Source organism: Lissotriton helveticus, chromosome 3_1 (assembly GCF_964261635.1).
Source record: "Lissotriton helveticus chromosome 3_1, aLisHel1.1, whole genome shotgun sequence".
In the NCBI taxonomy this organism is placed as follows: Eukaryota; Metazoa; Chordata; class Amphibia; order Caudata; family Salamandridae; genus Lissotriton; species Lissotriton helveticus.
This window is the reverse complement of record NC_136061.1, coordinates 1,261,801,718-1,262,955,150: the sequence shown is the minus strand read 5'-3', so window position 1 is coordinate 1,262,955,150 and position 1,153,433 is coordinate 1,261,801,718. Positions and strand designations below refer to the sequence as shown.

Sequence of the window (1,153,433 nt, the reverse complement as noted above, 5' to 3'; positions counted from 1 at the left end):
CGTAGCGGAGATGTTGTCGGTGCCGCTGAATTTGCAGGAGTAGCAGGAGAAAGGTCCATGGGTGTGTCCAGGAGCGGCTTGGACGCAGTTGGGGGCGCGACCGGGGTCAAGGGCGAGGAGGGTGGCGGCATCATAGGTAATGCGGGAGGGCTGGGGAGCGAGAAGGGCAGGGGGTCTGGCGCTGGGCGCGGTCCAGGCGCGGACGGGCGTAGACGGGCTTGCCTTTGGCGCACCTTCGGCGTGTCCGTAGCGCGTGGACGCTGCGCGTGGGGGCATTGTCCATAAATGGGTGGTGGAGGGGGCGGAGCGTGGGAGGGGCCGCTGGGAGGCGTGAGCGAGGTCGAGGGAGGGCTCGGGTCAACCAGGGAAATGGCCGCAGCAATAACAACAGCGCGGAGACAGGGTTACACACAGCCAATGCGATCACAGACAAAGAGCAGCCAATATAAACACAAGGGTATGCACAGCAAGTATAAAATAGTTTACAGTCTGCCAAAGCGCTAGGATAATGTTTAGCCAAACGTGCGCGCTAGCAGAAAGGCAGATGCAGAAGTCAGCGCTATACTCAGCCAAAGCGCTATGAGAATAATAATCAAACGAGCGTGCTAGCTGGGAGCCAGATGCGGAGGTCAGCGCTACGATACCACAGTTGGAGGCTGAGGGAGGAGGCGAAGGGAGCGACCACTCACGTTGTAGGCAAGATGGTCACAGCTCTCTGTGAGGGTGAGAGACATAATCAAACCCTGAAAATCCGTATTGCTAAGACATGTAAAGAGAAAGGTGTAGACTGGCTAGTTGCCCTGCCAGTTGCTTTATTCTACATGAGAATGGTCTCACATTCCAGATCAGGTCTGTCCCCTTATGAGGTCGTATTCGGCCGCCCCCCAAACATGTGGGGTACACCTAGACCCCGCAGTATTACAGATGTTTCCAGCAATATGTTGACAGATTACCTAGCTTCCTTGATGTCTGCCCTACACTCTTGTCGTTCACAGGTTGCCGCTGCATTTCCAGACAATACTGAAGTGAAACCGCATGAGGTCATTCCAGGCGACCTCGTATTGGTCAGGAACTTTGATCGTTCAAGTCCGCTGGAGCCCCGCTGGAGGGAGCCACGCCTAGTCTTACTTACCACAAGGAACGCGGCCAAGTTGGAGGGCCGCAAAGGCTGGGTACATATGTCCCATATCAAGAAATTCCATGGATTGCGTATAAAAACATTTGCCAAGAACATTTCAAAGGACTACCTTTTTCCGAAAGACTGCCTAAAAATTGACACTGAACTCAAGCCTCCCCTGTTAGAGGAAACTCCGCAGCAGGAGTATAAAAAGAAACTCAGGTCTAGTAAAATAAGTCAGCCAGTTTAATTGTCTAAGTCCCCCTCGGGTGAAACGGTTAGACAGGTTTCTGACATGTATGAGATAGACCCCCATAGTGAGAGAGTTAGTCAAAACTCTATCAAATGTATCATTGTTCTAAGTTTTCTTCTATTTTTGAGTTTAATGGTTACCTGCACAAGTTATGCATTACATTTATGTTTTCCAATTTCTCATGTAAATATGTTTTCTAATGCTACAGTAGAGCACACATTTAGTGATCTGCCTCCTCACGAGCTATCCTATCGTCTTGCTATGCGAAATAATACATTTATCAGAATGTTACACTATTCACACCAGACCAGCAATGCCACTAATTGTTGGGTGTGTGGTCGACTCCCCCCTTTCCAGACACCGAAGGGAGTTCTGCCACTCTTTCCTTATCCGTTTTCACATAATGGTTCATGTGGAGCATGGTCCACGTTAACGTCATCCTCAACTGATATGTCCCTTCTGAATAGTACATGTTTCCCAGACAAGCAAGGTCTCACCCATAGAACAGGGTTAGATCTAGAAAATGAAGTATATGATTTAGGTAATTATTCCTCGAATTTTATGGTCCTGAATGTTCAATCCGATACTACTCCAGACTTACCTGCTATTTCAGTACTACCAGTCAAAGGCGAATTATGTGTCAGAAAGAATGGTTCCGCACATGTAGGACATAGTGATTGTACTACTACTGTCAAGTATAGTGACAGTGGGAAATCTATTTTCAAAGCCTCACGTCATTCTTATTTTGTGTGTGGTCAGACCGCATATGTTCGTCTGCCCCTCGATTGGGATGGAACATGTTACATTGCCTTCCTACTGCCACCAGTTTTTCTAGCCCCATCTGATTATCATAGAAACACACATCTAGTACACATCAGACATAGAAGGGAGATTGAGTCCCCAATTGTCGATCAAACTGAAACTACTCTAGAACAGTATCAAGATTTTAATAAAGGTTTCTTCTTTTTTATAGGCCCTGTCCAGAATAGTAAGTTAATACGTAGGTTAACCAGAACCCTTGAAGCAGTAGTGAATGAGACTACTTCTGCTCTAGGTAATTTAACCGAAGAGCAATCTGCTATGAGATTTGTCGTGCTCCAAAATCGTCTCGTTCTTGACGTCATACTGGCCGATAGAGGAGGAGCATGTAGAGTCATCGGATCTAGTTGCTGCATTTTCATTCCTAATAACGCGCCGTCTGTTTATTCAGCTATTACCAGACTTCATAAAATTGCCCATCAGTTACACCAGAATCCAGGCACCTGGACATGGTCCGGTTGGCTCTGGAGTATCATATCTGCCTGGGGATGGAAAGTATTGTCATTTCTGGGTATTGCAGTAATGATCCTATTCAGTTGCTGCCTCTGTATACAATGTGGCCCTGCGATTTGCGGCATTTGTGCTACCTCTTGTATTCCTAGTCCTAAGTCCCGTTCCAAGACAATTCGAGACGAACAAATGATACTGTATGAAATGATAGATGGTATCATGAATATTGATGTTTCCTGATGGAAACGTAGGGCACAAGGAGGGAATGTGGAAAAGTAAATTTTGCCATGTCATATGTGCCTACGTGTTCCCCATCTTATGTTATATGTGCATGATCGATATGCATGTATTCCCCTCTGATCGATTAAAGACGCAATTACAGTTGTGTCCATCTCTAGTATGCCAGTTTCCAGTTTTCGTAAATATAACGAATATCAGGCCTATGTAAAGCTACGTTGCCACGTTTTACAGTGTGCACGTTAATTCATTGAATTGTCCCCGTTTCTAGGCCTCAAAAGGGCCCGGACTCAGATTCAGCTCCTGTTTCCTGAACTCTCCGAGGAGCGATACAGCCCCCACCTGTATCCCTGACCCTTCACTTACTTTCATGCCTCGCAGTGCCCGGCTAGGCCTGGCTCTGCCTCCCAGTCTGCCAAGAGTATGTTATGTCTCTAGTTATCAGTCCAGCCCTCCTTCTCTGCATTCCTAAGCTACTGAATCGCATCAATAGTTTCCGTCATGGTCTAGCCTTTATGTCTCCATGTAAGAGAAATACTGTATAAAATTCATAAAATATTCCTTGCACACGTAATACATGTAGAATAATGTATGCACCAGCCTTAGTGTCAAGTAGCCTTTGCCCTGATAACTTTTGGATTCTATCAACATGTTCTCTAAACATCAGATACTAGATATGGTTAGGTACATGTCGCTCTGACCCTCCAGACTTTCGTCTCCTCTTCTAGTGCAGAAGTCATAGCCCCCAGTTCTCCCTGGTAACACGTCATTGCCAGTTTACGCGCACCACTAGGTTAGAGGTCCCAGCTGCTCAGGTAGCCCCCTCCATGTTTCCGCCCCGTTTATGACATATTCTGTTACGTTTGCATCACATGTCTATGTATACGCCCTGTACACACCTCTTGTTACACCCACTTTATGCCTTATCTTTCGCGACTGCTACAAACTCCGCCTACTGCTATGCCTACTGTATTGAATGCAATGTAATTGTTTTAGTATATATATGTTGTGCACTGTTATTAAAGCTATCCCTTTTCCAGACCCTGCCCCCGGCAGCTGCTATCCTATTCCCGTGCAGGTGGTCCTGTTCCTGTCCCTTATGCTTTATTAAACCTGCAAAACTCAAGATACCTCGAATCCTGACTCTTATTTATTGAGCTACCTGTTTATTGATTATTCAGAAAAATAGAACCGGTATTTAATTATTTATTTACCACAGAACGTAGGCATTGAATGTTTATTTCATTTATATGTATGCCGCTATTCATAGTTTTACTATTTAATATTTATATAATGCTAGGTTTATTTTTAATTCCCTCCCCCTTCTCTGTTTCCCCTTCTCTCCACTCCCAACCCCTTTCCCTTCATCTTAAAAACTCCACAAATGGGGGCGTGGCTTGGAGGGCATCGATGGCGGTCGCAGCTTAGAGGAGCTCCCGCCGGCCCAGTCATAATCTGCTCTTTTATCCTGGCCCCCGAGCCCGCTAACTGCCTTACCGGCGTGGGGGGTGTTCCTGGCGGTGTCCGGATCTCTCCGGTGTGCCGACCCGTTCTCCCTGCCGTCCCGGTGACCCGGGATTGCCGGCGGCGTGGTGCGGCCTGGTGTACACAAGTGGAGCCGGGACCTCGATTTTCAAGGTCGGACACTGACGGCCGGTGATCGGGCCGGTCGGGTGATCCCCCGCGCAGAGGCAGCACCGCCGGAGCTTGTGGACGCTACTGTGGGGCCCAGTGGAGCGGCCTCCTACCTTGAGGTGACCCTGTGACGGGGGAGAGGCGCAGCGGCCTGTACAGACCCCGGGCAGCCGGGGCCTCGATTTTCGCGACCCCGAGCCGGCCCGGACCCGGATGACGGTGGGTTGCTGAGGCCCACCCCTGATGTTGTTGGGGCGGTTGCCACGCCCGACGACCACTGGGCACACACAGCAGGAGGAGCACGGAAGGAGTGGATTGTGGCAGGGGCCCGGCTGCCTGGTAGACTCGACATTGCTCACGCAGTAAGCCCTGCGGCACGCTTCCCCTGGTCTGGCCCGAGGCCACTTGACATCTGCGGCACGTCGGAGAGGGTCCCTGCTGGATCCTGCATTGGGCACCTGGGGCATCCGAGTGCGACTGTGGCCGACCTGGCCCTGGGGACACTGTGGCCTGGACTTTGGCAACCCCCGGCCGGGCTGTATCCTCACCGGCTCCTAGACGAGGGGTGCGGGCGCTGTGCAACCGGGGCGCTAGAGGGTCGAGCGCCGCGTCCAATTTGGTGTGCTGGGACGGATTTCACGGTGCTGGCTGGTGAGGTGGACGGATGGTGCATCGACGACGCTGCATAGTGCTGTTCAGTGGGGCTCACGTACACGCCTGGAGGGACGAGCCTGCTGCCCGAGTGGTGCCTGGAAGTCTTCCGCAGACGGTCCGCGACAAACTGTGAGTGCCCCCCCTCTCCTCCTCCCCCCTGGTGGACCTGCGTTAAGGCGCTGCGACAAGACTTGTGGCCCGGGGGTGATCAGGGCTATCCAGTTTGGAGACCAGAGTGCCTGCCCTGCATCGTCTGCTGCTGTGGTCACGAGTGGGGTGTGAGGTGGCCAGGAGGACGGCGGAGCTGGACGCCCCAGTGTCTTGAAACTATACTGTCGGTGCTCTGGTTCGCAGGTCCTGGGTGAGGTCCGAACCGAGGCCTCGGAGGCCCTGAGCAAGAGACGGGGCTGTCCTGTTGGCGTTCCCGCCGGGGCTTGCCGCCCGGAGCGTGGCTGCGGTGCCCGTGATCTGGGGGTGCCCATTGGGGATGGTGTTCAGGCCCGGACGGTGTCTCCTTGGCCCACCGAGCGGACGCTGCTGTTGAATTATTGTCGACGAGGGACCCACCGCAGTGGCTGAGAGGCCCTCTTCACTACCACTAAACATGACGAGAGGTGGGGGCGGCACTGGTTCCGCCAAGCAAGGGCCGATTGATAAATTCACGGGTCCCAGTGGGGGATCCGGGGCCTCCGGGGGTGGCCAGGGCACAGGTCCTGATAATGCGGCCCTAATGGCCGCCATTACACAATCCATAGACATGCTTGATGCCAAAATAGGTGCGGTTGGAGCCGATGTCATGCTGCTGCGTCAAGATCTCCGCAATGCTGTGGCCCGCATCACAGAAACCGAAACTCGGATTACAGGGGTAGAGGATGATATGGTGGCCCTAAAGAAAAAGGTGGAGGACATGGCCAGGATTCAAAAGGGGCTGGCACTCCGTGTCGAAGATGCGGAAGGGAGGGCGCGAAGGAACAACCTGCGCTTTGTGGGCTTTCCAGAGGATTGTGAGAAGGGGTCCATGGATGTGTTCTTGACGCACTGGTTGGAGAGTTGGCTTCCCCCGGACGTCCTATCACGCTGCTTTGTGGTGGAACGCGCCCATAGGGCCCTGGCGCAGAAACCGCCGGCAGGAGAGCGACCTCGTCCAGTCATCGCCAAAATCCTCAACTTTCATGACAGGGACGCTATACTTCGAGAAGCGAGAGTCAAGGAGGATTTGTTGTTCGAGGGCCACAGGATTATGATTTTCCCAGATTATACCAAGCTGGTGCAGCAGCAGCGCCGATCCTTCCAAGATGCGAAAGCCAAATTGCGTGGACTGAAAATTCAGTATTCACTGTTGTACCCGGCTCGTCTGAGGGTTGTGTTTCACTCCAAGACCCACTTTTTTGACACCCCGGAGGCGGTGTTTAGCTGGACGGACGAGACGGTCAGGATCCGACCAAATGCCCAGCCGGGCCTGAACTCTGGAGCATCGCGTGGATCGTCGCATGAGAGGGGCGAATCTTCCAACAGGAGCAGAAGGCACAGGAAGTCTTGGTCACGGAGGCGCTCCCTATCCGGGGGTGGCCAGCTGGATGGCGCGCAGTCGGATACTGCTCAGTCTGGGACTGGGACATGAGGGCCGTGGAGCCCCATTCTTGATTTCAGAGCGATATTTCATCACTAGCCTCTACTGGTGGCCATAGGGGTAGCTTTACTGATTGATGGGTTGGCGTGTGGTGTGGTGTGATTTGGGCCATGGCTGGACACAGGAAGGGCATAATATCTGTTGTAGTGCGGTCCCGCTGCGCGTAAGCGGTGGGTCACATGTGACTGATGGGGCTCGGGGTACTGACCCATGGGCGGCCTGATCCTCTCACGTTTGAGGGGGGGCCCTAAGGGGAGGTACTGTTAGTTGGGGAGAGTGGGGGGATCCATTGGCATGGGTGGCTTTGGGCGCTCTGTTTTGGGCCTGAAGCTTTTTATGCCGCGACAGGTACTTCAATGTTCCATGAGGTATAGGGGTGGGGGAGGGGGGATAGGTGGAAATTTGGTTGTTGGGGGAGTTGTGTTGGGGGCCAGGGAGGGGGGGGTACGGGGTGGTTGGGCAGGGATGCACGTGATTTTTGCTGCTGTGATTTCTGTACTACAAGGTGCTTGGGCTAGGTCCGGGGGTTTTCAGATGCTCTCCCACCGAGACTATGGGTGATTCCCCGGAGAAGGCGCCGGTTAGTGGCTCCATGAGAATTCTTAGTTGGAATGTCAGGGGAATGCTGGACAAAATTAAACGGGGAGCAGTGCTGCGCTGGGGTAAGAGGGACTCAGCGGATGTCATGCTATTGCAGGAGACCCATATGTTGGGAACGAAGATACTGAGTTTACAACGATTTGGCTACACCCAGGTGTTCCACGCAGGCTTTACCAGGGGGTCGAGAGGGGTAGCTGTCCTCATTCATAGACGACTGTCTTATTCTCACGAACGCCATTGGCTTGATCCCCAGGGTCGGTATGTGTTTGTTAAGGGCATGATTGGTGCAGAACCGGTGGTGTTTGGCAGTGTGTATGCTCCCCCACCCCTGCAATGGTCTCTTGCGGAGCGCCTGTTTGAACTGTGGGCCGAAATTCCGGACTGCCTAGCTGTGATCGGGGGTGACTGGAATGACGTGATGGATGTAGGTCTGGACAGACAGAGAATGCAAGTGGCCGCAGTAGCGCCTACCCCTACCCGTCTGAAAGCGATGATTGATGGGTTGGGTTGGGTGGATGTTTGGCGGCATTTACATGTCAGGAGGCGTGAATACACGTATGTGTCGGCAGTGCATGGCTCCTTCTCCCGGTTGGACTGTGTGTTTGTTCCTGGGGCCTTCCTGGATAGGGTGAAACAGGCCGTGATTCAACCTCGGGGACTGTCGGACCACTCCCCGGTCGCAGTACGGATTGCCCTGTGTAAGCCGCATCAGCCGTTCCGGTGGCGGATGTCTTCGTGGCATCTCCAACAGACCGAGTATACCACACACATGCGCGGGGCAATAGCCCAATATTGGCAGGAGAATTTGACCGAAGGCATGGATAGTGTGACGGTCTGGGAAGCCATGAAACCCACGTTGCGGGGCGTGGACATCGCCTGGTGTGCTACCGCCCGCCGGAAGCGCCAGGAGGTCACAGTGGCAGCTGCAGCCAAGGTGAGAGCATTGGAGGAGCGGTGTAGAGAAGATAATGGCGATGTGGCGCTCAGACTGCTCCTCCAGGCACAGCAATCATATGCCTCGGTCCTACTAGACGAGGCTCGATAAGCCTGGCTGGCCACACGAAGCAGGGTGTACCAATGGGGCGACAAGTCCTGCACAATGCTCCACCGGTTGTGTCAGCAGACGCTGCAGCCGATCTCTCTACCGGGCCTTACGGACGGGGAGGGAGTTGCCGTGACGGACCCTGCTGCACTTGCGGCGAGCTTTGCCGATTACTATAAGGTGCAGTACGCCCCACGAGACTGTCTCCCACCGGAGGCAATAGACAAATTCATAGCTGACCTCCCCCCAAGGGCGATATCGGATGAAGCCAGGACAGCCCTAGACCTTCCCCTGTCGGCGGAGGAACTGGGCGACGCGCTGGGACAGCTCAACACTGGCAAGGCGCCCGGACCGAGTGGCTTTCCCAGTGAATTTTACAAGAAATTTCATTTGCAGCTGGGACCGCACTATCGACAGGCCTTGGAGGCAGCGCGGGAGTGTGGTAGCTTGCCGGTGGACTGGCGTCAGGCTGAGATTGTGGTGTTCCAGAAACCAGGCAGGCCCCCTGACAGACACGAGTCGTATCGCCCGATATCTCTCATTAATTTTGAAGCCAAATTATTGGCTAAGGCGAATCGTCTCCTCCCGTACGTAGCGGATCTGGTCCACCCGGATCAGGCGGGCTTTATGCCGGGCAGAGCGACGAGGCACAACATCAGACGGGCACAGGTAGCGGTGGGTGCGATGAGGGCGACTGGGGAGCGGGCAGCGCTCCTACTGGCTGACATCGACAGAGCGTTTGATTCTGTCAGCTGGACTTACCTTTTTGCTCTATTACCACGCCTCAACTTGGGCCCAGTTTTTGTCTCATACGTCAAACTGCTGTACACCGACATCACGGCCTCGGTACGTGTTTCAGGGGCCATCTCGGAGAGATTTCCGGTTGCTAGGGGGACCCGGCAGGGTTGCCCTCTGTCCCCGTATCTCTTCGCGCTAGTCATGGAGCCACTGGCTGCTTGGGTGCGCATTGACGCGCAGCTTCGTGGCTTTGTATGGAGTGCGAGCCTCACCGACAGGATCGCGCTATATGCAGATGACGTCCTTTTCTTTTTGACGGACCTTGATCGCTCGGGCCCACGAATTTTGGAGATACTACGCATTTTCGGTGACGTCTCGGGACTCTACCTGAACCCGCGTAAATCGACTCTTTGGGTGCTGGGGGACCGGCCCGAGGTTTCTCCTTGGGCAGCGGACCTGCAGGTAGCAATTGGTGGACTGAAATATCTAGGAGTCTTCCTATCAGAGTCTGCCGTGATTGCGTGGGAACGTAACGTACAACCGGTGTGGGACAGGGTTCAATCAGACGTCAAAACGTGGTCGCGCATGCCTCTTAATATCTATGGCAGATCTGCTATTTTTAAAATGGTGGCCCTCCCTAGACTACTGTACCAGCTACAGAATTATCCACACAGAGTGGACCCGCAGTGGTTCCGGCGTGTGAATTCCTTGCTAGGCCGGTTTTTGTGGGCTGGGGGTGCTTCTAGGGTAGCACTGCGGACTTGCTTTTTGTCCACGTACTGTGGAGGTCTCGCAACATCAGACGTCTTGTCATACTACCAGGCCTCTCATTTGTTGGTTTTAAATGAGTGGTGGTACGGTGGACGTGACGATCCGGCATATGCCCTTGAACATTTTCTGATGGGAGATGCCACGCTCCATACACTCTTGTATTCGGCAGGGCGGCGGAAGACACTGCCACATGTGACTCAAGTAGTTTTCCTGATTTGGAGACAGGTACTGCGTCGCATGGGCTGGTGGGGACGGCTGACGGCCGAAACTCCACTGTGGAACAATGGACAGCTCCCTGCTCTGGCCTCACTGCAAGGGTTTGGTGGCTGGGACTCCATAGGGATCTCGTCGCTAGGCCATGTCCTTACCGGGACTACCCTTAAATCCTTTGAAGCACTCAGCGCTGAGTTTGACATGCCCAAGACCCAGTTTTTTAAATATCTACAGCTTCGTCATGCTCTGGCGCCGAGTCTGGTGGAGCTGGACCAGCTTCCGGACTTTAGCCCTGTGGAAGCTAAGCTTTTCATGGGGGATCTGGGGGGTAAAAAAGTTTCAAAAATCTACCAAACACTAGTCACTCACTGCTCCTCTTCCCTGGTGTCGTTGAAGGCCTCCTGGGAGGTGGATGTTGGTCCGTTGGATGAGGATGACTGGCGAGAGGCGCTGGAGTCCCCCCGAGGTGCGGCTATAGCAGTGAGGTTGCGATTCATACAATATAAATACCTACATCGGGCTTATTACACCAGAGAGAGACTGTGGAGGGCGGGCCTTATTGCTTCCCCAGACTGCCGGCGCTGCGGGGCCGAGAGGGGCACATTGGTGCATACTGTGTGGTCGTGTGTGGGCCTGGTCCGGTTCTGGAGTGGAGTGTGGGACTGCCTGTCAGAGGTGCTGGGATGGGATCTTCCTCGTACACCTAGATTGGGTCTTCTTCATGTCCTCGATCAAGTAGGTGGTAACCTTTATAAGCGCCATCTTCTGCTGTTGGGCCTCGTCGTGGCCAAGAGGGATCTGGCGAAGGCCTGGAAGAGTGATTGCGCCCCCCCACTTAGCGCCTGGAAGGCGGGCTTAGATTTCCTTATGGGGCTGGAATTGCCAGTGTTTGAGGCCAGGGGCTGCCCTCGGAAACATTACAAGATCTGGAAGCGGTGGGCGGACTACAGGGACCTGACATTAGAGCCTCCCACTGAATCAGGTGATAGCCTATCCACTGATTGAGACTTCGGGATCTGGATAGTTCCAAGACACTTAGTTGTGTTTCCATCTGTATACTGCAGCTGTTTGTGATCACGTGCATCGGGTTAGGGCGGGATAAGGGGTGGGTAGTGGGGGATGTTACAGTTGCTGGGGGGATAATGGGGCGGGGAGGGGCAAGTTGAAAGTTTGGGCTATATGTATTTTCTATTGTATATTGCCTGCTGACGTGTTCTCCTGCATTTGGAGGACTGTACTTTTGATCTGCTTAAACTTCTAATAAATACGGTTATGAAAAAAAAAAAACTCCACAAATGCTGTTTGTTCTTAATTGATATCAGCGTTGCTTGCATTTCATATTTTATTTGAACATATTTTTTATTCCTTCTTGCTGAAGTCTTTGTTTGTTAATAATTTCTCAATAAAGCTTCTCAAACAAAAAAACAAACGTCTTGTACCCATCTCCATTTGGGTCGACAGGTTACTCCTGTAGCACACACGCTTCTTCTGAGCAGTGGCTTGGCTGTGAGAGCTTTTTGTTTTATTGAAAGATGATTTACCTAGTCCTTGATAGGTTCACAGGCAAATACATTAGGGCAGCATGTCATCTAGGGAAGCCTCTAGTTACATTAACAAGATTATCAGTGGCCCTTCTTTATTAAGTATCATTACTACCTCATGTTCAAACAATACATCCCAAATTCCTCTTGACAAGTTAAATAAAGTAAAACAACTTTACATGCTCCCATGCCTATTGACAACCACTAGGACTAAAAATCAGAAAACAGCCTGGCAATCTTTAGTGAAGATCCTAGGTTTTGGTCTGGGTTTAGCCTTTTAGCAATCACCAGCTCCCATCACTGGGCTATCTTCAGGATAACCACTGCCCTAAAACATAGTAAAAAGGATCTGGAGGAGATAGCGGAAACTGAAGAAACAGGTCTTAGTGGACGACTCAATTGCAGATTGTAAACAGGCGTTAAAGAATCTTGTCCAAAAATTCACAGATTTTTATGCCATAGAACAGAATAAAAAAGAACAAGATGCAGAAAGAAGTAAAAAACTACAGTAAAGAAAGACTTATCCTTACCTAAGTGTCGATTGCTTATTGAGAAACACTATTTCTGCCCTTTTCCTTTAATGAAGTTATACGTTTCTCTGCCAAATCTCCTCATACCTCATTTCCCTTATTCAAACACACATCTTCTATTTTAAAACCCCTGGTTTCTCCTACCACTGTTACACATGAATCCTTTTTAAATTCCCCCATTTGGTATAACTCATTGATACTTTTATATAACAGACCCATTTTTTGGAAAGCTTGGAGAATAAAGGGCGTCATGTCGGTTAATCAACTTTTTGATGGAGTTTTACCTTGTTCCTTTCCCCAATTCCAACTCTTATTTCATTGTCCACGATCCTTTTTACAGAAATTCACCACTCTCATGGCAGTCATTCTTGACCTCTATTATTCTCGTCCATCCTGCTTATCGCCTATATCTAGTTCTTCTCTTCTTAAAATCCTCACTACCCTTCCTAAAGCGTCTCTTATTTATAAAGGTTTCACCTCTCCTAATCCGGAGCGTAATAAAAGTAAACTGGTACTTTCCTGGGAAATGGACTTTGTTTGTACTTGGTCTGTTGCTCTCTGGGATAAGCTATGGTCCAGATCATTAAAAATCTCTCGTTCTTCATCCCTTACTTAATCTTTATTTTACCTATATTGTCGACTTTATTTTTCTCCTCTTTCTCTGTCACACTTTTCAGCCTCTTCTAACTCGAAATGTTGGACATGTGGTTCCCCTAATGCTGATCTTCCTCATCTCTTCTTCCTTTGTCCTGCTGTATCTAGATTCTGGAAAAAGATTTGGTCATATCTTACACAAATTTTTACAATTACTGTTCCTTATTCTATGACTCTTCTTGGGCAGTCTCCCTGACTCCTTGGACCTTCTTCCACATTCACATGGCCTTTTTGACCTCATGCTTGCTCTTGCATTTCAACATATCTCATCTAATTGGTAGTCCCTCACAAACATTTCCATACAAACTTGGTGGAACACTCTATGTAATTTCCACATACTAGATGTTGCCTTTGCCTCTTCCTGTAAACCAATCCGTAACACTGATCCCTTCTGGTTACCTTTTACCTCCTATTTGGACCATTTGGCCTCGGAGAAATCTCTGCGTATCAACTCAGAAAATGTTAAACCTCCTTGAAGAATTTGACTCTCTACCTTCTTGTTATCTTTTACAGGCTTCTTTTATTACACTATATTAATGTTGAACGTAGGCATTGAATGTTTATTTCATTTATATGTATGCCGCTATTCATAGTTTTACTATTTAATATTTATATAATGCTAGGTTTATTTTTAATTCCCTACCCCTTCTCTGTTTCCCCTTCTCTCCACTCCCAACCCCTTTCCCTTCATCTTAAAAACTCCACAAATGCTGTTTGTTCTTAATTGATATCAGCGTTGCTTGCATTTCATATTTTATTTGAACATATTTTTTGTTCCTTCTTGCTGATGTCTTTGTTTGTTAATAATTTCTCAATAAAGCTTCTCAAACATAAAAACAAACGTCTTGTACCCATCTTCATTTGGGTCGACAGGTTACTCCTGTAGCACACACGCTTCTTCTGAGCAGTGGCTTGGCTGTGAGAGCTTTTTGTTTTATTTCAAAGATGATTTACCTAGTCCTTGATAGGTTCACAGGCAAATACATTAGGGCAGCATGTCATCTAGGGAAGCCTCTAGTTACATTAACAAGATTATCAGTGGCCCTTCTTTATTAAGTATCATTACTACCTCATGTTCAAACAATACATCCCAAATTCCTCTTGACAAGTTAAATAAAGTAAAACAACTTTACATGCTTCCATGCTTATTGACAACCACTAGGACTAAAAATTAGAAAACAGCCTGGCAATCTTTAGTGAAGATCCTAGGTTTCGGTCTGGGTTTAGCCTTTTAGCAATCACCAGCTCCCATCACTGGGCTATCTTCAGGATAACCACTGCCCTAAAACATAGTAAAAAGGATCTGGAGGAGATAGCGGAAACTGAAGAAACAGGTCTTAGTGGACGACTCAATTGCAGATTGTAAACAGGCGTTAAAGAATCTTGTCCAAAAATTCACAGATTTTTATGCCATTGAAAAGAATAAAAAAGAACAAGATGCAGAAAGAAGTCAAAAACTACAGTAAAGAAAGACTTATCCTTACCTAAGTGTCGATTGCTATACAACACTTGTCAGAACAGAACAATACCAACCTTGAGGAGGAAAAAAAAACTGAAATGTGTTAACTTTCTGAATCCTCTACCAGTTGAAATTAGGAAGTAGACCCGGGGGAAGGCAGCAGCCTTTAATGCCTTCCAAGAGAGAGGAGGAACCCCATCTTCTTCAATTCATTGACCTGGGCACCATTGCTTTTCCTAGGCGACTAACACTGAGTAGACACCTCTTTAACAGGAGCACTAAGGCTCTGACATTCACCCTCGCGGACTTTGCTTGATTCATATCACAGTGCTTTACAATCATTGATTCTCTTGTTTCGATAAAATCATGAGTCCCTCCGTTTGTGGGACACTGCATGCGCACCCTCACAAGTTTTTCCACTAGCTATACAAATTGTGTAACCAACTGTATGTTTGCTTCTTTTTTTTAAACGTTTCTTATTATTTGAAACTACATGTATTTTTCAGATATGACTGCATTTGTTTGCATAAGTGTACCTCAATTTAATGAATACTCAAGGTTTACATTTGTGATACAGCATTTGGTCTCTTTCCGGTCTCTTTCCGGTCACGTGACGGACATCTGTGGAGCGAGCAGCGCTTCGGAGTGCGAGCTTGCTGGCCAGCGACTGAGCAACTGAGTGGCAGAGAGGCCAAACAAAAGTGTTGACAGGTGGCAAGGAAGAGGGAAGAAGGGAGAATGCAGCGGGGGGAGCCACCGAGAGATACGGATACTGGAGAAATGCTGAGGCCGTTGGTAGCAGGCTTGGGCTTGGGATCGGTCCCGAGTGCCGCAGGAGCAGCTGATCGCCTCCCCCAGCCTCCCTCCCTACGCTGTCCATCTCCTCCACACAAAAAATCACCGTAGCGGTCACGGTCTGCAGCGTTACAGCCACCGCTGCGGACCATTGAAAGGGCAAGTGCGGCTGCCCCTTAGCAAGCGGCCGCATCAAGTGAGTGCCCTAGGCAATTTGTGGATGCAGCCTGTTAGATCAGGTGCGGCCTGCAGCCTGCAATAGCCTTTTGAGCCCCGCTTGCCATACCCTGCACCCGCTTCAGTCGCCCAAAGCCTTGTTGCCTACAGCCTACAGCCCCACGACACACACCGCTTCAATTTTCTTAAACTGACTTTAATCACCTCAGCCCCTCCTATTTTGCTACTCTTACTTTGGGCTGCAGCTGCTAAGCGGCCCATCTGTTTTTTCCTGTTTCGTCGCTGCTACATTTATGTTCATCTTGTGCTGATCTACAGTTAGTGTGCTAATACCAGAGCACCTATTTCTATCGGAACACGCGCACAAGGGAAACAAACAAAATAAAAGCGGGAGCAGGCAACCAGGCGACACCTAGTTGTCTTTCGTTTTTTCTTTTTATATACCTTTTGCTTATATACCTTTTGCTGATCCAGCAGCTCAGTTTACTCACATTCATTCATTAACCCTGGTTGCCTAGGCAGGATAACCAAACCTGCAAGCACCTACTGCAATAATACCAGTTACTAGTTTCCTGTTAATTCTTTTAAGTTCAACTAGTGTGGAGACCCTCTTTATACTCAAACTCTCAGGAAGCTGGCTGCACCCCCCTTCAGCAAGAGCTCTTTAAGCATGAGATTGGGCGGGTGAGGAAAGCACCAATAAAGTCCACAAAACAAAAACCGCAAAAGTGAAGGCCTCCTCCAATAGTTTGGAAATATTGACTGATTCTCTCAAGCAATCCCAATCACCCGCAAATCTACATACAGACTTTGATCCTGACTCACGAATTCAAACTGGCAGCCTTCAGTATAAGAACAATTAGCTAAAACTCACTCGTGATATCCCGCTGCAGGGGGGATGGCTACAGTGCAGGAACATCGGAGAAATGAGGGGCCAAACTCGGGTTCAATAGTTCTTCCAAATTCAACGATAACACAACTTTCATTAAGGGAGTATTTTAAGAACCTAGCACCATCGGCAGCCTCAAAGAAAAAACTTAGTCCAGCGGAATCGTCTCAGGCTTCGCCCTCTACGAAAGCAGTTGCAACTCCGAATCAAATTTTGACCAAGCCCATGATCCACAAGGCTGCCAATAATAATAATAATAATAATAATAATAATAATAATACTGATGCTTGTAAAGCGCGAACAGCTACCTCACAAGGAGGTGTCCCGGCGCTAGTAGAGAGTTCTTCGCTACTATGTTCTACAGTAATGATGGAACCTCACAACATGGATGCTCCAGAAGCCTCAGAAGGCAGCCGATTGTTTCAAACTTCAGGACTGCCCTCCTTGGACCAACAGTCAGTTCAAACAGAACAGGTCCCTTCCCAAGTCCCCATTCTCAAAGATGCCAGTTTGCCAACTGCTCAGCCCGCTCAGAGCTCAAGTCAGTTTTCCCCATTAGTATCAACATTTTCAATTGCTAATAGTGGGAAAGATAAGAGAGCTTTAAAATTGGGAAATTTAAAATTGGGAATTAAAATAAAATGCAATTTAAAATTGTAAATTTTTTTTATTGGGAATTTAAAAGTGGGAAAGGTAAGAGAGCTTTAAAATTGACCCTGAATAGATGGATCAAAGATACTATTCTGATGGCCTGTGCTGACAATGGGAAAAGGCCCCAGACAAAGTTCAAGGATGATCAACAACAACAGGAGTGTCTGCTTCTTGGGCTGAGTGACAGGGTATTCCCATGAATGCGATATGTAGAGCTGGAACTTGGTCCTCGGAACACACTTACATTTGACGTTATCATATCCAGAGTTTTGGTAATGTGAACAAAAGTTTTGGACTGGTGTTTTGCATTTTGCAACATTAAAAGTGGGTCATCTGTGAAGCTCCAGCATTCATTGTAATGTTTCTTAGGGGTTTTCACTCACCTTTTCTGCATTAAATACTTTGGCTGCTGCATTACATGGAGTTTAAATTCTTGAGCTCTAAGGCCTTCCTGGCTTTCCTATACCTCATGTATTGATGACTGTGACAAGATCGAGGGGTGTAAAGGTGATGTCCTGATTACTTACTAATAAGCTACACATTCTATTGTGCTTAGTACTGCTGGCTGAATAACACAACTAGCTGAAAGTCACCCTCCTGGCAGAGTGCTGGGTGATGACGCACGCACGCTATGCACACGCACGCACACACACTCACGCTGCTGGTGCCAATCACTGTACTCTGTACACATTTGGAACCGGATAGTGCGCCTCATTCAGGGAGTTGAGGGAGAGGAACGCATGACCAAGGCGTGAAACCAATGAAGGTTAATGATGCGAGAAAGTCTCTAATTTCAGAGTAGAATGTGAATAGTGCACTAGTAAGACGACCAAGAAAGAGGCGCTGTGAAAGATCAGCTCTCGTAGAAGTCCTGCAGACATAGGCGCTGGAAGGAAGGGTGCTGGGGAAGGGTGCTGGAAGGAAGGGTGCTGGAAGGAAGGGTGCACCCCCACAATAACCATGCTGGAGTTCAGAGGTGAACAAGCAATAAAGATACCTTCAAATTTGTATTTTTCTTTGTCACTTTCGCTCTGGCAAAGGCAGAGGCTAAATGTCATGCTATGTCTTCTGACAAATGGCTGTTTATATCTTTAACATGGAGATTGATTTTTACTTTTTGTCCTCTGACTGCAAAGTTAAGAGGATTTGTAAATTAAGTAGCTGACAATTATAGTGGTATTGCAAATGTGAAAAAAAGGCTGTAGGATGTCATACAAATTGAAATACCTGTAAGTTAACCTTACAAATATTTCAAAACATTTCAGTGGTAAAGAAAGCACGAAAGGAGCCCATTTTTTAGTAATTCTGAAGAGTGTGGGGAAACATACATTTTAAAAGGATCAAAACAAATCAAGACACATTAGTTGGTGATGTGGAATATTTGCAAAAAGTTGATTTCTACACATTAACAGAGGCTCTCCCCTCCATGGGGGGAGCCTGCAATATGGCAGGGAGTCGGGTGAACAGAGGGGGGATGGGTGGGGTCGCTATCGTCCTTCCGGGTGAGGGTGGCGTGGATTGGTTTGCCGCACTCACTGCCCCGGAAGCACTAGTGCTTCTGGGGTAGGCGTTCCTTGAACCCGCCTCTACTTAAGCGGCCGCATCGGGGCAGGCGGGTCTCTGCTTCCTGCCTGCCCCACGATGCGGTCACTACGGGCTCCACTAGCTGCACAGTCATCGGGCGCTGCAGCATCTTGGAGCTGTTGGGGCTCCCACCATCCCTTAATTCTGCTTAAAACCTCCCTGGGAGCCGCGCAGTTTATAGAGTTTAACTCACCTGACCCGAGAATTTTAGGGCTCTCGTTGCGGCTCCAGGGAGGGCAGGGAGGCACCCACAGGTAAACTTAGGCCGTGTTGAGGGGGCCTTACATGTAGTATTTCAACTGTTTTGGTGGCTGCATTAGCGTTGGGTCGTAGCGGTATTGTTTTGGGACACTGTCGAACACATGGTTGATGGGCCAGGCCCTGCAGTGGGCCTTTCAATCGGGGGCATTTTGGGCGTTTTTTTGGCTGTTTTTCCCTGGGCAGCGGTGTTGTTTTTTGTGTGCTGCGAACAAGTGGGGAGATACCCGGTCCCGGCAGTTCTTTTTTTCATCTGGGGCATTGCGTTCTCTTGCAGCTTTTGTGTGATGCCGTTGAACACTTGGTAAGTTACCCGGTCCCGATCTCGGCAGTAGTAATCGATCTAGCAGTGAGGGGCAGCTCTGGATTATAGTGTGGCCCAATAGTAAAGGCCTTTGTGACTGGGATGTTATTGGATATTTAGCAGAGTAAGATCTTCTGGCGCAGGGTGCTGCTGGCTGGTGGCTCTGTTGATCAGTGCAAAGTGATATTCCAGGATCGTGTTTTGGGCCCAACAGGATGGTAATTCAGTTTTTTTTGTTCTGTTGCAAAGTTTGTGGATTTGAACAAGCATGCCTGGGGGAGCAAAGCAGGGTCCTAAGAGGTCTCTCCCGGCAAGCAGGATGGAAGAAATGATGCTCAGAATGGAGCGCAAGATTGAGGCCAGTTGAGGTCCTCCAGACAGTGGGAGTAGGTGTTGCCCATAGTCAGGTGGTTCCCCCTAGGATTGTGGTGGCGGAATCGGGCACCAGCACAGCACAAGCTGGACAGGTTGGCGCGGGAGCGGATTTATTGGCAAATATTGGCGTGGATGGCCAGGGCAGGTCTTTGGTCGGCACCAGTGTTAGGCGGAACATTTCTCAGGAGTGGCTGGGGCTGATGATGTTGAAAGGGCAAGGAGGTTAGTGGCCCATGTTGATGGCTTCGGTGGGCGGCTTCCTAGCCAGGAAGGAGTGGCACTTGGGGCGGCAGGTCAGGGGCCGGTGGTGGTAGGGAGCCCACAAGCCGGTGATGTCCTACTAGTACCATCGGTGGCAGTAGGATCGTCAGCTCTGCCTAAGGAAAGCACACCAGCAGGTACGTGACAACCCTTGCTGAGTGTGGGGTTAGGCGATGTGCGCTCAGAGCTTGATCAATTGGGCAAGCAAGTACAGCTTGACATTAAAGAAAAGATTTGGAAGGGTGCCTATGTGGATATTTGTGAGTTGGTTGTTGATACGCCTAGAAGGGACCAAGTTGCAAGGAGTGTGCACATTCCAGGGAGCGCGGGCAGTGGCCAAACAAGAAAAGGGTAGAAGAGACTATCATGAACTGGGTCAGGGGTTTCAAGATTTTTCAGGCTTTAATGGCAGAAAAATTCCCTACGTTGGGTGGACAGTTGGCTTGCTACTAATATAGGATAGCGTGCACGCATGTTGAGTTTGGGGGCACAGCCTGGAGGGAATACGACAAAGAGTTCAGACGTATTAGGGCCACTAGACCAATGTTGGGGTGGGACCAAGTTGATGTGAACTCATGGTTGTGTTTCATGCACCCACAGAGGGCGATGACAGGTCCAAGCCAGCCCTTGGACAGGATCAGGTCCACGTACTAGTCCAGGGGACGGGGCTAGAAAAGGGGCCTGTTGGGATTTCAATAGGAAGACATGCACTAGGGCACCAGGTCAATGCAAGTTCAGACACTGATGTTCGTTCTGCGGCCTATCTTCGCACCTAGAGTCCAAGTGTTTCAAGAAAACAAAGGACAAGGGCCCCAAAAAGCATGATTGAGGACCCAGATATGGCTAAGGCTCCCTCCCCGGTTAACTGGCAGTCAATGGTGTCATGGGTAAACACATACAGTAACACAGCAGCGGCCCAAGCCTTGTATGAAGGTTTTAAGAACGGTTTTAGGATTCCAGCTGAGGGCTGTGTGGGTGTAGCATAGTGCAAAAATCAGCAATCCATATCCTAACATTGCCAGAACGAAAACCTTGAAAGCAAAGAACTTGGGGAAGGTAGCAGGGCCTTTTAAACCCCCACTTTTGAAGATTTTATCTGTTCACCGTTGGGCTTAGTACCCAAAAAAGACCCTAGGAAGTTTCGGCTTATTCACAACTTTTCAGCCCCGAAGGGACAGTCTGTTAGAATGTATGACGGTACAACGCATACATTCACAACGCATACCATTACAACAAAACTTTTACAACGCATGCTATTACAACGCAGATGCTATTACAACGCATGCCATTACAACGTAAGTATGGGTAAGTATTTTTTTTAATTTTAATTATTGGGAATGTAATAGTAGTGTAAATGTTGGATGGTGTAGGGGTTAAAATTACTATTCTAACTCCAGGGGGGTGTAATAGTAGGGTAAGTGTTGGATAGTGTAGGGGTTAAAATTACTAGTCTAACTCCAGGGGGTGCAATAGTAGGGTAAGTGTTGGATAGTGTAGGGGTTAAAATTAAATTAAATACTTACCCATACTTACGTTGTAATGGCAGGCGTTGTAATAGCATCTGCATTGTAATGGCATGTGTTGTAATGGCATGCGTTGTAATGGATCCTGCGTTGTAAAAGTTTCGTTGAAATGGTAGTGCGTTGTGAAAGTTGCATTGTAATGGCTGTTTCCCGTCTGTTAACGAGGCTATTTATGGGTCATTATGCTCTATGAAATATGCCTCACCTGATCACACCATTACAATACTCCTTGACCTGGACCTGGGACCTGGGGCTTTGTTAGCGAAGGCTGATGTAGAATCTGCTTTCTCTCTGTTGCTGGTTCCTCCGGAAGATTTCCATCTCCTGGGTTTTCAGTATAAGGGTGCATTTTATTTTGATAAATGTATGCCCAAGGGCTGCTCAGTATCTTGTGCCAACTTTGAGAAGTTTAGTACCTTTTTGGAATGGGCATTCAGGAAGAGATCAGGGCACCTTTGGACTCTTCATTACCTGGTTGACTTCCTTTTCCTCGGGGCTCCGGGCACCGATGATTGTGGAAAGGCTTTGCAATGGTTCCAGGAGCTAATGGGTAATTTTGGAGTCCCATTAGCACAGGCTAAGACTTGAGGACTGGCAACCACAATAGAATTCTTGGGCGTAGATTTCGAATCATAGGCATGTGTGTCCAGGCTTCCTCAGGAGAAGGTAAGAGGCTTCTCAAAAACGCTCGAAGCCTGCCTGAGAGCTCAGAAGGTGACGCTGTATCAGTTACAGGTGGTAGTTGGGCAACTGAATTGTGTGCTTCACATTGTTCCCATGGGCTGCCCATTTTCTAAATCTATTGCGCGGGCCATGGTGGGTCTAAAGTCAAAGCATCATCATACGAGGCTGTCCAGTGAGGTTCACCAGGACATGAGAATATGACAGGCATTTTTGAAGGATTTTAATGGGTCAGTAGTATTGCTGAGCCCTGCTAGGGCCAATGGAGAATTGGGTTTATGGACTGATTCCGCAGGCAGCATGGGTTTTGGAGCTATTTTGGGACCTGATTGGTGCGCTGAGCGCTGGCCGAGAGAATGGCCTGAGTTGGGCCTAGTGGCAAACATTGGTTTCCTTGAACTATTTTCCATCTTGGTGGCTCTCAAAATCTGGCCTGCTCATTTTTGCAATCAGGTAGTGGCATTCTGGTCAGACAATATGACAGTAGTCGAGTGCTTCAATCGCCAAACTGCTAGTTGTAAAATGATTTTGCATTTACTTAAGGAGATTGTCTTACTTTGCATGAAATGTAATGTTAGAATTCATGTCTAAACATGTCCCTGGTGTATTGAAAAATGCAGCAGTTGCTTTATCTCGATTTAAAATGCAGGCTTTCAGGTTCCACCACCCAGTTGCAGAAGACCTCCCTTCACCATTCCCGGAACACCTATGGCAACTTGTTGCCCCAGTTTACCGGACCTCGTTTCAGCCAGTTTAGCGCCCAGGACAAGGCGCTCCTAAGAGGGGGCATATGGCACATATCGCAGGTTTCAGGAAGTTCATGGGCAGGGGATTTGGTTCTCCCAAGGGTCAGTAATTGCTTTCCTAGGGCACCTGAGAGAGGAAGGGAGGCCCATATCATAAGCAAAATGCCATATCGTGGCACTATCGTTTTTTGCAAAACTGTTAGGGTACGCAAATGGGGCCAGGGCATTTCTGGTGCAAAGGGCTTTGAGGGGATGGAGGGGCGTAAGGTCGACCCCAGGCGCCCCCTTGACACAGCAAAATTGCCAGGGATCATGGCCGCCCTTGAAGGGATTTGTAGTTCACCTTATGAAGTTCGCCTCTTTAGAGCAGCCTTTTCCTTAGCCTTTTACGGAGCATTAAGGGTGAGCGACTTGGTGGTTAAGAACAACAAGCTTTTACACAAGTGTGAGCTATTGCTATTATAAATCACAATGCATTTTATTTATGTTTTTTTTTTAACCATAAATACAAAGCATTATCATTTACAATGCAAAACTTTAAGCTATTGGCATTATACATGACAATGCCATTTATTTATCTGTTTTCAAAATCAATAAATAGATAAAAGGTTTGTCATTTACAATACCAATAGCTCAAACTTTTGCAAATGCGAGACCCATTGCATTGAAAATGCAATAGGTCTCGCCTTTCATTAAGTTAAAGTCACTTGCTTTGCTATACAATACCATTAGCAAAGCAAATGGCTTTAACTTAATCAAAGGCGAGACCTATTGCATTTTCAATGCTTGTTTCTACTCCAGTCAGCTTGTTTCACAGTATTTTCACCAGTGTTCCCTCCAGCGGAGGTGATAATCATACTATTATCAGTCAAATGAGCAAATAATTTTAACCTCTTCCTGAGAGATCTGATTTTTAAAAATGTTGTGACGACAACATATTTGTAGACTATTGTAGTTTATTTCTGAGCATTGATTGTTGCATCCCCGATGATAATACAAAGAAAAATGAAAATTATAATGTATTTTATATGGTGCTTCATAATATAAGTATCCACTTCTAAGCATTGTAAATTACAGGTGTTATTGTTTTACAGTTCACTTTGTGTACTGACCTCGGAAAGATGAAAGGCTAGCTTTGCCTCTTTGGCATGCAAGTGCTACAAAGCGTTTACAAGGAGATGTTGTGACGCTGAGCCACTTTCTTAACTGGAAGATGGGTTCATAGTATTTTTGGGGAGGGGTGGAATCGTCTGGAAATTACTAGTTCATGTACAGTGCCATTGCTTAATATAAAGCTGGCTGTAAAGTAAGTGGGCTCAAATTTCACAAATCAGCTCATTGGAATCTAACGTTACAAACCAGTAAAATGCCTTTATGTTGTCTAGATCACAATGTAAACAGTCTGCAACCCCCAGTGCCAGACTCACGATTAATCAATAGTTACATTTAATTTGACAACGCATTCTAGGACCCAACCGGACTGTCAAAAAACAAAATGGACATTTTATTGGTTTTTGTTCCTCACTCTCCTGCTTTGCCATAGTGTCCTGTTTTTCTTTGTTTCAAATCCTATTTGCTATAATAATTCATTGCTTTTGGGTAGCGCACATCTGTCATTTCTAGGCGCTTTAATTAAATAGAGTATTACACAGTTTAATCCTGCTACTCGTACCCAATTTTCTCAAAAGGATGTAAGGCACATAGGACCACGCTCAAATGCTACCTTTCGGTGTTCACATCGCTGCATCTTGCAGCAGTGACCTTTGAACTCGCGGAGCCACCTTGGGGATTTCTTGTGTCTATAGTTTCAGATTTCCGGTGAACCAGCCTCCTTCTGCCTCCATGTGTGCCACCGGGCGAGCACTCTCCAAGTATCTATGGCAGATTCATGGCTTGCACCGTTATAGTGTGGTGCCACTACTGTTCTTTACATAAGACGACACCAAAGAGCCCCGCCGTGGGGAATGTATAAGAATGGGATGACTTGGGGCCAAACCGCAAGGTCACCTCGTATGCAAAATGATTCTGTTCATTTGTTCATTTGTTTGAAGTCAAAGTTAGTCACACTTCAGGCATGCAGGTAACACGCGCAGCTTCCAGAAACAAGACTTCAACTTGCAAAGGCCCTTGCTCACGGTGAATACCCTTCTTACCACCTTTGTCGAAGGGATTCTGCTCATACTCAGAACTTTGCATAGAGACTTAGAAACTCAATGAATTAGGGTGTACCAAAACTCTCCTTAGTATCCAAAATCCCTTAGCAGACTAGCAATCAGTGTCTCATTGGTTCTTCCATACCCCCAATGATTAGACAACCCAGAACATGGACTTAGAACACCTCAGGTAACGTGGAACACATGAACACTCTTTCGTTATACTAACATAGTCCAGAACGAGGAGTAAATGAAGACACGTGCAAGTTTGAAATATTTATTTCTAATGCCGTGTTCTCAGGCGCAGTATCTTAGCTAATACAAGCAAACATATTATAAGCAACAAGGTTATCAGCATATTTACTATTCCATAAAATACAAAGGGAGAAAACATGTTAAAATGCTAAAGGGAAGAAGTCTAAATGGCACCTCAGTCTTACCCTCCCTTGCTAGTATATTATATTATATCTACAGAAGGTCTCTTTGGGTTTTAGAAGGGCGGCCCTATACCTCTGGTCTAAGCATGGGCGTAAAATCAGTTCCGCTCGCGGATTTTGCGGATTTTCGGTAAACTCGCAATCCGCGAACTCTCGCGAATTTGTAAAATCCGTGCGAAGCGGATTTTTTGCTTGGTCGCACTTGCCAACTAGAATACTATACAATTTCGCAGGAGTAAACACTTGTGAACACGTAGATGCGGCGGGCAGCGACTATCTCGCAATTGTGAGATTGCAAAATTTGCAATTTCGCACAAGAAATCCACCAGCAGGCAGCATAAACCTTGAAAATTATGATTTTTATCAGAATAACTCCTCAGGTTGACATTTACCTGCACTTTTTCTTTGCAAGGAGTCCATTTTGGGGGGGAGTGGGAGGAAGGAAGTGCCCCACAGTCTCCAACTTCCTGTTCCTGTCCAGCAGGCTCCTCCCAGTGCTTTCTTCATGTGCTGGTCACTTTGATTTGGATCTTGACCAGGAACAGCCCTGTCAAGTGTCACACATCCGGTGTGACACTAACGCATTTTAAGTTACATTACCGCATGTGAAAGGATTGTCACGCAAATCAGTGTATTTAAAAGCTGAGTATATTACCAGTATTTGAGGCTGTCACTGTCAAGCCTGAGTGACTATCAAGCCTGACTAAAACTGAGAGTCTGAGGCAGCGAGCAGCTTTAGTACAATGTATCCTGGGTGAATCTAACTGCCACGGCTCGGCTCTTACTGACAGGCAGATGTCATCGCGGGGGGACGTCACTGCGGAAGCGCGCGCAGTTTATTTTGGGCGTTCGATGTGGCTGGGATAGTTTGCGGGCTGCGCAGCATGTTCACCGTTAAAGGGAGCACTGCTTATAATTACGGCACCGTCCGCCAGTTTGCATCGGCTCGGGCACCAGTGCAATTGTTATAACCGCCCCCCCCCCCCATTGAATCATGCAATATCTTACTGTAGCCGACGGAAAGAAGTCCGTGACACCGGGGCCGCCTGGACAGACTGGAGGTGGAGGGCCCTTCTTCTGTGACTGAGGTTAGTGAAACTTTGCTATCACCTCATGTTCGAAGTCAGTGGGAGAGAGCCTGTGTGCGCTAAGTTAAGATGATGGCTGAGCCCCCACCCCCACGTGCAGCTCTTCCGCCGTACCTCTCGGTTATCTCTCCTCGGAGCCTTGGGAGAGGCCGTGGGTCTCTGAAGCGACTGGAAATATTTTTTTATTGCTTGGTAAAGGAGCCCCCCCACCCACCCCCTCATTGGGCCTCCTTGTTTGTTCCGAGCGTCACGCTCTGCCTCACAAGTAGAGGAAAAGAGATTAGAGGCAGCACATGAAGGCCACGGCGGATCTTTCACTTATTCAGAAGCACTCAGATTGCCCGGGTCAGGGCAGCTAGCACAGCAAACCCCACTCCCTTAGTGAACCAATATTTATTAGAGCTTCTTGTTAAATTGAATAAACTGTGCCGTGTTTATTCACAACGTCAAATTAAATGCCACGGATTACTTTCGAAATATTAGGGCATCTTAAACTGCAGAGAACTTCAACCATTTTAAACTCATGAAAACATACCTGAGAGCTTACCCAGTTCTGTGTGTTAAGTGTGGATCATCTCAATCAGGTGCCTACCACTCTATTCTAGACGTATTCCGAGTTTGCCTGTGCCCCTGTCACTCACACAGTATATCTCTGCTTTGGTTTTCAATTGCGTTACAGCTCAGGTCACTGGTGGCTGTTGAGTGAGACTGCGAGTCATTCAGCTGATTATAAAGACATTTTGAACCACTTCCAAGCTGCTTTATCTAATTTCTGTAATTTTAGCTAGAGTCTGATCAATGGAAGTCGTTTACATTTCTTACGTTTTGCAGCAGTTAACTTCGTTTCTCGTTCCTCAAATGTGTGCAATTTCTGATATTATTGTTTCACTCTATTCATTGCTTAATTTTGCTCACGAGACAGTGTCACTCATAGTCATTGAAATGTCACTCATAATTACTCTAAAATTATTAAAATGTCACACATAGCAATCTGAAACCTTGGCAGCTAAGCAGGAAGGATCACTTTTTGTGGATGCTGCTGGATATTTGGATTTTTGCAAAACTGAAAGCACTCAGCAGGTGCAAAAGTTCAATCTTATCATTAGTAAGCATTCCCTGTAGTGCTTCCTGAGGGGCCCCTTCAGAGTTCATTTGCCTACTTGCAACTATTCTATGACCCTGCTCTGACCCTCACATCAGGCTCAGAGAATAGCTACAAGTATACAACAAGGGTCCTGTTAAAAAAATTACACTGCAACAGAAAGCAATTACAGACAAAACTGAAAGCACTCAGCAGGTGCAAAAGTTCAATCTTATCATTAGTAACCATTCCCTGTAGTGCTTCCTGAGGGGCCCCTTCAGAGTTCAGTTGCCTACTTGCAACTTTTCTAATACCCTGCTCTGACCCTCACAGCAGGCTCAGAGAATAGCTACAAGTAGGCCACAAAGGTCCTGTGAAAAAAAATTGCACTGCAACAAAAAGCAAATTACAGATAAGGAAGCAGGTGCCAGCCAGACTGGAAGTTTAAATTCAGTGACACATTAATCAACCCCAAATTAATTCATGTCAGTTGAAGGAGGGCAGGTGTGCTTGCTTTTTTTCACCCCCATAATCTACAGTGATAAACCAACCAGAGGGTGGCAGTGATGTACCAGAGGGGTGTATCAGAGGATGGCAGTGGTGAAACAAAGGGTGCTGTGAACCTGTGATGATGAACCAGACGTAGAAACAACATAGTCGTGGCCGTTGCGAGCCGACAAGTAAGTTCGCAATTGCGAACTGGTACACAACCCTCGCGAACTGGCAGAAACCCTTGCGAACACACAAAAAAAAAAATCCGCAAATTCGCGAGAGTTCGCGGATTTTGCGGATTGCGAATCTGTAAATACGCAAGTTCGTGGATTGCCAATTCGCAAAATCCGCCCATGCTTACTCTGGTCTTAGTAGAAAGGGATCACATCATCTTCCACACCAGCTCTCTGCATTCGAATATTCATCAAGTGTGTGTGCATGCTCTGCGCAGTGCATTATTAAACGCGTCAAAAGCCAGAGTTGGCCACAGCTGCATATGTGTTATGTCTAAGACGTGCGCTGATCAGACCGAACAACAACCACTGTGTTGAAATAACCTTGAAGGCCTCGGCACTCACTGTTCAGACATAGTTTACCAAGCAAAGCTGATACAATAGTAAAACATATTATTCTCGTGTGAAGCAAAATATTCTACTAGGCTCAAAGCATTAATAACAATATGTGCTGTGTGTAACTTAACACAGTGTGAAGGCAAAACCTATCTACATGACACTCTCCCTTGATCCGAGCACGGATAAGATAAGATAAGATAAGGGGAAAATTTAGGAATGCAGAGTTCAAGAACGACAGTCAGCTCAAAATAGCACAAGGTTAAAAATAAGAAGGAAATATTTTTTTTTACTTTTAAAAAACTCATAGTCAAGTAAAAATGTGAATCCCAAAAATGTTGTCATTGGCCATAGCAAAGTCAATAGGCCTGGGGCAGAGAACATTTTGTATAGAGGCTAGAAAAAAAAATGTTCGATGTCCAATAAATGATCTCGGTTATGGGAGAGAGACAGAAGATACATCTCATTCCAACAATGAATATGCAAAATATGCAGCAACGGCCTCCAACAGGAAGTCACTGTTCTCATCCGAAAATAATTCGGCCATCCAATTTAACAAAGGGAAAGAACATACATGTTCCTCAATTACCGGAGCCTCTAGCACCATCAGAGGACAACTCGGTGGGTTTTCAAGAAAGCTGCGTGCCAAGAAATCTTGCGCCGCTGCGAGCACATTCCAACGACCCAGTACTCCATGCATCACTGCAAAGGCCATAATCCCTCCATCAGAACAAAGCAATTCACGAGCAACTAAAGGGCTCATAAATTGATTATAATCCGCATCGGTTGACACTGTATTGCAGGGACACAAATCCAGGGCCCATTCGAAGTAGCAACTCAGGCAATGAAAGACAGGCTGGATGCATGTAAAGCAGGAAAATCGAAACGATAATCCATAAGCTGCACTCAATGTAGCAAAAGGCAGCGCTCCATAGTACTCAAGCATTCGGGCGCGAAGCAGCCCCAGCCGAGACAGCTCGTCTTGTAACACAGGATGTGCATCCATTTTGAAACAAGTAAAACAGTAAAAGAATGCCTGCAGCTAGAGCCAGCAATAAGGGAAATCCACCAAATAGGCTGGAAAAAATCGAATGAAAGAAAGCAGGGAAGACACCGAATATAGTTTGAAAAGAAGTCACAAGGCCACTGCTTACAACTTTAAAAAAGTGGGCCAGCCCCGTTGTGGAGGATGCATTAAAGATAGTGTGAATTAATTCACAGAAATGTAAGGGCAAATCAGTATTTAATAAAGCATGCACCTCTGTGCGGGTGTTAGCCACGTGAAGGACGAATGTCTCACGAGCAGATGTGAGGGCAACTTCTTTCTGGGACAATAGAGCTCTTATGCGACTCATCTTGTTGAACTCTGCTTTCAAGGTCGGAATCGTGGGCCAGATGGAAACATCAAGCTTCCCATGCGGGGAAGGATACATTACATTCTTACAGCAAACCACACGTTCACTGACGGTAACTACATAAGCAATTCCTTTTATTAACCCACAACAATCTTCATTGTTCAAAAGTAAATAACTCCCATTTGCCAGTAATGTGAATGTCGGCACGATAGCAGGCACAGGTGTACCTTTCAAAATACAGGCTAAATTTGGCTCATTCTGGTTACAATAGCCATGTAATTGGATATGTCTGCACATTAATGAGTGATCTGGTGTTTCAGTGCAATCTTCACCATTCAAATAAACTTCCTTACCCTCCCTAAGGCATCTATAGGTAAATGGAAGCGACCAAGCTCCATGGAGATAAGCACTCCCAAGAGGCTCATATCTACCAATCACAAAGAACTTCATACACTTCTCGAACTTGAATAGAGGGAACAGGAGAGTTATTAACCTGTGGATAAGCCACATTGCTGAATTGGCCTCTGCCACAGAAAAATGTTATGGTTCCAACCTCTCAATGTGTAACATAGTAAAGGAAGCATCTTTCATTGACAGGAGACGCTGCTTGTCAGTCAAATTAAACGGGCCAAACAATCATGACGTGTTCATGCAATGCCATGGCACTTTGCCAGCTTTTAAGGTTTGCAAAGTCCATGCAAACTGCATAATGGAACGCAATTGATTTTGACCATGGTACAAAACAGACACTTCATCCTTCACAATATCAACAACAGACAATACAATATTGTCCAACGTATAAATGCGAGAAGAAAGCGTATTAATATCTACAACTGCTAGCACTTTCTCTAAAATAGCCTAATCTATAGCTCTAATGCGGGTAGCCTCCTCAATCTGGGAAGTTTTCCAGACTTCGTTGTAAATAGCATATATCCGCCGTTAGCCGGGCCCTTTATAAAATCACTAGCAACCCGTCCCGACGTTGTCCGGGTATGAAATAGAATGTGTGCAATGGTTGCCACGTATGCATCATTAGGTAAGTTGCAGAAAAGGTAAGATTAGTTAGATGGGTGCTTTAAGAATGACCTTGCTCGTCGTCTTTTACCTGTTCCGTTTACTTGTGCATATAGGGTAAAGTTAGTTCTCCATTGCTGTGCAACATGGGCGTACGCTTCTGCAGCCAGTGTGAGGCTCCGGCCTTGTGATATGTGCCTCAGCTGACGTGTTTGCCCGCTGTGTTGTCAGTTCCACGACCCACATTGGCGTGAACGGCGAACGCACCGCAAATTGCCAAAAGCACCGCCCAGTGTTATTGTAACGATAGTCGCCCCCAGAAGGCTTGGCGCAAGGGGTGGAATCCAACTTGGTTTGAGGCGCGCCCAGCGCTGTCTGCAGACTCCCCCAGCCCTACGCACACCGCCACAATGGAGTCCTGTGAACGCTTGTTTTCCAGGATTTCCGCACCCCATTTTTGCTGATTGCCCGTTGAATACCGCGCACATTGCTGTGTGGCCACTCCCCCACATGCCCACAACGGAGCCCTGTGAACGCTTGTTTTACCGGATTTCTGTGCACCATTTTTTCCGAATGCCGCTTGAATGCCGCGACCATTGCTGTATGGCGACGCCCACAGCACAACGCACACGCCCACAAGGAAGTACTGTGAAGGGTTTTATTTTCGAAATGCCGTTGTAATACGTAGCGAATGCCGCGCCCATCGCTGTATGGCTGCGCCCCAAGCACAACCCACACGCCCACAATGAAGTACTTTGAAGGCTTTAGTTTATCGCTGTATGCACACGCCCCCAGCAGAACGCCCCGAGCAGAACGCCCACGCCCACAAGGGACTACTTTTCCCCTAAGGTTCTTTTACCCTTCTAATGTATATGGTGGCCAGCTGTATAGCCTATGTCCATCTGCTCCAACTGTCCTTTCCAATGCTGTATTGGGTGTTGTGATCGGTGCTGTGGTTCCTGAGATTACCAGCCTCAAAGGTTTGGGCTCTCTCTTTATAATATTAGTATGGATTCAGATCAACATCGTCAGTCATTTTAGATAAATTTAGTTTAACTGACGCCAGAGTGGAATGTTTGAGCCAATTCTGACATAATTTGCCTACAGAATAGGTAGTAACAGAATGGCCACTGTCAAAACGGGGATCCACCCTGACCTGTGTAAAGCCTTGAGCCAAACCCAGAAAACGATGCAGGCAAGAATCAGCACTTCTGTGTCAGAGCAACCAACCCTTGGGATCCAAACTGGATATGTTAAAGGAAGAATTCAGCAACAGAGTTGTTAACTCTCTGATAGAAAATTTAGTCGCATTATTCCAGGCGGAATATTCTTCTAATTCAGGAAAAGAAGTAGCATTTAATTTTTTAGTAGTAGCCAATCCAAAGCATGTTGTCTGTGAAATTGTAGAATTCAAGAAAAACATGTGGTTCGGGATGAGGCATGCTCCGTGCAAAGCCTCAGTGCCTTGCACTTGCCAACTTTTAAAAACCCCAAACTGATTTAAGGTCAATTGTATCCTTCCACAACTCATAGCCACCTACAGCTAACTGATCTAGAAATGACTTCATATACAATAATTTAGTATTGTTAAGTCTAACTTTGAATGTGGACTTTTTGGTCATCTTAAAATACAATGCATTTGGATTTGACGGATTAAAATCGGTAAAATATGTGAACCTTTTCAAAAAGGAAGCAAAACTGCCTTGTATAGGGGATGGACAATGTTCCCATTGTATATAACTTAGTGATCCTCCTGGTATTAGGTTTCTGCAGGTAGTGATTGCCAAAATGTTGGTAACAATATAAATCACCGTAATTAGCAGATTCTAAATAAAAATCTTCAGCATCAAAGGCAGCATAATATTTCAAATCAGAGAACAAGGCTTCTATGGCCTGAACATCCCAATCATCAGAACGTATATTTTGTTTAATTACATCCCCCATAGAAACTCTAAGCACATTAGGGACATTTATAACCCCAGTGGGCCCATGAATTTGAAAACGAACAGCATCCCATACAATCCCATCTAAGCAGTGATGTTAACAAAAGCCAAGTCTCTTTTCAATCTGTGTGATGAGGAATGGGGAGCCAATGTTCCATTGATATGTCGAATGCATGTTCTCTCTTCGACATAGTGTCCATTGACAAGTCAAAAAAAATACACCACAAAGCCAATTGACATGAAAAGGTAAACTGAAAAAGCACCAACCAAATGTAGGTCCAAGGGGGAATCAAAAAATGTTTTTAAATCAATTTAGCCAAAACAGAGACCCTTGAAGGTTTCCTCAATGTTTGTGAATCAGTGTCAAATGAAAATCTGGATTCCGTAGCCAAGCAAGTTTGCAAATCAGGAATCGATAAGTCAGTTGGGTAAGTGTAGTCAGTTTCATTAAGTTCAGTACCAGGTAGTGGACTCAATAAAGGACTAGAAATTGCAGGCATCTCGAGGGCAACATCAGGCACTAGATCAGAAGCCGGGGCCAAAACAGAATTTCTCAAAATCAAAGGACATGAGACTGCCGGTGTCATACTAAGAAGAATCGGCCACTCTGTGTTTCTTGACATTGTCAATGGAGATATACCTGTTTTCCTTACAACCTGGAAGTGGTGGTACAATGACTGTTCTTGTGCCCTTCACACCAAGCACCGGAACTGGAACTCGATAAGAGGGACCAATTTCTTTCTTGTTTTCAATCTTCTCCCGAACCAGTTCTCCAACTTGGGGTAGCCAGCCAACTACCGGGTTCTGCAACGCATTATCCGAGGTGGAGGGCAAATGTTCCTTTGCAAGACTGTCTCTCGTGCCTTGTAGATTCTGTAAAACATTGCAATGTTCATCTACGTCAAAGGAGGAAGCAACAGCCGCCTGGTCTAGACCGTCAAGGTCCGGTACAAACATCTTGATACCAAAGAGCATTTCGTACGGGGTCCGCCCACCCAGAGACCTTCTAGGGAGATTATTTAGAGCACGCTGCACGCTATTGAGGTGGGCCAGCCAGTTCCTGCCAGTGCCTATAACTCTAGCTGTTAAAGACTGCTTTAAATCTTGGTTCATTCGTTCCTCAACACTATTACCCTCAGATCTGTATGGAGATGAAAACTTGACTAGGACCCCCAGCAAATTCATGGCATCCTTATACGCCTTAGAGGCGAAAGCTGGACCCTGATCCGAATGGAAGGTACCACAGGCAAAAATCCCTACAAAGACACGCAAGTCTCTTATGACAGTTTGTGAATCAGCGCTGTGGTGTGGCCACACCCACACAAAGCGTGTGCATGAATCAACTGCTACTAAGATATACTTATACGCAGTATCAGAAGAAAAAGGACCGCAGTGATCTAATAAACACATCCAAGTGGTTTATTAGAAATGTACAACTGTGGGGCGGACGCGCAGCAGTTGAAGGTTTAATCTGCTGGCAAATGTCACATTGAAGGACATAATCACATGTCTGTTTATACAGTCCCCGCCACCAGAAACGTTGTTGTAACTGAGATACAGTAGCCGAAACACCCGCATGCACAGACGCAACACCTTCATGGGCAACTGTAATCAGCGCTGGCCTGCGGTCCGCGTTGGGAAGTAACCTCTCACCAACGTCAGGTATTTTCACATAAGGAATTTTATCAGGACTTAAGTAGTATGAATACTTTGAAGGGAACCCCTTAGGATATTTACTTCCCTTCTCAGTCGCAGCAACGGCTGCCAAGATATCATCATCATCAATCTTACTTTTGGAACGTGTAACTGCTGCAACCAAATTTGTCGATACTGCTGATTTTGCGGCCTCATCGGCCAAAGAATTGCCAACATCGTGGACTCATATGCACTGATGACCGAGAGTATGAATTACAAACACGAGTGGCAACTGCTCTTTAAGCTCAGCCACTCTGACCCAGGTCATTTTATGTTTTATTGTGCTACCCTTGGAATCACGAAAATCATTTTGAATCCAAAAGAACAGGTTTTCGTTGTAAGACTGGACACAGTAGTAAGAATCACTCACAATAAGAGTTGTCACACTAGGATCAGCGTACTCCAATGCAAGCATCAGGGCACGAAGCTCTGCAAATTGTGTGGTGCAGTCCCCTAAAGTCAGCGTGTGCATGACTCTGTACTTGAACTCATCGTTCACCATGGCATCTACCACAATGGCGCAAGCTGAAACGTATGCGTGCTTAGACCCATGCGCAACTTGCGCTGAACCATCAGTGTAAATGATACAATGGAAATCCTCCAAAGGCCGCATAGCCAAAGGCGCAGGATGAACAAATTCATACTTCAAAAACTCCTGCGACTGTAGGGAGGCGTCAAAAATAAATGTGACATCCGGAGACGTCAATGATGCTGCCCATTATCTCCACCGTGGGTGCAAAGCCTTAGAATTTGGTGCACTGGCTTTCGTCACTGCTTCCAAAGCAGGATACGGGGTAACAACCAACATGTGTTTTCCCTGCGACAGTGCACATTCTTTAAGAATCGCCATTTGTACTGCTGTCAAAACTTTTTCCACAGAGGAAAACCGCATTTCAGCCGAAGTGCACAAGTGTGACTTGTAAGCTATAGGTACTGTGTCTCCTTCGTTAAAAGTAAAGGACGTGAAACCCACCGCCCCAGGAATGATTCTTATCACCAGGTTGGTGTGGTTATCACGAGTCAGTAAGAATTTAGATTCTAGAAGATCAGCCTGCAAAGATTGCAAAATAGCTGAATGTTCTGGCAGCAAGTACGATTTGGTAAAAGTAGGTTGTATCAAAGCATACAAAGGCTTGATACGCTGGGCATATTAGAGGAATGTATGTACGCCCGAAATTCAAAAATCCCAGCAAGAACTGTAACTTTTTCAGAGTTGTAGGAGCGCGCAGTTGTGCACATTTTTCCAAGAAGTGAGGAGCCAATCCTCGACCTTCATTGTTGAGCTCGTAGCCCAGAAACAACACTGTGGACTCTGCAATGTGAGACTTTGCAAAGTTGAATTTGTAACCAAAGTACGTAAAGTTACAAATTATGCGGTCAACGCGACACAGATGCGCCCAAAGCTCGTCGTCTGTGAGATATATGTCATCCACATACGAACACGCATCCGCGTCCACTCTCTCCAAGAGAGAGACAATACGGGCAGCAAACACGCCTGGACTATTCTTATAGCCCATAGGTAAACGTTTGTATTGGTGCTGTTTGCCACCACTTGTAAAACTGGTCCATTGGGAGCTAAGACCATCCAAATTGTGGGCAAAAAAAACGTTGGAAATGTCAAGTGTGGTTTTAAACCGTTTTCCCACAAGACCGTCCACTAAAGCAGAGCCATGGGTATTCTGTACTGCACAGGTACGACAATGCGAATTCAAATGCCGGTAATCCAATACCAAACGGTACGAGCCGTCTGGCTTGGTCACAGTAAAAAGAGGGTTATTCATCGGTGACACACAAGTTTCAATTACACCTTGATATTCCAATTGTTCAAGGATTTCCGCAACGGAAGACTTAGCTTCGGTCGGATGGGATATTGAGGTTGAGGCTGTGGCATAGACCGTAAGAGAATCTCGTGGTGTGGGGAAAATGTATCCCACCCACAGTGAGTACGGTACAGAGCCGGCGCAAGGGCTTTAGCTCACTCTTCTGCAAAATTCAGCGCATGCTCCTTTAAGACAGTGTGCGCGAGCCTAGGGAGGATTACCTCCTCCCCTCTCGGAGCCGCGAGCACAAAAGGTGGGGGCCAGTCAGCCTCTGCTAACAAAATGTCATAGGTAGTCGTAAGATTTTCCCAAAATACCCCTTTTATGGTACGTTGTATGTCACCTTCAATTAAAAGGACAATGTTATATAGTCTATCAGGGGGAGCTACTCTGATATCAGCTGTCTCCACAACAACATACTGGTCAATCGCTGTCACCTTCAGTAGTGGACGCAGGGCCTCTCGCACTATGGTAATCTCCGCCTCGCTGTCCAGCAAGGTCAGAGCCCATGTCAGATTCCGAAGCTGCGTTCTCACTATCTGTGGCATATCTCGCTGTTAAAGCGGCAACTTTCTTTTTCTGAAACTGGGGTCTTTTCGGTGTAGAATCGTCCTGCTTGCCTTTACCGTCTTTCGGGCGGGGCTGATCGCGTCCCTGCTGGCCACCCTGACCTCTGCCGCCTCCTCCACCACCGGTCGATGAGGCCGATGAGTCCTGAAAAGAACGAGGAGAGCGTTGTTCAGAAACCTGAAAACGATTAGGAGATTTTATAGTCGCGCGATCGCGCAAGTCATAAACACGTTCTGTAGGTGCAGGCACTGATGATGCAGGATGTGACCCCTGTTTTTGTTGCTGTTGTTTACCCTGTTTTCGTTTTTTCGGCCAATTTTGCTTCTTAGCCTTGGGCTGGTCGTCAGTTTCCGACTTCTGCCCTTGGGGTTGTTTTTTCTCTGTTGTAGAGAAAGGCTTGACACCCAAACTATTACGGCCCACGGTCTTATAAGCCGCCGTAATAATTCTCGGTAACTGGCGGGGTTTATCGGCATTGGGAACAGCCTGCAAAGCATTAGACACCTGAAAGCTTACCGCATCTCCCTTGACATTCGCAAGTACGACATCGAAACTACGTCAAAACTGCCACATAGCCGCATACCCAATTCAACCGCTGCCTCAGGTCCGTGCTCATCTTGAACATGCTTAATGAACGAGGGTAGGACGGTCATTGACGGAGTGCCGAAGCACCTCGTCTACACCGCCGCAAAAATCTTACCCCAAGATTCACAGTTACCGGCTTCCGGTATCAAGTCTTTCGGCAAACTAATTGTCAGAATCCTGTGTTTCTCAACAGGAGTGGTGTTAGAAAATACTGCTTCCAGCTGGTCAAATTTCTCGGCAAGCCAGAAAGGCATACCATCCTTATCCTGGGGGCGCTTGCCCATCACTGCATTAACCATAACAGGACTAAGCTTCCTACCGCTCGGTCCGGCTGGAAGCGCCGCAGCAACTGGGGCCCCGCCCGGGAGATTGCGGGTAATGTATTGCACTAACGACCGAATTACACTAATTGCGACTGTATGTAGCAGCCGTAAATCTGCAATGGGAACCGCTCCATGTCGAAGATGCGGTGTAAATCCAGCCAAAACAGGCCATGTAGCGTCTGGAATGGACAAAGGACCTAACCTTGAGACTAACAAAGTGTGGGGTAGGGCGCCATTAAACCAAACTCGGTGCTGCCAAGCGTTAATCGGAACTTCCTGTGTCCTATATGGAACATATTCCTGAGACACGGCAGTAGCAGTAGAAGTGTTGAACACACCAGTATTTGCATTCACAGCAGGGAAGGTCACCCACGAATAGAAAATTTCATACGGGTAAGCTACTGCCGACTCACTACCATAATAACTGCCATGCCCTCCAACCCGACGTTATAAGCCTGCAAATGATTGCGAACTGCAATTTGACTATGCTGCGGTATGTCAACGTCAGCCATAGTGACACAGTAAGAAAGAGGTACAACAAAAAACTATGTAGCACAACTGGGTAGTAATTCAAAAGGAAACCGTTTGAAAGGATTCAAGCTTGAAAAGACCTATGTAACTATAGGTAGGTTTGTCCGACACCACTGTCTTCCAGAAACAATAGTGAAGGGGGTTAAGGACTGATATAAGCACTACTCAAGTGTCCTGTAATAAGACCACCAACGATTGGGCGCCATGTCGCAGGGATTCTGCTCATATACAGAACTGTGCATGGAGACTTAGAACCTCAGTGAATTAGGGTGTATCAAAACTCACCTTAGTATCCAAAATCCCCTACCAGACTAGCAATCAATGTCTCATTGGTTCTCCCATACCCCCAATGATTAGACAACCCAGAACATGGACTTAGAACACCTCAGGTAACGTGGAACACATGAACACTCTTTCGTTATACTAACATACCAGTACAGAACGAGGAGTAAATGAAGACACGTGCAAGTTTGAAATATTTATTTCTAATGCCGTGTTCTCAGGCACAGTATCTTAGCTAATACAAGCAAACATATTATAAGCAAAAAGGTTATCAGCATAGTTACTATTCCATAAAATACAAAGGGAGAAAGCATGTTAAAATGCTAAAGGGAAGATGGCTAAATGGCACCTCAGTCTTACCCTCCCTTGCTAGTATATTATATTATATCTACAGAAGGTCTCTTTGGGTTTTAGAAGGGCGGCCCCATACCTCTGGTCTTAGTAGAAAGGGATCACATCATCTTCCACACCAGCTCTCTGCATGCGAATATTCATCAAGTGTGTGTGCATGCTCTGCGCAGTGCATTATTAAACGCGCCAAAAGCCAGAGTTGGCCACAGCTGCATATGTGTTATGTCTAAGACGTGCGCTGATCAGACCGAACAACAACCACTGTGTTGAAATAACCTTGAAGGCCAAGGCACTCACTGTTCAGACATAGTTTACCAAGCAAAGCTGATACAATAGTAAAACATATTATTCTCATGTGAAGCAAAATATTCTACTAGACTCGAAGCATTAATAACAATATGTGCCTTGTGCAGAAGCAGCAGAAAGGAAAGATGGCGTTTAAACTTCTAATAAGCTCATGCTATCTTAACACAGTGTGAAGGCAAAGCCTATCTACATGACACCTTATTGTGCCAAACAGCCCTACTCAGAACTTCCCCACTCCAGTCCACACGCACTCATGGGGCCAGTGTCCATCCCCTGCAGCACACACATACCCAGCGACCCCTCTACCTCACCCCAACCCCCAACACCACCACCGTCCAATTAATAGGAAAAAAAATGGAAGTATCAGGTGGTGCCTGAGGGAGGGCGAAGGGGCTCCTGATATGAGAGGGCTTGAGATCCCTTCACATACAGCAGCATCGCCTCTAATGGAGTCACTCCCGGGGATCATCATATTTGGTTCAAACATGAACTTTGCTCTAAAGGTCTCTCTCGTGGCTTTCTGGGACTAGTAGTTCTAGCACGTATCGCCTCGATTCAAAGTCTCCCAAGAGCTGCGGAACCAAAGGGAACTTTCCAGTCCTGGGGTTTCCCTTGCAATGTGGCTTCAAGAGAGTCGAATCAAAGCCCAGGCGAGGACCAGAGACCTATGTTGTCTGGTTGTCTTTATTGTGTAGTGCTTAGACTATCATTAGGTAGCTTTAACGTGCTGTGAAGAAGCAGACATGAGAGGGAGGGGAGGAGGAGGGGGTGAAGAGACACAATGATGAGAAACAGAGAAGAGAATGGAGAAGGGGATGCCTGGCTACACCCTGGGGGTCTGTGCAGCCCGACTCGCCCAGACCACTTCGAACCGACAGGAAAATAGGGACGGAATAACTCTGAAAGGGAGGGTCGAAGGCAAGTAGGAAAGTTCCAGGTAACATGGTTAACAAGAATGGAATCGAAACCAGTGGTGCACGCGCACCACAGAGGAGCGGGGGCGAGGGAGCGCGGCAGCAAAGCGAACGCGCGCTAATTATTAACAAATGTTTATAATTAAAACCAGATGCAGCTGCTGCACATAACAAACACCAATAGGCCACGGGCGGTTACATTTCTAAAGGAAGCTGGAACATGCACCCGCCTTTCAACAATTGCGTGCTATCTTTTTTAAAAAGACGCAGGCAAAAGCCAATTGCAGCGGACGAAAACAAAAGCGTGTGGTTAGCTTTCAGAAGTCCCTACATGAAGTCTCACAAGCAGCGCATGCGCACTGCTACAGGCTCTACCTAAAAAGGATAGGAAGGGAGGACTGCAGCACAAAGATATACAATGGCCCAATGCCTCGCTGGCGATAACCATTCCCTAGTCCAAAACTGATCAGATGGGCAGGCATGGATTACATATTGCTGCACCAAGCCACGGGGAGCAGTTGTCCACCCAGCAATTTAGGATCCTTTCTGGCTTACGGGGGGGGGGGCTACAGGTGGCCCTCTTTTGTTGCACTTGGATGGGTCACTGTTAACTGCTCCAATTCACTAAGGTGCTCAAGGCGGCCCTGGGGGCGGCAGGTTCGGACCCTGCTGAATATGGTTCCCATTCATTTCGTATTGGCGCGGCGACAACTGCCACAAGTATGGGGTTGGCAGGACAGGAGGTGCAAAGGATAGGCCATTGGAAGTCGGAATTCTACAAACGATATGAGAGACTGAACATGTTGTAATGGTCACCATGCGGTGTTTTGGTGCATTACCCCCCTCTTTTCTTTCATCAATGCAGGTGGTGGAGAGGTTAGGGGGATCCGGCTACTGGAAGCCTCATTGCCGCTGGCTTATGCTGGAGTCGTAACAGATGTGCTGCTGTTAGGGCAGTCCTATGCGAGGCGTGCACAGAGTGTTTATTTCACAGGCAACTATGCGTCACGAGCATTAAAGGACAGTTATCGGCTTACCTTCAGTGGCCAAGGGGGCCTGCATGTGGCTGGAATGAGAACTGAATTGGACAGAATGTTGCCCTGGAGACTTATGCTTCCAGGGGTGATAATCGTGCATATAGGAGGCAATGACATTGCTGAGTTGGGTCGGAGAGACCTGTGTGAGCTAATTATTTCTGAAATGTGTGCGTTGGCAAAGAAATTCCAGGGGGCCACAATTGTTTGGTCCGATATCATTCCAAAGGTGAAATGGAGAGGTGGTAAGTCGGTGAAAGCCATCAATGAAACAGTAAAGAGATTGCAGGATGGAGTGCATTTATCTGATGAAGGTAACGCTATGTTTCTTCTTGAAAACTTACTGGCGGGGGGGGGGGGGCAGATAGTAGGTGAACTATGCTGGCCTGTGGCTGGTGAGGTCAAGATTGCGGGGACACTTAGGCTCCTTTTTCACCATCCTGTTTTACAAAAATTAGACATCAACCAGGTTGGAGGGAGGTGGCAGGGGCGCAGGGGGTTTCTGGGCGGTCACTGGCGCGGTCCTTTACCTAGCAGCCACCCGCACATGCACAGTTGGGCATAACCTAGCACTGGCTCTTGGGGGGTGTCAAACCTTGGTGTAGGGGGTGCCCCGGGTAGGTATACTAAGCACAGCCGGGCCTCCTGCATACGTTTCTTTGATGACATTGGACCATTCCCCGTGGGGACAGACAGGAGAGGGAAAGGGGACTCCTCCCTTAAGGAGGGCCCCGCGCGTGTCAAAGAAGGGGCAGAGCCAGTCTTGATCTCACTCAGAATCGTCACGTAATAATTTGCTTGGTTGCACAGGAACAGATTAGTTATGCTTAGGTGATTACATGTACTAGAATTGATGTTAAGGCTAGGATACCAAAGATGTAACAAAAGATAAGTAAGGCACCCATGGCAAAATGGCGGCCCTGGCATACTGTAGGTTAATACTTCGCATATGGGGACAACCAGGGCTAACTGCTGCTGATATATTGGATATATATATTGGCCTCCAGGGAGGGGGCAACTGTAGCATATTTAGAGAGGGATTGGGGAGATAGACATAAGGATCACCCATTGTATATGGGCAGTATCAGTGGCAAAAATCTGGTGCTGGCGTTTTTATATGTAATTCTTGGCTTAAAGGCAAACTTATGTAAATGGCACACTGGTGGTAAATCATAGAATATGGGGGACACCAGGATAATTTTCAAAAGAATGGAGTCAACTCTATTGTTTCTCTTGTCATCAGGAGCCTGGAGATGACAAGAGAGCTGACTTGCACAAAGGCATTGTTTATGAAAACACGAACATAGGCCCAAATTCTGAAAGCTGACAGGCAATGCAGCACGGCACCCAAAGATGGGGTGCTGCGTTGCGTGACAGGGCGGAAGCATGAGGGTGCCATATACACACAGAAATGGCTCTCTCCTCCTCTCTCCCAAGTGCTGGCGCTGATTTCTGCTGGCGAGCGCCACGCATACACCGTAGCGCAATAGTTCCAGGGTATGTGTGAGTCTGGCATAGGTTTTGTACCGGAAGGGTATCCTTCCGGTACAAAATACTATGCATAGACAAGTGGAAAAGTTTTTCCTCTTTGTATGTGCGCTGCAAGCCAGGAAAGGACTGAGAAATAAAACATTTCCCCATTTAACGCCTTCCTTTCAGCTGCATTCATTTTTGTCGCAAACCCTTTGTACTGTTTTTGAGATTAGGGTTTAGCATCAATAAGCATGGGTAGTAGCACAGGTACGCCAATGAACCACCAATGTAATGCCCCTTTGACGCAAAGTAATGCAAAGCAATGTTTCTCGCTGCTGTGTGTTACTGTTACATACAAACCAACGCAAATACCAATTTGCGTTGGTTTGTGAATCCCAAAATGTTTTAGCATTGGTTTAGCGTTACAAAAGTAACGCTAACCCAATGCTAAACCTTTGAGAATCTGGGCCTCGGTGTTTATATGCAACCTGCTAAATGAAAATAATAGCAATATGGACAGAGGCTGGGGGCATTATGTGGCAGCTTACAGGTGGCAGGTCACTGTCAAATAGCCCCTGTTTATGAGCTGCCCTTATACGTGCCCTTATGGAGTCTATGGTGATTTAACAAATTTATGTAAAAAGTGTGCTTTACAATATACAATTAGTCCTTATTAAAAAAATCTCTGGTGTCGAGGGAGAAGAACCCACCCCCTGAACCAGCTTGCTTTACTGGGTCACTGTAATTCCGGGTAAATATTACACAACACCAAGGAACACCTGCTTCCACTGCCTTCTAGCCATGATAGAGCAACATTAATAGATTTCAGAATCATATAGGTGGAGGAATAGGGACCCACGAGTTCCATGAGCTCTCCCCACTCCAAGCTATATAAGAGATTTATACTTTTCAGAGAAGTGGACAGCAAACACGTCCATTTTCCGATTGGTTACTTAGCTGCCTCGATATCATACAGCATTTCTGTGGCAAAGATCAGTGCAGGCAGACCTGCGCCTGGATTTGAAATGCCCAGATTAGATCTGCAACCACACATTAAATACATCTCTGTTTTAGAAACCACCTTTATTGGTGTGCTGTCATGATCTTTGAAAATGCTTGGCCTTATAAGAGAACTGAATTGTAGCAAGCAAATGAGCCAGACCTCTTCTAAAACAGTTTGGGGGATCTGCCCCAGAATTTTTTTTTTTAAATATGGCGTCAAAAAGTGCATTTGTTAAAAATATGATAGGCTCTGAAGGGACAATCCTTAAAAATTCAGTTATTTTCATGGTGTGCCAAGTCAGGGGAACTGGACACTTCCCAGGAGTTGACCACATATGTCTAAGTGACCTCCATTGTGCCAGGGCCAGCATTTTGTCTTAGGCCAAAAATTACATACAATATACCATAGCCAGAATGTTGAAATTATTGTCATCCATATATCATGTATGACCCGTATGTCAAAACTTACCTCAGTATGTCAGGGTCAGCATTATAGCATGGTTAACGCCCTCTCATATGACACAGTTGTTCTTTCTCATGACAACAATGACCTCCATTGTCTCAGTATCAGCATTTTCCTACGGGTGCCACTATGCCAACAATTTCCTCAAGTATGGCAGCTTCAGCATTTTTCCATGGATGCCTATGTGCCATGAATGACCTCTAGCAAGGGCAGTACCAGCATTTTACCATTATGCCAAAAATGATCTCCAATTTGTCTGTGTTTTATCACAGATGCCTGTCATACTAAGTATTAGGGGCAGATTTACAAGCCCATTGTGCCCCGTTTGCGTCACTTTTCCCATGTTAAAAGTGACGCAAGAGTGGCGCAAGGGGCTTGTAAATCTGCATTTTGCAATGGGTGCCTCTATATGATAAAAATGACCTTCGTTATGCCATAACTAAAGGCAGACTCACAAGTATAATTCCACATTCTCACACAATTTCACATACATTGACTCACACGTATTCATAATTTACACTTGCCCACTCTCACTCACTAACTGGCTCTCACGTATTCATTATCACTTGCTCTTGCATTCAACTTTACTTACTCCTTAATTCTCACTCACTCCCAGTTGGGAAACATCACTTACAACGAAACTTTTACAACGCACTACCAATTACAACACGGTCATTACAACGCAAACCATTACAACGCATTGCGCTGGGGGGCGCTCTAGGATAGGAAATAGGTTAATTTACTATCCAATAACCTTCCCAAGTGTCAACGGGGACTGGAGTTGGAATAGTAAATTAAACTATTCACTATCCAACACCCAAAAGCGCTATGCGTTGTAATGGTATGCGACGTAAAAACCGCGTTGTAAAGGCATGCGATGTAAAAGCATGCGTTGTAACGTCATACATCCCTCTCAGTTATTATCAGTCACTCTGGCTCGACTATTCTCACTCATTTACACTCACTCTCACTAAAATTCACACTTACTCTAGCTCAACCATACTTTCTCACTGACACTCACTTGCACTCACTCTTACCCTCAAAACTATTTTTCTGACTCATTCATTGTCACTCTCATGCATTCTCACTCACATTGATTTTCACAATCTTTACCACTCCCTCACACTCATTCATTTTCACTCACCCACTTGCAGTCCCTCTTACTCTCATTCGGTCTCACTGACTTTGAACACACTCATGAATCGTGAAACTCAGGGGCATATTACCAACAGCTAGCGATAATTTTTGTCTCTAACTTGTTTAGAGACAAAAATTATCGCCGCACATCGGCGATTTTTATCGCAGATAAACCTTGCTATTAGCAAGGTTTATTGCAAATGCGATAAAAAACGCCCGCAATGCATGAATATCGCTGAAAAGTCAGCGATATTCATGCATTATCGAGCAAATGCTCTTAGCCATGTTATCCACCTCCCATTGGATAACATGGCTAAGAACTGCTCAGGGCAGGTGTTAGCTTTTGGAGATATTCGCGCTTAGCGCAAATATCTCCAAAAGTTGGTAATAGGAGATAGCGATGTTAGCGACTGTTTCCAGTCGCTAACATCTTGGCACGCCCACTTTGCATATCATTAGTGATAAATATCACTGACATGCAAAGTGGGGCCCATGATGGTCGCTATCTCCTATTAGCTGTCGCTAACTGGTGTTAGCGACAGCTTGGTAATAGGGAGATAATTTTATCTCCGCTTTCTTGGCTTTTAAAGCCAAAAAAGCGGAGATAAAACCCCTTGATAATATACCCCTCAATCTCACACATTAACTCTCACTACTTGCCACCGACTCTCATTCAGTTTCCAAGAGACATTGGAAGATTCCACAGGATATCTGCTTTCAAATCAGCAGTCAGAATTTCAACTTGCCACATTCTTTCTGCATCCTGTCAAAAAACACAGACATGATACTTTTGTTCCCAGTTAAAATTAACAAGGGACCATGCGCTCTGAACTCAGTAAAATTAATATGTTGTGTGTTTATTTTTGGTATTTGAATTCCATAGCTTGGCTGCGAGAGCAGAAAAGGCGTGTCTACCTGAGTTCACTTGATGATATTTTCGATCTTTTGGAAGGTGTGCTGAAAAAGATCTTAAAGTGCAGAGGGGTGATAGTGAGAGAATTTCCACAGAAGATGAATGAGCCCTTGTTGATGATAGGCTATGAAGACTATGCCTCTAGATTTAAATGAAATTCTTAGGCCAGACGGAAGCCAACGGAAGAGTTCAAGAGCTATAGAGGCAGATGTTCAGGTTGGACAATCCAACGCAAGCTTCGCTGCTGCATTCTGAAAGTGCAGAAGGCGCAGAAGCATGTAAGCTGGACAGCCAAGAAAGACAGGTTTGCGGTAGTCAAGGTGATTAAGGATTGTGTACCAGAGATGAGCATGATCTCAGTTTGGTATGTGTTGAGCTTTAATGCGTTTCTGAGTACCCAATCTACCACTTGACAGTCATGGAAATGAACTCTGACTTCTGAGAGTTTTCCTCAAGGCAAAAAAAAAAAGTTTGAATATTATGAGCATAGCACATTAGCCTCAGCCTAAAAAATCAAATAAGGGAAGCCAGCAGTCATAAATAAAGGTTTACCAGTGTGGGGCTGAGGGAACTCTATATCTGATGGGCTTGGAACCTGAACGGAATGGAGCAACGTAGATAGCTTATACACACTTGATAAGACAGGACTTGATCCACTCGATAGCCGTGCCTTGAATTCCTTCTTCACGAAGATGTACGAGAAATAAAATATGGGAGACTGTATTGAATGCGGTGGATAAGTCAAACAAGGCCAGGGCTGATGACTTACCTTGGTCTGCCAGAATCTTTAAGTCGTCCAGATGGGGAGCAGAGGTATTTCCAAGCTATGTCCTGGATGAAATCCCAACTGTTTAAGGCTAGGGAAAGGTAGAAGAGATATTGGTCAGACCTTATTCATAACAGATGGGGTTGTCTGTGCCTGCCAAAGTCTTTTTCATCCATGGTATGACCAATACACTTTTTCCATGCAGAGGGCACTGATGAGACAGAGATGGAATTATTACAGAGACTAAACAAGCACACCAGGATCGCCAAAGAGCTAGAGTGAAGAACATTGAAGGAAATATGTCTAGGAGAGACACTGATTAGTTCATATTCATGAGATTAATGAGGTCAGAAGCATATAAAGCATATTCAAGTAGAGCTGAGGGGGCATTTTAACTTGGGTGCAGCAAAAATGAGTAGAGCTTCCCGTAGCTTTGAAGGCACATAACATATCTTCTAAATCTTGCCTGAAAAGAAGATCAGTGGGTTGAATTTCATATTGCTTGAGATAAGGGTGGGAGAAATAGTTGAGCTATGTGCAGCACAATGAGTTAAACATTCTAAATATTCCTTTAGGAGAAGTAAGTGTGTTGAGCATTTTAATCCTCCCCAAAGAGTTTTGAAGAACAATGTTTTCATACACACAAAGGGCATCCTTAATTATTTTTCTGCTGTTACTGGATAGTAAGATTTCTATTTGTGTTTAAGTTTTTTACACTGTAGTCTGGCTGTTCTGAAATCATCATTATACCAAGGGGCAAAGGGGTGACTATGACTGGATTGGGAGGTAGTGGTAGGAGAATGCCTACTCTATTGCTTCCATAAGCCATTGACTGAAATGTTTCACATCTGTTTCTATATAAGATCTTAGAATGGGTGGACTGACTTCAGCGAGAGATTTGGAGGAAGCTTTTTGAGAGTTTGGTCCTGGCCCTACTAGGTGCATTATGGTGCTTTTGATGTTAGAAGCCAAAATGGGCAGTGGATTTGATGAAGTTGACAGCTACCAGAGCATGGCCTGTCCATACTAAAGCGACTGGTAACTGAACAGATTGTGAGGGAACAAATGTTAAAGTTTGTTACCTTACTTATGCATAGGACTTACAACCTGCTGAGTGAGGATAGGGCCTTTCAGGGACCTAACCAAGCTTTTAGTGGTGGCGTTATCTATGACTTCGGCTCAGATATTAAAGCTACCCAGAAGCAGAGCAACATGTATCTGAGCAATAGAAGGGCCAAAAAGTAGTTTAAAATGTTGACAAAATTAGATCAAGAAGATGGGCAATAGCAGAGTACATGCAAAGTAGATACCATAAGAGAAGAGGCGCTAGGGGGCGCACAGCGGAATGGCTGCTTGAGCGAGTGGCTCCGCCGGGAAGGTCATGTAACCGCGATATAAGGCTGTTTCCGCGGCAAGTACACAGCTATGCAAATTATGGAAGGGTGTAAGAACATCGAGTGAACACCCGACGCGACACCTGAAGCAGTGGCGAGCCCCCATCTGGACAATAACAACTCCGGTAGGAGGAAGGTGCCCAACACCGACATGGCGCCAGCCTGCCTCTGCGAGGACTGACGTCGGAGCCAGCGCTGATCGCGGGACTCTCCCCGCGCCCAGCGTTTCAGACCATGCTTAACGCCGGGAGGACGTGCGGTGGGAACTGCAGGAAACCCGACCGGCGCTGACCATCATCAAAGTCGAGGACACCTCATAACTGTCAGAGGACACCTCCATCACGGCTCTAGCACGCAAAATGGCGGCACCGGAGGACTCGCAGCGGTGATTGCAGGGGGATACGGCCAGAGACCCGGAACCCCGCGGGTGCAGGTACAGACTTTAAATTTATCGAAAGTTAACAGCGCAGGAGGGTGCGACCTAACCCCACACATACGCCATAACCGAAACATACCGCCGAATACTGGCAGAATGACATTGTGGGCTCTCAAAATGGCGGCGCCCGTTGCACAAAAACAAACGGGCGGCCGGTGATGATTTTACGCGCCATACCCCTCATGCTGCATCCATGGGCACCATACAGTATGCGCACTCACACGCATGGGATTAAGCTACTCACCAATTGAAACTGCTCGACCTGCTGTTATCACGCATCATAACTTCCCCTCGTGACATCTCTGGGAATTGGCCACCGCAAGCTCCTATGGGTGAATAGCGACGTCGCCAGCGCTGGCCTGCGACATCAATAGCCTACCCAGGTACCTTAACCACGGGCGCACCTAGATGTCGCACTATTGATACTATGGGCACTCGGGGATCCCAATAAGCCCAAACCAAATCTGTGGCTGCTCACACCTGCCAGCAAGACGTGAGCGGGTGCAGGACAATAAGCGCTGACCAACCACCCGTGAGAGAAGCCGGGTGACCCTATCCACACAGCCGTGCATGTAACGCCGCCGCACGCGTGATAGACCCTGCACCATCGTCATAGCGGAGAGGGATCGGCCAGACCATCCGACCTGAGCCTCCCCTAAACACCAGCACACCACTGAGTGGGACGATACATCGCACCGTCAACAGGTAAACCAAAGTGGAGGACTTTCGGCTACCCCCTGCGCAGACTGAGCCTACATACCCCACGCAATACCATAAGCGACCCCTGTGCCACCATCACCGCTACCCACGTGTGTGGCACCTCCGACAACACCGATCATGGGCAAGCCCGACAGACAGCAACCAAAAATCACCTTTGAGGCACGCAAGGCCCCAAAGGGTCAAGTGGAGACGGCGGAGGACGACGCGGCAAGTGGTACCTCGGAAGAAAGAAACATGGTGGACATTCTAAAGGCAATTCAAACCAACCTCCAAGATATAAACGGCAAACTCGACAATCTAACTGGTCGCATGGACAAAATGAATGCTAAAATGGAGCAACATGGGGAGAGACTGGACGCCGCGGAGAAACGCATATCCACGGTGGAAGATGATACACACACTGCCAACACTAAATGCACGGGCATGGAGAAAGTCCTGGAAGTGATCAAAGCAAAGGCGGAGGAATTGGAAGCGCGTTCGCGTCGAAACAACATACGCATCGCAGGCCTTCCCGAAACGACCAACACAGGACGCATGGAGCCCTATATCGAACAGTTATGCAAAGACATCTTTGGTGAGAGTTCATTATCCTCTGTATTTATTGTAGAAAGGGCGCACAGATCACTAGCGCCGAAACCACCAACTGGCGCGACTCCTAGGCCCATAATCGCCCGGGTACTAAACTACAGAGATAGAGATACCATTCTACGTCTAGCAAGGGAGAAGGGCTCCGTCACCCATCAAGGTAACAAATTGGACTTCTACCCGGATCACACCTACGCAGTTCAACAGGCGAGAAAGGAGTTCAACACCGCCAAGGCCAAGCTACGGGAATTGCAGATACCGTACGCCATGCTATATCCAGCACGCCTTAAAGTAACGTGGGAGGAGAAGCCAATTTTCCTAACTACCCCCAGGGCAGCCCAGGACTTCATTAAAAAGGTGACGTCTAAGAATAAAAAGGCGAACCACGGAGAAACAGAGTAAGGTAAGGTATCGAACTGCTACATTGAATAATGTGAACTATACTATACCTGTCACCAGGTACCTTACAACGTAACCCCTAGGATCAGGTTCATCCGACATACAGACCCTTGCACATTCAGGAACTGCGACAGTATGGGCAGTGCTGTGCGGGCTACACCTGGGGGACACGTCATTATACTGCACTGCACCAGATGTTTGGTTCATGTAACAAGACTCACATTTGTTCTTACACGAGAACTGCGACCAAGGTGCCTAAACGCAACGTGTATAAAGTGACACAGGAAGCATGGGCTGAGACACTCTTCATGTGCTTACTGTTGTGTACCATGTACTCAACATACTACAGACAACGCCCTATCCATCTGTTGGTAGGGGTTTTGCTACCTTTACAGCCTGAACTCTACGTTTCTAGATTATGACCTGACCCCATCCTTTTGATAGGATGGTGTAAGTGTACCCCCGGCGGACCTCCTAATGGGAGATCCCCAAAAAGTTATGGTTACCAATGATGTTACTCAGGGGATATGGCTTCGGCAAAATTGGGTTGCTGATGTGGGTGGGTGTGGGACAAGTTGGGGTTTAGTTAAACTGACAATGCCAGTATGTCTGAGTCGCATCGCTGACTCCCGGAGCACATTTAAACCATGTGACGTCACTACTCATCAATATCTGGTAACGAATTGTGCACTTTCTGTTTTACATTTGAACTGTACACGGTTATGTATCATTTCACTGTTGAACAATGGCTAGGAATAATGAGTTGAACCTGTTAACATGGAACGTGCAGGGAATTGTCAACCCGAAAAAGACTAGACAAATATTTGCGAGCCTGGATAGACATCACATAGACATTGTATTGTTACAAGAAACACATATAGCTCCGACCATGTGCAGAAAGATTGGGTCCAGATGGGCTGAGTCATGCCACTCGTCCTCATACTCATCCTACTCAAGGGGAGTGATGACGCTGGTCAGAAAGGGTGTTAACTATAGAATAGACAAATCCATTACAGACCCCAATGGTAGATATGTAATAGTGTCAGGACTTTTACGTGGTCAACCCCTCACGCTAGTGAATGTTTATGGACCCAATGTGGACTCCCCCGAATTTTTTCAGGAACTATGGAATAGGATGATAGAGTTCGCTAACACGACCATATTCTGGGGCGGGGATCTAAATGTCGCACTGAATGACACGCTAGACCGTTCAGGAGCCACTACAGAACCACATAAGCAAGCAAGAGGCAAGATACACGACATGATGCACCTTTCCCATTGCATGATATCTGGAGAGCTAGGAATCCTGATATGACTGCTGCAACACACATTAATGCAATGTATAGTAGCTGGTCCAGAATAGACTACTGGTTGGGATCTGATAAGGCATTGCTATGGACAGACAACATTTCTGTACTCCCCAGGACTGTATCGGATCACGATCCGATCAGGTTACAAGTTAGGATTCCATACTACACGCCCCCACCGTTCAGCTGGCGCTTTAACGCCAAAGCACTACTGGACCCCCTCTACGCGGACAAAATAGCGACGGCGGTCACAGAATTCTTCCAGTTCAATGTAGCATCAGTCGAAGATCCAGGCATTCTTTGGGAGGCTTTTAAAGTGACTCTGAGAGGGGTTTGTATTAGCACCAAAGTGGGGATACTGCGAGACATCAGAGACCAAATAAAGAAATGTGAAGCAACAATAAGAACGTTAGAAATGGAATATGATAGGACGCAAGATGTTACTGTGCTTGGGGAATTGAGGAAGGCATTTACTGAACACCAAACATATGCCACTGATGAACTAAAATATATTACTAAAGACCACTGGCCAAACGGTATGGCGAGGGTGGGAGACCTGGCAGAATACTGGCTTCGACAATATGTGAAGGGAAATCTCCACAATACATAACACAAATTAGAGATACAAATGGCGTCCCTCTGACACAACCCGACGACATACTACACAGCTTTGTAGATAATTACAGAGAACTGTACAAATCCAAACCAACACCACCCCAGGTGGAGACGTTGGACTATCTAAATGATATTGCCATTGCCTGGTTATCGGACAGGCAACATGAATACCTAGCAATGCCCATCACAATAGACGAGGTAAAGGACGTAATTCGCTCCTTACCCAATGGCAAAGCACCCGGCCCAGACGGATTTACCTGCGAATTTTATAAAACCTACGCTGACGCCTTAGCACCACACTTAGTTGCAATGTACGGAAATGCATTTGATCAGGCCACACTTCCACCATCACTACGGGAAGCGGTACTAATAACACTACTAAAGCCCAACAAAAGCCCTGACTGCTGTGACTCCTATCGTCCCCTATCGCTACTAAACGTAGACTCGAAGATACTGGCAAAATTACTAGCAGTCAGGCTACAGCCCCTGATGACTAATTTAATATTGCCAGACCAGGCTGGGTTCATACCCACCAGAGCAACCTCCCACAACACGAGGACGTTGTTCGCACTGTCTCACTACTTAACCCCTGACACTAAAGCAGTTGCGGTCATGATTGATGCGGCCAAGGCATTCGATTCTATTGAATGTCCGTACTTACTCAAAATACTCCAGCGCATGGGCGTTCCACCACGGTTCCTAACATGGGTACAGCTCCTATATACCGAACCTGTAGCCAGGGTCCGAGTAAACGGTTATATTTCAAACCCCTTTCACATTGGCCGAGGCACTAGGCAGGGTTGTCCTCTGTCCCCACTATTGTTCGCGCTCGCGCTGGAACCACTAGCATGCATTATAAGACAATCATATAATCACTCGGCCCTGCATTTCCCAAGTCGACCGCTGCATATTTCCATGTATGCTGATGACATGTTGTTATACATTAGAGACCCAGAACAAAATTTGAACCCGATCCTACGCGAATATATCACATTTGGCAGACACTCCGGATTGCAGATAAACTGGGACAAATCAGTAATAATCCCCCTAACGAACTCCACCACACGACACACCATAGATTTCCCACTGGATTGGCAAATGGACCGATCCGATATTTAGGGATTTGGTACAGCAGAAACCCTGAAGAAGTTATATGCACAAACTATGGCAGAGTACTGGACAAACTGAAAGGACAGGTTGACCGGTGGATACAGCTACCACTGTCACTAGCTGACCGAATTGCCATAGTCAAAATGAATGTCCTCCCCAAACTTCTATACCTATTCAACAACATCCCAATCACACCCCCGAAGGCGGTATTCAAAAATATAACCACGATGGTTCTAAGACTCATCTGGGCGGGCAAACAGGCGCGTGTAGACCTGCGTACATTAACTTTGCTCTACGAAAGAGGTGGCTTCTGTGTCCCTGACTTTTATTTGTACTACCTCTGTGCCCAGGCGCAATATATCACATATTGGTATCACACAGTTCCTTACCTAACGCACACAGCGGTGGAGGAAGGGGACGCCTTTCCGACACCCCTCACTGCAGTGATCACACATAAACGTCCACCGTTACACGCGGCGGATATTAACACAGTGGACACGACAGTGGCCGCTTGGAACTCCATTGGCCGCCTAACGCACAAAACACCACTCTACGCTCCCGCGATGCCGTTGCACTATCACCCCCAGATTTCTGTCACTAATGAACAAGTGGGTATGGGTCTACTTGCACAGGCGGGTATTGACAAGTTTGGAGATCTCTATCATGATGGCACATTCAGGAATATAGATGAATTATCTTATATCAGCAATCAAACAGTCATGTTCCGCTTCACGTATTATAGGCTGCAAAGGGCAATTCGCGTTCTATACCCAAACTACCCGACTGAACCCCCCTGTTTGGACGCACTGCAATGCGTCATCACCTCTTCCAATTCGACACACCTGGTTTCCCGACTATACAAACAGACCCAAAGCGAAATCCCATTCACATCCACTAAAGCATGGACGCGTTGGAATGAGTCCCTAACTGACCCACTGACTGAAAAGGAATGGTACACAGCATGCGCACTGATCAAACTACTCACTTCTAATGGAAATTTACGCATTCTGCACCTAAAGTACATCCATCAATCATATCACACCCCATCACGGCTACACAGGTTTGGGTTGCGGGAAGATGCCAAATGTAAAAGATGTGGGGCACAGGACGCAGACTTTATTCACCTGGCCTGGTCCTGCCCGAAGATACAAGACTATTGGGGGCAAGTGATCGCAATTCTTCGGAAAATGGTGGGAATAGAAATGGACTGCACCTTAAAGTTGTGTCTCCTGGGCTTGCTACAAGGGGTAAAAGCGGGGAAACGTAAATACTGTGCAATTTCCCTGTTATTAGCCAAACGACAAATATCGCAATGTTGGGGCGGCACAAGAGTCCCGAACACGAAACAGTGGTTAAAGGACATGGCACACTGTAAGACCCAATTGCAGACTTATGAAGAAGAGCTACCGGCAAGGTCCAGGCCAAAGGACTATTGGGTTTATCTAACGGACTATTTGCAAAATGTGGAAAACTCGGACTATCCGTGAACATTAATGTCATTTGCACAAGTTATTTCAGGTTTAGGATGTGACAATTGTACACTAATTCATTAGTGCCAGGTATACTACACAGTCGATAGTGATGTCTAATTATAAACATGCATGTTGGGATGACGGATGCGGGAATGTACTGGTAGTTGTTGTATTGCCATTTCTGATGGTTGTACTTTCTTGTTTTGAAAATCAATAAAACAGATTTAAAAAAAAAAAAAAAAAAAAAGATACCATAAGAGAACATTGGGGAAAACCCTTAGTTCTACATGAGAGCAAGATCCTAAAGAAAAAGCAGAGATTTTGATAATGTTTTTAAATATAATGGCTAACTCCCCGCCTTGTTTATTAGGGGGCAGTAGATGAAAAGCCTTAAAGCCTCAGTGGCAAGCTAATTTAAAATCGGGGCAAGGTGCCTTCAAAATCCATGAGTCTGTGACTAATAATACAAACACATCTGAATTAAAATCTATCAGTTCCCTGATTGTCATTGCATGCTTTAGCAGAAAGTGTGCATTAATTAGTGTGCACTTTACAAAATGGCTGTCTATGTGTCTAGATTTTTGCAAAGAAGTAGGTACGGTGAGCAGCAACTTCGCAGACACAGTAGAAGTGAAGTGTGTGCTGAGGAACTTGACAGATTTTGAATGGAGGCCTTTTTTATTAGTGGTGGTGGGAGCCATGACCAGATTGCATTGCTTTGACTGAAAATTATTGTGAGGAGTGAGGCAGCAGAAAAAAAACTTCTAGAAGCTTTAAAACTCAGTGATAAGCTGCAATGAGAGTTAGAAATAGTAGAAGAGTCAATGCTTGCATAAGCGTGGAGCTAGGGAGTGAAGAACCTCATTCGAACAGCATATGTGAGTATTTCTTATGGTAGAATTTCCAAAATGGTGTAGAGCCAGACGATTGCCACAGATGGAGAGATCACCGACGTGTGCAGACAGACTTACTTTTGGCACACATTTGGTGCCCCACAGTGCATCTGTGTAGCACCAGTACTTGGATCACAGAACACATCAGCTTAATGTAATCTCCCAGACAAGCATGTCTTCTCAAAGAAATATCAATTGGTAGTTCACTGAGTGGTAGAAAAGCATGCAACACGTGGTATATGCCCTGTTTGGTGGGTTCCGCAGAGTAGTATATGTAACTGGTCAAGTAATGTAAGGTGGAATTTAGCGCACTGCTTGTCACCTGTGAGGGTATCCAGGCGCTGGACAAGTAACGGATGGAGGCCATTCCCCAATATTTAACACAGGTTTTAAATCCTTGGAGAGTGCACATTCATTTCAAGATGTGGATAGTTTGATAGGGTAATAAAGGTGCCTGCTAAAGTAAAGGGTTGAGGTCAGGCACACAATATTCATTCCATATGTTCGATACTTTGATGATTGCAGGAGGGCAGGATAATTTGTCTAGATTATAGACACAATTAGTAAGTATAGTGATGATGCCCTACTTTTTCACCAAAGATTGATGACTTCATTTTAGTCTACAATAGTCATTTATGATAGCAGCTTGCTGGATTAAAGAGAAGTTCTTAATTCTGAGATTGCTTTCATTTTTCCTGAGTTTTATGGAATTAGTTGAGCATTTTTAGAGGTACAGTTTGTGTTATTTTCCATTGTTTGATTGCATTTAATTTTGCAGTTGTTTTCTTTCATTATATTTTGCTTTCCTTTATGCTAATGAATTGCGTGTTGATTTTCTGTACACATCAATTAGGGTGGTTTGTACATAGTACGAATTATATGAATTGTTTAATGTTTACTGAGTTTGAATCTATGAATTTTTTGTCACGAATAGTTGTTACTTGTTTGTAGCTGGATTTCCCCTATGTTACTGTAGGATACAATAATGTGAGAGCATTACATGTTTTTCTTTAGTTTTGTTTTGTGTCACAGTAGGATTGAGATCTCTCCTGCAGAATGAAAATGTACTGTTTTCGCCTTAACTCCTGCTGATCTGGCTTGTCCTTAAAAACGTGGTTCGCGAAATAGCCTAAAATATGCATTGATTTTTCCATATGGTGACGTTTCCTCCTATGAGCAACCCATAAGACTGATGTCACAGTACCCCCAAAGAGCACTTTTGGGCTTTTTGCTTCATTTTTACCTTAAAAATTGTGATAGAGGTGTTACATTCTTTGTAGGTTCTTTTGTATTTCCCTTTTAATTGTATATTTCCCTTTTAACTACACTGTGTACTTTTAACCATGGCACATGCCATGCAGTTGCATTACATCATTTTTAGAACTAGAACTATAGCTTGGGATTATTCTTCTGCTTGGGCTTGGAACAGCAGTACTGTGCTCTTTGTTATTAAACTCCAATCTTAATTTCTTTGGACTTCAAGCTGTATTTATTTGGAAACTTTACATTGGCGACGAGGGACTCTGTACCTGCTACTTACTGGAGCACAGGAGCGGTACTATTTTCTGCTTTTATTTTAATTTTGATGATATGTGTCTTCTAACTCAAAATTCATGTTACCTACGTAACTGCTTTCATCACAATACTCTTCGCCGTTTAAAAAAAACCTTTTTAGCCCAATTCTGGACCCTCACACTGATTTTTAATCTTTTTGGGCATTCACTGACCTGTTTGCTTAGTTGGAACCATCGTTACCTTCTCGTGGTGTTGGATTCGTAAGTCGTGTCTTTCAATCCATGCGCGCGTTGCCATAGACACCTTTATGCTGTTTTGCTTCGTCTGCACTAAGGAGGAACAAAGGAAGGACTATGGAAATATCCACACAGCGTGATTACTTCATCGCGTTTCCGCGTCAACGTCATCACGTCTCTGTCCCCCGGTGGCACGATACTGGTTGGACATATTTAAACATATTGGACATATAACAGGAGGCACCTTGGAAAGGTCGGTCATGCTAGCTTTGCTGGGATATGTGCGAGATGTTCCAGTATTGTACCGCAGGCTTACTACAATGCTGCTGCTGATAGCTAAGCGACAGGTGGCAATACACTGGAGGAAACAGAGAACACCTGCAGTAGCCGACTGGATTAAGGCAGTCACATATTGTAAAGACCAGCTAGAGTTATTCTGGGAACAGATGCCCAGAGGTTCTAGACCCGTGGATATTTGGGCCCCATTTGCTGACTGGTTGAGATTAGGAGGTGTGTACTATCAGTCAGAATAATCCCTGGAACATAGTATATTGTTAATCTGGTTTGTGTCGAGGGAAGGAGGGATGCAGGGGAGGCCCCGCGCTTCCGTGTGAGTGTGATGGGACGGCAGCGCCGTGGTAACACTGTCCTGTTTGTGATTGGGCTTGCACATTTCCTTGGGACTACATCTGCAAATTGGCAAACACCATGTCCGGTCTCTGGAACGACAAGGGGGGTGGTATTGGGGGGGGGTTATCCTTTGTTTATTGATGTTCATAATGACACTTCGATAGAATACATTGACACTTTTTGACATGTTCTGGCGGGGTGTGTTGCGCTGCCTGCCCCTGAGGTTGTTGGCAAAACCAGCTGTGTAAAAAAGATCCTCGTCAGATAGCCGCCGGCCTCCGGGTTGTAGGCATGAGGAAGTGTACCGTTTGGTTCTTCAATAAAATGTCTTAAAAACCAAAAAATAAATAAAATAAAAACGTCATCACTTCTGGCAGCCATTTTGGTTGCTATAGTAACAACCATTAACAACTTGCCGATGCGCACGGCAGCACGTCTAAATTGGATCTTTCTTTTCAATTAACAACTCGCCGATGCGCACAGCAGCGCGTTTAAATTGGATCTATTATTTCAACATTTTCTGTATTTGGCCAAGCAAAACACCATTTCAACATCCTTTAACCCCTTGGGCGCGGCCGCGATTCTGTGCCTGTGCGGCACATTCCGATCGCGGGTGCAGTCATGATGGCCGGGAGCCATCATCAGCACACGAGCACTGTGTGCCATGACGGCTCCCGGCCGTCATCAGCACGGAAGGGGGTTAAACCGCCGATGTGCACGGCAAATAATTGTATTTTAGCACATCGTTTTCAGTGCTATTTACCACGTTCTACTACAGGAGTCCATGCTGTTTTCACCTATTGAACACTACATCTTTGTGCTACATGAATGCACACAACTTGAAGGGTATTTACAATTGTGCTGTTTGATATACTGAATTCATAGCATTGTTATTATTCCATATTTGTTTTTTTGCAATAGTTTTTTTTTTTTTTACTTGTAACACCACGTCAACGCCATCATGCAATTTGATCCGCTTACTAAGTTTCTGCAATCTAAAGGAGAACCTCCAATTCCATGGTCTCGATGGAAGGAGGAATTCTTTACCTATTTAAAGGCAATTGATGGGGAAAGAATGGGCAATGAGAGGAATAAAGGCATATTATTACATTGTCTTGGCTCTGAAGGTCAAGCTATATTTAGAACATTGCCTGTTGCTAGTGGTGATTTTGGTACATTTGATGAAGCCCTTATGCGTATGGAAACTCGTTTTAAACCCACTACTAGTATAGCACTCAATATGTATAAATTCTACACTAGAGCTCAGAGAGAGGGTGAAACATTTGATGATTTTTTACCACCTTGGCTGCTTGAGATATTTGCCTGCTGTGCTGGACCATAATAGAAATGGGTGCGGTCATGACGAGCTCAGCTCGTCATGAGCACATGAGCACTGTGCCTCAGGACGAGCTGAGCTCGTCATGAGCACAGAAGGGGTTAACTGCTCTCAGGACTCTTGTAATTTCATGTAATTTTGGAAATCCTGCTGATGAAATGATAAGAGATCAAATTATTGTTAATGTAAGAAGTAAGAAAACGCAAGAACAGTTGTGGATTTTAGGAAATCCAAATCTTATTGACACCATATCAACTGCAAAGGCTTTCGAGCAATCAGATAAGTGGAGGAAAACTATTGAAGATATAAATGCTAAAGGTGACAGTAGCAAATGTATTGATGACGTATGTGTTGTTAGAAAAATTTCGTCTAAGCCTCCTCACCAATATGGTAGGGATTCTAAAAATATTGTTTGTTTTAGGTGCGGTAGTACTAACCATGTAGCGTCATTCAAATGTTGTCCTGCCATAGGAAAGGAATGCATCAAGTGTGGTAGGATTGGACATTTTGCTAAGGCATGCAAGGATGATCGTAGAAGGACTATCGATGCTCAAAGGAGTTTTAGCTCCAAAAGTAATGATGTTTCCGTTGTGAAAAGTGTCAATTTGTCTGATGAAGATTCTAATTTGGAAAGAGGAAAGGTTGTATCTATTCTTGATGTATGTTCTATAGAGGAGAATTTAAGTTCACCCAAATGTACTGTCAAATTTTTGAATGAGTTTTTAGAACTTATGGCAGATTCTGGTGCGCCAGGGACCATTATAACAGAAACATATTTTGAAGAGAAGTTTGGCAAAATTTTGTCTGTTGGAGATTTATCTAGTCCAGATATTGTTGCTCTGAGTTTTGACGGCTCTACTATTGACCTTGCAGGGTATGTTGCTTCAGATGTTGAATTTAAAGGAAAGTCAGCTTTTATAAAGATGTATGTTGCTAGGAAAGGTGTGAATGTTTTGGGATGGAGAGATCAGTGGAGACTAGGAATCATTCTTAATCCATGTAATAAGGAACCAGTTATGGTATTAGACAGTAATGATATTATTGGAGTTATGAGAGTAGATACCGATCCACTTCTTGTTGAAAAGAAGTTTTCTGAGGTATTTTCTGACACTTTAGGGAAGCTTAAGGGTTTCACTCATGAGATCAAATAAAAAAAATGAGTTTCTCCTGCTAAACAAAAACTTAGGAATGTGCCCATTAATGTGAATTAGGGAAACTTTTGAAAGGTATGTTGGATGAAGGTGTGATTGAAGAAGTGGAATCATCGGAATGGGTTTCTCCGATCGTTTTGGCACGTAAATCTGATAATTTATTGAGGCTGTGTGTCGATCTTCGTGCACTTAATGCAAATATTCTAATCGATTGTCATCCTTTGCCGAACATTAATGAGGTTGTGAGCATGTTGGGAGGGGCCACTGTTTTTTCGAACTTGGACCTCAGAACGGCCTATCATCAAATTGAATTAGCTGAAGAATCTCGTCATTTGACTGCTTTTATAACACCACAGGGGTTGTTCCAATTCAGGAGAATGCCTTTCGGACTAGCGTCTGCGGCGTCTGTTTTTCAGAGATCTATGTGCCATCTTTTCAGACAAATGGAGTCTTGTGTAAAATGCTTTCAAGATGACATTTTAATCAATTCACGTGATGAAACAACTCACTCTGAACATCTTGGAAGTGTTTGTAAGATTCTTAAGGACCAATGGTTCACGCTGAAAATGAACAAATGTAAATTTTTCCAAGAGTCTGTTGAATATTTAGGTCATACGCTTTCCAAAGAGGGTGTCATTCTCAAAAAGTCTCTTGTGGATGCTATACTTAGAGCTCCGTCACCAGGCTCTAAAGAGAAACTTCTTTCCTTTTCAGGACTTTGTGAATATTATAGCAAATTCATAAAAGATTTTGCTTCAAAAATGGAACCATTGAGAGAACTCACGAGAAAGAATGTGGAATTTGTGTGGGGAGAAAATCAACAAAAAGCTTTTGAAAATATTAAGGCAGAAATGGTTGGTGCGCCTTCTCTCAAGCCATTCTGTGTTGGAAAAACTTGTGTGCTTACCGTGGATGCCAGTCTGTATGGATTAGGATGTGTGTTGTCACAGTGTTCTGGAAAGGATGAATGGTATGTGGCTTTCGCCTCATGCACGGTAAATCTGACAGAGAGGCGCTATGCTGTCGTAGAAAAGGAGTTGTTAGCATGTTTGTGGGGTGTAGAACACTTTAGAAATTACATTTGGGGTGCACGGTTTATTCTCAAAACAGATCATAAACCTTTGATCACCATTTTAGCTCCGGGTGGTGGTCTTAATGCCACGGCAAGAATTGCTAGATTAATGTCACATTTACAAGAATATACATTTACGATGGAATATGTTCCTGGTAAAGTGTTTGTTACAGCAGATTGTTTAACTCGTCTTCCCTGTGATGGAAGTGACAGTTCATGTAAAGAAGAAATAGTTGCAAGTTTTCCTGAAGTATTGTCCAACAGATACACTGACATTTCTGAAGAGTTGTGGAAAAATGTATGAAAGAAAATCAAACTTTGCAGCAAATTATTAAGTATACCTGTGTTGGTTGGCCTTCAAAGAAAGAAATTTCAGATGAGTTTTTTCCATTTTGGAAAGTTTCTGAGGACATTTTTGTAGAAGGAGATTTTATTTACAGACAAGGAAAATGTATTCCACCTGTTCCTTTACGTGACACAATCTTAAATTTGAGTCATGAGAGCCATTTAGGAATGTCATCAATGAAGAGACTTATCAGATATTTTTTATGGTGGCCTGGTTTAGACAGGTATGTGGACAGGATGGTTAGAAAATGTCCAGAATGTGTATGCAGTGAAAAATCTCTCAAGTGTAATCCGGCTATACTTATTCCTGTTAAATGGCCCGATCATCCGTGGCAGAAAGTTGGTTTAGACATCGCTGGGCCTTTCAATTTTTTACCACATGATTGCAGGTTCGCCATTGTCATGGTGGATTATCATTCCAAATGGCCTGAAGTTCAGTTAGTTCCACGTGTTACCACCAGTAGTGTTATTTTATTTTTTAAAGAAGTCTTTGCCAGGGAAGGGAGTCCAGAAGTGATCATATCAGACAATGGTGTACAGTTTAAATCTTATGAGATGATGGAGTTTCAAGAGGGCTGTACGGAACATGGAGCGAATGTAACTGGAGATACTGATTTTTCGTTTCACTTTTATATACGTTTTTAAATAAATAAATAATATGCCTTTTTGGATGATTGCTGTGAAATACACTGTTGCAGTTATGTGTTGGCAGAAGGATCACAAAAATGTTAAAAATGCATACAATTTTGTTTTGTTGGCGGGTTCCTAAAGGTATTGGGGAATTATTTGTTCTCATTTATCTAGAATAGATGAATGTTTTATCTTAAGACACTTTTAAGACTTAAGCTAACATTGCCGCAAATCATTTCGACTCGGTGACTCGTCGCAAATTTCAAGAAATCCCTTCTTTTTTTTAACAGGTAGTGGCATATTCTCAAGTAGTTATCGCTGAGTTATCGGCACTGTATCGCAGCCAAAGTCACAATAAATTTCTCACCCCATTCACAAGCTGGTGCTAACAACCGACAACACCAGTTTACCTGCGATAGCAGGCGCAAAAAAACATCCCCACAGACGACCCCAGCAACTATCGCTAATGAGATGCAGAGTAGGCTTTCCCGTGCCAAAAGCCGCAACAACACCAATCCGCAACATTCTCAACGACCAGCCCGATCGGCAAAAAGACCACGAAACATGCAACAAGGAACGTTAGCAGCAGGAAATTAACACCTGCTCTGACCTGGTGTAAAGTCGGACGGCAGCCTTCACCACAAAAGGGAGCCCAGCCCAGAGTCACACCTGAAGAACAACAGATTCCATGGAGCCACCGAACATGCAGACCGGACCAGAGCCACACCTGAAGAACAACAGATGCCATGGACCCACTGAACATGCGGGCCGGAAACCGAAGAGGGCCACAACACTCACCGCCATGACCCCCCCCCATCCCCCCCGGACACCCACCACCCCCCGGACCAAAACTGAGGCAGCACAGACAAAGACAGCGACCCTCAGAAAATGCACAAATCTCACAAACCCAATATCAGAGAATGCCATTGCCCACTACATGCTGAAAGGGACAACAACCCTCCTACGCATCTTGACCACGATTGGTCACAGGCTGACGGTACCAACACAGCAGATAACCAACATCCCACCTCAGACAAAGCTGCTGGCCGTGCTGCACTTGTTGGCCTCTTGTACCCTCCAACCACAACTGCCAGAGTCGGAGGAGTCACACAGCCAGGCCAATCCAAGTCCCTCACAACGGTAATGGATGACAACATCAGCTTGGTACCCTACTATCTATATTTCCGACACACTGCACAGAAACAGCCGGAGACCAAGCAAGGCATCTACACCACAGCTGGCTTCCCGCATGTGTGAGGGGGCAATTGACTGCACACATGTCCTACTAGTGGCCCCTGGCAACACTGCACACAATAAGCGCAACAGAAAGAGCACGTATCCCACCAATGTGCAGGCACTAGTGGACCACCGGGGAATCTCCGCCTACGTTGCCGCCAACCACCCAGGCAGTGTGCATTATCCCTACATATTCCAACAGTCCATCATCAACCTGCGCGACCAGGATGGCACCCAACGAAATGCACTGCTCGTTGGACAATACCAAATGCACACACCACACACCTCAACTCCACAATCATGCAACTCACAACATAGGAAATGCACACGCCACAAGCTCATATTCAACATGCACACCCACCAGACACAACAGCAAAAATCACTGTGGGAACCTGGGCCAGCCATGTACATTAGCCATCAACGGCATGGCACCTCAGCTACAAAATAGCAGGATGTGGGGAGAGGTGTGAACTAGGCATGTGCGAAGGAGGCAGGTGACCAATGAATGAGAATGTACACAATGCCAAGTGTGGCGAGGATGTGATGGCCAGACTGCAGTATGCAGACCACACACCTATCCATGTCGACACACACCGCTGGTGTTTGGAGTGTAGTGGACAGTGGACGCAACCATGTCTCCCCAGCCAGTGGGGAAGATCACGGAAATATAGCTTGTTACGTCCCCCCCCGTAAGGGTGAGCAGAGTGGGCTGCGTAGGGGTGTGAATAAAAGGCACATAACTCTGGGCGTGGTCCTCTTCCGTAATACCCAATGTCTCCGCCAGGGCAGCGCCTCTCACCCCGCCACGAGGCCGATGCCGCCGCCCTGAGCGGTGTTGCCTGCGATCCTGTGTGCCTGCTGCACCCCGGGACGCTGGTCCCCGAACCAGTCTTACCCACCCCTATGCACCCAGGCCTCAGTGCCCACCTGCCGATATCGGCGTGTGTCGAAGAGGGCCCACCACGTGTCGGTGCATGCTCCAAGCCCGAGACCGTGACCCTGGCAACCTGCTACGACCATCACGGCCTCCGCGACACAGGCCCGCAGGACTCCTTTCTCATTGACGTACTCTACCTACAGACACAGCGGACAAGTAGGTCACACATTTGGAACTGAGTCTTGATTACACCATGGCAGAGCACATTAATTATGGCTGAGTTTATGACACTATACTCCCTTCGATGTGGTGCCACCAGATCTTAGTTGTGCTTCACAACCGCAAGATTCTGTGGGCCCACGCGGACTACTCCGCTCGGCCTACGCTGCACTCGAGTAGGTCACACAATTGGAACTGAACATCGATTATTTAAAGGCAGAGTACATATCATTGCACGGAAGGAGAGGCGTGTGAGGATGACGCCTTGCATTTGGGAGGAAAAAAGGATAATCGTTATGGAGGTGATCGAACACTACCGACAACTGCCCTAGTGACACTAATTCTGTGCATTGCGAGCCTAGGACACGTGGCTGTGGGCCACTGCTGACCGCTGCCTCCTGCCTACACTGCGGTCCAGTAGGTCACAGAGTCTTGACTTAGCAATGGCGGAGTTCATAGCAGTGTACCGGCATCATCACAGACTGCATCCCCTCTCAGCCCCGGTGCCACTAAGTCTGTTCCCCGATATTCATGCACTGTGTCATTTATTTTTTGATGTATTACTATACTGCCTACCCGACGAGTAGCACCCAGGAACAACAGATGATAAAAATACATAAGTCTCATTTTCACATGGCAGACCGTTACAACATAGTTTCTCTAAAAGTGGATCTGATGAACTACATCTTTAAAGCAAAAAGGATCAACATGGGTTGGACATATTGTCAAACGCACATTGTGACTGAAATGTGCAATACAGACTAGCAAAGAAAGCGATTTGGTTCAGAGATTAATTTATTTACGCTGCCATCAGCGTTTAACATGACATTTACGGGAGGGCGGGGAACTCAATGTTAAATTGTCTGAATGACTGGGAAGGGGGTTACGATTGGGAGGAATGTGAATATATACCGTTTTGAACAATAACCCGTAAAATACAAGCATGAGATCAGTTGAAAGGCTTGTGTAAGGCATTTTGGGATCGGTAGTATGCTGCATTGAAGGGGAGGAATCGGAAGTTCAAATGACGAGAAAGGGGTGGGATTACCACTCAGCCGTTTAAAATGGAGTGAGGCAGTAATGCACAGATTTTTGGTTTTCGACCAGATGGAGAACAGGAACCAGAATGTTTTATTTAAGGTATGGGACTATGTTTGGGGTTGGAAGAGGTAGTTTATTCACGTTCAGAGGAACAGAATAGAGGGCGTTTAAGTTGAGAAAGTCTAATTAAATGCAAACGAGTGAAGAAGTTGTAACCAGCATTTATTCAGGCACAATTGATTTCAGTGGGCAAAAAACTTTATTGGCGGGAAGAACGTAAATGAATTGTATGCATTAATCTTCATTGTTTAATTTCTGGATAATACTCAAATTGATAACTAATCGTGAATATATAGTCTAACAGATATGTTTTAAACATTTGTAGATAAACCCCTGACGAAGAGCCATGATGGGCTCGAAATGCATTGGGTGAAAGAGATTATTTAAGGAGAAATACTTATGCTGCATTCCATGCTTTAGGATAAGGCCACGTGCATTCCTACAGCGTTTAAAGGAAACAAATGCATCTACAAGTGTCTTACATGTGACAGACCAACGAGAATGAAATTGTACAAAAAATGGATTAATTTGGAATAAAAACTGATGAAATGGATTTACTGTGGCATTATTGTAATGCGCAAATCGATGCTGTGCGTCCGGATTGGGGCGTCAATACGCCCCAGTGTTTGAAGACTAATGGAGTTACTCACACCTGTTGTTGATGCCATCATCTGCCTGATATCCTGCTCAGCACTCCAGGTGCCACTGACTCAGTGTACCGCAACCCATGGACCATTACTGATTGAGTATTGTGCTGTGGAGAGGTTGCACAGCAATTTCACCTCAGGCAGTATGGGAGACCTGGGACGTTGAGGAGGAAGATGATGCAGGTCTAACACACCCCACTGCGTCTGCATCAGAAATATCCAGAAAGGACACAATCCTAGTCATTTTCATCAGATGAGCGCGCTCAGCTCTAGTGCCCCAAACTCCATTCACTGCAACTCACGGACACATCTGTTTGAATGTTGGGTGACCTCTGTACTTGCTCCGGTTCCCTCCATGTTGCACAGCAGTTGACACTGTTATGCTGGTGTTTCCTGTTTCCATTTCACTGGTGTCCACTGTTAAAGTTCTTGCCAGCACCAAGCACTCCATGCGGACTGGCTTACACTCACCCCACACACATCCAGCACAGGCATCACTGTACATGTGGCCCTGCCAATAAAGGGGCCGGGCACACAAGCCTGTAGCCAGTTCCACATACTTTCTGCATGTGTCCCGGTGGTCTTGTTGTATGCAAGAGGGCCCTGGCCCCTACGACATTACATTGGGCTGTGTACAGCGGACGCAGACATGTTACTGCAGGCAGCGGGTTAGAGCCAGGACATGTGGCTTTGTCATCACCCACTCAATACGTAAGGGGAGTGGACCGGGCTGTCATACACAGAGCCACCGTGAGTGTGTGACTGATATTTGCGTACCCCTGGGCATGGTTCTGTACTGGGAATGTGCATCGGCATGTGTCTCTGTGGCAGTGTGGGTCTCCTTTGTGGGGTGTAGGTGGTCCCTGAAGGGTATTAAACACCCAAGTTTGTGATCTAGTTCGCCTTCCGAGTTCGGACCCCACCCACACCTGTTCCACCACTTCCTTTTGGCTTTGTGACACCTGGCATTGGAGTGCCATGTGTGGGTCGGTGAAGTGTTGTGAGCCAGCCGTGCTTGTGAGTGCTTCATGCTGTGTGGTCTGTTGTAGGGGCTGGGTTCTCCTCTAAGTAGCTTGGCTGCCCTGGTCTTGGTGGTGGGTTGCCTAAGATGTCCATGAGCTGTTATTGGGCATCGGTGTCGAAGGTGTGGTGGTCCTCTCCAACATCACTGATGAGTGGTCTTCTCTGCTCTGCTGGAGGTGTTGTGGTTCCCTCTGCAATGTGAAGGGGAGATGCATGTTGACATGTATGTTGGCACATTGTTCATGTTTACATGCAAACTGTATGACAATGTACATTGTGGCTGTTTTGGAGGTGCAGGATTTAGATGCGGGATAGTGTACATTTGGACTACATGACGGATGTGAGATTGTATGCGTACATTTCCATTTCACAGTTTCAAGCTGTGTCAGGTGTAGTAGGCTGATCTGGTTTTGCTGCGGACTGCACTCCGTCTTCCTCTTCCTCTTCTCCTTGGCCATCCCCGACCCAGTTGTTCCTTGCTGGTGTTCTGTGGGGGTTGTGGGGTTTGCGTTGGCCTCTGCGCTCAGTCAGGGTGGATCCATGTTACTACGCACTTTGGATTGTTTCTGGTGTGTTGTTTCTGTAGCTTTTATAGTGCATTTTCCCATCAGGCGGGTGGGATTTGCAGGCCTGTCGCAGGTTTGCCCTGCTTTTTGTACCGCAATTTGCCTCATTGCATGATTTTTTGCATTTGCGTTTCGCATTTTTGTGGTGTGGCGTTGATTTTAACGCGGTCATTTGACGAGTTACCTGGAGACTATCACATGGTACCGCCATGTTGAGAATGCTTCGTTAACACGGCGTCATTTTCCCACGATAGACTGCGATTTTGAGAGTTGCGTTAAGTTACTTTTTCGATGCTTATCACACATTCTTGATCATATGTCCCGTGGAGTTCTTGTATTTTTCTCACTTCACCTTCAATTTACCTTCCACATGTGTGAAATGAAGGAAATGTTCAAATCTACCTTAAAATCTCAAACATTGCCCTTTTAGTCATGCCATATTTGGGCATAGTTTGCTCCTCACAGTTTTCGTCCCCTATGACTCTACATCTCCATCACTACAGTTATTTATGGCCCTGTTTTCAACCATATTACACTAGAAAGCTCTACACAGGCTTAGAGTACTCCAGTCATGGGTGGTGAGGTGTATACATAATTAAAACGTTATTCATTATGATGCAGTGCATGGAATAGTTCATGTGAAAACTCATAGAATGGGAAAGCTATATTTGCTAAATATTTCAAGTCCTTCTGTCAAATGCAAATAGAGCAGGTAGAAAAGCCTAGTGGGTTGAAGGGTGCATGGTTTCCTCAGTACAAGCGCTACATATCAACTGTCTGCCTTTGAATGTAAGTTTTGTCTGCCTAATGTGGCTAGAAAAAGATTAAGGGCCTCTTTATGACATAAGTTAGATTGCAACGGACAGGCCGTCGGTTGCGGTCCGGCCGACATCCATTGCCACAGTCCTACCACCGCATTAAGATGTGCGGCTGTCGGAGGCAGGGCAGGAGGACTGACTGATGCTTCCGACGGGCTTAAGAAGCCCGTCCAATCGTCAGGCGAAATGTAATTCCCTACAATAAGTGCGGTGCCGACTCAGGCACCGCCATAAGTATTATGATGTCCCTTTCAGACAGCCTTTCAGTGGCGGTCCAACCGCAATTGAAAGGATGTTGGAAGCGGGCTTTGGTGGCCCCGCTAGGCCCCTGTCCCTCCGCGACTACATGGTGCCTGGCACACAGTGCATGAATGTTCAAAAACATCCAATTTACCAATGCAGGTTGTGCTGAGGCCCTTTTCTGGCTGCAGCACTAGCCACAATGGAAAAATTGATATTTACGACAACCTCATGCTAATTTGTCGGATCGAAACGCTGACTACTAGTTGGGTGGCTTCCATTCTGACACAATGCCGGTCAGACTCGCATCCAACCAGCATTGTAATAAGCCCCTAAGTAATTGGGAGTGACATGTTCATGATAGACAACGTATCTACTGTTTCATGTATTCAAGAGAAAGCAGTGCACAAAACAAAACAAGCAATTTCAATGCAGTAGGTCTCGCATTCACACAAGTTTCAGCTATTGACATTGTAAATGACAATGCCTTTTATTTATGTTTAGGGTTTTAAAACATAAATAAAAGGCATTGTCATTCATAATACTAATAGCTTAAACTCTAGCAAATGCAAGACCTATTGCATTGCAATAAAAGGCCTGCTCGACCACTTGTTAGATTGTAAATATCAGAGGAAGAACCCAGCTTGCAACATCTTCAAAGAAGTGATAAATAGTGCAGTGAAGGAGATGCGTAAGTGTTGTAAATTACACAGACACAAAGTGTGAAGTGAGAGTTACATATGATCCGGGCTATAAACACTAATAAAGCGCTTCAACACCTTTCGCTGCTCTGGAGGAAGAGCAGGAGAGGGGGGCTATTTCCTGCCCTCTCTGTGATTTAAGTGTGCAGCGTGGCATTGCGTAATGTCATTTCTATGTTTAGCTTAATAAAAAACACCCCAGCTATAGTAGGGCCCTGGCTTCACCTTCTGGTGCAGGGTGGGCTATGCTTTATGGCAGGCATGTAGGAAGGGAGGGATGGTCTTGGCTGCAGCTCTGGCCTCGTACAGTGCCCCTGCTATTACATGTGCGCGAGAGGCGCTGAGGTGATGGTATTGGTGGTGATTTTATTGGTATTGGTGGCGCTGGTATAGGTGGTATTGGTGGTGATGGCATTGGTGGTATTGGTGGAGGTGGTGGTATTGGTGGTGGCGGTATTGGTGGTGGTAGTGGTATTGGTGGCGGCGGTATTGGTATTGGTGGTGGTGGGTATTGGTATTGGTGGTGGTGGTATTCATATTGGTACTGGTGGTGGTGGTATTGGTGGTGGGGTATTGGTGGTGGTGGTATTGGTGGTGGGTATTGGTGGTGGTGGTGGTATTGGTGGTGGTATTGGTATTGGTGGTGGTATTGGTATTGGTACTGGTGGTGGTATAGGTGTTGGTTGTGGTGGTATTGGTGGTGGTGGTGGTAGTGGCAGTGGTATTGGTGGTGGTATTGGTGGTGGTGGTATTGGTGGTGGTACTGGTGGTGCTGGTATTGGTGGCGGTACTGGTGGTGGTGGTATTGGTGGTGGTAGTGGTCGTGGTGGAATTAGTGTTGGTATTTGTGTTGATATTGGTGGTGGTATTGGTGGTAGTAATTGTGGTGGTATTGGTGGTGGTGGTGGCATTGGTGGTGGTGGTATTGGTATTAGTGGTGGTGGTATTGGTATTGGTGATGGTGGTATTGGTGGAGGTGGTGGTACTGGTATTTGTGGTGATGGTATTGGTGGTATTAGTGGTGGCGGTAGTATTGGTGCTGAGGTACTGGTGCTGGTGGTGGTAATGGTGGAGGCGGTGGTGTTGGTGGTGATGGCATTGGTAGTGGTATTGATATTGGAACTGGTGGTGGTGGTAAGGGTGGTGGTGGTAATAGTGGTGGTGGTCTTATTAGTGGTGGTGGTATTGGTGGTGCTGGTATTGGTGGTGGTATTAGTGGTATTGGTCATTGTATTGGTGGTGGTATTGGTGGTCGTGGTATTGGTGGTGGTAGTGGTGGTGTACGTGGTATTGGTGGTGATATTGGCATTGGTGATATTGGTGGTGGTTGTGGTATTAGTGGTGGTATTGGTGGTGGTTGTGGTATTAGTGGTGGTATTGGTGGGGGTATTTGTTGGTGGTGGTATTTCTGGTGGTATTGGTGGTGGTGGCATTGGTGGTATTGGTGGTGGTATTGGTGGTGGTATTAGTAGAGGTGGTAGTATTAGAGGTGGGGTATTGGTGGTGGTGGTATTGGTGGAGGTGGTGGTATTGGTGGTGGTATTGATATTGGCACTGGTGGTGGTGGTATTGGTGGTGGTATCGGTGGTAGTATTGATGGTGCTGGTATTGGTGGTGGTGATGGTGGTATTGGTGGTGGTGTTGGTGGTGGTGGTATTGGTATTAGCGTGGTATTGGTATTGGTGGTGGTGGTATTGGATTGATGGTATTGGATTGTGGTGGTGGTATTGGTGGTGTTGGTGGTGGTGGTATTTATGGTGGTGGTATTGGTGGTGTTGGTAGTGGTGGTGGTATTGGTGGAGGTATTGGTGGTGGTGGTATTGGTGGTAGTGGTATTGGTGGTGGTATTGGTGGTGGCGGTAGTGGTGGTGGTTGTATTGCTGGTGGTATTGGTGGTGGTGGTGTTGGTGGTGGTGGTGGTATTGGTGGTAGTGGTATTGCTGGTGGTATTGGTGGTGGTGGTATTGGTGGTGGTATTGGCATTGATGGTGGTGGTATTGGTGGTGGCGGTATTGGTGGTGGCGGTATTGGTGGTGGTGGTGGTATTGTTGATGATGGTATTGGTTGTGGTGGTATTGGTGGTGGTGGTATTGGTGGTGGTAGTGGTGGTATTGGTAGTGGTATTGGTTGTGGTGGTGATAGTGGTGGTGGTGGTATTGGTGGTGGTATTGTTGGTTGTGTTGTTGGTGGTGGTATTGATGGTGATGTATTGGTGGTGGTGGTGGTATTAATGACAGTGGTATTGGTGGTGGTATTGGTGGTGGTGGTGGCACTGGTGTTGGTGGTATTGGTGGTGCTGGAATATGTTGTGGTGCTATTAGTGGTGGTGGTGGTATTGATGGTGGTGGTATTGGCATTGTTGGTGGTATTGGTGTTGGTTGTGGTGGTATTGGTGGTGCTATTGGTGTGCTATTCGTATTAGTGGAATTGGTGGTGGTATTGGTGTTGGTGGTATGGTTGGTGGTATTGGTGGTGGGGCTATTAGTGGTGGTGGTATTAGTGGTGGTGGTATTAGTGGTGGTAGTATTGGTGGTGAGGCATTGGTGGTGGTAGTGGTATTGGTGAAATGATTGGAGGTGTTGGTATTGGTGGTGGTATTGATATTGGTACTGGTTGTGGTACTGATGGTGGCATTGGTGATGGTATTGGTGGTGGTGGTGATGTTGGTGGTGTTGGTGGTGGTTGTGGTATTAGTGTTGGTATGGGTGGTGGTATTGGTGGGGGTATTGGTGGTAGTGGGATTTGTGGTGGTATTGGTGGTGGTGGTATTAGTGGGGGTGGTAGTAGTGGTGGTGGTCATATTGGTGGTGGAGGTATTGGTGGCAGTATTGATGTTGGTGGTATTGGTGGTTGTGGTATTGGTGGTGGTGGTATTGGTGGTATTGGTTGTGGGGGTGATATATTAGTGTTGGTATGGGTGGTGGTTTTGGTGGGGGTATTGGTGGTGGTGGTATTTGTGGTGGTATTGGGTGTGGTGGTATTGTGGTGGTGGTATTGGTGGTGGTGGTATCAGTGGTGGTATTGATGTTGCTGGTATAGGTGGTGGTGATGGTGGTATTGGTGGTGGTGTTGGTGGTGGTGTTGGTGGTGGTGTTGGTATTGGTGGTGGTGGTATTGGTGGTGGTGGTATTGGTGGTGGTGGTATTGGTGGTGGTGGTAGTATTGGTGGAGATATTGGTTGTGGTGGTAGTGGTATTGGTGGTAGTATTGGTGGTGGTATTGGTGTTATTGGTGGTGGTGGTGGTGGTATTGGTTGTGTTGGTATTGGTGGTGGTGGTATTGCTAGTATTGGTTGTGGGGGTATTGGTGGTATTGATGGTGATGTTATTGGTGGTGGTGGTGGTGGTATTGGTATTGGTATTGGTGGTGGTGGTATGGGTGGTGGTGGTATATGTGGTGGTGGTATTAGTGGTGGTGGTGGTATTGGTGGTGGTATTGGCATTGGTGGTGGTATTGGTATTGGTTGTGGTGGTATTGGTGGTTGTGGTGGTTGTGGTGCTATTGGTACTAGTGGTATTGGTGGTGATGGTGGTATTGGTGGTGGTGGTATTTTTGTGGTATTGGTATTGGTGGTGGTATTGGTGGTGGTATTGGTACTGGTGGTGGTATAGGTGTTGGTTGTGGTGGTATTGGTGGTGGTGGTGGTAGTGGCAGTGGTATTGGTGGTGGTACTGGTGGTGCTGGTATTGGTGGTGGTATTGGTGGTGGTGGTATTGGTGGTGGCAGTGGTCATGGTGGAATTAGTGGTGGTATTAGTATTGGTGGTGGTATTGGTGGTAGCAATTGTGGTGATATTGGTGGCGGTGGCATTGGTGGTGGTGGTATTGGTATTAGTGGTGGTGGTATTGGTATTGGTGATGGTGGTATTGGTGGTGGTGGTGGTACTGGTATTTGTGGTGATGGTATTGGTGGTATTAGTGGTGGTGGTAGTATTGGTGCTGGTGGTGGTAATGGTGGAGGCGGTGGTATTGGTGGTGATGGCATTGGTAGTGGTATTGTTATTGGAACTGGTGGTGGTGGTATTGGTGGTGTTGGTAATGGTGGTGGTGGTCTTATTAGTGGTGGTGGTATTGGTGGTGGTGGTGGTATTGGTGGTGCTGGTATTGGTGGTGGTATTGGTAGTTGTATTGGTGGTGGCATTGGTGGTCATGGTATTGGTGGTGGTGGTAGTGGTGGTGTACGTGGAATTGGCGGTGGTATTGGCGTTGGTGATATTGGTGGTGGTGGTATTGGTGGTGGTTGTGGTATTAGTAGTGGTATTGGTAGGGGTATTTGTTGGTGGTGGTATTTCTGGTAGTATTGATGGTGGTGGCATTGGTGGTATTGGTGGTGGTGGCATTGGTGGTGGTATTAGTAGGGGTGGTAGTATTAGTGGTGGGGTATTGGTGGTGGTGGTATTGGCTGTGGGGTGATATATTAGTGTTGGTATGGGTGTTGGTTTTGGTGGGGGTATTGGTGGTGGTGGTATTTGTGGTGGTACTGGTGGTGGGGGTATTGTGGTGGTGGTATTGGTGGTGGTGGTATCAGTGGTGGTATTGATGTTGCTGGTATTGGTGGTGGTGATGGTGGTATTGGTGGTGGTGTTGGTGGTGGTATTGGTATTAGCGGTGGTATTGGTGGTGGTGGTATTGCTTGTGGTGGTAATAGTGGTGGTATTGGTGGTGGTGGTATTGGTGGTAGTACTGGTGGAGGTATTGGTTGTGGTGGTAGTGGTATTGGTGGTAGTATTGGTGGTGGTATTGGTGGTGGTGGTGGTATTGGTGGTATTGGTTGTGGGGGTATTGGTAGTATTGATGGTGATGTTATTGGTGGTGGCGGTGGTGCTGGTGGTATTGGTATTGGTACTGGTGGTATGGGTGGTGGTGGTATATGTGGTGGTGGTATTAGTGGTGGTGGTATTGGTGGTGGTATTGGCATTGGTGGTGGTATTGGTATTGGTTGTGGTGGTATTGGTGGTTGTGGCGCTGTTGGTACTAGTGGTATTGGTGGTGGTAGTGTTGGTGGTGGTGGTGGTATTGGTGTTGGTGGTATAGGTGGTGGTGGTATTGTTGGTGGTGTTGGTGGTGGTATTAGTGGGGGTGGTATTGGTGATATTAGTGGTGGGGTATTGGTGGAGGTGGTGGTATTGGTGGTGGTATTGATATTGATATTGGTACTGGTGGTATTGGTGGTGGTATTGGTGGTGGTATCGGTGGTGGTATTGATGGTGCTGGTATTGGTGGTGGTATTGGTTGTGGTGGTGTTGGTGGTATTGGGGTGGTGGTGGTGTTGTTGGTGGTGGTGGTATTGGTGGTAGTGGTATTGCTGGTGGTATTGCTGGTGGTATTGCTGGTGGTATTAATGGTGGTATTGCTGGTGGTGGTTTTGGTGGTGGTGGTGGCATTGTTGTTGTTTGTATTGGTGGTGGTGGTATAGGTGGTGGTGGTATTAGAGGTGGTGGTGGTATTGGTGGTGGTGTTGGTGGTGCTATTGTCATTGGTGGTGATATTGGTATTGGTGGTATTGTTGGTGGTGGTATTGGTGGTGGTGCTATTGGTATTAGTGGTATTGGCAGTGGTATTGGTGGTGGTGGCATTGATAATGGCATTGGTGGTGGTGATATTAGTGGTGGTGTTATTGGTGGTGATGGTATTGGTATTGCTGGTGTTGGTATTGGTGGGGATATTGGCATTGGTTTTGGTGGTGGTTGTGGTGGGGTTGGTGGTGGTGGTATTGGAGATGGTGGTGCTATTGGTATTAGTGGTATTGGTGGTGGTGGTATTGGTGGTGGTGGTATTGGTGGAGGTGGTATTGGCGGTGGTATTGGGGTGGTGGTGGTATTGGTGGTGGTATTGGTGGTATTGATGGTGTTGGTATTGGTTGTGGTGTATTGGTGGTATTGGTGGGGGTGGTATTGGTTGTGGTATTGACATTGGTGGTGGTATTGGTGTTGGTGGTGGTGGTGCTATTGGTGGTGGTGGTGGTGCTATTGGTATTAGTGTTATTGGTGGTATTGGCGGTGGTGGTATTGGCAGTGGTGGTATTGGTGGTGGTAGTATTGGTGTTGGTGGTATTGGTATTGGCAGAGGTGATGGTGATATTGGTGGTGGTATTGTTGGTGGTGGTATTAGTGGTATTGGTGGTGGTACTGGCATTGGTGTTGGTGGTGGTGGCATTGATGATGGTATTGCTGGTGGCGCTATTGGTTATGGTGATGCTATTGGTATTAGTAGTATTGGTGGTGGTGGTGGTGGTGGTGGTATTGGTGGTGGTGGTATTGGTGGTGGTGGTGGCAGTGGTATTGGTGGTGTTGGTGGTGGTGGTATTGGTTGTGGTGGTAGTGGTGGTGGTGGTAATGGAAGTGGTGGTGGTATTGGCAGTGGTGGTAGTACTGGTGGTGGTATTGGTGGTGGTGTTGGTGATGGTGGTGTTGGTGGTATTGGTAGAGGTATTGGTGGTGGTGGAGATGGTGGTATTGATGGTGGTGGTAATGGTGGTGGTGGTATAGGTGGTAGTGTTATTAGTGGTGTTGATGGTGGAGGTGTTGGCGGTGGTATTGGTGGTGATGTTAGTGGTGGCGGTGGTGGTATTCGTATTGGTGGTATTCGTGGTGGTAGTATTGGTGAAGGTGGTGGTATTGATGGTGGTGGTATTGGTGGTGGTGGTGGTGTTGTTAATAAAACAGGCTTTTGAAAACAACCCATCAGGTTCCTTTAGTACAGATGACATGTAACACGGATGTGCTGTTGTCAGCTTCAGGCAATTAGCACCTGTATATGTGCTACGTGGAATTCACACGACTTAATTTGCTAATTATTTCTAAATCTATTTTACTTGGGGGGTGTTGAAACAGACCCGAGATAATTATGGGTTAAAGTGATTGAAAGCAGGCGCCCGTGTTACTGGGGCAGCCGTGCTGCTTCTAAAAATACAAGCGGTTTCAGCTGAAGCAGCGCATGTCAGGCCTGCTGTAAGAGAAACTCAATAAAGTAAATAGTGCTTACAGACTAAATACCAGGTCCCATGTAACAACCGAAGTAAAAGGGCCAGTCGCCATGGGAGGTTACAAAGGAAGACAAGGCCATACTAAGGAGGGACTAACAAGCCTATTAACGAATCCAAAGGCAGCATTCACGAAAGACAATGACACAAGCCAATTAAAAATATGGAAGGAGAGTGGGCACTGCTTCTCATCCATACTCTAATACAGCAGTCTCGCAGAGCCGCTAGGCTCGAGCTAAAAACATATATTCGTGAATGTGAATAATTTCTGGCATTTCTGCCTTGACCAGCACATTGTGCTACCACACAATACCTTAAGCACTATAGTGCAAGGGTGCCTGCTGTGCACTAAGGTTTACCTTCCTGCACATAAACAATCAGCAATGGTGCTTTGTACCTTCAGTGTGTGCTGCTCAATGCAGCATACATTGAAGCTGCAAAACGTCATTTTTGTCAATGATTGTTTATGTGCAGGAAGGGACACCTTATGCACATAAACAATCAATGTTGTTTTGCTGTTTCTATGTGTACTGCACAATGTAGCACACATGGAAAGAGCAAAAGTTAGGAGAATTTAAGCATTTCTCCTTTTTTCGCCTGTTTAAGACCAGGTTTTCCCCGGTCTTAATTTTGGCACTGCCTCCTATTTACGCCACCCTTGTACATAGGGCGCAGCCTGAAAATCAATGGTTGTTGCGGCGGAACGCCCACTGCAACACCCATTGCCCTCCCAATTCACACAAAGTGTAGCGTGAAAGGGTGCCTTATTTATATGGCAGCGTTAATCCACGTTGGGTGGCTTAACGCTGCCTTGTAAGTAAGGTGAAGCCCCTATGGCCACCACAACATCTGAAAAGTAAGCCTGGTTGGTAAACTACACTCCGCTTGTGGAGTTTCCCGCACTCCGCGTTACACGGAGCTCGCGGATTCCAGAATGTTTGTTTCCTCGCTTGCGACCACGAGCGAGGAAAATCAACGTCCCGGCAAGATTTTTCCTCATTCGCGATCGTCAACATCAAGTTGGCGAGCGCGAACGTGGAGAATGATCATCCAAGCGAGATTTCTTAACGTGGGGTGGTCAAGGTTTGTCGTTGTGAGTGGTCCTGTATGCTTGCGACCGCTCACGATGAGAAACTGCTTGTTCGTGTTGATAAAGCTGCCGCTCGAGTAAAAATCTACTCGAACTGCAGAAAATGGAAAGAAGGGACCGCTTGCGCTGTGCAAGGTGCTGTTTGCACTGTGCAATCACCACGAATGGCATGTTTCTATGGAACTCCGCCGCTTGCGGAGCTCCGCGTAGCGTGGCGGAGTTTTTTTGCAACTTTGCAGAGTTCCGCGTAGCGCAACTCCGCTAACTCCGCCCAGGGTTACTAAAAAGGTGACGCTGAGGAGGCTTGTAAATATGCCCTACAGTTTTGTATCAACTAATTTCAAGACTCTTGCCCTAAACCTATTTATTTTGCTGATAAAGAGGAACATCTAATTTCTCTGCAATTGGCAGATTTGCTAGCGAAAGTGTGATAGAATCTTGTTTCCTTTATCCTATAGAATTTGTAAGCAATATTTTGTTAGTTGAAAAAAGAACAAAAAGAACCATCCAGTCACCATTCTAAGAGAGTTAAAGCAGTTTGTGCACTATCATCATTTCAAGATTGAGGTGATTGTCCATCTCAGGGGTCTTCTCCATGGGGAATGGATGGTACTGATTGATCTGAAGGATGCATATCTCTTCACATCTTTCGTTCTCACAGTAAACTTCTCCATTTTTTGCAGCTCGGTCAGGCATATAGGTTCACTTTCTTTCCATTCCTTTTGGTCTGTCCCTGGTGTCTCATAAAACAGTAAGATGGTAGGGTATTTGTGTATCTCAAAGACTTGATCTGTCTAGCACAAGATCAAAAAGCACTAACAACCGCATTCACATAGCTATCCAAGTAATGTAAGACTTAGGTTTAGTAGCAACCTGGGAAAAGTCTGACCTACTGCCAACTCAGAAGATGGAGTTTTGTTTTTTTTAGTTAATTTTAAGAATTAAATTATTTAGCTTCCGTTATACAAATTGACTGTGATCAAGAAGGAAGTGAGATAGATTCCACATCTGTTCTCTCATTATCTTTTGTCAACTTTCTTTGTTAATTGGCTGTTAGCTGTATACATGGGGTCCCTTCATTTTTGGGCCCGTTGACTTTCAGGTAGATTCATCAATGCCTCAATCTGCGAATTCTAAATTGCGATTAAAAGCGAATCGCAATTTAGAATTTGCAGAACGGCATTCATGATTATTAGCGAGAAAAAAATGCGATTCGCAAGCGGTCGCAATCGTCGATTGCGAGTCCCCAAAAATCGGTAAAGATTCGCAGATTCCACCGATTCCCGTGTTGAAATTGCGATCTCGCAATTACCGAAATCGCAAATTGCGATCTCGCTAACTGCGAGATCGCAAATACGGGAAGTCGCATCCTGAGCACAGTGATGACATCACAACCAGGAAGTAGGCAAGTCACTCCCTCATTCTACAGTGAGAGGCTGAAGTACAGGCAGCAGTGTCAGAGCTCCCCTCCAGTGTTTTCCACATGAGTACAGCAGGAGACACCACAGTGGCAGGCATGTCACAGGATGCAGCAGGAGCTTTCACCAGTAGGAGAAAGCGGAAAATCAAGTTTTCTGAGCAGGAGCTCGAACACCTTATAGAAGGAGTAGCAAGGGACCACAACAGGCTATTTGGCAGTGACTCCCGAAGGGTGCCTGAGGCCGACAAAAGGCGCATATGGCAGCGCATCCGCGCCAACGTGAACGCAGTAGGGGTGACCCAGCGCTCGGTGGACGAGCTGAAGAAGCGCTGGTACGACCTAAGAGGGCGGGCAAAGGAAAAGATTGCGGAGAGGCTGGGGGAGCATGCGGCAACAGGTGGAGGGGAGCCCACTGTCCCACAGAACACACCACTGGAGGACCGCGTGGAGGAGACCATCAATCCACAGGCCTGCGTGGGTGTGACCCATCTGGACTCCTCCCGACCCACCAAAGACACAACAGGTAAGTGCCATGCGACAGCGACCCCCTGTCCCCTAACAATGTCCATGACTCCAGCGCATCCCATAGCAAACCCCAATCATGCTGCCAAAGCACACCACTATGGCGCTTTTGCATTGTGGGACATGTAGTCTGACCACAATTACCATCCTGTACCATTAAGCCTGACATGCCCAGTGTTAGTCAGTCCTGCAGCGAGTCAGGGAATGGTAGTCTGCATGCATGTAGCAAGCCTAACCGTGTACGGAACATGTCACTAATCAACGTCCACCTTAAATCACAGGTGGCGCTGATGTCCCCAGCACGGACAGCGAGGCCCTGGTGATTGATGACAACTTGGAGGACACGGAGGGAGACACACAACATACCCCACAGCCCGGACCATCAGGGCAAGCTGCTGCGCCAGCGGCCATCTCACCACCTGCCCCTGTGGCCCCTACCACCCCTGTGCCAACAGGCGCTGCTGTACCACCGCGCCGCACTCAACCATCAGTGGGGCCTGCAACACCAGCAGCAGGTCGCCAAACAACCCGCCGCCCTGCGGCTGTGAGGAGCCAGACTAGTGGACTGGCAAGAGAGCAGCGCACCAACACCCCCAGCGCTGGCAGGGTCAGGAACGTGCGTGCAGGTGGGCTCTCCATCGAGCGCAGGATGTTACATGTGCACCAAACTCAGGCCCGTCACCTAGCCGCCATCCATCTACAACTTGATAAGACCGCACGTAATGTGGATAGGATGACTGCAGCTCTTGAGGCCAACACACAGGCCATGTCCAGACAGCGTGATCTCAATCGCCGCAGGCACCGGCAACTGATGACCCGCCTGTTGGCGTACACGTGCTCAAACTATGTTATGGGCAACGCCACCACCCAGCTCTCGCGACGCTCCCTGGCCATGCAGGTCCAAATGGCCCAGTGCTGCCAGGACGTTGCGACATCCCTGGAGCATATTTCTACAGCCATGCAGGGCATGCAGGCTACCGGCCATGGCCAGGCAGACAAAACCAGCTAGGCTACATCAAGTCACAGCAGCCAGTCCTTCCACCGGTTGTAGCACCCCGCCGCAGCAGCAGGCCCTCTGCTACCTCATGGCAGACTCAGGAGGAGGACGTTGAGAGGAAGTCAGGGGCAACTACCCGGAGACGCCACTGAACTGTTGAACATTCACATGAGGGTACATGCTGACGCCACAAGCATGCCCTACAGACATACAGACATATGACGCAATATGTCAGTCTTGTTGTAGTTAACAGAATGACCATTTTATTGTGCAGTAACATATAAAAAAATTCTGATTAACTTAATCTGACTCATGTCATTATTAATGTTGTCATGCATGAGTTGAGTAATGGGTGTAGGGAGTGGGTGTACTAGAAATAGTTCATGGTGATTTGGTTGCGGCGCCTCTGTCCTTCAGCAGGATTCTCTCCGCGTGCGTGGCGCACATGTGCAGGTGGGCGGTTGTCCCCTTCCGACTCACTGCCAGAGATGTCAACAGGGATCCTGCGCTTGGTAGCAATGTTGTGAAGGATCGCACACACGGCCACGATGCGGCAGCAGACCTCAGGATCGTATTTCATGGCCCCACCTGTCTTGTACAGTATGCAGAACCTGCTTTTCAACAGGCCAAATGTCCTCTCAATATAGTTCCTTGTGCGAATGTGTGATGCATTAAATCGCCGTTGTTGTGGAGTTGCAGGGTTGAGGTATGGGGTGAGGAGGTACTCACGGAGAGCATAGCCGCTGTCACCTGTATGTAAGGAGCAGAGAGTGAGTGCCTGTTCTGCGCAGCTACATGATCACAACGTACACATTTGGGGCATGTGTACTTACCTAGTAGGTGTCCTTCCCCAAAGTCTCCCCTGGCCAGTCGTGTGTGGATGCCACTGTGCCTGGAGATGAGTCATGTGTGCTCCCTGGGTACTGTGCCACAATGTCCGTGATTCTTGTTTTGGCATTGCACACCATCTGGATGTTGAGGGAGTGGTAGCATTTCCGGTTGCGGTACATGTACTCCGTCTCAGCAGGTGGGCAAATATGGACGTGCGTGCAGTCAATACATCCAATGACGTGTGGGAATTGAGCTACATTGTAAAATTGCAGCTTTGTATCATTGAGGTCCTGTTGGCTGGTGGGGAATGATATATAGTGGTGTAGCCGGGTCAGCATTGCCTCCAGGAAACTCCTTAGGCAGCGGGACATGGTGGGCTGGGAAACCCCCCCTGCAACTGCGACCATCCCCTGGAAGCTTCCGGAGGCCAGGAGGTGCAGGCAGCACAATACCTGCACATGTGTGGGCACGGCATTGGTCCTCCTTGTAGGGTGCTGCATCAGGGCGTCTAGGTCCCGGATGAGCTTGATTATCATGGCCCCACTCAGGCGGTACTTGGCATAGATTTGCTCCCTGGTTTGGCCCAGAAGGGTCACCCGCTGGCGGAATATCCGCTCCTGTATCCTCCGTCTGTTGCGTGCAGCTCGCTGCAGCCTACGCCGCCTCACCAGCATGTAAAGTCCAGGCATTGTGGGAATCATCAGGCTCCAGCTGCATGTCCTTAAATGTGTTTGATCAGCCCTGCACCTGTTGGGAGTGACCTAACTGTTTTTTGAATATTTTTTTTTCAGTACTGGTTACCACCTGATTTGAGTTCTTCTTAAATTGTGCGTCGCAAATAGCGATTTTCACGTTTTTCGCTTTTAGCGATTTTTCATGAATGGCTTTTTTGCGAATTCGCTATTAAATTTGCAGAATCGATGGATTCTCGCTATTTCCGATTCGCTAATGCCCATCCTCCAGGATTCTGCGAATTTAATAGCGATTTCGCTATTTTTAAATTGCGAATTCGCTATTTTGGTTATTTGGGTTTCTTGAATTCCTTCCCTTCAAATTGCGAGCGCAATTGCGAATTCGCTGCTATCGCGAGCGCAATTTCCTTTCATGAATCTAGCTGTTTGTTCCTTTGAATTGCTTGGTGACTGGACCATTTAGAGACTTGGAACGTTGCCATATTCCCCTCATCTTTAGATCTTGTCTCAAAATTGTTAGAGCTTCTTGTAGACTGCTTTGTAATCTGCTGTTATACAAAAGGCAGAGCAAGATGTGTTGTCATATTGTGCACGTAAAATCTCACACCTGTCCGACATATAAATTGAGTCCCCTAAAATGTTGTATTACCCTTCCCTCTTTAGTGAATAATATTAGTCACATGTACAGATATTTCTCACTTGGTACCTGTGCTGCAGTTTATAAAAAGGAGGCCAACCCCTCACCCACAATGAGTGACAGGGTTCATAATAGGGGCTCCATCCGCATAGGCATGGACACTGGAATTATGCGACAGCGAAGACCCAATTTATGCGGCAGCGTCGCATAAATTATGCAGCAAGGATAGGCAAATTATGCTGCATCATGAGGCAAATTTTGGGTTAGTATTACTTTATAATTGTGTCATTTCTAAATGTGTTTTGGCATTACTTGCAACCTATTAGTACTAGTTTAACACCCAAACACAGCAATAAGCTACAGAAAGGTGACCCGTCAACCTTTATAATCCACCTTCCACTGTGGGGCAACAAGTGTTGCTATGTTTTTAGTAACATTTGAACCATTTGAGCGAGAACCTGAATTTGTTTTGTTAAATTCTGCAGATTATGTGGCAGATGATGGATTAATCGGCAAGTGTGGCAAATCTATAACAACGCGAAAATCATTGCAGACGCACAATTGCATAATTCCAGTGGCCATGCTCATAGGCAATACATGTTGTGAAGTGGGCCCTTCGCAACTCTTTATGCCAATGATTTGGGCCGTTGAGGAGTTCAACTATGGACATTATTGCAAACTAGGTAATTGTTACCTGAAGTTGAAGTCAACTGAGCTCACACAAGAATAAAAATAAAGATGACTGTGGTTGTTGGGACACTGTGGTCTTTGTGCTGTAGGTCAACATGTTTATGCCCTTGCTAAGGTCAGGCGCTTTAGTCAGAATCTATCTATTATGATCCCTGTATTCCTTTCTATGTCAGTGTATGCCCTAGAATGTATATATTTCTATCAGTCAAGGATAGGAGATAGATAAAGGGCAAAAGAAGAGGAACTACCTCTTACCAGCATATTACTGGAAGTGTAGAGGTCTAACCCAACTGGCTGCTCAATTATTCCGCCATTGCCTCGCATTGAAGAGGGGGTGTGGCATATTCTGGAACACTTCTCTGAAGGTCTGTCAATGCCTGGAGGTCCGCACTGAGAATCAAACATCACAGAAGGAGGCCGGAAATTATGAATGGTATGCTTTTATTAACTAGACTTTTAGAGTGAAGTTAGCGTTTTTTGTTTCGATAAAGTAGAGTTTATTTGCAATTAAGTTTTTTGTTCTTTTTTTAAAAAACTATTCTAGTAGGGTAAATAAAGAAGCAGAAAAGAAATCATAATATTCAACTTTTTGTCTTTAATAAAATCAAGACTTTCCTTCTCTTATTAAGAAAATCTGCACTAATTATCTCCCTTTCAATGCATTTCTCTCCTAAATTAACAATTGTCTTTATGACATTTCTTTTCAAAGTACTTCTAATGAAGCTTTGGACATAAATTCATGCATTGCTTGTTTTAAAATGTTCTGCCAAATAAAGGATTGATTTGTGTTGTTTGCATAACCGGAATTTCAATTCCTCTTTTAAGTGCAGAAAATGTTAAAAGTGTCCAAGGGCCACATGTACCATGGCTTCATTTTGCGAGTTCCTAATTGCGCCTTTTTGAGACTCGCAGTTAGGAAGTCACAAAATGTGATGTACTAAGGTGCCTCAGACAAAATTAGTGATTTCTAATAGGGTCACAATTTACCTACTTCCTCAATATTCATGAGTTAGGTTGCAATTTGCGACCCGCTGAGAATCGCTCAAAAAACACAGGGATGGTGACCTGCTGGGGACAGCAGACCACCATGTCTGTGTTTGCTTTTAAATTAAGCAATTCTTTTTTTAATGCAGCCCATTTCCTTTAAAGGAAAACGGGATGTGTTACAAAAAGAAAAATGAAACGTTTCAGTTTCATTTTTTAAGAGCAGGTAGTTGTCCTAGGGACCACTGCCTGCTCTTCAAAAACGTTTTTACAACCATTCACAAAGGGGAAGGGGTCCTCCGGGGACCCCTCCCCGTTTGTGACTGGCTTACCACCCCCTTGAAGTAGGTGGTAAACTACAAATATTTTGCGACTGTATTCCAATCACAAAACATTCATACATCCGCCTACGTCTCACTATTAAGAAGGGACCCCCTTGACATGCCCCTTTCAAATACCAACTTGCAAACCCTGTTTTACAAGTAGGTAATAGGTTACCAACTCAAAAAATAGGGATAGTGCATGTCAAAAGGCTATTAAGCGGTCGCAAATGGCCAGATTTGCTGTTTGTGACCGCTAAAACCTTTTATACATGTAGTCCCAAGTCCAGTACTGCCAACTTGAGGAGCGTCTCCTCTAGGGAACTTCATTTAAGTGTCTTTACCTTCTCTAGCTAGCTGGGTCTTAGCACTGGCAAGCTTGGTACAAGTGTGTTTGGTTGGGCACTTCCCCTGTAGACTTGCAAATGCAGATACTGTGCCCTCGAATGAAATTCTAGATTTTCGAATGAGTGATGATGGGAAATATTCAATTCTGAGGCATTCATTTTTTTCTCCCAAGCCTCCCCAAACGGAGATGTTTATCTTCTATTGAAGGTTCTCCAGCAGTCACTGTTCTCCAGCACAAACACTGAGGGCGCGATTTTCAAATGCTTTATCTTATCTTCCTTTTTCCTTATCAACTCTCGTCCTACTCTTTTCTTCCATTTTCTGCCTTTCTCTGTCATGCTCAAAACCTGATGAAATAAATAGGTCCAGGTTCCCAAAATCGAGAGCAACCACCTGTACAATCTCCACACTGGTTCCTCAATTTGATAATTGGAATATCCAGGTGTGTTTGGTGGTTCTTCTGCCCATTAAAGATGAGGTTGTTATGGAAATTTCCGCCTGCTGCACAATCTTGTTGACTCGGTCATTAATGGCCTGGAAGCAGGAAAGAAAACAGCCCTGTAAAATCTACGCCTCCCTGGCTTTAATAGAATCAATATTTTCTTTTACAGCTTATTGTGAAAATGGGAATTTGCACGTACTAGGGCAGAGAGAAACACAACGCGTTCAGGAGTTTTGACACTTATCTGGTCACACATACACTCCCATGGACACACGCCCTTCCATAATCCTTCCTGCTAGCTCCAAGGGGAGGAGCTGACTGCAATTCAGACAATAGTTTTTCGTCATACTTGGGCGCTGAACTGACACTTAAGTATCGAGTCTTCAGTTTCTGTTGTTTTCGAAATCCTGAAGGGGCCCCTGAAGTTCCACTGTCTGCACCTTGAGTCTTTATTCCGCGCTCCATCTCAGCAGCCAGGTGCATAATGTTAAGGAGCCCGTGAGTGGGTGTTCACGCGACCATTTTACGTCATCTATCAGTTCTAGAACGTTCCCCAAGTTAGGTAACCCCGAGAGGCTCAGTTTTTTTTAGCATAATTTAAGTCACATTAGTTGGGGGGAGATGAACTGTGAACTAAATTCAAACACAAAACGTATTGTTCATTTGCACAACCCCTATTTGTGTCTTCTTTTGGATTATAGAAGTGCTCCTATTTAACGATGCTGGAAATTAAAAACCATTTTGTAGCAGGGTAAGAATGCTTAATACAAGGCAGCTTGTATTATTTAAACATTTCAAATTTCTTCTGCCAAATAAATCGATTGACTTCCCCCAAATTTCTTAAAATGTTTTTAGGTTGCCAGATTTGAGCTGGCTTCGACTATTTTTTTCATATTTTCTATCAACGTACATACAGCCCCATGCGAGAAAAAAAAGCTTTTTTTCTTTTTTATTTAGATCCTTTGTTGGTGTCACATCAAATACACAGCATTCGAACGTGTCTTCTATGCCTGGAAATGAGGAAGGTTATTGGCCATCGAGGGTTTGAAAGCAAAGGTAGAGCGTGCTGTAACGTTACACACTTGCACGTCTGTCCACCTCAAAGTATGTTCTTTCTCTGAAGGTCCTATCAAATGGGGAACGTCCCTTGACCCTGTTGAAATTTTACAGAGACAAAATTACCAGGAGAAGTTCAAAGTGATTTGCAGGTATTCCTTTGAAAGCTGTGGTGCAGCTGAGGTGGAAAGAGGACAAGCTGTACGCAGGAGACAGTCAAAGCCCAATCATTAGCGGAGTGCCTGGTAGGAGAGAGTGGATGCCTGCAAAAATGTAGTCTCGGAATGCATAGAAAATAGGCAGAACAAAGAGTTTGTGAAGGATCATGTACTGAAACTAGAGAGCACAATCAAGGTGGAGCTAGTAAATTAAAATATTTGAAGACGAGTCAAAGCAAGAAAACCTAAACTGCCGAAATGAAGATACCGAACGAAGGGGCATATTATCAAGGGTTTTATCTCTGCTTTTTAGGCTTATAAAGCCAAAAAAGCTGAGCTAATCTTTTCGCCCTATTAGCAAGCTGGTACTAACATCCATTAGCGCATGTTAGTAGCCGTTTTGCCGACGCCTCGCTTTGCATCTCTAATGAGATGCAAAGAGGGCTTCACTGGGCGTACCCCTGACGGACTACCTTGTAAATTATCGCTAAATGCACATAGCAATATTTACAAGGTGGCCCTCAAGATTTTAGCAGAGGTTTGTTTGTGGCGAAAACCGCGGTTTTCGCTGAAAACTAACGTCTGCTAAAATCCTGACTAATGTATGTTGACAATGGGAGGTGGATTGATGTGTTACGACCACAGGGTCGTATCATCAAGCATATCGTCCTTTTTGCAGGGAACATTGCTTGAAAACCAGCGATGTTCCCTGCAAAACGGCGATTTCCCCGCTATCGCTGCATTATACATCGCCCTTGAGTTATGCGTTGATAATAACGCGCTAACTCGGCTATTTAATTTAGAGATAGCCGGCGTTAGGGAAATCAGCGCTAGGCGCGCTGGGCGATTATTATCGCCCCTCGTTTTTGATATGCCCCAAAGTTTAGCAAACTGTTGAGAGATGTGAGGAGGATGTAGACGAGAGAATAAAAGACGAACACAGGAGTTGAGAATAATCTGAAGTGGAGCAGTGACATACTTGGTGAGACCAACATAAAGAGAGCAGCAAAAGTTAAGACAGAACAAAACATGAGTTTGAAGTAAAAGTTTCAAAGAGGAGAAAAGAAAGGAAGATACAATTTGAATATACAAAAGCTGTACAAATGTTAGCACCAGCTTTTGGAGACAATTTGGGAAAGAATGTTGAGTGAAATGTCAACTAAAATGCAAGATTGCAGGCAGATGTTTAAAAAGTCAGTTGAGACTGTTGAGGTTACATTCGAACAAGGATCGCTGAATTATGTATTCTGTAGAAATATATCTATTGCTTTTAAAATATCAAATGTGACCATTGATCTGCTGTAATCTTGGACTCCCACTCTTCTGAAGCTTTTAAAAAACATTTAACACCAAGGTTAAGCTTCGATCTTGACATCCAACATTGCTTCAGATTACCACTGTATAAGTAATATGCTGAAACTATTGTATAAAAGCAGCAGTATATTTGTTTTAATTTAAAGCATGGAGTCAGGCGAAGCATTATATTACTCCGTCTTGGGATACTTCCTCTAAAATCATTCATCTTTAAGTGGTGCCCAAAGGAAAAAGCTAGTAGTGCGTGTGATCTGTGTAATGGCGGGGTGCAAGACTTGGGACATGTGTTATTCGCTTGTCCAAATTTGACTGTTGTAGAAGCTGGAAAGAGGTTTATACAACCAATTAGAACTGTAAAATTAACTCAGTTCAGAACCTGATTTCTCTTTGTAAGGGACCGCCTAATGAATTTGTGTGGTACATAAACAAATGGTCACAGTGGAGAATTGATTTTGAATTCACGTATGTAGAACCGAATTCGAATACAATAAACAATTCAAACGTCACTGCAAAACAAATTATTTCTTATGATTTAATTTGCATCACAGAATCAAAATTAATCCATACATAAGAGTATGCGATTAATCAACATTGATACACATCGGTGCTCGGTAAGAAAGAATGGAGGAGGGTGGGTTGGTGAGTGATCAAGGAAAAAATGAGTGACAGTGTAAAGAAACGTAAAGGTAATGTGGTTCAGATACATTCAAGTTTTTTAGACCCAATCAGGCATTTTACTTGGCAGACCAGTAAAGTAAACAAAACATAACAATATAGGCACAGATAAACATGTCTCTGTCGCCTATGTTTGATACAAATTCCAATTTGTCAATGTTTCGACCCCTGTGGTCATAAAGGTAGCTTCATCCTTATTGGGGGTGTCTTCTTCAGGACTCAAGGGAAGGTGAGTGAGGGGAAGGGAGCACCATTAGCTGACAGCGCGTGTACTCAGGCTATATTTGCAAGATGAGGGCCAGTAAGCTCTTGAAAAAACCGCAAGAAATTAGTGAGTGGCACAAGTACACCGGGGTTTCCGGACTGGGATGAATAATCACTGCCGGCGGCTCCGTAATGAGTCAGAAAGCCTCTAATGAATTTGTGTGTCTCAATATGTTAAAAAAATTAAATCGTTTTTAATTTTGTACCAGAATAACATCTTACTATTTTTAAATGTAATGTTATTCTTTAAATATTTGTTGTTCTCAGTCGAGAACTAAATCAAATAAACTTTGAGACTGTTGAGGTGGAGGAAATAAAATGGCTACAGGTGGCAAAATATATGATGAAACTGGGGAAAAAAGAGTTTCGTTTTTTGGGGGTTTAACTTTAAGAAAATCGGTAGACATTCAGGCCTTCAGGGTAAAGAGACTGGCAGAGACTGGAGCTATAGGTATAGAGCAGTTAAAACAGGCAAAATACATTTTAAAGTCTTCTGCATAAAAGTGAACATCAAGCCCAAAAGAAAAGATAATACGCATTACCTAGTGGGGTCGCCACTACGTAGTTATTGTTAGGTCACCTGTTCCATTGGAGAAGGGTGTTTTGTGTTCCTAATAACTTTGGCACTGTTTGACCAATTTCCACAAAACTTTCCAAAAAGGTGCACATCTTTTACTAGTTTGTGCCTGGGAAGTTTCGGGGTGAATCATCAAGTGGGGGCTGAGAAAAAAGGGGGTCCCAAAACTCAGAATCCCCATGCATTTTTCATAGACTTCTTTAGATAAGGCTACAGCAAAACTTCAGAATGGAATTAAACCAAATTTGGCAGGAAGCCAGAATTTAGTCCACAGATTGTGCTTTTTATGATTTGGCACAAATCCATTCAGTAGTTTCTGAGAAATTAAGGTAAACAAATAATTGTATATCTGGTAGATTGGATCTGCAAGAATCTCAAGAGACTCTTGCAGGAGCACCTACATAAAAATAGAGCATTCTGATTGGTCCAGGCAAGGAGCTTTATTTCCCTTGGCCCATCTCACTCTCGTGTGAGTCAGACTCCCACAGGAGCGAGCGCTCTGATTGGCTGCCACCAATATGAGAAAAAGGCTGCTGGCAGCCACAACAGGTCTTGGGGACTCAGTCCACTGTCCTGAACATGTCTATTAATAAAAATATAAAGGGTAGAGTAGGGATAACTGGGGCTCCCCCCGCAGTCCCCAACAAGTGTACCTTTAGTAGTGTGGTCACTAGGGGATGGGATTCTTGAGCCAATAACACCATAGGGAGGGGGTCCGTTGGAGTTCCCTCCCGATTTTGAAAACTTTCATGCGGGGATGGAGTCCCCAGGGACCAACAAGGCTCATGGACGGGAGACCACGTGGCCACCCTCCCCTTTAATTAAAATAAATAGCCCTGGGGAATGGAGTTTCCACGGTCTAACAAGGGGCTCGGGGAGGGAGGGCCACATGGCTCCAGTCCCCTTTGATTAAAAAAAAAGGGCCCTGGAGTATGGGGTCCGCAGGGCCTACTAGGGCTTGGGGTGTTTGCTTACGCCCCTCCCCTTTAAAAAAAAGGACCAGCAGGATGGGGTCTCTAAAGAGTAAAAAGGCTTACCGAGAGGGCACGTGGGCCACTTCCCTTAAAAAAAATACGGTCCTGTGACCATCCCCCTGCTGTGCACCACCAAAGGCTATGCACATCAGTGTGAGGGGGGTTGTTGGCTACAGTAATAAAATATTACTTTACATTAAAAAAGCTAGAAATTCACTGAAAAAAACAATGGTTAAAGTAACATTATAGTTAGGTGTGATAAAATGATCTGTTTTTGTTTAAAAGAAAAAACATTAGGAATTCACTGAAACAAAACAAAGGTTTTACATTATAACATTATAGTCAGTTAAATATGGCAGTGAAAACATTAATGTTTTGAACAGAAATTCACCAGTTATAGTTAGCAGAGCTAACTATAACTTGCTCTCCCGCATGCCCTGCATATGACTTTTTTTTTTTTTTTTTTGTCCTCATATATGCCACCAGTAGATAATTGCTCTAAATAGGCGCTCTTCAGGCCACTGACACAAACTCACGTTACCAGCCCTCTTGTTTGTGGATAGCCGATGAAGATTGCCCAGAGGTAAGGTTATTACTCGTCCAACTTCCTCTCGTGTTGATACTTGCTACAGAGAAAGGACAAGTCCACAAAACCTCTGGCATAATCATTGGACTATTTCTCACACCAGGCATTCAAGGCTGACCATAATTTAGCAGACTCCTCTCCACCACATAAAATATCCAATTTACTCACCGCCATGATGTTTTTAAGGAAATCTGCGAATGTCGGGGGAAGCGCAGACTTCCACTCTTTACAGATCTCTCTTCGGGCGATCACTATTACATAAAAAATAAACTGTGATATGTTGCTATTAATATCATAATCGGGTTGGAGACCAAAAAAAACCAAACTTAAAGTGTATATAGGTGAAAATGAAAGTACCTCCTCCAAAAACCCGCAGACTTGTCCCCAAAAGTTGTTAATACTTGGACATTCAAAAAACATATGTATATCATCTGCCTCTTGTGACTTACATCTGGGACAAGGATATTGGACTGCGGAGATCTTAGAAAGTTTCGCAGGAGACCAGTAAACCCTGTACAATGTATATAGATGATTTCTTCTCAAGTTAGAAGGTTTAATTATTTTTTGGGACATAGAGAAAGAATCTGCCCATAATTTAACAGGGTTATCCGAAACCTGAAAGATAGCGGGGTCCCATAACTTAGTAATCTCCGCCTCTTGATCGTCCTTATTGCTTATGAAGATTTTGTACCATTGAGCAGTCTCCCCCTTTCTTATCGTGTTATTACTAATTAGGTCTAGAAGGAGGCTCTCATCACCAGAATCCCAAACTTGACTTCCCCACCAGGCCGATAGTTGATAGAACTTAAATCTCGTGAGGGTTCCCCCGGTTAAACCTACCAGCGTTTCCCATTTTAGTGCTCTTGATGTATCAAGAAGGTCACCCCATTTGAAGAGACCCGCCCTCTTTAACGGAAGTGCTAACTGATCTGTCAAGCATTCCGGAGTACCAGGGGAATCCCATATCGGGGCATATGTATGATAATAATGTATGCCTAACATCCCTCTTATTTGTAGCCAGTTATGTAAAACAGCCTTCAAGAGCTTCAGTCGTACTTTTTTAAAGAATTTTTGGTCTCCAAATTTAAACGTAAAGAAGTCAACCCCGTATGGAAGATCAGACAACATGGCTCGGAAGAGTATACCATTAGAGGTGGAATCTAATTTGTTCGCTAGAAGTCTAAAATTTTTAAATTGAAAAGCATAACAGTATAGAAGTAAATCCGGGAGAGCAAGGCCGCCTATTTTTAGCCCTCTCCTCAACTTCCTCCAGGCTATCCTGGGAGATTTTGTCGCCCAAATAAAGGAACCTATCCTACCCTGTAAGTTAAGAATGTCTTTCTTATTGAATGTTAAAGGAATGGAATCAAAAAGGAAGGTCACCTTTGGCAAGATGATCATTTTCACCAAATTTACTCTACCGTAGATATTTAAAGGCAGAGAGTTCCATCTGGTCAAAAGTTTCCTAACCTCTTTTATCACCACATCCCAACTAGTTTTAGGAGTTTCTACCAGTTTGTGATTGAGCTGTATGCCCAGATATCTCATCTTGGTTTTAGCTTCTGGGATAGGTACTGCGATATTCCAACACATAATATCGGTCTTTTCCTTATTAATGCCATACCCAGAAGCGATACCAAACTCCTCAGCAAGTTGGAATAACCTTGGAATTGCATCTAATGGATTCGAAGTGTACAAAAGGAGATCATCTGCGTATAGAGCTGTCTTAATTGTTAAATCTCCAATTTTAAAAGGGTGAATTATAGGATCCTGTCTTAAAAGACATACAAAGGGCTCAATATATACATCAAATAATAATGGAGATAAAGGACATCCTTGCCTCGTCCCTCTATGAATATTTAACCAGTCTGACAGTCCACCATTCACCAGGATCCTGGCTCTCGGGCCCCCATATAAAGTTCTAATTCCATTGATGAAGACTTCTGGAAAACCAAACTTCCTCATCGCTTTCCAAAGAAAGAGCCAATTCACCTGGTCAAATGCTTTAGCAGCGTCTATTGCGACGATAGCAAGAGGCTTCTTTTTCTCTGTGGCGTAATCTATGGCAGCAATTACTTGGAATGTGAGCTCGTTTAATTGACGGCCAGGAATGAATCCCCTCTGGTCAGGATGGATTATAGATTTTATGACATTGGCCAGTCTGGTCGCTAAAATTCCAGAATAAATTTTTAGATCGGAGTTCAAGAGTGAGATGGGGCGATAAGATTCTATCTTTTCCGGATCTTTATTCGGTTTAGCTATTAATGAAATTGTAGCGTCCAACCACGAAGGTGGTATTTGGTCTCCCTGAATGAAAATTCTATTGAATAGTTTCTGAATTGGAACTAGAATTTCTTCAATATTTGCTTTATAAGTCTCTATTGGGAGGCCATCGGGACCTGCAGCTTTATTCCTTGCCATCTTCTTTAGTTGGAGTCTAATCTCCCCTTCTGATATGTCTTTTGCCAAAAGAGCTATGTCTGAATCTTTTAATTGTGGTAAATCATCCCAGAGTGGCAGAGTATCCAGCTCGTCCATTGAGCAGTTAATTTTTTCCGTATATAGCTCTTGGTAGAATGTTCTAGCTTCTTGCCTGATTTCGTCATCTTCAGACAAAACAACTCCAGACTCCAGACCCACGTTGTATCAGAGTTTTGATGTTGTTTCTAGTTCTGTCCGACCTAGCTTTCCACGCAAGCAGGGACCCGCACTTCTCTCCATATTCAAAATTACGTAATTTACTGACTTCCCATTTATCCTTGAGTAATTTTTCAGTTCTCGATCTAAAATTCAATTGTAAGTCTACTAATTCTTTTTCCAATTTTGGTACATTAGTTCTGTCGCCCAGAGTAGCGGAGAGAAGCTGTTCTTCTTTTATTTTAATTAACCTTAGCTCTTTAATATCCATTTCCTTATTAAGCTTCCTATTTATGATCATCTGGGAGCTGTATATTCCTCTTAGATAAGATTTGAATGCATCCCAAACAATATTCTCAGGAGCAGTTTCATCATTAAATTCAAAGAACTCTGTGGACTTTTCTTTGACTTTGATATTAAATACTTCATTTAAAAGGATAGTCCTATCCAGTGTCCACCTATATTCGGGAAAGTTTTTCTGAATATTAATATTTAATTCAACCACTGAATGGTCAGACAGGCCAATCGGAGTATAAAAGATAGAATCCGTAGTTGCTAAGAGCGATTGATCTAATAGAAAAAAATCTATTCTGGAGAACTGGTGGTATTTTTTGCTATAAAAAGAATATTGTTTTTTTGCCCCTTACACTTCGACAACCTTGATCCACTCTCAGCACTATCAAGTGCTCGGAGGCATTTTTGAACCGTGGACAAGTTGCATAAAATCAAACCAAAAATTAAGAATACCACGAATCGAGTCACGACAGGGGTCCCGGCTGGGATCTCTGTAAGTTGCTTCTTTTCACTTTCATCACGGTGTCACTGTTCGTGTACACACCTAATTACCAGCAAATTGCAGGTGTCCCATATACAGTCAGTCCTGAAGAGACCTTCTATCCATACAAGGTCGAAACGTCGTCGACAACCTGTAAAGAAGCAGGCCGTTTTTTAAGTTGGCATTATTGGTCAACTGAAATATTAATTTTGAAGTGAACTAAGAGGTCGCTTTCTTTCTTTTCAAAAAAGGAATTCACACTAGAATCCCCTTGTTATTTTCCCTTTTTTATATGAATTTTTGTAAATAATTTGGTTTTTGTTTAAAATCATTCACTTGGGACACAAATGCACTCCTTTCTAATTGTATAAGTGTATATAATATGTGTATATTGTGTATATGTGCAAAATCAGTATTTATTTTGGCTGGTATTCAAATATATTCTTCAGTGTATATACCACCTACTTGCCTTTCGTCTGATTTCAAATCACCTATATTGCCATTGTGCAGCTGTATTACCATATTATTTGAGTAATTTTCCACAGGAGCCATTGTTTTTGTAGAAATACTGTACCCAGGCTCCCAGTGAGTAGGGTTCCCCTGTTAAATTCCTACAATGGGAACAGTCCAGCCCGAACTGCCAGGCCAGGTCCTCCCTGGACTGGAAACAAGCATCCTAGGACTGATTTTGGGCTTTCAGCCCTTATCAGCCAGGATAGCTTGACTCCAGTGGCATGGAGAGCACGGGACCCACGACTGGGCATACCCATCCCACTCAGGGTGACAAATGCAAAAAAAACAATTGATGGACAGAATGCAGAACAATGTCATACATTCACCCCAGTACAGAGATATAGGCCTAAATCCATCGTTTTTTTGCTAACCATGCCATTCCAGTTTGGACCCAGCCATATGCAAATCAGTCTTAACCCTACACCCAATGGAAACAGTCCTGTCCGAACTGCCAGGCCATGTCCTCCCTGGACTTCAAATAAGCATCCTAGGACCAGTTTCGGGCTTTCAGCCCTCATCAGCCAGGATAGCTTGACTTCAGTGGCATGGAGAGCACGGGACCCACGTCTGGGCATACCCGTCCCACTCAGGGTGACACATGCAAAAAATACAATTTATAGACAGAATGCAGAACAATGTCATACATTCACCCCAGTACAGAGATCTGGGCCTGAATCCTTCGTTTTTTTGCTCACCATGCCATTTCAATTAGGACCCAGCCATATGCAAATCAGTCTTGATCCTGTGCCCAATGGGAACAGTCCTGCCCGAACTGCCAGGCCGGGTCCTCCCTGGACTAGAAACAAGCATCCTAGAACCGGTTTCGCCCAATGGGAACAGCCTGGCTGATGAAGGGTAATAAACCTGAAACTGGTTCCAGGATGCTTATTTCCGGTCCAGGGAGGACCTGGCTTGGCAGTTCAGTCTATACTGTTCCCATGAGGCACAGGATCAAGACTAATGTGCATATGGTTGGGTCTAAACTGGGGTGGCATAGTGAGCAAAAGAATGATGGATTTAACCCAGATCTCTTGAATGGGGGTGAATGTATGATTGTTTCAGCATTCTGTCCATCATTTGTTTGTGTAGCACTTGGATGGGTATGCACAGACGTGGGTCCCTTGCTCACTGTGCCACTGGATTCAAGCCAGCCTGGCTGATGAAGGGTAATACCCAGAAACTGGTCCCAGGATGCTTGTTTCTTGTCCAGGGAGGACCTGGTTTGGCAGCTCGGTCTGGATTGTTCCTATGAGACACAGGGTCAAGACTGATTTGCATATGGCTGGGCCTAAACAAAAGTAAGCATGGTAAAACATGGTAAGCAAAAGAACGATGGATTTAACCCAAATCTCTTGACTGGGGGTGAATGTATGATGTATTCAGCATTCCACTCATCATTTGTTTGTGTATCACTGATTACATCATCCAAGCTTATTTTGTACACTTTGCTCTATAAAATGGTATTGTATTAGAGCTATGTCAGTAAGTGCAAAATATTTCAGACTAATATGAAGCATCATTACTGCTATCATACATACAACCCCCACAGTAGAGCAAGCTTGTGTTATGTGCAACATTGACCCTATACCATACACTTCATGGGTAGCGGACTTATTGTTGACTATAAACTACAATCAAAGGTCAACCTATGTTGCACACGGTGTTCAATCTGTATACAACTGTTCAGGGAAAACCAATTTCCTACAAATACTGAAGCCCTGTTACATAACTAATGTCCTACTACAGACAGTCTTTACCTGTATCAAACCTCTGACAGTCACTGAGCCTACTTTGAAAAAAAGAAGTGGATATAAGTAGAAAAGTGGGTACTGTTAACAATGTTTTCTCTATGGAGAGAGTTTACTCTATATCGCACTATTTGCAGGCATTGAAACGCTCACAAGAAATACACCACAGAGAGTTAAAAAGTACTAAGAACAGTTTAAACTCAATGCAAAACTTGTTAATAGAGCGACTATTCACTTTAAATAACCAAAGTCTGAAGGTGCTAAAGATCATAGTATCTGCAGTCTTCAAATTGTGGTGAAAACTTTACAGATAGCTCATTTTCTGTGGTAAAACAAGCACATGTATGTAGGTTAGTAAATAGTGCAGATAGTCTTCTATGTTAAGTACATATTGTCATGCTGAGACTATTTTCAGCTAATAACTCAAGGCTGCTTACAATAATTAGTATGTAGTATGTAGAATCTATGCCCTGCTGAAAACGTTTTCTGCAGAACCAAAAGATTTGTGTGGAACATAATGAACACAAGTTGTCAACTGTCACTTGCATACAGAGTTACACTTCAATGCATAGATTTATAACTTGTTCAATACCTCTACACACCGTTGGTGCATTAGGGGCACATGCATTTTGTAAACATTTATACTGACTAGCTGGTCACAGGCTGTACAAGATTAGGTAGAAATGTAATGTGGTAGTTACCCGCCACCATATAAACTATAAAACAAACAAACACACTAATTTGATGATGTCATCAGTGATGGCAACAATGATGTGACTTGAGATTTCTTGAGTGATGTCATAAATGATGTCATAGAATGTCATTAGTGATGTAATATGTGAGGTCCTAAGCAATGCAAGGCGAGGGTGCATGTTATATTTAGCTCTGCTACCTAAAACTGGTGAATTTCTGTGTTTTTTTCTAGTTTTCAACGTTATTGTTGTCACTGACATATTCACTTAACTATACACTATACCGTTACTTTAACCTTTGTTTTTTTCAGTAAATATATGTATATGTACATATGTATATATATATGACTGCTCCAAATTCCTCAACAATACCCAGCCGGGTTAGAAGAATACAGCACTCTCGGGGTTTCAGCTTTCAGCACAGGTTTATTGCAAGAACAAACGCGTTTCGGGAGGAACTCCCTTCGTCAGTGTTTACAATCGAACGCGCTGCGCGGCGCCTTTATGTGGACTCACTGTGGGTGATTGAAACAAACATAGGACTACAACAAACAATCGTGTTTGCGCGCCATCTCTGAATGTGCATTTCATCTTTAAAGAGAGTGTTAACAGTATACATTTTCCAATCATGCTTTTTTCACAATTGATCACGCCGTGTATCGGCAAAAATGTAACTCAAAAAGATGTTACAACAATCATAGAGCCTTATGTGCACTGGTTGCCTGGGCATAATTCTCCTAAGAGGCGATGTCATTGACCTCAAGACATCGCTATAAGCACACGATTATCGTCTAGATATAAAAACAGTACCCATTTACGGTTTCTATCTTGCCGTGTATCGGCAATTGCAGCCATATTGGCTGCGGAAATCCCAGGATAATAAAATATGTCCAGACAATTACATAGTGCAACATGCTCAAAACACTCTGATAACCCCTCGTGAATCACTTCAAACGGTACACCTTAAGACAACAATCTAATAAACCCCCATACAAAATACATAGATATTTCAATAGTGCAAGTTATTCCCTCAGCAATACATATTTAAGAATAGATCACTGTTGCAAAGTATATATTGCACTTCAGAATTCATCACATCCCAGTTACTAGTGTTCAGGATTGTCCCAGATGAGAGGACATCTGCTCCCCCATTTTTAAACCTCCAGGTGCTTTAGTCTCTAAATCAATTATATATCGAAACTCTAGTCTTCTAAGTGTCTGTAATTTGTTGCCACCTCGCGGACTTTCAAGGACACAGTCCAAACAGAAAAATTGGGACTTACATTTTGTCCAAATACCAACATGGAATACACCCAAACAAGAATTGATCTTTATAAATTCATTCGGAAGATCAAATTACACAAATTCTTCAAGGTCAAACCAACTGCTAAAGAAGTCAAACATCTGAGAAACAATAAGAAGGACACTGACCTCTTAAACGTCAATGATTTGACCGCATGTGAAGTTTTACAGAACCTCCGATCAGAGGGTCACATGGAAACAAGCGAAGTGACAAATACTCTCACACAGAGATTAGCCAATATTGAAATTGACCAGGAAGCACCTAAGAGTGGGTTGAAATTAACATCAAAATTTGTTCCACAAACGGCAATGGATGCCATTGATATCTTTTCTGATGCAGATATCAGGGACCTGATGACTATGAGGACAGAGTAAACTTCCCAACGGAGAACTTTCAATATTACTAAAGAACAAAGACTGGCTTTAAAAGGACTGTCGGAGGACAACTCCATTGTATGTAAACCCTCCGATAAAGGAGGAAACATTGTCATCATGTCAAGAGAACAATATGTGACAGAAGCCATGCGACAATTACAGGACTAGACTTGCTATGCCGTAATAACCAAGAAAGATTATCTTGTGAGTATTGACACCCTACATGATTTATTGAAGAAATGGCACGGCAAGCTGATGATAGAACTGGAAGAATATTTATTTCTGAAAACTGTACATCCAATTCTGCCCTCTTTTTATCACCTGCCTAAAGTTCACAAGAACATTTACAATCCCCCAGGAAGACCTATTATCTCCTCTATAGGGGGATTAACTGAGAATCTCTCCAAATTTTTGGACCATTATTTATTTGAGTTTGTACTCTCATTAAAGTCTTACATCAGAGACACGTCAGACTTCATTGAAAAAGTGGAAAATCTAGACTGGCAACCTACTTATGTACTTCTGACTCTTGACATAACAAGTCTCTACACGTGCATTGAGCACGAACAGGGCCTACATGCCGTAGAATACTTCCTGAACAAAAAGCAACTAAAACATGCCATGCATAATAAGATGCTGTTGGAACTTATCAATTTTTGTTTACATCATAACATCTTTCTTTTTCAGGATGACATATACAGGCAGCTGTCTGGCACGGTGATGGGCTCCTGCTTCGCCCCCAGCTACGCGATTTTATTCGTTGGCTGGTGGGAGGAGCAGGTAGCCTGGGCCCCTGAGAATGCCACATGGAACAACAAAGTGGTAGCCTGGTGCAGGTATATAGATGACTTGTTCCTAGTATGGGATGGGCCTGTGGCAGAGGCCAATGAGTACATACGAATGCTAAATAACAACAATTGCAATCTAAGATTTACGGGGGAAGTGAGTCAAGAAAAGGTCAATTATCTGGACCTTCAAGTGAGTGTGAGGGATGGTAAGATCTGTACCTTACTGTATCGAAAGCCTACGGCTGGAAACAGCGTGTTGCACGCTTCCAGTAGCCACCCCCGGAGACTTATAAATAGCATCCCCTACGGGGAATTTCTCAGACTTAGGTGCAATTGCACCCAAGATGAAGACTTTCAAAAGGCAGCCAGTGAAAGCATGGACAGATTCTCTGACAGAGGATACAAACGGAATCTTTTACATGGTGCTCTGAGTAGAGTAAGGAAATTGTCCCGGAGTTCTCTCTTTGAGAAAAAGACACATCCTAGCACTGATGGTAAATTTCGCATGATCACACCCTATTCAGCTAACCCCTTCAAACTAAGATCCATTATGACCAAACACTGGTACATCTTAAAAACTGATCACATTGTTGGTCCTGATATACCAGCTGCCCCGCTTATAACATTCAAAAAGGCGAGATCTTTACGTGATTATATGGTTCAGAACCATTTAAATCCAATACGTAAGACGAAGGGAACATTGAAGGATGCTAAGGGCTTCTTTCCCTGTGGGAAGTGTAAAGCCTGCGCATCCAGCAAACGAACTCTAACATACGATGTGAGAGGCTGTAAAGGGGGTAAGAGAATAAACAAATTTATGTCTTGCCATACAGATCATGCCTTTTACTGTTTAATGTGTCCTTGCCAACTGAGATATATTGGTAGCACTATTAATCCAGTGAAATTGAGGGTGCTAGAGCACATGCGGGCGATCGCTAATAGAGATTTTTCCTATCCGGTCGCCCGGCATTTTGCAATAAAGCATGATAGTGACAGGGATCTCCTGAGATTTTTCTGTTTGGACTGTGTCCTTGAAAGTCCGCGAGGTGGCAACAAATTACAGACACTCAGAAGAATAGAGTCTCGATATATAATTGATTTAGAGACTAAAGCACCTGGAGGTCTGAATATGGGGGAGGAGATGTCATCTCATCTGGGACAATCCTGAACACTAGTAACTGGGATGTGATGAATTCTGAAGTGCGATATATACTTTGCAACAGTGATCTATTCTTAAATATGTATTGCTGAGGGAATAACTTGCACTATTGAAATATCTATGTATTTTGTATGAGGGTTTATTAGATTGTTGTCTTAAGGTGTACCGTTTGAAGTGATTCACGAGGGGTTATCAGAGTGCTTTGAGCATGTTGCACTATGTAATTGTCTGGACATATTTTATTATCCTGGGATTTCCGCGGCCAATATGGCTGCAATAGCCGATACACGGCAAGATAGAAACCGTAAATGGGTACTGTTTTTATATCTAGACGATAATCGTGTGCTTATAGCGATGTCTTGAGGTCAATGACATCGCCTCTTAGGAGAATTATGCCCAGGCAACCAGTGCACATAAGGCTCTATGATTGTTGTAACATCTTTTTGAGTTACATTTTTGCCGATACACGGCGTGATCAATTGTGAAAAAAGCATGATTGGAAAATGTATACTGTTAAAACACTCTCTTTAAAGATGAAATGCACATTCAGAGATGGCGCGCAAACACGATTGTTTGTTGTAGTCCTATGTTTGTTTCAATCACCCACAGTGAGTCCACATAATGGCGCCGCGCAGAGCGTTCGATTGTAAACACTGACGAAGGGAGTTCCTCCCGAAACGCGTTTGTTCTTGCAATAAACCTGTGCTGAAAGCTGAAACCCCGAGAGTGCTGTATTCTTCTAACCCGCCTGGGTATTGTTGAGGAATTTGGAGCAGTCATTGTTATCGCGGGACACCGCCGAGGGAACAGCACCCGTTACCTGAGTGACTCGTGTTGCTGATGTTCAGGAGCGTGAATGTATATATATATATATATATCTATATATATATATATAGATATATATATATATATATTACCTACTGGCGGTCGCCAGTAGGTATATATAGTTAGGACCTAGTTTCTATAGGAAATCCGCAACATTCTATTGAGAATAACTTTGGTGCCGGTTGATGAATCTTCGCGAATTTCTCAAAGAAGATGGCCCGCTCCGCTCCGCTCCTTTCCTGAAAGTTTTGGGGGGATTCATCAAGTAGGGGCTAAGAAAAAAGGGGGGTCCCAAAACATGTTTTCCCCATGTTATTTTCCATAGGACGATTAGACACGGCTACAGCCCGAACGGCTGAACGGAATTACTAGAACTTTGGCAAAATGGTAGAGTCTGATTCGCAGATCACGCTTTTACTTAAATGGTGTAAATCCCTCCAGTAGTTCCTGAGAAAATCAAAAGGAAAAAATATATATATATCTGGGCGGAGCCTAACCACACATCTCATCGTGAGATCTGATTGGCTGTCAGCACTTCATCCAAGAAGTGTTGGCAGCCATCTTGGGACCAATATACATGACAGCACCTCATTAAAAAGCATTGCAGTTAATAGAAGGTTTTAGGACTTTAGTTACATTATAAACCATTTGTTGATGGTACCATACTCATTTTAGGAATTGCGGTGTGTTCCAAGGTGATTTTACCATGTGAAAAAGCCTTCTGCTGGGATATCATGAATCATGTTTGAAAGAAAACTATTATCTAATGCTTTTCCCACATTGTTTTTGAAGGGGATCTATAAGCTAAACTGAAAGCATATTTTCTGTAAATTCACATTATCTTTCTCAGTCATGTGAGAATGAAGTCTGACATTCTCAGTAAAACATGTACATCCAACAAGGACAGAGACTGTCAGTTGATTCCTTTGTGTTCTACTGCAGCCTCCTAGAGTGTTCTAAAGAACAACTAGAGCGCTAACAGTCCTACTTATTACAAAGGTATGGCACACCTGAAGCCATCTTGATTGGAATAAAGTGGTAACTCTTACAACATTTAATTTAAAAAGGAACAAAATGAGGGGGTTCATTTTGCCATAGAAAGTATGATTAGTGCTGCAGAAAGAAAAATTATGGCACATTTGGAGTGACTTCTCAAATCCTCTTCTCTTTCATTAAAGAATTCTGACATGCAGTCTCCCAAGATGGCCACCAGAGACAAAAGAGCCCAAATGTAGCCCAAATATCACCCAGATGTAGCCCAATGACAGAATGTCCCAGAGTGCTCTAAAGAACAACTAGAGCGCTAACAGTCTTACTTATGACAAAAGTATGGCACACCAGAAGCCATCATGATTGGAATTAAGTAGTAAGTCTGAAAACATTTAATTTAAAAAGGAACAAAATAAGGGGGGTCATTTTGCCATAGAAAGTATGATTAGTGCTTCAGAAAGAAAAATTAGGGCACATTTTGAGTGACTTCTCAAATCCTCTTCTATTTCATTAAAAAAATTCTGACATGCAGACTGAAACATGCACTTTAAATACCAGCAGCAGACTTCCCTGGTGAGCAGTAGCTTTACTACAGTGATCTAATGAGCAACTAGAGTGCTAAAATTCAGAATTTATGGCAAATGTGTGACACATCTGAATGCCTTCTTAATGGGACCAAAGTAAACAAGCATTGAAAATGCAATTGATCTCGCCCTCGTTTAAGTTAAAGCCATTCTGTTTGTAATGAGGTGGCTATTTAGCTTTGCTTTTATTAGTGTTTTTCAAACTTTCATGTAAATAACATGCATATGTATGCATATATGTATATGTATGCATGCATTTATATTTGTATTTATATAGATATGCAGATTATATATGTTTATATATGTATGTATATATATACACACATACATATATATAAATGCATATGCATATATATGCATATATATATGTGTATATGTGTGCATGTAGAAAGAGGTAGAGAGGTAGAGGTAGAGAGGTAGAGACTAGTAGAGAGAGGTAGAGAGGTATAGAGTAGAGAGTGAGTAATAGAGAGTAGAGAGTGAGTAGTAGAGAGTAGTAGAGAGCAGTAGAGAGAGTAGTATAGAGTGAGTAGTAGAGAGTAGTAGAGAGTAAGTAGTAGAGTGAGTAGTAGAGAGCAGTAGAGAGTGAGTAGTAGAGAGTAGTTAAGAGTGAGTAGTAGAGAGTAGCAGAGAGTGAGTAGTAGAGAATGAGTAGTAGAGAGTAGTAGAGAGTGAGTAGTAGAGAGTGAGTAGCAGAGAGAGAGAATAGTAGAGAGTAGTAGAGAGTGTGTAGTAGAGTGAGTAGTAGAGAGTAGTAGAGAGAGAGTAGTAGAGAGTGAGTAGTAGAGAGTTATAGAGAGTGAGTAGTAGAGTGAGTAGTATAGAGCGTAGTAGAGAGTGAGTAGTAGAGAGTAGTAGAGAGTGAGTAGTAGAGTGAGTAGTAGAGAGTGAGTAGTAGAGAGTAGTAGAGAGAGAGTAGTAGAGAGTGAGTAGTAGAGAGTAGTAGAGAGTTAGAAGTAGAGAGTGAGTAGTAGAGAGTGAGTAGTAAAGAGTGAGTAGTAGAGAAAGAGTAGTAGAGAGTGAGTAGTAGAGAGTGAGTAGTAGAGAGTAGTAGATAGTGAGTAGTAGCGAGTGAGTAGTAGAGAGAGAGTAGTAGAGAGTACTAGAGTAGTAGAGAATGAGTAGTAGAGAGTGAGTATTAGAGAGTAGTGGAGTAGTAGAGAGTGAGTAGTAGAGAGTAGTGGAGAATATTCCAAAGTTTGGCACAGCACCACTTGCACAACAAGTCCAATCAAATCATATCACTTAGATATAAGTGTGGCTCACTGGTTAGAAGCGGCAGACCCTGAAGCAGAGGTCAGCCCGGGACCAGGGTTCAATTCCCGTCGTGGCAGGGTCTTGGGTCAATGTCTGCAGACTTGATAATTCTCGCCTAGGTGCCTAAGCTAACTCTGCAACTCTGGGCAATAGCTTGCTTAATCTCCACAATGGCCCTATCAGCGCCGGGGATGCCTGGCTTCACCTTGGGGGTGCCCAGGAGCGACCATCTCACAGGGAAAGCCAGGACGGGTTCCCCAGCGGTATACAGCGCCAGGACACTCCGAGATGGAGTAACAGTGCGCTTTACAAGTATACATTTACATGTGTATATGTGTGCATGTAGAAAAAGGTAGAGAGGTAGAGGTAGAGAGGTAGAGACTAGTAGAGAGAGGTAGAGAGGTATAGAGCAGAGAGTGAGTAATAGAGAGTAGAGAGTGAGTAGTAGAGAGTAGTAGAGAGCAGTAGAGAGAGTAGTAGAGAGTAGAAGAGTGAGTAGTAGAGAGTAGTAGAGAGTGAGTAGTAGAGAGTGAGTAGTAGAGAGTAGTAGAGAGTAAGTAGTAGAGTGAGTAGTAGAGAGCAGTAGAGAGTGAGTAGTAGAGAGTAGTAAAGAGTGAGTAGTAGAGAATAGCAGAGAGTGAGTAGTAGAGAATGAGTAGTAGAGAGTAGTAGAGAGTGAGGAGTAGAGAGTGAGTAGCAGAGAGAGAGAATAGTAGAGAGTAGTAGAGAGTTAGTAGTAGAGTGAGTAGTAGAGAGTAGTAGAGAGAGAGTAGTAGAGAGTGAGTAGTAGAGAGTTGTAGAGAGTGAGTAGTAGAGTGAGTAGTAGAGAGCGTAGTAGAGAGTGAGTAGTAGAGAGTAGTAGAGAGTGAGTAGTAGAGTGAGTAGTAGAGAGTGAGTAGTAGAGAGTGAGTAGAAGAGAGTGAGAAGTAGAGAGTGAGTAGTAGAGAGTAGTAGAGAGTGAGTAGTAAAGAGTGAGTAGTAGAGAGAGAGTAGTAGAGAGTGAGTAGTAGAGAGTAGTAGAGAGTGAGTAGTAGAGAGTAGTAGATAGTGAGTAGTAGCGAGTGAGTAGTAGAGAGAGAGTAGTAGAGAGTACTAGAGTAGTAGAGAATGAGTAGTAGAGAGTGAGTATTAGAGAGTAGTGGAGTAGTAGAGAGTGAGTAGTAGAGAGTAGTGGAGAATATTCCAAAGTTTGGCACAGCACCACTTGCACAACAAGTCCAATCAAATCATATCACTTAGAGTCCTTATTGAAGCGCTGAATCTTGGTGTATATTCAAATGCTTTTATTTTCCTTAAGTTTATGTACCACAGCCAGCCGAAGCGTTTCGTTCTGTACAACAGAACTTCTTTAGGGCGTTCTTATTTCCTTCAAGTTATGTCGGTATCCTGTTGTCATATAACTAGATATTTCTTCCAAATGTTAGACGAGACGTAAGTATATTCTTATTCAAAGTGACTAGGTATCAATTTTACCCACACAATTCGGGCAGACTTGAGTAATTTATAGCATCCTCAAAGTCAGTCTTTCAAAAATTCCTAAGTATAGGACATAATAATCCAAATCCAAATGTTTCTCAAGAAAAGTAATTTTCAATCGTTCGGAATATCGGCGTTTGGACAGATATGACCCACGGACACGGTTTATGACTTTTCTTGAGAAACAATATAAATTACTCAAGTACATGGATGCTGCTGGTAACGCCCCTAGCAACACCCATTGCACACCCCTTTAACGCAGGACAGTGCGTTAAAGGGACTAATATTTATCAGGCAGGATTACGCCACATAAAGTGGCTTAGTCCTGCCTGATAAATATGACTCAGTCTTCTGCGCCACCGGAACGTCACAAAAAGTGCATCATTCATGGCATGGTCAGTGACATCACTGATGGCATCACTGATGACATCTCAAATGACATCACTGATGACATCACTGATGACATCATCCATGTGACAATCAAATACACCTCATCACACACTAGTATAATCTTTTATCACTCACTGTAAAATAGAAAGTGCCATATTTGAAACCATTGACACACCAATAGAAATTTCTAAACACCCACTCAGTTATTCATAGAACTATACACACATCTAATCACTTACCTATAGATTCAGTGTTATATGCAGTGAATAATCAACAGAACACTATCAAATATACTTATACGCCTATTTCAACATTACACACCAGCACACATTGTATTCACTTATAAAGACATCCTTCTGACTTATGCAAACAATTGATTATACTTACATTTACTCACCTACACACTTATACAAACACCACTTCATCTATTTATATAGATAGTAACTCACACTTAGTGTGTTATAAAATCACTATTACAAGTATACAGTTATCCATATAGTGACTCATACAATCACTAAGTCTTAGGCACACTTAATTGGATATAACTGTCACATACACTGCCTTATTTTTTCAAGTTTAATGGAGATGTACCATTGAGAGAAATATTTCATCACCACCACACCCATAAACATATACACTCACTGAAACAACTGTTATAACATGTAGTCTTAACCTCATATACCTACTGAATGAACTATTCACACATTTTTTGGCAATCACACACCCCCCACCAAACCACATCAGCAAATGGATTGCGGGCACGCAAGTTATATTGAGTACAACTAACTATAACGGGGGAAGTTGGTATTGTATGAGTAAAATGTCCAGCTAACTATAATATATATATATATATATACGTGCGCGGACGGGCACGGACCTTCGCGTGCGCAAGCTGCATGCTGCTTGGCTGCCAATGTCTGTCAACACTCCAAAACAGAAATGGTTGGCAGCCATCTTGTGCCTCGGTAGACTGAGGCAGAAGAAAGCAGAAAAACAAACGTGTAGAACACAAAAAGGGGAGAGGGTAGAAACACCCTGACCCCCTAGGCCGTTTAAGGTGGTCCCACAAAGATCCCCAAGGCCAATATTTTTTTTCTTTTTAAACCCGGTATGTTTTTTTAAAAATTAGCCCCCAGGGGGACCAAATCGCTGGGGCATAGTGATAAAGAAGTGTGGGGGGTGCCCAATCCCCCCCACATTGCCCCGGAGACCGCCGCCCTCCGGGGCAAAGCAACATAGCCCCCTGGCGCATACTGGAGGCTCCTGGTGGGCTAGTTGGCCCCCAGGGACCCCCAGTATGCAAGGGGAATTAGTTCCCCCTCTTCAAACATGCACGGGGGCTGCATTGTAGAGAGGTGTAAAAAAGGGTGTGGTCTCATTACACCTCTCTGCAATGCAGCCCCCTGGCGCATACTGGAGGCTCCTGATGGGCTAGTTGGCCCCCAGGGACCCCCAGTATGCAAGGGGATTAGTTCCCCCTCTGCAAACGCTCCAGGGGGCTGCATTGCAGAGAGGTGTAACAAGGGGCATAGCCTCATTTCACCTCTGTGCAATGCAGCCCCCTGGCGCATACTGGAGGTTCCAGGTGGGCTAGTGGGCCCCCAGTATGCAAGGGGAATTAGTTCCCCCTCTTCAAACATGCACGGGGCTGCGTTGCAGAGAGGTGTAAAAAAGGGTGTGGCCTCATTACACCTCTCTGCAATGCAGCCCCTGGCGCATACTACAGGTTCAAGGTGGGCTAGTTGGCCCCCAGGGACCCCCAGTATGCAAGGGGAATTAGTTCCCCTCTGCAAACACGCCCGGGGGCTGCGTTGCAGAGAGGTGTAAAAAGGGGCGTGGCTTCATTACACCTCTCTGCAATGCAGTCCCTTGGCGCATACTGGAGATTCCTGGTGGGCTTTCAGGTCTTATATAGTTAGGAATTAGCATTAAAAAAACCTTTGAAATTCACTAAAACAACTATAGGTTTCTGGCCTTATATAGTTAGGAATTAGCATTTAAAAAACCTTGCACATTCACTGAAAAAAACATAGGTTTCAGGCCTTATATAGTTAGGAATTAGCATTTAAAAAACCTTTGAAATTCACTGAAAAAACCATAGGTTTCAGGCCTTATATAGTTAGGAATTAGCATTTAAAAAACCTTTAAAATTCACTCAAAAAACTATAAGTTTTAGGGGTGTTATAGTTAGCTGGACATTTCACTCATACAAAACCATTGAAATTGCTCCTATATAATTAGTTGTCCTAACTATATTTCGCGCACCCGCAATCCACTGCTGATGATGTCACATATTACATCATTCATGACATGGTCAGTGACATCACTGATGCCATCTCAAATGACATCACTGATGACATCACTGATGACATCATCCACGTGACAATCACACACACCTTTTCATACACTAGTAAAATCTTTCATCACTCTTTGTAAAATACAGAGTATCATATTTGAATCCATTGTCACAGCAATACAAGTATCTAAAAACTCCCTCAGTGATTCATAGATGTATACACACATCTAATCACTTACCTGTATATTCACTCATACATGCTGTCAATGAACAATAGAACACTATCAAAAATACTTATACACCTATATCGACATTACACACCAGCACACATCCTATTCACATATGAAGTCATCCTACTCACTTATGCAAACAATGGATCATACTTACATATTTACTTAGCTACACACTTATACAAACACAACTTCATCTATTCATTTAGATAGTAAGTCATACTTAGTGAATTATAAAATCATTATTACAAGTATACAGTTATCCATACAGTCACTCACACAATCATTGAGTCTTATGTATGCTTATTTATATACAACAACTAACACATACACTGCCTTTTATTTTTCTAGTTTGTTGGACATGTACCATTGAGACATATATTTGCTCATCACCACACCCATAAAGATATTCACTCACCCAAACAACTGTTAGAACATGTAGTTTTAACTTCATATATCTAGTGAATCAAGTATTCACACATCTTTGGGCAGTCACACACCTCCCACCGAACCACACACACATTCACTCTCCCATACAAATACTCAGTTAACTAATCAATAACTAATATAGACTTTCACATAGCTAGTTACCAACTGGAGAACCAGTTTACACAACAGCTTACAAAGTGATACAGATATTCACACAGTTTAGTCACTATCCACTATATTTAATGAGACACTATAAATTGGTCAAGTAAACAGTCAATTACACTGCTACTAAATCCTCCATCCAAATATTTATTTTTATATATCCACTCATTCTTCAATGCAAATTGCTATATATATAATGCATATTTAAATAACGAAGCAAACCACATTCACTGGATGATGTCATCAGTGATGTCATCAGTGATGTCATTTGAGATGTCATCAGTGATGTCACTGACCATGTCATGAATGATGTAATATGTGACATCATCAGCAGTGGATTGCGGGTGCGCGAAATATAGTTAGTACAACTAACTATATAGGAGCAATTTCAATGGTTTTGTATGAGTGAAATGTCCAGCTAACTATAACAGAAGAAGAGAAGACCGCTGCACTCCCTCTGTAGTTATGGTCAAAGGATCAAAGGATCAAAATAAGCTTTATTCGGCTTTTTAGTTTAAAAACCATAAAAGCAGCAAAATGAAGTGCATTTCATACAAAAATATCTCAACAATACATTTCATAGTTAAAAATATGAATTGACTTGAACCCAACTAAAATAGTTTAACAAAAACTACTATTCAAAGTAATAACCCAAGATACACAGAATCCCCCCTGTTTCACCCGATGTTATGGTGATTTGGTGCTCGGGGACCAGGATAGAAATCGTGCAGGTCCCAGATACAGATGGAACCATCTCCAAGTTTGGGTTTGGTAGATCTCAAATAGGGGGCAATGTTCCTATATTTAAATTTAATTAAGATCAGGTCCCCCGAAACATTTTTGGGTAGATGACCAAGCCACCCCACTCTTCTGACGCTCATTATCCCACCGTCTAGTGTAGGTGGTAATGATCTATTGTTTTTGAGCCAAAAAATGGCTTTGTTCAGTAAGTCCTGGTGTAGCTCGCGTTTGCCCGGACTGAGAGGGGGGACCCCAGAGAGAACAGTGACGTATGGGGCAGCTTCGGGGGGTAGATCAATACGATGTCTTCTCTCTAGGGGGATCATATGAGCTCTATGTGGGGCATGTTCAGAGTTACAAGTCGCTTTTTTTCCAGTATGAGTGGGTGGTATCAAAGGGGAGTTGCAAGTTTCAATTATCCTGGGAGCATTGTTAGACCTTTCACGGGTGTTATGGTGGATATTAGAGGGGGTAGAACGTGTGGGTATAACGGTATTACCAGTTGATGGGTATGACCCAATTACAGTTTTTTCGATTCTGGCCAGCCTGTCTCCCAAGTCATTTATTTTTGCTACCAGTGGAGATAGAGCAGTGATGACCAGTCGCTCTATTTGGGCCAGGAGGGTCACTTGAAGGGGAATGCGGAGTCATTTGGTCGAGTCTCTGCTTTATCCAACGTAAATGAGGCTGGGTTGGGAGCAAGTAGAGAGGAGCTGCATTTATTGGATGGAGAGAGGGTTATAACGGGAGATGCCTGGGGAGAGAAATATACTAAATCAGTGTCTCTGGCCGCTATGGGGGGGGTTATTGCATCTGGGATATAGTTTGTGCCACAGAGGTCGTTCAGCTCTTCCCAGATGGACATTATAGTTTGTAGTCTGGATCCAGACGACAACCGTAATTAGTAATTAGTTCAGAGCGCTAGAGGTTAAATGGATAGAACCTGACTGTACCTTATACTATGATGGAACCAAGGGTAGTGGCCCGTCCCGTCCTCTTTGTGCCTCTGAGGGCCACAGAGGGCCCGCCCTTTGCCCGGGCTTAGCCCGGCGCCGACCCGCGCGCGGTCCCGCGACGCGGATGCTGGAGCCCTTTTGAAGCGCCTCCTGGCGCAGGAAATCCGTGTGGCGGCGTGTCCCGCCGCTAGGGCTGCTGGTGAGTGTAGTTCTGGGCCGGGTACGCCCCCCTCGCACTGCGGCCGCTGGTCAGGGATAGCGGCGGCAGGAGGGAGCGTCGGAGCTGTGCTGCAGTGGCCCAGGGTATGCCCCCCAAACGGTTTTGGCTGTAGTTATGGTATAAAAGAGTTAAATCGATTTTCAAATCTTAAAGGTACTGCAGGTGTTCACCTCCTGGTTCCCGAGGTGCTAGAAATCAATTATGATTAGGCTGTGGGGTTTTAGGTTTAAACCTATAATAACCGATAAAACCCCACTGAAAGAAAAATAGCCCTCACCGGTGAAAACATATAAACACTGGAAAAACACCTGGACAACCACAAACTAAATGCCATTCACAGAAAGGAAAAAGAGAGTGAAAGTCATGTTTTTCTTCCTAAAGGGGTCAATGCAATGTAACTTTGTTATACCAGTAGCAGTAAGAAATAATGGCTAACATTATTCTGCTTGAGTTTAGTTCTTTAGGGATGCCACTAAAATATTGTTTCTTCTTCCTTTTACTTTTTCAGTTTTGTTGCCTTTGGTCTAAAGATGCAGGGTTTAGTGTCATGTTTTAGGTCTAGTGTAATTATTTTATAAACTATAGAGAATCAGGAAATATCAAACTCATATTTGATATTTTGGCTGCATTTGATTCTTTCACCGATAGGTAAAATGGCTGGTTTCATAAAAATATTTCCTACTATGTGTCATCACATTTACCCACAGAGAATGGGGAAAAAACCTTAATACATCAGACCATAGTTTCTAGTGGGTGAGTATTGATAGTAGGTGAATTGCCAGCACCTCAGGCTTTAAACATTCAATGCAAGGTATAGTGACAAGTATATATATCACCAAGCATCTGGGATAGTGGTGAAAACATGACACCAGACTTTTGGAAAACATGGGACGCAGTGTCTCTTGTAATGCTCTGCAAAAAAGGTTATTTCCAAGTTCAACAAAGATTGTAGTGATATTGTTTGTATTTGCAGTGATTCAGCTACGTATATAAAAAAGTTGTGTGATGACCTGTCAAAATTGATACCCGAGCTGAAGTGATTCCCTGTAGTAGATCCTTGCCACTTGTTAGATGGTATGCTGAAAGCATCTTTACAATCTTAAGAGTTAATGAGGGATGCTATTGACTTTTTAGTCCATTCTGGTGCACTGGTTTCTAATGCACAGGAACTAAAACGCAAATATTTATCATTTCGTGCTTTGTGGCATCAAAGAAAGAGTCATCCCAACTGTGTCCCTTAGCTGATGGTTCTCAGCCCAATGGGCTAAGAATGCTGAGAGGGCCTTTTCACAGAAGTTTACATGGGAAGGAAAGAGCGAGCGCACATGACCCAAAGACTCACTGAAGAAGTATTGTATGGTGTACTACAATAAGATTAATTTGCAAAAATCTATTTGGACCTCATATACACTATAAGTACACTGTCTATATACCATGTTCTTTCAGTGCAGAAAGCAAGCAATAATAAAAGTAAAACGTTCCATAAACACCGGAATTTTTTTTTTCTGTTTTTAGTGGCTCGAAAATGTGTAACCACTGATAAAAACTGTTTTTAAGACATTGACAACACTGAAAAAACCCCACCAGAATTGACCAAAAATAGAAACTGAAAACAGGAAAGCCTAATTATGATGCAAATCTTACTGAGAGTAAGAATAACCTGGAGTACTCTTGAGCCTAAATATGCTAAAGTTTATGAGCCAAGGTAATCCAAAAGGTACGAAGTGAGTTTACTCCATAGTGTTTGTAATAGTTTCCACTTTTTATTTATTTGTCGTCATATTAAATTCATATGATAGAATAATCACGACGTGTTTTCAAAATTAATCTTCAATAACCTACATGTTCAGAATCCACATGGTTTAGAATCCCCAATGCATTTCGCACAGCAGTGCGCTTCCTCAGGGGGTCTGTGAAATCAATAGAGATGGAACTACAATGTAATCACACAATATAACGGAGCACGGCAATACAGGTAAATTTCATTGTAAATAGAAACTAGTGAGCTTTCAAAAGTAAATCAAAATTTGTCCACGTGCACGTATGGTGAAGCCGATAGGAGAAAGAACACTGGTGAGTAAAAGTGAATGATACGTATCCGTGAAGCGGAAAGAACAAGCCCGAAAGGGTGTAGAGATAGACGACATCATGTATTGATGGGAACGGTAAAAGAATAAATCAATGGAAAAGTATACGCAAGTGTTAGAAAGCTGAACGAACCCAAAGATAAAGTCTGGAAAGTTAAGTATTCTAACCGGAGTGCCAAAAAGTATCTTACCACGTGTATAAGGTAACCAAGGAATCAAAGGGGGTCATCGGCACGAAACCGTGTGTAGGCGAAAGCCCGGCTCCTATGCGGGAACCCGGAAGACGCCACGCATGCGCGTGCGAGTGTTAAGAAGATGTGAGAAAGTGAACATAGAAAGCGGGCATACCAGTACCAGGTACCATACATCTACCTTGTACCTAAAATTCACAAGAATTTGAGACAACCACCATTCAGACCGATTGTAAGTACAACCAATTCGATACACGCTCCCACTGGAGCCTACATTGACAAACACTTACAAACAAGTGTCAAAGGCATGACCACATTCATTCAGGACACCACAGATTTTTTAAATAAATTACAACAAATTGTGATTCCAAGTGACCAATCCATCATGTTATGTACAATTGATGTCAACTCTTTGTACACCTCAATCCCGCATAACCTGGGATTAGAAGCGTTAGAGACGGCCCTAGTCCAAACTGACAAACTACTGGAACTCCAAGTGTTCATTATGGAACTCATGCAATTTATTTTACAACCCAGCTATTTCAGAACTCCTGACCATCAATACTACCTGCAACTGTCCGGAGTAGCAATGGGCAACTGTGCTGCTCCGGCATATGCTAACCTTTTCATGTATGCATTTGAACAACAGCACATACTCCACAACACACTTTGGCAACCTTACATATGTGCATACTATAGATACATAGACAACATTTTTCTTGTTTGGCAAGGCACAGAAACCCAACTTCTCATTGCTATCAACCATCTCAACACTGTGAATGAACGGATCCAATTCACTCACACTTGCAACAAAACTGAAATATCATTCCTGGATGTACTCTTGAGCCTAAATATGCTAAAGTTTATGAGCCAAGGTAATCCAAAAGGTACGAAGTGAGTTTACTCCATAGTGTTTGTAATAGTTTCCACTTTTTATTTATTTGTCGTCATATTAAATTCATATGATAGAATAATCACGACGTGTTTTCAAAATTAATCTTCAATAACCGACATGTTAAGAATCCACATGGTTTAGAATCCCCAATGCATTTCGCACAGCAGTGCGCTTCCTCAGGGGGTCTGTGAAATCAATAGAGATGGAACTACAATGTAATCACACAATATAACGGAGCACGGCAATACAGGTAAATTTCATTGTAAATAGAAACTAGTGAGCTTTCAAAAGTAAATCAAAATTTGTCCACGTGCACGTATGGTGAAGCCGATAGGAGAAAGAACACTGGTGAGTAAAAGTGAATGATACGTATCCGTGAAGCGGAAAGAACAAGCCCGAAAGGGTGTAGAGATAGACGACATCATGTATTGATGGGAACGGTAAAAGAATAAATCAATGGAAAAGTATACGCAAGTGTTAGAAAGCTGAACGAACCCAAAGATAAAGTCTGGAAAGTTAAGTATTCTAACCGGAGTGCCAAAAAGTATCTTACCACGTGTATAAGGTAACCAAGGAATCAAAGGGGGTCATCGGCACGAAACCGTGTGTAGGCGAAAGCCCGGCTCCTATGCGGGAACCCGGAAGACGCCACGCATGCGCGTGCGAGTGTTAAGAAGATGTGAGAAAGTGAACATAGAAAGCGGGCATACCAGTACCGAAAGTGACGTATCGTAAACAAGAAAAAAGAAAAAAGAAGAGAGAAGAAGAAGGAAAATACTCCTAAAGTAGTAGGAATAGGTGCATACAGAACACACTAAAAAGTGTGAAACATATAGCTATATAACAGTGAAACGAAAAGTGGTGTAAACAAAAAACAGAGGGTGTGACAATCAACCCATAGAGATGTAGAAACACGAGAAGAACAAGAAACAAGATCAAATGTGACACGTGGAAATAAGATGTCAATGAAAAATGTAGAATAGAAGAAATAATAGCAACTAAGTCACAGTTAAATAGAGAGACCAATGTAGACATATTAGAATGTAATCAAATGGCAGACAACACATCTTAGAATCATAAATGGCAACTGAATTCCAAACGTTCATTAAGTCCTTTCGGTTGGACCGCCCGAAGACGGTATATCCAATACAGCTCTCGTTGTAGTAAATGTTTATTATTGTCCTTGTGTGGTAGTTTGTCAATTGTTTCCAAGATTATGAATCTTATTTGGCTGGGGTTGTGTGAATGTTGGATGTAGTGTGCAGCAATACTGGATTTCAGATTTCTGGTACGAATGTTGCTCCGATGTTCATTTAACCTGATTTTGATTTTACGTTCAGTTTTGCCCACATCCGGGAGGCCGCATGGGCGTTTAATCATGTATACAACGTTGTTTGTGTCGCATGTTGCATTCACCCGTAGGTTGATGATGGTGCCTTGAGTGGGGTGAGTCAAAGTGGATCCAGGAATTATGCTGTTACAGTGGCTGCAATTATGACATGGAATAGTTCCTTTAAAGATGGTGTCACTGGTAATTGATGGTTGTTTGATGAGTTGTTGTATAGTTTTAGTGCGTTTGTACGCGAAGATGGGTGGCTTTTCAAAGATTTGATTGAAATCTGTTTCTGATTGTAAGAGTGACCAGTGTTTGCGAATAACCTCTTTGATTTGTCGAGAATGGGTAGAGTATTTTGATGTGAATACTGATCGAGTATCTTGTTGTTGGATCTTTGGTCTGGGTTTGAGTAGATCCTCACGAATCTTAAGGTTAACCCTGCTTTCGGCATTTGCTGTAATGTTTTTGGGATATCCACGAAGGTGAAATTTTTCTGTTATGTTAGAACTGTTGGTTCTGAAAGCTTCCTCTGTGGACGCTATCCGCTTGGCTCTCAATAACTGAGAGTATGGTAGGTGCCGCTTAAGACTCGGTTGGTGAAAACTTTGATGGTGTAGATAATTGTTGCGATCCGTGGCTTTAGTGTAAACTGAAGTTCTAAATTCAGTATCATGTAGTTTGACAAGTACATCCAGGAATGATATTTCAGTTTTGTTGCAAGTGTGAGTGAATTGGATCCGTTCATTCACAGTGTTGAGATGGTTGATAGCAATGAGAAGTTAGATTTCTGTGCCTTGCCAAACAAGAAAAATGTTGTCTATGTATCTATAGTATGCACATATGTAAGGTTGCCAAAGTGCGTTGTGGAGTATGTGCTGTTGTTCAAATGCATACATGAAAAGGTTAGCATATGCCGGAGCAGCACAGTTGCCCATTGCTACTCCGGACAGTTGCAGGTAGTATTGATGGTCAGGAGTTCTGAAATAGCTGTGTTGTAAAATAAATTGCATGAGTTCCATAATGAACACTTGGAGTTCCAGTGGTTTGTCAGTTTGGACTAGGGCCGTCTCTAACGCTTCTAATCCCAGGTTATGCGGGATTGAGGTGTACAAAGAGTTGACATCAATTGTACATAACATGATGGATTGGTCACTTGGAATCACAATTTGTTGTAATTTATTTAAAAAATCCGTGGTGTCCTGAATGAATGTGGTCATGCCTTTGACACTTGTTTGTAAGTTTTTGTCAATGTAGGCTCCAGTGGGAGCGTGTATCGAATTGGTTGTACTTACAATCGGTCTGAATGGTGGTTGTCTCAAATTCTTGTGAATTTTAGGTACAAGGTAGATGTATGGTACCTGAGGATAATCCTTGGTGAGATATCTTTTGTCTCTGTCAGTAATGGTATTAGAAGATACAGCTTTATTGATGATCTTGAGTAGTGTCTCTTTGAAAACCAGAGTGGGATCTGAATGCAACAACATGTATAAATCTGTATTATGTAGATGTTCTTGGAGACCTTTTGAATAGTACGTAGAATCCATAACGACAATGGCGCCGCCCTTGTCGGCTTTACATATGGTCAATGTCTGGTTGTTAGCTAGTTGTTGAATGGCTTGTCTCTCTTGGATCGTAAGGTTACTCCGATCGTTCTTTTGAATGTCAAACAGTGAGTGTAAGTCTTGTTGTACCGCTTTTTCAAATGCATCCAGAATCTTGTGGCTGGTGGGGGCCATAAAATTACTTGGAGGACGTAAACCCATGAGGGTATCTTTATCTTGGGTGTTAGAAGGTACGCAAATATTCTCAAAGAAGTGTCTTAACCGTAGTGTTCTCATGAATTTGTAAAATGAGATCGAAATTTCCAGTTCATTAGTTTGGTATGTCAGGACAAAATTCATACCTTTTTGTAAGACTTGTTCTTGGGTATGATTAAGAGGACTTTGAGAGATATTCACAACTAGATTCTGTGACTTCTGGTCGATTTCGCCGGTGGGGGTAAGTTGTCTTTGACGTTTAAACCTCCTCGATCGTCGATTGGTTCGGGACCTACATCTAAAAAAGAATCCGCAGTGGGAGGAGTAGTTGATTCTGTAGCTGTTTTGGAAGTAGTCGGATGTTCAGATCTGGTAGTATCAGTTGAAGGTTGTTGTCTCGGTTTACCTCGTGGAGGCATCCTACGTGTAGAATCCTCTGAAGATGAAGTTTCCCCATCTGTAGATCTATTAGTTGGATTGCGGTTTTGTCTTCTGGCCGCATATATCTCGGCCCAATTATACACCTCTCCCAGTTTACAGTCAACCGTATCACGTTTGAACTTCCTGAGTTTTCTTTCGTTGATTTCTTTAATATATGAATCAAGTTTGCTGTTAATATCCTCTAAGATGGTCGCAAATTCATCTGGTGTAATTTTTTGACTAAGTTCATGTTTAAGTTGTTTGACTTCGTTTTCAAGCTCCTCTAGGAGTTTAGAAAGTTCTTCAACGATTAAAAGGATCAAGTCGAGTGAACATTTGTTGAGTATACCGAACCACTTTTCCGTGAAGCGGGGGTTGTTTTTGCACAATGTGGACTTTAGAGGTATTCGCAAACCTCTGGGGATGCGTTAAACCCGGTGATATCTAATAAGGGTAGAGGCATGAAGTCTTTGGTTGATCTCTCGTTTAGCTGTGAATAATAGTTGACGCACATTAGCTTGAATTGATCCTGTACTTGATGCAATGTATTCCGGCTCCTGAATCAATGCATAGATCCTATCAGTATCATTAGTATTGAATTCAAAAGTGTCAGCTTTGTTGCTGGTTAATCCTGCTATGTCAGCATAAGACATGGTTCTGGGTGCAAAAGCGGTGTGAGCCAGTGGGGAATAATAGAAGAAGAGAAGACCGCTGCACTCCCTCTGTAGTTATGGTATAAAAGAGTTAAATCGATTTTCAAATCTTAAAGGTACTGCAGGTGTTCACCTCCTGGTTCCCGAGGTGCTAGAAATCAATTATGATGCAAATCTTACTGAGAGTAAGAATAACCTGGAGTACTCTTGAGCCTAAATATGCTAAAGTTTATGAGCCAAGGTAATCCAAAAGGTACGAAGTGAGTTTACTCCATAGTGTTTGTAATAGTTTCCACTTTTTATTTATTTGTCGTCATATTAAATTCATATGATAGAATAATCACGACGTGTTTTCAAAATTAATCTTCAATAACCGACATGTTAAGAATCCACATGGTTTAGAATCCCCAATGCATTTCGCACAGCAGTGCGCTTCCTCAGGGGGTCTGTGAAATCAATAGAGATGGAACTACAATGTAATCACACAATATAACGGAGCACGGCAATACAGGTAAATTTCATTGTAAATAGAAACTAGTGAGCTTTCAAAAGTAAATCAAAATTTGTCCACGTGCACGTATGGTGAAGCCGATAGGAGAAAGAACACTGGTGAGTAAAAGTGAATGATACGTATCCGTGAAGCGGAAAGAACAAGCCCGAAAGGGTGTAGAGATAGACGACATCATGTATTGATGGGAACGGTAAAAGAATAAATCAATGGAAAAGTATACGCAAGTGTTAGAAAGCTGAACGAACCCAAAGATAAAGTCTGGAAAGTTAAGTATTCTAACCGGAGTGCCAAAAAGTATCTTACCACGTGTATAAGGTAACCAAGGAATCAAAGGGGGTCATCGGCACGAAACCGTGTGTAGGCGAAAGCCCGGCTCCTATGCGGGAACCCGGAAGACGCCACGCATGCGCGTGCGAGTGTTAAGAAGATGTGAGAAAGTGAACATAGAAAGCGGGCATACCAGTACCAGGTACCATACATCTACCTTGTACCTAAAATTCACAAGAATTTGAGACAACCACCATTCAGACCGATTGTAAGTACAACCAATTCGATACACGCTCCCACTGGAGCCTACATTGACAAACACTTACAAACAAGTGTCAAAGGCATGACCACATTCATTCAGGACACCACAGATTTTTTAAATAAATTACAACAAATTGTGATTCCAAGTGACCAATCCATCATGTTATGTACAATTGATGTCAACTCTTTGTACACCTCAATCCCGCATAACCTGGGATTAGAAGCGTTAGAGACGGCCCTAGTCCAAACTGACAAACTACTGGAACTCCAAGTGTTCATTATGGAACTCATGCAATTTATTTTACAACACAGCTATTTCAGAACTCCTGACCATCAATACTACCTGCAACTGTCCGGAGTAGCAATGGGCAACTGTGCTGCTCCGGCATATGCTAACCTTTTCATGTATGCATTTGAACAACAGCACATACTCCACAACACACTTTGGCAACCTTACATATGTGCATACTATAGATACATAGACAACATTTTTCTTGTTTGGCAAGGCACAGAAACCCAACTTCTCATTGCTATCAACCATCTCAACACTGTGAATGAACGGATCCAATTCACTCACACTTGCAACAAAACTGAAATATCATTCCTGGATGTACTTGTCAAACTACATGATACTGAATTTAGAACTTCAGTTTACACTAAAGCCACGGATCGCAACAATTATCTACACCATCAAAGTTTTCACCAACCGAGTCTTAAGCGGCACCTACCATACTCTCAGTTATTGAGAGCCAAGCGGATAGCGTCCACAGAGGAAGCTTTCAGAACCAACAGTTCTAACATAACAGAAAAATTTCACCTTCGTGGATATCCCAAAAACATTACAGCAAATGCCGAAAGCAGGGTTAACCTTAAGATTCGTGAGGATCTACTCAAACCCAGACCAAAGATCCAACAACAAGATACTCGATCAGTATTCACATCAAAATACTCTACCCATTCTCGACAAATCAAAGAGGTTATTCGCAAACACTGGTCACTCTTACAATCAGAAACAGATTTCAATCAAATCTTTGAAAAGCCACCCATCTTCGCGTACAAACGCACTAAAACGATACAACAACTCATCAAACAACCATCAATTACCAGTGACACCATCTTTAAAGGAACTATTCCATGTCATAATTGCAGCCACTGTAACAGCATAATTCCTGGATCCACTTTGACTCACCCCACTCAAGGCACCATCATCAACCTACGGGTGAATGCAACATGTGACACAAACAACGTTGTATACATGATTAAATGCCCATGCGGCCTCCCGTATGTGGGCAAAACTGAACGTAAAATCAAAATCAGGTTAAATGAACATCGGAGCAACATTCGTACCAGAAATCTGAAATCCAGTATTGCTGCACACTACATCCAACATTCACACAACCCCAGCCAAATAAGATTCATAATCTTGGAAACAATTGACAAACTACCACACAAGGACAATAATAAACATTTACTACAACGAGAGCTGTATTGGATATACCGTCTTCGGGCGGTCCAACCGAAAGGACTTAATGAACGTTTGGAATTCAGTTGCCATTTATGATTCTAAGATGTGTTGTCTGCCATTTGATTACATTCTAATATGTCTACATTGGTCTCTCTATTTAACTGTGACTTAGTTGCTATTATTTCTTCTATTCTACATTTTTCATTGACATCTTATTTCCACGTGTCACATTTGATCTTGTTTCTTGTTCTTCTCGTGTTTCTACATCTCTATGGGTTGATTGTCACACCCTCTGTTTTTTGTTTACACCACTTTTCGCTTCACTGTTATATAGCTATATGTTTCACACTTTTTAGTGTGTTCTGTATGCACCTATTCCTACTACTTTAGGAGTATTTTCCTTCTTCTTCTCTCTTCTTTTTTCTTTTTTCTTGTTTACGATACGTAACTTTCGGTACTGGTATGCCCGCTTTCTATGTTCACTTTCTCACATCTTCTTAACACTCGCACGCGCATGCGTGGCGTCTTCCGGGTTCCCGCATAGGAGCCGGGCTTTCGTCTACACACGGTTTCGTGCCGATGACCCCCTTTGATTCCTTGGTTACCTTATACACGTGGTAAGATACTTTTTGGCACTCCGGTTAGAATACTTAACTTTCCAGACTTTATCTTTGGGTTCGTTCAGCTTTCTAACACTTGCGTATACTTTTCCATTGATTTATTCTTTTACCGTTCCCATCAATACATGATGTCGTCTATCTCTACACCCTTTCGGGCTTGTTCTTTCCGCTTCACGGATACGTATCATTCACTTTTACTCACCAGTGTTCTTTCTCCTATCGGCTTCACCATACGTGCACGTGGACAAATTTTGATTTACTTTTGAAAGATCACTAGTTTCTATTTACAATGAAATTTACCTATATTGCCGTGCTCCGTTATATTGTGTGATTACATTGTAGTTCCATCTCTATTGATTTCACAGACCCCCTGAGGAAGCGCACTGCTGTGCGAAATGCATTGGGGATTCTAAACCATGTGGATTCTTAACATGTCGGTTATTGAAGATTAATTTTGAAAACACGTCGTGATTATTCTATCATATGAATTTAATATGACGACAAATAAATAAAAAGTGGAAACTATTACAAACACTATGGAGTAAACTCACTTCGTACCTTTTGGATTACCTTGGCTCATAAACTTTAGCATATTTAGGCTCAAGAGTACTCCAGGTTATTCTTACTCTCAGTAAGATTTGCATCATAACAGCTAACTATAACACCCCTAAAACTTATAGTTTTTTGAGTGAATTTTAAAGGTTTTTTAAATGCTAATTCCTAACTATATAAGGCCTGAAACCTATGTTTTTTTCAGTGAATATATATATATATATATTACATACTGGCGGTTGCTAGTGTTTTTAGCTTTCCCAATAACTTTGGCGCCGGATGACGAATCTTCACGAAATCTTCAAAACTTGTGGGGCACTCCGGTCAGCTTCTATCCTGAAAGTTTCAGGCTGATTCAGTAAGCGGGGGCAGAGAAAAAAGGGAGTTCCCAAAACGTGTTTTCTCCATGTTATTTTCCATAGGAAACTTTAGACACGGCTACAGCCTAAACTGCTGAACGGAATTACACCAAATTTGGCAAAAAGGTAACCCTTGTTTCAGAAAGAACTCTTTTTGTTAAATGGTGTACATCCATTCAGTAGTGGCTGAGAAATTTTAAAAAAAGAGGTCAAAAAATGAATTTCCCATTGGAAACTTTAGCCACAGCTACAGCTCAAACTGCTAAAAGGAATTACACCACATTTTTGCAAAAAGGTAGTGTTTGGTTCAGAAAGAGCCTTTTTTTAAAATGTTGTAAATCCGTTGGGTAGTTGCTTAGAAAATAAAAAATAAAAGTTTCCATATATAAAGGCGCGGTGGATCCGCGTACCCTCCCGACCATGAGCTTTATTCTAATTGGCTGTCAACACTCCAAACCAGGAAGTGTTGGCAGCCATCTTGTGCCTCGGTAACCGAGGCAGAAGAAAACAGAAAAACAAATGCAAAAAAATAAGAAAAGGGGCAGGGTAGAAATATCCTGAACCCCTAGGCCTGCTCAGGGGGTCCCCCAAATTTTTAAAAAAAAAACAATCCTCCGAATTCACGCTGGGTGCGCGAATCCGGGCGAGAAAATTTAAAAAAAAACAAAGCGCGGGCTCCCGCGCTTCGTTGTATTGAAGCCCCGGGGTGGACCAGGTCCCGGGGCAGTGAAAAGAAAGTGTGGGGGGCCCTAATCCCCCTCACACTGCCCCAGGGACCGCCACCTTCCGAGGTAAGAATATGAAAAATGATAGTAATTTTAAGGGTCTACCTCCTCTACTTCTAATCTTGACCTTAGAAGGTTTCCAATACCCTCTGGTCTTGACTACCTAGCTGATACAAGGTAATTTTTCATACAAGGTATAAGAAATAGGGTTACTGGTTGGGGTGGGTGGCGGGGCATACTCAAGCAGCAAACACAATCCCTGTCTGGATGATTTCACAAGCAAACCCCAAATTATGGGCTCATCCGTATTTATTACATTTTAAGCCAACCATCTTTTTATGTATTTGTGCGTTCTTGTGATTAGTTTCCACATGTTTTTGGTACTGAGTGACATGTAAACCTACATCTTGGAGAGGTTGAAGTCAAATCTATTTGCTCCTCCTGCAACATTCAAGCTGAAGCAGTTGCAGGACAGCCCACCATTGGTGGATTCAGTGTACAGTGTGCTTAGGGGATTGGTGCTTCAGAGGTAACATTTTAAGGAAGCTGCTGATGTGAAGAGAAAGGCCTGCAGTTGTGAAGGGTGATGTTGTGGCACACAAGATAGGCATCAACATGACAAAATCAGATGGCCTGGCCAGGCATCAGAAGACTGTAGTACCAAAGGCACTTCATAGTGTCAGTGAAAGATTGTGGCCTTCCTGGAGGTCTAAGGCACCAGGTGTCACTCCAACACTGCTGCACCAATGGCACCATGCAACAGTAAGGAAGAGCAGGCATGGAGTAGTGTCTGTTGTGCCGATTAAATATAAATTATCAGTATAAACTTGTTCTAGGTCAGCCCTAAGTAGTCTAACATGGTACTTGTTTTGGATTTAAAGAGAACTAGATTATTTAATTTTTCATATCTTGAGCACCAAAAGTAACACCTCAGGGCAGTCTTGAAAGGCACTATTATTGAGACCCACTGGCAGTTTACCATGTCTTGTTTGGCACACCAGTAAGTACATGATAGAGAGATACTGTCATTTGAATTGAGAAAAAGAAAGCTATCTGTTTATCAGCAGCTTTTTCCTGGAGCCTGGATCACCACTGATAAAGGTGAAGGAATCGTTCAGAACCTTCAAAAACTGAAGAGAATCCATCTGAGCTGGAAAGAAAAAAGGTACTTTTATTTCATTGTTTAGGCTTCGAAGTCCAAAAGATTTTTGACCACTTGTTGGATATACTGCATGAAATATTGGACCTTGAAAGATGAGATGATTACGTGGAGGTGCTACAGAGACTGTAACACAATTTCAAGGATGATTCCAGCTTCATTGTACAAAGGGGCAGACTCTTCAAACACAGTTTGATGCATTGGATAACTGATACTTGTCTAAATTAAAGATTCTAGAGATCACTTGTGAATTTGAGAGAAAAGTTGAGCAAGAAGTGATGAGAAAGTAGTTAACTGCTACAGCAAGACAGAGCAAGAAAAGATTTTATGCTGCCAAACATTTTCTTTAGAAGAAACAATTGCCATTGCAAACTGAAATAACTTTTAGCAGTAGCTTCAAAGAGCTCGCTAGCTCAAGAGACAGTGTCTCGGTAGTAGCTATTATAGGAGGGGGCTAAAAAATGGAAGCATTCCAAAATAAACTGGTTAATAAAAAGAGAGGTCATTGTTATAATATATGGCTCGGACACATTTTGGTAGTGTAGTTTCATGCCCAGCATACAATGAAAAGGGTAACAAGCAGTCGCGGCTCGCAATACTCGCGGGTGGGGGGGGCGGTAGGGGGTCGTGCGGAGGTTTGCGCGGGTGTGGGGGGTTAAAAAGAAAAAAAAAGTACCTGCCCGGGTCCCGCACCGCCTCTCCTGGGCTAGGTCCTGCGTTGACATTTTCCTGAGCTGGAACAGACATGCTCCCTCCCCTCTCATAAGCCAATCACAACACTGCAATTGCAGACAGCGCCTTGCTGGGCACCTGTAGGGAGGCCATAGAGAAAATGTGCGCATGACTGGTTTGGCCGGCCCCAGAGGGCCAACCAAACAGTCAGGGTACTCAGAGTGGGTGGTGCAAGCCACTCATACCCGACCCGCCCAACCACCCACATTTAAAATACCATTTTATGTTTCTGCTTCTCACACTGCAAGAAAGCAGTGGGGTGATGCTTCTCCGCCCTAATGGAGGAGCCGCCCTGGAAACAAGTTCAAGAAAATGGGGAATGTAGAAAACAATTAGCTGGTTCTCGAGGACGGTGGTCCAAAGTGCAGGAAGACGAAGGGGTATATTTACAAAGTTTTTACGCGTTTTTTGTATCACAAAAATGACGCAAATCGATGGTAAATCTTTATTTACCTATTTACTTTTCAGCCAAAACCCTGATTTGCGCTGGAAAACCACTTGTAAGTACCTCAAAGCTGTGCTATGTACTGATTTGCATTACTTAGCACCAAGGAGGCTTTTCCATGGGTGGTGCATGGACGTTCTCACGAAATCACCCGAGGTATTTGACGCAAATGCCCTATTTACTTAAAAAGTTTGTAGCAAAAAAATTAACCCCGGGCATAGTGAGCGTAGCGGGGTTACGCAGAGGGCCACGGAGTTGAGAATAAACTCCGTGGAACTTGGTGGAGCTCCGCTACGCCACCCGTCTCCCACCCCCCTATTAACAATTGATTAAAACTTAAATAAAAAGACTTTAAAGTAAAGAAAAAACACTTACCATGGGTTCGCCGTCTCAGGGCTGCCTTCCTCCTCTTCATCGCCGTCTCTGGGAAAACTGCACATGTGCAAGGGCCCATGCATGCACATTTCTCACGAGAAATGCGCATGTGTGGGTGCGCGAACACATTTATCTTTATCTTTCTTTTGGTCCTCTTGATTTGGATCCACTGGGTTTTCAGGATGCTACCCATCCTATTAGTGTTTTGGTGCACTTTAGTTATGACTGGTAGTACGTAGATCCCCACTAAGCTTCTGTAAATTTATTGCCTCTTGGGTATGGTGTGTCGTGGTTCCAGAGAGGCAGCTGGCTGGATTTTGGCCTTTAGGCGGCAATTCGGCCCTTTCTCCAAACTTTCTTCCTTTGTCTACTTGGACAGGAGCATTGAATGTCACTTGAATTAACTGTGTGCCTGCATTGCGGGGATGATTATTTTTGTGCAGGAAGAGAAACCTTCCTGCACAAAAACAATCACAAGAGGTTTTTTCATCTTTCTATGTGTGCTGCAAAATGTAGCACACGTAGAAAGAGGAAAAATGAGAAGAAATGAAGATATTTCTCCTCAATGTGCCTCCCTTATGCCTCCACTGGGGCGGCGTACGTTTTTGACGCTGCATCAGACTTACAATTTCTCGTAAACCCGAGGCAGTGTCAAAAAGCAATGGATGTTGCTGGGAAAGGCCACACCAACACCCATGGAACGTCCCTTTCATGCAGTTTTCTGAGCCAAATGGGCACATATTTATAAGGAAAAACCAAAGGTGATGATGGACGGAGCGCTGACAATACAAACACTCACCCCCAATCAACTGATCTGGGTTTAATCCATCACCGTTCTTTAGCTCACTCCGCCACCCCAGTTCAGACATGGCCATATGCAAATCAGTCTGATCCTGTGCCTCATGGGAACAGTCCAGCCCGAACTGCCAAGCCAAGTCTTCCCTGGACCGGAATCAAGCTTCCCAGGACCGAAGTCTGGCATAACAGCCGTCTTCAGCCGGGCTTGCTTGACTCCAGTGGCAAAGTGAGCAAGGGACACACGTCTGAGCATACCCTGCCAACTTAGGGCATACAAAGAAAAACCAAAGGTGATGATGGACGGAGCATTGACAATACAAACACTCACCCCCAATCAACTGATCTGGGTTTAATCCATCACCGTTCTTTAGCTCACTCCGCCACCCCAGTACAGATATGGCCATATGCAAATCAGTCTGACCCTGTGCCTCATGGGAACAGTCAAGCCCGAACTGCCAAGCCATGTCTTCCCTGGACCGGAATCAAGCTTCCAAGGACCGGTTTCTGGCATTACAGCAGTCTTCAGCCGTGCTTGCTTGACTCCAGTGGCAAAGTGAGCAAGGGACTCACGTCTGAGCATACCCTGCCAACTTAGGGCAAACAAAGAAAAACCAAAGGTGATGATGGACGGAGCGTTGACAATACAAACACTCACCCCCAATCAACTGATCTGGGTTTAATCCATCACCGTTCTTTAGCTCACTCCGCCACCCCAGTTCAGACATGGCCATATGCAAATCAGTCTGACCCTGTGCCTCATGGGAACAATCCAGCCCGAACTGCCAAGCCATGTCTTCCATGGACCGGAATCAAGCTTCCCAGGACCGGTTTCAGGCATTACAGCCATCTTCAGCCAGGCTTGCTTGACTCTAGTGGCAAAGTGAGCAAGGGACTCATGTCTGAGCATACCCTGCCAACTTAGGGCGAACAAAGAAAAACCAAAGGTGATGATGGATGGAGCATTGGCAATACAAACACTCACCCCCAATCAACTGATCTGGGTTAAACTTTAATCTATCACCGTTCTTTAGCTCACTCCGCCACCCCAGTTCAGACATGGCCATATGCAAATCAGTCTGACCCTGTGCCTCATGGGAACAGTCCAGCCCGAACTGCCAAGCCATGTCTTCCCTGGACCGGAATCAAGCTTCCCAGGACCAGTTTCTGGCATTACAGCCGTCTTCAGCCGTGCTTGCTTGACTCCAGTGGCAAAGTGAGCAAGGGACTCACGTCTTAGCATACCCTGCCAACTTAGGGCAAACAAAGAAAAACCAAAGGTGATGATGGACGGAGCGTTGACAATACAAACACTAACCCCCAATCAACTGATCTGGGTTTAAACCATCACCGTTCTTTAGCTCACTCCGCCACCCCAGTTCAGACATGGCCATCTGCAAATCAGTCTGACCCTGTGCCTCATGGGAACAGTCCATCCCGAACTGCCAAGCCATGTCTTCCCTGGACCGGAATCAAGCTTCCCAGGACCGGTTTCTGGCATTACAGCAGTCTTCAGCCGGGCTTGCTTGACTCCAGTGGCAAAGTGAGCAAGGGACTCACGTCTGAGCATACCCTGCCAACTTAGGGCAAACAAAGAAAAACCGAAGGTGATGATGGACGGAGCGTTGACAATACAAACACTCACCCCCAATCAACTGATCTGGGTTTAATCCATCACCGTTCTTTAGCTCACTCCGCCACACCAGTTCAGACATGGCCATATGCAAATCAGTCTGACCCTGTGCCTCATGGGAACAGTCCAGCCAGAACTGCCATGCCATGTCTTCCCTGGACCGGAATCAAGCTTCCCAGGACCGGTTTCTGGCATTACAGTCGTCTTCAGCCGGGCTTGCTTGACTCCAGTGGCAAAGTGAGCAAGGGACTCACGTCTGAGCATACCCTGCCAACTTAGGGCGAACAAAGAAAAACCAAAGGTGATGATGGGCGGAGCGTTGACAATACAAACACTCACACCCAATCAGCTGATCTGGGTTTAATCCATCACCGTTCTTTAGCTCACTCCTCCACCCCAGTTCAGACATGGCCATATGCAAATCAGTCTGACCCTGTGCCTCATGGGAACAATCCAGCCCGAACTGCCAAGCTATGTCTTCCATGGACCGGAATCAAGCTTCCCAGGACCGGTTTCTGGCATTACAGCCGTCTTCAGCCATGCTTGCTTGACTCTAGTGGCAAAGTGAGCAAGGGAATCCCATCTGAGCATACCCTGCCAACTTAGGGCGAACAAAGAAAAACCAAAGGTGATGATGGACGGAGCGTTGACAATACAAACACTCACCCCCAATCAACTGATCTGGGTTAAACTTTAATCTATCACCGTTCTTTAGCTCACTCCGCCACCCCAGTTCAGACATGGCCATATGCAAATCAATCTGACCCTGTGCCTCATGGGAACAGTCCAGCCCGAACTGCCAAGCCATGTCTTCCCTGGACCGGAATCAAGCTTCCCAGGAACGGTTTCTGGCAATACAGCCGTCTTCAGCTGGGCTTGCTTGACTCCAGTGGCAAAGTGAGCAAGGGACTCATGTCTGAGCATACCCTGCCAACTTAGGGCGAACAAAGAAAAACCAATTGTGATGATGGACGGAGCGTTGACAATACAAACACTCACCCCCAATCAAGTGATCTGGGTTTAATCCATCACCGTTCTTTAGCTCACTCCGCCACCCCAGTTCAGACATGGCCATATGCAAATCAGTCTGACCCTGTGCCTCATGGGAACAGTCCAGCCCGAACTGCCAAGCCATGTCTTCCCTGGACCGGAATCAAGCTTCCCAGGACCAGTTTCTGGCATTACAGCCGTCTTCAGCCGGGCTTGCTTGACTCCAGTGGCAAAGTGAGCAAGGGACTCACGTCTGAGCATACCCTGCCAACTTAGGGCAAACAAAGAAAAACCAAAGGTGATGATGGACGGAGCGTTGACAATACAAACACTAACACCCAATCAACTGATCTGGGTTTAAACCATCACCGTTCTTTAGCTCACTCCGCCACCCCAGTTCAGTCATGGCCATATGCAAATCAGTCTGACCCTGTGTCTCATGGGAACAGTCCAGCCCGAACTGCCAAGCCATGTCTTCCCTGGACCGGAATCAAGCTTCCCAGGACCGGTTTCTGGCATTACAGCCGTCTTCAGCTGGGCTTGCTTGACTCCAGTGGCAAAGTGAGCAAGGGACTCACGTCTGAGCATACCCTGCCAACTTAGGGCGAACAAAGAAAAACCAATGGTGATGATGGACGGAGCGTTGACAATACAAACACTCACCTCCAATCAAGTGATCTGGGTTTAATTCATCACCGTTCTTTAGCTCACTCCGCCACCCCAGTTCAGACATGGCCATATGCAAATCAGTCTGACCCAGTGCCTCATGGGAACAGTCCAGCCCGAACTGCCAAGCCATGTCTTCCCTGGACCGGAATCAAGCTTCCCAGGACCGGTTTCTGGCATTACAGCCGTCTTCAGCCGGGCTTGCTTGACTCCAGTGGCAAAGTGAGCAAGGGACTCACGTCTGAGCATACCCTGCCAACTTAGGGCAAACAAAGAAAAACCAAAGGTGATGATGGACGGAGCGTTGACAATACAAACACTAACCCCCAATCAACTGATCTGGGTTTAAACCATCACCGTTCTTTAGCTCACTCCGCCACCCCAGTTCAGACATGGCCATATGCAAATCAGTCTGACCCTGTGTCTCATGGGAACAGTCCAGCCCGAACTGCCAAGCCATGTCTTCCCTGGACCGGAATCAAGCTTCCCAGGACCGGTTTCTGGCATTACAGCCGTCTTCAGCTGGGCTTGCTTGACTCCAGTGGCAAAGTGAGCAAGGGACTCACGTCTGAGCATACCCTGCCAACTTAGGGCGAACAAAGAAAAACCAATGGTGATGATGGACGGAGCGTTGACAATACAAACACTCACCTCCAATCAAGTGATCTGGGTTTAATCCATCACCGTTCTTTAGCTCACTCCGCCACCCCAGTTCAGACATGGCCATATGCAAATCAGTTTGACCCTGTGCCTCATCGGAACAGTCCAGCCCGAACTGCCAAGCCATGTCTTCCCTGGACCGGAATCAAGCTTCCCAGGACCAGTTTCAGGCATTACAGCCGTCTTCAGCCGGGCTTGCTTGACTCCAGTAGCAAAGTGAGCAAGGGACTCACGTCTGAGCATACCCTGCCAACTTAGGGCAAACAAAGAAAAAACAGGTCCAGGGAAGACATGGCTTGGCAGTTCGGGCTGGACTGTTCCCATGAAGCACAGGGTCAGACTGATGTGCATATGGCCATGTCTGAACTGGGGTGGTGGAGTGAGCTAAATGACGGTGATGGATTAAACCCAGATCAGTTGACTGGGGGTGAGTGTTTGTATTGTCAACGCTCCGTCCATCACCACCTTTGGTTTTTCCACATATTTAAAAGGCCATGAAAAGCCACATAAAATTGCTTTACGTAACCGTATAAATATGCCGGTGGCGCAAAAGTACCGGTAGGGCCTCATAAATGAGGCCTTTAGTTTTTCCACCTGGGCCGAGGGCTTCTTAAAATCAGAGAGGAGACAGGTAAGTGCAGGTAAATGCATATGAAAGGTGGTACAAAGGTGGCTGTTGGTTATTAAATTGTGCTTTGTTATGCCACCTATACCCCTTATACTCCTCCAAAGGGATAAAATATTGAGTATCCCACTTTGTTCTCTGCTGTGGGCTGATGGGGGCACAGGGTGCAGGAGAGTAATCCCGCTGAGGGGGCAAGCCCCGCCGTCCTAGTGCCCCCCACTTCCTCCCCAACAAAGGGGTATTGCGGCTTTGGCCTTACCTTTCTCTACTCCAGCTCATCCTCCTGGCTTTCCCTCTGTCAGGAGCGAGAAGTCAGGCAGGTAATTAGTGGTTGCGGCAGCAGTTGAGGCAGCAGAGGTTTGTCCGGACCTGGCCAGGTTCTGTGACATCAGTTCAAGGCAGAGTGTCGACTGTTGGCTGTTGGCTGTTGGGACGTTCTTCGGTGCCCGACCTCGGCCCCGGCTCACTGGCTCTGCTTTTGTCTCACCCTGCCTCAAGCGGGTGACAGGTGTCATGTCGGGTCGGGATCGGGTTTTGGGGCCGAGCCTGTGGTGCCCTCCTCCACTGACTTTCGCGTCTTCTACCGCACCACGCTTTACTCAGTGAACAACTCGTCATTCAACCTTGCACCGGTCATATGAGTAGAATTACAATTGAGGAGACTCAGGCCCATATTTACTAGATTATCACGCAGCATAGTGCAGCAGCCGCAAATGCTGTGCTTCATGAAAAGAAGAGAGCAGGAGAGCACCATATTCACAGAATTATGGGACTTTGCTCACCTCTCCCTAGTGTGGCACTTAAATGTGCTGCCGTGACCACAAACACACTTTTGCACCATAGTGCAAGGGTGTCACTGTGAGTCTAGCATAGGTTTTGTATGCCTGGTTTTGCATGGCAAGGTTTTGTATGGGGACTGCCCATGCACCACCCATGGAACTTGGTGCTAAGCAATCAGAAGTAGCACTATGTGATGCCTTTCGTTACAATCAAGTGATTTTCCAGTGCAAAACAGGTTTCGCACTGTAAAGTAAATAGGTAAACAACGATTTTCCATAAATTTGCATCACTTTTGTGATGCAAACACAGCGTACAATCTTAGTAAATATGACACACCCCCGGTCTGTGACATTTGTATAGACAAGAATAGCTACAAATGACAAATGAGATCAGAGTCTCCAATCTCCAGCATATGAGACATTTTTTTCTCTGAAAAGTGGAAAGACAGAGATTGATTCCCAATGTATTTTGTGAAATATGAACTAGATATTGTGAGTGCATTGTTTACAAGAACAGATGTATTGCTACAAAAGTTTACTGTTCCAAAAGTGGATACTATATACCTGAATGGTAAAATAAAGGTAAGACTAGGAATGGTTTCGAGGTCAGATACCAAAAAGCTACTTTTGATAAGTGGTCATGAAAAAAGATCTTTAGGGGAGATTGTTGTATCATGTGTATCTATGATACAGAGGGTGTATCTGAAGTTACCAACACAGGATTGTGCTTTCAACATCTGCCATAACAGAGTGACCCAAAGTACGATGCGAAAAAAGAGCTAAAAGCACAGATATTAATTATGTGCAGAAATAGGTATTAAGCCTGTTGGAGGGGTCCGCTCCTATAGTCATAGCCAAGACAAAAGGTGAATGAGCTTTGCGCCTGTTGGATCTTCTATCTTTGAATACAATATGTTAAGTGATAGTCAACTACTTCCTAAGATCCTTGAACAAAATGAGTGGAAAAGGGGAGTGTGGATCCCACATGGAACGTGTGATCTGGTTAATGGCACTGGCACATGATGGACACCAGAGTATTGTGACCACAAACTACTTGTGACAAGATTTGATTTGGGCAGTGGAATTGTTTGTAGGTTATTATTAAATGTGTCAAAGCCCTAACAAACAATGGGCCTCATTCATGAGGCCCTACCGGCAATATTGTGCCACGGATCGTCACTTTTTTGACGATCCGGCTGCTCAATGTGCCACTGGCATATTTATAAAGCCACATGAAGCCATGTTACGTGGCTTTTAATGGCCTTATAATTATGTACCCTTTTCACGCAGAAAATTGCGTGAAAGGGGTGTCCATGGGTGTTGCTGGGAGCGTTTCCAGCAACATCTATGGCTTTTTGACACCGCCCAAGATTTGGAAGAAATCGTAAGTCTGAGGCAGTGCCAAAAACGCATGCTTCCCCATGGGAGGCGTAAGGGAGGCACAACGAGGAGATGGATCTTTAGTCCTCCTCGTTTTCCTCTTTCTATGTGTGCTGCAGAAGAGGAAAAAGCCTCTTGTGCTTGTTTTTGTGCAGGAAGGTTTCCCTACCTGCTCAAAAATAATCATCCCCGCAACGCAAGCACCCTTGCACCGTGGTGCCTGCATTGTCGCACGGCAGCCCATTGTGCGCCGGTGCAGAGGAAAAGGACAGGAATGCATTGTATCTAATGGATATGGTGCATTCCTGCCCTTTTCTTTTGCGGTAGGGCAGCGCAGCAGCAAGGCCTGCTGCACTGCCCTACGACAATAAACCCATAAATGAGGGTCTATATGCTTTGAGATAAAAGTCAATGGTTCCTGTTGAAATTCCCGAAAGAGCCTGAGAGAATCTGGCAATGGATTTCCTCCAGCCAGTGTTGTTTTCAAAGTAGTCAATAGCATTTCTCCTGTTTACTTGGCTGACATTCTAACTTGATACATTCCCATCAATAATCCTTGATATTCCTATTTGAATCTGCTAAAGCAGCCTAAAACTGCATCCTGTTTCTGATTATCTACCTTCTTGGTATGTCTTCATTGAAAACTCCTGCCTCTTGAAATCTGAGCATGCCTGAGAATCAGCCAATTTTAGCCCGGTTCACAGGATTTTCGGGAACTGAAAGTTCATCCGAGCACCTAATGCCCCAAAATTCCATAAGGATGATCAAAGGGGACTGTGTACACGGATAAGCTCAAGAACAGTCAGGTTGCAGAGGGAACTGTGGATCATGATTCTTTGTATTCTTTTGGCACCACATGCTTCTTGAGCACAGTTCAATGCTAAGCTGTGACCCAGGGGATGCAGTTGCACTTCTTCTGGGCATAGTGGGGCAGAATTACAATAACTGGTGCATCCCTGAATATTAGCAGGGATGCGCCAGTTAGTATTCATGACTCAAGAAGGCTATTGCGCCACCATGGATGTGCTGCATTTACAATGCGGCACACTATGGCACAAGGATAGACAGATGCGTGACGCATCTGTCGGCATAAGGGTGACAGAGTGCTGGAGTTGTGTCGGAAGCACGATGCAACTCCAGAACTCCTCAGGGTTGCCCTATACCTAATATGCTGTGTCACTCCTTATGCCTGCTCCAAGCAGGCTTAAGGATTTGACGCAGCGAGTACGTAAAAGTGACTCAGTGAAATCTTGTAAATTTCACTGCGTCACTTTTACGGAGCTTCCTTGCAATGGAACGCCCACCCTGCAAACATTATACCTGACGCAGGTATAATGTAGCGCAGGGCTTTACAACGTGACGCATCTAAATAGATGAGTCACGTTGTAAATATGTTGCATAGTGGCGCATTGTTTGCGCTGCCGCTGCGTCACAAAAGTGATGCAACGGCCGTGTCAAAGTGTCGCATGGGGCTTGCAAATCTGCCCCAGTTTGCCTTGAGTTGAGAGCACAAGGAAACCTCTTTCAGTTGTACTATGGTTAGCTCCTGCATGGTCCACACTGATCATCACTCCAATTGCTCTCAGACCAGGGATATGGTTGCAAAATATCTTGGGACTATTTACGGGCAGCCGAGGACACACTCTGCGGTGGCATGGGCTCACCACAGCTTCAAGGAGAGCCTGCGACGTTCTTGCTGCAGGTTGACAATATGTCATGAGGGTCAATTTTGACAGTTCTTCCCCAAGCAGATGCATCTGGGCTTCTTCAAATGGACAGACTCCTCCTGCAGGAACACCTCGAGCATCCCTCTCTCCTCAGCAGGCCTGACAAACTCCTTTACCGAAGCAGACTCTCAGATTCTGCCAGTAGATAGTTGCAGTTGTCTACAAGGAATTTCCCCTCACATCTGAAAAGCTGGTTATCATGGACACTGGCCCTCGATCTCAGTTTTTTCTCCAACATCCTGCAGTGTGCCACCTTCACTGGTCAGTGAGAAATCGTAGGACAATCACTGGCAGTTTTAGTCCTTCTCATATATTTCTTTCGCAGACATGGTTTGCGTATTCTTGCATGTGCTCTTTTAGAATCAGTTTCAGGCAGTGTTTTTAACATTGTGTGTCTCTCTTTTTCCATAGCAGACATACTCTTTGTCTCCTGGTGATTGCAGCCAGCAGGATGAGCCGGAATCTCATTGTGAAATAAACAGATCTGCTATGTTTCCAAGATTTCATAATTCCAATGGGGCCAGAATTTGCAGTTAAAGGCCCAAATAGAATTAAGAGGCCACTCAAATGAGGGACATTTTTCAGCAGTACAACAGACTGTTATCCTCAGGTGTGGCTTGAAGCAAGGAATCTTGCATTTAGACCTGGTCTGTGTTACATATTCTGATGTTGAATTTGAAAAATTCATAAAGAGGTTTTCTCCAACCCTCTATGCATTTTTAGAGTTGTTTTCTGTTATTGGTGATTCTTCGTGTATGGTGGATGGAAAGAGACAATTTTTATTGAATACACTAAATGTTCTTGAAACCACATTGTTGAGTGGAAACAGATGCAGGCAAAAGTGGTGTACAAAGGATTCAAGCAGTATAAAATGAAGAATCTAAGAATGCGACAGACTAGGAGAATGAGATACAGTTCCACAAAGACATTCAGAAATTGGGAATGATTTTAGGAGGATGCTTACATTTAGACCTACTAACTCAGGGGCTTATTTATGGGCCCTTGCTTCAGTTTTGCACCGCCAGTGCATCACTTTTTGTGACGCACCAGCTGTGTAAAAAATGGGCCATGTTGCTCCATATTTACAAAGTGACGCATCTTGGTAGATGTGTCACTTTGTAAACCTCCTGTGCCACATTATACCTGCGTCAGGTATAATGTATGCAGGGGGGCGTTCTGACGCAAGATAGGGTCGTAGAAGTGAGATTTCACTGCGCCACTTTTAGGACGCAAAAGCGTTAATATCTTACGCCTGCCATGGCAAATGGAGAATTTTGGACGCATAAGGTGTTTTAAAGTGTCGACGGCTTTTCGATCCTTTAGGGCAGGGGTGTTCAAACTGTGGGGCGTGACCCCGAGGGGGGCCGTGGAGCGATGCAAAGGGGGTCGCGCCTTCACTGTGTCACTTCTGCCCTGGCCTCCAGGGCTTCAGCCCCCCTCCTCCCCCATCCTGCGCTCGGCTGGGCAGTGTCTGGAGTCTTATCTCCGGCCCGAGTTTTTCACAGGTCTTTAAAGACCATTAGCGTATTTACATGCCTTTGTTAACTGATTACCAAAGCTTAGTTTTTTTATGGTTCCAGTACCCCCTGGGCCCCCACTCTGCCTATTCCTTACATTTGTATGTTTACACTTACTGCTGTAGTGTGAGAATGCATTTAATGAAAAGAAATATAAAGTTGGGTTGCCAAAAGAAACATGCCTGCTATGTGTTGTTTAAAGATCCTGCAGAGACCTGCTCTTGACACTAAATTGAGTTATAAATAAAAAAGTATGTATTAATTAGTTATGTGACTTTTCTGTCTTTATTCTCTTTAATTATTAGTCATGGATCATTGAGGCATCCCTAGAACACAATTAAAAGTGCTTTCTATTTATATTTGCTGTTCTAAGTATTCACAGATCAGTGCAAAAAATACAGCTGTAGGTGACTGCTTATTTCTGGGCCATCAAAATAATGAGCTGGTAACCCTAATCATTAGACTGGAAGTTTGTTGCAGGATCAGCACATTATTTATTTCCTCCACCCTCGAACCCTGATTAATGCCATTATAGCAATAGTTTAACTTATATCTGAAACCCTACGCTTCAAGTTTCTGGGAATGCACCCTGCTTTCAGACTACTCACTTCTCATTCTCGCCTTCACTTTCACGTTCACCCTGCACTCCCAGCGATCACAATGCACTCACACTGATCACCATGCACTCATAGCGATCACCATGCACTCATAGCGATCACAATGCACTCACACTGATCACCATGCACTCACACTGATCACCATGCACTAACAGCAATCACAATGCACTCACACTGATCACCATGCACTCACACAGCTCACCCTGCACTCACACTGATCACCATGCACTCACACTGATCACCATGCACTCACACCGATCACCATGCACTCACACCGATCACCATGCACTCACACCATTCACCCACTCACCCTGCACTCAGTAATCACAATGCACTCACACTGATCACAGTGCACTCACACTGATTGCCATGCACTCACTCCCTGTATGGTCCTGAAGAAATGCTAGGGGTAGCATGAAACATGTTGACTATTCACTGAACCAATCCTCATTATAGGTTGGTTAACAGTGATACTCACCCCACTTTTAATATACCTGCCTAGGAGCATAATAAATATGTTGAGGCCCACTAAGCACGGTATTTTTAATTCACTCACACCCCTCCACCACTTGTCTGCACAACACATAGTCTTTCACATAAAAGTGCTCCTGCGTAGTTCGTGAGTCGTAGCACGCCCCTTTTCGTAGAGAACTGGGATGGCCTCAATGATGAAGCATGTCACCGTGGGGCAACCCCGGTGAGTGAGGGGACCCTAGAAAGAAAATTGTCTTTCTTGTAAGGTTTCACTGATCATTGAAGTCAGTTTCCATGACATGAGCTAGGTCTCGGGACCCAGTACTCTGGATTCCTACTTGTGCATCAAGACTTTGGAGGGCGACATAGTCTCTCATTCCTCCTTCTCCCTCTGTTTTATATCTGCCATGCACTCACAACATTCACCCACTCACCCTGCACTCACAGTGATCACAATTCACTCACACTGATCACAATGCACTCACATCATTCACCAGCTCACCCTGCACTCACACCAATCACCATGCACTCACACCATTCACCCGCTCACCCTGCACTCACAGTGATCATAATGCACTCACACTGATTACAATGCACTCACACTGATCACAATGCACTCACACTGATCACCATACACTCACAACATTCACCCACTCACCCTGCACTCACAGTGATCATAATGTACTCACAGTGATCACAATGCACTCACACTGATCACCATGCACTCACAACATTCACCCGCTCACCCTGCTCTCACAGTGATCACTCTGCACTAAAAATTCACTTGCATTGTTCACTCTGTACCTCACCCTGCAGTCACACGAGCACACTTCTCACCCTGCACTCATGTGACACTTCACTCACCTGTCACCCCCTTACTGCTCAATCTGTAGCTCACTCAAACAAGGCCATCACTAACCATGCACTAATTCGTCCCACTCTGCACTTACAGCCGAACTCAAATTCATATGGTCACCTCACTCACCCTGCAGTCACTCCTTTTACCCTACTCTCACACTGTTGCATTGCTCACCGTGCAGTCACATGGGCACTCTTGTCACCCACACAATGCAGAAGGTTAAAGTGCCTGGTACAAAGAAGATGTACCATGCACATCACAGAACTGAGTGTGAGTAAACTTTGAGTAGCGCTATAAAAAAAATGGGTCTAGTGGATCCCCTGCTTCTGCCTATTATTTACATTTGTAGTGCGCTACTGTGACCAAAAGGTGTCCTGGGGCTAATAACCATCTGCCTGCAATGTGAGAGAGGGATCCGGGGTTGGGAGAGGAGAGAAGATAGGGATGGAAGGAAGGGGGTGAGAGGAAAGGGGCATGGGTAAACTGCTTAACTCTGCACAAGACTGCCACGGTTTGAATGCACCCTTGCTGCTCCCGGCCATGGCCAGGTGAGCTTCTAATGTGGCAGCGCGTATTCCTGCGGATTGGGAGGCCCTTCACAGAGGTTGACTAGACATCTTTCTGATGTTAATTGTTGTATTTTGGTTATAAACTGGTACTGATGGGGTGAAATCTTTCCTCAGTATTACTGTGTTTAAAAAAATTCTAAATAATAAAGCAATGCTACCCCAAAATATGCAGCATCACAGAACATCATTTACATTTTCTACTCACACAATTTAGTCAAGCCTGTCGCATAATTTGGTCCTCACCTTCCTCATAACCTAGAGGTTTAGAAATGTTTGTCAGGAGGGGGTCCTTACGCTTGAAAATGTTGACAGGGGGGTCTCGGCATCCAAACGTTTGAAGACCTCTGCTTTAGGGTAATGTGGGGATCATCATCAGGACATGGAATATTATGCCTGTTCAGTAGAGCCTTACTAACCTGTATTTCCGGAGGCGGGAATAGGGGGCAGAGTCAATGGCGGCTTCAACGGAGGATACAGGATAACTCGATCACGGTGGACTTGAGGGAGTCGCGTGTGCATGCTCCGGCGGCACAGTGGACGAATTCGGGATGAAGTAATACAAGCAATTCCAAGTGAAGCAATTCTATGTCCCGCCGGACATAGAATCCCGCTATTCAGCTTGCTTCATCCCGAATTCAGCCACTGTGCCGCCGGAGCACGCACATGTGGCTCCCTCAAGTCCACCGTGATCGAGTGCAGAACCGGAACATCACTTTTTTGACGTTCCGGTGGTGCAATCTGCCCTGGCATATTTATAAGGCCACATAAAGCCACTATACATAGCTTTTCATGGCCTTGTAAATATGTGTCCCTTTCACCCAGAACACTGCATGAAAGGCGCGTTCCATGGGTGTTGCTGTAGGTGTTCCCATGCAACACCCATGGAATTTGACACATTTCCAGATTTGCGAGAAACAGTAGACCTGGGAATGCGTCAGAATCTAATGCCACCCCAGGGGTGGCGTTGGGAGGTGCAACGAGGAGAAATGTTTTCATTTCTCCTCGTTTTTTCATTTTTCTATATGTGCTGCATTTTGCAGCACAAATAGAAAGAGGAATTCGCCTGAATTGTGCGAAAGGGTCTCTCTTCCTGCACAAAATCAATCAGTCCTGCAACGCAGGCATCCTTGCACCATGGTGCAAGGGTGCCTGCATAGGCACACAGCAGCCTATTGTGTGCCGGCACTGGGGAAAAGGACAGCAATGCACAATATCTTATAGATATGGTGCATTGCTGCCCTTTTCTTTTGGCATTCAGCAGCACAGCAGGATTCCTTGTGGCGCTGCCCTACGTCAAAACCTCAACCTACATGTCTAGTCAAATGAATTGAGGCCTATGCCGCCACGTGTCCCTAATGTAAAGAAACTCAGCATTAAAATCAACAGTTCCTTAAGTATTACAGATCAAATTTCCACGTTGGAGAAATCCAGTTTCTTTTAACTTCATTCTCTAAAGGGCATTCTCCAACTATTCAACTTTTCTCCGAAATGTAAGATACTGAATCTATCCATGTTGTCTCGACTGGATTATTGTAATTCCATTTGGTAATCCCATTGTACCATGTGCGTAGACTGCAAATACTTCAAAACTATGCCTTCGGGATTGCAATAGGCCTCCAAGCCACAGACCATGGGGCAGATTTATCAAAACTTTGATGCAGCGCAGCAAGCCACCTTGCTGTGCCGCGTGAAAAAGAAATGGCAAGAATGCGCTGAATTTAACATTATACAGGGCATTCCTGTCATTTCGTTGAGCTGGTGCACAAACTGCTGCCTAGCACCAATGCAGGTCCCCTTACACCATGGTAGAAGGGTGCCAGCATTGCAGACAGGATGAAATGACAACCTCCTGCACAAGAACAATTGTCTGGACATTTTCCTCTTTTTATGTGTGCTACAAACTGTAGCACATCTAAAAAGAGGAAAAAAACAAGGAGAAATAAAGATATTTTTCCTCGTTACACTTCACTTGGGGAGGCGTAGCATTTTGACACATTCCCATATCTACCAGTAATGGAAAATCTGGAAATGTGCCAAAATCCATGGAAGATGTGTGGGAACACCCACGCTCCACTCATGCAATGCCTTCCTAGAGCAGAGTAACGAAACACATCAATTTGCGGGGCATTGCGTCACTTTAGATCTACCAAGCCATACAGGGCCACGCAAGGTGGCCTTGCGTGGCTTGATACGTCTGACTTAGTAGTTGCATCGTCCTTGCACCCAATTACGTGGCACAATGGCAATGCAACTGAATGATAAATCAGCCCCATATTTACCAGTCTTTCATCCTTGCACTGGCTTTCGGTGAAGCAATGTATTCTTTTGAAATCATTGTAGGTGGTACATAAACAGTCGACCATCAACATCGTTCACCCTTATACTACGGATTTAACTGCCTTAAATCTTAGAATCCGAAACCGCTAAAGGTTCCAAGGGCAAAGCCACCTCTGTGGTTGGCACCACCCACTGGAATTCTCTTCTTACTTATCTTTGAGTATAATGTAACCTTCAGACGTTTTATAAACTTTTGAAACCTGATTATTGCCCACAAATTTGGTACTTTTGGCACCTTAATTTTATTGTTGGTGTGTGTGTGTATTTTGTAGTGGAAATTAGTTTACATTATTGACTAGATTCAACTTTCTCCCTTAAATCTTTGGATATCAATCTGGACAAAGGAAGAGCTTGGTTTAAATAGAATAATATAGCAAGATTGTCTAAAATTGGACACCCCTTTCTGATCCAATAGCTGGCCTCTATTTCCCACAATATGATGTATTTAGGGATGCCCGATTTTTATGCTAACCCCTGCACTTTAGTCAGCTCTGATCGAAAATGAGTTTTTGCGGCATTTATTTGGCAAGAAGGCAGCAGACCGGTAGAATTCTGCAATGTTGAAACTCTCAGTTAGGCATGCGTATTTAGTGAAAACTGTTAGTAAGTTAGAACCTTATTTGACCTGGAACATGACTCGACATCACGTCTATTAACTTATTTCAGGCTGAACTTATTTCCGCGTTTAGATATTTTTAATCATGGTTGTTTTAAGGATTGGGATTTGCCCCTATGTGACTGTGATAATGTCTCGGCCAATGACACATTACACATTGCTATGATTTTCTCAAAATACAATACCCTATGCTATAAGTTTTTGCGACCAGTTTTAAAACTAATGAACTTCACTCAAGTCTGGCCGGCTTTACTTTATTTACAGTTTTTAGATTCACCCACAGTGTGTTTCTTTCTCATACGTTTTCTCTCTGGGTTTTCAATCAAGTGTATTTATGTGGGTGACAATTTCTGTTCTTTTTAACTGACTTGTCTTTTATGATTTTATTTTTTAAATCGAATAAAGATTATGATGATGATTGTCTAGTGGTTTTTTTTTCACTGCCAAGAAACCCAATTTGGGGTTAGACGAGCTCTGTAAATCCCACCAAATAAATAAATAAATTTAATGTGCTGTGGTGCAATGGATACAAAAATGATGTATCTTTGGTAACGACATTTTCGGTGGAGACATAAACTTCCAGGCTTCAGACAAGTCCAGAAAACTGGTTCAGACGCCACAAAAGCGACCAATGCAGCACATAAAACAAGTTTGTATACCATAGCCTTTTACTAATCTAAGCACTAGCTCATCAGAGAAAAGTCGGGCAGTGATAAATCTTTGGGAAGTTTACGTATTCACCAGAAATATCATTACTGAATGTAAGGATATTTTTCTTTTAATAGACACATCTTCTCACAAATTGCTCATTATAAGACTGAGTAATGCAGGAAACCCAAGGAAATCATGCAATACAGCTTGAGCAAGGTGTTTATCACTGCACACCTGAGAAATGAGAGACTAGTGTTGGCACTGTAGGCAAGGATCACCATGTAGCTGCCCAGCAGATGTTGGCAATTGGAATGCTTCTGGAAATAGCTTTGGAAGCAGTCAAACCCCTAGTGGAATAAGCACGAATGCCCTCTGGGGTGTCTTTCTTGTTCTTGGCATCGCAGATTTTGATTCAACATATCAGCCAACATGAAATAGTGTGTCTGTTCACTGTCTTGCCCTTTTTAGCTTCATCTAAACCTACAAAGAGTTGATTGTCAACTTGGTCTTGTTGGGAGCGGTCAATGAGAAGTTGTAGTGCACTTCTGGGGCCTAGCGTAAACAGTTGTTCCTGCTCTTTAGTCAGATGTGGAAGAGAAAATAAAGATGAAAGGGTGACAGACTGGACCACATGTGATGCAGCTATCACATTGTGCAAGAAGGATGAGAAAATGGACCAACTAATCTAAGTAGAAAATTGTTAAGGGTGGATGAACCAATAAGGCCTAACGTTCTCTGACCCTAGAAGTAACAGACACCAACTGAACTGTTTTAAGAATAAATCTAACCAGGCAAATGTGCATTGGCTTAAAAGGAGATGCTAACAACAAAGTAACTGCAAGAATCATGTCCCACTAAGGTGCAAAAAAAAGAAATGTGAGAAAACAAGCAAAGCAAATCTATTAGAAACCATGCCACAAGTCGAAATATAAACATAGAAGAGTGGTTAGGAAGACACATAAATGCAGACAGTGCTGCCAGGTAGCCTTTAACTATAGCCGATTCCAGAGTCTGCTCTGTGCTGGAGGGAGACAGGTGACTGAAGGCCGAATGTGAACAAATCAAGGTGCCAGAATCTCCTCACACTGTCTGGGGCAATCAGAATAAGCTGCGCCTGATCCTCCCACACATTCCTCAGTACTCTGGACAGGAGTGGGATTAGCTACCAGATTACAGCAGGCCCTTACACCAGTTGAACCTTAAATCTTATCGCAGGGACCCATCTGGCAAGAAGTGTATAGCACAGTACTGAGGTCATTGCCTGTGTCAGGCCTTAGTAAAGAGATCAATGAATGGAAAAGCTAATCTAAAACAGATTGCCTCTGTTATTTCCGGGTGTAGTTCCCATGTGTGGACCACCAGGGAGTGACGAATGAGGCCATTCGCCTCTCATACTGAGAGAACCTCTGAGATGGGCCATTACTGGGATGACTTCTGTTGCTGTGCCTATGCCCACATGCGAGCTTAGGCTCTATTACCGCACACCACCCTTTTGTTCTTATAATGGATGCTTGTGGTGTTGTCCATAAGAATATGGATGTTGCACACTTAAATGCAAAGTAACACAGCTTTAGAAAAAAGGAGTGCCTGCAGTTCCAGAACATTGATGTGCAGATGGTCTTCTGACACACACCAATGACCCAATGTCTCCATGTTGCCCGGATGATCACCCCAGCCAGCAAGGACGAATCCATGACAACAGTAACCTCAGCCTGCAGAGGGCTGCATGGACGACCTTTGAGAATGTTGGAAGGCTTTATCCACCAGTGCAGATCATGATGCACTAACTGGAAGCTTCACTGCTGAGCTGAGAGACTTTATGGGTGTTGCAGCCAATGCCTCCCCAGACACCACTGGATGGCTTTCATCTGCCACCTGGCAGCTTTCATCTGCAACCTGGCATGAGGCACCAACCAAATGCATGAGGCCATGAGACCCAGCGAGTGTAAGATCTGCAGCACCTGGATTAGAACTTGAGTCAGAAATATCAGAATCATCGCCCAATATCCATATCCTCTAGTGATGAGGAAAGGTCTTCATAAGAGGTACATCTTAAACCGCCTTAATATTGGTCAGTTTCTGTGTTAGAATGAGGTAATACTTCTGTACATTTATTTTCCACTGGGATGTTGGTGGATCAGCATCAGGGACTCCACCAGTCAGTCATCCAAATACAGGAACTCATTGTCTTCTGACCTTGGCAGCGAAGAACCTGTGACTGCCTGGACCTCCATAGAGATGTGTGGGTCTGTTGTTAGTCTGGATGGAAGGACAGCAAACTGAAAGTGTTGGGACCCCACCTTCAACTTCAAGTAGCACCTCTGGTTGGGGAGTACTGGGGAATGAAAGTAGGAATCCTGAGGTCCAGGGAATGACAACCAATCTTACAAGTTCAAAGTCAACAGGACCTGGCTCAGGGACAACATCTTGAATATTTCCTACCATAAGAAGAGGTCCAGAAGGTGGAGGTCCATGGTAATGGCCTCAGGCATCCATCCTTCTTGTGTTCTATACAGTAAAGGGAGTAAAATCCAGTGAACTCACTTTTGGAGGCTCCACTTCCATTGCTCCTTTGTCCAGCATGGCTTGGTGTTTCACTTCCTGAATCGAGGCATGAGCCAGCAAGCATGCTTTGTAGGAAGGGGGTGTGGTGGTCTGGGCAGAGCAAAAGAAAGGAATGGCATAGCCACAACAGATCTCATGGATCACGCAGTGGTCCAGAGTGATCGCCTCCCACTAAGGGACAAAAAGAAAGACCCTACACCTCACCAGAAGGTGATGCAAGGGAGAGGAGTCAGAGGGATTTCGAGGGGGCAGAAGCCACAGATGTTGCTGGGGTCTTAATCTGCTGCTGGTGCTGCTGCTGCTGGTGATGCCTTCTGGATCCATCACTGCCTTAAAGGGAGTGGTTTAGTTGCTGTGGCATTTGGATGACCTAAGAATGCTGCTGTTGCAGGATACAGCTCCAGACTTCACACAGAAAATCCAATAATGTTGGTGAAATTGCTGAGCAGATGAAACCAGGCCCCGGATATGGGCCATAGCTAGCCCTGCCATTCTTGAAACTTTACAAGGATGAGTCGACCTACACTCCGAATACCCTTTCACTATCAAACAGTATGTTCAGTAACAAAGGTTAGACATCTCCTGAAAAAATGAGTGGGGTGCATTGAAATGCGCCAATGTAGCCTGACAGCCTTACTCGAAGACTGAAAACTCCACCTCAAGGCAGATGAATCTAGGCCACCACTCACCAGGTCATAGGACAACATCCTCCTAGGTTCTGGCAGATTGACAATCATAAGTTTTACTAATTCCTATAAGGCATGGATGTATTGGCCTAAAAGGTAGCTGGCAGTAGTTGAGTGGATGGGCCATAATGCCCATTCTGGGTGAGCTAGAGGAAAAGAATTGAGTTTGTGCTTCAAAGACACTGTGGGAAAAAACAGTCTCTCCGGTGATGACTGACAGGAAGTGTGACTCACCAACAGCAGGCCTATGGCATCTGGTAAAAAGAGTTTCTCTCCTGCATCCATTACAAGGTCCAGGAGAACCTCACTGAATAGAAGAAGGGACTCTGTAGAAGCTGTGGAGGATTGCAAGCTTTTTTGTCAGAATGATAGACTTCACTTTTGCAAAAGGCAAAATAAACTCCACGTTCTCTATCACCTTCAATACAACTGTTGTAAAAAAAAAGCCCGCCATCTCCAAAGCAAGGCGAGAGGAGTGGGAGATGCCCTTTATAGAGAAGAATGCATGCCACAGCCATTTAGAAAGTCCTAGTAGATGTAGGCATCAAAGTGACATGAGCCAAGCATCTGCACCAAGTGGGCAAACCTTTGGACTCCGGAGAGTGCTCACAATAGGGTTTGATATTAAAATTAGGACAATACTTTCCGCTCTTCATTGGCACCATAATCAGCTCCTTAAGCATCATTGTCATAAGTTTCAAAATCAGCACTAAATTCCTGAGCAAATGGGGGAAGACTTCCTAGCCAGTTTTGAATTAACAATATATGCTATTACTGAAAAGCATGGAGGTGCGTCATTGTGATGAGTAGGCCGGAGTTACAAAACCCAAAGGGAATGTATTCCCTTTGGGGAGAAGCTCACAGGGCTGTGGAACCATCCTATAAAGATCAAGAATCATTGGCTGGAAGGCCCCGACCTGTGCAGTATAGGCCTATGGAACAGAGAATTTGGCCATTTTTTGGCACAAATGGATTGCTCTATATTGAGGGAGAGCCACTTCCCGGGGAATAAGAGGACTTCTTGTTACTATAGTGCTTTTTCTGTGGGACGATCTCTTACAATAACTTTCCATGAGTGAGGGTTCCAATTGGAAGTCTCCCTACAGGCCTTAGGCAAAAATAAATGGATTTTCCAGAGACATTTTAAAGCATGAGAAAAGTGATTGTTTGCCCAGGGCCCCCACTTTCCATGGGTTGCCCTGGAACTCACCACTCATGAGTGCTTAATTTAGCGGAAAATGAGCAATAAATTGAAAGTTCTTCCAAACATTAAGCCCCATAATATGGCCCAGCCAGGGTCCCAAAAATAACACTGGGCTTATCACTAGCTGGTGGTCTTCAAATTCATAGAGTGGCAGCAATTGCAGGCTGTGGCATCATGTCCTGACCACAGACACCATATACAATCTTCATGGGATATCTTCTGGAAGCACCCAGCCCAAGGTTTAAAGTTTGAGACACTGTAGAAAATCCACCTTTTCTGCACAGTCACTCTAGATTTTTTGTCTCCTGCTGGACTCTATATTTTTATTGGTTTTAGAACTCTGTGTACTTTACCCCTGCTAACCAGTAGTAATGCCTGTTCTCTCCTTTTAAACATGGTCAAATTAACGTACACCTAGTTGATAAATCTAACTTGCCTATAAATCTCCAGTATATGGGGCAAAATGTGTCTAGGGTCTGCAAGTTAAATGCCACTAATGGACTGCAACACCTATTGTACCATCCACTATAGTGGCAGTGCAAACATAGATTCAGGTCTACCCTTTGTAGCTTGACTGTAGCAGTGTAAAAACTGCACCTCAACCTGTCAAAATAAACGCTATTGACAAGTCAAAATCTGCCTTTTAAATAGTAATGTCATCCCTATGTAGGCCTTGAAGTCCACAGGGCAGGGTGATTGGTTTTTAAAAGTAGGACATGTGGAAATGTAATGTTAAAATGTCCTTACAGTGACTAGCACCCAAAAGCTACACTTCACTATGGATGTTCTATTGGTACTATGTAGAAAACTAGAGTACAGATGAAAATCTTAATACTATATCTCAGAGATGGGGACTAGCTAGAAGAATAATTGAGCAACAATTTTAATATTTATTAAAAATCCAATTAAATTGTGAAGTCAGATTTTTCATAAATATTAAGAAAAATAACTTTTACAACCTTTAAGTTACCTTTTCACTGCTCGAAGCTCCTGGAAGATCATTTAAATTTGCTTTCCAACTTCTACAGCCACTGATTAGCATTTGAATAGGTGTGGAAAAGGTGTGAACTATTTCCCAGAACTATGAAATAGGTCATTGCGATTGGCAGGTTGACCTGAATGGGCAAGGATAACTCCTTTGAGCTTAGCCTAAGGGCGGGGTCTGTGAGCATCCTTTTCGACATTTCAGTGCCAAATCCTGCTTGAGTGGCAAGGCCTGCATTACAGCTCTGCTGGATTTACATATAACACTATGGGTTGCACTTGAAAGGAAGGAAACAGGATACCAAGCCAATTCTTGTGCCCACTATCAGGTTGCTGAAAAACTTTTGTTTTAGCAGAGATCTGTCTCTTGGTCTATTAGGCTATAATGGGTGCGTCAAACAAGGTGTTGGTGTTAGATGTCGAAGGACAGTAAGATTACCATACCACACTCCCCACTCAGGGGGAGGATGTGGCCCAATGGCCAGAGATGCTGACTTTGGAGCTGGGGGACCAGGTTCGAGCAATGGCATCTGCCCAACATCCTGTGATTCTGGGCAAATCACTTAATATCCCCTTGCCTACAAATGAATGTGTACTGGAGTAACTTAACTGCTGCTCATGTAAAGCGCTCCAGTACCTCCGGGTTGAGTTTGAGCTATATAAAACTGCTCAAAAAGTAAAAAACCTCACACCTCCAGAGACCAAGTTTAGTGTGGGACATAAAGTTCTAAGTCAGAAGATAACATATTTGATCAGGATGATCCTGGTTGATGTCTCCGACCTGTGGGCCATTACAGCCAGCCTCAAATTGCTCCTTTGTCCCGGTCTACCAGGACCATTGGCGTGTTGTGCTTCCAGGAGCTATTCCTACTTAAAACTTTAAAAATTCATATCTCCTGTTCCACTTATTGAATTTGCATAAATACTTTTGCATCCGCTTAAGTCAAGCTTGTCTGCTCTGTGACATAGCTACCAGGGGGTGAGCTCAGATTGATGTAATGACAGTGAGAGTTCACACCAACAAATGTAACATCTTCCCCAGCCCGGGAATTTCACCAATGACTATGCCACGCACGGAGTTTAGTATAACTCGTCTTTATTCTGCTGCAGGTAACCGCAAGCTCAACATTCTATACCTGCATTCAATTCACTACGCTCCAATGCTTACGTCACAGTTCTACGGAGTCCATCAGGAGCCACAAGCGTTCCACCATTACATACTCACACAACACCACAGCAAGGGTTGCAAATAATTTTGAGGTGGGTATTCATCCAACCTGAATAATAATCCAATTTTTCACAGGCACTTTCAAGAGACGTCTGACCTACTAGTTGTTGTCTGAGGAATTTGTCAGTGAGATTCCAAGAGAGAGCTTTGGACCACGTCGATGAGGCATGGAAAAAACAGACTGACTTTAGTGTGCTTGTTGGCATCTTTTATGCTCTATTGATCACGTGTCCACAGACAGAATTGCAGCTGAAGCTGTGTGACAGTGGTGGAGAATCATTGCTCCAGAAAAATTGTCCAGACCAGTTTGAAGCCTGGAAGTGGTATTCATAAGGTGAGGAATCTGCGGGAAGATGTATGGATAAGAAATGTTTGTTAGAAATACAAACACTAACACAGCATACGCTAATGTTGCACTGCACATACCATCCACAAACATGCACATCTATATAAGTTCCCAATACATCATTTGAAGACTCATTTGTACACCTATTACACATATTCACAACACACTATTCTAACACCGACTGCATCCTTCAACACAGACCAAAAATGAATTGGCAAGACATTCAGAAACTTGTGCATGTGTACCCTTTTCAAATCGATTGAACGAGTACACACAGATATAATATGCCTCTGTTTGATGTTCTGAAACGTAGACATACACCATAATAAATGTTTGTGCGTATAATGTATGTTCAGAGTAAGGCCTCCATTAACCCTTACCATTCGTCGGATGGCCCCCGGCCGTTTGACGTCACAGTGGGCGTGTGCGGAGGTCAGCCAGGGGCCGTCTGAATCCCGCCCACTCATTATTTTGCCCACACTGCGGGCGGTCAATGGGTTAAAAGAGGCTATGAGCCTTTGATGGAGGTGGTGATGTAGGGCTGGTAACAGCAGTAACTGGCCATATCGGTATTTTGAGATGTGTGGTAAAACAACAAACCTAGGCATAGGCTTCTGAAAGGACCAAAAATCTCGAGGTCAAATAGTGTAGGCAAAAATAAGAATTACCAGGGGAATTGAAGCCCCAGCTCATGATTCCTCAGATATTTCTGCTTTCTGTACAGATTCGGAGCTTCTAACTTGCAATCCAGTGGTAACTGCCACACGCAGGGGTTAATGGAACTGCCCTTACTGGTAACTCTGTAGGAGGCATAGGGGTTGGGGGAGGTGGGAAGGGAGGTCTGGAGTTATGGAAGAATTACTAGGTGACTTGTAATGAGGGCCCAAGTAAATCTACATTGAGTACTCAATGACTCTACATTGAAAATTAAAAAAAAATAATCAAAATTAAAATTCCAAGGAGTCTTAATTCGTCCTTGGTTACTGATATTACGGAAAAAAACAAATCCGCTAACAAATATAGCTGGTCCCCGAAGTCTACGTTAAAATACACAACTTAACACATACATACACAAATAAACAAAGACACACAATATGAAAAAACACCCATAGGCCAATGATAAACATAATCAGAAACAATTCATGACATCAATACCGAAATAGAACTGCAAACAATACATACCAAAATAAACATAGAAACAGAACACTTCAAGAAATACACCAAGCGAACAAATCCATCACACTACACGATGCAAATAAAACACTCAACATTGCTTGTAACATTTATAATCCTTTTTATCAATTGGTATATTAAGCGTGTATTGCAACCTATATGTACACACACACACACACACACACACACACACACATATATATATATTGACGAAAGCCAGCATGGCCGAAACGCGTTTGTCTGCCGAGGGAGCGGAATAAAGCTATTTTTGAAAATAAGCATGGAGTAGTGTGCACCACGCCTTTCTTGTCGGAAAAGTGCTTTTGAAAAAAAAAATATATATATATATACATATACATATTTTGTATGGATATTTATACATATATATATATTTATGTCAGTTTATGTATATTTTGGGTTGCCACATTATATGCTAGTTTCTTTTTCCTCTTAGTGAATTAGATCAACTCTGTAACTGATTTTTGTAAAAGACTAAAGAATACGTAACTACAGTATGAGAGAAACAACCCACTGTTCCGTCGCGTTATTCCTTCTTTCTTCCTGCAGCAGGGTGTGTCAGCACGTTCAGGAGAGTTTCTTGCCATCATGCCTCCGGGCCATGTACTTAGTTTCGCTCTCGAACACATTTTTAAGCCCTGGAATGTGTAATCTGGTGTACTGCAATTTCAATGACACGCTGTACATAATGGCGGGAACCGAACACGCCTAGGAGGCTGCGGTGTCACAACAGCCCATGACGCCGGTGCACGCCCCGCCCTTTCTTCCGTCTTTATCACATTACACCCCTGCTTGGCTTGTGGGCAGCTGACTCGGTTCCAGCCGTGTAATCCTTTTAGTGATATCACCTGGGAGTTCACCTCCGCTGTTAAACCACAGTGTCTCATAACGTAAGGTGCAGCTGAAAGGTAGGCCTACCTGCCTAGGCGCTGATCTTTGGGGGGAGGGCACAGGGCAGGCCATGAAATGAGTAATTTATCCCTATGGAGCCGGTGAAGCCAGTTGGTCTGGACCTCTTTATACAAGCTCCATTTCAGGCTGGTAAGAAGAAGTGAGTATAAATGCCGGATAGTGAATGCTTGGGAATTTCCAGCAGCTCAACACTTGCCTATATTTGTGTTGCGATCTACGTAGTAACAGGATGTGCCACAAAATACCCAGTCGCAGGGGTCACAAAATGACTTGTGTATTTGATTTGTTACTAACACAGGGATGGTAGCCTGCAAGAAACATCAAACCACCATGCATCTCTCCACATTTCCGAACGGAAACCATTTTTTTGGCAGCAGCGGCCGGCACAGGTAAACACGGCGAGGCAGTGGGGCGGGGTGGGAGGGGGTAAGTCGACATACAACAGAATAGGTATAATTAAATAAATCAATAAATACTTATTCTGTCGTCTGTCGGTTTCCCCCCTAACGCGCCCTGCATGGCTCACCGCCGCACCGCGTTTACCTGTGCCGGCCGCCGCTGTTTCTAGGTCTTGCGCGACAGTTCAGCCGATCCTGACTTTATGTGACAACAGAAAAATCACTTTAAAAGAAAGGGACTTTGGCTTATGATGTTGATTTCCTGCAGTTTAGATTTTGATTGGAGAGAAGCTATGTGCTTCAATTCAAAAAGCGTGCTTTTTGTCTTGGGGGGAAAGTTGACGCTCACTACTTCAGGACTGAGTTGGTTATTGTGACAAACCATTGTTCCAGTTTATAGGCCTGATTTGCTTATTATGAAAAGTTACAACAATGGAAGTGGGCCTAATTTATTTATTGTAAAAAACATCTTAAAGGTAATATGCGGCAGCGGATGGTGGGACACGGTGGGACTGTGGGGTTGCAAAATATTGTTTTTTTAAAACACTTACCTTTTCCGCCACCTCTCCTCCGTCTCCGCTTCTCTTCTCTTCCTGACTCCAGTCCAAAAGAAGCTGCAGGAAACACCCGGGCACGCAGGCACCCCTGAGCCAATTACAACACTGCAATGCAGCGTTGTGATTGGTCTGAGCGACGTGGATCAGTGCTCAGATGGGGACAGGGATCCTGTGCATAATCCCCACCAGGCTGTGCATTGCAGCCTGGTGGGGAATATGCAAAGTGCGCATGAATGTTTGGCTAGGCCAAGACGGCTGGCCAAGCAGTCATACGCACTTAAGTGTGCACAAACCATTCCTCCTCCCTGATCCACCAGCCCGCCCCGCCCTAACACAGCCCCGCAGTAACAAAAAATAAAATTATAATAACATTGTTATTGTCAATTTATTTTTTCCTCTTCCACTGATACAAGCGTAGTGGGGCGAGGCTCCTCTGCCTTAGAGGAGGAGCCGCCACTGGTAGTATGCCCCAGAAACGGAATTGTTATTATACTGTGTTAAAGCTTTTAGAAAGTTATTTACTTCAGGGAATTACACAGATCAATGTTGTAGTCAAGGGTTTTGGTTACCCGTTGTGACAAACCCTTGGGGTGGAAGATTTGCACTTTGAGAATCCTTATTATGTAATTTTACTAAGGGTTGTATATTGGTTTGTCAACTGTAATTTTGGACATATTTATAATTTAATGACTGTACACTCTTTATTATGAAAATGTGCAACAATCTCAGCAGGTCTGATTTGTTTAGGGCTCAACAGCTAGGTGTAGCTTAGCTCCAGTGACACAGTGTGCCTAGGACCCCCAACTGGGGGTGTATGACGAAACCCTGTGGCATTTTTCCTGCATGCCTTTACAATGCAGCCATTAGTTTAGCACACAACTACTTGCTTTAGGGGGTACTGGACTTTGGAATAGAATATTCCAACTCCAGTCTACGCAACAGTAGGGATGGTGTTGGTCTTAAAAATCAAACACTAGTCCAACAACGCACCCCCTCATTGTAATGACTTGCATGGTAAAGTAATGTATGGTAATATTGCATGCGGTGTACTGACTTTATTGTAGAGGCTGGTCATTGGAAAGTCTGTGGGGTAAAGGATGTTTCACCACATCTGGCCTTATCTGTCTCACTTAGGGCGACACACAAAATTATACAAAGAAATGGTAGATGGAATGCTTGAATTAATCCTAGTCATTGGTAATCACTCGACGCTGCACCCCAGGCATCTTTATTTTGCAACACCATGCCACCTCGGTGTGGACACAGCCATATGCAAATCAGTCTTGGCCCTTCTCCAGTGGGAACAGTCCAGCCCGAACTGCCAAGACTGGTCCTTCCTCAACTAGAAAACAAGCAGCCCAGGACCGGTTTCACCTGTATTATGGGCTCATCAGCTGGGTATAGTTTGGTTCCAGGGACACAGTGTGCACTGAACACACATCTGGGCATACTCGTCTACTTAGGGCGACACACACAAAAAAAGTGATGGATGGAATTCTTGAATTAATTTGTTAATCTTGTTAATGATAATACGCCTTTAAGAGTAGATTGTCATTACATTGTGTTACAGGCTGTAGACAGGTGTTTTATTATATGGAACCTCAGAATTTACTGTAGTAGGCAAGTGTGTTGGTGTTGGTTATTACCTCTGACAGATAAAGTTGAAGAGATGCAATGTAATAATCATTATCATTCCTTTTTGAGAGAGGTTGTATTGTTTTGTCAACTGAAATTTAGCTATACATATGTAATTTCATCATTATGCCAGACGGTTGCCAATTTATATAAAACACAGGATGCCTCCGTTGGTTATGTTGGCTGGCAAGCCAATGACGAAAGACATAGGCTTAATTGGTTTATTGTCAAAAGTTATGTCAAATGCCATAGGTTTGATTTATTTAACCGCTTCGCTGCGGCAGGAATTCCCCCGCGGTGCTGGAGAATTCCACGTGTGCGCGGTTCGGATAGCCCCCGGCCGTCCTCCGCACATGCCCACTGTGATGTCAGACGGCCAGTGGCCGTCCGACGCACGGAAGCGGCTAATATGAAACGTTATGACAATGGTTATAGGCTTGAATTACCTTTTGCAAAATGCATTTGTTAAATTCAATAAGCCTCTATGGCGAGTTATTATTTCACTGTGTGTAGACTGCTATTTTGCTACATGGAATTGTACAGATTAGTAAGCACGAGTTTTAGCTTTGGTTACCCAGTCAGAAAAACTCTTGGGATAGAAGTCCTTCAATGAGATGATTCTTGTTAGACTTTCTTAAGGGAAGTTGTATATTGTTTTGCAAACTGTCCTTTCACACATATTTGCGATTTTACTGACACAAGACAGCTCTAGTAAGCAGGGTCATACTAGGACTAAAAAAGGCCGGCACCAAAATAAAAGCAGCCTCTGTTAGTGAATTAGATAGCTAAAAAAGTGGTCCATATTTGAAATTTGGGGCTGTTTTGAACTTGTAAAGGTACACTCTATAAGTGTTTTGCCAAGTAGGGAAGACTGACTGGATTTGAGGTTGCTGCAGGCAATGTTTGTTTTAATATCAGCAAAATCAACAGAAAAAAAACGGCAGAGCAGACCATACCATGTCTACAAACAGCTAAAAAATGGCCCACACACTGACCTGTGAGACAAGCCTGTCTGACATGGCCTGACTGCCGTATAGGCCAGTCTGATCCTGCCAAGAGACCTGAATTGATGAAGGTGACAAGCCAATGAGCAAGGTTATATGCCTGATTAGTTCATTTGGGAAAGTGAAGTCAAATGACATAGGACTGACCTTTTTATTAAGCAAAGTTAGGAAGAAACCTGTATGCTTGACTTATTTATTGTGAAAAGCAGATGTTAAAGCCAATAGTCCTTTAAGGGTGGATTATTAGGCCAGCTCTTCTATGTTGGTTTCCTCTGTGACAAACCTTCGGGGTAGATTTCTGATTTGACTATGCTTGTTGTAGTGCTTTTTAAAGTGATGGGAGAATCTAATAATAAGTGTGAACTAATATGTCAGTGAAAAGCCAATGAAACTACGCAACACTTTGCCAGGTAGATCCTAATGGCATATGTACTCCTAAATAGTGCTCTACCTCTCTGTTAGATCTGGCATCTTTTTGCCTGGTTTCCCATGACATTTTGCGTTCTGACCTCCTGTTTTGTCTGTGTGCTGAACGTTTTTTCTGGCTTTAGGACTCCATGCACTTTTTCACTGCTAACAAGGGCTGAAGTACATGTGCCTTATGCCTAAAATGTAATGGAACTTGGTTTCTCCCTGATTGGCATATTTGATTTATTGATAAGTCCCCAGTACAGTGCACTATATGTGCCCAGGCCTGTAAATGAAATGCTATTAGTGTGCCTGCAGCACTGATTGTGCCACCCATATGAATAGCGCTTTAAAACACTCAGGCCTGCCACTGCAGAGCCGGAGTGTGCAGTTTTAAACTGCCATTTCGACCTGGAAAATGTATCCTATTTGCCAGGCCCAAACTTTCCCTTTTATTACATACAGGTACCCCTAAGGTAGGCCCCAGGCAGCCCAATGACAGGGTGCAGTGTGTTTAAAGAGTAGGACATGTACCTTAGAGTTTTACATGTCCTGGTGGTGAAAAACTGCTACATGCATTTTTTCAATACAGCAAGGCCTATCTCTCCCATAGGTTAGCATTGGAGCTGCCTTTTAACACTTTACAAGTGTAACATACAATTGGGAAAAGGTAGGAAGGGTAAGTTTGGTGTCTCTGGATCTGCAACTTAAAAACACATCTTTTAGTGAAGTTGGTTTTTAAATTGCAGGTCTGAAAATGCCACTTTTAGACAGGTGGCATTTTCTTACTTTAACCATTCTGAGCCTCTGCCTGTCTCTGGAATGCACCTCTGGGTTGAGAGACAGCTGGGCTTTGAGCATTCCCTCTAGACCATCACATTCAGAGGGAGCTGAGGTGTGCCTTGCAAAGCCTGATGGCCCATCACTAGGCTGATGGGTCTTTTCGAGCTAGAGTGAGAGGGAGGAGCTGACACTTGCACTTGAATAGGACTTTGCTTTTCCCCACACAAATAGTTGCACCCCCCTGTAGTGTGTCTGGAATCAGGGCAGGGTCCTGTGAACTACACAGCCCATTCTTTGAAGTCTCCCTACTTCACATGTTGAATGAGTATAAATGCTGGACCTCTGACACCTTATACTCATATACTTCTGGAACTGGTGACATTCTACCAGGAGGAAGAGCTATTGTGCTGCCAGCAGGGACTATCACTTTGCTTCTTGCATTGCAGTGTTGGCCTGCTGCATGCTGCTTCTGCATGGGAGTTAAAGGACTGGCCTTGACTCTCTACATCCTGCACCTCTAAAGGTTCTCCAAGGGCTTGTTGGGCTTTCCTTCTGTTTCTGAAGTCTCAGGGATATCAAGGAGTTCACCTGCATCCTACTTCCAGCACCAGGGCTACTCTGCTGTGAGTCCTGCTCTGCCAAGTGGTGCCAAATCTAGATCTACAAAATGAGTGTTTGGTGCTGCAACCCAAGAAACCAACACAGACACCTAAGTGCCGTTCGGATCCCATACATTTCTCTGCTATATCAACGCATTGCAGCTGCCGGCATAAATGATACGGACACCATGTGCGAGACGCAATGACCTCTACTTACAACGGAGCCCCGACTTTGCCGATGCAGCACCTACTGCTGCTGTGTAAGTCTGTGTAAGTCTGTGTAAGTCTGTGTAAGTCTGGGACACTGCAGCGGCGACGTCTGCAATGCACCATCCCCAATGCATCCCTGCCTGACTTCACGCCAAAGCATTGCCTACAGCCCAGCGGTTCGACAATGACACCTCAGAACCAATGTACGGCACTCCTAACATCGATGCATCCACTACATTGCCCGACTTCGGAACCGATGCATCGCCTTTGACAGTGACACATCCTCTCCATTTTCCTACGCATTGTCCCTGAGCTTCGATGCATCCAAGGTACTGTGAACGGGCCTGCGGGACTCCTGTATCCAGCCCACACTCTTTCGCAGTTAGATTGAGCTTTTGGATTTGCCCCGGTCAAACACGACAAGAAAGCCTCAGTTGGAGCTTTTGATTTCTAAACAGTGAATTTTTATTTAATCTTGCAAAATTCATAACTTGACTTGTGTATGTTGGATTTTTATCGTTTTGGTCTTGTTTCACTCAGATAAATATTGGCTGTTGTTTTCTAAACCAGTGTGCAGTACTTTTGTGGTGTTTTCACTGTGTTACTGTGTGTGTGTGTGTGCACAAATATATCACATAATGCCTCTTTCGTTTAGTCTGACCGCTCTGTGTGTACTACAATTACTCTGCCTAGGATTGCGGTTTCTGCTTGGGCAGGGTGCATACCTTCGCCAACCAGAAACCCAATTTCTAACACTCTCTATACCTCAAAAGTGACCTAAACCAAGAAAGTGAGTAACTACTGCTACACTGAAAGTAGCGATCTAGTGTCTGACCCATCCTAACTTCCATTGGCCTGTTCTCCAGCGTTGCATGCCTCCTTGCACCTGCCATGTCCTCTACGTCCTAACTTGGCCAGTCCTTCAGTTTTCCATTTTTCGCTTTTATAGGTCTCCTTTCTAACTCTTCCCTTCTTCTTTTTTTTTTTTAGGGTCCTGAAGCTTTCCAGACAGTTTTAGCGATCCTCTCTATTGACGTTCATTTCATTACGTTGTGCGTTCAATATTTCTAAATTGGACAGCTATCTTTGATTGATATTGTATCACTCTTTTTACCATTCCACCATTTTTTAGAAGCATTATGCTGTCTATATTGACTCAGTAAAATAGTGATCAATATACACTTTGGCATTCAACAATGGCTGCCCTGTGCAATGTTTACTGAGCTGCTATGTTGGAATGGCATTGTGCATAATATTTCATTGTTTTTACTGCAAACACACTGTTCCAAAATACAGCGGCTATGTTGGAACTTTACAACAACTATAGATAATGACAATACCATTGCAAGATGGCCTCTCACTACTATATTTCATTTTATTTTTGTATCATAAGCATTTGCTTGCGTTTAGTGTTTTATCTTACCTTTAATATGCTTGTGGGAGTTTTTGCATCTGTTTTTTTGTGTTGTGTTTGGGCAAGTGGGTGAAGGCAAGAAAGTGTCACAAGGTGGATGAATGAATGGATATATGAATACACGGATCAGTGACAAAGTGGATGTCGATGACTTGCTGAGTGCCTAAACTTATAGGTGACTGAAGAGGAACTTTCAATTATATTCTAGACCTATTGCCGTTGCCAATGCCTATTTATAAAAGCCGGCCTTGTTCCTTAAAGGAGCATGTGCTGCTTTTAAACAGAGTTTTCTGTTTGTCAACACATCAGGGGAAGCACTACTAGCTCCCTTGAGGTCATCCAACACAATTCTCAAAGGGGAAGTTGTCCTATGGGGGCCGCTTCCACTTTGCAAATGGGTTACCACCTCCTTTGAGGAGTCACTACCTTTTAAATGGTTTTCAACAGCAACTTTGCTTGCACTGACTGCCACTCACTACTGTATTTAATTTAATTTTTGTATCACGAACAAAAGCCTGAGTTTATTGCTTTATGTTACCATTAATATGTTTGTGGGAGTTTCTGCATCTGTTTTATTGTGTATGGGCAAAAGGGGGAATGCAATAAGGAGTCACAGGGTGGATGAATGGATATATGAATACAAGGATCAGTGACAGAGTGACTGTTGATGACTTACTGAGTGCCCAAACTCACAGGTGACTGAAGAGACACTTTCAGTTATTTTCTAGACCTGTTGGCATTGCCAATGCTTATTTATTAAAGCAGGCCTGGTTTCTTAAAGGAACCAGTGTTGCTTTAAAACAGGGTTTTCTGATTGGCAACACATCACGGGAAGACCTATCAGCTCCCTCTGGGGCATTCCACACAATTCTCAAAGTGGAAGTTGTCCAATGGAGGACGCTTCCACTTTGCAAATGGGTTACCACCTCCTTTGAGGAGTACTACTTTTTTTAATGGTTTTCAACTACAATTGTGGTTGCACAGATTTATTTCTTTGAGAATCACAAAAAGGAGGGGGCGTCCCTTTCACGCCCTTTCCTCACTGAAATTTGAAATGAGTCGTGAAATAGTTTTGCCAAGCTTTAAAGCCACTTTGTAATTGGAAAATGCCTTCTGAATCTCAAAACACCATTTTGAAGTGACAAAACACTGTGATTGTGCAAATTGCAAGATGGGTGACCGCCAAATGGCTTTTATACATCAGACTCAGAGTTCTTATGTCCCTTAATGCTATGTACATTGTTGTGGTGCTTCCCAGCTATGTATCTGCTGTACAAATAACAAAAAATTCATATCAGTGCAACCAGATTACATTGCCAGACAGAGTGTTGCATTACATCCTATGCTGCCATGTCAGTCCAATTTTTAAACAGGAATATTTTTTTCTAGGATCACATTACCACACCTTTTCTTTACCAACCACCCTCCTCATTCATTAACTCATCCGCCGATTTGGGCTCAGAGCTAATAAAAAGGACCTTTTGCACAGAGCTGAAGCATAAATATGGTTTAGTCTGCATCACACATGAGTTCATTGGACAGTACAGATTTGAATGTGTTTTATTGCGCATTTCAAGCATTGTAAAGTGCCCTTGTCTGGGTACTAACCTCTCCTGTATTTTTTTCTCGAATATGATATTATTGTTATTAATGCTCAGCTCTCTGTAAATTTGTAAAGCGCTCTGATACCCCCTAAGGGTCATGTCCCGCTATAAAAAAAGAACCAATTAATATAAATAAATAAATGTGCTGTAGGAAGGAAATTATATTTATGCACTTAGTTAGATGGTGGCTAGAAAAGGTTCAGGCGAGGCGCATAACAAAGTGGACCGATACAGAGCTGAAGAGCCAACACATATCAGTCCAGCACAGAGCCCCTATGGTTTCCCAAATGTTATTGTCTCAAAATATAAAATGTATAGCCCAAAAACATAAAAGTTGCCGTAAATTGATGACAGACACAAAGTGTGCCTTTTCACAAAAATACCATGGGCCTGATGCAGGGCCAGCAATGCACCACAGCGCCCTGCAGGAGAAGAGAACTGGGAAGGTGGCTGGTGCCAGAGAGAGTACAGATTTCAATCGATGTTGTCCCTGGCATCCTGCGTCCCACCCTCAAAGCACCGTCGTGAAATACATGGTGTTAGTGGGAGATGTTCCCTACATTTTCCTGCCTTCTAAAGTAGCAGATGGGTGGTGCGAGCTACATTTTTTGGTTTGTTTTATATAGCGCAAACTCGACCCGAAGGTAGCTGAGCGCTTTACATGAGCACCACTTACATTACACAAGGACACATTGGGGCAGATTTACAAGCCTCATGCGCCACTTTTGTCCCGCCGTTGCGTCACTTCTGTGACTCAGCGGCAGCATAAAGCTAGCGCCATGCTGCAACAGATTTACAACGTAACGCATCTAGGGAGAAGCGTCACCTCGTAAAGCCCTGTGCCACATGAAACCTGTGTCAGGTTTCATGTGGGCGTTCCGGCGCAGGAACGTCTCGGAAAAGTGCCTGAGTGAAATCTACAAGATTTCACTCAGTCACTTTTCCGACGCCATTGCGTCAAAACATTGCGCCTGCTTGAAGCAGGCGTAAGGCTTGATGCACCAAGTTGTGTATGGGCAGGCCACGAGCATTGCTGGAGTTGCGTTGCACTTGCGACACGACTCCAGCAATGTGTCACCCTACCGACGGGAGATGCGTCACACCTCTGTTTATCCTTGCGCCAATATGCGCCGCATTGTAAATGCAGCGCATCTGTGGTGGCACAACGGTAAACTTGCATGATGCATCTTATCTGGCGCATCTCTGCTGATTTGCAGAGATGCGCCAGTCCTCATAAATCTGTTAGACCTAGGGAGACTAAGTGATTGGTCCAGAAACACAGGATTGTTGAGGTCCCTGCCTGGACTCAAAACAAGCTTCGAAGTCCACCGCTCTAGTCGTTAGGCCATCTCCCTTCCTCACCATGGATCACACGTGGTTAATGATGGATGTCGCAGGTGCTGTATGGAGTAGGGCATGGTTTACAAGGAGATCAGGTTCTTCTAGGAGAGGTGGGGCAGGAAAATAGGCGTGACGGGACGGAGGGGAGGAGATGGGTGCCACAGGTGGGAGTAAGTTACAGGAGAGCTTGTGCCGCAGGACAGAGGGAGGGGCTGAAGAGTGAGTGCCATAGGGGAGGGAGGTTGGAGAACGGGTGCCATAGGGTGGAGAGAGGAGAAGGAAAATCCGTGCCACAGGGTGGAGGGGTGCAGGAACAACGGCAGCCGAAGGAGGCCAGCAAGGTTACACAGCAGCGAGTCCCAGTCTCCAGCAGTCCTTGCCTTCTGGCGATGCTGGCTGCATGAACCTCTGGCTCACGAGATCCACATCACCCACAACAAGACACTCGTGGTGGCATCACCAGCCATAGAACAAGGACGGAAAACCACTCTCTTCCGTCCACCCTCCATTTACTGGCCAAGTGGCAGTGCTGAGTCGGAAACAGGAGGGGTAAAACCAAGGGTTCTAGGTTTATTTTTTAGGTTACCGTAGGGGCTTTTGTAAAAATCACATGACTTCAAAAGTCCAGATTTTGCATATTGCATTTAGCAAATCGCAAAATTACAAATTCCTCCAGGACCTGATTACAGCTTGCTGCACCACCAGCTTCAGTGAGACTGAGAGCGAGTGGGAAAGAAGTCTGGGGATCTTCATACAGGAGCTGGTTTGTCTTTGGGTAAGGGAGAAGGGTAAATGGTCGTAGGTGACGTGGAAGGCTGCTTCTGCACCCGGTAAGGTAACAGGGAGGCAAACAACGAGAACATGCAAGTGGTGCTGGAGATTTAGGCCAGTGGGGGCATTTTGAGACTGGGTAGAGAGTGTAAAGGGTGAGATTCTATCTCGTTTGGGTAGGGGTGTAGCAATGGAGTGATTTAAAGCGAGATCGTGCAATATGTAATTTATTTTGTATAAACAAATTAATTGTAAAGGATGAGTAGAGAGGTAACAAACTGTAGCAGGACGAATCCAAGTAACTTGACCAAAATCAAAAAAGAAGCATCACCAACTCTCCCATCTCCAGCTTTCTGACCTGCCGCTGTACTGGAACCTAAGTGTGTCGTCTTCACCTCTTAACATCTGGGTTTAGTTCACCCAAAATTATCTGTACATTTCTAGCTATTCTCAGTGACAGCTGGCATGGATTGGTGGGTGGTGAGGCGAGGGTTTGAAAAAATAAAAATTACACTTACGTCTTCATGGAGAACATGGTAAGTGTGCATGACTGCTTGGATGGCCAAGGAGGGCTGGCCAAACCATCATGCACTCTTAAGAAAGCACCCACTACTTCTTCTCCTACTGGTTGTGATGACAACTAAGTCCCACCTGCCTCCAAACTGGCTTCAGCACAGAAAAATAGAATTATAATACCGTCATGGTATTATCATTTTACTTATACTTTTTTGCACTGCTGAATAGAAATTGGGGCAACACTCATCCACCTTAGCGGAGGAGCCGCCGTTGGCTATTCTATCGATCATGGTGGTGTGCTCTGCCCTACATTAATCCGTCTTTGCTTTACTCATTTTAACGTAACTCCAATCTCCTCTCACATAGTCTCAGACACTGTTACCCACAAACAAACTGGACAGACAGAGAAAAGTTGTCTTGGACAGCTGTGTTGAGAGGTTTAAAGTGTGCATGTCGGGCTGGCTGTCGCAAAATGGCCAGCCAAAGAGACATGTGCACTTTAAAGTGCCCAGCCCATCACTCCTGTCTGCTGATGCCTATCATAAGCATCCCCGCCCCGTCCTGAGACTTGGTTTGGGACAGGAGTTTTCAGTCAATGAACAATCAAATGATAATAATGTCTATTATCATTTTATTTTTCATCAGGGAGCATTTAAACTAGTGGAGCAATGATCCTTCACATTAACAAAGGAGCCGCCCCTGCTGCACCCCTGTGCCATGGCAGAGATTCCGATGGGGAAGAAAAATGGGTCTTGGCTGCAATGCAGCTCATTCCCATAGAGATTGTAGCACCTGGGTTATTGGGCAGGAATTCCTCTGTGCTTGACTCATAATGGCCTTACCATTACTGTTGTGCTCTTAATGTTTCCTTTCTACCTTCTAATTGCATTTCTCCACCCCTTCTCCACCCTGCATTTTTATGTTTCACCTAGACAGTGCATATGTGGTCTGTTTTATATTTCTGTTTCCTAACAGTGGGCTCCCATTACTTACGTGGATTCATTGTCACTCTCAGTTGCTTGCTGTCAGAAATGTTGTTTCTGGTTGAGGGGTGAAACCCTTCTCAAGCAACAACCACAATTCTTCTTAGGGTGAAGTCAAAAGCAAACCTTAAATTAACCTGTGCCAAACCCTGGGCAGCTTGGAAACGAGCACTCAGGCTAAAACTCAGAGGCAATGTGTAAAGTATTTGTATGACACTTCAAACAGTAACATAGTGAAAACACACCACAAACGAAGCCCACAACAGAATTAGAGAAAAATGTAGTATTCTTTTAATAAATAGAACAAGACCAAAACAACAAAAATCCAATAAGGAGAACCGGAAATATTTAATTTTAAAGGTTTTAGTGAAAATTGCGGCAAAAGGCATAAAGTGGCAGCTGTGATTATCTGGTCGCACTGGACCAAGACAAAGTCACAAGTTCAGGCCGACCGCAATGAAGTGTGGGCCTGCTACAGGGACCCAGGTAGGCCCACTGAACAGAGTACATTAAATCCAGAACTGTGGAGCATCGCGAGGAGCTGCGTTGAAGATGCGGCGCACAGCTGAAGCGACACGTTGGTTCCGAGATGAGACGAGGCTGCGGTGCTAGGTCCTGCAGCATCTTTGTCGAAGATCCAGTTGACGATGGCTCTTAATGTGAAGTCTAGAGTCCAGGATGCGTTGTGCAGTCAGGTCAATGTGTTGGTTCTGAGGAGCTGCAGGCTGCAGTGAGGAGTCCAGTGTCGTTGTCCAGGCTACCATAAACGAGGGATGTGAGGGCCTGCACCGAGGATGCATCGCTCAGCGGCGGTTCCAATGTGGCGACGGCCTGCGATGCATGCAGCTCTTTGTGGCAGGTCTGATCCACGCAGCAACGACGACGCATCGGTTCTGCTCAGAGTTGCGCAGCACAGGTTAGGAGATGGGTAGGTTCTGCTGGATCCAGAGATGCTAGCAGAGTACCTTAGGCTCACATCCAAGGGTTCAGGACTTGTGTGGCACCACTTGGCAGGGTAGACTCACTGAGGGCAGAGTGCAAGTGCAGGAGCAAGGTTGTTGGAGCCTTCTGACCCCAAGACTTGAGTCAGGAGGCCAGTCATCTAGCCCTTGGAGTCACTCTGGTGTTCGGGGTTGAAGATATGCAGGTTCAGTCCTTCTCCAGGTACGAGGGCAGCAGGTAGCAGGTCAGCAGAGCAGCAGTCAAACAAGGCAGTAGTACACCAGAATAGCAGTTCAGCAGAGTGGCAGTACTTCAGCAGCACAGCGCTCCTTTCTGGCAGAGTATCCACAGGTCCACAAGTGTACTGTAGTGGTGGTGGTATCTGAGGTCCAGTGTATATACCCAGTTGTAGCTTTGAAGTGGGGTAGAAGCTCCAAGAGGTTTCACTTTGAAGTCCCAAGGCATCCTGCCTCCTCTTTTCTGGCTCCAGATTGACTACAGAGGTTATGCAGCCCTTTGTGTGGAGGCAGGACACAGCCTCTTCAAGCATAAGCGGGGCTGTTCCCAGCTCCTCCCTTCCATCCTGCCAGTGATGACTCATCCAGGCACACCTAATCTCCCTATTGTGTGTGGCTGTCTAGGAAGGATAAACAAAGCTCAACCGTCATTTACACCCAGTCATGTGACCCAAGTGCCGGTTACAGGCACTAAATTGCTAAGGCAGGAAAATGCCAACTTTCTAAAAGAGCCATTTTCAAAATTGTAATTAAAAATCCGACTTCACCATATTTGGGGATTTTTCCATGCAATTCCAAAGACATCCAACATGATCCAGTGCCTGCTCCCATGTGTAAATTACAGCTTATTAAATGTAAGAAGGTAACTCCAATGTTAGCTCATGCGAGAGGTAAGCCTTGAAGTAGTGAAAAACAAATTTAAGAATTATTTACTACCAGGACATTTAAAACTTAAAAGTACATGTCCAACTTTTTTATACACTGCACCCTGCCCTCTTGGCTGCCCAGGGCCTACGCGAGGCATGACATATATGATTTAAAAAGGAAGGTTTGGACCTGGCAAAAGGCCTATTTTGCCAGGTCAAAATGCTAGTTTTAACACTGTACACATCGGCTGAAATGGCAGCCCTGAGGCATGTTGACAGCGCTACTTAAGTGAGGGGGCACAATCAGTGCTGCAGGCCGACTAGATAGATTATATTCAGATCTGTGATTAGAGGTGAATGTTTGATTTATTCAGCATTCTGTCCATTATCTGTTCTTTTTGCTTTTGCGACCTAAGTGAGAAGGGTATGCCCAGATATAAGTCCCGTGCTCACTGTACCAATGGATTCAAGGTAGCCTGGCGGATGGGGGATGATACTCCGAAACCTGTCCCAGGATGCTTGTTTCCAGTCCAGGGAGGACCTGGCCTGTCATTTCGGGCTGGATGATCCCATTTGGAGCAGGTTCAAGACTGATTTGCATATGACTGGGTCCAAACTGGGGCGGCGTGCTGAGCAAACAAAAGATGAATTAAACTCAGATCTGTGACTGGGGGTGAATTTTGATTTGTTCAGCATTCCATCCATCATCTGTTCTTTTTGCTGCCCCACTAGCAGCATTTAAATTATAGGCCCTAGGCACATGTAATGCGGCTTTACTAGGGACTTAAAAGTAATTATATATGGCAATTGGTTATAAGCCAATGTTACCATGTTTTGAAAAGTGTGCACATGTACTTTAACACTGGTTAGCAGTGGTAACATGTGCAGTGTCCTAAGTCCAGCATAAACTAGAGCAGTAGTGATTCTGCGTAGGGTTTTGGGTAGCAATGGAAGACTGGCGCACAGGCAGGTAAGCAATGGGTGTGAAAATAAAAGGTTAAACAAAGTGCTCACAGGTCAGGGGAGAACCCAAACAACTCCTGTGAATGTGTGGGTACGGATCCACAGCGAAACATAAGACAGAGTCACGGGCACACGTTAGGATATGAATATACAATTTAGTTCTCTTCTTAAGTCCTTTAAAGTAAAGTAAATATTGATCGACTTCAGTAGATTCTTTAGGTTGGGTATTTAATTATTTTCCATAAGCAGAAAGGAAACAACACCCAGCCGACACATGTTTCGACATACGGGACCGTCATCCGAAGACTCTTCAGGGCTGCAGGGAAAGGCCAAGTAAGTGTGTGGGTCGTTATACCTGTGATAATTCCAACCCGGAATAACAGGTGTTGAGGGTGGAGCACTGATGTAGATGCAGTGCAGGGGAATATTCAAAAGCGGGGAGGATGGTAAATTGTTGCTTAGCATCCACCCTCCCTCCTCTGTTGTTGATTTTGTTTGCAGCCACCCTCCCTCTCTTCGTTGTTGCTTACACTCTCCCTCACTCCCTCTGGTGTCTCTGTTTCCTCCCACTGTTCTCGTTGCTTTTGCTTCCAATGTCATTACTTTTGCTTTCACGCACCCTTCCTCCGTTGTTGATTCTTTTGCTTACACCCGCCCTTCCTTCAGCTGTTGTTGCTTACACACACCTCTCTCTCTCCCTCCATCCATTGTCATTGCCAGCCCTCAAACCCCTACCTCCCCTCCTTTGTCGCTCCTTACACCACCTCTTCTCTCCAATGTTGTTGCTTGCCCAACCCACCCCCCACCTCTCTTGTCGTTGCTTTCCCCCTCCAGCTGTTGTTATGGCTTGCCCGATCCCCCTCCATTGCTGTTGTTTGCCCCCACCCACTCACCATAACAAAAAAGCAGTTTGATGCAGCCAGACATCCCTGGCCGCGTAAAGCACTTTTCCCCCCACACCCTCTGGGTTGCATGCCCTACCTCTGTGATGCCTCCCACCCCACCCTCCCGCAGCAATAAAAAAAAAAGTGGTATGACATGGCAGTCTGCTGACCACCAAGCAGGTGCAACTCCTGTGTAGGAGTTGTCCCCCAGTGCACAGCGTAGAGGACCTGAAGTCTTGGTTTAATCCTTTCGTAGAATAAATGAAAGTTGAGCTACAACCAACTTAGTTATCGATTGATTTTAATGACCAACCGTCAATTTCAGTGATCAAGACATTCAATAAACCATCATTATCCAAAAGTTCATAATGATCAAATGTAAGCCTCAAGGCTTAGTATCAATGTTAAATCCCCGTTTAATCCCAATGCATTTCGGGCATGAATTCTGCCCTTCGTCAGGGGAACATTCTCCAAATGAAACAACATGTATGCTCAGTCTTAGTCAGGAGATCCGCACAAAGTCTCAAGAATAGCATTCTGCTATTGATACATAGCATAGCAATCATAAACATGCATAATCAGTGGTAAATGCAATGGTGTGCACTCGTGTCTAGTTAGACGTAGTCTAGTCTGCTGACCACCTCATAGTGATTTTTTTAAAACTTTTAGTCATGCTGCACAGCAGGCATGCTACTATACAACATTGTTAAAAACACTGAGAAAGTCAATACCTCTTGTAGGAGAGGCCTATTGGCTTTGCCAATGCATGTTAAGGAAGGATATAGATTGTTTATTTTCAGTTTCACTTGTTAGAATATGTAAGGAAGCGATATTCAAAGTGGTCTGCTTTTCAACCCAAGGTCTGAGATTGGTAGGGCACTTTTCTTACATGTTCAAGGCTTTACTTTGTTCGCCATTTTTTTTTTACATAAAATCTGGAAACTTAAACAGAGGCTGACATCTTTACTACAATATTTAACTAGGGGTCTATTTGTGTCTGTTAAAGCTAATTGAAGGTCATATTAATCAGGTATTCAACATACAAGTTTATCTCCTAAATACCTTACTTCGTAGCACAGCACGTACCAGAAAAAATCTTCGGATACTATACACAGATAAGGCTTCGTAAGCCTAACAGTTAAATCTTATGGAGGTGATTTCAAGCGGCATCGTTTTCAGATTAATAGAAGTTGGCACTAGAATGCCGTGGGGTTATTTCAAACCGTTTTATGGAATTTCTGAGTCGGCTTTTTTTCACATGACCAGACAGCTTACCACGTGTCAGACTGCGAGGCCAGAGTTGGTTCAGGTAGCACAATCTAAGAAATGCATTTTGTTGAACAGCAATCCATTTTCTTATGTTTTTTTAAACAGCGTTTTTTCATGTTGGCTGGTCAGGGTTACACTGGCTATACAGAGCATGGGCATAATTTTTTAGATTACTGATTCTGCATTATTTATTATTCTCCTTTTTCTGATCGCCCAGGTGTTTAAATGCAGTCACACAGTCCTATTGCGAGCCTACCTACCACCTTGTGTACCTACCCTTCACCAAATGATGAGTGCACTCAAAACGATTACTTACATGTGCTATTCCTGTTTTTATCCCGTACCTCACGCTGGTTAAGCATTTATTATAGAAATACAGACAGGACTGCACAGGGCAGTCCCTTCAGGGAAATTCTACATGTAATTTCCCTGTTGTGCAATGTGCCACCTGCGGGAAGTATTCACTAACGATCAGCAGATATGGAACTGTTGCCATTTGATAAGTTCAGCTCCATTGTGTGGCTATGAGCTGTGCTCCCCGCCCTCGGAACAAGAGCTTCTGTTTGACTAGCATACGCGGGCAGGACTCCATTTCTGGCTGCAGCGGTGGACACAGGCGTGTTCAAAAACCACCTGCGTGCAGTGGTCGAAGTGGGGAAAAAAAAGTAGGGGAACTGTCGGTGGAGAATCAGGGGGCGGGAATATCCGAAGATTGGATCAGTACACATGTGTTAAGCAGGACTCAGAAGAGAAAGGGGCTCTTCAGGAGAATCTAGATTCACAGAAACCCACAAAGGCTCCTTCATATTCATGTCAGCAAGCTACCTGCTCAATCATAATATAGCAAAAAGAACAACTGGTGGACAGAATGCAGAACAATGTCATACATTCACCCCAGTACAGAGATCTGGGCCTAAATCCATAGTTTTTTTGCTCACCATGCCATTCCAGTTTAAACCCAGCCATATACAAATCAGTCTTGATCTTGCGCCCAATGGGAACATTCCAGCTCGAACTGCCTGGCCATATGTATTCAAGTGTCCTTTAATTCGGGAAGTAAACACAAAGCAGTAGCCACTAAACTATGCACATAAAATATTGCTCTTTGATATGCATGGTACACATATTACCCCTCGCGCTACCTTAGATGAGTAAAACAGCCACAGTTATCTTGGCACTTGTAGTGTTGACTGAAACCTGTTGAATATACAAAGAACTTTGCAGTGTTTTTAAAACTCCTGCACTTGTACAAAACTGGTCCCCCCCAAACTAAAGTGGCCTCCTACCCTTCCAGTCACCCTGGGAAACGCCTGATGCCTGGAACGGCCAGTCCAAAATAGTTACCTTTTTCAATGCAATACTGCAGAAATGTATGCTTATTAGATATAAACTTCATGGATCACTGTTAGTGTAAGATACAGATTCTTCCTGAATATCCTATACACATGAGCATTTTTGGTACACAAAAGAAGGCATCTGGGTAGACCTATGAGGTAAGCACATTAATGTTGTCCATAAGGACCCTCACACAGGACCACTTACCCTTTTGATCTTCCCGTACAATTCCTGCCTGTGCTTTACTATGCATAATCTTTTGGCAGATGTTTTAAAGTTTGCACCTTTAACATAATATTTCTAACAAGCAATATAATCATGTTTTTTTAACTTCTAGACAATTTTGTTAAATTTTTAGGGCCATGCCGTACAGAATAGAAGTAAAGGCAGAATGCAGTCATCGGATTTGCAGTCCTGTGACTTTGAGTTGAAGAGAAGTTGTACTGTGCAGAGGTGGGTTTGGGTCCAGGCCGGGGTAACTCCCAGCCAAACCCTTGCTGAGGCAGAGGTTCCTGTGTTGTGCCAGAGGCTAAGCTCTCCTCTCGCTGGTTCAGAGACACACTTGCTATAAGTCGATTGGAAGCTTCGTGACCCAGGCGGTGCTTTGTCAAGGCAGAGGATCACCCAGATCTTCAGAGTAGGAGCCGTGTATTCTGATCCTTCATGGCCTTTCTACTAGTCCCAGATTCGGCGGCACTGTCTATTCCCAGTTCTCTTGTGTTATTCACTGTGTTTCCAGTTTAGAGTGCACAGGTACCCCGTTCAGTGTAGTCAGTTTGTTAAAATAAACTAGTTTGTGTGCCTCCCTGCACCACAGCATCCTCTACACAGATGATTTTACACTCTTTGTTCTGGAATCCACTGCTAATCAAGGGCCGATATTGCACTATCAACAATCTGCTCTGCTCTGTCACCAGTTAATTTACAGTTGTCTTATGTTCAAACACCCTCTTGCGCACAGCACTCTGAGACCTGCTTGTGCAGAGTTTGCATTTTGTAAAATAATAAATGTATCTTTCGGGTGGTCAGGCGTTGCATTACAGCGTTCAAGAGCCAACATGTGCACTAGCTCATAGAAGTACAAGTCATCTGCTGGCCGCTTCAGTGCACTGCAAGGGGATAGGAGAGGGCTGTATGGAGTTGGTGGCAGGAATGAGCTTTATGGCTGGCTACGCCACTTCGAAGCAATGATGGAGAGGAGGAGATTTAACTGCAGGTATGCAAGAGAGAGAGAACATAAGCGAAGAGGGGTGACGGGAAAGCAGAAGGGAACACTGCTTCTATGCATGCCACCCTTCACTATTCAGGCCACCATTCACACATAGGAAGGACTTTTAATTGAGACTGTGAGGACATCGATGTCCTGACTCTTTCAGAGACCTGGACAGATGAGAACTCGTTACCGGATATCATCGCCGCCGTACCAAGCGGATATGATATAATGTGGCATAACCGCCCAGGGGGCTCACGGGGGGTGGGGTAGCTATTTTGTATAGGAAGACCATGACGGTTGAAAAAATACTAACTGAGACGATTGACTTAGCCGATCTTCTTGGGGTAAAGGTCACAGTAAACAATGTGTGTTGGGTGATCTTGTCTGTTTATCGTCCGCCGAAGGCAACCCCCACCTTCTTTGACTTATTCTGTCCTATCATATCTGACCTTAGGTCAAGATATACAAAAATCTTGGTTACAGGGGATTTTAATTTACATTGGGATAAGCCCACCTGGGATTCACCCATGCGCCAGTTAGACACATTAATGTCCGCATTGGACTTCACACAGATTGTGGATACCCCAACGCATGTAAAAGGTCACACTCTTGACCTTATGTGGACCACCGACGCCACTCTAACATTTAGTGAGGCAGCGCCCTGTGTCTGGTCGGATCACTGTTTGGTCTCGTGTGAGGTCCCCCTTAGCAATGGGGCTGTTTATAACTCACATAGCCTCAGGAAAACCCGGAAATGGATTGAAGTCAATCTGAGAGCCCTGACTGAGGCACATCTGGAACTCCCCCAGGTCTTAGAGCCAGATTGTAATTTGGACCGAGACTACTCTGATCTAACAAGATGTTTGACTCGGGCCATCGATCAGATAGCGCCAGTGAAAACACAGCAAATCAAGGGCTCTGGGAAAGCTCCCTGGTTTACTCCGCTCTTAAGGGAAACCAAAACCAAGCTAAGGAGATTAGAAAGGCTGTGGAGGAAATCCAAGCAGGATACTGATAGGGATACCTATAAGGCCTTTCTCCACCAATACAAAAAACTTATGATTCAAGCTAAAGCGGACTATCTTGAGTCGCGCCTAAGCAAGGCCACTAATATCCAGAAAGAAACCTTTAAAATCTTGGCTGAGCTGAGTAAGAAGCCTGATAATGTTAAGCCCCCTTTTGACTGTAATACCTTCCAGACCTATTTCCTGGAGAAGGTGAAGATCATTGTCCAGGAGATAGAGAATGTGGCGGCAACAGGGACTGCAATTGCCTTAACATCTAATAAGGCGAGCGACTGTTCTCTTAGAATGTTCCCACAGATGGATACACTAATCTTGGAACAACTGATGTGTAAAATTAAATCTGGCTCCCCAGCTGATCCTTGCCCACCTGAGATCTTTCGCATTGCGCGTCCCTTATTGGAGGAATACATCATCTCTCTCCTCAATAGATCGCTAGACATGGGATACCTGCCGAGTGAACTTAAGGAGGCGCGGGTAAGACCCTTATTGAAAAAGCTGGGGTCGGATCCCGCTGTGTTGAAGAACTACAGACCCATCTCCCAGCTGCCCTTTCTCTCAAAAATCCTTGAGCAACACGTTCTTCAGTCCCTGTCCTGTTATCTGGAATCTCACCATCTACTCCACGATAGACAGGCAGGTTTTCGAGCACACCACAGCACCGAGTTGGTGATGCTCTCGGTGCTGGACGAACTAAGAGGTAGGGCTGACTGTAAGAAAGCGAGCGCCCTGATTTTATTAGATCTTTCAGCGGCGTTCGATACTGTCAGCCACACCCTGCTCTTGGACAGATTGAAGAGCTTTGGGATTAAGGGCTCGGCGCTGCAGTGGTTGGAATCCTTCCTTACAGGCAGGACCCAAAGGATACAACTGGGGGATGAAACATCTGAGGTCGGGGTTCTAGAGTGCGGAGTACCGCAGGGGTCGGCCCTGTCCCCACTTCTATTCAACCTATACCTGCAACCCCTGATCGCTGCGCTGGCTGCAATGGACTGTAAAGTCTTCAACTATGCGGACGATACGCAGTTGCTGCTAAGTATAAATGACACCACGGCTGCACAACTCCAATCCCAGAACATCCTGAGGTTCACGGTACGATGGATGACAGATAACCTTTTAAAAGTCAATCCTGACAAAACTGAGATCCTGGTTGTACCATCCACCCTCTCACCTTGGAGTGACCTCTACTGGCCCATGGAGTTGGGCCCGGCCCCAAAACCAAGCCTGGCTGTAAAAAGCTTGGGGATTCGGTTGGATGCTGACCTATCGATGGCACCTCAGATCGCGTCGGTGGTAGGCAGCTGTACTAATATCATCCGGCAACTGCGGAAGTTATCCCCTATCCTTTCAGAGCCCATGATGCGTTCAATAGTAACTGCCACTATCATTTCCAGAATCGACTATGGGAATGCCCTCTATCTTGGCCTACCGAAAACCCTTACTAATAGGCTTCAGGTTCTAATGAATGATGCTGCCCGACTGATTTTTAGACTCCCTAGGAGGTCTAGAGCCACTCCTCTACTACAAAACCTACATTGGCTTCCAATTAAAGAGAGAGTGGAATTCAAGAGTCTGTGTACTGCCCATAAGGCCATCTATGGTAAGGCTCCGGCCTATATCAAGGAGCGCCTACAACTGTACTGCCCGACGAGATCACTTCGGTCCTCGGACTTGCAGTTGTTGACTTGCCCTCGGTACAGGCTAGTGACGAAGGGAGGCAGAGCCTTCTCGGTATTGGTTCCCCAGCTGTGGAATAACTTGCCTGGAGGGCTACGTGAGGAAGGAAACCTCTTAAAATTTCGAAAGAGTCTGAAAACGCTACTGTTCAGGAGAAGCCTGAGCATGGCTTAATCCAATGCGATCTTTTGTTCTGACCCTGTTGTGTTATTGTCCTGTACCATCTTTCCGGGCGCTTAGAGACCTGCAGGTGATTAGGCGCGGTATAAAATTAAAATAACAATAACAATAACAATAACAACATCCAGGCAGCTGAGAATTGAGTGGATAACGGGGGAGTGGGTCAATAGAATGGGCAAGACTCTTCCTTTCGGGGTAGGGGTGGGTCTCAATGGACCTCCTCAGCCTTCTCAGCCACGAGTGGCTCTTAAAATGAATTTAACATTAGGCAGGTGGCTTCATCTCTTGTCTGCTTTCATCACATTCTGTCCTATAATTGTCTATATTTTAAGGGTAATAACCCGTTTCATGCCAAGTTTCAACCCACGCTTCCAAGCATTGTAAACAATGTATGTTACTGTTACCCTGTGAAATTATATTTAATTTACCATCCTCTGAAGGAGCGAGGTCTCAGTTAGCCTTTCTGTGGTTCCGACTAATGGCCCGCAGATCTCAGTGGTGAGTGTTTAACTCATGGAACCACCCTGCCGAATATCCGCACCTGCAACCACGGGCTCAAATTAAGCACTGGATGTAGGCTTCATCATGAACTGAGCAGGGGCAGCGCAGTCACTTTACTGGCTGTCTTGAGTGCAGAGGCACAGGTGCGGAACACTATGGACCAGGCTTCGTGATCTGCACAAGTGGCATGTAGTTTTGCTGGGAATTTTTGTACAAATATTTGGACCCTACCACTGGTAAAAAGTAGAAAAATAAAATGGTATGTTTAGCTGATTTATCAGTGCAAATTTGGAATTCTAACTGATCGTCACTGCATCGTTCACTGTAAAATGTTGTCAAAGCCTGTACACAATTGTCCAGCAGGTTAATTACATATGATTTGGCACTTAACCTGGTTCTCAATAAAGCTCCACCCCTGTGCCCCTCTCTACCTGAGTACATGTGCTTGTGGTAGGGTGTGTGGCACTTTGTAACCAACACAAAGCGCATTGAAACCGCTAGTAGGCACTATGGACTGTATTTCTAAGGTGCCAACATACCTCAGTAAATTAATACTCGTCATTGACATCTCATGTGTATGGATCATGCTGGCAAAACCAATGAATCCTTCCCAGGTCGGTTAATTTGAGTATCGCTAGATTGGATACATAATGCTTAGAAACGGCAGAAGTGGTTTAAAGCGCTTTGCAACTAATATTGACTTGTACACGAGTCAAGTTGAACTGATGCTGCAATTTACCAACGAAGTACAGGCTGGTGCTGCAACGCTGGCTTTGCAATAGCACAGCTCACATGCTTGGAAAACGATTTTTTTTGCTATTTACAGTATTTTGTGAGCCATTTGTCTGTCTGACCTCTACCCTGCTTCAGAGTGAACGAGGCTGCTAATGAGGAGCAACTCTAGAAGTAGCCATTTTGATGCCCTACAAGACTGAAGCTGGGGAACCAGGTTCAAGTCTGGCAGGAGGCTCAAGCATTCTGATTCTGGGCAAATCACTTAGGGGCCCATTAAAATCGCCCGCCACCGTAACGGTAAACGGGACCGACCGCCAGAGGCGGCGGTCCCGCTATGCCAATTAGGCTCCGCCCACCACCCTGGTGATCGCATCCTGCATATTATGCATTGTGGTGTTGTCAGCAGCAACCGCCGCAATGCACAAAATGCCTGTTGTGCATTGGCATGCACAACGCGACAGGCACCGCGCAGTGCCTGACACCCTGTGTATGCCAATGAAGGGGGGTACCAAAGGTACCCCCCCAAGTGCACCCCAACACCCTAGGGGCCCGCAACGGACCCCCAATGCCAAAGACCGCCTGTCTTTCCATGGCAAGGCCTTTTTCCACATCCATCATAATATGGATGGCAGTGCCTGGAAGGCATTGTCACCATATTACCTGCCTTTTCCGCCCGGCAGGCGATCGGACTGGCGGAAAAGCGGCGGACGGTCTTTCCTTCTGCCGCGGTGCTTCTTGCCATACTATATGGAGGGGGTGTTACAGGGACATCTGGCGGGCGGGTCGCCTTAGCCGGGCCGGCGGTGGCGATCCGCCCGTCATCATAATAGGCCCCTTAGTCTCCTAAGGTGCCTAAAAAAGCAATAATTTGCAATGCAGTAGGCCTCCCATTTTTGAAAGATTGAGCTTTTGGCGTGCATTATTATTTGCAATGCCAATAGGTCAAACTTTCAGTAATGCGAGACCTATTGCATTGTAAATGCTTCTTGTAAAACACCAAATCCCTGAACACAGACAAACAGCGGTACACATTAAAAAAAAAACATAAGAAAAATAGCTGATAAGATATATGACATTTTTCAGTTATTTTAAAAAATGCATTGTGTATTCGTTCTTTTTCTCACCTTACTTGGTATTTATTTGAGAACATGGAGGTCAGAGGTAGTCCAGGCTCCTCTTGCAGGCCCCAGTGCAGGGAAAAGAGCAGAGCTGTAAAGGGGGCCTGGGGACATCTGGGCAGGCACGCAGACGAATTTCCAGGAGTGGCTGGTGGGGCTGGGTCAGCTGTGGGTACATCGACCAGCGGAGGGTCTCTGCTACAGCAGCCACCGTCCTCCTATTTTCAAATTCTGGATGGGTGGTTATCAGATTTACAGCAAGCCATGAATACCTTTTCTTCTTTTCAGGTGGCGTCAGTCAGTCTGCCTGAGCCTGAAGATGAAGGGCAGAGGAGGTCAAGGGCAGGGCCACCAAAGCATCCTGATGTGACCATTGAGTGGGAGCAGGCAGTCAGTGTTCTCACTAAATGAAGTGGGAATCACTGCAGCAGCAGAGGTAGCAGTTTTTGCGCTAACCTAAGACTGATGGCCCTTTCAGCTTTGCAGGCCCCTAGATAGAAGGGAAGGGGAGGAGGTCGTGGGCACTGCAGAGTAGGGTGGCCAACTGGCATGGGCGCAAATTCAGGATGGTGAGTGTAAAAATTCAGGACAAGGGGTCAAAATTCAGGACAAAAATTCAGGACAGGAGGTCAAAATTCAGGACAAAAATTCGGGGCAACAGGTATGCTTTGCAGACACATCAGTGGATGTCATGCAATAGTATATAAATAAATAGGCAAGGAACATAAGTACAAGTCACTTCTCCTGCCCTGTCACTTTCGCCTGCCCGGTCACTTCTCTTACCCGGTCACTGCTCCTTCCCTGTCATTTCCCCTGCCCCGTCACTGCTCCTGCCCATTCACTGCTCCTGCCCGTTATCTGCTCTTGCCTGTTCACTGCTCCTACCCATTCACCGCTCCTGCTCATGCCTAATCACTGCTCCTGCCCCGTCAATTTTCCTACCCGTCACTTCTCCTGCCCCATCACTTCTCCTGCCCGTCACTTCTCCTGCCGCATCACTTCTCCTGCCCCATTACTTCTCCTGCCCCATCATTTCTCCTGCCCCGTCACTGCTCCTGTCCAGTCAGTACTCCTGCTCGATCACCGCTCCTGCCCCGTCACTTCTCCTGGCCCGTCACTTCTCCTGCCCTGTCACTTCTCTTGCCCTGTTCACTGTTCCTGCCCTGTTCACTGCTCCTGCCCTGTTCACTGCTCCTGCCCTGTTCACCCCTCCTGCCCTTTTCACCCCTCCTGCCCTTTTCACCCCTCCAGTCCGTTCACCGCCCCTGTCCATTCACTGCTCCTGTCCGTTCACCGCTCCTGCCTGGTCACTGCTCCTGCTCATGCCTAATCACGGCTTCTGCCCCGTCACCTCTACTGCCCTGTCACCTCTCCTGCCCCATCACCACTCCTGCCCATCACTTCTCCAGCCTTTCACTTCACCTGCCCAGACACCTCTCCTGCACAGTCACCTCTCCTGACCTGTCCCTTCTCCTACCCATCACTTCTCCTGCCCTGTTCACTGCCCCTGCCCCGTTCACTGCGCCTGCCCCGTTCACTGCTCCTGTCCGTTCACCGCTCCTGTCCGGTTACCGCTCCTGCTCATGCATAATCACCGCTCCTGCCCCATCACTTCTCCTTCTTCGTCACTTCTCCTTCCCCGTCACCTCTCCTGCCCTGTCACTTCTCCTGCCCCATCCCCTATCCTGTCCGTCACGCCATCTGCCCGTCACGTCACCTGCCTGTCACATCACCTGCCCACCACTTCTCCTGCCCGTCACTTCTACTGCCCTGTCACTTCTACTGCCCTGTCACTACTCCTGCCCCATCACTTCTCCTGCTGCATCATTTCTCTTGCCCGTCACCTCTCCTGCCCCGTCACCTCTCCTGCCCCGTCACTTCTCCTGTCCCATCCCTTCTCCTGTCCCATCACTTCTCCTGCCTCGTCATTTCTCCTGGCGGTCACCACTCCTGACTGATCACCACTCCTGCCCGGTCAACACTCCTGCCCAGTCACCACTCCTGCCCAGTCACCACTCCTGCCCAGTCACCTCTCCTGTCCAGTCACCTCTCCTGCCCAGTCACCTCTCCTGACCAGTCTCCTCTCCTTTACTGTTGCCTCTCCTGCCCCGTCACTTTTCCTGCCCCGTCACTTTTCCTGTCCGTTCACTGCTCCTGCCTGTTCACTGCTCCTGTCCGGTCAGCCCACCTGCTCATGTCCGATCACCGCGCCTGCCCCATCACTTATCCTGCCCCATCACTTATCCTGCCCCATTCACTGCTCCTATCCGTTCACTGCCCTTATCCGTTCACTGCTCCTGCCCGGTTACCGCTCCTGCTCATGCCTAACCACCGCTCCTGCCCCGTCACTTCTCCTTCCCCATCACTTCTCCTGCCCCTTCATCTCTCCTTTCCTGTCGCCTCTCTTGTCATGTCACTGCTCCTGACCCGTCACCTCTCCTGCCAGGTCACCTCTCCTGCCCCGTCACCTGTCCTTTCCTGTCGCCTCTTCTGACCCGTCACTGCTCTTACCCAGTTCACTGTGTGTACAACATTGACAAATTACACAAGGTGGCAAATTCCCCACAGTACTCTGTTTGGGGAAAGCTCCTCTGTAATCACTAACTCGGATTTCACGGGCACATGATATGCTAAAGGCAGACAGCGGGGCGCATTGTCAATTGAAAAGGGCTAATCAGCCTCAATCTGAATGACGATGGGCCTGCCCACAGTCTGTGAGAGCTCAGGGAGGTGCTGCTGCAGCCTCTGGAGTTCAACAGAGACGTGCGAGCTGCCCCTGGCACCACACTAGCTGAATGAAAAGGTAATCGTTTTTATTAAGTAGACCTATTCTTGCCATCCCGTGATGCTTTTTTGAAAGAAAGAAGTAGGGGAACGGACTGAAATAATTTTTTTTAAGTAGGGGCACACCGTGCCCTTCCGATCCCGCCCACTTCTACCACTGCCTGTGTGACATGTAGGTAGTTGTTACGACTGCTCAGCAGTTCATGGGTCTCTTCACTACTCCTTACGATTGGCTTAGTAGTTTTAAGCCTGCCCTAAAGCACACCTCTTACTTGCCTGACCCCTGTTGCTGTGGTCTACCCTTAGGAATGTGCACAGGAGGCTGTCCCTCTGGTACAAATCCTAGTGTAGACACAGCTAGTGGTGGCCGGCACAGGTAAGAGCGGCGGGTGGGGTGGGGGAGTCGACAGACGACGGGATAGGTAAAATTAGATAAATAAATAAATAACACCACTTAGCTTCAGTGGCGGCTGGCTCAGGTAAGCACGGTGATGTGGGGCAGGGGGAAGCCAACGGGCGTCCGAGTAGGTATAAGTAAATAAATAAATATTTATACCTATTCCGTCTTCCATCAGCTTCCCCCCTGCCATGCCATGCCCTGCGACACCGCGCTTACCTGATCCGGTCGCCGCTGCTTAGCTTGCGCTCGCCGCATCCCCAAGTCGGCGATGCGGCAAGAACAAGGTAAGTGGTTTTATTTGTTTTTTAATTTAATTTGACCTTTCAGTCGTCTGTCGACTTCCCTCCACCTGCCACACCGATCTTACCTGTGCCAGCCGCCACAGTACAGGACACAGCTGGCTCATCTTTGCGCGAATGCTTGAAGCTTAGGGTCTGACTTACAGTTTCACAGATGAGTTACTCTTTCACATATGTGATGGATATCACGTCCGCCTCATTTTCTTACCGCCGTATTGCTTTGATATAGTGTAATTTTGTTCTGCTTTTACCTGATTCCTTTGTTACTGGTTGTATCTGCTGTTATTTGTTCTCTTTGCCTAGTCACCAGCTCTCTTCCTGCCATTTCTTTTTATCCTATTCAATCCAAATAACAGACTGTCATGTCCACCGCTCAAAATTAAAACTTATTTCCCTAGCCTAATCCACAACTAATCCTGTTTGGGTTCCGGAGTAGCATGCTACTCGCCAAAAAGCCCTTCAAAGCCTCGTCAGGGGTAGTTAGTGCTATATAAATACAATTACAATACAATACAATACAATAAGTGAACTATATCCTATAGCAATTGTAATATGGTGCTTTATTTGTGATGGTGTTTGTCAAGGCTTGGCTCCGGAACATATTTCTTAACACTGAAATATTTTTATGACATTCCTTCACATGGTTGGTGTTGTGGGTCTAATTCTAAACAAAGCACATAAATGATGTTTTAATAACAAAAAACAATAAAAAAATATTACCAGTGTGCCCAGGCTATAGGATTGGTACTGGTATTTCCCAGCGCTATCGGGACCAATGGATGATACAAGCTGTAGTGGCTATCTGAAAAATATTTTGGGCCTTGACACTTGCTTTTTTACAAACGTATCACTGTCTTCCCCTTAGACAGCACAGTACTGCAATTTTTCGCATAGCGCCGCATTACTCGAGGGACAGTAAATATGGGCCTTACTTAGTATGCATACCTACAGTTTTCTTAGCCCTTAACCACCCCTACAGCTGCAAAGGTCGTGATAGTGGGCTGCTGAGATACATCGGAAAATACAATGTCTGGCTGACTGACAGAGGTCATGGGGTCGCCCTCTGGTTCAAAGGTGAAAGGGTACAGACTGATGTGGCTTGTAATTGGTAGGGAGGGAGTTAGGTCATAGGGCCATAATGAAATGACTGTATGAACTGGAGAAAGGGGTAGGCCTTGGACATTATTTAATGTCACTGAGTTCTGGAAAGTGAGGTTTAGTGGGGGCTTTTGGAGAGTTGGTCAATGGAGTACATTGGGAGGACATAGCACGGGTTTTTATGCGGCTGGCCAGAAGTCAGGATTACAGGACCAGAGCAACTCAACCAGAAATGGTGGCAGTGACAGTGGGGTTTCCAGCATAGCATGCTGATACCAATGACTATTAACAACTTGGTGGAGGAGCAGGTAATGGTGGAGAGGGTCAACAAGGAGAGGCTGGAAGCAATTGATGAAGCCAATAGGGCGCTGTGGGGAGAGGAGGAGCAGGCCTACATGGAGGGGCAGGGGTCAGCGACGTTTTAAAGCATGGACAAAGTAGGCTCTGGCCCATGGCCCCAGTCTTTGAAGGGGGCATCCCTAATAGAGTCAACTATGTTCTGCAGAGTCGTGTCCTAATGACCTTGAATAATTTTTAAATAGATTGTTGTAAATAGCGTTTTTCTATCATTTATTTTTAATGTGTGTGAGTTTATTACAGATATTTTGCAGTCAAAATGTGTTTATGTTTCATGCAACATCCATATAAAAAGTTTATTTTAGATCAATACTGGGCCTCACATATGAGATTATTTGCAATAATATTAGTGAGCTTCTGCAGTGTTATAATACTGAAAACACACATCACTATCCCTGAATATCAGATGTACACACATTTAGGGGTATATTCACAACAACGTGTGCTAAACATCACCAACAAATGCTAACGCAACTTTACACATCGCAGCCTATTGCGGGAAAATAACCCTGTGTCAACGTGGAATTCACAGCAAGGTGGTACCATGCAATAGTCTGCCGAAACCGCAGCCAATGTCCGCGATACAACCACCTCAACGGAGATAAAAACACAAACCTCAACGCGCAAAAACATGCGATGGGCCAAAGCGCGATGAGGAAATAAGGGATAAGCAGTGAGAGGCCAGCATACCAACGCGCAGTGCGGGAAAAAGCACAAGAACAGCATAGGGAAAATGCCAATGAAAAACGGCATCAACTGCGGCGTACCACGGATGTACCCTGACCGACTGCAGAGGACAACATGAACCCCACAATCCCCACGGAGGAACACCCAGGGATCCAGGGCCCGTGGAAGGCCAATGAGAAGAGGAAGACGGGGAAAACCTGATCATCGCCACAGACGAGCCAGAACACCACCACCAACTGTACGTCACCTCCAACAAACAATTGGCAACAAAGAGTCAAAGATGGCACACCACCTCGGACCATGTGAATGCCGTTGCATGGCAGAGGAGGACAATGGAAGAGCACAAGAGGCCCTGGACTGATGTGGATGGCAAAACCAAGCAGAAACTCGCTGCCAAGACAAAAGCAGCAACGCACCCCGGAGGAGGGGGGCCAGCAGAACACCAGGAGCTGAATAACCTGGAGAAGATGGTAGCCACAGTCACCAGTCGTGAGACGGTGACAGGAGTCAGGGATCCGGGCACCGTCCAACATGACCCCACACCACATCAACAGGGTGTGCACCGACCAGGGAGTGGGTGGACAGGGGGAGATGGGCACAACAGCACACCTGCACAATTAAGCAGAGCACACTGCACACCCACAATGACTCAGGATCATGTCCCTTATCCCACGGGAACACCTCAGCACACACACAAACACCAAGTAGTCCCACGTACACAATGTGCCCAAAGGGGCACCCACACAACACATCAACAAGCACACAACCAACACATGCACACGTGCGAAACACAGCAAACATGCATATACGTCAGCCACACTGACAATGCAAGAGACACCACATGACGCTTGCATGGCTGCAGTCCAATCACCATGACAATGTACACGGCCCTCAGACCATCAAAACGGAATCCGTGGATATTGGGACTGGTCGACCGTGGATTCTGAAAAATCACACTAATTGCAATACAGATCGTGTGATCTACATGATCACATGTCCTTGCTCACTGAGGTATATTGGCTACACCACTCGCAAAATCAAGCTGCGCATTAGTGAGCACAAAAGTACAATATGCTGTAATAAGCAATGAACGTGCCTGACAAATCATTTCTTGTGTTTCAAACATCAAGCAGATGACATGAGATGGCTGATCCTTGAACGGCCTATGATCCCCCAACATGTGACTGACATCTCCATATTTCTGTTTATCAAGGAGCAGAAGTGGATTTTCAAGCTTAAAACTGACACAGAAGGCCTAAATGATAACATTCCGTGGGCCTCTATTTAATATGCCTCTCATAGTGATACCTTGGCCATTAGTACACCGTGCTGGCCTGGTATGGTAGATCAGGTTTGATCTACCTATAATACATCAATCAGTTGCCACGTTAATTGTTGGCAACTTTGAATCATCTTTTGTATAATAATAAGAATACTTTCAAGTATTGCCTGACTTATTGGCATTTCGCTGCAACACACGGTTATTGTTATGCCATAACAGGTGATCAAATGCGTGCACTTAATGATTGATATAGGGGCACATCTAATTATGTGAATCTAGCTGTCGGACCTATGGCACAAGCAGTAACAGACAGCTATTTATTAGACTCTACATATGGCACCATCAGCTTAGGGCCCTATATCATTGTGTACTAAGTATCTACTGCTCTAGATGATGAACACTCGCTATAATGCTACAATCACGACGCCGCCCACTTGTGCTGTCACTAGGATTGCCTCGACGTAGAGCTGGATATGGGGTCAATGATAGCGCTTTAGTTTCAACCAAGTGATCAATAATTAAGTAAAAGCACAAGAAGATCTAATAGTTGAGTATAATCAAACCCTCATCTCAAATACTGAGTACTTGTAAAAAGTTGCAGAACCGGGAATCGTCCGTACCCTGCAACTAATACATTTGCATTATTGGAATTTCATCTATTCATTGAAATTATGTTTTGTGACATACATCGAGTTATCCAATAGATGCATTTACCACCATCTCCAAGTGAAGAGGCGGGGAAGGCAGATTCAATAAGTTAAAATCCTTTTCTAGAAAAACCTTTCCTGTATTGCGGTCCGCACCGCGACTTGTACCAACGCTGCCACATTGAACCTAAAGCTGTGTGCGCATGCGCATAAATCAACAATAGGCAGTAACACGCATGAGCGGGTGAATAGCATCCTGGCTGCACGCTGCTACTCGAGGGATCGAGCATGCCTAGAGAGCGGTGTGTTATTGGAGCGCATGTGCACTTGAGGTAAATGGACAGAGAAAGAGTCTGAGCTTGACGCAAGGCAAGAAATTCGATCCATCAACAATGCGTGTTAAATTAATGCGCATAGCACAACGTAACAATGCGGGCATCTATTGGCTAAGGAACTAATTGAGACTCATTAGCCAATTAGCTCCGCTATAAGAAGGGACATCAAACCGTCCTCGGTACCTCCCACACTGCTTCCAGACTGCAAAGAGGTACCGATGGACAGGTAAGATGATCCTGGGTGGCTTTGCTGGTTTGGGCTTATCCTTTATCATTTGGCCTATTTCTTGCTTAAAAATATTCTTGATTATTGTTGTCCCACTTTATTCTTAATGGACTCATACCTAATTGGAAACAAGGGCAAGCACCACTGTAGCTTTAGCTATGGGTTAAACTACACCCTTACAATTTGACAGGCTCTTGGTTTATAACACCTGTGACAGGACACCTCTTCACTGGGTCCATTTGCTCCAATCTTGCTATGTCTATAAGATCAAGGGGTACATTAGTGAGAGAGTCTTTTCTGATACTCTATACATAATCTTTCATTTAAATCTCAAGTATTGGTCTATAATCAATAAATGACAAATACCATATCAAGAAATTGAAACACTCTAATAAAGAACTTTATACGTCAGAGGCCAGCCTGCTTCCGTCCATGGTGAAGAATGTCATGGTCTTAGTCTTTTTGATTTTTGGTTTTATAAATTTGATTTCTGAGTATAGCAAAGGAACATAAGATGGATGATGCCATTACCTCTTGTTCCCTTGTTTTACCTACAAATAGAGCGGGCCTCAACCACCGAGCGGTTGCCGGGTGAGGTGAGGCTTACTCCCACAGCAAGCTGGGTGAGTACTTACTAGTTTTGAAGATATGATTGCCTTATCAAAATTACGTAATGAATGGGCGCAGTCGATTACCATGTGTAATCGATTTATGGACTTTTTTTACCTCTATGCTCGGAGTATTTCTGTTCACCACTGGAAGTTTGACCTTCTTTTGACAAACTCTTTTTGTTTTAGGAATGAAGAGATAGATCTTACCTACATATACATGGGATTCATGTCTGGTAGGGTGGTAATACACCACTGATCTATTTATCTCCTTACGTGAAAAGCTGGATGTATAACACATTTCACTAATTATTATTTTTTCCTGCAGTAGCACTTAACATCTATAAGGTCCTGAAGAAAGCCGGGAAAGTTGTCCACACGGCTGAAACATGTCGACCTCACTCTTTGCCAGGAGATAGCAAATTCTTTTCACACTATCATGCGGTTTTTATTTTATGGCATTGGGACAATACTTAATAAACATATTTTTTAGTCCTTTTAGTCATTTTTATCTCACACACGTTTATCACTTGCACTGCACTCCATCAGTTGTCTCATATCTTGAACAAACACTTTGGCTGAGATCTTTTGAGAGCATGAGGTCAAGTATCCACTCATGTTAGCTTTGGAGCAACATTGGCAACACTTGACCCTCCTCTCGTAGTTTACCAGATGACGATGCTCCGCCAAATGGGTGGGCTGATGGAGACTTTTCTCATGCCAGTTTTTGGGCAAGCTATTTGAACCTGGTGAGCAGTTTATTTGGAGCTTTTGAGGTGTTTTTGTCACCCCAATAGACTGACTTTCTCCCCGTAGTTGTATATGTTTGTGATTGGGGGTGTGGAGTTAAGTTGGTCTATAAATACTATCCCCTAGACCCTCCTACACACATTTCTTATTTCAATGTACACGGCACGACACTGAGGTGGCTGAGTGCGGACCACAACCAGAAAGGAGCAGGTCACACTCGGACACAACCACCTGCACAAACAACGCCTGACGTAAATGACACATCTGTGGACAAACCATGCCCAAGAGTCACAACTCTAGAAAGAGCACAAGTTGCCCAAGTCTGCAACATCTCAGCACCATGGAAGCACAGAACTGTCAGACAAATCGCATGAAAGGAACCAGTGGCAGACAAATCAGAGCCGCAGGAGCGAATCACCCACCATGCAGAATACCCCAGGAATAAGGGCCCGTGGAAGGCCAATGAGAAAAGGAAGAGGAAGACGGGGTACAGTCAGCAGGAAAACCCGATCATCGCCACAGACGAGCCAGAACACCACCACCAACTGTACGTCACCTCCAACGTGTCATTGGCAACAAAGAGGCAAAGATTGCACACCACTTCGGACCATGTGAATGCCGTTGCATGGCAGAGGAGGACAATGGAAGAGCACAAGAGGCCCTGGAGTGATGTGAATGGCAAAACCAAGCAGAAACTCGCTGCTGACACGAAAGCACCCACGCACCCCAGAGGAGGGGGGCCAGCAGAACACCAGGAGCTGAATTACATAGAGAAGATGGTGGCCACAGTCACCAGTTGGGAGACAGTGACAGGAGTCGGGGATCCGGACACCGTCGAACGTGACCCGACACCACATCAAAAGGGTGCGTACCGACCAGGGAGTGGGTGGATGGGGGGAGATGGGCACAATGGCACACATGCACAATTAGGCAGAGCACACTAAACACCCACAAGGACTCAGGATCATTTCCCAGATCCTATGGGAACACCTCACCACACACACAAACACCAAGTAGTCCCACATATACCATGTGCCCAAAGGGGCACCCACACAACACATCAACATGCACACAACCAACACATGCACACGTGTGAAACACAGCACACATACATATATGTCAGCCACACACAATGCAAGAGACACCACATGACGCTAGAATGGCTGCAATCCAATCACCATGACAATGTACACAGCATGACACTGAGGTGGCTGAGTGTGGACCACAAAAGGAAAAGAGCAGGCCTCACTCATACACAACCACCGGCACAAACAACGCCTGACGTCAATGACACATCTGTGGACAAACCATGCCCGTGAGTCACAACTTGACAAAGAGCACAAGTTACCCAAGTCTGCAACATCTCAGCACCGTGGAAGCACAGAACTGACAGGCACACCACATGAAAGGGGCTAGTAGCAGACAAATCAGAGCCACAGGAGCGAATCATCCACCGTGCAGAATACGCACATAAGTATAAGTGCACCTCGACTTTGACAACATCCCGGTACAAACAGCAACACCTACACAACTGAACGCAGGACACAACTGGTGCCGCAAATGTGCACAACATGGCAAACCACATCTGGCACAGCAGGAAACTGTGACATGACATTGTACAAGTACAACCTGTAACCTGCAAATATGTTTTATTCACACATGCTGTGCTTTTGGACATTTTGTACTGTCCCATGATTGCCAGGGATGGCCACAATGTCACGTGCTCATGAGAAGTAATTGTTAATGATGGTGTTCCTACGGGCCATTCCTGCCGCAGCTGCAATGGGATGTGGGCCACCTACCCCATCGTCCCCATCATCGTCCGGTACTTCTGGAACTGGTATCCATGGGGCATTGGTGCGTACACAGATGTTGTGCAACACACAACATGCAACGATCATCTTGCACACGATGTCCGGCTGTACAGCAGCTTTCCACCTTTGCCATCCAGGCACATGAAACGCGACTTCAACGCGCCAAATGTGCATTCAACGATGCCCCTGGTGCGTATGTGGGCAGCATTGTACTGCCTTTGGGCGGGTGTGTTCAGGTCTCGGAGGGGTGTCATCATCCAAGGGCAGAGTGCATATCCTTGATCACCTGTGACACTTCAGGGAGAAAAGAGTCAATACTTGGTTCGGCAGGATGTGATGGCAGGCCCACTAATCCAGTGACGCCTGTGCTGACTGTGTGGGGTGAGTGTAAGCCACCCCTCAGGGAGTAGCTGGTGCTGGCAACAACTCCAACAGTCATCAGGCACTCAGAAAAGCAATGTCAGAACAACAAGGGGGGGATGACTTGAGTCACACAGGGTTAGTGGCCCCAAATGCACAGCGGCCGACACGGGCCCACCTCCACTATAGGGTCATGAGGGCAAAGCAGGGTCTTGCATGTGTCATAGGTGCCTTCCACGGAGTGCCTCGGAGGGAGAATGGGAGGTCTACCCCCAGGGCATGATGCAGAGGGCACATGCCAGCTGCGTCCGGCAACATGGCGGATGTGAATGCCCCAAACTCATGCCAGACACCAAGTCCGTACCTGCCCGTTGCTGATGACAACCCCCAGGCCACAGGCTCAGACAACAACAATGTTCCGCCGGAGGCTGACGGTCACTCACGGCGCACAGGGTTAGTGGCACCACGTGTCGCTGGCTTGCGTTGAACAGGGTTAGTGGCACCATGTGTCGCAGGCTTGCGGTGAATAGGGTTAGTGGCACCACGTGTCGCAATCTTGCGTTGAACAGGGTTAGTGGCACCACGTGTGACATGGATTTATGCCTCACTGATCGAAGGGAGTCTAGTGCTGTGGCCGCTGCCACGGACTTGTGGTCATTGCCATTCAGTACTCTGGACACAGTTCCACATGTGGGACCGACTGGGAGTACGCCGGTGGAGTATGTAAATGAGGAGTCATGTGGGCCAGCGTCGTGGGGGCCAGCAATGGTCTGCGGAGGCTGCAGAGGTCGCGGGACTGGGACTTAGAGCTTGCACCGGCACGTGGTGGGCCCTCTTTGAAACACAACGGTGTCGGCAGGTGAGCAGTGCGGCCTTCGGAAGCTGGGGCGGGCAGGCCTGGTCTGGGTATCAGCGTCCTGGGGTGCAGCAGGCACACAAGGTCGCAGGCTCCGCTGTTCATGGCGTTGGCCTCATGGCGGACTGAGAGGCGCCACCCTGTCAGTGACGTTGCCCTTTCCAGGAGATAACCACACTCTGCGCCACTGGGTTTTTCTCCACACCCCTGCGCAGCCCTGGAGTACTCAGGGCCAACCCACTACTCTCATGCACACAGAGGGGGACGCAGCGAGAAATATTTCTGCTATCTGAGCCACAGCCTGGGGTGACATGGTTGCGTCCACTGTTCACTACTCTCCAGTCCCCAGCAGTTGTGGTCCGCATGGACATATCTGTGGCTTGCATACCCATGTCTGTCCTGCACATCCACGCCTCACTTGTCGTTGAGTACATTCCCATTCACGGGTCACTTGCATCCTTCACACATGGCTGCATTCCGCATCTACACACGTTCCGCTGTTGTGTGGCTGTGGTGCCATGATATAGCTGTATTGTGTGCAGGGGTAGCCCAGGAACACCATGGAGTGGTGTTGTCATGTCTGGTAGGTGGGCATGTTGATTGACATGTTGTATGTGATTTGGTCACGTGCATTCCCACAGTTATGCGTTGTGTGATGGTGGCTTTGAGGTGTGTTGTGTGTTGACTTGGCACTTACCAACGAGCAGACCAGTTCCATATGTGCCATCCTGGAAGCGCTCGTTGATGATGGACTGTTGGAAGATGTAGGAATCGTGCACACTGCTGGGGTAGTTTGCGATGAAATTGGTGAACGTTCACCGGTGGTCCAATATTGCCTGCACATTGATGGAATGCGTGTGCTTTCTTTTGCAGTAGTGGTGTGCGGAATCCGCAGGGGGCACAAGTGGGACATGTATGCAGTCTATTGCCCCCAACACGGCCGGGAATCCAGCGATGGCATAGAAACCTTGCTTGGTCTCCTGCTGTTCCTGGTCAGTGAGTAGGAAGTGAAGGTACTGGGGTATGAAGCTGAGGATGGCACCCAGGACAGGTGTGATGAACTTTGATAGGGCTGGCTGTAAGACCCATCCGACTCTGGCAGTTGTTGGTTGGAAGGTGCCAGAGGCCAAAAGGTGCAGCACAGCCAGCAGCTTTGTCTGCGGAGGGATGTTGGTTCTCCGCTGTGTTGGGACCGTCAACCTGTGGGCGATGTGGGTCATGATGCGGATGATGGTTGTCCTCTTGAGCCTATGGTGGGCAATGACTTCCTCGGGCGTTAGGTCTATGAGACTGGTGCGTTTTTTCAGTAGGTCCGCTGTCTTACTCTGCGCTGCCTCTGTGGTGGTCTGGGGGGGGGGGTCCGGGTCCTGGGGGTGGTGGCAGTGGGTGTTGTGGCCCTATTGGGGCTCCGAGCTGCATGATGAGTAGCTCCATGGCGTTGTTTGTTCTTCGGGTAGGATAGGAAATGATTTAAGTTTATACAGCGCTCGAATGCCGAGGTGTCTTGGCACTAAAGTAAGAGAAGAGATCTAAGAGTGTTAAAGCTAAACAGTTAGAATGCAGGAAATAACCATGTTTTTATTTGCTTCCTAAAAACTGTCAAGCTTGGTTGAAGTCTAAGAATCATGGATAGTTGGTTCCACAGCCTAGCTGCACACCATGACAAACATCCCCCCCCCACCTAGCTCTGTGAACTTTAGTAGTGCAAATGAGGCCGGAATTTGCCGACCTGAGACTTCTAGTGGGAGTATACCACTGAAAGATTCTTCGCAGATCCGTCTCCCCTTCTCCATATAGCGTCCTATGTACAAGGCATAGGACCTAAAATTCCATACGTTGCTGTATGGGAAGCCAATGTAATGATCTGATAGCCGCAGAAGTGGGGTGACCTTTTGGAATATTTAGGAGTATTCTTGCGGCCGCGTTGTGTATGGACTGCAGTTTGATCTTCTATGCCTTATCACTACCCACGAGAAGAGCATTGCAGTAATCTAATCGGGATTGGACCTAGCCCACCACCACAGTTTTTCATAGCTCCTGCGAAATAAAAGGGAACACCTTCCGCAGTAGCTTCAAGGGTGTGGCTGTGTGCGGGGCTCCGTTGCCTACTGCAGGTAGTCATCCGGCTTTACACCTGCAGGAGGCAGGTGTTAAATACCTGCTGCTACCGCGGCTTATCGCGTGGTTTTGACTCGCATCGCAGATCTGGCAGTTCATTGTGAAAGTGGTGTTGTGTTTTTTTTGTGTGTTTTTGCACGGGAACGCCTACTCTGCATCTCATTAGAGTTAGTTGGTGGTGTCCACTGAGGAGAAAAATTTTGGGGCAGTTATCGCGGGAATACTGGCAATGTCTGCAGTTTGCACCAGCTTGTGAATGGGGTGTTTAATCTATCTCCACTTTTGATGAGTTAAGGTGGAGATAATTCGGAGCTACGTCCTTGTGAATATCCCCCTTAGAATTTGACGAAAGAATGCAAGAAAGAACTGAAAGTGGATCATAAAATCAAAGCTGTTCCAAAGATGGGCCCCCAAAATACATTTGGTCCAGGGCCCAAATATCCTTCAAACGTCCCTGGCAGGGGTAGATGGCGAGCAAGGCACAGGCAGAGAAGCTGAAATGGTGGGTGAAGGGAACAATCCAAGAAAGGATGGGGAAAGGTGGGGGCAAGAGTGTGCTCTTGGGAGGAAGAGAAGGGATCTGGAGTTTAGATAGATCAAGAGTCTGACATGGAGGGTGGCATGGGGCAGGCTGTGGAAGGGACACCTCATTTTTGTAGTTAAATAATCAAGCCGCCCATCAAGAGCTGGAAATCGGATGAAGGTGGCAACAGAAAGCAGGCCAAGCTGAGTTAGAGGAAATATCATTGGCAGTGGATTAGCATATCAGAAGCAAATTCAGCAAGCATTGTGTCAAGGGTGGAGGCAGAGGATTCTTACCATGAACTTGCACAGGAACAGAAATGCTAGTTCCCTATTCCCTCTCAGGGATACCCCAGACACCGATATAAAGCTTGTCTTCAAAAGACCCGAAAGGGGGAAGGGGGAGTGGCTAAAATGATAAACAACAGAAGAGACTGGTTCTGGACCTCTGATTTCGCAACTGCTCCTTTTGTGCCTGTCCGTTCTGCAGACTGTGGTACTGAGGAGACCTGAGGAAACTAAACACAAACAATTACTGTGACCACCTATTCTACTCTATTCTTTCTTTTATAATTTCTCCTATGTGCTTACTACGTACCCAATGCATTCAAAAACTGAGCTTCTCTTCTATATTTTTTTTATTGGTGATTTCTTTCTCTTTCTTCTTTTATTGGGTACTGCATTCAGAAGGTGTCAACTTGTTAATTAACGTAACTTAGTTACTGTTGTTTCTACCTATTGCTATTCTAAACTATGTGATTAATTTTTGCTAATAATACACCTACCAGTACCTTCTGTCAGTCAATCTTTCTTCTTTATTTTATATTCTTTTCTTCTTACTACTTCTCTTACTCCTATAGAAGTCCTTATGATTTTTTCTGTACTGTTAATTCTATTGCTGAATTTAATTTGTTTTTTTCTTTTTTTTTCTAAACAGGAATTGCTAACATCAATCCAGAGGTAAGTTCTTTTATACTACTGAACAATTATATACATTGCCTTAATGTCCTTAAGTATTCCTTTATGCCAAAAAGAACGTTTAATCGATTATGCCACTTAGCTTGTATCTTCTTCGTTTTCTCTTGTCTTTTCAGAATACTGCTGTAAGACTGTGAAAGGCTCTTCTCTTCATACAAACTGCCAGGAACTCTGAGAAAGAAAGTTGGGGCGGCGTCGGATAGGAACGCTCAGAAATACACCCTTCGCTTCAGTGACCAAGAGCGCAAACTCACTGACAAAACGCTGGGAAGTCCTATTCCCGACAGGTATCCGAACGGCAGGAAACTGGGAGAAAACTACCTTCGCAAACTATGAGGTAAACCGACGTTTCCACTGAGTAATTTCTACACGGTACGAACTCGGGGAATTCTTCAGTGAAGGGCGCATTCGTTAGGGAGAGCGCGCGTCACTAAGATTCCAAACAGCTGAGGGGAAAATAACTAGACCGCAAAAGTGTTTTGAAATTCGGCGGCCATCTTTGTGTTTCTCTTATGCCACAGCATTCTCCAAGTGTGGCTCCTGGTCTGATCTTCTCCTTTCAGGTAGCGTCTTTGGCTCTTTAATGGGCACACAGTATCTACCTGGGGGTCTGACAGTACCCCCCAACAAAGGAGGTCCTTCTAATCTTGGTTTTGTAGGAAATCTTTGATGAGAGGATTTTACGAACCTAGGAGCATGAACGTCTGGTCCAGGCTCCCCAGATCGCTCCGCTGGACCATAACCCTTCCAGTCCACTAAATAGTATAGTCTTCCCTTAACCTTTTTAGAATCTAGAATTCCTTTTACTTCGAATTCTACTCCGGATTCTAGTTGGATAGGCCTTGGAAGGGAATCTTTCCTTAACTCTGGAGATGCCTTTTTTAGCAAAGAAACATGGAAGACTGGATGGATATTAAGCTTGGTAGGTAATTTCAACCGATAAGTTACTGGATTTATTTTTTTCTCAATCAGGTAAGGTCCAATGAACCTAGGTTGAAACTTTTGATTTCCCTTTAACCTAAGGTATTTGGTATTTAGCCAAACACTATTCCCTTCTTCTAAAGGGGGTCCTTCTCTTCTCTTCCTATCTGCATAGGCCTTATATTTCTTTTTGGCTTGCTCTTAGTTCTTTGACACTGTTTGATGAACTTGGTTTAAATGGAACACCAAATCTTTGACTGCCGGAACCGAGATTTCAGTTTGCCTTACAGTGGAATTTGGGTGTCTAACGTAGTTCAGGTAATGTGGAGAATATCCTGTTGATACGTTCCTAGCATTATTATATGCAAACTCCGCTGCCCATAAATAGTCTGGCCAATTCCTATCTTGTTTTAAAAGGAACAACCTTAGATACTGCTCTAATTCCAGGTTCACCCTCTCAGTCTGCCCATCTGTCTTGGGGTGATAACTGGTTGAATATATGGCTTCAATTTCTAAACCTTCTACAAAGGCTCTCCCAAAAATGGGACAAGATGTCAGGGTTCCTACAGATCCAATCCTCTCTGCCTGTTTAATATACCCACAAAAGACTATTTCATGCCTACCAAGGGTTAAGGCCTTAACCTGGAAAGAAGCTTGGAGATTGAACAGCTCCAAGATGACCGACAATGAATGAAGGTGCAGGTCTAGTATATTAGTGCATCAGAGTTCTACTAGAAGCGCTCGCAATAGAACGCTGATGCACTTCACCTAAACTCTTAACGGAAGCGCACGTATTCTTGAAGTCCCTTACAGATAGTTAGTTAGCTGGATATCGTCTAGTTCATCGGTGTCCCTACCGTGTTTATAGTAAGAATTCAACAAACTATTTCCAGGACTGTATTCGGTCCTCAGCGCCGCTTCGTCGAAGTGGTGTTTCTGTGAGACTTATGCGCAGTTCGTCCTCCGAGAGAACACTTCCCCAGAGACCTGCTCAATCTTCTATTTTAGTGAGAGACTAGTGTTACACTGCTCACACAGTCCTGCAAAGTCCTCTAATCAGCGAAAGAGCAGTGCTAAAGGTGTTCACACATGCGCTGTTCTTTTCCTGTGAGAACTCCGCTCAACAGAATCCAGCGCGTCGCTTCGAGGAGCAGCAACATCCCGCCTGTGAAAAGACACGACATTCTACAAATCCAGATTATGAAAAGGGAACTGTACAGAGCTAAGTACTAATTCGAAAGTCAAAAGTTAATATGTTGTACTGCTGATAAATAAGAACTTGATACTTACCATTGAACTCCTACTCCGAGTTGAAACCTAAAAGAGAGAGCAATAGAGATATAAATCAAAAAGAAATATAGGTAGGTAGAAACAAGTGATAGAAAATAGATAATAACGAAAGAGAGAAAGTGAGATAATAAGTATATGTTCTTTCTTAAAAAATCCTTAGAAGTTCTTCAGGCAAGAAGAAACAAGTTAAACATGTAATTGCAAGAAGAATGTGAAGACCATATGAGAGATGCAATTGTCTAAGGTTATTTAGGTATGTGAATGAGGATTAGAAAAATATAAATTAGGATTAAAGATAGACATATAAGTAAGCACTGTTGTTTTTTCTTAGTTTCCAGGTCTACAGCCAGGAGCACAGTATGGTGTGGAGGCGAGACAGGAAATTGGAAGCAGATAACCGGAGACAGTCTCTTTGTCTTCTTTATTATTTTATCTACTCCCCCTTCCACTCCTGAGAAGATTCTACTGATTGCTATATAATTAGATCAGGCGATCTTCCAGGCGGGGCATTGGGAAAAGGCATCTCTGTTCCTGCGCAAGTATTAAGGCAGACTTGACACAAGAACTGTGAACCTCGGTCTGAAATAATGATTGTTGGAATTCCGTGAATTTTCAATATTTGTGTGCTGAAGTGACTAGCTAGTTGTTTAGCAGTGGGAACCCCTTTTAGCGCCAGGAAATGTGCCATCTTTGAAAATGCGTCCACAACCACCAAAATTGTGTTAAAACCCTGGCTAGTAGGTAAATCACCTATTAAATCCAGGGTGATTGTGTACCATGGAAAGGGGGGGTTGACATAAGTTGCAACAACTCCTTTGGAGCTTGCCATTCCGAATTCCCCTGAGCGCAGATTTCACAGGTTTTAACATATTTTTCAATATCTTTATTCATTTGAGGCCACCAATAGTTCCTCTTCACCGGATCTTCAGTTTTTGGTTCTCCTTGGTGCCCTGCCAAAATATTATCATGACATTCGTACAGTTCTTGATCCTGCAATTCCTTTGTAGCTAAGTACAAGGCCCCCCTGTGGTGAGGCAATTGATGTTGAATGTTTCTTCAAGCTTCTTATTTGACCCACTCCTGCATAGCTTCTGGATTTAAGGCCTGAGTGACTTGTTCCTTCAATTCAGTGGGTGTGGTAGCACAAATTATTCTTGAGTTTGGTATAATCGTTTGGATTTCCATCTGACCCTTTTGATTTTCTGTTCCTAATCCGGACAAGGCGTCCGCCTTCCCATTTTTGAGCTCCAGGTCTGTAAGTGATTACAAAGTCATAATTGCAAAGTACAGGGACCACCTGAGTTGTCGTGGAGTGAAAGTTCTAGCTGATTTCAAGAATTTCAGATCTCGGTGATCAGTGAAAACGGTGACCACGTGCTAGGACCCCATAAGATAGTGTTGCCACTCCTTAAAGGCATCCTTGATGGCCAACAACTCTTTTTCGGTTATAGTGTAATTCAATTTGTCGGATGTTAGTTTTCTTGATCTGTAGGCGACTGGGTGTAGTTGACCTAATTCCTTATGTCTCTGGGATAGCACACCCCCAACTGCTAGATCGGAGGCATCGGTTTCAACGTAAAATGGTTCAGAGGTATCCGCATGCAGAAGGATTGGTGCTGAAGTGAAATTCTCTTTTAAGGATTTAAAGGCCTCCTCTGCTTCTCCTGTCCATTCAAAGCAAATTCCTTCCTTGAGTAACTGTGTAAGAGGAAGTATCTTTCGTGAAAACGCATGATGAACCTTCTGTTAGAAGTTTGCAAACCCTATAAAGCTTTGGACCTCTTTAACTCTTGTAGGGAACTTCCAGTCAACGACTGCTCTTATTTTTCGTTCATCCATGTTTATTCCAGTAGGTGAAAGGATGAAGCCCAAAACTCCACTTTGGAAACACTAAATGCACATTTTTCCAGCTTTACAAACAGTTTGTTCTCCCCAAGTTTCTGCAACACCCTTCTCACCTGTTCTTTGTGTTTACTCTTGTCAACTGAATAAATCAGGATATTGTTGATGTATACAATAGCACATTGATCAATTAATTCACTGAGAACTTCGTTTATAAAATGCTGGAAGGCAGCTGGAGCATTACATAGGTCCTACGGCATAACCTGGTATTCAAATAGCCCAAATCTTGTCCTGAAGGCCGTCTTCCATTCATCACCCTCTCTCATTCTGATTAGATGGTAAGCCCCTCTCAGATCTAGTTTTGTATAAATTTGCGCTCCTTTGACCTGATCCAACAAGACAGAAATGAGGGGAAGAGGTTATTGGTTTTTCTTAGTAATCGTTTTAATTGCATGATAATCGATGCAACCCCTCAAATCTCCCTCCTTATTGGGCACGAAAAACAGAGGTGAAGACACAAGGGATTGGGAAGGCTGGTAAAAAACCATTTGCCAGGTATTTGTCTAAGTATTCTTGTATGTGTCGATGTTCCTTTCCAGTTATAGCATAGACCCGACTACAAGGCATATTTGAGCCAGGCGCAAAATCTATTTTACAATCGTAAACATGATGAGGTGGCAATTGCTCTGCTTCCTTTTCGTTGAAAATACCTTAAAAATTCTGGTATTCTCGAGGTATTTCCTGTGAATCTATTATGCACACCGAAACTCCTGCCATACACTATGAATGTGCAGGATAACGTTCACAGGTTCTTTCCTCTCCTCCAAAGCAATTTCCCTTGCAATAATCTGAATCCATCACAATCGTTCTGGAACTCCAATTGATGGTTGGGTTGTGCTCAGTAAGCCATAGTAGACCCAAAATTAGTTGAAACTGGAGCGCATCAATTAAATTAAATTGAATCACTTCTCTGTGCCCATCACTCGAATTCATTTGTACTTGTACTGTATGGCTCACAATGGGCCCTGACAAGAGATTTGTCCCATCCACTGCTCGGGCTGGCTCACTTTTGGATTTCGGTATGGCTCTCAATCCCACCTTAGCTGCAAATTTTAGGTTACAAACATTTCCGGTTGCCTCTGAATCTATCATTACTGACTCTTCTGTCAGAGTCACTTGTCGAAATGTTAAAATCATGGACAATATTAAGTGCGGTGAGGACGACTGCAAGGTATTTGCCATTCGATGTTCTTGTGGAGTTGATTCTTGATAAGCATCCACCGGTCCAACTCCTCCGACAGGTGGTGCTACAAGTGTTCCTTCGGCCTTAATGAGGTTTTTGGTTTCTTCAGACAACCTCTTATGAAGTGTCCATTCGAACCACAATGCATACACAAGTTGCCAGCTCTTCTTTTATCTTTTTCTTCATTAGTCAAAGGGCCCCTTATAGTCCCTATTTGCATGGGTTCCAAGATTGATTGTCCTTCTGTAACCTTGCCATTTTCAGACCTGACTCTATCAAATCTTGGAACTGTTGGTTTGAAGTCTCTCCTCCTTTCACCTTTTCTTTCGCCTTGACTAAAATCAATCTCTAAAACCAGGTCTACTAATGCCGAGATTTCTGTGAGTCGATTTTGAATTTGCGCCAGGATATTTTTCAGTGCATCTCTTAACCCTCGGTTAAAAACCGCAGCTCTTTTACTCTCTGGCCAGTTGGTCTCCACCACTAGCTTGTTGAATTGAGCCAAGTATGCTACAAGGTCTCTGTTCCCTTGTCGTAGTTCGAGCAATTCATTATCAACAGTGTGAGAGATTCTTCCCCTGTCCAAAATTTGAAGAAATTCTTGCTTGAATTCTTAATAATTATGAAAAAGTGTGGGAAACCAAGGGCATGGACCATGACGCCGCATCTCAGCTCAAGTATGATAAAATAAAGGCCACTCTTGACTGCGCGCCAGGGAAAATTGAAGGGCGACACATGAAATGCAATGAGCATTGAGTGAGCAAAACCTGTGCCTTTTGTGGATCCCCACTAAATCATTCCGGAGGAGCTAATGGGATGACTGGGGACAATGAGTGTATTACTTGTGTAGTCAACCTATTTGAACCTTCTGTGGGAGGGCTTAATGATTCCCTTCCTGAACTAAATGGTTGTCCCATTCTCAAGGCTAACTCTGCTGTTTCCTTCCTTGAACTTATCATCTCCTGCCTTAGACTCTGATTATCCCTCTCTAACTGCTACTAACTCTTTTTGAATCGCCTCTAAGACCGTTCCCAGGGTCTGCAAATTATTTTCCTCGGCCATTCTGTTTGGGTGCAAGTAAAAACGTAGGCACTTCACTCTGTCAAGGGTGGAGGCAGAGGAACAGAAGATGCTAGTTCCCTACTCCCCCTCAGGGATGCCCCAGAGACCGATATAAATCTTGTCTCCAAAAGACCCCCAAGGGGGAAGGGGGAGTGAATAAAATAATAAACAACAGAAGAGACTGGTTCTGGACCTCTGATTTCCTAACTGCTCCTTTTGTACCTGTCCGTTCTGCAGACTGTGGTACTGAGGAGACCTGACGAAACTAAACACAAACAATTACTGTGACCCCCTATTCTACTCTAGTCTTTCTTTTATAATTTCTCCTATGTGCTTACTACGTACCCTATCCCCAAAATCTGAGCTTCTCTTCTATATTGTTTTATTGGTGATTTCTTTCTCTTTCTTCTTTTATTGGGTACTGCATTCAGAAGGTGTCAACCTGTTAATTAACATAACTTAGTTACTATTGTTTCTACCTATTGCTATTTTAAACTATGTGATTAATTATTGCTAATAATACACCTACCAGTACCTTCTGTCTGTCAATCTTTCTTCTTTACTTTGTATTCTTTTCTTCTTACTACTTCTATTACTCCTAAAGAGGTCTTTTTGAATTTTCTGCACTTTTAATTTTATTGCCGAATTTAATTTGTTCTTTCTTTTTTTTTCTAAACAGGAATCACTAACATCAATCCAGAGGTAAGCTCTTTTATCCTACTAAACAATTATATACATTGCCTTAATGTCCTTAATTACGTTTTCTTTTATGCCAAAAATAACGTTTAAACGATTATGCCACTTAGCTTGTATCTTCTTCGTTTTCCCTTGTCTTTTCAGAATACTGCGGTAAGACTACGAGAGACTCTTCTCTTCAAACAAACTGCCAGGACCTCTGAGGAAGAAGGAGGGGCATCGTCGGACCGGAACGCCCAGAAATACGCCCTTCACTTCAGGGACAGGGAGCGCAAACTCACTGACGAAACGCTGGAAAGTCCTACTCCCGACGGGTATCCAGATGGCAGGAAACCGAGAGAAAACTACAGTCGCAAACTATGAGGTATACCGATGTTTCCATGGAGCAATTTCTACACAGTACAAACTCTGGGAATTCTTCAGTGAAGTGCGCATTCATTAGGGAAAGCGCGCTTCACTAAGATTCCAAACAGCTGAGGGCAAAATAACTAGGCCGCAAAAGTGTTTTCAAACTCGTGGCCATCTTTGAGTTTCTCTTATGCCACAGCATTCTCCAAGTGTGGCTCCTGGCTTGATCTTCTCCTTTCAGGTAGCGTCTTTGGCTCTGTAATGCGCACACAGTATCTACCAGGGGGTCTGGGGGTGTGACACATTGGTAACGCATTGGTTTCACCTATGTGATGAATAAAGAGCTGTTTTTATCAATCATCGTTCGGAAGAAGAAAAGAGCTCCAAGAGAAATAACATGGAGTGGGGAGGATGTGGCGAGTTGTAGACTTGAAATCTTGGGATCCCAGTTCGAGTCTCAGTGGCGCAACATCCTGTGATTCTATGCAAATCACTTAGGGCCAGATGTAGGTAATGAAGATTTACCGATTCTAAAATACCGAATTTTACTGATTCAGTATTTTAGAATCGGTAAATGGGATGTAGGTATTTATTAGGTAAGTATTCAATATTTACCGAATTCCTATTCATTCCTATGGGCCTGGAGGCCCATAGGAATGAATGTGAATTACCGAATCGGTACATACCGATTTGGTAAAATAGGGAAACATTCAAGGGTGGCAGGGTGGCACATTGACACCCTGTTGCACCCCTGAATAGTGCTTGTGTGCACATGTGGCACACATACATGCCCTAAGGGCATGTATGTCTGTCACATGGCACTGTTGAAAATGCACAGATTTGCATTTTCAAAGGTATTCGGTATTTACCACCAACTAATAGTTGGTGGTAAATAACGAATCCTTAGAGCACATAAGCACTCTTAAAAGTGCTTCCTACATGCCATTTACCAATTCGGTAAATAATGATTCTGTAAATACCGAATCGGTAAATACCGATTCGGTATTTACCGAATCATCCCCTACATCTGAAATGGCTTAATACCGGTCGGTAATTTACCGAATTTCGGGTTTACCGACCGGTAATGGGCCACCTACATCAGGCCCTTAATCTCTTGGGTGATAAATTGTTATATAAATATGCTGCAAGAGTAAAAGGTAAACCTTTATGGAAAAATAGTTCCACCAAAGTGGATGTTAACAGTATTTCGGCTAAGGGAAACTGATAAGAGAAGCAGACAAGGCAGAAGCATTGGTAAATGCAGGAACATATGCTACAACCAATAGAAATGGAGGAAAAGTGAGTAGCATGGACAGGAACCAATGAGAAGCCCGGAAAGAGGGGAGGCTGGATGTGAGTCCCTTTTAAGTTTATATTAAAAGCAATGGATTTCTCAAGCACAGCGGAAGCACTATGGCAAAACCTAACAAGCAAAAAGAACAATTGATGGACAGAGTGCAGAACAAAGTCATACATTCACCCCAGAACAGAAATCTGGGCTTAAATCCATCATTTTTTTGCTCCCTATGCCATTCCAGTTTGAACTCAGCCATATGCAAACTAGTCTTGACCCTGCGCCCAACGGGCACAGTCCAGCCCGAACTGCCAGGCCAGGTCCTCCCAGGACTGGAAATATGCAATATAGGACCAGTTTTGGAGTTTCACTCCTCATCAGCCATGCTAGCTTGAGTCCAGTGGCATGGAGAGCACAGGACCCACGTCTGGGCAAACCCGTCCCACTTGGGGTGACAAATGCAAAAAGAACAATTGATGAACAGAATGCAGAACAATGTCATACATTGACCCAATTACTGAGATCTGAGCCTAAATCCATCTTTTTTTTGCTCCCCATGCCATTCCAGTTTGAACCCAGCCATATGCAAATCAGTCCTGACCCTGCTCCCTATGTGAACAGTGCAGCACGAACTGCTAGGCCAGGTCCTCCCTGGCTTGGCAGTTCAGGCTGGACTGTCCCCATAAGGCACAGGATCAAGACTTATTTGCATAAGGCTGGGTCTGAACTGGGGTGGCGACGGGAACTAAAGAACAATGCTGGATTCAACCTAGATCAGTACCTAGGGGTGAGTGTCTGAAAAGTTTCAGCTCTCCGTCCATCAGCTCCTTGTGTTTGCTTTGAAACCTAACAAGCATAGCACAAGCGCTGTGCAGGCGTAACCAAAAAACTTCATGAAAGGCAAAAGTATGACGAATGGTGCTATTACAATCAAAAATTCAGAGTGGTATGCATGGTAGCATCCATAGTGTCATTGAGCAAAGGTCACGGTCGGATTGGGGAGGGAGAGGATGCTAGTGGAAAGCACCACTCCTGCCTCACCACTGCTGCTTTGTTGCAGGGGACGGATATTGCAGCTGCGCTGCAAAACTGGACCCCGGTAGGAAAAACGCCCCTGCCAGGGGTCCAAAACCGACCCTCACCCCAGCGGCCCACTAAGGAAATGCCCGGGATAGACCGTTAACCAGCCCTTAAGATTTGAACCACCACGTAACACGTCAGTCCCAAATAAAGCTCCCAAATAAAGACTAAAGCTGCCTTTTTTGACTATTCTGATATTTTAGGGGATACCTGAACAGATAGAGACAAAATGAGCGAGGAAATGGGAGTACTCGAAAAGTTAGTCTCATTGTCATAGAGACACACAGAGAGACAGAAACACATCAAAATACACACGCACACAATGACGACTTAGATCATTTCACACACTGGGCATATTTACAAGTCCCTATCGCTACCACAACGTCACTTTCAGTGACATTGTGGTGGCGATAGGGGCCTCGCCTTATTTACAAGGCAATGTTAAGCCACTTAACGTGGCTTACCGCTGCCTTGTAAATAAGGGTCCCTTTCATGCTGTATTTAGCGTGAAAGAGGAGGGCAATGTATGTTGCGGTGTGTGTTCCACCACAACACGCATTGATTTTGACTCTGCCCCCTATTTACAAGAGCAGCATAAATAGGAGTCAGCGCCAAAATTAAGACCAGGGAAAACCTGGTCTTAAATAGGCGAAATGCTTTATTTCTCCTCGTTTTTGCTGTTTCCTTGTGTGCTGCCTTGTGCAGTACACAAAGAAACAGCAAAACACTATTGATTGTTTATGTGCAGGAAGGTGTCCCTTCCTGCACATAAACATTATTATAAAGAAAATTACATTTTGTAATTTTCATGTGTGCTGCATTAAGCAGGACATATAGAAGTTACAAAGCAGCATTTAAACATTGTTTATGTGCAGGAAGGGGGACATTCCTGCACATAAACAATCTTCCCCTCAACACAGGCACCCTTGCACTATGGTGCAAGGGTGCCTGAGTTGGCCCTAGGCAGCTTAATTTACCGCCAGCACTGGGAGAAACGCAGGGCTGCACCATATTCTTGTGAATATGGTGCAGCCCTGCGTTTCTGAAGTGACAGAGCATGCTGTTAGACTTCTTGGCTAAACGACACGCTCCACCACTTTCTTTGGGAATTTGTCCCATGGTGACCTTCTGCGACACACTCTTACACAAGCACACAAAATGAACTGCTGAGAGTCACGCTGACCTACTGACACACACACTCACATGCTATGGTACATGCACAAGTTACCTGCAGGCCCTCCCATACAATCAGAGGACCTGCTGAAATAGACGTCACTAGCTAACTTTTTGAAACATAGGTGCAATCGTACGTTCCCATATATACAGACCTGTTAACACACACACACACACACACACACACACAACGAGTCGTGCTGACATACAAGCTCTTATACACCCTCACTCACATACCACACAAACACACACACAAAGACCAACCGGAACACAGGCACACACTGCCCGCATACAACACACCTGTTCACTAAAAAGACACACACACACATACGATACGCACACACACAGAGATTCGTGTTGACATACAAACTTATATACACCCTCACTCTCACACACACACACACACACACACAATTACAAACTGGAACTCAGGTACACACTGACCTCCTGAAATACACCTGTTCTCTAAGACACCCACGCATACGCACAAACACATCCAACCAACTGCTAAGACACGCACCCGCTGACATACTTAGGCCCACGCCGAAGCTGGCCTGCCGAGAGACACGCATCAACTTTTTTTGCCTTTTGCTGACAGGAATTTTAAGCTAATTATCTACGCCAGAGCAGTGCTTGCTGGTCGCCATCATGTAGAGACGTGCCTTATCAGGGCTGCAATTATCAGTGCCGCGAACCCACGCAAGGCCCCAGAAACTGACCCCGTCACTGCATGGGAACATACTTTCATTCATAGGAGACACACCTGAAAAGCTGCATTAAATATGTGAGAATTCCCACAGATCAGCCCTTGGCAGGTGAAACCGACTCTTCTTGTTTGACTGATTGAATCCAAACAGGCCTGGTTTTGGAAAGCCCATGAGATGGATGGAGCGTAGTGAGCCGCAACGTAATACTGTTTCCCCGAGCTCGCAATTGCGACGAAAACACTGTAGGCCTTGTGCGCGTGTGTGGGGTGATGTCAAAGTTAAGCAGGACAGGAGCAGGAGAAGAAGTGTGGGGCGCTAGGAACTGAATGGAGTCCGTGAAGACGACGTGTTGCGCACTTGGCACCACACCACGTAACAGTGACATTAGGAGTCACTGCGGCTGTCACGTAATGTGTCGTTTTTAATCCTAAATAATACATTTGATCAGCAGTGATAAGAATGACAGCACTGCGTTGAAAAACACAGATGCATATTGGCCAGATTTACAAAGACTGCATGCAGCGCATCACCATGCCAAATGTGCTGCTCTGTGCTGCATAAAAGGAATAACCTAGCACAGCTCCACAACCCGCTGCTGGTGGCATCCTTGAGTACAACCAGGCTGCCTTGAATCACGCACATCTTCGCACCACGGCGCAGAGACGAGTGTGGCGAGGTAAAGTTCGAGGAGGGGCATGACAGAGGCCCTTGCAGCCCCCTGAGTACATGGGGTGGGGGGGATCCTTCACAGGTGGCCCATTCCACCGAAGGTCAATGAATATTTATGAGATTTCTGGGACTCAGGGCACCCTCTCTTTTGTATACTGCGTGTGTGAGGGGGGGGGGGGGGGGGGCTCATTTGATCTCACAACACTTTGTAGGATCAACACTAGAAGCATTCCTTTCCAGTATAAATTCAAGGTGCCAACACAAAGGTACACGGCAGCACACATGCAAAGGGGACAGTTTCTGGATAAATCAACACATTCTCTCTTGTTTCCAGTTGCTTCCAGTGGACATTGGTTTCTGACTCAAAGCCCGTTCTGGCTACTCTAGTAGACAGGCCGTTGGGTCCAAACAGGTGCGTTTGCGTTGACCCACCCTCCAGCTATACCAATGTAAATGAGCATTTACAATGCAATGGTCTCGGCATTATTAAAGGTAGAGCTATTGGCATTGCTCATGACATTTTTTTTTTTTTAATTATAAATAAATGGCATTGTCATTTACATTGCCAATAGCTTAATCGCTCGCAAATGCATGACTTATTGCATTTACACCCACACAGAGTCACACACACAAAGCCACCCACACACACATACAGAGCCACCCACACAGAAATACTAGGAAGGAGGACCTTAGTGATTAAGGGGGAAAGACAGCATTGAATCTAACATTTCCTCATAGCCAGTAAGCACTAGGTTGCATCTCTTCCTCAAGGACGTGTTTCTGAGAGCTTTATTTCCTTCAGGAGTTGTGTCTTACTCACTCCTGACCTATGCATGATTAGGCAGGAGTAATACGCAACCACAGAAAAAGCATTTGAGTTTGGCCTTGTATGTTTTTGGGGATCTTGATAGCAGGCACAAGTTTTTTCCATATGGTGAAGCCTTAGCTTTGAGGCCATTGTTCTTAACGTTTAAGAATATAACTATGGACCTCGATTCACCAAAATGCCAGAGGTAGCTAAACTGGCATGTGCCCTTCGACCCCTGGAATGACCTGACAGAAAGTGACATCATATGGCTCTGCGAGCTGATTACAGAATTGGAAGCGGCACTGTTGGACATTGTAACAAAACTAAATCACAGCAAGTGCCATCATGTAAGTGGATGGGAAATTACTACCAGAAGATCTCACTGTAGCAGGGATACATTAAACACTTTTAACACACGAATAATGCCACAAATCCCACTTTACCTTCACCTATGAATGCACTCAGAAGCAGACAACATGCACTGCAGGGAGAAACAGGCTTCCTAATTTTACATTCTGTGAGGACTGGTAAAAACTCTACCAATGACACTCAGAAATGTAAAGTGGCATGTTACGTAATGAGCTGTCAGGATGATGTAGGTTTTCACGTAAGACAGATTCGGACATGGAAAGGGTTGCCTCTGGTGACCACTGTCAACTATCACAACATGCAGCAGAAAAAGAGAGCAGGTTCTGTCGTCCGAAGGAAGGCTCGGGAGGTCTTGTTGCAGCTTTGAATCGGCATCTATAAATCAGACAGCGGTAAATAGTGACTCTGTAAAATACTTTCTTTATTTGACTTCTCTACAAAGCAAGGCCAATAGACAGTGCTCTACTCTGAGATGTGGTCAAATTCATTATGGAGAACAACAATACAGCCGAAGCATGAAATATGAGTTTGCTAATATAATTAGCAGGGACATGCCCCTTCAGAGTTGTACAGAAATGGAAAGGCCTCATTCCATGCGTTATAAAGCAATAAAAAGTCCGATATTACTGCTCCAGGGAGCTATGTCTAATTTCTGAAATGGTTAGGGTTAGACTGAGAAATGCATTCATTTTTTAATATGAAGTGACTGCACTAAGATACAAGACCACGTTGGAACTTAGCATCAGAGGTCTTCTGTGACACCTAAATGACGTCCAGAAATATAACAAGTGCCCTCTGGCTCTGGTTTTCCAACAATAAGCTATAGCCTAATTCCGCTTTGAACTTTTTCATGTTTTCTAGAGTATTTACTCCATCCAGAGGTAACTTTTTTTAGAGAAAGTAACCAGCAAAATCTATTTGTAATTCAAGCACTGGTTCTTGAAGTTTTTTGTTCATTTAAATAGACTTTAAAACTGTCGATAAGGTAGCCCATTAGTTTCGATGTGCTCAGTAACTGGAATGATCGGCTCATCAGAAATCACTTACATGAATAAATAGTACAAGTAATAGGGAGCAGCATGCGCAGAGTGACACAATCGGAGGCACCACTTAAATACACTGGCAAATATATTCAGAAATAGCAGTCAAACACAAAATAAAATAAAACTGCACAGAGCAGCAAGAAGCCGTGTAAAGAGATACCAAGAGTTCACAGGTGGAACCTGATGCAAAAGGAGCATTTCCCTAGTAGCAATAAAGGGCCACAAAACATAATTGACGCCACAGAGTATAGAGGGGTCTCACAGAAGCTCTGAGGCTGCAGAGGTCGTGCAAAACTATGGAGGAGGAGAGCAGGGCCGAGGAGGGTTCCCCAGGCTGGAGCAGGCTCAACGGACCTGGGGCTGCAGAGCTGCGCAAGGGTCAGGAGGACTGAGGCTGGATGGATCCATGGAGCGCAGAGAGGGCGCGGGAGTGACGATGGTGCGGTTAGAGAGGAACAGAGTGCAGAGGTCGCGCAAGACTTTGGAGGAGGAGAGCAGGGCCGAGGAGGGTTCCCCAGGCTGGAGCAGGCTCAACGGACCTGGGGCTGCAGAGCTGCGCAAGGGTGATGAGGACTGAGACTGGGTGGATCCGTGGAGCGCAGAGAGGGCGCGGAAGTGACGATGGTGCGGTTACAGAGGCACAGAGGGATGAGTATGGAGGTGGGACCCTGGTGCTGCCGGTTCATGAGTGAATTCGGAGCACCACTGAAGCTCTTGGAGAGGGAGTGCAGACAGGCTCGCGGGGGTATGAGGGGTCAGCGACTGAAATACGAGCCATATACTGACGAGAACTGGCGGCCGCGCAGTGCAACTTCAACTTTTCCTCGTGTGTCTGAAGCAACTGATGGTAAAACCAGGAAGAGAGCAGTCATCGGCGCGCGGCGGAGATGCTGGCGCCGTGAGCGTGCGCGTGACCAAATCCACGCGTGGCCAGCTCTTGTCGCTCCCTCTCCATTCAGAATGCTGGGCGCGTGGCCAGCTCTTGTCTCGTTTGTCGGCAGAAACGATTGCTGTAGTTCTCTGCCGAGAACGCGCTTCGCGCGTCTCTAGGCCGAGACCTAAAAAAGCAGTGCAAGTATTCTGCTGTGCTGAGAAAATTGCACTTTTCCATGGACAGTAAATCGCAGCTGCCAAGTGCGTCACACTAATGCCCTCAGACAGCCTTAGTAAATTTGTGCCCTCATTTTCTTAATTTATGGGCTGAGGCCCTCCCCCACCACACCTTTTTTTCCAGGCAATAAGAGTTTCTGTCATTGTAGGAAAGTAGGATCTGCTTCTTATGGTTAGCTCCACTTTTCGCTTGATGTAATCCTGTTTTTGACTAGTCTGACCGGGATCCTGCTAATCAGGGCCCCAGTCTATCTGCTTTCTCCCCAAATGGTTGTGTTCAGTACTTAGATACATCCCAGATTGGACACTGGGGGACTCTTGTCAGTCCCTAATATATGGTACCTATGTACCCAGAGCATAGGTACCCCAGAGGTCTCCCATGCGCTGAAGCATGTATTATGCCACCCATGAGAGACCATCCAAAATGGAACTACAGGTCCGCCATTGCAGCCTGTGTAAGTTGGTGCATGCACCACTTACTAAAGATATAGGTTTACTATATCTAAGTGTTATTACGCTTAAAACCTATAGGTCACCCCTAGAGCAGACCTTTCTAATATTGAAGGAAGGGGGCTTGGTTCTAAATGAGAGGGTGCCCCTGCATGAGCAGGACACCCCTGCAGCCTACAGAGCCCATTCTCCCGGTTTTTCAGTAAAGCAGCCATATACTATAGAGGGGCACCGCGTAATTACGCGATGACCATCTCAAAAACGACTGCAACTAATCCTATCATGTTTGGTATCAAACATGTTGGAATCATACCCCCACACCATAAACTGTTTGGGGTATGATTCCAAGCACTAACAGAGCCCTCCGTTAGGCTCTCAGTGTTCCCGGAGCCAACCTTCTAGTCCTGGACAGCACAAAATGGTTTATGCCGACCAGAGACACATTTCTGCCCTCCGGCAGCTGAGTCAAGGTCAAGCAGATGAAGGTGGAACAATAGGCATCCTGTCACAGAGAGGTGTGGCCACCTCCCAGACAGGATTTATTGTATTGGGACCGGGTGGGTGCGCTTGCCAGTGTCTGAAAGTTTGCATGAGGGGCACATTTGGTGTCCCTGTGCATAGTCCAGTTCTGGGTGCCGTTCACTCCCGCTCAGGTGTGAAACTGGTCAAAGGACATGGGAGTAACCTCCCCCCTCTACAGACCCTCCCCTGGGAGGGTCCCCTGAATCTTCCCAACCCTTTCCCTAGGGTACTTAGGACTTACCTGGGTGTAGGGCCATAGATTAGTCATGGGATATGATTCAGAACTGAAACCGCTGCACTTCTACTGTCTGGGCACTCTGGACTTCGAAGGACTTCGTTTGGGACTGACTTCATCTCCCTTTCAGTCTGCTGCATTGTCTGTGCCCGGGCACCATACAGGATCCCTGCAGGACCTGTGGAGCATCAAAGGCACTTGAAGGACTCTCCCTTGAAGTGAAGGAGTCACTTCCTGCATTCGCAGGCACCTCAACACTGCTGACTGGTCTGCTGATCCAGAGCTCCTGTAGACTCCGAAGGGTTCAACAACACAGGTGGTGGGTTTCTATGTTCATCGAGACCTGAGCTGTCCTCTCACCAAGTTTAAGGCCAGAATCCTTTGTGGGGGCTGCATTACCCGCACCCCTGTGCACCACATACTTTTGCAAGTGCAAATGCTTGTTGGCAACTTTGCAATAAGTTCATTGGGCTCCAAGTAGCCCCAACCTCCAGCAACTTCTTGCACCAAGATCTTCAACCACACTACCTCGTAGGCACAGTGGCCTGCTCCTTTTGGTGAGGTGCTCGAGGTCCTCTCGCGACTCCAGTGCCTCCAACCTGTGGGTTCAATTGTAGGTCAACTTTGATTCCTGTGGGCTTTCCTGATTGCTTGGGGCTTGCTCTGACTCCCCTCCTTATGGTGAGTCTCCTGGAACTTGCTGGTCCCAACTTTGCACCTTCTTGACATCCTCCATAGGTTGCCTGTGTCAAGGCTTGTTGGTGCTCCCACTGGACACCGACCCACCATCACTCAACATCCTTTGTGGGACAGCTTGTATCTGGGTCCTGGTCTTCCTCAGTGTTGCCTGGTCCTCGCAGCTGCAGAGACAAGGTCATCGTCCTTCATCCTGAAGCACCCGACATCAGAGGGCATTCGTCTTCCAGGGCTCCTAGCCACTCTCGAGTGACAAAGACTCTGTTCCCCTCTACTTTCAGGTACTCCTCGTCAAGAATCCACATTTGGACTCCCACAGACACTTTCTTCCCTTCCAGCAGTGGCACTTTCTTGAAATCCTCCATTAGAATCGACTGCTGTTTCCGACACCACTTCACCCCTATGTACCCGGCGTACCTGGTGTAGGTAAGAGTATCCAAGGGGGGTGGCTCTCCAACCTTCTAGCTTCCAAAGGGTTTATTCAGGGTCCGTTGGGAAGGGTCCCTAATCTTTAAAAATCCAACCGCGACTTGCACATAGAATTGTATGGAGAATGCAATCGTTTACTCACACTGCACAAGGTCTCCGTGGGGTCCCTCTCTAATTACCTTGGGTGGTTATGTGGGTCCCCAGCGATTCTACGTCCTCTCGACATCATCCTGACTCGAGACGCGGTTCTTCGATCCACTTTCTTAATATATGGTTTGTTCCCCCCTGGGGTCCACTGTGTATACCTAGCTATTTACTGCATTTCTGACTAAAGTATTGTGTACTTTGTGTTTATCCCCGTGTTGGAGATACTTGAGCACTCTAGAGAGTATTGTAGAATAAATACATATTTTTATAAATACTTGGTGTGGTTTTTTTCACTTAATCTATACCATAAGATTGCATTCTGGTAAAACAAGCTGCTTTACACTCCTTCTGGCCTAAGCCTGAAGGCTGCTCTCCACAGCTACGACTTAGAGAGCTTTCTAAGATTGCCTAAGACCTCTTAAATCACCACAAGAGTTGTCTGGACTGGTGCAAGGTGTCCACTTACATAAGTGTACACCATATACCAGGCCAGCTTCTCTCAGTCATGCTGAACAAAGGTGAGCCTGACAAATACTCTTCTTGTTCAAGTCAGGCAGTCAGGAGCTAAACATGTGCTAAATGTGCAGGCTCCTGGCTGCCTGAGCTGAACTTTGGCAGGCCAAGGATTTCACAGCCCTGTGAGCGTGACCTCCTCCACCTGGTAAAAGTGCCTTGAGATCCTCCCCCTCATGACCAGGGGCAGAGTTTCTAATTGCCTTGGACTTGGGCACCACAGTTTTAAGCCCTAAAGGGCCCATGGCAGAGTGTCAAACAGTGATACCTCATCACAGAGTGGGGTGGGGTCAGCAGACTCACTGATCCCGTCCCAGTCTGTGATGATTGAAGGACAGCTGCCTTCCCTCTTTGGCTTACCTAAGCAGCAATCCCAATCCTCCTGGGACCACTGTGGCTTCCTTTGCGTAGAGTTGCAGTGAAGGTAAGTTTTATGTTTTTATTTGTTTGGTGCGTGCATGTGTGTATGTATGAATCTATGTGTATTTGTGAGTGTTGTATATGTGTATGTGAGCGCGTAGCGGCTGCTACAGTACTTAGATGGTGAGGCTGCAAAAAAACACACTTACATGTGGCGGACGTGCTGCCGCCGCCTCTCCTCCATCCTTTTCTTCTTTCTCCAGTCCTGCAGCAGGATACAGGAAAAAGCAGGAAGCACCCGGCTCCCAGGCTCCCGATAGCCAATCACAGCGCTGCAATGCAGCGTTGTGAGTGGTCTGAGCACCGTGAATTGCCGCTCAGCCAGGGAACGGGGGCCTGGGCATGTTCTACATGCAGGCTGTAATGGAGCTTGCATAGAGAATATGGGAAGTGTGCATGACTGCTTTGGGCGGCCCGAGAGGGCAGACCAAACAGTCATGTGCACTTAGGAGTGCCTTCGGCTTCAATTCGTGGCAGTGGGCCACCATCCCCCTTACCCCGCTGGCTGGTCCTCCAGCCTCAGCTTCTCAAGGCGCAGCCTGAGACCCGCCCAAGCCGGCTTAGCCGGTAGCCCCACACACCACTGTAGCTCTATGCAGAGGAGCTGCAACTGCTCTAAGACAGCGAATGCTTTAGGCAGGCAACCAGAAGCAGCACTACCAGCACCGGCCACGCCACGCCATCAGTCTTCTGCCGTGGGATGAAAAACACCACAGTAAGTGCACTTTTAAATTAACCAGATATGAGCTTTTCTATTTTCTGTTCCACCCACACCAAAGAGCTACTGTTACTCCGCCAGCTCGTGGAACTCCACGTAGTGTGGCAGAGTTTTTGGGTCACTTCACGGAGTTCTGCGTAGCGGCACTCCGCAAACTCCACCCAGGGTTATTCATCACACAGTGCACTTATGCTAACACTAGATCACGGGGTGCACCATGATGGAGAAATGATTTAAAGATGGTTCTGGTGTACTACGGGCATGTGTGCATGAGAAAACTTTGACATGAATAAATAATCAGCTGGTAGTTTTTTTTCTGGGTGCGGCGTGTCTTAAATCAATTCCTACTAAAAGTGTGCATTTTTCGGGGTATCCACAGTGTGGCCTCAGTAATGTGAGACTTTAAAAGTTATAAACAAAAGGGAATGTTTTTCAGATCTTATTTAATGGTCTTCCAATCTTTACAGTTCCAGATGAAGTAATTGATTCCATGCCCACAGCTTCTGAGACACAGACCATATTTTCTTGGTCCTGAGGATGTTGTTAGCAAGATTTTAGAAAAAAAACACCAAAATGTGTGTCTTGCTACTTTTTTTAGCCCACCCGACACTGAAAACAAGTGTAGTAATAGGAGATTGAAGGAAACGTCCACTAAAAAAAGGCTTTGGGATTTGTAAAACGTCTGGGGTCATTTGTTTTTAATGTGTGAATGAGTTTACCCCTTCCTTGCTCATGACGAGCTCAGCTCGTCATGCAGTACAGTGCTCCTGTGCTCATGACGAGCTGAGCTCGTCATGACCACACCCGTTTTTATTGCTGTCCAGCACAGCAGCAGAATCGCTCTAGCAGCGATGCGGTTAAAGGTCAGAGTGGTTGAATGGGTGAAATCAAGGGGGGCCACTATCTTAATTTATTCAATGTTTTGTAAGGTATTTTCTTACTATGACTAATGAAATCGAAAAATACTATGGGGTTGATTCCGATGCCATTCGGAAAGGCTCCTAATCGAATTCGGGTCTGCCGAATTCGGTTAGGAACCCGTCCTTCTGACTGATTCGGAAAGGTTTCCAAATGACCGATTACGATGTTGGTAAGCTTTCAAGCTTTCCGAGTCAGTTCCGACTCGGTTCCGGATGGCATTCGGAGGAACTGAGTTGTTCAGAGCCGACTTGTACAGATCTACGGAACGCGTTTCTGACCAAGCGATTACGATGTCAGATTCAGACAGCCTTTCCGAATCGGTTGAAGTCAATGGGAGTCTGACCGAATCGGATCCGGAAGCATCGTAATCTGTCGGTCAGAAACCAATCTGAGACCGTTTCGATTGTACTCGACACCTATGTATTGTATTACATTTTTACAATTATGCTGATTTGGATAACGCTGTATTATAATTGATTTGGTGAGGAAATACAAATCTTTGGAAAATAAATTTTGAAGTTGCTAATAATAATAACAATATTTTTAACAAAGCAAAAAAGAAAATATTGCTTTTTGATAGACCATGGACAAGGCTAATGAAAAAGTAATAAGAAATATAGGTTAAGTGGGGGTTTTCTTGTTTGTATTTCCATGTGGGAGAGGGCTCCTAACGGGACCCCCACAAGAACACATAATTAAAAAATGCTGTTTTTGACACACGGTTTGCAGTTCCGGGTCTGGGTTCCCAGATCCCATTGTGACCCCATACATTGGCAAATCCTGGCTAGGTGCTGCAAACCCAGTGGAAGCTTCATAGGCAGGGACTTCAAACGCCAGGGAATTTTCATGGGTCTTTACATAGATGTTTTTTGAGGTTCTGCAGATCCCAAACCAGGTTTGAAGAGCCCAGCACATACCCATGAACTTTGTTGCAGGTTAAAAGTCCCGGGTCACATAGCTTGTTGCAGATTCAGAACACTGCAAGAGGGTCAACAAATCCTAAAAAATTTAATTAAAAAATCCAGCCTAGAAAAAATTGATTGAGCACCTACAAAATGTTGGGTGAAAAGCCTGCCCTTTATCCAGTCCCTGGAGTCAACCCCCATGGGTACGCGATCTGGACTTTAACCAAGCTGGCAGCCAATCTCTGCTGTGCATAGCGAAAGGCTTTGCACAGTGGAAGTTGGACGCCTGTGGCGAGTTAGGTAACTATTGGATGTGATAAGATCAAAATCTTGAAACTACAATGAAAGAAACAAAGGTAAAGTAAAGTTATGGTTACCTTTGGCTAGAACACATAAATCTCCTGAAAAATAACCAAAGTTAAAGTACAGTTGAGGTCTATGAATTAAAACTTAAAAAGCACTGAAATTAACCATATGATTAGTGCAACAATTAGGACTACAATTCTTATCTCACAAATAGTCATGCAAATAATAACTCACAAATCAAATATAATGATGGATGCTTTGCAATATTTATACCAATAAGAAAAACATCACCTAAAAGCACAACGTAATTAAATAACAGATAATCAAACCTACAAGTGCATTCATAGTTTTTAGGTCAATGTGGTATATGACATCATCTGTAGGATTATTTTCCATATGTAATTGCATCCCTGACATCAAGGCTGAGGTCATGAACACTGCATCTGGTGTGCGAGTGCAGGAAGCTTGGGGAGGAAGAAACCGGTGTTATGGCAGTAGCGGCTGCTCCTGTGAAGCAGCAGTGGGGCAAGGTGGGGGGTGATAAAAGATAAAAAAACATAACACTTACCTGCTGGTCGGTCGCCTGGCCTGCTGCCTCCTCTCCTCCATTCTATCCCTTCTCTTCCTGGCTTCTGTGCGAGCAGGTTGCAGGAAGCACCCAGGCTCCCACTCATTATGGGTAACCCCGGGCGGAGCTGGTGTATTGAAACTACGTGGACGTCCACAGAGTTGGGGAAACTCAGTGAAACTCCGCTCCGCCACCCGCCCCCAACCCCCTAATTAAAATATTAGGAACAAGTTAATTTAAAAGAAATAAAAAGACACTTACCTCTATCGCGGCGTCCCTGGGCTCCTCTCCTCCTCATTGCGTACATCTTGCACGAACTGCACATCCGCACGTATGCGCATCTCTTTGTGTGCAATGTGCATGTGCACGTGCGCGCCCATTCGCAGTTTGTGCAAGATGTACGGTGATGAGGAGGAGGGCAGCCCGGGGACGCCGCAATTCAGGTAAGTGACTTATTTCCTTTAAATTAACTTGTTACTATTATTTTATATGGGGGGGTGGAGGCGGGGGCCATTGTACCAGGGGGTGGGGCTGGTTAACTCTGCTCCGCTGGCGGAGCAAAGTTCTCCACCCGCGCTTAATTATGGTACCTGATTACTATGTTGTTGATGTAGTATCTGGACCGACCGACCTCTGGTCAGCAGTCTTGACACCGCTATTATAATGTGACTGTACATGGTGCAGTCGCATACTTCCATTTCTCTATGGGAGCTGGTGCTGTGGCCATAGAGAGGCCGCTGCACAAGCTCCCATAGAGAAATGGGAGTTGCTATTAATCCCTGCACCGCGTGACAGGCACCTCACAGTGCCTGCCACACAGTGTAGGGATTAACAGGGATGGGTGCCCCCTTGGCCCCAATCAAAGGCCGCAGGGAGAAGGGGGTTCTGCTAGGCTCTCCCAAAGTCACTTTCCGATAGTCTTTCCATTTCGGAAAGCCCGACAGGGAAAGCCTGTGGGAAACCAACATCCTAAACTTGGCGGTGGAAATGGCGTCTTGAAGGGATTACATGCCAGCTCTGACTGACCAACGGGCTCTTTGAGTCCATCGGAATCCAGCCGGAATGACCGGCCTGGTTTCACTTCTGACTGCCATCATTGTAATATGGCAGTTCGAAAATTAAATCTATGATATTGGCTTTCCGACCGACATCATAATAGGGCCCCAGGTGTCATGAGGTAAGACACATTTCGAGAGGTCTTAAGACTTTACCCATATCGACTCTATGCAAACAGAATAAAAAATGTTTTCATCTGGTGGTAAAACTGAACAAAGATCATAGATCATGCTTAAAAGACATAAGAGTGGTGTAAGAAAGTGCATTGAAGTCACAAGCGGTGGATCGCTTATAAAAAGATGAAGCCAACTATATTATCAATTTGTCCTAAAACAAATGATGGAAAAAAATTTGCATAGTAAAATTTTGGATTAACTACCTTGATGCCATAACTGCAAAAGATTTAAATAAGAAACTGAATTATAGTCGCTTTGTAGACAGAACTGCACCCCAGTAGACATAGAATCAATGTTTGTTTCAGGTCGTGTGATTAATAGAGTGTCTATGGCATTTGCAAGGAAAACTTTTGTTAATAGAGTTTAATTTTGGCAGTCACATGGCAGAGAGATAGTCTACTTTTTGGACTTTCTATTCGTCTCTTTATGACAATGTGAGAAGGCTGGAGAATGTAATGAATTATGAATGAAGAATATTGCATTTTTGCTAATTAAATGCTTATTTTTGCATTGCTTAGTTTTTTGGGGATAACGTTGGATGAATGTGTATTCTCACTAGGGGTGGGTGTAACTTGTGTATTTCAGTGTAGCGTAATCACGCTGAATTACCCTTGAATTCTGGACAAGTATGCTTAATTACGCAAGAAGAGTAATTCTGCCTTTAGTGCTATTTATTAGCGCAAAATTACCTCCTCACGACCAAAATGGAAGTGAATATGCATTTTGCGCTAAGAAGTAGCACTAAATGCAACAGAATATAAATAGCGGGAGCAAGCAATTACCCACACCCGCTAAATGTAGTCTTGCGGTAGGAGTTTCTCCCAACTTACTCCAAGCCTTTAGCACTATTTGCTTAGCATAAAATGCAACCTCCCGTCAAAAATGGACACAAGTGTGCATTTTGTGCTTAGAATTCATGCTAAATGTGGTAGAACATGAATCGTAATATCATATCAATCAAAAAAATTCAATTGACAATGAAATCAACTTGTAAAAATTTGTATTAAAAAAACAGAGGTTCGTTAATATGATGTATTTTTCTAACAACATAAATTAAAAAGATCTAATCGCGGAGAAAAGCCAAACGTTATGTTTTGTGGTGTAGAGGTAGTGTTAAAGGAGGAGGCATGTCAGCTTTGGTTTTGTATTTGGGAAGCTACACCCTAGGAGACCAGATGCCAGCATACATCAAATGAATAAGACCCTTGTAAACTGCAGCATATTGCCTGTACTTTTATACAAGAGCAGTGATTTATTTGTGCATAACTGGCCCAAGAACATATATGCATGGTCGAGTACCTGATACAGATCCATAATTGTATTTTTGGGGAGCCAGCTTCAACAGTAACAAGCTACATACATTCGGCTTGTTTCCTTACAGGAAGGGATGCAGATGTTTCTCATGGCCTTGTATTGTGTAGCTGCTCATTCTGCTTAAGGAGCTATTTCAACCATATTTTTAGCCCTTGTGAATCATGAAATATCACTGAGGTTATGATTGGATCATTTATTTATTTATTTATTTATTTTATTGAAGTTTTGTATAGCGCTAGCTGGACCCGAGGGTATCAGAGCGCTTCACAGCAAATAGAGATATGCAACAGGAAAAATAAACATAGAAAAACAAGAATCAGGAACAACAGGTAGGAAATAGAGTCTGTAAAACAGCAACTTGAGCGCAATATGGGACGGAGTTCAAGAGCGAATCAATCGGCTCTGGATCCAGAGAAATATCGGACTTCACCATCAGGCGTGGGGTTCTCGTTAAGCACCGGAGCGTTCAAGGAAGAGGGTTTTGAGTAGCGATTTCAATTTCGGGAAGGAGGCGGTCATTCTGATATGGGGGGGTGGCGTTCCCGATCCTGGGAGCATTCCCGGCAAATGATTTATTTGAGGTATTGCGTTTTTCTGATTTCAAAGGGATGAGTAGTAGTGTGTTGGAGCTTCTGAGGTTCCTGGTTTGACCCGCCCTTTTGAGTTTGGTGGCCAGGTATTCTGGTTTGCCTGTATGCAAGGCTTTATGTGTGAGGCAGGCTGTGCGGAAGTTGGCTCGTTGGTCGATTGGGAGCCATTTCAGTTCTTTGAGTGCCGGAGAGATGTGGTCATATTTCTTTGTTCCTGTGACCATTCTTGCTGCTGCGTTGAGGGTGGAGGAGAGAGGTCCCAGGTGCGACTTGGCTGTTCCAGTCAGTACAGCGATGCCATAGTCAATTCTGGAGAGCACAAGTGCCTGCGTGGCCTGTTTCAGATCTTTGGGGGGGAGGAAGGGTTTAATTTTATAGAGAAGTTTCAGGTTCATGAACGCGCTTTTGGCGGTTTTAGAGATGTGTTTATTCATGGCCAGTTTGGGGTCGAGAGTAATTCCTAAGGATTTTGCGGAGTCCGTTGGCGTTATAGAGACATTGAGGGCATTTAAGGCTTTGAGCCATTCCACTATTTGTGGGTTTTCATCTTTGTTCGAGATTAGGAGTACTTCCGTTTTCTCTTCGTTCAGTTTGAGGTGGTTGGCTGAGATCCAGTGTTGGACCTCCATGAGTGTAGCATTTAATCTGTGAATGTCTGCGATCGAAGTGGTTTCTAAATTGAGTTGAGTGTCATCCGCGTAAAGGTGGAAGGCGATGTTGGATTTCCTTAGAAGTGAGGTGAGGGGTTCCATGTAAATGTTGAAGAGTTGTGGGGAGAGTACTGATCCTTGAGGGACTCCTCTGCTGAGGGGGAGGGGGTCCGATTCAAAGCTGTTGATCTTTATTCTTTGAGTGGGGTTGTTAAGAAAGGAGGAGAACCATTTTAGGACTGTCTTTTCGATGCCCGCTCTCTCACGGAGGACATTAAGTAGGAGAGTATGATCTACTGCGTCAAACGCAGCCGAGAGGTCAAGGAGAATGAGAAGGCTACAATGGTTGGAGTCGAGTGACATGTGCAGATCATCAAGAACATTTAGGATTGCGGTTTCAGTACTGCAGCCTTTCCTGAACCCTGATTGGAGAGGATCCAGTAGGTTAGAATTCTCTAGATGTTGGTTTAATTGTGAAAGCACACATCTTTCCAGAATTTTGGCTAGGAACGGAAGGTTCGAGACTGGCCTGAAGTTGTTCATGTCCATGAGGTCAAGGCCAGGTTTTTCAGCAGTGGTGTGACTTGTCCTAGTTTAAGGCAGTCAGGGATGTGGCCCTCGCTCAAGGAGCTATTGATGATCTTGCCCCAGATTGGGGCTAGAGTGAGCTTCAAATCCTTGGTCAGTCTCGAGGGAAGTTGATCGAGGGAGTGAGATGAGGGTTTCGCAGTGGCAATAAGATTGCTTATCAATTCTTCCTTGACCGGCTGGAAGGAAGACCAGCGGATAGACGGGGTTATTGGGGGGATGGGGTTGGTTGCAGGACTCGAGCTGAAGGAACGATCAATTTTGGCGATTATTTCATTGAAAAAGCTTGCGAAGTTGTCGCACTGTGTCTTGGACGCCCCTAAGTTGGCTGCCTTAGGAATGGAGGTTTGGTTCCTAATGATGTTGAAGAGTTCTTTGGGGCGGTTTTTGGCAATATCTAATGCAGAGCAGAAGAAGGAAGATTTTTTGCTTTTGATGTGGGTATAGTAGTTTTTGCGTGCTGCCTTGAGTTGGGCCCGATGGATGGCGGTGGGGTTGTGTCTCCAGGTTCTTTCCAAGGATCTTAGGTGTCTTCTTTCATCATTAATGTCAATAGAGAACCATGACCTAGAGGGAATGCTTCTGGGTTTTTTAATTTCAGAGGTGCCAGCTGATCCAGAGCGAGGTCAAGGTTGGAATGGTAGAGCGAGGTGAGTTCCGAGGTTGAGAGGGACTCTGTCGTGTTCGGGAGGAGAGTGCTGAGTCCTTCCTCAAGCTTGTCTCGGGGGACTCTGGAAGTGTTCCTGACCCACGTAGGGGGGGCTTGAGTGGGTGGGAGGGATAGGGCCGGCTGGATGATATGAAAGAGAATGATGTGGTGGTCTGACCAGTCCACCGGGATGATGTGATCAATCGAGACTGCATTTTTGTTCGCAATGATGGCACCCAGGGTCGCTCCTCTGTAATGCGTTTCCTCTGAGCAGCGTTGGATCAAATCGTTGTCTTGCAGAAGGGTGTTGAGAGATTGAATCAGCGGGTTATTGGAATCGTTCCTTCTTAGGTTGAGGTCGCCCATAATTAAGCTGTTGTCGCTGTTAAGTGCAGATTGGGTGATCAGATCTGACAACTGAGCTCTAAATTCGTTGGAGTTGCCTGGGGGATGGTAGAGGAGATGGCATTGATGTGAACTATGACCGTGAGATTTGATGTTGACCGACAGGCATTCGAAGGAGCTGTACAGGCAGGAGGGGGCTTCAGAGATGTGGAGGTCACTTTTGTGGATAATAGCTATGCCGCCTCCTTTGTGTATGGGCCTGTCTTTGCGGATAATTTAGAAACCGGGTGGCACCAGCATGTCCAGAATGGGGTGGGATAGGGTGTTTAGCCATATTTCCGTGATGAAGGCTACATCAAGGTCATGAGAGAGGATGGATTCAGCTATTTCCGTTGCATGTTTGACTGCGGACCGGCTGTTAATAAGCATACAGTTCAAGGGGGGGTCTTCTTTTGGATTCGAATTGTCAGGCTTGGCTCTGGGAATAGCTGAAAGAAACAATGGGGATCGAGAGGCTCTACGGGGGGGCAGGTTCCCACCCACTCCGGTGATGACTTGGATCGAGGAGGTGAGAGTCGAGTTCAAGAGAGGGGCCTGGGCTGGCTGGTTCGGGTGGAGTTCGTATGAGGCGACGAGTGCGCTCACTTCCTGGGGGGAGAGGGAGGTTACATTTCTTTTGGGGTTGACTGCTCGCGACTTCGTCAGCTCTTTAGTGAGAGGAGGCAGGGAATCTGGGTGGGGATGAGCCCGGTTGGTGGGGGGATAGTCATTCCTAGGGAGAGGCGGAGGGATGTGGGGTGGAGCGGAGGCAAGGGAGGGTAGCTGGAGATTCCCAAGGGCAGATAGGGTTTCCTTCAGGCCAAGGATCAGGGTCGTGATTTGTGCTTCAATAAGGTCGAGGCGCCGTGACAGCTCGGGTGGGGGGGAGAGGAGGGGAGAGGAGGGGAGGGTAGGCGGAGCTGAGCCCTGGATGTGAGGGGCTTTGGGGCAAGTTTCTACTCGGGGGGTTAATAGGAGGGGCGGAGGCTAGATCAGGTTTGGGGTTCGGTTGTGAGTAGGCTGTTAAGGGCGGGTAGTTACGATCCCTTCAGGGGTGGAAGTTGTCTTTAATGAAGGGGGTGGTGAGAACTAAAGAGGAGTGGGTTGGTGGGTAGGGGAGTTGAGTATCGGAGTTGTCGGGTCTATATATCAGTTGTGGGAGGGGTAGAGCGTGAAGGGGTTGTTGACCAGAAGGGGGTGAGGGTATTCTTCATTAGCGGGGGCAGTCTGAACTAGTGGAGTGGGGATAGGCGGGGTGGGGGACTGAGAAACGGAGTTGTTACGGTGTCTGGAATCCCTGGGGGGCGGAGGTAGAGAGTTGGAGGTGTTTCGGGAGCAAGGGACTGGTCTAGGATCTCAAGGGGGGGGAGGCTGAGAGTTAGTGGTGCTTTGGGGGCTATGGAATGGGTGGGTGGGGGTCCTTTGGGGATGAAGGGGCGGCTGAATGCTGGACGTTTGGGAGTGATGGGGGGAGGACGAGGGTAGGGAGAAAGGGGGAGCTGGGGCTGGTGAGGGCCTGGGAATGGCAGATTGGAAGAGCAAGGAAGGGTGGGGACGCTGGGGTGGATCTTTGAGGGCGGAGGACTGAGAGTAAGGGGTGTATCGGGAGCCGGGTGGAGGGGAGTTGGGGGGTCCTAAGGGGGTGTGATGGGGGCTGAATGGTGGGAGGTTGGGTGTGAGGGGTGGAGGGCAGGAGTTGAGAAATAGGGGGGCTTGGGCTGATGGAGGCATCTGATTGGTGGAGTGACTAGGTAGAGTAGTGAGGGGACGCTGGGGTGGCAAGGACATTGATAGGTTTCAGTTCTCCATGCCCCGCCCACTTCACATATTATGCTTATAAGTTAGCAGAGTGTGTCTAACAACTGATATTTTCATTTATGCATTTTTGTTTATATTCTAATATTAGTTACTCATTTATGCGTGTGACATTATTACAGTTATTCTTAGCTTAGCCTGTGTGCCACCATTTTGAAACATTTCCTTTTCTGTGCGAGTTGCACTTGCTCATTCCCCTCCCGTAGGAATAGGAATTTTCCACATGTCAGCAGTTTTGTTTCTCGGCTCACTGTGACTGAAACTACTAGCGAAACCCCTTATCAGGCCGTTCTCATGTGCTGGAGATGCTGCGGCCTGGCTCCGCGTCCTTGGGAGGTGATAACAAATGTTGCTATTGCAGGTGCAGATGCCTCTTGTATGAGACCATTGTCTACCCTCTCAGGGGTCCAGTACTTTTCCATTGTGGGCATGTTTTATTCTACCGTTTCGTATTATAAAGTATCACCATGATGATATGAGTCAGTCCTTCTCGGCGCACTCTTAGGGGTGAGGTCGAACAGGGCCCTCTCATATGGGAGTTTGTGGCCTAATAAAATTGTTTGTTTATTCTTCTCCACTGTCCGGCTGACTTATTACTGGGTCTCTATAGGTGAGTGCGGTAAGTCACTCAGGTGGATTTGAGCCACGTTTATCAGATGGCGCCCGAACAGGGCCCGGGTACCCACTTGATGCCGAGCTTGGTTCTCGCAGCGCTGCCCCGTCCTGCTGATCGGAAGAGGTCCCGGTCCATGATCCTACGCCGGAGTCCGGAAGGCGGAACCTTGGAGCTGACCGTGTTGGTCCTGGCAGCCGGAGGTGGAGAATGGTAGAGGTCAGTACCGCGCATAGAAGGTGAGTGGTCCGACTGTTGTTTGGAGAAGCCGGAGTGCTCCGAGAGACCGGTGTGTCTTTAGTGATTGGAGGAGCCGGCGTGCTCCTGGGGCTAGGGTGCTCCGGGGAACTCAGAGTGCAAGTTGCGCTCTGACAGACTTGACGGAGATTGGGTGAACGTTGGTTTATAGTCATCCGACTGGATAATACTGCAGTCGGCGGGTGGCTTGCTGCGGAAGGATTTCGGGACTCACCCGAACGCCTAGGGTGGCGGTTCGCGGAAATGAGCACCGAGTCCCATGCGGTGTAGCGCATGACGATCTGTAGTGCTACACAGGAGACGGATGTGTTCCCCAGTCTCGGAATAGCGGGTGTGCTGTTCGGTCCGAGGTGGGGTCCAGGTTCCCCAGGACTTGGTCGACGGGCCTTGTCCCATTTTGGTAACACGTGTTTTGGTACAGATTTGATGTAGTGTATATTGAAGCTGTGAGTGTGACCTACCGGTAAGTGAGCAAGTGTGCAAGTGTGAGTCTTTGTGTTAGTGTGTGACGGTGTGAGAGCAGGATGCCGTGTTTCAGTAAATTACGGTGTTTAGGGTGATGTGGTGATGTCTCAGACGTTAGATTGGCTGAGAGCCAACCTGCCCCGGTGGAGGGCTCTCCAAACTTTGAAATGTATGTTAAGCACGGCTTACCTCCGATTCTGTTTTCTACTTTGTGGCATAAATATACGAAAGATAATGTGGATTTACAGTGGCCTTTGCTGGTCTCTTTTGATGGAGCAAAATTAGATTACTTACAGGATAGATTGTTTGCTAGGCGCAGTTGCCAGAGCATGTTCGATTCTTTACGGATGTGGCAGAAGGAGGTACGAGAACGGCAAATGAGGGAGGAGAAGGTGGCTCAGAAGAGAGCGGCACAGACCATGGCGCAGAAGGCCAGGGAACACACTAAGAAACAGAATGAGCTGTGAATTGAGCGCGCAGATAGACGTTTTAGGCTATTGGATAATAAGAGCTATGTAGCAAGAGAAGATGACCAAGACGAGATGGAGGATATTTTGAACGCTCGACTCCCTCCCCCATATGCCCCGCAGCCACTATATCCTGTGTTAACGGACTCCGTCTCCTCCGCGGTTTCGGTTCCTCAAATGGGTGCCCCTCCCTCGTCCGACACCCCTACTTCCTCTGTGGTCCAAACTCTCCCCTCTGTCACTGCACCCCTGCTCCCCCTTTTTGCGACAAGCCCACCGGCTCCTTCTGTGCTCTCCCCGGCGCTCCCCACTGGTTCTGCTATTCCCACTGTTTCGGCCAGTGCTACCCCTCAGAGCGCATTCCTGACCCCGACCCGGGGAGCGGGAGGTGGGTTGTTTACTCAGGTACGGAAGCTGCTTGCGCGTTCTGATGTGGGGTTGGATGAGAAGACAATGGTAGCTAATCAAGCCTGTCAATGGGCCAGAAATAACATTTATTCATTGGAAGACATTTGGTCTACAATGAAGGACTATGAACCTTTGATACAGCAGCATGCTTTGTGGCACATGTCGACGACATTGATAGCGTTGTGGGAACAGGGATATGGTGGGGAGGCACCGGCGATTCTTCGTGATATTAAGAATAATGCCTACAGAGCTAATACTGGAATGAAGGATGTGTTACGCAGTCTGAGGTTCTTGTTAGAGTATAGGAATGAGTTACCAGTAGCGGGGGATCCCCATTTCCCTGGGATACACCCAATGCGTGAGGTGCACCCTATTTTTCACCCTGGAGTACCTGAAGTGATAGACCCGACGACAAATACTGTGACCCGAGCTCGTATTGACGCTCATTTCCAAGAACAATGGGTATATACACCCTGGAAGCGGAGTGAGGTACTAGCCTTAAAGGCTCAGTTACCTGACTCGAGGAAAAATCCGACAGTTTATTACAAAGAATTAACAGAGGCAGCTTCCTCGACGGTCATGACTCTAGCAGATATTGAATTATTTTTCGGATTATTGGTTCCCGTGGATGTGTGGAGACAGGTGAAGGGTTCAGATCATACCGAAGAGCTGGGTGGTACTTGGGAAGAATTTAAGGATTGGGACAAGGAGCGGCAACCAGGAGAGAAGCCGAAGGCTGAGATTCTAGGGTTGCCAGGGTGTATAATAAAATACATGCACTCACTCATCCCACCTAAGAAGGTAGATTGGGATAAGTTGACGGCTTGTAGACAGAAGAAGGATGAGGCAGTTTCAGACTTCTTTACTCGTTTCGAGGAAACATTCATGGATTTTAGCGGTCAGGATATATCTCAAGATGGGGGGTTGCGACTTTTTGTTAACAGATTCGTAACGAATTTGTTGCCAGAAATATCAGCCCGATTGCAAGTGTCAGAGAGTACGTGGACGACATCCACCCCCTCTGGGATTTTGAGTATGGCCCAGTATTACGAACATAGAGAGAATGAGAATAAGGACAGGCAAGAAAAGAAGGCAAAAGATTTAAAGACGAGGGTGTTATTGCAGCAAGTGGCGAAGGGTCGGGGACGTGGAGCCCCGCCCATGGCGGCTGGTCGAGGAGGAAGTAGTTACGGAAGGGGAGAGAAGAGAGAGCGTTTGGGACAGAACCAGTGCGCCAACTGCAAACAGGAGGGGCACTGGTGGAAAGACTGTCCACTGCTCCGGTCCGCTGCCGGACAAGGCAGAGGACGAGGACGGGGAGACGCGAGCAAGGATGGTAGACAGTCCGAGGAAGGCAGGAGACCGGGACGGAATTACTTTGACGGGGGAAGAGATAGGCAACATTTTCAAAAGGAAGGTGACGATTGTAGAGATCGGCAGTACTACAACGATGCATATGCTATGGATGACCTGACGGGATTTTCTTATAACTAGGACAGCGTAGGGCAGAGCGCGGGACCTGTTTCTGTGGATGTTGACCAACGTGGGCCTTATGTAACTGCAGATTTGCTGGGGTCTCCTCAGAAATTTTTAGTGGATACGGGTGCCACAAAAATTTCGGTGGCACGTACTCAGGTCCCAGGGGCGGCTCTGTCTGGCAAAAATAATATCTCTGTCGGGTTTTCAGGTACTCCGGTGGTTAGCCCCATTTCTAAACCTCTTGCACTTACAATTGGCCCTTTCACTGTTGACTCTCCTTTCCTTTTGACTTCGAATTGTGGTGAGAACTTGTTGGGTTTGGATTTACTGAAGAGATTACATGCTACGATTTACTGTTCCCCGGATGGTGTGTACCTCACTTTGGGTCCTTCTGTCGCGCAGACGCAGCAGTGTTTCTCGAAGGATGAGCCCCTCCCGGCCGAGTTTGGGGGGGTCCCAGAGAGTCTGTGGGCTAGCAGTGATACTGATGTGGGAAAAATTGACATTGCCCCAGTGTCGATAAAAGTCAAGGTGGGAGCTCGACTGCCCCAGTTACCCCAATACAAAATATCTAGAGATGGAGAAAAGGCTCTGCTGCAAATAATACAGGATTTGATCCGCTCGGGAGTGGTGGAGGAGACGGATTCTAACAGTTGTAATAGTCCTATTCTTCCGATCCTTAAGAGGCCCTCCTCTGATGCCAGTGAGGGTACACCTGATGTCTATCGATTTGTGATTGATTTACGCCACATTAACAAGGTGGTTGAGCCTCAATATCCAGTGGTCTCTGATATTACCACGATTTTGACAATGATACCTCCCTCGGCTAAATATTTTTCCGTGCTGGATCTTAAGAACGCTTTCTTTAGTATCCCTGTGCACCCAGATAGCCGTTACCTCTTCGGATTCTCATTGGCTGGCCGAAGTTTTAGATTTTGTAGAATTTCCCATGGCTATACAGAAAGTCCGAGCATTTATAGTCAAGCTTTGAAGGCACAGTTGGATGATTTAGAACTTCCCCAGGGTAATGTCTTATTACAATATGTGGATGACATCCTCATTGCTTCGGACACTGAGGATGGATGCCGGGAGTCCACTGTCAAACTGTTACACCATTTGGCTCACAAAGGACATAAGGTGTCCCTCCCTAAATTCCAATACTGCCGACAGGAGGTTACCTACCTCGGTCATCTCCTATCGAAGGAGGGGAGGAGGCTGACGGGGGGGCGCATCAAGGCGATAACTAACATGGCTGTACCTAACACGCAGCGAGAGGTGCGCGCATTTTTGGGCATAACATCGTACTGTCGCCAGTGGATACCTAATTACGCTTTACTAACAAAACCCCTTCTGTATCTGACTACCAAAGAAGTGCGCGAACCCCTACCTTGGACTCCAGCATGTCAGGAAGCGTTTGAGCTACTAAAAACTGCTTTATGTTCTGCACCTGTTTTGGGAACACCTGATTACCAGAAGCCTTTTGTACTTTACGTGCACGAGGCGGAAGGTTGCGCGCTGTCTGTCCTAACTCAATGTTTTGGTGGGAAGCAAAGACCTTGTGCTTACTTCTCTGCTATGTTTGACAACGTGGCAAGAGCATTGCCGAGCTGTCTAAGGGCTACAGCGGCTGCTGCGGTTTCAATAAGACAATCGGCAGGGCTCGTACTGGGTTCAGCCCTTACAGTAATGGTACCGCATGCTGTGGATATTTTACTAAACAGGACACAGACGCAGCATTTAACTAGTGCTCGTCTAACTGGTTACGAGATGACATTATTTGCACCACATGTAACGATAAAAAGATGTGCCACTCTGAACCCAGCCACGCTATTACCCCTCCCTTCAGATGACAAAGACGGTGAGGTCCATGATTGCTTGTTTCGGACAGAGGAGGAAACAAAGGGGAGAGTAGATTTGACGGATAAGCCTCTTGATGATCCTGATGGAGAGCTGTATGTTGATGGGTCCTGCTTTAAATTACCAGATGGTACCACAACGGCAGCATACGCAGTCACGACTTTAAAAACAGTAGTGGAAACTTCTAGAGTCCCGTACAACTCAGCTCAAGCTGCAGAAATAATAGCATTGACGCGAGCGTGTGAATTGACTGAAGGATTGGACGTGACATCACAAGGACAGAAAATTCAAAATGGCCCATTGATATTACGACTGTTGACAGCTCTGACACTTCCCAAACGATTAGTTGTGATTAAGTGTAGTGCACACAAAGCAGTGGTGGATGATGTAGGGCGAGGAAATGCATTTGCAGACCAAACAGCTAAAGAAACTGCTAGGACAAAACTCCCACGAATGTTTGTGGCAGGACCAGCTAGGTGGATACCGGACGTTAACATGTTTGCAGACACTGTACAGAGTGTGCGGAACATACAAGAGAAAGCGACTGAGGAGGAGTTGAAACAATGGAAGGATGGAGGGGGCAGTTGGACTCGGATGAGTGTTGGACGGATGTATCAGACAAAAGGCGATGGTTGCTCCCGAATGCATATGTCCTCCCAGTAGTGATGATGGCTCATGGACCAGCTCATATAAGCTCTAAGGGAATATGCAAATTATTAGATCCGGTGTGGAGTAATTAGAACATTTCCAGGGTGGCGACACATTTGGTACAGCAGTGCATGGTTTGCTTAAGACATAATCCTGGGAAGGGAACACCCGTCCCTGTAGGTAATTTTGCAGCCCCATCCTACCCCTTTGAAGTGATACAGATGGACTACATTGAAATGGAAAGGGTGAGCAACCTTAAGTATGTCCTTGTGGTGGTATGCTCATTTAGTAGGTGGGTGGAGGCTTTCCCAACAAAGGACTGTACAGCCATATCGACAGCTAAGATGTTGATCAAGGAGTATTTCAGTAGGTATGGCTTGCCTAGGGTGATCTGGAGCGACAACGGCACGTCCTTCAATGCTGAACTGATGAAACAGATCTGTAAGGGATTACAAATCTCTCAAAAATTCCATGCAGCCCAACATCCACAGGCTGTGGGTTTGGTTGAAAGATTTAATGGTACATTGAAACTCAAAATGGCCAAGATACAGGAGAGTACAGGGCTGCGCTGGCCAGATGCACTTCCCCTTGCTTTACTTTCCACGAGAGTAACAGTGAATTCCAAGACAGGTGTTTCTCCTCACGAAGTTATATTTGGTAAGCCCGCCAATGTGTGGGGAGTTCCTAGACCTAAATGTTTCTCAGAGATAGAATACCCTTTGTTGATAGATTACCTGTATGCTTTGACTAAAGATCTTTGTTCTATTCATCAGCAGGTAGCAGACACCCTGAAGCCGTTGCCTGAGGGGCCTGGCCACAACATCAACCCAGGGGACTGGGTCCTCGTCAAGCGGTATCAGCGGAAGTCCTGTTTGGAGCCTAGGTGGTCGGAGCCCAAGTTGGTGCTCCTCACCACCCGCACCGCACTTCGAGTGGAGGGTCGGAAGGCGTGGACCCATGCCTCTCACGTGAAAAAGGTCCCCCTTCCACTACCTTATGATGCATGGGTAAGAGGTGGTGTTGCAGATCACGAGACCGAAACAGTTCCTCGATATATTCCTTTCTCGGATGCCTTACTGACCGAGGAGGAACAAAATGAGAACGAACGGAGGCCAGCCCTGAGTACAAGTAGCGAGGCTTCTTCTGGTCACAGTGCACAGGCACCGGAAACAACCTCTTTTGAAAGTGATTCCCCAATTCTGTTCACAGATCCTGAAGTGTGAGGGAGCACTTGTTATAACCTGCGGCCCCGGAAAGAGAGGCCAAAGAACTGAGTACCGGAAGAAGGGCTGAGGTAGGGATCAGAAGTGGACTGTATTTAACAGGTTAGCCTAGTAATAGGGATGGACTGCTAAAAGAGCCCTGGTATACTACTGAGACACTGTTGAACGGGACGCTAGAGTTGTGTGTGTGGGCCCAGGTTCAGTGCTCCTGAGTTGCTGCAGTTGTTCGACTCCATCGAGGGATTAGGGTTTGCGAGACTGAAAGCCTACCTGTGAGGCTTTAACGGACATAGGGAGAAGAGCCCTTTTTGAAGGGTGAAGAACCCCTCCGGCCGGTTTTGGAGTGTCTGGAACTTTTTAGAAGTGCCCCTTAGTGTCTGGAACTTTTAGGATATCCCTTGGCACGTTCATTAGGTGAAATGTATCCCTTTGGCCGTCCTATCCCCGAGGAGGAACAGCCTTTTGCTGCTCCTCGCAGACCAGAACCAGATTCCCCTTGGCATGCCTTGCCTCGAAAAGGAAAAATAGTGCTTATTGTGGTGTTCATTATTATATTTCTGATAATACTTGGCATACTGTTCTTCCTGGATGAAGCTTACCCTGTCCACAAACTGATTCCTACTCCCTCTCCCTTGCCAGAGCATAATATGATTACTGTTGATTATGGGGAACAATGCATGAGGAAGGGGTATCGTGATAATGTTTTCATTAAAACTTTACATCATGCTCATGCTGTGTATAATGTGACAGATTGCTGGGTCTGTGGGTTGCTTCCTTCTGCTGCATATAAGAAGGACAGGTTACTGGCACTTCAATTGACCCCTGTGAATAGCTGTGTGGGCTGGTATACACTGATTGGTATGGTGAAGTTCTTTAAGCAGCCTGATTCTCTGACTCCCCGGTGCTGGGTCGACACTAACGATGCGAGTACGCCCTCTGCCCCCTTCATCCCTTGGACGGTTATTTACTGACGGACGTTTTGACCAAACATTCCTTGAAACTTGTTCGAAGAAGGTGGAACGGTTTGTGACGCCTAACGACACTGACAAAGTGCGGGAGAGTTTCTTACAGTTGAACTCTTCTCTAGCATATAGGCGCCCTCCTGCAGAAAACAGTAGTGGCCCTTCTCTGGTACCCTTAGCGACACTTGGTCCTTCACCTTACTTTTGTATTCAGGGTAGAGGTCCGATTAAAGTGGGTGACAGCCTTTGCAATGTGACTGCCTCGATTCGCCTGACCCTTAGTCCTTCACTAGTTACTCCCCCGAATATCTATTTTGTATGTGGAGATAATGGGTATTTGTGGTTGCCTGAGGGTTGGGGTGGAACATGTTACTTAGCATACTTACTCCCACCTGTTTATGTGGCACCTTCAGATTATCATAAAACTCATCGGAGGTTTGCCATCATGCAAGGACAGCGCAAAAGGAGGGACCTTCAAGTTGAAGATGTCGATCAGACTGACACTTCTGGGCAACAATTCACAGATTTCTCGAAGGGTTTATTACCATTCTGGGGTCCTATATTTAACAGCAGAGCCATTAGGCGTCTGTCGAGAGTAATGGAGAAGGTAGTGACTACAGAGGCTGATATTGCAGCCAATATGTCCCTCGAGATGCAGGCTATGAGATTATTTACGATCCAGAACAGGATGGTGCTTGACGTCATCCTTGCAGATAGGGGTGGAGCTTGTCGCGTCATCGGGACCTCTTGCTGTGTGTATATCCCTGACTCCGCCCGAAGGTTAATTTGGCTGTACAGAAACTCCATAGGTTAGCGGCTGAACTCCATCAGGACACGGGCACCTGGTCATTACAGACATGGTTCTGGGGTATTTTCTCTTCCTGGGGTTGGAAAGTATTGATGGGTATAGTGGGGATAGTTGGTGTACTTTTGACTTGTTGCCTTTGTGTATATTGCCTTCCTCCCTGCTGCTCTATGTGTGCCAGTAACATACGGGTTTCTAAACGACAGACGAGACAATATACTGTTTCTAATGATATTGAACTTTATGACCCCCGTTGGTTGATGCTTATAGATGATGATGTTCTTGATTAGCATGCTATCCTGGCCTTAGATTTGATGTAAAGATCCTCCTTTTGGTTAATAAAGGTATCACTTATGTTAGCCACACTTGCTAAAAGGAGGGTCTGATAGGTTTCAGTTCTCCATGCCCCGCCCACTTCACATATTATGCTTATAAGTTAGCAGAGTGTGTCGAACAACTGATATTTTCATTTATGCATTTTCGTTTATATTCTAATATTAGTTACTCATTTATGCGTGTGACATTATTACAGTTATTCTTAGCTTAGCCTGTGTGCCACCATTTTGAAGCATTTCCTTTTCTGTGCGAGTTGCACTTGCTCATTCCCCTCCCGTAGGAATAGGAATATTCCACATGTCAGCAGTTTTGTTTCTCGGCTCACTGTGACTGAAACTATTAGCGAAACCCCTTATCAGGCCGTTCTCATGTGCTGGAGATGCTGCGGCCTGGCTCCGCGTCCTTGGGAGGTGATAACAAATGTTGCTATTGCAGGTGCAGATGCCTCTTGTATGAGACCATTGTCTGCCCTCTCAGGGGTCCAGTACTTTTCCATTGTGGGCGTGTTTTATTCTGCCTTTTCGTATTATAATGTATCACCATGATGATATGAGTCAGTCCTTCTCGGCGCACTCTTAGGGGTGAGGTCGAACAGGGCCCTCTCATATGGGAGTTTGTGGCCTAATAAAATTGTTTGTTTATTCTTCTCCACTGTCCGGCAGACTTATTACTGGGTCTCTATAGGTGAGTGCGGTAAGTCACTCGGGTGGATTTGAGCCACGTTTATCAACATGTTTTGTAGATTGAGAGTTAGTGAGGAGCCAATCGGTGTGGAGGGGGTTGTTTTGTGTGGGTAGTGGGTGGTAGCCATCTTAAGTGTGGGGAAGAGAGAGTCGAAGAACTCGAGGTTCTCGTCTTTCGCCTGGATTAGAATGGTGCCATTCTCATAGATGGTGATGGAGATGTCTCCGGTCAGAGATTGATGGTTCAGGGGGGCGATAGTTAGTTTGCGGTTGTGATCAGTGAAGGTGGTTTTGGAGACGGGGAGGGATGAGTTGAAGATGGTGGCCCATACGTCAGGTCTGTTGGTTTAAATGCTGGTTTCCCACTCCAACTGGTGTTCTGGTGGGTAAGAAGTTAATCTGGTCCTCCTGGTGTGTCTGACAATTAAAATATTAACAGTGATTTGTATGAAGATCTTTGAGTGCCGCCCTGTACTAACAGAAGGGCCCCTCTGCGTTCGACGTTTGGTCTAGTTTCACCCCGATTCTCACCTAATTGTCTCCCAGAGATTATGTACTGGATCCCTGGGAGACCTGTTAACTGTAAATCAAGACCCATCACATAGTAGATGTATTTCTAAAGCACAGTTCACCTCTTGAGGCATCTGGGCTGAACAGATGTTTACTGCTACTTGTGAGAAATTGGTTTGTTGGTTGAATGGAGATGACCTGTATTCAAGCAACAGCCAAAATCCCTTGCAGGGTGAACCACAAAAGTCACTAAATGAACTTGTGCTTAACCCTGGGTAGCTTGGGACAAAAAGCAGCCCGGCATAAATTAGAGGCAATGTGTTTAGTATTTATGCAGCACACAGACAGCAATAAAGTGAAAACATAACACAATAAGATCCCACATCAATTTAGAGAAAATTGAGTGAATTCAAATAAATTATTTTACACCAAAAAAAAAATCCAACCAGTAGAGCTGTTGTCATGAATTTTCAATGTTTTTACTAAAAACTAGCACCTAAAACATCAAAGCGTCAACTGAGGACATCTAGCCTTGCAAGACCAGATCAGAGTAAAAAAAATAGGGCCAACAGAAAGGAGTCCTCCATGAAACACATTTCAGCCCCCAGATAAGTGGCACATGTATTCCTTGTTCCTGCAACAGCTTCAGATGAATGTTTTTTCTAGTACCCACAATATTAGGGAACATTCATCCCGAATTCTCCTGACTGAGACAGAAGAACTTGTAAGCATCTTGTTATCTGACACAGAAAATATTGTTAAAAGGGTGCCAATTACGCCTGTGGTAAACTGCAGCATATGTAGTAGGAATGGGGTCAAGGTGACTAATTCTTAATGGTCAGATTTGAGAATGGCTTGAAGGGCCATTTTGGACTAGGAGGGTAAGGGCGGGGCCAAGAAAGAGGATAGACAAGATGGATGCCCAGAGCTACTTACAGAAGAATATATACTGGATTGCTTTGTTTTGATTTCTTTATCTACAAACATTTATTTACCTGTCAAAAAGGAAGTAAAACGTAGTGGAACCATTTTAGCCATCAAGAGAAAAAGTTGTGTAACTCCGCATCTATGCAGTTGTGCAACATGTATAGAAGGCAAAGTACAAATAAGGTGAAGCAATGTATGTTTTCTGCCACAGCCATGAACCAGCAGAAAACTAGGTCATGGGGTGCATAATGAGCACACAAACCAAGTCCTGAGTCTTTGCAAAAGCGCATGTATTGTGGGGGGTGGGGAGGGGGAGAATTTGTTTCTGTTGTTTTCTACAGCACTGATTGTGCCAGAAGGCCTCTTATAAGCACTTTGCATTCGTGATGGACAGCAGAGGTTGCCCAAGTTACAGATGGAATGGGTGAGCTCATTGGATGACTAGCATTTGCAAGTTCTGGCTGAAGATTACTTCTACGGGGGACTCAGGCTGTAATCCAAAGGCACCCAGTACTGATGTGCACTCATGGAGTGCACGGATCTCAGATCTCCATCGTGGTGATGCGGTAGTGGGGGTGAGTTCCAGAGGCAGAAGTCTCCCCCGTTTAATATTCTGTTATCAAACTGAACCACACCAGGTAGAGGGAGAATCTCTTTTTGGATTGTTAAAACAAGGAGTCTGGTGAGCACGTATGAAGTCACCACGCTGGGCAGCTCGGAAGGTGCTCAAAAATGGAGGTTCTCTGCATGACGTATTATGTCCTGAAATCAACACTTGCTCGGGTGGAAGCCATTAGAGTGACACCAGGTGCACAGGCTAAGAATGGGGCACAGACAATGGAATGCCAGCAAAAAGATTGCTGTGCAGGAAGGTCTCCTGCATGGTTTTTGAGCATTCCCCAACATCCTGAGAAACACAAAGAAGTGAGTTGGAGAGAACGTTTACTTTCCCACGGCCCCTTTGGGGGTTGGGGGCCCTGACCAGTGGCCCACTGTGCCTCAAAACACCTCTGGTATCATGGTAACTCTTCTATGGGATGGATGGAGACGGTTGGTTCTTTAGAAGTGCAGGAGCCAGGTCCTGTCTTTTGTTCTTCCATAACAAAACTCCATTATGTTTGAGCAGTGGGTGTGGAGAGCCACAGAAGATGATCTCTTACAAAGTACAAGCAAAGCCCTGTGTGAGGACTTTACCTTTTATTGCCCTTGAGGTTTCATTCCCAAAAGGTTGATAGGTTCAAGGTGCTGGGAAGTGGACGGCGCCCACCACCACCCACTCATACCTGCCATCACCGGAGGACATAGAAACTATCTTGCTTGAGCAAGGACGGGTACACGAAATTACCGATTCGATTCCAACATGGCAGATGAAGACCACAAAATCCATGTCTCAGCTATGAATACAAGAGGAAAAAAAAGCAGGAAATCCCTCTTGTCATTCATGAGTCAATGCATTCCGCTATGCAATGCGAGCACCTCATTCATGTACCACATGCGCTGCCATACTCGATAACAGTGGTACTATGCAGTGCTATATATAAATGCTACGTTCCTCTTGGCACCACATAATTTGCTGTGAATTTCTGAGACACCTACTACCCACCCGTTTGGATTGAATGACAAAAAAATGGAATTTCTCACTCTTGTTCTCCCACTAATTTTATATACCCTCTGGGAGGAACAAATACAATTAGTTACCCAGGCTTTAGAGGCATGGACTACACCAGACTCTCACTTGCTTTAGACTAACCTACTTCATGGCTCCGAAAAACACACCGTATAACATGAAACAAACCTTAAAAAAGTAAACTATGACAAAACGTGTCGGCTAATCTATGAGCTTTGTAATCATGTTATATCTTTAATAAAAGACAACTTTACTATGCATAATTTAAATCCAAGAGTCATAATTGTTTATTGTGGCGCTTTGGTAGTAAGGAAATGTTGATATCTGTGTGTTCCCCAAAATTCTTCTTCTTGAGTCCGGCCTATTTGGTCCTTCCACAGTTTTGGTGGGACCCCAGATAGATACTGAAGTCTTCATGGCAGTAGGCTACATTGGGTTCAGCACCTCACACATATACCTGTAATTCACACATAAAGAGGCTTATTTGGGGGTGCGAAGTCTCAGCCTTGCCAACGTCAACAGGATAGATTTTAAAATGTGATAACCAACATTTGAGCATGTAACACATGTAAACAGCATTTGTGAATACCTGTGTTTACTGGCTATGGCACATTAATGCCATGCATATTGGCTTTGCCAGTGCTTGTTTTAACTTTAAGCCAGGAAGTCAAATATACTGCGCTCGTCATCTTATGAATGTATGAATGAATGATTAGTCTTATTAAGCGCAATGAATGCCCAGAGGTCTCTTGGCACTATGCGACATTCAGGGATGGTGTGGCTGAAATATGATCTATCCTCATTTAGTCTTAAAATGTTTCACGTATGTAATTAACTGGCCTTTTACCTACAACACTCTTTGTCAAAAACAGTCAGTTCTTACTAGAAGAAGCAACAATTCTTGGTTATAATGGACTATACAGAGAAAAGAAAGGGACACGTTTTCTCAAAATCCGAATTCGAGTGATCATGTTACCAAGCTGTCAAACTTTTTTTTTTTTATGAAGCCAAAGGACTCAATCCTCAACAAATGCATTTTACAAACCAACTGTGGCGAAAACAATAGATCAGATAAAAGAGCGAAAATAGGTTGCCTCATTAAAAAAAGAAGTATCATTTAGAAACACAGATATGAAAGGAGTGGTAAGTAAGAGGGAAGGCGGAGGAAAATTACACTAAATGTGGGCTATGCATCTGTGGGAGGACACTACAAAAACATTCAAACTACTTATTTTGATGCACCTAACTTTCTACAGAGGTGTATTTTCATTTCCACTTAGAGGTTCATGGTAGGAGTGCCTATTAATTTTTTTTAAAAGTATGATTCTGCTCACATAAAGACCATCATTTAATGATCTGCAATTTCAGTATTTATGTTATATTAAGTAAGAGAAAAAAATGGGTTAATCGAGGACACTGCCATTTTGAGGATGGAATGTTCCCTCTCCTGAGATGCGTATATCTGATACCGTCAGCATTGTATCACGGCTAACCTTACGCCCACAAGAGGCGGACGATGCATTCAACTCTCATTCCTCATGACCATGACAAAATTAATCCAATTCGTTATGGGTGATCACAAAGAGTGAGATGTTCATTGTGATGGTTTACACGGTTCCCCTCCTTCTACTTCTCATTGTTTTTCTTGAATGCTCACCTTTTAACCACTTGTGGCATCTGGTGGTTAATGTGTGAGATTGTGGTTGAGGTGGTTTACACTTGTTCTTCCTTATTGTGTTAGATCGATGCCGTAGAAACGACATTTTGACTCATCCGAGGAAGAAAGCTACATAAGGCTGAGTGAGACCCCTTAGTGAAAGCAGTCTCCCATCAGCCGATTATGAGGTTAATGAAGTGAAAAGTATTTTGGAACATGGGTATGATTTGTTAACATGCTATTGCTATGTTTGCTGAACATGGCAGGCCTTCGACTTCTCCTAATATTAAGGATGGTGGTTACTAAATGCCTTCTACCTATCACGAATTGTACCATCATGGTTGAAGTCACAATTTTACTTTCTGTTGGATCTGCCCCACAAAGCATATCTGAATTGGCTCAAAGTATTCAATCAGTGTAACAGCAGAAAGTGCTGCTAATGGGGAAGGTGGAATTTAACCAGATTGAAATAATATTTTCATATGCAACAGTTTTCCATCTCATCACTTAACAATCCCTTTTCGAATCTTCGTTCTTTTCTGATACATTTCAATAGATGTTTGTATTTTTCATGTATAAGTGATAGATTGTGAGAAACACAATGTGTACTCTGCTATCCTTAAATGACGGATTGTTTTGTGTAAAGTGCTTGAATACGCTGTTTTACCAGTCGGATTCAGTTCTTCTTCCATCTATTCACCTGGGCACCTGGAACTAGACATACTAGAGAGCTCGGTTCAATTTTCCTCTCTTACAATCATCTCAACTTTGTAAGACACTCCTTAGCGACCTGAAGAAGGGTGGTCCTCAGTGGCGTGGCATGCGGGTGGCAGGAGTTTGCCGACCCCCCAAACAAGTTGCCCAGCAGCCGCCCCCCAACAAGTCTTTAGAGGAATAGATATGAAACAGTAGCCAAACTAAACTTCTCCACTTCCTGTTTCCTTTTGAGCCTAACAAAAAAACCATAATGAAGGCTAAAACAGGACAGGGGATGGGAACTAAAGAAATGGGATGAGGAAGGAGTAAAACAGAGTAATGAGAATTATCAGGAAGTAATATAAAGATTACCGCCTTCTATCCTATCTCATCCCATTCCTAACTATGGTGAGGATATACCAAGCAGTGTTCCTTCATCAATATTTAGGCATTAATTATCACCAATTCAATCCACTGATCTAAGATAGGTTTTGATGACTTAAAATATTTCTTTGCAGAATCAAAATTGAAAAACAAGAAGTAGGACTGTCTGTGTTCTGCCAGTCTTCCCAAATACATTTCAGAACCCTTACCGCATCCAAAAGGTGTACCTAGCAATTTTACTACTATGAGAAGAGGACTGAATCACTGGGAAAACAATTTGTTGTTCGCTGTGAATAGGAGAGTTAGCTTTTAGAAAAAGGCAGGGTTCAATTTCAAAATGAGGCAGTCTTCAAATACCCTCAGGTAAGGTAATCTGCAAAGCGATGCACCACGTTTGTCTATGGGCCTTAGTGTGGTAATTGCTACCAAAAAGCATCCCTTCATGATCAAGAAAAAACAGACAGACTCTGAGGGTTAAAAGGGTAGTTCCTAAAAAGCCCTCAAATCCAAGGAGTGATCCTACGGAGGGCAAGGATATCTAACAGAGGGCCCCAATAACTCAAAACCTTTAAACATTCTGGAAATCAAAGACTTAATTGTGGATAAATTCCCCAAATAGCTACAGACACTTTATTTCCAATACCCAAAAAACGGTAAAAATGTCTTCCTGCAATCAAATTATAGGGGAGAAGTTATTAGCTTGGCACCAAGTACTGAATGCATACTAATGATGATTGTACACCTTTTGACACCTTCATTGACATTGATACGGGTGAAGACAAGCTGATGTTGAAAAACCCTTACCTTTGAACTTCCACACCGATGGTTTGAACTGCTGAGTAGTGGCTATTGGTAGAATCAGGGAACAAAAAGGAGGATGGAAAACTGGAATCATCCATAACATGTTAATTATCGTCAATTGAAGGAGAGGGAACCGAGATCTCCATAATAAAAAGGCAAGGACCATCAACACTTTCTCCTGTTCGCTCTGAATTGTGCTTGGAATGAGTGGAATCAACAGAAATGTTTAGGGACACCCTTTCAGCCAATGACTTAACAAGGCATCAATCCCCAGTGATGGAGCAGGGTTTTGAGAAAATAATACCTACTCGGATTAGCTCCTCAGTAACATTTACTAACAGTGTGATGTGAAATTAATGTGCACAAACACGAAAACACAGGGAAATGCTTTGCACATGCGTGTACTAATGCGAAGACTACTGCATGCCAGACTAGGCTGCATTTACTTTTTGCTTTTTCAATGAAATAAAAATAACGCTGCTTTTGCTCAATAATGCTCTTGCTAGGAATATATAACGTGGGATAGTGCAATGGTGGGTGGTAAACAGTGAGAAGTACATTTCGTGAAATTAATAATGTCTGTGTTCTGTTCATTGTAGTGAAACAAGTATGGGCCTACATTTCTGCATGCCAGTAGTGGGTTAGCAAAATAAAATAGAATAAATAAAGCCGAAAATCGAGCTCTGAGACAGAATAGAGAAGGCAAAGGCTGATAACCTTCAAGGAACATTGTATGTCTGCCAAGTAACGGAAGCATGGCCATGAGAACGAGAGGAAATGTACAAACATCTTCCGCAGAATTGGCAGAGATGAACAATGAAAGTGTAGAGACTTGCAACATGTTACTTACTAGAGGAAATGTGTATTCATAAAACATGGTTAACGTAATGTGAAATGTGTTGAACAAAGAATGCTATAAAAATTATGAACGTGACTATGGTGGTGTGATAGAACACCCCCCAAATCAGCCAATGAGAGACTGAGTTTCTGTAAATGTTTCAACAAACGTGGGTTGGACATGTAGGTTTTAGGGTATAATTGAGGTGCCTCAGGGGGTGTGGTTAGCACGGTTCGGTGAAAGCTTTGCTAGAGGTTGATCGTCGCTGTCTGTCGGTTTTCTGTTAAGAGGCCTACCTGTTCCCTGTTCTTGTATCCAGTATCCTGTTTAATCTTTGTTCCCTGAATTTGTCTCAGAGACCCCTGCTATCTCCGTGGCCAGGGGGTGGTATTTCTAATATTTCCTTAGGTTAGTATTAGTTAAATATTCCTTACTTTGCATAATAATAATTTGCAAATGTATTTTGTCTCTGAAACTATTGTCTCTTCACCTATCCACTCCTTCATTTGCATTTATTCATTTTGATATGCGTTTGACACTGTTTGCATTGATAAATGTTCTCTCTCTGTGATTAATGCATTGTTTGCCTTGTGCATCTGTACATGCTGAGCTCTTATTTTCTACATTATCTGGTGATAAACATTATTAACCTTACACTGATTTTGAGGTTATTTAGTTATATAGATAGATAGATTGTACTTATTATTAACATCAACTTCTCAACTTTAGGTCCATCGTCCAGAGGAAAGGAGTTGATATGCAGGCTCAGTTAGGTATTTAGAGTGTTGGATACGAGCCTCTGTAATGAACAACTGATTTCAAGTGTTCATAGTTTTGAAACTCACAGCGCCTTCAGAGGATCTGTGCATGTTGTTTGGGTAAATGTGTACGGGACTGTGTTATTGTGTTATTATTGATTATTGATCTCTGATTGGCGTTGGATCAGTTTTTGGAAGTAGAGGACAGGAAATTATTGATTTGTTAGGTAATAATTATTGGTTATTTGTTTCCTAACATGAAAAGTTAGTGTTTCATTCTATGTTGTCTAGAAATGTGGGTACAGAGTTACCTGAGATCCCGGGATAATGTTATTAGCCTGAAGTAGGCAGATGAAGAATGTTTGTAAGGTATCACACTGGAGAAGTACTTTGTCTGTTGTCATAATACTGAACGGCGAAAGGCTGTAGGTGTTATATTAGAGACTATTCGTTTGAGAGTGGATTTTTGTGTGTAATAGTGAAGAGTCCCCTTCCGGAACTCTGGCCTTACATCCACAAAGGAGTACTAAGACCTCTTTCCTCGTGAAAGTCCTCTTCTGAAACTTTGGCTGGTATCCCTAGAGGAATACCAAGTCCTCCTGTAGCTTATTTGGGTGTAGAATAACGCTGGTCGTTGTTTTACTTGAAGTGAAAGAATTTCTTTTTGAAGTGAAGACTACCTCTTTAATTAGAGGAACAGACAAGGTATCATTGTTTTGTATTGTTATTAACAAAAATTGGTTAAGAAAAACAGAGAAAATAGTAGAAGGAGTAATACTGACGTCATATAGGTCTTGCTGGTGATGGTCAGATAGCAGGCGCTTTGAGAGCTGTGATTGGTTGAAAGTTGTGAGCTGTGTAGGTATTTGTCAAGGTACTGATTATGTAGTAGTGCTCCGATTGGTTGGTTGGTGTGAGTTGCGCTGGTATTGAAATGAAATGAAATGAAATGAAAAACAATTTTTAACGCGCAACTAAGCCCAGATGGGCGTCAAGGCGCCTAACCAAATAATACCAGATAACAGAGACTGATCCTAATTACGGATAAGCCCTGACAAAACACCAGGTCTTGAGCGCCTTTTTAAAGGAAGACAGAGAAGGTTGCATCTTAATCTCAAGAGGTAACAAGTTCCATAGTTTGGGAGCAGCAACAGAAAAAGCTCTGTTTCCCCAACGAACGCTTTTGGTACGTGGGACAACCAACAGATTCATCTCAGAAGATCTTAAAGATCTGCCAGGCTGATACCGGGTCAGCAGGGCACCAAGGGGGTCAAAAGAGCCCTCTGCCAAAGCTCGATAGACAAGACAGAGGATCTTAAACGAAATCCTGAGATGAATGGGCAACCAATGAAGGCTCCTTCTGGCCATCGTAGCAGATGAAGCTTTAGGAAGTGCTAAGACAAAGCGAGCAGCCGCATTTTGAACTACCTGTAATCGCTGAATGAGCCCCTTGTTGGAGTCTACATAGAGCGCATTACAGTAGTCCAACCTTGAACCTATCAATGCCACTGCCACCTGTTTGCGTGCTGAGGGAGAGAGATAGTGAAGGATCCTCCTGAGAATCTTTAGCACTCCCCAGCAGGTGGCCACCGTACGGTTGACCTGCAGAGTCATGGATAGGGAGGTGTCAAAGATTACCCCAAGGTTTCTTGCTGACTGGGAAGGGGATGGACAGGTTCCCAGTGAGGCCGGCCACCACTCATCCGACCAGATATCCTGGTCCTTGCCAAAGACCAGGATCTCAGTTTTGTCACCATTCAACTTCAGGGAGTTCTGAAGCATCCAATCAGAGACTGTCTGCATACAGATCCTGAAGTTGATGGCGGATGATGATATTGAGTGGGCCAGTGACACCATAATCTGGGTGTCATCGGCGTATGACACCAGTTCCATCCCCTGAGATTTTACTAGCCTTGCAAGGGGGGCGACATAAATGTTAAATAGGGTCGGACTGAGAGCCGACCCTTGTGGCACCCCACACTGCAAGGACATAGCAGGGGAAAGGAACTCACCAAGCTTGACTCTTTGCTCCCTATGCTGTAAAAAGGAATGCAGGAGGTTCAGAGCCATGCCGGAGATCCCTGCCTCCCTCAACCGAGATGTAAGCGTTGAGGGAGACAGGGTGTCAAATGCCGCTGTGAGGTCTAGTAGAACCAACACAGTAGTTTGGCCAGCGTCCACCTTCCTACGGATGTTATTTGCCACCATAGTCAGAGCTGTCTCCGTACTATGCGCCTTTCGGAACCCATGCTGGGAGATGTCAAGATACCCAGATGAGTCCAGGAAGGCGGTAAGATGGCCATTGAGGTGTGTCTCAAGAATCTTAGCGGGAGCGGGTAACAGTGAGATAGGTCTAAAATTTTTCAACTGTTCCGGGTCCAGCGTGGGCTTCTTGAGTAGAGGCTTCACTATCGCTTTCTTCCATATTAGGGGGAAGGTACCTTGGGTTATAGCACCATTCATAACTTCCAGGAGTGGCGGGAGCAGTATCGCTCTGCATTCCTTCAATATCCTCAGAGGACAAGGATCTAAAGGTGATGAGGATTTAATCCTATCGAGTAAAAGCTCAAGTTCTTCTCGGGTCAGTAGTGGAAAGGCCGTTAGACTAACCGGATGGTCTCTAGTCCAGGCTTGTAATTTGTTCAGGGTTTGGAGTGAGGAGTCAGCTAAGGACTTTCTCTGAGTTTCCAGCGCAAGATAGATGTCCTCAATTTTTTTATGGAAAAACTCTGATATATTGTTGCAGAGCTCCTGCGAACCCAAAACTGGATCCGGGACCTGAAGGGAACAGAGGGAGTCTACAATCTTAAAGAGCTCCCTGGAGGAAGTAAGGGAGGTGGTAAGATTCGAGAAGTACTGCTGCTTTTCCCTGATAACATTAGTTTTGTAATCGGCAAGCAGACCCTTATGTACTTCCCTTTCAATGGGATCCCATGCTTTCCTCCATTTTCTTTCCTGTCTTCTGCAGCCTTGACGAAGGAGTCTAAGTGAATCCGTGTACCACGGGGCAGTGGGCTTACGGCGAGCCGAGTATCTAAAAGACAGGGGGATATTGGATAGCCGTTAGCAAATAGAATAAGAAGAAGTACGAAGAGCTTGTTGTTTACTGAAATAGAATTAGCGTGAAGAATCAGAAAAAAATGAAGATGATTAATAGAATAAAGAGTTTCTTCAGAAAAGATAAACCAATAATAACTAGAGAGGGAATTCCTATTCCACCTCCAAGAAAGCCTGCTTCTTTTATGATATTGGAACATGGTTACCATACGTGTACATGGTTGGAGAATTGGATGGGATACACAAAAGATGGTGGTGTTTTGGCTTTCCCGGTAAGGATTTTGGAGAATTTGAGAGGTCAAATGAATTCCCTAGAACCAAATTATAGACCTACCCAGTATGAAGCTTTAGAGGAATGGGAACATGAGGCATACAAATGAGAGAAATATAGGAATGGAAATAGATACATGAATATGATATCTAGGAATGCTGAGGCAAGATGGGATGATCAAATGAAAAGATGGAGGAGAGCTGTAAAAGTGGATGGTTTATACCCGTTTTAGTTTCTGAGGAATCGACTGGAGAAAAAGTAAAATGTAAAGACATCAGGATTACATTTTGACCTGAGTGAATCAGATGATGAATTGTTAGATGACATTTTGACTAAAAGACCTCCACCATATCAGGAAAACTTGAGTGAGACAGTTCAAAATGCACCATTAATGGGAACCCCGCTAATTCTGCAGGTTCCACAAGTTCCAGTAGTTACTAGAGTAGTACAATAGAGTGAAATGGACATGTTGAATAAGGCAAGAGAGAAGTTGAATCAGAAAATTAATCAATTGAGTTTGAATGCGGAAGCATTGACTGTGCCGGTTAAAAATTGGTCCTATCGTCCCATTATATGGAGAAAAACAGAATATATCGATAGTACATGCATTGGCTGTCCCAATGAATAGTGTTAGGAATGAGGAGGTAACAGTAGCGGATCAGGCTGAACAAGCTGAAACCAATACTTCATTGATTGATCTTCCAGTTTGTGAGTTGATAACTGAAACCCCAAAGAGAGGTGCGTGAATAGATCCAAGGAGAATAGTGCAGAATGTCACTCCAGTGTCAGGGAGTTCAATGGGTCCTTCGCCAGATGAATTAGAGGTCTAGATAAGGGGAATGGAAAAGCGAAAACCTCAACCACAAAGTATAGATGTAAGTAAACTGAGAGTGGATTTGGAAGAAATGATTATTGGTACAATAAGTCCAGACAGATTGAGTACATATCGCGATGAAGAGTTGTTATTCTTGTGTAAAAATATTACTTTGAGAGCAAGAAATCTTCATGAGAAATTGGCAAAAGCTGCTTGTGAATATGGACTAGACATAGAGAAATCAAAGGTGATACAGAAAACATATAGACTGAATTTTACTGATAAGGACTTGGAGAGTTTGAATGCATCTGGGAAAAGATTGCAAATAAAAGAGTTAGTGAACCTCCTGAAGAAATGAGGATATGTAGAACGTTGGAAAGGTAGATGGGCGAAAAAGAAAGAAGAAATGATTACTGAAAAAAATGCGTCTTTGTTTCCATTGAGGGAGACAGGACAAGCTGAAAGGGTATGTCCAATGAGAGAAGTTCCAGGTGGTGGATATGTTCATGTTCCTTGGACGAGACAGGATATATTGTCGTTTACTAATGACTTTCCTAGACTGAGGGAAAAACTGGTTGAGTGATACAAACAGGTAGAAAGGTTTGTGAAAGTTTCAAAGGTTTTGTTGAAGGATCTAGATGGTTTGTTTGAGATTGTTGCTCCAGCTGATTTGTGGAGTATAAGATTACTGTTGATTGGCCAAAAAAGGAATACCGTAGAAATGCGAAGATAGGTGCACCTTCAGATGAGGTGATGAAAAAATACAATCAGGTAGTAACTTACCTGAAGGGTAAAAGGTTCCCCAAAGGAAACGGATTAGGTTAACATAGACAGGACAACAGAAGAACCAAAAGAGTCAGTACATGCATACTATGAAAGGTTGTTACAGGTGTTCAAACAGTACAGTGGGTTTGAGAATATTGGGGATAAAGATATGAGACATTTTGTATATCGTTTTGTGTTTGGATTGAAACCAGAAATTAGTAACATGATTCAACAACATTTGATTTGCTGGCAGAGCAAACCGATCGACGAGATTCTGAAGTATGCAAAATATTGTAGTGATGATATTGAGCGAGACACAAAAAGTTAAAAGAGAAAATGATGTGTGCACAATTGAAGGCAGTACGACAGCAAGAAGGAAACAGTGGTCTAAAACAGATTATCAGATGAAAGGTCAGAATCACAATGGTCAAGTATTTAGTGGTGGTAGAGGCAGAGGTAAAATTAATAAAGATGAGATGAAGACGAAATATCCTTGTCATGCGTGCGGAAAGTTGGGACATTGGAAGAACGAGTGTAGATCTGTTCTGAAGAATAATGGGGTGAATCAAAATTTAAATCCACAAATGCAGAATGAGGTGGTGGTGAATCAACAACAGCAACAGCAGCAGCAGGTAGTTACTACACAGTTACAGGTGCCACAAGCTCCTATGCCTAATAATGTGAATGCTCAAGTGCAGAGGTACAGTGCGAACACTGGATTTCACGCAGGTGAACAAGTTATGAAAATGGTTTCGCAATACTTGCTGCAGTGCAATGTAAGTGATTCAGACTCATCTCAATGACGGTGCCTGAGGGGGGAGGAAGGGTGCGTGCTCTGACCTTTCACACGCATATTTTTCTGCTACTTTGGATGAAGTGGCTGCAGCCTTAACAGGTTGTTTGAAAGCAGAGGCTGCAACTTGTGTGAGTCTGGAACAGAGTGAAGTGATTGTGATGGGACATCCAGTCAAAGTATATGTGCCACTATCTGTTGAGATCCTATTAACCAGAACTCGGACTCAGCACATGACCTATAGTCGGCTGACTAGGTATGAGAGAGTAATATTGGGTGCAGAGAATGTGACTGTGGTGAGATGCCCGGCAATAAATCTGGCGACCCTGTTGCCTAGTCCGTTTTGTGAGGAAGTGAAAGATGAAGCAGGTCATGATTGTTTTGATGTGACAGAGTTGTGCGCGAAACCAAGGCCGGATATCAAGGATAACGGCTAGAAGAATCAGATAGTGTGATGCTTGTTGATGGATCATGTCTGAGAAATGAAAGAGGTGTATTGAATTCTACCTATGCTGCATGCACAGTGGCTGCAGTTCTAGAAGCATCCTGTCTAAATGGGGTAAACTCTGCACAAATTGCTGAATTAATCACTCCGATTAGAGCATGTAAAGTTGGCAAAAATCTAAGAGTAACCATATTTACTAATAGTCAATATGGTTTTGGGGTGGTTCACGATATTGGACAGTTATGGATGCAAAGGGGATTTCTGACTTCTTCAGGTTCTCCGATTAGGAATAGTAAAGATGTGAAAGATTTATTGGACGCTTTGCAATTGCCCAAAAAGATTGCAGTGGTCAAATGTTCTGCACATAAGTCAGGAAATGATTATGTGACGAATGGTAACTGATACGTTGATCAAGTAGCGCATTTCTGTGCACAAAATTCAATTGCCATCAACAGAGGGGTAGAGAAGAAAAATACCAATTGCCACTTGATGTTTTCCTCTTTGGAATTTTGGGATGAAATTAGGCAGTTGCAAGAGGAGGCAGGTAACAAGGAAAAAGAACTTTGGAAAAAATCAAGTTGTAAGAGAAGAGCAGAGGATGACGTATGGGTGTACATAGATGAAAGACCAGTCATGCCAGATAGTTTACTTTCTCAAATGGCACGGGTATACCATGGAATTGCACATGTTGGAAGAGACTCAATGATCAGGCTTTTCAAACAGTCATGGTATAACCCTAAATTCAGGGTCATCAGAGAGTCTATGACAAAGGTGTGTTATTTGTCAGCAGCAAAATCCTGGCAGAAAGACAGTTCTTAGTTGGGATTGAATTGGAAAAGCAGCAGGACCATTTACGAGGCTCCAACTAGATTTTATTGAGCTTCCCCATGTAACAGACTAAAATATGTGTTGGTTGTTGTTTGTTTGTTTTCTCGTTGGGTAGAGGCTTATCCAACAAGAAGGAATGACAGTCTCACTGTTGCGAAATTGCTTCTGAGAGAATTAATACCAAGGTACAGGTTTTCCAGTCACTTTAGAAACCTATAGGGGATCCCATTTCAACAATGAAATAATTTGGAAGACTTGTGCAGCATTACAAATTGAGCAAAAGCTGCATTGTGCCTATCGACCAGAAGCTTCTGGAGTGGTCGGGCAAATCAATGGCCCTATAAAGTCTAGATTGGGAAAAGTGTGTGCATCCACAACACTGAAATGGCCTGACGCTTTACCCCTCTGTGATCGTGGGCTGTCGGCGGTCTGGAAAATCAGGCGAGGAGGCCGGATATAGTGGGCAATATTGTTCTTTTATTGCACACCGAAAAAGGTCTTAACACAAGAGTGGGAACGCAGTTATAGGTTCTTTGAGGGCTGTGACGTCTTCTCCAGTCGCCTCCAGATAGTAAGGGGTTCCAGCGGTGTTCCGGGTCTTGGGTGTAGACGTCCGTCGTTAACCGGGCAGGCACCTCGGAGGGCAGTAAGAGACAAGAAAGGAGCTGTTAGTCTACTGGGGCTAGAGGCCAGATACCGTTCACCGTAACCCGGTGTGAAGAGGCAGAAATGACTGTGAGGAAGGGGGAGGGAGGGACGACGAAGACAGAGGAAAATAGAAAGGGTGCTCGAGAGGGTTCGGTGAGGGGGCGCTCTCTGTACAGTGCACAGTGCTGTGTTCTATTTACAATGTGGGCTTTACCAATACAGTGGACGTGTCTATGGAAGAGGGGGTATTTACACGGGAGGGGGTCTTGCTATATACACAATGCACCTAGCGTGCTAAAGGAAGGAAGCTGGTACTCACACGCTCCGCCGTAAATCTCCTCCGAGTTACGGCCGCTCTTCAGCCACCTCCGTGGGACTCCACCAGTCTTCCGACCACTCCTCAGCTTCTCCACTCCCGTCTTCTCCTTCCGTCTCAACGCCAGTCGAAATCTCCTGCCACGATACTCCGACCCCGGCTGCTTCTCGTCTTCCGTCTTTTCTGTGTCCGGCCGTCGGCAAGGAGGCGGGACTTCCGGGGTCAGGGGGAGGTCCTTCCGGTCCGTGTTCTTCTCTGATTGGGTCCCGAACCAGAGAGAGAGGCGGGTGTTCCGTTGTCACGGACGCTGTTGTGGTTGTTTCGGTTTGCCGGTCAGGTGGAGGGCGGCACTTCCTCACTGTGTCCTGGAAGGGAGAGCAGAGGAGGGGTGATGTTCGTGGTGGGGTGAGTAGGGGGCTCGCGACCAGCGGGGAAACATCACATTCCCTTCCCCTAGCTGTCCTTCTTGTACGGGGGGGACATAGGGTAGCGTGAGAGGTAGTCTGCATTGCCCTGGTCCACGCCCTTCCGATGTACTGTAGTGAAGTGGTAGAGTTGGAGTGACAGAAACCAACGGAGGACCCGGTCATTGTGTTCTTCATTCCGGCCCATCCACTCCAGGGGAGCATGATCTGTGTAAATGGTAAAGTTCCGACCCTCCAAATATTAACGGAGACTCTCTACCGCCCACTTGATAGCCAGGGCTTCTTTCTCCACCACGGCATAGTTCTTTTCTCGTGGGAAGAGCTTCCTACTGAGGTAGAGGATGGGTTTCTCGTTCCCTAATGGGTCTTTTTGGGATAGCACCGCCCCTAGTCCTTGTTCCGAGGCATCTGTCTGTAGCAGGAAGCGTTGGGAGTAATCAGGACTCACCAACACCGTACTTGATGTCAGGGCGTTTTTCAAGTCGTTAAAGGCATGCCACAACAAAGGCGTTGGATTCCGAAGGACTGACTCAGTTTTAGTGGGTTTTTTCAACAGGTCGGTGAGTGGCGCTGCTCTTTGTGAGAATTCGGTACGAATCTTCGATAATAGTCCAAGAGGCCCAGAAATGCCCGAAGGTCTCTCCTGGTCTGAGGAAAAGGGAGGGATTGGATAGCTTCGGTCTTGTTTTTCTGGGGTCGGATCAAGCCCTCCCCCAGGAGATATCCAAGATACTTAACTGTCTGGGCTGCTAGGGTGGTTTTGGCTGGGTTTATTGTGAAACCATAAGACCCTAGCGAAGCGATGACCTTGGAAAGGTGACCCAGGTGTTGTGTCCAGTCATCACTATAAATGACGATATCGTCCAGATAAGCGCCCGCATACAAGGTGTGGGGTCGCAATATGTGGTTCATTGCACGTTGGAAAGTAGCGGGTGCGCCATTGAGGCCGAAAGGGAGTACTAAGAACTGGTATAGTCCTTCGGGGGTAGAAAACGCCGTCTTTTTCCTGTCCTCCTCCCTGAGGGGGATTTGCCAGTACCCCTTGCAGAGGTCTAGCGTGGAGATATACCTGGCCTTCCCTATGCGTTCGACCATCTCGTCGACGCGAGGCAATGGATATGTATCGAAGGAGGATATCTTGTTGACTTCACGGAAGTCGATACAAAACCTAACTGACCCGTCAGGTTTGGGTACAAGGACAATCGGGGAGTTCCAATCGCTCACCGAGGGTTCTATGATGCCCATCTCCAGCATTTTTTCTGTTTCCCTTTTTATGACTGCTCGGCGGGCTTCGGGGACCCTATAGGGTCGTTGCCGGACCACCTTCCCAGGCACCGTTTGTATGGCGTGTTCTGTGATGGTGGTATGGCCGGGGGCGGAGGAAAACACCTGGCGTAACGGATACAGGACTTTCTGAAGGTCAAGACTCTGTGACGTGGGTAAGTCAGGGTCAATGCAGGAAGTAAAGGAGAGGGGAGCACCAGGAAGAGAGGTAGACAGGACGGGACGAGGGCCTTCCCATTTCTTTAGAAGGTTCACGTGGTATATTTGTGTGGTACCACGTGTGGGGTCCAGATCAATCTCGTAGGTGACAGGGGTCACCTGGCGAAGGATGGCATATGGGCCCTGCCACTGTCCGAGGAGCTTTTGGTCCGAGGAAGGCATCATCAGAAGAACCCAATCCCCTACGGAAAAGACCCGCGGTTTTGTGCCCTTGTCATACTGTCCCTTCTGTTTGTCTTGTGCGTTCTCTAGGTTTTGGCGGACAATGTCCCTTATCACGGACAGGTGGGTTTTGAGGTTGTCCATATATTCTGGAAGAGGACGGGTACGGTCGGGTTCAACCTCCCATGCTTCTTGAGCCATGTCCAAGAAGGTACGAGGGGGTCGGCCATACAGCAATTCATAGGGGGAATAACCGGTGCTGCTCTGTGTAGCACAACGTATAGCGAACAACGCCAGGGGCAGCATACCCTCCCACCTTTTTGCTTCCAACCCCAGCAATTTCTTTAATGTCTGTTTCAGCGTGGCGTTGTATCTCTCTACTAACCCATCGGTTTGCGGATGGTATGCCGAGGTCCTGATCTGTTTAATCCCTAGTTGGGAGCAGACTTGCCTCATCACAGCCGAGACAAAGGGTGTACCCTGATCGGTCAGGATCTCCCGGGGAAACCCCACCATAGAAAACACTGAAATGAGGGCCTTGGCGATGTTCTGTGTTGTGGGTTGGCGTAGGGGCCGGGCTTCAGGGAAGCGTGTGGCATAGTCCACGATGACTAGGGCATAACGACAGCCGCTTCGGGAAGGCAACAGGGGCCCTATAATGTCCATCCCCACTCTACTGAACGGGACATCAATTACCGGAAGGGGCCTTAGGGGTACCCTAGGGGGTCGATACCTGCTGTTTTTTTGGCCTACTGGGCACTCCCTACAATACGTCTTGACGTGTATATACACCCCGGGCCAATAAAACTTGTCTAGGATCATCTGACTGTTTTTTTCATCGCCGAAGTGACCCCCCAGGAAGTGGCTATGGGCAAGGTACAGGACTTTTTCTCGAAAGGGACCAGGGATCAGGAGTTGGGGTTTTTGCTGGGGCCCTCCCTTGCGGTATAACAACCCATGTTTCTTGAAGAAGTGGGGACCTACGGTAAGGGGATCCTCGTTGTCTAATGCTCTTTCCCATGCTTCCTGTAGGACAGGGTCTTCTCTCTGTGCTGCCCTGAAGTCTCTGTCGGTCTGCCAGGGATGGTCGTCCGGGACCACAGGGAAGACACCGGTGTGCTCTCTCTTTTCCTTCTTCTTCTGTGCTTTGGTTTTCGGGGGTCTGGGTTCCTTCGTAGAGGCGGAAATGCCCTGAGGAAAAGGCGCTTCTTCCCACCATCGGGTCAGGGAATCGGTTGTGTCCTGCAGAAGACCAGGGAGTCCGGAATAGTCGCTTCCAAGTATGGCCTGTTCTGGCAGGGCTGGTACGAGGCCTACGGTGAGGGTGGTTCCGGGATCCTTAGGGTGTCGGACACGTACATGGGTGGTGGGGTATCGTTTCGTATCGCCATGGACACACTGAATGGCGACCATACCAGACGGAGGACTAACAGGGTGGTTCAGGTCTTGAGGTCTGAGTACGCTCTGTCGACATCCTGTGTCCGTCAGAGCCATGAGTGTTTGTCCATCAATGTTCACCGGACAATGAAATGGGGGTGGTGCAGCACCCGGAATCGAGCATACATAGTTGCGGGCGAGGCCAACCTCCATCGGCTCTTCTTTATGGGGGCACACTCGAGCGATGTGACCGAAACCCCCACAGCTGTAGCATTGGGGACCTGGGTTGGGAGGTCGCGGCACCAGAGGGGCGGGAAACATGGGGGTCGGCTCCGGTCTTCGCGGTAGAGGTGGACGTTGCGTCCGGAGGGCCGCGGAAGGATGTGCTTTATGTGGGTGTTCCTCTCTTCCTCGCTGTACCTCCTGGGCGCGACTATAGGCACTTGCGATTTCCACAGCGGCATCGAGGGTAAGACGGGCATGTTGTCGTACCCATCTTTGAGCGGCGGGATACAAAGACGTTAAGAACTGTTCGAGGTATATCTTCTCGAGGATCTCCTCCTTGGTGGACGCATCGGGTCTCAGCCAGCGATTGGTTAAATCTTTAATCCGAAACGAAAGGGCTTTGGGAGTCTCTTGGGGTCCTTCTTTGGCCTGGCGGAGTTTTACTCGATAAGTTTCGTCGTCTATGCCCAGCCGTTCAAGGATACTCTTCTTGATCTCAGCGTATCGATTGTTGCCCTGTATGTTCGCTTGTTGATACGCTGCTTGTAGGTCGCCGGTCAACAAGGGACCTAGATAGTGGCCCCACCGGTCGACGGGCCATGAGGCTGCCTGTGCTAGCCGTTCGAAGTTCGTAAAGAAGAAGTCCGGGTCCTCCCCTGGCACGTACTTCTGGAGGACCACGGACGGCAGGGATGTCAGGGGCCTCTGATGACCCAGTACGTCTGTCAATTTGCCCATGGCTTGCTCGTGCGTGTCCCCCTGCCCCTTCAGCACATCGTGGAGTTGGCCCCGGTCGTCCTCAGCGGTCTTCAGGAACTGCTCCATGAGTTTACCCATTTGTTCCTGGGTTTCGGCCATCCTCTTCATCACGGCCTCCATGCCTCCAGGTGATCCCACTTCTGACACCAGATGTGATCGTGGGCTGTCGGCGGTCTGGAAAATCAGGCGAGGAGGCCGGATATAGTGGGCAATATTGTTCTTTTATTGCACACCGAAAAAGTTCTTAACACAAGAGTGGGAACGCAGTTATAGGTTCTTTGAGGGCTGTGACGTCTTCTCCAGTCGCCTCCAGATAGTAAGGGGTTCCAGCGGTGTTCCGGGTCTTGGGTGTAGACGTCCGTCGTTAACCGGGCAGGCACCTCGGAGGGCAGTAAGAGACAAGAAAGGAGCTGTTAGTCTACTGGGGCTAGAGGCCAGATACCGTTCACCGTAACCCGGTGTGAAGAGGCAGAAATGACTGTGAGGAAGGGGGAGGGAGGGACGACGAAGACAGAGGAAAATAGAAAGGGTGCTCGAGAGGGTTCGGTGAGGGGGCGCTCTCTGTACAGTGCACAGTGCTGTGTTCTATTTACAATGTGGGCTTTACCAATACAGTGGACGTGTCTATGGAAGAGGGGGTATTTACACGGGAGGGGGTCTTGCTATGTTCACAATGCACCTAGCGTGCTAAAGGAAGGAAGCTGGTACTCACGCGCTCCGCCGTAACTCTCCTCCGAGTTACGGCCGCTCTTCAGCCACCTCCGTGGGACTCCACCAGTCTTCCGACCACTCCTAGGCTTCTCCACTCCCGTCTTCTCCTTCCGTCTCAACGCCAGTCGAAATCTCCTGCCACGATACTCCGACCCCGGCTGCTTCTCGTCTTCCGTCTTTTCTGTGTCTGGCCGTCGGCAAGGAGGCGGGACTTCCGGGGTCAGGGGGAGGTCCTTCTGGTCCGTGTTCTTCTCTGATTGGGTCCCGAACCAGAGAGAGAGGCGGGTGTTCCGTTGTCACGGACGCTGTTGTGGTTGTTTCGGTTTGCCGGTCAGGTGGAGGGCGGCACTTCCTCACTGTGTCCTGGAAGGGAGAGCAGAGGAGGGGTGATGTTCGTGGTGGGGTGAGTAGGGGGCTCGCGACCAGCGGGGAAACATCACACCCTCATATTGATGAGTCTTAGAAGCATACCTGATAAAAAGACTGGATTGAGTCCTCGAGGCGGTCTGATGGGTTGAGCAGTGATGCTTGCGATTGTACCAGCAAACAAACTGATCAAAATTTCTGATGATCTAGTGCTTGATTATTGCAAAGGATTGACTGAACTGGTGCGTTCTGTGTCTCATCAGGTTGGAGAAATTGCAATCACAACACAGATTTGAGTCCAGGAGAGTGGGTTATTATCAAGTAACATTTGAGGAAGTCGTGTTTACAACCCAGATGGCATGGACCTATCAGATCATACTGGTGACAATGACAGCAGTGAAGTGTGGTGGCTTGCCAAATTGGATTCACGCAAGTCATACAAGAAGAGTCCTAAGTCCACTTGAAGAAGGTGAGCAGCAACTGGTCAACGAAAAGAGAAACCAGAAGCTAGAGCTTGTGAAGCTAAAGAATCTAGAGTGACAGATTCTGATGAGTCTGTGAATGATGAACAATTAAGCACAAGCTAAGTAGAGTGGGCACCACCTACTGGGTCTCGTAAGACTGCTGTTGAGCAAGAAAAAGAGAAGGTTTCTGAAAATAAAGAGCAAGCACAACATAGAGAAGGGCTGAATAAAAGAACTAGTGAACCAGAAAAAGAAGGTGAAGAAGAGGTTCAAGCTAAGCGAGTGAAAAAGGGAGATAATGGCCAAGTGGAGTGAAAAGACTGAAATACACTCTTGAAAAGAGAAAACCAGAACAAATAAATGAAGTTTTAAGTCAAACTGAACAAGAAGAATCAGAGAAAGAATTGGTGCGAAGAACAAAGAGAATAAGAATTCAGAGCAAGAGATATACTGCTTCAGATTGGACATATGTAATTCTGGAAGAAATTGAAAGCACAGATCAAATAAAGAGAGAAGCTGGTAATGGTACTGAGCAAGTTGATGAAAGCAAATTGAAACCACCTAAAAAAAAGAACTGTTAAAAGTTAAGGTGCAACAACTCCAGTCAAAATAAATAGAAAGGTCAAAGAAGATTTGAAGAAGACTTTGAGAAGACTTTCAAAAAACAAAAAGAAAGAAAACGAGGGGGTAAAGAAGAAAGCCTTGAAGTGTAGGATACAATAAATTCAGTGGTTTTTGATTTCTTAGAGAGTTAGAATTTTTCTTAGATTTTTTAGTTTTAAATTTTTTGTAGTATATAAAATGGCAGAAGCTACAGTGACTGGACATTCAAAACCTAGTCTAAAACGTAGATGTATTAACGCTTGTTAATGTAGTGTCCTATGACTAATGTTGATGTGGTTAATATTAACTGTCATTGTGCCTGTTCTAACATTAACTAATAACAAAAATAATACTAATAATGTAATAAGTGAAAGATTGAATTCTGTTACTAAAGAAACACCTAATACTAATATAGAACAGATAGATGAAAGTATCTATCATCACGATAAGTCGATTAATGATTTCTCGTTAAATGTTTTTACTAAATTACTGTATGTGTATGTTGATCCAATGGATGTGAGAGATTGTTATGTGTGCATGCAATTACCTTCGTCTGTCTCAGGAGGAGTAACTTACCATCATTTACCTTTAACGTATAGTTTTACGAGACAGGGAAGTTAGCGTATTACTACTCAAACATGGATTTAGTATTTTCAGTAATTCCTATTTGAAAAGACATGAATAAGGTGTATAGTAACAGAAAAGCAGAATACATGGGAGAATTTTCCATATTACTCAGACACTAGATATAGTATATGGTCATAGACGTAATATTACCTGTAGTTTGCAGACTGAAGGAAAAGATTTCATTAACATGGTAGAAGATAGAAGACAGGATTTTCAAAGAAAAGCTGCTGAACAGAAGTCACATGTACCATCATGGGATTTCAGAGAGGGAAATTGTTAAAAGGGTGAGACTTACGCTGCAATGTCTCTGGATTGGTATCATTAAGGGAAACTTTGCTTGCTTAGTCTAAAAACTGAATATAATAATTATTTCATTAGTACTAGCGTATGTGAACATACCTTTTTAATAACTGGTGGATGGGGATTGAAAGGAGGAACTGATCCTGTTTTTCCAAAAGTTTATTATGTACATGGTAAAAGTGCTTATTATAGGTTGCCTGCACATTGGTATGGTTGTTGTTATTTTGGAATCGTATTCCCCAAGGTATACCACATTGATAGAAATAATAAAATGAATGAAATAAAGCATGGACTAATACTCAAAAAGAGAGCAAGTTTTTCAGAAATAATAGGTGATATTTTTGGTGCACTGATACCTCCAGTTGGAGTCGTTCTGAATTCGCATAAAATTCGAAAATTGTCTACAGTGGTTGATTGTTTATCAACAGATACCACTGGTGGGTTCTTAATGATTGATACTAAAATGGTTGCAATTAGATCAATGGTTTTGCAAAATCGACTTGCTCTTGATATTTTATTAAGCGATACCAAAGAGGATGATGGACGGAGCATTTCAGCAAATCAAACACTCACCCCCCAGTCAACTGATCTGGGTTTAATCCATCACCATTCTTTAGCTCACTCCACCACCCCAGTTCAGACATGGCCATATGCAAATCAGTTTGACCCTGTGCCTCATGGGAACAGTCCAGCCCGAACTGCCAAGCCATGTCTTCCCTGGACCGGAAACAAGCATCCTGGGACTGGTTTCGGGTTCATAACCCTCATCAGCCAGGCTATCTTGAATCCAGTGGCAAAGTGAACAAGGGACCCACGTCTGGGCATACCCTGCCAACTTAGGACAAATAAAGCGATACCAAATGGGATGATGGACGGAGCGTTTGAGTTGAGTTTCCGGTCCAGGGAAGACATGGCTTGGCAGTTCAGGCTGGATTGTTCCCATGAGGCACAGGGTCAGACTGATTTGCATATGGCCATGTCTGAACTAGGGTGGCGGAGTGAGCTAAAGAATGATGATGGATTAAACCCAGATCAGTTGACTGGGGGTGAGTGCTTGCAATGTTCAACACTCCGTCAATTATCCCCTTTGGTTTTGCTTTGTTCGCTCTGAGTTGGCAGGGTTTACCCAGACGTGGGTCCCTTGCTCACTTTGCCACTGGATTCAAGCTAACCTGGCCGATGAAGGCTGATTAGCCAGAAACCGGTCCCAGGATGCTTGTTTCCGGTCCAGGGAAGACATGGCTTGGCAGTTCCGGCTGGACTGTTCCCATAAGGCACAGGGTCAGACTGATTTGCATATGCCCATGTCTGAACTGGGGTGGCGGAGTGAGCTAAAGAATGATGATGGATTAAACCCGGATAGTTGACTGAGGGTGAGTGTTTGCAATGTTCAACACTCCGTCCATTATCCCCTTTGGTTTTTCTTTGTTCGCCCTATGTTGGCAGGGTTTACCCAGACGTGGGTCCCTTGCTCACTTTGCCACTGGATTCAAGCTAGCCTGGCTGATGAGGGCTGATTAGCCAGAAACCGGTCCTAGGATGCTTGTTTCTGGTCCAGGGAAAATATGGCTTGGCAGTTCGGGCTGGACTGTTCCCATGAGGCACAGGGTCAGACTGATTTGCCTATGGCCATGTCTGAACTGTGTGTCAGGATTGGGCAGACAAATTCCCCAGTTAATCATCGGCCACTCTCTGTAGTTAAAAAGATTCATCAGGGTCGTCATTTCAGGTCAAATTGAGTCTTATCTAAACAAGGGTCTTCCCTGCTATTTAAAAGATTGCTGGTCCGGCAACCGCGGCTGTGTTTGCGGTTCAATGATTGGGTAACGGCGCACTTCAACTGAATTCCTGGCATGAAACGGTCGGATCTTTGTCGACGTTTCATTTTCTGATTTCGGAGACGACAATACAACGATATGGGGGTCCATGAGTATATTCTAGGAACCCATTGAAAACAGTGGCTTACCGCGGCTGTGGTGAGTTTGAATTTTCTGATATTTCTTCGATATTATGAATTCTTGGGTAATAGACTATCAGCTAGTCATTCTGAATTCGCTACATCACAAGGGTTAGTCCGACCCTATAACCTAGGAGAAGATAGCGAAAGAGAGTAGCTAAGGACAGCATTTCTTCACAGAGACTTGTTTAGTGATAATACAGTTTGGAAATCTTGATATGAGTGAAATATCGTTTCCTGCAAATTTGGGTTAATATTCCAAGTGAAGAGACTCAAGAGAATTAGAGGTTATCAGAAGCTCGTCTAGTATGTGTTATTATATATATATATATATAAGATACTTACCACCTATAATGAAGAGTAATCCTCGTTCCTTGGGTGACCTTCATGGAATCCTTCGTTAGAATTCTTCATACCTCAACATCTGCAAGGAATAATAGACATATAAACTATTACATGGTGTTAACTTATAAGGTAATATAAATTTCCTAGTGATAGAGAGAGAGTTTTGAGGCAAAAGCATAAGGAATAACTGTATCTGTATCTCAATAGAACTGCTCTTCTAAGAAGAATTAGGCAGCAGTCCCTTGTAAGAAAGAAAGACTACAAGAGAACAGTTAGCCATGCAGCTAGGACAGGTAATGGTGTAGTAGAAAGAAGAAATTAGAGTTGAGTATTGTTGTTTTGGAAGAAACTGCTAGAATTGCTCTTTTACAGGATAAAGAAACAGAAAAGCAGAAAACTAGAAAAAGGCTGTCAAGTTCAGCAGAAGGAAGACGTGGTGTGTTTCTCTTTACTCCCAATCACCTTTCCCCCGCTTTGATGCCCGGATCTATATGACCTTGATATTGTAGCGTGGAGATAGAGGAATAAGCATCTGCTCCTGTGGAAGCTGAAGATTCTGTAAAACCAGGTACTTGACACTGCGGTGGCGGAGTGAGCTATGGATTAAACCCAGATCAGTTGACTGGGGGTGAGTGCTTGCAATGTTCGAGAACACAAAATTTCCCAGGCAGTAGCCCGAGGAGGGAACAAGAGGCAGTAGGGTACTGGTAGACGGTCAGCCTCCAATCAACTATAGTAAACACAATAGAGACCGCTCCCAGCTAGAGACCAAATTGAAATAGAGTGTGGTGCCTAGTGGTATACCTCAACACTTTTACACTTTTGTCAGGGATATAAATACAGCAGTGTTGAATTTTCAACATGCCACAGACTCCACCCTCTTTTGCCAATAAAATATCAAGCAAAACCAAAGGGGATGATGATCTGGGTTTAATCCAGCATCATTCTTTAGCTCACTCCGCCACCCCAGTTCAGACATGGCCATTTGCAAATCAATCTGACCCTGTGCCTCATGGGAACAATCCAGCCCGAACTGCTAAGCCATGGACCGGAAACAAGCATCCTGGGAATGGTTTCTGGCTAATCAGCCATCATCAGCCAGGCTAGCTTGAATCCAGTGGCAAGGTGAGCAAGGGACCCACGTCCCGGCAAATCCTGCCAACTTAGGGCGAACAAAGCAAAACCAAAGGGGATGATGGACAGAGTGTTGAACATTGCAAGCAAACGTAGTAAACACAATAGAGACCGCTCCCAGCTAGAGACCAAATTGAAATAGAGTGAGGTGCCTAGTGGTAGTGAGGCATCTCACAAAAAGTGATAGACTGGCATCACACACCACCAGGTGTCATGCTTCATCATCTGCCAGTCCTCGCCCTCCAGAAACCGCGTTTGGTGGAGGGGGGCTGAAACAATACATAATGCACGTCCCTTCTGATTACAAAAATGGGCGTGATTATCTTTATGTATTCACCCGTTATCATCCACTTTCATTTGGCAGGCTCACTAATACACAGGGGCCTATGTCTAACATATTAAGTGAAGTTCAATTGTCCCATTAATAATGATAATAACATATACACTTGAGCACAACCCTTACCCCATTTGAACAGGACTATGTGCAGTATATATTAGCTACCGTAAAGCACCAATCGATCATCAGTGTTTATAAATAGAGCGCGTGGGGTGGTGAATGTATGTTACACGCCCCTCTGTCTCCTTTAGCCAATAACATTTAGGCTATCGTAAAACACCAACCGATCATCAGAGTTGATAAATAGAACGCGGGAGTTGACGAAGGTATGGTACACGTCCCGCTGCTGTAGCCAATAACATTTAGGCAACCGCATCTCCTGGTTACCGTGGTTACATCACTAACACAACACACTGCACACACATGATAGACCACGTGGTTACTTCAGGTCAATCACGCCAGGCTTTTGCAGAATCAGGCACGCCAGGTGTATAACCACGGGACACCGGACGCCGTTGTGTGATATCTTTGTGCAACGGAGCGTCACCTGTTATGTTATGTTATGTTAATAACTTTTATTAGGCGCACAGCTGCCCCAGCAAAGGGGCGTCCTGGCGCCTGATCAAGAACCACAACACAACAGATCGATGCTGAGAAGAGAGGGAATCAGTCAACGGAGGCAAACAGGTAAGTTTTTATAGCACGTCTAAAGAGAGTCAGGCTATTTAGGGCACGAATATGGACAGGGAGGGAGTTCCATAATCCGGCCGCCAAAACACAAAAAGAACGACCTCCCATCCTACTCAGTTTGAACCTAGGTTTAATCGCCAGAAGAAGAGATTCAGACCTGAGAGACCGCGTGGGGACATAGAGAGAGACAAGGCCCACAAGGGCAGGAGGCGACGAAAGTTTCAGGATCTTAAATGTCAGACAGAGAGCCTTGAATTTGATTCTCTGTCTGACTGGCAGCCAGTGAAGGGATGTCAGGACTGCGGAGACAGAACAACGTCTCGGGAGGCCAACAATGGCCCGCGCAGCGGCATTCTGCACCCTCTGTAGCCTAGTAGCCTCAGCCTGATTTACTCCAAGCAGCAGTGCACTCCCGTAGTCCAGCCGAGAAAGGATGGAGGCCTGGACCACCAGTTGCCGAGTAGGAGGGTCGAAGAATTTGAGGACTGGTCGCAGTCCTCGCAGAATACCATAACAGGTGGCTGCAATCTTCTTTGTGTGGCTGGTAAAAGAGAGGTTAGAATCCAGCCAGACCCCCAAGTTCTTAACTTCGGCCGCTGGGACGGGGGACACCCCCAACTCAGGAGGCCACCACTGATCTCCCCAAAGTTCCGCCTGCTTCCCTAGAATCGGGACCTCGGTTTTCTTAGCATTTAGCTGTAAGCAATTACTACACATCCAGTTTGCCACAGCTATTAGTCCTGCACGGAATCTGGGCGCCGTCACCTCAGGGTCCCCACTGAGTGTCACCGCCAGCTGCGTGTCGTCGGCATACGATGTCATGGTTAAGCCACATTGTCTGACGACAGCAGCCAGCGGTTTCACATACAGGTTGAACAAAGTGGGGCTCAACGCAGAGCCCTGAGGGACTCCCAGTCCCAAAGGATGGAAAGAGGACTGACCAGGTGGAATGGCCACTTTGAAAAACCGGTCCGAGAGGAAAGAGCGGAACCATTGAAGAGCCTTCCCCTCAATGCCTACTTCCTCTAGGCGCCGCATCAGAATGTCATGAGACACCGTGTCGAACGCGGCGCTCAGGTCTAACAAGAGGAGCGCCGCTGTCTGCCCCGCATCCAGCACTGAACGCAAGTGCTCGGTCATAAAGAGCAGAGCAGTTTCAGTGCTGTGTTGTGCGCGAAAACCATTCTGACTCTCGTCAAGAATATTATTACGAGAGAGGTGGGCAGACAAGATGGAGTTCACGTGTGCCTCAGTGACCTTGGCGGTCCAAGGCAAGAGAGAGATGGGCCGATAGTTCTCAGGAAGCAGGGGGTCAAGGTTGGGCTTCTTCAAAATGGGGCTAACCACTGCTTGCTTCCAAGAGGAAGGAACCACGCCCTCGCTGAGCGAAAGATTGATCAAGTCCAATGTGGGCTCGCGGCAGAGGGGCGGGAGAAGAGCCATAAGCTCCGGCTTCAGCGGATCTAAGGGAGAACCAGATTTAATTTTGAGGCTCAGAGTGTCAAAAACCTCAACAGACATGACAGGCAAGGAGGACAGAGTTTCGGAAACCGAAACCTTCACGTCACTAGGTTCATCCCCAAGTACAGATGGTATAAATCCTCGATAGATTGCCACGAAAAAGGATGCCAGACTTTTACAGTGAGAGTCCGTGCAGATTTCCAGCGAGGTTGCCCGTTTCCCCATCAAATCTTTGAGCACCTTAAAGATTAGTTTGGATGGGTTAGGTCTGTTGGAAAACTCCGAGGCGTAATATGCGGCCCGGGTTTGGCAGATAGCTCTATGGTAGGTTTTAAGCTGGGCAAAATAAACCGATTTTAACGTGGAGTCAAAGGATTTCCTCCAGGCCCTCTCAGCTTGCCGGCATGATCTCTTAAGCTCGGCAAGAGCCTCATTATACCATGGGCTGCGCGTTTTGACGTGGCATTTCGACCAGCGCATAGGTATAAGAGAATCGAGGGCAGTCAGGACCCAGTTACAAAACTGCTCGTATCCCTGTCCCACATTCGGCAGAGTGCCCAAGGGCTGTGCCTCCACCTTCAGCAGGGGTTTGCATACGCCCCTGACCAGGCATGTGTACGGATTAGATAGGCTCCGGAGAGGGCCTGTGTACGGAAACGGGAAACCCGACGTCATCCGTGCGCGCACACTCAGCTGCAGCCTTTTTAGTGATCAACTGCAGCCCTTTAACGATCCCGCTGAAATTTGGAGCATGACTATAAAACCGCCTACCGCTGAGCCATTGTATCGTCGGGGAGGTGGAGAGACTCATACTTTAGGTGCCCAGACGGAAACTATCCCTCTAATCGGTGAGTCTTGAAACGCTGCTCCTTAAGGGCTCACAAGTCTAAACCTGTAATTATTACCATCCAGATATTTTAAACTCTGCATATGCTATATCTCGTCTTCTCTCTCTAACATAGTGTGACCACGGGGATTTTCCGAAAACTCCCCCCTCCCATGGGGCAAGTCGTCCTTCTTGAAGGGTAAGACATTCAATCCAGAAATCTCTCCAGTTTTCAGCACTATCACTGATAACTGGTTTTTATCATTGAATTCCACTATTAGAAATGTGGATTACAAAACTCTCAGACCGAATATATTTATCACAAGTTGTTAGTAAAATGCACTTTTCTCTTGTATATATTGCTACAGGTCCATGGACCCAGCCAGTGGAGTGCGATTAGCGATTACGCCCACACAGTGGTTCTGCCAATAATGATTGGTAAGATCGGAGCCCACCTTGATCTGGTCCTGACGAAAGCTATGTACCCACAGGGACAACTGGCAGAAACATGTTGACCTTTTTCTTAAAAATAAATTCACAGCGGTGACGGGATGATAGGATCCTCATTCACCGCACTATTCCATTTTTAACTCCACACAGTCTCCCTTTTGAATAAAGGATTTATGGGTGCACTGGGATGGCTTTTTAACATTCACTCCTGGGCCCCCACTCACTTAGAAGTGCATCCCTGTCTCCAGGTGCATGCCCGCCCTCCACCAAACGCGGTTTCTGGAGGGCGAGGACTGGCAGATGATGAAGCATGACACCTGGTGGTGTGTGATGCCAGTCTATCACTTTTTGTGAGATGCCTCACTACCACTAGGCACCTCACTCTATTTCAATTTGGTCTCTAGCTGGGAGCGGTCTCTATTGTGTTTACTACGTTTGCTTGCAATGTTCAACACTCTGTCCATCATCCCCTTTGGTTTTGCTTTGTTCGCCCTAAGTTGGCAGGATTTGCCGGGACGTGAGTCCCTTGCTCACTTTGCCACTGGATTCAAGCTAGCCTGGCTGATGATGGCTGATTAGCCAGAAACCATTCCCAGGATGCTTGTTTCCGGTCCATGGCTTGGCAGTTCGGGCTGGATTATTCCCATGAGGCACAGGGTCAGATTGATTTGCATATGGCCATGTCTGAACTGGGGTGGCGGAGTGAGCTAAAGAATGATGCTGGATTAAACCCAGATCAGGTGACTGGGGGTGAGTGCTTGCAATGTTCAACACTCCGTCCATCATCCCCTTTGGTTTTGCTTGATTTTTTATTGGCAAAAGAGGGTGGAGTCTGTGGCATGTTGAAAATTCAACACTGCTGTATTTATATCCCTGACAAAAGTGTAAAAGTGTTGAGGTATACGAAATTACATGAAGATTTGACCCAATTAGAGTTTGATAGTGTTTGGGAGAAACTTGGTAAGAGTTTTTCCTCTGTAGGTAAATGGTTTTCTACATTTGTGAGTAGCTTATTAGGAAAAATACTAATTCCAATGATTTCAATAGTTGCAGTGACATTATCGATAATAATGACATATAAATCTTGCAAGTGTAAATGTGAAAAGAAAAAGGTGACAGAATCAGACAACAAATGTAAATCTGAATCTGGATCATGGTAGTCCTGCTATCCCCGTGGCCAGGGATGGTATTTCTAATATTTCCTTAGGTTAGTATTAGCTAAATATTCCGTACTTTGCATAATAATAATTTGCAAATGTATTTCGTCTCTGAAAATATTGTCTCTCCGCCTATCCACTCCTTCATTTGCATTTATTCATTTTGATATGCGTTTGACACTGGTAGCATTGATAAATGTTCTCTCTCTCTGTGATTAATGCATTGTTTGCCATGTGACTGTACATGCTAAGGTCTTATTTTCTACATTATTTGGTGATAAACATTATCAACCTTACACTGAGTTTTTGGGTATTTAGTAATATAGATAGATAGTACTTATTATTACCATCAACTTCTCAACTTTAGGTCCATCAACCAGTGTAGTGTAGCTCCTATTTTCCCAATAGGCTCTGCGCATTGGAATAATACCTACAGCAGTAAAGGCCTAGACCAGACGTTAACTAGGTCTACTACTGTCGATACTAGACTTAATTTTTGGGTTTGCCAGCGTAGCTCAGAGTTCGCTAGAAACTTTCTCGAATGTTCAAGGAGGAATTAACTTCCCTGATTAGACAAGAAGGGATTTAGTTTCTGACAACCATAGAACATGACAACTTTGCTCTCCCCTAATCAAGAGTCAATCTCGAGAGTCGTGTGAGCACAAGGCAATTATTTTACTCAGTCAGTACGTGCATTCTTAGTCTCATCAGATTGTAGAGAAAAGGAAGAGACGGGCGTGTTCAATAAAAAGGTGTTATTTATTGATCAGTCTCTTTTCTCGTACAAGAGAAATGGATCGATATTATTGCAATACTTATAGTTAAGTAAAGTGCATACATTAAAAGCAATAGTATAAAATAATACTGTAAAAACATTGATATGGTTTCTGAGCCATATGATGTTTGAAATGATTAAAATATATTTACATACACATATACATTTGACTAAACGTACTCAACTGGTGTTTCTAAATACGCCTACCCCGTGTACCTGACCTAAGTCTAATGCGTGGGCGGGAATAGAAAGTTACAGTTTAAGTTAAGTTTGTTTTTGCCAAGTGAATAACTAAAGAATTCTCTGTGAGGGGTTATTCAGTTCTGTACCTGGAAGTTAGGATGAATGAGGAATGGTATCTCTTTCTCTGCTCTCGATATTCCAGGCTGCCTGCGAGGGCTGCCCAGAAACGCCGGTGCTGGGTCTCTCGGCTTGAGATAGCAGCGCGTCTCTCAGCGCGTCAGGAAGGCGGGGCTGCGCCAGCGGGGTCTGCTTCTGCCCTCGGCTTCGGCAAGTATGGCTGCTCCGTCTTGTCACCACGCGTGTGTTTGCATAGGGCAAGATCGGCAATATTTATACCTTAAAGGTGCCGAGATTGACGTAAGGATGGACATAGATACGTCAATAAAGATGTCATACGACTTGCTCGTTAGCACATTCTTTACTAAAGTTCTCTGTGAAATCAAAACAATGGCCGCACGGATTTTCCAGGTTGTCATAGGTTTGATTTGTTATGAGAACGTCGTATGCCTTATCAGGGGCTGGAGGAATGTCGCTTGTCTAATTAGATCTCAAGCGTTATGACCTAATCAGATAACACGTTCCTGTGCCGTAGTGTGACTGCGTCAGATAACGGTATCTGCATCATGGGGGCTTTTCTTGCCTCATGGGCTGACTGTTAGTTAACTTGATAGTTAGTTTAACCAGAATAGGGTCAGGAATAGGGGGATCGATTCAGAACCTATAGGAATACATGACACCCACTCCACGCTAACTATGGTCATATTTACTAATCTATGCATAGTATAACATAGTATAACATACTATAGAGTATAGTGTATACCTTACCACCCCAAAATACATAAATGCATTTTGAAATTTTCAAATATACTGAAAAATTGCAGTCATATATATTGTATGCACTTAAGCTATGAATTAAACGCTAAAGTAAACACGCATTTGTAGACATTATTGCTTATTTGGTATATGAGAAATACACATGAAATGGCTCTTAATATGGCTATACAGAAAGGAAGTTCGAGACCATCTCATCACATAATAAAATATTTGTGAACATCCCAGCGGGCAACTAAAGTTTATAAAGTATCTAAAAATAGAAATCTTAGTTCTCTAGGAATAGTTTCTTACTTTAAGCAGAAGATAAGTGTCCCGAAAAATTTGTGAAAAATAATTTGGGGCTGCTAAAAAATTGTTGTCCGTGAACTGGTGGGAAGAATTGTTCATGTGACTTTATTTTTAAAGTTGAAGGCCGAATTCAGGGAACGCCGTGTGCGAGTTTACTCAAAAGTCTCTATTTCTGTCCTGGAGAGAACATCATATCATTCAGGCTTTCGAAAAAACTGTCAACAGCTTCATGGGAAAGTTCCACTAAGTCGGAAATAGGGGTAACCATGCACTCGTGCGCATGATTGTCTGCATTGACATTCTGATTCGCATTGCTGACAGAAGGTCGTACCTGTTCGATGCTGCTTTCATCTTGAACTTCACTACTCTTCAATCGCAGTGGTGAAGATTCCAGGAATGCCGTCATCAGGATTGGCAGCCTTTGAGGGCAGCACAAAGCGTGAACCTTGGTAGGAACCAACAGTGTATCTGCATCCACTGGCGCATCCGATTGTAGCGTCAGACAGGTGTCTAACACGCATTCTTCTCCGCATAGCAGACACCTTAGTACAGGTAAAACACATCTTTGCCACATTGGTCGAAATGATAGAAACCAAGTCATGTTCAGGTCTCTAAGCCGGGATAGTCCCAGGATTTTTGATATCCGGTCCCGGTATCCAATGGCTAGGATTGTATCTTCCATTGTCGCGAGAGTTTGATCTGTGACATGGGTTGCCATAACGAAAAATAAGGACTAAGAATAGGATTCCTGCAATTAGTCCCAGGATCAGGGGAAGTCCGCCAAAAATCGAATGGACGAAATCTGGAAAAATACCCAGTATGGCTTTGAATGGTGTTAATGCCATCGAAAATACTGTCTTAAATACCCCTGAGATCCCATTGGTATCAGAAATATTTAAGATTTCGCTCAGGATTTCCGCGAAATGTACGGGGGAATTAGTTGATAATAATGTATGTATCTCTGCAGTCGTCCTTGCGACTTGTAGATCATACGTTTCTTTTGATGACGTGAGCCTTGTAGGCGTCTGAAGAAGCACTGTTTTCATTCTGCTTAAAGTATCTATTCGAATAGAAGTAATTTTCAAATTGGGCCATGCCCTTGCCTCCCTGTCTGGAAAGGAGCTGGGGAACAAAGAACGTCCACAGCACTTGACCTTCGCCGTCGTAGTGACTAGATAAGGAGTCCCGGGCCTAAGACTACAACATCTTCGGTCTACAATAAGAATGTAACTCCCATTATAGAGTCTTTGAAAGAATGGTTCTATTTCAGTTGCAGGTGCGCCTTGCTGGTGACATGAAAGGTTGTATGAATTCCCTTCACAGGCTCCGTGCAAACTAATACCGTTACACAGAAGCGTGCCGCTTAGTGACATAGCACAATTGTTGCCACTAAGAAACACCTTCTGTCCTTTATTACTGACACATGCATGTGAATAGGGCAGGTTCCAGGTTGTTTTAAGGTACCCCTTTCCCAATTTCTCGTACATGCCAGCCTGTATATATTTTGGGCAGTATTGAAACCTGAAGGTTGAGATTGGAATATTTATGATTCCGTGTATTATCCATTCACTGACAGGTCGTTCTGACATTGTCATTGGTAATCTTTCTAGTTTTTCAATGCTCAAGATTGTATAATCAGCACCCTTTTGCGCCATACCGATTTGTCTATCAGTAAGGTTAAAGATTTGGAATAGTGACGTGGTGTTGATTAAACGCCAAGGCACATAGCCTGAACGCAGATTTTGTAACGTCCAGCCAAGCTGTACAATGGAACGCAATTGTGACTGACCATGTTGTAATAACAGTAAGTCTTGCGATAATATATCGATTGCTGAAGACACAATGCTGTCCAATGAAAAAATTCTGGAGGACAGAGTCATTAACCCATTGTCCACTACAGAAAGTGATTTTTCCAAATTAATACGGTCAATTTCCCGTATTCTTTCTGCTGTCTCAATTTGAGTAACCTTCCAGGCCTCATTGTATGCTGCATATACAGAGGCTGCTATGAAACGCTTTTGACGCTGTTTGCGTGGTCCCATTATGAAATCACGCAAGTCAGCACCATCAGTAAGTAAAGTTAGGTGTTGCTTAATTTCAGGCAGTGTGGAAGTTTGTAGCCATTGAAGGCATAATTTGCCCACACTGTAGGTTGTTATTATCCCTGGGTGATGTCTTTGGGGATATCTAGGGTCTGGCCTGGTCATTTTGAAACCCTGTGTTTTATTCAGGAATCTATCTTGACAGTTATTTGTATCTGTGGGCCAGATTAACCATTGTTTCCAATCAGGATGTGTTCTGTTTTGGTTTAATATATGGTTTACGTCTATTTCTTCATCTGTATCAGAGTTATTGCTAAACATTGTTGGCTTTGGAATAGACGGTTTAATTAAATCTTTGATTTTGGCTAAGCCAAGACAGGTGGTTTGTTGAACAGTGTCATTTAAAAATATCATTTGTTCTGGGATCATGCAGGCTCTAAACAAAGCTTCTATACCCTGTACTTGCCATTCTTTTGTACCCCAAACACTTTTCAAATCAACATTTTTGTCCCAATAATCAAATCCAAATGTATTCATTTTTTCAAAGAATGAATCTGAATATATCAATTTTGTGTTGGTTATCATGGTTTTCATCCCTGTCTTGTTTGACAATTTAAAATAAAATGTTTCAGCATTACTTGTGTTAAAACCTGAAAAATATGAATATTTGTCATAAACGGTTCTTGAGCTGCCTTTTGGAGGTGTTGCACAATGTTCCCATTGATTATAATTTAAAACATTTCTAGGTTGTGCAGATTTATGCAAAAAATGATTACCATAGTGGTTATAGCAATACATACTATCATAATTTGTAGAACCTTGCAAATAATCATGTTTTGTAAATTTAGCAGACATTACTAAGTCAGACATCATGTTGTTAATGCTTTCGAAGTCCCAATCATCAGCAAATGAGTTTGGTTTTGCAAAGTCACTCAAGGAGATCTTGATTTGGTGTGGATATTTCAGGATCTCGACCGGACCATAAATTTCATAGTCAGTGTTGTCCCAGGCTACCCCACCAGGTATAGGATTGGCTGTGAAGTTGGCTGAAGAAAGTTCTCTTTTCTCGACGTGTGAAGATGTGTGTGGTTTGAGGACCAAGTTGATGTTCTGACTTGCTGTGTCCATTTTAGCATATTTTCCCTCAATGAAGCGTCCCAAAGTAAATACCATGATGAGCCAAAGTATGAGGATAAATGCACCAAAACCCACCCAAAATTCAATCCATGGAGAAACCAGATATGTTTCTTTCAGATGTTTCAAAAGTTCCTTAGCTTTGTCTTTAAAGGATTTTGATGATGGCTGTGTCTTTGCTAAATGTCTTTATTTGGGTTTTCAGAGGTCTGAGTTCTATTGCATTGTTGCATAGTCCTTCTTGTTCTTCTTTAGGCGTTTCGAATGTGATGAGCCTTTTTGTTAGGACCTCTGTGCTGGTAGCAAACCTTGGTGTTCTGCTACTTATTGGGAGTCCACTTGGCCTACTGTTTGTTATCGGCCACATGTTGTGGTTTTACCAGGTCGATGGATACAACTCGGTTCTCCTTTTTACCAGCAAGTGGCGGTAGTACAACTGATCTTGTCCCGTTGACAGACAAGACAGGAACTGCTTTTCTGTAAGAAGGCCCAAATTCCTTCTTTACCGCGATCTTCTCCCTGACTAGATCCCCGACTTTTGGAATCCAGACAGGTCTTGCTGGGACAGGTGGTGATTCTTCAGTGGTCGTTGGCTGTTGTTTCAACTGTATGTTGCTCAGGTCTTTTCTTGTTTTGTTTAAGTCCTGCAAAATAGCCAAACGGTTTTTGACATCAAAGCTTTTTTCTTTAACCACTGAAGTCTGACTATCAAGGTCAGAGATCAACATCCTAGTTCCAAATAATAATTCGTACGGACTGAATCCCTTCAGAGAATTTCTTGGCAAGTTATTTAGACTACGTTGGACACTTATTAGATGTTTGACCCACCCAGCTCCCGAACCTAATATCTTTGCCGTTATAGATTGCTTTATGTCACGGTTTTTTCTTTCAACAATTCCGTTCCCCTCAGGGTGAAATGGACAAGAGTACCGCAATTGCACGCCCATGCTGACCATGGCCTCCTTATAAGCCCGGGAGCTAAAAGCAGGACCATTGTCCGAATGCAGCATGCCAATTGCGTATGTGCCGATAAAGACTCGCAAATCTTTTATAACAGTTCTGGCGTCAGCCGTTCGCTGGGGCCACATCCATATGAATCTCGTGCATGAGTCCACTGCGACCAAGATATATTTATAGTTACCATCCCTTTGTAAGGGACCGCAGTGGTCTAGATAAACACAGGCTAATGGTTTATCCGAGATTAGAAGGGGCGTCTGCGCTGGACGTCTCACCGTTGATACTTTCATTTTTTGACATATTTCACATGCTAGAACATAGTTCCTCGTTTGTCTTCTCATTTGTGGCCACCAGTATCTCTGTTTTAATAATGATACTGTGGCTGAGACGCCAGCATGGATAGAAGCAAGCCCTTCGTGTGCCGCTATTATTAGTCCTAACCTATGTTCCATGTTTGGAATTGCCCTATCCCCCACTCCAGGGATTTGAGCAAAAGGAACATTGTTTGCATCAGTTATGTATGAGTATTTCACTGGAAAGCCTTTAGGGAGTGGTTCTATCGAATCCTTTTCTGAAGCGCTGACAGCTTGTAATATTTCGCTGTCTATTTTTGTTTTTGACCTGGTGACGGCAGCTACGGAAGCCGTTTGCACAGCTGCCTTCGCGGCCTCATCAGCCAATGAATTCCCTGCAACGTGAACGCCATCACGTTGATGACTCAGTGTATGTATCACGTGAGTCTTTGGTAGTTCTTTTTGTAAAAGAGCTACTTGTTCCCAGAGCATTTTATGCTTGATTGTGCCACCTTTCGCATCCTTGAAACCGTTCTAAAGCCAGATCTGCAAGTATTCATTATAAGATTGAACGCAATAATACGAATCGCACACTATGAGTGTGGGGAATTCTCGATCGGTATTTTCAAGCGCCATCTTGAATGCTAGTAGTTCAGCTCGCTGAGCTGTACAATCTCCTAGGGATTGTGTTTTAGTGAGGGTTGGTTTAAATTTCCCTTCGTGCCAACGACCTTTAACAATCGCGCACGCAGCACTGTAAGCTTGTTTACCCCCTACTGCGGGTTGTGCTGATCCGTCTGTATATATTATACAGCCGTGGTGATCTAGAGGCAGAATTTCGGTTGGCGGAGGACATTCAAATTCATATTGGAGAAATTCTTGTGTTTTTAAATAAGGATCAAATTCGTACACCACGTCTGTTGCAGCAAGAGAGTTAGCCCATTGTATCCATCTTGGATGGAGTGCTTTAGCATTTGGAATGCTTGCCTTTGTTACCGCCTCTAAGGCTGGTATTGGTGTCACGATTATTATTCGTTTACCTTGTGCCAGGGCTCGTTCTTTTGCTATAGCTGTCTGTGTTGCTGTAAGAATATTTTCCGTTGGGCTAAATTTCATTTCAGCCTTAGTGTACAAGTGTGATTTGAATGCAATTGGTACATTTTCTCCCTCATTAGAGGTCAGGTATGTGAATCCGCATCTCCCTGGGATGACTCGAATCACAAGATTGCGTGTGTTATCACGTGTTTCTAATTTTGTTTTAATTAGCATGTCTGTTTGTAAGGATCTCAAAATTTCTGTGTGTGTTTGAGTCCAATTGGATCTTTTAAAGTCTGGTTTAATTAGATCATAAAGGGGTTTGACTCTTTCTGCGTAATTTGCAATGTATGTTCTTCCGAAATTTAGGAAACCTAGAATTGACTGTAGGTTTTTTAGTGTTTTAGGAGCTTGGATTACGGCACATTTCTCTAGGAAATTGTCAGCCAGGCTTTTACCTTCACTTGATAACTCATATCCTAAGAACAGGACTGTCAGATGGGCAATTCTGGACTTTTTAAAGTTGAATTTGTAACCCTCTGCAGCGAACCCAAGTATTATGGTGTTCACTCTTTTCAAGTGAGTCTCCAAGTCATCATCTGTTAAGTAAATGTCATCGACATAAGATAATGCTTCATCATCATATAGTTGTAGTAATTCTGTTACTCTCGCTGAGAATACCCCCGGGCTGTTCTTGTACCCCTGGGCTAACCGACAGAATTGCTTTTGAGTGCCATTAACTGAGAATGCAGTTAAATATCTGCTCTCTGGTGCTATGTTTTGACAAAAGAATCCATTGGAGATGTCCAAGGTTGTTTTGTATTTTTTGCGCACTATGTTATTCATTAGTGCAGCACTGTGTGAGTTTTGCACTGCAAAGGTTTTGCAACATGTGTTAAGGTGTCGGTAATCCAAAACTAGACGATATGAATTGTCTGGTTTGGAGACCGGAAACAAAGGGTTGTTCATTTGTGAGGTGCAAGTTTCAATCACCCCCTGGTATTCTAGCTGATCTAGTATTCCATTTACCTGTTTTTTAGCTTCTTGCTTAATTGGGTACTGCCTTTGTGCAGTAGGTTGTGATTTTAACTGGATTATGTGAGGAGGAGAATCCTCATCCCATCCTACATGATTTTTATATAAAGCAGGTGCTAAGGCCACTGCCCACTTTCTAGCAAGTGTGTATTTTTTATGAATCGGGATTTGATTCGCGAAGGCAGGCATAATTACTTCTTCGCCATGAGGGCACTCCCTGACAAACTCTGGTGGCCAGTCTTTTTCAGCTAGAAGGATGTCATAACCCTTGGAGAGGTTATCCCAAAATAGTCCCCTTATTTTCCTAGTCTTATCTCCCTCTATACGTAATGTTATCTCGTATATCTTGTGGGGCTTGCTAACTCTGGTGTCTGCAGTTTCCACTTGAAGGTATTCATTCGTGTCCACTGTCTCCAGATGATTCATAAGGACTTTGCGAGCTATGCTCACCTCTGCTGCGCTGTCTAGCATTGTCTGAGCCCATTCTCCGTTTTTCAGTTGTGTCCTCAGTATTCTCGGCATTTTTAACTACCTTGATACTGGCTACCTTCTTTTTTGGAAATTGTAATTTCTTTTTTAGCTGAGCAGGTTCCTTGTCTTTGGACTTGGCGTGCTCTTCTGATCGTCCTCTTCTTTCCGATTTCTGCGAGGAAGTCTGAAAAGATTGAGAGGGACGTGTATCAATGTCTTGATATCTATCAGTTTTTTTAATATTATCCCTATTTCTAAGGTTATATCTATTCCCAGAGGGGTCACTCTGCGGTGACCTCTGTCTTTGGTTTGGAGATTTCTCTCTTCGCCTGGGAGACCTCCCTCGGGACTGGAATTTCTTTTCTTTAGGATTGGATTGTTTGTTTCCATCCCAGTTCTTTTTTGGTGAATTATTATTAAAAAATATTTTTTCTGGACTTGTAGTCAGTTGCGGTTTTACTGGTATTCCACCTAGACTATCTCTGCCTAGTTCTTCATAGGATTTTTCTATGATTCTGGCAATTTCAGCTGGTTGGTCTGCTATATCTGTCTCTTTTAACCTCTGGCGGATCGCCACGTTTGCTGCCTCACCTTTTATGTTGGCTAATAATATAGCCGAGACCTGCTTGAAGTCTTTTAGTAATTTCATACCAAGAGTTAAAGCAGGTTCTGGACCGTATTCATCTTGAATTTGTTTTAGCACATCTGGTATTACCGAAATGGATGGAACACCGTGCGTTTTTGTGTAGATGGAAGCAAAGACTGTACCCCAAGTGTCACAGTCCTCAATGTGTGGTGCGATTCCCATTGGGAGACATATAGTCAGAATCCTGTGTTTTTCTAGCGGGGTGGTGTCAGGAAACACCGTCTCTATTTGGGTGATTTTCTGTGCCAACCAGAATGGTATTTGTTCCCGTTTAGCTGGAACTTTACCTAGGCAGGATTGGATGTTCTGTGGTGTAATTTTATTTGTATTCCCCTGGTGAGGGGTCAGCTGTGGAAGTTTAATCGCTGGCTGAATTGTTGAAGTCCGCATTACATACTGAACTAATTGTCTATGAATTTTTAGTAGTTGTTTTAGCTGTATTAACAGCTCTGCTGCAGGCATTCTTTCGATGTCTGGATGTGGTGTGTATCCGGCTAAGACCCGCCACGTTGCTCCTGGTCTACCTAAAGGACCGAGCCTTGTAATGTGATTGTTATGTATTAGGGCGCCATCAAATAAGAGCAAATGCTCTTGGAATTTGAGTGGTACTTCCACCTCCTCGAAAGGAGTATACGTTTCAGGAGGTTCCTCTACTTTGTAATAGTGGAAGTACTTTGTTACAGCATTTGCTGCTGGAAAATGTATCCATGAATAGTATACCTCTGTCTGCCGATATTCGTGTGCCTCGATTACGAATATGACTGTGCCACCTCTAGGTGTCAGTCCATTTTCTATAAGTTTTAAGGTTATAGATCTCCTTTTAATGACCGGAATGAGTGTTATATTCGGGTCTGCTGCTTGCATGGTAGCATCAGCATCTGCGAGTTCAGTTGCTAATCTAACTGCCTCTCTTTCATCATCACTCTCTGCCATTTTACAGACAGGATGGTATTATGTTTGTTTGCAGATCAGGTTTCTTTATGGAAACAGAGATTAGATGCACAATACTTTGGGACTGTTTTTATCCTTCAACGTTGACTATACCAAGAACCATACATAGGAGTTCCCTCCTGCGAGGTTTTGGAGGATATTACCTTTCACCCACTCCAGACGTCTTTGGAGTATAATGGGAAAAGGGGTCTGAGTGAGAAAGCACGACTGAGTTACTCTAAATGTCTTACGTTAGTTTTATCGCCCTTTCCAAACGCGTTGGGCGCCATGTAGTGTAGCTCCTATTTTCCCAATAGGCTCTGCGCATTGGAATAATACCTACAGCAGTAAAGGCCTAGACCAGACGTTAACTAGGTCTACTACTGTCGATACTAGACTTAATTTTTGGGTTTGCCAGCGTAGCTCAGAGTTCGCTAGAAACTTTCTCGAATGTTCAAGGAGGAATTAACTTCCCTGATTAGACAAGAAGGGATTTAGTTTCTGACAACCATAGAACATGACAACTTTGCTCTCCCCTAATCAAGAGTCAATCTCGAGAGTCGTGTGAGCACAAGGCAATTATTTTACTTAGTCAGTACGTGCATTCTTAGTCTCATCAGATTGTAGAGAAAAGGAAGAGACGGGCGTGTTCAATAAAAAGGTGTTATTTATTGATCAGTCTCTTTTCTCGTACAAGAGAAATGGATCGATATTATTGCAATACTTATAGTTAAGTAAAGTGCATACATTAAAAGCAATAGTATAAAATAATACTGTAAAAACATTGATATGGTTTCTGAGCCATATGATGTTTGAAATGATTAAAATATATTTACATACACATATACATTTGACTAAACGTACTCAACTGGTGTTTCTAAATACGCCTACCCCGTGTACCTGACCTAAGTCTAATGCGTGGGCGGGAATAGAAAGTTACAGTTTAAGTTAAGTTTGTTTTTGCCAAGTGAATAACTAAAGAATTCTCTGTGAGGGGTTATTCAGTTCTGTACCTGGAAGTTAGGATGAATGAGGAATGGTATCTCTTTCTCTGCTCTCGATATTCCAGGCTGCCTGCGAGGGCTGCCCAGAAACGCCGGTGCTGGGTCTCTCGGCTTGAGATAGCAGCGCGTCTCTCAGCGCGTCAGGAAGGCGGGGCTGCGCCAGCGGGGTCTGCTTCTGCTCTCGGCTTCGGCAAGTATGGCTGCTCCGTCTTGTCACCACGCGTGTGTTTGCATAGGGCAAGATCTGCAATATTTATACCTTAAAGGTGCCGAGATTGACGTAAGGATGGACATAGATACGTCAATAAAGATGTCATACGACTTGCTCGTTAGCACATTCTTTACTAAAGTTCTCTGTGAAATCAAAACAATGGCCGCACGGATTTTCCAGGTTGTCATAGGTTTGATTTGTTATGAGAACGTCGTATGCCTTATCAGGGGCTGGAGGAATGTCGCTTGTCTAATTAGATCTCAAGCGTTATGACCTAATCAGATAACACGTTCCTGTGCCGTAGTGTGACTGCGTCAGATAACGGTATCTGCATCATGGGGGCTTTTCTTGCCTCATGGGCTGACTGTTAGTTAACTTGATAGTTAGTTTAACCAGAATAGGGTCAGGAATAGGGGGATCGATTCAGAACCTATAGGAATACATGACACCAGAGGGAAGGAGTTGTTATGCAGGCTCAGTTAGTTATTTTGAGTGTTAAATACGAGCCTGTATAATGAACAACTGATTTCAAGTGTTCATAGTTTTGAAACTCACAGCGCCTTCAGAGTATCTGTGCATGTTGTTTGGGTAAATGTGCATGGGCCTGTGTTATTGTGTTATTATTTATTATTGATCCCTGATTGGCGCTGGATCCAATTTTGGTAGCAGAGGGCGGGTAATTATTAATTTGTTTACTGATAATTATTGATTATTGATTATTTGTTTCCTAACATGAAAAGTTAGTGTTTTGTTCTATGTTGTCTAGAAATGGGGGAACAGAGTTACCTGGGATCCCGGGATAATGTTATTAGCCTGGAGTAGGCAGAAGAAGAGTGTGGGTAAGGTATCACACTGGAGAAGTACTTTGCCTGTTGTCATTATACTGAACGGCGAAAGGCTGTAGGTGTTATATTAGGGACTATTTGTTTAAGAGTGGATTTTTCTGTTTAATAGTGAAGGGTCCACTTCTGAAACTCTGACCTTACATCCCAAAAAGAGTACCAAGACCTCTTTCCTAATGAAAGTCCTCTTCCAAAACTTTGGCTAGTATCCCTAGAGAAGTACGAAGTCCTCCTGTAGCTTGTTTGGGTGTAGAATAACGCTGGTCGTTGTTTCACTCGAAGTAAACCAATTTCTTTTTGAAGTAAAGACTATCTCTTTAATTAGAGGAACAGACAAGGTAGCATTGTTTTGTGGTGTTATTAACAAGAATTGGTTTAGAAAATGTGAGAAAATTAATTTTGAAACTCACAGCGCCTTCAGAGGATCTGTGCATGTTGTTTGGGTAAATGTGTATGGGTTTGTGTTATTGTGTTATTATTGATTATTGATCCCTGATTGGCGCTGGATCACCAGTGCCCTGTTGATGTAATGGGAAAGATGAGCATTCTGGTGATTTGCAAAGATTTACAAACAGAAGCAAATATTTCAGAAAATTACTAGGTAAAATGAAAACTCCTGAGATGAGGGAAACACTTGGCTTAGAAAATCAGCTCTGATATTGTCTTTCTCCAGCATATGAAATGCTTTGAGAGAGAGAAAAATTTGTAAGATCACACATAAATGTGCCTTGCCAACAAATTGAGACTCCTTCACCCTGTTCCAAGTTGGGAGCTCAAATATGTCTTTGACACAATACTGTCCATTTGACCTACTAGTGGAGACTCCACCAACCTGTCTGAAAATATCGGGAAAGCTTCCCTAACACCCATCTTTTCTTTCCAATTAGAACATCTGAACAGGGTTGTTGTGGACCAATGCCCCTGAATAGACCTCTAATGCAGAATTGCAACCTAAACCACACATCTGGCATCTGTGGTCACATTTTTGGGATAGTCAGAAGATAGGTCAAACTAGTTAACCATTAAAGAAGCATATCCTTGATTGCCTAGGAAAGTGGAATTAAGCATTCCTAGTTCTTTGTTGCCACGACCAGTACTGCAAAATATGATTCAACTCTTGAGAATCATAGGGAATTGCCTGGATAAAGGAAAACAAAGCAGAAAGGATGAAAAATAATTTGAGTTTCATTGCAAGGTAAACCTCTGTGAAGTCAGTAAGAGTATTCTCTTTACTAAAGATATAATGCTTAGATTAACCCCCTGCATACGGAATCATTTTGTCAATGAAGCTTGAACCTCTGTCAATAGGCTCGGAATACGATACCACAACTTTCTAGCAGAAAGAGTATCCCCAGCTCTGTCCTGAAAGTGCACTAATGTACTCCAAAGTCTGAGTTGGAATCCGAATGGATTTGGAAATTGTCACCAAGAATTTCAGATGGTGAAGCAGTGACATAAAGTCCAGAGGATCCTCTGTGCACACAGAAAATGATTGGGACAGAAGTACCATGTCAATTCAATTCACTTCAATTCACTTTATTCGATACACTTAAAGCATAGATCATAGGGGGCGTGGCTTGGCAGCAACCAAGATGGCCGCATAGTTTTGTGGCGCTCCGGTGGCGATCCTATTGACCCCCAAAATCCGTCACTGATCCGCCAGCTAAACAGCGTCTGACGTCGGAATCGAGGAGCCCTTCTCTTCCGATGCCTGCTGTTCCCTCCCCGGTGCGGATCTGAGCCCGGGCGACGGAGATTCGGGAGTTGGCGTTTGGAGGCCGGCCGCGGCCTTTGATTTGAGGACCCGGCGGCGGAGCACTGGCCTCGAGTGAGGAGAGGCGCGGGGCGAGGATGCGGGACGGCGGCTGGGGTCGGCGCTCGACTCTAAGGAGCCCTGGAATGCGGATCGGCATTCCTCTTGCCTCCCGGCCCTGCACTGGGGCTGTGCCCGGACGGCGGCAGGTGCTGGACCGGGGGACGACCTGCCTGAGTCCCCGGCAACTGGACCGGACTGCCGGAGACATCGTGGGTACCTGTGGTGACCAGGGGGTGTTCTTTGCGGCCCGCACCTCCTGGCGGGACCCCTGAGGGACTTATGGCACACCCCCCCTGAGGCCGCTCCGTAATCCACCGCAGTGAGGGTGGCAAGTGCGGCGAAGAATCTGACGGAGCTGCTGGGGGGCCTCAGCACGCCGGGAGACTGCCTGGAGAGTGGAGTGGGGTCCCGCCCTCTGGCGAACAGCGTGGATCTGCGGCCTTACGCAGCGGCATCAGCAGCGGGGCCCTCTGATCAGCCTGCCCCGGGAGACAAGGCGCTATATGTGTGGGGCGGAGGCGGCTGGCCTTCACGCGTCTGTGGGGCCTGGTCGTTAGGCCCCAGTGGAGAGCAGGCGGCAGCCCCGATTAGCACTGTGTGGCCTGGTGGCCGAGACATGGCACGGCGGAGGGGGTCGGTCAAGAAGCTAGACGCCTGGGGTTGAGTCCGTGTATGTAAGGTTGGCCACGCAGAGGTAGATTGGTCAGGAGACACGCGACCCTGCTTGACTGCTGGGGGGGGGCCGTTCGGCAGCTGGGCCCCTTTGCTAAGGCCCGCTGCATCAACCGGAGCTCTCGTTTTGCTATTCTAACTAGCCGACGGTGGGGCCTGCTCTGCGGGCGAGAGGACCCATACCAACCTCAGAGACTGGTCGCTAGCGATTGGAGCACAAGAACCGCTTCAGCTCCGTTTGGGTGGCGACCTGGTGGAAGGGCCTGTGAGTGGCCGCCCGACATCCTCTGCGAATATGCGGAACAAGAAGACCAAGGCGACTCAATCCAACACGATGGATAACTACACGACGGGCCCGGCCGGTGATGATCTGCCCCACCCCGGACCGTCTGAAGAGCCCCGTGAACCGTTCCTCTCCTCCATTATGCAGGCCATTCAATCCCTGGGCACTACATTGGAGTCTAAAATAGACAAAATGTCCATTGAGTTGACGCTCCAGAGGGCGGATCTGAACAAAACATCGGAAAAGGCTACACAGTACGCTGCTGCTATTACAGACTTACAGGGGGCCGCCAAGTCGCTGCAACAACAGGTCCAACAGCTCACGCACCAGCACAAGCAGATGGCGGCACGGTTGGAGGACCAGGAAAGGAGAGCCCGAAGGCTCAACCTTAGGGTGGTAGGCGTGCCGGAAAAAATGGAAGGGGCCAGCGTGGAACAGTTCCTACAGAACCTCATCTTCAACACTCTAAAACCCAAGAGACTATCTAAGTTCTTCGTCATAGAGCGAGCGCATAGGGCGCCGGTCCCGCCGCCGCGGCCGGGGCTCCCGCCACGAACCATTATTGCGTGAGTACTCAACTACCGCGATCGAGACGCAATCCTGCAGGCGGCACGGCAGCATGGAGACTTGCGGGTGGAGGATGCTACGATACGTTTCTTCCCTGATTTTACGCTCAAGGTCCAGCAGGAGCGCAGATCGTTTGCCGCAATCAAGAGGAAACTGCGGGAGTGTGACCTCCGCTACATGATGTTCTTCCCGGCACGGCTCAAGGTGCTGGCGGAGGGAAAATCCTTCTTTTTCACCACCCCGGAGGAGGCACATACCTGCCTGGAGGGGCGCGTTCAGTGACGGAGGGGCCCGGATGGTGAGGGTAGTTGGAGAAGCGCGGCCCCCCGGTCTCCGGCCTCATCTGTGGTGTTGTCGGGGGGAGGGCAGCAACACTGGGAGAACCCGTCCCAGGGGGCGCGGAGGCGGACCCGCAGCCTCTCGCCGTCTCCGGAGCTGGAGTGAGGAGTCGGACTATATCAGCTCAGACTGGCGAGCTCCTATGGACATGTAATGTATGATGACATTGTAATTTTTGTCGAGACTGTGATTGCTCCTAGTTCTGCTCTCCTGAAGGGGAGGGGGTGGGATTGTTCTGAGCAGGGGTCCTGTGTATATAGATCTTGCTTGGACTAGTGTACCGGTGATGGCTGCTCGTCCTCGTCCTAGCGGGGGGCACTATCTACGTTAGGGGAGGGTTCCTTATCCATCCTGGGCCTTTGGTTCTGGCTGTGACGTTCGTTGGATTACTTATTGTATTTTACGGGGGGTCGGAGGGGGAGAGCCCCGGACGGTGGGATTGGCTGCACCACTCACCCCTAAGGTTATCGTTTTAAGGGCTACAGGCGCTCTGCTCATTGGGGATGTCCGGCGCGGTTGGCCGGAGTGGCAGGGTAGCAGGGAGGGGGGCTGTTGTGGGGGGGAAACGGGGGGCTTGGTTCAGTAATCTATTCTTGGTTTTTGCATTCTATCATGGTTCTGATTCCATCGACACATTTACAGGGCGGGGGGAGGGGGGTGGAGGGAGGGGATGGCTCTTCCACATTAAGTTCTGGCGGAGGACATGGCAGGCACGCACTCACCTAAGACGCAACATATAGACATCTTATCCTGGAATGTGAATGGCCTGCAGAATAAAATCAAACGGACGGTCGTTCTACAATACCTCTGTAGACATGCTCCTGATGTCGTCCTCCTACTGGAGACACATCTGCTGGGAAATCACTGTAAGGCCCTGGACAGATTCGGTTACACCCTATGTGCCCACTCTGGTTTTACGGCAGGCTCAAGGGGTGTGGGTATACTTATTAAAAATTCACTACCATTGGTTCTGTGAAGAAGCTGGTCTGATCCCCTGGGTCGTTATGCGGCACTGTCTGCGCAGTGGGAGGGTCGCCCTTTGAACTTCTGCTCGCTATACATACCTCCGAGGTTGCACGCGTCAACCCTTCCGGATGTAGGGAAGTTGTTACTGGAATTGCCTCCAGGGACGTAAGTGCTGGGTGGGGACTTGAACGATGTGATGGCCGGAGATTTGGATAGGTCGTCGCCCTCACTGGGTGGGGGGGGATACACCACCTCAGGGACTTTACGCAAGCAATGGGTCTCCTTGATTTATGGAGGACACACAACCCGCACCTCAGACAGTACACGCACCTTTCAGCAGCCCATGGGTCCTCCTCTAGGATCGACTATATTTTCACGCGCGCAGACTGCATGAACCTGTTTCGAGATGGGCACCTTCAGGCTAGAGGAATTTCAGACCACGCACCGGTGGGGGTCCAGTTGTTGGGTCCCACCCAGGACTGGAGCTTCCCCCCTCGGCTTGACTCTTTTCTCTTTAAGGATAAGGACTTTCAGGAGCGATTCAGGGAGAGAGTGGATCAGTATTTTGCTGACAACGTAGGCTCCGTGGACTCCCCCGGGATAGTGTGGGAGGCGTATAAAACTGTGGCAAGAGATTTTGTACAAGCTGAAGTAGGGAGGAGGCGTAAGGATAAGTATGCACAGGTGGAGCGTTTAGAGGCGGAGATTATGGCTCTAGACAGTGAGACGGGGCTTACCCCGGAACAAGACCGAGTTAGACTACATAGGGCGCGCCTACTCAGCAAAGAAGTAAAAGATATCCAGACGGAACAAGTGCGGGCACATGCACTGGACATCCAGCGTAGAGTGTATGACATGGGTGATAAGGCGAACAAAATGATCGCCTGGCTGGAAAGGAGAGATCGGGACCGTAGTTGGGTACCGAATATAGAGCACCCGGATGGGTCGGTGAGTACCACGAGCAGGACCATAGCGGAGGACTTTGCGCGCTATTATGAGGAGGTCTACCGATCCCATACGTCTCGTGATGGCCAGGAATGTCGTGACTTCCTAGCCCCCTTGCAGCTCCCGGTGCTGGAGGCGGCGGATAGGGATGTGCTGGAGGCGGAGATAACGGTCAAGGAAGTAGAGGATGCCATGGGGGATCTACAGACAGGGAAGGCCCCAGGACCCAATGGGTTTCCGGCGGAGGCGTTCGGTTGTGTGGCTAGCCACATCGCACCACATATGTGCAATATGCTCCTTGAGGCACGAGACACGGGACAACTCCTGAGGGATCTGCGATTAGCGACGATCGTGGTGATCAATAAAGTGGGGAAACCACAGGGCGAATGTAGCTCATACAGGCCTATCTCCCTCCTTAATTATGAGACGATGGCCCTTGGAAAGATCCTTGCTACACGCCTGGGAGCGGTGATCCAATCGCTGGTCCACCCGGACCAGTCGGGTTTCATGCCCCACCGGAGCACGAGACTCAATTTACGCCGTCTGTTTAGGGTTCTACAGACAGTCGCCGCGCCCGCGGGGGCTCCGGCGTCCTTGCTCTCCCTAGACGCCCATATGGCCTTCGACAGTGTCGAATGGTGCTATATCTACGCTGTACTGGAGAAACTGGGTTTCGGAGAAAACTTCTGCTCCTGGGTGAGACTGCTGTACGCGGAACCGCTGGCGCGAGTCCGAGTTAATGGGACCATGTCTCGCGTGTTCCGATTGGGACGTGGCACGAGACAAGGCTGTCCCCTATCCCCGACCCTCTTTGCCTTGGCACTGGAGCCACTGGCGCACTGGGTGAGGACGGACCCTGGGGGGTGGGGGATAGAAATGGGAGGCGGTTGGGAAGAACGTATTTCGCTCTACGCCGACGACATACTGCTATACACCCGGAGAACGGCGGAATCGAATCAACGTCTAATGGCTATATTACGTACTTTTGGGGAATATTCCGGGTACCGGGTCAACTGGAGCAAATCCCTCGGCTATGTTCTGACGGAACCCCAACCGCCCGTAGTGGTCGGATGTGAGGGCCTGGTGTGGCGAGAGACGTTCCACTATCTAGGGATATGGATTACGCCGACGGCCTCAGAGTTTTTCCGGCTCAATGTGCAGCCACAACTTGACCGCCTGCACAGTGACGTGCAACACTGGCGGACCCTTCTGGTCTCCCTCATGGGGAGAGCTGTACTATTCAAAATGATGGCCCTGCCACGATTGTTGTACGTGCTATTTTTTATTTATGAAGCTTGTACAGCACTCGGCTACCCCCAACGGGGGTGTCCCAGCGCTAAAGACCGCAGACTTGGAGAGAACGAAGCACTTTAAGAGGTGGTGAACAGCCAAGTTTTCAGTTTGCTTCGGAATAGTGATTCAGAAGAAATAAACCTAAGGTCCAATGGGAGGCTGTTCCAGAGTTTCGCTGTCACTACACCAAACGCTCTACCACCCATTATAGAACGGCGAAAGCGAGGGACGACCAGTAGACGCAAGTTGTTCGACCTCAAGGATCTGACCGATTGGGAAAATATAAGTCTCTTTCTCAAGTATCCCAGGCCCACCCCGTTGAGGGCCCGAAAAGCAAGAGTCAGAACCTTGAATTGAATGCGACGGGCAATAGGAAGCCAATGTAACTTCTTACGATAGGAAGCGACGGAATGTCGGTAAGGAATGTTGCCAATCAGTCTCGCTGCCGCATTTTGAAAGATCTGCACACGTTCAATTTAGTATAAGGGGGCACCGGCATCGAGACTGTTGGCATAATCCAAATGAGAGGTGATAAGGGTGTGGATGATGGTTCTACGGGCATCCAGCGAGAGGTATGGGAAAATCTTCCTAATCATACGTAGTTTCCCGAAGCACGCTGCCGTGACCTTATTAATTTGAGCCTTACAGGAGAGAGCGTCATCAAACTGAAAGCCCAGATTACGTACTGTTTGGACTGGAATGGGGGGAGGATTAAGCACAGTCGGCCACCACACAGTGGCAGATAGCGAGGTTTTCTGATTAAAGAATAGGACCTCAGTCTTATCAGTATTCAGTCTTAGATGATTGGAAGTCATCCAGGAGCATATATTGCTGAGACAATGGCGGAAGCTGGCAAAACTGGAGTCAGAGTGATCTCTAAATGAAAACACCAGCTGAGTATCATCAGCATAAGAGATCACTCTGATCCCCCAGGATTCCACCATCTTTGCCAAAGGAGCAAGATACACATTGAAAAACAGGGGGCTTAGAGCAGAGCCCTGAGGGACGCCACAGAGAAGGGGTTTACCCTCTGATTCAAAAGGTCTGAGAAGGACCTTCTGGGTCCGTCCTTTAAGAAATGAGCTAATCCAGGTCAGAACCGTACCACCCATTCCAGTCAGACCCAGCCGATCCAGTAGTATCTCATGGGATACCGTATCGAAAGCTGCGGATAGGTCGAGGAGGACTAACATGGCCTCCTCGCCCCTATCCACACACTCTCGGATCATCTCAGAGACCTCTAAAAGAGCCGTCTCGGTACTGAAGCCCGTTCTAAATCCCGACTGAGAATCATGTAGCAATAAGTTGGTCTCTAAGTATTCCGCCAGTTGCTTCTGAACAGCCTTTTCTAGGATTTTAGCCGGTTTAGAAAGAAGGGAGATGGGACGGTAGTTACTAAATTGCATCGGATCCGCGTCCGCTTTTTTCAAAATAGGAACCACCATTGCCTCCTTCCAAACCGTAGGGAAATGGCCTGTACACAGTGATGTGTTCCAAATCGAGAGGAGCGGACTGATCAATAGAGGTGCCAGATTACCCATCACTTTAGCAGGGACCAGGTCTAAAGGGGAACCAGATATGCACTGGGAAAACAGGTTCAATGCAGACTCGATAGTAAGCTCCTTGAAGGACATCAATGACACTTTCTTCGGGTCCCTATCACTGGGAATAGGGGAGGCCAGAGCAGAAGGGAAAGAAGATGTAATATTGCTAATTTTATCTTGAAAGTAGTCAGATAGTCCATTACATAAGGCCTGACTAGAGGTGCTCCGAGGCACCATCGCAGGGGGATTGACAAAATCCTTTACAATACTAAAGAGAGTTTTAGCAGAATTATCTGCGTTCTTGATTTGTAAGGCATAGAAGTCTCTCATGGTAGATCGTTTTAGTTTTTGAAATGTTTTTAAAGCAATCTTGTAACTAATTTTAGACTCCGCATCATAAGTCTGCCGCCATTTGCGTTCTAACTTTTTACAGCGGCTCTTTTCCTCGCGCAGGGCAGGAGAGAACCAAGGAGCGGACGGACGGGATCTGGCGGAGGTAGTAGGTAGTAAAGGAGCAATAACGTCAATGGCATGCGAAACGGAGGAATTAAATATAGCCACTCTTTCGTCCAGGTCATTAGACAGAGGATCTGGTTGGTAAGAGAATACCGGGTCCAAAGCAGCACAAGTGACTTTGTGCTACAGAGCTCCCCCTTTCCGATCCCGGATCAGGTCTTTAAAACAGTGGAGGCGGAGCAGCGTTCCCTTCTGTGGAGCGGGGGGTGTCCGCGGATTGCCCTTAGTAAGCTGCAGCGCGGTCCCTATGAGGGGGGACTGGCGGTCCCTGACATCCGCCTCTACTATTGGGCGGCTCAGCTGGCTAATGTTAACGGATGGGTTTTTGCCCCGCAGGAGGAACCGGCATATCGGGTGGATCGTGCGGCCCTGGGCGCGGGTACCTATTTGGCGGCCCTCCTCTCTGGGGCACGGCGTAGTCTGCCTTTGCACCCCCAGACCGCGGTGGTGGTCCAGATATGGAAGCGGGCAACAAAATTGCTCGGTTGGGAGAGGAAGCTCACGGCTCAGACGCCCCGATATAAGGGCGACTTCCTTAGGGAAGTAGTTAAACTCCGTGATCTACACCAATGGAGCCTAATAGGATAGATCTATTGGGTGATGTCTGGAAGAGGGGGCAGGTGGTGGAATTCGCGGCTTTACAGTCTGAATTCCAGATGGGGAATGGTGAATTCCTCCATTATCAGCAATTCAAACATGCTATAGATTCGCATTTATCACAAGAGGACCAGATACCTGAGTACGCCCCACTTGAAGACAGGCTGCTCTTGGACCCAATGACTGATAAGGCTATATCACTCACCTATAAGAAACTAATTAATAACCTCCCAGATACACTCGGACCACTTCGGAAAAAATGGGAGTCGCATTTGGGCTTGCTAGAGGATGATGATTGGAATGAGGCCCTGCAGTGTCCCAGGGAAGTGGCGATTCGGGCAAGATTCCGCTTGGTACAGCTCTGTATCCTTCATAGGTCCTACACCCCACGCACGGTGCAATTTAAAATGGGATATGCGACATCACACTTCTGCTTGAGAAGGTGCGGGGACGAGGGTACATTCTTCCACATCCTTTGGGACTGCCCCAAAATTCGTTCCTACTGGGTTAGGCTGAAGGACATAATGGAGGCAGTGGTAGGGGCGGAGGTGCCGCTGGAGGCCAGGTGGCATATATTAGGAGTCACGGGAGAGGTAACATGGCCCAAGGGAGATAAGGTGTGGTTGGCTTTCGCTAACATGGTGGCAAAGAGAAATATCGCACGTCTCTGGGGGAGTGACCTGATACCAACGATAGAGGAATGGGAACGAGACATGGATTGGTGCCAGAGGGTGGAAAAGGTCATATATAACAGTCGGGGTTGCCCCAGAAAATGGGAAAAGATCTAGCAGGCCTGGAGGAGGTACAGAGGAGAGTGGCTGGGCACCTCGGAGGATGAGTAGTGGGGCCTTACCCTGTCGGGTACCGCCCGCGACATGCACATGCTTCCTCCTTCCAGGGAGGTTATGGACTTAGACTCTGATACGGCTTGCACTTCTGATGGGGGGGTAGGGGAGGAGGGGAGGGCAAGAGGGAGGATGGCTAGGAGGGCAGGGGATGGACTGAAGGATGGAGTCGTGCTAGAGGGCGCGATGGACTGGAGGTAGATCATCACAATACCCGCTAATGACTGAATTGATGTGGTTTTCATACTGTAAGCAATACTGCTCTTTCACTGCTCCATAATGTGTTTGATGATGGAACTGTTCTCTTTCAATATAAAGATGTTTAAAAAAAAAACATAGATCATAAAAGTTCAAATCACATTAATAAAACAAATCAGTAAAAAAAACGTTGCCAGTTACAGAGATAAGATTGTATAAATTCATTAGCCTCATGGGCATCTAAAACCCAAAAACCCAAAAACCTTCTGCCCCATAAAGACCCGCACACGGCACTTTTTGCCGCTAAAGCGGCGATATTTTTATCACCCTATCAGCAAGCTGTCGCTAACAGCAGTTAGCGACAGCTTTCAGGTGATAGCGACCGGTTTGGGGCCCGCTTTGCAACATGCAAAGTGGACGTACCCAAACTGTTAGCGACTGAAAGCAGTCGCTAACACAGCTATCGCCTATTAGCAACGCAAGTGAAGTGATAAAAAAAGTCGCGCTAAGCGCGATTATCGCTAGAATCTAACGCCTGCTAAAAACATGACTTACCTGTTTATTCAATGGGAGGTGGATTGTCAGGTTAAGTCCCCATTGGCGTTAATGTGTGAATATCACTGGATTTCCAGCGATATTCAGGCATTTCGCCGGTATCGCTGGATATATTAGCACAATGGAGATAAACGTTGCTAATAGCATGTTTTCTTCGCTAACAAATCCAGCGATAGGCAGCGATAACAATAAACATGCTAAGCGTGTTTTGCGATAAATATCGCAATTCCTTGCTACTATGCCCCACTATCTTTATTTCCTTCTTCATAAACTTTAGGCATGCACTGGGGTTAATGAACAGGACAGCTAATCCCACTGCAGTCAAAGGTGCCCTTACATACTGCAACCATGGGATTTTGTGTGTGTTATTCAGTTTTAAACAGTTTTTAAATAATAGTTTGGGTTAAATTTACCGTATCCCTACGCCATATTGAATGTCATAACAGTATCGGAGCGAGACTTATGTTGCCATTCACATAAATTAATCCTAGTTCTAAGTGACAGATAAAATTAGAGCATGAATTGGGGAGAGACACAACTCTCTTACAAAATCTGTCCTTAAGTTTTTGGAGAGAACCTATAGGAGCCATAACCCACACCCCTGCCCCATAAGTTGCAGCCGGTATTGTCTTTGCTCTGTATATCTTTTTTATTGGCTCAAATGGCTTTGAGCCCAATTTCTTAAGGAAGCTGGAGATGGCTGCCATACTACTCTCCATCACTAGGGCCCTATTTTCCACCATGTTAGACCAGGTCTGGCTTTTGTCAAATGAAACCCCTACGTAAGGGAAAGGGTCTACCACTTCCAATCTACGAGACCCTATGTAAAAGTGAGACACTTTCTTAGAGGGGGTTGTCCCTACTACTAGGAAAAAAAGATTTAGATTAATTAACCATCAGGTTCAATTATGACATGAAATGTGCATAGGCTGTTATCAAACGTTGAAGAGCCACCCCCGTTCTGGCAATTAAGACCGCGTCATCGGCAGAGGCCAGTCTTGGCAGAGTAAGCATGTCAAAGATAGGAATGTCTGGTGTTGATCCTGTAAGTGCTGCCTCTACCCCATTAGTGTAGATTGAAAATAAAAATGGAGAAAGAACGCGCCCTTATCTAACTCCCCTTGTGATCCGAAATGGGCAAGTACATTCTCCATTTTTGCCATATTGCACACATGTGGTGGATTGGGAATACAGTTGACAAATAAAATTTACTATTGCTGCATCGATCCCTATCATTTCCATTATGTTCCATAATTTTGAGTGACTTACACAGTCAAACGTTGCAGTTAAGACCATAAGGGTCATAAAAATCTGTCCACCCTTAGCTCTAGTATATTTTACTATAGTCAGGCTCAGATTCAGGCACTGATCTATTGTACCCCTGCCTCTTTGAAAGGGTAAACATCCTTTACAACGCAACTTTTACCACGCAGTGCCTTTACGACGCAACTTTTACAACGCAAACCATTACAACGCATTGCGCTGGGGGGCGCTCTAGGATAGGGAATAGGTTTAATGTACTATCCAACACCTTCCCTACTATCCACGGGGACTGGAGTTGGAATAGTAAATTAAACTATTCACTATCCAGCGCCCAAAAGCATTATGCGTTGTAAAGGTATTCGTTGTAAATACCGCGTTGTAAAGGCATGCGGTGTAAAAGCATACATTGTAATGTCATACATCCCTTTGAAAGCCATATTGGGCCGGAATCAGAATGTTCTTCTTCCATGCCCACTCTTCCACCCTATGTAGCAATAAGCAGCCCGTAAGCTTCGAGTTACTATCTAATAGGGAGATTGTCTGTAATTCTGGTATTTAACTTTATTTCCTTTCTTGTAGAATGGTACGAATATGCTAGTTTTCCATGAGACTAAGGGGCCAGACTTGGCTACCGCATTAAATACATTTGTTAGTAATGGCGCCCACAAGTCTTAGTGCTCTAAGAAAAGATCGATTGGGACCCCGTCTGGCCCAGGAGCCTTTGCCTTGCTGCACTTAACCAATCCATTTCTTACTTTTTCTAATGAAAAAGTAAGGTACTCCATTGGTGCTTTGGCTAAACTGGAGGAGTCGTTCATAGAATTATCCTTTGAGGCAAAAATTTTCCCAGGTATCCTCACTAATGAGGGAGTCCAAAGTAGGCTCCTTAGGGTTTTTAAAGAAAGGGGCGTTAATCAGTTTCCAAAAATCTCTGCTATTTTTGGCAATTGCTACCTGTTCCAGGTTTTCCCAGGCCACCGCTCTCAGAGCCCTCTCCCTCATTTTCCTGGCTGCTGTACAGGCCTTACACAGGGTCTTTATCAAAGCTTGATCTCTGGGTTTGACTTTCGGAAGTTTATGCAAATCTTTTAAGGATTTTGATCAAGCTTGGTCAAACCAGCGATTTACTGGAGCTTTTTTGAGTGTTTACTGGAGTCAGGTCATGCTTCACTTCCTCAAAAATTGTATGGGGAGAAGGTCAAAGGGGCTCTCTGAGTCCAGACAATTTAATACGTTCTCCATATTATTAAATAATACTTGGGGGACTACTTTTGCCCTGCCAATATTTTCCCTTTTCAATTGGTACCCATTCCTTCTACCCAAAACTGGCTTCTGTATGTTTAGCACTGACTTTGTACTGGGGGACTCCAATGTCGTCAATATGAAAAGGATTGCATGGTCATTAAAACTAGAGAATAGTGTATCCACTTGTACTATCTTTCCCCAGAGAGTTTCGGATACTAGCACAAAATCAATTGTAGATTTGTACTCGTTATGTATGAAGGTCTTTGTAAGGTCTCCTGTGAGAGTATCTGCTCTATTACTTATCTCCAGATTTCTAGTAAATATAAGCCTATTTAAACTATTTCCATAGTCATGATGCATGAAATGGTGGATTGGATCACCCGCGCGTCCGCTAAACCACAGACCCTCTTCATTGTGTATTTATAAGGCTAAGCATTAAACTCCTACCCACACAATGTTAAAAACTTTTTTTGGTTTGGCTCCACTAATTTTGTTAATCTTATTATCCAGTAAAGCCACTACCATGTTCATGTTCCCACCAAAATTATTATTATTATAAAAAAGTTTAATAGCCAATCCTGGCCACTGTTCCCCTCACATAGCAAGAAATGAAAATAAGGACATAGCCTCTCAGACGTCTCAATTCGTATTGCATAGTATTCAATACTGAAGTCAATAGACCCCTCTAGCTCTACCTGATTGAGATGAGGCTGCTTCTGTTTAAAAAGAACAGTAATCATCTACAAGTAGATGGTCAGTGGCCCAAGTCTCCTGTAGGCATAGTACAGCCTGGTTCTGCCAAACCGCCAGCCAATGCCGGCCACGTTCCAAGATGCTATCTTTAACCTTGCTTTATGTTCCCCTAAGGGTCGCTCTGGAGGATATGCTCCTTTTGTATTATTTTCCTTAGTGACCTCCACCACAGTTTGCTGTAAATCGGCCGTGGGTAGTCAGTCACAGGACTCAAGTCTGTCATGGGTCAAATTGGTTCTCGACTCAGACTGAATTGCCTGAATTTACATTACCAGTAAGGGGTGGTCTGGACCTGTTGGTATGGACTCCTCTGGGCTCTTTATTAAATAGTGAGGTGAGGTACAAATACTCCAGTGATAGCACAAGGATATGGGTCCTTCCTGAGTAGAGCAATGTTGTAAAGTTGTCCTAGCAAGTACCTAACTAAGTGTTGGGAATTGAAATGAATTACTACACAATCCACCATTAATTCTTTGTTTGAAGGGGGGCCACCCACCCCACTCTCCTTGCCATGATAATGTGTCTGGCTAAACCTTGGTCTCTTGTTACCCAATTACTAGCATGAGAAGTTAACCAGTGGAGTGATTTAGCCATCGGCTGTTCCGTTGATTGCTCTGCCCCTCTCTCAGCACCAGGACATTTGCCAAAACCAGAATAAACCAATAAGCACCGGTGGGGAGATCTAATGTCAGGTACCACTGCCTATTATGCCCTACCACTCCTCCGGCTGATCAAATGGCCGCAGGTTTCTGTGTTTCCCCTGTGATAATTTACGCTCTGGATCACGTTTGCTCTGATTTGATCAATGTTTCTTTACCGTATGCTGATTTCTCATGCTGCATAGGGGGTTGGAGAGATTGAAGAAAATGATTCAGTGGAACGGCAGCTGGGAGCGGGTCCAGAAGTATAGGTAACCTTGATGAATTGAGGGTATTTATCCACCCTAATACTCTTCCTAGTGTTTGCTTTGCCCTCCCCGGGGTTCTAGTGTTCTATGGCCTTGTCATTCATTGACAAGGAAGGTTTAGCAGAAGGTGTCTCAACCGTACATTTAGCTCCATCTGTTGGTATTGACACTCTCTTAGCGCTCTTGACTTTTGTCGGGTTAGGCTTAATGTTCCTTCCACCCCTTTTCCTCTTGGCCACAGGTTGGATATTTGTTTCAGATAGCGAAGGGGACTCATCTTCGAGCAATGTCACAGGGGAACTATTTAGCGGGGCATAAGGAACCTCACTCCCGGGTATTATATCGTCTCAGTACAAACCTCGGGGTGTGGGTAAGGTCGAGCCCATGCTTCAACTACCCTTTTCCAAAGAGAGGCGGCACTCAGTAAACTCTCTTTCTTGGGAAAGAACATTTGCAGCCCTTGATAAGAAAGCATCAAGCGTATTAACTATCATCCCCCCCGTTGTTCACTCTGCCTTCTGCTTACCCATTTTGGGCGGACACCTTCCGACTGTATGGAACAAATGGACTGCCTCCAAGGTCACACGTTATAGGGAGGCCCCAGACCTGCTTCCTTTGGGCTCCAATGGGCATGGACAGGCCCACCCTTGGTCCGGGCACAGCCCTGCTCCGCTGGGCAGCGTTGTGTCTTTTGTAGGTAAAGGCTCCTGGAGGGTGTTGGAAGATGTGGTCCCCAGCTGTGCGGATGTCGGCCAAAGCTCTCGGCCCCTCTCCAGCATCAATTTTAGTTCACTTGCGGCTACAAAGGCTTTGGGGCTGCATTGTGTCGTTTGTAGGTAAAGGCTCCTGGAGGGTGATCGGAGATGTGGTCCCCAGTGGTGTGGGTGCCAGGTACAGCTTTTGGCCCCTCTCTGGCATCAATTTCAGTTAGTTTGCGGCTACCTTAACATGTCATCCAGGTAGAGATACATTTGGATCGCTCTGTTTTGGAGAACTCACATTATAAGAGTAAGGATCTTTATAAACACTCTTTGCTCTGTTTTAAGGCCAAAAGATAGGGCTCTGAATTATCAATGCTGATTGTCCACTACAACTCTTACAAATCTCTGATGGGAAAGTCTGATTGACACATGCAAAATGGATTTGTGCTAGAACATCTCCTTTCCTTATGAGGGAAATCACCTATAGAAGAGTGTTCATCTTGAAGTAAAAGGTTAGGATGGACCATTTCATATTCTATAAGTCTATTATCACTTTGAGCACCCCAGATGGTTTCCTGGCAAAAACAATTATTAAGTACCACACTAGTTTCCTCTGCTGAAGTGGAACTGGAATACTCGCCTTTTTCCCTCAAAGTCAAGATGCTGTCCTCTACTGTTGTCTTCTTTGATGCATCTCTCGGTAGGGAAGTCTGAATGAAACGAGAATCTGGTGGGGGTCATACCAAATTCTATTAAATATCCATCTGAAATTGATTGAAGAACCCGATTTTCCATCACCAGCTGACACCAGTAATCCTTAAAAAGTGTTAGACGACCTACCACTGGTACTAGAAAAGGGAATGACTGTCTAGTTAGGACTGAGATTTTTTGTGTGATGACAATGTATGAGAACCTTCAGGCAACTTGGAATTAGACTGTAATCTTGACCTCTTAGATGCAACAACTGATTATCTCTTTTGATTTCTGCCAAATAGCCTTCTTCCTTGATCAACCCCCATGGACATAAACCTGGATGACTGAGCGTTTCTGGTTTTTGAAGATTTGTGTACTACACATTCAAGTTCTTCACCAAAGAGTTGAGAACCAGAAAAGGACATTCTAAGCAGGCAAATCTTCTAAAAGGCCTCCACTTTCCAACCTCTCAAATTGTGATGTTTTCTGGCAGCTAAAGTCCCACTAAAAGCCATTGCTATGGCTCTCAGGTTTTCTGTACAGGACTTAACCTGCACTTCCATTGGTGTGCACCCTGAATATCGACGACTTACAATATCAAGGACAAAATATAAAAAATTAAATAGTAACAGGTATACGTCTACATTTTCTATATCTAACTCCACACATTTGTATCTTGATAATATATATATCTTAAGGCTATGTAGATGAGAAGTTTGTAATAGTACTTCTATATTTCCCTTATGCACTTACCTTTCGATATTTTGTACCTCTCCTAGATATTGCTGGTCAATCCTTTACCTACTACTGAGAAGTATAGACTGGGTATTATTTCGATCTCATAGCCAAGCTTAAACCAGCCTACAATCTCTTTAACGCTCCTTCAGCTTTATTGTAGACTGCACCCAAAACTCCAACATCCTCAGTCATTAAGGAAATCTGTCCTGTTAACATCATCAAAAGGGATCAATGGTCAGAGACAGAGGGAGCTCAAGATTACACTTTCCTAGAGGATAAAGTCCTCCCATGAAGCAAGGGACTGTAGCTCTGTCTGGATTACTCCACTCTCTTATAAGTAAACGCTCTATTGCAGGAATTACCAAACATTTAGCAAAAGAAGGCCTGTGAAACTGCTAGACACATTTTCCACTAATGATTGGTTGTTCCTCCTCTTAAGGTAACTGAAGATTGGAGGATAAATAATAAATTGCAGGCTTCAAACTGTCCTTATGAATACACTTCTCTCTTGTAAAAGATGCTATACCAGGAAAACCCAGCACTTCATCCAAATTTGGAGAGTCCCAGGATGATGAAACAGAAAAGGGTGAAAAAAACAGAAAAATATAAACGATCCGAGCAAGGAGGTATTGCTCATACCTTGTTGAGATTTAGCTTTTACGTTATACCTATTATAAGTGTCAGAAAGGGGCTTAACCATGGCCTCCAGGGAACACCCAGAAATAGAAGGCGATTTAGAGGCCTTTAAATTTGATCTACTATATACTTGTTCAAAACTTCTACAAGTAGAAAAAGAGGAAGAGGTATGTCTAAAAATAGTGTTAAAAGAACAATTAAAGCAATACATTTGCAGTATTTGCTGTAATCCATTTTCTATTAAGGCTAAAAATGTAATTGTGAGGCTCAAGATTCACAAGGTAACACAGATTTTCTTTAAAACAATAATAGATGCCTTTTTTTCAAAAGTCCTTCCAGTTCCTACTCTCAGCAAATCTTCTTCGTTTATGTTACTTGGAAAAATGTAATCTTTGTAATCTTCTAAAACTTTTAAGGTGGTTCTTCTTCTTCTGATTCACTTTTAAACTCACTTTCCAAGCTGCATTGGCAACAATTCTTTTGAACTGTAGATCTCTGACTCTGGCTCTTCTTCCTCTAATACTGTGCCTAGATATATCCATTCCGTTGATGCATAATTTATATTTGGTGTTCTCTTTCTAGCTGGTCTTTTAGCAACTGGTGATTCACTTCATTGATTGGCTTTAGTCTTTCTTGTTTTACTGACTGGCAGTGCTTCCACTTGCAGTTTGTTTTCAATTATTTCTTTCTTTCTAGTCCTTCTATTCGCCCTTTTTCTCTTGGGTTTCTCCACTGACTGATAGACTTGAACCTTGATCAATTTCAACTGCAAGATTCACTGTGAACTGTTTTCTTCCTCTGCGGGTTCTTGTGACTCACATTTTCAACTGTATTATTTTATGATTTGGATGAGAGGCGACTTCTTCTTTCTGCCACTCACACTTTTGACATTGCAACAACTCTTCACATTGTTCCCCACTTTGAAATTGGACAGTAACATCACAGATAGATGTATTAGGTCTTTCACCAGAACTTTCACTTTCACTGATATGAACTTTAATGACTTCATTGTTTTCACCAGTTTCAAAATGTTGACCCCCTCTGGATCCATGCTGTGAACTTTGTAACTCAGTGGTTGTTTTCACTACTTCTTCATCTGCTGCCTTCACTCTTTTCACATGAGTGTGTGGATTCACTATGGGATTCAAGCACATTTCACCCGAGTGTTTGCCATTAAGATCACCTGATAGGGCCCATGCCTGTGCTACTCAAGGCAATTCTTCCTCACAGATTTTCAGACCACAACTCAGTCTCCTGGGTTCAGTCAATGACACAGTACTTCCTTTGTTGCTTCTGTTGCCACATTCACCTAATGAGAGACAGATTTAACCATATCAGCCGAACCTTTACACTAAAGGAGCACAATGTCATCAGTTATTGTTGAAACTTATGCCGCGGAAGGAATATAGGCCAATCTCATTGCTCTGCCCATTATCACCTCACCAGGTGACAGCCCAATCTGTTTTGTCTGTGGTACATCGGAAAAGAGCGCCATTTCAAACCAGCAGAAGCACATGCTTTGTTCAATTTGTTTTTGAGAGTTCCCTTCATCCTCTCAATTACTCCATAAGACTAAGGATGATAACTACAATGGAACCTCTGATAATTTAGGAGGCAGTGCAAATTATTTATAAAATCTCACTTTTAAAGAGTGAGCCTTGATATGTCTCAATAGAAGTTGACAACCCAAAATGTGGAATCAAGTTCCTCAACAAAACTTCTGCAACTGTACAGCAATCTGATGTCCGAGTAGAATATGCCTTGACCCATTTAGAAAACAAGCAGACAATGACCAAGATATATTTCAAGCCATTGCGAACTAGCATCTCTACAAAAGTTTGCTTGTAATCTTTTAAATGGGTCTTCAGATTTTCCAATATGATTCATTACAGTGAATGTTCTCTTACCATGATTATTTCTCTGCTGCATAAAACACCTGGAGCACCCGTTTTAAGGAGCATTTCTAAAATGTAGATCGTTTTTCAAATATTTCTTAAATATGCAAATTATAGAATCTCCTCCTGAATGACACTGACCATAGAAATACTCTGCAGCAGTATATAACACGGCATATGAAGAATATAATTGTTTTCTGAAGTAACACAGGTCTTGATGGTTTTTCTTGTAGCCTGCCAAGAAATGCTTATTTTTGCATGAGCAACGTTATGGACTGATGATGCAGAGATTTTGACTCTAACAGTGCACGGAGAACTCAGTGCCTGTACTCTGACCCTTAAAAGGTACATGACTGATTGGTTCACCCACAATTGGCATAAAATAACTTATTTATATATGATACCAGAGGTCCTCAGGGCCTGTAGGTTAGAGTGTCGCTTGTTGCCTGCTGCACTTATTGTGCTAGCACTAGTGTGGCAATATAAAACAAAACTTCCAGCCTGCCATTGCTGGCTTGCAGAGTGGTTTTCGAACTGCTAACCTAATTTTGCCACTTAAACTGATGACAAAGTGCAGACCTTCTTTTTTGATATATAAAAGTCACCCTAAGGTAGGCCTTTCGAGCCATAAGGCAAGGTATTGTATATTATAAAGCACTGTTTGTATGTGTTGTAACAGTGAAACTCCCACATTGCAGTTTTTGCTGTAGAAAGGCTAGTAGGCCCATTGGAGAGTACAGAGTTACACGCTGACAACTCAGCTGTGTTATCTTCTGAATAGGAATACTGAAGTTGGTACTTCAAGGCATCAAAAGAATTGTTACATTAAACACCACTTGATGCCCAAGTCAAATGTTATGTAACTTTTAAGTAGATGGCAACTTTAGAAAGTTGCAACTCTGTTGCCCAAACTTTTCAGTGACCGTTTATGGTCACTGGCCAAGAGTCAGCCTTGTGCCCTCCTGGGAGGGGAGGTGTGTCAAAGACTCCCAGGAAGGAACATAAAAGGGGCCTCCTGTTGGAAGTAGTTTAACCCTCTCTGTCAGGAAGGCCAAACAGGATGTGAGCCCAAAAGGCGAGCTTCAAAGAAGAGGTTGCCTTTAAAGAGCAAATGGTGGACACACACGAGAGGGACTGCACATTTGTTGTGGTAGTCAGGTTGGTGTCGGCAACAGAGAGGGGGAAACAGTTGCCAAACCAGTTTTCCTGGGGGCGTTTAGACCACATGTAGTCATGTAGCCACACATCTAGCGTGGGCTTCCAAGCTCCACACATCGAAGAAGGGTCATGCCATCTTGGGAGTGGGCTGAATATTGTCTTCTGGTATAACTAGATGCCACACTTTACAGGCAGGAGGGGACCTCTTAGTCCATTGGCTGGTAGTCACAGCATCCCAAGGGCAAATCGTGGACAAAAGTGACACCCCTGACACCCAGATCTCAGATCATGTCTGCATTCTAGAAAGGACCGTAGAAGGACTGCCCTGCTGTTCCCTGGACCTTGCAAAGAGACTCTGCACCAGTGACTGGACTGCACCTTCTGCTCCTTAGGCTAGCAAAGAGAGGACTGTGCCTGTGGGGCCCTGCTTGAGGAAAAGTCACCATTAGCCCCAGACATGAGAGGTGAACTCCAAGATGTTGTTAGCTGACTTCCTGTTACAGCTGCAGGCCCACAAAAGCTGAGGAAGCCTGCGTTGGCTAGTTTGTATCTACAATCGCTTGACTACTGCTGACTGCCGAAATGCAGCCTGGGAGACCGAGTCCTAATGCTCAAACGTTGCACCCAAGTCTGCTGGACATTGGTCACCCAAGATGTACATTAGCCTCAGTTAAAGGGAACCACTGGTTTTGCTGTAACTATAGACAAGTACTCCAGTGGCAACTGGTTTTGGGCTGTACTTCGCCTGGACTTCGAGAGACAACAACCTCTGTGGCCAAAGTTACCCCACTGTGTTCGTGGACCAAGGGGTGGCCACAGGAAGATCTGTTACACGGATCAGCATCCAGAGCATCCCTCAGCATCTTCAGCATCCTGTATCACTTGCATCAGGACCACTCCATTGATATCTATGGCAGTTCACCCACAGAGTCTGGAATCGGACTGGAGACTGCTTTGACTGCACGGCATCTGTCCTTCTAAGCCTTATTGGCCCCTGTGACTTGGGGCCTTATTACAATCTTGGTGGACAGGGTTACTCTGTCACAAACGTGACGAATATCCAGTCCGCCGTATTATAATTCCATTTTATCCTATGGAATTTGTAATACGGCGGACGGGATATCCTTCACCTTTGTGATGGAGTATCCCATCCACCAAGATCGCAATCAGGTCCTTGTTCTCTGCCAGAGTTGGTCGCGCAATGCAGGCAGGAGAAACCGAACACAACTTTACAAAAGTTTCCAGAAGTGCCCGCTAACTGCGATAGTTGCTAATGCTTGTTTGCAAATGAGTAAAAAGCAGTGGTGTATTATTTGCTTAACAATTTATATCTCTGGAACCCTCTGGTGGATTTTGTTCATTGTGTGTCTAAAATTTAGAAAAATAAGATCTATTCTTATAAATTAGTGTTGGATTTTCTTTGTGTCATGTTTCTTTCTTGTACCACTGTTTTGGTACTTGTAAATGCTCCGTATTTGTTTCTTTGACAAAGTCTAACTGCTCGAAGCCACAGATACACAGGGTTAAGCTAAGGCCTTGTAAACAAACCTGGCTGACCAAGGTGGATATGTTAATTTAATAAACAGTGTGGTCGCACAGCCACACTGTGTAATAAACCACTTTCCTTGCATAGCCCAATTTTTCCCATCTCCTTTTGTCATCTTGTGTAGCATCCACTTGAACGTTTCTCAACTCACCCAAAGAAGTCTGAATTGAGCCTAATAAAAACCAATTCATATTTTCTACTTTTTGTACAGTATTTATTCTTGCTTCATCATTTTTAGTTTCTTGAACTCCTGTTTCATCTTCAAGTGCACAATATCTGGCTACATGATCAGCTTAGTTTTCCAAGAGTAACTATATCTCTTCCAGCCTTATTGGCAGCACTCGACTACAGCAGTCTTGTTTGACTGCTATATTGCTTTCAAAAGATCATGCAGCGAGCACAAGGTAAATAGTTTTCTTTATTTATTTACTTACATTACTCCTGGCTGTCGCACTTCTGACTCCACTACCCCCCATCCTGCCCCGCCCTGCCCCGCCCCGCCGTCCCACAGCACTCCCTCTGCGAGCCACCACTGATGTTAAGCCTGCTGGTCTCATTAGCACAGACAATATGGTGACGCAGAAACAGGCGTTATATCTGTTATATCAGGTATACAGTATTACCTGCTGCTCTATGGTGCAGCACTGATATGAAATATTTGCGCTTTTATTAGACTACAAGCTGGATGGAGTCTTTTTAACCAAAACATGGCTTCACAAACTTCCCACCCCTGATATCTATGCTGCCCTCTCCATCTTCATGGTACACTGAAGCATCTTAATGTTAAAGAAGGACTGTAAATGCCTGAAGCATATTTCGTGGAAACATTAAGCGCTGGATGACAAGTTAAAATTCAAAGAGGCAACCAGGGCTTATCATAGAGTTTGTGGATCCGCTTGAGCAGCCAACTACGCCAACAAAATTGAGATTCCTAGCAACTCTTTTAAAGAGGTTTTTAGATAGTTGAATCTATCTTAGCCCCCCCACAGGAATCACTGTGCATCTCACACTTTCAAAAAAGACTGCAAAGAACTAGCGGAATGTTTCTGTAGTAAGGTATCTACTATCTATTCTACTTTTGATAATAAAGCTACTGTACAATATGTAACTTCATCTTGGTAACTCCAGTTGAGATCTTGGCCCATTTTTACCCTCTTGATTCGGAAACTTTGTTGCTTTATCTAAAGGAATCAAATCTGGTTCCCTTTCTGATCTTCTTCCACCTCGTAAGTTTAGGTCTGGGAGTGATACACTTTCTCATACCCTCACTGATCTGCTAAATTATTCTTCCGCTCATGGAGAGTTCCCTAAATCATGGAAGCACGTTATGGTGCATCCTTTGCTAAAAAAAAGCTAATCTGGAACCTACTGATTGGACTAATTATCACCCAATTTTCCTCTTACCATTTCACGTGAAGATTCTTGGTAAAGCATATTAACGGTCAGCTATCCGTTTTCTTGGATACATACGAGATACTACATTAATCTCAATCTTATTAGGAACAACTCTAGCTGCTTCTTCAGTTGGCCAAGAAACTGCATCTGTACATTCAGACCACAAGTGAATAGGTATTACAATCTCAAATAATTAATTCAAATCAGTCCACAGCATCTAAGAAATCGTTGTCAACCTATCAACCTACTTGTACCATCTTTCAGGCTCTTCTAGCAGTTTTGGATAATTTGTAGGAAAAGTATAAAAATCATCTACTATGGCACATGTACTAACTTTCACCTATGTACTTCTCTTAATGGAAATTCCAAAATCGTTCCTGATCCCACTTCTGAATCAGTAGCTGACCCATTCGCTTTGCTCTCTGATTCCTTAACCTTCTTTTTCTTTATCCTCCCTCTTTAACATCTTTCTCTATATTTCTTTAAATCACTCCATTCCCTTGTTTTCTCAATTACATTTTTTATGGGATCTCTTAAAGAAATCAAACTGAACTCTTTTGTTTCACCGTGAATTAAATTAATTTCGTAATTTTTTATCACATTAATCTTCTTACTAATGGCAACCGCACATTCATTAGAAAATTATTTTAATTTACAATGTGCTTAATTTGCACACCTGATTTCATCAACATTGTAAGACAACAGTCTATTCAAATCAGTTTGCAGCATTTCTCAAAATCCAGTTTTCAAAAAAACAACATTAACAGTTCTCTCTTTTGGAATCTCCTCAACCAAGACTGTAGTAACAGGTGGATCAATTTAAATATGAGAAACAACTGTGGTATCTCTGCTTGTCATTGGAATTTCAGATGGGACACTCATTATTGTGCTAACAACCACAGCTGTAGATGGGCTTTGTATCTGTACTGCTGCACTATCTCTTACCACACTCACATCGGGTACTCTACTAGAATCAGTACTAGTTCCCTGTGCCACCCTAACAGTATATGGAGGAGATCTGGAATTAAAGAGATCATTCATAAAATCATCTTCTTCTCTTGTATCTGATCCTGTTCTTTTTCCTCCTTAGTTTTCTTACTATCTTCAATTTCTTTCATAATTTCAGGGAAAACTCTCACACCCTCCATCGTATCCTCCCTTCAATATTTTTCTTGTCAATCCCACTTGTTCTCCAACCATTGTCTACACAAACCCTTGACTTCCTTTGTAATTTTCTTAATTTCCTTCTCTGTAGCGATTAGATTCCATTTGTTTAATGCCTCAAATTGTGTAGGTCTAGGTAATGTCTTTCTTTCATTCATTGTTTGTCTCAGGAAATATAGCTTTCTAATGTCAAAGGTACCCTATAAACAAAACTGTAAGTCTTTATCAGAAGCAGTATGGACATGCCATTCACAAATCCATCTACATATATAGAACCCAGGGTCCGTCATTATTTCATATGTAGGCGTTCCATCAGCAGGTAATTTCTGACCTTCAGTAGAAGGTACAACAGAAACTTTCCCCTTTTCAACATAGCATACATTATTTTTGCTCAAACAATTGAAATAAATCATACAAATCAAACTAGCAGACAACAACCAATCCCAGCGCAGCCCTGTCAAAAGTCACCCTATCACAGCACAACTCTATTAGCGACCAACCAATGACAGTGCGGCTTTGTGGTTATGTCTCACCAATCCCAGTGTGGTTTTTCAGCTGACTGACCAACCACAGCGTGACTTCTCCGAGAATGAGAAAAACAATTGCAAAATCTTTCTTACGTAAGTTCCCACAAAATAAACCTTGTCTTCTCAACCTAAGGATGAAGAAAATCAGTAAGTTAAGGTAAGACAAATCTCACAAATAATACACACAAGAACCAAGGAACAGCACCCATCACAGTATTATCTTAAATCACAATTCACACTATGTAGACTCCTGTTCAGACGTAATTCGCAATGGCAAATGCACCTATCGCTGAGCACTTAGGACCAAAGCACATCAACCTGTATTAAACACACAACCCTGAAAAGGAAAACTTGTTAATTCAGAAACTCCTACCCAGGTGCTTGTGGTGCCTTGCACTACACACTACCCTATACACGCAAGTAAATCACAATAACCTAACAACAATTAAACAAATTCTTTATAAACCAAGATTCACAATAGGAATAGTACATCAGCACTAGGGGTGGGTGGAACTTGGGAGATTTACCCTGCAGAGTTCCATAGAGTTACCCAAAACCTCTGCTACATTGAATAAACAAACACCTCACAAACAGCATAACAATCCATTGAATAAACTTGACTCTTCAGCAGCAAACCCCTCAAAAACACACAGCTCACAGAATCATCCCACCCTATTCATACTTACACTCCAAATCGTTCAGGAACAATACTGCAAGTCAGACTTCTCAGCACAAATTTCGACACTGGGAACTCCACCAGAATCCACTATCTCCTTATACTGGGCAGAAGGGGTAAAAAGAACAAAGGTATCTAAGTAAAAGGAGGTGCTCGTCAATGTGCAACCATCCTCTGCTACCAAGATTTGTCGGAGCAATATTGTACCCCAAAACTTTGGCACCCAAAATTTACCTCACACCTTTCTCCCACTGTTTACTGGGTCGGAAACAATGTTTAACCTCAATTTCATGAAGAAATATGTCCCTGCATGGAGGCACCTCCTAAAGAATCAATTGGCAAAGTAAAACAGTTCAATAAGTAATGGGTCCCATTCAATAACTGAGTTCTAGATTAATGGGAAGTTAAAGGGTTTAATGGTAAAAATGTGTGATACAGAGTCGATGCCATGTAAAATCAAAAAATTATTCTTAGTCTCAATGGGCAGTAACATCATGAGGAAATTGGGCAGCATTCTAGTAGAACAAGAAATTATTTTTGCTTACACCCACATCAAGGGTTTTTCATACACAATTCTTGCATGGAATTTTTGGGAAAATTGCTAAATTATTGTGTTGTGAAAAAAACTATAATTTCTATAGCAAATCAGAACACAGGAATAATAGACGTCAATGCCATAACACAAAAACACCATTCTAATTCTAAAATAATTTATTCAACACCCTCTATGCTTATATCATCAGTAGATGCTCAAACAAATATACAAATATGAAATATTTAGACAATATGGGGCTGATTATGGGTTTGGTGCCATGCCATCCTGCTGCCAAGTCGGACCGATCGACCGATTACGATTTGGGCAGTTACATATAAGAGATCCCGCCACTGCACCGCCACCACCGCCAGTAAATCTCAACCCCCCGAGGTGGCAGTCTGTTGGAGGGCAGGCCACCAGTCAGACCGCCCGCACAATCACGATGTGCTCGACCACTGAGGTTTCTGTGACAGTCCAACCACCACACCCGAGCTGGCGGAAAGGGAGGGATAAAAGGCTGAAACTGATATGTACACAGCTCACACGTTGGTGTGCCGCTATGGAGCCGTTCTTACACGTCCTGCCACTGCTGTACCTAATGGACGACATCCAAAACAGAGGCCATCATGGACTCAACCAACGGTAAGCAATACATGTACCCTATTCTTTTGATTACACACCAAATCGATGGCCCGTCATGCACTTGGCAAGGGTATGGGGTCCCTGTGCCAAACATATTTTGTGGGCCCCCTTCAGAAATACACACAACGTACAATCCAATTACAACTACACAATGCTCTCCTTGGCCAGGTCACTGACACTGCACAGGCATGCACCACAAAAGATGTAATGTGTTCACAAATAGTATTCGGATATTGTCATGTAGGAAATCAGTTACCATAACACAACAGCAGCATCTCATGAATATCACACATATTATTTTCTGTGGCACCCTCCCATTTCCCATATGGCAGGTCCTGGTGTGATATCAAACATGGATCTGCAAGGATGTGTTAAGAACCACAAAATATACATGCCATGCCAAATCACTGTGATGTACTCTCACACAGCATCCACCCCAAAAAAGGCAATGTCAGGGAAATAGGATATAAATGTAACAGGGTGAGAAGCATGCAAAGATCACAATGTGAAGAATCCCTGCAGAATAGCAATGCTCCTACTGGGAGAATCCTGAAAGCGTGAGTGCCTGAGCCACAATCAACTTTTCACAAGCCTCGAAACTCCATGCTTCCAGTACCTGTGGAGTGTAGTACATTAGGGACAACCAATAGCCTGGCCAACTGTCATGCAGATGTGTGTAACGTGGTATGTTGAAGTATAAAACTAAACACAGCAATAACTGCGGGCCATATGTAGGTAAAAAAGGATTTGCGATTCGGAAAATGCGTTTTTCTGCAAATCGCATTTTTAGAATCGCAAATCCCGATGTAGGTAAAATATCACACAAATATTGCGATTACCAAAAATTTGCAGAATTACATACTGCTTACTCAAATAGCGATTCCTTAATTACGTAATTGCTATTAAGGAATCGCAAATCCGGGAAACAGCAATTCAGGTACAGAATGATGACATCACAACCAGGAAGTGTGACTGCCCATGCTGCACCTGATTGCCAGCACCTGTGTCAGAGTCAGAAGCAGAGTGAGAGCTTGTGAGGAGGGTTGGAGGTCTTTGCTCAGCAACTGCAAGCAGGAGAAATGGAGTCCCAGGGGAGTGAAAAGCACGAAGAAGAAAATCCAAGAAAGGGAAAACAAAAATTCAGTGAGAGGGAGCTGGAGGGCCTCACTAAGGAAATACTAAGGCAACATGACCTCCTTTTTGGCAAAAATTCACTTTGTGTGCCCGAGGCAAGGAAAAGCAAAATTTGAAGTGACATCCAGGAAAAAGTGAACTCAAATGACGTCACACACCGCACAGTCGAAGACCTTAGAAAAAGGTGGTACGATATGCGGCAAAGGTCAAAGGAGAGGCTGGGCACAAGATTGGCTGAGGCCAACCAGACCAGAGGAAGGGCATCAACAGCTCCAGAGCCAACGCCCCTGGAGGAGCTGATGGAGGGCACCCTTATGCCTGAAAGTGTGAGTGGCATGGCTGACCTTGACAGCTCCGAACATACAGACACCAGACAAGGTAAGATACATGCCAAAACTCCTAAAACATAACCAGCCCAATCACAGCCCCAAACACCCAACCTGAGTGCAACTCCAGTACATGTCCACAAGCACGCTCGGAATTGCATATGGGAGATGTAGTCACATGCACTGATACCTGGACCAGTGAGACATAGCAGGGGGCAATAGGGAAGACTCATTCAGGAAATGTGTATAACAGACAGATAGTAGTAATGTGAATAGAAAATTGCAAACTTTAATGCATAAGAAAAGCTAGACATCACAAACAAGTAATGTGTGCATTTAAATTCACAGCACCACCGACAACACAGGAAACCGTGGCAGAAGGGGTGGACACACCAGCAAAAGTGGACGAGGCAGGGCAGGAGGGGCAGGGTGCAGCAAGACAGGCAGACCCTGCGCCAGGCAGACTGCGCAACATAGTGTCACCATTACCACTGCTGGAGGCAAAGTCCACAGATACAGCTGAAGAGGCACAGCCAGTCCGGCGGGTTACGCAAGACAGCAGACACCACAGTCCACTGCACAACCTACAGATGGGAGTGGGTCAAGACGCAGGGCACGGCCCTCCACCAGCAATTCTCCTTCCGATGAAGACACAGTGTTTTCTGGCCTTGAGGGCAACATGTTGAAAGCACAGCGCCTGCAAGTGAAAGACATAAGGTCAATACAGCGCCAACTAGCAGCACACAATCACAACATGGCAGAGTTGCGGCTTGGAGTAATGGCCTTGACAGGTGCATTGGAAGGACTGTGCAGGGAGATAAGGAGAGACAGGGCAGCCATACGCAGGGAGAAACATTGTCTACACACCCGGCTGGACCTGTACACAAGGGCTGTCAACAGCCAGTCAACCGCCACATCCCTGCTGGCCCGAAGATGTGTTAGTATGCAGCATAAAATGGCCCACTGCTGCCAGGATGTGGGTAGGTGCCTGGTGCAGGTGACACATTCCGTGGACCAGATGCGCGCAGCTGCCACAGGTGGCATAGGGACACTTGGCACATTGGATTCGGACGAACAGTCCAGCAGGAGCAGCATAACTCCACCACTTCCAGCAGATAGACGCCGGAGTGCGCGCCAGGGGAGAGTAGGTGAAGACTCCAGTGAGGTCAGTGTGCAGCCGGAGCGAGGGGCAACATTGCCTGCACGTAGGAGGTGAAGAGGCAGCACGGACTCATGGCTATGTGTGAAGCAACACATTCCATATGGACTAATTGTCTCAAGGCAAATCTAGCACTGTGGCACAAACATGTGCAAGCATTAACATTTAAGTCACGCTGTGTGACCGATGTGTTCCTGCAATTAAGGAAATAAACATCACAGTTAAGCACCATTATTTGGCACTGTGTCCTCATTTCTCACCTAGAAGTAGTTCTGTGTGATCTCATCACGTCTCTTGCGGCCGGCAGCCACCCCGGCACCACCTGCCGGTCTGCGTTATGGAGCTGGTTCCTCCTTATCTGATGTGTCGGAAACTGTCAGATCCACTGGGGTGCCCTTCTTGGTAGCGATGTTGTGTATCATTGCACAGGCAGCCACGATTTTGCATCATGTCTCAGGGCTGTACTGTAGTGCACCTCCACTCTTATGGAGGAAGCAGAGATGGCTTTTAAGGATTCCAAAGGTCCTCTCAATGGCGCAGCGTGTGGCTCTGTGGGCACTGTTGTACTTCCACTCAGCTGCTGTGGCTGGATTCAGGTACGGTGTGAGGATGTAGTCACGTACAGCATACGCACTGTCACCTGCAGGGAAAAAGTAGATTAATGGCAAATACGGTTCTGCCAGTTCAAATCTTCACTGGTTGTGTGTTTGTGAGCCATGCAATTACCTAGCAGGTAGCCCTCTCCAAACTCGCCACTTGTGAGTCTGCGATTTAATCCACAGTGGCAAAAAATGAATGAGTCGTGTGTGCTTCCTGGGTGTTTTGCCACAATATCTGTGATTATATGTTTAGCGTTGCACACTACCTGGATGTTCAGGGAATTATATGACTTTCTGTTTCAGAAAAAATACTCAGTCTGTGATGGGGGTGACAGTGCGACATGGGTCCCATCTACGCAGCCAATGACGTGGGGAAATTGGGCTATTTGGTAGAATTCTTGGTTGGTCCGATCTAGTGCCTGCGGTGTGCTGGGAAATTGGATGTGGTGATGTAGGCTCTGAACTATTGCATCAAGGAAAGCGTGGAAAAAGCGCGAAAGTGCACTCTGAGAGACCCCTCCTGCTGAGGCTATCACCCTCTTAAAACTCCCTGAAGCCAGGAGGTGCAGTGAGCACAACACTGTTTATGGGTGGGAATGGTGTGTGCCCAGTGTGTGGGGTGTTCAAGTATGGGTGTCAGCTCTTCTATCAACTCCAGGATGCTGTCTGTCTGGGTGCAGCCTGTAGTGCCCATGGATGTCCTCCTGGGTCCGCTGGAAGAGGGTGATGCATGCTCTGTAGATCCTTTCCTGGCGTCTCTTTCTCTGTGCAGCATCTCTGATACACAACCTCCTGGCTATCACATACAGGCCAGCCATGGTGTGAAGTCCCAGCGGCATTGTGGGCCTGTTTAAATAGGTTGCACCTGGTTACCACCTGCTCAGAGTTGGTGGTAATTGAGAAGTGCAAATTTGCGATTTTTGTAAAATCGCAATTTGCAATTTTTTGCTGCAACTCAATTTACAAATTCGCATTTAGCGGGAACGGTATTTGCGATTATCGCACGTACTGAGCCGCAGACTGCGAATTCACAATATTATTCGCAGATTCCGTGTAACGCAAAAATGGTAATTGCTAAATTAGCGATTCCTATTGTTGCGGAAAGCTTTCCTACATCGGAACGTTCTGTTTTGCGATTGCATACACCCTGAATTTTTGCTGAAATATCAACTTGGTGTAAGGTACACACACACTAACGAACAATCTCCAAAAAGTAAATTCAAAATAACAACACAAAAAACCTCCCCCAGATGTAATGAAACAAATAACTAACTTGCACACATCAAACACATACACAATATACAGCACTGGGAGAACTTCAACTTAAATGATTTCCACAATGATGAAAACTACCAGAAATACTTAACACATGATGTCCAATACAATTCTATATCAGGCCCAATTTTAATTCATCCCACATAACCATCTATTGAACCTGTCCTCTTGTCCTGTATGACTCCAACAATGTTTGCAAGGTCAGAATATACAATCCCCTCTAAATTGCATAACAATCAGGGTTGAAGAAGCACAACTATAGTCACACATCCTCAAGTATACTTGAACATTAAACAGCAAAAGGTGCAATGATAGGACAACTGTCTTCCAAAACAAACACATGTTTTTACTGTCCCATAACTGAGTGAATGGTAGCAAAAATTCCAATGGCCAGTCCAAATGTGTCCTATTGTGACCAGCACAGTGCTATGCCACATACCTTGCCTACCAAAACACTACCAGGGGAACATCCACAGGAAGAGGCATCAAGTGGGCAGTCCAGCAACCTCGAAGATGTCACTTGGGAGTGGGGGGGCTTTGTTTGGCCAGGGGGGATGTGTGTTGGGGGGTGTATTGGGTTGCAGGAGTGGGGGGTCGGGATTTCGGATGATTCGTTTTTTTCTTGGGAGTGGTGGGTTCGGGTTTAGGAGTGGTCAATTTTTTCTCTGGATTGGTGGGTTCAGGTTTAGGGCGGGCCGATTTCTTCTTGGGAGGAGTGGGTTCAGGTTTAGGAGTGGTTGATTTTTTCTTGGAAGTGGTGGGTTTGGGTTTAGGAGGTGTCGATTCTTTCTTGGGAGTGGTGACTTGGCATTTAGGAGGGGTCGTTTTTTTCTTGGTAGTGGTGGGTTCGGATTTAGGAGGGGTCGTTTTTTTATTGAGAGTGGCGGATTGGGATTTTGGTTGGATTGTTTTCTTGGTGGAAGGTTTGGCTTTTTTTCTTGGGAGTGATGGTTTGGGAAGTGGAAATGATGGGTTGGGGTGTGGGAGTCTGTACCTTGGTTTTGGGAGGAAGGGTGTGTTGCTCACAGGCATAAGCCCAACAGCAAAGACGTATACGAGAAGTGAACTGGGTTTAGGAGAGGAGTAATTGTATTGGGCTTGGAAGGTAGAGGAAGTGTAAGCGTCAGGTGTGGGTGGTAGTGTTGTTGGTGCAGGTGTGTGTTGTGTGGGTGTGTGTTCTCATCTGGTGTGTGAGGTGGATGGACAGTGTATGGTGGGTGTTATGGATGGGTCTGTGTGTGCTGTGTGGTGTCTGGGGCAATGCTGAGTGTGGTGGATGGATCAGTGTGTGCAGGTGTGGTGTTGGTGCAATGCTGGGGTGGTGGATGGGTCAATGTGTTCAGGTATGGTATCAGGGTCGATGCTGGGTGTGGTGGATGGGTTTGTGTGTGCAAGTGTGGGGCCAGGGGCAATAGTGGTTGTGGTGGATGGGCCTGTATGTGCGGCTTGGGAGACTGCTAGGTGTGGTAGATGGGTCTGCGTGTGGGGTGTGGTGTCAGTGGAAATGCTGGGGGTGGTGAGGGTGGTGAGTGTGTGGTGTGTGGATACGTGCCTGTGTCCCTTGTGGTGTTTTTGTTTGCGTGTGGCGCTTGTGTCTGTTGGTGTGGATGCATGCAAATGTGGGCATGTGCTTGGGATAGGATGTGGAATAAGGCATGTGGATGGAGCAGAGGAAGGACGGGATGCAGAAGAGTTGGGTGGATGGAAGGCTGCTGTGAGGGAGGAGGCCATAGCCTGAAAGTATCTCTGTAGGCCAGACTGAGCACCACGTATGCCTTCCAGGTAGGCCACGATTGCTGCAGTTGGATGCCTAGCCCCTGGATGGCACTCAGTAGTGCCATCTGGCCTACAGAGATGGTCTTCAGAAGGTCAATAGCCTCCTCATTCAGGTCAGCAGGGGGGACTGGGGCAGGGGTGAAGGTGTCTGGTGCATAGGAGACTAGTACCTTATGAGGGGAGCGAGGCTGGGCAACTGGGTGGGAAGCAACAGGGAGGGTGGAGATTTACTGTGTGGTGGCAGACAAGGAAGATTTTGGTACTTGTCCTGCTGGGACTGCCACTGCTAGCGAGTGCCCACTGGCGGATGACTCAGACAAAGATGATGTAATCGAGCTTGTGTCCTCCTTGGTACCCCCTCACCCTCTGGGCCACTGGCTACAGCAGTCTCTGATGTTTCTTGACCAGAAGCACTGTGGCCAGCTGCACCCTCCCGATGTTGGCATGTCTCCTCCACCCGCCTGGGATGATGCCGAAATCCAAAACCTAATAGGTTTATTGCATGTGCCAGGACACACTTTACTAACAGCTTTGATCAAAGAACATTTATCAAGCATTCAGGAGACTCAACCTACAAGTACCTGTTTATTCGTGGATAAATTAGCAACATAACCACGTGTACAGTCTAACCATTGATGTCTGTTATCCTGGTTCACTTTATATTCCTCACTTACCAAGGGGAAGCACTGCTCATTGTCTGCATCAAAAGTGCACTATATGCTATCACACATGGCAGAGGGCCAAAATCAAATGAGACAGTACTGAGTGAGCATTATCCCTGACACTATGGACACTAATGTCCTTGTTGTGACAACTGTCATCCACTACTACATGAAAACTTATCTGAGTGAAAAATATACTCAGTAATGTTTATGCAAAAAAAATTGTAGTGGGCTGGACTCTGCTATGTTCCTGGTCACAAAGACAATAGACAAAGCACATCAGCATGCACCAACTACCTGATCTATACAACCAAAATGTTTGTATGTGCATCGCACATGGGCATCCGTCAATATTTACTTACAAATGCCAGCCTATAATACACAAATTAGCAAGCAATTCCTTGAGGATTTGGGCAAGCACTCACCCCTTTGTAGCTGCTGTTTGGCCCTCAACTGCCCCTCAAGCTCCGGATAGCCACTGCCAGTATGTGGGCCATTTGGGGGGGTCTGGGTCTGGCACACACACTTTGATGGTTGGGAGGACTGGCTAAGCTGTCCTTCAGCACTCTTCTGGGTAGGGTACCTTAGATCTTCCCACCTCTTCCTGCAGTGGATACTGCGCCTGTTATAGACCCCAGGGTCCTCACATTTTGGGTGATGGCATTCCACAAACCTTGTTCTTGATGGGCGTTGACCTATTCGGATGGGAAAGATGGTAAAACAGATCTGGACAACTAGTCTAAGGACGACTTCTTGGTCTGAAAACATTTTGTAGGCAGCTACAAGCTACATTCATTTGCTTTTGTTTAAATTTGTTTATTGGTTTTTCATTTTATGATGTGCATCAGGTCATATAGTTACATCACAATACAATCATTTGAATTCAATAATTCTCCAGGACAGTGTTACATCTGAGTATGATTCCAAGAAAATATTTAAATGTGTACAACATAACATTGATTTCACAGGGTGAATGACACATTTATCTCCTCACAAAAAATTTAACCAATAGTGACAGCGCTTCGTTCAGCAGCCCATACAACATATTACTATACAGCCTGACTGCTCACTCGTGGGTCGCATACGGTTATGTGTATTCCTGGATATATATCCCTGGCGAGATCCCCATTGTTCAATTGATATCTGTCATAAGTTGTGCTGTTTGGCCCAGGCAAATGTCAAAGGTGGGGGCACAGTTTCAGATATGCAGCCGATAGTATTAAGTTTTAACTCATACATTGACTCACCTCGTGCACTTTGTGCCAATCAAAAGTATTGGCTAGCCGCTTATTCAGGTGTGCTATCTGATTCCTCAGGGTGATTCTGCCATAGTGCGCGGAAGTCCACCAGGATTATGTTCCATTCGGCCGCTAGTGGTTGCATCCGGATACCTATCGCATCTTCCTGACGTAGCGCGATGCTCTCCGCTTGCGCCCAGCAAAGTAGAGACTGAAACCAGGATTTCGCTGGTGAGGGTTCGGGGGATTTTCATCATTATGTGAGTAAGTGTTTGACCACTATAAGCCCCAAGTCTAAGCGAGATGTGACTTTGTATTTATTAGACCCAAGACGCACAACTCCCATGACCAGTGAAGTGTGTGCTCTGTACACTGAGCTAGGCTCTGGTGACTCCATTCCAGTAAGATTGTATGGATGTACAGGCCCATAGTATATGTAGGAAATCCGCTCCCGTTTCACCACATCTTGGGCAGCTGGCGTCTGTTCGGTTAAAGTATTTGTTTATTTTGGCTAGGGTCAAATAGGCTCTATGTACAATATAGTACTGTATGAGCCGAAACCTGGCACTGTGGGGGATATGAAAAGGGCTCTTAAGGATTTATTCCCACTCATGTTCAATGCAGGGGCTTTGCAGATCTGTGTCCCAGTGGGCACGAAGGGACTCAAGGCGCGGTGTTGTGTGTACCCTCAGCGATTCCGCAAACCATCTGACTAGAGGATGACCCGTGACCAGCTCGTGTAGGTATTGCACAGTCAGATGTGTGGTCGGCTCCTGTGTGATATTACTCCATGCTGCTTGTAGTGTGCGAACCACGACAGTATGTAACAAGAACTGACCCCTGGGCAGGCCGGAGTCTTTAGCAAGTGCATCGAATGGTAAGAGCTGACCATCACTGTATTGATCCCCTAACGTTAAGATTCCTGCCTCCTCCCACTGGCGCATCTCCGTGCCTGCGAGAGACTGGTGTCTTCTGGGCATACCTAAAATATGGAGAGACGGCGGGTATGGAGTCACATGGCTTGTAACTCACAGGGCGCGGTGAAAGCAGTAGTAGGCCACCTTCACCAGCATCTGGGCAGGTGATCTGCCCTTCCTATTGGGATGGAACAGCGCTACAATCTGAGTCTGGGTGAGTCCCAGGACATAGGTCGATGAGTCTTCTAGGTGACGCGCGACGAGCCATCTCGCTACCTACTGAAGCTGCGCCGCCAGATAGTATTGCTCCCTATTAGGTAGTGAGAGCCCTCCATTGGTTGGCGATGGGTACATTTTGAGTAGAGCCACCCTACTGTGCGACCCGGCCCCAAATGAACCTCTGCACATCCATTTCTAAACTTTTGAACAGTGCTGGTTTAAGGTAGAGGGGTACATTTACAAAGTGGTACAGAAGGCGGGGAGGACTACTATCTTAAGTAATGCTATCCGCCCCTTGACCGTCAGGGGTAGAGTGCCCCAGAAAGACATCTGCGCTCTTATCACAGTAATGGCACGCACCAGGTTACCTTCAAGAAGGTCAGCGGAATCTCTATAAATAAGTATGCCTAGGTATTGGAATGTCAACATTTGCCAGTGTACTGGCTTGCTGCTAAGGCACAACTGCAGGTCTAACGTGGATTCCGAGAAGGGGTATAGAAATGATTTGGCCCAGTTTACCTGAAGCCCTGAGACACTAGCAAATTCAAGCAGTATCCTTTCTATTGTGGCTTAAGATGTCCTAACGTCTCTGAGGTATATAAGCAGGTCATATTCGTATAATGAGACGCCATGCATGCCATTCCCCAGAGGAATTTTCCACTCATCCTGTGTTTTGTGTAAAGACTCGGCCAGTGGTTCAATGACCAGCATGAACAGAAGCGGTGAGAGCGGGCATCCCTGCCTCGTTCCTCTCTCAATTGGGATCTGGTCTGATAGGTATCGGCCGGTCTTGACTCTGGCCACCGGTTGGGTGTAGAGAAGCTGAACAAGGTTTAAGAACTCCTCCCCCATTTCGTATTTACGCAGCACAGCAAACAAGAAACCCCACTCCAAGGTATTGAATGCCTTTTCCAGATCAAATACTAGGCATCCAGAATGATCCCAGATTTCCCTGAAGTAGTGACATACCCTAAAGTACCTACACAAATCTAGGGACGTGCTGCGAGCCGGCACAAAACCGTGTTGGTCCGTATGAACCATTTGCCGTACCAGAGGTGCCAATCTACATGGCAGAAGTTTCGCTAGCACTTTATAATCCAGATTTAGAAGTGCTAGCGGTCAGTATGTGCCTAGCAACTCCATGGTTCTATGCGGCTTTGGTAATGACACCAGTAATGATTCATGCAATGTGTCTGGCAGTGTACCTATTTCTAGCGCATTACTATACATAAAAAGAAGCTGCGGTGCCAGTGTTTGTTGATAGGCTTTGTAGTACTCAGCCGGGAAACCATCGGGTCCAGGATCCTTGCCAGTGGCCAGTGAGCGAATGGCTTCTTGTATTTCAAGCAGTGTGACTGGCTCACTCACTTCATCCCTCTGCTCAGCAGTGATCTGCGGCAGGGGTAGTAGGGAGTGGAAGGAGACCAATTCTTCTGCATTTGCACGGCGTGTTGACTTGTATACTCTGGTGTAATGTGATATAAACTCCTTATGTATGTTGTACTTGTTGGTAAGTATTAGTCCGGACTTGGACTGTAAGCGTAGTATAGGTAACCTACCTGCCCTGTCAGCTGCAGCAGGAGTGCGCGCAGCATGTGATGTGTAATTTAAACAGCACAATCTCTCTAACACCTCGTCATGCTTCTTGCTCTGTGTGTCTGTTGTATTTTACGGGCCCTACCGCATACCAAATCATCCTCTAGTCTGGTGAGTATGCCTTACTTCATCACCTAGTTGTTTTCTGACGGACCAGCTCAAACCCAAGCAGCGTCCCCTGATTGCCACTTTTCCTGCATCCCACATCACTCCTGAGTTGGCACTGAGCCAGTATTATCTTCGAAATATGTGCCTATCGCTTCATCTACTGTCTGCCTAAATGAGGGGTCTTCCAGCACTAGGGGCTGCAGTCTCCAGAGGTGGGTAGTGAGTCCCTCAGTATCCCCTGTAACTAACACATGGGGGCTGTGGTCTGAATGCGTTTACCTAAATAGTCTGCACTGACACACTGTGGTAGTACCTGCTGGCTTACAACAAAATGATCGATGCGGACATGCAGGCCATGTAGGTGGGAGTAATAAGAATACAGACACGTACGCGGGTTTAGGACCTTCCACATATCCGCTAGACCCCAGCGGCGTAACCACTCACTTAATCCTCACGCATTGAATGCTGCAGTTGTTTGTGACAGTGGAGGGAAGGATCTGTCTATTGTAGTGTCAAGAACCGCATTAAAGTTCCCACCTAATAGCCAAGGAGCATCGCACCAGCGCAAAAGTAAGCCTGATAGTGCGCACCAGAATTTGGTTTCATTCGTGTTTGGGGCATATATGGAGCCCAACACCGCATGCTTCCAATTCAGATGTCCCTTGGACAGACCATATCTGCTAAACGTATCTATTTCAGTCTCCTCTGGGGTGAATACTTTCCCGGGTCTAATCTATATTAGGTCCCCATTAGCAAAGGATGAGTAACCTGTGGCCAGTATCTGTCCCTTCCATCTGTGTTGGAGCCTACAGATCTCTGGTTGTGCTACATGAGTCTCATGTAGAAGCGCTACGTGGGTCTTGTGACACTTAAGAAATGCATAGATATTATATCTACGAGCTGGCGTGTGTAACCCCCGGACATTCAGGTGGCTACTTTTGTGGACGGCATTCTGCAAAAAAAGAGTGCAATACTGCATGTGCCCCATCCAATATGCCCACAGCCCAATGACTATGTTTTTTGTAGTCGATGTGCGTAAGGCAGCAGGGTCCACTTTTATTTGCTGTTCACCCTGTCTTGTGGCCAAGTGCCTGTTGTAGAGAAAAGAGTTCTTGCCTGATCTGGTCCGTTGGGGCCTGTTGCTACCAATACTTTCAGGCATCGTCTCAGATACTGCTGCGTCACAACACCGGTGTAGCCATGCAATGTCTGAAGGAGCTGGGTAGTCGTTATTTTCATACGCTGACAACACTCAGATTCTTTTTTCACTTTCTGCAGGAAAAAATTCAGAGCCTTCTGCTCTTCGGGCTGGGCTGAGCAAAGTGGCATCTTGGATGCATGCCAATTTTCTCAAGCTGAATGGTGAAAAACTGAGGTCTTGGTACTGGGGAAAGACAAAGAGCTCTGGGGCCCTCAACATTGGCCCACAGAAATGGGTGCAGTACCGCAGCCTTCTCATCATGTTCGCAACCTTAGCTTCATTATTGACGACTCATTATCTATGCGTCACCAAGCCACGAAGGTTGCTGCCACATGTTTCACAATTCTAAAGTGGCTGAGAAACATTGTGTGGATGCTCCCTAGCCCTACTCAGAGAACCGTAGTCCGGGCTCTTATCACATCTAGACTGGACTACAGTAACATCCTCAATCTTGGAGCTAATAAAGATGTTATTCAAAAGCTTCAGAAAGTACACAATTCAGCGGCCCGATTGCTCTGCCGTACCCCTAGAACAGCCTCTACTTCCGCTTCCCTGAGAGATCTTCATTGGTTAAGAGTTGAGAATCAGATTAAGTTTAAAGCTCTGAACTATATGTTCAGAATTAAGCACAGCATGGCTCCCATGTATGTTCAAAATCTAGTCCATCCCTACTTACCTTCCCGTACTCTCAGATCTATGACTCAGGCTAAATTTCAGGTGCCAATGATCAGACTATTCCGCATGGGTTGAAGAAATCTGAACTCCTTCTCAGGGGTCTCACTGATACTTAGTCCATTCAAACCAATAAAAAAGAATTTGGGCATGAAGCTGAAATATAAAAGAACATTTTTATTAACCTTAAATGAGGTGAGACTACGTCACACAGAAGCCTTAGCAACTGAATGAGGCAGTCTCCTAGAATGGTCTTACTTCATGTCTTATATACCCTTTATCCTGCCCCAGGCATGTAAGGGAGTTGTACCAATTACATTCCTAAACAAATGGAAAATCTGGAGGGTCAGCAGGTGAATAGCCTATGGGGTTTTAGCAGGATATGGGCAAAACATTATGATTACATAGTTCACAAAGGTTAATCTGATTTAGATGGCACTGCAGGGCATGGCATGATTACATGTACAGTATCCCAACCCAAAAGTTAATCATTAGGAATGTCCGAAATTCAATCTCCAAAAGCCGGACAAACCTATAATTGAAAGCATAACCCATGTAATGAAGAAACATAAAAAAGAAACAGTAACAGATGATGAACAAGATAAGGCATATGCAAGGAAACTAAAAGTTAACGATGTCCTGAACATTGATTGGCAATCTCAGACAAAGATCGATCAGGGAAATTGGCTTTGCGAGGTCAGTTTCAGGTGAAGAGATCAGTTTCTTACAGTTCATTCCAGAGTCAGAAAGAAACCTAGTTAATGTATACATGGACTAAGAAGGCCAGGCCACTTTGTTCGCCAGGCTACCTTCACAGGCCTACGTGAGGGCAACACAAAATGGTGGCACAATATAAAATGGAGTCAGTATCGAGAATTACAGAACCTCAGTCCCTCCTTTTGCCATTACGTAGGCAATAACCTAAGACTCATGTTAATCTGAATCTAGGTCTATATCGATATTTATTAGGTCGTCAAGGTGTTGCTGTAACATCATCTTATTATTCTCTACTTCTCTCGGGACAGGTCTCCGAACACACATAGTAGCACAAAGACTCACTTCTGGTGGACCATTTTTGGATGCTAGAGGTGGAGCCACTTCCTCTTCCATGGCAATTCAGTCAAATGAGAACTTAATTAACATTTACTTTATACAATTGCACTGGAACCGCTTGTGCAACTGTGCCCAAAGTCCGTTCAAAGCCTCTCTGGCAAGCTTCTATCGTCCATCAAATCTGCTTCCATTGTCTTCTTCCGCATTGGGCCTCTCGATTCAGGCCTCTTCATGAAAATAGTACTGCTTAGTTGGAGTGCCCTCCTGGCAAACACCCACAGCTCACTCGAAAGTCTCAATGTCTCAAGGCAGTGCACCAATATCTTTCCTCTGCGGCAGGCACTACAGATACCATGCTCTTTGGTGGTCATGGGTGCAGATCACATCGTGCAGACCCAAGTACTATTAATCGAGAAAGAGCAACAGACTTTCACGCTCAGCAACACTTTCAGGCTCCAACACTCACTATTCAGTGTCAGAGGACGCTCGGCTGCTGTTTCATGGGTACCACAAATATAGTGCCTTTTGCCAACCGTAAGATCCTCCGGTGCACTGCCATTCCGTTGGAGCAAAGGAAAAGGGGGGTGGCCAAAACTCAGGCCAAGGGGCTCAAGGGACTGCACACTGTCAGAGGTTATTAGCACATGACAGGTAGAAAACTGAAGCCTCAAAACAACAGGGATCCTTCTCTTTCGCTCTTTTGCACTAAAACTCATGTTCTGCGTTGAACAGGCCTCCTTCTTCTCTGGAATCCATCACCGTCTAATGAAGCAAGCACGATGCTCTGAAGATGCAGTTGATGAAGCACCGGCAATCGCTGTCCAGCTTTGTTACTTTCTGAGTGTTGAGACTGTAGGGCCAAGACGTCCGCCTCTCATCTGTAGCTATCATTGATGGGAGTTAGGATTCGTCTTGATCACCGTTCTGCAGGGAATCATTCTTCCTTTGACTCTGGAAGATCCCGCAGAACCTAGTGATGTAGGAAATGTGACACAGTTGTTAGTTTTCTTCCAAGTAAAGAAAAACAATTCCTAGTACTTAACAAGGTGACTACAAGCAGGTGGCCTGCAATCTTTGAGGGATTGGCCATACGCCATGGGATTATTCTAAAATGCACTTGTACTGTCATAGGATACAAAGGCCAAGACAGTGCTTCTGGCTTTTTCAATTGGGTACTTTCTATTATCTTCTGTCATCTAAGGGTAGATAGCTACAGGGGAATTCTATCTGCATGTATGTCTTCACACATAATAGCATTGTATAATGGGGTAAACATTTCTTGAAATACTACATCTATGTGCTCCTACAATTCTAGAACATATCAAAAAGGGAAACGTATGAAACAACTTATCAGAGGCATACAGATACCTCCCTTTAACAATGGTGTATTAGGTGCATGATGCAATACAGGCTAATGATCAAAATGTGGGAACAAAAGACAAGAACTAGAGAGTCGTAGTATTTCCATGATTAGAACACATCTGATCCCACCAAAAAATAAAGCAGCAGGAACAAAAGGGAACTGAAAACCAAATTAAAATAGGCATTGAATTTATCATGTTCAAAAAATAAACGTAAGGTATCTCCTATTGAGGTGGAAAACTTGTCTTACTATAGTATCAAGTCAGTTAACCAGTCCATCACTACCCTGACAGTCAGACTGGAAAACATCAAAGTAGGCCTGAAGAAAATTCTTGAAAACCAGTCTGGTCATACAAAAGGGAATTATACATAATATGGGGGTCCCTGGTACATTACTGCAGTCTGGAAGTGTGAACCTGAACAATACAGCAATAATAATAAATGGGCTGACTGGTGAAAGGAATACGGAAAAGGGAAATGGGACTAGGACACATCTAAAATCCCCAATAACTAGGCACAATGCGACATCGATCAAGGGGAGAAGCGGCAAAAGAAAAATCTATAGGAAGAACAAGAAATTACTCAGGTGATAGTCAAGTTTGTGACACAACACCAAGAGTATGGGTGATACATAAAAGTCAAAATAGTACACAAATTTTACCTCTACCACTGGCCGCTACACCATATACGGTAATCTCAGCTAATGTTCCAGTTCCTTCTTCTGGGAAAAATTAAACCTGGTTTCCTTTGAGGAACAAAGCCATACACAACTTAGGACGCAGACTAATGCAATATAGAAATTAGGTCACCTTGTACAAGAGTCACAGATCTATAATTTCATCCTTAGGTCCAATCAAGGAAACATAAATCTAGGGCTGCCTGTCCCTTGAGGGAAGGGGCAGTAACGTGACTAACTGCAGGTGACACACTTTGATCCTGTATATCTCAGTTTTTTTCTTCAATACTATTATAGCCAAATTGGCATACACTGGTGAAGTGTTGTCTGTCTTGTTCACAGCATGAAAATATCACATCTGTGAAATTTAGTGGATATATGACGTTACAACGCGTTCTTTTACCATGCAGACCATTACCACGCATTTTTTACAACGCAGGACCCTTTACCACGCATACCAGTACAACGCTGGTATTTACAACGCAGGTACTATTACAACGCATACCATTACAACGTAAGTATAGGTAAGTAAATAATATGGTAAAATAATTATTAATAATATTTTTTTTAATTAATAAATTATTATTTTAATATTTAATATTTTAATTATTTATATTAATATTTATTTATTCATTTTTAAATATATATGTTAAAAATACCCCTGTACCCCAAAACCCAAACCCAGCCCTAAAACCTAAAAATACCCTTGAACCCTAAAACCCAAACCCAGCCCTGAACCCTAAAAATACCCCTGTACCCCAAAAACTGAAAACTGACCCTGAACCCTAAAAATACCCTTGTACCCCAAAAACTGAAAACTGACCCTGAACCCTAAAAATACCCCTGTACCCCAAAAACTGAAAACTGACCCTGAACCCTAAAAATACCCCTGTACCCCAAAAACTAAAAACTGACCCTGAACCCTAAAAATACCCCTGTACCCAAAAACTGAAAACTGACCCTGAACCCTAAAAATACCCCTGTACCCCAAAAACTGAAAACTGACCCTGAACCCTAAAAATACCCCTGTACCCAAAAACTGAAAACTGACCCTGAACCCTAAAAATACCCCTTTACCCAAAAACTGAAAACTGACCCTGAACCCTAACAATACCCCTTTACCCAAAAACTGAAAACTGACCCTGAACCCTTAAAATACCCCTTTACCCAAAAACTGAAAACTGACCCTGAACCCTAAAAATACCCATTTACCCAAAAACTGAAAACTGACCCTGAACCCTAAAAATACCCCTTTACCCAAAAACTGAAAACTGACCCTGAACCCTAAAAATACCCATTTACCCAAAACCCAAACTTAAAATATTTTAAATAAAATTATATACTTACCAATACTTACGTTGTAATGGTATGCGTTGTAAAAGTACCTGCGTTGTAAATACCAGCGTTGTAATGGTATGCGTGGTAAAGGGTCCTGCGTTGTAAAAGTTGCGTGGTAAAGGTAGGTCGTGGTAAAAGTTGCGTGGTAAAGGTTGTATACCAAATTTAGTATCAGAGCAAATCCACCCAACTGTTGCGCAGTGATACGCATCGTCATGAAAATCCCTTCACAACACAGGGGAACTTGTAATAGTATAAAAAGCAGAAACATAAATCAAAAACATACATAAAATAAAAAACACACGTCAAGCCATCAGATATACGTGCTGTATACCAAGCACAAAATGCATAGACAAATTACAATAGCACATGTAAATGAGCGGTGACGCACGCACTTCATGCAGCCCAAAACCCAATATTCGGGCCTGCTTAATTTGTCAGGCTTTAAATTAAAATTACACTTTGTTTTACTTTACACACTCTCCTTTTGATAGCAGATCACCAGTTAGTGGAGATCGGCTGTCAAATACGACTTACTGAATCGCTTCTGACACACAGGACTAACAGGAACAATTCATAGAAGGACAAAATGCAAAAATATGAAAAACACATGAACATTTCTTTTCAAAGGAGTTATACAAAAACCACATCTTGCTTCAACATACTGCTGACACTTCACATAACACACAAAATATCAACTGTAACCAACCATCTTCTAAAACTAATGCAACATTTCTTGTTCTGTTAAATAAAAGCAACTTACATGGACATAATTTTTCAAAAACAGAAATACAAATGTATCGCCCCCTTTTAGGCCCTGCTTTGAGCGAGGCCGCTCAGGAATGCACTTCTCGGAGACAAGGCCTTGATTTAATAGGCTGCAGATGTCGACATACATGAAAGCCTAGCACAGTCCTCCAAGAGCTAACAATAACACCTCAGCAGAACACCTGTTTTCACTTACTCCTAACCCCCACCTGACAGAACTTAAGGTCAAAATCTGCCTCGCGCACTCCTCGGCTCCTCACTTTGAAGCTGTCAAAGAAAAAAAACCTTCCCAACTCTTCGTAACCTGCAACAACCAACCCTATCCAAAACCACATACCAGATATATTACTCCCTTTAGGTGCCACAATCCACTCCTATTCCCAGACTCAAAAACATCTACTATGAATAATTTGCAGAACACAACAACACAACAGACCAGCTTTAGAACAAATGCTTGTTACCACCCTATGCAATGGCACTCACTTCATCAACCTTAAATGGATGAACATCTCAGTAGGTCCAGCTAGAGTTAAAACCTTCAACCCTGATATTAAACTCAAACCTCTGCACTGGGCACATTGGCTCACTGAGCCATTAAGAGCAACCCCAAATGAGAACAACCTGCAAATTTGTATCATACCTAAATGTATGCATTTACTGAAGCCTAAGGCACTTTAAACGCTACTCTAAATGAAAATAAATGCTGTTTAAATAGTCTATTTACCCAAATTCGACTTTTGATATTTGTGGCACTTAAAAATAAATATCCTATAATTGTGCTACATATTAATCATCCTCAGAATGTTCTTTACAGATTGCAGAGATTGGACATTAGACATATCTCATGTAAATCCTTAGAAAAATGAGTTTTTTACGCCTTCGCCAAGTGAAATTCCATATGCAAATGTTCTTATTTTTGCGGTTCAACACAACTTAAATTAAATTTTAATGCTAGGAGGTCATAGTATGAGTAATAAGCTTTATAAATATAAAAAAACGATTTTAAAAGCACTTATTTTTAAAAAAATTATAATTTTCCATAATTAGTCATTTTTCTTTTAATAAAACCATTTTTAATAATTCCACATATAATAGCAAGCTGCATCCCTTGCCTATCATATTTAGACGCATTCATTCACAAGCCTAAGCACATAAGCCTAACTTGAAACATGACAAATTTTTGCGCCACTTTTTTTTTAAAGGACAGTTATTTTAGCAATTAGAACCAAAAATGTGCTTACAAAAAATGCTTAAAGAAAGGAAACCCTTAATTGAAATGTATTCCTGTAATACAAAATAATGAACCTTATTTTTGTAACCTTTTTAAAACACTATTCTGAAATGCAAAGGTTCACCTGTGTTTAACTGGGAAAGTCCTGACTGAGTAAACATTCCTGTCTATTCGTGATTGCTTCGTGTTGCTTGCTTAGCGGCAGCAACAGCTGTTTCTTAGTGTTGAAAACGTGGGCACAGTGGCTGTCTATTTAAAACTAAAACGAAGACATTTCAAGTTTCAAAATGAGTGTGCAATACAGCAAAATCCAATGTATTCAGATGATGTGTTTGCCTGTTAATATCTAATACAATGTATCTAAGGAAAATGCTGTAAGTTTATTTTTTGCAAAACACACAATTTCGTTTCTGAGGGCTTTTTTATTCCTAGTGAATGTGAATTTTAATTTTATCTTTAAAGCATTGTACATGTGCATAATTGCTTACTCTATAAATTAAATAGCAACATATAGCTATTTTAGCATATCACATGGTTCATTTCTGGATTTTTATTTCATTTCTGATTAATATTAATTAACTAACATTTTGCATAACAGACTGAAAACATCAAGAAAAAACCACAAACACACATTGAGCTCATTTCAGACATAAACAGAAAGGGGTAAAACACTCAGGACACACAATACAGCGCGCTTTTAGTCATTTATTTCATAAATAGCGCCATCGCTATTTACTTACAGAAGTTGCACTAATGGAAAACCACATAGACATTTAAACACACATTTAACCCACAGATCAATACTCAAGACAGAAACAAAGGACAGCCCACAGACTGTACTTAACCACTTGGATGCTATAGAATGTCCAACGATTTCATGTAATTTCCATTGAAATTAATGGGCACTCCATGACGAGTTACCCTTGTCATTAGCAGCCAAGTGGTTTAAACCAAACCATTTGTAAATACTAGTTGTACGTCATATTTACAAGAAGCGCTTCTCAATAGTGTTCCAAAAAACTGCAAAAACAGCCCCACAGACCTTTATTTCCAAGAAGCCAAGATACACTCAATTCACTAGCTCTGGCGGGCAGAACACCAAAAATCGCTCTGCATATCTCCATTCATAAAATTGCACAGAACAGAGGATCCTTGTATGTATTATGTCCATATTTTAATTCCCTGGGGATACAGAATCACCATGGAAGAAATATGTTTTTATACTTAAACCTATTTAGGTTTTCCCTCTAGGGGAGCCGGCTAATTTACTTCACATCACACTATGGTACCTTCCAAAAAGCAACACATTCTCTGATGTGAGCTTGAAAATAGGTATGCCAAAAATACTGCAGAATATGCAAATATTATAATCAAAATAGTGCTTACGGTACTCTCCGTACGTTGCACCGTTCAAATCTTATACAAAGTAGAGAAAAGTCTCCTCATTACCTACCTACACGAATTGCAATTCGCATATACAAACCTATACAAATCCAAAGTTGGCCAACACAAATTCCAAAATTCCAAAGCTATACCAAACAAATAGTTGTCCAAATTCTAACTGCCAAGTTCTAAATGACCTAACGGTCTTTTTTTTTTTTTAAATACTCAAGCCAAAAAGGTTCTCAGTCAGGAGTGACATCATGTGGAGGATCAAAATCAGGAAGATCAGAAATATACTGGGCTGCAGAGACAAAAAATCCCCAGAACCTCCGTGCACAGAGTACCTCCTTAGCAGAGTCCTGTCCTGTCCTCCTCAGTAGATTTCTGTCTTCTGACAAGATCGCTCCCTCAGATAGCCACTTCTCTGATGAGGCCCAACGTTGGGCGCCATTTGAAGAAATCTGAACTTCTTCTCAGGGGTCTCACTGATACTTAGTCCATTCAAACCAATAATAAAGAATTTGGGCATGAAGCTGAAATATAAAAGAACATTTTTATTAACCTTAAATGAGGTGAGACTACGTCACACAGAAGCCTTAGCAACTGAATGAGGCAGTCTCCTAGAATGGTCTTACTTCACGTCTTACATACCCTTTATCCTGCCCCAGGCATGTAAGGGAGTTGTACCAATTACATTTCCTAAACAAATGGAAAATCTGGAGGGTCAGCAGGTGAATAGCGTTTGGGGTTTTAGCAGGATATGGGCAAAACATTATATAATTACATAGTTCACAAAGGTTAATCTGATTTAGATGGCACTGATTACATGTACAGTATCCCAACCCAAAAGTTAATCATTAGGAATGTCCCAAATTCAATCTCCAAAAGACGGACAAACCTATAATTGAAAGCATAACCCATGTAATGAAGAAACATAAAAAAGAAACAGATGATGAACAAGATAAGGCATATGCAAGGAAACTATAAGTTAACGATGTCCTGAACATGGATTGGCAATCTCAGACAAAGATCGATCAGGGAAATTGGCTTTGCGAGGTCAGTTTCAGGTGAAGAGGTCAGTTTCTTACAGTTCATTCCAGAGTCAGAAAGAAACCTAGTTAATGTATACATGGACTAAGAAGGCCAGGCCACTTTGTTCGCCAGGCTACCTTCACAGGCCTGCGTGAGGGCAACACAAAATGGTGGCACAATATAAAATGGAGTCAGTCTCGAGAACTATAGAACCTCAGAGTGGCCGTTCTTTTTCATACTTGGGTCCTGTTCTATGGAACGCTCTTCTGCTGTCACTTCGTACTCGGATGAACGATACACTCTTTCGTAAATCCATTAAAACTTGGCTTTTTAATCAGTAAGTTCCACTCTCCTATCTGCTGTTGCTTCCGCCGGGCGCCGGAAAACCCTTTCGGGTAGCTGTTGCGCCTAGATATAAATTTAAATAACATAACAAATAACATAACATGTGTTCCTTTTAAGTTTGCTGCAGAGTGCTGATTATTGCAGATGTCCCCACTACATTACACTTCGATCTGGTTGGGCTCGATAAAGAATTTTGCATGAGACTAGTCAATACGCTAGATATGCCATATGGGAGGCCCTCTTAGCTGCAAGGCGACAATTAGATCTCAGATTAACACTGCGGCCTAGTGCTGCACCATCCACAAGTGGGGCCGCACCACAAGCACACAGGAGGTCGGGTTCCCCACCCATCTGGCACTCTGTTGTCTCGGGCCCGCACCGCACGGCACTAGGCTCACCAAGCGTGCAGGGACCCCGGCAGGGCTGTTCAACGCAGTCACCGCTGCCAGCGGGACAGCATGGCCTCAGTCTCGAGGTGTGACTTCAGCCGGTCATCTTCGGCCCCGATGTGGCCCCGGCCCTCCACTATTCCAACGTCTCCGATCCGACAGCCGTCGATTACCAGGAAAGGCGCCACTCGCTCCCAGACTGCTGTCGCCGGGTTCCCACCAGTGTTGGGCACTCTGTGGCACAGTTAAGGTGATTCAACAGTGTACACCAGTGCAAGATAATTACCGGATTGTCGGGTCACAGTGCGGAGCTGCTTAAAATGCGTCCGCCATCATGGCTGGTTGGCCACACCCCAGCTACAAACTTTATTAATCACATGTGTCATTTACACAGGCCACACACTATTAAGATATTGATCCTAAAGTTCTTATGCAGATAGTCAGGTCCTGCACTGACAGATGCAGCTCCCTACACTTATGTAGGCCAGGGATATTCTTTCACTAATGTCAGGTGATGATCTATCAAAAACACCACACCATTGTGCTCTTATGAAGGCCAAGGTACTTGTGCATCACTGGAACGTTACCTTAACTGACAGGCCCATTTACTAAAAGCATATAGACCATACAGGGAGGTAACATAGTGTAAACTACATCCCAACATTCAGGCAAAATAGAATGGGCAGGCATCACTGTCACTGAGAGTCACATCTCGTGGAATGTGTGAATATATCAATTAAATAATGTGATATCTGACTATGTATGATAGACTTGTAGTATATGCAGCCATCACAGGACGCACCTTTAACCATATGTGGTATTGTTACAGGGTTGACATTTAACATTTCATCAAATTTCTTGTGGAATATGGTGGATTTTAGCATGCTGGTGATTCAGACAACAAGATTACATCAGGATCAAATAACGATCTGCACTGAATGTGTCACACGTGCAACATGCCTGTACAGAGCAAGCATGACATATGAGAAAGTGACCACAGACCTGTGTGATGAAGTGTTAGATGATGAGAAATATTTTACACATTGGCAATGTGGCCCAGTGTAAAGAGATTTCTGGTCCAGGGGTTCACCACAACCACTAATCGACATGTAGTTGATGTATGAGCAATAAGGGCCACTATGGGTTCATATTACAGATTTTTTGCACATTCAAGTATCTGTAGGTCTACAGTGAGAATACTCTGTGCATTTGTACTATGCCTCTGTCCCAGCCTGGCCCATGTGCTTGACTGAGCACACATTGTGTCATTCTGGCCACAACTCATTGTCAGAGCTTGTTCTCTACAGGATAATTATACAGATCCCACATGAAACTCATACTACAAGCTAAACAATACATGACAGTGCACATTGTGGCTATTGAGTATGTTAACTCATGGGTGTGTGGCGCTCGGAAGGGGTCTGTGAACCATACTTAGCTATTTGACACCAGTTTTGCGAACCATGGTATTGTCTCAGTGATACGTTGGACTTTCCACATGGCTAACATCATCCTCAAATGCTCCATCAAGCATACGTACACTGCTCATCCACTATAGCCTATACATGTCTCTGCTCATTCCCATGATCTCATTGGCATATATATCATAGGTATCATGAAAAGGACAGATGCATTGATATGTGCATGAAACTCTAGTCAGATATAGAGCTAATCAACTATCGCACATCATAATAGTGATGTAAACTTCACACAGTCCAGTACTCCACAATCCATCACATATTTACCATATGTGGGATCGACAAATTGTTACTACAGAAATCTGTATCTGTAACTCTGAGGCACATTGTAGCCTGGGGAGATAGGAATGAGGCAGTTATACAGACTTACATTTATATGTCAGACATTCACCTGTTCCTCTGGTGAGCCATAAAGCTGGCCATACAGGAAAAGGACTTCATGCAGCAGTGTCTCCAGCTCTTCTGGAGAGAAGGGACAAGACCTCTCACCTGTTTGGCCTTGCATAATTGGTCCCAGAGGTGGCAAACGGCAGCTAAAGTTGAGGAGGTGTTGTGAGCAGCAGTGTCATCAGGCAAGTGAGTTATTTTTCAAATATCAACGTACATTTACTCCATGTTAGCTGTCATCAGCGTTGATGGTCACAGCCATTGGACCACGACCGTCTAAACAATATTGTTAGCCTATGGCTGTGTGTACCGTGGATGTTACCGCCTACCCCGCGGTCAACTTCCGCCAGCGGTCTTAACTTCAGCATGTTCCACAATCATGGTCAGGCATCCGCCATCTTAGCAGTTGCAAGTACAGTATAGGTGAATGCCAATCGGGTCGGCACCACTAGAAATAACTACACAATTGTTGATAGGGTTATAAAACGTTTGATGTGCACTTTCATTTACAGCAAAAGGACAGTATATTGCATTACAGTGTAGAAACTCGATCTTTCCGAGGTGCACTGTACACCAGCAGTGAGTAACTTAATTCTGGGAAACTCCCATATAACATCATAAGAGTGATCATGATACATGTTAGAAGGTATGATTGGCACATTTCAGTGACAGAAGCATGTGAAGAGTACAATAGTGATTGGATGTGAATGTTGGACTGTACACAATCTATACATGTAATATGATGTTTCACAAAGGCTTCTTTTTCAACATAACTTTACCCCTCTGTGAAACATATTTCATTCTGGACACTGTGCCCAATGTTAACACTGTTTATAAATCCACATTATAGGTACCATGGAAGAGGGAGAAGGAGGCAGCCTCCTGTGTACCACCCATATTCAGACCTACAAACCATGGAAGAGAGGGATGTGATAAAAATGTTTCAGCTGAATAGCCAAGCAATCCATAATTTATGTCATAAACAGGAGGCTGATCTGCCACAGAAAACACATCCAACATATGTCACACCAATTGTTAAACTGATGTCAGCACTGCATTTATTTGCCACAGCTGTGGCTCCCGCGATTCTGCAACCCACACGGAGATTGAATATACTGGCGCAGCAGCAGGGAGCCACACACAGCTGCTGCTCTTTTCCCTCGGTTCTGCAACCCACACGGATACCACACATCGTTGTGGCCAATTTTTGCCCGATTAGCCGCATTGGACCCACCATCCGCCCTGACCCTGATCGGCTCACGTTGTGACCCCGCATCACCGATGCCTTAAGCAACTGCTTGCTTGACTGACCGGTGCCGTTGGACACCCTAACTTTCAGAGGCATTTCTTGTCTCAGGCATATAATTTAAGTCCTGATAATGGTCCCTAGATATTTAAGAGGGATTGAAACGTCATCGACATAGAGTACCAAGACTATTGCAAATGTTTTTTATTTTCATAAGGATAGCATTGGTACCTTATAAAATACATGTCCCACTAACTGTTTATAAATTGTGGAGTTACTTTTTAAATGTTTGAGCTTTGTTAATCTAATTGTTTGTTTTCCTGTTTGTGTCCCACTCTTCATGCTTTTGTTTTTTCAACATTATTTAATTCCATGTATTTATTGATCCTATTTAAGTTGTTACATCTCAAAAGTCTGTGTCCGGTTCTCAGGCTCAACACATGACTACTTCACACTGAGGAACAGCAGCATACCCCAGCTAATGTCACAACTTCCAACAGAAAGGGCCTGTCTTGTTGGTGAGTATGAACTGTCCTACCTCTGGATGGGTAATGTCAAGGCAGGTCAATGATGACTGTGTGACTAATTTTTGCACTTATGTCTGACTTACATCTAGGCAACTCAGCGTGTTACAACCATGGTTGTTGACACCTCTGAAGAACCCAACAATGCCAGGGGAAGTCCGCTTTCAATGATATCCAGAAGAGAACACATCGTTCTGTGAAGCGGGCTTTTGGGCTCCTGAAGGCATATTCAGACAGAAGGAGCCCTCCTCTACTCACCCGGGAAGGTGTGCCAAATTGTCGTGGTCTGCTGCATGCTGCACAACATCATCCTGAGACGGAACATTCCTATCGCAGAGGATGACGACCACGGCAACCCACTGGGTGAAGACCATGAAATTCCAATTGAAGATGATAGTGACAAACAAGTCAGAGGGGACTTTCATCAGGATCTCATCAACAACTTCTTCTCCTGAGTGTAAATACTTTTATGAAATTACATTACTAGGACTGCTACAGCACCTCATGTTGTGATTTCTGTTAAGCAGATTTATAGGTAAACCGAGACCTGGACAAGTTGTGGTCAAAGGTGTATTTGGAACAAAATTAAGACACATGAGTCTTGTTTCTGTTGCAGTGTTCATGTTACATTGTAGGGCAAGACTCTGTTCTCCAGATATTGACTATTTTGCATTTTGTGTGTGTTTGAATTCTAATGCGCTCTTTAAATGTTGTCCTATTCTAGGTAACTACACCTTGTCATCTTCATTTGGAAATTTCAGAGTTGTGACATCTGCAGCCGTATGTTGCTGTTTGGAAGTACGAGGGTGACATAGTTGGATCCTGTAACTGGCAGACAGGGTTTAGGAGTACAAATCCAGAAGCAAGACAACTTGCAGAGTAATTGAAGGAGAGGTTAAATTTGTACGATGGACTTTGTCCCTGTTGTGTCTTGGTCTTGATACAATATGTGTACCATCATGGACTCCAATAACATGTGGGAGTGTAGCATACTTATGCAAAGCACACTTCACATTAGCTTAATCATGCGTCTGGTAAACTGGATTTAGCTGTGAATGCATCTTCGAATACAAGAGAAGTTATCCTAGTACACAACTGAACATTATTTGTGAGATAACACCAGCAATTGTCTCTGAGTACTAAATGGAACCGGTGGAAAACAAATGCAGTGCACCCCTCACTTTGACTATTGGTGAGATACTTGTTGGATGTGTGTTGTGAGGTTAGGAGATCTCGGGCCAAGTGATGACATTGATCCATGATGAATGGTCTCAGTAACTCCAAAATATCTAACGTGTTCCTTTCTTCCATCTTTGTTATGTCAGTGATTATAAAAAGTTTTCTACCAATTCTCTTTGGAGTACTCTTTACTTTTGTATGCAATTTCAGATGGAAGAAAGGAGGATTTTTCAAAAGATTTTAGTGGGCGTATTTGTAGCACATGTTTGTGAACCAATGGTAAAAAGTGTGTACATTAAATATCCAGTTCGGTTTGCTTTATCTCCTTGAGTTCGGTCAGTATTTGGTCCATCTCGTATTGGAACTGATGGTATGCTCCCAAGACCTGGTCAATGTTTGACTGGGGGTGACTGTCTGTTAGAAATAGGGTAGCGTGGTGCAGAGCGGGGGGGCCAAACTCCAGAGGACATATGTAAAGCATCCACGCAGTACACAAAGGCGACACACCAGGCACACTCCAAAAAGAGACCACACCAGCTTAGGTGAAATACAGTAAGTGTATTATAAAATCAACACATTAGAATGGAATCACAGTTGCATTAAAACAGGGCCAGCCTGCCCTAGGTAACAGATTACCTAGGGCAGGCTGGCCCTAGGCCTCTTTGCTAAAGCGCCGGGACACCTCTTGGGGTAGCCGTGCGCTCTAAAAGTTTGGCTTACATTTAACATTAACATTTAACATTACTCGGGGACTATTTACAGGGCAGCGCCCAACCGGCCGCTGCCAGAACCATCGCTGGTACAGTTCGGATGAAGGGAAGGGTGAAGGAAAAAGGTACAGTCTATCACTAAGTATATAAAGTTGCAATAAACATGGGCCCTAAACATAAGGCATCCTCATTTGCATGAAGCTTACACAATGGCCACAGGATAACACATCAGGTCAGTCTATAACCACCCTATGCGCCAGCCTGGAAAGAAAACATTAGGCATGTAACAGAAGGCATTAAAACTCTAGCACATTATGCATATCTGCATTGGCATCAATCATGTGGACCAATGCTGTAGCCTTAGGGGGAAAGAAACCTTGAGCATCCGGCATGAACAGGTTTATCATGAAAGCCGTAGGCCTGACCTGTGACCATAATCTTATGCAGTTGGCATCATTAGGACATAACCAACACATGTATGCAGTATATCAGCAGATGTCACCCTGGACCTAAACTAAACACAGGAGGCATGAAGACCTCACCGGTAGCATAAAAGCTTAACATTAGGCCCCACCCCTCATTGGCATAACCGCATGGGCAGTAAAACAATACTTTAGGTATAATATTAGGCATAAACACACGTTATGTCTACAGCATGAAGTGGGCACCAAGTATCTTTGGTGTAAACCTGCTGGCATAAACCTCAGTAGCAGAAATGCATGGGTCACATTTAGCATAAACACCTTGACATGAACCTCTTGGGCATAAACCTGTTTAATCTCATGCAGTAGGCATCAGGGGCGTGGCTGCATTCCCACATTAACCTTAGGTATGACATCTGCGATGCAGGCATTAAGAAAAAGCAGCACCTATCGTTGGCACGCCCTTTAGGAAGAATCACAGTACCCCCATATGCTCTCTATAACGGCATGAGGCATTCTAGGCAACATCAACAAAGCATCCTTAACATTTCCTAGGCAAGGATATCCTAAGAGGCATCAGGCACAACATAAACATATTTATCATTTCCTAAGTAGGGTCAAGCTAAAAGGAACAGCCGCCTGGCAAGGGTTAACTTTAAGCACTGTGCTTCAATAATCAGAGCAGTTTTGTGCCCAGTTCAGAAGTCGACCAAACAGCTTCAACCTTACTTGAGGCCCTCAGTGCCAACAGGGCAATGGGAGCATTTAATGGGGCGTTTTATGCTCTTTCCAGGTCTCTTGAGGTGGGGGCCGGTTGCGGGGCTGCCAGTCTGATCTTCTGAGGCTCCTCGGCAGCCTCGCTATCCCCGCAGTCTCTCAGCCCTCCCCCAGGAGGGTTTACCTTCGTTTTCGGCCTCCGTAAGGCCCTCGCTGCCTGGTCTTGGTCTGGGGCAGGTCGGGGGCCCTCGCTCTCCTGGAGCCCCCTCGCCGGTGTCTCGATTCCGTCCCGGGCCTCCCATTGCTTCCTCGGGCCCGGGGACAAATAAGGACGCAGTTTTGTGGGGGTGCGGCAGCCTCCACCAATGGCTGAGCAGCTTTAGAGGGGGCCAAGCACAGGAGCCAATCAGGTCGCTGCTTCCGGGGGGAGCGGCCACCTGAACCAATGGGGCCGCGCTTGCCACCGGACACGGTTAATGACATCGGCCGTGCCGAACGCTCCGAGGCATACTGTGGCCTTTCCTCTACCGCGGCGGCCCTCCCAGGCTTCGGGCGCTGTGGTGGTGACAACGGACCTGGCGCTCCTTCTCTGCACCCGCGGCAGCCCTCCTGTCACATTGGGGGCCACGGCGGTGACGTGTGGGGCTGCAGCGCCCCAAGGCTTCACGGGGCTCTCCAGCAACCGGTGCGCCTACCCAGCGCTCCCTAAGGTACCGGGGCTGCAGCTTAAGGAGCACAGCGCTTCAGGGATACAGCGCCAGCAGCACAGTCCTATCAGGAAGCGCCCAAGTGGTACAGCTCTAATTCACAGAGGCCAGTCTCTACAACAGGGCGCTTAGCAGGCAGCAATTCTTCCCAGTCCTGGGCAGACAGCGCTTGGAGGCTACACAGCGCTTCAGTAGCACAGCGCAGGGGGTGGCCCAGTTCTCTCAATATAGCGTTTAGGCAGAACAGCGCTGTAGGCCTCAGCTCCTCTTCCCCTGGCACCCTGAATATAGCGCTTGTGGTGTGCTCAGTCCCACCAGGTGCTTCAGGGACGACAGGTAGCGCTCCTCACCTCCTTCTGGGCACAGTCAAAGGTGCTCCTTGGCAGTCAGAGAAAGCGCTCTTCTTTTCCAGGTGCTAGGGAGCAGGCAGGGCCCAGGTGTAGCGCCCACAGGCTCTAGGGCAGGAGAGCAGGCAGGCAGTGCTAGGCCAGGTCAGCAACAGTGGGTACTCCTCAGTACAGGACAGCAGCTCCTCGGAACCATCATCCCCTGTAACGTGGCACTCCTCCTGGTACAGCAGCCTGGACTCCAGCAGTGGGCTCTCACTGGCTCTGTGGACATTGGAGGGGTACAGATGGGCTCAGGGGCCAGCACACAGGCCCATGTGGCGGTACCTCCTGGCAGCAGGTCCCCTCACGTTCATGTCCATGCTCTGACTGAGCACATGGTGGCACAACCCCCTTATTGATACGCCCCTCACCCCACCTACCAGACAGTGCCAGAAGCTTCTGGAATCGTCTGGGGAAACTGGTTCTAACTGACTGAGGGGAGGAGTAGAGCTCCCTGGGTGCCAGGTTTTCCTTTGAAAAGCTGGAATGGCTTGGAACTGAACAACTAGACTGCTAACCCACCACAGTCAGGTGGCACCACACACAGCCATGGCATCCATTTTAAAAGCGACATTTCACCAAGGTGAATTCTTACAATGGGGTAATTAAAGGTGCGCACACCATTGCATCACATTTACCATGGCATCTCACACCACACATGGCCTAGACATTTCTCTATCATGGGGGAGACATCCTGTAATGGGGGAGAAAAAGCGAACAAATTCAGGAGAAAGGGCCAAGTCCAACACGACTCCCCCCCAGCCAAAAGCCAGGGTAGACCGATCAATGCCTTGATGGGTTTCCCTGCTTAGGGCGAGAAAACATGGACGCGGGCCCGCAACTGCAGGGGCACCCGCAGGTTCTCCGCCACTCTGGAACCCAGTAATTCCCTCTCTCAAACCTCCCTTGACCAACTAAACCACCCCACTGGTGCTCTCTAGCTGGTTGTGGCCAAGACTGGCCCCTAGGCCATCCAGATGTCTCTGGCCCTTGCTCTCTTACAGAGTGGGGGGCTTTAGCCCCAGGTCCGTAGTACCTGCTTACCACTCTCCTTCTCCTACTTGCAGCTCCAAACTGCCACCGGTCCTCCCACCTGGGGTCCGCACCCTCAGGCTGACCAGCAATCAGGGGCGAGGCTCTCCTCCCCCTACCTCTCCTTCTGGGGTCCCGCCCTCTCCTCCTATGCGGGGCACCCACAGACCACCACTCTCTCACTCGTCCAGGGCCATGGCCCTCCAACTGATCCATCAACCCAGGGTCTAAACCCTTAGGCTGAACCAGTGCCAGGGGCGAGTCCTCCCTCCCCCTGCACCCCCTCCCAGAGTTCTGCACCCTTCTAACTGGAGTAGTACCCCTGGAAGACAATTTTGGGGGGACACTGCTTACAGATGTCCCACCCGCCAGGTCAGGCAGTACCTGTTCCTGGCCTCCCAACCCAGGGTCTAAACCCTTAGGCTGAACCAGTGCCAGGGGCGAGTCCTCCCTCCCCCTGCACCCCCTTCCAGAGTTCCGCACCCTCCTACCTGGAGAAGTACCCCTGGAAGTCAAACCGGTAGGGACCTTGGTTACAAACGCCCCTCCCTCCAGGTCAGGCAACCCCTGAACCTGGCATCCCAGCCCAGGATCTAAACCCTGCGACTGAACAGACCCCCGAACCTCAGGAGCTCTGATTACAGATGCCCCTGGTTCTCCTGACACTAGGGGATCCCCCTCAATGGACGGCACATCAGGACAGCCTAGGCTACCAACCTGGGGTTCCCTTGTGGAACTCTCCAGGCCCTGAGACTGCGGTTGGGGCACCTCGGGACACCTCCCTGTCTCACTCCTTCCAGTAGATAGGACGTGAGGCCCTACAACCCTCTCACTAACCCGGGACTTAGCTGGGCTATTCTGCACCCCTCCCGCCTCGCTGGGTCGGAAGATCCCTGCACCATTCCCTGCAGGATCACTACCCGATGCCCTCTCAGACTCTCTGGCACTCACCCAAAGGTCTGCCTCCCGTGCAAGTTCCCTGGGCTCGGAGAACCCACACTGTACCAGGTGGTGACGCAACCTGGGGAAAACAACCTCTTAGCAGGTGCTCCTTGAGAACTACCTGGAACAACCCTTCCCCATCACTCACTGCACTATCCACTACCCAATCCTCCAATGCAGTCCAACACACGTCCACATACTCCCCCCAGGACTGGTGGGACAGTTTTCTCCTGCCCCTGAACTCCAACCTGTCCCCCTCTTCCTGGGAATCATGCACCCTCTCCCGGGCTCTGGGAGTGGGACTCCCTACATTGGACTCACTCTCGCTGCCACCCCTTTATCCCACTCTCACTGGTGAATCCAGACTACAAAAAACACTCTCAGGGGACAACCTACCCACCTGAGCTAGTCTCTCCCTAGCGAAGGACCTCTCTGCCTCCGCCATCCTCTCCTGCGCTAGAACCTTCTCGGTCTCTTGCCTCTTCTCCTCCACCCTCAGCTGCGCTATCTCCTTGGTGTGCTCTAACCTGAGCCTCTCCAAAGCCAGCTGATGTTCCCTTTCTTCCCTCCTATCTACCCACTCTTCTGGGGACAGGGAAAGGGATGGGGCAGTGCCCCCGGGACTGGACCAAGCACGGGACACCCTGACTATAGCGTCGTCATTCGCTACTGGCGTTTCCGCCCTATCAACCTCTTCCTCCTCAACATTATCACCACCCTCTAGGGTTATGGACTGGGAACCCTCACTCTCAGAGTCCTCCTCCTGGTCTTCACCAAATCCACCCTTTAAATATGCGGAGGGGTAATCGGAAAGGTCCCCACAGGGCTCTAAGGGTTCCCCCCTCTTGAGGGCCTCATAGAGAAATAACTTCCTGCGAGTGTTGCCTACTGGGGGTATCCCTCTCTCTCTGTAGAAATCTAGCCCTTCCTGCTCTGTGTACTCCATAAGGTAATCCTCATTGTAGGCTAACCCCATCCTGGCGAGGTATACCCGGGACGCACCACCCACAGTGCAACAGGGGGACACAATTCACATATGACACTTTTTGGAGGAAATACAATCAGGAAAAACAATAGCCCCAAAAAAAAACCTGTGATTACTTTTCAATGCTCTATTTGCAGTGTAACCCGTTGCCGCTGTGGTACTGCGCAAACATAGGTCCTTCCCACCGCTCACCAACAATGTTAGAAATGGGGTAGTGTGGTGCAGAGCAGGGGGCCAAATTCCAGAGGACATTTGTAAAGCATCCACGCAGTACACACAGGCGACACACCAGGCACACTCCAAAAAGACCACACCAGTTTGGGTGAAAAACTATAAGTGTATTATAAAATCAACACATTAGAATGGAATCACAGTTGCATATAAACGGGGCCAGCCGGCCCTAGGTAACAGTTTACTCGGGGACTATTTACAGGGCAGTGCCCAACCGGCCGCTGCCAGAATCGGCGCTGGTACAGTTCGGTTGAAGGGAAGGGTGAAGGACAAAGGTACAGTCTATCGCTAAGTATATAACTTTGCAATAAACATGGGCCCTAAACATAAGGCATCCTCTTTGGCATGAAGCATACACAATGGCCACAGGATAACACGTCAAGTCAGTCTATAACCACCCTATGCGCCAGCCTGGCAGGAAAACATTAGGCATGGACCAGCAGGCATTAAAACTCCAGCACATTATGCATATCTGAATTGGCATCAATCATGTGGACAAATACTGTAGCCTTAGGGGGGAAAGAAACCTTGAGCATCCGGCATGAACGGGTTTATCATGAAAGCCGTAGGCCTGACCTGTGAGCATAACCTTATGCAGTAGGCATCATTAGGACATAACCAACACATGTATGCAGTATATCAGCAGATGTCACACTGGACCTAAACACAGGAGGCATGAAGACCTCACCGTAGCATAAAAGCTTAACATTAGGCCCCAACCCTCATTGGCATAACCGCATGGGCAGCAAAACAATACTTTAGGTATCACATTAGGCATAAGCACACATGTCTACAGCATGAAGTGGGCACCAAGTCTCTTTGGCGTAAACCTGCGGGCATAAACCTCAGTAGCAGAAATGAATGGGTCACATTTAGCATAAACACCTTGACATGAACCTCCTTAGGCATAAAAACTGCTTAATCTCAAGCGGTAGACATCAGGGGTGTGGCTGCACTCCCACATTAACCTTAGGTATGACATCTGCGATGCAGGCATTAAGAAAAAGCGGCACCTATCATTGGCATGCCCTTTAGGAAGAATCACAGTACCACCATGTGCTCTCTATAACGGTATGAGGCATTCTAGGCAACATCAACAAAGCATCCTTAACATTTCCTAGGCAAGGATATCCTAAGAGGCATCAGGCACAACATAAACATATTTAGCATTTCCTAAGTAGGGTCACGCTAAAAGGAACAGCCGCCTGGCAAGGGTTAACTTTAAGCACCGTGCTTCAATAATCAGAGTAGTTTTGTGCCCAGTTCAGAAGTCGACCAAACGGCTTCAACCTTACTTGAGGCCCTCAGTGTCAACAGGGCCATGGGAGCATTAAATGGGGCCTTTTCTGCTCTTTCCAGGTTTCTTGAGGTTGGGGCTGGTTGCGGGCTGCCAGTCTGATCTTCTGAGGCTCCTAGGAAGCCCCGCTATCCCCGCAGTCTCTCAGCCCTCCCCCAGGGGGGTTTACCTCCGTTTTCGGCCTCCGTGAGGCCCTCGCTGCCTGGCCTTGGTCTGGGGCAGGTCGGGGGCCCTCACCCTCCTGGAGCCCCCTCGCCGGTGTCTCGAGTCGGTCCTGGGCCTCCCGATGCTTCCTCGAGCCCAGGGACCAATGAGGACGCGGTTTGGTGGGGGCGCGGCAGCCTCCACCAATGGCTGCGCAGCTTTAGAGGGGGCCGGGCACAGGAGCCAATCAGGTGGCTACTTCCGGGGGGCACGGCCACCTGAACCAAGGGGACCGCGCTTGCCACCAGACACAGCCAATGACGTCGCCGTTCCGAACGCTCCGAGGCCTACTGCGGCCTTTCCTCTACCGCGGCGGCCCTCCCAGGCTTCGGGGGCCGCGGCGCTGACAACGGACCTGGCGCTCCTTCTCTGCACCCGAGGCGGCCCTCCCGTCACATCGGGGGCCGTGGCGGTGACGTGTGGGGCTGCAGCGCCCCCAGGCTTCACGGGGCTCTCCAGCAACCGGTGCGCCTACCCAGCGCTCCCTAAGGTACCGGGGCTGCAGCGGGGATTGGCGGCCAACAGTGCTCCTCGGTTCAGGTCCCCGGGGGCTGTGGCGGTGATGAGGCAATTAAGGCAAGAGGCCCCAGCGCATAGCAGGCACTGCGCGTGGGGCACCTCAGCAGGTCGGACAGGTCCCAGACGACAGCAGTAACTAGTTGGCCAAATAGCGCTTAAGTGGCACAGCGCAGGGAGTGCACAGTTTTTGCAGCAGCAGTCTGTTAGAAGTCCTGGGCAAAGTAGCGCTTTAGGAGCACAGCTTAAGGAGCACAGCGCTTCAGGGATACAGCGCCAGCAGCACAGTCCTATCAGAAAGTGCCCAGGTGGTACAGCACTGATTCACAGGGGCCAGTCTCTACAACAGGGCGCTTAGCAGGCAGCAATTCTTCTCAGTCCTGGGCAGGCAGCGCTTGGAGGCTACACAGCGCTTCAGTAGCACAGCGCAGGTGGTGGCCCAGTTCTCTCAATATAGCCCTTTGGCAGAACAGCGCTGGAGGCCTCAGCTCCTCTTCCCCTGGCACCCTGAACATAGCGCTTGCGTTGTGCTCAGTCCCACCAGGGGCTTCAGGGACGACAGGTAGCGCTCCTCACCTCCTTCTGGGCACAGTCAAAGGTGCTCCTTGGCAGCCAGAGAAAGCGCTCTTCTTTTCCAGGTGCTAGGGAGCAGGCAGGGCCCAGGTGTAGCGCCCATGAGGCGCTAGGGCAGGAGAGCAGGCAGGCAGTGCTAGGCCAGGTCAGCGCTCTGGGGGTACCCATCAGTACAGGACAGCAGCTCCTCGGAACCATCATCCCCTGTAACGTGGCACTCCTCCTGGTACAGCAGCCTGGACTCCAGCAGCGGGCTCTCACTGACTCTGTGGACAGTGGAGGGGTACAGATGGGTTCAGGGGCCAGCACACAGGCCCATGTGGCGGTACCTTCTGGCAGCAGGTCACCTCACGTTCATGTCCATGCTCTGACTGAGCACATGGTGGGACAGCCCCCTTATTTATACGCCCCTCACCCCACCTACTAGACAGTGCCAGATGCTTCTAGAAGCGTCTGGTGAAACTGGTTCTAACTGGCTCAGGGGGAGGAGTAGAGCACCCTGGGTGCCAGGCTTTCCCTCCAAAAGCTGCGATGACTGGGAACCGAACCAGACTGCTAACCCACCACAGTCAGGTGGCACCACACACAGCCATGGCATCCATTTTAAAAGTGACATTTCACCAAGGTGCATTCTTACAATGGGGGAATTACAGGTGAGCACACCATTGCATCACATTTACCATGGCATCTCACACCACACAAGGCCTAGACATTTCTCTACCATGGGGGAGACATACTCCTAATGGGTGGAGAAAAAGCGACAAAATTCAGGAGAAAGGGCCAAGTCCAACACTGTCCCTAGTGGCCTGACTCTGCTGGACCACAGATACCTTCCTACTACTCTGTCCTGACGTACCTGTGCCTTTTGCACAGTTTAGAGTGCCCACTGGTTCGTGGCTCTTCAGTTGCAGGTTAAGTGACAGGGACCTCAAGAGTCTGGACAGGGGGACAGGGGTCACATGATTGAGGCCACTGTGCTAGGGGTGCAGGTTGTGGCAACAACCAGTGGCTGAGTAATTGCAGGGGGTAGTGTTGTTGGCACAGTGAAACTCACTGATGGGGTCTGCCCAGTCATACAAGACGAACCAGCAACGTTGTCCACGTTAGCCTGTCCTGCACTATTACTCCCACTGTTGGCGTGCTCCTGGGGTGCAGTGGTGGTCTGTTTGCTGGCAGAGCTCTGGCCACTTGGTATGAGCGATAGACCTGTGGGGTAAGGAGAACATTGTTATAGTTTGCTGTGTGATATGTACTTTCTGATCTTGGAACCCACTTAGTGAGACCTAGAGGGAGAAAAACTATAGGTAGGGATTAATTTGTTGATAGTTTCAGTTTTCATGGACATGTTATTCTGACAATTAGAGACTACATGCTCATGTACTTCGGATACGCAGGTCATAGTATGTCCAGAGTTGTCCAGAGTTGTAGGGTGTTTATTAATGTAGTATACATGACATTTAACATCCATTCTATCTAATACACTAGAGATTGGTTTGGTGGTGTTACACTTTCCAAGACCCAGCTGAGTACAAGACAGTAGTTGACACAACTTTGTTTTGTCTTTGTCATTTGTGCTCATGTGAGCTGTGCTGGGTCAAAGGGTCACCTGCCACTTAGATGTTTATCACTGGCTTTCTATGATTACCCAACCAATCGTTGTGTCATACATCATGTCATGTTACAATCCAGTTAATGTGGCCAGTGCTACACACAGGACAGTATAGTGACGTATCTGAGGAGTGCACTGGATGTAGCCTCCTCACTCCATGGGAGTAGTGGATACGTTGTTTTTTGTGTAACATTTGATATTTGGCACATAGAAACTTCAATTCTGTTTTGAATGACTGACACAGGGAATTGTGCTAGTTGTAGTAATTTTAATACCTGTAGACATTGATCTACTGGTATGAGCTATACCTTTACATTGGATGAGATTAAATCAATCAATCAATCAATCATGGCATTTGTATAGCGCGCTACTCACCCGGAAGGGTCTCAAGGCGCTGGGGGGAGAGGGGTCCGTTACTGCTCGAAAATCCAGGTCTTGAGCTGCTTCCTGAAGGAGAGATGGTCCTGGGTTCGCCGGAGGTGGATGGGGAGGGAGGTCCATGTCTTGGCTGCCAGGTAGGAGAAGGATCTTCCACCGGCGGTGGCTCTGCGGATGCGTGGAACGGCGGCGAGGGCGAGGCTTGTCGACCGTAGCTGGCGGGTGTGCGTGTAGAAGGTCAGGCGGTTGTTGAGGTACTTGGGGCCCAGGTCGAGGAGAGCCTTGTGTGCGTGGGTGAGGAGTCTGAACGTGATCCTCTTGCTGACGGGGAGCCAGTGCAGGTCTCTCAGGTGGCCGGAGATGTGGCTGTGTCGGGGGATGTCCAGGATGAGTCGTGCGGAGGCGTTCTGGATGCGCTGGAGTCTTTTCTGTAGTTTGGCTGTGGTTCCGGCGTAGAGGGTGTTTCGGTATCAGGGGTATTTTAATTTCTCATACACTTACATACACCATGGCATAGTGTGAGACTTGCTGCAACATAGCCTATATGTGACACAACACAGGAATTATTTTACCTCTGACAATGATAGTTTTCAGTTTATAAGTTAGGGAAAAAGTTGCTACAGATTGTTGAGATCTGGTGTGTGACTGAAGCAGCTATTAAGGTTTTGTGTGAGTTTGTGAAGTGACACTTACCAGGCTCTGCTCTCGCAGGTATTTCATGCATGCCTTCAGTGTGGATGATATCATCTAAAGCAATGGGGTAACCCAGTATCCCTCAGTACCTGGGCGTGTATGATACAAGTAACAATCGGTTCTGTCGGGTCAAACAATTTCTTTGTAGTATTCAATATGCAATTAACCCCACCGCTGCTGCCGACGTTCAGAGGACGTCGCGTGCACTGCCTCGGTAGTGCTGCGTTGAACGTCGCGGTCCCGCCCGCGCAATAGAACGTTCCGCACTAACACAGAACGTTCAGCACAGGCAAGGGGTTAAAACAATGTGATTGAATAAAAGCGAACAACTTGAACACAAAAGATAATAAATAAATTTATCTCATTCATAAAGAAAAAAAGGAATGTTAAGTCATATTTGCAAATCTTTGAATAAAGTCAAGAATTATCATGACATGAGAGCTGTGCATTAACTCAATTAAAAAGGCGGCGCATGTGGGTGTGATTATAGTGAAATGGTGAGTGAAGTGACAAAGTGACAGGATTTGTGTATTATACAACAAGGTGAACCAATACTGTACAAGTAATTACACAAAGTGATATTAAAAACTAGGTCCAATTACACATCAAATAATGGCGGGCACCCTAGCTTGGTCTATGGATTACATAAACTGGCATGCCTAATCCCTCCCCCTCCCCAAAGACACTGAAGAGTCTTTCTGCCCCTGCCGGGGGCAGATGGGGGATATTACCCCCGATCTGCTCCCGGGGCAGAAAGAACATTAGGCACCGGGGATTTATTTATATTATGTATATAGGGGAGGAGGCTGGCCAAAAGGGGCACGCCAATGCCCACTCCCAAAAGATATCACAGTCTTGCTGCCCCCCAGGAGGCAGATTGGGCAATAGCCCCCGATAGCCCCCATGGAGGGCAGAGAGCACACTAGCTACCAGGAATTTATTTATTTTGTGTATATAGAGGTGGGGGCTGGCCAAAATGGGCATCCCAATGCCTCCACCCCTCACAAATTCCATAGTCTATCTTCCCCCGAGGAGACAGATGGGGGCAATATCCCCTGATCTGCCCCTCCAGGGGACAGAAAGACCACTAGGCACCAGGGATTATGTTGTTTTTTATATGTGGGGTGGGGGCTGCCCAGAATGGACATGCCAATGCCCCCACCCTCCCCCAAAATTGACACAGTTTTTCTGACCCAACAGCAGGCAGATGGGGGCAATAGTCTGCTATCTGCCCCCACCCCCTGGGGACAGAAAGCCCACTAGGAACAGAGATTATGTTTTTTCTTATACATGGGGGTGAGGGCAAAAGTCCTTTATCTGCCACCTGTGGGGGCAAAAAGCCCACTAGGCACTAGGAATATGTTTATGGGCATGTAAGGGAGAATCCCCATAGGCAAGGATTGCTCCCCTTTTTTTTAGGCACACATTCTGGCTGTTTTAGTGATATTTTTAGCCTCTAAAAGCACTGGAAACTAGGGAAACGTTTCATTTTGGGCAGTTTCCTGTTGCTGACTTTACCTACCCGCACAAGTGAGGTACCATTTATATCAGGAGTCTTGGGGAAATGCTGGGCTGGTGGAAGGTTGTGGATTTCCACGAATTCCAGAACTTTCCATCACAGAAATGTGAGGAAAATGTTTTTTTTTTTTTTACAAATTTGAGGTTTGCAAGGAATTCTGGGTAACAGAACCTGGTAAGAGCCACACTCGTCAGCCCATCCTGGATTCCCCTGGGAGCATAGTTTCAAAAAATGTACAGGTTTTCTAGGCTTCCCTAAGTGCCAGCTGAGCCAGGGTCCAAAATCCACAGCTAGGCACAAAGCGAGAAAAGGGTCAGTTTTCGATGGAAAAATGTGATGTGCCCACGTTGCGTTTTGGGCCGTTTCTTGTCACGGGCACTAGGCCTACCCACACAAGTGAGGTACTATTTTTATCAGGAGACTTGGGGGAACAGAGAACAGTAGAACAAGTGTTATTACCAATTGACTTTCTATGCATTTCTGCCTTCCAAACATAAAAGACAATGTGTAAAAAAGAAGTCACTTTGAAAAATGTCCTCTATTTCACATGCTTGTATGGGTACCCACAATGTGGGAGATGTCCAAATAACTACTGCTTCTAAACTCTATATTTTATTCCCATTTCAGAAATACAGAAGTGTCCTTGATATCAATTTTTCACTCTTTATATTTTACTAAATTAATTTGCTATATACCGGGTACAGAATGAAAAAACATTGCAATGGGAAGCTCAGTTATTGGCTCTGGGTTCCTCGGGTTCTTGGTGAACCTACAAGTCCTATATATCACAACAAACAGAAGGGTCCAGTGAACATAACGGTATATTGCTTTAAAAACTCTGCCATACTTAGAAGAAGTTACAGGTGAAAAACATTAGCACAAATGGCTGTTTTTTTCAACTCAATTTCAAAAACAAATTCCAACTCATAGTTTCTATAGTAAAACCTTGAAGGATTTACACAAATGGCCCCTTGCTGAATTCAGACCTTTGTCTACTTTTCGGAAATTAATAGCTTTCTGGGATCCATTATTGCTTTCATACCCATTTATACCACTAACTGGAAGGAGGTTAAAAGCGCAAAATATAGGCTGTGGCCCAGTAAAATGGCAAAACTGTGTAGAAAATGTTGGTTTTCTGACAAAGGTTTGCCTGTTCCTAAAAGGTGGGAAGATGGTGACTTTAGCACCAAAAACCCTTTGTTGATACCATTTGCTGGGGAAAAAACAAATGCTTTCTTCTGCAGCACTTTTTCCCAGTTTTTCCCCAAAACCCCAAAATGTAGCTGTATTTTGGCTAATTTCTCGGTTTCCGCCAGTAGAACCCACAAACCCTGGGTACCCTTAGAATCCTCAGGATGCTAGAAGAAAAGGACACAAATTTGCCATGTATACCTTATGTGAACAAAACGTTACGGGGGCCTAATCGCAAACTTCCCCAAATAGCCAAAAAAGGCTTAGTACTAGGGGTGGGGGGAGGCCTAGCAGCGAAGGGCATGATTTCAGTAACAAACGAGACTCCTCCATGCTAACTAGTTACACGACTTCCAGCGGTCGGCATCCAACTTCTTAGAGGGACAAGTGGTGTTCAGCCACACAAGATCGAGCAATAACAGGTCTGTGATGCCCTTAGATGTCCAGGGCTGCAAATGAGTTAAACTGAATGGATCAGCGTGTGTCTACCCTTCTCAGACAGGGTCAGGTAACCTGCTGAACCCTGTTCATGATAGGGTTTGGGGTTTGGGAATTGCAATTATTTCCCATGAACAAGGAATTCCCAGTAAGTGTGGGTCATAAGCCTTCATTGATTAAGTCCCTGCTTTTTGTACACACCGCCAGTCGTTACTACCAATTGGATGGCTTAGTGAGGTCCTCAGATCGGCCCTGCCGGGGTCGGCAACGGCCCTGGCAGAACCAGCGGAAGGAGCAATAATGGCGGAGCAGCCCGAGCGATGAACTGCACCAGCCTGCAAACTTCAGCCGCCTCCCAGACAGAACATACGCACACCGTCAGCACAGGGCCCGGTCCTGCCCTTGTGCAGGCGGAGTGCTATGCAGCTGCATGGGGCACTTGGGTGAGGACCGAACCTCAGTGGGACCCGATCAACGCGCAAGGGACTGGGGATGGGGGCAGAACCTGTCCCTCCAAGAGGGGCGAGGTATGCCCTCCTGAGTCAGAACCCATACTCACCCAGCACGACCCCTGTAGAGGGGGTAAACAAATGGCAGTGTCTACCTAGGCTAGAACCACTCCCTGAAGGCCCCACCCGATGCCCTGCTCAAATAGCATCCCTTCTCGCGCGGCAGGGCAGTCTGGAAGTGGTGGGGCTTCCTGCTCCTGTCGATCCCGGAGCTCCCCTCGCCCACAGCTGGGGTGTGGGACTCTCGAGCCAAGCTCCTGGTAACGCTTTTTGAACAGTGCAGTCCGACTCCCAGAGGGGAAACCTTGAATGGGGTGCCAGGTCATCTCACCGCGCAGGGGCAGACAGAAGGCGTCACCTTTCTCCCACCTCTCTTGTGCCTCGCAGGTGGGCGAACATTTTGAAAACGTTGCCTGTGACTCTTGGCGGTGGATCACTCTGCTCATGCATCGATGAAGAATGCAGTTATCTGCCAGAACTAGTGTGAATTGCAGGACACATTGATCATCAACACTTCGAACGCACCTTGCAACCCTGGGTTCCTCCCGGGGCTAAGCCTGTCTGAGGGTCGCTCACTCGTCAATCACCCCGGGGCATCCCCAGGACGCAGCTGGGGCAGTTGCAGGGTAGCTCCCGTCCCTTCAGCCCCCCCAACAAGGTCAAACCCCCTCGATCGCCTGTGGCAGGATGCCTCACCTGGTCCTGTCACGGAGGTATGCCACCGGAATGCCTATCCTTGCCTCCTGCCTCAGCAGGGCATGGGCTGGTGACCGGTCTGCCCCGGGCTCGTCCTGGGGCACCTGGCTATGTGCCGCTTGTGGCTGTCTGTGGTGTCACATGGCACCCTGTGCACACTGCCTTGGGTGTCCACCTCCGTGGATGGCTTCCTGGGTAGGGTGAATGCCCATCCGCCGGGCCTGCGGGCCATCCTGGGAAAGAGGACACGCTGCAATGACTCCGGCCCCTGCAGCTATGGGGCTGGGGATACCCGGCTCCCCCCATGCTTCGATGTCCGACTACAACCTCAAATCAGACGTGGCGACCCTCTGAATTTAAGCATATTACTAAGCAGAGGAAAAGAAATTAACTAGGATACCCTCAGTAATGACGAGTGAAGAGGAAAGAGCCGAGCGCCAAATGTCCGCCCAGCGGGAAATGTGGCATACTAAAGACTGACACCCTAGCGTCGCTCAGGGGGCCCTAGGCCTTCTCATCAAAGCTCACCCCTCAGATGGTGTTAGGCCACTTTGGGCCCCAGCGCGCAGGGATCAGGTCTTCTCGGAGTTGGGTTGCTTGGGAATGCAGCCTAACGCTGGTGGTAAACTCCATCTAAGGCTACATATGGGCACAAGATCGATAGCCAACAAGTACAGTAAGGGAAAGCTGAAAAGAACTTTGAAGAGAGAGTTTAAGAGGGTTGTGAAACAGGCGAGAAGTAAGCGGGTGGGGTACATGCAGTCTGCCCAATGGATTTAACATGGCGGGAAGGTCAGTGGCTGGCTTCCCGGGGAGGGCAAACCCCTTGCCGAGACTCCGGCCCCTGAAGGCCAGGGGCCAGCATTCCCCAGCCCCCTCCCCAATGTTTCAGTATCCGACTAAGACCACAGATCAGACGTGGGCATCTGCTGAATTTGAGCATATTACTAAACAGAGGGAAAGAAACTAACCAGGATTCCCTCAGTATTGGCGAGTGAAGAGGAAAGAGCCTAGTGCCGAATCCCCATTTGCGGCAACATGTACAGTAAGAAAAAGTAAAAAATAACAATGAAGAGAGAGTCCAAGAGGGTGTGAAACAGTCAAAAGGTAAACAGGTGGTGTACATGCAGTCCACCCGGGGGATTCAACACGCCAGGAAGGTCGGTGACCCGGGAGGTATTATCCCCTCTGTGGGACTGCTACCCGGCCCTGCAGGGTGCATTTCCTCTGCGGGGGTACAAAGTGATGGCTCAGGGTCGGCTTGGAAGGCTTTAGGGTGGCAGGTGGCTCTCCATTCCAGCAGAGGGTGTAACAGCCCCCCTGGCAACAGCTTTGCTGTGTCCGCAGGGCAGAGGGCAATTAGACCGCCTCTGCACCCGCTCCTGGCCGCCCCTCGGGGCATGCCGGATGTGGAAGGGCAGACGGTGCACCCTGCTCCCAGCGCAACTGTCGACCGAGGCGGACTGTGCTCAGTGCGCCCCGACCACGTTGTGACGCCCGGCGTGAGTCCCACACTAGGCGCCAGGGGTCTGCCGCGATGTCAGTTACACACCCGACCTATCTTGAAACACAGACCAAGCAGTCCAACACATGCGTCAGTCGGAGGCCATAGAGAAACACTGTGGAGCAATGAAGGTGAGGTTCGGCACTCGCTGGCTGAGGTGGGATCCCGCCAGCGAAGCAAGCGGCAAACTCACCACCGGCCTGTCTCACCTGCGCCATCAGGGAGGTGGAGCATTAGCATGCGTGATGGGACCCGAAAGATGGTGAACTAAGCCTGGGCAGGGTACAGCCAGAGGAAACTCTGGTGGAAGTCCGTAGCAGTCCTAAGGTGCAAAATGGTCGTCTGATGTGGCTATAGGGGAGAAAGACTAATCGGACCATCTAGTAGCTGGTTTCCTCCGAAGTGTTCCTCAGGATATCTGGCGCTCGGAGCCCCCAGTTTTATCTGGTAAAGAAAATGATTAGAGGCCTTGGAGCTGAAACGATTTCAACATATTCTCAAACTTTAAATGGGTAAGAAGACCGGCTCGCTGATGTGGAGCCGAGCATGGAATGCGAGTGCCTAGTGGGCCACTTTTGGTGGCCCACTGGCACTGCGGGATGAACTGAACACCAGGATAAGGCGTCCGATGACGATGCTCATCAGACCCCATAAAAGGTGTTGGTTGATATAGACAGCAGGACGGTGGCCATGGAAGTTGGAATCCGCTAACTAACGTGTAACAACTCACCTGCCAAATCAACTAGCACTGAAAATGAATGGCGCTAGAGCATCGGGCCCATACTTTGCCTTTGCCGGTGCTTAGAGCTGCGGGGCTGAGCTGCGACGAGTAGGAGGGCCGCTGCGGTGTGCACAGAAGCCCCAGGTGGAGCTTCCGCAGGCACAGATCTTGGTGGTAGTAGCAAACATTCTAATGAGAACTTTGAAGGTTGAAGTGGAGAAGGTTTCCATGTGAACAACAGTTGAACATGGGTCAGTCGCTCCTAAGAGATGGTCGAGCGCTGTTAGGAAGGGATGGGCGATGGCCTCCATTGCCCTTGGCTGATCGAAAGAGAGTCGGGTTCAGCTCCCTGAACCCGTAGTTGTGGAGATGGGCGCCCTCGCGACATCCAGTGTGGGAACGCAAATGATCTCCGAGAAGCTGGCAGGAGCCCGGGGGGGGGGACTTCTCTTTTCTTTGTGAAGGCCAGGGTTCTTTGGGATGAGTTCGCCCCAAGACAAGGGCCCAAGTCTTGGAAAGCGTTGCGGTTCCGGCGGCGGCCGGTGAGCCTCGTGGTCCTTGAAAATCCAAGGGCGATGGTGTAAATCTCGCACTGGGCAGTACCCATATCCACAGCAGGTCTCCAAGGTGAACAGTCTCTGGCATGTTGGAACAATGTAGGTAAGGTAAGTCAGCAAGTCAGAACTGTAACTTCAGGATAAGGATTGGCTCTAAGGGCTGGGTTGCTCAGGCTGGAGCACGAAGTGGGGCTGGGCGCGTGCCGCCGCTGGAGGAGGCGCCACCCTCTCGGGCGAACAAAGCAAACACAAGGAGATGATGGATGGAGCACATAAACTTTTCAGACACTCACAGATCAGGGTTGAATCCATCATCGTTCTTAGCTCACTTCGCCACCCCAGTTCAGACCCAGCCATATGCAAATCAGTCTTGACCCTATTCCTCATGGGAATAGTCCAGCCCGAACTGCCAAACCATGTCTTCCCTGGACCTGAAACAAGCATCAAACAATCAATCAATCAGGGACTTTATTAAGTGCACCACTCACCCGCGAGGGTCTTAAGGTGCTGGGGGTGGGGAGCAGCTCTATTCAATCGAAGAGCCCGGTCTTGAGGGTCTTCCTGAAGATGTGTAGGGTGGGGGCGTGCCTGATTCCATTCAGCAGCTCGTTCCAGGTCTTGGCCGCGATGTAGGAGAAGGTTTTTCCACCCCAACTTGCTCTACGGATGCGCGGGGGTTCGGTGAGGTAGGCGGATCGGAGGTTCCCATTGGATACGTGGAAGGAGATTCTGCTGTTGAGATATTGGGGTCCGGTGTTGTGGCAGCATTTGTAGGCATGTTTGAGTATCTTGAAGGTTACTCTTTTCTCGACGGGGAGCCAGTGGAGGTTACATAGGTGCTGGGTTGATGTGTTCGTGTCGGAGGATGACGAGGAAGAATCTGGCTGCGGTGTTCGGTATCAGGGCCGGACTGGGAACCAAACCCGGCTGTGGCAAAGTGCTTGGCTGGCCCCCGGGGGGTTGGGGGTGCGGCCGAGCTGTTTGCCATGGCCGGTTTCGGCCGATTTTGTTACAGAGGCTGGTATTGCAGCTATGCTGCAAAAACGGCCCTGTAAGAAAAACGGCCCTCCAGGGGCCCAAAACCGGACCCCACCCTGGCGGCCAACCAGGGAAATGCCCGGTGCCTGCTAGGACCAGTCGGCCCTGTTCTGTATGGTCTGGAGTTTGCTGAGCAGAGACTTGTTGATCCCGGCGTAGAGGGTGTTTCCGTAGTCCAGTCTGCTGGTTATGAGTGTGTGGGTGACGGTCTTCCTTGATTCGGGGATCCATTTGAAGGTCTTTCGGAGAATGCAGAGGGTGTTGAAGCAGGTGGAGGCGACAGCGTTGACCTATCGGGTCATAGAGAGGGAGGAGTTGAGCATGATGCCGAGGTTTTGGGCGTGGTCCGTGGGGGCGGGGGGCTGCCGATGGCAGTGGGCCACCAGCAGTTGCCTCATGCAGAGGGGGAGGGTCCAAGGGCGAGGACCTCTGTCTTCTCTGAGTTGAGCTTCAGGCAGCTGCTGCTAATCCAGGATGTGACGTCCTTCATTTCTTCCTATAAGTAGAGGGTGGTGGTGATGGGATCCTTAGTGAGGGAGAGGATGAGCAGGGTGTTGTTGGCGTAGGATACTATGCTGAGTCTGTGCTGTCTGACGATGGCGGTGAGGGGAGGCCATGTAGATGCTGAAGAGAATGGGGCTGAGTGACGATCCTTGGGGTACTCCACAGTTAACTTCTGTGGGTTCAGAGAGGGAGGGTGGAAGTCTAATTCTTTGGGTTCTGCCAGCGAGAAAGGAGCAGAGCCAGTCGACTGCAGTTTCCTGTATGCCGGTTTCATGGAGTCTGGTGGTGAGTGTGCGGTGGGAGAAGGTGAAGGCTGCAGAGAGGTCGAGTAGGATCAGGGCGGCGGTTTGTCCATAGTCGAGTAGGGTGCAGGTGTCACCTGTGGCAGCAAGAAGAGTGGTCTCGGTGCTGTGGTTGCTGCGGAATCCAGATTGGGAGGAGTCAAGGATGGAGTTTTCTTCGATGAATTTCATTAGTTGGAAGTTGGTGGTCTTCTAGGTGACTTTTGCCATGAAGGCGGTAGTTCTTGAGGTCTATGGAATCTGCTGAGGGCTTCTTGAATAGGGGTCTGACTTCTGCATGTTTCCAGTCATCCGGAAAGATTTGAAGTTGGCGTTGATGGTGCGTCGTAGTTCTGGGGTGATGGTGGCAGCGGCTCTGTGGAAGATGTGCGGGCACGGGGGTATGTGGGGGCTCCTGAGTCGATGCCTTTCATGGTCGATGCAATATCTTCGCTGGTGGCTGGGGTCCAGTAGGAGATGGAAGGCTGGCTGGGGTTGCTGGCAGAGGGAGTGGTTTCGGAGTCAGGTGTCTGGTCGTTGAAGTTGTCATAGAGGCCCTTGATTTTCAGAAGCATCCTTGGACCGGTTTCGGGATAACACCCCTCATCAGCCAGGCTAGCTTGAATCCAGTGTCAAAGTGAGTAAGGAACCCAGGTCTGGGCATACCCTGCCAAATTAGGGCGAACAAAGGAAACACACGGAGATGATGGACGGAGAGCTGAAACTTTTCAGACACTCACCCCCAGTCACAGATCTGGGTTGAATCCATTATCGTTAAAGAATGAAAGAATAGAGTGCATGGCTACCTCCAATGGAGGTGTCCCAGTGCTAGCAACGTATCCACTACACAGGAAGATAGAAAGAAGGCTACAAGCAGGCAAACAACCAATTCTTCAAGGATTTCAGAAATAGCTGTCCTGTTTCTGCCTTACGAAGGTGGTCAGGCATGGAATTCCACAGGGATACAGTTCTCACTGAGAACGCTCGACCACCGATCCTGGCTTTGGCAAAACGGGGGATCCTAAGAAGTTGCTGGAGATTGGATCTCAGGGCCCTGGTCTGATGATATTTCTGGAGTCTTTGCCTCAGGTACACAGGGCTCTTATCCATGGACGCTCTGCAGGCGGCAGTCAGCGCCTTAAACCCTATCCTCTTTTTGACCGGCAGCCAGTGCAGGCCATGCAGATGGAGAGAGATGTGATGACGCAACGGCACATTTCTAATGAGTCTGGCCGAGCATTCTGGATAACATGGAGCCTGTGGGTCAGGTAAGCTGTAAGACTCAGGTACAGGCTATTAGCGTAATCCAGCTTCAAGGAAACCACAGCGTGGACAACAGTCTTACTGCAGTCCATAGGAAGGAGATGCAGGAACCTCCGCAAGGCTTTTGGGGCCAGATGTAGGTAATTTAAAATTACCGATTCTAAAATACCGAATTTTACCGATTCGGTATTTTAGAATCGGAAAATGGGATGTAGGTAAAAATTTGGTAGATATTACCGAATCGGTAAAATTCAGTATCATCCATTCGGTACTCACCGAATCGGTATTTACCGAATCGGTAATTCCCATTCATTCCTATGGGCCTCCAGGCCCACAGGAATGAATGGGAATTACCGATTCGGTAAATACCGACTCGGTAAATACCGAATCGGTAAATACCGAATCGGCTATTCAAAAAAAGAAAAACCCAGGAGTCAGCCAATCAAGTGCAACCACCCCCCTCCCAACCAGGAAGTGGCTACACCCAGGCAGGTGCAAGCAATCAGAAGCTTCTCGAGAGGCTGTGAGAGCAGAGCAGAGTCCCTCAGCCACAGGAAAACTTTACTGCCTTTGAAAGTGAAAATGGCAAACAACACTGAGAAGGAAGGTGCAGAGAGCAAGAGGAAAATCAAATTCAGCACCATGGAGCTGCTGGTCCTCGTGCAGGAGGTGGTAAAGGAACACCAAAAATTGTTTGGGAAGCAGTCCCTGACAGTGGCAGAATCTGCCAAAAGGAAGATTTGGCTTGCAATACAGTCAAAGGTAAATGCTGTTGGAGTGACCCCACGGGAGATAGACTACCTGAAGAAGAGGTGGTACGACCTCAGGAGCTTAACAAAGCGAAAGATCAGAGGCGTAGCTAGAGCTTCTGGCGCCCAGGGCTAAAAATTTCAGCGAGCAGCAGGGGTGGATTGGCAGGGTTTAAGTTACAACGCCACTCTCTACTCCACTGCATAAGAAAGGGTGTGAAACTGCGGCGTAAGCCTAGCGCAAACCTCGAAGGTCAAGTCTCAGTTGATGAAGGCCCACCAGCACTAAAATGGTAGCTAAATGCATGAGTAAATGTATCCCTTCCTTCCCTTCCTCCTCTTACACCTCTCCATACTGAACTGCTGCTAGAAGACCACAGCAGTAAAACCACCCACTAGACATCAAGCACAACACCAAAACAACTCCCACATAGGTCACACTCTACACCCACACTCTACCAAACAACAACAGTATTTAGAAACATAAGCAAAGCTATAGCAATAGAACAGCTTCATTATCCCTTCCATCCATGCATCTATCTATTCATTCTTTCACCCTTCCATCCACCTACTGGCATCCACTATTTCACCTTTAGATTCTATCATCCATTCATTCTTTCATCCATCATTCAATATTTCCTCATTCTATCCATTTATCTATCTATCCATCCATCCAATTTGCCATCCATCTATTATGCCATCTATCTGCCCATCCATACAGTCTAAAAACCAACCATCCACTCTGCCACCCATTGATCTATTCACTCTGCCATCCATTCTCTTTGCATCCATCCTCCACTCTTTTATCTTACCATCACCTCTGCCATTCATCGATCAACTGATATCCTTTCATCAATTCATTACCTCTTCCATTCATCCACTCAGCCGTCCATCAGCCTACTCTGCCATCCATCCATCATCCTATCCTCTCTTCCATCCATCCATCAATCCACTCTGTCATTCACCCTCTCTGCCATCCATTCACCATCCATCCACTCTGCCACCCATCCATTCATCAACTCTATCTATTCATTCAACCACCCATCCACTCTGCCATTCATTCATCCATCAGTCCACCCACTCTGCTATTCAACCACCCATTCATCCACACTGCCATGCATCAATCCCCTCCACCATCCATCCATTCTGCCATCCATCTGCTCATCCATCCATCCATTTATCCACTCTGCCATCCATCCTGCCATTCATTCATTCATCAATCCATCCACTCTGCTATCCAATCATGCATTCAGTCACTTTGCCTTAAATCCATTCACACTGCCACACATCCATTCATTTACTTTGCCATCCATCCAATCTGCCATCCATCCATACATTCATTCACTTTGCCACCCATCTATTCACCCTGCCATCCATTCATCATCCATCCACTACGACTTCCATTCACAGATCTTTCGCCCACTCATCCAGCCCTTTACTCTATCCTCCTTTCAGCTGTCCCTCCAACTATTCATTCACTCAACTATTCATCCATTTGTTCTGCCATCCTTTCACTTGTCCATCCACCTATCCATTCACGCACTCACCTATCTACCCATCCCTGTGTTATACTTTCATGTGTCCATCCATCATCATTCACTTCTTCTTTCACCCACTCATTCATCCACATATCCATTCATCCTCCTACTCCATCATCCCTACTTCCTTTTTTTCACCCTTTTCTTCCAACATTCCTTCTTTCTTTCCCTGTTCTATTTACCCAGCAGTCTGTTTTCCTCTGTGGCTATGGGAGTGCTTCCGGTTTCCACATGAGACATGTTTGGGGTCCTTCTTGCTAGTCCACAAAATGTAATGAACTGAATTTTTTGCGGCGCTGGGAGTGAGCCTCGCATACCAAAGCACACATGGACGGAGACGAGAGCAGAGAGACGGGCGGGGCGAACATAGGAGGATATTTGACTTTTTGGGAGCACTGCAGTCAACGTCGGGCATCGGAATGCTTCAGAGAAACTGAATGAACAAGTGCAGTCCTATCCTAACTTGCACAGTGCACTTACATACACGTGACGTGTGCAGTGCTGCTCGACTATGTGCCTAAGTAAATCCTGGGCTGGCCACCAGGACCACGCAGCTGCCGCCCCCAAAATAGTGCAGCTTGGGGCGGACTGCCCCCACCGCACCCCCCTAGCTACGCCAGTGCGAAAGATTGCAGAGCTCCACAAACAGGCGATCCTTACTGGAGGAGGGAGGAACAGAGCACCTGCCCGGACTGAGCTGGAGGACCTGGTGGAGTTCACCATTGAACCAGAGAGCGTCTGTGGACTGGGAGATGCAAACAGCTCAGCCAGAGCTGCCACCAGAAAAGGTAAGAAGCATACACAGCAATCACCCCCACCCCATCCCCTTCCCTTTCCCCTATGTGGCAGTGTTAACCCCACTCCAGTAGAGGTAGCAATATAAACCAGCATTGCATTATGGGAGATGTAGTCATTGAAACACCTACCATGTCATACAGCATACCAAGCCACAAGGCATGCGACACACATCAGTGATAAGCAAGCTGAGGCAATAGCTACAGTGTTTCAGTGATTACAATTTAATTGTATAAGCAGTGCTGCAGGAACACAGAGCTAATGTAGGCTTTTATGTCCACAGGCGAGACATCTCGCAGGCGTACCAGGGAGATGGAAGCCAGTGCACCACAGAGGGAGGACACACAGGAGGCAAGCACAAGTGCTGGGAATACCACAGAGGACACTGGTGCACCAACAGCACAGCCAGCCTCCCAAGACCTGCAAATGTCACCACAGCTGCAGGCCTCCCCAGAGCGTTTTGGCTCCCCTCTACTACTGTCCTGACCTGAACTGCCTGCATCACCGCCTAACAACGCCACTCTCTACTCCACTGCATAAGAAAGGGTGTGAAACTGCGGCGTAAGCCTAGCGCAAACCTCGAAGGTCAAGTCTCAGTTGATGAAGGCCCACCAGCACTAAAATGGTAGCTAAATGCATGAGTAAATGTATCCCTTCCTTCCCTTCCTCCTCTTACACCTCTCCATACTGAACTGCTGCTAGAAGACCACAGCAGTAAAACCACCCACTAGACATCAAGCACAACACCAAAACAACTCCCACATAGGTCACACTCTACACCCACACTCTACCAAACAACAACAGTATTTAGAAACATAAGCAAAGCTATAGCAATAGAACAGCTTCATTATCCCTTCCATCCATGCATCTATCTATTCATTCTTTCACCCTTCCATCCACCTACTGGCATCCACTATTTCACCTTTAGATTCTATCATCCATTCATTCTTTCATCCATCATTCAATATTTCCTCATTCTATCCATTTATCTATCTATCCATCCATCCAATTTGCCATCCATCTATTATGCCATCTATCTGCCCATCCATACAGTCTAAAAACCAACCATCCACTCTGCCACCCATTGATCTATTCACTCTGCCATCCATTCTCTTTGCATCCATCCTCCACTCTTTTATCTTACCATCACCTCTGCCATTCATCGATCAACTGATATCCTTTCATCAATTCATTACCTCTTCCATTCATCCACTCAGCCGTCCATCAGCCTACTCTGCCATCCATCCATCATCCTATCCTCTCTTCCATCCATCCATCAATCCACTCTGTCATTCACCCTCTCTGCCATCCATTCACCATCCATCCACTCTGCCACCCATCCATTCATCAACTCTATCTATTCATTCAACCACCCATCCACTCTGCCATTCATTCATCCATCAGTCCACCCACTCTGCTATTCAACCACCCATTCATCCACACTGCCATGCATCAATCCCCTCCACCATCCATCCATTCTGCCATCCATCTGCTCATCCATCCATCCATTTATCCACTCTGCCATCCATCCTGCCATTCATTCATTCATCAATCCATCCACTCTGCTATCCAATCATGCATTCAGTCACTTTGCCTTAAATCCATTCACACTGCCACACATCCATTCATTTACTTTGCCATCCATCCAATCTGCCATCCATCCATACATTCATTCACTTTGCCACCCATCTATTCACCCTGCCATCCATTCATCATCCATCCACTACGACTTCCATTCACAGATCTTTCGCCCACTCATCCAGCCCTTTACTCTATCCTCCTTTCAGCTGTCCCTCCAACTATTCATTCACTCAACTATTCATCCATTTGTTCTGCCATCCTTTCACTTGTCCATCCACCTATCCATTCACGCACTCACCTATCTACCCATCCCTGTGTTATACTTTCATGTGTCCATCCATCATCATTCACTTCTTCTTTCACCCACTCATTCATCCACATATCCATTCATCCTCCTACTCCATCATCCCTACTTCCTTTTTTTCACCCTTTTCTTCCAACATTCCTTCTTTCTTTCCCTGTTCTATTTACCCAGCAGTCTGTTTTCCTCTGTGGCTATGGGAGTGCTTCCGGTTTCCACATGAGACATGTTTGGGGTCCTTCTTGCTAGTCCACAAAATGTAATGAACTGAATTTTTTGCGGCGCTGGGAGTGAGCCTCGCATACCAAAGCACACATGGACGGAGACGAGAGCAGAGAGACGGGCGGGGCGAACATAGGAGGATATTTGACTTTTTGGGAGCACTGCAGTCAACGTCGGGCATCGGAATGCTTCAGAGAAACTGAATGAACAAGTGCAGTCCTATCCTAACTTGCACAGTGCACTTACATACACGTGACGTGTGCAGTGCTGCTCGACTATGTGCCTAAGTAAATCCTGGGCTGGCCACCAGGACCACGCAGCTGCCGCCCCCAAAATAGTGCAGCTTGGGGCGGACTGCCCCCACCGCACCCCCCTAGCTACGCCAGTGCGAAAGATTGCAGAGCTCCACAAACAGGCGATCCTTACTGGAGGAGGGAGGAACAGAGCACCTGCCCGGACTGAGCTGGAGGACCTGGTGGAGTTCACCATTGAACCAGAGAGCGTCTGTGGACTGGGAGATGCAAACAGCTCAGCCAGAGCTGCCACCAGAAAAGGTAAGAAGCATACACAGCAATCACCCCCACCCCATCCCCTTCCCTTTCCCCTATGTGGCAGTGTTAACCCCACTCCAGTAGAGGTAGCAATATAAACCAGCATTGCATTATGGGAGATGTAGTCATTGAAACACCTACCATGTCATACAGCATACCAAGCCACAAGGCATGCGACACACATCAGTGATAAGCAAGCTGAGGCAATAGCTACAGTGTTTCAGTGATTACAATTTAATTGTATAAGCAGTGCTGCAGGAACACAGAGCTAATGTAGGCTTTTATGTCCACAGGCGAGACATCTCGCAGGCGTACCAGGGAGATGGAAGCCAGTGCACCACAGAGGGAGGACACACAGGAGGCAAGCACAAGTGCTGGGAATACCACAGAGGACACTGGTGCACCAACAGCACAGCCAGCCTCCCAAGACCTGCAAATGTCACCACAGCTGCAGGCCTCCCCAGAGCGTTTTGGCTCCCCTCTACTACTGTCCTGACCTGAACTGCCTGCATCACCGCCTAACACAACACCTGCAGTTCAAAAGAGCAAGAGGCATGTAGTTGCCAAACTAGTTCAAATAGAGCCATCAGCTGGTGACATGGTGGGGGATGAGACACCGACCTTGGCTGGTGAAGAAAGCACCGCCATACAGCAGTCCGCACTGAGGGTGCCCGCACAGGTACCATACGCCGCAGGCCCAGAAACAGCAGTGCTTCACAACATGTGGAGGGTCCCAGTGTCTTCCGTGGACTGGAGAATAGCATGGTAAAAATACAACGTATGCAGGGGAAGGCCATCCAGTCGGTGCAACACCAGATGAGGAACCTGACTGAAAACATGGCAACAATAGGAAAGAGCATCAGCGCATTGGTGGATGGAAACAGGGAGATGGCATCAGGCATGAGGGAGATGGCTGCAGGGATGCGGGACATGTCACAGTCCGTACTGCTCTTGTGCACCAAACTTGACCAGGACAGGAATACAAGGCGGAAGGATTGGCAGCAAGCACAGCAACACACTAAGGCAGTCAACCGCCTGGCCACAGCCACTTCCCTTCTTTGCAGGCGATGCGTGAACATGCAAGAGGGCGTAGCACATAGCAGCAATGAGTTGTCCGGGGGCCGTGCAAGGGTGATGAGTGCTGTAGAGGTGCTGTTTAATGCGCAGTCAGCACATATTGCTGCTCTGGATGTACCTGAGAGCGAGGAAAGCACCAGTAGAAGCAGCATGACAACCCCCCCCTATTGCTGAGACACGGAGGAGCAGCAGGCTCCATGGTGCTCCCACTGCCCACACACCCAATGAGGACAGCCAGCCAATTTCATCTGGCACCAGTAGGCGTGGTCGAAAATGACTATTGCTGCCCACAGTCCATGACCTTGAATGAGGAAATGACCCAAGACTCCCATTATTTATGGATACCATTTGTGTTGCACATTTGTGACTTTCAGTACTTGTGGAACTACATTGGGCACATACTCCACCTGGCTGTGTCTCTTTACTTACTTAAAAGTAGTTGCATGTGTTCTCTGCCCGTCTCTGTCTCCCATTTGTTGCTGGCGCCACTCCTGCTGTGTTGGGCTCAGGCTGTGCACATTCGTCATCGTGGTCCTCATAATCACTTAATTCCACTTCTGTACCTTTCTTGGTCGCAAGGTTGTGCAACATTGCCCAAGTTGCAATGTTCTTACAGCAGATGAGTGGTGAGTACCGCTGTGCGCCTCCGCTTTTGTGGAGGCAGCGGAACCTGCTTTTTAACAGCCCAACGGTGCGCTCCACAACGTTCCTAGTAGATTTGTGTGCCACGTTGTATCGTCTCTCGCTTGGGGTTGATGGGTTCAGGTAGGGTGTCAGGATGAACGAGCGGACGGCATATGCGCTATCACCTATTTGGTAATGAGAGAGCCATTAATCACATGCGCACCAACACATACATCTGCAATATCTATCAGGGTGTGTCGCAGTGTTTTACCTAGCAGGTATCCTTCTCCAAATTCCCCTGCTGTCAGGCGTGTGTAGATCCCACTGTTCTGAAAGATGTAGGAGTCGTGGGTGCTTCCCGTGGAATTTGGCCACAATGTCTGTGATAATGTTGGCAGCATCACAGATTACCTGCACATTGATAGAGTGGGTTGACTTTCTGTTTCTGTAAATGTACTCTGTGGCAGCAGGTGGGCAGATTGGGATGTGTGTGCCATCAATACAGCCGATGACGTGTGGGAACTGTGCCAGTTGATAGAAGTCAGTCTTGGTCTTTAGCAGTTCTGCATGTGTGGAAGCTAATGTAATGATGCATTCTCTGCATCATGGCCTCTAGGAACTTCCGGAAGAAACGTGACAGGCAGCTCTGGGACACCCCACCTACCGCAGCTATCACCCCCTGGTAACTCCCAGATGCAAGCAGGTGTAGGCTACAGAGCACCTGCACATGGGGAGGGATGGCGTGCGCCATTGGTGTTGGGTGCTCCAGGAGTGGGTGCAGATCCCTAATCAAGTCCAGGATGGTGTGGGGGTGTAGCCTGTACCTTTGCAAGATCTCTGCCTCAGTGAGTTGGAAGAGCGTTATCCGCAGTCTGTAGACTTGCTCCTCCCGTCTCCAGACCCTCTCTCCTGCTGCCTGTAGCCGCCTTGCTATCATGTAGAATGCCGCCATTCTGGTCACACTGTTGCATTTTGGGGCCTTTTTTATAGCCTGCACCTGGTTACCACCTGCTTTCAATCCATGGTAATTACCGACTCTTAAATACCGAATTTCATGAAATTCGGTATTTCAGAAGTTACCTACATCTCTATTCTCATTTTTTACCATTTCTTATTTACCGATTCGGTAAATAAGAATTCGGTAAATTCTGATTCGGTAAATTCCGAATCGGTAAATTACCAATTCGTATTTACTGAATCAGTCTTTTTTGGGCTTCTACATCTCAAATGCCCAATACCAGTCGGTAACGGCTGAAATTCAGTAATTTCGGCCGTTACCAACTGGTATTTGCCTACCTACATCTGGCCCTTAGTTTCCAGAAGCAGGCCAAGGAAACTTGGCAGATCTGGGCTTTGCAAGAGAGGAAGGTATCACATTTAAAACCTAGATTCCTAGCAGAATCCACTGGGATAGGAGGGGGTTTAGCTCCGGTGGCCACCAGAGATTGGATGTCGCAGGAGAAGGTTGATTAAAAAATAATACCTCCGTTTTGTTGGCATTTAATTTCAAGCAACAATTCAGGTTGAGATGTTAACCAGACAGTTCTTAAAGTTGTTAAAAGCTACCTCTGAGTGCTCTTTAAAAGAGAATACTAGCTGAGTATCATCCGCATAGGAGATTGTTTTCACTCCCCATAGCGTGACTAAAGAAGCAAGCGGGGTCAGATAAACATTAAACAACGTGGAGGTCAGAGCGGAACCCTGAGGAACCCCACACAAAAGGGGTTTGGTGAGGAGACGTAGGAATGGAGCAGCACTTGCTGCGACCGCCCTCAAAAAACAAGCGGAACCAGGCCAGCATGGTACCTGACACTCCCAGGAGCTCAAGTCGGTCAAGTAGGAAATGGTGAGACACTGTATCAAAAGCTGCGGATAAATCCAAAGCACAAGCATTGCAGAACTGCCCTGGTCTTAGGCCTCACAAATGGATTCCGCTGCTTCCAAAATGGCAGTCTCAATGCTATAACCAGATCTAAATCCGGATTGGGAGTCGTGAAGACAGTCGTTCTTTAGCTCACTTTGCCACCCCAGTTCAGACCCAGCCATATGCAAATGAGTCTTGATCCTATTCCTCATGGGAATAGTCCAACCCAAACTGCCAAGCCACTTCTTCCCTGGACCGGAAACAAGCATCCTGGGACCGGTTGCAGGGTAACATCCCTTATCCGCCAAGCTAGCTCGAATCCAGTTCAAAGTGCGCAAGGGGCCCACAGCGGTAGCGGCGTCTCTGGATACAAGCCAGGCCCTTCCTGTGGATCGCTCCACCTGTGGTGGTTGCCTCTCCCTGTGTCCCATCCCCGGGGGCGCTGGATCACTGTTCTGCCTCAGCAGGCACCTACGGCAGGTGCTCCGCACCCTGGGCTCTATCCCCTAACCTGCCGCTCTGCCAAGGGGCTGGGACGGGGGATCCGTCAGGCCCTGGCAGGCCTCCTCTGCTTTGCCTGCGAGTCAAGGTGCCTCCGGGCCCCGGGTCAGAGATCATGCAGGGACAACCCCTTGCAGCTCTGTGTCTGAGGCCCAGCTGGGGCACAGAGCCCTCCAAGGGCAGGCGAAGCCCCTTCGTTAAGACGCAGATTGCCGTCTTTCGGGCCCGGTCATCTGGTCGCGCACATCCCCTCAGCCATCTGGTCATGCCCAATGCTTTCCAACGGCTCTACCAGATTGCTGGGTTACCCTGGGAGTCCGGATGTCTTGTTCACAGCCCGGAGGCTCTCAACTGGTTGCCAGATGGGCCAGGACTGGGCAGCAACCTCCTCCCCAACTGGCCCCAGTCCGGAGCTTCGTCCTTGGCACGCCGTGTGGCAAAGTGCCAGGGTCGGGGCCCTCAGGCCCAGGCAGGCCTCCCCTGTGCGTCCGGGCCCAGGATATATGGCCGGGTCAAGGGGATCAGGGACGGGTGCTCCTGCCCTGGGCTCCGTCCCCCGACCTGCCGCTCTGCCATTGGACTAGGACAGGGGGACATTCGTGCTCGAGCAGTCATGGAATTACCCTGGCACTGCACATGTACTCATTCATTCACCCAGGCACTGCACTTGCAATCATTCATTCGCCAAGGCACTACACTTGCACTGATGCATTCACCCAGGCACTGCACTTGTTCTCATTCATTCACCCAGGCACTGTACTTTTACTCATTCATTCACCCAGGCACTGCACCTGCACTCCCCCATTCACCCAGGCACTACACTTGCACTTATCTATTCACCCAGGTACTACCCATGCACTCATCCATTCACTCAGGCACTATCCAGGCAGTCATGCAATCATCCAGGCACTGCATTTGCACTCAACCAATCACACAGGCACTACATTTGCAATCATTAAGTCACTCAGGAAATACCGAGGCACTAATCCAAACATCCTGGCACAGTGTATGCACTCATCCAAATACCCAGACACTACTCATTAACTCATCCGATCACCCAGGCACTGCCCATGCACTCATCCACTCACACCGGCACTACACTTGTACTCATTCATTCACCAGGCACTGAACTTGCACTCATCCATTCACCAAGGTACTACACTTGCACTTATCCATTCACCCATGCACTGCATTTAGACTCATCCAATCATCCAGGCACTGCACATTCACTCATACAATTACACAATACCCATGTACTCATCCAATTACCCAGGCACTACCCATGCACTCTTCCAATCACTCAGCCACTACCCATACATTCATCCAATCACCTATGCACTACTCATGCACTCATTGAATCACCCAGGCACAACACATGCACTCATCGAATCACACATGCACTACACATATACTCATTAAATCATCCAGGCACTACGCATTCACTCATCCAATCATGTATACACCAACCATGCGCTCATCCAATCACCAAGGCAATACACATGCACCCATCCAATCACCCAGTCAGTACACATGCACTCATCCAATCACCCAGGCACTCAACATCCAGTTATCCAACCACTCATGCACTAATTTAATCATCCAGTCCCCACGTATGCACTCATTCAATTATCCATGCACGATTATGCACTCCTTCATTAATGCATGCACCACTCATGCAATCATTCAATCATACATGCGACACTCATGCACTCATTCAGCCATCCATACACTACTCAGGCACTCATTCAATCATCCATGCACCACTTATGCCCTCATTCAATCATCCATGCACCACTCATTCACTCCTTCCATTATCCATGTAGCACTAATGCATTCATTCATTCTTCCATACCCCACTCATCCACTCATTACATCATACATGCAGCACTCATGCACTCCTTAAATCACCCATGCATCACTCATTCATTCATCCATCCACCACTCATATACTCATTGTACAATCCATCCACGACTCATGCACTCGTTCAACAATCCATGCATTACTTATGCATTCATTCTAACATTCATACCCCAGTGCTGTGCATATGCAACCATCGATACACCAGCCATTTACTATTGCAATCATTATAGACATACTTATACACTCATTCATTAATTTATTCATTTTTTTTTTAAACTGTAAAACATTTTATTTTTTTATTTTTTTGAGGTTTTTTTGTGATTTTTCAACTCTAATTTTGTTTTTCGTTTATGATGCAAACATTCACTGCAACTGGCAGTGGAAATAATTGAAGAAGCACTCAAAAACATAACAATACAGCAAGGACCCAAAGAGCAAATCAACAGTGAGTTTTGCAAGTGTTGCGGAAAACCGCTATGCTTTGCTCACCAGCACTAACCACAACGTCACAGTCCATACAATAAGTTCCCATCCGGATACATTCTGGAGCGATAGCTACAGACTGTTGTTGTACTTCTGAAGGCACTCTTTGTCCAGGTGTTGATGCACTTGCATAAGCGGTAGATGATTGTTCAGTTCTCGTTGCCTCTTTGCAGCTTTCAATCAGCTGTTATGGAAAGTTTTCAGGTAGTAGAGCATTGAAGATGTTCCACAAGAGTATTTTTTACTTGTGCCTCTCAAAACATTCTTCTCACAAAATTGTGCATTTGCACAATTTTAGCCACAGTTTTGTATTTTCCAGAAGGTATTGTGAAAAACTCCCATGCTATGCTGTTTTTTCCTGTGGAGGCCCCTCATCTTCAGACTCCTCAGAATGTACTTCCTGCACTTCTTAGTCGTCCTGCTTCTGCTGGTCTCCAACCTGTTGTTGTTCTGGTGGCTGAGATGCCATTTGTATAACAAAGTTGTGAAAATCACAGCAGAAAATTGCAGACACCCCCTCAATAAAATGTACAAAGTGTGTTTGACACTGTTTGCGATTCCCAATGGGGTCGCAAATTGCGAGGCTCATTAATATTAACGAGCCTCTCAGAATTTGCAAGCCCATTGGGAATGACAGGCCTTCCCAGGGATGGTGGCCTGTTGGGTTCAGCAGACCACCATGTCTCAGACTGTTTTGAAATAAAGAAGTTTTTTCTTTTCAATGAAACATTTTTGTTTAATTTTTTAAGGGCAGGCAGTGGTCCCTGGGACCACTGCCTGCCCGTAAAAAATATTTTTGCATGCATTTGCAAAGGGAAAGTGGTCCCCTGGAAACCCCTTCCCATTTGTGAATGCATTACCCCCTACTTGAAGTAGGTGGTAATTGCGAGTGATTTACAACTGCAATTGCGGTCGCAAAACATTAGTATATGGTTTTGAAACTCGCTATTTGGAAGGGAGCGCCTCTTCCAAATAGCAAGTCGCAAAACCTATTTAGCAAGTCGCAAATAAATTATGACTTAAATAGGCTTTGTACATGGCCCATGATGTTTTTGCATGCGCAAACAGGTTCGCAAACCCATTTGCGCATGAAAAGATGGGTAGTACATCTGGCCCCTATATCAATCAATCGATTTGTGTCAAATATTAATTAAAATATGTGTAAGTATGTGTTCCTGAGTTTTAAAAAAACACGTGCACTTCCCGACTACCGACAACGACGTGGTCTGCAGAGTCACTGCAAATATATAAAACACCACATTGAAGAGGTTTTTCCACAAAACCATCATACAAACTCAAATATAAAGTCTACATTACTAAACAACTAGTGTCTGCCATTAAGTAACATCTGTCTATACATATGTTTTAATTCTCCTCAAAAACATGCACCATTTACGACGTCAATGCAAGAAAAAGAAGGCTAAGCTTATTAATCCACTGAAGAAAATACAAGGTTATAAAAAAAACACATTATAAAGCCATTATAAATAGAAAATACAATTTAAAAACCTTAAAAATTCAATAAAAAAATCATAGGTTACATTGGACGTTATAGTTAGGAAATAGAATTTGAAAAACTTTAGATATTCACTGAAAAAACAAAAGGTTACAGGGATGTTATTTTTAGGAAATAGAATTTTAAAAAACCATAGACATCCACTCACATATTACATCACTCATAACAGGGTCAGTGACATCACTGATGGCATCTCAAATTATATCACTGCCCACAGCACAAGCTCCCATTGAGAAATGGGGTTTGTATCAATACCTGCATACCTCATGGTGCCTGCCATATGGTGCAGGGATCTATGGTGCCCCCCTCAGGGCCACAACCGGAGGCCACGGAGGGACGGGTGCCCTGCTAGAGGCCCCCAAAGTCGCTTTCTGACAGCCTTTTCATGTTAGAAAAGCCGACATGGAAAGGCTGTCGGAAACCAACATCATAATCCCGACGGCGGAAATGCCATACTTAAGGGATTATGATCAGTTTCCAACCGGACGACAAGCTCCTTGAGTCTGTTGGAACCGAGTCGGATTTTCCAGCCGGTTTGGACTATCACCACCGTCATTGAAACACAGGGGTCAGATTTCGAATAAACAATGTCGGTCTTTCCGACTGACATCAAAATCAGGCCCTTAATACTGAAAACACTTAAGGGGAGATAACGAAGTCGGGTGGAAAGCCTCTGCCCGACACAGACTCGGAATCTGGACCGATCGGCTTGCGGTGGCAGTTCCACCTGCCCGATTACGATGCGACTGAAAAACTGTTCGGTCAGATTCCCATTGTTCCCTATGGGAGCTTGTGTTCTGTCCGACAACCGGCCATAACACAGGCTCCTATGGGGAAATGGGGTGTTTGTGTAAAATCCTGCACCCTGTCGTGGGCACCCCATTGTGCCAGCCACACAGTGCAGGGTTTTACAGGGGCCACCAACCGTAGGCCAAGGGGGCTAGAGGGGCCTGCTATGGGCCCCCCAAGTCACGATCCGACAGCCTTTTTGTGTCGGTAAGGCCAGCACAGAAAGGCTGTTGGAAACCAACATCGTAATCCCGAGGATGGAAGCGCTGTCCATAGGGGTGTACAATAGGGTTCTGACCGACGCTGATACTCCAAGAGCCAGTCGGAACCGATTCCAAATAACTGCGCGGTTTACGTTCCGACAGCGAACATCGTAATCAGTCTGTCGGAATGTAAACCGACCGAGTTGGTCAGAAGGGCTCTGACACGGTCGAGAAAATTCTGACTGTTGGGAGGAAGCTTTCTGCCCAACATCGTAAACGGCCCCTTAATACCTACATATACTTACCTTTAAAACTTTAGCAATGAATATGCATTTACCATTCATGCCTTTACAACGAAATTACTTGTAATGGTATATTTTGTAAAGGCATATTTGTTGTTGTAATTTTGCGTGGTGAAGACTTGGGTGGTAGTGTCACATGCGTGGTAAACCTGCATAGGAAAATCTCATTAGCCCCGGACTATTTACACACATTAAAATATCACATACTGTACATTCTTCCGCATCATGGCGACAAACATCTAATTACTAACGGACAATGTGACAATACATGGTGTTTGTTTTAGTTTGGTAACCAAAGATGCTACGTCGAATTGCTACATTGTAACTTGACAGCACATCACTACTTGGTAGAAGTGGGTGAGCCAACAAATTAACAAGGAGAGTCGAGCCAAGGGTCTGGCTTGGCCCTTATAGCCTGTGCAGGAGTCCTGAGAATGTTTCTATTTAAATCATACAACACACAACACGTAAAATATGATAAAGTCTCATCAAAGTACAAAAAAGTGTATTTCTTTAACACGTGGAAGCTTTGACGTTAATATGACACATTATCACACTGCACTGAGAAGTACTTTTTAAAACTTACAGTTTTTAAACATAAACCATTGGTGAACTAAGAGGTAAGACAGTTGCCATGGAGACCATGTAGTGGCACAGATTATTTTAGAGCAAAATGTTATTCTATTAAATAAAACACAATAGGTTTTTGTAGAACAGATATTCTGAACTCAAATATTCGAAAGTGTTTTCATGTGCAATAATGAAGAATAAGGTGTTTTAGTGAAATAAAATATTTGCCTAAGATCACACAATTCAAGAGAGGAAGTTGTGATTTATGCAGGCGTTCTTGATTTACGTCGTACAAATCAGTCACCAAATGTGTATCTGTCTGCCTTTTCTTTTCTAAGTTAACTCTTTGTTTTTACTTCTTTTTGCATTTTTCTGCAGTGTTTGTGTAGCGCAAACTCGACCAAAAGGCATTGGAGCGCTTTACATGAGCACCAGTTACATTACACTAGTTCACGTTCATTTCTTTATAGCTAAGGAGAGATTGTGATTATCCACCTAATCACAGTATGTTGAGACGACCACAGACTCAAACGTGGTTCCCCAGTTCCAAAGTCGGCAGCTCTGGCCATAACGCCACACATCCTCGTTAGAGGGAGGGTGACAGGTAGAAGACACATAAAAACTTGCCTCATTATGGGCTCGAGGTTCCAAGAGGACATCAAGCTGAGCCAGGCTTCAGGCTTGAGCCTGGCATGAAGTTCTAGTTTCTCGCACAACTTTACTACTTGGATGCATTCACATTTGCATGCAATGCACTGCCCTGTTTCTTATTTACAGCTGTAATATTTGTATGTTAATACGCAGCAGTGGTCCTCAACAATTTGAACAGGTGCAACACCGAGTCTGGGACTACACAGCACCTCGTAAGTGAGCATTCTAAAGAGGCTGCCACCTGTGTGTCTGGTTAAAGTATAGTAACTTAGGCTAGGATGTTGCCGGCCCACTCCAAATAGCAATTACCTCCGATATTACAGCTACTTCTCAATGATTAGAAAAACATAAAATAAGCAGAAACAGCCGATCTCTGATTGACAACAGCAGAACTTTCACCAGGGTAGGTCTGGGACAGAAAATTGTCGCAGACACCAATATAAAAGTGGCTCCCATTAGCGAATTGGATTGCTAAAAAAAGTGGCCAATGTTTGCAAACTGGGGCACTTTTGACCTTGTACAGGCACCCTGTATAAGTCTTTTGCAAGGTGTGAAAGACTGCATGGATTTGAGCTTGCTGCAAGCAATGGTTGCTTAAACATCTGGGAAATCAACAAAAACAACTGGGACAGCAGACAATAAAACCACCTCACAAACAGCCAAATGCCAGCCCACAAACTGACCTACCAGACCAGTCCATCAGGCACTGCTTGATTGCCCTCTGTTACAGTCCGAGCTCGACTTTTAGGCAGCCGATCTGAAATATCTGGAAAATTGTGCTGAAACTCATATATTCATCCAGTCATTCAATCATACAGTATACTCAGTGAGCTAAACAACCACTCTCGTTAACTTACATATCACTCATGCCTTAAATGTACATGTTCTGCGAACAATGAAAGCTTGCACTTGTCTGCCAAACTGAATATGTCTTGTGGGAAATGTACAGTTGTACTTTCTTGCTTCAGTGTGAGAGAGAACCTTGTGTTGAGCTGATCCTGTTCTGTGAGGAAGCAAAGACTGCTGTAGCTCTATTTTGATATATCCTGCAATGGAAAAAGCTTGCACTGCTACCACTGCCCCAGATGTCCCTTTCCACTGAAGGAGGGCAGCTTGCCCTGCTTTGCACACGGTGTATATGTTCTAGGAAGAAGGGGTCTTTCCAGTGCTCTATCTTGTAAAAAAAATTAATTATATTTTGAATGCACCTGTATAATACACCCCGTCAACCAGGAACGGTTTCACAATATTTGACATGAGATACTTACACCTATAATCCTAAGAATTATGCCTTAGTCAATAGGGGCAATATTTGAGTTCCAATTAATGTTCATAGAAAAGCAGGGTCATTTGTTTGAGCCTCTTTTTTTTAGGTCTCGCCTAGGCAGGGCGCATGCGCTGCACTAGGAGGGCGTTTAGCCATCAGTCTGCTCATTTTGAAGCACACTCGTGCTTGTGGCGGCATCCACATGGTGGGAGCGAGTAGCGGCGCACGTGCTAATTGGCCGCCGCTTGCTCCCGCAAGTCGGATGCCGCCACAAGCACTAGTGTGCTTCAAAACAGCCGAGCACAAGTACGAGCTTGAAAAGAAGGTAAACGTCGTACATGCATGATGGGCTTTCACTTTCGCCGCCGCGGGGCCACGGTTGTTTTCATTATGAGCGCTTTTCACCAAACACGTGTGAGCCAGCCCATTACATGCTGCATGACACTGTCCCACTTAGTAAGCGCTTCAATGTAATCAAGCACTTTGGACACCACACTTGTAATTTATGCACATGCAAATGCATTTTTTTTTATTATTTATGCTTAATAGCACCCGATTTGTTCGCTCTCCTCCCTGTGCGCCATGTTCATCAAAGAAAGCCGTGCAGCCTCTTACTCACACGAGCCTTTGTTCCTCACTGCAGAGAAAGTGGACTGATTCTTTAAGCCTCATGTACATACGACAAATAAAACGAAAGGCAGACAACCTTTAGTAATATGGTTTATCCAATTTGCTAGCACAAAGAACATTGAAAGAATGGTACTTTTTCGTGAATTGTATTCATTTTTAAAGCTTTTAGTAGTGTCTGTTAATGATCGCCGACTGATTGAAAATCTACGTATCACAGCCGGGATAGATAAATGTAATATTTCACAAGTTTCGCTACATGATTAATTGCCATTATGTACAAATCTTTGCTACGAGATTTCTGTACAGATAAATATAAATATGTGGCATAGCTCTACTTATTTCCTTAACCTGACTCCCTTCCAAGATGTCTTCTTTTTATGCTGCAGTCATAGCATTATTTACAACAAGGGGTGGTGATGGACAGAGTCTCTGAATTAAGCAGAGTACTCTCACCCAGTCAAAAGATCAGGGCTAGATCCAACACCGTTTTTTAGCTCATTGCACCATCCCAGTTTCAGAACCTGGCTGTATGCAAATTAGTCTGTCCCTGGCCCAGTGCATCATGGGAACAGGGCAGACCAGACTACAAAAGCCAATTCTTACACTGGGAAGGAAACAAGCTTCCGGGGACCGGTTTCTGGCATTTCAGCCGTCTTCGGCCCGGCTTGCTTGAATCCTGATGGTGCAATGAGCAAGGGACTCACATCTGAGTATACCCTTCCACGCTTAGGGTGGACAAAATTATTTACAACAAGGGGTGGTGATGGACAGAGTCTCTGAATTAAGCAGAGTACTCTCACCCAGTCAAAAGATCAGGGCTAGATCCAACACCGTTTTTTAGCTCATTGCACCATCCCAGTTTCAGAACCTGGCTGTATGCAAATTAGTCTGTCCCTGGCCCAGTGCATCATGGGAACAGGGCAGACCAGACTACAAAAGCCAATTCTTACACTGGGAAGGAAACAAGCTTCCGGGGACCGGTTTCTGGCATTTCAGCCGTCTTCGGCCCGGCTTGCTTGAATCCTGATGGTGCAATGAGCAAGGGACTCACATCTGAGTATACCCTTCCACGCTTAGGGTGGACAAAATTATTTACAACAAGGGGTGGTGATGGACAGAGTCTCTGAATTAAGCAGAGTACTCTCACCCAGTCAAAAGATCAGGGCTAGATCCAACACCGATTTTTAGCTCATTGCACCATCCCAGTTTCAGAACCTGGCTGTATGCAAATTAGTCTGTCCCTGGCCCAGTGCATCATGGGAACAGGGCAGACCAGACTACAAAAGCCAATTCTTACACTGGGAAGGAAACAAGCTTCCGGGGACCGGTTTCTGGCATTTCAGCCGTCTTCGGCCCGGCTTGCTTGAATCCTGCTGGTGCAATGAGCAAGGGACTCACATCTGAGTATACCTAGCAGTCATAGCATAGCACCAAATTACTCATGTATGCGTCACGCTCTCTCTCCGCACTCTTGAGTTGTCCAAAGTTTTCGCACCATGGAGCGGCGTGTACGGCTCCTAGGTGGCTGTTATGAGCAGACCCTCTTCGGGTACCGGGTAGAGAAGCTCCACGAGCAGGTACAGCATGTGTTGGCGAAATAAATTGTCTTTGCAAAGTGGTTTCGTTTTTAATGTTCGGCTTTGAGCTAAGCGTCTATAGTGTTGAAGTTGCCTGGTCCTGTTTGGCTGCCACCGGCCTGCTCGTTCGGCATACTCTGGTCTTATAATATGTTTGGAAATTTTGCTTCTGGCATATGTCTGTGGGACGTTTCTCAGAGGTGCATGTGTAGCTCTCAAGGGTCATAGTCATGTGTGTTTGTGCGCTACAGTGGCTACCAATGACAGAGAATGACATGTTTTGCCTTGTCTTTAAATGCCCTCATAGCCTAGCGCCAGCATGCCTTCTAGGGATAAAGCAACAATGTTGCTCCTTGTCGAGCTATTAATACCTAAGTAGCCTTGCTGCTACTGAAAATGATGTGCAAATAAAGTGGCAATGGAAGATTATCTGCCGTGGCCCCTAGATTCCAGAAAAGACCTCAGGGTCGTCTTTGAATGGAAGACTACCAGAAAAGCGTAATACTTTCTATTCCTGAGAAACTTTGTTCTGCTGTTGCCAGCCCGCCTATTCCATTTGACTCTGCAATATGAGATAGAACTTCTTTCTTTCTATATAAGGCAAGGCCGTCAGCACCTTAGTTGTTTTACATCATATTCCTTTTAAATACACATTTATTTTTCATGGGGAATACTGTACTTAATACCGTCGTGCTGTTGATTTTCTTAGTGATCATGACCATCCAGTCGCTGCTTTTAAATTATTTTAACTGCCAGTTCTGATTTGCAGTGGCAACCACATATTATTAGACTTTTTTGTTTTTGTTTTTGAAAACATCAGTTTTATTGTGCATAACTTGATGGTGGCAGTTTCTTCTCCCTCTTCTCTTCTACCCCTCTGTTACCATGCCATCTCCACTCCTGCCCCACTTCTGCCCTTCACTCTCCTCTCTCCTGGTAAACTGCCCCTAAGATCCCTCCCCATCTGCCCCGATGTTGCTATGTCCTCAATCCCTCTTCTCCTGACTTGCTCCCCTGTTCTCCCCCCTGTCCTGCTCCACTGATGCACGGCTCCCTCCTCTCCTTTTGCCTGGTTATTTGCTCTCTCACTCTCTCTCTCTCATTAACTCACTCTCTCACTAACTAACTTACTCTTTCACTAACGAACTAACTAACTATCTCAATCCCTCTCACTAACTCTCTCACTATCTAACTCTCTTTAAAAACTCTAATTCAAACTATCTCTCTCTCCCACTAAATAACTCCCTCTCTCACTAACTAACTCTCTCTCTCTCCTCTCACTAACTAACTTTTTCTCTCACTAGCTCACTCTCTCACTCACTAACATACTAAATCTCTCACTAACTAACTAACTCTCTCATTAACAAACTAACTCACTAACTATCACACTAACTGTTACACAGGCACTATTTCCAAAGCTTCAGCCTCCTGTTATTTAAGCCCCCATAACAAAACAAGCATTGGCATAGCCAATAGGTCTCGCCTATGGGAACTTATGAGTGTTTAGTTATCCAGCACAATATCCTTGGTGCAACAACATCAACTGTTGCATAGCTAAACACTTATAAGTTCCCAAAAGCGAGACCTATTGGCTATGCCAATGCTTATTACTCTTGTGGTAGAGAGACAGGAGTAAAACCATTTAATCATAAACTATTTTCACCCACAGAAAATGTAACATTGGTCTGTCAGTTTTAAAAAAAGAGAACAAAAAATGTCAACATAAGGGGCATAACCCCACTTAAACTAGGGAACCCATAAGCAACAGCGTTGCTTCCCGGTGCTACAAATGGAACTTACATATACACCATACCACACTGGAAAGGGGAAAGTCCATCGTTCGATGTGAGTACATGAATGTGTGGTAATTCCGTGAGAAGGTTGGCTGTTTCTCCTAGGAGTGTTGTACTTCTCGTATGGTTATGTCTGTTTATGGAGAATGTATAACTGTTAATATAAAACTTTCCACTATACACAAAATTATTTGCTTTACCAATGGTTGTTTTAATGGATGATGTGAATGAAAGAGTGAACCCTCACAAAATATTTGAGAAGATTTTAATGTTGGCTTTATGTTTATGAGAAATATTTTTTTGAATGGAGCAGACTTTGTAAACTTTTAAAACATAGCCGACAAGGAGCTCCATGTCATGCCAGGCTCTGGTATGGCAGTATTAAAAGCAAAATTTCAAGCCTCACTCTGCAACATCCTGTTGACTGTAAACCTGAATTGACTAAAAAATGGAAAATAACTAATGTGAAAGGGCTTTTTTAAGGCGGGGGCCGGCATTCATTTGCTGCCAGGCCCTACCCCACAAAAGGACTGAACCTTTCAAAAAATGTGTGCATGTCTGTTTGGCCGGCCCAAGGCAGCAGGGCCGAACTGGGAACCACAACCGGCCCTGGCAGAGTGCTCGGCCGGCCCCCTCCCTCACCAATGGGGGGGGGTGGACGGGGGGGTGGTTGCTATGCTGCAAAAAACGCCCCAGTAACAAAAACGGCCCCTAGGGGGCCAAAACCGGCCCGTATTCGTGCGGCGCACCGGGGGATTGCCTGGTGCCCGCTATGGCCAGTCCGGCCCTGCAAGGCAGCTGGTCAAACTCATGCGCACTTATGGTGCACCAACCACTCCTTCTTCCTCTGACACCAGCCCCGCCAGCCCTAACCGGGTCCTGTAGTCACTACTAAAAATAAAATGATAATGTTTTGTTATTGTCATTTTATTTTTTCTTGCTTACACTGCTCAGATAGAAGTGGGGCGACACTCCTCCACCTTAGTAGAGGAGCTGCCGCTGATTGCATTAAAGGACACGCTGGCGTCCTTTAAAATAAATATAAGCATGGCTAGGGTAAGAAATAGCAAATCAGTTAATGTGTTGTAGACATCTTGATCGATTAACAACTTTTTTATCATCTCAGCTGAGCAAGCTTTACTCATCTGTGGGGTGTTCATCACTTCTGGGGGGGGGGGGGGTGTTCACCATAATATCGACTCAACAATATAGTTGGTTGATAATCCCATGTTAAAAATATTGTAATTTCCAGAATATCACTGGATTTAAGATCACTGGTAAGACAAAAAATATAGTAATATTGTTATATATAATATCTATATTTATTTTGTTATTGTATCATTTGATTTACATTTATTTATTGTATATAAATGTTTTTATATAATTTTGTATTTTATTATATTGTTTTTATTCTGATTTTGTAATGCATTGTTTGGTTTATAAGGGAGAAGGATGGGAGATAATTTGCATTGCATATCATTTTATTTATTTCCCAAATTGTTAATTAGTAAACTTTTAATAGTTTTAATTAATACTGTTTTAATGGTGTAATATGTATTTTAATTGAATGTTTATGTTTGCATTATGCACTATTATTAATAGTGTTATTAATTCACAATGTGCAGAAAAGCAACACGCGCACTCGGTAGTAAGGATATAACGGATGTTTATTTACTCAGTCAACGTTACGCGTTTCGACACCAAAGTGTGTCTTGGTCACACGTTACCTAACTCAACATTTTACTGTGTTAAATACAACCACATAGGGGGAGTGTCATGAACAGAGAAAACGTACCAGTCTTTCCCAAGGTTACTTTCTCAATGTGAACAGATCGGCCATTTTAGGCTAGTGTATACAAACTTATATTTACAGTATTGTACCTTTACATGATTGTTATGTACCACTCATGCGGGCCGTTTTGGACATAGTGTTATATAACATTGTATGGGCATCAAATCACAAGTCTTATTATTTACAAAAAGAATTTGTTGACTCAAATTGATAATCAAACCGTATATAAATGAAAATTGAACCAGGTCTAGTGCCTTCCATGGTTTAGTTTGCTTATGTAGTTTGTTTATGTTACATTCGGTCTAGTGCCAATGTTGCCCATCATATAACTTCTATAACCTCTGGTCCTATTACAAATCACTGTGCTAAGTGCATTCTTGGACTGGTTATATCTCTGTCGTACCGCATCTGTTACTGGTTGTATATAAACAGAAACAATTCTTCAAAACATATAATCAATTGAAGTCTTGAAAATGTACAAATAATATCAGTGAATAGTTGTGATTATCTTATCTCAATCAAGTGTAGTGATATCATCTATTGCCGGAGAAAAGGGTAGGGAAGGCGTGCTGTGCATTTGAAAAAGTGATGTCTCCCTTCCTATTCTCCTAGAAAAAAACACAATTTAAATATGCATTAAAATTATTGTCAAAAATTATTTCATCATAATTGCAATACAGTTTTATCCGCCAATAGCCAATTTATGATTACTCATTGTACAGATGATTTACAAGTTCCTCATCTTGATTATGGCCACCAGGGAATTTACTTTCCAAGTCCATGATCCATCTAGATTCTCTCTTTCTGAGTGCTAGAGTTCTATTACCTCCTCTTTTTCCCACATTCACTTGTTCTACAGCAAAATATCTCAGCAATGCAGACTTAGATTGGTGAAATTCCTCAAAATGTCTAGCCACAGGGTAGCGCACATCTACATTTGTTATTGCTCTTAAGTGTTCCTGTATGCGTTTTTTGGCCATACAAGTTGTGCTGCCTACATATTGCATATGGCAAGGACATTCTAAAACATAAACGACATAGCTTGTGTTACACGTGAGAAACTGTTTGATTTTGCGCTTAGTGTTCTGTCCCGGGATACTGACTTCCTTGACCATATAGCTAGATTTACAAGCTACACAGTATCCACATGGATAGAATCCTTTAAGGCCCTGTATATGTTGTTTTTTGTTATCGGAGATGTCCCCTTTCACCAGGATATCCCTAAGATTACGCCCCCTTCTGTATGTAATTAAGGGTCTTTCAGTTAGCTCAGGTCCTATTACATTGTCTGATTGAAGGATGTTCCAATTATCCGCAATGATTTTTCGTACCTTGTCTGTTCTATGGTGGTAGGTAGTGATAATTCTATTTGTGGTAATACCACTTTCGTTATCTGATTTGGGGGTAAGAAGTTCTACTCTATCTGCCTCTGCAGCTTTTCTTTCAGCTTTCCTCAGTACCCACTCTGGATAGCCTCTCTCTCGAAATCTAGACAGCATGCATTCTTGTTCTTTTGCAAAACCCTCTTCATTGGTGCAGTTTCTGTTGGCTCTAAGTAATTCCCCATAAGGGATGCTCCATTTCAATGGGTCTGGATGTGCACTTAGCGCATGCAATAGGGTGTTGCCAGCCGTCTCCTTCCTGTGTAGTGTAGAGATCAAATTACCTTCCACAACCGTTATTTCTGTATCAAGGAATTCCACGTGATGTTTACTCATAGTGTGGGTAAGGTGTATGTTATATGCATTCTTATTGAGTTTTTCAATAAATTTGGTTGCTTCTTCTTCATTCCCAACCCACACTATGAACAAATCATCGATGTATCTGATCCATGTTTGTACTTTGGCAAAATCTTCTTTCAATGAGACATCATTTCTAAGTTCCTCCTCCCATTTGCCCACAAACAAATTCGCGAAACTGGGCGCGAAGGCCGAACCCATAGCCGCGCCACGGGTCTGTCTATACATTGCCCCATCAAACATAAAGATGTTATTTTTCAAACACAGTTTCATCATTTGGATCAGCATTGCAGTGTGTTCCCGGAAACCTATATCTCTTTTTTTAAGAAAATGATAACTAGCTTCCATCCCTTGAATGTGGTCTATGATGGTGTAGAGGGCGCTCACATCCATGGTAATAAGCAGAGAGCCCTCTAACCACTTAATCTCATTTAGTATTTTCAAAAAATCAGTGGTGTCCTGAACATGGGAAGGTAATTGGCTCACATGTTCTCTCAAAAAATGGTCAATATATTTTGAGAGATTCTCATTTATGCTGCCTATGGAGGAGATGATAGGCCTCCCTGGTGGTTCTCTTGCATTTTTATGGACCTTCGGTAGAAGGTAAAATATAGGTAGTTTTGGATAGTCTTTCTTGAGGAATCGGAATTCATGCCAAGACAAGAGTCCATCATTGTGCCAGGTTGTCAGTTGTTCCCATGTTTCTAGGATACTAGTATTGTATTCACACATGCTACTGCTACTATAAAAGTTACCCCCCTCCAATTGAGAGAGGGCTTCTTTTATGTACAGGTCTCTCCCCCATAACACGATGTTTCCTCCCTTGTCTGAGGGTCGTAGGATCCCATTTTTATCGTCTGCCAGGGAGAAGATGAAATCCATCTCTTCCTTTGTCAGATTACTTTCTCCTTTTCTTTGTTTTGGGCAACTATGTTTTAATTTGGTAAGTTCTTTGGTAACTACCTCGTGGAACGTATCAATAGCATCATGAGGAAGGGTGGGGTAAAATACCGATTTGGGTTTAAAAGGTGTTATGGCAGCCCTATCTGTCCTAGTTTCTCTCACTCAAACAATATTTACACCAGACCCATCATCTGAAATTCTGTCACTCAATGAATACACAGTTTCAAGGATATCAGTGTCCCCCACTGTTAATTCAGGAATGTTTATACTTTCGTCTGCATTAGTTCCTGGTTTCTTTTTCACCAGTGCATGCCATTTAGTTAATTTCAACTTCCTAATAAATTTGAAGATGTCCACCCTTGTGTCTGCATAGTCAAATAATTCGGTTGGACAGAATGTGAGTCCCAAACATAATGTTTCTTTTTCTTTAAAAGTCAAAGTTCTTGAAGATAAGTTAATGATTGTTTTGTTTACCATGTTTTTATCCATCTTTATTTTCTTTTCTTGTAAACCCCACGTTTGGTTCCCACTGGTTTTTTGTTTTTCTTTTCGTCTCCTCTGCTGGAGCTTGAGTCGTCTCTGTTTTGATCTCCCCTGCCTCTTGCTCTTCCCCTTGGTCGTCCTCTTGTTGGGTTTCGTTTGAATCCTATTTGTTGATCCATATCTGCTTCTTTTTTTCTCCGCGTTCTTAATACTCGGAACTCCTGTAAAAAATTCGCCGGCTTTTTAGAAATGTCTACCACAGAGATTGTGCTTGAGGATTGCTGGGAGGTATCAGTTTCTGAGCCACTGGTTTGTATTGCTACAATCTGTTCGATTTCTGTTTCATTTTGATTCTCATTATTTGCAGTAGACTCCTGCTGGTTATATAGGTAATCGTACTTTGGGCTATACGTCAAGATTCTCCCACTCTCATAATCCCCACAGTCACGATGTAATTTCCTTTGTTTTCTGCATTTGATATCATCTTCGTGTTTTTTGAGTCTGTTTTTTAATTCTTCCTTGAATTTTTTGATGATGTCTTGTTCATTACTTTTGAGAAATTCCTCATCCAATTCTTTTATTTGTTCTAAAATTACATCTCGATCCTCCCATGCATACTTGATCAGTATGTTTAGTATATTCCTAGAACTTGTTGCAGAGTTCTGAGACCAATCATCCAACATTTTTGGATTTAATGATTCGTGGGAAGGTGTTATGTAAATTCTTAAGCCTCTTGGCACCATTCCTTTGTCCACGTATTAATAGTGTAATATAGTTGTATTAATTGATATTTTACTAATATTATGTCATTATGTAGTTTTATTGGCGAATTGGACGATTTATATTTATTTATTTATTTTGAAACTTTTCTTTATTGATTTTAATAACACAAAGCAATAAGAATAGCATCATTAGGTAATAAGTACAGGACAATTTGGCAATCACATCAGGGGGGATTCGAAACCTATAAAGTTCAGCCTAATATCTGCTGAATCTATCCGCAGTGCCTTGTGAATCATATATCATACTACCATCTTCGCTTTTGATTTCAACTATGGAATTAGTTTCCCTCGGGGCGCTGTAGTTTTGCTAACAGGGCACCGTGGCGTTCACACTACCCGTAGACACGAGCTATGACGTACTTGCCTAAGTGCTTGACCTCACTCTTAGGTGTATCCTGGAATTCCCCAAGCAGTACTTTAATATCCTTTAGTGTCTCAGTCTGCCCCGTCCGCTGATGTTCTAGTTCCAAGGCAGCGATATCTTCCTCTAGTTTAGCGAGCCTGTTCTGGATGGACCTAAGAACTTCGGCGTGCTTAGCGATTGTTTCCCCGCGAATAAAGAACTTAAATGTTTCCCAAACCATTGAGAAGGAAGGCACTGAGCCTATGTTGTCGCTAAAAAAACAAAACTCAATAGCTGTAGCCATTTCTGAGCGGAACACCTGGTCAAGTAGGGAGTATGGCGGGAATCTCCATGTGAATGGGGTATGTTTAAATGTAGGTACCATCAATATCAACTGCACTGGAGAGTGGTCAAAGTAAGTTCTGGGAAGTGGTTCACAATTCGAAACATGCGGGACCAGACTTCTGGAAACCAACCAGTAATCGATCCTTGTATGAGTGTCATGCGGGGCAGAGTAGTGAGTAAACCCTGGTTTGGTCGCCAGACGCTGCCTCCAAATGTCCGCAAGCCCCAGCTGCTCCATGAGCTCCGATATGCCACTGGCTGCGGCAGGAGGCATCATCGGTGGGCCACGTGATCTATCTTTATTGAGGTCAAGTATACAATTAAAATCGCCTCCCCACAAATGCGGTACGTCGTTAGTGTTAAGCAAGCGCACTGTCAGGATCTGAAAAAAAAGAGATTTGTCATAATTGGGACCATAAACATTCACTAACCGAGCACTGAAGCCTCGACCTCTTCTTCAGGCAAGGACAAACCGGATCCAGGGTTGACCCAAATGAGGGCCCCCTAGCATGCAAAGTGAAACCAGGTGCTGAAAAAAAGCCTAGCAAGCACAGTTTTGAGAGCATCTTGTTGTGGGGGCAAGGTGAGTTTCTTGTATCATTGCTTTATCTACATGGTGTCGTTTAAGCATTGCAACAACCTCTCTCAGCTTACGATGATCATTAAGGCCCGGACATTCCATGTCCAGGGTTCAATTGCCTTTGATTTCATATGTGGTATTCGAATACAGTGTACATTACATGATCAATCCCAGTGTCATATCTCATTGCAAAGAGCATAGATACGTTAAAAGAACAGTAAATTGCCATTAATGCGCTAATGAGCCTCAACCCCTCCTACCCACGCTATGCTGACCCCAACTAGGCATAGTTGGGGTCAGCATACCCCCCACCACAAGTACATGCAAAAAGAAACAACAAAATATACATTCCTTAATTAAATCAAGCCCAGATGTCGATGGTGGAATACACATTGGGGCAGATGTTGCCTGTGACACATCAAGTAATAGGAATCAGAGCCTAAACAACAATATGCTCCTCCAATACTGATCAGCTCTGTCAAGCATAATATTCAACATAGTGAAAATGAGGCCCCCGCGCCTCCTCATAGGATACCATAATTAAACAACCTTTCCACCCCAACCCGAGAGAGGGCACACCCCAGTTTTCATACAAAGCAGAAACATAGTAAGGAAGCATTACTGTTCCTCCGGGTCACGAATATAGTCGACCAAAGAGTGGAAAGTATTTGGAGAACCCCCGCCACTTCTGTCCCTCTCCCTTCTTTTCAAGAAATTTAAAACCTGTTTGGAATCGTTAAATATGTGAAATTTTCCATCAGCGCGCACCCTTAGCTTGGCTGGATAGATCATATTATAATCCAGATTTAGGTCGCGTAATTTACGCTTAAAAGGGACAAATTGGCGCAGTGCATCCTGAACAGTCTGCGTAAAATCTGGAAAAAGAGATATGTCTGAGCCCTCGTATCTCAGAGATCGTAGTTCCCTGGCTTTCTTTAAAGCAGCGTCCCTGTCTCTATAATTGAGGACCCGGGCAATAATAGAGCAAGGAGCTGCCCCGGGGCCTTAGAGCAAGAGACCTATGGGCACACTCGATGATGAACATACTGGAGAAGGTATCTTTGCCCAGGAGCATGACCAGCAATTGTTTCACAAAGAGTTCCATATTAGAAATATTGGAAGATTCAGCAATACCAACTATGTGCAGATTTCCAGAGGAACCAGTATGATGGAGGGATCTCTCTACCAGATATAGAGGCTTACCACTGGGCTGAGCATCTGGCGCCGATCAAAGACTGGCTCCATGTCTCGGCTGACCACCCTACAACATAGCGCTTGGAATGGGACACCATGGAACGACGTACTACTTTGCACTATTTATATGGGGGCACTGGAAGGAGACGATTACTCTCGGCCATACAAATAAACATAGAGGTCTGGGATAGGGCAACGAAGATGATGGGATGGGCGCATAAACCTACAAAACAGATGCCGATATGGTCCTGCTCCTGGCTGAGGGAGCTCCACAAACTCGGAGGGTTCAAGTGGTGGGATGATATTGGAATCTCCACTTTGGGGGATCTGGTAGGAAGAGGGGAACTTAAATCCTACCAAACCCTGGCGTCCGAGTATGGCCTCCGTCCTACACAGTCCCTTAAATATGCGCAATTGCGCCATGCATGGGGGGCTGAACCGGCGCTCTCCTCTCCCTTGCCGGAGTATGACCCGTTAGAGGGGCGTCTCTTGCAGGAACAGGTACCTAACAAGCTGGTATCCCTGACATACAAGACCCTGAATAATAACGCACCTGATGGGCTGGGGAAACTGAGGGCAACCTGGGAACAGGATGTGGGCGAGATGAACACCGTAGACTGGGAAGCAGCCCTAATGCACCACAGGGAGGTTGCAATAAAATCACGGCTACGACTCATCCAATACAAGATACTACACAGGGCTTACTATGATAGGGTCAGGCTACACCGTTTGGGATGAGCCAGTGACTCTTGTTGCCTTAGATGTAGACACCCGCAGGGGGACTTTTATCATATCATATGGAGTGCCCTATTATCCGCACTTACTGGACACAGATTATAGGAGAGTTGAGTGATGTGTTGGAGACAAAGCTTACTATGGAACCTAAGTTTGTCTTGCTAGGAATAACCAACGATGTAGATTTGAGCCGCCCATAACTGATCTTCACTATGCTAGCCTTGGTGGTTTCGAAGAGGGTCGTAGCGAGGGGGTGAGGAGCGCTGTCACCGCCCCGGGTGGAGGAATGGGGACGAGGTATGGATCTGTATATGGCGGCGGAAAGGGTCACCTATAAGGCTAGAGGCTGTCCCCGAAAATTCCAAAGAGTATGGGGAAAGTGGAGAAGGAATCATGGCCTTGACGGGGCTGGGTTCTGATTGATGTGCTCAGGGTCATGCTGAATAGGGGCGTGTTCTGGGGTGTTGAGGGGAGGCCCGGGGGCCCCGGACTCGAAGGGTGCTGCTGGCTGTTTAATGGACTATGCAAACAGATCTACTGTAGGCAGGTGTTGGCTCTTGCTATGCTGATGATTATGGTATTGTCATTATGGAGGGTGGGTGAGCTGTCGGGGGAGTGCAGAGGTGTATGGTTAATCGCTTGTGACGTGCCAGCTGTGTTTATGTTAGTTAAAAATGCAAATAAAAATATTTCTTCTAAAACAATACGCAGATTGTTTCTTCTCGAATGCGCTTCCAAGTCCTCTGCTTTAGCCTGCACAGAGTGCAGTAGCTTTTCCAGCTCTGTAGTGGAGTTCCCTCTGCTCAACAGTGTCTAATCTAGCAGCCTGTTTGTCAAGCCTCTCTGACATCCTGTCCATTCTGAAGGAAAGAGCATCAATCTTATCCTCTATTTTTGTAAGGCTGAGTTGCATGGCCTGGAGAATCTGCTTTAGGTCGGAGTCGGCGGTGGTATTACCCATTTCGAAACCAGACTCAGAAGCAGAAGCAGTTTTCTCAGGGTCTTGATGTCTGGGCGTTTTGTGTGGTTCAAATTGCAATTTGGATTGCGATTTCTCTGTGCGGCCCATGGTCGAACCAGGTGGCCCCCAGGCCTTGTGATGAGTGAGATTAGGGAATCATGTCCAACAACAGGTAGACAATTAGCGACAAAAAGACCAAGGGATACAGGCTGCAGTGTCGTGTAAAGAGGCAGTGGACAACAACTTAGTAGGATCACCAGAAGATTTATATATATATATATATACACAGAACGTTCCCACTGAGGAGAGAGACATTGTGGCTGCTTTGTTTAAAAAAATCGAGATTGTAGGGTACTATTGGAACGAGATGTAATGATTTTGGTACTTTACCATAGGAATCTGCCAAAAAGTTTACAAGAATAATTTTGAAGTTGATTGGGTTAAAAGAGGACTTTAGAATCCTAATTTTATTTAATATAGAAATTCACCCAACCTTCTCTTAGATTCCCACATTATCATCCTGTTATGCCATCACCGTACAACCTCAGCCCTACCCATTAGGTTAAATAGCCCTCACTCTCCCTATTGATATTGCGTAGTGTTTGGATAAATACTACATGTCACTAGAAGGACCATATTGTAAATAACTGTCAATACTTCATCCAAATTACCGGTTCAACTCTTTCTTCACTTTCAGTGGTACTTTACGTTAATTTTGTTACACAAATATGTACAAAAGAGAGAAATGGTAAATACTTAATTTTTTAGAGGTACTTTACGTTAATCTTTTAATTGTGTAACACATGTACAAAAGAGAGATATTGTAAATACTTTATTTTCTAAAAAGTGACTAGAACAGTACATGTAGTAGAGTACTTTACATTGATTGTATATAGGTTTGTGTATATACCTTTAACATGTAATAGCCATGTATATACTGCTGGGCGGGTTGGTCAAGATGACCATGGAAATGGTAGAGGGTACTTACACTTACAACACACTACTTAAATAAGGTCTAGACCTAGGGACTCTATGGTCCAGTTGAAGGCAGGAGCCGAAACGCGTAGACCGTCCTTTTTTGTTGCACGTTATGTTTGCACTGGTGTGTAAATAATAAAACGCTAAAAAACTACTGCTGCTGTGCCGTGTCCTTTGATCCGTAAGAAGTGGAGAGAAGAAGCTGTGGCAATATATATATATATATATATAGTTTTATTATGAAATGTTAATTGATTGTTTTAATGAATTAAAATATGCAAATGTTATTGTTTAAGTATTGCATGTATATTTCTTATTATATTTTTCAATTTGTGAAATGAATTGTTTTTAATAATTTTTAATTATGGTATTTTTGATGTTTTGTTATCAATATGATTTCTTGTGTGTTTTGCAATAGTTGTAGGTGAATAGTAGTATAGGATTTTATGTGGCTTTTTAAATTGTATTTATTAATCTGTTTATGCTACATTATAAATGCATGATTGCTTATAATATTTGTTCTGTGTAATTTAATTTAAATGTAAATTAATGTTAGAATCATGATTTTTTCATTCATTTTGAATCATTTAAATTATATCAGAATACTTCTTATGATAGTTTAGAGTTTTTCACTTTTCCTATTGTGCCTAATTTTAGAGTGGGAATAGAAAATCAGACCCTTTTGTTGTTTAGTACTTTCTGCAAAGTGGCTACGGTTGGAGCAAGAGTAGTAACTCAGACTCTTTTAGTGACCAGCACTCTTCCTAAAGTGGCTAGATTTGGATTGGGAGAAGTAGATTTGGCTTCTTTGGAGTCCACCACTTTCCTCACAGTTTCACCAATGGGTTTAATTTTGGAGTGGAAATAGAAACTGGAATATTTAGAGTTCAACACTTACCCCTGAGTGCTAATGTTTTGAATGGGAATAGCACATCTGACCAGTTTTGAGTGCAACACTTTCTCCAATGTGGCTATGTTTTGAGTGGAAATACTGTATCTGACCTCTTTAGAGCCCAAAAACTTCGCCCAAAGTGGCTAAGATTGGAGTGGGAAACGTTAATATTACCTTACTGGAGCCTGATATATTCACAATTTGGTTACTCTCTATTTCTAATAATTGTTTGAATACTTTCCAACTTTTTCTCTTTTTTTTACAAGTTACATTCTTACAAGCTTTATTATTATATGTTTTAAATAATTTCTTTTTGTATAGTACTAATTTAACTATTAATAGAAGAGAAGTGCTTTACTTTTTTTATTTAATAAAATATTGGGGTTTGAAAGTCAGCTTCTATTTCCTTCACAAGAAATTAAAAATATATTTCAAACCTTCATAAAATATATTGTAATACATTCATTTTTGTACATTTTACATTGTATTATTATTTATAAATGTTTTAAAATAATGATGAAATATACATATTCCATAATTAAATAAATTATATTTAATTTATTTATCAATATTTACTATTAATATTTCGGACACACAATTTGACAAAATAGTTCACATATTGGTACTTTTGAAACATACAATTCACTTATACAATATAAAACGTAATTCTATATACATTTGTACTAAAAATAATTCTTTCTTCTAAGGTAAAAAAGTATTTGGTTCATTTCAATTTTGCCGCCATTTTGTTTTTTACCGGTTACTGTATTTTGCACTGTGGGTTCTTCGTTAGTGTTCACTAGTACTCATGGATTGTTGTTGTTCGTTGCAGGTCTCTGGAACCCTTAGCAGGCATACACGTGTGATTCCCCATTTTCCAAGTAAAATCCTCTCAAAAGTCACTCCAAAAATTTGTCTCACACTCTATATTACACTTTATTCAGCGGTAGACAATATATTCATGCAAATGAACAAGGTGTTAGATGAAGGCAGGAAGAAAGTGTCGACCGAAATTGTCCATGACATAAGATAACATAAGGACTGCATTTACATCTCAGGATATGCCATACCATCATAGTACAACTGGGTATGTTGCCGTGGGCTCAATCCCCAGAGCCCCATTGTGCCAGCCGGCCCCAACTTGCACCCAAATCCAATCCCTCCATTCCGGAGGTAATCATCATACCAGGGCACCGCATAACGCACTGGCCCCCCGGGGGGCCTGATCACATGTGCAAACCCCTAAAGTCCTTACCCAGGCATCGAGTTTGGAGCAGGAGAGTCCAGGACCACCAGCAGGTCGGTCCCTCATCCTGCCTGCCTAGAGCCCAAATAAAACTTCCCCATCCTGGATTCAGTTAGTCCACCTAGGTCCACATCTCAGAATCGCCCGCTACTTAGCTGCGAGGGACACCACCTAGGTTTGGGGGTGTGGGTTTTTGTTCCGCCACGGCCACCGAATTGCAGGAGCTGGAAGGGACAAAAGAGGGAGAACCTTCTCGTTCCCCCACTTATATTGCTGGTCGACGTAGGTCGTCCTGTATTGATGACATCACGATCACCTGGATTCCTTCAGGGTTAACCTGAGGGGGAGGCGGGTTCCATGTCCGTGATGCTGCTAAGGGCGTCCGCCCCTAGGTGTGGGGGGCGCAAAGGCGGACTCCAGTAATGAATGAGGGCCTGATTTCAAATTTGGCGAGCGGGAGCAGACCTCCATGCCGGCGGCCTGATCCTGCACCACCAAACTTGTGCTCGCACTGCCCGCTATATAACGAGTTTCCATGTGTCTGGTGGGCTGTTTTTGGCAGTCCCACGGCAGTGAATATGAAAATGCCCACCGCAATGGGAACGTCAAAAACAGTTCCTGCATGGCATGCACTGTAAAGCCCATGCTGTGCAGGAACCTTGGTGCATGTACACAGGGGGGCACATGTTGTTCCCCCCTGCATGCATCTCCATGCACATGGGCAACAGGGAGCCCTGTAGAGCCCCCTTTGTTTCAGGACTGTACGCCTTTTCATGGAGGAAAGACTTCCATGACACCACTGGCAGGCCTGAAACTCGTAATAAACACTGAGGTGCCGCAGCTGCACCACCAGAATATTATTGAAGCCCTGACAACCACTTCACTGCCAGGACGAGTTCCCTGGCGGCTGCAGCGGTGCAATTGCAGTCCGACCACCCACCTTGTAATGGAGCTGTCGGACCGCCGGTCCAGAGGTGGCTGCACCACCACCACCGCACCCCCCGAGTCTGGCAGTCTTGGGGGGCCAGACCCGTAATGAGGCCCTTAGGGAGGGTCGACAGCAGTCAAAAGGTTATGAACCGCGGGGTTAGGTGAAGAGGCTAAGTTAAAATATCTTGTTTACTGTGATATACCTGAAATAAATTAAGGGCTCAGGTAAAATATTCCAATGAATTAACAGGTTACTTATTTAAAATAAAAGTTACTATTGTACCTTAATTGAGAATAATTAGGGTTTAGCCTTGGCAATAGGTTAGCAATGAAATTACTTTGTAATTCAATTACAATTTAAAAAAATGAGGGCTAGGGTAGCATTAGGTTAGATATAGGGATAATTAGGGGCTGATTTTGATGTCCGGCGGAATTGCTTCACCCGACACTGACTCGGTCTTGGTACCTCTCGAAACGTGGTCGGCGGTCCCGACCAGTCCATTACAAAGCGACCGAACATTGTTCGGTCGCATGCTGCGTTTTCTCAATGGAAGTTTGTGCTACGGCCAGAAACCGGCCACAACACAAGCTCCCATTGAGGAAACGGATGTGCAGTTCATCCCTGCACCCCGTGGCAGGCACCTCAACGTGCCTGCCACAAGGTGCAGGGATCAACAGGGGGCTCCATAGGGGCCCCCTCAGCCTCCAACCGGAGGCCGTGCACCAAAGGGGGCCCTGCCTGGGGCCCCAAATACGCTTTCCGACATGGCTTCCATGTCGGACAGGTCGGCATGGAAACCATGTTGGAAATCATGCATCGTAATCTCAAGGGCGAAAAAGCCCGCCCTTGAGATTACTGCTGGCTTCCAACTGGCCAACAGGCTCTCCGAGTCAGTTGGAAGCCAGCCGGAATGACCGGCGGTTTACATTCCCACTGCTTCCATCATAATAAGGAGGTCTGAAAGTAAACCGCGCAACCCATTACGATGCGGCCCTGAAAGCTCCAACTACAGGTCAGAGCCTTTACGGGCCGTATCGAAATCGCCCCCTTAATTTAAAATACTGAAATGTTATGTTTGGTGTAATGGTTACTCAAATGTAAGTAATTAGATTTAATTTGGGATGAGAAATAGGTTAATTACAATTAATAAAAACAAAATTAAATTGATTTTATTTAATTTACAAAGGTTGATGTCACTGTAAGGTTGGGATAGTTGGTCGACGAACTTGTAAAATACATTTTACACTTAGGGCCTTATTACGAGTATGGCGGTCTTAGACTGCTGTACCCATGGTGGCAGTCCAACCGCCGCAACCTAGGCAATCCGACCACTGGATTACAAGTTTGGCTGGACTGCCACCAGCCCGCAACAACACCGCAGACACCACCAGGATCGTGGAACCCAACTGAGCTGCGTAGGAGAAGTCGGCATTGAATGGCGGGTATGCTGAGGCAGGCACTGCTGCGGGGATTATGACTTCTCTTTTGTGCAGTCTTGTCAAGGCCAGAATCCCACCTTGAAAAGGATGGCAGAAAGGGAAAGAGGTGGCCCCAAACAGGGCCCCCAGGTGATTAAGCCCCAGGGGGGAAGTGCATGGGGAGGATGTTGAGTCCCCCCTCTCCATGCACCTTCATGCGTGCACTGTGTGCCATGAATGACATTGTATATTGTACACATTGCACAGACGTACAGAAGGCGCTGCACCGCGGCAGCATCTGCTGTGGCCCTTCCTAATGACTGAGCCATGCTGCCGCCATGGGACCACCGACTTCGGACCGCCGCCATGGTGGTCCACTCGTAATGTGCCAGTCTGAACACTGCAGGCATTGCGGTGTTCACCCGAACGTGGCATCGACGTCTGTCGTAATCAGGACCTTATTCAGGCTAAAAGCTGCTGTTAGAATTTCACAGGCTATTATGCACTGAGTCAGGAAAACCTAGGCAATATACAGAATAGGGCTTTGGAAAAAGGTTTTATACAAACACTAGGGTAAACAAAAGGGTTCCTTTATACATTCTCACTATCTGGGTAGCCTGAGTCACTTCTGTGGTTTTGATGGCAGAGGCATTATTTAGACCCATTTCAGTGTGGAGCAGGTGCCTGGCAACCCATTGTTCACTAGTGTTCACTCTCATCCTTGTACCTATGTTATATTGTCTCTTATCAGTTCACCTGTGGTTAGGGTTGTCTTTTGGTCAATTCTTTAGTCCTCTTGTACTGTTGTTTTTCCTACTTGCATGTCTTGCCTCGCATTTTCCTCCTCAGCTGGATCCTGTCATCTGGCATCCGGAGCTTGCTATCTCCTATCCTTGTTTGACAAGAGCTCATTAAAGTTCATTCAGCTATTACGAAGGGTAAGCTATTCATTTTGTGTCTGCCAATTGCTCGGGTACTCAATTAATTAAAATTCAACCTATTGTTGCCTTCTCCTTAACTAGTGCTGGTCCTAGCACTATGGGTTCAGTTCATCTTGAGCAAAACACAGACTCCGCCTAGTGATGAACGTCTCCTGTATTAAAAAGGTTTAGGTTATTCAGACCTTTACTGGTGAACCAAGAGGTAAAAAATGATATTTACTTATCCATTTAGCAACTTGTATCTTAACAAGTCTCTTGATTTAAGGCTTCCTTGAATCTTCTTCTTCCTGTTTCCATCCAGGATAGCTGGCTCCCCGACAGGAGTACCCTGGAAAAGAGAATTATAACACAGGTAAGTGTTCCTCTCACGTCTCTTTGCTTTATTTCTTCCTTCGTACCTCTTTTGTTCTCACTTTCCTATTCTTTAGTTGTTAGATACTTTCCCCACTGCTAGGTAGGAGTTGGTTTGTAACTTGACATGTAGTTATGAATTTCTACCTATGTAGTCTTTCTGGGTTTCGCACACTTCATATAACCAAATTAAATATATTAAATATCACTCAGGAATTTGTAAAGTGAGGTTAGAATAAAGGGTAGAAACGTCAAAGAAGGAAAAACCTCCACTGCTTTGAAATGGCAGTCCTAACTACTCTTTGTAGTATATTGTCAGTTTCCTGTCTGACCGGCTCAGTGAAGAATCGGATAAGGAACCAACCACAGACTTCCTTATTCCAACTTGTAGCCTGATGGTTTGTTGTTCTTGCTATTATCTGCTTTGGTCCCACCCCATCCTTGTAAGTTACATCAATGAGTTGCGGGAGAATTAGAATGCACTCAATACCAGGGTGTGTTGTTCTGCTGTATGGGCCACACACATGCTCCTTTCTCCCCCCGACCGTTGCAAAAACATTGGCGTGTTGGGATCGATCCCTGAGGTGGATCCATTGGGATGAGTCCCAACAACAGAAACACCACTCTTGAAGGATTCTTGGATGTAACACACCATTAAGCTACAAGGCTACAAACTTTGGAACGCTAATTGGAATGTCCAGGCTGAAAGATATTTGGGATGGGTGTCATATTTGCCGCTTCTCATACCTGGTAGATATCTACAGTATGCACCACACAAAATGTTATCGCTATCTATAATTGGGACACGCACTTGAAACACAAAGATGCTCTACTCATACTCCTGTATAACCCCTTAGACAGGTCACACTATCCGCCTTCTGGGCTAAAGTTACCTCAAGACTTTACCGACTGTTGGTAATTAACACCTCTGAAACCATGGTGACACCTCAGGATAGGTGGGTGCAAGATGTTGGGCCTTTGGACGAGGCTGTTTGAACAGAAGCAAGGATGGTCTCAAGGACACTGGCAGTTTACACTAAACTTAACCTCATTCAACTGAGGGACTTACATGCGGTCTACTATAGCCCATCGAGGCTCAGTAAAATGAAGCGGGTATCTCAAGACAAGTGCCTTAGTTGTAAAAGGGAACCAGAAACCTTTTTCCATAGTTCCATAGAGTGTGAACATGTCCCATTATACAGAGATATTGGTCACGAATACACTCGACCCTCTTAGAGGTGCTAGGCAGGACCATTAACACCTGATCCCAAAATTACATTTTTTAGGCTTATTGTCCCCAGATGGCAAAAAATGAGACAAATCATTCTTGACAGGGAGTTCTACTTTGAACCCCCCCCCCCCCCCCATTTGAACACAGAAGTGATTATTTTCATTTAAGAAAACAAATCCATTATAAACCAATGCTGCCAGGAATTATCCAGATTTATCTGTTATCTCCCAAGTAATGTACAGAATAGCTGTTAGACTGTAAGTAGTTCTGTTATATCCTACATAATTATTTACCATGTATTCCAGCCTTGCTGCCACTAGCTGCTCAGCCAGAGTGTGTCTTGCTTTTAGAATGTTGGTGTGCCTGTGATGCGTGGAATACCTGGGTGACTGAGTGGGGTGAATGTGGCAGTTGAAGATGGGCTGAGCAGCTAGGGAGGCTGCTCCTGGTGGGGCTGGTACCACACTAGGCTGGCTGGAGTACAGAGATGTTATTACCCTGACTGAAGACTGAATAAACTAGTCTTGATTACATCCTGGCTCCTGGTATTGATTTTGTGCTATTATTAATTTTCACCTACTTTTATGAGTCCATCTTTTTTGAGTATAGTAATGTTATTGTATTGCATGGTATTTGTTTTCTTTTGTTTAAAAAAAAGAGGTAATGTTATATCCTACATAATTATTTACCATGTATTCCAGCCTTGCTGCCACTAGCTGCTCAGCCAGAGTGTGTCTTGCTTTTAGAATGTTGGTGTGCCTGTGATGCGTGGAATACCTGGGTGACTGAGTGGGGTGAATGTGGCAGTTGAAGATGGGCTGAGCAGCTAGGGAGGCTGCTCCTGGTGGGGCTGGTACCACACTAGGCTGGCTGGAGTACAGAGATGTTATTACCCTGACTGAAGACTGAATAAACTAGTCTTGATTACATCCTGGCTCCTGGTATTCTTTCATTAAGGATACAACAAGTTCCATCTCAAAAGGACCTAGGTACTACATTCACACTTGGAGACAATCTGTCCCACATCATTATCTTTGCTGTGCAAAAAAAACAACAGTTTTACAGCCCAACAAAACCTGTCTTAAAAACCTGTCTGTGATTTTACCTTCTAAGGTTCCCAATAAGAACCCCAAGAAGAAAGGAAGTCATGACTACCAAGACAGAACCAGAACACAATAATGGGGTGACTGGGAGCATGTCGAGGTCCAGCATACCAGCTCCATAAATGTATATGTATACAAGTTGAGTATGCAGTTCCTACAATAATCAGAAAAGGCTATAGGTCAGGAGGGGTCTGAACAAGCAAATCGGGGGAATCTGATTGCTCAGAAGCAAGAGCCCTTGCAAACCCAAAATGGGGTCATGCTTCTTTTTCGGGCTGCTCCCCGTTGGGCCGGCACTGCAATGCCCAATGGGCCCCTCGAGGGGGCTCTTTGCTGGAGGATTTTTTAAATGAGATACGGTGATGAAGTGTAAGAGGAGGTGCTGTGTGTGTAGATTGGTGTAAGTTTAGTATATATATAACTAGAGAGACCCTGAAAGTTTAATATATGGGACCTCTTGTTATAAATAAACAGACAATTGGAGACAATGATCTGGTACAGCTCAAGGGAAAATGAGAATGCCAGTCAACATATTTTGTGTAATTTAAAGTCCCTGCAGTTGTGGGAACTTCGCCAGGACAATGTAACCTAATCTACCAATGATTGATATTATAGTAGTGGTAACTAGCAACCATACCCAATCTCAAAAGTCACCCTCAAAGTGTAGGTTATACCTTATGATATCTAAAATCCGACCTGCAATGGAAAACAGACATATGTAGAGAGAATTAAAAACAAGAAGGGTATTCAGTAGGTCATACCCCATTGTCACATAGCAATGCATTAGTCAATTGTAGAAAACAATCCCTGCCATAGGCAGAATCACGTCTGTCAGTGAGCGAGCAAATACCTATAAGAACAAACACACAGAAAAGTCAACAAGCAGGTGATCCACATGAAGTATAATGAAGACACAAATATAAGCCCCAACATCCACATAAATGAGTGTGGATAACCACTATTGTAGCTAATCTGAGATGCAAAAATGCAGTAAAATTCTGCATGAGCGATAGAGCTAACCCAATTTGAGTAAGTAAATAGCTCCCGGTCTCTGCCGTCCTCTAAGGGGCCATTTACTTACTCAAATTGGGTAAACTCTACCGCTCATGCCACAATTGCCTAATGCATTGCTATGTGACAATGGGTTATGACCTTCTGATTACCCTCCTTGTTTTTAAGTCTCACTCTCTATGTGGCTTTTTTCCACAGCAGGTCAAATAGATAGTATACATTGGTAGATCAGGTTACATAATCCAATCCTGACGAAATGCCCAGATCCGCAGGGGCTTTACATGGCACGAAACATGTTGACCGATGTTCTCATTTTCCTGTGAGCTGTACCAAATCATTGTCTTTAACAAAGACACCCTCTGTGTTTATTTATAACAAGAGGTCCCATGTATTAAAACTTTCAGGGTCTTTCTTAGCTATTTTTAAATCACACTTGCGTCAATCTAAACACACAGCACCTCCACTTACATTTCATCATGGTGTCTTATTTTAAAAGACCTCTGGCAAAGAGCCCCCTTGAGGGACACTTTGGGCATTGCAGCACCGGTCCAATGAAGAGTTGTCTGATGATGAAGCAGGCCACCCATCCGAGTGTGTGAGGGCTCTTGCTTCGGAGTAATCAGATCCCTTGATCTGATTGCTTAGACCCATCCCAACCTACTGCCTTTTCTGTTTCCTTCGCAGATTATTTTAGGGACTGTATTCTTGTAGACCTCCAGGAAAGAAGGCCAAAGGGAAGACTAAAAGAGAGGTAGATGATGACCCATTTGACAAGCTTAAAGTGGCCTATCGGTAAAATCTAGGAAACTTGTGTAAAAGCACATAACCTCCTCTGCATTCCTGATAAGCTTCCGAACTTTCCGGATGATTCTGATTGTCAATTTTCCATTAGCCTCATCCCATGCTGGAAGAATCACTTCTTTGAACTGGTGAACCTTATCAGGAGTGAAGAAGAGGTTACATGCTTTTACACAAATTTCCTGGTAATCCATTAGAAGTCATCCGGGGATTCACAGGATAATGGCCACAGATTCTGGCACACCCGCCTGGGAAAAGAAAAAGAGATGACGATCAAGATGACTTTGAGGATAAATCTATTGCAGTTTGAAGACTCTAAAGAGCTTGTTGGATAGATAGTTTTCCCAATAATATTGTACATCCAAGATTACAAACTTGATCCCCTTCAATTAAATTCACAACTTATGTTCAAATGATGCTAAGATGTCACATTGAGAAGGAAGTCCACAAATTCCTATGGGTGGAGTGCGCACAACATCACTTGATAGAAAGGTTGTTCTGAAGCCCGAAATTGATCCTACTATGGCTACTTTTCTGTTCCAGAGACACTAAGAAAGGCCTGATTAGCACCTGGTGAATGTGGTGTAAAAACTCCTGGATCTAACAGGTTTTACCAGAGAAAGTGGATCGACAGTGGACGCATGCATAACAGCTAGATGTGCGGTGTGGGCTATATGATTGCTGTGGAATGCTAATTCCACTATCTGAGCAGAAAAGCACTGCTCCATTTTGATTATTTTGGATCCTGAACCAGGGATGACTTAGCCTCATCTGACGGGGGCCTGACCGTGGATGGCATGTTGTTTGATAACACTTTCGTCAGGAAAGTGAGCAGGTCTGTTACCACTTTTCCCACATTTGACCAGGTGAATTGATCATGTAAGAAAATCTTTGAACAAGGCCTTTTCAGGTGGGCCGATCATTATACGGGGGGCTAAATCAGCTGTTCTAGTTAGAACAGTTCTCAACAGCAATCAAATATTAGATGACATAGAGGATTGGCCCAGAACTGATTTGTCACCTTTTTTTCAATCAGGCCTCTGGGGAAGTTTTAGTGAATTCCAGGGAGGTAAAACAAGAGCCTCATTTTACCAAATAGGAACTGCCGATTTGTTTCTGTTAAGTTATGGAACTGAGTTGTGCTGTCCAAGTGATGGAACTGTGATTCCAAGGTGACATCACTCTGGAGTGTGGAAGAAAAGTTGGTTGAGACCAGAACAAGAAGGGCTGATGTAGATGATGAAGCTGGAGATGTCAATGGCAGTAAATGACTTTTGAAAGATGAGCATAACCCATGACTCATCTTTACATGGCCACAAGGATAGGATGCCTGTGCAGAGGACAGGTCACATCAACATCTCCACCCCTAGATTGCGAGGAATATAACGATTTGCTAATGAAGCTCACTTTCCATTCTCTTCTAATATGGCGAGTGTGCAAACTGTGCATCGGCACCCCGAAGATGATTATTGCTGACTGCCAGTATCTATATTCCTGTACAGGGTAAACTGTGAGGAGCTGGTAAGATTCGCAAGATTCTCTACAATCTCCAGTGCATGTTAGCTGACATGAGCCCTTCTCAAGCAGAGGGAACTAGCACAAGATTCAGATCGAGCTCCAGCATGTGCGAGCACCCTACAAGCGCCTTTCTCTGTGTGCTGGTTGTGCTGTTGTGCCAGGTGGCCCTGATTACTGTTTCCACACTTTCAGACATATCTTCATACTGTGTGTACAGCAGTGTTGATAAAGGAAAAGAAAAAAAGGAAAAGGGGTTGGAGCACATGTATGCTAATGTAACGATACTCACGATTTGGGGGCATATTAACAAGGGCTTTATCGCTGCTTTTTTGGCTTTAAAAGCCAAAAAAGTGGAAATAAAGCTATTGCCCTATTAACAAGAGGGTGCTAACATGCATAATCGCATGTTAGCACCCTTTTTCCCTATGCCTCCCTTTGCATCTCTAATGAGATGCAAAGTGGGTGTTCCACACCTAAATAACAATAGAAATGTTGCTAACCCACATTTCTCCTATTAACAAGCTGCACGCTGAACAGCATAGCGATAAGAAAAGTAGAGCTAACCTCGGTTATCGCTACTTTCCTTACGCCTGCTTTCAGTCTGACTTAGCCATTATGTCCAATGAAGGTGCATATAATGGCTAAGTATGCCCTGCCCTATCATCAATCAATCGCCAAACTTTGTGCGATTATCACTGGATTTCCAGCGATAATCGCACTTTTGGCAGCTTGCGCTTGGAATTGTATCGCTTTTGAGATAAGCATTGCTGATAGCACGCTATCTCAGCGATACAATCCAGCGTTAGCCGGCGATAGTTATCCTCGCGCTAAGAGCGCTGAGCAAAAATTATCGCCGGACCTAGCTGATATGCCCCTTGGAGCCTTCTCTACCCTCGGAATCCTTGCTTGTCAGCTGCCTTCTCTCTGAAACTTTAGAGGAAGGTTCTTGGCATCTTGAAAAAGAAGAGAAACAGAATAGAAACTGTTGAAGTCTGCAGTGTTAGAGATGTTTTGAGGAAATGTTAGAATTGGGGGTCTCTAGTTGGCAATGGTTTGCACCTTTGTCCAAATAGGGACCCTTTCTTCTAGTCAGGGTATGGGGGCACACTCCTAAAATAAACCCTGCTCAACCCTGTGGTAGCTTGGCACAAGCTGGAAGGCTTATCTCACGGGCAGTGTGTAAAGCATTTGTGAACACATACAGTAATACAGTAAAAACACTACAGACGGACACCACACAGGTTTTTATAAAAATAATATTCTTATATAGAGTTAACACAAGACCCAAACGACAAAAATCCAGTATACAGTATTAAGAAAAATTACTTTTAGATGGTAGAAATAGCTTAGTTCAAAGATGATGGTAAATGCGAAACGTTTCTCACAAAGTACCTTTGGATGTGTCACGCAAGTTAAACAAAAGGTTAGCAGGGAGAACGATGCATCGGTTCCTTGCTTCGGGGAGGAGATGCGTCTGTCCCTCTATGCTGGCGCAAAGTAGGCGATGCGTCTGTTCCTTACCGGAGAGGAGGCGATGCGTCGATCTCGTGTTGCGTTCCGGTTGCGATGCAACAAGATGGCACCGCGATGCGACGGTGCGATGCGACAAGATGACGTCTTTGATGCGATGCGATGACGTGAAGGCGATGCGTGTACGCCCGACAGCCGTGCGGCGACTCTGGAACTTCGGAGCCACGACAGGCCCTGCGAAACGCTTCTCTGGTGATGCGACGGCAACCCTTGCGGTGGCAACACGCTTCTCCGGTGATGAGACAACAAAAGCTGCAACTGAAACACGCTTCTCCGGTGATGCGATGGCGACCCTTGCGGTGGCAACACGCTTCTCCGATGATGTGACGACAGCTGCAGATGTGACACGCTTCTTCTCGTTGAGTCGTGCTTCCAGCTCCCAACAATACGCAAGCTTCTGCAGACAGAATTCCCAGCAAGGAAATTCAGGGGGGAGCTGGTGGTGAAGTCTTGTATCCCTGAGACTTCAGCAGAAGGCAAGCACAGTTCAAGTCCTTGGAGATTCTTCTTCAAGATGATGAAAGATCAATAAAAGTTCCTTCTCCTTTCCTTGGCAAATAAGCAACCACTGCAGTCAAACCCAGAAAATAGCACACTGGCGCAGCAGCAGTCAACTCCTTTAGCTTCTTTTTGTTCCTCTACTTGGCAAAGGTTCGTCTTTATTCCCAGAAGTGATCTAAAGTCTTGGGGTCTGTGCACTAATATTTATACAAGCAAATCCTTTGTCCTCTGAAGGCAGAGGGTGCCTATGTCTGGCCAAAACCAGTTCTGTGCAGCTTCCTGGCAGGAGGTGGAAACAGCATTGTTGAAAGCAGACCTGGCCCAGGTAGCTGAAAGGAAATCTCCTCCCCATACTCTCTATTCTATGAGGGATCAGGGGAGTGAAAGGAAATCTCCGCCCCCACTCTCTATTCAGCCAAAGTCTTATTCAGCCCAGCCCCGACTCATCAGACTGCTGGAGCCCAAGCCCTCCTGTCACTCACAAACCAGACATGCAATACACAACCTAGCAGAGGCAGGCTGGATGGTTAGGGAAGAAAATACCTACTTTCTAAAAGTTGTATTTTCAAACACAGAATGTAAAAATAACCTTCACTAAAAAATGTATTTTAACATTCTGAGTTCAGGCATACTAAATTTGTTTTTCTACCATGTTCCCTGGGTCAGTTAGGATTATAAGATGTTATAATCAAACTGCCCATTCTGGCCTATGGGGACAGGTAGGCTTGCAATTGTGAAAAACGAAATTGGCTGTAATTCACTATTAGGACATGCCACACACACCAAGACATGTGCTACCTTTTACTTACAATGCACCCTGCCCCTGGGCCTACCTTAGGGGTGGCTAAAATGTAGAGAAGGGAAGGTTTATGGACTGGTAAGTTGGTGCACTTACCAAGTCGACATGGCAGTACTAGATTGCACAAAGGCTCTGCAATGGCAGGCCTGAGACACACTTTACAAGCTGCTTCCTTGGGTGGCACAATCAGTGCTGCAAGCTCACTAGCAGCATTTGATCTACAGGCCCTGGGCACACATGGTGCACTGTACTGGGGTCTGACAAGTAAATCAAATAAGCCAATCATGGAGTCACTAATCCATTACAACACTTTACAATAGGGAGCACTTACACTGTGGCACTGAATAGCAGTGGCACAGTGCCCAAAGCATGTAAACCAGCAACAACATATCAAAAACAGAGGAGACAACAGCGCAAAATGGAAGGGAGACTCCCACCAATGGTACCAGGTCTAACAGGAATTTAGAGAAAGGTCCTTGGCAACTGCCAGAAAATAGAAAAAAATGGAACATGTACATACTCTGCACCAGTGTCTATTACTTTAGATTGTTATTGTAGTTTATCATATTAAATTCTTATTTTTGATTTTATCTTAGATTGTTATTTTAGAATCTCCTTTACAGGTGACATGGCAGACCAAAGAACTCCGTCCTCTTATCAACTCTTGGTGATCTCACAGTGTTGTAGAAACAGTGGAAGAAATTGTTTTAGACCTATGTCCTAGAGATTAGGGTGATAAATATGGTCCAGTTAGGAGACACGCCATCCTTCTTCATCATGTGGGTGTTGAGGGTAGAAGAATATATGAGGATCTACCTGAAATATCTTTTTAGGTGGGTGATGGACAACCAAACAATGTATATGAGATGTCTTTGCAGATGCTAGACTTGCACTTTATTCTAAAAACCAATGTTGTTCTTAAGCATCACAATTTTTTCTCTAGGAATTGTGTTTTACGTTGCTTCCTTAAGGGGATTAGGGTTATCCTATCAATTTGAACAATTGTCAGATTCATTAGTAAGGGATCAAATAGTAAGATTAATGAACAATAAGAGAATAAAAAGAAAACTTTTAGCAAAAGATCTCACGTTAGAAGAGGTAATCTAAATGGCTAAAGTCATGGAACACACGGCCATGGTGGTGAGGTAAATGGATGATGCTTCTAATAGTAAAGGCAGCCGCGGCCCGTGGAGGGAGTTCCAGTGGGGCAAACAGGCAGGGCGGGGGAGGGGCAGGGTGGGGGGGTGATAAACACCGGAATATGGATGATTGCAGGTAAGTAAACAATTAAATTAATAAAACAAATTTTGTAGCGCACCCTGCATCGCATTTTGCAATGCAGGGCATGGAACGAAATTAGTTTTATTAATTTAATTGTTTACTTACCTGCAATCATCCATATTCCGGTGTTTATCACCCCCCACCCTACCCCCTCCACGGGCCGCGGCTGAGTAAAGGGGATATAGTAGCTGTAGTGGGTGTATTGTAAGATACTGATAGCAACAAAAAGTAAAATAGAAAGACAACAGATTTTGTGAAAGTCAAGAATGACAAGAGGGATATCACTTCTAGAGAAATAAAGGGGGATATATATATACAATGAAGTGGCGGAGCGTGCCGTTCGCCTCCTTGGCTTAACGACACACTCTGCCACTTCGGAAACGCAAGGCTGCACCATATTTGTAAGAATGTGGTGCAGCCTTGCGTTTCCCCCTGCGATGGCACTAGAGTACAAGGGTGTCTGTGTGGAGGGGAGGATTAGTTACGTGTAGGAAGCTGTCCCTTCTGCACATAAACCATCCTAAAATGCCATTTTGTAACTTTCATGTGTGCTGCTTCATGCAGCACACATGAAAGATACAAATTTTTTTTTTTAAAGGTTTGTTGATGTGCAGGAAGGGACACCTTCCTGTACATAAACAAACCATGGCATTTTACTTTTTCCAAGTGTGCTGCACAAGGCAGCACACATGGAAAAGGCAAAAAAGGAGGCGAAATAATGCATTTCTCCTCATTTCGCCAACTTAAGACCAGGATTTTCCTGGTCTTCATTTTGGAGCTTCCTCCTGTGTACGCCACCCTTGTACATAGGGGGCAGCGTCAAATACAATGTGTGTTGCGATGGAACGCCCACCACCACCACCATGTCCACCAATGATCTTTGAACTAGCACTCCCAGCGATTGAGGGAGAAATCCTCGCCATGATGAACCTCTCGCTAGAAACAGGGACTGTCCCCGGGAAATTGAAGGAAGCAAGAGTAAACCCCCTGCTCAAAAAGACAGGAGCTGATATCTCTAACATGAAAAATTATAGACCCATATCTCAACTTCCCTTTTTGGCCAAAATCATGGAACAATATGTCCTACAAACTCTATCTACGTAAATGGAAGATCACCAACTTCTCAGGGACAGGCAGGCAGGCTTTAGGGCCCACCACAGTACCAAGTTAGTGATGCTGACAGTACTAGATGATATTAGGATCTTAGCTGACAGCAAAAAAACTTGTGCGCTAGTCCTCCTTGACCTGTCAGCAGCGTTCGACACGGTCAACCACTTCCCAACTCCTGGAAAGAATCCAGGACATTGGCATTGGGGGGGACTATCCTACAATGGATCACATCCTTCCTGATGGACCGCACCCAAAAAATGCAGATGGGTGATTGGGTGTCAGGGAGGGGGTCCATCACCTGTGGAGTCCCATAAGGGTCAGCATTGTCCCCACTACTATTCAACATATACCTCAGACCATTAGTGAGGGACCTGATCCTGATGGGCTGCCAGGTATTCAACTGTGCTGACGACACACAAATCATCCTATAAATAGAAAACACCCCACAAGCCCACCCACGGGTGATAGATATACTGAGATTTGTGGTAAACTGGATGACAGCCAACTCTCTCAAGATCAATTCTGGTAAAACAGAGGTATTGGCTGTCACTACGGACTGCAACGTATGGACCTCCCAGTACTGGCCACATGAGCTTTGAAATACCCCGTCTCCAGCTCTGGTGGTAAAAAGTCTGGGCATTAAAATAGATGCCAATCAAGTATCTACTGTGTTCGGGACATGTGTGGGCCTACTCAGACAGTTGAGGAAACTATCTACCATCCTCTCTTTCTCAACAAAGCGGATGGTGGTGGCTGCCCTGATCCTGGCCCGTCTTGACTACGGGAACTCACTTTACATCGGACTGCCCGAAATTGCTAGGCAAATTCCAGGTGGTGATGAACGATGCTGCAAGGCTTATTTTCAAGTTACCAAGACACACTCAGGCCTCATCCCTAGTGCAACAACTGCATTGGCTTCCCATTAAACGGATGTCTTAATTCAAAGGCCTCTGCATCACACATAAAGCCCTATATGGGGAGGCACCTAAATATATTAAAGAATGCCTGGTGAAATATGTGCCCCGCCGTACCCTAAGGTCCTCCATGGAGGGCTTACTAAAATGTCCACGGTTCAACTACACCACGAAAGGGGGCCGAGCCTACTCGGTCCTCATCCCGCAATTATGAAACAGGCTGCCTGGCCAGCTTTGATCCGAAAGTGCCCTACTTCCATTCAGGAAGAAATTGAAGACATTACTATTTACAGAAGCCTGGGCATAGCACTCTATTGAGAGACAACATTCACCCTGGGACTATAGCTGATCTTCTTGCAGCGCTTAGAGACCTGTAGGTGTTAAGCGCTCTATAAGTCACAATTAACAATAACAACAACAACAACACCCACTGCATGCCCCTTTCACGCTAACCATAGCGTGATAGAAGGCCTTATGTACAAGGCAGCGTTAAGCCACAGTAAGTGGTTTAACGCTGTTTTGTACATAAGGTGCAGCCCCTATCGCCACCACAATGTCCATAAAAGTGATGTTGTTTTGGCGATAGAGGCTTGTACATATGCTCCAAAGTGTTTTCATTGTGGAGCTCTGGGGCATTTTGCATCTACCATGACCTGTGCAGCGGGGAATGTAATTTGGAGGAACTGTGAAAGGAGAGGGCATTTTGAGAAAGTGTGCAATATAAAAGTTGCTAGCAAAAATAATCAGGAAGTGGATGATGGCTTCTGAAAATATACAGGAAATAGTTTTGATGATAGATAAAATACCCGAAGGTGTGATGGAAAATGTAAATGAGGAAAGTACAATGGTGCCAGAGACAAGCAAGGTGAAATAAGAGAGTACAGGTAAACTGGGAAAACCTAATTGTAATGTATCTTTAGATGATAAAAAGCGAAGAGTACTAGTAGATTCTGGAAGTTTGTATACGTTTCTTTCAAGCAAAAACCATGAGGAAAATCAGTCAGGAAATAGCTATCCGCCACTGAGCAAGTCAGATATTAGTGCTGTAGGTTATGTTGGAAAACGAATAGAAATATTAGGGAATGGATGGATGACGATTAAGTTCGTATGTGAAGCTGTGTATGTGACCAATTAAGGGTCGGATTTGTTGGGGTGGCATCATCAGAGCGTCTTGAATATTATCATAAATCAAAATCCCAAAGAACTACTGATGGTGACAGAGAGGGTAAACATTGAAGACGTGATAGAATGGCATAAGCATGATTTTGTAGTAAGATATCTCTGTGTATTTAGGGAGGAACTGGGCTTACTGAAAGGATGTTCTCACAGAATAATATTAAAACAGCAGAAAGTGAGGAAAATTTTGAATATTATGAAAGAGCCATTATGTCAAGAACTAGACAAGCTATTACACTAGGAAATAATTGAGCCCATTGAGGCGTCAGAATGGTTGGCGTGGGTAATGGCAGCACCAAAGGAGGGGGACAAACGTTGACTATGTTTTGACTTGTGTGATTTAAATAGAAACATATGGGTGGACAGGCAGCCCCTACCAAGCATGTCAGATATGTTAGCACCTATGGGAGGTGGATGTATGGTCAGTGTACTAGATATGTCTGCCACTTATAACCAGGTCAATTTGGATGAGGATTCGAGGCACTTAACATCGTTACAAGAGAATACTGTTTGGGCTGTCTTCAGCTTCTGCAGTGTTCCAAAGAATAATTGTATTGTAATTATATTTATATAGCGTTTACTACCACTGACGAGGCATTGAAGTGCTTTTCACCGAATAGAACGCTACGCCGGAACCCAAAAAGGATTAGTGGTGAATTAGTATAGTGAAATTGGAATTAATTTGAGTGGTGGACATGTGAGTCTGTTAGTTGGATTGAAAAGGATACTGGGGGAATAGAAGAGTCTACAAAGTGTTTATTGGAAGATCATAGTAGTAGGATGAGGTTTGGGATGAGTATAAGGAGAGATGCAGGAGGTAAGAATCTGTAAAAATGGATTAGGGAGATCAGAGTAGTAAAATTAGTTTTGGGATGAGTCAAAGGAGGGATAGGTGAGGGAAGAATTTAGAAGGGTTGTTTGGGAGATCATGGTATTAAAATGAGGGTTAAGGTGATTCAAGGCGCGATAGAGAAGAGAAGAGTCTTGAAAGAATTATTTTGGAGATCATCGTAGTAGAATGAGGTTTAGAATGAGTCATAGAGTGGAGGGAGAGGATATTTTGAGAGAGGTATAGGGTGAAATATAGGGTAGTGCATTGGGGAGATTCAAAGTTTGTTGTTGTTTTTTATTTACAGTAGGAATTAATTAATAAATGTATAGATACATAAGTACATATACATATTTATATCAAGAAATACACATATCTAGATGCATACATATAGTCACATGTAATTGTAATCAAAATAGTTTAAGTAAATACAGTTATGTCAATGGAGGCAATCCTGTGTATAAAGAATACATTTACTTGACCCCCATCACTGACTGGATTTTAATTAAGAGGTTTTTGGGAGACATGCACTTTTTTCTAAATTAAGCCCAGATTTTATTATTAAGTGAAATGTTTGTTTCAGTCTAACAGAATTTCCCAAAAGTATACAACTCAAACAAACCCCTCTTCATTCTGCCATCTTCCTGCTTCTTGGCGATTGACAAGCAAACAGGGCTGTAAGTGCTAGGCCTAAGACACGCAGATGTGAATATCATGTTGTTATTTGAGCCATCATCCTATACACCTTTCTCTAGAGAGAGACTCCACAGGGGGTGATGGGACTGGGCCCCTTCTCAGCCAATTACCTTCAGGCATTCACATTTCATTGGCTCTTCAATTAACGACTCCATGATTACGTTTTCAAATCTCATTTATTGCACACTTGGCAACAATTCTTACCTGTCGAACATACTGACAGGCACGATCGACATCCCCTAGTAAGCAGAATCATTTAATTATCAATGTGTAATAATGAAGAACATTTTGGGGGATATGAAACAAGTGTTATGTTTTCATGATGACATACTTATTGTAGGAAATAGTGAGGCTGAAGATGATGAGATATTTAAAGGTGTGATGGAATGGCTAGACAAACACAGTGTGTAAATTAAGAAAGAGAAGTGTCAGTTGAGAAGGAAGGAGGTCACTTATTTGGGACATAAAATAACAGCTAAAGGCATCAAACCTAAGAAAAGTATAGTAACAGCAGCACAAATGGCACCGAAACCCTCCAACAAGGATGAACTGAAATTATTCCTTGATCTCATTGAATTTTGTGCGAAGCATGCGAAGAACTTTGCTGAAATGGTGGAGCCCCTAAGACTAATTATGAAGAAGTATGCTATATTTGAGTCGGGTAATGAATGTGACATGGCTTTAGAGATGGTTAAGGAGAGCATAATTCAAGCACTTACAAGAGGGCACTTTAAGGTATTAGATACAACTTAAATCACCACTGATGCTGGCAGTGTGGGAGTTGGTACAGTTTTGATGCAAGTGGTAAATGGAGAAGAACGTATCATAGGTTTTGCATCTAGAAGATTACAAGGAGCGGAGAGCGCATATTCTGTGATAGAAAGGGAGGTCCTATCTTGTTGTTGGGGAATCAATCATTTTAGATGTATGGGGTTTGGCTTTTAAAGCCAGAACTGATCATAAAACACTAACATATTTATTTAAAGGTGGAAGAGGATTGGAAGGAGGCATTACTATGCGCATTACCATGTGGATGTTGTCAGTATTGGAATACAACTTTGATGTGGAATATTTTAAGGGTCGTAAAAACATAATTGTAAACTATTTGTCGAGGAAGACAGTAAGTGGAGTGGAAAGTATTGAAGAGGTGTGTAGTGAAGGTGTAAGCAGAGGAGATGGTGAAATGGCTTTGAGTAATGATGAGTAGGTTGCTGCAAGGGAAATGACTCTTTGATAAAAGAAGTGGAAGGAAAGGTTTTGCGAGGATGGGGTGATGAAAGAGTTGTGAATAAAGAGATCATTGGGTTCTTTAAAGTGAATGATGAATTTAGTATAACTAGAGAAAAATTGATGAAACAAAATCATATTCTACCTCCTAATTGGGTCCGTGGGCTTATAGTTATTGTTTCGCATAAGGGACATGTTCGCCGCAATATGACAAACAGAAGAGTGAGACAGTCATTTTTGTGGCCTGGTATGGATGGGTATAATGTGGAAATTGTGAAGATCTTTTATGCATATGCTAACAGTGATAAGACTAAGATCATGAGACAACCTCCATTGGAATGTACTAATTTATTGAGAGACCATGTAAAAAATTAGCAATCCATTTTATTAGGCCTGTGGCAAGGTTGGGGTCAAGAGACAAATATTTTTTGGTACTTGTAGACTACCATACGGAATGGTTTGTAGTGAAAAGAATGGAACAGATACACACAACTAATGTCAATCAGTTTTGGAGGTGGTCTTTGTTGATGAAGTGCAGTTTGTATCCAAGGAAATGATGAGCTAGCTCACCAGAATGGAGATCGTCCATGAGGAAGTGGCTCTCTTTAGACCTCAAGCCAATGGATTAGTGGAGAGGGTTGTGATGAAGAATATACAGCTGTCTCTAGAAAAACAGACATTGTGGAAGAGAGAGATGAGAAAGATGTGATGGGCCCATAGAACGACTCCTCATTCCTTGACTGGAGTGTTGCTATCCATTGAAGGGAAGGAAACCAGATAGGTATAAAAGTCCTGTGTGGTTGGATTGATCGTGAGGAAGTAAAGAGGCCTTTAGCGAGCGATCTCGACCCAGGGGGGGGCAGAAAAGCCCACTAGACACCAGGGATTGTTTTTGTTTGAAAAGGAAGCGACCCCTTGGGCAAGGGTCGCTTCCAGGGGCAAATTTTTTATAATTCAGACTTTTCTGCCCCCCCTGGGTCGACATCGCTCGTTTTAGCGAGCGATCTCGACCCAGGGGGGGCAGAAAAGCCCACTAGACACCAGGGATTTATTTATAATTGTAAAGGAAGCGACCCCTTGGGGAAGGGTCGCTTCCTAGGGCCATCATTTTTCAATCCAGACTTTTCTGCCCCCCCTGGGGGCAGATCGCCCATGTTAGCGCGTGATCTGGACCCAGGGGGGGCAGAAAAGCCCACTAGACACCAGGGATTTATTTCTAATTGTAAAGGAAGCGACCCCTTGGGGAAGGGTCGCTTCCTAGTGGCCCATAATTTTTTTTAGACTTGTCTGCCCCCCCGGGGGCAGATCACCCATTTTTTGGGCCACATCTGGACCCAGGGGGGGTTGAAAAGCCCACTAGACACCAGGGATTTTAGTATATTTATAAAGGAAGCGACCCCTTGGGCAAGGGTCGCTTCCAGGGGGCATTATAAATATTGTAGACTATTCTGCCCCCCCCTGGGGGCGGAGTGGCTGTTTTTTTTACAGTTTCTGGTCCCAGGGGGGGATAGAAAAGCCCACTGTACTCCAGGTTTTTGTTTTTTATAGGGAGCGACCCCTTGGCCAAGGGTTGCTTCCTTGGGCCCATTTGTTTTCAGTATGTTCTGCCGTGTCTTTATTTGGCCTCTCTGCCCTCTGTACGGTTGCTTCCAGGGGGCCCACGTTTATAATGATTTATAATCTTCCCCCCTTGGGGACAGACACCCCATTTGTGACATACCCTGTGACATAGCATGTTGTAATGTGTGTTGTTTTTGTTTCTTCTAATGTGTTTTGGGTTTTTTTCTCTTTAGATTGTTGCAGTGTGCGGTTCTGTTACTGGTGGTTCTGTGTTGTTGCTGTTTGTTGTGATTGTAAAACATGTTTTGCATTTGGTTTTGATGTGTCCTTCTGTAGATGTAAGGTTTTTTTTTTCTTCTTTCTAGTGGGATATCGTTGCCTATTTGCTGTGTCTTTGCAGAGTAGCTGCTGGTGAGTGTAGTTGTGTCTTGTAAGTGAATTGTATATTTTTTCTAAATCTATTTTTTGGTGAAAAAGTCTTACATTTTTATCTTACTTTGCGCAGTGTTGGGGTTGTTCAGTTGTTTGTGCAGACTCCTTTATTTGTAAGGATAATGGCTAGCCGCCGGATTACTGCTCAGCAAGTTGTTGGAATGCTTTTTGATTCTTCCTCTGACCATGGTCCAGAGTCTGACTCTGATTCTGAGCCAGAGGTGGGAGGTGAAGATTCAGGTAGTGAGTTTTCTCTACACATGGCTTCATCTGATGATGAAGACACTTTGAGTGCTGATGAAGCTACTTTTGGTGTGGATGATGTGCCTGTGGTTGGGGAGGACATTGCTGTGTTTACGGTTTTGGAGGACATGGTTGTGCCTGTGGTTGCGGAGGACAGTGATGTGCCAATTGTGCGGCAAGAGACATCTGGGCTGCAGCCTGGGGCTGCTAGACTTCCAGTTGGTGTTGTGAGACAAGAGTTAGCTGGGCGGAGCCTCCTGCGGCTGCAAGACTTGACGATGAAAGTTCTGACCTCTGGGTTGCACCAGGCATGGTGCAGCCGGCATTGCCTGAATTTACTGGTGTTCCAGGGTGTAGGGTGAACACTGAAAACTTTTTGCCTATTGATTTTTTCAAGTTGTTTATGGATGATGTGTTTTTGGCAGAGATTGTAGAGCAGACTAATTTGTATGCTGAAAATTTTTTGAGGGTGAACAGTGCCAGCCTTAAGCCCCACGCTAGAGCTACCCGGTGGACTCCCACCAATTTGAAGGAGATGAAAAAGTTTTTGGGTTTAACTCTTTTGATGGGCTTGCTTAGGAAACCATCAATGGCTTCATATTGGTCTACTAGTCCCTTGATGGCAACAGCTATATTTCCGGCAGTCATGACTCGTGATAGGTATTTGCTTCTGCTGCGGATGATGCATTTTGTTGACAATAGTCTTGCTTTGCCACAAGATCACCCTGATTGTGACCGTCTTTTCAAGATTCGGCCTGTCATTGATCATTTGGTTGATCGATTTTCTGAGATCTTTTATCCTGGGAAAGAAATTGCAGTGGATGAGTCTTTGCTGTTGTTCAAGGGCCGCTTGGTATTTCGGCAATACATTCCTAGTAAGAGGGCACGCTATGGAATCAAACTGTATATGCTGTGTGACAGTGAGACTGGATATGTCTCTAATTTCAGGGTGTACACTGGTAAGGAATCCAGGATTAACCCCCCTGGTTGTCCGTCGACTTTTGGAGTGACTGAGAAAATTGTGTGGGAACTTGGTCGTGGATTTTTTAACAAAGGCCATCATTTGTATGTCGATAACTTCTACACTGGTGTGCGGTTGTTCAGGGAATTGGCCAAAGTGGACACTGTTGCTTGTGGCACAATCCGCTCAAACCGTAAAGGTTTCCCAAAAGAACTTGTTTGTCGAAAGCTTGCTCGGGGACAGTGCAGTGCTTTGCGTTGTGAGGAGCTTCTAGCTGTGAAGTTTACAGACAGGAGAGATGTCTACATGTTGACTACAATACATGATGAAAGCACTGAACCGCGGAATGTTTGGGGTCAGGTTGCAGAAGTGCGCAAACCTGTGTGCATACTGGACTACAATAAGTACATGGGTGGTGTTGACAGAGTTGATCAGAGGTTGGAACCGTATGCTGCTCTTCGTAAGGCTTACATTTGGTACAAGAAGTTGGCTATCCATCTTTTCCACTTGGCAACCTTTAATGCTTTTATTGTGTTCCAGAAATCTTGTCCCCAGTCAAAGTTGACTTTTGTAAAGTTTCAGGAGTCTGTAATAGGCAGCCTTGTTTTAGTGGAACAGGCAAGTGTTCCTAGAGTTGGAGTGGTGGAGGATGTTGCCAGATTGAAAGATCGCCACTTTCCTGATACAATTCCTCCTACAACCTCAAAAGACTTTCCCAGTCGGAGATGTAGAGTCTGTTGGCGAAGAGGTTTGCGGAAGGAGGTTCGCATGTACTGCCCCGACTGCCCTTCAAACCCCGGGCTGTGTGTACCTGCTTGTTTTAGATTGTACCACACGCAAAATAATTTTTGGGAGTATCAATGAGTGGTAAAGTGAACTGGTTGGTCTTTATTCTGTAATAGTTATTGTTCAGTTTCAAAGTTTGTATTTGTGTAGTCTTTTTAGATTTAGTTGTCGAGTTAGTAGATTTGTATCAATTTGCAATTTGTTTTTGTTTCTCTTTTATTTTAAAAAAAAACTAAAGTATGATGTTGGTTTGCGTGTAGTGTCCATTGTCTGACTGTGTGCATGGTTTGGCGCTTGACTGCCGGTGTCTGTGGACTGGTGCTTGTCTGGCGGTGTCTGCGGACTGGTGCTTGACTGGCGGTGTGCGTGGTCTGGTGTTTGGTTGGCGGTGTGCGTGCTCTTGCGCTTGCCTGGTGTTGTGTTTGGATTTGTCTTTGGCTGGTGGTGTTCGTGGAGTGGTGCTTGACTGGTGGTGTGTGTGGAGGGGCGCTTGGCTGGTGGTGTGCATGGAGTGGTACTTGGCTGTCTGTGCACGGAGTGGTGCTTGGCTGGTGGTGTGTGTGGAGTGGTGCTTGGCTGGCGGTGTGTGTGGAGTGGCGCTTGGCTGGACGGTGTGCGTGGAGTGGTACTTGGCTGTCTGTGCACGGAGTGGTGCTTGGCTGGTGTTGTGTTTGTGGAGTGGCGCTTGGCTGGTGGTGTGTGTGGAGGGGCGCTTGGCTGGTGGTGTGCATGGAGTGGTACTTGGCTGTCTGTGCACGGAGTGGTGCTTGGCTGGCGGTGTGTGTGGAGTGGCGCTTGGCTGGTGGTGTGCGTGGAGTGATGCTTGGCTGGTGGTGTGTGTGGAGTGGTACTTGGCTGTCTGTGTGCGCTGAGTGGTGTTTGGCTGGCGGTGTGCATGGTCTGGTGCTTGGATGGTGGTGTGGGTGGACTGGCGCTCGGCAGGCGGTGTGTGAGTAGTTACTTTCTGTTGGTCACTACACACACTGCTAGTTGAGTGACACTCCACACAGTCCATCATTTTGTGTTGTTGCAGTGTCCGAAATGTGGGCGTGTGAAAGTGATGGGCCCTTGAATGGCGCTGTTTGCTGGTGTGAGTGTTGGAATGTGATGGGTCCGCGGCTGGCGGTGTGAATGTTTTGTATGTGTCACGCGTACGAAAGGTGTATGAATGGCCTGTAAAGATGTTGGTGCCTTGACGTGGCTTTACAGCTCACGAGCTGAGAGTCAGTGGTTCAGTTTATCATACTTTCAATTATACACAGTGTATTTCATTTTTGTGAAATTACTTGTGTATACAATTGTATGTACTGAATCATCACTCACCCTCGTGCCAAATCCAACCAGTATGTGTGTGTGCTTGCGGATTAGATGGGTGCGCAGTAATAATTGTTTTTTTTCTCTTTCTGCAGTAGGGTGTACCTTGCCCCTTATTGTGATTGTTGTTATGTGTTGCTTTTCCATTCGGATGGTGTCAATGGTCTGGTTTGTATCAGGTATGAAAGGTGCGTGAATGGCCTGTAAAACGGTTGGTGCCTTGTCGTGGCTTTACAGCTCACGAGTTGCGAGTCACTGGTTCAGTTTTTATGCATTTATTTATTGACAGAGCATTTCATTTTTTTGAAATATCTTGTTAATAAAATTCTATGTACTGAACCATCACTCGCCCTCGTGCCAAATCCAACCTGTATGTGTGTGTCTTGAGGAATAGATAGCCGTGCTTGAATGTTTGACTTTTGAGTAACTCTGTTAAGGTGTGGTATCATTTTACTCGGGAGAACAAGGGGAACACAGGGTGGTAGGACTTTTTTGCCGGCACGGCGATCCCACGCCAAAAAGTTTGGAAAACTGCTATTTTTACCTATTTTTAAGGTTTGCAAGGATTTCTGGGTAGGAAAACATTGGGGGACCCACACATGCCATACCTCCCTGGACTCTTCCGGGTGTCTAGTTTTCAGAACTGTTTGGGTTTGCTACTTTCCAAAGAATACCACCCAGCCCCGGGCCAAAAACTCAGGTGCACCCCCCCCCCCCCCCCCCACCCCCCCAAAATCAAAGTTATATTGCTTCAGGGTATTTTAAATTCACCACCGTACGATTTGGACCTTTTCCTGTTGCAGCCACTATGGCTACCCACGCAAGTGAGGTACCGTTTTTATCGGGAGACCTGGGGGAACGCTGGGTGGGAGGTAATTTGTGTGAGACCAGTGATGCCACGCTTTCCCAGACTACATCGTGTGAAAAAATTGACTTTTTTCTGCTAAAATTGAGGTTTGCAAGGGATTCTGGGTAAAGGAACGTTGGAGGATCCACGCAAGCCATACCTCCTTGGAAGCCCCCGGGTGTCTACTTTTCAGAAATGTGTGGGTTCGGTAGGTTTCCATAGATGGCTGTCTCGCACGGGGCCAGAAACCCAGGTAACCGCTCTTGCAAAAGCTGGTGAATTTAACAATGGTGAAAATGTTAAGTCCACCAGCTTTTGCAAGAGGGGTTACCTGGGTTTTTGGCCCCGTGCGAGACAGCCATCTAGGGAAACCTACCAATCCCACACATTTCTAAAATGTAGACACCCGGGGGCTTCCAAGGAGGTATGGCTTGCGTGGATCCTCCAACGTTCCTTTACCTAGAATCCCTTGCAAACCTCATTTTTTGCTTGGAAAAAAACCGTTTTTTCACACGTTTTAGTGTGGGAAAGTGTGGCATCACTGGGCTCACACAAATTACCTCCCACCCAGCGTTCCCCAAGGTCTCCCGATACAAATGGTACCTCACTTGCGTGGGTAGGCATAGCGGCTGCTTTAGGAAAAGGCCCAATTCATACTGTGGAGACCAAAACATTACCTTTTGCCAAATAATCTTATTTTTTGAGGGGGTCACCTGAGCTTTTGGCCCGGGGCTTGGCAGGCATCTTTGGAAACTACCAAACCCAAACAGTTCTGAGAACTAGACACCCGGGGGAGTCCAGGGAGGTATGGCATGCGTGGGTCCCCCAATGTTTTCCTACCCAGAAACCCCTGCAAACCTGAAATTTTGGTCAAAAAACCCACTTTTCCATACTTTTTTGGGTGGGATCTCGCTGCCGGAACAAATGTCCTACCACCCTGCGTTTCCCTTGTTCTCCCGAGTAAAATGATACCTCACTTGTGTGGGTGGGCCAAAGGCATGTGACTCAGGCTGGGGTGCTTAATTTGTAAAACTTAAATATGACTAAAAACTACTTTTTTCAAAATTCATTTTTGGCGTGTTCTGCTTTGGGGCACCCACACAAGTGAGGTATCCTTTTACTCGGGAGAAAAAGGGGAACGGAGGGTGGTAGGACTTTTTTGCCGGCACGGCGATCCCACGCCAAAATGTTTGGAAAAGTGCTATTTTTACCTATTTTTAAGGTTTGCAAGGAGTTCTGGGTAGGAAAACATTGGGGGACCCACACATGCCATACCTCCCTGGACTCTCCCGGGTGTCTAGTTTTCAGAACTGTTTGGGTTTGCTACTTTCCAAAGAATACCACCCAGCCCCGGGCCAAAAACTCAGGTGCCCCCCCCCCCAAAATCAAAGTTATATTGCTTCAGGGTATTTTATATTCACCACCGTTAGATTTGGACCTTTTCCTGTTGCAGCCACTATGGCTACCCATGCAAGTGAGGTACCGTTTTTATCGGGAGACCTGGGGGAACGCTGGGTGGGAGGTAATTTGTGTGAGACCAGTGATGCCACGCTTTCCCAGACTACAACGTGTGAAAAAATTAACTTTTTTCTGCTAAAATTGAGGTTTGCAAGGGATTCTGGGTAAAGGAACGTTGGAGGATCCACGCAAGCCATACCTCCTTGGAAGCCCCCGGGTGTCTACTTTTCAGAAATGTGTGGGTTTGGTAGGTTTCCATAGATGGCTGTCTCGCACGGGGCCAGAAACCCAGGTAACCGCTCTTGCAAAAGCTGGTGAATTTAACAATGGTGAAAATGTTAAGTCCACCAGCTTTTGCAAGAGGGGTTACCTGGGTTTTTGGCCCCGTGCGAGACAGCCATCTAGGGAAACCTACCAATCCCACACATTTCTGAAAAGTAGACACCCGGGGGCTTCCAAGGAGGTATCGCTTGCGTGGATCCTCCAACGTTCCTTTACCCAGAATCCCTTGCAAACCTCATTTTTTGCTTGGAAAAAATCAGTTTTTTCACACGTTTTAGTGTGGGAAAGCGTGGCATCACTGGGCTCACACAAATTACCTCCCACCCAGCGTTCCCCGAGGTCTCCCGATAAAAATGGTACCTCACTTGCGTGGGTAGGCATAGTGGCTGCTTTAGGAAAAGGCCCAATTCATACTGTGGAGACCAAAACATTACCTTTAGCCAAATAATCTTATTTTTTGAGGGGGTCACCTGAGCTTTTGGCCCGGGGCTTGGCAGGCATCTTTGGAAACTACCAAACCCAAACAGTTCTGAGAACTAGACACCCGGGGGAGTCCAGGGAGGTATGGCATGCGTGGGTCCCCCAATGTTTTCCTACCCAGAAACCCCTGAAAACCTGAAATTTTGGTCAAAAAAAACACTTTTCCATACTTTTTTGGGTGGGATCTCGCTGCCGGAACAAATGTCCTACCACCCAGCGTTTCCCTTGTTCTCCCGAGTAAAATGATACTTCACTTGTGTGGGTGGGACAAAGGCCTGTGACTCAGGCTGGGGTGCTTAATTTGTAAAACTTAAATATGACTAAAAACTACTTTTTTCAAAATTCATTTTTGGCGTGTTCTGCTTTGGGGCACCCACACAAGTGAGGTATCCTTTTACTCGGGAGAACAAGGGGAACGCAGGGTGGTAGGACTTTTTTGCTGGCACGGCGATCCCACGCCAAAATGTTTGGAAAAGTGCTTTTTATACCTATTTTTAAGGTTTGCAAGGAGTTCTGGGTAGGAAAACATTGGGGGACCCATGCATGCCATACCTCCCTGGACTCCCCCGGGTGTCTAGTTTTCAGAACTGTTTGGGTTTGCTACTTTGCAAAGAATACCACCGAGCCCCGGGCCACATACTCAGATGCCCCCCCCCCCCAAAATCAAGGTAGTTTTGCAATAAGGTAATGTAAATTCACCACCGTACGATTTGAACCGTTTCCTGTTGCAGCCACTATGTCTATCCACGCAAGTGAGGTACCATTTTTTTCGGGAGACCTGGGGGCACGCTGGGTGGGTGGAAATTTGTTGATCCACGCAGATTCCAGAACTTTCCACCACAGAAATGTGAGGAAAATGTGTTTATTTGGTCAAATTTTTATGTTTGCAAGGGATTCTGGGTAACAAAACCTGGGGGTAGGCAGACGAGTCACCCCATCCAGAATCGCCCTGGGTGTCTAGTTTTAAAAAATGTATAGGTTTGCTAGGTTTCCCTAGGTGCTGGCAGAGCTACGGCGCAAAAACAAAAGGTAGTCTTTTTGTCCGAATTGTGCTAAATTTCACTGGGAAATTGAGGTGCGACCATGCTGCGTTTTGCGCTGTTTCATGTCGCAGCCACTATGCCTACCCACGCAAGTGAGGTACCATTTTTTTTGGGAGACCTGGGGGCACGCTGGGTGGGTGGAAATTTGTTGATCCACGCAGATTCCAGAACTTTCCACCACAGAAATGTGAGGAAAATGTGTTTTTTTGGTCAAATGTTTATGTTTGCAAGGGATTCTGGGTAACAAAACCTGGGGGTAGGCAGACGAGTCACCCCATCCTGAATTGCCCTGGGTGTCTAGTTTTCAAAAATGTATAGGTTTGCTAGATTTCCCTAGGTGCTGGCAGAGCTACGGCGCAAAAACAAAAGGTAGTCTTTTTGTCCGAATCGTGCTAAATTTCACTGGGAAATTGAGGTGCGACCATGCTGCGTTTTGCGCTGTTTCATGTCGCAGCCACTATGCCTACCCACGCAAGTGAGGTATCATTTTTTTGGGAGACCTGGGGGCACGCTGGGTGGGTGGAAATTTGTTGATCCACGCAGATTCCAGAACTTTCCACCACAGAAATGTGAGGAAAATGTGTTTTTTGGTCACATTTTTATGTTTGCTAGGGATTCTGGGTAACAAAACCTGGGGGTAGGCAGACGAGTCACCCCATCCTGAATTGCCCTGGGTGTCTAGTTTTAAAAAATGTATAGGTTTGCTAGATTTCCCTAGGTGCTGGCAGAGCTACGGCGCAAAAACAAAAGGTAGTCTTTTTGTCCGAATCGTGCTAAATTTCACTGGGAAATTGAGGTGCGACCATGCTGCGTTTTGCGCTGTTTCATGTCGCAGCCACTATGCCTACCCACGCAAGTGAGGTACCATTTTTTTCGGGAGACCTGGGGGCACGCTGGGTGGGTGGAAATTTGTTGATCCACGCAGATTCCAGAACTTTCCACCACAGAAATGTGAGGAAAATGTGTTTTTTTGGTCAAATGTTTATGTTTGCAAGGGATTCTGGGTAACAAAACCTGGGGGTAGGCAGACGAGTCACCCCATCCTGAATTTCCCTGGGTGTCTAGTTTTCAAAAATGTATAGGTTTGCTAGGTTTCCCTAGGTGCTGGCAGAGCTACGGCGCAAAAACAAAAGGTAGTCTTTTTGTCCGAATCGTGCTAAATTTCACTGGGAAATTGAGGTGCGACCATGCTGCGTTTTGCGCTGTTTCATGTCGCAGCCACTATGCCTACCCACGCAAGTGAGGTACCATTGTTTTGGGGAGACCTGGGGGCACGCTGGGTGGGTGGAAATTTGTTGATCCACGCAGATTCCAGAACTTTCCACCACAGAAATGTGAGGAAAATGTGTTTTTTTGGTCAAATTTTTATGTTTGCAAGGGATTCTGGGTAACAAAACCTGGGGGTAGGCAGACGAGTCGCCCCATCCTGAATTGCCCTGGGTGTTTAGTTTTCTAAAATGTATAGGGTTGCTAAATTTCCCTAGGTGCTGGCAGAGCTACGGCGCAAAAACAAAAGTTAGTCTTTTTGTCTGAATCGTGCTAAATTTCACTGGGAAATTGAGGTGCGACCATGCTGCGATTTGCGCTGTTTCATGTCGCAGCCACTATGCCTACCCACGCAAGTGAGGTACCATTTTTTTCGGGAGACCTGGGGGCACTCTGGGAGGGTGGAAATTTGTTGATCCACGCAGATTCCAGAACTTTCCACCACAGAAATGTGGGGAAAATGTGTTTTTTTGGTAAATTTTTTATGTTTGCAAGGGATTCTGGGTAACAAAACCTGGGGGTAGGCAGATGAGTCACCCCATCCTGAATTGCCCTGGGTGTCTAGTTTTCAAAAATGTATAGGTTTGCTAGGTTTCCCTAGGTGCTGGCAGAGCTACTGCGCAAAAACAAAAGGTAGTCTTTTTGTCCAAAACGTGCTAAATTTCACTGGGAAATTGAGGTGCGACCATGCTGCGTTTTGCGCTGTTTCATGTCGCAGCCACTATGCCTACCCACGCAAGTGAGGTACCATTTTTTTCGGGAGACCTGGGGGCACGCTGGGTGGGTGGAAATTTGTTGATCCACACAGATTCCAGAACTTTCCACCACAGAAATGTGAGGAAAATGTGTTTTTTTGGTCAAATTTTTATGTTTGCAGGGGATTCTGGGTAACAAAACCTGGGGGTAGGCAGACGAGTCACCCCATCCTGAATTGCCCTGGGTGTCTAGTTTTCAAAAATGTATAGGGTTGCTAGATTTCCCTAGGTGCTGGCAGAGCTACGGCGCAAAAACAAAAGGTAGTCTTTTTGTCCGAATCGTGCTAAATTTCACTGGGAAATTGAGGTGCGACCATGATGCGTTTTGCGCTGTTTCATGTCGCAGCCACTATGCCTACCCACGCAAGTGAGGTACCATTTGTTTTGGGAGACCTGGGGGTACGCTGGGTGGGTGGAAATTTGTTGATCCACGCAGATTCCAGAACTTTCCACCACAGAAATGTGAGGAAAATGTGTTTTTTGGGTCAAATTCTTAGATTTGCAAGGGATTCTGGGTAACAAAACCTGGGGGTAGGCAGACGAGTCACCCCATCCTGAATTCCCCTGGGTGTCTAGTTTTCAAAAATGTATAGGTTTGCTAGGTTTCCCTAGGTGCTGGCTGAGCTACGGCTCAAAAACAAAAAGTAGTCTCTTTGTCCAAAGAACGTAAAATTTCACTGGGAAATTGAGGTGCAACCACGTTGCATTTTGTGCCGTTTCCTGTCGTAGGCACAAGGCCGACCCACACAAGTGAGGTACTGTTTTTATCGGGAGACCTGGGGGAACGCTGGGTGGGTGGAAATTTGTTGATCCACGCAGATTCCAGAACTTTCCACCACAGAAATGTGAGGAAAATGTGTTTATTTTGTCAAAATCTTAGCTTTGCAAGGGATTCTGGGTAACAAAACCTGGTGGTAGGCAGTCGAGTCACCCCATCCTGAATTTCCCTGGGTGTCTACTTTTCAAAAATGTATAGGTTTGCTAGGTTTCCCTAGGTGCCGGCAGAGCTAGGGTGCAAAAACTACAGGTAGGCACTTTGCCAAAAAAGGGTCAATTTGTAACTGCAAAATTTAGGTGTGACCACGTTGCATTTTGCGCCGTTTCCTGTCGCAGGCACAAGGCCGACCCACACAAGTGAGGTACCGTTTTTATCGGAACACTTGGGGTAATTCAGATTTGTAAATCAACTGTTATTACCAATTGAGCTTTCATGCATTTCTCCCTTTCAATGAAAGACATTGTGTAAAAAAAAAATCTTTATGAAAAATGACCAATAATTCTCATGCTAGTATGAGTATTCCCAACTTTGAAAATGTGCAATTATATACTGTTTCTGAACTCTATAATTTGTACCCAATTCAGAAATACATAGGTGTCTTTCATACAGATTATTCCATGTATACATTTTCCAAGACAAAGTGCACTATACCCAGTAAACGAAAAAATACCATTGCAAGTTGCTGCTCAGTTTTTGGATCTGGGTTCGTCGGGTTCTTGGTGAAACTACAAGTCCTATATATCCCCACAACCAGGAAGGTCTAACAAATGTAACGGTATATTGCTTTCCAAGAGTTGTCAAAATTAGAAAAAGGTATAGGTGAAAACGTTGAGACAAAAGGCTGTTTTTTTCAACAAAATTTCAAATATTCCAATATCTAACTGTTAGTTTCTATAACGAAACCTTAATGGATTTAGACAAATGACCCCTTTCTGAATTTAGAATTTTGTCTACTTTTCGAAAATGTAAAGCTTTCCAGGATCCATTATTGCTTTCAAACTCATTTCTACCATTAACTGGAAGGAGGTGGAAAGCTCTAAAAATAGCAAAAATAGGCTATGTCCCAGAAAAATGCCAAAACTGAGTGAAAAATTTCGGTTCTCTGACAAAAGTCTGATACCATTTTCAGGGAAAAACCCAGAGGCTTTCATTTGCAGCCCGTTTTTCCCATTTTTCTGAAAAAAACAAAAAAATCACTATATTTTGGTTAATTTCTGGGACCCCTCCAAGGGAATCCACAAACCCTGGGCGCCTTTAGAATCCACATGATGTTGGAAGAAAAGGACGCAAATTTGGCGCGGATACCTTATGTGGTCAAAAAGTTACAAGGGCCTAAGCGCGCACTACTCCAAAACGCCAAAAAAAGGCTTAGCACAGGAGGGGAAAAGGCCTAGCAGCGAAGGGGTTAAGTTGAAGGTGCTACATAGTCAGGTAACATGTTTATCCCACTATAAAGTTGGAAGTGGTCAATGTGGGTAATTTGAAGTAAGGTTGCCAATAGGTGTTCCAATATTTGACATAGAGGGCCAGCTGAAAGGCTGATGTTGCTAAACTTTACCTCCACGTATGATCTGAATACTCGAATTCCCACCTGGACATAATGTCCAGAAGTCATTCCATGGTCTATGAGAGCATTGTGAAGTGGCCAATGGTTGATGACCGCATTTACCGATTAGAGTAGAACAGTGGTGATTCCCATATAAAAGTAGTTGAAGTGTTTTTAAAATGTTGATGGTGAATGCATGTGTGCGCATGTGAATGGAAATGTGACCACAGAGTGATGCTGCTGTTCCATAATGTTATTGTGATGCATACTGTTTAATATATGATTGTTTTGAACATATTGACAGATTTTCTTGATTATAAGGATGAGTGCAACATTTTTAAAGAACAAGCAATATTGAACAGACAGATAAAAAGTTTAATTGAAAGAGTTGTTAGAAATACAAGAAATTATGGAGACACACCTAGCTTATACAAAATACCTTTCCAAATGATCTGAGAAAATTGCAAAAGTATTGTTTAGAATAGTTTAAAGCCACTCAGAAATATGCATATCCCTGGCCATAGGAAGGGACATTTGATAATAAAATATTAGAGCATATTGTTACTTTTCTTAGAAGAAAATGCAGGAGTCAAACTGCAGGCATGAGAAACCATCTTAGTTTTATGGTGAGTCTTTTGTGAGATGTCTAAGGACTCCTCAAAAGCTGATACTCCTAGTATTCCGTTCGCCCCCCCCCCCAACCTCCATATGACCCTATGAGTATTTCTCCCAGTGTAACTGGTAAATATCCATTAACACAGCTACAAGAAGCTGCAGTGTGATATGAGAACCCTGAAGTTGAGCTCCCTTCACCATACTCGAAAGAACTCCCTGATGTCACTCCACAAATGTCAAAGCCAAGACATGCGAATACTCCCAGACAACAGGTAAGGGTGAGTGACTCCGTTTTCAGGTTAACTAGAAGCACAGTTCACACTGCATTTAGATCCAGGGAGGATAGAAGTGAAGAGCAGAGTCCAGGAGATAGTGATGACCAGTCACAAGTTTCATCAGCCACATCACACTTATTTCAAAAGATAAACACAACAGGGAGGGTAGTTAGGGAACAAATGTCTACCACACAGCGAAGGGATGCAAATTATGCTAGATGGTGTGACTATGTGGACAGGTCTAGTAGTATGGCATGATGGCCAGTATCCCAAGAAAGAGATAGGACAGAAAATAATGTACCACCTTGGCAGAAGGAGAAACGGAACATGACCGTTTCACATGAGAGTGTCCAGGAATGGTTTTCGCAAAGCAACGGTAGGCAAGATGCAAGAGAAGTAAGGAATGGAAGGGTATGATAACCTTTTAGGACAGATACCATGATGTTTTGGGAGGATGACAAATAGAATAGAGTCCATACATATGCGTGTAGATAACATGGGTAAAATACTTAGAATCCCCAAAGTCTAGGCACTTCACTTCTGATATTATGCTGAGGAAAGACCCCTTATCGCTTTAGATCACACAAAGGGTGCAAGGGGCACTCCATTATGTTCCTTGGCCACTAATGAACAAGGATAACCTTAAGAAATTGTTACCATCGCTTACAGAGGGAGCAGGGAAATGAATTAAATCTTTTGAAAAGCAAACCGCAGGCATACACTTGGTAGTAGGAGACATAAAAAGTGTGCTTAGATCTTTTATGAGAGGTGAAACAGACACTGTTTTTCAGAACACTGGAGTTAGAAATGTTACCCTCACTGAGACTAGATATGATGGATCTTCATTTAATTAAGTTAGGACAGTAGTTTGGGATCAGCTGAGAAAAATGTATCCTGACAGGCCGGACATTGGGTCCCTAATGGCTCAATCAATGCAGTCAAATGAAGCCCTGCTTAGTTTCTTAGCAGGATTAAATAAAAGTGGAGCCAAGAAGTTGGTCAAGGTTGGAAAGTAACAGAAGGAAATGCTGTATTATTTTGCAACGTAGTAAAGAAAGGGTTACTGTAGGAGGCTGGCTTAGTATATGGTGCACACTTTTTTAAGTGGTGCACCCTGCACTAATCCAGACAAGCCTCATGGTGGTTTTAGTGGTCTTTGATAACCATAGAAAGTTCTCAAGGTGGTAGCTGTGGAGAGCAGGCTTCACTCTTATCTTGAAGGAGGGTTTAGCAGCTTGTTTTACCAGTTTCATTTGTAGTGTAAGTTAGATGAATAAGAACTACACCATGTTTATATAAAAATATTTCTATTTATTACACAAAACTCACTAACACTTTGGTATATCTCCTACCCGGAGATATCAACACAATACAAAAGAATACTTCAAATATAATCAGGTAAGTAGCACAAAATATAGTGGTCTCCAGGTGGAGACCAAACCATATACTAAAAAATGTAATCTGAACTGCAAAGAAGAATGGGACTTGGACCAGAACACCCAGAGGAGCGGAGTACACAAGGAACCACCGAAGGTAAGCACCCAGGAAACCCACAGAGGCTATGTGCAGAGTGGAAACACAGTTGTTTGCCTATTGGAAGTCAATGTAGAAGTCGTGGTTGCAGTTTTGGAGAAGAATGACCCTTCCCAGAGGACCCCAAAGAATTCCCTAGAGGACAGGAGGTTGGGAAACCACTTCAACCATGGATGCCCTGGGAACCAGGTTACCGTCACCAGGAATGCCAGGTGCATAGGGGTGAAGAGACGTCTGACACCTCTGTAGACGACAATGGAAGACATAGAAGAAAGTGCCTCTGGAGAAGATGGTGAAGGAGTCAGGCGAAATCCAAGGGTGGGTTCTGGAAGTGAAGAACCTGCAAGCAGAGGGGACAGAGTCTATGCCACTCAGAGGTGCCCAGGAGGCATGGAAGCCCAATGCCCACCAATGTCGGGAGGTTCTGTAAAGTCGATAGTGACCTTGTTGCTGCAGCTGTGAGGACCAGGCGACACTGAGGAGTACCAGAAGCCATGCATGAGCTGTCCCACGTCGGATGTCGGTGACTAGGTGGTTGGTGTGTCCGGCGGGAGCACCAACAAGCCTTGTTAGCTGCAACTGGTGAGGATAACGAAAAAAAAGCAATGTTGGGACCAGCAAGGTCCAAGGGACTCACCAACAGCAGGAGAGTTAGAGCAGGCCCCAAGCCAGCAGGGGGGCCCACTGAAGCAGTATAAGACCCTCAGGAGGACCCAGAAGTTGAAGGCACATGAGTCGCAAGAGGACCTCAAGCAGCTCACCAAGGATGAGGCCCCACGGTGCAGAGGATGCGGTGAGGACGCTGATCTTGGAAGGAAGCGATGCTGGAGGCTGAAGCTTCTTGTAGCCGGAAGATCTTTGAAGTGCAGAGCCAACAAGCCTTGGCAACGGCAAGCCAATGCGGTGTACTGGGGTTCGGTCCCAGCCGCTCCGACAAGGGATACAGGCCTCAAAATTTCAGAGCGGACAGGTCAGGCCTCGTGGGAGTTGCAGAACCACCACCTGTGTTGCTGAGCCTCGGGAAGTCTGTAGGACGGCATGAGTAGCAGACCGGTCAGCTTTGTTGCGGTGTCTGAAGATGCAGAGGAGTAATTTCCTTCACTCCAAGGGCGATTTCTTTGGGTGCCCTTGATGCTCGCAGCTCTGTTGAAGAACCTGAAAGAAGCACAAACACAGGTAATAAAGAAGACTTGAAGAACAGCGAGACAAGGAGCAGCAGGAATTTTTCTTGGTGCAGTCTTGGTTCAAGTCGAAGTCCAACGAAGTCCAAGTGTCCAGATGTTTGAAGAGCTACGTAGTTTCAGGGTTAAATCTTGTCCCAAGATGAATCTGAGGACCCACTTCCAGTTAAGCTCTTACGGACCCAAAGGAAAGGGTTGGAGCAACTCGGGGGTCTCTCATAGAGGAAGGGTTGGACAGAGGGGAGGATACTCCCATGTCCTTTGTCCAGTTTTGCACCATATCGGGAGGCAAGGGCTCCCTGAACTGGCTCAAACTGGATTATGCAAGGAGGGCACCAACTGTGCCCTTCAAAGCAGTCTGGTCATGCTGACAAGCGCCCCCACCCCAGCCCAATACACTAGGTCCTGTCTGGGAGGGGTCACACCTCGCTGTGACAGTAAACCTATTCTACCTTCCCCTGCTTGAGCTCAGCTCAGCAGCAGGAGGGCAGCTTCATGTCTGTGGTCAGCAGCAGCACTAGCTTGCGTGCAGAGCCTAAAAGGCTATTACAGGGAGCACAGTGAGGTACACAAGGGAGCCTCCCGGTAAATGGTATCATACTTCCAACACTGGAATCGGTGTTGGGGTATGATTCCAACATGTTTGATATCAAACATGACCAGGTTCAGTGCAGCCACTATATAGTTTGACATCTCATACTGACTGATGTCCATTATATGTATTAAAATGGCTAACCGCACTTACAAAGCCTGGAGAATTGACTCCAGGGTTTGCAGGGGTGTTCTGCTCATGCATTGATACCTTCACACTTATAACCAAGCCCCCTGCCTTCAGGACTGAGAGCCTGCCATAGGGGTGACTTTTAGGTTTAAAGTGCAGTGACCTCAGATATAAGGAAGCTAATAATTGTCATGAGAAGTGCAAACACCAACTCACACAGGCTGCAATGGCAGGCCTGTAGTCACAGTTTAAGGGCCTAGCTCCCCTTTTCAACCACTCTGCATAGGGGTCTCCTGGCGCAATAGTGTTTGGGAAATGAAGTCCCCTTGGCTGCTGACGGTCGCTGGCTGTCAAGAACCCCTATTGTTGCCACAAGTAAGTGGGCCATGGCGGGTTTGCTGAGATTAGGGGTGAGATTGTCTGTACATTCCGCTCCACCAGTGGGTTGACGGTTTTTGCTGAGCTCCGCGGTCCAAGCTTTTCACTCTTTTCACTTAAAAACATGCCTGGTTCTGATCATCACCTGACACCTCATCAAATAGTGACAGGGAGACCCATGAATGTGCAAGTACCTGCCACTAGAAGTAATGTACAGGGAGAAAGTTCAGCAGAAATCATAAATGATGAAATGCATGTTTACGCTTTCGTATTAATCAAGTTTACAAAGTTCATTTCCAAACAGGCAACCACAAGGAAGGAGAAGCGCGCCACCACCGATGTCGACCTACCAGTTGTGAACATAGGCGACAAGGTTTTTGTACGCCAATTTGTCAGGAAATGGAGAGAACCCAGATTAAATGTACCATTCATGGTGACCATGGTGACCCCCACTGCCTCAAGGCTGATGTCAGGAAGTCTTGGTTTCACCTCACCAATATTCATCTGAATGCAACATCACTCCAAGGATCATACACAATGTAAATGTAACAAGAGAGGGGAAGAAGATTGTCAGTGTAAAAATACCCCCCTCCACATCTGCCTTTGAACATTTTTTGGGATCAGCGGCGTAAAAGTTATGTATTTTTGTTTTCCTTTTTCTTTTTTGTTACTTAATACTATCTTTTCTATTGTTACTCTCGTATAGCAACATATCTTCTAACGTTAACCTGGCACACATACAAAGAGAACTTTCTATTCATGCTAGTGTGTGCCATAATGTTCATACCAGATTATCAGATAATGTGTTGTATCAGCATATGTCAGACATAGGTTCGGAAAATACCAATGAATCATGTTTGGTCTGCTCTCTAATTCCTCATGCTACAGGATCAGATAGGCTACATTTAAGTAAAGAAGTACCCCCAAGTACAGCACTATGTCTATTTCATCTCTACTTGCATGTGATTAAGTCCCAAATGCAATCAACACCTGTTAAAGTATCATGCTTTCTACTCAATTCCACAAAAAATGACTCCTCAGCAGAGGTTTTACGTATTCTTACAGATAGACAGGACAATGAGATATCACGCATGAAGAAGACAGGTCGTCCTACCACTTTAGATTAGTGGCAGCTGGTGGAATTTTAAACTGGTGGGCATATGAAGTATGAATCAACGTACGGGAGCGAGCGAGCGGAGCAAGCGAACCCGACGGCAATAAGGAGGGTTCGGGGGGGTTCTCCCCCGTGAGGACTTTTTTTAAATTGGCATTTTTGGGTGCAATTTTCAGCACTATTTCTGTGATAAATGGACTGAAAAATCAGTTCTTCTAGGCATTCATAAAAGAAAACTCATACATTATTTCGGAGAATTTCTGTGTTGCCAAGCCAGTTTGACTTCTGAAGACGGCTAGGATACTAAGCAAGACTGCTTTGTCTCTACCCATTCCAATAGAAAACACCTAACATAGGTGCACAAACATCCACAAAGAAACACACTTGTAATCTTGTTCCTGCCAGAAATGAAGGCTGCCCACTTCCTTTTCTGCATCAGCTATTCAATGTTGATTGCCCAGTAATCTTCATGACATATTAAATAGCTACAAGTATAAGAACTATTGATTTGAAACAAACTTTTAATTTTTAGGAAGTCAGCAAAAGTTTAGCATTTTTGAGCAAGTCAATTTTGCAAAATAAAAAATGAAGTAAATATTGTACTTAAAATAGTTCATATAGGGCACTGAAGCCCTTGGGTCCATCAGTATTTTAGAAAACCACTAAATAAAAATAAAAGTTATGAAATTAGTGTAATATGCATTGCTTAAAATATAAGAAATATCCATTAAAAATCTTTCATTTATTTTAGAAAGAAACAACAACAACTTTATATGTATAAGCAGGATAGGTAAAAGCGTTTTACTTTATTTTTAAATACTTTGCATGCCACTCTCAGGCCCATGTGCCTGTCAGTACAGTAGAAAATGACTACATAAAAATAAAATATGAAAATAAATACATGTATATTTTAAGAAATATTCCTTCAATACCAATATGATATTTGTAAACACAAACAAAATTATTTTAAATAATACTATGTAAATATTTTGCATGCCACGCTTAGGTCCCTGTGCCCTTCAGACAGCACAGCAGAAAAAGTTAAACAAAAAGAATTTATGGAAATAAATAAATGTACATTTGAAGAATTTTCAAAACCAATATGATATTTTTAAACACAATTTAAAAAATAAAAATAATATTTAAATAATTTGCAAACGGTTAAATAAAAATAAATTTGGAAAATAACTAAATGTTGTACATATAAAGACATATACCCACAAAACCAACATATTTTTAAACACTAACAACAAAAATATTTTAAATAATAATAAAATATAAAAACAAATATAAATTCACAGATACATAAGCACACATATATAAATACATATCAAATACAGGAGTTGTATGAATATTAAATGGATTGAGTACATTTCTAACAGTTCTTCCTAATGTTATCAAACAAAACAAACTATGATCACACATCAGATTCATATTTTCTATTTATATAGAAAATGTGCTAGTTGATCTTTAATATGAACAAACTTTTCGATTGTTCTTTGGTTGAATTCTGGTATTTCCTTTATTAGCTCTTTTTCCATTGACAGCATAGCCAATGCATTAAGTCTAGCTTGAGTCATAGTGTTTCGCAAAAACGTTTTTACCCTCTTTAGTGTGGAAAAACATCGCTCAGACTCTGCTGTTGTCATGGGTGTTGTAATGACAACTCTTAAAAGCTTTATGGTCTCAGAAAAGGATTTCTCTAAGTTGTTTCACACAAAAAGCTAAATAAAGCCATGACACCACCAGTAGTTTGACGGAAGTCACGTCTTCCATACAGGACCGAAAGTGCTGTACGCAATCTGACTTTGTCTAACATAGGATAGGCTTCCATCGTTTCTGCGAGTGCCTCAGCTGGGAAAGATTTGTCATGTCTTTCAAAAAGGTCACTTCACCATAGTGTTGCACTTACAAGATGCTTTGTGAATGCAAAGCGCTCTCTGGCATGAACCACAACAATGTCACAGACTTCTTTTGCTTCTTGGGTCAAAGTATTTATTTTCAGTCTCCGGTTTACAAATGTACATTCTTGTGGCAGTGTGGAATCCAAACTGTCAATGGATTCCCGTACTTTGGAGATGCTTGTCACAAAGTCTGTAGTAGCTTTCTGGACAGACACAGTGTCAATTTCTCGCTTTTGCAATTGATTATATAAAATGTCTACCTGGGGCATTATATGGTAAAAAGAAACAGAAAGAATATAAACTCTCTATCATCTAATGTTCTACTAAATCCCTTAGCTTCACATGTAGTATTTTGCTCAAAATCACCACTGTTTGCAATGGTTGACATGCATTCAAGAAGATCGTCTCTGTATTAATAAATTATCAATATTGCTCAAACATTGAAGTTCCAGCGAGTTGCAGACCCTCTTGGAAGTCTTCTTGAAACTATTTGTTCAAGAATTTCAGTCCTTTTTGGGGAACGTGTAAAAAATGCTGTTATACCACCAATCTCTGAAAAGAAAATTTTAACTCTAGATATTTTGGAGGAAGCCTGTTCCATAATTAGGTTATGTTGGTGGGCATAGCAGTGAATATAATGTCCATTTGGGTAAACATCCCTGATTTTCTTTTGCACCCCACCTGTTGCACCAAGCATGACGCTGGCACCATCGTGGCTTTGAGCAATTAGTTTTCCTTTAGTACATTGCTCAGGGAAAACAATGTTTAATTCATTAAGAATGGCTGAGGCAATTGTTTCCTGCAGATGAGACTTTTAGATGTGTGAAACAATAAAATCTTTCAGCTACCTTGCAATTTCCATCAATGTAGCGGAAGACTAGAACTGACTGTGGCTTAGTAGAGACATCAGTTGTATTGTCAGCTTGGATAGCTACATAATCAGTGCTTCTCAACTGCTATGTAATACATTCTCTTATTACCTCCAGCATACAATCCAGCATTTCATTCTAAATAGTTTTAGAAGTACCTTTAAACACTGTGGCTGTTTTTAAATGTGTTTCCATAGCACTGTCAATGCTGGAGACAAAATCAACAAGGCCCCTGAACACAGCAGGATTTAGAGACTCTTCAGTTTCATCATGGCCTCGTAATGCCAATTCAAAGGCACCACAAAAACAAATACAGTCAATCACTTTTGATAAAATGTATCGGTTTTTATCAACTTCTGCATTATGTTTTCTTACTCCCACACGGTATGCTTCGTTCAATTGCTGTACAATGTCCGATTTTCCGAAAAGAGATAATTTCAACATATTTGTAAAATGGGATTTACAGGAATCATGTTTTTTTATTTTTTCAGCCAGATGCTTTAGGTCAGTAACTCCTGTTTTTGTCTAGGGAACTTCACCTCCAAAAAGTAAGCAAGTGAAACAGAACAAAGCATTTTTAGAAGCGCTACCAGTAAGTCACTCTATCCTATCATACCATGTTCGGGTGTACCGACGTGTATAACCTTGTCCCCTATCTTTTGCAGACTGCTCAATTTTAATTTCAGGTTTATCAGCTCCTAATGTTTTCACTTGCAGTTTATCTGCATGTGTCAAGCCCAAAAAGGGGTTTACGAGTAAGCTGTCAACTGTGTTCATTGTGTCTAGCAATAGATCAGACTGCAAATAGAAAACCTAACCTGTTTTTAAATATTCCCTAGGTTGAATACACAAAAACGATATTACACACAATACTGAATACACTAATATGAATTGTCATGCACACAGTAGTAACAGCAATTAGTCATCCATCCTCATTCTGACAGGAATGCAACTGCAGCAGCACGTACAGCTGTCCCCCAAGCGGTATAGCCTTGTAACTAGTTCAGAATTCCTCCTGGGATCCTGTTAATAATTAAAATATGATGTAAGCTTTGAGGCTAGGTGCCATTGCATGCACAACACCAGTGGTGATTGAAAAGCTTGAGCATGTCAATTCAGTGATCTGCCCAGAACTTAAAGGGTATATTCCAATTATGGGGTCCTTGAATTACTATTATCAGGATAAAATCACTATATGTAAGGAGTAAAGCTAAAACAATGTATTTATATATTTGGACTTGAGTTTAGATGGCAAATAATACAAAACATGTTGAAAATTTCCGTAAAAAGCATACGACTTGCATTGAGCAATACCCTTTAAAAGAGTTCTAGGCAGATCTCTGATATATCCAGTAGCCGTCTGTACCAAGCACAGCAAAAGACCTATAGACAGTGCTATTCATATCAGTGATCCTATTACTAAATGGACAGGAGTCACACTGTCACAACACATTAGATAGGTTTTATATATCCGACCTCACTGTACATACTCTGTGTGCATTCAAAATATGGTGTGGAAAAAAGATGACTGAAAAACATCGGTGTGAAAAACATTGTTGACTGAAAAAAAAGAATGACAATAAGTAGTGGCTTTCAGGCATTATACAGGAAACATAATTGTACTGGTAGCAGGGGTAGGGGCCATCCTCCCAAATTAGACAGGAGCATTTAAAATGAGGTGAAGTAAAGGGTCAGGAGACTAGCAATGAATTGTAATGATTCAGGTAAAGTTAGGGTTAATGGATAATTACGGGATTTTAGGGTAGCACTAAGGAATAGTACAGGGCTATTATGAATCAGGGTAGCATTAAAGAGTAGTACATTTTTAAGCATCAAGAAACGATAGAATTTGTGGGCAGTTTGGGGTTTAATATCTTTAGGGACGGTAAGCATTAAGGGATAGTAAGGGATTATTAGGCTACAGTTAGATAAATGAAAGAGTGCATACAATAATAACATTTAAAAATCAAAATGTTTCGAATTTTCATTGTTAATCATGAAGAAACACAAAATTATCCCATTTTTACTCGCTACAATCTCATACTCTCTGCACTGTTCTGCTAGGAGAAACCAACCGGCCTCCACACCTAAAGACCACACAGTTAGCACCCATACACAGCTGAATGTGGACCTTTGTGGTAAATAGAGAAGCATGTCCAACCTTCTGGCCTGAGGTCAAGGACCAGGAAGCTGAGTTTCAATCAAGGTTCTGTCGCAGCAGGGCCGGAGCCTCCGCGTGTTTTCTTTCAATATCTCGCAGTACTGATCTTGAATGTGATTATATTACGATCAGTCTTAACTCCAATTTCTCATGTGCTAAAAGAAAAAAAAAAGAATTATTACCAACAATTACTGCACTGTATTCATGTAATGTTTCTAGCAAATGTGCTACCTGTACCATACTGTTTTAAACAAAACAAATAAACACAGACATTTAAGATAATACATTCAGGTGGTTTTACGGAATGTGCATGAGTGCAAGTGAGAATCTGGGTCTCTGCAAGCATTGTGATTTGTGTAATTTTGTGTAATGTTGCTGGTTTCTGCAAAGAAGTGCATACACTTGTAAACGAATATATGTGAACCAATGTGTGGGTATGTTTTAGTATGTGTACATTGCAGTTAGTGCCTGCGGCGCTGTGCATGGACTCTAGAATCTTGTTGGTGTAGTGAGCAGAGTTATTGGAACACCTCATGTGACTCTACTGTGGCTGAACCCCAGCCCTGCCTGACTCGGTGCCTCTTACCAACATTGGCTCCATGTGTGAGGCCCGCCAACACAGCAGTATGGGGCCATAGACCTGACTGTGCTCCTTCCACCATGCCGGAACCCATCTCATCTTCCTGCCCCGTGGACCCCGTGAGCGAGACCGCAGACAGCCAGAGCAGCGACTCCAATCCCCAGGTACTCTCTCGAGGGCCCACAGCCTGACTTCAACCACCACTGCATTGAAGACATTTCCGAGGCGGAGGTGACCAGTGGACTCATTGGAGGATTACTATGACTCCCTCAAAGGGAGCACCTGCATCTTTCTTGAGCATTGTGATGCCCCAGGAGAATGAGCAATTAACTTTACTACTGGCATAACTCTTGATAAACGGATTAGACTGTTGTCCTTTAGGTTTAGCTTTAACTAGATAAAGATGGCCTCTTTTCTACAACTGGTGTAAAGTTTTTTTTGGGGTCTTTTACTGTGTTACTTTACTATGTGTTGCACTAATACTTTATACATTGCCTCTTTGATAAGCCTGCCTGCTCTGGGCCAAGCTACCCAACGATGAGCAGAGATAATCTTATATGTGTATCTGAATTAACCTGACTATAATGATGGGTTATTGCTGGCTTAGGTGTATACCCTAGCAAACCAAAATCCCCATTTGTAAGAGGGACACATTCAGCAGCACCTGCAGGTTGTCTGCTTTCATTCCAAGCAGCAACGTGCAAAGGGGGTGGGGGGGCTTATCAGATTCCATCTGGCCAAATTTAAAGGGCAATCGGCATCCTTTTGTTCCAGGGAGCTATCTAGAGCTTCACACCTAGATGCAAATGCCTCGACCAAGGCGAAGCAGCTGACTTCATCCTCCTGGATCTCTCAGCCTCCTTCAACACTGTTTCCCACCAAACCCTCTGCGCAAGACTCCACAACGCCGGCATCCGCGACAAAGCCCTGGATGGATCAACTCCTTCCTCACCGGCCAAACACGGAGAATCAGACTTCCACCATTCAACTCAAACCCCACAGAGATCAGCTGCAAAGGGCCTCAGGGATCCTCCCTGAGCCTCACCATCTTTAGCATCTACAGAGCTCCACTTGCAGCCATCATCAGAAACCACAGACTCAACATTGTCTCCTATGTCACCGACACCTAGCTGATTCTCTCCCTCACAGAAGAACCCACAGCCACCAAGAGCAACTTCCACAAGGAGATAAAGCAGTCGCCACCTAAATGAAGGACAGCTGCCTCAAGCTTAGCTCAAACAAGACTTAAGGGGCTCATTATGATGGCAGGCGGACATAAGTCCGTCCGTCATCATAACGGTTTTGGACTGCCCGCCAGACATGCAGCAGTCCCACCAGTGCAATTAGGATGCGCCCGCCATACTGGGCACATCCTGGCCTTTTAACATTGCGGATGGTGCTGCTGGCTGCAGCACTGTCCGCAATGTCAAAAGAGCATGCACAGCATTTCCCTGCACCATGTGGCAGGCAGCACGCGGTGCATGGAACTCATGGTACCTTCCCAGTGCACCCCCCCCCCCCACACACAGAGGAGGCCCACAATGGGCCCCCAAAGCCAGTCTCTGCCTGTCTTTTTGCAGCAAGATATCTGCCTACACGGCACTGCTGCAATGTTGCCCTGGTTCCGGGTTCCACAAGGCGGGCGGAAAAGGACTGCCTTGCGGAACCATGACATACGGACTTTCCGTTTACCGCGGAACCATTGTGATTCCCACCGCCATCCTAATTTGGTGGTGGGAATTTTCAGTATGATGGCGAAAGGACCGCCACCGCCGGCCCGGCGATGGCAGTCCTTCAGCCATCATAATGAGCCCCTAAGTCCTCATCCTGGGATCCACCCCTCAGTGCTGCCACCCCCTCTGCCTGGGATGAACCTGGTGGCCCAGGCAGAGGGTGCCCGCAGCATTTGGAACCCACTGACCACGCGCAAAACCGTGGATCTTCCTGGACTCCTCGCTCTCAATAAACCACCAAATCAACGCTGTTTCATTCTCCTATTTCCACACGCTGCAACTCCTTCATAAGATCTTGCAGTGCATCCCCACCATGACGCAGAGATCCGGGACAAGGCTCTTGACTGGTTCCACTCTTTCCTCTTCGGCAGAACGCAGCGGGTCAGACTCTCACCTTTCCTCTCAGACCCTACACCAACCACCTGCAGAGCCCCCAGGGTTCCTCCCTCAGCCCCAGGCTCTTCAACGTTTACATGGCTTCGCTCGCCCCATCGTCAGAACCCATGGACTCAACATTGTTTCATACGCAGATGACACCCAATTTATTCTCTCCCTATCCAGTGAACCCAGTGCAACCAAACACAACTTTCAAGAAGGCATGGAAGCTGTCACAAAATGGATGAAAAGCCTCTGCCTACAACTCAACACTAACAAAACAGAAGTACTCTCATGGGCCCACACTCCAACGCCTGGAACGACACCTGGTGGCCCTCGCCCTCGGAAGCCCTCCCACTCCCATGGACCACACAAACAATGTGGGAATCATCCTGGACGCTGGAATTGCGTTCAAGTCTCAAAATAACCGATGCAACGTTTATCAAGTTCGTGAGTGCCTGGCTTTATTGCGTAGGCATCTTTGGGGATTGTTGGTAAGGACGTAGGATAGGAACCTTAAAGCGGTGCTTTTTCGGTGTAGGCAACCCTCCGTCCTGCTACGACCACATTGCGGTTCGTACAAAAGAGGCTCACGCTACTTAGCGCGTTGCCTACACCGAAAAAGCACCGCTTTAAGGTTCCTAATTACTCAGGACCAATCCTACGTTCTTACCAACAATCCCCAAAGATGCCTACGCAATAAAGCCAGGCACTCACAAACTTGATAAACGTTGCATCGGTTATTTTGAGACTTGAACGCAATTCCAGCGTTACGGCTCTTGTATTAAATCAATCAAGCAAAGCTTTTTATTATAGTCCTGAAGATGATCCCACTATATCCTTGGAGATAGGGATCGAAACGTTCGTCGATTGTTTGTACAGTACTGCTCCGTTTATGTTTTGTATTTTCTGTTGCAGTTACTGTGGGTTTGAGCTTACTTCAAGTTTTTTATTGTACTGTAAGCCACCCCCTTCTCCCCTCTCTTGCCTGTTATTTTCCTTTCCCACTACTTTCCCTCCATGTATTGTTCCCCTTGACTCGGTACAGGCTTGTGCCCAGTTATTAATGTGTGACTTGTTTCACTTTATTTTATGTATAACGTTATCTAAATTCAAAATAAAAACTTCTATGTCCGGCTGGACACCGAAGAAGAAAAATACACAGTCCTTAATTTAAGCCTGTGCTAATTATTTTTTCAAAGCATCATTAAAGCCTAGGACCTTTGTTAAATAATAATAAGCAGTACTACCCGTGGTCCTTAGCCACCCTTACGGGTTCCCTTGTTCTTTGATACCTACGGTAATCTGTGATGCTGCCAACATAATCACAGACATCAGGCCAAATTCCCAGGAAGCACCCACGACTCCTACATCTTGCAGAACAGTGGGATCTACACACACCTGGTAGCGGGGGAATTGGGAGAAGGATACCTGCTAGGTAAAACACTGTGACACACCCTGATAGATATTGCAGATGTAGGTGTTGTTGTGCATGTGAGTAATGTCTCTCTCTTTTCCACATAGGCGGCAGCGCATATGCCGTCCGCTCATTCATCCTCACTCCCTACCTGAACCCATCAACCCTGAGTGAGAGACGTTACAATGTGGCACACAAATCTACACGCAACGTCGTGGAGCTCACCTTTGGGCTGTTAAAAAGCAAGTTTCGCTGCCTCCACAAAAGCGGAGGTGCATGTCAGTACTCACCCCTCATCTGCTGTAAAATCATTGCTCCACAACCTTGCCACTAGGAAAGGAACAGCAGTAGAATTAACAGATATTGAGGATAATGATTATGAAGATGCACAGCCTGAGCCCAACACAGCAGGAGTGGTGCCAGCAACAGATGGGAGACAATGACGGGCAGAGATCACACGCAACTATTTCTAAGTAAGTAAGGAGACACAGCCAGGCGTTGCATGTACATGACATAGTTTAATAACTGGGCACTATGACAATGAACAAATGGCACACCATGCCAGTCCAAATGGTGACAACCTTAATAGGTAGTAATGGGTTACTTCACCCTAAATATGTTCATAAATGTGTGGACAGCATTAACGTCTGCACCCACGCACAACAGTGCTGGATGCCTGCAGCTGGCTTTCCTCACTGTCTGCTGAGCCAGGGCCCGCAGCATGCTGCCTGCTGCTCCTCCGGGTGTCTGGGACAGGGGGATAATGCTGCTCCTGCTGGTGGTCTCATCACTCTCCCCCACACCTAGTGCACCAGCGTTGGCTGACTGGATGGTCAGCAGCACTTCCAGTGCGGATGTCACCTTCCCCATCCCCCTGGTGACATCAGTGCAGCAGTGCACAAGCTCTCCTGCATTGCCACGGAGTGCCTGCAGAGCAGGGAAGTTGCAGTTGCCAGGCGGTTCACTGCCCTGGTGTGCTGCTCCATATACTGCATCTCCCTGCGCCTTCTTGCCCTGTCCTCGTCCAGTCACACAGCACCAACACAGACTGGGACATGTCCCGCATGCCCTCAGCCATCTCCTTGATGCCCTCCGCCATAGAGCTTATGCCCCTGTCAATGTTGCCTATGTTAATGTTGCCTATGTTCTGGTTTAGGTGTCGCATTTGTCTCTGAACTGATTGAAACGCCTTCCCCGGTAGGCGCTGCACCTTGACCATACTGGCCTCCAGCCCTCCAAAGATCCCATCACCCTGCCGAGTTGTGCTGTGCTCCCGGGCCCTGCGGCGTCCTGCACCTGTGTGTGCACCCTCGGAGGTGGACTGCAGCCCAGCATTTGTTTCCTCCAGTGGACAAGTTGCTATGTCACCCCCCCTTGTTTCCTCAGAGGACGACTCCATGACATGGAGAGTGGCAACAACATACCTCCTGGGCCTCACCACTACAGGTGATGTTGCTGCTGGTGAGGCTGAGAGTTCTTGTGAGGCTTGCTGTGGTGGTGAGTCAATCAGCAGTGTTGATGCTGGCTCTGCTGTTGCGGTTGGCTCTGTTGGTGCAGCTGCCTGTGGTGTTGGTGCAAGTGGTGGTGGAGTGCTGTGACCTGCACTAGTGCTGGCATCCTCAGGTCTTCCCTTACAGGGTGCCCTTCCCTCCTTCTCCTGCACAGTCCTGCGCGATGACTCTCCTGTGGACAGATATGGACATTAGCTCAGTGCTCCTGCAGCCCTGCATTTCAATATTAAATTACATTCCTGTCACACTATCTCAATGTCCTCTGCTGCTTCTGACTGATGTGTGTGGCATGCCTTGTTGTTTAGTGTGATGACTGTCATGATGGGTGTTTCACTGACTACATCCCCCATAATGCATTGCTGGTGTATACTAAAACCTGTACTGGAGTGTGAGTCACACAGCCACATTGGGAAATGGAGATAGGGAAGGGGGGGTTGATGTACATGCTTCTTACCGTGTTTTGTGACAGATCTGGCTGAGCTGTCTGCATCCACAATTCCAGACACACTCTTGGGCTCCAGGGTTGACTCAACCAGCTGCTCCAGGTCATTGAGGGCAGGTGCCCTGCTCCTTCCTCCCCCTGTGAGACTGGCCTCTTTCCTCTGTGCTGCCAGCTACCTCTTGGTGATGATCCGAAGGTCATACCACCTTTTCTTGAGGTCACCTATGCCCCGTGGGCTCACCCCAATAGCATTGACCTTTGCCTGGATTGCCAGCCAGATCTTCCTTTTTACAGCTTCAGCTACCTGCAGGGACTGTGAAAAAGCTGTGTGTGGTGTTTCACCACCTCCTCCACAAGGACCTGCAGCTCACTTGCACTGATCTTCATTTTCCTTTTCCTTTCTGCTCCTTCCCTCTCTGATTCATTGGATGCCATCCTGCAGTTCTCCTCAGCAATGTTCAGCCAGTGGCTCAGTTGCTCCCAGCTCTCCAGAAGGTTCTGATTGTCTGCACCTGCATGGGCGTGGCCACTTCCTGGTTGTGGGGTGGGGTGGATGCACATGATTGGTTGAATCGTCAATTGCTTGTTTTTTTAATCTCTGATTCGGTATTTACCGATTCGGTAATTGCTGATTCGGAAAATACCGATTCGGTACACATTTCCCGAATTTTTCCGAATCGGTAAATTTTACTGAATTTTTACCTACATCTCATTTACTGATTTGTGAATACCGAATCGGTAAAATTCGGTATTTAGGATTCGGTAAATTTAATTTACCTACATATGGCCCTAAGTTACTTAGTAAATCCTTTATCCCCGATTGTGTTCGTAGGCCAGGATTTAGAGTCATCATTGACGCAAGAGAACTGCAGAGTATTATGGTATTACCACGTAGAACGATATTCCTCTAGAGTATTTTTTAAAATTATTTGCACAGCTGTTCTTTGGGAGCATTCTGCCGTTTGTTCAGGCTAAGGCAACAGTTCAATGGTTGCAGATAACTCGATGGGAGCTCCTCAAGTGCATCAACACTACAAAAGATGGATTCAAAGGAATCGCTGCATGCTATGAGAATGATGATAATGCAGCACCGTTATGTACTTGACCTTATGAGAGCCATGCAAGGAAAGGTATGTGCCAGGATAGGAACTGTTTGCTGTACCTTTATCCCAGCAAGCGATGCAGACAATGGAACTTTGTCAGAGGCTATACAAACTTTGTAAATCTACAGAAGAAAATGGTAGATGAAGGAGGTGCCCCTAGATAATTGGTTTACCAGATCATTTTCTTTTCTGCCATCCTGGATGTCAGGACTTTTGGGAGTCTTTTTGCCAGCTATTGTGGTCCTACTAGTTGTGTATAGTGCTATCCCATTATCTTAGCATGTTATGGAAGGATTGAAATGAAATCTGAAAACACGGCGCAACAGCAGACAACGTCATGCAGCTATACGTGGTGAAAGAGCAGTGAAGCCACAACTCGTGCTGATGAAAAAGAGGTGAGGAGTTCCCTTGAGAACAGGGTGCAATACCTGTATGGACATAGTTAAAGGAAAACCTGTGTTTGACAAGCTTGAAGGAATGTATGGCCTTAGCATACAGGCATATTCTGTGTTTTCATGGTTAGACAATAAAAGCAGGAAATTGAATTAGTCAAGAACACACGGAATCTGATAAGAGGTCTTAGGAGCATAATGATTGCGAACACGCACAAATACACACATGTTCAACCCAAATACACATGCATTCAAAAATAGAAGAATACACAGTTTGTTAAGAACTGTTGGAACTGTAATAAAGAATGTGTAGCGAATTAAGTTAAAGTCTAGGGTTACAGGTGGCCTCATGTTATTCCATAACTAATGCACACCAATATGTAACTGCCTAGTAATCTATTGTTTGAAATATTGTAACTAGCATTGTTTAACTATGTATAAAAATGGCTGCTTGCTTAGCATCAAATTGAGACCAGCTGATTACTTGTGTGAAGACGGTTGCTCTCTCTGCCGCAACAGTAAAGAGCTGTATTTACATTGCCAAGAGAAGTCTATCTTTTCTTCATTGTCAAGTTACCCTGCAACAAAGGTCAGTTAAGTTAAACGCAATGTAGTGGTCTTGGACGGTGGGGCTACTTGGAGTCTAGAAAATGTGTGCAAAATTAACAAACCGCAGGAAATGGATATGTAAAGTGTACAAAATAGACAAATGTACGTATATTGACTAAAATACCAAGAACCAAGGAAGAAGTGAGGCTGGCCAGAACTGAATACCAACGAGCAATCAAAAAGCGTAAGAGTCCGTTGAAATCGGAAGCATGGCAGGCGCCCAAGCCTGTATAACCAAGGACAACTCGGGCTTTTGGAAGGCTGTTAATGCCCCTTTTTTCGCAGATAGGGCAACCGATATAATTGATGTGGCGATCACGGAAGATAGATGGGTTCATTATTTCAAGGACCTCTATCAGGCAGATGTCCTAACCCAGAGTGAGGGAACTGTCGTAATGGAGGGAGATGAAAATGTTACTCGGGCATCTTTCCCTTTGAATATTGAATTCTCACTCGCAGAAGTTTTAACTGCCATTAATGAGAGTGCCGCAGGGAAAGCCCCAGGACCTGACAGCTGCCTTTGGACGTATATAAGTCTAACACTGAGCTATGGGCCCCACTCCTAACTAATGTTTTGAATAGCTGCAATAAATATAGGTTTATTGCCACGTGGTTAAACGCTATTGTTATCCCCTTCTTTAAAATGGAAGACAGAAATGAACCTAACTGCTACCGTTCAATATCATTACTGGACTCACTTATGAAAGTTGCTGGGAGGGTTATTTTAAACAAATTACAACTCTGGGTGGAAGGAAGGGGCACACTCTCGAAGCTCCAATATGGGTTTAGGGCAGGACTTGGCAAAACATTCACCCCCAGTGGCACAGGGTCAAGACTGATTTGCATATGGCCATGTCTGAACTGGGGTGGCTTGGTGAGCAAAATAACGATGGATTAAACCCAGATCTGTGACTGGGGGTGAATGTTTTGTAATTGTGCAACATTTCGTCCATCATCTTGTGTGTTTTGCTGTTCACCCTATGTGGGAAGGGTATGCCCAGACGTGGGTCCCGTGCTCACTAAGCCACTGGAGTCAATCGATCCTGGCTGAAAACGGCTGATAGCCAGAAACCGGTCCTAGGATGCTTGATTCCCGTCCAGGGAAGACATGGCTTGGCAGTTCGGCCTGGACTGTTCCCATGAGGCACAGGGTCAAGACTGATTTGCATATGGCCATGTCTAAACGGGGGTGGCTTGGTAAGCAAAATAACAATGGATTAAACCCAGATCTGTGACTGGGGGTGACTGTTTTGCCATTGTGCAACATTCCGTCCATCATCTTGTGTGTTTTGCTATCAATAAACATTCACAATCAAACTTGTGGAGTTTGGGTTAAACTCACAAACAGCCCAAAGTTGGTTTTCATTCCCAGTTAACAGATGGAATATCTGGGGTTTCAGACAGACTCTCAAGAAACAAAACATCCTCTTCCAGGAGCAAAGATGAATTAAATAAAGAATGATCCAAGGACAGCCTATTTATGAGACAAGTGGCAAGGATGTTGCGCCTACTTTTGTTGAAAATTAGTACGTTTTGGTGAACATTATCTGCGCCATCTTGCCTCTTCCCCTGATGCCACACTTTTGTCGTGCGCGCCCGCCATTTTTTTAAGATGCCCCGATCAGAACGAACCCTTTTGCATGCCGCTGGCCCCCGACATAGCCCTTCGCCTTCACTAAGCCTGCACGCTGACCACCCCCTGCTTGCACCTGCCTTGAGTCATAAACCCCTCTTCGGCGCTGCTCTGCCCCAGGCCCTCATCCTGTTCCCAGCGCGACACCCCCCTGCTTCCCTTTCATGATCTCCGGCCCTTAGATGCAAACCCCCTTCTTCCCCGTGTGCCCGTTTTGTCTTCCCCGTTCCCAGGCCGACACCCAGCTCTGCCGATACCATTCCTTGCCCCTCCCCGTACAATAGAAAGTTTCCCCCATCAAAGGATCCCCGGGTTGATCAAAGCCCCCACTCCATGAGATCCGATCAAACCCCCCACATTCCGTGAATCGGCGGAATATCCAGCTGCGTGATACTCATCACCTGTTGTGACTAGGGTGGGGACTTCAACTGTAAATGTGTGTGGGAACGGGCCCAAAGGGGAGTTCCGGGAATGTCTTTTCCATACATCAAAGCTTTAACATGAATGTGTAATCTACAATAAAGTCATAAAACAGTGTATAAGAGGCCAGGCCTCAGAAATGTAGGCAGAGCACCTCAGAACGATACCTTCTGCCGGTTTTGTTGTGTTCTCCTCCGGAGAGAATAAAAACCTTGTTTCCTGCTTTCCAGTCTCCAGCGCCTGCCTCTTCATTGATTAAATAACTAGAGGGTCACAGAGGCAATACCGCCGGGCAAATATCGATTGTCCCCGACCCGACTCAGGTTTTAACAATTGGCGTCCCAAGCGTGGGGCCCATCAGCGACTCGTGGATCCAGTGGGAGAGGTCCCGACGACAGAGTGAACGACTGCAACGATCGGGAGAGCTCTTGCCCAATAGACCCTCGTCTGGCAGCCGATCATCCGAACTTCACTAGTTCCGAACAGACCTCTCTCGAGTGATCTACGGTCCTGACTGGGGACCATCAGGAGTGCCGTGAGAAATACGAGAAAAAGAGGACGATCGGGCGCTGGATTCGGAAGACAAGAAACTGTCCACATGGTCCGGGTAAGGTCGTGTAATCACGACAAGTTGCGAAATAATTGCTTGATTGTTTGATTGTTTAAAAATACTAGTATTGCTCTTTATTTATTTGGAGATTCACTGTCTACAAACGGAGAAACAACGGGCTCTCTCTTTGCAAACAGTGGAGGATAGGTAGGGCAGCAGCCGTGCTTATTTTTTTCTCCCCCACTCAATAATTACTTGAAACTGAACTGTTGTTCGCAAAACTATTGTTTCCTGGAGATTCCCTGTCTGCAAACAGGGAAGAGACCACCCTTTTTGCAGATAGTGAAAAAGGGTAGGTAACGCAGATCTTTGCGGACCTACTCATTCTCCCCATTGTTATTTATTGGTCTTTTTTGTTATTTTTTGATCCATGAGGTATTCACTGCCTGCAAACAACGTTGAATAGAAATATTCTGTCCAGTCTTTGCACCTAGTGATAAGATAGGCAGTGCTGACTTTTTAGTCCCTCGTTACGAGCCGTCATGTCTGTCTTCTCCCCACTGATTAATAGCCTGTTTAGCCCGGACCGTGTATTAGAGGTGGACCATATAGCTCCACTAGAAGGCACCCCTAATAAGGACATGTTCATAAACTATGGATTAGTCACCATAGCCTATAATAAATTGTGGCACAGGTATACCGAAGAGAGTCAAGACAAACAGTGGCCACTGGCAGGATCCTTTGACCTTGATAAAATAGAAACGTTAGAAATAGCCCTTCGAAATAATAAGACAACGCCAATTATGCTCGACAGTCTCGGTATGTGGCGCAGAGAGGCTATGCAACGACAGAGAAAAGACGAGGACAAACCAAGTAGAGAAATATACCGACAGGACAACCCCAGGACACCGCTACCCACAACTTATCCCCCGACACTATGCAAAAGACGACCAGACTTAGGGCCAGACCAATGCGCTTTTTGTAGGTATGTCGGACACTGGAAAGCCCAATGCCCGACTCTACTGAGCGTGAGTAAAGGCAAAGGGCCGACAGGAACGATAGACCGGCAGTACGAGAAAAAGCGCGAGACAAAGAAGAACCCGACTTACATAGACAGACCAGACAGAACCACCACGTTTGATTATGCCCGATGGCACAGATTTCGCCAGGACAATTTCAGCGGCATGCTCAAGTTCTCCTAGGTCGGGCAACGTCAAGACGGGAACCCAGCCTCGTTTCAAATTCGCAGACGGAAAGAGATAATTATGACCAATAACTGTTTTATATTCGTCTTGGGTCTTTGTATGTCGTACTTGTACTGTCCCCCGTCTGAGTTTGTGTGTATGTAATGTACAAATCTGGGTCATCCCTCTACACGTGTTTCCGTGTTACTCAACCTCTGTTAGCAGAAACTTAGCATAAAAGCAACCTGGAAAGAAAGAAATGGTAAAACAAAATCCATAGACCATTAATGAACTTGAACTTTTAATTTAGCACAACAAACAAGGAATAATAACGGTAAACTGTAGAAAATGAAAGTCAAACAGAACATTCGCCCCCCCCCCATTCTGGAACCTTCCAAAGTAGGGCAGGGTTACGGCTACGCCCAACCAACGGCAACCCATATAAGGCGGGCCCGGCCGCCAACTCTTGGTCAGGAAATCTTAACGTATGGGGGAGCCGGAGGAGAGGCAGGAGCCAGCAGCCCGGGCAGTTGTAGGTAGTCCCGCCACATGTCTCCTCAGCCAGCCGCAACGGGCCTGGATAGACTTAAGTAGTCCCGCCACATGTCCAGAGAAGAACGAGGCACCTCTTTCTTTTCCCTTCCGTAACAGCCGCAGCAGCTCTGGACGGCGGGATGTCCTGCACGTACCTCCACAACAATTTGTCCAAGTTGGGCTGGGAGGGAGAGGCGACGCGGACGAGCCTCTCCCACCTCCACCGATAGGAGGTCTCCCAGCCCCCGGCCCGACGCCGAACACCCCCAGTCAGGCGATGGTGCCAATACTTCCACAGCACCGAACACACCATGGTGGCACCCCAGTACTTGCGCAGCACCGAACGTGCAATGGTGGCCATATTTTCGGAACACCGAACCTGCAATGACTGCACTGATACTCGTGCCGCGCCGAATGCGCGCCACAGGTGGCCATACTCCCACAGCACTGAGCACAGGACTTGGGGAACACCGGATGTGGAGAGACCTTCATGCGGGGCGATGAAAAGGAGCGGCATGGAGTGCACCGGGAGAAGGAGACGATGCGGACGAGTCTCCCTCGCCCCCCCCCCCCCAGGTGGGGGCATCACAGCTGCACCCCAGCTGAACGTCCCGCTTTCACACAACAGGGACCTCTTCCTTTCACTCCGAAGGATCTCTCCCACTCTTGCAAGCTCGACGAGAGTGGCCCCTGTAGGGCCTCAAAATGGCGTCTGGGTCCGCTGGAAGGCGGGCCCCGGCCACTAGAGTAACTTTGACCAGCAATATAACTCGAACATTTGCCCCCTGGAGCACGAGCCCCCATCTCCGACAGCATCTCCGCAGCCTTGAAGATCCTACAAAGGTCCCCGGCGGAACCTTCGGCCTTTGCAGGCTTCCGGTAAGGGACGGCTGCCTTGATCGCCAACGAAACAAACATGACATTGCCACTCCTTCTGTTAGCATGAATTCTAGAACTGCCGAAAAGGACTCTGGTCCAAACTGCCAGTAATGGGAAACATTTCCCCCTGATGCTGCTTCCGGACTGAGCCGGCCCCGCCCAAAATGGCGCTGGTATCAATCGGAACTCACGAACACCTCGTGGTGTTCCTTCGCACTAATATAAACTTGATGTTCTGAGATTTTATATGATCCTTTGTACACTTGGCTAGAAAAGACAAGGAGAACTCACTCGGCGAACAGTATGAAAGGATCCCCGTTACAAATGTTGATTACAAATGTACAATGTATTATATTTTTATAACTGATGTAAACCTCATTTACGACGCACACGTACGGTATGCATATAGGAAATCTGATTACAACTATTATGATTATGCTTCTAAATTATGAAAATAAATGCCCCCGAACCCCCAGCCAATTAATAGACGTTTTAGTTTCTTACAAATGAATGAGTAAAACTTTCCGATGTTTTTATTGCTGCAAACGACACCCCCCACTGTACGCACTTTAGCCATTGCCACGACCGGCCAAATACGACCGCACCCTCATAATCCACATGCTGAAATGATTTTGCAAAATAAAGTTTTTGAAACTATGGACGGGTATTGCATGCTTTATTTTAAAAATGTGGGATCGGTGGGAAAGTTCTTTTCTGTGCACCCTACTCTGCTCTCTCTTTAAGGTTAAAAGAAGATGGTTGCCCAGACCTGGAGGACGGATCGGATCGACAACACGACACTCCGCCTTCAAAGTACGCGACTGACCCATGAACTCTCGCGCAGAGGAAGACCTTGACTTCCAAGGATGGGTAAAACGAACGGTGTAAATGAGGGAATGTAAAAGGAGGGTGAAATGAAATAATGTAAATGTTATAAAGTACAACGTTCCAAAGTATCAGGGAACGGAGCTGACCCAAGAACCGAAGAACCTTAGAACGCCACAGCGTTGAAAGAGGTTTAAGGATCCCGATAGTGAGATACATCCTTTGACTAGATACCTCGCACTAAGCACCTCTGGTTTCCTTTTCACGTTTCCCCGCACACGACCTATATGGACACACTACCCCCCTCGACTCCAGAAACCATATCCCCGGGGACCCTGCCCCGAGGAGGAAAGACGAGTAAGAGGTAAGTAAAGAACTTATGAATCCATGTATTTGAATATGCGCGAATGCTGTCTCCCCCACCCCCTTTTTTTTTTTTTTCCTCCCTCTGCAGGTTACATCAGAGATTACAGCCGAGGTGTGGCGAAGATCTGAAGCCTTGCCATGTCTAATACACGAAGCGGACTAGCGCCGCAAGGTGGTGTCTAAGCACGCCTGCAAACTACTCACGTATCGAACAAACCCGAAAAATTAGCACAACCTGATAAAAAGTGATCACCCTTAAACCAGACCGGACGAATGAACCCATGTCACGTATGATGCGAAACTATGAGGGAATGTGTGTGTGTGACTGAGGCGTTGACCCAACTGGTCGAAGGACCGAGAATGCGAGAAAGTGCGACAAAATGGTACCTCCTTTCTTCTTTCCTTTTTCTCAAGGCACGTCCCCTCTACCCTGTCTAATGCTCAAACTGCATGATTACAAGATTCTAACGCAGACCCGTGAATGCCCTTTACTGTGTAATGCACTAAATAGCCTTTCTTGAATACACTGCCACCCTCTCTGTTGCACGTGTACTATTTAGCCTGCCGTTGCGCTCTCTCTCTCCCTCTCTCTCTCTCTCCCTCTCTCTCTCTCTCTCTCTCTCTCTCTCTCTCTCTCTCTCCCTCTATTTTTGCACTCCCACTCTTCCGAGTGATTAGCCCCGAAATTGGCAGACTGCCACCCCTAGCACACCACCTAATTGGCTTCAAATACCGTCAGTATTTGCACAAAAACTTGTCTTTAATACAATTACCCTGAGGCCGCGTCATTACCTCTCCTTTTCCGCTAGAAGTCAATGAACCGAGGTTGGGCCGTAAGGGAAAGGACAGGTAAGACGACAGAGGTTCCCTAATCTGACCCGAAATAAGGGAACTACATGTCAACGGCTCCTATGGTATAAAACAAGGACCTCAGAATACGCGACCCTCCCCTCCCCGAATTGTCGCAATACCCAAACCGGAAAAATGATCACCCCTGTTACCTCCCCTGTATCAGCCGCCCAAAAACTGGAATTATGAAACTACCCCTCATTTCCGGTTGTGAGAGATGGGTCGATTTATGCCCTTACCACAAGTTTCCTATGTCCCTGGTTGTTTCCCATAAAACCCCTGTCCTTCCTAATTAAGTAATCGGGCTGTAAAAGGTTATGTAGGATCCAGAATGATGTTTTACAAGGTTAACAGACTAGTCCAAGGTAAAGAAATCATCGAAATAAACCCCGTAGTAGTTGAAAAGCAGGATGCATCGATAGAAAGGAAATGTTTAGCCATGATCGTCTCTCAGCAAAATACCTGTGTAGTACCATGTTGACGACTCACAGTACCCTTTGTAAATGTAAAACTCTAGAGAACGGCATATCTTTGCCAGGTTCGTCTCACGAAGGTGGGTCACCATCAGATGAACTGTCGTGACTGTAATAAATAATTGTAAAGGAAAGTCATAGTAAATCCAACAGGCCCGTCACCGGTCATTCATATGCCAGTTGTGAACACTAATATAACGGGCATTTTCATTCTTTGCCTGGGGCTGGGAGAGAAATAGACTTTTTGATTATCTTCATCTGCAAATTCTCTAAAGACTGTCTTTTCAAACTTGTTTAAGGGTACTGCTGTTGGAGGAGAGAAGGACCGGATGTGGGAGCACGAGGCCTGACTGCAGACTAAGGAACACCTGCGACATTAGCCAAGGCGAGACCACGACAGAAAAGAGCTGCAGGACGAGGCACTGTTTTCGACAACATGAGAAGAAAGGGTCGACCTGATGCCCCTGCTCGATGTCCAGTGTTTGTCGACAAGTCCCCGCTCTCTGAATTCGGTCACACGCCCGCCTATTTGAAGTCTCTCGTTCCCCTAGTTTGTTCCTAATTTGGCCTTGCTCCATCCCCCTTTTCCTCTGACCTACCCTATGGACTGTTTTGTACGCTCTTCTTCCATCTGAACTTTCTGACAATCACCTAAAAGGACACAGGGCGAAAAGGACCTTTCCGACCAGAAACGCGAGGAAAGGGTCGTGCCCTGCAACGCAGAACTTAGAACAGAGCTGGACTTGTAGCTCCACCGCCGGTGCTCAACAGCGCCAACGAAAGGCAACAAAGAAACTTCGAACATTTGACATCCCCAATCGCCGTTTCTGCTAGACCTCATTTCTCTCCCAGCCGCCATTGTATTGATCATGCTCCAATCCGAACCTGATATATATGTAATAACCTGCCAGTATGAAATATACTTGCTGCTCTCGCTACAGAATCGTTTTTGTATTGCATTCCTATGACTTTCCTGCTAAACAAATTGATCAAAGTTTATCAAATAGGCTCACCTCCTAAAAACTAGAAATGTTAAAATGTATTGTTTACAACTCTTTTCATCTAAGGTTCCTACCGTTTTCTTTCTCATGCCCACCACAATAGAACCGAGTAGAAAATGAGCCAGCAAGATGTCTTGAATATGTTAAAGGGAGGACTGTTGAAAATTAGTACGTTTTGGTGAACATTATCTGCGCCATCTTGCCTCTTCCCCTGATGCCACACTTTTGTCGTGCGCGCCCGCCATTTTTTTAAGATGCCCCGATCAGAACGAACCCTTTTGCATGCCGCTGGCCCCCGACATAGCCCTTCGCCTTCACTAAGCCTGCACGCTGACCACCCCCTGCTTGCACCTGCCTTGAGTCATAAACCCCTCTTCGGCGCTGCTCTGCCCCAGGCCCTCATCCTGTTCCCAGCGCGACACCCCCCTGCTTCCCTTTCATGATCTCCGGCCCTTAGATGCAAACCCCCTTCTTCCCCGTGTGCCCGTTTTGTCTTCCCCGTTCCCAAGCCGACACCCAGCTCTGCCGATACCATTCCTTGCCCCTCCCCGTACAATAGAAAGTTTCCCCCATCAAAGGATCCCCGGGTTGATCAAAGCCCCCACTCCATGAGATCCGATCAAACCCCCCACATTCCGTGAATCGGCGGAATATCCAGCTGCGTGATACTCATCACCTGTTGTGACTAGGGTGGGGACTTCAACTGTAAATGTGTGTGGGAACGGGCCCAAAGGGGAGTTCCGGGAATGTCTTTTCCATACATCAAAGCTTTAACATGAATGTGTAATCTACAATAAAGTCATAAAACAGTGTATAAGAGGCCAGGCCTCAGAAATGTAGGCAGAGCACCTCAGAACGATACCTTCTGCCGGTTTTGTTGTGTTCTCCTCCGGAGAGAATAAAAACCTTGTTTCCTGCTTTCCAGTCTCCAGCGCCTGCCTCTTCATTGATTAAATAACTAGAGGGTCACAGAGGCAATACCGCCGGGCAAATATCGATTGTCCCCGACCCGACTCAGGTTTTAACACTTTCTGTAACGTCCTCCCAAGCCTGGGTTCCCACTAATGACAATGCCACACACCAAGCTTTATTCTTCTGCATTCAACCCGCGACTTCAACATTCTAAACTACATTCACTTCACTATGCTCTAATGCTTAAGTCACAGTTTTACGGATTATATCAGGAAACAAAAGGGTTCCGTCATTGCTAACTCACATGACCCTATATCTCCCTCTCTGTTAAATAAAAAAAATTACAAAATTACAAATATATACAAGTATAACTCTTCAATGATCACACATCCGACTGTGTCTTTGGAAACTGGAAACAGGCGGACAAAGTGTCTATTATCTGCATTGGCGAAGTGGCAGCAACAGCAATCAGGGGGTCTCCAATTGTCCTTTCAGACCCAGGCTCTACATTGACATCAGCTCCTGACGAGTGATGAGCCACATGCCAGAAATGCAAGGAATCTTGCATGATAGACTTCCAAGGACATTGAGCAGTCAGCACGTGTCCTTTGCTTTGCTGGTCACAACATGAAGGACTCAGCATTAAAGAGAGAATCAGATTTTCGTTTTCTAGGCTGACAAATGTACGTAAATTGTCTAAAATATCAGAGAAATCAACAAATGTACATTGCTATTATGTTTTTAAAATGTATGTTCTTGCACTTAGGGTATGGTTTTGTAATGTTGTTGCACCCGATCTCCTCTGGTAAATGTAATATCTTTTGCATGTGCGAGCTTGTCTGCATAAACCTTCATTTTTCTTTTACGATCCCAGTCCCTTATACAAATTTCTTCCTCAACACTTGGTCGATTGAGGTAAATTGGTCCTCATGCTGTGCTACTGAACATCAAGCTTGCATGGCTTTCACCGGTGGTTGAGTGAGGGTTGAACAGTGAGCTCAAAGAGTTGAATTTAAAATAGGTTTATGGTCGAGCTATTCCAAAACAGTACGTTGAGCAGATTTCTTGTGAGTACTCATGAAACGTTCAACAGTACCACTGGCCTATTGCTAAAGAGGTGTGCTCTTCTAAAGTTTTATATTAAGATGAATGAGAAAGTCACCGAATTCTTTGCTGTTGAAAGGTAGGCCGTTGTCAGATTTTAGAATCGCAAGAACACCCCATGTTGGGAAGATGCTGTGTAGTCTCTCGATGACTCTTTCTTGAGTGGTGGATGAGAGATATTCAAACAATGGAAAGCGGGAGTATTCATCAACAATCCCCATCAGGCAATGTCCATTGTTTAAAGGACCGAAAAAGTCAATGGCAATTTTTTCCATGCATGCTTTGGCAACTTTGATGAAAGGCAGTATCATAGATGTCAGGCCTTCAATTCTCTTGCAACTCCTTCATCGAGATGAGGAAACCAGATTCGGTATCAGAGAACTCCTTTTGTGGCAACAATGCCATGATGCCTTCATGTGCCATTTCAATTATGTGTTATTGCAAACTCTCCGGAATAACAATTCTCGAGCCTTTTAGAATAATGTATTCTTGTGTAACTGACAGTTCATCTTTGACAATTTTGTAACTTCTGGTAATTACTGTCACTGTTAGGTTTAGTTTGCTGGTTTCAAGACTGATGAGTAATAATGTCTTTCAGTTTCAACATGTCACAATCTTAACTCGTGGCAGTGACAATTTGTTTCAACAAAATGGTGGCTGGTGGTCCTGGATTTCGCAATAAAATTTATGTAGGCTTCAGCTGTCTTAGAAGGGGTAGCAGGGTACTATAGAGGTACTCGTAAGAAGTAATCTGAAAGGTTTTGATCTTTCCTTGAATTGTGCACAATTGTGTAGTTGTATTCTTGTCATTCTAGACCCCAACGTTCAATGTGAGGAGGCATCTTGGCACTTGGATTGCCAAAGATGGTCCACAATGCTTGATGATCTGTCACAAGCATTAAAGGCATTCCAAATAAGAATATGTGGAAATGTTCAGAAGCCCAGAACACTGCTAAACTTTCTTTCTCAGGTTGTGAATAAACCTATTCAGTTTGGGACAAACTTATGCTTGCCTATGCCACAAAATGCCCTTGAGCATTTCGGTGTCTGCTGTGCTTTGCAAGGATTGCTACTAACCCAACTGGGCTAGTGTAAACAACAACCTCTGTATGAAACTTTGGACCAAAGTAACCCATTTCAGTAGCATTCTCAATTGCTTGTTTGATTCTCTTAAACTTTTCTCGCATTCATGCGCCCAATGAAATGAAACATTCTTTTTTGTCAAGCCTTTCAGCTAGGCACTTATAGTAGCAAAATCACGTATATATCCAGAACAGTAGCTAGCCATGCCAAGGAATCAATGTAACATGGAAACATCTTGTGGGGGATTGGCATTTGACAGTGTTTGCTCATTAGCTGGATCGGGTGTCTTATGCCTATCAAAAAAGATACGGCCAAAGAATTTTTGCTTTATCTTATTGAACTCACATTTGACGGCATTCAAAGTCAAACCTGCATCTGCAAGTAAACGACACACTCGCGTGAGAGCTTTATCATGATCCTTCAGTATAGCTCCAAAAAACAATATGTCATCACTATAATTAAATGCATTCATGACAACCTGTATGACCCATCGAATGACATTTTGAAACAGCTCTACAGCTGATGCGACACCCAAATGTAGTCTTTTGTATCGGAACAGTGAAATATGTGTTGAAAAGTTTGTAATGTGCCTGCAACTCTCCTCGAGTTCCACCTGATGATATTTGTTATTCAAATCAAGGGAAGAGAAGACATTTGCACCATTCCATTTGGCTATCATGTCAGCGATGTGCGGATCTGGATGTCATTCTCATTCAGTTGCCTTGTCTGCTTGACGCCTTTCAAACACGATGCGTACAGCTCCTTCACTGTCCTTTTTGGACACTACCACTATGGGAGAAAAACAGGGTGTTGGATAAGTGGATCGTTCAATGATATCATGTTTGAGCAATGATTCAAGTTATTTTTTAGTAGCTTCCTGTAAATGAAATGCAGTTTGTCTGCGTCTCTGATCAATAGAATGGACGTCTACTCATTAATGTGTAATTGTACTTTCACTGTCTTGAGTTTTCCTAAACCATGAAAGAAGGAAGGGAGCTGACTTACTATTTCGTGATGAGCATTCATGGTATAGTTCACTGATATCAGTCCAATGTCAGCAGCTATGCTGAAACTGAGCAAACAGGCACATGAATGGGTGCTTTTACTTTCATCTTCTTGCGTTTCATTGTTGCTTCAAATGAACCTTGACTTTTTAATGGGGTTGATGCCGTCCATGTATACACTTTACTTTTTGATAGCTTAAAGCGTGGCAATGGAGATAGTTAATTGTATTTCTTCTTAGGAATTATATGTATCGACTCACCACTGTCAATAATAAAAGGTATTGAGTACCAATAAGTATAATCTTTGAACAATGTTTGCATGATTTTGGTGCTTTTCCATGTTGACTTTTCGTGGACCTGCATTTTTCTTCACAAAAAGCCAGTCCAACATGCGCACATTTTTCTGAGGTAAACATTGAGATTGCACTACCATCGTCTTCTCTCTCACTTAATGTAGATTCGTTCAACTTTGTTTCGTGTCAATTTGTCTCAACTGGTGTGGTCGCTTGGCTTTGTGGGCGTATGTTGAGTGTTGCTTCTGGAAGATTTGGGCAGCTATTTTGTCTTTGTGCTGTGACATACTTTTTTTTTCATTCCCTTGCAAACTGTCACAAAATAGTTCTCATTCCCACAGCCTTTGTACACCTGTCCAATGGTGGGACATTTACATTCTTGTGTAAACGAAAATCCACAGCTGAAGCACAGCTTCTTCTGTGGAAATTTCACCCTGTGTTATGCTTTTGTTTACTTTTTATGCTCATGACTGACTCACTCAGGGCACCTAAGGCCTTCATACTAGCAGCATGCTGATCAGCACGCTCTTCACTTTTGGCAGCTATAAGAACTCGCTCCAGACTAAGAGTTTCCCTCAGCAGTTGTTGTCTGAATGAGTCTGACAGGCATCATTCAATAACTCTGAGGCATATACCTTCCTCATCATTGAATTTATTGAACTTAGTGTTTATTGAGCGTATCCAGTCTCTCAACATATTTGTCGATGGCTTCACCATCTTTCTGTTGTTCTTCACTGAAAATGTATCTTTCATAACCTAAATTCGTCATTGTAGTGAATTTGAGATTCAAGTCTTCTTTGATTTGACGGTATGATATCTGGTCAACTCGCAGCATTTTCTTTATGACTTCCTTTACACCTTCACCAGCTAGATTCGTAAGGCATTTGATAATCTTCTTGTTATATCTTTCTTCTAGTGCATCAATGAAAGTATCAAATGTCTGTATCCAAGCAGTCCATCTGTAGCCAATATTCAGCTTTTTGGTTGTATCGAATGGTGGTCGTGGTTTCAGGAAGGCGGCAGCACTGTAACCATTGGTAGAACTTACTGGTGTGGATGCTGCTTGGTAATCTTGTTTACGCAAACCATCACTAAGGCTTTGCGATGTGCTGGCCTCAGGGTCACATTTCATGATTACTGGAAACGTGACCTCTTTCTTGGTCTCTATTGGAAAAGCAAACATTCACAATTCCGATCGTCACTCGCTGCTCAATTATCTTTGGAACCTCTGGAGTTGTTCAGAGCCCCACTCAGCAGTTTTGTGGTGTGCTAAATCGTTTATGCACGGCTCCACAAACACATCCCCGGGCGGAAAGCAGATGATCATTTCTTGTATTTGAGTGGCTTTGTTTGTAAGCGTCTATTTGTACTGCCTGACACCTGGTGATCTCTTCCTCACAGCATTTCTGATCACAGCATTATCTGGCAATTGGCTGTCACTATTTGCTACTTTTTCAAAACCTGGTTGCATTCACCTTTAGCATTATCATTCCATATGATGTATGGCTTCAGGTTGTGTAGTAGCGGGTACCTATCTTTTCAACCTTCCCAGACGGTTCTCAGCCAATAATATGTAAACTTCTCAGTGTATCTTTCATGAACTTCAAATTATTTACACAGGCTGGAGTTGCGCTTTTCCTCCACATATGCCAAATTTTGATTCTGTACTTCGACTAAGGTAAATGTAGCACACATGACCGGTTTGCTGGACCCCAGCAAACTCTCTGGGAGAGCACTCTTGATCATCGGGTTCCTTCTCCCATAGCTTGTCGCAAATTGTAGTGTCCTCCCAGCCTAGTTACCTGATAATGACGCCACATGCAGAGTTTAGTGTAACACGTCTTTATTCTTCTGTGTCTAACCGCGAACTCAACATGCTAAACCTGCATTCACTTCACTAAGCTCTAACCCTTACGGCACAGTTCTATTGAGTCCATCAGGAGCCAAAAGGGTTCTGTCATTGCTAACTCACACAACACTACACTTTCCTCTTCTAGTCAGGCGATATTATCAATCCCCATTCCTTTACAGAGCCCTCCATAAGCTAAAAATCTTCCAGCTCAAGACAGGGTTTTCTTATTTAGATTTGATTTCTCTTTCGAAGAAGCCCAGACAAATGCTGAAGTGATGGTTGATGCACTTGAAGGTATACCATTTTCAGTTTATCCGTGAACATCATACTAGCGTGATGTCAGCAGAGTAGCCTGAGGAAGACCAGTGTGGCTCTTTGTTTTTGGGAGCTATGTGGTCGGAACAAGAGTTGAATCTCCATATAACCTGCATGTGATTAACTGTATTTCGGTCCAGAAGGTAGCTGGGAAGTGGTTATGTGGTGCTGTACATCCATAAAGAGTAGGAAAAACTAAGCATTGCAGACTTATCAGATATAGACAGGGGTGGGGTTGGAGGCTGTGGAAGTTGGGCCAGTAGCAGGTTATTACTATACTGCTAAAATTCACAGGGTTGGGAACATCCAAGTTGGGAAGTAATTTGGGGTTATTCTAGGCAGAGCATATTTAACTCCATAAGGCACATGGTCTGTGCCTGACAAGCTCATGTGTTGTATTGGTTCTCTGCTCCTGTACTGTTTGTTCACTTAGTTTGAGCCCCTATACGTGTATTGTGTTGTCTCTTCTTGGTTGGTTTGCCAACTATTGTTTGTACATCTGCTTGCTGCTGCTGTGCTAGTTACCTGCTCTTTGGTATACCCTCACATGACATGCAATTGCTAACATTCTGATACTTATCCTCTTTTACAGAATGTAGTTCACTATTGTAGTTCACCAGCAGACCACATACCAGTCCAGAAATCAACACTTAACCAGCTAGGTTTCTCCACTGCCAACCTGCTACAGCAAGCACCTGTGTCTCTTCTGCCCTTCCCTCCCTTCTTTCTCTGCTGAGGTGGGAGAGTGGCCAAAGACTTCTAGAGAGACTTGGAGAAGGCTAGAATGTGCAGCAAATCCACATCTCAACTTGAAGCTTGATAGGTATTGCTATCAGGATAATTTGTAAGCAAGCCTCTAAACAGGATCAGGAAGAGCTACAATGTGGCACTAAAGAAGTATGGCATTTCAGCAGTAAGATACATCAACACATTTGGGCGGGCCAACGCTTAAGGGTAGGTGAATCTTGAAAAAAATATTTTGCTTAACTGCCTGGAATGGAAGTAATTGTAGAATATTTACCTTGAAAGGACACTTTAGTAGCGGATTGGAACTCTAGGTTCCTTAAGAAGTACAGTCAATGGACACTGGAGATGCCCTTTCTTCAGAGCCTAATGAATCTGTGGGGCTCATGTGTCACAAACCTTTTGTGTTCCATCTTATTTGCCAACTTCCTCAGTTCTTCAGTTGGCGTCTGGATCCAGATATGATTGACCTAGATGCATTTCTCTAGGACTTGTCCCATAGTCATCATTATATGCTCCCACCCTTCATGATGATTCCAAAGGTAATGCCATAATTCAGGCATTAAAGAGCGGAATTGGAGTTAGCAACACCTTAGTAGAAATCTCAGATGTGGTTCCTGGTTCTCCAGCAATTGTCGGATGCTCCTGCTTTACTTAAGATCTTGTCATTAGTTCTCAGATGTGAACGCTCTGTATTTAGATGGGGGGCTCTTCACATATGAAGAAGTAATGTTGTGCGAAGAATGAAGACAGCAAATATATAAACAGTGCTAGAATTGGAAAATGTTTACTCCGGGAACCCATAAATTAGGAGTCAAGGTGTGGCAGATGAAAGGGGTGGATTCACGAGGGGAGGAGCTTGAAAATCAGAGTCTGACTGAACTTATGCATTTATTTATTTTTGATCTGCTGCAAAGAAATTGACAGAGAACACATACGGTACAGTAAATCTGTTCTAACTTACTTATTTGGTCACAATGAGACTGCATTTTAAAATATCTTACATGGTTAATATACCTGCTGGAGAGATCTTTGTGTGCCTATTAATTTGGAGGAAATTATAATAGCGGTAAGATAACTCTGGTGGATAATGCAGTTCTGGGAGAATTCTGTGTTTTGTCCAATGACAGTCATAAAGCATAGAGGGTTAATGTGCCTGCTGCTAAGTGCAGCGTGTAACATGCTCATCGCAGATTTGTATTTTAAGTAGATAGGAGAGTGGGCTACTGCTTTTGACAGAGATCATTTTATTACTTCCAGTTTATAAATTGCAATCCTTCTACTATAGCACAGTGATCTAATTACTGGCTTAAAGAAACTGCATGCAAACTATAAGTTATGGGTTTAGATCCTTATTGCTTTTTTTCTCAATCTGTTGTTATTCTAAGATTGAAAAGAAGGGCTCTTCTGGAATTAATAAAGTCTTGTTTATACAAACAACCCCAATCACTGTTAGATCTTATATCCTGGCTATGTGTTTCTCCTCACCATTCACTCTTAACATATAATGTCAACAAGTATGGAAGATATGTGGTTCCTACACCTTATAACCCACACTGTCTTATTTAACACACTTGTATGATTTATTGTGTCTCTGTCTGTGATATGAAGCCCTTTGACATCCTACACTGGGGTGAGTAGCGCTGTAAAAAATTTAATATAACAAAGTAGTATGTGTGATGTAAATCATTATTAGTGTACTAACTCACACATAGATACATTCTGCATTCTAGCAATGCATGCACATCTCTTATATGGAAGGGTGAACAAAGTCAAAAACCTGCCTCTAAGGCAAAGTTACTTTAAAGTACTTGTGAAGTGATAACATATGCGCCTTTGTTTCCTTCAATTGCATTGGCAGCTAGGTGTTAGCCTCCAGATGACTCCCAGCCATGAAGATACTTGAACAAATGAAGGACTGATGGCCCTTTTGAGACCCTTGTTTGTGCCTGTCTGCAAGCCCCCTCCCTGCTTGCAGGTTGGTGCACAGATCGGAATGCAGACAACATGTGGGCACTGCTGAATTCTGTCGCAGTGTCAACAAGTGATGCCAGGACAAATTCATCATATTCCTTCAGGTCGTCCGGATCCCAGATACAACCCAGAAATAGCTGCTGGAACCGCAATCCCCCTATTTTCTAGCACTGACCATTGTATATCTGGCTTTTTCAGACAATGTTTGAAAGAGTATGAAGTCAGAATGCCAGGGTTTAAATCGAGAGGGTGTGAAGCAGCTCTTGATTTCCTTTGTCAAACACTTTGCGCCAGTTACTAGAGTTCTCTTGATGGACTGGGGGAAATCGGTTGTGTCCCAAGAAGGAATAGACATAGACAGGTTTCTGCTCATTCAGTCAAGGGAGTGATGGGCACCAAATCAACCCTATTGGTTGAACATTTGGAGGATATCATGAAAGCTGATGAGTGCCCATAAAGTTGACATTTAAAGTTATATTTGAAACGTATTCCTTCTATGATGTTACTGGTGGCATCGAAGCTTTTATCAAGTATTTTCCTCACCTCCCGTCCTGTCATGGAATACAACATTTCTTAGCTTTTGTGTCTATATGTTATAATTCAATTAAGGACACGGAGGCAAAGATTATTTTCACCAAGTGTTGCATTTGCCATGTTGATTGTTTATGGAATGCATTTTCATACTACATGAGCTGAAAATGAATACTGATTGATGAGTTGTATTTCTCAACCTATTGTGCTTTGGACATATGAGCTAGCAAAAATGGTGATCAAGTTATGCTTATGGTAGCATACCCATTCTTTTTTTTATACAGAATGATATTGATTACATCAGGTAGGAAATTGTTGAAATCATTTATTTTGCAACACAAAAGAGGAAAAGATTGTATTTTTTATTTTTTTTAAGGACTGAGAGTTAATATTGATTGCTGCAAATAATCCATTTTTTTCAATCTGGTGAGTCATGGTTTCCTCTAGTTGTGTTTTAAGGTCTCACCTACTACATACATTTTAGATGGTTGGTAGGCAAAAGTCCCTTGTAGACTATACCAGAAACTTACAGTGGGCTTAGTTGGCTTTATTGTCACTCACAATTGCTCGCTTCTTAGGCAATGGCTTGCCTCCTTTTTGTGTTAGTCCCTCCCTGTACAATAGCCTATTCAAGCATAGCTGGCTGGCATCCTTCACGACTCACATTTAGGGACCGTTTTTTCTTTTTCTTTAAGCACTCCATGAAAGTTCATGTGCTTATAACATATCTTCCTCATGTGCTGTTTTTTCACTAACGTATGGTGATGGGGTCAGCCAATCAAATCTACCCAGATGTTTTGCTTTTTGACCACCTGGTGTGCAAACTATTTACATTGGGTGAGTCCCACCACTGGTGACTTACCTATGGTAAATGGTCTGCACATCTTTACCGCCAGCGTTCACCTTTTAAGGTAAGGCCACGGCAACACAGCAAGAGTAAGGGGCTATTGGCTGGTTACTCTTGAACGAGTGTGCACATGTTTAAGACTGCCCACTCACTGCCACACACATATCTGGCTCAGAGGGGACTCTGCAGGATAGGATATTGACCCGAGGTACACCTCATAAAGTTAATGTACACCAATGGTGAAAGTCAGTGTGGTTTACTGTCTTGCCTGCAGTGACACTCCATTATACACCTATGGGGAAGACTGCCTTAGCGTGCAGTTTCATCTCCTGTTGGCCTACAGAGGCCAATGGTGTATTGACTGGGATAGAACGTGTATGCCAAATCCAAATATGAGGGTTTCAAGAAGATATCTGTACAACCTATGTGTCATCCAGCTTTGTCATATTTCTCTGGCTCAGCTCAGGATCAGGTCTTTTGTCAGTTAATTACATTTCTGTGCGGAACAAAGGCCTGCCCTCATATAGGGAGTAATTAACGGTGCTTCCCTCAGCTCCTGAGGAGGAAAAGGATGGGGGGTTGATGGATCGGCATCAATCAATCAGCTGTCACACTATTCCACAGCTTGGCCAGCTCAAGCCTACTGAACAAGGGAGGAAGCCCAAAACAGCCTTGGTAATGATGTCAGCAAGGGGTGGAGCTGAGGCCGCCAGAGACAATGTGACCAGTGATTCCTGGGTGACGCAATTTTGAATTGGCCAAGCATACTGTGCAGGAGAGTTGGTACAGAAGCAGAGAGGTGTTGTGGCACCCAAGGATTGGCCAGAGGTGCATGGGGTCTAGAAGTGGCCGCCGCCACTTAAAAGGTCTTGCACAAGAGGTAGAGCACCTTCTTGGTTGTGTTTTTCTGCTGGACACTGGGACTGGAGGTCACAGCCATGTGCAACTGGAAGAAGGAACACCCTGAAATCCGTCTGGACTAAGGTCTCCGACTGCAGTTGCCCCAGGAACAGTGAGGCTCTCACCAGGACCAGGGAAGCTTGTCCCTTAGACACACTAAGGATTACATGGGTAAAAACTGGGCTCCTGCCCCAAGTAGGAGAGAAATGCCAGGGGAGAAAAAGGAGAATGTCTGGTGCAGGGGACCAGCTCGTTGGAATGTTTGCCACTTTTTTTTTTTAAACCTTTATTTTTGTCATTTTGCGAAAAATAAGCAAACAATAACATCCCCCCATTTGGCATCAAAACATCACATATGCACATCGACTGACTCATTAAGGCACGGTTTGTTGGCCGAAGGCCACACTGAGATAGATAGTTACCCAAGATACATTGCAAATAATCAGACAACAGCTAGCGTCCTGCGAGCACTGGGCCAGGTCCCACACTTCACCCCACCTCCACCGTGACTCCGGGGGCGTCTCCATCGTCCTCCTCAGTGCCCGAACCCATTGGCGAGAATAACTCTGCACTCGTCCCTTCTGAATCACTATGGGAGGCGTGTTGCAAGACCCCTATCGTGGCACACATTACGCGCCAGGCCAACAGGTCCTCCTGCAGCTTCTCGTCCCTCCTACAGCTCTGCATATGTGTCTCCTCTGCTAGTGACCACTCCCGCACGTCACTCACCCACCTGGGAACCTCTGGGGCCCTCTGGCCCATCCAAGTAATTGCCACCCTGCGCCTGGCCAGCACCAGCATCAATTGCATCAATTTATAAGACAACTTCCGTTTCTTTGGTCTGGGTACCAACGCCAACAAACAGTGTAAAGGTGTCAGGGTAATGCGGATCCCTGTCGTGGCAACAATGTGCTCCACTACCTTCCCCCAAAAAGTCTGGACCATTGGGCAACCCCAGGCCAGGTGTAGGAACCCCGCTCCCCCCGCACCACATCTGGGGCCATCATCGCTCCTACCCGGGGAGTAACGCTGCAACAAGATCGGAGTGAGATAGGTGCGGTGTAGGAAATTGAAGTGTATCAACTTAAAGCGCGCATTACAAGAAACCTTCTTTGTAAGGGCCCCTATTCGCGTGCGTTGACCCTGCTCTAGCGGGGCGCCCAAATCCACTTCCCAGGCCGCCCACGCCGGGGGAACCGGCGGGGCAGAATCCCTACGCATGGCCGCATACAGCAGGGAAATAAGACGACGTCCTCTGCCACAAGACAGTATGATGTCCAGAGTATGACTCACTGAGGGAATCTCTAGATACTGCGTCCATAGTGACCGCACCACCTCTCGCAATCCCTGGTAATTCAGGTACTATCCTCTACCCAGGGCGAAAGCCTCCTCCGCCTGTTCAAATGTCAAGAAGGTGTCGGCTGGATATAGGCCTGCCAGGGTCTCACAGCCTCGATCCCGCCAGGCACGAAAGGACATCTGTTGCTCCATCGACACCACAGGCGCCAGGATCCAAATCGGCAAGTCCCTGTGGAAGGGTGCTGCCCGGAGCACCCTCTCAACGAAGCGGTGCTAAACGTTTGCCGTATGCCTCACGATGTAGGGCAGAGTCCCGCTTGCCCCCCACCTCTCATCAACGCCACTTGAAGCTCCTGCACCGTCGCTCTACCCGCTAACAGCTGCGTCTCCCAGACATCCGTGTCCGAAAACCATCTGGCAGCCGGCAGCAGCTGCGCGATACAAAAGGGGATGATGGACGGAGCGCAGCATAATAGTACAGGTCAAAGCGTGGGGCCTCCAGGCCACCCTCATCATAGGACCTCACCACTGTGTGGAGGGCAACCCGACTACGCCGGTTCGCCCAAAGTAGGGACGTAAGGAGCATGTTCAGTGTACGAAAGACCTTAGGGGGGAGGGGACACAACGTGTTTTGCAATATATAAAGTGTCCTCGGCAGCATCACCATCTTAGCGACAGCAAGTCGGCCCATTAGAGAAAGCGGGAGGGAGTTCCAAAAGGTCACGGAGCGCTGCAGGGACTGAAGCACCTTATCAATATTAGAGGCCAGGGAACTCGCCTCCGTAGGCGCCACTTAAATCCCCAAGTAACGAAAACTATCCGTCTCCCAACGGAGCCCGAGCTCCGGCAAATCGTCCCTGGGCACCGACCCTAACCCTGACAACGGATAAATCAAAGACTTATGTCTGTTGAGTCGCAGTCCCGACGCATCCCCGAACCGATCCAGCTGACTGAGTAACACAGGGAGCGCCTCCCTCTGGGTCTTCAGATAAAACAAGGCATCGTCTGCATACAAGGAGACAATGTTACATGTGTCACCCACTTGTATGCCCCATTGCGACATCTCCAGGCGGATCCGGACAGCCAAAGGCTCTATCGCTGGAGCAATGAGAAGTGGTGAGAGGGGACACCCCTGTCGTGTACCCCGTCCTAACTGCCACTCCTCCAAACGCGCTGTTCCCAGTCTCACCCAAGCTCTGGGGGAGCTGTACAAAATACGGACCCAACGGCAAAAGTTTGGGCCCAGGCCCACCGCCCGGAGAAGCTCCTGCAAGTAAGCCCAGTCCACTGTGTCGAATGCCTTGGTCAGGATCAGCTGGGTGTCGTCTGCGTAGGAGATGATGTTGAGGTTGTGTTGGCGCACGATGGATGCGAGGGGACTCATGTAGACGTTGAAGAGGGTGGGACTGAGTGATGATCCTTGTGGTACGCCGCAGATGACTCCGGTGGCCTCTGATTTAAAAGGGGGGAGACGGACTCTCTGGGTTCTTCCGGCGAGGAACGAGATGATCCAGTCCAACGATTTTCCTTGAATTCCGACGTTGCTGAGGCGTTGTATGAGGGTGCTATGGCAGACTGTGTCGAAGGCTGCGGAGAGGTCAAGTAGGATGAGGGCAACTGTCTCTCCGTTGTCCAGTAGTGTTCGAATGTCCTCTGTTGCAGCGATGAGGGCGGTTTCGGTGCTGTGTTTGGCTCGGAAGCCGGACTGTGAGGGGTTGAGGGATTTGTTGGATTCGAGGAAGGCGGCGAGCTGGTTGTTGACGGCTTTCTCAATGACTTTGGCGGGGAATGGGAGGAGCGAGATTGGGCGGTAGTTCTTAAGTTCAGTGGGGTCTGCTGTCGGTTTCTTTAGAAGGGCGCTGAGTTCAGCATGTTTCCAGCTTTCCGGGAAGGTAGCGGAGTTGAGGGAGCAGTTGATGACTTCTCGGAGATGGGGTGCGATAATGGAGTCTGCTTTGTTGAAAATGTGGTGAGGACATGGGTCGGTTGGCGATCCTGAGTGGATGGAGTTCATCAGGCGGATGGTGTCTTCAGTGGTGATTGGGTTCCAGGCGCAAAGGTTGTTAGAGGGGGATTTTGGTTCGGAGGTGGGTGGGGAGGACTGGTCTCCGGAGTGGTTTTCAAAGCTGTTATGTATGTCGGCGATTTTGTTGTGGAAGAATGAGGCTAGGGAGTCGCAGAGGTCTTGGGAAGGAGTGATGTCGTTGGTGCCGGCGGTGGGCTTGGTAAATTCTTTGACGATGTTGAATAGTTCCTTGCTGTTGTGGGTGTTATTGTCAAGTCGATCCTTAAATGCTGATTTCTTGGTGGATCGGATCAGTTGGTGGTGATTGCGGGTGGCGTTCTTGAAGGTGGCCAGGTTGTCAGTGGTGGGGTTTTTTCTCCAGGCTTTCTCGAGGGTGCGGCAGAGCTTCTTGGATTTCTTAAGGTCATCGTTGAACCAGGGGGCTTTTTTGCTACCTTGCTTGATTTGATGGTTTTTCAAGGGTGCTAGTTCGTCGGCGCTGTGGGTGATCCATTGTGTGAGGTTGGTGGCTGCTTGGTTTGGGTCCGATGATTTGGCGGGAGGGTTTTGGTGAAGCAATGTGAGGAGTTGGTCGATGGTAATTTTGTTCCAGTTTCTACGGGGAATTGGTTGTGGGAGGTTGTGGGTCGTGGTCTTTTTGTAGTTGAAGTGAACGCAGCTGTGATCCATCCAATGCAGAGCTGTGGTGTGATTGAAGGAAATGTGCTTGCTGGAGGTGAAGATTGGGTCAAGCGTGTGTCCGGCATAGTGAGTGGGGGCATCAACAAGTTGTTCGAGTCCGAGGTTGGCCAGGTTGGCCAGAAGGGTGGTGGTGTTGCTGTCGTTTTTCTTTTCCAGGTGGAAGTTGAGGTCTCCCAGTAGAATGTAGTCCTCGGAGGGGAGGGCGTGTGGGCTGATGAAGTCTGTGATTTCTTCGCTGAATTGTGTGCGGGGTCCTGGTGGTCTGTAGATGAGGGTGCCTCTGAGTGTGGTCTTGGGGTCAGTGTGGATCTGGAAGTGAAGGTGTTCGGCGGTGGCGAGGTTATCGTCGGAACTGGTTGTGATGTGGATGGTGTTCTTATGGACAATGGCGATTCCTCCTCCTGTTTGGCTGGTGCGGTCCTTTCGGATGATCTTGTAGCCGTCCGGGATGGCTATGGCGATGTCGGTAGCTGATGAGGTGTTCATCCAGGTTTCTGTAAGGAAGGCGACGTCCGGCGATGTAGTGTCGAGTAGGTTCCAAAGGTCAATGGCGTGTCTGTGGACCGATCGGGTGTTGAGCAGGATGCATTTCAGGTGGTTAGTGTCGGAGCTCTGTTTGGAGTTTGTGGATTTGCTGTGGGTCCTGATGCAGTCGAACTTGCAGGAGTGGCAGGTGAAGGGTCCATGGGTGTGTCCTGGGGCGGCTTGGTAGCAGTTTGATGGTCGCCCGGGGTTAAGGGCTGAGAGGGTTGTGGCATCGTACGTTATGCGGGCGGAGTGGATTTTGCGGGGGCCAGGGGGTCTGGCGCTGGGCACGGTCCAGGCGTGGACGGGCGTAGACGGGCTTACCTTTGGCGCACCTTCGGCGCACATGGGGTGCGTCCGCTGCGCGTGAACGCTGCGCGCAAAAGCATCTGTCATAAGTGGTTAGTGGAGGGGGGAGGGGCGAGGGAGGAGCAGCTGGGAGGCGGGAGCGGGGTGGAGAGACGGGCTATGAGGCACAACAACAACAAAATGGCAGCAAAAGAGAAATCGAAACAGGGCGAGACTGGGGCACAATCTGTGGTGTCTCAGGATATGGGCAGAGGCACAATCGGGCACAATTCAATTTAAAAGCAATGCGAGCAGTGCAATAAAATCTAGGTTCACGCTACCAGGCAGCTTCAGATGACAATGCAGGCAATGAGAGCAATGTAAAGGCGCTATAGTGCTACGAGATCGCAAACAATAACAAACAAAAAGCGCAAATGGTAATGTCAGCAAAGCGAGCGAAGCGCAGACCAATTATCAGTAGTGGTGATGAGCTAGAAAGCGCTACGATACCAGGAGCCTTGGGAGCGTGGGGAGCGACCGCTTCTGAGCGAGTCAGGAGGGTCACATACAACATCCGTACAGTCCTAGGCACCATGCAGCATGTCAAGGAAGATCGGAAAGCACTTGCAGTGTTCTTGGACATGGAGAAGGCCTTTGACTCCGTGGAATGGTCATTTATGGGACTGGTGCTGCGGAGGATGGGCCTGGGTATGCCGTTCCTACAAATGGTGGGTGCCCTATACCACAACCCACGAGCCAGAGTCCGCCTTGGCAACCTGGTTACAGACTCTTTCTCGATAGGCAGAGGGACACGGCAGGGCTGCCCGCTCTCGCCACTGTTATACGCCCTAGTGGATGAGCCTTTGGCGTGCGTGCTGCGTGAGTACCATGGCTCTGAAGGCATCGGTTTCCCTACATACAGAATACTGGTCTCGATGTACGCTGACGATATGTTGCTATACGTTAGGGACCCTGACACTTTCTTATCTTCGGTGCTATGAGAAGTAGTGCACTTTGGTGCCCTCTCGGTCTTGAAGGTGAATTGGGCTAAGTCCTTGGCCTTCCCTCTCACCCCGGTAACGCAACACATAGACATGGAATACCCGCTACAGTGGACCACGGACTCTGTCAGATATCTAGGTGTCCGGCTCCATACGGATTCAGAAATCTTGTTCAGGGAAAATTATGGAGTCACCTTCAGCAAATTAGAGGACGATGTGGAGGCCTGGTGCAGGCTCCCACTCACGGTCATAGGTAGAATCTCAATTATGAAAATGGTGATGCTACCTAGGCTACTGTTTCTATTTGCAACCATCCCGATTGTGCTGCCCAAAATATTTTTAGAGAGACTGACTCAACTTGTGATCAAATTGGCATGGGCGGGTAAGCAGCGCCACGCTAAGTGGTCGCTCCTCACGCTACCTTACAGTATGGGCGGGCTAGGTGCCCCAGACTTAGAGCTCTATTATAGAGTAGCCCAGGCGTCTCATTTGCACACCTGGGTGCATGGTGATAGTCGCATCCCCATGTTCTCATGGAAAAATTATTCGCTAAGCTGCTCCCGCTCCCGGCAACAATTTTTACACCAGTGGATCGCCGGACTGGAATCCTGGATTCTGTTGCAGCGACTAACCGTGCATGGCACAGCCTTCTGCAACTGCAGGGAGGGGCATTACTCTACTCGCCAATCATGCCGGTTGAATGGACCCAGTGGTTAGCCCCTATTAAAGAGGGTGGAGTGATACAGGCATTGCACTAGCTTAACATTAAAGTGGCAGGCGACCTGTTCCAGGATGGTACGGCGAAAACTTGGGTTCAGGTAGATGCAAACGGTGGGGATGCTCCTCTGTTGCTTAGATTCCAATTCCACAGAGTGCGTAGCGCCCTTGTGGAGTTATTAGGAGACGACATGGCAGAGCCGCCGGAAGTTCCGGAACTCACATATGTAATTAAGACTGACTCCCCCCGGAAGCTATTGTCTGCCCTATATAAGATATCATTGGCGCATAGGGATCACCAGTACACGAAGGCACGCTTTGCCTGGCAGACGGACTTGCAGATAGTAATAGACAACGATATGTGGCATTATTGCTGCATTAATACTAGAAGAATATCGCTGAACGGTAAGCATAGATTAGTACACTTCAAGTTCCTCAACAGGGTGTACTACACCCCAGAAAGGCTCCACAGATATGGCCTTCGTAATTCTGCAGAATGCGAGAGGTGTCACACTCCAGACGCGGGCTTCCTACACCTAGCATGGCAATGCCCGGGTGTGCTGGCCTTTTGGGAAACAGTTTTTGCTGATATTGGTAGCATAGTAGAGTACGAACTAGCCCCGGACCCAGCGCTGGCCCTACTAGGCCACTCCAAGAAGCTGCCTCACGCAATCAGACGTATAGTGGACATGGGGATGCTTACGGCTAGGCGAGTGGTTGCTTGTTGCTGGATGAGAGGTCCCCCACCTACACCTAAACGCTGGGCGCATGACATGCTTTACTGCTGCACGCAGTGGGAGAATTACAGCAAGCTACTTTCCCCCACCAGTCGCCCCAAGAACTTCTGGGGTCTGTACCACACTTTTCTTAGTAGCAGAAACGCAGCTAACGCCCTGGGGGAGGACCAGGGTCAGGGGGAGGCAACATGATTTACACTATAGAGGGGATGTACAGGGAACCGCACAGTGGAACTCAAGCATCACACTGTGGGGGGGAAGGGGACACTGTCAAGGAGCTGAGCGCTCATCAGAAGAACTGGTTAGTTGAGATATGTTGATCCGCCGCCTGCCCGACATTGGGTTGATGGCTGAATGGCTGTGTACAGGCTATGACTGGGATGTTTTATTGTCGACCTGAAATGTACCGCTATATGTACCTGTTTTGAGGGAGGGGAGTGTAACTGCTTGTAATGTTCTTGACTTGCCAAACTCAATAAAAAGTTTAATTAAAAAAAATATATATTGCCTTGGCGCCAGTTGGTGCAGTATAGCGATTATTGTGATTACTATTGTATGTTTGGCACAATACAAAAGGTATTCTTTTCACCTAATCAGGTGTGGTCTCTTTTTGTGGTGCACCTTGTGTGTCGCCTGTGTGTACTGCGTGGCTGCTTTTCAGATGTCCTCTGGAGTTTGGCCCGCCTGCTCTGCACCACGCTGCCCCATTTCTAACAGTGTCCATCATCTTGGTTCAGTGTATAAAATAATGGCACCCACACCAATCAGTAGGTGCACGCCTCTTGAAACATTTTCTTGACACATTTTGCTTTTTATTGATTCTGTACGGCATCGCCAGAAAGCATTCACAAAGTCAATAGGTCCCATAGGTGAAACCTATTTGGTCTGCCAATTATTGTTCTATTATTGGTAACAAGCTGCTGTAAATAAAAGCAACATTAAGCAAAATCCTGACATTGTTATAGTTAATAATAGTAAATCCTCCAGATGAGAAAAATAGGAAGTTTTCTTTCACTTTCTTTTTCTTTCTGTGGGATGCCAATGTTCATTATTTCTCTGCCCCTCTTTTTTTTTGCTAGCATTGCTATTAGTGTCAGTTTTTGGTCTTATATTATTTTTTACCAACAAATGGTTATGTCCCAGAAATTCAGGGGCTTATTTATGAGAGCCATGTGTCACCATGTAAAATGGAACATGCATGATGCAGACCTCTCATAAAAATGTATGAAGCCACGCAAAGTCACCCTGCGTAGCTTTGAGTGGCCCCTTAAATATTTAGCAAAACTACAAAGCACAAATTGCTGCGTCACCTCACTCTGTGTCCGGGAGGCATTCCATGGGTGTTGCAGTGGTTTTTCCCACATAATACCAATGGAATTTGATGCTGCCCCAGATTTACAAAGTGATATAAGCCTGGTCAAGTGCCAAATTCGTACACCTCCTGAGGTGAGGCATAATAAGGAGTAATATGTTTAGTTCCCCTTGTTTTTCCCTTTGCATGTGTGCTGCATTCTGCAGTACACATAAAAAGATAAAAACGTCTCGTAGGATTGATTATGTGCAGGACGGTGCCCCTTACTGCAAAAAAATTATCCTGCATGTCACAGAGGCACCCTTGCGCTATGGTGCAAGGGTGCCACTGCCAACGTTGGCTTTAGGCTGCCAAAACGGCACGAGCACAGGCAGATTGAACAGGAATGCCTGTATTGCTTAAATACTGTGGATTCCTGCCCTTTTACTTTGGCATAGGGCAGTGCAGCAAGGTGCCTTGCTGCACTGCCCTACACCTAAGTGCCATAAATGAGGTCCTGAGAGTCTGTAGCCAGGGCTCGCCCTCAATCCCAAATAACTTTTTATTTGATGCCTAGTTTACATTTATCAAAGAGCAGTACATATCTATACGCATTAACCCATTATTTTGGTCTTGCGTCTTTTTACGCTTGCCTCCCTTGTTTTCCATTTACCTTTTTCCTTCCAGTTTTATATAGCAAACTCGACCTAAAGGTATTGGAGTGCATTACTGGAGTACCAGTTTTATATTAGAGACGATCACATTTTTTTGCAGCAGAAGAGAATAAAGGACATATGCACAAAGCTTTTTTGAGGCAGGAAATGGTCCAATTCGCAGAACCAGGCCGTTTGCAATTGCTAAAAGCATTTTTAAATGTACAAAAGGCAAATTGCTATTCGGTAACTTGTTACCGAATAGCAATTTGGGTTTGCGATCCGCTATTTGGAAGGAGCGTGTTTAGGGCCTCCCTTCCAAATACTGATTGTCAGTGGTATGTATTCATGCTTTGCGCCGAATAAGTCGCAAAACAATAATTTTTTACTGACTACTCAAAGGTGGTGGCAACCATTTGCAAATGGAAAGAGGTCCCCAAGGGAACCTTTCCCCTTTGAGAATTAAAATATATATATTTTTAATAACAGGCAGTGGTCTCAGGGACCACTGCATATGCTTAAAAAATGAAACTTACAAGTTTCATTTTCCTTTTGTAACGCATTACGTTTTCCTTTGAGGAAAACAGGCTGCATTTCAAAGAAAAAAGGTTTGCTTTATTAAAAAGCAATTACACACATGGTGGTCTGCTGACCCCTGCAGGACCACCTAATCATGCACTGTTCACCTGGTGCTCCGCACCTTCTTTACTTAATTGTCAACCAAACAATTTTTCTTTTGTCATCAGTTCAACTTTTAATCATTTTCTTTCTTTTGTGCTTTGCATTTCGTTATTCAAATTCAAAATCAAATTCTTAACAATTTTCATTTCATTGCATTATACTTTTGATACAATAATTTGCAGAGCAATTCAACATGATACATAATGTTTCAAATTTGTTACATCTTGGAGAGCCCAATGCATTTCGGCACCTATCTGTGCCTTCCTCAGGGGCAAATCTGAAATGAAATGTAAAAATGTAATGTGTAAGTGTTATATTCTTAGTGCACGGGGATCCAGTATAATGAATACTGTGTAACGCATACCTTATCTGTCTTGTCATGGACTGTTGTTTCTGTAGTTATGTCCTCATCATATGCCCATATGCTGTTTAAACAAAATAACATACCATTTGTAATGGATCTCGTGATTATTTTTAAATCAATGGTGATTAGGATCCTAATGTGTTCACATACCTCAAACTGGTACTCAATGATGTATCTGAAATAATGAACAAGCGGATGCTTAATACTCTGCACTTATCAACCTTATGTTACCTGGCTGATCGGTATTTGCTCAACGTACCTTCGCTTCTCTATGGCTCACGTTTCTGTAAAAATCAGAGACAATACCTGGGTTTTAATAACTTGTCTCTAGTGTGTACCGTTCGTCTGATTATTAAAGTTTTTGCACATACCTGGTGCTTCTTACTCCTGTCTTTAAACAATATACTGCTGTCCTGTCGGCGCCTCTGTATGCCGGTGTTCGACCACGGAGTTTTAAAACTACGTTTGCTCCGTTTGCTCGTGTGGTATCAAAACTGAAAACGGACTATTGCAAAGTACCGTTGCTACTCTCTGTCTAAACTGCGCGCCATCTTAATGTGACTAATTTAGGTGATTAATGAGTGTTATTTGTGAGTTAAAGACGTTGCTGAAAGTTCTAAGGTCTTGTTCTAGTGAGCTAACCACGATGCATCACTGTAATAAATTTTAGCTTTTATTTTGTGTTTCCATCTCTATTACCTGTGTGTTGCATCGTACGTGTCTCTCAGTGTTCGAATTCTAGTGCCGAATCCTGTCCGTTTATTGAGTATCTGGATAATGTTGATTGCCTGTATACCTCCTTATGTGTCTCTATCAGGTGATTTATATATATAGTGTTATAGTATTGCGCTCCGTTGTAGTGACTGCAATCTATGAATATTCATAGGGGTGTCATGTGTTGTTTGGTCGCCTGTCGAAATGATGCAACTCATTGTTATGTACTAGTGTGTTGTCTGAAGACATACTGAATGTCTAATTATACCTTATGGTGATATCCATGTGCATGTGTTGACAGAACGATCATGTGGCTATCTGTCTTCCTCTGTATTTAAACTTTTCATACCATACATATAAAGTATCTAATAAAAAAACATCTGTATCCATATGTCCCTTTTTTTTAACCTATGTATGTTGTTTAGGATTACTTCATTGCATTTAAACAGTTCCTCAATCATAAATAACATGCTAGATCGTATTTGTCATTGAGACCTATTGGTACCATCGTATCAAAATTTTTGATCCAAAACAGTTCTCTCTGTAATAACCTTTGACGGTTATCAATCCCTTGTTTGATCTGCACCTGTTCTACAATAAAAAATCTCAACTGGGCTATGCTATGTTTTTCTTGAGTCCAATGTTGTACTAATGGTGAAGTCATGTTTTGATTGCGGATACGGCTTTTATGTTCTGTTATTCGCGTTTTTATCTTGCGTTCCGTTTTGCCTATGTACATTCTTCCGCAGGGACATTTTATGGCATAGACCACATTTTGCATGTTACAATCACTGCTGTGTTTTAATTGTAGTTGTTTACCAGTCCTTGGGTGAGTACATTTGCTCCCTGTTATTACGTTATTGCAATTTGTGCAATTGAGACATCTGTTGGTACCTTTGTAGGTTGTTGTGGGTGTTGATTGCTGCCTATATTTCAGTCTTTCTCTTAAATTTAATCCTCTGGTGTAAGCATGTAAAGGTAATTCTTTGAATATTCCGTTGAAGTCTGGTTCCATGGCTAACAACTCCCACCTTTTGTTAATTATGTTTTTGATTTTTTGGGATTGAGTTGTGTATTTGGTCACAAATACCATTCGATCTTGATGTGTTTTCGTTTTAGGTTTTAGTAGTTCCAGTCTACGCATCTGTGATGCTTTGTTCAATTGTTCATTCAAAATTTCTGCTGGATAGCCTCTGTCCTGGTATTTCCGTACTTGTTTTGTTAGGGCGTTTTCACATTTCACTGTTTCAGAGCAAATGCGTTTTATCCGTATGAATTGTGATAGTGGTAGGTTCCTTATAAGACTTCTGGGATGAAAGCTTTTGAAGTATAGTGCATTGTTTCGATCTGTGGGTTTTGTGAATAGTTCTGTTTCAAATCCACTATCCATTTTGGTGATTCTCACATCTAGGAAGTCTATGACATCTTTGTTTATTGTGTGAGTAAATTGGATCCTCGCATCTGCTTGATTCATAGTTCTGATCAATTCTTCAAGTGTTTCTGGAGTGTCATCCCAAATTAAAAAGATGTCGTCAATAAAACGACAGTACATTTTCACATGTGCCCATTGGTTGGAAGTCATCACATGTTGTCCCTCAAAATGAGCCATAAATGTATTAGCGTAGGCAGGAGCCCCTGCAACGCTTTTGAATGAACAATTGAACAAAGCATCACAGATGCGTAGACTGGAACTACTAAAACCTAAAACGAAAACACATCAAGATCGAATGGTATTTGTGACCAAATACACAACTCAATCCCAAAAAATCAAAAACATAATTAACAAAAGGTGGGAGTTGTTAGCCATGGAACCAGACTTCAACGGAATATTCAAAGAATTACCTTTACATGCTTACACCAGAGGATTAAATTTAAGAGAAAGACTGAAATATAGGCAGCAATCAACACCCACAACAACCTACAAAGGTACCAACAGATGTCTCAATTGCACAAATTGCAATAACGTAATAACAGGGAGCAAATGTACTCACCCAAGGACTGGTAAACAACTACAATTAAAACACAGCAGTGATTGTAACACGCAAAATGTGGTCTATGCCATAAAATGTCCCTGCGGAAGAATGTACATAGGCAAAACGGAACGCAAGATAAAAACGCGAATAACAGAACATAAAAGCCGTATCCGCAATCAAAACATGACTTCGCCATTAGTACAACATTGGACTCAAGAAAAACATAGCATAGCCCAGTTGAGATTTTTTATTGTAGAACAGGTGCAGATCAAACAAGGGATTGATAACCGTCAAAGGTTATTACAGAGAGAACTGTTTTGGATCAAAAATTTTGATACGATGGTACCAATAGGTCTCAATGACAAATACGATCTAGCATGTTATTTATGATTGAGGAACTGTTTAAATGCAATGAAGTAATCCTAAACAACATACATAGGTTAAAAAAAAGGGACATATGGATACAGATGTTTTTTTATTAGATACTTTATATGTATGGTATGAAAAGTTTAAATACAGAGGAAGACAGATAGCCACATGATCGTTCTGTAAACACATGCACATGGATATCACCATAAGGTATAATTAGACATTCAGTATGTCTTCAGACAACACACTAGTACATAACAATGAGTTGCATCATTTCGACAGGCGACCAAACAACACATGACACCCCTATGAACATTCATAGATTGCAGTCACTACAACGGAGCGCAATACTATAACACTATATATATAAATCACCTGATAGAGACACATAAGGAGGTATACAGGCAATCAACATTATCCAGATACTCAATAAACGGACAGGATTCGGCACTAGAATTCGAACACTGAGAGACACGTACGATGCAACACACAGGTAATAGAGATGGAAACACAAAATAAAAGCTAAAATTTATTACAGTGATGCATCGTGGTTAGCTCACTAGAACAAGACCTTAGAACTTTCAGCAACGTCTTTAACTCACAAATAACACTCATTAATCACCTAAATTAGTCACATTAAGATGGCGCGCAGTTTAGACAGAGAGTAGCAACGGTACTTTGCAATAGTCCGTTTTCAGTTTTGATACCACACGAGCAAACGGAGCAAACGTAGTTTTAAAACTCCGTGGTCGAACACCGGCATACAGAGGCGCCGACAGGACAGCAGTATATTGTTTAAAGACAGGAGTAAGAAGCACCAGGTATGTGCAAAAACTTTAATAATCAGACGAACGGTACACACTAGAGACAAGTTATTAAAACCCAGGTATTGTCTCTGATTTTTACAGAAACGTGAGCCATAGAGAAGCGAAGGTACGTTGAGCAAATACCGATCAGCCAGGTAACATAAGGTTGATAAGTGCAGAGTATTAAGCATCCGCTTGTTCATTATTTCAGATACATCATTGAGTACCAGTTTGAGGTATGTGAACACATTAGGATCCTAATCACCATTGATTTAAAAATAATCACGAGATCCATTACAAATGGTATGTTATTTTGTTTAAACAGCATATGGGCATATGATGAGGACATAACTACAGAAACAACAGTCCATGACAAGACAGATAAGGTATGCGTTACACAATATTCATTATACTGGATCCCCGTGCACTAAGAATATAACACTTACACATTACATTTTTACATTTCATTTCAGATTTGCCCCTGAGGAAGGCACAGATAGGTGCCGAAATGCATTGGGCTCTCCAAGATGTAACAAATTTGAAACATTATGTATCATGTTGAATTGCTCTGCAAATTATTGTATCAAAAGTATAATGCAATGAAATGAAAATTGTTAAGAATTTGATTTTGAATTTGAATAACGAAATGCAAAGCACAAAAGAAAGAAAATGATTAAAAGTTGAACTGATGACAAAAGAAAAATTGTTTGGTTGACAATTAAGTAAAGAAGGTGCGGAGCACCAGGTGAACAGTGCATGATTAGGTGGGCACCACAACCCATCATAATTCATAGATACAGTCAGGGATTGACAACCCTTGTTAATCATAGCACCAGTGGATACGAATCAAGAACAAGCTTTAAAACGGAGTGCTCCTTACAATCCTCATTAAGACCCCTGCAGGACACCATCCATGTGATTGTTGTGATACCTAGTGTGTCACAAATTGTGACCTACCTCATGAATATTCATGAAGTAGATCAATTTGAGACCCCACTAGGAATCACTATTTTAAAATATATTCTGTTGTATATTAGGAATTGCAATTCCAAATTGTGATTCTGTGATTTAGACCAAAATCACACAGATGCAAAGCTAGGTTGCCATGGGTTCTAGTGCAAGCAAATTAACTGAGCCCCCTCCCTAGGGTGACATCTCAGTCTGTCAGCGGCCCCCGACACTGCTCTACCTTCTTCAACAGAGTCTGCATCTGCCATATCAAAACTAAATACCATTCTCATACACACTATTGTATTTCCACTTCCTGCACTGCATTTATGCAAATCAAAGTCGCAACCCTAACAAGCATTACCAAAACTGATATGTTTGGCCCTTGTAAAGTGCAAGCACATAGACATAACATGCAGAGGCCTCACACGCTGCTGCTCTCACATAGGCACACCGCTCATGCTACACTCACACAGGCATATGCCTCACTCGACTCACGCAGCCACAACTTTTAACCTGTAGACCAGTTACCCTACACTTACAAAAGACAATGTTAAAACTGCATTCACATAAGCACACCCCTCATACTGTTCTCACAAAATGTGGTGGCTATGCTGCACACTGCACAAACACAGCTACACCTCTTACTAGGAAGGAGCAGAGTTGGGACAGATGGTGGCATTGAGACACAGCTTGGTTATCAGTTGCATCGGTCCACTAGTGTAAGTGAAGGCTCTTGAAGTAAGCTACACAGAAGTTTGAATGACTACTGAGGATATTTAATCTCTAATGAGCCACAAATGGACCAGCGCTGCAGATTATGTAAGTCTGATTTTTGCAGACATTTATGGGAAAGAGTCTTGACATCCAAAAAAGTCCAACTTTCCTTCTAAAAATCAAGGTGGTGGTTTTCTTTGTAGTGCAAGCATTTGCTAAAATGAATAGAGATGGAAGTTTTGAAAAACAAAAAAATCCTACTAAATCTGGAGGGAAAATGCTTCAATAAAAAAAAAAGTAAAGCTTTGCTCTGGTCTGCCATCTTGGAACAGTAAAAAATGATAGAGAATGCAGAATACCATTTCAAGATGGTGGCTCTGTTTTGAAGCTTGAAGCAGGGATGCTTGGTGCTCTGCATACGAAAATTGCGGTCCAATAGCAATGACAGAGGAGCTGCTGATACTCTCATTAGTCAATTAGCACTAGTCGGCATTTGCAGGTGAGTTGCTGAGGGATGAACTAAAGGAAATATTTCATGAGGTCGGGCTTCTCTGGATGAAGAGTAACACATAGTAAGCAACCAAAGTACTGCTACTCCGACTGCCTGACATTTGAAAAACAAGTAGTTGCCTTTAGGTACAGCAAAACATTGACAACAAAGCCAGTGGCTGAAGAGGGCTGATCTAATGCCCAAATGTATGTATGTATGTTGTTCTGAAGGGCTGAACTAATATGTGAATGACTCTCTGTCTGATGAACAACTGAAGTAGGCTAATCTAAAGCCGATTTTCTCTAGGCAAGATTATTTATTATTTTTGAGAGAACATGAGGCTGAAGAGACAGCTAAAACAGTCGTTTGGTCAGACCTAAAACACACAGAAATGGATAGAGCACAGGGAGTACACGTGCAAAAACCATAAAGTCCTTGTCTAGAGCATCACAAGCTTTCCAAAAGGACATGGAACAAGTGTAGTACCGCAGGGCCAGTGCCAGCCTGCTTCATTGACATGGAACAAGTGCGGTACTGGAGGGTCAGTCAGTGCAAGTTTCCCTCAAAGACATGGAACAAGTGTGGTATTGTAGGGCCACGCAAGCCTCCTTCAAAGCCATGTAACAAGTGTGGCACTGGTCAGCACCATTTGAGCCTCCCTTAGATACAACAAACTAGCAACATTTCAAATTAGTTACAAGTGCAACGAACAGCACTTTGGTGTGTGAATGCAAGCTTAACTCACACATATAGCAAGATTTCCACACACAAAACAGGTACAGCACCAGGTAGGAGTGCACACTTCCCTCATATCCATGGAACACATACGAACATGGTCAGAAACCATGCACACATCCCTCACTTGCACAGAACATGGACATCATCTGGAGCAGCAGTCCAAGCTGTGTGTGAACGCACACACAATCATACAATGTGCAGTATTTAGCTACTGTGTAAACTCCCCTCACACATGCACAAGTACAAGATAGAAATCAAGAAATCAGCAGTGCAAGCTAAGATACCTACACATACAAAACAGGTATCTCACTGGCAGCATCATCTACCTTATTTTAGAGCCGGAATACCCAGAGTAATGTATAGAAGTGGATGAGCCGCTGAAGGCTCAAGCCAGATGCTAAGCTCTGATTAAGCTTGAGGTCCTCTTGAGCTCTTGAACCCAGAAAGAGCTGAGCTTTCTTGTGGCTCTGCCTCCTACCCACACTCTAATCTCATTGACCACGAATGAAAGACAAAGCATTAAACGTCATCATCAAACAGGAGTGAGAAAGGGATACCAACCTGGTAACTGAATACGAAACCAGAAAACTCAGAATAAATCTTGACGTGGTCACTTGACCACATTGTAAGACCCAAGGCAATTATTTTATTTTACTGTGCCTCCTATTTTATTTCATTATTGCATATGAGAAAATCTTGAAATACATGAGGATGTGTGCTGCACAAAATGTATTCTTGTGTTTTACTAAATGTACTATAATATTGCTCTGTAAAAAAAATAAGGATGTAGCCCACATATAGGGTGACCATGACAACTGTCTTGCCTCTGAGTTCATTAATGGTACTGCAGCCAGAGGCTGTCAGGAATGAATGTTTAAAAACTATCACTTTTATTAAATGCCACTGAATGCAGTGAGATATAATCTGATGTACTAAGATGATACGCTTGTAAAATAAATATACTTTAATTCATTTTGTAAACACGTTATCATATGTTTACGTAATATTTGTTACACGATTTCCATGCCAAATGTTCTCATAACTCAGCTCGCGACTGGGCTCTGAGAGACAAGACAGACCTTCAACTCGTCTCACCGTGTTAATTTTTTGGCATGCCCACCTCTATTACAGTGTTAGGTAATAATGGGGTAAACCCTTACCTCATCGACCTGGGTCAGTACAATGTTATATAAAAAGGTGGTCGATTACAAAACAGTTAGACATCTCATTACTAAAGAAGAAAGGTACATCAAATAAGTAAGTCTCATTTAGATTGCATTTAATCCAGCCGCTTGCAGTGATTTACTGCAGTTGTACATGTATTATATTTCAAATTCATACAATACATGGTAAATTCAACTTTACTCACTAATTCGTGCTCGGTGATTGTCAGATAAAGAAAAGGATTCAAAGAAGGGTAGGGTGTGTTTGGAAAAGAATAAGGGACAAAGAAAAGGAATTGTGTCCTTTAAATAATTCACTCTTATTCAACAAAACATTTCAAATCATGTTATAGATCACAATTTGTTCCCACAATGTACACTATACACATTAGTTGAATATGGCTCATTTTCCGGTAAAGTGTGTATGTGTAAGTCATAATGTCGACGTTTCGACCCCCAAATACAGGGCAGATGGATCCTCAGTTCGGGGTCTTCCTCAGGACAATTAAAAACAATGACAGTGAGCACCTGGGAAAACAAAAAAGTGTGTGTCACTGGGTGTGGTCAATTAAAAAACAAGGCCCAGAGTTGAGATGTACCTACATATGCAGGCGATCGAGTGAAGACCCGTCTGTGTTGGGACTCGTGCCTGTGAAGTGGTTTTCTGGGGAAAATGAATTACGGTTAGGAAGGATAATGAGGGCAGGCTTTTAATAATCTGGAAAACGCAGATTAACAGCGACTTACTCAGTTCGCCCGTGCAGTAGAAGGCGATACTGGTACCGGTCTAGCTGTGGGTGAGGCAAGCGTCCTTCAATCAGCGGACGGTCCAGTCAAACGTGTAGATGAGTTACACAATCTAAAGGAAAAATAGAGGAATAGGGAAATTGTATTCCTTGGTGCGACCACTCTATGTGGTAGACTAGAACAAAGGCAGGGGGTGGGGGCCCATAAACCCGAGGTCGTGCGCTTATGAATAACCGGCCCTGGGTGGCATCCCAACTATGTGGTATATGAGGCAACAATGCTCAACGACCGTCAAAGGTGGTCGGTCTCATAAGGGCGGGGGAGAGCAAACAAGATCTCTCCCAGGCGTGGTGGCCCAAGTTGGTTGAGAGGAAAAATAAATAAATACGATGTCGCGCTATTTGGAGCGTGACTCTTCGAAGTGGAAATCAATTACATCCACGGGGATAGGGAATGTTTCTGCATACCTGTGGGTATGGCTGAGCAGAAGCATCCAGCGGTATAGTGCCAGAAAAAGTCAGGATAGCGTAATTCCTCGACTTATAATTAATTCCGGTTATTGTCAAGTGATTGTTTACATAATTATCAAAGTTGTGCCGCCTGGGGTGCTCAAAGCATGGAGATCGATATTTAATCAGGTAAAATAGCACAGAGGGAGCAGAGCGAGCTTACCTGAGGGAACCGCTGCCGAGTCGACCACAGTGACAGCTCGCAGCGCGCGTCTGCCTGTAGATGTAACAGACGTATCCAGGGCGCGTCTCCAAGGGGCGTGACAGAGCACCTCGCGGTGCCGCCGCTGGCTGCTGCGCGGCTAGGTGAAAGGTGAGGAGCGCATGCGCCGACAGAGGGACACTAGACATTGCTCCGAGAGGTCTCTCAGAGTGATTGCGGCAACATGCAGGGAAATTAGATGAATCATAATCCAGTTCAAGAGCCTAGATACAGGGGGAGCATCAATAGGCAAAAGAATTTTAAAAACGTTAATGTTCTGCATCGATCTCTACCGAGGCGATGCCAAGGTGCGTGATTACTATAAGTGTGGATCAATCATATGTGTACACATCCCATACTGCTGGCATGTTACCCTAAGTGGGTGGGTGTAGTGTATCATTGGACCGTATTACCCAAGGTCTATAAAGATGGATCACATCTGTCGTGGTATCCACATTAACATTTGTATGCAGAAGTACAGTTCAAAAGGGTACCCCTGTCCCGGCTATAAAACATCAAGATGTACATATCCCACATTATTTCATACTGTAGTCTTGATACCAATGTCCAATCAAACACAGTGTCCCTGTACAGGATATAAAACCCTTATGTTATGACATCTTACTGGTCGGGAGCCAGTCCAGCCAATTGGGAGTAAGTGGCATCAAGTTCATTCAGGCCATTGTCAACGGTGTCCAAAGTATACATCCATTTGCACTCCCTAACATTTAGCAGTGAATTCAGGTTACCCCCCCTGGGACCCACAGCGATTTTCTCGATCACCAGCCATTTGAAGGATTCAGGGGTGTGTGATTTAGACGTGAAGTGTTCAACCAGAGGGGAGCCCGCTGTCTGACACCTAATTCTACTACAGTGTTGCAGAATACGTTTTTTCACATGTTGTTTGGTTTGTCCGATGTATACCAGATCACAAGGGCATATGATGGCGTAAATGACGTCACTTGTATTACAGTTGGTCATCGTTTTCAAGGTAACTGTCTTGTTACGATAGTGCCAAACCTGGGTTTCCAATGCCTGTGGGCACGCTTTACACTTTGTGCATTTGAAATGGCCGACCACTTGGGGAAGGTTCCACATGCTCTGCAGAGTGGGAGGCGTCGGGGTTCCTAGATAAGACGAGACCACTTTGTCCCTGATGTTTTTGGCTTTCTTGAAAGCATGCATCGGCAGTTGTTCATGGTTGATCACATCTGATACCATAGGCCAGTGTTTGTTCACCGTCTTCTTAATCTGGTTACTCTTCGTGCAAAACGTAGTCACGCAGATAATCCTTTCGGATTCCCTAGGATGTTCTCTCGGCTTCAAAAGTTCCTCCCTTGGGCTGTACCAGGCTCTCTTTCTTGCTCTCGTCACCAGTCGTCTTGGGTAGCCTCTTTCCATTAATCTCCTAATCAGAAGATCTGATTCTAGGAAGTAGTCTTCTTTGAGTGAGCAGTTCCTCCTTATCCGGAGGAACTGCCCAAACGGTAGATTATCCCGTAGGTTTCTAGTATGGTGACTTGTGTACCGTAGTAGACTGTTCCGTTCAGTGGGTTTACGGAAAAGAGTGGTATGGATGCGACCATTAAGGACCTTGATACTGATGTCTAGGAAATCCACTGAGGTCCTACTCATGTTCATGGTGAACTGAATGTCTTTAGACCGGTTGTTCAGCCAACTGAAGAATCCATTGAGATCATCGACACTCCCGTTCCATAGCATCAGCACATCATCAATGTACCTCCGCCACATCCAAATATTGGATTCGAATGGATTAGTCCCTGTGAGGATGTGTTCTCCTTCCAGTTCCGCCATATACAGTATGGCTAAATCCGGTGCAAATGCCGCCCCCATCGCCACTCCCTTACTCTGGAAGAAGAATTCATCCTGAAAGACGAAGAAGTTCTTCTTCATCGCCACCTCCAGGAGTTGAATGATGAAATCCGTAGGTACCTGGGTTGGTTGGGTTCTCTTGTCCAGTGCCCTTCTCATGGCTTCTAAAGCCGGGTCCTGGGGGATACTCGTATATAACGAGACAATGTCTAATGTGACCATTATTTGTTTTTCTTGATCAAAGGCAACTTCATCCACTTGGTTAATGATCTGCATGGTGTCTCTGACATAGGTGGCAGTCCCAGTTGCTAGGGGTTTCAAAAACGTATCTATGTATTTACATAGAGGTTCCAGAAGAGAACCGCAGCCCGATACAATGGGGCGTCCCGGTGGTTTGGTCATGTCTTTATGTATCTTAGGGAGCGTGTAGATCGTCGGTGTTCTAGGTTGTGCGACGTTCAGATACTCATATTCTTTCTGAGTCAGGAATCCCTCTTCTCGGCCTTTATCCGTGATCTCTCGGATCAGTCTCCTAATCTCCCTGGTAGGGTCGGCGTTGGTCGCAGTATAGCTCACTCCATCCCGGAGCTGTGTGTAGATCTCTTCTTTGTAATTTTGGACATCTTGGAGGACTATCGCCCCTCCTTTGTCCGCCGGTTTGATTACCAGTAGTTTGTTGTTACTTAAATTATCTAGTGCTTGTCTCTCACCCAAAGTGACATCACAAAGAAAGAAGAGATCTACACACAGCTCCGGGATGGAGTGAGCTATACTGCGACCAACGCCGACCCTACCAGGGAGATTAGGAGACTGATCCGAGAGATCACGGATAAAGGCCGAGAAGAGGGATTCCTGACTCAGAAAGAATATGAGTATCTGAACGTCGCACAACCTAGAACACCGACGATCTACACGCTCCCTAAGATACATAAAGACATGACCAAACCACCGGGACGCCCCATTGTATCGGGCTGCGGTTCTCTTCTGGAACCTCTATGTAAATACATAGATACGTTTTTGAAACCCCTAGCAACTGGGACTGCCACCTATGTCAGAGACACCATGCAGATCATTAACCAAGTGGATGAAGTTGCCTTTGATCAAGAAAAACAAATAATGGTCACATTAGACATTGTCTCGTTATATACGAGTATCCCCCAGGACCCGGCTTTAGAAGCCATGAGAAGGGCACTGGACAAGAGAACCCAACCAACCCAGGTACCTACGGATTTCATCATTCAACTCCTGGAGGTGGCGATGAAGAAGAACTTCTTCGTCTTTCAGGATGAATTCTTCTTCCAGAGTAAGGGAGTGGCGATGGGGGCGGCATTTGCACCGGATTTAGCCATACTGTATATGGCGGAACTGGAAGGAGAACACATCCTCACAGGGACTAATCCATTCGAATCCAATATTTGGATGTGGCGGAGGTACATTGATGATGTGCTGATGCTATGGAACGGGAGTGTCGATGATCTCAATGGATTCTTCAGTTGGCTGAACAACCGGTCTAAAGACATTCAGTTCACCATGAACATGAGTAGGACCTCAGTGGATTTCCTAGACATCAGTATCAAGGTCCTTAATGGTCGCATCCATACCACTCTTTTCCGTAAACCCACTGAACGGAACAGTCTACTACGGTACACAAGTCACCATACTAGAAACCTACGGGATAATCTACCGTTTGGGCAGTTCCTCCGGATAAGGAGGAACTGCTCACTCAAAGAAGACTACTTCCTAGAATCAGATCTTCTGATTAGGAGATTAATGGAAAGAGGCTACCCAAGACGACTGGTGACGAGAGCAAGAAAGAGAGCCTGGTACAGCCCAAGGGAGGAACTTTTGAAGCCGAGAGAACATCCTAGGGAATCCGAAAGGATTATCTGCGTGACTACGTTTTGCACGAAGAGTAACCAGATTAAGAAGACGGTGAACAAACACTGGCCTATGGTATCAGATGTGATCAACCATGAACAACTGCCGATGCATGCTTTCAAGAAAGCCAAAAACATCAGGGACAAAGTGGTCTCGTCTTATCTAGGAACCCCGACGCCTCCCACTCTGCAGAGCATGTGGAACCTTCCCCAAGTGGTCGGCCATTTCAAATGCACAAAGTGTAAAGCGTGCCCACAGGCATTGGAAACCCAGGTTTGGCACTATCGTAACAAGACAGTTACCTTGAAAACGATGACCAACTGTAATACAAGTGACGTCATTTACGCCATCATATGCCCTTGTGATCTGGTATACATCGGACAAACCAAACAACATGTGAAAAAACGTATTCTGCAACACTGTAGTAGAATTAGGTGTCAGACAGCGGGCTCCCCTCTGGTTGAACACTTCACGTCTAAATCACACACCCCTGAATCCTTCAAATGGCTGGTGATCGAGAAAATCGCTGTGGGTCCCAGGGGGGGTAACCTGAATTCACTGCTAAATGTTAGGGAGTGCAAATGGATGTATACTTTGGACACCGTTGACAATGGCCTGAATGAACTTGATGCCACTTACTCCCAATTGGCTGGACTGGCTCCCGACCAGTAAGATGTCATAACATAAGGGTTTTATATCCTGTACAGGGACACTGTGTTTGATTGGACATTGGTATCAAGACTACAGTATGAAATAATGTGGGATATGTACATCTTGATGTTTTATAGCCGGGACAGGGGTACCCTTTTGAACTGTACTTCTGCATACAAATGTTAATGTGGATACCACGACAGATGTGATCCATCTTTATAGACCTTGGGTAATACGGTCCAATGATACACTACACCCACCCACTTAGGGTAACATACCAGCAGTATGGGATGTGTACACATATGATTGATCCACACTTATAGTAATCACGCACCTTGGCATCGCCTCGGTAGAGATCGATGCAGAACATTAACGTTTTTAAAATTCTTTTGCCTATTGATGCTCCCCCTGTATCTAGGCTCTTGAACTGGATTATGATTCATCTAATTTCCCTGCATGTTGCCGCAATCACTCTGAGAGACCTCTCGGAGCAATGTCTAGTGTCCCTCTGTCGGCGCATGCGCTCCTCACCTTTCACCTAGCCGCGCAGCAGCCAGCGGCGGCACCGCGAGGTGCTCTGTCACGCCCCTTGGAGACGCGCCCTGGATACGTCTGTTACATCTACAGGCAGACGCGCGCTGCGAGCTGTCACTGTGGTCGACTCGGCAGCGGTTCCCTCAGGTAAGCTCGCTCTGCTCCCTCTGTGCTATTTTACCTGATTAAATATCGATCTCCATGCTTTGAGCACCCCAGGCGGCACAACTTTGATAATTATGTAAACAATCACTTGACAATAACCGGAATTAATTATAAGTCGAGGAATTACGCTATCCTGACTTTTTCTGGCACTATACCGCTGGATGCTTCTGCTCAGCCATACCCACAGGTATGCAGAAACATTCCCTATCCCCGTGGATGTAATTGATTTCCACTTCGAAGAGTCACGCTCCAAATAGCGCGACATCGTATTTATTTATTTTTCCTCTCAACCAACTTGGGCCACCACGCCTGGGAGAGATCTTGTTTGCTCTCCCCCGCCCTTATGAGACCGACCACCTTTGACGGTCGTTGAGCATTGTTGCCTCATATACCACATAGTTGGGATGCCACCCAGGGCCGGTTATTCATAAGCGCACGACCTCGGGTTTATGGGCCCCCACCCCCTGCCTTTGTTCTAGTCTACCACATAGAGTGGTCGCACCAAGGAATACAATTTCCCTATTCCTCTATTTTTCCTTTAGATTGTGTAACTCATCTACACGTTTGACTGGACCGTCCGCTGATTGAAGGACGCTTGCCTCACCCACAGCTAGACCGGTACCAGTATCGCCTTCTACTGCACGGGCGAACTGAGTAAGTCGCTGTTAATCTGCGTTTTCCAGATTATTAAAAGCCTGCCCTCATTATCCTTCCTAACCGTAATTCATTTTCCCCAGAAAACCACTTCACAGGCACGAGTCCCAACACAGACGGGTCTTCACTCGATCGCCTGCATATGTAGGTACATCTCAACTCTGGGCCTTGTTTTTTAATTGACCACACCCAGTGACACACACTTTTTTGTTTTCCCAGGTGCTCACTGTCATTGTTTTTAATTGTCCTGAGGAAGACCCCGAACTGAGGATCCATCTGCCCTGTATTTGGGGGTCGAAACGTCGACATTATGACTTACACATACACACTTTACCGGAAAATGAGCCATATTCAACTAATGTGTATAGTGTACATTGTGGGAACAAATTGTGATCTATAACATGATTTGAAATGTTTTGTTGAATAAGAGTGAATTATTTAAAGGACACAATTCCTTTTCTTTGTCCCTTATTCTTTTCCAAACACACCCTACCCTTCTTTGAATCCTTTTCTTTATCTGACAATCACCGAGCACGAATTAGTGAGTAAAGTTGAATTTACCATGTATTGTATGAATTTGAAATATAATACATGTACAACTGCAGTAAATCACTGCAAGCGGCTGGATTAAATGCAATCTAAATGAGACTTACTTATTTGATGTACCTTTCTTCTTTAGTAATGAGATGTCTAACTGTTTTGTAATCGACCACCTTTTTATATAACACCTCTATTACAGTACTGTGTATAACAGGAACTCGAGTTTCACCTCTCTCAGCATCTCACTCTGGAGAGCAACATCTTGTTTTCTGTTTGTGATTCAGGTCAGTTTTCACAGATCTCAGTAGGATAATTATTCCTTCTTCTGGTTTTAATAAAGATGAATTTTGAATTAGAGACTCCAATAAGATGTTTAAAGTGACCTATGATTTTTTTAGCATAAGATGAAACAAACAAATCTCAAAACATTCATTTTACCAGTTCCAGCACTCTCTACTAAGAAAGTTAATGTTGTTTGAGAAACTGCCACCATCTGGCCTCCAACATTCAGGCTAAACACAGTGAAACTCTTGAGAAAGAGCTCAAGAGCGCTGCAGACAACCTACCCTCTCAACCAGTATCGACAAAAGATACCAGCCTGAAAACAAACTGTAAGGAGGCCAAAAATAAGGCACATTGGGACACCTTCGATTTATATGACCAGAATACCGTCGCCAAAACGCTCTCTGATATCAAACCTAACAACCACTATCAAGACCCGCTTCCGGCGAAATGCCTAAAAGAAATCAGTCATGTTGTGGTACCAATCTGGACCAAAATTATAAATGCATCTCTGACACAAGGGATCCTCCCGGATTGCCTGAAAACAGGACAAGTCGTACCCATAATCAAAAAACCGACAGCGGATGCAACAGATCCGAATAATTTCCGTCAAGTGACCAACATCCCTCTACTCGCCAAACTAATTGAGAAATGCGTGCAAGGCCAACTGAGTCAACACATTACCAACTTTTCCCTGCTGGACGATTACCAATCAGGTTTCAGAGCAGGCCATAGTACAGAAACAGCGATCCTCCATATCGTTGACGACGCCCTACATGCTCTAGATCAAAACCAGGCATGCCTACTGATTCTCTTGGACCTATCTTCCGCGTTTGACACTGTAAATCACGAAGCATTTCTGACCAGGCTGCAAGAGAGGATGGGAATATCTGGAAATGTGTTGAAATGGTTTGAATCATTCCTGCATAACCGAACACAAAGATTCCTGGTCAACCAAGCACTATCACTACCATGCCCTAACTCTATCGGAGTTCCTCAAGGATCGACCTTATCCCCAGATCTATTTAACTTGTATGTTGAACCTCTTACAGAAATCCTCCGCAATTCACAGATATCCTATCACATGTACGCGGATGACACGCAAATATACATAAAGATCGTGTCCTTGGAAGACATTGAACGAATGAACGAGACATTAAAAATGACATTGGAATGGCGAACAACCAATCATCTGAAGCTGAATGCAAGCAAAACTGAGTTCCTACTAATCGCACCACCAAGAAACCACACAGAAATGAAGGAATGGACCAAGCTGGTGACTGCGCTAAACTGCACCCCAACCCTAGTCAACTCAGCGAAATCGCTAGGAATCACTTTAGATGAGAACCTCGACATGCAAGCCCACATTAAGTCAATGGCTAGAAATGCGCGTTTCCACCTGAACTACCTGAAACCATACATATCAGAGGCGGATCTTAAACTGGCAGTCCAATCTTTAGTTGTTTCAAGAATTGAGTATGGGTGCTCCACCTTGGCTGGTCTACCAAAATTGTCCACTGCACCGCTAAAAGCATGTCTCAACGCAGCGGCAAGATTTATCACTGGATCGAGGAAATTTGATCATATTTCTCCCCATCTGAAAGCACTAAACTGACTACCATATGAAGCAAGAATTCAATTAAAAATAGCATGTATCACCCATAAAGCGCTCCACTACAACACCCCCAGTTACCTAGCAGGGAAAATTGAGATATCAGGGGGAAAGAGACCAGCCAGGAGTGCCAAGGAACTGCTGCTGCGACCAGCCTCTTTCCGGAAGAAAAAAACGTACGATCGAGCATTCTCGGGCGCAGCCCCCAGAATCTGGAACTCATTACCTCCAAACATTAGGAAGATTCGGAATACAGGAACATTTAAGAAGGAAGTGAAAAGCATCTTGATGAGTAAATACCTACATAGTGGAGGCTGATGACCTGTGACTGGAACTATTGTTCATCCTAATTCACAGCATCAACGTGACTATAAGGGAAAGATGCTGACTTGACCAAAGATAATGCAGAACACTGACTCGGATCAGGAGTCTCTCCCGAGACCTAGCTGTATCCTTACGTGTACCTAGTGCTGATACTTATACACATAGGTTATATCCTCCTAGTACATCCTGCTATTATGTATACGCTTATTTACCTAATCTACCTCCGATATGTATTATAACTACCTACCTCATAGTTATTCAACGAGGGACCCATATACAATTTATCCAATTTACTAAGCTAACTCTTTATGTAGACGCCCATGCTATGTAAATTTGTATATACTCCCAACCCACAATGGCATATAAGGTTCTACCTCAGTATTTCACACAAGTATCTACCTCATTTATGGACTATTTTAAAAATGTTACTATCTATGTGAACTATAACCGACCTCATACTGTTAAGCGCTCTGATACCCACGGGTCTTGTTCGCGCTATACAAAACTCTATAATAAATAAATAAATAAATAAGATTACAGTTAGTGGCTTGTCTTCAGATACCACCCAGTAGCATGGGCATAACTTCTTCTTTGACCTCTGCAGGTGTTAGGTAGGCAGGAATGAATGGCGCACTTTGCATTTACAAACGTGAGATGAGCACTGCTCAGCCATTCAGTGCGTGTACAATGAGATGTTTGCACAGTGCCCCCACAGGTGCTGCAGTAGACTCTGCTGCCCAGAGTCTGACTCCTGCAGCTGAGGGAATCGGAATGGGCTAACATCAAACTCCTGGTGCTGCCCTAGTAGGCAGTGATGGTGGAACAATTTTCAGCCTAGTGGGGCTGACATCAATATTACATCACTGAACTCATGGAGATTTTGAAAAATCTAAACATCATACTAAGAACAAGAGTTACAAATGACCCACGCCAATTCAGCAGGAGTGACAAGGGGGTAGTACGTAGCTGGTGTTGCAATTAGGAGCACACTTTCATAATATATTACTAAAGCATGATGTAGAAGCCATTGTCATTTTCAGACAGCACATTTTCTATTGAAATGACCACTACATTTGCACACATATATTTTTACTGATCCAACTACATAGCACACAAACAAGAACGTGTCCGCCAAAATGTAATTTGTGCATCACCAAGTAAAGTGTCTTGATTTGTTTTGACACTATACAAATCTGTGTTCCATCACACTTTAGACTTAGAAAACAAAACTTAATTTGTGAATTCCTATTTATTTTGAAATATTGTACAGTTCATTTTTAGCCATTTAAATGTTGCTGTGTTAGCAGAACACTACAAAATCCACATTGTGCAGTAAGCTAAAGAAAAGTAAACACCTGTCTCCACCTTAAACAATAAGCAGCAATTTCTCAAAAGACAACAATGACATTTGACATCGGCACCTCTGGGAATGATGCCACCTCCTCTATAGAGTCCGGGGATCCATCCCTTCACACCATACCGCGGCCCCCAACCACGCTGGCTTTGCATTGCTACCACTGACATTGCCTACTCCTTACAGTCCCTCGTGTGGAGATAGCGGTGACACTACTCTTTCACTAGTCTTTTTCTCCCCATGCCGCTTCCCGCCCTCCCTCGTCCCTTCTTCTGAAGAACGGAGATGCAGACAGGCTCGCTGCACGCACGACAGAGACTAAAAGCTCTCTGTTGCCCATGGCAACCGCCTCTCCAACGCTCAAGGAGCGACGTCAGCGACGGGGGTTTTCCAGAGCTAGTGAGGCGTGCAGCTCAGCCCCACCCGCTGTGGTCCGGTCTGAACCGAACTGTCTACGGACCAATCAGAGCAGAGAGGGGCGTCCCACTGGGTTCTCCTGACATCAAATCAGAAGGCAAAGCCGTACAGGTCTCTCCGTGAGGGCGGTGCTATCGTTTTTTCGCCTCAACTCTACCTCGCATGACAAGCCCACGTGGGGCGGGACAAGGACCTGTCAGGCAGAAGGGGGCGTGGCGTGATCACGTGAGCGGCTGGCAGTTCAAGCACCGTAGTCATTGTGGGAGACGGCACGCACCCATTGGATGGGCGGCCTCTTCCGCCTCGGGTGGCCGCGCCCCCTGTTTAGCCCGATTTGCCCTGAAGAGTGCAAACCAGGCTGACACTTGGGCGGGGCAAACTGCAGGAGGCACACCAAAACGCCCTGCCCACCTTCCAACTCGTGACGTCACGTTACTCTATGCAAAAGAGGGTTACGAAACACCCTATGTTTTGATCGTGTGGATTAGCTGAATAGCAGAGTAGCCAGCCTAGAAACTGTAGTGTGAAGATGATTATACCGACTGGGCCGCAAGACAGAGCATGAACTATCCGATTAGGGAGGTAATAATGGTTAGCCATGATGGGAAAGAACTACTCTGACGCCTAAGGTGACGGCAAGGAGAACGGAGAGTGCGCTTCGCCATCAACAGGGCAGCCGGTGGTACGGGTCCATTTTCCTACTTTGCATTAGCTCCCATGGTAACATAGCCACGCCACTAAAAGCCCCTCCCTCGTGTACGTGAATCCACCTATCTTACTATTTGGTATAGACAATACATTCTGATCTATATGTTGTATACTAAGGGGCAGATTTACAAGGAACTGATGCATCGGCATAGATGCGTCAGTTTTCTTGCGCCAGCGCCAAATATCCTTGTGCCACCATGGATGTGCTGTATTTACAATACAAGGCTCCATGGCACAAGGATTAACAGATGGCTCAAAAGTGACGCAGAGCAGGAGTTGCTCATGAAAGTGATGCAACTCCAGCACTGCGCCACAACAGATAGGTGAGTCTCATTCAAAGAGCCCTGAGTCATTCCTTACGCCCGGTCTGAGCAGGCGTTGGGATTTTGACGTAGTGAAGGCATAGAGTGACGCAGTGAAATGCTGTAATTTTCACTGCACCAGTTCTACATGGCTTGTTGCATGGGAACGCCTATACCTGACACAGGCATAATGTGACCCAGGGCTTTACAACGTGACGCATTTCCCTATATGCGCCACGTTGTGAATTGGCTGCATTGTTTGCGCCAAACTTTGCATCAAAGAAAGTGACGCAATGGAGGCGCAAGAGGCTTGTAAATCTGCCCCTGAGTTCAGTTGGCAAAAAAGTACCCCGTAGTCAATGTCGGTTCATAAAATGTCTTTTGTGCATTTTGTGTGTATTGCAAACAGCATCATTTTAATTTGAACCTGGTTATAGGTGTGCTTTTGCCGAGCTCACCAGTGGCCTTAATTTTGGGAAAGTGGCACCAGCATCACAGGCGTTCTAGTAGAGTGCCGTTCCATTAATTAAGCTTTTAAATGAAGTCCTCCTATATGCAACCGAAGCACACAACTTTATGCCAAACTTTCGTTGGCAGTAATGTAGGCACATGTCGGCAGATGCAGTTCATCAGTGCTGCGTTTAACCACTTGGATGCTAAGGACATTCCTGCGCTTCAATGTAATTTCCATTGAAATCAATGGAAACTCCATGACGAGCTGGGCTCGTCATGAGCGTCGAAGGGAAGACAAAATGAGGTCGGACAGGAAAACAATACAAATACTCTTCCTGGTTTGGGACAGACAGAAAAGAGGAATATAAAATAAATCACTGCACAAACTGGCATCCCCTTTCTTAGTTCCAGGCAGGCCGAGAGTTTCAGACTGAAAGTGTAATTTTTTAAAAAAATGAGCCCGGAATAAGCTGGTTGCATCTGTCATGGCACCTGAACTGCCTTCTTCTGTTCTATAGCTCTTTCTCTCTTTCACCATAAATGTTGCATTGAGAAGGTCTGCAGCAGACGTGCATCGCTGCCAATGGTAAATGCGGTCGAGTTGAGAGGTATTGGTTAGAGTTAATAATAAATAATAAAAAATACATTTAGATACACTTGTTCCTTGGGTCCAGCTCGTGCCAGTCTGACACCAGAGAATACCACTCCATATCTGCCATCAAGGGGCAGAGAAGCAGGTGTGATCAAAGCAATAAAACAATCTTTCCCCTAGTGCACCCATAAAATCCCATAAGTGGTGGCTCCGGAGGAGCCCCCCCTCTCCCTCACCACCACCCTCAAGAGTTGAATTGTTTTATTTTTCAACTTCTACGTGCTGCGTCCGGGGGACAGGGCCATCACGTGGCAGTCAGGAGAGGGAGTGATGGGCAGCACTGCTATCAGTGCTCAGGCTGGCCAAACCGGCATGCGCACTGAGCTGTCTCCAACCCATCTTTGATGCTAGGTTGGAGACAGCAAAGCACAGGCTCCCAGCCTCCCTGGGAGCGCAAATTCACAGCGTTCAGGCCAATCGCATGCCATTGGTGATAATGCGCTATACAAATGCAAATTACAAATTACAACACAAATCATTACAACTACTTGCCGTTGGGGTGGCGCAGGAGTTTGGAATAGTATAATTTACTATTCCAACTCCAGTGTGTGCAACAGTAGGGAAGGTTTTGGATTGAAAATCCATCAAATCCAACACCTTCTGCCCCCTACAGCAAGTCGTTGAAACGACTTGCGTTGTAATGGCATGTGATGTAACAACGTGTCGTTGTAACGACTTGTGTTGTAATGGCATGCGTTGTAAACAATGCATTGTAAACGTTGTTTACCAAAAACCTGTATTGTGACTAGTTTTCATCAACCCAGCGTACGTGTATCTTAAGTGTACACCTTCAAACAGAGACAATTTATATAGAAGGAGGTAATGTGAAGCAAAATGTGAGAAATGTATTTCAAAATGAATAAGTACATAACTATCAGGGCAAGTGCATTTTGGCTATCAAAACCTACATTTGTGAAATAACAGATGACTTGTGAAACATAAAAGCTCCAATTTCACAGTGTAATGAGACTCTTGAAATGGACGAATGGCCATTAAAAATAGAGGTGCTTGCTAGGCTACATTGGTTCATTTTTTCCTGCAGTGGGAATAGGGCACAAGAGAGACACCAGGCATCCCAGTTCTTCTACAGAACCGGTTTTTAATTGTCTTATTTTTCTAGTAATCCAGAATATATAAAAGCTGCTTCCTTCTTTATTGGCGGAGTGTCCTGCAGAGCCACCTCTAACTTCAATTGAGAGCCTTGGCTCCACATTTGATGCGAGCACCATGACGCTAATTGCACATACCCAAATTTTGTGTAGGCCCTATCCAAAAAGAAAAATTGCACTCCAGCACACACAATCCAGTCTCTAACATTTAGTCCATTCTTAAAAATGTTCTGAAAGAAGAAATGATCACATCCAATCCACAATTTTTCTTTTTGGATATGGCCCTGCACCAGTGGCGTAAGGAAAGTTGAAGGCCCCTTCCTGCAAGGTACACAGAGGGCCCCCGCTCCAGATTTAATACAGAGCTATCAAGCCGGAGTACTGTGCTGAGGGGGGCCCTACCCGCGGGGCCCCCTGTACTGCAGGGGCTGCGGGAGCCTGTGTTACTCCCCCGCCCAGCACTTTTTGCTGATAGGTGCGGCTAATTTGCACCTTAGGTGGCTCGGTGCACAGCACAACAGCACCGCTGCATGCTAGAATATTGAACACTGTTATATTATCCTACCCAGAACTCTGTGATAGATGTGCAGCCACTAAGGCTTAGGCACCAATCCTGTAAATTTGTTAAGGCCCTGTTTGATTGTCTATGTAGACTTCCCCGTGCACATAGTTTCCCATCTTCTAAGAGTGGCCCCCATTTTACTAACCCTCCTTTCTTAGGGGCGCTAGGTGGCGCACGCACGGAATGGCCGCACCTCGGTGAGGCTCCCGTCATCCGGCACATTATTTCATAAATTATCCTGAGTCCCGGAGTGGCAGCGGCGTGAAAATGAAAGCAGAGGCTTTCTGACAATGTGGAGTGTATGCGGCGCGAGAGTTGTGGACTGCAGCGTCGCGACTTCTGCCTGTCGGCCGCTGCTGAAGATAGAGCGGAACAGCCTTGGCTGTGCCCTGGAGCGGTGCCTGGGGGTGAGAGCTCACGCGAGTGCCGCTGCGGCCATGAGGTGTCTAGGCCACAAGACGGAGATATCAGCAGATCTGCGCCAAGAGGACACCCACAGTGATTGCGCCATATGGGATACAGCTGACGGGGGCACACGGGTCGTGTGGTGCCTGAGATATCAGCGTGGGAGATTTCTGTGCCCATACGCGAAGGGGGGGCGGAAAATGGTGGCCTGCTGATGGGCGATAGAAGAGGCCTACATCCTAGCGGCATTGGTGCACTGGCTGCTGCAGGACACACTTTGGATTAACGGCGGAGGCCGGGCATACTACCAAAGACTGGTATCATTGGGTGGAGTTCTCTAAGGCCTGGCAAAGCGCGGTGAGAGGGAGCGCAGGATTATAATATATTGTGAACTGGTAACGCGCCCATCGCTGATGTAGTGAGCGCCTGAACAAGAGGTGCAGTTTGTGAGGAGCACAGTCAGCTACGATTCAATGTATAGAGAGCTGTTGGCGGCACCCCCAGCGGAATCATAGGCACGTGATGCCAAAAATCCTGTGAACAGCAGACAAGAAACACACTGGTGTGGCTAATCGCTGACTGGTTGCCTCAGTATACTGCACGGAGGACTTCACTTGGCATACTCCTGCACCGGGGGAGAAGGGGACTACCACTGAGTGCTATATATACTTCCTGCCTGCAGATTGCAGAACGGGAGCTTGGCATTGACACCGTGGGGTGAGCGCTCCAATGCAGGTGATAATAGCCTGAGTAGCTGTGAGGTGTGATTCTCTGGCAGCCAACTGTAGCGGAAGGCGATCGTAGCTATTGCAGTGGAACGTATTATTGGCCACAAAGAACATACGCAGGGGTCTGGTGGCTGCCTCCTGTAAGATGGGTCGGACTGACGCACGCCAACCATGGCTCACATTTGAAGCAAAAAAGACTGGGGCACTATCCCCTAAGGAGCAAGAACGGAATGCAGGGACAAACCCCACAGAGACGGATGCTGAAATGTCCGGTGACATGCGCACCTTACTATCAGAGATGCAACAGGGTTTCGCTTCAATGGCGGACAAAATGGATACCATCACGACTCGCATGGATGCTATAACCCACAAGCTGGAAGGACATGATGCCCGATTGAAGGAGGCGGAACAATGGATCTCGGAGGAGGCCACTACAGGGTTAAAAACAGCAGTGTCACAGATGGACAAGCTGATGAAAATAATTAATGCTAAAAACAAGGACATTGAAGCTCGTAGCCGCAGAAATAATATTCACGTTCTAGGCGTACCGGAGAGTAAAAACACTGGAAGGACGGAAGGGTACATTGAGAAGATGCTGGAGGAGGTGATTGGCAAGGATACCCTTTACCCTCAATTTGTTGTAGAGCGGACGCACCGCTCTCTTGGCCCGGGACCTCCACACGGTAGCCAACCAGCCAGTTTGGACTCCGTAGTTACAAGAAGAACAGGGACAGATAGATAATCTACTGCAAATAGTGATCAAAATAGTGGTGAGTATAAAATACCTCCATACAGGCAGGGTGGACTTCACTCCTGTAGGAGATAAAGATACAGAGAAATATGTATGTACATGTACTATAAAAACAGCTCGTTGCATTCCTTCACCTTCTCCACCTTGTTTGAGAACAGATACACTCACCTGTCCTGTGTGAGGTAATAGCCTCACCTCACCCGGTACTCACTCAGGTGTCGGGAGACCCCGCCCTAAAGACAGAAGAGACATAAATGTTACTTTTAGTGCGGGTCTCTACATACAAAAGGGTGTTTGGGCATGTAGTGGTTGAACATAAAGTCTCTTCCCCCTAGCTGGCCTCTGTCAAGCATACCCTTCATGCAGTATATCTTTGACCTTGTCGCCATGCGAATACAGCGGGAAACAACCTTTACAACGCAACTTTTACAACGAACTACCATTACAACGAAATTTTTACAACGCAAAAACTTTTACAACGCATACCATTACAATGCAGGATTTTACAACGCAAGTACCTTTACAACGCATACCATTACAACGTAAGTATTGGTAAGTATATAATTATTTTTAAAATATTATATGTTTGGGTTTTTGGGTAAAGGGGTATTTTTAGGGTTCAGGGTCAGTTTTGGGTTTTTGGGTAAAGGGGTATTTTTAGGGTTCAGGGTCAGTTTTCAGTTTTTGGGTAAAGGGGTATTTTTAGGGTTCAGGGTCAGTTTTCAGTTTTTGGGTAAAGGGGTATTTTTAGGGTTCAGGGTCAGTTTTCAGTTTTTGGGTAAAGGGGTATTTTTAGGGTTCAGGGTCAGTTTGGGGTTTTTGGGGTACAGGGTTAATTTGTAAAAATAAATTAAAATTATATTTAAATTAAATTAATTAAATGAAATTAAATAACATTTAATTATATTTAAAAAATTTAAATTAATTTTTTATTAAAAAAAATATTTTTAGGGTTCAGGCTCAGTTTTGGGTTTTTGGGGTACAGGGTTAATTTGTAAAAATAAATTTAAATTATATTTAAATTAAATTAATTAAATAAAATTAAATAAAATGTAATTATATTTTAATAATTTAAATTAATTTATATTAAAAAAAATATTATATACTTACCAATATTTACGTTGTAATGGTATGCGTTGTAAAGGTACTTGCGTTGTAATGGTATGCGTTGTAAAAGTTTTAGCGTTGTAAAAAATTCGTTGTAATGGTAGTCGTTGTAAAAGTATGCGTTGTAACGTCATACATCCGAATACAGCATATGTTCATCACTTTTAACTTGGTTTGGAGGTAGTATTTGAATAAAGTTATCTATTTACTTCCTTATCCTTTTTTAACTTGCACCATATTCCTTTCACTGCACTGTATGTTGGCCCTTGCACGTAGGTTGGTAGGGATACAACCATCTTCTGGTTCCTGTTATCTGTACACTAGACTGCACCCCGCACAGAGTCACCTCTTGTGTTAATGAGGTGCTGTGACAGGGAAGATGGAATTCCAGATGACGACACTGGCCACGAAGGGCAGTTGATGGAAATCCAGAAGCCACTTTCCTATGTCATAATAAGGCTGATTTAATTGTATTGTCTTGGTCGAGACACTCTTTATAGTGATCTGTATGTTCCAGTAGTTGCATTTCCTTTTACCTTTTTCATGTCTTTAGTCTTTTGAGATGACCACCAGATTCCACTTGTTTTTTGTATTAGTTGAGATTTGGGGATTGAATCTGTCAAGTTGGTCGGTAAATATTGTCCCTTGGACCCATTGTTCTCTAGTAGAACTGTGTTTAATAATAATAATAATAATATGGAGGAGACTCCACCCTGAAAGACAGGAAGGGACACATTTTACCTCATATACAGGGACAAGGACCAGGTTGGATTACTGTTTAGTGTCTAGAGGGTTGGCCATGGGTCTTAAGGAAGCTACACATCACCCTAGAACATATTCAGATCATTGCCCAGTGAGTACCGTGATCGCTATGCCAGGATATGATAGGCCGAGACCGCCATGGAGGTTGCAACCGAAAGCGCTGCTTGACTTGGTGTTTCGGATGGAGCTGGAGGTGGAAATAAAGGAATTTTTTGTAAGAAACAAAGGATCTATAGATAGCGTGTAAACTATATGGGAGGCCTTTAAGGTCACAATGCGCGGATATTGCATATCCAAGAGCTTTGGGGTCTTAAGAGATATTCAAAATACGCTACGGAAACTGGAACTAGATATGAAGAGGCTAGAGGATAGAATGGTACAGGGAGAGATTGGGAAAGTGCAAAGTGACTTTAGGAGTAAGTTATCTGCGTACGAGAAGGAGGCGGAAAGAGAAGGGAAATTTAGGGGGCAACATTGGGTGGCACGAAAATACGGGGAGGGGGAGCGCCCGGAGAGGGTGCTGGCAGAACTCACTCTTGCTGTCCAAGGTTACATAACACTTTCCTTGAGATGGAAACACGGGAGGAAGTGTTGCGACATGACACGGAAGGCATACTGGACATTCTCAAGGAACACTACACTGATTTGTACACCACACGTAGGATAGAAGAAGTGGAGTTGGACAATTTTTTGGGGGATGTGGCGATTTGTTGGTTGAGTGATGTACATAGACAATTTCTGAGTGCCCCATTAGAAGTAGATGAGATTAGAGAGGCCACAATGTCCCTACAGAATGGGAAGGCACCGGGGTTGGATGGGATACCCGCCAAATTTTATAAATGTTATATTGATGTTATGGCACCGGTACTGAAGGAAATTTTTGAGGAGTCCTTTGAGAGTGGGGCTCTTCCCCCTTCCATGCGAGAAGTGGTCATTACGTCACTGTTAAAGCCTGATAAACCTCCCAAGAAACCAGACTCCTATAGGCCATTGTCGCTTATTAACTGCAACACCAAAATACTGGCGAAGGTCTTGGCGGGTCGCCTAACGTTGCTGATGGATAAGATCGTCCTGATGGATCAATCAGGGATTGTTCCGGGACGGGCTACCACTAACAATCTGCGCACGTTGTTTTCCTTGATACGGACATTGGCACCTAAATTCCCGGTGGCCGCTGTTTTTTTAGATGCCTCAAAGGCCTTTGACTCCGTGGAGTGGAGGTATTTGTTTAAGGTGTTGCAGAGGATGGGGTTTCTACCGATCTATGTGTCTTGGATTAAATTATTGTATTATAGACCAACTGCCAAGGTGTTAGTTAATGGGCATGTATCTTCGGCCATTGACATTTCACGGGGTACACGTCAGGGGTGCCCATTATCCCCGTTACTATTTGCAATAACAGTGGAGCCCTTGGCGTCTAGATTGCGGCAGGTACATAGGGATAGGGTGATTTAGTGTTTTCAACAACAGATCTTGTTATCGCTATACACAGATGACATAACGTTATACGTTAGGGACCCCGAGCAAAATCTTAATCCCCTTCTGCGGGAATTTCTGGTGTTCGGCCAATTATTGGGAGTTAATATAAACTGGGGAAAATCACAGTTTTTCCCGCTTACACCCGCTGTTCCTAAGTTTACTTTAGATTATCCTTTAGAATGGTGTATTACTGAACTTCGATACTTAGGCATACAGATCCCCAGGGATAGGGTGGAAACGCTTCGGTTGAACTATGGGGTTGCAGTAACGAAACTGGTGGATAAGGGTACTTGTTGGATATCCTTACCGCTGTCGATGGTGGGGTGAGTGTCACTTATAAAGATGGTAGTGGTTCCCCAATTTGTATACTTATTTCTTAATATTCCGTACTATCCTGGTGCGTTCTTTTTTAAAACGCTCCGTACTAAATTGATAAGGTTAGAATGGGGGGTAAGAAGTCCCGACTTAAATGGTCAATTCTTGTGCAGCCATATGATAAAGGGGGTTTTGATGTGCCGGATCTGGAAATCTATTATTTTAGTGCACAGGTGCATTATGCATATCACTGAATGGCACCCACGCCATTTATGCCCCAACTGGCGGTTGAAGACTGGATTGCGCGGCCTGTTCCACTTGCCGGCATTGTTCATGGGCCTCTTAGTGTAGTGGAGACGCCATACACAACAGTCACTTGCACAATTGACGCATGGCAACGAATAGCACGGATGTTGGGAACGCGTCTCCTATATTCACCACGGCTTTCGTTGGTGTACCATCCAGACCTTGTAATGCTGCATGAAACGGGGTTCCAAGTTATGTGTAAGCGGCTGAAGATGTCAACATGGGGAGATATGTTCTGTGATGGCCGGTTTAAAACACGAGAGCAGTGCTTCCGGGATACCCCACCTACACCCTTGGACCATTTCTTATACATCAGACTGCGACAGGGAATGCGGAACTTGATTCCGGATTATCCGTGTGAGCCGGAAACGTTTGCCCCATTACATTTCATTCTTAGTTCCCCTGATGGGAAGCACATAGTGTCGGGTTTGTATCGCATAATACGGGCGGAGAAAATGGGGGTAAGCAGTTTGGCCCGCGGCCACTGAATGGAGGATTTGGGACAGGAAGTGTCGGAGGATCAGTGGCGGTATTGTTGTAATGTCACGGGTGAAGTGTCCTCTAGCTGTCGGTTTAAGATAATACACTATAAATTTCTGCAACGTGTGTATTACACGCCCGTAAGGAAATTAAGGTTCCGTCTGTCGGACAATGATAGATGTGAGAGATGTCAGAGGGAGGGGGCTGGCTTTATGCACCTGGCGTGGGAATGTCCAGCTATAAGCGAGTACTGGGCAAAGATACATGTGGCATTTGAACAAATGCTAGAAATAGCGAGAGAAAGGGATACTGTGCTGATGTTATTGGGATATACTGCTCATATACCCAAGCAGAGCAGAAAGTTTCTAGATATTGCTCTATTAATGGCAAAACACAGATTGGCTTGTAGATGGGGGCGGGATCCGAAATTTAAAGAATGGGTGCGGGATCTTGTATACTGTCAGGAACAGACGGCTGTCTACGCAGAATTAATACCGCTTACATCTAGGCCGAAGGATATATGGGGGCCCTTACAAACTTATTTGCTACATATGGATGGGGATAGCTCCACTAGGTCTGTGGGGCAAGGGACAGTGGGGAATGAAGAACTACCTGCATTGTCCTGAATGATGCACTTAGGGTGCCACATTCTGATAAGCCTTTGCAAGTTGATGTTGGCAGATGTATTATCTGAGGGATATGTTTTTCCTGTGGATCATTAGTGGGGTAAAGGCTATTTCCATTGTGGACATGTTCAATATGAAGCCAGACTATGGATGTGTATATGCTATTGTTATATTGACTTATGGACTACCCTCTCAGAGGACATGATATGGAATGGTTGGAGAGAGATAAAGGACTCACCCGGTGAAAATGAACTGTTTGCTATATGTGGAATTATGAAAATATAGCAATTCTGCTTCTTGATACTCTGGCGTCACACGGTATGATATTGTATTGTTGTAAATGTATGAAAATGGTACAAATAAAGTAAAAACAAAAAAAAGGAACACTCCTTTCTTGAGGTGAGGTCTCAAACAGTCTCTCTTACGTTCTGGGGGTTCTTTAGTAGATTCCAGATTGGTGCCAGTAGCACACAATACGGAATTCTCACTATTTCCTAATCTCATACCAAAGGCATGCAGCTTTGTTCAAAACCTTTAACCTAACCTTTTTTAAGTACTTGGAATACCAACATCATAAAAATAAAAAAAATTGACCCACATAGATCTGCTAACATTTCTTGAAATAGTACCCTCATTTTAGCAGTTCCAGGAAATATAATCTGGGGTCTAAATATCTTAAGGGGAAAAGCCCAGTAATATAACTGCATGTCTTTAAACCTTAGTCCCACTTTTATGAATTTCTTCCAGAAGAACCTTGCCTCTTTGGAACTCAATAAAAGGCTATTGATTTTCCCTTGCAATGGGGGGTGGGGGGGTTTATGGGGCCTGGATTGCAATTACACAACCTCCTTGTATACCTAATACATTCATGGCCGGCCCATAGATACTTCCAATTCACCCTATCAAAGGCTTTAACTACGTAAAATGTTAATGATCACTCGTGTTGTCTGTTCTGATAGGTGAATAGATCCTATAATTGTTTGTGTCAGCTCCTGTACCGGCCTGCCTGGAACAAAACACTTTTGATCTTCATAGATTGATGTCACGCAATTCTGCATCACCCAACCCCCAAAAAGATCACAAAGATGTTGAGACAAGAAGCTGTCAGATGTGAGAGAAGTTATCTAATACACGCTGATGACACCCATGAGCTGTCCCACTGCGGTAGTCACCGCTGGCACGGCGGGGGTCCGCCCACCATCCACACTTCAAAGACCCCCAGCCATATTAGGATGGCTGGGGGGTCTTTGAAGCGGCAGACGGAAAGACCTTCCGCCGCTTTTCCGCTGGTCGACTTGTCGACCGGGCGGAAAACATAGTTAATATGATGGTGGCGGTCTCGGCAAGACACCGCCATCCATATTAGGATTACAGCGGTGATCAGCCATTCCATGGTGGCGTTGCCGCCATGGAAAGGCATGTGGTCTATGCCTTTGGGGGCCCGTAGCTGGCCCCCAGGAAGTTGGGTGGTGGGTGGTGTAGAGGTACCTATGGTATCCCTCTGCATTGGCATGGACAAAGTGGCAGGCACCACGCGGTGCCTGCCACCTTGTGCATGCCAATGCACAACTCGCATTCCCTGTATTGTGGTGGGTGGTGCTGTGAGCAACGCCTGCCACAATGCTGAGAATAGGGGATGCCACGGTGGCGGTGGCATCCTAATTGCAGGTGCGGGACCGCCGCACCCATTGCGGACATTCCTGTATTCCGTTACCCATCGTAATGATGCCCTAAATTATTATTGGAATGGAATAGGTAAGATTCCAAGTTCTTTGACATGGTTTCAAGGTAAGCCAAAACGTATTTTTGGGGGGGGATTTGCTGACAAAGCTGAATTCGCACATTTGAGCTGCACAGAAAGAGGAATACTGTGTTATATGATACTTTTTGCTAGAGTGGAGATATGTAAAAATCGGATCTTACCCACACCTCCCATTTCGCAATTGTGGATAGCCAGACTCTGTTGGTACTCCAATTTAGATATGGAATATCCAGGAACTGTAAGGCAAAATATATGAGCAAAGCTAGATCGGTGGTGCAACCAGTGAAGGGTCCAATCATTATACCAAAAGGCACACTGTGGCTGTTCATAATTGAGTCTGGCTCCCAGTGACCCTAAATTAGACCCAAAAAAGCTAGGATAAGGTAAAGAGAAATATGTCTTGAGTGGCCCAACATATGGTGCACCATTCTTAAATATGGTAAATGAGGAATAACAAAAAGAGAGACACAAGGCAGACAACATGGTAACCAGTTTTTACTTTAACACTGGAACAAACAGTACACACAGCATTATGCTGGTTTGACAGACCCAGGCTTAGTCTGACAGCAGAATGAGGTTTGTTTAGCATTTTGCTGCCACCCTACCTTAGTGTAAAGGGGCAGAACCAAGCGATGCCTGCCCAAGTGGAGTGCTGGAGTACGTTCTCTGCACAGACACCGGTATACAGCCTTTACAACGAAACTTTTACAACGAACTACCATTACAACGCAACTTTTACAACGCAAACCATTACAACGCGTAGCGCTGGGGGGTGCTCTAGGATAGGGAATAGGTTTAATGTACTATCCAACACCTTCCCTACTATCCACGGGGACTGGAGTTGGAATAGTAAATTAAACTATTCACTATCCAGCGCCCAAAAGCATTATGCGTTGTAATGGTATGCGTTGTAAAACGTACGTTGTAAAGGTAGGCGTTGTAAAAGTATGCGTTGTAACGTCATACATCCACAGACACCATTCTGGAGAAAAATTATATAAGTCAAACATTAAAGCAAATTCTACATCTGTTTTACAATGCACTCCGAAAAACTGATCATAAAGGCTTTTACCTTAGGGGAAAGAAGTATGACTCTAGTGAGACGTAAATATTTTTTTCTGGTTTCACACAGCTGCCCAAGGCACCTGAGCTACGCCTCAATTGACAATGCGCCATCACCAAAGAACAGAGCCACAACCCATCTTTTCAGCTAGATTTCTTCTAAAATTGCCACCAGCCGTGGCTTTAGTGCCAGGGAGCACTGACTAAATGTATTGAAAACATTTATATTCAAGATTTGAGTTGAGTTTGTAAAAAATGAAACAAACGCCCTCAGGCATCTTGGCACTGAACTGATTAACAGCATCGGGAATAATTTGTAGATAATCAATAGATTCATTGTAAGAACCTTCTTAAACATAGAATGGCCTTCTATTTTGTGCAGGCTGGTAATTGTGCTGCATGAAACAGGAGGAAACCGGAAGCTGGGCAATACAAGCATGAATTGTCACAAAGAACTTGGGAGGCGGAATAGTCATTTTGATACAGAGCAGATTGGTGAGCTTGGAGACAGCTTGGAACAGAGCCTTTGAGGATTTGAAAGTATGAAAAATAGCATTTGAAAAAAAAAGACCTCCTATAACCAGAAAGAGACAACTTGTAATGCTTAAGTTATTGACATTTATGTGGCGCTTTCAAAGTCTGCTGTATGTCAGTGTGTGACACTGTGTGTACATACAAGTTTGTGTTTTTCAAAATTCAAAACGATATATTATACTTACAAAGTTCACGTCTTGCAGCTCTATTTCTCTTCCCCTGGCCTCAGCCAGATATCCCTAAACTACTTCCAGCCTCTCTTGTTCTCTAAAGAATGATGCTGAATTGTTTATCAGGCCATTCTTGGTTGTTTTTTTTTAGCACTATATACTACACACTGCAAGATTTCAGGGACCAGGACCAAATACAGAGGTGAAACTAAGGGTTTCCTTTAGAGCTTGGCAGAGTGTGAGTACCACCATAACTCAGCACTGCTTCCTCCCAACCAAACTCACTGTTCCTGTCTCGGTTAAGAATTGGTGAAAGACCCATGTTTACACGAGTTGCGTCTTATGACACGGCGGCCCACTTGCCGAGGGGGAGCCGAGTCACAATCATGGTCATCCCGCTCTATTGATGGCAGGGCTACCACCACTCATTCGCCCTGCCTGAGTCATTATGGGTACAGACAAGGAATATGGAGAAGGGCCCACACACACAGGGAGAAAGCTCCCTGCGCCTCAGGCCACCAATGTTTTGTATTTGTGAAACAAATTCCCACTTTGAGAGTTTATTTTCTCAATACAAATAAGTTGCCCAACGTGTGCTTTAAAACTGGAGCCTGGTCAACAATCCTGCAGTTTCTGAAGGGGGTTTCCCTGCTATTGCTTTCCTCACATCACAGACAACTCACCTAGGCAGGTGGGAAATCTGTAAATGGCATTTGAATGACATCAGAGGTTAAGCTGGCGGAATATAGTGGGAGTGATGTTCCCATATTTTTTCAGATATACAATACCAGTTACGTACACTTTGTTATAATAACAAAACACTTGAGAGCAGATAATGGCAACCTCAAGTGCCTCTCGCTTAAAGGGAAGGGTACCCCATTCTGTGAAACCAATGGAGAAGCAGACAGAGAAAGCAACAACAAGCCTTCCTGCCAGGGTGACTGCTACCTGAAAAACAAATATGTGAATGTATTCAACTAGTTAATCATTAAATCCAGAGGCTGCTTACTTGGCCAGGAGGGATCTCAACCCCCCTAGTCTTTAGGGGGTAAAATCTTTAAATCTGTATTTGAAGGAAAAGGGTCGAAATCCCTTGGAAACCCAAATAGATACTTAGAATTACTGGAATACAACAAAAAAACTTGTAAAGAAAATGAACTGTCTTACAAAGGGTTTTTATTATGATACGGTTGACTCAATTTTAACAGGAATTTTATTTCTGATCAGATGAATGTGAAACAGGAACTAATTGTTTTAACAGTGTATTAATGATTTTTTATTAGGATGTCTATGTGCCGCAAAACATGTTGCTTGGTGTAATGGTTTTTCCAAAGACCGAAAACTTGAATAAATAAACTTGAAACTTGAAAACTAAACTAAAGGCTACTTAGAAGCCAGTATATGGTTTTAATTGATGGAGTCACTTGAGGCTTCATGGTGACAAAGATTTATTCTTTTTGAGGGATAATTCCAGGGTGTTTCAGCTAAGTTCTCAAGGGCACCAATCTAATGGAAACTTATAAAGAAATCATTTGCAGGAGGCACAGTCTGATTGCATATTACTAAAAATACATATCCTTAAAGCTCTTGTGTTATGTTAAAAACTGAAGGACGGGGGACGTGGCTAGCGGCCGAGTGTGATGGCCGCAGCCTGAACGAGCTCCGACCGACCCGTGGCTGATAATAAGGACACAGTCGGAAGATTGGGTCCACCCCGGACGAGAGCGACGTGATCGGATGCCCAAGATCCTCTGGAGGGCTTCGATATGATATTTGTGGGGCCGTGACCCCGGGGACGGGACTGGCGGCTGAATTACTGGCCCGGAGACTAAGCTCGGCAAAATGGCGGTGCCGGCGCGGGCGCTGGGTTGAGGAGTGCCCGGCTCTGCGTGGGACGTCCTGCGCTTCTCGACTTTTGGCCTGGACTGAACTGGCTCCCCGGATGGGGGAGCGCGACGCCGAGGGCAGGAAGATATAGCCCTCTCCTGAGGATCGGGGCTTACCGAGTTGTGGCCTGGTCGGCCCGGGAGGCGGCCTAATCGAGGCCCCGGCTTTGGGGCCTGGCGCTGGTCGCCGCCGGGAGAGGTGCGCGGCCGGACTGGTGTGGACCCTCCCTCCTTTCCTCCCCCCTGCCTCTGCCTGCGGGACTCTTCGCCTGGGACCTTTGGGAGCGGGGTCACTGCGGCAGAGAGCTGCGAAGACGGCTGCTCCAGAGGGGACCTCCCCCCCGCCCCCCTGAAGTCTGGAGGCGCCGACTGGGGTGCGGCGCTACTCAGGGCCCCGGCTTTGGGGCCTGACGGAGACTGGTGGTCATTGTTAGACGGCAGTACGTGGTGACACACGTGAACGCGGAGCGTTCATTGGAGGGGTCAGCAGCAATCGTGGTTTGGGCTGGCAGCGTTGTGGAGGCCGTCCCCCCCTCTCCCCTCCGTGTTGGGCACAGAACTTCAGAGGGCTTGTTGCTCCAGTGGGACGCTTGGGGGGGGCAGACATTTGCTGTGCCATGCCTCCGCCCCTCCCCCGGCGCAGGACCTGATGCTGTGTGGCCATATAACTGTCCAAGGAAAGCGGGATTCGGCCCTTGGCCGTGTGGGCCACGCCGTGGTGCTCAGGGGGCGACTGGTGTCTCTGCTCCCCCCCCACTGTAATAGATTTTCCCGGGGGGCGCATTTGGCCCCTTTGTTTCTAAAGACATTTCCGGGGGCCAGGATGGTCTGAGGGCAAAGACTGGTCCTGCTGGCATAACCCGCGTCACCCATATACGGAAGGTGTTGGAGCTCACAACTGTGTGTTCTTGGCGTGTCCCCTGCGAGCAATTGCTGATGGCAAGTGCGGCCTGAAATTGGGGTTCAGCCTATTTCGCATCCTTCCCGTCCTCGGGCACCTGAGGGTATCAGTCTGCCTTCCTGAGATCTTTTGGAGCCGGTGGTTGCTGCTGGAAGATAGGGACTGCTAATATCGCCCGCCACCGGGCCTGTTCCATATGCCGTCGAAGAAAATGGCGACAGGGGGCAGAGGTTAGAGGGGCAACCCGCAGGCACAGTTGTCCAAGTTCGCCTGGACCAAGGGGACGGACAAGGGGGACTCGTCGAAGCGGATAAGACAGGAACGGGGGCGTCGTCCACCCCGACCAAGGAGCCAACACTTCACGACGTCCTGGCGGCCATTGGGGATATGCGCACATCCATGGACTCTGTCACTACTGAAGTCTCCCTCCTCCGTGCAGACTTCAAGCAAACGAATGAAAAAGTGAAGGAGCTCAAGGTGGTGACAGCAGCGCTACAAGAGGATACCTCTGAGTTGCAGCGGCAAGTGCTAGACCTGAAAAAGAAGCAGACTCGCATGACGCGACAGCTGGATGACTACGAAGGGAGGGCCCGCCGGAACAATATACGAATCCTTGGGGTTCCGGAAAAAACAGAGGGGCCTACTACGGACCTTTTCGTAGAGGAGTTAATTGGGAAACATCTGAAGCCTAAGGCACTCTCCGCCTTTATCTCCGTCGAGCGCGCTCACAGAGTGCCAGGCGGGCGACCTAAGCCAGGGGCCCCACCGAGACCCATAATTGCGAGAGTTTTTAATTTTAGGGACAGGGATAGTATCCTACAGGCCTCCAGGACTGGCCCACCGCTGAGGATAGAAACTATGAGGTCTCCTTCTTTCCTGATTTCACGCCACGGGTTCAGGCGCAGAGGCGTAGATTTCAGGCAGTCAAACAGGAACTCCGCAGCAGGGAAATCAAGTATGCCATGCTCTTCCCGGCCAAATTGAGAGTGGAATGGGACGGTAAGCCGTGGTTCTTTGACTCTCCAGATGCAACTTGGGAATTGCTGGAGGGCTGGACACAGGTCGGCGACGCGAGAGGAACCCGACGCAACAGGTCAAAACTACAGGAGGGTGAGGAGTCTGCTGCTTCGGTGGTGGAGGCTGGAATGGAGGCCAGTGGACTGGATGAGCAGGAATGAACAGTAGCATTGCCCGCCTGATGGACTGGGGGGGGGGGGGGGGGGACCACGAGGGGCGCCTGAGTTGGATGTCCTGATTGTGTAACAGGCCTATTTTCTGTTTTTTTTGATAGATATGTTGTGATGTTATTCTAGAGGTTGTGTCCTAAAATGATAAGCGATGATCTCTTATGTTCGAAGTGTTAGCCACGTGTTGGGGGGGACCGCTTCTCCTCAGCGTATTTAGCACGGTTTGGGGTAGTACAGGCACTCTGCCTTGTTGGGGGGTGGGCAGTTTGAGATCCACAGGCAGTGGAGCAGGGAGGGGTGTGGGGGGGAGTTGGAGGGGGGATGTTGGGGGGATTGAAGATATTGATTGCAGTGACATTGTACGGCTTGCATTTCCATTGGCAGAAGAGGGATGGGGATTGTTGTGCTTTCTTTTTTGTTTCGGCTTTGGGCTACATCTTATATTTCCTTGTGATAAGGTACAAGATACAGTGATGGGACTTCATGGCGATGTTGATTGTAATGGCAGACGAGGAATTGGGTGACACGGAGATTAATAGTGGTGCCCCGGTTGTGGCCCTGGTGCCTCCCATGACCTTCTTACTTGGAACGTGCACGGGTTGGGGGACAAAATTAAGCGAGGATTAGTATTAGTATTAGTCCGCCGGGCTGCCCCAGCGCTTGTATTGCTCCAGGAGACGCACTTGGTAGGGTCGACTTGTAAGGCCCTGGATCGCTGGGGGTACACGATGGTGGTGCATTCTGAGTTCTCCACTGGGTCCAGAGGAGTGGGCATATTGATGCGCAAACGCTTCCCTTTGATTGTACAGCAGGTATGGAAAGATACGCAGGGTCGCTTTGCAGCTGTCTCTTGTTTATGGGAGGGAAGAAGGTTCAATGTGGTGACAGTATACATTCCACCGGCCCTTCATGCGGTGGCATTCCCCGCCCTTAGTGCTTTTCTGTTGAGATTGCCAGAAGGTGAACTTATAATAGGGGGAGATTTCAATGCAGTTTTGGACGATGAGCTAGACCGCCATCCTTGCAGGCAGCCGGGGTCGGGTAGGTCTCGACCGACAGGCTTCATAGAAGCCCTAGGCCTTACGGATGGGTGGAGGTTTAAACACCCTATGGAACGCGGGTACACCTACTACTCAGGGGTGCACAATAGTCTCTCGCGTATCGATCACTTCTTCCTCTCCGCAGATAGTCTGCCCCATTTAACGGAGGCAGCGATAGGCCCCAGAGGTATTTCAGATCACTCACCGGTCTCCCTGACATATTCCACCTACATTACGGCACGAAGGCGTATTTTCCCGATTTCCCCTGGTTACCTACAGGTTCCCCAAATCAGAAAAGAGGTGGTCTTGGCCACAAAATATTATTTCCCGGAAAATGCGGACTTGGTCCGCTCGCCTGGGGTCCTCTGGGAGGCGTACAAAACAGTAATACGGGGCCAAGCGATAGCTACCATAATGGGTCACAAGCGGGCTTTACACGCTGACCTCCAGATGATCGAGGGTGACCTTGCACTGCTACAGTCCAGGCATGAGGAAGACCCTACTGAGGAGGCTACGCAACAGTTGCGCCTTAAACAGGCGGAATGCACTGAATATCAGCGGGCCCAGGTCCGACAACGGCTTGCGCGGTCGCAACACACTGTCTATGAGGTTGGGGATAAGGCGGGGAGGCTTCTGGCCTGGCTGGGCAGAAAGGAGCGGGCTCAGAGGACGATCGCGCAACTCCGCACCCCATCCGGCGATGTCATCACCGCTCCTGAGGACATCGTCGATAACTTAGCCGACTACTATGAGATAACCTATACCCCCGCCGCCCACATGTCAACAGAAGAGGCGCAGACATATATCCAAGATATAAAAATGCCCTCACTAACAGACGCTGAAGCATTGCTCTTGGACTCTGACTTTACGAAGGACGAGGTCCTGCTTGCAATACACTCCTTGCAATCGGGTAAGGCCTCGGGTCCGAACGGTATTCCTATAGAGCTCTATAAGCGCGTTTCCGACCTCACGGCTTTGCCTCTTTTGATAATGTTTGTAGATAGCCTGTAAGGGGGAATTGCCGCAAGATCAGCGGACAGCCACGATAATTGCTATACCGAAACCTGGCAAGCCTCCGGACGAGTGCACGTCTTATCGCCCGATTTCCTTATTAAATGCGGAAGCAAAGATATTGGCAAAAATGATAGCTTGTCGCCTTACCCCGCACTTGGCAACGCTCATACACCCGGATCAATCCGGGTTTATGCCAAACAGAAATACTGCGCTAAATTTGAGGCGAGTCCACGCGGTAATGGCGCAGATAGCTAGTCTGCCTGTGCCAGCGGTGATTCTTTCGTTGGATGCCCGAATGGCTTTCGACATGGTCGAATGGCCGTATCTTTTCGCGGCTCTGCGGCTTCTGGGCTTCGGCCCCAAGTTTTGTTCTTGGGTAAAGCTACTGTATACCAAGCCCCTTGCGCATGTGGTGGCTAACGACCATATTTCCAGGGATTTTCAACTCGGCCGTGGCACGCGTCAGGGGTGCCCGTTGTCGCCTCTGCTTTTCGCTTTAATCCTAGAGCCCCTGGCGGCATGGATAAGATGGGACCCCATGATTAAGGGACTGAGCTGGACAGAGACGTGGGAGGATCGCATATCTCTCTACGCTGATGATATTCTTCTTTATTTGACCATGCCCAGGCGATCAATAATAGTACTTCTTAACATTTGCTAAATTTTCGGCAGGGCTTCAGGATACACTATTAACTGGTCTAAATCGGTTTTGTTTGTTCTCAAGGGACCCCCACCGTTACTGCCGGCTGATTGTCCATTGGTGATTACTGATGGGCCATTTAAATATTTGGGGGTTTGGGTGACGCCTAACCAGGCTACCTTTTTTCAACGTAATCTGCTACCCCCGCTTGACCGGTTCCGTACGGATGTGAAGCATTGGCACACCTTACCGCTGACCCTTTTGGGGAAAGCAGCGTTATTCAAAATGATGACTTTACCCCGGTTATTGTATATCCTGGAAAACACTCCGTATCTTGTGCCTTTGAAATACTTTGCGTCAATAAATACACTGGTTTCAGGTCTCCTCTGGGGGGATAAGCCAGCACGCGTTTCCAGGCAGAAGCTGGTATGATGGGGGCATTGCCCTTCCGGATATTCAACTGTACTACTGGGCGGCACAGTTGAACATTATAAATCACTGGCTTCATGCTCCGCAGACTGAACCGGCGTATAAAGCGGATAGGTACGACCTGGGCGGCGGAGGGGTACTGGCAGCGCTCTATGATGTTAAGAACGCGGCGGCCCTGGTAGGCCCTACGGGCCACACGGTGAGGCTGTGGTACTTGGCCTCGGCTCGCCTCAAATGTAAAGGTAAAATTACGCAGATGACACCGCTTCGGTCATCGCGCCGACTCGGCCAGCTCGGCAATAGTAAGGGATTTGAGGCCTGGGATATGATTGGCATCTCGACGGTTGGGGACCTATGGCGGCGGGGCGCAGCCATCACGTTTGACCAACTAGTGGACCAATATGATTTGGCACCTACGGAGCGCTTCAGATACTTACAGATTAGCCATGCTCTCCGATCGGTACTTCCTGCTGGTGAGGAGCTGCCTGAATCCACGCCGCTGGAAGATAGACTGCTTACGGAGCATATGCCTAAAAAAGCAACCTCGCTTGTGTATCGTAAGCTGGTCAATAATTTGCCCAACCTCACTCTGAAACTGAAGGCAGCCTGGATGGTTGAGGTAGGCGATCTGGATGAGTCTGACTGGCAAACCGCGTTATCATCTGCTAAGGAGGTGGCTGTGTCATCTAGGCTCCGATTGGTGCAGCTAAAGATCCTACATCGAGTGTATTATATTAGGGTCACTCTTTACAAGATAGGGAGAATTGCACATCAGTATTGCTTGCGGGGAGGAGGGAACTTTCTTTCATACCATTTGGGACTGCACATTAATCGCTGTTTTTTGGGCCAAGGTCATGCGTACCACATCACAAGTACCGAAGTTCACACTGGTTCAGGAGCCGCGCTGTTGCCTGCTCAATATTTGGGAGCCTAACGATTTGAGTCACTCCATGCAGGATTGGGCCACGCTCGGTATTATGTATGCTAAACGAAACTTAGCTAATGCTTGGGGATCCCCCTGGTACCGACGCTCAGGGACTGGTGTGCAGATCTGGATTTTGCGATGGTGGCAGAAAAAGCGGTGTATTTGAATCGAAAATGCCTGCGGAAGTGGGCCAAGATTTGGGGGGCTTGGAATGAGTATAGAGGGTTCATCTGCGACCCACCGCAGCTGGATAGTGACACTGACTCCGATTAGAGGTGGGGGGGGGGGCTTCAGGAACGGAAGTGGAGGGGCTGTTGTATTGCCCTAATCGTATTTTGCTCTTTGTAACTGAGTCGCTGTATTTGTTTTCATTCGTCTTTTTGATTTGCCCTTACGAATGTATGACCTACATGCCTTTCTCAAATGCCAATGTTTATTTTTTATGTTAATAAAAAAGTTTTAAAAAAACAAAAACTGAAGGACACATTTACGAACTTGTCATGTAATTCAGCACAGCAACCAAAGTTGCTGCACTGTGTTGTGTGAAAGAGAGAGCAGAACAGCACCATATCTACTAAGATATGGCACTGTTTTCCTCTCTTCTTCTGCTGGCATACATTAGGCTACACAGTAGTGCAAGGTTATATGCTTGATGTCATGCATAGTTTTTGTATTGGAAAGGGATCTTTATCGTACAAAAAATATGCTTTAACAACGTGTGTTGTACAGTGCAGCACGCAGGCAAAGTTGGAAAAGTTTGGTCACTTTTTAAAGTTGCTCCACTTGAGGAGGCACATGGTTTTGGCCCAAATCCTTGTCCACCAATGTTAGTAGTTAGGTATTCACGACAAAACCCATAGGCGGTTGCCTGGAAATATCCATATACCATCAGTAGTACGCCCCCTTGTTGCAAAGTAGCACAAAGTAGTGTATAGTGCTACTTTCTGTTCCTTTCAACAGCTTTCCAACAGAATAATGATTGGTCTTAGAAAGTAAATCTCACAGCACATTGCGTTGGGTTTGCGTCATTTTTGTGATGCAAATCCAGGGCAAAGTATTAATCATTCGGTGCCTAAATCTCTTTGTACAATTAGCAGCAGCCTATCTCATACTGTGTGTAAAACCATTTTTAAGTATTGACATGCATATTCACAGTACTTTCAGTCGCAGTTTTAGATATCGAAGCAATAAATACACTTTGCTATTCCCCAGTGCACCAACCAGAATTCAGTACTGTGACTCGTTGCACACCAAAATATCTGACGTGATCGTATTAACCTACTGAACGTTCATCATATAAAAGAATGCTTTACCCATCGATATTTTTAACACAATTCCCATTCATTTTTATGCACTTCAACCTCTGGATAAACGTCAAAATACTTTGTGTGAGACTAAAGCCGTTTAGCACAACTGGCGTTGCACGCATGGGCACCGGTGTTACTTAAGACCTGAACTTTTCTCAGGGAGGCGCCTGGCAACTTTCGATACCACATTTTCATTACTGCTTGCTAAATCAGTTAAGTTATGAACTTCACAATTTAGAGAGGTGGGGGGGTGCACACCCGTTAGTTCTCCTTAGCCCCAAAGGGATAATGCATGTCACACTCTTTTCTATGATGAGTTAGGCTATCCAGATTCAGCGTGTTATGAGCTAGATAACCCTTAACCCTGCCTGAGAACGAAAATCTTATCTGCAGGGGATATACATCACAACAATAGACACACACAGTAGTTTGTGTTTTACAATGTAGATGAAAAGGTAAACAACACTCTAAGAAGCCATCTGAAATCTAATACATGTTTAATGCTAAAAGATAGCATGTAACAAAATATTCCAGGTGCAAATTCACAATATCAACAGCTCACACTTGCTGTGGAGCATAAAATGCTAAATTGACAACATTTTTTACTTTCTTTTACATATAATGCAGAAGGCATAGGATAGAATACGTGGTCTAATATGAAACTCAGGAAAGCTGCTAAAGAGCAGGTGCCTAGGTCTTCTTGTGACAAGGCCTCCAAATAGAGAGACAGTGAGGTGTTGTATAGCGTTTTTAGGACCCTAGTGTAATTTTACCGATTCATGCCCTTATATAGGTATAATTCACATTACCCTTATATAGGCATAGAAATCATACCCATATTTAGACATAATCCGTCCAGTCCAAATACGGCATGGCTACTTCCACTAGTTCCAAAAAGCCACAACAATTTCTTGGAAATACTCAGCTTCAGCAGTCAGGGACATCCCCTTTCTTGAATATTGATTTGTCCTAGAAATGATGGCGTTTTCAAAGAACTACCGTTCTTTGGTGACGTTATTATGTCCGACCTTATGTCAATCCAGGCACCTTCAAGGTATAAATATGCCTACACTTGCCCTAGCAAACACACGGTGGTTTGGAGCAGTTCGACTATCTACTTGCCCGACGCATCTCGCTACAGCAAGTACCGAAGGAAGCCGACCCTCCCGCTGACAGAGAGGCTGCCGTTCTCTCGCTGAGAATCCAGCTCCAGTGTTTCCAAGCTCCCCTTGCGGGGTGTTGGGAAATCGAGTCCCGAGACAGAGATACCAGACCTCCTTCATTCTAAGACCAACGTACGGAGCTGATTAGACCCTAAGAGAAATCTTGGATAGATTCTTGGCAAAGAAACTAAACACTTACTTACTTCTTCCCTCGTACTAGACTTAGGTTAGATACATCGGGGAAGGCGTATTTTAGAAGCACCAGTTGAGTACTTTTAGTCTTTGTTATTTATGTATGTATTTTATGGCTTAGAAACCGTACCATGCTTTTACAGTATTATTTCATAATACTCTTCTTGCTGTACGCATTATACTTTACAGCCAGTATTAAGATTGTAGCAGTTCATTTCTTCTGCATGAGAAAGAAGACTGTTCAATAAATACTTTTATTGAAAACGCCCGTCTCTCTATTTCTCTGCACCTCCGGTGAAACGAAGCATGCAATATTGACCGAGTGAAATATCTATCTATTGTTTCCACGACTCTGAAGATCAGTTTATTCTTGGGGAAACAAAGTTGTCATGTTTATGCGGCTGTCAAAAATTAATCCCTTCTTGTGTATTCGAGAAAGTTTCTAGTGACCTCTGATCTAGCTTGCACTCACAATTAAGTCTAATATATTCGATAGAGACCGAGTCGACTTAAGTCCTACGTCACATCTATAGGATATATTATTCCAATGCGCAGAGCCTATTGGGAATATAGGAACTACACTACATGGCGCCCAACGTTTGGTAAGGCACTAATTTAACACTAGGTACTAGAGTAACTCAGTCGTGTTTTTCAGAGACCCCTTTTTCCCGTAAAATACTCCAATAGATGTCTGGAGTGGGTAAAAGGATAAAATATCCGCCATAACTGAGTAGGACGAAAATCCTATGTATTAGTTTTTGGTTTGATTCAACGTTGAAGGATACAGTTTTCCAAAATATTGTTCACCTTATCCTTGTTTCCTTGAAACTTGCTCTGCAAACTTACAGTCAACAAAATTACTGAAAACTAGACCGGTGGAGCTGCAGCTGCAGCCAGACCGTGTTTAGACGTTACAGGTTTCCAACAAAATGACCCGATGCTATAATGATCCCGAAAAACTTAAGGTAAACCAACACTATAAAGCTAATAACAAATGGCCTATAATCAAGAGGTGGTAGGGTAATTTTCGTCATAGAGGCACATGAATATCGGCAGACAGAGGTATTCCATTTATGGATTGTCTTCCCTGAAGCAAATCCAGTAACAGATGTGTTCCACTTCTATAACGTAGAGGAACCTCCAACGGAATACGTTCCTTTTGAGGACATTGAAATTCCACTAACTTACCAAGAGCATCAGCTCTGGTTTAAAGGCGCGCTACAAATCACATTACCAGGCTCGGTCCTCTAGGTAGACCAGGAGCAACATGGCCGGTACTAGCCAGCTATACACCACATCCTGACATTGAAGAAAGGTCAAGTGAAGAACTATTAGTTCAACTAAAACAATTAATCAAAATACATAGACAATTGGTTCAATATGTCTTGGGACTCTAACAGTCCAACCTGCTATCAGGATTCCACAGCAAACCCCTCATCAGGGGAACACAAATAAAATTACACCACAGACCATACAATCAGTCATTCGTAAATTACCCGCAAAACGGGAACAAATTCGATTCTGGTTAGCTCAAAAAATTACTCAAATCGAGGCAGTATTTCCTGACAGTACACCTCATGAGAAACACAGAATTTTAACATTCTGTTTACCAATGGGGAGCGCACCAAATCTGGAGGACTGTGACACTTGGGGAACAGTCTTTGCTGCAATCTACACAAAAACCTATAGTGTTCCGTCTATGGCGGTAATACCAGACGTCCTGAAACAGATTCAAAATGAATACGGGCCAGAGCCTGCTTTGAATCTAGGTATGAAATTACTTAAAGATTTCAAACAGGTCTCAGCTATAATTAAGGCTCCCGGTTTTCCGTTTGAACAGATTTTTACTTATAAATGCAGACGGAAAACTTTTTGTCCTTCGTCTGTATTTATAAATAATAACGGAAAAATACTGACAAAGTGCTTTAGCTCAGGGTTGGCTGATCTGATGCATAGAATGCAGGCTGCTCTCTGCACATGAAAGTCGTGCCCTACTTAGAGGGAGGACTCTTAGTGCAGCTTTTGGCACTCTCTCTTCACAGGTCATTCTTCAGAACTCCTGGTGGGGAGCCTGGGATAGTCATCCCCATCCAGCATGCTCTGGGCAGAGGCGCAATAAAAATTTCGGCGGGGGGCTAATTATTCCGGCCGAAGGGGTGAAAAAAACAACAAAGCCTCGCTAACAAGTGAAGTAATGGTCTTTCAAAGACCTGTGAAGTAACCGGGTGCAGCTGCTTGTGTGCCTGTGAAACATCTCAGCCCGGGCAGACAGCAGACACACACGACAGGGGGGTGGGGGGGACTATGCACGCCTGCATAGGACAGATAAGATCGGAGAATAAAGAAAGATAATAAGAACCAGAGTCCTGGTGACTGCAGTGAAAGAGACCAAGTTTAAATGGTGCAGAAAGAAAAGTGAGGGCCGCTAACAGCCGAGGGTAAAGACACAGGGTGAGAGTACTGGGAAGAGATGAGAGAGGGTGTAATAGGAAGGGTAGAGAGTAAATGGGAGACGCTGGTTCCAGCTGAGGCAGTGAAGAGGGCACAGCCAGCAGAATCCATAGCCCGCCCGCTCCCTACAGTGCCTCAGCTGTACCCTACTCAGTACTGTATGTTACCTTTGCTAGGCCAGTACAAGCTGTGGACTCAGAGCTGCGGGTAGGGGTGAGGGGCAGAGAACTCATGTCGATAGCACATCAGATACTTGGTGATGTGGCGCCCCCTCGGCTTTTAGGGGTCGAAGAGCCTCTCTGGAGTGGGGCCTTTTCGACATCCTGGCGCACAAATGGGGGGAATGCTTGTCTCTTGGTCATTTGGAGCATGTTTGGGCCCCTGGAGCCCCCCCCCCGACTTCCAGAGGCTTTCATCCACTCTCAGCCTTACACCCCACTTCTCCTTGCGTTCCCTCACTTCACTCATGCACAGGGGCACAAACATGGTCTTACAGCTTCTAGTTACAGCAAAGAGTCCTAGGAATAAATGGGCATTGAGTCTGATAGGCAGAGTCAGCTATTGGTATACCTAAACAATGTGATGAACCTACCCTGTCGGGCAGTGTGAGATACTGCCACGGATAGACAGCATGATGGACTGGCAATTGGGGGCATGTGAGAATCTCCCCAAGTGGGCAGTATGAAGAACGGGCAGTGGGGGCAAAACGTGTAGTTGCAAGTGATGGGCAGTTTAAGAAACTGCCACAACGAACATTTTGAGGAAGAGGCTTTGGGGTTCAGAATAGTAAAGTTACACTGGTGAACAGTGTTAGGTTGTGGCACTGTTGGGTAATGTGAAGAACTGGGGTGGGCAGTGTGAACATCTGGCACTGGTGGCCAGGGTGAGGAAAAGACAGTGATGCGGGAGGTAGCGGGGGGGGGGGGGCTGAAGCCAGTTGAGCCCAATGGGTGTTGTGCGCCTCCTTCTGGGTGTGTGAAGCGGCTCATTGTCTGAGAGTGCTTTGCTTTATTAAGGTGAGATTGGGCAGTGTTAAAGACTGTTGCTCCTGCCTCCGGGTGCCTTACCCTATGGAATGTGCATTGCTTTACTTGGGTCCGCGCTTTCAGCGGCCCCTTGACTTCAGGTTCACTCCAGAGGAGAAGGGGGAGGAGTGCATTGCGTTATGTTGTACACATTTTCGCAGCCCCATTGTTGCATGGGGAAACACTTTGGGCCAGTTAATACATTTAAATGCTTTCAGTGGGTAATCCTGGACGCTGCATCAGAAAACAATTGTGATTCTGAGCATATCACTTCATTTCCACATGCCTGTAAACAATGCATATGAACAGGTAAAACTGAACGGACGCTCGGGTAAAGCTCCCCAATACCTGCGGGCCCAGATCCATTATACTTTGTGTTGGCTCCGGGGGAAGACTGTTTCCAATACGGACACAAAGCATTTTGCACCCTCCTCCCCTCAAAAATATGAACAGTCACCTTGCGTTTTAGCGAATTATAAATAGATATTTATCATAGTGTACGCCGGAAAATTATCTCAGTTTAAAAAAAATGGAAGCAAAATCTGTCAAAATAATTCCTATGTAGGCCTAAATAATCCCAGCGAAATTGTTCTGCAATGAGAAAAAAAAATGGGTTGCTCCCTCAAAGACACAGCTTGACATTGGACCTCTGTCTTTGAAGGCTCATCAAATGTGACAAGAGAAGAACAGGACTTAAAGGTCACTAGGTTGTACAGCCCCGCAGTAAAAGTTTCCTCATGCAAGTTACACAAGGTCTGTTTAGGCCCATGTTCTCTTTACATTATTTTGGCAACGTTTTCAGATGAATATATTGTGTTTACTTAATTGGATGTATATATACATATATCTAAACCTATTACCACTGAGTGCAAATGTGCAGTGCATATTTAAATAGATTTGGAAAAATACTGGCTGCAGCGCCTCCTTTTGCTTACGACAAAAATAAATGTGGATAAATACAGATAAAATGGCCAAAACATAAATATGGATAAATACAGACGGAAATGTCAAAAAAATAAATACCATAAAACCGGGAGCGCTAGCTATAATATTAGAAAATATTAAAGGTGAAGCAGCATCCGTGGCGATCTGCCAAAAATTAAAAGAACTTGAGGTAACTGAGCAACCATATGAACTGGCCAGAATAATTGAAAAATCCTATGAAGAACTAGGTAGAGATAGTTTGGGTGGAAAACCAGTGAAGCCCCAACTAACAGAAAATCCTGAAAATGTTTTTATTAAAAACACTCTCACTACTCCTAAAAAGAAGTGGAAAAATACTAGACAGACACTTCCTAAAGAGAAGCGTTCTCAAACGAGAAGTAGGTCTCCTCAAAGGGAGCCCTCTGAAAAGAGGTATAACCTCAGGAATAGGGATTATTTGAGAAAACCTGATAGATATCAAGATACTGATACACGTTCTCTCGTACCTTTCAGAGTTCCTCACAGAAATCGGAAAGAAGAGGACGGTCAGAACACAAGGAAGAACGCGTGAAGTCCAAAGACGATCAACACGTTTAAAAAAATTAGAAAACCCAATTCACCAAAAAGAAAGTAGCAGGTCTAAAAATCAGACATGCCGAGGATCTTGAGGACACAACTCAAGAACGGGGAGTGGGCCGAGACACTGCTGGACAGCGCAGCAGAAGTCACCATAGCTCGCAAGATCCTGAAGGATCATCTGGAGACAGTGGACTTGAATGATTATATTCAAGTTGAAACTGCCGACACCAGGGTTAGTGTACCCCATAAGTTATATGAAGTAACACTCCGAATGGAGGGGGACATAACTAGGAAAATAAGAGCACTCTTTTGGGAGAGGGTCTCTAAGGGTTATAGCATTCTTCTAGCTGAAAAAGACTGGCCACCAAAATTTGTAAGGGAGTGCCCACATGGAGAAGAGATCATTATGCCAGCCTTCTCCAATCATATTCCGATTCATAAAAAATATACTTATGCCAGAAAATGGGCTGTAGCCCAGGCTCCAGCATTATATAAAAATCATGTAGGATGGGATGAGGATTCTCCTCAACATAAAATCCAGTTAAAAATCAACCAACTGCTCAGAGGCAGTATCCAGTTAAGCAAGAAGCTAAAAAGCAGGTCAGGGAGAGCTTAGATCAACTTGAATACCAAGGGGTGATTGAAACATGCACCTCATCTATAAACAATCCTTTGTTTCCTGTCTCCAAATCAGACAATACGTATCGTCTAGTTTTGGACTACAGACACTTAAACTCTTGTTGCAAAACATTTGCAGTACAAAATGCGCACAGTGCAGCACTGATGAATAACATCGTGCGCAAAAAGTATAAAACTACATTAGATATTTCAAACGGTTTCTTCTGTCAAAATATCGCACCTGAAAGCAGGTACTTGACTGCTTTCTAAATTATGTGGACACAGCGTCACTTCTGTTGTCTCCCCAGGGATTCAAGAATAGTCCAGGGTTATTTTCAGCCAGAGTAACAGAGTTACTACAAACGTATGATGATGAGGCATTATCTTATGTCGATGACATCTATCTTACAGACGATGACTTGGACAGGCACTTGAACAGGGTGAACACCATAATACTTGGTTTCGCATCTGAAGGGTACAAATTCAACTTTAAAAAATCAAGAATTGCCCTACTCAACGTCCTATTCTTAGGATACAAACTTTCAAGTGAAGGCAAAAGCCTGGCAGCAAACTTTTTAGAGAAATATGCGCTGCTCCAACCACCAAAAACGCTGAAAAACTTACTGTCAATTCTAGGTTTCCTGAATTTCGGGAGAACTTACATTCTAAACTACACAGAAAGGGTTAAACCTCTCTACGAATTAATCAAACCTGATTTTAGAACAACAAATTGGACCAAAAACAGACGGAAATTATGCGTTCAGTGCAAACAGACATGTTAGCAACAACACATTTACAGACACGCGTAAACGTATGCAACCTTGTAATCCGAATCATCCCAGGAAGATGCAGATTCACGGACTTAACCTTTAATGAAGGTGAAAAAGTACCAATTGCTTATAAATCACACTTGTACACTCAAGCTGAAATGAAATTCACTTGAACAAAAAAATTCTGACAGCGGTACAAACTGCAGTCGTAAAAGAGAGAGCTCTCGCACAGGGAAAACGCATAAAAGTCGTTACTCCTATACCTGCCTTAGAGGCAGTGACAAAAGCAAGTATTCCGAATGCAAAGGCTTTACATCCAAGATGGATACAATGGGCTAACTCTCTTGCTGCAACAGACGTTGAATAAGTTTTTGACCCCTACTTGAAAACTCAAGAATTTTTACAATACGAACAAGAATGTCCTCTGCCGACTGGAATTCTCCCTCTAGAACAGTATGACTGTATTATATATACAGACGGATCAGCACAGCAAGCAATTGGGGGTAAACAAGCTTATAGTGCAGCGTGCGCGATTGTTAAAGGTCACTGGCGCAATGGTAAATTCAGACCTATGGTCACAAAAACACACTCTCTCGGAGACTGTACAGCTCAGCAAGCTGAACTACAGGCTTTCAAGATGGCGCTTGAAAATACCGATCGCGAATTCCCCACACTCAATAGTGTGCGATTCGTATTACTGCGTCCAGTCTTACAATGAATATTTGCAGAACTGGGTTCCAAACGGTTTAAAAGATGCAAAATGTGGCACAATCAAGCATAAGTTGCTCTGGGAACAAGTAGTTCAGTTACAGAAAGAACTACAAAAGACTCACGTTGAAGGGAATTCATTGGCTGATGAAGCCGCGAAAGCAGCTGTGCAAATGGCTACCGTAGCTGCAACCACTCATTCAAAAACAAAAATAGACAGCGAAGTAATGCAGGCTGTCGCCGCTTCCAATAAAGACAGCGGTAAAACGCTACCAAAAGGCTTTCCACTCAAGTACTCCTAAATAACTTATGCAAATAATGTTCCTTTTGCTCGAGTCCCTGGAGTGGGGGATAGAGGAATTCCAAACATGAAACACAGATTAGGACTAATATTAGCAGCACATGAAGGGATTGCCTATGCACACGCAGGTGTTTCTGCCACAGTGTCGTAATTAAAACAAAGATACTGGTGGTCGCGCATGAGGAAACAGACCAGAAACTATGTTTTGGAATGTGAAATCTGCCAAAAAATGAAGGTTTCGACTGTGAAACGCCCGGCGCAGACGCCCTTTCTAATTTCAGATAAACCATTAGCATGTGTTTATCTGGACCACTGTGGTCCCTTACAGAGGGATGGCAACTATAAATATATCATGGTCACAGTGGATTCATACTCAAGATTCATTTGGATGTGGCCTCAGTGCTCGGCTGACGCTCTAACTGTAATAAAAGTCTTTATCGGCACATACGCAATCGGCACGCTGCATTCTGACCAGGGTCCTGCGTTTAGCTCTCGAGCTTACATAGACGCCATGGCCAGCTTGGGCGTTGCATTGCGGTACTCAAGTCCATTCCATCCTGAGGGAAATTCAGCTGTGGTAAGAAAAAACTGTGACATAAAGCAATCTATAACAGCTAGGGTACTAGGCTCAGGTGATGGGTGGGTCAAACATCTAATAAGTGTCCAACGTAGTCGTTACAATCTGCCAAGAAATTCTCTGGGTGGAATCACTCCATATGAAATCCTTTTTGGTACTAGAATGATTGTTGAAGACCTCGATCGTCATACTTCAGTGGTAGAACAAAAACCCTTTGATATCAAAGACTGTTTGGCTGTTTTGCAGGACTTAAATGAAACAAGAAGGAGTCTAAGCAACACATTACAGAAGCCAACGACCACTGAAGAAAAACCACCTGTCCCTGCAAGGCCTGTCTGGATTCCAAAGATTGGGGATCTAGTCAGAGAAAAGATCGCAGACAAGAAGGAATTTGGACCTTCATACAGAAAACCAGTACCTGTGCTAGCAATCCACTGATCAAGAACAGTGTTACTGCCGCCCCTTGCTGGAAGAAAGGAGAACCGGTTTGTATCAATTGACCTGGTAAAACCACACCATGTGGCCGATAATAAGTAGTAGGCCCAGTGGACTCTAAAGATGTAGGAAAAGACCGAATCTGGCTACTATCCAAGAGGTTCAAACTGAGAAACTCATCACCTTTGAAGAATCTGCAGTAAGAAAAGAAGGACTATGCAACAAAGCAAAGGAACTTGTACCTCTTGAAACCCAAATAACAGTTCATCAAGACACTCCTGTTTACAATGATGTAGCCTCGGACTATACTAATATGGCACGAGATCCAGTAGCTCCAGCGATTTCAAGTAATCCGGATGCAATACCAACAATTGACAGAACTGCCTCTGGCTATTTCATCCACTTTGATACATTTTCTGAGGATCCCAGTGAGCCCGAAACAATGCCAGCAAACAAAACCTTTAAAGACAAAATAACAGCACTTTTTCAGCAACTAGAAAAGACTTATCTGGTTTCCCCATGGGTTGAATTTTGGATTGTGTTAGGTGTACTTTTTCTCCTACTTTGGCTAATCCTTGTATTAAGTTTGGGAATGCATAAATGGGAAATATAGTAAAGTGGACACAGCAAGTAAGAATATCAACTTGCTCCTGAAACCACACAAATCATCTCATCATGAACAAAGAGACGTGCCATCAGTGAACATGACAGCCTATACCAGGTGGTATAGCATGGGACAGAACTGATTATGACATTTAAGGCCCGGCAGAGCTGCTGAAGATTCCACATCAATTCAAGGTTTCCCTGAGTGACTTTGTTTCACCCAGCACATTTTCTGATGATTGGGACTTTGAGACTGTTAATAACATGATGTCAGATTTAGAAATGTCTGCAAAATTTACAAAACATGAATACTTAGAAGGTTCATCAGATTATGCACAAATGTATTGTTCTAATCATTTTGGCCATCATTACTTGCACAAATCTGCAAGCCCTAGAAATGTTTATACTTTCAATCAATGGGAACATTGTCCAACGCCACCAAAAGGTAGCTCAAAAACATTCTATAACAAATTTCCATACTTCTCAGGTTTTAATACCACAAATCCGGAAACATTTTACTTTAAAAATGCTAATGAGACAGGAATGAAAAGTATGTTAACAAATACAAAGCAAATTTATTCTGCAGCCTTTTATGCCCAGTTGTCCTCATTAGGTTTCGACTTTTGGAGAGACAACATAGAAACAAAAACTGTCTGGGGTTCAAAAGACTGGCAAGTGCAGGGAATAGAAGCCTTATTCCGAGCCTACATTATTCCTGAGCAAATAATGTTTTTGAATGACACTGTTCAACAAACATCCTGTCTTGGACTAGCCAAGATAAAAGATTTAAACAAACCGTCCATACCTGTACCTACAACTGATAGTAAAAACACTTCAGAGGAAGGGGTCGACGTAAAAACTATTTTACTAAAAAACAGAACTGATCCTGATTGGAAATGGTTAATCTGGCCCACAGACACGAATAACTGTCAAGATAGATTCCTGAACAAGACACAAAGGTTTACAGTAACTAGGCCAGATCCAAGATATGTCCAGAGACAACATCCAGGGATAGTAACAACTTACAGTGTAGGAAAACTATGCCTCAAATGGCTACAACAAACTACACTTATAGAGGTAAAACAACACTTAACTTTACTTAAAGATGGCGTTGATTTGAGGGACTTCTTATTAGGGCCTCATAAATCGCGTCATAAACGTTTCATATACACCGGTATTTATGCTGCTTATAATGAAGCATGGAAAGTCACGCAAATGGAAACTGCAGAACGAATACGAGAAATTGATCATATTAATTTAGAGAAACCTCTCTCTGTAGTTAATAATGGGTTAACAATTCTGTCATCCAGAATTTATTCTTTGGACAGCATTGTATCCTCTGCCATAGACATAATGGAACAGGACTTGCTCATGTTACAACATGGACAGTCTCAATTGCGTTCTATAATGCTGCTAGGCTGGACCTTACAAAATCTTCGTTCTGGCTATGTGCCTTGGCGTCTAATCAACACCACGTCATTGTTCACTGGATTTAACCTTACAGATAAACAAATCTCTTTGGTACAAAGGGGAGCAGACTATACGGTGCTGAGCATAGAAAAACTGGAAAGATTACCATTAACTGTTTCTGAGAAACCAGCCATAGAATGGATAATACATGGCACCATTACGTTGCCAGTGACGATTTTCCAGTTTCAGTATTGCTTGAAACACATACCAGCAGGCCTGTATGAAAGGTTGGGTAAAGAATACATTAAGTCGACCTGGGATTTACCATACACACACAAATGTTGGAGTGGGGGAAAATAAGTATTTCTTAGTGGCACACAATGTAACAGCGCACTAAGCGGTACACTTTTATGTCAGGGTATTAATTTACATGGAGCCTGTTATGGTTCTTCGACCAACTTATCCTGCCACCTGCAAGGTTCTCCGGCAGCAGTGATAGATCCAATTTTTAGGCAGCTTTCCAATGGGAGCTACATAATGTTGAATGATCACAGCTGTTGTGAAATGATGCCAGGAATTGCCTATCTCGTTAGTGTGTCAGCCAGGGTCACTTGTTGTATGCAAGTATTGTTTCCTAAAAGCAAGACAGACGGGGAGTCACCGTTATGGCCTTCACTGAACATCTCTCCTATTCGTATTGATACTTTAAGCAGAATGAAAGCCATTCTTTTACAAAAAACTGTGCCACTGACCTCGTCTAAAGAGACGTATGATCTGCAATTTGCAAGGTCCTCTGCGGAGATACATGCCTTATTATCAACAAACTGCCTCGTACATTTCGCAGAAATGTTAGGTCGTTTCTTAAACATGTCTGATACCAGTGGTATTGTACATGTATTTAAGACGATTTTTTCGGGACTATTAGCACCTTTTGAAGCAGTCCTCTGCATATTTTCAAACTTCGTGCACTCGGTGTTTGGCAGACTGCCTCTCGTTTTGGGACTTGCAGCAGGAATTTGTTGTGAGCGCATAATCCAAATTTTGGGCTTGGCTCGTTTAAGATATCAAAATACCACATGGTTTCTTTCATTCAGACCAATCTGGCAAGATTTAAACTTACCTGTTCTAGGATGCCTGCTATGTGGAGAAGAATGCGTGCTAGACATCTGTCTAACACTTCCATCAGCACTGCCAACGGATGTTGACGCTTTGCTCGGTTCGGTAACGGCTCATGCATTGTGTTGTCCCCAGCGGCTACCAATCCTGATGACGGCATTCATGGAGGTCTCACCAGCACAACCAGCTGATGGTGAGATACGTGGACCGACAGGCACACAGGTACCATCTACTGCGAACATTGCTAATGCGACTGACGCTGACGGCGATGCTTCTTATCTGTGTACAATTGATCTGCTTAACGAGGTAGTCCAACTTTCACCTACAGTAGTAGACAAATTCTTTTCAAACTTAGAAGAGTTGATGTTTTCTCCCAACAGCGAGAATGACTTTTGAAGTTAGCACACAGCGCTCTGATGAACTCTGAATTCGACCTTCACTTTTCAAAACAAAACTTCCAACTTCAGAACTCCAATTTTCTTCGAATTAACTTTTTCCAAATTGAACTTTTTTGGCACAAAGTAATCTGCTCAAAGTAGAACTATTCTTAGAGAACAAGAATTCTTTGAACACTTCCAAAAGACAATATTTGACCTTGTTCACAACCTAAGCAGTTTATATATTCTGTCATGGAATGGTCTCGACCTTTCATCTGTATTTCAGAGCCTTTTCATAAATGTCATTTCATGACTCATTCTGATAAGCATTTTTTCCAATGTCACACTACTTGCTTTGAATGAAAATAATGTTTTTGAAAATACGTGCAGCACCAATGCTCACTTTCATGTACAACCATTTTTAATGCATTTTATGCATTTTGGATGGGATTGTAAACATGTGCTTTAGATATGTCTTTGCTTAGTATTTAGTAATGTCAAACATAATAAAGTGGAGTGGGTGTTGTATAGCGTTTTAGGACCCTAGTGTAATTTTACAGATTCATGCCCTTATACAGGTATAATTCACATTACCCTTATATAGGCATAGAAATCCTACCCATATTTAGACATAATACATCCAGTCAAAATATGGCATGGCTACTTCCACTAGTTCCAAAAACCACAACGATTTCTTGGAAAAACTCGGCTTCAGCAGTCAGGGACATCCCCTTTCTTAAATATTGATTTGTCCTAGAAATCATGGCATTTTCAAAGAACTACCATTCTTTGGTGACGTTATTATGTCTGACCTTACGTCAATCCAGGCACCTTCAAGGTATAAATATGCCTACACTTGCCCTAGCAAACACACGGTGGTTTGGAGCAGTTCGACTATCTACATGCCCGATGCATCTCGCTACAGCAAGTTCCGAAGGAAGCCGACCCTCCAGCTGACGCACTGACAGAGCGGCTGCCTTTCTCTCGCTGAGAATCCAACTCCAGTGTTTCCAAGCTCCCCTTGCGGGGTGTAGGGAAATCGAGTCCCGAGACAGAGATACCAGACCTCCTTCATTCTTAACCAAGGTACAGAGCTGATTAGATCCTAAGAGAAATCTTGGATAGATTCTTGGCAAAGAAACTAAACACATACTTACTTCTTCCCTCGTACTAGACTTAGGTTAGGTACATCGGGGTTGGAGTATTTTAGAAGCACCAGTTGAGTACTTTTAGTCTTTGCTATTTATGTATGTATTTTATGGCTTAGAAACCATACCATGCTTTTACAGTATTATTTCATAATACTCTTCTTGCTGTACGCATTATACTTTACAGCCGGTATTACGATTGTAGCAGTTCATTTAAATACTTTTATTGAAAACGCCCGTCTCTCTATTTCTCTGCACCTCTGGTGAAACGAAGCATGCACGATTGACTGAGTGAAATATCTATCTATTGTTTCTACGACTCTGAAGATCAGTTTATTCTTGGGGCAACAAAGTTGTCATGTTTATGCAGTTGTAAGAAACTAATCCCTTCTTGTGTATTCAAGAAAGCTTCTAGTGACCTCTGAGCTAGCTGGCCCTCACAATTATGTCTAATATATTCGATAGAGACCTAGTCAACTTAAGTCCTACGTCACATCTATAGGATGTAATATTCTAATGCGCTGAGCCTATTGGGAATATATGAACTACACTACAGAGGTACAGTAAAAGGCTGTGACTTGTGCCCTAAAGTAACTATAGCTCGTGCCCCTTGCCATGCACAGGGCTGTCATCAACGATGTAATTGCAGATTTTGCAGTGACATTATCATTGATGTCCAAGAATATGTAATGGGTGATGTAGTTACCAGTGCAAGGCAAGGGTGCAAATTATAGTTACTTTAGGGCACATCACGTCACAGCCATTTACTGTTCCCCACTGTCACTCTATCCACAATTCTCACTTTCTTGTCTCACTTTATAGTTAATTTAGGACTCAAGTTACAGTTACTTGAGATAACTATAACTGGTGTATTTCAGTGGGTTCGTTTAAAATGGTATGTTTTAACTAACATATTTAACTGACTAGAACATCCCATTAACCTTTATTTTTAATTGAATGTCTAAGATTTTTAAAAAAGACCTAACTATAACTGTTCATGTTAACCTTTTCTTTTTTTCTGTAAATTTAAAAAACAAATGTAAATGTAAAGTAAGATGACCATGGCCATGCATGGCATGAATCTAGGCGCAGGACCTCGCTCCCCATCCCCTGTAGATATGCCAACATGTGCTAGATAGGTTTGGGGCACGGCCTGGCCTGAGCCCTGGCCTTGCACTCACCTCCCCACCCGCCCTCTGTACATTGCTGGCTATGTCATGTAACAATATAAAAAGTGTCGTTTTAAGTAAGGCAGACCTACTGGCTTTGTCCGAGGCTAAAACATCCAACATAATTGTGGCAGGGCCTATTGGCTTTATCAAGGGGTCAGCACATTAACATAAATAAAGCAGACGTATTGGCTTATTCAAAACGTCACTAAAAACCATAATAAAATGTATACCTCATTAATTTACACATTGCAATGTTTAACAATAATGATTGTAATAAAAGGTTTTCACTAAAGCCCTTGTAAAAAGACATTACCATGTGCTTGAGTTTCTTTTTATATATTTTTCAAGGCGAACACAAGGAGATGATGGACAGAGAAAAGAAACTTTTCAGACACTCACCCCCAGTCACTATTGGATCTGGGTTGAATCCATCACTGTTCTTTAGCTCATCTCGCCACCCCAGTTCAGACCCAGCCATATGCAAATACGTCTTGACCTTTTCCCAGGATGCTTGTTTCTGGTCCAGGGAAGACCTGGCTTGGCAGTCCGGGCTGGACTGTTCCCATGAGGAACAGGGTCAAGACTGATTTGCAGGTACAGAAAGAAGGTCCAGAGATCCTATTCCTAGATGGTATTGCCAATTTGTTATAGGTAAAGAGAGGAGATTAACTTGAGGCGCTGGACCTTACCAGCCTCTTATTATAAGAGTACGGAAACAAATGAGTATATACTCCTCCTCGGCTAATATTAGATTTCTTTTGATCAAGAAACTGCGAAGTCCCAATTCGGTGTATATTATTATTAATTCTTTTTTTTTATCTACTTTGGAACTTCAGCCGCATGTCAGGGTTCATAAATTGACATGATTCTCCAGAGTGTTACAGAGATAGTTTTTTGGTTTTGCAGCAGCCGACCCGGGTTTCGCCCTTTAGTGGTCAGTAGGGCCAGTGCTTTCTCAAGGCTTTTGATATCTTAGCAAACAGTTTTTATCATATAGTGAAATATTTAGCAACAGGTTTTGCATCAGGCAAATCTAATAAGAGTAGGCTTCACTGTATTGTCTGCATTTTTCTTACACAAAGAGCTTGTTTGGTTTCTGAATCACAAGGCGCGTCCGGGAACTGCAGCCTAGCATGCACGGCTCGTTGTGGATATTTTAACGGATATCATCCGTTCAACACTTTCAGGTCATCTAAAACCCGGTCTCAAAGCAGAACATGTACGGGCAGTGATACCTGCTCTTATTAGATTTGCCTGATGCAAAACCTGTAGCTAAATATTTCGCTATATGATAACAACTGTTTGCCCCTCCCCATTATATCAATAGTGTCCCAGTGGCATAAGATACCCAAGGCCTGTCCAAGTCTCGGGAGGTGGGGAAAATGCCCTTCAGCCCTTGGAGAAGGGGTCCCCAGGGCCTCTAAGAGGCAAGGGTAGGGGAGCTGTGCACTTCCATCCCATTATATGAATAGCAGCCCCGGGGATGGGGTCACCATGGCCTCAAGAAGGCTTGGGAGGGAGGCTATATGCACCTCTCCACAAAAAATACAACTCCCCCGACAGTGGCCTTGGAACAGTGCAGGAGACATCAGAAAGTCCAAACACACACCCGCGTAGAAGAAGGTGAGCGCTCCTGACCGCACTGCCGACGGGGCTCTGTGGCTTTGGGCCCAGTGTAGTTGGGAGCGGCGATCGGGTGGGCGGCCCGGCCGGAGTGGGGCCCTGGTCTTTGCCCCCGCCCCTGACCCCTGCGGTCACCACCTGCAGTGACTCCTTCCTAGGCACCGGCCCGAGGATCTATGGGCCTGTGCCAGACCGGAAGTTGCCCCACGTGGCTGCGTGGGACTGGCATGTGGTGACGTGTGCAAGCATCCAGCAAAGCCTGCCTCCTTGAGACCCAGATAACGGCGTACACCCGGGCTGGGCTTCCACCAACTGCCCATACACTATATCACTGGACTACCTGCTGGGAACATGCCCAAGACCATGAGATAGCGCCAGGGCGCTCACCGCCCGATTTCCGCAACGCCCATTTAGATTCTACCCTGGCACTGCCTGCCGTTTACCTGGGTTGCCCCGGTGCCATGTTGTTGGCATCATATGACGTGGAGCCCTCACAACTTGGTCTACTGACGGACAGCTCATTCCCCAGTGGCCACTACAATTTACTTCCTCCTATTGTTACTTGGTACCCGCACCTAGGAAGCACTGGTGTCCATAGAGGTCGTGGATTTCTGAAGGGCTAGGGTGTTGCCGCAACGATGTCAGGGACCAGGGGATAGATAGGAGTACAAGTCAATAAACTTGATACTTACCGAAGTTGATGCTTCCAGACCCACAGCAAGTGGTCGCCACATCAAAGGGTCCTGAAGGGGCCGCCGCAGACCTGACGCTCCAGGATGTCTTGGATGCCATATCTGGGGTAAGGGTGTCCCTTGAACAGAGGATGGACACTATTGCCACAGAGGTAACGCTCCTCAGAGCAGACCTAACAAAAATCGGAGAGAAGGTAAAAAACTGGAACTCACCACCTCCAGTCAGGTCATTCACACGTCCCAGTTGCAACGCGAAGTCAACGAACTACAGACCTTCCAGAAACACACGGAGAAGCTGGAAGACTATGAAGGGTGCACCCTCCGCAACAACATGCGTATCACCGGGGTCCCTGAGAAAGCGGAAGGGCAGGCAACTGATCTTTTTGTGGAAGACCTCATCCTTTCTCACCTCCAGCCCAAGGGACTTTCCAAGTTCTTCGTGGTTTGGTGGGAAACCAAAGCCTGGAACACCGCCCCGGCTGATCTTGGCCAGATTATTAAACTTCCGGGATCGAGATGCAATACTCCAGGCCGCCAGGAATGCCCCGCCTCTCCGTTATGAGAACTCAGAGATCTCCTTCTTCCCAGATTTTACCATCACTGTTCAGAAACTGAGATGATCAATTTTGGCAGTTAAGAAGAAACTCCGGGACAGGGGGGTTAAATACGTGATGTTTTCCCAGCCCGCCTCTGGATGGAGGCAGATGGTAGAGCCGGCTTCTTTGATCGTTTGGAAGATGCGGCGGACTGGCTTGAGGGCTGGAGAAGTGCGGAGGAACATACCGCTCGCAGATGAGTGCCCGCGAGCTGTCCTTGGACTCTGACTGTCTCTGAACTGTAAGATTCCCGCATTGAGATTCCTGAAGGGATGGTTGGGCCTATGCCGGGAGGTTCTGAGCCCATAGAGACCCGGGTGGGGGCTGTCCTTACAAAGTGGGGAACATTATTGACAATTCATAGATCTATTGGCCTATAAACCTGAAATTAGGAGCCTTAATGTTCTTGTCCACTAGGGAAGGGTTCACGAGGGAACTGCCTCCCGCCCCCCAAGTTAAACTACAGTTAGTTACCAGTGTGGGCGACAGGCACTCTGTATAGTGTTTGATGGGCAGTTTTAGGCCCAGAGTGCAGGGGAGCAGGGTGGGGGAATATTGGTTTGGAATTAGGGATTTTAGCTTGTTTTTTTCTAGTTCTTTGTCTACACATGTCGACTGATCTATTCTTCAAGCTGGAGAAAAAAGGTACAAACGATTTCTGCAATGCTGGGACACACCCAGAAGGACACTTTAGACTGGTAATTTGGAACGTCAGTGGTCTGGGAGATAAACTTAAATGCAGTATACTTCTGCAGCATATCAAGCGGCATTCCCCGGAGGTGGTGCTCCTCCAGGAGGCACACCTTTTTGGCAACTCCTGTAAAGCATTAGATAGATGGGGCTATAGACTGGTGATGCACTCCGGGTTTACTAATGGGTCTCGGGGAGTAGGCATTATGATCAAATACTCCTTCACGCTTTCTGTACAGCGCATTTGGGTAGATAACATGGGGCGATATGCAGCGGTATCCGGACAATGGGAGGGTTCAACCCTTACTCTAGTGACGGTGTACGTCCCCCCGGGACTTCAGAGTCTGACATTCAAAGATCTGGCCGTTCTCTTACTCTCACTCCCTGAGGGCCACTTAGTAATGGGTGGAGATTTTAATTTGGTGGTCTTGGGGCTCCTGGATCGCTATGCCCCCACGGGATGTTGGCTCTTCGCAGAGGTGGCTCCGCGACTTCCTGGATGCATTGGGATTGGTGGATGTGTGGCGCGCATTCCAACCGGACGCCATTCAGCACACCCTTTATTCTGGCGTGCATGGAAGCCTCTCCCGTATTGACTATCTATTGGCCCCCGCGGCCCAGATCACAGAGGTACAGGAAGCTAGACACATGGTGAGGGGCATATCAGACCACTCTCCACTCTTGGCCCATCTGATCCTGGGGGGAGGGCAGGTTGGAAGGGTCGCACCCATTAACCCCTGTGGGAAGTGTTTAAGACAGTGCTAAGGCCCTTTCCTCGATTGCTGGGACACGGAAGGACAAGCAGAAAGATCTAGTGTAGGTGGAGAGTGAGATTCTCCACCTCGAGGAAACTTTGGCGGAGTACTTCACACTGGAGACGCTCCACACCCTGAAGCTCAAATGAGATGAGTACAGAAGCATTGCCACAGACATGGCCAAAACACTAGGAAGAGAAAAAGCTGGTAGGTTATATGATCTTGGGGTTAAGGCCGGGAAACTGTTGGCCTGGCTGGACAAGAAAGAAATGGCTAATCGGCTGGTACCTGAATTGATAGATGAGGGGTCAAACAGTGACTGACCCGCAAGCAATCTCACATACATTTGCCACTTATTACAGCTCTGTGTACAGTTCAAATTCCACTCTCTCCGTTATGGACTCTGAAGAGCTCCTTAGGGACATTCAGATGCCGATTCTCACTGCCGACGAAAGGGATACACTCGATGGCGCCTTCACGGATGACGAACTGGCACAAGCGATCCGGGGCCTTCGCCCTGGCAAGGCTACAGGTCCCAATGGACTCCGATTGAGCTCTACAAACTGAAGCCTGATGCTATTGCTCCCCACTTGTGCGCTATGTTCAATGAGAGCCGAAAGAAGGGGCTCCTACCGTACGACCAGCATATAGCTACAATAGTAACGATCCATAAGGAGGGGAAACCTAGGAACTAATGATCCTCTTACAAGCCAATCTCCTTAGTAAACGCCGAACCCAAAATCCTAGCTAAAGTGCTAGCAAACCGTCTTGGTTGAGTGATCTGTAAGCTAATACACCCTGACCAATCAGGTTTTATGGCCCATCGTAATACGGCGTTAAACCTACTGCGCCTTCACTGCGTCCTGGGAAGACTCAACACAATTCAAGAAGTGGAGATAGTGGTCTCGTTGGATGGCCCAATGACGTTCAACACAATAGAGTGGTCTTATCTCTTATCTGTCCTCGTGAAAATGGGCTTCGGGCCTGGTTTCATCGGCTGGGTGCGGCTCCTGTACTCTGAGCCCCTGGAGCAAGTGGTAGTTAAAAATAAAAAAATCTGAGGCATTTGGCCTCGGTCAGGGGACCTGTCAGAGATGTCCCCTTTCGCCTCTCCTTTTTTGCCCTCTCCCTAGAACCCCTAGCAGCGTCGATCCATTGGAGTCCCTCCATCCAAGGACTTAAGTGGACGGCAGGATGAGAGGACTACATCTCGTTATACGCGGACGACATCCTCCTATTTCTGGCCTCCCCAAGTCATCCCTACGAGTCAGGCTTGACATCTTTACCATCTTTGGGAGACATTCCGGGTACAGGATTAACAGGGGTAAGTCCCTTCTGTATGTTCTCAGCGGTGATCCCCTTGCCTCGTGACTGTCCCATACAAATAGCAAAAGAGTGTTTCCGCTACCTGGGCATCTTTATCGCAGCTGACCCCAGTCTCCGATACGAGCGCAATCTACTCCCCCCATTCAATAGACTTAAACGCGATGTCGCCACTTGGAAGAAGCTTCCGCTCTTGCTATTAGGAAGGGTGGCATTATTCAAAATGATGTCACTGCCGCATTTCCTATGCGCTCTGCAAAATTCCCTCTATTTAGTCCCAGCCAGATACTTTGGCGAGATAGAGAACCTGCAGAGAGATCTGTTGTGGGACGGACGGCCTCGCATAGCACTAGAGAAGTTGGTCCTGGGCTGGTATGATGGGGGTATTAGTCTACCAGATATAAAACGATACTACTGGGCCGCACACCTGGCAGCAGTTAACCACTGTATATATAGGCATGGGGACGATCCGGCATATAGAGTGGACAAGTGGCTTTTACCAGGAGGCACTTACTACAGAGCTCTCTACTCCAATCCCCAGAGATATCACCGTATGAGAGCAACCAAACACTCAGTGGCAATATGGCATGTTGCTAACAAGAGTTTGGGGTGGGACAAAAAATGTACTCTGGCTACCCCCCTATGGGACTCGGAGCGACTGGGTACAATCTCAGAGGGCTGGAAGACATCACCGCTGACTGAGGCCCCAGAGTGTGCCTGGTAGTAGGCGGGGCCGGGGTAGGGAGCAAACTAGAGGCATCACTGAGGCCGCAGTGTGTGCAACACTTGGTGGAAGGGAGCGGGGAGCGGGGGCAGAGGGAGGGACACAATGTAGAGAAACAATTGCTGCTTCATCAGGCATACAACTTCATGTTGCATTTGAGTCAGATGCTGTGTAATGATACGGGTGGGGGGCAGTGATGACCACTGCTCTATGCATTGTTTTGCTGTAATGCTGTTGGAATGTTGATAGAAGCTTTGTTGTTCAGAGTAGAGGTCTGGGGTTTTGGGCATGCAGAAAGGAGTGTCACCTTAGTGCGTGTTGTACTTTTATGTCTTGAATTTTGATAGTTAAAGTGAATAGAATCATGCTCCATGCTAGAGTCATTATGCTCCATCGTCTAGCACAATCTTCGTTCACCCAGGTGTATAAATGATCGGTTAGATGTTCAACATTTGATTCAATGCCTTTTAGACTCCCCAGTTGACTCTTGTTTCGATTATTGTTTTGGGTACTGGTTATTATTCCTGTATATGACTATTGTATGTACTCCCCTAATCTCTCTATGCTCCATCGCATAGCCCATTCCTACTCGTGCACTCAGGTTATATTGAGCTGTTATGTTTGTACTAGTTGATTCAATGCCCATTAGATTCCCCATGTTAGACTAATGTTCTGATTTGTTACCTTTGCCTCAAATTGTAAAGCACTCTGATATCTTTCTGGATCAACTTCGCGCTATATAAAACTTTATAAATAATTAAATGGGCACCACAAAAGGGTTTGACAAGTGGGATCTGATCGGAATCTCCACCATTGGAGATCTATGGAAACACGGTGCGATGATACCGTTCTCTGCTCTGCAGCAGACCCACAAAATCGTAGATTTGGAACTCTTCAGGTATTTGCAAAACAGACATGCACTACAGTCAAACCTACCCTAAGACACCTCCGTACCTGTTGCTTCGCCATTAGAGGACAGACTCTTAGACGGTTATTTGCCAGATGGGGTTATATCGTTGACATATAAAAAGCTGATAAACAACACTCCAGATCATCTGATACTCTTGAGGCGCCGCTGGGAGGGAGATGGGTTGGAGGTAGATGGTGAGGAGTGACAGGAGGCTCTGGCCTCCCCAAGGGAGGTTGCAATGTCTTCTAGACTGCGCCTGGCCCAGTTAAAGATCCTCCACCGGGTATATGTTTCCAGACCCACCCTGGTTAAAATGGGAAAGGTAGATGAGGGCAGCTGTAGGCGCGGATGTGGGCAGCTCGGCTCATTAATGCACATTCTATGGGAGTGCCCCCTTATCCAGTCATACTGGTCCCGAGTGCACGAGTGTATGAGTCACGTATCGGGGGCAGTCATATGGCCAGAGGCTAAGAGATGTCTCTTGAATATTTGGGAGCCCACTAACCTGAATAGCAGGGATAAACTCTGGGCTACACTGGGACAGATGATAGCCAAACGAAACATTGTGGAGCTGTGGGGAGCGAGGGACCCCCCGGGTGGACTCCTGGAAAAATGACATGGATGGTGTATGTTCAGGGAAAAGACGGCCTATGTCTCCAGAGAATGTCCCAGGAAATGGTCCTCTATATGGAACAAATGGAACACCTACTGTGGAAGTATCTGTGCTCCCCCCCTCGATCCAGTTTCAGATGACCAACTTACACCATAGTCATTGTTCGTTGCACATACCTCTATACTTGTACTTATAAATGCTCTAGACTCGAACTTAGTATACATTTTCAGTGCTCTGTAATGTCGACTCTGATGGTTAATAAAAATAAATATATAAAAAAAAGAAATTGGATAAGAGTCCGATGTTTAAGTTGGAGTTCGGTGTTAGGGCCCCAACTATTAGAACTTTTCCAGGAGCGGGAGTGTTGAGAAGGCGAAGAGCTCCATGTGGATATATAGTGCTTTTTTAAAAACTGTCTCTTAACCTCACCCCGTACTTCTCTGATGATGAGGAGCAGGACCAGCAATGGGGGTGGCCTCATGAATTGGAGCAGAACAAACTTTGTTCCTTAAGTTCTGTGACATGGAATTCTGCTTATTGCTTCCTGGTGGCCTTAAGATGTGTATAAGTGAGCATTTGTCAGAGGACTTGAAATAATGCTTGATGCCAAGGCAACGAAGACAGGTGTTGTGCTACCTCATGACAGGTATCATCTTGTGAGATGGTGACACGATAGAAACCGTATGGTTTTGTGGGTTGACATCCGTGCACACTGTGAACAAGTTTTAGTTAAAAATCTGTATAAAAAGTAGAAATATTAAAGTTAAGCTCTGGATCTGGAACTGACAAAGCGCGCAGATGGGACATCAAAGAGCCCAGAAAGGAACAGACACAAATATTTATAGGTGGTATCAAAGGTTGCAAAGAAAGAGGCCCTGAGGACAAAACTAAGGGCTGATGCCTAAATAAGGCTCAGTGTCATCATGTACCAAGGCGGGACAGTGGTATGATGGCGTCCGATGGTGTCATCTGCTGGTGTGAAGGAACTATTGTTAAAGTTTCCAGATCCAGTCTGGCATTTGGGAAGATGCACATGGTGAGGTATCTGTGGTTAGAAGTATCCACCATAAAAACATGAATGTGATTGCCTCTCTAGACCAAGATCATAAATAACTCTTAACGCCAAGGTTGCATCCCTGACACCCTCAAAGCCGGGCAGGTATGCCCCATTCTAAAGAAGCCTACGGCTGACCCTGCGGACCTAAACAATTAGCGCCCTATATCCAACATCCCTACCTTGGCCAAACTCTTAGAAAAATGTGTACACCTCCAGCTGGTAAGACACATTGAACATTTTAACCTACTCAACAAATACCAATCAGGGTTCCCTGCAGGTCACAGCACTGAATCAGCCATGACCCATATAATTGACGATGATCTACAAACCCTAGATCAGATCGGAGTCTTCTTACTCATCTTGCTAGACCTTTCCTCTGCCTTTGATACCGTTAAACACGATAACCTGATAGACCTTCACAACGATTCAAGGTCAACCACTCCCTGTCCAAACCCGTCCCAGTCAGTTTAGGAGTCCCACAAGGATGTTCACTATCTCCGACACTGTTCAATCTATTCATGGAACCACTCACTGAAATTCTCTACTCGTCTAACGTGCAATATCACATGTACGCTGACGACACACAACTATACCTTAAGATCCATACCCAAATCGCTCAAAACAACTCTCGGAAAAACTCAGACCTGGCTGGCAGAAAACCATTTAAAACGGAATGCCCTCAAAACCGAATTCCTCCTAACGGCTCCTCCCGCCCAAGTACCCATAATGCAAGATTGGATCAAACACCTTACGGCACTCAACTGCCAACCTCTCATCGTTGATTCAGCGAAATCGCTGGGAATAACACTGGACAGAAACCTCAATATGCAAAAACACATCAGCAACGCAACAAAAGGAGCAAACTTTCAGATAAATACTTTGAGAAAACTGAAACCTTTCCTGCCGGAAAAGGACTTCAAGCTGGCAGTACAAGCTCTAGTCATCCCAAGTGTGGATTATGGGAGTGTCTCTCTCTGCGTCCTGCCCAGAGCTGCAACTGCCCATCTAAGAGCCTCAATCAACGCCGCAGCGAGACTTATCACTGGCTCCAGAAGAAGCTCCCACATAGTCCCTGACCTACAATCCCTTAATTGGCAACCTTTTGAAGCCAGAATTCATTTGAAGATAGCATGTATGACACATAAAGCCATTCATCACAACGCACCCAGCTATCTGGCACAGAAACTGGCACCCTCATGTGGGGTCAGATCTTCAAGAAGTGCTAAAAACCTTCTACTGAAACCGCAAAGATTCAACAAGAAGAAAACATATAACCAAACCTTTTCAGGGATGGCACACAGAATTTGGAATGCTCTACCCCCAGACATTAGATTTAATCCCTCTACTGCATCTTTCAAAAAGAAGTTAAATTGTTTCTCATGGCTAAATGCACTTGAACATGGACCACTGTTATTATGCGACCCAACGTTTCTTCAACATTGACATTTATAATGTCTACTGTCCAGTCAGGTATCCTAGATATTGTATTTCCATTATGCTTGATATACTGTGAACGTTTTGTTATGTACCGTATACCTATATATCTACGAGAGGATGTTTATACTATCATTGACTTGCATTGAATTTTATAGTATTTACCTTGTAGTATGTAACTAGGACACTTACCTTGTAAAGCGCCCTGATACCCGCAAGGGCCTGGTTCGCGCTATATAAAACTTTCAAAATAAATGAAATAAAATCACTCTCATTTAGTCTTCCTAGAAACTTTTAAGCAGAAAATGTAATATATGTCCTTCCCTCCTGATTTCTCTTGTTTATGAACAAAAAAATGGACGTCAGAGTTGTTTTTCTCAATACAATTTATGTGATAAAAAAGATCGCAGCTCAGTGTCCAAAACTCTATTTGGTAATCTAAGGCCAACTAAAACATTTTTAAAAAGCCCATGAAAGCTCTGGAGCTGTGCACTTAAGGATGTTGTCTATGACAATGACAGCAAAATATGATCAGAGTTATAATTGTCTTCCATCATCTAATAGAGCCATGAATTTTTGACCTTTAATATGTGGACTATGTTTTGTGTGAGTTTATAAATGCATATGGTGACAATGCCTTGTATTTTTTTTTTAAGTTAAAAAATTAAGCTGTGAACCGTGCTTAAACCTGTTTTATTACACTTCACTGAAAATGTATTACTCTGCTTAAATGGTAGTTGAGAATTGAACACAAAGCCAAGGAACCTTACTGATGGCATAAACTCAGGTACTTGGCGTGCTACTTGTCTTTAGAGCAGACAGCGCCAGAAGGCTTTAACCACTTGGCTGCTAAGGGGTGTGCGAGGGGTTCCATTGACTTTCCATTGAAATCAATGGAAAGTCCATGACGAGTTACCCTTGTCATTAGCGCTGAAGGGGTTAAAACACTTTGGCCTGATTTAGAGTTTGGTGGATGGGTTACACTGTCGTAAACATGATGGATATGAACAATAGTTACTTACCTGTAATCTGTGGTTCTCCAGTATTGGTGTCTTTCATAGATTCACATGCCTGAATCATTCCCCGTCGTCGGAGTAGGAGTCCCACGGTATATAAAAAAGCAGTAATAAGCCATTTGTACATAGCAAATAACAGTTACAATAAACCAGGAAGTGAAGTAGCCTCAGCTACCAATGAAAAAACTTCCACATTAGTGACCATCCACGTCATTATGTTGGACCAAACTGCAGCCAATCAGGCCACAGCTCCCACCTAGGTATTCTCCCCAGAGACCCAGGCTGTCAGATTTTTGTAGCACTGGAGTGTACCAGAGTATATACAGCTATATCATAACAGTCTGGGTGAGACTCTGAGGGGAGGTGGGTGGGTGCATGTGAATCTATGAAAGACACCAATACTGGAGAACCACAGATTACAGGTAAGTAACTATTGTTCTTCTCCAGTATTTGGGGTGTCTTTCATAGATTCACATGCCTGAATCCGAGTAGTTAGCAGTAATACAATATCTCGCTCTTATACGCCAAAACATAGTTATCATGCATAAACAGAAAGCAATGCAACATCATAAGAAAGCGTAAAGAGTGGAAAGGAGGTGGGAGAGAACACCAGAGGCTCACCTTACTGAAATAGATTTCGCAGGACTGCTCTCCCCACCGAGGCATCGGTGTCGCTTGAAGAATCCAGACAGTAATGCCTCGTGAATGTGTGCCTGCTGGACCATGTTGCTGCTCTGCAAATATGCGGGAGAGGCACACCAGCAAATAACGCAGTTGAAGAGGATACTGCTCTTGTAGAATGGGCTGTAGGTAAGGTCTGTAAGGGTTTACCTGCTTGTTGATGGCATAACCCTATCGTGGATGAGACCCACCTGGCGATAGTCTGTTTTGAAACAGCACACCCTTGTCTTGGTCTGCCATATGCCACAAATAGCTGATCCGTCTTCCTGATGGCAGCTGTTCTTGAAAGATAAAATTTAAGGCATCTCTTAATGTCTAATGTGTGTAAAGTCCGCTCAGCTGGTGACTGCGGATTGGGAAAAAATGTCTTAAGTATCACAGGCTCATTGAGATGAAAATCCGATGGTACTTTGGGCATGTACTTCGGGTTGGTGCGTAGTATCACAGAGTCAGGTGTGAATTGCAAGAATGGTGGCTTAATGGTGAATGCTTGCATGTCACTCACTCGTCTGGCTGATGTTAGTGCCAGCAGCAATGCAACCTTCCAAGTGATGAACTTGAGATCGACCTTATGAATAGGTTCAAAGGGATGGCGAAGAAGCTGTGCTAGGACTATATTTAAATGCCAAGATGGAGGTGGCCGGCGTACAGGTGGAAACATACGAAATAAGCCTTTAAAGAATTGTTGTATTATCCTTGAGGAGTATAGAGAAGTCTTACCGTCCTGACGGTATCGTGATATGGCGGCCAAGAACACTTTAAGTGTTGAGTGCGCCAAACCTGATTTAGCGAGCTGCAAAAAGAAGGGTAATATCGCTTCTGGCTTCGCAGTCATTGGATGCAAATTCATAGTTTGGCACCAAACACAGAAACGTTTCCACTTAAGTTTGTAAGTTTTGTTTGTGGAAGGCGCCCTAGCATTGGCCAGGACTTCCTGACAGTCTTGTGGAATGTTCAAGTGCGCAAACTCGTGGTGTTGAGGAGCCAAGCCGATAATTTCAGAGATTGAGGGTCTGGATGAAACACCTTGCCTTCTTGGATTGTTAGAAGGTGTGGAATTCTGGGCAGTTGGATTGGCTCGCATTCTGATAGAAGGAGAAGCTGCGTGAACCAATATTGTCGTGGCCACCGTGGAGCAATCAGGATAATTCGACACGGTTGCTTTCTCATTTTCTTGATGACTTTGGGTATGAGTGGAATTGGCGGGAAGGCGTAGGCAAAGATCCGTTCCCAATTGAGTGAGAGAGCGTCCCCGCAAGAGTCCCTGTGGGGAATCCAGCTCGCAAAGTGAGTACATTTCTTGTTCTGAGAAGTTGCAAACAGGTCCAGATCGGGGAGACCCCATCTCTGGAAGATCCGATCCAGCGCCGGCTGATGCAGTTCCCATTCGTGAGTGCTGTTCTTGGATCTGCTCAGCGAATCTGCCAATACATTGGCTACTCCCGGAACATGCACCGCTGACAAGTTGATGTCGTGATCCAGAGCCCAAGTCCAGATCTCTTGAGCCTGTTGAGACAACCGGGCTGATCTTGTGCCCCCCTGCTTGTTCAGGTAATGCATGCTCGTTGTGTTGTCTGTTCGAATCAACACTGTGGAGCCTTGTAGGATTGCCAGAAAGGATTTTAGGGCGAGGAAAATGGCTCGTAACTCCAGCAGATTGATGTGCCATTTCTTCTGTTGAGCGTCCCATTTGCCGCTGATCGTCATCCCTTGAAGGTGAGCGCCCCAACCTTCTAGGGAGGCATCCGTGGTCAAGATGAATCTTGGGACCTCTGCGAGGAAGGCACAGCCGATTTGTAGGTTGCGTGCCTGACTCCACCATAGGATTGTGTCCTTCATTCGAGGCGTCAGTGTAATGAGATCCTCGAAGGACCCCGATACCTGCACCCATTGGTGACTGAGTTCCTCTTGTAATGGTCTCATCCTCAGACGACAGTTTGGAGTGAGAGGGATGCACGAAGAGATCATCCCTAGGAAAGATTTGAATCTCCGGACAGAAACGTACTCTTTTCTGAGGAGTGTGGTTGCCATCGTCCTGATCTTTTGCTGCCTTTCGTTTGAAATGAAGACCTGGGCGAGCTTGGAATCCAGTGTTGCTCCTAAGAAGGACTTTCTTTGAGATGGAATTAGATCTGACTTCTCGAAGTTCACTGAAAACCCCAGGCTTTGAAAGAGGCAAAGGCATTTTTGGACATGGTCGTTTGCTGTGGCGTAGGAATTGGCCTTGATAAGGCAATCGTCCAGATAAGGGTATATTTGAATTCCCTGCAATCGTAGGTGCGCCGCTACGGGTGCTAGCATTTTCGTGAATACTCTCGGGGCTGAACGTAGCCCAAAGGGAAGCACCTTGAATTGGAAATCCCTGCCAGCCACTCTGAACCTTAGGAACTTCCTGTGTCTGGGGAAGATAGGGACGTGGAAGTAGGCATCCTGAAGGTCGAGTGTTGCCAAGTGGTCCCCTTCTGCCAAAAACTGTAGGATCTCCTGGAGTGTTAACATTCTGAACGTTAATTTTTTGATGAATTTGTTCAGGGCACGCAAATCGAGGATTGGGCGCCATTCCCCTGATTTTTTGCGTATCAAGAAAAAACGAGAGTAGAAACCTGTCCCTCTCTGGTGTCGAGGTACTCTCTCGATTGTCCCTTTTCGAATCATGGAATTGATTTGGATGAAGAGTTCCTTGAGATGTGCTGGGGGCGGCCCTTTTGGAGGAGAATTTGGAGGGGTTTTTACAAATTCTAAAATGTGTCCCTTGGATACCACATCCAGCACCCATTTGTCTGTAGTAATCTTGGACCATTTTGAGTAATGTTGGGATATTCTTCCTCCAATTTGTTTTTGGCGGGGACACTTTGGCGGCAGGAAGTGAACTTCACTTCTTGTTGGTGTTATCTCTTCCACGATATGTTGGTTTTCCTCGGGGCTGTGTGTAAGAGTTACGTCTTTGGCCATAAGGCTGTTGCTTGTATGGCTGGTACCTCTGTGTGTTTTGAGAAGTGGTGTAGTTACGCTGTTGGTAATATCCTCCCCTATTGGAGAAATTTCCCCTTCCTCTTGCGCCACGAAAGGAAGATTTACGAAACTGCAGAGTGCCCAAAGATCGTGCAGTTTCAGTATCCTTTTTGATGGCCTGCAAAGCTTCATCCACGTGCGAGCCGAATAGGAACTCGCCATCATAAGGCATATTTAAGACCTTGGACTGTACTTCATGTCTAAAAGATGTAGATTTCAACCATCCCTCTCTCCGAAGGACTGCGGCTCCTGCCAATTGTCTGAAGCCTGTAGCTGCTACATCCACTGCGGCGTCAATGATCTCTGACGACGCACACTCCCCTTCTTGTAGAATTTTGATCGCCTCAGACCGGTCCGGTTCAGGCAGTTTCTTAATATAAGGCGAAATGTCAGACCACATTTGCCTATCGTATCGGCCAAGAATCGCCATAGAATTAGCAACCCTGACTGTGGTTGCTGCAATTGTGGAGACTTTTTTGCCAATGGTATCGAGTCGTCTTCCGTCTCTATCTGTAGGCGTGGAGATTTGAGATGATGGGTTTTTCGCCCTTTTTTGAGCTGCTTGTGCAATGACTGAGTCTGTCTTGGCCTGTCCAATCAGGCAAGCCGGTGAAGAAGCAGGCGCTCTGTATTTTTTATCCACTCGTGGCAAAACTGGAGGTAAAGAGTTTGGAGTGGCCATGATCTTCAGACCTTCTTTCCAAATGAACTCTATGATCGGTATCGACCAGCTCTGTCTTTGGGAGAGATTCTTGAAATCATACAGGAAACAATCATCCTGTTTTGTCTCCATAGTAATGAGAAATCGTTTGGTAGCGTTATCCATAATTCTATGGAAATTTGCAATATCCACCGGTGGTGATTCAGCCTTCGGCTGTTCATCTGGAGCAGGGGAGTCAGCCTGATAATCTTCATACTCCGACGAATCAGAGTCATCCAATTCTCCTTCTTCATGAGCCTCCTCTTCAGAGTTGTCGTCCACCGGTTGAGTAGATGGTACCGGCATGGATGGGGCATGTACTGATTCTTCCCTGTTAGGAGGGACTGAATGCGGAGTACCTGTAGGTGGGGGGGAAGTGATGTGTGATTCGCCCGATTCCGAGGGCGGAAATCGTTGATAATAATCATCCAACATGGACATCAAATTTCTAAATAATTCCATGGGCATTTGTGTCCCTGACGGGGGTGCAGGATCCAACCCTGTGTGTTGCGTCACCTGCTCCTCTTCCTCTTGTTCTTTAACGTGTATGAGCAGGTCAGATGGACTTGTAGCCGCCGGAAACAAGTCTCCACCAGAGTCCTCATCGGAATCCAAAAGCCTGTCTGGCATCGTGAGTGGTGACATACATGCAGACTGTGATGGGCGTTGTAAAATCGCCGCAGTGGTGGCTGGAGAAGGCAACGATATGGTGCTGCTCTTTGCAGACCATACTTGAAGATCTGTGCAAGTTGACAGTTTTGGCGTCATTGGATTCCCTTGGGCCACCGAGAAGTCCTGTGGCATTGACTTTGCTGTAAGGGACGAACTCGCCGTCGTCGACGACTGTGGCTGGAGAGGTCTCGTCGACGATCCATTTTTCGATGTCGACGACGTCGTCGTCGACGGAACAACTTTCGTCGTCGACGGAACAATTTTCTTCGTCGACGGGGCCGTCGACGGGGCCGTCGACGGGGCCGTCGACGGCGTTATCTTCTTCGTCGACGAGGCCGTCGTCGACGACGATTTCGTCGACGGGGCCGTCGACGGTGTCTTCTTCGTCGACGGTTGGATCGTCGACGGAGTCTTCCTCGTCGACGATGAGTCCGTCGACGGGTGCTTCGGCGACGGTGAAGCCGTCGACGGCAAGGCTTTCTTCGTCGACGGTAGTGTCGTCGTCGACGGGATGGGATTTTTCGACGCTGAGGAGGGCTTTGTCGACGGAGGCTCGTCGACGGTAGGTGAAATTTTCTTCGTCGACGAGATGGGACGAACTTGAACATGCACATAAGTAGGTGAGGACACCGAGGACACCACCAAAGAGGGTTTTGGTGAGGAGTAGGTCACAGTAGAAGTCACTGTAGTGGCAGTCTGACAGGAAACCGGCAGAGAAGGTGCTGCCTTGGTTGTAGGCCTCTGAGGTGACAATAAAGGCACAGTCTTTTTAATGACAGGCTGTTTGACAGGTTTTTGACAGGCTTTCTTCACTTTAGAAGTGGAAGGTTCCTCAGCAGCGTGCTGGGCCTGTTTCGCCACCTTAGCCTTAGGGGTAGTAACTGTACCCTCAGCTATTCTCTTCCTAGATCCCATAGAAGACATAGAGGCCAAACTTCCTACCTCAGAGAGTGGCAAGTCCTTGTCCTTATTCCGTTGTATCCATAGTAGGAGGCGACCCTCTCTGTCCCTGAGGGTTTTAGTTGGAAAAGTGCGACAAATCTTGCATTCCTTAGCCTGATGGTCTGGATACAAGCAGTAAATGCAGAGAGAATGAGGGTCTTCCTTGAAGAGCCTTGCCTTGCCACAAGAGTCACAAGCCCTGAACAGGGACTTAGATGTGGACATGTTGGAAAGAAGAAACTTTCAAAATTTCAAAGTAGTAGAAGAAAACTGAGCAGAGCTCAGAGAGACTCCCTATCACACGACGTGCGGTAAAAAATCTGACAGCCTGGGTCTCTGGGGAGAATACCTAGGTGGGAGCTGTGGCCTGATTGGCTGCAGTTTGGTCCAACATAATGACGTGGATGGTCACTAATGTGGAAGTTTTTTCATTGGTAGCTGAGGCTACTTCACTTCCTGGTTTATTGTAACTGTTATTTGCTATGTACAAATGGCTTATTACTGCTTTTTTATATACCGTGGGACTCCTACTCCGACGACGGGGAATGATTCAGGCATGTGAATCTATGAAAGACACCCCAAATACTGGAGAACTGGAATACCTTTTTCCAAGTGCTTTAGGATAAAATGCACTTGAAATAAAGCTGCAGGCTGGGACTGAACATCTTGTCCGGCAAACTCTAAATCAGGCCCTTTAAATTTTAACATAAAGAAATTCTATTCAAAAGTATTAATAGAAAACTAGTCAACAAAGTGTAACCCGGAAGTAAAAGTTTTGATTTGTGTCCTCCTTCCAATAGGAGAGTTATCCTACAAGTATCCTAAGTATTTGTTGAAATTGAACAGCTGTCTAATTTTAAGAAACAATACTTACTTTCTGTGTCTTACATGGTGATTTACTTCTGGAGACCACTAATATTTTAATAATTTGCTGTCTAAATGAAGAACAGTGAATTTATTCTATTTAATATAACGCTTATTTGTGGTTGAACACAATCAAAATCATATATATATATATATATATATATATGTATATATAGTTTTGCCACGGAGATGATGTTGCACTCCCAGGATTTCTATTAAATATAATCACTAAAAAAACAAAGGTTATAGGGACGTTATAGTTAGGTTCAGATTTGACACGCACAAAACCATAGAGATTTAGCTTTTATAGTTAGAGTTATTTCAAGTAACTATAACTCGCGCCCTCACCATGCACAGTTTGCTAAATAATATTACTGCAGATGTTAAAGTGATATTATCAATGATGTCATAGAAGATGTCATGAGTGATGTAATATCTGGGGTAATTAGCAGTGCGTGGGGTGGGTACGAGTTATAGTTACTTTAGGGAACAAGTTATAGTTACTTGGAATACCTCTAAATATAAAAGCTGAATTTCTATGGTTTTGTGCATGTAAAATCTGAACCTAACTACAACGTCTTTGTAACCTTTGTTTTTTTGTGAATTTCTAAGGTTTTTTTAATATTTCCTACCTGTATTAACCCAAGGCGGGTAACTACGCTCCACCCACGGAGTTTGCGTAATTTTGCCTACTCCGCGTTCTGCTGCGAACACGGAGTTCAGGCAAAAATATGACTCCATGGCGGAGCGTAGTTAGTTGGCCCCTCCACCCTCCCAAAGTTATTAAAATAATTTAAAAGGCACTTACCTGCCGTGTCTTCCTCGGCTGCCTCCTCCTCGCAATGGCGGCACTGAATGACCCCTACGTTGTACGTCTTTCGCGTGTCCATTCTCAAGACATACACGTAGGTAATATTCAGAGCGAGGAGAAGGCAGGAGAGAGCAGCCTTTGCAAGGAGGAAGCAGGAGAGGAAGACTTGGCAGATTAGTGCCTTTTTAATTATTTTTTATTGCTTTGGGAGGGGGGAGGTTGCGGAGCGGGGCATAATTCCACAGAGTTTTTCTTAACTCTGTGGAACTACGTGGAGCACCACTCTGTACACTCTGCCCAGGCTTAAACTATATACCAGTAGGTCACAAGATCACAGCACATTCTAGATGGGCCATACATGTTACAAAATAATCTCCAGCAGATGTGGTTTACTGTACACACCCACTTGGATGCTATGGCATGTCCAACCATTGCATGTAATCTCCATTGAAATGAATGGGTACTTCATGACGAGTTACCCTTGTCATTAGCATCCAAGTGGTTAAAAGCATATGCATGTCTGTATTCATTTTTATTTTACCAGAGCCAATCACAGATCTAGTTTCTAATTGTTTCAACCCACTACCTAATTTTATTATTCACCTACACTTTAGAATATCCAATCAAATATGTGTTTTTCTTAAACCAGGAGAACACCTCCATTTTAACTGCCTTTCTATGGAAAACTGCCTCATTCAGCTCCTGCCTGCTACTGCTGCTTCACTTCAAAATGGTTAGACTGTGGATTAAGGGCCATAACTATGTCTTTTGGGCTAGAAAGGCAGCTAGAAAGAGTGGTATTGACAGGAACTTCAGTCTGCCTAATGTGGAAATTAAATGCATTGGCCAGAGAGGATTAACATATCAACTGCTGCCTTTTGTTAAAGGCATTGTGGATTCCCAAACACCTAACCTCATGATTGTGCACTGTGGTGGCAATGACCTATTCACACTGACTGGTATAGGAGTGGAAATCCTAATGAAGAATACCTTTGCAGAATTAATGACTCTTTTCCCTCACACTGTCTTGGTGTACTCCAACATATGCCAAAGACAGAAGTGGAAGTGGTCAAATCAATTTTGTCCACAGACTGACAAAGCCAGGAAACAAGTTAATAAAACTGTTTTTGCAATCGTCAAAGACCATAACATATCTACAACCACAACCTGCGTTTTGACATGCATAGAGTCTGTAGAAGTGATGGAGTTCACTTTACAGATGAAGGCAACAGGGTGTTTCTGGCAACCTGAAACTCTGCATCCAGTCTTACGTGTAGGTGTCATAAACACACAATCAACACAAAGGCTCTTGTCAGAGCCACCCTTGTGCCCAAAATATTATTATCCCATACCTTGCCAAAATCATGGAGTCTCATGTCAACCGCATCCTAACACAATACTTAGAAGCTAATCAGATTCTTGAACAGTCACAAAATGGCTTTCGCTCTAAACATAGCACGGAACCGGCGCTACTGGCAGTCACAGACCAGCTGCGCTCTGCTATGGATGACGGCTTAACCTCAGCACTGATCCTGCTGGACCTCAGTGCGGCCTTCGACACGGTCTCCCACAGGATCTTGCTGTACCGGCTTAAAGAGATCGGGGTAACTGGGAAGGCCTTTGTCTGGTTCAAATCCTTCCTGACCGATCGGTCCTTCAAGGTCTCTGCTCCCCCTTACGCTTCCAACATCCATCCTCTAGGCTGTGGTGTCCCTCAGGGGTCTGCTTTAAGCCCCACTCTATTCAACATTTATGTCCGCCCTCTACACATGATGGCTAAAGCCCGGAACATGCCTATGGTATCATATGCAGATGATACCCAAATGGTATTTACCTTCTCCAGCAATACCAAACTAGACCAGGCAAAATTCCAAGGTGACCTTACAGCCATTTCTGTATAGATGACTAATAACTACAATTGAACTCCACAAAATCAGAAGGGCTTTTGATTGGTCGGGATACCCACCTATGGGAGAATGAATGGTGGCTTAAAGACCTAGGCACTCCTCCCCAACCCAAAAGTATGGTTAAGAATCTGGCAGTGTTAATGGGCTGCGCCCTTTCATTCGAACCGCAAGCTAAGACTGTGGCAGGTACCTGCTTTGGTCTCCTATGGGACTTAACCCGTTGCGTGCTCCCGTTGGCGAGCACTACCTCCCTAGTGCTGCGAACGGCCAACGGAGCCCCGCCCACTTCACCAAACACCCGCACCGCGGCAGAATGTTCAACGCCGTAAACGTGTTAAAACCTATCCTGGGGCTAATTGATGCACCAACACAACAGATAATTGCTCAATCCACAGTGCTGTCACACTTGGACTATTATAATGAACTACTACTGGGCGCTAATAAAGCCATGACGAAAAGGCTTCAACGTGCATAGAATGCGGCTGCCTGCACACTCTTTGCACTACCTAAACAATGTCATGCCGCCGACCTCCTCAGACGGCTCCATTGATTACATATAGAACAGAGAGTTCACTTCAAATCTTTATGCACCACACATAAGATCCTGCATGGCCTGGGTCCGCAAATTCTAACTGATCTTTGCTCGGTGTACACCACCGGCTCAGGCCGTGCACTCATCGGACCTACACCTGGCCTTTGTCCCGTGGGTGTGCAGGTCCAGAGTGGCTCATTCAGGGCACTGGCCTCCGCCCTCTGGAATACCATCCCTTGTGCTGCCTGTGGATTGCAGGACCACTGGACGTCAGGAAGTTGATCAAGACATGGCTTTTTTCCAATCTCTAGTCTACCCCCTCTCTGCCCTCCTCTGTTCATGCTTAGCACTGGGACGCCCCGATCCGGGGACAGGCATACGCTCTACAAATACTAATAACATAACATTAATTTTCATAAAAAATATATAATTCAACAAAAAAATTAAATGTTTTGGACGATGTTGCAAAAGTTGTGAATACATTGTGGAAATGCAAAAAAGCAGACATTCAATAGCCAAAAGCACATTCAAAATGTATAGCTAAAAAAATGTATTCTAACCATCACACTACATACATTACTAAATTACTCTAAAAAACCATGTATGACACTCTCAATGTGTCTGTCATAGCGTCCATGACTGTTTGAGTGGGAACTATGACTGGGTGAATGAGTTTTTCAGTGGGTCTCTGACTGGGTCTATGAGTGACTAACTGACCCTGTAAGTGGGTGTCTCAGTCTCTGAATGGATCTTTGAGTGTGAGCGTCAGTCTCTGAGTGTGTCTGTGAGTGGGTGTCTGAGTCTCTGAATGAGTCTGTCAATCAATCTGGGAATTGTGAAGTGCGCTCCTCACCCATGAGTGTCTCAAGTCGGTGGGTGGGGGTGCAGCTTCGGGTCAGTCAAAGAGCCAGGTCTTGAGGCTCTTACTGAAGGTGTGCAGAGTGGAGGCGTGTCTGATGTTTATAGGGAGCTTGTTCCAGGTCTTTGTCGCGATGTAGGAGAAGGCTCTTCCACCCGTTCTTACTCTGCGGATGTCCGGGGATTTCGGCAAGGGCGAGGTCGGCGGATTGGAGGTTTCTCTTGGGTACATGGAAGGAGATTCTTTCGTTGAGATATTGGGGTCCAGTTTTGTGGAGGCATTAGTAGGCATGGGTGAGAATCTTGAAGGTTACTCTCTTCTCAACAGGGAGCCAGTGGAGGTGTCGCAGGTGTTGTGTGATGTGTTCATGTCAAGGGATGCAGAGGATGAGTCGGGCTGCAGTGTTCTGTATAGTCTGGAGCTTGCGGAGCAGGGATTTGTTGGTCCCTGCATAGAGGGCATTTCCACACTCTAATCTGCTGGTTATGAGTGTGTGGGTGATGGTCTTTCTGGATTGGGGGGATCCATTTGAAGGTCTTGCGAAGGATGCAGAGGGTGTTGAAACAGGTGGAGGCGATGGCATTGATCGGTTGGTTCATAGTGAGGAAGGAGTCCAGTACGATGACGAGGTTCTGGGTGTGGCCCGTGGGGGTGGGAGGGCGGCCGAGGACGGTGGGCCACCAGGTGTTGTCCCATGCAGAGGGGAGGGTCCAAGGACGAGGACTTCTGTCTTCTCAGAGTTGAGCTTCAGGCAGCTGCTGCTCATCCAGGATGCAACATGCTTCATTCCTTCCTGGAAGCTGAGTCTGGTGGTGTGGAGGTCCTTGGTGAGAGGGAGGATGACCTGGGTGTTGTCGGCATAGGATACTATGCTGAGTCCATGCTGTTTGACGATGGTGGCCAGGGAGGCCATGTAGATGTTGATGAGCGTGGGGATGAGCGACGATCCCTGGGGCACTCTGCAGTTGATCTCTGTGGGTTTGGAGAGGAAGGGCGCAAGTCTGTATTCTTTGGGTTTTGCCAGTGAGGAAGGAGCGGAGCCAGTCGAGGGTGGCTCCCTGTATGCCGGCGTCGTGGAGTCTGGCGACGAGAGTGCTGTGCGAGACGGTGTTGAAGCCTGCAGAGAGGTCAAGCAGGATCAGGGCCGCGGTGTGGCCTTGGTCAAGGAGGGTGCGGATGTCATCTGTGGCAGCAAGTAGGGCGATCTCAGTACTGTGGTTGCTGCGGAATCTGGAGTGGGAAGGGTTGACAATGGCGTTCTCTTCGATGAAGATCGTTAGTTGGGTGTTGACGATATTCTCGGTAACTTTGGTTGTGATGGGGAGGAGAGAGATGGGTTGATAGTTCTTGAGGTCCGTCGGATCTGTTGAGGACTTCTTGAGGAGGAGCTTGACTTCTGCACGTTTCCAGTCATCGGGGACTGTGCCTGCTTCGAAGGTAAAACTAAAGGAGATGATGGACGGAGTGTTGAACATTGCAAGCACTCACCCCCAGTCAACTGATCTGGGTTTAAGCCATCATCATTCTTTAGCTCACTCCGCCACCCCAGTTCAGACATGACCATATGCAAATCAGTCTGACCCTGTGCCTCATGGGAATAGTCCAGCCCGAACTGCCAAGCCGTGTCTTCCCTGGACCGGAAACAAGCATCCTGGGACCGGTTTCTGGCTAATCAGCCGTCATTCGCCATGCTAGCTTGGATCCAGTGGCAAAGTGAGCACGGGACCCACGTCTGGGCATACCCTGCCAACTTAGGGTGAACAAAGCAAAACCAAAGGGGATGATGGACGGAGTGTTGAACATTGCAAGCACTCACCCCCAGTCAACTGATCTGGGTTTAATCCATCATCATTCTTTAACTCACTCCTCCACCTCAGTTCAGACATGGCCTGCTTCGAAGGTGGCACTGATGAAGCGTTGTAGCTCAGGTGCTATGGCGGCAGCACTGAGGATGATGTGTGTAGGGCAGGGGTCAGTGGGGGCTCCTGAGTGAATGCCTTTCATGGTTGATGCAGTGTCTTTGGTGGTGACTGGGGTCCAGGAGGAGATGGTAGGCAAGCTGTATTTGCTGGGGGAGGAAGGGGTTTGGTGTATGGAGTCTGTTTTTTGAAGTTGTCGTAGAGGGATCTTATCTTCAGGTGGAAGTAGGAGCCGAGTTTGATGCAGAGGTCCTGGGAGGATGTGATGTCAGTGGCTTGGTGAATTCCTGAATGATTCTGAAGAGTTCCTTGGAGTTGCTGTACTTGGCGTGGATTTTGTTTCGGATTAAGGTCTTTTTAGTGGATCTGATGAGTTGGTGGTATTCCATTATGGTGTTCTTGTGGGTGGTCCGGTATTCTGAGGTTTTGCTGTTTCTCCATAACTTCTAGAGCCATCTGCAGGTGCGTCTGGATTCTAGGGGGTTGGCGGTGTACCAGGTGGCCTTACTGGGGCACTGTCCGTCAGCGTTGTGGAGGGGGGCAAGCTTGTCTGCGCAGTTGGGGATCCATCTGTGAAGTTCTTTGGCTGTGGAGGTGGGGTTGGTCGAGGTGGGTGGGGGATCGTGGATGAGGGTGGAGTTGAGGGGCTCCTCGGTGACCTTGCTCCAGTGCCTTCGCGGAGGGCGTGGTGTAGGTTTGGGGGTGGTGGCTTTGTTAAAAGAGAAGTGCACACAGTGGTGGTGCGTCCAGGGGGGTTGTGTGGTGTGCCTGAAGTGGATGTCGTTACCTCCTGCGAAGATGGGGTCGAGGTTGTGTCGTGCCTTGTGGGTTGGGGTGGTGGTGAACTGTTTCAGTCCGAGGTTGGCCAGGAGGGTGGCGGAGTTGGGGTCACTGAGTGGATGCATCAGTGTCTGAGTGGGTCTGTGAGTAGGTGTCTGAATCTCTGAGTGGGTGTGTCAGTGGATACATCAGTGTCTTGTTTGAGTGGGTCTGTCACAGGGTGTCTCAGGAGTGGGTCTGTGACTGGGGTGCATTCATATTTGAGGGTGCATGTGTTTGGGTGCATGAGTTTGAGTGTATGTCTATGAGTTGATGCATCAGTGTCTGAGTATGAGTATCACCGGGTGCATGGTTCTCTCAGTACGTATGCTAGTGGGTAACTGAGTCTCTGTGTGGGTGTATGAGTGGGTGCATGAGTGTCTGAATGGGTTTGTGAGTGGGTGTCTGAGTCTCTGAGTGGGTCTGTCAGTGAGTGTCTTAGTCTATGAGTGGGTCTGTGACTGGGTGCATTAATGTATAAGTGGACATGTGACTTGTTGCATGAATCTCTGTGAGCGGGTGCATTAGTGTCTTAGTGAGTGTGTGAGTGAGCGCATGAGTCTCTAAGTGGTGCTGTGAGTGGGTGTGTGAGTCTTTTAGCGGGACTGTGAGTGGGCCTGTTTGTGTTGAAGTGGAACTGTGAGTGGGTGTATGAGAGTCTGAATGGATCTGTCACTGGGTGCGTAAGTGTCTGTGAGTGGCTGTGTGAGCGTCTAAGTAAAACTGAGGGTGGGTGTGTGTATATTCATTTTGTAATATTTTTTCATCAGTCTTTACAAGGATGTCACAATATTCATGAACTCTCTGTGATGTTTCGCTGGGAGTTGCAACATATTTGCAAATATCGCATGTGGGAGAAGAAATGTATTTTTGATACACAGCTTGTGTCATTGACACCCCTATTTGTCAGACATGGGGTCAGATTACCTCTACCCTGACCCGTTATGTCAGCTTTATCATCAATTTTCAGCCCAGAAAACCGTTCCCCGAACCACAAAATGGTAGCAACTTTCTCTACAGGTTGTGTCCAGCCAATCACAGCATTCCTGTTAGCGCGCACATTTGCAATTAATCTCAATTAATCACAAAATCAACGCGAAATATCTGCAGCCAGAAATATCACAGCTAGAGAATGGATTTACACCAAATGACAACAAGCATTTACAATGCAACGGTCTCGCCTTTGCAAAAGTTAGAACTATTGGCATTGTAAATGACACAATTGTTATTTATGTGTTGGTTTTGAAAACAGATAAATAAATGACATCGCTTAATCTCTCGCAAATGCGATACCTATTGCATTTGCACCCCCATCACACACACACACACAGAGTCCCACACACCCACACAGTCACACACACACAGAGCCACACACACACACACACAGCCACACACACACACACACACACAGCCACACACACACACACACAGAGCCACACACAGAGCCACACACACACACACACACACACACACACACACAGAGCCACACACAGAGCCACACACACACACACACACAGAAAACAAGCCATCTGGCAAATCTCGAATTTTAAAAGAATCAAAACAGCAATTAAATCCGTGGCTCTGAAAGAAAGAATTGTTCTAGTTTCCCACGGTCTAGACATATGATAATATAACAGTAACTGTTTTCTGATAAAAAACAAAAACGTACTCCAGGTATTTCACGTGCTCCGTTTCAAGATTCCATGCGTGTTTACCGTTTATATTGTGGCTATTAGATGTGTTAAGGAAAACACAATACGTAGTCTGTTGCGCAAGGATTTGCTAACTTAACTGAGTGGGATTATCACCTGTATGTTCACGTTCTCAGCGGAAAATGAAGAGACGTCACATGTGGGAAATACCTATCCACTGCGTTGTGGGCAGTGTTAACAATCCCTACACTGCTTGATAGTTCTTTAAAATAAAAGTTACGTCCGATTGGTATATGGAAAAGCTTGACTTATACAAGTTTTTATAAAATGTAACATGGCCCCATAGCATAAACACAACATATCCAGTCCGAGACTTTGGTTTGCTTCTATTGAACAAAACTGGCCAAACACTTGAGACAATCAATTGTTAAGTAAAACCCGGGGCTGGATGCTACGTACGTGTCCAACCCACCTTGGTTCCGATCCATGGCTCCTCGTTTGGACGCATTGTGTGGTCTTTGACAACTTCCTCTCTCAAGCCAGGTCCCGTACATGCTACATTGTGAAGTGCTTAGACTACACCCGAGCTGCAAGAAGCGCTACATGATCAGCGAGGCTCGACTTTTTCGCGTGAACCGATGTGAAGCATGCAAGCGTGACTGGCACCAAACCGGTGGCTCTGTGCGGGTGAGTGTGAACCGTACTCCGTGGCACAGTCATTGATCAGGCTCCTGTGCCGGGCAGAGCATATACGTTAGCAGCTTCGGCTAGGCAGTGTCAGGGGCGGGGTTTTCGCACTTCTTAAGACAGCACAGCACACCAGCTCCTGGGATGAATGCTTTACTCGCGCTGAAAGGATCTGGTCACAGTCTGGCACCACAGTCGTTTGGAAATATCTCCATCCCTGTCAACTTGTGGGCTATCACGCGACGCGCTGTTCGCCCACGCGTGACCTTGGTCTTCCGTCATCCTGCCTCCGGAACCCGAGAATTCCCGCGGTGCTAGATGGCACTAGGTGGGGCTGAGGAGGCAGGATCCGCCCGGGCAGGACGCCCATTCCGCGGCCCTGCACACGGTGAAGATGAGGTTTGCTGAAGTGCGTGTGAACAGCATCTGCTTAGAAGATAAGGCTGTTGCGGACATGTAGCACAGAAGGTGCCACGCTCAACGCTTCACGCACGTGCATTGATAGAAATGCTAAACAGAAGCTAAGGGAACGCCGCAGCGAAGCGACCCTAAAGCGGCAGGGGCATCTCTAAACCAGAGGTGACAGGCCTGACCTGCATTAGCCAGATGGAGTTAAAGGTCAATCCGACTCCTCAGGGGTCGGGAAGGGGCAGCACCGTGCGCAGTGATAGGTTAAACGATCCTCTCCCCGCTCTTTGAATCTGAGGGTTGCCTGCAGCTCTTTGAAGAGAGCACCCTGAGGCGTCACTGCACAAAAAAGGGGGTCCACATTCTGCCGAAACACAACGCCACACACAACTTTGCACGGTGCACTGAATTATGACATGTCAGTGAGACTTCTCTTTCCCGCATCATCACACTTACACACGAAATTGGCACACCACTTAGTCAATATAACAATGTGTCTTTATTATAGGGTGACAAACAATAAAATACTTCACGTTAACGCGTGTATTCGGAACCCCACGCCAGGTGTTATAAAAATAAAAGTTGATACACACAACCCAATGGTTCGTTCTTCCTCGCCCTTGAAAGCATAAAAACAAAGTTGGCCCTATCTGGCTTCCAAACATCAATCCACAGACACCGCAGCGGACTTCTTGAGCCTACGGCGACAGCGTATCTTCAGTCAGAGGGTCCCGAGCTAACTGAGCCGGCGTATCTTTCGGCCGAGGGTCCTTAACCCACAGAGCTGGCGTATCTTTCCCTAGATACGGGATTTACAGCATATACATTCCTGAGGGCACGTCGTGTGCGCCGACCCACAACCCAGTCGAAGGGTGCCATGAGTACCACATTCGGTCCCGTACGCTGTTCGTGGAGCCTCGGTAGCGTCAACCACTCCCTGGAGCTTCGGTACTGTCACTGTGTCCGCGGAGACTCGTACAAGTCCACCACTGTCCGTGAAGCTCCGGTACCAGTGCACCCTCCGCGAAGTCGCGGTACAGGTGTGCCATCCGCGGAGCATAAGAACCATGCACTGCACTTGTACACTGTTAGAGAAGCTTCGGTACTGTCTGTGCAAACATTAGGCTTCGGTGCTGTCACCATGTCCGCCGAGACTCGTCCAAGTCCACTGTCCGTGAAGCACCGTTACATGTGCACTGTCCGCGATGTTTCGGTACAGGTGCGCTATCGGTGGAGCATAAGGATCACACATGGTGCTGGTATACTGTCCGTGAAGCTCCGGTTCTGTCACTACATCCGCGGAGACTCGTGCACGTTCACTCCACTCACTGTCCGAGAAGCTCCGGTACCGGTGTACTGTAGATGTGCGGCATCCGCGGAGCATAAGCTCCACGCATGGTACCGGTACGTTGTTCTATGAGCTTCGGTGCTGTCAGTATGTCCAAGGAGACTTGTACATGTCCATTCACTGTCCGATAAGCGCGCAGACAGGCCATCTTATGAGTAGGAGGTTCCTCTTCGAGTATAGTTCATTGTGTGCCGAGTTCATGTCGGTGTTCCGGCACCCCAGCTTTAGCCCTGACGTGGCACCAAGTTCGTGGCCCTGCCCCGGTGTTCACACTAACACTGCAAGCTGCGGCGCCCAGGGAGGTGACGTCAGATCCAGCCGCTGACTGTGTCCTTCAATGCAGCGCCAACATAGAACAACATGGCGCAGAAGAAAGTGCAAGCGCCGAAGAAAGTGCAAGCGAAACTGCAGGAAGGGTGGGCGGAGGCCTCGAGCGTGCAGTCAGGCCATCTTATGAGTAAAGTTCATCATTGAATTAAATAACAAGCCGTCAGGAGGGCAGAGGAGGTGGCTAAACTGAAGATTCACATGATGTCATGAGCACAAGAGTCAAACACAGCCATGTTTCTCCGAGGCGAGGCAGAAATGCCTTGGAGAAACGCACTGTCATTTTGGGATTCGGGGGCGTGTTTTTCGTTCTTTCCCCTTCCCATTGGCTGGAAGGTAAAATCCCAGCTAATGGGAAGAGGAGAGAAAGAAAGTAAAAAACACCCCCCCGAATCCCAAAAAGACGGGGCTTGAACGGAGTGACGCCCCTCTCCTCCAATGGCTGACCTCCGTTTAGGAAGCCAGCCAATGGAGAAGAGGGGCGGGTTCAAGCCCCACTCTCTGAAACATCAGTTTTCTCCCAGTGAGAGCTGCGCAAGCGCAGCCTTTGCTAGGCGAAACCTAAAAAAGCACAATCTGGTAACCAAATCTACCTTTCTACCAAATTTGGTGTAATTTCATTCAGCGGTTTAGGGCTGCAGGCGTGTCTAAATGTTCTATGAGAATGAACATGGGAAAACACACTTTTTTACACCCCTTTTTTTCGGCCCCTGCATGACTGATCACCCCAAAACTTTCCATGCACAACAAAACCTAACTTGACACTTATTTTGCAAATGTTCGTAAACATTCATCAACCAGCGCCAATGTTATAGGTGAGTCAAAAAATGCTTACCCTAAGGAAACATGGTCCTAACTATAACTACCTAATGACAACGACTGCCAGTAGGTAATATATATCTATCTATATATATATATATATATATATATATATATATATATATATATATATATATATATATATATATATATATATATATATATATATATATATATATATATATTGGCTATACCAAACTGCTTAATTCACTCCATGTAAAAAAATATATGTGCTGTGTACTGTTTTCTGAACGGATTTGAACGCTCTTGTTATGTTATGTTAGGCTAATTTGTAAAGCGTATGGCTGCCCCAGCAAAGGGGCGTCCTGGCATTGAAACCAGATTAGTACCACTGGAGACAACAGAACAACTTATAATGCAGGGAACAAAAACTTTTTAATAGCTTTACCGAAGGGCAAATAAAGCTGTAAACTGCGAATGGAGACGGGAAGGGAATTCCAAAGTCTAGAAGCCAGTACCCGAAAGGAGAGGCCACCAACACGAGCCCTCCTTACCCTAGAGACAACGGCCAAGTTCTGTCCCATGGAACGAGTTGGCGGGAGGGGGTGTAAAAGAGTGCAGGTCTGACAAAATGCTAGGTGATGCAGAGTTGAGAATTTTGAAGGTGATACAGAGGGCCTTGAATTCAATACGCCTAGCAACGGGCAGCCAATGAAGGCGGTGAATAGCATACGAAATAGAACAATGCCTTGGCAAGCCAAGGAGCGCTCGAGCTGCTGCGTTCTGAACCCTTTGAAGTCTGATAATCCCGGTCTGATTAACCCCGATGTAGAGGGAGCTAGCATAGTCCAGTCTGGACAAGATCAGAGCCTGGATGACAACCTGCCTGACTGAGGGATCAAATAAGCCCAGAAGGGGTTTAAGCCCCCGCAGCAGCCCAAAGCACGGCCACCTTCTTTGTTTGAGTTCTAAAGTTAAGGGCAGTGTCCAGCCAGACCCCCAGATTCTTTACAGCCTGTTTAGGGGCGGGAGCCACCCCCAAAGCGGCGGGCCACCAATGTTTGGAGTTAGTTCAAACTCAGAGATACAGACTTACCAGGATATATATATATAGAGACAGGATACCTCAATCTTTGTTGACCATTTTCTATTTCCATTTGTAAAAGATCTCAACTCATATTTGAAAGACACTACAGATTTTTTACAGAAAGTACAAGATGTGAATTTAAACACAAACCAGTGTATGTTTAGATGTTGAAAGCCTATATTAGGCACTCAGATGGACTTAAAGCATGCAAATGTTTCCTTAAAACACGCAGCATCCTACATCTTGAACATACACATATGATCTTAGATATGATCGATATCTGTCTCAAGGAAAATGTTTTTACCTTTGAAAAAGAGCATTTCAAACAACTGCAGTGAACTTCCATGGGCACCTGCTTCGCCCCAAGCAATGCAAATTTAATAGTGGGCTGGTGGGAGAAGTGCTCTCGAATGACAAGACTGAACATTGGATTTTTAAGGTGAGTAAGTGACTCGGGTATATCGATTGTATTGATTGTGAGGGAACAGAACTGGAACTCAAAACTGAATAATGCTTTAAACTTAAAATGCACAATGCACCATATCAAAGAGAGCAGCTGGCAACTCAATATTATATGCCTCCAGCTGCCATCCTCCTAGCTTCAGATGGGGCATACCATAGAGTGAATTTCTGAGGGCCAAACGCAACTGCAGCTCCAAAACCAGCTACCAACACACCAAGCAAGATATGATTGCAAGGTTCAGAGAGAGAGTCTACTTGTGCAGAGCTCTTAAACAAGTTGAAGCACGAGTTGAGAAACAGAAAAGAGATGAAATTTTGTTCAGGCAATCATCTGAATAAATCCCTAAAGATGCCACAGAGGAACCTGTATGGTTCATCACGAAGTTCAGTAGCCAATCAGGACAACTTCGGAAGATACTTAAATCTAAATGGGGTATTCTAAGACAGGACCTTATTCTGAGAAATAAAGTAGGTCTCAATCCTTCTATAACCTACAAGAGAAACTCCACACTCATTTCTTGTCCATAGCCATCTCCAGAGTAAAGAAACTAATTAGCTCAAACAAGCCAAAGGTTTTCGCAGATGCAGTAACTGCAAGGTTTGCAGGTACAGCAACAACATGTCTGAAGTCACCCTAGAAAGAGTAAAAATAAAATAGAAAATCCCCAAACTGATCACCTGCAGCATGGACTTTGTGGTTTACACCATAATATGTCCTTTTGGCATGTGGTACATCGGCTCAACCATATTTCCAGTTAAAAAGCGGATTTTGGAACAAAGATCATAGCTCCAGCACAGGAAAACACTTCACAGATAAACATGCAGATGACTAGACACAGGCAAAGTACTTTGGCCTAGACTCAGTAAGCCTCAACCAGGGGGTGGCAACCGGCTGGCAGCTTTATGCAAATTAGAATCCTGTTTCATTCTACAGGCTGGCACCAATTTTCCTGATGGGTTAAATCTGGATGAGGAGATACACTCTCATCTATAGAATCATTGTATTAATACCTTAGATTTTTTTGGGGGGCAGCATCCTTCCTTCCCCTCCCCCTTTTCCTCTTCATTATTATTTTGTGTTTTTGTTATTGACATAAGATGCCTTAGCTGTCTGTACACTTCCTTTGCTCCAAGTCATTATTTGGGTAGTGCTTATTAGGCGTTCTCAACATCATCTACATAACAGGAAACTGTATTGCTATATTTCTTTCTCTGTACTGTTTCTTACAGGAACTGTGTGGCAGATAGTAAAGATGGCACTAATGTTATGTGCACCGGAGTGGGCAAACGTTCCAGTGAACCCTCACAACTCCTAGTCACTATAGTCACATAGAGATTGCCCACACTTATCCTCTTCTTTGGATTATGTCATATTTATATTTTTGTCTGTGTCTCTACATTTATATGTACTACAGGTATCACTCAGATGAAACGGACTATAAGAACCATTGCTAAAGTAACATGGAGTACTAGACCAATATACCGTAGGACACCTCACTCTTGAGCAGTCACCTCTCTAGAAACTATTACTAATTGAAATGTATTTACCTTACACTAATCATGTATCAAACGGTCGTGTGGGACGACTAAAAGTGGGTACTATATCCGAAATGTGAGGCTATCACACTCTGGCGATACCAAACAATCATAAATTATGCCACCAGTTACATTGACTTTTCCAAAGTAAAACACTCATGGTTTCCCATACCTTAGTTGAGTGTACTTACTTGTATTTACATTAGAAGCACCTACAAATGTCTATAAGCTTTGTCTACTCGTTTCTCTGTCTGTTTCCACATTGTGAACCATGAGAATTGATAAAGTTAGAAAGAATTTGAATACAAAAATGTATGTAAACCACACAAACGATATGATATGGCATTTGTATTGTAATGTGAACGATCTTTTGTATTAAGGAACCAGACAGTTACGTTAATGAGCATTGAACTAAAAGTTTAACAGATTGTTGATTGTTCTTGAGCATCTATGTTCATTTTGCAACTATGTGTTTCAATTCTTCTATGTCTACTAAAGCATCACAAAGTGACTACTTTGATGCATGTACCTCTAAATAAGTGTATGACCCACCTCCACTCCTGTATCACAGCATCCAAGAAACAGACACTGGCACGCTGGGTGAGAGTACTATATTTTAATCACAGAAGGTTCCTGACGCGTTTTGGTGATGAAACCACCTTGCTCACATATCGCGGCGCCATTACAGAGTTTATTTATAATGTTATGATAACCATGTTCTAGACATGGACAAAAAAAGAAATACTATAAAACCATTGTTTGTTACCAATACAGAGCAATAATTATAATACATAAAATTAAATAAAATTAAATTGAATTCATAACTTCACGTGAAATGCATATGATCACAGCTTAGTATGCATTGGGGTGACATTCCATCTATAAAAGACAAGTATGATCAAGTCTCAATACATCCCCACATTGTTACAATTCCTAATATATGTTATATTACTCGATATGGGTCAGCCTACTCACAAATATGTACCTGTAGCTGTGTGTGGAAAATAATGTAACCCCAAGTGGGTGTTTACTAAATAATTCACTATTCTTCCCACCTTCTGACTACTAATCCCAAATTTAAGACTGCAGTGAAAAATCTCTAATGCCATGTATATACACTCTTAGAGTTATATAAATGTCACTCAGTGGGGTATGAATGTTGTGTCCTATTCATTGCATTCCAACTCTTTCAAATATAGACTATCAAATTATCCCAATAATACGTGCAAGAACAATATATTGACATGTCAACTATGAAATTGCACCCAATTTTTTTGTCAAAATACATAAAAATCTATCAAAATTAGATTAATTTTTCATGGTTACTATAGAACTATAAGGATATTCACAGACGCACATATAGATCTTCATCCGTATTTAATACACTGAACGTAGGTCCAACCAAAGGGGTGCAGCAAAACTCAGAACTTCCCCCTACATCAGGTAGCTCCGTTCCACTGGTTAATCAGACCGCCGTACCCTCCAACACTTTAGAAAATTGGCCACCCCTGGATACCATCTCTTTTAAACGTATCTTAGACAGCCTTAAATCCGGCTCTCTTAGAGATCCTCTTCCCATCCCCATACTTCAGAAGCTTGAGCCGTTGTCATCAAAGCTTATCATGGAGTTCCTTAACGCATCCCTGCAGGAAGCAGTTGTCCCACCTGAATGGAAGCATGCCATGGTTCTCTCACTCCTTAAAAAAAGCTAATGCTGATCCGGCGGAACCATCCAATATCCGTCCGATCTCTCTACTTCCAGCCTTTTCTAAAATACTAGAAAAACATATTAACCAGCAATTGACGCATTTTGTTGACTCCCAAAAATTTTTACATTCATCACAGTCTGGTTTCTCTACGGAAACCACTCTATTGGGAGTCACGGAAACACTGCGCCTCCATCTCGGTATGGGTGAAACTGTGGTACTCCTACTGCTTGATTTGAGTGCCGCCTTCTACACTGTGTCACACACCACCCTACTAAAAGCTCTACAATCTTTTGGCGTTTTCAGAGCAGCGCTCAAATGGCTCACTGATTTCCTGACCGACCGTACTTTCCAGGTCTTTTCTCCGTGAGCCAGTGCTGAGTCCCATGCTTCTCCTCACGGAGTACCGCAGGGCTCCATCCTCAGCCCATTACTGTTTAATGTCTATGTCAGGCCTCTGGCTATGATTGCTGAAGACGCTGGGTTGTCTATTTTTTCCTACGCTGATGACACCCAGCTAATCTTCTCCCTTTCCACCAAAAAGGCATCCAAGTCATCTTCTCTCAAGACAGGGCTACAGAACATATCCGGTTGGATGCAAGCCAATCTGCTAAAACTTGACAGTGAAAAAACGAAAGTATTAATTTTTGGGAATAATAAAGATCTCTTGGGCCCCCAGCACTGGCCTCCTCAAATGGAAGCTCTTCCCCAACCTGCACGACAGGTCCGCAATCTAAGTGTAATTATTGAAGAACAGCTGACTATGAAGCAGCTAGCGGTCAAGATCGCCTCAATCTGCTTCACCATCCTAAAGTGGCTCAAAAAAATCCTTTGGATGTTGCCTGGTCCCATGCAAAGAACTGTGGTCCAGGCTCTTATTATTTCTAGGCTGGACTATGTCAACGCCCTTTATTTAGGAGCCAATAAGGAGGTGATTCGTAAACTTCAGGTGGTGCAGAACTCAGCGGCCAGATTACTCTGCCAGGTTCCTAGTAGGGCCTCTATCTCAGGCTCGCTCCGCGATCTTCACTGGCTCAGGGTGGAGAACTGCAATAAATTCATGGCCCTGAGCTGTATGCATAAAATCAAATCTGGCACAGCACCACAGTATCTAAACACCTTAATTCAGCCCTACCTTCCACCGCGCCTCCTTCACTCTTCCACTCAGGCCAAATTTTCGGTTCCTAGGACCAGACTGTCGCGCATGGGTGGCCGTTCCTCCTCTTTCTTGGGCCCTTCTCTGTGGAACTCGCTCTCTACTATGTCACTTCGGAATGAAACCATCTACACGAATTTCCTCAAAGGCCTAAAAACTTGGCTGTTCAATCAGTTGTCTCCTTTCACTCTATTTGTGTCTGATGGTGCCGGGAAACCTCTGGGTAGCTGTGCACCTTAGAAAATAAAAAAAAATTATTAATTGTGGAATCTGTGTGGAATCCTTCTATTCAAAATTAATATGTAACGTGATTCCAGTCTCCTGAGCTGTAACTCGCTGTTCTTGGTTTCTTCTGGATTGTGTCTATGACATAATAGACCAATTCATTGGCATTGCCCCTATGATGCTCATGTATATGTCTTGCAACAGGGTAGCTCCTATCATCATTAGCTATGGCCTGAAGGTGTTGTAGTATTCTCACACGGACCATGTGGATGGTACTCATACAGTTTCGGACATGAACACCATAACACATAGACCACATAGTCACTTCTGCAAAAGAAATCCCCGCGTATGGTTATCGGGGTGTTTCGTAAAGTTGTCTGAATAACCATGGTGTTTCACCCATGACGACAGGCTTTACATCTGTGGCATTTTTGGAAACCTCAGCTACGCCTAAGCCTATCAACTCCTGAGTTGTTTTGCGGGCAATTCAGCACAAATTCATTTCACATCGATTTTGCCCATCTGAATGACCTTAAAGGGGCTTGGGGTACGCTGTGCCCAATAACTGGGAAACTTTTTATAAGTTTCCAATATCTAAGCAAAATGCTTCTCAGTTTCTGGTGGTAAGCCGAGTAGCCTGTGATTAATCAAATCTGTCTGGAGTCTCCTGCATGTTTTTTTTTCAAGTGCTAAACAGTAAATCTTCCCTCTTTTTTGCATTAGCCTTTTCTTTAGCTGCGTGTAGGACTGCCTAACTATATCGTCTCAAACAGAGTCTTTCATTCAGTTCCTCCTGTATCACTTTAAGTGTTTCCTCACTACTGCAATTATGCTTATGAACAAATCAAACACTCACACCCAGTCAACAGATCTGGGTTTAATTCATCACCGTTCTTTAGCCCACTCTGCCACCCCAGTTCAGACATGGCCATATGCAAATCAGTCTGACCCTGTGCTTCATGGGAACAGTCCAGCCCGAACTGCCAAGCCATGCCTTCCCTGGACTGGAATCAAGCTTCCTAGGACCGGTTTCTGGCATTTCAGCCGTCTTCAGCCAGGCTTGCTTGAATCCAGTGGCAAAGTGAGCAAGGGACTCACGTCTGAGCATACCCTGCCAACTAATGGCTAACAAAGCGGTACAAAAGGGGGTGGTGATGGACGGAGCATCTGAACCAATCAAACACTCACACTCAGTCAACAGATCTGGGTTTAATCCATCACCGAACAGTCCAGCCCGAACTGCCAAGCCATGCCTTCCCTGGACCGAAGTAGCCACTGCAGGCCAACACAGCAAAGCACACAGCAAAGTGATAGTTCCTCCTCACAGCTTATCCAGCTCTTCTTGGCAGTCTTCTTGACGAAAACAGTTCTAAAGTCCAGGGGTCTGGGCACCAATATTTATATCCCAAAATCCTTTGATCTCTTAGGCAGAGAGTGTCTGTGCCCAGCCAGAACTAGTTCTGCCTTCTCTGGTGTGACTTCCTGACCAGGCCCTTTGAGGTGCAAGGAAATCTCCTCCCCCTTCCCCAATTGCAGCCCAGGCCTATACAGCCCTTTACTGACTAACCTAGACTATCTGGAGCCACTCCTTCCATCTGTCGTCCTAAACCCAGACAGGCAATACACATTCCAGCAGAGGCACACCGGATGACTGAGCAAGAAAATACCTACTTTTTAAAAGTGGTATTTTCAAACACAGAATGTAAAAATAACCTTCACAAAAAGATGCATCTTTAGATTCTGAGTTCAGGCATACTAAACTTTATTTCCCCACCTAAATCCCCGGGCCATTTATGTTTATAAGATGCTATAAACAAACTCCCTATTCTGTCCTAGGAGGAGCAGGTAACCTTGCAATGGGGAAAAAACTTAATTGCCCGTAATTCGCGATCAGGACATGCCACACACACCAGGGCATGTCCTACCTTTCACATACATTGCACCCGGCCCACAGGGGTACCTTGGGCCTACCTTAGAGATGGCTGACATGTAAGAAAAGGGAAGGTGATGGACTGGCAAGAGGGTGCACTGGCCACGTCGACATGGCAGTTACAAACTGTGTGCAGACTCCGCAATGGCGGGTCTGAGTTACCTTTTCAGGGCTTCTCACGTGGCTGGCACAATCTGTGCTGCGGGCCCACTAGTGGCATTTGATTCACAGGCCCTGACACACTCAGTGCACTTTACTTTACACCAATCCATAACACAATTTCCCACTGGAGCAATTGCACTATACCACTGATCAGCAGTGAGAAAAGAGCACAGCCACACTATGCCAGCAAAAACAGAGTCAGAGGGGGGTCAGAAAGCAAAAACTCAGGGGAAACACGCCAAAAGATGTCAAGTCTAACAAGACACCACTCAGTCATTTCAATGAACATTAGTGTGTGTTGATGAAGGTGTATAGGTCTAGTGTCCAGAAAATGTTTGAGAGCTCTGATGCCATCAGAATGTGTGATGCTTGTGTACAGTGCCATGACATCCTTCGTCATAAGGACATAGGACTTTTTAGACCCGGCTTCCTGGGCACTAGGGCACTCAGGGGTAACTGAGCTCCAATCGCATCAACTGGAGTGTTCCCCCACTGGTGTCCTGGGGCCTCAGTACTAGTGGACCCAAAACTGGATAACTAAGTACTCCTCTCCAGCACTTGGCTCTCTCAGGGTAGTGAGACAGAGCAGTCCAAGGCTTACTCAAGGAGGTAAGGTGGGGTTAGACATTCAGAATACAGTGTAAACCGTACTACCAGCTGATAAACTCAATGTCCAGTCAGTGCTTTACTTTTTATAAAAGAAAAGTACTTTAATGCACACAAGATAATTATACTACACATAAAACTAGGATAAACAGTGAAATCCAGATGTCTCTACAAACCTTTGGGACAGAGTTCTGACCCCAAACAGTATTATAGCGCCTAGACGCCAAGCACTATAAAAACATAGTTAACATGAAAACACACAATAAGCATTGCATATTACAGACCATGTTACACAGGGATGCTCTCATTCACTAGAGACTTGATACCAATCTTCGGATTGAAAGGATATAGTTTCAGCATATGATATGAAGTCAACTGTTCTTGATCAGCCCCAAAACCCCCACCCAAAGCAACAGAAGTGCCCTCCCGTTGTGAGTGAGGACACCGCTCTAGTGGGGTCAGGGATCTGATCACAGGTGCCTGATGTCTTGGCATAGTTTACTGGAGTCCCACTAGTCCAGTAGCCACTGGCTAGCTGTAGGAGGGTAGAGGCTGGACAGAGTGCCAGTTCACCCTGATACCCTCAGAGATCACAAAAAGAAAGGTGGGTGCCTGTTTCAATGGCCTCTATTCCCAGCTACTGCTTGTACAGGCTCCCACAGCGCAAGGGAGGAGCTTAGAGGGGATTTGATCTCACCTTCAAGGACTAGAATCAAGCTTCCTCCTCTCTGGCTGTTCTTGATGTGCTGCAAGCTTCCTTCCACCAGCTTTTCTTGATGTGCTGCAAGCTTCCTTCCCGCACCCAATCCATTGATGTGCCGTAAGCTTCCTTTCCACACCTGGGCAGCTGTCTAATTTCCTTGGTCAAAATCGCACTCTCCCCTAAGCCTCACAGAGACAGCTGGTCTTTTCCCATGCTGCTGATGCCTTAGTTCCAGACGCAGTGATCAGAGTCTTATCTCCTGCCTTCACACTGCGGGTCGTGCCTGGCTATCTTCACACGGACCTGGTGTGGCCGCCTCTTCAATCATAGACCAGTCTTGAACAACAGCTGACCACTCAGGCCAGACATTTATCCCCTCTGATTGATAGGCTCATCCAATCAGAGGTTCTGCTACTTTTGCATCCTGAATACACCTCTAATCACAAACCATTCACGGCGTGTTCAATGCATTGGTAAAGCATGCACCATGTCCCTTCCTGGTATCAGGTTGTGCAACTCCCTAAAGAGGAATTTTAATTAACTCCAGCCCGGGAGGGCCTGACCAGTGGGGGAGGGTCCTCTTCACAGACTTAGTGCAGCTATACCAAGATAAGAGCTGGGTGTCTACCCCAGTCCACTAGGCCTTTCCAAGGAAATAGGGAGGGGCACTGGGGAGCTGGGATGTCAAGCAGAACAGCTTGCATTCCTCACACTGGCTCAAATCACCATTCTTCCCCAGTACACCCACGGGCTCTCAAACACACATCAGGTAGACAAAGGCAACAGGACCACTTGCATGGCAGACTGCACAGACTTGGTCAGGAGGGTGCCTAGGGACTCACCCCTCCTGACTATAGATTTATTGCTGCCACCATTGTCAGTCTACCACAGCCTTAATAGAGAGGGCAGTAGCCACCCTCTGAAAAATAGGGGTGCACTAGGCATGCCCCCTCGGCCTCAGAGTCAAGCTCTAGGGTCTCAATCCATGTAAACAGGGAGACCCTCACTGGACATGTATGATTGTCATGCTCACTGAGGTAGGGATCTAGAAACCATACAGTAGCTTTTAAGTGACTTGCTCGGATATTAGCATAAGGCAGGAGAAGCACTCTCTCCAGAGACATGCAGTAGACTTCCCGACCCAACAGGACTCATCTCGGGTTATAACGTATATCCTGTGAAGGAAGTCCCCTGTGTCTAATATAATGGAAGGAGATTTTCGTACATAGTCTTGGAGGAAATAGTCTGTGTATCTAGAGGTATTCTTAAATAGTGCCCCTTTAGCCAAGATTATGGGTCTCCCTGGTGGATTCTGGGCCAGGGGTTTGGAATTTCATAAAATATCTACTTGTCCATGGGGCATATTGCTTCATAAATCTACTTGTCCTGTAACTAAATCCACTTGTCCTTTTTGTGCCGTGTAATGCGGTGACAAATTACAGCAGCGATCTCATTATATAAGAGTTCTGATATAGCATCTCTAATTACGCCAGGGCTCGTAGGGTTTGAATACTATCAATTCCCTTATGTTGCTAGGTTTCTGCAGGTCCACATACTGGGGCTGAAGGTAGTGGTAAGCAATTGTAAGGGCTAGAATGCCCTTTTGAGTGTGTGCAAACCTACTAACTTGCATGTTTTAAGGGTTTTCACCAACGCTTTTCTAATCCTCTTCCTTACTGAAAAAGGTTGGAAATGGACTCCTGACAGTGGCAGATGTAAAACCTCTTCCAGGGTGGGGAAAAAAGTGGTTGGAGGAAAAGTGAACTTGAAACATTCAGATTTTCGCATGAGCAAATCTACACATGCACATTTGCTCATGCTAAAACGCTGTTCACAAATATTTTCTAGGAGTACTATTTCTTGGCCTACTTATGTAAATTCTTGGGAATTCACGGAAACTGTGTAGATGCACTTAATGCACGGATATATAGTATACCATCAATACACTTTTGAGACTTTCTTTAATAATTGGGCCTCTATTTAGGCCTGGCGTTAACCATGACCTTTTGTGTTTTGTTTGTTTTGTTTGTTTTCTCTCTCTATCTCTCTCTCTCTCTCTCCGCTTCTCTCTCCACTTCTCTCTCCTGGATTTACTGTGAGTGACAGTATTCTGCTCTTTTACAAGGAGCATATTGGCACACAAAGTCGTTTTGTTCAGTGCCCGGAACTGTTGTGGCAATGTGTGCTTTTTGAGAACCAAAAACTATTTTAGATTTTGCCAATGCATTAGAATGGTGAGGGCCCAGCAGCTCCCACACCGATAAGGTTTTACAAAAAACATGCCTAAACAAGTCACGCAGTGCCAAAACCAAAAGGCTGCTCACCATGTTCAGACCTACTGGCTTTGCCAATGCTTGTTTATTTTTGTTTCCCATTATCGTATTTCAAGTGTTACACTGATTTTCCATTATGAATATTTTTGGGAAATACAAGAATACATCAACATGTTATTAAATGATGCTGCAAAGATACGGTACCTAAAATCTTACAGTAGTTTAGCAAAATGTTTTTTTTTTCCTATTTGCATTTTTTGGGTGAACATGTTATTTTGAAAGCAAAGAATCATCACTTTTGCTTTCAAGCTTCTGATAATATTTGCATATAATCCAAGAGCATTCTGGGAACACTATACACAGCCTCATATTACTAAACTTTTGAAGCGTGTATACATTTATACTTGAACCACCGTCAGTAGGGGAGGCCGAGCTTACAACATTATAAAGGCTTTGCATTAATGAACCATAAATACAAGTTTGAACAGTATTAATACATGGACACACATATTACCTTAACTGTAGACAATGCTCTTCCCTGATCTATAACGTGGTACTGTAAACTAGCAGACAAAGGATTTGTGCTGTAAGGGGTTGGGCCTCCTTGTCCCAAGGACAAAATACACATAAAAGCTTGTTGCCCTTGACCCCAAACAATATGTCTCGGGCGTCGGGCTATAGGAATTCCACATTCCTGCTGGGCATTTTTGTGGACCTTTAGAATGAGATATAAGCTGGTGGTGACCATATGTTCTGCTCTTAAATATTGGAATCTTCCTGTGATATCAGGCCAAGACCTCTCCACTTGTATAGGCGACATTGAAATTGTACTTGTCTCTTTTAGGCTCCTTGGGCTTGCTTTACAGTAACAATCTTTGTCTTGACGTTGTTTCTTGGCCTCATTTGTATACATATGAAGAGGCCACAAGACTATATTACCTCCTTATCTGACCATCAGGTGGGGCCCACCAGCTCTCAGTTTTGAGGACCAGCACTTACTTTTCCTTATCAGATATTAACCGCTATCAAAAGAGAGAAAAGAACATAAACAGGAAAGAAGGAGAAATAGAAGATGGAAAAATGGTTGGAAAGGGAGAGCGCGAACCAGCAAGAGTGGCATAAAAGGGTAGCAGTGTCTAGCAAACGATTAAAGAGGCTTGAGGTGAATAAAACGCTAGGCTGGTAATTGATGCACTGATTTTTAATAGAACCGCCAAATCAGAGATTTGTGTACTGGCATTCATTCTTTTACAAATTAATTACTGGAAGTACAAACAAAACAGGTCTTTAAACATCGCATTCTCTTTCCACCTTTAAAAAATTGTGGGACTCCATGGACGTCTACCGTCAAAAGAATAACACCCCTCCGTCGATATAAAGTGTGCACCCAATCAAACAGCTACACACGTCTTTGTCAACGCACCCACTGACAACACTTTCTTGGATGCACTACAGACAGAAACTCACTATCCAGTGCCGACCGTGCCTGATTCCTTCCTCTCACTTTCACTCTCACTTCCTCCTTATATCTGATTGATTTAATTATTACTTTTATCCTCCTTATTTCTCTTCAGTATTACAATCTTAGATTTTTGTTATCAAGGTACGGCAATGCTTTTTCCTCACTAACACCGCAAAGGATGAACATAATTTGTATTGTTCTGCAGGCAGTATGACCAAGGAACTGTTCAGAAGGATATTTAGAAATTTGTCATGGGTTTCCTTCCGTTGTTCAAGGCTTACACATACATGTTGTGTGAGAACTTGCTATGCTCAAATGTCTCTTCATTAGGATCACCTCGTACCTTTGTTATCTTATTTAAGCTCAAATACAAACTTGTATTATTAAGAACAGCAAAAAAGAACAGCAATACAGTAATTAGAATAAGTCCTATTTAGGAAAAACATTTGGAACCCAAATATATATGAAAGATATCAATATCCTGCTGTGTGTTAGACTTGCCATCTTTTGGCATGTTTGCCCTGAGTTTTTGCTTTCTGACCTCCCGGTTTTGACTCTGTTTGTGCTGGCTTAGTGTTTCTGCGCACTTTTCTCACTGCTGATCAGTGGTGAAGTGCAAGTGCTCCTGTGGTACAATGTGCCATTGCAGAGGCTGTGCGCACACTGGTACTGCCATGTAGACTTGGCAAGTGCACCCACGTGCCAGGCCCTAACCTTCCCTTTTCTTACATGTCAGCCACCCCTAAGGTAAGCCCACTGTACCCCTGTGAGCAGGGTGCAGTGTATGTAAAAGGTAGGACATGCCCTGGTGTGTGTGGCATGTCCTGATAGTGAATTACTGCCAATTTCGTTTTTCACTATTGCAATGCTACCTGTTCCCCATAGGACAGAATGGGAAGTTTCTTTATAACATCTTATAAACATAACTGGCCCTGGGAACTAGGTAGGAAAAGAAAGTTTAGTATGCCTGAACTCAAAATCTAAAGATGCATCGTTTAGTGAAGGTGATTTTTACATTCTGTGTTTGAAAATACCACTTTTAGAAAATATGTATTTTCTTGCTCAGTCATCCTGTGTGCCTCTGCTGGAACGTGGATTGTCTGTCTGGGTTTTGGATGACAGAAGGCTGGGGAGCAGGAGTGGCTCCAGATAGTCTAGGTGGGTCAGGAAAGGGCTGAATAGACCTGGGCTGCAATTGGGGAAGGGGGAGGAGATTTCCTCGCACATCAAAGGGCCTGCTCTGCCTCTGACAATGCCGTCTCCACCTCCTGCCAGGAAGTCACACTAGAAAAGGCAGAACTGGTTCTGGCTGGGAACAGACACTCTCTGCCTAAGAGATCAAAGGATTTTGGGATACAAATATTGGGGCTCAGACCTCTGAACTTTAGATCTCTTTAGGATCAGGAAGACTGCCAATACAAACAGCTGGAGAAGCTGTGAGGTGGAACTACCACTTTGCTGTGTGCTTTGCTGTGGTGGCCAGCAGTGGCTGCTTCTGTCTTGGGCAGTGAAAGGACGGGACTGAACTTTCTGCAATCTACTTTTGTGAGCTTCTCCAAGGGCTTGAGGTAAAGCTTGACCCCTGTTGAAGAAGTCTCAGGAACAGCAAAGACTTCAAGCTCTTCTGCCCTCAGCACTGGGGACTGTGTATTTTGCCCTGCAACAGAGGAAAAAGCAACTTGACGCTATCTACGATGCCGCTGCTTACTCCATGTCCTGAAGGCACAGAGGGCACTGCCGCAACGCTGCACCGCAACCCTGGTCTCACCGTCGCTGCCTATTGATGCCGCCACTGAGCCACTGCTTGCACCGTGACCTATGGGTACCGCACTCCGCACCGCCTCACTTCACGACGACGCCTTGGTATCCCCGGCAACGACGCTCCACGTCAAAATCTACACCATGGTTTGAGGGCACTACTCGTAAAGTTACACAACGCACCGCCCTCATCCTGCACCGCAGCCTTGGCCTACCGATGCCGGCATCATCGACTTCAGTTCGTCAGCTGATGACAGCGCTTCAGCCACCACGACGACGCTGCCCGCACCGTGACCTGCCAGCACTGTGACAAGCACCACCTTCACCTCACCCCACGACCCTGGTCTCACTGACGACGCCATCTTACGCCCCGACTGTGCCGCTATTTGCACCGCGACCTGAGGGCACCGCAAGCCGCACCGATGCACTTCGCACCGCAGCACCAGACACCTGCCGACGCCAGCGCTCCTGACTCCAACAGAGGGGAGTTCGATCTGCAACGTGTGTGACTTCAAGGGCCCCGACGACTCCTGTACCGACCTCCGGAACCGATGCCTGCGGACGCCCTGCTTTTGGAAGCTAAACGAGAGGTCGCCGACGCCCTGCAGTTCTAAAAGGTACTGCTTGCGGGTCTTCCCGACACCGTAACTGGCCCACGACGCCGCGGTCAGCCAGAACTGTTTGGATTTGTTTGCTTACGACGCCATGATAGCCCCGGACGGAGCTATTGACCTCAAGGAACTATTTTTCAAGCACATTTTGATAATTGAAGATTTTTAAGTACTGTATTGTGGATTTGTTTATCGTTTTTGGTCTTGTCTTAAGTATTTAAAAATATTGGATATTTTTCTAAACTGGTGTGGTGTCCTTTTGTAGTGCTTACACAGTATTACTGTCGGTTATGTGCAAATGCTTTACACACTGCCTCTAAGATAAGCCTGACTGCTCGTGCCAAGCTACCAAGGGGGTGAGCAGGGGTTATTTTAGGAGTGTAACTCCCTTATCTTGACTAGAGTGGTGGTTTCTGTCCGACTTTGGCACATGCCCTAGCCAACCAAAAATCCAATTTCTCACACCGTGTAAAGAATAAATATAAAAAATATGAAAGTATGGAGGGAGGGAGGGAGGAAGGAAGGGAGGGGGAGGCAGGGGACAGTATACAACTACTTTAAATGAGGTTAGAGAATGTGATAGATGATAGAAAACCATAGACATAATAATACGAAAAAATAAATAACATAGCTGTGCCCCCTCCAGAATGATATCTTATCATGTTCTTGGCCAAACAAACGTTATCACAACTGGTTATAATTGATATCTGAGTATGTAGTCTCACTAGAGGAAGTAATCGCTGAATATTTTGAACAGGACAGCTGGCCCTTAGAAGTGATTCCACCAGAGTAACCAAAGTGTGGATAATGTTAACAAAGGTACACGAAACATCGATCTGTCTGACTCATTTTTGGGGTGTAGTCCGAATTCAAAAGCAATAAGTATGAATTCTGAGATTGAAAATATCACTTCAAACTCTAAAGGACTATTGTTGTCTTGACCTTATAGTTATTGAGTAGTAGTTAGGACCTGTAAAGGGGGGATTAAAATAGCCCAGTGCCTTACACTTAAACCACATATTACCTTGTTTGAGAGCAAGAACTGCACTAACGACACATTATGGTTTAGTGCTGCCCATTAGAAATGGCAGTTGTCAGAACCGATGTTGTGTTATAATGTTTATATATATTACATTGTTCACAATTGTTAGTGTCCCTTGCAGCGGTATAGAGTTCAGAAGTCTGGTGATAAAATCTTTGCATCAACATCACAAACAACAACTGCATCATTAGCAAACTCTACATAATATATCACCCCCCTTGTGAGAATCTACAGATCATGGAACAGATAATGGAAGTCATCACATCCAACGACAACCCATTAGTGTCGCAGATTTACCTAGGAGACTTCAGTCTCCATTGGAACAATACAAACAATCATGCTGTAAACTGTCTTAAATCCTTCCTATCAGATCAGGATCTGACCCAATTCTGAGGCAGTCCAGCCCACAACAAGGGAGAAACATTGGACCTCATCATAGCTGAAATGAACAATGTCACATTAGATTCCATTATCCCCTGCGATCGGCCAGACCATCACAGCATCTTCTTCTCTAGCAATATTAAGGTGACCCTAAAAAGATGTCAACCTATAAAAACAAAAAAATGGAAAAGGAATACCCAAAATATTAACCCTATAGACCTAGCAAACCGATGCAACACCGACCTGATTCCTCACGCAGGCATGGTAGATGTCCATGACCTCACAGACTTCTACAACTCCACTATTCTTGAAATACTTGACTCAACAGCCCCCTTCAACAAAAAAACATTTCCACCAAAATTTCTAAACCATGGTTCAACAAGAATTTGAACTCTGATCGACGCAAACTAAGATTAGCAGAAAGAATATGGAGATCGGCACCCTCTATGGAACACCTAAATCACCTTAGACCACTGAGGAATACATACAACAGGAAAATCTTACAGGCAAAGGCAGTCTTCTTTAGAACTCAGCTGAACCAAGCCATCAATCGTCCCAAAAAACTATTTGAAATAGTTCAACAGCAATCGTTCAACTCATCAATCTCTACGGAACGAAGAGAGACTGCTGCCCCCAACTGCGAGGACCTGGATAATTTCTTCTTAGAAAAAGCAAAAACCATTGAACTTGACCTACAATCTAAGAATGCTCTTCTACCAGCTACTGATCATGAGTCTAAATTCTACTCCCAGGTCAAGGACTAATTTACTACACCGGTGGGAGTCCCAAAAAACAATGCCAACTGGCACACCTTTACGGCCTACACTAAAAATGACATCTACAACATCCTTCTAGTGATTAATCCCTCCAATCACTTCATTGGTCCACTACCTCCTGCCATATTCAAAATGATAACTTCTATTCTTCCCTTATGGTCAAAGATTGTAAACGTCTCTCTTAAGCAAGGCACTATACCGGACTACCTCAAAGTAGGGCAGGTTACATCCATACTAAAAAAAGCCAATTCCCTCTCCTCAGATCACAACACCTAGGACCCTATATCCAACATCCCCACTCTGGCGAAACTACTAGAAAAATGTGTGCAAACTCAACTATGCAACCACATTGAGAACTTCAATCTTCTAGATCAACATCAATCTGGCCACCGTCAAGGACATAGCACTGAATCAGCACTCATCCAGATTACGGATGCTAGACCATAATGAATCATGTCTTTTGATACTTCTTGGCTTATCTTCCACTTTCGACACGGTTAAACATGACAACCTATTGTCCCTACTGGAACAAAGGATGGGTTTATCTGGTCCCGTACTACAATGGTTTACCTCTTTCTTAAACAACAGTACCCAAAGAATCAAGATGAAGCAATTCCTCTCTCAACCCTCCATGGTTACCCTAGGATTTCCACAGGGCTCTGCATTATCGCCCATCCTTTTCATTCTAATCATGGAAGCCCTGGCAAACGTGCTGAACTCTGTGAACATTCTATATCACATATATGCAGACGACACACAATTGTATATGAAAATCTCCTCCCCAGAGAACTTCATCTCCCTCAACACCATTCTACATAACACTCAAAATTGGCTCACCTGCAAACACCTCATGCTCAACACCAACAAACCGGAATTCCTCCTTGTTAGACCTGACATCCTTGGCATGGTTTTCCCCCATCTTTTTGCCTCTGACTCATGTATTTTTTGATGCTGTGCTGGATTTCGTTTTTGCTGGTTTAGATGCTTTGGACCCTCTGCCACTGCTGATCAGTGTCAGAGGGTAAGTGCTCCCTCTGTAAATTGTCATATTGATTGAGTATACCTAATTGGCATATTTGTATCACCACGAAGTCCCTAGTGGAGGGCACTGTGTGTGCCAGGGCTGGTGATGACAGATGCTACTAGTGGGCCTGCAGCGCAGATTGCGCCACCCACATGAGTAGCTTTTAAAAGGTGACTCAGGCCCGCCAGCGCAGGGCCTGTGTGCAGTCAGTGACTGCCATGTCAGCCTGGCCAGTGTCCCCACTGGCTAGGCTTAACCCTCCCCTGTCTGTGCACCTCAGCCACCCCTATGGAAGGCTCCAGGTACCCCCCTGGGTAGGGTGCGGTGAATGGATAGGGTAGAGCGTGTACTAGTGCAGGTAACATGCTCTGGTAGAAAGCAGCAGCCACTTTGTGTGCTCACTGCTGTAGGGCTGTAGGGCTCCCTAGGGTAGCCTGGGGAGGCTGGTCCCATTGGATCCCAGCCTATCTCCCTATAGGAACAAGATGGAACATCCATGAAAGATATCCCTGAACTCAGAATTAAATGACACATCTTTTGGTGAAGGTTGTTTTTGGATCCTGGGGTTGAGAATAGCATTTTTAGAAGTGGCTGTTCTTTTGTATAAACCTTTCTGTGTGCCTGGGCCTGTGTGTGGAATGCCTGCGTGACAGGAGCTGCAGGGCCCCGGAGGGGGTTGGAGTCAGCCCAGGGGTGAAAGGCGACATCTGTTGCCCGGGGAAGGGGAGAGAGAAGAGCCTGATAGTGCTGGGCTGTGCCTGCCTGACCACCGTGCTGGCTAACTCCCCTGCCGATCCACTGTCACCTCTGGCCCTGAAGCTGTCAGGAAGAAGAACACCAGAAACATTCCAGAGCCAAGGATCCCCTTGCACAAAGGACTTCAAAGGCGTTCAGGGGTATAAGGGAAGGACCCCTTACTACAGAAGATTAGATTCTGAAACTCTACAATCAAGACGGACCCTCTGCTGGAAGGAGGACGGCGAGAGAACAAAAGGAAGATTGCCTTGCTGTGTGCTCTAAGGGCTGACCTGTTCTGCTGTATCACTGGAAGCTGAGGAGGGGAAAGGGACTTTGCTGTGGGCTGTGTCCCTGCCTGCTTGAAACTGCTGAGACTTTGCTGTGTGCTGTGCCTACAGCTTGAATCTCCAAGGGCCTGAGAAGAGCTGGCTCCCTGTCTGCAACCCAGGAACATAAAGGTTGCCCAAGGACTGCAAGACTCTGCTGTGCCCCCCCCTGAAGCTGTGGGCCGGGGAGATCGTGAAACTGCTGTGTGCAGTGAACATCGGGGACTGCTCGACTAAGCCTGGCTGTGTGTCCCGGATAGCGCGCTGGCTGCTCTCTGCTCTGATTGAGAGCGCCGCGCTGATTGCTGCCTGCTTTGCCCCGAGATCGGCGTGTTCATCGACACGTGCTCGTGGGGGCCGAGGGGTTCTGAAGCTCCCCCAGCGCAGCGCGGGTTAATTCCGCTTGCCTGCATCATCACCGCCGCGGGCCCGGGCCCTGAAATCGACCTCGAGGGTCTGCTTGCATTCACGAAGGGGCCGTGCGGTGATTGGCCGTGGCCGGAGGCTGGTAGAGAAGTGCCGCGACCGGATTGGCCGATTCCCCCAAAGCTGCGGTGACGTCACTGAGGGCTCGGCAGAAACGCCGCGACGGGATTGGCTGGCTTCGCTGAAGCTGCTGCGAGAGCCGAGGAAGTGCTGTGATCACCGCCGGGACCGGGGAAGACTGACCCGACCTCGCCGAGGGATCTGGAGAAGTGCTCGAGCCCCCGGCCTGCCGTCTCTGCTCCCCGCCGCTCCCCGAAGGATTGAGAGCAGGCGGAGAGCCTGCTGAGACCGGCCGGGCCCGAGCGTGAATGAGCGCTCCCCAGCGAGGTCCACCTGAGGCAGGAGAAGTGCCGGGGGAGGGAAAAGGAGTCCCCCCCGGCCATCGGGTGAGACGCGCTTGTAGCGCTTAGGCTTCTCAGCGGCAGGGGATGATTCCTCTGGCACAGGTTGGCATCCACCTGGTTTTCCTTGCTCGTTTTTAGGGCTAATATAAAGTCAATCAGTATTACTCGTTGTTTTTGATACCGAGGGACTAGAGACTATTTTTGTTTTGATTCTGAGGACTGCCTATTTACAAGAACCATTAAGAATTAAGTGCAACCTTGTTCTAAATGAAGTGTTTAACGTGCAACCTTTAAGTTAGAAATGCTATGTGTTTTAAAGAAGTGATTATCATGCAACTGCTTCATTTACATGCTGAAACTAGATAAAGTTATATATTTTTATAAAAATATACTTACCTGTGTGGTCTCAGTTTGTGGTGGATTGGGGATTATTGTTGTGTTAAGTGCAAATGTTATCCACATTGTCTCCGAGTTTAGCCTAGACTGCTCGCGCCATGCTACCTAGAGGGTGAGCAGGGGTTATCTCAGAGGGTTATTCCGTTGCCCTGACCGGAGCTAGGGGTCCCTACTTGGGCCAAGGTACTTACCTTTGCCAACCAGAGACTCCCGGTTCTAACATTCCTCATCTCCCCCCCAACCACACACCAAAGATAGACCTCTGGCTGAAGCATCTAACAACCTGCTCTCCCCACATCATTGACTCAGCTAAATCATTGGGAATCACATTAGACAATCATTTGAATATGCAGCTGCATATCATATCAATAACACCATCAAAGGAGCTAATCATCAGATGAGTATCCTAAGGAAACTAAAACCCTTCCTCCAACAGTGACCCCAGAGGTGCTGGCCCAGGCCGCTGTGGATCACCCGTGTTCCCTCTCGGGCGATTTGGACAGGGATCTGGAGACCTTGCAAGATTGGCTTCTAGACAGGCTAAATGATCTGGCCCCGGAACTGACACCACGCCTGACACCGAAACGGGTCTCTGCGCCTTGGTTTACCGCTGCACTGTCGGCTTCGCGGCAGCAGTGTAAGGTAGCCGAAAGAGCTTGGCGGGCACAATATGATACGGTAGCCAAGCTGACCTATCAGACGGTGGTCAAGGCCTATCACCGGGACATTCGCCTGGAAAAGAAAGCATATCTTGCTAGGAGAATAGAAGCCGCTTCTAACTCCTGCAAGGAGATTTTCTCCATTGTGAGAGAATTTATCTCCCCATGGTCTAACACCTCGGACGATAAACCTTCTGGCACCTGGGCTTCGGACCTTGCTGATTTCTTTACAAGCAAGATTCAACGCATACAGGATTCTTTTCCATCGCCTGGGCCTACGGTCCAGACTAATCCTGAGATCACCTTATCCCCGCGGGCTTGGCCGGCTGTGACGCTGAATGTGTTTCCACCGATTTCTGCCCCTGACTCTTTAGCGATAATGGGCAATCTTAAATCGGGGTCGCCCCTCGACCCTTGCCCCGCTAAATTTTTAGCGAAAGTTGCGGAGGTGATCAACCCTCTGGCAAACCCGCTGTTAAATCTCTCGCTGAGTCGCGGAGTGGTCCCGCAAGCCTGGAAACAGGCGATGGTGATTCCATTGCTAAAAAAATCTGGCCTGGATCCGAAGGCCCCGGTCAATTACAGGCCTATTTCTCTGCTGCCGGCTTTCTCGAAGATTGTGGAAAAGCACGTTCAGGCTGTGCTTTCCAATTTTCTTGAAACCAACGAGATCTTGCATGCCACCCAGTCGGGTTTTCGTCCCCATCTAAGCACAGAGACTGCGCTCCTTGAGGTCTCAGAAACCATTAAAGGTGTTCTGGACTCTGGGGGCAAAGTCATGCTGGTGATGCTGGACTTGTCGGCGGCATTCGACACCGTCCCCCATGATGGCCTTCTCGCAAGACTCTTTGAGATAGGTCTGCGGGGGACGGTGTTCGATTGGTTTTCTTCCTTTCTAGCCGGCCGCCGGCAAACGGTCTGGGCGTCGCCAGACTCCGCCGTGATGCCGCCTCTGGGAGTCGGGGTCCCACAGGGCTCTATTTTGAGCCCAACCCTTTTTAACATCTTCATGACCCCATTGGCGGCGTTGGCGGAGTCGTATGGCGCCCGGATCGTGTCTTACGCTGATGACACCCAGCTCCTCTTCTCTTGTCAGAGGGGAGGAGATTTTGATGAGGAGAGTATCCGGGATTGCCTTGGGGCTGTTTTCCATTGGTTCCATCTGAACTGCCTCAAGTGCAATTCCGATAAGTCAGAGGTACTCTTCTTCGGGTGTGACACAGAGCCAGACTGGCAGGCCTGGTGGCCGATTAATATGTTTCCTCCATCCTGCTCTTCCCATGTCGCTAAAAATCTGGGGTTCAAGATGGACAAAGGATTAACATTGAAATCCCAGATCCTTGGGGTGGCGGGCACCTGCTTCGGCATCCTCAGGATGCTGCGGAGGTTCCTTCCCCTGCTGTCTGAGGAGCACAGGAAAGTGACAGTGCAGGCTCTGATTGGGTCCAGGTTGGATTATTCCAACATTCTTTACCTGGGCCTTCCAGAGTACTTGCTGCAGCGGCTTCAAGTGGTGCAGAACGCTGCCGCGAGAGCAATCTTCGGATTAAACAAGCGGGCCAGTGTATCGGGCCTGTTGAAAACTCTGCACTGGCTTCCCATCCGGAAACGGATTGCCTTCAAGGCTTTGACGCTGGCCTACAAAGCTCTCCACATGGTGGGAGCAAAATACCTTCAAAAGAGACTGGTCTTTTATCAACCGACTAGGTCCTTGAGGTCGGAATCTCTGTTCTTGGCGGTCGTCCCGCGTGTGCAGAGAGCGCGCCTGGGAGGCCGCTCTTTTGGATTGCTGGCGCCACAGTTGTGGAACTCTTTGCCGCTTGCCCTGCGGGGAGCTTCTAGTCTCCTTGCTTTTAGAAAAGGTTTGAAAACCTGGTTGTTCACTCAGTAGCCGGTTTTCCTGTTTGTTCTTGCTCTGTATTTCTGTTCTTTCTTTTATCGGTGTTATGTTATTGTGTGGCAGCCTTCCTTCTTCAATAAAGCGCCGGGACACTCTTTTTGAGTAGCCGTGCGCTATATAAAAGAATAAATAACATAACATAACATAACAACAGGTTGACTTAAAAATGGTGGGAAAAGCCCTAGTGTTACCAAGATTGGATTACGGAAGCACCACTCTATGTGGACTTCCCAAATACAAGCTGGTCCCGTAAAGCCCATAAAGCCCTTCACACCAAAACCCCCAGTTACTTAGCACAAAAGCAAGAGCTGTCTGGAGGTTGCAGACATTCGCAAAGCGCTAGCTCACTACCACTGAAATCACAATCCTTCCACAAAAAGAGAACATGCTGCAGAGCCTTCTCAGGTATCACACCAAAGATTTGGAACTCATTCCCACCAGAGATTCGCAGGATCCCTTCTTCCTCCTCCTTCGAAAAAGAAGTGGAAATGCTTCTAATGAACAAATTCACATCCTAAGACTTTCATTCTTCTTACATTACTGTTTTTCACCATGTTATCTTACCTACCACTGTCTACCTGTAAATTGAATGTATGTATATTAGCCTCTACCTTCTTATGTATCTGAACGGTGTTATGTAAAGCGCTCTGATACCCTCTAGCGTCATGTTCGCGCTATATAAAACTTTATAAATAAATAAATACATAGCTATAGCAAAGGCAATTAGGTGAATTCAAGGTGGCTTCCTTACTTCAACTGATACAGTAATAATTCTATTAATAGATGAGGTAAAAAATGATAAATATCTAGTTAATGAGAGCCATAAGATGTCTTGCTTTATAGCCAGAGATTCAGGAAAGACATGGTATCTAATCTATAATGAAAACAGATAGCATTCCACCAGGACCTGAAAGTAACCTTTTGAGATTGTTTCCAGTTTGAGGTTTTTAAATGAAAAGCAACAGCTAACAGTAGATCCAACAACTTGTAGTTTGGTGATGTATGAGGCCACTGAGGTGACAAAGTAGGTCAGGACCATCAATTTGTTATTGTAGCTTCCTCCCCACATTCCATGGTTGTCATCTCTGTCAAGAATTACATCCAGTGTGCCAGCCTTTTGCCACTAGTGCCACTATGACAAGAATAACCTTCAGAATGCCAGCACCAGCATTTTGCCATGTGTGTTCCATATTCCAAGTATTGCCTCTTGTGTGCACGTACCAAGTATTACACCTACTATGCCAGTGCCAAGCATAATAAGAATTGCCTCCAATATGCCAGCATCAACATTTTGTAATTGGGGGTGGTCTATGCACACCTTTTTAAAAAAAAGATTTATTACAAGTTTGTTCTAAAATTGTTTGATCAGTGTGCTGTGTCCAAAAGTGTGTACCTGATCACACTCTGTGTAAACTAAAATTGGTGGCCAGCTAGCAACACTGTCATCGAGGACAGGATGTTCTTCGTTTTCTTGTTGGAAATATATTGTCATTGAAAGGAATAATAGAAAATTCTATCATTAACTTGTTTAAAGAGTTTTGGATGTAATTTTTATTTAACTTTGGCTTGAAACACTGTGTTCTTGATTGTAAATCACTACTAGTAGTGCGTGTCTGAGTCCGGCGGGCAGTGTTGCTTTCACTTTCATTATCCCTCACTCACACTCACTCTTCATTGATTTATCCTTGCTCACTTCCACTTACTCATTTGTTCTCAATCAATCAATTAATCAGAGTACTTGCAGAGCGAGCAAATTACCCGTGAGGGTCTCAAGGCGCTGAGGAGGGGGGTGGGTGCTGCTACTGCTCCAAGAACCAGGTCTTGAGGAGTCTTCTGAAGGCGAGAAGGTCTTGGGTCTGCCGTTAGTGGGTAGGGAGGGTGTTCCAGGTCTTGGCGGCGAGGTAGGAGAAGGATCTGCCGCCGGAGGTCATTCGTTGGATGCGGGGGACAGCGGCGAGGGCGAGGCTGGCGGAGCGGGTGGGGGTGTAGAAGCTGAGTCTGCTGTTAAGGTAGGCTGGTCCGGCGTTGTGGAGTGCTTTGTGTGCGTGGGTGAGGAGCTGGAAGTTGATCCTCTTGTCGACGGGTAGCCAGTGTAGGTCTCTCAGGTGGGGGTTGATGTGGCTGCGGCGGGGGACGTTGACGATCAGTCGGGCGGAGGCGTTTTGGATGCGTTGTAGTCGTCGTAGGTGTTTGGCTGGGATTCCTGCGTAGAGTGAGTTGCCGTAGTCCACTCTGCTGCTGACGAGGGCCTGTGTCACCGTTCTTCTTGTTTCGATCGGGATCCACTTGTAGATCCTGCGGAGCATGCGGAGGGTGTTGTAGCAGGAGGAGGAGATGGTGTTGACCTGCTTAGCCATGGAGAGGGATGAGTCAAGGATGAATCCTAGGTTGCGTGCATGGTCGGTGGATGTTGGTGCTGTTCCCAGTGTGGTCGGCCACCAGGAGTCGTCCCAGGCTGAGGGGGTGGGTCCGAGGATGAGTACCTCTGTCTTGTCCGAGTTCAGCTTCAGACGGTTGCTCCTCATCCAGTCGGTGACGGCCTTCATTCCCTCGTGGAGGTTGGTTTTGGTGGTGTGGGTCCTTGGTGAGGGAGAAGATAAGCTGGGTCTCGTCGGCGTAGGAGATGATGTTGAGGTCGTGATGGCGGGCCACTTGTGCGAGGGGGGCCATGTTGATGTTGAACAGCGTCGGGCTGAGGGATGAGCCCTGGGGGACGCCGCAGATGATGTCGGTGGCTTCTGATCGGAAGGGTGGGAGGCGGACGCTCCAGGTTCTGCCGGAAAGGAAGGACGTGGTCCAGTCAAGGGCCTCCTCCTGGATTCCGGCTTCTCGGAGGCGTGTCTTTAGAGTGCGATGGCAGACCGTGTCGAAGGCGGCCGACAGGTCCAGGAGGATGAGGGCTGATGTTTCCCCATTGTCTAGTTGGCGCCTGATGTCGTCTGTGGTGGCGGTGAGGGCTGTCTTGGTGCTGTGGTTTCGTCTGAATCCGGACTGGGACGGGTCCAAGATGTTGTTGTCTTCCAGGTGGCGGGTCAATTGCCTGTTGACGATTTTCTTAATGACCTTTGCCGGGAACGGGAGCAGGGAGATGGGCAGGAAGTTCTTGAGCTCCTTGGGGTCCACCTTGGGCTTCTTGAGGAGTGCGTTGATTTTGGCGTGCTTCCAGCTTTCCGGGAATGTCACGGTTTCGAAGGAGATGTTTATGACCTTCCGTAGTTGGGGTGCGTTGGCTGCATCTGCTTTGTTGAATACGTGGTGTGGGCATGGGTCTGACGGAGATCCTGAGTGGATGGAGTTCATGACCTTGCGTGTCTCGTCGTCGTTGACGTTGGACCAGGAGGTCAGGCGGATGGCGCTGGTGGTGTTCACAGGGGAGGTGGAGTCTGGCGTAGTCGGGGCGGTTGTGGTGTTGAAGCTGTCGTTGATGTCAGCGATCTTGCGGTGGAAGAAGATGGCTCACTTATTCACGCTCACTCTCACTCTGGCTCACTCATATTCTCTCACCCATTCATACTCACTTATATTCTCAGTCACTCATTCTCACTTATTTTCACTCACTCTAAATCTGTTTGTCAATCACATTGATTCACTCATTTTAACTCTCCTCTTAAGCCAGGGGTTGCAAAGTCAGTGCCAGGGGTTGCAAGGGACAAGCCATGGGTCACAGCTGTTACCCCAAAATGACGTCCATGAATTTGAGGAGTGCAGAATAAGGATGCTGCCCACCATCCCTGGGTTGCTCCAACGGCAGGCTAGAGATGTTGTTGCTCACAGCCGGCAGGCGAGCGGGTGCCACTACCACCAACCATAATGCTGAGCATGTCAATAGAGAGCTGTGAGAGTTAAAGGGGTTTTGCCTGCACTGTTGTTAGCGAGGACACTCTCTGCCCTGAAGGATGTACCGAGGACTTGCCGTTCCCTGGAGGGAACCAACGCCTGCTATCCTTTGTGTTGCCGCCTGCGGGGACCGGGACGGGACTGCGAGACCCAGCATTCTCAGCGCGGTTTCCATCGCAGCGCAGCTGGTGTCTCTTCCCGCCCCCAGCACTTCCGCAGGCTAAAAGCAGCCCGTAGTTCCTACCTTACGGGTTTTGCCTGCACTGTTGTTAGCGAGGACACTCTCTGCCCTGAAGGACGTACCGAGGACTTGCCGTTCCCTGGAGGGAACCAACGCCTGCTATCCTTTGTGTTGCCGCCTGCGGGGACCGGGACGGGACTGCGAGACCCAGCATTCTCAGCGCGGTTTCCATCGCAGCGAAGCTGGTGTCTCTTCCCGCCCCCCGCACTCCCGCAGGCTAAAAGCAGCCCGTAGTTCCTACCTTACGGGTTTTGCCTGCACTGTTGTTAGCGAGGACACTCTCTGCCCTGAAGGACGTACCGAGGACTTGCCGTTCCCTGGAGGGAACCAACGCCTGCTATCCTTTGTGTTGCCGCCTGCGGGGACCGGGACGGGACTGCGAGACCCAGCATTCTCAGCGCGGTTTCCATCGCAGCGCAGCTGGTGTCTCTTCCCGCCCTCAGCACTCCCGCAGGCTAAAAGCAGCCCGTAGTTCCTACCTTACGGGTTTTGCCTGCACTGTTGTTAGCGAGGACACTCTCTGCCCTGAAGGACGTACCGAGGACTTGCCGTTCCCTGGAGGGAACCAACGCCTGCTATCCTTTGTGTTGCCGCCTGCGGGGACCGGGACGGGACTGCGAGACCCAGCATTCTCAGCGCGGTTTCCATCGCAGCGCAGCTGGTGTCTCTTCCCGCCCCCAGCACTCCCGCAGGCTAAAAGCAGCCCGTAGTTCCTACCTTACGGGTTTTGCCTGCACTGTTGTTAGCGAGGACACTCTCTGCCCTGAAGGACGTACCGAGGACTTGCCGTTCCCTGGAGGGAACCAACGCCTGCTATCCTTTGTGTTGCCGCCTGCGGGGACCGGGACGGGACTGCGACACCCAGCATTCTCAGCACGGTTTCCATCGCAGCGCAGCTGGTGTCTCTTCCCGCCCCCAGCACTCCCGCAGGCTAAAAGCAGCCCGTAGTTCCTACCTTACGGGTTTTGCCTGCACTGTTGTTAGCGAGGACACTCTCTGCCCTGAAGGACGTACCGAGGACTTGCCGTTCCCTGGAGGGAACCAACGCCTGCTATCCTTTGTGTTGCCGCCTGCGGGGACCGGGACGGGACTGCGAGACCCAGCATTCTCAGCGCGGTTTCCATCGCAGCGCAGCTGGTGTCTCTTCCCGCCCCCAACACTCTCTACTTAACCCCGCACTTTCCCGCGGGACGCGCACGGGCGGTCGATGGGCGAAGACCGGGCAAAGAGCGGGCCCTCTGTGGCCCTCAGAGGCCGGAAAAGGCTGGGCTGGGCCAGAACCTCTGGTCGGACATCGGCCCGTGTAGGACTATCGGAGTAAGCCCACTGGGGTATTATCTTCCTGCTTAAAATGTCTATTGAAGCCCTAACTCCGGAACTTGTTGGTTCACATAAGCCAGTGAGCTTGATCAATGGGACATTAGACAACTATTTTAAGAAAACTGTTATGGACACCCCCAGTATTCCTACCCTAGCGGAACGACGGGCTGAGCGTCGACGCTCGGTGGAAAGCATGAAAAATAGGTCACTACCTGACTCACACGTATTGATCATCTCCACCTTGGAGGGGACTTTAACTGAGAATGATTGTACTTTTTCTCAGGATAGTGTTCCATTAATATTTAGAGAGCGTACGCCCATGAATGATATTGGGTCCCAGGATATTGTGAATGCCACTATTAATCCTATTAATCCCAGTGTAAATAAGGCCACAATTATAACTGAGGCACTGATAACCCCTATCCCTAGGCAAAGTAAACCCGCTAGGAGCAGGGCTAAGGAAGTTATGCCTACTAAAACTTATGGCCCCCCACCTAATAAAAAAAGGCGGAAAAGGGCCGACTTACCGAAGCGCAAAATAAATCATGCTGATTTTGGGATTAAAGCTACTACTAATACAGGGGGAGAGCGGGTACTAGCATCGGAACAGGGAACTATGGCTACATCACTTATATATACAAACCCCACGTCTAAAGTAGTGGAGGCCAGCTCTGATAATTCATCCGTGGTGTGGTACCGCAGGAATCCCCAAGCCATGTCTTACTCGATAGTATAGAGTGCATAATAAGGACATACACTCTTGCTATCGTAGAAAGACTTAATAAAATGGATGATAGGCTCGGGAAGATAGAGCGGGATATGGGTAGCAAGTTAGCAACCACTAAGGTTCTTTCTAACCCTGTTTTACAAACTACCCTCATACCAACTCCTTCAAGTACCCCAGTTGTAACCCCTACACCTGCCCCTGCCCAGACTATGGTCATGTCACAAGCATCACACACCCCTAGAGAAATTATACTTAAAGCTACCTCTGTATTGTCAAAAAGTAAACTCACATTGCCCCCTGCTGTATCTGCTAGTGGGCCGACGAGGAGCATAGGACAAGCCCCTGGGAATCAGAAGAGGGATAGGGGGGGTCGGAGGCCTACACGGGGGAACTATAGTAAGGGCCCCCTTCCAGAACTTCCACCGGAAGCAGTGCCTTTCGTGGTGGTCCTTACCGGGGTGCTAGAGCTAGAGGCGAACAAACGCGAGGGTTTTGCTCAACTGAAGAATAAAATAACGCATTGGTTGAGCATGTATAGACCCATTGTAAATAACATCAATGGCGATATTGTCCATGTTCGCCGCCTCCCCTGGCTGGGGGGAAGACCCAAGGACATTGAGGGCGACGTGGTGGTCATAAATTTCAGAGACCAGAATGCTGTCCACTTTATACGTAACTGGTCCTCTGATCAAGATAGTAACCATATCACCCCTCGCCCACTCACATACTTCTATCCACGTCCAGTGGTGTTCCCTCCCCACCACCAATTCCCGCCAGCCCCTCCACCACCTTTACCCAGGCAAATGTATTCAAATCCATACTGTCCACCCGTGTACAATAATGGGTATCCATTAATTGGTCATTATCCTGCAGTGGCAGCCGACCCATATGGGTGGAACATTGTGGCTCCAAGGCATAATTCCTCCTCTCACAGGAGAATGGACCACCTCAAACCTTTTACGCCCCTGGAGACCACCAATAGGTTTGACCTGTTTAGCGGCTTGGAGGATTGTGATTGAAGCCAGCTGGCTACTGGGGAGGTGGGTGAGGGAACACGTGGAGACGGTGGGGGGGATGTGGACAGAGGTATGGTGGAGAGAGGCTCTATTACGGATCATTTGTCTACTGGGTTTAATGCTGCTCGTACCACCAGCTGCTATGAAGAGAGTATTGGGCAGCCTCAATGCAACCTGGATCCCTTTACTTTGGTAGATGTCATTACAACCCCTATGGTCTCATCGATGAGTGGTATTATCCCCCAGCTATCTGTTGACCCCCTGATCAGGGACGTATCCCCCCCCTACACGGGCCCTCCGCCCATTGAGGCTGCAAGACCATCAGTGGGAGGGTATAAACTGGGGAGTTGGAATATTGCCGGGTGGAATAATAAGGCGGATCGTTTAGGGTGGTTAGAATTTGTAACCCAATTCGATATTTTATGTCTCCAGGAGACCTGGGCAACTGAAGATGTTTGCCTTGATGGCTACGTTGCCTATAACTGCCCAGCCCAGCCCTCCAATATGGGTAGAGCTAGTGGAGGGTTGGTGATACTGCTGTCTGTAAGGCTGCCGGTGCGAGTGAAAACTCATCTGACCGTTGGCCTGCACTCGCAGTTGTTATGGTTGCAACATAGGGATGGGCGGAATGTTCTAGTAATTAATCATTATAACAATGTTTTCAACCATTCAAATACTGTTATAGTCGATGAACTTGATGTGGAGGTTGATAAGTTGTGTGGACGAAATAGGGTGTCTTTTGAAATTCTGTGGGGAGGTGATTTCAACATTCATATGTGTCCCTTTGTTGGCATGAGGGTATGTGGTTATGGTGGGGAGGACGGGGAAGATCAGGCCCATTTCCTACACTCGGCCTATGGTGATTCTCTCAACACCCTCATGCTTAAATTGGATCTACGTATTATGTTACCTGGGGAAGACAAAGAGGGTAATCCGGTTCCAACCTTTATAGGTAGGAACTGTGCGACGGTTATTGACTACCTCATTGTCTCCACCAGTATTACCGTTTTGTGCACCACTCCCGAAATAGTAGACTTAGCCCTTAGCGACCACAACTGCTTAACAATGTACCTACCCCTGTGGGGGGATAAGATAAAGGCGTCGCACGGTATAGTGTCAGACGTAATTCCACACAGACCAAACGGCCCTAGAATCAAATGGGGTAGGCACAATGAGGAACGTCTATTAAGTACCATAGTGTCAGCTTGTCTAGATGAGGTAGAGTATTGTCTTGAGCCTGATATAGGTAGTGCTGGCACATTAGCTAGCTTTGACACCATCAATAAAAATATTGCTAAAATTTTAACTGGTACAAAGCCCAAAGGCACCGGGACCACCTGCGGGTGGTTCAATAGGGAATGTACTAAATCCCTACAAAAATTAAAAGCTGCTCTCAATTGTAAACCTAGGGATAGGGAAGCAGTCAGGGCCCTAAGGAGGAACTATACAATTCACCTGAAGGCCAGGAAACAGGAATTAAGGGAAGAAGCCTGGGACAACCTGACTAAGGCCGTGGATTTTAGGGATACTAAGTTATTCTGGTCCATGGTCAATAGTCCATTTCTCCAGAAGGATGAATTCCCGGTACTGTCTGCCCAGGTGAGCGAGGAACAGTGGGTGGCTCATTTTTCTAGCATCTTTAACCCCGATGGATTAGATGCAGGGAGCGATAAGGATGCTGTGGCTGACATCCCCTTACCTCTTAATATCACAGTCACCGAGGTGGACGTGGCTATTCGGTGTAGTAGGGGGGGAAGGCACCGGGCCCCGACGGGGTACCCGTGGACCTTTATAAAGCCGAGGTATCCCTTTGGAGCCCATTGCTGACCAAGGTGTTTAATGCAGCAGCAACGACCTCGGCCCCACAGGTCTGGGGGGAGTCCATTATTATCCCTATCTACAAAAAAGGAGAGAGAGGAGAGGCAAAAAACTATCATCCTATCTCACTCCTTACTGCCTGCCTTAAAATCATGAGCAGGGTGTTATTGAGCCGTCTGGAGGACTGGGTTGAAGAAAAGGGTATCCTTGCGGACTCCCAGTTTGGATTCCGCAAGGGGTTAGGCACAATAGAACGGTGCATAAACCTGGACGTCATCATAGGCAAATATACACGCGCTAAGCAAGGCTCACTGTTCCTTTGTTTTGCGGACCTCTCCAGCGCCTTTGATTTGGTTGATCATGGTCTTCTGTGGACAATTCTACTGGATATGGGCGCCCCACGGGAAATCATTTATTTTCTGGCACAATTGTATAGGAAGCTATCGGCAAAGATACGTTATGGGCAACTGGGTGAGTGTTCCCCTAATATCCCTGTAGGCTCTGGTATCAGGCAGGGATGTGTCCTTGCCCCCCTTCTTTTCTCCCTTTTTATTAATACCATTGAGTCCGAACTACGTGCTGTCAGTGCTGATGCGCCGACTGCTGACGGCACATCTATCCCGGTACTGCTCTATGCTGACGACACGGTCCTACTCTCTAGAACCCCTGTCGGGCTGCAGAGACTCATGGATAAATTTGTAGATTTTATCAATGGGAGAAAATTAAAAATTAACAATTCAAAAACTTTTATTATGGCCTGTGGCAAGAAAGTCAAACATTTAAGACCTTTTAAAGTTATGGATCAAATAATACAAGTGGTTGACAAATTTTGCTATTTAGGTATTACATTTAATAGTGGGGGCATATGGGCGTCCGAAGTGACTAATGTAAGAGCTAAAATGGGCAAGTGTGCTTTTGGCATTTTTAAGTTTGCTTCCAAGTTAGGCTCCAGGCGTATATCCGACATGTTGTATTTATATCGTCATAAATGTGTTGCCTTGGCCCTCTATGGTTCAGGGGTATGGGGCCACTGTAATCATAATATGCTTCAGGTGGAGGAAAATAAATTTGTCAAAAAGCTTCTCTGCTTACCACCCTCTGCCTCAACCAATCTGATCCACCAGGAGGTTGGTCTGGAATATCTTTCCGATCTAATAAGCCTTAGACCACGTTTGGTGTGGAGATCCATTTGGTTCAAGGAGCAGACAGGGTTTACAAGAAAGATTATTCTAGATTGTCTCCACATGGACAAGTGTTCCCGTATCCCCTGGCTTAATTACATCATCTGTGTATTTAAGGATGTCTTCAAATTGCATGTTTGTGATAATCCATCTAGAGTTATAGACATCCCTAAGAAAGAACTTAAACATGTCTTTATGAGGGCTAGGACCCTAAAGCGTAATGTTGCCATTTCTCAGTACCCTACACATGTCTTTTATGATAAGTATAACATGTTGGAACCGGGTTTCGCAGGATACCTTAAAATGGTTACCATTCGCTCTCACCAATATGTACTGACAAGACTGCGGATGGGGACCGTTCATACGCTTGTCGCGTGCCCGCATATTAAGACTCACACTATTGCCCCTTGCCCATGCGATGGGACTTCAAAGCAAAGCCCGGAGCATTTCTTATTGATATGCCCATTTTATCTTCATCTTCGTAAAACCTATCTGAAACCACTTTTCAAAAGATATAATGTATCCACTACTAAATCTGCCATGAGGCTTTTATTTGCACTTGATTCGCAGGACATTTGTTTTTTCACTGCTTTATTTATTTTAAAGTCGGTACACTTGAGGAAAAATATGTCCTTTGTTACATGAGTATTTATAAATCAATTGCATTTTATATGTATTTTATTGTATCATGTATGTATGTACTTTTATGATTATTGTCAACAAATGATCGAATAAAGTTTTTGAATTGAATTGAATTGAGAGTTAAAGGTCTGTGCTCTTTGTCAAAACTGTACCACTGTGATACGTTTTACCTTTTCCCATTGAGTTCCCACTGTTTTAAAAAAAAATTCTGGTTCCCTTTGACCACGAGACCACCATGGACCAATTTGAATGTGCTACCACACAGAGATATAGTTTGTCCGGTTGAGGAGCACATCTGAGTACCGGTTCAACATCCTAGGGAGTAATCTCCTTAGAAAATAATAACTGACCCCTGGTTTGTGACAGTAATAATTTGAAATGCTTGTTGTACACACATAATGTGTGTCTTGTATATCAGTCTACAAATCCTCCTGTATATATATGCAAGAAAGAGACCTTGTGCCTGATTCACAAAGGTACATTTAGAAATGTAGGCCTAATCAAATGTAAATCTACTACAGCACCTAGGTACACATCTACACTTTTTTACTATTCACCATTTCCGAGGGTAGATTTACACTTATGTGTAAATTTACATGTCTCCACCCCATGACTGAGCCTGCTACAGCAGGATTTATGAGTGTAAAGTTACTACTGGCAACTTTTCATAGGAATGTAGATATTTCCATCACCTTGGAGGAGAACGCTCTCTGGGAAAGTAGAGGGAAATGTATTAAAGTATATTAATGAAAATAAATATTTAATATATTTTAAGAAAAAATATAACTGTAAAGCAATTTAACATAGTTATCATAATCATTGAACTATTCAAATAAAATGTTACAGCTCATTAACTCATTAAATTAAATGTGTATTAAATAAATAATTATTGGAAATATACATTTAATGTATAAATATTTCATATAGCACAATTCAAAAAATCCCTCACATAGTAATATTATTATTTAATATGTATTAAATGTTGTTAAAAATTATGTGTGAGGAATTAAATAGAATTATGTTTTTAACGTTTAATTAAATTAAAAAATGTTATTCAATGTATTATTGCTTTTTAAAAATAAAATTCTTATTTAATAATTATCTAACTTTTAACATTAGACTATACATAAATGTGTGTGTGTGTGTGTATATATATATATATATATATATATATATATATATATATATATATATATAGAGAGAGAGAGAGAGAGAGATATATATATTTGCATATATTACCTTCTGCCGGTCGCTCACTTCATCACTTCAGCTGCTGTTTGGAAAGTTTCGCACTTTCCCATAGGGACTTTACACATGACTACAGCCCGAAACGCTGAAAGGAATTACACAAAATTTGGTAGAAATTTAAATCTTTGTCCAGAAAGAGTGCTTTTTATAATTTGGTGTAAATCCCTTCAGTAGTTTTGGAATTATTAAAGCACAAAACCCTATGCAGATCTGACAGATCTCATGTTCAGAACTGGTTGGGTTCCAACACTTTAACCAGGAAGTGTTGGCAGCCAACTCGGGATTCGGGACACTGCCTGAGTAAAAAAAAAAATAATGCAACAAAAGCGGGCAGGATAGGAATACCCTGACCCCTAGGCCTGGTGGTTGGGACCTAAATGGAGCCAACCGAGAATCAAAAACATTTCAATTTTGCTGTGAATTCACAGAGAATCTGCGAATCCACAGCAATACTGGGGGAAAAAACAAACACGATCTCCTGTGCTTGCTTTGCCCCCAGGTGGGCCAGGTCCCAGAGGGAAACACCTTTTATATTAAGGGGGAGGGGGTGCATGTGCCCCCCCAGGTTAATTTTGGCCCCAGGGACCCTATCCCCCTAAGTCCGACTTCTCTCACAAAATGGGGAGGGAGCCGTTCAGACTTCCTTCCAGGCCGATTTTCGCCCCGGAAACCACCACACCCTGGGGTTCAGCTGTAATAATTAAGGAAGAGGGGGCCACTCTACCCCCCTCCAAGAGCCATATTGGCCCTGGGGACCCCATCCCCCAAGGCTGGCTCAGCCATATCCCGGGGTGCAGATCCCAGGGGAAACTCGGTTTGCTCTCACTTGGCAGGAGCAATTTTAAAGCTCCGGCCAAGCGAAGGCCAACAGTTAGTCTGCTCCCAGCGGGCAGAAGCATGAAAAATACTCCTGCCCACGGGGAGTGGACTTTTCATTTGTTTCCCTACACGCTGTGAAGCATCTAGGGAAAAAGATGAAAATATTGCTCTCGCCCGCAGGGAGCAAAGGTTTTAGCTGCTCCCTACAGCCGGGAGCACTGCTGGATCCCTCTGAAGGCAGAGAGCTAGTTGGGGCTGCAAGGGTATTGGGGCTCCCCCCGAGGCTCCCAACAAACATGTAATGGGTGCCCTGGGTGGGCTCCAGGGCATCCACAATTTAATGGTCGGGTTCCAGAAGATGGGGCCCCCGGGGCCAATATTGGCATGGGGGGGGCTGCATGACTCCCTCCCCCTTCAGACAATGGCGAGCCCTGAGAGATGGGGTCCTGGGCCAAAATCGCCCTGGGATGGGGGCCGCGCCCCACATATAATTATTAGATAAGGCCCCAGGAGATGGGGGTCATCAGGGCCAATATTGGCTTGGGGAGGGGGGCTGTGTGTCACTCTCCTGTTTAAAAATATGTTGGCGTAGGGTTGGCTGCATGCAGGGGGTTGACCGAAGGGTCTGACCACAGGCCAGGACCTGTAGCTAACCCGCACCAAGTTAAAAAATAAATTGAAATTCACTGAAAAGACCAACGTTATAGTTAGGAAATAGAATTTTAAAAATCCTTAGAAATTCACACACAAAAATCTAACTAGGGCCCTAAGGTAACTATAACTCACACCCTCGCCATGCACTGCTAATTACCCTATGTATTACATCACTCATGACATATTCTATGACATCATTGATAATATCAGTGCAACATTTGCTGTAAAATTATTAATGAGAAATCTGAGTATGGGGGCGCGAGTTATAGTTACCTTAGGGCATGAATTATAGTTACTTGAGATAACCCTAACCATAACAGCTAAATTTCTATAGTTTTGTGTGTGTAAATTCTGAACCTAACTATAACATCCCTGTAACCTTTGTCTTTTTAGTGTATATATTTTATATATATATATAAATATTCACTTAAAAAACAAAGGTTACATGGATGTAATAGTTCAGAAATAGAATTACAAAAAAACTTTGGAAATTCACTGAAAAAAACAAAAGTTACCAGGGCATTATAGTTAGGCTCAGATTTCACTCCAGAAAAAACCCCAGAAAATTCAGCAGTTATGCTAACTATAACTTACTATAACTTACGTCCCCGCAATGCACTGCTTATGACCTCACATATTACATCACTCATGACATGGTCAGTGACATCAGTGATGACATCTCTGGTGACATCTCAAATGACATCACTGATGACATCACTTTGTCTGTGGAGGATTTGGGTGTTACTAAATGTGAGGTTTTTTAATCAGTATATCCCTTCCTCAGAGAAGCTTTGGCTGAAGTCGGCTTCAAGGGAAAAGAGCAGCAGCAGCCGGCGCAGATAAGCGCGGCGGGGCAGGGTTCGGAGGCGGCATAGTCGACAGACAACGTCATAGGTCAAATTAAATAAATCCTATTCCATCGGTGGGACTTCCCCACATGCTCCACCTCCTCACTGCACTTACCTGCACTGGTGGCGACTGGAAAAGAGTCTTGAGTGTTATCATGGTCATTTTTTAAAATGATAAAATATTAATCCTTACTTGTTGTTTGTCAGACCTATTCAACAACAGTTCTGAAGGCAACCATGGAACTGGAAGCTGGATGTTTGTATATGAACTTTAAATTGGTTGGTTTTTCAACTGGAGAAAAAATGTGGCTCCCAGCGCCAGTATTCCGAAGCACACCTTCCTATTGTAGTAGTATCACCTAGGATCTTATTGCAAAAAAAAATTCCACTAAGCGAAAAATCACCACAATGTCTTGAACCTTGAGCATTTTGTTTTGCCCTGACTCAGTAAGAGTGTGTGATCAGTTGAAAATAATTACATTCGTTTTTCGTTGTAAAATGCATTTTATGAATTATTTTATCAGGTTGTTTAGTGTTGACTGTTTTATTTGATCAGAATACGTTGGTGGACATATGCCTTAAATTAATTAATTAAGAAAGTAATTTAGTGGCGAATAAACACGTCGCTTAGCTGGCCAGTGCCACCAGAAGTGACTGTCACCACTACCAAGATAAAGGGATAGGCTGTGAATTAGGGTTTGACCTAAATCAACTTTGCTCTAAATCACCTCACCAAGGCCTTTGAAAACCGTTCAGCGTCCTCAAACCACATAATTCCTGGACCCGGTACAACAGGGGTTGATATTCTCACCTTGGTCAGCTAGAAGCAGTCTGGGCCTGCAAGGCTCTGTCTGGAAACATGGGTGCCTGCTGTCTGGGGTGGGGGGCGGGGGTTGCGTAGACTCTGGAGAGACAGCAGAGCTACTAAAAAGCTGCCTTTCCTACCAAGGAACATCCCTCTCCCTAGATCAGCTGGGGCCTGGGGGTTCCTTGCCTTTACCTTTCAAACTGGGCCGAAGCTAATGGTTTATTCCTCATCTGCTAGTGCTGATGTCTGAAGGCAGGGAAGGGAGTGCTGACCTTGCCTGAGGGCAATTGGCACGGTAGTGTGACGTCATTGTGACTGCACAGACACGGGAGGCCGCTTATGATAACTGGTGCTGAAGGCTGTGGATAGAATACTGGCAGTGCCAGCGTGAGTTCAGCAGAGGAGGGGACAGTGGCTTAGGGCAACAATTATGATGGTGAGTGCTGGGGCTGCCTATACTGATGCATCATGCAAAAAGAACAATTTATTTATTTATTTATTTATTTATTTTTAGAGTTTTCTATAGCGCGAACTTGAACCGATTGATGGACAGAATGCAAAACAATGTCATACATGCACCCCAGTACTGAGAACTAGGCCTAAATCCATCGTTTTTTTTTGCTCGGCGTGCCATTCCAGTTTAGACCCAGCCATATGCAAATCAGGTTTGACCCTGTGCCCAATGGGAACAGTCCAGCCGGAACTGCCAGGCCAGGTGCTCCCTGGACTGGAAACAAGCATCCTAGGACCGGTTTCCTTGTGTGTACACTGATACATCAGGCAAGACGCCAGAAGGGCTGTGCGAAGGTCACTTAATTTTCTTTCATGTAATCACGCAAGATTTCGGGAAAACTACACGAATTAACGCGTCATTGTGTGGGCTACAGAAACGGTTTTCGGTGGCAAAATTTTGAGTGAAACGCGTGCATTTTGGACACACGGACAGATTTCTAAGTAAAAAAAAATAGTGCAAAAACACACAAGCTCCGCAAAAAACAACTGCTCACCTTCAGTAGCTGGCATTGTTCCCATGAAGGTGTGCTACATTTTGTCACAGTGCATAATGACATCACATGGCTTAGTAGCATAATTCCGGGAATTTTAAAGCAAAGTTACCAAAAGTGCATAAAATTACTCTGGCATAATGCATATTTCACTTAGGCATATACATAGCATATGGGAAATGTCACATGGGATTAGACATGAGGCAGGCACGGGAGGGGTGCTACCCTGGTGTGGCTGCAGCAGGCCAGCGGGAAGTGCTGACATCGCAGGCACTTCTGTAGCAGGCAGAAGTGTTTCTGGCAGCAGGAGGAATGAAAGGAGGGATGACAGCTTCAGGGGGACAGGTGAGGGGCGCGGTGCCAAGGGCAGAAGGCAGGGGAAGGGATGTTGCACCTGCATTCATGGCTTTAGCAGGCAGGTGATGGTGAATGGGTCGAGGGCAGAAGGTGGGGGAATGGCTACTGCCTCTGCCTTCAAGCCTGCAGAAGACAGGTGATATAGCGCTGTAGTGAGGGCAGAAGTTATAGATGGGGCTGTTCCCCCTCCGTGCATGGCTTCAGCAAACAAGTGCATTGGTGCTGAGGTCAGAACGCAGGGAGGCGAATAATTGCCCCTCCCTCCATGCGTGCCTGTAGCAGACTAGTGATAAGGAGTGGCGCTGAGGGCAGAAAGCAGGGCAGGGGCTTATTTCCCTGCATGCATTGCTGCAGCTGACGTGATATGGAGTGGTGGTAAGGGCAGAAAGCAGGACAGGGGGCTTATGTCACTGCATGCATTGCTGCAGCTCACAGGTGATAGAGAGTGGTGGTAAGGGCAGAAAGCAGGACAGGGGGCTTATGTCACTGCATGCATTGCTGCAGCCGGCAGGTGATAGAGAGTGGTGGTAAGGGCAGAAAGCAGGACAGGGGGCTTATGTCAATGCATGCATTGCTGCAGCCGGCAGGTGATAGGGGTGGTGGTAAGGGCAGAAAGCAGGACAGGGGGCTTATGTCCCTGCATGCATTGCTGCAGCTCACAGGTGATAGAGAGTGGTGGTAATGGCAGTAAGCAGGGGGGGTGTCTGCTGCCCCTCTATGCATGGCTGCAGCAGGCAGAGGCGGCGGAGTGCTGCTGAGAGCCCTAAGTACCCGCAGTCGAGGCGCTGCCACCACCTGCGTGACTGAGGGGGGCGGGTCCAGAGGCGAGGAGCCGCTGCCGTGGGCAGATGGTGCCAAGGGCAGCAGCCGGGGACCTCCGAGCGCCCAGTGACCAGCAGGGCATGTGCAGGGCCACCCCTGCCAGGCTGCAGCAGCCTCCCCAGCCAGGGACTCCCGGCGAGGGGGACCTCGGCTCCTGAGGGGTGGGGTGTGCTGATGTCACTTGTCAACTCCATAAGAAAGTAGGAAGGAGTGGCTGAGGCGCGCAGGAGACAGGCTGGGCGGCGAGCAGGCGGCGGAGCGCTGTCAGTGCCTGCTGCAGACCTGGCACGGAGGCTGTGCTGACGGGGAGCGGGGCTGCTCTTCGACCAGCGTCTGGGGGGCACGCCAGGGGCGCCATGCCATGCCCGGAGGACCCCTGAGCTGCACAGCACCTGCCGGACCCCAGAGGCGCCTCCAGTCTGCTCCGAGGGACCCCGAGGCGCTTCTTATCGCCTGAAGGACAGCACCCCTGTCGGTGTGCGGGGGCCCCAGGGTCGCCCCCCGCCTGCGTGGACGCATCTTCTCTGCCCAGAGGCGCGCCATGGCTCTGCCCCCCGGCGCCCCGCGTCCCTCCTTATTGTAACACTCAAAAGCCGGCTGGCTGCTGGGCGCAGACAGTATTGTGTGGTGGTTTCATAGTATTTCTGAGGAGCTCTCTGCGCGGCTGGGAGGCTCCTCGACTTGGAACTAGCGGCCCCCTTTCCCGTCCTTCCCACCCCAACCCCCCACACTCGGAGGAAGGAGAAGGAGAGGCAGACGAAGAAAGACGAGAGGGAGGACTGATTTCGCGTGAATTATTCACCCTGAGTGGCGGCTGCGCATCTGTTGCTGGCTGAAGACGCGGAGACCCCGGCACCCCCCGATGGATGCCGCCCGACCCTGCCGCCCCCCTATTCTGCGACACTTCTTAACTGCTGCATTTCGTCTCTTTTGGGGGGTCGTGCCCCTCGGATCTGGCTGTCCTTCGCTTCTCGAGGACGTGGTGTGAAGATCCCTAATTAATAGGGTCCTTAGGCCCCGCTCACACTGCCCCTTTTCCTAATCCACGGATTTTATTTTCGGGGTGTCTCCCCTTGGATTGTGCATCGCTCTTAATATTGGGGACTACACTGAGGATCCACTTGCTCCTACTCAAGCCATGTGCCCAACAGGAGTCGGCACCCCCGAATTTGCACTCGGCTTAACTCAGTTTTATTGATATTTGCAGTTTTTTTTTGTACTCCGTATTCCCCACGCCTGGCTGGACATTTTGGGGGGAGGCGACGCTCCCCCCTCCCCGGATTCTGACTGAAAAGTGTGAATATTCAAGAAGAAGGGGGGCATGGAGGAGAAGCGGCGCCCCTCTGACCCGGAGGCGGACTTGGCCCCCCAGAGCCGGCCGCGGTCATGCACCTGGCCCCCGCCGCACCCAGAACTGCCCCCGGACGGGCCACCCGGGGGAGCCCGAGCGGACCCCGCCGACGGCCCGCTGCGCAAGGCCAAGAGCTCCCGCAGGAACGCCTGGGGCAACCTGTCCTACGCCGACCTCATCACCCGCGCCATCGAGAGCGCCCCCGAGCGGCGCCTCACCCTGGCGCAGATCTACGACTGGATGGTGCGGAGCGTGCCCTACTTCAAGGACAAGGGCGACAGCAACAGCTCGGCGGGGTGGAAGGTGAGGGGGCACGGGGGGCGGTCAAGTGAGGAGGGCAGTGTACTGGGGCGTGCAATGCTAAGAGGGCGGCATACTGAGGGGGGGAGGGGTTGTGAGGACGATAAAGTGGGGATGTGGTAAATTGTGTCGATGTTATACTGGGGGTGGCGGTACGGGGTACAGAGTCGGTAAAGTGAGGGTGACGCTATGCTGAGGAGGGTGGCATTCTGAGGGGGGCCAAGAAGTTCGGAGGGCGGTAACGTGAGGATGTGGTGGTACACTGCTGGGTGTTATACTGAGATGGGCGGTATACCGAGGGGGCACTACTTCATGGACAAGGGTGGCAGCAGTAGCTCGGCTGGATGGAAGGTGAGGGGCCACGGGGCACTGAGGGCGTTAAAGTGACGGTGTCGTTATATTACGGGTTCTATACTGAGGTGGGCGGTATACTGGAGGGGGGGGGTTGCAATATGCTCTGCTTCAAGGACGAGCTCGGCGGAATGGAATGTAAGGCGCATGGACTGTATAGGGAGGGTCGTTCAGCAAGGGGCGGAACACTGAAGGCGGCAGCATGCTCAGGTGGTATACTGTGGAAGTGTATACGGAGGGAGCCGTGGGGCTTCATTAATCAAAATACTGTGCCCTCGGTGGGCAGGAATATGACGTGTACGGGGAGCGTGACACGGTGGTGTGCATTGGGGGCCGTGGCACAGAGGCATGGAGGGGCCGTGGCGGGATATATGGATGTGCCGGGATAGGGAGGGTTAACGTGCTGCGAGTTCCTACTTCGAGGGGGGCTGCTCTGCGGCCGTGTGCTGAGTTTTTGTTGCTGAAAGTCGTTCAGTGAGGGCTGCACACGGAGGAGCAGGGGTCGCTATCCTGCCTCAAAGACAAGTGCAACAGCTTGGCTAGAATTGGAAAGTGTAGGAGCAGCATATACGTGTGAGAAGCGAGTGGGCGCTATACTGAAAGCATACCTATTGGAAGGCGGTATGCGAAGATGCGGTGAAAGTGTATCATGATACGGCACATCTCATTATGCGCTTAATACAGAGCTTCGCATTTTTTTTAGAGAGTTTTATATAGCGCGAACTTGAACCGAACCGAATCAGTTATCAGAGCGCTTTACATAGCACCAGTTACGTTACATGAGGACACACTTTCATTTTTTAGGCACGGGGAGATTAAGTGATTTGCCCAGAATCACAGGGGGGTTTTGGCGTCGTTACCGAGACTCGAACCAAGTTTCCCAGGTCCGAGGTCGAGCGCCTTAGCCGTTAGGCCAACCCCTCTCCCCAATTTAACATTTAACATTAAACATTAGGCAGTATACGTCTTTCGAGGCGGTATACTGAGGGCTGGTGTGATAAAGGGTTGTGTGTTGGAAGGGGGTATACTCAGAGGGTGGGATGGCGAGCTGGTGCCACACAGAGTATATATAGTGAGTGTTGTATACTCAGGCCGGTGCGTTATGAGTATAATGTGAGGCGCTATACCAAAGGCCGTATAGTGACCGAGGTTGTAGTAACGAGTGTGACGTGGGCGCGGTTTAAGACGGCATGGCATTGATGAGAGGTATACCGTATAGTATACCATGAAGCAGAGCAGTGAGGGGCGGCAACCCTTCAGAGCAGCGCCAAGAAACCAACCTGGTGTACATGCGCTATACAAGTACATTTTAACATGTATATATAGAGGCGGTATTGAAGCGGTCTCCTTTGGCGATGTGTACTACATACTCCGAGGCACAGTACACGAAGAGTGGATTGGAGAGCATGACTTGTACACAGCCTCCACCAGTGACGAGAGAAGGCGCAGCCGAGCGCGGGGCATCTGGGGACACGGACCGGCGGGCGGCGGAGTCCGGTGACGGGAGGCGTGGGGGCTGGGCAGAGAGCCCGGGCGTGGACTGGGGGCTACAGAAAGCGAGAGGGCCCATTCGACTGATTCCCTTGTAGTTTTCTGTAGCGCTGCATGAGGTTGACGGCTGCTACAAGGCGCTTGAGCGTCATATTTCACATTCCCGTGTAAAGGAGGGGGCCAAGGCACAGTCACCGAGTACTGTCACCACCGAGAAGAGACGGCACCAGTGAATGTGCACCGTCTCTCTAGACCGCCGTCCCTTCAGTGCCGTAACTTATCCCATTAGAGCGCACCATTCATTCACGCGGCGCGACAGCGTATTTCTCATTAGACTGCCCCCGATTGACACTGGTCTCAGGCAGTCTAATGTAATTTTATTTCAAGACTGTGGCGCCATTCCATCAGTCACACTATCCCTTTAACGTCTGCTCAATCCGTACTCTGCTCCCCTGTTCGAAGCAGTCTATGAGACATCTGTGTCTGTTTTATCTCACTCGCTCAGTCAGGTCCGACTTAATTCACAGACGCTGCTGTCTCCTTACACCCTACGCTCATCCAGCAAACACAAAGAGAGAGAGGCGACAGACTCATCTCGCCTTACGCTTAGCTTCATCCTTTGATTGAAACAAACGGGTCTCTTTCGCCCGCATGGCCCCTTTCTGCACACTGTCACCCCGTGGCATTATTTCCGAGGCAGTCTGCCCCCCCCCCCCCCCACCCCCCCCCACCCCCCCCCCCGTAGGACAGGAACTTGAGAGACCGAGACCCACCTCAAGTCAGGTCCCCCAGACATTTTGACTCACCCACCAGAGAACTGGTCCCTGGATCATCACGAGACACCTAAAACCGGGTCTGTAAGACTGTCTGACCCACTGCTGGACAGGATTTTTGAGATTCCCTCACAACCATACGACAGATCCCCGAAACAGCCTGGCCAAAGGTAGGCCAGGTCTGACTCGTATCAGACAGGCCTTTCAGACAATCTGACCTGCCATTAGACATGTTCCTGAGACATCCTGACCAACTGCATAACAGATCTTTGAAATAGTGTGACCCAGAGAAGAACTGATCTTTGAAGCACCCTGGCCAACAACCTTAGGACATGTCTTTGAGACAGCCCAACACACTCCCTCGGAGGGCTATCAATCCAACTGTCCTATAGAGCAATAAAATTCCTCAAAACCGATATTCATGAACTCATTTAATAAGTTCCAGCACACTCACTAACGGCATTGTCTATATGTTTTAAACTCTCCTGTTTTTAACTTCAAAATGTACATTTCACGAATGGTGGTTCCCCACCCTTTTATGATTTTTTTAAGGAAATCAAATAAAAGTATTTATTTATTCATTCATCATCATCATCAGCCCAACACACAATAGAACATGTCTTTGAGACACAGTGTTTTTTGAAGGATTTGGTGGGCCCTGGGTAACACATACTTCATGGGCCTCCATTAAAAACAACTTTGTATTACATTGCCCCCTTTCTGCTCATTCAAACCTCATGATGACAACCAATATTGAATAATACATTACAGTTTGAGATGGCAAAATTCACCGGTTGGAGTTAGAAAATAAACCTACTTTGCCAGGGGCCCCTTGGAAGGGGTGGGCCCTGTGCAGTTACCCACTCTGCCCATTTCTTAACGCGTCTCTGTCGATACAGCCGACTCTACCTTAGGCCAGATCCCTGAGACATCGCAGCACATCAGAGAACAGGTCCAGGGGACAGGTCCTCAGCTCATAATAACACAATTTTAGGACAGGTGCTTGCCCGAGACATCCTTCCCTCCCATTCGCTGGTCCATGACACTACCCATTTGAGAGGACCAGGTAAAGTTGGTTCATTCAATGAGACACTGGTAGACCAGGGTCACTGGATTTATGCAGCAGGGGAGGGCCACATTATGTGGGGGGTTGAGTAAATTGGGCAGCAAGAAAAGGCAGATTACGCAGCATAATGTGGCACGTTTTTCTATTTGGGGCCGCTAGCTTGAAATAAGCTCCCTCAAGATCTCTGCTCAGTTGAATCAATCTCCAGTTTTAAAAAGAGGTTCAAACCATGGCTTTTTGTTCAGAATTAGGCAACAATCCTATGAGTTGAGCACCGGGACACTCCTTGGAGTAGCTGTGCAAATCTCGTTTCATCATCATCATCATTTCTTTATAGTATTACTTTATTATTCTGTCATTTGTACACTTGATAACCCTGTCTGGTCACTGGCTGCATCTCATGAGTATCAGCTTATCCCCCAAATATAGCAATAAGCAACAGAAAGGTGACCAGTCAAACTTTGCAAAGGGTCTTCTACTAACAGGTGCCACTGCGTTCTTAGTAACATTTGAACCGTTTGAGCTAGAACCATTTTTTCTGAAGATTAGGCAGCAGGTGATGGATTATGTGGCAAATCTATAACTATGCGAAAAACACTGCGGCTGTACAATGGCATAACTCCAGTGGCCCTACCCTAGGTCTATTCATGACAACTCCAGGCCTATTTCAATACTGCACCCACCCACCCACCCATGCGAAGCCTACTGGGCAAAGATATACCCCTCTCCCATCACCAGCCCCTCCACCAGCAGGCATGATTGCTGCCACGTCTGCCTGTCCATGGGGTGCCTGCAAGCGCGTGTACAGTAAAGCCTCTTGCACCAGGCAGGGTGATGTCTGCACCATATCACCTCACAACCAGGTCACGTGGAGACAGTGTCTGAGGGACAGGACGCATGTCAATATTAGGGCCCATTCTGCAAAGCCGATGTCTGCACCACAATCCCCGCCCACCTTCCTTCCAATGTAACATCCGACCTACATCGCACAGTATGTGGTCTGGAATATACCGAGTACATCAGACAGTATGATGCCTGCAATATGCCCTTGACAGCGGACAGCGTGGTGCCTGGAATATGCTCCTAACATCACAGCGAGGTGTCTGTAAAAATGCCCCAGACATCAAACTGTATGGCGTCTGTAATGAGACAGGACATTTCTGTCCCGACTATCAGCGTGCGATTAGGAACATGCACTGTACGTCAGGAAATGCGATGTCTGCGATGTTCCCCGTACACGAGGTGTCTGAAAGACTCCCAGTACATCAGACATCAAGCACAGCGTAATATATACCCCGTGTATCAGACAGTTGGGTCTGTAGTATGCCCTTATCTCTTCGAACGTGACGAGTCTGTAATATATGTCGCCGACTATCAGACCATCTCGTCTCCACTGTTTCGTCCGTGACACAGTTCGATGTCTGCAATATAGCCTCCACCGATCCTTCGGTGTGATGTCTGTAATGTAATTGGACCCTTTTTTATCCAAAATGAGGCCTGTAATACGCCCACCTCTGACGTAAATGTAATATCTTTAATATGACCCACGTGTATCTGACACTAGGGTATGCAAAATCCCATATTTATCAAATTGTATATTTTCTGTCTGACAGATTATGAGAAAAATGCCCCCAATTCGGGATTAGAAACTGTGGCGTCTTTAGAGTGTGTGTGTGTGTGCGTGCTTGCCTGCGTGTGTGGGTCTTTTGAAAGCATGGCTAAAGAGCACGAGTAAGGGAGCGGGGAGGGGGGCTTGCAGGCTGGAGAGGGGGTTACCCGCTGCGCTCCATCGCCAGAGGGTTGGGTGTGTGTAAGGTGTTGCTCGAAGAGGGCAGTTGTTTCACTGCTTTTGAGGTGCAGCAGTGAGGGAGGGAGCTTGCAGGGTGTGGGCGACGATAGAGTTGCTGATCCCAGGGTAAGAAGAGCACACGTGGTGTAATGTCTTTCCCCTGCATTTTTTGGTCTTCAGCTTCTTGGTGTTACTCCCGTGAGAGGCGTGCAGCTCCCTGAAATCTTCCCAAACGTGCGTGAGGAGTGCTCGAGTTGACCGCTCCATGCGTAATACCCGTCATTGAGGAGGGAGGGTAGTAGGTGTGGTGGTACTCGGATGGGGGGAATTCTGGCAAACGTCCTAAGACCCCTGATTAGTGGAGCAGTGGTGTAAAGGGCGGTCTGGAGGGCTTCGGTGTGAGGTGGCTGTCAACTTCTCCCACTTCAAGGGGTTGCTGTAAAACCAACATTTGGGCACCTGGGGTTGGAGAGAGAGGCCATAGGCACTTGTGACTCTACAGGGCTTCGGGGGATGCCCCCCTTCTCCCTGCTGCTCTTAATGCCCGTTGCCAGTGCCACTCGCCCCTGTACACGGCTCGCCAGATGCCCCTGCTTGAAGACGCAGGCACGGACCGCCTCCCCTGTGCAGGTCACTCAGCCCCATCCGAGTCCGAATCACACCGGCGTTGCTCCCCTGCACAGCACGGCTCACCCCGCTCATAGGGCACACCTACCCCCCCTCCCCCGACTCTGGACATACAGGCACTGGTCACAAGCACAGCACATGGCCCGCCCCCCCTCACCTGCACAGCAGTCAGTCATTTTCCGAGCAGGTGTGCTGAGCCATTGTGCGCTAGGTACCCATAGTTAGCACCCGGGCATTATAGCGTTAAGTAGACATCCCATAATTAAATGTGTCTGTGCATGGACTGAGCTGTGTGCCCTACACCTGCTAATTTTACCAATACACAAAAGGCTCGAACGACCCGGGTCCTAGCGCCTAGACGCCTACCCAACTTTTAACGTGCCAGTGGCATCTTCCGTCTACACCACCACGGCCCCTGCCCAAACCGCTTACCGGGAAAAATAATGACCTGAGGCTCCAACCCGCCCAAACCCACCACTACCACCTCCCTGCTGGCACCAGCGAGCGCTAGGTGCGTGCAGGCTTGCACCCCGGACACCTGCCTGCAACGCTGTGCACTGCCTGGCCACAGACCTCTAACCTCTGGCCCGTTCCCCTCTCCACTCGAGGGTCGCCTGCTGTTCTCGCCGCCGGCTCAGCTCCCCCCGGCGCCATTCATAAGGTCATTTGTTTATAATTGCCTTTAAACTCGACTCGCGGGCGGCAGCTCGGAAGGCCCGGGCTGGAGGCGAGGCCGCGACGGATAGGAGGGGGGAGGGGTGGGGTGTAGTGTAGACTATTAGCACCTCACTCCTCTGTAAGGGTTAGGCCCCCAGGCCCTCATGCAGTTGTATAAATTATATGGACACATAGTTATGGTGTCCGGATCTTTTATTAGCAGGGTCACCTGACCGGTGACACCTGTGATGGATGGGTGGCCGTGGGGTGAATGCAGATTCCAGCCCTCGAGGGGTGCCTGGGAAGCACATTATTTTACAAACACTAGACGGTGGCCAGCAGGTCACTACACCCGCTCGGAAGGGTGCAGTGGGGGGTGAGGTGCCCGCCCCTGCAGTCAGGGCTCCTCTACTCTCAGTCGCGTGGCACGTGCGCCCCGGGCAGACTCTGCGCCCGCACCTCGCCGAGATGTCTGCTGTTTCTGCGCCTGACCCCAGGCTGCCTGCTGAAGGAAGCCTATGATGACATGAGATGACATAGCACGGAGTGGAGTCTGGGGCGAGAGAGTTTAAGGCGCAGTCTGGGCCCCAGATGCCTGGCGGACGGCGGGGAAATGGTCAAATGTTGTTTCTCCACATGCTGGTGAAGATGAGAGAGGCTGGGAGAGGCCGGGCTAGAGTCAGTCGCTCCATAGTCATGCCTGATGCCCCACGCTCCGGACTCTGCCCCAGCCTTTTTAGCATTATCTCGATTTTCTTTATATATACCGCTCTGGAAATCCTTACGCCTATCTACAATGTTGCTTTTAAACTTGGGTGGGCGACAGACTGCTCACAGGAGCCGCCCCCCCCCCCCCCCCCGCATTTAGTCGCCGTATAGACACGCAAGCCCTTAATCCTTGAATAGAGAGAGGTCTGGGGGCTGCGGGCACCCCAGCACCCTGACCCACGCGCCCTGCCACACATTTCATGCCCCCATTCAGAGCGAAGTGACAAATGCACGGACTGTTTGGAAGCGAAAGCCCCAGGGGGCGATATGTCATACTTCATAAAATCACAGCCAACGCCGGGCTCTTCTCAAGTCTGTGCTTTCGGGGTCCGGGGAATTGATGTTTTGTTCTGCAGAATTTATGGCCAGGGAGCAATTGAGTGGGATGAGGGGTCTAGGCGTCGCGTGATGTGCTTAATGGGGGTTGAGAGCTCGTGTAATTCCGCTACAGATTTAAGCATTCTTAAAAGATGTGGTTACATGTTTCGTGCATATTTAACAGCGGCAAGATGTGGCCTTCAGGCCGCTTTACTGCACTCTGAGGCACTCGGTCCATGCACTGCCTACTGTTGATAAAGATGGGTGTGAGTATGAGGCTTTGAAGAAGATGAGGGAGTCTGTACACGGGTGTGAGTGAGCTCCATGCCAGGGTCACTGCACTCCCTCCAGGAATGAGCGAGTGCCGTCCTGGCTGTGGAATCATTCATCCATTCATTCATTGTTGTATGGCCTTATTGTCATTTGTAGTAGTGTTGCCTGCCACGGCTAGATACACTGAAAATAAAGTGCACGACGTTGTGGTGGGAGGACGGGCATAGCGAATAACACATTGTCCTTAAAAGTAAATCATAACATAATTAAAACTAACCCAGGTCACTCCTTGGTTGAAGTTAGCGGTCTCAGCCAGATCTTGATAGATTACTGTTGTTTGTGCTCCAGGGTGTCAACAAATATTTCATGTAACTTATTTACAATATAAAAAAAGGTATTACTGAAATGAACAAATGTTTTTTTTTCTGGTTGCAAATGGGGAACAGATGCAATAGGTCTAATTCAGACAACGGCGGTGGTGTAAGTCCTCGAAAACAGGCTTTATAAGCGCCAGTGGTAGAACTTTATTTTTTTACCTTACAAGCTCAGAGCCATGAGAGTTTTAGAAGCCTTGAGCCCAGAACTGTGTGAAGTCCCAAACATGACATGTACTAGGAAGAAGGCAGCCGGGGCCTGATGTACACAGGGGCAGCTCTCAAATAGTGGGCGCAGTTTGCTTATGACGTTTTACGTTCGCCAAACACACCTGTGTACTGATAGGTCAAACGATACAATGCCCACTAGCACAGAGTTGTACAATGACCTGCCTAATGAATTTCCTTATAAGGCAGGGAGCTATTTGTGACACCCTCCGATTGGCTGTGAGCACAGGGATGGTGTCCTGAAAGGGACTGCAGACCTTCATTCCGGCCTTCCTTTCCCAAAACAGGAAACCTTTTTAAAAGCAGACCTGTTCCTTAATTACTGTTAATTATGCATTCCTTTATGTGTAAAGATAATAGACACCGTATCGTACCTACCACTTCTTTTAGGGTCATACGTTTGTGAATTGTACCGCTTCATATATGGAAATGTTATCTTCTTCACAACAAACTTTTTCAAAATGTATATTATTAAAGATGTTTCCTAGGCCTTTGCAATATGCGTATTCAAATTGTTTTTAATACTTAGGTGGGGAAAGGGCCACTGAACCAATGCCTTCTACCTCTGAGACCGCTCACCTCCATTCCAGAAGGGGAGGCGCTCTACCTTCGCAAAGCAATTACCCCCCCTTGATGAGGAGTTAGTACCTTTGCAAAGGTTTGCAGCCACAATCATGGATGCATTCCATTGCAATACCCAAAAATACCACTCTTACTCCCCCTCCTATATGTGATTGTAATGGGTTGAAAAAGACTTTTCCAACTTGCAAAAGATTGCAATAAGGAGTTATCCTGTCGCATACCCCATTTTTGGAAATCGCAGGCTTTGCAACTGCAATACACCTTTGTACTGGAGAATCCTATTTATCTAGGGTTGGCATACTGCACACCACATTAAGTCGATATCGGTGTGTTTTTAATTGATGTGAGGCAATGAGAAGCAGCCAATGATAGAATGTATATATAGAAGTACAAATGCAAATTGTAGTGTACATTTTGAAAGTCAATCATAAAGATAACGCTTGTCACTTTTGCTTGTATTGTAAGTCTCTGTCCTTCAAGCCCAGGCCTTCCATAGAAACAGGGTGCCCCTTCCGCAGACACATTGGGCATTCCAAGGTGGAAGCACCCCAAAGCTTATACGATCTCACCCTGGCCATGGAGTAAATCATGCATAATGCCTTAGCATTATGAAAGTAGGTAAACTGGGCCATCCTGCCCCTGTTGCTTTGTAATATGCAGCGATAACTGGGGTGCAGTGGGCCCACTTGCCTCTGGGCACTGGTGGCAATGCCCTTGCTGCAGTAATGGTAGGTGCGGCCAAGATCACACAATGCTGTCATCCAGACGGTAGATGGTGTAGCTTCACACATCCAATGTTGCCTGCAGCTACACAATAATTTTTTTTTAAAGTGCTAACCAATCCTGCAAAGGGTACGAGAAAAAATTGTAATCATTTGTTTTATGTTCTGCAAGCATGTCCCCCTGTGCCAGTTAAGAAGTTTCGTTGTTAGAAAGAAAATTGCTGCTTCTGGTGGAAGTTCATGTTGACCATTCACAAGTTATTTCTACAAATAAGTGGCATCCACGTTGAAAAACAACATTTTCACGCCCCTTACCGCTGTTTTTAGTGCTTAAATTACATTTTTGAAATTCAAAATGCAACTGGTTTCTTCTTAAATGAGTTGCACACAGAGGACTACTTCCAAGACACATCAGGAATCATCTGGGATTTTTCTCCAAAGCAGTTCAGTTGATTTCATATGTAATTCCGGCTGTGCCCCGTAGACACCGCTATTAACTGGAACTTGCAGCAGGACTCAGAAATACAGTTGGGCAAAGTAAGCTGTACAGTACAAACAGGACAGTTCCTGTTAAGGGTCATATACCTTGCAGCCGTCCCCAACCGCTGAAAAGCCCCTACCTAATGTAAGTGACGTCTGTATGTCAGGGCCATGACCCGGAAGTAGTCCCGGCCAGACAAGGACGACTAGGAAAAAGGGCAGCATGTTTACGTTATAATTAGATGCTGTGGTTGCTCGGTCAGCCACAGACTTCCCCGGGCTTTTTGTAAAACTTTTACCAAACCTAAGGTTGCCTGGGCCTCGGGGTGGTGGATTCTTTACTGTGTTTTGTGTGTAATGCACAGTATCAGATTCAATTTTTCTGCCTCATTCTCACTCATCGGGTGGGCACCAAGTGGCCCATGTGGGTGTTGTGACACTGTGACTGCACTGTGTTCATCATGAACGAGAGAAGGAGTTTAGAATATAAGGCGGGATGCCAGCTGTGTGGGGTTTGTGAACGATGGCCTGTCACAATAAAAGCAGCCTTTTATAGTGCCTGTCCAGTGGACAGACACAAACCTGCAAGTTCACCAGGTTCAAAATAAGATCGCTTCCACAATTTGTGCTTGGGCAGGAAATTGAGGTATGCCACTTGGAGAGAATGGAATGTCCTGTCACCTCAATCACATTACTTTAAAAAATGAGTGGGCGGTTGTGGTTTTATTTTCAGTAGAAATCATATTATTGCTCACACCCCACAAATCCTCCTGCAGTTGGCTGCACGCATTTACCCACCCAGTGGAATTGTGAACACTTCTTTCACAGCTCACGCATGGGTGGTTCTGACAAAAGCTCTTAAAATAAAAACAATTTAAAATGGGAACACCGTCTCAGAGGTCAGGGATGCAAAGCCAATCATAGGAAGGAGGTCCAAAAGGTGAATGATGAGAGAAAGAGAGGAATAGTGTAGCTTCTATTGGTGCAGCAGGTGCAGTGGCACTGGGCCCAGTGCCCTGAGGTGTCCACTTAACCTGGTTATTGCTGTATTTTAGTCCATGCACCAGGGCCCACAATATGTTGGCTATGTTACTGAGAGAGGGAGGGAGGGTTGGAAGGAAGAGTGAAACAAAGACATCTGAAAAGAAGAAAGAGACTTTAACAAGAAGGACCTACAAAAGCAATACAAATGGATGCAAGGGTGAAAGGACTGATGGATTTGCATGGGTGAGTGAAAAAATGAATGGCTGGAATGATTTAAGGCTATACAAGTGGTCTTCAAACCTTTTAAAGCTGCGCCCCTCCAGTGGGAAAAAAAATGTTGCCCCCCCCCCCAAATGTTTCACAATTATTTTATTAAACTGGCACTGTTTAAATATGTCTAGACTTATTTAGACATTGCAGGTGAGTTCTGTTACCACTTTTAAAATGCAATCAAATACATGATTGCCAAACATACTATTCTGATCAGGCAGGCCTTCCTAACGTGAAAAAGTATCCACAGTGTGATTATTAGAAATGGGGGTGGGGGTTTTATAAGAATACTTCGATATTTCGAGTCCCTTCCCTTTTGACACTTTCTCCCAGCCAGGATATAAATGACAAAAGATGTTAGAGATGGCCCATTACAGAGCAGCTTACTGCCGCTCATTTTTCCCCCACTGAAAACAAAGCACTGTTATCAGCAAAATGCTTCTTTTGGCTAGAGCCTGGTGATGCCGCCCGAACCCCATCCCCTGCACCCACCCCCCTTCCTACCCCCCCCCTCCTACCCCCAGGCAGAAACACTTGAGGCCTCCCTGAGAGGCCTGCCACCCAGCTAGACAAATCCATGGATGGATAATTTGAAGTTTGGATGCACGGGTGACTTGATAAAAAGAGGGTGAAAAGATGGAAGGTTGAAAAGGAATGGATGTATGTACAGTGCCAGATTAAATCCTATGGAGGCCCATAGGTAGTTGAAATTTCCAGCCCCCCTCGTAAATTATTTTCTAATACCCCATGCACTTGATTTTTTTTAACAACTGACAGCTGCCAGAAGATGAGCTTTTAAGAGACAAACTTTTATGTGAATCTCATGTCTCTGGTTTATGCACTTTAAGTTGTATTTTGATCTGTTGCCGCAGGCCCCTAAAAGGAGTGGGGCCCACTTGCCAGTGCCTACGTTGCTAGTTGGTAATCCGTAACTATGTATGTATGGAAAAATGATGGCTTAACGCCTAGAAGTGTGAGTGGAAGGATAGAAGGACGGATGGGGGAGTGTAATGATAAAAAGGTGATAGACAGAAGGATAAAGGAAGGATCATGGATTGGTGAAAGGATGGATGGCAGCATGAAAAGATGGATAGATGAATGGATGGATGAAGCTTCAGGGATAGAGAGACAGATGGATGGAAGGTGGAATGAAGGGACCTCGCCTAGGGTGGGTATGGCATACTCGCTTTACTCACCCATGGCATTCAAGGCATGGATCAAAGTGGGGGTGAGTGGGGTAAATTTCTGGCTACTCCCTTGTGCCCACCTATACAGTAAGGGTGGTAACAAAAGCAGATACTATGCACACTCCCTCAGGGCCCCTGTGTGTTTTCATCCCCAAGGCTTTGACTATTTTCAGAGCATGGCGGCAGCCTCATCCTGCCCAACCGAAGCAAGTGCACACTGGGTCTGTAATTGCTTTGCATCAGCGAGAGCCGTTTAGTGTGGGGTTTTTGTGTGTGTAATAGTAGAGTGTTTTATATAGTGGCCCGTACCTCATTTTTAAGCGCTCTAATTGAAGGTGTCAATTCTACTCAGTACACCGACTATGTAAGGACGAAAGGCTGTCAGCCGATACAAGATTACTACATGCCTGTGATGACTGTTCAAAAGGCCCGGACCGGTAAACCCCAAGTAGCCCTGGCAATTTTGTCAGACTAGCACCCGCATAGTCAACACGCCTGACTAATACAAGAGGAGTTTGGGTGCTGGAGGGTGGTGTGCAACTGTGAAGCACTGGCTGGCAGGCACCCTGAGGCTGGAAACGAAAGTAAGTGGATTATGCTTGCTTGCTGCTCTTGTTAATGACGGCCATATTGTAGCACGGCTGCAAAACTGGCCCCCACCCTTCCAGCCTCCCGGGGAAATCTCCGATGCCGGTACGGCCAGTCCGGCCCTGCAGTTCAACTCACTGAACCAGATACCTCTCCAACCTTTGCTGAGAAAACAACTGTTTATAGTCGCTGTGTGCACCCCTCTGGGAGTATTGAACCCCTTAGCTTTCGCCCGTGCACGGGTTCAGCCCCCCCCCCCAAGATCCTGGCTGTAGAGGATCCCTGTATTGTCTGCATGTTCGTGGGACACTTGCAGGGCACCCTGTTTCTCAAAACAAAAGGTGTCTATTCTAGATCCGGAAAGGCTGGATCCATGAAAGGGTGTTATAATAGCTTCGGACTATGAAAAACATAATTTGACTTTGTGTAAAGTAATCTGGAGGTCATCGAAAGCGCTCCAATGCACTGGGATCAAATCCGCGCTATCTAAAACTACAAAGAATAAAATAAATAACCGTGCTCTCGTGCCTCTCCTTCCTTGCACACGCCCCTGCTCTCTTTGCTTTCAGTGGCTCTCTGTCCTTTCACTGCCCCCTCCCCCCTAGCTAGTCAGTTCCAGCACTTATTTCCTTCTCTACCCCCATTCGCACACCACCCCTCACTCTTGTTACACCCCCACCCCCACCACTACACACACACACACCTCCCTTGACTATGCATCCCTCGCGCTCGAGTCCTTCTTCCCTTTCCGGTCCTCTTTCCTGTCTTTATGATAAACATCTCCCATCGCTGTGTGGATGTGCCCTTCCTTGTGACCCCGTTACCACGCCTAGCACTCCAAGATGCCACCTCTGCAAAATGCACACGTGTTCCGTTCACACTAATCCTATGACTGTCGTTTCCATAAAGTGAGACACATAAGTGTCCTCTGTGTCACTTACTTACATGTACAAGGCTGATTACTGTATATGTTAACATATGGATGAGTACAATGAGCATACTATGTTGCACACAGTACGTACATGCACATACGTACACATAGCAGAATCATGTATATAGAAACATACAACTGTGGATAGTGAATATGGGGGTATCATGCACACATTACGTACGTTACATGCACGCTTTGCAGGATCTATTGTAAATAAATATACAGATTTGTACAGTGAACATGATCACCGGTATAGTTGTACACGTTACATGTATGTTCACCCAATTTACGATTGTATATAGTGCATATTTTTGTGTGTGGGTGCATAAAAAAACACAGACAGAGCAGCACCCACTCCGTTGTACACATTCCGAAGATATATATATATATATATATATATATACCTAAACACACAGTATCTGCTGTACTCAGTGCAGACTACTATACAGAACACACTCTTTTCACACAATAACATGAAAATTAGAAGGTGTGCACTTTTATGAATCTGGCCAGATGTGCACAATGCACACAACGAAGCAAAGAATACATATATGCACCACTGCACGGCAGTGCAAGACCCTGTCTGCACTTCTTTTCCCCTGTCAGTGGGTGGGCAGTGCATGCCCTGTCTGCACTTCTTTTCACCTGGGCTGGGCAACGCCAAGTCATATTTATGCTTCTTTTTCCGCTGTCACTGGATGAGCAGTGAAAGGCCCTGCCTGACCTCTCTGCGCCTCTTTCCGCTGCCACTGAGTGGCAGTGCCAGGCTCTTGCTGCATTTATTGTCCCCTGTCATTGGATGGGTTGCACCAAGTCCTGTATGCACTTCATTCCTCAAGTGCCGCGCCCTGTCTGGCACCTCCCCACCTAGGACTGGTGGACAATGTCGCACCCTATCTGCGTCATGGCGACTGTCAGCCGTTCTGCGGTGGTACCCCCTCAGTCTGCGCCTCCCCAGCTGCCTCTCCCAGGTCAGCGCGAGGTCATTTAAAGCTATGACACGTCATCATCACACGTCACTGCCAGCCGTACTCTATAAGTGCGAGCACTGCGCAAAAAGCGCCAAGTTTCTTTCTCTTCACACTCCTAGCCGCGTCATCTGTTTTGTGGAGAAAAAAAAGTCTCCCTGACCAATTTAAAGCTGATGATTCTAACAATAATGTTATGCAAGGTTGCAATTAATGGTTATTACACAGCCATAAAGCCAGCATAGTAAAAACGCTGGATGGACAAAATGTTGTTCCTTTCTTTTCCCCGGCACGGTTACTCCCCCCCGCCTCCCTCGTAGACAGAAACCCCGGGAGACGACGGGCTGAAGCGTCTGAAAATTCCTTCCATGTGCTCTTAACACGTTACTTGCTTCCTAATATTGCCCTTTCCTTTCTTCCTCCTTTGCTCCTCAGCCCCAGCAACATTTCTCACTTGTGCTTTTCATCATTCAGAGTCACTGGCCTGCTGAGGAATCACTAGAGGTTGCTGTAGGCCAGTCGACCCCGAACAGAGTTGGCTAGCGTGGCGGGATGAATGTGTAGTTGAAGGCTCAGTGTGCTAGTTTACCGCTAAACCTGTGAGCCATGCCCAGTGCCGTAACGAATATTAATGCCCTCTCCCCCTTGCAGAATGTGATGCTGGGTCCCATATCTCACAGATATTCATTTGTTGGTATTGGGGTTCGTTTGGGCCCTCTCAGGGTTGTGAGGGCCTTAAAGGGTTGGGGGGCCCTTTACCCCTCAGGGGCTGCAGGGGTCTGCGTCCCGCCCCTGAGGCCCCCACGGCCACGTTGCTATCTCAGCCCAGCGCTGCGCAGGCGCCGAGAGTCAGGCATGTATACGCCGAGAATGCAGCTGCACGTGCAGTAATATGGCACGGAAACATGGGACTCTTAAGGGGGGCGTTTAGGGGCGTGACTACTATTGGTGCATCAGGTGTAGTGGCACCAGGGCCCAGAGGTCTTAGAGTTAAACTCTGATAATTGCTGCATTTTACTACTCCGACAGCAGCCAAGGTCAGGCATTTTCCTTGCTTGCACCAGGCCCCAACCGGGCCTAGGATGCTTTTTTCCAGTCCAGGGAGGACCTGGCCTGGCAATTCGGGCTGGACTGTTCCCATTGGGCGCAGGGTCAAGACTGATTTGCATATGGCTTGGTCCAAACTGGAATGGCATGGTAAGCAAAAAAATATTTGGATTTAGGCCCAGATCTCTGTACTGGGGTGAATGTATGACATTGTTCTGCATTTTGTCCATCAATTGCTCTTTTTGCATTTGCACCAGGCCCCGTGGCATGCCTGGCACACTACTGGTTGCGTGGGTGTGGTTCACTCGGCCAGACCTGTGGAGGCTGTCTTAGTGCGGAGAGTAGCAACCTGTCGAGCTGCAGAGTACATTCTCATTGGCAGTAGTATTTTGGCGCTTGGGATTCTGGGAGCACCACTAGCATATTTACCCGTACATGCCCCCTAGGCAACATCAGCCTCGAGGTAATTTCTGCCATCACACATTTTCTGTCCTTAAGATGACATCTGCTCCTGAAACAGTATTTACCCCCCTTAATAATTTACCTGCACCTGGGACTATCACGCATTTAACTGGTACCCGCCTAACATAACACATGCCAATTAAACAACACCTGCCCCTGAAAGGAAATCTGACTAGGAGCCAATATGCGCCCCTGAGACATTAAAGTCACTGGAAAACATTTGCCCCCCCCAGCCCCAAATGACATTTCATAATATACAATATATGCTCCTATGATGCTATTTTCCTAGATAATGTGTGCCCTTAGACAATATCTACCCATTAGATGTCATCTGCCTCTATTATATATGACCAACATACGTGTCTCAATGAAACACTGTCTGCCATTCATAAAATAAATGCCTCTGCCACATGTCTGCATCTGACACAACAATTGTGTTTGGTGAGGGCTGGGGTAACAGCAAGGACTTATGGGCGTTTTTATGAGTGGGGTTGCGTTGCGCTTGCACCACACAACGTGGTGCATGCGCGATACAAGACCAAAATGCGATTTATGAAGCCACGCAAGGCAACCTTGTGCGGCCCTGAGTGGCTTCATTAGTCCAAAGTAATGCAATAAAGGATAAATTGCTGCGTTGTGTTACTCTGCACCAGGGAGGCATTGTGTGGGCGTTCCCACGCAACATCCATGGATTTTTATGCTTTCCCATATTTATCAAAGGTGGTAGACCTGGGAATGCACCAACATGCTGCACCTTCCCAGGTGAGGTGTAACAAGGAGAAATATCTTTATTTCTCCTAAGTACCTCCTCTTTCTATGTGCGATGCATTCTGCAGCACACATAGAAAGAGAAGAATGCCTCAGGGGATTGTTTTTGTGCAGAAAGGTACCACTTCTTGAACAAAAACAATCCTCCTTACTAAGCAGGCACCTTTGCATGGTGCAAGGGTGTCCGCGTTTGCGCTAGACAGCCAAAGCGGCATGCGCTGTATTCTTTTAAATACGGCACATTTCTGCCCGTTTCCTGTCATGCATCACAGCAAGGTGACATGCCCGCCGAGTGACTTTCTTATAAATATGTACCCAAAACGACTGTTGCCTCTATTCTGTCTGTACAATGCACACCTGCTTAATTAACAGCTATGCCCAGCCTGTTTCTAAGCATTTTCAAAATGCTGCAGTGCAAGATGAAGTGCTTTGCGAAGGATCACACTGTTTTGGCCCGCGGAGAGTGTGTGCGCACTGGGTTTGGAAAGTAGTTTTCTTGTTCTGCAGTAGGTATTTCGGCTCCAAGCTCACACAGGTGGGGTTCAGCAGAGCAAATTGAGTGAGTTGAGACAAGCCCAAATTGTGGGTCAGGATGTATGATGTTACAACGCAATCAAAATGATCGCGGTACATCACAACGCCTCTTTTACAACGCAAGTCGTTACCACGACTGGCGCTGTAGGGTGCTGGACTTAGGAATAGTATGATTTACTATTCCAACTCCAGCCTACGTACAGTAGGGAAGGTGTTGGAATAGTAAATCTACTATTCCTTAGTCTAGAGCGCCCTCCAGCGCAAGTCGTGCTAACGACTTGCGTTGTAAAAGATGCATCGTAATGGCACTGCGGTGTTTTGACCGCGTTGTAAAGGTTGTTTACCGTGGGTCACCACGTATTTAACCATAGGCATTCAAGAATGGACCGGATCCACTTAGTGTGTGTGCACGAGATCAACTGTGAGGCCATATTTATTACATATTCCATATATTTGCAGAAGTATCTTTATTTCACACATACTATTTACATATTGAACACACATTATTGTTTACATTTGAGATGACACATTAGGGAATAGCTATACAGATAGACATTGGAATCTCTTAACCAATATATTTAGGAGATATGGTTAACTCCACGGCTGGCCCTTAAAGCACCAGCAAATTGACTTGGGGCCTGAGCGCAACCCACATGGCCCACCGGATGTAACCTTTACAAGGTGAACTCACCTGCTCCCTCACAGGAAAGGTAGCCGGTACCAACATGTAAGCCAAGCCCGTAAACAACCATACTAGAGAAAACCCAAAAGAGGGATCTCCCCTGGCACCCTTCAAGAGATGAGCCTGGGAACCTGGGCAAACTTTAGTCCACTGGCACAAGCACCAACTCCCAGCATCCTCCGGGCAGGACAATAGAGTAGCCCAGAGGGTTAATGACAATCATTGCAGAGCACATAAAGAGCTCTTCCCTACAGAAGGTGGTGCTAATGCCCCGACATAAGGTTTTAAGCCAAACTGATCCAGAATTCTCCTGCTTTTGTTTCTGATGCCAAAGTATCTACCTGCTTTGTTGCCAAATATGACTGATCATCCACAACAAAACCCAACAATAAAAAATGTAGAGCCTAAAAGAATGTAGAACATACAAAAAACTCAATTGAAACCAAGAAAGAGCTATGCACTTTAACCCTTCCCAATATTTAAATAAGGAACAGGCGGGTGGGGAAATTCCGAAATTCAGGCACGGTCCAGCGGGGTTTGCCTCATCGGACGGCAGGAGCTCCGGACCAAAACAGGAAGCGATGTGGAGTCAAGTGAATGCCCTGTTTAAATGCCCCTTTGGTGCCCCTGCCGCCTGCCAGAGTGGCCCTGCTGTACCCGCGCAAATAATGGGGACAGACCGCGCTTTCCCTGGAAATTTATTTATATAAAGACAATATTAAAGTTGCCTTAGATTCGCTTGCGCCCCCCCCCGGTTCCGGGGCCCACTGTTGTGTCGTTACCTTCAGTTCCTTTCCAAGCGAAATAAGACGTGCGCAGTTTGTTTGAAATCTCCTTCCTGGGCCCTGACGTTTTCCTCCGGAGGAAAATGCGTGTGCGTAGTCCCGGCGTCAACCGGTCACTTCCTGTAGCCGCTGCACCTGTGGATGTGCCCTTGGTGAAATTACCCTGGGCGCGCGCCTCGAGAGCGCGATAATTATGAAAAAGGCCAGCGGGGCTGGGGCTGCAAGTTAAGTCTTAGTGACAGCCAGAGATTTGGGCATGTATGTGTTTTCGGGCGCTGGGGGGCGGGGGGGGGGCTTGGTTGTCGAGGGTTTGTGTGGTAGAAGGAAAACTAAATCATCAACTTTGTGCCCTTTTAATAGACTGCCTTTCTTTAGAACGCTGCCGTCTCGTAGCCCACCCTTTTCTTTTTCAAGCAGTTTTAATGTATACAAAATTTTAAATCGCTTTCCATGCAGTGCTAACTGCTGAAATAACACAAAAGTGCTAAATGGTCCAGTTTTATGGCAGTATAAAAATGATACAACAGCAGTGAGTGGGACTTTATTAAGCCCCAGGGAAGGGTTCAGCGCAAGCAGCTTGCTGTTAGCTTCATTTTTAATAACCACTAGAATGTGAACTAGAAGGAAGTCTATGCACACTTTTAGAAATGCTACAGTTCGTTTGTTCCTTCCTCACTCCCTCCCTCCTTCCTTCCTCCCTCCCTCCCTCCTTCCCCCTTCCTTCCTTCCTTCCTTCCTCCTTCCCTCCCTCCCTCCCCTCCCTTCCCTTCCCTTCCTTGATCCTCATCTCCTTCCAACTTTTCAGCCTCCCTCCTCCCGCTCCGTTTCCCTATCTTATCTTTCATCTTTTCTTCTTATCCCCTGTTCTTCCCCTATCTAGTTTTGCTTGGTTTTAGGCTATTTTGTCCTTTTGGTTCCTTCCTGGCACCAATCTGTCACCATCCCCTTTTATTTTTCTTTCCTGTTCATCCTTTCTTCACCCATTTCTTTCATCTTTGCTTTCCACCATTCTTATAATCCAAATTCCATGTCTTTCTTTCATCACCATTGTTCTCCCTCCCTATTTCATTCATTGTATCTTTCTGTAGAGCCTGTCATGGACTTCAACTAGGGGTAACCAGGGATAGCACTGCTATGCCTGGTTTCTAGATAGAGAAACAATCTAATATATAATGTACTAATTCCTAATGCCTGGTTTCCTCCTTGATACCCGTGAGTCTGTCCTTGCTAGCCTCTAGGCTCGAGGGTCAAGAAAGCAGGGGCTAGAAGTTAAACTAAGCAATACTCTATGATCCATGTCCACTTTCTGTATTTTCATCAAAGAGGAGGATGTTGAGGGGTTGAAGATGGACAACGTGATGTGACGATAATGTGGTGTCATCTTTCTTTTCCTACAGTTTTCTTTCATTTCTCCTTCCTCACACCAGTCTGTGCTTACTTCTTGCTTTAAGTTTCCGTCCGTCTCTTCTTCCTTACACACCAGTGCCAGCTTTCTTCTTCAATCGGTTTTCTTCCAATTGTCCTTCCTCACACCAGTCCCTGCTTCATTCTTTCCAGTTCCTTTCATCTCTTTCCTCACACTCCAGCCCATGCTTTCTGTTTGATTTCCATTTCCGTTCATCTCTTTCTTCACACTCCAGTCCATGCTTTCTTCTTGCTTTCCATTTCCTCCCATCTCTCCATCCTGTCATTCGTCTGTGCGTCCTTTACTTCTGTTTATTGCACTTTCCTTCATCACTCACTGTGCTTCCTTTTGTGCTTTCCATTTCCTTCCAACATTCCTTCCTCACACACCAGTCAGTGCTCCCTTCACAAGGACGAGGGAGCAAGACAACTCATGCTCTCCAATGGCGTGCTTACAGAAGAAGAAGAAAATAGTTTTCTGAATGCAAGCAAGGTCATCAGTGGAAGGATGCAAGTCAGCCAATCAGAACACTCTAACACCGAAAAGCTCCATGGTGGGACATACACATGAATAGGAAGGAAAGCCATTGAATCAGGAACAGAAAAAGGAGAGCGACAACAAAAGTCTTCTCATCTCGTAAAAGGGGCTGACCCAAAACAATATGTCTGCCGAAAACACAGCTACAGCTTCCTCTTAATAAAAGGCTTTATTTTCTCTTGCTCTATAGAGAGCTTGTGCTCACTCTGCCTTTGCTGCTCTTACTTTAACCTTAAAGACTGATTGTGAGGCAGCTTGTTGGCTAGATTCTGCTTGTAGTGGGCATCAGTGACACAGAAATAGGACTTGATTGTCAGATAACTATTTATTTGCCTTGTGTGGCAACCACTAGCAGCAGTAAAGAAGATTATGCTGAGATGCTAAATTACAACATTTCAGCCCTGTTTTACAATATTTGGTGGATTTTAACTTTCCCCAAAATATTTCAGGATTTGAGTTGGATAGTAATTAAGCATCATGGACTAATGAGCCGTGATCATGAAAGGGGCCTGACACTGGCATGTGACTTTCTCATCCTTAGCAACACCTGCATTGTACAGGCACCAGGTATCTCTCCTCTTTATTCTACGCTTCGGTCCACCTTCGATCCCTACAAACTGTAATGGTCTTTCACAGGCAATTTCCAGTGGCCAGATATTGCACTTTTATGATAGGTAAGTCTTTCTCTGAGCTAGGGTGGCTACCTTCCTCCATTTCATTACACTGTTTCAGTCCTGCGGGTCTAAAGTAGAAATTACTGCTATCGAATGCATAATTTGTGTTAAATTGATGAAAGGAGAGGAGGCCACAGGACCCAGAAAGCATTAGTTTATCCATTGAAAGTCCAGGACTGGAAACAGTGTCCTTGATGACATGGAGTGAGGTGCCCACTCGAATGTTCAGTATTATAAAAGGTTTTAAAACAAGGCCCTTTGCACATAGATCTGACGGTGTGATCACCCACGTGTGGTTTGAAGCAGACTCCCACCCAATTATGGTAAGTGGCATATGATAAAGTGACATAACACGCTACTAGCGTTCTTTCGTATCTTCACACTTCTTCCCCACGCGAACAGCGTGCATTACCACACATTTAATGTCCTCTGAGGCTCTTTCAGATAAAGAAAATGATAGAGTTTAAAATGACAGGTGTAATTGAGGGGGGTGGGTGGAGTATGGTCATGTGAGTGCAATTATGTTTTAGAAAGAAAAAAAACAGCCTCTGAGGAGTCAAGAAACCAGAGATGTTTGCAGCAGAATTCTGTCTAATGTGAATAGTTTTAATGCAATTTTCAAATTTTAGAAATCCCAACATTCCCTGTGGCAGTGTCTGGTGTGACACGTTTAGCAGGCCCCGGCACTTTAGCCAGTACTAGGTTCTATCCTACAAGCCAACATTTAGAAAAAAGCTAAGAGGGCGATTTAGAGAAAAAAAAAGAATTTAATTGCTGGATGAAATTGGACATGAGGACGTTTTAAATGGGAGAAAGCTAACATAACATAATTTTTTTGCGTTAAGAATTAGAAGAAATCCACGGAAATTAGAAGTGTTGGCATGTATGTTGCATTATGGAATCAGAGACGTAGCTCTCAATAGTGCAGTAGGTGCAATAATATTCCAGCCCAGGGGTCCCTGCACTCCTATAGTTGTTTTTTTACCACCAAACCAGAGGTTGGGACATTTACCTTACTTGCCTTCGTGCTTCTGAAATCCTTTCTATGCCACTGTATGTTATACGTAAATTCACTTTTCCCATCCTAAGTATGCAAATGTATTCTGGTTTTCGTGTTACCTGTGTCCTGAAAGGCCTCTGCATAAGGCGTGGGAAGGAAAGTAGATGCCAGACGTAATGCCCTATTAGATAAGTGAAATAATAGGGCTGTTTGCTAAAAATCCAGAAATGGCTGAAGGTGCCAAGTATGACAGGGGGTTAGCTTAGAACACGGTTTGCTTACCTGTGCCATGGATATATCAGTCTATTCTACGCTGTGCATTTAATTCTTGGAGCTATTTACACATCCCCACTCGAGTGTCAGATATGCAAAGTAACTAAATAAATAAGTGTATGAGTACAGACTCACAATTTGAAGAGGAGCAGCTCAGAAGAAAGTCCTGCTCCACTTGTCTTCGCGCCAGCCCCTTTCGACGCAGATCCTGTCCTAAGAATGGCCAGCGAGCTAGAATCTTAAGGACTAGAGGAACAGGCAGAAATGTGCACAGCTCACATTTTAGAGTCCCATTGAAACTTTCACTTTCCATATTAACCTCATAATGTTAAACTTTTTTTTTAAATTGAAGGATATTTTGTGATGCTTACCTCACTTTTGCATCCAACATCACTGCAGTATGCAGGTATGCGCACAGAGCCTTCTCTTCTTTAAAAAATCCTCTCACTGCTCCATAAAGACCGCATAAGATCTCATATCTACTGCAACATCCTCTGTTGTGGTCTCAAGTGAACTCAATTTCTGCCTCCAAGTACTCCAGAGTCAGGCAGCCGGAATCTGCCTTGACTTTCATAAACAGGATTACCTGAAACACATCCTCAAAGCATCCTATTGGCTCAGTGCTTAATTTGTGCCAGTGTTTGCCAGTTTTCTGCACAGCACTCATAATGAGGACCAGAAGCTTACAAATTGTAGACAAATCAACCTTGAATCATGCTTCCAGAACAAAACAGTACTGGACATGAGGCTGGGTGTAGGCTGCATCCTGTGACTTCCAAGGGACAGAGATACTGCCATGGGTCACGGAGCAGGCAGGTCCATCACACCTTCCTTTGGATGCCGATACATTCAGTGGAGAGTTTACCGTGGGGCGGGCCTCACTAGGCGACCCAGGCCGGCTGCCCAAGTCCGACACTGCTTTCCCTACGGTGTGCAGCTGTGCATCCACAGAAGTACTTGCCCTTCCCCCTCTGAAAGTGCATAGTTTTGGACGGGGTCAGTAGTGCAATCAAGACAGCAGAAAGGCCCAGCTCTGAAATTAGCTGTCCCGCTATGGCAGCGCCATCTGTGGGTGGTGCTGGCAGTGACCTCTTCAGAAATTCTATTGGCAATGGTTTGCATATATTCTTTGTATTATTATTACGAATTTAGAACTGGTTCATAGTAAATGCCAGGATTAATTGAAGGTCTTGTGGAACATCCATAAAAAAAACCACAGTCACTGGCACTGTATTCTGCAGACAATGAACTTCATGTATGCATGCATGCATGTATGTATATGGTATTTCTATAGTGCAAACTTAGCAAAGAGGCTGCAGAGAGCTGGACAGGGCCATCATGGCCCAAACAGAGACCTACGCCCAATATCTGGCAATCTGACCAACCAAGGATTGTACGAGAAGATGAAATTTGGAGGCCGATCACTAGGTGTGCCAGCCTCTATTCTGGAACACCCACACCCTATAACTAATATTTAACCCAATCACAAACAGTTGAAAACACTGTTCAAAACTGAACGTCTATAGTGCTATTTCAGTAACATGAAATTTCCTTCTTGCTTCATTCTACATGTATGAACCCCATAGCGATTATCCCGTTTTCTGGAGTCTTCCTCGAGACAGGGTCAATATTGTGACTTTTGTAGGATCTGGGTACTTGCCAACAAAGTGCTGCACCTATTGGGAATTGTTACCATACCTCACTTCAATGTTCTGTCTTTCTCATGTGTTGTCCGGTACTCTTGGTCATGCACGTTGTGTTATGTCAGATCACCCTCTCTTTTCTTCTTTGGTGCTCAGATTAGAGCTACATGAGAGACCAGTACTCAACTGTTTAAACGAACTGTAAACCTGTCTCCTCTTGCACCTTGTTGATATCTGTGAAAGTAGATACAGGAGAGCTGATCGATTGAAACCAGAAAATGATAGTGGTTGTCTTTACTTTAGCTGGGCCACTTTGGAGAGTGTACACTATTCTGACATGCGCTTGTTACCATAAAATGTATAAATTGTATAATTCAAAAAGGTTCAGCTTATATGGAAAATCGTGAACTGGAACACGCTGAATTGTGCATGGACGATTGAGGTACAAAACACAAATGTAAATGTGTGGGGAGCAAAAAAACACAAAGTGTAAAAGTAATTGTTTTAGTGTGTAAAATAAATATTCTTTTCCCTTTACTGAATTGAATCTGGATAACAATAGGGAACATTATGTGATATATAGAAACGTTACAAAATGACAATTAAGTTCCAGGAATTCGTGAGAAGCACTCATATCCCTAAAGGACCTATATTATATATAATTGACAATAGCAAGTACAGCTACAGGTTATTAAAGGTTCATCGCCCATGGTCTAATTGTACCCTACTCCTTACAGAATACTCGTAGGTCCACAAGTGTCGTGTGTACTATTGCAGTCTTTCATACTACATTCTTACGGTATTTACGGTAACCGAAAGAAATGCAAATTGTTTCAATTTAGTGTAAATTGTTCTCATGAATATTCATGTTGAGTGCCTGGAAAAAAAAACACCTATCTCGTGTTCTGCTATGTCAACCTAGAGTTGCACATTCCTGGCTTATCCTTGACTTTTGCATTACAAACAAAGTGATTCAATCTGCAGTGTGTGTGGTGCCAACTATGGCACTCGCTTAGGATGCATTGGCAAAAACAATCCCACCAAACCCTTGTGTGTGGTGTCAGTGTTCGCATAAAACCAAACTGAGTCTCCTTTTCTGGAACGGTTCCCTCATAACAGGCAAGCTAACAAGAACACGGTAGCCCGGAGGGAATTGCCAGTAGACCAATTATAAATGGGTTCAGCAGGATCTAGTTACTAGCATGTGAGTGCACATATTAATGAATGTAGGCCACAATACTAAACTCCAGTCCCTTAAAATTTCATTTTGAGAAAGGAAAAACAATATTTAAAAAAAAAAACTAAAACATTAATAAGAGAATTATGACCATCATCTGACAATTTCAATTTTCAAATGCATTTAAAAAAAGTGATGGCACAGTGGTAAACTGATGGATGACCTACAACCACAGAAGAATGTCTATACGAAGCGCCAATAAGCCATTTAATTAGAGATTGCTGCATGGCATAACCCCAATAACTTAACAGAAGCTAAGCATAATGCTCACCCTACAACCTGAACCCATGCCTCGCTCTCAACCTAAACCTGAATGTTAGGCCCAGACCATGAGTGGAATTCTAGGCCTAAGCCCTGAACATAAACTTGAAGCTGAGTGTAGTCATAAAACTATCACCTGAATCTAAGACTAATGCTTATCTTAAAGCTAACTCTATCAATCAATCAATCAAAATGATTTATATAGCGCACTACTCACCCGGAGGGTCTCAAGGCGCTGGGGAGGGGGGGTCCGCTACTGCTCAAACAGCCAGGTCTTGAGCTGCTTCCTGAAGGCGAGGTGGTCTTAGGTCAGGCGGAGGTGGGTCGGGAGGGAGTTCCAAGTCTTGGCGGCCAGGTAGGAGAAGGACCTTCCTCCTGTTGTGGCTCTTCGGATGCGGGGGACGGCGGCGAGGGCGTGGCTGGATGATCGAAGCTGGCGGGTGGGCGTGTAGAAGTTGAGGCGGCTGTTGAGGTATCTTGGGCCTTGGTTGTGTAGGGCTTTGTGAGCGTGGGTGAGGAGACGGAAGGTGATTCTCTTGTTGACCGGGAGCCAGTGCAGGTCTCTCAGGTGTCCGGAGATGTGGCTGTGTCGGGGGATGTCGAGGATGAGTCTTGCTGAGGCGTTCTGGATCCTCTGGAGTCTCTTCTGGAGCTTGGCGGTGGTTCCGGCGTAGAGGGCGTTGCCGTAGTCCAGTCCGCTGGTGACGAGGGCCTGGGTGACCGTCTTCCTGGTCTCGGTGGGGATCCACCGGAAGATCTTGCGTAGCATGCGCAGGATATTGAAGCAAGACGAGGAGACGGCGTTGACTTGTCTGGTCATGGAGAGGGAGGAGTCCAGGATGAAGCCCAGGTTGCGTGCGTAATCTGTCGGTTTGGGTGCGCTGCCCAGGGCGGGGGGCCACCAGGAGTCGCCCCAGGCGGAGGGTGAGGAGCCCAGGATGAGAACTTCCGTCTTGTCTGAGTTCAGTTTCAGGCGGCTGGTCGTCATCCACTCGGCTACGTCTGTCATCCCTTCGCGTAGGTTGGCTCTGGCGGTGGCGGGGTCGTTTGTGAGGGAGAGGATCAGCTGAGTGTCGTCGGCGTATGAGATGATGTTGAGGTTGTGTTGGCGTGCGATGGCCGCAAGGGGACTCATGTAGACATTGAAGAGGGTGGGGCTGAGCGAGGAGCCCTGAGGAACGCCGCAGATGACTTCGGTGGCTTCTGATCTGAACAGGGGAAGGCGGACTCTCTGTGTCCTTCCGGCGAGGAAGGAGATGATCCACTCCAGTGCCTTCTCCTGGATTCCGATGTTGCTGAGGCGCTGCACTAGGGTGCGGTGGCAGACAGTGTTGAATGCCGCGGAGAGGTCCAGGAGGATGAGGGCAGCTGTTTCTCCGTTGTCGAGCAGGGCTCGGATGTCATCGGTGGCAGCGATGAGGGCGGTCTCGGTGCTGTGGTTGGCCCGGAAGCCAGACTGCGAGAGGTCGAGGGATCCATTTGTCTGGAGGAAGGCGGCCAGCTGCTTGTTGACGGTCTTCTCGATGACTTTGGCCGGAAACGGGAGGAGCGAGATGGGGCGGTAGTTTTTGAGTTCGGTGGGGTCCGCTGATGACTCTAGGCATGTACCCTCACTTAAACATAGGTCTGATACTTATAGCGCTGGAATGCCTTATTAGGTTGTTGTTGCAACTTACAATTGTGTCATTCATGTATTCATGCTCACCCTAATTCTAGACCTGGGCTTATTCCATATAGTCATCACATTCCTAACCCAAGCACTGACCCAAACCAAATTCTCACCCTAAAGCTGACCTTTTCGTGTACACCAACTATAAGACTAACATGACCCGCGCCCTAAACTTAAGCCCAAGGATAATGGCTTCTTTTTAAAATGTTGGAAATTACTGTGCCAGGCAAGTGCAAAACTACAACCCTGCATGATATGTATACAACTTGGCAAAGCCATCCAGTCACTTTCTATCAGACACCAATATCATACTCCCATGCGTCAATGAACTTGACACAGTCACCTTAGTGGAGAACAGACATATACACAGCACTGGCATCGGCCTCATAGCTTCATCAGATTCTAGTCTGCAGTGACATCCTAAGGAATACGTTTGAAAGGCATAAGTCTCCGGTAGTGCCACAAGGCTATGCCAGTTGCAGAATGTGCGCTGTACAAATGCTCGCACACACCATAATATAAAAGAAAGACCATAGCAGGTTTTCTCAACATACAATATTTCAAAATGGTCATACCTTTGTTTTTTGTTTTGGGTGTTTGTGTTTTATTTATAATGTCTGCATAACAACTTTAGACATCTTTTGTGGTGAACATTTCATTTTGAACCCTCTTGCGACCTTGTACTGGCGACATGTTTGTAAGGGTGTCTTTTCGTTTCCGCTAGTATTTTTTATTTAACTAGTAGAGTTTGCCTTCAGGTGATATTTAGTATAATATCCAAAATAGTAGAAACCATATATCACTAGTCCTCTGGAATTTCCTGCTCTCTGCGTGTACCAACATTACATTTTTGAGCCTGTACAGTTTTTATATTTTTCAAATTGTTGACTTCTCCTGTTTTAGGTGTGTTGTTGTCCCAACTGTAAATTGTGTTTTTGTGCTGTTTTTTAAGCACTTAGATGAAGTGCGCCCATGAAAAGCGCCGGCTGCGCTTTGTTTTGTTTTTAGATTCGGAGTCCTGCCCTCAGCCCAGCTCAGGTTACGCGGGTTCATGTAGTGTTTTTTAAATGCGTATTTCCGGGCTTGCCGCGCCCTGCCAAGGTGCAGGCCGTGGGCAGGTGGAAGGCAGACGAGGTCAGGGAAGGACACCCCGGCAGCGCTGTGCGGGGGAGCAGCTTCCAAGCATCTGTTCACTATTATGTGTTGTCTTGGAGGCTTGCCAAGGGAGGCGGCGCGGAGACGCTCCCCTCCCTCCTGCGAGAGGGCGTCCTCCCACTCCCCCACTCTCCCGGAGAGCAGGAAGGAGGAAAGGGAAGCCTGTGCAGTGGCAGGCCCAGGGCGCCGGGCCTCCCAGGGGAGGAGCGCTGGCGCCACTGGGAAAATGTATCATTTTGGAAACCCGACCTTGTGTTCTTTCTGTGCTATAGGTGCAGTGTGGATTCACAACAAAGCCCTGTGGGCCAGAGACAGACTCTGGTAAAGCAAAGGTCAGGTGACTGCCACTCTGCTCATATCTGCCTAAAATGTGACTGCCTCCACCCTTGGCCTCTGCTGCATCACACCTGACACGGGGTGAGGGTGGAGCTAGACGGGCGGGGACACCCTGTACGCATCTCCACCCCATAGGCCAAGGCCTACTCGGTCCTGTCCTTTTAAACAAAGTGAGTGGAAATGTAAAATTGTGGAGTTACCTTACTAGTGAATAAACAGAGACGTGGTACTGGCGTCTTGAGCCCCAATGCAATTAGGAAACAAGCACTGGCGTTGCCAATAGGTTTCGCATTTGGAAAGTTGGAGCTATTGGTTTTGTAAATGACATTTTATATTTATATATTGTTATTGACAATGCCAATAACGATATATAAATATAAAATGTCATTTACAAAAACCAATAGCTCCAACTTTCCAAATGCGAAACCTATTGGCAACGCCAGTGCTTGTTGGGAATAACTGTTCAAAATCTAGTTTTCCGATGCTTAGACGTAAAGAAGGAAAACCGAAGTTGTTACCCACTTTTCTGATGTCATCTGAGGAAGACCTTCCTTCTCCTGTGTCCTGCTGTCTTACCCCGGGTGTCCAGAGATCTAAGCGTTGGACAAATGGTGGCTGATGGCCTATCTTGCCTTCTACCGCCTCTCCTGGGTCCCCACAGACTTGAGGGAGGCGGTTGATCTTGGACATAGCTGTTGTTACACCACATGCCCCCTTGCCCGGTCAGCATAGGTCAATGGAGACTTGCACTGGCAGAGGTGTGGTTGATAGGAGGCCAGGTGTTTTTTTAGGGGATGCCGTGTTTTGTAAGACTCTTCCATTACGTGCTTATATGGATGTTGAAACAGGGGCAGGTGATTGAGCGGACATATGATGTAAAGCTGAAGCTGGGTTAAAAAGTGAATAACTCGAGGTGTTTCCGCCTCCAGGTTTTGAGTGACGACGTAGAAAACTCGAGCTTAACGCCCGGTGTCTATTTAAGGTCATTGCGAGCCAGTTATAATTGTGTGGTGGCTCTGTTTCTTACCTTTGTTGCTTGTTTATGTCTCTGACAGAGGGAACATATTTACTGTAACACATTCAATTGGTGTTAAAGAACGTTTACTGTAAATACATGCAGAGCATGGTTGCAGTGATGTGCTGAGACTGCAGACTGTAGCTCAAGGAGGCAGTCCACAGTCACAGTCTATGTCTTCCTTTCAGTAATTCTCAGTGCCATCAAACATGACTGCCTGGCCAGTAGCTGTGCAGATTGCGGCAGGAGAGTTACAGAAAAAAGAGAATAATTCTCTTAATTAAGTTGGGTATGCTGCCATTTAAGGTGTCTGACAAGGTTAATGTGTCCAGATGAGTATATTATATTGTATTGCATGTCGCAATTATGTACTGCTAACACCGCTTAGGCACTCGAGTATGAGGACACATGTAGTTGTTACATGTGGAAATATACGAGTTGCAGTTTAATTTTTACACTAACAAAACAGAAATATGGATAATTACAGAAAAAATGGGGAAAACAAAGTGTGGTTAAATGCAGACTTAAATCGAGAACAAGATGTAGGATTGGCCACTGGAATACACATTGTCTATAAAAACGTATGCACCCGCACTCACCGACTGTCTTCTGGCGGGCGGGGCTCTCCTCCTCACACGGGAGCCTTGCTCCCTGCAGCACTCCTCCGGCGGTCGCTTTGGGGCCGCGGGCGGGGTTCCTCTCCTCCTGGGCTCTCCTAGATGCAGCAGGGCTCCCTCGCATCACGGGAGCCCTGCAAACCGGCCGCCATGCTTCTTCTTTCTTCCCCCCGGGCTGCGGGGGCGGGCACTTCCGGCCGGCCGCGCTGGGATTGGCCGGCCGGCCAACCACTTCCGGGTCGCTGCGGGCAGCGCAGCGGCCCTTCTCCTTAGGTAGGCAGGCGGGGGCTGATTTTTACGGGCAAATGCCGGGTGGGCACCGGCTCTAGATCACCATCAATCGGGGCGGGAGTGGACACGGACGGCGGGAGGGGGCGGGAGTGGACACGGACGGCGGGAGGGGGCGGGAGTGGACACGGACGGCGGGAGGGGGCGGGAGAGGACACGGACGGCGGGAGGGGGCGGGAGAGGACACGGACGGCGGGAAACGTGCACAGGACAGCGAGGGGACAGCGCATCAGTGAAAGGGGAGGGAACGGGAAAAAACGTAACTCCGCCCTGGGAAAAAATCTCGGGAACGCCCCCGAATCTGGTCCGGCCTTGACGGACAGATCTCTGTTCCAATGGCTAGCCTCCATTTATGGAGCTAGCCAATGGGACAGGGGGGCGTATTCCATTCTCCTTACTGGAAATCAAGAGATTTCTCTGGAGGCGGAGCTAAGAGCTCCGCCCTCCAGCGAAACCTAAAAACTGGTTTGGTGGTTAAAAACACAGCTATTATTCGACTCTAGTGGGCCACTCCGAGAATGCAGACGTGATTGTCTGCGTCATGAAGATGCTGGTGAACACGTCATTCCGTATGCAGGTGTATGCCTCACCACCTTGTTGCACAATATCACATTTTTAAATGTATTACATATACATGGGTGCGCAAATTCTGCTACATTTCATACCTCATTCCAGCCTCCTTAACTCGTAATGGTATGGCAATATTTCACCAGGCAATTCTGCGTACTATAACAACATCTCCCCTTCCTTCAAAACCTTACTTTGGCTGCCTGCGCATAAAAACTGTTTAAATATTTTCCTGACAATTGTGAATACAATCTGGCTTCTAATAAATAACCTTCCTGGCAAAAAAAGCTCTTAATACACCCTATAAAGGAACTGCACTACTGGGACAGATGTCTACTTCAAATGCTCTCCCCGTTCATTTAAGTCATCAGCTGCCCTTGTGTCTTAGGGCATCTTTGAAAACCTTTCTGTTAAATGCTTACAGAATTCTTATATGCGCCGCTATAGCCCTCCTCTCCCAGATCAAGTAAGTGTAAGAGCGCTTAAAAACTTTGGTCGTGCGCTATACAAATACCCTTTCACATTATATTACATTTCGAGATATGATCACATACATTCTCATCTAGTGTAAATTTGTATTAAGAAACCCTACCACATGCGAGAACCCAATTGAATGAACATAGACTTGGTTCTCTGACCTATTGGGAACAAAATGCAACTGCACGCACCTCCTTGACCAGGGGTGTGGGTGTAGCAATGAATGCAACTTAACTTTGGGTAAAACACAAATGGCTCTGCCTTTAGACACCTCCTGAAATGTGAGTGACTGTGGTGACTGGCTATGCCTGACGTGACTGACTCCACCCGTGGGCCTGGCCTGCATGTAGCCAGCTCTACTCTGTTCAGGCTCGCTCTGATGTGGGACTTACTCATCCCTCGTGGTGCACGTGATCTGTGACGGCCTTTGCCTGGAGGCTGCCACAGGTAGTGGAGGCCCAGAGTAGGTTGCATGTCAGTTTTAGTATGATGGAGAAATGATGTTTGTACCCCATAATTCACAGAGTTTGTGACTGGTTAACCATGATGACGCAGAAAGCTGGTCAGAGAATCCGATTTGCATAAACTTACCAGAGAGGGGAGGACTGATAGTAGCTACTCTGTTGCTTGTATAACGCACGGAGCTGAAACTGACAAATGGCCCAGGTTTATTCATGCCTGCCAGTCAAAGTGCATTCTGGGACGCGGACTCTTGAAGCACAATATTGTATTTAAAAAAAAAAGGTCTCTGCCTCGGACTCTTGGAGCGGGCCTTCGTTTCCCTGGTGATCCGGGGCTCGGGGGAAGCCCACGCTACCGCTCACGTAGAGGATAAGTTGAGGAGCCGCTCACTCCACGTGTCCCCACCTCAGCCGACGGCCTCAGCAGCACCAGGAGGGAGCACGGTTGCCATGGCAGCTGGAGCAGCCACATCCACACTCGATCACAGGGGTGAATTGTTCGCGCTTCCTTCGGTCACATCATCATCATCATACGTCAAACCGTGGGGCCCTGTGGCGTCAGCACATACACCTCACATCATGCCTTTGTTTAAATTCAACTTTGACAGGGACGTCGTCAAGTAGGAGAAACATGTTTCATCACCAAACGTGACAAGGTCCCCGGCAGCCTTCTCTTGGAGAGAAAGGGTGTGTGGAACACGTGAAACGTATCTTTAGTAACTTTGCGCACAGGTAAAATCTGTGTTTACTGATCCATTCGAGGCTCCGCCAATAAGGATTTGTTCCGCAAATTCTCTGTGCACAGCGTCGAGAAGTTAGAAATTAAGGATATTGATGTGTGAGAGAGAGAGACGCAGGACAAAGGGGAGAGGGAAAGATTTCTAGGTTGACGGAGGGAGGATAAAGACGCTTAGGCAGAGTTGCGAGGGAGAGCTGGGTTTAAAGACTCAAGGAGACAGAGAGAGAGAGAGAGAGAGAGTGAGTGACTGGAAAGAGAAGAAGCGAGTGACTGGAAAGAGAAGAAGCAGAAACAGCAAACCAAGAGGTGAGGGAGAGGAGAGAGGCGAGGGACTGTATATATCTATTGAGAGTGACGTAGAGAAAGAATTTGGGGGTGTGGAGAGACAGAGGAGCGATTTGAAAGTGATATGTTGAAGGGGACTTTGAGGGTGTGTAGGCGAGAAAGTATGTACAGGAGACAGCATTTAGACAGAGAGCCACAGGACGGTCTTGTAGAGAGAGAGAGAGATTTGAAGAAACAAAATGTGTTGGGCGAGCGAGATGGCAGAGAGTGTGAAGGGGAGAAAAGGAAAAGAAATCTGAAAAAAGGGGAGGAGTAGGGAGAGCAACAGAGAAATATGACAGACAGCTTGTGAGAGGGAACGAGAAGACATGGACATGAGGGAAGAGACAAGCCGAGAGGAGCGGCTGATAGAGACCCTGAGGCTGGAGCAGGGGGCCACCTTTCATCTGCTCCCTCAAAAAAGTGCTCTCACGGAGGCTGGCTGCCACTTGGCACGGTGCCCACCGCTCGGATCTCTGCGGCAGACGTGCCAGGCTGTAATTGCAGACAGACTCATTTAGGAAGACGAGACATTTATTTTTAACTCGTGTTAAAGGTAATGAGCTGAGCTCCAGACTGCAGGTTCAAAAGTTCAATTCTGCCCTCTCCCTTTCACCTCCCTCGCCCCATACCAATCTTTAAAATTTCGAATTTTCGAAATTGAGTTACCTGGCAGGCAGTGTTGGGTGAGATGCTTTGGGTGTGCAGAAAGAGATGATTCGATCTGCTAACAATGGACTGACGAAAGGGAAATGGAGGATTAAGGCCTTGTCCCAAATGTGTGGTGTTGTGGGGACAACCTGACAAAATAATAGTTGCTCTGTTAGGTGGCCCATACTGACCAGGTTGCCAGGAGTGCGGACTGAGATAGAAAGGAGGTCTTCAGACCCTCCTGGACTTTCCAGAGCAGTTTGGACGAGCAGTTAGGTCTAGCTCAAAAGGAGGTGGTGCGAAGGTGAGATGAGATACAGAACACAGCAGTGAAGGACCCAATCATGGGCCAGGGTTGACTAAATTATTCTGCAAGCAAGAGGAACCTTTGCAATATTTATGCTACAACATTGTCCAAAACTAAAAACTGTTCAGTTGAACAGTGTAAACAAATTCAGATTTATTATGCTCATATCTCCTTAGGGGGTTCTATAAGATTCCAGATATAGTCCCCAAAAAGGAAAGAGATGCAACATGTTTATGAGTCCGCAAGAGTGTGAGTGCCCTGTTTAAATAATTGCACGTTTGAAAATAGTCTATGTGGTGTGAACATTGATTTGTGTTAATTGGTGAAGCAAATGGATGATGATAAAGAAGGAATCCGTCTTGCCACCCTGCTTGAGTACTTTTAAGTATTTAAGGTTTTTTCCTGTTGCAGACAAAATCCATTTCCCAACCAATCAATGGAGATATTTACACTATTTGGACAACATCATCTCCTCTTAACATTTCCGATAATGGCTTACAAGAGCCTAAGGTGGCCGGATAATTTCACAAAGTTTTCGGAGCAGCATTCCGGCCTTTGTTCCACGAATTTAATTTTAGAGGAATTTCAGCAAGATCATTTTTTTTATAGAAATCTACAAATTATGCAGTGGGTGATGGGTTATTTGATAAGTGTGGTTTATTCATTTTTACTTAAAAAATGCTGTTGTAACCATAGTTATTACTTAGCTAACAGATTAAAATGTTTTTAACAGTGTAAAATGTCTAAAAAATATATAAATATTAAAAAGTAAATGAAGAAGCAAGAAATCATAAACTGCGATAAACTCACAAACTAGCAACATAGGAAGTGGTAACTGCAATCAAAATATATGGTTTGCGATCACTACGATAAATGCATTGTGCTGTTCTTAATCAAGTGTAATCCTGCCTCATGGAAAATACAGATCAATGATATCCTATGGGGCACCATCTATCCTTCCACCTACATTATGGTTGCCAGTCTGCTGTTTGCAATCATTAGTTGACTACATTCAGTAATAGTGGTAGGTCTTCCGCAGTCCGCTCCCACAAAACCCTTGTTGTTAGATCTTGGGTGCAGACCGATCGACGAGATGGCCCAGTTTCGCCTGGTGGCATTTTGGCGCCGTCTCTGGACCACTCCCGAGCTTGGTCTGTTTATCCGAGAACTGGAGGAGGTAAAACTTATGTGGGGTGCGCATAAAATACCTTGGCTTAGGGAGGTTAAAAATGTTTTGTATATGATGGTCTTCCAGAGCTTTGGTCCAACCCAGGGGGATCAATTTTTCCATCAAAACTTGAGTTCAAGGCGCTCTTCTGGGCTTGGAAAAAATCTATTCTTGTAACCCAATCCTTGGACACAAACCTAACTGGTTTATTTTTAGTGCATAATGTTATTCCCTCTCTGGAGCAGTATTGGGATTTGATTACAAGAGTGTTAGATCGTAAACTATACCATCAGTTTCGCACTGGCACTTTGCCTGTTAATTGCTTTACAGCAAAATGGGACACGAAAACAGGAAATAAATGCCACTGGTGTCCCGAACGGGAAGAAAGCGTTGGCCACCTCTTCTTTGGCTGTCCCGTTTATCGAGCGCCAAGAAGTAAGTGGCTAAAACCCATATGTTTATCCCTGAATAGTGGTGGCTACCGAGATGCACTTACCAAACTCCGAGTTATTAGATCTGAAACAGTAGTGGTCTGTGTTGCTAAATTTTTGGGATGGGCCTGGCTGATTCGAACCAAGAAACTGGGCATCCCTTTGTGTTGAGTGTTCTACCCAGATGTATATATTGTTCTGTAGCTGAATATGGTTATTAGTAGTACTAATTCATGTGCATATTGTTTGTGTCTTATTGTCCCAAGGAATAACTAGTGTATTGTATCTTATTGTTTTAAGGAATAACTAGTGTATTTTATTTTTATTGATTGATCCTTTTATACACTGTGTATGGTTGTATATTGTCTTTTATGAATTTTTTTATTCGAAATAAAGACTTATCGACTCGACTCAATTACTATTAAAAAAAAAACACTGCATACTGTAGATAACACTTGCTCAGCTTCACAGACAGAGTAACACTTGAATGTCAGAGTCCTCGGTGTTAGAGTTTTTCATTGGCAAATCTAGTTTGTCTCCCAGTTTACGTTCCACTGGTCACTAAAAGTTGGTTAGTGCTTAGTTTGAGCCAGTTGTTTCCAGTGCTCGGCACCAGCACTTAATTGTGAACACCGGCACTTATGACAGTCTGCCACATGGTGGCGCTGTCTGTCTAATTTAGAGATGAGCACACAAAAGTTATTTATTAATTCAGTGTACATTAAAAATGACAAATATGTGCGACCCAAGCCATTCTTGTTGCTTTAGGGGTGTGGAAGAATCTGAATTGTCACACTTGCAGGAGTGTTATGGTTAGTAGCTGTGGTGGTGCAGTTATTGGCAGCACTTGCGGGGACAATTGGTGCAGGCTGCAATGACCTCTTGACAAGAGCCCTGGAACTTAATTTTTTACAAACTACACACTGCTCACAACCAAGAGAAACTAGCAATACAGGGTGAAAGGCTTCACATGCAGAAGGAACAGGTCTTCATACTGAAAGGGATGGTAGGGGAGGTGAATTAGGCTTCTGAGGGCTGAGAGGGCAAGAAGGCATAGAAGGCATAGAGCACATGCACAGTATGTTTAATCTTCTTGGAGATCTGGATCTAGCTAGCAAGCAAGCCAGCAAACTGATAGATCTCTGCAATGCCAAGCAGGCTCTGTGGATGCCCCAAGTGTGGCCTTGGGCACTTCTTCAAGCTCCGAGGCAACTGAGAGTGGTGAGCTCCTATGCCCAACGCCAGACTAGGAGGAGGCTAGTAGGCAATGGAAAATGACAAGTTGGGTAGGATTGTCCACAAAGGTGAAACAAACAAATGTGAGCATGGGAGGTGGTGGTTGCCTTCCAGGCAAGTCACCACTCAGTTATTCTACGTTTGTAAGTTGGTCTTGGACAGCCCATTTCTGCTGTCTAGTGATGAGTATGGGGGGTTCTTGGCATTTGTAGGCCAGTATCTCTAAACTTCTTAGACTGATTGGATGGCTTCAATACAAACATCAGTGTGGCAAGTCAGCAGTGCATAAGGCATAGTCCCAGCCTGCACAAACATGCATAGCACATTTCATGTTTAAATGGCACCACCGCATGATCCATGCAGCTATGACTTATGTAGATCTTGGATAACCTGGAGAGATATTCTGGTTTGCATTCACAATCCTCTGTAGCTGGCACTCAGTCCACAGCCTATTGGTTAAGGTTTATCTTTGTAGTTTAAAATCCAACCACTCTGGCTAACAAACTGTGTCTCACTGGACTGGCTAAGCCTGCCCACTAGATCTTCTATCACATGTGTTTGGGTGCAATCTTTCATCACTCGTGTGATCGATTTTGCCCTCACTATTTCCTGCTGAAAGGCCTCTCCATGGTCTGAGTGCTTTAATCTGAAGAATCAGCCTTATTTTTCTGTCTCTTTGCACAGATAGAGCACAATTTCCACTTCTGATTAAATTGAGCCGGGATGCGAAAGTGTCTTCTTCATTCAGTGACCCTTCATGCACTTGGGTGCCTTGTACACATCACCTCTTAATTTCATTGTATTTAACTTCAATACTTTTGCTGCATCAGGACTTGTCTCAAAATTCACTAATTCCTCCAGAAGTGCCAGGACACTTCGGTTCGAGATATCTGTGTGCTCTACGAATGTCTCATTCCTTCATTCACATGGTCTCTGCTGGATGGAGAGGGAAGAGTAACTTAATTTGAGATACAATCATTTGTGGAGCATGAGGGTCTGATACTACTGCACCTTCCTTGCTGGATTACCACTGTAGAGTCTGAGAAAGACTATGGCAGAAGCGTGTTGGTTGGTACAATACAACTCGTTGGATATCAAGTGGTGGATGAAATGAGTTCCTCCCCAACCCCAGTCCTCTCCATTTCTTCTTCACTTGCAAAATTTCACCAAATTCATAAAGGCACTGGAAGGGACATCATTTGACCTTTCACTTGCTAATACCGTTACAGGAAGTGACACTGCATGGAAATAAACCTTACTGGAGTCGGATCAAACACCTTGAATAACTGCAAAACTGTCTAATGCCTTTAAAACCACACAAAAGCAGATACTAGTCAAGCTTAGAAGTTGGGAGGCAGAACATGGGGCGGGCATTTTGATGAGGAGCGTGCATCTTGAGTTTAGTATTCAGTAACTAATACCAGGCCATCAGTCGCATGCCAGGGTGCTGGGGAGGGTGTGGTGCACAACATTGAGTGTGGCCACCCTTAAATGATAACCACGTTCATGTTTTTCAACCACGCAGTCAGTCCTGCTATTACAGCAATAGGGTTTAGCCAAAAATATAAACCCCAATTGCAATCAGTGAGTGAGCACACAACAGGGTTTGGTGTAGTGTGCCATGGACAGATTGTTTTCACCCTTAAGGTATGTTATGCACATGTGTAGCACACGCAAGCTGCCCTTGTAATCGACTTGCAGCTCTTCCGGCAAAACTGTGGCTTTCCATGTGGTACCCTAGTCACCATCACAGACCGGCTTCTTAGTCAACTAGTGACCATGTCTTCCAGGTATTGTGTTTTCTTGGTTTGGAATTGAAGTCTTACTCATTGAGATGTGAGTGTGTGACTTTAGTGTCTAAAGGTTTGTGCTTTTGGGCTCGGACAGTTCTTGAGACTTCTACTAGTTCGACAAACTAGCCTAATGCCTTAGTAAGGACTGACTTATTAATATGCTGTTTACATCTGATTGCTGTTGTTCCCAATGCGCACCGTGCCAATGCCAAAGTGGCATTATCAAAAGATGTGCTTGCGCATGTTTCTATCCCATATGTGCTTCAGATAGGTCACAACACATACACAAATAACTTGTTATCTGATAGAAACTTCTAGCTGCAGATTCCTTACCTTTGAATTTCCCAGGCGTCAGGCTGGATCTGGAAATGTTTGCTGAGCAATACCCATTGCGCGCGCCACGGGTGGCTCCATTTAGCTCGTTGTGACGTAGTCGGCGTTGGAAGCATTGGTTATGATGTCGTGGTCACCTATATAGGTACCACCCAGGTGCGCGTACGTAAGTTTTTTTTTCTCGCACCAGTTAAGTGCCGATCCGGGAAGAGCTACCCCTCTGTCGCTTTTTGACAGGCCTTTTTGTTACTTTTTGTCGACTTCAGAATTTTTTCCTACTTTGTGTGTGAGGATGTCTTCGTGGAAGACAAAGCTCAAGCTGTGTGGTGCTTTTCCTCATGGTTGACTCAACGTTGGAGAGGAAATGGTACACTGAACCACACTCAAGTAAAAAATTTGCAAACGTGTACTATGCCATAGTTAAAATGCTGGTGAAAGTCCTGTTTTTCATGCAAAAGCCCAAAAGTGAGTAGCTTTACAGTCTTTGTGTTGACTTTTTTTGTAGCTTTTGTGAGAAATATGCAACACAATTGAGTAAGAAAACTACTTCATACTCCATTAGTTTACAGTGGGCCTTTAACCGTATCATGCTGAGGATGAGACCTCTATGTCTTAAACAATGGACTATACATTCCTTAGACTTGTAACCCACTTCACCCTAAGAGAGAATGGGCAGGAAAAGAAAATTTGCTTTTTCAGGTGTTTTTTCATTCGTTTTCATACTTTACAAACCTTTATCAAGCGGTAAAGTGCAATTTAAGCTAAAAAAATGAAAATCCACCTACCTTTTATTTTTGATTCTGCCGTGAGTCTGATGTGAATCCCTTTTTGGTGGTGTGTATGATGTTTCAGTCACTAGAGTACAGCCCTGATGTTAAGTCCAGGAGTCTGACCGTGGTAGAAGGAAACCCTGGGGGTTTATTAAAATGAATTGCCACTCTTTTCCACCATGGCGCATACACTTTAGTGCTTCCAGATAGAGATCAAGGGGAGACAGTCTGCATGACCGGCTTCTGACAGCTGGAGGCACCCAAGTGTGTGGCCAGGTTGGTGCTGAAAACTCACCTCTCTTGTGCGCAGTCACATACAGAGACAAGAGTTACACTTTAGAAACTAACTAGTGAAAACGACTTGTCACAGATTGATTTCTCAAGAAATTGGAAGATTTTCAGTCCAACCAGAGTCAGGGGGAATTTAGTAGGACCAATGGCATAGCAGGGCTTAATTTGTAAAAATATAAGTGCCAGGGCCCCCGTTAGGAGGCCCGTGGAGCTTGCACTACCCATTGCCCCTACGAGCAATGTAAATGACCACACCAATACAACTACTAACCATCACACCAGCCACGGCCCATGCAGGTAAGAGTGGTGAGGCCGGGTTGGGGGAGGGATTTGGCAGAAGACCACGAGGAAAAATTATATAAATAATTAATTTTCCCTCTTCGTTGTCTGTTGAAATCCTCCCCCCCTCCCAACCTGGCCACACCGCTCTTAACTGCACGGGCCGCAGCTGCATTACAACCCTACAATTGTGACACTTCATACGATTCCAGGCCCCCAAAGCTATAAGAATGGCTTGGCAGGCAGGTATTAGTCATTTTAAACACATATTGAATCAAACAACTGTTGTGCTCACCTCTGATTAGACAAACAGCGCTACCATGTGGCAGACTGTCAAAAGGGCCAGTGTTTAGAATTAAGTGCCGGTGCTGAGCACCAGAAACCATCCGGCTCAAATTTAGCACTGGTAAGGGCCTTGATGCAGGCAAGGACTGGGGGCTGATGCTTCGTAAAATTAGCCAGAAGTGCAGTTGGGTGAGCCTCTGAAATCTTAGAGTCCAGGTGCCACTGCGCCTGATACACTAATGGCAGCTTTTTACGGAGTAATATGTCAGACTGGGGCTCCGGTTTTATTAACTAATTGAGAAACATCCTTAATTGTATAGGCCACTCTGGCAAACACCTCAGAGGCTTGCTGTGGAAGGCCTCCACTAAATAGGGTCAGACTGGCCTATAGGACAATCAAGCAGTGCCCGCTGGGCTGGTCTGATAGGTTAGTGTGGGCCATTTTTTAAGGTTGTTTGTTAGTCTGTTTTATAGACAGATGTGCTGGTGTTTACTGTTCATTTCCCTGATATTACAGCAAGCAGTGCCTGCAGCAAACACAAAAGCATGCAGTCTCCCATACTTTGCAAAATATCAATTTAGTGTGTTTTTAAAAGTTCAAAACTGGGTTAATTTGTCAATGTGGGCCACTTTTTTAGCCGCCTGGTTCACTAATCGGGGCTGCTTTTATTACGGTGCCCGGGCCTAATTTTTGTCCCAGTCCGATCTTGCCACTACACCACTTTGAACTTGAGTGCTGATTCTCAGGCGAGATTAAAGTAGGTAAATGGGGTCAGTGTGTCCACATTCATCATCTCAGCTTCTAAGTTTCTCTCTAGAGGTGGAGAAAGATGCTCACAGATAGCAGCATTGCCTTGGCTAGTATTAGACAGGGACTCTTGCCAAGCCTCATGCTGGTCTTCAGGGCGTGCCTTGAGCCTCACCCAAGGCCCTGTGGCCATCCCAGTGAACTCCAGTTCTCAGGCCCAGCCCGTGACATGGATAGGACCTGATAATGGTAGGCTTCAGATCACAATCCCTTGGTTCCGGGCCAGGGCCCGATTAACACTGAATATTAGGAGCTGCACCCTGGCCTGACCGGTTTCCAAAGCTCACACCCAGGGATCTTCTTACAAGATACACACAATGCTGTATCAGTTCCACTCACACAATGTGACTCACTGCACCAGTGACACAGGGACAGGATGCAAGCTTTTTTCTGTAAAAAAAAAAAAGTTTACGGTCCAGCTACTTTTCAGTGATAGATAGAGCTGATTTTATTTAGTAAGATAATGTTGGGTTTAGATCAGGTAGGGTGATTGACAGATCAAAATTCCACAATGGATGATAGTGTGCGAGTCGGTGGTGTGATTTTTGACTCTAGTATGGTGTACACCAGTGTGTGAATTGGTTGCACGCTTGCTGGAGCATAGCTATCAATAGTGCAGCAGGTGCAGTGGCCCATGGGTGTTAGAACTCATGGGTGTTAGGGGGCCCACTACACCCAAATTATAGTAGCTTTTTTACTAACAAACCAAGGGATGGGGCATTTCCCATGACAGCATTAGAACCCATAGCAACCTTACTACGCCATGGCATGGCGGGTGACAGAATTGATTTCAGGATTCTGCAATGTGGGACAGATTCTGGATAACCAGGTGCATTAGGACTGAACCATGGGAGGCAGACTACACATGAGCATGTGTGTAAAGCAGGCCCCAGGAGCCCTGTGCTGATGGTGGTTGGGGGCAGCCATCCAGGTGTCCACACACTTTCAAGGGAGGCCCCACTCAGCCCAAGGCCAACGGACATCTGTGGGTTATGGGAGACGTGGGCCACCTCCTCACATCCTGCAGAGGGGGCTCCCGCTCAGTTTGCGCCACGTCACCGCCCGTGAGACGCACAACCAGCCACTGGGCACTTCTCTTTGGATACAGGTGGCGACTTTGTTAGTGTTTTGACCCGCAGTGTACAGAGCAGGTTGTGCCACCTACCCAGTGGGAGACAGTGTATTTAGGTTCTGTGTGTGCTGGCTTTTGGAAGATACCATCTTTATATGTACTAAATTGCTGATTTTGTAATGAATTTTAAATGTATAAATGAAAGCTAGTAATTGCTGTTTTTAATGTTAATATCATCTGTTGAAATGATTAAAATGTATGATTTTTTAAATAAATTTCGCTTGAACTTTTTCTTCACATTGCTTTTGTCACATATTGCCTGGGCTTGTTACTTTTCCCTGGAAGGTTTTTCGAGGCACGACTGCACGGATAGCCCCGTGACACGCACCACCGGAGACGGTGTGACTGGGGGCTGCGCTGCACGACTCCCTCCCTGGTCGTGGGGCGCTTGAAGCGAAGTGAACAGGTTTGGAGTGTGTTCGTTACTGCAGCAGCCGAAGCGCTCTCACCGCCTCACGCTGCGCCGTGCCTGCTCGTGACATCACCAGACAAGCTGTTGATGCATTAATTGACGCGGCTCGTGCATGCGAGGTGTGTGATCGGCGCCGTTAACGTTTAATTGAGGCATAAACTCCTAACGGACCCGCAGGCGAGTCATTAAGAGAGAGTCTCCCCATTGCTAGGCAGGGCCCCGACGCACAATCCGTGCCCACACCTCCTTCACGTCCTTCGTCATACACGTGTCGCATGTAGAATTGTCATGCCTTGTGGGAAATAACCGTCTCGGAGGTCTTCAAAATATCTGTTTGAGTGCGTGGTGCTATTCTGAGACGCATGATTTGGGTACTTCTCCATCTTTTTTTTTTGTGCAGGTTTTTTGTTGTTTTTTTTATCTAGCGTGGAAATTAGAGCGCTTTACATGGACGCCAGATTACATTACACAAGGTCACGTGTTTTTGGAGGCGTAGGGAGATTAAGTGATTTGCCCAGAATCCCAGGATGTTGAGCCAACACCAGGACTCGAACCTGCTTCCCCAGTTCCAGAGTTGGCTGCTCTAGCCATTAGGCCACATTTTCTCTCCTCCTTGGGCTGGTTTCGCACCCTTGTTTTGCTTACTTTAGCATTGAAAGAGTTTGGTGTGCACATTGCGTTCCAGCATGTAAACCCTAGTGATCGTGGTCCCCTAGCCTAGAGTGATTTGTTTTCTGCCCTTTCGATTTGGTTAGAAGTAACAGGGCTTCCATACACCTGCCTACCCTGGTCCCGCCCACTTCATATGGGGGGCGGGGCAGATGATGGGGTGACATGTATTCCATACATTTAGAATATCTGTAACAGCTTAGAACAACACATGCATTTAACAGAAGGGTAGAGAAGTCTAGAGTGGCATTAACAGAGCCTGTTCTTCCTGTAGGTGGTGATGTCACAAATGATTTTACAAAAAGTTATATCAGTGGCGGTGCGTCCATTGGGGGCGTTGGGGCGTTGCCCCACTATCCATGGACGACCGTCACTGCCAACATGCATTAACAAAACAGATTTGTTAAAAGAAATCCGAGCGCACTGAAGGCACCGGCACTGCGCGCCACCGGCCCCGGGACAAGCCTGACAGAATCGGGCATCACAGAAGGACGTGGGCCGTGGGGGGTGGGGCTGCGGCATTGAGTGACAGCGCACAGGCAGAGCAGAATAGCGTAGTAGCAGCGCGGGTGACTGCGCATGTGACAACCAGGAGTACACATTATTTAGACTGGCCCGCGCATGCATATTCCTATTAGACCTCCCGCCCTCCCCCCTGAGACAGAGGTAGGGACCCGGGGGCCCAGTCTTATTATGGGCAGATTGTAGCCTGCTCGTAGCCAATCCTGGCGCAGTGGCGCTGTCAACGCTGCGCCAGGATTGGCTGAGTAGACACACTGCTGCAGCAGGATGGTGCCGCGCGTGGGTGTTGGCTGCGCCTGCTCTGCACTCTATGCTATGGCCAATCACATGTGGCTATATCATGCCATGTCGAGGTGATTCATTGGCCTTTTCCCTAAGCTGCAGTGACGTCACCGCGCGTGGCGCACCAGTGCTACAACCACAAACTCAAAGTGATAGTGAAACTTAAAGTAGATCTTCAGAGTCAAGGAAAAAGAGAGTGGATCGGCGTCGTGACTGACTCGTTGTGCAGTTTGTGCCTACTACGGACGGACCACCGCCTGGTGCTTTGTTGTGTCACTTGTGTGCACTATCTGCAGACTGCCACTGACTTACTTGTCGAGTCAGTCTGCGTCGGTCGGAAGACGTCATCGAGTACAGAGAGAAGAAGTTCTATAGTAGTCGACGTCACCTGAGTCACCACCACCGCGAACAGGTACGTTTTTTCAACACAGTCAGTGACTGTGCGCCAGCAGGCCTCCTCTGCCATGCCATCCCCCCTAACCAGTGCCAGGCTGAGGCTAGCTTCCGAGTCTACTTGTAAGTTCCGTAACTATAATTCTCAAGAGGCCACATCACATGCAAGACTTGCTTCTTGTTTTAAATGGGAGTATGTTGGAAATAGAAGCAGAGGTCAGAGGACTAACCCACATCATTTGCAGATGAGGAGATGATTGTTACCAAAGATTGTTGGCGGCGGTGCTATCTAATACGGCAATTCTTTTTGCTCTAATAAGATACAGCACAAGCTCAAAGTACTCTTAAATCAATCCCTCATCAGTGCCAGGCCTACTAGTCTGCATCCCCCCCCCACCGCCGTCAGTGTCAGACTCAGCCGGCCCACCTCTGCCCCTGGCCTCGTCTCATCTCTGCGCCTGCCTGGTGGTAGCTGGACTGTTGCGCGTGAAACGCGATCAATAGATGCAAATACAGTGTAGTGTGTTTAAAAGCTTTATGTATTTTAGAAAGTACACAAAAGTATCTTTGCCACACAATGTGAAAGGTCGATGTGAGAGAAATGATGGTATGATAATGCACTGTTTTAATAATGCAGTTTGAATGCATAATATGTTTGCACTGAGATGGGTTAACAACTTGTTTTAGAAATGCACATTGTGTAATTAGAGTATCAGCAGTCAATAAAAGTGCTTGCAGTCAGTTGGCATTCTAGCGCGGTTCCGGCTGCATGTTTAATGTGTAGTAGAGTATTGAATAGCTCACTGAGCCATACACTTGCAATAAGCAGTTTTAAAGTATCCAAGGGGAAGGGGTGCTGGTAAGGGGCTTCCTGAGCACAAACGTAAATGCTGCAGTCGGTGGTAGAATTCCATCAGGTCCGAGACGCTGCACTCCTGTTTTAGCGCCTAGTATTCCCGCTGGCACTACGTGTGTTTAGTTTTAAGCAGTGAAGCACTACAAAATAACTGTTCTTGGAGCACATATCTGCCTCATAACAAGTGGCAGTAGCCTATCCGTGCATGCGCCCGTACACAGAAGCGCCACACTGACCCACGTCAGAATCTGGCCAACCACTGTCCAGACCCCAGCATATGCTCACCTCGCCGACCACCACCCACACCTATTTGGCTCGATCAACTACGAGCCAGAGCCGATTGGAGCGCCCAGATTCCGAGAGCCCTTTCAGCCCTATGGCACTTTACAAGTGCGTTCCACGTGCTCATAACAAAGGAATTAAGGGAAGAGGGCCGACAAGGTAAAGCCAGAAGGGAAGTGAAAAGTGGAATATGTTGTGAAGTTTAATGCAATGTGTCAATTTACTCCATGTCCGGCTGTATATATGGTGACAAAATGCTGCTTAAGTGGCCTCATACTGTACGTGCGTGGTGTTGTGTTTGAATCCCAGAAACCTCTGGCGACCAGCAGCAACATGTCATCCTCGACGTTTATTTGTTGTATTCTAAATTCAGCTCCAGGTGACTATAGGGCCGATCATTGAGGCTACCTTCAGAGATGCCTGCGCTGCTGACCACTGGGGACCTGGGATGAGAGGGGGGAGGAGGGGCCGTGGGGGAGAGAGGGCTGCCTAGACTGAGGAGCCAGACTTGATGAATCACTCCCGCTGCACATTGGGGCACACCAGTAGGTGAGGGGGGGGGGGGGGGGAAGCACGGACACAGACACCAGAGGTGTGTGAAAAAGGCCGCTTTTATTGGAATCAGGTGCACATATAAAAACATCCCCCTTGGCCTGTGCCGCACAAAACTACTGCTCACTAATTAACAACTGCCTAACAGCCCCCCACCCCCACCCCTAAATGCAAACCCGAACATTGCAACAGTAATACAACAACATACGCTCATCAACCTGCCCCTCTACTAGATGCCCCTAATGACCTCCATGACCCCAAACCCCCGCTACCATGCAGTCCCAGGCCTCCAGCCAACCACCCTATTTCCTTAGGACAGCGCCCCACAACGCACCTGTTCCAGCGACAAAAAACACAACCTCAAACCTAAATAGTGCACCCTCAACCAAAAAAGCCCCTCGGGACAAATCCTCGCCACCCCCCCCCCCCCCCACCCCGCAAGGGGAAAACAGCTTGGGCCTAACACAAAAACCCGAAGAAACCCTGCAAAAAGGGAGGGAGGGTGGGACAAAATATTTCCCCGACCTGGCTGCTGTGTCACCGCACCACAAACGTGCGCGGTGACACAAAATGGCCGCCTATATACCCCCACGTCCCTAGGCAGCCCAAAAGGAGCCCAAACCGCCCAACCAGCCCAAAAAGCGCCGCTACGGCGCACCCATAGGGTCAAACTTCCCCCTCCCCCCCCCCCCCTCCTCTGGTGCCCCAAACTTCCCCGGGGGGGCGAGCCTCCCGTTGGTCGGCCACCCCCCCAAATCCCCATTGGGGCACACCAGTAGGTGAGGGGGGGGGGGGGGAGCACGGACACAGACACCAGAGGTGTGTGAAAAAGGCCGCTTTTATTGGAATCAGGTGCACATATAAAAACATCCCCCTTGGCCTGTGCCGCACAAAACTACTGCTCACTAATTAACAACTGCCTAACAGCCCCCCACCCCCACCCCTAAATGCAAACCCGAACATTGCAACAGTAATACAACAACATACGCTCATCAACCTGCCCCTCTACTAGATGCCCCTAATGACCTCCATGACCCCAAACCCCCGCTACCATGCAGTCCCAGGCCTCCAGCCAACCACCCTATTTCCTTAGGACAGCGCCACTCGAAAGTCGCTTACGACTTTCGACCCCCCCACTAGGACTCCTGTCTCCTGGGGTACCGAACCACCCCCAGGGCCCCATCTATAGCCTCCTTTAACTGCACTATATACAGCTCCATGCCGTACCTGGACAGGTGGACCCCATCCTCCAAGAAGAAATAGTTAGCACCATAGCACAACTCCGGGTGCTCCATCCTCCCCACCCCTTCCTTGGCGCAGAAAACGCGCATCTCACGATTGATCTTCCTACGAGCCCTGTCTATGGCCCCTGGGCGCTCAGCTCCCCTCCACACCCGCCTGGGAATAAATTCTGACCATATGACATGGCAGCCCGCCCATTGCCTCCCGATTTCCTGCAGGTCCTGTCTCATCTGCTTGAGCAGCGCCAAACCCTTGCACTGCACCAAGTCGTTCTCGCCCAGGTGAATTACCACCACATCCGGGCACACCCCCCCTTTTACCAACGTGTTTAACAATGGCAATAACTCATGCCAACGCCTACCCCCTTTTCCCCTCCAATGACATCTATACAACCCCGGATCCAAACCCAAATTGAGCGCCTGATGTCTGTCCCACTCCGCTCGTTCAGCCCGCCTGACGAACGAATGTCCCACAATATACAAATTCAGGACAGCCACATCCGGCCCCGCCACAGCACCTGCAAAGACACATATATTAACATCGGGAATCATTGCGACAAAGCACCATCCGCCTCCCTCAACCTCACATACGTCCTGTAAGCGTCCGATTTCCACCTACCCAGCCTCTGAATCTCTTCCTTACCCCAACCCCTCCGTGCCGCCTCCGTCGCTGCCCCAATCCTAAAAGAATGCGTCCCGAACGCCAGGGGATCCTCCCCCAGGACCCGCAGCGCCCGCCGCAAGACCCACAACGCTTGCGACGCCGTCACCCTTCCCCCCCCACTCCGCCCAAAAACCTCCCCCTCCGACACGCCACTTTCAGCCATCAACCTCCTGCCCCAAACCGCCGGGCACACCCCCTCCGTGTCGCCCGGCCCCAGCACCACCCAAGTACCAACCCCCCGCTGGTCAGTCTTCGAGCGTCTCAAACACACCGCCACTTCGCGGGCCCGCACCTCCACCTCTCCCCACAGCACCCCCCGCCGCCCCCTTGCGCCCAGCAGCTCCGACACTCGAAACGCCCCAAAGAAAAGCCATGACATCAACGTAGAGAAACGCACCGACTCGCCCACATCCCTGCACACCTCCGGCAGCGCGCCAATCACTCCTGCCAGCAACACCGCCGAAATGGGACGGCGCCGCCGCACCGTCGCCCCACTCTCCCTCGCCCACCCCTCCAGCAGCCTGGTTCCCAGCTCCCCCGCCGACGGAGGGTAACCCCACCACATCTTCCCCATGAAGGCCACCGCCGACAACTTTCCCGCAATTGACACCCGCGACAAACCCCTGTCCATAAGCGCCAACATGAATCTTACCACCTGTTCCTCGCGCTGCCACCTGTCCCCACACCGCACCGCACCTGACTGCAGAAATTCCTCCCACGCAAGCTCGTAAGCCTTCCATGTCGACACAGCCACAGACGTCCTCACCAACTGAAAGACCCGGCCTCGCCTACCGACCACAGCTCTTCCGGCACCGGCGTCCTGACTTCCTCCGCCGCCGTGGCTAGCCCATGGAACCTCTCCCACTGTGAACGAGACAAGGCATCCGCAATGTCATTGTCCACACCGGGAACGTGGCGCGCCTGAAACAGTATGTCATTGTCCAAGCACCGCAAGACAAACACCCGCATCAATTTCAGCACCTGAGGATCCCGAGCCGACTGCCTGTTCACCACCTGCACGACGGCCATGTTGTCCACTCGAAAAAGCACCCTCTTGTGTGCCAACGCCCCTGCCCACACCGTGACAGCCACCACCAAGGGGAACAACTCCAGGAACGCAATGCTCCTCCCCCCCGCCTGCCAGTGGTCCGGCCACTGCTCCGCACACCATTTTCCCTCCCAGTACAGGCCGAAACCACCGCCGCCCGCCGCATCCGAGTACATGGTAACCTCCCACTCCCAGTCCTCCGCCGGCGCCATCGGCACCCCATTGAAACGCTCCAGGAAAGCCCGCCACATGCGCAGGTCCTCCTTCACCCCCGCCGAGAGGCGCACATGGTGATGCGGCAATGGCAAACCCGACAACGCCAGCCCCAAACGCCGGCAAAACGTCCGTCCGGCCCGCACCACGCGGCACGCAAAATTCAAATGTCCCAACAACACCTGTACGTCCCGCACCGTCACCTTCCGCCTCGCCAACATGTCATCCACCAGACCCAACATCGCCACCCGTTTGTCTTCTGGCAGGCGTGCTTCCATGGCGACCGAGTCGAGCTCGATACCGAGAAAGGACAACACCGTACTGGGACCGCACGTCTTCTCTGGCGCCAGGGGAACCCCAAATTCCCCCATCAACCCGGCCAAACCATCCAGCAGCCGCTGACAATCCGCCGCACCGGGCCGCCCCACCAGGAAGAAATCATCCAGATAGTGCGTCACTGACTCCGAGCCTGTGCGCCTGGAAAAAACCCACTGAATGAAGGAGCTGAACCGTTCAAATAGTGCGCACGAAATGGAACACCCCATCGGCAGCGCCTTATCCACAAAGTAGTGACCTTGAAACTGGATCCCTAGCAGCTGGTAATCCGCCGGGTGCACCGGAAGGAGTCGGAAAGCCGACTTGATGTCGCATTTCGCCAACAGCGCACCCCGCCCCGCCGTCGCAACCAGACGTCGCGCCACGTCCACCGACGAATACGTCACCGACGCCAAATCCGCCGAAATGTACGCATTGACCGACTTCCCCTCCGGCCAAGACAAGTGCTGTATCAGTCGGAACTGCCCTTCCTCCTTCTTAGGCACCACCCCGATGGGGGAAACGATCAAACCTGGCAGCGGCGGCGCCGTGAAGGGGCCCGCCATCCGCCCTTCCCTGACCTCCTTGAACAGTTTCTCTCGCACTATGCCCTTGTGCGCGTTCACCGATTTTAGGTTTTCCGCCCAGCGAGCAATCCGGGGACCTTCGTACCCCAACCGAAAACCCTCCCGAAAACCCCTGCGCAGCACCGCAGCATCCTCCGCCCGCGGATACGCCGCCAACCAGGGCTCCATCCGCTCGATCCTAACCGGCGTACGAGCCCTTTCCCAGAGCCCCTGCTCCCCCCCTCTACCCCCACCCCTCCCCCCGCCTGAACCCCCTCTGGCAAATCCACCCCCCTGCGGGGGCAGCTGGCCTGGGGGGCCCCCGGAGCCCCAACACCGCAGCGCCGGGTGGTTCCGTCCGCACGAAGAGCACTCATGCCGGAAACGGCACGCCGCCCGCCCGCAGGCACCCCTATTGAAATCCCAGCAGGCCCCGATTGTGGCCTGGCTGCCGGAGGCGCCCTGACCCACCCCCCACGGGTGGGGCGCGCCGAAAAGGGGGGGGACGCCAGCGGCAAACCGCTGGCCGTGTAGATGGTGCGGCCAAACTTGGCCCCTCCCATCGTCTGCTGGTACAAATCAGAATCCAGCTCCCCCCACTGGGCCTCGGGGTCCCCCGCCAAGCGAGCCCGAAACTCCTCGTCGTAGTGCGACCAAGCATACCCGCCGTACGTCACCTGCGCCCGTCGGACCACATCCATGTATTTAAAGAGCGCGACGCACCTGTCCGGGAATTTCTCGCAATACACGCTCGCGTAAATTAGGAACGCCGCCGACCAATTGTCCAGCGTCAGGGGTACCCTTGGGCGCCTAGCCAACTCCTGCTCCTCCTCTTTTGACCCCTCCTTCGATGTCAACTCCCTATGCAGCAGCTTCAAAATATCGATGTATTCCCCCTTCCAAATCTTCTCCTTCGTAGCCGCGGAAAGGTGCGCCCCCAGCGGCTTGGTCAGCCCCATGTACGGAAGCCTCCGCACCGGGATTACACAACTCTCCTTACTTCCCCCCGCCGCCTCCTTTCCGCCCGGCGCCGCGTCGCCCGCCGCCGCAACCCCGCTTTCTCCGCCCGGCGCAGCCCCGCCCGACCCCACGCCTTCGGTACCGACTCCCGCGTCCTGCACATACCGACCCCGCACCAGCCGCCACCCATCCTCCCCATCGCCCCCAGACCCCACGGACACCTGCACACAACGCCTCTTAGCGCTCCCCGCGCCGTCACCTGTCTTACCTGGCGTCAAGGTCGGCGTCCTTGCTGGGTCCCGCCGCCTAACCAGTGGAGCCGAGGGGGCCGTCACTCTGGGAGCTTCCTGCCGTGCTGGCACCTGAAATACACTTCCAACACCATTACCAGCCCCCCCATCTTCCCGAATCTCTCCCTCCTCCTCAGACTCACCATCCGCCGGCACCACACCACTTTGGCCCCCCAACTGGAGTTCCACCCGGCTCAAACCCGCCCGCTCACGACACACCCGCATTAAATCCATCAAGTCCACACTCCCCCTCCTAGGCACCACACTCGCAGGCAATCCAGAAATATTCGTGTCCATCCTTACTCCCCCAACCCCGGCGGCCGTAGAGACCCATCGGGGAGGGGCCGGCGGAGACGCGTCTCGCCTCCATTCGCCCAGTCCCTGAGCCAGGTCCCTCGCTGGAGCTCGGCCGTCCGCACCAAACAGAGCCGGCCCATCCACTCGGTGGGTGGGAGCCGCATGCTGCTCCCCCGAGCGCCTTACCAACAGCTCCTGCCAAGGAAAAAAGGTGGAGTCCAGCATGCCAGGGTAAAAACCACCCCCCTCGCCCCCCCACGCGCTGCCCCCACCGCCAAACCCCCACCCCACCGCCGCACCCCTCCCCCATCCCGCCGAATGGCCACCGCGCCGCGCCGGGACACTCCCTCCCCCCAGCTCCCAAGCCCCTTCCCCCGCCCAACCCCCCGGCCCACCCCACCCCCCGAAACCCCAACTCGGCCCCACCCCCCTTCCACGCCCCACCCCCCCAGCCTCCCCCCAGGCCACGCCACTGCCCCCCGCACCCCACCCAAAACTCGCCACCCGCCCGCCTGTGCCCCCATCCCGGCCCCCAGCCCCCCCCTCAAAACCGCCCCCCCCAAACGCCCCCCCCGACCCACCCCCCTCGCCGGTCAAGCCGCCGCCTCCCCTCCCGCCACCCAGCGCCTCCGACCCACCCCGCCCTCTCACCCCCGCCCGGCCCCTCTCCCCCCCCCGGGCCCCCTGCCCCAGCGCCAACCGCCCCCTCGCCCCCCCTCCCCCCTCCTCCTCCGATGACTCACCCCAGTCCAGCTCCGTGTCCTCCCCCCCCCCCCCACCCCCCACCCCCTCCTCCTCCACATCTGTCTCCTCTATGAGCAGAGGCGAAGCATCCCCCCCCAGCCCCACCCCCACCAACTCCCCGCGCTCCCCACCGCCACTAGCGCCCTCCCCCCCCGCAGGCCCCTCCGCACTGTCACCCCCCCGCCCCCCCCCACCAATGCTCGCGCCCTCCCCCTCCACAACCATCCGATCCCCACCCCCCTCCCCCACACCTCCCAGGCCCCCCGGCCGCGCATCCACCGCTGCACTCCCCTCCTCCCGCCCTCCCCCCACCCCCCCTTCCCCACCGGTCACGAAGACGAGCGGCCTCTTCCGCCCCGCCTCCCGGGCCTTCCGCGCCCCCCCCTTTGATTTGGCCGCGGCCTTCGCAGGAGCCTTGGCCACCGCCCGGCCTCCCCCTTCCGCCCCCCCGCCCCCCCTCCCCCCCCGCCGAGCAACCCGCGACCTCGGAGGGTCGCACGCCGCCACAGCTGCCGCGGCGCCGATGGCAGCGCGCCGCGGCGGCCTCACCTGCACGTCGGGCCGCATTAAGTCCATGCGGCCCGCCTCTGCCAACAGCCTCAGTGCCTCCACAACACGCGGGTCCGTCGCCGCCATCCCAGTCCTCACGCCCCCTACCGCCGACGCGGAGCACCGCACCACAAAACGCCGGAGCGCCGTACACTCCTCAGCCCGCTCCCACGGTTCGGACAAGCCGCGCACCGCCGCCACACAACCGCCGGGCCCGAAATCCACTATAGCCGGACAAAATATTTCCCCGACCTGGCTGCTGTGTCACCGCACCACAAACGTGCGCGGTGACACAAAATGGCCGCCTATATACCCCCACGTCCCTAGGCAGCCCAAAAGGAGCCCAAACCGCCCAACCAGCCCAAAAAGCGCCGCTACGGCGCACCCATAGGGTCAAACTTCCCCCTCCCCCCCCCCCCCTCCTCTGGTGCCCCAAACTTCCCCGGGGGGGCGAGCCTCCCGTTGGTCGGCCACCCCCCCAAATCCCCATTGTAGAGCAGGGTTATGAGGGTGTCTGCTTTACATGCTGAATCATAAAAACAAAACTTCGTGGGGCTAGTATGCTCGTGGGCTCACCTATGTTACTTGTCTGTTTAAAACATTTGAAAAACAGCCTGCCAGCCAGTGTGTCTTTGGCTGGCGTTTTTCGGATCTTTATCTTTTAAGTACCGACGTCATGCGTTGCATTATTTCCTTAAGGCAGGCAGACACATGTGGGTTGGTGGAAGCGTTGAGGTCAAATGAGAAGACCTACTCCGTTGGGGGGGGGGGGTTTGACAGGTGATGTCTGAAAAAATATCGAGCACACAAACACCACCAATCAAAAATATTGTTCTATAAAAATACTGTAACTAACTGCCGTACTCATTTGATTCCTTGTGCTTGCTGCCAGGTTTCAGGCAGAGCACATACCTCCTCCAGGTAATACATCTGGACTTACACCACCTTGTGAGGTTCGCCCTCTGCTTAAGGCCAAATGATGATACAAGAATCAGGTGACAAAAGGAATCCCACAGCTGCCACTAGGCGCTGGAGGTGAGGGGGGGATAACACCACTTTCACCACTTGCATTTTGATCACAGCCACAAAACCTTTGGAGTTTGAGCTTGAATATGCACCATTTACCCACAATGTTGTCAAAAATGTCGCCCATAAGATATTCGGGCTCGCTCGCCACAGTGCACTGCGACACTGTGCTTGCTCGCCACATTACACTCAGACAGAAACTTTACGCCTCACCACTTTCAAATGTCACCAGCCGCCACTGAGTTATATCCTCTAACTGGGGTGATAACCGAAGCCGGCAATGCTATTACTTTTGTAGTCATCAGCTACTTATGTACTGATGGGTTTACACTTGGGCCCCTAGTGACTCCTCACAGATCTGTTGCTGTCTTCGTCTGGACCCCCTAAAAAGACCTCCACGACATCTAACTACGTGGTATGTTTTTAAATCAAAATCACGTTTCACTGTTTTTGTGAACCGGTGAACTCATAACTTCCTTTTTTAATTCTGCCCCCATTTTAGCACGACCGCTTCGGCCAGAATCTTGAAGTGAAATACACCTCCCATGTGAGGCTTCATACCTTGATTTACTGAGGTATGATCAGACCATTTGTTACCTAGAACCCATAGGGCTACCCCCAGTCACACATCCACCCTTAGCCACGTAACTATTAAAACGACTCAAAACCTGCACTATCACTTCACAATGGAAATCCTATCTCCCCAGTATACTATAAACTGAACTGATCACTATCACGGCACAGCTCGTTGACGCAGCTTTTCACGCATGTCACTGCGATTCCGAGGAGTATGTAAATGCTGTTATTATGTTCTCGATTAGGGCACAAACACCGTGCACTTGGTCACACACTGCGAATTCGTTACAAAGTTGGCATACATGTGTAAACTACTCTTAAGTTTTTGAAAAATTTCTTTTTCTCTTCGTTTCTCCTAACAGGCTTTTTCTCATTCAGGCATGTTTTGTTCATTATAAAAGTCCTGATGATGATCCCATGTATCTAGTTGAGCAATAGGGATCGAAACGTCGACACCCATGAGTGGGTTTACACTTACAATATTGTCAAATGAGATTGTGTATACTCCATTCCAGGCGACACTGTTAGTGATTTTTGACTTATTTACAGTGCCCTGTCCTTGCTCTCTTCCTTTGCCTGAAAGACACCCCTTTCACCCTAATCCTATCTTTCCTTTTCCTCTTTTTGGTACGGCACAGGCTTGTGTCTTGTTATTTCGTTTGTATTGAAAGATTGGACATTGTTTCTTAAAAATAAACTCCTTTCCCGGCTGGGTTTGGAAACCTTAAATCGTATAGCTTTCCATTGTGTTCCTATACTGTATTGTTTTTGATTCTCAAATAAGCTAAGGACCTTTGTTCATTATAACGTCAGTTCTACCAGGCCATCTTCTGTTCTTAGAATTCCAATCTCCCAAAGCTTCTGTTCTTTGAACCCGTCACGGAAATAAGTTTAATCAATGTTTTTCCAAGCTCTTTCGGCCTCTGATTTGCATGCAGTTTACCATACTGGCAATCAGCCGCGGCCCATGCAGGTAAGAGCGGTGGGGCTGGGTGTGGGGGATTTTGACGGATGATGACGAGGAAAAAATATTTATTTAATTTTCCCTTGTAATCGTCTGTCGAAATCCCCTCTCCCCCAGCTCCACCCCTTCTTACTTGCACGGGCCGCGGCTGCTGGCAATGTTGTTCACTAGATTCACCCATCTTTTGCCTTAAAGGCCATTCTAAATTCACTTTTGAGTAGGGTTATCGTTCAGTGCGAAGATAGACGCTCTGCAGAATTGACATCGAAGGTGCCTCTATGTTCATGCACTGGCATTTTCAGGAGCTACCAAGCATTGGGGATCCTGGAACACCTGCTCCCTTTGTGCTATGCCTTGCAATGGTCACTGGTATCACTTTCAAGATCTTTCCTACCCCAGCCAGGTCACAACACCTTCTATCCGTCCGAAATCACTGTAGGTGGTTTTCCAAAAGGAATTTAACTTGGGGGGGGGGGGGAAATGCCATGCAGTCACCTGACCCACACCTCTTTTAACTTCAATACTATCTTAACAGCAGTTCAACTGTGAGTGTTGACTCTGTTCTACACATTTATTTGCTTGAGATATTGTTTGGTCTATGCAATCCTCTCTACCAAATTTTGATCTGCTTGATAATCTGTTTGTAATTGGTCAATAGTGTCAAAAAGATAGGTATAAGTCCATGTTTTTTGTGCAGGGGTATGTAGACTGCGAAAGGTGTAAGTACACAGCTATATATAAGAAGTAGCCAACATTAGCATATAAAGAGTCTGCTATAAACAGGGCCACTGGAATTTTTGCAGCAGGGGAACACCAAGTTATGCAGCAGGGATTATTAAATTCTGCAGATAATGCCTCAGATGATGGACATGTGGCAAATGTATCACATCCATCATTATGCAAAAAAGCCACAGTCGCAGAGTCGCAGAATTCTAGTGGTCCTGGCTATAAGTGCACATATGTGTCCATAACTGCAACAATGGGTTATTGCTGTGAGAAGCCAGCTAGAAGTATAAGGAGTAAGTTCAAAAGTTGCCAGCAAGGGAATTTATTTAAACTGATAACTCGCCAGAAATCGGATTAAGTTCTTGCTTATATTAATAGATCCGGCCCAACTTAATTGGTATCTGATAAAGATTCGTTTCACCTCTATATGAGAGAAAGCAATCATATGAATGAAGAAAGAACAGCAACACGGGAAATCTTTTTATTAAAAAGTTGTTATTTCTTATTATATATCTTATTGTGCAAAACGTTTTTTATAAGGGTACATATCAATCCTTACAGTTGATCAAAATGCAATCAGATGAAAAAGGAATCAAATAATTTTTCCTATAATACATCAGAATAAAAAGTATAAGGAGCCATTTATAAGTGTAAGCAGGGAACTAGAAAAGCAGAGCTAACTAGAAGTGTAATTAGTGGACTAGAAAAGCAGAGAGCTAACTAGAAGTGTAATCAGTTGGCTTTATACGCAATGACCTTCTGTAAGTGCAAGGAGGGAGCCGGGTATATGTTCTACTGGTCTCCTTCCTGCTTCAAGCGTGAGGGCTAAGAGCTCTATGGTTACCATGGTGACCAGGTTCTCATCTATGTCTGAAGATGCAGTCAGTGAGATATTAAGGCACCAGCTCCATAGACTGTGCCGGCCCGCTTACCTGGCCACTTCATTCACAAGCTCAGCTAGCTCAGTGTGTATGTGCCAGTGCGTTGCTGCGGGTACAGATCTACACCCAGGCTGAAAGTGCAGGATAGAAGGTGGATATTTTCTCTACTACTACAAGAGCTCGTCACAGACACTATCTGAACGCTAGCTCTACTGCTATGCAGGAGCACAGTCTTGTACCCAAAACTTTCTGTCCAGTGCCCAGGATAGGATGTGGTGTTGGTTGTCCTGGCTGAGGAGCTACGAGGATTCTGGTCTTGAGGGTCATGGTGTCCTTTCACGACAGGACAACTTGTAGATACCCAAATCAAGAGAGCCAGTCCATCCGCAATTAGCCAGATTGGGTTAGTAGCCCGTCTGCTTCTGCCTACAGTCTCCAGAGTCCGGCCTTATATCTGACACCCCCTAGTACACTATGTCCGACCTTCTATCTGACCACCCTCAGCACAGGAAGTTCAGTTTTATATTTGACCATTCCAGCACGCTGTCTCTGTGAGGCTATTTTTTTGGCCTTGCTTTGGCTGGACGCTTCCATTTCAGTCTGGGATTTTACATACATCTTTGACAGTGTTTAATTTGAGGCGGTGGTTGCAGGTGGGGACCCACCAACACTCCTTTTTGGGGACCATGCATTTGTTTTTCCTCATCAGACTTTGCCCGAGAACAAAAGATTGAAAAACACGTGCGAGAAAGAAGGAGGAACAGAAAGAGAGAAGAACGTGTCGAATGGAGGAAGCATGTATCTGCAAGAGTGAGATACAGGAGCAGGGAGTGTCTGATGGTGGATTAAAGAGGCATGAGGTGGAATCAAGACTGCACAGCTTCAATATTCGGCACTCTGACATTCATTAGCACTGGCCCTGGGCTTCATAGCAAACCTTTGGACCAAGCACATATTCTTTGACAAATTATGCACCATTTTGGTGTTGTTTACCAATCAGTGTGCAATGTCAGGCCCTTCAGAAAAGTGTATTTCTGGTTTGTCATGTACCTGACAAGCCTCAACTGTTTTGCCCTCTTCCCTCTGTTACCTTACAGTCGGTTCCCTGCAGACTCGTGTATTGTGCCGCCTCGTTAGTTCGAGATAGTGATTGGGTTTGGCGACGCCTGCTGGCCTGAGCCTCCCTATGCACGTTCTATCTCACTGCCAGTTGTATTATGCATTGTATTGTTAATGCGCGATCGCCTTGCACCAGTCTCCATCCAGGTTCCGAATCCTCCCTAACACCTCAAATGGTGTATAGACTAAATATCAGGAAAAATAAATCATGTGGACAAAATATTGTGCCAAGAATATCAAGGACAAAATTATCGTGAAGTTAAGTTTCTGTGTGCAAGCAAAGACTGACTATATATAACTCCACATATATGCACCTTGATGATATATATCTTTAAGGTACATAGAAGTGGAGTTAAGTATAGTAAATTTACACTTTTTTACCTTCTCAATATTTTAGTTCTCAATATTTTTGATACGATATTCTGTCCACACAATATTTTTGTTACCGATATTCTGTCAGTGATCTCCTCAAATAGCTAGTATGTCTGATCAGCTAGAAGGGCTGGGGCAGAGTGTCTCTCAGGTGACATGCGAGTGCGGTGCTTGTGGCAGATGGCCATGCCCATGTTGTCCCCCCTGCGACTTACACTTGTGGGTGCGGTCCCCAGGTGCTGCATGTGGTAGGTTTTGGAGACTAGCGTGCCGTAATGCCTGCCGGTGCAGTCGACTACTTCTCCAGCTTCTGGTAACCTTTGCTAGCCAAGCCTATTTGTGGACAGCAAAGGCTGCACTACACTGCTGGAGCTGTAATAGGGACACAAACCACGGATGCACTTATCTGATTGTGCTGTAGACTGCTGGTGTACGGCGAGGCAAGCATTGAAAGGGGTGTTGACAGGAGCCACCTACACACCAGCGATGGTGCTGTTGAGAAGTGCGGCACATATCTGTTTGTGCTCTGAACCACTTCTTCACACGTCTATTGCTTCTGTTCAGACATTCACACCTGTCAAGATGAGGTACACAAACCTGTTTGTTTAGTTGAACAATGCGGCGCATCTTCCAGCTCTGCACGCACTGGTGCTATTTGCAACCACTGCGTGGCCAGACTGTTGCTGACAGTATTCTCCTACGCACTCCCATTGTAGAGTAATGCAGTACAACACTACTGTACTCCTCTTATGCAACATATAGTGCCAGTGACAGTGTAAATCTGAACAGAGCGTCCACCCCCCAAATGGGGGATGGACGCGGCGCTTAGGACCGGGGCCCCCGTGGACTGGGACCCCCGCGATCTGACGGGTGCCGGGGCCACGGGCGGCCTAAACTCGATCCAGCCTTCACGCCTTCCGGCACTGTGCCCCACGATCGGTGGGCAGCCGGAAGTGTGTCATCGCTGGGCACCGCCACCGGGATGGCCGGGGGGAGGGAGGTATAAATAGACCCCATGCCCCTTCGCCTTTGCCTTTTCCTCACCTGGCCATCCCCGACGGAGGAGCGAACCGGCACGACATCTTCTCCCTCCCTCCCAAACCTAATTTTAGGCTTACTGGTGGTCAGCGGGGTCTAGAATACTTATGTCACCCACTCCAGTTAGCAGGGGGAAGGTCCTTCAGATGCAGCCCCTCCCCCCTTAGGACAGTAGCAAGGGGTAAGGTTAGGCAGTCCTGGGCCAATCAGTGGATGTACACCAGCTTGTGGGCTAGGGTGCACAGTTAGATCCCGGGGGTCGGCACGGGGAGCCCTGCTCCTGCCTACCTTTACCGCAGCCACTGGGGAGCTTGGTGTTCGAGGGGCATTGCCCATTGAGTGATAAGGGTACAGGGGCATGGGGCCGCCCCTCGCGGAAGCAGCTGGTTGCACCTTGTGTGGTCCAATGGTGTTCAGGATTGCAAGGTGACCCCTTGGGGTAAAAGGGGGTGTCCGAATATTGAGCTTCAACTTGCACATAAATTATTGTGTTGATGGTTTGTTTGCTCATGATTTTGACAGATTTGTATATGATTGGTTTACAGATAATTCTTATGATTTTCATGCACCTTTTCTTGTGTTGTGTTGAATTGAACAGATTTGCCTGCATGTAGACACCGATTCTTAGAGTCGTGGGTGGCCAGCCCCGCTGCAAGGCCTGTATTAGCCCAGTTGCATCCTAGAGCCTCTTTATGCCCTCCCTGTAATAACAATACAAGATTCTTCTGATGTTCAAAAATTGGAATGAGTACATTTTAAAATCTTTACCGGTGATCAACTGGAGGGCAAGTCTGGTGCCAATAGCCGTGATAATTCCAGCACCAGTAGTGTATATTAGAGGTGCTAGAGTTAAAGAGTTTGTAGTCTTGGGATCTAGGCCGTCCGGCGAGCAACCCCATTTCCCGATCCATGACTCTCAGCCACCCTTTACTAAGTGTCCCGGGGGGTCCAAAGCATTTACCTTGAAAAACCAGCAGCAGTGCGGTGTGGCCGTTGCTGGACTCTTCAATACCCCCCCACCTATCCCCCCCCCCCCCATGCGGCACACAGCTAGCTATGCCACTGCCTGCCTCTGACTACTTTAATAAGACCAGGGGCTATGGTATGAAGATTTGCACTGTCTCAGCGCTGAGGTACCCGCCTGTTTCTATGCAATTGCTCTGTCTAAAGTGCATACTTAGAACTCAGAATTATATGTGCACATTCTAGTCGGTAAAAAATGAAAGGAAAAGGCGCTCAGGCTCTGTGCTGAGTTAGTGCAGCTGTACAGGGTTGGGTCCCAGGCATCTCTGTGCAGTGGGAAAGTCTAGTTTTCTGTAAGTTGCAGCAGAACTCGAACACCAGGCGAAAGCGAAATGTGTGGGGCGGGGGATTTTTTTGTGTGGTGGTGTGGGGAGGAGGGTGGAATCGTCGAGGTGATGATGCAGAGTAAGGGGCAGCAGAAGGAAATACATTCTGGCAAAAGGAAGAGAGCGAGTGGCCAAGAACGCAGGAATGTAGAATTGTTCATTCACTTTTTCATCTGGAGAAATTCTCATTTTCCGCGGGTCACGCAAAGGCGCTTTGGCAACCAGGAGCCTGGAAGAAAATCTGATTTATATCCTGAAGAAATGAAAAACACGCGCACACACACTCTCTCTCTGTCTTGAGAAATAGATGCCTTGTGATGTCACGAGAATCCTTCAGGATACAAGTGACTTAGGGTACGACTGTTCATGCATCAGCTCTTAATTGGCATAGAGTCCTTTGCTTTAGCTATTGCAGCTGGGAGTAGCATATGTGACGTCACTACAGCTTTCTACCTGGCCTGACAGTGCCCTGTCGCCTGGCAACAGTGAAAGGTACCAGTTGTAAGTTCAAAACACCCATGGCATTTGGAGAAAAAGAGTAACCATTTGCTATTCTAAATCTAGTTGTTAAGACAGCATAGTGGGTCCATGTAATTGCTGAAGAGAGAACACACCTCCAAAAAAACTGCAACATAAAGATTAAGAAAAAACTGTGCCACACAATTGAAAACATTCATATTCTACGTGGTAAGCATCACTTTTCTCACCTCAGTCTTCTTTTTTTATATATAATTGTACATTGGGACAGTGATTCCGATTTTGTGCTTGTACAATCACCATGGTTCTCCTGGAGAAAGGAACAACTTTTAAAATTAATTACTGTGGCATATGATTGTGAGTGTTACACTATCTCTCTCTCCCTAGCCATAGATCAGGAAGTGCTTTTTATATCTAATAACTATTTTAGAGTGTGTTCACACACACACACACACACACACACACACACACCCACACACACACACAACTGCCCCAATCCCACATATTTTTAATGCTAATAATTGTGCTGACTGCCCAAAACGGCTCTCAAACACCTTTTCCATGCAACCCGCCCAAATCCTGGACCGTGTCCCAGACCCATATGCTCCACCCTACAGGGGACCTATCCTCGGATCAATGAATGACAGTTCCCCAGCCAATTTCCAGGAATCCGTAATCAAATTATATCTTATGTTCTCTGGTATGCAATGATCATTTGCTTAAATCATTATTATATGGTATTAGCTCCAACTAACTATACAGCTAATTAATAACGTGCATTCTTAGGCAGTAAATTACTCCAACTTCTAAAACCGTCCAATAAAATACCCCTGGCCATAACCTCCGAAAAATGGAGACAGATGGGTCCAGAAGATGTGGCAACTGCCCACCGCAGGCATGAACCCGTGTTGGTGGGTGGTGACCCAATGCAGGTGGAAGCTGTGGGAACAGAGGCCAAAATAGTCCTAACCAAAGGTACGCCACTGCCCCACAACGCTATGCAACAGGTCCACGATCTGGCTGGAGGCAGCCTCATCCCTGGCGGCAGTGGAATTTCACCCATATTATTGCACTCCTCAGCCTGGCCTTACATGCTGCTTCCCATCCAGGGGAGCGTGCTCTGCAGACCTGAAGACACACAGATGATGGACGGAATGCAGAGCAAATCAAACATTCACCCACCAGTCAAGATATCTGGGTTAAATCCATTGTTCTTTTTCTCATCATGTCACCCCAGTATGGACCCAGCCATATGCAAATCAGTCTTGACCCTGTGCCTCATGGGAACACTCCAGCCCGACCTGCCAGGTCAGGTCCTCCATGGACCGGAAACAAGTATCCTTGGATGAGTTTCAGGCATCACCCCTCATCAGCCAGGCTAGCTTGAATCCAGTGACACAGCGAGACAATTTGTTTGTAGAGAAATTTCTCAGACTTGTTCCTTTACGTGGTCAGGCATATTTTTTTGTGGGTAGGTGCTTTTTCTGGCATTCTAATTACTTTTCGAGGAAAAAGACACTTTAGGGTACTATGATCTTAATCTACAATGCATCACACAGACATCAAGAGATATCCAGGGTTAGCAGATTAACTAACATTTTGCATCATGGTCGCACCACTTTTGTGTTGCATCCATGTCGCAAAATGCTAGTAGATATTTACAGAGCGACACACAGGGTGATTTGAGCCACCTTGCGAGGCTTTGGCAAAAAAAAAAAAGTAATGCAATGCAGCTACTTGAGCTTCATTGTGTTACATTTCATTCTGGGAGGCGTTCCATGGGTGGGCCATGGGCGTTCCCTTGCATCCACCCATGGATTTCACGCAATCCCAGATTTACAAAGGTTTGTAAACCTGGGATTGTGTAAAATCGCTAAGCCTCCCTGAGGATGGCCTAACAAGGAGAAAAATCTTTTTTTCTCCCCATTTTTTCCTCTTTCTATGTGTGCTGCAATGTGCATCACACATAGAAAGAGGAAAATGCCTCGAGATAGTTTTTGTGCAGGAAGGTGTCCCTTTTGGCACAAAAACAATTCTCCATTTAACACAGGCCCCCTTGCACCGTGGTGCAAGGGTGCCTGCATTGGCGCTAGGCTTCCTCAAGTGCACCAGCACTAGGAAAGGACAGGAATGAGTCATATGATGTTAAATACGGTGCATTCCTGCCCTTTAACTTTCATGCAGCGCAGCAAGGTGGTTTGCTGTGTTGCATGAAAATATGTTAAATATTCCCCTAGTTCAGTATTGGTAGCTGAGGATTGTCTTTAAAGACATGTTTTTAAATTCATAGCTGGCCATTGCCTCCAGAAGAGCAGTAGGGTTACCCCTTTAGCCTGACGTGTGACTTATTCTGCCCCAGCCCAATCAAAAATTCTGACAATGCTTCCTATGTGTCTGATCTGTTACGCTTACCTTCAACAGGTGATAACAGGCACGTGGCTAACTTATCCTTAGCCCCACCAACCTTTCACAGGTCAGATTGACATTTTCCTAACCCTACAGGCCTCCCAAAATGGTGCTTGCCTGGTGGCATAAACGTATGCCTCCCTATTGACCTTTCATAGTCAAACCTGTCATGCAACTGACTCCTCCCCATCCCTTCTTGCCTGCGAGCGTTTGTGTCTGGCTTATGATGGGATCCTGGCCATACTAAATTTAACTAGGCAGCATTTGAATGGCTCTGCACCAGCTCTTCCAGCCAGTCGTGAAACCATCCTGTGATAGCTGCCTTTCACCCGCCCGTCGTGAAGCCTTTCGTAATAGGCCTTTCCGCCTCTTTAGGTCTCTCACGTGTGATAATCCTGTGTACTTTTGTATTTGGCCTGTTCCAGAAGCTTTTGTTGAGAGTGCCAGGCATGCCTGTGCCAGGTCACACTGATCCAGTGATGCCAGGCCTCCAGCCAGCTGCTGGAATTAAAGTATTTATGACAAGGGATCCGCAGCAGCTGGCTCCTGAATGGGAGCTGCAGGTCAAACTGGGACTGGCCTATTTAAAGAAATCAGTCTGGCTTCCTTTCAGCCATAGACACGCAGCTGCAGGCGGCTAGGCGCGGTTTACACCCTATAGCGCTGGAAATGTATCTAGGATTTTTAAATGCTGGATGAGGGTGTCTTGTCTGTGTACATTGGAAGACCCTGGCACTTCCTTGAGCGGGGAACGTAAAGTGGAACTGGCTTTAGGGGCTTGCGGTCCAACACACAATATATATATATATATATATATATATATATATATATATATATATATATATATATATATATATATATATATATATATATATATATATATATATGTATATATATATATATATATATATATATATATATATATATATATATATATATATATATATATATATATATATATAGTATCACCATAATATTACTTATACTCAGAATAGTGGCCATGGAGGTTCACACTCACCACTGTACTGACCGTAAAGGCTAATATACTCCAACCATAATCCTGGGTTTATAATCACACACTCTCCATAGCCCCGACCTTAGAGGCTCACACTCTCAATAGCACCGGCTTAGAGGCTCACACTCTCCATAACACCAACCTCAGAGGCTCACACTCTCCAGAGTACTGTCTTAGAGGCTCAAAGTCTTTTGAAGCACCATGTTAAAGGCTCTTACTGGTCATAGCCCCGACCTTAGAGGCTCACACTGTCCATAGCACTGGTATTAATTAATTAATTAATAGAGTCTCAGACTCTCCATAACACGGGTCATAGGGGTTCACACTTTCCATTGCACTGGCATTAGAGGCTCACACATCAATAGAACTGGCTAGAGGCTCACACTTTCCATTCACAGCACTAGTCCTAGAGACTCACGTTCTCATAAAACGTTCATTGAGGCTCCCACTCTCATAAAATCGACCTGAGAGTCTCACACTCTCTTGAAGACTGGACTTTTAGTCACACTCTCTGCAGGACCAGTCGAGGAGGCTCACACTCTCCATATCTCCGGCCTTAGAGGGTCGCAGTCTCCATAGCACCGCCTTAGAGGCTCATACTCTCCTCAGCACCGCCTTAGAGGCTCACACTTTCCATTACATCAGCCTGGCTTAGAGGCTCACACTCTCCTCAGCACCGCCTTGGAAGATTACACGCCAAAAAACCCTTATAACCTGACCCTTGCCCGCGTCGAATATATGGCTTCCACTGCCTTCTCCAGGGCCACTGAGCGCAGGGTTGCACTGGTTGCCATTCGAGTGACTCTCCGCTGCCCCTGCTGGGAAGTCTCAATTTCCTGAAGGCCGGTCCGCCGACTTGCACAGGCGTCGACTAGATATTGTGAGCCCCTCTGTGGGAGACGAGTCCACTTCCGCCTCCCTGAAGGGGTCATGCAAGCTGCATGAGGCTGGAGACGCTGCCCGGAGGCAGCCAGGGCTGTTCGGCCCCCAGTGGCCGCCTGGAAGACTGTCTGGAAGCCGTCTGCTGCTGCCTCCCCTCTCATCCACTTACGTTGCTTTTGGGAGCAGCCGCGCCAATGGCGCTAATGCCCCCTTGGTGACAAGGCAGAGCGGCCGAGGGCCCGCCTTCGGCCGGGGTCGCACGTGAGTGGATAAGAGGGCCTGTCGCTGGCCGCCCTGATGTCAGGGTTTAACAGCAGACCAGCCACGGTCCCCTGTGCCACCCAATAGGTAATGACTGGCTTGCCCTGTTGAATTCCTGCAAGACTGGACTTCGGGAACCATAGGCAGCCCTTGCAAAAATACTCAAACCAGCCCCGTTTCCTTTACCTCCTCACTCACTCTACATCTTTTTTTTCCACTCATCTATTCTCTCTCTCCTTCTTTCTTCTTCCTCTCTGGTACTTTCTCTCTACCTTCCTGCTCCCTCCGTTTTTTCTCGCTGTCCTTAACCTCACTGTGCCAGCTCACGGGAGCTGGGGAAAGTGACAGGAGCACCAGGGGTGGTATTAGGCTTTCAAAAGGGGCCATTGAAAGGCCTGTCCGGCCTTGAATTCATGTCCATCACTCTGTGCCAAAAATGAAACCTAGACCAACCTGTTCATTCGGACTTCATCTCAGAAGCATCTCCTAATCAAGACCACCGATTCCTCGAAGGTGTTGCCCTCCAGCCCAGATAAGCACATGCAGACCATAGTCCAACGTCAAGGGCCGCATTGCCTGGGTGCAAACCAGACCCCTACACACCTGCCAGTTCACAATCCAGGGAAAACTCTGTAAAAAAAACATAAGTGGCATTAAAATTACTTTTTGAGGGATTAGCAAAGAGCCCCTTGGTCAGAGAAGAAGCAGTAATAAGTGACAGCCCTCAATACGGTAACCGTGAAACTAAATGCATGGACTGTCAGCCAGGTCACTTGAACCAGACTTCCTTCTTTAACTGGATGAAATCAAATTGTTTAAAAAGAAACAGCAAGAACATATATGTACTCATGTTAGTCAAGCTAGTGAATTTGTGGTCGTGTTCTTCTTGGTGGCCTACGGAACTATCCCTATTTGGACTAAGGAGAGGATGCATAAATATGCCCATGTGCACTGGCCTTCTGGCCCACTCTGGTTTCTTATGTGTGTCTGAAGAGGGCCTTTGCATGCTTGAAAACTAACACACTGAAACAACTTCTGGAGTTTTTATTCTTGCCCCAAAAAGGTATTAAAACCTAAACAGATTTCCACCTTGGGCTGACTTACATATAAACAGTGCCACTGGTGGAATTATGCGGCAGGAGAAGACCAAATTAGTTGACAGAATTATGCATCATGAAATTTGCAGATTATGAGGCTAACGCGGCACATTTTGTGAATGTGTTACTTCATTATTTTGTCATTTTCACCCATTTTTAAAACTGTCTTAGTAAAAGGCTCAGCTCATTAGCACAACTTTAACCAGGCGCAGCCTGCACAGGTAATATCAGTCGGGTGGTGGCGGGGAGGGCTAGGTGAGGGGGGAAGTGGACAGACGACGGGATAGGGAAAGTAAAATAAAACAAATTAAAAAACACTTGCCCATGGTAAGTGGTTTTATTTATTTTACTTTCCCTATCCCGTCATCTGTCCACTCCCCCCCACCCCACAACTGTTACCTGTGCCTGTCGCGCCTGACTTTTAACACTCAAATACAGCAATAAGCTACGGAACGATACCCAGTCAGCCATCAGGAGGGGCCTTTCACTGCGCGGCAACACAAGCCCCTGCATTTTTAGTAACTTTTGATCCATTTGAGCTAGGAACAACATTGTTTGTTTTCAAACCTGCACATTATGCAGTGCTGTGACAAATACGGCAAATCCATAATTATGCAAAAAACACAGCAGCTACAGAACCTCATAATTCCAGTGGCCCGGGCTATAAGGAACCAATCTGACCGAAACTAAAGGTTTTTATAAGCATGTTACAGCCTGAGGCGTTTTCCTGTGTAACATTCATGACATTTTCTCCCAACGTTTTTCTGTCCTCATGATGGTTATTTTCCCCATAGTTTTAGCCATCATGCCACTGAGATAGTTTGGCATTAGACGCTCCCACCCTTCAGACCTCTCACGGTTGTCTCAATCACGTAATTTGCGTCATGGCTGCGTGTACAATGCCCACTCCTCTGGGCCCCTCCTTCTTCCACAATTGAGTGGGCTCCTCATCAATATGCTTTGGCTGGTATAATGGACGCTTCTTTATTGCAACACGGTGGAGCTCTCAAACCATAAATCATGGCCAGTTGTATAATGCCCTTTCCAATGGCTTTTGGGTGTAGGCCCGACAGTGGGCACCAAGGCTGAGTGTACATTGCCCATTCCTGTGAGTTGCACCCTACCACCTGAACTCATAAACAATTGCTGGTTTTATAAGGTACATTCCTGTGGGTTACTCTCCTGCTAATCCAGTGTGTTTTTCGCTACGTCCTTGCATACGTGCAGCTATATGTTTGCAGAAATACGATTCGAGCATTCTCTGCCATATGTGCACCACATCAAATCGCATTCCAAGTAGAGGACACTGTACTCACTTCCATTCCACGTGCACCAGCATCTAATGCTTATGTATCGCTCCTCTCACTCAGTTTTGCTTCAGCTCACACCAAGTCACAGCGGCGAAACACAAAATAAGACCAGACCTCTCTTCACGCATTACATGGAGACACTACGCAAATAGACCATATGTCAGACACATGTTCTTCCATTCCTGTCACTCCCATGGAGTACAGTGTTAACTTTTGGCTAATGTGCTTATGTGTCTCAACAGGGGTACGAACAGAGATATAAATGCAACTGCTATACAATATACACTCATGGGCCCCCAACAGGGCGAGAAATGTCTATGATTTTTTGACATCTTTGAGAAGTGCTAGCTTTGGCTGGAAGACGTGGTTTATTGACACTTACTATCGAGAATTATATTATTCTGAGAGTATCTTGAAAATGTTTCAACGGGGTTCTTAGTGTATACTGGAAATATTTCAGAGGAGTTCATACGTGGCATATGCATAAACTCAGCAGTGGGAGAGACTTATGTCCAACTGATATTTGCTCAAAGAAAAAGCACACTACAATAAATCTGCAGTGTGCACAGCACTGTGATATGAGAGCACTGGGGTCTGTGGTCAGACAATCCCAGACGGGGCTGTGGTTTTACAATCCCTCTTTCTGCTGGGACTGTGGTAAAATGAAATCAGTTTATGCTGTGGTCGGAGGTCTTTGCTGGGCCTTCGATTGTATCACCTTAGGTTGTGTTGCGATTTAATAATTCCAGTTTTTGGTACGATTTAATAATCTTGTATGTTCTACCATTTGGTATTTTCAGATACTGCTGCCATCTGATCATCAGTGTGTGGTGTTGTTTGAAAACCTCAGTCCACGCTGCGGTGTGTGATCTCAGTGTGTGCTGCAGTTTTTGATATGTCACTGATCTGTCATGCCCAGTTATGGTCTGATCACCCCAGTTTGTGCTGTGGTCAGTTTCCGATGACCAAAGAGGCAAAGTTGGTACCAGCCTGTGGGACCCACTCCTTATGGGGGCCCTGTGACAATGAAACAAAATAATATTGATTTGATCTTGAAAGAAAATGACAATCAAGCTTTCTTAAATGTTGTTTCCAGAATATAGAAAAGAAAATGAATCAACTAAAAAAAGGAAAACTTTACATGAAAGACTCTATAGAGAAAATACGGTATTAATATAATGTACCCATTAACAACTCAAAGTACATACAACAGAGATATCACATTCACACAACAGTTTGTCTCTTAAAAGCTCATCTTCAGGCAACTGTCAGTCAGTAAAAAAATCTGGTGCATTGGGTATTAGGAGACAATTTGCAGGGGGGCTACATTTTGACTGCCTAGGGGCCTCCACAAGCACTGGTCGTGGTGTGCACCCCCCGTCTCTCCGGTAAAGCCCCAGTTTATTTTGCAGGGTGGTACCCCTAGATTGTGCAGGGGCTGAGGCCTGACATTCCCAGCCTGGGGCGTGCTGTTTCCCGCGTGACCCGCGCGCTGCACGCAGGCACTGCTGGAAAGACTACGCTCGCCAGGCAGTCCCTTTGAAATTGCTTGAAACCATTAAAACATACTTTACATTTTTGCTTACAGACGGTAATGACAATAATGACCCCTGCAATGGGCGCTTCCTGTTTCAAGGCTGCAGCTCTTCCGCCGAGCCCACTTTTCCAGGAATTGCTTTTGCTTTGGGTACAGTCAATCTGCATTAGCCCTCCCCTTATACATCTATCGGTGGTCCAGAAATGCGAAATATACACACTGGCAGCTGCGGGGCCGGCGGTTTTCACATGCACCCTGAGAGATGTGGAGCATGGACGGGCAGGCCTGCAGCCCGCACTCTTCGCTACGGGTGTGCAAGTTATTTTGCAACCTTCTTAAATAGAAATTTGAAATGTTCTTACTTTCGCTACGAATTTATCGTTCATACGTATTGCATATGTGTCGCTATTTAAAACAAATTAGTTCTGCATACACTTTTTGATTTGTTGCAGTTTTATATAGCGCGAACTCGACCCGAAGGTATCCTCAGAGCGCTTTACATGAGCACCAGTTACATTACAGACGACACAAACTATAAATAATTTGCAGAAAAGCCCCACCCGGCCCCACACCCCTCCCGTTAGGAGTTGCTGAAACTTTAAGGCCATTGAGTAGTTCCGTTTGGTATCCAGGATCAGAGTATGTATGGTTCAGAGTCCATTCCTCTATATTCCATCTCAACATTTAAATCATGTGTGGGGGAAAGCTGCAGAGCTCTAACAACGTTTCTGGTTTCATCTCAGCCCTAGAAGGTGCAAGCAGTTTCTGGTTTTTTTTTACGCTAGCCTGCACCGGCTAATAAAAGTATATTTTTTTCAGTTACGTCGTGATCTAGTTAGAGGACACCCACATTTGTGCGTGTGACACCAGTAAACAGTGTCAGAAATAGCCCAGGAGAATGGCAAGGAAACAGTCACTGCCCCTCGATTAAGCTCGTGCAAAGCGGTGTACTTTCCCACGCAGAATTGCGTAAAATGAATTTCAAGACAATATGCAAAATTACGAGAAATACACTCTGGAGCCTCTGGAGGGAAAGTTAAACGCAAACGCTTACCTCACTTTCAAAGTCACTCGAGACACTTACTGGCAAGGGGACAAGTTCGGGAGAAAAAGTCCCCTGCGACCAATTTTTATGCTGAGGCCTGTCTCCCATTCCCCCAAAAATATTTGTCTGCTTCAACCAGTGCAGGGTAGCAAAAAGGCGGGTCGTAAATGCTGGCAATTTGCGTAATTTACAAAGTACGCGAGTGGCGAAAATAGTCTCCCCGGCCTATCCACGGTCCTGCAGAGAGGGCTCCACATAGGGACTGGGGATCCGATTTGTAGAACTTTTCCGTTCCCGGGGGAGCAGTCAGGATGACTTTTGACGCGCCAGTGCCCTCTGCAGGCTGCATAATGCCTGGAAGTAGCAGTGGCTTCTCCAGCAGACAGAGACGCATCAAGCAGACGAGTAACTGATCCTGCCTCAGCCCTACCGGCATTCACGAGGCATAGAGAGCCGGGGGAAAGCTCCCACCCGTGATGCAGATCGATATGTTTGACGGGAATGGATTGGTCAGAAAAATCCAGCCACGCAGCGGGTCAAGGAAGTATAAAAAGTCCGAGAGATATGAAAACCTGCCCGAGAAGGACCACAGAGCGGTCAGTAGTTATGTACACTCAGGGGCGCACAGCAGCAGCAGTGGACTCACAGATACTGCTAGAAAACGGAATCAGTAGTTGACTCGCAGCTCCTGCTGAAACTCACAGCGGAAGTGATGCTTACACTGCAGTGGGGCACAAAGTTACTGCAGTGACACTCAGCAGCGGTGGTGTACTCACAGCTACACACAACAGCAGCGGAGTACTCACACCTACTGCAGGGACTCACAGCTACTGCAGGGACACACAGCAGCAGCGGCGTACGCACAGCTACTGCAGTGACACACAGCAGCAGTAGAGTACTCACAGCTACTGCAGGGACACACAGAAGCAGTGGCGTACTCACGGCTACTGCAGTGACACACAGCAGCAGCGGTGTACTCACAGTTACTACAGGGACACAGCAGCAGCGGAGTACTCACAGTTACTGCAGGGACACAGCAGCAGCGGAGTACTCACAGCTACTGCAGGGACAGACAGCAGCAGTGGAGTACTCACAGCTACTGCAGGGACACGCAGCGGCGTACTCACAGCTACTGCAGGGACACGTAGCAGCGGAGTACTCACAGCTATACACAACAGCAGCGGAGTACTCACAGCGAACTGCAGGGACACAGCAGCAGTGGAGTACTCACATCTACTGCAGGGACACAGCAGCAGCGGTGTACTCACAGTGAACTGCAGGGACACACAGCAGCAGGGGTGTACTCACATCTACTGCAGGGACACAAAATAGCAGCAGAGTACTCACATCTACTACAGGGACACACAACAGCAGTCAGGGCACAAGTCCTAAAAAAAGAAGTGGGTGGACGCGGACGTCACGACAGGAAGTGACGTCACGAAAGGTGGCTTGCACCATCAGATTCATTGCCTCCCCTCGCTCACCCCTTAGATACGATTGCATCAGAGAAGCCAGCGCGTGAGCAGCGATATGAATGAGCTCGCATCTCGCCCCAGAGAGGCCAAAGTGTGAATGTGTGGCTGCACTTGCTCGTTATCGAGCTCCCGGTAAAATAAGTGGGGGGACGCCGTCCACCCACCTGGTACCCCGACTCGAGCCCCGACAGCAGTGGAGTACTCACAGCTACTGCAAGGACACACAACAGCAGCGGAGTACTCACAGCAACTGCAGGGACATAGCAGCAGTGGAGTACTCACAGCTACTGCAGGGACACACAGCAGCAGGGGAGTACTCACAGCTACCGCAGGGACACACAGCAGCAGGGGAGTACTCACAGCTACTGCAGGGACACTCAGCAGCAGCGGAGTACTCACAGCCACTGCAGGGACACACAGCATCAGGGGAGTACTCACAGCTACTGCAGGGACACACAGCATCAGGGGAGTACTCACAGCTACTGCAGGGACACACAGCATCAGGGGAGTACTCACAGCTACTGCAGGGACACACAGCAGCAGCGGAGTACTCACAGTTACCGCAAGGACACACAGCGGCAGCGGAGTACTCACAGCTGCTGCAGGGACAGACAACAGCAGTGGAGTACTCACAGCTACCGCAGGGACACACAGCAGCAGGGGTGTACTCACAGCTACTGCAGGGACACTCAGCAGCAGCGGAGTACTCACAGCCACTGCAGGGACACACAGCATCAGGGGAGTACTCACAGCTACTGCAGGGACACACAGCATCAGGGGAGTACTCACAGCTACTGCAGGGACACACAGCAGCAGCGGAGTACTCACAGTTACCGCAAGGACACACAGCGGCAGCGGAGTACTCACAGCTGCTGCAGGGACAGACAACAGCAGTGGAGTACTCGCAGCTACTGCAGGGACACACAGCGGCGTGCTCACAGCTACTGCAGGGACACAGCAGCAGCGGAGTACTCACAGCTACTGCAGGGACAGACAGCAGCAGTGGAGTACTCACAGCTACTGCAGGGACACGCAGCGGCGTACTCACAGCCACTGCAGGGACACAGCAGCAGCGGAGTACTCACAGCTATACACAACAGCAGCGGAGTACTCACAGTTACCGCAAGGACACACAGCAGCAGCGGAGTACTCACAGCCACTGCAGGGACACAGAGCAGCAGCAGTGTACTCACAGCTACTGCAGGGACACTCAGCAGCAGCGGCGTACTCACAGCCACTGCAGGGACACAGCAGCAGCGGAGTACTCACAGCTACTGCAGGGACACACAGCAGCAGCGGAGTACTCACAGCTCCTGCAGGGACAGACAGCAGCAGTGGAGTACTCACAGCTACTGCAGGGACACGCAGCGGCGTACTCACAGCCACTGCAGGGACACAGCAGCAGCGGAGTACTCACAGCTACTGCAGGGACACACAATAGCAGCAGAGTACTCACAGCGAACTGCAGGGACACAGCAGCAGTGGAGTACTCACATCTACTGCAGGGACACAGCAGCAGTGGTGTACCCACAGCCACTGCAGGGATACACAGCAGCAGCAGCGTACTCACAGCCACTGCAGGGACACAGAGCAGCAGCCGTGTACTCCCAGCTATGCAGGGACACTCAGCAGCAGCGGAGTACACACAGCCACTGCAGGGACACACAGCAGCGGCGGCATACTCACAGCTACCGCAGGGACACACAGCAGCAGGGGAGTACTCACAGCCACTGTAGGGACACAGAGCAGCAGCCGTGTACTCACAGCTACTGCAGGGACACTCAGCAGCAGCGGAGTACTCACAGCCACTGCAGGGACACACAGCAGCAGCGGCGTACTCACAGCTACCGCAGGGACACACAGCAGCAGGGGAATACTCACAGCTACCACTGGGACACACAGCAGCAGGGGAGTAATCACAGCTACCGCAAGGACACAGCAGCAGCGGAGTACTCACAGCCACTGCAGGGACACACAACAGCAGCGGAGTACTCACAGCCACTGCAGGGACACAGAGCAGCAGCCGTGTACTCACAGCTACTGCAGGGACACTCAGCAGCAGTGGAGTACTCACAGCCACTGCAGGGACACACAGCAGCAGCGGCGTGCTCACAGCTACCGCAGGGACACACAGCAGCAGGGGAATACTCACAGCTACCGCTGGGACACACGGCAGCAGGGGAGTAATCACAGCTACCGCAAGGACACACAGCAGCAGCAGAGTACTCACAGCCACTGCAGGGACACACAACAGCAGCGGAGTACTCACAGCCACTGCAGGGACAAAGAGCAGCAGCCGTGTACTCACAGCTACTGCAGGGACACTCAGCAGCAGCGGAGTACTCACAGCTACTGCAGGGACACTCAGCAGCAGCCGTGTACTCACAGCTACTGCAGGGACACTCAGCAGCAGTGGAGTACTCACAGCCACTGCAGGGACACACAGCAGCAGCCGTGTACTCACTGATACTGCAGGGACACTCAGCAGCAGCGGCGTACTCACAGCCACTGCAGGGACACACAGCAGCAGCGGAGTACTCACAGCTACTGCAGGGACACTCAGCAGCAGCGGAGTACTCACAGCTACTGCAGGGACACTCAGCAGCAGCCGTGTACTCACAGCTACTGCAGGGACACTCAGCAGCAGTGGAGTACTCACAGCCACTGCAGGGACACACAGCAGCAGCCGTGTACTCACTGATACTGCAGGGACACTCAGCAGCAGCGGCGTACTCACAGCCACTGCAGGGACACACAGCAGCAGCGGAGTACTCACAGCCACTGCAGGGACACTCAGCAGCAGCCGTGTACTCACAGCTACCGCAAGGACACTCAGCAGCAGTTGTGTACTCACAGCTACTGCAGGGACACTCAGCAGCAGCGGAGTACTCATAGCCACTGCAGGGACACAGAGCAGCAGCCGTGTACTCACAGCTACTGCAGGAACACTCAGCAGCAGCGGAGTACTCACAGCCACTGCAGGGACACACAGCAGCAGCGGCGTACTCACAGCTACCGCAGGGACACACAGCAGCAGGGGAGTAATCACAGCTACCGCAAGGACACACAGCAGCAGCGGACTACTCACAGCCACTGCAGGGACACAGAGCAGCAGCCGTGTACTCACAGCTAATGCAGGGACACTTAGCAGCAGCCGTGTACTCACAGCTACTGCAGGGACACTCAGCAGCAGCGGAGTACTCGCAGCCACTGCAGGGACACAGAGCAGCAGCCGTGTACTCACAGCTACTGCAGGGACACCCAGCAGCAGCGGAGTACTCACAGCCACTGCAGGGACACACAGCAGCAGCGGCGTACTCACAGCTACCGCAGGGACACACAGCAGCAGGGGAATACTCACAGCTACCGCTGGGACACACAGCAGCAGGGGAGTAATCACAGTTACCGCAAGGACACAGAGCAGCAGCGGAGTACTCACAGCCACTGCAGGGACACAGAGCAGCAGCCGTGTACTCACAGCCACTGCAGGGACACAGAGCAGCAGCCGTGTACTCACAGCTACTGCAGGGACACTCAGCAGCAGCGGAGTACTCACAGCCACTGCAGGGACACAGAGCAGCCGCCGTGTACTCACAGCTACTGCACGGACACTCGGCAGCAGCGGTGTACTCACAGCTACTGCAGGGACACTCGGCAGCAGCGGAGTACTCACAGCCACTGCAGGGACACTCAGCAGCAGCCGTGTACTCACAGCTACTGCAGGAACCCCCAGCAGTGCTGCACGTAGCACCAGCAGCAGTTCGCACTCGGTCTGTACAGTACTGTACTGCAGGAGCACACAGGGCCTCACCCCGGAGCACCCCGCCCGCGCGCGGGAGGCCCCAGGCGTCACAGCGCGTCCTGCACATCTTGTCCCTGGTTCGGCTCCAGCCCCTGCATTCTTAGCGGAGAAGAGAACTTGGCCGCCGAGCCTCGTTTGTCAGCCCTGCTCATGTGACCCTCCTAATAGGCGGCCCGAGGGTTGCGGCCTCCGACAGATCAGAGTGGTCTGCCCGGCTCACATCTTCCCTTCTGCACCTCACACCACAATCTGCCCCCACACACACTGCTCACACCGGATCTGCCCGCCCGGCTGAACTCCCCCCGCAACACTTCTCAAGCCCTACACACACACTCCCCTGCAGCTCACCCCACGATCTCCCGGCTCACATCTCCTTATGCCCCCCCCCCCTCCCACACACATATCTTCTTTACAGGCTCACATTCATCGTCTTCCACCTTCTATAGCTCAGAGCTCCCCAGCTCACTTAGGGATTTGCTTGACGTTCAACACACGATTTGATCTTCCCAGCCCAGATGTCCTGCTGCTCTCCACTCCAACTTAGCATGAGCAGCATCGCAGTTAGAGGGTGGCATGGGGTGGTTAGAAGCTCCATTTGAACCGGCATTTCGGGCCCAGAAGAGGGGGTCTCGTGGCATTATGGGGCACCAGGGGAAGTTTTCCAGTGCATCATGAAGAAGCAGTTTGTAAAAACTCAGGGACAAATAATTGGCAGAGCGGTGTTGCTGCGCTGCCCTATGCCAATTTGAAAGGACAGAAATGCACTAGATTTAAAAGCTATGGTGCATTTATGTCCTTTGAGCCAGTGCTGGCGCTCAATTAGCATCCATGTACCAACACAGGCACTTTGCACTATTGGTGCAAGGGTGTCTGTGTAGTTGGTATGATTGTTTATGAGCAGGAAGTTTTCCTTGTTCTTTGTGTGCTGTACAATGTAGCACACGTGGAAAGAGGAAAAATTTGAGGAGAAATGTAATGTAAACATTTCTCCTCGTTATGCTTGCTCTGGGGAAGTGTTAGTTTTTGGCACTGCCCCAAATTCACACTATGTTGTAAGTCTGGGGCAGTGTCAAAATCTATGGGTGTTGCGTTGGAACACCCACAGCAACACCCCTGTCACACCTCCCTGCCGCAATGTAAGGCAACGCATGGCTTTACACCTTATCTACAAAGCCAAGAAAAGCCACTTTGTACATATGGTATGGTATGAGCATCAAAAAAAGTGACACTCCTGTGGGGCTAGGTGGCTTGAAAATATTCCCTCTAAGTGCCAGGGCCTCGTCAGCAGGGCACTGCAGCTTGCAACACTCATTGCCCTTGCCAGCACTGGCAAAGACACTACCAAGACAACTATTAACCATCCCACACCTACACGTTTGACAAATCAGACTATTCCAGGCCACCAAAGTTATAAGAATGGCCTGGGCGAAAGGTAGTAGTCATTTTTAAAGTATATTGAATAAATAAAGAACTACTGTTGTGCTCATTTCTAAATTAGGCAAACAGCGCTGCCATGCTGGAGTTGACAAATAATTGTCGGTGCCGAGCACCGGAAACCACACCCTCAAATTAAGCATTGACCGGTAGTGCACTAAGGAAAGCTCAGTGAGGGCCCTAGGTGTTTATAGCCCCGGAGTAGGATCATTTCACACTGTTTTGTGGCTCCTGCTCCTTGCTTCCACCCATGAGTCCGTGACTTCTGCAGATCAGGCGTTCTTACCATCTCATACATTAATCCTAAATCCTGGAATGACTTCCTTCAACACATCAGACCTCTCCTTCCTTCTTGAATTCCACAAGAAGCTGAAGACCTGGATCTTTAAGAAAGCCCTGCCGTTGCTAGCCTCACACACCTGTTATAGCGCCAGGATACCTTAATGGGTGATAGCGTACTATAAAAAATACGGGTAGCATTACATAACTTGTGTCAGCTCTGCCCTTAGCAGTTTCCTTCTTCTGCTTCCAAGCTCCTGGCCTATTAGATTTACATGTATTGACACCAAAAGAATGGCAAAAAACATAAAATACCCCCCCCCCCTTTGAACCATGTCATAAATATCTCTGAGCAAGCAGGTGAAATAGGCAAATCTGGTCATTCTGAAGATTGCTTCCCCTGTGGCGATTCTGAAATTTAATTCCATCTTGCCATCCTTTATTTAGTCTTTTGCCCTCTTCCCAGTCTTCTTTCTGTCTTTTCCCGACATGCTTTCATACCTTCTTCCTATCCGTTATGCACTTCTCAGTCTATTTTAATCAGTCCTCCTTCTCTCTAGCCTTCTTTTGTTTTCACTCTTTTCTTTTTCATCCATCATTCATCTTTCCACCCACCGATCCACCAATCCATACATCCTTCTTTCTTTCCATCCATAACTCTACCCTTTCTCTCAATCCATCTATCTCTTTATTCATCCTTCTCTCGATTCATCCTTCCTTCAATCCATCATCCATCCTTCTCTCCATTCATCCTTCACCCACACCCATCTGTCTCTGTATCCATATTTTAACCCAGTCATTCTCTCCACACTCTAGCCCACCTTCTCTCCACACCAAACGCTTCCTTTACTTCCACTCCATGATACATTTTATAAACTTCTTGGAGAACTGAGTGTCCGATTAAAGTCAAAGAAGCCATAAACAGCTTAAATGTTTCAAAGAGCTGCCAAGTGGCATCTAACCCCTGCTGCAGCTGCTAAAGTGGGCGGTTAAGGACACTCCTGATTTGACATGGTCGCTATGGGTCGGTGGGGGCTTGTACATTTTATGGGGCGATCCACAAGTTGCCTGGTACACAACTGACTTGACTACACATCATTTGAAGGCAGTCAGGGGGGCACACATCCTCTGTGAAAGGACTGAGCAGCTATACTAAGAGATTTGGTTCAGGTTTCTGTCAAAACTGTTAAGGAAAGATTATTTGCAAGGCATTCCACCTGGTTGGCTGAAAATGATAGCTTCTTCACAAATATGGTGTTCACCTGTCATAATTAGGGACAGGAGTCTTCATAAACATATTCGTGGCCTTCATTCTGAACCATTGCTCTGTAGGGGCGAAAAGAAGGTAGGCCATGGTCGTCCTGTGGAGGCAGGCCTGTTGCTGGCATGGTCCAGGCCCATTCAACCATACATTCTAGGTCACGTCCTAGCTTCATAAGATTGGGTTTTTACCCCAGGTGGGGATAAAGGAAGGGAAGTGGATTCATGGAAGCAGGCAGGTCACTACTATGACTGGGCAGGTCCTTGCAGGGTATGCCACCGACAGCCCAATAGGCGGGCAGATATAGATCTGTGCCCTGGGCCCACTTACAGCCCGGCAGAAGGGTGCTAGGGGGGCCCTTTTGGGTGTCCTTAAATGAAGTTTAAGGTGCCTGGATTCTGGCACCTCACTTCCCAGTACGGTAGGATTAAAGACGGTGCTTTAAGCACAAGAATTACTACTTTATGGTGGATTGCTAAGATTTACCCCAAAAAGTTTTGATATGCAGTCTTTTTCAGGGGTCACTGTGACTGAGACCCACGGGTCTACGCAATGTAATGTACATCCACATTTTGGGAGTTTTAGAGATGTTTTTAATTTGGAGTTTTGTGCAAAAGTTACAACCTATCACGTTACCACCAAAAAATTGCCTGTCTTTGATCTGTGACTATGTTGGTGGGATTCGCATGTGCTAAGTTGCCCCTCTAAGTTATTTGGCTTCTTCTGACCAAGTTGGTACCTTAAAGAATGTCTGTCAGACTGACCTTTGGTCATGCATCGCAAAAAAGGTGGGGAGGGGGGGGGGAGGCGGGGGCAGGGCCCCAACACCATTAAAAATGGGCCAGAGCTGATAGGTTTGCAAATGGAGTACACTAAGGGCTAGATGTAGGTAAATCTATTTTACCACTTATTAAATACCGAATTTTACCGATTCGGTATTTAAGAAGTGGTAAAATAGAGGGGGGGAGATGTAGGTAATTCCAGATGTGGAATTACCGAATCGGTAATATTCGGTATTTACCGATTCTGTAATTACAGAATCGGTATTTCCTATTGATTCCTATGGGCTGTGAAGCCCATAGGAATCAATGGGAAATACCGATTCTGTAATTACAGAATCGGTAAATACCGATTTTAGCAAGGGTGCAGGGGGTGTCACTTTGACACCCTCTGGCACCCCAAAAATTGACATGTGCGCCATGTGGCACACAGACATGCCATAAGGGCATGTCTGTCTGTCACATGGTATAGGTGTGCATGCACACATGTGCATGCACACCTGAATTCGGTATTTTAACACCCAAGTGGATTGGGTGTTAAAATACCGAATTTGTAGGGCCTTTGGGACTCTGAAGAGTCCCACCTACATCTGAGATTTACCGAATCGGTAAAAATACCGATTCAGTATTTTACAGAATCGGTAAATTTACAGAATCGGTAAATTTACTGATTCTGTAAAAAAGTGCACCTACATACCGAAAACCCATTTACCGGTCGGTAACGGCCGAAATCGGCCATTACCGGTCGGTAAATGGCTCCTACATCTGGCCCTAAATTAGGTAACCCTAATAACTTTTCTTTGAAGTGCTTCAAAGTAGTAACAGGGACGTAACCAAATCATTCAGCCTATGGCCAAAGAATACCTGGGAAACATGTGTGACTGAGGACCCCTCATACCATTCAGCAGGGGTGGGGGCATCGTTTTGCCTTATGCCACTACATGGCAGAAATGCTTGATTAAGCTCAACAGAAACACATTCTTAATATTCTCCTCAGGTCGCAGTTCCCTTAATCTTAACTCTTCCTCCACTTCAGTACATTGTTCACTCACATCCCCTCTTATCACATTTCTACATCTCCCCAAAACTCATATCTCCCAATAACAATATCCTTCTCATCAGCCACCCTATTTGCATCATCCCTCCTCACTCTTGGGGGTCCCCTCCTATAACTCAGTCTCACAGTGGCTATCCATCCCCTACTGCTTTCCTCTCGTTTCATGTGGACCCACTCCCTCTAAGCCCAATCGTGCCATCTCTGCTGTATTCTCACACTTCTGTCCCCCATTCCTATCTCCCTTCCTTTCACACGCCCCCTCCCTCTTACACTTTTTAGGTCTCACCTAGGCAGCGCATGTGCTGTCTCTGCGAGACATGCTGTATTTACTCTATAGGCTTCGAGCTCATCTTTTTTCATTAATAGTTTTCTGTGCCATTCTCCGCCTCCTGCTTTTCAGTGGTGGATTCGTCTTATTTGTCCCTTCCTTTGATATTTTGGTTCCCTCCCATGGCGACTGGTCTTATTACTTGTATCATTACACTTCTGAGTTTATAGGTTGTTATGGGGAACTTTTTTTCTTGTATTCCTGCCTGTGTTTGTAGGTTCCAGTTTAACTTATTGCTCATGTTATGTTTCTTATTTCCTCCGTGCCCCACCCCTACGCACCGCCCTTGGTTCCACATACATCAACCCTTTACCCATCTTTTCACTGTTGCTTTCCTCCCACTTCATGCGTGCTCGCAGTAACATTTTACCATTATGGCGCATATGTAGCAGCAGGGGCGGTTCTTCCATGGGGGCGTTTGGGCGCCGCCCCCCCTGCTTTCTCGCCGTGCGAGAAGGCAGAACAATGGTAGTTATCATATTATATAACTACCATTGTTTCTGCCTTCTCGCACGGCGAGAAAGCAGAACTTCCTGGATTATTTACTCGAGGGCAGGGGGGAGTGGCTTGGGGGAGTGGCTTGCCCATTGTTGTTAATACTGACTGTTTGGGCAGCCTGAGGCCGTCCAAACAGACAGTATTACCAACAGTGGGAAAGCCACTCCCCCAAGCCACTCCCCCCTGCCCTCTAGTAACTCTCCCTGTTTTCTCTGTATGGTGAGAAAATTACGTAGCCTGGGGCAGCCGGCCGCACCAATCAAGAACGAGGCGTGGAGAGGGAGGCTGCCTGCTGCGCCGCCTTCCTGATGACGTGCTGGTGCTGCCTGCAGGACTTGAAAGCGATGACGGCGGGAATCGGAACGAAGTCTCTGGAGTCTGCTGGACGGTAACTTATTTACATCACGCTGTGTTTTTGTGTTGCTAATACCTTTTGTACTGGGAAACGGGCATTTATTTTCCTTCTTGCTGATTTATAGCAGCCCTGACAGAAAGCACTGATAAAGCAACATAACGCTCTGCCAATGCTTGTTAAACAATGCCTGGTTTCTAAAGGGACAATATCGCAGCTAAAAGTAATCTGCAGGTTGCTTTGGTTGTTTCCGCGGGGTCAGTCTAGGTTCGGGGTCCGGGATATGTTCCATTCTGATCTGACTACTGGCGTCCAGAAACTGGTGGTGTGAACTTGTGATTAGGATCTCCAAGCAAGGCATAACGTGTACTGATTACACTGTGCCGAATGGGGCTTTGTGAAGCTCTATCTGAAACTAGAAAGTGGCCTGTGTTTGTTAAGAAGTGCACGTGATCCGAGTGTTTTGTTCTAAGGTTGAAGTTGTCCAGTTTTGTAGAGCCACAAAACGAAGTTATTTTTGAATCCTGTGGTCGAGACTGAGGGGTGGGGAATGGAGTCTGGATACGTGCACTTAGAAATGGTGTGTACACTGAGCCGTTGTTGTCAATCAATCCTATGACAAAGCACTGGTGCTGTTGCATCACTGACTCAGAGTCGACATGGTGGGGTGGCTCAGTGAGTAAAACACATGATGTGAGTTGAAACAACACAGCCCACTCATCCTCATACGGTCCGTAAACTGTTTGTCATTAAATGAAATACTAGTTACCTCTCTTGCGGAAACGGATGCATTTGTCCAGGTAGAATGTGCAAAAGGAAGAGGTAGAATTCAGCACATGGGGAATGGAAGGGGTGGAATGACTCCCAGCACTAACGGAGGACAAGGGGAGTGACAGACCCTGTCTGTGCACTGGTGGAATAAGAGAGAAATCAGAGAGTGTATGTTGAAGAAGATGAGTGGAAAACCAGAGAGTACAGTGCGACAGAGAGGTGATAAAAAAAATCATAAGTAATAGAGACAATTCAACAGAGAGAAATGCAGCCTGAATTTGAATATGAATAGGCACTGAATTAAGACATTTGAATATGCACTGAATTAAGACATGTATGTCCTTCATGCGCAAATCTTCTTCACATAACTAATTCTTCCTGACCTTTGATGCACATTTCTGGTAGTAAATAATCAGCACATTGGGAAATTAATTTGATGGTTGATCCGATTTGTGGTGCACACGCACCAATGTTATAATAGTAGAATAAAATGTGGTAATCTTCCTGCATACCTTAAGTGCGTCTAGTTACCATAATATATGAATACCCTGAATAACTTTGCCCTCTTTTGAACTTCCCAGTGGCTGATTCATGTTTGCGTTCTTTTATGCATTTGTCAGAGACAGCTTGAGTCGTTTTATAACGCAATGTATGCAGTTATCATGCCTCCTATTCTTTTCACCCAATCTATTCTGAGTTGATACTATATTCTTACCTTGAAACGTAGGATGTGTCCATTTTAATCTGTAAATTGCCCCCTTTCCATGCCTTATTTCTCTTGTTCAAGTCATACTTTTCGATTTATCACGCTCTCAGATTTCTCAGCAGTGTTAACACAGCATTATTTGTGTTTGCTATGATTGTAATGCTACTTTAAGAAAGCCTCACACCAATTGCGTGACACTTAATGCCCATTCTAAGTGTAGCCCATCATCAATTTAAATCTTACATTTTAATGTAATAACTGCACTGTCACAATTGCTTTATTAACCTTCCCGCTTTCTCAAATTTGCTTGAAAATGCATCCTTTGTCCACTCTTTTTTCAAAATTTTCTCAGAGGGTGAACCCCCCTTAGGTTGTTTGGGCTTGCTCGCTATGGTGCAGTATGAAGATCATTTTACGCCCTACCACTTTCAAATGTCACCAGCCGCCACTGTGTAGCAGCCTGGCGTAAAGGCATCATTTCTGGGAATTCACATAACAAGCATAAAGACAAATGCCTGCAATTAGGGAAATTACGATGGCATAATTTTCATTTCACTCTGACCTAATAGAGCAGTGGGGATAAGAGGGGAGGTGCACGGAGAGCTCAGAGGAGAGGTGCGCAGAGCCGAGGAGAGGTGTGAAGAGAAAGGCGGAGATAAGACAAGTATGCAGAGAACAGTGGCTCTTAAAGGAGAGGTGTTCAGAGAACATCAGAGGTCTGAAAAGAGATGCATAAATAAGTATTGAGAGCTCTGGAGGTGACAGGGGATGTGCACAGGTCTATAGAACGATGGAGTTAACAGATAAGGTCTGCAGAAGAAAGCAGTAAGTGAAGTGAATGGAGAGGTGGCAGGCCTCGAGTGCAGTGGTGATAAGGCGAAATCAGTGCTTAATTTGAGCTGGGGGTTCCAGTGCTTGACAGTGGCACTTAATTGTCTGCACCAGTGCTTGTGACAGTCTGCCACAAGGTGGCAGTGTCTGGGCAATTTAGAGAACCACTACAACAGTTAAGTATTAATTCAATATACATAAAAAATAACTATTACCTGACGCCCATGTCATTCTTATAGCATGGGGGGCCCTGAAATTGTCCTAACTGTCACACTTGTAAGAGTGTGAAGGTTAGTAGTTGTGTTGTTACCATCATTGGCAGTGCTGGCAGGGGCAATCTGTGGTGCAAGCTGCAGTAGCCTCCTGGCAAGAACCCAGGCACCTACATTATTACAAATTAAGCACTGGCAAGATGCGCACAAACCGGTGGAGGTTACAGGTGCATATGTATAAAGAAAAGTGGCGGTGACAGCAGAGATCACGCTGCGAGAGGAGAGCATTTAAATAGCGCTTACTACCCCTGACGAGGCGTCGAAGCGCTTTTTCAGCGAGTAGCAGGTAGCACCGAGGAGAGGTGCGCAGAAAGCAGTGTAGGTGCGAGGAGATGGGCATTCCAGCAGCCAGCCGTGGAAGTGAACGGTGCAGCGGCAGAGAGCAGTTTTGGTGAGGAGACCGGTGCAGACGGAGGTGTGGAGGTAATGGGACAGGTGCTCAGGAGAAAATAGCGCCACCCCAGAGAGCACGGCAGCGCCTTCCCGGGGCGCACTTTACAGCGCAGTCGTTGAAGGACGAGCCGCCGAAGTCGCTGGGCGCCGGGCCCAGACAGTCAGACGGCCCCGCTGCCTCCCACGGCCGCCCTCTGAGGCCCAGCTGCACTCGGAGCCCTCCGCGCCGGCCGCAGACTGCACCAGCGCCGGCGGCCCCTTCCACCGCCAGGCCGCTCAGCCCTGTCAGAGCCGCCTATCGATCCAGCCGCGTGAGCCAGTTCACTGGGACAAGGTCAGGCTGCATGCGCCGTCTCCGGGGAGCAGCTGCTGAGAGGAGGCAGCGCCCTGCAGCGCGGCTCGAAGAGAGATGGAGGCGCTGTCACCTGGCCTAGCATCCACCCAGAGACCGGCCGCGGCCCCCTCCATTGCCCGGACACCCGGGCTCTGTGTCCAACCACACAGGGCCCTCCCACCAATCCCCATCCCTCGGCAACTTCCGACTCCACGCCGTGACGTCATAGTGCATCTGAGAGGCACGCCCTGGCAAGAGCGTCTCCCAGGCCAGGCCCGCGCCTCGGGAATGCCGGTTAGGCTACCAAAGAGTAACATGTCGTTCAAAAACAGAATTGCCCCTGAAAGGCAGGCATGCATGTATGGAACAGAATTTCCAACGTGTCAGGTGACAGGCCGTTCTGAAAGGAGTATGTATGGGTGTGATATTTCTATAATGTGAACGTAGCTGAAAGGCATCGGAGTACATGGTCAAAGGTAGAGATGCAGTCAAGAAGTACTTAAAGGGGTACGTGGTTCCGAGAGCGGAACTGGACCGTTCATTTGTTGTAAATGTGATGGTGTGTGCTTCAAAGGCGTGTGTCTTCAGTTCTTTCCTGAAATACAGCAGTGTTTGTGTAGTCAGGATGGAAACAGGTGTCATCCTATAGAGGGTAAGATCAATGTCGGTGAATTCGACTGGCCAGGTCACAGCTGAAAGTTGGGGATCAAATCGTCTAGGTTCATGTCATTGTCAGGTTTGGACTCTTTTTTGCCTGTTGTTCTTGACAAATAGCACACATTCTGTTTTGAGGGTGTTTAACTTTAGGGAAGTGCTTGACATTCTGCGAGGGTGAGGTGAAGGCTGTCTTCGATGTGAGGGATGCCTGGAGCAGGGGATCTTGGACAGAGAATGCCACTTGTCAGATGATTCAGAAAGGCAGATCCTGGGCAGAGTATCTCCCATGTCAGGACACAGATGGGAAAAACCTTACAGGCAGCCCCATATCAAGTGAAATGACACTGCGTCTGAAATGCAGCCAGAGAGGGGCTAGATTTATTGGCATGTGAGCTGACAGATGCTAGCCTCAGAGGGTGGAAATCTTGGGCACTGTTTCTCACATTTGAAGTCACACACAATCACTGACATAACGTGCCAGAAGGCCAAGTCATTGGTGAATGCAATGCTATACAAAATGGAACAGAAGGCTCTATAATCTTTAAACTGTTATAGGCCTATATGACTGTGCTTAGTAAATCCGAATTATAATACTGGAGAAGCACGGTTGGTTGATCAGCTACAGGCTTACAGGAGTGCTTGCTAAAGGGAACCTCCATCTGTAAAAAGAAGAGCCACCTCCTTGCTGATACTACCCGTGATCTTGGACCTATTTTATGCTGCCTCACTCTCATTTCTATGCTCTTTGCACCTGATTGCCCTGAAAACCGAATACAATAATTAGTTGACAGCCTGTGAATGGGAGAGACTGCTTCACTTCCCAAAGAATACTAGTTCATGGATAAAATGACTCATTGTGTCAGCACCGCTGACAGTTTCTGTGATCTGCAGATCATGAGACTGAATATCGGTAGGGAACATCAACCTTTGGTGCTTCAATGGTTAGTACATTTACTACCAATAATGGTTAATACTAAAAACGATTGCAGCACAAAATCTTGTGACGAAAGAGTAAGACATTTAAATCTATACAACCTGGTGAGTGGGTGTGGGGTAGGCCTGATGACATTTAAATTGTGCTGGCGTAATTTGCATAATGTCTGGAATTTCACATTAAGCTTTTTATGCCTACATTTCTAACTTATCTCTCTACATATATCCCACATCTCATACCACCTTGTTATTAATAAAACCAACAATGTATCCTTTTTGAGTATTTTAACATGTTTTTCTCTCACCTACCAGGGACCATCCAAAATTAAAGAACAAACGTAACCATACAAGAGAGCACCACAGGGCCTCAACACCTATTTCAGGTTATGGTGCTGGGAAACATGGCCAGGAGCCAGTCCCGGGCAACTGATGCCACTCCCTATACCCCACAGGCTACATATAGGCAGGGCCACCAGAATCATGCTATTTTGCAGCTGAAGCATTTTCTGTATAATTATGCATTTGCCACATAATCCATCATCTGCTGCATAATCTGCAGATTTTTACAACAAAACATTGATTCGAGCTCAAACAGATCAAATGTTACTAGAAATGTGTTGCTGTGCAGTGGAAAGGTATTTGCAACGGTGGACTGGTCACCCCTCTGTTCTTTATTGCTATATGTGTGTGTTAATCAGTACTAATGAGGTGAATCCTCCGCCCAGACGGTGTCAACAGGGGCAAAAAATGACAAAAGAAAAAATTATGTAAGGCTATCATAAAATAATTCGCATTATTTGGCTTTTCTTGTTGCATAATTTAGACAACCCTGTTGCATAATTGTGTGCCCCTGTGCTGCATAATTCCAATGGCCTTGGCTATAGCTGGCATACATACCCTGCAGGGCATGTAAACTACTGCAGATGGGCCCATCTACCATCTAATGAACGCTCCTCAGCCCACACCGGAGATAGTAAAATACAATGAATAAATACCTGACCTGATATGGAATGCAATCTCGATACACTTGGGCTATGCCAACCATGAGTCTTCACCACCACAGGAAGATTTTGCTATCACAGGGCACTCAGGGGTAGGGCAACAGAGGGCAAATAGAGTCTGAACTGCGCCAATTGTGTGGCCTGCTACCCCTGTTAACGTGTAAAGATGGCAAAATAATAAAGTAATACGTGCACAAACTGTGCCGCATTACACAGCATAAAAAACCCTTCTTGTTGCATAATTTAGTCCACCTTTCCGCATAATTTGGTCCTCCTCTGCAGCATAATCACAGTGGCCCTGCTTACATTGTAACAATTGTGTATAGTGCTTCGCACCATGTTCTGCCCCCAAAACTAAGTATTTGGCAGCCAGTTAAGAGGTTCTCCAGCAAGCTCTGTAGGGTTGGGTAAGTGTGTATCATATATGGTGCAGCCATATGTGAGACACTGCGTGTTGTGCACCATAGTTTTGGCGGGGTGCTTCAGTAGCTTCACAACAGTGCGCCTGGGCGTGTCTGTAACATGGATGGATGTGAGCGAGATAAAATCCAGCTTGGCGTTACATACCATCTCACACTGACCATCGTTGTTTACAGGTGAAGCCTGTGTTGTATGGTGATCTAGGAGGCCGTAAGCAGCCAGCGCACAGGCTAGAACCCCAGCTGGGCCGGCTTAGCGTTTCATCCTTTTCAGGTTAATAAAACTCGCCACCTGTTAATAATACTTCTTATTTAAGCGCTTGGATTTGCAACAGTTAGTGATGAGCGCTTTATTAGCTGGATTTTCTGTGGCCCAAGCGTGCAAACAGAGGAAGGTGTGAGCTGGCTGCTCCTGTGTTGCCTGTTTCTATGTACTGTGGATATATCACCCCGAGAGAGAACGTAACTTGGCCTGGCACAGCCTCGGCGTTGGGAGCTGTTACGCAGGCGGATTTCCTAGCCATTCCGAGGGGCTTAGCACTGCCCGGCTCTGACTCGAAAATCCTGCCCCGTTAATCCGAGTATATCGCTACCTGCGAGGCTCCGAGCTCGAAGAAATCCCGCTCATCCGCCTTGCGGCTGACCTCGCAAGCGCCTTATCCCCGGAGATCAGTGTCAGGGAGCGCGGGACGGGCTGCTCCGGGCGCTTCACGGTGTCGGCGCCGTGGCCGGGAGGCGGACTGGCCTTTGGCCAACAACCCCGGGCCTCCGACTAACCAGCGGGGCCAAGGCAGGGTCAGACGCATATTAGACGGCGGAGCCTGACGTGACGAGCATAATACTGGTATAGCTCTGTGGGCCTCGAGGCGCTGGCCTGTTGGCAAACCTGTACATGATGTCAGTGACCCTGTCCCAGCCCCTCCAAGCCACGTATGAGGCAGTTGACTCGGGGTTCACAAAGCTAGTTTACAGGTCTGCGTCCCATTTCATCATTTGGCTTGAATCTCTGTATAGGAGCCAGTCACAGGCCCAATGCCCTGACAACTGCTCAATAAATTGGCTGTGCACCGTGGTAAGGTGTAAACTGATGGGTGTGCAATGTTTATTTTTGAAAACTTTTCTCAAGCTCTGTGGACACTTCTTACATTTTGCCAGGATTATCTTCTCGAGATTTCAGCAAGAAAGTTGAGACATTTGTGGAATTTTACGTCTTGCCTGAGACACCTCACGCGCTGTCACCTACTTGTGTGACATTTTGTAAAGTGGCTTGAAACCTGCCCACTGTTACCATTCCTTGCCTTCATTTCAGTCTAATTTCCTTGGTTCTCATTAGTCTGCGGGTGATGGCTTCACATTCTCTTTGTGTATGTGTGTGTTAGCATGAGTGCGTGTGCGTCCTTATTTATTATTTATTTATTTATGCGATTTTATATAGCGCAAACTTTACCCGAAGGTGTCAGAGCGCTTTACATAGGACCCAGTTTCAAACATAAGGACTGACGGTACAAAAAGAATTTGCAAATTGTTGGCTTACATTAGAACCAGTTGAAAACATACGGATTGAGGATAACATGCATTATAGAAAGACTTAGGATTACATGCGTTATAAAAAGGTACAAACAGAAAAAATTGCAAATGTACAAGAGATAAAGTCACACAAGGAGGAGATACAACTGGATAAAATCTAGGCATATACTAGTGATATCTCTATCTACTTAGGGAGGGGATACACATGGATATACTCAGAGTCACATAGGAATGGTAGAAAGCACAGCGGACTCCTGCATAAACTAGTGATTAGAGTTATCTCTATATACATAGGGAAGGGGTAAGACTGGATATACTCTAAAAGTCACATAGGAAGGGTAGAGAGCAACGCGGACTACTACATATTCTAGTGATTAGAGCTATCTCTATATACATAGGGAAGGGATATACATGGATATATTCTAACAGACACATAGGCGACTAGTCGTTAGAGTTATCTCTATATACATAGGGAGGGGATACACATGGATATACTCTAAAAGTCACAAAGGAGACTAGTCATTAGAGTTATCTCTATGTACATAGGGAGGGATATGACTGGATATACTCTAAGGGTCACATAGGAATGCTGGAGCATGGACAGCTACAGATTAATTGCTTTATGAGTATTCTTCCGCTGCTCGTGATCGAATTGAGGTAATTTTTTTTTCTTAGTGGTTGCTTCCACTGTCCTCGTTGCTTTCACCCTCCCACGTTCTTACATTTTTCTGATAGCAAGGAATTTCAGCGCCCCAAAGAGTCCACAGCTCTTTACAAAACTCTGCAAATAAATATATGTGTGGTTGACAGAGCTGGAAAAGAGACAGCCGGACAGGCCAATGCCTCTGAGAGAAAGTATGTCTGGGGAAAGATCTTTCATAAGACGTGGCTATTTCCCCCCAATTAAAACACCTTGGTTTGCCTAACAGCACTTGTCACACTCCTCAGCGCCAAGACGCCTCGGCATTCGCGCGCTGTATAAATGTCCTACTTACTTACTAGCATGTCACTGACTCTACCCCATCCCCACTGGCCTTAGATGCACGGTATGTCTTGATAACTCTCACTCTCTCCATGGGTCAGCTGGCGAGTGGCAGCGCATTTGCCTTTCCGCAGGAACTGTGATGTATTCCTGGAGGGCTGGGCCCTGGGCCTGCTGACTCTGTGACTTCTGCACATCTGTGCACATCTGCATATCATGCTGGGCGCCACAGCATGAAATGCTGCCAAGGTCAGCACGGCCTCTCATCCTCGCAGGAAGAGATAAGTCTGCACTTTAACACAAGCTGGACGTTTCCAAAAGTACATCTGGTTTGTTAAGTGGTTTGACTTCTGAATAGAGATAAGGGGTGTTCAGTACTGGGTCCACCCTGATAAGCGCAGCCTGTGGTGGACTGGCCTACTGTCCCTCTCCCTGCAAACTTGATATGGGCCGGTCCACCCTCGTCGGAGCCTGATTTTTGTTTTCCATCCATGTGTTCTTGGTAGCAGTGTCAAATACGCAGTGTAATGTTACTAACATTGACATTTTTAAATGTAGATCATGTATATAGGGTGAGGCAGACTCTTTCACTACCCCGGGGATGCATGCAGTAAAATAAAATACTACTTTATAGGCATGCCTGAATACAAGTATTGCATAAGTCCTGTTCTTCACAACAATTCTTTGGGTTTCAGATATTTATTCTAAATTGAATGAAAAAAGAAGAACAAGCATTGTCAAATCCATTGGGTCTAGTGCTGACTGCTAGCTGTTTGGCTTTGCCAAAGTTCTGTAATATTTCTGTAAACTTTTTTTAACAAAAATATTAACACAAAAAAAGGTGACAACACTGTGCTGGGGCAGAATACTGCCACTCACTCGGAAAGGAACCAATAGCTGAATTGGGCTGACCCACTTCCCAATGAAGTATGTTGCGATGGGCAGAAGCAGAATATCAATGACACTAGTGCAGACCAAGGAATGAAGAGTGCCGGCTGAAAGCCCCTCTAAGTACGTATACAATGGGTATATTTTTTTGTAAAATCGAAAGATCTTGGCTGATGCCAGACCTAACAAGCATTTGCAATGCAATAGGTCTCGCATCTGCAAGAGGTTGAGCGATTGGCGTTGGTAAGTTGCAATGCCTTTTATTTATGTGTTTTGAAAATCCGCAAGCAGAGCGTAGACACACACTTTGTACTTATAGTCGTTGCTTACGAGAAGCAAGGCTGGCAGTAACTGCGCCTCTAACTGCCAGTCTTGCTTCTCGTAAGCGAGGACTATAAGAACAAAGTGCGTGTTTACTCACCGCTTGCAGGTTTACAAAAAACATAAATTAAAGGCATTTTCATTTACAATGCCAATAGCTCAAAATCTTGCAGATGCGAGACCTATTACATTGCAAATGCTTGTTTGGGTAAGCCATGTTGCACAGTAGCTGTGCTACAGTGCAATATGTTTAAAAAAAAAAGCAGGAGGTGAGGAGAGCTTGAGTGTGCAGCAATAACAGACAGCAGAGATGGGGTGATGGTGAAAGTAAAATGAGGGAGGCGAGGAGGAGGGAATGAGCACTACAAGGAGGCAGGGAAGTGGAAAGAAGAAATAGTCCTTGTATCAAAGCGTGAGCAGTGGACGGGCACAAATTATGTAGAATCAATCTGTGCTTGGTCCATGCTCCACAGAAAGGAACAGAAGTGATGCTTGCCTGAGCTGGCCAATTAGGAGTCATCAAAGAAGTGTAACACTGAGGCCAACAAATGGTAAGCAACAGTTGGGTTTCAAGATCTTTACTGTAAACAACAGTCTTGCAAGTGATAGTGCATGCGCTGTCCCAGGCTCGACCTATAAAACCAACCCCCACCTGAGCCCTAGTGTTGCGTCTGTCCCTCATCCCTGTGTTTCCCCCGCTTTCAAACAATATAATACTTTCACGCCTTTTCTTTTTAGTTATCGATCCAACTAGAATCAGTAACTAAAATGAAAAAAAAAACTGCGGTGTTATTTTGAAGGTGCATGCATAAAATTGATGTCTCTGTTTTGTCCACAAACTTTAAAAAAAAATGTTTTAGCCTTCCTGCACAGCATCGGGGATGTATAAATGATTTAGAAACTCTGAATTTTCATCTTTCAACATTCTCGGTGATATAGAGAACCCCATTCCAAGATTCCAAGATGACCGTGTTTTATTTATTCTTTTTTTTATCTGAGTCTGGAACGTTTACTAGGACCATGTAAAGGCTGCTGAAGGGCACATTTAGAAAGCTTTCAGATACGCAATTATTGCAAATCTTATTATTACACATTGTTCTCTAAATCCCTGACGCTACCATTGATTTCAAAATTCTATACGGTTGTGGCCTTGAAAAAAAATGCTACATATTCATTAAGGATAGTAAAGAAGTGCACCAGGAAATCAACCCCTTTAAGAAAGCATTTGTACCACTCTTTGTTCAGTTATTATGATTGTCGGAAAATCTCGGACAAATCAGCACCTCCCAGTTGTAATGTGCTCTTCGATCTATGTAAACACTTTTTTAAATAAGAGCAGCACTTTGAAGATTCTTGCCCAAAAATGTTTTGCTTGATGTGATTTATCATTGCTGAAGTTGTGACGATCCCGAGTGCTGCAAACACCATATTTTGTGACGAAGCTCAGACCACGCATGCAAAAGCCAGCTAGTGACCACAGCTCACTGTAAATGTTATGTTATGTTAAAACCGCTCTTCTATAGCGCACTGCTACTCCGAGGAGTGTCCCGGCGCTTTGGCGAAGAGAAAAAGAGACGAAACACACAACATAGCAATGCGTAAGGCCCGTGCAGCAATTACAGAGAGAAGAGCCAAGTTTTCAGCTCCTTTCTAAAAGCTAACAGATGGCTAGCTGTTCTCAAAGATAAGGGAAGATCGTTCCAGCAACGCGGTGCTAAATACCGGAAAGAACGACCTCCGATGCGTGTGCGCCTAATGAAAGGAACCACGGCCTTGGCCTCGTGAGCAGACCTAAGAGTTCTTCTAGGAACGTAGGAGGCAATCCGCTTTCCAAGATAGCTTGGGCCGATCCGGTGCAGCGCCTTGAAAGCCATCGTCAAGATCTTAAAAGTGACTCTCTTGGCAACCGGAAGCCAATGGAGTTGTGCAAGGAGCTCAGAAGCTCGTGCCCTTCTTGGTAATCCAAAGATTACTCTCGCCGCCGAATTTTGTACGACCTGCAAACGCGCCATCAAGTATTTCGGAAGACCCGAATAAAGTGCGTTCGCATAATCAAGTCGAGAGCCTATCAAGGCCTGTACAATAGTTTTTTTATGCTGGAGAGATAAAAAAGGAAGGAACTTACACAGCATTTTTAAGATGCCAAAACACTTCCCCGTTAGCCCGATGATCTGGGGTCTAAGGGAAAGATTGACATCACACAGGACGCCCAGATTTTTCGCCTTTAGTGTTGCCGTGTCAGGTGGAGACATGTCGCAGGGCCACCATGACTTCCAGCCCGGATCCGGCTGGCAGCCAAAGAAGAGCAGCTCAGACTTGTCTGAGTTGCACTTCAGACTATGCCTTTGAAACCAGTTGAAAACGGCTTCCAGGCATTCCTGAATCCGACCGCTGTCAAAGTCTTCCCCCTTGCCACACGAGAACAAAAGCTGGGTGTCATCAGCATAGGAAATGATCTGAGCACCATACGATTCAGCCACCGCCGCGAGAGGGGCCATATAGATATTAAAAAGAGTGGGGCTCAGGATAGATCCCTGAGGGACCCCCACCTCAAGCGGCGGCATTTCGGCTGAAAACGGAGGTGCCCAGACCACTTGCCGGCGGTTGGTAAGAAAGGATTTGAACCAATTCCACACCGTCCCACGAAAGCCGATCTCCCAGAGTCTTAAAAGGAGAGCGGCATGGGGTACGGTGTCGAACGCCGCCGACAAGTCTAGCATGACCAAGATGGCTTTTCCCCCCCATCCAGTGTCTCTCGAATGGCCTCCGTGATTTCGAGAAGAGCTGTTTCCGTGCTAAAATTAGCACGGAAACCCGACTGAGAGTCGTGCAGAATGTTATTACTCTCTATAAAACTAGAGATAGAGAGGTGCACGTGCTTCTCAATCACCTTGGCCAGAGAAGGGAGGAGGGAGATTGGTCTATAGTTCGCGTGTACAAGGGGATCTAAGGATGGGTTTTTTAACAGCGGAAGGATTAGAGCATGCTTCCAGGCCTTGGGCACCTCTCCTGACAACAGGGAGGCATTGAGCAGAGGATTAAGCAGTATATTAACTGCTGATGCCACTCTCCCCAGGCACTTAGCAGGGCAGGGATCGAGCGGCGAACCTGATTTCAACCGAGACAGATAGTCCATGGAGGCAACAAGAGAGATAGGAGGAAAAGCTACAAGCAAGGGGACTTCCTCCTCAGCAGATGGAAACATAGATGTCAAAAGGCCAGCGGCAGGGCTCAACCCCGGGCCAGGAAAGGAACCCTGAATGAGTTTGATTTTATTAATGAAAAAATCACTAAGTTGGTTAATCCAGGCTTCAGTATGAGCCAAGGTGGGTGTTCTAGAAGCTGGCGAAACAAACTCCTGTACAATTTTAAAAATGTCCTTGCTCACACTACCTGCCGCGTCAATCCTGCGCTCAAAATACACCTTTTTTGCATCAAAGATATGCTTATGATACAGACAGATGAGCTCCCTGTATTTGCTCCTGTCCTCCAGATCGTACCTACGCCTCCAGGCCCTTTCTGCCCTCTTACAATCTTGGCGCATCCTGCCCAAGAGAGGGGTGAACCAAGGGGCCGATATACGTCTACCCAAATCGTTACTAGGTTTACCAGGGGCAAGCTCCTCGAATCTAGACGAGAGCCATTTCTGAACCAGTTCCGTATCTTTTTCCAGATGGCCAGTTAACTGGCAAGGATGCTGTATAATAAAATGTATATGAGAACATTGTTGGTGTCCCTGAAAAAAACGTGTGATTACCAACAACTTTTTGCATGTTGGTTGATTCTTGACTGGATCCCTCTGAAATGACTGCTGGGGAGATGTATTGTGTGTAAAGTACTAGAAGGAATGGCTTAATTGGAGGGCATTCACAATTTTTTCGCTTGACATACTTTTAAACTTGTTTACCTGTTACATGTTATATCATATACCCGGGGCAGTTTCCAAAATATAGCTATGATGATGCTATCATTGTGAATGATCTATGTGGAACCAAAAAACATAGGTAAATGTACAAGAAGTCCTTGAGTCAGGGCCGGACTGACTACCTGGCGTTTTGGAATTCTGCCGAGCTGGGGGCTGATTTCACTGCGGTGGGGCCTGATTTTGTTCATGGAGACCTGCGTGTACTTCGAAATAATTAAAGCTAAACGAAATTCGTTCAGTACAAGCAGGTCCCCAACAAAGAAATCAGCCCCCAGCTCAGCAGCATTCCAAAACGCCCGGTAGCTAGTCCGGCCCTGCCTTGAGTGGTGGACCGCGTCACTTGCCGAAGTGCGTGTGTCTTCCTTCGTGTGAAGCAGAGTTCATTTATGCTCGCGGGGCATGTCATGGTAGCCTCACCATTGCGATGGCGCACTCATCCATCGTGGAATGTTACCTAGTTCCCATTACAAACTTTTCTGAGCTCGCACATGCTGACCTGTCACTACTGACCCCTTATTATATCTGTTCCCACTACGGACTGAAGTATCTGGCAGCTATGAACCTTGACCCCCCTGCACGTTTCTAAAGAGGCAAACGATTAACTGAAAAGAACAGCAGAGCTAAGAGTTTTTTAATAAGTCCACTTTCAAGGTCCTGTTCAAAGGGTCCTAGATGAAACCTGGTAACCTACTGGTATTGGTGTCGAATTTGTACTTGTTATTGCTCTAAAAGTAAAAAATGTATTCCAAATACAGCTGTACTAAACTCAAAGCAAAGTTTTATAAAATAATTTTCGGACATACGTCAATACACAGGGATTTGCTCTAGCTAACGCAGTATTGTTGCTTCAATACATGTCATTACAATAAAATACTTTTCCTAAAACTTACTTCTGCAGTTAAACTATTACAGTGGAGATTCCTGCCAGCGAATACCTATCCTGTAGACATCCTGCAGCATTCGTTGCCACAGACGCTGACAAACATCACATAAAGTCACGCTGGATGACCTGGAGTGCAGCCATAGCAGTTCAGGCATCCAAGTAGCAGCAGAGCGCACAGAGCAACAAACGATGGTCCTGGCTCGGACATCCCAGACCCGCAAGACAGGCCAGGCGTGCAGTGCGGTCCCCCCTGGAAGCTGCTTTCACTCAGAGTGTTCCTGAGCGGGCTGCAGGGTGTAGAAAAGTGCGCCATGCGTGCATTGTGCGAGCCGTACACGTGCACATCGCCTGTCCGGCTGTGCGTGCACAGCTCCTGTCCCACTTCAGAAGCAAAACCCATGACAATAGGTCTCGCCAAGGCGAGCAACGCATGCGCTGCATCGCTAGGCGAGATCTAAAAACAGGGGAGGTGCTCTGGTACAGTGCTATGTAGTTTGTACTTTAACGGTTTGTGGCCCAGGCAGTGTCCATCTTTTGCACGTAGGCCGTGGGGGTTTTAGATGGCTAATATTGTCACTTGCCTGTGTTCAGCAGCTTTTTCTGGCATGTCAGAGTTTTCATCCTGCATTATTTATAATTTCTATTCCTCCTTTTAGCCTCTGAAAGTCTTTGATTTCCATTTCAAACATTTCCTTGTGTCTTCAGATTTGGTCAATTGGATAAAAAAATGCTTCATCTTGTAAAAGGTCCATGTTGCTTTTCTTGCAGATCGCCTCATCCTCCAGTTTCCTGGCCTGTCTGTATCCGCCTGTCTATTTCCAGTTTGTGGTCTCTTCCTTGTGTTTGCCCGTGGTTTATATGTGTCTAGTGCATTTAGATATTTTACGATACTCTGCAAAGTAGTCGTCTTTACAGGTTTTACTCTCACTTTCGTTTAGAACCTTTGCAATAACAATATTATTTCATATAACCAGCAGGATGTGGTATTCAATGAATTCTGCTCTCTATGTGTTGTTCTGGACTTTACTGTGAACTATAAACATTTGGTCACAAAGGGCTTTACTATTTACTTTATGAATCTGTTTTCAAAGTAATAAAGGGCCTGTTTGCCTCTTCGACCGCGCATGTTATAGGACATGGGCACAGAGGCAAAGTGATTCCCTGGTTTGTGGTCCACACCCCCATTGCAAATTAGCGAATGCCCTCTCACGATATTGCTGGAGTAACGTGTGCAGCCACACTGCCAGTATTACAGAAGAGGAGGCACTATCATCTGCGGCCCCTTCCGTAATTTGTTCACAGAGAGTTTAACCAGATGGCTATAGTACGTGTCTCATGGAGATCTGAAAATCAGATCTTGGTGCCCCAACACACCTGTTAGGGTGTCAAGCTTCATCATTGGGAGCTCCTCGTCTGGCCAACGCTGCAATGCCTGATGGGCCAAAAGATCTCCGATAAAGAAGCCCCCAGGCCTTGCAGCGCCGACCAGACGAGGAGCACCCAATGATGAAGCATGATACCCTAACAGGTGTGTGAGGGCACCAAGATCTGATTTTCAGATCTCCATGCGACATGTCTATAGCCATCTGGTTAAAGTTTCTGTGACCACTGGGCTGAGGAAGAACAACCCTGATTTTGATAACAAATTAACTGTTTCCTGTGAGGAGCTAGGGTGTATGACCTAGGTAAATATCTCGCTCTTCTGTCCCTCTTTTGATTCAGAGCCCCTTCCGTAATGCTTTTGTGCCACATTGGCGCACCAGCAAATGACACACAATTGATGGACTGAATGTGAAATAAATTAAACATTCACCCCAGTCAAGAAATCTGGGTTTGAGCCATTGTTCTTTTGTTCACCATGCCACCCCAGTTTAGACCCAAGCATTTGCAAATTAGTCTTGACCCTGCTCCTCATGGGAACAGTCCAGCCCGAACTGCAAAAGCAGGTTCTCCCTGGACCAGAAACAAGCATCCTGGGACCAGCCTTGGGGCTTCGTCCCTCAACAGCCCAAACTGCAAAACTAGGTCCTCCCTGGACCAGAAAGAAGCATCCTGGGACCTTCCTTGGGGCATCATCCCTCACCAGCCAGAACTGCAAAACCAGGTCCTCACTGGACCTGAAACAAGCATCCTGGGACCAGCCTTGGGGCATCATCCCTCAACAGCCCGAACTGCAAAACCAGGTCCTCCCTGGACCAGAAGCAAGCATCATGGGACCGGCCTTGGGGCATCATCCCTCACCAAGCATGTTTACATGCCTGATGCACCCCAGGGCACAATGCATAATCTGACCCGTGGGGGGTCGTACTACAGGTAAAATTGTGTGTAGCTTGGTCAAATTATTATTTTAATGACTTGTTGCCTTGCTACCACAAGTTTAAAAATATCGTAGACTTGGTTATTAGGGTCTGCCCTACTTATTACTTGTTGGTCAAGGAGTCCTCCCAAGGATGAAGCCAGTGCTTATTTTGTAAAAAATGAAATGCTAGGGCTCTCGTCAGAAGGCCACTGCACCTGGTACCACACATTGCCCCTGCCATGCTACCAGCGATAGTAACAAAACAGCTACTAACCATCACACTCCTACAAGTGTGACAATTCAGACTATTTCAGGACCCCCAAAGCTTTAAAAATGGTTTAGGCAGCAGGTAATAGTAATTTTTAATGCATACTGAATTAATAATTAACTGTTGTTGTGGTCTTCTCTAAATTAGCCAGCTCACCAAGCGCTGGTGTTGACAATGAAATACCGGTGCCGAGCACCAGAAACCACTAGCTCAAATTAAGCACTGGTGCCACCTCGCATAGGTGAGGAGTCCACGTCCTGTTCAAGGGAAGACTAACAGCAGGGATCTACCTGAAACCAGGATCAAAGCCGCCGAGGAAGCAGTAGAAAGTATTTTTTTGCCTTGCCCCCTATGTGCCATGTACTCTTCAGTGTTCACTTTATGTCCTCCCCCCTGTATCCCTCCCTTGAGATTAACTTCCCTCTCCTCCATATGCAACTTTGTCTCTAACTACTCTCCGCTTCACTGCAGTCTGCGCTTCGATTACTCCCGAACCAATCAGGAGGAGGTGTGGCCCAGAGGCTAGAGCTTCTGACCTTAGAGTTGGAGACCCAGGGTTGAATCCCAACCTCGGCTAAACATCAAGTGATCCTCGGCAAATCAGTTAATCTCACTATCAAAAAAAGGTGTAAGATGGTCATGTACTGTTGTAAAGTGTTCTGAGCCCAAGCTCCCTGCAAAAATATTTTTAGAAAAAAAAAATATATATATATATCACCCTTCAGGCCCTCGCTCATCACAAGACTTTCAGCACAGACCACAACGTGACCCAATTCTACCCACCAACAAAGTAGTCTCTTGCACTGAAACGTCCACCCAAAGCATAAGAGTGCATAAAGCATTGTACACATGCTACATATAGTACAGTACTATGTCCGTGCTGTCCAGGTGAGAAGGTGTTTGTGCAGCTGGGACAAGGTCAGCCATACTGGAAGCAGCCCGCCCCGCGGTACCCTCGGAGTGCCTCCCCAGCAGGTTTCATCATTCACTGAAACAGACCTCCCACACAGCCCCCTCCACAGCCACGTCTCTCTTCCTCCCGGGCAGAGAAGTGCTTTGTAATTGGAATCCTACTGTGGGGGAAGATGACATTTCTCACTTGAACAAGGGCTCGCCACTTAATTGAGGCAAAATGGGGCACGAGAAAGGCACTGCTGTGTTATCTTTACAAGGCTGAGGAGACGGCCACCTCCCCCTCCCCCGCCACCCCTCCTCCCACCGCAGGCCCATCCCTTACGCCTTCTCCCACGAACCCGCAGGCCGCAGTCACGCGCGAAGGCAGTTGCATTTCTGCACTTCACCCCACGGCACTTTGGTCCCAGCAGCGTGTGGGAGTCCCTAGCATCGGAGGCAGACAGGGAGAGAAGGGGTTAAGGACACTTCCTTATAGGCCAGTGCTGTAGAAAGGCAGGTGAGGCTGGGGCCGGATCACTCACGTACCTTCCAACCAGGGTCGGATTGGTAACGCGGGCATTCGGGCAATGCCCGAGGGCCGGTATACGTATTGCAGCCGTGGGCCGATTTGGGCGGTTTCTGCACTGTTCGATGCCGCCAGCGCCCAGTGGGATGCCTGAGTGGCTTTTCTGGAGGTAGATGGACGTCCATTGCTTCCTTCTTATCAACAGCAGAGGTGTCACTCCCTTTCTCTCGCTGGGCCGGTCCATTAATATATGCATACTGAGGGGGGTGGGGGGGGGGAGGTCAGGGGGCCTGAGCAAAAGTGGCCTCATTTGTTTTCAGGTGTGCGTTTCACCAGTGTAACCTAATCCGTGCATTTGTTTTTTAACTCCCCCCCCCCCTTTTTTTAAAAAATAAAATTTCACTGAAGAAGTGTTTTGCGAAAAGGCAATATGCAAATGTCGGCCACATTTTTTGGGCGTGCCCGGGCCGATTTTTAATATCAATCCAACCCTGCTTCCAACGCCATTGCTTCCGGAACACTTGCAGGGCTTGAGAAAGTGTTTGCCACTGTGTGAAATAAGGACAGAGAGGGCTGCAAGGAAGGATTATAGAGAGACCTAATTATCCCATGTTCCTACGGGCTGGTAGAGCTTTGGCCAACGCACTCACACGTGCTAACCTTCCTGCAAGAGTGGACAGTGGATCAGTGCTGGGGGTCCCGCTTCAGCGAATTACAGGCAGGTGCTGCCTGAGTGCATCTCGGAGGAAGGCACAGGCCGGATGTAAGATCCTTTCTTTCCAGCATCAGCAATGACAAGCTCAATCGAATTGACGCTCAAGAGTAACAATAAACAGTACATAGCACAATAAGAGATGTACAACCAGATTCGTCATTTTTGGGACTGAAAATAAGTGGCCCAGAGCATGAAGGCACTGTGTGTGTCTTTTTTGGCAATTAAGGTAGTTACAAATAACTGCTACCAGCAGTGTTAGGCCAATGAGGCCAGGAAAAGCAAAGAAAAAGGCAATACCCAGAATGCATTATTTTGTCACTAAAGCCTGGTACTGGAAACAAGATGACATGAACTGAGGTGATCATCCTAATAGGTGGCACTGGGATGAGGTAAGTGGGATGAAAAAACTGGGAGGTCTCTCAAAGGGGCTGGCTGATGTAATTAAGGGCGTGGCTTAAAAACACTTAAGCTAATGTGCCTAGCATATTGCGCCGCCCGACCGATATTTTGCTGCTTCTGTGATTGCATCCAGATATATAATACAACAAGTAACATTACACCTACAACACGCCAGTGCTATTAGCTTTGTCAATGGTTGTCAGTTGCATAAGACAAATAAGCAACAACTACGGCTTCGTTGTAAATAACATTGAAATTGCTTCAGTTCTGAAATAGTGAGACTGTGAAGGAACTGTAACAAGTCTTTTTGAAGTCACAGTAGAGGCAGTGAAGGGTGGCACTGCTGCATAGTTAAGATTTTTTTCTCACCCTGAGGGTGAGGGCAAATATGGAGAGCCCGATACCGACCCGTCTCTGCGCCTGCTTTTTAGAACTATGGGTGCTGAGCACTGGCAGGACCCGGCCCGCTTAAAGCCCTGAAGGCACTGTTGTGTGTCTTTTTGGCAATTAAGGTAGATCAACATCTTAGAACACAAGTAAATCGATCGAATTTACAACTTAAGCCAACTCTGATCAGTGGCTCATGTGGGTTGGGTGAAATAACCTGGGATGCCCAGGACTAATCTCCATGGCACAGCATCAGTTGGTTTCCCCCGTCTGATTAGGCCTATCTAGCCCTTAATAGAAAGGAGGGTATCAGGGGAAGCGAGCAGAGCTGATAGGTATTTTATAAATGGACCACCTGGCTGCTTGCATTTCCTGCAACAGCAGATGCCCTATAAGCAAAGGATGGAGCTTCATCATGGACGGCACAAAGTAAGACCACAGGTTAGTCATTCTGAGTTTGATCATACAGTTTTTCCCCCTGAAATGGGATAAGGAAGGACACAGCTTCCTGCCTCCCATCTTTCATTACAGGAAAAAACTGGATTATGATTGGCTGTTCACTCACCAACATCCCTAACTTTCTTTTCTGTTTCCCCACCACCCTCTTACACCAACTTGATTGGTTATTCTAAGCACTTGTCTCCTAGGATGTCCAGCTTGGTTTTGCAATCAGGTGCCCAGATAAAGGTGGAAGGTTGATGGCATATTGTGTGGTTTCCTTCCTGTTTAGGCCTTGGAGGGTCTGGAATGGGACTTGGACCGGGTTCTCCACATTCCCTCCCTCACAGTACTTCCTTGGTGGCTTGATTCCACCTCCAAAGAGATAACCTTCTATTGTTCATGGGTGGATGCCATATAATACACTTTTGGTGGCTTAATAGCACCTCCTTCTGTTGCTCCCGGATGGTGTTCATTTAACATTTTCTTGGTTGCTTACCTGTTTTACCAGTGTGGCCTCAGGTCACTCCTGAGTGGACTAGATACAGTTCTCCAAAGTTGGCTTCATAGCACCTCCAGTGGGTTGACCCCATTTTCTTTCTGCGTTGCCTCATAAGACACTCTTTTGGTGCCTTACCAGCTCTTCCACTGGGCTTGCTCCCCTCAATTCTGGGTGGACTCCATATAGAACTCTCTTGGTGGTACCATTCCCTTTTGGAGCAAACAGAAGCACATCAGCAACAGATTTCTTAGTTTGATACTCTCCTCCCTATAGTTGTAAGTAACTGCACAAGTGATGCCATATATTCTTGCACCATGCGCTGCGCCCCATGCTTATGCACAATAACATTAGTTGGACTGTGCTTCAACTACACAGTTCAAATCTAACACACCTCACCAAACATACCCATGGGAGTCAAGCTACAAACAACACTTAAAGCATGCACCCAAGTGACCTGGATCCAATGCGAAATGGAAGCGATGCATGATCTTGCCACAGGATAAAGTGCAATATATGATGCAATTAAAGCACCCAGGATTCATAAGCAGTATGGAAAGTGCAATCTTGATAGTATTACTATTCGGGCCTGGAAACTTAGGATATTCACTGTAGCGCTCTAAAGTAACCAAAAGCTAGCTTGCAGCACTCTCCAAGACATTTTAATAAATTAAAAATGTAGAAACAACGTGCAAAAAATGCACGTGCAATGTAGATCCAAGAGACAGATTTTCAGGACAATAATGTACAAAAGAAATATACATACAGTGAGTCTAAATGGGAATAATTTCTATTATCATCAGTTAAATTGAGCATCTGACATTCTTTCTACCCTCCTGAATCTACGTTGCACATTTCTACTTTATGATACATTCTCCTTTCAATGGTAAAATGCTTGGTAGAGGTTAAAGTGAATAAAAACAAGTGAAGAAACAATGTGCAATAGGAAAGGAATATTGTCCATAAGCAGCCACATGCTGCCTGGCACACTGCCGAGCTCCAAGTAGCCCTGCAAATGCTGCGGGTGTGCCCCATATCATGTGCGCTAGCTGCATTCTAAGCACTTGGACCCAGATTTGCAAAGGTTTTGCCTCAATTGTGACTTAGTCTTTTTTAACACAGGCCTGACACAAAATCCTTTTTGGTATTTTCAAAGCTACATAAATTGCTATACGCATTGGTTTGTAAAATAAAAGTAACCTTGTGCTCTTTTGTATTATTTTGTGTCAGGGAGGCGTTCCATTGGCGGTGCATGGGCATTCCTGTGCATTTCACCCATGGATTTGGATCCAAACCCATATCTACAAAGACTTGTAGACATAGATTTGTGCCAAAATCTTGTGCTTCCTTGAAGCTGGCGTAATGACGAAAAATATCTTTATTTCTCCTTGTTATTTCCTCTTCACACATGCAATGAGGAAATAGCCTCAAAGGATAGTTTTTGTGGAGGAAGGTGCTCCTTCCTGCATAAATGAAGAAGAACGAAGACACCCTTGCACTATGGTGAAAGGGTGCAAGCATTAATTCTAGGCAGCCACAAGTGCGTCAGCTCATGGAGAGAACAGAACTGTGCCATCTCTTTGAAAATATAGCGTATTTTTGTTCTCTCTCATTCACACAATACAGCAAAGCAACCTCACTTGCTGCGCTGCAGTGCGTGAACTGTTTAAAAATATGCCTCATGGTGTTTAGGCACTTGTAGGTCTACTTTTCAAATATCATTGTAGTTGCCTAAATTGCCAGTACTGGCTGAAAGTTTCACCCATGAAGTAGTGCCAGTTAGTAATTATGCATGTGTTCTCTCAATCAACATTTGAACCCCCCAAATCAAGGTTCTGGTATCAGTGGTACACGCACGCATGAGTGCGAAGGTACACCCCATCACCTGCTCAGCTTGTCATACATATCCCTGTCTGCCAATAGGAAAACTCAGCTAATTATTGGATGTGTCACCTGCCGTTTGAGGTCCCAGACCCTTATAATTAAGGTGCGCCGGTGGCGCCTTTGGCATCGTAGCATGCAGACGGAGCTTTTACGTAAAATACCTGTTACCCTGCTCTGACAGGCCCTGGCCTCATCCACTCTGAAAGATGAAAGGTTAAGACTGCCATGTTAGAACTGTAACCGGTGATGTTGTGAGTAATGGTCAGTGTGGTTTGCATGTGGCTAACCATCTGGTTTCATGCCACCTGAACTACCTTGTTAGTCTAAGCTTTTAATTAAACAATCACATAGATTCTAGGAGTTAAAGTCTAAGGCCCTGATGAACGAAATTTCCCTTCACAATAAGTGTTTGCAACTGGTTACGAATGGGAAATAATTTTTTGAACAGAAGTAGGTACTAATAAGACGGGTCACAAAATTCGTAGTGGGTCACAATTGAAGGCAACTCATCAATTTTCAAGAAGTAGACCAGAAACCGTGACTCACTATGATTGGGGTCAGCAGACTACCATGTCTGTGATCGCATTTAAATAAAGTAACCTTTTTTTAATGCAAGCAGTTTTCCTTAAACGAAACAGACCTGTGTTTAAAAGTAATATGTTATTTTGTTTTTCAAATTTGGTTGGGAGTTGGCAGTGGTTCCTTGGACAACTGCCTACTCCAGAGCAAGCATTTTTAGATTTACAACGGAGAAGAGGTTTCAAGAAGGCCCCTTCCCATTTGCAAGTGTATTACCACATTTTCAATGCTTTGTGACCAAATTAAACTGGCAAAACATTGATACATGCAAAAAGAATCAATATTTGGAATGGACGGTGTAAACATGCCTTTCTAAACCCATTTTTCAATTTGGTTACATGGGTTTAGTACAATTATAAAAGCCGTTTTGTGCTCGCACAGCTTGTGATTTTGCAAATCTCAGGCTTAGTGACTGCAAAAGGCTTTGTATTTCAGGCCGTAGGTTCACAGTTGCACTAAATAGCAACGATCTGTGAAATTTAAATCAAGAATTGAAACTTAGTGTCTCCAAAAGTGACGTGGTTTCATATGGCCACTCCCTCTATACAAATGTTACCTTCTCCTAAATAAGTAACACAACTAATCCAGTGAGGGGATAGCAGTTATTGCTTCAACTGATGGAAGTTCTCCCAGTGTCATGAAGAAGAAATAGTAACAGCTTTTTCTACTAGGCAAGTAATATTTTTTTACACCCTTAGTTATAAAGATTCCCTCCTCTATTTTTTTTATAAACATAGCCACCCTGTTTCATAAACATGGCCACCCTACCTAATAAACATGGCCGCACTATTTCATAAACATGGCCTCCATATTTAAGGAACAGGGTCCTCGTGTTTCTCAAACAGGACTTCTCTCTTTTTCAAGCATAGCCACTCTGTTTTCTGAAATGTCACCCTATTCCTGAAACATGACCACCCAATTTCATAATGACCATGACCACCCTATTTTTAAGCACCTTGTTTTCCGTAATATGTCACCATATTTCTGAAACATGCCTGCCATGTCTTCTGAAATCTGACTGCCTTATTTCTGAAAAGCTGCCCTCTATTTCCTAAGTATGACCACCTATCTAATGAAATATGTTGAACCATGTTCCGAACATGCACCCCATGAAGTCCAAAGTCGCTTTGGTTTCTCCCAGCCCTTATCCCCTCCAGCGGCATGAGGCAACCGCCCTTAATTGGCTGTGTTAGCGTTGCCGTTAATGCACCTGCGTGCAGGAGTTACCCAGGCTCCCTGCATCGTGTTCCCAGCTGCTAACGAGCCCCAAGCCTTCAGGGACCAGCCTGTGTTTTTTCAGCTCAACTCCCAGTGCATTCCAGCTCTATGCACACGTGCTATGCCGTGGAGTTTATAGAATTATGCATTCTTCAGTAACCTCGATTAAAGAGTCGCCTATCTGGGGGGAGGTTTTAAGGGCAGTTTATCAGCTCTGAGATGTGATGTTAGCTTTTTTTTGGGATCTGAGAGTAACGTGGAAGCCGAGGGAAACAGGAGACGTGTCTGCAAGCGCCTGGAAGTGTTAGGCTGTATTTGTTGGCACGCCACCTAAAATAATCGACCACTAACTAAACAATATAATAAAATATTCTAAGTACCCACCCACTGTCCAGTATGTGTCACCTCCAAACAGTATTAAACCCTAAGAAATAGGATGTAAAAAGACAGCTTGCACAACCCGAGCTCCTGACCGAATGTGGGTCTTAGAGTCCACTTCATAATGTTCCATTTCGTCCTAGTTTTCTTTCTCAATGTCATTTTTCTTGGTTTCTTTTTTTAAAGTTCCTTGAAATTGTAATCCTATATTAGGCATAGCGAAAGCCAATGCTTTTTGAATTTACTGAAATTATATGTATAATATTTTTACTTACAGAGGCCTTCAGGCAGCCCTCTTCATCCTTTAGTCCTTTATTGTGTCATTCATATTTTAATTCCACCAATGACATAATACAGCATGGGCCAGCCAACTTCAGCCATTGGCTAAAGTCTCTGTGAATGATCGCATTCGCTCCTTTCACAAGATAAACATCCACACAAAAAGTAGTTTCCACAAGTGCCAAGTACTAATGTGGCATTGCATGTTTTTCTAGACCAAAAATAGTTTGGCCTTTAGCCATTTTGGGATTGATGAGAGCTTAGCAGCTCGTCCAACAATAGAGTTTTTCAAAAACCATGAAAAAACAAGCATTTAAAAAGCCAAAAGACTGGCAGCCAACGTCAGACCTATTGGCCTTGCCATTCTTTGTTTTTATATGAAGTCTTTCTAAGTGCCACATAAACTTTCACCGAAGGAGCAGTGGCCTTCTCACATGGTTTACTTTGGATACTCCCAGTTAATACTTGCAATTGATTACTGTCATAAGAAGATGTGAATCAATGAGATTTAAGAGAGACATCACTCACACTGCAGAATTTATTTGGTCTGATCACGTTGTGCTGAACCTGAATGCCTTCCTCTTTATGAAAGGGGACTGGCCATTATCTGTCTCAATTATGAAACTTTTACACTGATGCACCTAATTTGACCGGGCTTGATGGCACAGATACCTTTGTGCACTTTGGCTTACGTTACTGTGCACTTAGACACTTCTTAATCTGATGATGTGCATTATGGCTGCTGCTAGGATCCTTTTCTGGTGGTGGATGACTGAAATGTTTCTATGTTCTGGTCCCCCGTAGTATAATGTTGATGTACCGATATGTAGCACTGATGGGGGGTCACATCAGATATCTGTTCATATACGTAACCCTTTGTAAATCAGAGAGCAACAGTAAAGTACCTAAAATGTTGCACATTGACTGGCTCCTGGCTGGTCAATATAAGCCCAGAAGATTCACAGCTAGGACCTGAGACAAGCTGCATTAGATTTCAACCTACATATCACTACACTTTCTTCGCACATCTGTTAGTATAAACTCAAATATCGACTCTTAGCCATCACCACTGCTTTAATGTAACCCAATGGCAGGCTTTCTGCAATTTTAGAAGTAAATGAAAAGGGAATCACCATAGCTGTTTATGATGGGGCACTGCTCAAATCTCCGCCCAGAAGGCACGTATGCTAAGTGGTAAAGACCTCCAGCTACACACACCAAACAACACTAACCATAGCAACAGACATAAAAGTAAACATATACTCAAGTGCACTACTCTATGGCTGATTTACCCTAAAATATAGGAAAACAAACTTTAATTTTTGACGGAGTTGTCGTGATCAGCTTGTGAAGAAACTCCAAGAGCACTCCCAGACGCTACTAATGGCAACAGTAGCCTTAGTCTGTACAAATTAGTTCAGCACAGCACAAATATTTGTTTTGCGGCCTTTAACATCTGAAATATAAGGAGAGGAAACATGAAAGACACTGGCTTAAATTTAGCTCCTCTCCAAACCGCCATCCATTTCCAACATAAAGGTTACATGTGTATTCTACGTGGAATGAAAAAGTGTATTAGGAATCTTGGGAACTCGTCCTCAGAAATTTCAAGGATTTACCACAACCTGGTGCTTCATCAGCATCCTCTCAAGGACACTGAGACAAATGTAAGTCTTTCTTTTCTTACAAATTAGAGACAGTTTGCTGTACCCTCCATAACACCGACCCTGTGGGATTCAGGAAGCTATCACATAAAGGTCCTCTCTTTGACCACTAGGGCCTTGAAGTCATAGGTTATTGACTTTTCATCTGCTTCCAAAGAAACCTTGCTCACTGTGAGACTGGAACAAAGTAATACCCGATTGAATAGTGCCAAAACCGGTCTTGGGTTGCATGTGCAGTTCGGGCCGGACTGTTCCCATTGGGGCAGACTCAAGACTGATTTGCATATGGCTGGGTCCAAACTTAGGTGGCACGGTGTGCAGCATAACAATGGACTGGGATGTGGCCCAATTAACTACCAGTAGCTGAGATTAATTCAAACATTCCATCCATCATTTTTTTATTACGCCAAAGAAATCATGCCATTTACAAACATCTACAATACTAGGCAGCCAACATGGACGTACCAACTCTAGCTCCACATACACCCCCATTTAGCAGTACATTTCCAGACACCAGAATGATACCCAATAAATCTAAGCATTGGATAATTCTCACAGCTTTCATTAAAAATATAGATCGTGCTCAAACATTCTTATAAAGTCATATAGATCTCTGCTGTTTGAATCCATCTCTGGGCAGTTACTGGCTGGTCTCCCGCCCTACTAGGGTCCAAGAGAAATATCCTCTTTTCCCTACATAATGGTACTGCCATTTCAACCCTTTGCTACAGCGATTGTTAGTACTAAGCAAGGACTAGAAAGCTTTGTCTAGAAAACTGCAACACTTTAGATGTTACTGGAAGATGCCCTGTTTGGAAAGCAGAGAAAAACAAAAAGTGGTGTTTGAAATGCTTGTAATTACGCTGGGCCACACTCTCGTTCTATTGATATTTTTCCTCACTGTAACACCAGTAGAAGACGTGTAAACTGTGGGTACCATACATTTAGTGCCATATTAGAATTATACTGGAACATGTTTTTGGATGGGTTTGAGTACTAAGAGTATGCTATCTGTTGACTATGATATTACGGAGTATATCATCTAATGCAAGTTCAACTATCAATACCTGTTAAACAAGCCAGCCTTAGGCTTTGTTAATGCTTGTTTTGTTTTGTCATGGTTTTTGCAAACTTAATTCTTGGTGATGCAGCCGGGCCCTCTTCAATCTGACAAAAAGCAATTGTCTAAAAGCAAAACTTTGTATTCTGTCCCAAAAAGCTCATATTGCATAGAAGTGTTAAAGGGAACTATGATGTGTGTGGATGAGCTCTTTGTGAGAGGGCAGAATGCTGTCACACAGGGAAGTTAGCCTATGGCTGAAGTGGGCTGACCCATTGCCTCATGCTGTACATAGTAGTGGGAGGAGGAATAATGTGAATGACACATTAACAGACCAATGGATGATGAAGAGGGCTGGTTGAAAGCCCATATAAGTAAATGATACATATAATTTTAATCAAGTCAAATAGTCCTGGCTAATGCCAGACCTAAAAATGAAGTGAAAGCAGCTGCTCTCCAGGTGGTATAGAAAGTAGACACACTGCACTCAGACTTAGTTGAGTCATTATAAGTATTAAGAGGAGTGAAAGACAAGTGAATTGTTATATCAGCTTTAAGTCCCAGATGAATTCACCCACAACCATGCAATACTTTTACTGCGTAATTCCTGTTGGAATGTGGGTGGAGGTGGTCGAAGCAGAATGGGCGTTTTCTGCTCAACTAGTTTCCTCCAGGGAGTAAACCTATATCAGTGAAATTAAAAGACAGTATATGGATTTTAAATGTTTTCTAAATGTGCTTTGCAGACCTCTACTTCTACTTATTTTACATTCCTCCTGTTTCCCTGGACCCCTTAAACAGGTATCCTGGATTTAAAGTCACATTTATATGGGAAAAGGAAGCTGTTGGGTGTTGGTTTTTTTTTTTCAGGCCCATGATGGTTATTACTGTCTATGTCCCCTTCTTGTATTAATAATATTTCTGAATCCGCACTTAAACATCCAAACTCTCAAGTGGTGGAATAAATATATATGATGGCCATAGGAAAGTGTCCTTTTTGACATAGTGCCCCCCCTTTTTGCCTGTTATTTGATGTGATTTCGACTAGAACTGCACTGTTTTCCTGCTAACCAGCTTCCCAGTGCCAGAACTCTTTCGCAAAAACTGAACGATAGTACGCCAACTAGCAATACCTTTAGCACTGCCTGTAAGTCCCTAGTTAGTGGTGCTCCTGGTACCAAGGGCAAGGAGGCTAGAGAGAGACCTTAAGGCCGATAACATAAATTGTACTACCCTAAAGGACCCCTCACCAAACACATACCGACTGCCACTGCAGGCTGCGTGTCTTGGTGCAGATAAAAGTGAAAACACGACATGGCATACATCCCTGTGTGCCATGCCCACAGATACTGCATGCAGTATAGGTATGTCATCCCTTTGGCAGGCATTACAGCCCTAAGGCAGAGTGCACTATCCTACATGTGAGGGCCTATCTTCATGAGCAGCTATGCCCCTCTGCTGGTCAGCTCTATTGCTGCCAGTACAAGTGAACAGGGAAGCCATTTTGAGTACATGTGCTTGACACTGGTGAAAACAAGTTCCCCACCTACATGATGGGTTCACTGAAAATAGGGATGTTTGGTATCAAACATTTCGTATTAATAAACCCACACTGTTGGATTTATGGATACATGAACACAGAGGTCATCTTAGTGGTGCCCCCTGAAAACCTACCGGCTACTGGTCTGCTGACTGACTGGTTTTTGTCAGCCTGCCACCAGAGACAAATTTCTGACCCCCGAGGGTGAGGACCTTTGCTCTCAGAGGGACAGAAATCAAGCCTGCTCCGTCAGTGGGTGCTTACACCCCCGCCCACAGATTAGCATTTCCAGGCAGGGGAGCTTCATAGGGTCCACCGCCTTTGGTATGCAAATCTGGCTTATCTCACAGGAGAAGAAGCCAACCCCCTTTGTCAAGGGCCCTTTCACACCTGGACAGGTGGGAAAATTAGCTAGTCAGACAGGCATGTCCACCCTCAGGCCAGTACCACCCCTAAGGTGGGCTACCTGAAGAGGAGGCTTCTTTTCTGAGTTATATGTTTAGGTGATGGCAAACTTAGGAACAGGGTTATGTCCACTCCCCACAGGAAGTGATCATATAGGGGGTGTAGTGACCCCATGGCAAACTTAGGAAAGGGGTTATGTCCACTCCCACAGGAAGTGATCATATAGGGGGCGTAGTGACCCCAGGGGTAAGTAGCCCATTAGTTACTACCCTACACTCCACTAAAACCTCTAAATTCAGTATTTAGGGGAGCCCCTGGAACCAGAAAATCAGATCCTGACAACCTACTAAGAAAAAGGACACTGAAGAGATGCATAAAAAAAGACTGAAGAAGAGCAACTGACTTGGCACCAGCCCTGCCGGCCTGTCTGCTGTTCCCCATCAAAACTGGCCAAAGACGTCTCGTCCTTAAGCTGTCATGCCTTCAAACCATGGGAGATTACAAAAAAGGGGGGATAGGCCCAGTAGACAGGACCCAGGTAGGGCCTTCTGTATAATTTTAAAGAGAAACAACCTGGCATCCTAATTACTTATACAAGACTTTTCAAATAACACACTATATTCTTTCGGTGATTGGGTTATTTATTCACCCTATTTTAAACAACTCTTTTCTTTTGGAAGGCCTTTATCCTTCATCTGGAACACATAAATACCGTACATGTATTTACATCTCCCACAATTTACACAATACTTACAACAATATACAAGACCAACATTTTTTTTTGCAACATAAACAATACTTTTGCACAAAAATTTATACAACCAAGACTACATCAAAACAAACCAATGTGCCACATATGATCAAGTAATGGCTCAATTTAGATGTCATTAAGCGTTGATAGCTTTTGAATTTTTTCTTTTTGAATCAATTATATTTCTTTTTGATCCTTTTTCCACATTCAGCTAATTTAATAGCAATTGCCAGCCTGGCATCAATAGAGACTCAAGAACCCCCGTGGAGTAGTGGAGCTGTTCCCCTGCATCCTGTAGGCACCCTAAGAAGAACCGCGAGGACTCCTGAACTGCCAAAACCCGATGCTGCCAAGCACCACTGCTCCCGAGCCCCCCAGCCTTTGTCGAAGTGGGCCCACCATGCCATCGTGGTCCCCTAGCCCTCAAGAGACTGAGTCCACTTTAGGTTCACCCCTCATGAACTCCCGACATTGCCTGCAGCCTCTGTCTGCAGGCCGCGTCAACCGCGAGTGCTCCAGGACAAAGAAACCTGACATCTCGAAGACAAGACACTCGGTACCCGGCCACTAAGGCCCATGGAGAAGAGGACCACCGGTGTCCGCACGCCCCCTAGTATTGCAAGACTTGAACCCTCCTATTGGTTCAATGAGACTAGCCTCCTAGTCAAAACCTGCAGCCTCTTTTCATGACTCCCACCCAACACTGTATTGCACTACTGCACCCGGCCACCCTTGTGCAGCTGGAGGTGCCCTGCCGGTGCTGCCTTGGACATTGCCCGATAGTCACCTAAAGCCCTGGAGATTGGTCTCATAAGTCGCTGTACTGTACCGGAATACCGTATTTATTTTTCCTCCCATAAGATAACATTGCAGCTTCTGAAAAATGCAGTCGACTTTTTAAAATGCAAAGTATTTCTCTTGCAAAACGTACTTACCTGATCGTATTGATTCTGGTACCAGACATATATAAAGATCGGTGTTATTTTTATACATTTCTGTGGATCCCAAAGTGCTCTTCTGTGGCTCTTATCTACCTAGAAGAGCACCTTGGGATTACTAGAGCAAGCCCCTGTCCACTCATAAGGGAACCCCGGAACTCTTTGCACAATATGCCTAATTTTGAAATATCATATGAAGAGACAGCTTCCTACAATGTCACTCAGAACCTAGATGCGAAAAACTCCCCCGTTATTTGCAGTTTAATCATCTATAATTTTATTTTACATATGGCCCCTAAAATCATCAGCCTTTGCTTTCAGCATAAATACAGAAACACAAAAATATTGGGGACTCAAACGTAGCATGACATGCCCTCTAATTGTTAAAAAAATCTGGCCTCCTGCCACCGACCCCAAAAGAACTGAGCATATACCCTCTCCCAATTGCAAGATAAATATATAGCTTCCTCTTACCCATTGCACCACCCGCTGAAAATACCCTCAAATCCAAATATAGAAAAATACCTAGCCCATCACGATATGTGCCATCCAGCTTAGTCCAACGCTCACTCTTCACACTAAATGTGAAAGCGCAGAATACTGTCACTTGTCAGTGTGGTTAGCTTTCTCCTGCCAGCATGGGTCTGCAGAGACCCAAGCATACAGGTATGAAGGCAGCTGGTACAGGCACAGCATCATTCACATTTGCCACCACCCTGGGTCTAAGGAGACCCCAGAGAGGCAGAAGAAACTGGGTGGAACCTTCAACCAATTTCTGCTTCTGTGCTCAGGTCTCTGGAGACCTGGATGAGGAGGCAGAATAAAGACAAATCCGGCATTTCCTCATGTGACACCACAACAATGAGTAACCACTTTGATTCCATACTGTTGTCACCTCAATGTAGTGAATACATGGATTTCGATCCGGGTGTTCATTATACAGTCTTCCTATGGAAGCCATATAAAATAATGATATCTCCTAATGTTCTAATTAGGATTGAGACGTGTCAGTCATATGTAAGGTGAGAAGGCACTGCCCTAGCAGTGTAATCGCCTTAAGTAGGATTGAAGCTGTGCCTCTCACTTTTGGTAGGTGGGGCAGCTCTGCTTTGTCTGGAAGGGCTGTGACATGGTCCTGCACATTTGGTTTGACTGTGAGGGCTGTGATAGAGCCTTGTCTTCTAGTAGATCTATGACAGGAACCATAACATCAAGAGGGGAATGTCTTCACCTGGTGGGAGAGTGTCAAGATATTCTGCTATATGACCATTTCAAGGTGAAGTGAAGGCAAGGTGTGCAGTCATCTAGCATCAGTGATATTTATGGGACAAACAGGCTCATTCATCGTTTCCCTAGTGATGCAGACACTTTCCAGGCCTTGTTCCTCATTGTTTCACCAGATAGATAGTGGATTGGATCTCCTTGCCACATGTATAAGCCAAAGTCTCTCTCTCGTTTCTTAGACCGCCTTGTCAAATCAGATGGTACTTGAGCATTTGACTAGGTCAAGCCAAGTCAGTCACACATTTAGCAATGGGATCACTTAAGTGAATGGGTGTTACTGAAAGGGTTCACATTTGACTGGAATCATTTCGATGGGTCATACACAGCCTTCTTAATCGTTTAAGAATCACTGTTTTTCAAGTTGTGGGACTCTTCAGTAGTCTGTACTGTCCCTGTTTGTGTTCCATTTCAGTCTTTAAATACATTCGAAACAGGTGATGAGCCTGTTGTTATGGCACCCAATATTGGCAACTAATAGTGTTTGGACTGAGGTTCATCGAGATAATGGGATTTTGATAGGATCTCAAAATTTGCATAAGTGTGGAAGTCATGACCTCTTTAAGGCTCCACCTGCTATTTTGGTCTGCATACAGGTCTGAGTGATGCCGCCTCGTCTCTCTACTAATATATAGCTGGCACCAACAAAATGCGAGTATTGATGTATAGGTTAGTCAGAATCTCACCAGATAAAATATAGTACTAAATTTGTCAGGCTATAGAATGGGATGGAAATCTTGGCAGAGAATTCAGAAGTCATAATCAGCCGGAGTATGATGGGAAGGTGTACTTTCCCCAGAAAAATATACAATTGTTCCTGCTTATCTTAATTGTTTTATCTCCTACCAAGTTACATGTCAAAAATTGTATTTAACTCTATTTCATTATTAGCATTTTAAAAGCACATGTCATAGTGGTGATGCCCTACATTTTATATACTGTCTTACACATATGAAAGAGGAAGTCACATCAAATAGGAGGTGAAGATTATAGTCTGCTGATCTGTTCGTGCAACAACTCTTCCTGCCCGCACTGAAGCCAATCTTCTAAGATGTATGTATTTCATAAAGATGCCCCTCTTACCGCTGGTGCATGGGTTGCATTCTAGTTGCCTGTTGGGATTACAGTGTCTTTCTACCACAATGTGTACGATTCTCTTAGCCATTAAACCATCCCTCTTGCAACCCTCACTTTCTCTGAAAACATACTTTGAAGAGATCTGTGGTTACCTCAGAGCTACACCAAAAACCAATAAATACAATTGAATAAAATGTAGTATTTTCTTCCACTGTATAGCTAAGTATTTGGCATACCGTGCAATCCAGACACTCCCTATCCCACAAATGCAGGGACCTCTGCAATTTTGGGATTCGATGTGTGGAAAAGATTAAATTTGTTAAGGTTTCACCTTAACCTAAACCTCTGCTCTAAGCTCACTTCATGTCTTAAGAAAGCAGATACGATGTTACGAGATACGGGCCTGTGGCTGGGACTAACTGTAGAGATGATCAGGTTTGAGGAAAACAGCAATAAGCTACCACCCCACGCCTGCTTTCAAAGCAGGTTTATATTTTCCAAATAGGATGAGGTTATTATTAATATGTGGTACGTCTATGAGCGTATGTGTGAATGGCTCATTGTTAGTGCTGTTTAAAGGACAGTGCATTTGATTCCAGAGGAGGGGGGGCTTTACTATTGTGTGTGGCATTTGTTATAAGCTTCCACTTGTTAATCCTTCTCCATTTGTGTCTATTTTCACAGCGTTTGCTTTTGTTTTAAATCCATAGATTCATTGATTGTCTTTCTCTTTTGCTTACTTTTTATCTAATAGCTTTTACCATCCTTTGGCTTGAATGCCTTATATCCTTCCATTACTCACTTTTAGGGTACTACTTTTTTCTTTTTTGTTAAGTTCTCCATGAGAGTGTATGAGTTTTGCAGCTCTCACTCTTGTGTGCTTGGTCCGAGGACCTGCCAAGTGCACCACTTTGCTCTCTCCCTCATGTGTTCCCTTCTCTCTTGTATGCTTATCCTTTCACCAAATTCCCTCTCCACGTGCTGTGTGTTGCTATCTCCCCGGTGTGCAGATTTTCCTCTTTACTTTAGCTCTTTCTTCAAGCTCACTCCCAATATCTTCCCTTATTCCCTCCTTTATTGCTCGCTCACCACTCATGGTCCTTTTAATATTTATTTGTACATTTTTTACATTTCTTGGAGGACCAAGCAACTCCTATTTGCTCCTGAGCCACTCTGCTTGAAGAAATGAACTTAAGAACAATTGTACATTTATTTTGTATCTACCCCTCATGTGGTGTCTGCCATCTTCGATCAGTAAATGCAAAAGTAAAAAATAAAATGGTTCCTGCATCATTCAGTGGGTATGTAGACGTGCAGTGATGCATGAGTGCACATACGTCATCATGTGTGTGCGCACTTACTGAATGACGGGGCACTAATGCCATTATGATGCATATGAGCTATGCGTGCATCCTGTCATTGTGTATTTTCTCTTTTTGAGCCTCAGCACTCATTGCACCAATAGAGCAGGAATTGCGGAACCCCACTTTATTCTACCAAATTTTGGGGAAGCTACAGGGGGTGTATAATTTGAAATGCACTACATGAAACATGAGATTTTATGTAATACCCACTCCAGTATGGAGGCTGAGGAAAAAAAGAGAAAAAATGAGGGAAACAAAGGAAATAAGTTAAAGACCAGAGGAGGAAGCCAGTGTGGAGGGAAGAGAAATGGTGGTCTCCCAAACTATTCCGAAGTCAGATATCAATGGGTCTTCACAGCAGTGAGATGATGTAGTTAAACTTGAGGATAAAAGGCAGTAAAATTGTTTTAATCTCATAACTGGTAGTGCGCTCTCAGGATGACCATACTGTGACAAGTTGGCTACTGCAAATACTACTGCAGAGCCTCTGAGGCTAAATAACTTGTAGCCCTGTACAAAAGTGAGTATAGTTGTGCACTTCCACGCTTCAAAAGTTTTAATCCTGTGCATTATCCAACTTCAGCTACAAACCGTAAAAAAAGGGAGCCGCAGAACGAGTGCAGTGTGAAAAGGAAACATAATCAACGACAGACCAACATTAAAGGATTTCACCCCAAACTTAAAACACGCACAACAGATGTGGATATGCAAATACTACAGGGGGAACACATATTTTTTGCTTTAGTGATTCCATGCAAATGCTCACGGTAACGTCAAACTCCCAAGTTAGCCGCTTGATGTGTCTTGGGCAACCAACATAAGCCTTGAAGATAATTGCAACCAAAACCATCACATCTCTGTGGAGGTGACTGGTGTATGTATGTATGTATGTGGTATTTCTTTGGTGCAAACGTATCTAAAAGGAAGTGGAGCACAGTACATGGTCAAAGTCAAGCTACAGTCTGCGAGTAATAGAAGAGGAAGCTGGGTTGTTGCGGGAGGTTACTACATTATGATGTAGTGTTCTTTAAAGAAGTGAGTCTTCAACTCTTAGAGATAGTCATAATTACCTAAAACCACGAGTACTTACCAAGCATTACATACTTCTGATCTTGGTGCCATCAAAGGCGAATGATGTTGTATATCTCAAGACACTGGAGACATTCTAGAAAACCTCTGGCCTGGCCACAGGGAATGTCGTGAAAGGCACAAAGTTTATGACATCTGGTAATTATATCTCCATGTGCATGTGGCCAGTAACAAACAGTGTGTGAGAGGCGTGAAGACTTGACTCTCATTATTGGCCTGATAATCTTTCACTTCACCCAGACATAATAAAAAGATCATGCGTAAATGCACTAATTCACAGTGTGAAAAGAAGTAGGAAGCACAGGGGCGCTGCTTAGGGTTTGGACTGGTTTTCCCTGGGACCTGAATTTTGACACTGGGCCAAAAAGTAGAGAGCACTCACCCTCCAAGTCCAATAACTACAATTTGCAGGAGTGAAGCTTGTTCATAGGAAGGCTCCACAAAATGGAGAGCGTGAACGACACTTTACATGGGAGAGGCCACAGCGGTAACATTACATTGGTGCTTCCTGGGCGAGCGGGGTCATGATAATCATTTCCCGTCTGTGAGCCCACGACACCGGAAGTAGCCTGGGTCTTGTGACGTAAACTCACAACACTGGAAGTAGCCTGGGTCTTGTGACGTGATCTCACGACACCGGAAGTAGCCTGGGTCTTGTGACGTAGGGCTTCGGAGCCTGATAATAAGTACTCCTCGCTCCCCTGCCCACCGGCCCTCGCCACCACAGCTGGGTGTTTTAAAACGAAACGGCGGATACTCCATGCCACTCCACACTGGCACTAAAAGTCCTCTCCGGAATGACATTTGCAGGCGAGAGGCAGCTTCTGAGGTTATCTTCTCCGGGTCCTTGATACTCATTACTGCTCTGTGCCTGACTGCCTCTGAAGCATGCACAGGAGGTGTAATGGGCCGAGGCTGGCATATTGGCAGTCTGATCCCATCACGGCTGTGTGTCTGCAGGCCTGCCACAGACTCACCCGCCCCCTCCCCATTACCTTCACTTCCTCGAGGCTGTCTGCAGCTCGCTTTTCAACTGATGGTATCTGCAGCTGCAGCTGTGGAGGGCCAGGGCTTCCTTCTGCCGCTCCCCTCCAGGGCAGGTTTAAGGAGCAGCGCGGAAGTGAGAACAGCCATGCACTCTGACTATTTGTGTCTTACTATATGCAAAGCTGGGAGGTAGCCAATCGGCCCGAGGGGCTGGGACTGGGCCAGTTACATTTCAGGCTCTGATTGGCTTTTAGGACTAAATCAGGCCTGCCCAAGGTGGTTCCAGGAGGGCTAGAGCTATGAAAAATGTTCAGAACTATTATGTAAATTATTTCCATTTAGACATTTTGTATATAAATGTATTCGATGGATAGCATGAAAACCAGGCGTAGCTGACGGCAGGGACCTGTGTTCGACCTCATGGTCACAGGCTCAAATCCCGGCAGATCCACTCAGCATTTCATTTATTTGAGGTCAATAAAATGAGTACCATTGAGTTGGATAACAATATACATCTGTTATTTCAGCGCCAAGTTGCTCCGTTGCTGGGGTGAACGTGTGCTTTACAAATACACATTATTTATTTATTTATTTTTGAGATTTTTATTGCGCAACAATTACCCTGAGGTGTCTCGGCGCATATGTGGGCTAGCAGGACCGCAACAATAGAGTTCACTGATTGAACAACCATGTCTTTAAGAGCCTCCGGAAGCTCATCAAATTGGGGGCGTTTTTGATACTTAGTGGTAGAAGATTCCAAAGTTTTGGTGTGGCAACCAGAAAGCGTCTGTCTCCCCAAGTTGCCGTTCTTGTGCGAGGTACTGGTAGGAGGCAAGTGTTAGCAGATCTCAGCAGCCTTTTGGGAATGTACAGCTGAAATGCCTCAGTCAGAAACTTGGGTCCGACGCCATGCACTGCCTTGTAGGCAATGCAGAGGGCCTTGAATTTAATTCGGCTCTCTATTCTGAGCCAATGAAGCTGGCGGATGGCAGGGGTAGTAGGCTGGCGGCGAGGAATGTCTAAGAGAATTCTAGCAGCCGCGTTCTGTATAGACTGTAGCTTAGACAGCACAAGTTTCTGGGTATTGAGAAAAAGGGCATTTCCGTAATCGGTTTTAGAAAATACCAAGGTGGTAACTAGGGTCTTCCCAGCTGAGGTGGGGAGGTAAGGCAGCATTTTCTTAATTTTCTTTAAAATAAAGAAAGCAGAGGAGACAACCTTGTTGACATGAAGGTTGAATGTCAGCTTGCTGTCGAAGATGACTCCCAAATTCCTCGCCTTTTCCACTGGGACAGGTGGAGAACCCAGCTGGTTGGGCCACCAGATGGAGGACCATTCTGGGGAGGAATTGCCAAAGGTCATAACCTCGGTTTTATCCGAGTTAAGCCTTAGGCAATTGGAGGACATCCACATACTAACAGCAAGCATAGCCTCCTGGAAATTGGCTGCTAGTTATGGTTATGTTAGATCCAGCAGTCGTAGGCCTAAGTTGGAATCTTCCGAACCAACCACCTAGCTAGGTCTGGTAACTCCCTGGACATGTGCATCACCCCCAGGGACCTGTTTTCAACATCATGGCCATATATTCGAATCATAGTGGGTCCACTTTGGGTTTTAGGTTTTCCTCTGACAGTTTTATCTGTCTGTTGCGAGATCTCTGGTCATCAATACACCCAAGGGAAGTGTAAAAAAGTTGAGAGAGAGAGTGGGCTTTGGGGCAGCCCTATTCACCCACTGGTGTCCCTATGTTTTTCATGCTTTGCCACTGCTTTGTTGGGTTGCCCATCGAGACTGACATTTTGACAATGGTCACAATGTCCCATTGCTATTTCCCGTTAGATTTTGGTGACAGGATCAAGTAGGGCTTTTATTAAAATGCAGATGCAACATGATGTGTTACTTGAACGTTAGAACCAGTTTAGGTTCTTTGATGTATTTACTTTGCTGGTACAACAACATTTTAGTTGCTAGTTTATGGCTTTGCTGCTTGCTGTTTGGATCCCTAAGTCTGCCATAAAATAAAGGCACAGTGCTATTCGCTAATTGTCTGCAACTTTCATTTGTTTTATTTTAATGTCAAGCTAACATGTTATTGGAATTATAGCTTTTTTAATTGCAAAGTAAAGATGAGCATACACAGAGGGTTTCTGAAAGAGCAACACATATTTTGTCCCTTTGTCTACTAAGCAGTATTTTCCTGTGTATATTTTTAAGTTCACCATTTTCAAAGCAAACCTCATCTTCTGTCTCGAATAACGCTTGTTAGTGTAGAGTGTTTGTGTGCTAATGCAACCTAGCATGTCTACCAACCATATCTGCCATACCTAACTTATCACGCCTAGCCTCCTATACCTAGCTAACTAATCACCTTCCTATCATATTCTCCTGCAATGCATAATATACTGGTCTTAGTATACTTACTTACCACGTGCCATATCCAGCATACTTACCAAACCTACCTATCAAACACACATACCATGCCTAACCTATCATGCCTCCTACCATACCCACATATCTACCAAACTACTTATCATCCCTAATTGAACATACCTCCTAAGCATACCTTCCGTACTTAACCTACCATACCTGCCACACTTCACCTACTTTCCATAACATAAACATATTTATTTATTTATTTATTTAATTAAGACTTGTAATGCGCATGGCTGCCTCAGCAACGAGGCGTCTCAGCGCAACCAGAAACCAAAAACAAGCAAGAGAGACAAACCCAGTGATTAAATATCAGATAATGGGAACAACCAAGTTTTTATGGTTTTACGGAACACCAAGAGATTGGTAATGCCTCTGATGTGAGCTGGGAGAGAGTTCCAGAGTTTAGCCACTAGAAGGTGAAACGAGCGGCCCCCTGCCCTCGCTCTCCGAACTCGAGGAACACAAACAAGCGCAAGGTCATACTTACCATAACTCGCCTCCCACTTGAACCCTACCTCTAATAACACAAGCATGTGAAGAGAGCAAACCTGACCCTCATTAGAATAGTTTCCTACACCCATTCATCCTCCTTCCGTCTATTTAGAAATCCCTACTTTCACTCTTCCATCAATTCATCCACCCATCAGTCCATGTCTTCACTTTTCCACCCATGATCCTTGCATCCATCCATATAACCATTTATTTATTCTTCCATCCTTTCACTCTTTCTTACGCCAACCTTTCACCAATCTGTCCATTCTTCCATCCCCTTATCTATTAACCCATTCACCCATTAATCTTTTCACTCTTCTATTTATCCTTTCACTCTTCCATCCATTCTTCCTTTTACCCTTTTCCCTCTTTCATCCTTTCTTTCAACTTTTCTTCCTTCTTGCGGATCACCCTTGCTTTCTCCTCCCGTTCTTTCGTTCTACTTTCGATCTACTCGTATTTTTTATCATGCTAACTTTGTCTATTTGTTAGTCTCTGTCTTCTACTATTCTCATCAATTCTCTTTCTCTATTTCCTTAAATGTGCACACTATGTTATTATATTCTTTAACAGTGTTATTTTTTAGCATTTTCTCTGATGAGGTCATCCACACTCAAAGTGGGTCCCTTGCGTCCTGGCGACTGCTAGAAAAATTTGTGCTTTTTCAGAACAAAAAATATGCTTGCTTTTAGCCAGTGTTTGTTTAAGATTGACGAGGGCCCAGACAATGTCCCTTTCAATAAAGTTTTGTGAAAACCATGACAAAACAAACAAAATTTTGACAAACCTAAAAGGCTGGCAGCCAAAGCCAGATCTATTGGCTTTGGCAGTGCTTGTTTGAACTAGTCTGACAGGCTACGAATATGGTTGGAGACTTAGAAAGTCACCATGCCCAAACCATTTTTTTCACTGCTTCAATAAATGGAATTGGAATCCTTTCCTGTGAGTGTGACTCGTTTTATGCTAGCAGCAGCATGTGTGTGTGTTTGTGTGTGTGTGCTTGCATGCGTGTGTGGGGTTAGGTATAGAAAATCGGTTTGGATATTTTGTCCCTCGATATTCTTTTTTTTTTATATAAATTTTTATTGTTGCATTGGAAGGATCACAAAGGTAATGAATCTGCATACGGTAGAGCGTCAACATTCCGCTCTGGCCGTCAATCACGCAACTTTTCTGATGTTGTGAAACGTAGTACTCCTCAATAGAACTCTTGCTTTCGAACCAGCAACATAAAAAGAAACAAAAACCATATAAGTCTATTAAACAGCAGGCCTCTACCCCCTCCCACCCATCACCCACCTCCTGGTCTCCCCTTTCCCCGCTCAAGTGGTCCCACAGTTCCTTGAATGGGAACCGGGCAGTAAAGTACATATTTACAAACATGGCATCCCTGCGTTCAGTCTATTTCGAACAGGGTCCCATAGGCCTCACGGCACAATGTCTCATTCTAGTCCGTGGTGGTGTCTCCATTTAGCCCACACCCTCCGAAACTTTTTGGGACATCCCCTGGCTTTGTAGGTCACCCTCTCCGCCGCCATGTACAGGTCTAGTCCCCGTGTCCATTCCTCTAAGTCTGGTTTTTCAGGCGCCCCCCAGCGCCGTGCGATGTCTCGTTTTGCCACTACTAGCGCTAACACCAGAAAGATACACAGGGGACGGGGTAGGTCTACTTCAGTGGTCGTGCCCAGCAGCGCCAATCTAGGGTCTCGCGGTATGTCCGCCCCCAGTACCTCCCCCAGTTCCAGGAGCACATCCCCCCAGTATTCCTGAATGACTGCACAGCCCCAGATTATGTGGAAAAAGTCTGCATTCTGGTGGCGGCATCTGAGGCATGTCGTGTCCGGTATTCTGCCCATCCTAAATAGTCTCACCCTGTCAAAGTATGATCTGTGTAGTACCTTAAATTGAATAAGACGTAGCCTCGACTTGACGGCCACCTCCCGTGGGTGCATGAGGGCAAGCTCCCAGTCCAGATCCTCCATGGTACCCACGTCTGCCTCCCAATTGACCCGTAAGCACTGCAGATCCCCTAGCATGTTGTTGGTCAGGGTTTTATATGTGAGGGATACCGCCCCCCTCCCTACCTGTTCCTGTAGCAGTCTACCCTCAAGTGGAGCATATTCTGGAAGGTCTGAGAGTGTAATGTGTTGTGCCCTCCATGCGTGTTTCAGTTGTACGTATTTGTAGAATTGGGTGTTGAATAGGCCAAATTCGTCTTGGAGTGCCTGGAAGGTTTTTAGGTTTCCCCTTGCTATCACGTCCCCCACTGTGGAGATTCCGATGTCGTCCCATCTTCTGAAGCCTTTCAGCTTATGCAACTCTCCCAGCCATTTGCAGCACCACAGTGGCGTCTGTGTAGTGGGCCTTTTGTCCCACCCCATTCTTTTGGACGCTCTACACCAAGCTGTTAACGTAATCCTGGTGGCCGGGAGGAAGTGTCGTCCCATCTTTTCCCCATAGAGATAGTGTAATATGGACTTACTTGACCATTTAGACCTTTCCAAGGCGTACGTGGGGTGGTCAGCTGCAGCATGCAGCCACTCATTGATTGGGGAGAGATGTTCCGCCCAGTAGTACGCCTCTAGGTTGGGGAGTGAAATCCCCCCACTATACTGATGTCGCTGTAGGGTGGACTGCGCCACCCTCGGCTGCTTCCCCAGCCACAGGAAGGCACGCAGGTCAGCGTGGATTTTATTCATGGTCTTATCCGGCAAAGGATAGTAATCGTTCTGGAGTGCATAAAGAAACTTAGGGAGGAGGACCATTTTATATAAGGCAGCACGGCCTAGTATGGTGAGCGGGAGCTGTCTCCATCTATCCATCTCCGTTGTTGCTTCCAGCATTACGCGGGCTAGGTTAGCCGCGAAAGAAAGTGCCCTGTCTAATGTTATAAAGACTCCTAGATATTTGAAACCTTCTGTAGTGTGTATCAATAACTCTGGCAGGCAGGCTCCCCGTTCCTTGCCCTGTGGATCGTAAAGGATCGACTTGTGCCAATTGATCGTGTGTCCTGCTCGCGCCCCAAAATCGCCGAGCTCCCTAAACAGCGCTGGGATAGTTGTGTCTGGGTCAGTTACGAACAGCAGTACGTCGTCGGCATATAGGGATATTTTTTCCTGTGTGGCGGCCGAGTCACCCCAAGTAAAGCCTCTGATCGCCTGATTCCGCCTGATCCTTATCGCTAAAATCTCGATGGTGAGGGTGAACAGGAGGGGGGACAGTGGGCAGCCCTGCCGCGTGCCACGCCCGATGGGGAATTCGCGGGATAGCCTCCCGTTAACCCGCACCCTCGCTCTCGGGTCCGAGTATAGGAGTTGAACCCATTGCAAGTATTTAGGTCCAAATCCAAACCGTCTGAGGGTCTCCATCAGGAAGGGCCAGTGGACCGCGTCGAATGCCTTCTCCGCGTCCAGGGAGAGGAACCAGTGGGGTTCACTTCTCCCAGAGACCTCTTGCAGCCAGTTGTGGGTGCGACGGAGATTAAGCTTGGTCGCCCTGTCAGGGAGGAAGCCGGATTGGTCCATATGTACCAGCTCTGTGATGACCTGTCTCAGGCGCCGAGCCAGGACTGTGGCCAGAATTTTCGTCTCTATATTTAGCAGGGAGATTGGGCGGTAGGAGGAGCAGTCATCCCTAGGTTTCCCCTCTTTGTAAATTGGTACAATAATGGCCAGGTCCAGGTCGGGAGGGAGACTCCCCGCCCGGAGCGATTCAGTAAATAGGGCCCTCATGTGCCGCTGCAATAAGTCAGCCGTTCGTTTAAAAAATTCTGCCGGGAAGCCATTGGGACCCGGCGTTTTCCCTGGTTTCAGGGCCGCCATGGCTTCCGAGAGCTCCTCCAGCGTTAAGTCCGCCTCTAAGGCCACACTAGCGTCGGTGGATAGAGTAGGCACCTCCATGTCACCCAAGTAGTATTGGGCGTCCTCACTGTCTCCCAGTTCCCTGGCCCTATAAAAGTCCTCATAGTAGGTCGCAAAAGCCTCCGCTATGTCACCATCCGTGTTCGCCCTCCTGCCCCCTGCGCACCTGATCTGATCCACCCATCTGGAGGCACGTTCCTTCCTGCTCAGCCAAGCTTCCTCCCTGACCGGACTTGTCGCCGCTATCATATAGCCTGTGTAGTGTCGCCAATGCCTGGGTGCGTGCCTCATCTGTGGCCAGTTCCCGATATTGTCTCTGTGTGTCTAGTAGTCTTCTAAGGCGCGTCTCCTCTTTCTGCTGGAGGTAGTTTGCTTCTAAGGTTAGGACATTCGCCTCAGCGTTCTCTATCTCGCCCTGCTGCGCCCGCCTGGCTTCTCCCAGCCTACTCTGGATGCGGTCCCGGAGGACCGGTTTCATCGCCTCCCAGAGGGTGACTCCGGAGTCCACTGATCCCTCATTTTCAGCCAGGTATACCCGTATGTCCGCCCGCATGCCCCCAAGTATTTCTGGCTTTTGGATGTCCCACGCCGTTAGTCTCCACTGCGCCCGCCTGACTCCCGTCGCCCGCCCCAGGTGTACATATAACGGGGAGTGATCAGAAAATCCTCTCGCCTTGTATTCCGCCAGGTCGTCCACCGAGACCTCCTGCCGGGACACAAAGACATAATCTAGCCTGGAGAAGACCTTATGTGCCCCTGAGTAAAAGGAATATGTTTCTTGTGTAGGATGAAGCCATCTCCAGACGTCCGTGAGGCCCATGGTATCCATGAGGCGTGCTAGGGCAGTCGTGTGTTCCCCTGAGCGTAATGACCCGGACCTATCTTGTTCGATGCACATCACATCGTTAAAATCCCCTCCCACCACTTGTGTTGTGTCCGCCGTATCTAGCAGGATGGCAGTGACTGCCTTAAGTGTGCGTGGTTGTAACTTGGGGGGGGCGTATACCGACAGAATTGTGTATCTCCGTCTTTTCCACAGCCCCTGAACTCCCACATACGTGCCCTGTGGATCTAACCAGGTGCGAGTAACTGTGAACGGCAGCGCTTTGTGTACAAGAATCGCAACTCCCCTGGAGTCCGTAGTATAGCCTGCATGTGCTAGAACAGTGTATCGCCCTCTCGCTATGAAAGCGCAGTGATTCCCTCTCAGGTGAGTTTCCTGGAGGAGGACAATGTCAGGCGCCAGTCTCTTGAGGTAGGCGGTAACCAGACCTCTCTTAATTTTGGACCCCAGGCCGTTCACATTCCAGGTGAGCACAGTGACCCCTGTATCATTCCTGCGTGGATTATCTAGTGGGCTTGCCATATCTCAACACAGCATCTCCCCCGAGCGGGAGCTCGGCGTGGGATAGACCCCCGGTGTCCCTCGATATTCTTGTCATGATATTGTGACCCTTCAATATTCTGTTTTCCATATTCCCTGCTCACACCACTAAAACGGGTGTAATATGTGTTCTCAGCTTAAATACTTCAAAACTTAATGTATTTCAGTTCATTCTCCTTCATGATTGCATGTTGAGGACACAAAAAAATGGAGACAATTGCTCTAGGCAGATACACGTGAAAGCGAAGTCTGCAAACATATATTTAGCAAAAAGACAGAGACTCGCAATATGGACTGCTGAAATCGCACTCTTTCAAAAATATTGACCTGTTTTAAAGTGCTAAATTCAGTTGAACAGATGTCAATTGCAATGTATGGCTGTGTTAAATTATTACAGTAACTCGATCCTGGTGTATTTGGAAGCACGTGTTTCATGGTGAAGTAGGCTGCAGTTGATATTTTTGTAGGTGGAATTGTAGTAAAGTCGAAATTTGGGTATCTTACATTTCGGAGTCTATTTTTCATGAATAATGCTTTTGCAATTTGTGTTTCCGCATGCCACGAAGACCACCCCTTTCTGATTTGGCCATGCAAGAATCTAGGTTCTGGCCCACCTTTGGATCATGACTTTAAATCCCAGTCACAAAGGTAGAGCAGAATTTAATAACATAGAGTAAAACTTTGGTTTTATACTTTTAACAGACTGTCTCAGGATGAGGGGCACCATGCCGGATAAGGATGGGAGCAGACCAGAATAATTAGCACAGGTAGATGTTGGGTACAGAATTTATTGAAATGGAGGCGTTAAAATTATTTGCTTAGTTTGAGTAGATGACTTTCTGTTGGACCTTGGGTCAGTCTTACTGTAGGACCCTGTTCTTCGCAAAGTGTGTCATAACAGTACATGCATGTGCCTTAGCAGGGTACAGCAAGATCTAAAGAGACCTGTGCAAAATGTGTGTAATCACCACTGTAATCTTATGCAACTTGAGTTATCGAGTGTATATCAAGTAATTTCTGTTTTTCCTATGCTTACACTGATCTCGTAATTTACAATGGTAGGATACTTGTTTTGAGCAGAAAATGTCTCACGAGAAGTGTGTAGCTGCATGTCTGCTGCGTCCGCATGTTCTGTGCTAGTAACGCTCACCATGTGAATTTGAAATCTATACGAAAAATACATTGAGCAGGTTTCTCGGATGACTTCTGTACCGAATTACATACCTCTGGGCATATTTATGAAATTAGTGGTGAAGGGAAGCGCAGCAAGCCACCTTGCTTCGCTGTCCTGCGTCACTGGGAAAGTGCAGGAATGTGCCGTATTTATCCAGCATGATGCATTGTTATCCTTTTCCGTTGCGCTGGTGCCAATTTGTCAGCCTAGCGCCAATACAGGTACCCGTGTAAGGATTGTTTTTGTACAGGAAGGGGCACCTTCCTGCACAAAAGCAATACTGAGAGGCTTTTTCCTCTTTCTAAATGTGCTGCAGAATTCGGCACATATAGAAAGAGGAAAAAATGTGGAGAAATAAACATTTTTCTCATCATTACGCCTCTCCGTGGGAGCATATTTTTGCTGCATTACCATGTTTAGAAGTCCTTGTAAATCTGGGAATGTGTCGAAACATTGGAGCTGTGCGGGAACACCCAGCGCAATGCCCATAGAATGCCTCCCTTGCGTAGAGTAAGGCAACGCAGTAGTTTGCACTGAGTTGCCGTACTCCAGATTTTTTAAGCCATTCAAAGCCACACAGAGTTCCTTTGCGTGACTTCATAAATCTAACTTAGAGGCTTGCATCACACATGTACCACTGTATGTGGAGCAAACGTGACGGAAGCCTCTCATAAATATGCCCCCTTGTGTACAATTTTCATTCAAGTGACGACCTCAGTGAAATCCCCATGAATGCTGTAATTCTTGCAAAAATGATCCATATTGTGCTTGGAAAAAATGCAATTTCACATTCCCTTAGTTGTAATGAAAGGACAAGCAGATTTGACTGCTCACTGCTTTCAACATCAGCTGCCAGTTCCAATGCAGCCTAGAAGACAGTGCAATCACTGTAAGTGGAAATTGTAGTAAGATGTGCTGGCCGTCCCAATCACCCATCTCTTCCTCCCGCCCACTCACAATGCAAGGTTCGGGTTTCAGGTTGGATGTGGGTTTTTTTTCTCAGAGTTGCATAGTAATGTGAATAACCAGCTCTCTTTCTGAACAAGACTGAGGCCCAGAGAGGTGCACAATGGAAAAAATCTTAAAATCCGAAGGACTGATGCAGAGTTGGCAGTGGTGGAAAATACTCTTTTGTTAAAGAGAATCCTCATTAGAATAGACAATAGGAAACATCAGCGACTTCTCGTTCAGATTTAGCATTTTCTTCATATAACGGAGAATGTTTCTTTGCCAACCAACTCTAAATCAGGCCAAAGGATAATATATGTATTGAAAAAAGCCATTGATGAGGAGGAGCCTAGCCGGGAACCGAGATGGCCGCCTAGGCACTCGGCTCCGCCGACTTCGCTTCTGTGTGCACTGATCCTGCATCTTATCCTGTCCCCGAGCCGCATTCTTGTTGAGGGGAAGTGAGGCGGTCCTCGGTGCTGTGCTCCCGGCCTCTCCATCGGCCGTAGATCCGGAGATATGCTCTCGCCTTCTGTCCGGCCCTCCATGGCTGCTGATCCGGGGTCTTGCGTGCGCAGAACGGCCGGCCCCCGCTATCCTGGTGGTGATCGTCTGTGACGGGGCAGAGCGGGCCGTCCGAAATGATCTACCCGACACGTTTGCCTCTTGCTGCGCTCTCCGGTCCACTTTGAGGGTTCCGGGCCGGTGGCGCTTTGAGGAATCCGGGGGGGTAGACTCCCTTTGGGACTTCTCGTCACTTTATGACTCGGCCGTTCCCCGCATCTCTCCCGAGGTACGTCTGAGCGCCATTTTGTACACCAGGAGGTCGGTGATTGAAACTTGTGCGCACTGGTGCGTGATTGTGACTTTCCCACCGCTGACACTGCCCTCGTCTCCTTTTCTGCTCGCATCTTGCAGTTTCCCGCCTTTGCATTGATGACTTATTTGGGCTCTGGTGAGGCGCGAGAGGATGCCCGATTTGGTGTGTGGGTCAGCGACGCCCAGACTAACATGGCGGAACCTGCTGTGGAACCTATGGAGGGGGTGAGCGCCCTGGACCGTGCTCCTGAGACATCACTTGGGGTCCGGGATGTTCTGATTGCCCTCGGTACCCTTCGTGGCGTCATGATCCGCAGTGCTCGCGATCTGAGGCGCAAATTGGAGGCCATTACTCCCGCGTCCGGACGCACTTTGCTGGACTGTCCGTGTGCTCGGGCCGTTATGCCATACCCTGGACTGGAGCGGTCTGCCGATTTCTTCCTGGTGGATGTGGCGGCTTTCAAGGGCCAGTCTACCGCGACGACCACGGAACTATCTGATCTCGCTCGGTACTTGGGACTGGTGCTGTTTGTGAAACTTTCATTTGTCGCCCTTCACGATACACTGTCGCTGACGGCGGACGTCGGACAACGACCCACTGGCCTCTCTTTGTCGTCTACAATCCTCATCATGCTGGCTGGTTGGATGTACTTGACTGGTGCGCTCGAGCGCACGGGACAGGGCTGAATCTGCCTTACGGATTGATGGTGTTGGTTTACCTGGTGACTACGATGGACGCGCTCTGTTTTGCCTGCTAATGCTCTCGTTTCTGTGTTTCCTCTGTGATCCTGGGCTCTGGGGATGGAGGATCGGGTGCTGTCCTATTGATTTTGTCTCCTCCTCCGCTCTCTCTTTTTCCCCTTTTTTATATTAACTTTTCTTCTATATTTCGGGTTTAGGTACTGGGCGACAGGCACGCTGCTAAAGGGGGGTAGGCCATAGCCATCTACAGTTGTGCAGGGTGGGGGGTTGGGGGAAGGGTTTTCCTTTTTTCTTTCTACTTTGTTTCTATGGCCTTTTTTCTTCGTTCTTTTGGCTTTCCTTTTATTCTTCCTTCTCTGGGTTGGGGGTCGCCGGATGGGTTATTCTTTGCTTTTTCATTGGATTTTCGTAAACTGTGTCCTAGCGGTTGTTGCATTGTTGGTGTAACTGGGCCGGAGCTTAATTGATATTTGTGATAATTGTATGTATATGTCTCCTGTATCTCTGCTGCATTGCCCAGTTCTTCCTAGTGGTTACCTTCATTCTGCGGGACTTCTTGTTTGGATTGTTCAAGATATGCTTGTTACTCACGGCTAGACTCCTGATTCCCGTTTCCTTTTCGCTATACTGGAGCTTTCCGTTATAGACGGCATCCTGTGTTTACCATAAAATTAAACCTCATTTATCTGGTATTGTGATTGATGTATGCCGTGATTCCATGTCTTTGAAATGCTGCCGTGCCTCTGGGATGTTCGGCTAAATAGCGGTGTACCTTCTTGCGTAAATAAAGGTTTTACAAAAAAAAAAGCCATTGATAAATGAATGAGTCCTTAGCTGGTATAGAATTTCAATACTCTCTCAAACTGGCGTGCAAATGGCTAACCCCAGCCCTATCAACCATTTAGAAGCATTAACCTCCTGAGAAACAGGACTAGCCTAAGGGCTTTGAGTGGGCCGGGTCCATCCGGAGCTCAGACCCTGTAGTAATTAACAGACATTGACACGGGCCCCTATCTGGCCTTATATAATTGTCTTTAACCGTATTGAAAGACACACAGATCGATTTCTTAACTAAGAATGCAAACAATATTATGGGTATCCATGTCAGCACTGTAATCCCTGTTTGCATTTCACATGTTTTACTTTATCTTGCATTCCATTAGCGAGTTAGCTATTTCCAGAATTGTATTTTATTATTTTTCATGTAGCATATTACTCTTGTATAGTGCATACTTTGAACCGACTCGCCTTCAGGTGTTTTTAGAGGTCTATGATTGAGAGCTCTAGGGTTCAGGCTGAAGGCAGTGCGAGTTTTCCTGTCAGTGGGTCAGAAAGGAAAGATGTTTAGAATACATGGGCATCCAATCCTTGGCCTCTCCGATGAGTGCACAGAGCAATGGTCACGGATTCCAGTTGCAATTGTGATTCTGTGCAAATCTGTGTGAAGGAGGTTCACTGCTGTCAGACTATTGACAAGGCGAAAGTAGATGAAAATGCAGTGCTTACAGATGATTGGATGCTTTGTGTGTGGAGGAGGAAGATAAAGAGAAGGAGGCATGAAGAAGTGCATGCAGGAGAGAGTGAAAAGAGGGTGCTGAAGGTGGGTATTGGCTTGTTTTTACGTGGAGAGGTTTCCTAGACTCATGATGGAGCTCATGGTTGGACGATTATAATGTTCATATTATGTTGACTAAAACAATAGATTAAAGAAACACTACACTGAGCACTGAAAAAGAAATAGGCACAGAGTCACTGTAACTAACTGGATAGAGTCGCCCTCTAACTGGATTAGGTGTACTTTAGGGCAGTTTTGAACTTGGAGAAGGCGCTTGCTATATATTCCAGGGCCGTTGGAGGGAGTGAATTCCAGCTGGCACTCCAAGATGCACAAGTCACACTTTGTAATATATCAGATTTTTTGCATTTTTTTTCTATAGTGTAAACGTGTCCCAAGAGAATTAGAACACTTTACATGAGCTCCTGCTTAGTGTAGGTAATGTACATCAATGTCACTTCATCATAAGACGACTGTCACAACTTTATCATGCTCTTTTTTGCATTCCTAGGTGAGCTAAACACGTAGCATTGTTTATTTTGTATGCTTGTAAATATACACGATTCATAGTGCATATTTTCATATATAGCACACATGCAGGGTTCTAAGATGTTTGTGATCATATGTTATTTTTATTGGCGCCCCGAAGAGGCCTCCTAATTGTTTGAGCACTATAAAAAAAATAACCAGATAGTATCCAAAATGGAAATGTGAGAAGAACATCTAAGTGACTTTGCTTTTGAAAATCATGTGCATATTTTGCTGCTATTGAGTTGCTGGCCTTATGAATGAATCAAAATGACATTTAAAACAAGGGGTACACTTGCTTGCTGTATTTAAAAACAAGTAAATGAATGCTGCATCTTGAATGCTATAATGCCCGGCTGCTAGAGGTATGAGAAATGACGGGTGATTTTGAAATGCAGCTTTACATGTCCCTGACACCTCACCCCGGTCCAACTTTAAATGCTGATGACTCATCCACAACTTGTCTGTCTGAAAGAAGGCACCTGCAAATACATGAGCCTCTTTCACCTCACCCAGTAAGCAAATGTGAAAGGTCTTGGCTCAACCCTTGGGCACCTATCGTAAACGGTTGGCGAACCCCAGCACCCCCAAGTCTTGATAACCTGCTGCTATGACTCCCTCTGATCCTCTGCGTTTGGCACCTACAGTGAGTGTAAGCTGTGAGGGCAGTACAAGGTGAACTCCCTGAGGAGCCTGCTCTCATCCAAGGCTCCTTCAGGGAGTGGAAGCCGGGTGGAGAGAAGGCAAGGGAATAGCCAGAAAATTTAAATACCCCCCACTTTGTACCAAAGCTCTTATGGTACCAAGCAAGCAAAGCATGTCATCACGCCCCTTCCGAGAAGAGCTTGCTTATCTCTTCCATCCAAGCATCTATCTATTTACCTTTTCAATCTACCTTTCACCCACTGATATCCACCATTTATCCTTTACATTTTGTCACCCATTCAATCTTTCATCCATCATTCAATCTGTCACCATTCCATCTGTCCATCCATACATCGTCTCAGTCATATCCAAAGCCATCTATCTTGAATCCTATCCTTCATACCTATCCATCCTTTCATTCATCCATCCCCCTGTCATTCACCCATCCATCCATCCTTTCACTCATCCATCCACCCTTTCACTCATCCTCAGCCGCGGGCCGTGGAGGGAGTTACGGTGGGGCAGGGAGGCGGGGAGGGGCAGGGTGGAGGGTGCTAAAAACAGGCATATGGATCATTGCTGGTAAGTACACAATTTAATTAATAAAACTAAATTCGTAGCGCGCACTGCATGGCAAAAAGCAATGCTGTGCGCACTACGAATTTCGTTTTATTAATTAAATTGTGTACTTACCTGCAATGATCCATATGCCTGTTTTTAGCTCTCTCCACCCTGCCCTTCCCCCTCCCCGCCTCCCTGCCCCACCGTAACTCCCTCCACGGCCCGCGGCTGCTCATCCTTCTACCCATCCATCCATTTACCCTTTTACTCATCCATCCGTCTTTTCACTCACTCATCCATCTACCCTTTCACTCATCTGACCATCCATTCAACCTTTCACCCATCCATGCATACTTTCATCCAGCTAGCCATCTACCCTCCCTTTCAGTCATTAGCTATTATTTCACTCATCCATCCTTACATCCATCCACTCGCTCATCCATCTACCCACCCCTTCACTTCGTCAATCCATCCAACTTTTCCATCCATCAATCCATCCATCCATTTACCTTTTCACTCATCCATCCTTGTACTCACTCATCATCCACCCTTTCACTCATCCATCCATTCATTCACCCTTTCACTCATCCATACATCCTCACTCCCTTTCCCTCATCCATCCTTTCTTACATCCTTCACCCATCCATCCGTACATCCATACTTTCACTCATTCATCCATGCATCTATCCATCCACCCTTTCACTCACTCGCCCTCCCACCCTTTCACGTTAATTACGTTCCTTTGTGTGACAAACTGTGTACAGAAGCAGGGCCGGACTGGCCGTAGCGGGCACCGGGCAATCCCCTGGTGCGTCGCACGGTTGGGGGCCGGTTTTGGGCCCCTGGGGGCCGTTTTTGTTACAGGGCCGATTTTGCAGCGATTCTGCAACATCGGCCCTGTAACAAAATCGGCCGAAAACCAGCCCTGGCAAAGAGCACGGTCACACCCCCAACCCCGGGTGAGGGGGCCGGCCGAGCACTTTGACAGGGCCAGTTTTGGTTCCCAGTCCGGCCCTGTACAGAAGAGGACCATCAAGGACCCCACACCCACTGTAGCTGCCAAAGTTAGGGGTTAATGACACCCCTGGGTGAAGGTGGTGAGCACTCCTTTCTGGCTCCAGAGGCAGGGTCCAGTTGGTGAGCATAAGCTGGGAGGGTGGTGACCACACACCTCTTGTCCATGGCTTCTTCAGTAAGTATAAGCCAGCAGTGCTGTGCACAGTGAAAAGTTCCTTCTGATACATGAGTCCTTCATTGGGTGGTGAGTGTAGTGTAAGGGAGGAAGGAACTGAGTGGTGAGCAGACCCTCTGATGCATTTTACACGGCTTCTTTCAATGAGCATAAGCAATGAGGGTAGTACGTGATGAGCAGTTCTCTTTGGTTAATGGTTCGTGGCCACGTCTTTGAAGTCGACTCCAGGGTCTGGCCTCCTTTCTCATCTCCAGTGAAGGTAACTTGTTTTCATTCAGACATTCACAAAGAAATGAAGAGTTGTTATTCACAAACATTGTATTTGAGGCAGAAGGGTCTGGTATATTATGCTTCTTACAATCGCAATTTCCTACTCGGCACTATAAGAACGGATGTCACTCACCAGCATTGTACGCCTTGGTGCTGTAGACGTGACAGATGCCTGTCCAGTTTCTGGGCATCAGGTCTACGCTATGGAATGACCTGCAGGGCCGATCAAGGCTGCCAGCATACTACAAACCATAAACTGCACATCTGTCTGTCGCACCTCATCATCCACCACACTGCTACGCGCTGCGTCCCATAACACAATAACCGCACCACAGTGGTCCTCACACAGGACATGGAAACTCTTCCCATATAGGCTCTAAGCAAAGACAACTCCTTTCCAACCACACACCCTAATCAGTGTGGCATACTACCCCAGCGGTGGCTCGAACGTCGCCTAACTGCTTGGCTTAGAGCCCGCAAAGGAAAAATAAAACGATGTTGTAGCATAGTTTTTTTTCTCATTGCCTGCTGTGAGCCAGCAGTGTGGGGAGGGCCAGGGCTGAGTCATGGGAGGGGGAAGAGGAGAGCTATGTGTGTATATGTGATTTGGCCGTCCGTCTCAGTCTGACCAAAACACACAGGCGCACTTCTGATTCTCCAGCACGGCTGCATTGAGCAGCCGGGCTGGAGACACGGACATCTTTTCAGCCTGCTCAGGCCAATCCCCACGCTACTCTCCTAGGAGAGCAGCAGTGGCGGCTCGCATAGAGCGTGCTGCGAAGTGGTGGAGGGGCAGGGTGGGGGGGTAGTAAACTCAGACATACGACGGAATCTATGCGCCCTCGCCACAATTCCTCATATCCGGAAAGCCACCGCCGGCGGCAGATCCTTCTCCTACCTCGCCGCCAAGACCTGGAACGCTCTCCCCACCAGCCTACGACAGGCTCAAGACCTGCTGGCCTTCAGGAAACTCCTCAAGACCTGGCTTTTCGATCAGTAGCAGCTCCCCCCCCCCCCCAGCGCCTTAAGACCCCAACGGGTATTTAGCGCGCTTTAGAAATGCAGTGATTGATTGATTGATTGGAGAGCAGGGATTGGATGATGTCACAGAAGCTGCCGGGAAGAGAAGGGGAAGCGTGACGCCGGAGGTGATGCGTCCGTCGGCTTCAGGTAAGTACTTTTAAAAAAATGTATCTTTTATTACTAGCCCCCCCACTCCGCCGCGTGACGCAACCCCTTCCCCGTTCCCTCCACCCGCCCCACCACCCTTTCTTTGGGGTGGCTGCCACTGTACTACCGGTGTGGGCAAGGGCTTCACCTCCCAGCATAGGCGTGAGAACGGAACAGTCATAGATTCTTCTGCAGATGGCAGTGCCAGGGGCCCAGCCCCGCACACCCTGCCCTCTCACCGGGCGAGGCAGCAGACAGCACGCACCGCGAAGGCCTGGAGGCGCGCTGTGGGATATTACCGGAGGGAAAACTTAATGAGGATTAGGCCTCGCGCCTGCCAGGCCCATCTGTCTTAGCTTACACCGTGCTCCGCCTGTAAGCTTTAAGAACATAATAAGAATAATTGGGTTTTACAAATCTCCCGTTCTTTAAACCGTTCCCACCACACTCAGCCGAGCCTTTAGCAACGTGATCCGCGTGTGCAGCCGTGCCAGGCCTGTGCTGTGCCCAGCCCGGTGACGTTCACAGGGAAGATATATCTGGGCTGGGGTAAATGGGTACAAAAAACTCCTTTAGAGCACCCCAGAATGGCCACGAGGTGCTCAGCTGCGCACTTGATTCACACGCGGAAGGCGGGTCTCCTCAGAGACTGCCCGCCAACGGGCGGCCTGGGAGCCGCGCGAGCGCACGGAGCCTCGCGGCGAGTCCCCGAGGAGCGCCGGTGTGCTCATGCCCCCGCGGGCCGTCCGTCAGCTGCCCTGCTGCAATCTTGCATCATGGGTGGGCGTGGCAGGTTGTCTTCAGGACACGTGGAGGGTAGAAGGGAGCACGGGCTTTTTCAGAGAGCCCACAGCTGGGAATGTTTGAGCTTTTTTTGATGTGTATGGCGTGTCTGCATAGAACTTGTGTCTATGTGTGTGTGAGGTGGGGATATGGAACGGTAGGGGGGTGGGGGGGGGGGGGGCAATGAGAACATTGGCATTTACGTAAGCATGACAAATTAGTTCAGAGTTCTGGTAAGTAAAACAAGATGAGCAAAATACCGGCAAAGACAATGCGCCTAAACAGGCAAGCTGGGCAGATGTTTATTTACTTTTCAATATTTTGTTGTTGAAAGTATGTGCAACGAAAATAAAAAATAGTAGTGGTAGCTATATGCTTGCAATCAGATTTAAAAATAAATTAACTATTACATTTAATTTTAATAGAACAGCACAAGCATTTCCTAGCCTTCAGGTTTACTTAGAAAGGTATGGAATCCCTGTTCAGTTTTGAAACACCTCACATGAACTATGCTTCGTATTGAAACAAAGAAAATTACGCTATTGGCTTTGATTGTTGTAACCTGAAGACATAGTTTACACACACACTCATGAGGATGGCTAAAGAAATACAAAATGATAAGAATGTAAAGAAAAAAGCATTGGCCCACACCAACTCTGGCAATTCACTTCTTTTTAGGTGGATGTGAATTTGTTATAAAAAGAATAAAAAAATGGCATCACTCATTGTACAAGAGCGCTGGTGGCTAAAGTGGACTGACCGCTGCCCCATGATGTATGTATGCTGTGTTTGGTAGAAGAAACATATGAAAGACATTTGTACATGCAAGTGGATCAGGTGTACTGAACCAGAGCCCATTTATTTAAGCATTTTTGTATTTATTATTTTAGTATCACATGAGGTTATTGCCACAGCTAAAGCTGTGTCTAGGCCAGACCCAAAAATGCACTAGTGAGTGTTTTTGGTAGGGCATTCTTCCTCCATTCAGTCGTCTAGTTTTTACCCCAGAATTCTGACTCAAGCAAACTGGTGGTTAGCGCTTTGCAGCTGCTTTGCACTTTGAAACATAGGGAGCTCATTACACCTGACAACATTGTTTTCTTACTTTGCCTGACACTTGAACTCATTACCATGAACTTGTGATCCCTTTAGCTTCTATAATGTCAAAGGCTTTCAATCTAGTCTGAGGAGCCCCAACTGTGGCAAAACATGTCTGTGTCTATTGAATGTCTTTGAGAGGTATCTGCTTCTAGCCTAAAAAGCCATGCTTCAGATGACGCTGTCTTTGCTTATGGTACTCAAAGTTTTAACTATTTGGAGACATTACAAAAGTGTGCATTCCCCAGTGAGAAATTGTTCCTTACAATTTGTGCCTGTGGCCTAGCTCTGGTGTGCTGTGAAACCTTCGTTATCGGACAAAGAGGGGGTTTTCCACAAGCAGCTGTGGTCAAGCTGTAAAGGCTCTAGGTAAGGGTTAAAGCATGGGCTCAGATACCATAACACACAATTGTTTTTTATTTATATATTTTATTTAGCATACCCGGTGATGAGTCACAAAGGCCCTTCTGCATGGCTAAGTGGAGCATATACCCCTGAGCTTTGCCCACCACATGTCTCTGTAAATTTTTGATTTTTCACCTCAGCACACATGAGAGTCATGCACATGAGCTGGGGGTCTTCTGTCAAATTGCATAATATGCATAGCTAGGCTCTGCTATCTTGAGGGTTAACACAAAATGTACCCCTCTTTTCTGGGAATCACTCCTGTGAGCTCACTGGGCTGAGGGGAGCCGGTAGTGGTTGCAGCAACCAATTTTAATAAGAGGAGCAGGCCTTCATATCTGTCTCCTTCTGTGGGAGAGTTGCATAAAGACCTCTTCTGTTTAAGATGTCTGCCAGTTCCTTTCTACGTTGCCCTTCGCCCCATCCATATTGGACATGGGTGACACAGGTATATTTGATTTGTGAGGTAGAGTGGGAATGGAGCATGTATGAGTAGTGCTTTTCTGTGCTCAGGCCAGAATCCATTTTGAGGCTCCTGTGTGCGTATGGCTCAAAGACGGACTTTCAGCATTAGCCTACCTGTAAAGGATGATACTTGTAGAAACCCAGGGAGCATTCCTAGATACTTTGAAACGAGCCAGACTTATGTGAATTGTGAGTGAGGGGAGAAGTCCCTTGGGAAGTGCAGAGAATAAAAAGTTCACTGTTGACAAATGGAGTTGAGTGAAAGTTGTGAGTTCCAGTTCCAGCAAGACAGACTCGGCCTTTCATCCTACTACGGTCAGTACATTTAATATCCTAAATTTGATATAGTAACATATGGTGTGTAGACTTCTTAGAAACAGCATTAGTCCTGTAACAAGTGCTGTATGAATAAGTTGTTGTTATTGTTAGTCACCTTTCCATGCACACATGCAGACTCAGCCTCGCAGAAGCTCCCCGACAGGAGCTTTCTGTCTTATGTATGACTCACTCTTGCTGTCTGTAAACCTATAATATGGTCCTTTGTAAGGCACTGTGTCACTCAATGGGTCTGCTCCACTCAGTGCCAGTAAATAACCTGGCCTGGCCACTTTCACTATAAATAAACAAATGAACAAACAAATGCTTCAAGTTCCTTGCCTGGTATTTTACCAATTCAAAATAAATTTTTACTTTTCATTTCTCATGGTCCGCACCGAACAGTGCTTAATTTAAGCCGCTGGGGCCCACCGCCACTCATTTTTGGGGAGTGGCCTTAATTTTAATCATAAGACTCTAACTCAGAATAAGAGCGAGAAAGGCAGAATACGGGGGAGGCTGGGGAGAGAATGATGGAAAAACAGCATCAAAGAGGAAAGGCAGAGATGGAAAATTACCTGCAAGAGTGAAAAAAAGGGGCAGGAAGTGTCGTTTGGTGGATGAAAGAGGCATGATGTGGAATCAAAACTAAGCGGTACAAAAGGGGGTGGTGATGGACGGAGCATCTGCACCAATCAAACACTCACACCCAGTCAACAGATCTGGGTTTAATCCATCACCGTTCTTTAGCTCACTCTGCCACCCCAGTTCAGACATGGCCATATGCAAATCAGTCTGACCCTGTGCCTCATGGGAACAGTCCAGCCCGAACTGCCAAGCCATGCCTTCCCTGGACCGGATTCAAGCTTCCTAGGACTGGTTTCTGGCATTTCAGCCGTCTTCAGCCAGGCTTGCTTGAATCCAGTGGCAAAGTGAGCAAGGGACTCAAGTCTGAGCATACCCTGACAACTTAAGGCGAACAAAGCGGTACAAAAGGGGGTGGCGATGGACGGAGCATCTGAACCAATCAAACACTCACACCCAGTCAACAGATCAGGGTTTAATCCATTACCGTTCTTTAGCCCACTCTGCCACCCCAGTTCAGACATGGCCATGCAAATCAGTCTGACCCTGTGCCTCGTGGAATCAAGACTAGGCACCTTGTTATTCGCCAACCAACATATTTTGCAACACTGGCCGCACGCTTCTGACAAACACTTTGGGCAAGGCACTTATTATTTTACAAACTAAGCTCTGACAGCAATCATGAAAACACTTCTTTCAGCAGGAATGTAAATCAGCAACACACATGTGAAGGTCTCTCTATGAATCAACTTCTTAGGACTTCGCACCTCTCGCTCAACACACACACAAATGAGGTGTATTCAACATTTTTTAGAGTGCCCCCTACTGACACATATCGTGTCCTTCTGAACTGTTGAGAGCAGGCAGTATTTGCAGCCCAGCACCACCAGGAGGTCCTGTGTTCGTGCCTCCACTTGAGCAGCGGCACATTCTAGGCAAGAAACAATATATCTACTTATTGTCAACCATTACTAGCTGCAAAGGAAGAACACACTAGAAAGAAGTGACTCAAGTTATCCAATGGACATTTTTTTTGACAACCCTACATTCAAAGACTTTCGCATTAAAGATTATTATGTTTGGATTGATTATTGACCTTTTACCTCTCTTAGCTTGTGCTAAAAGTGTATTTTTGTCCACGGAGGGACCAGACGGGATCTGTAGGAAGTTGGTAGAATGCCTGTTACTACCCTGCACTACAGTATGAAGTTGTGTGTCATTTTGTATTACAATGTAATGTAGACCTCTCTAACATTTTCTGTAATAAGGGCTACTTATGTCCAATTAAAATCATCCCGAGCCACTAAAATTATTTATGCTGTAATAGTAATCACCTCCGATAAGATTACATTAGTGGCCACTCTGCAAGAGTACCAGCAGTGATCATCTTGGTGCAATAGGCAGGTTTTCTGGCAGTAATGCATTTCCAACTTGGAATATGTCTACATGAGTAATATATAATAGCCACAGGTAATTTGATTTGTATCACTCAAATATCAGCTTTAAGTATATTTTGGAATGTCAGCTTTTGTTCTCCCAAAATCAGCTTAAGAGTTCTGAAAATACACCCATATAAATATATATATAATTCAATGACGAAAACATTTTTTGTTTAGTAGGCTGGGATGGATGCACACAGGAAAGTATCACCCCTGTACTAATCTGTAATGTCTTGTACTGGCCTCTACTATCCTATAGTGTTTTGTCCTATTCTTTACTGTACCGTCACCCTTTGTACTACTGAGTACCATTATTTATGTCTTATACCACCCTTTACCATATTGCAGTACCTTGTACAATATGGCGTTTCGTAATGACTGTGCGACGTATACCATATGAACCGCAGGTCTTGTTTATCTGTGACCCCCAATGTTATTTGATGACTTCGACAATCCCCCACCGCCCATGTACTTTAATCCCCCCCCCCCCCGCTCCCATGGGTGCATGGGAGCAACCGCTAGTACGTATCTGGAACTGGCATATGGCGTGTGCTGCGCGAGGGCGCGCACGGCAGCCTTAATTATCGTGATGCTGCAAGAACTTTGTGCGGATGAAAATTGAGCCCAAGGGAAAGAATACTGTAATTTCATGCGAAAATTACACGGCGAATACCTGTGACTTACTGCAGCTATTTCTATGGCGAGCTCTGGGGTGTAATTAAACTAATACTGTATAAGTAGCTGATAGTTGAGAGCGGTGTTTAGGAGGCACCGCCGGTAAGTGAACCGCAGTGATAAATAAATGAGGCACGCCAGGCCTCAGCTGGGTCCTAACTGATCTGATTTTGGAGAAGCAAACTTTATAGGGGTTTCGTGCAATTTATTATAATTTGTTCCAAGACGATTACAGTTCAATTGTAAAGAGCCCAGCCCTCTATGATAAGGCCTTGGCATATGAACGCTGTGCGCCATGTTAAGAACCTGTAATTTAATCTGCTGAGCTATTCGCTACATGGATAAATATTAATCCGTTTACAGGGTTGGGATTTATGTGAGGACTACCGTACTTCTCACTAGTAGCTGTTCCCTGGAGGGTTGAGCAGGGATGTTTGCTGCCCAATGATGCGTGACCTTTAGCTCATACGTGACCATCAGCCCCTTACGCGGCCTATATGTCTAGAGGAGACCCCCCTCCCTGTGAGAGTGACCCACCTAGAGTAATTGCTCATCTCCTAGTCACCCACACAGCTAATGTGACCAAATTCACTAGTGAACCTGCATCATTGTGTGCACCACCTACTTTGTGTCATTTTTTTTTTGTCTGGTGTCGCCTCCTCACCTAACAAACCCGCACCCCCTTGTCCTTCCATGTCCAACTCTTGATAGGCAAGGAAGGTTTTGTGCACTCGCAGTGGTACTGCCATAGGAGTGTGCAAGGCCAAGCTGAGCATTCAGTTAATGTAGAGCACAGTAGCTGTGCAGGGGCACTTACACCTCCCATGAAAGTGATTTACGTGGTAGAGCTTCTAATGCCATGACTTTGGCTGACACACACCCTCACCTTGATGGGATGCACACTTTGGGAGCATGTCAGTAATTGGTATGGCAAGTATTTTTGCTGACTGTATCATACAATGCAAACTCGGGTATGACATAAGTATCTGGTAGTGTTATGGCTATGCTTGTTGCATCACACGTTGCCCACAGGGAGGGTGTAAATCCCCACTACTGTCATGAATTATGCTTTTACTAAGATGTTACGCATTGTGGGGTGGAGTGGAGTTTCTAGCAGCGTCATGACTTTGCACACACCATCAATGTTGCACACTCTAGAAGAGTAAGTGTCCAGTAGTGGTACTTTAGTTACTATCAACGCTGCACAATCAGGTATTGGGTGAGTGCCCAATATTGGGGTGACTTTGTAAGTACTGCACAATCAGGGGTGACGTAAGTTCTCAGGAGTATTACAGCTTTGCCTGACGATCATAAGTTAGACTCTCTAAGAGAATGTAAGTTACGGTGTAGTGGTGTGTAGCATGTCCTGACAGGTGCTCACTTAGGCTTATGGCACACACTTGTTCTTTTCAGTCCCGTTGTCGCCTCTGTCACTTTTCTATCTGTCCTTGTTACTTTTTCAGTCATCTCCCTTTCTTGTGTGTTTTTCCATGGGCTCTGCAGATGTCTTTTTATTATTATTTTTTTTATTGAGGCATCAAAACAATAAAACGTTATTATTGGGAATTAAACCTGGAAATAAAACAGAACTACTGTGGAATACACATTTCTTGTTGACGAGGTCTGTTGAAAATAAACAAAATACTTATAGCGCATAGAGTTAAACAGACTTGAAGGGATTGATGTATCATCACCTTGAATAAATCGGAGTTTTGTTTCTTTAGACCTTGCCCTGAAGAAGTCCTGTGAGGTTGGAACGAAACACGTAGGCTGTACCTTGTTATTTATATGCACTATTATGAAGAATCATGAATACAAGAAAAGAATAAGAATATAAACCTTTCAAAAGAAGAAAGTTGTTGTGTTGTCTTTGGTATAAGAGGATATTTCTATTTTGTCTTTGTCTGAATATGTATTTTGCCACGAGAGATAAGCCTTATGATAAATATTGGTATCAAGTATAGAAACTGTGCTCCTCTACCCTTGCTGCTTTGCATTTTGTGAAACTTGGGTTTTTCTGAAACGTTGACCCTAAGAGTGAGCACTGAGAAACATTTGGGAACAACAGTGTGCAGCGATTATATACCATAACTGTTTGTCCAGATACCATATATTGCCAACAAATATCTTGTTTAATGAGTTTAGTTTTAAAAAGAAAAACTGGAGTGTAAAATAATCGATTATAGAACAGCGCAGCAGATTTCTGACTCTCACTCTGCAGTCTTGCTCCACCCTCTTTTCTTCGTATGTGACTTAGGCCCAGATGCATCAAACAAAAATCCGCTTGTAAAGGGGCAGATTCTCAGAATCTGCCCCTTTGCGACTGGTATTTTTGCATTTGGGATGCATCATCCCAAATGCAAAAATCGCAAATTGAGAATTCACTAAATTTCGATTACTTGCATTTAAGGAATCTCAAATTGAGATTCCTTAAATGCAATGCATTAAAATTTTAAAAATAGCGATTTCGCTAATAGGGCACGCAAATTACCATGAAGTACAACTTCATGGTAATTTACAAAAACTTTGAAAAATGCACTAAAGTGCATTTTTCAAAGTTTCATGTTGGGCACACACATGCCCTAAGGGCATGTGTGTGTGCAACATATGTGCACAGATCAATTTCAGGGGTGCAACAGGGTGTCCTTTGGACACCCCTGCACCCTTTAAATCTCAATCTCAATTTGCGAATCACTATTTGCGATTCGCAAATGGAGATTGTCTTCCCATTCATTCCTCTGGGCCTCTAGGCCCATAGGAATGAATGGGGAGGTATTCCTTAATAGCGACTCGCAATTTACGAGTTGCAATTAAGGAATTTTAAGAAATCGCAATTTTTTTAGCAATTTTTTGATGCATTGCATTTTGCGATTCCTTATTTGCGATTCCTTATTTTTCGCAAATAAGGAATCGCAAAATGTATGCTTGTTGCATCTGGGGGAGACTCTTTTCTATTTAGTGCAGCTCATGTGTCCCTCTAGCTTTGCTTTATTTTCCCCTAATCTGTTATATACATCTCTTTCATCTGGTACCCGGTCTCTCTCTTTATTCTGGCCTTTTTGTTGCTGTTTCCATTGCTTTCCCTCGCTTTCTCACACTCTTTCCTCTGCCACACCCTTTACATCTTCCTTGCTGTTCACCTCTCAGTCTGTTATCTTTATGCGTGTTGTCCCTTATTCCCTTCACAGACCAGGCTGCTGCGCCTCCAACCGATTTGTTGCTCTACAGGTCTCTCCATCAATCAAACCTGTTTGCGGCTGTGTGCCTCGCTATCTCTGTAGGAGACTTTGTGTTGTCTCTACCTGCCTTTTCTTGTTTCTGTCTCACACCGGCTGCCAGCAACGTTATGTGTCTCTCAGAGAGGTTTTAAGGCACAGGCCTAATCCCAGAGCCCCATCCTTTTAGGTGGCCAGCTCTATTCTTGCCCTAATGACCTTGAATCATTTTAAACAGAATGATTTAAAAACCGTTTTCTATGAATTTATTTTTTATGTGGGTGATGTGTGAGAATCTGTTATAGACATTTAGCAGAGAAATGTTGTTTTTATGTTTCATGCAACACCCATAACAAAGTTTTTTGTACATCAAAACAGGGCCTCACATGAGAAACGAAAGGGTTTAACAAAGATTATTTGCAGTAATATTTGTGAGCTGCTGCTGTGCCACAATACTGAAAACACACCACTATCCCTGAATATTAAATGTAAACACATTTAGAATTTGGATGAGTGTTCCTGTGCACTGTCAATGACCTGGCCAAAGATGGCATGAAAGAGCAGAAACTTGATCATAAATTCAAAGCAGTTCTGAACAGGGTCCTCCAAAATGCTTATGATGTCTCTGGTGTCCCTCACACCATCATCTCACCACATGGCAATGTACTTGCAAGGTCTAACTGACCTAAGGGCAATTTGGCAGTGCCAGAAGGGCCGGTCTGACAGGTCAGTCTATGGTAGTTTTTTATGTCATAGCCTACCAGACATCGCAGCTGTCTGGTTGCAAAAAGAAAGCTTCTGAAAGCTTATCTGGGAATGAATTCCCCCCATTGCTACTATTGGCTTTGCGGTTTGTAACTCACAATTTCTGGCTTTTTATTTGCTGGCTGTATTTGTTTTAGGCTGTCCAGAATGTCTTTGTCGCTTCAGTGGAGCAAACCTTGTTCACCATCGCTCCTTGTATTCTTCCATAAGTCCTTATTTTTTGCAAACAGGGCTTAACATTTTTGTTCTCATCTTATCACATTTGCTGTCTATTCAAAGACAGAGGTCAAATAGCAGGCGCTGACTTCCGAGGGAGCATGGTGTTTACTTTTCTTTCTCTGACTTCGAAGTGAGAGGATATATGTAACAATCTTGTCTGGTACTGGGAAAGAGAAGGTTTTTTTTTCTCGCACACAATAAAATGTAAATGTATGTTAATGAACTGTGCAAATATTTCAGAATATATCAGAATTAAGAAAGCACAAATGAAGCACTCTTTTGTGAATTGGAAGTGTGGTGAAAACAATTTTTTTTAAATAATCTAAATAAATCAGTACACTAATTGATGGCATTTCCACACATTATCTTTTGTGTGCTGTATAGTTTTATTAGTAAAACTGTATGTGCAAATGGAATTGCCATTTCAGTTTAAAATGTGTTGTCTGTAATGGTAGTGTGCTACCACACCATGCATACTCCACTCTACAACACTCTACTCTACTCTATCCCCCTCCTATCTAAGACACTCAACTCCAAATCATGAAACTCCACTTTAACACACTCCACACCACTGCTTGCCACTTCACACAATGCCACTCTACTCCTCTCTATGCCACTCCATGCCACCCCACTCTAAGACATTTCACTCTACTACACTCAATGTCACTTTGCTCAACTATATGACATTTTACTCCACTCTATGCTACACCACTCCACTCTATGGCCCTCCACTCTGACACTATACTCCACTCTATGCCCCTCTACTCTACGACACTCTACTTTACTCCACCCTATGCCCCTCCACTCTTCTCTACTGCATTTTACAAAACTCCCCGCTACTCCACTCTATGCACTCCTTGGCATCTCTATGACATTCCACTCTACAACACTCTACTTTACGGCACTTTATTCCTCTCTACGCCCCTCCAAGACACTCTACTGTTCGCCACTCCACACCACTCTCCTCTATGCCACTAACCATGCTGAACAGCAGTCACGCTGGTGTACAACATGGCTAAAACACATTGGCAACCTAAATAGCTCTTGCATAGGTGTGACCCATTGGTTTTGCCAATGCTTGTTGCCTATTTTTGGGCTTGTTGTATGGTCTAGTGATCTCTTTAAACTATTGATTTCCCTGATATTACCCCGTAAAGCACAAAAACATGTGTTCTCCCATACATTGCAAAATACCTATACAGTGTATCTTTACAAGTTCTAATTGCCCTCCTTTGCAACTGAGGGACATTTTTTAGCTGTCTGAGTTGCTAATGGTGGCCAGTTTTATTTTCATGCCCAGAAATATTTTCTATCTCAGTCCAACCCTGTAAACTTAGAACCTACTGTACCACCAGTCACTTTGTGACTGGTAAAGCCCCATCTGGCCACCTCCCAAAGAACAGACAAAAAATATTTGCGGAAAATGCTTACGGTCATATTTTTTGCGAGCAGAATATTTATAGAAATCGAGAATTTTTTTTAGTTACCATTCTCATTTCCAACCAGACTGCTCAAAAAAATTACACCGGGTGAGTTACAACTCCCTCAGTCATGCACATCACCTTCAACTAAACGACCTGCTCAGGTGCACCCCCTTCCCGCCACACCCTATCCAGCGCAAGGTTTGTCGTACGAGTCAGTGGTAAAAGTGGTCTGCAGTCGTCCCCTTAAAAGCAGACAAATTTCTCTTTATGGTGAACAATGTATATAATAGATTAAATCTTCAAAAGCCGCAGGCGAACCATACCGAAACAAAGTTCAATCGCCCAAACTTAAGGGTTAATCAAAGTTCTAGGCAGGATTTAACTTTTTTTAAATGTCAAACGTCTAAGGTTGGGTGTTGCTCAGAGTTGTAGGCCCAGTGAGGCTTGTATTGTTTTTTAGCCCTGCGGGCTGGCCAGACAATGAAAAGGACGTTTTCTTGTGTTTTTTAAAGAGCGCTCCACAGGAGGTAGGCGGGCACAGCATTACAAAAACTACTCATCTGGATCCCTTTGCTGCCAAACAATCCCTGCCCCCAAAGCCCTCACACACAGTCTCTTTACTGTATCTATAGTAATCATAGTATGTTTACTATGTCTACAGAAAACAGATGATCTGGGACCCGAGACACAGGGTTTTGTATGGCAGTAGACCAATTCAGTGGATCAGCATTTGCAAAACCAAAACGCAAGACTTGCCAATGTTTGTTTGTTCCGGAGAGGTGCTACGTGACCCATATCACTCCCTTCCTCAGAACCAGACAAAAGTAGCTCAGTCGGTTTATGGGGGCCGTTAGTGACAACAATACTGACTGAACGTTGCCTTCATCAGGGGACTCACTCGGCTCTCTGCCCTGCTCAAACGCGCTGCCACCACTCAGGATGAGGCACCCTACTGACCCGGAAGAGGTCTCCCCTGACCTTCATCTACCCGGATGATCAGTCAGTCCCCCCCTGACCTTAACCCGCACTGGTGGCGACGCAAGATCCGGCAGAGCTCTGTGACTCTTCCCCCAGTGGAGACGCATCGATTTCTAGAGGTTGCTGGAAGAATCAATATGGCGTCAGACGGCGAAGAAAAGCAACAGATAAATGTGAGAGCCCAGACTCACCCTCACTCCCATCAAACCGAGTCGGAGGTCACATGAGGGAACCTATGTTGACTAATGACTCTGAGAGACAGGCCCTTAGCGTCAGGCAGTGCGTTTAATGCACTGGCTCAGTGACAGTCAAGTAGCTCAGTGAAAGCACCAGTCAATAAAGTCCAGCCGTTCAGTGAATTCGTTGGCTCGGTGACAAGCAGTCCAGCGGGTCACTGACTCCCATGGGTTAGTGATGGTCAGTCAGGCTTCTCAGTGACGTCACCGAGTTTACAATGGTCAGGGTCTTTAGATGAATTCAGTAGCTCGCTTATAGGGACCTTGTTCAGTTGAAACACTGGTCTGTCAGAGCTGAAAACTTTAGGCCAGACCCGCCTACCAAAAAAAGGATGGAGCAGTGTTTTCTTTGGCAAGGGCATTCCACTGCAAATTTTTAAAACTTTTCTTCTCTGTAGCTATTTGTTGCCGCACAGTCACAGCACAGTCGCAGAGCCCTTATTGTTTCGTTAATATATCTGTATCAAGCATAGTATGTTTCTAGGTCTACAATAAGCAGGTTATGTGACACTGACACCAAGTACGTGGGTTGCAGTGGCCTACCTGGTAAGCTTTGCACTATGCAGCAGGAAAGTAAACATGTTTTAAATGCTTAAGGGATCAATGTTGTTCAGAGAAAAGCACCGGCCCCTTAGAGTTTAGTCATTCAGTGACTTAGCGGGTGAGTGATCGTCAGGGACTTCGTTGAATTTGCAATTGTTCTTCATAGCGTATGTGCTCATTTGATTCCTTTCATCCCATGATCAATTCAACTGATCAGACACCTAGAGTCTCTGCCTAATATGAAATGGTCCCTTTGCTGGCACAGGACAATAAATTGATGCGTGATTCTGTGGCTTTTTTCGTATTATTGCAGATATGCCGCATTTGCCACATAATCCATCACTTGCTGCATAATCTACAGATTATAACAAACAAAATTGTTTCTAGACCAAATGGATTAACAACATACTAAACGCGCGCAGGCACAAGGGTGTGTGTATTGACGCATGCCAGCCAAAAATCCCCAGTGTTCAGGGACAGAAAAAATGTGCCATCTCATAGTAGAGATGACTCATTTTTCTGTTGCTTTGACGAAAGGTAGCACAGCAACTGGTTGTTGTGCTGCGCTAAGTCAAATATTAGTAAATCTTGGCCTAAAACTTTAATAACAAAGAGTATTGGTGTACGCTTAATTCTCTTTTGTATATACCCTACTTTTGTCAAGGCTGAAAAAGTTAAGTATTTACAGAATTGCAAAAGTTAGATACAACTTTAGCTCATGCTGGAGAGACAGACAAGATTGTGCACAGCTAACGTCTGCGGTCACATATACATAGGCATGTATGGAGGGTGGTGGGGCGGGTGGGAGGAAAATAAAAGAAGTAAAAAATAATTACACAAACCTTCCTGGCGTGACTTCCTCTTCGCTCCGGTCTTCCTCAGGCAGGCAGGCTCCAACACAGGAACCAGGAAACTGCACTAACCAATCCTGGTGCTGTACTCATGCAGCATAAAAGCAGCGGCAGGACTGAAGGGAGCAGTCTCCTTTGGTGCTGCCGAGGACACTGGAGCCCTATCCTTTCTCTAACCCAGCTTGGTTAGGGAGGTTTAAAATGCACATGTCTAGCTAGCTGCCGCAAGATGGCCAGTCAAAGTGACATACGCACTTTAAACTTAAAGTCCCTGCCCTTCACTGATTTCTGCTGCTGCCTCACTGGCAGCAACAGAAAGCCCCCTCTCCCCTCCATCCTGACGCCCGTCTCGGGAAGGGGTTTTGAAAAATAAAATGGTAATAAATAATCTATATTACCATTTTATTTTTCATCTCTGGAGGCAATTTGATTAGTGGGGCAACTCTCCTCCACCTTAATGGAGGAGCCGTCCCTGGGTTGCCTTAGAGGTGACACATTCCTTCACTTATCCGCTCAGGGTAAATAAATGTTCATTGAAACTTAGCTGGTCTTTGCAGTGCAACATTTTTCTCCGGGGGTGGGACGTGTGGGGAGGCCTGCCTGGTCAGTTAACCAACTGGCCTATGGTAAAGCTGGAGGCAGGTTTGACCACAAAGCTAGTAAACATCTTGCATCTTGAACAAAAATCAAATTACGAATGCATTTGGCTTTAAACCTTTGATCAAGTCGGGCAATAGTTCTATTGTCTGTAAGGCAGGGCCACCGTCGAGTGCTACAGCTATTTTCTTGGCTCTCCGGATACTCTATGGCACTGCCCTGGGTATTGCGGCTAGTTGGAGCTTGCGCCAGGGGACCAAGACACAACCCGGTTGCCCAGGACCATTTCCCAACGGGTGCCAGGGGGGAATCCCTTTCTGGGTTGCTCTGGCATGGACGTTTAAGGGGCTCATCTGACTTGTTGGCCTTTGGCTCCTCTCCTTTTGAGGGAACAGGGGATTTGCCTTGTAGAGATTACATCGGGGGAACCAATTGGATAGCACTCAGGCCCTGAAGTCAATTCACTGGTGCTGTATGGGCCAGCGAGGTGGTCAAACATTACTTCAACAATGTGGACAGACAATTCCAATGTATAGATGTTCTCCAACTCTTTCCAATTTATTTAAATTAAGTACATTGTGTGATGGTAATGAATTTCTTTAATGCTATCTTGTGGTGTAATATATAAGGCCTGAGAACTGTTTTTGGAACACAGAATCTGGTTGCCTCGAGCTAAATCTTTGACTTTTCTCAGTAGGGGTCGCCGATAAATTAGGCCATGGGGTTTCTTGTTTTCCTACAACGGCTGTGGGCCTTGGTGTAATCCCCTACCTGTGCCACTACTTCCTAATAACCCTCAGTACTGTATCACTCAGGGGAAGCCTCTCCGTGACTTCATGAGCCTCAGTGGAGTATCACTCACCACCAATTTTTGTGACCCTGTGAGCCCCATTGCACTCTTATAGGTGGCCTCTGAGTCTTATTAACTCTCAACGGAGTCTCACTCATGGCTTCCTTCTGTGACTTTAATACCCTCAGCCAGGTTTCACTCAAAGCAGGGCCGGACTGGCTACCGGGCAATTGTGTGTGCTGCCGAGCTGGGGGCTAATTTCTCTGTGGTGGGGGCTTATTTCGTTGATGGGGACCTGCGTGCGCATTGAAATAAAAAAAGCAAAACGAATTTCGTTTTTCACACGCAGGTCCCTATCAACGAAATCAGCCCCAGCTCGGCAGCACACACAACTGCCTGGTAGCCAGTCCGGCCCTGACTCAAAGCCAGCTCCCGTGACATGACCTTATAAGCATCCTCAGTGCAGTCACTCTCGTGCAGACTCTGTGACCTCAGGATCCTTATTGGAGTGTCACTCGGGCCTGCTTCTGTGATCCCCTATCCCTCAGTGGAGTTTCACACTGTCCTGGTTCCGTGACCTTGTGACCTTCAGTGATGTCTCACTGGTGACCCAGTCAAGGGCCTTGCAGTTCTCAGTGGACGGTTCTGCCCCTCGCTCTGCGCCTGTATCACAGCCACAGTCACAGTCATGCCGGTGAAAGCAGTTCACAGAATTGCGTGCGGATCCGCCATCTTGAATATATGAACATGATTACGTAAAAGCAAACGTGTGGGCACGTGTTCCCTCCCATTCCTCCCGGGAGGAGGGGGCGGGAAGGTTGGAAGGAGTAAGGTGTCAGCGTGGAGTACTTTAGTCACAGGTTTATTGACGCATGGTTTGATATAGCGACGCTGTCACTTGTGTTTCTCGTCTCTGCCAGGATTTCCAGAGTGCCACAGGCCAAGGTATTCAGGCGAGACAGATGGCGCAGAAAGTGAATAATGTGAAACGTTTCACAAGCCTGTTATGCGCTCTCCAAGTGCCCCTGCCTGACTCTTCTCTCATGCGCCTCTGAGAAGCATTGGAGTGTTTCATAAAAGCAGTTACTGTCGACCCCCTAGAATTGGGGGTAATAGGGAGGAAATGTGGCCAAGATGTAGCTACGGTGGAACTGGGCTGCTAGGTTCCAATACCAGCCTCTGCTCAACAGCATGTATTTCTGGACAAATCACTTCATCTCTAGTGCCTGAAAATGTGTAACTCCTGGTTTTCATGTAAGGCGCGCTGAGGCCCTCTGGACGAGCTTGCACTACATAAAATGTACTAAAAGACAACAGTGTAACTTCTCTTAGAAGTAGCTCCAGGGCTGCTTTTCAGGATAACCATTGACTGACTTTGTAGTTGACTTCCATTTAGATACAATGTATGAAAATATTTCTTCTATAGCGAATCAGAAACTCTGGCATGGATTTGCCTCACCTGGACCTATGTATGGCATCTTTTCTGTACCTGAATGGAGAGAAGTGCTATGCAAACTAAACACGCCTTATGCTGCTCAGTAACTATCATTTGTTGCGCCCCAGGCCAGATAGTTAGCCAGGATGTCCATCTCTGTAGCAAGAGTGAAGTAATTGTGCAAAATGATGGGATTTATGGAAAATCTACTGCATGTTGTTTCACAACTGCATTTAGATAGCACTCCATACCCATGACCAGATGCCATAGCGATTTCAGTGGATTGATGCCACGCTACACTACATTTTGGACCAAAGTTGACAGCACACTCAGATGACTGTAGACCATGAGTCTTTGCCCCAATTGGATTTTAAAATGTGCCTGTATGTCAAAATGCAGACTGTATACATGGTTCAATTCAGTCCTTAATTTGAGCCGGTGGTTTCCAGTGCTAAACTCCGGCACCTAATTGTTAATACCAGCACTTATGACCGTCTGCCACATGGCGGCACTGCTTGTCTAATTTAGAGATGAGCACAACAGCAGTTGTTTATTCATGATATATACATTAAAAATGACTAATAGCTAATCCCCAAGCAATTCTTATAACTTTGGAGACTAGAATAGTCTGAATTGTCACACATGTAGGAGTGTGCTGGTTAGTAGATGTGTTGGCACAGGCACGCAACACCCATTGGGCTCACGGGACTTCAGCCCCCCCCGCCCCCGTCGTGTGTCAGCCCGGGCAGAGACAGGTTTGCGGGCTGGCGAGAATCTAATTGCAGCCGCACCCGACTACTTAACAGGTCTTTAAAAGATAATTTACTTGTAATTGAGGCTCTTGTTGTGTGTTCACCCCTTCTTACAGCCACTCTGTCTATGGTTGGAAGAATTAGCCCCCCCCACCCCCGAAATATTTTTCAGCCCCCCCACCCCCGCCCCCAAAATTTGGCTCTAGTTGCCTGCCTGTGTTGGCACTATGATTGGCATCACTAGTTGACAATGGGTGGTGCAAGCTGAAGTGGCCTCCCGAGGAGAGCACGGGCACTTATGTTTTTTTTACAAATTAAGCACTGGCTGCAACCTAGTCTGATTAGTACCTTTTTAGGAAAACACTAAAACACTAAACACTAAAATTCTAATGAATTGCTGGGGTGCTGCCCTCTGAGCTCTTGCAGCCAGGCTTGAGGGGTCATTAATGCTGGAAAGTCAGTCATATGCCGGACAAGCCTACAATGACTTACTCGTCACCTGCACTTTAAGGCTTTGTTAACCATTGCCTTTTTCTAATTGGGCACTTAACTTCTGTTTACAGTTATAAAGAAATGGTCCAGTGGCTGTTATAAGTGGGAAGTTTGAGGTGCTACTTGGGGTAAGATATTGCATGTACAACCTCCTTCCTGACTAAGATCCAGCTGAGAGTGTAACTGCTTAGCCAAGCATAGAAATGATGTAAACAAACCAGAAGCTGGAATGTCAGCGGTCACCAGTTGCAGTTTCACTGCTGTTAAACACACATTAGCAATTTTCAAGCACTAGTCACAAAATCTGTCCATGTCCAAAATGGCGGCTGTGGTGTGGGTCAAGGGTCTGACTGTGTGCTAGATAGCGCATCCCTATTCTGACAATTGTGCTAAATGGCGACTGTGGCACAGGTTGAGAAGCTGACAATATGCCAGATGGTGACTATGGTAGGTCCAGTATCTAACAGTTGTCCAACGGAACAACTGAATGTGTGAGGGACAATGCAAGAGAATAGCGCTAGTGTGCAGTACCATGCATCCATGATGGGGCAACATCACTAGGCAACCATACACTAAATTACCTTCGGCAGGGAGAGCTAATTTCAGGGTAGTGAATGGTCTTTCTCAGTAAAGTTGGTATGTCTCGTGGCTATTTTATAAAATCAGTGCTTAATTTTAACCGGTGGTTTATGGTGCTTCGCGCCAGCACTTGATCATCAACACCGGCGCTTTTCATGAGCACCAGTTAAGGACACATTCACTTACCAGGAGATTAAGGGATGTGCCCAGATTTACAGAATGTTAAGCCGACGCCAGCCTCAAACCTGGTTCCCCAGCTTCGAAGTCTGCAGTGCTGGTTGTTACGCCACATCCTCTCCCCACTTTCATGGTTAGCAATTGGTTCTTTTTAAGACAGCGTTAACAAGATAAATGGGCTGGTGATGAGAGTCCTGGCACTTATCTTTTTACAAATTAACTGCTGTATAAAACATAGCCCAGACGAGAGGTGTCCTGGGCAATGGGAAGTAATCGGATAATAACTTCAATTTCCTCTATAAGCGTGGTGGGATTTTGAGCAAAAGGTTTCCTTAGACTTATTTAATTTGGAGAAAGCTTGAGATGAGTCTCTTAACCCTGCTATTCATTCTCTAAATAATTTGAAAATAAATTAATGTAGTAGTGTACGGTGACAGGCAAATGGCAATTTAAATTTGACTTTGCAGCTAAATGCCAAAAGGGATGCTTTTTGTTGTGTGGCTCAAGACTCAATTTGTTTATGATGCAATGCCAGTCAATTGGTTTTATTTTTTGATACCAGGTGTCATGGGTTCTGCTAGAGTGCTGTCATGGGGGTACATATTTATGAAGAGTCAAGTGGTTTTCTGGTTGGCACCAGAAGGGAAGTTATGGTTTGGGATCGCGCTAGAAGGGAATTGATTTTGGGACGTAGTGACAAAAAATTATGATTCGTGGTGTGGCACCAAAAGACAGTTGGTTTGCGGAGTAGTTGGATTTGTGGTGTGGTATCAGAACAGAACTGAAATTGTGGTGTAGGACCAGTGTTGTACCACAGTATCATTGTCATAAAATCTTTATATATATATATATATATATATATATATATATATATATATATATATATATATATATATATATATATATATATATATATACTGCATCCAAAATATTGATTGCAAATATATTGCCATGTGGAGTTTATAATGGAAAATCTAGATCCAATGGGACTTTGTTTCTGTAAATTATATTTAGTACTCAGTATTTATGTCAGACAACATCCTTTTATACAACATTCTGATATAAACCATGGCACAAGAAGAGAACTGTTTTTTTGAGTGGCATCAAAGGGAAATTGGTTTTGGTGTGTGGCACCAGAAAAGAATCGGTTCTATGGTATTGTACCAAAAGTGATTTCGTTTTGTGGTGCAGCACTGGAAGAGAATTGCTTTTGTGGTGAGGTAATAACAGTGATTTAATTTTGTTGTGGAACACCACAACTGAATTGGTTTTGTCGAGTGGTGACAAAAGTGATGTATTTTTGTGGTACTAACAGAGAAAGGTTTTGTGGAGTGGTGCCAAAAGTGATTTACTTTTGTGGTGTGGTGCCTGAGGAGAAATAGTTTTGTTCTGCTGTGTTAGAAGACAATTGGATTTTCCTCTTGCCTTGATGTAGCATTTTAACTTCTTCGCTTATTCTGGGGTCTGAGTTACCCGGGAAGATTGATGTCTGACCAGTTTCTAGCTGAAGCTGCCTCATTGCGAGTGCCTCTTCCCATCATATCCGCCATTTTGTTGCCCCAATCAAAGCAATAAGCTCAGTGTGCATTTATGTTATCAAGGAAACCTACTTGCTGTCAGGAGAAAAATGCGATAATTCTCTGTTTGTAGCTTCCCACAGTGTTATTTAGGCATTAGATGGTAGTGGTGCCCATTTTGGGTCACGAGAAGCCTTCGATAAAGTCTGCTTATTATCATTTTATCTTTAACCTATGATTTCCGTGATAATAGCCGTGGTTTGGCGCGGCCTTGGGATGTTCTTTCAGAAAACCAAGCCTGGTTGGAAAGAGTTCATACATTACAATGAAAGAAGGGCTGCTGTGTTTTGCAGCTGGCTTGGAAAACTGCAGGGAATGTAGAGTATAAAGTAAAAATAAATGAATGAAAAAAACCTGAATTTAACCAAGATCCCCACGGGGCCCAGTTTGGAGTGGACAGCCAGACATCTGCTGCAAAGTCGCTCCGATTCTAGAGATCCTCCCTGTGGAATGTATCCCAGGCATAACCGCAGTGATGGCTGTGTTTTATGAGAGGGCGGGCTGTTCCTCTGAGTTAATGCCCTGGCACAAGTGTGTATGGAATGGATGTATGGACTTATGAAGCTTGCAGATAGCTGAAAACACTACGTAAAACCACCCCAACCAAGATCCATCTCCCACTCTATTGAAAGAAATCACCAAAGTCAGTGAATTTCCAATGCTTCAAGATGTCACCCATTTGCCACAACACTGTCCTCTCAAACATCCTGGCAGCACGCCATAGTCCCCCATTTTGCATCCCTGCACTGGAAACCTTCCACCCCCCCTCTTCGTTGATAACTAAATCTGCATTGGGACATACAAGAAGGCTCGGGAGATTTGCCAATGAGGATTTAATGTGACCTACAAGTAAAGCCTGTCATTCCTACAAAGGCGGACTCTGCCTTCCATCCTTCGCTGGTCAATTACTAGTATCATTAAATTGAGTAATGGTAACCCTTATTATCTCATCACTTTGAGATGGTAAAAAAGTGGTATGAACTGGAATATATGAAAAGGGTGTTTCTATATTTATATTGACATTCTTAGTCTTACTTTTCCCATTATTATGTAATATGCTTTGAGTACAAAATGATCTGACAATTACATATTCCTTACTCACTTCTCAAACCTCTCATTTATGTAATCTCTACTGCCTCTTCAGTATTACAGCACTTCCTTTGGACATGCTAGCTGTTTGTGCTTGGCACCCCTGTTTTATAGCAATTTTTGATGACTCCAATATGATTTTTCAGCTTTATGAATGAGGAGTACAGCCAAGCAAGTTACATGCTGAAATGAGATAAAGACAGCCTGTGGCCTTATTAGAAATATTAGAGGATCACACATACGTCCACGGAAGCGTGACTCGTTTTTATGAGACTGCGATGCAGCCAATTTGCTGCCAGTTCCTTCCTCCGATTACACATGCGCGTGTAATGGAGTAATCCCTCGGCTTCCAGGCACAGCCGCGCGTCTCCGCCAACCCTTCCAGGCAGGGCCCATCCTGTCCCTGGGTCTCCCCGGTGGCCTCATTAGACCAGCATGTGCAAAGCCTGGGTAATGAGCTCCGTGACAGGGTAGGGAGAGGTGACACTTGAATTCCACATCATTACATGGTGGTGCTTCCCACCCTAGGCTGAACCAGGGCAGACATGATGTCTCACAGCCCCAGAGGCCTTGTGGTTTGCCGGCGCCACCCTCACCGCCCACTTGGTTCATCGTGGTTGTCGGGCACGCATTCTTTTAGCTCAATTTAGGACGACAGGTAGAACGCAGGTGAGAAAAATGTTCAATCAGATTAGATTAATACTTCCATTATGGTGTGTCTACAAACCCTGATTCTAAGGAAGGATTGGCCAATAGGGGAACAACAGGGCTGGATCATGGATTATGTTCAGGATATCCACACCAAATACATTTATATGCAATCAACTTAAATAGCAATAATCTAATTAGTTCCTGTGTGTTCTGAAAATTCAGCATGGATCCGGTCTTCTGGGGCTAGTGTTAGAAGCCCCTGTTCTAAGGGGTTGAGTATCTAAACTAATGCCTTTTCATCACTGGGTTAAAGCAAAACGTGTCTCAAATGGTCCAGATGAAAAGTAACCCTTCTGTTCAGCTAGCCTAGAATAATAATTCTCTCTTGGGGGAGAGGAAGTGGCCTAACATTTAGACCGGTCCACCTTAAAGTTGGGGAACTAGGTTTCAGTCTGGCAGGGACGCTGACCATCCTGTAATTCCTTGAAAATGACTTAATCTCCCTGTGCCTAACATGGAATTGTCTGCTGTTACGCAATTGCTGCTCATGTAAAGTGCTCTAATACCTTCAAGTCAAGTTTGCGCTATATAAAACGCCTACAAAAAATCCTCATTGAAGAGCAATTTCAGTCATCAGGCTGTCCAGAGAAAGCAGCTAATAACAAAACAATTGTGAAGCTGATCTTCTGAACAGAAATTAAGAATTATTTCTCATGCTACAGTATACTTACTCATTGGTTGTTCCAGAATTACGTCTAGTACAGGACAGATCTAAGGTAACCCTTCTCATGATATAACGTTTCTCATGTTAGGGTAATCTCGGTAATTTGCCCATACTGGTTATTATTCCAATAACATCTCTTTGTCATTACACTCTTCCCAGCTGCCTGAAAACCTCCCAGATTTTGTAATTATTGCATGCCACCCAAGTCTTCTGTTGGCGACAAAGGTGTGGCAGCAGAGATCATCTGGAAAACACTGGCAGGCCCCATGCCCTCTTCCTACATAAAATGTATCATTCATCGCAAAGCCGTGATCAGCGTGGTCTGTTGCAACAGTTTCGAGGCAGGACTTCCAAAGCAAGGCCTCTCTCTCGCAAGCAGCATCATTAACTCAGAGGCCATGTGAATATCTCTCTCCTCTACTGGCATCTACCCTGCTTCTACCTACTGGTGCTCAAAACTATTATCCCCCCCCCCTATAATCAGGGTAGTTAGCCGACACAGGCCCCAGGTGGGGGTCTGGGCGCCTCCACCTTGTCACAGCACCACTGAGAGGGAATACTAATACGAGTGACAGGTTGGAAGGAGGCAGTGGGCTGATTGGTGGTGTATATATAGATAGAGCAGTGTGGGCTCTAAGGTGTCAGAGTGGCAGTGTGAAGAATGCGGTTCTGTAGAGTAGTGTTTGGTGTAAAATGTAGTGTTATATCTGAGGTGGCACAGTGGCAGTGGGCTGAGTGGTGATATATTAAGCTCTTGTATTGGCAGTACAAGCCACCTACCTATATTGCGCAAGCGGAACAGGTTCCCTAGCTTCTGCATTTCTTGATCTTAAATAGATTTTAAATTGTAACCCTTTTTGGATGAGGTTGAGCCCCCATTAGATAAGTCATTATATTTGAAATTTTGTTATGGGACTCTTCCTCTGTGTTCTTTTACTTCTAAATGGTTGCGAGCTTTTAGGCGTATGGAAGAAACTTTCCCTCTTTGTGCTGGATCCAACGAGACCATTGAACACGTTCTGCTCTTTTGCGTAGCTTACAGGGAATATCCAGGAAAATGGATACTTCCACTTTGTCAGCTTCTTGGCATACGAGATTATAGAACAGCAATCAGGATATTGAGAACTGATTTAAGGCAATCTATACCTTTTGCGGTCTCACAGTTTCTTTTAAGTATGTGGCGATTAAGGTCCAAATATTTGCAATCCAGTGATCCTGGTTTTAGTGTCGTTTGACTTGCGCATATTTTGTATGTAAATTGTTGTTCATGCTTGGATGTTTTTTTTTTTAATGTTTTTATTAAAGAAAAAACTGTTGGAGATATGCCAGTGATCATATATGCAGATAAGTTTGATTAGTATATCTCATGCGATTCAATAATTAGTTTGACAGCAGTTATGTTAAATCAGCAATGCGTATACAATTTTACAATCCTTAAGACAGTCATTACATCGTACAGTGTACCATTAAGTAAGCAGGTCTTCCAACATGTTGCCCCATTACGCCTCTGCGTCTTCGTCATCTGAACTATCTAGATCTTCCTCTGGTAGTATCTCACAGAGGTTCCCCCTGTAAGTGGTCCACGGCGCCCAAATTTTGTTCCATTTGCGCGGGTTTCCCCTGGTCTTATAAACTGTGCGCTCTGTTACCATGATCAGATCCATATTTCTACACCATTATACTACCGAGGGGGGGGGGTCTGTCGCTCCCCATTTCTGCGCAATGTCTCTCTTATTGGATGTTTTTTTAAACCCATTTATGCATGTCTGTATCAGTTGATTTAATGAATTCCATGTTTTTAGGTACTTTTATTGCTTTGTACTAAATAAACACATTTTAGATATGTTTATGGAGAGCAGTGTGGGGTCTTAGGTGTCAGAGTGGTAGTGTGTGAGAATGCAGTGGTGTAGAGTAGTGTGTGGTGTAGAGGGTAGTGTGGCACCCGCGTGGCAGTGTGGAAGGACAGAGATGTGTCGAAGGAGGCAGGGGTGTCTTCGGCGGTAGTTAAACTGCTTTCTATAGGTTGTGCCTGTCTGTTCTGGGATGAACTGCTATCTATAGGCTGTGCCTGTCTGTTCTGCCCTCCTGTTAAGTTCTGCCTGATGATGTTGGGAAGAGGATGTTTTCAGATCCCTCGGCTGCTCAATGGCAAAAGATGAAAAAAATCCTTTCTTTTCTCCCAAATAGGACAATGAATGATCGTGGTTGGTTAAATGAAACTGGTTACCATAGAAACCGAAACACTCCCATCTCAGGCTGTCATGGCAGCCTGCTGTTTGACAGCAGCGGTAACCAAGGTTGTACATGACCCCCCGCCCCACCCCCCTGCCATAGGCCCGCTTCTTACTCCCCTTCTATCACTACCAGGGCCGGCGCTAGGCATGGGCAGCGTGGGCGGCTGCACAGGGCCTCGCGCTCAGCCCACCAGCATGGGGCCACGCACTGAGGATGTGTCCTGTTTGTTTCCCTGGAGATATATTTTAAAAAAAAGGTGTCGCCTTGCAATTAAGGTCCATTGGAGGGGGCCCCCTCCCTGGGCCTCTCAGGGATGGTGTCTGTCTGGAGGCAGAGTGGAGGGAGACGCTCCCTCAATTGCAAGGAGACCATTCACAGACACTGTGGGGGGCCCATTGTCCAGCATTTTGGCGCCCCCACAGTTTTAACTTTTAGACCACAATCAATTCTCACACCTATCGGGCTGAAGGTGTGAGAAATGCTTGTGGAGTAAAAGTTAAAACTGTGGGGGCGCAAAAATGCTGGACAATAGGCCCCCCACAGTGTCTCTGAATGGTCTCCTTGCAGGGGGCCACTTATCTAAATTAGAGGGGGCCTCGCAGGTTGCCTTTTAGCCCAGGGCCACGCAAATCCTAGGACCGGCCCTGATCACTACCATACATCCTGTGCATTATGCCTTCCTTCCACCAATCTCTTTCCAAGGACCGTTTACCACGGCCCCTCGTCTTTTTATATTCCTTTAAACAAGCCCCTCAGGTGCCATACTTCATCGTCGGGTTTCTTCCAGCCCCTCTCTCTCTCTCTCTCTCTCTCTCTCTCTCTCTCTACTCTCGCTTATCTCTTTCACTTTCTTTTCTGTTAATTTCTTTTTACTTTTCATATTTCTTGTTATTGTTTTCTTCCTTCGGTATTCTCTAGCATTTTATTGTTTATTTTTTAGTTTTCAACTTCTTTCTTTCGTTTTTCTTTCCTTAGCGCCTTATTTCCATTTTCTTTTGCATCCTTTCTCGATTTAGCTTGTTTCTTTGCATCCTTTCTTCCCTTTACTATGTTTTGTTACTTACTCTACATGTATGTGTGTTCTTCCATTTTATCTATGTTTTCAAGCTGTGATTTTATGCTTTCGCCTCTCATTATATTGATTTACCTTTTCATGTTTCTGTTTTTTTCTTGCATTTTTTTTGTATTTTCTTCCTATTCCCATTATTTTTTTCTTCCGATGTTCTCCACTAGCATGTCACCTCTTTGCTCCGTTTCCTCTCTCCTCTCTTTTTCCTTTCTCCTCTCCCGAGTTTTTTCCCTCTCTCTCTCTCCCTCAGCTACTGCCTCGCGTCTCTGCCCCTCCATACCTCACTTCCCATCGTTCCTTTCACGGTGTCCCTCTTCTCTCCACTGTCATTATCCCTCAGTGATTCCTTAGACTCTCCACCCCCTCCCCCCCCCTTCACACTCTATTCTGTGCGCTCGCCCCCCTTCTTAGTAGGAGCACTGATTAGCCCAGCCTGGCAGGCCTCTCCCAAATTGCTGCCGTCAAGGTCTGTTCAGACTTGTCGGATGAGCCTTCCCCGCCCCCTGCCTCCTCTTGGGTGTTAGATTCCGCCTCCCACGTCAGTAGTTACCCGCAGGTTACTAATACTCGCTGTCTGCTTGCTCAACGTGTGACCCCCTACAATTACTTAGAATCACCCACGCGTCTGTGAAACGTCTGGATTTTACATAGCGCTTAAAGTGAGATTTTAAGCGCTCCCGTTCTTTCGAAGCAGAGGGAATTGAGTTTCAGGGAGATTAAGTGATTTGCCCAGGATGAGGCACTTTGGTCAAATGGAGAAGGTGGGATTAAAGAAAGATCGCCTGACCTGAGCTCGCCCCGCTTGAGGCCAACCCTGAGTCACGTGCTCACGCGTGAGAGCCTGTTGGTGCCCTTGCCTGGCTGCACCGGGCACAGCCTGGATTATGTACTGGGTCAGGTGCGACACCTCAAAGCAGGCAAATTTATAAAACCTCGCCTACTCCAAACTCGGTGTCTTTCAGGTGAAAATGCGACCTTCATGACCTTAAACACGTGCAAGAAAGGAAAAGGGGACGAAAAACCTGAAAAAGTAACACCTGTGGAAGGGAATTCCAGAAAACCGAAGATTTTCTTGCATAGTTTTTCCAGTAAAACTTTAAACAAGAAATAACAACACCAAAAGTTTATTTTGTAATTTTTTGTGGGATAGCTTACCTTCGGACGAAACTGGGCACTTAGCAGCTTTCAGGAGTGCAAAAGGGAAGCACTTCGACCAGTGTGAAGGACAATATTGGCTGATAGTACCGACCCCTTTGAAGCACTACATCCAAATGTAACTCTGGTGTGGATGAAATCAGGCCCGCAGCCATGGGCCGTAGCAAAAAAGGAAACGTATATATTTGTGGACAATTTGCGAGCTTTTACAAGGTGCCAAGGGAGACTGTCTACAGGGCTCAGGGTTCGAGATATTTTTTACATTTGTATTTATCCATATTTTATAGTTGCTCCCCATATTTATGTATTTTTAAAAACATTTTTTACAGTTTTTATATAGCGCGAACTCGATCCAAAGGTATCGGGGCGCTTTACATAACCGTTACATTACACCAGGACACGTTTATTTTTTGGTAAGCACAGGGAGATTTAGATTAAGTGATTTTCCCAGAATCACTGGCAGCTCCCCGTATAAGTATTCCGTCACATTTATTTTGGGTCTGGTGACACAAGAAGTTGCAACTCCTCGTCTATTGATGGCGGTTGGGTTTTATTCCATTTAGCGGTCAAACATAAAATTAAAAAACATACGCTCGTCAGAAAACGTCAGCATTGTTTAAAGACAGGTGCGCACCTGCAGCTAATTGCGTTTCCGTATTTTAAATGTGCGCGATCGTTGGCCAGGCAGCCAGGTAAGGTTTGACGGTATCTAGAGCCTTTTAAACGAAGACCTACTTAATTTGTGATTTTTCTGAAATAAACACAAATAGGGAAACGTGTTGATATTTGTCTGTATTTACGTGTAAAAATTAGTAAAATCCGAAGACTACACATCTTATGCACCAACTCAGCAAGTTGTTAGACGCTGGGGTCCTAGAAGGCCTGGGAAATATATTGTTATTGTTGCCAATTTCCAGACAGGTCATGGGCAATTAAGGTTGGAGGAGGGTCAGTCACGTGTCCATTTTCATGACAGCCTCTGATAGGTCGCTGTGGCGGGTGCAGGGTCAGACACGTGTCAGCCACGCCAGCCTACCACCCTTCAACAGGCATCGGTGGCCTGCTGGGAAATCAAGAGATTTCCACATCGGTTGACCCGCCCACTCAGGTGTGCAATTATCACACGGTGTGAATTTGTACCTGTGAAGCCGGTGTTGGAAGGAGCCATGTGGGATATGTTTGCCCTGGAGGCGAGGCCTCGACCTGGCTGAACCCTTTTTTTGATTCATTTAAAGGGACAGGTGTATAGAGGGCATGACACCAGCACTGCAGGATGGGTCTGATTGCATCAGTCAATTAACCTGTGCCAAATCCCTGACACAACTGGCAGATGGCAGGTGAAAGGGAAGGGTGGGGTCACCCCAGAGATAAGATCCGACCGCCTACAGAGCACAAAGGGGCCTGGGGATCACCAACCCATGGTACTAGTAGCAGATTGATGGCGTTCTGTTCATCTGTCGTGAGGCCCAGAGCCTCTTACCACTCCATCTGGCACTCCTTGGTGGTTGTCTCTGGCACCTGCAGCAAGAGGGGGTGCTCAATTAAACAGCCAACACAGCATTAATTAAAAGGGAAAACGTCAACATGTGGTATAAGGCGGGGTGTCCAGTGTAGGCCTGGGTCCGGGGCACATTTTGATGGTATCCTCATAAGAAATATTTACATAGGACTCATTTGCATAGTCAGTGGTTATCCTGAAAACCTGCCATGGATACGAGTCTTGGACTGACGCTGGAAGGCCTTGGCATGATAGCTTTCCTGAATACAACAGCTAATACAGATCAATAGCCAATCAGGTCCACCCTTGCTATTCTCTACACACCAAAATCTGCACAATGACCAGTTTCACCCTATCATACAAAGTCTTAGGTATGTGCTATTTTTCTTTGGGAGGAGTCCACTGTGGCCCATACAGGTAAGCGAGGTGGGGCGGTGGGGCAGGGCAGGGAAGTCGACATACAATGGGGTTGTGAAAATAAAATAAATAAAAGCATTTACCTTGAGCTCGCCGCATCGCCGAGTCGGTAATGCGGCAAGCCCAAGGTAAGTGGTTTTATTTATTCATTTATTTTATTTCCACGATCCCGTTGTATATCGTCATCCACCCTCCACCCCTGCCCCACCCTGCCTCACCACGCTTACCTGTACAGGCCGCCACTGATGAGGGCAATAGGTTTACTAGAAAAGGAGTGAAGTAAGGGCTGCATTTTTACTAAAAGTTCCAGAAAGAAAATATTTGTGTTTTGTCCACCTTAGCACTTTGGCAACAAAGCTGTGTTACTTTAAATCATTTTAGATGCTAGCAGTGAGTTTTTCTTTCATAATTTACAAGGAGGAGCAGGATAGTCTTAAATTAGGGAAACTTCTCAAATGTTTCTCATTTTGTGCTTATTTTGGATATTACTGTTGTTGACGTGAGTGTTTTTTGACAATATGGAAAGAGTACAGGCTGCAGTTACTTCAATTGATGTCTTATCCCCCAGCCATAGAAACATTGTTAAATATATCAAACCAATGCACAGATTTATACAGGATCACCCAGGAGTACATTTGACTTACACCTGGGAAAAGTTTGCTTTACTCCTGTGTGACTGACAATCAAATTACAAAGCCTGAAATAGCGATACAGGCATGTGATATGCACCTATTTAATCCACCCAAACTTTTGTAGATTATACAGTGATACTTTTAAACAAGAAAGTGTTACCTGAGGTTGGCAGCAGATTGGCTAGAGAAATGTAACACAAATGTGGTAGACTTCCATTCAGGTATAGACCGAGGACCCAATTAAAAAGGGTAGAGGGGACTCAAGAACACGACTGCCTAAATACATTAACAAACATTTCCAAGAACTCAGCCCAAGCCTCACTTCGGTTGGATATGAAAATCAAAGTCTTAGGCTGTATTTATTTACAAATCTGGTTTTAGCACCCAAAGACCACCAGTCTGGACTAGGCCCCACAAACCCAAACAAATAAATGACAAGTCATTAACTAGAGATTGCTATGGGTATCCGGTCGTTTTTATTACAGTGGAGGTCAAAATACAACATAATAAAGTGTCAAGTGAAATGTAAACAAATCACATCAGGAGATAATATAAAAACATAACATACAAAGTACAGCACATTTAAGAAAACTTGCCCAATCAGGATGATACCTGCATTCAACTAAAGGTGATTCTAACATTCAGTTATACACCATGACCCCGTCCTTGAGAATGTCCCAAACCTAAGGACTTAACACCCCCTCATTTACCCGGACGACACAGGTGGAACCACCTGTATCTCTGAGGGGTGGTCCCCATTCTCAACTCATGGTTGACCACTCAGCCGGCCCCTCAACTTCAGTTTACTTCCTTGGAGGCCTTACTGATATTCTATTAAGGACCTTCCCAGTGATATCTTTCACAGTGTGAACTCACCTGCTCCCCAGTTCAAGGGAGCGCGGCCACTTGTATGCTGAGCCCCACAAAATAACACTATGCCAGAGGCCAACTTAGAGAGGGATTTCCGACACACTTTTGGGGGATGGAGGAAATTGGGCCATCACTTGGTCCCCTCGTACAAGCACCGTCTCCCCCAGGTCCACAGGCCAGTGCTAAGGATCACCTGAGAAGGACTAGGGACAGGGACTGTAGCACTCACCTCAACTTTCCCTTGATCACCGCAGTGCCACTGCTCTTGTTTGGTGTAGGCCGAATCCAGAATTCACCGGAATTTTGCTGCCCAGATGTTTGCCAGCTTTGTTGCCAACTACAAGTCTTACTTGAAAAATATAACAAAGTTTATAACATATAGACAACCATATTATAACACCAACATATTGCAAAGGGTAGTTGAAGCAGCATTACTCCTTGGGTGAAATCATTACAGCACTATGCAAAAAACACTGGGGAAGGGAGAGTGGGCGAAACAAAAAGAGAGCTGAAATTGGTCAGCCAGGGGTCAGCTATAAGGGCACCAGGAAGGAAGTGAAGGCCAAAAAACTCAGAGTCTCACCAGCTTAAATGCTGGCAGCCTGGTGCCCGCTGAAGCTCACCCTGGCCGATCTTGGACCGCCTGCTATGTAATTACACAGACCTTTCAACAGTCCACCGCCCCTACATTCCGCAAATGCACTTACATCAAGTTTCTGTGCATCAATTTTCACCAAGAAAACCTGGGAGTAAGTGCTGCCAAAAGTGTGGGTGAATTCGCTAATTCTATCACTGCTCATATGTGTTGAGAGGGACGAAAGGGAAAGTATTTCAAAATGAAAATGAAATTATAAACCAGATCTTAGAATTGAGAGAAAATCTATTTTCCTAAGCCTACATCTTAAAAATGTGTGAGATTTCTTGTATCGCGTAACACTCTCAGCATTTGTATAGCACATTTGTTCTTAGCTGAACATTGTGAATTTCATTCATATACACCTGTGCTTCCCTGCTGGGGAAAGTAACACCTGCCTTGAGACAGAGTAATTTAACACCTCTTGTAATTTACACTTGGTTTCACGAATGGGAGCTTTACACAGTCAATTTCCTGTCCTGATGATAAACAGCATTTGTAAACTAAACTAGTACAGTTTGCTTATTCACACACACAGTGGTGGGAGGCAGAGTATGTATAGATAATGCCTGTTTCAAAGTCGTCAACATATATTATTAAATGGGAAGACCAACTACTTTGTGTAGTGTGTAGTGTAGTGTGTGTGGGAACTGTGGCTCAATGGTTAGAGCGGCAGACCCTGATGCAGAAGTCTGGCCCAGGACCAGGGTTCAATTCCCCGCCTCGGCGGGTTCTTGGGCTCAATTTCCTCGGACCTGATCATTCTCGCCTCGGTGCCTATTCTAATCCTGAGTCCCACTCTGCACCTCTGGGCAATAGCTTGCTTAATCTCCACAACGGCCGCAACAATGCTAAGGATGCCTGGCTTCACCTTGGGGGTGCCCAGGAGTGGGCACATCACAGGGAAAGGCCAGGAAGGGTTCCTTAGCGGTATTCGTACAAGCACCGAGATGCCTCCGGGTGGTCGTGTGCTATACAAGTGCGTATTTATCCTTATACTTTGTGAGCAATTCAGATCTGAACTTCTTTCAGACTAGCTGGAATACACTCCTCTGAGGAGCTCTAACAAGAGAGAAATGTTTAGCAGGGATTGCCTTCAATATATATGCTGTACTACAATGACAATAATCCAATGACACGGGCTCCTGAGCCAAAAGACAGGATATAATAAGGGTGGGAAAGATGAACCGTATGACATAAGTGCGTGAGAAATCCAGAGAAAGACTAGAAACAAACAAGGGACTATTTAAGCCAAAAACTGTCCCTGTTAGTGACTTTCTGGTCTGACAGCGTGTGCACCCCTTTCTGTTGTTTTGGACCATAATTACACATTTGTGCTGCTAATAGATTAAACAGTGGTGATCGCTCCAAAGAGTTCAAGGTGCATTACAGGAACAAATGTTGTGTCATCATTTATTCTAATGCTAAGTCATGTTGGAGACCTTTTTTGGATGCACTTAGTGAATTAATATTTTTTAGGCTGCTGTTACTTGGTATAAGTGAATCAGCTAGTTTAGTTTGAAAACCTCATATCAGTGCTTAATTTGAGCCAGTGGTTTCCGGTGCTCAGCACCAGCACTTAATCATCAACACCAGCACTTTTCATGAGTGCCAGTTAAGGACACATTAATTTACTGGGAAATTAAGTGATTTGCACAGAATCACAGGATGTTGAGCCAATGCCGAGACTCAAACCCGGTTCCCCAGCTCCGAAGTCGTCAGCTCTGGACATTACACCATATCATCTCCCTACTTTCATGGTTAGTAGTTGGTTCTGTTTTAGGCAGCACTAACAGGAGAAATCTGCTGGTACAAGCTTCCTCCTGACGAGAGCCCCGCCTTTTAATTTTTTTTAAAAATTAACCACTGCCTCTAATGCTCCCCTACATAATGAACTGCAGCTTCTCGCACCTGTGTGGCTGGAATTCACTGTGGCCCAGCCCTACCAGTGACATCACATTGTCCGGAAGTTCACCCATTCTCCATTAGGACCAGTCTGTCGGTGGGAGCTGAATCAGCAGCTCAAAATGCGGAGTCAACGCACGCAAGGTGGTGGCTCAGATGCCCATCTCTAGGCTTTTGTTGAAACGGTGGCTTCAGAGTGCTAACGCCATGTGCCGTTGATGTCACCGGCTTAGACAGCTTTTTGGGTTACCCCCGCCCCTTTTGGCAACCTGGATTACTGATACCCAGGAGTGTAGCTTGGTAAGTAAGACTGGGGGTATGACCGTCAGAGGTTGTACTTGTGGAATATGGGGATTAGAAAGCAGTGGTCTGACAGTCAGAGGTTGTACCTGTGAAATGTGGGTATCAGAATACAGTGGTATGACAGTCATTGGTTGTACTTGTGGACTGTGGGATCGGAATACAGTGGTCTGACAGTTGGAGGTTGTACTTGTGGCGTTAGGACGCCACATGCCTGTTCTCCAAAGACCCAGGTACGTACCTGTCAGCTGTGCGTATCCTTACTACAGAAACATCAGGCTACTTCCCAAATAGGTGACATTTTCTTAGAAGGTCAAGACCTCCATAACGAGAGCAGGACTCTGGTAGATTCTGTGACATGATTGTAAAGGACATAGCCAATTCCTTTTGGAGAGCTGGTGGTGGGGGGTTACTTCCTCAACCTAACCACTGGTTTCAAACAATTACCAGTCTTATCCAGTCCCAAATGTCCCAAAAATTATTTTTATAATTATAATTTTAAACACACGTTTATCAGTCAACTCCATATAAATATACCCCCTAATGAAAGGGTCACGCTGGGAGGAGACAGAGCTCAGTAGAAGGGTAAATGCGGTATGCTAACATCAACAGACGGTGCTGGTGGGGGACTTACGGTTGACGGAAACACCCCCTGACACGGTGGAAAGCTGGTATGATTGCCGTGGGCTACCACCTGTCACCCTTCGGATAACATTTGAAGTCCAGTGAGGTGAACCTCAACCTCGAGCCCTTACGAAATTGCCGCAACTGAAGACAGGCAATGAAACATGTTGGCCCATCTTAAAGTGGTCTGCAACGTGCAGTTTGTTTTTAAAACTTGAGTAGGCTCACAACTTTGAATAAAATCGGAACCTTGCACATGTGAGTCTTAATTCAATTTTAGTAAGAGAAATACGTTATTCTTTATCACATTACGGGGTCTTCTTTGACATATACACAATATTGTCTTCACCTCTACCTCTGATACTGGACACTTTCTTTTTTCACGGGTGAGAAAGTTACAGATGATGAGAAACGTGGGCAAACTACTGAGAACCTAACAGCAGATCCCCTGCTGAAGCTTAGATGAGGAACTTTCTCGACTTCACACAATTTTTTGTTTGTATACACCTTATATTAGGGGGTATATTTATATGGAGTTGACTGATAAACGTGTGTTTATAATTATAATTATAAAAAGAATTCTTTGGACATTTGGGACTGGATAAGACTGGTAATTATTTGAAACGAGCAGTTGGGTTGAGGAAGTAGCCCCCACCACCAGCTCTACAAAAGGAATTGGACTATGTTCTTTTCGGTTTGCATAGGCAAGAATATAGTACTGGAAAGGTACGCTTCCAGTACAAATTCTAAACTAGACCGTGCACATTCTCCTCTATACCATGGTACCAGCATCACCCAAGGCCCTTGTTTGATCACCATTGCATGCCATGACAGCAACAGTAGGCCAACTTTATTAGATATGGATCAGCAGTGGCACTCTTTTGCAATCCAACAAGTGTGGCTGCAGTGCTGCTTTCTGTGAATGAGTACATCTGGGCGCTATTGTTTAAGTAAAAAAAAGACTCTAACCTAAACGGGGAAACTGGGTGCTGTTGCCATAAGTACTTCACAAACGGTATCAAACGAGAAGACGTGTGGTATGACATCATAATAAGCACTTTTAGACACGCTCAGTAGTATAAGCTATGAATGGCATATTCTAATCGGCAGGCAGAGTATTATTACATCACATGATGCATAAATAGGGATTGAAGGCATTTACCTTAATGAATGCCTGAATGAGGTGTTTTGCTAGTAAAGTCTAAACTTTAAAAATGTGGCAATACTATTTTGATCATAAATAATTAATTTATGTACCAGTATAATATTTCTACTATTATTACACCTACATATTGTTATCTTTTTTTAATTATTTTTTGTTGTTGTTTCCAGGCTTTGTTTTGTAAAATATATTTGACCTTTCACAATGTACATTTTTATTGAAGATTTATTTAATTTTGCTCGATTTTTCCTTTGCCAACCAGTTAGCTTAATACTTGTACGTTGTACATTTCCCTTAAGTTAGCCCTACATTTCTTCAGGATTTTTTTTATCACACACTCTCTTTCCTTGTTACCAATCGTTCATCGATGAAAGTTTCTCTGTGAAGGTGTTTTAACACATTTAAGGTGATATGGGTGTTCCTACAGCTCTGAACGCTCTGCCTCCTGCTCTAGTTTTATTAGTTCTAGGAATCTGAAAAGTGTGAGAATATTGCAGCAAAATTCCAAGCTAAAACAAAAAGAATGAAAAACATGGTGGACAGTTTTGTGTACAATGTGTGGTGACTTAAAATGCGCCCACTACAAGTCCAGCAAACTAGGTACTTTAACAAGAGCAGGAGCGACATGATCACATTTGTGTGATATTATTCCATTCCATGAATTGTAGTTGACCAAATTATGTGTTGAAAACTCATATTTTTTTGCATGCATCAGCCATGTATTACGTACCATTAATGTAAATGTATTCTTCGGAATGAATCGCATTCTAAAAAGAGTAAGGACATTCCTCACAGTCTGATTAGAACATAAAGAAATGCAATACATTAGTCTGTAGAAAACAAATAATAGATTTATAGATGAATTCACATGATACTTACTTATTGTGCTTTAGGAGATAAGAGCATGTTAATTTTCCTTAATGAAAAGTTAGTTCCTACTGGCTCACTGCCCCCTCTACTTGGAAATTGAAGGCTCAGTTTCAAGTAACTCCTGGATTTGAAGCGGAGTGAACACTACATATAGCCACACATACAATAAAGCAGCTACGCAACGCTGTATCTTAAAGTCTCTGGAAGTGGAATTTTGCTTGTGTGTATATATTAGGTATACGGGTGTATGGATTTTTGTAGTGTGCTTATATGAACTTTTGATGTATGCTTTTTGTTATCTGTGCTTTAGCTGTATGCTTCTGTACGCTTACAGGCTATGTTTCTTATTGCAGTGGTTTGGGTTGCGTGTTTTTTTGTTTTCTAGATTTTGATTGGATGCTTTTTAGGAACGCATGTGGCTGTCATTCATTTCAACAATAGCATATCATCAGTTTGCCATCCAATGGGAGACCAAGATCATCTGTGTGTCAGTGGTCTCCCCATTGCCCTGATTAAACATTATACCCAACACAAATTATACCCGGCAGCCTCCAAAGTTTATTATGAAGGGGTTTTACCTGTTAGGAGGTTTACCAAAATATTAATGACCTGTCATGAAGAATGTTATCCTTACCATTGCCTTATTATCCAACACCATTGCCTTATTATCCAACTCCATCTGGTGTTTTACATCATGAAGAAGTATGCAACTGGACAATTGCCCAAAAGCTCCAAAAAGTACAAGTTGAATTGCTTTGTAAGATACCCAGAAGAGGTTTGGAAACAATATAATGTTTAATCTGAATAGAAAAAGCATAGTTGACAAAAAAATTCTCCAGAAATTATAATGGGTGTATGTCCCATTCTGTTAAGCTAAGCCCTATCTTTTAAGGTGTTGACATTCAAGATTTTTGGTTGCTGTAAAGCAAACATTTTTGCCAATTAGAACTTCGGCTCCCAACCTTGAGAATGAGACATTGTCTTAGATAAGTTTATTCGGTCTGTTTCTGAACCTACAAAGGAAAAATGTCCTCATAAATTTTAACATTCATAGCTGACATTACTTTTTCTAAAAATATGAAGTGAAATTCATGTTAAATTCACAATTGAGCTGATGTCTGTATTTCATAATGATGTCAGGCCTGAGATTGCCACCCACTCTCCTGTCAAAATAGCCATAGGTGAATTGTTGCTTTCAATCCCATGCTGAAAGGACTAGCTCCATTTTCTGAATTTTCTATTACTACCTCGACAAGAGAGAAGATTGAAACTAAAGCTATCTGAAGAACTCTCTGTCTGAAATCTGTAAGAAAGCCAGTTGGACGTCTGGTAATGCTTTTTGTTGGGAGCACTGCCCGGATATAAACTCTGGAGCAGATACAAACTTTTCACCAACACATACAAAGCACTTGATAGGAATATATTTGTATTAGCGATATGTTAAGGTCAGCAATATGACATCTGTACCTATCCAAATAATCAATGTAATGCAATTGTTTTCTGCGTATTTTGTAAAGAATGTATATAAAGTTGTTGATTTAATTGTATGTTAATAAATACGTCCGGGGGAATTCCTTGTGGTAAACGTGTTACTGTCTTAGTATTGATAAGGGAGGAGGGGGTCTAGGCCGTACCTGGCCATACACCTCTGCTTAGCCTCACTCTCACTAGCACACATCTCTTGCACTCACAAAAGCAGATCAAGAGGTCGACCCTCCTCTTACACCACTCCTAAAGCGTGGAACGACCTCCCACTCCACATCAGAGCCTCGTCCTCTCTTCTTGAATCCCATAAGAGGTTGTAAACCTGGCTCTTCAACTCGTCCTCCCTCCCCAGGCACAAGGCTAGCTTCACACACCTGCCCAGTGTTAGGATACCCTCATGGGTGAGGGCGCACTATACAAATAATCATAAAATGACAAGTTCATCTACATTACTTTGTCATCAAACATCCATGAAAGGGACGGCACATATTACCTGCTCGACTCTTTGGTACTCTCCACAAAGTCTTTAAAAATAGAGAAAAGCCCTTTGCTATAGAAATAAAAGTTGTTGCCATCTCACTAGCCTGGCCTTTACTCTGTTTGAAACAAATGGAGAACTATACTGGTCCCAAATCATCATTAGCGTTTGGGTGTGGAAGAGCAAGGATCATTCTGTGTCACAAATTCTTAAACAACATAACGAACCCTAATGACTTTGCAAGTCAATTTTATCATGATCCCTCTACCCCACTTGCAGTAAGGGTAACATGCAGTCTATGGAGGACACTCATTCATTACACTGTTTGTTGCAGGAAGATGGTAAGAAGAAAGGAAAGAAGGAAAGAAAAAAGGAAGGAAAGAATGAAGGAAAGAAAGAAAGAAGGAAAGAAAGAAAGAAAGTCAGAAAGAGACAAATTCAGAAAGAAAGAAATATGATTTCAGCAAACTATGCCAGTTGCAACCCTGGTGACTCTTAACCGGTTGGGTGAGTCATACCATCCCCACTCCTTGGGGGCCCTCCCTGTGTGATTTCCCCCGTCAATTAGCGCCTTCGGAGTTCAAGTATGCTCACACTCACTAGGAGTTGGGTGTGCTACTGAAGGCCAATTTTTCACAAATGAGTGCCAGGAAAAATTGACCAAAGGGCGAAGTGGATGCAGAAGACAGGGCAGTTCCACATTTAATGCATCCTCCGAGAAATGGATGACAATTCCTCAGTGCGGATATTTCAGAGCAAAGAGTTAGCCAGTGCTCTGAGTATGAGCAGCACACTTGACATGCGGTGGGCGTGAATCTCAGATTTATTTGGAGGCCATGAGATGCAGTCTGGGCCGCTGGGGCTTGGCGGCTAATGCCTGATATTTGAGTAATCCTGTTAAGTCTGTTGGTGGATGTTCGAGGTGAGGCAGAGTTACAAGTGCTGTCAAAGATTTTTCCTGGAATGCTTAAGGTGAAATATCACTGCAGCTGTAAAAGGCAAGAAAACGAAATACCATCTGTCTAATCTTGATTATTTTTTCTGATACTTACCAACACATTTTGCCATATATCTGGGAGGCTTCTATTTCAGGGAACAATCCGTTGACAGCTTCAGTGATCGGCCACTGGCCTACTACAGGAAAAGGAATGACCCTGTAGGAGATCCAATGCAGTTATTCTTCAAGAAGCATCTTCTAGCTACTCTCTTATTTTGAGTGTCCGAAGTGCTAGCAGTGATTTTCGTTTTTGGGGTACTGCATATTTTACCATATGTGGGCGGTCAACTGCTTCCTATGCAGATGTCCAGAAAGCCAAGGCAAAGGAGACCCTTTCCACATTGCGAGCAGGCTCGGCTTTAGCGCTGGTGGTGCCTGGTACGATAATCTTTTTTGGTGCCCCTCCATGACCTCCTCCTCGGATTCCCTTACTACCACCCCCCACAAGTGCCCCTCATCTTTCCATAGTAGGACAGAAACAAGGGAACCCTTCTCACACAGAACCATGGTAATAAACTTATTATCAAAAAACATAGGCTCCTGTGGACACTTAATGAAGTAATCTCAATGTATATGGGCACAATGGCAATATATCGGGTTATAGGGAAATTGGAGAGAGAAGGAAGCAAATACACCTCTCTCCAATATCACTGGCATATTAACCCTCTGCGCTCCTTCATAGCGAATCAAAACTGCCACTAGACAAAACTCTGTCTCTCTCTACCAAGAACATTAATCACAAGAGCTATCTTGACATTTTATTTGCTGCTTGGAAGCTGGACACACAAGGAACTTTGCAGCAGGTGTTTTAAAATGTAAGTTGTTGCTAAACATAGGTCAGCACCCAGTGCGGCCTCACTGGTCGCACTGCCATTTAGACGGCCCTGATCCCGAGTCTTGGGGGTCATGAATTGTGTGAATTTGAGGATGCCATGGACATCAGTGCTTTGGGTGTGTGATTAGAAGGTGGTGCCAACCGGTAGAAGTATAGGAGTCAGTGACCATCTTACTTCTTGCTGTCTGTGAGAATTCACGGATCTTCCCACCCAGCCAGACTCCTTGAAGAGAAACCTGCAATTCTGTCCCAGGATCGCATGGCGGTCTGAACTGCATGACGGCTCTAGAACACGCCCTTTTCTTCCCAGTAAGAAATTACACACTAAGGATGTCTGGATTGTGGCTTTGATTCCACACCTGGCCTCTCCAATATAGGAGCGTGCATGAAGGTGCAATTGTCTTAGTGTTGAAGCCTTGTGCTTAATGTGTTTTCTGGAAAGCCACAGCTCCTCTGCCAGAAACGTAGGATATAGCCATGGCCGCCACACCAGGAAGAGAAGTACCACAATAGCTTGTTGGCACTTAACTGATCAGAGCTGTGAGCTGTCTGACTCTTCTTTGATGGGACCAAAACTGGACCATGCTGCTCTCTGCCTGCCTTCTGGCTGGAAATACAGCCTGAGGGATGACGGCAGTCTTCACTAGAACATGAAAGGAGCTACTCCAAATTTCCTTGAAGCTCTCCATAGTCCTCTCAACAGTGGAGTGCGGCTATCACAGCAACAAACTGAATGCATTTAGAGGTGTTAAGTGTTGAATCTCACAAGCAAGGATGATCTCCTGCACCATCAAAAAAAGGGGAACCTCCCCCACTTTCGCCTTCTGCCGCACCGTTTGGCATCTGCTTGGTGCAACATGGACATGATCCTCCACCGGCCTTCTGCCTGGGGGGTGGGAGAGGGTCTCTGAGCCACACCAGGGTTTCTCACTGAGCACGTTTTACTGTGCAGTGTTCTAGCATCCAACTGGCCCTTGTCCCCCCCTAGTCCTGATTTTATGATCTTGGCCCACAGGAACATACTTTTGTACTTTGATCCTTTTGGCAGGGAATGCATATTCCTTGGAGTTGAAGCCTGTTGAAGCCCCTCCAAAAAGAAAAAGAACAACTCTACATTTCTGGACTGCCAGAGCTGGCTGGTCAGACAGTACCTCAAAATACAAAGACAAACCCTTAGGGGAACATTGTGATTCTTGTTTGCCCATCACTAACTCAGTGAATTTCATGGTATTTATTCTCCTCAAATTACCACCCTAGCAACTACTAAAGGAACTGGACAGCCTCACAATTGCAAGGGCTATATCAGGTCACACACAGATGACTTGAATTGCCCTATTCATTGGCACACGTAAGAGCAGCATTGGCAAATTACAAGTGTTTCAAAACCTGTCTTCCTCTGCAGTTTCAAATTTGGCAGAGAGCACCTATCACCAGCACCCATAAAGATGCAGAGGTATTCAGCTCAGGACTGAGTTAAATGCCTCTCTATTGAAAGGGCTCCTAAAGCTGCTCTGTTCTGATAGATATGACAGATGCAACACAAATAGAAGCTGTAGGGTGTGGATGACAGTTTTCTGGTTTTAGCACACTGCAAAAATGGTAAGAATGACCCTTGCATATCTACTTTCTACATCAGTGGTTCTTAACCTGTGGTCCCTGGCCCCCTTTGGATCTGCGAAGCCTATTCAGGGGGGTCTATGAGTATATTCAATTGAAGAAGCAAACTTGGAAATGTGAAATCTTTTTTCTATATTTGATTGTTTATTAAACAAAATATTTCAATATTTGGGCATTATTTTGGCGTATACCTGTTTTTGTATTCTTGAGTATTGTTTGAGGTTCAAAACACAGAAATGACCCCATGGGCGTCCATAGATTCAAGTAATTATTCAGAGGGGGTCATTAGAAGTCAAAATGTTAAGAATTGCTGTTCTACATGACTGCAGATTCGGTTACTAGCACTCTGGGAGCGCATGGCCCTAATAGGAAGGCAACCAGACCCTCCTACAACACAACCGCTCTGGAATTTTTTTGCCATGACCATCCATTACAACTTTATAGCTATTTAAACTTAGTGGTCACCTAACCCAAGTTATAGGATAGGTTAATATACTAGTTGCAGAGCAAGGCAGGACATTTTCAACTGCGGTTAGTAGATCCTGAGCTATTGATCCCAATATCCCAAGGGAATTCCAACCTGGTGCTCTTAGAAGACCATATCATCCGGAGGAACCCAACACATGTTCATTGTGTGCGTTAGGATCAAAGCCAACTGAACTTTTATCTTAAATTTGATTAGCATTTATTTCCCAGTTTGACTTATTACACAAAATAATATAATAACAAATGAAATCTTAGTGACTAGGTTTAAGCATGAATATCCAGGGGCACCCTACGATTCTTGATCCCGTGCCTTATTTCATGAATATACCCCGGGGCACTTCCAAATATTTAAATGTTAAAGACTTTCAGCACTCTGGACAGTTCCCAATGGAACTCAACTATCTTACAATAATATTGGCCCTTGGTTTCTTATCAGATGTCTTCGACCAAGTTGGGAAACAGTCCCTGAGACACAGGAGAGGGCCCCAGCGTAAAACCTGCAGTGTGCAATATCTCTTGAATGGTTAAGGCTACTGATTCAAGAAAAACACTAATCTTACCAATATTTTTACTTAAACTAAACACAAACCCCCTGATAACCAGGTTTAAGATAGGGCGCACTACCGTTAGTTCGGGCACAGTTAACTATAGCTGAATATCATGCAGTGCTTCAGAAGGGGGGAAATGAGGTTGGTTACCAGACAACCCCACAATACCCACTGAGTGGGCACTATACAAACAAAATCACAGATCCTCCCTGAGCACACTTTAAGTGGATACAATTCAAAATCCAACGTTTGATAATGTATTCCTTGAAAGTCCATTTGTTTAAAAAAATAGATGCAAGTCCTTCTTCCTATAATTGTTTTGTATCAAAGTTCAGAGAAAAATCCTTCTTCATTTAACCTTTCTTTTATTATGCAAAAATTTGTAGATATATCCAATTAGAATAAATTAAATGCCGTGTTGGTATCCATTAGCGTACGCGAGGTAAAACTGACTGTGGGGTGAGGACGGACACGTCGGAGAGGGTCACGTACTCGTGATGGGAGAAGTTTTCGGAACAATCCAGGAATAAAGAACAATTACTGACAAGCTAACGGATACCAACACGGCATTTAATTTATTCTAATACATGTCGAAAATAATACACAGAGGACTGTTTGACATGCACATATAGGATCATTAGTGATAGGAACTTAAGGATCATCATTTGAAAGCCTTGATGAAGTCATGTGTGCACTGACTAGTGCATGACGAAACACGTGTTGGCTGCACTTTTGGATTATTTGACAATTGAAAGGAGGAATCTTGGCTGCGCTTTTGGATTATTTGACAATTGAAAGGAAACATCGTATTGGATATATCTACAAATGTTGGCATAATAAAAGAAAGGTTAAATGAAGAAGGATTTTTCTCTGAACTTTGATACAAGAACGATTATATGAAGAAGGACTTGTTACATGGCTGTATCTATTTTTTTAAACAATTGGACTTTCAAGAAATAAATTATCAAACGTTGGATATTGAATATTTTTACTTCCCTATCAATTACGTGGCATTAAATTGTTATTTATTTTCAAGTAATAACAAAGAGTGGTCATTTATATTTATTCTATTTGTAATAATGGTCTTATACTGTATCTGCCTCAACCTTCACACCACTTCCACCACGTTTTTTTTCCACCAGTAGCCATGGAGAGTCAAGGAGGATTGAAAACTAGATCAGACTAAATACTAAACGTGTGTGTATTAATTATGGGTCGGCGAATTATTTTGAGGTTATTCTTGGGTGATTAATTCTGACGTCTTTATTTATGGGGGATTATTTTTCAATCGGGCAGTATTTATATTCCGAATTTCTGACACCTTTCATTAATCTAATTCCTTCCCCTTTCTTTTAACCCTTCCCGGATATCATAACTATTAACCCTATTTTTATCGGTTGCCAATTGTGGATGCTTAGAGACAGACAAACCTTTTGCTGTATGGCCCGATTTGGCACCCTCATTTCTTTAACACAAGTGTAGCATTCTTAAAAAAATGATTCTAAATTATTTTAGAACATGCACGAAATTCAACTGGATGCATATCCAGCGTGGACTGAAAGAGTCGGGGTAGATTGACCTGTTTGTAAATGAGACGTTTCCTCTGTGAAAAGCTGAAAGAGGCAAGGAAAGTCATTAGTGAGACAGGTGCGCCTGACATGCAAGAGGCTCGGTACTAAGCCTGCAGAAATATCGGAGGCACAACCTTGTCGGGAAATCTTTTCTGCTGGGCAACATGTGACTGCCTCTTCCCCAGTCCTTCTGTTCTGGGGTCTTCACATTGTAGCTGAGAGGATGGCACGGTCATTTTGCCAGCAGCGTTTTGGTTATTGCCTTTCCTATGGTTCAGTCGTAGCCAGCTTCAAAGAAGATCACTTTGTGGTACTCTGCTCTGGCCTTCTTGCCACAGAGAGATTTTGTGGGATCATCGCCCAGAACTGGAACCGAGACACAACAGGGAAGAGGGAAACACATCAACACACACACTTTCAAAATGGCCGTCGCCCTGGGTTCAGGACGAGGTTAAATGGCTGACTCTGGGCCTTAGGCGAGAGACTGCCAGCAACATCATAGATGGGTGAGGTTTCTGTGCGAGCCAAGCGGTTCAAACTAGCATTTTTTCCCTACCCACATACTGAGGCTCTCCAACTCCCTCCTGGCACGCCATCAGCCCTGTTAAGGACCGACAAGCTGTCACTCTGCCTTTGGAGAGTAGGCCCCCGGCCCTCCGCCTCGCGCCCCCTTTGTCTTAAAGAGATGGCGCCGTTCTCATGCCAGAAAGAAACAGAAAAAAGAGGCACTTTGATCTGCTGAAGAAGACATTCCATTCTTAATAAGCAGGGCCGGCTTTGATCCAGCGAGGATCCTTGCCTCTGAGCGAGATGGAAATAGAAACAGAAAAATAATAATAATAGAACAGTTCCCGCTATTGCAGGTCGTGTATTTCAGGCGCCCCAAATACCAATTGGCCATGTCTTTGTAATTCAAGAAGGTGGTGGTAAAAATGAGGAAGGGTCTTACATTTATATCGTGTAAATGTGTTGCGCTGGTACCAATGCCTCGCACTGAGTTTAAAGTGCCCTTTCTGCAGGGTAACTCGTACACACTGCAGAACAGTGTCCTCATGATTAAACTATATTGTAAATAGAGGGGTTCGACCCATATAGTCAGTGGGACCTGGGTAATAGATTGAAGTATATGAAGGGGTCCCAGACAAGGAATACACAGAATATATAAAATCAACTGGATTATCACACAATTGTATAAGATCAAACACACAAAGTAACGGTTGACAGTGTTTTTATTTTCACTGAACCCACAAGACCATATAGTGGTTATATGTTCACTAGTATTTATACACAAATGTCAAATGCGCCCACACAAGGGAGGGGAAAGGAGTGCAAGGGGAGGGGAGGTGCTTCAATTAGTTAACATCACTAGTTAGAAAAATCATTAAGAACAAGTCCACACATGAAACCATCATTGTCATTGATCTATGAATCGGAGATCAAGAGAAAATACATGTTTTACAAAACATTCCACATAACAGAGACTCCTGTAATGATTATTATTATCAATCTTGGGGTGAGGAGTTCGTCTTGAGTAGAAAACGGTCTACGTTTCGACCCAGGGGTGTAGGATGATGGATCCTTACTAGCGGGTCTTCTTCAGGACGTGAGGGGGGTGTGGTGAAGGAAGCGGTGGGGCCGTGTCCTGGCACGCAGGTAGACAGGGCCAAAGGCCTACTGGGCGTGTTATGTCTCCTGACGTAGTGAGATCCTTCAATAGCCCAAGAGTTTTGTTAGAATTAACCAAGCGCTTGTCCAAACCGGATGATTAAATTCTGTCAACAAAGAGCAGACACAGCGTGTCTCCTTAAGGGCGGCGGATGACTCCGTGGTTTTGGCGTCCCCAGAATTAATCAAATCAAAACATCTTGTATTCTGTGGATCACCCGTTCCGTAATTACCAAAGATTAAAGTAGGAATGAAACCGGCCTCGTCCGACAGGATAAAGAATTTCTATCGACAAAGAGCAGACTCAGCATGTCTCCTTGTTTGGCGGCGGGGGCCTCCGTGGTCTAAGCGTCCCCAGAAATTATCAGGTACATTTTGGAAACCATCCGAAATGGGTCAGAGCGGAGCCATCGTCAGCGCGTGTCTACCTGGCGCGTGTTCCAGGTAGACACGCGCTGACGATGGCTCCGCTCTGACCCATTTCGGATGGTTTCCAAAATGTACCTGATAATTTCTGGGGACGCTTAGACCACGGAGGCCCCCGCCGCCAAACAAGGAGACATGCTGAGTCTGCTCTTTGTCGATAGAAATTCTTTATCCTGTCGGACGAGGCCGGTTTCATTCCTACTTTAATCTTTGGTAATTACGGAACGGGTGATCCACAGAATACAAGATGTTTTGATTTGATTAATTCTGGGGACGCCAAAACCACGGAGTCATCCGCCGCCCTTAAGGAGACACGCTGTGTCTGCTCTTTGTTGACAGAATTTAATCATCCGGTTTGGACAAGCGCTTGGTTAATTCTAACAAAACTCTTGGGCTATTGAAGGATCTCACTACGTCAGGAGACATAACACGCCCAGTAGGCCTTTGGCCCTGTCTACCTGCGTGCCAGGACACGGCCCCACCGCTTCCTTCACCACACCCCCCTCACGTCCTGAAGAAGACCCGCTAGTAAGGATCCATCATCCTACACCCCTGGGTCGAAACGTAGACCGTTTTCTACTCAAGACGAACTCCTCACCCCAAGATTGATAATAATAATCATTACAGGAGTCTCTGTTATGTGGAATGTTTTGTAAAACATGTATTTTCTCTTGATCTCCGATTCATAGATCAATGACAATGATGGTTTCATGTGTGGACTTGTTCTTAATGATTTTTCTAACTAGTGATGTTAACTAATTGAAGCACCTCCCCTCCCCTTGCACTCCTTTCCCCTCCCTTGTGTGGGCGCATTTGACATTTGTGTATAAATACTAGTGAACATATAACCACTATATGGTCTTGTGGGTTCAGTGAAAATAAAAACACTGTCAACCGTTACTTTGTGTGTTTGATCTTATACAATTGTGTGATAATCCAGTTGATTTTATATATTCTGTGTATTCCTCATGATTAAACTGCATTGGAATAAAAATATGAAAACCATCAAGACTTTGTCAAGTCTTGTCTCGGTTCTCCTAAAGAAAAGACAGTAATATTGATGTATTTTTAAGGTGTGCTGCTTTTTACTGCAGTTGTTGGACAGTTGATGGTTTGAGGGCATGAATATGATGAAAAAGAAGGTTTCACACAACCTTCGCCCTTGCATGGTGGTCACTAGAGAAAAGGCCTTTGGCAAGTGGGGTCATAACTGCTGTTGATTATCATTAGTCTATTTTATGTTTTTTCCCAGGATCAGCAAATGATGGCAAACGTTTTTAGCAGAATGCCTAGGATGCCATGGCAACCTTACCATGTGCGCAGGCAGCATCTAGGACCAGCCATTCATGACTCGCAGCTTGAATGTTCAGGAAATCGTGACTGTCCTACCCAATGGGTGCTTCATTATCGCCCTAAGCCTAATGTCATGGGCTACCAGGAGACCAGTGGGCATTATCGTTTACTAAAACACTCAATAGAAATGGAAAATTGACATTTTTTTAAAATAAAAAAACATACTGCAGTATGCTACACAAAGACACAGACAAGTCCCCTAACTTTCCCTTCTACAATCTTTTGTGAAGCTCTGTCCAGACAGAAATGAAATACCAGTGGCTGTTGCTTTGACTAAATCGCTTGTAATGTACTAGGTAGTAATCATGACTAGCATCGTTTGTAAGTGTCTGTTGGCACGTGTTTTGATAGCCGCGTTGCCATGCTGACTATTAACCTGATTTTCTTCTCCTTAAAACATACACAAGTGTGTGTATGGTGTCTGTGTATCTACTCTGTTCTTTGTTTGATTCCTATAATTTCTTTTAGAAAAAACACTTCTTGAAACTAGCTCTAGGATAATAGTCTAGTAAGGTGGGTTGGATGAAAAGATCAACTTGAGGCCTGGCACTCTAGGCATGCAACTAACCTTCCCCTGTGCCAGCTGGCCTTTCAGAAGCACTAACTTGGTACAAAATTCCTACTTTCCCCCAATATGTGCCCTTTAAAGTAACAGGAATTCCCATGTGATGTATGCGTAGCCGAGTGCAGTCTCAGGGCATAGGTCTTGCAGACCAGAAACATTTGACATTGTGAAGGAGGGCATCTCTTTAAGTGAAGGGAGGGAAAACATAGATATAAAATGGACTCCATAATAATGGACTAGTATTGGCGAGGACTCTTCATTCTGCCCCATCCCACAACCATGGTCATTTTAAATGTATTTTTCTGTTTTCTTGGGTACACTGGAGTCAAAGACTCAAGTGGTGCATTCTTTACTCTCTGTATGATAAAGAAGTTCCAGCAGTTTACATGATTGCAGCACTCATCTGAGAGAAACGTGTCCACAAGGTAATGCACTAGATCCCACTTTAAACACTACCAAGGCTATCATTAGGTGTACTCCAGGGAGTGCTTCGGTGACAGGCTGCTTTAAGGCCGGATAAAGCAAAAATGCAACCAAAATTAGGAGTCAGGAAGGGAAAGACTGCCATAAGCAACAATGTGCTTAATGCACCAATTGCAGAGGTCTCATGACTTCTTAAAATGCCTGACAGGCAATTTTCTCGTTCCACTGAATGTCTCCCTGAGGTGACGCGTGCTACTAATTGCTTTTTAATCATTAGGTACACAGCACTTGTTACCAGACTATGTCTGTGCATTGTATCATGCTTCCAACCAAATTTGCTGCATTTATTAGCGAAATTTGTGATCTCACCTAATTGTTGACTTCAATTTTGTTGTAAGGAAACACACTTATTTCCTAATTTATAAACATTCAAGTATTTCGACTTCTGTCCCAGGAAGTTTCCTGAACTCCTGAAGTCGGTGGCTTCAGGCATTTTTTAGATCGAGCCTGGGCAGGTCATGTGTTGTTCTGTGGGGCATGCTGTATTTGAGTATGGACTTGAAGCTCCGCCCACTCTTCGCTCATCTTTTCCACCTTTTCATTGGCTTGTATCATTGTCCTTTGTGAATGCTGGCTTCTGATTCGTTAATAGGGTTGTTAGTCCCTCCTCAGTACTGCTTTGTCTTCATTTGTAACCTCCCATGAGGACTGACCCTTTTAGTCCTGTTGTTACATGGTCAAGAAAAATGGAAGGTGCACTCGTAGAAAGTAGACACGCAAGTAGTGATTCCAAAAAGTACTTCTTTTTATTCTGTCAATCTTTAAAAACCGGCACATAGTCAACTCATTTCGTTCCCAGTTGTGCCAAAAGGGTACTTCGTCAGGGCTCTTTATTAGTTTGCCAATAGGCGTAGCAGATTAGTGATGTAAGAAAAGTGACGTCTAGAAAGGACACAATATGCATGGACCACTGTAGCTGAAGGACTCTCTATGTTATAACCAATCGGCGTTGCAACGTAGTGTTTGAAATGATAGATCCTGGAATGCGCACTGCGCCTGGACCGGAATTAGTAAATGAAGATACCCCTCTAATGTGCTCAGCCTAATAACAATAGTGAGGAATAGTACAGCTGATGTCGTCTTGAGGAGCACAAGATTATTTTGGATTGAAGTAAGTTCAAGATCTTATATTTTATATCGATGGTGGTGTATCACTAGATGGGTCCTAACAGTAGTGTATGAAGGTGGTCACAAATGGCGCAAAAGGTCCTGATTAATGCTCTCAAGGCTGACTAACAGCTTCACAGCATGATGTTGTTACATGGTAGGTCTGTAAGCACTATTTTTTATAATGAATTTCTGCTACTGCAGGCACGAAAAGCTTTCCTGCAACATTCAGCATGCCATGCGCGCTTTCACTTTCCAAGCAGCCCAGGACAATAGCAGCCGCTTCTTTGAGGTGAAATAGGTCTTGCATTTACAAGAGTTTGAGCTACTGGGATTGTAAATGACAATGCCTTTTATGCGTGTTAATTATCAAAATAAATAAATATAAATAATAATAATAATAATACATTTTATAAAGCGCATGGTTACACTGGGAGCAGTGTGTCCCCGTGCTAAGTGTGACTGGCCTACAATGCCAATATCTTAAACTCTTGCAAATGCTTGTTCTGCTTTGTTACAGTGCTCTTGTTAGCGTCTACAACTTTTCTTGTTGTAACTCAATGCAGGCGAGTCTGAGTAAATCTTTCTACTTCTGCTACAATGAGCTGTGAGTTGGGTCAAACCCTTGGCAGTAGAGACTGGGTCACTCACAATGCTCACGCAGTGAGTAATTCCTACATGCATCGCCCTCGCCCACAGAAGACCAGTGAGCTAGTGTACATCATAACAGTCTTCTGTCTTAGTTGGGAAAGGAAGAAAGCTGCCCAACTCCAGGAAGCAGGCTGGCTCTGTTCCCAGCTCATGAGTTCATTGGAAGAACAGTTCACCACAGGTCCTTCCTGTGCGTGCTGTCTCTACTGTAGCTATTATTATTGTATATTGGGCATTTATATAGTGTGGACCTAGCCTGTAAATGGGCGGCAGAGTGATTTATATAGGTCAGACTATACGTGGCAGTGCAAGCTAGATCATAAGGGAATGGTTGCAAGAATATGATAATAACATTATATAAAACTTTATGCCAGGCTTCTGCTGTCAAAAATGCCCTGGACACAAGTTTAGGTGCTATTTATTGCACCCGATAAATAACAATTCAATAGGATACATTATTTATTGGGTGCAATAAAAAACACCTATTACAAGTTGGTGGGGAATAACGTGTTTAAAATGCATTCATATAGCACTTACTACCCCAAATGAAATGTTTAACACACCAAAATCTGCATGATGATCTAAAGGCTGTATGCTTTTCCCCTGTTAAATTGAATTGTAGATTTTGGTAGTGTTGACCTGCTGAAATGTAATAAAGGTTGAGGAATTTAATGCATTCAATAATAATTTGATGCATTAAATACCTACCAACTAGTAATTCCGACTGGCGCATAAACAGGGGTTTAGGCAGAGGAAGTAATATACCGACCAACTCGTAATCAGGGCCTAAGTGTTGCAGATAACATACCTTACAATTACTCACTTTAATGATACTCGATTTACCGACCTCGGAAGAATGCAGGAGCATAACCCAGCATTTAGTTCTATTTTCATAGTGCAAAATGCACTCTTGTGTAAGAATGTAACTGTGGATGCATTCTGCGCTAACAAAATAGCACTAAATTCAACAAAACATGAACAGCAGTAGTCAGCAGCTGCGTACTCATCTAAGTTTGTTGTTCCTGTGCGCTTGCAGTAGGATTTTAGTGCCAAATTACTCATAATTATACGAATTAGCATAAACGCATAATATTTGGTAATTTTGAGTCAAAATGACTCCAACATATTTAAAATTTCACCCAGGCCTAGTTTATTTGGACTTAACAGAATTCATACTGGTGACCCAGATTCAGAATAGGTCAGAAAGTAGGACTGGGCACCCAAATGAAAAAGTGACCCTGTTAGCGATCCGATAACTAAAAAAGTGGACCTTGTTTTAAAATATCGGCAATTTTTTAACTTGCAAAGACACGCTGTATATGTGCTTTGTAAGATGTGCATGCATTGTGCTTGCTGCATGCAATGATGGTGGTTAGGCAAATCAACAGTAAAAACCGGCCAATCAGACCATAAACAGACCCACAAACAGCATCAGACCAGATCTTCTGGCACAGTCAGATTGCCCTATGGTGACCTTCAGATCAGTGCATATCTCAGTAGCAACCATTTATGTCACCAAGCAGAGCAAAGAAGTCCACCTCAGTAGGTCTTAAAAACAAGCCACCATCTGTTACAGGATCACAACAATTTCAGAGGTCACACAGTTCACAAGATGAAACTTAGAAATGCTTTGCAAGCTAGCATAATTCCAAGCAGGACACAAGTCAGGGGTAGACACACGTGTATGGTGTCTCAATCAAAAAGAACAGATGATGGATGGAATGCTGAATTAATCAAATATTTATTTGCAGAAACAGATCTGGGTTAAATCCATTGTTTTTTGCACACTATGCCATTCCAATTGAGACCGAGCCATATGTAAATCAGTCTTGACCCTGCTCCACATGGGAACAGTCCAGCCCGAACTTCCAGGCTAGGTCCTCCCTGGACCAGCAATAAGCATCCTGGAACCAGTTTCGGGGTAACACCCCTCATCAGCCAAGCTAGCTTGAATCTGGTGGTTTATCGAGCACGAGACCCACGTCTGGGCATACCCTTCTCACTAAGGGCAACAAATGCATAAAGGACAGATGATGGACGGTGTGGGGTTGGCTGTCTTGCAGACCAGGCCCTGTGGCCAACCCCCTCAGCACACAACTGAATGCCCTGCGCAGTGTCAGGCTGGCTGCCTTTGAGGGGGGTAGGCCACAGGCCTGGCGGCAGGCCAGGCCTTGTGGCTAAACCCTCACTGCACACGATTGAAGGCTGTGCGCAGCATGCTATTGGCGGCCTGTGGGGGGTTTGGCTGCAGGGTCTTGGCGCAAGCCAACTCCCTGTAGCACACATCCTGCATTTATGTATAGTTCTTTAATATGACTTAACATTAAAAGAAACTGAAATTCAACGAAAAAAACAACAGTTAGAGCCCCTTTATTATTAGGTGAATGTCAGTAACAACATTAACGTTTTGAACTTATAAAAACCACAGAAATTTACCAGTTCTAGTTAGAGCAGTTCAATTATGTTATTTGAGATGTCGTCAGTGATGTTATAAATTATGACATAGAACATGTATGAGTGATATATGAGCAACCATAAGCAGTGCATGGAGGAGGCACAAGTTATAGTTAGCTCTGCAAACTATAATTGGGGAATTTCTGTGTTTTTTTTTGTTCAAAACGTTAATGTTGTCACTGATTTATTCACCCAACTACAACCTTACTTTAACCTGTGTTTTTTTTAAGTGAATATATATGTGTGTGTGTATGTATATATATATCTGTGTGTGTGTGTGTGTGTGTGTGTATATATATATATATATATATATATATATTACCTACTGGCGGTCGCCAGTAGGTATATATAGTTAGGATTTTTTCTCTATGGGTTTTTTGAAAATTCTATGTCTAATAACTTTGGCGTTTGTGGACGGAATTGGCAGAAATTTTCAGGAAAATGGCACATTTTGTTTCTGAGCAGCCCTTGAAAATTTGGGCGGGGTTCGTCCAGTGGGGGCCGAGAAAAATGGGGGGTCCCAAAACGTGTTTTTAACATTGAGTTTTCCATAGGGCGGTTGGCCTCACTTTTAGCCCGAACGGCTGAATGGATTTGCACGAAACTTGGCAAAATTGTAGGGACTGGTAGCCCGATGTGCCTTTTGTAGGTCTCAATATATGTGCTCCAGTGGATTTTGAGAAATTAACGTTTAAAAAAAGATATATATCTGTAACAGCGGACCGGGCAGCGCACTGGTTCGCGGACTTTTCGCGCAACGGAGCTTTGTGAAGCGAAGCTGATTGGTTCTCCGGCGTCTGTCAACATTCCAAACAGTCCGTAGCGGCCGCCATCTTGTCTCTCGGTAGGATCGAGAGACAAGAGGAGGTCAAAACAAAGGGGGAAATAACTATAAGGGGGCATAGTAGATCCTCGCTGACCCCCTAGGTTTGATGTGGAGGTTTTAAAAGGGCCCCGCGGGGCAAAAAAAAAAAATAATAATAATAATTGAACGGCTGAATGGATTTGCACGAAACTTGGCAAAATATTAGGGACTGGTAGCCCGATGTGCCTTTGCTAGGTCTCAATATATGTGCTCCAGTGGATTTTGAGAAATTAACGTTCAAAAAAAGATATATATCTGTAACAGCGCTCCGCTTCGCGTAACGGAGGTTTGCGAAGCTGATTGGTCATTCTGTCACTGGGCTATAGTTGGGCTACATCTGGCTGATATTTGGGCTACATTTGTTTTTTTGTGTGTCTGGCGGCCATCTTTGGGCTACATTGGGCTACATTGGGCTTCATTGGGCTACATTCGGCTAATTAGCAAATAGCTCATCGCAAACTAGGAATGGTAAAGAATCGCTATTTATTCCTTAAAGTTCGCTATTTAGGAAATGCAAATAACTTTGATGATACATATGGCGGTTCATCTCTAACAAGATAAGAAGCATAGGGATACATTTATGATGACTGGCGCATCACCAGGGATGTGTTAGTCATTCTGTGCCGCTGTTCCGTCACCTATGGTGTGCTGCATTTACAATGCGGCGCATCATGGGGCAAAAACAGCACAGATGCGTGATGTATCTGTGCCGTAAAGGTGGCGCATTGCTGGAGTTGTATCGCAAGTGTGATGAAGCTCCAGCAAGGGTCGGGGGTGCCCCTGTCGCAGGGTTTCTGTTCTCACACAGAACTGTGGACAGAGGATTGGAACCTCGGCGAATTAGGGTGTCCCAAAACTCACGTTAGTAATCAAAAACTATTTAGCAAGCTAGGTACAGTGTCACATTGGATATAACAAACTCTCAATGTTTAGACAATCCAGAATATGAACTTATAGTACCTCAGGATACGTGGAACTCATGAACAGTCGGTCGTTATAGATTTCTTAGAAACCAGAACATGGAGTTAAGAAGAACAGATGTGTATTTGAAATGTTTATTTACTAATGCCGTCTTCTCAGGCGTAGTACCTTAGATAATAAAAGTACACATATTATCAGTAGCAAAATTACCAGCATAGTTACTAGTACATAAAAAGTGAATGGTGATAGTATGTTAACATGCTGTAAATGAATAAGAGTTAGCAACACTTATAAGCAGCCGCGGGCCGTGGAGGGAGTTACGGTGAGGCAGGGAGGCGGGGAGGGGGAGAAGCAGGGTGGAGAATACAAGTACACATATTATCAGTAGCAAAATTACCAGCATAGTTACTAGTACATAAAAAGCGAATGGTGACAGTATGTTAACATGCTGTAAATGAATAAGAGTTAGCAACACTTATAAGCAGCCGCGGGCCGTGGAGGGAGTTACGGTGGGGCAGGGAGGCGGGGAGGGGGAGGGGCAAGGTAGAGAGGGCTCCACCCTGCTTCTCCCCCTCCCCGCCTCCCTGCCCCATCGTAACTCCCTCCACGGCCCGCGGCTGCTTATATCTCACCCTCCCTAATACACATATTATATTATTTGCTAAGAAGGTCTCTTTGTGTTGGTTTAGGGCGTGCCCATACTTTAGTGTCTTAGATTTGAAGGAATCACATCAGCATACACCAGCTCTCTCTTCATGTGAACCGCATCAACTGTTGTGTATGTGTGTTCGGCAAAGCAATATAAAACCCGCCTCATGCCCAGAATTGGCAGAAGTTGCACTTATGTTATGAGTATGAAGTCGTGGAGATCAGACCTCATAACAATTCTGTATCGTGTTGTTCTTGAAACTTTAGCACTCGCTGTACAGATATAGTTTAACAAGTAAAGCAGATAGTAGACCAATAACATATTATTCTCATGTAAACCACGATGAACTACTAGGTGGAAAGCTAAAGCAACAACTAAGTGTCGTGTGCAGAAGTTGCAAAAAAGGAAAAATGGCGTTTAAACCGGTAATGAGCCCATGCTAACTTAACACGGTGTAAAGATATCCAGGACCTAGATGACACCTCCTCATGATCCGGAAACGAACTGAATAAGATAATAGAAGTGCCATCTCATGAGAGCAGATTGCAAGTTTATATGTGGACGGTCCGCAAGGTAAAGCATTAAAAACTAGGAAAATTTAATGCTAAAGAAAAATAAAACAGCCAAGTACTTTATCGAGTCTTAAGTCAATAGGCAAGGTAAATAATAAAAACTTGACAAATAAGTCAATGAATTGTCAATGAAATGCTAGTACTCAGCATATCAAACATGAAAAAGGTCTATGACATAACTGTGTATGCAAAATAAGCTGCAACAGCCTCCAATAGGAAGTCACCGTCTTCATCCGAAAACAGTTCAGCCATCCAATTTAAAAGCGGAAAAGAACATACGTGCTCTCCCAGCACCGGATCCTCTATCACCATCAGAGGACAGCTCGGTGGGTTTTCAAGAAAGCTCTGTTCCAAGAAAGACTGTGCTGCCGCCAGTAAATTCCAGGGACCAAGTAGTCCATGCATCAATGCCACAGCCATAATCCTTTCGCCAGGACAAACCAACTCGTGAGTAATGATAGGAGTCATCAGCTGATTAAAGTCGACGTCAGGAGAAACCGGTCCGCAGAGACACAAATCAATGGCCCAATCGAAATCACAGGTCAGGCAGTGAAATACAGGCTGGACACAGGTGAAGTAGGAGAACCGAAAAGATAATCCATATGCCGTGCTTAATATCGCCAACGGCATTGTGCCATAATATTCTAGCATGCGATTGCGGAACAGTGTCAGCAGCTGCAGGGTCGGAGGTTGCATAGGAGGGACATCCATATTTAAAAATGTAAAAAAGCACAAGAGCGTCCGCTGGTAATGCAAGTAAAAATGCCAATCCACGAACCAGAGTGCAGAAAATACAATGAAAGGAAGCAGGGATGACTCCAAAGATTTTCTCAAATGAAGTCACGAGACCACTGGTAACAACTTTAAAAAAGTGTGCCAGGGATTTTGTGGAGGATGCGTTAAAGATAGTCGGAAACATGTTGCTGAAATTGAAAGGCAAACCTGTGTACGGGTGTTCGCTATGTGAAGTACGAAAGTTTCACGGGCCGAACTCAAGGCCACCTCTCTCTGAGACAAAAGAGCTCTTATTCTTGCCATGCCGTTGAAACGTGTCCCAAGGTTGGTATTTGTGGCCAGATTGAAAACTCCCTATGTTCATGTGTGGGAGGAAATAGAACATTTCTGCAGCAAATAACCCGTTCACTTACTGTTACGATAAAAGGAATACTTTTAATTAACTCAGAACAATCTTCATTATTGAGCATCAAATAACTACCATTTTCCAACAACTTGAACGTGGGGATGATAGCAGGAACTGGCGTGCCTTGCAACACGCAAGCCATATTTGGTCGGTGTTTGTTGCATGAATCGTGTAACTGTATGTGCCTACACATTAGTGAATGATCTGGCGTCTCAGTGCATTCCTCTCCATTCAGATAAACTTCTTGATCATCTTTGAAACATCTGTATGTGTATGGAAGCGACCAGACCTCATGAAGAAAAGCACTACCTAAAGGTTCATAACGACCTATTGGTATATATTTCATACAATTTGAAAACTTATATAAAGCAAAAGGCAGCGTTATTAAACCGTGGATAAGGCATGTTGCCAAAAAACCCGCAATCCTCTGCTGATGATGTCACTGAGCATGTCATGAATGATGTAATATGTGACATCATCAGCAGTGGATTACGGGTAATGGTATCTCTAGTTTACTCCCCTATAGCTGTCTTTCTTTTAACATAAGTGTGTGTTTCCTTCCCTTATACTTACTGTTTTTGGTTCGCTTCCAGTTCGCGTACCAGCGAGCGAACTAGGAAGCGAACTAAGAGAAATAGAGGTTGGCACAGTTCCAAATATTGTACCAATTTTTTAATAACGGGGAGGTAGTTCTGAAAAGAACTTTTTTTTTTTTTTTTCTGAACATTTTTTTACTGTTTTTGAATTTTTCGGAACAGTTTTATATTTTTTTGGGTTTTTCTTGGAGGGGGCAATGAAAACGATTCATTGTAAAGGGCTCAACAGGAGCAACAAAACAAAAAAAAGAAGTATTTATTATTTTGGGCGTTTCGGACAAACTTGCATATGATAGTCAATAGCTCTGTTGATCAGAGTGATGCTTTTTTCTCCGTAGGAAATGAATCCATCGCAAAATGCGCAGGTGTGTTTTACATCACCAAATCTCATTTGTATATTTGGCACCATCTCCCTGCCCTCTGGTCCCGTTACTTCCGGTACAACAGATCTTCTGGCCATAATAGGGAGATTATCTAGGTCGTTCCGAAACTGTGCAGCACTGTAGTTGTTAGGATGCCACCTAGTCATATGGCGATGCATTGTGTAGTTTCCGAAACTGTATTTTTTGTCGGTCCCTCTGGACAGTCTATCTTGACATATAAGGCAAGTTACGTATCTTGCATTTACTTTTTTCTGACCTTTGGGAATTTTAAAAAATTGCCAAATGAAGTTTTCTTTCCGGTGAGACGTCCTGGGCTGCTCAGGCAAAAACTGCCTCTCTTCGTGCTCGTCCTCCTGTTCCTCTTCTTCTTCTTCTTGTTGAATTACAACTTGAGCAGGTGGTCCACTCTTCCTTGGATGTGGTGGAGGTGGTGGGGAAGCACCAGCTGAAGCTACTAAAGAAGCCATTGCTCAGTGATCACAAAGGGTCTTTCTCTCACAATGATGAAAGTCAGAGTGAGGAAAGAAGGAGGGATTTTCATCATTTGGGAAAAACAAGAGTTCTCAACCAATCAAAAGTGTTCATTTTAGATTATATGACCTAGTCTTACATCATTAGGAAACCAAAAGTGAAATGAACCAATGAAAAGTGTTATTACCAAGTCACATGACTTGCTGTGTTTACGTTAAGCGCTTTGCAGGGCCTCCCGGTTTGCTTCCAGAAACCTGCGCTTTGCGACTCGCTTCGCGTACCAGTTCGCTAACGTAGCACGTCATATGACGTATCACGCGACAACGTGAAACGTCATGCGGACGGGAGGCGTCACGATGTTGTTTTCTAACGCGGCACTTGCGGTAAAGAAACGTTTACCGGCTCGCGGTCTATTTCGCGGCATCAAGGTCAGCTAACGGGAAGCTTCCCGATTCGCGAAGCGGGAACGAAGAAAAAAAAATATTTAAAAAAAAAATTATTCATAAACATATAAAATATATTTTTGGATTTAAAGAAGAATACATTTTACAGCTACAGATATTAGCTGTTAAAAAACCAATGAAATTCACAGAAAAAACCATAGGTTATAGACCATATATAGTTAGGAATTAGCATTTACAAAACCTTGAAAATTCACTGAAAAAACCATAGGTTATAGACCATATATAGTTAGGAATTAGCATTTAGAAAACCTTATTTTACTCACACAAAACCATTGAAATTCCATATATAGTTAGTTGCACTAACTATATATCGCGCACCCGCAATCCACTGCTGATGATGTCACATATTACATCATTCATGACATGGTCAGTGACATCACTGATGACATCACTGATGACATCTCAAATGACATCACTGATGACATCACTGATGACATCTCATTTGACATCATTCTTGTGCTAATACGATAAACCTCTTCAGACTCTAATATAACCTTAGATACACTCAGTGTATACAGACACTCACACACTGTCACTCATCCATGGAGTTACTCACACACCTAGTCAGTCATGCAAAGAAACAATCTCACCTCCATTTCCTCAACTATACAGTTATACACACCTTACTTATTCAAACATATACTAACACATATTTACTCTCTTATACAATCCCTGATACAAGTTCACAATGATCCATACAGCCACTCACACATTCAGTGGCTCTCATGCACAGTTATTTATATATGCCAACTCTCACATGTACTGTGTTTTACATATGTACTTACTATGACATGTAGCATTGAGATATCCATTCACTCATCAATACACTCATGCACACAGTCAACCGCCCATGTAGCTTTTTCCACATGCACTCTTGAACTCATACACCTAGTGAATCAACTGCTCACACATCTATGCACAGAGTCACACACCTCCCAGCCACCCCCACACAAACTCAATCTCCCATAGAAATACTTGGGCAACCAATTAATAACACATATAGCCTCTCGTATAGCTAATGATCAACACATGCAGCAGTTTACATCACAACAGACATAATGATGCACAAATTAAGACAGTTTAGTCACTAACCCATGCATTCAGTGAGACACATTTAATCACTCACTCATACAGTCAGTCACGCACCTACTAAATCCTTCATCCAGACACTTATACATCCACTCATTCTTCAATATCTAAGACATATTTTAACTTTACAGAAACATACAGTCACTGGATGTTGTCATCAGTGATGTCATTTGAGATGTCATCAGTGATGTCATCAGTGATGTCACTGACCATGTCATGAATGATGTAATATGTGACATCATCAGCAGTGGATTGCGGGTGCGCGATATATAGTTAGTGCAACTAACTATATATGGAATTTCAATGGTTTTGTGTGAGTAAAATAAGGTTTTCTAAATGCTAATTCCTAACTATATATGGTCTATAACCTATGGTTTTTTCAGTGAATTTTCAAGGTTTTGTAAATGCTAATTCCTAACTATATATGGTCTATAACCTATGGTTTTTTCTGTGAATATATATATATATATATATTTGAACGGGAAGGTTCACATGACAGCAACAGCCATCCAGGGCAAAAATATGGATCCTAATGGACACAATGAGTCAGAAAGAAATTAAATGAAATATCCAAAAAAGACGTGACTCAAACAAATGGACTCAACAAAGAACATAAAGATATTTCCACTACAACGTTTCGGCTTACACCTTCATCAGGTAGTGCAAAATTGTTTGCTCAGTGGCTGCACAGCTGACACTGCTGGATTTTTAACCAGCATAATGAGTGAAGATTACATCAGGAATGTGGAATCAATGCAGTCCTGAGATCTCTTGAGATATGCATCATGAGTGAAGATTCCATTAGGAACGAGGAATCAATGCAGTCCTGAGATCTCTTGAGATATGCAGTATTCAGGTGTTGTTGTCAGTGATGTTCAGTTCTGAATGCTATGATTTTAAATGGTACATCTAGAAATTTTCTCGGGTGTCCAGTATTTCGTCCTTTAAGTCATGCTCCACTGGAAAAATCTTCAAATCTGGTGGTAAATGGTCCACAAGGTTAAACTGATTTGCTATATGCTAGTCAAGTTTCTCATTAATTATCTTTGGTTTGTGATTCCTGAATCTCGTACGGAGGTCATTCACTGTTTTGCTAACTTATTGTTTTTACAGCTTTGGTGTTAGCACTAAATCACATAAATAATGCATGTTGAACGACATTTAAGATGCTGTCATGCCATAGATTCTTCTTGTAACAAAACGTGTTACAAATTGCATAAAAGAAGGGAAGGGGTCATGTGGCCCTCCTCCCTGGGGATTTCGTATGGGGAGCCTTTATAGGCCCCCAGTGTTGTGTGTTATATAAAGGGAAGGGAACTATGTGGCCACTCTATGTGAGCCTTATTTGACCGAGAGGGCCCCAACCCCCTAGGCCAAATTACATATTTAGGGGAGGGCCCTTGTGGCCTTCCTCCCCAAGCCTTAATTGGCCCCAGGGATATCATCCCCTGGAACTAAATTGCAATAAAAAGGGGAAGGGACTGTGTGACCTCCTCTCCCGAAACTTAAAAGGCCCTTGGGCTAAATCCCCAGGGCCAAATAAAATTAAAGAGAGGAGTGGGGAATGTGCCACCCTCCCTGAACCAACTTGGACCCTAGGGACCCTATCCTCGGAGCCAGATTAATTGAAGTAAATTTGGCATGTGGCAACATCGTCCTTGCCACATAGCTACGTAAATGACTACAGCGTGCAGACTCAATTGCATGTAAGCTAGTATCATTTTTTTTCCTTTTCTGTACACAAGTGTCTCATTTTTAGGTCTCGTCAGTGCACGCTTCCACCAGGCACACACACCACCAGCCGCCGGTGCACGGTTTCATCGGGCACACGCACCACTAGCCGTCAGTGCACGCTTTCACCAGGCACACACACCACCAGCCGTCAGTGCATGCTTCCTCCAGGCACACACACCAACAAGCGTCAGTGCATGCTTCCACCAGGCACACACACCACCAGCCGTCAGTGCACACTTCCACTAGGCATACACACCACCAGCCGTCAGTGCACACTTCCACCAGGCACACACACCACCAGCCATCAGTGCATGCTTTCACCGGGCACACACACCACCAGCTGTCAGTGCACGCTTTCACCGGGCACACACACCACCAGCCGCCAGTGCACGCTTCCACCGGGCACACACACCACCAGCCGCCAGTGCACGCTTCCACCGGGCACACACATCACCAGCCATCAGTGCACGCTTCCACAGGGCACACACACCACCAGCCGTCAGTGCACACTTTCACCAGGCGCACACACTACCAGCCGTCGGTACATGCTTCCACCAGGCACACACCACCAGCCGTCAGTACACACTTTCACCAGGCACACACACCACCAGCCGTCGGTGCATGCTTTCACCGGGCACACACACCACCAGCCGTCAGTGCACGCTTTCACCAGGCACACACACCACCAACCGTCAGTGCACGCTTCCACCAGGCACACACACCACCAGCCATTAGCGCACGCTTCCACCAGGCACACACACCACCAGCTATCAGTGCACACTCGTCAGTGCACGCTTTCACCAGGCACACACACCACCAGCCGTCAGTGCACGCTTCCACCAGGCACACACATCACCAGCTGCCAGTGCATGCTTCCACCAGGCACACACACCACCAGCCGTAAGTGCACGCTTTCACCGGGCACACACACCACCAGCCGTCAGTGCACGCTTCCACCAGGCACACACACCACCAGCCGTCAGTGCACACTTTCACCAGGTACACCCACCACCAGCCACCAGTGCACGCTTCCACCAGGCACACACACCACCAGCCGTCAGTACACGCTTCCACCAGGCACACACACCACCAGCCGTCAGTGCACACTTTCACCAGGCACACACACTACCAGCCGTCGGTGCATGCTTCCACCAGGCACACGCCACCAGCCGTCAATACACGCTTTCACCAGGCCCACACACACCACCAGCCGTCGGTGCACGCTTTCACCGGGCACACATCCCACCAGCCGCCAGTGCGCGTTTTCACCAGGCACACACACCACCAGCCGTCAGTGCATGCTTCCACCAGGCACACACACCACCAGCCATCAGTGCACGCTTCCAACAGGCACACACACCACCAGCCATCAGTGCACGCTTTGACCAGGCACACACACCACCAGCCGTCAGTGCACGCTTTCACCAGGCACACACACCACCAGCCGTCAGTGCACGTTTCCACCTGGCAGACACACCACCAGCCGCCAGTGCATGCTTCCACCAGGCACACACACCACCAGCCGTCAGTGCATGCTTCCACCAGGCACACGCACCACCAGCCGTCAGTGCACGCTTCCACCAGGCACACACACCACCAGCCGTAAGTGCACGCTTTCACCGGGCACACACACCACCAGCGTCAGTGCACGCTTTCACCAGGTACACACACCACCAACCGTCAGTGCACGCTTTCACCAGGCACACACACCACCAGCCGTCGGTGCATGCTTCCACCAGGCACACGCCACCAGCCGTCAGTACACGATTTCACCAGGCCCACACACACCACCAGCCGTCGGTGCACGCTTTCACCAGGCACACACGCCACCAGCCGCCAGTGCGCGTTTTCACCAGGCACACACACCACCAGCCGTCAGTGCATGCTTCCACCAGGCACACACACCACCAGCCATCAGTGCACGCTTCCAACAGGCACACACACCACCAGCCATCAGTGCACGCTTTGACCAGGCACACACACCACCAGCCGTCAGTGCACGCTTTCACCAGGCACACACCCCACCAGCCGTCAGTGCACGCTTCCACCAGCCGTCAGTGCACGCTTCCACCAGGCACACACACCACCAGCCGGCAGTGCACGCTTTCATCGGGCACACACACCACCAGCCGTCAGTGCATGCTTTCACCAGGCACACACACCACCAGCCGTCAGTGCAGCAGGCAGGCTCTTCTCAGAGTTTCTTGGTAAATATGTGTTCGATGCCTGGGTTGGAGTGGGCCGAGTTTCCTTAAACCATGCTAAGTATGCAGGTGAAGTGCATGAACTCCTGTGTGAGTGAGTCATGCTGCCTGGGGCTCACTCACTCCACACTTGTAAATTGCGCCTACACCGGGCTTTTTCTCGTTTGCAAAGTTAGGCGCATGCTCACAGCTAGGCAGCCCCCACACCCCTCGGAATGACTGCTTCCTACCTCCAGAATGGAAACAACATTCAGAGCAAGGAAAACAAGTTCATTTGATGCAAAGAACTGTTAACAAAAACCATGACCAGCTATTGCAGATCTGGCAACGTAAACAAAACAGCAACAAAAAACAAACAAGCATTGGCATAGCCAATAGGTCTCGCTTTTTGGACCCTATAAGTATTTAGTTATGCAGCAGAATATCCTTGGTGCAACAACACCAACTGTTGAATGGCTAAACACTTATAAGGTCCCAAATGCGAGAACTATTGGCTATGCCAATGCTTGTTTTCAATACTGACATGTTGCTGCCATTTCCTGAAACTTCTGTACCAATCAGTGAAATGCTACATATTAACTACATAATTGCCAGAATTGTTTTAATCTTGGCACATCATGATCGGATAAGGACTTTTACGAAGAATACAAAACATGGAGATAATAATTGCATACAGGCATAAAAAAAAACTTAAATGTATGCGTCCGCGCTATATAAAACTTTGTAAATAAATAAATCATTTTAAATATCTATAAAACGTATCAGATACAAATCTATCAAGACGAAACAACACACAAATAATACATTCTTCATCTACTTGTTAAGCTACACCATATGTGACACAAGATGTAGAATTATTTGCCCAGCATTTTTTCCAAGATATTTGTCGGAAAAAAATTAATTTTTCAATATGAGGGCTTATGCATGGATGAAGAATTTGTTTTAAGGCCTCGTTCCCAGGGCACAAGTCCTAAAAAACGAAGTGGGGGGACGCTGACGTCATGACAGGAAGTGACATCACAAAAGGTGGCTTGCACCATCAGACTCATTGCCTCCCCCTCGCTCTTCCCTTACATGCGATTGCATCAGAGAAGCCAGCGCGTGAGCAGCGTTCTGAATGAGCTCAGATCTCGCCCCAGAGAGGCCAAAGAGTGAATGTGTGGCTCCATTTGCTCCAGTAATCGAGCTCCTGGTAAAATAAGTGGGGGGACGCCGTCCACTCGCATGGTACTCCGACTCGAGCCCTACTGGTTCCCATTTCCTTTAATAACAGGGCTGGTCACATCTTCCTTTATCCCTAAAAGTGAAGAAAATCAGAAAATACTTCAGTTGTATTCGTATGTCATTCATTCACTCACCACTCTGTGGTTGAAGTGTGAACAGCCCAGCCCTATTTGGCCCGAGTTGAACACCTGTCGTGAACCGCGCCCGGCCAAAAAAACAGCCACTCCTGTCATCCTTAGCCGAAGCTCCGCCCACACCTACGTAAGGCCGTTCTTGGCGCTGCGCCATCGGCCACGCTGCCGTCACTCGCAGCTGAGGAGAGCTGTGTCCTTCCAGACGGTTCCGGAGACAGCAGTGTCAACAGCAAGGCTGGCTCCGGGAGCAAGTTGGAGCTGTCAGAGGGAATCAGCGCGGGGAAGTAAACACTGTCTACCTTCGTCTGGTGTGCTTCGAGCCAGGTCTTGTGACTGGAGCCGCAAACACATCAAGTGTTCTGAGCATCATGTCGAAACATCGTCCTTTGTAATAAGCTTCCCCGGCGTCTCGTCATCGTTGGGGTGTCTTGTCAGGGTTATTTAGTCTAAGAGCCAATGAGGGGACATCATAGGTGACATGGATAAGCGCATGACCACAGTGTAATCCCACTCTTATGAAAATGGCTGATTTTCTGACAGGCTCTGTCTCTGATTGGCCAGTAAGGCTGCAGCAGATTTGATGTGATGGCAAGCATAGATTGGTCTGTGACTATCGCTGGACTTGTTTTAGGGGCACTGGTCTGTTGTGAAGCCATGAAACCGGCCACCATCTCCCCCCACTAAGAGACTATTCCACCTCATGCATGGATTGTCTTCTCGGATTTAAGGGAAGCCTACATGCAAGGATCTAGTCAATGGACTAGCAATTAAATAAAGAATAAAAAAAAAATTAGAATAGTAACACCAACAATAATAAAAGGAATAAACATGGAGCGTAAAAAAGAACAGATGAAAGTGATAGGAAACAGACGTATATATAGTAAATGACAGAATCAGTAATAACTGAGGAATGCTCTCTTGTGAGTCCCTAAAAGGGCACAAGGTGCCTGTGAATTTGTTACTTCCTTGAGAATCAGGCTCAAATTTAGATTTGATGATAATGTTAAGCTTTCTGTATTTCGTCAGTGGAATATCAGAATTTTGGTCATGAGTTACTCGGTATCTCTTATTGTTTGGGTTAAATAGTAGTAATTGAATGAACTGGAATCTCCTAGTGCTACAATGACCAAAAATAAATTACTCAAAAATTCAGCAACATTGTGCCGAATTATGCAAGAAGAATAATACATTTAGCTCTGCTTTCTTAGCACAAAAATGACCCCTTGCATCTAAACTGGATGAAAGGATGCATTTGGCGCTAAGAAATGGCGCTAAATTCAGCAGAGCATGAATAGCAGTGTGAGTAGGTGCTTTCTAAACGTGCACTTGAGGTAGGATTTTCCCCCAACTGACTCCTGGCATTTAGCTCTAGTTTCTTAAAGCAAAAAGCACCCTCTGATCCCAAAAATTAGTGAGGATGCGTTTTGCACCAAGAAAATAGAGCACCGCAGTGCGAGCAGCCACTTGCATTCACTAAATGTGCTCTTGTGTTAGGATTTTTTCTTTAAATTGCTCTTAATTAAGTGAGCAGGCATAATCACATATTTACTGCAAATTCGGCATCACGGAGTAACGCGCAATTACCAAAACTACTCTGATTACTCTAGCATAATGGACATTTCTCCCTGCATTTTACCTGTCCTTAGTAAAAGGCAATGGCTCTTCCAATTGGGGGTTGAGTGGTTCAGGTGATTTTCTCTTTCTACTTGCTACTTTCTGTTTTTTTCCAGATTTTAGACTTTTTCACTAACATTTTTAGTTTATCCCTGACAAGCCTACACGTGGAAAATGTACTGCCAGGAACCACATTTGCCTACAAGGGCACTTTTGTACCTCTCTTGTCATTTGCATGCGCCCAAGCCACCTGTATGACCCACCCAGAGCTCTCGGATATTCAAAAGTCTCATTGTCCTGAGCCATTAGTGCATTCTGCATGAATACTACTACTCAATGCCGTCCCTAGGATACGCCTCTAAATTTCCAATGCAAATTGGACTACAAAGTGAAGCAGGTGCCCTACTTCTGGTGTAGATGTTGCCTGGCAGGACTTAGGGAAGCTTGGTGTCTGGCATCTCACTTGGTCTCTTGGCTAGCTACACATAGAGCCTCTCTAGAAGAAATTGGGCTATGGCGAGCCTGTGCTGTGATCTGCACTAAAGGGCTGCAATTGTTGTGTGCCACAGAGATGCCAGCCATTGTTGAGCAATCTCAGTACCAGTAAACAGAAACAAGGTCGGACTGGCCTGTAGGACAAGGTGGCAGTCAGTGCCGGACTGGGAACACAAATCAGCCCTTGCAATGTTATTGGACCTGCCCGGGGCATGCAAGTGTAAATCCCTGCTGCTTACCTTAACCGGCCCCCCAGCATTGTTGCTTTTGCTACTTGGTCTCGATATTGCAGCACTGGTGCAAAACCAGCCCCAGTAACAAACCCAGCCCCCACCCTTACTACCTCCCAAGGAAACGCCTGATGCCCGCTACGGCCAGTCCGGTCCTGGCCCAAAGGGCTGGTTGTAAAGGTCAGTGTGTAGGCCTTTTTTCTGTCCAAATCCGACCCTGAACAGAATAGTTGTACATCCATCTGTATTTAACACCAGACAACTCTACACATGGCCCTCTCTTACAACCCTCATTGCAGGATGTTTGTGAATAGTGTGTTTATCAAACCATTGGTTTTAAGGGCTTTCCCAATCGATTGAGTGGAGCAGGTTTCTTAATTACAAGCAACAATAGATTGGTTCAATATTTTTAAGGATGTGGTTTGGGTATTTCCTATATGGGGCAGTGGTGTAGCAATGTTGTAATAGGCCTCAGTGCAAGCATGAATAATGCCCCACCTACCAACCAGCTTTTGTAGTGAAAGACCACCATAAATTAGTGTACAGTTTACAGAAGGTTGGAACTACTGCACCTCCTTCATGATTTCCCTGTATGGGGGAGACACGTTTTCATCACTTTTTAAAATCGTCGCTAAACAATTTTCTGAGATTCTAAGGGCCACATTTACAGTGTTTTTGGACTACTAAATATGTATTTCTGAACTACGAAGGCTGTTGGTACTTCTGGGTTATGTGTATTCCTGTCTAGTATGAGATATCTTTTGAGAAATAGGGAATGATATGCAGAAATCAGTGCGTCTGTCATGTTATTCCTCATTTATGGGCAATTTTTCTCCTGGACGTTTTGCCTGTTTTTGGGTGAAATATCCAGACGAAATTCTGAGGAGCTGTAGTATTTCTGCATCATTTATACTTTTCTATCCGGCTTATAACTCCAGTTACTAACCACATCAGGAATTACGAACACTCATTAAGAGGGTCTTGGTGCTCAGTTACTAAAGCTAGAGAGTGAGATCTCAGTAGCAAAGGCCACCTTCTCACTCCCACTGAAACCGGCTTCTGTTGGTAAGAGTAAATACATGTACATGTGAGATACCCATTTAAGGAAGTTGATCCTATCATTAATACTATTCTATGGAAAAAGGAAAAGCCAAAGAAATAAAGATAAAAAGACATTAACTACTAAAGTTATTTAAAAATTATTAAATTCAGATGAAATAAAGGTAAGAGTTAGTTTTAAAAATAGGAAAAGATCGCAAGGATCAATTATCTAATGCTGGACCCAATTTATGAAAATGAAAATTAACTAAAATACACAAACCTTCCTAGAATTTATAAAAAAGAAGTAGGATTGTAAAATGGAAATGCATGGTAGTTACATAGTAAATAAAGAGTTTTGATTGTGGTAGTCTTTTTTTGTATATCTGCCACCACCCTTGAGTGGAAACAGACTGACAGAGGAGAAAAAAAAGTCAGAAAAGTACAGAGAAAATGCTAGAGCAATGGCTCTTATCCTTTTGACTCCTGTGGACCCCTTCATTACTGGAATCCGGTGAGCCCCACTGAATCATTATTAGAAACCATTGACCACCACTGAGTCATTACTGGAAACTGGAGACTCCAGCTTAACCAATTTCGATAATTTGAACAAAAAAACTATACACCAAAATAGAGAAAGAAGCATTCACTAAAGAAATCCACAAATGGTGAACTATTTAATTTAATTCACAAACAAATATAAACTTTTTTTTTACATTTTCAATGGAATGTTGGACCTTTTCGAAGTTCAACTGAGGCCACCCATCGTCCATGCTATATTTTGTTTGATGCACTTGCACAAATTAATCACACAACTTAATCAGAGGATACTATTGTAGGGGCATCATTACCACACAACATGGTGCAAGAATGATGCACCTCAAAAATGAGATTCATGAAGTCACACAAGGCCACTCTGCATGGCCTTGAGTGGCTTCATAAATCTCGAGTAGAGCAATGCAAAGCAAATCGCTGCGTTGCCTTACTCTGCACCAGGGAGGCATTCCATGGGTGTTTTGTGGGTGTTCCATTGATTTTGACGCATTACCGGATTTGCTAGAAGTGGTAGACTTAGGAATGGGCCAAAACCCATGCCTCCCCAGGTAAGGCATAACAAGGAGAAATGTCTATATTTCTCCTTGCTTTTTCCTCTTTCTAAGTTTGCTGCATTCAGAAAGAGGAAAATACATCAGGGGATTGTTTTTGTGCAGGAAGTGCCCTTTTTTGCACAAACAATCCACCATATAACAGAGGCATCGTTGTACCATGTTTTACGGGTCAGAACACCTACACTGGGTATCAGTGCCCCAGAGTGCAGAATCTTAAAAAAACAGAAATAACAGTCAGCAAAAAAATGGGGCTCACCACGCATACGGGGGCATCATTTCACACTAGATTACTGAAAAGCTCTACAATGCTAACTAATACCAAACTGTATTTTATACAAGTGCCAATAAGAAATAACATTTAATTTCTCTTCCACATCCAGGGTGATTAGAAGAAGTGCCGCTCCCAATGAAGATTCAACCTGGCTTTAGACAGGACTTTGGTAGTATTGTGCTCAGGGCCGGACAGGCAGGAGCGGGCACTGAGCATCTCTTCGGTGGCCACGTTAAATTTCAGAGTGTTCTTCTTCAGTCACTTTGCCATCTCTTTTAGGCATATGTGTAGCCTATCTATCTGAGTCATACTAATATTATCTAGAGACAGGATTAACTGGGTGTTGTCTGCATAATTCAAGAACAAAATCTCATATGATTTAATCAGATTCAGTAAAGGACATAGATACACATTAAAAAGATTGGGGCTGAGGGCAGAGTCTTGGGGTACCAGATAAAATACGTCCTTAAATTCTGATTGAAAAGGCTAAGTGCAATTACTTGATGTCTACCTGACCTGTACGATTTTATCCAGTTCAGCAAAATACCTGCCACCCCTATCTCTTCCTTTCTGCTGAGTATTATTTTTATGGTTGACAGTATCGAAAGCAGCTGACAGATCTAATAAAATCACTACTGCCACCTGCCCTCTGTCAACCGTCATCCTCAGTTTGTCCATTCCTTGAATTTGTGCTGTTTCTGTGCCATGTGCTGGTCTGAAGCCCATATGTTCATTTTCCAAGATAATGTGCTTTTCTAGATAATCGGCTAGTGTTTTGCTAACATATTTTTCTACAATGTTTGCAGGGTATGGAAGCTGAGAGATTGGTCAGTAGTTACTGTGATAATTTATGGCTGTTGATGGTTTCTTCAGTAACGGGGTAACTAGTGCTTTTTTCCAAGTAGATGGCACTGTAACAGTGGACAAGGATTGCTTTAATAAACCTGGGTATAGTTCATCCACTCTTTCTTTCCAGAGCAGAAGTGGGATTGGGCCTAGCAAAGACGAGGAAATAGACATAGCCAGGGATCTGAATTCTACTTCTCCCATAATTTCCATATTTTTCAGTTTGCCACAAGTCCCCTCCGGTTGGGCGATTCCGCTGGATAGTAAGGTCGTCCTAGTAAGCCTATCATTGGACCGAGGTTCATACTCAGCTTGAGAATCATTTTCGTCGTTTATGTGATTTATAATTAGCTAAATGTTCTTATGAAAAAAATCCAACAGGTTATTACAACATTCTTGTGACAATTTCACTGTTTGCTTAGCTCAGTCTGGGTTAGCCAGATCTTTAACTATGCCAAATATCATTTTTTGGCCTATTCGAAGCTTCCATCGTGGCAATAGTGTAGTACATTTCTTTGGCTTTCCTAATTTCCTTTTTGAAGTTGATTAATGTAGCTTGTAAATGCAACCTTCTCACTTTCTGAGTAGGTTAACGCCATTGCCGTTCAAGCTTCCTACAGCTGATTTTACTTTCCCTCAGAGTTACTGTAAACCATGGTGCTGATTGTTTAGATTTTGCATTCAGAACTTTCATAGGTATTATTCTATCTATCGTCTCTATCATTAATTTCTGTAGATATTCATATTGGTTATCACCTGTATCCATCTCATTATAGCATTTCTGTCTGTCAAATATCTGTCCCTCTTTTATTCTCCCTAACTTAGACCAGTTTTCTTAATTGCTGATTCTTCCACCACTATTTTAGGTCCACCTTGTTCAAAGGTCACTAGTGATTGAACAGACCAGTTTACCGGAGTCAGCATCCCAAACAACAGAATAATCCTGTAAAGTTCCTCGGGGTCTATAGCATAACAGCCCAGAAAAGACTGTTCCACTTCTTTTCTTCAGGGAGAAACCCAATAGTTTCCACCCCCTGTGTTTTGTAATAGTTAGGAGAATAGTTAGCTCCAGCTTTTCTTCAAAATAATCGCTACCCCTCCACCTCTTTTTCCTATTCTAGGTAGGTGTATAACTTTATAACCAAGAGAGCACGTAAAACCCAGGTCTACTTCTGAATCTGGGTGGGATCCAGGTCTCTGTAATAAAAAGGTCAGTTCAGGCACATGTTTCACCAACAAGCGTCCATCAATAGCTCCTTACGAGAATAAGTTAGTCTGGAGGCCTGATTCTGCCTTTCTGGGTCCAAACTGGTAGGATAGCTAGAACTAGCCGCTTCCAGGACTCAGACGGGCGCAGACGGGCCTGCCTTTGGCCCGCCAGTTTGCTGCTTTTATAGCTGCTTTTATATTTCGTACAGGTTTATTTCATACTAATATTAACTGTGTTTGAATTATGCTGGTATATTGTCTTTTTATTTGTAAACAATGCAATATTCAGATGACTAAGACATCTATGCTCCAAATAATAGAAGCGATAGCACTACTTTTCAACCAAAATGCTAGCGGTAAACTCAGTTAAAACAAAATCTGTGGTAATGGGTATCTGGCAAGCCTTCTGAATAAATATGGACATTTGATTAAACAATCTTCATTTAAATTTGGAAGAGTAGATCAGTGCTTGAATTGTGTAGCTGAATGAAAGTGGTAGGCAGCAGGCCTCATATTTTTGGACCCCGATTTATTTTTCCTGACGCTTGACCCTGAGAAAGATAAAGGAAGTAGAATGGGGGAAAAGGGGGTGCATTAAAGGAAAACAGTGACAAGGTGAAAAATCAGGGATAAAAAATAACATTCAAAAGTGACACAAAAGGCAGAAAGTGTTTATCAGATTCATATTAATCACTAGACAGCATCAGCTTGCTAAATCAACTTTCTCAGATTTGATCATATATGAGAAAAGTAATCAATTGCTTAGTTGTACATTTGCTAAAGCAGCTTTAGCAGCCATTTTTAGCGTTGAGAATAAATGATTCATACTCTCTACGTGAAATGTGATTTTAAATCTCATATCTGGGACAGTGAACTCTTATTGAACAACTGTGGTTTGAAGAAGAAGTCAAACAAATTGTAGACCCTGAGCTTTACAGAATAGGCTGTGCTTTGCCTGTTTGGTTCGTTTATGAGTTTTTGTAACTTGCCTCAGTGACAAAGTTTCTGGCCGTCATAGAGCTAGCCTATTTTGCTTGGTTTAATTATGTTAAATACGACTTTTACAATATTGATAGTGATATATTGTACGCTACGCCCTGCCTAGTTGTTCCTAAAACTATTGCAGAGGCTCAGAAGTACCGACTTTAAGTATAACCAGAATGAGCACCATGTTATGTTAAATTTAATTTGTATAGCGCTCTGTTACCAATAGTATGGCCTCAAAGCACCGACTTGTTTGAATCTGCCATAAGGCCGGGTTTTGCTTTCTTTGAAAGGGCCATCAGAATTTGGATGCAGTGAATATTGTACATTTATATTCTCTAAAATGCTAATGGTATATGGTATTGACTCTCAAGATCTGGTGAAGTTTGCCAGTTTGGATACGCGTCACCGTAAAGGTTATTTTATTGGCCTGCTTTATGTGCACAAGGTAACTGAAACTGTGGTGTCTTGTTGGAGTCCACGCTATACCTTTGCAGCAATCAAGCTGTAGGGCTTTTGTGGGTGATGTGTTGCACTCTGCACTTTATTGAATGAGTGTTGTAGTGCAGGTGTTCTAGCTTGATTCCCTGATATGACTGTGATGGATTTTGATAATTAAAGATGATTTTCAATAGGAAACCTTCTGCCTAGCCCGACTAGCTTACCAGAGCTGGGCATTCAGCATTTTTTGTCCTGCCTGTTTACTCTTTTAACTCCAAATGGTGAAACAAATACTTGTTTTATATATGTGTTAGAAACTGTATTTAATGTTTCACTGTTTTGCCCCTGCTCCTATTGAGTTCAGAAATGGTCGATAAGACCAGTGGCGGCCGGCTTGGTTTGCAGGTGGCGGTGCAGGGGATTGCGCAGGGTGCTCGCAGGTGGAGGGTGGCACGCATCGTTCAAATCTAAAAAAATAAAAATCCAAATAAACATACTTCGCCGCCAGCCGGGTCCCGTGTCTCTGCTCCTGCTCTCCTTGTGCACTTCGAGGAACAGGAAGTTGTCCCCACTGATCAATCACAACGCTGCAGTGCAGCGATGTGATAGGTAAGCACCCAGGCTCCCCTGACCAATCACAAATCTGCAATGCAGCGTTTTGATTGGTTTTGAGCATCCTGGTTTGACGCTCAACCAGGGAATGGGGGCCTGGGCATGTTCTTCATGCAGGCTTTAATGCAGCCTGCATGGAGAACGGGGAAAGAGTGCATGACTGGTTTGGGCGGCCCAAGAGGGCTGACCAAACAGTCATTGCGCACTTAGGAGTTGGCAAACTAGTTCTCCTCTGCCCTGCTCCAAGTACAGAGCAGCCCCACCCACCATTCCGCAAAACAGCAGGAGGCAGCATAAAAAGATAATAGTGCAAAGTTATTATCATTTTATGTTTCTAAAAGCAGTGGGGCGACGCTTCTCCGCCACAGCAGAGGTGCCGCTACTGGCTAAGACTCAGATCTGCAGACAGTTTCTCAGTGTGTGGCTGCACTCTAGTGTTTTATAAGTTCTTAGTCTGTTTTAAAATGAATTGTAAACCCTAACTCTTTGTATTGACAGCTGCGTGTTGTCATTATCCCACAGTGTCTACCGCGGAATGCAATGTACTTCAAGTTGTCATTAGAAACAAGCTAAACCACAGTACCAACGTTCATTAAAACTGGGCACTCTCATATGAAGGCAGATTGTCTTCTGTCATTTTTGGGTATGCTTCAGTTGTTTAGACCAAACACATACATTATCAGCATTCTTGTCAAATCTAGGGATTCTGAATGATTATCTTACAAATGATTCTCATGCACGAAGTTAAGAGCCAGAAGAAAGCTAAAACATTCAGGGTATATTTCATCAGTCATAAAGCTGCAAATAATTGTGTTGTTGTGCTACTGCTATGGGCTAAAAAAAACTCTTTCTAAACCAATCCCTCTTCTTCCCCTCCACAATCCTTTTCAATCCAACTAACAGATTAACATGTCCACCACTCAAATGAATTAAATATCTCCCGATACTAATTCACGACTAATTCTTTTTGGGCTTTGGGGTAGCGTGCTACTTGCTGAAAAAGCGCTTTGAAGCCTTGTGCAGGGTAGTAAGCGCTATATAAATGCAAGTACAATTTCAAATAATCTCCTATCAACCTCTCGGTGTAAAACTCTTCCCAGTGTTATCTTTTACAGCACTCATAAGAGTAACTCATGCTTTTGTTGTGTTATCTCGTGCCGAGGTCTGGGAGTTGATTTCAACTGATTGTTCTGTTGCTTCACAGCAACATCTGGGTGAAGACCTCATTATATTGTTGTCATCTGATAATGAGGCCAGAACACTTTTATGTTGCAGCCCTGGAAGCCCAATAAACAATTTGTTGATTTGTTGTGTTGTCGCATATTAATATCTGACTAAACTTGGCAAGATTTGGGCAAACAACTCATCCGATTGTTGTGTTATCCCATAGCGAGGTGTGAACAAACATCTCATCCTATTATTGTGTTATGTCGTGGCGAATTCTGGGCAAACAACCCGTTTTGTGTTTGCGTTCTCTCACAGCATCATTTGGAGATAGGTCTTTATGAAAAACTGTCCCCATTGTCTTTTCAAATAGTGTCATTAGGTCAACGTTTCATTGTTCTTTGCTGTCTTTCAACATAGTCTGAGCAAATAATGTAATTCTGTTGTTTTGTTAACCTGGGCAAACAACTCATTCTTGTATTATATTGATGTATCATAATGTAGCTAGTTCAGGTCAAGGCACTCATTCTTTCATATGCTATTTCTTAGCAAGGTTGACTTACCTCGCTGCAACGTCTGGACAAATGAATCCCTCAAACTTTGTGCTATGATTTTACGAGGTCTGGGAAACTGGGTGACACATCACTGTTCTTATCCTAAAAGCGTGTACAACATTTTTAAAGCAGGCCATTCTCTTGGTGCTGATGATATAATGCGACAATGCAGTGACTGATGCTGTATATGAGGCATAGTGCCAATGCAATGAATAGTTGGTACACTTGTGTTATTGTGGGACAAAATACTAAATTATTTTGGTCTCTGCGGTCTCATTGAGCAGCACACTGAAATCTTGGTATAATTTTGATATGAAAGCAGCAGTTGCCCGTGCAGGTAAGAGCGATGGGGCCAGGTTGGGTGGGATTCGACCGACGACCATGAGGGAAAATTAAATAAATAAATCATTTTCCCTCGTTGTCATCTTTCAAAAACGCAGCTTACCTCTACAGGCCGCTGCTGTATGAAAGAACAATACACTGAACTATTTGACTTTATGGGGTATGGGGAGACCATACACTGAATTTCAGGGATCTGTGAGCTAAGCTGCACAATGAAGTAAGCTCTTGGTATACGTGAAGTGTGACACTAACACGCTGAATCCTTTGAATCTAAGGTACTTGTTGGAGAATATATTCAATTTTTGGTCTATGTGCGGTGTGGATGTAGAATACACTGAGTTGCAGGCTGTCTAAACATGCACTGAGTTATAGGTGGAATGCCTCGAATCTGTGAGGTATGGCTGGATATGGTGGTCCTGTGGGAACTGCAAATATGATAAACCTTATATTGTGCCAGACAGCTCTGGCGTGGCCAGTAAGAGTACATTTACCTCTGGACGATCTGTTGACCAGGCAACAAATCTAAAACGCATTGAAATATGGTAAAAGAAAAGTAATGGTTTGTTAGAAGTGAGGCCTGGGCTATATTGATGGACAATGGTTTTAACTGTTAGCAAACCCTTCTCATCCGCAATTTTTGGGATATACAAGAAATCTACAAGGGCCTACTTTACTTCAGTGCCTTATATTCAGGGAAGCTCAGCTCCACACAGCATTGTAATGTTGTGTTAAGGGTCAAACTGGCAGACATAGAAGAGAGAAGCTTGCCTAGCCGTATTGTCAAACCGATGAGGATGGGACTGAGTCCATCACTTGCGAAGGCTGAGATGGTATTGATAAATAGCAGGTACATTGCTGTTGCTGCCTTATTGACAAATAAAGTTCTCCTAAATGTTGGATGATCCAATCTCTCCCTCCTATAGGGCTGCAACCGTCTCTCTTTGCCTTAGAAAAGTAAAGCAAAGCGCAGAATATGCTCTTCAATTTGTCAAAATCAAAAATATTGTAATTTCCATTCCTCTTGATAGACATAAAAGAGGAATGTCTATTACCAGTTTTCAATGGAGTCTCGCCAAGACACGCCTAGAAATACTTACTAAATATAAAGGGTAATTTACACTGGAAGGTAGAGAAGAACAACAATACGATAGAAGCAATATGTAATTTGTGACCTTCAAAGTTATTGCAGTATTAAGCGATGTTGTAGTGGTAGCATTAATATTTGTTTAGAGACGCATAGCATTGTTGGACAGCGCATAACCTGTAACCTACAAGGTTTATACACCAGTCTAATCATACAATTAGCTAAAACATAAAATAAATAATAATTAAATCTTATAATGAGAATTTGCTTCCCAGGCCAACTACAGCAACCGTACATATCCACATTCAGGGAATGATGTGGGTGTTGTGAAAAGTGTGAAGAAGGATCCTCCAATATTTTTAGTTGTGCTGGAGTGTGTGTCATTAAAAATCCTATGGAAGTTTGAGAAGCAAGAGAGAATATATCCAGGAAAGGTTGTTACCCGTGTGTAAGTCAGTCCCCTCTGAGGCAGTGAGACAGTGAGTCTAGAAATGGGCCTTTAGTGTATAAAATGTAAATGTTTCTGTACAGTGAATAGTGGGTGATAATGCACTCAGATATAGGTACCCTAAAATGTGTGATATATTTGTCCTTGAAAAATCCTACAAATGATTGCATTTACTTTTTTTTATTGATTTATTGCAGTAAATGATCTTGGCGTAAGAGAATGTATGCGTAATCATGTGGTGAAATTGGAGTTTGCCAAAATGAAATTATTTCCAATGAGTGCAATACATCTTTAAAAACAATTGGGTTTGAGTGATATTCCTCCTGCTCCCAAAATCTAGGGGGCTTGGTCTTACTCATTTTCCCGTCCCTTCTGCCCACTTTACTTGGCCCGTTGAGCTATGGTTGTATGGTGTAAACATAAGAAATGCGTTCATCTAGCACCCCTGATGCCGAAGCCCTCTGAGCATGGCTTTTAACCAGGGCTGGACTGGCTGTAGTGGGTATTGGGTGTTCCCTCTGGAGGCTGGAAGGGTGGGGGCTGATTTTGCAGCAGTAGGGGACGTTTTTGTTACTGGGATGTGGTTTTGCAGCGGTGCTGCTATACGGGCCCCCCAGTAACAAAAGCAGCAGGGGGGTTGGTCCATCATAATTGTCAGGGCTGCTTTGGGTTCCAAGTCCGGCTCTGCTTTTAACCAAGCACTGCAGGCTCCGTGCACACAGGCAAGGCGCGGGCTAAGTGGGGAAGAAAAGTCACACTAATACCCCAATCAGTACCCCAACCCAGAAGTAGCCTGAGAGCACCAAGAACTGGTTTGGGGAATAACTTTCTTACGCCGTATTTATTTTCAAAACCCACTTAAACAATATGAACAATCTTAGTATTCACACAATCCAAAATATTCACATCATGAAAAACCATAAATCAACATAAGAACAAATCCAGACATCATTTTCCTAACCGAAATCCCCAAAGTAATGGTTAACCGCTAAACTGGCCCTTGAAACATCGTCCCCTGAAATAGTTGTCCAGGCCCCTTAGATTCCCACTAGGGGCCCCTGCATAGTACTTGACACTGCAAACTCAGCCACTGCCCCATACCAAGGGTGCCCCTTGTGCTAACCAGCAAGTTCGACCCTAAACCATGCCAGAGCCCAAACAAAATTGCATCGCCCCTGGCACGCTTTCAATGATGGACCTGAGCAATTGGGGATGACCTTTGTCCCCTGATGCAAGTACCACCCCAAATCACCCACAGGCAGTGCTAAAGGAGCACCCGAGGAGAACCAGGTGATTGTGCATAATAAATAAAAAGCCCTGGGACCCATTCAGGCCACTCTGGCCCAAACGCTTCCTCACCAGAGGAAAACCCTGTTCCGCAGATGGTGCACCTGGGAGGCCCTGCAGGCAACTAATGGCCCACTCCTCTGGCGACCACAACTCTTGTTGCCCAGAAGGGAGGAATATTGTAAGTCAGAGCGGCGAGCCAAGACAGGGAAAAGAAGAGACCAGCAAAAGAAAAGGCCAGCGACTGGCAGCGGACCACCAAGCAGAGAGGCAGCTGGCAGCCGTCGGGGGCCGGTGAGGCAGCAGCAGGCAGCAGCCAGCCCAAGCTTGGCCATGGAATGGGACCCTGCCCCAGCCACTCCAGCTTAGATGCCGGTTCCTTGAGGCCCTGCTACCGCCAGGGTTGGCCCCATGCCCTTACCCTCATTGTCTCAAATTTTTTCCCATTCCTATGTATGTTTTTTGACACCCTAGGTGTGAAATCATTTTTAACCAAGAGCACCCTGTTATGAAGAGGTTCACTCACTGGTTCAGAAACAAATTCTTTTAAACATGTTTTTTAGGGACATTTTTATTTTTTAAGTGGAACAAGAGTAACTGAGCTTTCTCTAGGATTCAAGTATGGTCATCTTGCCCATACATGGTTGCAGCAATTTTTGTTTCAGAAAGGGTGTTTTGTATCTTGAGCAGTGGTTCATTAACAAACAATGAAATGTCAAAAAGTATTTTCCATATTCAAGCTTACATTTTGTTTTGTGAACTGGTCATAAACGTAATTATTAGAATATCGCGAGCACACTATTATGAATATTTAAAAAGAACGTATCAAAAAAAGAGGGGGGACTAGGACTTTGTTGTGGTCTAGTACCCGTGCTCCATGTAATAATCTCAGACCAAACGGGGGTAACTGTTCCAAATGTGGGCACAATAGTTATCCACATAAAAAGAGAGGAGGGAACAGGAAAAAACCTAGGTCCAAACCCCACAGACTAGAGGCAAGTGCAAGTCTTGTCTCATGATGCCCTCACACATCCCGACCTAGGTTTTTTCCTGTTCCCTCCTCTCTTCTCTCTTTTTATGTGGATAACAGTGTGCCCACATTTGGAACAGTTACCCCCCCTCCCCTCCCCCCCCCCGGTTCGGTCTGGTATGTATAAATAACTAAATGGATTTACAGCAAATCACAAAGAGCAGGAAAATACACTCTATTTGCGTGATACATTTGGTTACACATTTGCCCAACTATTATTCAACAAACCTCCACTCTTGAAAATCTGAACGGGGAACAAAAAATGTTGACCCTTTTGATCTACATGCTCAAATTGATTACAAAATTAAACACATGCGGTTGCAAGCTGTTTTGGGAAAATTTAGCACAGATTTGTCGAACTGGGCAAAAGTTGTTAACTATCAGTGCATTTTCTTTGGAAGAGTTGTTTCGGCCACAACACCTATCCTCCACACGCAAGCAGTCAGCAGGCATTGCGATCTAGTTTTGATGGGCAAACTCTGCTTGGTCCTCCGTGTGGGTCTACCGCTTTAACAGCGTATACTTCAAAGCATTTTCAGCCTTAAACAGTTTTAATGCAAAAAATGCCCTTGATTGAGAAGCGGAAGTGAGTGGAAGGTGACAAGAACCAAGACCCACTGCCTTAATTTGTATTGTTATTCGGTTCCATTTTTCGCTGCGATTTTCACGGCTCCGGTGCTTGTTTTTATTCATGCCAGCTTAATGCATGACGCTTTATATTTTACAAAAATCGACATTATTTTAGGGGTTGTGTATTTTGTCCAGTTGCTTATTTGATACCTTGAGTTCTAGATTCTGATCTTGGCTTCTGCACTTGGCATGTGATCGTTTGAGCCTTGGCAAATCAACTCATTTCTTTTTGCCTTAAGCTGTAAGCACTCACACTGGGTACAAAAATGTGTGCAATGTAAAAATATGCGCGTCGTTTTCTAGAGCTGCCATAATTTAGTGTCCATACTCCTTCAGGCACCTACTTTCCATAATCCTGCCTAAACCGGATACTTTCACCAACTCATTGTTTAAACTGGAGGTGCTCCTCTTGCAATCGAATTGTTTTATATAATAATAATAATAATCCACATTTGTATAGCGCACAATCACCCGTTAGGGTCTCTAGGCGCTGGGGGCCGTTGGGAAGATTAAGCGAGCTATTGCCCAGAGTCACATGGTGCTGAGCTAACCTGCCGCCGGAGCCGCGGATCGAACCCTGATCCCCAGATTCCAGCGTCAGTCGCCCTGGCCGCGGCGCCACACCTCTCCACTTTTAGAAACGTTCAACTTCTCCTTTCCTTCAGATCTTTGTTATGAGAAATGCCTAAAATAAGAAATAAAACGGGTTGTTTCTAAAGAAAAGGAGGCCACCTAAAAATCTACTAAGACAAAGAAAGCTCTTTGCACGTGTTGACCACACTCATTGGCACATTCTCGCGGTGGAGTGATGACGCGAGGATTGTACCATGTGGCAGCGCTGATAGTGGGCGCAGACTGATGGGCCAGGAATGTGGATGTTCCAACGGCGGGAGCTGCCTGGCTCTCGCGTGCGGATGCCTCCTGGGCTGTGAGAAAAGGGAGCAGTCGGCCTGCAGGTGGATGTCAGGGACAGGCTCTGGAGGAGCAGGGGCTCTTTTCAGATGCAAATGGTTAATCAAGCACCTCATCAGAACAATGAGCCTGCCCTAATCCCCCGACAATGGGGCTAATTGCCAATCAGACTGATTTCACACTGCCGGCTTCACTCCACAATGAGTCTGCGCTGGCGGGGGCCGGGGACTGGGGAGCACATCCCCGCTCATCAGCTCCCTCTTTCTCTCCCCTGCTCCTTTCCCTGACCCGGCTTGGTGTCCAGCCAGGCTTACACGAAGCCGCCCTGCCAGCTCCCTGAAGCTGGCATTCTCTGCTTACTTCAGGCTTGCATCGCGCCAGCATGTCCCCTTGCGGTCACTGTGCGGTACTAGGTCTGTCGAATCCACACATGCGTGTCCTCACATGTTAATGGGGTATTCTGGTTGGTCCCTGTTGGTCAGACTTGGAGAAGAGCATCTGCCATTGAGTGACTGACCATCAAGTCAGTTTCTCGGATGCCACGTGTGCCAGGCTGCAACAATGGCTTTGCAGCCACTTCCTGTCTGAGGCGAACCCTCTTCACTTTAGGTGCTCATGTTCTCCTTATTAGCACCTAAAAAAAAGTGTTTCGTAAGGCCTGTTGTGCAGTACAACTACTATCAAGCAGCTTCTCCCTCACGGTCACCTTGTAAACATACTCCGGCCTTGTCAGGCCATCCTGCTCTGCTCATGTTCACAATGTGCAGGACAGCTCAAGAAAAAGCCTGCAAAGGCTGCTTGATGCTTACAGTCCACCTCTTTGGGTGCTCAGTGCTTTCCTAAAGCCTCAGCCTGAAGCAGGTCATGTTTATTTAACATCATAAACATAGCAGCCTACATCTGTAAGCAGATAACATAGTTGTCATATTACTTTTCAGTCGTGTTACCCCAACAAGTGCACCTGTCCTAACACTTTCAGACTGTCTGCGCAAAATACTATATACATTTGTTTACACTTATGTGCCCTGAAGGAAAGTCCCGCCGCTCAGAACAAAAAAAAATACTTCCTTCTACATAGAACACAATGGTGAAATCACCTGCATCCTAGAGGGGTGGTCCCTATCTGTGGACCCCTGCGTACTCCCCATAGTCGCCACCCAACACCAGACTGCCAAATGAGGCCACATGATGCTATGGAACAGGGGCGGCAGACCTATGACCTACATTGATAGCCTATAACTATAAGCCTGTGCACCACCCCAGTGTAAATGTGACTGCAGAATGAAGACTGTAATCTCAGTGCTGCCCCAGTGAGAAATTGACAGAGTATGTTTCTTTGATGCACACGGCAACATGTGTGAGCTCAGTTCAGACTTCTCCTTCACACACCTTAGAAGTTCATATGGGCTTCCAATATGTTTCCATTGTATACATCAACATGGAGCAGATGCTGCCCCTGAAGAGTTGCAAAGTCAGGAGAAGACATGCATCAGATGATCCTCAGCCCTCCAAGCATTTTCAGAGACCTTCACCTCTTAGGAAAATTCACAGGGATCCCTATGGGTCAGAGCACTGAAACTGTGTCAAGTGTGGCATGTGTCGGGTACAGGCCTTCCGATAGAGCATGCACCATCACAGCAGGTCAGACCCAGAAATTTGGCCCTAGAGTCATAAACTCCACAGTCTGCACTCTGCATCAACCAATCATTTGAGGAATTAATTTCTTTGTTGCACTATTTAGCTGTTGAGTGTCTGGAACAGAAATATTGTTTGGAGGTTTCATCATAAAGTTCACCAAATCTTAATAGTGCTTAATATGTCTAACCTCAAGCAGCCCACGCTCTAGAAGTGACAACATAGACCTCTAAAGATTATTAATAATAAGTTCCAGACCAGCACTGGCTGTCTCTCTGCATGTGACCTCATGTGCCTGTATGCATCTCCCCTAATAGCCCATATCTCAACCAGCCTGTAACATGTATGCCCTTCACATAACACATGACCACTGGACTTATGAGCCAGGGGTGGGCCATATTTTGTGGCAAGGTTGACTTTATTATGCAGCAAGAAAAAGCAACTTGTGTGGCGTAATGCGTCAAATTTTGTGGTAGCATTATGTAATTATTTTGTTATTTGCACTCATGTTAACACTGTATGGGCAACGTTTTCACATCCTTTGTACCAGCATGACTACCAAGCACATCAATAAGCAGTTGAAAGGTGCCCAAGAAACCTATATGAAGGACTTTCCACTGTGCTGTAACACGTGTTGCTGGCATTTTAGTAATTTTTGATCCGTTTGAGAAAGAAACATTTTTTTTCGTTAAAATTTGCACATTATACAGCAGACAGTGGATTATGAGACAAACTCAGCAAATATACAATTATATGGATAACTTTGTGGCTACATAATTCTAGTGGCGGTGCATAACACCTTCCAACTCAATTTGGCCTGTTACTTGTTTATCAACTTACTACATGTTAACCTTTACACATCATTTTAATACCTCTCATCCTAACACAGGTGTGGTGAAGATTTACGTCAAAATCTAAACCAATAGCACAAAAATGGCAGTTTGTCTTTGGCAATCACTGCTTAGGTACATAAACTAATAAATACAGTATGTGTTTTGTATTGTTCCATCTGTTACTGTGTGTACACATCTTGTACACATTTCTTATTTCATGAAGCAACTCACGGGTGCATCACAGGCCTATTGCTTTAAATGGAAATAGAGAAGTCCTGCTACTCACCATCCGGAGAGCATGTTTGCTCCAGAAAAGTGCAGATACACTCCCATTAAATGTACTGCAGCAATATGGAAAAGTGTAGGTACTCTCCGTTTCATATTAAAGAAGTGCAGGTGCTCAGTATTGGAGAGTACCTAGCCATTTAAACATTATTCACTGCATTCAACAAAGCTTCAAAAATAAAATAAATATATCCAATGTGGTAGCACCACTTCACTAATACAAATAATGTTTCAATTTTTAAAATGAGGGGAGTATTTTTAAGGCATCGGAGCACCACTTTTTATGATACTCCGGTGGCGCACAATGCTGAGTCATATTTACAAGGCCAAGCAAAACCACCTTGCGTGGCTTTTCATGGTCTTGTAAATATGTCCCCCTTTCATTCATTACTTTGTGTGAAATGGGCATTCCATGGGTGTTGCTGTTGGTGTTCCCACGCAACACCCATGTATTCTGACACATTCCCAGATTTACAAGGTTTCGTAAACCTGGGAAACCAGCAGAATCTAACGCCTCTGCAGGGGAGGGGTTAAAGTGGTGCATCAAGGAGAAATATCTTTATTGCTCCTCGTTTTTTTGCTCTTTCGACGTGTGCTAAAGAATAGTACACGTAGAAGGAGGAAAACAAGATTAATTATTGTTTTTGTGCAAGAAGGTGTCCTTTCCCGCACAAAAACAATCAACCCTGCAACGCAGGCACCCTTGCACTGTGGATTTAAGCCCTGATTACAAGTTTGGCGGCCTTTCTGTAGGACTGCCACTGCGGCAGTTCCAGAAAGACCGACAAGCCCATGGTGAACCCACTCGCTGGATTCTGAATTGAATCCAGGGCTGGGAGTCGGGTGGCAGGAGTGTATCGGCAGCGGGTATGTTTGGTTCATAGGAGAGCCTAAACAGCATACCACCGCCCTGACAGTGCCTCTACCACATCTGTGCACAGTGTGGCATGTACCATGTTGTGCATGTCACACAGTGCGTACACCACTGTGCACATTAAGGGTGGCACATCATGTGCCCTCCACATGCACCCCCATAGGCATATTTGCCCGGGGACCCTGTTGAGGGCCCCTTTCCATGAACTTCCACCAAGCATTTCATGGCAGGGTGCCCGCTATGAAAAGCTTGGGTGAAGGGCAGGTCGGAATATGCCACAATTCCCACCTGCTTCTGCAGCGGAAACCTGGTGGTGGTGACGGTTTTGTGGCGATCCCACCGCCACCATCTAATTACAGCAGTCCCACCGCCGGGTTGGTGGTTGTCTGACTGCCACTGCGAGTATGGCAGTCCCAGGACCGCCATACTCTTGATAAGGCCCTTAATGTTGGGCTCGAGTGTTGGGTTATAACAACGAGGGCTTCCATTCTCCAGTTGCCCATATGTTGTGTGGAATGCTAGGTCAGCCAGGTCAGTCACATTGTTGGCTATGATCTCTGAAGGTGGATTGTTCCAGAGGGGTCTTTTCTGGCATTAAGACACATATGCTGTATAATTCGAGAACTACTACCAATGCAGACTAGCCTAAGGGGCTTGAGGTGTCTCGATGTTTTTCTACCTTTAACCTATGGATTGTTCTTTGACAGTCAGCCACAAAGTAGGCACTAGTGATTCCGTCTCGGTTGTGCCAGCCTTTTGAGTCACCTTCTTGAAAACCTCAAAATATCCTTAGAGTACGTTGAGTTGGGTAACAAAAAGCATCCCTTTCCGTCAACTGTGCCAATATACCTCATTGCAGACTCGAGAATACGGCTGTTAAATTATGAGTCTGCTCAACCCACTGCAAATGGGATGACTGATGTTCCAGAAGTGAATGGTCTGAGAGAAAGGAAGCAAAAGTATGGTGAATCTGTGCTAAATTTTGCACAGTGATACCACCATCCTGTACTCTCCGAACGCGAAGAAAAGGCTACACAGAGATGTTTGCTACCAGCTCGAACCAGCTCTGTAGACCCTGCCAACAAGCTCTTTCATCAGAACAAAAAATAAATGTGCTTTGAAAAATAGTCACATTAATACTGACCTGAGGTCTGCCAAAAAGTGTAAAATTTTTGGTCAAGTGTCAAATTCTCTACATAATTTGGCTCCATCGCCTGTGTGTGAACTCATAGGCTGGCCACACACTGTGCTTTCACACAAAACTGCTCGCCCTATCGTGACGAGAATATGTGGGGGCTGGCAGCTCCCGCCAGCTGCCTTAGAAGGGCGTCCTCGCTGTCCTTGCTTTTTTTGCTCGCTGGCAGCCATTTTACTCTTAGTTGGCTGAGGAAAGAGAGCTCTGAAGCTAACCACAGACCGCTTGGCGGGGCCTCTTCCTGAGAACTGTCAGAGATGGTGTGAATGCCCACATATTTACTTTAATGTATTTAAAATATTCATAAAGTGCATATCTCCACCGAGGGCAGCAGAGCAGTACACAATTAGCATGAACTGTAAATATAAATATGCGAGCAGTATTTACCTATAACTTTAACCACAAAAATATTACCTAGCCCTGCATGTATTTGATGCGAAACAATATTGCTTTTTACATAGAAATAAGCCCACTTTTAAGCTTTACAAGTTCTAAAGATGGCGCCAGTTCATCAGATATGCTTGAAAAATAATCATTTCAACTCATTTCGAGGATAGACAGGTGGAGGGAAATTGTTAGAATTATTATTATCTCCCTGTGAACAGAAAGGTTGATATTGAGCCATCATACCTCGTTTGGGGAGTGGGGTGTTGCATACATGCCAACATTTTGAAACTGGAAAGATTGGAGATTTCGAAAATAATTCAGGGGAGTTTATTTCCCCCATTAACTTACATTGAAGCAGAGGAAATGTTAGAGGGGAGAAAGCTCAAATAATGTCATTTTGGGCTTAAATTAATCGGGATTCTCCCACCTGGATCGGTTTTGTTGGCATGCATGTGTTAGGCCAGGGGCATCTTCATATTCCTGCCCCTCTCCTGCTCTCTCAGCTCTGTGACAGGGGCAGGAGTCGTGGGATCATGCAGGTGCTCTGAGAATGTCAACGATGGTGCTGTCCGAGGGCGGTGGGAGCAGGAAGTGGTCAGCGCGAACTCCACATCACAGGCGGACCAGCATCACAGCAAGGAAAGTTTATTGATGATGGGGACATTTTGACCTCAATCTTTCCCTTGTCACGATTCTGGACCAGCAGATCCAAAAGTCAAGTTGCCCTATCTTGTCATGGGGTGGGTATCCAACCGAGCAACCCCCTGGCCAGGGTTAACAAGAGCACTTATCAGGACGTAAAACATAACAAACCCTCAGCTCATTTTCTCAACTCAACTTCTGTTTAACGTATGTGGCAAAGCTTTGGTACGAGAGTTAAAAGGTACATTTGAGGTCAAGTTAAAGTTAAGCATAAGAAAAGGAACACTGAATGAGTTCAGGGGCACAGGGGGGGACTTGGAGGGGGGGTTTGGTTAAGCAGAACCTCTGTGGAGTCCGGTACCAGCGGGCTTAGCCTTGGAAGGTCAGGTGGAGTACCAGCCTGGGTTCTTGCAGCCAGGCTCCATGGACCTGACCTTTTGCTTCTGTCAGCTGCTCCTTTTGGGAGGTCTCTCACCCTTAGACTTTGATTACAAGTGTCCCAGGTGGTAGGGTGATATTCACGGCATCCGGTACATGCCAATACCCCAGAGTGAGATCATTATTGAGTCAAGAAATACCTCAGATTCCAGGAATTTTCCACACATTTGGACTTGTACGTACAATTTGAAGCTTTCTGCACATAATGAATTGTTTGCCTCTCTTCACTCACCTTTTCACCTACTTAAGCATGGGCTATTAGCTCTAAGTTAGTGTTTTCATAAATAAAAGTTTTTGTCAATGCCATTTAAATCAATTGCCCTGTGGGCAGACAGAACATTTAAATCGCAGGTCTTTCCCCTCTCTACTCCTTTTTTTAACCCTACTCTCTTTGGAGTTCCCACCTCTTCACAAGAACTCAGATTCTATTCGTGAATAATTTGCACAATAATTGCATAATTTATCCATAAGTATTTGGGAGGTTTTCGAGTTTCCTCATGTCTACCATTGACATTTGTGGCACTGTGGATTTTGTGGGTATCTTAAGCGTGCCTAAATTAGATAGCATTTGATCCTGGAAAGTGGGTGGGGAGGGATTTAGATAGACGACGAGGGAACATTAATTATTTATTTAATTTTCCCTCATCATCGTCTGTCTTTACTAACCCCAACGGTGGGAGAGAACTCATTTTCCTTGCTTGGATTGGGACTGTGCACCCATCGCTACATCCCTGGTGATAGGAACATCCCAAATCACCTTACAGAGCAGCATTCCTAACATGTTAACTTATACACCATGCTCCGAGGGATTGACCCTGTGGGATTCAACTAGGGTAGGGGAGAATGGACTGTTGATGGATTGGCTCTTAGGTTCAGGAGATTAAGGAGGATTTTTACAATACATCATGTCACAGCACAGTGTTACTCCAAAATTGGGAACGCCACCGTCTGACATTTTTAAAACGTAGGGATGCGTCGTATTGACTAAAATACTGCGCACCCCTGTGTTTTCCTCAGCGCTGGCACTAATAATGCTGCCTAGTGCCAGCGCAGGTACACTTGCACTGTGTTGCAAGAGCGCCTGCGCTGCAGGGGTGATTGTTTATGTGCAGGAAGGGACGACACCTTCTTGCACATAAACAATCTTGAGTGGCAATTTGCTTTTTCAATGTGTGCTGCATTCTAAAATCCGAGGAGAAATTAATAGTTTCTCCTCATATCGCCATCCTAAAACCAGGTATTCCCTGGTCTTAGATTTTGGCGTTGCCCCAGCCTTGTAAATATGGGGCAGCGTCAAAAAGCAGTTGGTGTTGAGGGCAGAACGCCCACTGCAACAACCATTGCGCACCCCTTTCACGCAATGTGAAGTGTGAAAACGGGCCTTATTTACTAGGCGGCGTTAATCCACGTTAAGTGGCTTAACTCCGCTTTGTAAATGAGAAGGGGATATCACCAGAACTGCACTAAAAGTGATGTTGTGATGGCGATATGCTCTTGTAAATATTGCCCGAAGTTTGCAAAGGTATCTCTGCTGCTCTGTGGAGTTCAGATAGAAGACGCAGCATTGTCCAGCCTTCACAGAGTCTTGAGTACAAACGAGAGGTGCACTTTCCTATTCAGCTCAGCCTGTCGCAGGACAAAGCAGGAATAGGGAAGAGTGGTGTAACCTGTACAGGAGGGACCACGACAGGCCTTTCCAGCCACGCTCTGCCAGTTAAGCCATTATGCCGGGGAGTGGGCATAACATAACCAATTCCTAAAAAAAGGAATACATCCTTTGCCCTTAGATATGGTGGTGTTGGCAACCCAAAGCAGGAGTTTCACTCACAGCTGCCATGCCACAGGTGGTGGACATCTAAAGTATGGCATGGTTGGGTCACAAATACACACTCATTCAATGCGAAGCTGGGTGGCAGGCCATTCAAGTATTTTTTTCGACTAGAAATCTGACGGTATGATTTTTGAACAATATATTCCCATGTGACTACTCCGGGGCGTTGGTGACATTTTCAATAAGTATAGCAGAAGCGTTAGAGGGTTTCCTGCAAGTTGCCTTTGAGGCGATGTGGGGTTCTCTGGAGGCCACGTGCTGTCTGGCACGGCCTTGCTGCTGCCCAGCTCGCCCCAGGCTGCCATGCTGCGCTCTCTTGCCAGCTCTACCCCCTGGAGATGTGGCTGACATGCCGGGGGATGACTTGACAGTGTATGTGGAAGGAAAGGAGTGAAAAATAGCTGCCTCGGCCGCCCCTTTCTACGCACACATATCAGACTTCAGGCTCCAGTGATGCGGAGCCCCCGCCTGTCAGGAGCGCTCCATTAATTAACGAGGTAGAAAGTCGGGCTTTATTTCACGCTGGTGCAGGGTGCGGGGCTGGTCTCTGACCGCCAGGTGGCGCGAGAGAGTCCGTGCGAGGGAAGCGGGTGAGGGACAGTGACTGACAGGGGTCGTCGTGCTCTTCCAAGGGCCAGGCCAACCAGTCCCCAGGCGTATTTGTTTCACTATTAGGGGTCGGCCTATGCCATTTCATAGCATAACGTGGCATACCCACACTTAACCCCACCCCAACCCCGCAAAATAAACGCAGCACGCTCCGGAGCTCCCAGGCCAGGGGCCAAGTTGAGCCCCATCCATTGGTGGACTGCAAGGGTGGATTGGGATCAAAAATAGGCCCCGAACACCTGAAAAAAACAGTGGCCCACATTTGCGGATTGCTTTTCCACAAAACACTGCTTCGGCAAAGTTTTATGAAAAGAAGGGGGCGGGGCCTCTGGCAGAGGAATGTTTTCTTAACTTCACTTAGGTAAAAAAAAAAAAGCATGGCTTAGTTCACACTGGTGAACCACACATGAATACAAGTGAGATCACGTCTGCTCAGGTCCCCTCAATCTGTATACATGAGTGAGCCCGCCCAGCGAGAGAAAGGAAGAGACACTTCTGCCCTGTTGGTGAAATGGGGGTGGCATAGGTCCACCTGCCTCCCGAAAGGCCTCTCAGGCATCCACTGGGCTGCTGGCAGCATCCGAGCAGCACAGGCACCGCCCAAATCCGCCCCCCAGGCTGTCCCAAAAAATGTCCCACAGCTGGAACTCGGATACTGGCCCCTCGGCCATTGCCCGGGTGCCCACCTTACCAATCCGACCCTGGCGGACTGGGTTGGTAGGTAAATGATCAGCTTTACCCACAGGGGATTATGAAGGTTAGTAAGTAGTAAGGAAGGAAAGACACCACCAGGGCACTATGCACCGGAATTTCGCCTAGAATTCCAGCAGGCACCTACATAGGAGATTTTAAAAAAATTAAAAAAAAGATTTTGCAACTTAGTCCACATGCTGGAAAAAAAGGCTATCCATGCACAGCCCAGGCATGTCTAGAAATAAAGACATTTGCTTGTTCCATTTATTGTGATGTGGTCAGCCCTACAAACAGGGCTCCTCCCCCAGGCAACAGCTTCCCCATTTAAAACTGGAAGGGCTCTCATAAGAGCGCACAATTATGGGCACGCCAATTATTATCAAGGGCTGTTCATGTACCACAAATCTTTTATCTTTTTAGTTATTGACTTTTGTTTGACAGTTTTGCCAAACCGCTCTGTGAAATATTCACTATAGCAATATATTATTCCGAAAATGAGTTTGAAAATGATTATTTAGGAGAAGAGGAATCTGGTTAAAACTGAAGAAAGAGCAAATGGAGGGGAAAGAAGCATGCCAAAGTCTAGAGGTTCGAAGAGAAAATGAAAGAAAATGGCCTTCAGCAGAACAGAGGCCAGAGGCAACGAGCAAGAACCAAAAGGAGAATTACATTAATTCAGTGGTAAGGAGGAGTTCAATACAAAGGTGAAAAGGGAGTCAGTAGGAGCATAATGAATCCCCACTTTAGCACATTGGGCGGGGACACAGGACTCTGTGAAATGTGGGATAAAACAGTGCTTTTAATTTGTACCAAAATAAGTGCCAAGGCCCTGTCAGGAGCCCACCTCAGCTTGTACCACCTGTTGCTACTGCCAGCGCTGCCAATGACTGTACCCACACAACTACTAACCATCGCACAGCTACAAGTGGCCCCCAAAGCTATAAGAATGGCTTGTGCTGCAGGTAGTGGTTGTTTTTAATGTATATTGAGTTACTAAACTGTTGTTTATTCCATCTCTATATTACAGAAACAACGCCACCGTGTGGCAGCAGTCATAAGTGCTAGTGTTGACATTTAAGTGCTGTGCCAAGCACCAGAAACCACCGGCTCAAATTAAGCACTGGAAAAAAACCTTTAAAATGTTATTTATAGCTCTTTTGATTTTGATCAGAGGCACAAGTTTCTAAACTGAAGGTCATAATTACTACAGCAAGTGAATACAATGATGGGGCTCTGGAGTGTGGGACAAATGAAAAAAAAGAAGCAAGAAAGGAAAGAAGAGAGGAAGGAATGGAGAGATGGATGGATAAAAGAATAGAAAGATGACGGAGAGGGGAAATGAGGAAAAGATAGATGGAAGGTGGGATACAGGGAAGGATGATCGATGGACGTAAGGATGGAGTAGAGAAAGGATGATGATGGAGAGATGGGTGGGGGTTGGTCGGATGGAAGGATGGATATAACAAAAGAGATGGATGGGGAGAGATACATGGAAGGTAGGATAGAGAGGAGGGGAGGAACGAAAGGGAGAGGGATGGATGGACTGATGGATAGAAGTAAGGGTGGGTGGACAGAACAATGGAAAGTCTGAAGGGTAGATGATGGAGATAAGGATGAATAAGCGGGTGGATGGATGGATCAGAAGGATGGATAATAAACAGAAGGAAAGATTGATGGAGGGAAAGCAGGAAGGATGAATGACCAATTTAATTGAGAATTGAGGTGTAAAAAAGCTCCATTTGGACACATTATCTTCAGAATTACTTTGGGGGAACCAACCAAACTCCCTTGCTCACGGAGTGCCACACGGACTATGACTTAAAGTGGTGGTATTTTATTTTTCTGGATACTTTCTGGAAAGCCAATGTACAGCATGCAGAGAGGTATGAATGGATGCCAAAGAAGAGGAGCCAGGAGAAGAAATTGAAGATAGATTGAGGAGGATACAAGAGAGCAGGGTGGAAATTCCAAAGAAAAGAGGGAAGAGCACAAATATTGTTTGGAGAAGATATATGAATTGAAACGCTGGAAACAGAAGGTGTGAGAAGTGTTTCCAAGGTCGAACTAGGGAACAGCCCTGGCGATGATGCTCAAACCAACCCTTCTCCCTTCTTCTCCTCACACAATCTCTCTTTCCATCCACCCATTCTCTCTCTCCTTCTCTCCTCTCTTCTTCCTCTCTGATCACTTTCTCTCTACCTTTCACCTCCCTCTCTTTCTCCCTCTCTCTATCTTTCTCTCTGTGCTTGCTGCAATTAATTTGGGGGTTGTGTAAAATGACTCGGGTGCCAGAAAGCGCCCTGAGCTTTCAAACCAGCCTCCAAGTGCTCCAGCCTACCAGGGAAATGCCCAGTGGAATAAAAGGCTTGTCCGACACGGAGTGGTTCCTGAGACTAGATGTTGGTTATAGAAAGAGAGTGGTGAGCAAATACTCTCTTTGATTGGAAATTTCCAAAGCAGAAAATACATAAACTGCCACCTTAGTGTGACTAGCTCCCTTTTGCGTTTTCTGCTGAATGGTGCTGAAAATACACTTTTTAGGCAGTCTCTCCTTGCCTTGAGATATTGATGCAATCTCTCTATAAAAATAATTTGGATTGCCACTTTCAGACTTTTCTCACGTACCAAGGCCATTTTGTGCTCGTACCAGCCTCTTTTAAGCAAAAGATTAATGCAAAATTGTGTACTGCAAATGTTCTTTAAATTCCACATCAATTGTGCAATTAAATACATTTTACGAGTCTAATTCATTTTTCTTATGTTACATATCTAGGTGTTGTGAGAAGGGCACAGCCATGGTTCCCAGGAGGGGCACATTTGCATATTATAGCGGATGTCATTCCTAATTTAAATTGCATGCCATTTTAGGTTACAGTTTCTATATTTTAAGCATAGCCTTAATCACTGTAACATGTGTCCATCTAACCAGTCAGGGAGTAAACACCTCAATGAATGAGTTAGCAGAGAGAGAAGATCCATGCACACATACAGAGTAAAGCTGCAGGACAGAGGCTAAACCTGACAACCCCACTGGCATTGCAGGCATGGGTCTGTAAAGCATGTGCCCCTGTTATGTGTTGACTGCTAGGAGAGTCATGGACTGTCGCCACAGATTTCTGATTTTCACCTTATTGAACATGACAATCATGAGTGTCCATTTAAACCCTTCCATGGAATGACTTGAGACCCTCTTTAGGAAGTGACTACTGTCCTTTCACCAGGCTGATGCGGGTTGTCAATAGTGACAGCAAATGAAGATAGTTGAAGTGATAGGTCCTTTCTTTGCCTATCGCCTTCATAGGAAAGGTGAATATCGGCATCAATTCATTAACGGTCTCCCTAGTCCTCTCAAGCAGGCCTTGTGCTCCGTCCATTTGTGACCTGGATGGAAAGTGTCTGTTCGCAGTGCATGTATGAGGTACGGTGTGTTTTTGCAGGGAAACGGCAAATACAATGACCGGCGAAAAACGCGTTGCCTTTGCAACGCAGGTGAAATAATGAATGCATCTGAACCACGCATTACATTTACAATGAAAGTCGCAACTACGACATACGTTAGGTCAAGCGGCCTTGGACTTTTCCCTACTGATACGGTGACTGGAGTTGAAATAGTAAATTATACTGTTTGAAAGTCCAGCGCCTCCGTAAGGCAAGTCGTTGTAATGACCAGTTGAAAATGGAATGCTTGGTTCAGACTCATTCTTTGTTCCGTCCGCATAGTTAAGGAACGCGTGGAAAATGAATGTGTGGCTGTGCATGCAACCGGTTTTGCAATATTGGGATTCCAGTGTGTGAATAGCTCACATGATGAAGACTAGATGTGAACCTACATAGGGCCTTTGTTAGTTGAGGAATGCATTAGAACATTCCGTAGTCCTGCCTTCAGGTAGAAGAATGGCATGGGGAGCAATAAAAAAACAACACAAAAACGATGGATTTAGGCCCAGATCTCTGTACTGGGGTGAATGTATGACATTGTTCTGCAGTCTGTCCATCAGTTCTTTTTTCACTTCAGGTAGGCCCCAGCAGCTAGAGGGTATTGGGGATCTCACTTGGTGGTGCAAAGGCCGCCCCTTGCTGCTCTCTTCTCCCTGGCAGTGTCACATTAGAAATGTTTGTGCAGTGTCTACTGAGAATATCTCTGCCTTTGGTTTCCACCTCCTGTCAGGGCACCCCCAAATCAATTCCGGCAAGACCAAGACCATGGCTAGAGGCGCAGCCTGTATTGAGCTTTCCAACACCATAAGAATTGAACATAACCCAAAAACAGAAAGGGTCTCTTGAATTTACATCTGTGTCTCCTAAGAATAAGTACTGGCAGAAACCCTGGGTCAGTGCTCCAGGGATACCTCACTGACCAGTGCCAAGGCCCTGCACAAACCTATCCTGGAGAAGACTAGAGTGTTCCAGACTGCTGTCTTTGAGTATGGATAACTATGTTGAAGGGCTCCACAGCTTTTGAAATTAATCAGTGCTTTAAATGGGCTGGTACTGTCCGGTACTGAGTACCAGCACTTCTTCATTTTGAGAGGGAGAGTACTGGCTCTTTTCAAGGGAGACGCAATACGTTTAATTTGAGAGTACCAGCACTTCCTAGAAACAAGCAGGTAGTCGGGTACGAAGTAACCAAAACTTTTATTTTTCCATTTGAAGCATTGGCTACAGTCAGGGCGTAGCTTCAGGGGCAGTGTTTGGGGTGTTTCACCCCACCCTAAAAAAAAATATTTTCAGATGAATAGTTGGGTACAGGTGCTATCAGTCGGGAATGGAGAGGTGTCTGTGGCATTTCACCTGGGATTTTTGCATGCACAAACTAACAAAAAAAACACACACACTCTCTCATTTCTGTTTTGAAATCCCTAAAAAATGTTTTATTATACAAAATATTGGGTTTCTCTCATTTAGTACTCCTATTAATCGGTATTGCTCTCTCTTTCCACTGCCTCTTAAGCCCCTCTCATGCGTCCTGCTTGTCATATACAGTATTTTAGCATTAAATGCCAGCGTGATGGCCGGAAAATCTGATGCCCACCCCCAATCTTACTGGCCAAGTACGCCCCTGGCTACACTGGGGGTGAACGGTTGCAGCTCCCTAGGCTGACATCATTAGCCAATGATATACATTTACATAATGTGTGTTGGCAGTCAGAACCTGTCACAGTACAGTGGGTTGCGTTTAAAGATATGGGTGAGTCGGGGTGGTCTTTACATTTGTAGTTCAGGCCCGAGGTATTATACAGGGCACTCTGTAGCATTGCCCGTCCTAGTGCATAGTACAGGGAGATCCGTGTGGGGGAGGGGGCTAGGTTTACAGTACCTGAGGCTTGCACTAACCTCTACATTAAACAGTACTCGTTTTGGCCTTATGCAGACGCCTTCCGGTGCCTAGTACTGCATTCCCACATTCTCTTTCATTTGTGTATGCCTCGCTGAGAATTAAGTAACCTTTGCAGGTTAATACTCTTTTCATTCGGTGGGCCGGAAAATTAAATTGCAATCTGAAACATGAAATGTTTGCTGCACCTTGAGCAGCGCCTCTCTCACAAACGCACACTCTTCCTCCTTCTTGTGCTCTCATCTCCACCGTGCAGGTACTCCCCTCCCCCCCCCAATGGCCACCCCTTCCTTTACGTAAAACCCTCTATCTTAACACCTTAATCTCGTGGCCTCATTGACCTGTGCCTTTGTCCTCACCTGCCCCCTTTCTCTCTCTCTGCGCGAGCGCCTCTAATTCCTAGGGTTTTGTTTCTTTCGCGCTCTTTTTGCTCCCTCGTTCTTTGCTCAGCGCCCCCATTCCCCTCCAACCCCCCCCCCCCCCTCCCCCGACTGCACTCTCCCGACACCTGCCCTCCTCGTCCCTCATTTCCATTTACTGGGTTAAGGTGTGTACTTCCGTTCCCCCCCGGAAGGAGCTTCTGAGGAGACCATAAAATATGGATTTACTCGAATTAACTAGTGCGTGGTGGCGATGTCCCGCCAGAAGGAGGGTGTGAGGGTCTCGAGGGGAAGATACGAAAACGAAAGACAGGGAGGGAGTCGGGGAGAGCCAGGAAGAAGACAAGTATAAAGCGAGAGACGGCGAGAGGGAGGAGAAGCAGCGAGAGAAGTACAGAAAGGAGGAGGGTGGAGAGGTAGAGAAGGCGGGAGCGGGAAGGGGCGTTTGGGAGAGATACGGGAGAGAGAAACCTAAAGAGACAGAAAGAGGGAAAGTCTAGAGAGCGAGAGGAGAAAGAAAACGAGAAGGAGTGACAAGAGAGAGAGGGAGGGCATTGGGGAGATGTACGAGAGAGAAACAGGGAAAAGGGAGATATGAAGAAAAACTGCAGGGTTAGAGAATGCACAGAAGGAGGCTGCAGGGAGATACAGTGAGGGAGAATGCATTGGTAGAGGATGCACAGAAGGAGGCTGCAGGATTAGAGAAGACATACAAGGAGGGTGCATGGAGGGAAGATGCACAGATGGATGATGCAGGGTTAGGGAATGCACAGAAGGAGGGTGCAGGGAGAGAGGAGGCACAGGAGGGTGCAGGGAAAGGATACAGTGAGGGAGAATGAATTGGTAGAGGATGCATAGACGGGGAATGCAGGTTTTGAGAATGCACAGAAGGAGGTCGAAGACAGGATCCACGGACGGACGATGCGGTCGCAGAGGATCACAGGGTGCGAGCAGGGAGTGCAGGAGCAGGGAACACGCAGACAGCGGCTGCACGGAGTGGGATGGCGAGGCTTGCTGGCTGGAGGCGCTCGCTGCTTTGCTCTTGTTCACTGCGAGGCATCGGCCCTCGCCCCTTACCCCGGCAGCACCCAGAGGCACCTGCCTGCCCCTGGCAGATGTTACTCATTCACTCCTCGCAGCCTGTGCGTGTCTGCCGGCCGCCAGCTTGGAGCGCGGCCAGGGAGCAGGGTGAAGAGGCGCTTGATTCATGCCAGACTTTGGGGTGCCGGGGCCGTCTGGCAACGCCAAGCATGACATATCCGACCCATGCGTCTCCGTGCAGCCACGGCCCAGTATAAACGCTCCTGCGGGCAGCCACGGCCATAGCACGTCACACCCGCGCCTTTCTCTAGCCTACAAATGCGCATGCGTGCAGGCTGGACGTGACGTATCTGCGCCATTTCCCACTAGAGGGGCACAGATGCTGCCCGCCCCTGTATTTCTCTTGCATGTCCAGACTAACTCTCCGCAAATTCTTCCTATTCTTCCAAACTGCCTGTATTGTCGGTTTTCAGTTGGGGACAAAGTATCTAATGTTACCAGTCTGTGTGTAACAATCAGGGGCCTGGTTGGGCTTTCACAATAATTTTTGCTTCTGTGCTCAAATGTCCATTGTCCTGGTGAAGACCGTCTATTTCAATCCTGGTTGAAACTCAATTGACGCAGGTGGAACGCAATATTTCGATCTGATTTCTTCGAACTGGTTTGTAATATAGGTGACTAGCTCCATACCAATGACATTTTTGAGAGGTCCGGTGTCATGAATTGCATGCATGCTCTTTCTTGTCATATTTTCTTTACGTCTGCACTGGTTTTTTGTCATAATTATCCAACAAAACAATATTAAATACTGCATTGTTGCGTTTGGGTGTATTGGGTTCCAGTGTAGCGTGCTACTCGCCGAAAAACGCTTCCCCACCTTGTCTGGGGTAGATACCACTATATGAATACAATTACAATGTAACTGTTTGATTGTACGACAAACAGACGTACCTACATGTATCCCAAAGTAACTGCAACTCACAACCCCTCTTTTATTTTTCTCGAAAATGAGTTTCATGCAAAATAATTGTTCATAATGTGTATTGTAAAGTAAATGTTCACCCAAGGGTATCTTGGTGCTGAATAACAGGTGCTTATTGTTACCCAACTCAATGGTACTCATTTTTTCAACCTCAGAAGGATGAGGGTTGATTGGACCTATCGGGATTTGAACCTGTGACCATGAGGTCGAACACAGGCCCCTACAGGGGGCACATTAATCCACTGAGCCACCAGATCCGGTTTATGTCATGGACATATTTTATTTGTACCGAGGGGTATTATGTTGACACTGTGGAGAGCTTTCTGTGATACTGTAAGAGTTGTTGTCCTGGCAATGAGGCCGTTTGTGATGAATCAAGCCATTTAGTAATACCTAAAGTGGTATTGCAATTGCGCAGAGCTCTGTTGTGGTGTTGCAGAGGCCTGGTATTGTGTTACAGATCGCGATTCTGATTCCACTATGGCACATGATAGCACCCACATAGCTCTTCTGTGGTGTCACACAGAACTAATTTGACGTGACAAAACTATTCAGTGACTCTAAAACAAGGTTTGATCATATCATAGCTTAATATTGTGGTGTCAAAGATTCCTTTTATATTGTCACATAGTTTTCTTGGGATGCCACAGATGACACTTTTAGCATTACAGAGACCTACTGTGGTATTACACAGACCAGTCATGAAATAATATTTGAGATAAAGTACACCCTGTCATACATTATAACGATTTTAAAAGTCACCAAGCAGTTTTGTGACCACACAGAGGAACAAGGCTGAAATGTGATTTCTTTTCTAGAGTCCTGGAAATCCGAGATGACTTGCAATATCCTTTAATATACTTCAGAGGGTATTTAATTAATTATAATACACGGTCACACAGTAATTCTTCCACAAACCGCTTAAATCTTTAGTGTCTGTCTCCTTCATATGAAAGAGGTAATATTATTGAAGACATTAAAAATAAAAGCAGAATGTGTAGTGCAAAATTAAACACACCAAAAAAACATTTAGTAATATGCTTCAAAAAAGGATATTAGAACCAGTTTAATGTAAATCAGATTTAAAGAAGGCGGAAGATTCAAATAAGTAGTAACATGCAGTGAGATTATGGGCCTGATTACGAGTTTGGCGGTCCTACAGAGGCGGCGGTCCTCTACCGTCCGTTGTAGGGCCGCCAAACCCATGATGCGACAGCCCTTCGGATCAGATAGTTAAATTATTGCCTGGCAGGCAGTGTTGCGGTGGTCTGACTGCTGCTGTCTGCAAGGCTCATAGAAGAGCCTATAATGCAGACCGCCGCAGTCAGACTGCTGAATGTATCTTCCTGCATGGTGTAGCATACATGGCACACCGTGCAGAAAGTGGGGGTGCATAAACAGGGGGCGCTACATGTGCACCCCCTGAGCCCTAAGGCGGCTATTAGGGCCCCCTTAGTTGCCTCACTGCCACCCTTTTCATGGCGGGTGTGGTGGTGAGGCAACTCTAAATATGCTCCGCTGTGCCACTCTGACCGCTGCACGAATGCCGCAGGATCCTGGATCCCTGGTGGTTGCAGCGGTCCTGTGGCGGTCCAAACGCTGCAGTCATAATACTGCGGGCAGTCCTGCAGTGAGGCGGTGGTTAGACCGCCACCACAGGCTCAGTGGTCCTATGGAAAGCCAAACTCATAATCAGGCCCTATTTCTTTCCAGTAACAGCATAGAGCATGCACAAAACAAACATGTTATGATAAATATACCCTTTCTGCTGATCATGATTCATTTTTTAAAAACACGGTGGTTAGTTTGTATAAAATAAGTGCCAAGACCCAAGGTATTTCATGGGAGGAGGGTTTAGCTTGAACAGTCTGCCAGGGCGGCCACATGCAGTGCACCATTACAAATAACTATCACAATCCAGCAGATATGACAGTTCCAGTTGTTCCATGGCACCAGCTCTGCAAGAATGGCCTGGGCGAGTTTTTTTTTAATTTTAATGTGCTTTTAAATTTGTAAACAATCTTCTGATGTGCTGTACTGAAAAATATACAGACAGTGCCACTATGTGGTGGACTACCAAATACGACAGTGCCACTATGTGGTGGACTACCAAATACGACAGTGCCACTATGTGGTGGACTACCAAATACGACAGTGCCACTATGTGGTGGACTACCAAATACCTGCTGCTGCTGAGCACCAGAAAGCACAGGCACAAATTTAGCAATCAGAAGAAGGAAAATAAAGGTCTCAAATTCAATGTTTAAAATGCAACCGTATGGAAGCTCCTTGACTTGCCCTATGCTTTAGCTGCAGGCTCTGGCAGCAAGCATTAGGACATCACAACTCAACATAAGTTGTTTCAGTTGCGCAACTACATACATGTTATATTATAGATGACTAGGACTGTCACAACTCCGCTGTAATAAGGCAATTGAAGATGGTAGGCAGGCAAGCAATTTTGTAATGCCACAGAGTAGTATTGCTTTCTCGCAGGGCTCTATTTTTGTGTTAAAAGAGAGTATATATATATATATATATATATATATATATATATATATATATATATATATATATATATATATATATCAGCGCCTTGTTTTGTAGTGTCACATTGCTGAGTTGAGATGTCACAGAGGCAATTATAGCAACATCTTTTGATCTCATAGAACTCTGCTACGATCCCCTAGAAGTATTTTACTGTTGCACTGTGTGGAAGTTGTGTTGTAGGGTAATATTTTAATATCACAATGTCCTATTGCAAGCTGTCATAACCATTTATAGTGCCTCCGAGTGTTAATGTTATCTAATTGAGTATAATTGTGATGTCAAAGAGCCCTATTACAAGGTCACAGTAGAAATGTTTACCTTTAAATATAGTAGGGTGGTATTACACAGTCCTAGTATTATTTCACAAAGCTCTATAGTAGTGTCGTAGAATCCTATGCTGATGTCAGAGAAGCGATTTATAATGCCTCGGAATGCTAATATGGCCTTACAGAGAGCCCTATAACGATGCCACAGAACTGTCTTGTAATTTTACAGAGCCATGTTGTGATGTGTAAGAGTTATCTTAAATATTCTTAAATTCAAGGACGCAGTCCTCGGAGCAACACTGTTCATTCAGGAATGTCCTTCATTGATATAAATAATTTAATTATCTTCATTTGAAAAAACCTTGGGCAAGGCAAATGTTATAGAGATACATTCATGCGTTTGCCGAAATGATGACCATCAGCCCAAACTTAGCTCATCTCAAGTGATTTGGATATCTTTACAGCTGAAGAGTAATAGTTTTTACCTGTGACACTTTAGGAAATGTAAATACATGGTTAATGCCTTTGGATCACGCTCTCGAGCATGATAGTTGCAGTCCAACCTATGAGATTAGATTCTCCAGGCTTCAAATTTATTTGCAACGAATATGAAATTTTTCCTTATTTAGTATAGACAGCCACATGGTCTCATGTTCACGTTCTGGGCTCCCCCACCCTCCAGGTGTTTCACTAGGTGTATTTAATGTGGTGTTGTCGGTGCCTCTTGCCCTAAACCTTATACAGGGCTCCATGGTAAAGTCCTCAAGCCAGGTTAAGATGTCCAAAATCCCTACTATGACACTGCAGAGACATATTGAAGCTCACGGAGGTGTATCCAAGAGGTACATTGTGATCCTGCAGAGTTATGATATCAAAAATCTCTCCTGTGACATCACACAGAAAATGTGATGGCACAGATGCTTCAAAGAGCTCTTTTGTGATCACAAAAGTCTGTCTTGGAAAATCACAGGGCCATGTGTGAAGTGACAGAGGCCTACTGACACGTAGAGCAGATAAGCAGATTGGTTAGATTTTGACATCTCCATTAGGACTGAATCTCCAGAAAGGGCGGGTGCAAGGACTCCATTACCTTAGAAAAAGTAACAACCCCTGCTCTAGAAATTGGGCAACATTTGTTACTCGTGTTGATGTGGATTTTGTGATTTACAAAAGAAGTGAGAAAACGATACATTTGCAAGAAATAGCTCTATCGACAGATTTCAATAATGTTTGTTTCAGCACGAAGACCAACGTAGTTATGTTTGCATGGCCTTTTTTGTTCTTTTCTCTAATTACGAAACCCTGACCCAGAATCAAGTTGATCCCACGTGAGTTTGGTCCAGAAGATGACTCTCAATAAATCATACCGAGGTAGCTACTTGCCTACTTATGCAAATCACCTATCTGGGAGCCATTTTAGGCAAAAATGGGCAAGGCAATGTGGGTTCCCCCTAAGCGGCTGCATGACATGTTCTTACCCTTTGGCTGGCCATGTGCTCCATATTTGTGTACAGTGCACTATAGTCGTTTCCCTTCTATTGAATTTCTGCTGTAAAATAAAAATGCCTCTTCACTGTCCATGTTTAAGGGTTCACTCAAGCATCCCTTCATAGCAAAGGAGGCGTCAATGCTAGAAAGAGAAAGTCACATGGTAGCGACCCATAGTAAATGTCTTCAAGTACAAGCTTTTGATCCTAGGCAGGTCTTCCATTAATAAGGCATGAGGCAAACTGGCTTATTCCATTTGATTAATTAAGCTCTCTTTCTTCTTGCTTTCTCGCTCTCTCTCCCAATCTTCTTTGCCACGACGCCCACACAGATGCGGCAGATAAAGCACATCTCGGTGGTAATGAAGCGTAGTCCTGGACAGAGCGGGACCGAATCCCGGCTCAGTCTTATCAAGCGCTCCCAGTTACAATTAATTGCTGCTGCCTTTTTTTTCTACTGGCTTTTTAATGAATTTTCTATGCAAAGGAGGCGGCAGGCGTGATTCTCCCCGCCTGCCCTTATGCACAGAGGAAAAAAATCCTGTCGCGCCCTCTCATTGCCACTTGTCGGCCAAAACCATAGGCCAGCCGACGTGCTGGGAAACTTCTTGATAGGCCGGCGTTTTTCTGAAAAAACAGTAAGACTAAGGAGCATAACATGCAAATTAGCCCACCCTGGCCCTGCTCTTCTTATGGGGCGAGGTCATTCAACCTTGGTCCAGAAGGACTGGATCTATGCTGCATTTTCAGGATCATCTCTGACAGCATAAAGTGATTCTATTTAGATTCATTGCATATCAATTATAATACATAGAAATCCCCCAAATTTAGCATGGACCGCGCCCCTCCTGGCTATCAGCTTGAATGTTGGTCATCATGTTTCGGAATGATATTCTACCCGCATATTGTGCTAGAGATATATTCCTCCAAAAATATCGTAGCCAGAATGTTGACTATCACAATATCTTGAAGGTAAATGTCTATAGGGAAAGATACTTTATTATACTTAACTTCACATACATGTACCTCGGCGGAACATAGGTTAAGTTTTGTAATATCTGCTCCTCTCTTGCTAGGTTTGCACTTTACAAGTATCGAAACACACATATACACATACGAAGCCAGTATTCAGCTTGTTGAGCATATGAAATAGAAACAAACATACCTGTCGGCAAATAGAGGAAACAACATATTTAAAAAAATGCTTCACTGTTCAGATATTAGATCAACTCAACAAAAAACAATTCAAGTAGACCCTTCCTTATGAGAAATGGCAGTCAGGAAACCACTGGAGGACATTTTGTGGCCCATTGCTGCACAACACAAACACAGATTGACATCTTAGATGACTGCCAGGCTACCTAAGCTGTAAATTGCCTCCCAGATCGTGCCACCTAGAGCCTGCATGGTCTCCACCATTGCTCTTTGTACGTTTAGTTTTCTCCCAGGCATTTATAACTTTGGAATGGGACATACCCAATGTATATTCTCCTTGTTTGATAATGCATCTAATTTCATAGTCACACATTCTCCACTCTGCATCCAGGGTGAAATATTAGAGTCATTATGGCCCTCGCACAAGACGTATGCATTAACCAGCACTCCCTTAGGCAGCCTATCACTAGACTCTGTTCAGTGTGTTACACTCCTCTGGGCACTAAACTATATGAAATCACTAACTTCCAAGAGCAGCTTGTTCGAAAAGTGCAACTATGTGCAAAGTAAAACTTTACAAAGTAAAATAGCATCAAATTATTGTGTGCACTCGTGTTTACTGCCTCTTGGGCCTTTCTCTTGTGTCACCTGGGCATGGTATAAGGTATGCTCTGGGTAATTCTGAGTAACACACTGGGCCAAATAAACCTTTGCCCAGGTAGTGTAATCATGTGTAAACTGTCCAAATAATAAGGAAATATCACAAAATGTGCCGCATCATGTCACATAATTTGCCTTTTCTTGCCACATAATTTGCCTTTTTCTTGCCACATAATTTTATTCCGCCCCACCGCCTAATTTGGTCCTCCCGTGCCGCATAATTCTAGTGGCCCTGGTTTATTGATTGACGGATTCCATTGTTAAGGATATGACCTCAGCATCTTCTACGCTAGACAAGTTTTTAATTCAGCTCCCGCCTGGAATCAGCTTCCAAAGGAACTAGCTTCTCAGCTTCTAGGAGCTTGAGCCCTCTTCCTTCGCTTCCAGACAGAGGGGTTTCAAAGCCAGTCAGAGCTGCCTAAAAAAGGGAAGAATTGAAAGTAGGCTTGGAAGAAACAAAGGAGCATAAAATGGTCGAGAGTGCAGGTATTTTATTTCGACTTGCAGACGTCAACTGTGCAAGAAGAGGGGTGCAGAGATTCTGGTAGAGATCCATGCATGCCGGAAGAGGGGCACAGAGATCCTGAGTGCATAAGGAGAAGAACGGGGCGCGTCTCTGTGTCATCCCAGAGTTATCCCTGTACTATGTGGAACTGAAGCATCAGAATGCATCGCACTGCTAGGGAGCGGCGGCTTAGTTCAGTATTCTCATGAAGGTCGTCAGGGCTGGTACAGAGTCAGTCACATCATGGCTGAAAGGGCAGGGAGAAGAATTCCTCAGAAGTCCCCTAGTCTCAAAAGCTCAGTAGCTATAGGGAAAAAACAGTCACGTGCAGTGCTTCCTTCTGAAAGACTGTTTTGTCACTATTCACCAGTATGTAATTTGTAAGTGAATGTGTGCCTGTGCACAAAGCGCTCAGAAACCCGCGACCAGCGCGAGTACATGTCAGACTACCACAAACCACGGCTGTGTAGTCTTGATTTCTCCTCAATCATCTTTAATCGACTATCAGACACTTCACTTGTTGCAGGTTGTTGTTTTCTGCCTTTGTGACGTTGTCCGTCCTATTCTTCTTCCTTATTTCCTGTTTGTTTTTTTCTCTCTCTCGAGTCAACATCTGATGAAGAAAAATAGGTGCCAGTCTCCATAAACGGCTGCCTGTGGGCCTTACCGGCAACCACCGGCTCAACTTAAGCCCTGCAATTCACACTTTCTTTTAAAAGGCCAGAAGGACTGAGGCCCAGTCGGCCACACACAAAGCTTGCCCTTGAAAGACCTGTAGTCTGTTTGGAGCAGAGGTTATCTTTTAGGACGGTAAGGTTAGAGCACATTCTTAAATATTTTAATTTCTAGTTCGGCCCTGCTCTTGAAATTGGGGAACTCCTCTGCGGTCCTTCAGCACCTTCCCTCATCCCCTCCCCTTCACCTCCCCAGTTTGAACGCCATTGTCCTGAGACTCCACTGTAGGTGTCAGATAGTTCATGTCTTATAGGATGGATGTCAGTGCCCCTTGCTCACACCGCCAGGAGGGGTTCCAGGGAGCTGGGGCTGGGGGAGGTTGGATAGTCTGACGCGTCTGTGCCAGCTGCCCGCTTGGGGGTATGGCATGTCAGATGGCATTCTCTAGACTTGGGTGATAATGTGTTTCAAACACTTAGTGGTTGACGGTTGCCAGGCAACCGTGCACTTCCCACTTTGATCGCAGCTGCTGGCATGTGCAGAAGCTCCCACCCCCATTGGCTCTGCGTGTGGGAAGGGCCGTGAGCCCTCATGTACCCCCGACTTCTCTGTTCCCTGTTTCTGAGATGCTCGTGCACGGGGCACTACGGGCAGCCTTTAGTGTGGGCTCACGCACCGAAAGCAGGAGCTTCCCGCAGTCGACATCTGACGTGGCGCCAAAATAAAGAGCATTTAAAAACTGTTTCTGGGGTATGCTGGTTCCCGTGTCTGCATTTTGACTGTTTTTCTTCTCGTCGTGGCGAGCCTTTTTCTCTCTCCACTCACCATTTCTTTCAACGTAGTTAAGGGGACGAATGGGCGGGAACTCAAAATTTGATTTCTCCCAGGGAGCTCTCTGACCCAAGGCCAGCTCTGGCAGCAATGTGGTGATTACAGGTTCTAAAGACCTCGGGGCCGGGAAAGCAATGGAAGCAGCAGAGGCACTTTCAGTGGTCACTGGTCTCCACTATAGGGAGGTGAAGTACTGTGGTCTGAGCAGTGCTTAATTTATAAACGAAAGTGTGTTGGCGCGCAAATCACTGCTCAGAAGTCCGCTGCCAGGGCTGTTAAATGTCAGCACGGCAAACACCAAGGCTGTGTACTCTTTATTTCACTGCGTGCCTCTTTCATTCATTACCAGACACCCCCTGTCCGTTTATCTCAGTCTCACGGGTTAATACTTTCTCCCTTTATAATGTTTTTTCCCCGTCATTCTCTGCCCCCGTGTTTCTGCTTGGTTTGTCTCTCTCTTGCGTTCAGTAAATGTCTCATGCAGAAAAGTAAGTGCCGTCACAAAAAATAAGTGCCAGTGGTCCCCACCGGCTGTCACCTGCTCAAATCAAGCACTGGATCTGAGGTGACGAAGCACAGTCAATGGTCACCGCTCTCCACTATATGGTGAGGCGAGTACGGATATCTGAGGCGGAGGGTGCACGCACAACGGGCACACAATACATAAGGAGAGGCCTTGGAGAGTACTACCCTCACTCATGCCAAGAGTAAACCAGGGGAAGGATAAGCAGTGAGTCAGGCTGCACAAAGTCAGGGAGTGGGAACTATTTTGAGGGTGCCAGGGTCAGGCAGGGGTTACTGGACTCAGCTGTCAAAATCGGATCCGTTTATGATTTGTGTCTTGAGGCCTCACCCTACTACCAAACTCTAAATTGAGCACTCGTTGTACCCCTTTAGCACTTTATCCGCAAGGTAGCGAAGTTGACCAGTCTAAGGCTTACTCAGTGAGGTGGTGTCCAATAGAAACTCAAAACTCAACAAGACTTCAGAAAACCAGTCTATAAATCAAGATCCAGCCAGTGCTTTGAATCAAAAAAGAAAAAGTACTTTGCTTCTGGCACATGGCATAACATTGTACATTATCATCACGTATGCATGATGTGAAAGAGGAGGAGAAAATGTGAGAGGATCTGCCCTGGAGTCAGTGCTTCCTCTTGCCCGGCGGGTATGGTGGCATGTGAAGAGGGGGAAGAGTGTGATCTTTATTTAGGTTTGTATGGTTTTCGTCACCTTGCTAAATTTCTTATTCTGTTGCAAGCCAGTGAAGGGCTTTAAAGGCTGTTGTAAAGTTATATATTTCATTTCAGATTGAACAAGTAATATTGATTCAGAAACCAGCAGAAGCAAAAACCCTTCTTGGAAGTTATGTTCCCCAAAAGGGGGGGCACAAGGTGCAAAGGGCGGACACCCTTTGTACTCAATATGCTTTCATCCGCTTGTCCTACCTCACAGAGAGGATGGGTGCTCCTTAGTGAACTGGCTTTATGAGCCCGGGGCCACAAAGGGATGCTCTCCTAGCCCTGCTGCCTGCCTTAGGATTGACCTCTGCAAGTGTTGTCACACTCCCCTGCACTTTTTATTTTTTATGTTTCTCTTCAAGTTATTTCAGGTTTTCAGATTGTCTTTTAGTATATGTTATTTAATTGATTGTGAAATGCAATAGTAATGTTAGCTAAATCAGGAGTTATATCATGAGATTAAATAAATGTTGCATTTTGTGGTGGTGTCTGATGGTTATGGTTGGTGGCTAACCTGCCACGCCGGCCCTGGTGACCTTTGCACTGCTCATCAGTCTGTGGGTGCCGGGAGGGGGGGGGGGGAGTCTGGGTGCAGGCCAGGATATGTGTGGGTCCAGTACCATTCCTCAATGGCTGCAGAGGTTAAACTAAAGTCTCAGATATGGAGCACTTTGCTCACATTTTCCTGAATGAGATCTTGCAAATTTTGGGCACACAAAATCATGCACTCTATATCATGTGGATGCTACAGATGTCTCTTCGTGTACGTGCATGTATGCATGTTATATTTGTACTGTGCGAGTCTAGTTGAAAAGGCAGGAGAGCACTGTGCATAGTCAAAGACAAGCATAAAGTCAACAAGTGACAGAAGAGATCGCTGGTTAACGGATTATCACTGCATTGTGAGCTAGTGTTTTTTTTAAAGAGGTGCATCTTCAACTCTTTTCTAAACTGGAGCCGCGTTAGTGCGGTCCTTAGGGATATGGGATTTTGTTCCTGGATCCTGAGTGCACAAATTGAAAAAGTCCACTGCTTCGTTTTTTTCCTTTATTTAGCCATTTTAGGGCCTGATTTGGAGTTTGGCAGTTGGGTTACTCTATCACCAATGTGTTCGATATCCTCTTTGCCGTTTAACAAATGTATTATATTCAGTGGCACTGGTAATAGGGCGTATAGGAAATCCGCCACATTTATGATGGAGTAACCCGTTTGCTTAACTCTAAATCAGGCCCTTCATCTCTGTTCTGATACATTTATTCTGAGGGGGGGTTGCTGTTCTGCAAATCGGGGTCCTGTATATGTTGGTGCTGTTGCATCTCAATGAGTCTCCTGAAACATGAAAGAGGACTAATACTGGGGGAGCGGGATTCCTGCAGGGGTTGGGTTTTGAGTCAGTTCTGTGGTCTGCGGGTAGGATGGTCTGGAATGGTTTTGTATTTGGGATTCGGTTGGGGCAGAAGCGGATCTGTATTCGCCTGTCAGTCCGCGCGCGTCCTCTGTTGACGCGCCACTTTCTCTCTCCCGCTGTCCTTGTATGTACCTTCAAAGGTTTCCCAGTCTTGCATGATGCATTTTTCCTCTCAACTTCCTTTTGCAGAATAAATAAATAATAAACAGCCTCATTACCCTTCAATGAATATTTAAAACTCATTAGTGTGTGACACAGCAGAAGTACCGTCCAGTAGAGGCAGGCGTGGATTGCAGTGTCAGACTTTGCAAAGGAGTGAGAGGTGAAACAAGAAAAACGTCGGGCGCAAGAGGGTGGGATATCCGGCGCTTGCCTCTGAGGGAGTGGGTAGGAAGGGATAGCTGATGAAACCCACAGTAGGGCATGATTTCCTAACTAGCCTTATCTGAGGAGAGTAAACTGATCCGGCTGCAAGGTGCTACTAACCCACAGTTTGTATCTATGTAAGTTATATTGGCATTTATGTGGTGCAAACCTAACTAGGAAGCAACAGAGCGCTGTGCATTACATAGGGGTTTGGGAGAGGTACTCATATACATTAAGTGGAGATCAAAAGTACATTTAATTCATTATGTTTGACATTTTAGAGACCTTGAGATTAAGTGATTTGCCCAAAATCACACAATGGTGAACCAAGTGCCAAGGCTGGATTCTAACTAGGAAGAAACAGAGCGCTGTACATTACATAGAGGTTTGGGAGAGGTACTCATATGCATTAAGTGGAGATCAAAAGTAAATTTCATTCATTATGTTTGACATTTTAGAGACCTTGAGATTAAGTGATTTGCCCAAAATCACACAATGGTGAACCAAGTGCCAAGGCTGGATTCTAACTAGGAAGAAACAGAGCGCTGTGCATTACATAGGGGTTTGGGAGAGGTACTCATATGCATTAAGTGGAGATCAAAAGTAAATTTCATTCATTATGTTTGACATTTTAGAGACCTGGAGATTAAGTGATTTGCCCAGAATCACATGATGGTGTGCCAAGTGCCAAGGCTGGATTCAAACATGGGACTCTCGGTTGCAAGCTTGGCAGCTCTAGATACTGGACCACATCTCCTCCAGTTAACATATGTCCCTAATTCCCGAATCACCCGGACATATTTTACTCACCTTTGAACAAAGACATATTATGAGTTTGGCAGTTCTTCTATCGGCCCGCCACCTCCGCGCCGACAAGAGGACCACCTAGCCCGTCGAGTACCCGCCCACCGGATTGCAACTGTAATCCATGGCGGACGGGGGTGCTGCAGCAGCTGTGTAAGGCTCATAGGTGAGCTTTAACTGAAGATGCTGCCATGACAGCACCTGCAGCACTTTCCTGCATGGTGTGGCATGTATGCCATACTGTGCAGGTAGTGGGGTGCAATTCCAGGGGGGCACAACATGTGCCCCTGCATGCAACCTCAGGCCCAGGAGCATCAGGGGGCCCTGTTAGGGGCCCCTTAGTTGCCTCTCCGCCACCCTCTTCATGGCAGGCTCAACTCCAGGATTCTGGGTCTCCGGTGTACGTGGCGGTCCTGTGGCAGTCTGTCCATCTCACTTTAAGTTCTGCTGGTGTACCCGTATTTGGCAGACCGCCACCACAAGTACGGCGGTCCTGTGGACCGCCGTACTCGTAATAAGGCCCCTAGTGAATTGGCATTTGTTAGTATTCAAACTTGTGCCCTGCAGGATTTTAGTAGCAATTGCTTAATGTATGTATATTTTTTTTTTAACCAAACGTAGTTGTACTAATATTAATTCTTTCATAAAGGGCGGGCGTGCAAGAAAATAAAGCCCGTGATTTTATTTGTATGCTGTATAATCTTGTCTATTTCCAAATCTAGCCTTATGTGAACATTTGTCACCGCTTTGCACAACCTGAAATTTCATGTGATTTTTGCTCACAGGAGATTGATTGGCTCTAGTAGAAAATGGGTCACCGAGAGACATTTTCTCCGTGCACGAGATCTTTCCTTCTCGACTCATTCTTCTTTCACTATCTCGTATGACTTTTTTGTGCAAGGTGTACCCTTGCTGTGGAAAGTTACTCAAAATACTGGTGAAATGCATTTCATGTCTTTCTTTGAAGAAAACGTCACAAATTTTGTGACGACTCCATCACATACATTTCCCTTCAGCATTGAATCACCAGATCCGGGGCTGGAGCAGTTCAACCCATCTTGGGTGGGAGCCGAGGCAGTGGTGTAACGTAAAACGATGGGACCCCCCAGCAGAATGTGATGAGGGGTTCCAAGCCTCCCATATCTGAAAGATATTCATTGTCCCTGAGCAGAATGGGGCCCCTTCTGAAGGGATAGGTGGGCCCTGGAGAGTTGGGGGCTCCCCTGCGCTGCAGGAGGTGCAAGGGGCCTGCGTTACTCCCCTAACCTGAGAGGCAGGCGTCTTTGGGTATAAAGAGCCTGGTGAACGTGCTGCTAGTAACTCTGAGATACGTCTGACGTGTGTTTGCGTGACAGGACGTCATACTGGAAGCAGACGCTTGAAGAAATTAAATTGAAGGGAAGTGTGGCAGTCCAGCCGTATGTGTACAGGTGAGCATTTGGCATGTTTGAGCGTGACTGCCAAATGACATTTTACATTACGTCAGGAGAGCGTGCGATGGAGAAAGTGCGTGCATGAAGCATACGTTCATGACTGCAAAACATACAGAAGAAAATATGTTTAGATGTCCTAAGTATATAGTGCCCTGAAGGGCTTTGAGCTGGGATGCCAGCTCTCTACAAATGACACTAGAGCTCAGGCTTACTTGGGAAGGTGACGGGGAGCTGAGATTTTAGTACTTGTTATACAGAACGTTCATCTTGAATGGCTGGACTTCTGTGTATTGCAAAGAATGTCCTGTGCACACGTATATACGTAATATAGTTCTCATGTGAAAACCCAATACATCTTGGTGAAAGTTCAATACATGAGGTCGGAGTCCAGCGTCGTAGATTGTATATAAATTTAATGGTTCAGTGTGGATCAGTACATACGAGAACAAATAGCCGACACACGTTTCGTCACACCGTGTGGGGGCTGTGACTCTTCAGGGCTGTAAAGATAAAATGAGTCTCTAAAACATCACGACGCGCCAGTGTAATATGGCCCAGGATCTGGCAGCGTGGTTTGAAAGGCAGAGCGCCTTTACGTAGTTAGTAAAACAAAGCCTCCGGACGGGTATGTCCGTGTTGGCGTACTGGGCGAGTAGTAGTGAAGCACGGATGTGTGCATGGAGCTCGGGTCAACATCCAGGTAGTGATAGTCTTCCTGACTCCCATCCAAACCCAATCTCTCCTCTTGGACTTCTGTGTAGTGTCTGCTTCATCTTTCTTCTTTACATTCTCTCCTGCTTAGCCCAGTAGAATGTTGCCATTCACATGATGTAATAGAATGCTGCTTAGCTCTAGGAATTCCGTTGAGAGTTAGGGCTGAGCTGGCACCATCCGGCTCCTGGTGGGGTTTAATTTCCTTTACCTTTACTTAATGTATGTACTCTCATCCTTGTACCACCTTACTTAAATAAATATAATTCATTAGAACTACGCGGATCCTGATCATCCTTCACTACATTCTGTATTGCGAAAAATCTGTGCTGTGTGGCGTACAGTAGGCCGGGGACTGAAAATCCTTCCCAGAAGAGGGAAGTGAAAGCTGATGGCGCCAGATAGTCAGCTGGCGCCAGATCTCAGCCCGTTGTGGAGGTCATGCGGTCATGCTTGGGATCTCCCCCTGCAGTCTCTTGTTGGGAACATACTTTTCAGGATGGGTACCTGTGTGTCTTCGATGACACCCAGTGTTTGTAAATACACTTATCTCCCTCCTTAAATGCAATGCATTTGTATTGTAATTGCAATTGTATTGTAATTTGCTGATGCTTGGAAGCCTCATCTCCATATGTGGTCCGTGCCCTGGTAACGTTTCATAATCGCCCTCACTCAACTTTCACGATTATAGAGTAGACATTTCCGAGGCCTACATCCCTTCGGTAGTGCTCTGTGTGCAGCACCCTGCTGGATGTGAATACTGGTAAAAGCACCTCCTGTTCTGGAGCTGAGTAACCCAGTTATCGGTGGTGGTGTCAGGCAAGCTGCTTCTTGCCATAATGACTTTAGGATACATTACGGCTCAGAGTTAAGAAGGGGCTATTCTGGGCAGACCTTTTTTTGGGGCGTTGATGGTAGTTTACTGGCGTTCTTGTCTCCAGCACCCAGCTGAGGTGAATGATTGTCGGCAGCATCACATCTTTTGATTGTTCCTCCAGTGACTTCTCTTTGGGATTCTGGGCCTGATTCTGAGTTTGGCGGTAAGGGAACCACCATAAAAACGGCTTCGGAAACTCCGCCACATTGTTGGCAGTCCACCGGCCGTATTACGATGTTGGAGGTTTGCAGGATGAAATGCCGCAGGAGCACCACCGCCACGGCCAGCCACTCGCCGAGCACCTCGATTGTGACATGTGGAAAGCAGCTACCAGAGAGTGGTACAGACAATGATTCCGCCATCTGAATTATGAAGTGGCTTTCCATCAAGCCGACTCTGGCGGGAGACCAACTGCTTCAAGTCGGCGTAAATGAAGGAAATGGGGGGAAAACGCACCCATTTCCTTCTTTTTTATTCAGTCTTTGACATGGGACCCTTGGTCCAGGTCCCCTCTTTGCAGCAGTAACTTGACCACTAAAAAAAATCAACCCCTCCATCGCAGAAATCCAGGTAAGCCCATTTCTCCCTTAAGTCCCATTGACTTGACTGTACACACTTGGTCCGGACTCCAGCAATGGAAAAGTGCTTGAACAATATATTTTCCACATGTATTATGAATATGTGTACATGTCAAACACCTGCATTGACACATATAGAACTATATTTAGGAAATTGCTGACCGCATCCCGCACCAGTCTCCTGCCATCAGGGAAACCATCGCCGAGAGACCAATAGTTTATCGGTAACATCATAATCTGCTCGGCGGTATACAGTCAACATGGCGGTCGCGGAGTGCTTTCAGATGTTGCCAGCTGCAACATCATAATACAGCGGGCATTAATGCCTTCAGCGCAGCGGAGTTGTCAGTCCCAGCACCACAGCGGAACAGTGGTTACACTGCCAAACTCATAATCGGGCCCTCTGTCTTCAATTGGATCTGGGTGCCCATAGTTCAATGGCCCTAACCTGGTCTTATCTGATTATGTCATATGGTGTGATATTGTGCTGGTCTCTTCAATTCTTGCCTTTTAATGGTTCTGTTGATTTAGTGGATACAGTGGCATGCTTCTTTTGCAGCTGGTGAACACTGTCACTCATGTGACTCAGTTGTTCTGGTCTCTTCCATCATTGCTTTTATATGGGTCTCTCATTTGGAATTGGCATGGTGGTATGCTTTGTTTTCAATGAGTGAGCACTTTCACTTAATGGGTTGTTCTTTTGGTCTGGTCTTTTTTATTCCAGAGCTTCTCTGGTGTGTCATCTGGTTGGGTATAGTGGCATGCTTTGTGTGCATTTGGTGAATACTGTCAGCCACAGGCCATTGTCTTCTTCTGGAGTTATTGTATATGAATGGACCTGTACTTAATCATTGGAACAACTGTATACGGAATATGTTTTTATGTAAAATGGGCGACTCAGGGCTTGCTTCTTTGTTGGATTTGATTTTTTAAGTGACTACTTTTCCACTGGGTGCTGGCGTTGATTTGGCCGAAGTCTGTCTGCAGTGATCACATGACCTGACATGCATACTTTATGGGTAACACTAATTGTCCTAATGATATGTGTATTCAATTTGCCAATGCGTGATATATTCTTTTCCCCAAGACATAAAGACATGTGCCAGGGTGAGTGAGGTCATCTGCAGAGCAGCTTTTTGGTTATAAATCATTATCCTTTTGGGTAGACCCTTAAAATCTTGTGAAAATTCTGGCACCAAGATGGATGTGATCACAAACAGATTGACCTGAAGATTTTCTCCCCAGTGGACGTCTACTTGTTCGACAACTTCATGAACAAATTTAAAAAGTGGGTATCAACTGCCCACCTAAAATAAAACAGTCTAAAATAGAATCCCTACTAATCTCTCAAAAAACCCCAATTCAATTGATTTATGCTCTCTCTTAGATGTCAAACATCATGGATAACAGGGCAAACCCAAAATAGCAAATCTCTGCGATGGCCAAGAACACAAGATACCAACTCAGAATTCTTTGGGGCATCAGACAGTTCTTTCTTTATTAAGAGTTACAATGAATGCTCCAGGCATTTTTTCTCGCCAGACTGGATTACGGAACCATTTTCTAGTTGTATTCCATAGAGTTCATCTAGTCCCCCTTAGAGCTGTACTCCATGTGGCTGCTTCTTTGTTTCCGGTTTTAAGAAATTAGACCGCATTTCTCTTGTTCTTCTAACCCTTTAGTGACTCCCAGTGATGCTACAGCTCAATGTAAGAATAGGTGTTATCCCCCATAAGGCCTTGTATAACTCCGAACCTGCCTATCTGATTAACAAACTGAAAAGCTATGTTGGAAATGTTGCTTGTGCCTCGCACATTTCATCTTGAACTGTGTATGAAGCAGCCCTTCTCCATCAGTGTAACAAGGACCCTCTTAGTTTATGGACAACCCCATGTCTTGATAGTCTTTAAAAAGCAATTCAAATCACTATTATTATTCAGACATTTTAGTTAAAGTCCATTCCAAGCTATAACCCCAATTGTTGTTACTGTGTTGCATTGACTGTATTGTAAGTCTGTACAAAATGTGTGTAGTTTGCTTTTGCTTTTGCTTAATTCTGCAGAATTTAAGCAAAATTATGCTTAACTATGTGAAATGCATATCCTTCATTTAGCACTATATTTTAGCACAAAATGCGTCCTTGTGTCAGTTTTTGACACAAAGACTTGTTTCACACAGAAAAAATAGTGACAAAAAAACCAAAAGCCATATACACCAGATGCTCTTGTTCTAGTTGTTTGCTGTGTTCACTGACTCCTGTGCTATGTTTTTACTGTGAATGACGGCGTTATCACGCAACTGGCATAATGACATATTTTCGGTGATTTCATGTAACAAACATACCATGAAATTCCCAAAATGATACGAAATATGCCACGTAATGAAAATGTCACCCGTTCCTTATCCATGGTAATGTTGCTTTTTATTTTTAATGTCTGATTGCCTTTTGTTATGAACGCCATTCTCCTGTAACGCACTCTAATGCCCTTGACCCAAGTTGGTGCGTTATAAATCAGCAAAAATAAACAAATAATGAAATACATTATTTATAAGGTCCCAGCCCTGCAACCAGAGGGCGGTAGAGTAAGAGTAAAGATTGTGAATTCTTGGTAAGAAGAATTCACCTCCAGTGAGGCGAGAATGTTCTTATAGGTTACATTATGTCCCGGAAGGAAAGATTCTACTGAGGTTGTGGATAAGATTTGTATTGGGGACTGCAGAAATGAATTGAATAGGGAAATATTAAGTTCTGTCTGTGGTTTCATATTGTGGGTGTCAGAGATTCACCTTTAGGCCCCAACATATCCTAGATGGCAGCTATGGACTCCTAAAGACTTTTCCTCTGTATTTGACTGCTCCATCATCGACTTTAACTAGTTTATAGCTCTCTGACTGTTCTTACAGCACAAGTGTTCCCTCTTCTCTGCCCCAGACTTGTTCTCATAGAACACTTGTTAATCCTCGGGTTATGTTTGGCATACATTACATGTAATGTTTGATTTGATTACCATATATGAATTCTTTAGGCTCCGGTCTGTCCCATGAAAGGGCGGCGAGGAGTAGATTCCCATCTGTCAAACGCTGAATCTCCACGTACTCACTGGCCAGAGTCTGACAGATGTGTTCCCATTTGTCCAACACCAACCTTCTCCATGTTCCCGTCATACACTAATTGATCACATGTTTTTGATTTTGCATGCAAAAGGTATCCCATGTTTTCATCAGATTGTCGGCTTCGTTCTGTTTTTATTTAGTTCTACAGGAATCACCAATGATGAATTAATACAAGTGACTATCAAGTGTGTTTTAAATGTTTGTATGTCCTTCCCCTACCAAAATTAGATGATAAAAGTGAGGAAGTTTGACCTGACTACGGATCTGATGATTGTCCTGACTAATCCCCAGATGCATCAAGCATCCATTTTGCGATTCCTTATTAGTGAAAAATAAGGATTCGCTAATAAGGAATAGCAAAAGGACATGCATGAAGAACTCGCTTAAAAAATAGCGATTTCTTAAAATTCCTTAATTGCAACTCGCAAATTGCGAGTCGCAATTAAGGAATACAGGCCCATAGGAATGAATGGGAAGACAATCTCAATTTGCGATTCTCAATTAGAGAATCTCAAATTGAGATTGCAATTTCAAGGGTGCCAGGGGGTCAAAAGGACACCCTGTTGCACCCCTGAAATCTGCATATAGGTACATCTTGCACACACACATCACACACACATGCCCTAGGGCATGTCTGTGTGTAAAATGGAACTTTAAAAAATGCACTTTAGTGCATTTTTCAAAGTTTTTGCAAATTACCATGAAGTTCAACTTCATGGTAATTTGCGCCCCCTATTAGCGAAATCGCAAATTTTTTAACTTAAATGCAATAGCAATTTAAGTAATCGCAATTTTGAGATTTCTTAAATTGCGATTTTTGCATTCTGGATGATGCATCCCAAATGCAAAAATACCGTTCGCAAAGGGGCAGATTCTGAGAATCCGGCCCTTTGCGAGCGGTTTTTAGCTTGATGCATCCGGGCCTAAGTCTTCTTTCCCAAAGTGGCTTAAAGGATTGGCTGAAACATATTGACTAAATAGGATGTTGGGATGATTGAGTCAATTAGCCATCGGGTTTTTCGTTTCTTTTTAATCTTGCCAGAGCAACTGTAAATAAAGTCCTTCTTAGGTCTTTGCTCGTCCCAACAAGATAGATTTCTGGGACGAGATAGGCCCGAGGATGAAGCATGCCACACATTGTGGATGGGAACCCTTTATCTAATAAGAGGGATCATATCTTGTTTATAGCAGCGTAAACACTGATTAATTAGGTCAAAAGTATCCCGCGATACTTTTTGCGTGTTGAGAGTCAGTCACATGCCTGACATGTATCTGAATTGCCCTGCCCTAGTGGCCTTCCAGATGCAGCAGCCTTACCCTACTGCGCCCCATAGGCCAGCATCAGCCCCGTCTCAATGGGGGTGAACAAGCAGTTGTGAAGAAAGGGTTAAGGTGGGTGCCTTACCTGCAGTTGCACTTTTTAAAGAGGCGAGATTAGAGCACATAATGTATTCTCCCCACACACGGAGGAGCAATTAGTTCTAAACATGGCTTAATCAGTCACTGCGAGATTGATTTCTGGAAGCCTGGATCTGCCGGCTGCTGGCACCGAGCCAGGCTGGAGGCAGCCTCCAAACAAATGAACTGCAGAGAAGCGAGCCATTACATAATATGATATATGAGGCCCATAACTCACGCTACTGTTCATTAGTATTCCACTGTAAAGCGGCAGAGGAGGAAAACTTTTCAGACTCTTCAAAGCAACTTTACTCCTAGGGTTATTTTCTTGTTTTACACTTTGATGAAGCCACCTCAGCCTGAAGATCGGGGGCTGCTTGACCTGTTTTTTGTGCCTTAAAAGGGTGAAATTAAGGTTTTCAGGAATCAGTGGAGCCCCTAAACTCAGAAAGTGTGTTGTGTGCATGTGTCTGTATAACACAGACCCCTGCCGTGTGGCGCAGGAGGGTCATCAACCTTTCAGGGGTCCCTAACTCTTCAAGGGGCCCCTATTCAAGCCAAGGCCAATGAATGGCTGCGAGATAGTGGAGACTTAGGGCCCCCTCTTCACATCCTGCAGGGGTGCCTCATTTTGTGTTACGCCACTGGTGTAAGTACATTCTATAATGCTGCGGTAAGCTTCGATTGAAGAAGGAAAGATCCAAATCCCTTCTAAGCACTTGGGCGAACTTAAGGTGTGGATTAAGTGCTCATGAAGGGTTGCAGACTGAGAGTTGTATACCTCGAATATCTCCAGTACATTAGCACCTTGCTAAAGTGTCAATCAGTGCTAGCTTCCCACTGTGCCCAGACATGCCAGTTTTCACTCTGTCCTACACTTCCTGCTCCTTACACTGACCATCAATGCCAGCGTCTAGCTCGGTCCACATGGGGCCCCTCATCACTCTGCCCAACAGAGCTGAGTAGACCTTGTCAGGAGGGTGGCAACAGCATATCTGGTTCCATAATCATTAGATCTTTGCCTCAGCTGTCCTGTGTAGGACTCTAACCTAGCCCTTCAAACACTTGGCTGTCTGGAATCTCTTCCAGCTTCTGTTTTAGTTCTATTAGCAGTATCTTTATTTATTTTTTCTGTATATAATCACCTCCTACTTTATTCACTCCATATGATATTCTACTTCAAATGGGTCTAGAGAGAAGCACCATGACTTTTGTAATAATGCTTTATGTCTTCTGGAACTCTCTGGCTTACCACAAAAATGTTTCCATAAAGTTGGGGAAGTGGGATGTGATCATCAAGATGTTATGGTTTAAATAAAAGCAATATCGAAGATTTTGATACTCAAATTAAAATGTTTCTTCTTTGTCTTCACAGAATTCCATCCGCCACAACCTGTCTCTGCACACCCGGTTCATCCGCGTCCAGAATGAAGGCACCGGGAAGAGCTCTTGGTGGATGCTGAACCCAGAAGGGGGAAAAACTGGCAAGACGCCACGTCGACGTGCTGTGTCCATGGACAACAACAGCAAATTCCTGAGGATCAAAGGGAAAGCTAGCAAGAAGAAGCAACTGCAGGCCGCGCAGGAGCGTGGTGATGACAGCCCAACGTCTCAGCACAGCAAGTGGTCTGGAAGCCCAACATCCCACGCGAGCGAGGAGTTCGATGTGTGGGCAGACTTCAGAACCAGGGCCAACTCTTCTGCCAGCACAATGAGTGGAAGACTGTCTCCCATTATGGCAAACAATGAACCAGATGACCTTGAGGATGATGATGGAACACCATCCTCCCCACTGATGTACCCGAGCCCCTCCAGCACTATGTCTCCTGCCTTGAACACAAGGTGTTCGGTGGAGCTACCAAGGCTTACAGATTTGACTGGTACCATTAACTTGAACGAAGGGCTAGGGGAGAGCCTTCTTGATGACTTACAGGACAACTATAATATCAGCCCTTCTCAGCAGCTTACACCAGGGGCTTTAAGGCAGAGACCCTCCAATTATAGCTTCAGTTCCAAGTGCTCCTCATTAGGTTCTGGCTCCAACACGTACTTAGGAACCATATACAGCCAGCCTGCGATGAACATGATGAGACGTTTGCCAATGCAAACCATACAAGAGAACAAGCAGGCCAATTTTCCACCAATTAACTCATACAGGAATTCTTCACTGCAGGATTTGCTTTCCTCCATCTCTTATGCACACAAAGAGAGCATGACGCAGGCTGACACCTCCATGTCTCACCACAACAGTGCGGTGCCGCCACGCAGTCACAGACAGAATAGCATCATGTGTGGAAACGGGGAACCGGGTTTGTCCTCTTTTCCTTCTCATTCTGCAAACCTAATGAAAAGCCACCCTTTGTACCACCTGTCGCCATCCAACCATCATCATCATCATCACCCTACTGTCAGCAACAGTGCCTTACCTAACCCAATCAGCCTTATGAGCTTGCCTAGTGACACATGCAGCATGGCTGCCATGCCTCACCATGGGCCCCTCCACCCATACTTTAATAACCAGGGGTCGCACATGAGCTTACTGGAGTCGCTGCAGGGGCCCTACCAAGGGGGCTACCACCCCCCGGTTCTAAACCAGGACAAATTTCCAGCAGACCTCGACCTGGACATGTTCAATGGCAGCTTGGAGTGTGACGTGGAGTCCATCATTCTCAACGACTTCATGGACAATGATGAGATGGATTTTAACTTTGACTCTGCCCTCCCGCCACAGAATGGCATGAGCATGGCCACATTGCCCAATGGCCCTCAGCCGATGAACCAGAGCTGGGTGCCTGGGTGAGGTGAAATGAAGCCTCTCCACCACGGAGAAACCTAGGGGACATTTATCCATTTCTTTTCTGCCTTTATTTGTTAAGACAGGCTAGAGCCATCTGTTGAAACTTGACGACACTAAGCGTACAAGCACTCACAACCCATAGGAAGACATTTCTATGTGCATAGAAAGTTCTCTATCCATTCCAGGTGTACTGTGTGCTAGGTCAGATATGTCAAAGCTGTCTGCTACAGGCTTGAGGTAGCTCAGATGTCCACTGTCTAGCCCCACTCTGGCACTATTCCCATTAACAAATCAATAGAGTGAGAATGAGACTGAGCAGACACCCCTCTCTTACATTAAGTTTGTAATCAAAGTAAAGGTAAAATGAAATGTTTCAGAACTTGCTTCGAGGGCTACCATGCTAAGTCTGTGAGGATTTTTTTCAGTGGATGCATTTTTAGCCTTTAAATTGTGCATGACGCTCCCACGGCCAACAACTATAGAAAGCACTTATTGCTGCTTGTTGGCAGCTGGATGGGTGGAAGCTAAGGCCTCATAATGTCACAGGCTCTGTTTTAGGATGACATGCTGTTAGCCATGCTATGCACACTGTCAGGTATTCACAATGACCCCCTACTCAATGAAATTCCAAAGTGGCTTTGCGTTGCTTCTCTACAGCTCTAACTTAATGGCCAAAAGATTTGAATTCCCAAAGTTTATTTTATCTGCCACAATTCATCTTTTTTACCCATTCAATTGTGACACGTGCAGTAGCTGACAAACAATTACACCCCCTGCTAAATGTGTCTCTAACACCAAGACACTTGTGCCAGATCTGGTCTGCCATTTTTAATTTGCATGTTTGGGTAGAAGTGCCACCAGGAGACCTTAAAGGGCCATCCAGTCTGAAAAAACAGTTTTCTTTAACCAGGCATGTATTATTACATCATCCACTGGATAAACCATTAAAAATATAGAACCCCTTCACAAAAAAACAGCGCAAACTGGCTCTGAATAGGAACACTGACATCAATCTGATGGCCGAGCCCAGGCATGACCTTTGCCAGCCATCAATTGACCTGGTTCAATTGCCTGCACCTGTTCTAAATTAAACAAGGGTTTCATTTTAGACTAGTTTTACTGTCAGCGTGTCTGACACTCCATAGCAAAGCCCCTTTGGACTCAGTAATGTTTGAGCGAGCTGTATCATGCAGAGCCTTTGCCTGAGTCGGCAGCCATATTGTTTACCATGGGTCTTCCTTACTGCTGCCTATATTGGCAGATAGGATGTGTCTGTTTCAGACCAACTACAAGCACATGCAAATTCAATATTTCATTAAGCAAAAGGAAACCTGCTTTATTATTGCGATTTTTAGTTAATATTAGACAGAACAGGGAACGATGTGCTTGATCATTACATTTTGAGCAATAATGAGAAATAACTCAGAGACAGATATGCTCAGTACAAGGATGGAATACAAAGCGGGCTTTCTTAGTTATAAGCATTTATGTATGCCTCCTGCTAGCCACCATTGACAAGAAGTGCAACGGCTCAATTAAACCAGGAAAGAAGAGCAACGCAGGATTTAACCAATGGCAAGCAGCAGGCGGGATTACACTCAATATACTGTTAACAGCAGGTCTTGCAGACAGCGCATGCGCGTTGTATAGGCTCGACCAAAGAAATGGTGATGGGTGGCACGGCATGTCTGGGTGGCTGGTGGGGCCAGCACAAGCCAGACACACTATCAGGTTCAGACTGACAGCGTGACTGGCTGCGTTCATGCCTCCATGGACATCGGCAGGACCCTTCCTGTTTAGGCACGCCACCTCTGCTCATTTGATATTTCGATCGAGGGAAACTGTTGTCCTTCTCCAGTTCCAGTGGGTTGCGTTGCCTGGCACCCTTCTACAGATTGGTAAAAACCCATACAGACCATGACACCCCTTGTCAGGAGATTTCTTTTCACGTCTCAACATTTCCAGTATATTTTGAATAGCACCTGAGGATTTATTTATAGATGGGGTACACGTGAACCATGCAATCAGCTCCCCAATTTTATTTTTCGTTTTATTTTTTTTAATTCAATTTAATTTTCCTTGGCAGTTAGTGCCTCATTTAACTAGACCCAGAGAAGACCGCCACGCTCACATTTATATAGACTGGCTGCCCTTGTTCATAGAGTGCCTTGTACAAATGCTCACCTCCTTAGTGTCATCATTATCAAATCCTTCCTTTATAAATTGCCAGACTATCATGGAGGGCATTGTAACATGTAATACAGGAAAGACTACAGGCAAAGGGCACACATGAGTTCAATACGGATCCACAAGCACTCCCTATCTGCTGGTACCAGGAAAGCATAGGAAGCCATAATGGTAGCCCATGAGGAGAGAAGCGAGGTTTCAAAGGGCCGCAAGAAAGCCGACGGTAGTTAGGTGGGAACTATCATTGTAGAAGCACCTAGCAGTAACTAAATGAAGAGCTGGCTGATCATCCACTACCTGCCATTTCCAATGGAAGAGACTTAACGATGGAGAGCAGAAAGTAAAAAGAACACCTTTTGTTTTTCAAAATATTTTTTTTACTTTATTTTGCAAAAACAATTGGCACTGAAGCAAAGGAATGTGTTTTCAACTAAGAAATTAACTTTTCTTTAAAAAAACTTTCATCTGGTTTATTTTCAATAATGTTCTGCGTGAGATGTGTTTTTTTTCATGTCCAGCCATTCCTGACTTTTTGTTCTGTATTTTTGTAACACAAAACAACTCCCACAGACTTAGCATGTGCTTTCAGTAGAGTGTTAAGAGGCATATTGTCAAATTTGCTAGATTAAACACTCTGCGAAGAAATGAAAACCGAAAAGTCAGAATTTAAAATGTGTTTTTTGGAAGCGATAAAAAAATGTCTGTCCTTAGGTATGAGTATGTATGTATATGAAGCTTGTAAGTGAGAGCACTCCAGAGTGGCAATGACAAAGTACAATCATTGAAAAGTGTTTCCCACAATACTCTCGTGAACAGTTTGGTGATAATGCAAATTCCCTTTTGGAAGAAACACGACGGATAGTCCAAGCTAGAGGTGGACCCGCCAATAGAGGAGAAGATATTTCGACAGGGTGTTGTCTCTAGTAGGCCAGTAGGGTAGAGCACAGTGAGTCACATATCATGTGGAACCATTCTTCCTACTAGCCTTGTCAGAGGCAATGGCCTGTCGAACTTCCGTAAATTCTGAATGCATCATTCTGCATCTTCCATGTGGTGCTTGGATCAACACCCATGCACAACAACAATGTCATCAGCATCTGCTCAGAGCTTTTCTTTACCTGATAGCTCCTTGAAGGGGGCTTCAATATGTTCTTGGGACTAATAAGCTAAAAGTGGCCTTATCAGGTGGACGGCAACAAAACTGTCTTCTTGCTTGCGGTGCACCCCTGCTCTGTGCCGCTCTACCGTAGAAAACGTATTTCATTCACTCAGACCCTATTGAAACAGGTACAAGCAAGGGTTGACTTTCTTAACAAGACATTGATACAGGTTCAGTAATTATTGTTTACATTGTTTTATTCATGTACAGATTTTAATATATATATTATATATACAATGTTTCTTGAATGCTTTTTTATTTAAATAGTTTAAATTAATTTTATACATTCAGATTATTTGCTTTTCAACATGCGTATCTACAAAAATGGGTATACAAGAAGAGGACGCTGAGCTGAGCACAGGGAATTCTTAGGACTGTTACACCACCTGACCCATAAGGAGAGACTATTGTTTCACAGAAAACAAAATATCTGCCGAAGAAACTGGATACCAAGATCTTTGTTCACTATGGTTTTAAGTAATTGTCTCTGGAAACCATATCCCCAAGGCACTTCCATCAGCAAATTTTCCAGATAACATTTTTGTCACAGACAATATCCAACATTATCTTTATCTCCAGCAGAGGTGAAGTTGGCAGTAGGGCATTTGCGAGGTTGACTGGCAGGGTGCCACCACAGTACAGTCAGGAGGAGGGAGGTCAGTTTTGTTAGATGTCAATCATGGCAACCTTTTAAAGTTTCTATTTAGGAAAGTCTTCCTTCGCTCCCTAATGTCAACTTACCACGTGAGTCCTGCTCATTCCTTTTGCACTTTCCTTGCTAAGACACCTTGTGTACTCTGACGGAAAAGGCCCATGCCTACCTCTCCCAACATCAATACCTCAGACCTTTGAAGACCCCTTCTCACTGACTGTTGTGGTTTTCAAGTGGTGAGGCGAGGGCACTGCCATCATTACCAACGTTGATGGTTAATGCAAACCTGCTCTCAACGGCTAGAAAATTCCTATAGTAGAATCCTAGAATATTGGTCACAGGTGAACATTGCTGAGCTTTAGAGTATTTTTTCCTTTATGCAGCCTTTAAACTCTCAAATTGTTGGGTCATAAAATGTACATTTCAGGCAAAACTGGTTGCTGTCTCTTTAGCATCTACTGCCTCACCTTTGTAATCTGCCTCTGCCTACCATGCTCAATCCCCACGTGTCAACCACACTCAAATTGTTCTCACCACTGGTCAACCTCATATCCATCTCTGTCTTTTTAAACAGCCTGGTCCTACGGAGGCATGAAGTTTGACTGACTGAGGGTCAGGGGACTTCCCTTTTGAATATGCCATTCTAGAGGTCTGGTTCTGAATGCAGCATTGCAGGAAGCACCTCTCTTTGACCCGGAACAGATGGGTGGGGCCCACTCATCCCTCCTTGGTCATGTCACTGTTACCTCCTTGTCTATCAGTAAACACTTGAGCGGTACGGGTTGGGCTTCTTTCATATTGGCTTTCATATCAAAACATGTCACTAAAGAACCAGTTCCTCCCTTACTCATGTGCGTAGTCATAGTTCCTGACACTATATTCCCTTGTTCCGCTGTCGCGGAACAGAGGCAACAGCCATTATTTGGACCTACCCCAGCTATATCTTCGTTCAGCAGACAGAGGTAGCGAAATACATTGCTTCCACCCTAATAAGAGCTGAGGTGAGATGTTTGTTGCGGCAGGCATACATATGTGGCCTATACCAAAAGTCCTGCTTTGTCTTACTCAAAGTACACGAGGGAGGGGCATTAAACATGTATTGCACTAGTTTCGTGCCAAGCAGTAACGACCTCAAGAGAGGGACTTCTTCATTTCTAATGCTCTGGCCGAAGTGGAGGTAAAACCTTGAGGGTTTCATTTCCAACCAAGGAACAAACCCTTAGACCATAACTGTTTCAGAAACTATTTTTGTTATTTGTTGGTTTTCTACGGCTTGCATGGGTACTATTTACCCCGATTCCCTAATGCAATTGGAATGCCAAGTCTTCTAGCCAATCAGGATGCGAGTTTCTAATCCCAGTGTTCTAGGCCGTGCGCCATAGGCTCACACACCCAGTGGCTGTTCAGCAGAATGAACCCGCCTATCCTTGCCTTCCTAGCCCAGCACAACAGCAAGCACATGGTGTGCGACAAACGCTGTACACGACGATCACAGAGCAAAGACAAGAATGCAGTGAATGTTGCAGAATAACTGGTTCAACTGTTTTCCTCTTAATGTCTTTTTTTTAAACCCCAACCCCTTAATTTATAAATGTACAGATTGGGGCTTTTCAGTTAACACGAGTTGCGATGGGCTGTTTCTCTCACCGTGCATATGTCATGTGCGATGTAAACTACTTGATTGTGCTGTTATAGTTTGTGTACGTGACGACGTAAGGAACTGTGTATAGTGCATTGTACAGCATATTTTCATGAATAAATTTGTTTTAAATATGACATGTTGCCTGCAGTTTTTGAGATGGTCGGCCACGAGGTTGTGTGTATAGAGGATGTGTGGGCTAACACTCCGGGAACAATCGAAACATAAAAAAAAAATCTTTTGGATCATCCATCAAATAAGGAACAACCAAGGTCAACGGAGCACACAGACGTGGTCAACTACAACAGAGTGCATTCCAGGCGTCCATTACCAGGTCAGGCATATATGCTTTGGGTTCGATCACAAATCACAAGCGCATACTGAGGGATCAACTGGCACATAACGAAAACACATTAAGGTTTCAGCCATAACATAGAGAAAACACCCACTGGAATCAACTGACTCAAAATGAGCACACACACCTGGCTCAATCAGCCACTCCCAAAAGATTGATCAAAGGCACATAAGGAACGCAGCAAAATAGTAAACACACCAAACGCCCTTAATGATCAACTGGCACGAACAAACCCACACAATTTATTGGTGCATGGTGAACATGTCCTCTGGGATCCACTGGCACGTAATGAACATACACCAGGATCCACTTGGACAGAAGGATTGAACACTGTAAAAACCGCGTCAGTCAATCCTCGGCCAGTGTTTTGTCCAATTAGCCCCCAAAACACACTCTACTGGATTGACTGGAAAATGGGGTAATAACTGACTAGTGCAAAGGGATCTCACACATTTCAAGATGCACCACCGTATAAGGAAAATATACTGTGATATCAACTAGCCCTCAGCAAACACACACTCTGAGATCAGCCAGCATATAAGGAAAACATACTAGGAGATAAACTGAAGAATAAAAAACACCCACTCGGAGACCTGAAGGACTGGACTTTTTAACAGTACCAGCGGTGCCAGGGAACAACACCTATAACCTTCATGGGATACCTGTTTCGGCGCACAAACTACAGAGACACGGGACACTTCCTTCGGCGTCAGAGATTCAAGGTTTATTACTGCAGGGAACACAGAAGTCACGACAAGTACAACACGTGCAACTTGGGGAGACTGCTTCAAATTGGTTCTGTGGATCGCTCCTTTTATACAAAATTAACTCATAGGACAACATGGTACACAAAAGTTTACAACCTGGTTCCCATAATTATCCCCCAGAGGGGTCGCTTTGGTCACTTTGGTACACATAAGGTCCGGAACATAAGTGCGGAAACATTTGGCGGTTCCCAACTGTAAAAACCCATCTTCCCAACATTAGTGAATTCCAATCGGCAGTAAAAACAGATCGAAATAGGGACAAAGACAGGTGCAGAGGGAGATGGAGACAGTGGGGAAATCGAAAAGGGTGTAAAAGGGGAGGTATCCGGAAACACGAGATACAGGCATCAAAGGGACGTGCCTAATGAGATGCACGGCTGAGACAATAAACCGGACGGCAAGATGAGCCTCGAGCGGGGCCATCTGCCTTACAGTATCATCCCCCTCATCGTAAAAGATATTTACAAAGCACATGTGTCTTCCACAAATATCCTGAGAGTCCCAGGGTGACGAAGCGGACAGTGTCCGTTCGCTGGCTACTTGAGGGCAAGAGACAAAATGGATGCCGTATCTAAGATGGAACCCGTGGGTACAGATGAAAAACTCACATATCAAATGAACGGTTTAAGTTAGCACAGCGAAACTGCGCACACTTACTAAACTCGTCATTTGCGGTTCTTAGATACCAGACTCGACCATATTCGTGCGAGTCGAAAACATCACTTAAAATTGTCACGGAACCTCAGACGCTCCTTTTGCCCTCATGTAGGCAAGCACTAGTCGGAATCATATTCGATATTCATCAGACCCTCGAGATGTTGTTGTAGCATAGCTCTGTCCAATCGAGACCCTTTGGTAACAGGTGGCTGTCTCATACACGTTGTAGCACAGAGGCCACATAAGGCAGGACCGCACTGCACGCAAAGGCAACACGTGAACAGGAACACTACAACGACTCCAATGATCGTCAGAATTTTCCAACCCCAAGTCGACATCAGGCCCCAAAACCATCCAAGTAGCGTCCAATCCCCTACATCCACGTGTATGGATTCGGAAATCTTATGCAACTTCGAGATGGCTTGATAGACAGTCGGGGCGTTATCAGGAATGAAAATACAGCAGCTCGAATGGATCACCTTACATACCCCACCTCGATCTGCTAAGATCACATCTAAAACCATACGGTTTTGTAACGTCATAAGTCTATCCGCCTGAAGTTCTGTGGTGATATTACCAAGGGCACTGGCAGTAATATTAGCTGTCGATTCTACCACTCGAGTCAACTGTCTTAGGTTCCTACTATTAACCATAGGTCCCCAAAATGGGAGGAAACCCTTGAAAAAGTCTCCTGCCTCTTGACCGGCAGTATCCTCTTCGCTAATTACGCCCCTCACAACTCTAGTTTTGTGATAATCTGCATCTACAGTAAACGTCGGAGGCAACAAGTTTGCGATAAAACATGAGCCCATGAAGTCAGAGGGCAACCATGCATATGCACGATCATGACAAATAAAGTATGTACCCTTGGCAGCCAAAAACACAGGGGACGAGACCATTGGCAATATATAATTTTCAGTGCAAGCACTCTCTCCAAGTCGGGCTTTCGATCTACGGCCGCGACCTATTAAACAAAAATTACCAATGTGGGGTACGACCCATATCGGAGGCGAGCTTTTAAGCTGTTTTTCACCAGTGAACACACTATATTCGCCTCTACTTAGGACCCTATAGGCTTGTACCTCTTCTTCAGGGATAAGCGAGGGATCATAGATATCGCTATCTAAATCCTCTATTGCTATAGACAAAGATTTTTGGTACGAGGTAGGACCAGAGTAAGGGGAACGTGGTTCTCGAATGGGGTGGAAACCCAGTGCGCTTCGAAACATTGTTTGAAGTGCTCGAGCAGACCCTTGGGAGCTATACGGTAACACCAGATATGGAGTTCCCTTATCCGTAGTATGTGGCATCAACCCACACACCCAACAATTAGTAGTGTTAACCACTAACTGATGCTGATGAAGGAGTTGAATAAAGGAATTGTTGCGGAATTCTGCACGTCTAGCCTGCTCGTGTTCAGGTAAGCTGTGAAAAGAATGAGGAGAGTCAGTGGAGATGAGTTTAAGATTAGGGGTAGGAGTAGGTATAGTAGAAGGCAAGAAGTAAGACATTGTGTAATACACTCCACCCGCTAATAACGCAGAACCAGTCACAAACAGTACAAATATTTGGAACACAAAACATTTGGTACGACTGAGTTGCTGCAGCTTGAATCTTTGTGCTTGAGCTTTTTCCAAGTCCATCAGCTTCAAAAATGCCATTCCCTATGACCGTCCGCAACGTTTCTTGACGCACTTCGTTCTGTGTAGCAATAGTCAATTCCTAGGAGTTCCCAGGAATCGACGGTCTTTAACCTAGCGTCAAGACCTACTAACCAGGAGGAAGTACACGCGCGGCCCTACGGCCTTTATTTCACAAATATATATATATATATATATATATATATGTATAAAAACAAATGTCTCTCAGCTGTGGAAACAAAAAGTGTAAGGAACGAAGCTCAATGAATATATACAAAATAATTACAATGGTATGAGTGTTAAAACTGATCATGGAAAACGGGATAATGCACTTGTCAAGGGACAGAACGGGGTTTTTTATTAGTCTTTAGTGCTGGATCTTAAAAAATATCGGGTTTTCCCAGGACGTGTCTGTTCGTTAAACAAAAGATCCGTTGAAGGGACAACGCCCTGTTGATCAGCTGAATGTTCTGGTCTTGAGTTTTCTGATGACAAGTGTTCAATAATGCCTTTTTGCTGCACTGAGGATTCTCCGACAGGTTGTGCGTCGCTGAAAGGTACCAACGCCGGCAATCCTTCGGTTTCAGTTGATGCAATGCCTTTCCTTACCCACGAGTCTGCTGGCAACGGAATGGGGACTTTCTTGGTATGGGTGGCATGCACCCAATTTTTCCGCCCCTCAAGACGAACTGCAGTTCTCGTGGCAAGGAGGACCTGATAGGGTCCAGTGAACCTGGGATCCAAATTGTTCTTGCGCGAAAAATTGCGCGTTACCACCCAATCTCCGGGCTGGAGCTGGTGGCCTGGACCCTCCGTCTGTGTTGGCAATGCTTCGTGAACCTGTTGGTGAATTAACCTCAGTTTAGCAGTCAAGTCATGAAGATAATCGATTAACATTGGATACTCAAGTTCACAAAAGGCACCCGGTCTACGGACCCCCCAAACATTGGCAGGACGACCGAACACTATTTCATAGGGACTGAGCCCTACTCGGGAGTGTACAGTTGCCCTTGTTGACAGTAATGCTAAGGGTAAAGCGTCAGGCCACGAAAGACCTGTCGTAGCCTGAATCTTTGCTAGCTTAAGTTTAAGGGTGCCATTGTACCCTTCAACCAAACCAGCTGACTGAGGATGATTGGCACTATGAAATTTCTGTACAATCCCTAACCCGCGACACACACTCTTCATCACGCTCCCAACAAACTCACTTCCGTTGTCTGACCATACAACCCGAGGCATTCCGTAGCGGGAAAAATACTCTTTGAGTAAAATTTTTGCCGTGGATAAAGCCGTATTATCCTTAAGGGGGTAGGCCTCAATCCACCTAGAAAATGCACACACCACAACCAGCACATACTTCAAATTATTACATCTCTCCATGTGGATAAAGTCCAACTGGATAACTTCGAAAGGGTACGCAGGAGGGGCAAAATGACCAGGTGGAGTGGGAGTGCCCTTACCAGGATTGTGCATCAAACACACCATACAATTCTTAACCAAGCGTTCAGCACATTTCGTAATACCATCATTCTTCCACACAGGAAACAGCAATTTACAGATACCTTTCGCGCTAATATGTGCTAACCCGTGTGCCATAGTCACAATAGCCAGCACATACGCATCAGGCAACATCCATCTTTTCTGTTCCGATAAGTCAGTCCAACAACCATTCGCATCCAACTTTCCCGTACTTTCTTTCCACTTCGCCTTTTCAGTTTCGGTGGCCTCATTCTGAATTGCTTTCACACTCTCGATAGTGTTTTCACACATACTTGATTCTGCAGGCCACCTAACCGAACTCGTCACATACATTCGAGTGCTAATGTTCCGGGCAGTCTCTTTAGCAGTCTCATCCGCAAACGCATTACCACGACCAACATCATCCATCACTTTACGATGCGCACTACATTTAACAATCGCCACTTGCTTAGGCAACGTAAGTGCATCCAAAAGATCATTTACAAGCTGGCCATGCTGAATCTTCGTACCATGTGACGTAAGGAATCCTCTCTCTCTCCACAGTCGTCCAAAACTATGTGCCACACCAAATGCATACTGGCTATCTGTAAACACATTCACCCGTTTATCTTTAGACAATACACACGCTCTCGTCAAAGCAATTAGCTCAGCAGCCTGAGCCGAATTTTGATTTAATCTTGCACTTTCCACAATCGTTCTCAATGTAACTACAGCATACGCGGTCGTCACATCACCGTTCGGCAACTTGAAACAAGAACCATCCACATACAAAGTACCATCGGGATTTGTCAATGGAGTATCTTTTAGGTCAATGCGACCCTTGGTTTCCTCTTCAGTTTTGAGATAGCAGTCATGTACTGCTTCACCACTTGATTCTGCGTCGATCGGCAGCAATGTTGCTGGATTCAACACATTACATCGTTTTATCCGTATATGACTGGCCAGCAACGTCAACTCATATCCAGACAATCTTGCACTTGTCAGATGTTGAGTTTTCGTTCGGTTCAATAGAGTGTCGACTGCATGCGGAACCATTACCGTAAGTATATTATCCATGACTAGACCTGCAGACTGTCGAATGGACGCCGCAGCTGCCGCTGTTGCCCTTAAGCAACTTGGCAAGGCTCTTGCTACTGGGTCTAAAGTCGAAGAAAAGTAGGCACATGGGCGTTGCTTACCACCAAAAGATTGTGTCAAAACACTCAACGCGCAACCATCCCTCTCGTGAACGTATAGTGTAAATGGCTTACTGTAGTCAGGGGTACCCAACACAGGAGCCGAACACAGCGCATCACGCAATTCAGAAAAACTTTTCTGACATTCTTCAGACCAAGGTACTGGGGATGAAACATCCTTGCACGTAAGGGCTATCAATGGTTTCGCCAACAATGAAAAATTTGGAATCCATTGTCTGCAGTAGGACGTAATACCTAAAAAGGCACGAACATCTCTCTGGGTTTTTGGCACAGTCATTCGGGAAATCGCTGCAATTCTCTCTGGGGTCAACCTTCTCCCTTCTCTTGACAATAAGTGACCTAAATAGGTAACTTCTTGGCAACAATACTGTAGCTTTGAAGGTGATACCTTGTGGTGCAAGTCATGTAGATAGTGCAATAATGATACTGTAGCCGTTTTGCAAATAGCTTCTGTATCAGCTGCCACTAAAAGATCGTCAACGTATTGAATCAAAGCTGCACCTTTAGGCAATACAAAGGCATCAAGCTGACCTTTAAGTGCTTGGCTGTAGATTGATGGACTCTCACAGTAACCCTGTGGAGCGCGTTTTAGCCTAAAACTGCGACCTCCTAATGAGAATCCGAACAGGTCTCTGCTTTCCTCTGCAATCGGGATGCTAAAGAAAGCATTCTTTAGATCGATCACTGTGAACCAGGAGGCAGATGCCGGAATCATTGTTAACAAAGCCGTAATGTCAGGGACCACAGGAAATTGCGGAACCACTATTTTGTTTACCTCTCTCAAATCTATAACAAAACGATACACAGGAGATTTAGTTGGGTCAGTTCGTTTCAGAATTGGCAATACAGGGCTATTGCACACGTTTCCACGAGTTTCTTCAACAACACCTTTTCCAATGAGATCATGAACGATTTCTAACAGCGCTCGTTCGCCCTCAAGAGAAATACGATATTGAGGTAAACGCGGTAATCGCGCATTTGGTTTTAATTGAATCACATAGGGTGGAATGTCTAACAGGCCCACGTCATTGGGACCTGTGGCCCATAAGGACGCAGGGAGGGAATTCAATTCCGGTGGGAATTTATCAACCGATAAATACATGGGAGAGATCACTCTCCTTCCCAATGTAAGCTCCACTCCTTCAGGGGAACAATACAATGTTGCATATAATCGTTTCAACAAATCCAGGCCCAAAAGATTTTCACCACAACCTGTAGATAGAATCAGTGGAGCCGTTAGCTCACGAGGTCCAATCATAAGAGGCAAAGGGTTAGAGACTGGGTTACTAACAGGGGCGCCAGAGAATCCGACGGAAACGTTCGTTAAGCCAGACAAAGGTGCGCCAGGGAGTTTTGAATGCATGATGGAACTTTTCGTCGCACCAGTGTCTAACAGAAAAGGCTCAACTACACCCGATGTAGTCACTGCAACGTAAGGCCCACTCTGATCGACCGGAACTGACACTACTCCCTCTCTTTGTCGTTGGCTGTCCTAGTAGTGGTCATTTATAACAGTCTCGTGGTCTATATAATAGTCATCAACATTATACTGTGCAGATCGAACTGACCCCGCATTTCGCTGGTCGAAATAATTATTTGCATCCGATTGATTTTGATGACGATCAATCTGATTGTGGGATGAACCACGACCTCTACCACGTGGTGCCGGTTGGGGACCACCGCCACGATTTCCTCGTGTCGACACACCATTCAGACGGTCCCGTAAAACAAGACAATCATATTTTAGGTGTCCCTCTTTCCTACAATATGCGCACTGATTATACCCAAGTGAAGATCTGGGATCAAAGTTGTCAGAGCGCGGCTGTGTTCTATCGAGCTGTGCTCGTGGTCGATACTGCTGTTGTGCATCATTTTGGTTTGATCGTGGAGGGTATGCTTGCTGCAACAAAACCTTCGTTTTGAGTTCTTTCGTTTTCTTTTCTACACAATCACTTTCTTCCTTTTCCCTATTCTCATAATACTGAGCCGTTGCTAATATTTGCGCAGGGGTTGAAACTGCCCACGCACTTTCTGAATTCTTTAATTTGTTGCATAGCTCAGGCAGCAAATTTGACACAAATTTGTCAACGAATAACCGCTGACCTCCCTCAGCGCCCATGTCCTGGCCGCTGTGGTCGACAAACGCTTCCTCAAACCTTGTAAAGAAATCTGAGACACTCTCGTCTTTCTTTTGTTTACAAGCTGATAACTTATCCCAGTTCACCTTCATCGCTGGCATGAGAGTTTTCATGAGCGTAATGATTCTCTGAGGCAAATCCAAGATCAACTGTTCAGGTTTAGCCCCACCGACTTGTAATGCATCAGCTGCTAGCAGTGCAGCCCAATCACCCCCTAATTCAGCTGCGTGATTGGCTTGACGAATTTTAGCCCAAACTGGTTGCGGTACAACATTGCCAAACAACATGTCGATGTCGGCAATATTCATAATAGAAGCTTCTATCAGTTGTGATAACTCCTTATAATAACCAGCCGGATTTTTACGCGGATCGGGTAAGGATTGCTTCACTTGCAAAACTTCCGATCGTTTCCATGGAAGATGTATCCACACCCTTCGAAAATGTGGTAAAACCGGAGGGTTTGCACCGGGGTCACCAGGTACCCATAGCGGCGGAACCTCTCTCATAGGATACTGACCAGGAACCGCTTTCCAGTTCTCAGTGGTATCATCTAATGACACCCGAGAATGTGCTGTGGGTCTGAATGCTAATAAGCGTTCCACGGCACGTCGTACATCGTCTCCTATAATCATACCGTTCGAAAAGCGACTCTGGAGTTCAATTATGTCGGATGGTACATTCTCTACTTCATCATTGTACCATTCTTCTCTCAAAAAGTTACACATCTCCTCAAATACGAATCTCTGCGTTGGCTCATTAAACTGAGAAAACGTATCAAATACTACACGCGGAGTGTAATTAGCAGGATGTCTTATCCACCTATGTGCCATTGTTACTAACGTCTCTTTCTCCCTACCACTAGGGATCTGACTCCGTCTCTGAGGAGTTTCAGATGAATCAGACGAAAATAACGGACCGGAAAGAGGTGAATAAAGGGTAGCAACAGAGTTAGGAACACGCTTATGAACAGAAGGAGAAAGAAAAACAGGAGCAACAACACTAGAGGTAAAAGAAGGCATAGTAGGAACAGACAAGATAGTCGGAGTAGCAGAAACAACAGTCTGCAAAGGTACAGGTACAGGAGCAGTAGGAACGAGGACAGGTGGTGGAACAAACGTAGGGTTAACAGCGGGCTGGCCCGCAGCCGCTGGAGCAACAAGAGGAACAACAGGAGGAGCTATAGGAGGAGCTACAGGAGCAGTAGCACCCTGTACATAAGGAGGTGGTGATTTCATCAAGTATGATAGCAAGGAATCCTCCTTTAAATCTTCTTCTTTCTTTTCTAGATTATTCGGTAAGACTGGGTAACATTTATCTATTTTCATGTGATGCAATCTAGTAGCGATTTCCATATCTTTTTCTTCTTTGTCTTGTCTACATTCTTTTATAGCTTGCATTATCGGAACAAATTCTTGCTTTTTATCCTTTTTAAGTTGTTTGATTTCTTTCTGTTTGGCCTCTTTACGCCATATCCGAAAGGAATCAAACATAGCTGGCCCAGCTTTCTTTAAAAATAATTTAGCCTCAAGATTATCTAAAATCGAAAGTTCAAAAGTTCCGTGTGGTGGCCATCTAAGGTCACCATCTTTCCTTGTATAGCGGATCCAGTAATCATTATAGATTATAGGACCCACACCGTGTCGACTATAAAGATCATGAATAGGAGTTCCAACTGGAGGTATCGGACATGAGTCCTCCAACCGGGAATCCATTGCGCAACATTTGAAAATACGAAACAAATCACTATGGCTAGGCATCGTGCACACTAACCTAGTATCAAACTTCAAGGATTACCGAAGCAATAAAACCTCGTGTAAGTCAAAACCCTCGGTTTTTGGCAATTGCAACTGTCAAATAATACTAAGAACCAATACTAAGAACCACAAATGCAATGGAACCATGCAATACAACAAAGCCTTAAGGCTATTACAAAGCTCGGAGAGCTATTACCACAAAGCCTTAAAGGCTAACCACAAAGCTTTCAAAAAGCTAGAACAACCACTAAGGACTGGGAGCGACCCACAAATACTTAACTCAGAACTTCAATGGCGTCACCAGGAAGGCCCGTCTATCGTCTCGCTTGTACATAAGGTCTACGCCGGGCGTCGAAGACAGGTCGACAGTCAGGGCATCGGTCCGTCGCAGCCGTCAGGAGGCGGGAATCTTCGCAGGGAAAAACTTCGGGCCACTTATTTCGACAACAGGATCGATGAAGCGGGGTGCACCTTCCCTCGGAGATTTCACACGAAGTTCCTCACGATCATCAGGCTTTGGACCGGACCGGTACCGCTGAAGTCGCCCCACGTTGGGCGCCAACTGAAGGACTGGACTTTTTAACAGTACCAGCGGTGCCAGGGAACAACACCTATAACCTTCATGGGATACCTGTTTCGGCGCACAAACTACAGAGACACGGGACACTTCCTTCGGCGTCAGAGATTCAAGGTTTATTACTGCAGGGAACACAGAAGTCACGACAAGTACAACACGTGCAACTTGGGGAGACTGCTTCAAATTGGTTCTGTGGATCGCTCCTTTTATACAAAATTAACTCATAGGACAACATGGTACACAAAAGTTTACAACCTGGTTCCCATAATTATCCCCCAGAGGGGTCGCTTTGGTCACTTTGGTACACATAAGGTCCGGAACATAAGTGCGGAAACATTTGGCGGTTCCCAACTGTAAAAACCCATCTTCCCAACATTAGTGAATTCCAATCGGCAGTAAAAACAGATCGAAATAGGGACAAAGACAGGTGCAGAGGGAGATGGAGACAGTGGGGAAATCGAAAAGGGTGTAAAAGGGGAGGTATCGGGAAACACGAGATACAGGCATCAAAGGGACGTGCCTAATGAGATGCACGGCTGAGACAATAAACCGGACGGCAAGATGAGCCTCGAGCGGGGCCATCTGCCTTACAGTATCATCCCCCTCATCGTAAAAGATATTTACAAAGCACATGTGTCTTCCACAAATATCCTGAGAGTCCCAGGGTGACGAAGCGGACAGTGTCCGTTCGCTGGCTACTTGAGGGCAAGAGACAAAATGGATGCCGTATCTAAGATGGAACCCGTGGGTACAGATGAAAAACTCACATATCAAATGAACGGTTTAAGTTAGCACAGCGAAACTGCGCACACTTACTAAACTCGTCATTTGCGGTTCTTAGATACCAGACTCGACCATATTCGTGCGAGTCGAAAACATCACTTAAAATTGTCACGGAACCTCAGACCATCTACCGCAAAGAGAAACATACACTGAGATGAACTGAGACTGAACACCCACACACCATGAGATCAGCTACCACATAATGAAGCCGTACCCAGGGATCAACTACTGTGAGGTGAGTCAGCACATAGGGCAAACCTACTTTGCGATCAACTGGGTTTAACAAGCACACACCACACGATTATCTAACGTATAAGGAAAACATCCTTGAAGATCAAATGAAGCATATGTTATGTTATGTTATGTTAAGGTATTTGTGAAGCACTTGGCTGCCCCAGCAACGGGGCGTCCCAGCACTAGTTTCAGAGAAGAGGGCCACGAAGATATACAGAGGTTTAGGCCGAGAATAGCCAATTCTTCACGGCCCTTATATAGGCCCAGTGATTCTGAATGCTCCTAATGGACAGAGGTAGAGCATTCCAAAGGGCGGGAGCTTTGGCACAAAAAGAGCGCCCTCCATCTCTCTCTCTTCTCACACTAGGGACACAGGATAGATAGAGCTTAGCTATGCGCAAGGCCCGCGAGGGGACATAAGGATTTAGCAGATTTGAAAGAATAGAAGGCTCCTGAAAGGTAAGAATTTTATGAGTAATACATAGAGCCTTGAAAAAAATTCTCTTATCCACGGGGAGCCAGTGCAGCCTGCGGATAAAGCTGGAAACTGGACAGAACTTAGGGAGGGTAAATAGAAGCTGCGCCGCAGCATTTTGGGCTATCTGCAGTCTTTTGGTCACTGTCTTATTGGATCCCAAATACAACGCATTGCAATAGTCCAGTCTAGAAAGTATAGTGAACTGCATAATCTAGACAAAACATACTCTGTGATCCTTCAGCAAATAGGGAAAACATACTTTGAGTCAACTGGGGCTTAACAAGCTCACACTGAGATCAGCCACCACTTATGAAAACACATAATTTGCGACCAACTGGAGTTTAACAAGCACACACAATGCAATCAGCCACCACACAAGGAAAACATACTTAGGCATCACTGAAGCGTAGAAGAAACCCAATCTGAGATCAGTTAACACACAAGGAAAAGCATACTCCGAGATCAGCTTGAGCTTAACAAGCACTAACCGTCAGATGCGCCAGGACAAGGGACAAATACTACGAGATGAAATGGTGCTCATCAAACACACACCGAGGTCAGCAAGTACATAAAGAAAAAACATATTGCAACTGGCGCATAATGAACAAGCACTCTGAGATTATTCAGCACGCAACAGACAAACACTCCTTGATTGATTGGTGCATAATAAACACGCAATCGGGGAACATACATACCCTGGGCTAGAGTGGTACATAACAAACTCACACTCTGGGATAAGTAGCACAGAATCCCGAGTTGATAGGCATACACAATTTTGGGCAGATTGTGCCTCAGAAAAAATGCCCCCCTCGCCAGTTACAAATCTTCTAACTATGTCACTTTCAATTACTATGTGAGCTTAGGCTGCACTGTCTGCCACCCTTTTTGTCAGCTTATCGATGATGCCCAATGATTTCGAGCGGCTCGGTTGTCTATGCATTGGAACAATGCTAAAAAACTTAAATTCTATAATTTGTTTTGGCTACACCCTGGATGTGTTGGACACCCTAAATCTGCCCACACAAATTATATCTTTGTGTAATCTTAAAAAAAGCAGACTGAAACATCAAGTTATTTGAACTCTGTTTCATGTGGCAAAGTAAACTCATTTCATTTAGGATTTAGTTTTGCTAAATTAGTAGACTTAGCTGCAGCTTTTGGGTAGTGCCAATTTAAGACTGCTATAGTATTGTCTATTGCAATATTACTCTTAAAAGCGGGGGGCTGACTAATCAGCCCTAAGTAGCAACGGGATACATGTGTGCTGCTGCGATGGGGTGCTCAATTTAACTGGAGAACTGCTGCTACTTTGTCCTTACCCTGCAATGAGTCTTGTCTCCCATTCTCAGAGACCTTCTGGCATGCAGGGTCAATTTAACCACCCTTGTCTGCCGCTTTGGTGTGGATACTGCACAAGGTGCCACAATACTCTCAAACACTTCTACAAAGTTCTTTGAACATCTACTTCCATTTCATAATGTATTTGGCTTTTGAGAGGATCAGCGGAGAAGTGTTTTTTTGGCTTGGAGGGGGTGTACATGCCCACTGCCAAATAGGTGGTCTAGTAGACTGCTCTGGTACTTACTGCACCTGATAGTCAGGTTAACTTTATGATGCTCCTCCCAGCAAAGGCAAAGTAATCCAAGTATATGACACTGAAATCCTCCATGCCAGCCAGGGAATGGCCATTGGCCTCTAGCAGATGGTTGGGGCCTTCCATAAGTTAAAAGTGATCACTGCACTTTGAAAGTGGCCATCTACGATGGAGAATGCAGATATCTGCTTTACACCAACCTTTAGGGCATTCTGTCAGTAGCCTGAAGTCAAATCAAATTTGCCAAGAAAATGGACAACCCCAACTTTTCCATGACTCCAACTGTTTTGGGTATCATGCCAGCATCTGCCTTAGTGACGATGATGAGAGCTTCGTAACCCATACCAGGCCAGAGAAAGTGAACTAGGCCAGGACATGCATACTGTTGACAAGGTAAGGTGCTGATTAGGAATCTAATTGGCAAATGGAGAGCGTCGTTCCTCAGCATCACAGCATAGTGGAGCTGTCAAGATCTACAATGACAATACAGTGTTTCGAGGATGTCCAACTCTAACTTTTCAAAAGAGTTCTGACAACTATAGCTCCCCCTGGCATCTGAGAGATGGGCTGCTTTTCCTTTGTAAACATGAGCATTACCACTAGTAGTGTTCTGGGACACCACCACCATTTATCAACATTTGCGGTACCTTTAACCAACTTTCGTAGGGTTTCCATTTCGGAAGGGCAAGCTGTCCTCCTGTGGCCTTTTTCTGTACTCTCACGTGGATGTATCTGGCACCTCCCTTTGCAAACTCTCTGGTGTCCTTCCACTTTACATCAGCAAAATCATGATATAAGCCCTCCCATTACTCAGGGTTTGCCCTGTAACAAGTACACTCAGATTTTCATTAGATTTTCCCACGGTTACCTTTAATAAAGCAATTTAGAGAGTTCAGTTCAACATCCAACCAAGTATCTCAAGTCTGGTTACTCCTCTTTGTACTGTACCTAAGGTGTCTCATATATAACTCTGTGGGCAAGATAAAGTTCTCAGATGTTCATTCTCCATGCGGGAATAACAAACCCGTGTTTCTGGTCATCAGTCTACTGCGCACAGAACACGCCCACCTTAACACCCCAGTACTCCCCCCTCAACATGATGCAACTTGCAGGTAATCTCCAACCAGAAAACTAATGTGATATATCGTTTCATAGCACAAACTATCTAAACCTTATTTGGGATACGGGCTTAGAATGGGCATGGTTGCATTGTTCATTTACATTGCTTTGACCTGTGGGATGCCATAATCAAGCTCTTAGTTTCCTGTGCCAGGGTCTTTGAGTCATATACTCTACTGCCAGTCTCTCTTCACTTTCCTTTATATGGCACTTAAAGTCATTTTTGACATGAAGGTTGCTTTCCTCTGTCCTTCAAAGCCCAGCCTATGTTCTTTGAACCTCATGCTAACCCCCTTTTCTCCATTTGCAGCCTATTTGACTATACATTTTTTAGGGTGATTCTTCAGGCTGAGGTAGCATGAGAGGGAATGAGGATCTCGACTCAATGGGGTTCTCTGACGCCTGCTTCCCACCATAACCAGTCTTGTGATCCTCATTCTCTCTGACCTTCACTGGGTCTGCCTTTGCCTGAGTACCCTCTCCCGAGCTCAGAGGATTAGCTGCAACTCCACCACTGAGTAGGGAGCCATGAATGAAAGTTGACTGTCTCAACACATTGCAAAGCACTGAAACCTATACTCCAAATCTCCATTCCCCAAAAATGTTTTGGGAGAAGACTTGGGAGGAACTATACTGCATTAATTTAAATGCTAACCTGAAAGTTGTCCATTTCATTAAGTCACTGGCAAATGATGTAAGAAATGTATGTGCTAAAGCTAAGTTCCCAACAACAGTCTTCCCAGTAGAACTCTAAAAAGGCCATCTAATAATTAATGGAAAACATCTTTCTCTGCCAGTGGGACTTGCTGGGACTGAAGATGTTTTCTGTAGCTTGGAGCTCCTGGCTCTATTTATGCACCCTTGCTTGTGACTAGGTACTGAGCAAACAGTGAGATCCCAGGCTCACATAACATGGTGAAGGCTATAAAGATATGAGAAAGTCCTTCCCTGAGGGTAGTACAGATAGATCTGGAATATTGACCTACCCACCTCTGCTGCTGAGATGCAGAATTTCGTGAGGCCAGCGGCTGTAAGCATGAAGAAGTCTCCCTTTCAGTATCAGAGGATGGAGGGCCACCAGCATCACCAGTGTCAGGTTACGATGAAGGAAGGAGTGGAAGTCAATGGGGTAAGTCATAAAGTTGCAGACTGAAAGGCTTCCTCCACCCATAAGACTCAAGATGGGAGATGGAAAGTGCAGTGTAAAAAGTCTAGAAGTTCCCCAAGTAGTTTATCTGGATCCCTTAGAAGCATGGTTTATGAAGCAACACTAGCTTGAAGCCAATGACATCCAACAGTCAAGAAAACGCCACCATCCTCGTGGGACTCAAACTCAGGTGGGAACAGATGGAACTACATCAACGATTGTAGTAAAGACGATGAGCAAATTGCTTCAGTAAGTTCTTTATTAATTAAGGCCCCAACACTTCATGAGGAACCTCCTTCTCCTCCTCTCGATCTCCCACATTCCATATTACAACCCCGAGTGTTAACACAATGCAATGCAACCAGGGCTATGGAGTCACATGAAGGAAATTATACAAATGTTTCATGTTGAAACATTACATCATAACACAGAAGACCTCCTCTCTATAGTCATTGGAAGAGACAATAAAGTGGAAACCATGTTTTGGTTCTTCCTCTGGTGGTAAACATGGCAAAGAGAATAAAACATGAGAGAAGAGAGATGTTTTTAATTTCTGAACCTCAGCAAAGCAAAGATGTCACAAACAGGCACATATGTTGGGACTTATAACTGCAGAACTCTTACACAGGCTGAAATAACCCTTTTAAAATCATTTAAATTGTCCTTGCCATGAGAACCAGAACTATACATCACAGACTCAAAAAATTGAAGAAATGATAGACATACTACTGAAGAGTGCGGGGACTAGAGAAGGTAATGTGAAAAGTCAAAGTTCAGACTGCAGCATTAAAAGAATACCAAGTAGACAAGAAAGTTGGTCTGGAGGACGGCAAGGATATTTAAAAAGTGGGAGAATGGATAAAAGGATGGAGTGTTTGGAAGATCAGAACACGGAGATACACTAAGAATTTTAGGTGATCCACACACATTTTGCTTTTAGGACTAAGGGAAATCAATTGAAGAGGTACTTCTGAATCTGTTTGTACATCATGTTTATAAACTCCATATGAGATGGCAAATCTAGAGACATTCAGGGTGGTACAGTAATTGTTTGAAGTTCACACAGTTTACTGATCACATTTGCTCTCTGATTTCAACCCAAAGACATGGTGGCAATCTCTATATTCTTCTGGTGGTCCTCTGCTGAGTGAACAAAGGTGGGACTTCTGCCAATCTGGTGAACCTAGTGGGTCACCTGCCTAACTCTAAATGAGGCTCAAACATCATTTTTTGCAGATCTCCGGCTTCATCAACAGCTAAGGTCTAATGCAGGCTTCACAATGTATTACAGGTAACTGTGGTGAGATGCAAGAAGAGGAAAAACATCAGATGAAGCAATATGTCACTCAGTGGCTTCTGTTGGATGTAATGATCTGAAAGAGACACGTTAGTGATATATTCCTTACCCTAGAACAGAGGTCTTCAAACTTTTGGATGCCGAGACCCCCCTGTCAACATTTACAGGCGTAAGGACCCCCTCCTGACAAAAATTTCTAAACCTCTAGGCAGGGCTACTGGAATTATGAGGTAGGTGAGGACCAAATTATGCGACAAGCTTGACTAAATTGTGTGAGTGGAAAATTTAAATAATGTTCTGTGATGCTGCGTATTATGAGATAGCATTGCTTTATTATTTTGACATTTTTTAAACACAGTAACACTGAGGACAGATTTCACCCCATCAGTACCAGATTATTACCAAAATGCAGCAATTAACATCAGAAAGATGTCTAGTCAACCTTTGTGAAGGGCCTCCCACTCCGCAGGAATACGCGCTGCCACATTAGAAGCTCACCTGGCCATGGCCGGGAGCAGAAAGGGTCCCTTCAAATCCTGGCGGTCTTGTGTAGAGTTAAGCAGGTTACCCATGCCCCTTTCCTCTCACCCCTTCCTTCCACCCCTCTCTTCTCTCCTCTCCCAACCCCGGATCCCTCTCTCACATTGCAGGCAGATGGTTATTAGTCCCAGGACACCTTTTGGTAACAGTAGCGCACTACAAATGTAAATAATAATAGGCAGAAGCAGGGGATCCACTAGACCCGAACTTCGGGGGGGGTGGGGGGTTTAACACTCCCAGCCAGGGCTGTCCCTAGCACTGGTCTCACACGGTGCAACAGTGTTTCCACCTTCTCCATGAATTCCCTCACTACCACTCACCAACAATACACCTCATCTATCTATAGCACCTGTCTGACAAAATACTCATAGTTTACTCACTCAGTTCTGTGATGTGAATGGTACATCTTCTTTGTACCAGGTACTTTAACCTTTTGCACTGTGTGGGTGAAAGAGTGCCCATGTGACTGCACGGTAAGCAATGCAACTGTTTGAGAGTAGGGTAAAAGGAGTGACTACAGGGTGAGTGAGGTGACCATATGAATTTGGGTTTGGCTGTAAGTGCAGAGTGGGACGAATTAGTGCATGGTTAGTAATGGCCCTAGCACTGGTCGCACATGGGGCAACAATCGTTCCACCTTCTCCATGAATTCCCTCACTACCACTCACCAACAATACATCTCATCTCTCTATAGCACCTGTCTAACAAAATACTCATAATTTACTCACACTCAGTTCTGTGATGTGAATGGTACATCTTCTGTGTACCAGGTACTTTAACCTTCTTCACTGTGTGGGTGACAAGAGTGCCCATGTGACTGCACGGAGAGCAATGCAACAGTGTGAGAGTAGGGTAAAAGGAGAGGCTACAGGTTGAGTGAGGTGACCATATGAATTTGGGTTCGGCTGTAAGTGCAGAATGTGACGAATTAGTGCATGGTTAGTGATGGCCTTGTTTGAGTGAGCTACAGATTGAGCAGTGAGGGGGGGACAGGTGAGTGAAGTGTCACATGAGTGCAGGATGAGAAGTGTGCTCGTGTGATTGCAGGGTGAGGTACGGAGTGAACAATGCAAGCACATTTTTAGTGCAGAGTGATCACTGTGAGAGCAGGGTGAGCGGGTGAATGTTGGGAGTGCATGGTGATCAGTGTGAGTGCATTGTGATCACTGCGAGTGCATTATGATCACTGTGAGTGCAGGGTGAGTGGGTGAATGTTGTGAGTGCATGGTGATCAGTGTGAGTGCATTGTGTTCACTGTGAGTGCAGGGTGAACGGGTGAATGTTGTTAGTGCATGGTGATCAGTGTGAGTGCATGGTGATCAGTGTGAGTGCATTGTGATCACTGTGAGTGGCGGGTGAATGGTGTGAGTGCATTGTGATCAGTGTGAGTGCATTGTGATCGCTGTGAGTGCAGGGTGAGCGGGTGAAAGTTGTGAGTGCATGGTGATCAGTGTGAGTGCATGGCGATCAGTGTGAGTGCATGGTGATCAGTGTGAGTGCATGCTGATCAGTGTGAGTGCATTGTGGTAGCTGCGAGTGCAGGGTGAGCGTGAAAGTGAAGGCGAGAATGAGAAGTGAGTTGTCTGAAAGCAGGGTGCATTCCCAGAAACTTGAAGTGTAGGGTTTCAGATATAAGTTAAACTATTACTATAATGGCAATAATCAGGGATTGAGGGTGGAGGAAATAAATAATGTGCTGATCCTGCAACAAACTTCCAGTCTTATGATTAGGGTTACCAGCTCATTATTTTGATGGCCCAGAAATAAGCAGTCGCCTAAAGCTGTATTTTTAGCACTTATCTGTGAATACTAAGAACAGCAAAAATAAATAGAAAGTACTTTTAATTGTGTCACTTTTAATTGTGTTCTAGGGCTGCCTCAATGATCCATGTCTGAAAATTAAAGAGAACAAAGACAGAAAAGTCACATAACTAATTAATACATACTATTTTATTTATAACTCTATTTAGTGTCAAGAGCAGGCATTTTTCTTTTGGCAACCCAACTTTATATTCCTTTTCATTAAATGCATTCTCACACTACAGCAGTGAGTGTAAAAATACAAATGTAAGGAATAGGCAGAGTGGGGGCCCAGGGGGTACTGGAACCATAAAAAACATTAAGCCTCTGTAACCAGTTTACAAAGGCATGTAAATATGCTAATGGTCTTTAAAGACCTGTGAAAAACTCGGGCGTGCCGGAGATAAGACTCCAGACACTGCTCAGTCAAGCCCCCAGCAGCTCGAGTTTCACCGCAGCAGCCTGGGCTGAGACACAGGACGGGAGAGGAGGGGGGCTGAAGCCCTGGAGGCCAGGGCAGAAGTGTGACCGTGAATGCGCGACCCCCTTCACACCACTCCATGGCCCCCCTGGGGGTCGCGCCCCACAGTTTGAAGGCCCCTGCCTTAGAATATCCCCAGGCGTCAAACTGGATCGGAAAAGTTTTTTGTCAGCAGTACCCCTGAGCGTCAAAAGGTGGCGTCGTACAGCTCCGCATCTGTCGCTGGCATCGTAGGTGCCAAGATGACGTCACGGAGACTACTTAGGCGCCACCCATGTGCGCTGACGTCAGTTCTTTCTTTTTCCACGACAGCAAGCGCAGATCCGACTAGAGCATGTACCTTAGTCACTTTTTGACTGACTTTTTGGGACTTTTTGTCTCCATTTGTTTTGAGTCTTTGACTCCTGGTGCCACGTAGGGATGCCTGGGTTTAAATCATGCGGGACCTGTCGCCTTACGATGTCGGCGGCGAACCCCCATGGCGTCTGTCTCTACTGTCTGGAGCGCGATCATGACTCCCGGTCATGTTCCGACTGTCTGGGCATGGCTCCGACAGCCTTGTGAGAGCGGTCCCGTAAGCTGCTGGAGGCCCAGCAGTCGTCTCTGTGCCTTTCGAGGTCCAGGGATCGATCGAGGGACCAACCGCGGAGCCATCATCATCACTCCTCGGGGTCGAAGTCTTCACACTCTGAATAGGGTAAGAGAATTCATAAGAAGAAGTCGAAGAAGCTCTTACGCTCTCCGACGTCCCCCTGTCGGTTTTCCAGATGTGGAGGGGGGGCCGCAGTACCTCCCCTACGGCTCTGTTGGAGCATGTGAGTCCCACGGCCTACCCACCTTATCCGGGTCGGTGACTCCTGCCCAGGTGCAAGATTTTCTTGCTGCCATGGACCGCCTTTTTTAGGACTCGGGCCCCCTTCGGGGCCCGGGGTCCTCTGCCCTTGCCAGGTTTTTCCGGACAATTTTGCTCCGGGTTGGGAGCCTAATTGGGACATGGAGCCGGATTGGCTCCGACCGGCGCCATTCCCGGCGCCGTTGGACCATTTATATCCCCCTGTCCCTCCCCCACTGCCACAGCCTGTGCCACGGGCAGTGGAGGAAGGGGACGACTGTGAGGGATCGGAGGACCCTCTTGACAGCAGTGCGAGTCGGAACAGGAATGGACGGAAGAGTTGAAGGATGCAGGTGGCCTTGACCTCTCCTCTGAACCTGGTTTTCTTTCTCCTCCTGCTGTGGCCATGGAGGAGGGCGCTACATACACTGTGGTGCTCTGTAGAGCAGCTGAGGCCCTTGATCTGCCTACGGTGACCCTCAAAACTAACCTCACTGAAGTCCTTCAGCCGGCGTCAAGTTCTATGGAGTCCCTGCTACCGTTCAATGAAGCGTTAACTGATGTGTTGATGGGCCCCTGGCCTAGACCAGCCACAGGGGTTCTCAGAAGCTCCCTTTCATCGGAGCGGTTCTGGATTTGACGCAGTTTCGGGTTTATCCTCCGGAGCAGCGAGTCCGGAATATTCAGGCTATGATTCCAATCTTTCAGCCTCTATCCCGGGTTTCAGTCAGGATGACCCTCCGGCTCCTGGGCCTGATGGCCTCCTGCATCCTGCTAGTGCAACATGCCAGATAGCATATGCAGGCTCTGCAGTGGGACCTGAAGTTCCAGTGGGCACAGCATCAGGGCAACCTATCTGATCATGTCCAGATCTCGGAGGGCTCTGCATGACCATTGCAGTGGTGGCTCACGAATTGCGATTGGGTCAATGGCAGATCCCTCTCCCTTCCCCAACCGGAGCACACAGTGCTGACGGATGCGTCTCTCCTGGGATGGGGCGGCCATTTGGGAGAGGCGGAGATCAGAGGCCTCTGGTCTCTGGCGGAGTCCCGGCTCCATATCAATCTTTTGGAGCTCCGGGCGATCTGACTTGCACTGAAAGCATTCCTTCCCTCTGTCTGCGATAGTGTAGTGCAGGTGTTCACAGACAACAGCACTGCCATGTGGTATTGTAACAAACAGGGCGGGGTGGGGTCGTGGACCCTATGTCAGGAGGCTCTGCACCTCTGGAAATGGCTGCAACATCAAGGCATTACCTTGGTGGTTCAACACCTGGCAGGTTCTCTGAACGCCAAGGTGGACGAACTCAGCCGCAGGTGTAATGTGGATCACGAATGGCGTCTGAATTTGGACATGGCGCAAGGTCTCTTTCTGCAGTCGGGAGAGCCTTGGTTAGATCTATTTGCCACCGAAGAGAATGCACAATGTCATCAATTCTGCGCTTTGGAATTTCCAAGGCGCCACTCACTCGGCGATGCTTTTTGTTGCGAGTGGAGCTGCGGTCTGTTGTACGCCGTTCCGCCTATACCACTTCTGTCCAGAGTGCTGAAGAAGATTCGGCGCGACTGGGCCCAAGTCATCCTTGCGGCTCCAGATTGGGCACGAAGATACTGGTTTCCCAAGCTACTCAGCATGGCGATCGATTCCCTAATCCGACTGCCTCTACGCGAGGATCTTCTGTCGCTGCAGCAGGGGATGCTCCTCCACCCAAACCTGTCCAGCCTCCACCTCAATGCGTGGAGATTGAGCGGCGACAGTTGACAGCTTTTGATCTTCCTCCCGAAGTCTGTGATGTCATTCTGGCAGCCAAGCGTCCCTCCACTAAGACTGTATATGCCTGCAGGTGGAACAAATTTGTGGCATGGTGCACAGCAAAGGCTGTGGATCCCCTTTCTGCCCCTCTTTCCATGGTCCTTCTGTTCCTTCTCTGTTTCGCCCAGCAGGGTTTGCTCTGGGCACTAGCAAAGATTACCTTTCGGCCATTTCCGCCTTTCTTTTGCTTCCAGATCAGCCTTTTCTTTTTAAGTCCCCGGTTGTTAATTCAAAGGCATTACATACAAGTTTCCTCCCGTGCCTTTCATAATGCCTCAATGGGACTTAAATCTTGTTTTGACCTATCTGATGTGCGCTCCCTTTGAGCTCCATCATAATTGTCCCTTACGTCTTCTCACTCTAAAGACAGCTTTCCTGGTAGCTATCACCTCTGCCAGAAGAGTGAGTGAGCTCCAAGCTCTTTCTTCTAAACTCCTTTTCTTTCTGTTCATCCGGACAAAAGGTGGTTTTAAGGACTCGTCCTTCTTTCTTGCCAAAGGTTGTCACACCCTTCCACATCGGGCAGACCATCACTTTGCCCCCCTTCTTTCCCCCTCCGTATCCTTCTAAAGAGGAAGAGAGGCTCCACCGCCTGGACCCAAAATGTGCGCTCTCGTTCTATCTGAAGCGCACACAACAGTTAGGGGTGGATGACCAACTTTTTGTTGGCAACATGGGCACCAAAAAAGGTCGAGCTGTGCACAAACGGACCTTCTCTCGGTGGGTTGTTCTGTGCATCAAAGCATGTTACTCGTTGGCTAAGAAGGAGCATCCTGTGGGGTTGCGTGCCGATTCTACCAGGGCAGCGGCAGTCACTACTGCCATGGGACGTGGCGTTTCCTTGCAGGACATTTGTCAGGCACATGTTTACCAAGCATTATTGCCTTGACAGCCAAGTCCGGAGAAATGGCTTCTTTGGCCGTTCTGTTCTCCATGACTATCTGGAGTAATCTTGTTTGCAGACCCACCACCGGGGTTAGTATTGCTGGGGTATTTATTCTAAGGTAAGGAATCTATCACTAACATGTCTCTTTCAGATGCACAAGTTACTACTTGTGTAACGCTAGATCTGTAAGAGACATTAGTTAGTGATAGATTCCTTACCGCCCCACCCATCCTCGCCTTTCTGCAAACTGATTTCTAGGGTTAAGGCCATCCCTTTCAGGGCCCTAGTTTCATGGCACCAGTGGTCAGTTTCTTGCATGGCTCTGCGTTCCTGGCGCAGAAAGCCGTGTACAGAACTGACGTCAGAGCACATGGGTGGCGCCTAAGTAGTCTCCATGACGTCATCTCGGCGCCTACGATGCCAGTGACTGACGCGGAACCGCAAAACGCCACCTTCCGACCTGCAGGGGTACTGCTGACGAAAAACTTTCCGGATCCAGTCTGACGCTGGGGATAGTCTAAGGTAAAGAATCTATCACTGACTAATGTCTCTTACAGATATATCGTTACACAACTAGTAACTTGTGCGTTATTTCTTTTAGGTCATTTCCTCCCTAGCAAAATCTACAGTGATTTTAATTCTCCCATAGGCAGTACTCGCATGTTTAAGGCTAAAAAGGGTTCAATAGCCTCAGATGGAGCCAATTTGGAGCTTTAACGAAGCAGGGAGAGGTGATGTCTTCTCCAGACTAATGTTGGTACTTTAGCTCTTTCTTGCTAGGGTTCTCAGAAAAGATATTTGGTTTCCAATACTATTTTCAAACATTTCCTAGTTGAGGTTTTGCAGACTTTGATTCCATCACCAGAAGTTCTCTTTGCTCAATTGATTCTCTTACACTTCTGTACACAGACGGGCACAGTGTTTCAGAGTAAAATGGCTCTTGGCTACCTGTAGCATTTCCTATATCTTTTAATCCTACTTGCGGGGCTAGAAAACTACCAAACAATCTGGGCTTCCTCACCACCAGGCTCATATATATTAAGAACATCATATATAAACAGGTTGCACTCCTTACGTTTCACTGGAATTCCTCTTGTGTTACGATCAACAATTCATTCTTTGCGTGCTTTTTCACTGGTGACGTGCCTAGCCCACGCTGCACGTATTAACTAAACAGCATCAAAATTGGGGTTATCTTTCAACTCCAAAACCAGTGGCACAGCAGGGCTGCATTTGCAAATATTCTTATTTCATTAACATTTTACTCCTTTTTACTCCGTATTTCCTCCACTCTTTCGCTGTAAATCATTCAAATCCACATGCAAGGAAATGCAATTGCCTGGGTTTTCTCATGTTTAAGTGGGCCATCCGAACCTCTTCTTCAAAAACACGTACTGAAGCGAAATTCATCTGAAGCAGTTTATTATTGCCCAATGCATTTCGGGCCTCTGGGGCCCTTCGTCAGGGGTAACTGAAATTAACAATAGGACATATTTTAAACAACTACTGTATATGTACACTCAGTCTCATTACGTTATGCTAGTGGTACAAATTACACAGTTTCTTCACTAGCTGACATCTTAAACCTTCAGTAATGTTACCTACGATGTGTCAATCAAACTGATTTTTTCCTCTCCATTTTATGCAAAACACCCATTCACTCGGTCAATGACTCCCCTGTGATAACCTCATCATCCTAATCTACCCCCATCCCTAACCCTCCTCATACTTCCATTATTTCGGTGCATAACCCTCCCAGCACGATGTTCACTTTTCTCATCCTTATACGTCCCTTTGCTGAACTTCCCTCATTCCTATCTCTTCATCCTTTTCTCCACTCCTCTCTACCCCACTTCCTTCCTTCCTTCTCACTGCTAATTACCAATTTATCTCACTACCTTCCCTGCCTCCCAGTCCTTCGTAACACCACCTTTCTACTTACTAATTCCTCTCCCCTTGACAAACTCTCAGGCTCTCCCCTCTCAAATACTGAAAAACCGTCCCACTTTCTTTTCTCACATACCTGCTTCCAAGGATTTATCCTCCTCACCTTCCTGCACCAAAATGATTTAATTTTGCGTTTCCCACCGCCCACATTTAAAGTCGATCTATTCCCCTCCCCTTCCTACAACGTGAGGTTATTTACCTAAACCAATAGTAATTGCCGAACCTTCCTAAAACACTCCAACTCCCATAATGCACTCCAACTACGTTTTAAACATTGTCGTGTTGTCGATCAGTTAGATAAATTAACTATGCAGCTTTGTTACAAAGCCATACCACTGCCAATATTTAAAGGAAAATAAATAGAAATTGATTATACTGTGTCCATTGCTTATTTTCAGTTTTCAGTGTTCGTCTGACTTCAAAAGCTCATAAATAAGCATGCTTGATGAACAAGATGTTCCGCCTTGCATGGGAATAGCAACAAAGTTTTTTTCAAAGTTCTTGTTTTCAACCTTCTTCGTAGTGGGTGCTAACCTGGTAGGGCAAAACCGTCAACAACATCATATATGAACAGGTTGCTCTCCTTACGTTTCACTGGAATTCCTCTTGTGTTACGATCAACAATTCATTCTTTGCGTGCTTTTTCACTGGTGACTGGTTTTGGAGTTGAAAGATAACCCCAATTTTGATGCTGTCATATATATTAAGGACATCAACAGCAAGCAAAGCCCACTACAGGTCCCAAGTGTGAGGTGGTGCGTGAAATATTCTGGGATGGCTATTTAGACTTCATGATGACACTATGCGAAGGGAGGAAAATGTGTGTCCTCTTCTTGCTCAAGGGATTATGGAACATCAGCAAGATGCATGATAGGTGAAAGTCAGTGCTCCCCAAATTGTCACAACGTAGGAAAAAGTTCAGCTTCTATGTTTTCTAGTTTTAACTTTTAATTGCATCAGCCCTAAATTGTCCCTATTTTCAGATCTACTCCCACCTTTACTGCAGATAGTGTATCTCAATACTTTTAAGTGGAGATCTCTAATGAGGCATAGTGTTGGAAATTGGGCTACCGGTTGGAGGGTGAAATCCTACTCAAAGAAAAAACGCAATCTCTGTGAGAGTGAAACACAAGCAAACCCCAAATAAACCTGTGCATAATCCTCTGGTAGCTTGGCACAAAAGCAGTCAGGCTTAACTTAAAGGCCATCTGTAAAATATGTATGCAGCATTTCAAACAGTATTAAAGTGAAAACACAACGCAAGAAAAATCTCACACCAATTTAGAATAATTGAGTAAAATCCAATAAATTATTTGAGACCACAATGACAAAAATCCAATTAGTAGAACCGGACATAGGCAATTTTAAAGAGTGTAGGTGAAAACAGTGCTGAGAAGCACAAAGCACCAATTGGGACTATCTGGTTGCACTGGGACAGGTCAAAGTCACAAATTCAGGCTAACCGAGATGGGGTGTGGGCCTGATACAGGGACCCAGTTAGGCCCACTGAACAAAGTACCTTAAATCCTAGATTGCGGATAATTGCGAGATCCCACGTCGAGGTTGCTACATGCAGCGATGGTTTTGAGGAGTTGCGAGACTGCGATGTGCAGTCCTGCATAGTCATTGAGGATGCCGTTAATGAGGGGCTCATGTTTCGAAGTCCTGCATCAATAATGCATAGCGCACTTACGGGTCTAGAGAAGCTATGGGGTTGCATCGTCATCAACAAGGATATCATTGAAGAGGGAATTTTCTAGTGATCTCCCCACTAGTGTCCACTTCATAAGATCCCACATCCAGCTCACCCCTTGCATGCAATGGCGTTAAATTAAGTGAATGGCTATTTGATGCTTTGCATGCAGCAATCCCAGGATTACAAATTTGCATCTCAATTTCCCTCTTTTCGAATTCAGGATAATATTAAGCAGGCATTCTCTAATTTGGAGTAGTTTATCCACCACTGTCCTCCAAAATTTCGTTATCCTCCCACAAGACAAAGTCATGTTTATGAATGTGCCCCACTCTTCCCAAATCTGGAGCAAGCTAAGAATCTTTCTGGAACACTCCTATTGATCTTCAGCGATGTCATGTATGTGTGGTGTAGGTAGTAGAATAGTGCTGGCTTAAATCTGACATTTCCCAAAACTTTGACTTCGCCACAGGCCGCTTCCCATTCCTTGTCGGTTATAGTATCCAAGATGTTGTTTTGCCAAGTTTGCCTTGCCTTTTGAGGGGGTTTCCTTTTGTCTATCTTCAAGGCTTTATATACTTAGGATACCAATCTATGCCCTCCTTATACTTGTAAAATAGTTTCTAATATGAATGGTGGATTTTGGTCCCTCAGAACCCCCCTCAGAGACTCAGCCCATATTTCTCTGCCCGTATTGGCTATTTTACAGCATTGCAGGAACTGATGTGAACCAATTCCAAACACTGCCTGTGCCTCTGGAAATGTAATAAATGTGCCCCCTGGGTATAACTCATTCACTGTGTTACATCCTCTCACCCGCCCTCCATCCACACACAATCATGACATGTCCTATCTGTTTAAATGGTTTGAGAGAGGGTATTTCCAGGGAGCCCACAAATGGAGGCCTTCATAGGACTCTCATAACCACCACCTTCCAAGCTGCCCCTCTCTGCTTTACAACATGTGGACGGTAATGTCCTTCTGCTAGTGTCTTATTGCCAGGGTGCCCTCCACCAGTCACTTCTCCCAGTTATCATCATCTTCCACCGAGCCCACCGCATGTTGCAGTTGAGAGGCTGCACAGTACAGGTCCAAGTCCGCTACCTCACGGCCACCCTCCGTTAGGTCCAATTTGAACATATGTAGGCTCACTTGACTCCTTCTGCCCGCCCATTCATGTACCCTTCTCAACACATGCTCTCTATGCAAACCTAAAACAGAGATTTGGGACCTCATCTCCACCCTCACACCCAACCTCCTCTTCCTCACTGGAACCTGGCTCAACCCCACTTCTGCGCCAGGCATCACCACCACTATACCCAAAGGATACAAGATCACCCACAGCAACAAGCTTGGTAGAAGGATCACCATCATACACAAGGAATCCATCCAATGCACCACCACAAATGATAACATCACCCTAGCCATGGAACACCTCAACTTCCGACTCCAAACAGACGGCAAAATCACCATCAGGAGCATCCTTGCATTCTGTCCTCCAGGACGACATCCAGCCTTCTTCAACTTCATTGCACCCCTCCCCATAGGCTCTAATAACTACATTTTCCTCGGCGACCTCAACTTCCATCTTGACAACCACAATGATATCAACACTACCAACCTCCTCAACAGCAAGAACAACATCTGACTCACCTAATTCGTCCAAGACCCCACACACACTGCAGGCTTCATGCTAGACCCTATTTTCACCTCCAGTGACAACATCAGGAACAGCCAACCCACAGCACTCACCTGGACTGACCACTCCATCATACACTTCAACAACACCAGCTCATGAACCTCTGCCCCTAGTCTGCCCACCCCCACCCACTGCAGTTGGAGCAAAGTCTCAAAGGACACATGGATCAATGCACTCAATCCCACCGACCCTGTCCCCTCCAACAACCTAGACCAGAACGTCAGAAACTTAAACAATTGAATCACCAACTGCACCAACAGCGTTTATCCCCTCAGCAACAGTACCCACATATGGTCCACCCAGCAGGCTAGCTGGTACACTGAAGACCTCAGACCCACTAAACGACACTGTAAACAACTAGAAAGGAGATGGTGCACCAGCAAGGACACAACCCAAAAATAAACGCCTTCAAGACAGCCCTCAACCTCTACCACAGAGATAATTGAAGAAAAATTCCTTAGCCTCCAACATTGACTCAAGCACCAATAACAGCAAAGAACTATTTAATATCATCTAAGAATCCTCCAACTACTTAGCTGCAATAATCAACATTACCCACTAACAGGAACTCTGCAACAACCTTGCAAACTTCTTCCACCACAAGATCGCCAACATCTGTAGAAACTTCAAACCCCCAACCCAAGGGCATCGACTTCTTCAAGCAACACAACAACCCTGCTACCACCACAGACATCAGCCTAACCGAATGGAACCAGCTTACCCCACAAGACACCACCTCCATCAAGAACTCGGTCTACTCATGGGCTCCAACCGACCCATGCCTTCACCACATCTTCAACCTAGGCGAAGCCAGAATCAGTGATGTACTCACCACCCTGTTCAACACCTCAGTTGCCACGGCCACCTTCCCGGAGGACTGGAAACATGCAGATGTCGACACTCTACTAAAGAAACCATCGGCAGACCCCAGCAAACTCAACAGAGGGAAAGGGAGGGAGAGAGAGAGGAGTGAGGGAGGGAGGGAAAGGGAGGCAGAGGGAGGGACAGGGAGACAGAGTGAGGGAGGGAAAGGGAGACAGAGGGAGAGGGAGGGAGGGAGGGAAAGGGAGGCAGAATGAGGGACAGGGAGACAGTGAGGGAGGGAAAGGAGACAGAGAGGGAGGGAGGGAAAGGGAGGCACAGTGAGGGAGGGAAAGGGAGAGAGGGAGAGTGAGGGAGGAAAAGGGAGACAGATGGAGAGGGAGGGATGGAAAGGGAGAGGGAGTGAGAGTGGAGGGAAAGGGAGACAGAGGGAGAGTGAGGGAGGGAAAGGGAGACAGATGGAGAGGTAGGGAGGGAAAGGGAAACAGGGAGAGTGAGGGAGGGAAAGGGAAACAGGGAGAGTGAGGGAGGGAAAGGGAGACAGAGGGAGAGTGAGGGAGGGAAAGGGAGACAGAGGGAGAGTGAGGGAGGAAAAGGGAGACAAATGGAGAGGGAGGGAGGCAAAGGGAGACAGGGTGAGGGAGCGAAAGGGAGACAGAGGGAGAGGGAGGGAAAGGGAGGCAGAGTGAGGGAGGGAAAGGGAGACAGAGGGAAAGGGAGGGAAAGGGAGGCAGAGTGAGGGAGGGAAAGGGAGACAGAGGGAGAGTGAGGGAGGAAAAGTGAGACAGATGGAGAGGGAGGGAGGGAAAGGGAGGCAGAGTGAGGGAGGGAAAGGGAGACAGAGGGAGAGGGAGGGCGGGAAAGGGAGGCAGAGTGAGGGAGGGAAAGGGAGACATAGGGAGAGTGAGGGAGGAAAAGGGAGACAGATGGAGAGGGAGGGAGAGTGAGGGAGGGAAAGGGAGGGAAACAGGGAGAGTGAGGGAGGGAAAGGGAGACAGATGGAGAGGGAGGGAGGGAAAGGGAGACAGAGCGAGAGTGAGGGAGGGAAAGGGAGACAGATGGAGAGGGAGGGAAAGGGAGAGGGAGGGAGAGTGAGGAAGGGAAATGGAGACGGGGAGAGTGAGAGAGGGAAAGGGAGAGGGAGGGAGAGTGAGGGAGGGAAATGGAGACAGAGGGAGAGTGAGGGAGGGAAAGGGAGACAGGCGGAGAGTGAGAGAAGGAAAGGGAGACAGATGGAGAGGGAGGGAAAGGGAGACAGGGTGAGGGAGGGAAAGGGAGACAGATGGAGAGGGAGGGAGGGAAAGGGAGAGGGAGGGAGAGTGAGGGAGGGAAATGGAGACAGAGTGAGGGAGACAGAGTGAGGGAGAGAAAGGGAGACAGAGTGAGGGAGACAGAGTGAGAGAGGCAGAGGGAGAGAGAGAGGGAGAGAGAGTGAGGGAGAGGGAGGGAGAGTTAGGGAGGGAAAGGGAGACAGAGGGAGAGTGAAGGAGGGAAAGGGAGACAGAGGGAGGGAAAGGGAGACAGATGGAGAGGGAGGGAAAGGGAGAGGGAGGGAGAGTGAGGAAGGGAAATGGAGACGGGGAGAGTGAGGGAGGGAGGGAAAGGGAGAGGGAGGGAGAGTGAGGGAGGGAAATGGAGACAGAGGGAGAGTGAGGGAGGGAAAGGGAGACAGGCGGAGTGTGAGGGAGGGAAAGGGAGACAGATGGAGAGGGAGGGAAAGGGAGACAGGGTGAGGGAGGGAAAGGGAGACAGATGGAGAGGGAGGGAGGGAAAGGGAGAGGGAGGGAGAGTGAGGGAGGGAAATGGAGACAGAGTGAGGGAGACAGAGTGAGGGAGAGAAAGGGAGACAGAGTGAGGGAGACAGAGTGAGAGAGGCAGATGGAGAGAGAGAGGGAGAGAGAGGGAGGGAGAGGGAGAGAGAGTAAGAGAGAGAGAGGGAGAGAGAAAGAGAGCGAGAGAGAGATGTGTGTATGCCGGGTCTGGTAGCTCAGGGAACGACGGCGTCCGCTGCAGGGACCAGTGATCAACCTCATGGTCCGTTTTTTTTTGTTGCTCTACCCCGCCCCCTCTCCCACTGACCCCGCCCCCACTGGTGCGGCCCTCAGACACAAACCACACTGTAAATTTGGCCCCGAGAGAAAGTTTGTGAGTACCCATGCTCTAAGATTTTCAATTACTCTACAATCCTTTCAGCCTTCCTCAGATTTCCATTTACTCTGCCATCCATCTATCCATCCTCTAAAATTTCCCTTTACTCTGTCATCCTTTCATCCACCTATGTACCTATCCTCTCACTTACTTATTCTCTCACATAACATAGCATATGTATTTGTACAGCACAAGTATCTTGGCGTTGAATAACAGATGTTTATTGTTACCCAACTCAATGGTATTCATTTTATCGACCCCAGAAGGATGAAAGGCTGAGTGGACCCACTGGGATTTGAATATGTGACTATGAGGTCAAACACAAGCCCCTACAGTTGACTCATTAGTCCAATGAGCCACCAGACCCACTCGTCACCTATCCTCTCACTAGTGACTTAACAATAGCCTCCGCACACCTAGCGGTGTGGGGGGCAAGCTCCAGAGGGTTCCCTCCAGCACTGTGCAGGAGTGTCTGGCCGCGCCCTGAGAACTCCTGAATGGGTCCAGAGCGTGGGGGCCCCCCTCCATGTACTTTGTAGGGGGCCCCCTCAAGTTTCGTTACGCCACTGACCAGAGCACTAAGACAGCCTTCCTCGTGGCTACTGACAACATCCAAGGCCTACTCAACTGAGGAAAGACTGCGGCTCTGATCCTCCTAGACCTCTCGGCAGCCTTCATTATGGTCTCCTACCTCATGCTCATCACAAGACTGCACAACATAGACATCCATGGAGCCGCTCACAGATAGATCACCTCCACTCACCTGAAGAGGGCAAAAAGTCAGCCTTCTCCATTTCACCTCCGAACACAGGAAATCATCTGTTGAGTACCCCAAGGAGCCTCACTGAGCCCAACCCTCTTCAACAGTTATATGACAACTCTAGCCAGCATTGCCAAAACTTATGGACACAACATCATATACTATGCTGACATCACACAGCTCATTTTTTTCTTCTCCAAAGACACCAAGAACAACTTCCACAACTGGATGAAGGACAACTGCCTGAAGCTCAACTTAGAGAAGACAGAGGTACTGATTTTCAGAAACAAAAGCTCCCCATGAGACGCATCCTGGTGGCCCTCTGAAATCAGACCTAATTCTACCCTAACTAGAAACCTAGGCATCACTGGACAGCAGCTAACCAAGATGACTCAGGTCACCTGTGTCTCCTCCTCCTGCTTCTTCATCCAATGCATGCTTCTTAAGATATTCAAATGGTTACCCCAAAGCTCAAGCATCATTACTCAGACCCTAATCTCCAACAGACTGGACTACAGCAACACTCTATATGCAGGGATTGCAGCTCACCTCCTCTGATGACTTTAGACCATACAGAACACTGCAGCCAGATTTGTCCTGGATCTACCTAGACAAACCCACATCACCCCAACCTCAGGGAACTCCACTGACTCCCTGTACAGAAAAGATGTCAGTTCAACTCTGACTCATTCATGCACGGCCCTACACAACTGTGGACCCCCCTACTTGAACCACAGCCCACCAGACAGCTCCGCTCGGTGTCCCTTTCTCTAACACTCACCCCCACATCCGACATAGCAGAAGTGGAGGCTGCTCCTTCTCCTTCCTAGCAGCAAAGACATGGAACACGCTACCCTTTCATCTACGGACCTTCCCATCTGTTCCAGAGTTCGGAAAGTCCCTGAAGACCAGGCTATTCGTTTAATCAACTTGACCATGCCAGTGCCTGGATATCCTCACGGTAACAAGTAGCGCTCTACAAATCTTCTGATTGATTGACTGAGATATCAACATTTTTTCTGGTTCTTTAAAGGTGACTTATCCTAGGGACAAAAACAGTTCTGCAGGGCAGATGAACATCTTGAGAGAAAGACAACCTTAGCTACAGCTATTCTCCCCAAAATTAAAAGTGATAGAGTGTTTCAGAATCAGAGTAAACTAGTCCGTCCATCTAAGACTCTGCTGATAATATGTCTGTACTGTCCTTCATTTGTGTGCCAAACCTAGATCCCTAAGTATCGAAATGCTCAGCCTCTTACTGCAGACTCGGGTCTGGATTATCCGCTGTACCAAGTCTTGCTATTTTGCCCATGGGAAAAAAACACTGTTTTCTTTCTCTTGGTTTGGAAGCTAGAAACTCTCCCAAAGTCATCTGGTTTCTATTGCAGAATTGGCATTGAATCCCAGGGCTATCTAAGATACACTGACATATCACCTACCTATAAGGAGACGCCATGGGATTGGGTATCCACTCTTATGCTCCATGCCTACAATACCTCCTGCAGTTTAATTGCCAAAGGCTCTATCACCAGAACAAATCAGAGAGGTGACAAAGAACAGCCCTCCCTGGTGCCCTTCTCTACCTTCAAAACCTCAGAAACAAAGACCGCCGATTTAGCCAGAGCAGCCTTAAGCTCGACCTAAAGCCCATAGAGTCCAAAAGCAGTATCATATACTCTTAAGCTAGGAAATGTCTGCTCAACGTTTAGTTGTATCCGCACTCACATTCATTTTCTGTTTGGTTGGTGGCCTGTAATATGGGATGGAACCTTCTTAGTTTTAATATGGTGCTTCAGCATGGCATAAAGCCTCATTAGTCCTCATGTATAAGTGAGGTTGTCACCCTTATAAGCCTAGTTGCCAGCAGCAAACTTAATATTTTAACATAGGAGTTTATCAGTGAAAATGGATGAAAAGACGTTGGATCTAATGTATCTTTATCTGGTTTGAGCATCATTATTATGATGGTGGCCCTTATAGTGGACGGGAGACTTCTCCATATTCTAGCCTCTTCAAATATGTCTCTCAATTTCTCTGATAAGTGCCCTTTGTATGCTTGGTTGAACTCCACCTGAAGTGCATCTCCCCCTGGCATCTTCACATTTGGCATGGCTCACATTGACTCTGCAGTTTCTTTGCTCAGAAGTTCTTGATCCAAATCAACCATTTGATCTTTTCTCAACACATGGAGCACAATCCTATCTAAAAAGGCTCTGGCTTGACTATCCATGTTCCTCGCTGGTCTCCTATATCGTTGATTGAGATGCTGTTGAAGCATCCTATTTATACTAATGTAAGTCACAACCACAGTACCATCAGGTCACCTTAGTCTGAGTATAATTGAGTCCGGTCTCTCCCTTCTTAAAAGCCAAGCCAGTAATTTCCCTTGTATGTTACCCTCCCTATGCAGTCTCTGTCGTTATAGATGAATTTATTCAGTGCTCTAGATGTCTCTCATTCTCTTTTTATCTCAAGGATTTCCTTCTTCATGTGCAGTGGCTTCCTACTTTTGAAGGTCATTCAACCTCTTCTCTTGCCCAATCAGTGATTTCTCCAGCTGTTGTTATTGCTTCCCTCTCAGTCCTCCTGCTATCTGTGTATCCCCAGTTGGTTTTGATGTAAGTGTTGAGTCATGTACTTGGCATCAATATGCCCCAGAGCTTTTGCATTCAAGCCCTAGATTAGGACCATAGTATTAGAACATACCCGGGTTTGGTGAGCAGCCATAACAATGCGGGCAATACCCTGCGCTGCCATTACGACGCTGCTTTTACAACGCAAGTCGTTACAACGACTTGTGCTGGAGGACGCTGTTGGAAAAGGAATAGTTTAATTTTCTATTCCAACACCTTCCCTACTGTAACGTGGGCTGGCGTTGGAATAGAAAATTAAATTAGTCCACTATCCAGCGCCTACAGCGCAAGTCGTTGTAACGACTTGCATTGTAAAAGCAGCGTCGTAATAGCAGCGCGGGGTAAAAGCCCGCGTTGTCATGTCATACATCCCCCGGGTTTATCTATGAATATGGACGATGGTCTTAAAGGACCCTTCCCAGGTACTTACACAGTGACCTTTCTGCTTAGATCCTGAGACACTAATGCCTGCTCTAGTCTACTGTACGCATTGTTGGAGCTCGAAAAGCAAGAATACTATTTACTTTATGGATGTAGAGACATCCAGGTGTTCATGTGGCCTATTTTATCTATCACCTCCCTCAAGACTGTTGACATGTTTTGTGTGGTCTCTGGAGAATGCCAGTCCACGGTACCATGTAGGACGCTATTAAGTCTCTTGCGCAGATTGTCGTGGCGTATAGGCAGAGAGATCACACATCCAGTAATGTAAATAAAAAGGACTTCTCATCTGAGGTCGGGCATGCGGATGCAGAAATGGTAGCTCCTCTCCATCTAGCAGCCCATGAACCAGCCTGACTGAAATAAAATAGCGGTTAATCACCTCTTATAAAGTCTAATTTTCAGTCGAACACCACCAAAATAATGATAGATTCAGGAAGATGAGTGGTGTGGCAGAAGGGATGTATGTAGATTTAGCTTCCTAGTTTACTTTCGATGTACTACAATGATGTGCTGAGATAGTGGACTACATGCACCAAGTTTCAGATACCACCCCCTCCCCCCCAATTTTAGAAGAAACTGAAAACATGACTTTTTAAGCAGGATAAATGAATGATACATCTTATAAAGCGCACAAATACCTGGAGGCTTCTTGGCTCTGTAAAGATCAGAAGAAAGCAGAACGAGGGCCAAGATTGACAGGATTTTTGGTTGAATAACCAAGTTTTTAGGCTCTTTCAGTCAGTTATCACTGGAGGTGTAGAGCGCGAGGACACTCCTTGGAGTAACAGAGCGCTATAGAAATGCCCTTTACATTACATTACGTTTAATGATAGCAAACGTTCTCCCGCATCTCAAAAAGACGATCTCGCATCAGTGCACACTTATGTGATCTGTACACAAGGAAGCGTTGGTCCATTTATAGAAGTGTCAAAGGGATGAGGCAGGCCTCAGTTTTTAAGGTATTGCAGAACAAGTAAATAGCTTACGGGTTTAAATTGTGGGTGCAGAGCAGGAATATCGTCAGAGAAATATCGTCTGACATAAATATCCCTGCAGAAATATCGAAATGAAGAAATATCGATAACAAAAATATAGTTTGACCAGAATATCGACAGACAGGTAAGGAATATCGATAACAATAATATAGTTGTAATAAATATCGTTTACAAAAATATAGTTTACAAAAATATCGATTTTTTAATAATGTCATGTATTTTTGTGTTTTTAATGATAATTGTTTGTCATTTTAATATATGTTTTTGACTTTTAATAGTTATTAATGTATATTATGTTGAATTTTGTGTTATTAGTTCCGTAGCGGGTTTTGGTTTTATAGGGGAATAGGGTGGGAAGTAATTTAAATATATAAAATTAATTGTTTAATTAATGTGTTAATTTAATAATTATTTGTTAATTAATTTCAATTAGTCAATTATTAATTAATGATGTTAATTAATTAATTAATTATGTTAATTGTTTAATTAATTTTAGCTGTGTGTAGTGGAGTTTATATGTGTAAATGGTGTGAAGTAATTAAATTGTTATTGATAGATTACTAAATACTTTATAAATGAATAACCATTATTAATTAGTAATTATTAATTGTAAATGTGTAATTAAATTTAGGTTTGCGTTGTGGTGTTTATAAGTGTATATGGTGTGAAATCTAAAAAAATAATTTAATTATCATTAATTAATTAGTAAATATTAAATGTAATTGTGTAATTATTTTTAGGTTTGTGGTGGATATTATAGTGTTAAATAATGTGTAAATATATATTTTTTTATTATCTTTGTTAATAATAAAATATTTAAATGTACTTATTAATTATGTTTATATTGGAAATTAAATTTAATAAAAATGTGATAGTTTTTTTTTTTTATTGTTTTGGGTTCCAGCACTTTCCCTACTGTTGTACCCTGTGGAGTGGGAATAGTAATTTTCACCCCTACGCTATCCAACGCTTTCCCTACTGTTGCACTCTCTGGAGTCTGAATAGTAATTTTTACCCCTACGCTATCCAACGCTTTCCCTACTGTTGCACCCTCTGGAGTGGGAATAGTAATTTTTACCCCTACGCTATCCAACGCTTTCCCTACTGTTGCACCCTTTGGAGTGGGAATAGTAATTTTTACCCCTACGCTATCCAATGCTTTCCCTACTGTTGCACCCTCTGGAGTAGGAATAGTAATTTTTACTCCTACGCTATCCAATGCTTTCCCTACTGTTGCACCCTCTGGAGTGGGAATAGTAATTTTTACTCCTACGCTATCCAACGCTTTCCCTACTGTTGCACCCTCTGGAGTGGGAATAGTAATTTTTACCCCTACGCTATCCAGCGCTTTCCCTACTGTTGCACCCTTTGGAGTGGGAATAGTAATTTTTACCTCTACACTATCCAGCGCTTTCCCTACTGTTGCACTCACTGGAGTTGGAATAGTAATTTTTACCCCTACTCTATCCAACGCTTTCCCTACTGTTGCACCCTCTGGAGTCGGAATAGTAATTTTTACCCCTAAGCAATCCAAGGCTTTCCCTACTGTTGCACCCTCTGGAGTGGGAATAGTAACTTTTTACCCCGCGGTATCCAACGCTTTCCCTACTGTTGCACCCTTTGGAGTGGGAATAGTAATTTTTACCTCTACGCTATCCAGCGCTTTCCCTACTGTTGCACTCACTGGAGTTGGAATAGTAATTTGTACCCCTACGCTATCCAACGCTTTCCCTACTGTTGCACCCTCTGGAGTGGGAATAGTAATTTTTACCCCTACGCTATCCAACGCTTTCCCTACTGTTGCACCCTTTGGAGTGGAAATAGTAATTTTTACCCCTACGCTATCCAACGCTTTCCCTACTGTTGCACCCTTTGGAGTGGAAATAGTAATTTTTACCCCTACGCTATCCAATGATTTCCCTACTCTTGCAGCCTCTGGAGTGGGAATAGTAATTTTTCCCCCTACGCTATCCAACGCTTTCCCTACTGTTGCACCCTCTGGAGTGGGAATAGTAATTTTTACCCCTACGCTATCCAGCGCTTTCCCTACTGTTGCACCCTCTGGTGTGGGAATAGTAATTTTTACCCCTACGCTATCCAGCGCTTTCCCTACTGTTGCACCCTTTGGAGTGGGAATAGTAATTTTTACCCCTTCGCTATCAAATGTTATAACTACTAATGTTTTAATTGTATTATTAAATGTATGTATTATTATTTTTAAATACTTTTGTGTTAATTAAATATAGAAAATGTTATTTAATTCAAAATGTTTTATATATGTTTTTATTTTATTTTTATATAATTATTAAAGTTTATTAATTAAATAAAGATAATAATAAAATGTATTTAAGAAAATATATGTATATGTACACATTTATTAAGTTTATAATGATTAAATAAAGTTTATTTGTTATAAATAGTTAAAATATAAATGTAATGTTATTTATTTTGTTAATAATATTAATAATATTTAATTATTTAATTTAAGTTATAATATGTTTTTTAAAGTCGATATTTTTTACATCTATATTTTTTACATCTATATTTTTGAGTCGATATTATTGTACTTACCTGTTTAAGTATAGGGAGTCGATATTTTTGTAATCGATATTTTTACATCTATATTTTTGTAAACTATATTTTTGTAATCGATATTTAAACATGGAACCAAATTGTGGTCATGAGGTACACACACACTAAAAAATGCTTTATAAAGTCTATTGTCTGGTAGTGGGAGGAACCTGACACTGGCGGAGTATTAAAAAACCCATCCCTTGGTTGCAAACTCCTCTGTGTCCAGCGGCCACCATTGTGACCCTTTTCTAACTATTTTCCACAGATCTTTCATGTTGAAGGACTCACTCGGATTAGCTGCCTCATATTAAGACCAACACATCCCTTTGATTCAAAGTTATCCACTAGTCTAGTCACTAGATACCACCATACAGTGATCATACATTCACTGACGGAGTTAGAGGAGACACAGAGATTTATAAAATCCCGGTCACTGACTCGCCTGTAATTTCGCAAACTCATTGGTGTCAACTCGGAATAAGGAACTTTAACACAGAGAGGAGCCTGTTTTTAAGAGAAATCTCGCAAGATGCCTTACATCAAGATTTTATTTATATCAGTTCAGATTGAAGATAATAATTGCAGAGTGAAGGCTGAAGGTACCTACTCCTTGATGGTAACCACAATCGGTATTACCTGTGATACAATCATAGATGGTAATGTTATGGAGTTGACACTCCAACCCTTGTAATAGTACTCCCCTGCACCGATAATACTTAAACTTAAGATTGAAAGTGCTGGGACTTGTGTTTTTGATAAAAAATTGTGATGATTGTGCCTGAAGAAGGTGGTTGGACCGCTTTTTCCACCGAAAGGCGTCGCTTCTTGGTCAAATTCTATTAATATTTGTTTTTACGTACATGTTTGTGTATAATTGAATGTCCCAAACATAATGTGATAAAATAATGTTTTTTCCTTTTTGCACTTTACCATTGTTTGTTATTATTGGCAATAGAGAGCAACTGCAATCTAATTGAGAAGAACATTGTGAGATATTGTACTGTATTGATTGTGATTTTATTTAAGTGAAGAGCCCTTAGCATGATTTTAATATCTTATGGATAATAAAAAAACTTTTATATTTTTTGATTGATTGGCCCATGTATGTTTGTGAGGTGGTATCAAATTCTGTGGCTATCAGTAGTGAGTGGTGTGGTATGATCTTTTCCCAAAGGAATTATAATTTTCAGACTGCAGTCTAGTTGGTGTCCTGTCCCTTTGGCAGAGTAGAACCCCTCTCTGTTGTTGTCACAAGGAGTATTAAAAAACCCATCCCTTGGTTGCAAACTCCTCTGTGTCCAGCGGCCACCTTTGTGACCCTTTTCCAACTATTTTCCACAGATCTTTCATGTTGAAGGACTCACTCTGATTAACTGTTCATATTAAGACCAACACATCCGTTTGATTCAAAGTTATCCACTAGTCTAGTCACTAGATACCACCATACAGTGATCATACCTTCACTTTTAGAGCCCATGAAACTGGGTGAAAGGGTCTGTTTCTCAATGCATTGCAATTCACCCTTAAACGATTAACCTTACACTCCAATTTTTTCAATACTATTTTCTCCATACCAGAGAAGGTAAAAAAGATCGTACATTTAAGTACACATTACACATTTCTGTCATGTATTTGTTTAGTCTGGACGTTGCCCAAAGGCTTTCTAGCGCTTGGAATCAGGAATGCTCTTCTGAGTAATCACAGAAGACATGACATGAAAAATTTAATTTTTTTAAATAAACTTTGCTTTTAAGTCATATCGGAAGGAAAAGACTGAAGACTGGGCTTTGCTGGTCCAATAGTGTAGTAGAGTATTCCATAACCTGTTAACATGGCAGGAAAAATATTGGGTTTCTTTTGTTGCTGTTTTTATTTTTGGAGCATATTAATTGCTTGAGACTTGCTTTTGCTTCTTGTGAGTCCTGCAGCTGGTGTTCATATTTTTCTTGGTGGCACAGACAGTGCCAGGGGAGTCCCAGGTGCCAGTGCTGGACAGACATGAATAATCATCTCTGTGAGGCGCAAAGTTTATTAAGATATTTTCGAGTAATCCGGCTTCCAGCAAATGTCTGAGGACTTCTCCTGCCTTAGCTTCAGGTTCAGTTCTATTAGGGCATACTCTGTTCGCTCTCCTTTCAGTTGCGCTTTTATAAACTTCCATCTTATTTTTATACCTAATGAAACAACTGTGACTGTTTGCCTTCAGCCTTCTTTGGCAAACCTTGTATTTTCCAATTGGTCTTGCTATTTGCCTTTGGGCTTTATTTATTTATTTGCAGTTTTATATAGCATAAACTTGGCCCAAGGGTATTAGAGCACTTTACATGACCATCTTATTTCATTAAACAAGGTCAGAAAAATTAATTTTTTGGGGCGAGCTCTATCTGGGAGATATAGTACCAGAGTGTAATCTAAGGCAAAACTCAATGGCCCGAATAGTAAGTTCAACTGGCTGGTGTGTAGTGAATCTTTGGGCAGATGTATATTGTAATGAACGTCTCAAATATAAAAGTGCCAAAAAAGCAATGGATATATGTGCCAACACATTTGAAAGTTTCTGCGTTCCCATACATGAGCGCAATTCAGATATAGGAGTTGTGGGAAGAGGGGACTATCTATAAATGGAATAGATGGGCCAAATAGTAAGGTATACCAGCCTCTCCATCTTGTGTGAGGTTACTCCTATACTATTATAAACAACTAAACATATAGATAAAATGGGAGATCATTCATACATAATCCAATACTGTGTATTAAAAAAGTTTTTTGCATGAAATCATATAACTGGTGCTTACGTCCAGAATCTTAATGCCGAGGCAATAAGTAATCAGAAAAAATATCCTCTAAACACCTACGAAAAATGTATGGGCAAGATAGAGAGAACCAGGAAATGTCGTATTTGAGACCTGTTCTATCGCTCTTAAGTCTGTGCACCCAACGTTGTTCCTTGTTAAACTGGAACTGTGTGAAGTACGCGATTGATTGGAGAATAGCTGGTTTGTCTAAAACAGTCCATGTAAGTTCATTTGCCCTATGTCTCATGTAATAAAAGTGGGTTGTCAGTTTGGTGGTAGTTTTATTGCAACGAATGGTGCTATTATGTTCTGAGATATGGATCTTTATTTTTATGGTAGTCATACCTACGTATCTCAGGCCACAGGGACATGTGATTAAATAGATCAAATAATCAGAGTTGTAATTAGTGTGTTGTTGTAACACCCTGGTCCTCTCTGTACCTATATCTATGTGTGTTGTGTGTGTAGTCTGAGTGCAGACACTGCAAGAACCACACGGAAAATGTCCTCTAACAGGTTGGAGATCCCAAAGGGTGTGCTGATGTTTCATAGTTTGTGATTGTGGTTTTGTGTGTACAAGTTTGTCTCTCAAATTTGAGCTCCATTTGAAAGCGAACATGGGTTTCAACAAGGAGCATGTCAAAACCTCACCCAAGACAGTGAACCCAACAATCAGTACAACCAGTCAACAGTAGTACTCTTAAATGTGTTTCAACAGGGAGCATGTCAAAACCTCACCCAAGCCAGTGAACCCAACAATCAGTACAACCAGTCAACAGTAGTACTGTTGAATGCGTCCTAGTGCAATACATGGACCCTATTGATTATACACAATACATGAGGTATGTGAAGGTGTGCCCTATATGAGCACGTTAATCAAACTTCTCAGTAAACTACCCATAGTAGCAGCCTGGGACACCATGCTCACCCAATTTTGAGAATTGACTTGAGAAGACTCCATCCCCTTCAATCAATGTATTTTCACTGATGCCCTCCACCAGACCCACGCCTCCTTCCCATTACCCCACTGTATGTTGTGAGACTCCTCTCCCCGATCTCTTTCGAGAGGAAGACCCGGCTGCAAACCACCGCAAACAGCGCCGCACTCTGAAATCTCCTGCCTACACTCATTTCTCCCCCTGAGTTCCTCGTTTGCACCCTCGCTCATGCTGGCACCTAGTTAATCCCTTCCCATTGCAACCCTCTCACCTCCACTTTCTCCTCCATCATTATTTTAGAGGATCGTGCACTGCACCACTCAGCACAGGGTCACCAGGACCAGTCAAAACTAACCTTCACAAGTTGAAGCGACCTTCCTTGTGAAAGGTTCCCATCAAGGGACAAAGCGTAATGTTGCGACTCATGTACTTTGATGCTCAAGCTATAGTCATATATAACCTTGAATTAATGTCTCTGTGAGTAATTCTAATAATGCTCAAACTGCTTTCCAGATTGTACATTTCCCTCTCAACTCTGCTAAGCTGATGACTATTACTTCAATGCTATAAAACCGTCAATAAAATTTGGTTTTTTTTTACCATGAATGAATAGTAAATTCATAAGGAGTTTGGCTATTTTTTGCAGGAGTTTCCTGTATGTTTATGTCTATTTATGAAAATTACACAACCGTCCTTTAACACCTTTTGCTCACTCTTTAGTGCTTAGCTATCTTTGTTGTGCCTGTCCTGTATGTGTGAGACAATCGTGTGTTCTTTCTGCTGTTGCTACTGGTCCGTAAGCTATTATTTGAGTTGCGGAAGTCTGCCCTGTGGCTGTCCATGTTGTGCCTTTATTGTGTTGCGAAGCTAGCTATAAAACATACCACGTCACATAAGGAAAACAAAAAAATCCACATTGCCAATGCTTGTTTTAATGCATGATGTGAGTAAAAGAGTGAACCCTCACAAAATATGTGAGCAGAGTTTACTTTTGATTTTACTGCACGATACAAGCATTTTTTTTAAAATGGACTAGGCAACTTTGTAAAATTTTAAAAGCTAGCTTGACAAGTGGCTCTTTGTTAGATATAACACCTCCACCCAATTTTCACATTTTAGCCATCAGCAATTTGCATGCTGGGGTTTTGATCCCATAATGGGCTAAATTAACACCCCTTCGAGTACCATCTTGCTGAAAGGGTCTATTTACACGAATAATGCCGGCATTAGCGAGTTTAGATGTGTCTAAAGACGCATAAAAAGTAAAACAATGACCTTTCGCCCTCTTCTTCAGCCCAACACCGCGGTTTTGTGTGATAATTATCTGGCGTGCTCACAACAACGCTGTTTACGTGCCGCATCTTGTCTCAAACGAGCGCAGCGCGGTCTGCAGGTGCTGCCCAGCGGGGGCCGACAGTGTGGCGAGACGCGAGAGACACTCTGCATCAGCTGCGTAGTGTGGGTTGACAGCACCCGGGGCAGGCACGTAGCCTCCCACTTTTCTTTAAACATTTTGCACCCCTAAAAATACTCCCAAACCGCCCCTCTGCCCCCTCCCCCACCCTACGCCACTGCTTTGCATATATAAATACTTGCCTTTCAAATATTGCAATAGATTCTATTATATCATGCTAGACCTTTGAAAGCAGTCACACACGAAAGCTTTGTGACAAAATGAGCACCCGAGCAGTGCTGTCACTCCTTAATATAACAAGCATTTGCAATGCAATAGGTCTCGCATTTGTGAGAGTTAGAGGTATTGGCGTTGCAAATGACAATGTGTTTAACCCATTTATTTTGGACTGGAGTGGAGTGATGTATGTGGTGTGGAGTGGAATTATGTGGGTTGTTTTTTAATTGTGTGTGGTGGGATTGTATGGTGTGAAGTGGATTTCTGTTATGAAATTATGTGGCATGCGGAAATATCTATATAGTATGTGGTATTGAGGGTACTAGAATTATATAGAGTGGGATTGTGAGTCAGAGTGTAATTATGTGGAAGGTCATTTTGTGTTGGTTAAGTATTCATCAGCAAAATAAAAATAGTACTAATGTAAGAGCCAGTGCATTAACTATGCCCCAAGGGTAACAGACGTGGCAATGTGAATCAAAGTTACGGATGAAAAATAGTAACTCTGACTGAAATAAAGGGACGCTGAAGGGTGATAACGTGGCCCTGAAAACCAAATGCAGGTGAGATAAGTTGACGGGCAATGGGGGTACTTTATCCCATATATCCCAATAGGTCTCGTTAATGTGAGAGCGATTGACTTGCCAGTTTTTAGCGATTATTGACTAGTGCGTTGACATTGGTATGGGGGAGGTAACTAAAGTTAACAACACCGGATTTGCAGAAAAAGAAAGCACCATATTGAAAAAAGGCAAGATGGAAGAGAAGATGAGTAAAAGGAGAACAAATTAAGAATTGGTAGTAAAGTAAATGTATTTTAAAAAACTAGGGAGCACTATAGGAGAAAATCACTCGAAAAATGATCACCATAGACAGAAAGGTTCCAGAGTACATATTACTATACTATATGCTCGGTAGTCACATTTTCCGTGTTATGGACATATTTTCACATATTCTATGCAGCCACAAATACCAACAACCACACAAGTATGCTTATACCTTATGTTCACAGTGTGCAGGATGTTGGAAAAGTAGCATCCCAGGACTCCCGGGTGAATTTATGTGTGTCACTAGCTCCTTAATGAGTGTTTTGATACCTTTATGTGCAAGAAGTGAGAAGGTGGGCTGTTTGGCGTTGTGCACCAGCTGGGTGATGAAGACACTCTAAAAACGGACAGCGTTACATAAAACGAGACACAATATTTTATTAAAGGGCACTGAGTGAGTGAGGGGGAACGAAATGTAGGGCTGGACAGTAAATTCCTGTATTTTGATGTTTTATCAGCACTGTATAAAGTACTAATAAATTGAAAGGTATTTTCTATAATTCGTGTCTTCTGCTTACATTAAATGATTTGTGATAAGCAACTTTTTAAGGTTTGTCATATTTGCGTCTGACTATTTTAGGTGTAAAAATACTGTGCATTTATAATTACATAAGCACTAAAGATGTACTTTCTGCATAAAAGTAGTGGTACTATTGCATTTAAAATACAACAGTACTGCGGGCAAGAGTTATAACAATTCATTATAAATATGGCAGTACAGAAGACATGCAAGTACCATCCCGCTGAAATTATGGCAGCCCCATTGGTATGTACTGATAAACTTCCATAAAACGTTTTATAGTTATCAGTACCAACTCAGCCTTTCAGCCTTCCCACGTCATTGAATTCAGTATCATTATATTGAATAGTAGCAGCTGAAGTTTACAGGATTTTATGACAGAAAAGATTGGGCTGTATTGGGCAATCATAGACCACAATATTATTATGAAAGTGGGAGCCATACTGGAATGGGCTACTGCTGCCCACTACGAGTAGAGCATCACTTCTGAAAGGGGCTGCACTGGACATTATGATTACAGTGGTCCTGCTGAAAAGAGATTGTACTACAACTTTGACGATGTAGGAGACAGCTGAGTAACTGTTTCAGTACGAATATACAATTGAAATAATGGATTTAGGAAACACATTTCACTTAGACAGTCAATTATTTGCCTATCACAGTGAGTATGAGCCCTGCAGGTAGCTCTCCCCATGCCACCTTCTAACCAATAGTGAGTTCCCAGGGCTTTGCCTGGTAATTCCAGCAAAGGGTGGACATATGAATTATAAGTAACCTATTTGAAGCAAAAAAGGTATGGTTTCAAACAAAAAGTTTGGGGAATTACAAAGTGGCCAAATGGCGACACGCAGCGTTACCTAATTAGTTTGATTTTGGTTATTTTACTGGGATGTTTTGAGAACACAATATTTAGAAGCCAGCGTCTCCTGTGATATGGATTCATGTTCACCAGCAAAGCAGAATTTAAAATGTATAAATCCCGGTACGGGGCTGTGTTGGCTGCATCCGGTCATTCTGATGCAGTCTTCAACGTGAATAAAGTGATACCAAATAAAAGGCGTGGAGGACAGGGTGTCAATTAGTATTCATAACTGGGCTAGTCTTTGACCACAAAGGGTAAAAAAAAATGTTGGTGCGGAATGTAGAGCAATCCAGAGGGGGATCAAGAGGAGACAGAAAGAATGACAGGAGAGGGGTGCAGAGCAGAAACCTAAACAGTATGGGGGGCAGAGACCTGGGTGTAAGTAGGGAAAGAGAGGTCAGCCAAGGGGTGGAAATGACAAAGTTTCGGCAGCGAAGCATAAAGGGAAGTGCATGTAATGCCAGCGGCTTGAGTGGACAAAAGAGTAAAAATAATTCCTTTCTTTGCGGATCACACAAAGGTGGCAATCCCCTCAAAACAACAAGCACTTTTCCCAAAGTTGGACTTTCCTCCGACGCCCTGAGATACTGCAGCCTCAGAGTATCCAGAGATTCTTCAGACGAACCATGTGTGCAGCAGAGGAATCACCTGGGCTGTACACACTGCAGCACAGGGGAGCTAAAGTGAAACTATGTGTGCAACTGGAAGGGTGCCCTAATTGTGCCTTTAATTTTGAAACGCATACCACATGTACTAAAGGAGTAGAGCTTCCAGCTTCTGCAATGCCCCAGAGAAGCTGCTGCGGTGCTGTGCTGTAGAACGCAGATTTGCATTCTGGAACGTGTAGTGCGGAATTCTACAACAGCAGTAACAGGACTGCAAGTGTCAGAGAGCAAAGCAGAATCTTTGACCGGATGAGCTCGTCCATCATAGACCTGGGAAACGCCGGAGCTTTGCACAAAGCCGCGTTGCTTCGCAGGAAGTTGTGCAAGCCGTCCGGAAGAGACAAGACGTGCGCGCGCACGCGCAAAAACAAAACCTAGCGTGGAGCGGGACTTCCGTTTTGTGAAGCCCGCGCCCACGGAGTACCTGGCCAGAGGAAGAGCCCCGCGGAGGCTGCAGATGTCCGGAGTGGCGGTAAGTGGGCCTTAGTTGTAGGGGGGGAGGGGGGTGTCTGTATGTGTGCGTGCGTGTGTCTGCATATGTCTGCGTGTGTGTGTGTCTGTGTACATGTGTCTGTGTGTGCCTGTCTGTTTGTGTGTGCGCGAACATATGCATTGTGTGTGTGTGAAGAGCCTGCCGGAACCGGAGCGCGTATTCACGCGCGCGACCTGATCCGATTCTGGCAGGCTGCGTGCGCGTGCCAGTCTCTTGTCCTCTCCTCTGTACTCCTTGAAGGCAGAAACGATCAGTATAGGCTCGCTTTGCAATCGCAGGCACGAGACCTAATAAGCTGTGCCAGAGGGAGGCCCTTTTAAAGCATCTTTAGAAAAGGAAACCAGGATATCGTTAACAATCAACAAAGTACTCTTTTACTGTTTGCCTTTTCCTTCCCACCAGAAGTTTCTATATCTTTTGTTTCTAAACACTACAATCCGGAGTTTGGTGGTATTAGCTGATAACTAGTTTCTTTCACAGTATGTCTTAAAGGTGCTTCCATGGCATTGACAGGCATTCTGTAGACAAGCACTATATCATCAGCATATGTTAAAGGGTTGACCTCCCTTGGACCTGCCTAGGGCGTCAAAACCCTACTTTGGGTAGGTATTCATATAACTCTACTAATAAAACTCAGGAAAGGTATGCTGTGGTGACACATCCTTTTTTAAGAGCAACTGTTATATCCAGAAACCCACTAGGTATTCCCAAGGAATTCAAATTCGCCAGGGACGTAGTTATCCCTATCAAATGTGACCTCACCCCATCGTTGACAAAGTAACTACACAGTTGTGTAAAAGTATTATTCAATGTCTGTAGCACAGTACGAAGCGATGCTCCATTGCAGCTTGGTCCTAGCAAAACTCAGCCCACTCCTGAAAGAGAATATTATAATAGGTCATCCAGCTTTCCATGTGTCTCAAAACCAGTTTATAAACATTGTTGCTACACTGACTGGAAGAGAAAATATCACAAAAATAAGGGGGAGAGGGTGAAGGGCTAATGGGCCATGAACATCGATACCCCCTGATACTTGAAAATCAATGTGAGAGGTTCATATAGTTGGGGAACAGAAAAGCATCTTTTGTTTTTCATGAGCTATTCATGTGGGTGGGCTAGTTTATCATCGGGCTCACTCCTGATGTGATTGCTGAAGGGGGCTCAACCCCACTTTCCGAGGGAGCCCTTTGATATTATTAGTGTTTTTATCGCTGTCTGGTGAGGGAATCTGCAACTTAAATTACCAGTAGGAAAAAAACCTTTTGTTATTTTATTTTTCGGGATCTAGGGAAAATTGATAATAATGAATGAGATGTTGTGGGTTATTGACTGGATCCTTAGATGCTGTGGAATATTTACTGGACCCCACCATCTAAATGGTCAACATGTTTCATTCGGTCATTCAAATGTCTGAATTTTTTCTGGACAGCATCATTCTCAATGAATCCCTAAATCATAGGGTTAGGACTCAGGGGTGAGAACCCCATTCATGCAATGCACACTCACACAAAACCATGAACACTACTATTCTATGGGAGTTACTTCCATCTTTATTTCCGGTTGATATTGCGGCCAGGGTTTTGCTTCCCCCTAGGCTCTGGTGGGTAACTCAGATCCTGGCATCACACTTTCTCAATGAGATCCAAGCAAGGCCAATTTGCCTATCGTCTGGCACCCGTGGTTCCTGTATTCCGAGTGACCCTCGAGAGCCTAGGGGGAATTAACATTAATAATATCAATGTGCTGCCTAAATAAGTGGGGCTGAGCCCACCTGATGTCAACAATCGCATCAGGCGCGACACTGATGATGAAGCATGCCACACGAATAACGTGTGGGTGAAACCTCATAAAAAATAAAATCAGTTTTTTGTGTCCCGATTGGATCATGTATTGGGAAGCAGTGCCGAACTATACAAATAAGTGGTGGGTGGAACTGCTCACATTGATTTTTGGAAGAGACATTATCAAAGAAGTGTATTTTTCGAAATAGGTATCAGTTATGCTCATTGCAAAGATTGGAATAGCCTCACTTTATTATGTACTCTACAATGAAGGTTTGGCCGAGATTCCCATCACTAGCCGTCCCTAACTGTAATGGCACCAGCAATCAGATCAGGGATAAGGGATGTGCTAGTCTCCATTGTATCAATAATTGTCATATTCTCATCCACTGTAATCAGCTCTCTGAACTTGAGTTCAAATGGAGAATTAAATTACATTTTTAGATCAACTCTAATGCCATCGAAACCAAAATGAACCTTAGCAAAACTTTTCAAAACAGCAGGAGCTTTCAGTAGAAAGGTGCAGTGAGAGTGTAATTGGGTCACAGTAGACCATCCAGATCTGACAGGAAGCAGCTGGCTTGCAGTCCACCAGGGAAAGTCCAGAGTGAAACCTTTCCCTGTCGGCTCCCATCCTACCCACCGTGTTTTGTTTTACCTAGACCTCTTCAGAGAGGTATAGCTTTGTCCAGACACAAGGGAGCACCCAGGATAAGTCAAAACAATATGTTGGCCCTATGCTGTAGAAATCTAAAAAGACTTTGTCCCTTTCTATCTCGGTGTGGATAGCACTATGCTAATCCTATGCTTAAAGACTTTTCGGTCCATTAGCATGTCCACCCGCGAGCAGTGGTACTCACGTCCGCCATATTAGTATGGCCAGATATAGCCCATTTCCCGTCTGCCACGGTGCGACGCGCACCGCCATCAAAGTGTGCTCGCCGCCGCAGCGGTGGGAGCCAATGGAGACTCAGAGCGCCATGGGGAATGACGTCCGCCCTGCTCCACAAATTAGGAGGCCCCAAACAAGCAGACGCACCGCACAACCAGAGACGGCGGAAGCTCGACAGCGGAGCGCGATACCAGAGTCCTGGGCCACACCACCCGGTCAACACCGCCATGGACCCAGCTCTACACATGTTTCCGGTGCTGTACCTGCTACATCACCAGCAACTCATGGACCGCCGCGGACGCCGCCGCAGGTACGCAATTACACAAACACAACATACAACACATGGGCAGACACAGGGTCCAATTCTACACCAGACACCCTGCTGGGGACAGGAACACATCCACAAGAGCCACCACACATGACCCATCTGCTACTAAGTCACTCCTCCACATCCAGGATACACATACACCGTGATCTTGCAGCAATGTCCCGGTCACGTCACCGCAGTGGTGAACACAAGGGAACACATGCGCATAATGCAGAAGGCAGGGCCAGCGCCAAGCATGGGCAGGGCACAAAGACCACAGGGCCACACCTACTCCCACCACACATTAGCACACCCCATTAAGGCACATGCCATGTGCCCATCCTGTGCACCCCCATGCACAACAACAAGCCAAGTCAAACCACACCCTGCACCACACAACAAACAACCAGGGAGACAGCCACTGCAGGAGTGGCTGCACAGGAACACACAACACACAGCACAGTAGCAAAGGGCCAGGGAAACACACACACCACAACACCACCCTATCAGGGACACAAAAATGAGTACAAGCATCAAATGAACACATACAAGGAACAAACATACAAATGGACACACAGCCTGCATCATAGTCACACAAACATACCACAGCCTGACACACAGACACATACACACCCCAAATGCCAACAGCAACGGAGCAAAACAAATAGGAAAACCAAAGTGGGATGCACACAAATGGAAGGCCATGGAGACAGACAACACGCATGTGCACATCACATGCAAGAAAAGGAACACAGAACACCCCCCTCAGACCATCAAACCCTACATGGCTGGTACAGTCAGTGAAGTCAAACCACAGACACCGCAGTGCAAAAACACAGGGAGGCAGTAAGGCAAACCATGTATAGGCACAAGGATGAAAGGAAGGCCCTGAACTCAAACTGTGAACAGCCACACATGCATACAACCACTTCACAGGTTCACCAGCAGCACAACACAGGGCCCATTGACACACTCCATGACTGCCAAACACATACCACCCTCACACCAGCAGCACACAACAACAGTGCCAAACACACTCAAGGCTGGCAATACCTGCCAGTCTATACACACACAAACAAACACACATGCTGGGTATAGCCACAAACAGCACACACACACAGGGATGCCAGAACAAATGTTTGCCTAAAAACAACAGACAAACACAGAATCCAACAGAAACACACACAGAACCACAACAAAAACAGACATGCCCTGTGCAGCCATACTGTGGCATGGCAATGGGAGCACAGACACAACAGGAGTACTCTACCTAATCACTCAGGAAAAATGCACAGACAATATACCACAACACACACAATAAGTGCACCATCACAGAACAACACAGCCACATCAAACAAACAACAGATGCTCAGGCAACAAAATCAGAGCAAACACTGCAGGACATCAGGGAATGCACACCAGGCAATGACAAGGCAACATACACACAGCACTGCATGCACAACAAGCAGTGTGTGCTCACCAAGCATACCAGTCACACACAGACATGACTAACACAACATCAACCCACACAACACAAATCAGCACAGCACAAACACAACAGCACACCGAGGAAGTGAAGCTATACCACAGCCAACACACATACATCCAACACAACAACAACAGATGCACAAGTCTGGGATACAAAGGTGAAATCAACTTGACCGGAGAACTGGGCAGCACACACACCTGAACAACAGATGAGCAACCATGACTGGCAATCAGCACAAGAAAATCACAAATAAACAATTGGAGAAATATCCTGAGTGGCACATTGGTCCTGGACAAGACTGCATCACAAAGCACAGTGACACAAATGAAGTGATGAGGAGGCACACACACATATAAACCAAGGGGATAGCTGACATCTAAGTGAAGTGTACTGCACTTCAGTAGTGGACATGGCAGGAGTGCACCATACACAAACAGAGGGAGTACAGACACAGACCCACAATGGGTAGGCATTTGAAGCACACATAGGGGATGGCATGATATCACAAACAACATGCCAACTGGACACAATAAGGCACCATGTGACAGCAATGCATGAGAAAAGTCAATCACAATGGCAGTGTGGAGCAGCTGGTTTAAACAGTCTACACAAACAGTCTCAAGACACATGGATGACCAACAAAACACAACACTGACGTGCCAGTCACACACACTGCATACTCACAAGTGACAAAAACAACACGTAGGAGTCAGACAGAACTGCATGGACACACCAACACACTGAACAATGCACAACATACAACTCACACATGTGCATACAACCACATCCACAGGGCTGAACAACCCAAACAACAGGGACCCAACACCTGGGTAACACGTGTGTAGTTGACAAAGCAGGGGCACACACACATCAACACTCCCTACAAAGTCACATCCTTCACACTGCACACTTCTTGACTACTCAAGAGCACACATCCAAGGTAGGCCATGGGACCAGGATGACTGACCATCACAAGATGACCACACACATACCCTGCTGGGCACACATAAAGGAATAGCACACATACATGATGACACTGGCCATCCTGCCTGCAAACCTGTGGAGAGAATCACACTCTGTGCTGACAGGGCCCCCCAACCTGACATGGGTTGGTTAGTAGTAACACTGTCAGTGTTGGTGACTGGATATGACTTTCCAATCAGCTATTGCTTGGGGAAATCAGTGTGTCTCACACCATGGTGACAATGGCACCTGTATCCCTCTGGGCTTCTATCGTAATCTCATTTATCCAGGGGTATTGCAAATACTTCTTTAAGTTGGAAGGCCACACAGCTAAAGTGGCAAACTCAACTTCACCCTCAGTGACTGGAACTGCTTCAGTGTGAACCCTGATTTGCTCTGGGCACACTGTTGATTCCATCTGGAGATAGACTACACCAGTACTAACTGAAGGAGGACTTGTTAGGACAAGTAGTATCTCCAGTTAAGTGTCCCAACGTCTTATAGTTGAAACACCAGGCCTTCAAAGTTTTTCCCTTTGTACCTGTCATTAGACTAGGAAGAGTTTTGGGATCCAACCCCCTGAGCAGGTTTTAGGGGCGCTTTTTAAGACTCTTGGCTTTTGTCTTTGGGGTTCTCACCCCCTTTACCCGGGGGAGGTTTGATAAGCCCTTTCTTTTGGCCAACCCCAGTGGTTGTTTTTGTCACCCTAGTCTTGACCCATTGGTTTGCCTTCTTTCCCAATTCTTGGGGAGAAATACGACCTAGGTCTACCACATGTTGATACAACGTCTCAATAGTGCTATTACTCAAAATTTGTTCTTTCATATAAAGATTGTAAAGTCCATTGAAATCATACACATTATTTCCAGTTAACCATCCAACTGGAGACTTGTCTGAGTAGTCTATGAAGTAAATCCAAAACTGTTTTTGGGTTTTGTGAGCCCCCTGAATTTAATCCTATATTCCTCAGTTGTGAGCCCAAAGCCCTCAATCAGAGTGTTCTTCATGAGGTCACATTAGACCAGAGGTCTTCAAACATTTTGATGCCGAGACCCCTTGTAAAACATTTTTAGGCGTAAGGACCCCCTTCCACTAAAAGTTTCTAGAAACTGGTACTCCTCATCATCAACAACTATCGTAACCATAAATGTGCCTGTTAGACCTCATCACATTCATCCATTATTCATCCACCCACACATTCACACATCCATCCATCCTTCATCAATCCACCCTTTCATCCTTCCATCCATACATCCATCCTTCATCCATCCACCCTTTCAGCCTTCCATCCATACATCCATCCTATACCCATCCACCCTTCCATCCATCCATCTTTCATCCACCCACCTTTTCACACATCCATCCATCATTCATCCATGCAACCTTTTATCCACCCATACATCCATCCTTCATCCATCCACCCTTTCATCCTTCCAATCATACATCCATCCTTCATCCATCCACCCTTTCACCCATCCATCCTTCATCCACCTACTCTTCCATCCATCCATCCATTGACCCATCATTCATCCCCCCACCTTTTCACACATCCATCCTTCATCCATCCACCCGTTCATCCTTCCATCTATACGTCCATCCTTCATCCTTCCACCCTTTCATCCATACATCCATCCTTCATCCACCTACCCTTCCATCCATCCATCCACCCATCATTCATCCCCCTCCTTTTCACACATCCATCCATGCATCATTCATCCATGCAACCTTTTATCCATCCATACATCCATCCTTCATCCATCCACCCTTTCATCCATCCTTCATCCATCCACCCTTTCATCCATCCATCCACTTATCATTCATCCACCCACCTTTTCACACATCCATCCATCCATACTTCATCCATCTACCCTTTCATCCTTATATCCAGCCATCCATCCATCCATCCCTACATCCATCCACTCTTTCATCCTTCTATACATCCATCCACCCTTTCATCCTTCAATCCATACATCCATCCTTTACCCATCCACCCTTCCATCCATACATCCACCCATCATTCATCCACCCACCTTTTCACACATCCATCATCATTCATCCATGCAACCTTTTTTCAATCCATACATCCATCCTTCATCCATCCACCCTTTCATCCTTCCATCTATACATCCATCCTTCATCCATCCACCCTTTCATCCATACATCCATCCTTCATCCACCTACCCTTCCATCCATCCATCTACCCATCATTCATCCCCCACCTTTTCACACATCCACCCATGCATCATTCACCCAGGCAACCTTTTATCCATCCAATCATCCATCCTTCATCCATCCACCCTTTCATCCTTCCATCCATCCATCCTTCATCCATCCATCCATCCTTCATCCATCCACCCTTTCATCCATCCATCCACCCATCATTCATCCACCCACCTTTTCACACATCCATCATCATTCATCCATGCAACCTTTTTTCAATCCATACATCCATCCTTCATCCATCCACCCTTTCATCCTTCCATCTATACATCCATCCTTCATCCATCCACCCTTTCATCCATACATCCATCCTTCATCCACCTACCCTTCCATCCATCCATCTACCCATCATTCATCCCCCACCTTTTCACACATCCACCCATGCATCATTCACCCAGGCAACCTTTTATCCATCCAATCATCCATCCTTCATCCATCCACCCTTTCATCCTTCCATCCATCCATCCTTCATCCATCCATCCATCCTTCATCCATCCACCCTTTCATCCATCCATCCACTTACCATTCATCCACCCACCTTTTCACATATCCATCCATCCACCCTTTCATCCTTACATCCATTCAGCCATCCATCCGTCCATCCTTTCATCCATCCACCCTTTCATCCATCCATCCACCCATCATTCTTCCACCCACCTTTTCTGTGCCCCTTTCATGGGGCGGGGGGGGGGGGGTGTCAGTATCTCTCTGCGTCTTCTTCCTTCTTCTTCCTCTCTCATGAGAAGGCATCTCTGTGCCTCCCTGCTGGGGGCGAGGGGGAGGGCAGACAGGGTGTAACAACATCTCACCGTGAAAAACAGCACCAGGTATGAGGGCTCATGGGACTTGAACCAATGATTTATGGGACGTCGGGGGGGAGAAGAGGACCTTTCAAGTGCAATTACTGGTGGGACCCACAGCTCCAGCCGCGCAACATCCACTGAACGCAAAGGGCTACAGCCTCCACCCCCAGCCACCCCACCCTGCTCCCCCCTTGTGTATGTGAGCCTGGCTGAAACAGCTTGGACACACGCAAAGCCACACCCGAGTACTTCACAGGGCTTTAAAAGACCTTTTACTTGTTAATGAGGCTTTGATGTTTTTCATCCCTCGGTGTGAATTAGGCCTCCGCCGTGAGCACCCTAAATCAGCCCAACGCCACTAAGGCAAACCACGCCACTAAGGCCACGCGTTTCAAGGAACTGCTCTGACAGAATCTGCGACCCCCTTCCCAGGACTCCACGATCCCCCTGGGGGTCGCGCCCCACAGATTGAAGACCTCTGCATTAGACCCAGCATCTGCCCCTGAAAGGGTCAGGAGTCTGTCCCTGCAGTTACCAGTGAACAGTTCAAAAAGGAGAGCCCCCCAGTGTGACTTCCTCACTTTTCTAATTTCACAAGCTCTCTAAAAAGCTGTGAACTATTTGGTGATGTCATCATCTTCCTCAAATTTGGGGTCATGTTGGGATCATATGATTTCCCTCTGTCCCAGTTCATTAAGTTGCTGCCACCATTGATGGGAGCTAAGCCCATCTCTGCTCTATCTTTTTCTAGAGCCAAGAGTCTTGTCTCTAAGTCTAATCTTTTGGTCAACCTCACTAAGAGGTTGGTCTCCTCAATGAGGCTGTCCTCAATGGACTCACGTGTGTGGGATCTGGGTGCGGTGAGTAGTATTCTTGGAGTCAGGGACACAGGGGCCCTGTTCTCCCTAGGAAGGGAGAGGGGTTCGAAGTCCCCTTCATTCTCATCCCCATCTGAGAGGTCTTCACCTTGCTCAGGGGGGGTAGTCCTTAGCATACCCTGCCAAGAGCTCCTTGAGCTTTAGTTTGGAGGGATGGGACCCCATTGTAATGTTTTTAAGTTTACATAGAGACCTGAACTCCCTGAATTGCAGGAGGAGGTAAGGGGTGAGGTCAAGCTCCTCAACCATGTTCTTTATGTCATTTTTATGTTTTCACTAACAGTTGGGTTCTTGTTCAGAGACATTCTACAAAAAAACGTCTAACCCCTCTTTCCACTATAGTGAGTTTATATTTTTCTAAAATTCGAAAGGGACTTAGCCAAGGCCCTCACAAGACTTTTAGTAACTTGAAAAATGTGTCAATTCAGAAAAATCTGAATTCTAAAGACAATTTAGGAGTTCTGTCGTGTGATCAGGTGTTGACCAAGTCAGTTCAACAAATGCAAAGTTTTAGACCTCACCGCCTATCCACCAATGTAGGAAGCTGGCTAACCAAAGTAGCGTATGGTGTGTACAGAGTCCAGTGGATCCCCAAAGGTTTACAGAGGTAAAAGTAGATAATACCTAACTCTCTATTTGTGGTAGTGTGGGCGAGAAATAAGGCTTTATCAGAGGGTAGTGTTAAGCATTTATTGTACTCACTCAGGCAAGAAATTATGTCACACAGTCAAAGACTGAACTCTGACCAATTTGTTTTGTATACAAATATTTAGTTGTGTTTTCTTTCTAGAACCTAGCAAGGACTGGTGCAGGTAAGTGAAATAATACTTTGCAGGAATAATACAGTTGAATGCAGTTGGATGTAATTGGCTTGGATACAGGTAGGTCAATTATTCAGAAACAGTTTAAATTACTTTTCAGTTACTTTCAATTACTGTATGACTAGTCTTTTTGATTACTTTGTCTACTCAGTGTGATATGCCTAGATATCACACACTGGGCCATTTCCTAAATAAAAGGTAAGTAAAACAGTTTTTTTAAGCACACATTTTCTTAAGTTATTGTATAATTTTCCAATTGCACATTTAGAACATTTTTCAGTGAAAAGCAGTCAATGCAATCCTATGGAAGGAAGTTAAGTTACCGGTTGTGGGGGTTGTTTTTCTGGGGTTAGAACAAGGGTTCCTCCAGGGTCAAGGATGCACTCCAAGAGCACCCTCAGCGACACCAGGACGGCCGGGTGCAGAGTGCTGAGGCCCAAAGTTATCAAATGGGAGATAGGTGGCCTCCAGTTGGTATCTGCTCACGAGCAAGCCACACGATTGTGGGAGCAAAGCTCCTGGAATTAAGCTCAGGGCAAAGAGAGGTTCAAGTTAGCACACAGTGTGCACCCACAGCAGCACAGGGGTGCCTGGGTGTAGGGTGCTCTTTTGGCGGTGGGTGCCCTGATGTTTTCAATGGGGATTCTCCGGTTACACCAAACACTGCAGGCTTGGGGACGAAGAACTTCTGGAGGTGACCACTGGTTGGAGAGGTAAGTTAGGATGTCGTGGCATCCCGGGACACCATCGGTTGGGCCACCCAAGGCTGTGGGGCATCGGGAGCAGGGGTGTCTTTTGGCAGCAGGTTTTTCTTAACGGCTCCGGTTGCGGTCGGGGGGATCCTCCAGGAAGAGGCTGCAGGCGTTGTCGGGAGACTCCAGGCAGGTCAGGGATCACTAGATCCCAGGTCAAGATCACCGGGGTGACCTCCTCGTGGTGTTGGGCCACTCGAACTCGAGTCATGGGCGTCGGGTGCAGACTCGCAGATTTGGCCTGAGCCAGAGTCGGTTGGTGAGAAAATCCTGTACTCACAGGCGACAAAACCTTTTCATTGAAGGCAGGGCAAGCCCTTCAGGTTCTGGGGGGCTGCTGGCTGCAGGACACACTGGGATTCCGCTATAGCAGGTCGAGGTCGGGACAGGCTGGTATGGCTGGGGCCAAGTCAGTGGGTGTCCTCCTCTTCTTCCTTCAGCACGGCTCTTTGGTCCTTCTTTTTCTTGTTTCTTCTTGTCTCAGGAGGCAAGGTTCAGGGTTGCCCCTAAATACTATATTTAAGGGCATTTCAGGTAGGTACAGGTTGGGACGAATGGGTCCCTTTCTTGGGGTGGGTACACCCACTATTATGCCACACTCCAGCGGGAGGGGGGCATAAGCCTCACTCTGGTTGGCTAGGTCCCCGCTTTCTTCAAGATGGCGGGGAATGAGAGTTGTGCTTCACCTTACCTCCCCCATCCGAATGGTGAGGTCAGCAAAGGGGGGTCAGAACCAGTCTGGGCCAGTTGCTGGGAACAACAAATAGCTGGGGCAGCTCACAAAGGCGGTATGCCTTTGAAGCTTCCCGTTCGTGGACCCTGCCCATCCTGGGGAGGAGGCATGGCACCTCTGCCCTGGATGTACTTTGTTTCAGAACCCCGAGAGTGGGAGGCTCTCGACCCAGGGGTCCAGAAACATGTCTGGGAGTGGCAGCTGGGGAGCAGCCAGTCAGCCAAGACACTATAGTTAGGCCGTTTTTCAGGGGGCATCTTTAAGATGCCTTCTGTGTGCATTTTTCATTACATCCCATACTGACATCAGTGTGGGTTTAATGTGCTGAGAAGTTTGATATCAAACTTCCCAGTTTTCAGTAAAGCTATTATGGTGCTGTGAAGTTCATAATGACAAACTACCAGGCCATATGCTCTTTATGGCTTTACTGCACTTACAATGTCTAAGAATGGACTTAGACACTGTGGGGGTACAGGGTTCATACACCTGTACCCTCACCAGTGGCATAGTGCACCCAGCTAGAGGGGTGGCTGACCTTTGCCATAGACAGTGGGTTGTAGGCATGGCACACAGGGATGTGTGCCATGCCGACTCTTCACTTTGTTCTGTGCCAAAACACGCATCCTGCAATGGCAGTGTGTGTGTGTCAGGGTACAGGGCCTCTAAGGGTGGCACAATATGTGCTGCAGCCCTTTGAGGCCTTCCCTGGTCACAGTGCCCTTAGGACCCATGGTACCTTTTACCAAGGACTTACATTTGGCCAGAGAGTTGCCAATTTGGGTGTGCAACAGTACAGATTTAGGGAAATAACATATGCCCTGGGTAACTGGTTGGCAGGAACCCAGGGCACACCTAGTCAAAGAGCATCAACATCAGGCAAAAAGTGGGGGGCAACCATGCAAAAAGGGGCACTTTCCTACAAATATCACAAACAAATGTCAGTGATGTGCCACAAGCACTTTGGCCTACAATGAGGAGACACACCAACTGCTACCTACAGTTCACACACAATGAGGATTTAGCCAATGTAAAGGCAGAAATGCATGATTTGGGCCCAACACAACATATTGTTGGATCACTTGATGGCACACATATTGCAATCACATGATGGTACACATATTGCAATCACATGATGGTACACATATTTCATTAGAACCAACACACCACAAGAAACAAGTCCAATGAAAGCCACGTACCTTCCAGCCTATCGCTGCACAAGCTGTCTTGGCACCTGCTTTGTACGCCCAAACTCTGTGACAGATATTACCAAGACCAATCCATGTGCACTTCGTACATTTGAACAGCATCATATACCTGCTAATATCACAACTCTGGGATGCCCAAAGGAAGATGCCATGGTGAAGGAATCTACAACAGGTGAATACAGAGAGGGATTAGCTAGGAAACCATACATATGGCACACATTACATACTCAACCTCTAGAGAACACAGTCCAAGACAAACTTTACAGCTAAACAAAGCTACACTTACAAAACAAACACCTTTCCCCAGATATTGTCAGAGCCATATATTCCTAGTATGTAGCATTAACATCTCCCTCACAACGTCACAGCAGAGTTGCAATAATTGTCAGTCATCACTCCATTCTTCAACTGATTACATTAATCCAGGATTGTTTGATGATTCAAATGACATTTCTGGATCACATGTCTCTCTTCCATGGTCTTAAGGTCTGGAAATGAGTGGTACAACTGAGCTGGGCATCTTCTCTCTCACACAGGGTACCTATGTGAGGAATAAAAATAAAAATGTAAATTGGTGACAGTGCCCTGAGTAACATATATGAAGAGTATGGTAAAAATCATGTGACAAAACATAATAGCTTCATGAATCTTTACACATATTCCACATCATCATTGTCTACTGTTAAACAACCACCAATATTCCCCAGTGTGGCATGCACATGTCTGTAACAGAACTGTACACATCATCAATTTTAAAAAGTTAAATTTGCACTATATTAAGCTTTCCATGACATTTCATGTGAAATACTGCCAACAGCAGTGTGCAGTGCACCACTCCCATTGTGGCGATATCCACAGTAAAGCACGACATAGATGAGGTATTGTACAGGACATGACATGTGAAGGGAGTCTATCAAATGTGAATATGTTAGGCCTCATTTGTAGTGATGGTGACACACTTAACAGTCACAATTACTGTCTTTCCTACAGCTAAAATGGGAGATGCCTGACCTTGCATATAGGACATTTAGGAAGACCGCCACTGGCGGAATTCGATCGCGCGGTGGGTGGCTTCCACCACCGCAGACACAGCCATTGTCTAATGTTGGTGAGAGTGACAGCCGCGGTCCAATTGCTGTGTTTCTCTACGCTGATGATGGCGTATGTGGTGTACATGTACGCCGCTGTTTGAAAAATAACTCACTTGCCTCTTGCCACTGCCGCTATCAAGAACTCTTCCATTTTAGCTGCTGTTTGCCATCTTTGAGAGCAATCATGCCAGGCTAAGCAGGTGAGAGGGCCCGTCCCTTCTCTCCAGAGGAGCTGGAGAGCCTGGTTGGCGAGGTCCTTCCCCTGTATGGCCAGCTCTGTGGCTCACAAGAGGATCAGGTATCTATCTCAAATACAATTTTTCATCCTGCTCAACTTCTTGCTTTTAATTGTCACAGGCTACAATGTGCCTCTGGGTCCCAAAGTGTAGCCATATTGTGCTGTTAAGTGAAATGGAGTGGTCTCTACATAGGACAATCATGTAATGGATTATGAGGCACTGTACTTTGTGGGGTGAATATAAGCATATTCATTTTTGGTAATCCCTATATTATACTTGTGTTACATACATAGATATATGCATGTGTACATTTCATGGTGCCTATCATGATTTCTGTTAGTTCTGGCATCATTGGCGTGAGTCTCCCTTCCATTTTTGACGGATTGCCTCCTGTGTTGTGATATGTTTTTGCTGGTTATATGCTTTGGGCGCTGTGCCACTGCTCTTCAGTGCCATAGTGCAAGTGCTCCCTATGTTAAATTGATGTACTAATTAGTGATTCCATGATTGGGTTATTTGATTTACCTGTCAACCCCTAGAACAGTGCACCATGTGTGTCCAGGGCTTGGAAATCAAATGCTGCTAGTGGGCTTGCAGCACTGGTTGTGCCACCCACAGAAGCAGCTCGTAAAGTGTGTCTCAGGCCTGCCATTGCAAGGCCTGTGTGCAGTCTAGTGCTGCCAGGTCGACTTGGCAAGTGCATCCACTTGCAGGCCCTAAACCTCCCCTGTGCTTCATATTAGACACCCCTATGGTAGGCCCAAGGGCAGTGTGCATTGTAAGTATAAGGTAGGACATGCTCTGATGTGTGTAGCATGTCCTAGTAGTGAATTACAGCCATTTTCGTTTTTCACTATTGAAGGCTAACTGTTCTCCATAGGCCAGAATGGGCAGTTAGATTATTACATTCTTATAATCCTAACTGACTCAGGGAACATGGCAGAAATTCGAATTTAGTATGCCTGAACTCAGAATGATAAAATACATCTTTTAGTAAAATTGTTTTTAATATTCTGTGCTTGAAAATACCACTTTTAGAAAGTAGGTATTTTCTTTCTTGCCTAACTGTCCAGGCCTGCCTCTGCTAGGTTGTGTATTCCTTGTCTGCGTTTGTGAGTGACAGGGCTGGGGGATTCCAGGAGACAGGCTGGGGCAGCCCAGTGGTGAATAGAGAGATCTGCATCTAGAAGGGAGGGAGGAGTTGCACCTGGGACCTGAATAGGGCTGGGCCTTCCCTCTACAATGCTGGCTCCACCTCCTGTGGCTTGTCAGATGTCTCTGCCCTGCACTGTGAAAGGAGAGAAGGAATCTTGTCAACAAAGTGCTCCAGAGCTCTATCTTTCCTCCCCTGTGCTGGCTCCACCTCCTGTGGGGCGGCTAATGTCTCTGCCCTGCACAGTGAAAGGAAGAAGAGAGTCATGTAAACAAAGTGCTCAGGAACTGGTTTGGACTAGGCAGAGGCCTCTCTGCCTTCAGAGAACAAAGGAGTTTGGGGTATAAATATTGGGACCCAGTCCCAAGAACTTTAGATCACTTCAGGAACAAGAAACCTTTTGCCAAGGAGAAGAACCAAAGAAGCTGCAGGAGTTTTACTGCCCCTCTGCCAGTGTGCTGTTTGCTGGGTTGGCCTGCAGTGGTTGCTTCATTGCCAAGGAAAGGAGAAGGAACTTTTTAAGGACTTTCATCATCTTCAGAATATTCTCCAAGGGCTTGAACTGTGCTTGCCTCCTGCTGAAGTCTCAGGGACAAAAGACTTCAACTTTAGCTCCCCTCTGAATTTCCTTGCTGGGAATTCTCAAGTCCAGACATTTGCGTGTCGCAGGGAGCTGGAAGGGCGACACATGGAGAGGAAGCGTGTTGCTGCCGCAGCTGAAATCGTCGCATCGCCGGAGAAGCGAGACTTTTCCGCATCTCCCTGGAAGCGTGTATGCATCAAAGCTGCCTGCTGTTGCATCACCGGAGAAGAGTGACGCCATTGAGAGAGTCGCTATTGCATCACCGGAGAAGCGTGTCACAGGGCCTGTCGCGGCTCCACTGTACAGAGCCGTTGCAAGGCTGCCAGGGCACCTACGCATCGTCATCGCATCGCCGCATCAAGGGCGCCATCTTCTTGCATCACAACCGGATCATCTCATTGCATCAAGGCGCCATCTTGCGCACCGCAAGGGGCCCGCAGGCTGAGAATCTACGCATTACCTCCGCACCGGAAAGGATAACGACGCATCCCCTACTTTGCGCAAGCATTGAGGCACGACGCATCATCTCCCCCGGATCACGGAACCGATGCATCTCCCCATTTGCGAGCCTTTTGTTTACTTTGCGTTAGGCATCCAGGTACTTTGTTGAGAACTTTGCCGCATTTATCATCAACTTGAACTAAGTAACTTTGATCATCTTTTAAGTAATCTTTAGTGTAGTATTGTGGATTGTTGTCGTTGGTGGTCTTATATGAAGTCTATATAAAGAATACTTATTTTTATAAAACCTGTGTTGTGTCCATCTGTAGTGTTTTCACTGTATTACTGTGTATATTCCCAAAAGCTTAACACACTGCCTCTGAGATAAGCCTGTCTGCTTGTGCCAAGCTACCAAGGGGGTGAGCAGGGGTTATTAAGGAGTGTAATCCCCTTATCCTGAATTAGAAGTAAGGGTCCCTATTTTGCCAACTAGAGACCCACAGATCTGACAATTTCCCACATCACATCATGGTAAATGTGCAAAAATATGTATAGGCTTCACATCATGAGTTGTGTCTGTATACTGTTAGGAGCATTTGAGGATGATGTTAGCCATGCGTACAGTCCTAGAGATCACTCAACCCACATCAGGCATGGCTAAACTGTTGCCAGGGAGGTAGCTTTACCTCACAGACCCCTTCAGAGTGCAAGACAACCTCTTGGTCACGGATGTATGACATTACAACGCATGCTTTTATCACGCATGCCTTTACAATGCTGTTTTTACAACGCATGCCTTTACAACGCATAGTGCTTTGGGGCGCTGGATAGTGAATAGTTTAATTTACTATTCCAACTCCAGTCCCCGTGGATAGTAGGGAAGGTGTTGGATAGTAAATTAAACCTATTCCCTACCCTAGAACGCCCCCCAGCGCAATGCGTTGTAATGGTTTGCGTTGTAAAAGTTGTGTCGTAAAGGCACTGCGTGGTAAAAGTTGCGTTGTAAAGGATGTTTCCCCTTGGTCACATATTAGATGGGCAGAAGAATCACCTTTATGTATTGATTTGCTGGAAATGTGAGGTTCATGTGGGATCAGAATGCTCAGCCTGCAGAGAGCAAGGCCTGACAAAAAGTTGTGGGCAGTCTGGGCCATGGCCTAGGCTGGGGCAGAGTTACTGTGGCAAGACAACTGATGCACAGCGTAAGATCCCTGTAGACCTGCAGATCCACGGATGTCCCCAAAATGTGTTTTCCTTACCACTAGTAGCCCAGATAGCTGTTACATGTATCATATTTGGAATGGTGACTGAGATAACCTCCTGACTTGATACTTCTTTCCACTGACCCTCATTGTCAATGTGTGGGGTTCACTTATGACACTCCCCTTACTCACACAGGTCTGTTGTTACTTTTCTAGAACTCATGATTCCACTGTACAAGCCTATTGCCCATCCGGCAAATGAACAGTGTAGATAGTTGGTTAACTCTGAATAAAGTATTGAAATGTAAATCAACAGTTTTTTCACATTAAATCCAATCAAACAACACATACAATGGTATGTTGAATGTCATCCCTTTAACAGTGCCATATATGGCAAAAGATGTGTCCTGTGATGGCAATACACATCACACAAACTTATTGTATTTTAGTTAGATATCCCAATAATTAGTCCACATGTCCACACACCACCAGAGAGGAAGCTCTCAGGGTTACACGTCTGTCCTTACGAATGTTACTTTAGTGTCAGGATGTTGTGTATACCATGGTACTTGACTCTATGGACCATCTGCATCAAGTCAATGGGCCTGGCAATGATGGTGTCTGTACACAAGTAGTTCATCCTTCAGAAGGTAAAATTGGTGTGTAATGTGTCATGGTACCTCACATCACATTCCATGTAGGAAGGCCCTGGCCTACATGTTGTTAGTGGGCTGGCTCACACAGTGTATGTCATTACCAGGGTTGAGGTGAGTCAGCAGATGACTACAAAAGTGTGTATTCATTCTTTAGTAGTGCTTAGCATGTGGCATTTACACATATATTGTGTTGATTCTTTATGAATGTTTGTGCTAGGTGTAAAATAAATGTGCATCATCCATACAGATATCCTTAACCTTCCAGTTACAATCTGCTTCTACATATATTGCATCCATACAGGTCAACGCCCATCAGAAGAAAGTCATTTGGAGAGCCATGGCCTAGACGGTGATGACCCAGTGGGTCTTCAACCAGCATAGTGTCCACTGCAGGAAGAGGTGGGAGGACCTGAGGCGCTGGTCCCAGAAGATCCTAGAGGTCCAGCTGGGGAAGTCCTCCCAACGTGGAATGGGCGTGCAACCGACCCCAACCCCCCGTAATGGCCGCATACTGGTGGTGGGCTACTCTGAGCTTGATGGGCAGTTGAGGGCCCACCAGCAACTACACGGGGCAAGTCCTTGCCAGAGTCATACATGTTACTTACTCTGCCAACTTTGTGTGTTACAGGCAGGCCTTTCCAAACCAAGATTGGTGGTGGTTCATGTGCCACACACAAGATGAGTCATTGTTTGTGTAGGTCTGGGAGTGGGTGCCTGATGCAGTGCTGTGCCAGTTGTCTTTTTAACCAGGAACACAGCAGAGTCCTTTCCACATCCAATTTTATTTTTGCAGCAGATACCTGGCAGAGTGAAGTGAGTGATCATCTCATATTGTCAGCTGTTCTGGGTAACAATTATACCAACAGGCAACGTGTCTTCCTGGTGTGAGGAGTGATGTCCCCTAACAACTATCTCTCAGGTGATGGTCGGCCTATTACATGTGACATGACATGGAGTGCACAGTACATGCAGTGACTGTGCAACAGTTCCCATTGGTAAGTACTGGTAATACAGTGAAATGAGTGTGCAAACATCACTGGTGCCATCTGCATTAGAGCCTACATGTTGACCAGTGTACATTTGCACGTTGATGGTTCATTTGCAATACTGTTTCACTCATTCAATGACAGGTGACATGCATAACGGAGTTAGACATGGAACTGTAGAGATAATATGTGAGTGCCTACACTGATCCTTACAAGGCAATCTGAGTATGCAATACCGAAGAGTGTGTGATCAACCAGCCTATTGGGACTCTAGTGATCCCACATCTTTGTTAGAATTGAATACGTTATTACCCCATTGCTCATGCTTTATACTGTATTATGTTAGCATTCATGTAGGTATTTTTGTAATAGCCGCTACCGCATATGCATGTAGCTGGCCCCTTCTAGCATTGTGCGAGTTAAGTTAGCGTTTGCTACGCCATTTCTGTTTTCAGTGCCATATTGCATTGTAATCTAAACCAAGACTCTGTTACACTTCCTACTTCCCTCAGCAGAAAGCTGCTCTTCAGTTACTTCTCATTATCATATTCAAGGCCGACATCCTAATGTACTAATGCATAGCTTATTCTGTTATCGCATGCCTAGCCCTGATCGTAGCTCTGCTCCCACACGAGAGAGAGTTGAGCCAGAACGAGACAACCTTGGGAGTCTGATAACGTGTACGCATTCTGCAGGTGGAAGCTCATCCTTCTGTGCCTCCTTTGTTCAGCCTCTGACCAAGCTGTAGTTTTCCACCAGGGGTGGTGCTTGGGAGGTGTTGGAAAGCTTATTATGTGTTACCAACTGTTCTGGAGTCAGTCCCTCTCCAGCTGTCCCATGAGGCTGGTCAGACTGGACTCTGCTGTAGCACAGTACTAATAAAATTGCTTGGTTTGTGTTCTCTACTGTCTTCCAGACTCTTCATATCTTGGAAGGCTGAGAGGTGGTCGCGAGTGACCCGGGTGGCCCATTTCTGGTCACTTCCTTTATCTTCAAGTCATAGATATTCATTGACAACCAAAACCTTCAAAGGTGTATTGGCTTGCAGGTGTACAATCTATGAATTGCATTATCACCTGTACCAAGCAGGATTGGGGATATTAATATGGCTATATGAAGACTTGTGCTCTATGAAATCAGAGTAACTATCTCCAAATGTTTGGACCTCAATATTTTCAGCCACCTTTATATGCTACATGTGATAATAGCTAAACTACTTCTGTACAGTCTAAAGTCTCATCAATGAGCAATGAGCATTTGCATGTGACATGATGTCTGCCACAGCACTAATTGATCATAAATTAGTGTTTTACTTGACCTTCATTACATCTTGATGTGTTATGAGGAATAGGTAGATCTGTTGGACTCTGAGCCTTGTGTGAGCATTGTGTATAGCTCAAATTGTATCCATCCAATTTTGTTATATCTGTTTTAAATTGGTATTATAGAAATGCCAAAGCATGCAAGGTGATCAACTATCCTCCTAGTATGAACATAAGGTTGGAGGGTACCCAACTCCATCAATGCATTTGGGCATGTCTGGGGTTATGACATGAGTGGACCCAACTACTTACAGGCTCTGTAGCATGTATGCATGTGCTCATGCTAAATGTGCAGCTTATAGAGTGAACCACAAAGCTGGTTTGATATGTGCACTTCATCCATTTTTTCTGTTGATTTGTGATGGTCAGGTGTGGAAACACAGTTGCAATAAACCCATGTTACTTGTCATTTCAGATACATTCAGGGCAAGTGGAAGAAAAGGGGCCACGGTCGGTGGGGACACAGCTGGTCATAGTGGTTCTGGATGTGAGACCTCAGACATGGAGGGACGCTGTGACCAGGAGTGTGTGAAGAGTGACAAAGAAGACAGCAGCCCAAGCTCATCATCATCAAAGTGATCCTCCAGTGGACACTCCTGAGTGGTGGCGAACCCCACAGGATCAGTACAACCTTCTTCCTGGTTTGCCACCCCTAGTTCCATTGCCACCCTCTCTGTTGTCCCCCAACAATTTGGCCAGTCCCACTCCAATAAGAGGGGCGCTGTCTCCTTCAATCCAGGCACCTCAGTCCCTGCCCCTGTTAGCCCCACAGCCCTAAGTGAGGAGGATATTAACCTCTTCAGGACCATCTCTGTGAGTCAGAATGCAGTCCTGAATGCCATAGAGGGGCAATGTAACCAGCTGGCACAAATGGTTGCCTACCAGGAAGGCATTCTCACTGCAATTTCTGGCTTACGGAGATCTTTTCAGGCTCTGGCCTCCTCCCTCACGGCAGCCTCTCAGCTTCCCACCCCACTTCCTGTCCTTCCCCATCCAAATTCTCTATTCCCATTCCTGTCCCAAGCACACAAACACCTAATCAAGCACACACTTCACCAGACCCAAGCACCGCCCACAAACACAGAACATACAAAAAAGAAACATGAAGACACTCAACCCTGCACCCCCAGACACCACAGTAACAGACACAGACCCTTCCACATCCATACCTCCAGGCACCACAGCAACAGACCCAGACACCCAGCATGTCTACAGCACACACACGCAAAAAACACAAGCACTCACAGTCACCAACACAACAGACATCCAAGAAATTCACAGTTCAGACAGCACACACAGCTCACACTTCCACTCCCTCTAGCTTTCAAAACCAAACTCCATCCCGAACATCCTACCCATTTTCCCTGCGAAGATGTGTTGTTTGCTTTTTGCCCTTAGCCCTGTGATACCTGAGCCCACTACTCCCAAAGTCACAAAGACCCCTCCTAAAACCCAACCCATTCCATCCACATTCCACTCCACCCCAGAGAAACTCGGACCAATTGTTGATTTGTAAAAAAATAAGTGCCTGGGCTCTCGTCAGGAGGCAGCTTCCATCAGCCCATTTCTTCTGTTAATACTTCCTAGCACAGAACCCTATAAGTGGGCAGATGGTGTGGCATAACAGCCAGAGCTGCCGACTAAAGAGCTGGGGAACCAGTTTAAAATCTCGGCACCGGCCCAACATCCTGTGATTCTGGGTGAATTACTTAATCTGCCTATGAAAAATGAGCCGGTGTTGATGATTAAGTGTCTGAGCATTCCTCCGGCTCAAATTAAACACTGACTGGAATGCCACCCCGCTGTACCCAGCCTAAAACCAATCAATCCAAGAAAACCACGTGCAGCTCTTTAGTGAGGCCTCAGGGCTTTACATGAAGGCGGTGAAATCCGTTTCAATTTCTATGGGCGGGTGCGCTGGGGACATGGAGTGGGTGTCAGGAGTGACGCTGGCCTTCGGGGGGGGGCGTGGTTCAAATAGTTGTGAGTCTTTATCTCTCCAGACCAGCATTGTCGTGGATCCGAATTCTCACCTTGAGGTACTGGGTTTTTAAGAACCGGCACAGAACCGGTAACCCAGCGGTGCCAGGGAATCAACACCCAAAGACCTCGGGTTCTCCTGATCCAGACCTACAGAAACTCGGAGTCTTCTAGGTGAAGTCAAAGATTAGTTTATTGGCTGCAACCAAGGTAACAGGTGTCCTAGAAGTACAATACGGGTATGTTCTTAGGAGACTGCACACTTTCATGAAGTCAGGTTTCTCTTCTTATACACAGTTTTAGGCCCTAGGCAAAACATTCTTGATTGTAAAGTAAATAGTTAACATATTCTGGTTCAAAGAAAAAGCAGAGTCATGATGACATGTCCATATTTCACTTCGTGCTGCCTACAACAAATCATTTGGCAAGGCCCAACATTTCATCAGATATCACTGGACCCCTAATAAAAACGGGCACCTCCCCACCATAAAGTAAGTGAAGCAAAGGAGTGGAGAAAGATGTGAGCGAGATATGGCAGGTGTGCGCGCTGAAATGGTTTTATGGCTGGTTGAGCCTAGATGCTATCTTGCTCGGCCACTGGGAGGGAACTGACCTAACGAGTTCGGCCTGGGGCAATGGTTCTAACTTGTACTGAGGTCAGGAAAACGTCGATTAAGGAGTATATGTCCTTGTGGAATCAAATTCAACTGGATTAAGGCCTATGTAAAGGGCAACATATAAATGGGAGCCAAGGGTTCAGAATGTAAATGACGATTTCGAGGTGAAATCGTCACTCGAACACGCCGAAAATAAATGTACATGATGTACTCGTCATTCTCGGTCTTTTGATACCAAATTCGTCATGTTTCGACGAAGTTTTATTTCTCGAGTCCAGAACTATTATATGAATCCAGATTTTCAGAACCACAAACCCCCCTTTTGCCCTTACATAGGCAATTAATCTATCCTCATGTTAGTCTGAGTCCAGATCTATATTCCTAAAGTCATTGAGATGTTGCTGTAACATCATTCTAGTACTTAGTTCATCTCTTGACACAGGCTTCCGTACACATGATGTGATGCAGAGGCCACATATTGCAGGAGCACACTGTATGCACAGACAGAACAGGAAAAGAATGGCTAAGACCATCCCAATGACCATCAGAATTTTCCATCCCCAGGCAGATATCAGTTCCCAGAACCATCCCATTAACGACCAATCTCCTTTATCCACATGAATAGATTCGGAAATCTTATGCAGTTTGGAGATGACCATGTACACTGTTGGAGCATTATCTGGGATGAAAATGCAACAACTAGACTGGATCAATTTGCATACTCCACCTCGGTCCGCAAGTATTACATCCAAAGCGACCCGGTTCTGAAGGGTCATAAGTCGATCCGACTGGAGCTCAGCAGTCAGGTTACTAAGGGCACCAGCAGTTTCAATCACGGTGGATTCAACTACCCTTGTTAATTGCCTTATGTTTCTACTGTTAGCCATGGATCCCCAGAACGGCAGAAAACCCTTTGCAAAGTCCCCAAATTCTTGACCTGCAGTGTCTTCTTTACTCAAAACACCTCTAACTACCCTTGTCCGATGGTAATCCGCCGCTGCTGTGTAGGTGGGAGGTAACAGAAATGAAACAAAACATGAGCCCGAGAAGTCAGGGGGCAACCATGTATAGGCTCTATCATGGCAGATGAAATAAGTACCCTTAGCGGCTAAAAACGCAGGGGAAGTCTGAGATCCAAAAACGTACGTTTCTGTACAGATACTCTTCCCTAGCTGAGCTCTGGGATTCTTGCCAATACCTTGCAGACACAGGTGACCTTGATGGGGTACGATCCAGATAGGGGACGATCTTTTGGCTTGCTGTTTCTCACTTAATGTAGTGCCATATCCGGTCACGTTCCAACCTACATATGCAAGTATCTCATCATCCGGAGTATCTTCATAAGAAGTTACTTCCTTGATCATGTCAACTATACCTTTGACTAGGGCGCTAGTCTTGAGGTTGTCTTTTACAGAACGTAGGGTTGGATTTCTCGTGCATATATGAACATTGTCCTATATGCCCATACTGAACCATTGTAACTAAATGGCAGGACCAAATAGGGGATACCTTTATCCGTTGTGTGAGGCATGAGACCACACACCCAACAGTTAGTTGTGTTCATTACAAGTTGATGTTGGTGTAATAACTGAACAAAGGAGTTATTAATGAACTCTAATCTCCTATTTGATTCGTGGTCAGGCAGAGGGTGGAAAGAATGAGAGGAAATAGTAGGAGGAGGTATGGGTGATGTAGTAGGCGCAAATGTTACATGGACAGAGAATAAAACATAACTTATCAAAAAGATCATTACGCTTGATAGCATAAAAATACACAATATGATAAAACTTTTCTTCGCCATCGTGTTACATAGTCTCTGCTTAAAGTTCATTTGTTTGGCAGGTCTCTCCACATCAGGAAACTCCATCCTCTCTAAGGTGCAGCCCGCGACAAGGAGGTTGTTTCTGCTAAGGAGTGCTTCTGTCAGTCTAGGGCAACTCCCTTGGACCGACCAGAACCACCGACCTAACGTCGTTGGCTGCACTTCCGAAGACTTTAACCAATCGCGGCCCTAGCAGCGGAACCCGGATGGCGGTTCGAAAAACAAAAATAAGCAAGTTTCCTAAATGGGAGATCTGCACTTTAAAAAAATAGGATTTGGGGAAAAAGATACGTTTATTAGTCCATAGGTCTTGGTCTCAGATCATAAAAAGGAATCACTTTTATTAGTCTGTTTTTCTCGGTCGCAAATTGTAGCATCTTTTTCCTGGTACTGTCTGGTCCTGAAACAGGAGTTCAGGTTCCAAAGAGTTCAATTGTTCTGGTGGTGGCACAGTTTCTTGAAAAATGTTCTCGCTTTCACAATCAGGGTTAGTTTCTTTTACACGGTCATCAGTTGTGAGCTCTGAGTCAGTGACACCCTTCTGGATCCATTGGTCATAGGGCAGAGGGAAGGGTATTTTCTTACAATGGATCCCGTGGACCCAGTTGGCCTTCCCCTCCACCCGGACGGCTGACCTCGTGGACAGAAGGACGAGGTGAGGCCCGGTCCATCTGGGCTGGTCGTTTCATGTTCTTTGAAAGTTGCGGACGAGAACCCAGGAACCGGGGTCAATGGAGTGACCCGGAGTCTCAGAGACCGGAGGCAAGGTGTTGTGGACCTGTTGATGTAAAACACGCAATTTAGCCGTCAATTCATACAAGTAATCAAGCAAAATAGGGTGTTGCAGCTCGCTGAACTTCGTGGGCCTAGGCACTCCCCATATGTTGGCTGGCCGGCCAAAGACGATTTCGTAGGGGCTGAGTTTCACTCGCGAATGCACAGTCATTCTGGTGGATAGGAGTGCTAAGGGTAGAGCGTCAGGCCATTTAAGACCTGTGCTCGCTTGGATTTTGGCCAATTTAAGTTTAAGCGTGTGTTGGAACTGGCCCTTCTTGCAGGGTCATCCTCAAACTTTTTGCTTCTTCCTCCCTTATTTTTCCTGACCCGTGGCTGTTGGCAATAGGACTCAGGCGCACTTTACCACTGCTGATCAGTGCTAAAGTGCATATGCTCTCTGTTTAAATTGTTATTCTGATTGGATATACATGTTTGGCATATTTGTATCACCATGAAGTCCCTAGTAAAGTGCACTGGGTGTGCCGGGGCTGGTGATGACAAATGCTACTAGTGGGCCTGCAGCACTGATTGTGCCACCCACAGGAGTAGCTCTAAAATGGTGTCTCAGGCCTGCCACTGCAGTGCCTATGGGCAGTTTAGTACTGCCATGTCCTCCTGGTCAGTGTCCCCACTGACCAGGCCTAACCCTTCCCTTTTTGTGCACATCAGTCACCCCTATGGAAGGCCCAAGGTACCCCCCTGGGCAGGGTGCAGTGTATGTAAAAGGTAGAGCATGTACTAGTGCAGGTGACATGCTCTGGTAGTGAATGGCAGCCATTTTCGTTTTTCACTACTGTAAGGCTATCTTGCTCCATAGGTTAACATGGGGGATGCTGGCTACAGTGGTTAACAGCATTTCTTCCCATAGGAACAAGATAGGACATAAGTATCTAGTATCCCTGAACTCAGAATTTAATAACACATCTTTTAGGAAAGGTTGTTTTTAAATCCTGTGTTTGAGAACAGCACTTTTAGAAAGTTGCTGTTCTCTTGTCTGACCCTTCCGTGTGCCTGGGCCTGTTTGTGTATTGACTGTCTGGTTTGAGAGTGACAGTGGCTGGGGAATTCCCCCGGAGGATGGATGAGTCAGCACTAGGCTGAATGACTGCATTTGCAACTGGAGTGGTGGGAGGAGTTAGCACCTGGGCTGAATAGGGCTGTGCCTGCCTTCCACAATGCTGGCTCCACCCCCCTGCTGGGCGGCTGAGGACCCTGCCCTCACTCTGAAAGGAAAGATGCAGCCAGCAAAACAAAGTGCTCAGGATCCACCCAGAACTGGCTCAGACCGGGCTCAGGGCCCACATGCACCAAGAGAACAAAGACTTTAGGGGTATAAGTACAGGACCCCTGACAACAGAAAATTAGATCATCCTGGAAATCAAGAAGGAACCTCTGCCAAGGAGAAAGCTGAAACTGAAGAAGGAAGATTGTCCTGCTGTTGCTCTGCTGGACTGACCTGCTGTTCCTTTGCTGCCAAGGAGAGGGGAAGGACTTTGCTGTGTGCTGTGTCCCCTGTCTTGAAGGAATCTCCAAGGGCCTGAGAAGAGCTGGCTCCCTGTTTTGAAGTCCCAGGAACAAAAGGACTTAACCCCCCAGCTTCCCTGAACTCTGCTGAGAGAGTTCTGTCCTTCCTAGAGTGCTTGATCCAGTTGTGGGGCCTCTGGAAGTGGTACCTGAGCTGGGAAGCTTGAAACTAAGCTTGAGAGACTTTTGAACTTGAAAAGTATCGCATCGCTCGCTTGCGGAGCGCATCCCCGACAGTGTGAGAAGTTTCCCGCCGCTACGGAGGTCGAGATCGTCGCAGCGCCTGACGCCGCTGCCAGAGACGTTGCATCCTTCGTTTGCGGGACGCACCAGACCGGTGCGGGAGAATCGAACATCGCTGCGAGTATCGTCGCAGAGCCTGTCGTCGCTGGGTGAGATCGCCGCACCGCTTGCTTGCGGGTCGCATCACGTCGCTGCGAGTGTCGTCGCAGAATCAACGCATCGAGGAGCTGCGAGAGAGAGGATCCCCGCTGGACCGCGCATCGTCGCCCCAGAGATCGTCGCAGCCCCTACGAGATCGTCGCATCGGGCCTTTGCGAGAACAGACTTCCTACAGAACCTACGCACCGGAATCCATACAAGTGGCCTTCCTCCCCATACAGACCGGATTCATCGCAACACGCCCGCTGCTGCAGCGGGGCTGTCGCATTGCCTCCCCAGGGTCTCAGGAGCAACGCATCGCTTGTTTTCCACCGCACCAGCTTCTGCTTTTGGAACTTTGTTGCAACTAAAGGTACTGTGAGTAAACGTGACGCAACTGTGAACTTTTCACGCATCTGTGGTTTATTTTACCGCAACTTGAAGAACTTTAACGCAACCTTAAGAACTCTTTTTGAAACCATATTCTTGAACTGTGTATGTTGGATTTTTTGTCGTTTTGGTCTTGTGTAGTTTAGATTAAAAATACCTTTATTTTTCTAAACTGTTGTGGAGTCAGTTTGTGGTGTTTTCACTGTGTTACTGTGAGTGTTGGTACAAATACTTTACGCATTGCCTCTGGTTAGCCTAGACTGCTCGCGCCAAGCTACCTAGAGGGTGAGCGGAGGTTATCTCAGAGGGTTATCTCCTTGCCCTGACTAGAAGCAAGGGTCCCTATTTGGACAGTGGTACCTACCTCTGCCAACTAGAGACCCCCAGATCTAACATTGGTGGTCAGGCGGTGGGATTTGAACTTGTATTTGTACTTGACCCACAGTAATTGGTGTACATCACTAGTGAGTGCAGACCACGACGCCACCACATACTGTTTGTTTTTCCCGGTGTCCTCCTGGAAGTATTTTTGGATATTGAGACTCTGGCTAGTGTTGCACCTGTAAAATCCTGCCAAAATGGAAGTCAACTTTTTCCACCTGTGCATCTACACAGAAGAGGAGATAAAAGCCTTTTGCAAGAAGAGGGGGCTGCCCATGGATAAAGGTTCCACAAGGAGGGAGCTTGATGCATGCCTGTATTCCCATGAGGCCAGAATTTGGGAAGCAACATTAGCAGATGATTCTGAGGAGGAGGACTTCTCTGACTGTGAGGAAGAGAAAGATGAGTGGCTCCTTGCTACTGAGCAAAGGTGCAGAGAATTAGACCGGCTAAGCAAGGAAGGTATGATCCGGTGGGCCTTAGCCCAGAAAGAAAAATGGGACGCTCAAGGAAGGAGCTTTGCTGAGTTGGAGGTGGAGTCCAGCTCAGATGGTGGCAGCATGATTATGATAACTAGTGCGGAGAGAGAGGTACAAACACCCAGAGATGTGGCGCCTGACTTGAGGGAGGGGGTCGACATACACCAGGGGGTTCAGGTTTATGATGTAGTTCCAGTGGAGTGCAGTGTCTCTGAAGTAGATTGGGGGACTGGCACAGGGGACCATATTCCTAGTGGTGGGAGGGACACTCTACTGACTCTAGATGAGAGGTACAGGGAGAGGGGTTCCCCCGTGGTAGAAACCTTGGTGTGTGCGTGTGAAGACCAGCCAGAAGAGTGTGGGTTGTGTGACAGAGACAGTCAGATACTGTCTTGCCAGTCTCAGGAGAGTGGTGTGGGGTACTTGTGTGAGGCACTGGAGGGTGAGGCAAAGGGTAGCTTGGTTAACAACTGTTGGGGGCTGTGTGATTCATTTGTTGGAGAGCATATTTTAAGTCCCTGTTTTCCAGAGCTATGCCAACACCCGGTGGAGTGTGAGTTCTCTGACCCCAGAGAGCTTGCATTGGAGGCAGACCTCTTGGTGGATTCCAAAGGGTCTGAAGAGGCATTGGGGAGTGATCCCAAAAGGAGTGGCTTAGATATCTTCCAGACCTGTGAGGTGGAAGAGGTTCAGTGTAGCCCAGTTAGGTCCCAGTGTAGTGGGAGGGGTGTAGGGGCTCATGTCCGGACTCAGCGGAGAAGGAATGAGTGTGGGACGGTGTGTCCCATGGTGCCCGAAACCCAGTCTCAGGGCCTAGAGGGTTCCTTAAGGGAACACCAGGTTGGGGACCTAGACTGTACTTGTAGGCCATTTGAGGAGGATCTCCTAGTGTCTGGTGAACGGGGAGTGCCTGTAACCAGGCCTCCATCGGTTCTGGTGTCTGGCAGTGCCGCTCCATTTGGGAGGGTACAGAAGTCCAGACTGAGGGGTGAGAGGGGGAAGGAGTCCACAGTGGGAGAACCAGTGGGTCAGGGACCAGTCGGAAGGGCGGAGTCCCCAGTGAGTGACCATGGTGACCTCACTTCTGTCCTGGGGGATCTTACCGCGCTGTCAGGTGGACAGGGGTTGGGAGATCTGCGCCAAGCAGACTGTCACAGGACACATGAGTTGTGTGTCACCCTCAAGGGGGTACTATGTGAGTCCCCAGAAGTCCTGGTGTGCCAGGCAAATGCACAACTGCAGGTTTTGGTCCCTGGGTTGGGAGATCAGGTTCAGGATTTGCCTGACCTGGAAGGAAGGACATCTGTAACCAGTGTCCTGACCAATATGGTTCCCAGGGGTACCCCTCCAGTAGGGAGGGTGCAGCGCTCTGGAAGGGGGTGCAGAGGGAGGGAGCCCTCGCCCCTGACCCCGGTACAACCTGAGGGGTTAAACCCTCGGTTGGGAGACCAGTTGCTGGAGGGAGGTCCTGAACTGGTAGGAAAGTTGTGTTCTTGGTTGTCTTGGTGGACAGGGTTTCCCCTGGAAGGAGGGCAGGAGTCTCACCCTGGGGGTGGACTGGGCCACACCGTTGTGTTGGCCAGGTGGGTACTGTCTACCAGTATAGGCACCTCAGTGAGTGAAGTCCTGGTGCGCCAGGCAAGTGTTCCACTGCAGGGGTTAGTCCCTGGGTGGGGAAGCCAGGTTCAGGTGTTGTCTGACCTGGAGGCCTGGGAGCCTAGGTTTGAGGGCCAGGCCCGTGGTATCCCCCCTGACCTGAAAAACCAGTTGCAGGATAGCACCCCTGAACTGGTGGATGAATGGTGCGGGACACCTGCCACAGGTGCCCTGGCTATTCTAGAAGGGGGTACCGCTCCAGGTGGGAGGGTACAGAGCCCCAAGGAAGAGGAGGACCGGGTGTGGGGAAGCCCACCACAGCCTCCTGTCCAGCCGCTGGATACAGGTCCAGGACTGGTGGGTCAGTGCCAGAGTGTCAGACCTGACCTGACAAGAGAGGGAGTGGACAAAGGGTGCCAAGCACCTGGGGCTACTGTCCTCCACCCTCTGACGCCACAGAGGTTTGAGCGCCCTGAGAGGCATGAGGCCTGGGTCTCATCCCCGATCACTGTTGGTGGTCACTGTGGCTTGCTGTCGGTCTGTTGGGACACACCTGTGAGGAAATTAAGGCTAGGTGCCGCACAGGTGTTGTCCACAGGTGAGGAGAAGGGTTCCACATGGATTGGCATGGTGGACCCTGAGAGTATGGATAGAGTGATTGAACTGGGTTTAGGACGGCGTAGAACAGGACTGCCCTGCTGTGTGGGCCAGTTTCCGTGTTCTATCGCCTTAAGCAGGGAATCCCATCGAGGTATCGTTTGGTCTACCCTGGCTTTAGGCTGGAAGGGGGTTGTGTTGGAACTGGCCCTTCTTGCAGGGTCATCCTCAAACTTTTTACTTCTTCCTCCCTCCCTTATTTTTCCTGACCCGTGGCTGTTGGCAATAGGACTCAGGCGCACTTTACCACTTCTGATCAGTGCTAAAGTGCATATGCTCTCTGTTTTAATTGTTATTCTGATTGGATATACATGTTTGGCATATTTGTATCACCATGAAGTCCCTAGTAAAGTGCACTGGGTGTGCCGGGGCTGGTGATGACAAATGCTACTAGTGGGCCTGCAGCACTGATTGTGCCACCCACAGGAGTAGCTCTAAAATGGTGTCTCAGGCCTGCCACTGCAGTGCCTATGGGCAGTTTAGAACTGCCATGTCCTCCTGGTCAGTGTCCCCACTGACCAGGCCTAACCCTTCCCTTTTTGTGCACATCAGTCACCCCTATGGAAGGCCCAAGGTACCCCCCTGGGCAGGGTGCAGTGTATGTAAAAGGTAGAGCATGTACTAGTGCAGGTGACATGCTCTGGTAGTGAATGGCAGCCATTTTCGTTTTTCACTACTGTAAGGCTATCTTGCTCCATAGGTTAACATGGGGGATGCTGGCTACAGTGGTTAACAGCATTTCTTCCCATAGGAACAAGATAGGACATAAGTATCTAGTATCCCTGAACTCAGAATTTAACCCCTTCAGCGCTAATGACAAGGGTAACTCGTCATGGACTTTCCATTGATTTCAATGGAAAGTCAATGGAAGCTCATCAGGTGCCTTAGCAGCCAAGTGGTTAATAACACATCTTTTAGGAAAGGTTGTTTTTAAATCCTGTGTTTGAGAACAGCACTTTTAGAAAGTTGCTGTTCTCTTGTCTGACCCTTCTGTGTGCCTGGGCCTGTTTGTGTATTGACTGTCTGGTTTGAGAGTGACAGGGGCTGGGGAATTCCCCCGGAGGATGGATGAGTCAGCACTAGGCTGAATGACTGCATTTGCAACTGGAGTGGTGGGAGGAGTTAGCACCTGGGCTGAATAGGGCTGTGCCTGCCTTCCACAATGCTGGCTCCACCCCCCTGCTGGGCGGCTGAGGACCCTGCCCTCACTCTGAAAGGAAAGATGCAGCCAGCAAAACAAAGTGCTCAGGATCCACCCAGAACTGGTTCAGACCGGGCTCAGGGCCCACATGCACCAAGAGAACAAAGACTTTAGGGGTATAAGTACAGGACCCCTGACAACAGAAAATTAGATCATCCTGGAAATCAAGAAGGAACCTCTGCCAAGGAGAAAGCTGAAACTGAAGAAGGAAGATTGTCCTGCTGTTGCTCTGCTGGACTGACCTGCTGTTGCTTTGCTGCCAAGGAGAGGGGAAGGACTTTGCTGTGTGCTGTGTCCCCTGTCTTGAAGGAATCTCCAAGGGCCTGAGAAGAGCTGGCTCCATGTTTTGAAGTCCCAGGAACAAAAGGACTTCACCCCCCAGCTTCCCTGAACTCTGCTGAGAGAGTTCTGTCCTTCCTAGAGTGCTTGATCCAGTTGTGGGGCCTCTGGAAGTGGTACCTGAGCTGGGAAGCTTGAAACTAAGCTTGAGAGACTTTTGAACTTTAAAAGTATCGCATCGCTCGCTTGCAGAGCGCATCCCCGACAGTGCGAGAAGTTTCCCGCCGCTACGGAGGTCGAGATCGTCGCAGCGCCTAACGCCGCTGCCAGAGACGTCGCATCCTTCGTTTGCGGGACGCACCAGACCGGTGCGGGAGAATCGAACATCGCTGCGAGTATCGTCGCAGAGCCTGTCGTCGCTGGGTGAGATCGCCGCACCGCTTGCTTGCGGGTCGCATCACGTCGCTGCGAGTGTCGTCGCAGAATCAACGCATCGAGGAGCTGCGAGAGAGAGGATCCCCGCTGGACCGCGCATCGTCGCCCCGGAGATCGTCGCAGCCCCTACGAGATCGTCGCATCGTGCCTTTGCAAGAACAGACTTCCTACAGAACCTACGCACCGGAATCCATACAAGTGGCCTTCCTCCCCATACAGACCGGATTCGTCGCAACACGCCCGCTGCTGCAGCGGGGCTGTCGCATCGCCTCCCCAGGGTCTCAGGAGCAACGCATCGCTTGTTTTCCACCGCACCAGCTTCTGCTTTTGGAACTTTGTTGCAACTAAAGGTACTGTGAGTAAACGTGACGCAACTGTGAACTTTTCACGCATCTGTGGTTTATTTTACCGCAACTTGAAGAACTTTAACGCAACCTTAAGAACTCTTTTTGAAACCATATTCTTGAACTGTGTATGTTGGATTTTTTGTCGTTTTGGTCTTGTGTAGTTTAGATTAAAAATACCTTTATTTTGCTAAACTGTTGTGGAGTCAGTTTGTGGTGTTTTCACTGTGTTACTGTGAGTGTTGGTACAAATACTTTACGCATTGCCTCTGGTTAGCCTAGACTGCTCGCGCCAAGCTACCTAGAGGGTGAGCGGAGGTTATCTCAGAGGGTTATCTCCGTGCCCTGACTAGAAGCAAGGGTCCCTATTTGGACAGTGGTACCTACCTCTGCCAACTAGAGACCCCCAGATCTAACAGCGTGCCATTGTAACATTCTACTAATCCAGCTGATTGGGGGTGATTTGCAGCGTGGAACTTCTGCCTAATGCCTAGCCCTTCACACACTCTTTTCATCACACGACCCACAAATTCACTTCCGTTTTCAGACCAGACCATTCTCGGCATTCCGAACCTGGGGAAGTACTCTTTTACAAGGGCTTTCGCTGTGGACAAGGCAGTATTGTCTTTTAGGGGAATAGGCTTCTACCCATCTTGAGAAGGCACAAACAACCACGAGCACGTATTTTAAGTTGTTGCACCTCTCCATGTGTATGAAATCTAGCTGCAAAACCTCGAACGGATACGTAGGAGGTGCAAAATGACCAGCTGGAGTTGGGGTTCCCCTACCAGGATTGTGCTTCAGACATACCATGCAATTCTTGACAACATTCTCTGCACACTTGGGAATCCCTGAATTCTTCCACACTGGGGCCAACAACTCGCAAATCCCTTTCGCGCTGATATGAGCCATTCCATGAGCCATTGTAACCACTACAAGCACATATGCATCGGGTAACAACCATCTCTGATGCTCTGTCAATTCAACCCAACAACCATTTGCATCCATTCTTCCTGTACTCTCTCTCCACGTGCTTAACTCTTTCTCTGTGGCCTCAGCTTGGATGGACTACACACTTTCTATCGTGTCCTCACATATTCCAACCTCACCAGTCCATATTTCAGGGCCTGCAACATACATTCGGCTCATCACATTCTTTGCCGTTTCCTTAGCGGTCTCATCAGCAAATGCATTTCCACGACCAACATCATCAGTCACCTTCTTGTGAGCACTACATTTCACAATCGCTATTTGCAGGGGCAAGGTCAGTGATTCAAGAAGCTCATTCACCAACTGACCATGCTGAATCTTAGCTCCATGCGAAGTCAGGAATCCACGTTATCTCCACAATCGTCTAAAACTGTGAGCCACTCCAAACGCATACTGACTATCAGTGTAGACAGTCACTCTCATTCTTTTAGACAACACACATGCTCTCGTAAGTGCGACTAGTTCTGCGGCTTGAGCTGAACCATGTGGTATTCGTGCAGTTTCAACGACTGTGTGCAAAGTTGTGACAGCATATGCTGTAGTCACGTTCCCATTTGGGAGTTTAAAGCATGACCCATCTACCCATAATGTACCATCACATTCAGCGAGAGGAGTGTCAAATAAATCTACTCTCCCTTTTGTCTCTTCCTCTGTTGTGAGGAAACAATTGTGCTGTTCTAAAGCATCTGACTCTTCTGCAATTGGTAACAACGTGGCTAGATTCAGGGTACTGCACCTTTTTATGTGCACATGGCTCGCTAGCAGCGTCAATTCGTAACTGGACAGTCGAGCACTAGTTAAGTGCTGTGTCTTGGTCCTATTTAACAATGTGTCTACTGCATGCGGGACATCACGATTAGTGTATTATTCATTACTAGACCTGCTGACTGTCGAATAGAAACAGCTGCTGCTGCTGTGGCCCTTAAACAACTTGGCAATGCTCGTGCTACCGGATCCAAAGTGGCCGAAAAATAGGCGCATGGCCGCTGTCTATCTCCGAATAACTGAGTCAACACAGACAATGCACAGCCCTCCTTCTCGTGGACATACAATGTGAAAGGCTTACTGTAGTTGGGGGTACCTAACACAGGAGCCGAACATAATGCTGTGCGTAATTCGAGAAAACTTTTCTGACACTCTTCAGACCAAGGAATGGGATTGGGTGTATTTTTACACGTTAGTGCCACCAAGGGTTTGGCCAATAACGAAAAATTTGGAATCCACTGTCTACAGTACGATGTAATGCCCAAGAAAGCACGTACTTCTCTCTGTGTTCTTGGCACACTCAATTTCGCTATTGCCTGAATTCTTTCTGGGGTCAGCTTCCTTCCCTCCTTCGATAAGAGGTGACCTAAGTAGGTCACTTCTTGTCGGCAATATTGAAGCTTGGAAAGTGACACCTTGTGATGCAGATCACACAGATGACGCAACAATGTCAATGTGGCCTGTTTATAAATTTTCTCATTATCTGCAGCAATGAGCAAATCGTCCACATACTGTACAAGAGTGGCACCTTTTGGCAAAACAATCGTGTCAAGCTGTGTTTTCAGAGCCTGACTGTATATTGAGGGGCTTTCACAGTAGCCTTGAGGAGCGCGTTTAAAGCGGAAGCTTCGACCTCCTAAACTGAAGGAAAAAATATCCCTGCTCTCCTCAGCAATTGGGATGCTGAAGAAAGCATTCTTTAGGTCAATCACTGAAAACCATGAAGCAGAAGCTGGAATCATAGTCAATAATGTGGTAATGTCGGGTACAACTGGAAATTGTGGCACAACTATCTTATTTACTTCTCGAAGATCAATCACGAATCTGTACACAGGTGGCTGAGAAGGGTCAGTTCGTTTTAAAACAGGCAGAACAGGACTATTGCAAACATTGCCTCGTGTTTCCTCAATCACACAATTCGTAAACAATCGCTAGCAAAGCTTTTTCACCCTCATTAGATATTCTGTATTGGGGAATTCATGGCATTTTGACATTCGATTTCAATGTTACAACATATGGTGGAATTTCTAAAAGACCTACATCATTAGGACCAGTAGCCCAAAGAATATCTGGGAGAAACGACAATTCTGCTGGAAGTGCATCTCTCGACAAATAAATGGGAGAAACCACTTTCTTACCTAAAGTGAGTTGTACTCCTGAAGGAGAACAATACAAAGTCGCATACAATCTTTTTAGCAAATCTAATCCTAGCAAATTTTCACCACAACCTGTTGTCAGAATAAGGGGTGCTTCGAATTCACAAGGACCAACAGAAAGAGATAAAGGGTCAGAAATCGGATTTCTAACCGAGGCGCCAGAAAAACCTACAGAAACGTTCATTTCGCCAGACAAAGGTGCGCCAGGGAGTTTGGAGTGCATAATAGAACTCTTTGTAGCACCAGTATCCAACAGAAAAGGTTCTGACACACCTGATGTAATCACCTCAACGTAAGGTCCACTCTGATCTACTGGAACTGAAACAACTCCCTCTCTTTGTCTATGGCTGTCCTAGCAGTCATCATTCTCCCAATGCTCATTTTCTGTGTAATAATCTTCAACATAGTATTGAGCTGTCCTGTCAGATACGTTATTTTGCTGATCAAACCTGTTCATAGAGTTTTGTGGTGGAAGGGGACGTGTGTCCTGAGTGGCGTTTCCACACCCTCTACCTCTAGGCGCTTGCTGACTGCCACGACCTCTAACACCAGAAACTCCATTTGCACGTTTTGATAGAGCAGGACAATTATACTTGTAATGACCCTCTTGTTTGCAATATAAACACTGGTTGGGACCTACACGGGGTTGAGTGTAATCGAATCTTTGCGAGTTTCTCTGATACTGTTGAGGCTGCTGAAAAGTATTCTGGTAGTGATTCTGGCCATTATTATGTTGATTACCACCACCACGTGGCGGATAGGCTTGCTGTAGCAAAACCTTCGTTTTGAGTTCTCTAGTTTTCTTTTCTACTTTATCTTTCTCATCTTTGTCTCTATTCTCGTAGTATTGTGCAGTAGCTAATATCTGCGCTGAAGATGAGACTGCCCAAGAACTTTCTGAATCTTTTAATTTTTTACACAATTCTGGAAGTAGATTGTGCACGAATTTATCGACAAACAATCTCTGACCACCTTCTGTGGTCATATCTTGACCGCTGTGGTCAATGAATGTTTCTTCAAATCTGGTGAAGAAATCTGAAACAGTTTCTTCTTTCTTTTGCTTGCATGCAGACAACTTATCCCAATTTACGCATATTGCAGGCATTATCGTTTTCATGTAATCTACTATTCTACCAGGGAGTTCTGCTATCAAAGGCTCAGGCTTGGCACCACCAACTTGGCGGGCATCTGCAGCAGTAATATTAGCCCACGTGTCACCTAATTCCTGGTCATGATCTACATGACGAATTTTACCCCATAAAGGCTGTGGAACAACATTCCCAAATAACATATCGATATCGGCTAAATTCATTATACATGACCCAGCAGTTTGTGACAATTCTTTATAGTACCCTGCAGGATTTTTACGTGGATCTGGTAACGTTTGTTTGAGTGCTAAAACTTCAGCTCGCTTCCATGGGACATGTACCCATACACGGTGGAAGTGTGGCAGAATAGGTGGGTTAGCGGTTGTGTCACCCTCTCTCCATTGTGGGGGAACTTCTCTCATAGGGTATTGTCGCGCCTTTTTCCTACTGGAGGTATTAGATTCAGATGGTGACCCAGAACTGCTTCCCTTACTCCGATATGATAACAACATTTCAACTGCTTTTTCCACATCTGGACCTACAATCATACCCTCTCTAAACCTAAACCGTACACGACACATCTCTTGTGGGATGCATTCTTGATCATTGTCTTCTAAATCCTCGCCAAGAAAAACACACATCTGTTCGAAAACATATCTCTGTGTCGCTGCTTCCCATTGATGGAAGACTTCCATGACAGACTGCACATCATATTTTGCAGTGTCCATGACCCATTTCCGAGCTAAACTATTCAGGGAATCTCTCTCTTGATAATCAGGCAGTTGACTTCGCAACTGTCTTCTTCCTATGTTAGGGGTCGTAGCAGGCGACCCGAAAAGAGGTAAAAGAAGATTAGTAACAGTGCTGGCCATTTTCTGCCGAATGGAAGGTGAAACTGAAGGACAAACAGATGGAAAAACGGGGTGAGATAAGGCGGGGGTAGAGATAGCAGAAGAGGTATCAGGGAAAATAGAGGGGGCACTAGGCAGAATCGTAGAGGGAGCATTAGGAGACGTAAAAAGTACAGTAGGCAAAATCGTAGAAAACACAGGTGAAACAGAAGTGGTCGGTGGGCCTGGAGGAGGCTGCTCCGAAGAAGTAGGAGCCAGCTGAAGAACAGCTGGTGGGTGCTTTTGAGGAGCAGGAGGCGCAGCTTGTGCAACTAAAGGTTGCGGGGGTGCTGTGGCATTCTGCGCATAGGGGGGTGGTGAATTTAGCAAATGTGACATTAATGGGTCTTTTTCACGCTCTTTTGCTGCCTTTTGCTGAAGAGACGGCAAAACTGGATAACACATATCTATTGCCATTTTACGTTGCCTGTGCAACTGCTCATTCATCTGCTCTTCCTCATTATCTTTAAACTGCACAGCAGCTTGCATTACTGAAAGTCCCCCTTCTCTCTTATTTTTCTTAGCTAATTTAATTTCTTTTTGTTTGGCTTCTTTACGCCATAAGCGGAAGGAGTCAAACATTGCCGGCCGGGCTTTCTTTTTGAAGAGTTTAACTTCAAGGTTGTCTAAGATTTCAGAATCAAAACGACCATATTGGGGCCATTTTAAAACACCATCTTTCCTAGTGTATTTAATCCATACTTCGTTGTAAGTGATGGGGCCTACCCCATGTTTTACATACAGTTCGTAAGTCGGAGTTCCAACTGGAGGAACCGGACATGAGTCCTCAAATCGGGAGTCCCTATTATTACCACCAAGACAGAATAAATTCCCAAGTCTAAGACTAGGCATCCTCGCTCTCTAGTCTAGTTCCAAACTTCAAAGGATTATCGATTACGATATTTCTCGTGAATACACGAGTCCTTCGGTTATGGTGCTTGCAAGTACCAATACAAAACCTTTTGTATCCCAAAGATACCACAAAGTAAGTCCAACTAAGGACTGGGAGACGCTCCACTTATACTTAACTGAAAATATCTCGATGACTTCACCAGAAGACTCGTCTCAGTGTTTCGCTCTACCAAAAACTTCAAGGGTCCACATCAGGGCGATAGCCAGGGCAGCAGTCCTTGTAGCCGTCGGGAAGCGGGGAACCTCGCAGCAAAGACCTTCGGACCACGTCGACATGCAGGGGTCGATGAGGTGGTTGGCCGTCCTCCGGAATTTCCACACGAAGCTCCTCACGATCTTCAGGCTGACTGGTACCACTGGAATCGCCCCAAACGTTGGGCGCCAATTGAGGTACTGGGTTTTTAAGAACCGGCACAGAACCGGTCACCCAGCGGTGCCAGGGAATCAACACCCAAAGACCTCGGGTTCTCCTGATCCGGACCTACAGAAACTCGGAGTCTTCTAGGTGAAGTCAAAGATTAGTTTATTGGCTGCAACCAAGGTAACAGGTGTCCTAGAAGTACAATACGGGTATGTTCTTAGGAGACTGCACACTTTCATGAAGTCAGGCTTCTCTTCTTATACACAGTTTTAGGCCCTAGGCAAAACATTCTTGATTGTAAAGTAAATAGTTAACATATTCTGGTTCAAAGAAAAAGCAGAGTCATGATGACATGTCCATATTTCACTTCGTGCTGCCTACAACAAATCATTTGGCAAGGCCCAACATTTCATCAGATATCACTGGACCCCTAATAAAAACGGGCACCTCCCCACCATAAAGTAAGTGAAGCAAAGGAGTGGAGAAAGATGTGAGCGAGATATGGCAGGTGTGCGCGCTGAAATGGTTTTATGGCTGGTTGAGCCTAGATGCTATCTTGCTCGGCCACTGGGAGGGAACTGACCTAACGAGTTCGGCCTGGGGCAATGGTTCTAACTTGTACTGAGGTCAGGAAAAAGTCGATTAAGGAGTATGTGTCCTTGTGGAATCAAATTCAACTGGATTAAGGCCTATGTAAAGGGCAACATATAAATGGGAGCCAAGGGTTCAGAATGTAAATGACGATTTCGAGGTGAAATCGTCACTCGAACACGCCGAAAATACATGTACATGATGTACTCGTCATTCTCGGTCTTTTGATACCAAATTCGTCATGTTTCGACGAAGTTTTATTTCTCGAGTCCAGAACTATTATATGAATCCAGATTTTCAGAACCACAACCTCGGTGCTCTCGCGTGACAGGGAAGAGGTGAAGGCCTGGTTCTTGTTATCGCTGTCCGTGCTGGGTAGGTCTTACATTTTCAAAATGGCCTTCCTTCCTCAATTGCTATACCAGGTCCAGAACTACCCCTACCCTATCCCATAGATGTGGTTCTAGCAGGTCAGTGCGGTCCTGGGAGAGGCACGTATTGCCCTTTGGACATTCTTCCAATCCACATATTGTGGAGGCATTGCAGCCGCCATCAGTTCTTATTAAGACACCTCCCATTTATTAATTTTCAGTGACTGATGGTATGCCTCCCGAAATGACCCGGGAAATGCAGTGGAGAGATGGTTGATGGGCGAGGCTTCCCTGCTAGACAACCTCTATAGTAGAAAAAGGGTGGGGTTCCTCCCCCAGCCAGGCAAGTAGTCATAGATGCATGAAGGCGCTCCCTCTGGCGGATGGGGTTGTGGGGGAGATTGACACAGTGGGAGCCCCTATGGCAGGCCACAGTCCTTCAGCAAGTGGCTTCATTGGGCGTATTCCAGAGATGGGATTTGATAGGAATATCCCGTCTTGGAGATGTTATGCAAGGCACTGTATTAAAATCATTCCAGGAACTGCACAGTGATTATCAGCTAAATTGTAGCCAATCTACCAATACTTGCAGTTTTGCCATGCCAAGCCCCGTATCCAGGAGCTACCAGAGTTTAGTCCGTTAGAGGGCAAGCTACTACTTGGAGATCTAGGTGCCCAGAAGATCACGAAAACCTATCAGTCCTTGTTTACAAATAAGCTCCAAAACTATACCCATGGGGGTCTTACCTTGCTGCTAAGATTGCTGCTTTGCCATCATCAATCACTCGGACGCCCGCACTCGCCTAGGGGACAGTTGGGAGCCAGCTAGCGATATTTTGTACTGCCGCACACGGTCTCCTCCTGCTGCCGCTGCTCCACAACATCAGAGCGCGGCCGCAGTGGGGGGGGGGACCAAAGGGACTACAACAGCCACAAGACCCTGCGTCCGGAAGCCACCTACACCCGCATTCGCGCCAGAAGGTGTATAAATCAACGCTCAGCCCCGGTGGAGCGGGGGTCTTACCTTGCTGCTAAGATTGCTGCTTTGCCATCATCAATCACTCGGACGCCCGCACTCACCTAGGGGACAGTTGGGAGCCAGCTAGCGATATTTTGTACTGCCGCACACGGTCTCCTCCTGCTGCCGCTGCTCCACAACATCAGAGCGCGGCCGCAGTGGGGGGGGGGACCAAAGGGACTACAACAGCCATAAGACCCTGCGTCCGGAAGCCACCTACACCCGCGCCAGGAGGTGTATAAATCAACGCTCAGCCCCGGTGGAGCGGGTGTCTTACCTTGCTGCTAAGATTGCTGCTTTGCCATCATCAATCACTCGGACGCCCGCACTCGCCTAGGGTACAGTTGGGAGCCAGCTAGCGATATTTTGTACCGCCGCACACGGTCTCCTCCTGCTGCCGCTGCTCCACAACATCAGAGCGCGGCCGCAGTGGGGGGGGACCAAAGGGACTACAACAGCCACAAGACCCTGCGGCCGGAAGCCACCTACACCCGCATTCGCGCCAGGAGGCGTATAAATCAACTCTCAGCCCCCGCTTCGCGGGATCGCGCCAGGGCTAAGCCCGGGCAAAGGGCGGGCCCTCTGTGGCCCTCAGAGGCCTGAGGAGACTGGACTGGGCCAGAGACCCTGGATATTCAAATCCAAGCCACGGACATCAGAACTGTAAGCACGCCCAAATTTTCCTGCCCCTTTTTTTAATCTACGTTTGGGACTTTTACTGTCGGCCATTTGCCATTCTGCGAATTATTCTATAAGGGATTTTTGTTTGTTATTTCTCTTGTTTCCCTTGTTATTTCTGATAAGGGTGATGACTACTCGTGAAACAAGAAGCATGGCTGCGGCGGGAGGCAAAAAGCTGACGGGCACTTTGGACGATTTCATTATACGCACTAATTCCCTAATTGATCAAGGAATCGTATTAATGGAAAGAAGGGTCTCTCAAGACCTTGCACTAGCTAAAAGGTCGTCCATGGGCCATATTGCCTCTGCACGCACCCCTGATAACACCCTAAGTACAATTAATCTTTTGCAGACCCATGCTGAGGTCCATAATACTATCTGTAACCTGCCAGCTTTTCAAGACTTACTGTCCCTCGATCCCCAAGCCCCGAAACCTTCAGAAACTAGTTTGGTAGTTTCATTAGTAGACACTCAAGTTGTGAGCAGTATTACCCAAAAGAGGGGGAAACGGGAGGGGGCCATTCCCAAATCTAAGCGCACTAATACCGTTACCGTTGGAGATAACCTAGCAAAGGGAGGGCGCTCTAGTGATAACACCAGTGTTAGGGGCAGCATAGAGGAGGGGAGGGAATCAACTGGGCCAACAACAACTGGCACGGAAGAGGATCGATCTATAACTCTACAACTACCCCTGAGCATCCTTGATGATACCATTTTGGATAATACCTTGGCTGACATTCTTGCAGATAGCATCATAACCGAGAGTACAGGAGCCATAGAAGCAAAGGATGATTCCCTAGTTTGTACCCTAACAAAACTCATTAAAACACTACTCATTCCTCTAGAAGTAAGGCTCCACGGTATGGAAAAACAGCTTGAGGAATTACACAAGGTCATAAAATCCCAGAACACTAACCATGCTAAAAGGGTAATTCATGCAACTGCCCCAGCCAGTAACACCCAATCAATGAACAAATGTCCATTAGTAGCAAAAAAAATAACACCTAAAACCCCCCTGCCGAATCTCCCTAACCCTGAGTGCAACAAATCATGTGCCAAACCCCCAGTAGCAAATGAGCCCACCAACCGAATAAATTCAGATGGTCCTATTACACCCGCTTTAATTCCAGACCTAGTCCACCATGAAAAAACCCAGAAGCGTCTCAATACTAACTTACCGCCAGATGCCTGTCCTTATGTGATAGTTTTGACAGGGGTTCCGGAATTGGCCACCTCAACTACAGAATCCTTTTGGGCACTTAAAAACAAGGTATGCCATTGGCTAGATAACAATCATCCCCTACCACTAAATATCTATAGCAATATCTTAATGGTTGAGAGAGTCCCTTGGGAGGGACATAACAGGAAAAGAATACAGGGAGATTGTGTAGTAGTAACCTTCGAGGACCCTCGAACTGTGGAGCATATCTGCTTGGGGGCCTCCCGAAACAACGGTACTACGATTGTGGCCAGACCTCTGTCCTACTTCTACATGCCTGTGGAGCAGTCAGACAAAGGTTGGAGTTGGATGAGGGATATTAATCAGGCTAGGGGAGGGAGGAGGCGTGAGGTACACAGGGACTTGAATCTCCATAGCTGGGGACAGGGTGATGAAGAGGGTTGGAATTTGATACAACGAAGAGCTGGGAGGATCCACCAAGGCGGTAATCAGTACAGTGGAGAATGGTTTGGCCCTCAGTTCATTCCCCCCATTATCCCCTGTCATAACCGGTACAGCGAATTGGAAGCTGTCGAATGACTCCCGGCACAGGAAAAGGAATCTCTGGTCTTCCCTGTCCCATCTCCTGTACTAGACAAAACGGTCAGAAGTTGTTCTAGGTCCCCAGTATGTCTTGACAACCTACCTCTTATATTGCCTCCCTTGTCATGCGGGGTTAATAATTTTAATGCCCAGTGCTCAAACTCCACTATGTGTTCAATGATGGATGAGGACCACTCTGCCCTGACAGGTATTGGCAAATGCGGACAAAAGAATCCCATAGTACCTGACAACACATCCCATCCGGATCTAACTGATGGTAGTGGCAAAGACCCTGTTTTAATACACACCAATGGCCAAAGTGGTTATCCGAATGTTATGTTATGTTATGTTAGCTTTTATTTATATAGCGCACGGCTACTCAACAAGAGTGTCCCGGCGCTTTCAGAGGGCGGCTCAGCAATTAAAAAACATAACAGTAGACAAACAAGAAAAGAAAAAAGGAATAAAGAAAAAAAGCAACCTAAAGATTAAAAAGCCAGGTCTTCAGGTTTTTCCTGAACAGGAGCAAACTAGGAATGCTGCGTAAAGCAAGGATATCATCTCTTGGAACATAGCGGGCCTGGGGAAAAAACTATTACTTCCTGACTGGAACGATTTAATTGGAAAGTATGACCTGTGCATTTTTCAAGAAACTTGGTGCCTTGAACCTGTGTACAAGTCTGGTTATTCCACTTTTTACGTTCCAGCCATCTCTTCTGGAAGGGGTCACCCGTCTGGTGGCCTGTTAATTTGGGTCAGTATTTCTTTAAATTGCAAAATAATCCACCATTATAGTGCCTCTCCTGATATGATGAGGCTAACGATCCGGGTTCCTCAAGCCGCAGTGATTCTGGAGCTCTTTAATATATATGCCAGAGGCCAGAAAGGAGGGGGTAAATCCCCAACCATCTCTTTGCTGGCAGACTCACTCCATTCTTGCCCCCCAGACTCTCTATCCATAATTGCCGGCGATTTCAATTGCACTTTTGAACCGCTGGCAGTTGACGGCGCGGTAGGTTTTTCAGATGAGGACGCGAGATGGGGAATTCCACAACTGACGACTGTGCCAATTAAAAAATGGACACCAGTCGTAATCCAACTAAACGCCTTGGTAATGGAGCGCGCATTGGTTGCTGTGAATGGGCGCACGCCATCTGATTTTGCGGGCGCTTGCACTTACAATAGGGTCACTTGCCCCAGCAGAATAGACTATATCTTGGTCGACAGGAGGCTGTGGAGATATGTGTCAGACATGATAGTTATTCCATCCATCCATAGTGACCATAACCCCCTATCTCTTAGCTTGCAGAATTTCATCTCTGAGGAGAAGCCCATGCCCACTAATAGACCAACGCTGGTGACCAGAGAAATCGCACCTTCAAACTGCAAAAGATTCATTAAATGGCAAAAATTTGCCATTAATGAACAAAAGACCAGCGCCCTGGGGGAGATCGCAAGAGCCCAAACGGAGAAGCTCTCTGCAATTTGTACTAATGATCTAGGTCTTGCCCAGGTTGATGTGGTCTATGCGGAGACAATTGACAAGATGGCTGCTCTCTTCCTTGACTCTCGCGGGTCTAGTCAATTGAAGAGTAGGAAATCCACAGCCAAGTGGTACAATCAAGAATGTAGAGGGGCCAAATCTAAATTGATAAGGGCCATCAAAACCCGTGATACATCTGAGGTTCGCTTAGCTCGAGCCGTGTACAGGCGAACACTATTGGCGGCAAAGAGGGCTTGGGATGATTCCCATTGGGAAGAGTTGAAGCAGGCTAGCCAGTCCAAAAATGGCGAGCGGTTTTGGGCTTTAGTTCGAAGAGCAAATGATGGTGATACCGAACCATTACCCAATCATATAATGGATAGGGACTGGTTTGAACATTTCAGGAGACGGTATAAAGGGCCAGGGGTACCCGATAGTAGCGAGCCCTCTGTATATTGTACACCACCTTTAATCGCCACTGCGATCCCCTCTGATCTTGTAGGACAAATAGAGGTTGAGTCAGCTATTAACAAAATTGTTCAAGGCAAGGCTCCAGGCCAGGATGGCATCCCTGGTGACCTGTTCCGCGCCAGCCCCAAGCAGTGGGCCAAGTTTTTCTCCCTTTTGATCAACGCCCTTCTCCTTGGGTCCCCAGTCCCAAGCTCTTGGAAGGGGGCTGAGGTGATTCCTATTTATAAGAAGGGGCCAAGGGATGACCCTGCCAACTATCGTCCAATCAGCTTGATCGATGCTGGTCAGAAGGTGGTTGGCAGGGTTCTTTTGGAAAGGATCCTCTCCTGGGCGGAGGAGAATAACATCATCTCCCAATTCCAGGCAGGCTTTAGGGCTTGTACAGGCACCGTCGACCAGGCATTTAGGCTGGTATTACTCCATTGGAAGACAGTATCCATTGGTAAAGGCGACCTGTACCTGGCCTTTATTGACCTGAAGATGGCGTTCGATCTGGTCCCCCGAGAGCATTTGTGGAGGGTTCTGCAGGAGATGGGGTTTCCATTGCCCATTCTGAACTTGCTGGCGCGCATGCACGACGGAACGTATGCATGCATCCGGTGGGGCACGCAGGAGCAGAAAACTGCCAAAATCCTGGTAAACAGAGGTGTCCGCCAAGGATGCGTCCTGGCGCCGACCCTCTTTTCTTTGTTCGTAAACGGGGTTGTCTCCTTTCTATCTGACATCGATGCTGACGCCCCCAGCTTGGCTGGTGTTAAAGTCCCCGCGATGCTTTTTGCCGACGACACGCTATTGGTTTCTAAAACGCCCATGGGGCTCCAAAAGCTTTTGGATCGGTTTTGTGTCCTTTGCAGCTTAAGGGGCTTGGTTATTAACACCTCTAAAACAAAGCTCCTCTACTTTAACCCCAGTAGGAAAGCAAACCGTACGCTCACATTAAATGAGGAGCCACTTGAGTGTGTTAAATTGTTTGACTACTTAGGGATTAGGATATCCGACCAACTTAAATGGAACCCTCATATTGAAAAAATGACCCTAAACCATAAACGTCGGCGCCATCGGTAGGGAGCACAGATCTTCATTATCCATACCCATAGCTCCTGCACTGGAGATCTATTCTGCTAAAGCTATAGGCAGTGCACTGTACGGAGCGGAGCTCTGGGGATTTAATAATGTCGACTACCTTGTCGTGGCTGAAAATAATTTTTTTAGGGAGCTTCTGTCCCTACCTAGGGGCACGCCCAGTAAACCTCTCCAACATGACCTTGGCCGCAGATCTATTAAAGATATCATAACCCTCCACCCGCTTCTCTATTGGGCTCGTCTGTGGCGTACACCTAAGCTAGCTAGCTACGCAGACGGCCTTAGAGAAGTTATGAATATAACTCTGAGAACCTGCAAGCCCTCCAGCCGCTGGCGCTCCCCTGGACGGACCATTATCTAGTCCCTCTTAGATGGCAGCTGGGGAAGTGGAGAGACCCTGCTCCTAGACAGCATACAGTGGAACGACTCTGGTCAAGGTTGCCAGTGGATAATTGGGCGGCAGAGTTAGCAAGAACCTGTCCTCCCCCTGCCACTGACCCCATTATTGCTGACCAGCATATAGGTAACTGGTTGACTAATACCTTGGATTTATTGATTCCTAAAAAGAGAAGGCTCATTAGGGAAAGAAGAGTTGGTTCCGCTCCATGGTACACTCCCGAACTTAGGGGTCTCAGAACACTATGCAAGAGACTAGAACGTGCATGGAGGAGAAAGCGGACGGAAGACTGTCGATTAGACTATAAGAGAGCGATGAGGAAATATAAAAACGCGCTGAAGGATGCCAAAAGGAGCTTCTTCAGCGATAGGATTGAGAGGGCAAGCAACTCACCAGGGGAATCCTTTAAAATTTTTAAGGAACTCCTGAAAGCCCCAGTCCCCCCAGTTGTGCATGACAACCCTCAGGAAAAATGCGAAGAACTCGCGGACTTCTTTCATTCGAAAATAGAGAAGATCCTACTCTCATTACCGGCGACATCTCAGCTCCTTGAGTTGGACCCTAGTCCGGTAATATGCCCCGCTGAGTTGTCCTCCTTCGGCCCCTTTTCAGAGGAAGAGGTCACACAGGTTTTGAAGGGGATGAAGAGTGGGTCTCCTAGTGACCCAGTGCCCATGAAATATCTTAAACTAGTGGCAGACACTTTGTCCTCTCCGCTTACTGACCTCATCAATCTTTCACTCTCCCAGGGCACAGTGCCTCAGAGATGGAAAAAAGCGGTGGTAAAAGCACTATTGAAGAAACCAGCATTAGATTCCTCCAATTTGGCCAACTTTAGGCCTATCTCACTTCTGCCCGGCTTTTCTAAAGTCGCAGAAAAGTTGGTCAATCGTCAGCTTTCTTACCATCTTGAGTTCCATCATCTGCTGGGAGACTCCCAGACGGGCTTCCGCCCTGGTCAGGGAACGGACACAGCCTTACTGGCAGTAGTGGAGGAAGCTAGGAGCATTCTAGATTCAGGAGGGTCAGTGGCAGTGATCCTCCTGGACTTGAGTGCTGCCTTTGACACCGTAAGCCATCAGGTGCTCCTCCAACGTCTGTCAGAGGTGGGTGTGACAGGGCTGGCCTTGAAATGGCTCGAATCCTTCCTCTCTAACCATTGCTATCAAGTCTGGGAAGGGGTAGAGCAGTCGGCCTGGTTCCCTCTTCAATGTGGAGTCCCGCAGGGCTCATCTTTGAGCCCTACCTTATTTAATACTTATATGACTCTGCTTGAAAGGGTGGTCGCCCCTTCAGGAGTGAAGCTCATTAGCTATGCTGATGACACTCAGCTGGTGGTAGGGCTCACCCAGTTGGTGGAACAACCTGAAGTCTTTCATGACTGCCTTGCTAACGTCCATCGTTGGATGTCCCACTCTGCCCTCAAGCTAAATGGGGAGAAAACTGAGCTGATGCTCATGGGAAAATCCAGTCCCTCTATCATTGCTAGCTGCTGGCCCCGGTCCCTGGGTGACCCTCCGTCCCCCAAGAAGGAGATCAAGACCTTGGGAGTTTGGTTGGAGGAAGATCTATCCTTTAGGACCCACGCCAGGAAGACCGCAGGGGTGTGCTTCGGTTTGCTTCGGTCAGCTCACAAGGTTTTACCACTGCTCCCTGATCCAGCGAGGAAGCTTTTGATTCGTGGTCTAATCTTGTCGAGGCTTGACTACGGGAACGCAGTGTTTCTCGGGGCTCCCGAAGCGACTTTGAAAACCCTTCAACAGGTACAAAATGCAGCCGCTAGAGTATTGATGGACGTTCCCAGAAGACATTCAGCGGCCCCAGCCCTGAAAACGCTTCACTGGCTCCCCGTTAGGGAACGGGTGAAATTTAAAGCTTTGTGCACGGCCCATAAAATCTTGCATGGTAAGGGACCACCGATCCTTGCCCCCATGGCACGCCCCTATAAGCCCACACGCCTACTGCGTTCGGACCAAAGACATCTCCTGCAGTCAACTAGAGTAAAGAGAGCTCGCTCTGGGGGTAGGCGCTTCTCAGTGCAAGTGGCTGCACTGTGGAACTCCCTTCCCTTTAAGATCCGTTCAGAGCCTAAGATCCTACTCTTTAGGAAACTTCTGAAGACCCATCTGTTTCCAGTGTAGTGATTGTTTCGGTGCTTCTTTCTTGTTTCTGTACTGCGCCGCGATGCCCCTGGGTAACTGAGCGCATTATAAATTTTATATAATAATAATATGCCGGGGTCTCATAAAATTGTTTGGCTATCAAAGGTTAAGGAGCTGTTAAGAGCTATTGGTTTTAGTGCCGCATGGGAGACTGGTGCATCGGTTTCCAAACTGGAGGTCAAGCGAGCATATTGGTTATGGGTCGATGCCCAAGATGCTAGAGCTGAAAACCTGGGCTGACTCACAGACGAGTTTCGTCTGCACAAGACAGTACACTCTCTTGAACCTTACATGGATTTCATCAGAAAGCCTAAAGATAGGGCCTTATACATCCAGTTTAGATTGGGAACCCTACCGGTACGAGAACGCACCTCCAAGTGGAAACCCCCCTCACCAAACACCTGCCACTTGCCCGTTCTGTAACGCGGCACTAGAAACTATTTAACACTTTTTTTTCGCTTGCAGCGCCTATAACAAACCCCGATCGAGATGGCTAAAACCTGTTTGTCGGCAGCTTAAGACTAGGAGCCATGTCTCTGCCCTAAGAATCCTACAGACAGACCCTAATACTACATTGGTCTGTGGGGTAGCAAAATTCCTCAGTTGGGCATGGGTGATTAGACTTAAAGGCCCATGACAAATTTCACCAGGTGATCTTTTACTTTTAAAATCATACCCAAAGCTGTAAATGATTTAATGTCTTTTTATTTTTATCTTTTAAGTATTTATGAAGCGTTTTTTAATCAAAAATGTATTGTATATTAATTGCTATGTGCTTTTAAGATACTTTTTTATATCGAAATAAAGCTTTGAAGTATTAATTAATTAATTAATTATACCCATTCTAAGGAGAGCATGGGAGGCTGAAATTGACAATATATATGATGACGATTGGGTGGAGGCTCTTCGGGCCCCTGGTGCAGCAGCAACACCATCAGGCCCGGACTGGCAATGCCGGGCACCGGGCAATCCCCTGGTCGGCTGCCAGGAGTTGGGGCCGGAATTGGCGCTGGGGCCGATTTTTTTTTGTACACTCACTAGTGCAGTAGTCACCGACTTCACTACTGTACTCTGCTGCGCACGTGCGTTTGCGTGACTCTCACTCTCACCTCACGATTCACGAAATCGTTATCAATCTCTGCTGCTAATGAAATAATGTATTGGATTGCGAGTGCCATTTTAGGGGGTGCGTCGTGCGGGCGGGCAGCGTGCAGATGCCTCCACCCTCCGCCGCGTCTGCGCAGTCTCTCAGTCTTCTTTAGTTCACCCACCTTAGGGGTGTGTGGATGAGGTGGGCGCGGCTGTTGGTGACATGCGCATTAGGGCTAGCGTGATAAAAAGTGCGTGTAACACGCATTCCAGAAAACTAACTTCAACTAGGTCAAACGACGAGAGAGGCCCTCTCTCGGTGGCACCGTCCGTTCCCATAATTTAATTATTTCTAGGCCCCCTGGCCCTGGCCCCTGCCTGTCCCAGTGTCCCTGCTGCCGACTGTCTGCTGCCCGCCACCCGCAGGTGAGTGTCATTTGCATTTTTGCAAATTGTTTGCATTTGCAATCACTTAATATCATGCAATACCACAGCTGAACGTGCAATAGGAGCGTGGGTTCAACGCGGGTAACTAACAGTAGGATCGAAGTACATGTAGGCAACCACGGGCGGCGCAGAGCTGAAGTCTTAAGACAAGAGGGCCACAGTGGGATAGGAAGCAACGCGTGCACTCTTTGTATTAGCTCTATTGTCATTTATGGGGGGCAGCTTATTGAAGAGATCATTTCACATCGTGTGTGTGTCTGCGCGTTTTTATTGTTTGCCTTTGTAGCATTAAGTTGCCATTTCATCGAGAATGCTGTTCAGGTTATGTGCAGAGTGAACATAGAGCTAAAACGACGAGGCCGGCCGGCGCAGCATCGCCCCATTTCTGTGTTCTCTTTTCTATGCGCTTTGCTGAGAGTGCCCCTGCACCCCGGTCTCTGGGGCTGCCCTGACCCTGGCAGGTAACCAGATCACATGAGCATTACCTTTACCTGTCTCCAGCAGGCAGATGACAAATGACAACACATGGGCTATAAGGGGTCGGAATCTGAAGGGTGTAGCGAAGGGGGGCGGGGGGGGGGGGTGGTTGGATATATTTATCATGGCACTATGGGCGGGATTAAACTAAAGGAACTACTGCATGAGTTTCAGCTCCGAAATATTGAGCTGTGGTTACCACGTTTTTCCAAGTTTTTCTTTCTGCACCTAATCATGAGCGAACTGACAAATCTTGCATTTCTTGGAAATGTCGTACATTAGCTCAGGACGTGTCAAGTGCTGTTGAAAGTGTGATTACATTCAGACACAGATGCACAGCTCTGATCTGGGCCTGCACAGACGTTCAAGTTAGGGCCGGTTGGGGGGGAGGGGCTTCATCATGAACAAGGTGCTGTGCACGAGTGCAGAAGAGAACTATGCCTGTTTTCAGTTAAACTGGAAGAGTTGTATAGATTAGAACATGAGCTGAACGACAGGATAGCTCGGAAGTAGGTATGATTGCTGCGGCTGTGTTTTTATTTTCTTTTCTTTATTGCAGTTTTATATAGCGCTACTCGACCCGAAGGTATGAAAGCGCTTTACATGGGGAGATTTAGTAATTTGCACAGAATCACAGGATGCTTGAACATGCATCCAAATTCAAAGCTGGTACCCCACCCACTGCCCTGATTACTTCCGAGAGTTTCTGAATCTGGTATGCTCCTTAAACAGGGCAAATACTTTCAATAATATGCACAGCGACTGAGCGACACAATAAGCGAGGCAGCCCTCTTTATCAGCTGCTGCACTTCATAAATGTACAAAAAGGTTCGGATGTTACTGCAAAGAAACTATTCGGAATAAAACGTTTATGTCCTTTGCAAAACAGGTACACACAACAATCAAAGAATGACGTTCATCCACATGGCAGGCTCTCTAAAATGTATCATAACATCTAATTTGCTTGACACGATCAGCTTCTAAATGGTATCGTATATCCTTCTGCCTAAGAGGAATTCTTAGAAAGAGCAGGAAGTCATTTACTTGTTTTAAAAAAAAAAATGTGCAACCCGAATGTATTGGAGCCCTTTACTTGAGCACCAGTCACATTACAAACAAAACATTCATTTTTGGTAGACACGGGGAGATGAAGTGATTTGCCCAGAATCACAGGATGTTGAGCTGACACCGAGGCTCGAACCGGTTCCACAGCTCTAAAGTCGGCAACTCTAGCTGTTACGCCACAACCTCTCATTTGACACAACAATGATTGACATCCCCTGGGAAACAGCAGACATAAAGGTGCTGTCCAGGAAATGATGTCAAGATAGGTCTCAGATCCCCATCAGACGTCAACAAAAAACAGCATTCTAAAATGGTTACATAAGGTTGGTGCGGTTTAGTGATGCGGACTGGATAAATAAAACCGTATTTTTTCCTCTTCCTTGGGTGGCCCATTAAAATAGGCAAAAAAGCAGAATGGGAGTAGACAAAATGAAATGAAAGCAGATAGTGATCTGTTAACAGAGATTTGAGGCGGAAATGCATGTTAACACTCAATTAAGGCCAAGCCTGGGCCTTGGCCTATACATTTTTGTTTAGTCCCTGGCCCTGTACTGCACAGGCGCACAGCGCACTAGTGCCCTGGAGCACACTGGTGGATTTATTTGTAAGCAGACCTGCCTGCTTTGGTTGCTCCTGCCACAGCCCACGGGCCGCCCGCTGCCCCCAGAAGTGCCGGTCGGGGGCTGGTGTGCCAAAATTTGCCAGGGCTGCTTTCGATTCCCAGTCCGGCCCTGAACACCATCCCTTTTCCGCCTGATACAATTCAAATACCTACACAGGGCCTACTACATGAGACGCTGCCTCTGGCGAATGGGAGTGCTTGATTCCCCCATGTGCCTCCGCTGTGTGACAGATTTGGGTACTTTTCTCCACACAGTGTGAAGCCATATGGTGCTTAATTGCTTTTGACGGGGGTGACTCCTGAATTTGGCAGGTCCACGTCAGGGAGGTTCCTCTTGACCCTAAGCTAATCCTCCTCCACAGTACAAAGGGCATAGGGGGAAACAGGTATAAGAGACAGTTGCTATTCCTGGGGCTCCACTGGCGAAAAGAGACATAGCTAAGCTCTGCAAAGCAGACACACCTCCATCCATTGGGCCTTGAAAAAGGGGAAGGATCATAGCATGGGTCTTGAGGTGGCGGTGTTCCAGGCATTGGATTGCCCCCCAAAACACCCCAACATTTGGCAGTGGTGGGCCTTCTATAGGGGTATAGTCCTGGCCCCAGTTAGCTCTATTGACTCCCATCTGGATGCTCAAATACGGGACTACGGAACCAAAGCAAGAGAACCTGAGGTGTGTGTATAATGTTGAATCCGATTGAGGGCTGTGCTGGTGACATGTGGGGCAGGGTGGGTGGTTCAGGAAAGACTGTGCAAGTTTCTATGTTGTATTAGTTCAATGGGGTTTTCATTATATTCTTCTGTACATGTTTGTAGGTCAGTCCAGCCTCGATTTATTGCAAAAATCCAATAAAAATTGTTCTGGATATATTTGTGTGGATATCAGATTTCTTCATCAATTAATTTAGTGCTTTACCTAGTGTTTGGAGAACAGGATACTCCATCACACATGTGGCAGGTGTCCTTTTGGCCATATCACAAGTGCATTATTCCCTATGGCACTTGTAATAAAGCGGATGGGATATCTGTGACGTTTTGACAGAGTACCCCATCTGCCAAACTCAAAATAAGGCCCATGTTTAACTTTGACATATGTGGATGTGTCCAATGCATTTCAACTGCCCCTCATTCAGCTAGCCACACTCTTGAGCTTTAACTCTCAACTTCTATCCTTACAGAAATGACAGGCCTTGCCCATTGGTGCAGGCAGATCACTCGCTTATTCAGTTCTCTCTTTCTATTGGCTCTTGCTTAATACGTTTTACACGGGCCTCCTAAAATACTGCCTTTGAAAACTTCAATCTATCTAAAACATTGTGGGCAAACTTGAACAGAAGCTTTAGAAATTTGATCATATCACCTTTGCCTGGAAAAAAACTACACTGCCACCCCCTGCGACAGCACAGTTTGCTTAAGCCTTCCAGCAGTGGTCCATGCAGGTAAGCACGGTGGGGCGGGGAGGGATGTCGACAGCCTACGAAATAGGATTTATTTATTTAATTTTCCCTATTCTGTCGTCTGTCGATTACCCCCCCCCCTCCCACACCCTGTCCCACCCCCTGCGCTTACCTGCACGGACCCCCGGTGAAGCCTTCAGTCTTCTACAACAAGTACACAACTGTACTGGGCCCTCTATTCAGTACATTCTTTGAAGCCTTATCTATCCATGTGTAAGCTTTGCTCAAGGTTACCGGCCATAAAGATTTTTTCCTAGCATTTCAGCTCTTGAGGTGGCAGCCATGCTGACTATTTCTAGATTAGCCCTTTACTTCTAATCATCTACCTTGACGAACGATTTAAAGCATTATCTGTTTTGCTAAACTCTCCTCAAGCTGGTGTTGTAAATGTAAATGTACAGGAATTTATATAGCGCAAATCACCAAGCAGTTTCTAAGCGCTTGCTTAGGGAACCCGTCCTGGTATTCCCCTGTGAGATAACCCCAGCAGGGTATCCGCAAGGTGAAAGCCAGGCATCCCGCCGCGAGGGGCCGTTGTGGAGATTAAGCAAGCTATTGCCCAGAGTCGCAGAGTGTGAACCCGTGAATCGAGAAGGCACCGGAGCGAGAATTGTCGAGTCCATGGACATTTTAGGACTCAAGACCCCGCCGAGCCGGGAATTGAACCCTGGTCCCGGGCTGACCTCTGCTTCCAGGTCTGCCTCCTCTAACCAGTGAGCCACACTTCTCCACTGTGTCTTAAGCTCAAGTCACAGTGCTATGAAACGTTTGCACGTAAGTGTACTGTATAGGTTCTGATCATTCCACTAATCCATTAAGAGTTCTCCTCCATTACAGTTTTTAAGCTATGTTAATCACAAGGTCTAAACGCTCGGGTAACGTGGAAGCTGACATGTCAATGTGTGCTTGTTAGACCTCAGAGCCTTAGGGTGGTCTTCCCCCAAAACATCTACCTTATCTCCTCCTGCTTTGCTGAAATTAGTTTTTGTTGGCTTTAGGACTCTGTGCACTTTACCTCTGCTAATCAGTGCTAAAGTGCTTGTGCTCACTCCATTAAACATGACCAAATTGGCTCACACCCAAATGGCACATTTAATCTATGTATAAGTACATAGAGAAGTTGTACAAGAAGTACCCGGGCCTGTAAATTAAATGCTTCTAGTCGGCATTCAGCCCTTACTGTGCCACACACTTAAGTAGCCTTTATGTCTCAGGCCTACCATTGCAGTCTGTGTGCAGTTTTAAACTTCCATTTATACCTGGTAAAATACATTTTTGCCATGTCTAACTCTTCCTTTTTAATACATATATGCCACCCGAGGGTAGGCCCTAAATAGCTTTTAGGGCAGGCTGCTGGGTATTTAAAACGTTGGACACATTCATTTATTTATTATTTATTTGAGAGCTTTATATAGCGCTGGCCAGACCCGAGGGTATCGGAGCGCTTTACAACATATGAGTCAGGAAATCACATAAACGCAATAGTCTTGAGGAAAACATAATAGCGTGGTAGTATATATAATGGTATAGTGGATCCTGGCGCTTCGTTTAGGTATGGGTATGCTGTACCGCCTTGAAGCAGGGAGGTCAGATGGAGTCATTGCGGTGTGCATGTTGGCTCAAGCCAGCCCCCTTTATGGGTGTAGGGGTGAGGAAGGTGTCCGGTGGCTTGGCGGAGGTAGATGACTTGATGGCAGAGAATCTTGCATCTGTCCGGTTCCGGCTAGTGTGCTCAATTGGCAGCTATCAATACATGGGCGGACGATTCAGAAAGAGGTCTTTGAGCAGCATTTTAAATTTTGGAAAGGATGGGGTAGTTCTGATGTAGACTGGGATTGAATTCCAGATTTTGGGCGCTCTTCCAGAAAAGGAGTGGACTCCGGTTTTTTGTTTACGGGTTTTCGGCGGGATGAGGAGAAGCGTATTGGAGCTCCTGAGGGTCCTAGTCTGGCCGGCCTTCTTAAGTTTGGAGGCCAGGTAGGCTGGTTTCCCGGTGTGCAAGGCTTTGTGCGTGAGGCAAGCAGTTCTGATATTGGCACACATTTCGACTACGAGCCATTTTAGCACTTTGAGTGCAGGTGATCGTATTTCTTTGCTCCTGTGATCAATCTGGCTGCTACATTGAGTGTCGTTCTGAGGGACGCTACGTGGCATTTAGCTGTACCTGTGAGGGCTGCATTACCGTAGTCTAGTCTGGATAGCACTAGTGCTTGAGTCGCTTGCTTGAGGTCCTTAGGCGGGATATAGGGTTTTATTTTGTTGAGTAGTTTCAAGTTGAGGAAGGCGCTTTTTGCCGAGATTTTGATGTGCTTGGCCATGTCAAGTTTTGAATCGAGGGTGATTCCCAGCGATTTTACAGAGTCAGCCAGGGTGATATTGCCGTTGAGGACGTCAATGGCTTTCAGCCATTCTGTGATTTGGGGGTTCTCTTTTTTGTTAGAGATGAGGAGGAATTCCGTTTTTTCTTGGTTGAGTTTCAAGTGATTAAGGGATAGCCAATTTTGGACTTCTTTAAGAGTGTCGTTAAGTCTTGGGATGTCCTCGATGGAGGAGGTTTCGAGATAGATCTGGGTGTTGTCTGCCTATAGGTGGAAGGGGATTTTGGTGTTTTTGAGTATAGTGGTGAGGGGTTCCATGTAGGTGTTGGAAAGTTGAGGGGAAAGAACTGATCTTTGGGGATCACCTTTGCTGACGAGGTGTAGTTCCGACGAGAAGTTTTTGATTTGTATTCTTTGTGTGCGGTTCTTGAGAAAGGAGGTGAACCACTGTAGGACCGTCTCTTCTGCACCTAGCCCATTTTGGAGTACTTTGATGAGTAGCTTGTGGTCAACTGTGTCAAAGGCTGCCGATAGGTCTAGGAGTATGAGTAGACAGCATCGGTCTGTGTCTAGTGTCTGTGGATGTCATCTATGATGTTAATGATTGCTGTCTCAGTACTGCAGCCTTGTCGGAAGCCCGATTGGTGGGGGTCCAGTAGGTTGATGTTGTCCATGTGTTGGGTCAATTGTAGGAGAACACATCTTTCCAGGATTTTAGCTAGGAGAGAAAGATTGGAAACACGTCTGAAGTTATTTAAGTCATTAGGGTCCAAGCCTGTTTTTTTTAGAAGTGGTGTTACTTGGCTGACTTTGAGGCAGTCTGGAATGGTTCCGGTTCTCCGGGAGCTGTTTATGATTTTGCTCCAGAGCATGGCTAAGGAGAGTTAGAGTTTTTTAGCTATTTGAGTGGGTATAGGATTGAGGGCGTGTGAAGAGGGTTTGGAGGTGGAGATTAGCTTAACTATCATCGATTCAGAAATGGGGTTAAAGGTTTTCCAGAGTATTGGAGGGTGGTTATGTACAATATCATATGTCCTTGGGGACAGGCTCATGTGAGTGGGTGCGGTTGACATCCAAGGAGAGTTCGATCTTGGTGATTTTGTCGTTGAAGAAGTTGGCGAAGTTATCGCACTGCTCTTTGGAGGCGAACATCAATGGAGGGGGGGCCTTGGAAGTCTGTTGTCTGATGAGGTTGAAGAGTAGAGAGCAGAGCAGAAGAAGGAGGTGTTTTCGTTAATTATGTGTTTTTTGCACTTCCTGCGAGTTGATTTGAGTTGTTCGCGGAGGATTGAGGTTGGGTTGTTCTGCCAGCGTCTTTCTGTGGCCCCTGAGGTGTCTCGTTTCAGAGTTTATTTTATGTCTGTGTTGAACCAGGATCTGGACGGTATGTTTCTGGCTCTTTTCAGGGGGGCTAGTTGGTCCAGAAATTAAGTCATAGTTGTGTTATAGTGAGAGGTGACTTTTGTTGTGGAGAGCTCATCCGTGGAGCAAGGAAGGAGGGATCTCATCTTTTCCTCTAGGGTAGCTACGGGGATCTGAGTTAGGTTTCTTGTCCATTTGGGGGGGGTCCAGCGTGGGGGGGTTTGCATAGGATTGGTTGGCTGATGCAGAATAAGATGATGTGGTGATCCGATCAGTCAACAGGCAAGATGCGATCGATACAGATTGTGTCATGTTGAGCAACAATGTCATCCAGGATAGATCCTTTGTCGTGTGTTTCTTCAGGGCAGTGTTGGATACTTTTCAGTTTTACATGTCTTGGTAGTCAGACACTCTTATATTTCTCTTCACTACTGCAAGGCCTACCTCACCATAGGATAACATTATATTGTAATTTAAACCCCTCTTTATTGGTAAAGTCAGATTTTAAATCAGAATTCTGAAAATCCCACTTTTCGAAAGTATACATTTTATTGTCCTATGCATTTGGTGTTTGCAGCCAGTATCCTGGGTCAAATGTCCGGTTGTTGTTAGCCTTTGTGCATTCCTCCCAGAGAATAACACAAAGGACTTTACACTAGCCTTTTGTCTGCCTAGAAATCCTGGGTCAAGGCTGGGAGGCAGGAAATTCCAAAAACATCTGTGGGTTGGGGGGACTCCAGAAGTTTCTTTAAATTCAAAGCTGGCACCAGGTATAAAAATAAGACCCTCACACCAACTCTTCAGTACTTTTGGATACTACAGAAGAAGAACTGCCCTGCTGCCAGAGGACGATCTTGATACTTGCGGCCAGCCTGCTCCCTTCATGCCAGGAAAAGTGACTCCAAAGGTCAAGGGGTTGACCACCTGTTTTGAGCTACAGGGACACAACAAGCATCAGAGTCCTCCCTGAAACTGCCGAACTGCTCAGCTGTCTTGCTGAACTAGACCGTCCTGAGTCCTACTGGCCCCTGCTGGAGTGAGTTTCTGTTCCCCAAGAGGTGCCTCACTGGGTCCTGGACCCTTGACCACCATCAGTTGAACTCCACCTGTGAAAAAAAGTAGACATCCTAAAGTGTTAGGCTATTTATGATTGTGTACAGGCCTGTTCACGCCAAGATCTTGTTGCTTGCGACGACTACCAATGCAAATCTCTAGTGGACCAGACTCCGCTACGCTGCCACGTCAGCCAGCAATGACAGGCAACGAGAAATCTGAACTTCGCGCTACAGCATCGACAGCCAGTGGTGACCACCAATGTGAAGATCCAGCAACAACCGTTCACGGCACCCAACAGAATATTTGCTCTACAGCGATGACCATCCGAGACACCTGGCCTGCTCTTCACGCTAAAGCGATGACAATCCATGATGCTCTCCCTGCTCCTCGAGACCTCCTCCACCTTGAAATTGACTCTTCTCGCCAGACTTCAGTTAAACTAACCTGGTTCCTATATCTGGCCCGCGCTCCATCGAGGTCAGCCTGAACTTGTGACACCCACGCTCCACCCATTGAACGCCTTCCAGGCGCAGAGTAACACGATGCAGTGATTTGCACTGCATTGCGTTACTCTAGATTTATGAAGCCACTTAGGGCCACATAGGTGGCCTTGCATGGCTTTATAAATCTAACTTAGTAGTTGTTTCGCTCTGATGCAACTGTTTGATAAATATGGTATAGTGACTTCTGCATCTTTCTTCATTACAATCACTCCTGCTTTGCTTATTAGAATGTTACCAAGTTGTGAAGTAATGGAATGCTGCCTCAGCTTGAGTTTCAGTTTCTTTTTTTAAATATTTTTATTGCATTTTCAAAACAAAAGGAAAAACAAAAGTATAATAAGCATGTCACATTCGAATAGCCATCATCACCTACCCTCCCTCCGCCCGCCTCCCACCTACTCCTGGACCCCACTGAGCAAGGCAGTACATTTATATTGATAGCCTCATTCTTCATCCGCCGGAATTGTTGCCCTCGGGTCTCTCTTGTGCACAGCCAAGCACCTCGTAGAACCCACCCTCGACTGTCAGAGTCCCCCATCCAAGCCATAGAAACGTCTCCATTTCCCTCACACTCTACGAAACTTCTTCGGGCTGCCTCTTGCTTTATAGGTAACTCTTCCCGCCGCCATGTGTATGTCCATACCCTTCCTCCATTCTGAAAGTCTCGGTGGGTTCGGGGCTCCCCACATCTTAGCCACATCCCTCTTAGCCACCACAACGTTAGAGCCAGGAAAATTAGATCAGATCGGAACAGATCTACCTCGGTCATTATCCCTAATAAGATGAGCTTAGGCTCCAGCGGTAGGGCCACTTCAAGTATCTCTCCCAGTTCTCTCAGTAGCCCCGCCCAATAATTTTGGAGGACTCCACATTCCCAGAATGTGTGGTAGAAGTCGCCCTCGGCATGGCCACATCTCAGGCAACTAGGGTCAGCAGCCCACCCCATCCGGTGTAAACGGTGTCTGTCATAATAGGCTCTGTGCAAAATTTTTAATTGAATGAGTCGTAGACGGGATTTTATGGCCACTTCCCTAGGATGCATTAATGCCGTCTCCCAATCGAGCGTGTCCATCTCCCCTAGGTTCGACTCCCACATAGTTTTCTGGTTCACTAGGCCGTCCTGCATGTTATTGAGAAGAGTTTTATAGGTCAGGGAAACTACTTTGGCCTGCACCTGCTCCTGTAGTAGGCGGCCCTCTAGAGGGGCATATTCCGGCAATGGTTCCGAGAGCGCCCCCTCTGCCTGCCACGCATGGCGCAGTTGTGCATACTTAAAAATTTGGGAGCGGTGTAACCCATATTCTACCCTCAACTCCTGGAAGGACTTCAGGGCTCCTCGTCCCTGCAGGTCCCCCAGCACCGAGACTCCTATGTCATCCCATCGTCTAAAGCCTTTCAGTTTGTGCAATTATTTCAACCAAGCGCACTGCAAAATTGGAGTTTGCTCCAAAGGCTTATGACGCCAGCCACTCCGTCGTGTCGTCCTATCCCATAACTCTATAGTCACCCTAGTCGCTGATAGTCATGCAGAGGGCCCTTTCCCTCCATATAGATAATGTAAGCATGTACGACGGCCCAACTTTTCCCTTTCCAATCTATATGTGGGGTGCTCCGTCGGGGCATGAATCCAATCATTAATCGGGGCAAGGTGTTCTGCCCAGTAGTACGCCTCTATGTCGGGGAGGGAAATCCCTCCGTTACATTGGTTTCTCTGTAACGTCTCTAGTGAAATTCTCGGCTGCTTCCCTAACCAAATCAGTTCTCTAAGTCCCTCGTTCAGTTCTTTAAAAACCTGTCGCGGGAGGGGAAAGTATTTGTTTTGCAGTGCGTACAAGAACCTGGGCATAGTGATCATTTCATACATCGCCGCCCGACCTAACATTGTAAGCGGGAGGGTCTTCCACCAGGCCGCATCTTCTTTAAAATTCAGGAGTATTCGTTGTATGTTTCTGTTTGTACGAAACGGAACTATTGGTAGTTATGTAGATTCCTAAATACAAGAATCCTTCGGTCTTTACCCGTAGCGCCTCAGGTAATGTCAGCCCTAAGCTTCCTTCCCCTGGGTTGTACAAGACCGATTTGTGCCAATTGATAGTATAGCTTGACCTCGACCCATAACGGTTCAGAAGGGAGAATAGACGTGGTACCGAGACCTCCGGAGAAGTAACATATAGCAGGATGTCGTCTGCGTAAAGCGATATTTTCTCCTCAAACCCATCCTCCCGGTGGAATCCAAACCCAGCTATCTGCCTATCTTGTTCCTCACGTGCTCTGACCTCCATTAACCAGTTGTGCGTCCTCCGAAGGTTATGCCTAGTCGCTCTGTCTGGCAAGAAACCAGTCTGATCTAGATGAATCAGGCCTGTAATTACCCGTCGGAGACGAAGGGCCAGGATTGTGGCTAACTGCTTAGTCTCCACATTCAGCAGCGATATGGGGCGGTACGACGCGCATTTCTCGGGCGGTTTTCCCTGTATGGGTACAATAGTGGCCATACGGAGATCTGGTGGAAGCATCCCTTCCTCCAGTGCCCCTTTGAATAATGCCAGCATATGTGATGTGATGTAATAGGGTTCTTGTATAGCGCACTACCACTCCAAAGAGTATCTTGGCGTTGAAAACTTCCTGTATCTAGCGGATGACCAAACTAGACCGTTCGAGAGGCTGAGAGAGGATCATATTAAGGTTTTGCATACTGTGTCTGGCAGTGAGTAGATCCATGTTTTAAGTAGTTTCCTGAAGCTTAGTTCTGTATTTGCTGCACGGAGAGATTGGGGTAGTTTGTTCCATGCTTTAGTGCCAATCACAGATAAAGATTTTCCTCCCTTCGTCGTTAGCCTGAACTTGGGGACAGTGAGCAGATTTGATGTTGATGATCTCAGTTCACGTACCGGATGGTATTGTTTAAAGTATTTTAGTAGATAGGTTGGGCATTGGTGATGGAAAGCTCTGAAAGAGATTATCAGGACTTTAAACAGAATAAGTTTTTGCATTGGGAGCCAGTGTAGTGCATCTAGCGCAGCAGAGGCTGAAGATGTTCTTGCCCAGCCCAGGACTAATCTAGCCGCGGCATGCTGTACCATCTGAAGTCTATGCAGGGCAGATCTATTTAGTCCTGCATACAGACTGTTGCAGTAGTCCAACCTAGATGTTATCAGTGCCACTGCAACAGTCCGTCTAGCACTCAGAGGGAGCAGCTTAAAGAATTTTCTCAGGCCTCTTATGATATTGAAACAGTTTCCAGCTACTTCTTTGGTTTGTTGGTTAAAAGACCAAGGGCCCGATGTAGGTAAATCTTTTTTACCACTTCTTAAATACCGATTCATACCGAATCGGTATTTAAGAAGTGGTAAAAAAGAGGAGGGCAGATGTAGGTAATTGTATTTTTACAATTACCGAATCGGAAGGAATCAGTATTTACCGATTCGGTAAATACCGAATCGGTAATGCCCATTGATTCCTATGGGCATTGAAGCCCATAGGAATCAATGGGCATTACCGATTCGGTATTTACCGAATCGGTAAATACCGAATTTTGCAAGGGTGCAGGGGGTGTCACTTTGACACCCTCTAGCACCCCAAAGACGGGCATGTGTGCCATGTGGCACACAGACATGCCCTAAGGGCATGTCTGTGTGCCACATGGCACAGGTGTGCATGCACAGATGTGCATGCACACCTGGATTCGGTATTTCACCACCCAATTGGATTGGGTGGTAAAATACCGAATCTAAAAGGCCTGTAGCACTGGAAACAGTGCTACCTACATCAGGAATTTTCCGAATCGGTAAAATTACCGATTCGGTATTTTACAGAATCTGTAAATTTACCAAATCAGTAAATCTACCGATTCTGTAAAATATAGCCCCCTACATCTCAATGACCCATTTACCGGTCGGTAACGGCCGAATTCGGCCGTTACCGACCGGTAATGGCCACCTACATCGGGCCCCAAGTGTTGTCGAATTTAACCCCCAAGTTTCTTACTGCATTGACAGTATTGGGTGGAGCCTCTGCCTCCTTAGGCCACCAGGACTGAGGGGAAAACCAGTTATTGGGGCCAAAAGGTATTATTTCTGTTTTAGCAGAATTACATTTAAGATGATTGCTGGTCATCCATGCAAATACTGCCGAGAGGCATTCTTTCAGAATGATTTCCACATTCGAAGTATTTTTGTCCAGTGTAAGAACCAACTGGGTATCGTCGACGTATGCAATCGAGTCAATGCCAAACGAGGAGATAAGTTTGATCAGGGGAACCATGTAAAGATTGAACAATGTGGGGCTTAAGCTTGAGCCCTGTGGAACCCCTGTAGTCAGCTTTTTCTCCTCGGAGCGGAATTGACCCAGCATGGTGACCTGACGCCTGTGTGCTAGAAAACTTCTGAACCATTTGAGAATGGTTCCTGCTATGCCCGCGTTTGCTAGGCAATGTAAAAGGATAGCATGGGATACCGTGTCGAATGCTGCCGAGAGAGCATATGGGTTGTAAGGAGGTCTGCCGTTTGTTTAAAGAATTCCGCCGGAAATCCATTTGGACCCGGCGATTGCCCCGGGCGCAATTTGGCTAGTGCTACCCTCACCTCTTCTGCGGTAATCTCTGCTTCCAAACCGTCCTTTTCGGTCTCATCTAGGCTGGGTGTCTCGAGCCTCAGCTTGAGTTTCAGTTGAGACTTGGGGCTGAGCTGAGATGATCCTGCTCCTGGTGGGGTTCTTATTATCCTAATTACTAATCCATTACTTATCCATGAATGTTCCTTGTACCATCATACTTCAAATGAATAACATCTACAAGCAACTACTCGGACCTTGATCATCCTTCATTCACTACATATGGCTCCAAGAGTAACATCAGTTGTCGTGCAGCCTAAATGAGACCTGCGTTATTATAACTGGAGTAAGATTATAGTCTATTGAACTATATGCAACAGAGGTTTTTGAAGAGTGAAAATCCTGAACGTATGCATTGGAGGGTGCTCTCAAATGGGATGATGATGGTAAAGAAATCAAAATGAAATAATGAATTGCCTATAAGCACACAGTTTGATCAAGAGAGGAAGTAGTTTTGTGTTTTCAATAGTGCAATAAAGCCATATAGGGGCATCGCTTTTTCTCTCACGTGTTACATCAAAAGTTAATTATTTTTGTTTAACTTTTTGAAGCACTATATCAGTACATTTTGTTAAGTTTACCGATTGCATTTTCAATTAGGTTGAAATGCAAGATGAAATCTTGCTAGAAAAATGTGCGCCCGTGTTTGCTGGTGGGCACTATCAGAGTTCATTATCAGGGATTAGTACTTTAATTCCTTCTGTTGCTGGTAGTTGGAATGTTTTGTTGAAGGAAATCAAAATTGTTTACTTTTGTTTTTCAATCCAGCGAGAATACCACATACCCCATAGTGCTCACCCACCCACATGACAAATTCAGCTGACCAGCTCAAGGCCGCACATGCAATGGAGCATGCAGTTCTCCTTCGCCCTCATCTGCCCTTATGTTAGTTCTACTTTGCAGCCCCACCGTGAACCTATTACTTCCAAATCAGGGGCCAATAATTTTCTGCCTAATAAGTAACCCTAGAATTTAAGAATTGGGAATATATTGGTAGTTTGCGCTAATGAAGCGGTCGCGGCCTTGGCAGTCTTGAAGGCCCGCACTAGCAGTATCAATAAGCTGCTCTACCCTCAGTATCCTTTTGGTCACCTGAACCTATTTTAATGTTTTACAAATTAAGCACTGCTGCCAGGCTCTCTGGCCAAGCGACATAGGATAGAAAAGAATCAGGACAGAAACAACATTTTCAAAACATAAATAAAGACACATCCAACTTGGATCTGGATTGAAGGGGTTAGTGAGCGGATTATCTCTGTGATTTTCTTGAGCTCCACTAACAGTGTCCTATAATGTAACACTAGCGGCGGAGGATTGCCCCCTATAAACTGTAATATACACTCCACTTGGAGAAGAAGTTATATTAGGAGCTTTCTTCTTGTTAGTACCCCAAACACTGCAGGGTCTACATGCTGTTAAATTGGCATTGCAAGGGGCCACAGCACTGTATGAGAACCAAGAGGGTTGGCATAAAAGAGTGGCTGCACATATAATTCCATTGCATAAAGAACAAAATGGTCAACATCTTACAAAGTGGCAGGCAAAATAGGTCTTGTAAATTATTTTGTTGTGTTTCAATATCATGAAATAATCACTGCGTGCCCATTTAAAACAAACACTCCTATGTTTCCAGTTTAAAAATTAGGCGGATTTTCGAGATTTGTTTTGGACTAACATTGTAAAATGTATGCACTTCAAAATAACAACACTGCATGATTAAAAAAAAACACATGTCATGGATCAAATACGTTCTTTACGTAAAGCATCGCACCAACATCATAATATGTAGCAGCATTACTATTCGGAGGGGCACAACATGGATTCACCAGATTAACAGAGGGGTATAAAAATATTGCGGGGGCTCTTCTCAGTTCGCTACAGAAAGACGTGTGTAGTTTATATGTGAATCATAGTTCGGAAAGCACCCCAACATAGAGGCAAAGGCACCCTAATGACCAGCTATTAACCCCTTGGACACGGGTGGAATTCCTCTGCGGTGCGGGCGATTTCCACCCATGCGCGATTCGGACGGCCACCGGCCGTCCAACGCACACGCCCACCGTGATGTCGGACAGCCCCCAGGGTTAAATAAAACTCCGGAAAACAAAACTTTGCCTGCTGAATGTGGTATTACCTAGGTTTTGAGTTGTCCAGTAAAGGAAAGGCTTAACACATGGGTTCTTGGAAAAATGTGGCACACTTAAATCTTCCTACACTTTGTAGAAACTGTAGGCATTTATACCATTTTTCAATTTAGGTTGGACCTATCTTTCACAATGTGTTGAAAGAATGAATTAATTTTACCAGCTGATAATCCCTCAATTTATGTGGAACGATTGGTAGGAAATACCCAATCACATACTCATACGGTTATAAAACGACTTAGGGGCAGATTTACAAGGAAGTGCCACAGCACGGCAATGTAAGCTCTTTGGCTGCGCCACGCTGCGGCACTTCCAAAGCACAGGAATGTGACATATTTACAATAATATGTCTCATTCCTGTGCTCTCCCCTGTGCTGGCACACAAACTGCTGCCATGTGCCGGCGCAGGCCCCCTTGCACCATGGTGTTAGTATGCCTGCGTCATGGGAAGATTGTTTTTACAGGCATTTTCCTCTTTCAATGCGTGCTGTAGAATGTGGCACACATTGAAAGAGGAAAAGACGAGGAGAAATGAAAACCTTTCTCCTCATTGTGCCTAGCTATGCCACCCATAGGGTGGCGTAGCATTCAGACGCACTTCCAGATTTACGGTTCCTCATAAATCTGGAAGTGTGTCTTGTTCCATGGGTTTTGCGTTGGAACACCCACAGCAACCCCCATGGAACACCTCTTTCACGCTAAGTGCTGCGTGTAAAGGGACCATATTTACAAGGAAAGGTAAAGCCACGCAGGGTGGCTTTTCCTGTTCTTGTTAATATGGAACACTAACATGCGCCACCAGTACGTCCCAACAAGTGATGTACTACTGGCACAGGGGGCTTGTGAATCGGTCCCATGGTTGTTTCTGCATATTTGCTAACAAGAGACAACAAGTGTAATTTGGTACTCAGGCTAGCTCCTAGTGAGGCTAGGTGTACACACCCTGTACTTAAGTAAATATGGCACATTTCTGCCTTTTACCCTGCCCTGGTGCTCTTTTGGCAGCCTAGCACCAACGCAGGCACCCTTGCACCATGGTGAAACAGTGCCTGCATTGTGAGGAGGATTGTTTTTGTGCAAGATGGGGCACCTTCTTGCACAAAAACAATCCCCTGAAGCATATTCCTCTTTCTATGTTTGCTACAGAATGCAGCACACATAGAAAGAGGAAAAACAGGGAGAAGTAAACATATTTCTCCTTGTTACGCCTCACATGGGGAGGCGTAGGTTTTTGGTATATTCCCAGGTCTACCACCAGGGCCAGACTGGCCGTAGCAGGTATCGGGCGTTTCCCCGGGATGCTGGAAGGTTGGGGAATGGTTTTGGGGGCGGTTTTGCAGCAGTGTTGCAACACCACCCACTATCAACATAAGCAGCAGTGCTGGGGGCATGTTTAGTTATATCAAAAACAAAAAGAGGAGTATCCACTATGAATCTGAAGAACAGACGTATCTGGAGGACCGGTTCTTGGCAAAAAGGAGGAAATTCATCCTTTTGATAGAAACCCCTCACTCACCACCTAGTGGTGACATGCTTCATCATCGGGGTCCACCTTGGCGTCCTAGCAACACCAAGGTGTGCTGCGACACCTGGACTACAGTGGAGCGGGTTGTGGCTGTAGGTGCAAAAAATGTTAAAAATTGTCCTGGTTGTACTCAGAAAAAGTAGTTTTAATTATAGAGCAACTGAACAATGTTTTAAAAATATATACAGGCGAGATCCTGGTAGGGAGGGTTACGACCAAGGGATCTCTATATGTGTTGAGTGGTCAACATGTTTCTACCTTAAGGGCTATTGCCCGGTATTCGTCAGGACCAGAAAAAACAGGTGGACAGGGGGTGCGTGCTCCCTAAAAAGCACACCCGTCCTTGATCCCCTGTGTGCCTACTGGCAAAAATAGCCAGTGGTGGGTGCTGCTCAATAAAATAAGTGAGCTGGCGAATAAAAAAGAGACCTGTGAGGAGAGAAGGGTGGATAAAGAACAATCAGGTATTGAGTGATAGACTTACTCTCCTGTAACGTCGTGCAGTCTCTCAGTGCAATGGAAATATAGTGCCAAAAGAAAGGGGAGTGGGTCTCCAGATATACATGATACCGTGGTGAAGGAGTGAGATACTAGTCAACATCTATGCCAAAGGATAGGTGCACGCGAGTTGCATGCGGTGCTAGCACGACCCAAGGGGGATTGAGTATTGAGTATAAGATACTTGTGCTACACGGAACAGGTCTGTCACGTGGTGCCTAGACTACTCGCAAGGTATTAAATGACAGGGCGGTACCTCTACCATTGTAGGTGAATGTACGGTGGGGTGATTTAAGGCATAGTTGTAACTCGGTAGTGCTATATACATTTGTCAGCATCCGACTCAAACGTGTAGGTGAATAACATTAAATTAACATACATAACGAACACACATGTAACACTGAGGGACACACTTGAGCTCAAAATGACATGGGACTGGGCTTACTCGAATAAGAGTACTCTGCGCTTCAACGGGCAGGGCGTAGGGTCAATGCCTGTATAGTAACATATTCTGTAAGAAACAAACAGAGCGCGAGCGTTGTAAATCTCTGCGCCGCTCAAGACGCTGTGTGGGTGGTGAGCGGCGCCCTCGTGGACCCGGTACTGGGAAGTGTACCCGGGACCTGGTATCGTGAATCTACTTACAGTTGCAGGCAGGGAAGATCATGGTCGACCTACTCCTCGCGTCCACTGCTCGGCTAGTGATTTCGAGGGCAGCTGGACGCGGTAAAGAGGAGTCGGCCGCTTCCGGGTTTGGGCGCGGCCTGGGCGGGTTGGCGGCGGGGCTAGCAGTACGCGGTGGCGTGCTGTCGGTAGCTAGGCTACCGTAAGGAGACAACCAGCAAGTTAGGTTGTGTCACAACACTGGGCAGGTTGGGTAGGCTCGCGGAGCTGCTCCGCAGTGCTAGTATGAATGAAAAGAAAAGAAAACAAAGCGTGAGGTTCACGTCAGGGCATACAGTGTAGAAAAAGTTATTTACACAGCATGGGGATTTCAGAGGGGTAAGAGAGTAGACAGTGTGGAAATTATTATTTGCACTGCGCGGTGAGGAAAAACATTGGATGTGTGACCAGTACTGGGTCAATGGTGGGCGAGATACCACAGTGTCAAAAGGCAGCCTCATTACAAGGTTCTGAAGGTGATACTTTAGCAAATTAACAAATTAACAGTACTGGATCATGTGGGGACTGGCCCAATACAGGGGTGCCATTGCGGCGCAAGAGGGCCAAGGTAATTCATAAACAGGTCTATGGTATTTTTTAAGGGTGTGAGGAACACTAAGTTAAAAGCTCAGTAGAGCAAAGCTTGGAAATATATTAAGAGTACCAGGTGGTAAAGCTCTGTTCTAAATTCCTGGTCGTAGTGACCAGGGAGATAGAGTCTCATTTCAGCACCGAGTTCCATGGGATATTGTCGTTGAGCCCAATTTTGTGAGAGGAAAGACGATAAATCCATCGCTGTGGTATCTCGCCCACCATTGACCCAGTACTGGTCACACATCCAATGTTTTTCCTCACCGCGCAGTGCAAATAATAATTTCCACACTGTCTACTCTCTTACCCCTCTGAAATCCCCATGCTGTGTAAATAACTTTTTCTACACTGTATGCCCTGACGTGAACCTCACGCTTTGTTTTCTTTTCTTTTCATTCATACTAGCACTGCGGAGCAGCTCCGCGAGCCTACCCAACCTGCCCAGTGTTGTGACACAACCTAACTTGCTGGTTGTCTCCTTACGGTAGCCTAGCTACCGACAGCACGCCACCGCGTACTGCTAGCCCCGCCCCCAACCCGCCCAGGCCGCGCCCAAACCCGGAAGCGGCCGACTCCTCTTTACCGCGTCCAGCTGCCCTCGAAATCACTAGCCGAGCAGTGGACGCGAGGAGTAGGTCGACCATGATCTTCCCTGCCTGCAACTGTAAGTAGATTCACGATACCAGGTCCCGGGTACACTTCCCAGTACCGGGTCCACGAGGGCGCCGCTCACCACCCACACAGCGTCTTGAGCGGCGCAGAGATTTACAACGCTCGCGCTCTGTTTGTTTCTTACAGAATATGTTACTATACAGGCATTGACCCTACGCCCTGCCCGTTGAAGCGCAGAGTACTCTTATTCGAGTAAGCCCAGTCCCATGTCATTTTGAGCTCAAGTGTGTCCCTCAGTGTTACATGTGTGTTCGTTATGTATGTTAATTTAATGTTATTCACCTACACGTTTGAGTCGGATGCTGACAAATGTATATAGCACTACCGAGTTACAACTATGCCTTAAATCACCCCACCGTACATTCACCTACAATGGTAGAGGTACCGCCCTGTCATTTAATACCTTGCGAGTAGTCTAGGCACCACGTGACAGACCTGTTCCGTGTAGCACAAGTATCTTATACTCAATACTCAATCCCCCTTGGGTCGTGCTAGCACCGCATGCAACTCGCGTGCACCTATCCTTTGGCATAGATGTTGACTAGTATCTCACTCCTTCACCACGGTATCATGTATATCTGGAGACCCACTCCCCTTTCTTTTGGCACTATATTTCCATTGCACTGAGAGACTGCACGACGTTACAGGAGAGTAAGTCTATCACTCAATACCTGATTGTTCTTTATCCACCCTTCTCTCCTCACAGGTCTCTTTTTTATTCGCCAGCTCACTTATTTTATTGAGCAGCACCCACCACTGGCTATTTTTGCCAGTAGGCACACAGGGGATCAAGGACGGGTGTGCTTTTTAGGGAGCACGCACCCCCTGTCCACCTGTTTTTTCTGGTCCTGACGAATACCGGGCAATAGCCCTTAAGGTAGAAACATGTTGACCACTCAACACATATAGAGATCCCTTGGTCGTAACCCTCCCTACCAGGATCTCGCCTGTATATATTTTTAAAACATTGTTCAGTTGCTCTATAATTAAAACTACTTTTTCTGAGTACAACCAGGACAATTTTTAACATTTTTTTGCACCTACAGCCACAACCCGCTCCACTGTAGTCCAGGTGTCGCAGCACACCTTGGTGTCGCTAGGACGCCAAGGTGGACCCCGATGATGAAGCATGTCACCACTAGGTGGTGAGTGAGGGGTTTCTATCAAAAGGATGAATTTCCTCCTTTTTGCCAAGAACCGGTCCTCCAGATACGTCTGTTCTTCAGATTCATAGTGGATACTCCTCTTTTTGTTTTTGATATATTTCCTCCCAGGGGAATAGGAGAAGTCTCTAGTTCACTTTTGGGTGAACGAACTCCCTTACTCTCTTCTTTGTTTGGGGCATGTTTAGTTAAGCAGCAGCACTTCATACTTGAACCCTTTCCCTCCTCCTTCCCTCCTTGCCCCCCTCCAGGCTAATAAAATAGCCATGATTGATTTGTGTTCTACCACTTCTGGTAAATCTGGGTATATGTCAAAATCCATGGATGTTGCGTGGGAACATCCCGAAAACGCCTTCCTGACGCAGAGTAATGCAGCACAGTGATTTGCACTACGTTGCATTCCTCGAAATTTATAAAGCCACTCAGACTACTCTGACAAACCAAACTTTTATTTTACTGCAGAGAGTACTAAGCCACAGTAGAGAAGACTCTCAAAGCAGTACAAAGAGCAATAATCAAAAAATGACCCAGAGCACAGAGTAAAAAGGTTATTACTGTCTTTTTGTGACTTACTTTAGAGGCAGCACCTTAAGCTAGGGTGCCAGATTCTAGAGCTCTAGGTGGCAAGTAGGTGCAATGTACCAAGAGCTAAAAGAGTTGAAATATTCAGTTTGACTAGAACCTGACACTGAAAGCATAAAAGAGAGTCCATTTCCTAGAACTTCAGACTGATCTCCCTACTTCCCTATCCGACTAATGTCATTGAAAGAGCCGTCTTCAGCCAACTCGCTTCCTTCATCGACGAGAACAACATCCTGAACTCCTCCCAATCAGGCTTCAGGTAGAACCACAGCACAGAGACCACACTCATCGCCGCAACAGACGGCATCCGCTCCCTCCTCGACAGAGGAAAGACTGTGGCCCTCATCCTCCTGGACCTCTCTGCAGCCTTCGACACAGTCTCACACCGCACCCTAAGCCACAGACTCCACAATGCAGGAATCCAGAACAAAGCCCTCGAATGGATCTGCTCATTCCTCTACGGCAGAACGCAGCGGGTCAGACTCCCTGCCTTTATCTCGGAGCCCATGCCAACCACCTTCGGAGTCCCCCAAGGATCCTCCAACAGCCCCACCCAGTTCGACGTCTGCAAGGCCCCTCTCTGCTTCCATTGCCAGAGCACACAGACTCAACATCATATCATTCGCAGACGACACAAAACCCATCCTCTCACTATTCAATGAACCCAACATCTCGAAACACAAATTTCAAGAAGGAATGGAAGCAGTTGCCAGGTGGATGAAAAACAGCTGATTATAACTGATCACAGACAAAACCAAACTACTCATCACATAGGCCCACATTCCGATGATTGGAACGGCACCTCGTGGCCCCGCCCTCGGGAACTCACCTCCACCCATGGAACACACACGCAACCCCAGAATCATCCTTGTCTCCGAACTCAAAATGGACCACCAGATCAACAACTTCACCTCCTCCTGTTTTCACACCATCCGTCTCCTATGCAAAACTTTCAACTGGATCCCCTCTAACACAGAAAAACTGTAACCCACGCCTCATCAGCAGCAGACTGGAGTACGGCAGTGCACTCTACGCTGGGATCAACAAGAACCTCACCACGAACTCCAGAAAATCCAGAAGGCTGCTGCCAGACTAGTCTTAACCTAGTGTGCCACTGCCACATCACCCAACACCTGTGGGCACTACACTGGCTCCTTCGTCAAGAAGAGAATCACCTTCAAGCTTCTCACCCATGCCCACAAAGCCCTTCAGAACACTGGCCCCGCCTACATGAACCACCGCCTCTCGTTACACGCACTCCAGACATCCCTCAGCTCATCCCAGCTTTCCCTCACCATGGTACTGTGAATCAAGAAAAACAGGAGGTCGGTCCTTCTCCTTCCTCACAGCCAGGGCTTACAACACCCTCCCTCTTCACCCTTGCCAGACACCAACTCTCTCCAAGCTCTTGAAGGACCTCAGACCTTGCTCTTCGACGAATCACCATGAGCGTCGGGCACCGCATGTTCCCTGATGGGCCATGGAAGACCTCTGAGCCACTTGGCCCTCGACGATACTCCGCGAGTGTCTAAGAGCCGTTGCTGACCAAGTGCAGATGCGTTTGACATAGTAACTGCATCCATGTCACAGACATGATCACCATTGTTCTGAGAGTCAGTGAGTTCAGAGTTAAGGCTAGAAGGCCATATCTATGGCTTTGTCCTACTTCGGTGCTCCATTGCTCTAGACTAGAGCATGGTTTGCGTTATTGAATTACCATCACCTACATTCACACATTCGTATGTAATACATATTTACATATGTAACTCTTAGGTATTTCAAAATCTATGGGATCGCTGAAGGTAGTCATAAACTAGACCTCACTAGGGTGGTCAAGAATACAGCCCTTGTGGGTGCCTCCTTAACATGATAATATCTTTCATTTGGTATAATGAAAGCTATAAACCTCTTTCTTGGACCGTCCACCATCCCTCTCATCAAGTCCTTAACTGAGCAAAAGTTTAAATCTTTCACTGATCATACTGTGAAATCGTAACCTACAACAATACACTTCCACAACACAGACCCCATATCTTTCTGCATGCATTCCTAAATACAATACTGCCGTCCAAGAGCAGTCTGTTGGCTACATTGAATTTTCTTAAAAACGGAAAACCACCACATTGGCCAGGTTGCGTTTCTTAAGCCTAAAATTTGAAGTCCACTAAATGCAAACTGTGATTCACTGATAATTGCACCAATAGAAGTTTTGGAAACAGAAAGTTAGGAAAAAACTAGTTAAAAGCACTTTTTTTGTTTACTACATCACTTATGTACAGCAATGGGGCACCTGCAAGCCCATCTACAAGGCACACTTTCCAGCAGGTGACAACTCTTCTAATGAGCTGTTCAGGGAGGATATGACAAGAATTGATATCCTGGTTACCAAATGGCTCTTCACACACTGGCAAAGTCCCTTCTCCCCCTCTGAGGTTGCCCTTCCCAAAGTCAAGATGTTTCCAAGATTTTGTTTTCCCACAAACATTTACATCATCAGACATCTGCAAGGTAAGCATAGTCACCCTATGTGTGTCAGCTGTTGCCTCTTTAATCACTGCACACTTCGGTTCCTTAAAGGACAAACTTTGTAGTTTGTGCTTATGCTGAGGCACCTCAGAGTTGGTTATGATGAGTGATGTTTGACAAGCAACATAACCACTGAGGTGTCTTCAAGTTTGTTTTTTGTTGCACCTCCACCTTTCCCACTGTAGGAATTTGCCCGTAAATTGGTACAGCAATGAGCTAAATAGATATAAAGGTAGTAACACCGGCAACCTTTATATACAAGTGATGTATTAAACATTGGCAAAATAATCAATGACTATAACACATTTCCCAGTGGAACACCCTCATACATAACCTGCAACAGGCATAAGAAACCACAAGGACAATCTTAAAATCTAGAGAGGTGACATTATTGCTCACTGCAGTTGAAAACTAAATTCAAGTCCCAATGTAGCTACACAATCAAATGAAGTCTTAATAGGTTCTCTTCTTTATAGGGGGAGACATTTATACAAAGTCGTTGCCCTGGATCATCCATCTCGAAAAGGACAACTTGCTCTTAAATCAATCACAGACATCCATGTGGCCCTGGGGAGAACTGATACTTCTACTCTCTAGAATCTTTATTCAAATTGTCTTGAGAATAGTCTCACAGTCTTGGAATGTCTGGTGGGCTTCAAGTATTTCATGGTTTTATTGTTGTTCCATATGGTGTCTTAAAAGAGACCATTAATCCTACAGTTGACCGTGTAGTGTGGGATAGTTAGTTGCCACCACATATAAGTTCAGTGTCCCCTCCCCGTGAATGGCTGTGGTGAGACTGGCATGACTGACTTGACACCCTCAAAGTCCTCAGGTCTTTAAGGCTAATTTATAAAACTCAGAGGTTAATTCCTGATCTCTGCAGTCTCAGGGAATTCTAACTCCTCTACAGGCGCGGTTCGTCCATTGGGGCGTGGGGGCATAGCCCCCCTGCCCGAAGCCTCCCGCAGCTCCCTCAGCGTTTTTCAGTTAAGACGGTGACAACAGTTAACACGGTGACAATCATGTCCATGAATCAACATGACGTCAGACCTCCGGGCGGGTGTCATGTTGATTGATTGACATGATTGTACAGGCGGCAACACAAGTGCGCATGCGTGGGGACGGAGGGTGAATTTTTACCCGTGCCCACGCATGCGCACTTGTGTTTTTGCGGCATTGCGCATGCCCATTAGGAGCTCTAATGGGCGTGCTACGGGCGAGAAGGTACCTGTGCCCCTGGCGCCAGGATTGGCCAGGGGCGCTGTGAGCCTGTGACGTGTGGGGAGCAGAGCCCAGAGGTGGCGCGAACCGGGACCGGCAGCAAGGTAAGAGTGTGTGTTTTTCTTTTATTTTAAAGTGTTTGGTGCGAGCGTGCGTGTATGCATGAATGTTTGGTGGAGAGTGTTGTGAATGGATGTGTTTGTGTGTATGCGTGTGTGAACACATTTCTTTGAGTGTTGTGTATGTGGGTCGGGAGGGGGGGTGGCCGCCGGCCTGAGTGGCCTGGGTCCCGCACTCGCAAATCAGTTTGCGCCCACCACTGCAAAATGTCACCAGCCGCCCCTGCTCCTCTACTCATGGTTTGTGAATCACGTGAATGCTCTAGAGTGCCTCAAAGGATTCATGAATCCAGCCTGCTCTCTGGAGTACCTCAAAAGATTCCTCAGCAAATCTGCTTTCTTCAGTACCTCAAGGATTCCTGTACCGAGTCTGCTCTCTAGAATGCCTTAAAGTAGTCGTACGTCCAGTCTGCATCCTTTATCGCATTCTGTTGCATGTACCTAGCATCAATACCTTACGTATTCCTGAACCAGTCTGCTTTTAGAGTGCTTCAAAGGACTTGAGCGTCCTTACCCAGTCTGCTCTCTTCAGTACATCAGGATTCCTACATCCAATGTGCACTATAGAGTCCCCCTAAAGCTTTATTAATTAATTTTTCGCAGTAAAGTGCCTCAAGGGTTTCTGAACCAAGTAAGAACTTTAGAGTGCCTTAAAGGAGTTGTGAACCTAATCTGCTCTCTTGAGTGCCTATGGATTCCTGAATCTGGTCTGCTTCTTGTCTCCTGAACCTAGTCTTAGTAACTTAACTATTCCTAGACCAGTCTCCTGCAGACCTTCCTCAAAGGACTCATAAATCCAGTCAGCTTTCTTCAATGCCTAAGGATTCCTGAGCCTGTCTGCACGATAGAGTGCGTCAAATGATTTGTGAACCTAATCTGCTCTCTGGAGTGCCTATGGATTCCTGAATCTGGTCAGCTCTCTCAAGGGCTTCATATTTCCTAAACCAAGTCTTAGTAACTTAAGTATTCCTAGACCCAGTCTCCTCTAGACCTCCTAGATTAATAAATCCTGTCAACTTTCTTCACTCTTCAATGGATCCTGAGCCTGTCGGCTCGATAGAGTGCGTCAAATGATTTGTGACCGCAGTCTGCTCGGATCAGTGTCTCAAGAATTCATAAACCCCAACTGTTCTCTTCATGGATTCAAGAATGTAACTTTCTTCCATGACCGAGACCTTCTGAATGAGCCTGCTCTCTTCAGTGCCTCAAAGCTGAGGGCATGAATTGACTGATCTTCAAAAGTCATTGTTACATATGTAGTCATTTTTACCAAACACTGCTTACCTCCGGTTGTCTCATGCACCTGTCAAATCATGATCCACTCACATTAACCGCAGGCTTTAACCAACCATACACAGACTTACCTCATACTTTACAGCAGTATGTCTACAGCTCCATATTAGACAGCCAGTCTCTCCTTCTTCTAGTTGTATTCCTGGTCCTGTGGAGTGCTTCCTCCTTCTATGGGGGCAACCTTTTCATTTATTGCGCTGTCTTGAAGTTTGACAGTCCCCTCCCAAGTAAACATTCCTCTAGGAGTTTTTTTAACTGTTCATTGATGTACACTAGCTTTTGCATTCACCTGATTCATCCTACAAATTCACCAAGCGATAGACTTGTGTCAAAGTTACAATTCACATCTAAGGATTATGGTCTACACAAAAAACAATAAACAACTCTGAATTATAAACCCTCAGAATGAGTGGCTTAACCCCACATACAGGCTACGATCCTTTATGGCAAGTGTGAAGTGCAGTCCTTCTATACATGTATCGGAGTGTGTGCTACTTCCATTTTGGTGCTGTGGGATGTATCCAGTAGAGCGTGGCATCCTTCAGCAGCATATGTGAGCGAGAGCAGGCTCCTTTCAATTTTTAGGATTAAACAGTATAATATGTTTATACAAAGGCTGCAAATCTCAAAGAATTAATGTAAGCATGTATAACTCGAACGCCTACAAATGGTTCTCTGGGTTATGTGTCTCAAAAGAATTGTGTGTCATACGTCATTTCTTATTAAAAGAGGAAGGCCCTCGCCCACCCCTTATTCACCATTGTGCTCCTCCTTGCACTGATTCCCAGTGGGTTTGTCAGTTTGGACTACTACCCTCCTATAGTTTTTGATGTTTTTGATGACCCTATATGAGAGAGGATGTGGATGTTGTTTGGAAAAGGGTAGTTGGGAAATTAAATTAAATGATCTTCTAAACTTGCCTCCTGATTGACCTAAAAATGTTCTCCTTGAACTCAGTGGGCAGATTCTAAAAGAAGTGAGGATTAGTTTGACTCGAGGGGAAGACAAACATGTTTCTGCCCCGTTTAATGCCCCTTAAAAGAGGTGTCTTGGGCATTCATCAGGACTGAATACCCTGCTGGAGATTGTTATTCTCTAAAGATTAACACGCAAAAATGTTAACACGCAAATACATTTTTAATTCTGAGCTATATCCATAATCTTAAAATATGCTGATCCAACAGTTTCGATTGAAACAGTAAAACATTGTAAAGTATTAAGAGCAGTCCTAAATACAATTTAAGAACTTACAATAGTGACACAGCAAACCCATTCATGATACAATCAGTGTCAATTTAAGGTGATAAAAACAACGTCCCATTCATGGGAACTGAAGGAGAAAATTCTTTACCTGTCATGGGTTTAGACATGCCTCAGTACTATACCAGGAGGAGTTGTGAGTAACTTGTTTATTGGAATGTGTACCGACAGAAACAAAGTCAAGCGTAATCAATAATGAAATTTAGCATAACTGAAATAGCGCCTTTAAATTCTCAGATTTCATGCTGTACGGTGTTTCTGAATGTGGATTAGTAGGATAGGGGTATTCAATTTTGAAAGGAGGTTCTATACAATGAGCCAATATTAAGCCAGCTGCAAAGCAGGTGTGCATTATGGCCTGAAGATATCAAACTGGTGTTGCCTCATTAGCAAATGCTAATGTGATCTGTGGGGTTCTGTTCATGTTTGTTTTTAGGTCTCTGCTAGACAGAGCATACGCTGTCTCGAAGAGAATGTTGAATTCACAATGTGGGCTTCAGCCCACTTATAGGCTTCCCATTTGCTGGCTTCAAAGCAGTTATCATATTGTTTCTCCTCATTTTTCAATGGCAAACATGCTTCATGCATCTTCTTGTGTTTAGTCCTCCTAGAGAGCATGGACCAAGTACTGGTATGCATCCACTGCTCCCATTTTATTACCATTTTAGGACCTACATTGTCCTTTGTTTTTGAGCAATTCACACGTGTCATGCACTCACCTGGTCCCAACCGAGGAGACAACATTGGAGCAGATGCTGGACCGCCTATCCTACCGGAGGATAATGCAAATCCAGGAACCAAAACCTGAGAGTCCACAATGTCCCATTGGGGGAAGAGGGGTTGAGAAAAAATATGAAAGGAGGGACTTGAGGTACTGGATCTGCTCAGCAGCTGAGAGAAACTGCGTAACACGATTTGTCAGTTCTGAGACTGCCAATGTTTGTGAGGTAGATGTGCACTGGACCAGAACCTCTGCCTTTGCGATGACGCAACAAACTGGAAAAAACAAGAGGAGGCAGTTACCATCAGTACACTAAAAAGTTTTTACATACGATGAACATGCATTAACTTTAGTGACACAAGCTTACAAGGCTCATGAGCAGCTTAGCATGAGAGCAGAAATACCAAAAACACAGATTGGAGTGTGACACTCTGGGCCAGACTTGCCAAAGCAGGCACCAGGCATTTTCCCTGTGGGCCGGAAGGGTAGGGGGTGGTTTTGGACCAGAGGGGGCAGTTTTTGGTACAGGGGGCTGGTTTTGCAGCATATCGCCCCCTTGTACAAAAAGCCACAGTGTTTCCCACAAGCATCGCCTTCCCCCTTGTGGCCGGTCGACTGAATTGCCAATACTGGTTTGAGTTCCCAATCCAGCCCTGGTGACACCTCTAGAATAACCTTGAAATACAGGTTGGCGTTATCAGCACTCCTCGAGAAACACTTGAAACATAGGTTGGAGTGAATTGCACTACTAAGGATACACTCGAAGCCCGAGGTGGGTACCAGCTTGATGCACATATCAAAGACTCTGAATTGCTTGACACTACTGTTCATCAGAGAAACATAGAAATTAAGTCTTCAATCCTTTAGCAGTGACAGTTCTAGCATCTAGGTTGTAGGGAGGGTCCGAAGTATAAGCACACAAGAAGCGCTGGAGGAAATCACAGCAAGGAAATGGAGGAAATGTGTTTAGTCTTTGAAGACGTGGCTACTCGGTCCTGTTTACTATTCTAGTAGGTTTAGTGTGCACTAACCTGATATCAAGTACTTCACCCAGTTCTTCAACTTGTCTGAAGTTCAGGGAAGATCTCTAAGCCTTGACTCAAGGAGATGCAGGGTGTCCGGAGTAGCTGTGCAGGAGGGAGTGAGGAGGAAGACATCGAGCTAGTGGATTCCATGGGAACCACCTATTTTGATGGACTTTAAGGAGACTGGAGTGCTTCTTAATTTCGACAAGATTCTACTGGTGATTGGGAAGCGTGAAGTTTGTTTTGCAGGTGCAGGGAGCAAAGCCAAGCCATGATTTATGTTTGGGTGGGGTTTATATACGCTCTTGAAGGCTCAATGGATTTAGCTAGACCACATGCAGCACGTGGGGCACATGGCCATCTGGAAGGTTCTCAAACCTTGGGGAAAACACGTTAGTACACTCTCTAAGACCTTACAGAACAGGCAGGTGGAACTTGTTGATTGGAACCAAATAACAGGAAAAATATGTCTTTTTTTCACTCGAACGTACATAGTGGAAAACAACACCAAGCCCCAATAACAGCAAGAGCAAGGCAACAGCAAGAATCCCATTGGCTCATGGGATTCTGGGGAAAGCTTGAAGGGATTTTGAAAGAAAACCACGCCTATGGACAGTAAGAGCAGTTAATCCATTGGTTCACGAGGTGTGGGGAACACTTGCAGGGGTTCAAGCATAATGGAATTTACAGGTGCTGGGGAAGAATTGGTCATAAGGGTGCTGGGGAAGAATCAGTCATGAGGGGGCTGGAAGAACCCTAGTCATGAAGGATGCTGGGGGAGCATCAGTCCTAAGGGAGCTGGGGGAACATCAGTTATGAGGGATGTTGGGGTAGCATCAGTCTTGAGGGATGTTATTGGTAACATGGATCATGAGGGTGCTGGGGAAGCATCCGTCAGAAATATCATAGCATGCATACAGCGCCATAGGGGTAAAGCAACATGAGGCCTGCGTGCCAGACCACTAAATAAAGCAACATCAGCCCTGCATGCTAGACCACTACGCAGAGGAGGCAAGAGGGAGTTGTGACAGAGAGGAAGCAGGAGGGGGTCAAGACACACAAGTACTCCTGTTTTTGTACAGTGCAGCAGAAACAGCAGGAACAGCAAGAACTGGCACACTTGGGTTGTGGACGACCGATGGCAAGGTCACTGGTGGGGCTCTCGGTGCCAGTTTGCTATAAGATACGTAGCTGTTAGTTACAAAATAATAGTCTTTACCTTGAATGTTTTCCAGGCTTCAAATTTGTGTAGAAATGTTTCCAAATGTCAAAGCTTCCACAATCCCGATGACTTACGCAGGTTCTTTCAAAATCGCCACCAAATAATTGTAGTAACCAAGTCCACACAAGCTGATGTAGTTCAGGATGATTTATTGAAGTAGGTTATAGGATATGTAGATGAGCCCCCCCCGGAGCAGCCAGCATGCTGCTCAGCCCACTTTCAACTGTGACTTCTCCTCACAGGCTCCCAACATTCCCAAGCGCATCATCACTGCAACATTCCACTGGCTGAGTAGATGGTTAAAAAGGTATTACATTAACATGGACAGGATACTACAATTAGGTAGAAGGCAGAGTCTAGCTCACCTTCTGCAGAGTCAGAGAACAGCAGGCAGCAGGGCAACAAAATGAAAAGCAGGCCTTCCAGATCAGCAGTTCAGGTGAGTCCTTTAAGCAGCACCACAGTTCCTCTGGCAGTTCTTCAGTTCCATATCCAAAAAGTGTCTAATTTGGGGGGTCAGAAACCCAGTACTTATACTCCAAAATGCCTCTGAAGTGGGGGTGGCATCAAAGCAGCTCCTTGAAGTGCAGTTTCACCTCTCAGCCCAGTCCTGTCTTTCAAGATATCTATGAGGGGTAAATCAGTCCTCTGTTTGGGGACAGGACACTACCTATTCAAGTGAAGTGTTTGCCCCTCCCGTCCATCCTGCCCAAGCAGTGCCATCAGAATGCAGATGTATGTAGATGATTACTCAGACACATCTAACCTTTCTGTGTTTGTGGCTGGCTGAATGGGATGCACAAAGCTTGGCTGTCACTCTGCCCAGATGTGTAATGGAGACAGGCTGCAAGCAGACAGAGCAGTATGTACGGAGAAAAAGTACACTTTCTAATAGTGGCATTTCTAAAACAGTAAAGTTAAATCCAACCTCAACAGTAAGTAGGATTCATGAATACCATTCCAAACATATGAAACATGAAAAAGCTACTCCTCCCTCCTCTATCCCTCCTTGCATCACCCCAAACCTCATTTTACTACTAAGAACTCCCAAACAACCCTTTCTAAATTCTTCCCTCATGATTCACCTCAGACTCATTTGAGTCATCATTTTACTACTAGGACTTCCCAATTATTTTTCTAGAGACTCCGCTATCACTCCTTTACTCATACCAAGCCTCCTGCTACTACTATGATCTCCCAATAAACACTTTCTAGAATCTTCGCTCATCTATCCCTCCATTATCCTTTTCAATCTAACTAACAGACTCACATGTCCACCACTGAAATTATTTCATATTTCTCTATACTAATTCACCACTTATCCTTTTTGGGTTCCAGAGTAGTGTGCTACTCGCCGAAAAGAGATTCAATGCCTCGTCTGGGGTAGTAGATCTCTTATTGGGGAGTGAATCAGTTCTGGACTAGGGAGGCTAGAATCAAAACTAAGCCACTGCAAAACAATGATTCCTAGACCATAAATCAAATATTATTTCATCTGTGGAGAGATCAGAGGGTCTCTCTACTTCTGTTCAATTATTGAACACTGCTTACTTTGTTTTAATCTTTTTAGGTAATTCTTACATTTCTCTATTACTTTTTAGAGTGGACAACCCAGGAGGTTGTATCAAATAAGTACTCGTGTGCCAGGTAGGTTACCTATATCAAATATTTATCTTTAAGGTAACAATAAAAGGACACAATAACATACATATTTACACTTAGGACAATGAATACATTACTGGAAACAATACACAAATGAAATTGAAAAAAATATAAGTACATTTTACAGATAGACATAATAGACTTTACATATATCTATTGAACAGTGCTTGCCAATATTTTATACCTCAAGCATAGGCATTATGAAACATGTATCTTATTCCATATGTTAAACCTTGTATGCCCTACTGAATTTTAACAACAGGACCTATTGTCCTCAACCATTAGAGTAGTAGTGGCGGGTCCGATAGAGTTTAGAGTTCGATTATGGTGATTGTTGGCTAAGCCATCTTAATTATGCTTAGACGTTTAATAATTCTTTCCAGTGACTGATCATAGTAGCTCTTAGCCTCAATTGAAAGTGTGAGGTAGTATGCGCTAAATAAATACAATTACAATAAATTGAATGTTGTAGTTGTTTATCTAAATATATATATATTTATTGTATAATATAGTTTGTAATTATCTTTTTTTTATTTGCTTGATAATGTATTTAATATTTTGGAATTGAACTGTTAATATTTTTTATGTTTCATAGAAGTATCTATTGATAGCTATCTATCTATCAATATATATATATTTATCTATCTATATATATATATATATATATATATATATATATATATATATATATATATATATATATATATATCTATATATACCACACACAAGTTGCCTGGAAAACAGAAGGAGTCCACAAGCAAGGTAAGATTATGGCATTTATTTCCGGTTGAAAGCAGCAACGAAATGGATGCAAATTCAGGCAACCGCATCACAGTCCAGCCTGACGCGTTTCGTGACCTTACTTCATCAGAGGCTAGGACAAGTACTTAAAGGCAAGCATTTTTTCAGGCACATTATAATCCCCGCCTCGGTGGGCGTTGCCAAACAGATGGCTTCTTGGTATTTGTAGTCGCCTTCTTTCTCCAGTGAGTAGCTCGCCTCCAAGCACCTGATTAAATTGTTGATAAAACCACAGTGGGGTGTGCCACGTTTGCATCACTAGTCGTGGCCGTCTTAATTCTCCCAACAGGTGCCCCTCGCTTCCAAATCGGTGGCGTTTTTAGCGTCTCCGTGGTGGGCTACACGAGCCCCAGGACTCACTTCAGCGGCTCAGGCTCGCCGCTAAAATACCACACACAAGTTGCCTGGAAAACAGAAGGAGTCCACAAGCAAGGTAAGATTATGGCATTTATTTCCGGTTGAAAGCAGCAACGAAATGGATGCAAATTCAGGCAACCGCATCACAGTCCAGCCTGACGCGTTTCGTGACCTTACTTCATCAGAGGCTAGGACAAGTACTTAAAGGCAAGCATTTTTTCAGGCACATTATAATCCCCGCCTCGGTGGGCGTTGCCAAACAGATGGCTTCTTGGTATTTGTAGTCGCCTTCTTTCTCCAGTGAGTAGCTCGCCTCCAAGCACCTGATTAAATTGTTGATAAAACCACAGTGGGGTGTGCCACGTTTGCATCACTAGTCGTGGCCGTCTTAATTCTCCCAACAGGTGCCCCTCGCTTCCAAATCGGTGGCGTTTTTAGCGTCTCCGTGGTGGGCTACACGAGCCCCAGGACTCACTTCAGCGGCTCAGGCTCGCCGCTAAAATACCACACACAAGTTGCCTGGAAAACAGAAGGAGTCCACAAGCAAGGTAAGATTATGGCATTTATTTCCGGTTGAAAGCAGCAACGAAATGGATGCAAATTCAGGCAACCGCATCACAGTCCAGCCTGACGCGTTTCGTGACCTTACTTCATCAGAGGCTAGGACAAGTACTTAAAGGCAAGCATTTTTTCAGGCACATTATAATCCCCGCCTCGGTGGGCGTTGCCAAACAGATGGCTTCTTGGTATTTGTAGTCGCCTTCTTTCTCCAGTGAGTAGCTCGCCTCCAAGCACCTGATGTCCTAGCCTCTGATGAAGTAAGGTCACGAAACGCGTCAGGCTGGACTGTGATGCGGTTGCCTGAATTTGCATCCATTTCGTTGCTGCTTTCAACCGGAAATAAATGCCATAATCTTACCTTGCTTGTGGACTCCTTCTGTTTTCCAGGCAACTTGTGTGTGGTATTTTAGCGGCGAGCCTGAGCCGCTGAAGTGAGTCCTGGGGCTCGTGTAGCCCACCACGGAGACGCTAAAAACGCCACCGATTTGGAAGCGAGGGGCACCTGTTGGGAGAATTAAGACGGCCACGACTAGTGATGCAAACGTGGCACACCCCACTGTGGTTTTATCAACAATTTAATCAGGTGCTTGGAGGCGAGCTACTCACTGGAGAAAGAAGGCGACTACAAATACCAAGAAGCCATCTGTTTGGCAACGCCCACCGAGGCGGGGATTATAATGTGCCTGAAAAAATGCTTGCCTTTAAGTACTTGTCCTAGCCTCTGATGAAGTAAGGTCACGAAACGCGTCAGGCTGGACTGTGATGCGGTTGCCTGAATTTGCATCCATTTCGTTGCTGCTTTCAACCGGAAATAAATGCCATAATCTTACCTTGCTTGTGGACTCCTTCTGTTTTCCAGGCAACTTGTGTGTGGTATTTTAGCGGCGAGCCTGAGCCGCTGAAGTGAGTCCTGGGGCTCGTGTAGCCCACCACGGAGACGCTAAAAACGCCACCGATTTGGAAGCGAGGGGCACCTGTTGGGAGAATTAAGACGGCCACGACTAGTGATGCAAACGTGGCACACCCCACTGTGGTTTTATCAACAATTTAATCAGGTGCTTGGAGGCGAGCTACTCACTGGAGAAAGAAGGCGACTACAAATACCAAGAAGCCATCTGTTTGGCAACGCCCACCGAGGCGGGGATTATAATGTGCCTGAAAAAATGCTTGCCTTTAAGTACTTGTCCTAGCCTCTGATGAAGTAAGGTCACGAAACGCGTCAGGCTGGACTGTGATGCGGTTGCCTGAATTTGCATCCATTTCGTTGCTGCTTTCAACCGGAAATAAATGCCATAATCTTACCTTGCTTGTGGACTCCTTCTGTTTTCCAGGCAACTTGTGTGTGGTATTTTAGCGGCGAGCCTGAGCCGCTGAAGTGAGTCCTGGGGCTCGTGTAGCCCACCACGGAGACGCTAAAAACGCCACCGATTTGGAAGCGAGGGGCACCTGTTGGGAGAATTAAGACGGCCACGACTAGTGATGCAAACGTGGCACACCCCACTGTGGTTTTATCAACAATTTAATCAGGTGCTTGGAGGCGAGCTACTCACTGGAGAAAGAAGGCGACTACAAATACCAAGAAGCCATCTGTTTGGCAACGCCCACCGAGGCGGGGATTATAATGTGCCTGAAAAAATGCTTGCCTTTAAGTACTTGTCCTAGCCTCTGATGAAGTAAGGTCACGAAACGCGTCAGGCTGGACTGTGATGCGGTTGCCTGAATTTGCATCCATTTCGTTGCTGCTTTCAACCGGAAATAAATGCCATAATCTTACCTTGCTTGTGGACTCCTTCTGTTTTCCAGGCAACTTGTGTGTGGTATTTTAGCGGCGAGCCTGAGCCGCTGAAGTGAGTCCTGGGGCTCGTGTAGCCCACCACGGAGACGCTAAAAACGCCACCGATTTGTAAGCGAGGGGCACCTGTTGGGAGAATTAAGACGGCCACGACTAGTGATGCAAACGTGGCACACCCCACTGTGGTTTTATCAACAATTTAATCAGGTGCTTGGAGGCGAGCTACTCACTGGAGAAAGAAGGCGACTACAAATACCAAGAAGCCATCTGTTTGGCAACGCCCACCGAGGCGGGGATTATAATGTGCCTGAAAAAATGCTTGCCTTTAAGTACTTGTCCTAGCCTCTGATGAAGTAAGGTCACGAAACGCGTCAGGCTGGACTGTGATGCGGTTGCCTGAATTTGCATCCATTTCGTTGCTGCTTTCAACCGGAAATAAATGCCATAATCTTACCTTGCTTGTGGACTCCTTCTGTTTTCCAGGCAACTTGTGTGTGGTATTTTAGCGGCGAGCCTGAGCCGCTGAAGTGAGTCCTGGGGCTCGTGTAGCCCACCACGGAGACGCTAAAAACGCCACCGATTTGGAAGCGAGGGGCACCTGTTGGGAGAATTAAGACGGCCACGACTAGTGATGCAAACGTGGCACACCCCACTGTGGTTTTATCAACAATTTAATCAGGTGCTTGGAGGCGAGCTACTCACTGGAGAAAGAAGGCGACTACAAATACCAAGAAGCCATCTGTTTGGCAACGCCCACCGAGGCGGGGATTATAATGTGCCTGAAAAAATGCTTGCCTTTAAGTACTTGTCCTAGCCTCTGATGAAGTAAGGTCACGAAACGCGTCAGGCTGGACTGTGATGCGGTTGCCTGAATTTGCATCCATTTCGTTGCTGCTTTCAACCGGAAATAAATGCCATAATCTTACCTTGCTTGTGGACTCCTTCTGTTTTCCAGGCAACTTGTGTGTGGTATTTTAGCGGCGAGCCTGAGCCGCTGAAGTGAGTCCTGGGGCTCGTGTAGCCCACCACGGAGACGCTAAAAATGCCACCGATTTGGAAGCGAGGGGCACCTGTTGGGAGAATTAAGACGGCCACGACTAGTGATGCAAACGTGGCACACCCCACTGTGGTTTTATCAACAATTTAATCAGGTGCTTGGAGGCGAGCTACTCACTGGAGAAAGAAGGCGACTACAAATACCAAGAAGCCATCTGTTTGGCAACGCCCACCGAGGCGGGGATTATAATGTGCCTGAAAAAATGCTTGCCTTTAAGTACTTGTCCTAGCCTCTGATGAAGTAAGGTCATGAAACGCGTCAGGCTGGACTGTGATGCGGTTGCCTGAATTTGCATCCATTTCGTTGCTGCTTTCAACCGGAAATAAATGCCATAATCTTACCTTGCTTGTGGACTCCTTCTGTTTTCCAGGCAACTTGTGTGTGGTATATATCTATATATATATATATATATATATATATATATATATATATATATATATATATATATATATATATATATATATATATATTGTGCATTGTATAGTAGGACATGTGAAGAATCAATAAAAGTTAATATTATGAGAAATATATATTTTTAATAATTATATTACATTCTGCATATGTGTATATAACACACATATATATGTTTATATAAGTATATATTTATTTATAGTATTAAATATTAGTGAGATTTATTTAGTTAATTCTATATTAACAGTGTGCATTAAAATATTTAAGATTTACTACTTTAAATTATATTTAGAAACAATATTTTTTATGTTTTTAACAATATTAGTCTGAAACAATATTTTCTTTTTATGTTTTTGTACTTACCTTTATAAAGATAGGGACACAATATGTTTGTAAAAGTTATTTTTCACAGGATATTTGTGTTACACATTATTGTTGATTCTGCTATTGTGCCAGTGAGCCGTCCACAGCACAAATACAAGGAGGAAAATGTCTTAAAGCATAGTTTCTATACAGGAAGGGACTCATTCCTGCAGAAAACTCTACTGCCCACAATTCAGACACCCTTGCACTATGGCACAAGGGTGCCGGCGTTGGTGAAGTACTGCCAAAAGTGCACCAGCGCAGTAAGAGAGCAGAACTTCAGCACTTCTTAGCAGATATGGCGCAGTTGTGCTCTCTCTAGTTCACTCAATACAGCACACCATCTTTATCTGCTGCGCTGTGTTGAGTGAACTCTTTGCAAATCTGGTCACCAGTTTACTTAGTCGTTTTTTTTCCCACCACCAAATGCTACCACTATGGTGACTACTTCCCGCTGTCTATCTGATGAGTACTTTCACCCCTGTATCACCAAGAACGGTGCTTGCACACTGGTTTGTATGAGTGTGGGTGCTTCAACTTTCCCAATTCGAAAAACAAAGCAGTCATATGTGGAATTCTTGGGTTACTCTCAGCCATTGGTAATTGCTCGTACTACATTTCTGTTTTTTGCTCACTGTGCATTTGCAGACAGCAGTGGTATGCAAATCAGATTTGGTCCTGCTCCAATAGGAACTGTCCAAACCCATCTGCCATGCCATCTTCCCCTCAGACAAGCACCAAGACGGATTGGCAGATGGCCGGTCCCTGGTCAATGTACCATAATGATCTAAAAACAATGAACTAAATGCAGCCCAAATACAAGTGCTTGGAATTAATTCAAGCATTCCAGTCATTACTTTATTGCTTTCTTTTTCCAAACCACTGACATCTATATAGAAATTATTTCTTCTTTAACGTGTGTGCTTTGCTCTTCGAGGAGGGTGTTAGTCAGCATGCATCTGCCTCTGACTACCATTTAATTCCTGGTACTGGCATGAGACATGCCTCTCATCCGTGGATTATGACTCTGTCATAGAGCTCTGTGCGTTTCCATCTTCCCAAAGTCTCCAGAAGTAACACAAATTCAGGAGTTAAAATGGCTGCTTCAGTGGTGTGTTTGTTTGTGTGAATATGCATTACTTGATTGTCTCTAACACACACACACGCAAAAACACAACAATGCGACCAATTCATAAATCCTCCAAACAGTGTAACTGAATTCCAAGCGGCCAATTTGGGGACAACACCCAAAAACAATGCGTTTTAGAGAGCTCTGTGTATGTGTAAGCAACGTATGATCAGGGCATTCTGCTAGATGGGCTCCAAGTGTGCCGCAAAGGCCATGTGGATGTTTACATACAGTGATTGCAGGGTGCTCTTCACATCATGGTAGGCAGCCATGTAAAAGCTATGTGGATGTCTCCACACTTATGGAGCAATGTGTGATACAACTCTGAATTAGAGGGGCAACTAGAGTCAAAACTCAGGGTAACAAGTAAATAGTATTTTAAAGACCTGTGATGTACTTGGGTGCAGCTGTGATAAGTCGGTCATCAGACCAGCCAGCCCAGGAAGCTGTGTCACCCTGGGCTGACACTCACGACAAGCGGGGGGGAGGGAAAGCTGAAGCTCTTTGAGCCCAATGGTCGCTGCGCTCCTGCTCTGAATAGAGGTACATTATAAGAACTTTGTGGCCATCGCAGTATCGCGATATCAAGGTGCTGTCGCAGTATTGTGATATCAAGGTGCTGTTGCAGTATATCGATATCAAGGGGCTGTCGCAGTATCATGATATCAATGTGCCGTCCCAGTATCGAAATATCAAGACACTGTCCCAGTATTGCGATATCAAGGTGCTGTCGCAGAAGCGCGATATCAAGGTGCTGTCAATGTATCGCGATATCAAGGTGCTGTCACTGTATCGTGATATCAAGGTGCTGATGCAGTATCGTGATATCAAGGTGCTGTCACAGTATCGTGAAATCAAGGTGATGTTGCTGTATCGCGATATCAAGGTGCTGTCACAGTATCACGATATCAAGGTGCTGTTGCTGTATTGCGATATCAAGGTGAGTTTGCAGTATCACGATATCAAGGTGCTATCCCAGAATCGCGATATCAAGGTGCTGTCACAGTATCGCGATATCAAGCTGGTGTTGCAGTATCATGATATCAAGGTGAACTGCAAAACAGGATTGAGATGCATTGCGAGGACCTTTTCTCATAAATGGATTAAAAGTGCATACTGGGCCAGGGTTGAGGTACTCATTTAAATCTGTTTGGATATTTCATCACTGGGAGACCAATGTAAGATTCATCAAGACATGTATATCGTGCATAGATGTCTCAGCACAGGCAAGGCAAGGAAGGACCAAGGTGCATTGTGTGAACTCTCTTGATGTCTCTGTGTTTCGATAGCATCCACGATACAGGTCAGAACCCGAGTGTGTTATGGGACCCCTACAGCCTTCCTAGTGTCGGAATATCAGTTCAGGTGCAAGCCAAAATATGGTCACAGTACTGAGGCCTTGCCTGGACATTTGGAGACTGCTTAGTAGTAATAAAGGTTGAAATGTGCATTGAAAAGCTACGTGCAAAACTCCTTCTTCTTCTTCTTCTTCTTCTTCTTCTTCTTCCTCTTATTATTATTCTTATTATTATCATTATTATTATTATTATTATTATTAATAACAAGATCGTTGTTGGGTTTTTGAGGACGTGCCTGGACACGCAAGCCTGTCTTGACATTCGATGGTTAAGCTTGGACATTTGAGACTTTGGCTGGACATATGAACTTCAAGCGGGCAGCTGAGGTTCTACCTGGGCACATGGTGAGTGGCATGCGACAGCTGTGCATGAACAAGTGATGATTGTCGCCTGCATTCATTGCAGGACTCTTGTTAACACAGGGTGGCTTTTTCTTATTTTAATTCATCTTTTGCTTGTTATAGATTTTATCAGTAATGTCACTTCTTCTGATGTCATCAAGGGAAATTGTCAAATGATGTCACTTTCTTTGTTGTTGTTGGGTTCACACGATCTTGCGATTGAGGCCAAGTAACATCGGTAAGAGTAACACTAGTTGTTTATATTACCTATGAAATAGCAGAAGTATGGGATGAAGTGCTCTCAAGAGGGTATTACTCTTCAGTGGGCATATGCTGCCACTTCTGCTAGCCTTGAAGTCAGTGGCGTGGTGAACCCCGCTTTCTCAGCCTCAACTGGGTGGTTTTCACACATAATTATTAATTAACCTTGTCTGTCTGCACCTCTGCAGACAGAAGCTCTTAAAAACACAGTGTAAATGAAACTGAAACCGAGGTCCAGGCTGCAAATCCAATCAGATGAAAAGAGGTCCAAAGGGTGAAATGATGAGGAAAAGAGAGGAAAAGAGTTTGCAGGGGCGTAGCTTTCACAGGTGCATCTGGTGCCAGCTAGAGGGGCATTTTTTTCCTTTCACAAAGATCCACAATACAGTGGCTATGCTACTCAGGCTGTGAGAGAGAGATGGAAGGAAGAGTGAAATGAATGGCATGTTAAAAGAAGAAAGAAACTGACAAGAAGGAAAGGCCAGTACACATGAAAAGATGCATGCAAGAATGAAAGGACTAATGGTAGTTGAAAACAATATTTGCATGGGTGGGTGAAAGAATGGCTGGAATTTTGAAAGGCTGGATCAATGAGTGGATGGACAAACGAAAGTCTAGATGGATGGGTGCAATGATAAAAGGAGGGTGAAATGATGGATGGAGGAAAAAGAATGGATGTGTGGATGGGAGGATGGATGAATGACTGGAAGTGGAAGGACAGAACGATTGATGGAAGAGTGTAATGATGAAAGAATGGATAGACTGAATGGTAAATAAAGATGGAATGGTGAAAGGATTGTTGGATGGAAACATGAAAAGATGGATAGATGGATGGATGCATGAAAGTTTTAAAGGGTGGAGAGATAGATGGAAGGAAGGGGGGAAGAGGAGAGGTCATCTAGGCTGGGCAGAGCTCATTTGTTTCCCTCACCTGATGGCATTCGAGTTAAGGATCAAAGTGGGAGGTATTTTAATTTTCTGGCTACTGTCTTGCTTGTAGTATATGGAAAATTGGTAGATGGAATGCATGCATTAATCTCAGCTTTTAGTAAGTACTCGGGCCGCATCCCAGTGCATAGTCCACTAGCCTTAGCATTTCGCTGAAATGTGTTCCACACCTTTTGTCATCTTTATTTTGAAGAGATTTAGTGAAATAACTTCGGACCCTTCCGTTGCCACAGTTTTTACCTCTACTGCATTTTACCATACATAAAATGTATGTGCATGATATATAATGCCTGGAGACATTTAGTGGGGGGCTTATCTGAAGACCATACGCCCCTTTCAACAAGGGCCGCAACAAGCCCTGATTGATAACGATTGTCTGGCTGTTCACAGGTTTAAAAGCCTCAAACCCCCCCTAGGAGACAGAAACCTCACAATAATGAGCAGAGAACATGAACTGAGCCTGAACTTTTAGAGTTAACTAGAGCAGCTGGCTTGCCAAATGAAATTGAATAAACAAAACAGATAAGAAAGAAACATGGGATCCGTCTGATGAGTTGTCAGAATGGAAATATCAGATCGGTTTTTACTCATTAGGCTCGGCCTCTGGGGCAGCGCTCACGCCTCCAGCCGGCACCGTGGCGTAAAGGCCATGTCTGTCTCGCGGAAATAGATACAACATGGATACCGAGTGCGCCGGAGAAGCAGCAGCTCACGAGTTATTTATTTTCACAAAACAAGCCCGGCTTGGGGATGATCGGCGCGTCCTTCTTTCTGTCTGCTTGTCTCCTTGACACGTGCATCCGTCGGCCTGGAAATCTACCCTTTGTCCCCAACATTCCTTTAAAAATCCATGCAGTTATTCCCCAAGTATTGCCGATCGTCTGTTCATACATCTATTCATTCACTGCCGTCAATTTCCTCTTATTCACTGACCCACGCATTGTAGACCCGTCAGTTCATCCATCAATCCATCCATCTGTCCATCCACTCATCCATCCATCCATCTGCCGCCCTTCCATCCATCCTTTTGTCTATCTGTTCATCCATCCGCCCACCCATCTGTCCATCCAAATATCCATACATTTGCCTATCTGTCCATCCATTTGCCTCCGTCTGTCTGCCCGTCCATCAATCCATCCATCCAGCCATCCATCCATTTGCCTATCTGTTCATCCATCCGCCCCCCCATCTGTCCATCCAAACATCCATCCATTTGCCTATCTCACCATCCATTTGCCCTGTCTGTCTGCCCGTCCATCAATCCATCCATCCATCCAACCATCCATCTTTCCATCCATTTGCCTATCTCGGTTCTTCCATCCGCCCACCCATCTGTCCATACAAACATCCATTCATTTGCCTATCCGTCCATCCATCCGCCCAGTCTGTCCGTCCATCCATTCAACCATCCATCCATCAGTCCATTCATCCATCAATTTGCCTATCTGTTCATCCATCCATCCGCCCACCCACCTGTCCGTCCAAACAGCCATCCATTTACCTGTCAAACCATTCACCCCCATCTGTCCGTCCATCCATCCATCCATCCGTCCGTCCATCTATCAGTCCGCCCGTCCATCCATCCATCCATCCATCCATCCATCCATCCATCCATCCATCCATCCATCCATCCATCCATCCATCTTTAACAATAGTAATTGTTAAAGGAAATACAACACTTTGATAGTTCAATCAACGCCCTCCTTGCGTGACATGCTAATGTAATGTGGCACACATGGCCTTCTTCTATGGCTCCTAACAGTTTGCTTGCAATAAACAAATATGAGTGAAGGACTTGTGAGAAGAATGTGTATCTTTCTCTTCTTCATTAAGATGTCTCCAAATACTTTCGAAGCCCGTGTGAATTAAGGTCGCTCCTTGCAGCTCCTGTCTATCGAGAGGGCCCTCCGACAGTGCACTGAAATCACTGCCCAATACAATGTCACTTCCGGCAAGCTTTGCCACCTTATCCAGAGACCTAAGAGACACTGGGCGTAGTCTGCATTTAGGGCATGTACCTTACTTAGCTAATGTTACCATCCTGTCTGAATTGTCGATTTTGCTAATAACAGTTCTGCGATTGGGGTACTTTTGTATCTCCCCTATCACACAGTGCGTTTAGGCCACACACATTAAGAGCTATGGGATTATTCTGACCCCTGGGCAAATAAGAGTTAAGAGTTTGAGCTGGGATCAGAATTTCACATGTTGTACATTGTAGTGTAATTTAAATATTAGTCAAGAGTGCTGTTGCATAAGCAGGGCTTTAAGTGGGATGAAAAAACCCAGGGGGTCTCTCATAGGGGTGTGGCTGTTGTAATTAAGGGCGTGGCTTAAAACACGAGCTAAAAATCTGTGCTTAGCATAGTGTGCTGCCCCACTTGTATTTTGCTGCATCTATCCATTCATTCAGATATATAACACAAAAAGGAATATTACATCTACAACAAGCCAGGCCTATTGGCTTTGTCAATGGTTGTAAGCTACATATGATAAATAAACAACAACTATCACTTCGTTGTATAAAATATTGAAAATATTACTCGTTCTTGTGGGCAGAGTTGTGGCCTAAGGCTAGAGCAGCCGACCTTCGAGCAGAGAAAAAAGGTTCCAGCCAGTGATTCAAAAAATGAATATGGATTTCTGTAATGTAATTGGTGCTCATATAAAGCACTCCAGGTTTGCACTATATAAAATTGAAAAACTAGTCTCTTTGAAGTTACATCAAAGGCAGTGACGAATTGTACTATTGCAAAGTTAAGGTTTTATTTGTCACTCTCAGGGTAGAAATGGAGAGCCCGATAGGGACCCATCTCGGCACTTGCTTTTAAAAACTGCCGGTGCTGAGCACTGACAGGCCCCGGCCCACTTAAAGCTCTGTCAATAACCCTTAGGTATGAGGGGAATTTGCATGTCTGTGGTAACTGTCCAGGTAATGCTGAGGCACTGCTGAATGAGCTTGTGAGATTTTTTAGGGCTCCCTGATTAAAGTCCTCCAGGGCTGCATGTAACGTTGTTCTTAATCAAGACAGAGCAGTAATCTGCAAATAGTTTCAGAGTATGCTATGCTATGCTGTTCGCATTTGTAATTCGCTAACATCCATTCCCATAGCATCACTGAATACTCTTTAACTGGGCACCCTTTTGCATGGAACTATTAAAGCCATAAATTGATTGCAACTGATGCCACGTCGTCTTTTGTTTATAACTAAGGGGTCAATTACAATGTCGGCCAGAAAGGGTCCGAATGGCATTCGGGTCCTCCGAATATGATTCGGAACCCATCTTTCCGACTGATTCGGAAAGCTTTCTGACTGACCAATTATGATAGTCGGAAAGCGTAGGGACTTTCCGAGTCGGTTCGAACAGCATTCGGAGGAACCAAGTCAGTTGAGCAGGCTGGTACAGGTCTACGGACCGCGTTTCCGACAGACGTATTACGATGTCGGATTCAGACAGCCTTTCCAAATCAGTTGTTTCGACACGGATCGGCTGTCGGTATCTGAATTTGGGGGCCCACAGCAGGTCCCTCTTCACCCAGAGCCTTCCGAATGGGGCCCGTCGGGGTACCCATGGGACCCCTCTTCAAAGCCATGCACAGTGTGGCAGGCGCCATGGGGTGCCCACCACAGGGTGCATGATTTTCCCCAACAACCACTTTCTTTAATTGGGCCTGTGTATTCGGTCAGTACACAGGCTCCCATTGAAGTCAATGGGAGTCCAACCGAACGGTGTTCGGAAGCATCGTAATCGATCGGTCTGACTCCCCTTAATCCTATTCGGTTTGAAACCATCCCGAGACCGATTGGGTCGGAATGCTTTCTGACTGACATCGTAATGAGGCCCTAACTGAGTGTGAAGGTAAATTGTGAGCAGTCTTGGGGGGTCTTTATAGTGGCCCAGGTATTTGCGTGGGTGCAATGAAGGACTAACTTGCTTTTTCTGGGATACTTACATAAAAAATATAATTCCTTTGAGGAGAGGTGATATTAATGTGTATGCAAAGTGTCTCTCTGTGAAGCTCTTTTTGTATTGTAATCCCAGTGGGCGATTTGCTAATTTATCATTCAGCACAGCACAGCAACAAAAGTTGCTGCACTGCGTTGCGTGAAAGGGAGAGTATATTACAGTGCCATATCTACCCAGACATTGCATGTTTTCCTCTCTCCCTGAGCTGGCACACTTTAGGCTGCCATGAACCAATGCATGGGTCAAACATAGGTTTCGTACTGGAAGGGTATCATTCCAGTACATAAAACATACTTAAACATAATTTAACTCTTTTGCCACTTTGTTGGTGTGCTATACTGTGCAGCACACATGTAAACTTGGAAATGTTCGGATATTTAAAAACACTTCTTCAAGTTTACATCAGCCTGAAAGAGGAGGTATTTATTGGTGCAAATCTCTATCTACAAATGTTATTGGATAGGGCTTAGCCACAATAACCATGGCTACATGGGAATGCCCCTGTACTACCCTTGGTACACGCCCTTGACGCAAAGCAAGCAGCGCACACACTATTTTGTGCAACTTTAGGGCTACTTTCAAAGGCAAATAAAGCTTTCTGCTGGATATTAAATCATAAATCAACAGTTTGCACCAGTTTGCATCACTTTTGTGGAGTGAACCCAGCTCAAATAGTTAGTAAATCTGCCCCCTAGGGCAACAGAATACTGTACATAGTTAAAAGAGGATGCACACACTGGGAAATGGCTGCCTTTAGATAAGGTACTGTGTATGTGTGTAGGAGCAATGTTCTCTATTCTGAGAACGTTGTTTGCAGCTGTTGATCGACTCTATGGTGAAGCCCTGGCTTCTTATGATGCGTTAACCCCCAGAAATGTATTTTGCAATTTGGCCCAAATTTGTATTTTAACAATCTTTTAGCATACTTGCAGAAGTTGGCTCATTAATTAACAAGCTGCCTTTATAGTGTAACATCATCTAGATTCTAGACTTTGCTTGGGGTGATGTTTCTGGATCCTCCATCAATGTAGATATTCTCTGACTGCTACTGTCAATGGCAAATGAAATGACTAATATGTAGACATTATCGCTGGCAAACAAAGATGGCAATTTTCATAAAGTGGAAAGTGACACTTTTTTAACAGGTTTTGAGTTTGTAAAATCATTTAATGGGTAAAAGCATTTTCTTTTAGATCCAATAAACTATTGAAAGCATAATATATAGAAAATCAATATTATAAATAAAGTGATATGCATTATTTAAAAAAAAAATATACAATTGCATGAAAAGTGAATTACCCTCTGTTTTAAAATGCACTGGCCCTACTAGGAGAACATTAGCTTGGCACTAGAACCATATCATACATTTTCGTTCAGAGTCCCTAAACAAAAATGTATGAGTGATGTGTGAAATATGGGTTCTTAGATGAAGGAGGCAAATATGTATGACACAACAACGGAGGCTTCATCCTGTCCTGAAGTGATGGGGTCGCACCTGACTCAGTTAATGTACCATATATGTTTGACCAGGAGGTTAAATCTCCTCTCAGGGTAGTATGGCATGCTCAGTTTTTAGGTCTTTCGCTAGCTGTGACATTTTGATTTTACTGACATTATATGTATAGTATATTTACACAAAGGGGCTTTCAGCCACCTCTCTACACCCCTTTGTATTTTTTTTGTGTCACTCACATTTGCTTCCAACTACTACAGCATATAGAATGGGGCAGTGAGTTACCTGACTTCAGCCACTGGCTAACTTCACTTTGAGTTACTGCATTTAGCCCTCTCACAAGGAGCACACTTACGCACAAGATAGTTCCCTTCAGAGTTTTTGTTTTTACTTTATTATTAGTTTATTGTTGCCTTTGTTTGTTGAGCCTGATGTTATAGCAGGATGATTTCGATCTGATGAGAGCACAGGGCACATTAAAGCTTTGACAGTTTCTGTCTCCTGCCAATGATGATGTAAATTCCCTTTGATGTGGGCTTCATTTATCTGACTGCTGCTTTTTCACACCGTATCACATGAATTGTGAATATACGCCCATAAAGGTGCTCTATCTTTGCAACCCTAACTGCCTTCCTTTCTTCAGTGCCACAGACTACTATGGCAATGTGTGACTTTGAGACCACAACCCCATTGTTGCATTTAGCCAACATAATCGTTCAGATTGATGAGAGCATGGCAGCTTCCCAAACAATAACATTTTGCAAAAAACGTTACAAAACAAGAATTCCCAAAAAACTGGCCGCCAATAGGTTTTGCCAATGTTTGGCAATGCAATAATTGAAACCCATGACTTACCTGCAGAAGATACAGAAACTCAATACCTTTTAAATAACATTGGGTGACTTTGGGAAATTGTGTTCCTGTACCAGTCAAAAAATTAGGTGCAACACATTTTTTGAGGATGGCGACTAAACGTTAAACAACACTTAGACATTGTGGGGCATATTATCAAGGGATTTATCTCCGCTTTTTTGGCTTTAAAAGCCAAGAAAGCGGAGATAAAATTATCTCCCTATTACCTAGCTGTCGCTAACACCAGTTAGCGACAGCTAGTAGGAGATAGCGACCATCTTGGGCCCCGCTTTGCATGTCAGAGAAATTTATCACTAATGACATGCAAAGTGGGTGTGCCAAGATGTTAGCGACTGGAAACAGTCGCTAACATCGCTATCTCCTATTACCAACTTTTGGAGATATTCACGCTAAGCGCGAATATCTCCAAAAGCTAACACCTGCCCTGAGCAGTACTTAGCCATGTTATCCAATGGTAGGTGGATAACATGGCTAAGAGCATTTGCTCGGTAATGCATGAATATCGCTGACTTTTCAGCGATATTCATGCATTTCGGCCGATTTTTATCGCTTAGGAGATAAACCTTGATAATATCAAGGCTCCTAAGCGATAAAAATCGTCGCTACACGGCGATAAAATTATTGCCGCTAAGCCAACCTAGCGATAATTATCGCTAGTTGTTGGTAATATGCCCCTGTGTTCTGGTAGAAATAACCCGGAGGCAGCTTAGTTTACAGTGTTTCGCTATGTGTGCCTCTTCATTCATTTATATCTGAGGGAACAGGTACATACATTTTGAAAGGGACGTCACTGATTTAATTGTTGTTCCATTAACCATAGAACTCCACAGAAAAATATTGCAAAATGTATGAATGAATGAAAAGTTTGCTTGAATGGGGCAGCATACGCCTCTAAAATGCTGCCAAAGCCTAGAACAAAAGTCTTTTGTATGTTGATGCTGAACCCTTCACTAAGAGTCCTAATAAGCAAAGCTGAGATTGAGTTTTACAGGACAGAACATGTTGTAGCTTTGTATTTTACTTACCCATAAATTCTCTAGATGACCATAATACAACCTCAGCAAAATCCAGCTGAATGAAAGATGACCAAGGATTTCTGAGAGCAGATACATCATGAAGGTTTGCAGGGGAGAGGAGTTGGCCTAACGGCTAGAGCTGTCGACCTCGAATCTGGGTAACTTGGTTGGAGTCTTGGCAATGACGCAGAACATCCTGTGATTCTGGGCAAATCACTTAATCTCCCCGTGCCTAACAAAAATGAATGTGGCCTCATGTAACACAACCGGTGCTTTGTAAAGCTCTCTGATACCCAATTCGGGTCAAGTTTGCGCTATATAAAACTCTATAGAAAAAAAAATGTTAGCGTAGTTCGCTGTCGTTCATCAGGCTCTGGCAAAATGAGCATTTCCTGTGTTACAAGGTGTGTTTAAAGTACTGTACCTCTCGAGTGGAGTGTCACTGTTGCCTCAGAATGGTAGCCACTTTAGAGGAGTACCGAAGCCCGGTGAGAATCAACCTATCTTCAAGATTCCTGATACCTTTCTGTGGCTATAGCACACTCATTCTATGGGAGGAAAACCTTTCAAAAAATGCAACATTTCTATTGGAGTCTCCTCAACTCACAGTGTTTCTCTCCAACCATACAGTTTGTTGAGTGTGGCAAATTTGATGGGCAGAGAATTTGACATTCGGATCTCTGCTCTTTGATTTTGCTCTTTGATGTCCTCGTGCCAGCTCCCCAGCGTCAGTTCTCCTGTCCAGCTTGTCCGCAGTCCGCTACTCCCTACTGCCTCTCTACCCGCTGCCATCTGTTTGTGCGCCTCTGCTGTTTTGCCTTTTCTGATCGCTTTTCTGCCCTCTGTTGTGCCTTTTCTGCTAGTTTTTCTGCCCTCTATTTTGCATTTTGTGCTAGTTCCCCTCTGTTTTGCCTGTTAATGCTCTGTTTCGCATTTATTGCTCATTTTTCTGCCTTTTCTACTCGTTTTACTGCCCTCTGTTTTGCCTTTTTCTGCCCGTTTCCTCCATCTTCCTGCCATTTCTTCAGGATCTGGCTTTTGGACTGAGATCCGGCATCGAGCACCCAGATAGATGCCTCCAGGGGTTACAGTGCTGTGCTCTACAAATGCTGATTGATTGATGCTGCAAACTCACTTGCTGCTATGGTCTATCTTTTGTTAAACTTTTCACCTCAATGTGATCCCCCTAAACACATAATCCCACAATTTTAGCTATTGTTGAGATTTGTTTAATCCAACAAATCTTTCTTTATTGGAAACTTAACAGCAAATGATGACGGTAGAATCAAAGACTGAGCTTTAAAAAGTATTGAAGCACATTAATAATTTCGTAATCACCCGGGAAAATGTACCTTTCGTTCCTTATCACCAAAACCCCTGTACTCAGTCTAGCATATTGTCAGGAAACATGTGTTGTCTCTTGTGCAGGTGGCATACTTGTTCACACAAGGAATAGTGGGCCTCATTTTTGAGATTTTGGGGTAGGGCAGCACAGCAAGTCGCCTTGCTGCACTGCCCTATGTCAAAGTGAAAGGGCAGGGGTGCACCGTTTTATCCAATATGGTGCATCCCTGTCCTTTCCCCTGTGCTGGCACCATTTCTGCAGCCTAGCACCAAAGCAATCACCCTTGCACCACGGTGCAAGTGTGCCAGTGTTGTTGACAAGATTGTTTTTGGGCATGAAGGGGCACTTTCCTGCACAAAAACAAACCTGGGAGGTTTTCTTCCTCTTCCTATGCGTTTTGCAGTATGCAGCACACAAGGAAAGATGAAAAAATGGGGAGATATAAAGTTATTTCTCTTCGTTGCGCCTCCCCTTTGAGGCATAATGGCTTTTGGCACATCCCCAGGTTTACAGGGTTTTGTAAATCTGGGGAAGTGTCAAAATCCATGGGTGCTGCATGGGAACACCTACTGTAACGCCCATGGAATGCCTCCCTAGTGCAGAGTAAGGGCAACACAGCGATTTGCGCTGCCTTGCCTTACTTCATATCTATGAGGCCATTCAAAGCCACGCAAAGTGGCTTTGTGTGATCTCACAAATCTGCTTTTGTAGTTTGCGCCACTGGAGAGGCACAAAAAGTGACAATACAGTGGCACAAGGACTCATAAATGTGCCCCAGTGTGCCTCGCCAACTAGCCGTAGACTTACAGTGATAGGATATTTCAAAAATGTAAATAATGTATTTTTTATAAAAGTGTTTTGATTCAGATATTGTAGTTATTTAGTTATGGTTATGTCACACGTTCATACAAAAAGTCTTTTTCGATGCGCCTGTTACGCTTGACCCCCTTGGACAAGTATACACACAATTTGAAAATTGCTCGGCATAGCCAGCTAAGCAATTTACATGCCAATGTATGTAGTTATACGCGCATGAGAAAAGAAAAGTTAAGGCAAGTGAAATAAGATATGTTTTTCCATTTTAGTTCTTATAGGAAATTTTGCCTGCGGCTGCAGCTCAAAACGGCTTAACAGATTTACAACAAAAACTAAGGAATCCATTTTAGCATGTGGGTATGGTCTGCTTGTCCTGGAAAATAAAATAAAAAACAATTTAAGGTGACATGGTGGTACACCCTAACTCTAGGCAACAGTGGGGACACCCAATCAATCAATCAATCAATCATTCAATTTGTATAGCGCGCTACTCACCCGCTAGGGTCTCAAGGCGCTGGGGGGGGGGGGTGGGAGGGGTCCGTTATTGCTCGAAAAGCCAGGTCTTGAGTTGCTTCCTGAAGGAGAGATGGTCCTGGGTCAGCCGTAGGTGGATGGGGAGGGAGTTCCATGTCTGGGCCGCCAGGTAGGAGAAGGATCTTCCTCCGGCGGTGGCTCTGTGAATGCGTGGTACGGTGGCGAGGTCGAGGCTGGTCGATCGCAGCTGGCGGGTGGGCGTGTAGAAAGTGAGGCGGTTGTTGAGGTACTTGGGGCCCAGGTTGTGGAGCACCTTATGTGCGTGGGTGAGGAGTCTGAGGAGTCATAGGACTTCCACATGGAATACATTAAAAAAATTAGAAACACATTCCAAAATAAAACATAGAAAATTGGGTACCCTTCTAGGAACAGTACACCCTGGCCACAGTTCTAGGTGTTGGGGATCCACATTTCCCAAAAAGATACTGCAAGTTCAGGCAATGATCAATCCTGGGTACCGCTAACCCAGGGTGAGCGTCCCTGACCTATGTATCTCCTATCACAGAACGCCGGCTCTGAAATTGGAACAACAAACTTCTCAAAGGGTTGTATGGATCAGAGAAGCTTGACCTGGGTTTGTGATACCCCAATATCATGCTTGCTGTAGATTTGTGGCTCCAAACTAGAACCCATAACCCCCCCCCCTCAAAAAAACAAATAAGGACAGACTAAAGACCAAGCTCTATGTGCCAGCTCCAACTACAGGGCTTGCAATCTAGTGGTTGGTCATCTTCTGTATGTAGGTTAGGCACAGACCCTCCAGCCAATGGCAGCTGCACATGACAATAAGCTGTGCACTGTGGTGGTTCACTGCCCCGCTGGATTGGCTGCATTGCCTGGCCAATGGACAGGCTTTCAGACCAAATCTTGAAGGCCATGTGCAGTGGAGGATGGCCACATGTAGAGGGTTGGCGCAGGGCAGGCCTCATGGCCAACACCTGCAGTGTACAGCTGAAGGCCTAGTACATCAGGGGATGGCTGCTCATTGGAAGGTGAGGCATAGGACTTGGTCCTGCGGACAATCCCTGCTGCATGCACAGCGAGGTATGGCCACACATGGGTGGCTTGGGCCACAGCATCTGATCACAAGCCAGGACCTATGGCCAGACACCACTGTACACAGCCTTGAGCAGATTTAGGCAAAAAAGAACAAATCAAACCTTTTAAGTAAATATATACATATATTTTTCTATTATACATATGCATATATTTCTGAATATAAAGAAGCAGAGTGAAAAATAAAAGGAAGAGAATGGAACAGTGTTAGAAATTGGGTCTCTAGTTGGCAGAGGTATGCACCCTGTCCAAATACGGACCATAATCCTAGTCAGGGTCAGCTAGATATACACTTAAAGATAACCTATGCTCACCCTCTGGTAGCTTGGAACAGAGCAGCCAGGCTTATCTAGAGGCAATGTGTAAAGTATTTGTGCAGCACACACACAGGAACAGCAACACACACACAGTACACAATGAAAGCACCATAAAGATACTCCACACAGGCGTACAAAAATAGAAGATATTTGTATGAGAAAATCAAGACCAAAATAATAAAAATCCAATAAGTAGAACCAAAGTTACACATTTTTAAAGAATGAACCAAAAATAGTGTTTAGAAGTCAATAACGCTAAGGGGTTACTTGAGGACGCACTAGAGCAGGGTAAATCCAAAATTTAGGAGAACCACGATGGAGGACAGTCTGGCTACAGGAGGCATGCAGATCCCTGAATGGAGCAAGCTCCGACGTCCAATACTCGGCTCGAGGAGGCGGGAGGTGCCGTTCATCCCGTGGATGGAGGCAAAGCATTGGCGCCAATCCGCGCAGTTGATGAAGGCTTTGTCGATGAACCCCTTTACAATGCAGGTGCAGTGTCATTGTCGAGCTGTGCTATCCGTCAGTGTTGAGCTGTGTAGTCTGTCAAGGTAATGTTGTTGATCGGCTCTAGTGTCGGCGTTGAAGGGCAATGCGTCGGTTCCGATTGACGCAAAGTCATCACTGCGCCGATTTCTAAGCAAAACAGCTGCAGAACTAACATCTCAGGCCCAGGACTGGAGTGGTATCTCAGGGAGGATAGGACTCACAGAATTGTAAGAAGTCTTTGATGGCCCTGAGACATCATAAACAGGGGGCAAGCCAGCAAGCCCTTGGAGTCACTCATGGTTCAAGTGAGATGGATCCAGTCCTTGTCCTCAGCAGGGCAGAGATCAGCAAGCAGCAGGGCAGCTCAGCAAAGCAGATAACTGCTCTTTCAGAGCAGAAGTCAGTCAGAGTGACAATCCTTGGAGCACAGCAGTCTTTACTCCTTGCAGAGTTCTTCACAGGTCTAGTAGTAGTCTTGGTATGGCCAGAGCACCAGTATTTACACAGTTGTGCATTTGTAGTGCAGGTGACTTCAAAGCAGGCTCTCTTTTCATCCCAGCCCTGTCTGCCAGGCTATCTGTGTGGGGTAATCAGCCTTTTGTGCGGGGCACAGGACACTGCCTATTCAGTTGTAAGTGTCTGCTCCCCTTCCCTCTTCCTGCACAGGAAGAGCTATCAGAATATAGATGAAGGCAGATGAGTTCTCTGTCACATCTACCATTCCTGTGTTTCTGGCTGTTTAGAGGGAATGCACAAATTATAGCTGTCACCCACCCCAGACGTGGATTGGAGAAAGGCTGCAAGGCACACAGAACACTTAAGAGCAAAGACATGTCTACTTTCTAAAAGTGGGATTTCTAAAACAGTAGTGTTAAATCCAACTTTACCAGTAAAGAGGATTTATTATTACCATTCCAAAGATATGAACCAGGATGTATCTACTCCTTTCTAATCAAGAAATACAGCTTAAAAGTGTATTAAGAAATTCCCAATGCTAGCCTATGAGAGGAGTAGGCCTCATAGTAGTGAAAAACAAATGTAGCAATCTGTCACTACCAGGACATGTGAAACATAAAAGTACAGGTCCTACCTTTTACTTACACAGCACCGCTGGGCTACCTAGGACTTACCTTAGGGATGACTTATGTGTAATAAAAGGGGAGTTTAAGGCTTGTCAATTTGTTTTAAATGCAAAGTCAATGCGGCAATAAACTGCAATGGCAGGCCTGAGACAGGTTTGAAAAGCTACTTGTTTGGGTGGCACAATCAGTGCTGCATGCCCATTGGTACCATTTTGATTGTATGCGCTGGGTATATGGTATACCACTATACAAGGGACTTATAAGTAAACTAAATATGTCAATTATGTATACACCAATGTCTCCATGTATAGGGGAGAAGCACATGCACTTTAGCACTGGCCAGTAAAGTACTCAGAGTCCTAAGGCCAACAAAAAGATAGAGCGAAAGGAGGAGGTGAGCAGGCAAAACGTTTGGGGTAGACCATCTTAAGGATGACAGGTCTAACAAACAGGATTAAAAAAAATTGAGTGAAAATAGACTGTCATTAAAGACAAGAGCAAAATTTAGAAATAAGAAGAGTTGAGCTTCTTATCCTACTTAGCATCAAACCTTTACAGTGGATGTAATTATGTGAACCTTCTTGAAGGAGCATTTGTATATTTGAGTTTTGTGTTTGATGGGAACATTAAAGAATGTCCGCCTTTGGCCTTCTACACCGAGGGACGTTTGGATATCATGCCGTTCACATGAATGGTAATTTGCCTGTCACACATCTAGTAATCGCAAAAAAGCAATATCATGGCGCTAGAAAAACAGGCATTTGCAAAAGGCAAATACTTGGTTGAACAATGTAGCAAGACTGGCTAGCATGGGAACATATGTTTGATGATTTGCAGAGAGCACTTCGCAAACATGTATCTAGTAGATTTTATAGTGTTAATCATTTAGGGCCTTCCACAGCCATCAAGATTGTGGAACGCACACCTCTTTTGAGGTGGTTGACCACTGAATCAAAGGTGTCCTTATGGAAAGTAAAGTGATTTACACAATTCCTCATGGCTAGAGAACAAGCCAGTTATTTAATTTATGTGCTGTCACCGCAGCCTTCTTTGTCACCAGAACTATTTATCTAAACATTTCATTTCCTCTTTGCACAGCATAACACAAAATGTGATGGTTTTCAGGGATAACAGGCATTATTTCATGCCAGTCAACTTTCAATACAATAAATTCTAGAGCAATCCGAATCCAAGAAATGAAATTGTATGTTTATTTCCTCGATCATTTTTTGAGTCCTCCACAACTTCCAATAACACTGCCATCAATCCCAAAGAAATGTTGGGCAAGAATATGTTTTTAATACAAACACAGGCAGACACAAGAAGCACATTCTTACAAATCCATTAACTGCAAGCGATTTTGCATTTAGTCACTTACATTGTTAGAACAAGTATTGGAAAAAGCTATAGAACTATATATAGCTTTGTCAATGTTTAGCCATGTTGTATAGCAGTGGAGCATGGCTGAAAGTTACAAAAACGCTATGATGCAGCAAGCTGGTGCTTTCTTATTGGTGGGTCGAGGGAGAGCAGGACAGGAGTTAACAAGGAGGGCGGGTGAGGAAAACAATCTCTATGACATGGCCAGCAGTGTCTGTCATCATAGCTCTGTTTTTGTTAAGGGGATGTGGGGGGCAACACAGTCAACAGAGGGTGGACAGACGGGAGGGAGGGGCAGGCAACACTGGCAACAATGGAAGAAGGTAGTGCGGGTGGGAGCAAGCAACATGAGCAACAACAGTCAGAGGGAGGGCAGGTAAGCAACACAGACATCAGTAGAAGGAGTGAAGGTCGGGCCAAGGAACACGGACAACTATGGAAGGAGGGAGGAGAGGGCTAGCAACAGAACAACAGGCAGTAGGGGATGAGGCAAGCAAAATGGCCAACAACAGAGTGAGAGAGAGCAGATGGGGGCAGGCAACACGGACAACAATGGAGGCAGGCCGATTTGAGGACAGAAAACAGACAGCAGAGAGTGGAAAAGTATACAAGGGAACCAGCTTACAAAGACTTAACTCTCACAAAATGCTTAAACACAAAGAGAAATGTAGAGCTTACAAAAATGAGCAGTGGAAGGACACAAGTAATGCATCCATGATCCAGGGGATCGACAAACACATGTACAGGAAGGAGGCGGCTGACCAATGGAAAGCAAGCAAATAAGACTGACAATGAATGTAGCCAAGCAATCAATGGGTGGTCTCTAAGCCTAATAATAGAAATAAAAGGTCTAGAACAGACAGTGTATGTGCTGTCTATATGAGACCTAAAATTGTGTCAAGATATCATTAATATCTTTTTCATGGGTTTACAAAAATGCAGCTAAATCAACCTCAAAAAAGCATTGACATCTGCCCAATTCTAAGACTGGAAAAAGACCCATAGCTCCAAGATAACAAAATGCTTCTTGTGGCTTCTTATTAAAATTTAGAACTACATTAATAAATTGTAGAAGGTAGTTAAAAGGTGGCCTTTAAGTAAAAAGCTGAGGAAATATGGCATGACTAGGGCCTTAGGGCAAAATAGGCAAATCCCTGTTACATGCCTCAAAACTTTGATTATTGCTTTCCAATACTGTTGGGTGGAAGGCAACATATCACATTCAGTGCAGTCTTCACAAACTTCTCTCACGTTTTTTAGGTCTCGCCTGTCGATGCGCATGCGCATCGAGCAAGCGAGACTATAGGGGCTCATCCAGACTTTATCTAACTTTCAAGGAATCGTGGCGATTCCTTGCAGTGCCCGTGACTTTTAAGCTCAATGCGCATGTGCATTGAGCTTAAAAGCGCGTGCACAGCCGCCCGCATTCCTCCGACACCTTTGAAGTGAAACTTAGCTTCACTTCAAAGGCCCGGCTTGTTCACACCCACATGCCGCTCTGCCCCGCTCCGCCCCCTCCCCTGAGTCATCCTGCCTGCCCCTTCCCGCCGTGTCGCATTTCTCCTCCCCCCTCCCCTCTCCCCTCTCCCCTCTCTTCCCTCCGTCTTGTTTTCTTTGATGCTGGTATTGCTGGCAGCGGCATTGCGCTTGGAGGGAGAGCAACAACATAAAACTGACCATGAAGTTAATCACAGGACCCTGCAGCCGAAGGCTTCGTGCACTGAGCCCTCCCGGCATACACATAATTTTATCGCTCTCTTTCTCTCGCGCTCTCCCTACATCTATAGCTCCCCCTCCCTCTCTCCTGTCTTCCTCTGTCTCACTCTAACTGTGTTCCTCCCTCTGTCTCACTCCCCCTCTCTTTTTCCTCCTCTCTCCCTCCCTCTCCGTCTCGCAGCTTAGATTCACGTTTCTGCCTGTTTCACTCTCTCTTCCAACTCTCACCCCCCTCTCCATTTACTTACACAAATCTCGCAGATACCCCAAGCAGCGGTGCACGCAGTACCAATCCTTCTGTTATGCCACATCTCGCAGCTTAGATTCTTTCGCTCTTTCTTTTAACTCTCCACGTTTCTGCCTGTTTCACTCTCTCTTTTAACTCTCACCCCCCTCTCCATTTACTTACACAAATCTCGCAGATACCCCAAGCAGCGGTGCACGCAGTACCAATCCTTCTGTTATGCCACATCTCGCAGCTTAGATTCATTCCCTCTTTCTTTTAACTCCCCACGTTTCTGCCTGTTTCACTCTCTCTTCCAACTCTCACCCCCCTCTCCATTTACTTACACAAATCTCGCAGATACCCCAAGCAGCGGTGCACGCAGTACCAATCCTTCTGTTATGCCACATCTCGCAGCTTAGATTCTTTCGCTCTTTCTTTTAACTCTCCACGTTTCTGCCTGTTTCACTCTCTCTTTTAACTCTCACCCCCCTCTCCATTTACTTACACAAATCTCGCAGATACCCCAAGCAGCGGTGCACGCAGTACCAATCCTTCTGTTATGCCACATCTCGCAGCTTAGATTCATTCCCTCTTTCTTTTAACTCCCCACGTTTCTGCCTGTTTCACTCTCTCTTCCAACTCTCACCCCCCTCTCCATTTACTTACACAAATCTCGCAGATACCCCAAGCAGCGGTGCACGCAGTACCAATCCTTCTGTTATGCCACATCTCGCAGCTTAGATTCATTTGCTTTTTTTTTTAACTCTCCACGTTTCTGCCTGTTTCACTCTCTCTTTTAACTCTCACCCCCCTCTCCATTTACGTTTCTGCCTGTTTCACTCAGCCACGCAACGCCACTCAGGCACGCAACGCCACTCACGCACGCAACGCCACTCAGCCACGCAACGCCACTCAGCCACGCAACGCCACTCACCCACGCAACGCCACTCAGCCACGCAACGCCACTCACCCACGCAACGCCACTCACCCACGCAACGCCACTCATGCACGCCACTCACACACGCAACGCCACGCACACATGCAACGCCACTCAGCCACTCACTGCCACTCTGCCACGCAACGCCACTCAGCCACGCAACGCCACTCAGCCACGCAACGCCACTCAGCCACGCAACGCCACTCAGCCACGCAACGCCACTCAGCCATGCAACGCCACTCAGCCACGCAACGCCACTCACCCACGCAACGCCACTCACCCACGCAACGCCACTCACCCACGCAACGCCACTCACCCACGCAACACCACTCTTGCACGCAACGCCACTCTGGCACGCAACGCCACTCTGGCACGCAACGCCACTCACCCACGCAACGCCACTCAGCCACGCAACGCCACTCAGCCACGCAACGCCACTCAGCCACGCAACGCCACTCAGCCACGCAACGCCACTCACCCACGCAACGCCACTCACCCACGCAACGCCACTCACCCACGCAACGCCACTCACCCACGCAACGCCACTCTGGCACGCAACGCCACTCTGGCACGCAACGCCACTCTGGCACGCAACGCCACTCTGGCACGCAACGCCACTCTGGCACGCAACGCCACTCACCCACGCAACGCCACTCACCCACGCAACGCCACTCCCCCACGCAACGCCACTCCCCCACGCAACGCCACTCACCCACGCAACGCCACTCAGCCACGCAACGCCACTCAGCCACGCAACGCCACTCAGCCACGCAACGCCACTCACCCACGCAACGCCACTCACCCACGCAACGCCACTCACCCACGCAACGCCACTCACCCACGCAACGCCACTCACCCACGCAACGCCACTCACCCACGCAACGCCACTCACCCACGCAACGCCACTCACCCACGCAACGCCACTCTGGCCCGCAACGCCACTCAGCCACGCAACGCCACTCACCCACGCAACGCCACTCACACACGCAACGCCACTCACACGCAACGCCACTCACCCACGCAACGCCACTCAGCCACGCAACGCCACTCAGCCACGCAACGCCACTCAGCCACGCAACGCCACTCACCCACGCAACGCCACTCACCCACGCAACGCCACTCACCCACGCAACGCCACTCACCCACGCAACGCCACTCAGCCACGCAACGCCACTCAGCCACGCAACGCCACTCACCCACGCAACGCCACTCACCCACGCAACGCCACTCACCCACGCAACGCCACTCACCCACGCAACGCCACTCACCCACGCAACGCCACTCAGCCACGCAACGCCACTCACACACGCCACTCACACACGCAACGCCACGCACACACGCAACGCCACTCAGCCACGCACTGCCACTCTGCCACGCAACGCCACTCAGCCACGCAACGCCACTCAGCCACGCAACGCCACTCACACACGCAACGTCACTCACACGCAACGCCACTCACCCACGCAACGCCACTCACCCACGCAACGCCACTCACCCACGCAACGCCACTCACCCACGCAACGCCACTCACCCACGCAACGCCACTCACCCAAGGAACGCCACTCAGCCACGCAACGCCGTTAGTATGTATAGCATTGCACCTAAAAAACAGTTAATATTACAACCCACAAACGCCAGCACCTCTCCCCTCTGTTCCCGTACACATCCAGGCTCGCAATTCAACTCCCCCTCCCCAGACGCCAGCACCTCCCCTCTCTGTCCCTGCACACAGCCAGGCTCTCAGAACACAAAAAGACTTGAAATTGAAATCGTCTACAAAATGAAATAATGACAGACGCATTACAAGCTACATGGCCTTGTACATTCCCTAATCAGCAGACCTACTATTCCCACCCCTCCCTCTACAGCCTGCTACGCCAAAAATAGCGCTTGTATCTATAGCATTGCACCTAAAAAACATGTAATATTTTGACATGTTTATAAACGGAATGAAACACACAGAGTCAGTTCAATTCAACGGGCCTACTATTTCCCTCCTCCGACACAGAGTGACATCACAGAGCCTCTAGCACATCCACGTGACTAAACAGTCCTCGCAACCCGCCATAACCCCCAACAATACGACGGACCTGCTGGGACCATTCTTTAATACCATTTACATGAACACAAAGCCAGGCCACAGACTCCAAGGCTTTCGTTACCAAAACTCCAGGATGCTAGACTACTTTAAGCGCCGTGTTCAAGATTGTAATCACTTGTGAAGTTCCTTTGGGGATGTGCTAATTTAGAACAGCAGGATGCGAGCCGGGTGTTACCTCGAGAACAACAACAAACCCCCCCAAAAACAAAGTCACTGGAAGAAAATACTAACACTAGAAACGTGATGCTTTTTCGCTAAACTTAAACAATCCCACTGAACGAAAATACTAACACTAGAAACGTGATGTTTTTTTAACAAAAATTATTTACTTCACATAACCATGTCTAGTATTTCACAACTTCCCTCTACAGCGTGGTATTTAAAATCGGCCTATTCTACGTCGACGCTTGTACAGACTAAAGATTTCTTATGTTGCCTTCAGTGGAACATTTCCGATGTTGCCTTCTTTTGGATAACTACCATATTTCTTATACACACACATTAAGGGGCGCATCCGCAGCAGCCTCACCCTCACTCACCCTCACTCACCCTCAACCCCTCATGCTATTTTGAAGGGTAACTTGGAGCAGACAGTTCAAGTCGAATTACGGTAAGGCCACTCAGCCACGCAACGCCACTCAACGCCACTCACCCACGCAACGCCACTCACCCGCAACGCCACTCACCCACGCAACGCCACTCACCCACGCAATGCCACTCAGCCACGCAACGCCACTCAGCCACGCAACGCCACTCAGCCACGCAACGCCACTCAGCCACGCAACGCCACTCAGCCACGCAACGCCACTCACCCGCGCAACGCCACTTACCCGCGCAACGCCACTCAGCCGCGCAACGCCACTCAGCCGCGCAACGCCACTCAGCCGCGCAACGCCACTCAGCCGCGCAACGCCACTCAGCCGCGCAACGCCACTCAGCCGCGCAACGCCACTCAGCCGCGCAACGCCACTCACACGCGCAACGCCACTCACACGCGCAACGCCACTCAGCCGCGCAACGCCACTCACACGCGCAACGCCACTCACACGCGCGACGCCACTCACACGCGGGACGCCACTCAACGCCACTCAGCCACGCAACGCCACTCAGCCACGCAACGCCACTCACCCACGCAACGCCACTCACCCACGCAACGCCACTCACGCAACGCCACTCAACCACGCAACGCCACTCACCCACGCAACGCCACTCTGCCACGCAACGCCACACACGCCACTCACACATGCAACGCCACACACACGCAACGCCACTCACACATGCAACGCCACTCACACATGCAACGCCACTCACACACGCAACGCCACTCACACACGCAACGCCACTCACACATGCAATGCCACTCACACACGCAACGGCACTCACACACGCAACGCCACTCACACACGCAACGCCACTCACACACGCAACGCCACACACACACCCACTCACCCACGCAATGCCACTCACCCACGCAACGCCACTCACCCACGCAACGCCACTCACCCAAGGAACGCCACTCAGCCACGCAACGCCACTCACACGCAACGCCACTCACACACGCAACGCCACTCACACACGCAAGGCCACTCACACGCAACGCCACACACACACGCAACGCCACACACACACCCACTCACCCACGCAATGCCACTCATCCACGCAACGCCACTCACACACGCAACGCCACTCACCCAAGGAACGCCACTCAGCCACGCAACGCCACTCACACGCAACGCCACTCACACACGCAACGCCACTCACACACGCAAGGCCACTCACACGCAACGCCACACACACACGCAACGCCACACACACGCCACTTACGCAGCAATGTTCACGATTTTCATAATAAAACGAAGAACACAACTTTTATGGCAAACATTGCATCCGGCCTCTGACCCGTTCAGCACCACACCTGTCTTTACATTTATTTTTTGCCAAAGAAAATCATCGACCATCTTTCTCATTCACCCAATGTATTTTCACGTTGGCACACACACATTTATGGACGCATCCGCAGCAATTTTCAGTATTTTCATACTAAACATAAACGCCACAACTTTGAGCCAGTATATTACAAGAGTTGTATGTTTAAAAGTGAAACTTTGTATACTTTGGATGCTTTATATATGCCATTTTTAAGTGTAACTTCGAGCAGACAGTTGAAGTGTCATTACACTAACGTAAAAAAAAAAGGCCCTTTGCTTTGTCAGTTCCGAGCAAAATCTTATGTGGCCTTAAGGGAGTTGCCCAGGGAAGTCTACTGGCGCGCCAATGTCGAAACTCCATCTGCATACACATTCAAACATTCACACTTCCAAGTCGCGCACATCAGCTAGTGTGACTTTTCCTTGGGGCAAGGGAAGGACTAAAAGCTTTGATCCTTTCTTAAACCAAAAAAAAATATATATATTCTTGCATCGTTACCCCCTATTTAAGCAGAGGGACGGGTCACTTTAAGTCATACTCTCTTTTTACCTGCGAGGACAGAACTTCGACTTACAGAACGGCGCTGTACTTGCTGCTATCGACCAACAGCCACTGAAAATTTACGGCATTCAATCTTAGAACGTAAGTGCATGCAAGTTTTATTTCTATACATCTAAGGGACAGTATTGATACATTTACTTGCGTTTATTACAACTGTTACTATATCAACATCGCACCTCTGTTAAATTATTCTGCGACATGTTTGTTTGCAAATCTACATTTTCTATGGTAATACTTAGCAAAGGACTACGTAATTTCTCAAACAGGTCATACCTTTGTTTAAACCAACCGATACATATTGTTTTTTTTATCGTTATCTCTTGTAGGTTATTGGTACGCTTTCAACATTTCCTTGATAGGGGCAAAGAAACTGCGCACCAACATATATCATGTAAGTACAGCCAACTGTTCACTCTTCTACACAATTTTTACTTCCGTTCCTAACACTCCGACTCGCCACACAGAACATTCCTTCCAATAATTCAAGGCACAACATAAGTTTGACACACACCCATTCTTTCTTATATTTAATGCAACACAGTAACTACTCCTAATTACAACATGACACACACACCTTTTTACGTCTGTTACTAGTACCTTTTCACGCACACACGGTTAAGAACACATACTATATAACACGCACGGCGAATTGAGTGCAACCACAACAGAACACTCCTTACTATTTTTTTCACTGCTTCACAGCAATACAGTAAACAGGATGATCGGACTGAACAGTGAACAGAGCTCCAGCTTACACTACTCACACACACCTTGTCAGATTATCTGTCAAGATTACATGCATACCGCTTCCATTCTCTAATTAAATGTAACACAGTAACCAGTGCAAGTTACAAGATGACACATACCCACCCTTTTTTTTTACATCTATTACTATTAACTTTTCATGCACACACTGTTAGGAATACATACTATATCACACGCACGCCGAAATGAGTGCGACCACATTAGAACACTCATTATGCTTTCATTTACAGCTTCATAGCAAAACAGTAAACTGGATGATTGTACTCAAGAGTCAACAGAGCTGCATCTTACACTAATCACACACAGCCTGTCACATTAGGCAAAACACTGACTGCCACCCTTATACAGCACGTGCGACTCAAACGCAATCTAAGATCATAGCACTTCGCCACTACAGCACCAAACTTTCAGGAACAACTTCAAATTGCACATTTATTTGTACGCAAACAGGCTACACTTTACAACATTCACCCGCAGCTTTACTGGCACACATTAAGTAATCCAAGTTACTAGCTGACACACGAAAACATCCGCTCGTACAACTACTAGTATTACCTTTCCACAAACACGCACCCAATAACACATTAGCCAGGATTTGCGGCCTACAAAAATAAACACTTCACTTTACAGTTACTACACTATTCCCAGGCACATTGTATCATTCGCGAGAATAGTACAGCCATAAACCGTTCGCAACACTTCGCCACACCACAAAAAAATTTTCATGCACACATTCCACGAACAAGGGCACTTTCACACACACCATCTATTACATGGCTACTCACAATCTTTCTCTCAGGGGACAAATTTAATGTTTACTTTGTGTCCAAGGACCGCATTGGTGGGGGCAGGGTCAGTGGTTAAGGGTCGGGTCTACAGCAACAACATAAAACTGGCCATGAGGTTAATCACAGGACCCTGCAGCCGAAGGCTTCGTCCACTGAGCCCTCCCGGCATACACATAATTTTCTCGCTCTTTCTCTCTTCGTCTCCCTCCCTCTCTATAGCACACTAATCACACACACCCTGTCACATTAGGGAAAACACTTCATCTTACACTAATAACACACAGCCTGTCACATTAGGCAAAACACTGACTGCCACCCTTATACAGCACGTGCAACTCCTACGCAATGTAACATCAGAGCACTTCGCCACTACAGCACCAAACTTTCAGTCAGAACTTATAATTGCACATTAATGTGCACGTAAACAGGCAACACTTTACAACATTTACGCAGAATGCATTCATTCGCAGCTTTACTTGCACAGTTAGTAATCCAAGTTACAACCTGACACACGGAAACAGCCGCTCGTACAACTACTAGTATTACATTTTCACAATCACACATCCAATAACACATTAGCCAGGATTAGCTGCCTACCCAAAATAAAACTTGACCTTACACTTAATACACTATTCACAGGCACATTGGAACATTAGGGGGAATAGTACAGTCATAATCCGTTCGCAACACTTCGCCACACCACAACAAACTTTTCATACACACGATCAAGGGGAGTTTCGCCCACACCCTCTATTACATGGCTACTCACAAGCTTTCTCGCAGGTGAATAATTTACTGTTTACTTTGTGTCCAAGGACCGCGTCGGTGGGGGCAGGGTTAGTGGTTAAGGGTCGGGGCGACAGCAACAACATAAAACTGACCATGAAGTTAATCACAGGACCCTGCAGCCGAAGGCTTCGTGCACTGAGCCCTCCCGGCATACACATAATTTTATCGCTCTCTTTCTCTCGCGCTCTCCCTACATCTATAGCTCCCCCTCCCTCTCTCCTGTCTTCCTCTGTCTCACTCTAACTGTGTTCCTCCCTCTGTCTCACTCCCCCTCTCTTTTTCCTCCTCTCTCCCTCCCTCTCCGTCTCGCAGCTTAGATTCACGTTTCTGCCTGTTTCACTCTCTCTTCCAACTCTCACCCCCCTCTCCATTTACTTACACAAATCTCGCAGATACCCCAAGCAGCGGTGCACGCAGTACCAATCCTTCTGTTATGCCACATCTCGCAGCTTAGATTCTTTCGCTCTTTCTTTTAACTCTCCACGTTTCTGCCTGTTTCACTCTCTCTTTTAACTCTCACCCCCCTCTCCATTTACTTACACAAATCTCGCAGATACCCCAAGCAGCGGTGCACGCAGTACCAATCCTTCTGTTATGCCACATCTCGCAGCTTAGATTCATTCGCTCTTTCTTTTAACTCTCCACGTTTCTGCCTGTTTCACTCTCTCTTTTAACTCTCACCCCCCTCTCCATTTACTTACACAAATCTCGCAGATACCCCAAGCAGCGGTGCACGCAGTACCAATCCTTCTGTTATGCCACATCTCGCAGCTTAGATTCATTCCCTCTTTCTTTTAACTCCCCACGTTTCTGCCTGTTTCACTCTCTCTTCCAACTCTCACCCCCCTCTCCATTTACTTACACAAATCTCGCAGATACCCCAAACTGCGGTGCACGCAGTACCAATCCTTCTGTTATGCCACATCTCGCAGCTTACATTCATTCGCTCTTTCTTTTAACTCTCCACGTTTCTGCCTGTTTCACTCTCTCTTTTAACTCTCACCCCCCTCTCCATTTACGTTTCTGACTGTTTCACTCAGCCACGCAACGCCACTCAGCCACGCAACGCCACTCACCCACGCAACGCCACTCACCCACGCAACGCCACTCAGCCACGCAACGCCACTCAGCCACGCAACGCCACTCAGCCACGCAACGCCACTCACCCACGCAACGCCACTCACCCACGCAACGCCACTCACCCACGCAACGCCACTCACCCACGCAACGCCACTCACCCACGCAATGCCACTCACCCACGCAACGCCACTCAGCCACGCAACGCCACTCACCCACGCAACGCCACTCACCCACGCAACGCCACTCACCCACGCAACGCCACTCACCCACGCAACGCCACTCAGCCACGCAACGCCACTCAGCCACGCAACGCCACTCAGCCACGCAACGCCACTCAGCCACGCAACGCCACTCAGCCACGCAACGCCACTCAGCCACGCAACGCCACTCACCCACGCAACGCCACTCACCCACGCAACGCCACTCACCCACGCAACGCCACTCACCCACGCAACGCCACTCACCCACGCAACGCCACTCACCCACGCAACGCCACTCAGCCACGCAACGCCACTCACCCACGCAACGCCACTCACCCACGCAACGCCACTCACCCACGCAACGCCACTCAGCCATGCAACGCCACTCACCCACGCAACGCCACTCACCCACGCAACGCCACTCACCCACGCAACGCCACTCACCCACGCAACGCCACTCAGCCACGCAACGCCACTCACCCACGCAACGCCACTCACCCACGCAACGCCACTCACCCACGCAACGCCACTCACCCACGCAACGCCACTCACCCACGCAACGCCACTCAGCCACGCAACGCCACTCAGCCACGCAACGCCACTCAGCCACGCAACGCCACTCAGCCACGCAACGCCACTCACCCACGCAACGCCACTCACCCACGCAACGCCACTCACCCACGCAACGCCACTCACCCACGCAACGCCACTCACCCACGCAACGCCACTCACCCACGCAACGCCACTCACCCACGCAACGCCACTCACCCACGCAACGCCACTCAGCCACGCAACGCCACTCACCCACGCAACGCCACTCAGCCACGCAACGCCACTCAGCCACGCAACGCCACTCAGCCACGCAACGCCACTCACCCACGCAACGCCACTCACCCACGCAACGCCACTCAGCCACGCAACGCCACTCACCCACGCAACGCCACTCACCCACGCAACGCCACTCACCCACGCAACGCCACTCACCCACGCAACGCCACTCACCCACGCAACGCCACTCACCCACGCAACGCCACTCACCCACGCAACGCCACTCAGCCACGCAACGCCACTCACCCACGCAACGCCACTCACCCACGCAACGCCACTCACCCACGCAACGCCACTCACCCACGCAACGCCACTCATCCACGCAACGCCACTCAGCCACACAACGCCACTCAGCCACGCAATGCCACTCACACACGCCACTCACACACGCAACGCCACGCACACATGCAACGCCACTCAGCCACGCACTGCCACTCTGCCACGCAACGCCACTCAGCCACGCAACGCCACTCAGCCACGCAACGCCACTCACACACGCAACGCCACTCACACACGCAACGCCACTCACACACGCAACGCCACTCACCCACGCAACGTCACTCACCCACGCAACGCCACTCACCCACGCAACGCCACTCACCCACGCAACGCCACTCAGCCACGCAACGCCACTCAGCCACGCAACGCCACTCAGCCACGCAACGCCACTCAGCCACGCAACGCCACTCACACACGCCACTCACACACGCAACGCCACGCACACATGCAACGCCACTCAGCCACGCAACGCCACTCAGCCACGCAACGCCACTCAGCCACGCCACTCAGCCACGCAACGCCACTCAGCCACGCAACGCCACTCACATACGCAACGCCACTCACACACGCAACGCCACTCACCCACGCAACGCCACTCTGCCACGCAACGCCACTCAGCCACGCAACGCCACTCAGCCACGCAACACCACTCAGCCACGCAACGCCACTCAGCCACGCAACGCCACTCAGTGAATAATTTACTGTTTACTTTGTGTCCAAGGAACGCGTCGGTGTGGGCAGGGTTAGTGGTTAAGTGTCGGGGCGACAGCTACAACATAAAACTGACCATGAAGTTAATCACAGGACCCTGCAGCCGAAGGCTTCGTGCACTGAGCCCTCCCGGCATACACATAATTTTATCGCTCTCTTTCTCTCGCGGTCTCCCTACATCTCTATAGCTCTCTCTCCCTCTCTATAGCTCCCCCTCCCTCTCTCCTGTCTTCCTCTGTCTCACTCTAACTGTGTTCCTCCCTCTGTCTCACTCCCCCTCTCTTTTTCCTCCTCTCTCCCTCCCTCTCCGTCTCCCTCCCTATCACCCTGCATCTCACTCCCTTTCTCTTCCTCTCCCTCCATTTCCCTTCCTTTCCCTAACTTTCCCTTCCTCTCTGTTTTTGTATATAACTCTCCATTTGTCTCCCCTTTATTCCCTCTCTATCTTTCTACATTACTTGCACACTAACTGGGTACATTTTCAATATTACACGCACAGCGCATTCATTCTCAGATTCAATGCAACACATTAACCAGTCCAAGTTACAAGATAACACACACACATTTTTTTACGTCTCTCAGTATGAACTTTTCACGCACTCACTCACTCTCTCTCTGTCCCCCTTTTCCTAACACTCCCTCTCTCTCCCTCTATCATCTCACCCTGCCTGTGTGCCACCCGTGGCGCATACACTCACAGCAGCACTAGAGCTCTTAACAGGTCTTTAAAACACTATTTACATGTTAATGTGCCCTTTATGTGAAAAATTCGAAAAAATCTCTTCTAAACATTATGTATTTTTTTTCTCCTTTCAGATTATTAAAACAACAACAAAAGAAACAGAAGTTAAGGTAAATACTACTTTGCCACTTAGTTTAAAATTTTTTAAAAGTTCTGACCTTACAGTCCCCAAAAAAATTTGTTAGTTCACAAACCTTCTTAATTTACATTTGTTGATAACAACATTTCAGTATAACTTATAAAATGCAGAGATGCTTGAAAGCAAGTTACCATCAAGGGAATAGCAAATTTAATAGCAAATCACAAGGTAAGCAATGCTTACCAAATAGTGCTTTTGCTGTCTTGCACAATTTATGCAAGCCAGTAACTACTTGGAACTCTAATGATCTGCATTATATCATGGACCGTGGGGACGCTTTATATCTCCAGATGCATTCTATTAACAACGAAACACTTATGCATCCAGATGACCTGCCAAGGTATATAGACCACAATCAAGAGATATATTCACTTTTGCTACGGAATGCTTACTACGGTGATGTCCTTAAACGTTTTGATAAAGCCTACCCAGATATTAGCACAGCATTAAATGTTACTATTAATAAGCACTGTGGTGTTCTACTTTGTATGAATGTTTATGTAATAGCTATTTTCAAACATATGCAATCATACTTTGTATTTGATTCACATAGTAGGGACCATGAAGGCATGCCTCATTCAAACGGAACATGTGTTACAATTGCATTTAATTCGTTTGAAGGCCTAATTCAATATGTTATGAAACTAGCATATAACTTTACACATCAGGCTGAGCAATGTGTCCAATTTGAATTAACACCAATAGATATAACAGTCATTCAAAGGAAATCCTTTACAAAAGCACTTACTGTGCATAAAAAAAATAGTCACCTACCGCAAGAAAGAAAAATTTGGGTACATACTACTGAATGTACTCCTAATCAGACGATAACATCAACATCAATGTCTTCTGATGATTTACTGAATAAAAGTAAGGGAGGGAATAGCAATAGTAATCATTTAGCACAATTACCAGGTAATAGTAAAGCTATACAGGGAACAAATAAACAGTCTCGGAAAAGAAAAAGGGATTCAAGTACATGTCCAACTAAAGTTGTACAAAGAAAAAAAGTTAATACAGCTGAAGAAGACATTACCAACAGTCAACTAAGTGCTACTGATAATAACATCCCCATCTTCACGCAGGGCCAAAGACAGAAACGAGGTAAACAAATCCATACAATCATTCGCAAATTCCACCGGGAAATATTGCATGGCCCAGAGTACATTTGTACTCTTTGCAATCAACTGTGGCATAAACAAACGTTGCAAAATATACGCAGTGTTAGCCAATCTGAAATTTTCAAGAAGTGTAACATTAGTAACAAGAAAACCAATTTTATATGTAAGACTTGCTATTATTACATTCGCAAAAACAAAATACCACCATGTTCTATTGTAAATGGCATGGGCTTCCCAAATGTACCAGTTGAATTAGAATTATATGATTTAGAAGAAAGATTAGTTTCACCTAGGATACCATTCTTACAAATTCGGAGTCTGCCACGCGGTTTTCAAAAATCATTATCAGGAGCAGTAGTTAATGTACCTGCAGATGTTATGACAACTGTTACAATTTTACCAAGGCAAATTAATGACGCCATGACAATCCCAGTGAAATTAAAAAGGAAATTAATCTATAAATCATATACACATTATGAGAATATTAGACCAAATACAGTAAAAAAGGCAGCTACTTGGCTAGCTAAAAATAGTACAATGTTTAATGAATATGGTGTTACGATTAACCCTGACTGGGAGTATATACCTCCAGAAATAGAATCTCACAATGAGACTTCTGAGACAAACAATTCATCTGATAGTTCTGACAACATAGAAGCTGGGAATTTGGATACTATGTTAACTAATGAAACTATTACTAGTAATTCGCTGAATGTGTTAAGTTTCGCTCCAGCTGAACATAACACGCCAAGAGGTTTATATGAGGATAAAGATTCAGAGTTTTTGGCTTTCCCTACTATTTTTTGTGGTGAACGAAGGCCTAACAATAAGGAAAGACACATACCGGTACATTATAGTACTATTTGCCAAGCAGAGTTAAGGAGTTATGATAGAAGAGTCGCTAAATCTATTAGTAATATGTTTTTTAAACTGAAGAAATTACATATTAAGCAGATCCATGGTAAAATCAACATTTCCATCAGAAAACATTTTACAGATGGGAATAAAATAACTGCTAAAGACATTAAATGTAATATTGCCAATGTTTTTCAGTTTAATGAGGGGTACAAAGTATTAAAAACTATACGCAGTTCACCTCCATATTGGGAAGGTTGCAAAAAAGATATTTTTGCAATGATAAGGCAACTTGGCATACCCACTTTCTTTTTGACTTTATCTGCTGCTGAAACAAAATGGCACCATTTAATAAATATACTATTGAGAGTTAGAAACTTAAAGGAATGTACAGAGGAAGAATTCTTAAACATGTCTTGGGAAACTAAAAGTAAATTAATACAAGAAGATCCAATAACATGTGCAAGACAGTTTGACTATCAAGTTAGGAAATTCTTTAATTGTGTTTTGCTGAATGGCACTAATCCAATTGGGGAAATAGTAGACTACTTTTACAGAGTCGAATTCCAACAAAGAGGTTCTCCACATATACATGCATTACTCTGGGTAAACAAAGCACCATTGTATGGTGTTTCACCAGTCGAAGAAGTCAATAGCTTTATTGACAAATATATCACTTGTCATAAGTCTGAGGACCCTCTTTTACAACCGTTAATAAATCTACAAAGGCATGGTCACACCAAAAATTGCAGACGTAAACAGCAACGGACATGCAAATATCAATATCCCAAATATCCAATGTCAAGAACGCTCATATTAGAGCCATTAACACTTGAGGAGACAAATAAGCAATGGCAAGATAATATGAAAATAATACATGAAGCTATGAATAATACTACTTTTAATACACTTTCTTTTGAGGACTTTTTAGAGTTCATTAAAATGGATGATAAAGAATATATTACTTCTATACAAACTAGCTTACAAAAAACAACTATTTTTTTAAAAAGAACACCAGGCGAATGCTTCATCAATAACTACAATAGTACTCTTTTAGAAGCTTGGCGAGCAAACATAGACTTGCAGTTTATACTAGACCCTTATGCTTGTGCAGTCTATATTATCTCATATATCAGTAAATCGCAAAGAGGAATTAGCAAACTTCTAGCGCAAGCTGCTAAAGAGGTAACAAGCAATAGTAATATCAAAGATCAACTTAAACACATAGGAAACAAATTCCTCAACTGCACAGAAATTAGTGCTCAAGAAGCAGCATATCTAATTCTTCAAATACCATTACGGAAAAGCTCACGATCATTTGTATTTATTAATACTAGCCGTCCAGAGAAAAGAACTTATTTAATGCGCGATATCGAAACTATTAATAACTTGCCCGAAAATTCAACTGACATTCAATGTGAAAATATTATTATTAAGTACTGCAAACGGCCACAATCATTAGAGATGTGCACGTTAGCAGACTATGCGGCTGATTTCAACTATGTGAAGAAAAAAACACATGGGAAAGAAATAAATGATTGCGAAGATTTACTTGCAGAACAAAACTTTTACAGCTCAGATGAGGAAGAATTAGAAATAGAATGTAGTCACGGAAATAAACAACAAAAGAAACAGAATTATGATTATGCTTTAAATAAGCGCAGACAAGGGAAAATAATACGCTTTTGCAGATTTAGCAAAAATAATGAACCAGAAGAGTATTATAGAGAAATATTAATGTTGCACTATCCATGGAGGGAAGAAGAAAAAATACTAATCAACAAGGAAACTTACTATGAGAGGTATCTGGAAGTTAAATCATTTGTTGACACACAACTAAAAATCTATAACAAACAGCATGGCGAAGTTACAAACATTATTCATGAACAGTGTCATGAAAATGTAATTTCACCTCCTCTATCACCAACTGTTAATATACAGACAGAAGACCAAAATCCAGAACATAATAATAGATATGATTTGGCTCTAGATTTAGGAATTAGAACTACAACTGAAGAACAAAGCTTAACTAACGTTATTTTACCCAATGAAAAATACCAACAACTTATGCAAAACTTAACGGAGGAACAACTTAATTTTGTTTACCATCATTTGCATTGGTTTAAAACTACAAGCACTCCATGCTATACTTTTTGCACTGGAGGGGCTGGTGTTGGGAAAAGTTTTGTAATATCTGCACTATATCAAACTTTACTACGCTATTATAACACTAAGGCCGGTGAAAATCCAGATAATGTTTATATCTTACTTACTGCTCCAACAGGAAAGGCTGCCCATAATATTAATGGAAAAACACTGCATAGCACTTTCAAAATACCTGTGTCGCAAAGTTTGACTTATAAACAACTGAGTCATGAACATAGAACTGCTCTACAAATGGAAATGATGCATGTTAGAGTTGTTATTATTGATGAAATTTCAATGGTAGGACACAATATGTTGAATTTTATACATAACAGGCTTCAAGAAATTAAATCATCTAATGAACCATTTGGAGGAATTTCTATTTTAGCCATTGGTGACTTTTACCAATTAAAACCTGTATTTGACAGATACATTTTTCAGGATTCTACACAAATGTATGGTCCTTTAAGTGCTAACTTATGGAAAGAACATTTTAAAATTTTTGAATTAACAAAAATTATGCGCCAAAAAGAAGATCTACAATTTGCTGAATTACTAAACCGATTGAGAGAAGGCAAGCATACTGAGGAAGATATTTCACAAATTAAGCAAAGGGAAATACAACCTGATGAGACTTTATTAGAAACAATTCCATATATCATGTCAACTAATCTAGAAGTTAATGAAATTAACCAAAAGGTTTTAGAACAACATTGCAAAGATTATCCAGTCTACATAACAGTAGCAAGCGATACCGTCAGTTCAGATTTGTCTGAAAATGTGAAAAAAACCATTCTTAAGCAACTGCCCAAAGATCCACAGAAAACAATGGGCCTTTCACATACATTACACATTGCCTTACAACTTCGTTATGATTTAAGTTGCAATGTGGATGTCAATGATGGTTTAACAAATGGCGCAACTGGTGTTGTACAATTAGTTGAATTGATTAACAATACACCTATTATCGTTTGGTTGTTATTTGACAATCCCACTATAGGACAAACAACCAGACAACAATATAAACACTTATTTCATTCACAAATACAAAATACATGGACACCAATACATGCTATAGCTAGACATTTCCAATACACTAAAAAATTTATTACCATTATACGCAAGCAATTTCCTTTACGCCAAGCATCAGCACGCACTATACATCGCACACAAGGTGCAACTCTCGAACCACTTTATATACACTTTAATAACAGCAAGATTCATCATTTGCATTATGTTGCTATTAGCAGGGCAAAATCAATACAAAATGTATATGTACACAATTTTGATGAACGTAAAATTGTAGTACATCCACAAGTTAATGAGGAAATGCACAGATTAAGGACAGAAATGCCACTTGAAATACATATCCCACAGTTACATACATACAGTGCACATTTCAATATCATTGCACACAATATCAGATCACTACAGAAAAATTTTCCATCTATGGTAGCGGATAGCAATATATTACAAGCAGACATTATTTGCTTAACTGAGATCAACACTACAAGAAATGCTACAGCTAATGATTTCACGATAGAACAATATCATCACATTATATTTGATAAATTTCATACATACAACACAAACCATGGAATGATTATGTACTACAAAAAAGATTTATTTATATTGCCTATTTATGAGACACTTGAAGGGATTGACATTTTACATTTTACTCTACAGATTGGTAACACAGATTTCCTTATTATTATTTTATACAAACCACCCCTAAAAAGTATAACTTCTCTTTTTGATTTCATCACAAATATTACGGATTTTTACCCCACACACAAATTCATTATTATAGGTGATTTCAATGTGGATGTATCTCAACAAAATGCAAACAGCAAGCAATTACTTGGATTCTTTGAAACGCAATTACAATGTCAACAACTCATTAACAGTTACACAACTAACTACCAATCCATTTTAGATCATATATATACAAATGTCCAACTACACAACTATGGTACTTTAGAATGCTATTACAGTGATCATAAAGCAATATGGGTTTGTATTTAACATGTTATGTCACATTTTCTATTTCAGATGATGTCTATTGAAGAAATTATGAACATTAATACCGATGACAACAAACCATACCAGAAACCAATAAGAGTTAATGTCATCAACTGCTCAGGGAAAACTACGTACAAAAATGCTAAACAAGAGCAGAAAATTTTATTCCATTTGGCTTTAGCAGATAAAACTGGAACAATAAAATGTACTTGTTACCAAGAAAATTTATATGAGCAAACGAAAAATAACTGTGGACTACTGATACGAAACTTTATTATCAAAAACAAAACAATTTTAATTACAAAACAAACTAAAGTAACCAAATTTCCTGCAATGGCAATCGAGGATGGCCTGATCCAACAAGCAAACAACATTTTGCATCCGCCTGCACCATCGGCTTCTCCCATCAAGGAAATAAAACAGGCAAGTCTAAAAAGCCTGATGACCGTTTCAGGGACAATAATTGCCGTAAGTATGAACACAAACATGTCATCATGTCAACTAAAAAAAAATATTGTCTCGCATTTGAAAAGTTGGACTTATTAGTATTGTAAATGACATATCTTATTTATTTTTTACTTTTTTAAATTGCAAGTCTAAATAGCACACCTATGTCATGTGACAGGCAGACCTGCTCTTAGGGCAGGTATGCTTGCCACATGGCACCTGTGCCCTTTTTGGGGATGCCAGAGGGTGTCAAAGTGACACCCCCTGCACCCTTCTGAATTCTTTAATTACCGATTCGGTAAATAACAAATCGATAATGCCTAATCATTCCTATGGGCTTCAAAGCCCATAGGAATGAATGGGCATTACCTATTCGGTATTTACCGATTCGGTATTTTAAGAATTGTTAAGGATTCGGTACGAATACAGATGTTGGGACCTACATACCATTTACCCATTTTTAAATACCAAATCGGTATTATTCGGTATTTCAAAATAGGTAAATGGGATTTACCTACATCGTGCCCTTAGTAACTTCACTAACAAGCTCAAAAAAGGTTGCATTATACACTCTTTCACACTATGTTGAAAGTAAGAGTTTTGGGAAATATAATAGGCCAGTGCTTTGGGCTATACTACAAATTCAAGTACTCTCCACAAAGCCTTTTTTTTAAAAAAAAAATGCAATATGGTAGAAAGGATGTTCATTTGGGTCGTGAAATCTAATACATTATATTGCCAGTCATACAACGCATCTACTACTATGTGGTTTTACTGTCACTATTTTATAGATTTGCTCTTTTTGGGTGTCCCAAAAGAACGCAAAGACTGTCTTTACATCAATGCCTCACCCTCAGTCACCCTGACTCACCCTCAACACCCCACCCTCACTCTCCCTCAACACCTCACCCTCAACAATTCACCCTTAATGCCTCACTCACCCTCAATCTCACTCAACATCAATCACCCTCAACACCTCCTCCTCACTCACCCTCAATCACCCTCACTATCCCTCAACACCTCACACTCAAAAACTCTACACTTCTCCCTCAACTACTCACTCACCCTCACTCTCACTCAACACTTCAACACCTCAGCCTCACCCTCAACATCAATCACTCACCCTCACTCACCCTCATCCTTACTCACCCTCAACTTCTCACCCTCACTCACCCTCAACACCTCACCCTCACTCACCCTCAACACCTCACCCTCTACAATTCCCCCTTAATGCCTCACTCACCCTCAATCTCACTCACCCTCAATCACCCTCAACACCTCCCACTCACTCACCCTCACTCACCCTCACTAGCCCTCAACACCTCCCCCTCAAAAATTCTACACTTCTCCCTCAACTCCTCAGTCACCCTCACTCTCACTCAACACCTCAACACATCAGCCTCACCCTCAACAACTCACCCTCACTCAATCACCCTTACTCACCCACACTCACACTCATCCTTACTCACCCTCAACTTTTCACCCTCAATCTCTCACCCTCAACACTCCCTCACTCTCACTCACCCTAAACACCTCACCCTAACTCAGCCTCACTCACACTCACCCTCACATAACACCTCATCTTCACTCATCCTCACTCACCCTCAACCCCACCCTCACTCACCCTAACCCTCACTCACCCGCAACACCTCACACTCAATCACTCACCCTCACCCTCACCCTCACTCATGTCATCATATGTACTAAAAAAATGCATACTTGCCTTACACACACAGTACACCCAAGCAGCGGTGTACGCACTACCAATCCTTCTGTTATGCCACATCGCGCAGCTTACATTCCTTCGCTCTTTCTTCTAACTCTCCACGTTTCTGCCTGTTTCACTCTCTCTTCCAACTCTCAACCCCCTCTCCATTTACTTACACAAATCTCGCAGATACCACAAGCAGCGGTGCACGCACTACCAATCCTTCTGTTATGCCACATCTCGCAGCTTAGATTCCTTCCCTCGTTCTTCCACGTTTCTGACTGTTTCACTCTCTCTTTCAACTCTCAACCCCCTCTCCATTTACTTACACAAATCTCGCAGATACCCCAAGCTGCGGTGCACGCACTACCAATCCTTCTGTTATGACACATCTCGCAGCTTATATTCCTTCGCTCTTTCTTCTAACTCTCCACGTTTCTGCCTGTTTCACTCTCTCTTCCAACTCTCACCCCCGGCTCAATTTACTTACACAAATCTCGCAGATACCACAAGCAGCGGTGCACGCACTACCAATCCTTCTGTTATGCCACATCTCGCAGCTTAGATTCCTTCGCTCTTTCTTCTAACTCTCCACGTTTCTGCCTGTTTCACTCTCTCTTCCAACTCTCACCCCCCTCTCCATTTACTTACACAAATATCGCAGATACCCCAAGCAGCGGTGCACGCACTACCAATCCTTCCGTTATGCCAGATCTCACAATCTTCCATCACACATGGAGCTGGTACAGCACAGGCAACGGCAATGCAAGCTTCACTCAAACACGGAGCAGGTACAGCACAGGCAACAGCAGTGCAATCTTCCCTTACACATGGAACAGGTACAGCACCGACAGCAGCAGTGCAAGCTTCCCTCACACACAGATCAGGTACACCACAGGCAGCAGCAGTGCAAGCTTCCCTCACACATAGATCAGGTACAGCACAGGCGGCAGCAGTGCAAGCTTCCCTTACACATGGAACAGGTACACCACCGACAGCAGCAGTGCAAGCTTCCCTCACACACCGTCACACACCCTCAGCTTCACACACCCTCACTCACCCTCACACACACACACACACACACACACACAACAACAAAAAGAAGAATAGAAATTAACTATCCTAATCCACACTCTAACTCCTAGATTTAAATCCTGAGTCCTAATTCACCCTACAAATACACTCTTTCACTCTATGTAGAAAGTACGCGTTTTGAAAACTATAATATGCCAGCGCTTTGCTGTATACTACAAATACAAGTACTCTCTACAAAGCCATTTTTTGCAAAAAATATTGCTATCATTTAGGAAGGATGTTCATTTGGGTCGCTAAATATAATACATTATATGGGCATTCATACAACGCACTAATAATATGTGTTTTTACAGTCACTATTTTATACAATGCTTACTTTTTCTTTAGGAAGAGAACGCAAACACTGTGTTTACCTCAATGCCTCACCCTTAGTCACCCTCACTCATCCTCAAAACGTCACCCTGACTCACCCTCAACACCTCACCCTCAACACTTCAGCCTCAACGCCTCACTCACCCTCAATCTCACTCACCCTCAATCACACTAAACTCCTCACCCTAACTCACCCTCACTAGCCATCAACACCTCCCCCTCAAAAACTTTACCCTTCTCCCTCAACTCCTCAGTCAACCTCACTCTCACTCAACACCTCAGCCTCACCCTCAGCCTCACCCTCACTCACCCTCAACACCTCACCCTCACTCACTCACCCTCACTCACCCACACTCCCCCTCATCTTTACTCACCCTCAACTTCTCAACATCAATCACCCTCAATCGCTCACCCTCAACTCCTCACCCTAAATGACACTCACTCAGCCTCACTCACACTCACCCTCATCCTTACTCACCCTCAACTTCTCACCCTCACTCACCTTCAATCTCTCACCCTCACCCTCTCACCCTCGCTCACCCTCACTCACCCTCACTTACATTCACCCTCACACTCACGTAACACCTCATCCTCACTCACCCTCACTCACCATCAACTCCTCACCCTCACTCACTATCAACACCTCACACTCAATAACTCACCCTCACCCATGTCATCATGTCTACTTAAAAAATGCATAGTTGACTTACACACACATTACACCTTTAGTAACTTCAATAAGTAACTCAAAAAAATTAGAATTATACACTCTTCACACATAGTAGCAAGTATGACTTTTGGAAACTAAAAGATGGCAGTGCTTTGGTGTATACTACAAACACAAGTACTCTCTACAAAGCCATTTTTTCAAATAAACAATTCAATCTTTTAGAAAGGATGTTCATTTGGGTCGTTAAATGTGATACATTATATTGCCTTTCATACATGGCACTAGCAATATGTGTTTTTACAGTCACTATTTAATAGAATGCTTTCTTTTTGTGTAGGAAGAGGATGCAAAGACTGTGTTTATCAATGGGCAAGATACCCCACTCAAATCGATTACAATAAAAGATGCAACTGATGATATAAAAGTGACACTGTGGAGAGAAGCGTCACAATTTAAAATACATATTGGGAAATATGTTACCCTGACTCACGTCACTGTACATGAATTCAATTGCCAAAAAATATTGAATACAACGCGCCATAGCAAAATGGAGGTAAGCACAACAAACAATACTTTTGTCAACTATCTCTGTCAGCCACTCTTGGACTTTCACCCAGTCTTGCCCTTTCACCCACTCTGCCCCTTGCACCCACTCTGGACCTTTTACATTTCACCCACTTGGGACCTTTCACCCACTCGGGAGCTTTCACCCACTCGGGAACTTTCACCCACTCGGGACCTTTCAACAACTCTGGCCCTTTCACACACTCTAGGCCTATCACCCACTCTAGACCTATCACCCACTCTAGACCTATCACCCACTCTCGACCTATCACCCACTCAAACCCTATCAACAACAGGGACCCTTTCACCTACTCAGTCCATTTCACCCAATCTGGCACTTTCAACCACTCTGTTCCTTTCACCCACTATAGGCCTTACACAAAACATAAAGTATACAAATTTAAAAACTAATTGTTGCTTTTGTTTTCTCTCAACAGGTAACAGCCCCACCAGAGGAAAAGATGGACATTCTAATTTATGGTGTTGAAAGCTCTACAGAGCAAAATAGTATTATCACAATAAAAGTGACAAACACAGACGAATATCAATCTATGCCCATCGAAAACCAGATCTTAATTAAATGGTTTATGTTAGATGAGGAAGTTGACAACATCGGAGATGCCCTTGTCCACTTTTTGCCACAAACTTTTGAAGTTGTCTTTTGTAATGGCCAAATCATAAAGATTCTGCACGAAAAAAACGATGACATATGTTCTGACTAAATTTTGCATGTTGCCAGGATATCTTATTTTTGTACAAAGTTAAACAATAAAAATTTTTTTTTTTTTTTAAATAAATAAATAAGTGTGGGATACAAATTTTACAACTTCTATGGTATTTTTTGCTCTACAAAAGGCAAATTGTAAGTAATACACTCAATTTATACAACATAGTCACACCCACATACAACATTCAGCCTATCCATTTGACATTACAAACACATATACAAAATACACATACTTTGTAGCTTGCACGCACTACAGTAGTATGTATGAATGAGACTGTTGTTGTGCTAAATACGCCTGTGCTGGTGCCGAGTTATGCTGTGTTGTTGCTCAATGTTACTGTGGGGGGGCCGAATGATAAGGTGGTATTGATGCGTGTTGCATTGGTGGACATCACAAATTAGGTTGTTGTGAGAATTGCACATGTTGTTGGGATGAGTTATGCTTTGGTGGTAATAGTTGAACACTAACAAACCACAACTCATCATCAACACATCACAACAACAGCATTAGGAAGCACCACACTAACATCACTCATCAACACACCAACATCACTCTACACCACCACAACAGCATCATTCTACTACAACAACATACAATAACACTAACACACTTCACATAAAAATAACTATTCACACATGCAAAACACTCACATTTGCCAATCACACCCTCACTCACACTCACTCAGCCTCAACTCATCACCCACCCTCAATTACACTCACTCACCCTCAACACCTCACCCTTACTCTCCCTCAACACCTCACCCTCACTCACCCTCAACACATCACCATCACCCTCAACCACCTTCAATCACCATCAACACCTCACCCTCACTCACCCTCAACACCGCACCCTCAAACCTTCAATCACCCTCACTCTCAACACCTCTCCCTCACTCACCCTCAACGCCTCTACCTCACTCACCTTCAGCCATTCAACACCTCACCCTCAATCACCGTCATCCTCACTCACACTCAAGACTTCATCCTCACTCACCCTCAACACATCTGCCTCAATTACCCTCAACCACACTTACCCCCAACACACTATCACACTAAAACAACACACAAACACCACCACTGCACCACTTCACTCACCCTCAACACCTCACCCTTAAACTCTCACTCAAACTCACTCTCACTCATCCTCAATAACATACAACACCTCAACCACACTCAGCCTCAAATCCTCAATAACACTCAGCCCCTCACCCTCACTCACCCTCAACACATCACCCTCAATTACAATCAACACCTCACCCTCACTCATCCTCACTCACCCTCACTCACCGTCAACACACTATCACACTACAACAACAAACAAATACTTACCACCACAGCAACACTTCACTCACCCTCAACACCTCACCCTTAACTCCTCACTCACCCTCAATCTCACTCATCATCAATCACCCTCAACACCTCACCCTCAACACCTCACTGTCATACTCACTCACCCTCAATACATCACCCTCATTCACACTCACTCACCGTCAACACACTATCACACTACAACTACAAACAAACACTTTCCGCCACAGCAAGACTTCACTCACCCTAAACACCTCACCCTTAACTCCTCACTCACACTCACTCTCACTCATCCTCAATCACCCTCAACACCTCACCCTCACTCACCCTCAACGCCTCACCCACACTCACCCTCACACCCTCATCCTCAGCACCTCACTCTCTCTCACCTTCAACGGCTCACCCTCAACGCCTCACCCACACTCACCCACAGCTCCTCACCCTCAACACCTCACCCTCACTCACCCACAACGCCTCACCCTCAGTCAACCTCAACACATCACTCACCCTCACTCTCACTCATCCTCAATCACTCAACACCTCACCCTCAACACCTCACTCACCCTCAGCCCCTCACCCTCACTCACCTCCTCACCCTCACTCATCCTCACTCACCCTCAACACCTCCCCCTCATTCTCACTCACTCTCACCCTCTCATCCTCATACTCACTCACCCTCAACACACTATCACACTACAACCACACAAAATAACTATTACCACCCCAGCACCACTCATCACCACTGCAGCAAACAAAGGTCATACAATAACAACATGTACGCTTTTAACAGTCACACACACAACAACAGCTATCAATGGCCACTTTCACCAGGCATACACACACAACAGTCATCAGTACTGCAGTATTATGTCTAAATGAGACTGTGGGTGTGCAAAATACGGATGTGAAGTGCAGAGTGAAGCAGTGTTGTTGCTCAATGGTACTGTGGGGCTGCAGAAAGATAAAGTGGTATTACTGCATGTTGCATTCGTGGACATCAGTGATGCCATTGTTGGGAGAACTGCAACTGTTGTGGTGCTGAGTTATGCTGTGGTGCTAAATATTAAACACCATCACAACGCCACTCATCACTAGCACAGAACAACACATCACAAATACAGCATTACTAAGCACCACACACTCACATGCCCACACGCTCACACACCCCCACCCTCACACACATCCACACTCACACACTCTCACACATCCTCGCACACCCACTCACATTCTCAATAAGCCTCATAGCCTCACGCTCGCCAACAATCACTCACTCTCACCCTCACACCGTCACCCTCACACCATCATCCACTCACCCTCAACACCTCACCCTCACTCACCATCAACACACTATCACACTACAACCACACACAAACACTTACCACCACAGCACCACTCATTACCACTACAGCATTACTCAGCAGACAAACGACATACAATCCAAACATGTGCGCTTTTAACAGGCACACACACTAATAGCTAGCAATGGACACTTTCACAAGGCGTACACACACAACAGTCATCAGTGCATCCTTTCACCATGCATACACCCACACAAACAGCCATCAATCCACGCTTTCAACAGTCACACACACCACCAGCCTGAAGTGCACGCTTTAGAACAACTTTTTGTACGTTGCACACACAATTACAGCTATACAAGCATGCTTTGGTGCTGTACAGTACTGCAGTTCTATGTCTAAATGAGACTGGGGGAGTTCTAAATACGGCTCTAGTGGCAATGAGTGATGATCTCATGTTGCTCAATTGTAGTGTGGGGTTGCAGAATGTTAATAATGTGCTATTGCTGCCGAAATGGACATAAGGGATGCCGTGCAAGAGAAAATTACTACACACAAGGAAAGTGCGACCGAAAAACACGTACGGCAAAACGAAACTCAATCCATGCCAAAGAATAAAACTAAATAGCAGCCATTGATAAAATACTAAACACACTCTAATGAGAGGAGCCAGACAGAAAATACGTGCGAGCAAAGCAAGAACGAAAACAATAATTACATTACACCTCACACTCACTCTCCCTCAACACCTCACCCTCACTCACCCTCAACACATCACCATCACCCTCACCCACCTTCAATCACCATCAACACCTCACCCTCACTCAACCTCACTCACCTTCAGCCCCTCACCACCTCACCCTCAATCACCGTCATCCTCACTCACACTCAAGACTTCATCCTCACTCACCCTCATCACATCTGCCTCAATTACCCTCAACCACACTTACCCTCACACTATCACACTAAAACAACACACAAACACTTACCACTACTGCACCACTTCACTCACCCTCAACACCTCACCCTTAAACTCTCACTCAAACTCACTCTCACTCATCCTCAATAACATACAACACCTCAACCACACTCAGCCTCAAATCCTCAATAACACTCAGCCCCTCACCCTCACTCACCCTCAACACCTCACCCTCAATTACACTCAACACCTCACCCTCACTCACCCTCACTCATCCTCACTCACCCTCACTCACCGTCAACACACTATCACACTACAACAACAAACAAATACTTACCACCACAGCAACACTTCACTCACCCTCAACACCTCACCCTTAACTCCTCACTCACACTCAATCTCACTCATCATCAATCACCCTCAACACCTCTCCCTCAACACCTCACTGTCATACTCACTCACCCTCAAAACATCACCCTCATTCACCCTCACTCACCGTCAACACACTATCACACTACAACTACAAACAAACAATTTTCGCCACAGCAACACTTGACTCACCCTAAACACATCACCCTTAACTCCTCACTCACACTCATCCTCAATCACCCTCAACACCTCACCCTCACTCACCCTCAACGCCTCACCCACACTCACCCTCACACCCTCATCCTCAGCACCTCACTCTCTCTCACCTTCAACGCCTCGCCCTCAACGCCTCACCCACACTCACCCTCAGCTCCTCACCCTCAGCCTCAACACCTCACCCTCACTCACCCACAACGCCTCAGCCTCAGTCAACCTCAACACATCACTCACCCTCACTCTCACTCATCCTCAATCACACTCAACACCTCACCCTCAACACCTCACTCACCCTCAGCCCCTCACCCTCACCCACCCTCAACTCCTCACCCTCACTCATCCTCACTCACCCTCAACACCTCCCCCTCATTCTCACTCACTCTCACCCTCTCACCCTCATACTCACTCACCCTCAACACACTATCACACTACAACAACACACAAACACTTACCACCACAACAACACTTCAATCACGATCAACATCTCCCCCTCAACCCCTTACTTACCCTCACTCTCACTCATCCTCAATCACCCTCAACACCTCACCCTCACTCACCCTCAACGCCTCACTCACCCTCATAGCCTCACCCACCCTCAACGCCTCACACTGACTCACCCTCAATCTCACTCACACTCAACGCCTCACCCTCACTCACCCTCAACACCTCACCCTCACTCACCCTCAACACCTCACCCTCACTCACCCTCAACACACTATCACACTACAACCACACAAAAAAACAATTACCACCACAGCACCACTCATCACCACTGCAGCAATCAAAGGTCATACAATAACAACATGTACGCTTTTAACAGTCACACACACACAACAACAGCTATCAATGGCCACTTTCACCAGGCATACACACACAACAGTCATCAGTACTGCAGTATTATGTCAAAATGAGACTGTGTGTTTGCAAAATACGGATGTGGAAGTGCAGAGTGAAGCAGTGTTGTTGCTCAATGGTACTGTGGGGCTGCAGAAAGATAAAGTGGTATTGCTGCATGTTGCATTCGTGGACATCAGTGATGCCATTGTTGGGAGAACTGCAACTGTTGTGGTGCTGAGTTATGCTGTGGTGGTAATTATTAAACACCATCACAACACCACTCATCACTAGCACAGAACAACACATCCCAACTACAGCATTACTAAGCACCACACACTCACATGCCCACACGCTCACACACCCCCATCCTCACACACATCCACACTCACACACTCTCACACATCCTCGCACACCCACTCACATTCTCAATAAGCCTCATAGCCTCACGCTCGCCAACAATCACTCACTCTCACCCTCACACCGTCACCCTCACACCATCATCCACTCACCCTCAACACCTCACCCTCACTCACCATCAACACACTATCACACTACAACCACACACAAACACTTACCACCACAGCACCAATCATTACCACTACAGCATTACTCAGCAGACAAACGACATACAATCCAAACATGTGCGCTTTTAACAGGCACACACACTAATAGCTAGCAATGGACACATTCACAAGGCGTACACACACAACAGTCATCAGTGCATCCTTTCACCATGCATACACCCACACAAACAGCCATCAATCCACGCTTTCAACAGTCACACACACCACCAGCCTGAAGTGCACGCTTTAGAACAACTTTTTGTACGTTGCACACAGAATTACAGCTATACAAGCATGCTTTGGTGCTGTACAGTACTGCAGTTCTATGTCTAAATGAGACTGGGGGAGTTCTAAATACGGCTCTACTGGCAATGAGTGATGATCTCATGTCGCTCAATTGTAGTGTGGGGTTGCAGAATGTTAATAATGTGCTATTGCTGCAGAAATGGACATAAGGGATGCCGTGCAAGAGGAAATTACTACACACAAGGAAAGTGCGACCGAAAAACACGTACGCCAAAACGAAACTCAATCCATGCCAAAGAATAAAACTAAATAGCAGCCATTGATAAAATACTAAACACACTCTAATGAGAGGAGCCAGACAGAAAATACGTACGAGCAAAGCAAAACCAAATACAATAATTACATTAACATCAATAAAAGGAAAGGCATAAACAAAAGTATAAGAACTCACAAAGGCACTTTTTCATAATATGCAAATAAAATTGTCATTACCTGTCGATCGTAGCAGCTCATTCCCTGAAATGTAGAAAATATAAAAAAAAAACACAACAAAGAGAACATACACAGTGCATACATTATACTTTTAACTACAACAAGCAACTAACAAAAAAAATGAATAGCGGCGAAACAAGTCACATACCGGTACAAATGACACAAGCAAAAGCTAAGTCAGAGGGAAAATAAACATCACAGTGCCACCTCAGGCGAAACGGAACTACTGAAACTACATACCAGGAAGACACTAGCAAAGATTACTCAATGCATCCCAAAGAATCTACTTAAACACGAGCCAACATTCGCATAAAGATCAAGAAAAATTCAAAACACAAGAATAGTGAGCGAGAAATAACAAGGGACGCAATTTCAAAGACATAACACATACAAACATAAACATTGCTTTATGTAACATTTCGAAAAAACTATATTTTTCAAACATATATCTTTTAGAACAGTACTAAGGAATATTGTAACTCAAAACTCGATAATACACATGGCGCAATACAAATAAAACACTCATACATCCTAATAAAACATTATTAATAATACGTATATACACACACGTATTAATACATTCAAATTCATGTACTCACTTTTAATAAATGTACATCTTACCAGTCAGACGACGCAGCAACAAACACGGAGGAATAACACACCTTTACCGCACGAACATTCACATCAATTTGGAAAAAGCCCCGTTGACGCATGTCAAATGCAACGCTACGTCACACAACGTAGAGCTGCGATTGGCTAAAAATTACGTAACGCTCATAATTACATCACCATCAATTAAAAAATAGAACGCTAACATCCCTTACGTAACAAACGTAAAGGGAATACATTGCGTAATACCCTTTACTAGAACAGAAAAACAAAAACTTTTAATTACATACACTACATAATTTTAGAAACGTATACACAAGCCAAGTGCGACCAAAAAACACGTACGGCAAAACGGAACACAATCCATGGCAACAAATACACCGAAATAGCAGCCATTGATAAAATAAAAATCAAATGCAAGAAGCCAGGCAGAAAGTACATGCGAGCAGAGAGACCTAATAAAATAATTACATTAGCTTTACAATAAGCAAATCAATAAACAAAAGTATAAAAGTCACAAAGACACGCTTTAATATTATGCAAATTAATTTGTCATTACCTGTCCATCGTAGCAGCTCATTCCCTGAAATAAAGAAAATATAAAAAAGAAAACACACAAAGAGAACATACACAGTGCATACATAAAACTTTTCACTACAACAATAAACAAACAAAAAAAAAAACTGTGCACGCACTACCAATCCTTCCGTTATGCCAGATCTCACAATCTTCCATCACACACGGAGCTGCTCCAGCACAGGCAACGGCAATGCAAGCTTCACTCAAACACGGAGCAGGTACAGCACAGGCAACAGCATTCCCTTACACATGGAACAGGTACAGCACCGAGAGCTGCAGTGCAATCTTCCCTCACACATACATCAGGTACAGCACAGCCGGCAGCAGTGCAAGCTTCCCTCACACACAGAGCAGGTACAGCACAGGCAGCAGCAGTGCAAGCTTCCCTCACACATAGATCAGGTACAGCACAGGCGGCAGCAGTGCAAGCTTCTCTTACACATGCAACAGGTACAGCACTGACAGCAGCAGTGCAAGCTTCCATCACACACGGAGCAGGTATAGCACAGGCAACGGCAATGCAAGCTTCACTCAAACACGGAGCAGGTACAGCACAGCCAACAGCAGTGCAAGCTTCCCTTACACATGGAACAGGTACAGCACCGACAGCAGCAGTGCAAGCTTCCCTCACACATAGATCAGGTACAGCACAGGCGGCAGCAGTGCAAGCTTCACTCGAAAACAAGGAGCAGGTACAGCACAGGCAACAGCAGTGCAAACTTCCCTTACACATGGAACAGGTACAGCACCGACAGCAGCAGTGCAAGCTTCCCTCACACATAGATCAGGTACAGCACAGGCGGCAGCAGTACAAGCTTCCCTCACACACAGAGCAGGTACAGCACAGGCAGCAGCAGTGCAAGCTTCCCTCACACATAGATCAGGTACAGCACAGGCGGCAGCAGTGCAAGCTTCCCTTACACATGCAACAGGTACAGCACCGACAGCAGCAGTGCAAGCTTCCATCACACACGGAGCAGGTATAGCACAGGCAACGGCAATGCAAGCTTCACTCAAACACGGAGCAGGTACAGCACAGGCAACAGCAGTGCAAGCTTCCCTTACACATGGAACAGGTACAGCACCGACAGCAGCAGTGCAAGCTTCCCTCACACATACATCAGGTACAGCACAGGCAGCTGCAGTGCAAGCTTCCATCACACACGGAGCAGGTATAGCACAGGCAACGGCAATGCAAGCTTCACTCAAACACGGAGCAGGTACAGCACAGGCAACAGCAGTGCAAGCTTCCCTTACACATGGAACAGGTACAGCACCGACAGCAGCAGTGCAAGCTTCCCTCACACATACATCAGGTACAGCACAGGCAGCTGCAGTGCAAGCTTCCATCACACACGGAGCAGGTACTGCACAGGCAACGGCAATGCAAGCTTCACTCAAACACGGAGCAGGTACAGCACAGCCAACAGCAGTGCAAGCTTCCCTTACACATGGAACAGGTACAGCACCGACAGCAGCAGTGCAAGCTTTCATCACACATACATCAGGTACAGCACAGGCGGCAACAGTGCAAGCTTCCCTCACACACGGAGCAGGTACAGCACAGCATACCCTCAGACCCTCACCCTCAACACCTCACCCTCACTAACTTCACCCTTATCACCTCACCCACAATTCCACACCCTCACTCACCCTCACCATCACTCACCCTCACTCACACTCAACACATCACCCTCATCTACACTCAACATCACCATCACTCACCCTCAACATCTCATCCTTAACACCTCACTCTTAACACCTCACTCACCCTCACTCATCCTCAACAAGTCACACTCACTCACCCTTAACACCTCACCCTCACCCTCAATACCATTCAACACCTCACCCTCACCTTCACTCAACATCACCCTCACTCACCCTCAACGACTCACCCTCAGTTACACACACTAACACTCAAAAACGCAACAGCACTCTGCCTCTCCATCATTCACACTCTATCCATCATTCACACACTATCCATCTTTCAGAAACTCTGCATCATTCACCCACTCACCATCATTCACCCAATCTCCATCATTCACCCAATCTCCATCATTCACCCAATCTACAGCATTCACCCAATCTACAGCATTCACCCAATCTACAGCATTCACCCAATAGACAGCATTCACCCAATAGACAGCATTCACCCAATCTGCAGCATTCACCCAATCTGCAGCATTCACCCAATCTGCAGCATTCACCCAATCTGCAGCATTCACCCAATCTGCAGCATTCACCCAATCTGCAGCATTCACCCAATCTGCAGCATTCACCCACTCTGCAGCATTCACCCACTCTGCAGCATTCACCCACTCTGCAGCATTCACCCACTCTGCAGCATTCACCCACTCTGCAGCATTCACCCACTCTGCAGCATTCACCCACTCTGCAGCATTCACCCACTCTGCAGCATTCACCCACTCTGCAGCATTCACCCACTCTGCAGCATTCACCCACTCTGCAGCATTCACCCACTCTGCAGCATACACCCACTCTGCAGCATTCACCCACTCTGCAGCATTCACCCACTCTGCAGCATTCACCCACTCTGCAGCATTCACCCACTCTGCAGCATTCACCCACTCTGCAATTTGAGGAATGTTAGGCCATTTTCTTACACATAAAGAAATTTCAGGACGGAAAACAAGGGGGTCGACGGAGTATAGCATCAGATACGTTAGACACAAAAAAAACTTAACATCATTGACCTAAAAGGATGCAAGGATGTTAATCAGTCTTCGGGCCAAAAAGTAAATTTAATTCGTACGATATTACAACAATATTACACAAAGGAAACAAATACAAATATGTGGCAGGAAGCGAGGACGAGGAGATACAAAGACACAAGTGAAACAGGCAACTTTTTCGCCGGGCAATAAACAAGCACTATTCATCCGGAGAATGGGACGGTTTAAAGACAGTAGTCAACAGTTACACAAAAAACCGGACGCATACAACAATAGCACTTCTTCTCACGGAATTCCGTCTAATATAAAGCAAATATGACGAAATAAACAAAAATTCAGAAACAATCAAATTTTTCAGAGGGAAATAAACAAGAACGATTCATCCGGAAAATGGGACGCATTGAATACAATAGTCGAGATTTACACAAAAAAAAGAAACGCTTAACACAATAGCATTTATCCAGACGGAATTAGTTCAAATACAATAAAACATATTACGAACATAGAAAGAGTCAGTCACAAAAATCTAACGAAAAATACATTAGTTCACTGTACATGTCGTTCATACATTGCTAAAAATACTACAGTCAGCAAAGACACAAAGTTTCATTTCATACTTCAAGTACGTCAATAACAAATTATCCGACTACTTCAGCATCACACAAAAAAATAATAAAAAAACAACTTACATCAATATATTACAACACATTTACCACTTCGAAATGAAACAAACCCCTTTTGTATGTCAAATTACCAAAAAAAGGACATTAATACATTACATTACAGTTTAACAAAACATATGCATTACACATCGCCAATAAAAAACACTACTTTATGTTACATTACAAACATTTACAAATATTACGAGTGAATTAAATAAATTTAGCAAGTATTTAAATTTTACATAGTATATATACTACATTACATTACATTAAAATAAACTTAGGAATACATTCTTACCTGTCAAACGACGCAGCAACACCACCGGGACAAGAACACGCCTTCCGCACACCAACATTCTCGATCAATGGGGAATTCAACGGTTGACGTATGCAAATCGGAACGCTACGTCAAAAACGTCGCGCTCCGATTGGCTAGAAAAATACGTAAACAAAAAACACACACAACTCAAAAATAAACTAGACCGCTAAACATAGCAGACGTCGACGTGACGCTATACGTCGGCCATTTTAAAAAAAATATAAAAACGAGACTACACAAACATGTTACAAAACATACACATAGTTAGTACAATACATACACATTTAAAATTACATACTAATATACACATAAGACTGAAGTAATACAAAGGGGACACCTTTAGTTACAAACAACACATTACTTAATTATTATTAACATATACACACACTCTTAACATCACCCTCACACAACAAAACTATCACACTCTTTCACACACGCTCAGTAACGCTAAAACAACCACGCAACGCCACTCAGGCACGCAACGCCACTCACGCACGCAACGCCACTCAGCCACGCAACGCCACTCAGCCACGCAATGCCACTCACCCACGCAACGCCACTCAGCCACGCAACGCCACTCACCCACGCAACGCCACTCACCCACGCAACGCCACTCATGCACGCCACTCACACACGCAACGCCACGCACACATGCAACGCCACTCAGCCACTCACTGCCACTCTGCCACGCAACGCCACTCAGCCACGCAACGCCACTCAGCCACGCAACGCCACTCACCCATGCAACGCCACTCACCCACGCAACGCCACTCACCCACGCAACGCCACTCAGCCACGCAACGCCACTCACCCACGCAACGCCACTCACCCACGCAACGCCACTCACCCACGCAACGCCACTCACCCACGCAACGCCACTCACCCACGCAACGCCACTCACCCACGCAACGCCACTCAGCCACGCAACGCCACTCAGCCACGCAACGCCACTCACCCACGCAACGCCACTCACCCACGCAACGCCACTCACTCACGCAACGCCACTCACCCACGCAACGCCACTCACCCACGCAACGCCACTCAGCCACGCAACGCCACTCACACACGCCACTCACACACGCAACGCCACGCACACATGCAACGCCACTCAGCCACGCACTGCCACTCTGCCACGCAACGCCACTCAGCCACACAACGCCACTCAGCCACGCAACGCCACTCACACACGCAACGCCACTCACACGCAACGCCACTCACACACGCAACGCCACTCACCCACGCAACGCCACTCACCCACGCAACGCCACTCACCCACGCAATGCCACTCTGGCACGCAACGCCACTCTGGCACGCAACGCCACTCACCCACGCAACGCCACTCACCCACGCAACGCCACTCACCCACACAACGCCACTCACCCACGCAACGCCACTCACCCACGCAACGCCACTCAGCCACGCAACGCCACTCAGCCACGCAACGCCACTCAGCCACGCAACGCCACTCACCCACGCAACGCCACTCACACACGCAACGCCACTCACACGCAACGCCACTCACCCACGCAACGCCACTCAGCCACGCAACGCCACTCAGCCACGCAACGCCACTCAGCCACGCAACGCCACTCAGCCACGCAACGCCACTCACCCACGCAACGCCACTCAGCCACGCAACGCCACTCACCCACGCAACGCCACTCACCCACTGACACTCACTCACACTCAATCACTCTCACCCTCACTCACCAGCAACACCTCACCCTCAACGCCTCACCCTCAAATCCTCACTCACCCTCACTCTCACTCATCCTCAATCACCCTCAACATCACACACTCACTCACCCTCACTCACCCTCAACACCTCACCCTCACTCACCCTCAACTCCTCACTCACCCTCATTCTCACTCATCCTCACTCAACCACCCTCAACTTCAATGACCCTCAACGCCTCACCCAACACCTCACCTTCACTCACCATCAACATCTCACCCTCACTCACCCACAAAACATCAGCCTCAACACCTCACCCTCAATCACTCACCCTCAACAATTCACCCACACTCACCCTCCCTCACCCTCAATTCCTCACCCACACCCTCAACACTTCACCCTAAACACGTCACTCATCCTCAACGCCTCCCCCTCCCCCTCACTCACCCTCACCCTCACTCACCCTCAACACCTCACCATCACTAACACTCAACACCTCACCCTCACTAACTCACACTCAATCACCCTCAACACCTCACCCTCAACACCTCACCCTCAACACCTCACCCTCAACACCTCACCTTCAAAACCTCAACCTCAACAACTCACCCTCAACACCTCACCCTCACTCACTCTCACTCACCCTCACTCACCCTCACTCACACTCAGTCACCCTCACTCACCCTCACTCACCCTCACTCACCCTCACTCACCCTCAACTCCTCATTCACCCTCACTCATCCTCACTCACCCTCAACACCTCACCCTCACCATCACCCACCCTCAACCCCTCATCCTAACTCGCAATAACCCTCCCTCACCCTCACCCTCACTCACTCTCACTCTCACTCACCCTCAACACCTCACTCACCCTCAACACCTCACTCACACTCAACTCCTCACTCATCCCCACCCTCACTCACCCTCAACACCTCACCCTCACACAGTGCAATAGGTCTCGTAGGATTTTTAGTTACAGCTTTTACAATTGTTTATTGCTTTTTTGATTTGTAATTCTTTAGCATTGGCAAAAAAAAAAAAAATGCAAAAGATTTACAACAAAAAACCCATAAACAATTCTAAATGCACTAACTCTAATGCTGCGAGACCTATTGCATTTCCAATGCTTGTCTTCCCTTGTCCTCTCTTCACCATGGCGGCATGGTCATCCCTATGCTTTAGATGTTTAAAAACGACTTCAGCTACATATAGTTTTCTCAATATAGTGCACCGTGCACAAGTCACCAGATAACATCCTTCTGGAAAACAGAGAGAAAGAAGGAGACAAGTAAGAGCAACCTCCTATTACGCTGGCTGGAAACCATCTGCAGCTGACCATCAATCATCAACATGTAAGCAGGAACTCAGGACAGCGACTAAAGAAAACTTAGCAGCCGGCTTCCCACATACGCTGATCTAATTCTTCCATTGTTTATATTTTTGTGTTTATTGACTTGGGGGGGTTCAATGTAGTGTGGGCCAAGCCCCTCAATGCTGCTGTGTACCCTACACATAACATGAGTTGTTTTCCAATATATAAAGATTACAGAGGCTGACACAGGAATATGCAGAATCACAAGTTTACCTTTGAAGATGTTTGGTATAGAATGGAGGTCAGGTAGGAGGTGGGGGAGATGACCGGAGATGAGTATGTTTTGGAGTTTTTTCTAGAAGGTCACAGGAGAATGGATAAAAGAGGATAAAGAGGCCTACTGACCTAGGTGATCAGGAGGAGAGGAAGGAATTCTGTTTTAATGTTTCCTAGTTCTTGCCTTGACAACCGCCAGGTTGATCATGCTCAAACAATGGCCGATTTGGGCATGGCCGCGATGCTAATGACTTTCATTTTGGTAATCCAGTTTGGCTATGTGGACTGGCCATACAAATGATGATGCTGTGTGTTTCGAGTCTGATGCATGCTAGGTGGGAGCGGTTCCAGTAAAGAACTTTAAGAATAGAGCTGGTGTGGTGAGAAGTGCACTATTCACTGATAAGGCCTTTGCCAGTGTGGAAAACGCTTTTCTGAGAAGTGATGACAGAGTGCTGGAGGCTCACGGCTACCACTTTGTTGCCTCTATTTCCTATGGCTCATTATAATTTTCATACCTACACTCTCATACTAATTACCCAGTCTAATCACAAGAATAAATTCAACAGCAAACCAGTTCTTTGAAGCAACTCTTTAATAAACTCTTTGAAGACTAAGGGCCTGATTTACATCTTAGTGGATGGGTTACTCCATCACAATGATAACGGATATCCCGTCCGCCGAAATATAAATCCCATTGGAAATAATGGGAGTTATGTTTCAGCAGACGGGACTTCCGTCACTGTTAGGATGGAGTAACCTGTTTGACAAGATCTAAATCAGGCCTATGTCTTGCTAACATGCATCTCCAAATAGAACAATCACTGAAGCATTCTGGAACGACCAAATGTTTGAAAGGGGACTCTTCAATAAAATGTGAAATGTAAATGTAATATTAAATGTATAAAATACTTGGAGCAGGTAAATTTGTATCAAACCTTACTGTCCTAGTACAAAGGGTAGTGGAGATCTAAAATGCTGCAAAAGAAAATTTTTCCTGGTTGTTTCCAACTTCTATGATTCGGAAGCGGTCATGATCAGTCCATGTATGAGCAGAAAATGTGAAATTGGAAAGAAGCAGTTCCAATTTCCCTCAAGACATTTTGTACTCAAAACAAGTCTCTTATGAGAGGTCAGTGTAGGCATATGGGAAAAATGAATTTATGTAGGATACAAATAGCCCAATAATCAATCTTTAGCCAAGATTGTTCCTGTTTTATAAAAATGGCACATTAAGATCTAACATGTTCTTACACATTAGTCCTCTTTGTTTGGCTGGTGTTCATCCACAGACATCGAAGGCTTGAGCATAAATTCCCCTGTCCAAGGCTCAAGTCAAGGCCTGAGTGTTAACAACGTCTTCCTTGTGATTCTACCAGTCAGGCTATCACATACACAGCAGTGTAATAGTCAGAGGCAGATTTGCACAGTGCAGCCACTGCAAATGCTGCGATGCGTGAGCAGGAGAGACCTTGAATGCGCCATATTGATTGAAAAGAGACACTCTCCTCCCCTCTCTCTAGCGTCGGTGCATAAATATGTTGCCCTGTGCCATGGACACACCTTTGCACCATAATGCAAGGGTGTGTCCATGAGTCTAGCATAGGTTTTATACTGGAAGGGAAGCCTTCCAGTACAAAAAAACATGCTTAGACTAAGTTGAAACCTTTTCTCACTTTGTATGTGTACTGTACAATGCATTTTGTGCTAAGAAGCAACACTAAATGCAGCAGAACACGAGTACATGTGTTCTTGATGAAAAATGTTTCCCCCCAAATTAATGTTAGTATTACGAGGAGGAGTAAACGACGGATTATCGACAATTCTGATTATCGATAATTCCTTGTCAAAGAGCAATGCAGAATTACCGTAATTACGCCGATTTGTCAGACGTAACCTAAGTTCTGCTCGGGCTTAATTAAGAGTGAAGAGGGGAGGTGTGAGGGCGCCTGGACAGGTGTTCTTTGAACGCCAGGACAGAAGGCAAGGAGGGCTGCAGATACTCGAAGGTATCTCACTTGTTCAACCTTTCTTGCTAGTGTCGGTGATTTAAGAGCTCATTGTAAATGCTAATTTATTGTAGTGATTAATGAGGTGGAAGAAGATGTTGAGGCGCAGGCGCTAGAGTCATTAGGGGACCATACATTTGTAAGTCACCTCTGACTCTGACCTCTGAGAAATCAAAAGCTTGAAAGAGGCACTAACAAGTATTGACTTAGCCAAAAAGTGCAAAGGGGACAAATGTGTTCAAGGTTCAGCACGAATAGAGGGGGTGCAGTTTTTAAGTTCTGGTTTGGTTTCAGGGTGAATGTGCACTACCACAATAACCTCAAAGGTTATACGCATTTCACAAGCTTTCAGCAACAGAGCATTCTCAAATGGCCAACAGCCTGCAGGTATGCCTCATGCGACACAGAATGAACATGCTCATACTTAAAACAGTTGTAGCCTAGGTAGGCTTTAGGCAGCAGACCTTGCCCTCATGTTGGACAGAGGTCACAGGCTTTAGATCCAGACAGCTGAGCTGTCCTCAGGTCACGGAGATGTCAGGGTGTCTGGCTGACGACATCAGAGATAGCCTTCAGGATGAACAGAGGACAAAGGGTCAGGTTGGGCATAATAAAGCTATTATTTAGTAGCACAAAGGTCAAAGAGTCTGGCTGTAGACATTGGAGCTCTCCCTCAGGTGAGGCAGGTGTCACAGGCTTGGCGCTGTCCCTCAGATGGCACAGATGTCAGCCACTCGGTGCTATCCCTCAGGTGATACAGATGTCACAGACTTGGTGCTATTCCTCAAATGGCACAGCTGTCATAGGCTTGGAGCTATCCCTCAGATGACACAGATGTCACCCACTCAGTGATATCCCTCAGGTGACATAGTTGTCACCCACTCAGTGATATCCCTCAGGTGACACAGATGTCACTCACTCAGTGCTATCCCTCAGGTGAGACAGACGTCACCAACTCAGTGATATCCCTCAGGTGATACAGACGTCACCCACTCAGTGCTATCCCTCAGGTGACACAGATGTCACTCACTCAGTGCTATCCCTCAGGTGACACAGATGTCACCCACTCAGTGATATCCCTCAGGTGACATAGTTGTTACCCACTCAGTGCTATCCCTCAGGTGACATAGATGTCACTGACTCTGTACTATCCCTCAAGTGACTAAGATGTCACAGGTGTGGAATATCCCTCACATGTCACCCACTCTGTGCTATCCCTCAGGTGACATTGATGTCATTGGCTTTGTACTAGTCCTCAGGTGACACAGATGTCACAGGCTTGGAACTATCCCTCAGATGGCACAGATGGCAGCCACTCTGTGCCATCTCTCAGGTGACACAGATGTCACAAGGTGGGTGCTATCCCTCAGGTGACACAGATGGCAGCCACTCTGTGCCATCTCTCAGGTGACACAGATGTCACAAGGTGGGTGCTAAGCCTCAGGTGACACAGATGTCATAGGCGTTGTGCTATCCCTCAGGTGACAGAGATGTCACTGACTGTGCTATTCGTCAGGTAAAACAGATGTGACCGGCTTGGTGCTATCTCTCTGGTGACATAGGTGTCGCAGGCTCAGTGCTATCCACAGATGTCACCAGGTCTGTTTTTAGACAGGAGACACTATTTTCAGATTGAACGTAGCAGACTCTCTGGCTTTACTGAGCAGAGCAATCTCTCAGAGGACAGACAGACCACAGGCACTGGCTTTAGCCATGCAGCTATCCGTTGGGTCACAGATATGTTACAGTCTTTGTCTTACAAGAAAATAATTTCTCTGGCTACTCTTAAGTCAAATGAAGTTGGTGGAGACTCCATCTGTAAGAGCTGTAGTTAAAAGTGGTCTGAGGAGGCAGACGGATATACAGTGCCACAAATTCATTTGCTGTACAGAAATGGCATTCTGGGATGTGCCACAACTATCTCTCTGCCATTTGGAAAAATGTAGCTGCTCTCAAGAAAAAAGAAAGATGCATGTCATCACTTTTTTTCGTTGTAAGAAGCTGCTGCTTTCTTGGTGACTAAAACTTCATAATACTCCACCCTACTCTTGTAAGGTTGTTGACATTATGCACGCTAGGACCTTCGCGGTTTTGGGCAAACTCTAAGCAGGAATTAGGTAATCTGCTGGGAGGTGCTAAGGTGCGGTTATGATGCAATGCATGCAGAGTGTGATGTTATGTTAAAGGATAAATATATTTGTAACAGAGCTCCATGTGTTCATTTGCATGCTCCCATGCTGGGTAAGATGCTACAACTGGCTATGAGGATGGGATACGTGGCCTGAAGAAATAATGCTGCTCTAACTGCGAGATTGCACAGGTACAGCACACTGCTTTTGCTTGCCACCTGTATACCAAATTGATGCAAAGCGGTCTGTTATTGGCATATCTGGAGTCAAAGCACCATTCCAAACAATTCACAGATATCCAAGAAGTTGAAGGCCCTGCAGAGGAGTACTTTCAAAAAGCCCACCATACACAAAGATTGGATGTGTTACATGTATTTCCACACTGATATACCATTGAAACCTTGAAAAAAAGTCATTGAAAATGACGAAACACGTGTCGGATGTTTCTTAATATCAGATTATACAAGAAAGTGAAAACACTCAATAAAGCAACTGGAACCATCGGTTTCTCGTAATGAATTTAATTTATTTGGATTCCTGCTATACAAATTTGGACCTGACGGACTGTTTAAATTTATTGGTGATGCTCTGGACAGTCAATATATATCTATGGTTTCCCACATAGCAGACATGATCATTCAGCTGAACTGAGCCAAGATCTTCTCCTGTCTTCACCTGAACAAAGGATGCCATCAACTCAAGCTGGAAGAGAACTGTAGGTACATTACTACATGTTTGACTCATGTTGGTTTGTACAGATACAAATGAATGAGTTTTGGAGTATCTTCGGTTGTGGAGATCTTTCAGGATGGTATTCGTCGAGCAATTCAACCTGTTACACATGCTTTCAATTACAGTGATGATATACTGGTATTTGATGCAACACAAAAGGAGCATGAGAAGGATCTTACACTAGTGTGGCAATTACTTGCTGATTCAGGTCTCACTCTGAATGCAGCAACATATGAGTTTCACAAAACTAAACTTAAATTCTTGTGCACATATTCTCTGACAGGGGAATTACTCTTGACCCAGATAATGTGCAAGCACTGTCATTTACTTGCCTCCCACAAGATGTAAATATGCTGGAATCCTTCTTAGGCATGGCCAGTTATTGCTCAAGGTACATTTGTGACTTTTCTACAGTGAGTGCCCCATTGTGAGCTTTAACAATGTGTAATGCCCCATTCCAGTGGTCTCCTGAATGTGACCAAAGTGTCAAAGAAATAAAAAATGCAATTGAGAATGCAACTGAAATGGGCTATATTGACCCCCATTTACATACTGAGATCACAGTAGATGCAAAGCCGGTGGCGCTGGTGGCAATCCTTGCTCAACACAATGGCCAGCTGAATGCCCAGAGACACATTGTGGCCCTTGCCAGTAGAAGCCTCTCTGAAACCGACCTTGCCTATTCTCAGCCAGAAAAGGAGAGCCTGGCTGTAGTGTGAACCTGCAAATATTTGTATGTGTTTTTATATGTGATATGTTTCACTATCATCACAGACCGCCAGGCTTTGCTCACTATCATTGGAAACCCGAAAGCTAGGATGCCCGCTCGTATTCAGAGGTGGGGGTTGTGACTGCAAGAGTACGACTCTGCGACTGTACACAAGCCGCAGAAAGACCAAAAGCCTGCAGATTACTTTTCATGAGTGCCTCTACATCGCCACAGTTTGACATCCAAAGCAGCTGAAGAGTATATCAACTTCATTGTGCGCTCCAGCATGACAGGCGCTCTAACCATTTAGCAGATTATTGCTGCAACCAATGCAGATAAAGAAATGCTCATCTTCAAAGACCTCATTAAAATGCAATCTTGGAAGAAAAGTATTCAAATATTTGCTGATGATGTTGAATTCCAAAAACGTAAAAATATACAGGATGAGCTATCCGTCACCCGAGATGGTATCATATTGAGAGGCTTGAGAATCTTCATACCTGAGAGCCTGCAACAGCAAGTCATTGAGCTGGCACATGAACGACAAGGTGGCATTGTAGCCTCCAAAAGAGCCTTAAGAACATGGTTGAGGATCATTGTTGAATTCGATGTGAGACAAGACTCATGGACAATGTCACTTTTCAATCATGATGACGTCAATGTGAGACGTGGTTTAAGGACAATGGTATGGTCTATTCCTTGTGAAGTCAACATGACACATCGCTCATGACAATGGTGAAGTCTATCTGTGACATGCCTCAAGGACAATGTAATTTTCCATTCCTGGTGAATTCCACATGAGACACTGTTCTTGTACAGCATAGGTTTCTATTCCTTTTGAAGCCAACATGAGACATAACTCATAGAAAGTGTTAGTTTCCACTTCGTAGGGGGGTCCACGTAACAAATGGATTATGGACTTCATCAGTTTCTTTTGTTGCCCACAGGACAAATTGTCATGAACAAAAGATTTGAATGCATACTAAAAAATATTCATGATTACTTGCAGAGCATTTACAACATTTAGAGATGGCAAACTATCGGTTCAAATACTTCTCAAAGTGTACAGTTTGGGTTCAGCCAGCTGTTTTATTGAAAAGGGACGCCCTTCGGTCTGGGTACTTGCTGTAAATTTTCCCTTAGCCAATTTCATGCCTATGCTCTACTGCAAGCCCAAGCCAGGATGATGGAGAATGGCCTCTGCATCAGCAAGGAGGATGATTAGAAGAGGTTGCAACATGCACTGTGAATGGCATTTAATGTTGATTGTAGCAAACTAAGGTAATGTTGCCGAACATTTGCCCATGTTTCTAAACCCTGATAGGAAAGGTGAGTAATCCTGTCACATCAGGAGAGTTCCCTGCACACATGGGTCAGTGACTAATGAACCTGTAGACCCTTTCATGGGTCATCCTATGTGAAGATGTCCCTCTATAAAGAAGTGCCGAAAGATTAAGTGATTAACTGGAAAGAGATGCTGGTGGTCGAGGAGTCATCACCGAATGGCAATGCTTATGGCGCGCTAGAGCCAGAGAAAATGTGTGAGTGTGTTTGTGTTATGTGGAGCACACATGTAGATCCCATATTTACCACAGTTCAGGACTTAAACGAGTTAATCCTGATAATTGGAGTGCTTGAAGCTTGCATTATTCCTGTTTAACTCAAGCTTATGACAGCCACATCGCTTTTTCTTGTGGAAGAGGAGTTGGTTCAAACATTGTCTCACATAACTTGTCAATCTACATGGGTGCCACAAGCAGAGGCAACATTCACTGTGCAATTTACAGCCACTGATGTGTCATAAGGGAAAGGTGCACACGATTATTTAGTCTCTTGAACAGATGCTAAAAATCGATGAAAAGAATTGCAAGTGTCCTGATTTTCACATTGGCATCCACCCTCTAATTGCACGCAGAATCTCCCTACTATAGACTACAAAGATTCATAAGTTATCCATGGATTTTCTGCTTTGTTTTGTAATAAGATTCAATTCAATTCAATTCAATTCAAAAGAGCTTTATTCGGTTGTAGAAAGACAGCCATAAAAGCACAATATATTAACAAATACATAAAAAAGAGTGATTAAAAAAAAATATGGTCAACATGGTAAAATATCACAAGGATAAGAAATTCAAGATTAGCAGCATACAGTTCTCTTGAGCTTCCATCATTTGAAGAGCAAACAATTAATTTTCTTAGGGAATGACTCCTAACAAGAGAGCTGCAATATAAGATGTATAAAGTGCTAAGTGCGTACACAGAAAAATAACATTGTTCTTAAAAAACAGCAAGTTAAATAAGATTCAAGTGAATTGAAAAGGATGGCTTGATATTAGGCAATGATTCGCCTAAGTCTGAGTGGAGAGTAAAAAAGACTTGAACAGAAGTCAGATCTCGTACTCAGGAATGAGTGGGCATACAATGTACTCAAGAAGCTATGGATTATGGGGAAAAGCAGCTGTGTGCAGAAAAGGAAGACTTTTGGCAATGTATTTGTATACATCTGGCATCTTTTGCAAGTTGCCATACTGCACAATCATGGAGAGGTTTTGCTTTCAATTTCATTCTCTATTGTATTGTGCTACGGGGACAGTGAGCCCCTGAAGAATGAGAGAGATTGTTCAATTCAATGATCTGAGGTCATCATGAACCTTTGAGGCAGCATAGAGAATCTACAATAAAATAATATGAGGCTACAGTGAACTCCAGGGGAGGATGAGAGGTTATGGTTATGGTTAAGGTTATGGTGAATCTGTGAGGAGGCTGAAAGGCCCCACAATCCAGTAAGCTATCTGCTTGGTTTTGGTAAAACCATCTGAGATCAAAATTATATGATCCCATTGTCCTAACTCAGATTACCCACCATGAGTCTATGCTGCAGTTTCGATCCTCCTTCTTTTTCTTCCATTCCTTCTCCCCTCCTTTTGTCTCCTCTCATGTCTCCGCTCCTCTCTCCCTCTCTCTTTCTCTTTCTTTCTTTTTTTTCCCTTTACTCTGCTGATCACACATTTTCTCAGTTTTGCAACCATGCCTGATGCTTAGATTCCATATTTATGTATACGATGTTCATTGTTTATTAATTGTGATCCCTCTGTTTATATGATTTTAAAATGTTTTTTGCATGCTGTGTGTACTTTAGGTTGAATTATCTTCTTGAATGTATCTCAGAGTATCCTTTGCCTTCTTTGTTTTTGTAAATTTGCTTTTCTAATAAAAATGATTTGAACTCTAAAAAATATTGAGAAAGCAAATCAAGACTGAATTTTGATGACCTAGCTCTACAAAATTAATTGCAGAAAGATTCTTTCTGGCATTGGAGAGATTTGGACTCTAGGAAAGTTGACTTTTGAGTATTTTCTGGCGGCTATAAGGTCTGGTCACTATGAAGAAGGTCTAAGGCTGTATCTTTTGGAGCTGGTCACCCTTAAAGTTCGAAGTATTTACCTGCTTTTCAGCTGTGGTCTTTCTTACAGAGAAGGGGTAGGTAAAGTCAATGAGGTGCATGGGGTTGTTGAACTTAATATTTTTACACAGGTTTTGGTGCTTTTGCCAGGATGCGCTTCTGGCTCCCCTGAATTTCCATGCTGGAAGTTCTGACCTGCCAAGAGGTGCCTGTTGCTGTATTGTGACTCTGGAGGTTGTTCCTGTTGTTGGGGGCTGGAAAAGAAACACAACTTCAAGAGGCGCAATGCATCCACACTTGTTTCGGACGCATCGCTGAAGAAACAGACACAGCGCCTGCACATGGTTTGAGAAATCACTGCACGCTGAGTCCTGTGCTCCGTTCTCTCAAAACCAAGATCACTGCACCGAGGACTCAATTCGTAGAACCGTGACCTGGGAAAATCCTGGCGTGATCGCAAAGTTCTGTAGAGAGAACCAAGAGATGTGGCCCAGCCCAGGCTCTTCCGGCCGCTGACGGGCTGGGCCCCATCTCTTGGTTCTCTCTACAGGAACTTTGCGATGGTTCTACAGATTGAGTGTTCAAGGGCTGGAATAAAGTACAGTGTATGTTTGTATGATTCCCTTTAATGGTGATCTATGACTGTTTTTTCCCTAGTTCTATTTTTAGTCCCTATGAATTCAGCCCAGGAAGTGTCCCTTGTATTTTCTATCTGACACTTGAAGAGTCCGTAATTCCGTACTGCAGTTCATATAAGTCAAAGCATCTCCTGATCAAATAGCAATGGGTAAAAGGAAAGTGGCCATCAGCCAAAGGGGGCCATACGGGAAGCAACGTAGTGGGGACAGTGGGGACCATAGACTCCTTCCTAACTAGAGCGGCAAATGTCATCATGAAGGAGATAGCCCGGACTGAGAAAAGGCTCTCCATGGAGTCTGAGAAATTAGCCCTGGGCTCTGTAAGGAATGGATAATTGACAAAGGCATCCAGGGGCCCAGTGGGAGAAAGGTCCCCCTTATGCCTCTACCCTCATCGACGGAAGGCCCAATGGATGAGCTAGAAACATCTACATGCACTCCTGCAGCATCCTGACATTGGACGATGATCCGGACTGTCCCCCACTAAGAGAAAGTGAATAGAGCCATAAGGAAGTCCCCGCGGACAAGAACAACCCCACCACCAGCCAAACATAATCTGGAACTGCTGCTGGATACCCTCCTTGTAAGGCTAGAGATTATGAGCAAAGATCTGTTAGCACCCATATTTTTAAAGCTGGGGGATTGAGTTGAAACTTAATTCTCTTGTTTCCACACATAATAATTGTCTCCCAGGGCCTGATATAGCAGTTGGGGTGAGGAGGGGGGGTCCTGTCTGGTATCTGGTGCCTCGACCCAAGTTTTCCAGGCGATTAGTACCCAAGAATCAGTGGGTGTGTCTCTGCCCAGTAAAACAAATACTAATTATACACCAGGTGGGTTGATCATTGCACCTCAGGCGGACAACAGGGAAGGGCAGGAAACAGCCAATCAGGGTCTACCGCCCACACATTTATTCTCCCACCCCAAATCGGCCTCGTGTGAAAATCAATGTATACTTGATCTTCCCCCCAATCAGCACCCTCAGTTGCTGTTTTATTAGGGGTTCCCTCATTAATAGTGTTAAGGTAACTTCTTTGGACCGTATCCACAAGACCACTCACTGGTGTGATAATAACGTGATTAACCGTCCTAATATATATCCTCTGACATCATTATGGACAGAAGAGTGGGTTGGATCGGCCATGGGACTAGGAAAAACTTTGAGGGGGATTGCATAATTGTTCATTTTAAGCATCCCACGCAGGCTAAAGCACTAGCAGGTTGCCAATACAAGCATGGCACCAAATCTAAAATTAGAACAGTCTCCTTACAATCTGTTTGTCCTCTTAAACGACCCCTAGCAAATTCCCAATGGCAGTTGCCGTTCAAGCTGGTCAAGTCCAGTCAAGACAGAAATGTGAACCCAGTATTACCTTGACTAATCAATATCTACCTCTAGCCAGCCCCCTGGGCCTCGACGAAAATGATTGACTATTGTCGGCGGAGGAAAAAACACAGGGCAAGAAGTTGCCATCAAAGGATCACACTAAGCCATGTGTACCTGTTCCTATATTTCAACCCTTGTTGCATAATCCCCCTTATCCCATCCTTACCTCAGTCATCTCCGCTGACCCCCTCACAAAGGTGTTGTCCTGGAATATAGCTGGCCTTAGGTCAATGAGGGGCAATATACCCTGGAAACACTTTCTTGCTACGCACCACATTATTGCCCTACAAGAAACATGGGAGCCCAACAATTGCTTTTATTTGGATTGTTTTATCTCATTTTGTAAGCATGTTATCCCCTAGAAGATGGGAAGAGCTATGGGGGTCTTCTTTTAATGTTCTCTCTTAAACTTACTTACCAAGCCAAACGGATTGACTGTCGATCACCCCATGTGCTAGCAGTGGAATAGTCTTGTGAGAAAGTCCCCACTTTGTTAGTGGTTAATTTCTACAATTCCTTTTCCAGAACCCATGAGACTGAACATCTTCAGGACTTAGAGGATTTTCTGGAAAGTTACGGGGAAGGAAGACAAGCCTATCATGACACATTAATTTTAGGGGATTTTAACATCTATCAATGCTGCCTTAATTGCATCTCCACATTGGAGGAGGAGGAGGATGGCTCTGAGTTGTCAAATCATTTTGAGAACACACCATCGGGCATTTTCCTAAAAGGTCTCCTTTCAGCCCATAATTTGCACTGCCTACAGCAAACAGACGTGTCTGTCCTGGTTCCTACCTATACAGGCAGTGGTAGCTCAAGCATAATTGACCACATCATGTTATCTGAATTATTAACGCTGACTGTAAAAAATGGAAGCGTTAACTGGAACAGCCATAGTGGTCATAATCCTCTAATATTGGATGCTTTCCTCTCGGCTGCCATACAAGGGGGGTGGCGAGTCAAATCTCTAATATTAACATTAGCACTAAAGACCAAGCGTGGAGATTGTAGTGGGAAAGGATTACCCCAGAGAGTTTTTTAGATAACCTGTATACCACCTGTGCCCTGGAGTTCCAAGAATGTATGGATCCTGACCCACATGATAGAGCCATTCTAGAGGCCTTCGACAAAATTACCAAGCAGGTAGCCTCTGACCTAACCTCCAAAACTAAAGCAAGATGCCTAAAACTCAAACGGTGGTTTGACGACACTTGTTCGACAGCCCATAAGGAGCTAATGCAGGCCCTTAAGCGAAACCCAAGGGAAGCAACATTAATTAGGTGCTGTAGGAAGGCCTATAAATTTACAGTCCAGGAAAGGAAAAAGCAGATAAGGGAGCAGGCTTGGGAGGCGCTCAGCCAAGCTTGGCTGACAGCTCTAGATTCTGGTCTGTGGTCAATAGTCCTCTTTTTTCTGATGCGCCAAATTCCAGTAGAGACTGTACGATACCTGCTGAGCAGTGGGTCCAGCATTTTGGTAACATTTATAGTGATGCACATCTAAAAGAGCCCGTGGGACAAACAGCTTCCGGCCTAGCAAGCACCCCCCTCCACTTCAGTACAGATGAGGTTTATAAAGCCATCACTTCAACATCTGGAAGAAGGGCCCTGAAGAACTGGGATTTCAAGTACCCAGCGGCGCCAGGGACACGCCCAAAGTCCTCTGGGTTCCCTTGCCTTGGTATACAGAGACACGGAATACTTCTAGGTGGCGTCAGAGATCAAATTTATTAGCTGCAGCTAGTAGCAGAAATCCCAGTAATACAACACGGTGTACAACTCAAGAAACTGCTCAATTTTACTAAGGCGAGACATCCCTATTTATACACAAAAAGGTACATTTAAAATGCACGCCCCTGCACCAAAATTCAACCAATAGAAAATACATGACATCACACAGCATCATATAGTAAAGCTCATTTTACAGTGTCCCAACCCACAAGTTAATATTTAGGCAAATCTAAATAATAATCTTGAAGGCCCGGACAAACCCTCAATTGAAAGCGTAACCCATGAAATGAAGAAACAGTAAAGAAAAGTAGTTTCAGATAATGTGCAAGATAACAGAAACGTAAAGAAACTTAAAAGTTAACAAATGTCTTGAATGGTGATTGGGAAAGTGGATAACGATCTTGCAGGGAAATTGGCTTGGCAGGGTCAATTCCAGGTGAAAGCTAGCTTCTGAAATTAATTCCAGCGCACGAAGGAAACCTTAGTTAATGACCACATGACTCACAAAAGGTCAGACTGCTTTGCTCGCAGACTAACTTCTGAGGCCTACGTAAAAGGCAACACCAGATGGCAGTCACGACGCATGGCAAAAACCCATGTTTTAGAAAAGAAAGTCGTGCACTTTAAAAGCACGCAAAATCACAGAACCTCAGCCCTCCTTTTGCCATTACGTAGGCAATAGCCTAAACTCATGTCAATCTGAATCTAGGTTTATATCTATTCTCATCAGGTCATCAAGGTGTTGCTGTAACATCATCTTATTATCCTTCACTTCTCTCGGGACTGGTCTTCTCACACAGATCGTAGCACAAAGACTACAAATGGCGGGACCACACTGGATGCATAAACATTACGAGAAAAGGATAGCTAACGCCATACCAAGGAACATCAGAATCTTCCATCCCCATTTGGACAACAATTCCCATAACCATCCCATCAACGACCAGTCTCCTTCATCCACATGAATAGACTCAGAGATCTTATGTAGTCTAGAGATGGCTTGGTACACTGTCGGGGCATTATCTGGTATGAAAACGCAGCAACTAGATCTAATCAATTTGCATACCCCACCTCTATCTGCAAGTATAATATCTAAAACAAAACGGTTCTGTAATGTCATAAGGCGATCCGCTTGAAGCTCAGCTGTAATATTGCTAAGGGCACCTGCAGTCTCATTTATAGTGGCCTCAACCACTCTCGTAAGCTGACGAATATTCCTACTATTAGCCATAGGACCCCAAAAGGGTAGGAAACCCTTAAAGAAGTTTCCAGCTTCTTGTGCGACAGTATCTTTCGCATCGATTACACCTCTACCATATCTTGTCTTATGGTAATCGGAAACAGCAGTATATGTAGGGGGAAACAAAAATGCCACGTAACATTTGCCAGAAAAATCAGATGGCAACCATGTGTATGCTCTATCATAACAGACAAAATACGTGCCTTTAGCTGGCACGAACGGAGGAGATTTCTGGGACGTATAAACGTATGTGTGAACACACACACTCTCACCAAGCTGAGCTCTCGGATTCTGACCATTACCTTGCAAAGAAAGATGACCTCGGTGGGGTACAATCCAAATAGGGGGAGACCTTCACTGTCTTTCTTTCTCCGTCAAGCTAACACTATATGTCGTCTTATTCCAACCGACATATGCTCGTACCTCATCTTTAGGGATAGCATTATACGCGTCAATATCTCTAATCATATTGACTATTCCCCGTATCAAAGCACTCTTGCTCATGTTATCGTTAACAGAACGCACTGGAGAGGCTTCGTTCGCATAGATAAACATCGATTGGAGTGCCCAAACTGACCCATTAGGTGAAAAAGGCAAAACCAAATATGGCATTCCCTTGTCTGTAGTATGTGGCATAAGACCACACACCCAACAATTCGTGGTATTTATGACTAGCTGATGCTGATGCAACATCTGTATAAACGAATTATTCACAAATTCTGATCTTCTTGTCTGTTCATGTTCAGGTAAAGTATGAAACTCATGTGGAGATGCAGTAGAAAAAGGAAGATTAGGTTGGGAGGTAGATGTAAGCGGCAATTGTGTGACATAGAAAATCCAATCCACACAAGCTAACGTAATATTCACAAGCATAAGGAAACACATTATTAAAAAACATTTGCTACGAACTAATGTACACATTTTCATTGTGAAACCACTTTTCTTAACACTTTTCTCAGACCCAAAAGACTCCATCCTCTAACCGTGCTGTTCGCGGCGGTTGGGTGTTCCGTGCTAAGGAATGCGCCTGTCAGTCCAGGGAACGCCCTGAGACCAACCAGAACCTCGCCTTGTGTCTACGGCTTGCACTCCCAAGTCTTTACACCGCGACCTTACAGCTGAGTCCGGATGGTGACTCGAAACAGGAAAAAGCAAAAAAAAAGTCTCTTGATCTGACGAGGTGTAATTCACTATATAAAAAATTCCAGTTTCAACTTTATTTGTCCATATGTACAGTCTTTCGCGGTCTTAGATCGTAGCGCTCTTCATTAGGTACAGTTGGGTCCTTAAATAAAAGTTCCGGATTGGTGGTGTCAATCTTTAGATGAGGAGGCACAGCAGCTTTCAGAACATCTTCATCCTCGCGTTCTGACCGTGTCCATGTCAAATGAGCATCACTAAAGGGCACGAATCTGGGGACTTTCTCGCAATCTGTGTCAGCTATACCATCCCTCACCCGATCATACGGTAAAGGCAAAGGAACTTTTTTACAGTGGGTGGCATGCACCCAGTTCTTTTTGCCAGCTACTCTAACAGCGGTTCTAGTAACCAAAAGGACTAAGTAAGGACCAGTCCATCTAGGTTCCAAGTTCTTGGTACGCTGAAAGTTCTTGACGAGGACGTATTGACCAGGTTGGATTGAATGTCCTGGATCTGTAGTAGCTGTCGGCAAACTGTCATAGACCTGTTGGTGGAGAACACGTAATTTAGCAGTCAAGTCATGTAAGTAATCCACCAACATAGGGTACTCAATACTGCTGTATTCTTTAGGACGAGGCACACCCCAAACATTCGCAGGACGACCAAACACGATTTCATACGGACTAAGTCCCACTCGAGAATGCACAGTCGTCCTTGTTGACAAAAGGGCCAATGGCAAGGCATCCGGCCATGTAAGACCAGTGCTCGCTTGTACCTTAGCTAATTTCAGCTTCAAGGTACCATTGTAACATTCAACAAGTCCAGCAGACTGGGGGTGATTCGCTGCATGGAACTTTTGATTTATTTCCAATCCAGCACACACTTTCTTCATGATTTGACCCACAAATTCACTCCCATTGTCCAACCATACAATTCTCGGCAAACCATACCTAGGGAAGTACTCTCTCAGCAAAACCTTGGCTGTAGACAAGGCAGTATTATCTTTTAGGGGGTAGGCCTCTATCCACCTGGAAAAGGCACAAACAACCACAAGGACATACTTCAAATTATTGCATCTCTCCATGTGAATGTAGTCTAACTGTATCACTTCAAACGGATACGTTGGAGGAGCAAAATGACCAGCTGGAGTTAGAGTTCCCTTACCAGGATTATACTTCAGACAAATCATACAATGTTTCACCACGTTCTCTGCACATTTCGGAATTCCAGCATTCTGCCAAACTGGAGCCAACAACTTGTATATTCCCTTCGAACTTATGTGAGCCATTCCATGAGCCATTGTAACCACTGGGAGCACATACGCATTAGGCAACAACCATCGCTGGTGTTCTGACAACTCAACCCAACAACCTGTCGAATCCAACATACCCGTAGTTTCTCGCAAAAACACTCACTTGTTTCTCAATCGCTTCAGCCTGAATCGTTTTCACACTTTCTATTGTGTCTTCACACATTCCACCAGCCATAGCCCAATTAGCTGGGCCTGCAACATACATACAGCTCATCATGTCTTTTGCCGTTTCCTTTGCAACTTCATCTGCAAACGCATTCCCTCGACCAACATCGTCCACAACTTTCTTATGCGCACTACACTTCACAATTGCAATCTGCTTTGGGAGAGTGAGAGATTCCAAAAGTTCATTCACCAACTGCCCATGCTGTATTTTTGTCCCATGCGAAGTAAGGAACCCACGCTCTCTTCACAAACGCCCAAAACTATGGGCAACACCAAACGCATACTTGCTATCGGTGTAAACATTCACTCGCTTTCCTTCTGACAACACGCACGCTCTAGTCAGTGCAATCAACTCTGCTGCTTGGGCAGAATTCTGTGGTATGCGTGCTGTCTCAACAACTGTATGTAAAGTTGTAATAGCATACGCTGCAGTCGTTTCACCATTCGGAAACTTAAAACACGAACCATCTACCCATAGGGTACCATCAACATCCGTAAGGGGAGTATCCCTTAGATCGACTCTAGCTTTCGTTTCTTCCCTTGTACGAAGAAAACAATCATGCTGTTCCTGATGATCCGTCTCTGTAGAGATCAGTAACAACGTAGCTGGATTCAGCACATTACATCGTTTAATGTGAACATGACGAGCCAACAATGTCAACTCGTAACCTGACAGACGTGCACTAGTAAGGTGCTGTGTCTTAGTCCTGTTCAATAAGGTATCCACTGCATGTGGGACCATCACAATCAATGTATTGTCCAATACCAAACCAGCAGACTGTCGAATAGAACCAGCCGCTGCAGCTGTAGCTCTCAGACAACTCAGCAACGCCTTAGCAACTGGGTCTAACGTTGCTGAAAAATACGTGCATGGACGCTGCTTGTCCCCAAAGAGTTGTGTCAACACTGACAATGCACAACCTTCTCTCTCGTGCACGTACAACGTGAAAGACTTACTATAGTCTGGAGTACCCAACACAGGAGCCGAACACAATGCACCGCGTAGTTCAGAAAAACTTTTCTGACATTCGTCAGACCAGGAAAGAGGATGCGGAGTATCTTTCAGAGTCAATGCCAACAGTGGTTTCGCTAGCAAGGAAAAATTGGGGATCCACTGTCTACAATATGATGTAATACCTAAAAAGGCATGCACTTCTCTCTGTGTGGATGGTACATTCACTTGCGCAATCGCTTGAATTCGTTCTGGGGTCAATCTCCTTCCCTCCTTCGATAAGAGATGACCTAAGTAGGTCACTTCTTGGCGACAATATTGCAACTTTGAAGGTGACACTTTATGATGAAGGTCAGACAAATACCGCAACAAAGAAAGAGTAGCCTCTTTACAAATCTTTTCATCATCAGCAGTAACCAACAAATCATCGACATACTGAATAAGAGTAGCACCAACAGGTTACACAAAACCGTCAAGCTGAGTTTTCAACGCTTGACTATAAATGGAGGGACTTTCACAATAACCTTGGGGAGCTCTCTTAAACCGGAAGCTTCGGCCTCCTAATGAGAAGCCAAAAATATCCCTACTCTCCTCAGCAATAGGAATACTGAAGAAAGCATTCTTCAAATCGATGACAGAAAACCAAGCTGCCGAAGCAGGAATCAAAGTCAACAAAGCAGTGATATCAGGTACCACAGGAAACTGTGGCACTACTATCTTATTGACCTCTCGAAGGTCGATCACAAACCTGTACACAGGTGGCTGAGAAGCATCAGTACGTTTAAGAACAGGCAAAACAGGACTGTTACACACATTACCTCTCGTTTCCTCAACTACACCCTTCTCAACCAGATCATAGACAGTCGCTAAAAGAGCTCTCTCACCATCGCTCGAAATCTTGTATTGGGGAATACGAGGTAGCCTAGCATTTGACTTAAGGGTGACAACATAAGGTGGAATCTGCAAAAGACCAACATCATTTGGACCTGTAGCCCAAAGTGTATCAGGAAGCGAACGCAATTCCAGTGGCAAACAATCCTTAGACAAATACATTGGAGAAATCACTTTCTTACCAAGGGTAAGTTGTACTCCCGAAGGAGAACAATGCAATGTCGCATACAATCTTTTCAACAAGTCCAAACCCAACAGATTCTCACCACAACCAGTCGTTAAAATAAGTGGAGCTTCCAATTCACAAGGGCCAATGGTAAGGGACAAAGGACTAGAAACCGGATTACGAACTGGGGCACCTGAAAATCCTACTGAAACATTGGTCAAGCCAGACAAAGACAGGAAGTTTAGAGTGCATAATAGAACTCTTCATCGCACCAGTATCCAAAAGAAAAGGTTCTACCACACCTGATGTAATCACTTCAACATAAGGTCCACTCTGGTCTCCTGGAACTGACACTACTCCCTCTCTATGTCCTTGGCTGTCCTAGTTATCATTATAACCAGAACTCTCACCTTCGACATAGTAATCCTCAACATAATACTGGGCAGACTGACCACTCGGAACATTCTGTCTGTCAAAATAATTCACAGAATTCTGTAGGGAAGAGGAACGCTCATTCTGAGGGATCACACCACGTCCCCTACCCCTAGGAGCTTGCTGAAAATTACCACGACCTCTCTGACCAGATACACCATTCGCACGCTGTAACAAAGCCGGGCAACTATTCTTGTAATGACCTTCCTCTCTACAATAAGCACACTGATTAGGGCCAGGAAAGAATTGCTGAGCATAAGGCTCAGGCTTCTGTAACACTCTCTGAAATGGTGGAGGTTGCTGAAACTGAGGCTGATTCTGACGAGGCGGATAAGCTTGCTGCAAAAGAACTTTCGTCTTTAACTCTTTAGTTTTCTTCTCCACTTTATCCTTCTCATCTTTATCCCTATTCTCGTAATATTGTGCAGTAGCCAATATCTGGGCCGACGAAGAGACAGCCCATGAACTCTCAGAGTCCTTTAACTTATTAGACAGTTCGGGAAGCAAATTAAAGATACATTTATCCACAAACAACCTTTGACCACCCTCCGTACTCATATCATGACCACTATGATCAATAAACGTCTCTTCAAACCTAGTGAAGAAATCAGATACACTCTCGTCTCTCTTCTGCTTACATGCTGCTAACTTATCCCAAATTACTCGTAAAGCAGGCATCATCGTTTTCATCAGATTAATAATTCTACCTGGTAATTCTGAAACTAGAGGTTCAGGTTTAGCACCTCCCTCCTGTCTACCATCTGCGGCAACAATATTCGCCCAGGTATCACCTAATTCAGCAGCATGATTCTCATGACGAATCTTCGCCCACAAAGGTTGGGGGACTACATTACCCATCAACATATCGATGTCAGCTAAATTCATAATACACGCTTCAACTGTCTGGGACAACTCCTTGTAATAACCAGCAGGATTCTTACGAGGGTCAGGTAAGGTCTGCTTAAGAGCCAAGACCTCTGCTCTCTTCCAAGGGACATGTACCCATATTCGCTGAAAATGCGGCAGAATAACTGGATTAGCGTTTGGGTCCCCTTCCTTCCAAATTGGGGGAACTTCTCTCATTGGATACTGTCTCGCTTTTCTTCTTACAGAAGAATCAGGTTCGTACAATGTCTGAGGCGGAAGTCTAGATCTAAAAGCCAGTATCGTCTCTACGGCGTCTGTAATATCAGATTCTACTATCATCCCTTTAGCAATATCCGACTGAACATCAAGTAGTTCCTGCGGGATCAAACCCAAATCATTATCTTCCCATCCTGACGCAAAAACATACACATCACGTTAAAAACATACCTTTGCTTAGGCGGCTCCCACTGAAAGAAAACATCCATAACCGCTGGCAAACTATACCTTGAGGCATTTATAATCCATTTACGAGCCAACAAATCCAACACAGCCCGTTCCTCAGAACCAGGAAGCTGACTACGACTCTGCTTACGCTCCGAAACAGGGGTCATATTCAGTGACCCAAACAATGGTGACGACAAATTAGAAACCGTTTCTGTCATTCGTTTTCGAACAGAAGGAGAAGAAGCAGACATAAGAACAGGAGAATAAGTATTTTGAGGCAAAGAAGGTGTAGGGACAAGAACAGTAGAAATCGAAGATGCAGAAGCAGAAGGCAAAGGAGTTTGAGGCAAAGCTGGTAGCAAGGCTGGCGACCCTAGAATGGGTTGCGCAGGAGGAGACAAAACCATCTGTGGAGCACTGGGTGGCTGAACAACAGCAGGAGGTTGAACAACAAAGGGTGGAACAACCGGGGTAATAGAGGCGCAGTAGCACCCTGCACATAGGGAGGTGGCAATCTCAGTAAATGAGACATCAAAGGATCTTTTTCAAGGTCTTCAACCACTTTTGGAGGAGAAGACGGCAAGGCCGGATAACATTTATCTATGGCCATACAACGCTGTCTATGTAAAACTTAACTCGCACGCTCTTCTCCATCTTCCTTAAACTGTCTAGCAGCTTGTAGTACTGACATATTCTTATCTTTCCTATCTCTCTTTGCTTGTTTAATTTCTCTCTGTTTGGCTTCCTTACGCCAAAGGCGGAAAGAGTCAAACATTGCCGGCCGGGCTTTCTTCTTAAATAGCTTAACTTCTAGATTGTCTAAAATCTCTGTTTCAAAACTACCATGTGGGGGCCATTGCAAAACACCATCCTTTTTAGTGTAGTGGACCCATACTTCATTATAAGTAATGGGGCCCACTCCGTGTTTAGAATAGAGCTCATAAGTCGGAGTTCCAACCGGAGGTATCGGACATGAATCCTCCAATCGGGAATCCCTGTCACTACCACAAACAAACCAATTACCAAATTTACCAAGACAGGCATCTTGCTCACTAGTTTGGTTTCAAACTTCAAAGGGAATCAAAAAATGATACACTCGTAAATATACAAGCCCTTCGGCTTTGGGTACTGCAGCAACCAAATCAAAACCAAGGAACCAGACAAAGTTGTGGGAGCGATCCTCCTATACTTAACCAAATATCTGACACGCCACCAGAAGACCGTCTATCGTCTCGCGTTACAAACATCAATCGGAGGGTCCAAGACAAGGCGACAGTCAGGGCAGCAGTCCTTCATAGCCGTTGGAAAGCGGGAAGCCTCGCAGAAAAGACCTTCGGTCCACGTCGACATGCAGGGGTCGATGAAGTGGGGGCCCTCCTCCAGAGTTTCCTCACGTGGCTCCTCGCAATCTTCGGGCTTGGACCGGTACCACTGAAGTCGTCCCACGTTGGCCGCGCCAACTGAAGAACTGGGATTTCAAGTACCCAGCGGCGCCAGGGACACGCCCAAAGTCCTCTGGGTTCCCTTGCCTTGGTATACAGAGACACGGATTACTTCTAGGTGGCGTCAGAGATCAAATTTATTAGCTGCAGCTAGTAGCAGAAATCCCAGTAATACAACACGGTGTACAACTCAAGAAACTGCTCAATTTTACTAAGGCGAGACATCCCTATTTATACACAAAAAGGTACATTTAAAATGCACGCCCCTGCACCAAAATTCAACCAATAGAAAATACATGACATCACACAGCATCATATAGTAAAGCTCATTTTACAGTGTCCCAACCCACAAGTTATTATTTAGGCATATCTAAATAATAATCTTGAAGGCCCGGACAAACCCTCAATTGAAAGCGTAACCCATGAAATGAAGAAACAGTAAAGAAAAGTAGTTTCAGATAATGTGCAAGATAACAGAAACGTAAAGAAACTTAAAAGTTAACAAATGTCTTGAATGGTGATTGGGAAAGTGGATAACGATCTTGCAGGGAAATTGGCTTGGCAGGGTCAATTCCAGGTGAAAGCTAGCTATTGAAATTAATTCCAGCGCACGAAGGAAACCTTAGTTAATGTACACATGACCCACAAAAGGTCAGATTGCTTTGCTCGCAGACTAACTTCTGAGGCCTACGTAAAAGGCAACACCAGATGGCAGTCACGACGCATGGCAAAAACCCATGTTTTAGAAAAGAAAGTCGTGCACTTTAAAAGCACGCAAAATCACAGAACCTCAGCCTTTGGCCCAGATGGGGTACCAGCGGACCTTTATAAGGATGATACCAAAGTCTGGGCCAAGATTTTAATGCATGTTTTTAATGCAGCCTGCTCCTATGGCTTTCCCCCATCATGGGCAACGGCGGTCATCATCCCCATTTTTAAAAAGGGCGCCTGCATGCTACAGACCGATCTTGCTCTTATATTCAGCTGCTAAAATTATGGGGAAAGTAATATTGGATTGCCTAACAGCTTGGCTTGATCATCTCTACATCATTTCCGATCTACAGTATGGTTTTAGGCAGGGGAATGGGACACTGGACCAATGCCTTAACCTGCATTTAGTGATTGGGAAGTATACCATTGCCAAGAGGGGAGTTTTACATAGGGCCTTAATGGATCTAACCTCAGCTTTTGACTGTGTAAATAGGTCTCTGCTGTGGTTGATCCTACGTGACATGGGGTTAGATGTAGAACTAGTCTCCTTCTTGCACACTGCCCATGATGAAAACACCACGGCAGCAGTAAGTTACAATGAAAATGGCAGTCTGACAGATCCCTAGGTAGTAAGAAGGGGGGTCCAGCAGGGGTGCATTTTGGCCCCTTTGCTGTTTACGTTATACATTAACAAACTGGGAGACACCCTAATATCCAGTTGTAAAGATGTACCCAGAGCTGGTACTAAGGTGATCTCCGCACTCCTGTACGCCGATGACGCTGTTCTACTGTCCAGAACCGCAATGGGCCTTCAACGCCTTTTAAATTGTTTTATTGTTTTTTAGATTCATTAGATTTAACTACAAATTTTAAGAAGTCACACGCAATGACCATAGGTTCCCAAAGTGTCGACGTTTCCTTACCTAGGGGTACTTTTCGATTAATAAGGATCTTGGTGCCTCGCAACAAACACTTAAAAATAATGCTTTAGCCAGAGCAGCTGGGGCCACCTTGGATTTTGCAAAAAGATTGAGGTCAATGCCCCTTCCCGCTCTATTGAGGGTCTGTAATGCAAAATTGATTCTGATGGTCACGTATGGGTGTGATATTTGGAGCTACATGGATGTGAAGGGGATCCAGGGGGCTGAGAATATTTTTATGCGTAAACTCCTTGCGGTCCTCACCTCAACCCCTGTTTTTAATCTACATGAGGAATTGGGGGCGGGTTACATTTCAGACCAGATTGCGGTTGCCCCGCTGTTGCGCTGGCTTAGAATCTGGCCATGTCCAACCCCTAACTTAAACCAACTTATAATTACTAACGGCACTGCATTGGAGGGGGCTTTATACAATCCCTGGTTGAAATATATAATGAAACATACTAGATGGCTCAGCCGTCCTGACCTGTTCCTGAGCCCTGGGCCCCTGGGCAAGACTGCTATCACAGATTTTAAACAGCAGTGTTTTGACAGGCGGCAGGTGCTTATGGAGGAGACAGAACTAGTCAAGCCTTCGGTGAGAAGGTTCGCAACACTGAGCTTGGGCCCACAGATGCAACCATATTTATCCTATGTTAACAAAGCATATCATCGTTTTGTTTTGACTAGATTTCGTTTGAACATGGTTCCCTGGCTTTTGGCATTTCCCCAAGGTTACTCGAAACCTGGCTCACTAAAACCCTGCCCCTGGGACAATTTTTCGGAGCAGGATACTCTCCATTTCATGTTTTTCCGCACCTACGATGATCCCTTGCTCAGAAAACATATTTTTATACTACTTAGAGATCATCAATTTGTCCAAGTCAGGCCTGCTCGGTTTTATTTTCAAATGTTATCCTCTCCTATGGTCTGCTTTGGGGTGGCAAGTTTTCCAATAGGGGGCAATAGACATAGGAAAAAGTTGCTGCCGCAGTAGCCACCTCGCTTTATCTGTCAGTGCAAATATGTTTTCCCAAACTATACAAATGTGCACTTTACGAGATAATGCCTATATCCCTTGGCCCATGCCTAGCACTGTTGCACTTTACATGATGTATTTTCTGCAGGTTTTACATGTGACTAATGAAACAGTAATGTTGGACGTCTTTCTATCGCCCTGTAAAGATATTTATAATTCCTTTATGTGACCTAAGTTTTATGTATAAAATGTATTTCGATGAAATGTGCTCTTTTTAAATACTGATGCTTTTATGGCTCTCGGCTGCCGAATAAAGTACTTTTTGACTTTGATATGTGCGTCATGTAAATGGCATAATGGAGTCTGGTTCACGGTTGCTTCTACTCATCTAATCAGTCTCTTTGGTGTAGGCCTGTCGGGGGTCTGATTGTGGGTACTTTAGAGAATACATAGCACATCATAAGATGCACTGACCACAGATCAGATCTATACATTGCCTATGGCTTTCAGACTGATGGCATCTGCAGTCTTTTGACCTTTGAGATGACCTAGCAGTCGTCTGGACGAGACGCAGGTGTTCATGGTAGAAGGTAATGGGGAAGATCATTGAGGAACTACACTCAATTGCTGTTAGTAGGCAGACAGGAGTGGTCCTAGCATTTTCCTCTGAATTTGTGTGTACAAAAAGAGGGTCAGACAGGAGCGGCAGGAGTCCATGAGTCTTTCTGCGTTGCGCAGGCTCAGTTGAATCACAAAATGATCACATTTCCCACAGAGACCAATCATTTCAAGGTCAGAACAACTTCAAGGTGGCTCCCAGATGTTACCCATTGTAATCTGTGAAAGTGGCTAACTTCCCCTCACAAGACTTTCATTCCCAACAAATGACACTCAGCGTCAAGATGCAAAGAAATTGGTACTACAAAAACTCTGTGTATCTTGACGCACCAATTCAGGAACCTTGGGCAGATATCCCATTTTATTCTTTGCAAATTATTGTTTTTACCTGTGCTTGCTTGTGTTCAAAACTGGACGCTAAAATAACTTTGGGAGCCGGATCTTAGACTGTCCGAGGTACAGGTAACTACTTCCTGAAGCCACGATGTAATCACACTAGTGGAGCAGGCGATAATCAGGTGTCCACAAGAAGCTGTTACAGCCTGAGGAGGAAAAAGCTGTAGGCACAAAAGACCTTCTTGCAGGCTGAAGCACTCCAACCGGCAGAATGGATTATCCCAGTGCACAGGGTGAAGAATCATGGAAGGATCACCTCCTAGGAACAGGGACCAATAAGGGACGGGAGCTAACAACTGTCGAAGGGACACAGCTGCATAGCAATGCACCTATCTCACTAAACTGGAGCCCTTATATACGATACAGACAGGAACAGGAAATTATGACCCCCAACCCCCCACGTGACAGTCCCCATGATGGACTGTGACCCTAATTGAAACTAAAGGAAAAAGCAACCATATGGGAAAGGGAAGAAAAAGAAGGGAAAATAAAACTAGATAACCTGCAGGAGCCCCTTGAAAGCCCATCTGCAAACCTTCAAGCAAGTGAAAAGCCTTTTGTAGTCAAGCCCCTTGGGAGCAGATCAGCAGTGCCCAGCAGCAGCAAGGAGCTTGGAAGCGCAAGAAAACTAGCCGCAGGTAAGTATTGCTCCCCTTGCCTGTAGACACTGGCTGCAGAAGGCAGATTGCGGCTTCTTTCTACCACGGTATGGAGGTACTCATGTACTGCGGCATTGGGGCTCACAGGAACCACAACACCGAAGCCTCCGAACACCAGCAGGCCGCATTCACAACAACTTGCTACCCTTTACTGCAATTAGGGCATGTCTATAAGTTAATATTTTTCAAATAAAATCCTGTATGCCACCCAAAAAAAAAAAAACATTGAGTGTGCTTACACCAGAGGTCTACTGGAATGATAGTCCTGGCCACGCCTTTCAGAGATCAAGATATTGTGTAATTTACAAATAATTTACAAAAATGGATGTGGTGATTTGTTGTTTTAGTGGTCTATGCTTGATTGGGCTGCATCATGTTTTCAGAGAATAGGAAATGCTTGCTGATTGTTTCTCAGGCCAACTAACATTGTTAAAACCCTAGCAGCGAGATTACTTTTCAAGCTGTGCCCATACTGGCCACAAACTTGATGTTCCTTCAGTGGAAGTGGTCGTTAATGCACTACCCTGAAGAGAGCCAGCAGTGGTGACCTTCCATGATAGAAGCTAAGGCCCACTGGTTTGCACACATCTTAAAGTTCTATTTTAACTTCCCCGCGCCCTCACTCAAGCTCGCCTTGAAACCACGCTGGCAGAAAATCTTAAAATCCTTAGAGAGGAGTTTTTTCGCAGTGTTATTAATTAAGGCACAATAACCCCCATATGGAAAAAGAGCTCGTCAAGTTGTACTTCTGCTAAGTATGCAGCGCCATATGGCCACATGCAGGAAATTGGCTGCATAGGCAGTTTGAGTATAGGTTGCCATATGCTCACATATACTTTAAATTTCTTTGTTTTCCAAAAGGGCAGAGGAGTGTGGGGCAAAATTGAAATATTCAACCCCCTGGGAGCCTCTCATTCCCCATCGGAAGTGTAGCTGGGCATGGCTCCAGCGATGCAAGCTGGAAGGGGTATCGACAGCGTTTAACAGGAACACAATGACAATGTGTGGTGCGGATGAACTCTGTGCCGCCAACTGGTAAGAAGCACGCGTATTGGTGCACCCCAGACATCTAAGCGGGAAGCTCCACTCGACAAATCTCCAACAGCAGGGCTGAATTCAACAAGGTCAAGACGGGACCTTGTCAGTGTTGGACTTAACCTGCCTAATTACATGAAACCCACACACTTTCTATTTCCTCGCTAGACACTCAATGCCAAAATACCCTAGAATTGACTCACAACCAGGAGTAAAATAGTAGATTTTAAGCAATAGGGAAAACTTGTGTAACAATTCAGATCCTTGTCCTGTTGGCTGAAGCAGGGTGGCATGCCCATGTGTTTTGAGGGTTTGTAATTTAACATTGGGTGCATTTTAGGATGCAGACCACTAACTTCTATTGATTTTGTTAGCAATCTCTCCTTGTGGTAGAACTATAGACCAAAAAAGCCTTAACTAAGCTAAGAGAATTGTGACAAGGTCGCAACCTTAGAATACAAGACTGCGTCCTACTTCAACTAATGGGTGATCTAAGGGAGGACGTGGTGGAAATTGGATGTGTAAAACACGTGAGGGAGAACTGCTTGCATTTCACCTGCAGCATATTTAAAAGGTAAAACCCCCTTTGAACTGACCTGTTTATATATGTGCACCACATGGTATTAGACCTAGACCACACACTACAACCAGGACTTGAGCTGAGGTAAAAATCCACCGCACATTCCCTGGATAAAATTCTGACGTAAAACTGAGCCGGTGGATTCCTCTGACATACTTAGGGGCAGATTTACAAGCCTGTGTGAAACTTTTACGGCACCGTTGCGTCACTTTTGTGATGCAGCGGCAGCATAAAAAATGCGCCACATTGCGACACATTTGCAATGTGACGCATCTATGGAGATGCATCACGTTGTAAAGCCCTGTGTCACATTATACCTGCCTCAGGTATAATGTATGCAGGGTGGGCATTCCAATGCAAGAAAGCCTCGTAAAAGTGACGCAGTGAAATCTACAAAATTTCATGGTCACTTTTACGACGCCACTGCGTCAAAACCTTACGACTGCTTGAAGCAGGCGTAAGGAGTGACGCAGCATAATAGAAATTGGCAGTCCGAAGCATTGCTGGAGTTGCGTAATGCTTGCGACATGACTCCTGCAATGCGTTGACTTTACGCCAATTGATGCGTCACGCATCTGTCCATCCTTGCACCACGGTGTGCCGCACTGTAAATGCGACGCAACCGTGGTGGCGCAAGGGATTTTTTTACGTGACAAAAATTAACTGACGCATCTCTGCTAATATGGAGAGATGCGTTAGTTCTTGTAAATCTGCACCTCAGATTTTAGCTGTAAACCAAATGGGCAGCCACTTGGGATTCAGTGGCTTTTCTGTGTAAGGAGTAATCACAGCAATGAGTCGAGCTATGGCTCGGCCACCACCCTCTCTGAGGTGGCCACTCATTTCCCAGTTGGTGCTCAGATTTGATGTGAAATTTCGATAGAATTGAAAAGACATGGATAAATTGGAGAATCTATCAAAATGTTTTTGTTTGAATCTTCAGATGTGGAACACATAGAAAAAGATGTGCTTTTAGCCTTAGCAAAGATATCTTCCTTGACACACTGGTTGTAGAAAATAACGCCTGAAATATGCTTTGTGAATCACAACACCCTTACTTGCAAGTGGTTTTATACAATGCGTTTTCGCCGTTTTTTGCATAAGACATATGAAAATAATTTCGATTAGAATCACAAAAGAACTACACAAAAGAAAAGGATAAGATCATATTAGCCAGGGAAGGAAATGTTCGGAATTCTTTGGCAGTGACTGTCTTTCAGTAAGGCACAACAGGCCTTGGCGCATTCATGGAGTGGAAAGAAAGGCCTCAGAGTCCGTTAGGCCTTCTTTTCAGCTGTGTTACAGTTTTTGCTTTGGGAGCGCGCGCCACACCCCTCCGCCATCTTTGAGGTCCTCTCGCCCCAGCGGCCCGTGACTCCCCGGATTCTGACTGCGCGCGCCGCGCTGATGCGGATCCGCGGATCCCTTGTTGTCCCAGCACAAATGAAGACAAAGGCACCCGGCTCCCGGGATGCTGCTCTTTCCAGCAGACCTCGGCGGCATGATTTATTCATAAAGGAGACATTAGTTATGCCAAGGAAGGCCGGCTGAAAGGGTTATGTTTTTAAGTGCTTAGGATGCATTATGAGGTACCTTGGCCTGTCAGACAACATTTATAACTCTAAAGTCTCCTCGCTGCCTTAGAGTTCTCCGCGCACCGTCAATATCCGTGCGCGGGGTGATGGCGGGTCTTCTTCATTAAAACAGGGCCGCAGAAATGTCAAGGAGAGGTAAGGTGAAAGCCCGACGCCAGAGACTTCTCTTCTGTTACAACCGCTGCTCTGAAAAAACTGTCCTATCCCTCTCCACTTGTTCTGCCTATCCCTCCCCCTCTCCCTTTCCGCCTTCATCACCTCCCACTACCTTGATCTCTCAGTGCAGTCATGTTGGTGAATACAGCGTGCTGGGGCGGGCACTGAAATCTTTTGACAGCGCGCGCATCTGTGCCATCATCAAGGGCTTTGGGATTCACAAAGTAGTTGCCTAGCAGTGACAGACAGCATGCCGCGCGCTCTCCCCCCATCTCCTCTTTCCTCTTTTGAGTTTCTTTCAAGCAGGTTAAAATCCTCTTTGAAGATGAACTTTTAGGGTTGTATTTACAAGGGGATTGCGCCACCAAAACGTCTCTTTTAGGGACGGTGGCGCTATGCCCTTCTCCATATTTACAAAGCGATGTTAAGCCACTTTTTGTGGCTTAATGCCACCTTGTAAATACGGCCCTTAGTGTCTAAAGGCTTGAATTGATCAAATGCAATCCTGAGCCCCTGACTAGGGTCCATGCGATTTGGGGATATGTGGGCCTGACAAGTTAGATGTCCAGAAACCTTTGACACAACTGAGCATGAGTTGCGTTTGCAATAACCAAGGGACTTGGCAGAGAAGTTGGGGAAGTGACATGTGATGACCTGATTCACAAGGACACAGCAGGAAATAAATTAATCCAATGACTTTTATGGCTGCCTCCTTGTTGGTCCCTCAGGTGTCGATACTATCGCCCTTGGTTGGAAAAATATGGTACAGGCCTCCCCCACATATGACAGAACTGGTTATCCTGGGTCCCTCCCGAGACAAGTGAGGCTGTTTGAAGGGTATTGTGAGCTGCAGCTAAATTGCATTGAAGGTGGTGAAGTGTCCAGGAATCTGATGATTTCTACACATGAGCTCAAAGCCCCTTCTCCCGACTACTGACAAGAATCTGTCATAGGTGGCCAGGCTTTCATGCAATTAGATGCACAACCTGCCTCGTGGGACCTGCACCATGGGGCAAAAACGGCACAGATGCGTGACGCATCTGTGCCGAAAAAGTGGCGCATTGCTGGAGTTGCGTCGCAAATGCTTCAGGCAGGCGCAGGGTTTTGACGCAGCACGGGCCTAAAAGTGACAGAGTGAAATCTTGTAGATTTCACTCAGCCACTTTTAGGAGGCGCTCCTGCGCCAGAAAGCCCCGCCCTTGCGCAGGAACGCCTACATGTGGCGCAGGGCTTTACAACGTGATGCATCTCCCAGATGCGTCACGTTGTAAGTACCCCGCACCATGGCGCAGGATTTGCGCCGTCGCTGCGTCACAAAAGTGAAGCAACGGCGGCGTAAATGAGGCACAAGGGGCTTGTAAATCTGCCCCAAAGGGTTTTGAGTAGGGAATAGACTAGCAGGTTGGGGATGTGTGGTGGAAGAAGATCGGGGTCTACCTAACAATTGCCATGATGTGGATATTATTTGATGTGTTTAAAATAATTTTGATACACGTGATTTGTAGAGAAGTACGCTAAGCAAACATATGATGGATGCAATGCAAAATAAATCATACATTCACCCCCAGTCAAGAGATCTGGGTTAAATCCATCGTTCTTTTGCTCTCCATGCCACCCCAGTTTAGACTCAGCCATATGCAAATCAGTCTTGACCCTGTGCCTCATGGGAACAGTCCAGACCGAACTGCCAAGCCAGGTCCTCCCTAGAACGGAAGCAAGTATTCTGGGACCGGTTTCTGGGTATTACCCTTCATCAGCCAGGCTAGCTTAAATCCAGTGGCACAGTGAGCAAGGGACCCACGTCTGGGTATACCCATCACACTTAGTGTGAAATGTGCTACGCAAACAAATGATGGACGGAATGCTGAATAAATCATAGATTCACCCCCAGTGAAGAGATCTGGGTTAAATTCATCGTTCTTTTGCTCACCATGCCACCCCAGTTTAGACCCAGACATATGCAAATCAGTCTTGACCCTGTGCGCATGGGCACAGTCCAGACCGAACTGCCAATCCAGGTCCTCCCTGGCCTGGAAACATGCATCCTGGGACCGGTTTCTGGGTGTTACCCTTCATCAGCCAGGCTGACTTGAATCCAGTGGCACAATGAGCAAGGAACCAACGTCTGGCCATACCCATCACACTTAGTGTGAAATGCGCTACGCAAACAAATGATCGAAGGAATGCTGAATAAATCACAGATTCACCCCCAGTCAAGAGATCTGGGTTAATTCCATCATTCTTTTGCTCAACATGCCACCCCAGTTTAGACTAGACCAAATGCAAAACAGTCTTGACACTGTGCCTCATGGGAACAGTGCAGACCAAACTGCCAATCCCGGTCCTCCCTGGACTGGAAAGAAGCATCCTGGGACTGGTTTCTGGGTATTACCCTTCATAAGCCAGGCTATCTTGACTCCAGTGGCACAGTGAGCAAGGGACCCATGTCTGGGCATACCCATCATACTTATTGTGAAATGTGCTACGCAAACAAATGATGGACGTAATGCTGAATAAACCATACATTCCCACCCAGTCACGATAACTGGGTTAAATCCATTGTTCTTTTGCTCACCATGCCATCCCAGTTAGAGCCAGCCATATGCAAATCCGTCTTGACCCTGTGCCTCATGGGAACAGTCCAGACTGAAAAGCCAGGTCCTCCCTGGACCGGAAACAAGCATCCTGGGACTGGTTTCTGTGTATTACCCTTCATCAGCCAGGCTAACTTGAATCCAGTGGCACAGTGTGCAAGGGACACACGTCTGAACACACCCATCACACTTAGTGTGAAATGCGCTACACAAACAAATGATGGAAAGAATGCTGAATAAATCACAGATTCACCCCCAGTCAAGAGATCTGGGTTAAATCCATCATTCATTTGCTCAACATGCCACCCCAGTTTAGACTAAGCCATATGCAAATCAGTCTTGACCCTGTGCCTCATGGGAACAGTGCACGGAAGGGGCGGAGCCGGGAGCCGAGCGGACGCTGATCGTCTCGGCTCCCGGTCCACGAGATGCTCTGACCCGGCCCTGGGCAGATGCAGCCCTTCATTTTGACCGCTCTTTTTTCCAGCACGAAGCGGAGCGAGTGGGGCAGGTGCGGAGCAGAAGCGATCGCTCCGAGGTTGGCAGACAGGCTCGATCTCCCGAGGTGAAGGAGGAGAGGGCGGAGGCGCTCAAGATGGCGGGCGGCACTGCGCCGTGGACTCCGCTGACTGCGGCCGCCGCTGGGAGGTAGGATTGCGTCCTGCGCTACCCCGGCTGGTCGAGACTCTCGCCGCAGCAGCTGGCATAATTTCCTCTACCTTCACTTCGGTGGAGACCCCCACCGAGAGAATCCTTCCAGCGCCTGCCTGACTCTAAGATGGCGGCCGGAGGCGACTTTTGGATGGCGATCGCCGCTTCCACTGGCTCGCCCCAACTTCTCCCCGGCCTCCTGCTAATCCGGCCCTCTCTTGGATTTTTGGCCTGCCTCCCGACCTGCTGCCAGTTTGGGGCCACTGCCAGTGCCGGAATGCCCTGGGGCCCTGCAACACGGGCCGGATCTCCAGACCACTCACCCTCCCCCTCCCCCCCACAGGGCACCAGTGTTCTGAATGGACTCCACACTGCTTGCGGGTGAATCCACACACAACCCACCGGCAGCCGTGCAGCGCCCCATGGCCAACGCGTGACCGTACCAACAGCGTCAACATGGCCTTCAACACCTGGCGCACTCTCTCCCCCACCGAGACGGCTGACTGCAAGCTCTCCAAGATGGTGTCGCGCCTGCGGCTGGCCTCCAGCTTCATCTCCCACCTTCACTCCTGGACTTCTTGACTTTTTGCTTTGTCCTGACCATCACTTTGCTGCTGTTTTCGGACAGTTTCTATGGACTCTAGCCCTCCTCCCATTCCCTCGTCCATCAACCCTTTTCCCCGTGGATGATCCTCAAATGTTCCCTCCCTTTTCCGCTTCCCCTTCTCTCCATACCCTTGCATCCCTCCCACCCTCCCTTTGTTCTGTGACTGCATCCAGACTTATGGAACTCTGATCTTTGACTTATTGTAATAACTCTAATCAATGGTATTTGCTTTAGACCTTGCACCATATACCTTGCCTATGTGACTCTTTAGTATATCCAGTCTTATCCCCTCCCTATGTATATTGAGATAACTCTAATCACTAGTGTATGCAGTAGACCTTTGTACTCTCTACCATTCCTATGTGTCCATTAGAGTATATCCGGTCTTATCCCTTCCTATGTATATAGAGATAACTCTAATGACTAGTCTCCTATGTGACTTTTAGAGTATTTCCATGTGTATCCCTTCCCTATGTATATAGAGATAACTCTAATCACTGGGACATGCAGTAGTCCGCTTTGCTCTCTTCCATTCCTATGTGACCTTTAGAGTATATCCAGTCTTACCCCTTCCCTATGTATATAGAGATAACTCTAATCACTAGTTTATGCAGGAGTCCGCTGTGCTCTCTACCATTCCTCTGTGACTCTTAGAGTATATCCATGTGTATCCCCTCCCTAAGTAGATAGAGATTTCTCTAGTATATGCCTAGAGTTTATCCATTTGTATCTCCTACTTGTGTGACTCTAGATACATGTGCAATTTTTTCTGTTTGTACCTTTTTTTGTAATGCATGTAATCCTAAATCCGTATGTTTTCAACTGGTTCTTATGTAAGTCAAAAATTTGCAAATCTGTTTTTCCGAATGTAACCATCAGTCCTTATGGTTGAAACTGGGTCCTATGTAAAGCGCTCTGACACCTTCGGGTAAAGTTCGCGCTATATAAAATCGCATAAATAAAATAAAAATAAATAAATAAAATAAGACCAAACTGCCAAGCGAGGTCCTCCCTGGACCGGAAACAAGCATCCTGGGACTGGTTTCTGGGTATTCCCCTTGCCAGGCTAGCTTGAAATCAGTGGCACAGTGAGCAAGTGACCCATGTCTGGGCATACCCATCACACTTAGTGTGAAATATGCTAAGCAAACAAATGATGGACGGAAGGCTGAATAAATCATAGATTCAACCCCAGTCAAGAGATCTGAGTTAAATCCATTGTTCTTTTGCTCACCATGCTACCCCAGTTTAGACCCAGCCATATGCAAATCAGACTTGATCCTGTGCTTCATGGGAACAGTTCAGACCAAACTGCCAAGCCAGGTCCTCCTTGGACCGGAAACTAGCATCCTGGGACAAGTTTTGGGGTACTACCCTCTAATCAGTCAGGCTAGCTTGATTCCAGTGGCACAGTGAGCAAGGGACCCACGTCTGGGCAGACCCATCACACTTAGTGTGAAATGTGCGATGCAAACAAATGATGGACAGAATTCTGAATACATCATACATTCACCCCCAGTCAAGAGATCTGGGTTAAATCCATTGTTCTTGTGCTCACCATGCCACCGCCAGTTTAGACCCAGCCATATGTAAATCAGTCTTGACCAAAGCCTCATGGGAACAGTCTAGACCGAACTCCCAAGCCAGATCCTCCCTGGCCTGGAAACAAGCATCCTGGGTCTGGTTTCTGGGTATTACCCTTCATCAGCCAGGCTAACTTGAATCCAGTGGCACAGTGAGCGAGGGACCCACGTCTGGGCATACCCATCACACTTACTGTGAAATGAGCTACGCAAACAAATGATGGACGGAATGCTGAATAAATCATACATTCACCCCCAGTCAAGAGATCTGTGTTAAATCCATCATTCTTTTGCTCACCATGACACCCCAGTTTTGAGCCAGCCATATGCAAATCCGTCTTGACCCTGTGCCTCCTGGGAACAGTCCAGACCGAACTGCCAAGCCAAGTTCTCAGTGGATCGGAAACAAGCATCCTGGGACCGGTTTCCGGGTTTTACCCTTCATCAGCCTGGCTAGCTTCCAGTGGCACAGTGGGCAAGGGACTCACGTTTGCGCATACCCATCTCACTTACAGTGAAATGAGCTACGCAAACATTTGTCACCCTGAGTGGGAGGGGTATGCCCAGACGTGGGTCCCGTGCTCTCCATGCCACTGGAGTCAAGCTATCCTGGCTGATGAGTGCTGAAAGCCCGAAAGCGGTCCTAGGATGCTTGTTTCCAGTCCAGGGAGGACCTGGCCTGGCAGTTCGGGCTGGACTGTTTCCATTGGGTGCCGGGTCAAGACTGATTTGCATGTGGCTGGGTACAATCTGGAATTACATGGTGAGTAAAAAACAATGGATTTAGGCCCAGATCTCTGTACTGGGGTGAATGTATAACATTGTTCTGCAATCTGTCCATCAATTTTTCTTTTTGCATTTGTCACCTCGAGTGGGACGGGTATGCGACAACATGGGTCCCGTGCTCTCCATGCCACTGGAGTCAAGCTATCCTGGCTGATGAGGGTTGAAAGCCCGAAACCGGTCCTAGGATGCTTGTTTCCAGTCTAGTGAGGACCTGGCCTGGCAGTTCGGGCTGGACTGTTCCCATTGGGCGCAGGGTCAAGATTGATTTGCGCATGGCTGGGTCCAAACTGAAATGACATGGTGAGCAAAAAAACAATGGATTTAGACCCAGATCTCTGTACTGGGGTGAAAGTATGACATTGTTCTGCATTCTGTCCATCAATTGTTCTTTTTGAATTTGTCACCCCGAGTGGGACAGGTATGCCACAACATGGGTCCTATGCTCTCCATGCCACTGGAATCAAGCTATCCTGGCTGATGAGGGCTGAAAGCCCAAAACTGGTCCTAGGATGCTTGTTGCCAGTCCAGGGAGGACCTGGCCTGGCAGTTCGGACTGGACTGTTCCCATTGGGCGCAGGGTCAAGACTGATTTGCAGATGGCCGGGTCCAAACTGGAATGGCATGGTGAGCAAAAAAACAATGGATTTGGGCCCAGATCTCTGTACAGGGGTGAATGTATGACATTGTTCTGCATTCTGTCCATCAATTGTTCTTTTTGCATTTGTCAACCTTAGTGGGTCAGGTATGCCCAGACGTGGGTCCCGTGCTCCCCATGCCACTGAAGTCAAGCTATCCTGGCTGATGAGGGCTGAAAACCCAAAACCAGTCCTAGGATGCTTGTTTCCAGTCCAGGGAGGACCTGGCCTGGCAGTTCGGGCTGGACTGTTCCCATTGGGCGCAGGGTCAATACTGATTTACATATGGCTGGGTCCAAACTGTAATGGCATGGTGAGAAAAACAACTATGGATTTAGGCCCAGATCTCTGTACTGGGGTTAATGTATGACATTGTTCGGCATTCTGTCCATCAATTGTTCTTTTTGCATTTGTCACCCCGAGTGGGACGGGAATACCCAGACGTGGGTCCTGTGCCCTCCAATGCATTGGAATCAAGCTATCCTGGCTGATGAGGGCTGAAAGCCCGAAACCGGTCCTAGGATGCTTGTTTCCAGTCCAGGGAGGACCTGGCCTGGCAGTTCGGGCTGGACTGTTCCCTTTGGGTGCAGGGTCAAGACTGATTTGCAGATAGCTGGGTCCAAACTGGATTGGCATGGTGAGCAAAAAACCGATGGATTTAGGCCCAGATCTCTGTACAGGGGTGAATGTATGACATTGTTCTGCATTCTGTCCATCAATTGTTCTTTTTGCATTTGTCAACCTTAGTGGGTCAGGTATGCCCAGACGTGGGTCCTGTGCTCTCCATGCCACTGAAGTTAATCTATCCTGGCTGATGAGGGCTGAAAGTCCGAAACCGGTCTAAAGATGTTTGTTTCCAGTCCAGGGAGGACCTGGCCTGGCAGTTTGGGCTGGACTGTTCCCATTGGGCGCACGGTCAAGACTGATTTACATATAGCTGGGCCCAAACTGTAATGGCATGGTGCACAAAAAAACGATGGATTTAGGCCGATATCTCGCTACTGGGGTCAATGTATGCCATTGTTCTGCATTCTGTCCATCAATTGTTCTTTTTGCATTTGTCACCCCAAGTGGGACCGGTATGCTCAGACGTGGGTCCCGTGCATGCACTGGAGTCAAGCTATCCCGGCTGATGAAGGCTGAAAGCCCGAAACTGGTCCTAGGATGATTGTTTCCAGTTCAGGGAGGACCTGGCCTGGCAGTTTGGTCTGGCCTGTTCCCATTGGGCGCAGGGTCAAGACTGATTTGCAGATGGTTGGGTCCAAACTGGAATGGCATGGTGAGCAAAGAAACTATGGATTTAGGCCCAGATCTCTGTAAAGGGGTGAATGTATGACATTGTTCTGCATTCTGTCCATCAATTGTTCTTTTTGCATTTCTCAACCCGAGTGGGACGGGTATGCCCAGAAGTGGGTCCCGTGCTCTCCAAAGCACTGGGATCAGGCTATCCTTGCTGATGAGGTCTGAAAGCCCGAAACCGGTCCTAGGATGCTTGTTTTCAGTCCAGGGAGGACCTGGCCTGGCAGTTCCGGCTGGACTGTTCCCATTGGACGCAGGGTTAAGACTGATTTACATATGGCTGGGTCCAAACTGAAATGGCATGGTGAGCAAAAAACTATAGATTTAGACCCAGATCTCTGTACTCGGGTGAATGTATGACATTGTTCCACATTCTGTCCATCAATTGTTCTTTAGGCATTTGTCACCCCGAGTGGGACGGGTATACCCCGACGTGGGTCCTGTGCTCTCCAAAGCACTGGGATCAGGCTATCCTTGCTGATGAGGTCTGAAAGCCCGAAACCGGTCCTAGGATGCTTGTTTCCAGTCCAGGGAAGACCTGGCATGGCAGTTTGGGCTGGACTGTTCCCATTGGACGCAGGGTCAAGACTGATTTGCAGATGGCTGGGCCAAACTGGAATGGCATGGTGAGCAAAACAACAATGGATTTAGGCCCAGATCTCTGTATAGGGGTGAATGTATGACATTGTTTTGCATTCTGTCCATCAATTGTTCTTTTTGCATTTGTCAACCCGAGTGGGACGGGTATGCCCAGACGTGGGTCCCGTGCTCTCCATGCCACTGGAGTCAAGCTATCCCGGTTGATGAGGGCTGAAAGCCCGAAACCACTCCTAGGATGCCTGTTTCCAGTCCAAGGAGGACCTGGCCTGGCAGTGTGGGCAGGATTGTTCCCATTGGGCACATGGTCAAGACTGATTTGCATATGGCTGGGTCCAAACTGAAGTGGTGTGGTGAGCAAAACAACAATGGATTAAGGCCCAGATCTCTGTGTTGGGGTGAATGTATGACATTGTTCTGCATTCTGTCCATCAATTGTTCATTTTGCATTTGTAGAGAAATACAGCAAAATAAACAACCGTATGACAATAAAATACCATTATCTATTTGAGTGTACTGATTTGAAGGAAGGGGTGGTGCTGCATTTACATTACCTGCAAATGAAACATTCTCTGGTAGGTTTGTCTGAATCCAAACACATGCCACCTTTTAGAGCATTACTCATTAGAGGATGAGCAAGAGACAACTGACAGTTTTCTTTTTCTCTTTTATGAGGCTAAAATGATCTATCAGGTGTAATCCCACAAATGCTGGATTGAACACAACAAATAATTGATCCTTGCTTTTGGGTCAAGTCTCTGCTATTGGAACAGTCTGTATTAAAAGCTTCTGTTGTTTTTTGTGGTTCAAACTAACACAAAGTGCTCATGTTATCTTGCTGAGAGGTGTCTGTTTCAATGAATATTTAATACTATTTTGTGTGGGATGTACTTGCTTCATATGAACTTTAATGTCAAGATAAAGTCAGGCATTAACATCTATACTGCTAGATTAGCATCCTCTGAGGCTTCTAATGATGTGATATGTGGAAAATGACAATGTATATGTACATAAGCGGCGTTCATTTGTGTTCACCATACCCCTCGCTGTAAGCAGAACGAATACCGCAAAGCATTGACCGCATCATCCCGCCAGCATAGGCCCATGCACGCACGTACACAACAGCCATTTTAGGCACCAAGGCCTCTCTGCCCGTTTGTTAAATCCCCAGCACGCCCCCCCCGTTGAACCCCCCGCTCTCTCATGCATAGGCCATAAAACCCTCTCCCTCTGCGCGACCCTGCTCTAAAAGTGACACCCCTGCCTGACCGACACCCCCTGCATTCCTCCCAAGAACACCCTTCCCCTCTCCCGATGACCCCCCCGGCTACACCTGGCCTCTCGACCCGGTCCCAAGTCATAAAACAAAGCCTCATGGATGTACCCCCCCCGGCCCCGCATAGCAAAATGTGATACACCAACCGAAGTGCCCGATCTTATCGCCTGCCCAACCTTAGATCTGACCACCCCCTCTTGCCCTCGTGTCCTGTTGGAATGTCCGGCTGCAAGATTACAATCACATGTTACATTTGGGAGGGGAAACGACATCCGAGCGGCAGGTATGGGAATAGGCCTGAAGCTGGGATTCCAAACGTGCCTTTTCGTACTTCAAAGTTTCTTTATTGCAATAAGGAATGTTTGTGCATCATAAACCTGTGTATAAAAGACGGAGCCTCAGAGAAACTTGTTAGAGCACCTCTTGAAGACATTGTGCGCGTGTCCGAAACGACAGGCTCTCCTCATGAGAAATAAAAATCTGTTATTGCACTCCCGCTTCCAGCGCCCGTCTCTTTATTTGGCAACTGATCAAAATGGGAACTAAGAGGCGTCTTGTGCCAGCAGCCTGGGCATCGGTTGTAATTTGGGCTGTTTTTCCTCAATTGGCGCCCAACGTTGGGCCCATCAGCGACATAAGGTCCGGTAAGAGAGGTCCAGACGATGGGGTGAACATCTGAACGATTGGAGTATACCTGCCTTGAGAGGGCCCTCGTCCGGCTGCCGATTGAATGAACTTCACCGATTCCGAACGGACCTCTCTCAAGCGACCTACTGTCCTGACTGGGATCCCACAGGAATGCTGCGGTAAAGACATGGAGTAAGAGAACGATCGGGCGCTGGAAAGGGAAGGCGAAGAACTGTCCACACGGTCCGGTCCGGGTAAGGTTAAGTAGGACGTCTTTACGTATGATTGATAGGATGACTTTATCCATCTGATTGATTGAGTGATTGATTGTTTATATTGGAATCGGTATTTAAATACTGGTATTGTTCATTGATTGGTTCACTTAGCCTTGGTTGCTACTTGAAGTATTGGTTCTCTTTGAGACATTCTCTGTTTGCAAACAGCGACGAATAGGAACGTTCCTCTCTCTTTGCAAATAGTGAAGGATAGGTAATGCGGACTTTTGTCCCCCGTTGTAATCCGTCATGCCTGTTTTTCTCCCCACTGATTGATTGGTTGCTCTGTTGCTCTTTGAGACATTCGCTGTCTACAAACGGGGAAGAATAGGAATATTCTGTCTCCCTTTGCAGATAGTGAAGGGTAGGTAATGCAGACTTTTGTCCCCCATTGTAATCCGTCATGCCTATCTTTCTCCCCACTGATTGTTTGTTATCGATTTTTTATCGATTATCGCTCTTTTGATATATTCCCTGTCTATAAACAGAGAAGAATAGGAATATTCTGTCTCCCTTTGCAGATAGCGAAGGATAGGTAATGCAGACTTTTGTCCCCCGTTGTAATCCGTCATGCCTGTTTTTCTCCCCACTGATTGATTGATTGTCTGGACATTTATTGTTCAAGGAATAGTTCTTTTGAGGTATTCTCTGTTTGCAAATAACGTGGAATAGAAATATTCTGTCTAGTCTTTGCAAGTAGTGAAGGGTAGGTAATGCGGACCTTTGTCCCCCGTTGTAATCTGTCATGCCTATCTACTCCCCACTGATTGGTAAACTAGTTCCACCCGGACCATTTATTAGAGGTAGATCATCTGGCTCAACCGGAGGGCGCCCCTAATAAAAAGGACATATGTAAAATACGAAGTAATCACCGTATCCTGTTAACAGAAACTTTAGCACGAAACACACTAGAAAAGGAAGGAAAAAGAAATCGAGCAAAATCAGTAGGCCACTGATGAGTTTTTTTTGACTTCGCTAGAAATAAGAAACGTTAGAAATAGCCCGCAATAAGAAACATGAAAGTGGTGAGAGAAGCCAAGCTTGACATCACGGCAGCCACGAGGTAGCTAGGCTCCGCCGCCCCTCACTGCTCCAAACATGTCTGTCCCACCGCCCGCCACGCCCAATAACGGTAACATAAGATAGATACAAGTCAGCAAATACCTACCCCCATTCCGGAAGCTCCCGAAGTGCAACAGGTCCACGTTTACGCCCATCCAGAAGACGAGGCCTCGACACGTGCAGGGCGGGGCCCGGTTGGCCGCCATCGGCCGGAGAGGTCGTGGGGTGGATGGCCCGGAATGTACTGGTCTTCCCATCCTCTTCTGGCGCCTTGCAGGCCACGGGGGGGATGTCTTGCTTATGCCTCCGACCCCCCCCTCTCTCATCGCCTGGTCCGGCCATCACGAATGTCAGCGCCAGGAGACGGCGTGGGGTGCACTGGGAGGGAGAGGTGGCACGGACGAGCCTCTCCCACCTCCCCAGGTGGAGGCCCCTCAGCTGCACCCCAACGCTCCGCTCACCCGACAAGGGTTCGTCCACTCTTGCAGTGCAGCAACGCTCCACTCACCCGACGGGGTCTCGTCCACTGTTGCGATACAACGGCGCTTCGCCCGAACCAGCTGAGTTCCTCCCACTCTTGGGACACAGCGCTGCAACCCTGCGCCTCACTCACCAAGCTGAGTTGCACCCACCCCTCTTGCGGTGCAACGCCACGCCCGACAGGCTGGAGTCCGTCTGCTCTTGCGATCCAGCGATTGCCGGTTGCCGCGGAACTCATAAAATAACGGTCGACTCTGCAGGATTGGGCCTGGCGTGCAAAGATGGCCTGGTCGCTTGTCAGCTAGAAAATGAGTCCCCCGCCCAGAAGCGTTCTCCTCAGCTTTGAAGATTCTACGAGAACTGCAGGGGCCCCCGACCCCCGCGGGCCCCCCGATGGGGAATGACTGCCATGATTGCCCGCGGAACGACCAAGACGTAGCCACGAGACGTTGGCGCTCTCATGCTGGCGCCAGCCTCAGTTTGAATGACCAAAATCCTGCAGACTACCAATTTGATCAGTTCCGGTGGAACACCAGTATGACCCGGTAGGAAAGATTGTTGCCTCCCTCCCCCCTTTGACTGATAGTTCATATCGACGGCCCCTTCTGTTGCCCTTTAACGAAACTTTTGGACTGCCGAAAGAGGCTCTGGTCCAACCACGAGTTGGTGGAGACATTTTGACTATACTTGGACCTGCCTGACCTCACCCAAAATGGCGCCGGTACAAATGAAACTCGCAACTCCCTGTTGTGTTCCGGTTGCTCAGCCTTGATATCATGAGATATGTATGCAGTTTTTGAAGCGCATGGCGGGAGGGGATGGGTACTGATTGAACATTCGGACAATGAATTGATATTAAGTTCTGACGCGTCATTGATTACCGTATTATTGAAAGTTCGAATTTTCGACACTTATGGTACTTGCCCACAATGAATTTTCAATATGATTTTATTGCACTTGTCGCACCTTTATGAAATCAACGACCACCGACTCCGTTACGTTTTCCTCAAATAAATATCCCCTCATGTACAGTTCCAGTCTGCTCCGTGGCCGGCCCTCGTGGTTGTAGGCCCGTATTTGTGCGCCAACATTTTTAAATAAAGGTTTTTTTGAAAAGCAAACATAGTTGTAGCGCTTAGATTGGTAAGTTTCGAATAAATGGCCACTGTTTCCGATATAAGTAAAATACAGGTGAAATGAAGCAACTCGATTACTTAAAGGTTAAAAAGCAAAGTACACAGAAATATTGCAAATGTGAATGGTCCAGGTTTGTTGTGTGTGTGTTTTTTTAATATTTTTTATTTTTGTGCAACGTAAAGCAATCGATAAAGGTCCCGGTATTTAGCCTTTACTTTATGTGCCACATGTATCAGGGAAGTTGTTTCAGATGCCCCTAAGCCACTCCGAAGGAATGCCACCTAGCCCCTCTAGTTTCCGTGCCTGATGAACAAAAAACGACCCTGTACCACTGTAGACCATCCCTCCTCCTCGAAGGAGAGCACGAGTTCACCCCCCACTTTACACTGACTGCCCTTTGTTTTGACCCTTCCCTACACACGATCCGTAATACCACACTTGGGCGATCTATGCAATACACAGTCCATCAATGATTATCTCTCCCGCACTACCGGTCCCTCTGGGCTCAAACGCCGAGATGAAAGGGACTGCATCCCGCGGAGATAGGTCGAGTATGTGGTAAGTAAAAGCATTTTCGGGTTTATGCGTGCTGATGTGTTTTAAAACGCTGCCCCCACCCCTTCTTTTTCCCTTCTTTTCTGCAGGTCACATCGGAACGTCGACTAGAGTATGGAGAAGACCTAAGCAACACGCCATGGTTCAGCACGGAAAAATTGTATATTGTCTATGGGGACTGCCCCTGAGAACGTGATGAATTTGTGTGATATGAATGCACGCGTGTATGCCCTGATGTGTATAGCTCGACTGAATACACGTTGCACACGTTTGGATTGATAAGAGAAATGTTTTATGTATGACTTAAGTGATGATCGAACGGCCGAGGGAATGGGGAAAAGGGGTCTGAACATGGTGCCTATACACGACGAACAAACAAAGATATAGCACTCCCTTACTAAGAAACAAATGTCTCTCTCTCTGAACCCAGCGACTGGGAGGGTGGCCTGAAGCAGAAACTTGGCGGGTTATTGCAGTATGACAAAATATGACTCCAACCGGCACCCCGAATAATGCAACCAAGAATGACGTGCACCCATGAGTAAATTCATACGGTAACTAAATAGGGAAAGGTTCAGGAATATTCCGGGGTGAGGTTTACCCAAGTACCCTCCTCCTGGAAGACTAGGAATATTGTCAATGTTTAAGATTTACCACCTCCTTCTTGCACCCTCATAGACATGAAACTCAAAGCTGCCCCATTGTTCTCCCGACTGACACCCTCCGTTGCCTCAGCCTGGATACCCATTCGCTAAAAATGATTCGAAGATCCCACCGTGAGTATTAGCCCGACCAGGTTAGTTCCCGAACAATTGACAAAGGTGTAAGTAGTTGCAACCGAGGCCACCAGCAAAGGCAGCCAGATGAATTAAGTAGGATACTAAGGATGCGCAGCATGCAGGAAGAAATCTTTTTGGCCAAGTACTGTTCTATGTTTTGTCTTGGAATTTTGTATATAATACATGTACTATTCCCCCCCCCGCCTGAATTCATGTGTACGTAATGTATGGATCTATGTCGTCCCTCAGCCTGTGTTTCTATATAACTTGACCCCTGCTGTTCTGTGTTGTGTGCGCACTAAATGGCCTATTATTGTACACGTTTCTCTCTCTCTCTTTCTCTCTCTCTCCATGTCGTACGTGTACCGAATAGTTCGTTTAAAATGCGGACGACTCTCTCTCTCTGAGGGTCCCCCTGTTCCCTCTTCCTTTGTGTGGTAACGTTGTGCCCCGCCGGCACAAGCCTAATTGGTTTTTGAACACAAAGGTGTTCGTCAAAATTGACAGAAACTAAAACAAATGTAATTTGCCATATTACTACCTCTCCTTTCTGTAAAATGATGGAACTTGAATTGGCTAAGAAGAAAAGGACAGGTAAGACGACTGATGTCCCCTAATCTGGCCTTTTTTTATAGGGGGACTATATGTCAGTGGCCTTCTGTTCTCAGTTCGTTAGAAACACAATCCCCAATGCCCAGATTGCCCCACCTCTCTGCACCCAAGTACGGATGTCCAAAGCGTCCTCGTTTCTCCCGATTGACCCCAGCTCCATACCCCGAAGTATAACTGATGACCCTGATTAACCGTTGCTCCCTGAGAAAAGAATGTTTAGCCTCTGTCCCTCTCTCATGATGATAGAAGACTGCCAGGGCTTGGGTTAGAAAGACGAGTCTCTACCGAAGGATCCGATTTCGAGTTTGATGGAATACGCAGTTGATAGGAGTCTGACTTCTCTCCATATACGTCATGAATGAACGCCAAATAGACTTAGTACAAACTCAGTAGAAATGCCCGCATACATACTCCATAGTGATAACTTCTGACCGTGACCGATGAACGTATCCCCAACTACTTAAGATTGGGGGCGGAATTGAAATGTATAAATGTCTTCTCCTGCCAGTTCTCTAAAGCTTGTTTTGTACCCATTCAAAGATACACAATCACCGGAGGAGAGGGGCCGGACGTGACGCACAGCCTAGCCGCAGATCATGAAGCACATGTGACCTCGACCAAATGGTGGAGCCGCAGAGCAACGAGACGCGGGACGAGGCACCACTCTCGAACACGGAAAATGAAAGGATGGAAGGCTGCCTTGAAGCCCTCTGCTTGCTGACCCACGCGTGCCAGAAGTCCCCACCCCTTTGAGCCCGATTGATGGGCCTGCCTGCTCGTTATCCTTTGCTCCCTTGGTTTGTCTCAAAGATCTGATCCCACTCCGCCCTCTCTTCCCTCGATTATCCGACAACCCCCCCCCCCTTTTTCACATGGATTTTGACTCAGAGAAGAAGAACAGCATTTAGGTAAAATAGGGTTTGCCACGGAAGGAGAAAGAAATGCAGGTGCCCAGCATGAGGCACCCTTAAAAAGATTAGTTAGGAAACAGGACTGTGGTCTAACAGCAGAGGACAGATCGCACCCTGCGACGTGTAAGGATGGATCCGAGCTGGACCTATAGCTCCACCGCCGGTGCTCAACAGCGCCAACGGAAGAAAACGAACTACTAGAGCCTACCAGTGATGGCTCGCTGCTAAAAAGACACTGTGGCGAAGACCCCCCCCTCCCCTTTCTGAACTTTCTACCCCCCCCTGACTACTTGCTTGTATTGAACTGAATTCCTCCCTCAACCACTTTGTATTGCTTTCAAAATGTTTCATCGGTCACTTTTGACTGTACATTGATACCGCCGGAGAGAGAGTCAGAACATGGTTCCATAATGTGTCGGAACATTTCCTTGATTGACTCCGACTGAGTAGTATACCGATCTCTAGACTCGTATATATAACACGACAAATGTAAATTCATCTGTATTACACCTCGTCTATCGCATCGACTGCACATGGTTATATGCAATCCGCCAGTATTGACAAACGCTATTTCATTGACCACACATGGCTATATGTACACCCCGTCAGTTATGATAAACACGGAAATGAACTAACTTATGTTAAAAAGCGGCGACTGTGGAAAATGACAATGTATATGTACATAAGCGGCGTTCATTTGTGTTCACCATACCCCTCGCTGTAAGCAGAACGAATACCACGAAGCATTGACCGCATTATCCCGCCAGCATAGGCCCATGCACGCACGTACACAACAGCCATTTTAGGCACCAAGGCCTCTCTGCCCGTTTGTTAAATCCCCAGCACGCCCCCCCCCCCCGTTGAACACCCCCGCTCTCTCATGCATAGGCCATAAAACCCTCTCCCTCTGCGCGACCCTGCTCTAAAAGTGACACCCCTGCCTGACCGACACTCCCTGCATTCCTCCCAAGAACACCCTTCCCCTCTTCTGATGACCCCCACCCGGCTACACCTGGCCTCTCGACCCGGTCCCAAGTCATAAAACAAAGCCTCATGGATGTACCCCCCCCGGCCCCGCATAGCAAAACGTGATACACCAACCGAAGTGCCCGATCATATCGCCTGCCCAACCTTAGATCTGACCACCCCCTCTTGCCCTCGTGTCCTGTTGGAATATCCAGCTGCAAGATTACAATCACATGTTACATTTGGGAGGGGAAACGACATCCGAGCGGCAGGTATGGGAATAGGCCTGAAGCTGGGATTCCAAACGTGCCTTTTCGTACTTCAAAGTTTCTTTATTGCAATAAGGAATGTTTGTGCATCATAAACCTGTGTATAAAAGACGGAGCCTCAGAGAAACTTGTTAGAGCACCTCTTGAAGACATTGTGCGCGTGTCCGAAACGACAGGCTCTCCTCATGAGAAATAAAAATCTGTTCTTGCACTCCCGCTTCCAGCGCCCGTCTCTTTATTTGGCAACTGATCAAAATGGGAACTAAGAGGCGTCTTGTGCCAGCAGCCTGGGCATCGGTTGTAATTTGGGCTGTTTTTCCTCATGATATATTAAAGAATTGTCACCACTGGGATGCAGTATTTACAGTGTGCGGTAATTATCACATAATCAGAGTTTTCCTCTGGAAAGTGATCACGTGGAAAAGGGCATAATTTGAGTTTTTCTCTCCAAAATCCACTTTTGTCAGATTTGACTACACATTTTCCACCAGTAAAGTTTGATAGAGTTGACCTACTAAAATTGGCCCAGGGAAAATTTGAAGGGATGTGGCAAGTACTACATTGTTTGTTAGAATTGTAATCCCTGAGTGAACTGCTATGTGTGCAGGGATAGAATTTGCCCTCTATCTTAAAACTATGGTATCAGAGTTTGTTTGGACAATCATTCCCTTCTGCTGCATGTTCATTGTCATTAGCGTGTCTGATTGAGGTATCTATACAGGTGAAATATGATTAGCTGAAAAACAGTTGTTGGAGATGATGAAATGGGTGGTTGCGAAGTAGGATAGCTTTACAAGGCTTGTGGATTTGTTGTTCAGAATCCCACAGATCAAAGGGACATGAATATGGTTTGATGCAAAAGGTTTTCCAAAGGTTTGATGTGGCCTTATACTGCAGTCCTGTTTATGAGGTCAACTTTTGATTGATGACATGCAGTGAAATACAGAAAATCAAGCTAGCCTGGCTGATGAGGGGTGTTACCCCGAAACCGGTCCCAGGATGCTTGTTTCCGGTTCAGGGAAGACCCGGCTTGGCAGTTCAGGTTGGACTGTTCTCATGAGGCACAGGGTCAAGACTGATTGCCATATAGCTGGGTCTGAACTGAGGTGGCAAAGTGAGCTAATGAACGATGAATGGATTCAACCCAGATTTGTGACTAGGGGTGAGTGACTGAAAAGTTTCAGCGCTCCGTCCATCATCTCCTTGTGTTTGCCCTAAGTTAGCAGGGTATGCCCAGATGTGGGCCCCTTGCTCACTTTGGTACAAGCTAGCATGGCTGTCGAGGGATGATGCCCTGAAACTGGTCGCAGGATGCTTGTTTCCAGTTCAGGGAAGACCTGGCTTGGCAGTTCGGGTTGGACTGTTCCCATGAGGCACAGGGTCAAGACTGATTTGCATATAGTTGGGTCTGAACTGAGGTGGCGAAGTGAGCTAAAGAACAATGATGGATTCAATCCAGATCTGTGACTAGGGGTGAGTGTCTGAAAAGTTTCAGCGCTCTGTCCATCATCTCCTTGTGCTTGCTTTGTTTGCCCTAAGTTGACAGGGTATGCCCAGACATGGGTCCCTTGCTCACTTTGGTACAAGCTAGCATGGCTGTCGAGGGATGATGCCCTGAAACTGGTCCCAGGATGCTTGTTTGCAGTTCAGGGAAGACCTGGCTTGGAAGTTCGGGCTGGACTGTTCCCATGAGGCACAAGGTCAAGACTGATTTACATATAGCTGGGTCTGAACTGAGGTGGCAAAGTGAGCTAAAGAACGATGATGGATTCAACCCATATCTGTGACTGGGGGTGAGTTTCCGAAAAGTTTCAGCATTCCGTCCATCATTTCCTTGTGTATGCTACCATTTGTAGTTGACTGTCAATATGCCTGGCCTGTCCATCCCATATTTAAGAGAACAATCGTGGGTTGCCTAATTAGAGTGGCTAGACTGCAATCCCCTGATAGAGCAGAGGTGTCCAACATATGCCCAGAATTGCCCTACCTATAAAAGATTATCAGGATAACTGTTGACTTTGTAAAACAGTAGGCTTTGCTAAAGTGAACATCTGATTTGCCTCTGTTCCTCGTGGATCTTTATTGGACATTCCCAAGCTATACGCATCCTTATCCACACATGCTGCATGTAGTACTAAAGACAGTCCTAGACTCCTAGTTGTATCTAGGTTCTTATACATGTCCATATCTGATCTATGTCTCCTCAGCTACTCTTAACATGCAGTTCTATATCAGTGGTGCCCAACATATGGCCAGGTGCATTCCAAATGTTCAGGATGACCACATCAGATAAATGTATATTCTAAATGGAACGTATTTACATAGTCTGTATTTTTCACCTCGAAAATCGGGCAGCATTCCATCCTTCTATACTTTTGTTGGACATCCCTGTTCTAAAGTGTTCTGCTGTTGTGTGGTTCTGATGTAGTGAAAAGATGCATACATTCCTTGCTAAATAGAGACATGCACACTGTCTACCAGACTGTGTGCCAAAGACAAGGCTGAGCGATGCAATAAGCTGCTGGCATAAAGGAATGTCACAGAGCAGCATCACTGGGTCACTCTATGTTGGCCGACTTGGATCCGATCTTGGTCACCTGGAGTATTCTAATTATATAACGCTTATGGTCGCTGCGTAATGCTGCTTCCAGCGCTGAAGGAGGTTAGAAGTTGACAAGCAAGAGAAATAATGGGAATAACCAACACAGAGCCCAACCAAAGGTTTGCCATGGCTCTAAGAGGTTCAACACCAGATTAGCCACCAAAACGTGGCATGAAAACACTGAAAAACAGCATTTGCATTCAGAGGGAGGAAACAAACCAACCCCAGTCTCTGTCTGGAGGTCAACAGGCCGTAAACCCCTGCCTTCAGTCACTGTTCATGAGGGCAGACCGGTCTGCTTCAACCCTGCACCTTCCTAACACCTCGGCCTTAGCACAAGTCAGTTTGCCATCTATTATTAATGATTATCTCTATATTTGTCTACTATAGTTTGCATTGACACTTGACATTAACGTTAGGCATGGATTTTGAATGTTTTAAAAACAAATTGAGAACAATTTAATGGCGCTCTCAACTTACCTGGTTCCAATTTTTAGTAGCTGCTCCAATCCAATTTTTTGTTGCTTGTTGGGATTTGCAGTTCTGTTTAATCCATTTTAAAACCAGGTTTCAATTAAAGTTACTGGATTTGCTGAGCCACTCAGGGATGGACCTGGGAAACATGAGTGCTTTGATTGAGGGCATATTTGGTTGTAAGGGGCATTACCATTCTGCATTACTACACAAGTTGGGGCAAAAAAGTACTATGGTGGTCAACATACTGACTGGACATTATAGATGGCACATCAAAGTAAATTTTAGCATGTGAAAAGTAGGCAGAAGAGAAATTTCTATTACAGTGGCGTAATCTCGCATACATGTTGTCATTTCGTGCAATGCTTGTTACACGAACTTCCAAAATACTGCTATTATTTCTCATCACATAATTATGTGCTGTTCGTGACAAGAATTTAGCACCCCACACAGAAACTACAAGGCATATTATCAAGAAATGGCGTTAATATTATCACCGCTTTAGCGGCAGGAAACTGCTACTAAAGTGGCGTTAATGGGCTTGATAATATGCCCTTGTGAATTCCCATAGAAGCCCATGTTCTGGTGTGAACATGGGCTTCTATTGGAATTCTCTACGGCATATTATCAAGCCCATTATCACCGCTTCAGCGGCAGTTTCCTGCTGCTAAAGGGCCGATAATCTTAACTCCGTTCTTGATAATATACCCCTACATGAACAGCCAGAATGCGAGTGAATACTGTTTTTGGCATTTGTGTGTTTTGCGTAATTGTTTAAGCGTTAAAAGTACTCACGTCCAGAGTGTAAGTGAGGGCACATTTTGTGCTAAAACTACACTCAAACGTTGGTTTTGCATTTCACATATTTACACATCATTTTGCATAGTTTCCCCAAAATTTTGAATAATTTTGTGAACGCAAACGATGCAAATTTCGCACACCCATAGAGAAAAGCAATTTCCATTTACTGTTGAAACAGTAATTGTTATAACCAATTTTTGTATGCTATTTTTAGTTCTAGTGCCATTATTTATTTAATCATACATAATATTAAGGGATTGGGAAATACTGAACCCTTTGCTTAGACAGTTACTGTTTATAGTGCATTTAGGTCCTTCTTAATTAAATAGGGTACCTTTCTGGTACAATATAATGCAATTGGCTAGCAACATATGCTTTTTATTTAGTTTGTAAAATGTATTGTAAATGCCACACCAACTAAATATTTAGTTTCTTATTACAGAAATATCAGTGCTTTACATTATTGCATTGTATATTAGTTGTTTATACCAGAGAGAGAGTAAGGGTATTTTTTAGGTACAGGCTCCTTAGACCCCTAGGTTAACTTGCAAGAACAATGGAAGGAGTAGTCACCAGGACATGAAATGCTAGTGATCCTAAAACAGAGGAGAATGAAGGAAAGAAAAAGAAAAATAAGTTTTTTCTTTTGATCAGAAACCCCTCACTCACCGACCTGGTCGGTGACATGCTTCATCATCGGGGCCCACCCAAGTAGCCGAGTGCCACTTAGGTGTACTGCGACGCCTGCAATTGCAGCGGAGCTGGTTTTCTTGTGTGTAGTGAGGGGTGAAAAGTGAGTAAAGTAGTGAGGTTTTAAAAGGTATACATCAAATGCTCCTTCAAACGAATTTATTCTGGAGCCAGTGTAACCAAATTAAAAAAACTGGTGGGATACCTCTCATGGTGCTATTGGCCACGTGGTATCTGAAAATGTGAATTTAAAAGTGGTCGACATGTTTCAACCTTATGTAATTATAGGTTTTCTTCAGGACCAAAGTTGGAGGGACGAGAGGTCTGCACACGCTAAGGTGCACCCTTCCCAGACCCTTCGATGCGATTATCGCGTACTCATGGTTGTATCATTCTATTTACAGCGTTCTGTGTAAGGACTTAGATAAGGTACTAAAGTTGCCTCATGGACATCATGGGGGTGCAGCCTACGAGCGTTTTGTCGATCGGCATGAGCCCGCCAGAAACCTATCTTTCCTGCACGGTGTCCGGATGAGAGGTATCCCACCAGTTTTTTAATTTGGTTACACCGGCTCCAGAATAAATTTGTTTGAAGGAGCATTCGATGTACACCTTTTAAAACCTCACTACTTCACTCACTTTTCACCCCTCACTACACACAAGAAAACCAGCTCCGCTGCAATTGCAGGCGTCGCAGCACACCTAAGTGGCACTCGGCTACTTGGGTGGGCCCCGATGATGAAGCATGTCACCGACCAGGTCGGTGAGTGAGGGGTTTCTTATAAAAAGAAAAAACTTATTTTTCTTTTTCTTTCCTTCATTCTCCTCTGTTTTAGGATCACTAGCACTTCATGTCCTGGTGACTACTCCTTCCATTGTTTTTGCATTGTATATTAGTTCATGTCTTTCAACTGTATCTCTTTCATAAAAATTCTTACTTGTTGAGGAAGTAGGAATGCTATTATACATGTTTAAATAGCGCTCTTACATTTTGTCCCACTTTTCTTTCTATGGGTCCCCAGTTTTGAGGCAGACTAGAATGGCAACAATGGCATGAATAGAGTGATTTGCCCAGGATGACCCAGTTCAGTCCTAGGAAATAGGTGAGACTCAGCAGCTTGCTTTTAGATTTCAAAGCCTGAAATGTAGCCATTAGAGAACATTTTCACCTTTGCAAATAATGCCTTCCGCTTTACGTCACTGAATGCATTAGACAATGTCCCTAATCAGAGCTGGACCTAAGTACTGCAGCCAGCCCTTCTCATTACCTCTTTCCTCATACACCAGTCTAGCGGCTCACACAGGAGATATACTGAGATTTGTGGATTGTCTCTCACACACACAGGAAGAAACACACAATTTCACTCTGCACACAAATGACCTTTCATGTTGTGAATCTCTCCACATATTCATACGTTGGTAGAGAGGGGGGCAGATCAGACTAGAAACCATTTTGTGTGTGAAAAAGGCTGTTTTATTGAAACAGGTGCACATTACAATACCATCTCTGGCAACTGCCTTACAAAACTAAAACCTCGCTATACATCCGATATCTAACACCTGACCCCCCCTATCTGCCGCACCTGGATTAACCGCTCCTCGCCAAACCCTGCGAGACACAAACTCTGTACACAGGACGAAAAAACCTGCCCACTGCTCCTTTACCAAGACTAGGTCCTTCTTCATGCTCCGCATCAAAACCACTCTCTTTTCTTTGCACCGATCGTTCTCTGCCAAATGCAGCACTAATATCTCTGGGCACCTGCTGCCTACTAACATTCTATTCAAACAGAGGACCAATTCCTTCCAGCACATGTCTCCTGTACCATTCCAAACAATTTCAGACATTCGTTCGTTAAAGCCTACATTTTTTCCGAAGTAGCTCTGCTGGGCCTGCCCTCGTGGCCACTTTACAAAAGAGTGCCCCTCGACCCAAATCAACATCTCATCCGATTGGGGCCCGGAAACTGAACCTGAAACACCAAGAAAGTTTAGCATGACATTTATATATATTGAACCACGGCATGGTCCTCCCTTTTGCCCCGCCTCACATAGCCCCTGTAGAAATCCGACAACCAACGTCCCAGACTCATAATATGTTCCTGCCCCCACCCTCTATTACTTGGTTCTGATATTGCCCAATGCGAAAGGAGTGAGTTCCAAAACCTTTTCCGTCCACCCTATTGCATTGCAAAGCTTTGCGCAGAATTGCAGGCAGTTGATATGCTGTTACCCTGCCCCCACTTGCATGTTTGAATACCAGCCCCCCGGAATCTCCCGCCTCGTGGGACCACTGTAGCACCCACTTTAGAGGACAGGTCGCAGGGGTCCACAACCTGTAACACAACCAATTTCCCCAGACCTCTCTGGTCAGTTTCTTGATCTGCCCAACCATATTTGCACCCTTGACATATATATAACCACATCCTGCCAAACGAACCACCTTCCTTTCTGTTGCCCAGTACTTCTGATACTCTAAAGCCCCGAAAAGCATACAGACCATAAGCGTAGAAAACAGGCACAATTCACACTCATCTGTACATATCTCTGGCAGAACTGCAAGCACCTGCCTCAACATTTTCCACAACAACGGTTTCCGAGAGCTTGATATCTTGCCCACCCTTCTAAGATTTTCGTTTCCGATTCCCCTGCTACTGGCTGGTAGCCCCATAGAAGCTTCCCCATGAAGGCAATATCTGCTAGCTTACCGGCGATTGTGACCCGCGACAAACCTTTGTCAAGGAGGTTCAATATAAATTGAATGGCATCTTCCTCCCGCTGCCAAGGCACATGATGCCGCTGGGCACCCGACTGCAAAAACTCCTTCCAGGCTAAAGTATATGACACCCTCATAAATTCAGCTAATGACCCCACCACCAATGTGACATCCTACGTTGCCTACGTACCACAGATGCAGCGGCATTGGTATGCGGGGCTTGTCGGCGTCCTTAGCTAGCCCACGGAATCTTTCCCACTGTGAACGGGACAAAGCATCCGATATGTCATTGTCCACACTCTGCATGTGCAATGCACTAAAGGCTATGTCATGTCTCAAGCAGCCCAACACTAATACTCTGAGCATTTTCAGCACCTGCTCGACACTTGCTGACTGTCGGTTCACAATTTCCACCACTGCCATATTATCTGCTCTGAAAAGAACCTTCTTGTGTGCCAATCTCTTTCCCCACGGTGTCACTGCTACCACTGATGGAAAAAATTCCAAGAAAGCTATACTCCTGCCCCCCTCCCTCCAGTGTTTCGGCCATCGTTCTGCACACCACCTTCCTTGCCAAAACAAGTCACAACCCAAACTGCCTGCTGCATCTGAAAATATTGGCACGTCCCATGTGAAATCATCCTCTCTTGCTAGCGGGTTCCCGTTGAAGGACTGCAGAAACATGTTCCACATCCTCAGGTCCTCCTTCACTCCAGCTGACAGCTGAACGTGATTGTGAAGTAAGTGCTGACCCAACAGTGCTTGACCTTATCTCCTAAAGAGTGTCCTCCCTGCCCTCACTACTCTGCACACAAAGTTAAGGTGCCCCAAAAGGACCTGTATTTCCTTTATTTTCGCATTTTCTTGTGATAATATGCCTCATAACAATTCCAACATTTTCTCTTTTTAACTTCCGGCAAGCGCGCCCGCACTGCCTTAGAATCAATCTCCATTCCACAAAAAGACAGGGCCGTGCTGGGGCCCATTGTCTTTTCCAGCGCCAACTGCACCCCCAACTCCCCCATCAGCTCTTGGAAACTTTGCAGTGCCTTCTGGCATTCCACGGAGCCGGGGCAGCCCACAAGGAAAAAATTATCCAAAAAATGTGTCACCAAATTGTGCCCTGGGTGCCGTGAAACAAGGCCACTGTAATGCTTTGTCCACATACCATTTTCCTTCAAAATGGATACCCAGAAGATTCCAGTCCTCTGGATGGACTTGAAACAACCGAAAAGCCGATTTTATGTCACATTTTACCATTGGTGCTGCTGCACCCGCGGTCACTACCAGTGACATGGCCATGTCAACCGATGAATAGGATACAGTGGCTGCCTCCTCATCAATAAAATCATTGACCGAAATCCCTTCTGGCAATGACAAATGCTGTATAAGCCTGTATTACCCTAGCTCCTTTTTTGGCACCACCCCAATGGGGTAAATGATTAACTTTTCTATGGGCCAGTTCCTGAAGGGCCCTGCCATCCGGCCCTCCCTGACGTCTTTATCCAGTTTTCTTGCACTATATGCTTGTGTTCAAAGGCTGACCACAAAATTTCAGCCCATCTCCTGTGTGTGGGAACCGTGTACCCCAAACGAAACCCCCATCTAATCCCATCTCTCAAACCTGTACCGCTCCTTGATCCCCGTAGCCCTTTAGACCTGCTTCTACTTTCCCCAGTTTAACTGGAATACAAGCCTTTTGGCCCAGGCCTCTGTGGTCCCTTACCTCCCCGGGAACCTAAAAACTGTTGCTGATGCCCCCCTGCATTATCACCTGCCTGTTGTCATGGTTGACCTCCCTGATGGTATCCGCCCCTGCCCCAAAGCCGTTCACCAGTGGCTGCTGCCCTCCACCCTTTGAGCATTCGTGGCGGAACTTGCAGAACTTGTGTGTGCACAAACCTTTGTTGAAATCCCAACAGGCCCCCCCTGTCCCTGTCTGACTTTCCCCCAAGCCTCCCACCCTTTCCCGAGTGGGTTTTCCCTGACAGGGCCGGTAAACTATGGGAAGACCACTAGCTGTAAAAATGATCTTTTCCCCTTTGGACGCTCCCATTGTATGTTGCCTTAAGTCCCTGTCGAGCTCTCCCCATTTGCTTCTGTGTCACACACCATGAGCACTCTAAACTCCTCATCGTATTGTGCCCATGTGCATCCCCTTTCCATGATTTGGGCCTTCTGAATGACGTCCATATATTTAAATAGCGCCACGCACGCTCCGGGTATTTCTCACAATACACGCTTGAGTTTATCAAAAACGCTGCCTTCCAGTTCTCTATAGTCAGGGGGACCCTTGACCTCTTGACCAATTCATATTCTTCCTCCTTGGAACCTTCTTTTGCCCTTTCATCCCTGTGCAGCAGCTTAAGCATTTCAACATATTCACCTTTCCTTATGCGCTCCATAGTTATTAACATCAAATGTGCCCCCAAAGGTTTTGTCACCCCATATAAGGAAGTTTCTTAATTTTCAATTCCTTACTTTGAAGCCCATCCTTCTTGTCCCCTTTTCTCTCACCGTCCTCGGATCCCTTCTCGGTGTTTGTGATACATTTTACTTTCGTGCTCTTCAGGTCCCCCACTTCACCAGTGCCCACTCCAATGTCCGTCACGTACCTCCCTTTCCGTAGCCTACCCTCTCCCGCTTCCTTCCCCTCTCCCCCTCCTTTACCCACTGACCTCATGATTTACTTCGCCCTTGCACCTGTGGCATTTCATGACTCCAAGGAGGGTGCCCATATAATTGCAGTCCACCTCGCCAGTGTCCCCGTACTTTCAGCTGTCTTTGCATGTCTCACCACAGGCCCCGATACTATCCTTCCCCTTTCCGCCGTCACCTGAAATACAGTAGTAGAACCCTTACTTTGTCCGTCCCTACGTCGATCATCTACTTCTCTTAGCTCACCTTCTTCATCTAAGTCTAATTCCTCTTGCTCCCAACTTGGGGCCATTCATAAAAGACTTTTACTCTGGAGGCCCTACTGAATCCCCATTTTCCTGCCTCTGGTGGTACTGACTGCACCCGCCGGTACTCATCCAGCCCCACTGCCCATTTGTTACTGTCCTTCCTTGCCCCGGAGGTCGATCGGGACCCACCAGGTGTTGGGGCCAGCGAGGTCGTCTGGGCCTACTTGTGCTGGCCACGACTGGTTTCCCTATCGGTAACAGGTGCGCCATTCTGGGCTCCAACCTCACTTCGCATAAGCGCCAACAAGCCACTCCCAGCTCTGCCGAGTTTGCTGCGCCGCACCTCAACCTATAATATCAAAGTCTGGTCTTGTGTGCTGGTTCCCTGCCACACGTCTGCCTGATCAACTCTTATCTTCTTGGAGATGATGATGATTGTTTATAGTGTCTAATGTGTTACGGTTATTGACCTGAGAGAAGTGGTAACTGCATATTAATGTACCTTATATTTCTGTGCATTGTTAATAAAATTGATAAATACAAAAAAACGAAAGTTTAAAAAACTATTTTTACCCTGTCGCTGTACCTCCTGCACCCTTCCACCTCCCCCTACTTCCATCACCCACTCCCTGTCATCATCCCCCTTCCTCCTCCCCGCTCTATTCCCGCATAGCTGCGATGAGCACGGATGCCGGGCCCTGCACCAAGGTTATCTATCTCCTTTAACGCCTCCTTTGTCCGACCCCCCTTCGCTTCCCATGCCTGGACCCCCGGCCCTCCAGACTCCCTGCAATGAGCCCTCTCTGCTTTCCACATATTATACAGCATGAGCTGGCATCCCAGCGTTGTGCTGTGGCATGCTGCTCAGGCTCCGCCCCTTACTCCGGGCCTTTGCTTCTACTACTAGGCCCATTGCCGTCCTCTTCTGCATCCCGGCGGCACCTCGACTGCACTCTTCGTGCCCCGGTGCTGTCTCCTCCTTATTGTCTCCACTGCCGCCAGGCGGTGAAGACCTACACTCGCCCTTCGGGCAAGCTCCACCTCTCACGACTCTCACCAGGGCCTCAGTCAGCGCATCGGCCTTCACCTACGAAGATATTCTCGGGCCGCTCTCCTGGCACACGAGCAGCCCTGTTCACTTACTGCACACGCCCTGACTCTTTTGAGCAATGGACATACTACTACCGCAGCGGCTACTCCCTCCGGCGCACACCGTGATGGACGCGATGAGGCTGTGGCCTCCGGGGCCACGAGGTCCATTAATCCGGCTTCACTCAGGAGTCGCAACACTTCAGGAACGCGATAATCCTCCATGGCACCGATGCTAATGACATACGCTAAACCTGTTAAATATTATTTGCAAATATTAACAAAGCCTTACTACCTCTTCTAAGCCCCACAAGAGAACATTTTACTACATTACTCTCGGCTCCCAGCCACCAGGTCACCAAAACTGAAATGGTGCTTGGAGCCCCAACCAAGAGGCCCTTATACCCATGGGCTACCTTTGGCTAAGCTTTTTATAGCCCAAAAACAAACCGGATATTGCAAAATGGTGGGCCATTCGGCCTGCCCCACCCCTCCCAATCTGCCCCCTCAACCCCCCTTGTAGTGGTACGTCTGGATAAGGAAGAAAGGGCAAAGCTGCTGAATTCCTGATACCTTGAATCCAGACCATATCTTCCACCAGACGTCCACCCCGGCAACTCCCAATGGTTAAATTAGGGAATAAAAAAACACCCTGGAGGGCTTTCCTGCCCCTGTGCTGTCTAAACAATTGGGTAATATTTGTCACATTATCAGTTCATGCGGTTCGGAAACAACATCAGCAGAGAGTGTGAGTTAAAACTGTGGCACGTTACAGCAAGTTTAATTCAGGGTGTGAGTATCTTCAGAGATGCAAAGCCAGGCAACGGATGACAACCAGTCGCTCCTGCAAGTATAGAGGACTGATGTGAAATTAGTGCATTTAAATTATTTCCGCTTTATCTTCACTTTCTTACAGAAAAGCATTTGATATCCTTACTATTCCATTTTTATTCTTTGCCACAGTGGTCTTTAAAGTTAATCAGCAATTTTACCATCAGTATTTTTTTATTGTGTGTACTAGCGCACGGCACACTACTGGGATAAGAAAGCACTGAAGACCTTCAGTTTGTCACTGCCTTTTATGTCTTGAGTGTCTGGCATAGGCTATGGATTTACTTCCAATTACAACATTAGTTGTCTAAAACACAGGTACCAGCGTGAGGAAAGGGGAGCTCAGTCTTTTGCCTCGAACTCCTGTCCAGGGCATGCATTGAAGACCTGCATTTTTTTTGTTGCTAAACTGCACTTCTTATATACTAAACTAGCAGCCCGTCCCGATGTTGTCCGGGAGCAATTAGTCTTCAGGGCCCCCGCCCGACCCGACGTTGTCCGTGGGTCCCCCGGAGCCTTCCTCCATATATTGCAGTATTATACCTCTATGTTTAGTTTGTACGCTTTTGTAACCTGCACACGTAACTTTTTCCTCCTGTAATGCACCGTTTGGCTCACTTTTGTAATGCTCCGTTTGCTTCCTCTTGCTCACGATGGGGGTGGACTGTGGAGTGCAGCGAGCGGCTGGGGTCGTTCCTGTACCCTTCAGGGAAACTCTCTAACTCTCCGACACGCATGTGGCAGTAGCAGTGCACCGGAGAGAGTGCCTCAAGTAAAGCGCCACAGGAGACTAGAAGCGACGCTCTCGTGACGCAGAGTACGGTCCGGATGGTGCTTGTCGGCGGAAGTACGCTGGCAAAAAACGGGTCCGGTTAGCATCGGAGGGGTTTTGCTGTTTGTCCAGCCCGTGGCTCTCAGTGAGAGGTACTGCAGTCACCCAGTGATGAAAAGTCAGGGAGCCCGTCAGTGGACCGAAGGCGGGACTTGCAGCAGCTTGTACAGATTGTGATCAGCAGACGTGGAACCAGTGCGTGATTTCCTACCAGGTAAATTTTATTATGCATGAAAACCTTTGCATATATTAAATACATTTAAAAATAGAAGTTCCTTTTTCATAGTACAGTAAATAAAACTGTGTTAAAAATCCACATTTGTACTGTAAATAAAACAGTTCTAAAATCCTCATAAAAAAAGTGCACTCATGATTTTTACAGTCTTAAAAGCACTAGAATGCTTGCGCGTCAGAGAAGTCGGTGAGAATAAGTTATCAAATTGAGCTGCTGACCTATCTTTAGCCCTCCTCTGTGCTTGTTACTGTACTCAGTGCATTGACGTAAAGTGCCAGGACATCAATAGGGTGCTTTTTTTAGGCTTAGTGGGAAGAACTTGGAATGATTGTTTGCCGGTTTTAAAGTGCTTGTGCAGCCATAGGGAATGCTTAAAAGATTTTACGGGACAAGTCTCATATGATGCCTGGTTCCACTGTGTTAGGTTGACTCGCGACCAGTGACTAAGAGTTTTTAAGGCGCTTTGCAACGGTGTCAAAGAATTTTGTGAGCCCGCAGTTTAGTTGCACCTCAGATGGTTTGAAGCACAGCTTTACTGCCTGCCTGCAAGTCCTGATGCTGTGCTGCTTAAATATTGGTCTTAATAAAGTACACCTTTGCTTTTAAAAACCTTATTGTCACTTTACCTGTGTGCACTTGCTTCTTGGCTTCTTTGATTTCCTGCGCAGCCGAGTTATCGCTGCCGCAGCCTCCACAAGCTTTTCCTGCCGCCAGCTCGTCGAGGACCGAGGCCACGCCCCCTTGCGAGGCCACGCCCCCTTGCGAAGCCACGCCCCCACGCCACCCTTCAAAAGCGCTGATTGCTAGCGCTTGCAGCCCAGACAGACTGTGCTCTTGAGGCGGAAAGCCGAGAGCTTTTTTAACTTGTTTTACAATTTGCTTTTAAAAACCTTATTGTCACTTTACCTGTGTGCACTTGCTTCTTGGCTTCTTTGATTTCCTGCGCAGCCGAGTTATCGCTGCCGCAGCCCCCACAAGCTTTTCCCGCCGCCAGCTCGGCGAGGACCGAGGCCACGCCCCCTTGCGAGGCCACGCCCCCTTGCGAAGCCACGCCCCCACGCCACCCTTCCACTCCCTATAAATAATGTGCATCTATCGGACGCGCAGCGGACGAGCGCAGCGGGCGCGCCTAAGGCAAGCCCGTCTGCGCCCGTCCGCGCCAGACCGAGCCATGGGGCATGGCACTCTGTTCCGCCCATCACTTATTCAGCCCAATCCCTTAGGGATCTTCAATATCCCGCATTCACGGCTCCCCCTACCGCCATCCGACGTACAATCGCCCTTGGCATCTCGCGCCATAACCAACTCTGCTTAGATGGACATCTACCCCCAGGTACGCCTAGCAAGAGCTCCACTTCAATCAGGGTACTCTACCTAAACACCCGCTCGTTAGTGAAACACTCCGAGGACATTTTTGTTCTCCTGTCTAATTCCAACCCCGACCTGCTCCTGCTTACGGAGACCTGGCTAACCTCCGAGGCTCTCCCTGATATCCTGGCAGCCCTCCCCCCTGATTACTACATTCTCCATACCGACCGCCCTGACGACCGGCCAGGGGGAGGGGTGGCAGCCATTATATCAAAACGTCTTACCTCTATCTCCTCTAATTCCCTTGTCTTACCGGGGGTTGAGAATTTACTTTTTAGTGTACAAACCGACACTGGCGCCCTCACCTTTCTCCTATTATACCGACCTCCCCACTCTATGCCCTCCTTTCCCTCCATCCTGAGTGAACAACTATCCGCGTTATTAACAGTGCACTCTGACTTCGCCATTTTCGGTGATCTAAATTATTGGTTTAACAACCCCAATGCTGGCCCTCACGCCACTGAGCTCTTTGAGACTCTTGCGAACCTGAACCTCACTCAGCATGTCTCTCATCCTACCCATATTAAGGGCCATATTTTAGACCAGATTTGGTCCTGTAATCTGGCCCTGTCTTCACCAGTTATTCTCCCTTGTACCTGGTCTGACCACCACCTGGTGGATACTACCATCACAGTCACCGGCCAGACTCTCACTCCCCTAATGGCCGGGGGACAGTCACGAAAATGGAACACCTATGATGCCCAGGGCTTTCTTTCCGCCCTCGTCAAAACCTGTCCTGACCCTCACCCTTCCAGCGACATCGATCATCTGGAACAGGAAATAGGTTCCTGGCTGGAGTCGGCCAGCGACCAGTTCGCCCCCCAGGTCACTTTCCCTCGTACCAGGCATCGGTACTCTCACAGGTGGTTCTCCGACGACCTCAAGACTCTGAAACTAAAAACTCGCCAGTCAGAACGCACTTTGAGGCGCGACTATTCTGACTCAGCCAGACAGGCCTATTTGGCCACACGTAATAACTATAAATCTGCTATTAGGTCAGCAAAAATGGAACACTTCTCCAATAGGATTGCTTCAGCTACAAATAAATCCATGGAAGTGTTCATAGTTCTAAACGAGCTAACCACTGATGAAAGATCCCTTCCAGCTCAGACCCCTACTCAGGCCACCTGTGATACTTTGAACTCCTTTTTTTTGGAAAAAGTCATCAAAATTAAAAAATCTATCCCTCCCCTCGCCCAGCTTCCTCCTCTGGACCCTTCCCTCAATAACACCTTGACCTTCACTACCTTTCCTGTCTTAGACACGACCTCTTTAGCGGAACTTGCCACCCGTGTGAAATCGGGCTCCCCTAATGATTGCTGCCCTCCCTCTGTTCTGCGTAGCATCTGCCTTAATCTGCCAGATAGCATCTTACACTTACTCAATAGATCACTCACCAGTGGCAGTGTCCCCACCTCTTTTAAGGAGGCCATCTTGGTGCCCCTTCTTAAGAAGCCGGGTGCTGACCCTGCCGAGCCATCGAACTATCGTCCCATCTCCCTCCTTCCCTATTTCTCTAAAATCTTGGAGGCCCATGTCACCCGCTGCCTATCAAACTTTGTTGAATCTTCCCAGTACCTCGAGCCTAACCAGGCGGGCTTCCGACCTGCCCACTCGACCGAGGCGGTCATTCTGGCGGTTCTTGATACTCTCAGGAGCAACGCTGACGTCGGGAATCCCCAAGCCCTCGTCCTTCTGGATCTGTCCGCCGCGTTCGACACGGTGGACCATAACATCCTTCTCCACCGTGTCGAGCAGGCTGGCATCCGAGGCCCTGCTCTCGAATGGGTCAGATCCTTCCTTACTGGAAGAACACAGGCAGTTCGCCTGGGCCCTTATACGGCCAAAAAATCTCCTACGCCCTGTGGAGTCCCCCAGGGCTCCTCCCTCTCTCCGCTTCTATTTAATTTGTATCTCCGGCCACTGATCCAATCCCTCCTCAAATGGGACATCACAATCTTCAATTATGCTGATGATTTGCAGCTCGTTTTTTCCACTTAATTCCCCACTAGCTATCAATACGTTCCACGCAGTAATGATCCACATACAACTCTGGATGGACCAGAACCAATTAAAACTGAACCCAGGAAAAACTGAGCTCCTTCTCCCCGGCCTAAGCCACACCCATTGGGGCCCTCAGTTCTGGCCGCCGGAGCTTGGCTCCCCTCCTACCCCAGCTAAAACAATAAAAAGTCTGGGCGTAATTATCGACGTTGAACTTTCCCTCAAAGCCCAAGTTGGAGCGGTAATTTCATCATGCATGTTCCAACTTCGGAGGATTCGTAAAGTCCGTCACCTTCTCCCCCCTGCGGCACTCACTCAATCTGTCACCTCACTTGTACTCTCTCGTCTTGATTTCTCCAACTCCATTTACCACGGTCTCCCACTCTATCTGCTTAACCGCCTTCAGGTCGTACAAAATCAGGCAGCCCGCTTGATCCACGGATTACCTAGATGGCAATCCGCTAAACCCCTGCTTCACAGCCTCCATTGGCTCCCAATGAATCAAAGGGTCGCCTTTAAGGTGGCATGTCTCACCTTCAAATGTCTTCACTGCCCCAGTGTGGAAAAGTAAATTTTGCCATGTTCTGTGTCCCTACGTGTCCTCCATCTTATGTTATGTGTGCATGATTAATATGCATATGTATTCCCCATGTTCGATTAAAGACGCAATTACAGTTGCGTCCATCTCTAGTATGCCAGTTTCCAGTTCTCGTGAATACTATGAATATCAGGCCTATGTAAAGTTACGTTGCCACGTTTCCCAGTGTGCACGTTATTTCATTGAAAAGTCCCCGTTTCTAGGCCTCAAAAGGGCCCGGACACCAGCAGCTCCTGTCTCCTGTACCCTCGCTGAGGAGCGATACAGCCCCCACCTGTATCCTCGACCCTTCACTTACTTCCTGCCTCACAGTGCCCGGCTCAGCCTGGCTCTGCCTCTGAGTCTGCCAAGAGTATGTTATGATTCTAGTTATCAGTCCAGCCCTCCTTCTCTGCATTCCTAAGCTACTGAATCGCATCAATAGTTTCCGTCACAGTCTAGCCTTTACGTCTCCATGTAAGAGAAATACTGTATTAATGGTCATTTAATATTCCTCAACACGCACTACATGTAGAATAATGCATGCTCCAGTCTTAGAGTCCGTTAGCCTCTCCCCTCCTGACTCTTAGTTTATATCAACATGTCCTCTAAACATCAGATACTAGATAGGGTTTAGGTACATGTCGCCCTGACTCTCCAGACTTCAGTCTCTACTCCTAGCACAGAGTTCATAGCCCCCAGCTTCTCCTAGTAACACGTCATTGTTAGCTTGCGCGCACCATTAGGTTAGAGGTCCCGGCTCCTTAGGTAGCCCCCTCCATGTTTCCGCCCCATTTATGACATATTCTGTTACGTTTACATCACATGTCTATGTACACGCCTCTTGTTACACCTACTTTCACCCTTATCTTTCGCGACTGCTATTGACCACACCCACTGCTCCGCCTACTGTATTCATTGTAATGCAACTGTTTTAATATATATACTTGTGTACTGTTATTAAATGTTACGCCGATCCTGATCCAGCCCCCGGCAGCGCTGCCATCCCATTCTTGTGCAGGTTGTCCTGTTCCTGTCCTTTATGCTGTATTAAACCTGCAAACTCCTACTACCTCGTATCTTGACTCTTATTTATTGAGCTATCTGTTATTACTATGTCCAGTAAAACCTAGATCCGGTATTATTTATTTATATACCACATAATGGCGCCCGAACAGGGACTTGCCCTTTCCCCACGCGCCGGTGAAGCCACGCCGGCCCCCTGACCCTCTGCAGCCGTGACGGAACCATACCGTGCACGTGCAGATATTTCTGCTTCAAGTATCCCTCAGGCCCACGGAGGAGACGGAGGTGGCGGTCCAGCATCCAGACGAGGCGGTGGAGGAATGCGGCGAGTCCCGACCAGAGCCCAAGCCGAGAGTCCAAGGTCCGAGGTATCCGGAGGCCCACCCGTAACAGAAGTCCGAAGTTCGTCCGTCCGGCGTCGAAGCAGTCCAGTCTAGTCCGAGGCCTTCCGTTCTTGCTGCCCGGTGAGTACCATTGCTGGGGTAGTATCTAGACAGGGTCAATCTAAATTGACTCTGGTCCGTGGGTTGGTGGTACACAGACCCAAAAACGAAGTGTCCACTTCGGTGGATGCGGGTCCTGACGTGTCTCTTTATGAGACCGGTAAGTTTCGTACTGTTTTAGCAGTACATCTAGTTTCTGTTCTAGTCAGTTCTGTTCTCGAGAAATTCATGTATTCTGTTTTCAGTATTCCAGGTAGTATTCTGTTCGAACTGATATTTTAAATGTTCTTCATGTATTTTAATGTCGTGGTATGAATGTGGAGTAATTATCGTGTTCATTGTGTATTGTATTGTGTCTAGATTACAGTTCAGTCATGCCGTTATTTTCCAGACTACGTCAGTTAAGAACTAGAAAAGGTCTGTTAGAAGAAGCAGTTCCTGTCCCGCCTAGGGACAGTCCAGGTCACTTTATGTATCAGAAGCATGGCATAAGTGCCATATTATATCTAGATTTATGGGTAGAGTATACCAAACAGTTAGAAGAAAAGTATAGATGGCCCGTATCGGGTACATGGGATGCCGAGTGCATCATGCGAGTAGAAGAAGCATTATGGAAAAAGAAAGCCAGACAGTCACAGAAAGATGCCATCGAGTTATGGCGCAAAGAATCTCATAAAAGAACCGAAAAACAAATCAGAAGGTCAGAATTAAGTAGAGAATCCTTAGAACGAGCCCAAGAAAGGGAACTAATCGAGATAGGTGAACGAGTCAAAACTGAACAGTCAGATAGACAGAGGCATGCCCTCATTAAGGGTATGTATCCTCTTCTTGCCGAGGGCTTGCCAAAAGCGACCCCGGAGGCATCCAGTAATTTTCCGCCACCATTAGTTCCGACCAAGCTACGTCACAAACCGACCGCAGCTGATATTTTTATTTCGTCCTACTTGGACGACACGGTTCCAGAATATGCAAATCCTGTTCCGCCAGTCCCTGTAAATAATGTAAATCCTGCTCCTCCAGACACCGGAGTACCTGTTACGGTACCCCCGGTTCAGCCTGCATTACAATTTCCCACTCTGCCAGCACGAAGAGTATCAGTCGACGATTCCAGCATAGGGGCCGCAGGAGGAGGTCCTCCTGGTACCCCGCCACCACACCAACGTAGAACGTTGGCCGAGTTACATGAATGTGCGTTACAACGTACGCCCAAATTTAAGTCCGTTGCAGATATCCGACGAGCTCTTACTGAATGCCGCTATGATCCGGTTGCAGGTGATGATAGTACAGTAATATATTCCATCCGTGTAAGACGGGTGACCGGGTATTTAGACACCCTACCAGATATGAAAGGAGATCTAGACAGAATATATCGTTTCATCCGTACAGGGGATGATCCAGAAAGTATTGGTGAAGCCATGTCCCAAAGGAAAGCTGAGATCCAGCTCATGATATTAAAGTTTCTGATTAATTGTCTAATAAGAGAACAAGACTACCCGACTAAAGATCCGGCCGAAATGAGAATCCTGACAAGGTGGAGTGATAATATAGCCGAGGGTAAGCACAAGACTATCAGTAGTATAGAGAGTATGTACAAGAGAATTCGTAAAGAAATAATAAAGTTACATGAACAACGTAAAGCAGCACAAGTAAGCGAGAAAGAGAATGACTCTTCTACTGAAGAGGTAGACGACGAGAATCCCACTAGAATAGCGTATGTAGGAAAATCTAGATTTCCAGACCGACATTCATGTCTAGACTACAAGAAAACTGTTCATCATCCGGCGCCAGAACAAGGTTCTCTAGAACAAGTATTTCAAGCTACCGATCACATTCTGAAGTCACGAATCGGTTACAGTGAGTTAAGTACTATGCATGAACAAGAACTAGTCCGATCAGCAGTCCGATGGATTACTGATTCTACCACTTTTCCAGACGAAATAGTGGCACAAATGTTTCTGAAACTGCCCCCAGCCGAGCAACGACTGGTGGGTATGTATATGATCCAACACCTCATTACTCTGTATGAGGGTCAACATTCTGATCCAGGTCCGTTACATGATGTCCTGAACGAGTTACTCCAGTATAGATGGAAAGGTTTAGGTACCGATTTAATTAGGGTCATTCTAGAACAGCGCCACAAATATAGAACGTTTCTGAACCCGCATTTTGTTCATGTCTCACCCCCAGAAAGTAAACCCTTTTACATAGATAGACAGAATCCGTTACGAGAAGTACACCCAGTCAGGACAACAGATGGTGAAATGCAACGAGTGTTTGTTTACACTCCGATTACCAAGATGGAACTCTTAGAGATGAAGAAATTAATTCCCTGTCATGACAAAGATCCAGCAGGGTTCCACCGAGAATTAAAGGACATGCTCCGTATGGGAGAATACACGTATCCAGATATAATTAAAATGCTAAAAGTCCTGTTGCCCGCAGGGGTATATGAAAAACTCAAGGAAAAAGAATGGGAGGTGGGAGAGAAAAAGATCGATTGGGCAGTTCTAGAAGCTGAAGATAAGATACGAGTACCAGGTACCGGTCTTGGAGAGAAATGTAAAGAATTACCAGAACTGTTAATACAAGTTTTGCCAAGATTATTAACAACTAAAAAGGAAGACTGGGATGCAATCTCAGCCTGTAAACAGAAACAAGATGAAGACACTAGTGATTTTTATTCTAGATTTGAAAAATGTTTTATTATAAACAGTGGCCTCAAGACAAGTAGCGAGTCATACCCTCATCTTTTTGTTACTAAATTAGTCGAGAATTCAAGTCCACAAGTTAAGAATCGAGTTTTGAAAGTCGAAAGTACCTGGCAAGCTAATACCCCGTCCCAGATGTTACAGATGCTTCAGTATCACCAGAATAGAATCAGAGAAGAGCAAGATCATGAAAGAAAACGTATGAAAGACACGAAAATGAAAGTACTAGTTGCACAATCTGTTCCTCAAGACAGTCAGAAGAGGGGTACGAATCAAGCCAGTCATCCTGCAGTTCCCGTCAAAGGGACCTGCAATTATTGTAAACAGCCAGGTCATTTTATAAACGAGTGTGCAGTTCTAAAACACAATATAGCTACTGGTAAGACTAAAGAAAGACCACGTCCGCCTAGACAAGAACAAGTTTCACAGACTTCTCAGCCACAGAATGCACAACAGACAGTTCCAGCACCGCAGCCTATTGCTGCAACACAGCATGTTACACAGCAGATGTACCAGTATGCACAATCCGAGTATCCAGAGTATCAGCCATATTCATGAAACAGCCTAGAGAGGGAGGTAGGCTTGCCTCTCATCGAGATACCTGTAGATCAAGAGGGTCCCTATGTTCATAGTCAAGTACTAGGGAAAGACAGAAAGTTTCTGATTGATACAGGGGCAAGTAGGACCACCATTAGTCACGCCGAAGTTCCAGGGGCTCCGCTCTCAGGCTCTAGAAATGTTTCCCTTGGATTTTCAGGAAAGCCTATTGTAAACGAGATATCTAAGCCAGTTACTCTAGAAGTAGGTCCATTGTCCCGCACTACTGATCTGTTACTTACTAAGTCGTGTCCAGAAAATCTGTTAGGCATTAAAACACTGAAAGAATTAGGTGCAGTTATTTGCTGCTCCCCAGAGGGAATACGCCTGTTTTTACGTGACTTCAAGGGTCACTATGTATTACGAGATTTTGATCCGAGATTGTCCAATGTTCCGCAGCATCTATGGGCGCAAGGTCCAACTGATGTAGGTTATATGCAAATCACACCCCATCGTGTGACTCTCAAGCCAGGTGTAGTCCTGCCACGAATCAGACAGTACAGATTGCCACCTGAGGCTGTAGCAGCCTTATCCAAAATTATTGACGAGCTCATGGCTCAAGGAGTAGTTGTAGAAACTGACTCCAATGTATGTAATTCTCCGATCATTCCAGTCATGAAACGTACTGATCCAAATGCACCCCCAGTATATCGATTAGTGATTGACCTACGAGAACTTAATAAATGTATTATTCCCCAGTACCCAGTTGTCCCAGATATCTCTTCCCTATTGACAACCATTGATTCCGAAGCCTCATTTTTTACAGTCATAGACCTCAAGAACGCGTTTTTCAGTGTCCCCATTCATCCAGACAGCCAGTTTCTTTTCGGATTTTGTTTAAATGGAAGGAGCTATATGTTCACACGAGCTCCTCAAGGTTTCACAGAAAGTCCTAGCATTTACAGTCAAGCACTTAAGAGACAACTAGACAACATTCACATGCCAACTGACACTGCCCTGCTCCAGTATGTCGATGATCTACTGATCACAGCCCGTTCTGAATGTGCTTGCGAGCAAGCATCACTTACAGTCTTGTATTTCCTTGCCGAGATGGGGCACAAGGTGTCCCCTTCGAAGCTTCAATTCTGTGTCCAGCAAGTGATCTATTTAGGCCACTTACTGTCCAAGAGGGGTAGGCAGTTGACACCCGACCGTATCCAGTTAATAGCGAGTCTTCCTCAGCCCAAGACACAGAAGGAGGTACGTGCTTTTATCGGCCTCACTTCTTATTGCAGACAATGGATTCCTCAGTATGCATTTCTAGCTAAACCACTGATACAGTTAACAACGCAGGAGGCAGCCGTATCGACTGTCCTCCCTTGGACATCTGAACATACACTTAGTTTCAATGAGTTAAAGAAAGCTTTATGCCAAGCTCCTGTTCTAGCTACACCGAACTACAGTAAGCCTTTTACACTTTTCGTCACAGAACGCGAAGGTACAGCATTATCTGTTCTCACACAAGATCAAGCAGGACAATACAAGCCCTGTGCTTATTTTTCGAGCACATTAGATCCTGTAGCCCAGGCTCTGCCTGCGTGCCTCAAGTCAGTTGCAGCCACAGCTCTAGCTATCAGACAAAGTGATTCCATAGTATTAGGACACTCCTTGACAGTACAAGTTCCACACTCCGTGGAAGTTCTTTTAAACCGAACACAGACTCAGCACTTGACAATTGCACGTTTAACAGGTTATGAATTGACACTGTTCCAGCCACACATAGAAATCAGACGCTGCAACGTTCTAAATCCTGCTACACTGTTACCATCAGTTAATTCGAATCCTGCCACACACGACTGTGTGGAAGTAGTTAATATTATGACTAAGCCAAGACAAGATCTGACAGATATTCCATTACCAGATCCAGACCTGACACTTTATGTGGATGGTTCATGTATGAGAACGAGTACAGGAGAACTAGTAGCCGCGTATGCAGTGACTACTGACACTGAAGTTATAGAAACACGCCGTATTGACACCCTGTCTGCTCAAGCAGCAGAGCTAGTTGCTCTGACACAAGCCTGCATACACGCTAAGAACTTGAAAGTTAATGTTTACACAGATTCACGCTACGCATTTGGAGTCGTACACGACTTTGGAGTGCTCTGGCAGGAGAGAGGTTTCATGACTTCTCATGGAACCAAGATTCAGCATGGTCTCCTTATTCAGGCTCTGTTAGATGCCATACATTTACCGACATCTATTGCTATCATGAAATGCAAAGCACATACGAAAGTTATTGACATTATTTCCCAAGGTAATGATCTAGCAGATCGCACAGCCAAGCTTACAGCACAGACTCCAGACATTCCAGTTAACAAGACACAGACACATACTCCAGATCCGACTACCTGTATGACAGTTAAGGACCCTACTCAAGATGTCATAGATATTCAGTTACATGCTACTCCCGATGAAATCAAGAAATGGTCCGAACAAGGAGGGGTCCAGACAGATCAGGGATGGGTAACGAAGGGTAAAGCCACATGGTTTCTCCCCGACTCCATGGTTCAAGTCATTATCAATACCGCACATAGTCCAGCCCATTTAGGAGAAAAAGCTATGTTAGACAGTATCCAGAACATTTGGTTCAACAAGCATTTACGAGCTGCAGCCAAGCAGAAAGTCCGTACCTGTATGATATGTTGTCAGTTTAATCCAGGTAAAAGTGTCCCGGTGGAACAAGGTGGTTTCCAGCCCCCTGACCACCCTTTTGAAGTCCTCCAAATGGATTATATTCAGATGGAGCGATGTCGAGGTTTCAAGTATGTCCTTGTAGTGGTATGCGCTTTGTCCAGGTGGACAGAGGCATATCCAGTCCCAGATTACACAGCCGCGACCACTGCCAAGCAGTTGGTTCGTGAGTTCTTCCCTCGTTATGGACTCCCTAGAGTCGTATATTCTGATAACGGCCAGCCATTCTCATCCGAGTTGATGAAACATGTTTCCCTGTTGTTAGGGTACCAGTGGAAGTTCCATTGTGTACGCCATCCAGAAGCAGCCGGTCTAGTAGAGAGACATAACCAGACCCTGAAAATTCGAATTGCAAAAGTATGTAAAGAGAAAGGTGTGGACTGGCTAGTAGCTCTGCCAGTTGCCCTGTTTTATATGCGCATGGTCGCACATTCCAGATCAGGTCTGTCCCCGTACGAAGTCGTATTCGGCCGCCCCCCTAACATGTGGGGTACACCTAGACCTCGAAGTATTACCGATGTTTCAAGTAATATGCTGACAGATTACCTAGCTTCCTTGATGTCTGCCCTCAACTCTTGTCGTTCACAGGTTGCTGCCGCATTTCCAGACAATACCGAGGTGGCACCGCATGACATCGTTCCTGGATGTTTGGTTCTTGTCAGGAACTTTGATCGTTCAAGTCCGCTGGAGCCCCGCTGGAAGGAACCCCGACAGGTCCTCCTGGCCACCCGTACTGCCGTCAAGCTGGAAGGCAGGAAGGGCTGGGTCCACCTGTCACATGTGAAAAGATTTTTTGGATTGAAGCCTGTTTCAAAGAACATTTCCGAGGATCTTAAGGACTGCCAAAGTACTATTCTTAAGGACTGTCCCGCAAAAGACAATGATATTGAACCCTCCCCGTTAGAGAAAACTCCGCAACAGGAGTATAAGCTCAAATTAAGGTCTAGTAAAATAAGTCAGCCAGTTTGATTGTCTAAGTCCTCCCCTAGGTGAAACGGTTAGACCGGTTTCTGACATGTATATAATAGACCCCCATAGTGAGAGAGTTAGTCAAAACTCAATCCGATGTATCGTTTTTCTAAGTTTCATATTGTTTTTCAGCCTTATGATTACCTGCACAGGTTATGCTTTTTATTTGTATTTTCCAGTTTCTCATGTAAATAAGTCTGCTAATGCTACAGTAGAGCACACGTTTAGTGATCTGCCTCCTCATGAACTCTCTTATCGTCTCGCTATGCGAAATAATTCTTTTATCCGCATGTTACATTATTCACACCAGACCAGCAATGCCACTAATTGTTGGGTGTGTGGTCGACTCCCCCCTTTCCAGACACCGAAGGGAGTTCTGCCACTCTTTCCTTATCCATTTTCACATAATGGTTCGTGTGGAGCATGGTCCACGTTAACGTCATCCTCAACAGATATGTCTTTTCTTAACAGTACATGTTTTCCAGACAAGCAAGGTCTTCCCCACAGAACAGGGTTAGATCTAGAAAATGAAGTTGATAATTTAGGTAATTATTCTTCGAATTTCATGGTCCTGAATGTTCAGTCTGATACTACTCCAGACTTACCTGCTATGTCAGTACTACCAGTTAAAGGCGAATTATGTGTCCGAAAGAATGGTTCCGTACATGTAGGCCATAGTGATTGTACTACTATTGTCAAGTATAGTGACAGTAGGAACTCTATTTTTAAAGCTTCACGTCATTCTTATTTTGTTTGTGGTCAGACCGCATATGTTCGTTTGCCCCTCGATTGGGAGGGAACCTGTTACATTGCCTTCCTACTGCCACCAGTTTTTCTAGCCCCACCTGACTACCATAGGAATTCCCACCTACTACATACTAGACACAAAAGAGACCTCCCGATTGTCGATTATACTGAAACTGCTCTAGAACAATACATAGATATCAATAAAGGTGTCTTCCCTTATTTAGGTACTGTCGTGAATAGTAAACTGATACGTAGATTAACGAGAACCCTTGAAGCAGTAGTGATTGAGACTACTTCTGCTCTAAGTAACTTAACCGAAGAGCAATCCTTTATGAGAATTGTCGTGCTCCAGAATTGTCTCGTCCTTGACGTCATACTGGCCGATAGGGGCGGGGCCTGTAGAGTCATCGGATCTAGTTGCTGCATTTTCATTCCTAATAACGCGCCGTCTGTTTATTCAGCTATAACCAGACTCCATAAAATTGCCCATATGTTACACCAAGATCCAGGCACCTGGACATGGTCCGGTTGGTTCTGGAATATAATTTCCGCCTGGGGATGGAAAGTATTGTCCCTTTTAGGTATTGCAGTAGCGATCATATTCAGTTGCTGCCTATGTATACAATGTGGCCCTGCGATTTGTGGCATTTGTGCTACCTCTTGTATTCCTAGTCCTAAGTCCCGTTCTAAATCCCGTTCCAAGAAAATTCGAGACGAGCAAATGATACTGTATGAAATGATAGATGGTATCATGAATATTGATGTTTCCTGATGGAAACGTAGTGACAAGGAGGGAATGTGGAAAAGTAAATTTTGCCATGTTCTGTGTCCCTACGTGTCCTCCATCTTATGTTATGTGTGCATGATTAATATGCATATGTATTCCCCATGTTCGATTAAAGACGCAATTACAGTTGCGTCCATCTCTAGTATGCCAGTTTCCAGTTCTCGTGAATACTATGAATATCAGGCCTATGTAAAGTTACGTTGCCACGTTTCCCAGTGTGCACGTTATTTCATTGAAAAGTCCCCGTTTCTAGGCCTCAAAAGGGCCCGGACACCAGCAGCTCCTGTCTCCTGTACCCTCGCTGAGGAGCGATACAGCCCCCACCTGTATCCTCGACCCTTCACTTACTTTCTGCCTCACAGTGCCCGGCTCAGCCTGGCCCTGCCTCTGAGTCTGCCAAGAGTATGTTATGATTCTAGTTATCAGTCCAGCCCTCCTTCTCTGCATTCCTAAGCTACTGAATCGCATCAATAGTTTCCGTCACAGTCTAGCCTTTACGTCTCCATGTAAGAGAAATACTGTATTAATGGTCATTTAATATTCCTCAACACGCACTACATGTAGAATAATGCATGCTCCAGTCTTAGAGTCCGTTAGCCTCTCCCCTCCTGACTCTTAGTTTATATCAACATGTCCTCTAAACATCAGATACTAGATAGGGTTTAGGTACATGTCGCCCTGACTCTCCAGACTTCAGTCTCTACTCCTAGCACAGAGTTCATAGCCCCCAGCTTCTCCTAGTAACACGTCATTGTTAGCTTGCGCGCACCATTAGGTTAGAGGTCCCGGCTCCTTAGGTAGCCCCCTCCATGTTTCCGCCCCATTTATGACATATTCTGTTACGTTTACATCACATGTCTATGTACACGCCTCTTGTTACACCTACTTTCACCCTTATCTTTCGCGACTGCTATTGACCACACCCACTGCTCCGCCTACTGTATTCATTGTAATGCAACTGTTTTAATATATATACTTGTGTACTGTTATTAAATGTTACGCCGATCCTGATCCAGCCCCCGGCAGCGCTGCCATCCCATTCTTGTGCAGGTTGTCCTGTTCCTGTCCTTTATGCTGTATTAAACCTGCAAACTCCTACTACCTCGTATCTTGACTCTTATTTATTGAGCTATCTGTTATTACTATGTCCAGTAAAACCTAGATCCGGTATTATTTATTTATATACCACACCAGTCCAGGGTTTCTCAACTCCCTCATCTGACCCTACCGCCCCACACGCAATCTTCGTTCTGCCCGCAATGACTTACTAATTACCCCTAAAAACAAAACCAAGAAATTTGGTGGCCGCCGCTTCTCTCATTTGGCCCCCACTCTTTGGAACTCCCTCCCTCTGTCTATCAAATCTTCCCTCTCTCTTCTGTCATTCAGAAAACTCTTAAAGACCCATCTCTTCCCACCCCTATGTTAGGTTGCTCTGTTTTCCGTTTTCTCCTACCCTGTCTAGCAGCGCCAGGAAGCTTCGGCGTTAGTGCGCTTTACAAATGGCACCTAACATAACATAACACGATGTACGCTTTTGTAACCTGCACACGTAACTTTTTCCTCCTGTAATGCACCATTTGGCTCACTTTTGTAATGCTCCGTTTGCTTCCTCTTGCTCACGATTTTCATTTTTGCTTCATTTTTCCGCCGCCCACCGCTCCTAAATAAATAAATAAATAAATAACCTACCTCATCCGCCGCTCACCGCTCCTCACCGCCTGTCCGCCGCACCGCCTGTCCGCCGCTCCTCGCCGCTCCTCACCGCTCCTCCCCGCGCCATGTCCGCCGGTCCTCCTGGCGCTTGTGGACGCCGCCCCTCCCCGCGCTCCTCACGTCGGGCACGCACGTCGCGGCTGCCGCTTCTTCCAAGGGACTACTTTTTTTTCTGTAAATTTTTTAAATAACGTATATTTATTACGTTTATATAGCCTATGTCCATCTGCACACCCTGACGATTACAACGATGTATCGGGTGTGTGGATTGGCGCTGTGGTTCCCGAGTTTACCCGCCTCAAAGGTTGAAAGTTCTTCCTTTATAATAGTAGTATAGATTTGCCTGTATACAGCACATTTCTCCTCTCAAAGGTATGCTATTAGTGCATACACATGTTAGGTGTTATTGTGCCTTCAAAGTAAACTTATAGACTTTCAGCCAGCCCTCTTCATCCATTGGTCTGTTAATGTGTCATTTTATTGCTGCCCCCTACACCTTTTGGCTTTTGACAAGGGTTCAGCCCACTTCTGCCACTGGCTAACTTCACTGTGAGTGACGGTCAATCTGCACTTTCGCACGAAATCTACACACAAAGTAGTTCCCTTGAGTACCATGGGCTACTATTGCAATATGTGCCTTGGAGAGCTAGAAATATTTTTGCTTTTAGCCAATGCTTTTTAAAATGTAATTGACGAGGGCCCAGTGGTTTGTGACCCCATTGTCGCCAATTGTGCATGGATGGTCCATGTTTTGTCTTAAGACACATAGTTAACGGAGAAGTGGATCTTCCACCTGCACTTGTGAAATGGCTGTAGATAGTGTCAATTAAGAAGTCTCAATGAGAAGGCATTGATTGCATTCGAGATATCCCTCCCATGCTCCACGGGCTGCACTGGCATCTATATTCACCTGGATCTGGGCACAGCTGCTTGCAAAGCTCTACTCGACCTATATGACCTTCACTCTGTGAAGGCACAAGCAGGAGCTGAACAAATAAAGGGTCCTGGTGTATTCCTGTAGGTTTTTCATATAACGTTGGATCTCTGTGTCTTCCTCCAAGAATATTTGGAATCTGGAAATCCATCCAACAATAACTCTAAATTTCTTTAACTATCGAAATTCCACTTTTTTGCTTCACCTTAGCTTTGATGTACCATTGCTTTTCCTTTAAAACGTCGTGTTGTTTTTAATTTTGAACTGTTATTGTGTAACAAATTGTTCGTTTTACGGAGTGATTGCATGCCTTCTTGAAAGGGGGAATAAATATTTTGCTAAGAAAGAAAAGAGAAAGTAAATCATCCTTCTTCTTCTGGTGAGCATCAGGGACCTATGGACATGCCCTGATCCCTGCAACCATGAGTTTTGTTTTTTGTGCAAGCAGCACCTGTCCTCACCCGCCTTTCTCTTTTCTGCCTGAGTGCTTTGTGTCTCATTTACAAGCCCATTGCGTCTGCGGTTGGTAACTTTTTTAACGCACCGGTGGCGCAAAAGGTGGCCAATTTTACAAGGCCACATAAAGTCACCCTGCGTGACTTTTCATGGCCTTGTAAATATGGGCCCACTTAACGCATTACTCTGCGTGAAAGTGGCGTTACATGGGTGTTCCCATGCAACATCCATGGAACCTGACAAATTCCCAGATTTACAAAGTTTTGTAGAGCTGGGAATGTGTCAGAATCCTACACCTCCCCAGGGGAGGCATAGGAGTGGCGCAACGAGGAAAAATACTTTTATTTCTCCTTGTTTTTCCCCCTTTCTATGCATGCTGCAGAATGCAGCACACATAGAAAGAGGGAAATGCCATTAATGATTGTTTTTGTGCAGGAAGGTATACCTTCCTGCACAAGGTAATCATTCCCCGCAACGCAGGCAACCTTGCAACATGACGCAAGGGTGCCTGCGCTGGCGCACGGCAGCCAATTGTGCGTCAGTGCAGGGGAAAGCACAAAGATGCGCCCTATTGTTGCTACTATGACGCATCCCTGCGCCTTTAAAATGACGCAGTTCAGCACAGCAAAATGGATTGCGCCACAGTGCTGCGTCATTTTGTGGTAAATAAGGCCCCTTGTTTTTACACATCTTCCCTAAAATTGGAAAGGGAAAGATACATCCCTAAATCCACATGCGCCCATACCCCAACAAAAGGGACACTCACTAATTTACATTGGACAAGGAACGGGGTGCCAAGGGTGATTGAACCTTCTTCAGTCTGAAATTAACAGCTCGCAGCATCCCTACCAAGAAGTGTTCCTTTCAAATAAGACACTTATGGGTTCAATTAGACCTGGTGGGGAAGGTCCTGCCTCTCTGACCCCAATGGCAGATCATCCCCTCTATTTAAAGCTTTCCAATTGATTGGCAGGTCCTCTCTGACTAAACTGCTTCTGCTGACAGTTTTGACAGAATTGCATGCCAGATGGGCTACCATGGTGTGGTGGCCGATTCTGCATGTTTAGTTGCTTCTCAGAAACAAATCCTTAACATGAGCATTTGTTTCAGAAAAACAAAAAGCAATGGCCTTGGTCCATGGAAAGTTTTTCTCAGAGCTTAGAGGCCCTTGTTAATTTTCATGCAAAGGACCAGTCATGCTTCTCGTGGCAGACTTGTCGGAAGCCAAGGATTGACTGATGGCTTCCACCTCTAAAAAGAGCCAAATTCTAAATGACCCCCTTAGTTTAGTACTCAGCACATCATCCTTTATGCACAGATTCATCTCTCGTTACCCCTATACACTTCTCTATCGCCAACACCTAGGGACATATCTACAAGCACCTAAAGCCATCGGAGCGTTGCTTTTTCTGATGCTCCGGTGGCGTTGCGCCATTCCCCATATTTCAACAAGGTAGCACTAAGCCACTTAATGCCACCTTGCAAATATGTCCCTTACTGCCGCAGTCTGCTGGGGCAAAGGGGCGGGCAATGGGTGATGCGGTGGTCCTTCCACCGCAACACTTATTGCTTTTTGAACGTGCCCCAGATTTACAAGGTTCGGGCAGTGCCAAAAATGAAGGGCAGGTAATACCTGGTCTTTGAATGGCAATACGAGGAGAAATTGTTAATTTCTCCTCGTTTTTTGCCCTTTCTGTGTGTGCTGCAGAAGGCACCACACATAGAAAGAGCAAATCACCATTATGGATTGTTTATGTGCAAGAAGGTGTCCCTTCCTGCACAAAAACAATCGCCCCTGCAGTGCAGGCGCCCTTGCAACATGGCGGCAGGGTGCCTGCGCTGGCGCTGGGCAACTATTTGAGCATCAGCACTAAGGAAATTGCAGGGGTGTGCCGTATTTTTGCAAATATGGCATATCCCTACGTTTTGAAAATGTCAGAGCGCGGCAACTGCCAACTATGGCAGAACACCGTGTTCCAGCATTTTCTTGTAAATATACTGCCTAAAGTCATCCAGTGAAGTATGAATATCCCAGAAGGGGATGCCTGCACACCTGGGAACTTTCTTCTTGTCCCTCTACCTCAAGCTCAAACACTTCCTCCTTCGATACCAGCGAAATCTTATTCCCATGATAGTCGACGATTGACAGTTCGATTTTTCCACTTAATAAGGTGCTGAAGATAAACTCTTGCCATTTATTTATAACAATAGAGCAACCTATAACTAATCTAATTGCAAAAATCGTCCAGTTTCTACATGTTTCGAAGCAATGCGCATTTTTGCAAAATTTATTTTAGCTCTGCAAAAGCCAATTTGTCTCCCCTCCCTTCCCGCCGCCGCTCTTCTCATGCATCCTTTTGCAGGGACAGTGCATTAATCATGCAAAGCTAACCATATGCTAAAAACACAAAGCTGCATTACAAAACAATTTCTTGCTCTCCTTCCTTCTCCAAATCTGCCCAGCTGAGACAACTTCGCTGCACCTGGGCATGAAAGCAAATATTACCACCCCCGCCTGCCTCCCCAGCCTCTCCACAATGGGTTAAAAGCATTTGGCAGCGCATAACCCATTAGGCCTCATAATTATGAAATTATAGAGGTACTCAGGTGATTGTTAATTTCACACATACTGTTCAGCTCGGTGCCTAATGAGGGCCTGCAGAACTCAAGTGCCTGAGCTCTCTTGTTGAGCGGTGACCTGCAATTAATGAGCCTCTGGAAGAAAAGACAGAAACTCGCACTTGGGGCTAATAAGATGGCGTTTCTGTTTCAGCATTGTGATACTCGAAGCTTTGGAAATGAAGATTAAGACCTTCTTTTTTCGCGCAGGGATATTATTTATTTATGCGCCTTGTAGTCCCTCAGCCAGCATATGGAACCAGGGTCTCCAGTTCCGTGGGTTTGAAGAAGGCTGCTATCTGACGGGTCTGCAACTTCTTCTCTTCTTGTTACTTTTGTATTTATATTTTCTGTAAATTGCTTCATGAGAGCAGTATGTTAGATGACAATTGGGAGAGCTGAGTACGAGCTGTGAAAACGAGGATCCTGGTCCAATATTGCTCAGTCACTGGCCAGGAGGTGAGCAGGTCAGTTTAATGCATTCAGCAACAGTGCAGTTTTCATAGGGCTTGATTACAACTTTGGTGGTGCGACGCTGGGTCCATCACGCCATTGCACTGCCAAAGCCGTGGTCAGGCCGCCCACCAGATTAGGAGTTTCTCCTGTCTGGTGGGCTTTATTTTTGACGTTTCGACAGCGATACCCTGAAAATGGGCATCACAATGGCAATACCAAAAACAGTTCCTGCACGGCATCGACTAAAAAGCCATGCTGTGCAGGAGTTGGGGTGCATGCACACAGGAGCGTTATGTTGTGCCTCCCTGCATGCATCCCCATGCGGAGGAGGCACAGGGCCCCCCTTTGTTTCCTATCCACCACGTTGTTCATGAACCTCCATGACACCGCCGGCGGAGAGGAAACTCGTAATATGCCTGGTCCCACTAAGCATATTGCGGCCTCTTGACCGCCGCAACACCGCTGGGGAACGGTGGTTCCCTGGCGGCTGCGGTGAGGCAATGGCGGACTCACCGCCTTTATCGTAATAGGGCAGTCGGGTAACCGCTGGTCCCGCGCCCCCACGAGTCTGGTGGTCTGTGGACCGCCATTCTCATAATTAAGCCCATATTGTTTACACCAAATATCGGAAACAAAAACATAGGTGGACAAAATATTGTGTCAAGAATATCAAGGACAAAAATATTGTGAAGGTAAGTTTCTATAGGTAAGCAAAGCTTTACTATAGATATACCTCTACATATATGTAACTTGTCAGTATATATAGGTTCAAGGTAAAGGTACGTAGGTGTGGAGTTAAGAATAGTAAATCTAGACTTGCCTATTTGCACTTATCTTCTTGATATTTTGGCACTCGATATCTTTGACACGACATCTGTCCACACACTATTTTTGTTTCTGATATTCTATCAGTGATCCAAGTGGACTCTCTGTTTATTCCATAGAAAGGCCCCCTTTGAGATAAGGTTTGACTTGCTGATCAGAAATTGTTGTTGATTTGGTTAAATATTTCGGGGCTTATTTACAAGCCCATTGGGCCGCGGATGCGCCACTTTTTTCATGCACCATCGGCCCAATGGGCTTGCCCATATTTTCAAGGTCACGTAAAGTCACCCTGCGTGACTTTTTATGTCCTTGTAAATATGTTTCCCTTTCACGCATTATTCTGCCTGAAAGGGGCGTTCCATGGGTGTTGCTGTGGGTGTTCCTGAGCAACATCCATGGAAATTGATGCATTCACAGATTTACAACATTTTGTAAATTTGGGAGTGTGTCAGAATCCTAAGCCTCTCCAGGGGCAGTGTAGGAAATGCGTAACTAGAAGAAATTCTTTTATTTCTCCACGTTTTGTCCTCTTTCTATGTGTGCTGCATTCTGCAACATGCAAACAAAGAGGAAAATGCCATTAATGATTGTTTTTGTGCAGGAAGGTGTCCCTTCCTGTACAAAAGCAATCTTCCCCTCAGCACAGGCACCCTGGCAGAAATGACGCACAGGTGCCTACGCTGGTCCGTGGCAGCCAATTGTGCGCCAGCACAGAAGAATGCACAGGGATGTGTCATGTTGTTGTTAATACAACGCATGCATGTGCTTCAAAAATGATGCAGCACGATGCAGCTCAATGGTTTGCGGAACCGCGCTGCATCATTTTCTTGTAGGTGTGGACCTCCATGTTTAGAAGTGGGCACAGCCAACTACCTGTATCATAAAGATTTCTGGAATAAGGATACTAGACATCTTCAACATTGTAGTGGTATCAGATTGAATCTGCCAACCAATAGAACCAACTTGACCACTGGTCAGGAGCTGTTGTGAGACCATGCTATAGTGGCTAGTACTTTATGTGTAGCGATGGGTGGGGTGGGGTGTGCGGTAAATTTCACACTCCTAAACTGTTAAAATCCTAATCGTCACCACCACAGTTGCTAATAATGATCACGCTGCATAGCATGCATGCATGAGATGAACCGTCAATGAAGCTGGATGTCCCTTGGCCCTCAGCCCTTTCAACCACAAATAGGTTTTGCACGAGGGGGAGTGAGGCAAGTTGTGCTGGTGAGTTTCCCATGCCAATGATTTTGTGCGCATGTGCTGTCGGATACTGTTCATCAAATAAGGGTACTTACATTTCTATCATCATCAATTAGACACTTTAAGAAAAGGGAGTGCAATTTTACCATCATTAGCATTAAACAAACATTGGCGCAGCCAATAAATCTCACCAGGTGTGCTAGTCATAGACCTTTTGGCTTTGTTAATGATTTATTTTGCATTCAAATGCTTTCTGATGTGCATGGAGGGTGGGCCTCATGGAATGACATTTCTTCTGCTTTGAGATGGCTTCCATAATTATGTGCACAGATGAAACCACAGGGGAAGTCGTCTTGGAATTGTATGAAAAATATGCAAAGATTACTGTTCACTGATGGTGTCTGGCGGATAGAGCCCAGGGGAGCTTGAAGGGGATATGTGGGCTTGGAGAAGAGAAAATATTGACATAAACATGGAGAGATCTGGACTAGAGAAGGTGACAGCAGGGTAAGCAGGGAGAACAAGGAGAGACTGTAATAATATAGCTCCTAGTGCAGTGCAATGCTAGGTGCTGACAATAGCATTGACAATATCATTCAATCAAAACATGCAAGACCAAAATGTTCTTTGGACAGGACATACACCAAAATAGGGAGAAAAGATATCCAATCAGGAGCAGGGAACCAAGATAGACAAGAAAGTCATCAGATCAAGAACTGGGGCAGACCCAAGGCCCACTCTAAGTCTATTTTGGCTACAATAGGTCTGTTGCTAACAGACATATAAAACTGTTTGTAAGCAAGTCTAACAAGCATTGGAAATGCAATAGGTCTCGCAATAACGCGAGTCTGAACTATTAGCATTGTAAATGATAATGCCCTTTATTTTTGCGTTCTGGTTTTTGGAACATAAATAAAAGGCTTTGTCATTTACAAGGCCTATAGCTTAAATTTGCGTTAAAACGAGACCTATTGCATTGCAATGGTGGTGGTGCTGCTGAGTTTTCTCTGAATCTGCACTCTGAATCTGCACTCTGAATCTGCACCCACAATCTGCACTCTGAATCTGCACTCTGAATCTGCACCCACAATCTGCACCCACAATCTGCACCCACAATCTGCACCCACAATCTGCACTCTGAATCTGCACTCTGAATCTGCACTCTGAATCTGCACCCACAATCTGCACTCTGAATCTGCACCCACAATCTGCACTCTGAATCTGCACTCTGAATCTGCACTCTGAATCTGCACCCACAATCTGCACCCACAATCTGCACCCACAATCTGCACCCACAATCTGCACTCTGAATCTGCACTCTGAATCTGCACTCTGAATCTGCACCCACAATCTGCACTCTGAATCTGCACTCTGAATCTGCACCCACAATCTGCACCCACAATCTGCACTCTGAATCTGCACTCTGAATCTGCACTCTGAATCTGCACCCACAATCTGCACCCACAATCTGCACCCACAATCTGCACTCTGAATCTGCACTCTGAATCTGCACTCTGAATCTGCACCCACAATCTGCACCCACAATCTGCACCCACAATCTGCACCCACAATCTGCACCCACAATCGGCACCCACAATCTGCACCCTGAATCTGCACCCTGAATCTGCACCCACAATCTGCACCCACAATCTGCACCCACAATCTGCACCCACAATCTGCACCCTGAATCTGCACCCTGAATCTGCACCCTGAATCTGCACTCTGAATCTGCACTCTGAATCTGCACCCACAATCTGCACCCACAATCTGCACCCACAATCTGCACCCACAATCTGCACTCTGAATCTGCACTCTGAATCTGCACCCACAATCTGCACCCACAATCTGCACCCACAATCTGCACCCACAATCTGCACTCTGAATCTGCACCCACAATCTGCACCCACAATCTGCACCCACAATCTGCACCCACAATCTGCACCCACAATCTGCACTCTGAATCTGAACTCTGAATCTGCACTCTGAATCTGCACCCACAATCTGCACCCACAATCTGCACCCACAATCTGCACTCTGAATCTGCACTCTGAATCTGCACTCTGAATCTAGACTCTGAATCTAGACTCACAATCTTCACCCACAATCTGCACCCACAATCTGCACCCACAATCTGCACCCACAATCTGCACCCACAATCTGCACCCACAATCTGCACTCTGAATCTGCACTCTGAATCTGCACCCACAATCTGCACCCACAATCTGCACCCACAATCTGCACCCACAATCTGCACTCTGAATCTGCACTCTGAATCTGCACCCACAATCTGCACCCACAATCTGCACCCACAATCTGCACCCACAATCTGCACTCTGAGTCTGCACCCACAATCTGCACCCACAATCTGCACCCACAATCTGCACCCACAATCTGCACTCTGAATCTGCACTCTGAATCTGCACTCTGAATCTGCACCCACAATCTGCACCCACAATCTGCACCCACAATCTGCACTCTGAATCTGCACTCACAATCTGCACCCACAATCTGCACCCACAATCTGCACCCACAATCTGCACCCACAATCTGCACCCTGAATCTGCACCCACAATCTGCACCCACAATCTGCACCCACAATGTGTGAGTGGCGTTGCGTGTGTGAGTGGCGTTGCGTGTGAGTGGCGTTGCGTGGGTGAGCGTGGGTGAGTGGTGTTGCGTGGGTGAGTGGCGTTGCGTGGGTGAGTGGCGTTGCGTGTGTGAGTGGCGTTGCGTGTGTGAGTGGCGTTGCGTGTGTGAGTGGTGTTGCGTGTGTGAGTGGCGTTGCGTGGCTGAGTGGCGTTGCGTGGCTGAGTGGCGTTGCGTGGCTGAGTGGCGTTGCGTGGCTGAGTGGCGTTGCGTGTGTGAGTGGCGTTGCGTGTGTGAGTGGCGCTGCGTGTGTGAGTGGCGTTGCATGGCTGAGTGGCGTTGCGTGGCTGGGTGGCGTTGCGTGGCTGAGTGGCGTTGCGTGTGTGAGTGGCGTTGCGTGTGTGAGTGGCATTGCATGTGTGAGTGGCGTTGCGTGTGTGAGTGGCGTTGCGTGTGTGAGTGGCGTTGCGTGGGTGAGTTGTGTTGCGTGTGTGAGTGGTGTTGCTTGGGTGAGTGGCGTTGCGTGGATGAGTGGCGTTGCGTAGATGAGTGGGGTTGCGTTGATGAGTTGCGTTGCGTGTGTGAGTGGTGTTGCTTGGGTGAGTGGCGTTGCGTGGGTGAGTGTGGTGTTGCGTGGATGATAGTGGGCTTGCGTGGGTGTGAGTGGCGTTGCGTGTCTGTAAGTGTTGCTGTGTGGGTGAAAGTGGCACAGAGCCTTTGATGTGGCCTGGCGCAGGAGAAATGCTGCTGCTGCTAATTAAATACAAGAGTGGCCGGGAAGCGGCCGGGAAACACAAGTACGGCCGGCCACATAATTAGGGGAGGAGAAGCCGCACAGCACACGCTGGGAGAAGCCCTGTGATGTGCTGTGCGGCCGCGATGCGCGCTCTGTGCTGGGGGAGGGGGGAGGGCATTAGCATGAACTCGCGGCAAGATCAAACGAAGGGTGGGAGGGACATTGAGGAACAGATGGCCATGAAAGTGTATGGGCCAAAAGCGCGTGCCTGTACGTGCACTCGAAGAAAACGCCACAAAAAAAAGCGGTGGTTTGACAATCAGTTCGAGCACTTGAATTCTCGCCATTTCCCATTCCTTCGGAATGGTAAAGGACGAGACCTAAAAATGGAGGTTAGCATATGAGCATGCCAGCGATTATTTTGTCTTCTGCTTCCCAACATGTTTACTGCAGAAGAATGCATTTCAGTGTGGGCTGTCCTGCTGAAGGTGTATTGAGGTGTAAAGTGAAGCTGTGGGTAGTCCAACATTGGTATTTCTCCCACAACTTATCTCCCCAACTGCAGGCATAGGAGCACTCTGATAGACAACCCAACATGTGGAAATCTACCTCTCAGGCATCTCACACCATATCTAAGGAATCAAGTGACTCACAGTGTCAGAGTCATATGGATTTTATAGTGAGACATCACTGGCACCAGCAGGGGTGCTATATTTTATCTACATCTCCTGTGTAAGGCGTTACTTGAGATGTTCAAGTATTGCATGTTCTACTACAGAAATACCATTTCAATGTCTAGGTTGAATCTGACACTTATTGGCCGGCAAGCCTCTGATTTTATGTACACTAATCTTGAAGGTGAACAACCTAATTTAGAGGAGATCAAATGAGATATAGTACATCAGTTTAATGTTATGCAACTGTATTAGGAGTTGCCTCCATAGAAGACATTCACAGCACAGAAACCCCGGTCTCCACTGTCACGTCTGCCATGGTGTAGTACTAACTCCTCCATGCTGCACTACTATTCCTTGTACATTGTCAGTTCACCAGCAAGTGTGGATGAATAAGTCTTGTGAAAGACCTCCAGATAGAAAGAGTGTCCAACTTTCATGAACAATGTATATTGTGTCCTAACAGATTGTCGGACACTCACAGTGCTTTAGTTTGGGCAAATGATGTGGGCATTCACAATTTACTATGTCTTTGACGATACATTTCCATTGGCCATTTTAATAGGCATTGTTCAAAGTTTAGCCAGAGATGCCCTCCCCAGAGTAATTGTACCAATAATGAAGATACCCATTTTTAAGGAGAAGCCTCCACCTTATCATT

At 45.7% G+C, this 1,153,433-nt stretch overlaps 1 protein-coding gene, 3 long non-coding RNA genes, 1 other non-coding gene and 1 pseudogene across 7 annotated transcripts; 4 read left to right on the top strand and 2 right to left on the bottom strand.

The window, feature by feature from the left end:
• Positions 1 to 237,426: 237,426 nt before the first annotated feature.
• LOC144823416 (uncharacterized) lies at positions 237,427 to 623,983 on the bottom strand. Of its 3 annotated transcripts, none has more exons than XR_013608784.1 (6): positions 623,894 to 623,983; positions 497,764 to 497,828; positions 433,608 to 433,762; positions 393,251 to 393,358; positions 260,019 to 260,097; positions 237,427 to 237,580 (listed from the first exon to the last, which is right to left on the bottom strand). It is a non-coding gene; the product is annotated as an uncharacterized LOC144823416 (long non-coding RNA). The 3 variants fall into 3 exon arrangements; XR_013608785.1 differs by lacking the exon at positions 237,427 to 237,580 and adding an exon at positions 259,683 to 259,803; XR_013608786.1 differs by lacking the exons at positions 237,427 to 237,580; positions 260,019 to 260,097 and adding an exon at positions 378,489 to 379,167.
• On the bottom strand, positions 308,368 to 314,011 carry LOC144824934 (uncharacterized). The gene is made up of 3 exons (XR_013609189.1): positions 313,780 to 314,011; positions 309,303 to 309,682; positions 308,368 to 308,580 (listed from the first exon to the last, which is right to left on the bottom strand). It is a non-coding gene; the product is annotated as an uncharacterized LOC144824934 (long non-coding RNA).
• Positions 349,176 to 349,329, top strand: LOC144825693 (5.8S ribosomal RNA). The gene has a single exon (XR_013609513.1). It is a non-coding gene; the product is annotated as a 5.8S ribosomal RNA (ribosomal RNA).
• LOC144825565 (28S ribosomal RNA) lies at positions 349,801 to 352,323 on the top strand (annotated as a pseudogene).
• FOXO6 (forkhead box O6) lies at positions 602,830 to 871,239 on the top strand. Its single transcript, XM_078681905.1, has 2 exons — positions 602,830 to 604,194; positions 864,044 to 871,239. The coding sequence occupies exons 1-2, from the start codon at positions 603,862 to 603,864 to the stop codon at positions 865,466 to 865,468; spliced, it is 1,758 nt and encodes a 585-aa protein (XP_078538031.1). The 5' UTR covers positions 602,830 to 603,861; the 3' UTR covers positions 865,469 to 871,239.
• Positions 871,240 to 1,034,124: 162,885 nt separating this feature from the next.
• On the top strand, positions 1,034,125 to 1,046,849 carry LOC144824933 (uncharacterized). The gene is made up of 3 exons (XR_013609188.1): positions 1,034,125 to 1,034,361; positions 1,040,227 to 1,040,262; positions 1,046,465 to 1,046,849. It is a non-coding gene; the product is annotated as an uncharacterized LOC144824933 (long non-coding RNA).
• The last annotated feature ends 106,584 nt before the right edge of the window (positions 1,046,850 to 1,153,433 follow it).

Excerpts from the sequence above, each read along its gene's own strand:
- FOXO6 (XM_078681905.1), top strand. The coding sequence starts at position 603,862 with ATGGAGGAGAAGCGGCGCCCCTCTGACCCGGAGGCGGACTTGGCCCCC. Across the intron at positions 604,195-864,043 it reads ACAGCTCGGCGGGGTGGAAG|AATTCCATCCGCCACAACCT; the intron begins GTGAGGGGGCAC and ends TTGTCTTCACAG.